This window comes from Pleurodeles waltl, chromosome 6 (genome assembly GCF_031143425.1).
Source record: "Pleurodeles waltl isolate 20211129_DDA chromosome 6, aPleWal1.hap1.20221129, whole genome shotgun sequence".
Taxonomy (NCBI): Eukaryota; Metazoa; Chordata; class Amphibia; order Caudata; family Salamandridae; genus Pleurodeles; species Pleurodeles waltl.
Genome location: NC_090445.1, coordinates 68,646,599 through 69,800,031, shown reverse-complemented (window position 1 = coordinate 69,800,031; position 1,153,433 = coordinate 68,646,599). Strand labels below are relative to the sequence as shown.

Below are 1,153,433 nucleotides of genomic sequence, written 5' to 3'. Positions count from 1 at the left end.
GGTGGCAAAAACATATAAAAAGGGCTGCTTGAGTCTATGAATTTGAGTGCGGTTTCAGACTTAGAGCTGTGCTGCCCTCCCGGCCGTTATTCATAAATGCTCATATTAATTGCCAAACTGAGTCCTGTCGTTCTTTATTCGTGACCTGCCAACATCTGGCGCAGCTCAGCCAGGAGCCCTCCTTCTCTTCTCCGGACGCAGCTGAAGGAAGAGCCGTCTGTACTGCTTGAATAGAACACTGCGCGCAACATAAACAGGTGACATTACACCTGCCTATTCAACCAGGCAGTCGGGGATTCCAGATGTTGCTGTCCTAAAGGGTGGAGAGAGGTCGGGCTTGTACCTTATTATTTTTAATTACATGATTCTTTTTGGCAACTATAATATGACAAAATGCATGCATGATTTATGTGGGGTTTAAATGTTTTAATGCAATGTTATGCTGTTATGCTAAAATATAAATTGTGATTCCCCGGTTAGACCGGAAGACTAGCCAGGGGGTTAAAGCAATGTTTTGATGGTATGGTATTACTACACTGTGATTCCCTGGTCAGACCGGAAGACTAGCTGGTGTAATAGACAGCAGTGTTTTACCCAGGGGGCAGCCCCTGGACGGCAGCAGTGTATTACCCAGGGCGCAGCCCCTGGACGACAACAGTGCATTACCCAGGGGGCAGCCCCTGGATGACAGTAGTGCATTACCTAGGGGGCAGCCCCTGGAAGAGACATTGATTTGGGAATGCCTAACAGATATTCCGGTTAGAACAGAGGGGTTAGAGTAGGAAATAGTGAGGTGGACCGAGTAACAAGTGTGCACATTTCGCTCTGATTGAGTCACACGCCCGGTTCACCACATTCCCAGATTTACTAACCTCTGGAAGGCATTTTTGAGGGGAAGCGACCAGGGCTGAGATATTAGTGGGAGTCTGAGTACAGTCAGACCCCTGGTTGCAAACCTGCAAAGCGCAATACCGACCAGTGAATGCGTTTCATGAGTAATGAGTAAAAAAGAGAACAAAAATAGTACTGTGTTTTACAATCATATAGGTCAGGTTATAGATAAATGGCAGGTGTCCCCACCAGTTGTCACGCAGTCAGATATAAGTGAAGAGGAGAGGGTGCGAGATCTCTGCCATATTTTTGACATCCCAATGGACACCCTTAAAGCGTTCCATAAAGGGGAAATAATTAGTGAAAATAAAAACACAGGAGGTCCAAATAAATAACACAAAAGCAAGTAAAGGTTGATAATAAATCCCTATGAGTGAGGCTGATAATTCTCTGTGGCAGGAAACAGATACACTTGAGATAAAATTAGTATTTAAGTGGGCTCACGGCCAACCCCCATGCCCATGTAACACCCGAGGTTTGAAATAATAACTCAATCACCCCTTATATTGGAGGCTCTTCTTGATGCATTCCTCACAGATATTCGTACCTTCATTGCTTTAAATAATGAATGGCTCAACGCGTCCCCGAGCACCACAAATACTCATCTACATACATGACAACGTTATAACACGCATTGCTTCAGCTACAAATCCACTTAGAACCCCCATAAATTCACCTGGCCCAGACATCACCATAGAAGAAGTGTTACACAGACTAGCAATAAGCATGGCTGATGTCCACCGATATGGTCTTACAACAATATATGTGAAGTCAGGTAATACTGAGTAGGACCGACCTTATACAATACTGTTGTAAGTTAGTGACAGTGGCATAGTTAAAAATACGCACAAGATAACAGACAAAGGATTAAAAAAAAAAAAAAAACGCATCAGTTACGCTGCTAGAGGTACGCATAGGAAACACCAGTCCTATGGGGATCATGGATACCCCTTTGGACCATATGATGAAAACGTTCCCTTCAGATAAGGGAAGAATACTAAAATATTGCAAACAGTGGCATAAAGGCACTGAGGGTCACGCTCAACCATGGCCAAAAGATGGGACATTTGACCACGACATAGTTGAACACACATTAACTTACATTCGTTCAACATATAAGAAAAAGAAAAGACAGAAGAGGGAAGCTATTCTATCACTATGGTGAGTATTCTGTCATGAAAAAGGAAGAGACAAGTCTACCACGCCCGAAGAGGCAGTGACGCCCATACAAGAAGTGGCACAAACTCAAACAGAGTCCCCAGGAAATTCGCTGGGGGAGCCCCCACCTTATGGGTTGTACCCTATCCTGCCAGCTGCAGGGTACCAAGATCCCGTTCGGGTTGAACCTAAGGAGGAGAGGTTAGAGGCACAGGGAGCTGAGGCAACCCCCACTCCTGTCCCTTCGGTCCCTCGAGCTGACCCAGAGCTGAGCGGGAGAGACAGGTTAGTAAGTGAATTGCAACACACAGTGAGACAGGCGGAGCAATCTAGGAGTCTTGCCCCCCTTCGGGGACAATGGACTACAGAGCAGGTTATTCTCAGGCTTGGTGACACGTCTGCAGAGACACTAAGAGAGGCAGCAGAGGACTGGATGAAGGAAGAAGAGGGGGGGAAGGAGGTGTAGACACGCCATCATACGAGGAGCCCCCGGAAGGCTCACAAGGCATAGCGGGGGCAGAAGAGGATAGGGAATGGGACAATGGGTTTAATAGGGGTGCACATGAGCAAGGAGTTAATAGAAGGTTATACAATTTTCGTCCGCGCCCTCAACGAGAACTAGTAATGACAGCCAGAGGTGTCTCAGTCACAAAAAGAGCGTCAACACTCAAAAAGAGGTCAGAACTGACACCCATAGAGATAATAGAGCAAGAGGAGGGTAGTTATTTTTGTTACCCCGTCTCAAATGATTTGGCGAGGTGGACTAAAAGAGAAGGAAGGAAACCGTGGCCCCAACAAGGGTCTTTTCAACCCTTTTATTTAGCGACTGCAGAAGATTGCATACGACATGGACAGGGTGACCCAAGTTGGAATTACCCTTACATGCAAGAATGCCTTGCAGTCTGGGAAAAGTATGTTGAAGGCAAACCAACTCAAGTGATACGTAGTACTAGACCAGATCCAAGATTAAGCCGCAGATCAGGAAGCCCCCGACCAATAACTCAGTTGCCCCTTATTTTTAAGGGAGGGCAAGTGCCCATATATGTACCAATGCCACAAATGGACAAAGAGAACTTAAAGAGAGCATTGCCTCCGTTGTCTGAAGATGCAGGGAAATGGATAGGATGTTTTGAAAAACATACTGCTGGGGTTAACCTTGCCTTAGGAGATGTCAAAAGCCTGCTCAGCTCATTAGTGGGAGATAAAGTAAACACAATATTTGTAAGGGCAGGGTTCCCTCAGGCAACATTGATAAATACACAGTTTGATGGGTCATCTTTTAACAATGTCCGCCAACATGTTTGGGATGCGCTCCGACGGACGTACCCAGACAGGCCAGACATTGGAGCCCTCATGGCAGAAAGTATAAAGCCGACTGAGGATATTGCAGATTTCATCAGCAGAATGAAAGAGCGATGGGTTCAGGAGGTAGGATGTAACTGGGAAAATACGGGAGGAAATGCAATTTTGTTTTATAATGTATTAAAGCGAGGCCTTCCCACTGACATTCAAGCAAATCTAGATGGAGTGGTGGGAATAGAGGCTAAGCCGTGGCCTGAAATACAGGCCCACATAATACATTATTTTAAGCGAAAACAAGAAAAAGACAAGGAGAGGACAGAGCACGCAGAAAGGGCCGCAGCGAAGTTGGTGCAACAAAAACTTAAGAAGCCGAGTACAGAAGGGGCACTCGTGGCTGCACCACCAATGTCCGTCACCATGCCAGTACAGGTGCAGACACCAGGGGGACAACCAGTAAGTGATATAAAGAAAGGACAGGGGAGTTTTACAGGAGAGCAAGGGACAACAAAAGGGAGAAGGCAGGGAAACTATAGAGCAGGACAGTAATGCTATTATTGCGGTAAGATGGGCCACTTTGCACGAGAATGCAGAGCCAGGAAAAACGATGAGGCCTCAGCAGGTGCAGTGGGCACCCCAACAGCAAGCCATGCAGGGACCCCCGCCAGGGCCCCAAGCTCAGTGGGCTGCACCTCAGGGGCCAATGCCACAAGGCGGGCCACAAGGTGTTAACAATACAATGGGAGGACAGGCACAGGTGGGAGGGGTAATAGTGCAAGGAGGCAACCCCTTCCAAGCAACACCCCAAATGTTTGGGGGAGTACCAACTCAAAACTACATGCAATGACAGAGCCCGCAGATAGCCACTGTGTGTCCAATACTATCGGTAACCCACAGATCAGACGAGGAACCCACTGTGACGGTAGCCATAGAAGGTCACCCCTATAAGTTACTAATCACCACTGGGGCCACCAAATCGTGTATTAAGGAAGGGAGATTACCTCTTTCTTGCTACTCAATGGACACACAAGGGTTTTCTGGGGCTGTGAGTAGGGTTCCATTCACCAAATCAGTAAACATGACTGTGGGAGATAAGCAAATTGAAGGACCGCTACTATATTCCCCAGAGTCACTGGTTAATCTTCTTGGGAGAGATTTGATGAGTAAACTGAATATGACCATCTCCTTTCTGGAAGATGGGTCAATGGTATGCTACACACCAGGTGTTACGCCAAGCAGAATATTGTCCCTCATAGCTCATGAGGAGCTAGGACAGCAGGTCAGAGCAGCTCCTGTTGATACAGAAGCTTTCTTGCGCGGTGTGTATGCCCTAATAGCGCACACACCAGCGCTGCAAGGGAAAACAGTGCAGTTACCAAAAGAACTGCTGTTCAGGCCTCATGAGCCTGTGGATCCTATTAAAGAACGTGAAATGATATTAGAAATATCTGGCCTTGAAATCAGACCCACATATGCTGTTTTGTTCGCAACTGACAGGAGAGAGGAGATGTGGGCTTCAATAATATTTACAGATCCTGGGGTAAAATTAAGAGATATATCAGATGAAGAACTATTTGATGATTACCCCCAAACTGAGACAGTTGTGTTTGAGATGGACATTGATATTAGAGTACAGTTACAATACAGAACAGCGTCCAGACATGCACGAGACTCAACAATAATTGAGAGAGACTTGGCAAAGGTCCCGGGGTACTGTGGACCAAGGGTCCATATGATGTGGGGCTGATCAAAGGGGCTGAGCTTGTGAAGATTACTTTGAAGCCTGGAGCAATTCTGCCCAGGATACGCCTGTACCCCTTATCCAAGGAAGCAGAAGAGGGTATTCTCCCAGCAATACAAGCATTACTTGAGCATGGAGTAATATACGAGAGGTCGTCACCGTGCAATACTACGATCTTCCCGATACGCAAAGGCAAAGGGGGGAACTTGGCGAATGGTTCAAGATTTTCGCTCTCTTAATGATGTAGTGATACCAGAGTTTCCAGTGGTACCTGACCCATCAATCATACTAACAAACATTCCTAAAGAGGCCACTTACTTCTCAGTGGTCGATCTCAAGAATACATTTTTCTGCGTTCCACTGCATCCTGATTCCCAATATTTGACCGCTTTTACATTTAAACAGACTCAACTTTGCTACAGGAGATTACCTCAAGGCTACTGTGAATCGCCAAGTGTTTTTAACAGAATAGTGAAGAAGGATTTAGCAAACATAGAGTGTAGGAGTACCTTGTTACAATACGTAGACGACATCATGGTTTGCAGCGCTACTGAAGACATATGTAGAGATGACACCATTGGTCTCCTCTGCATGCTTGCAGAAAAAGGTTACAAAGTGGATAAGAACAAATTACAGTATGTGCAGACAGAGGTCCACTACTTGGGACAGATAATATCCAAAGATGGGAGGAGGGTGACACCAGACAGAGTACAGAGTATTAGGAACATGTCTAAGCCCACAACAACTAAACAGATGCAGAGGTTTTTAGGACTCTGCAATTATGTGAGACAGTGGATATTTGATTATGCCACCCTAACTGCACCACTTCTCACTGCCTTAAAAGAGTCCCACGCAAACGCAAATAAAGTAGATTGGACCGATGACAGGGAAACAGCCTTCCTGGAGCTAAAGGAAGCCATAACAAACGCTCCAGTGTTAGCTACACCTGATTACAAAAAACATTTCTACCTCTTTTGTCATTGTAATGGAACAACAATGACAGCAGTACTGACTCAAAAGACATCTATGGGGCACAAACCAATTGCCTACTACAGTGGGCTGCTAGATCCCGTCATGAAAGGGCATTACCCATGTGAGCAAGCTCTGGCAGCAGCAGCCTTTGCGGTTCAAAAGAGCGCCACCATAGTGATGGGATAACCTTTAACACTGTATGTAGAGCATGCGGTATTTGCCATTTTACAGAGAAACAAAAGCACTCTTACAACTCAGAGAGTATCTGGATATGAAGTAATACTGTCAATACCATTCTTGCAAGTGGTACAGTGTCACACAGTTAATCCAGCAACATTCATTGCACACCCAGTTTCTGAGGATGAGCAGGTACATGACTGTGCTACTTACACCCCAGAGGAAGAGAGCGAGGTAAGAGAGGACCCCATCCCTGGGAGCATGCTACTCTTTGTTGATGGGTCCTCTTTTATAAATCAGGAGACTGGGATTCAGCATTCAAGAGCAGCTGTTATTAGAGCCGAGCAGCAGGGATCCTCTGACACCTTACAAATAGTGAGCCAGATACCACTTCCATCCCATTTCTCAGCACAAGCTGCAGAGTTAGTCGCTATGATAGAAGCACTACAGCACGCTGAAGGACTAGAGGTCACCATTTATTCAGATTCCGCATATGTCACCACCACTGTGCATTCTAGTATTCGCCGGTGGGAAAGGAGGGGGTTTCTCAAATCTGATAGATCCCCTGTAATGCAAAAAGATCTATTAGAGCAATTGATAAAAGCCTTAACACTGCCATCTAAGGTAGCATTTATAAAATGTGCAGCACACACTAATCAGCAAGACCTCATCTCCAGGGGAAACGCCTTGGCAGACTGGGCAGCAAAAGAAGCAGCTAAAACATCTCCAAACTTCGGTAAACAAGATGAACACATGTTAGGGATGATGATAAACAGACAACAGAGTGCTACTGAGTTACCACCCTTATACACTGAGACAGCACGATTGCACTTACGCAAATTGCAAGAACAAGCACTACCTCATGAAAGGGAGCTGTGGGAGCAGCGAGGGTGTATACAGTCGCCAACAGATTTTATCTATAGGCAAGAAAGTACAGGCAAGCCAGTGATGCCTCAAGCTCTGCTGTATATTGCCCTTCAGCAACTACACCTCCCTGCACACACTGCCAAAGAATACCTTCTTGCCACATTACAGGCAGACTGGTTCATTCCGCAGTTATCTGAAATGATTACGATGTACATTGCAGAATGCACAGTATGCCAACAATACAGTCCAAGACCTACACTAAAAGTAATTACCTCAACTATACCACGTCCAACAGGCCCATTTAAAAATTTACACATAGATTTTGTTGACATGATTGAAAGATATAATAACTACAGATACCTTATCGTAGTAGTTTGCCCCTTTTCAAGGTGGATTGAGGCAGTACCATGTGTACATAATGATGCCAAAGCTGCAGCTAATTTTTTGATAAGAGAGGTCATACCAAGGTGGGGAATCGCAGAAGCAATACGTTCAGATAACGGCACCCATTTTGTTAATGCCATGTTTCAGCACATCTGCACCTCTTTAGGAATAAAACATAAATTATCATCTCTTTATCATCCCCAAAGTAATGGTATTGTGGAACGCCTTAATGGCCTGTTGAAGAACAACATTTGTAAATTATGTGTCATAATGAAGAAAAACTGGCTGTACTGCCTTCCCCTAGCCTTATATGCCCTCAGAAACCAACCAGGAAGTGACCATCATTTGACCCCTCACCAGATAGTAACAGGACGGCCTATGCCAACTCCCTTAACAATAGCTTGACAGAGAACAGATGCTCAAAAGACAGCTGAGGTCCTACGACAGGAAATGAGTAGTTATCTATCTCAGTTATTGAAGTCTGTCAAGTTCTTCTCTAAACAGGTGGCACGAAAAGAGAAGTGCACCAACGCAGCCCAGCAGACCAGTCCAATCTCCGTGGGCCAGCAAGTGTACATCCGCAATTTTGTGCAACGATGGAAAGACAGCAAGTTCGAGGGCCCTTACTTAGTGACCCAGAGCACCCCCACAGCGGTGAAGGTGGAGGGCAGGAAGCCATATATACACCTATCAGACGTTCGATTGTCCCCGGCTTCATGTCATACATCACCATCTTCACAGGAACATTTACAGCAAGACAAAGACAAAGACGAAGGACAGCGTCCTTCCTAAAGAGGCCAGCGGAACTTCTACTCGACACTACTAGTGGACAGTTATGTATTTCGATTTTGTTTTTCTGTTCATGCTTTGTTATGTTAGCGATTACCTTTCAATGGTATTTTAGTCCACGCATGGCAATGTGTCAGTATACTAAGCGCTTGCAGAGAGAAGTATATAAATATGAAAATATATCCCACAATATTCATGCTAGCTTATTAGACAATGTATGGTATCAGCACATGACAGAGATAGGCATGCAAACTACTAATGAATCAAGTTTTGTTTGTTCTTTGATGTCACATGCTAGTGACACAGACAGGCTACATTCGTCAAAAGAGGTATCTCCAAATATTACTCAATGTTTATTGCACTTGTACCTTTGTAGGATGAGAGCACGGATGCAACCCTTGCAGATAAGACAGGGAGCATTTTTAGTAAACACCACACAATATGAGGAGGAATTAGCCGATATAACAGATGTCCTGACAGATCGTAAGGAATTAGTAGTGAAGTTAGGGAGGATGGCTGAGACAGGAATAATGAAATATAAAAGTAGAAATTGGAAGAGCAAAATAATAGAACAGGGATTCCTGGGAATATCGAGATCTACACTTTTCTGTAAGAATTATTCAGCTTCACCCATGCCCCAAGATTGTCAGGAAAGGCCATATTTTCGAGTAAATGGATCAGAGTATGTTTGTGGTCAGTGGTACCACGGTGCAACATTTGGATGTAGAGCTCTCTCTCTCTCTGGATGGGTAATCAGACTGATAATAGCACCCAGCAGAAGTGTCAGGCTATATGGGATGAAAATATATCTAGATTAACTTGGGTGGAAACACCAACAACTCTCCGAGCAGGCAGAACACCAATTGTTTTCTTTTCATGTTTCAGAGAGAATGGAACAGTCCCCGTGGGAAGGAACATCAATTGCATCACCACAAAGTACAATGCTGATATGCAATGGGGCACCTCCAGTCTGATGGACTATTATTGGCAATGCGGAGAATAGCTGTATTCGCGACTTCCTTCCGGATGGAAAGGTCTCTGTTCCTTAATAACTGTGCACACCCCCTCCCTGGTGATTCCAGGGGTGGACATCTCAAAGTTATATGATCACCCCATGAGCCGTCCAACGACTCTATTGCATCATTGGAAAAAGAGATATGCAGAGTACATGGGTACTACAACCTGGGAAGACATTCCACGAGAGCACAGGTTGTTTAATGATGCCCAATTGTTCTTTAGAAGCATCTTCCCCTTTGTTCAAGCAAAGGCCACGGCCCGCTGGCTGCAGATAACACGATGGGAACTGATGAAGACAATAAATGCAACTGAAGATGGATTCAATGCAGTCAAGGAAGAGATGCGGGCTGTGAGAGTGATGCTTATGCAACATAGGTATGTGCTAGACTTGATGACGGCCATGTAGGGTGGGGTCTGTGCCAAGATCGGAACTGCCTGTTGTACATACGTGCCGGCCAACGATGTAGACAATGGAACAATCACAGAGGCCATACAGACTCTACATAACTTGCGAAAGAAGATGGCAGGCGAGAGGGGTGCCCCCTATGGATAGTTTTCAGGATGGTTTGTATGGATGCCATCCTGGTTATCAGGACTGATTAAGGGGTTATTCCCGATACTTGTGGTGATCTTATTGATGTTCTGTATTTTCCAGCTAGTGGTAGGATGCTGCAAGAAGGTTAGCCAGAAGTTAGGTGGGATGTTCACTATTAGGGTAGCCAGGATCGTAAAGGAGGATGAGGATCACGTATATATCCAAATGAATGAATGTAGTAGAGAGGGTGGAATAGTAGTTGAAAGTTCAACTAAAGGGGGGAATGTTACTGAAAATATAGAAAGAGAAGGCCCATTTTTGCAAATGCATGAGTTAGGAGGAAAACGTGCAGAGTCATATATGCTCAGAGAGGAATACAGGCCCCAAGTGCTCATGGCATCCAAGTAAAAGGTCAGTGCAGGAGGCAGAGAAGTGAGACAAAGGCATTGTTATTCACAATGCAATTGCACGTAGAAGGGCCTAGAAGCTTGAATGGTCACAGGAACGGCACACATTTCAAATCCATGTTCATAAGTAAAGGGAGTTTCAGGACAGGAACACAATGAGCATTGATGCTTGAAGGCCAGCAGCTGTGTGAGGGAGGCCAGACAGACAGGGGGTTCCAAGTCTGGAGTTAGAAAAGGAGGAAATACAGACAGCCTTTAGAACGTGAGATAAAAAGGTATTGCCGTTTATTAATAAATGTGCACATGACAGATATGTAACCTTCGCTTTCCTGCAAACGTGTAATTAGATGTTTTTTCATGAGAAACGTGGTTTTATGTTGACGTAAGTAGTGATACAATGTACCAAACAAGCGCTTAAATTAAAAATGCATGACGAGTGATAAGACGACTTCAAGGTGGCAAAAACATATAAAAAGGGCTGCTTGAGTCGATGATTTCGAGTGCGGTTTCAGACTTAAGGCTGTGCTGCCCTCCCGGCCGTTATTCATAAATGCTCATATTAATTGCCAAACTGAGTCCTGACGTTCTTTATTCATGACCTGCCAACAAAATATAAAAAGTGAAAAATAGGTATCAAGAAAACCTTTGTATTTCCAAAATGGCCACAAGAGAAGGTGTTGAGAAGCAGGGGTTATTTGAACATCCCTGAATTCCGTGGTGCCCATACTAGCGTGTGAATTACAGGGCATTTCTGAAATAGACATCTCTTTTACACACTGTCTTACATTTGGAAGGAATAAATGTAGAGAAACACAAGGGGCAATAACACTTGTTTTGTTATTCGGTGTTCCCTCAAGTTTCCCAATAAAAATGGTACCTCACTTGCGTGGGTAGGGCTAGCGCCCGCGGCAGTAAATGCCCCAAAACACAACATGGACACATCACATTTTCCCAAAGAAAACAGAGCTGTTTTTTGCAAAGTGCCTAGCTGTGGAATTTGGCCTCTAACTCAGCCGGCACCTAGGGAAACCTAGCAAACCTGCGCAGTTTTGAAAACTAGACACCTAGGGGAATCCAAGATGGTGTGACTTGTGTGGCTCTGACCAGGTTCTGTTACCCAGAATCCTTTGCAAACCTCACAATTTGGCCCAAAAAACACTTTTTCCTCTCATTTCGGTGACAGAAAGTTCTGGAATCAGAGAGGAGCCACAAATGTCCTTCCACCCAGTGTTCCCCCAAGTCTCCCAATAAAAATGGTACCTCACTTTTGTGGATAGGCCTACTGCCCGCGAAAGGAAATGCCCCAAAATACTATCTGAACACATCGAAATTATGAAATACAAAACTGCCTGTTTTTGTGGGGGCACCTGTCTTTTTGGTCCTGGGCTCAGCAGCCATCTAGGGAAGCCTATCAAACCCGGACATTTATGAAAACTAGACACCCGAGGGAGTCCAGGGAGGTGTGACTTGCGTGGATCCCCCAATGTTTTCTTACCCAGAATCCTCAGCAAACCTCAAGTTTAGCTAAAAAATCACATTTTTCCCACATTTCTGTGTGGGATCACCGCACCGGGACAAATTTCATACCACCCAACGTTCCCCTCAGTCTCCCAGTAAAAATTATACCTGATTTGTGTAGGAGGGCCAAGTACTTCTGACAGGGAAGAGCCAAAAACATGTTGAAATTGAGGGTGCACCAAAGCAGGTCCAAAAGGGCAGTTTGAGAAAAAACATATTTAGGCTGACAAGTGCAGCAGAATTTTTATCGGTGTAGATGAGACAATGCTGGGTGGTAGGAATTTTGTGGATTCCTGCAGATTCCGGAAGGTTCCATCACAAAAACATGGGGAAAATGTGTGATTTCCAGCAAAGTTGGAGGTTTGCAGGGCATTGTGGGTAAAAAAATGGTACGGGTTGAAGAACCAGAACCTTATGGGCCTGGCGGCGCAGGGTACGCCTGAAATCTCCTTGGATTCACCTGCCTCAACTAACAGAGACACGGGACACTCTGTCAGGCGTAAAAGATCAGATTTTATTAGCTGCAGCTAGTACAGTTGTCCAAGAAGTACACAAGGTATGTTCTCAGGAGACTGCCACTTTACTTTGTGGCGCACAATCTTATATACCGTATAAAAACCATTTATTAACTACATACACTCCCAGAACACATAGAAAGGAGCCAGTAAGAATAATGTAAAGATAGAACAGAGCCAATAGAAATGTCGGAAAACAAGACAGCACCAATAGAAGGAATCGGAAAACAAAGTATCAAGTGACTTAAGGTTGCCTCCCCTCCAGCTGTGTTTGTCACCCCTCCCTTGAACTAATTCATTAACCGATCCACAACGAAGTTGCATGTGGTGTGATAAGTTTGTGTGCGTTTGGAGGACAGTTGTGAAATGAGAGAATACTAGCAAAGGACAGCGAAGGCCAGACGATAAGATAAGATCGGCGGAGAATAGTGTGAGCCTACAGATAGTTGAAACAAGGATTAGAAAACCAGACAGGGATTAGTGTACTCGGTCAGACCTTAATACCAGCCTTGTAAAGATAGAGGCAGAAGGCTGTTTTGAACACCATGTTGCAGAATAAGCAGAAAAGGCAGAATGGACTTCGTTCGCTGTGCTGCCTGAGTGAAGGCAACATAAAATGGCGGCGGGCCACAAAATGGCGGGTCGATACGATCGTATTAAAAATCGAATTTCCTCAGACCCTCCTTTTGCCAGAACTCAGGCAAGATACACAAACTCATGTTAATCTGAGTCGATGTCTATGGCCATGAGGTCATCAAGCTGTTGCTGTACCATCATTTTGATATTCTCTGCTCTTTGTGACTTGGGTTTGGGAATACATGCAGTAGCACATAGGTTACAGATGGCAGGACCGCAGTGCATACAAAGACAACAAGAGAATATAAAAGCTAAAATTACTCCAAAGAATGTCAATACCTTCCAACCCCATTTGGACAGTAATCCCCAAAACCACTCTGAAAAGGACCAATCTCCTTCGTCCTGATGAATCGACTCGGAGATTATGTGTAACTTAGAGATAGCTTGGTATACTGTCGGAGCGTCATTAGGTATGAAAATACAGCAACTTGATCCGATCAATTTGCATACTCCACCACGGTCCGCAAGAACAAAGTCTAAGGCAACACGGTTCTGCAAGGTCATAAGACGATCAGCCTGTAGTTCAGCTGTAATGTTACTTAAAGCTCCTACAGTGATGTCTATGGTGGTTTCTACGACACGAACCAATTGCCTTATATTTCTGCTGTTGGCCATTGGACCCCAGAAGGGAAGAAATCCTTTGAGGAAATCTCCTCCCTCTTGTCCTGCTGTGTCTTTCGAATCCACAATCCCTCTGCCATATCTATTTTTATGATGGTTCGCAGGAGCGGTGTATGTAGGGGGAAGAAGAAAGGCTATATAACAAGTACCAGAGAAATCAGCTGGCAACCATGTATAAGCCCTATCGTGGCAAACGAAGTATGTACCTTGAGATGGTACTAACGGCAGTGAATTCAGGGCTGAATAAACATATGTATGGGAACATAAACTTTCTCTTTGTCCGGTGTTTGGAGTTCTACCATTTATTTGCAGACAGAAATTTCCTTGTTGGGGTATGACCCGTATCGGAGGAGATTTTCCTTGCTTAACCTTATCATTGAGGCTGGAAATGTAATTAGTTATGTTCCAATTGGTATATGCTTTTCTTTCATCTATGGAAGCTTCACTTTTTTCCATGATTTTAGCCATAGCTACCATTCCCTTTATCAATAAACTATGACTGAAATTTGAACCAACACTATGTGAACTGACAGGTTGTTTAATTTTACTTTGATATGCATTATTGAAAATGACAAAATAAGCCCAAGCGGAACCTTCATAGGAGAATGGAAGAACTAAATATGGCATTCCTTTTTCTACCGTATGTGGTATGAGTCCACACACCCAACAGTCAGTTGTATTGATCACTATCTGATGTTGATGTAACAACTGGACGAAGGAATTGTTAAAGTATTCAGTTCTTCTGATGAGTTCATGCTGGGGAAGAGTGTGAAATAGGTGCGGAGAGATAGTAGAAGAAGATGTAGAGGTAGGAGAAGAGACAACTTTTTGCTGCAGAGTAATAATGATCCAGTTTACAGATGCCAAAAGAATACACGACAATATAATGACGCATAGAGCAATACTACAACGACTATATATTTCTTTACAATTATTCTTTACGTTTTTACTTTCTATTTTATCTAATGTAGCCTCCATCTTTCTAAGTGGATGCTCACGGCAATCTTCCTCAATCACTGTAGTCACGATTATCTACCGTCCTATGACACTGTGAGGTCCTGCAGGCCTATTGCCACTTACTCAGGTCGTAACTAAGACTCCTACCGTGACCCTGCAACCGGGATAGAGTACTACATAGGAGAGAAATTTACAAGTTCTTTGGTCTTGGTCTCAAATTATAGCGTTCCTGTCCAGAGGCAGTCTGGTTTTGAAACAATGTTCCTGGATTTGTCGTGTTCAAGCGACGATGCGATGGTATTGCTTCTTGAAGGATGTCGTCGTCCTCTTTCTCAGAAAGTGTTCCAATTAGACGCGCATCACTGAATGGTACAAATTGCGGAACTTTCTCACTTTCAGAGTCACTGATGCCTCTACGGACCCACTGATCGAAAGGCAAGGGCAAAGGCACTTTCTTGCAGTGCACGGCATGCACCCAGTTTTTCTTTCCTTCGACTTTAACTGCTGTTCTTGTGGTCAAAAGAACCAGGCGTGGCTCTCTCCATCTGGGCTCCAAATTTCTCTGTCGTTGGAAATTTTTCGTGCAGACCCAGTCACCTGGTCGGATGGAATGACCTGGGTCTGTGGAAGCCTCTGGTAGAGCACTCTGAACCTGTTGATGAAGAACACGCAATTTAGTTGTAAGGTCATGCAAGTAGTCAATCAACATCGGGTATGGCAAGTCTGAGTATTTTTTAGGGCGAGGAACTCCCCATACATTAGCTGGGCGACCAAATATCACTTCGTAAGGGCTAAGCCCCAAACGAGAGTGTACTGCTGTTCTGGTGGACAGAAGAGCCAATGGTAAAGCATCAGGCCAATTAAGTCCTGTGCTAGCTTGCACCTTAGCAATTTTAAGCTTCAAGGTTCCATTGTAGCATTCTACTAAACCAGCCGACTGTGGGTGATTCGCTGCGTGGAACTTCTGTTTTATGCCAAGACCTGCACAAACTTTTTGCATGACTTGACCCACAAATTCGCTGCCATTGTCACTCCAGACAATGCGCGGCAAACCAAACCTAGGGAAGAATTCTTTCAAAAGTATTTTGGCAGTTGATAAAGCAGTATTGTCCTTCAGAGGGTAGGCTTCTACCCATCTAGAAAAAGCACATACTACCACCAGAACATATTTGAGGTTGTTGCATCGTTCCATGTGAATATAATCGATCTGCAACACCTCAAATGGATATGTTGGAGGAGCAAAATGACCTGCTGGAGTTGGGGTTCCCTTTCCCGGATTGTACATCAAGCAAACAATACAATGTTTTACTACATTATTTGCACACTTTGGGATCCCCTCATTTTGCCACACTGGAGCCAGAAGTTTACATATTCCTTTTGCACTTAGGTGAGCTGGACCATGTGCCATAGTAACTACAGGTAGTACATAAGCATCTGGTAACAGCCAACGTTGATGTTCTGATAATTCAACCCAACATCCCATCTCATCTAACATTCCTGTACTTTCCTTCCACTTTCTCAACTCATTCTCCGTAGCCTCTCCTTGAATTGATTTCACACTCTCTACTGTATCTTCACACATTCCCTTTTCTCTTACGCAGTTTGCGGGACCTGCAACATACATTCGACTTGTGTTGTCTCTGGCTGTCTTTTTCGCTACCTCATCTGCAAATGCATTTCCTCGACCAACATCGTCCACAATCTTTTTGTGTGCACTACACTTCACGATCGCTATCTGAGTAGGCATTGTAAGTGACTCAAGAAGTTCAGTCACTAATTGACCATGTTGTATCTTAGTACCATGGGAAGTAAAGAATCCTCTTTCCTTCCATAAGCGCCCAAAGTTAAACGCTACACCAAAAGCGTATTGGCTATCAGTGTACACGTTTACTCTTTTTCCTTTGGATAACACACACGCTCTAGTTAAGGCTATCAATTCAGCTGCCTGAGCTGAATTATGTCTAATGCGTGCTGTCTCCACAATCGTATGCAAAGTAGTAATAGCGTAGGCTGAAACTGTATCTCCATTCGGGAGCTTGAAACAAGAACCATCTACCCATAGTGTTCCATCTGGATTCACTAATGGCGTGTCTTTTAGGTCAATTCTACCCTTAGTCTCTTCTTCAGTACGGAGAAAACAATCATGCTGTTCAGAGACATCTCTCTCTTCTGGAAGAGGCAACAAAGTAGCTGGATTCAGGGTATTACATCGTTTGATGTGTATGTGACTAGCCAAAAGCGTCAGCTCATATCCGGACAACCGAGCACTCGTAAGATGCTGCGTTTTTGTCCTATTTAGTAAAGTATCCACTGCATGTGGCACCATAACAATGAGAGTATTATCTAGCACTACTCCAGCAGACTGTCGAATAGAAATTGCTGCTGCCGCTGTCGCCTTAAGACAACTAGGCAATGCTTTAGCTACTGGATCTAACGTAGCTGAGAAATATGCACATGGTCGCTGTTGATCTCCAAAACGCTGCTTTAAGACTGACAATGCACAACCCTCTCTTTCGTGGACATAGAGCGTAAAGGGCTTACTGTAATCAGGAGTACCCAATACAGGAGCAGAACACAAAGCAATACGCAAATCAGTAAAACTCTTCTGACATTCGTCAGTCCACGGAAGAGGCTGAGGCGTATCTTTTAAAGTTAGCCCCAACAGCGGTTTAGCCAATAAAGAGAAACTCGGAATCCACTGTCTACAATAAGAAGTAATGCCCAAAAAAGCACGTACCTCTCTTTGTGTGGATGGCACTGACATTTGTGCAATTGCCTGAATTCGTTCGGGGGTCAATCGTCGTCCCTCCTTTGACAAGAGATGACCCAAATAAGTCACCTCGCGACAGACATATTGTAATTTAGAAGGAGAAACCTTGTGATTCAGATCAAACAAATGACGCAACAGTGCAACGGTCACGTTTTTGCAAATCTCCTCTGAATCAGCGGCAACTAATAAGTCATCCATGTACTGAATGAGAGCGGCACCGGACGGTAAGGAAAAGGCATCAAGATGACATTTTAGAGCTTGACTGTAAATAGAGGGACTTTCACAATAACCTTGAGGTGCGCGTTTAAACCGGAAGCTTCGGCCTCCGAGGGAAAAACCAAAAATATCTCTACTCTCTTCGGCGATGGGAATACTAAAGAAAGCATTCTTTAAATCAATAACTGAAAACCAAGTCGCTGTAGAAGGTATCATCGTCAACAGAGCAGTGATATCTGGGACTACAGGAAACTGCGGTACGACAATCTTGTTTACCTCCCGAAGATCAATTACAAAACGATAAACAGGAGGCTGAGAAGGATCAGTGCATTTAAGAACCGGAAGAACAGGACTGTTACATGTATTTCCTCTCGTTTCCTCAACCACACCCTTCTGAATCAAATCATGGACAATTTCCAGAAGTGCTTTCTCACCTTCAGTAGAGATTCTGTATTGCGGAATACGTGGCATTTCAGCATTGGGCTTAAGAGTAACAACATAAGGTGGGATCTCAAGACAACCAACGTCATTCGGACCCGTAGCCCAAAGCGTTTCGGGAAGAGAAAGCAATTCAGGTGGGAATTGATCTTTTGATAAGTACATTGGACTAGTCATTTTCTGTCCTAGAGTGAGGTATACACCAGAAGGTGAACAATATATCGTAGCATGCATTCTTTTTAATAGATCTAAACCCAACAGATTTTCACCACAACCATTCGTCAGAAGAAGCGGAGCTTCTAAGTCATAAGGGCCTATTGAAACAGGCAAAGGGCAAGAAACTGGATTGCGAACAGGGGCGCCAGAAAATCCTACAGATACATTCGTTAAGCCAGACAAAGGTGCGCCAGGGAGTTTAGAATGAATGATAGAGCTTCTCATGGCACCAGTATCTAAAAGAAATGGCTCTGAAACACCCATTGTAGTGACATTAACATAAGGTCCATTCTGATCCACTGGAATTGACGTAACCCCCTTACTTTGTCCATGGCTGTCCTATTCAAAATGAAGACTTTCATTCCCTCCTTCAATATACTGATCCTCACTGTAATACTGTGTAGACCTAACATTTTGCTGGTCAAAGTAATTTCCGGAATTTGGAGGAACAAAAGAACGCTGCTCTTGGGTTAACACACCTCGACCTCTACCTCTATTTGCTGACTGAAGACCACCACGACCTCGTGAAGCAGATGTTGCTCCATTACGCTGCAACAATGCCGGACAACTGTTCTTAAAATGACCTTCCTCCCTACAATAAGCACATTGATTGGGACCTAGCAAAGGTCTTGGAATGAATGGTTCAGGCTTTTGATACAACCTCTGAAACTGCGGAGGCTGTTGAAACTGAGGCTGAACATAACGAGGAGGATAAGCCTGTTGCAAGAGAACTTTAGTTTTTAATTCTTTCGTCTTTTTCTCTTGTTTTTCCCTTTCTTCTTTGTCTCTATTTTCATAATATTGTGCAGTAGCCAATATCTGGGCGGAAGAAGAAACTGCCCATGAACTCTCGGAGTTTTTTAGCTTGTGTGATAGTTCAGGAAGCAAGTTATATACGAACTTATCCACAAATAATCGCTGTCCCCCTTCTGTAGCCATATCTTGACCACTGTGATCAATGAATGTCTCCTCGAATCGGGTAAAGAAATCGGAAACACTTTCATCTTTCTTTTGTTTACATGCTGCTAGCTTATCCCAATTAACTCTCAAAGCAGGCATCATTGTTTTCATTAATGTAATAATCCTACCAGGGAGTTCTGAGATCAAAGCGTCGGGCTTTGCACCACCTACTTGACCTCTATCTGCGGCAATAATAGCGTTCCAATCGCCGCCTAATTCTTGAGCGTGATCCTCTCTACGAATTTTAGCCCATATTGTCTGTGGAACTACATTTCCCATCAACATGTCAATATCTGCTAGATTCATAGTACATGCATCAACTGTTTGCGACAACTCTTTATAGTAACCAGCAGGATTTTTGCGTGAATCTGGTAGTGACTGTTTAAGTGCTAAAACTTCAGACCTTTTCCAGGGGACATGTATCCATATGCGCTGAAAATGCGCAGGAATAGCTGGATTAGCACCTGCTGCTGCAACTTCTTCCTTCCATATTGGAGAAACCTCTCTCATGGGATAGTTTTTCAGTGCTGTCCTAACTGAAGGATCAGAATCAGGAAAAGTCTGTGAGAACAATAGGGATCTGAAAGAAATAAGTGTTCTGACAGCGTTTTCAACCTTAGGACCCACAATAAGTCCTTTGTCAAAGTCAGCCTGAACATCTAACAGATCCTGTGGGACCGAACCCAAATTCATATCCTCCCATTCTTTAGCGAGAGTATCGCACATAACTTTAAAAACATATCTCTGCGTAGGTGCATTCCATTGCAGAAAGGTGGACATAATATCAGACGTACTATATTGGGGACCCTTCTTGATCCATCTACAAGCAAGTGAGTCCAATTTTTCTCGCTCTTCGGAGTCTGGGAATTGACTACGAGACTGTCTTCGAGAAAAAGCTGGAGACACATTTAAAGCTTCAAAGAAAGGTGATAAGAGACCAGAGACAGTATCTGCAAATCGCTTACGCATAGATGGAGAATTTGACATAAGGATAGGGGACAAGGTATTAGGTGAATTAACTAAAGGAGCATTAGGAATTGCCAAAGGAGCAGAAGGCAAAGGAGTTAAAGGCAAAGCTGGCATAGGCAATACTTGAGGAGGCAAATGTGGAAAAGCTGGAGCAGGCGGAAGCACAACTGGCGGCTGAACAGGCTGTAACATCGGGGGTGCATTAGCACCTTGTACATAGGGCGGAGGCAATTTCAATAAGTGGGACATTAAGGAATCTTCCTCAAAATCTTTTCTCTTATCAAGGGAAGAGATAGGCAACGTCGGATAGCATTTATCTATTGCCATTCGATGCTGTCTGTCTGAAATTTCCATTGCATTATCTATTTCATCATCTTTGAATTGCTGAGCAGCCTGTATAATCGTCATTCCCTGTGTTTTCCTATCTCGTTTCGCTTGTTTAATTTCTCTCTGTTTGGCTTCCTTACGCCAAAGGCGAAAAGAGTCAAACATTGCCGGCCGGGCTTTTCTTTTAAATAACGTTGCTTCTAAATTATCTAGCACATCAGTTTCGAAACTACCATTTTCTGGCCATTTTAAAACACCATCTTTCTTTGTATATCGGGTCCATGTCTTATTAAAGGCAATAGGACCAACACCATGTTTAGAATAGAGCTCATATGTGGGAGTTCCAACCGAAGGAATCGGACAGGAGTCCTCAAGCTGGGAGTCCCTATTACAACCAAAGCAACAAAGTTTTCCAAACTTAGTCAGACCAGACATCTCACGATTTTTACTGGCTGTTCACAAACATCAAGGGGGTAAAACTTTCAGTTTACACAGCACAAATGCACTTCCCCTCGGCTTTGGCCACTGCAATGGCCAAATCTAAGGACCTAAGGACAAAACAAAGACCAAAATTTGTGGGCGCGACCCACCAAATACTTAACTAAGGATGTCTTCTTACACCAACAGAGGCCCGTCTATCGTCTCGCTTTACCATACATCATCAAAGAAAGGGCCAAGGCAGGGCGGCAGTCAGGGCAGCAGTCGTCAGTAGCCGTCAGGAAGGAGTAACCGCGCTGAAAAAGACCTTCGGACCACTTCGACATACAGGGGTCGCTTGACGTGGCTCGCGATTCCTCCAGAATTTTCTTGCGGGGTTCCTCACGACCTTCAGGCAGAACCGGTACCGCTGAAGCCGCCCCACGTTGGGCGCCAGTTGAAGAACCAGAACCTTATGGGCCTGGCGGCGCAGGGTACGCCTGAAATCTCCTTGGATTCACCTGCCTCAACTAACAGAGACACGGGACACTCTGTCAGGCGTAAAAGATCAGATTTTATTAGCTGCAGCTAGTACAGTTGTCCAAGAAGTACACAAGGTATGTTCTCAGGAGACTGCCACTTTACTTTGTGGCGCACAATCTTATATACCGTATAAAAACCATTTATTAACTACATACACTCCCAGAACACATAGAAAGGAGCCAGTAAGAATAATGTAAAGATAGAACAGAGCCAATAGAAATGTCGGAAAACAAGACAGCACCAATAGAAGGAATCGGAAAACAAAGTATCAAGTGACTTAAGGTTGCCTCCCCTCCAGCTGTGTTTGTCACCCCTCCCTTGAACTAATTCATTAACCGATCCACAACGAAGTTGCATGTGGTGTGATAAGTTTGTGTGCGTTTGGAGGACAGTTGTGAAATGAGAGAATACTAGCAAAGGACAGCGAAGGCCAGACGATAAGATAAGATCGGCGGAGAATAGTGTGAGCCTACAGATAGTTGAAACAAGGATTAGAAAACCAGACAGGGATTAGTGTACTCGGTCAGACCTTAATACCAGCCTTGTAAAGATAGAGGCAGAAGGCTGTTTTGAACACCATGTTGCAGAATAAGCAGAAAAGGCAGAATGGACTTCGTTCGCTGTGCTGCCTGAGTGAAGGCAACATAAAATGGCGGCGGGCCACAAAATGGCGGGTCGATACGATCGTATTAAAAATCGAATTTCCTCAGGGTGCATGTGAAACACACCACCCTGGAATCACCCAGATGTTTAGTTTTGTGTCTAGGTCTTGTGGATTTTTCTACATGGCAGCGTCCCAAAGTCCATAAAGTCCAGCCCTCACCATTCCAAGTGGGACGATTTTGAGAGCTAGCCAAGCTCTCATTGCCCAAATGTAAAACCAAAACCCAAAATAATCAAATGTCTCCTAGCTTGCTGTGGGATAAGATGTTTTAGTGTGCGGGGGAGAGCTGAAAGACTGTTACCCCCTTCAGTTGGGGTGGGGGCATAACCAGGTCCATACTGGTTAGTAGCCACCACCCTACTTTTTTTTTTTTTAATTCCTTTGACATCTAGTAGACTTTCTGCCCCCCCCCCCCCGGAGTGTGGATCAGGGGTAATTGCCCCATCTGCAGAACAACTTTAGCCTCATTTATTTAGGGTGGGTGGATGGCCATACCCCCACCCTCTTATTTTGAAATAAAAAACTTCCCTGGTCTCTGGTGGGCTTTCTGCCACCCCTTGGGGGCAGATGGGCCTTTCATAAATAGGCCAATCTGCCCCAAGGGGGGCAGATATGGGCAACAGTAATGTGCCCCCAGGGAGAACGACTCTTACCCAAGGGGCTGCCCTAAAGAAAACACACACATACACACACCAATCCCTGGTGCCTAAGTGGTTTCTCCCCCCCCCGGGGGCAGATCGGCCTAATAGAAATACGCCGATCTGCCCCCAAGGGTAGCAGAAATGGCCTAAAATAATTTGCCGCCCCAGGGGAGCGACCCTTGCCTAAGTGGTCGCTCCCCTTGCGTGAAATTGGCGCAAAAAAGAAAAAATCCCCGGTGCCTACTGGTTCCTGCCCCCCTAAAGAAAACACACACATACACACACCAATCCCTGGTGCCTAAGTGGTTTCTGCCCCCACCGGGGGCAGATCGGCCTAATATAAATACACCGATCTTCCCCCAAGGGGGGCAGAAATGGTCTAAATACAATTTGCCCCCCCCAGGGGAGCGACCTTTGCATAAGGGGTCGCTCCCCACCGCTAAAAAACGAAATAAAAGAATGATCCCTGGTGCCTAGAGGTTTCTGGCCCCCGGGGGTCAGATCAGCCTAATAACAATAGGCCGATCTGCCCCCTGGGGGGGGGGCAGAAATGACCTAAAATAAATTAGCCCCCCGGGGAGCGACTCTTGCCCAAGGGGTCGCTCCCCTTGCGTGAAATTGGCGATAAAAAAATCCCCGGTGCCTAGTGGTTTCTGCCCCCCTTGGGGACAGATAGGCTTAACAAAAATTGGCTGATCTGCCCCCAAGGGGGGCAGAAATGGTCTAAATACAATTTGTCCCCCCAGGGGAGCGACCCTTGCCTAAGGGTGTCTTTCTAGTTCCAGTCAGAAGTTCCAGTTATTTTAACCTGGGCTCAACCCTTGGTAGCTATGGCACAGAGCAAAAAGACGTAAGTTGGAGAACAATGAGCTAAGCATTTAGAAGCACCAAGACAGTTAAAATGTCAAAAACACAGCACAATAAAAATCCCACTCCAAATTAGAAAATAGTTAATAATTTAATGAAAACATCAAAACAACAAAAACCCAATGAGACAAACCAATAATATGAATTTGAAAATATTTAAGTAGAAATAGCACCAAAGAGCGTTACACACCAAAAATAGTCAACTGGTCGCAATAGACTGGTACAAAGGTGCGATTTCAGGCTGACCACAATGGAACATGGGTCGGGTATACCAACCCTGCTCTCAACCCTCCAGCGGGCAAAGGCTGCAAGCTTTAATTAACAAGGACTCCATGAGGCCAGATAACTTATTGCTGAGGGCCCTCTGAATTAGATTTGCCACTGCCAAAAAGCTCCAAGCAGGGGGAAGCCGGTTTTAATCGGCCCAGGGAGGTCACACCTTTAGGGCATATTGGCTTGACAGGTTTGGACCGATCGTTTATAGCTTGTTGAGACACAAAAGTCCCTTGCATGATGATGGACCTGTCTTGAATGCGCCAGCTGCTAGGATATCTGGACCGCTGGTACTCATTTTGGTAATCAGCGAACACATATCATTCATATGCACTTTGACCTAGTATGTCGCATGATAATGCAGTCTTGTTAGACTGGAAGCAGCTCTTCCAGTGGTACCCCTGTAGCAGGAGAGGGCTACAGCCCTTGACATGAATTAAGTGACACAATTCTGGTGGTGTCAGCATACCTGTTTTGCATTTGATAGTAATCAGTAATATGACCAGGCCTCTCTTACCTGTGTCATGAGAGTGGTGCCTTTTGGCCCACTTATGTAAAGCTCTGCTGCTGTGTACGTAACTCATCCTTGGCATACACAATGTTTGTATATAGTGCCATTCAACACGTGTGGCTTACATGTACATGCTGAGATGTATGTGTGCTTGTGCATGTTACATGACATGAAGGTCTGCGAGTTTCATTATGGAACTAGAAAGGCTAGTTGAAGATGAGGACTGCGAGATAGATGTGGATTGCTGGCATTCTAGAGGGCTGATGTAAGAACATACACACTTGAGAAAGGGGAGCAGTGGATCTTCTGATCACATCAAAGGTGTCTTTGATTAAGGGATGAGTTGCTTGTCAGTTGGATCTGGGCTCATTGTGAGGCGAGACAGTGGGTCTGAGAATACTGGCACTGTAGGGCCAGGTAATCAAATTAGACGTATGGGCTGAAATTTAGTGAGACATATTTATGTGGAGGATGAGAACCAGGTGTGATACCTGGTCACTTCCTTGACCTCAGTTGTGAGTCAGTTGGAACTGTATATGCACCTGCTGTGGCAGACTGTCATTTGACAAACAACAAGACACAGGAAAGAGCACGTCAGAGGAGTCAACTCCCTCAGCATGAATTTCAAAGAACAAGACACTTAGGCCCTCATTACAACCATGGCAAATTGTTGATGAAGTGGCGGTAATACCGCCAACAGGCTGGCAGTAAATACTGCCAAATTTTGACCATGGCGGTGAGAACTCAGACAGACAGCCACTTTACCACACTGACTGCCAGGGCAGAATCAACAGGCACCACGGTGGTAGCCGCCAACAGCCAGGCGGAAGTCAATGTTCCGCCCACTGTATTATGACAGCCTAATCCTCCACCTTTTCTGGGGTGGTACCAATGACATCAAAAAGCTTGGCAGAAACACTGCACAGAATGTACACGACTCACCATTGGAGTCTCACGGAAGAACCACGCTGCCATGGAGCCCCAATTGCAGATCTTCCCAATGCTTTTCTAAGTCCTACTCCACCACAAACACCGACGGCGAAGATTACCACGGTGAGTACAGCCGCTTAGCACACAGGGGAGGGGGGAGGAAAAAGAGAGTGACACACACATGCAACACGCAACACCCACACCCCCAACACCATACACACAAGCAGATGGAGTAACATAACATATTTACCTTGTACCCCTCAGGAATAATGCAGGGACCACAGGAATAGATGAAAGTGAGTTTAATAATATTAAACAGTAGAAATACAAACATTCAATCTAAAAGTATATAAATATGTACAAACAAGGGACACTGACTAGTCCTCAATGTGCGTGGGTCACAGGGCCACATTACAAAGTCGAAGGCCCCACTTGACTCCTGCAACAACACGGAGAGAACACTGGAGGGGCATCAGTTCGAAAATAAGCAGGCACCTCAGGGAACGGGGGGCACCTCAGCCGGGAGATGGAACAACACCACTGGTCCTGGAGGGGGCAATATGCCCTGTGCTTGGTCATGAGGAGTGCAAGGCCACAGTCTCTCAAGTAGGTGACTTGCCCACTGGCTCTGGAGAGGGCAGCATGCCCTGTGCTTGGTCCTGGGGAGTGCAAGGCCACTGTCTCTCAAGTGGGTGACTTGCCCACATGCTCTGGAGGGGGCAACATGCCTTGTGCTCGGTTCTGGGGAGTGCAAGTCCACAGTCTCTCAAGTGGGTGTCTTACCCACTGGTTCTGAAAGGGGCATCGTGACCTGTGATCTTTATCCTGGAGAGGATGGGGTGAGTGGGTGCCATACCCACTGGTTCTGGAGGGGGTATCGAGCCCTGTGATGCACATCTTGAGGATTGCAAGGTCACAGTCTCTCAGGTGGGTGTCATACCCACTGGAATTGCAGGGGGCAGGCCACACAACAACCCATGGATGCAGGACAACAGACTGTCCGCCGTCAGTGGTGGTGCTGCTGCTGTTGGTGGTGGTGGTGGTGGGGGAGGCTCCTGCCCATCCCCTGCAGCCTCAGATGGCTGCACCACCATGGTTCGTGGTGGGGGCTCCGACTGAGTACCAGCACCAGGCCCCTTGTCCTTTCTGTCTGCTGGTGCAGGCCCCTTGCCCTTCCTGGCAGCAGCTGGGGATTCCTCCTTCCCCTTCCTGGCAGCAGCTGGGGATTGCTCCTTGTCCTTCCTGGCAGCAGCTGGAGATTGCTCCTTGCCCTTCCTGGCAGCAGCTGGCGGTGGCACCTTGCCCTTCCTAGCAGCAGCTGGTGATGGCACCTTGACCTTCCTGGAAGCAGCTGGGGGTGGCACCTTGACCTTCATGGCAGCAGGTGGGAGGGCTCTTTGCCCTTCTTGGCAGCACTTGGGGCAGGCACCCTTTCTGTGTGGCTGGCTGGTGGCCTGGATCCTTTACCACCACAAGTTGCTGTGGACACTACTGGGCCCGTGGTCTGGCTTGCTGAGGTGCTTGCCTGGGTTTTACACACTCTGGCCAGACGTGAAGGACGGGGAGGAGGTATCTGTGTCCAAACTGTCCCCTCCAGTCTGCACCATGGTGCTTCCTTCACCGTCCGTCCCACTGGTGCCCTCAGCGTCGGTGGACTCTGCCTCCTGGGTCCTGTGGGATGTAGCTCCCTTCGTTGCCAGTGCCTCTGCTTTTTCGCCAGATGACCCTAATGCACATAAGGACAGGGTGACAAAACAAAAAGGGGAGGAGACAAAGGATACACTTGGTCAATGGCTACACCAACACCACTGTTGACATACATACCACTCTGACACACAGGGAGCAGCCCTACGCACTATGCAATGCACTATCAGTAACAATGCTAGTAATCAGGGCATGGGGAGGGACACATACCCCCAACTGCAGCATACCTGGGACCCACACAGTCCTGTCCAGTAGTGGATGCCTACTAGCTAGGTTGGAAGAATTTCCCATCAGATCCATGCCCAACATGGGACCAACTCTGCAATGTCAGGCCTGGTCTAGGAGCACCCACGGACACACATCCCCCACCCGGATACCACGCCACCAGGCATAAGTTGTAATGATGGGCACTTTACTCACCCCCTTGTGGCTGCTGTGATGCCCTCAAGTGCCCATCCAGCTCCGGCTAGGCCACCGCCAGTATGCGGGCCATCAGGCGGGGTCAGGGTTTGGCGGGCACCCCTTCCTCGTTGGGAGGCCATCCCCAGCTGGGCCTCCGCTGTCTTCCGTGCTCAGCGTCTCAAGTCCTCCCACCGTTTCCGACAGTGGGTGCTCTGCCTGCTGTAGACCCCCAGGGTCCACACGTCCTTGGCCATGGCACACCATATACCCCTCTTTTGATGGGTGCTGACCTGCAGAGGAAATATACACAGGGAAAGGCATTAGTTAGACTGTCCTGCCTGTTACACTCATGGCCCACCATAGCCTTTCCCATCCCCTTTCGCACAGACATGGCCCAGCATACATTCTACATGCTGCCCAGGGACCTTCCACCAACCCTCCCCCCACACAAGGCCTTCATACACAGCACTCCATGTATTCATGCCCCATACATCGTGCTCACAGTGTACTCACCTGAGGAATACCACATCCACTAGTCTCTCCAACTCCGCCGAGGTGAAGGCAGGGGCCCTTTCCCAGTCACACGGGCCATGGTAGGCTCCAGACACAGGTCAAAGCAGCACATGCAGTGTAGGTCCTCTCCTGTTGAAGGTCAGGTAGCAAGTGAGGGAACAGATAGGAAATGGTGGTGACGTCCACGGCGCTGCATACCCTCACCACTGGCGTACATCACCATTTCCCACTGTACCCCATAGGGCCCAATTTTATCCAATGAGGTGTTGCACGGAGGATCCCGACGGCCTCCCGCAATGGTGCACAACGTCAGCGGAATTACCTCACTTTCACCTGTCCCTCCAGACAGGACAGGTGGACGCCATTTCGGGGGGGGGGGGGGGGCAGTGCATCGTACATAACTGCATCAGAGATCACATTTGCACATGCAGGGCATATGCCACTAATATATTTAACATTATTCACATCATGCATTGAACTGTAGTGGCTACAATTTACATTTTATGACCGGCTCCTCACGCTTTTGTCCCATAGATTGCTACCACTGCGGATGAATAGGAGATGGAGACATCCCCCCGTGTAAAGATCCCTGGTGGACTTGGCAACAATGGAGGACAGGCACATTATCCTCACCTATAGACTTGACAGGGCTACTATCATGGAGCTGTGTGCCCAATTGGAGCCTGACCTGATATCTGCTATCCGTCACCCCACTGGGATCCCCCCTTGTAAGGAAATGCCTCCTTGGAATGGTTACCCCCTGACTTTTTGCATTTGCTGATGCTAAGTTTTGACTTGAAAGTGTGCTGAGACCTGCTAATCAGACCCCAGCACCAGTGTTCTTTCCCTAACCTGTACTTTTGTTTCCACAATTGGCACACCCTGGCATCCAGGTAAGTCCCTTGTAACTGGTACCCCTGGTAACAAGGGCCCTTATGCCAGGGAAGGTCTCTAAGGGCTGCAGCATGGCTTACGCCACCCTGGGGACCCCTCACTGAGCACAGAAACACTGCTTGCCAGCTTGTGTGTACTAGTGGGGATAAACTGACTAAGTCGACATGGCACTCCCCTCAGGGTGCCATGCCAACCTCACACTGCCTACAGGTATTAAGTCACCCCTCTAGCAGGCCTTACAGCCCTAAGGCAGGGTGCCCTATACCATAGTTGAGGGCATAAGTGCATGAGCACTATGCCCCTACAGTGTGTAAGCAAAACCTTAGACATTGTAAGTGCAGGGTAGCCATAAGAGTATATGGTCTGGGAGTCTGTCATGCACGAACTCCACAGCACCATAATGGCTACACTGAAAACTGTGAAGTTTGGTATCAAACTTCTCAGCACAATAAATGCACACTGATGCTAGTGTACATTTTATTGTAACATACACCCCAGAGGGCACCTTAGAGGTGCCCCCTGAAACCTTAACCGACCACCCGTGTAGGCTGACTGGTTTTAGCAGCCTGCCACACTCCAGACATGTTGCTGGCCACATGGGGAGAGTGCCTTTGTCACTCTGTGGCTAGTAATAAAGCCTGTACTGGGTGGAGATGCTTCTCACCTCCCCCCTGCAGGAACTGTAACACCCAGTGGTGAGCCTCAAAGGCTCACCCCCTTTGTTACAGCACCCCAGGGCATTCCAGCTAGTGGAGTTGCCCGCCCCCTCCGGCCACCGCCCCACTTTTGGCGGCAAGGCCGGAGGAGATAATGAGAAAAACAAGGAGGAGTCACTGGCCAGTCAGGACAGCCCCTAAGGCATCCTGAGCTGAGGTGACTCTGACTTTTAGAAATCCTCCATCTTGCAGATGGAGGATTCCCCCAATATGGATAGGAATGTGCCCCCCTCCCCTCCGGGAGGAGGCACAAAGAGGGTGTAGCCACCCTCAGGGCTAGTAGCCATTGGCTACTAACCCCCAGACTAAACACACCCCTAAATTCTGTATTTAGGGGCTCCCCAGAACCTAGGAACTCAGATTCCTGCAACCTAAGAAGAAGAGGACTGCTGAACTGAAAACCTGCAGAGAAGACGGAGACACAAACTGCTTTGGCCACAGCTCTACCGGCCTGTCTCCCCACTTCTAAAGACACTGCTCCAGCGACGCGTTCCCAGGGTCCAGCAACCTCTGAAGCCTCAGAGGACTACCCTGTATCTGGAAGGACCAAGAACTCCCGAGGACAGCGGCTCTGTTCACCAAAGACTGCTACTTTGCAACAAAGAAGCAACTTTGAAACCAACACACGTTTCCCGCCGGAAGCGTGAGACTTTGCGCTCTGCACCGAACGCCCCCGGCTCGACTTGTGGAGAACAATCACTTCAGGGAGGACTCCCCGGCGACTGCGAGACTGTGAGTAGCCAGAGTTGACCCCACAGCGACGCCTGCAGAGGGAATCCCGAGGCTCCCCCTGACCGCGACTGCCTGCTTCAAAGACCCGACACCTGGTAAAGGCACTGCATCCGCAGCCCCCAGGACCTGAAGGATCCGACCTCCAGTTCAGGAGCGACCCCCAGGTGGCCCTCTCCCTTGCCCAGGTGGTGGCTACCCTGAGGAGCCCCCCCCTTGCCTGCCTGCATCGCTGAAGAGACCCCTTGGTCTCCCATTGATTTCTATTGAACACCCGACGCTTGTTTGCACACTGCACCCGGCCGCCCCCGTGCCGCTGAGGGTGTACTTTCTGTGTGGACTTGTGTCCCCCCCCCCGGTGCCCTACAAAACCCCCCTGGTCTGCCCTCCGAAGACGCGGGTACTTACCTGCTGGCAGACTGGAACCGGGGCACCCCCTTCTCCATTGAAGCCTATGCGTTTTGGGCACCACTTTGACCTCTGCACCTGACCGGCCCTGAGCTGCTGGTGTGGTAACTTTGGGGTTGCTCTGAACCCCCAACGGTGGGCTACTTCGGACCCAAACTTGAACCCCGTAGGTGGTTTACTTACCTGCAAAAACTAACAAAAACTTACCTCCCCCAGGAACTGTTGAAAATTGCACTGTGTCTAGTTTTTAAATAGCTATATGTCATTTATGTGAAAACTGTATATGCTATTTTGCTAATTCAAAGTTCCTAAAGTACCTACCCGAAATACCTTTCATTTAAAGTATTACTTGTAAATCTGGAACCTGTGGTTCTTAAAATAAACTAAGAAAATATATTTTTCTATACAAAAACCAATTGGCCTGGAATTGTCTCTGAGAGTGTGTTCCTCATTTATTGCTTGTGTATGTACAACAAATGCTTAACACTACTCCTCTGATAAGACTACTGCTCAACCATACTACCACAAAATAGAGCATTAGAATTATCTCTTTTTGCCACTATCTTACCTCTAAGGGGAACCCTTGGATTCTGTGCATACTATTCCTTACTTTGAAATAGTGCATACAGAGCCAACTTCCTACATTGGTGGATCAGCGGTGGGGTACAAGACTTTGCATTTGCTGGACTACTCAGCCAATACCTGATCACACGACTAAATTCCAAAAATTGTCATTAGAAACTGATTTTTGACATTTGAGCTATTTTTCAAAATTTTTAAAAGTCTTGCTAGGGCATTGTGTTAGTCCCTGTTAGCATTTATTTTAGAGTTTAAAAGTTTTGTAAAAGTTTGAATTAAGTTCCTGAAATAGTTTTAGATTCTTAAACAGTATTCCAACTTTTAGAAACATAATGTATAATGCAGAAGAGAATGTGGTGGAACTCAACATCACCCCTTACCTCCATCTTAGGATGAGAGAGTTAAGGTATCTCTGCAAATGAAAAAGTATTAAAACTGGTTCAAACCCTACCAAATTTCAGCTCCAGGAGTTCTTGGCAGAGTTTGCCAAAAACAACCCCTCTGAGGATGACCTCCCAGAGGAAGAAACTAGTGATGTGGAGGAAGTCCCACCTCCAGTCCTAGTTAGGGAAATCAGGGCTCCTCAAACCCTGATTCCAAATGTGATAGTCAGAGATACTGGTTCTCTCACAGGAGAGTCCAGCAACTCTGGAATCATTGAGGACAGCCTCAATGAAGAGGACCTCCTGTTAGCCAGGATGGCCAAAAGATTGGCTTTATAGAGACAGCTCCTAGCCATAGAAAGGGAAAGACAAGAGATGGGTTTTGGTCCCATCCATGGTGGCAGCAACATAAATAGGGTCAGAGATTCTCCTGACATGTTGAAAATCCCTAAAGGGATTGTAACTAAATATGAAGATGGTGATGACATCACCAAATGGTTCACAGCTTTTGAGAGGGCTTGTGCAACCAGAAAAGTAAACAGATCTCACTGGGGTGCTCTCCTTTGGGAAATGTTCACTGGAAAGTGTAGGGATAGACTCCTCACACTCTCTGGAAAAGATGCAGAATCCTATGACCTCATGAAGGCTACCCTGATTGAGGGCTTTGGATTCTCCACTGAGGAGTATCGAATTAGGTTCAGGGGGGCTCAAAAATCCTCGAGCCAGACCTGGTTTGATTTTGTTGACTACTCAGTGAAAACACTGGTGGTTGGATTCAAGGCAGTGGTGTAAACGATTATGATGGGCTGTACAGTTTATTTGTGAAAGAACACCTGTTAAGTAATTGTTTCAATGATAAACTGCATCAGCATCTGGTAGACCTAGGACCAATTTCTCCCCAAGAATTGGGAAAAAAGGCGGACCATTGGGTCAAGACTAGGGTGGGCAAGACTTCCACAGGGGGTGACCAAAAGAAAGGGGCCACAAAGCCTCCCCAGGGGAAGAGTGTTGAGACATCCAAGGGGGAAAAATAGTAAAGAGTCTTCTACAGGCCCCAAAAAACCTGCTCAGGAGGGTGGGCCCAGAGCCTCTTCACAATCCAATTTTGGGTACAAGGGTAAAAACTTTGATCCCAAAAAGGCCTGGTGTCGTAGCTGTAATCAGCCTGGACACCAAACTGGAGACAAGGCCTGTCCCAAGAAAGGTTCCACATCTAACTCTACTCCAGCTAACACTGGAATGGCCAGTCTCCAAGTGGGATCAACAGTGTGCCCAGAGCAAATCAGGGTCCCCACTGAAGCTACACTAGTCTCTGAGGGTGGGGTGGATTTAGCCACACTGGGTGCCTGGCCCCCTAATATGCAAAAGTACAGGCAGCAACTCTTAATTAATGGGCAAATTGTAGAAGGCCTGAGCGATACAGGTGCCAGTGTCACCATGGTGACAGAGAAACTGGTTTCCCCTGGTCAATACCTGGCTGGACAAACTTATCCAGTCACCAACGCTGACAATCAGACTAAAGTACATCCCATGGCTATGGTAACTTTAGAGTGGGGAGGGGTCAATGGCCTGAAACAGGTGGTGGTCTCCTCAAATATCCCTGTAGACTGTTTGCTTGGAAATGACCTGCAGTCCTCAGCATGGGCTGAGGTAGAACTGAAAACCCATGCAGCCATGCTGGGTATCCCTAAACTAGTGTGTGTCAAGACAAGGGCACAGTGCAAGGCTCAGGGTGAAAAAGTGGTGTTGGAGCCTGGAAAAAGGGCCTAACCCTCCAAGAGAAAAGGAAAGATAACTGGGAAACCAGTTGCAACATAACAAGAAAAAGAGAACCTCTCTTCTCAGGAAGAAGTTCTGCCCTCTGAGGGAACTGAGCCCATGGAGTTAGAACCTTATCAGGTTGAGCTCCTAGGCCCAGGGGGACCTTCAAGGGAACAGTTGTGTAAGGGGCAAGAAACCTGTCCCTCTCTTGAAGGCCTTAGGCATCAAGCTGCTGAAGAGTCCAATGGAAAAATAACAGGAACACATAGGTGGTCATTCCAACCCTGGCGGTCGGTGTTAAAGCGGCGGCTAACCCGCCAATAGGCTGGCGGTTAAAAAAATGGAATTCCGACCCTGCCGGAAACAGCCAACAGAGACCGCCACTTCAACACCCCGACCGCCACGGCGGGACAAACAAACAGCGCGGCGGTCACCGCCAACAGACAGGCGGGAGACAATGTACCGCCCACCCTATCACAACCCAACAATCCGCCACCTTTTCCGGGGCGGTAGCCCCGCCGATAAAAAACACGGCGGAAACAGCCTTTTCAAACGGAAAACGCTCACCTCCATACACCCCACGTGGAATCTGGACAGCATAGAACCCGAACACCACATACTCCCAGCTATTGTCTTCCTGCTCCTCTACCAGGAGCACGAACGCCGGCGCAGAAGACAACGGTGAGTACTGCACCTACGACACAGAGGAGGGGGGAGGGAAAAAATTACGGGGACACACATACGCGACACACCCACCCCCACCCTCACCCACTACAACACACACATCAATGCATAGAAATACGTCACAGTTCCCCCCCCAAACCCCCCAGAAGAATGCAAAGACAAAAGGAAATGATCATAAACAGTCGAATATATTGTATTAATGGCTTATAAATATATCACACATCCAAAATAATTATATACATAAATATTAAAAGTCCGATAATTTTTGCAGGCATTGTCCGTGGACCACTGGGCCCAAATCACATGGGCAAAGCCCACACAGGATACCTGACACCAACGGAGAGAACACTGCAGGGGCATCAGATAGCAAAACTACAGGCACCTCAGGGGAAAGGGAAGGGGGGGCACCTCAGCCAGATGAGTCCACGACGCCAGATCCACGAGGGGCCTCCATGGCCACTGTTCCATCCTGGGAGTGCAAAGCCACAGTCTCTACAGTGGGTGGGTTGCCCACTGTGCCATCCTGGGGAGTGCAAAGCCACAGTCTCTCAAGTCTCTACAGTGGGTGGGTTGCCCACTGTTCCATCCTGGGGAGTGCAAAGCCACAGTCTCTCAAGTCTATACAGTGGGTGGGTTGCCCACTGTTCCATCCTGGGGAGTGCAAAGCCACAGTCTCTCAAGTCTCTACAGTGGGTGGCCTGCCCACTCTGCCATCCTGGGGAGTGCAAAGCCACAGTCTCTCAAGTCTCTACAGTGGGTGGCTTGCCCACTGTGCAATCCTGGGGAGTGCAAAGCCACAGTCTCACAAGTGGATGACAGTCTCCACTGGCTCTGGAGGGAGCATGGTGCCCAGAGTGCTTCGTGCAGCCCTGCCCGACACAGATGAGGGCCTGCCCCTTCTGCCAATGGGCCAGCGGTGCTTGAGATGAAGGGCCCAGTTCAGCGGTGCTTGAGACAGCGGTGCCCAGTGCAGCGGTGCTTGAGATGAAGGGCCCAGTTCAGCGGTACTTGAGATGAAGGGCCCAGTTCAGCGGTGCTTGAGACAGCGGTGCCCTGTTCAGCGGTGCTTGAGATGAAGGGCCCAGTTCAGCGGTACTTGAGATAAAGGGCACAGTTCAGCGGTGCTTGAGACGGCGGTGCCCAGTTCAGCGGTGCTTGAGACGGAGGTGCCCAGTTCAGTGGTAATTGAGACGGCGGTGCCCAGTTCAGCGGTAATTGAGACGCCGGTGCCCAGTTCAGCGGTACATGAGACGGCGGTGCCCAGTTCATCGGTGCTTGAGACGGCGGTGCCCAGTTCAGCGGTAATTGAGACGGCGGTGCCCAGTTCAGCGGTACATGAGATGAGTGTCCAGCTCAGCGGATCCGGCCATGGCATGGATGTCACTCGCCACCTGACATGTGGCTGGTGGGGACTTCCTGCCCATCTGTCTGGTGGCTTGCGGGGCCCTCCTGGGCTGCAGTACCGGGCCTGTGGGTGTCCTCCTGCCCACCTGGGACGTGGCTTGCAGGGCCCTCCTGGGCTGCAGTACCGGGCCTGTGGGTGTCCTCCTGCACACCTGGGATGGGGCCCTCCTGGCCAGCTGGCCTGCTGCCGGACTTGTCGGGCGTGCTGCCCTTCCCATCCTTCCCTGGTCGCCTGTGGCCCTTTCCCACCTCTGGCGGTGTGCCAGGTGGCACCCCACTTCCTGCCGGAGCCAGGGTAGGGATTTTGGTCCTGATCTTCGGAGGTGGGCTGGCTGTGCCTTGGCTCCTAGCTGAACTGGCTGCCCTTGAGGGTGGGGGACTCCACAGTCCATGGCAAACAGTCTTTATGGGTCCCGGTTTTGTGGTGGCTGAGGTGCTGATTGGAGTCTTATGAGATGGACGGGGTGGGGGAGTTGTTGGAAAGAGGTCAACTTTGGAAAGGAAAATCAATTTCGAAAGAGAGGGACGGGTAGGTGTAGTGGGTATGGGAGTGGAGGAAGAGGATGTGGTTGTAGGAGTGTGAAGTCTGGTGTCTTTGGGTGCAGGTGCTTGGGCTGGAGGCTGTCGTGAGGTGGATGGCTGTTGGGTGGTTGGCTGCCTGCGTTTGTGTAGTTTGGAAGAGGGGGTGACAGACACACTGGGAGAGGACACAGGGGACGTGTAAATGGTAGTGGGGGTGGTGACTGCACGTGTGCGGAGTGTTCTGGTGGGTTTGCTGGTGATGGACGTAGTGGCTAAAGATGTTGTGCATGCAAGTGTGAGTGGAGACGTCACAGGGAGGGAGGAGGGAGACGAGGAGGAGGGGGACACAGTGGAGGCAGTGGGTGTTGGTATGTCTGCATGTGGATGTTGCTTGTGTGAATGCTTGTGTGATGTGTGGTGCTTATGTCTGGATGAGCTTCCCTTGGGTGTTGAGGTGTGTGCAGGCTGGTCTGATGGTGTGTCTGGGATAGGCAGAGGTACAGGGGATTGGGTCTGGGTGGAGGAAGTTGGAGGGGGGAGGCTAGAGACAGGAACAATGGCTGCCATCAGTGCTGAGGCCAGAGCGTTGAACGATCACTGATGGGCAGCCTGACCAGAATGAATGCCCTCCAGGTATGCATTACTCTGGTGCACCTCCCTTTCTACACCCTGGATGGCATTCAAAAGGGTAGACTGCCCAACAATGATCGTCCTCAGGAGGTCAATGACCTCCTCACTGAGGGCAGCAGGGGTGACTGGGGCAGGGCCTGAGGTGCCTGGGGCGAAGGAGATGCCCACCTTCCTGGGTGAGCGGGCACGGGGCAAACGCTGAGGGGCTGCTGGGAGGGCGGTGCTGGTGCGCTGGGTGGCGGCTGTACCTGTTGTTGCGGGGGGCACGGATGTTGCCGCCACCACTAGGGAGCTCCCTTCAGAGGACGAGTTGCTGTCACTGACATCAGCACGAGTCCCCGCTGTGGAGCTCCCCTCGCCCTCCGTCCCACTGGTGTATTCGGACTCCGTTGCATGGCCCTCCAGGGCCATGTGGGATGCAGCTCCCTCGTGCTCCGATGCCACTTCTCCTCCGCCTGATGATGCTAATGCACACATGAACAGGAAGACCACAAAAAAGGGTGGGGGGGAGAAATAAAGACATGTTGAGTGCATGCATTGGCGACACCGTTGGCGGAGAGGACAGACACAGAAGCCCCCTGCACTACGCCGCGCACTTGGGGTCCACTACGCAATCCGTGGGACATGGCCTACAAGCCTACGGACGACAACTTCACACATAGATGACACAGGGCCATGGATACCTGTACTTGGCACCCTACAGAGGTGGGGTCGGGGGCACAGGGCCATGCCTTACGGAGGGGCCTAGCCTACAGAAATCGCCCTGGCCTAGGGATACCCACAGCCCTCCTCCCCCACCCAGACACCTCCACTGCGTGCAAAGTCAGCAGAATGTGTTTGTACTCACCCCCTTGTGTCTGTTGTGATGTCCTCACGCGCCCATCCAAATCGGGGTAGGCCACCGCCAGGATCCGGGACATCAGGGGGGTCAAAGTACGACTGGCACCCCTCCCACGTTGGGAGGCCATCCCGAGCTGAGCCTCCGCCATCTTCCTGCTCCAGCGTCGAATGTCCTCCCACCTCTTCCGGCAGTGGGTGCCCCGTCTGTTGTGGACCCCCAGGGTCCGGACGTCCTTGGCGATGGCACGCCAAATATCGATTTTCTGGTGGGCGCTGACCTATGTGACATGTACAGGGAGAGAAAAATAGTCATCACCTTCTGCATGTTCGATGTGAGTGGCCCCCCATCCCCACCCTTGCCATGTGGCACATGTTCTCATCTGTCGTTTGATGCATGCCTCAATCGATCCCCTCCCCACCATTTTTCATCCACCCGACTCAACACAGGCATTGCCCACTAAGCATGGTCCCAGTGTACTTACCTGTTGGTCTGGAGGACCGTAGAGTAGCGCATACTGGGGGAGGACCCCATCCACAAGTTTCTCCAACTCCTCCGCAGTGAAGGCAGGGGCCCTTTCCCCAGTCGCATGAGCCATTGTCTCTTCCAGACCGAGGTCACAGCAGCATTTGCAGTGTAGGTCCTCTCCTGTGGAAGTTCAGGTATCGAGTGATTAAGCAGATAGAAAATGGCGGTCACGCCCGCGGCGGTGCGTACCGCGACAGCCCGCGCACATCGTCATTGGCTCCTGAAACCCATAGGGTTCAATGTTAACCAATGCGGCTTTGCGCCGCGGTCTTCGACCGCCTACCGCCACAGTGTGCCACGCCAGCGCATTGACCTCACATCCCATTGTCGCACTTCACAGGTCAGGCAGCCGCCATTTCAAGGGCCCACATGGCTTAATTTCTACTGCGTCACACATACCTAGGCCTTGCATCGACACTCATAAAAACCTTTCAATGCATTGGGAATCGTGTTATGTGCAAACTGTGGTTACGTACCTGTGGGTTGATAGACTCTGTACTCGCTGTTGTCCTTCATAGGCACCGTCCGCTGGGACATGCGAGGAGATGGAGGAATCTTCCTGTGTACAGACCGCTGGTGGACCTGTCGACAATGGAGGAACGACATGTCATACTGACATACAGGCTTGACCGAGCCACTATACAGGAACTGTGTGCCCAGCTGGAGCCAGACCTGATGTCACCCATCCACCAACCCACAGGGATCCCCCCTCTAGTGCAGGTGCTGTCAGTACTCCATTTCTTAGCAAGTGGGTCATTTCAAACAACAGTGGCCATATCATCAGGGATGTCCCAGCCCATGTTTTCCAAGGTGTTGTCCAGAATGTTGTCTGCCCTGCTCAAACACATGCGGAGCTACATCATGTTCCCTGAGGTGGGGGATTTGCCTACAGTGAAAGGTGACTTCTGTGCCCTTGGACATATTCCCAACATCATTGGTGCCATTGATGGGACACATGTTGCTTTGGTCCCCCCCAGCAGGAGTGAACAGGTGTACAGGAACCGGAAGAGTTATCATTCGATGAATGTACAGATGGTGTGTTTGGCAGACCAGTACATCTCCCATGTTAATGCCAAGTTCCCTGGGTCAGTGCATGACGCCTACATCCTGCGGAATAGCAGCATCCCGTATGTGATGGGTCAACTCCAGAGGCACCGGGTGTGGCTATTAGGGGACTCTGGTTACCCCAACCTGTCCTGGCTATTGACCCCAGTGAGGAATCCCAGGACAAGGGCAGAGGAACGGTACAATGAGGCCCATGGGCGGACTAGAAGGGTGATCGAGCGAACCTTTGGCCTCCTGAAGGCCAGGTTCAGGTGCCTCCATATGACCGGTGGATCCCTAATGTACTCACCAAAGAAGGTGTGCCAGATCATCGTGGCCTGCTGTATGCTTCATAACCTGGCTTTGCGACGCCAGGTGCCTTTTCTGCAGGAGGATGGTCAAGATGGTGATGTTGTAGCAGCTGTGGAGCCTGTGGAGAGTGAAGAGGAGGAAGCCGAAGAGGACGACATAGAGAACAGGAACACAGTAATACAGCAGTATTTTCAATGACATACAGGTAAGAGTACACACCGGCATATTACATTTACCTAAAGACTCCTACCTCTCTACTGTCTGACCTTTTCCCCCAGTGCATGGTAACTGTGTTGTGACTTTCCCTTCCGTTTTCAGAGATGTGGGCCCCACTGCGTGACATCTGCTTTGCTTCCCCATGGACTACAGCTGTGTGACAGCGGTTTGTTGGCATCACAATGTGAATGAACTTTTTGGCACGGTCATGTCTAATACATTTATTCAAAATCACAGCCAGACTCCAGATTGTTTATGTGCAATAAGTGTGTTTATTCAAGTGCTCTAAATAGGATGGGTGGTTGCAAATCGGTGAGGGGTGATGGTGGAGGATTGTCCATGGCAGAGTCCAGACTATCAGTATCACTGGTGCATTGTCCAAATGCCTGTGGAAAGTGGAGCAGGGGCAGTTTAAGGTTGGACAGGGTGACAATGTGGGACAGTGGGATGACAATCAGGGCGGTATCCTTTGTTGGCGGGGTCTTGGCATCTTACTCTGTCTTCTTCCTGGATCTCAGGGCCCGCTTGCGGGGTGGTTCTCCTTCTGCAGGGGGTGGGGTTCTGGTGGCCTGTTGGTCTTGTGTCTGGGCCTCCTGTCCACTAGCGCCGGCGGAGGTGGTAGGCAGTTCTTGGTCCATGCTAGTGACAGGGGCCCTTTGAGGTGCCACAGTGTCCCGCAATGTGGTGACTACCTGATTCAGGGCCACTACGATGGTACCCATGGCGGAACTGATGTTTCTTAGTTCCTCCCTGAACCCCATATACTGTTGCTCCTGCAGAAGCTGGATCTCGTGAAACCTGGCCAGGACCGTAGCCATCGTCTCCTGGGAGTGGTGTTATGCTCCCATGATGGAGGTGAGGGCCTCGTGGAGAGTGGGTTCCCTGGGCCTGTCCCCCCCCTGTCGCACAGCAGCCCTCCCAGTTCCCCTGTTTCCCTGGGCCTCTGTCCCCTGGACCGTGTGCCCACTACCACTGCCCCCAGGTCCCTGTTGTTGTTGGGGTGGTGGGTTAGCTTGGGTTCCCTGTAGTGGTGGACACACCGCTGATTGACGTGTCCTGGGGACAGAGGTATGGGCCCGCTGGGTGGGTGCTGTGCTGGTGTTCCCAGAGGGGGGAAGGTCTGCTGTGGCCTGTGGCTGTCTGAGGGGAACCGACTGTCCCGAGGTCCCTGATGGACCGGGCTGGTCATCTAGATCCAGGGAGACAGAGCTGCTGTCCTCACTGTGGGCCTCTTCTGGGGGGGGAGTGGACATTTGTGGACCCTCCTGCGCGGTGACCTGGCATTCGGGTCCTGCAGGGGTACAAAAGTATGGTTATTGCATCTGTGTGTGCCATAGCGTGCAATGGGTGGGTGCCTGTGTACCCCAGTGCTGGCATTCCTTTGTGGGGGCTGTTGTGACAGTGGTTTGGGGGGGGGGGTTGTATGTGTATGTGTATGTGCAGTGGGCATGCTTTGGTGATGTGTGTCCATGCTTTGTGGACGCATGCAGGGCTAGGTGTTGGGATGGGTGGGTTGTAATGGTGAGACATTTGCAAGGAGTAGGTGTGATGGGGGTGGGGGTATGAGTTGGCATGCAGGTGGGGTGGGGGGGATGAAGTAGTGAAGATTTCACTTACCAGAGTCCATTCCTCTAGAGACTCCTGCGAGGCCCTCAGGATGCAGGATGTTCAAGACCTGCTCCTCCCATGTTGTAAATTCTGGGGGAGGATGTTGTGCCTGGATACCATGGAACGCACCTTCCCCCGTAGGTCGTTCCACCGCTTCCTGATGTTGTCCCGATTTCTTGGGTGCTATCCCACAGCGTTGACCCTGTCGACTATTCTGCTCCATAGCTCCATCTTCCTGGCAATGGTGGTGTGCTGCACCTGTGTCCCGAACAGCTGTGGCTCTACTCGTACAATTTCCTCCACCATGACCCTGAGTTCATCATCAGAGAACCTGGGGCGTCTTTGCGGTGCCATGGGGTGGTGTGGGTGATGTGTGGGGTGGATTGTGTGGTGCTAAGTGTGGTGATGTGTATTGTTGTGTTGTGTGAAGTGCGTACAAATATTGCTGGGTGACAGGGAATTGGGCGTCTGGGTGCTCGGTTGTCTTTTCTCGGTGCGTGTTCACGAATCTCTAGGAGTGGAGGTTTGTGGGTGATGTGGGTGTGTGTTTTATATTGTAATGGGTGTGTGGGAGTGGTGTGTGTATGTGTATCAGGTGTGTGTATTTCGAATTGTCCAATGTGGTTGTGTTTTGTAAGAGTGTGTGTATTTTGAGCGCGGCGGTGTGTACCGCCAATGGATTACCGCGGTTGAAAGACCGCCGCGTGGATTCGTGTGTCGTGATAGTGTGGGCGTATTTCTGCTGGCGTGACGGTGGAGGTTTGGTCATCGCCAGTTTCTCGCTGGCCTTTGGTGTGGCGGACTTTTGTGGATGTCTGTATTTTGGCGGTTTGCCTGTTGTGGGTCAGAATGACCGTGGCAGTTTACCGCACCGCGGCGGTGTTATGGCGGTCTACTGCACGGCGGTAAGCGCCTTTTACCGCCGAGGTTGGAATGACCCCCATAGAGTCTATTGGGAAGATGGACTCCTTTACACTGAGGCAAGAGATCCCAAACCTGGTGCCACTAGGAGAGTGGTAGTGCCTCAGGAGTTTAGGGAGTTCATTCTAACCTTAGCTCATGACATTCCTCTTGCTGGGCATTTGGGACAGACCAAGACGTGGGAGAGATTAGTCAACCACTTCTATTGGCCCAACGTGTCCCAGAAGGTCAAGGAGTTTTGTGTCTCCTGTGCCACCTGTCAAGCCAGTGGTAAGACAGGTGGACACCCAAATGCCCCCCTCATTCCACTTCCAGTGGTGGGGGTCCCCTTTGAAAGAGTGGGTGTGGACATAGTGGGTCCACTTGAACCTCCCACAGCCTCAGGGAACCAATACATACTAGTAGTAGTGGATCATGCTACTAGATACCCTGAAGCAATTCCCCTTAGGTCGACTACTGCCCCTGCAGTAGCCAAAGCACTCATTGGTATTTTTACCAGAGTGGGTTTTCCAAAGGAGGTGGTGTCTGACAGAGGTACCAACTTTATGTCAGCATACCTGAAACACATATGGAATGAGTGTGGGGTGACTTACAAATTCACCACACCATACCATCCACAAACCAATGGTCTTGTTGAAAGGTTTAACAAGACATTGAAAGGCATGATCATGGGGCTCCCTGAAAAACTCAAAAGGAGATGGGCTGTCCTCTTGCCATGTCTGCTTTTCGCTTACAGAGAGGTACCTCAGAAGGGAGTAGGGTTTTCCCCCTTTGAACTTCTGTTTGGCCATCCTGTAAGGGGACCACTAGCTCTTGTGAAAGAAGGCTGGGAGAGACCTCTTCATGAGCCTAAGCAAGATATAGTGGACTATGTACTAGGCCTACGTTCAAGGATGGCAGAGTATATGGAAAAGGCAAGTAAAAACCTTGAGGCCAGCCAACAGCTCCAGAAGTTTTGGTATGACCAAAAGGCTGCTATGGTTGAATTTCAGCCAGGGCAGAAAGTCTGGGTTTTGGAGCCTGTTGCTCCCAGGGCACTTCAGGACAGATGGAGTGGCCCTTACCCAGTGCTAGAAAAGAAGAGTCAGGTCACCTACCTGGTAGACCTAGGCACTAGCAGGACCCCCAAAAGGGTGATCTATGTGAACCGCCTCAAGCTCTTCCATGACAGGGCAGATGTGAATCTGTTGATGGTAACAGATGAGGACCAGGAAGCTGAGAGTGAACCTCTCCCTGATCTCCTCTCCACAGACCCTAAAGATGGCTCAGTTGATGGAGTGATCTATTCAGACACCCTCTCTAGCGAACAGCAATCTGACTGTAGGAAGGTCCTGCAACAGTTTGCTGAGCTCTTTTCCCTAACCCCTGGTCAGACACACCTGTGTACCCATGATGTGGACACAGGAGACAGCATGCCTGTCAAAAACAAAATATTCCGACAATCTGATCAGGTTAAGAAAAGCATCAAGGTAGAAGTCCACAAGATGCTGGAATTGGGAGTCATTGAGCACTCTAACAGCCCCTGGGCTAGCCCAGTGGTCTTAGTCCCCAAACCTCACACCAAAGATGGAAAGAGAGAGATGAGGTTTTGTGTGGACTACAGGGGACTTAATTCTGTCACCAAGACAGATGCCCATCCCATTCCAAGAGCAGATGAACTGATTGACAAACTAGGTGCTGCCAAGTTCTTAAGTACCTTTGACTTAACAGCAGGGTACTGGCAAATCAAAATGGCACCAGGAGCAAAAGAAAAGACAGCATTCTCCACACCTGATGGGCATTATCAGTTTACTGTTATGCCCTTTGGTTTAAAGAATGCCCCTGCCACCTTCCAAAGGTTGGTGAATCAAGTCCTTGCTGGCTTGGAGTCCTTTAGTGCAGCTTATCTTGACGATGTTGCTGTCTTTAGCTCCAGCTGGCAGGATCACCTGGTCCACCTGAAGAAGGTTTTGAAGGCTCTGCAAGCAGCAGGCCTCTCTATCAAGGCATCCAAATGCCAGATAGGGCAGGGAACTGTGGTTTACTTGGGACACCTTGTAAGTGGAGGCCAAGGTCAGCCACTCCAGCCTAAGATCCGGACTATTCTGGACTGGGCAGCTCCAAAAACCCAGACTCAAGTCAGGGCATTTCTTGGCTTGACTGGGTACTACAGGAGGTTTGTGAAGGGATATGGATCCATAGTGACAGCCCTCACAGAACTTACCTGAAAGAAAATGCCCAAGAAGGTAAACTGGACTGTAGAATGCCAACAGGCCTTTGACACCCTGAAACAAGCAATGTGCCCAGCACCAGTTCTCAAAGCTCCAGACTACTCCAAGCAGTTCATTGTGCAGACAGATGCCTCTTAACATGGGATAGGGGCAGTTTTATCCCAAACAAATGATGATGGCCTTGACCAGCCTGTTGCTTTCATTAGCAGGAGGTTACTCCCCAGGGAGCAGCGTTGGAGTGCCATTGAGAGGGAGGCCTTTGCTGTGGTTTGGTCCCTGAAGAAGCTGAGACCATACGTCTTTGGTACTCACTTTGTAGTTCAGACTGACCACAGACCTCTCAGATGGCTGATGCAAATGAAAGGTGAAAATCCAAAACTGTTGAGGTGGTTCATCTCCCTACAGGGAATGGACTTTATAGTGGAACACAGACCTGGGACTCCCCATGCCAATGCAGATGGCCTTTTCAGGTTCTTCCACTTAGAAAATGAAGACTCTCTTGGGAAAGGTTAGTCTCATCCTCTTTCGTTTGGGGGGGTTTGTGTAAGGAAATGCCTCCTTGGCATGGTTACCCCCTGACTTTTTGCCTTTGCTGATGCTAAGTTTTGATTTGAAAGTGTGCTGAGGCCTGCTAATCAGGCCCCAGCACCAGTGTTCTTTCCCTAACCTGTACTTTTGTTTCCACAATTGGCACACCCTGACATCCAGGTAAGTCCCTTGTAACTGGTACCCCTGGTACCAAGGGCCCTGATGCCTGGAAAGGTCTCTAAGGGCTGCAGCATGGCTTATGCCACCCTGTGGACCCCTCACTGAGCACAGACACACTGCTTGCCGGCTTGTGTGTGCTAGTGGGGATAAACTGACTAAGTCGACATGGCACTCCCCTCAGGGTGCCATGCCAACCTCACACTGCCTACAGGTATAGATAAGTCACCCCTCTAGTAGGCCTTACAGCCCTAAGGCAGGGTGCCCTATACCATAGGTGAGGGCATAAGTGCATGAGCACTATGCCCCTACAGTGTCTAAGCAAAACCTTAGACATTGCAAGTGCAGGGTAGCCATAAGAGTATATGGTCTGGGAGTCTGTCATGCACGAACTCCACAGCACCATAATGGCTACACTGAAAACTGTGAAGTTTGGTATCAAACTTCTCAGCACAATAAATGCACACTGATGCCAGTGTTCATTGTATTGTAACATACACCCCAGAGGGCACCTTAGAGGTGCCCCCTGAAACCTTAACCGACTACCCGTGTAGGCTGACTGGTTTTAGCAGCCTGCCACACTCCAGACATGTTGCGGGCCACATGGGGAGAGTGCCTTTGTCATTCTGTGGCTAGTAACAAAGCCTGTACTGGGTGGATATGCTTCTCACCTTCCCCATGCAGGAACTGTAACCCTTTGTTACAGCACCCCAGGGCATTCCCCTCTTGTGCAAGTCGTTCCTGTGCTCCATTTCTTGCAACTGGTTCTTTCCAAGTGACAGTGGGCTTGGCAGCAGGAATGTCACAGCCAATATTCTCAATTGTGCTGACAAGAAGGCTGGGTGCCCTGATTAAACACATGTGCAACTACATTGTTTTCCCCCAGGTGGAGGATTTGCCCATGGTGAAGGCTGTCTTCTGTGCAATGGGACATATCCCCAACATAATTGGGGCGATTGATAAAAACTGTAAACTTTTCACTTGTATAGCGCACTGCTCACCCTTTAGGGTCTCAAGGTGCTGTACGCATACCACTGTGGAACCCCTCCTGGCTTTTCCCTGTGAGGCACCCACTCCTGGACAGCCCCAGGGTGAAGCCAGGCATCCAAGCACTGTCAGGGCCATTGTGGAGATTAAGCAGGCTATTGCCCAGAGTTACAGAGTGGGACCCATTAATTAGATTAGGCACCGAGACAAGAATTATCTGGTCCAAGGGAATTGAGCCCAAAACATGCTGAGACAGGAATTGAACCCTGGTCCCCAGCCAGATCTCTGTATCAAGGTCTGCCACTCTAACCATTGTGCCACACTTGATGGAACATACTTTTCGTTTGTCCCCCCGGCAAAATGAACGGGTCTTCAGAAATCGAAAAAAGTTTTCACTCGCATGTGCAGATGGTGTGTTTGGCGGACCAGTACATCTCCCACGTCAATGCTAAGTATCCTGGGTCGGTGCATGATGCCTTTATCCTGAGGAATAGCACCATCCAAAATTTGATGGCCCAACTACAGAGGCACCGTTTGTGGCTAATAGGTGAGCCCTGGTTCCCACCCAGTGGATGTTGGTATATGGATATGGTGTGGGCCAGTAGGGATAGTGTGTGGCTAACAGTTGTCCAGCGATATTTGCAGGTGACTCAGGTTACCCCAACCTATCATGGCTACTGACCCCTGTGAGGAATCCTAGGACAAGGGCTGAGGAACGTTACAATGAGGCACATGGGCGAACAAGAAGGATCATTGAACGTACATTTGGCCTTCTGAAGGCCAGGTTCCGGTGCCTCCATCTTACTGGTGGATCCCTGAGCTACTCATCCAAGAAGGTCTGCCAGATAATCATGGCATGCTGCATGTTGCATAACCTTGTCTTGAGATGCCATGTGCCTTTTCTGCAGGAGGAGAAGGCTGGAGATGGCCATGTGGCAGCAGTGGACCCTGTGGACAGTGAAGATGAGGAGGCAGAGGATGAGGATGAGGACAACAGATCTGCAGTGATTAGACAATACTTCCAATAACACACAGGTAAGACAGTGGTACTTCACATTTCATTGTCAGTTTTTTGTTTCACGTTGTGACTGGCAGGCTGTGATTTCCAACTTCTATGGGCACTCACTGTAACCTTTGGCAACTCTTTTTGCAGATGTTAGTGCCCCACTATCGCTCTTGGTGTTGTCACTGCAGCAAACTAAAGGTATTTCCTATGTTAACATTATTGTACAGTTGAATTGCAATGTTTAAACCTTGTTAAACTAATACATACTTCAATCATTTGACATACTCCATATTTTTTCAAAGTGTGTTTATTGCAGTGCTATGAAGAAAAGGGAGAAGAGCAATGGGCTGGGGTTATGATGGAGGAAAGTCCAGGTTATAGATCCAGTCTATCTGTAGCACAGGTGCATTGTCCAAGGGGCATAGGAAGGGGAGCAATTGCAGTTCGAGGTGGACAGGGTGACAAAGTGGGACACAAGGGTGACAATCAGGAGAGTCTAATTTCCTGGCAGGGATCTTGACATTAGTCTTTGGCTTCTGCCTGTATCGCAGGGAACGCTTGCGGGGTGGTTCTCCTTCTGCAGGGGGAGGGGTGCTGGTGGCCTGTTGGTCCTGTGGCGGGGCCTCCTGTCCACTAGCAGCAGCGGAGGTGGAGGGCTGTTCAGTAGTCTGGCTAGTGGCAGGGGCCCGCTGGTGTGACACTGCCTCCCTCATAATGTTGGCCATGTCTGCCAGCATCCTGTAATGGTGACCAGGGTGGTGTTAATGGCCTTCGAGTCCTCCCTGATCCCCTGGTGCTGTCCCTCCTGCAGCCGCCTGTTCTCCTGCACGTTGTCCAGGATCAGGCCCAGCATATCCTGGGAATGTTGGTTTGCTCCCAGGATCTCAGTGAGTGCCTCCTGGAGAGTCGGTTCCCTGGGCGTGTCCTCCCCCTGGTGCACAGCAGTCCTCCCAGCTTCCCTGTTGTCCTGTGCCTCTGTCCCCTGAACCGTGTGCGCACTGCCACTGACCCCAGGTCCCTGATTGTCTTGGGTTTGTGGTGTGCCCTGGGGTCCCCGTAGTGGTGGACACACTGCTGATTGATGTGACGTGGAGACAGAGGTATGGGCACGCTGGGTGGTGTTTCCTGAAGGGGGAAGCTCTGTGGTGGTGTGTGACTGTGGCTGGGTAACCAACTGTCCGAGGTCCCTGATGGGCCATTTTGAACATCCAGATCCAGGCGAGCAGTCACTGTCATCACTGTGGGCCTCTTCTGTGGGGGTACTGGATGTTACTGGTACCTCTTCTCCGGTGACATTGGCTGGGATACCTGTGAGGATGTAAATGAGGTGTTATTGTTTCTGTGTGTGACATGTTGTGCATGGATGGGTTGCCCTCTATTGTTGTTTTTGCCCTGGCAGCTTTTACTTGTGTATGTTAGTGTATGGTGGGATGATTAGTTCCCTCTAGTGTGCATGTGTTGGAAAATGGGTTATTGGTAAGGGAATACACTTAGCAATAGGCCACAACCTCCACTTAGGTCCAGTCAGGTCTCAGTAAATTAAACCCAGCTCAACCCTTGGTAGCTTGGCAACGAGCGACAAGGCTTAACTTAGGAGACAGAGTGTAAAGCATTCAAATATCACAAAACGGTAATTTAATAAAACACAGGAAACAGCTTAAATATCCAAAATCAATTTATAAAAATAGATTATATTTTTATCTTTAAAATGACACAAAAACGAATAAAATCGGATAAGGGGAACCGGAGATATGAATGTTTAAAGAATTATTGTTTTCTAGCGCCTAGAAACAAAAAGCGCCAATCTGGTCATCTGGTCACACCACGACCGGGGCAAAGTCAAAGTTTAAGGCCGACCGCGATGGAGCCTGGCTCGGCTACTGCCCGCGGGAGGCCTCGGTCAAATGTTTACCTTAGGACTTCGTCGTTTTTCTGAAGATTTTCTTCAGCAGGACGAACCTGCCAGTCCAATCTGACCTCCTGGAACTTTTCTTCGGATACGTGTCACGGGAGCTCTCGGTGGAGATTATTACCTTCGGACTTAGTTGTTTTTTCGAGGTGAAAATCCTTTGACCGGGGCAAACCTGGATCTTGATCCGATGTCCTTGGAGCCCTCCTCGGATACGCTGGCTGGGAGGTCCCGGTCAACTTCCTACGATCGGACTTAGTCTCTTTTTTGGAGATTTTCTTTACCGGGACGAACCTGCAAGTCAGACCGGGTCGCGGTTGAGGCAAGGCGGCTAAAGCTGCCGCGGCGGGTCGGTCCCTCTATGGAGCTTTTTTCCAAAAGTTCTCCAAAGTTCTCCAAACTTCTGGATCTTCTTCCAGATGTTCTTTTAAGGTTCTTTTGGGGTCCACAGCTCACCCCAGGGTTCCAGAAGCTCTGAGATGCTCCCTGGGGGTATGGACTACAACTCCCAGAATGCACCTGGCCCAAACTCCTTTTTGGCCACTGGACAGTGGTCAGCTGGTTGGTTTCCTCAGGAGTTGGTGCAGTGGACTCTGGTTAGCAAGTTTTCACTTGTAGCAAACAGGGAGTCCCTCCTTGAACCAGTTGAAGCGAGGCAAAGTCCTTCTTGTGGTGTTGTAATTTAGTAGCGATTAGATTAAGCATTAGCAGAAGACATCTTGTATTTAGCAACTATTGTGAACATTTTGCGGAATCCATTTGTACTCATGGCAGCCATTATCTCTGCCACATGCTGCCATGTGCTCGCCATGTGCTCTGTCCTACCTTTCTGTTAACTGCTCTTGAAAACCTGTCTAGTGACAAGTTATATTTAGCATCTCCCACTTTCGCACATGCCAGTAAGGTCTGCAGTTGTTAGTAATTAGTAACAGACAGTAATGTGTCTACTAGTCCTTGAAAACTGTTAGCCCCTCCTACCTGTTGACTGTGCATTTCCATATGACCTAATATGTATATAGGTCTTGCTTCTATAATTGTACCACCTTCTTTTTAGCCCCTGCGTGGGTATAAAAGGACCATGCTCTCTTAGTTCAGTGTGCTACTTCAAACATTGCCGAAGGGTGCTGTCTGACCTGTAGTACCACCTCTTGAGGTTTAATAAACTTTGTCTTTTATTTCAGTTTCTGTGCCAACTTCTTCCTATATGGTCTGAGGACTTTGTGCAGAGAAGGGCGAACCCCTTGCACTAGTAGGGGGCACCCTGGTTCTCCAATCAGATGCAGGGTCCTTCCCCCTGTGATGAACACTTCCTGGGAAGTGTGGCAAAAATCAATCCCAGGGAGCAACATTCCTCAAAAATTCCTCATGGCTGAAAGTGATTTTTGGAGGTTACATCTGGCTGAGCACACCCACTGGTGTGACTAAAAATCCTAAACACACCCCTCTCCTGCCCTCTCCTCATATAATCAAGGGGGCACCTAATTGTCTGGGTGTGCAGGATGTGGGGGTGTTGCTGGGTTGCTCCAAATGCCCTTCTCTGCTTTTGAAGACCAGTTTGGCAGCCCTCCCCCTTCCTGCCTCGCCATCTGCTGAGGGGGGATCACCTCCCACAGGCACATCTCTTTTTGTGAAGTGAGGCCACTTCACACCTCATCAAGGCAGCCTGGCCAGGCTGCCAGAGGCTGGCCAATCAGAGCACAGCAGCAAAAACATTGCGGGGCTGAAGTTGGCAACTTTTCAGGTAAAGTTTAAAACTCTTTACCTGAACAAGTTATATTAAATCCAACACTGGAAGTTGTGGGAGTTATTATAACAATTAATTTAATACCAAACTCTTGGCATCTGTTACTTAAGGGGACTTTTAAAATTAAAATAAAGTTTCCCCATTCTAGCCTATGAAGGCCATTCATTACAATGAGGGAAAAACAAATTTTCCTGTTTTACCTCACCAGGGCTTATAAAACTATTTTTATAAGGTACTTGCTTATAGTTACATGGCACACCATAGGGGTGAATTATATGTAAAAATAAGGTAGTTTAAGACTTTGGAACTACTTTTATTTCCAAAGTCGAATTTGCATATAACTCTAATTTAAAAGTAGCCAGCAAGGCAGGCCTGCCTTTAAAATTACACCAGGAACCTCGGCAGTGTACCTATGGGGACAATACCTCTGCTGAGGTCCCTAAACCTCCAAGCCCTACCATATACTAGGGACTTATAGGTAGGTTAACTTTGCCAATTATAATTAGCCTAATGTGCATATCCACTTTACACAGAGCACTGGCCCTGGGACTGGTGAGCAGTACCCAGGGCACAGCCAAGAGTCAGTAACCACCAGTACCTGTCCAAAACGTTTGGGGGTGACCAGGGTAAAAAGGATGACTTTCCTACAGCATGCTTTAGTGATAGGTGTCCATGCAGGTCTGTGAGTATTGTCCATGCATTGGTGGTGCATGCAGGGCTTGGCATTGGGATGAGTGAGATGTGGTGGTGGGAGGTGTGTGAGGTGGTGGAGTGATGGGAGTAAGGGTGAGGGTGGGGGTATGTGATGGCATGCAGGTAGGGTGTGATAGTAGTATAGAGTTGACTTACCAGAGTCCAGTCCTCCTGCTACTCCTGCCAGGCCCTCAGTATGCATGATTGCCAAGACTTGCTCCTCCCATGTTGTTAGTTGTGGGGGAGGAGGTGGGGTCCACCGCTAGTCCTGTGGTGTCTTCCTGCAATGGAACGCACCTTCCCCCGTAGGTCGTTCTACCTCTTCCTGATGTCATCCCTTGTTCTGGGGTACTGCCCCACGGCATTGACCCTGTCCATGATCCTCTGCCATAGCTCCATCTTCCTAGAAATGGATATTTGCTGCACCTGTGCTCCAAATAGCTGTGGCTCTACCCGGATTATTTCCTCCACCATGACCCTTAGTTCCTCCTCAAAAAATCTGGGGTGTCGTTGTGGTGCCATGGGTGTTGTGTGAGTATTGTGAGTGAGGGTGTGTGTGGTGATGTGCTGGGGTGTGTGTTGTGAGGTGCTTGGGTGGTGTATAGATGATGGTGGTATGTGGCTCTGGTTGTGTGAGTGGTCTTGCTATCTCTCTCTGGTGGCAATTGTTTGTATTCGTAAAGGGTTGTGGGTAGTGTGGGTGTGTGTTTTATAGTGGTGTGGGTGTGTGGGTGTGGTGTGTGTATGGGTGTCAGGTGTGTATAGTTTGAATTGACCAATGTAGTGTTGTTTTGTTTGAGTGTGTGTATATTTTGAGCACGGCGGTATGTACTGCCAATGGTTTACCGCCATTGAATGCCCGCTGGGTGATTCGTGGGTAATAATGTTGTGGGTGTTGTTCTATTGGCGTAACGGTGTGGGTTTTGATACCACCAGTTTATCACTGACCTTTGGTGTGGCGGATTTGTGTGTGTGGCTGAATAGTGACGGATTGGTGTGAGTGTGTCATAATATGGTGAATCGATATCCGCCGCGGTATGTTGGAGGCAGTCAGCATGGCGGTAAGTGGGGTTTACCGCCAAAGTCTCAATGAGGGCCTTAATCACATCCATGTCTGGATATGGACCATAAAGGTGGGAGTGTGAGTGCCACAAATAGTGCCCCAGTGTGGAAAAAAGATCTTCTAGCTGCTGTAGCTAGGATTAATGACCCAGGTATGCTAGTCTCCCTGCTGGGTAAGAGGCCATCACCCAGTCAGGACTTCTTTCCCTGAGTCTGGAGCACCAGCTGTTTACTAGGCCTGGGTGGAATATAAATTACGCCGGACTAATTGGAGTCATTTGGGTACTTCCATGATAATTACATGAGTACTCCTGCTCATTTGATTTGGGGGGAAAAGTGTTACCGCAAAGGAACATTTAGCAAGCGCAAGTGGGCACTTACTATTTGTGTCCTGTTACATTGAGCGCTATTTAGCACCCATTTTGCCTCCCAAGACCAGCAGATCCTATAAGGGGAAAAAGAGCGCCAGAGAGGAGCGAGCCCCCAAGGGGAAAGTGTAAAATGTCTATTTCATTTGGGACCATTGTTAGATTGCGAGCCATCCACCCCTTCTTGTGGGAATTGCTGACCCCATATGCAAGGTGGGAACCACCGTCAGGTTAGGGCTCTCACCCTTGTAGAGTGAAGTTGGCAACCCCTCATATGACAGCTTGGGGCCACTGTGAATTAAGGCTATTGACCTGGAATGTTGTGTCAGGGGGATACCCGCCAGAGGATCCGCCATGAGGGACCTGCTCTAGGGACCACTCCCATTGTAAAACTTACAGAAAGCTAAGGGAGCCCTGTAGAAGATGCCAGACAGTGACACTGAGACTCTGGCAACTATAAGAAGCATAAATAAAAAAAGACCGCAAGAGGTCACAGTCCTCAAGCAATGAGAGACCGGAGGAGGTGAAGACGCACACTGATCCTCCTTCACTTGCCGGCTGGGTAAAACTGTGCTAAACCATCAGGCCTCCCAGGACTTGCGGAAATGTAGCATGTATCGCTGTTGAAGCTGACTTTTAAGGCCAAAATCAGATTTTGTTTATTGGTGACTAGCTTGGTCACATCTGAAAGTTTCCTCTATTCTGAAATGGGGAATAACTAGCCCCACTAGAAGGGAAAGAGGAACTCAAGATACCACCCAGGATGACGCTAGTGCTCTGAATGCTCTGAACTTAAGGGACTGTACTTTTTATTTAGTATGTTGTTTCTATGCTTTGTGTGCTTATATTAAATACTACTTTTAACACAAAAGCAAATATTGACTGGACAATTATTTTATTGCCGTTATTGTTTGGATTTTGTGTCTTTCTGTATAAGCCCTGCATCAACCTCCCTCTTGAAAAGTCTTGGGCTGCTAGACGCACGCTACCACTGAGAGCCAAGTGCTGGAGGGCGAGAAAGAAAGAACCGCTGATTCCCCAGATAATCCCTTGCAAGCATGTGCAGTTACTCACTGCACCCGCATGCAAGAGGATCTCCTCCTGAAAGCGCAGGTGGGTTGCTGCCTGCACAGTGATACATGTAGCAGCAGCTGCTCCATATTTCATTTGAATGTACTACACCAGGGCCGCGATGTCGCGGCTATCTTGAGGGCAGCACATTCACCATAATAAGGTGCACTTTCCCTGTTGGCGCCCGGTGCACCTCTTTTCATCAGCTGCAGTTTATCAAAGACTGAGGGATTTAACGCATCAGATTATCATTGGATGTGCAAAATAACCTTCAATTTGTAATTTCAAACCATGCCCCATTACCTCCTCTTTGGATTCCAGCACTATCATCCTGCAAAAAAGCCCCTCAGCTCTCCATAGTTCCTCTCTTACATACATTTCATTTGTTTTAAAGCACTGGTAAAGGTTAGCTTTACTAATCACTTAAAATACAGATTTGTTCTTAGCAGCCGGCACTTTAACCCTCTGCGCTACTTTATGCACTGCTCGATAAAGCTCTGATCTTTCTCTCTATCATGAACATTAATCACAAAAGTTATCTTGTCCTTTTTATTGTTGCCTCACAACTGGACACACATGGAACTCTGCTTCTGGTACTATTAAATTGTAAGTTATTGCTAAATACAGTACCACCTCCGTAGGTCAGCGCACAGTGCTGCCGCACTGGTTGCACCCCCCTCAAGCCGGCCCTGGTATTAGTGAAAAGAAATTGCATCATGATACAAAGTGTGCATAGCATGTTCTTATCATGGAGGTACTGGTGCCACATCATTACGTAGCCACCCACATGCATGATGTTGTATGTGCGTGTATGTCACCATGCATGAGTACACCTACTGATTGCCACAGGTGTCATGTTTTTTATTTACAGATTCATGATGGTAGACGGCACTTGAATTGGTAAAAAAATATATATCTTTACCTGTACTAGAGCACACCTACTGATTGCCATGGGTGCCATGTTTTTTATTTACAGATTCAGGATGATGGACGGCACTTGAATTGGTAAAACAGCATTTCCGGCCGCTGGCCCAGAGGAATACTCACCACAACATTGACACCGGCTTGTAAACTTACACTTGTAGAATTTTGGTCTAAACTTAGACTTTTGGTCTACGTTTACTTTTGTGAATTGGGCCCATAGTATTTCCGATCAGTGCAGTCTAATGCTGTATTCATGGTTCATTTGGCCCATTGAGTGCTCCCTGACTTTAGGCTGGTATGAAGTACCATAAGTGCCTCTTGTCAATACCCTGTTTTGTGTTATGATATGCAGACAAGGCCTGTTTCAGAAAATGTACTAGTAGAGTAGTTGCATACAGTATTGATGTTGGTACTAAGGAGTGACCCTACACAGTATTTCAAGTTGTGCAGAATCATGATACATTCATTTTCACTGTATTGTCCACATTTAGCTGTTAGGCTCCAGGTCACTAGAAGAAAGTGTAGCGTCTTCCCCAGCCTGGTACCTGCTAAATGACTAGGCCATACACGCAGGTATAAATCGTCTGTCTTTATTCTTCTGCGTGTACCTGTGAACTCCAACATTCTAAACCAAGTTTTCATTACAATATTATCTAGTGATTACATCACACTGATACAGACCCAGAGGGGAGCCAGAAAGGTTCTGTTTAAAGTCATGCAAGACACTACATTTCCACTCTGTTAAATGACAAATTAAACATTTTAGAAAATCTTTGGACTTATACAAATATCTATATGTAGAAGCATGTGCAACTATATTTCTTCAATTAATCTGCTAGCTGTAAACTATCATCTTCAATGTTGGAGATTGTTATTGGTGGTAAGGAATCAGCAATAGTCACAGTGTTTTCAGAATCAGTCTTTTTCCACCATCTGGAGTTAAGACTCGTCAAACACAGGCCTGAATTGAGTAGAATCACTGGCAATAGATTTTCCAGGGCGCTGGGCAGTCACCATATATCCTTTGGTAGACACTACTGGAAAAGGTTCAGCATCGTAAGAAGTATCAGATTTTCTTTTGGGTATCTGTCGAACGATCACCAAATCTCCTTTTCTGAATGAGAGTTCTTTTGCAAGTCACCCCTTGTCTTTCGGAGGATCAACCAGCTGCCCATTCTAGAGTAACCCCAACTTCATCACTGATACTGTACTACAGTTTTGCAGATGCAGAGCTATTTCCACTGATTAAGACTTACACCATATCTGCTCGAAAGGATAGCGATCACTTTCCCCAACAAGTTGAGTTACTACTGCGTTTTTCAAGGATTCCATGTGCATGAGACTTATTATCACCACCTAGGACATTTAGGCCCTCATTATGACATTGGCGGTAAATTCCACTTACCCCCATGCTGACTGCCGCCAACATAACGCCGCTGCCGCCGATATCCGCCAACCATATTATGAAACACACATACCAATCTATCACTATACAGCCACACATACAAGTCCGCCAGCCCAAAGGTCAGTGATAAACTGGCGGCCAACAGTACAACGCCCACAACATTATTACCCACAAATCACACAGACATTCAATGGCGGTAAACCATTTGCGGTACATACCACTCAAAATACACTCACAGATACAAAACAACACCACATTAGACAATTTAAATAACACACACCTGACACCTTTACACACACCACACCCACACACCCACACCACTATAAAACACACACCCACATTACCCACAAGCCTTTACGACTACAAACCACTGCCAACAGAGAGGGAGAGACAGCAAGAGCACCCACACAACCAGAGCCACATACCACCATCACCTATACACCACCCACGCACATCACAACATACACCCCAACACATCACCCTACACACCCTCACCCACACCACTCACACCACACTCATGGCACCACAACGACACCCCAGGTTTTCTGAGGAGGAGCTAAGGGTCATGGTGGAGGAAATCATCCAGGTGGATCCCAGGTGCAGCAGAAATCCATTGCTAGGAAAGTGGAGCTATGGCGGAGGATCAGGGACAGGGTCAACGCCATGCGACAGCACCCCAGAACAAGGGATGCAATCAGGAAGAGGTGGAATGACCTACAGGGGAAGGTACTTTCCATTGCAGCAAGACACCAGCTTGCAGTACAGAGGACTGGCGGTGGACCCCAACTCCTCCCCCACAATTAACAACATGGGAGGAACAAGTCGCTGCAATCATGCATCCTAATGGCCCGGCAGAAGTAGGAGGAGGACTGGACTCTGGTAAGTCAACTCTCTATTACTGTCACCCCCCCCTACCTGCATGCCTTCACATACCCCCACCCTCACCCTCATTCCCATCAGTCCACCACCTCCCACACACCCCACCATCACAACCCACTCATCCCAGTACCAAGCCCTGCATGCAACACCAATGCATGAACACCCCTCACAGACCTGCATGGACACCTATCACCACAGCATGCACACTAGAGAGAATCACCTAGCCCACCAAAGAACAACTCACACAAGGCAAAGCTGCCAGGGCAATAACAACCATAGAGGGCAACACACCCATGCACAATATGTCACACATAGAAACAATAACATTGCATTTACATCCCCACAGGTAACCCAGCCAATGTGACCAGCGAAGAGGTGCCAGCAGCATCCAGTCCCCCCACAGAAGAGGCCCACAGTGATGACAGCAGCTCTGGTCGCCTCGATCTGGATGACCAACCTGGCCCACCAGAGACCTACGGACAGTCGGTTACCCAGGCACACTCTCACACCACCACAGAGCCTCCCCCTCAGGAAACACCACCACAGCACCCACCCAGCAGGCCCATACCTCTGTCCCCAGGACACGTCAATCAGCAGTGTGTCCACCACTACAAGGACCCCAGGGCACCCCACAAACACAGGACAATCAGGGACCTGGGGTCAGTGGCAATGGGCACTGGGTTCAGGGGACAGAGGCACAGGTCAACAGGGAAGCTGGGAGGACTGCTGTGTGACAGGGGGAGGACAGGCCTAGGGAACCAACCCTCCAGGAGGCACCCACAGCGATCCTGGGAGCATATCAACATTCCCAGGATACGTTGGGCCAGATTCTGGACAAGTTGTAGGAGAACATGCGGCTGCATGGGGGACAGTACCTGGGAATCAGGGAGGACGTGAACGCCATCAACACCACCCTGGTCTCCATGCAGGGGTGCTGGCAGACATGGCCAACAGTATGAGGGAGGCAGTGGCACACCACTGGGCCCCTGACACTAGCCAAACCACTGAACAGCCCTACACCTTCGCTGCCGCTAGTGGACAGGAGGCCCCGTCACAGGACCAAGAGGCCACCAGCATCTCTCCTCCTGCAGAAGGAGAACCACCCAGCAAACGTTCCTTGCGATCCAGGCAGAAGCCAGAGACTATTGCCAAGATCCCTTCCAGGAAACAAAATTCTCATGATTGTCAGCCTTGTGTCCCACTCTGTCACCCTGTCCACATTGAGTTGCCATTGCTCCCCTTCCTATGCCCCCTTGGACAATGCACCTGTGATACAAATAGACTGGACTCTAACCTGGACTTTCCTCCATCATCACCCCAGCCCATTGCACTACCCCCTCTTCTCCAGAGCACTGCAATAAACACACTTTGATAAAATACAATTTTGGTGTATGTCAAATGTTTTCAAAATGTATTTGTTTAGCCAGGTTCAAACATTGCATTTCAACTGTACAGTAATGTTTACATTGGAAAGACCTATAGTTGGCTGCATTGAACACACCAGGAGCAATAGTTGGGAACCAACATCTGCAAAAAGAGATGCCAAAAGGTACAATGAGTGGGCATAGAAGTAGAAATACACAGCCTGCCAGTGACAATGTTACACATCAAACTGTCAATTATATGTGTATTAACACTGTCTTACCTGTGTCTCATTGGAAGTATTGACGAATAATTGCACTTCTGTTGTCCTCATCCTCATTCTCTGCCTCCTCATCTTCACTGTCCACAGGATCCACTGCTGCCACATGGCCATCTCCAGCCTCCTCCTCCTGCAGAAAAGGCACCTGGCGACGCAAGGCAAGGTTGTGCAAAATACAGTATGCCACTATGATCTGGCAGACCTTCTTGGGTGAGATGCACAGGGATCCACCTGTTAGATGGAGGCAACAAAACCTGGCCTTCAGGACGCCGAAGGTTCTCTCTATAATCCTTCTTGTTCGCCCATGTGCCTCATTGTAACGTTTCTCTGCCCTTGTCTTGGCATTCCTCACAGGGGTCAGTAGCCATGAGAGGTTGGGGTAACCAGAGTCACCCACAAATATTGAGGGACAACTATTAGCCACACACTCACCCTTAGGGCCCACACCATACCCATACAACAACATCCACTGGGTGGGAACTAGGGCTCACCTATTAGCCACACCCTGTGCCTCTGGGGTTTGGGCCATCACATTTGGGATGCTGCTATTCCTCAGGATAAAGGCATCATGCACAGATCCAGGATACTTTGCATTGACATGGGAGATGTACTGGTACGCCAGGCACACCATCTGGACATTCATGGAGTGAAAACTCTTTCAATTTCTGAACAGCTGTTCATTTCGCCGGGGGCGGTGGGGCAGACAAATGCAAAATGTGTTCCACCGATTGCACCAATGATGTTGGGGATATGTCCCATTGCATAGAAGTCAGCTTTCACTGTAGCCAAATCCTCCACCTGGGGGAAAACGATGTAGCTGCACATGTGTTTAATCAGGGCAGACCAGACGACATTCTGGTCAGCACAATTGAGAACACTGGCTGTGACATTCCTGCTGCCATGTCCACTGTCACTTGGAAAAAGCCAGTTGCAAAGAAATGGAGCACAGATAGAACTTGCACAAGAGGGGGGATCACGGTGGGATGACGGATAGCAGATATCAGATCAGGCTCCAATTGGGCACACAGCTCCATGATAGTAGCCCTGTCAAGCCTGCAGGTGAGGATAATGTGCCTGTCCTCCATTGTTGCCAAGTCCACCATGGGTCTGCACACGGGGGATGTCTCCATCTCCTATTCCTACGCAGCAGTTGAAATCTATGGGGCAAAAGAGTGAGCAGCTGGTCATTATCTCTACATTCCAACCACTACAGTTCAATGCATATTGTGATTGTAACATTATTTTGTTGGAGATGTCCAAATAGAACATTTGTGTACTGTGATGCAGTTAGGATCCATGGCCTGCACACCCCCTGAAATGACATCAGCCTGTCCTGTATGGAGGGACAGGTGGAACTGAGGTTATTCCACTGACGTTGTGCGCCGTTGTGGGAGGCGGTCGAGAACCGCTGTACATCTCCTCATTGGTTATCATTGGGCCCTGTGAGGTACAGTGGCCAATAGTGATGCACCGCCGCGGACATGACTGCCATTTTCTATCTGTGCACTCACTTGTTACCTGACCTTCAACAGGAGAGGACCTACACTGCAAGTGCTGCTTTGATCTGTGTCTGGAACCAACCATGGCTCGTGTTACTGGGGAAAGAGCCCCTGCCTTTACCTTGGCGGAGTTGGAGCCAATGGTGAATGGGATCCTACCCCAGTACCGACTGCTGTATGGGCCTCCAGACCTGACAAGGTGAGTACACAGTGAGTACGATGCATGAGGCGTGAATGCATGGAGTGCTGTGTGTGAAGGCCTCATGTAGGGGGGGTTGGTGGGTGGGCCCTGGTAGCGTACACCATGTATGGTGGGCTATGTCTGTGATAATGGGGATGGGAAGGGGCATGGTGGGCCAGGAGTGTAACTGGCAGGACGGTCAGACTAATACCTTTCCCTGTGTCTATTTCCATGCAGGTCAGCGCCCATCAAAAGAAGGGTATATGGCGTGCCATCGCCAAGGACGTGGGGACACCTGGGGGTCTACGGCAGGCAGAGCACCCACTGTCGGAAACAGTGGGAGGACCTGAGACGCTGGGCACGGAAGATGGCGGAGGCCCAGCTGGAGATGGCCTCCCAACGAGGAAGGAGTGCCCGTCGAACCCTGACCCCCTGATGGCCCGCATACTGGCAGTGGCCTATCCGGAGCTGAATGGGCGCTTGAGGGCATCACAGCAGCCACAAGGGGGTGAGTACAGTGCCCATCATTACAACTGACACATGGTAGGGTGGTATCCGAGTGGGGGAAGTGTGTCAGTGGGTGCCCCTAGCCCAGGGCTGACACTGCAGAGTAGGTCCCCTGGTGGCAAGGGTCCTGAAGAGATAATCATGCTACCTAGGTCGTAGGCATCCATAACTGGTCAGGGCTGCGTGGGTGCCAGGTGTGCTGCATTTGGCGGTGTGTGCCCCTCCCCATGCCTTGGTGGCTAGCAAAATAACTGGTAGTGCAATGCATAGGGCGTAGGGCTTTTCCCTGTGTGTGAGTGTGTTGTGTACGCAACTGTGGTGTTGGTGCAGCCATTGACCAAGTGTATCCTTTGTCTCCCTCCCCCTTTTTGTTTTGTCACTCTGTCTTTATGTGCATTGGCATCATCTGGCGGAAGAGCAGAGGCACCGGCGATGGAGGGAGCTGCATCCCACAGGACCCAGGAGGCCGAATCCACCGGTGGTGAGGACACCAGTGGGACGGAGGGCGAGGGAAGCACCACGGCGGAGAGTGGAGGGGACAGTTCGGACACGGATACGTCCTCCGATGGAAGCTCCCTGGTGGTGGCGAACACCTCTGTGCCGACCCCAGTTACAGGTACAGCCGCCATCCCCCGTACCAGCACCGCCCTCCCAGCAGCCCCTCAGCGATTTTCCCGTGCCCGCTCACCCAGGAGGGTGGGCATCTCCTTCGCACTAGGCACCTCAGGCCCTGCACCAGTTAGCCCTGCTGCCCTGAGTGAGGAGGCTATTGACCTCCTGAGATCCATCTCTGTTGGGCAGTCAACCATTGTGAATGCCATCCAGGGGCTGGCAGCCCAAATGCAACAGTCCAATGCATTTCTGGAGGGCATTCACACTGGCTTGGTGACCCAACAGAAATCAATCCAGGCTCTGGCCTCCTCTCTGATGCAGCCATTGTCCCTGTTTCCACCCTCCCACCTCGAACTTCCTCTTCCCAGTACCAGTCCCCCCAACCCCAACCTATCCCAAGCACACAGTCAGACGAGCATGCACCCAGGACAACACACAAGAGTGGACATGGAAAACACAAACACCACACTTCATCCCACAAGCACTCACACAAACACCATCCAGAATCAGACATACCGACATCCACTGCCTCCACTGTGTCCCCCTCCTCCTCATCCTCCACCTCCATATCCCTCCCAATTGCGTCTACACTCACTCCTGCATGCACTACATCCTCACCCGTTACCACCATCACCAGCACACCTATCAGTACACACCCATCACGGGCAGTCACCACCCCCACATCCATGCACACATCCCCTGTGTCCTCTCCCACTGTGTTTGTGCCCCCTCTTCCTAAAGTACAAAACGCAAGCACTCAGACACCCAACAGCCATCCACCTCACAACAGCATCCAGCCCATGCACCTGCACCCAAACACAGCAGACTGACACCTCCTACTACACTCTCTCTTCCTCCACTCCCAAATCATCTACCTCATCCCACCCCAATGTTCCTAAGAAGCTTTTCCTCGCCAACACTGACCTCTTCCCTAGTCCTCCCTCCCCTGTCCCTCACGTCAGGCCAGGGTGGTCAGAACCCAGGCAAGCACCTCAGCCATCCAGTCTATGGCACAATAGTGTCCCCAGCTACTCCAGGTGGGAAAGGATCCCGGCCACCAGCCAGCCAGACGGAAAGGGTGCCTGCCCCAAGTCCGTCAAGGAAGGGCAAGGACTCAGCCCCAGCTGCAGGAAGAAAGGGCAAGGAGGCAGCCCCAACTGCAGGAAGGAAGTGCAAGGAGGCAGACCCAGCTGCAGAAAGGATGGGCAAGGAGGCATCCCCAGCTGCAGGAAGGAATGGCAAAGGGCCTGCAACAGCAGGTAGTAGAGACAAGGGGCCTGGTGCTGGGACTCAGTCAGAGCCCCCACCACCAACCAGTCCGAGACTGCGTGGGATGTGCTGGAGCCTCCCCCCACCGCTGCCAGCACTGCCACCAGCAGCAGCAGCCCCATTGGGCGGCCGTCCGAGGCCGCAGGGGATGGGCTGGAGCCTCCCCCACCACTGCCAGCTCCACCAGTAGCACCACCACTGCCACCACTGACCAGCCGTCACCGCCGGCGGACAGTGTGTAGTCATGCATCCAGGGGCTGCTGTGCGGCCTGGCCCCTGCAAATCCTTTGGGTCTGACACCCAGATGAGAGACTGTGACCTTGCACTCCCCAAGATCTGCATCAGAGGGCACAATGCCCCCTCCAGAACCAGTGGAGAAGCCATCTACTCACCCCATCTTCCCCAGGATGAAGCTCACAGGGCACAATGCCCCCTCCAGATCATGTGGGCAAGTCACCCACTTGAGAGACTATGGCCTTGACTCCCCAGGACCAAGCACAGGGCATGTTGCCCCCTCCAGAGCATGTGGGCAAGTCACCTACTTGAGAGACTGTGGGCTTGCACTCCCCAGGATCAAGCACAGGGCATGCTACCTCCTCCAGGGCATGTGGGCAAGTCACCCACTTGAGAGACTGTGGCCTTGCACTCCCCTGGACAAGTCAGTAGGCAAGTCAGCCACTTGAGAAACTGTGGCCTTGCACTCCCCAGGGCAGAGTGATGGGCATGTTGCCCCCTCCAGGACCAGAGGCATTGTACCCTCTTCCGCCCATTCCCCGTCCCCCTGAGGTGCCTGGCTATTTTCGACCTGATGCCCCTACAGTGTTCTCTCCGTGTTGTTGCAGGAGTGAGGTGGGGCCTTGGACTTTGTGATGTGGCCCTGTGGCCCATGAACATTGAGGTCTGGGCAGTGTCCCTTGATTTGTAAATATGTATATACTTTTTTATTTTGATGCACGTACTCCTACTATATTTATCTTATTACACTCTTTTTACTCTATTGTAGTTGTCCTTGCATTATTCCTGAGCGGTACCGGGTGAATATGTAACATTACTGCATCTGCTTGTGTGCATGGTGTTGGGGGTGGGGGTGTTGCGTGTTGCGTGTGTGCTTCACTCTCATTTCCCCCCTCCTGTGTGGTAGGTGGCAGTACTCACTGTGGTCGTATTCGCCGGCATTGGTGTTCATAGTGAAGCAGAATGTAGAAGAGCATGGGGAACACAAGCAACTTGGGATCCATAGCTGCGTGGTTCTTCCTTGAGTCTCCAGAGGTGAGTGGTTTCCCTTCTGTGCAATGTTTCCAGCAGGCTTTTGATGTCGTTGGTACCGCCCCGGAAAAGGTGACGGATTGGTGTGTCATTATACAGTGGGTGGGACATTGTCTTCCGCCTGTCTGTAGGCGGTTACCGCCGTGGTGCCTGTTGATTTTGTCCTGGCGGTCAGTGTGTTAAAGTGGCTGTCTGTCTGATCGGGTTCCACCGTGGTCATAATTTCATAGTTATTACCGCCAGCCTGTTGGCGGTATTACCACCACTATATCACTGACTACCAGGGTTGTAATGGGGGCCTTAATCTAAAACGCTTAATATGGTAGGGGTCTATAGCAGAGGGAATTAAGGACTTTGTCAGCGCGTATGTGACCATTAAACAACCAGGTCCCACATGTCAATCCTCACCAGTGCAGTCTTGGAAGTCATTGGCCATAGCCCTCACTGCTACTTTTCCAACAAAAGCCACATCCTTTCATAGAACAAGATCTGGGTCAGCGTGGTTTTCTCCAGAACTTTGACTGATGAAGAGGAAGTTAAATAGGGAGACCCGACGAACCCTTAAAGTAAATCCCTCCATTAATCAAGAGACCATGAAGAAACTCTCAACTATGAGGAAAGCCTATAGAAAGGTCTTCTGGTCGGCTAAATCTGGTCATCAAACAAATATATGGACTAGTCTGCTTCATACAAGCAAACTAAAGAACAGCAGTTTATTTTGGGCTGAGATCAACAAATTTGTGAATGGGATCTCTCGCTACCACAACTGAACTGAGGCTGAGTGGCTCAGACATATAACACCTGTTTATTCAATGGCGTAAACTGTCTACCCTTCTTGCACAGACTCAGCCCAGCCAGGGTTTTTCGTTCATAACACCTCAATAGAGGTAACAACCTCTTTTCAGCCCGTGGGGGGATGAGTCACATGTCCAGCACTCTCTTAAACATCTTAGATCAAAGGGGAGCCCCTGGCCTCAGTGGCCTTCCAAATGCACTATTCAAGTTTGACCAACAATTCTGGGCCAACTATTTTTCTTCAATATTCAATTATGCCTTCCAAACCAATGTTATACCGCCTTACTGGAGAGGCAGCATCCTGCATCCCATAAATAAATTTGGCTTGTAGTCAAATCCAGCTAATTATAAACTGATTGCTCTAACCAATGTCGACACAAGGATTTACGCCTCAAATCTCTTGATAGACTTGCAAGACTGGATTAGCTCAGCCAACATCATACCAGGAACCCAGACTGGCTTTAGAGAAGGTATGAGTACTACAACTAAACTCTTAGTTGTCAGACTTATTGTTGAAAAAGCAAAAGTAAGAAGTTCCAGATTTTATGCTTGCTTTGTGGACCTGAAAGCAGCATTCAACCGGGTCCCAAGCAATCGACTTTGGGCCAAAATGTCCAACTGAGGAATGCTCCCAAATTACTCAATGCCATTATTTAATTTGTACTTGGATAACTGGGTCCAAATCAAAATCTGCAGTGGCTATTATACCACCTGAAAAATTCCCAAGTACTCCGTTTTGAAACAGGGGTGCGTATTAGCCCTGTGTTTATTTAACAACTATATGGCCGTCTTGGACACAGAGACAGAATACTCTCTGAAGTATTAGGTGACCCCACTAAGAGCAACATTTTTACCATTATTAATGTATGCCTCCGAACTATTAAAGAGAAATGACACAACTACTCTAAATTTGCTGCAGTCATCACTATTCAAACGTCTCTTTTGTCTTCCTCAATGGATATCCCAATCCCAACTAACACTGGAGTTTGGCCTGTTCCACGAAGGCCCAGTCAGAAGCGGTGCAGCCATCAAATTCTGTTAGAAGCTAAGAGCTTCCCCCCAAGCTTCGCTTTCTACCAGGTGTTGGGTGGAAACAGAGAGGCAGCCACACGGGAAATCTTCCTGGCCAACAGTGTTACAGCAGGCACTGGACAAGTTAAAACTTGGTACAGTTTATAACTCCAATTTGGCCTATAGTTCCTTTAAATAAATCACCAATAGGGCCTCAAAACAACTTTCATGGATCATTGATAAGGTAGAGTATGCTCATAAAATGCAGGCTTTGGCAGTGTTGCTTTCATATTCTGCATGGTCCCCACAACCATACTTGACGACACATATAGCAGCATCTATTAAAAATGCACTGTTATTAATCAGCCTGGGGGTATACCCTTCCAAGGATTGTGTCCTTTCTTGGAATCAGTCTTGGCCGGACACTAAATGCCGCCTTTGCGGCAACAGCCAAGGAACTCTACTTCATTTGTTGTGTACATGTTTACCTCTTTTACCCTTGAGGCGAAAACTGTTACACCTTGTTTTAAGGGCTTTGCAAATTGGGTCCTGTCGTCCTGCAGTAATAGCTCTTCTAAACCGTCATCATTTTCAATTAGTATGTAGGGCAATCAAGTTCTTGCAGCATGTGGTCAAGCTGCTTCCACAGTAAATAAATTGGCCCTTATCGATGTTCCTATGGCTGCGACCAGATGTATGACAGATGTCCCGCCGCCAGCCACTATTTCCTATGGCTCCGTCGACGCGGATGTAAAGTTCTGGTGGAGTCAGTGGGACTCAGGTGGTCTATCGTCTGTGGTCCTGCCAACATCTAAATAGAGCAGGCGACTGCTAAGTCCGCGGCGGATTATCTAATGGAATACCAATGGGAGGACTGATATCTGTTAAGATTTCAATCAGGCTCTAAGGGCCAGATGTAGGTAGTTCCGATTTTGCAAATCGGAAATTGCGAGTCGGTGCGACTCGCAATTTCTGATTCGCAAAATCGGATGCAGAGCGGTGTCTCAGACACCGTCTGCGACTCGCTATGGGGTCGCAAAGACCCACCTCATTAATATTAATGAGGTGGGTCGCATTTTGCGACCCCATGGCGAGTCCCTGCATTCACAGGCATGGTGGCCTGCTGAAGTCAGCAGACCTCCATGTCTGTGACTGCTTTTTAAATAAAGCAGTTTTTTTTTTTTTGCAGCCCGTTTTCCTTACAGGAAAACGAGTTGCAAAATAAACAAAATAACGAAACCATTTGGTTTCGTTTTTTCAGAGCAGGCAGTGGTCCATTGGACCACTGCCTGCTCTGGAAAAACATTTTGGGCAACATTCACAAAGGGGACGGGGTCCCTTTGGGACCCCTTCCCTTTTGCGAATGGGTTACCACCAGTGTGACACTGGTGGTAACTGCAAATTGCTTTGCGACCGCGTTCGCGGTCACAAAGCGATTTAGCATAGCGATGCGAGTTGCAAATAGGAAGGGGACACCCCTTCCTATTTGCGAGTCGCATTCACAATTTGCGAGTTGGTACCGACTCGCAAATTGTGAATGAGCATCGCAAACGGTATTTTGCATGGCGCAAACTGCGATTTTCGCAGTTTGCACCATGCAAAATGCTTGCTACATCTGGCCCTAGGTGTCTTGTATCCAAACAAATCAACATGTGTAGTAAAGGTTGTAATATACCTACTGGTCTATTCAAGTTCTAACTGATGATAACCTTTCTGGATGTCATTCTTGTTCAACTGCTAAGCTCGCCTGGCTCATGTCAACAAATATGCACACAGCTCCTTCACAGTACTTTTTAGGCACTACTACTATGGGTGAAACCATGGCATTGGACCAGTGGAACATTCACTAATGTCATGCTTAAGTAATGATTGAAGTTCTTTTTCAACAGCTTCTAGTAAATGAAAAGCAACTTGTCCATGTCTCTGAGCAACAGGATGGACATCCTCATTAATATGTAGCTTTCATAGTTTTTAAACTTTCCTAACCGGTGTACCTTGAAGTATATGAATCAGTCCTTGTTCTTTTGTTTTCTTATGTTTCACTGTTGCTATAAATGAACCTCGACCCTTTATGGGTGTCGATGCAGCTCAAGTACACAATTTGGTCTTTGAATGGCACAAGCTGTGATAACGGAGACAGTTCATTGTACTTTTCTTCAGGCATTATATTTATCTATTCACCACTATCGATAATGAAAGGTATTGAACATCCATTTAATGTCAATGTGATCTTTCACTTATTGAGGCGGAAGAACTGTTTGACAATGATTTATATGTCCATTATCTTCATTTAGTCCCTATTTGCCTAAACTGATGTTGCCGCTTAGCCTTGTAGGTGCGCATTGAACGTTACTTCTAGAACGTTCTGGTAGCCATTTCGTCTTCACACCATGATGCTCTTCCGTTTACTTTGCTTTGCACTTTGTCACAAAATGGTTCTCTTTACCACAGCCTTTACTAATCTAACGAATGGTGGGACACTTTCTTTCATGTGGAAATGAATATCCACATCTATAACCCAACTTCTCTTTGCGTGCTGATATTACTTTGTGCCCTTCAGTCTTTTGTTTCAAATTACTTTTCACACTCATGACTGACTCGCTCTGGGCACATCAGTGACCGTCTTGTCCTACTGTGGGCCTCATTGAAACGGTTTTCAGCAGCTGTATTTGGATGCCTCCTGGGTGTCAGTAGCCAGGGAAGGTTGGGATAGCTGGAGTCCCTGTGTGCACAGAGATAAGAACCATGGTGGTCATTCCGACCTAGGCGGGCGGCGGTTGCCGCCCGCCCGTCGGAAGCCGCCTGAATACCGCCCCGCGGTCAATAGACCGCGAGGGGTATTCTGACTTTCCCGCTGGGCCGGCGGGCGATCTGATTCAGATCGCCCGCCGGCCCAGCGGGAAAGCGCCTTCCACAAGGAAGCCGGCTCGGAATCGAGCCGGCGGAGTGGAAGGCGTGCGACGGGTGCAGCAGCACCCGTCGCGCTTTTCAGTGTCTGCATCGCAGACACTGAAAAGCCTAGTTGGGCCCTGTTAGGGGGCCCCTGCCGTGCCCATGCCATGGGCATGGGCACGGCAGGGGCCCCCAGGGGCCCCGCGACCCCCCCTACCGCCATCCTGTTCATGGCGGCTTTCCCGCCATGAACAGGATGGCGGTAGGGGGGGTCAGAATCCCCTCGGCGGCGCAGCGAGCTGCGCCGCCTTGGAGGATTCTAAGGGGCAGTGGAAAACCAGCGGGAGACCGCCGGTTTTCCCGTTCTGACCGCGGCCAAAGCGCCGCGGTCAGAATGACCAAGGGAGCACCGCCGGCCTGTCGGCGGTGCTCCCGCCCCCGTTGGCCCTGGCGGTAGAGAACCGCCAGGGTCAGAATGAGGGCCCATGTCTAGATCGGGAGGGTGATAGGGCAGGTACATAGTTCTGCATATTTTATTGTCTTTTTTAATAATATCTGCACCCCTGTACCGTTGGTGTTGATTGTAACAGCCTTGTCCTGGCTTTCCCTATACATATCTCTTTTATGAAAGTGCTATTTTGTGTGTGTGTGTGTGTTGTGTGTTTGTACTAATTTCCTTCCCTCAAGTGTGTACTAGGCTGGTGTACTTACGGTTGTTGTCTTGGTCGCCGATTCTGGTCCTGGTGTTCAATGGCCAGCAGGAGCATTGGAAAGACTTGCAATTCGCGTGCCATGGCACCTACGGACGTGCCTGTGTTCCTGAAGGTGAGTATTCCCTTTTATGTAGTTCATTTCCACCAGGCTTTTCATGGCACTGAGACTGCCCCGTAAATCGTAGCAGTGTGCAGCCTTGTAATATGGTCATGGGAAACAGCCTGACCGCTGGCCTCCAGATGCATATCGCTGGCCGCCACGGTCCGTCCACAGTGGCAGTTCAGAAGTAAACTTGACTGTGTTCTGCAGGTGCCTTCCCCATACTTGTAATGTGGCGTTCTTTGCCGCCGGGCCTGCGGTGGTACGACCACCACATCCACTGCAGCTGTCCACTGACCGCCAAACTCATAATGAGGGCCTAAGAGTCTGAAGGATGTACAAGCATTCATCAATAACTCTAAGCCACATAGCTTCTTCATCATTAAATTCATTGAACTTACAGTGTTTGATGACTGCATCAAGTCTTTCCATTAATTCATTGATTGTTTCACTAACTCTTTGGCGTACTTGACAGAAACCATATCACTCATAATCAACGCTTAGTACTGGATTGAACTTGAGATTCAACGCATTCTTAATCTAACAGTATGTGACTTTTTCGTCAGTTCTTGGCATTATCTCAATGAATTTTTTCACAACATTGCCAGAAAGATTTTTGAGATGTTTAATAGTCTTCCTGCTATCAGTCTCTTCAGGAGCGTCTATGAAATCTTCAAATGTCTCTATCCAGGCAGTCCATCTATTGCCAATACTTTGTTTTTTGGCTGTATCAAAAGGTGGTGGTGGGTCCTCAAATTCGATGTGCAAGATTCCAGCACGGCCCCTCTGCATCGTTTACTTCATCTTATGGCCATTGAAACCACAACTGGACTCTTCAGGAACTAACAATCTGCAACTTCAGTGAAGACTTAGCTTTGCAACATTGTTTCTCAGGCTTCTTCCAGCAACTGCAACATTTCCTCAGCTGTGCATGCTCTGAGGTCGACGAGACTTCATCCTGCACCAAGAAGTAAGAAGGAATCTCCCTTGGAGTGAAGAAATCACTCCCCTGTATCTGCAGGCACCAACTGCAACCACAACCAGCCGAGTGGATCTGCTGTCCTCTGGAACTCCGTGGATCCTGCATCACAGGTGGTGGACTGGAGTGGTCTCCTTGGTCCTCTCTGCCTGCCAGCTGTCTAACTTAGGAGACTGTAAGCCCTTGCCTCTCCTTGCAGGACAGTACCCCTGTGTAGTGTAACTCTTGCAGCCACCAAGGCTTGTTTGCTCCTCCTCCAAGGGATCTTCAGGCCTCGTGTAGCCCCGGCCACCAGCACTTCTTCCTACCAAGCACAGTCTCCTCTTTGCTGCGCCAGCGACGTGGGACTCCTTTTCAGGTGTGCTGAGTGGGCCTCACTGCGACGTGCTGTGCCAGCTGCCAGTGTGTTGCCTGTGGGGGCTGCATCCTCTTCTGGTGACTTTCCCGACTGCTGAGGGTCACCCTGGCTCCCCTCCTTGGGTCGAGTCCCCTGGGCCTTGCCGGTCCTCTTCAGCCTTACAACTCGCCCGTTTCTTCTTTTGCATTTGCCAAGGTTTGTTGGTGGTTCTTCAGCACCACCAACCCACTGCAACCTGACAGTCGACATGGGGCACCATTTGCATCACTTCAGGAACTCCTCTTCATCTTCAGCGTTGCACAGCTGGTCTTCTTCTTCCCTTATCGACCTGGTCCTCCATCCACAGGAGGGTGGGTAGGAGCTCCTGCCACAACCGGACACTCCATAACGAACTGGATTTAGTCACCTTCCTTTGTAGGTCCTTCTCAGACAAAATCCACCTTTGGGTTCTTCCAGTCTGGTACGGGTCTTGCACAATCCTTTTCCTAAGTCCTGTTGGTTTTGGGGAAAACCAGGTACTTACCTCTGCTCTCCAAGTCGCTGGGGGTCACTCTGATACTCACATCTTGGGTTCCTAGTTCCTCCAACAACCCTCTAATGATTCCACATCCTTGGGTTGGGGACTGTATCTCGCATTCCACGTATTTAGTATATGGTTTGCCCCTCCCCTAGGGCCTACATTATTTCTAACACTTTTGCCAATGCTTGTTGGTTTTATGCTCCTTACTGATTGCTATTTTGTATATAATTAGTGTGTTAACTTACCTCCAGTTGGGGGGACTGCTTAATAGTATTCTAGTATTTAATACTTTATTTTTGTAACACTATGTGGTTTGTTCATGTGTGATAGTGCTGTGTGACTATAGTGGTACTGCATAAGCAATGCATGTGTCCTAGATACGTCTTGGCTGCTCATCCGCAGCTACCTCTAGAGAACCCTGGCTTCCTAGACACTGCCTACACTTCACTAACAGGGGATACCTGGACCTGGTAAAGGGTGATAACACCACAGGTGTCCACCACACACCAGGCCAGCTTCCTACACTCCCTGACACTGTTGAATGATCATGGTTGTGCAAATCCTCTTTAAAGTCTTTTGACGTGCGAGTCTCAGGATCATAATGTTAATGGGAATGGTGTCTTCTTTCTTAGTTGCCATCTTAAAACTTTACAGATCCAACTGGGGCCTTCAACCTTTTTTCTCTCTGAAGACCTATGAAGTTGTTCTGAGCCCCACTCAGCAGCTCTATGAACAACTGTTTCAGGCACAGACAGCTCTGTAAGCACAACCCTGAGTACCTCTCCTTGAGCCACTTCAGTGACTGCTCTGGCACAATGACTCTCTTTAGCCGGCTGGGTAAATCATCTATTTCATACTTTTTTTTAACACTTTAGTTTGCGTTCTCTTACAACTGGTTATTCTCTGCCTTGCAGTGCCTCTGTTCGCAGAATTATTTGATAAATGATAATAGTCTTTTTGCTGCACTTTATAAACCTGATTGAATCTGCTTTTAGTGTTAACGCTCCATACAATGTATAATTTGATTTTGTGTGGCGCTGCAATACCTTGTATGATCTTGCTTGTGACTTTTTGACCAATGATGTGTAGACTTTTCCGTGAAGCTATTGTTCCATTCATATACTTCACACAGGCTGGAGTTGAGCTTTGACTCCACATATGCCAACCGGCTACTCACCATTTCAGTGAAGGCACACGTGGCACATGTAAGCAGTTTGCTTGGGCCACAGCAAACTTTACAGGAGAGCACAGTCTTCTTCGGGCTACTTATCTCCTATCTCGACACCACTTGAACGTCTTCCCCAGTGCACCTGCCACATGACTAGGCCACACACGGAGCTTTAAATCACACGTCTTTATTTCCCTGTGTGTACCTGTGAACCCCAACATCCTAAACCAAGCTTTCACTACATTCTATTCTATCAATTACGTCACACTCATACAGAGTCCGAGGGGAGCCAAAAAGGTTCCATTCTAAATAATGCAAGACACTAGACAAAGAACCCTGACCTTAATGTTTTTGAAAACAGGTATTACCTTGAGACATGGGCACTGGCCTCTGTTTTTAATGTGCCAAGCTATTAGTGCACTTTCTCTGTGCAGCCTGCCTCTTTATCGGCCTTCTGTGTCTGTGCCCTAATTTGTAATACCCAAGCTTGCAGTGCTACATGGCACCAGCACTACTAAAGCCATCATTGCCACTGCTTTCACTGCTACTGCTACTACTCAACCCCTATCTTCAGCCCAATGCCCCATCAAGTATTTACTACAGAGAATAGACCGCGGCGGTCATTCTGACTTTCCCGCTGGGCTGGCGGGCGACCGCCAAAAGGCCGCCCGCCCGCCCAGCGGGAAAGCACCAGCAACGAGGAAGCCGGCTCCGAATGGAGCCGGCGGAGTTGCTGGTGTGCGATGGGTGCAGTTGCACCCGTCGCGATTTTCAGTGTCTGCCAAGCAGACACTGAAAATCTCAATGGGGCCCTGTTAGGGGGCCCCTGCAGTGCCCATGCCAGTGGCATGGGCACTGCAGGGGCCCTCAGGGGCCCCACGACACCCGTTCCCACCATCCTATTTCTGGCGGTGAAAACCGCCAGAAACAGGATGGCGGGAAGGGGGTCGGAATCCCCATGGCGGCGCTGCTTGCAGCGCCGCCGTGGAGGATTCCCTGGTTTCCCTTTTCTGACCGCGGAGGTAAAGCCCCAGAAGCACCGCCAGCCTGTAGGAATAACCCCCCAAGTAACTATTAGAAGCAGTTACCCTCTGCCCCTAATCTCTGTCTTGCTAGATCAAGTAAGACAGCTAAGGTATTCCCTAACTCGATTTAAGAGGGGCTTACAACTTGGCTCGAATCAAACAGAATGACAGCCTTCAACACAAGATATGCCATTTGGAATACTTTGCTATGCCTTTTGGCCTCTGTAACAGATCAGCAGTATTCCAGAAGTTGGTAAATGATATATTTTGAGACATCCTAGATATCTTTATTGTAGTATATTTAGATAACATTTTGATATTTTCTAGTTTGTTTCAGAACACCAACAACATGTGAGTAAGGTTTTTCAAAGACTCACAGAACACTCATTATGTGCCAATCTGGAAAAAAGGTTGATTTGAGGCCACCTCCATCTAATCAAGCGGATTCACTCTTGGGCCTTGTGAATTTCTACAGAAAATTCATCAATAATCTTCTTGTCCTTATAAATACATAGCTAAACAAGAAATGGGCATGCTTTGCATGGTGTACAGAACAAGAAGAGGCATTTCTATTTTTTAAAGAAGCTTTTACATTGGCTCCCATTCTCAGGCATCTGGATTGTACCAGAAAATTCATTGTAGAAACTGATGTCTCAGCATTTGCAATCAGAGTCATCCTTTCTCAGAGACACCCATTCATCCTGTAAGTTGGCTAATACGTGTCACGCACTCACCTGGCTCCAAACAGTGCAGATGATGCTGGACCTCCAATTCCAGCTGCGGCAGCTTATTGAAACAAGTAACACTGCCTAAGGAGAAAAAGGGGATGCGATAAAAAAGAAAAAGGTAATCTTGTGTTACAGAGTGAACTGTTCATCTGTTTCTGGCACTACGTAGTAGGATTAGAACTCTCAGGACCTCAATATCCTCAATGCAGGGGTAATGCCCTAAAACGACAAGAGGTAAAATTATTCATAAGTTCCCTACTCAATATGATCTACAATTATTTGTACAGTTGGTCCACTTACAAACTTCATCATAACATTGCATGAAGGAGAGCAGAAACCATTTCAAGAACACACTGGAGATCTACTGGAACTCTGGAACATACAGGCTTCATATTCAAACTCAAACACAATTTCAACTTCAACAATCTTCTCTCAAAATACAGAATAAAATAGTCAAGAAAACACAGAGGTGACCTTTTCAGTTTAGGTACGAAAAGAGTTCAAAACACTGCAAGGATAAAGTTCAGAGCACTGGGCCTTACAGGAAATAATACTCAAACTAAGTCCAATAAGGGCAAACGTACTCATGTCTTCAAAAATAAATGTCTTCAGAAATATCCTAACCTAAGAATTAGTATGCACTAACCTGAGGGGGAAGGACTTAACCATGAGAATACTTGAGTTGGTATCCGAAAGCGAGAGGAGACTTGATACAAGGAGCTAAAGAAGAAACAGAATTGTAGCACATGGAAGAAGACTATGGATGTGTTGCCGATGCCCTGGTCACAAATTCATCAGAAAAGGTTGGAAGATTAGAACATTGGAAGTTCCAGGTGCCTCGAGAGGTGAGTGCAGGGATGAGGCTTGCTTGGGCCTGGAAGTGCTGAAGATCTGGGCAACTCAAGTTAGTGCATGGACGTAGCTTATGCAGGACAGGTATGAGACCAAACCCCAATGCAAGTTCAGAGGGATTATTTATACTGGAGGGCTAAAAGGTTCCAGAAGGGCAAAAGTCCCACATTGCAGCATGGAATATTCCAATGAACCCAATGGGGAGAAGATCACATGTTACATACAACAGAACCCCAAGTCAAGAAGTCACTATGGATTATTTAACTATCCTAATCTGACATGTGATATCTATAGGCGCACAACAGACCAAACTTGCATAGCAGCAGAGCAGGATGGTCAATGGTCCAGGCTTCCTGGGAGGGAAATCATGGAGGTCTCAAGCATGGAAGGCACCCTAAGCAAAGCATGACTGGGACAACTCAGGGCAGGGAGGCACCACAAGGGACGGGTGACATGAACCCGGTGCGTAAAACCCACCGAACATAAGGCATAAGATGGAGTTGTAACAATAAGATGATTTCACACAGTGGAGGCAATATCTGCAGGGAGCAGTACATAAGTTAATTGTCTGTACTGATTAAAAAATCTTTTTTAAAGTCAATAAAATACTCAAATGCTCGACATGAAAGATGGACACCATTTTTTCTAGTTGATCTTTTGAAATCACCTGCTAACCAGGAAAAAGAGATGGGGAGGTAGATGGTGGAGATGGAGAAGGGTGTGTAATGCCTAGTCCTTCATTCTTATCAATCCAGGCTGTATTAAAAGACGAGGATACTGAGTTATTGGAAAGAACACGGGTACATCAATCTAGGGTGAATCAGGCAGACTGGCCTATAACAACCTATAACAGAAAGTTTCAAGATGTATTTTTGATACACAAGGAAAGATTGCGCATCGCAGAAAGAGATCTGGGGCCAGATGTATCAAAATACCGTTCAGCATTTCTTAAATAATGAATTTTAAGAAATTGCCATTTGAGAAATGCAAAATGGTATGTAAGAAAATAGTGATTGCATAATAGCGATTTCTTAAAATTCGCATTCGTTATTATGGAATTGCTATAAGGGAATGAGACTACATTCATTCCTTTTAGGAATTTGCAACTCAGGTAATGCAAATTCAAATGCAAGGGCGCTGGAGGCCTAAGGCCCCCTTTGAATCACCCCCCCAAAAAACAATGTGCACATGTAAAGCGCACACATGCCCTATGGACATGTGTGTACTATATTGCACTTTAAAAAATGCATTTTCAATACATTTTTTAAAATTGCACCAAGGTGGTGGTAATTGAATTTCCTAAATGCCCAGTTTGCATTTAGGAAATGCATCATACATGTGCCTAGGTAATCTCAAATAGGTATTCCCTATTTGCGATTTCCTATTTAGGGAATTGCAATTTGCTATTCACAAAATTGAGTCGCAATGTTAGGGAATCCTTAAAATTGCACTGCGAACGCATTTCATAAATCATGAAAGGCTATTTTGCATTCTCAAATGATGGAATTTTGCGATTCACATTGTTTGCAAATGCAAATGAATTTGAAACATGTGGCTCCTAGAACAGAAATGTCTTTCCTTGTGTCACAATATGCCAATAGCAGAAAATCCTAGCATTAGGGAAAAAAGGGAGCTAGTAGAACAGGTGCCCTTGAGGTCACATATGTAAAAGACAATTGAACAATATATTCAGAAATACACTGTGTGTGAACAAACTTATTTACTAGAAGACCTGCCAGTTGTTGCAATCTCTCCTAGTCCCCAGCCAACCATGGTCCCAGATTTCCATTGATTTTCTAGTGAATTTACCTCCGCCTCATGGTTTGACCACTATTCTGTTGGGAATGGCCTCTTTCACAAAAATGGCTCATTTCGTCCTATAGAGAAACTGCCACCAGCTTCCAAGGTAACTGATTTTTTTCAAAAAAGAGATTACAGATATGGGAGCTCAATTGATGTCTAGGTTTTCCAAGGAACTCTTGTATAAATTAGAAATAATCAGTCTCAAATGAACCAGCCACCACATTCAGATGGATGGTCAGACAGAAATATCTAGCGCCCATTGCACCTCGGACTCTGTTGTTTCATGCAGGACATAATCTAGACTTCTTAAATTTAATGATTTGCCAAGCCGCTGAATAAACCTGCACTTGTCCTCGTGCACCAGGGCAATCATAATGCTTGAACGTCTGTTTGCTAGGACTTTTTCAAGTATTTTACCATCAACGTTTATCATGGATAATGGTCTGTAGTCTCCAACCTGTGAAGGGTCTCTATCCGGCTTGGGCACCATCACAACAACAGCTTCCCTAATAGTATTTGGGAGCCAGCATAACTCTCTGGGTTCAGTGTACACCTCCAGCAGTTTTTCAGTGAGCATCGCAGCATTTGCTTGATAATAATGTGCTGGCAAGCTGTCCCAACGTGAGTCTTCCTCATAGGCAGGTTCTTGATAACCTTATTGAATTCTTCCTGGTTAATGCCCATTTCCAAATCTGATTGTTCCTCGCCTGTTAGCTTAGGTATGTTAACTACCTCTAATATGTCTCTGCCCAGTTCACAGAGGACTGATGTTACACATGTCCTAAGTATTGTTGCAGAGTGTCGTTTATGGCCAAGCTTCGGTCTGGGCGCTCCAGACTTAATATTAAGGGGGGGGGGCACTTTTCAGGAGACCAGTTGGTCTACGGTGTCCCACATTTCACCCACCTTACACTTTGTCTCCACATTCTCCTCTCCCACCTTCAGATCTAACATCTCTCCATTCTGCAAACTAGACAGCTCCATCTCTAACTGCAACAACATATAGCTAAGCTTCTGTCTCGCAGATACAATTTCTCCATATATTCTCCCCTCATAACCACGTTCATTGCTTCTTAGTCAGTCATAGTCCAACTGTTCTCCAAGTATGTGCTGATCTACTCCCTCACCTCTGATTTGTAAATTGTATCCTGGAGGACCTCTGGGTTTAACTTCCACAACAATATATGCAGTCGGTCCCTAGTCTTAGCACATTGTAACATCGGCAGCCAATTGCTGGAGAGAAACCTACCCAGATATTGAGCAGCCTTTATCTCAAGGGCTATGTCCCTCTGGACTAAAACTATATTGACCATACTGTTTATATTGTGAGTAGCAGAATTAGAGATATTTTCCTGTGAGGGTGGCTTTAGTTCTCTCAACACATCTATGCAATCTCATCTGCACATGACTTCCTGAACCATTCTCGTCATTGCAGCCTGGGTGGGTGTCTATTTACTGTCCCATCAATCATACAGTTAAAGTCCCTATCCCAAATGACAGGGATATATTTTAATTTTTTTGCATAATTCTATTACCTTTTCAAAGAAATGCTTAGCATCAGCATTCCGTGCATATGTATTAACAAAACACTGCCATCCTGTAGTCCACAGACCACGGCCGTCGATCCTCCACGTCTGCACTGATAGCTTGGTGCAGAAATGGAAGTCTCGGGGGCCATCCAAATCGGCACACTTCTTGCATATGACCAAATTCGTTTCTTGCAGGTAGGGAAGTTTAATAGGAAATTTCCTAGCTATCGTGAAGGAAAGTTTCAATTCTATTAAGGACATGGAGGCGAGGATTATGCAGTTCTTTCGTCACTTTTTATTACAACAGCAGGTTCAAAGTTCAACATAAAAATCATTAAAACCACAAATCCCATGAGTCTGTAGTCATGGCAACCATAGTCCAATAAACACCAATAACGCCAACAGTATAAATGCCCAAAGTAACGTAATTCCCCCTCGACTTCACTGCGAAGGGACATCCGTACATCATGTGGTCGCTGTCTTCAGACCTAAGAGAGATTGTAAACAACATCAGACCACCCGAAAAACAATCCTGAGATTTACATCTGAAGCCAAAAAGGATATGAAGGAACCATGAAAGTAATATACAATATAAGCCTCACAAAATAGAATCTAGTACAAGAATCACATACCCAAAACCGTGTGAAATACACAGCAATCAGACACAGACTGTTACAAGCTGAGAATGTACTAAGAAACATAGTAAGATATACCACCTTTGAACGAGATCCAATCTGTCCTCTCCGGGTGGGAAGGAACAGATCAAGTGACGGGTTGGATAATCCTCACCTCCGTGTCCTTAACAGAATTGAAACTTTCCTTCACGATAGCTAGGAAATTTCTCATTCTATGACAGGACCGGAGGCGAGGATTATGCAGGTTCAAAGCTTACTTGCCACCAATGAGGCCGCCTCATGGATCGGTTTAAAATATAAATTTTTTTAAACCGACTCCGAGGACCAATCCGTTGCACTCATGATGTCCTCAAGCCTACCACCTACTTGCACTGCCTTAGAAGCCATAGCACCCCTAGTCAAGTGGGCTCCAGAAGCCTGAATGTCCACACCAGCTTCCGCTAGGATCCATCTGATCCACCTAGCGATGGTAGGCGAGGAAATCGCCTTAAACAGCTTCTTCAGGGAAATCAGTAGCTGGCCTTCACCCGGAGTACGAAGGGCAGCCGTCATCTCTTCGTACGCCTTTAGGCAGCGAACAACGCACAATTTAGGAGCAAACGGAAACGGCGGATAAGATACTGACCTGGTATTACATTTTGTCCTACGGGCGCTCGTGAAGGTTACTCCCTCAGGAGAAAAAACTCTGGACGAAATGTCAAGAGTCCGAACGTCCGACACCCTTTACAGGATATGAGACACAACAACATGGCCAATTTAGCCGATAACTCTTTCCTAGAAAGGAGAGAATTGTCCTGCCAAGAGGATAACAACTGCAACACCAGGTTGACATCCCAAAGTCCAGAATGTCTGGGCTGAGGAGGACGGGACAGGCGAACGCCCTTGAGGAGTTTGCACACCCACGGGTGAGCTCCCACCGGATGGCCCTCTAAAGGAGGGTGTCCTGCCAAAATAGCCGACCTAAAAGAATTCACAGTGCAATACGATAGACCTGACACGGCCAGTTCAGCCAGAAAATTCAGCACGTCTGTAATGTGAGCCCCCATGGGATCTGTATGTCTGTCCAAACACCAGCGAGACCAGGCTGAATTGTATCTCTTACCAGTCCCTGGAGCCCAGGCCTGAGAGATGAAGGTTTGAGCTTCCGGTGAAAGTCGGCAATCCTGCCAGCAGTTCCTGAAATCCTCCAGGCTACCAGCTGCAGGTGACCCTGGAGCACCATTGGGTGGCACTGACCCAAGGAATCCCGAAGGATTGAGGGATAAGAAGGGAGGCGAAGAGGAAAATCGCACGTCAGTTCCAGTAGGGTCGGAAACCACGCCTGAGAGCGCCACAGAGGAGTCACCAGGATAATCGTGGCTTGTTGGCGACGCACTTGAGACAGAACTCTCGGAATCAACAAAAACGGGGGAAAACAGTACCCCAGAAATGGACTCCAGGTCTGTTGGAACGCATCCACCGCCTCCGCCCCCGGGTCGGGACACCAACTGAAATAGCGAGGAAGATGCGCATTCCACCGGGATGCAAAGAGGTCCACCGCGCAAGGACCCCAATAGGCCATGATCGCTTGAAAAGTCTTCGAATCCACCTGCCAGTCGCTGGAATCCGTCAGATACCTGGAGTTCCAATCCGCCGTGGCTTTCTGGATGCCCGGGAGATACTCCGCCGTGACTGATATTCCGCCAGTGCCCTTGACTGGGTGCCCCCCAGGTGGTTGATGTATTGAACCGCCGATATATTGTCCATCCGAAGGAGCACCACACAAGAGACCCTGTCCCGAGTCAGGGACTTGATCGCGAACGAACCTGCTAGGAGTTCCAAGCAATTGATATGCAGGCTGAGTTCCTGGGGCGTCCACCGACCGCCGAAGGAAAGGTCCCCGCATCGGGCTCCCCAGCCTTGCAGACTGGCATCCGACTCTATGACAAGATCGGGAGAAGATCCAAAGATGGCCCTGCCGTTCCAGGCCTCCATGTGGTCCAACCACCATTGCAACTCTGTCCTGGCCTCCGAATTGAGGGCAATCCGTTCGGAGTAAGTCAGCCCCCGGCGAAGATGATGTGCTTTGAGGCGCTGGAGAGCCCTGTAATGAAGTGGGCCTGGAAAAATTGCCTGGACCGATGAGGACAGTAAGCCCACTACTCTGGCAAGTTGGCGAAGCGAGATCTTGTCCCGTCTCAACACAATCCTCAGCTCCTTCTTGATTTTTGCAATCTTCTGGAGCGGAAGACTCAGAGAGGCCGCCTGGGAATCTATGAGGAAACCCAAAAAGGTCATTGACTGTGAGGGGGTCAGATCGGACTTCTGGTTATTGATCACAAACCCCAGATCTTGCAACAACGCAATAGTCATGTTGACATTGGATATGAGATGAGATTTGGACTGATCCATCAAAAGGATATCGTCCAAGTAGATAATGAGGCGAATTCCCTGAGAATGAAGGAATTCCACCACCGGTTTGAGGAGCTTGGTAAAGCACCAAGGGGCTGAAGAAAGTCCGAAGGGGAGAGAGGTGAATTCGAACACCTGTTGTCACCACCGAAATTGCAGAAACCTGCGATGCGGAGGAAAAATGGGGACCGTGAGGTACGCGTCCTTGAGGTCCAGACGAACCATCCAGTCCCCTTGAAGTAAAATGTCCCGCAGGAGGTGAATACCCTCCATCTTGAAGTGCCGATAGATAACCCAGTCGTTGAAGGAACGCAGATTGATCACCGGACGAAAACCTTTGTCCTTCTTTTCTACAAGGAAAAGACTGCTGACAAAACCCATTTGGTGGAGCGACGCTGGGCAAATAGCGCCTTTGCGCAGCAACTTCTGTACCTCCGCGTCAATGAGGATGGAGTCTGAATCCGAAAAAACCATAGGCCTGGGAATCACTTCCTGAACTGGAATCCCCCAGAACTCTATGTGGAAGCCTGACACTGTTTGTAAGACCCATGCGTCTGAGGTGAGGAGTTCCCAGTTGCATCTGAACAAGCAAAGTCGCCCTCCCAGTTCTTGAGGGAAAGAAGGGGTAATCCTTACCTGAGGTTCCTCCTGGGGCTTTGGCTGCTCCGCGGGCTCCTCTACTCGCTTTACTTCTTCCTTTACCCCTGTTGGGGAAGAAGGTCCGCTGGCGACAGTCTCGCCAACCGAACTGTCGAAAAGCTCCAGGGCCTTGTTGGAATTGGCAGCCGGAGGAGCGACCCCTTCCTTGTCCGGCCCCGCCAAAAACCTTTCTAGGGAAGATCTTCTTTATCGATGATTGGGCCTTATCAAGGGCCGAGAAAGTGGCCACAAATTTCCCGAGCTCCTTGACAAAGGGATCTCCGAACAAATTACCCTGTGCCACCGCCCATGCCTCCGAAGTTGACAGTTCCCCCAACTTGGGGTCAATCCTAATAAGCAGGGAGCGGCGCCTCTCTGCTGATATAGCGCAGTTGGCATTGCCGAGAAGGCATAACGCCCTCTGGGCCCAACCCACAATGACATCCATCTGGAGAGGTGTATTTGACAATTTAGCCCGCTCGGCCAGTTGGATAATTTGGGTCAGAGGCCCAATGACGTCCAGGAGCTTATCCTGGCATGCGCACCAAGACCTATCAATCCCTTTTTTAGGATCCTTAACGTACTTTCCGAAGAAGGTACACATTTTAGGGTCTATATCTGGGGTGGCTGCCAGCCTATCAGGGAGGGTAGGGCGGGGGCATTCGTCCCTGAGCCGCGCCCGTACATCCTTATCTAAAGGTTGGCGAAGTTTGCTCGCCACATAGTCTGCCACTTTGGGATCCGGGCGCCAATCAGATGAGCGGGGTGGTAGATTCCCTCCGGCTCAAACATGTCGGAATCCGACTCCCCCAGATCCTGGGATTCCGGGATAGAGGATCCCGGGCGCCACGGATGACCCGTTTCCACTTCCTCAACTGAGGAGGAATACCCCTCAGAGTCGCTCACCATGCCCAATGAAGACCCCACAAAGAGGCCCGATTTGGGGTGCCTTTGTCACCAGTAACCCCGGGCAAAGAATCCTCCCGGGAGGGTAAACTCAGTTGCGTGTGCGCACTCTTACCGGGAAGCGCAGAAAAAGGCACCGTTTCCCCGAGGTGCTCTGCAGCACGCTTGCGTGATTTCTTGGGGGAAGCCTCATGGGTGAACCTCGTCACCCCCGTCATTCCTGGCCCTTTAGAAACCTGTTCGGCCAGCTACCCTATGCTCTCCTTAATAGGAGCGAGAGCCTGCACGATGGCCTGCGACAGGACGACACCCACCCCAGGGACCTCTGACGGCATGAGGAGAAAAGAGTCTTGGTCCTGGGCAGGTTGCATGCTGCTAGTGAGGGTAATGACAGGAGAAAAAATACGCCCTAAAACCTTTCGGGGTAGCCCCCTCACACTCCTGTCGTAATCAAAGGCTTGAGAAGCCCACAAGCCTAAAGTCAAAGAAAACGGGCACACTAACGCGTGTGACAGTGTATAATGAGCGTACTTCCCGCTCCAGGTACCCTCAACCAAACGGTGTCAAGTGAGGGGGAGAAAAACACAGGGCAGTCGAAAAAACTCACCAAATTGCCCTAAGGCGTTAAGAAAACACAGCGCCGAGCGTAAAAACGACTCACGCATTGTGAACGCGTATGAAAACCATGACGCGCGCCCTCTAGAGGGCCTGATGCGTCACCGCAGTATTAACGCGCTCGGGCTGTCAAAAGCCTACCGCGTGCGTAGCAACAGCGTTGCTACAACAAGGAATACAGAGAAGTGAAAGGATTGACGCACGCAAAGCCAAATAATCAAATACACACTCGACAAAGTCAAAGAACAGAGCTCAGAGGCAGAAAGGCACTTATCTGTCACCGTGAGCAGTGAAGAAAGAGGGAGAATACTTTGGCCATTTATACTGTCGGCGTTATTGGTGTTCATTGGCCTATGGTTGCCATGGGATTTGTGGTTTTAATGTTTTTTATGTTGAACTTTGAACCTGCTATTGTAATAAAAAGTGAAGAAAGAACTGCATAATCCTCGCCTCCGGTCCTGTCATGGAATTTTAATGGCTTGCCTCTGAGATGTGTGTGTACTCTGTATAGTTTTACATACTTATTAAGGCCATGAACTTTCCAAGTGGCTATATCAATTTCTGTGCACATATCATTTGTAGTATACTTATTTCAAGTGTGGTGTCATCCCCCAGTGCGTTCAAATGAATGACCAGTACTCAAGGCAGTGCGGTGTGTCCGAATGTAATGCTTTATCATTGTCTCAGTGTCTCAGTTGATAGCAACATTGTAAATATTATTAGCTGCTCCTTAAACTCCCAACTCCCTCCACCTGAACACTAACTATAACAACTCGTTCATGGTTCCCCATATGACTTGCAGGACATCAGAGGACGATTCTCTGCTCAGTAACACATTTACTTCAACCTCTATGCTGCAGTTTAGATAGTGAAGTATACTGTCCTGATTTGGAAATAGTGAGGGCGAATTGAGGTGTCCCTCAATTGCATTCCTCAGCTCCCCAACACAAATAACGTCTGCCTCTCCATCTGCATTGTCTTCAGACAGTCTCTTTTGGCCCATTATGTCTCAACTCTATTTTCATCCAAGTCAGCCATCTTAGGCCCATATTTATACTTTTTTTGCACCACATTTGTGTCACTTTTTGATGCAAAAGAAGAGCAAACTTAGAAAATATAGGGGCATATTTATACTTGTTTTGCGTGGAATTTGTGCAAGGTGTTTGTATGCAAGTTTGTCGCAAAACTAACTCCATATTTATACTTTGGTGCTAGACCCATCTAGCGCCAAAGTTATGGAGATAAAGTAATTTTTGGCCATGAAAACCTACCTTGCATCAATGAGATGCAAGGTAGGCGTTCCCATGCAAAAAATGACTATATGGCGTCAGCGCCATATTTATCCTCCCGTGCTAAAATCACGCACGGGGAGAAAGGGTCAAATAATGGTGTAAAGCTTGCTTTGTACCATTATTTAACGCCTGGGTTAGGGTAGGCGTTAGGGGACCTGTGGGCATGTTTCCATGGTCAAAGACCATGGAAATAGCCCACAGGTGCCCTTCCCTGGCCCCAGGCGACACCCACACCAAAGGGACCCATCTCAGGTAAGTCCCGGTAAATATATATATATATATTTTTTTTTTCCTCTCGGGGGTCTTAACCTTGGGCCCCCTGCATGGTACTGGCCCCAATGTCCATGCCCAGGGGCCATTGGGGTGGTGGGCATGACTCCTGTCTTTACTAAGACAGGAGCCATGTTCATGGGGGTTGTGCCCCAGAAAATGGCGTTACTCTGCCTAGAGGATTTTTTTTGCATCTAAACAGTGTAGTGCCATTATTCGGCACACAACCTCTGGTTCCCCCTACGCCTTTTTATTACAATGACGCTACCTGGGCATTACCGCCAGCTAGCGCCATTCCTTAAATATGGCACCCGGCCGACATCCATGAATGGTGCTAGCCACCGCTATACTTTTACACGCAAAACTGCACTAACGCTGTTTTTCGTGTAAAAGTATAAATCAGGGCCAAAATTGTGTTTTGAAAGTTTCGCCGCTATTGCATCCAAACAATTATGCAAATGAGGCACACAAAAAGTATAAATATGGGCCTTAGTGTGCATCATTTTTCCTCTCTCACCCATCCATCAATGCTTATGAATACATGACCATACAAACTAGACGTCATTCTTATACATATCTCCCAAACTTTAGCTGTCTTTATCTAATGTCTTCATTTTGTTTGACTCCTCAGCACAGTCTATTCTGTGGTCTTTTGTTTTTGCTCCACTGTTTGGTCGAGCACTGTTCCTTGTTTGATTTTCTTGTTCTAATGTTGCTTCATTCTGGACCACAATTCTGCTACTGTTGCATTGCACCTTCCATGCTCTGGATTTCCCACCACTGTTAACTCTATCTGATGTGCTCTGGGGTGCAAACACCCTGCGTGATGGGGGGGGCAATGAAACAACTGGTCTTACCTGTATGTCCAGCCGTTCCTAGACCTCCTGGGGCTCTATAAAGCATTATGATTTTCCATTATGAATAACTCGGGGCTTTGCCAGAAAGATAAGCATATATTTGTCACTCATAATTCATAGATTTTGCTTACCCTTGATGAAAGACATCCTAATTTTTGGATCTTTTGGGTATAATCTGGGAAACTTTGAATTGTTCTGTTTTTAAATGTTGGCCTCCCCCCTTGGTGTTTGCTATGTTGCAGCATTGCAACCTTGTCCTTAAAATGTATTATTCCTACAATTATTACTCGTGGCTGCACCCCAGGAGATAACATAGTATCCAGGTCCCTATGAGCTCTTTCCACCACAAATGCTGCAGATAGTTATGATGAACTTAAGGTGTCCCTGATCTCTATGAATTGTTCTAGATTATTAGCCTCTAGCCTCTCTGGGAAACATATGTATTAGACCTGTAAGCCCTTGGTGTGGTTTTCTGTATCTTTCAGCTTCTGATCTCCTGTTTTGATCCTGTGCTGAATTTAATTTTTGCAGGCTTTAGGACTCTGGGCACTTTACTACTGAGCAGTGCTAAATTGCAGGTCTTCTCTGTCTAAATGGTATTGGTGATTGCTTTATCCATGATTGGCATGTTGGATTTACTAGTAAGTAAGTGCCTAGTATAGTGCACCATGTGTGCCCAGGGCCTGTATATCAAATGCTACTAGTGGGCCTGCAGCACTGACATTCACATCAGTAGCCCTTCAACATGTCTCAGATCTGCCACTGAAGTGTCTGTGTGGGCAGTTTTAAACTGCCATTTCGACCTGGCAAGTGCACCCACTACACCTCCATTGGCACTTTCCAGGCCCAAACTTTCCCTTTTATTACATGTAAGTCACCTCTAAGGTAGGCCTAAGGCAGCTCCCAGAACAGGATGCAGTGTATTGAAAAGGTCGGACATGTAATGGTGTGTTTACATGTCCTGATAGTGAAATACTGCTAAATTCGTTTTTCACTATTGCAAGTATTATCTCTCCCATAGAATAACATGGGGATTGCCTTGAAATATCTTTTAAGTGTAATTTTCCATTGGGAGCCGATAGAGATAAGGAGTTTGGGGTCTCTGAACTCACAATTTGAAAATACATCTTTTGGTGAAGTTGTTTTTTAAATTGCAAGTTTGAAAATGCCACTTTTAGAAAGTGAGCATTTTCTTGTTTAACCATTTTGTGCCTGTCTGTGGAATACACATCTGGGTCAAGATGTGCCCTCATCTCCTGATGAGTCTTTCTGAACTACAGTGGTGGGATGAGCTGCACTTGCACCAGAATAGGGCTGTGCCTGTCCTTATACAAAGCAGTCTCCAACCCCGGGGTGTGTCTGGGGCCAGGGAAGGAAAGGCAGGGACTTGTGCACTACAAAGACTTCTCTTTGAAGCTTGTCTACTTCAAAGGCAGAAATGGATATAAGTACTGAACCTCTGACCCCGCAAAGTTAGAATCCTTCTGGACTGAGGACATTCTGCCTGGAAGAAGAGATGGATGCTGTAGGAGGGACTGCCACCCTGCCTGTTGCTTTGCTGTACTGACGTGCTGCTTCCATCCTGGGAGTGAAAGTACTGGACTCTGCTTTCTACATCCTGCTTTCAAAGGTTCTCCAAGGGCATGGACTGAGCTTGGCTCCTGTTAAGAAGCATCAGGGATATCAAAGACTTCATCTGCCAGCACTTGGGCTGTCTTGCTGAGAGTCCTGACTTGCCAAGCACTGCCAAATCCAATTCCTGGGCCCTTGGGAGTGAGTTGTGCTGTAACCAAGAAAGAACAAGCACATCAACTCCAGAGCGACTTCAGAACACACTGGGGCCATGGTCCCTGCTGAGTGCGATGACTGTGAAGGATGCCTCAGGCCCCATCCTGCTGCAGCACATCTGAAATCCTGCCACAGCATGAGACCGGAGTGCTGTGTCACCGATGTCCGTGTCACCTGTCTCTGCTGCAGCACCTGTAACCTGTGGTGTGATTGAGACAATGGAAAGTCGGTGCCTCGCAACTTGACCTGCTGGATTCATTTACCCCACTAGGTGGGCAGGACCTGATGCCTCACCACCGACACCATATCACCTCTCATGCAACCGTAAAGAGCCAATGCCCCACCTCCCATGCCTAGCAGTAGCGAACCAACACCTTACCTTCCCGTTAGCAGTAAGGAACTGATGCTGCACTGGCTCCAGCGACGGGTCATCTCCATGCAAAGTCTTTGTTTCCTCAATTTCCAAGGTGCTGTACTTGGGGTCTGTGCGACTCTGTGATCAGCCTACACTCCCTCGCGAGTGGCGTCGGACTGTTGGGAACGACTCCGTCAAGATAGCCCTGGTTGGAGCTATTGTGAATCTAAGCGTGATACTAAGATGTTATCTTTGAAAATTCATATCTTTGCTTGTGTATGTTGGATTTTTGTCGTTTTGGTCTTGTTTTATCCAGATAAATATTGCCTATTTTTCTAAACTGGTGTCGAGTACTTTGGTGGTATTTTCACTGTTTGTGTGTACAAATACTTTACAAAGTGCCTCTGTGATAATCCTGACTGCTCGTGCCAAGCTACCATGGGGTGAACAGGGGATATCTTAGCTGTGTGGCTCGCTTACCCTGACTAGAGGGAAAGTCCCAACTTGGACAGAGAGCAAACCACTGCCAACTAGAAATCCCATTGAAAACAATATGAATAAGAGGTTATTGCAGCAAGAATGTTCTCTCTCATCTTCAAGCAAGGGCGGTTCCTTCGATATGGTGAAAGAGCGTTGCCCCACTGGCTGTGCTAGAAGCAGGAAAATAAAACGATAGTTTTCTATTGTTTTATTTTTCTGCTTCTGGCACAGCCAGCGGTGCAGGGAGGAGTGGGGTTGGGTCACGGGAGGTGGAAAATGGGGAGAGTGCACCTAAGTGCACATGTGTGTTTGGCCAGCGAAACTGGATAGACCCCAGAGCTGTGTCTGAGCTGCAGTCACTGCCACTCAGACCAATCCTGGTGCTGCTTTCATGCAAGGTTTTGCATCAAAGCAGTGCCAGGATTGCTGGGGAGCCTGTACTGGTGTCCCAGCAGTGAATGCTGGGACACCAGGGACATCAGAAGAAGAAAAGTTTGAGGCCGCAAGAGGTGGCAGGAACAGAGGCAAGGTAAGTGCTTTTTTATTTTTGCCTTGTTCCCGTCCCAAGCCTCCATCCCCCTACCCCTCCCCTTGAGTTATGCGGCGGCCTCCGCTGTCTTCAAGTTTATTTCTTACGGATTGGGCCAGCTCCAGTTAGTTACTTTCATATGTTCATCACCTCAGACTAATACGTTCACCTTCTTTTCACTGGGCTTCTCACTTACTTTTCAAAAATTAGCTTGCAGATGTGTGAATTAAATTGCAAGGCTATCCATTTTGGTCTGCTGATAGGACTGCCAGAGTTTTTTCTGCCCTATGGCTTCCTTGCTGACTCATGCCATTCAAGTCACTAGGGGTGAGTCGGTTGTCTTAACTTCAGCACTCCAGTTGCACCCCTAGTTTAGTTCTAGGCCCAAAAACAACTTATAGTTATGCTGCTCCCAGTTTACCTTGCTTGGGGTTCAGTTCAGGGCCTACCACATTTGCTCCTCTATACGCTGCATTTAAAATAGGATACCTACTTGTGCCTCCCATGGCTGTGCTTCATTGTTGTCTTGAATAGCCCTCAACGCATACGTTGGTCAATACTGGTCGGTGACAACCAATTCTATCATGAGGAGTGCCCCTGGGGATCTCCCCTCAGCTATTGAATGCTCACTAATGTGCCAGTTTATACTGCACTTGCTTTCACACCTACTGCAGGAGGACATCTCTCCTCAGGTCCTGCAGCGCCAGCAGTGCTTAGTCCACCGGAGCCCCACACTGAGCCCTCTCACCTCTGGTAGCTTCCGCAGTCTCCTCCCTGACAGTTTAAAAGAGACAGATTTATTTCAGGCTTCGGGCTCCAGCCACACACGCCAACACGGGCAGTCCGATCCCCACCACTCTGTGACCAGGTCTCCTCAGGTCCCAACTCCAGCTGGAGAAAAACCCAACAAGCTGCTGCACTGGCCACAGGAACCACCACCACCTCTGCAAGCCGAATCGTTACCTCCACTTCTTCTCTGCCACCAGTGCAGACTCCATTGCAGGATCTCTGCGCAACCTCTCAGAGATCAGCCAAAATCACACTCCGTCTTCCAACCATTCTGAGCACAGGACCACGTACATCATGCAGGCTGCATCGCAATCTGGCACCCTCTTCAGTGGGCCTCAGGCACAATCTTAAGCCCCGGTCTCGGTCCTGCGCCATCCGTCACTCTGTCAGGGCAACCATGAACGTTCCTCTAAATACTGCACAGCAAGTGAGGTAGAATCAGTCACTTTCAACACACTATGGGTCCAGAATGCTATAGGATGCTGATCAGGTGCCGGCTTACTGCATCTTGTTGGCCATCCTTCTTGGCCACGTCCCCACTGTTGATTTAAACGGACCATATTCTTGGCAAGTTAATCCTTTTTTTCATGTCTCTTTGTTGAAGACCACCTTCCACTCTCAGCTGCATAAAATATATGTTTGTCTTAAACCTATGTTTATTGATGGACATGAGGAATATATAGTTGAAGAGCTTTGTGATTCAAGGTTTTAGGAAATCAACTTTGATATTTTGAGGATTGGGAAGGATATCCTCCTTCTGAAAGGTCTTGGGAACATGCTGGTTCCGTGCATGCACCAAGATGAATTCATTGTATTTTTCTTAATAAACCAGGACTTTATAAGGGAGGTAAAGTGTTATACCATTTACCACATTCTTCTCTCGTTGCCAGGGCTATTCTTGGATATTGGTCCTACTACTGGTGTTGTTTCCCTGAACACTTCCTCCTATCACAGTTGGGGTTTTCTTGTTGCTCTGCACCTTTGTATGGCGTGGTTGCACTGGGGTCAGGTGCCCCTCATTAGATTGATTAGTGTGGTGCTTTATGTTACCAATCCATGATGTTGGAAATACTTCTGGGGGACTGTGTGGCTTATGGACAGAAATGGCTGCTTGAAATTCAGATCGGTGTCTTACAAGCAAATCTGAGTTTTCTGCATGGTCACCCTACATTTTCATCTTTTTGCACAGTCTTATGCTGACATTCAAGTTCTGTGCTCCTTATCTCTTCTAGACAGGAGGAAATTGTTTGTGCTTCCCCTTTAAACATAGATAAAGTGGCTCACAATTGATTGGCACATTTACCTTGCCTATAAATACCTAGTATATGCGGTAGTAAATTCACCCAGGGCTTGGATGTTGAATGCAAACTGTGGACTGAATCACCTATTGTGCCATCTACAGACTGGGTGTATACAACATGACTTCAGGCCTACCATCTGTATCCTGTCTGCAGCAGCCTAAAACCTGCTGTCACACCTGTCATAATAACACCTTCTGGCAAGCTGGAAATCCTTTTTTTAAAATATTAATAATTCACTTCTAAATACATCCTGTTGCCTACGAGGTAGTGCCTGATATTTAAAAGTGGAACATATGCACAATTAAAACTGGTATGCTCCTCCTGTGACTAGCCCTCAAAAGCTATTTTCACTGACAGGGCTAATTTATTAAAAATCCAATTCATTGATGAAGTTAGATTTTTAATGAATATTTAGGAAAAGTAACTTAGAAAACAACCATGTTCATGACTGAAGCTCCTGGAGGCTAATTTGCACTAGCCTGCCAACTGCTGCCCAGCCAGAACTTGACCTTAGGCCTGGTCGCAGAATGGAGTGGTTATGGAGCATGTGAACCCTAGCTGTTCAGGAAGGGCAGCTGGGGAGGTTCCAGTAACTTCATTAACTTGAAAAAGATAGATGTGAAGCCAGCCCAATCATAGTTTAGTGTAGGGAGAGGTCTGAGAAGGGGGAAAGACTTTGTCCCCCAGGCCACACAAGCTAAGCTGGCCCGAACCAGTCTAGAGTGGACACAAGGGCTTTGCACAAGGGAGGAAGTGTCCACCCATTTTGGATGTTAGGAGTAAGGTGCACTGTGCGATTGTGGTAGCAGCAAACAGAAATTCTGAAAAAAGTCAGTAGGTTTACCCTTGGGAACATTTATCACATTTGTTAGGGAGGGGCCAGGAGTCACCAACCAACTGACTAGTGCAAACCATAAATGTGACAACCCAAGGAATCCTCTTCAGAACACGTTTCGGAATTGTGGATCATCAGAAGATGACCGGACCTACTGTCTGAGCCCTTTGGGGAGACCTGAAGGGTTGGGCCTACTCCCACTTGTGAAGCAAAACACAAATGATGGACGGAATGCGGAACCAATCAAACATTGACTCCCAGTCACAGATCTGAGTTTAATTCATTGTTCTTTTGCTCACCATGCCACCCCAGTTTAGACCCAGCTTTATGCAAATCAGTCTTGACCCTGTTCCTCATGGGAACAGTCCAGCCTGAACTGCCAGGCCAGGTCCTCCCTGGACCGGAAACAAGCTACTCCCACTTGTACCAGGACTAAGAGGTGGACTTCATGGGGCATTTGGCTGACCTACTGTGTGGCTACAGGGACACAACAAGCTGCAAAAGCCCTTTTCATGAAGTGACCAGTAAAAGCTGCACCTGGATTGAACCCGCTGTTTTCTTCTGCTGGAGTAAGGTATTGGCCCCTAAGTGCTGTCCAGTATGGTTGACTACTCCGCAATGGTGGAGGAGCGTCACCCTGCTGGCTCAGAGCCAGCAGCAGAAAAATAAAACGATATTTAACTAACGTTTTTATTTTTCTGCTGCAGGCTGAGCCTGTCTGTGCAGAAAGGGTAGGAGCTGGGCCATGGGAGGGGGCAGGGGGCATAAATGAACTTAACTGCACATGTCTGTTTGGGTGGCCATTCTAGGCTGGCCAAACAGACATGCACAGTTAGGTTTCCCCATTTGACAGCCGGGTTGGAGGTAAACCAGCCCGCTCAGGCCAATCCTCGCGTTGCTTTCATGCGTGGTCATAGCATGAGAGCACCGCAGGGAATCTTTGGGACCAGGAAGCAAAGGAGCAGCAGCACCAGGTAAGTGTTTATTATTATTATTAAACTACCCTGTGTGCATTATTAAACTGTCCAGAGCGCTCCCCTCACCCCACAAGCTCAACCTGTGCTGCTCCCCTGCACCCTACAGCCACCCCAACGATTTTATTTTGTGTCGGCTGCTGCTGGTGCAGAGCACACTAGGTGTGATCTGCAAGACATCTTGAGAATGTTCAATTCAAACACTGTTGAAGTAGAGTTCAAAACCATGAGATAGTTTATTTACTGGATTCTGCTAATGTCAAAGATAGAAGAACTAGGAGAAAGCTCTGCAGTACAAAAACAGGGAGCAGGCACACAAATTCAGCAGGCTAACTCGAGGGAACGCAAGGGAAACAAAACAAACGTGAGGGGTAAAAGCTGGATGCGAACAAGCGGAAACCTAAAATTACTAGGCAAGCTGTTGCTGGCTAAACTGTCCTGGAATTTTCCTGTGTTACTGACCTACCTCTCCTGAGCTTTACTCCTACTCCATGCCTTAGCCTCTAGAGGCCTATTCTCCACTATCCTGCCACAGTTCTTGTTTTACAACCTCGCTGCCGGAGGTGGGCTCTTTGCTGTCGGGCTGTAGTGACTCCTTCCCCAGTTCAGCAGTCCTGCTACAACTGTGAACCGAGCAGACTGGGACTGGCAACTCTTACTTGCGGCACCATTTCCCCACATTATCCCAGTCAGGGCCGCCTCATACAGGTCAGTTCTTGCTGCTGCTCACTTCGAGTGAATGGCTGCGTGTGATACTACTCTGTGGGCAGTATATAAAGGTGGTAATTTTAACGGCCTCCACCATACCACAGCGGCAGCAACCATCCGTCTGCCAGATCATGATCACTGATTGACTTCTGCCACAATAAGGGCAGAAATCCGGCAGTGTTCATAATGAGGGATGGTGGTGACCTGGCGCTGCTACCACCTGCACTGCCCCACCAGTAGAACACCACTAGACATATTTTGAGATGAAATTCGGCCTGGCGGTGTTCTGCTGGTGGGGCACTGCTGGCGGTAGCAGTGCCCCTTTCCTGCCGGACGACCTCCTCACCCAAGGTAAGTCAAGCATCCGACAGTGGAGGGGGCTGGGAGGGTGGGGGGTGTTGTGTGTGTGTGTCTGAGTGTGTGAGTGCGTGTGTGAATGCATCTTTGTGTTGTGTTGTATGCGTGTGAGCTAATGCGTGTTTGAACGAATGGTGAAGTGAGTGCATGTCTGCATGTCAGTGTGTCTGTGTGTAAGAATATCTATGAGTATGTCTGGACAAATGCATATGTGAATGCGTGTATGCCGGTGAATGAGTGAATGCGTGTATGCCAGTGTACGTGAATGGGTGTATGCGTGGTGCATGTGGGTGTATGTGTGCGTGTAGGAGGGGAGGAGGGTGAGAGCCACTGTGACTGGTGGGGGGGTGATGTGTGCGGGTGGGGGGTGAATGCGTGTATCAGAGGGGGTGGGCGGTATTCGAATCAGGGGGTTTGGGGGCTGTTTGGATGGAGGGGGGTGGGGGCATCAGGTGAGTGTTGGCGGGGTGGGGGAGCCGCCTACTGGTGACAGGGAAGGAATTCACTGTCACAGGAAGGGCCTACCTCCATGGTTTTCGTGGGATTGGTAACGCCACGGAAACCATGGCGATAGGCTGCCTCATAATGCTGCCGGTGTTACTCTGGGCCGCCGCATCAGAGATTGATATCTCTGGCCTGGTTGCTTATACCACCATGGCGGTATGAGCGGTGAAGTGGGGGGTTGGCTGCAATCAACCCGCCACACTCATAATACCGCCACATTGACCCTGGTGGTCGAAAGCCTGCCAGGGTTAAAATGAGGGCCAAAGTCACTTCTCTTGTCCGTGGCAGTAGCGTGCGGCTTTCACATCAGTGCTGCCTTATCTCACATGCTGAATTTGAGGTGCAACACGTGAACATTTGGTGGCACTTTGATCCCTACAGACGGCCTCATCAGCTTTTTCCACACTGTAAGCCGTGTGCTTTTAATTGCGAGTGTGGCTCCAGTCCTGTGCTTGACAGCGGACAGCAGGGTTCAGCAGCAGGGTGCCGCTCCTTGAATGCAGCACGTCTTGTCATGCACCATGAGGTGCTCTAAGGTGTGGTGGCATTTGTCTGCCTCACCCACTGCACCTGTTGGCACACCTTTGTAGTTATGGGTATGGTATGACATGGGCCCTAACATACCTTGATGCACATCAGTGTTATGATGGTGGCACAGCTGTATGTCCTGCTGCGTTGTCCGCATCGCACAGACCCTCAGCTGGTGGACAGTGGCAAGACCGATGATGGGATGGGAGTCACAGTTTCACCCCTCTTAGGCATGAAGAAGGTTCACCCTCATCTTGGGGCGACGTGTAGGCCGTCCAGACCCATCCTCGCCAAAGTAGTGTTGGGGGTTAGGCCCTCATGCTACTAGAGCTGAACACACGGACACAGTATTGTGGTTGGTAGAACTAGCCTCGAGCACATGCAGTCTGGCTCTTTTATTAGCAGGGTCACCTGACCGGTGACGCCTGTGTTGGATGGGTGTGGGGTGTCAGGAAGTGGCTGGTGAAATACTACATGCAAAAGATGCACGTGTGTCCAGAAGGACATTACAACCACCATGCTTCACTGATAATGACCTGCCTGTGCTTTTTTTCAACTTTATTTTCACTTTTCCAACTTCAAAACAAAGTGGCATGTCTGTTATCATGAGTGTACTTAAAATATCATTGTGTGAAGGAGCACACTGAAGACATTTGCCATTGAATATATTTTGCAATATTTCCCCTAATACGTCATATGCAATAATTAGTACGGATATCTAACCACATGCAATTAACAATGATTTATTTGGTGATGCTCAGAAGGTAGTTCCAGAGTGGTGACCATACATCTCTTGGGCACAGTGCTCGTGGTTAGAGTTCTCGGCACACATCTGAGCGTTCACTGCAGTTCGATATATCTTTGTGCCAGTCGGCATATGTTGCAACAGTCCTATTTCGCCATCTCATAATTATACTGTGCTAGTCTAGTAAAAGTACAGTAGCAGTCAGTTTGTGAGATGGTTTAGGGCCATCCTTTGCATGCACCACTACGGCGCAGAAGGGGGCGAGCTGTGATTCCGTTTGTGATATCACACCCGATTGCCCATACTTTTTTCTAGTATTCTTGAATCAGGGGGCAGAGCCACACCATATGGAGAAAATCTGCGTTTGGTGCCGTGCATCTCCAACAGAATGCAGCATTTCATAGTCCATACTTTAGAATAACAAGAGGGGTGTAATTTATTATGTGTATAAATTGTTATTGGATCAAATTTGTGACTAAGTGGGCCTTGCTTGGATTTGTCCATAGCGTCCACTTTTGCCTGTTGCATCGTGGGAAATAACTCTCCCATGAAGTTCCTCAGTTAATAATATGTGAGAGTAGTCATTATTGTACTGGGAGTGTTGCCCTGGTGTTCAGTATATGAAAGAAATTACCCCGCTGGGAAGAGGTCGCCTAGGGTCCTTAGCTTAGGGTGTGAAGAGTAGATTGGGCGAACTCATAACTGTGGTGTTCGTCAACTGGGCCACTCTTCACCATGCCCATTTGGTGAACTCCCTGTGCATTTCCTGGTACGACGTTGCGTCTGGCCTAGTAGATCCGAGTGTAGTGGAATCAGGGATATAAAGTCAGCTTCTAGGGTTAGGTGGGGAGGCCTGTGGATGAAACCGGTAATGTGCTTTTTTGTGCTTCAGCTACCAAGTAGTACATTACAAAATGATCTGCCTTTGCTTGTGAAAGTAAATCTTGGGTTCTCACATAGCTAAGACCGAATCTTGGCAGTGGAACCCTACCTTACCAGGATGAGCTGGAAGGCTTGTTTGGAAATCTCTGCTGCAACCCATTCACCAATCGAGGGGCACATACAAATTATGCTGGTTTACACATTTTTTGAAATATCATACCAATTTCACTTGATGAGAAACTGCAATTGCCTTTTTTTGACTTGAGAATCAAAAACGTTATCTATCTCAAACTTGTTTTTCATCTGAACCATCACCACTGGAGGAGGTCTTTCCTACTGGAAGCGAGCTGGTTTCAACCCATGACATTTGTTGCACAGGGTGCATACACAAATCTTGAGTTGTAACCTCAGAGCTCCTTTTCCCATGAGCTGTTAAGCTCTAAAAGAGCCCATGAAATGGGGCATGAAATTTGAATGAGTATTAGGAATCTTTGGGTATTTTGAGGATAACCAAACCACGTCTCCTTTTTTGTATTTCTGGGCTACTCTTCTATGTCAATTTCTGAATCTCTTTTGCTCCAATTTTGCCTTAACTCAGAATCACTGCCATCTTTTGTGCTTTTTTACTGTTTAACAAGGTGTCAAGGGCTGATCTTCGGGATCTTTATGACACCTTTCCTTCCTATTCTACCTGAAATGGTCTACAGCTCTCGTCTTGCTTTCTTGGATCCAGTATTTCAATAACCGGAATTCAGGCAGGTCAGAAGAGAGAAGGGATAGCCCCAGTGCAAAAAAGTGCAGTATGAAAAAAAATCCCTGGATGCAGTAGAGGTAAGCAAAAACTGCAGCCAACCTGAAACAGCTGTGTTTCATATTCCTTTGTAAAAATGTTGCTCATGCTAGATTTCCATCTGTAATCCTTGCCATTTATAATTTGGAGAAAATCACGTGCATTAATGCTTTCAAAATATGTGCCTAGTCTCAGAATGTCTGGCACTGCATAGCACAGCGTTGCCAGTTCATACTGAAGAAGTTGAGAAGGGGTTTCAATGTTTTTTCTGAATCTTGTGTCTACTGTATATAGCATCTCTATGTTCAATTAGTTGCTGGTCATAAAATCCTCCAGCGAATTTTGGAAACAGTAGTGGCAAAAACAGCATGTCTGTAGGCTAGTGTTTGAATCTGAATACAGTGAATAAATGCAATAATTCTCATACATGTCCCTCTCGTTTGCTTCTACCTTTTCTAGTTGACATGCTTGTTCGACTTCTGGCTCTTCGACTTTGCTGTCAACTCATTATCAGTGGCGACCTTTGAGTAGTACTTGTTATGTGCTTTCCAGTACTGAAAAACGTTAGTAATTTTCTCTAGGTGAACTAGTTGTTGATAACTATTTCTAACTTTTGTAAGAGCATCATTTACAAGCCCCATCAGTGGTTCTTTCAATTTGGCATTCTAATGTTTGGATAGTTTATTTTAAGTATAGGGGGCAAGCACACAATCATTTTATCTCAAATCCTCGAGTAATTGATTTGGGGGCAATTTTAAAGTTTTTGGTTACATGTATGAAAAGGACTGGAAAAGATACACTGCCTGAATGATAATGCTCTCAGAAAAGGTCAGGTATTGAATTTATTTCAGAATGTGTTGTAATGTCATCTTATTATACATTGACTGTTGGGACATCTTTTCATCCACCTTGGTAATACAGTACTTCCAACACGTCTGTAGATCCATACACCAAACCTTTCTTCTGCCATCAGACATAAAGCCAGTTAGACAAGCAGTAATCACCACTTCATGTGGCACTTCCAAATAGCTGTGATCATAAATGTTTGTAACCAGTTTGTGGATCTCCAGTCTTTGGTGCACCATTGTGGTGACATGACACCTCTATACGTATCACAAACGTTCTGGAAGGCTTTTACACTTGCATTGACTTCTGGGTTCAGTCATCAATATATATGCAGGAAAGTGTTTCGTACTGGAGTGCATGTATAGAAATTCCATGCTCCACTGGTCCTGTATTACTATCAACTCTTTGGTATCAATTGTAGTCAGAGTTTTCACAATGTAGAAATTACCTGGACAAAATTCCGGCAATAGTGAAGTGGCCTTTTTTCCGTTTTATGGACATATTAGAGTATTAGGGTCATATTTATAAGGGACTGGCACACTGGCTCCGATGTGCCAGTTTCCTTGCGTCACCCTGTGCCCCCCTAACAACACCATGGTAGAGCTGTATTTACGATACAGCGCACAATGGTGCATGTTAGGACAATAGCGTCAACATTTGTGATGCTATTGTGGCGCTTTGCTGGACTAGTGGCAAACATTTTGGCACTAGTCCAGCAAGGCACAGGGAGGCGCATAGGCTAATGCACTAGCGTCACTTTAACGCGTGCCCTGAGCAGGCATTCAAAAATGCTGCTAGCGCCAGTTTTTTGGGCCTCCCTGTGGGGGAAGGCCCCCTTGCATACATTATACCTAGCACAGGTATAATGTGGTGCAAGCGGTTACAAAGTGGCATAATGCTTGCACTGCTCTGTTTTGTTAATATGGCGCAGTGTGGAGGACTGGGTAGCGTCAGTCTTCACTTCAAAACAAATGATGCCAAGGCAGAGCTAGGGGATTTTAAATATGCCACTTAGTGTCCACATATTCTGTTAAGCACTTTGGAGGAAGCCTTGATTTATCTATGGATTTGAATCTTGTACGGACATGAAATGCGTATTGCCAAAAATCATGCAGCTACTGTGACACTACTAACATTTTCCCAAATATCACTTGGAGGTACAAATAGTTATCATCTAATAACCTCTTCAATTTGTGTAAACTCAAGAAAGTCTCAGTAAAATGTTTTGGCATTAATGCAGCACCATGCTGTGCCACTCTTCTACCACAACAATATCTGGTTGGCCTCACCTGAACCTTTTAGAAAGCATTTAATACTGTGTCCCTTGCCAACATTCACAGGTGTCAACATTCTGTTTTTTAGAGGCTTTCTACCCTGAGTATTAGACAAAGGCTCTTTTTAGAGTCATCTTCGCTTTTAATTCATACTTTGTTTTCTTATTATTATTATTTCTTTACATTTTGTTACATTTACGACTTTGAGCTCTCAATTTTGTGTGCATTCACGAACTTCAAATTAGCTCAGTTTTTATCTCTGCTAGTAGCCTTTCTTGTTTATTTCCTTTCCATGCATGTCTGCTTTTCTACCGTGTTTTATATCTGTTTTCAATTGGTTAGTCACATCAATAATCTTGTGAGTTTCAAGATACTCATGAGTTGTAAATCTTAACAAACGTTAAACTCAAAGTACTTCTAACCATACGTTTCTTTCAAAAAGTGTCGTACTTGCTTCTTTTATCAAGCCCCTCCATTTCTCCCCTCAACGTGTCTTCAATTCAGTTCTTTACTTGTTTTGTGTTTTTTATGTGCATTGTAAATCTGATTTCTTTCTGCTGATTTTTGCAAGGTAGTAGTTTGTGATTTTACCATGTCCACTCAGTACCTTCGTATGTAATTAAAATTCATGATATATTCTGTCACTTGCTTTTTTCTTTTTTTACTTTTTAAGATGGATTTTTCTTATTTGTATTTGTAATATTTGCCTCTTCTAGCCTTTTGTGCTTTTTGGCTTTTGAATGTGTGTCTTGGACATCTTGTATGTGTGTCTCTATTGTGTGTGCCTTTATTGGTGCATATGTTGGACAGAAATTACGTATAGATGACTCTGCAACATTGTGTGTGCAGACATTTAGCACAGACCCTCATATGTGAAATAATTTCTATGTAGTTGTATAGTGCATATGTGCCAGTGCTCTATGTGTGTGTAGTTCTGTCTCTGAGTGTCCAGGTGTGGTTTCATGCATTTGCATCCTTGTCAGTATTCATGGGGAGTGTGTGCCAGGGTATTTATGTGCAAACGTAGGTTGTGTGCTCAATGACTGTGTTTGTAAGTGCATCCCTCCGTATGTATGTGAATTCCTGCCTATGGATGTGTGTCTGTATGAATGCATTATTTTGTGACTGTGTAGGTGTGTGTACATGTGTCCATGTTAAATGGTATTATTTTCTGTGTCTCAGTGTGCATACATGCATTTGTGTGTCTAGGTGTGCACATTGGTGAGTATGTTACTTTATTGTGTATGGTTGCGCTGACAGATCTGTATGTGTGCATGCATATCTGGTGTGCTTGTGGTTGAGTGTACATGTATGTGTGTGAATTTGTTGGTGGTGTTTGAGTCTGTATGTGGATGTTTAACTGCCTATCCATGTGCTTCCATGTGACTATTTGTGGACATGCATGTATGTAAAGGGTATGCATGCACATAGTCTTCGTAAGTGTGTGAAAGTATATTGTGTAGGTCGTTATGTGTGTGTGTGTGCATGCATGCATATGTGCATATATATATGGATGAGTGCACCTGTGTGTCTGTCTTTGTGTGTGTATTACTAGGGATGCACACATGCTTGTCTATATCTTTTTTTTGTGTGGATATGTCAATGTATGTTTGGAGAAGTATGAAGATGACTGTTGGTTTTCTGTGTAAGGATGTGAAGTATTGTAAGCACACATGTACAGTGTTTGCTGTTTTACAGTATGTTGTTGGCTGTTTAAAACATGCAAGAAAAAAATGCCCTTATTGTAGGCCTTTTTATGTTATGTGCAATATTTTTTAAAAGATATTTTTTGCTCATTACTTTTTTCAAAATTTGAAAGTTGCAACAATTTCAAAAAAGGCATTTGTCTGACTTTCCCTGTTAATTTCTACACTCTATACCCTCTTCCTTAATTTGAATGTCATTTTTAAAATTGTTTTCAAGTTTTTTGGATGTTAGGAGCTATGACATTTCTGATTATTAGTCAGTATAACTCTCAAAGTAATAAAGAAATCTTACAAAATAATTGGCTTCTCTTGTTTATATCCTTCCTTCCACCACACACCCACACATACACTATTTACACATTTACTGCACATTTATACTTTACATGTGTTTGCAGTATTTCTGCTATTTCTACCAAATTTGCAATTTTAGTGTATGCATGGCTAATTTGCCCATGTTGTGTACATGATAAACTCTCATGTAACAGACAGAAGCCCCCATGTATCTGCTGTTTGTTTTTTGTCCATTTCCTTTTCTCCCCCACAGCTTTGCCTTGTTTCTCTTTGCCTGAGCACTCCACAAGTTTAGGTGTTTTCCAGCTGTCTCCTTTGTGTGCTTCCCTTCCTGTACCACCTTATGTTGCTCATGCTCATCTGGGAGCTTCTATCCCTCAGAAGCAGCACCCTCTCATCTGTGTGCTTCTCTCTCCTAACCCCAACTTTGTGTTGGTCTCTCACCTGTGTGCTTATTGGTCTTCACTTGCTCTTATAGTTCTCCTCTTCCTCCACACAGCCTCTGTTTCCTGCTTTTACCCTCCACCCACTCCTCCGTTAATCCCACAAAACATGTGGGCCTTTCTTTTTTTGAAATTGGTCCTTTGGCATTAAAAAGATCTTATTGTTTTTTTAATTACCAATCTAAGGGATGTCAACCATCTTGGATCAATAAATATAAAATTAAACCAACTGTAGACTGCACCATTCTGCTGGCAATCACATGCATTCTGATGCATGCACGTGTCAGCGGAATGACACAAGAGTCTTCATGCATTTTTACATTTTTTATTTTAACAAAGCTGCACGGTAACCCAACGCTATATAGCACCACTAAAAGCCACTAAAAGCAAAAAAAAAAGGGCACAGACAATATGTCTCAAAGGTAAGACCTATTGGCCTTGCAAGTGCTTGGTTTTTTAATATGGTGAAGTTCCTAGGCATTGCAAAGTTCTAGTAAGTCGGCCATAAGTCGTTTTTTTAATTATTATTCAACTGTGTGCACTCTATGTTTGTGTTTTTTCAAACATAGGCCCTGCATTTATGACCTTACATACACATCACTCTACCCATGGTATAAACGTTGGTCCCCTTTGGCATCCTGTCATTGCATTTGGCGCTGATCCATCATTTTATGGTGAAGTGTATTTCTTTCCTGTTTCTTCAGTGAACATGTAATTTTCTTTGAGTTTTTGAAATATCTGGCCTATCAGACCTAAATCAACCTGCTAATACAGAAGATGTAGATTTTAATTCAGATTGTATCCAACTTGCATGTAGATCTATGTATGTCATTTTGTATTTTGTATTGCATGCCAGTGTTATAAGTTTAGGTTTTTTGGTAAGTATCTTTTTGAGTTTTCAATAATAATGTGTCTGTGTGCGTCTGTATGTAGATGTGTGTTAGGATAGAAAAGTTTCCCACATGGTAATTGATGTGCAGCCTGCTACAATAATATCTCAATATCTGGAACATATTTTTGTCCATTAGTGAACATGTATCGTGCTTTTGCACCATAATGTAGGACTGTCTTGTGGTAGCGTGATCTGCTTAGAATGGGAGGAAGACACCAAGCACCACTCTTCTGTGGGTACAGAGCTGCCTCCCTTACCCGGAGTTAAGTGACACAAGCACAGTGATGGGAGCATACCCGCTTTGTATTCTGGCAGTCAGTAAAGTGAACAATCGTTCTGGCCTGTGTCACTGGCATGGGGCCTACTTGCCCAGTCATGTAAGGTTCCCTGGATGTGCTGTTAACTCACTCTTGGCCTGCATGGATTGTTTACAGTGTTGGACAGTACACGAGTCTCGTGTGTGTGTGCTGGGTCCGTGTGTGATACTAGCATGTCCTCTAAGTTGCATGCATTTGCCTTTGAATGTTAGATAACATGGAAGCCTCTGGATTCCATTTGGAAACACAGGGCCTGCAGAGGCACCAGAGGTGAGGACTGCAACCCCCAAATAAGAGATGTCTATTACTAATGTGAGGGCTGGAGTTGGTCTCAGACACTCTGGAAAGTGGCAGAGCATCCTCTGCACATATCAAAGTTCTATTTGATTCCAGGAAAAATTACTGGTCAGTAGGGCCTGGGTCACTGTCAGGAAGATAGTGGGATTGATAATGTTTGCACTACAAAGTAAACAGATAAAGAGGAAGACTTATGCCCTCATTATGACATTGGCGGTAAATCCTGCTTACCGCCGCAGTGACGGCCACCAACATACCTTCGCAGAGGCGAACATCCATTCGCCATACTATAATACACATACACTAAACTGACAAAATACTGCCACAAACATATACCTGCCAGACCAAAGGTTAGTCGTAACTGTCGGTAGGAACACCCACACTGTTACACCAACAAAACAACGCACTCCCCATTATTATCCATGAATCACCACGAAGAACCGATATAGGGAAGCTAGGGATGTAGAAAATGTCACAGACTTGTAGCATAATACACCACTTACATTCCCACAGGTGCCCCAGCCAATCTCAGCGGCAAGGAGGTGCCACGGCTTCCTAGTCCCCCAACAGAAGATGCCCCCAGTGATGACAGTAACTCTGGACTTCTGGACCTGGATGAACTTCCTGCCCCATCAGGGACCACTGGTCAGTCGGCTACCCAGTTCACCACAGAACCTCCACCCTCAGTATCCAACACCACAGCAGCCAGCCAATGTCCCCACACCTCTGTCCCCAGGTCATGTCAATCAGCAGTGTGCTCACTTGAACAGGGATCCCAGTCCACGCCTCACAGCCAAGACAATCAGGGTCCTGGGGTCAGTGGGCACACTGTTCAGGGAACACAGCACAGGAGGCCAGGGACACATGGAGGACAGCTGTGCGCCAGGGGGAGGACAGGCCAAGGGAACCGACTGCCCAGGAGGCACTCACCTATGTCCTGGGAGCATGGAATCTCCATACATGCACTCCAGTACAAACCCAGGACAAGATGGGTCAGATGTTAAACATCATGTAGGAGAACCAGCAGCTGCAGGAAGAACATCACCAGGAGATCAGGAAAGGTTTGCAGGCTCTCAACAGGGGGCCCCTTCCACTAGCCTGTCAACTGAACAACCCTCCACATCTGCAGCAGCTAGTGGACATGTGGTCCTGCCACAGGACCCACTGGCCACCAGTACCCCTCTCTCTGCAGAAGGTGAACCACCCTGCAAACGTTCCCTGCGACCAAGACAGACGCCAGAGACACTTGCCAAGACCAAGACCACACCAGGAAATGAAACCCTCCTGAATGTCCCCTTTGTGTTCCACTCTGTCACCTTGTTCACTTTGAACTGCCATTGCTCCCCTTCCTATGGCCCCTTGGACACTGGACCTGTGGTACAAACAGACTGGACCAACACCCTGGATTTACCTCTACCATCACCACATTCCGTTGCACTATTCTTTCTATATTTGTCACTACAATAAACACCCTTGAACACAACTTGAGTGATAGTACTTTATGTGACCAAAATGTGTAATAATATTATAAGTTTCATCTTGTGCAATTGTCCTGAACTATGTGATTGCATACAAATAATGGACTGTAGGTTTCTGTAGTCACCACAACAGTACACAGTTGTAACCACACCAACATCTGCAAAATCAGAAGGCATAGGTGACAGTCAGTTGAGATGGTAAGGCAGTGACTGCCATCATGCTACAGCCACACTGAAAAGATAAATAATCAGAGGAATGGTCAGTTCCACTGTCTTACCAGTGTGTCATTGGAAGTACTGGTATATGACTGATGTCCTATTGTCCACATCCTCATCCGCTGCCTCCTCAACCTCACTGTCCTGAGGGTCCTCTGCTGCCACAGGAGCATTTTTACCCTCCTACTCCTGCAGATAGGGCACATGTCGTCTGATGGCCAGGTTGTGCAACATGCAGCATACAACAACTATCTGGCAGACCTTCTCAGGGGAGTAGCGGAGGGATCCACCTGTCAGATGGAGGCATCTGAACCTGGCCTTCAGGAGGCCGAAAGTCAGCTCACTTATTCTCCTGGTTCCTCCATGAGCATCATTATATCTATTCTCAGCCCCTGTCCTGGCATTCCTTACAGGGGTCAAGAGCCATGACAGGTTTGGGTAGCCAGAGTCACCTGCAAGAATTGAGGTACAAACATCAGCCTTGCACAATGGTATGGGGGATGACTCATGAAAGCATACACTGACATGCATTGGGTGGGGGCTCCAGCTCACCTATTAGCAACACCCTGTGCCTCTGTAGTCGTGCCATCATGTTTGGGATGCTGCCATTCCTCCCAACGGAGGCGTCATGCACCGACCCAGGATACTTGGCAGTGATATGGGAGATGTACTGGCCAGCCAGGCACACCATTTGCACATTGAGTAAGTGGAAACTCTTCTGATTTCAGAACACAGAGGACGGGGTCAGTGGAGGCACCTCCTAGACCTGGAGGCAAGGACACAAGTCACATGTAAAAGGCCAAGGGGGCCCGTCACAAGAGGGAACAAATTGATCCCCCTCCACCACCATAGAAAGCCAAGGATCCCCCTCTACCACCAAAGAAAGCCAAGGTTCCCCCTCCATCACCAATGAAAGCCAAGGTGCCCCTTCCACCAGCAGTGAGCAAGGAGCCCTCTCCACCAGCATAGGCAGCCAAGGAGCTCCCTCCACCACCAGAGGGCAAGGAGCCCTCTCCACCAGCAGAAGCAGCCAAGGAGCCCTCTCCACCAGCTGAGGGCATGTAGCCCACCCTCCAGAGACTGTTGGGCAAGGAGCCCCCCCTCGAACCAGTGGGCATGTTGCCCACTCCAGAGACTGTGACATTTCACTCCCCTTCAGAGACAATTGGGCAAGGAGCCCCCTCCAGAACCAGTGGACATGTTACCCACTCCAGAGATTGTGGCCTTTCACTCCCTTCCAGAGACAATTGGGCAAGGAACCCCCTCCAGAACTAGTGGGCATGTTACCCACTCGAGAGACTGTGGCCTTTCACTCCCCTCCAAAGACAATTGGGCAAGGAGCCCCCTCCAGAATCAGTGGGCATGTTGCCCACTTCAGCTGAGGTGTCCCCACCCCTCCCTCCACCTGAGGTGCCTGCCCATTTCCAACATGATGCCCCTGAACAGTGGAGTCCGGGTGATGCCAGAAGTCAAGTTGGGCCTTGGACTGTGCCCTGTGGCCATGTGGACCTTTGCTACTTTGGACTGGACATTGGCCCAATCTGGACATTGACGCCTGCATTAACATTTCATGTTTCATTATAGTGGCTGTTGGCAGCAGATTACAGTGTTCGTACATAAAAATTGTTGTCCTTGCATTGTTTTCACGTGGGTCCTGCAACATTCATTTTACTCTGCAGCTGGTTCTGTGTTAATGGTGTGTGTGTTGTGCGTGTCACTCTCCTTTTCCTCCCTACCTCCCTTGTGTGCTAGGTTCACCGCAGTCCTCTTCATCGGCGTTGGTGTTCCAGGATGGCCATGGCGTGGTAGAGCATCGAGAAGACTTGGAGTTCTGGTTCAATGGCGGCCGCGGAGTCCTCTGTGTCGCTGATGGTGAGTCTTTCATTGCCTTTGAAGTGTTTCCGCCAGGCTTTTGATGGCATTGGTACCGCCCTGGAAATCCTGACGTTTTGCTTTGTCATATTATGGTGGCCAGTACCTTGACTTCCGCCTGGCTGTTGATGGCTACCGCTGTGGTCAGTGGTGTTAACGCCCTGGTGGTTGGTGTGGTACATTGGCTGTCCATGGGAGGTATCACTGCAATGGTCGTAATTTGTCCGTAATTACTGCCAGGCTGTTGGCGGAGAACCTCCATTTTTACCCCACTAAAGTGGTGCCCACTTCTGCTGCTCCTCAGAAGACTATTCTTCCTCCACTCAGAATATCTTGGTTGTGGAACATGGTATTCTCTGGGCAATAGTAGTACCCCTTCTGTTTTTCTGATCGTCCTTCTCGTGATGTAACCACCTCCTAGCCAAAGTTCTTCATTCCTGCCCCTGGTCCTGCTGTACTGTTGATTGACAAGTCGATACTCCTGAAAAGGAATAAAGACCCAAAATATTATTTTTTATTGCAGATATTTTGGTAATTTGACAAAACAACAGTCAATCCTGTGCTTTCATGTGCTAATGATGTGATTTAGAAGTACAAACAAATTCATAATATAGATGATATAGCATTTGAATTATGTGCAGTGATATGTGTGATACTTACAAATTGCTAACAAATATATGTCTGTTGGAACTGTTGGTTCTTAAATGGATACATGCACTGTTTTGATGTAAGTAAATAAAATAAAACAAAGCATTGTAACTTGCTTTTGGCAGGTATACATACTTGTTGAACAACAAAGTTCAATCACATTAATCAAGAGGTGCGTGAGCTTATACAACATGAAATCCATATCTGTTGTGTTGGTGATAAGGTACAGTTACTAAATGTCAGCCTTGACATAATGACAATAAATAAATCATAACTACCACTTTTCCCAGGTCGATACATAATGTGATGCTCCACTGGGATTTCTGTTTTACAACCACATATATTTTATATAAAACATGTAATTTTAAAAATGTGTGGTTAAAGTTCAGTGTACATTTAAGACATGAGAAGACATATCACTCCAAACTAACATATATCCATGTAACATAACAAAGCACATGTACTTATTGTCCTTATGCCTCTTAAACATTTCCAGCTGAGCATGAAGGGTCAGCCCAAAAGGTTTCAGAACCTTCTGGTACAGTGCTGCAATGGTGTGCTGTGTATGTGGCTGAGATTGCAAGCTCATAATGTTCTGGGCCTTAATATGAGCCCAGCACCGCAGGTTCTCCCAGAGCTTCTGGCACAGCTTTCCCCACCGGTTGTGGATACCCACTGCAATGCAGCTCATGCCGATGTCCCTCCATATTTGGGCCTGCGCAGCATTGCTTGGCTGAATATGTGCGTCCCCATAAAGCTGAGGGCTATGAACCCCTCACTGATTTATTTTTATTGTGACAGGTGAGGTATACAATCCAATAATACACAGTTATCAAATGCACATAATCTATATGATCTATGTATCTGAGTACTTTAGTTCCTACAGCAAACCCATCATTTTTTTCTTTTATAAACAATGACAGAACCTACAGTAAAAACATCATCATATTTAACTTACTTACCACCCCCCACCATCCAGCTGTCAGCACTCCAGAGATGTCAAAGTATAAGATTTCAGGCGGACCCGCATTATTAAAAGAAACCTAAAAGGAGAACAATCCACCATCCTGTTTCACCATCCTGTTTCTCCATAGGGTGTCTGTAGAGTTAAAACGAAGTGGGAGATCAATGTAACAACCTCTATCTTTAACAACAGAAACAGAATCAGTGATAGATAAAAAGATTTAAATTAGAAGTATTCTACAGTGGGTGTTTATCATCACAACCCCCTCACTAATTATGTTTAATTTATATTTGGGGGAAAAGGGGCCCTTCTTCTCAAGTCCCTGAGCCATGTTGGGGGCAGGATATGTGCACTGAGCCGCAGGATGGAGGAGTATGTTTCTCTGAGGTGAGGATGACTTAGAATGATTTCACCGTGTTCGAATGGGCATCACAAACAATAAAACACGGGATCCACACAGTTCACCGGTCTGAATGACAGGGACCAGTTACACTCCAGTTCTTCCAGGAGTGGTGCTCCAAAGTACATCATGCAGTTCCAGCACAGTTGGGCTGGGGGAAGCACCATCAGTCCTCCTTGTTGGGATGGGGCAGCCATTGGAAAGAATGAATAGCAACAGCAAAATGTCGCCAATTAATGCCAAATCCCCCAAATACACTTGAGAAAATAGAGTGAATGACTGAAGGTATTTCGCCGAATATAGAGGAAAAGATAGCAAATCCAGAATCAACAGCCTTACAGAAATGTACAATCCCAGCTGTGTTGCACTCATTAAACATTTGCCCAATTAGTTTACCAAAATCTTTTGGAAAGTTAGTATTTAAGAGGGACTGTATCTCTGCGGATGACCTTGCCACTTGGAGAGCATGGGTCTTGCAGGCAGGTGTAAGAGACAAATGTTTTTGCAACAAAAGAGCCTTTAGTCTGCTCAGCTTGTCATAATTTACATTTGAAGTCGCAATATTCAGCAACATTTCTGTTGCTATTACCTGTCGTATAATGGGAGGAAAGCACATTACCGAAACATGCTACAATTTTGGAGACCAAAACTACATAAGCAATTCCGGCTCTCATTCCACAACAGCTCTCATCGTTCAGGACCACATAACTCCCATTCGAGAGCACCTGGAATTCTGGATGAATCAAAGGGACGGAAACTCCCTTCAGAAAACAGGCTAAATTTGGTGCAGAACCATTGCATGCTCTGTGCAAAAACAGCTGTTTACAAATCATCGAATGGCTCATAGAAGTCTCACATTCACTACCGCTGAGAAAGACATCTTTCATGCCACTGAAACATTAGCACGAGAAGGGTAGCTCCCACACCTCATGAATGTAACTGTCACCTAACTTCTCATAACTGTCTACTAGAATGTGCTATAAGCACAATGTGACTTGAAGCGTAGAAATGGGCAGATTAATAACCACATGAATTAACCACACTCCAAATGATATTTCCGCCACAGTAAAAGGCAACTTTTCTAACCTTCTGATGTTTCACATGGCATAAGTCGCTTGTTTCTTAGCCATTATTTCTTGTTGTTGTGTTAAATTAAATACGGCAAACATGTCTTTGAACTAACGTATTGCCAAGGAACGCGACCACTTTTTAAAACTTGTAGTTTCCAACCTAACTACATTGGGCCTAAATTGGCTCTGTCCATGTGGTAAAGAAGACATGCCATTTTGGATAATGCCTATTGCAGTTGAAATTATGTTATTAAGAGAATATACATATGGTCGGACAGGATGTTCATACAGTTCTCTACAATGACTAATGCCTTCTGCATATTTTTCTGATCTATTTGCCTTAACCTGGCTGCGGCTTCTTGTTACGAACGTTTCCAAATTTTATTATAGATGACATATAAGAAGTGCGTTTTGCATAGTTTTCTGGTTTATAACAGGAAGTCCTGTAAATCTGTATCTTCTGACAGGAGACTCAGATGTTCCTTCACGGCTGCGAGTGTGGAAGATTTTAACCCTTGTTGCCTAATTTATCAATGTCACAAGTGAAGACAATACCTGAATGTTCTAATGATATATTACAATGGTCTGGCCTTCTCGTTCTAAACCCCCCCACGTGGAGTTAACAAAACATGCATGACAACCGTTTGTGTCCACTGTCCACAATAACCACCTGTTAGGACCTGAAAGTGTTGTGATAAATGTTCAGTTTTGGACTCACCCATTAAGCTGTTCTTTGCTAACATTTAAAATATTTTGCCAATTTAGCTGGTGAGGGAATACTGGGTGCATTCAGTTCTTTAATTTTCTCCAAGCCTAAACAACTTGTTTGCTATACAGTTTGATTTAAGAAATATATTTTGCAATAGTATAAGACATGCTCTAAACAAATATTCCCTCCCTTGTATTTGCCGATCTTTAGTTCCCCAAACACTCTTTAAGTCAATCGACTTCAACCAATATTCATAGCCTTCTATAGCCAACTGGGAAACAAATGAATCAGAATATATCAATTTGGTATCTGCTAACAAGAGAAACTGCAATTTCATATGAGTCAATTTGAAATGATAAGACTGTGCTTTTCTAATATCATGCCTAGTAATAAATGAAAACATTTTGATATATGTTTTAGAACTTTCCACTGGTGGAGTCAGACAATGTTTCCACTGTGTACAATTGTAAACAGTTCTCTGGGTGCTATCTTTATGTATGAAATTATGTCTGTGATGATTGTAGAAGAACTTATCCCCGTAATTAGCTGATGCTCAGTAAGCATCGAATCAACTGTTTTTACATCCCAATCATCAGAAACCAACCTCGTGTTATCATATCATTCATTGAAACTTTAAGCACATATTGAATTTGAAGCATCTCCGTCTGCCCATAGATATCAAATGATACTTTATCCCAATCAATCCCATCAGGAATTGGTATAGCTGAAATGTTCACAAGGGACAAGTCTGTTCGGACCTTATGAGAAGACACATGTGGTTTCAGGACCTCATCCACCAGTTTAACAGCCAAGCGTTCTGGAAGATAGTGTCCATGCATCAGTAAAAAGAATACTATGACAAAACCAATCCAAAGAAGAAAGGCAAGCAGAGTTAACAGAATACACAGATAGATCCATGGACGAATCAGATAGTTCATTTTAAAACAATTGATTAGCTTATGTGCTCTTGATACAGGTGCTGCAGAAGACGTAGAAGAATCAGTGAAGGAATTGTTGATGTTGGCAAAATATCTAGGAGCAGTTTGTGCCAATACTGGAGCACATGTTGGAGAAGAAGAACTGGCAGTCGTGTCCCTTGGTAGTTCATAGTAGACGATCATATCCGTTTGTGTTAAATTTGAGTGGTTCAGCGCACAGCTTTGGACATTTATTGTCACAAATGTTACACCCTCCCCAAGCTTGGAGAGGCATCTTTGTTGTTGCTTAAAGCCTGTAGAGGTACATCTTGGTTGGTAGTGAGAGGGGTTCAGGAACTACCAAGGAGCCCTGTTGGTCTGCTGTGTAGTATCGGCCACATGGTGTAACTTGACATTGTCAAAGGAAACAAATCAATTTTCTTCAGAACCAGGCAGCGGCGGTAGGATGACAGCTCTGGTATCATGCATTCCCAGGACAAAAACCAGTGCTTGGTATGAAGGGCCAAATTCTTTCTTTACAGCAATCTTTTCTTGCATCAGATCCCCAACTTTAGGAATCCAATCTGTAGCTGCTAATGGAGTATCGCTTATTCCCAAGGTTGGGGCACATGCAGATGATCACGGAACTTCTGTATTTCCTGCAAGAGAGTGACAAGTTAATTTATGTCAAAAGGTGTATCTGCCACCACCGCGGCAGAGCCATCAAGTTCCTGTACATACATAGGTATGCCAAACAGTACCTTAAACGGGGTGTGCCCTCCCGGGACCTACTGGGAAGATTATTAAGTGCTCTCTGGACTCCATGCAGGTGGTTAAGGCAACTAGCACCCATGCCTATTTAAGTCTCGTTTTTTTCGCTCCACAATACTATTTCCTTCAGGATGATACAGAGACGAATAATGCAATTCAACCCCCAGCATCGCCATGGAGTCCCTGAATGCCCTTGAGGCAAAGGCAAGACGTTCGTCCGAATGGAACGCCACAACTGCACATGTCCCGATAAAGACTTGCAAATCTTTAATAACAGATTGAGCATCAGCTGATCATTTTAGCCATAGCCATAGAAATCTGGAGCAAGAATCACCAGCGACTATGATATTTTTGTATGCACTATTATATATTTGACTATGATATATTTGTATGCACTATCAGGTGTCAAGAGACCGCAGATTCCAGGTACACACATTGTAATGGTTTGTGGGAAACTGAAAGGAGTGTCTGCAGTAGGCACTTGATAGATCTTTTATTTGTTGACAGATGTCACAACAAAGGACATACTGTTTGGTCTGTTTGTATAGATCTGGCCATCAATAACATTTTTGCAATAAGCAATAGTAGCTGCCACACCTGCATGGACAGATGCAATACCCTCATGTGCTGCTTTTATTAATTCTGGTCTTTGATCTTGGCTGGGCATATGATCACCCACCCCAGTACTGTTACAAATTACAAAAGCAATGTTTTGGGCACTTATGTGGTAGGAGTATTTGGTGCGGTATGTTTTTGGCATGGGCTTACCATTAGCTGAAGCTTTCAGAGTAGCCAGTCTTTTCATCATCCAGCCTCGTCTGTGAACAAGTAATTGCAGCAACAGAAGCCATGGCGACTGCTGATTTGGCAGCATCATCTGCCAAAGTATTGCCTACAATGTGTATTCCTATAGGTTGATGACCTAGTGTATGAACTACATAGGCATTAGGTAACGTTTCTTTCAGAGCCGCTACTTTCCCTCAGAGTAACCTGGGTTTGATGGTGTTCTCCTTGGAGTCTCTGAACCCATTTTGGCACCAGCAATGCAAATAAACATTGAAGGACTGAGCACCATAGTACAAATTGTACACTATTAGTGTTAGCTGTCCTGGATCTGTATGGTGTAGTTGCTCGGCTGTGGCCTTAAGCTCTGGCAGTTGTGCAGTACAGTTTCCTCAGGTCTCCCTGTAAGTATTTTGAGGATAGAATTTACCATCCTTCATGTAGCCACTCACAGCTGCTCAGGCGGCAGAAAACTTTTGTTTTGTGCCTACAGCCGGTTGCGCTAAACCATCAATCCAGATTATTGTTTGATATTGATAAATAGGCAGTGTTTATGGGGACTGGGTATTCCAGTTCATATTGGAGAAACTCTTGAGTTTTAAGTTTTGGGTCAAAGACATAGGCAGTCATTATGAACACGGCGGTAAACACCGCTGGCCACCGTGGCGACGATGAACAGAAGACCGCCATTGGTGGTGAACAGAAACCCGCCATATGATGATCCAAAAATCTGATTCCGACAAAAATCACCAGTCCACCAGTCTCCACCAGGACCTTGTCGGCAGAAATGCTTGACCTCCCACCCCACCACCGCTGAGCACACCCACATCCCGCCCTCCAAATAATGATGCACAAATCACGTTGGCGGTCAGTGGAAGCCGAACGACCATTGGCAGTGCAGACCGCCACAGGCGGCAAGTGGACCCAACAGTAAGAAGTGCACATATTGTTGGAAACCCACACACCTGACACACATCCACAACACCATAAAACACTCACAGAAACACCCCCCAATCCTTTGCAATGAAAGTGGGCCATCAAAGACAGAGATCACCAGAAGCAGATACCGAACGTCACAGTCCACAATACTTACACCCAACCACAGAAGAGCACCCTCACCGAGATCCACACCAGACACCATTCACCACACTCACCATGGCACCCCCCAAACACCCACGCTTCACAGAAAGGGATCTAAGGACCATGGTGGATGAGATCCTGAAGGTCGAGCCACAACTATTCGGGGCTCAGGTGCAGCACACACCCATCACCAGGAAGATGGAGCTACGGCAGACGATTGTCAACAGGGTCAAAGCAGTCGGGCACCATCCTTGCACCAGGGATGACATCCACAAGAGATGGAAAGACCTACGGGGGAAGGTCAGGGCCATGGCATCCAGGCACCACATTGCAGTCCAGAAGTCTGGGGGAGGACCTCCACCAACACCACCCAACTACACTGACTGGGAGGAAAAGGTACTGGTCATCCTGCACCCTGAGGGCCTCACTGGACTCACTGGAGGAATGGACTCGGGTAAGTCATCTAGATTTACCCTGTATCCATCACACCTGTAATGCAAGCACGACCCCTCCAACACCCACCAGGACCATTACCCCACCTAGCCCACAGGCACTGAATCCACTGCCCCTGAATCCACTGCCCCTGCATGCCCACAAACCCACTAACAGGCCCACATCCCTCCCCCTGTGCACAACCACCCACCCCTGCAAGGAAACACAATGGACTATAACACCCACAATAGACCTCCACATCCTAAGCTAAAAGCAATGCTAACCCCACTAAAGCATCCTGCCTGGCACCAACGTGTGTAAGCCGAATAAACCCGCCCAGGCGCTTGCCCCTCATCCGAACATTGCAAATGTAATAGACATGTCCATTTCCCCCAACAGGCACCACCACCCATGCCACCCTGACGGACAGGACAAGGAGTGGCAGTGCCCACAGAGGCACCTCAAAGGACACTGGGAATGGAACCCTGGACAATGATCAGCAGGCTGGCACCTCACACAGTCCTGGAATGTCGCCATCCAGCAGCCCCACCCAGGATACCACTGACACCCCTACCACCCAGCCTATAACATCAGCCCAGGGCAACCGTCCCCACACCTGTGTATATAGGCCACAGACTGGTGGTACACAGATACAGAGGCCACAGTCACCATCTACCAACAGGCAGGAAGACGATGGCCCTAGTACAAGTGGTACTGCCAGACTTGTGCATGGGACACAGGCACAGGGGGCTAGGCCCAGTAGGAGGGCATCACTGGCCCAGGAGGGAGGCCACAGGATGGATGCTGCAGCCCAGGGCGTGATCTCTGAGGTCATGGGAGCCTACCACCATACCCAGGACAGATTGGCCCAGATAGTATCCACCCTCTAGCAGAATCAGAGGATGCAGCAAGCACACCACTAAGAGGCCATGGAGCAGTGGAAACTGCACAATGCCTCAATGTCCCGCATAGCAGGTGTGCTGCAGCAGCTTGTCCAAACACAGCCTGAGGCCCACACAGAACAGGAAGCCCCCACTACAGCACAGGAGCCAGACCGGACAATAAGAGCATCAGCAGCAACTTCACATGTACTACTCTCTGAGAAAACACAGGGGACATCCATCTCATCCCCTACAGCCCAACAACAGGCGCCCAAACGGACCCTCAGGCCAAGATATGGGACAGGAACACCTTCCAAGAACAAGGCCCCCTCTAAGAAGTGACTCTGCAAAAAACTGTCCACCAACTATCCCACCAAACAGTGCTACCAGTAATTAAAAACTCATGTAAGCATTGATGGACCTACCAATCCTGACAACAATGCTGCCACCATGTTGCCATTTTGGATAACCACCATTGACCCACTGCCATCACTCTAATTTGCACGATTATATCCCTGCACCAAATAAAACACATATCACACCTGTTACAATGTCCCCTGTCATTATGAGTGAACAAAGTGAAGTATGGATGCAACTGGTTGATAACTCCTTTATTTGTACCTGCGTAGCATGAAATGCACCACTCGCCTTACATGTTGTGCCTATATTTGTTTAGGAAAAATACACTAAATTGTATTCTGTTCTATGCAGACTTCGAAACAGTGGCATTTAGTATATTCCACCCCCCCCCCAGATGACAAGGCACACTGACAGTATGATGCACAGACACCAATCTCGTCCAGTTGTCCCACATAGTTACTGGAAGTTGAGTTGTATCAGTTGGGTCCTGGAATTTACATCTTCCCCTTTCTCGTCATCACCATCACTCTTGTCCCCTTCTGAGGAAGCTGGTCTGGATATACAGCACCCTCCTCCTCCAAGAAAGGGATAGAATTTCTCATAGCCACGTTGTGCAGCATGCAGCAGGCCACCACTATTCCACACACCTTTTCAGGCCCATAGGCTAGGGAACCGCCAGAGATATGTAGGCAACAAAATCTAGCCTTCAGGAGACCTATTGTGTGCTCTATCACCCTTCTAGTACGTCCATGGGCCTCATTGTAATTCCTCTCTGCATCTGTTCCAGGATTCCTCACTGGTGACAGGAGCCAACGCAAGTTGGGATAGCCAGAATCACCTAGAAAAAGGTTAACAACACAACTTAAAATGACAAGCCTCAGAGGCAGACAGGCTGTCTGTCTGCAGGGTGGCAATAAGTGACAGACACACCTACCTATGATCAACCCTCTATCCTCATGTAGTTGTTCCATCTTCTGTGGCACACTACTGTTCCTCAGCACAAATGAATTATGGACTGAACCAGAGAACATGGCATTCACATGCGTGATGTACTGGTCTGCAGTACACACCAATTGAATGTTCATGGAGTGAAAGTTCTTCCGATTTCTGTACACCTGTTCACTTACTCTTGGGGGGATTATAGGTATGTGCGTGACATCAATGGCACCTATCACATGGGGTATGTTGGCAAAGGCATAGAAGTCCGACTTGATGGCAGGGAGGTCAGTACTTTGGGGAAACCTCACATCGGACTGCAGGTGTTGTACAAATGAATTCAGGAATCTTGTCAGTATAATGCTAAACATTGGCTGTGAAAAACCTGCACCCATGCCCACTGTCACTTGAAATGAGCCTGTAGTCAGGAAATGGAGTGCAGAAAGCACCTGCACTTCAGTAGGGATGGCATGCTGATTATGATTTGCTGGAGTCAGTGCAGGATCCAGTAATGCACAAAGTTCAAGAATAGTTGCACGGGTGAGTCTGTAATTGATAATGATGTCACGCTCCACCATGGTCCGCAAATCCACAAGTAGTCTGTACACCGATGGGGCCCTTCCTCGCCATAAGTGTCGGTACCTAGGAGGCGTTGGAAACATGTGTGAGGAACACACATACATGGGCACACATTGTCAGTCAATGAACAGTGCTGGCCTGATTGTCGCAACACAAATGCATAAATTGTATGACATAACATCAACTTGACCACAATGATAGATCATGGCTTGTCAGGTGAGGTAATCTTAATTGTCACATGCCTATGTGTGTTTGGGGAACAGTAAGGCCTGCATTGTGTAGATGGGAGTTTTATAAATGCGTAGTTTTTGCCAAAATGTCTGCCCCATGTAATCCAGAACTGTAGTTGTGGAAGTGATTTCATACCGCTAGCGGGTGACGTAACAGGGTAAGGCGGTGTTTACCACTGTCCGCAAATTCATTGGTTAACATGGATGTCAATGGGGAATCCTAGTGTATCATGGTCACCGCCGGTGGTGACGGTGCACACCGCTATGGTGCATACGCGAAGTCATCACCCCAACTTCACTTACTCCCTGATCTTGTGCAAGCAGGTACTCCACTGAGTGTACTGCTATTTCCTGCCTCTGCTCATGGAAGTGGCACGTGTTGCAGGGGAAAGGGACCCGGCCTTCACCCAAGAGGAATTGGAGAGGGCCGTGGACAGGGTCCTGCCCCTGTACGCCAAGCTCTAGGGACGGCCAGAAGTACAGGTGAGTAGGAGGATTGTGGGCCATGGATGTGTGTAATGGTTGGTGTTGGCAGCATACATGTGTGCACCTCTGACCCTGGATGGGCCAGGGTTCCTGACATGCTGCGTATGTATGTGCTGTTAGTCCGTTTGTACTGTCCATCCCATAGTGGACGTATAGCCAGCTGTATATGTTTGGCCAGTGCCTGACCTCTGTGTTACATTTATGTGTGTCCCTTTTAGGTAAGCGCCCACCAAAAGAGGGCACTTTGGCATGCCATCACCAAGGAGGTGCGGACGCTGGGGGTCTACAACCAGCGGAGCACCTACTGCAAAAAGAGGTGGGAGGAGCTGCGGCGCTGGGCAAGAAAAATCGGTGAGGCACAGCTGGGGAAGTCCTCCCAAAGGGGAAGGGGCGCCCGTCGGGCACTGACCCCCCCCCCCTTTATGCTAGGCATCCTTGCAGTGGCGTACCCAGACCTGAATGGGCGCTTGAAGGCTGCACAGCAGTCACAAGGGGGTGAGTACACATAGCATATATTTGACCCTTGATGGATGTCTGTGTGTGCATTCGGGTTTATGCTGCTTAGTTGCAGGGACTCTGACTGATGTCTATCTACATTATGGTCCCAGTGGGGAGTAGGGGTGTTTTGGTCAGGTCTCCTACACGTCGGGTCCTTAAGTTGTTTGGGGGATGGCTGTAGAGCAGGGTTCTGGGCACTAGTCAGGGGCATAGCCATGGGTATAGCGGTAGGTGCTGCCTGTTGGAGGGTCTTCTGGGTGGGTGTATGCATGAACCACTATGTTCACTTCATTCAGCTATTTACAAATGTCTCTGCTTTTTTTGTCTCCCCATCTCTATTCTCTTGTGTTGTCAGTGTACATCAGCATCATCTGGCAAGGGAGCTGAGGCACTGGCGAATCGGGATGCAGCGGCCCACGGATCCTTGGAGGCAGAGTCGTCCGATGCCAAGGGGACCAGTGGGTTGGAGGGCAAGGGGAGTACCACGGGGGAGGCAACTACCGCTGGAGGTAGTGACTCCGATATCTCCTCCAATGGGGGCTCCTAGTGGGCCAACACCTACTGAGTCATCTTCTGCCACCCACCATACCATCACCGCCCTCCCATTTGCTCGCCACCGAGTTGCCCGTGCCCGCTCACCCAGAAGGGTGGGAGTCTCCTTTGCCCCAGGCACCTCTTCCCCTGCCCCAGTCAGCCCTGCCGCCCTCACGGAGAAGGCTATTGACCTCCTGAGAACCATCTCTGTAGGGCAGACAACTATTGTTAATGCCATCCAGGGGCTAGCATCAGAGATACAGCAGATCAATGCCTATCTGGATGGCATTCACTGTGCTGTGTCTGGCCAACAGAGATCTTTTCAGGCTCTGGCCTCCTCTTTGACAGCAGCCAGTGTCCCTGGTCATTCCGTCCCCCCTCCAACCTCCGCTACCCCTTCCAGCACCCCACTCCCTTCACCCATCCAAAGCACACATTCTGACACGCTGGCACACACCTCAACACACAAGAAGCACACTTCAAAACACAAGCACCACACCTCCCACCACAAGCATTCACACAGCCAAAATACACATGCACACACAGCAACATTCACTCCCCCCAGTGTGCCCACCTCTTCCACCTCACTGTCTGTCCCCTTTACATACACACCCCCAGGCACTGCACCTTCATTCACTGTTGCTGAAACTATTCCTGCAGGCACCACAATAGCACACATCCATACATGCACCCCAGGCACCACACTTGCACTCACCACAACTACTTTAGTTGACACATGCAGCACACTCACCAAACTTGCAGACACCCAAACAACATACATTCACACTGGCAGCCTGTCTTGTCTCACTGTGTCCACCCCCCTCCTCCAAAAACACACAAACGCACCAAAACACCCACCCATCACACATCCACCACACCTCAGCATACTGTCCAGTCACCTGCACCCACAACACGCACACCTACACTACTTACGAGCACACTCTCTACCTCCACTCCCACGCCTTCCTCTCGGCCCAACCCAATTGCACCAAAGAAACTTCTCCTGTCCTGTGCTGACTTATTCCAACCCACTGGCCCACCCCGTCTCGTCCCTAAACGTGCACACCTCCTGGCCCTTTTCTTCTCCTTCCACGTCACAGCCTGCTCCTGTCCGCCCTTCACATTCCTGTGCCCCTTCCCCAGAGAGGAAGAAGCCCCGTACTGAGCCTATTCCATCTGGCTCCACCCGATCCAAGCACACTCCCCCACCTTCCAAGGCCAAACCCAAACCACCTCCACCTTCCGGACGCAAATCCAAGCCCCACCCCCTTTGTAAATCCCCACCCCCACCACCCCCTGCCCCTGTTCACTGAGGTGCCTGGATGCCCCATTGTTGCCCCTATGAGGTGGAGTACCGTAACACTTGTGGGAGTCAGGTTGGGGCCATTGTGGTCCATGGAACTAGAAGCACTATGGGCTGGCCATTGGCCTTATTTACAAATTGTTTGCTCAGAGAGCTGAATTAAAAGTTAATGGGTGACCTGTGTTTTGACGGCACACTCTGGATCCCTGGTCTCTCGTTTCATTGTTTGTGGGTGTGGGGCACATGTATGTACTTTGGACAGGTTGGATTTGCCTTGTGCCGGGTAAGTCCCTCTTGCTGTGGGGTGTATGGCTTGTGCTGCTGTGAAGGGTTGTGGGTGCGTTGCAGGGTGGGTGGAGTGGGTGGGTATGTAACTGTGCCCTTTCTTCCCTTGTTTTGTAGGTTGAGGTACTTACCGTCGTCGTCTTCGTCAGCGGTCTCTGTCATGGAGGTACATGGCAAGGAGAAGGGCTGGCATGACCTGCAGCTCTCTATCCATGTCTGCTTCGGCGGTTTGTCTTAGCCTCCAGTGAGTGTTTCCTTATATTTGGTTTGTTTCCGCCTGGCTTTGCGTGGCAGTGGTTCCCGACCCGTAACTGACGGCGGTCTAGTGGTTCATTATTTGATGGGCGGGTTGGGCCTTTCCATCTTTTCCCCTGGGCCGGAGGTCTCTCTTTAATGATGGCCATCTGAACAGCAGTCAGAATCTTTTCTGTGGGAGCAAAGCGTTGTTCAACTGTGGAGTATAAATGTGATTTGTAAGCTATATGTACGGTATCACCTTCATAGAATTGACTCAAATGGCACCAGCAACTATTTTGATGACCAAATGTGGTTTGTTGTTACGAGTGTGTAAATGTTTTGCTTCAAGCATGTCTTACTGCAATGCTCTCAGAATGTGTGTGTGTTCAACTGTCCAAATTGTACTTGAAAAGATGGGGCATATCAATAAAGTGGTTTTATGCATTGTGCATAGTGTGGAATGTATGTTCTGCCAATAATGATTGTGGCTTTTTGATGGTATTTGGTGGTGTAGTTGCATGCACCTTTCTAGAAAGTTGGGTGATAGGCTCTTTCCTTCATCTGATAATTTGTATCCCAAGAACAGGACACAGAGAAAAGATTTATATATATATATTTTTAAATAAACTTGTAGCCTAATTTGGCAAATCCCACAACAATGCGAGCTACTTGCTTAAATGTTGCACGAGGTCATCATCTGTGAGGTAGATATCATCTACATTGGACAACGCCTCAGGGTCAATGCCATGTAAAATAGATGTTACACATGCTGAGAACAGTCCAGGACTGTTCTTATACCCTTATGGTAGCCTACAAAACTGTCTTCAGAGCCAAAAGTGCTGAAGACAGTTAGATCCCTACTTTCATTATTTGTTATATTTTGGCAGAAGAAACCATTAGATATATCCAATGTTGTTTTGCATTTTTTATGCACTATGTTTTTAATAAGTGCTGTGTGCATTTTGGATAGCAAATATGCATGTATGACTGCTTAAATGTCTGTAATTTAAGACTATTCTATAGGAATGGTCTGGCTTAGCTACAGGAAACAATGAGTTATTCATTGGTGAGACGTAGGGCTCAATCATGCCCTGGTCCACAATTGTGTGAGTAGTTCTCTTATTGGTGCTTTAGCCTCCTGTTTAATGGAATATTGTAGTTGAGGCTGTGGTTGCGATCTAAACGGTATTATGTGGTAAGGGGAATCCTTATCCCATCCCACGTGATTGCGAAACAGCATGGGGGCATGTGACAATGCCAAATCAGAAGCATAGGCTTCTCTTCATTCTACTGGAACCAGCTAGAAAGATGGAATAATAACATCTTCCGCTAGTAGGAGGTTACGGACAAATTCAGGTGGCCAGTCCTTTTTAGCCAGGAGGATATCATAATTTGTAGTTAGTCTTTCCCAAAATGGTACTTCAATTGTGCACTCAATGTCTCCCTCTAATCTAATTTTTAGTTTACAAACCCTATCGGGGGAGACTGGGATATCTGCAGTTTTGACTTCTAAAAAGTCGTTCGTTCCTGTCACATCCTGAAGCTCTTGAAGGTTCTGGTGAACTATTATGACCTCCGCCGCGCTGTTTAACAGTCAATGCCCACTTCCTGTTCCTCAGTAAAGTTCTCATTATGTGTGCCATTTTTTAGCTGAAATTGCTGCCACTTTTGCCTTTTTAAATTGTGTTTTTTGTTGGGGAACTTCCTCTTCTTTTGTGATCAAAACTTCAGATGAGCATTGTGAATCTTTTCTTGGTTTCACATACTCATTTTGTTGTTCTGAACACCCTCCTCTCTCACTCCATTTATCCGGTGAGTCCTGAAAGGAACGAGATTGGTGTGTATCAGTATATTGAAATCTAGCGGGGGTCTTTGTATTATCTCTATTTCATTGGTTATAGCGTTTTTCAGAGGTCTCCTAATGCAGAGATTCTCCTCTTTCTTTTTTAGGTTTTTGTTTTTGCTTGTCCCAGCATTTTTTAGAACCCTCGGTGGTTTGCTTGGTAGAATCCTTTTTGGATTTACCCTGAAGTTGTGGTTTACCTGACCTGGCTCCCAGACAATACTTGTATAGGTGTCACCGATAATCTTAGGCAGCTCACATTCTGGACCCTGTAAAGGAACATTCCAGAGCCGCTGTCGTACTGCCAAAGCTACTGCTTCCCCTTTAAGGTTACTTAATAATATTGAGGATACCGTGGCAATATTACCCATTAATTGCATCCCCAAATCCAGGGCCGGGGCAGCCTCAAATTGATCTTGAATTTGTTTTAACACTTATAGAAGATTGGCAAGTGTTGGTGTACCATGTGTAATAGTGTAGAGTGCAGAAAATACCACACCCCAAGTAGCGCAGTTGTCACTGAGGGGACCATCCAAAACGACAAGCACATAGTGAGAATTCTGTGTTTATCTTGGGGTCCTGTATGGAGAAACACTGCTTCCAAAGCACTTAATTTTCGTGCTAACCACAACTGAATTTCATCTTCTTTGGTGGGTACCTTACACATGATCTAATGCACCTTTGCAAGATTAATACATGCCGTGACTATGTGTGGTTACGCTGGACCAGCCCTTGCTGGGGCAGTATTTAGTGTTTGCATGACAAATTGTATTAAGCATCTATGGGGGTCATTACAACATTGGCGGTATAAGTCGCTTACCGCCGTGCAGAAGACCGCCAATACGCCGCGGCGGCGGTATACCGCCACAGCTATTATGACACACATCACGGAATCCGCCGAAATTCAGACACCCACACTACACCGCCACACCAAAGGTCAGCAATAAACATGCGGAAACAAATCCTCCACCTCCACGCCAACAGAAACACGCCCATGCTATTACGACCCACGAATCCACGCGGCGGTCTTCCAACCGGGGTATTCCATTGGCGGTACACACCGACGCGCTCAAAATACACACACATCTCCAAAACACATTAGACAATTCCAAATACACACACCTGATACACATACAAACAACACTCCCACACACCCAACACAATATAAAACACACACCCACATCACCCACAAACCCCTACAACCAGAAATTCTGAGAGAAGGCCAGAGAGAGAGCACAGCTATTGACAACCCCATCACACAGAGGCACACAACACCATCATCCACACAACATCCACGCACAAAACACCACATACCACTACACTCACCACACTCATCACCACATACACCACCCCACACCTCACACACACCACCCCATGTCATGCCAAAGACACCCCCACTTCTCCGAGGAGGAGCTCAGGGTCATGGTGGAGGAAATCGTACGGGTAGATCCACAGCTATTTGGCTCACAGGTACAGCACACATCAATAGCCAGGAAGATGGAGTTATGGCGCAGAATAGTGGACAGGGTGAATGCCGTGGGACAGCACCCAAGAAATAGGGAGGACATCAGGAAGAGGTGGAACGACCTACGGGGTAAGGTGCGTTCCACGGTATCCAGGCACAACATCGCGGTGCAGCGGACTGGCAGCGGACCCCCACCTCCTCCCCCACAACTAACAACATGGGAGGAGCAAGTCTTGACCATCTTGCATCCTGAGGGCCTCGGAGGAGTCGGTGGAGGATGGGACACTGGTAAGTCAAATCTTAACTATCACATCCCCCACCCTACCTGCATGCTATCACACACCCCCACCCTCACACCCTCCCCTATCACCCCAAATCCTCACTAATGTACCCATAACACAAACCACCCATCCCAACAACAAGCCCTGCATGACACAACTAAGCATGGGCACCCCTCACTAAAGCATGCTCACTGCACATACCCAGAACACCCCCCCCCAACCATCATCACACAAGCCCCCACACAGGAATGCTTGTACTGGGGTACACAAACACCCACCCATTGCACACCATGAAACACACACATGCAATAATCATGTTCTCATACCCCTGCAGGAACCCGAAGGACCGTCACCACACCAGAGGGTCCAGACAACACCACTCCACCCCCAGAAGAGGCCCACAGTGACGACAGCAGCTCTGCCCCAGTGGATCTTGATGACAAGCCCGGACCATCGTGGGCCTCCGGACAGTCGGTTCTCCTTGCCCAGCCACAGCCCAACACCGAGCTGCCACCCTCTGGTAACACCAGCACAGCACCCACCCAGCGGGCCCAAACCTCCCTACCCAGGACAGGTCAATCAGCGGTGTGTCCACCACTACAGGGCACCCAGGCTAACCCACCACCCCAACAACAACAGGGACCTGGGGGCAGTGGTAGTGGGCACACGGTCCAGGGGACGGAGGCACAGGAACACAGGGGAACTGGGAGGGCTGCTGTGCGACAGAGGGAGGACAGGCCAAGGGAACCAACTCTCCACGAGGCCCTCTCCTCCATCATGGGAGCATACCACCACTCCCAGGAGACGATGGCGACGGTCCTGGACAAGTTGCAGGAGACCCTGCGCCTGCAGGAGGAGCAGTATTTGGGGTTCAGGGAGGAGCTCAGGACCATCGGCCCCGCCCTGGGCACCATCGTAGGGGTGCTGACGGACATTCGAAAGACCTTGAGGGACACCGTGGCACTCCAAGGGGCCCCTGACACTATCATGGACGATGAACTGCCCACCACCTCCGCCGGCGCTAGTGGACAGGACGCCCGGCCACAGGACCACCACACCAGCACCCCACCCCCTGCAGACGGACAACCACCACGCAAGCAGTCCCTGAGATCCAGGAACAGGACAGAGCAAGATGGCAAGACCCCCGCCAGGAAATAAGACCACCCTGATTGTCCTCCCACTGTCCCACTTTGTTACCCTGTCCATATTCGAACTGCCCCAGCTCCACTTCCTATGCCAAGATGGGCAGTGCACCTGTGAGACTAATAGACTGGACTCTGCCATGGACATTCCTCCACCATCACCCATCACCATTTTACAACCCCCCTTCATTTTTTGAGCACTTAAATAAACACCCTTGCAACACCAAAAAATCTGGAGTCAGTCTATGATTTGGTACTTTGTATTATCAATCACAGTGTCATAATGGGTTACCCATTGTAAGGCTAACATACCTATGTCACACATCACAAGGCCTTGAAGGATGCAAGCAGTTGACACGTAGGTTACCACACTTGTGAAACTGAAATGGAAGGGTACAACTCAATTAACAAATAGTGAGTGAAATGCAGGTACAGGATAGAGGTAGACGTGTGAAAGGTAATGTAATGTTAAACCAGAAAATGTTCTCACCTGTGTGTCACTGGAAATATTGCTGTATGACTGAATCCCTGTTGTTGTTTCCTTCTTCCTCAGCTTCATCCTCATCACTGTCCACAGGCTCCACAGGCTGCACAGCTGCTAAAACACCGTCATCTGGATCATCCTCCTGCAGAAAAGGCACCTGGCGTCTCAAAGCCAAATTATGGAGCATGGAGCAGGCGACGATGATGTCGCACACCTTCTTCGGTGAGTAGAATAGGGATCCACCTGTCATATGGAGGCACCTGAACCTGGCCTTAAGGAGGCCGAAGGTGCGTTTGATAACCCTCCTAGTCTGCCCATGGGCATCATTGTACCGTTCCTCTGCCCTAGTCCTGGGATTCCTCACTGGGGTCAATAGCCAGGAAAGGTTGGGGTAACCAGAGTCCCACAATAGCCATACACGGTGCCTCTGGAGTTGACCCATCATATCAGGGATGCTGCTATTGCGCAGGATGTAGGCGTCATGCACTGAGCCAGGGAACATAGCATTTACCTGCGAGATGTACTGGTCTGCCAAACAGACCATCCTGACATTCATAGAATGATAACTCTTCCTGTTCCTGTCCACCTGTTCACTCCTGCGGGGGGGACCAGAGCTACATGGGTCCCATCAATGGCACCTATGACGTTGGGAATATGTCCAAGGGCATAGAAGTCACCTTTCACTGTAGGTAAATCCTCCACCTGAGGGAATATGATGTATCTCCTTACGTGTTTCAGCAGGGCAGACAACACTCTGGACAACACGTTGGAAAACAGAGGCTGGGACATCCCTGATGCCATGGCCACTGTTGTCTGAAATGACCCACTTGCAAGGAAATGGAGCACTGACAGCACCTGCACGTCAGGGGGGATTCCAGTCGGATGGCAGATCGGTGACATCAGGTCTGGCTCCAACTGGGTACATAGTTCCTGGATAGTGGCACGGTCAAACCTGTAGGTGACGATGACATGTCTTTCTTCCATTGTCAACAGGTCCACCAGCGGTCGGTACACCAGAGGATTCCGCCATCTTCTCATATGTCCCAGCTGACGGTGCCTACGAAGGAAAACAGCGAAGAACCAGTCATTAATCCTCCAGGTATGTACCTACTGTTACACACAAGACTACACCAGACACAAAACCCTTCCTGTATGTGTGTTGAGTGTAGGCCTAGCTATGTGTGACGTAGTAGTAAATGAAGCCATGTGGGCCCCTGAAATGGCGGCTGCCTGACCTCTAAACTGGGACAATGGGATTGTGGGGTAACTGCGCTGGCGTTGCACACTGTCGCGCGCGGCGGTCGTCGACCGCGGCGTAATGCTGCATTGGTTAACATTGGACCCTATGGGTCCCAGGAGCCAATGAACAGGTGCGCTGGCAGTGATGATGCGCACCGCCGCGGCGGTGACGTCACCGCCGTTTTCATTCTGTTCACTCACTAGATACCTGACCTTCGACAGGAGAGGACCTACACTGCTAGTGCTGCTGTGACCTCGGTCTGGAAGCGACAATGGCTGCTGCGTCTGGGGAAAGGGCCCCTGCCTTCACTGCACAGGAGTTGGAGAAACTGGTAGACTGGGTCCTCCCCCAGTACACGCTACTCTACGGTCCTCCAGACCAACAGGTAAGTACACAGGGAGCACGTTGTATGGGCTAGGCCTGGGTGGAGAGGGCTGGGTGGAAGAGGGAAGGGGGCAGAGTACATAGAACAGTTATGCATGGGAATGAATGGGCCACATGGCCAGAGTAGGGAGGGGGCCACTCACATTGACGGTGCAGTTGGTAATGACTGTACCTCTTCCCTTGTGCATGTCATGTAGGTCAGCGCCCACCAGAAGAGGGACATTTGGCGTGCCATCGCCAAGGAGGTCCGGACCCTGGGGGCCCACCAGAGACGGGACACCCACTGCCGTAAGAAATGGGAGGACATTCGCTGCTGCAGCAAGAAGATGGCGGAGGCTCAGCTGGGGATGGCCTCCCAACGTGGGAGGGGTGCCCGTCGCACCATGACCCCCCTGATGTTCCGGATCCTGGCGGTGGCCTACCCGGAGTTGGATGGGCGCTTGAGGACATCACAGCAGACACAAGGGGGTGAGTACAACCTCATTCTGCGGACTTTGCGTGCAGTGGAGGGGTCTGGGTGGGGGAGGTGGGCTGTGGGTGTCCCTAGGCCAGGGCAAATTCGGTAGGCAAGGCCCCTCCGTAATGTAGGCCATGTGGCACTCTACCCCACCTCACCAGAGTGCCAAGTTGAGGTATAGTTGCCGCTGTGGCATCCATGTGCGCAGATGTCCACCATTGCCATGTAGGCCATATCCCAGAAATTGCATGTGCAGAGGGCAGGAGCACGGCGTAATGCAGGGGGCTGCTGCGTCTGTCTTGTCCGCCAACGGTAGCGGAATGCCATGCACTAAAACTCTCTTTCTTCTGTCTCCCCCCCCTTTTCCTGCTCTCCCTGTCCTTTTGTACATCAGCATCATCAGGCGGAGGTACAGTGGCACCGGAGCACGAGGGAGCTGCATCCCACATGGCCATGGAGGGCCACACCACAGACTCTGAATGCACCAGTGGGACGGAGGGCGAGGGGAGCTTCACGTCGGCCACCGGATCACCAACCAGCGACATGGACTCGTTCGCCGATGGGAGCTCCCCTGTTGTGGCGGCACCATCTGTGCGCCCCACTTCTACAGGTACAGCCGTCACCTCCCCTACCAGCACCGCCCTCCCAGCAGCCCCTCAGCGTTCGCCCCGTGCCCGCTCACCCAGGAGGGTGGACATCACCTTCGCCCCAGGCACCTCAGGCCCTGCCCCAGTCACTCCTGCTGCCCTCAGTGAGGAGGCCATTGACCTCCTCAGGTCACTCACTGTTGGGCAGTCTACCATTGTGAATGCCATCCAGGGTGTAGAACGAGAGTTGCAACACGGTAATGCATTCCTGGAGGGCATACATTCTGGTCAGGCTGTCCTTCAGCCTCAGCACTGATGGCAGCCATTGTCCCTGTGTCCAGCCTCCCCCCTCCAGCTTCCTCCACCCAGACCCAATCTCCTGTACCCCAGCCCATCCCAAGCACACCTACAGACCAACATGCACACAGGTCAACACACACAAGTAGCTCAGGCAAACATAGGCACCACACACACCACAGGCACTCACTCAAGCCTCACCCACATACAGACACAGCAACTGCCACTGTCTCCACTGTGTCCCCCCCTCCTCCTCTTCTCCCTCCTCCCTCCCAGTCTCGTCTACACACACACCTGCATGCACCACATCTACAGGCACTAGGACTCGCACCAGGACACCCAGCACCACAAGCCGCTCACCTGCACTCACCACCTTCACTGCCATTTACACGTCCCCTGTGTCCTCTCCCAGTGTGTCTGTGACGCCCCCTACCAAAGTACACAAACGCCGCCAATTACTCACCCAACATCCATCCACCTCACGACAGCCTCCAGTACCTGCACCTGCACCCAAAACACCTAAAGTGACACCTCCTACAACCACCTCCTCTTCCTCCACCCCCAGACCCCCTCCAGCTACCCATCCCAGTGTTCGTCAAAAACTGTCCCTATGTCAAATTGACCTTTTTGCCCCCACCCCCCCCCCCCTCCAATTCATCAGTCCCGTCGTAGCACCTCAGCCAAAAAGCCTCCAATACCAGTGGTGCCTGTTCAAGGTTTGTAGAGTGCACCGGCCACCAGGGCAGGCAGTAGGACCCGGAGCCAAGGCACTGGCAGCCCACCCCCTGTAAAGGCTCTAAAATTGGAGAGTGGACGACGGGACCGTGTTAAGACTCCTGGTGGGACAACAAGTGACATGGGTTCCAAGGGGATTGGTGAGTCAGCTGTAACTCCAACGAAGGTGGGGAAGGTCCAGAGGAAGTCTGCCCAGCCTGTTGTGAGTGTCACGGCGGAGAAGTGCGCCATCATTTCCGGCGGTCCAGGCACAACCGCCAGCACCGTCGTCACTGAGCCCCAGACCACCGCCAGAGTCACAGCCCAGGAGGGCCCAAGTATCGTCACTGGTCAGGAGACCACCGCCACCGCCGGAGTCACAGCCCAGGAGGGCCCAAGTATCGTCACTGGTCAGGAGACCACCGCCACCGCCGGAGTCACAGCCCAGGAGGGCCCAAGTATCGTCACTGGTCCAGAGACCACCACCATCGCCGGAGTCACAGCCCAGGAGGGCCCAAGTATCGTCACTGGTCCAGAGACCACCGCCTGAGTCACAGCCCAGGAGGGCCCAAGTATTGTCACTGGTCCAGAGACCACCGCCGGAGTCACAGCCCAGGAGGGGCCTGGATGCCACAGCCCCGCTGGGCAATGATGGAACGTCATGCCACCCACCAATGCTCATTGTAGAGAACGTCATGCCACACACCAATGCCCAGTGTAGAGATCATCATGCCACACACCAATGTCCGTACCAGAACCGCCATGTCAAAGCACCACTGAACTGGGCAAAGACTGCCATGGCAAAGCACCGCTGAACAGGGCAAAGACCGCCATGGCAAAGCACCGCTGAACAGGGCAAAGACCGCCATGGCAAAGCACCGCTGAACAGTCCATAGACTGCCATGGCAAAGCACCGCTGAACAGGGCATGCACCGTGTAGGAATGAAAAGGCCGCCACATCAGGCATCCTTCTCCCATGTGCAGCTGGGACAGTGACCGGACATGAACTTTCACGGGGAGACTCATCCAGTCTGGGCCCCAGTCCCCCACAGTAACAGTAGAGAACTGCATCTACTTGAGAGACTGTGGCTTTGCACTCCCCAGGATGGCACAGTGTGCAACCCACCCACTGTAAAGACTTGAGAGACTGTGGCTTTGCACTCCCCAGGGTGGCACAGTGGGCAAGCAACCCACCTGTGGGACTTGAGAGACGGTGGCTTTGCACTCCCCAGGATACATCAATGGGCATGGATTCCCATCGTGTACCTGGCTTTGCATTCATCTGGCTGAGGTGCCCCCCCTTTCCTTCCCCCTGAGGTGCCTGTAGTGTTTCTATCTGATGCCCCGGCAGTGTTCTCTCCGATTTTGGTCAGTTATAGTTTGTGGGCCTCGCCCATGCATTTTTGGACTGTTGGTGCACGGACATTGTTGTGTACATATCTGCACTACTTCTCGGATTGTATGTGTAAATAAGAGTGATTCTGAGATATATATATCTGTATACTTTTTATATGACATGTATATTGGCACATTACAATGTTTGACCGAATTTCGCATTGTCTTTTCATTCTTCCGGGGGGATTGTGGGTTGTTACTGTGATTTTTGTGAATGCATTGGTGTGTATGTTGTAATATGCGAGGGTGGGGGTGGGGGTATTTGGTGGGTGTCCCCCTAACTTTTGCCTCCCCCGTGTCGTAGATGCAGTACTCACTGGTGTCTTCGGCGCCTACGTAGCTGTTGGTCGTAGAGGAGCAGAAAGACAAGGGCAGGTAGGATTTGTAATTCGGCCTCATGGTGTCCTCCTTCCTCGTGGAGTATGTTGAGGTGAGCGTTTTCCCATAGCAAAAGCTGTTTCCGACGTGTTTTTATCCACGGTGAATCCACCCCGGAAAAGGTGGCGGATTGGCGGGTTGTAATAGTGTGGGCGGTACATTGTCTCCCGCCTGTCTGTTGACGGTGACCGCCGCGCTGCATGTCTGTACCGCCGTGGCGGGCGGTGAGTTAAAGTGGCTGTCTTTGTTGGCGGTTACCGCCAGGGTCATAATTCCCTTTTTTTGTCCGCCGCCCTGTTTGCGGTATTTCCGCAGCTTTAACACCGTCCGCCAGGTTTGTAATGACCACCCATATATTTCTATTAGATTATTGTACATGCGGCCTACTTCTGCTACCGCCGGTGTACCCACATTAGGGTGTGGTGTATATGTGGCCAACTTTGGTCATGTGGGACTTTCATTATTTAAAGGACCTAATCTGACATTTTGTGTTATGTGTGGTAGGGCACTCTCAACCAAATTCTGTATCGTGCAGGTGCGTCTGCGGGAGCGTAATGAGGAAAGGTTGGCGAGTTCCCATCTATTGTTGGAAAAGTAAATAAGTAACGCTTTTGTACAACGCACAAATACCAAAGTGTCTAAGAGTGTAACCTCATAAAAAAATAGAGGGAACCAAACACCGCCTGGCTTACTTCACCTGCGAAACAAATAGCCATGTTTTTAGCAGTTTTCTAAAGAGGGGCATCTAGATTAAGATCTTAAATGCAAAGGGAGAGAGTTCCATAAATTGCAAGCAAGATAACAAAAACTCTGCCTGCCCCATCTGGATTTCTTTATTTTAGGGACTTTTACCAGGATGGGCTGATGACAACTGAAGGTCTCGTTGGGGCTGGGACCAAAATACATTTCCTGAAAATAATGGGGCCCTTTCATTGCAAGACGTTATGAATAATGCAAAGAGATTTGAAACTGACCCTGTCCACTACTAGCAACAAGTGAAGAGCTCCCAAGGGTAAAAAATGTATTTCTATATGCTGCGTGTGCCTCAACTACAAATCTAACAGCTCCTCCCGTTTCTGTGAGGCCAATATTTAGTGAGTGATTAATGAGAGAGGAGCCTCATGTTTGCTGCAATTACAACCCGTTGGGTTTTCTGCCATATTTCAAAGTTGTACTGTTCAGAGACAGGTACAACAATTGGGGAGATGATCCTTTTAAAGATTCAAGCTTGAACAAACCACAGTGTCAAATAGCTGCTTTCTATGTAGGTGAGGAGGATTCCCTAATGCCATGGACGTCTCCTATAAGGTAATTAGGGTGTCTTTAGCCTGTAATTAGGCAGAGATACTTGGGAGGTCTGTAATCCAGTGCCTAACCATCGTAGGAGGTGCCATGTCTTAAAGACTCTTGCTGTAAGAAAGAGACTGCTGGATTTGGGTGGCAGCAGTACCAAGCGTGGGGGACTGAGTTTGATGGCACACTGGGTGACAGCTGTCGGCCTAACCCTTCCGGCCAGCTAGCAGCACCTCACCAATCCCGAACAGCAAAGGTGATTTGTGGCAGTCCTTCGCATGGAACTCAGATTTCTCAGGTAAACCACGGTGGAGAAGATGTTACCCCTTTCTTTCAGTTACAGAAGTCTCACATATGCAAAGACAGGCAGAGGCAGGAGTAGGTTCAATCAGTTTTATTGAAACAACTGCATCCTACGTAAAAAAGCATGTATTGTGATTATAAGGATGATGAGACATAATAAAAGCAAAGCACTGACAAGGTTTGAACCATAAGAAGAGTTCCACCATACTGTCACAATAATGGTTGTAAAATCCCTACCTGCTCTACTAATGTCCTATATAAAACCGTGGCAGCATAATCCCTAATCTGCCCTTCAGGTCCCCAGAAGGAATGTCATCCTCCATACCTCTGATTGTAGGTAGAGAAGAGGTCTGATGGTCTACTGAGAGACCTCCCACATGAAGGCGAGAAAGGCTTCATGTCTCAGTGAAAATTGCGATGACAATGTGCAGCATAGGGTGACAACTGGCTGGAATTCCCCTCTACTGCATAGGAGGCAGTGAGTTGTTTTTATAATAAAACATCTGTTGTTCTGAGAAACTGACCTAATGTGACAACCCGTATATTTCTGTGTTTAAGTAGAGTGAAGATGATGTACTCTTTGAATCCACAATAACCGGTAATGTGTTCAGCCTTGGGTTGATTACAGAATGAAAATGCCATGCAGAGAAATGAATAGCAAAGTGCTGTGTGAAAGGGCAACTGATAGATTAATAAAAACATCACCACTAAAATGAAGCTTTCTCTAAAACAATAAAAGCCATAACATGCAATGTAGCTAGGTGAAAGAGCACAGCCTGCATGCCAAAGGCTAAAATAATGTGCCCAGGTAAGCTGCTAAAATAGCCTCATGACACACTATACAGCCTACCCTAGATATTCTGGCCTCACTACGACACTCCTGAGGCTCCTGTGGTCCCATCTCTCTTCTCAAGTGCCTTATTCCATTCACATCCCCCAAGCCTCTTGATGGACTAGTTCCTTTCTTCTCAAAGCCTTGTTTCATTCACATCCATCAAGCCTATTGAAGGACCAGTTCTCTCCTACCTGCTCATGCTGCTGCGGATGGCAGTAAGTGGGCAAGGCCTGCACAACTTGGGGCAGCATCCTAACTACAGACATGGGGAAAGACAAAGCTGGAAAACCACCACCTCCCCTCCCAGCACTGATCAATTCACCACTTCCACCGGACCAAGTGGGAGGGAACCCCTCAACAAAGGAGGAACCACCAGGAGGACCTGGAAATGATCCTTCAAGCTATTACATACTTTACAAACTGCGGTCGAGGAGAAGATAGGGTTGGTGCACGTAGAAGTAGCTCTCCTCTGCCAGTTACCTCCGCAACGCCTCAGACCATGTCACTGAAATGGAAGGACGCATTTCCACGGTTGAGGATGATGTTGCTGATCTCAAGGCAACAGTAGTCGGCCTCCTGACCCTCACAAACAAACTTCATCACTGCACAGAGACCCGACAAACAGCTCAAGGTGCAATAATTTGCACTTCGTGGGTTTCCTGGGGGACTTGGAGAACTCGCGACCCACTGAGGTTCCTGTAGCAGTGGTTTAAAACTTGGATACCTACAGACAAAGGCCCTCATTCTGACCCTGGCGGTCGGTGATAAAGCGGCGGCCAAGCCGCCAACAGGCCGGCGGTCTAAAATATGCAATTCTGACCCTGGCGGGAACCGCCAACACAGCCCGCCAACTTAACACTCCGCCCGCCACAGCGGTACAAACAAACAGCGCGGCGGTTCCCGCCAACAGCCCGGCGGCAGACAAAGTACCGCCCACCCTATTACGACCCACCAATCTGCCACCTTTTCCGGGGCGGGAGCACCGCCGATAAGAACACGGCGGAAACAGACTACGAACGGGAAAACGCTCACCTCTACGCACTCCACGCGAGATTCCGGCAGTATGGAGCCAGAGTTGCAGGTCATCCCCGCACTCCTATTCCTCCTCATATACCAGGAGCACGCCCGGCGGCGCGGAAGACATCGGTGAGTACGGCACCTACGACACAGGGGAGGGAAAAGATTACCGGCACACACCCACCCACCCACACCCACTACAACACACACATCAATGCATTCCCACAGATCACTGTCACAACCCACAAACCACCCCCCTCCGAAATAATGCAAAGACCAAAAGAAGAGATCATAAACGGCCAGATATATTGAAATATGTACACCATTAATCCCAATAAATAAATAAACTATGTACAAAATATATACAGCTACTAAATGTAGTCCAACCACTGTCCGTGGATCACAGGGGTCCTGTGCAAAGGGGCAAGGCCCAGTCCCACGACAAGAACTCCACGGAGAGAACACTGCAGGGGCATCAGAAAGAAAATAGGACAGGCACCTCAGGGGGAAGGGAAGGGGGGGCACCTCAGCCACTTGAGTACACGACGCCAGATCCACGAGGGGACTCCATCACCACTGGGCCATCCTGGGGAGAGCAAAGCCACAGTCCAAACAGTCCATACAGTGGGTGGCCTGCCCACTGGGCCATCCTGGGGAGAGCAAAGCCACAGTCCAAACAGTCCATACAGTGGGTGGCCTGCCCACTGGGCCATCCTGGGGAGAGCAAAGCCACAGTCCATACAGTCCATACAGTGGGTGGCCTGCCCACTGGGCCATCCTGGGGAGAGCAAAGCCACAGTCCAAACAGTCCATACAGTGGGTGGCCTGCCCACTGGGCCATCCTGGGGAGAGCAAAGCCACAGTCCATACAGTCCATACAGTGGGTGGCCTGCCCACTGGCCCATCCTGGGGAGAGCAAAGCCACAGTCCATACAGTCCATACAGTGGGTGGCCTGCCCACTGGGCCATCCTGGGGAGAGCAAAGCCACAGTCCATACAGTCCATACAGTGGGTGGCCTGCCCACTGGGCCATCCTGGGGAGAGCAAAGCCACAGTCCAAACAGTCCATACAGTGGGTGGCCTGCCCACTGGGCCATCCTGGGGAGAGCAAAGCCACAGTCCATACAGTCCATACAGTGGGTGGCCTGCCCACTGGGCCATCCTGGGGAGAGCAAAGCCACAGTCCATACAGTCCATACAGTGGGTGGCCTGCCCACTGGGCCATCCTGGGGAGAGCAAAGCCACAGTCCAAACAGTCCATACAGTGGGTGGCCTGCCCAATGGGCCATCCTGGGGAGAGCAAAGCCACAGTCCAAACAGTCCATACAGTGGGTGGCCTGCCCACTGGGCCATCCTGGGGAGAGCAAAGCCACAGTCCATACAGTCCATACAGTGGGTGGCCTGCCCACTGGGCCATCCTGGGGAGAGCAAAGCCACAGTCCATACAGTCCATACAGTGGGTGGCCTGCCCACTGGGCCATCCTGGGGAGAGCAAAGCCACAGTCCATACAGTCCATACAGTGGGTGGCCTGCCCACTGGGCCATCCTGGGGAGAGCAAAGCCACAGTCCATACAGTCCATAACAGACCCCACTGCCACTGGAGGAGGCAAGTTGGCCAGAGGACATCCTGCAGCCCTGCCCGAGATAGATCCTGCCCTGCCACGTCTGCCAAAGGGCCAGCGGTTCTTGCCCTGAAGGGCCCAGTTCAGCGGTTCTTGAGACGGCGGGGCCCAGTTCAGCGCTTCTTGAGACGGCGGGGCCCAGTTCAGCGGTTCTTGCCTTGAAGGGCCCAGTTCAGCGGTTCTTGCCTTGAAGGGCCCAGTTCAGCGGTTCTTGAGACGGCGGGGCCCAGTTCAGCGCTTCTTGAGACGGCGGGGCCCAGTTCAGCGGTTCTTGCCTTGAAGGGCCCAGTACAGCGGTTCTTGAGACGGCGGGGCCCAGTTCAGCGCTTCTTGAGACGGCGGGGCCCAGTTCAGCGGTTCTTGCCTTGAAGGGCCCAGTTCAGCGGTTCTTGCCTTGAAGGGCCCAGTTCAGCGGTTCTTGAGACGGCGGGGCCCAGTTCAGCGGTTCTTGCCTTGAAGGGCCCAGTTCAGCGGTTCTTGAGACGGCGGGGCCCAGTTCAGCGGTTCTTGCCTTGAAGGGCCCAGTTCAGCGGTTCTTGAGACGGCGGGGCCCAGTTCAGCGGTTCTTGCCTTGAAGGGCCCAGTTCAGCGGTTCTTGAGACGGCGGGGCCCAGTTCAGCGCTTCTTGAGACGGCGGGGCCCAGTTCAGCGGTTCTTGCCTTGAAGGGCCCAGTTCAGCGGTTCTTGAGACGGCGGGGCCCAGTTCAGCGCTTCTTGAGACGGCGGGGCCCAGTTCAGCGGTTCTTGCCTTGAAGGGCCCAGTTCAGCGGTTCTTGAGACGGCGGGGCCCAGTTCAGCGGTTCTTGCCTTGAAGGGCCCAGTTCAGCGGTTCTTGAGACGGCGGGGCCCAGTTCAGCGCTTCTTGAGACGGCGGGGCCCAGTTCAGCGGTTCTTGCCTTGAAGGGCCCAGTTCAGCGGTTCTTGAGACGGCGGGGCCCAGTTCAGCGCTTCTTGAGACGGCGGGGCCCAGTTCAGCGGTTCTTGCCTTGAAGGGCCCAGTTCAGCGGTTCTTGAGACGGCGGGGCCCAGTTCAGCGCTTCTTGAGACGGCGGGGCCCAGTTCAGCGGTTCTTGCCTTGAAGGGCCCAGTTCAGCGGTTCTTGAGACGGCGGGCCCAGTTCAGCGGTTCTTGAGACGGCGGGGCCCAGTTCAGCGGTTCTTGCCTTGAAGGGCCCAGTTCAGCGGTTCTTGAGACGGCGGGGCCCAGTTCAGCGGTTCTTGCCTTGAAGGGCCCAGTTCAGCGCTTCTTGAGACGGCGGGGCCCAGTTCAGCGGTTCTTGCCTTGAAGGGCCCAGTTCAGCGGTTCTTGAGACGGCGGGGCCCAGTTCAGCGCTTCTTGAGACGGCGGGGCCCAGTTCAGCGGTTCTTGCCTTGAAGGGCCCAGTTCAGCGGTTCTTGAGACGGCGGGGCCCAGTTCAGCGGTTCTTGCCTTGAAGGGCCCAGTTCAGCGGTTCTTGAGACGGCGGGGCCCAGTTCAGCGGTTCTTGAGACGGCGGGGCCCAGTTCAGCGGTTCTTGAGACGGCGGACGGTCTATGGCCAACTGCTAATTGCCTGGTGGTGCCCTCCTGGGCAGCGGGGATGGTGCTCCTTCACTGCCCACCTGGGCTGTGGGTGGTGGGGCCCTCCTGGCCAGCTGGGCTGGGTCCTCCCTGGGCAGCGGCTATGGGGGTGGTGGGCTCTCCCGGGGCAGCTGTGCCGGTTCCTCCCGGGGCAGCGGCTATGGGGGTTGTGGGCTCCTCCTGGGCAGCAGGCCTGCTGCCTGACCTCTCCAACTTGCTGCCCTTGCCCTCCTTAGTCGTCGGCCTGTGGCCCTTTCCTCCCTTTGGAGCTGTGGCTGGTGACTGTCTCTGGGTGGTGTCCGGGGGGGATATAGAAGGCGGGCTCCTGCGGCGCCCCTTCCGCCTTCTGCTCCTCTTCCCAGGGGGTGGGCTGGCTGTCCCCTTGCTGCTGGGCGAAGATCCAGACATGCGGGCTGGCGGGCTCCAATACCCCTGCACCCTTGTCAAGGGGGCTGCAGGGCTGGTGGTGGCTGAGGTGCTCTTCTTACCCCGACGAGAAGGAGGGGGGGGCTCAGGGTCAGGAAAGAAGTTAGTAGTGGCGAGGAAGAGCTTCTTGGGACAATGGAGAGTGGTAGGTACAGTGGGAATGGGAGTGGAGGGAGAGGATGTGGTTGTAGGTGAGTCACGTTTGCTGTCTTTGGGTGCAGGTGCAGGAGGGATAGGCTGTCGTGAGGTGGATGGCTGTTGGGTGGGTGGGTGGCTGCGTTTGTGTGGTGTGGAAGAGGGGGTGACAGACACAGTGGGAGAGGACACAGGGGACGTGTAAATGGCAGTGGGGGTGGTGACTGCACGTGTGCGGACTGGAGTGGAGGGTGTGCTGGTGATGGAAACACTGGCTGATGGTGAGGTGAATGGAGGTGTGAGTGTAGACGTCACAGGGAGGGAGGAGGGAGACGAGGAGGTGGGGGTCACAGAGGTGGTAGTGACTGTTGGCATGTCTGCATCGGAATGTTGCGTGTGTGAATGTCTGCGTGATCTGTGGTGCTTATGTTTGGATGAGCTTCTCTTGGGTGTTGAGGTGTGTGCAGGCTGGTCTGATGGTGTGGGTGGGACAGGCAGAGGAACAGGAGACTGGGAGGAGGGAGTTAGTAGAGGCAGGCAGGAGACAGGGACAATGGCTGCCGTCAGTGCTGAGGCCAGAGCCTGGAACGATCGCTGATGGGCAGCCTGACCCGAATGAATGCCCTCCAGGTACGCATTGCTGCGATGAACCTCCCTCTCCACCCCCTGGATGGCATTCAAAAGGGTAGTCTGCCCAACAATGAGCGTTCGGAGGAGGTCAATGACCTCCTCACTGAGGGCAGCGGGGGTAACAGGGGCAGGGCCTGAGGTGCCTGGGGCGAAGGAGATGCCCGGCTTCCTGGCAGAGCGGGCACGGGGCGAACGCGGAGGGGCTGCTGGGAGGGCGGAGATGGTGCGCTGGGTGGCGGCTGTACCTGTAATGGCGGGGGGCACGGATGGTGCCACCCCCGCAAGGGAGCCCCCTTCCAAGGACGTGTCCGTGTCGCTGCAGGCTCCAGTCGTCCCCGTCGTGGAGCTCCCCTCGCCCTCCGTCTCACTGGTCCAGTCTGACTCTGTGGCATGGCCCTCCTGGGCCATGTGAGATGCAGCTCCCTCCTGCCCCGATGCCACTTCTCCTCCGCCTGATGATGCTGATGCACACAAGCACAGAAAGACAAACAAAAAGGGGGGGGGAGAGAGAAATAAAGGGATATTGAGTACATGGATCTCCGGTACAGTTAGCGGACATGACAGACACAGATGCCCCCTGCACTAAGTTGCGCACTTGGGGTACGCTACGCATTCCGTGGAACATGGCCTACACGCCTAGAGTTGACAACTGCACCCATGGATGACACGGCCCAGGGATGGCTGTACTGACAAACTACTGAGGGTGGTGGCTGGGGACACAGGGGCTTACGGGGGTGCCCAGCCTACAGATATCGCCCTGGCCTAGGGGGACCCCCAGCCCTCCTCCCCCACCCAGACACCTCCACTGCGCGACAACAGAGTAGATAATGCTTGTACTCACCCCCTTGTGTCTGCTGTGCTGCCCTCACGCGCCCATCCAATTCAGGGTAGGCCACCGCCAGGATCCGGAACATCAGGGGGCTCAGTTGACGGCAGGCACCCCGCCTACGTTGGGAGGCCATCCCCAGCAGAGACTCGGCGGTCTTCTTGGTCACCCGGCGGATGTCCTCCCACCTCTTGCGGCAGTGGGTGCCCCGTCGATGGTGGACCCCCAGGGCCCGGACTTCCTTGGCGATGGCACGCCAAATCCCGATCTTCTCATGGGCGCGGACCTATGTGACACGTACAGGGAGGGAGAAATACCACGTTCAAGTTTCTCAGCATTTTCCTTTCCAGTGGCCCAACGCCCCCCATCCCCGCCAGGCCCCCCCGCCATGCCCCCCGCCAGGCCCAACATGCCCCCCATCCCCGCCAGGCCCCCCGCCAGGACCCCCGCCAGGCCCAACATGCCCCCCATCCCCGCCAGGCCCCCCGCCAGGACCCCCGCCAGGCCCAACATGCCCCCCATCCCCGCCAGGCCCCCCGCCATGCCCAACATGCCCCCCATCCCCGCCAGGCCCCCCGCCATGCCCAACATGCCCCCCATCCCCACCAGGCCCCCCGCCATGCCCCCGCCATGCCCAACATGCCCCCCATCCCCGCCAGGCCCCCCGCCATGCCCCCCGCCATGCCCAACATGCCCCCCATCCCCGCCAGGCTCCCCGCCATGCCCAACATGCCCCCCATCCCCGCCAGGCCCCCCGCCATGCCCCCCGCCATGCCCAACATGCCCCCCATCCCTGCCAGGCCCCCCGCCATGCCCCCGCCATGCCCAACATGCCCCCCATCCCCGCCAGGCCCCCAAGCCAGCCAGTGGCCCCAAATCCATATTGAATTAAACTCACTTGTTGGTCTGGAGGACCGTAGAGTAGCGCATACTGGGGGAGGACCCCATCCACAAGTTTCTCCAACTCCTCTCCAGTGAAGGCAGGGGCCCTTTCCCCAGTCGCAGCAGCCATTGTCCCTTCCAGACCGAGGTCACAGCAACACTTGCAGTATAGGTCCTCTCCTGTGAAAGTTCAAGTCGCAAGTGGATAAGTAGATAGAAAATGGCGGTGACGTCCGCGGCGGTGCGTACCGCGGCGGTGCGTCCCGCCACCGCCGGCGCCCTTCGCCATTGGCTCCTGAAACCCATAGGCTTCAATGTTAACCAATGCGGCTTCGCGCCGCGGTCTTCGCCCGCCGCCCGCCGCGGTGTGCCACGCCAGCGCATTGACCTCACATCCCATTGTCACACTTCACAGGTCAGGCAGCCGCCATTTCCAGGGCCCACATGGCTCAATTTCAACTGCGTCACACAGGCCTAGGCCTTGCATAGCCACTCAGACACGCCATTCACTGCATAGAGAATCGTATACTGTGCTAGCTGTGAGTACGTACCTGTGGGTTGCTTGACTGTGTGCTCCATGTTGTCCTTCCTAGGCACTGTCCGCTGGGTTGGGCGAGGAGACGGAAGAATCCTCCCGTGTACCGACCGCTGGTGGACCTGTCGACAATGGAAGAACGCCACATTATCCTGACCTACCGTCTTAACCGTGCCACTATCCATGAACTGTGTGCCCGGCTGGAGCCCGACCTGATGTCCCCCATCCGCCAACCCACAGGGATTCCCCCTCTGGTGCAGGTCATGTCAGTACTACATTTCTTGGCAAGTGGGTCATTTCAGACAACCGTGGGAATTGCTTCCGGGATGTCTCAGCCCATGTTTTCGAAGGTGTTATCCAGAGTGTTGTCTGCCCTGATGAAATCCGTGAGGAACTACATCATTTTCCCTGAGGTGGGCGAATTGGCTACAGTGAAGGGTGATTTCTACGCCCTTGGACATATTCCCAACGTAATTGGTGCCATTGATGGGACCCATGTGGCTTTGGTTCCCCCAAGAGACAGGGAGCAGGTGTACAGGAACAGGAAAAATTACCATTCAATGAACATCCAGGTGGTGTGTTTGGCTGACCAGTACATCTCGCATGTAAATGCCAAATTCCCAGGGTCAGTGCATGACGCCTACATCCTCAGGAATAGCAGCATCCCTTACGTAATGGAACAGCTACAGAGACACCGTGTATGGCTAGTGGGGGACTCTGGGTACCCCAACCTGTCGTGGCTACTGACCCCAGTAAGGAATCCCCGGACCAGGGCAGAGGAACGGTACAATGAGGCCCATGGGCGTACTAGGAGGGTGATCGAACGCACCTTTGGCCTCCTAAAGGCCAGGTTTCGCTGCCTGCATATGACCGGTGGATCCCTAATGTACTCACCTAAGAAGGTGTGTCACATCATCGTGGCCTGCTGCATGCTTCACAACCTGGCTTTGCGCCGCCAGGTGCCTTTCCTGCAGGAGGATGGTCGAGACGGTGGTGTTGTGGCAGCGGTGGAACCTGAGGAGAGTGACGAGGAGGAAGACGACGGGGCTGAAACAGACAACAGGGACAGAATCATTGAACAGTACTTCCAATAGGACACAGGTAACATTTCAAAGGTAATTTAGTAAATGTTAACTACTCTGCAGCATCTCTGCTGCCTGTCTATTTGCCCCAGTGTATGATGACTGAGTTTTGCCTTTTCCCTCCCTATTTCAGATCTGGGGTCCCCACTACGAGTCCTGTGCTTCGTTTCCCCATGGACTACAGCTTTGTGGCAGCTGTTTGTTGACTTCACCATGTACAAGGACATATTTGCACTGTCATGTCAATTACAATCTATTGAAATCACAGCCAGACTCCTGATATTTTGGTGCAAAATAGGGGTTTATTGAAGTGCTCAAAATGGGATGGGTGGTTTCAAGTGGGTGGGGGCTATGGTGAAGGAAAGTCCATGGCAGAGTCCAGAGTAACAGTCACACAGGTACATTGTCCAGAGGCCTGTGGAGAGATGGAGCATGGGCAGTTCAAGGATGGACAGGGTGACAATGTGGGACAGTGGGATGACATCAGGTGGTATCCATTGCTGGCGGGGGTCTTGACATCCTACTCTGTCTTCTTGCGAGATCTCAGGGCCCTCTTGCGGGGTGGTTCTTCTCCTGCAGGAGGTGGGGGTCTGGTGGGCTGCTGCTGTGCGGGGGCCTCCTGTCCACTAGCGCCGGCGGAGGTGGATGGCTGTTCTTGGTCCAGGCTAGTGGCAGGGGCCCTTGGGTGTTGTTCAGTGTCCGCCCTGCTGTTTACGAGGTCCTGCAGCAGCCCTACCATGGTAACCAGGGTGGTGTTGATGGCTCTGATGTCCTCCCTGTACCCCGATAGTGTTCCTCCTGCAGCACCTGGATCTCCTGGAACCGGGCCAGTACCGTCGCCATCGTCTCCTGGGAGCGGTTGTATGCTCCCATGATGGTGGTGAGGACCTCGTGGAGAGTGGGTTCCCTGGGCCTCTCCTCCCCCCCCTGTCGCACAGCTGCCCGCCGAGTTGCCCTGTTTCCCTGGGCCTCTGCCCCCTGGCCGGTGTGCCCACTACCACTGCCCCCAGGTCCCTGTTGTTGTTGGGGTGGTGGGTTATCCTGGGTGCCCTGTAGTGGTAGACACACCGCAGATTGACGCGCCCTGGAGACAGAGGCATGGGCCCGCTGGGTGGGAGCTGTGCTGGTGTTCCCAGAGGGGTTAGGGTCTGTAGTGGCCTGTGCCTGTGTGAGGGGAACCGACTGTCCAGAGGTCCCCGATGGTCCGGGCTGGTCATCGGTGTCCAGATCGACAGAGCTGCTGTCATCGCTGACGGCCTCTTGGGTGGGGGGTGTGGATAATTCTGGCCCCTCCGCCGCGGTGTGTTGACGGTCGGGTCCTGCAGGGGTATAGAGGTATGGTTATAGTTTCAATGTGTGGCATACGGGTGTATCTGTGGGTTCTCGTGTCCCCAAGTGCTGGCATTCGTGTGTGGGGGCTTTGGTGAGGGTGGCTTGTGGGGGGGATGTGTATATGCATTGGGCATGCTTTGGTGATGGGTGTCCATGCTTAGTGGACGCATGCAGGCCTAGGTTTTGGGATGTGTGGGTTGTGATGGTGAGACATTGGCGGGGAATAGGTGTGCTGGGGGTGGGGGTGAGGATGGTGGTGGGGGTGAGGATGGTGGTGGGGGTGAGGATGGTGGTGGGGGTGAGGGTGGGGGTGAGGATGGGGGTGGGGGTGGGGGTGAGGGTGGGGTTCGAGGATGGGGGTGAGGGTTGGGGTCTGATTTGGCATGCAGGTGGGGGGGAAGCAGTATTGGAGCTTCAACTTACCAGTATCCATTCCTCCGCCGACTCCTGCGAGGCCGTCAGGATGCAGGATGTTCAAGACTTCCTCCTCCCATGATGTGAATTGTGGGGGTTGAGGTGGGGGTCCTCCGCCAGTCTTCTGCACGGCGATGTTGTGCCTGGATACCATGGAACGCACCTTCCCCCGTAGGTCGTTCCATCGCTTCCTGATGTCTTCCCGATTTCTGGGGTGCTGTCCCACTGCGTTCACCCTGTCGACAATCCTCTGCCATAGCTCCGTCCTCCGGGCAATACTGGTGTATTGTATCTGTGTGCTGAACAGCTGGGGCTCTACCCGAACGATTTCCTCCACCATGACCCTGAGTTCTTCGTCTGTGAAGCGGGGTTGTCTTTGGGGTGCCATGGGGTGGTGTGTATGATGTGTGGGGTGGAGTATGTGTATTTCAGTGAGTTGAGTGTGGTGGTGTGTGTTGTTTTGTGTGTGGATAGTGTGTGGGTGATGGTGTTGAGTGGCTGTGGCTGTTATGTTTCGGATGCTGGTGTCTCGCTCTTGTCTTCTTTACGAATTTTTAAGCGTAGGGGTTTGTGGGTGATGTGGGTGTGTGTTTTATATTGTATTGTGTGTGTGGGAGTGGTGTGTGTATGTGTATCAGGTGTGTGGGATTCAAATCGTCCAATGTGGCTGAGTTTTGTTCGTTTGTGTGTATTCTGACCGCGCCGGTGTGTCCCGCCAATGGAATACCGCGTTTGAATGACCGCCGCGTGGATTCGTGGGTCGTAATGGGATGGGCGTATTTCTGTTGGCGTGGCGGTGGAGGTTTGCTCACCTCCACCTTTCCGCCGACCGCTGGTCTGGCGGTCTGTTGTGGCGGTCGGATTTTCGGAGGTTTGCCTTCTGCGGGTCAGAATGACCGTGGCGGGTTTCCGCGACCGCGGCGGGATTATGGAGGATTTCTGACCGGCGGTAGGCGCCTTTTACCGCCGAGGTCAGAATGAGGGCCAAAATGTCCCCGTGGTTTTCAATTGAGAGGGCCCACAGGGCAATGATACCCAAACCACCCCTGTGGCGCAGCGATGACCCATGATCGCATGGTTCCTCAACTTCAAAGACAGACAGCATCCTGAGGGAGACCTGGGCACTCCCAGACCTCCACCACCAACATTCTAGAATACTTATCTTTCCGGACTACACACGGGAGGTCCAGGACAAACACTGATCATACAAATACATCAAGCAGAAACTCCGGGCCCTCAAGTTATCTTACATGCTCCTATTCCGGCACGACTCGAGGTCATATACGATGCCAAGTCCTTCTTCTTCAATACCCAAGAGGTCGCCTGGGAATGCCTAACAGAGGAGAATTAGTTCAACCTCACACCCCAACCCTTGCTCCCGGCCAATCTGCAATCACCAACGCAGGAGTGCCCATCAAACCAGTGCCAAAAGTGGAGTCACACTCCCTCTTGCCCCACCGGCGGAAAACCCGAACTACATCACCCTCCCTGAGCTCTGGCTCCTTCACCTCACTGTCACTTCAGAGGTCCACACAGTCCCCAAACATTGGGAGCGACTTTCAGTTATTGACTCAACCTGAGGAGCGGCTGAGCCAGACTCCCTCACCCATTTAGCAATGGCTAGCTACACCATGTCCGCGGCAGAGGCACTGTTCTTGTGTACTGCTCCACAAAATGTCTACTGATTCCCTGCGCTGTTGTAGGCACTGCATTGCATTGATCCTCTTCCTGGAGGGGTCCACCACTCCACACCTTTCCAAGAAATGTTGCTTTTGAGTTGGGGTTCATGTTCTGAGGTGACAGATGCTTCTGGGAAGTCGTGAAGCCATTATTCCGTACAAAGTTATGTCTTGAAACTTGATGGGCATCAAGGCCCATAGTTATACTTTTTTAGCGCCACAGTTACGCTGCTTTTTGACACAAAAGCGGCGCAACCTTACAAAATACAATTGTATTCTGTAAGTTTTCACCGCTTTAGCATAAAAAAATTATGCAAATGCGGCGCTAAAAAAGTATAAATATGGGCCCAAGTGTCCTATGCTTGATCGCTGAGCTATGATAGAACCTACCATACAGGGTATCCCAGGAATTCTTGTGGAGTGGTGATACTGCTGCCGTGCAATTTCTCCATGGTTATGGCCAAGACTTGGTCTAATCCTCAGGGCCATTACATTGCCCTGGCACGCAAGGTCAAAGGCCGTCTGCTTAATATCCACTGGCTTTATGATCCCCCCATCGGGTTTGACTCCATTCTGAATACTCTCCTTGATGCAGTAGCACAACTTCCTTCAGACTTCACACTAATCGGGCAATTTCAACGCAGCCCTAGACCCATCCATTGACTCCACAGGTCCCCCCCTGATGTCCGTCGCAGTTGCACCAGATTGCTCCACAAATCGGTCACCACCCCAGGTCTCTGTGACACATGGAGAATCTGTCATCCTAGACGATGGCAATAGGTTAACACATCCATTGCCCACCATACACTCACCCGAAAGGATATGCTCTACATGCCAGCTCCGACATCCTTTCCATGTCCCACATTCAGATCCTCCCACACAGGATATCTGATCACGCCCCGAATCTCCTGCAGATCGGCGATCCCAGTGCCACCAGGTGCCCCCATCTGGAGACTTAACGCTTGACATCTCCAAAACAAATTCTTCGTCTCTGCAGTGGAACAAGAGATCAATGTAATGTTGGGATAGTGCAATTGGCTGGTACTCTTTGAGTGGCAGGTAAGGCCACTCTCAGGGCTATGCCAGAAAGTGAAAGAAATATATGCATTACACGCCTCAAAGCCCGAGCTCTTTGTATGGAAACACAGCTTTCCCCCACCACTCATAGTGCCACCAATAAGCAAATAACACTGCTCCAGATCTGACTCCTCTCTCTTGAAACAGCAAAACAGATCTGGTGTACCCATATGTCTTGGATTCATGGTTTAGGATGTTAAGATTGGGAAACTGCTGTACTGGCTGGAGTCTCAGACGTTAGCCACCAGTCATACCTGAGATTGTTGACGGTGAGGGCCACTCCCACCGCACCTCCTCTGCTATTGCCTAACCTTTGCCGGCTACTACTCTTCGTTTTATGCAGCATCTCCACATCTACCAGCCAAATTGGCATCCCCTCTTCTTGCCAAGGTGCCACTCCTCTGCCTGTCTCCTAATGAGGGACAAGAGCTGGAGGAACCCTTCACAGTGGGTGAGATTGGTGAGGCCAATTCCACAATGGCTACAGGTAAAACTCTGATGGCTACCCAATAGAATTCTACAGTAAATTCAGAGACATACTAATCCCCCAACTACTGAACCTTTACAAAGAGGTAACACAAACTGCTTCCTTTCTTCCAAATCTTGACCAGACAATGATTGTAGTTATACCGCAGACACTCCCCCCGCCTGTCTCCTGTGTGGTCTGGAGGTCTACATCCCTTATCAATGCGGAAATAAAGATTTTTTCCACTACCCTAGCTACTTGTTTGCGCCATGTCTTCTGGTCCTTATTTCACCCAGACCAATGCGGCCTTATGCCTACCAGGAGCACAAGTCACTGTCTAAGACAACACCATGTGGCACTGGCACACCATCATCTCTTATCACCCCAGCTCATGCTACTCCTCATAAACTTCAAAAAAGTTTTCGATACAGTCGATTGGGGTTATCTGCCCCATGGACTGGAGAGAGCAGGACGTAGACCCCGATTTGCCAGCATGGTCCCGGTTTTCTACTCCACTCCGTCTGCGTGGGTGCAGATTAATGAGATGGCCTCAACTGCTTTCTGTGAAAGGGATGGAACCCCGGCAGGGTGGGTCCCTATCCCCACTCCTTTTTGCACTAGCCAGTGTACCCCTGGCAAGGCTCCTGAGATGCGACTCTCAAATAAAAGGATGGGCGTGGCCCAACAGACACGAAGACTGCATTGCATTGTATGCAGTGATGTCCTCTTATACCTCGCAGACCCAGCCACCAGTGGCCCTCAATGCCTGCAGCTCTTGGGTCTCTTTGCATAGGCCTCTGTCCGTCGTGATAATCTGACCAAATCGATGGTGGTCCCACTAACTCCCACGCAGGACTGGCAAACTTTAATTCTGATTCACCAACTCAGCTTCCGCTATCTTGGGATCCAAGTGGCTCTAAATCCTGCAATGATGTGGTCCCTTAATGTCACACACATCACTTGAAAGATCAAAGAAGATCTCCAAAAATGGTAGGTGCTCCTGCTAAACATTGTGGGGAAGACAGTGTTGTATAAAATGATGATATTACTCTGATTTTTCCATCTTTTACAAAACTTCCCACACATAATTTCCAAACACTGGTTCAGAGAAATGGATCCTGTGGTGAGAACATTTTTGTGGCATGATTCAATACCCCGCTTAGCATTCGCAACCTGTCAAAGTGCCCCTCATGATGGAGGCCTTGGCACATCTAATTTATACTTCTACTACCTGGCTTCACAACTTGTGGTAGTTAAGGACTGGCTCAGTGGTGGGTGGGCCAACCCAGCCTATCAACTTGAACTCCTAACTCTGGGGTTTCCCTTCATAATGGCAATGCTCTACTGTGACCCTGTCACCAGTACACTTCCTGAAGTGACCAGGGTGGTGTTTACTGGGTAGAGGGTGGTGCTTCAACACTCTGAGTGCTGAGCCAAAATCACCCAACAGACATCAATGTGGCATGGCACATGGCTGAGCGATGTAGCAATATTGAAGGGGTTCGGTCGTTGGGATGCCATCTGCATCACACTCTTAGGAGACATTTGGAGGAGCACTCATATGTCTTTTTTTCAAGAGCTACAACAGACATACTTCTTGTCTAGAACGCAATTTCACAAATACCTCCATTTGCACCACCTGCTAAGTGTGCTTGTTCCACCGGACACATCGATCCCAGAGTTCAGCCCAGTAGAGGCCAAGGTCATGATGGGCACATTGGGTTAAGGAGACATGTCCCAAATTTATCACACACTGGTCTTCCATGCTCCAGACACACTGTCCCTCATTACAACCATGGCGGTCGGTGTTAATGTAGCGGTAATACTGCCAACAGCCCGGTGAAAAACAAAAATGGAATCAATACCATGTCGGAAACTGCCAACATAGACAGCCACGTTAACACTCCGACCGCCAGGGCGGTAGAAACAAACACCGTGGCGGTAACCGCCAACAGACAGGCGGTAGACAAAGTACCGCCCACCCTATTACAAGAGGCCTATCCGCCACCTTTTCCGGGGCGGTACCGACATCAAAAGCACGATGGAAACAGAACTTGGAAGGGAAACCACTCACCTCTCGACACCCAACTAGGAACCAGGACGCCATGGAGCCCGAACTACAGGTCCTGCCCATGCTGGTCTTCCTCCTCTTCTATCAGGAGCAGCAAATACGCAGTCGACGACCAGGGTGAGTACTGCACCTACAGCACAGGGGAGGGTGGGAGGGAAAAGAGAGTGACAAACACACGCAACATGCAATACCCCCACCTTCACCCACAACACCATACACACAAATAGACGAATCAACATTACCTATACACCCCATCACCCTCTGGAAGAACGCAAGGACAAAAGGAAATTAGTGTAACAAGTGTAATCAATAAAACAATCAGCTAGGGCAATTTCAAAAATCAGTATATACAAATATGTACACCAACTACACAAGTCCGGATAGTGTTCCAATCATTGTCCTTGGACCAGTGGTTCCAAAATGCATGGGTGAAGCCCACACAAGATACCTGACCTGAAATGGAGAGAACACTGCAGGGGCATCAGGTCAAAATGAAACAGGCACCTCAGTGGGAGGGGGAGGGTGGGGCACCTCAGCCGGATGAATGCACAACGCTACTGCTCCATGAGGGGGCTCCATGCCCACTGTTGTATCCCGGGGAGTGCAAAGCCACAGTCTCTCAAGTCTTTCGAGTGGGTGGTTTGCCCACTGCTCTATCCTGGGGAGTGCAAAGGAAGGTAGTGGATGTGAATCTCCACTGGTTCTGGAGGGGGCTTGTTGCCCAGAGTGCTTCACATGCAGTGTGGCAGGTCCCATTCCCTCACCTGGGTGTGTGTGCCACGAGATTGCATGGGAACAGGTAGCATGATACTCCATGGAACCAGAGTCACACTCCACCCTGCTGCGACTTCGCCTGCCACCTGCAGGTACAAACAGTGCTGACAGTCATGCCTCACGGACACTGGGCAGGGTCCAGGACGTCTCCTGCAGCCTCGGATGGCTGCCCACTGGGGATGATTGCCATGTCAGCAGTGGTGGCACTGGCTGAGCACGTTGCAGGGCTGGTGGCGGTGGCTGCGGTGGTGTCTGTGGCAGAGGTGCTGGCGGTGGTGGATGTGTCTGCACCTGCTGAAGGGCACAGCAGGACGTCTCCTGCAGCCTCGGACGGCTGCCCACTGGGGATGATGCTGGGGACTGTTGCTGATGCAGCAGACGTGCAGGTGGCGGTGCAGGTGGTGGTGCTGGTGGTGGTGAGGTCCACCGCCGTACTGGTAGGTGTACTGCTTGACAGAAGGGGTGACTCTGGTCGCTCAGCCAGAGCCACAGGGCCCTGTCCTGACCTGCTCTTCGGTTTGTGTCCTTTCCCCACCTTTGGTCTTGCCACTGTCCCCTTGTGGTTTGGAGGAGCCCTTGCTTGGTAGTAGGTGCGGCTTCTCCCTCCGGCAGGTGGGCACCTTGGCAGGTGGCGGAATGGCCTGCTCCTTGGCCTTGCTAGGTGGCACATTGGCAGCCCTGATGGGTGGCGGCCGCAATGAGACCGGAGTTGCTGTGACCACTGTGCTTGGGGATTTGGTGGCTGAGGTGCTGGGCTGTGACCTGGACAGCCTGGCCCTAGGGGAAGGATGGGGGTGGGGAGGTGTAGGGAAGAGGTCAATGTTAGCCAGGAAAAGTTTCTTAGACAACTCTGGGACGGGAAGATGGAGGGGGTTTGGGAGTGGAGGAAGAGGTAGTGGTTGTAGGAGGTGTCCGTCTGCTGAATTTGGGTGAAGGTGCGTGGGCTGGAGGCTGTTGTGAGGTGGATGGCTGTTGGGTGGGTGTGTGTCTGCTTTTGTGTGCTTTGGGAGGAGGGCTCATAGACACAGTGGGAGAGGACACAGGGGATGTGTGAATGGTAGTGGGGGTGGTGAGTGCACGTGAGTGGTGTGTGGTGATGGGCGTGCTGGTGATGGAGGTAGTGGCTGAGGATATAGTGCATGCAGGCTTGAGTGGAGACAAGACAGGGAGGGAGGAGGAGAACGTGGAGGAGGGGGTTACAGTGGAGGCAGTGGATGTTGCTGTGTCTGCATGGGGATGTTGCTTGTGTGACTGCCTATGGGATGTGTGGTGCTTATGTTTGCCATGTCCACTCTTGTGTGTTGATGAGTGTGCATGCTGGTCTGATGGTGTGCTTGGGATAGGTTGAGGTACAGGGGATTGGGTCTGGGTGGAGGACGTTGGGGGGGAGGCTGGAAACAGGGACAATGGCTGCCATCGGTGCTGAGGCCAGAGCCTGAAATGCTCTCTGTTGGGCCGCCTGCCCAGAATGAATGCCCTCCAGGTATGCATTTGTTTGCTGCAAATGCCTCTCAACACCCTGGATGGCATTCAAAATGGTAGATTGCCCAACAGTGAGGGATCTCAGGAGGTCAATAGCCTCCTCACTGAGGGCAGCAGGGCTGACTGGGGCAGGGCCTGAGGTGCCTGGAGCGAAGGAGATGCCCACCCTCCTGGTTGAGCGAGCACCGGAACCACGCTGAAGGGCTGCTGGGAGGGTGGTGCTGGTAGGGTGTGTGGCGGCTGTACCTGTTGATGTGTTGGGCACAGAGGTTCCCACCACTGCAAGGGAGCTCCCATAAGAGGAGGAGTCGCTGTCACTGGTGTATGCTCCAGCCCCTGTCGTAGAGCCCCCCATCGCCCTCTGCCCACTGGTGCCTTCAGACTCACCCTTCAGGGCCATGTGGGATGCATCTCCCTCCTGCTCCGGTGCCACTGCTCTTCCACCAGATGATGCTAATGCACGCAAGAACAGGTTGACAAAACAAAAAGGGGGGGAGACAGAAGATACACATGGTCAGTGTGTAGTGTAGCCATTATTAATATAGCCTTTGCGCGTTTGCTTAAAGCATTAGGCCTCTGTGCACTTTGTTCTAGATGCATTTTATTCAGCCTCGTACTGTTATTTTTTATTAACCAGTTTCACGGTTTTGTTTTATTTTTTTCTATCACACTGTTTAGCCTACTTCAGCACCGGAGTTCTCAAATAATACATTCTTGCTCACTCTGTGCTTCAGTCAAGGATACAGTCTGGTACATTGCCGATAGACGTGGTAGGAGTTTAGTCTTTTGGGTTTGTAGACGATACACATTCTTACGTAGGGACGTTTTTTAGCACACCGACATGTTAGTTATAAAAACACTTCCTAGTCCTAATACACGCAAGATTCATACCAGGGAACCACAACTAGACGCTGACTGCCCTGTTGCAGATGCTGATCCAGATCACAGGCCTTTGCTCAGGTATGAGGGTTGATGTCCTCCCGGGGAATCTGAAAGGCAAGCTTAGAGCTTAACATGCTGTGCTCAAAATAGAACTTAGTAGAGAGAACGTAATCTGGTAACACTATGATAGCGTTATTTCTATGTTTCACTCTCCTCGTTACTATTTCAATCCTACTGTGTTGTATGGTTCTGGTTATTGCGGCTCACGCCTTATTATCTAAAATGCAGTCGTTTTATTAAATCAATCTATAAAACTTAAACTGCCTTTGTCATTTGTATATGAGACCACACTTTGTATGAGAGAGCTGGTTGGGATCTGAGTGACCACGACTTCCCTGAGAAGCTCTAATATGTCATCCGCTCGGCTGCCCAATCATCCCTTCCCTTTGGGAGAGATGAGGCACTGCTACTTAGCCGGAGCAAAACCGGATTGAGGGTGACAGGGATCCTTCTCCGTGGGTTAGACTTAGTCCCCTGATACCCAAACATCCAGTAGTCTCATTTAGGATAATGAGAGCCAACGCGACAAGTGCATGCAACACCACTGCCGTTGGCGGACACAACACACAGGGAGCAGCCCTATGCACTAAGCCATGCACTAACAGTGCAGGGGAAAAGCACATGCCCAAGGAGGACTCTGTCTAGACCCATCTCATGCACAGCTGGCACCCATGGGGCCTGACTAGGTGTAGAGGACAAATACCACCTTTGGGGTTGGACTGGGAATGAGGCTGCAAAACAATGGATCTACCTTTGCGCGTATGCCCTTGCCTAGGGGAACCCAGAGGCCACCACCCCCACCCAGACACCTTGTCAAGCGCACAGAGTCAGCTGAATGGGAGTGTACTCACCCCCTTGTGGCTACTGTGATGCCCTCAAGCGCCCTTCCAACTCCAGATATGCCACCGCCAGGATCCGGTACATCAGGCACCCCTTCCACGTTGGGAGGCCAACCCGTACTGTTCTTCTCATGCATTGCCTAAAAACCTCCCACCCTGGCCCAGACATACATACACACACACTACCCTCACATGCTGGCCTGTCCCCCTCCCTCTTCCATCCACGACACTCCATACAATCATGTGCCATCCACCATGCTCACAGTGTACTCACCTGTTTGTCTGGAGGACCGTACAGTTGCATGTACTGGGGGAGGACCCCATCCACTAGTTTCTCCAACTCCTCCGAGGTGAAGGCAGGGCCCCTTTCCCTAGACACTGTAGCCACTGTTGCTTCCAGACTGAGGTCACAGCAGCACTTGCAGTGTAGGTCCTCTCCTGTCGAAGGTCAGGTATCAAGTGAGTGAACAGCTAGAAAATGGCGGCCACGTCCGCGGCGGTGCGTACCGTCACTGCCGGTGTACATAGTAATTGGCTCCTGGAACCCATAGGGACCAATGTTAACCTACGCTGAACTGCGCCACGGTCTTCAACCGCCTACGGCAACGCTGCCCAACGCCAGCACTGTTACCTCATTTCCCCTTGGCCCACCTTACAAGTCAGGCACCCTCCATTTCAGGGGGCCACATGGCAGGCCAAATAACTGCATCACACCTATTTAGGACAGGAATACGGACAGACAAAGGCACATTGAGAAAATGTTACATTTTTGCTAAACGGCATTGTGATACCTAAGTGTTGTATGACCCTCTGCTCGCCGTTCTCCACCATAGGGCACGTCTGCTGGGGCAGGTGATGAGATGGCAGCATCCTCCGGTGTACAGACCACTGGTGGACCTGTCGACAATGGAAGAGAGACACATAATTATCACTTACAGACTTGATCGTGCAACAATCCAGGAACTGTTTGCCCAGTTGGAGCCAGACCTGATTTAGGGATGTCCCAGCCAATGTTCTCTAACATGTTGTCCAAAGTGTTTTCTGCCCTGCTGAAACACATGCACAGCTACATTGTTTTCCCTCAAGTGGATGATTTGCCCACAATGAAAGGAGACTTTTATGCCCTGGGACATATCCCCAACATCACTGGTGCCATTGATGGTACAGATGTGGCATTTGTCCCCCGCGCAGGAATGAACAGGTGTACAGAAACCGGAAAAGCTACCATTCTATGAATGTGCAAATGGTGTGTTTGGCAGACCAGTACATCTCTCATGCGAATGCCAAGTATCCTAGCTCTGTGCTTGACTCTTACATTTTGAGGAATAGCAGCATCCGTTATTTGATGGGCCAACTCCAGAGGCACCGTGTGTGGCTAATAGGTGAGCCTAAAGTCCCCACACAGTTTCATTTGCTTTCTGGGTATGGGAGATTCCCTAATGTTTGGAGGATGTCTAACAGTTGTCCCTCGATATTTGCAGGTGACTCTGGCTACCCAACCTGTCATGGCTACTGACCCCAGTGAGGAATCCCAGGACAAGGGCAGAGGAACGCTACAATGAGGCACATGGGCGAACTAGGAGGATAATAGAACGCACCTTCGGCCTTCTGAAGGCCAGGTTCCGGTGCCTCCATCTGACAGGTGGCTCCCTATACTACTCACCGAAGAAGGTGTGCCAGATCATCGTGGCATGCTGTATGTTGCACAACCTGGCATTGCGACGCCAGGTGCCTTTTCTGCAGGAGGATGGGCCTGATAGTGGTCTTGTGGCAGCTGTGGAGCCTGTGGACAGTGAAGAAGAGGCAGAAGAAGAGGATGCAGACAACCGAAACAACGGCATCATGCAATACTTCCAGTGAGACACAGGAAGGAAGATGGAACTGCTTCCCACATCTCATACTATTGTAGGACGTAGCATAAGTCTGCCTTTTAACCTCTGTGTATGGACCCTGACTTGTCACTTTGGCTTTCCATTTCACAGATCTGGGTCCCAAATTGTGTCCTCTGCTATGTTTACTCCTGGCCTACAGCTGTGTAACATTGGTATGTGAACAAGTACATTGACATTGCTATATTCCAGAGATTTTGCAATTACACATTTGTGAAAGCACAGACTGACTCCAGATTGATTTGTGATTCAAGGGTGTTTATTTCTGTGCAAATAATTGGAGGGGGTGTGAAATGGGCTGGGTGATGGTGGAGGAATGTCCATGGCAGAGTCCTGTCTCTTGGTATCACAGGTGCATTGTCCAATGGGGCATAGGAAGGTGAGCAATGGCAGTTTAAGGTGGGCAGGGTGACAAAGTGGGACTGAAGGGTGACATTCAGGAGAGTGTTATTTTGTGGCGGGGGTCTTGGTAAAGTTCTCTGTCTTGTTCCTGGATCTCAGGGACCGTTTGTGGGGTGGTTCTCCTTCTGCAGGAGGTGGGGTGCTGGTGTCCTGTTGGTTATGCGGCGGTGGCTCCTGTCCACTACTGCTAGAGGAGGCGGAGGCCTGTTCATTGTCTAGGCTAGTGTCAGGGGCCCGTTTGTGTGCCACTGTATCCCTCATGGTGTTGGCCAGGTCTGCCAGCACCCCTGCAATGGTGACCAGGGTGGTGTTAATGGACTTCAAGTCCCCCCTGATCCCCAGGTAGTGTTCCTCCTGCAGCCGCTGGGTCTCCTGAAACTTGGCCAGTACCGTGCCCATCGTCTCCTGGGAATGGTGGTAAGCTCCCATGATGTTGGAGAGTGCCTCATGGAGTGTCGGTTCCCTGGGCCTATCCTTCCCCTGTCGCACAGCAGTCCTCCCAGCTTCCCTGTTATCCTGTGCCTCTGTCCCCTGAACTGTGTGCCCACTGCCACTGACCCTAGGTCCCTGATTGTCTTGGGTTAGTGGTTTTGCCTGGGGTCCCTGTAGTGGTGGACACACTGCTGATTGACGTGTCCTGGGGACAGAGGTATTGGCCCGCTGGGTGGGTGCTGTGCTGGTGTTTCCTGAGGGGGGAGGCTCTGTGGTGGCTTGTGACAGTGGCAGGGGAACCGACTGTCCCTAGGTCCCTGATGGGCCGGGCTGGTCATCTTGATCCAGGTGTGCAGAGCTGCTGTCATCACTGTGGATCTCTTCTGTGGGGGGACTGGATATGTCTGGCACCTCCTCTCCGGTGACATTGGGTAGGGGTCCTGTTGGGGTGTAAATGCATAGTTATTGTATCTGTGTGTGCCATCTTGTGCAATGGATGAGTGACCCTCTACTCCTGTGCTTGCATTATTGGCTTGGTCCTCGTGTGATTGGTAATTTTGGGGCATGAGTGTGTCTCTATACTGGACATGCTTTGGTGATGGGTATCCATGCATTGGTGTTACATGCAGGGCTTGTTTTTGGTATGTGTGGGTTGTGTTGGTGGGGTATCTGTGGGTTGTTGGGGTGATGGGTGTGAGGGTAAGGGTGGGAGTATGTGATGGCATGCAGGTGGGGTGGGGGATAAGGTAGTAAAGATTTGACTTACCAGTGTCCAGTCCTCCTGCTACTCCTGCAAAGCCCTCAGGATGCAGTATTGCCAAGACCTGCTCCTCCCATGTTGTTAGTTGTGGGGGAGGAGGTGGGGGTCCACTGCCAGTCCTCTGTACAGCAATCTGGTGTCTGGATACCACGGAACGACCTTCCCCCGTAGGTCGTTCCACCGCTTCCTGATGTCATCCTGTGTTCTTGGATGCTGTCCCACTGTGTTTACCCTGTCGACAATTCTGCGCCATAGCTCCATCTTACTAGCAATGGATGTCTGCTGCACCTGTGATCCGAATAGCTGTGGCTCTGCCCGGACAATTTCCTCCACCATGACCCTGAGCTCCTCCTCAGAGAACCTGGGGTGTCTTTGAGGTGCCATGATGTGGTGTGGGTGATGTGTGAGGTAGTGTCTGTTCTGATGTGTGAGGGGATGTGTTGGTGTGTGTTGTTTGAGGTGCGTGGATGTTGTGTAAGTGATGGTGTTGTGTGTCTGTGGATGCTGGTGTTGTTTTCGATAAGTCTTTCTCTGGCCTGCTTTCAAAAATCGTGTAGTAAGGGGTTGTGGGTAATGTGGGTGTATGTTCTATAGTGTTGTGGGTGTGTGGATGAGGTGTGTGTACATTTATCAGGTGTGTGTATTTTGAATTGTCCAATGCGGTTGTGTTTTGCAGATGTGTGTGTATTTTGAGCGTGGCGGTGTGTACCACCAATGGTTTACCGCGGTTCAAAGACCGCCACGTTGATTCGTGGGTTGTGATAGTGTGGGCGTATTCTTGTTGGCGTGACGGTGTCAGTTTTGTTATCGCCAGTTTATCACTGACCTTTGGTGTAGCGGACTTGTGTGGGTGTCTGTATTGTGGTGGATTCCGAGCTGTGGGTCATAATACCTGTAGCAGAATTCCGCGGCCGCAGCGGTATGTTGGCGGTCTTCTGCACGGCGGTAAGCAGGATTTTCCGCCAGGGTTGTAATGAGGTCCATAGGCCCAAATTTACGAAACATGGCGCTGCATTATATGCAGAGCCACTTTTCTTGCACCCATCAGTTCCCCACTAACGCCACCATGTGTGTGTTGTATTAAACATGCAGCACACCATGGTGCAGGTTAGGAACAACAGCGTCAACAATTTTTGACGCTGTTGTAGTACATTGTGGGATTGGCGCTAATTCTAAAAGGTAAGTAGGGGCCCATGATAAATAATGGTATGCCCCCTTTTAACGTCTGCTCTGTGCAGTCGTTAAAAATAGCAGCTAAAAATGGTGCAGTGGAATCTCGTAGATTCCACTGTGCCATTTTTGCGGCCACCCGAATGGGGGAACACCCCCTTGCATACATTATACCTGGCGCAGGCGTAATGTGGAGCAAGGGGTTACACAGTGGTGCAATGCATGCATTGCGCCACTTTTTAAATCTGGCACAGCGAATTGGGTCTCATTGAGCCACATTAGCGTCATAATAAATAACGCTAATGTGGTGCAAGGAGGCACTAGGCCCTCCTAAATTTGGGCCATAGTTACACATCAGTTGTGGAACAAACACATTCAATAAAGATGGTGAATATCAAAAATACAAAAATGTCAAAGATGAATTGTTCATAACTCAGGAAGGATTTATACTGCGAGGGTCAAGGATCCTGATTACAGAGAGTCTAAAACAGAATGTGATTGAAGTGGCTCACGAAGGACATCATGGGGGTAATTACCACAAAAACAGCTTTTGGAGACCGAGTTTGCTTTCCATAATTAGATGAAAGAGTTGAAAAAGAACGCAAGGCCTGTCACATATGCAACTGCCTGTGGACCAAGGTTACTCAACATACTCTGAACATGTGAGAACTCCCTAAACATGACTGGGAGAGATGAGCCATCAATTTCTTTGGCCCACTTGATAATGTACATGATCTAATGGTGATTATAGATGAATACTCACTTTTTCCTTTGACTGAAGAATTCTCATTCACAGCTCACAGATAAGTAATTGAAAAACTTGATGGCATCTTTGAGAAATGAGTCATTACAGCCATTGTAAAGTCTGACAATGGTTCACCCTTTAAGAATAAGGAATTTAAAGAATTTCTGGAGCATCTGAACAGAAAGGAAGAAAAAAAATCCACAGGCCAAAGGACTTGTTGAGCATTTTATGAGTACACTGAGGAAAGCAGTGCAGCATGCAACTCGAGAAGCTCAATTAGAAAACAGTACCGAATTCTACTCTACAAGCTCATTGTTTGACGTCCCACTTGATGACACATTTTAGGTACTTGCACTCTGATGTTTGGGAGAGCAATGACCACACAGTTACCACATTGGACCACCAAGAAAGTAAAAACTTGGGCCCATATTTATAGTCTGTTTGCTCCGGATTTGCTTTTTTTTTTTTACGTAAATCTGGCGCAAACTTAACTCCATATTTATATTTTGGTGCTAGACAAGTCTAGCGCCAAAATATTGGAGTTAAAGTCATTTTTTGCCTGCGAAAAACTACCTTGCTTCAATGAGATGCAGGGTAGGTGTTCCCGGGCACAAAATGACTCTAAGGCCCTTACGCCTTATTTATCCTCCTGTGCAAGAATCACGCACAGGGGAAGGAGGGGTCAGGGCAGGCACTAGGGGACCTGTGGGCTTATTTCCAAGATGAACACCATGGAAATAAGCCCACAGGTGCCCTCCTCAGGCCCCAGGGAAACCTCCACCCACACCAGAGGGACAGCGGAGGATGGGGGACCCCATCCCAGGTAAGTATAGGTAAGTACAGGTAAGTATTTTATTTTTTAAAGTGCCATTGGGGGCCCTGAAATGGGCCCCCCTCCATGGCACAGGGTGCAATGGCTATGCCAGGGGACCCTTGTCCCCTGTGCTGGCCATTGGGGTGGTGGGCAAGACTCCTGCCTTTTCTAAGGCAGGAGTCATGTGGCATTGTAGGTTTAGCATCATAAAATGACGCTAATCCGGTTAGAGTCATCCTTTTTCTACTCTAACCAGCCTAGTGTAATTTTTTGGTGCTAAACACCCATCTGCCATACCGCCACCCCACCCGGCTAGCATAAATTATTTTGACGTTAGCCCACCCTTTGCGCCAGATTTCGCCATTCCATAAATATGTGGCCTGGCTGGCATCCTGGAATGGCGCAAGCCGGCGCTATACTTTTTGACGCAAAGCTGCGTTAGTGCAGGTGTGCATCAAAAAGTATAAATATGGGCCTTGATTCATACAAGGGACTTTGTTAAAAAGCAGAAAATGAAAGTTTATGCAGACAAGAGACGACATGCAAAAGCCATCTAGTTCAGAAAAGGAGATGGACAAAAGAAAATCTGATTCTCCTTATGATGGTGAACTTTTCCAAGTGGTGACTACGAAGGGACACATCGTGGCTGCTCAGGGCCCTGGGAAACTTATTACCAGAGGCTCTTCTCACTTTAGGCCTGTGTTTCATCGGTCTTCAACTCGAAATTATGAATCCCTAGGTCCAGTCTGTGATCCCTAGGTCCAAGGGCCTTCCGACTCCGACTGGTCTGGAGCTGTTTAATAGTACTCCGTCGTTACAAGACTCATTATATATCCAATCTCATTTGTCTGTGTCTCCGGCGTTAGATATCAGTGGAATCCAGCCCATCCCACCTTTGGAATCTGAGGTCAGGCTCTCAGCTTCTTTATTCAATTTGGAAAACCTCCTTACTTCTATCTTAAAGCTCCTGGAGAAATTGGTAGGGGGCTCAGACTGTATCCTGGACTCCGTAACAGCAATTTTAGCGGAGATGACTAAAGATAAAAAGGTAAAAAGGAGGCTGTACCTCTTGACCTTATTCAGCCTAACGTTGCCCCTATACAATCTTTTGTCGACCAGAGGGCTTCCTGGACTTTCCCCAGGGCACCACAAAATGTGCACTTGTGCAAGGATGTGGGCACTCAAGCGGGAAGCTCCCAAAGCATCCGTCCTAGTGATGTAAAGCCACTACTGGTTAGTCCTGTGGACTTCATTCGATTTATTTTTGACTCTCCCACTCTGAAGGGCAATCACCTGCACAATGCCTCCAGCCCCCTGCAAAGGTGTTCCCCATCTTTGAAAGAGCAGTGAACCAAAAAAATAGGCCCACAATTTCCCCCCTGTCGCTATCCCCGGTAGAAGACCCTAAGAGGGGAACCATCGCCAAAGGTGGGAAAAAACCTAAGAGATTGAAGAAACCAAATCGACGAATCAGCAGGAAAAAAAGAAGGAAAGTACTGTTCCCCGAAGCGATAATTGATGGGACAATCTCTCCTCAAACTCATATAGAGCCACACGCGATGCAGCCTAGTATCTCTCCGCGTAGGCCCAATTTTACTAAAAGGGGACCTGTAAGCATGCACTTAACTGACCTCTCTACCATTCCAGCCTTGTATCCAACCACCTCCCCATTTTTGCCCCCCAGTCGGGAGACCATTTCCATTGAATCTTCTATCTTGTTGTCCAGGGAAGGAGCCCCTTCAACAGGCTGTAACACGGATTCTCAGATTGTTGGCTTTTTCCCCATTTTTGATCCCGACTTAATTTTAAATAGGTCCACCTTGTTAAGATGCCTTTCTGAATCTAGTTCTTTGAAACACATCTCCAGCAATGATATTGACCTTGTCTCCCTACGGATGGTCGGTGGTGGTTTCAGGGCTAGGGTCGCCTTCCACTGTTTGCGCTCGACGAATCTGGTCCTCTCTCACGCTGACTTTCTGCAGTGTCGGGGGATTGATGTGTTCCCACTCTCGTCCCACACTGCTTTTGGAGGGGAAAAGTTTGTGACTAAGAGCTCGAGAGGCCCCATTCCCCGGTCCACTTTAAAGGCACTGACTTTACCATATATAGATCTAGAGTAGATCTACAGGCTCTCAAAGGATAGGCAGGTGTTACTGCGGGAGACACGACACTCACCAAATCTTCTAGCCACCTGTGCCCTAGAAGATTGGGGTTGGCTCCCGGGAGCACTTGCACAAGAACGGGGGCCCAGGGACCCACTCCAGCCTTCTTCCTAATAGAGGTTTAAAAATAATTTCCTGGAATGCAGCCGGGGTAAAATTTAGCAGGGAAAAACTATCTTACCTCAGCACACTCAAACCAGATTTAATTTGTCTTCAGGAGACTTGGGCAGACACGGACCTATTGTGGTATAATTATTCTGTAGTTGATTGTAATGCCTTTTCGTCTCGAAGGGTGGGTAGCTTGTCTACTGTCCAACACTCTCAAATGGGATTATTCCTGCTATAAAGACCTCAGCAACCTCTTCATCGGTCTTACGATTCGATTGCATAATACCTCGCGAGGTCCCACTTCTCTGCTATTAATTAATGCGTATGTGTCCCCAGAGGCCGTGTACGATTCTCTGTTAGAAAGGGTCTTTGCCTTTATAGAGGACACCCTAGATACTGAGTTCCCTCCACTGATAGCACTGATAGCACTAATGGGAGATCTAACTTGCAAAATTTCCAACTTTGCCCTATGTCAAATGCGCGATGTAGAGAGAGAAACAGCGCTGCGTATCCCAGACTGTGTTTTTCACCCTCTAATCAAAACAAACAAAAGAGGTAAACTTCTCCTTAGTCTTCTTAAAAAAAACTACTGTATTATCACTAATGGCAGGTCCACTTTGGATTCCCCCGCCTCTTTTACACATATTTCTCCAGGGGGAATGGCCATTTTAGACTATTTAGTACTTGGTTATTCCTCATACGTTCTTTTGGAAGATCTTAGGATAATAAGCACCCCCTATAGCGATCATGACTTGCTTTTTATCACCTTAGAAACCTCCATATTGTCGCTAGACTCTTGGAAATCTGGTGGGTTTAACCAGAGTTTTTCTAATAGGACTGGGAGGACCCAGTGGAATTTTAAGAGGATTGTTGGTGTTTCTGCAATTTTAGCACCCCGTGGTTGCTAATCTTATTAGTTGGGAGGGAATGGAGTTGCAAAGCTTTTCTGATCTCCTGAAACAATTGGTGGCTAACAACTTGTCCGGGGGGCATAAAGTAGCCCAGAAAACTATCCCCCGCGTATTGCTTGACTTAAATAGAGAAATAAATAACTTGGTCAGGGCCCAGTACCTAGTTTTCTCAGAGTAAAGGAAAATCAGGGTTGTCATATTAAAAAGGAGAAAGAAGTGGCTGAAGATCCGTCTTGCAAAAGAAGAAGGGGACAGGCTCTGGATACAGCTCCGGGATGCCGTTACAAAGGGCCAGGCAAGGCGTTTTTGGGCATTAGTGGGTGAAGGTTGTGGGTCAAGAATCCATCCCCCCCTGTTGCAATCACCGAAGCCCGCCGGTAAGAATCCATCTTCTCCCTGTGTGCCTCTAATGGGGTCGCACCCTTCCGGCTTCCAGAAATTCCAGGAATTCTCACTCTCTCTCCCCCGTCAATCAAAGAGATTGACTGTGCTATTGGTGAGATGCGCCCTTCCGCTGCAATGGGGCCAGACGAACTTCCTTCATCAGTTATAAAACAGGACAGGAGCTCTTGGTCTAAGATCTCATATGTGGTCTTTAGAAGATTTTTCCTCTCTAGATGTATTCCTCCATCGTGGGTTGGTAGCATAATTGTACCCTTATACAAAAAGAGTGACCGATCCTGTCCTGGTAATTATCGTCAGATTGCCCTCCTTGATGCGGTGGAAAAACCTTTCACCAAATGTCTGCTCTCTAGACTAATATCTTGGGCAGAGGAGAATAACATCATCCCCTTGGAACAATCTGGATTCAGGCGCAAACATAGTACCCTAGATAACATCATGGTGCTCCAAACTATTACGGAAAAATATGTAAAACTGAGAGGTGGGGTCGTTTATGCCGCCTTCATAGATTTCTACACGGCCTTCGATAAAGTAGACAGAGATCTTCTATGGGCTAAGCTATGCAGCCTGGGGATACCTTTACCCCTCCTGGAGTTAATAATAGCTTTCCACTCCAATACCTGGTGTAGAATCCTTCTGGGGGGTGATAGAGGTTTATCCCACAAGATTTTTACATCTAACGGGTTAAAACAGGGTTGTCTACTGGCTCTCCTGCTCTTTTCCCTCTACATCTCAGATCTCCACTCCTTTTTGTTCAGGGGTAAGGGTTTTCCCCCGCTAGTGGGTGGGCGCCCAATTTGCTGCCTGTTATACGCTGACGACATCTTAATTTTTGATTTAACCCCTAAAGGCCTTCAGAATCGTTTGCAGCGCTTGTCAAAAGAGTCACATTATCTGAAGATCAATGTATCCAAAAGTAAGGTTCTCTATCTCTTGGGGAAAAAAAAGATTACTTTCCCCAATTATCGCTGGATATTGGGCAACCAAAATCTTGAAATTGTGAAATCTTATCCCTTTTTAGGGAAAATAGTGAGCGGGAACCTTAGCGATGTTGCCCACATCGCCTCTAATAAAGCAAAGGCCGAAGGTCAGGCAAGAGTTCTAGGGGCTCCATATACAGCCACAGGGAGAAGGCCCTTTCCTTACCTTTTATCAGCGTATCGAGTAAAAATTCCTGCATCCCTGTTATATGGGGTGGAACTCATAGACATCTCCAAATGGGGGTTCCTAAATCAAGCACAAGGTAAAATTCTCAGAAAATTATTATCTGTTAATACGGCAGCCTCAGTGGCGGCTCTGAGGCTGGAAATGGGGCTTAGAAGCGCGTATGCTCAAGGATTAGCAGGGGTTATACGATTGGCCACCTCAATTTTAAAGAGCGAGGAAAATACTGTAAGATCACTATTAAAGAAAGAGCTCATTTTAGATAACAGCTAGGCCAAATTTGCCTTTTGTAAGAATTTCTCCGTTGCTCTGGAAAGGTTGGAGCTGGATTGTAGCCAAGTCCTAGAACTTTCCCCATTGCACTTGAGGGTGATTTTGAAGAACGCAACGTGGGCCCTGAGCTTCTGCCAAGACTCGGAGAGCTGTAAAAAAAGAAGCTCCTTTGCGAATATAGTTAACACTCTAGTAATAAAAAAAACGCACCCGTATCTCATTTGGAACATCCCTCATAGCGTTAGCTGCTTTTGGACGCTGCTTCAACAGGGATTGCTCCCTTTAAACACACTATTAGCAAAATGGTATGGTACAGCAAACTAGTGCATCTTTTGTCCGGCAGAATCTCAAGACTTACGTTACGTATTCTTTGTCTGCCCTTCTCTTGCCCCACTCTGGCGTAAATGGTTAAAACCAATCTGTCATCAGCTCCCTTTGTTGTCAGTGCCTGAGTTTCTCCAAGCCCTGTATGATCCTCCGAAAGATTCTGTTTTAAAATATTTAATTTTTTCAAATGTATTTTAAACTTATTTTAAGAAATTCTTGCCTTATGGCCAGTCAGGTGGCTTGGTTATATAATAGGATCATTGTTTGGAACTTGTCCATAATAATAATAATAATAATATTACTTTGACTTAACATGTGGGACTGAAGAAAGCAGGCCCTTTTTGATGGAGTGTGAGATTGGATTGTGAAAATGCTGCTTTTGCACAGGTATATACCACCATTACCATGGTTAACGTGGTTCTGTCTTCCGACAGTCCGGTATTCCTACCTCTTTCGAACTGGTGCTTCAGTGAGTGTGTATGTACAAAGTCGGTACATATGACATAGGATTTCGATGTAATATTTTACTGTATATATCATTTAATTTCATTTCCTTGTACCCGATTGGATGTAAAGTGTACATAGTAATTTTGACTCTTTGTTCATCTATACTGTAAACTTTTATATGTTTCTCAGCTAGATGTAAAGGGTAAATTTGATTTTTTGTTCGGCTGTAATGTAAATTCCTTTTTTTTCTCTTTTTTATGTGGACCTCAGTTGAGTTTCAAATCATAAATAAAATAAAAATGAAATTGAAATTGAAATTGATGAAAGAAAGGCTGACTCTGAAAACTCAGTGACTGTTGCTGATTTTCTACTATCTTTAGCAATTTCTGACACTAAAGTTAACAGTTTACAGCTTCTAACAATCACATTGGGTCATATGATCAAAGATCTAAGAAGAATGATTGAAGAGATACAGTGAAGAGATACAGTGTGGGTCTATGTCATTTTGCATTTAATTCTGGCACCCAGTGGACTTCGAATGAGTGTGACATAATCACTAGAATAGAATGTAATGAAAGCTTAATTTAGAATGTTGGAATTCACAGGTACACGCAGAGGCATCAAGATGTGTGATTTACAGCTCTGTGTGTGGTGTAGTCATTGGTAGGTACCCAGACTGGGGAATACCCTACAAACATGATGATCAGTATGGAACGGATAGCCCTCATCCTTCTCTGTCCTTATCTGCTCTCCACTGATCATCACTGTCCACAGACTTGCCCTCTGCTCTTGGAATGGCACTTGACATGATTTTCCAATATTTTGAAATGTACTTTACACTTTATGGACACCACCTATAGCTCCCATCAGCTACAGCTCGCTTAGGACCCACTTTAGCCTAATGCTGTACCTTGGCCAATAGCCTTCTGGGATTAAGTATTTAATTTTAAACTGATATCCATCTTCCTGCCTTTCACACTTCAGTTTTAGCCTTCATTTACTAGCCTATTTTTCCAGCTTTCAGCTTTGGGCTTCGTGGTTCTCAATGCAAGCCGCATCTAGGCCGCCAGCCACTCATGAATCACCTCAATGAGACCTAGTTAGTCCTGCACCTTCTAGCCCAAGCACAGGCTGCACAGCCTTCACCTCTGCACACACCTACACCAGTCGCAGCTCGTGGAAGGGGCAGGGCAGGGCGTGGGGGGGGGGAATAAACATTTAATTAATAATAAAAAAAAACACACTTACCTTGATTGCTGCCGCCACCACACCGCTCCATCTGCTCCTCTGCTGCCTGCACAGACTTCCAGCCTGCCCTGCGCAAAATCCTGATGCTGCTCAGAGCAGCGTTAGGATTGGCTGGTAGTGCCCAGGGCGGTACCAGGCAGACTGAGAGCCTTCTGCGCATGTGTGTTTGGCCGGTCCGAGGCGTACCTGGCAGACATACATGACATAGATGACATACGAGACAAACATGCGGATTGAGGGGGAGTGATGTGCATTACCCCCATTGCTCGTCACCAAAGTAGCCCCGCACCTTTACCAGAAAACAATAATAAACTCAGTTTATTATCGTTTTCTGGTAAAGGTGTTGCAGCTGCCGCTAAAGGAGGGGCCGCCCCTGACCTACGCTCTCCCTAGTAACTCACCTGTGGTCTTCACCTTTGGCTACGTACCTCAGAGAGGGAAAGCAGGTGACAAAGGAACAGCATGTGTACATGCCCTGGGTCGGGCAGGGTAGGATACCTGAACTGGGCCGAAATCCATAAATGTGGCACAGAGCCCTGTCCACTGCTGGGGTCTATTCGTGCCCCCTGAAATACTGCAGGGATCACCGTAGATCTCCAGGTGCGCAGATCTAGCCACTGAAATCCTCCAGGGCTAGCCACTTGGTGAGAGACCCCAGTGAGTGAACTGCTGAGTGCTGCAGTCGAGAAAAATGGGGGGCAGGGACTAGAGCTGAGAAGCTGCAGAATCCTGTACCGGGGTGGGGCAACATTGGGGTGTGTAGTGTGTAGAGTGTAGACTCATTACAAGGAGTAATGCATATTCCTAAAATAGGCATAATGGTGTAAACCATTTTAACAACATATACAATCATACTGCGGCTTGAATTGTCGGCAAATGTGTCACCCATAGATTATACATTCTACAGTAACGTATAATGCCTCAGAATCTTCACTGAACTTTTGGAAATGAATATCTGCACTTTATAAATCTCCAGTCTATCGCAACTCTTTAACATCAGCATGTACAAAGATATCCACAGGTGAAAAATGTACTGTATGGAAAAGCTTCAATTTCTCTCACAAATCACATTAGTTGCACTAAGGGACATATTTACAAGAAAGTGGTGCCCCGCTGCACCAAAATTGGCACCGCTGCATCACTTCTGAAACACAGGGATGTGCCGTGTTTACAAAAGTACAGCGCATCCTTGTGTTTCCCCTAGTGCCAGCACTAAATTTAGCTGTCTAGCACGCAACGCAATGATTGTTTATGTACAGGGAGGTGTCCCTTCCTGCATATAAACAATCATTAATGGTCTTTTGCTCTTTTTATGTGTGCTGCAGAAAGCAGCACACATAGCAAAAGCAAAAACAAGGAGAAATAAAAGTATTTCTCCTCATTGTGCCACTCTAACGCCACCCCTAGGCCACCCCTCAGTCTCTCACTTGCTTTAACAAATTTCTACCTATATGTAGAACTTCACTGTTCATTAAAGTGTATACTATATAACTTTTACGATACTGAATAAGACTATTTGAGCAGCAGTACCTTGGGATGATGTGATCACTGATGTTACTTGAGATGTCATTGCTGATATCATCACTTATGTCATTTAACATGTCATGAATGATGTAACATGTGAGGTCATAAGCAGTGCATCGTGTGGGTAAAAGTTATAGTAAGCTTAGTAAATTATAACTGGTAAATATCACTGTTTTTCTGGTTTTTAAACATTCGTTTTTATGTAAAGCTGAATAATTCTTTAAAAGAGAACGGGTGTAGAAAAGCTTTTTCAATATCTACCCAAGGAAGTGGTTTAATGGAGATATCTTCATTTAATGAAAAAGAAGCTTGTTTGAGGATGAATGCAGTATGATATGAACGAAAATCCGGGAAATTTTCTCCTCCCAAATGGTTATATTTTCTTATGTTTTTGAAGAGATATTTGGGTTTTTTATTGTTCCAAAGAAACCTAGGCAGGACTGAAGTAATTAAAAAAAATAATAACAGTGGATATTTACAGTATTATCGGTACTATCAACATCTTTAGGGAGTCTAATCTGCCCCACCAGGATAAAAACAGAGGATTCAATTTGGATACCAAAGACGTGATAGTGTGCCCCGTGTATTCTAATCATAACAATAGTAAAGATCAGTTCTTATGTTCCCTAGTCTGGCACAATAGACATATTGGGATTAATAGTTTTTAAAAAATTGGAAAACCTTTTGATTATATTTTTCTTACTTTTACACAAGCTCAACAATGTTTTTCCTTCCCTGTCTCATTTCTCTAACACTAATAAATGCCATTCGGACAGCTTTTGAGAAATTTTCACTTAACTATACTTGTACCCCTAATACCTTCCAGCTGAAATCTTTATTGCCTTCTTTCCCTTCAGCATCAGACATTTATCTCACGATCACATCTCCTCCAGAGGATAGAGATAAATTTGCACTACAGTTACAATGTGAATATGACTTGGGTACATCTTTCCAAATCTCCTTATGGAATAAGATTTGGATCAAATACGAAAATCCTTCAGAGCAGTTAATGCGATTCAAACTTTATTTTTTCTTTATAATAGATTATTAATTACCACAAGCACTTTACATAAAATAAACTCTGCATCTCTACCCTATTGCTGGTCTTGCATCATATCATCCTTGGACCTTAAACACATGCTTTTTGAGTGCTCCTTTACATACCAATTTTGGGTAATGGTTTAACATGAAATGAATACTATTTTTAACTCACAAGTTCCTTTCAGCTTCACAAACATATTTTTAGGTAGTCTTGCAGAAGATTGGTCACCTCATCAAAACAAGATTATAATCTTAGACCTGCTTCTCACCATTGTGTTTCAACAGATCACCAAATCTTGGAAAGATTTCTCCAATATGTCCTTTCAAGCTTGGTGTATGTTTGTTTGCTATAACCATAGATTAGACAGAGTGTATGTCACTCCAATGTCTCTTCTATTAAGAGAGACATTTGTTAGTTATCTGTCACTTCCTTTTTGAACTCTTCAGCCCAATCTAGAAAAGTCCTTAATTCTAGAACTGAAGAAGTTCCCAAAGCCCCACAAAATTTCTATTACGGTTATTTGTAAAAAATATATCATATTAATATGATTATTGAATAATTACCTACCTTTGCAGCAATGATGCTGTATTTCAATAATTGTTTCCAGAGATAGTTCAGATCTCTTGAACTTTTTTCTCTCTGTTAATGATAATTATATAATTCTTCCTGGTTTATCATAATATGCTTACTGTATGAACATCTGACGGTTCTGTTTTAAAATGCTAATAATCTTTATTTCAAACTTTAAAACATTAGTTTTTATATTATTACGGCACCTAACTATAACATCACTTTAACCTTTGATTTTGTCCAGTGATTTTAATATGTATGTATATGTAAATGAGAAATAGAGAAACCTGTGTAGGTCCTGTGATTTAGTTGAAGAGCAGCTCCTTTATATGGGGCACTCTATAAAAGTACTGACACTCTAAATTTACTCACGTAAATGTCTGTTATACCAGCAGACTATTTAAGGATATGATAAGCCCAATGCCATTTATGCTGAGCTAGAAAAATGTCAAAGCCTTTTGGCAAATTCTGTCTGTTCTCTACCTAAAACTTGGGACCCACACAGGGTTCTGTATTTCTCATTTGCATAATTTGTGTGCCACTCAAAGTCTGAAAGGACATTGTTTAAATTTATACTGGGTGATCAGTTGAGGACAAACAAAGCTATTCTTCTCTAATGAATAACAATAAAAATTAAACATGTCACGTTTGCTTTTATTCATTCCATTTTGGCTTGGATGGTAATTTGTCAACCAGGTACCTAATACTGTGCTTGGAGTGGTAAAATATTTTGGCCAAGCGTGATTAGCACTTGATCATTCTATACTTAAAGACATTAATGAAATATGTCAAAAGTCTCTGTCACTTTCGCTCAAGTATGTACCGAAGCCCGCTGGTCAGAATCCATCTCCTCCCTGTGTGCCTCTAATGGGGTCGCACCCTTCCGGCTTCCAGAAATTCCAGGAATTCTCACTTTCTCTCCCCGTCAATCAAAGAGATTGACTGTGCTATTGGTGAGATGCGCCCTTCCGCTGCAATGGGGCCAGACGAACTTCCTTCATCAGTTATAAAACAGGACAGGAGCTCTTGGTCTAAGATCTCATATGTGGTCTTCAGAAGATTTTTCCTCTCTAGATGTATTCCTCCATCGTGGGTTGGTAGCATAATTGTACCCTTATACAAAAAGAGTGACCGATCCTGTCTTGGTAATTATCGTCAGATTGCCCTCCTTGATGCGGTGGAAAAACCTTTCACCAAATGTCTGCTCTCTAGACTAATGTCTTGGGCAGAGGAGAATAACATCATCCCCTTGGAACAATCTGGATTCAGGCGCAAACATAGTACCCTAGATAACATCATGGTGCTCCAAACTAGTACGGAAAAATATGTAAAACTGAGAGGTGGGGTCATTTATGCCGCCTTCATAGATTTCTACACGGCCTTCGATAAAGTAGACAGAGATCTTCTATGGGCTAAGCTATGCAGCCTGGGGATACCTTTACCCCTCCTGGAGTTAATAATAGCTTTCCACTCCAATACCCGGTGTAGAATCCTTCTGGGGGGTGATAGAGGTTTATCCCACAAGATTTTTACATCTAACGGGTTAAAACAGGGTTGTCTACTGGCTCTCCTGCTCTTTTCCCTCTACATCTCAGATCTCCACTCCTTTTTGTTCAGGGGTAAGGGTCTTCCCCCGCTAGTGGGTGGGCGCCCAATTTGCTGCCTGTTATACGCTGACGACATCTTAATTTTTGATTTAACCCCTAAAGGCCTTCAGAATCGTTTGCAGCGCTTGTCAAAAGAGTCACATTATCTGAAGATCAATGTATCCAAAAGTAAGGTTCTCTGTCTCTTGGGGAAAAAAAAGATTACTTTTCCCAATTATCGCTGGATATCGGGCAACCAAAATCTTGAAATTGTGAAATCTTATCCCTTTTTAGGGAAAATAGTGAGCGGGAACCTTAGCGATGTTGCCCACATCGCCTCTAATAAAGCAAAGGCCAAAGGTCAGGCAAGAGGTCTGGGGGCTCTATATACAGCCACAGGGAGAAGGCACGTCCCTTACCTTTTATCAGCGTATCGAGTTAAAATTCCTGCATCCCTGTTATATGGGGTGGAACTCATAGACATCTCCAAATGGGGGTTCCTAAATCAAGCAGAAGGTAAAATTCTCCGAAAATTATTATCTGTTAATACGGCAGCCTCAGTGGCGGCTCTGAGGCAGGAAATGGGGCTTAGAAGCGCGTATGCTCAAGGATTAGCGGGGGTTATACGATTGGCCACCTCAATTTTAAAGAGCGAGGAAAATACTGTAAGATCACTATTAAAGAAAGAGCTCTTTTTAGATAACAGCTAGGCCAAATTCGCCTTTTGTAAGAATTTCTCCATTGCTCTGGAAAGGTTGGAGCTGGATTGGAGCCAAGTACTAGAACTTTCCCTATTGCACTTGAGGGTGATTTTGAGGAATGCAACTTGGGCCCTGAGCTTCCGGCAAGACTCGGAGAGCTGTAAAAAAAGAAGCTCCTTTGCGAATATAGTTAACACTCTAGTAATAAAAAAAACGCACCCGTATCTCATTTGGAACATCCCTCATAGCGTTAGCTGCTTTTGGACGCTGCTTCAACAGGGATTGCTCCCTTTGAACACACTATTAGCAAAATGGTATGATACCGCAAACTAGTGCATCTTTTGTACGGCAGAATCTCAAGACTTACGTTACGTATTCTTTGTCTGCCCTTCTCTTGCCCCACTCTGGCGTAAATGGTTAAAACCAATCTGTCATCAGCTCCCTTTGTTGTCAGTGCCTGAGTTTCTCCAAGCCCTGTATGATCCTCCGAAAGAAGGATTCTGTTTTAAAATATTTAATTTTTTCAAATGTATTTTAAACTTATTTTAAGAAATTCTTGCCTTATGGCAAGTCAGGTGGCTTGGTTAAATAATAGGATCATTGTTTTTAACTTGTCCATAATAATAATAATAATAATATTACTTTGACTTAACATGTGGGACTGAAGAAAGCAGGCTCCTTTTGATAGAGTGTGAGATTGGATTGTGAAAATGCTGCTTTTGCACAGGTATATACCACCATTACCATGGTTAACATGGTTCTGTCTTCCGACAGTCCGGTATTCCTACCTCTTTCGAACTGGTGCTTCAGTGAGTGTGTATATACAAAGTCGGTACATATGACATAGGATTTTGATGTAATATTTTACTGTATATTTCATTTAATTTTATTTCCTTGTACCCGATTGGATGTAAAGTGTACATAGTAATTTTGACTCTTTGTTCATCTATACTGTAAACTTTTATATGCTTCTCAGCTAGATGTAAAGGGTAAATTAGATTTTTTGTTCGGCTGTAATGTAAATTCCTTTTTTTTTCTTTTTTTTATGTGGACCTCAGTTGAGTTCCAAATCATAAATAAAATAAAATTGAAATTGAAATTGATGAAAGAAAGGCTGACTCTGAAAACTCAGTGACTGTTGCTGATTCTCTACTATCTTTAGCAATTTCTGACACTAAAGTTAACAGTTTACAGCTTCTAACAATCACATTGGGTCATATGATCAAAGATCTAAGAAGAATGATTGAAGAGATACAGTGAAGAGATACAGTGAAGAGATACAGTGTGGGTCTATGTCATTTTGCATTTAATTCTGGCACCCAGTGGACTTCGAATGAGTGTGACATAATCACTAGAATAGAATGTAATGAAAGCTTAATTTAGAATGTTGGAATTCACAGGTACACGCAGAGGCATCAAGATGTGTGATTTACAGCTCTGTGTGTGTGGTGTAGTCATTGGTAGGTACCCAGGCTGGGGAATACCCTACAAACATGATGATCAGTATGGAACGGATAGCCCTCATCCTTCTCTGTCCTTATCTGCTCTCCACTGATCATCACTGTCCACAGACTTGCGCTCTGCTCTTGGAATGGCACTTGACATGATTTTCCAATATTTTGAAATGTACTTTACACTTTATGGACACCACCTATAGCTCACATCAGCTACAGCTCGCTTAGGACCCACTTTAGCCTAATGCTGTACCTTGGCCAATAGCCTTCTGGGATTAAGTATTTAATTTTAAACTGATATCCATCTTCCTGCCTTTCACACTTCAGTTTTAGCCTTCATTTACTAGCCTATTTTTCCAGCTTTCAGCTTTGGGCTTCGTGGTTCTCAATGCAAGCCGCATCTAGGCCACCAGCCACTCATGAATCACCTCAATGAGACCTAGTTAGTCCTGCACCTTCTAGCCCAAGCACAGGCTGCACAGCCTTCACCTCTGCACACACCTACACCAGTCGCAGCTCGTGGAAGGGGCAGGGCAGGGCGTGGGGGGGAATAAACATTTAATTAATAATAAAAAAAAACACACTTACCTTGATCGCTGCCGCCACCACACCGCTCCATCTGCTCCTCTGCTGCCTGCACAGACTTCCAGCCTGCCCTGCGCAAAATCCTGATGCTGCTCAGAGCAGCGTTAGGATTGGCTGGTAGTGCCCAGGGCGGTACCAGGCAGACTGAGAGCCTTCTGCGCATGTGTGTTTGGCCGGTCCGAGGCGTACATGGCAGACATACATGACATACGAGACAAACATGCGCATTGAGGGGGAGTGGTGTGCATTACCCCTCATTGCTCGTCACCAAAGTAGCCCCGCCCCTTTACCAGAAAACAAGAATAAACTCAGTTTATTATCGTTTTCTGGTAAAGGTGTTGCAGCTGCCACTAAAGGAGGGGCCGCCCCTGACCTACGCTCTCCCTAGTAAATCACCTGTGGTCTTCATCTTTGGCTACGTACCTCAGAGAGGGAAAGCAGGTGACAAAGGAACAGCATGTGTACATGCCCTGGGTCGGGCAGGGCAGGATACCTGAACTGGGCCGAAATCCATAAATGTGGCACAGAGCCCTGTCCACTGCTGGGGTCTATTCGTGCCCCCTGAAATACTGCAGGGATCACCGTAGATCTCCAGGTGCGCAGATCTAGCCACTGAAATCCTCCAGGGCTAGCCACTTGGTGAGAGACCCCAGTGAGTGAACTGCTGAGTGCTGCAGTCGAGAAAAATGGGGGGCAGGGACTAGAGCTGAGAAGCTGCAGAATCCTGTACCGGGGTGGGGCAACATTGGGGTGTGTAGTGTGTAGAGTGTAGACTCATTACAAGGAGTAATGCATATTCCTAAAATAGGCATAATGGTGTAAACCATTTTAACAACATATACAATCATACTGCGACTTGAATCGTCGGCAAATGTGTCACCCATAGATTATACATTCTACAGTAACGTATAATGCCTCAGAATTTTCACTGAACTTTATAAATATATGTAGCTTTATAAATCTCCAGATTTCATAGAAATAGTCTATCGCAACTCTTTAACATCAGCATGTACAAAGATATCCACAGGTGAATAATGTACTGTAAGGAAAAGCTTCAATTTCTCTCACATATCACATTAGTTGCACTAAGGGACATATTTACAAGAAAGTGGTGCCCCGCTGCACCAAAATTGGCACCACTGCATCACTTTTGAAACACAGGGATGTGCCGTATTTACAAAAGTACAGCGCATCCTTGTGTTTCCCCTAGTGCTAGCACTAAATTTAGCTGTCTAGCGCGCAACGCAATGATTGTTTATGTACAGGGAGGTGTCCCTTCCTGCATATAAACAATCATTAATGGCCTTTTGCTCTTTCTATGTGTGCTGCAGAAAGCAGCGCACATAGAAAAAGCAAAAACGAGGAGAAATAAAAGTATTTCTTCTCATTGTGCCACTCTAACGCCACCCCTAGGCCACCCCTCAGTCTCTCACTTGCTTTAACAAATTTCTACCTATATGTAGAACTTCACTGTTCATTAAAGTGTATACTATATAACTTTTACGATACTGAATAAGACTATTTGAGAAGCAGTAGCTTGGGATGATGTGATCACTGATGTTACTTGAGATGTCAATGCTGATATCATCACTAATGTCATTTAACATGTCATGAATGATGTAACATGTGAGGTCATAAGCAGTGCATCGTGTGGGTAAAAGTTATAGTAAGCTTAGTAAATTATAACTGGTAAATATCACTGTTTTTCTGGTTTTTAAACATTCGTTTTTTTATGTAAAGCTTAATAATTCTTTAAAAGAGAACGGGTGTGGAAAAGCTTTTTCAATATCTACCCAAGGAAGTGGTTTAATGGAGATATCTTCATTTAATGAAAAAGAAGCTTGTTTGAGGATGAATGCAGTGTGATATGAACGAAAATCCGGGAAATTTTCTCCTCCCAAATGGTTATATTTTCTTATGTTTTTGAAGAGATATTTGGGTTTTTTATTGTTCCAAAGTAACCTAGACAGGACTGAAGTAATTAAAAAAAATAATAACAGTGTATATTTACAGTATTATCTGTACTATCAACATCTTTAGGGAGTCTAATCTGCCCCACCAGGATGAAAACAGAGGATTCCATTTGGATACCAAAGACGTGATAGTGTGCCCTGTGTATTCTAATCATAACAATAGTAAAGATCAGTTCTTATGTTTCCTAGTCTGGCACAATAGACATATTGGGATTAATAATTACAAAAAAATTGGAAAACCTTTTGATTATATTTTTCTTACTTTTACACAAGCTCAACAACGTTTTTCCTTCCCTGTCTCATTTCTCTAACACTAATAAATGCCATTCGGACAGCTTTTGAGAAATGTTCACTTAACTATACTTGTACCCCTAATACCTTACAGCTGAAATCTTTATTGCCTTCTTTCCCTTCAGCATCAGACATTTATCTCACGATCACATCTCCTCCAGAGGATAGAGATAAATTTGCACTACAGTTACAATGTGAATATGACTTGGGTACATCTTTCCAAATCTCCTTAAGGAATAAGATTTGGATCAAATACGAAAATCATTCAGAGCAGCTAATGCGATTCAAACTTTATTTTTTGTTTATAATAGATTATTAATTACCACAAGCACTTTACATAAAATAAACTCTGCATCTCTACCCTATTGCTGGTCTTGCATCATATCATCCTTGGACCTTAAACACATGCTTTTTGAGTGCTCCTTTACATACCAATTTTGGGTAATGGTCTAACACGAAATAAATACTATTTTTAACTCACAAGTTCCTTTCAGCTTCACAAACATATTTTTAGGTAGTCTTGCAGAAGATTGGTCACCTCATCAAAACAAGATTATAATCTTAGACCTGCTTCTCACCATTGTGTTTCAACAGATCACCAAATCTTGGAAAGATTTCTCCAATATGTCCTTTCAAGCTTGGTGTATGTTTGTTTGCTATAACCATAGATTAGACAGAGTGTATGTCACTCCAATGTCTCTTCTATTAAGAGAGACATTTGTTAGTTATCTGTCACTTCCTTTTTGAACTCTTCAGCCCAATCTAGAAAGGTCCTTAATCCTAGAACTGAAGAAGTTCCCAAAGCCCCACAAAATTTCTATTCCGGTTATTTGTAACAAATATATCATATTAATATGATTATTGAATAATTACCTACCTTTGCAGCAATGATGCTGTATTTCAATAATTGTTTCCAGAGATAGTTCAGATCTCTTGAACTTTTTTCTTTCTGTTAATGATAATTATATAATTCTTCCTGGTTTATCATAATATGCTTAATGTATGAACATCTGACGGTTCTGTTTTAAAATGCTAATAATCTTTATTTCAAACTTTAAAACATTAGTTTTTATATTATTACGGCACCTAACTATAACATCACTTTAACCTTTGATTTTGTCCAGTGATTTTAATATGTATGTATATGTAAATGAGAAATAGAGAAACCTGTATAGGTCCTGTGATTTAGTTGAAGAGCAGCTCCTTTATATGGGGCACTCTATAAAAGTACTGACACTCTAAATTTACTCATGTAAATGTCTGTTATACTAGCAGACTATTTAAGCATATGATAAGCCCAATGCCATTTATGCTGAGCTAGAAAAATGTCAAAGCATTTTGGCAAATTCTGTCTGTTCTCTACCTAAAACTTGGGACCCACACAGGGTTCTGTATTTCTCATTTGCATAATTTGTGTGCACTCAAAGTCTGAAAGGACATTGTTTAAATTTATACTGGGTGATCAGTTGAGGACAGACAAAGCTATTCTTCTCTAATGAATAACAATAAAAATTAAACATGTCACGGTTTGTTTTTATTCATTCCATTTTGGCTTGGATGGTAATTTGTCAACCAGGTACCTAATACTGTGCTTGGAGTGGTAAAATATTTTGGCCAAGCGTGATTAGCACTTGATCATTCTATACTTAAAGACATTAATGAAATATGTCAAAAGTCTCTGTCACTTACGCTCAAGTATGTACGTGTAAGTACAACCCAAGCTGTCTGGTTGGAAAATATCTATTGTGGGCTTACCCAGAACTAACAGTGGACCTACAGCCCGCCTACTGCTTAACATTATTTGGCTTTATTTTCACTCGTATTTCTTGCTTATTACACTATGACATTTTGTTCCATCTTGTGTGTGCCCCTCTTCTGGAGCTTAGCTTGGCTAACCTGATCCCTCTTGGACTTCTATGAACCCCCATTTAATAATTCCTATTGACTTCTGTAGACACTCACTTAATCATTACTAGAATCCAAGGATCCCCCTGGACTGAGTCATTATTGGAATTCAATGACCCGGACTTAAGCAGTTTTAATTATTTAAACTGCAAAACAAAACACAAAAATACAGAAACACATTCAGCAAACAAATACACAAATGATGACATTTTATTTCATTTACAAGCAAATATAACAAACTATTTTTAAAATTTGAATGGGAAGGTTAGAGCTTTTGCAAAATCAACGGATGCTACCCATCGTCCATACTATATTCTGTTTGATGAACTTGCACTGCTCCCATGAGTCAACACAGGGATACAAATTAATTTTTAACCTCCCCTTTACAATTTCAAATTGCTTTACATTCAGAAAAGTTTTTAACAGGTCCAATTTAGCATTTTCTTTATTTATAGACACACCTTATTAATCTGTTAATAATATTTTATTTTCTAAGCAGTTGCGGACCCCCTGAATAGCGGCTGCCACTCCAGGGGTCCCTGGAACACAGTATAAGAAACACGTTTTTAGACAGCTACATTTTCTTTTCACTAAAGCACTCCAAGCGAATGCAGGTGTTTACTGGCTCCCTCCCTCCCTCGTATGCTTCTCCACCACCCAAATATCTCACCCTCCTCACCTCAGTGTTGCTGTCTCATCCGTACTGCATTCTCTCTGTTGAGTGCTTCTCCTTCTGCCAAACCCCTCCCCCACGTTCCAGGTTACTTTGTCGCTTTGTCGCACACTCCCCATTACTTCCCTGCTCCTGCTTCTACATTACCCGACCCCGGCAGGCTTCTATATTTTTTATTTTATTATGTATTCCTTTATGTTTTTTAGGAGGACCAGACAATAAATTGTTCCACGCCACCTTCTTTTTTTAACACAAACTTTATTGCAATTTTCATTTTTATCATGCAGATACATATACATTAGGATAACATTGGTAATAAGGTTCTTTAATCATAGTACATCATATACAGCACAATTTTAGATGCTGTTCATTGGATCTCAGTGCAGTAAAAATTGTAAATGTAATTTTAATCCCAGTACCCTCCCCTGCCCGTCATTTACTTAATTTATGCATGGTAGTGTGGGGAATTCTTCCTTGCTGGGGCCCCGAAACCGTATAGAGAAAGTAGAAGGGCTACAACAGTGTGCCTAGTCGTAAACTAACTTCTGACGGTGGATCAGGTGGTGAGATCCACCTGGAACATGGGCTGATACAAGTATGGAATAATGAGTAGGTAGGGTATTATGGGGCATGCGGCGAAGAAGGGGTGTATACCTCAGTGTGGGTCCAGTGTGGAATGGAAGAATATTGTGTGAGTCTAGTGAGCACTGCCTACCTCACTATCCTGTACACTGAATGTTTCCAGTAAAGTGTCCCATTCCAGAAATATCGGTCATTTGCATTTTCCTCTGTGTTCCTCCCGGTGAATTGCTGTGCTGTCTTCCAGTCCCTAATGCGCTACCTCTTCTCTCCTTTGGTAGGGTGACCAGACGTCCCGGATTTCCCCGGACATTCCCGGTTTTTAGAGGACTGCCCCGGTGTCCCGACCCTTCTCTTAATTTTAAACAAATATCCTGTTTTTTGGGTTGAAGTACAGATCATTAAATAAATGTCCTTGTTTTTGTGTCAAAGGTCAGATCATGTAGGGAAGCTTAAGTAAAGTATGAAATAATTAAAGTAATGTATCTGTTACTATCAGGCAACACAGTCCCCTGTCTGCCCCCAGCAGAGAGACAGATTGGGGAGCAGAGAGAGGTGCGAGGGGGGGGCGGGTTGGGGGAGCAGGGTGGTCGGTCAAGCCATAGCTAATTTTATAAATTTAGTCTTGTAAATGTGTGTGTGAGTATATATGTGTGTATGTATATATAGCTATATACACACACACGTATAGGCACACAGTCACAAAGCTACGCCAAAAAATAGGACAGGCCAGATATAAAAGTGAGAGTAAAGTCTTTAGTCCTTCTTTTATGTCTTACCTGTCCTGGTTTTCGCTCCACAAAATCTGGTCACCCTATCCATCGGACAATTGAGGGGAGAGGCGAGGATTACCAATGTCTTTTCAGCAAACTTTGGCTGGTAATAAAGACAGGTCTGCAAAATGAAAAAACACCTTGGCCGATTTAGTTCTGGGATATAAACCTAGGATGGACTGTTCCAGCATGCGCCAATGGTCATTTTCTGTCAGAGTTGACAATGTCGTCCCCACCTCAGTTGAAAAATCGGTCAGTGAGGAAAAGGCCTACAACATATTTACCAGGTCTGCACTCGGCGTATGATACCTGGGGTCATGATGCTGAGGCCGAGGGGAACATCAGGTTTATTTTGTGAGGCGTAATGTAGGGCCTGTGGAATATAGAAAATGGTATAAATTTGAAATGTATATTACGTGAGATCTGTTTTGGATATTGAAATAGGAAGGACCATTTTTTGTCTGTTATTGCCATGTTAATATTAAACTCCCATCTGCGCCTGAGTGAATCTAAGGGAATCCCAAGGAGAGCTCGGAGTCCACGATTTAACCATGTGGTCTGGTGTCTCCTGTGTCCCATAGTATGTAGTACTTGTAGCAACTTGTGTGTCCCAGGCACAGCTCCGCCTGGAGACCAACAGCAACGACCATATTCAACAATTTTAGCGTGTGTTAAAAATAGAATGTCTGGCAGTCCGTGAGTCTGTGTAAACTCAAGATGGGGCATTAATATTCCATCGGTGAAAAGGGAACCCATAGTCAACTCCATCTCCCTGATCCCAAGGACGCAGCATCCCAGCTGTGAGAGTTCCCAAAGGAGTGGGAATGCCGCATAGAGGTATTTTAGGGGTGTATGGTACGGGTGAATGGGTGTACCTCATGGCTAGCTTCCACTAGGAAAGGGCAATTCTTAGCAATAAGGGGCTTTTGGTGGGTAGAGAGGAACCCAGGCAGTAAGACTTCAAGTCCTGGGCACCCATGTCACTCTTATCCGGTGGCAATTGTAGTTTTATCAGGCTAAGTCTGGGACGGCCTGTGCCCCATATCAGATCTATTAACAGGGTATTTAGTATGGCGAATATACGAGGTGGAACCATTATTGGTTAATTTACAAAATAATATGCTAAGCGAGGAAGGAGAACCATTTTGAACAATGCTAACCGACTCGCCACCGAAGGGGCAGGGTAATCCCAAAGTTCACCTGTGATTTTAGCGATGCGATCGCTCGGCCTAGGTTACCATCTAGAATATCTTCTGGTCTACGGTAGACCTGTACACCAAGATTTCAAAACGATTGTGTGGCCAGCTTGATCAGCAGTGTCCCAAATGGAACAAGTGGGATATTTTAACTTCCGTTAAAGGAAAAGGCATAGGATTTACTAGCATTTATATGGAGACCTGACAGATCACCAAATTCGGACATCAGGTGTGCTGCTTCATTGAGGTCGCCATGCAGGTCCTTAGGGTACAGGACCATGTCATCCGTATAAAGTGATATCGTGTGGAGTGAGCGGTCAACAAAGATCCCCATCCCTGGCATTCTGACGGAAGTACTGAGCAAGGGGTTCCACCACTAGAACAAACAGCAGCGGGGACATGGGGCATCCCTGTCTTGTACAAGTTGACACTCGATATAGGGCTGAGATGTGAGATCAGGTTTTGGCTCTCGCTGTAGGGTCCGGCTATAGTAATCGCACCCAACTTATCTACGGTAGGGGTATCCCATAAGCGGTGAGTGCTGACAGCATGAAATCACAGCTAAAGGAATCGAAGGCTTGTTTGATATCTAGGGAAGGCAGCTGGCATATGGGCTACGCTCCTGCACCGCACCCATAATGTGGGATAATCTACGTAAGTTTCAAGAGCTGCTGCAGCGGAGAACGAAAGCCACATTGGTCGACATGTAGAAAATGTGGGAGCAAGGGGAGCAATCAACGCGGCCTTATTAAGGATTTTATATTCCGTGTTCAACAATGAGAGGGGCCTATAAGAGGACATATCGTCAGGTGGTTTACAAGGGTTAAGAAGGGACGTTACCAGCGTTTCCTGGGTCGAATGGGGGAGCATACCCCTCCACGGAGACAATATAAAACTTAATAAGACGAGGGATCAAACTCATTGCATAAGTGGAGTAAACCTCGGTGGGTAGCCCGTCAGTACCAGGTGTTTTGTTCCGAGCGAATTCTTTAATGGCACCTTGTATCTCATTCGCATAAATGGGAGCTTCAAAGGTTTCATGATCAGCAGCTTCCACCTGGGGGAGCGTTAGCTGAGTAAAATAGGAGGTTATTGCGGCCGAGTCGACAATGGGCAGTGCAGTGTATAGTTCTGTGTAATATTCCCGAAATGCATTGTTTATCTCCAGTTGAGTATTAACCGGGCCGCGATTCGGTGTATTTATGAGGAGAATAGGGGTAGGCGACAACTCAGGATTAATCAGGCAGGCAAGGAGAGTAACTAAACTGTTCACCTCTGTATGTGTCTTTTGGAGGTAAGTTCTATGATCTATAAGTCGGAGTCATTCTAGTAACTCAGCATATGTCGCACGTGAATCTTGGAGCTGGGAAGTAGTATCCTGAGTTTGTGCAGCCGTCTGCTCCAGCAGGCCTAAGCTATTCTCTACTTGGGTGAGCTCCTGCATAACTTCCCCTTTGGCACCTACCAATGCATTTATGGAGGCCCCCTTCACCACCACCACCACCTTGTAGGCCTCCCATTCAATCAGTTCAGATGAGGCAGTTTAAGTGTTATCCATGAAATATGTGTCAATTGTTGTTGCTAATGTGTCACGGAATACTCTGGCTTCAAGCAACAGCGGCTGGAGATGCCATGTGGGGGTTTGGGATTGGAATGCAGACCCATAATAGTGTTATTTCTAGTGGTTTATGATCTGACAATGTCTTACCCAAATATGTGGCAAAGGTAACCTGGGGCTAGAGAGAGGAAGTTCCAAGGAACTTGTTGAAGCGGGAATGAAGTGCATGTGGGTGGGAATAGAAAGAGTATTCTCTCATTCCTATGTTGCAGCTACGAAAGACATCAGCGAGGTCCCGGCCCGTCGCCCACTGGCCTGTCGGGATGGGCCTGCACTTGGCAAGGGGTAGGGGGAGGAACGATTTAACAGGGTTTCCACCACTGTGTTAAAATCCCCCCCAATATCCAGGGAAGATGCGCCCAGTCAGCCAGGTTCTTGGAGAGCTGGGAGAGAAACACATCCTGCTCCTAATTGGGAGCATAAATACAGCCTAATACAATTGGTGCGCCGTCCAGGCTACCACACAGTAGGACATAACAACCCTGGCTGTCGATTTTGGATTCCTGGAGCAAGAAGGGAACTCCCACTCTCACCCAAATCGCTGCCCCCCCTGGCATAAGCTGAATACAAAGTGTGGAAAAGTTATCCCCTCCATTTATCGCGTAGTGTGAGGTGTGTCTCTTGGAGGTAAGTAATGTGTACTTTTCTCTTATGTAATTGTGCCAATACCCTATGGCACTTGTGTAGGGAGCCTAGCCCGCGGATGTTCCAGGTGAGTATTTTATAAGCATTCAGTGCAGTAGTCTTAGTTATGTGGGAAATAACAAACATATCCAGTCCCCTACTGGCGACGAAGTGCACCCCATGATAAAATCATTGGTGACAGGCTTACCCACAAATTATAACTTCCCTAATTCATGGTCCAGCGAGTAAAATTCATTCGACCAAACAAGTATGTCAAACATAACATAGAATACAAAGAAAACCACATGCCTACTCTTGTGGGGGCATAGTGTCCAAGCTATGTTACACAAGACACTAGCTAAGTGGCCTACACTGAAAGCCAAACATGTGCCTGGACAAGACCTTTACTGATACAGAAGTATGAATGCATTATTTAAGTGTGGGAACGATATGTAACCAGATCCCCAATTAGTACAGAGGAAATAACTGGTTGAAACTATGCAGACTCTGCTCATTAAGCAATCCCTGTTCGGAAACGAGTATATGGTGAGGTTTAAGGGGTATCAGCGACAATGTAGGCCCTCAAGGTCCATTGTGACAGCATATCAATACTTTTATCTCCTAGCAACCAGAGTTCTTATTGTCAGTGACCCTTCAACTCAACAAGTCATTGGCTGTTTGTGGCGTTACTAAAGGGAAGAGTGCCATGCTGCCTTCTGTGTCTGAATCCAAGGCACTTCCTCCCAATGAGCTGAAGTGATGTGCCATGGTCCACAGCGCAGCCGCCAAGAGAATAACTTCTCCTAGACTTTCTCGAGCCTGTTGGGGGGGGGGCCCAGTCTGTATCTGCTGCCCTTCTGCAACAACAGCGCCAAGATCGGCACTAGAGCCCCAGAGGTGAGGGACCGCCGGCGGGCTTGTTTCTGAGAATTCAAAATGTTATAGTCCAGCCATGTTATCCCAGCTTCAGGGGTATCGAAGAAGTGGGAGTGTTGCTCATAGAGCACTTTAAGTTTAGCGGGGGAAATCAACGCTTAAGTGAGGCCAGCTGCGTGGAAAAGGTTCTTCACTTTCATGAATGAGGTGCGTTGATGTGTATTCTGAAACAAAGAGACTCGTGTGCCTTCAACAATGAGTGGTGCTCGCTTGCTTGGCGCATGGAGTAACTGGTCCCTATAGTTTAGGATTTCTGCCACAATGGGTCTCAAGGATGCGTCTGGTATGGGCCTCTTTGTTGGCACACGGTGTGCCCTTTCCACTGTGAAAAGGTTTGACAGCCCCATCAGGGACACCAATGTGCATAACCAAGTCTCTACAAAGTGTTTTGGGTGGGGGTTCTCAGCGCCCTACACTGCCCCAAAATGCACACATTATTGTGGTGCACCCTCCCTTCTGCGTCTTCAGCGTGATCCTGAAGTTGTTCCACCTGTCTGCACAGTTGTGACACTATAGAGGTTTGTTCTGTTAGGCCCGGCTCTAGTGCTGACAGTTTGTTTTCAGTAGTGTGGACTCTGTCCACCAATTTACCATGTTCATCTTTTAGGATGCTTATGTCTGCGGTAATAGTGCTGAGTTGTTGATCTATAGCGGCTTTAGAGTCATGAATCTCCTGCAGGATTATGTCTAATTTATCCACTGGCGGTGTTTCCTCTGTAGAGAGAATAAAATCCACAGACGTCATCATGGAGGAGCAACCTGAGGGAGGATGGAGGCAACACACCTTATTCTGGCCAGGGGTTTTAAGCCTGGTGCTCCCCTTGGTGGTTGTGTGACACTATGACCCCCAGTAAGTTCTGTATGAAGTCTCGCAGTTATACCACAATGAGCTGGAGATCCCAGTGGTCTCATGTGTTCCAGCCTCAGTAGTCGCCGTGGAGATGGTTGGCAGCGCACAAGTTTGCAGTTTCTGCTGTTCATAAGCCAGGATTGCGTTGTTAGGTGGAGTGAAGAAGACTGGATGTTAAAGTTGCGTGGAGGCCCCAGGCAGTTCACTCACAGTTGGAGCGTAGGCCCCATGTCAAATCCGGCCATCATGGGTATTTCTGGAGGCTGGCTGGAATGCCAGCTAATGCGAAGGGTGCACCAGGGCATGCAATGGGTTGGAAGGAAGGGAAGGCCGCGCTGGTCGGGTCCACCCGCCGGTCCCCGGTTTCAAGCCCAGCGATGTTACAGGCCGGAGAGGCCTCTGGGTAGTCTGAAGGCCTCTTCTGGGGTTGGGTTGGGGGACCTGTATGGACACAGGCAGCATTACTGGCGATCCCTAACAGCTTTTCAGGGCATGGGAGTGCCCAGCAGGCCCCAATGGGGCAAACGGGGCAATCGCCATGGGGCCCGTCCATTCCACCCCCAGGCACGGCCTCACTCACATCCATCACAGGGGCTCCAGCATGGGCAGACGCGGCCGGGCCTCCCGACCCCTCGGGGCAGGCCCATTTTCTGGTCCCAACTACACTTGGCAGCTGCAATTGCTGTAGCGGCTGCACCGCATGGGTATATCCCCAGCACTTGGGATCCCCGTCATGTGAGTGAGCAGTCACGTATAAAGCCGAAGGTCGCTGGGCCTGTCCAGTCCACTCCGGGCTGCAACAGTCTTCACGGTCTCATTGTTAGGGAAGCGGCAGTGATCGTTGCAGGTATTTGCAGCCGCGCACCATGATTTCACAGCTCAGTAGCAGGCTGCACCTGTCCAGGCAGCCATGTCATCACCACGGCCTGTTCCAGGCGTCCGGGTCTGTGGCATGCTGCTGGACACAGGTCAGTTCGTAGATGCTGTAAGTCACACTAGTGGCATTTGGGGATGTGGATGGCAGTTTGGATGGCCAGCTTCAGGGTCTTTTAGGTCCAGGTCCGGGAGCTGCAGAACCAAGCCTCCACCATCTTGGGCAGTTGAACACACACCCCTGCACACCGCATTCACGTTAAAAAAAAATGCTTCTGTAGTATGTGCATTTCATTTAGCACCTGCACTCAGGAAGCATGGAGCATCTAGGTAACGCAAGGGAGCGATATGCGCAGCCTTCCGTTACATTGTATTTACTAAACTATGCAAAGCCATGCAAAGTGGCTTTGGACGGCTTAGTAAATACCCAAACTGATTTTACATCCGGCTTGCCACAAAAGTAATGCAACCTCATATTAAATCCTAGTAAATCTGCTCCCTAGTGTATAGTTCTGGGCCAGAGATGGTATTTCTGGAGGGAGAGAAAAGTGGAGAGATCTGATGGGATGTGCATTGTTATTATCATCTCATATCTGAAAGCCATTGTGAGAAGTAAAGATGCAGCTAGTGTACAGATATTTCGGACCTACAGTCATGGACTTGAATAAAGTCCTCCCATTGGCCTACAGTGTCTGACAGATAGATATCTTGTTATTCCATACCTGTGCTTTAGAGATGGCTGTGAATGAGGCATGCACACACAAAAGTTGTCATGCATGTGCGCACCTACAGTATGAGGCAGCCATTGTGGCTGCATCAACCCACATTTAAAAAAAAAAAAAATGTCATTTGGAGATACTGCACAGTGTCTTGTTGAATCTGCATTGTCAATGGGAATTGGCAAAGTCAATAGGTCCCAAAGGAGAGTCCTAATGGCTTTGACTGTGCTTTTTTTCTCAATGTGGGTCATCCCCTGATAGGTCCCTCAACCTTTGCATGTCAATCATGTTGTGAATTAAGAGTCACCGGTGGCTGTGGAGTGCTTCCTCATAGCACCCACCAGGCCTTGCAGTCCAGGTAGTAGATGGGGAAAGGCTTCTGAACAGGATGCTGCCTCTGTTATTGTAGTACTCATTGGGAACAAGCTTGCAATGCTGCAGGAAAAATGTAAACCCGCTTGAAAGATTTGACAAACCCTACATGTCTCAGTTATAAACAATGGTTAAAATGGGAGGAGCACAATGTGCCCATACTTTTTTAATTTAAAAGCAACAGTTCCTCTACTTGTGAAAAGATAACCATTCCTCTGAAATGCTTCATCTGCAGTTTAAGGCAGGGCCCTATCCATGGAGGGAGGGGCATTTGAGGGCTGGGCCAGCCCATAATACTTGTTGACCCCCCCGCCCCAATGACTGAGGCACCTGGTACAGTATAGAGGTGCAGGAGTTCAAAAGGTGAATAAACAATAAAAATACCTTTACATTTTTATTTTTATCTTATTGCATTTGCTGATGACAGGGTAAAGGTCAGGTCATGTCTTCTGATAAATTGCTTGTTCTTTTAACATGTTATTTGACTGTATTTTGTAAAGTGAACTATGTGGCAATCTCTCTGGGGTCCAGACATGGCCACTGGAATTATGCGACAGGGAAGGCCTAATTTATGCAGCATTGTAGATTAAATTATGTGGCAAGAAAACACAAATTATGCAGTTTAAAGCGGCACATTTTGTGATAGTATCACTTAATTATTTTCTAATTTTTATATGTTAGCATTGTCTGGGCAACGGTTTTACTTTATAAGCACAGGTTCTACATCCACATACAGCTGTAGGTACCTCAAAGGTAGCCAGTCAACCTTTGTGAAGGACCTTCCAGTGCGCAGCAGCATGTGTTACAGCATTTTTTGTAAGTTTTGAGCTGTTTGAGCTATAACGAAATGTGTTTTTGTTCAAATCTGCAGATTATGCAGCAGATGATGGATTATCTGGCAAATTCCTAATTATGTGGAAAACACCACAGCCACCAAATTGCATAACTCTAATGGCCTTGCTTACAGGGAGTGCATAAAAAAATACTGTAGGATTTCAAGTTGTTTCTAATTCACAAAAATGTAAATACCTGTAAATTACGGAAACGGTCTTTTCTACGCTGTCGGAGCCACACAAGCCATAACCATGCAAGTGTTACCACGCTTGCCTGAACCACGCGTTTGTCTGAACAACGCAGATGCGTGGTTAGGGCACCAAGCATATACGTGATTCAAGCACACAGTGGGAACATCCGGGAGAGGAATGCGGCGGCAGGGTAAGTGGAGCTGAGCTGGGAGGAGGGGTGTTTAGGAAAAGGCAGGGTAGGTTTTAGGAATTAGGGTAGGGTGGGGTAGTTTTTAGGACAGGGCGGGGTAGCTTTTAGGGTTCAGGGCGGGGGATCGGGATATTTTTTAGGACAATGTAGGGTAGTTTTTAGTGTTCAGAGTGGGGGAGGGGAGTCAGGATAGCTTTTAGGACAGGGCAGGTTAGCTTTTAGGGCTTAGGGCAGGGTAGAACACCACAGGTGTGTAAGTGGGGCTGTTTAGGACAGAGAGGGTAGGTTTTAGGTATCAGGGTAGGGGTGGGGAGGGTCGGTGTAGGTTTTAGGATAGGGAGGGGTAGGTTTAAGGCTCTGGGTGGGGGAGGTGGGGCAGGTTACTTTTTAGGACAGGATGGGGTAGTTTTTAGGGTTCAGGATGGGGCGGGTGGTCCGGGTAGTTTTTAGGACAGGGCAGGGTAGCTTTTAGGGTTTGGGGAGGGGAGGTCTGGGTAATTTTTAGGACAGGGCTGGGTAGTTTTTAGGATTCAAGATGGAGGTAGGGGGTCAAGGTATTTTTTTGGACAAGGAGGGGTTGTTTTTAGGGTTCAGGGTGGGGTAGGATTTGGGGTAGTTTTTAGGACAGGGCAGGGTAGTCTTTAGGGTTCAGGGCAAGGGTGTCAAGGTAGTTTTTAGGACAGGGTGGGATAGGTTTTAGGGTTCAGGGCAGGGTTGGGCTAGTTTTTAGGACAAGGTGGTGTAGGTTTTAGGATCAGGACGGGGAGGGTAATTTTTAGGACAGGGAGGGGTAGTTTTTAGGATTCAGGGCATGGGGTCAGGTCGTTTTTATGACAGGGCAGGGTAGTTTTTAGGACAGGCATGGTAGCTTTTAGGGTTTAGGGCGGGGGCAGGGGGTCACAGTAGTTTTTTGGGCGGGGTAGGTTTTAGGGTTCAGGGCGGGGGTTGGACGTAGTTTTTTGACAGGGTGGTGGGTCAGGGTAGTTTTTAGGACAGGGTGAAGTGGGGGTTCGGGGTTATTTTTCAGACAGAGAGGGGTGGGTTTTAGGGTTCAGGGAAGGGGTATGGGGGTCAGGGTCATTTTTAGGACAGGATGGGGTAAGGTTTGAGGGTTCAGGGTGGAGGCAGGGGTTCGGGAAGTTTTTAGGACAGGGTGGATAGCTTTTAGGGTTCAGGCGGGGGGTCGGGTAGTTTTTAGGATAGGGCAGGGGGGTTTTGGGACAGGGCAGAGTAGGTTTTAGGATTCAGGGTGGGGGCGGGAGGTCAGGGTAGATTTTAGGACAGGGTGGGATAGGTTTTAGGGTTCAGGGCAGGGGTTGGGGTAATTTTTTGGACAGGGTGGGTTAGGTTCTAAAGTTCAGGGCAGAGGTTGTATCACACAAACATGCATGTCATTACCACATGTACCTTTCCTAAGCATGTTTTTTACAACAAAATTCATTACAAAGGCATGCGTGGTAAAGGCATACATGGTAAAGATGCTGTCTGGTTCCGACCATTGTATTGTTGAGCCATGCGTGGTTCTGCAACGCATGGTTCTGTCATACAACTATAAATTACCTGTACAAATATTTCAACATATACCATGGGTTATGAAAGCACAAATGAAGCGGATTTTGTTTTATAATTCTGATAGAAACAAAGATCAAAACAAAACTTGGTGATGTATAGATAATACATATTGTATGGTATTTTATTGTATTGCACATTTGTATTGCACATATTATCCCTATGTGTGCAGTAAGCTATGCCATACAGAGTTGTGTGTGGCTGGAAGGGTTTTCTCTTTGTTTGTGATCCTATGTGTGAGGGGTTTCCTTGTTGTGCGTGATGACCACCAAGGCGTGGTTAGCGTGTTATGAGACGTAACGCATACCAGAGTGGTGGATTATAAGGTGTGAGAGACACAAATGCGCAGTTTATGGTTTTTCAGTAAACTGGCAGCTGTGAACAGCTGTGAACAGCTCAACAGTTCCCTTTATGGTATTGCTAGTGATTATAGACTGCTTCGCTGGTTACTGCACTGGGTTGTCCAATCAGACATTTTGAGGCAGATTTACTTACATTTCACACAACAAAACGCAGAAAGACAACTTGCTGTTCTGTGTTGCGTGAAAGGCAGACAGCAGATATACACCATATTTACAAAGATATGGAACATTTCCTGCAGTACTGGCAGTATTGTTTTTGGGTAGGAAGGGACATCTTCCTGCACATAAACTATCCTTAGAGGCTTGTTCCTATTTCTATGTGTGCTGCAGAATTCTGCAGACATAGAATGACTCCCGTTACCCCTCACTTGGGAAGCATACCATTTCCAGGTATACTAGCTGTAGTAAATCTGGGAATGCTTCAAAATCCATGGGTGGATGCGTGAGAACGCCCATGCTCTACCCATGGAGCATCTAGGTAACGCAAGGCAGCGATATGCTCTGCCTCCTGTTACTTTGTATTTACTAAACTATGCAAAGCCATGCAAAGTGGCTTTGCATGGCTTAATAAACATCCCAAATTACTTTACATCAGACTGTGCCATGAAAGTAAATCAGCCCCATACAAAATCTGCTCCTTAGTGTATAGTTCTGGGCCAGAGCTGGCATTTCTGGAGGGACAGAAAAGTGGAGAGATCTGCTGGGATGTGAGTTGTTATTATCATCTTATATCTGAAAGCCATTGTCAGAGGTAAAGATGCAGCCAGTGTATTTATATTTCGGTCCTGCAGTCATGGACTAGAATAAACTCCTCCAATTGACCTGCTATGTCTGACAGATAGATATCTTCAGTTATTCCATACCTATGCTTTAGTGATGGCTGGTTTATTTGTTGCGTAGTACTGGTGATGGACAACTCTCATAGCATATATTCCTTAACTGAATGTAAGAGATGTAAGTTGCTGTTGACTGCCGACCATTGAGTGTTATGGTATCAAAATTAATGTGGGCCAGAACTGTTATGAGTGAACGTACATAACTTTATAATAACCTAGTGAAGCACAGGTCAGCTCTCCTTAACTTACCTGAAAATACCAAAAGTACTTTGGTAGTTCAGTTGGTTCTAATCTGTGGACTGTAAGCTAAAGGTGGAGTTTGAGGGTGGGACTGTCTTTCTTGATTCTGCTGCCTGGATGTGTAGTGGTGCAGTTGTCTTGGAAACAGCCGTGTTGTTAATCTGTGTTTTGAAGTGTATACGCTCCTGGGTGCTTTGAACACTGGTTGGTAGTGTGCTAAGTGGTGCAAGCCTGGAGTGCAGTGTCCTCTTTTGTTTGTTTTGCTTGTGTTTAGCTTGTAGGTATAGCAGACCTTTTCAATGGAGGCTCTGTGAACAATGCATAGCTCTTTGAACATTGCCCTTCTTGCTAGAAGTAGCCAGTGGATTTATTAGAAGACTGGTTTAATGTGTTATCTTGGGTGAAAGCTGAGACGAAATCTTGCAGGCACAATTTTGGATGAGTTGTATTTTGTGTATGATGAAAGCGGAGTACCAAGGTACAGGCTGTTGGCGAAGTCAAGCTTGCAGACTACCAGGAAGTAGTTTCTGTTGGTATCCCAGGTATAGGATGATGCAATGTAGTGTTTTCATTGTGTAGAAGGCACTCTTTATGACACTGTTAAAATGCTGTATCGAGGATAGGTCTGAATCTATGGTTACCCCTATATTTCGGACTTCGCTTGATATTGTTGGAGGGGCCTCCCGTTCCTTAGACCATATGGCGGTAGGCTGGTACTTTGGAATTGTCTGCGGGTCATAAGCTCTTTCTTTGTGGTATTTAGTTTCAGATAGTTATTCATCCTCCATGAGTTTATGACCGGAGTGTAGTAGGCTCTTTGGGGGTCTCGTTAAATGGAAGACACAAAAGTGACTATAGCCCGGGTCAGTTTCTTAGATTCATTTATTTGGATTACTGTATTAGTAAAAAAAATCTTATTTCATTATCCTTTATCTTTTATAGTCTCTCTTTTCTTTCTCTCTTTTCAATTATTTTGTCTATTCGTTTTATGGTCACTGTGGGGCATATTTATACTCTGTTTGCGGCGAATGTGCGTCAAAACTTTTGAGGCTGCTGAGCCCAGGACCAAAAATGCAGGTGCCCCCCCCCCACCAAAAATAGGTAGCTTTGTATTTGATAATTTTGATGTGTCCAGATAGTGTTTTGGGGCATTTCCTGTTGCGGGCGCTAGGCCTACCCACACAAGTGAGGTACCATTTTTATCGGAAGACTTGCGGGAATGCTGGGTGGTAGGAACTTTGAGGATCCTCTCAGATTCCAGAACTTTATGTCACTGAAATGAGAGGAAAAAGCATTTTTTGGCCAAATTTTGAGGTTCGCAAAAGATTCTGGGTAACAGAACCTGGTCATAGCCCCACAAGTCACCCCATCTTGGATTCCACTAGGTGTCTAGTTTTCCAAAATGCACAGGTTTGCTAGGTTTTCCCAGGTGCAGGCTGAGCTCGAGGCCAAAATCCACAGCTAGGCACTTTGCAAAAAACAGCTGTTTTCTTTGGGAAAATGTGATGTGTCCACATTGTGTTTTGGGGCATTTCCTGTCGCGGGCGCTGGGCCTACCCACACAAGTGAGGTACCATTTGTATCGGGAGACTTGGGGGAACGCTGGGTAGAAGGAAATTTGTGGCTCCTCTCAGATTCCAGAACTTTGTGTCACTGAAATGAGAGAAAAAAGTATTTTTTGGGCCACATTTTGAGGTTTGCAAAGGTTTCTGGGTAACAGAAACTGATCAGAGCCCCACAAGTCACCCCATCTTGGATTCCCCTAGGTGACTTGTTTTCAAATGTGGAGAAAAATGGCTGTTTTTTTTACCTCAATTTCAATATTTTTTTATTTCAGCTGTTATTTTCTGTAGGAAACACTTGCAGGATCTACACAAATTACCCCTTGCTGAATTCAGAATTTTGTCTACGTTTCAGAAATGTTTAGCTTACTGGGATCCAGCATTGGTTTAACACCCATTTCTGTCAGTGGAATGAGGCTGAAAGCACAAAAAATAGTAAAAAATGCCAAAATTGTGTTGAAAAATTGGGTTTTCTGATTCAAGTCTGCCTGTTACTGAAAGCTGGGAAGATGGTAATTTTAGCACCACAAACTATTTGTTGATGCCATTTTCAGGGACAAAACCACAAGCCTTCTTCTGCAGCCCTTTTTTCCCATTTTCTTTTTTTTTAAATGAACTTTTTGCTGTATTTTTGATAATTTCTTGGTCTCCTTCAAGGGTGCCCACAAGGTCTGGGTACCTCTAGAATCCCTAGGATATTGGAAAAAAAGGATGCAAATTTGCGTGGGTAGCTTATGTGAGCAAAAAGTTATGAGGGCCTGTTAGAAATGGGGCATTTGGTTGACAGTCAAGTTACCCCATGTTCAAGCAAGGACCCTCACTCTAGTCAGGGTGAAAGAGAATCACCCTCAGCTAACCCCTGCTTACCCCCTTGGTAGCTTGGCAGAGCAGTGAGCTTAACTTCAGAGTGCTAGGTGTAAAGTATTTGTACCAACACACACAGTAACTTAATATAAACACTACAAAATGACACAACACAGGTTTAGAGATGTAGGAAATATGTATCTAAACAAAACAAGACCAAAACGACAATAATCCACAATACACAAGTCAAGTTATCAATAAAAATGCAAAAAGAGTCTTTAAGTAGTTTTAAACACACACTAGCACTGTTAGCGTGAAAATTTACCTGGTGTGCATCAAAAATAACCCTGCCCGGGCAGGTGTGCGTCAAAAAGGGCTTGCGATGCGTCGATATGACTTAAGAGCGAGACCTTGCATCATTTCCTCCTTCTGTTGAGTCGGCGTGCGTCGGTTCTTCTCTCCACAGGAGAGCGATGCGTCGATTCGGTCCACACACGGGTCCAGGCAGGCCTTGTGTTGTTTTTGCACGCACAACGATGGTTCGCATCAGAAATCCAGCCGCATGATGATCCGAAAACCACGCAGCGTGGGTTGCGATCTCCCAGCCTCCGTCAGCGATGCTGTGTGTCGTTTCTCCTGCTCCGTGAGTCGATTCTCCGGTCGCGTTTCCGGCAAGCGTCGATTTTGAGCCACGGAGCCAGCGGCGCGTCGTTTCTTCAGCCGCAGATCGGAGTTGTGTCGATCTTTTCCCCGGACGGCGCTCTGTGCGTGGATTTCTTCCTCTTAGGCTGCAGGCTTCTCCTTTCAGGGTTCCAGGAACTGGATGGTCACCACAGGGCAGAATAGGAGTCTCCCCAGAGACTCCAGGTGCTGGCAGAGAGACGTCTTTGCTGTCCCTGAGACTTCAAACAACAGGAGGCAAGCTCTAAATCAAGCCCTTGGTGATTTCTTCTCAAGATGGAAGGCACACAAAGTCCAGTCTTTGCCCTCTTACTCTGGCAGAAGCAGCAACTGCAGGATAGCTCCACAAAGCACAGTCACAGGCAGGGCAGCTCTTCAGCTCTTCTGCAGGCAGAGGTTCCTCAGAATTGTTTCTAGAGTCTGTTGTTTTGGGTGCCTTTCTTATACCCAATTTCTCCTTTGAAGTAGGCTTACTTCAAAGTAAAGTCTCTTTTGAATGTAAATGCCTTGCCCAGGCCAGGCCCCAGACACTCACCCGGGGGTTGGAGACTGCACTGTGTGAGGGCAGGCACAGCACTTTCAGGTGCCAGTGACCACTCCTCCCCTTCCTCCTAGCACAGACGGCTTATCAGGAAAATGCAGGCTACACCCCAGCTCCCTTTGTGTCACTGTCTAGTGTGAGGTGCAACCAGCCCAACTGTCAAACTGACCCAGGCAGGGAATCCACAAACAGTCAGAGTTACAGAAATGGTATAAGCAAGAAAAGGCTCACTTTCTAAAAGTGCCATTTTCAAACACACTTTCTTAAAATCAACTTTACTAAAAGATGTATTTTTAAATTCTGAGTTAAGAGACCCCAAACTCCACATGTCCATCCGCTCCCAAAGGGAATCTACACTTTAATCAGATTTAAAGCTAGCCCCCATGTTAACCTATGAGAGGGACAGGCCTTGCAACAGTGAAAAACGAATTTAGCAATATTTCACTGTCAGGACATATAACACACATTACTATGGCGGTCATTCTGACCGCCGCCCGCCATGCGGTCACCGCCGAATGACCGGCCATTCTGGCTTTCCCGCTGGGCCGGCGGGCGGCTGCCAAAGGAGCGCCCGCCGGCCCAGCGGGAAAGACCCTGCAACGAGGAAGCCGGCTCCGAATGGAGCCGGCGGAGTTGCAGTGGTGCGACGGGTGCAGTAGCACCCGTCGCGATTTTCACTGTCTGCTAAGCAGACAGTGAAAATCTTTGTGGGGCCCTGTTTGGGGGCCCCTGCACTGCCCATGCCAGTGGCATGGGCAGTGCAGGGGCCCCCAGGGGCCCCACGACACCTGTTCCCGCCATCCTGGTTCTGGCGGTGTAAACCGCCAGAAACAGGGTGGCGGGAAGGGGGTTGGAATCCCCATGGCGGCGCTGCAAGCTGCAAGCAGCGCCGCCATGGAGGATTCCCTGGGCCAGGGGAAAACCGGCAGGAAACCGCCGGTTCCCCTTTTCTGACCGCGGTCAGAATAGCCCAGGAAGCACCGCCAGACTGTTGGCGGTGCTTCCGCTGCCCTCCGCCCTGGCGGTTTCAAACCGCCAGGGTTGGAATGAGGGCCTATATGTCCTACCTTAATCATACACTGCACCCTGCCCTTGGGGTTACCTAGGGCCTACACTAGGGGTGTCTGACATGTAAGAAAAGGGAAGGTTTAGGCCTGGCAAGTGGGTACATTTTCCAAGTCGAATTTACAGTTAAAACTGCACAAACAGACACTGCAGTGGCAGGTCTGAGAAATGATTACAGAGCTACTTATGTGGGTGGCACAACCAGTGCTTCAGGCCCACTAGTAGCATTTGATTTACAGGCCCTGGGCACCTCTAGTGCACTTTTCTAGGGGCTTACTAGTAAACCAAATATGGCAATCATGGATAAACCAATCAACATACATATTTTGTAAAGGAGCACTTGCACGTTAGCACTGGTTAGCAGTGGTAAAGTGCCCAGAGTAACAAAAACAGTAAAATCAGAACCCAGCACACATTAACCACTTGGGGAACAGAGGCAAAAAGTTAAGGGAGACCACGCCAAGGATGAAAAGTCTAACAGTTGTCATCTACTCCAAAGCAGTTAAAACCCACTAAAACCATGCAGCCTCATGTCCTGTCCAACAGGAATTGAAAACAAGCTGGAGGGATATGATGGCCACATTGCAGTAACTTCTATGTTCCGTGATTGTCTGGGACTTCTCATGTTCCAGGAGCCCCTTTGATGGTTTGCTTCTGAAACTGGGGAGCAGAGAAAAGCACAGTGGTCAAAGGCGGCAGGTGCTGGTAATGGCCACACACAGCCAAAAGAAAGTTCCAGTTGCCCTATATTGTCCATGGAGAAGAGGGCTACAGAGAGAATAAAACATTTTGAGAAGTACAAAGAAGATAGAAGAGAAGATAGAGAGAAGAGGTCACAGAAAAGGTGAGAAGATGGAGAGACCAAAAAGAGAGCAAATAGAAAAAGACAAAAAAAGGGCAGGAGAGTCAGTCATGGGAAGATAGATGCAGCAGCAGCAAACATAGATGGGTAGTGGGGAAAAGGTTGAAGAAGTGTGGGCAGAGATTTGAAGACTGGGAAAGAACGCAGAAGGTAAAAGTGACCCGAAAGGAGTAAAATGAGAACCAGGTACACGGAGAAATGGTGATTGGAGATTTTAAGTGGAGTTTACAGCTTACCATGTATTCAACAATACACTTGGCTCAATGTGATTTCAAAGCAGAATTTCACACTTCTTTTTTTTCTGAAAGAGATTTTGCTGTAGGATCCAAAAACCACATTGCATAGTGGTCTTCTAAATCCCAGTAGGGTCTAACCACTGTTAAGTGATCCACATTTCTTTTTGCAAATTGCTTAACATTGGTGCAGCCCATTATTATTATTATTATTACATGTTCTTGGTGAGAAATGCTGATGCCTTCTCTTTTAACACCTATTAGCTGGTATAACCACTATAGAGTACAACCTGCTTGCTGAGAAGTCCAAGTTTTATTGAAGTGTGATTTGGCATTCTAGTGTATATTTGAATATGTTAGTCTCATAACTGTTTCATACCATGAATGTTGACTTTTATCTGCACCCGTAGTAATGCCAAACAATCCCTCTCCAAGTAAATATTTCCATTCCTAGTACACATGGTAGGATTCCATGCCTTCTACATTAATCACTCTGAAAAGTGCATGCTTATCCATAAAGGGTCCTATGCAAGGACTCTACTACATGTGAAAGAGCAGAGAATGTCAGGGAATTTTGGAATTGGAGTACTCTGCAGCATGCAAATGGGAGGTAACATGCACACAGCGACAATCAGAGATGTTATCACAGAGCAAGATCCTAGATGCAACCATAAAACAACCACTCAGATCATTAGAGGCAGCAGGTGTCGGTCCATCTACTGCTCCTCTAACTTAAGATGGAGCTAGTGCCCTCAGCCAGGCCACAGGCCTCAAAAAGACCCATCCTGGGCCCAAACAATCACCTATCCTTTTCCTGTCTTACTGGCCGATGTCTAGCAAAGATATCCTTGTGTACAGCACCTTTTGCGCAACTAGGTTGTAACTATGAGGGCTGTATCCCCTCCCCCCCAGGGCCCTGAGACCCTGATAGGTGAGTAGCGCGCTTTACAAATGCTTTGATTGATAAGCCAATGTCGGAAGTTGCTTCAAGTTTATACAGTTTTGATTGGTGCTTTTGATGAAGTGTAACTGAAGTATCCATCTATTTTCACAACCTTGTACTGAAATTCTTTGTGTGACCTTCCCAACTTGCCCTGTAAAATGGCATTTAAATTCTATTTAATTCTCACCATTGTTGCATCCTAAAAATGTTTAAAACACGTTGTTCGCCACTAATTTCCCAAAATGTTTTTGTCGGATATGCTCCAATTAAATTAGTGACAAATTAAATTAAACCTTCAATTACGAAGTCGATCGGAATTAGGAAACTCCACACTTTATGAAGCAGATAAAGTTTGATTTCCTGATGCAGAATGTCCCAGGTAGGACATACCCAGCAAAAAAAAGTCTGAGTGTGGAGGCTGGACATCCACCACCTGAGGTAAGAGGTGTGGGAGGGAGGACTCTGAGCTGAGGCCTGCTTTTTTTTTCAAAGAATTTTATAACCTCGGCATTACACAAAGCTTGAACATTTTTGAAAATACGCAAACTTAAAGTCAGCCTTCTTTACAACTTTACACCCTTCTACTTTAAATCCCCTCTAACTGATAGGATTTAAAGCTGGATTGTGAAAATTTGTGTGAGTATGCTTTAATATGTACCTTAAAACATCCCCATATTCCTTCACATTGAATCACATTGTGTGCACCTGAATATCAACACCAGAATAATGATGACACAGAATATTGAGTACAGAATACCGAATCCAATATCTTACTCTACATATATGTACATATACAATATATATATATATATATATATATATATATATATATATATATATATATATATATATCTACAAGGTATGTAGATGCGCCGTTAGGAATAGTAAATCTATACTTCCCTATATGCATGTAGCTTTCAATACTCTGTCCTCAGTATCCTTATGCCACAATAATCTTGGGGTTAGGAGTGCAGATTTAATGTTTGCGCAGAGCTGAGTGCTATGCCCCCCCTAAAAATATACCTCTGGCTAGGGGCCTGCTTTAAGGCAGGGAGTCTCTTGTGCTCTGAAACAAAAAGAGGGGCAGACATTTAAGCAAGCCTTCTTGCCAGGGTGCCTACTTGCCTGAAAGAAATATAAATGTGCAAATCTAAAGGCTGCTCAGAAGTTGATGTTGCTTTAACTGATGGAATCACATGAAGAGTCTTGATGACACATATTTATTTGTTTTTGTGGTATTTCAAGGGAGTTACCAGCTGAGCTGCGAAATGTGGGCTTTTAAAGGGTAGTTACACACTTTCTTTATCTGAAACCTTTTCGCTCATTTTGTAGCACCCTATCTTACACAGTGTGTAATGCAAGTTAAAAATAACGACTTAAATAGTCACAAGGCTTTCTGTCACAGACTGGGACCTCTTAGCACTAAACATACAAAAGTTACTGCTCTCCACTGCGCCAACCAGGATTCAATTCTGTGGCTGTCTGGTTACAGACACAGATCTCAGCAGCGCATTAATTAACAGAGGTTTCATAAAGTACGATAGTGCATTTCCCACTCATCAACTTAACATGCATTTATTTTTCATTTAACCTGTGCATTATGTTATATGTAGTAACCTGAAGGTGAGAAAACAAACAAAGTTACAGAATATTTTGTTTTCATAGCCACGCCCTCTGACCGCACCCTAAACATTCACTCACCCATCCCCAGTGCGCTCAGCATCACAGTTTCCATACTTTCTGTAATGCACTTCGACCACTGGTTATAATGGAGAATGTAAGTGAGAGCTTTTGGTTTAGCCAATGCTTGTTTATTTTCGATGGTCTTCCCCAAACGCTGCGGTGGTTGAAAGGGCTGCTCCAGTGTAGGGAAGAACAAAAAGTTGTGTTTGCTGGTCCTGCATCTTCAACAGCCACAAACAATAGACAATCTAGAATGTTCCTTTGTCTGATGGCGTCAGCGGGGTTCTGGGGTGTATTATGACGTTATTCCCCTGATGCCCTCTTTAATAAACACCCAAGTATTGTGTTGCCAATAATTTGTGATTAGTTGTGTTTTTCGGTTCGCTCGGGGATTCCCTTGGCTCTTAGTTGGAGTCAGATTGTTAGGTCTGAATACAAAGAGTATGATTGATTCTACTTTTCATATTGAACGGAGCCGTTTGCTCACTTAGAGGAGCAGGTTCCATGTTTTATAGGACGAACCTTATTTCTATCATATTTGTATGTTTTCTGTAAGTGAATCATTCAGGGCAGAGGTGGTTTACAAGTATTTCTTCTAGTTACGAGGAGCGCTGGAGTTACCCAGAGCGCGCACCACCGTGTTTCATCTTTAGCGCACAGACTGCACACGAAGCGCTACATTACAACGTGAGACACTGTCCTATTGGCCAGATATACCCGTGGACACGTAGAAGCAGCCCCGGCTGACACACTGGACAGTGACAGAGGACAGTGTCAGAGGACAGGGACAGATACCCCCACACACCGCAGCAGGTAAAGCAATGGGCGGCTGATCCCGAGGACGAGCACAGTCACATATTTAACACACACAATTGAAACGCATCAAACGGCGGCGCCTCCACCAAAAAGACTACAGGATAAGGGTATCCCAATATTGTACAGCGACCATGCAACAAAGGACACCTATTGCTTCCCCCTAAAGAGCGGCGTCCCCTATAGAACCATTAAGCATCAGGGCCCATATTTATACTTTTTGACGCAAAACTGCGCCAACGCAGTTTTGCGTCAAAAAAATTAGCGCCGGCTAACGCCATTCTGAAGCGCCATGCGGGCGCCGTATTTATTGAATGACGTTAGCTGGCGTTAGCCGCCGGCGCTGTCTGGTGTGCGTTAAAAAAAACGATGTACACCAGGCAGCGCCGGCGTAGGGGGAAAATGGCGTATGGGCGTCCACAAATGGTGCAAGTCAGGCTGAGGCAAAAAAATCGCCACAACCCGATTTGCGCCATTTTTTTACGACGCCCATCTCCCATTGAAATGACTCCTGTCTTAGCAAAGACAGGAGTCATGCCCCCTTGCCCAATGGCCATGCCCAGGGGACTTCTGTCCCCTGGGCATGGTCATTGGGCATAGTGGCATGTAGAGGGGCACAAATCAGGCCCCCCTATGCCACAAAAAAAATAATAATAATACTTACCTGGACTTACCTTAATGTCCCTGGGGTGGGTCCCTCCATCCTTGGGTGTCCTCCTGGGGTGGGCAAGGGTGGCAGGGGGTGTCCCTGGGGGCAGGGGAGGGCACCTCTGGGCTCATTCTGAGCCCACAGGTCCCTTAACGCCTGCCCTGACCCAGGCGCTAAAATCCGGCGCAAATGCGGGTTTTTTAGTCCCGCCCACTCCCCGGCGTCATTTTTGCCCGGGAGTATAAATACGACGCATATGCATCGCAGTCATTTTTTAAGACGGGAACGCCTACCTTGCATATCATTAACGCAAGGAAGGTGTTCACGCAAAAGAATGACGCTAACTCCATGAACTTTGGCGCTAGACGCGTCTAACGCCAAAGTATAAATATGGAGTTCGTTTTGCGTCGAATTTGCGTCGAAAAAAACGACGCAAATTCGGCGCACAAGTCTTTCCTCAGCCCCCCCCAATCCCTCTCAAAAGGACTGTACCCCTTGATTCCGCCAGTGAGCTCCTCTTATACACTGGTAGGGTGACCACACGTCCCGGATTTCCCCGGACAGTCCAGACACTTTTGGCAATTTTAGAAACATGTCCCGGTTTTTTAAAGAAACTCAAGTTGTCCTGTACAGTAGCACTGACATGTTAAAGATACTTTCCTATCCACAGGCGAAAAGTAATTATTCTCGGGTGGGAGAAGGTAACTGGGGGGCAGAGAGGAGGTCATGCCATTTTGCCACAGATAATGCTTTTTAATTCAACAGTGAGAAAGAACCAGCGCATTTAACTTTCAGGAGGAGCCCGCGCCGGGCACAATGACGCAGGATACACCAGCTTCACAATCCTAGTCTTATCAAGGTGCGGAACGGATCCTCTGCGTGGAAATAAATTGTCTATGTCCTTTAGCCCTGTTTCTAAGCCTTGCCTGTCCCGGTTTTGCTTTTTAAAATGTGGTCACACTATACTGAGGGGCTCCCCTTCCCGCCCCCTCCCCCTCTACTCCCGTCCTGTCACCGGCAGGATCCGCAGCGCCCCCGCGTTCCTCCCTCCCTCGTTGAGTCCTGGACAGAAGAAGGGCCGCAGGGTGGGGGGGAAGGAGGCCCCGGAGAAGGTGAAGAGCAGAGACCGGTCATCCACATTGTACAGCGAGAGCCTGCCCGCCTCGTGGTCCAGGAAGAGACCCACAGCCCTGGGGGGCGCACGGGGGGTCAGGAGGGTGGAGGGGACAGTGAGAGCTTCGTATTCACCATCTCTGAGCCACACTGTCCAGTATCCCTTCTCAGGTGATGTTGTGATCTTCCCCTTCCTGGTCACAGCCTCGTCACACACACCCAGGTCCCAGCCCGTCTTGTCCCCCACCTCCACCTCCCAGTAATGCCGCCCTGAGCTCAGCCTCTCTCTCCCCAGGACAATGACGGTATGATTGAATCTCAAAGGGGTGTCGGGCAGGTCCTGTGCTCTGTCTCTGTGCCTCACGCTCCTTCCGTCCTCGGACAGGATGAGCCTCCGATGCGCAGTGTCAGGATCCAGGGTCACCGCAGCTGCAAGACACAGAAGCAGAAATCACTGATCATTAACGTGGTACTCACAGCACGGATTAGAGATCATTTAACGTGGTACTCACAGCAGAGGTCATTAACCTGGTACTCACAGCAGAGGTCATTAACCTGATATTTACAGCTGGAACAAATCACAACACATCAGCGCAATCCTCAGTATAATTTTGCATCTCATACTTAGTTTCTTACTTGACATTTCGGCTTCAAACACAAACATCGAAATTAATAAACAAACACTGGCAAAGCTAACACGGCTCCGCTCCTCTCCTTCTGTCCCATACACGTGACACACCGGGACACTGTGAGCTCTGCCCAGACCTGGGAGGTGGGACTCATTGACACCCGAGGGGTCCCCTCTCTCCTCGTTCACCTGTCTCTGACCCTCACCTCCCTCCTCTCTCCTTGTTCACATGTTTCTGACCCACACCAGAGCCGTCCGCAGGACCTCACTCCTCGTCACCCCGTCTCTGACCCTCACCTCACCCCTCACTCCTTGTCCCCCTGTCTCTGACCCTCACCTCCCCCCTCACTCCTTGTCCCCCTGTCTCTGACCCTCACCTTTCTCTCACTCCTCGTCCCCCTGTCTCTGACCCTCACCTCTCTCCTCACTCCTCGTCCCCCTGTCTCCGTGTCCGCAGGGCCTCACTTCTCTCCTTGCCCCCCGATTCTGACCCTCACCTCTCTCTTCACGTCACTTCCCCCTGTCTCTGACCCTCACCAGAGCCATCCGCAAGGCCTCACCTCTCTCCTCGTCCCCCTGTCTCTGACCCTCACCTCCCTCCTCACTCCTCGTCCCCCTGTCTTTGACCCTCACCTCACTCCTAGTCCCCCTGTCTCTGACCCTCACCTCCCTCCTCACTCCTCGTCCCCCTGTCTTTGACCCTCACCTCACTCCTAGTCCCCCTGTCTCTGACCCTCACCTCTCACCTCACTCCTTGTCCCCCTGTCTTTTACCCTCACCTCCCTCCTCGTCCCCCTGTCTCTGACCCTCACCTCCCTCCTCACTCCTCGTCCCCCTGTCTTTGACCCTCACCTCACTCCTCGTCCCCCTGTCTCTGACCCTCACCTCCCTCCTCACTCCTCGTCCCCCTGCCTCCGTGACCGCAGGGTCTCACCTCTCTCTCACTTGTGTCCTCGTGTTTTCACTGACTATCTAGGCTGCCATCGCTCCTCCTCCCCACGTCCTCACTCCTGAAGTCAGATGGGACAAGTGAGTGCCTCATTCATGGGACTGAGACTCTGTGAAGGTGGCTCTTGTGTGCTCACTTCCCTCTTCCATGTGGACGTCTCCTATCAGTCTCACTCTTTCTCACCTCTCTCACTTTTCACGTCCTCCATTTTCTTGCTCCTCCCCTTTCCATCGCACTTTCTCCTCGGGGTTTCCCTCACTCTCTTGTGATGTTCATTGGACTCTCTCCCCGTTTCCTCTCACTCGTCCTTTTTTTCCATCAGTCTGTTCTCCCCTCTGACTCCTCCCCTCGCTGTTCCGCTCCTTCCCTCCTCCTATGGGCTCTCTCCTTTCCCCAGACCCCCGTGTCCTTCAGAGGAGACCCTGCACCGTCCGCGGCTTCATAACTCCTTTTATGTGGAGAAATCACCTCTCGGGTGATGAAGTGAACAGGTGTGGAACCGAATAAAAGAAAGCGCCAGTGAGAGGAAGAGGAAGAGCGTCGATGAAGACAGGGAGGGAAAATGAAAGCAGTGCGGAGAGATGAGAGGGAAAAGTGAGGAATCAAGGGTGACCATGAGGGAGTGGTGAAGAAGGAGGGAAGGATGTGGAGATGTGTGGGGACGGCGGAGAGAAGAGTGGGAGTGGGGAGGGAGTGTTTGAGATAATGGAAGAGAGGGGCCACGTGAAGAGAGAGGAAGAGGATAAACGAGAGAGGGAGGAGAAGGACGAGAGGTGGAAGAGGATGGAGTGTTGAGAACTGAGGAGGAGCGAGGACAGTGAAACTGAGAGGGGAGTATACGAGGCGGGTTAATCTGGAACCTAAATGCAGACAAATCAACAGGGAGAGAAGAATAGATTAGAAGAGAGAAGGATGGGAGAGTAGGAGAAAGAGTTAAGCAAGCAGTGGCAATACCAATAGGCAAGGGCCACTGGAATTATGCGGCAGGGGAGAGTCACATTATGAGGCAAGAAAAGGCACACGATTTGATGTAAATCAGCACTTTTATCGACAGTTTTACCTCATAATGTTGTCATCTGTACACATTAACACGGTATGAGCAAAGGTTTCACCTCATTCATACAAGGTAAAAACATAAAAACAGCAATAAGCAACTGAAAGGTGACCGGTCAACATTTGTGAAGGGCTTTCCACTGCGTGGCAAAAAAGTGTCGCTGCGTTTTTAGGGACTTTTGTTCTGTTTGAGCTAATAACATTTTTTATTGTTACATTCTGTAGTTTAAGCAACAGATGTTGGATTATGTGGCAAATTCATAACTGTGGAAAGCGCAGTGGCTGCAGAATCAGATAATTCCAGTGGCCCTTCCAACACATCTTGAATGCGCTAACACCTGCAAAGCCATGTCCAAGGGTGCATTTAACTTAGCTGGATAAAATGAAACTTTGAAAAGGGTGCATGCTGGGCCTTATATTTATGTAAAACACACAAATTGATTTCTCAGCAATGATTGTTAAAACCCTGGGTCCCGATTTAAGGAGACCTAGTGCCATCTAACTACACATTAGCGTCATTTTTTTACACTAATGTGGCATTAGCTGGGCAAAAAAAGCCACGCCAGATTTACAAAGTGGTGCAATGCCTGCATTGCACCAATTAGTAACACTTCGCGATACATTATGCCTGCGCCAGGCATAATATATATTAGGGGGCATGCCGGCGTTAGTGAAGGGTGGAACATTGGCGCAAAGAAATCTAAGAGATTTTTTTGCGTCATTCTTTTTGGCATTTTTAACACATGCGCAGCACAGGCATTAAAGGGAGGCACCCATTGGTTTCAATGGGCTTCTGGGTGCTTGGCAGGATTAGTGTCAATCATGCAAAGCGCCCAACTAGCATAACAAATTCGGACGCTAGTTCCTTAACTACCGCCATGGCGCGCTGTATATTAAATACAGCAAACACATGGTGGCGCTAAGGGGTGCAAGAAAAGTGGAGCTGCAGTAGGTGCAGCACCACTTTTCATAAATCTGCCCCTTACATTGATGCAGATCAGCAGTGCAGTCCCTGTTCCATTGATGCAGATCAGCAGTGCAGTCCCTAAGATTATTTGCTTTTTCCAGAAGTTGTGTTTCTGTAGTTTTTTCATGTAACATATGACTCTTGCTTCCATTTTCTTACGATAATGGCATTACTCCTAGTCCTACTCCCTCGCCTTCCTTTTAACCAATGAGGCCTCCCGCCTCCCCTCTAGACCCTCCCTTCCCCTTTCAAAACCCCCCCCCCACCCTTATCCCCACCTGTACAAAAACCAAGCCCAAGCTGCAACTCGGACAGTCCGTACCGGGAGGGTGGGAGGGAACGGAAAAGGAAGGCGAGGGAGTAGGACTAGGAGTAATGCCATTATCGTAAGAAAATGGAAGCATTACCTCCCGTCCCTCCCTCGCCTTCCTTTTAACCAATGAGACATAGCAAGAAAACACACAGGAGACGGACATCGAGTTGCAAGACCTTTATTTAATATCCTGCACCAAGAACATCCCAAACATTATCTCATAGAGGATAAGACCCGGTGACCTAACACCGACTCCAAACTACCCAAGTCCGACAGCCTATAATGACGCACAAACGTCGAAGGAGAAGCCCAAGTGGCGGCCCAGCAAATTTCCACCACGGAAGTCCCCTGAAGCTCCGCCACCGTAGCCGCCATGCCTCTGGTAGATCTCCCCTGAATCCCTTGAGGAGGAACCACCTCTTTCAAGGAATAGGCCAACAGAATTAAAGATCGAACCCACCGACTCAAGGAAGCCGTGGAAGGTTTTTCACCTTTGCGAGCCGGACCAAAATTAACAAACAGTGAATCCCCTTTACGAAAAGGAGCCACCACCCGCAGATACTCCAACAAAACCCTGCGTACATCCAACGAATGCAAACGGACCTCCTCCCTTGAGGAGGGATTCGGGCAAAATGAAGGAAGGATGACCTCCTGCCGGGAATGGAACGAAGAATTGACTTTTGGAATAAAGGAAGGTACCGGAACCAGAACCACCCGATCGTGAAAAATCTTACAAAAAGGAAAGGAACAAGCCAATGCCCCCAATTCCCCCAACCGACGAGCCGAAGTAATGGCTACCAAAAAGAATGTCTTCAAAGATAGATGGCGCAAATCACAGTCCCCCAAAGGTTCAAAAGGGGGCTCCGTCAACACATCCAAAACCAAGGACAGATCCCATGAAGGAAAAGAACGTACCGGGCGAGGAAATAAATTAACAAGCCCTTGAAAAAATCTCGGCATCAAGCGCCCTTTATCCTGAAGATTACGCCATGGTCCTCTGAATGCCTGAATAGCCGCCCACTGCACCCGAAGAGATGCCACTGACAACCCTAAATGAGCACCGTCCTGCAGGAACTGCATCACCTCAAAGATAGAAGCGCAGGTAGGATCTAACTCACGACTCAAGCACCATGACGAAAACACCTTCCACTGTCTACCATAAGAAAGCAAAGTGGAACGTCTCCTCGAAGCCAGCAATGTAGAACTCAAAGCTACCGGCACCCCCAGACCTGTCAATCCCCGTCGTTCAACTTCCAGGCCGTCAAGTGTAACCTTCTCAATGACCCCAATGGGAGGCAGGGAAACTCCAGGGGAGACGGACAAAGAGGCAGAGGCCACATCCTCCCGTCCGCCATCAGCCTCAACAAGGGGAACCAATTCGCCCTCGGCCAAAGTGGCGCAATTAGGACAACCCTGGACCCCAGATCCCTCACACGTAACAGAAACGCCCTGAGTAGTTGAAAAGGAGGGAACGCATACAAAAGGCCCTGCGGCCAAGGACATGACATCCCGTCCACCTCCCATGCTTGGGGACATCGAAACCGGGAGCAGAAGCGCTCCACTTTCGCATTCCCTACTGACGCAAACACATCCAGCACTGGAAGACCCCAAAGCCGAACCAGATGCTGAAACAGAGACTTCCGGAGAGAGAAAAGTTGAGAGGAAGGAATCACTCTGCTCAGCAGATCCGCCCGAACATTCACCACCCCCCGAATGTACGTAGCCCTGAGAGAAGGAACCCACTCCTGAGCCCACACAAAAATCTCCCTGACTAAATTGAACAGAGCCCTTGACCTGGTCCCTCCTTGCCGATTGACATAAGCCTTGGCCACTAAGTTGTCTGTGCGAACCAGAACCGCCGAACCCCTCAGGGAATCCTGAAAATGGACCAGAGCCAGGAATACTGCCCGCAATTCGCGCCAATTCGACGACCGACTCGCCTCCCGAGGGGACCAAAACCCCTGAATCTGAGCCGACCCCATCCATGCCCCCCAACCGGAGAGGCTGGCATCCGTCGTCACCACCACGGGTCTCAGAGGCGATAAAGAAACCCCTATCCTCAGGTGGTCTGCATCCAACCACCATTGCAACTCTCTGTGAATCAATCCGGACCCTGGAACCCTGTCCTCCAGAGAACCGGACCCTGGTGTCCACCTTCTCAAGAACCATGTCATCAAGCACAGGAGATGGAAACGTGCCCAAGGAACCAGAAATATCACCGGCGCCAAATGACCCTGCAGACGCAACCATAGAAGAGCTCGGGGAGCAGACCGCAACAATACCTTCTTTACCAAAGCCTGTAGGACACCCAACCGTTTTTCTGACACAGTCACCAACCCAAGAAGAGTCTGAAACCGAGCTCCCAGAAAAACCAGATCCTGGGACGGCACTAAGTCTGACTTCTCCCAATTGATTAAAAACCCGTGGTTTTGCAGGACCCCCAGAACATGGACCACCTGCTTCTGCAAAAGGTCTCGTGATTGGGCATGAATCAAAATGTCGTCTAGATAAGGATGCAGAAATACCCCTTCTGAATGAAGCAAAGCCACTAGAGGAGCCAGCACCTTTGTGAAAATTCGAGGAGAAGATTTTAGACCGAAAGGCAGAACGCAAAACTGATAATGGTCCTGACCCACAGCAAACCTCAGGAACTTTTGAGAGGATCTTGCCACCGGTACGTGTAGGTAAGCGTCCTGCAGATCCAGTGACACCAGAAAGTCCCCGTGTCTGACAAATGGAAAAATAGTCTGAATGGACAGCATGCGGAAATGCACTGTCCTGATCCAGGTATTCACCTCCTTTAGATTGAGCACCGGCCGAAATCCCCCTGAAACTTTCTGCACAAGAAACAAGACCGAATAAGTGCCCTGACCCCGTTCGTCTAGCGGAACGTGGGAAATGGCCCCCTTGACCAGTAAGTCCCGCACTCCGTCCAATAATGCTCTTCTCCGTGACCCCTCTGAAGGCAGAGGTGTGGGACGTACCCCTGAATCTGGAGGAACCACCACAAAATCTATGACATAACCATTGGCCACAATGTCTAGTACCCAATGATCGTTTACACTGTCCTTCCAAGCCGAAAGAAAGTGACTCAGTCTTCCCCCAACCGGCCCTCTGCCAGGCCCACAGTGATTGTCAGGACCCCTTCTTGAAACCACCCCGGGTCGCAGGAGCAGACTTCTTAGGTGAAAAACGCGGCTGAAAACGCCGTTTCCTAAATGAAAAGGATTTAGCATCCCTAGTAGGAGAAGATCTGGAATGTTTCTTCCACCCTTTACCCGAAGAAGAACCCCCTTTATAAGGTAAGGCATGCTTCCGTTCCTTAAAAGCCTTGGAAAGCATGGATGGCAATTGTTCTCCAAACAAGGTACGACCTTCAAACGGCAGTCTCAACAAGGCTGCCTTTTCCCCTGGATCAGCCTTCCAGGAACGCAACCAGAGGGACCTACGAGCCCCAATCAAAGACCCAGATGCCAGAGCCGAAGTACGGACCACATCCGAAGACACATCAGCCAACAATCTGGCCTGCTGCTCCATACCAGCCAGGAGCTCCGAACATTCCGCCCCTTCCTGTACAGCCACCGCCAGATTATCAAAGTCTTGAACCAATGACTGTGACGCATAAGCAGAATAAATCCCTGCCCTCAGCGCCAGATTCTCCGCAGCAAAAGCCCTCTTAAGACCCGAATCCACTTTACGGTCAGTGGCATCCGTAGGCACACAATCCTCCGGATTGACTGCCGTTTTGCCAATCAGAGTAGCCAAAATAGAGTCCAGGCGTACTGAAGGAGGCAAAACCTCCTCACCCTCAAGTAAGTAAAGTTTCTGAAGGAATCGTGGAACCTGAGCCTTATCCACATCCTTCCACTCACGAAACACCATATCCCTCACAGGTCCCTGAAAAGGCATGGCAAACTTTGAAGGTGTCTTATATTGAGGAAATAAATGAGAATCCGAGTTTGCAGGTTGAAACACTGGGAAACCCAAATTGTCCCGAACATGTGTCATCACTTCCCACATATCTTCTCTGGAAACATATTTCCCCCCAGATGACGTCGATGGGGCCTCATCCTCACTCTCCGATGAGGATTTCCTAGCTGCTACCGATGAGTGCGCACATTTAGACTGACCAGTCCTGGCCACGCCTGCTTGTAGTGCCCTGGTCACCGCCACCTCAATCATATCCTGAACCTCCTCTCTGGACATGAGGGGAGTACCCCTGCCAGGTACCTGTGAGTTCTCAGGAGTAGTAATGCTAGCCTCACCCCCCTCCTCCTCCGAGGAAGAAGAGACAATCCTACGTCTCTTTGCTGGAACTTTAGGCATGGTAAACAAATAATCACTGACTTGAACCCCAAAAAACTACCCTCTATATAGGCACCTGGTCCTCCCCCCAATCAGGGCTCCACCAATCCCTAAAGAGGTCACTCAAATACATAAAAACCACGGGCCGAATGCCCGTCCTACCTGAGAGCATCTCAGAATTGAAGTCCCTCGGTTCCCCGCGGCTCCGCGGCGCTGAAACCCGGAAATCAATGTCCCAGCCACAGAGGGCCGGCTGACCCCGTCAGCCGGCCTCCAGGACACGCCTCTCGAGCAACCATGCTGCTCGTTCAAGACACGCCCCAGCCGTAGCACTCCTCGCGGAGCTCCGCGTCCCGAGGAGTGCCTCCATCGACGACCTCCAGGCCCCGCCGTGCAGGTAAGAAAGGGAAAGAAAACCGTCTAGCGTGGGCTAGACAAAAGAACAGGAGGGGATAAGGGTGGGGGGGGGTTTTGAAAGGGGAAGGGAGGGTCTAGAGGGGAGGCGGGAGGCCTCATTGGTTAAAAGGAAGGCGAGGGAGGGACGGGAGGTAATGCGCAGTGCATACTAGGACCCGAGCCCCCTCTGGTGAGTTGAGAGTGTTTATAATGAGGCATGATGGAGATCTCTGGAGCTGAGGCTGAAGGCAGTGTGAGCTTCTTACAGTGCCTGTCTGTGGGTTGTAAGATGCTCATACTACATGCACATCCAATCCTTGGCTCCTCTGCAGAGCGCACAGAACAATGGTTACATATGAGCCCATTGTAATTGTGAGAAAGTGTTCAGAAGATACATAGCTGTGGAAATATCAGTGCCAAAGTGAAAGAAAATATATTACTTGAGGTGACTCGGTGGTTTATGTGCTGGAGGGAGGGATATAGTGGAGGAGACGAAAGGGAACGCGAGCAGGAGAGGATGGAAAAGTGTTGAAGAGGAAAGCTGATGTGTTAGGAATGCAGATGGAGGATTTACAATGATGCTGGGAGAAAAAGGGTGCAAGTGTCTGACAAAGGGAGAGACTGCAGAGCAAAGTGGTGTGAGGGAGAGAAGGAGGAGACCGAGACACTCCAGAGACTGATACCCCTCCCACAGACCTCAGTAATGTTTAATTTGTGTAAATTCTAATATTTAACACATTATTGTTGTCACGCATGTATTTAAACATCTAAAAAGCATCAGCAAAGCCAATAGGTCTGGCTTGTTTTAGGGATCGACACGTTGTTGTGTCTGGATGGTTGTGTCTGATGCAACAAAGGAAAACCTATAAGAGGCCTCTCTCTCGCCTGCAAGAGGAACAGGAGTTGTATGTGGGAGCTGCCAATTATCTTTTTTGGAGCCCGGTGCAGTCACAATCCTTCACCATCAGCACGTTGTCTGCAGGTTTTAATCAGGTCAGTCCCTGAAGCACTATATCACATGGTTCACCCCCAGTGTCACCCATCCGCCCTACACTTGTGTGAGTGAAGGGACCAGTGGGGTAATCCCAGCCAGGTCTATAATCTCAGCTCAGCACTGGTGAACCGATCTCACCTAGAGGCAGGTGCGCTTTGATTCAGAAGCCACTAGATGAATGAATGATGTTTGTGGCAATGCTTCATGCTGTGTCCTTCTGAAGGGCTGTAAATAATGCGGCTCTTGGTGATGGATAGTGGTTAACACACTCACTGCAGGCAGAGTCCTTTACATCCTGTGGTCAGATATTTGTATGTTCATAAAATAACTTGAAAGTTTAATTTGCCTGCTCAAGGGAACTGCATGAAATGTTATGTCAAAGGCTTGAATTTTACATAAGATAACTCAATGGATAAGTGTTTTTGTTACAGAGACCTTATGTGTATTCTGTGGTTACAAGGTACAGTCCTGGTATAATGCCTCTTAGCTATGCACCCGCTACAAACAGCTGCATGTAACAAGCAGGGCATACACTGAGTACTTGAAGGTGTTTACTCAATCTTTCATCAATCATCAACACTTCATGAAACAACACACAGACACGTTTCTAGTGCGGAGGGGTCGGGATCCTTACCCAGCCCCCCTCTGTTCTGCAGAGGGAGGCAGAGAAGGGCCTGACTGTGCTGCCGTGGCGCTCAGGGCGTCCTGGCTGACGTGTTCTAGCTGTGTGCGTGTGGGTGTTGGGGGCGGGAAGTATGAGGTGGGGGGGTTGCTTCTCAAGTCCCCTCACTCCGTGCCTACCTAGGGGTCCATTATCATCTGCTGCAAGGGAGGGGTGGGGGTGGGCTCACCCAAGAGCACCTCCCATCATCCGGCCTCAGCCCGGCCGCGCTTTCGCTTCACACTGTTAGTTCCCTTCACTCACTTATGAACAACGGATCAGGCGTACCATTGAGTGACTGCTCTACTCTACTGTAGAGCGAGTGACTTAGCCCCTCCCCCCCCCCAAGAGCCCCCACCCCTCTTCCTCCCGGCTCTTCTTCACGCTGCTCATCGGCCTGACAAATGTGTTTTTAACACCCCTCCACCCTCGACCCTGTAAACATTTTAAGATGAAATCAAGCAGGTTTCTCATCCAAGAAAACAAATGGTGGACAGGCTTGGCTTTGTATAAAGATATTTTGTATTATGTGTCTCCAAGAGACACCATCGAAAACCAATTTCGTCTTCGATGAGTTTATTTTTCATTTTATCCCGATCTTGCAGTAGCCTCGGCAGATCGCTGGCTTATTTTGCTGGCTCTGGGCTCTGTTCAGTGGCGTAACGAAACTTGAGGGGCCCCACTGCAAATTACCTGGAGGGGACCCCAGTCCCCCTGGACTCAGTCAGGGGCCTGGCGCGCGAGCAGAGTGTACTGTGCTGAGGGGATCCCCTGGAGCTCGCCCCACCCTCCCCCGCTCCATGGGGGCCTTTGTTACTAAATGGCACAGTTAGCAACAAGGAGAGCAATTCTTCTAATTTTTCTGCTGTTTTATTGTTTTTTTGCTGAGTTACAATTTAGTAATTAACTTTTTATTATTCTAATTTTAAAAAAAATAATTCCAAATTTATGAACTCTTGGAGTTCTCTTTTGTGCACGTAGAAAGCATTGTCAGTGAAAACATTCTCTCTGATTGCACTGGAAGATTTTAATTTACACCTCTGCTAAAAAATATGTGCCTGGTCTAATGGTGGATATTTCTAATAGTGTCCTGCAATCTGATTACCGAACTCAAGGAGATATTATGAATATTGTGTTACATGACTTTAATCTTTATTTTACTATGAACTTAATGGGCAGATTCGGTTCTTCAGTCGTCTTTTATCTTTGCTGCAAAGTTCTCTTTTTGTCATTCAAGAACTGGGTCAGGGCTATATTTCTGACATCCATCTGTGGCCTCTACTACTTTGGGCTTAAACCAAAGAATGGATTAAACCATAATTAAGGACTGTTCACAGTTTTGATTCGGCTGCAAAAAATCCCTGGCTTAATAACATTAAGGGCCTGATTGGCAGTAAGAACTCTGCTGCCTTTGCAAGGAGTTCCTCCCCGTGCTGACATAGTGGTCTGCCCGCCAGATTTAATTGCAGGTGAACTTCAAGTTTGTCCATGGCGGAGACTTATCTGTCTCCACTGTGGCCAAGCTTCTCTGACAGCATTAAGGCGAAAGGGCCATCGGTGAAATGGCTACATGTCCACCCACGGAAATTAGATGGGTGAACATGTAGTCATTTTTTACTGTTCCTCATCGCCAGGTAAAACTTGGTGGTAAACAACAGTAAAACCATTCTAATGCCCCCCTCACCAGTGGAGAAGACTACCATGGCGAGGGGAGTATTTCTTTCCTTTTTTTCAAGAAAGAAAGTCTTGTTTCAGGATTTTTTTTAAATTAGGTTGGCGGCCTCTCCACCTTTGGGACAGAGTCATTTACTTCTTTCCCATGTTGGAGTGGTGGGCGCCCGCCTAATACTAATTCAGGCCTTAAATCTTCATTTGGGGACTTTGGTCGACCTGAGTTGTTTGTTCCACCAGAATCTTTAATCAAAGCAGACTTGACCTGGATTAAACAAGCATTGTCTTTGCATAAATGTACTTGTATGTAACTAGATAAGCCAACAGTATGAGTGTTTATTTGTTAAAATCTGTTTCTACAATTGAATCGTATGTGACCTTTGTTGTGAACAATAATCACTGTTTTTTGTTAACCCGTTTTAGGCTGAACTTAATTCACTGCTTTTTGTTGGTCGCTAAGGGTTGGGCACGTCTCTTCTTTAATCACTTGAGGTTGTCATATGGTCGCCCCCAAGACTCGGTGCACTTTAGATTTGTTTGCACCTTTTACAAAGATTTGCTTAGGCATTTTCTTATTCCTTTGTTTGAAAAGATGAATTTTACTCTTGTTAAACCTACTTTATTATATTTGGAGATGCTTTCAACAGGGTACCTGTTTTTATGTTGCCTGCATTTTAGCCAGAGCTGGCAAACAGGATAAGCAAACATCCTGCATGTGTTTATGGACAGAACACGCGCAGCAATAGTGCACCTCAAACATCACTCTTGGCGCCATCATTCACACAAAAAGACTTCAAGCCACCCACCTGGCTTAGCATTTACTCCCAGAACAGCACACTCAGATCAAGCTTTAGTCCCAAACTGTGCTACAACAACAGTACACTTCAAACACTATACCACAGTAGACTACTCTTTGTAAACAAACAGAAGACAATCTGAGTACTGGGTATCATGTGATGTGATTTATGTATATATCTATAATGCTGCAGATGTCCTCACTTTTACAAGTAACCAATCCAAAATAATGCTGTTAGCACTGCTCGTTATCACCGCACTGCCTGCCTACCCACTATCCCTTGTTGGTGTGTCCACCATGTCGCTTGTTAGGGACTCTAAGACCAACACCCTCTAACATTATTTACTATGATATGCTGATGGGTGTCTGCCCAGCCAAGTGGTTTGCAGTGAAGCTAGGAGTGGTTCATTAATGAGACAAGTGGAAAATACAAAGGACATAAACGAAAATGTGGGTTTGAAATTATGAGCCAAGGTAGTTGTCTCGGGATGGGAGAGGAGCGGCCATAGTTACAATAGGAGCTGCGTGGTTTTGGATGGACTGCAAGCAATCGATCCAAGTTGACTTTATGCTTAAATAAGCCCAGTTAGAATAGTCCAATCTGTACCCAATATGTTCCACATCCGTAGCACGCTGAGAATCTTGAGTGAGATATTTAGGCACCGGACACATTTTCCTCATAATAAAAGTGCAAGAAGAAATGACAGAGGAGACCTGGCAGTGCATATGAAGAGAGGCAAAAACCTGTTACCGTTTGAGAGGGATTGGGGAAAGACCCAAATCCAAAAATTAAAGATAAGACTGCCAAAGATTAGGCCTACTGCCAGTTACAAGAATAATTTTTTTTGTATTTAGTTTAAAACAGTGGTGATCCATCCAGGTACACAGGATGGGCAATGCCCTAGCCCACCCATGGGGGTTTTGAGCTACTGGGCACCGGAGCTCCACGCGCTCTGTAATCGCACTGGAGGGGTAGTCAAAGATCAAATCCTTCTGTTGCTCATATCTTGGGCCCCGTTTGGCCGTTTTGAATGCTTTTGTGCTCATTGTGGTCCTGGTGTTGAGCCCTGGCAACCTGGAGCACTTTCCTTAGGCCTCCTAGGCTCTAAGGTGGCAAACTTTGCAGAGAGCTATTTCCAGTGGCTACCTGCACTAGCCTACCTCTTCTTTCACCTCTGGTACATCTCTCTTCCTTGGCGCAGAAGTCCAGTTCTTCCCCCAACTAGTCATACAGAGGTGTAAAGAGACCAGCGTCACTGGTCCTGGGGACAGCCCCACTGGTCCTGGGGCAAGTGTAGTCAGAGTCCCTGGCCCAGATGGATATTAGGGCATATCTTCTACCAGCTGTCCAGCTGCTGCCTCCAGCAGAAAAACACAAAAGTACAAGAAGAGCTCTCCCCCTTGAGAAAGACCTTTTAAGTGGGGGCATAAAGTTCAAGAAGCCAGGCACATCTGGCTTATTCAGGGATGCCACATCAACTCTCTGCCCCAACCCTCCTCCACAGCATGCTGGGACAATTCAAAATGGCATCACCCATGAGTCGTTGGTCACATCTCCTCTGGGGGTCTTAGCTCCGCCCATCACTGACATCACTACTAGGGCCTTTCCGACTGAAACTTTAAAGCAAAGTCCCCTCTTGTGTTGGCTCCAGAGATCTGGAATTCCTCCCCCCCTTTGTTCAGTGGGCTTAGGCTGGCTCATACAGTATGACAGCTAATTGATGGACGTAGATCCTTCATCGCCACCTGAGTGAAGCACTGTTAATTGTGCCCTTTGTATAGGGTGGCCTTTGTTCTTGCTGCTGGAGAACTCTTATTTTTAGTTTTGGCATACCTGTTCATCACTGGACTCTGTAAGCTAAAGGGCAGCAGAACTGCACTCTAAGGCAATCTCCCCTTGGGTGTGTAATGGAGTGTCACGACAGACACGATAGTAAACCACATTAACTTTCCCTATGAGCATACACTAACGTTATGATTCATACTCCAGGTCAGTATCCAATCCTGCAGAGTCCCCTCTGTGCCAGGCTACCTGTGCTCAATTACGGGGCTGTGCACGACAGGAGTCTCCCATTAAAAGCCCTCACACGTATATTCATGTGTTCATGTGCAACCAGCCCTGTACCCTTGCTATGTCCTAGCAGCCTTATCTTAAAAGGCAGACACTGGCAGTAAACAAGTGCAGTCTGTTTACCGTTGTAGTTACCATAGGTGAGTCACCAGTAGTGAGACTCACCCAGAGTAAAAAGGTAAAAATCAGGTGATCAAAAAGCAAATAATCTGGGCAGATTAGATGGGGAGAATCCATTGCCTTACACTTTCCAACTCAAAATCAGCTGCCTTTCATTCTACTTGCCCAGTTCCTTGTTTTTATCATCACTGCTCCCAAAAACCTTTAGAAAAACCAACCATTCAATGCATTCTCTATGGTGATGATCTGGGATTAGGCTCCTGGCTTCAATGCAAGATGGCCTTCGAATCATTTGATAAGAGGGAATCATTTCACTTCAGAGGAGCAGTAACAGATACCCCTCCTATGGTCAAACAGCCCACGTACAACACAGACACAATCCACCACATGCATTACCAAACAGTCTGCCATGTGCCCCCTTCTCCACCCATGCATGGGTCATGGATGCAACAAAAGCCTTGCTATTGAGACCTGTCCCAAGCAATGCATGTTAGAAACTGATACACCTAGTTAAAGCTAACAATTGGAAACTCCATAAATTTACACAGCCTGAAATACTCCAGCCCTAAACTTGTAAAAAGGCAACTCAGTTTTACTTTTCACTCGGCCGCCAGGGCCACCGACCACGGGAGCACCGCCAACAGGCTGGCGGTGCTCCAACGAGCATTCTGACCGCGGCGGTTCAGCCGCGGTCAGAAGCGGAAAGTCAGCGGTCTCCCGCTGACTTTCCGCTGCTCGTTTGAATCCTCCATGGCTGCGGAGCGCGCTCCGCAGCCATGAGGATTCTGACCCCCCCCTACCGCCATCCTGTTCATGGCGGGAAAGCCGCCATGAACAGGATGGCGGTAGGGGGGGTCGCGGGGCCCCTGGGGCCCCTGCCGTGCCCATGCCAATGGCATGGGCACGGCAGGGGCCCCCGTAAGAGGGCCCCGCAAAGTATTTCAGTGTCTGCCTTGCAGACACTGAAATACGCGACGGGTGCCACTGCACCCGTCGCACCTTCCCACTCCGCCGGCTCGATTACGAGCCGGCATCCTCGTGGGAAGGGAGTTTTTCCCTGGGCTGGCGGGCGGTCTTTTGGAGACCGCCCGCCAGCCCAGGGAAAAACTCATAATACCCTCCGCGGTCTTCTGACCGCGGAGCGGTATAATGGGGGCGGAATTCTGGCGGGCGGCCTCCGCCGCCCGCCAGAATCAGAATCACCCCCATAGTACATGATATGCCTTACCATAGCTTAAATCATCTGGCTAAACTGACGATCTGTCCCCTATGAGGACAACAACATGTCAGGCAGAGACAATGATGCCAATGAAAAGCAACAGTAAACAAAGCAGAGAAAGTCATGATTGAAAAATCAGCAGGCTGGTGCTACAGAAAGGCTATTGGAGCTGGAAGGCAAATCTGGTTTGGCGGAGTCAGTCAGTTGGCAGAGGGAGGCAGGTGGTGCCTCTGAGAGGCTTATAAGGCTGAGTAAGTTACATGTCTGCTACCACCTTCCTGCAGTAACGGCACCGATGCAGCAGCAGCAAGGTGAGCAGCAGCAAGGTGAGCAGTAGCAGGGTCAGCAGCAGGGAGTAACATCCCGAGATTCTGAGTTAGTGTGATGCAGCATCATGAAAGAGTAAATGAGATGGAACTGAGGAAAGCTACAGAATGCATCAGGCAGCCTCCGGAAGAAGCAAAGGTGACAACAGCAACGCTGAATGGGACAGGCAGCAAGATGCAGCAGTGCAAAAACAAGGGTAAAAAGATGTGAGGTCAGTGAGTAAAGAACAAGCAGGGAATTAGGAACTTTGTGGACTGAATGCACCCAATGGATGCATTTGTGCTCAATCAGCAAGTGCTAAACTAAAGACAAAGGAGGGTCTGTGACCCAAAAGCAGACAGGGAATGGACAGTCTGCGCGGTCGGAGGCAGACAGACCGAGGGCAAACCTGAGTGTCATGCTATTGTCCGTAACTAAAGAGACTAAGGGCCTGAAGGCGCTGGATGCGCTGCTGGCTGAGGCTACTATATGTTCAGGTTCAGGGGAGAAGGAAGATATGGCAGCCATGTTGGCTCTGATGTGTCACATCCGTTGCATGACTCAGCACTTCAGAAAGTCTAACACATGCCTCCACCACCGACAGCATACCACCCCAACACTCTCCAAGAGCTGCTGTAGTGTAGGGTCACTTTACCAGGCCACCCCCGGTGACCACTAGTTCTGAGGTAGCGGCTGAATCCTGCCTGGAGCATCTTGGGGAGAACAGAAAACATGGATTGGTGAAGAGGAGCTTTAAGGTAGAAGATACCTGCGCCAGGCGATGGTAAACAGTGCCTAAGGTAACCGGAAGTGCCCACTTCACTCTGAGCCCAGGCAATTACATTATTACCGTCTTTAGGTAGGGTGACCAGACGTCCGGATTTCCCCAGACAGCCCCGGTTTTTTTAGGACTGTCCCGGTGTCCCTTCTCTTCTCTTAATTTTAAAAAAAAGTCCCGGTTTTTGGGACCAACGTCAGATCATTACATAAATGTCCCGTTTTTGAGGACAAAGGATTATCTAGCGAAGCATACATTGAAGGTATGGTCTCCTTTAACGGACGCCTACAAAGTATGCAATAATTAAAGTAATTTATCTGTTACTGTCCGGCAACACAGTCCCCTGTCTGCTCCCAGCAAAGAGACGGACTGGGGAGCAGAGAGAGGTGAGTGGGGGGCGGGTTACGGGTGGGAGGTCAAGCCACAGCTAATTTTATATATGTAGTCTTGTAAATGTGTGTGTGTGTATGTATATATATATATATATATATGTATAGACACGCATTCACAAAGCTACGCAAAAAACGGGATAGGCCAGATATAAAAGTGAGTGTAAAGTCATTTGTCCTTCTTTTATGTCTGACCTGTCCCGGTTTTTGCTCCTCAAAATCTGGTCACCCTATCTTTAGGTCTTGCTCGACAGCACAGCTGTCCACGGGCCAATAGCTCCTGGCTCTTAAAATAATCATAGAGCTTAGTTTCCACCCTGGAGAGCATTTCTGTTGCACCTCATGCTCACCTCACAGTAGTAAGTTATGTTATCATTTGGCCTCTTATGAAGTGCTCGCCTTGCAATGCATTTGGAACGTCTTCACATCCCAAAAGTAATCTGAAGCATCAACATGCAAGCCAGGCCTATTGTCTTCAAAACGGCTTCAAATCATGCCTTTCTCTCTGGAACAGGTAACACATTCACCAGTCTAGGCCAACCCTGGGGTGCAGAAGCCCCCTAAGACTCAAGTCAATCAGTGCACTTAACACACCGAAGTAGTGGTGAATTCACCGTCACTTTGGGCATAACATTTTCAGGGCAAGGTCTTGTGTTTTGTTTCCCGTAATCCAAAACTGATTTTATCTCTTCATCTCACAACCCTGCAAAGCAGGTTTTTTAATTTCAAAATATTTTATCAATTTTGAGGATACAGAAATAGAGAAAGGGGTGATAACGAGTAAGAGCATCGTTGATGGTAACCCCTTATAGAAGAGACAAATAGGGGTAAGTGAGAGAAGGGGGAGAGCAGGGAAGGGAGAAACCTAAAATAAAGCTCAAGTGAAAATAGTACGGAGGGGAGGAGGATAGAACGTTGGCAGGGATAAAGCCGGTGTTTAATTTGAGCTGGTGCTTTCCGGTGCAGCACTTATTTTTGAGGGCCGGCACTTATTTTAACTCCTCAAGCATTTACTGCGAGCAAAAGACAAATATGGGAAAGACAGAGGACGAGAAAAACGAAAAAGTGTCACGTTGTAGATGCTCCTCAGACTCGGTGCGATGCAAATGGGAGTCCACCTCCTGACACCACCAAGTCACCGATAAAAACCACGGTGCATTGGAGTAATCAGGTGAGGGAAGGAAGGGGAAGGAACAGCAGGGAAGGGATATCTGTAAGGAGAAGAATACACAGCGTTAATATCACATTAGCCTTTCTATTCTCGCAATGTCTCGCTAAAGCACCAACGACCGTACCTGCCAATATCTCCTGAGGGCAGGACTAGTCCAACGCCTGTCTATGCTCCATCTGAATCATAGATGGACGCCACAGGCCAACGATGAACACCGATAATCTCTTATGGGTTGTTCAACACCCACTCTTGTACAAGATAGACATAAAATAGTGAGGAAACAAAACGAAGAGAGAGAAGAAAAAGAATGACGGTAAAACCCAACTCGGGCTCCTTTCTATAACTCAGTTAAAACACTGAGCCTCATGTCATAGTCACGCAAATGGTAGAAATGTCCCATTCTTTCTACACCATGTACTGAAAAGCAAAAATGTCCCGGCAGTTCAATCCCCGCAAAAGTAAACATTAACACTGCGTCACAGCAGAATAAAAATGTTCTCCGGCTATGAAGACAACAGTTCATGAGTAACGAACAGTTCAAATAAAGGAACGCCGTGCCTCGGATACTAACTGTGTCCTGGTCGAACAGGATAGTGGGAAAAAGGTGAGGGAATCCGGCACCAGATCACCTCACCGCTTACCACCTCTCCTTCATGTTTCGAAGATCCAAATGGAAGAACTCGAGACTCCCGACGATATCGGGAATATCCAAGACTTGAGGGAAACAGGAGAAAAACAAGTACTCCACTGGAAGCAGAACGAGAATCCACCCTCGGGAACGCCGTCAACAAGAGCCCTCGTTGACCATCCGACTTTGATCTGGGAAACGAATAACGCACAACGCTTCCTGGATGTGCGTGGTTTTACGCTACCTCTTCCGGCGATAGGCGTCATGGGATATGTAGTCCAGAAGTACTACAATATCCCGATCGTCAATGCAGGCGCCGCGGTTAACTCCTGACAGTATGCCCGCCTCCAAAGCGCCTCCTCGGACCAGGCTTAGAGGGATGAAGGGCATGAAACAGCCGCACAGCCCTAGGGGCATGGACATTGCGTTCCGGCTCCCATTAATCATCCTCGGCATTGTACCCCTTCCACGAAACCAAGTACCACAGCTTACCCCCCCGTCGTTTGGAATCCAACACTCTGCGCACCTCGTATTCCAGCTGCCCATCTCTGACCACCGGAGGCACCGCCTGCCGGGTCGCTGAAAGGGCCGGTTTCAAAAGGCTGCAATGAAACACCGGATGGATCCGTAAGGAAGCAGGTAAGTTGAGACGATAAGCCACAGGGTTTATCTTGCGTAACACCACATAGGGACCAATGTAACGAGGATGAAAGACGCTACGCATCTTGAAGCGTATATACTTGGTGGAAAGCCACACTCTATCGCCTGGCTGATATGCCGGTCCCTCACGCCGATGTTCATCACCCCATTTCTTATACTGTTCTTTGGCTTTCTCCAGATTGAGTCGTATCTTCTTTTGCACGGATTGGAGATTCTTAATCACAGCATGAACCGTAGGTTGATCCATGACATCCCTAGGTATGGTTATGGGCAACATCTCCGCGTGGAAACCCGTGTTAGCACGAAAAGGAGACTCCCGTATCGAGCTATGCCAAGCATTGTTGTATGATAGTTCGGCAAGCCATAGCAACGAAACCCAGGATTCTTGAGCGTCCTTTGCATAGCACCTCAGATATTTTTTCAGGGTTTGGTTAAGGCGCTCCGTCTGGCCATCGGTTAGTGGGTGGAAGCTGGTGGACAGGGCGGATTCAATACGCAGAACCTTACACCACATGCGCCAAAACCTAGCGACAAACTGGGGGCCTCTGTCCGAGATAATGGTTCTCGGTAGACCGTGTAACCGCACCACTTGAGACAAAAGTAGGTGGGCGGTTTGACTTGCTGTAGGCAGATTTTTACAAGGGAGAAAATGACCCATCTTGGTAAGACTGTCGATTACCACCATGATAGCGTTGTACCCCTGGTCCATTGGTAATCCTACCACAAAATCTACGCTAATGGTTTGCCATGGCTTATCCGGAGTGGGCAAAGGCATCAGTCTGCCCTGGCTCTTCGCGTTTTCTCCCTTGGCTCGTGCACATATCTCACACCGAGCCACCCAGGCCGCAACGTCTATAGCCCAACCTTCCCACCTGAAATGTCGTTGAACAATTTGCGCAGTTTTGGTGTAACCAGGATGACCAGCCGTTACCGCATCATGACACCAATTGAAGGCTTGCACTCGGAGTTCTTGTGTTGGCAAATACAAACGATTACATTGCAACGGTATTCCATGCTTAAGGGTACGGTCCTGACTTAGTTCTGCCCATTTCTTCCACTGAGCAGCAGACTTATGCTTAGAAACCTTTTCTAGGAAATGGGAGATATGAAGGGCGCAAAGCACTCTTTCGGGTTTGATGATTGCTTCCTCGGGTCTTGAAACTATGGTTCTCATGTCCTCTTGTCGGGACAGTGAATCTGCCTTGCGATTGTCAACCCCAGGACGGAAGGTCACCACAAACTCATATTCCGAAAAAAACAGCATCCATCTCATTTGCCGCTGGGTAAGTTGTCTTGCCTCCTTCATATACTGCAGATTGCGATGATCAGTATACACCGTGACCGGGTGTTGAGCTCCCCAAAGGTAGTGTCGCCATTCCTGAAATGCCTTTTTGATGGCTAGCAGTTCCTTTTCTGCCACCGTATAGTTAAGTTCCGCAGCAGATAGCTTCCTGGATAAGAACGCAACAGGATGAAGCTGTCCGGTGGTTTTGTTTCGTTGTGATAACACGGCACAATCGCTATATCAGAGGCATCTGCCTCAACGATGAAAGGTGCATCTGGCTGTGGATGTTGAAGTATAGGTGCGGAGCAGAAGGCCTGTTTTAAAAAGCAAAAAGCCTCCTCTGCCTCCTCTGACCAAACAAAAGACACACCCTTTCTTAGCAACCTTGTTATAGGTGACACCATGTGGGAAAAATGAGAGATGAATCTTCTGTAATAATTAGAAAACCCAAGGAAGCATTGCACGTCTCTCATACTAGTGGGTACTGGCCACTCCTGAACAGCCTGTATTTTTCTTGTCGACATGCAAAACTCCTCGGGGCTTAAATCCACCCCCAAGAACTCAACCTTCCGGACATGGAACTCGCATTTGCTCAGTTTGCAAAAAAGGCTATGCTGTCGCAATGCTTGGAGTACTAAGGAAACATGGTCAAAGTGGCGCTCCAGGGATGTGGAATACACCAGAATGTCATCTATGTAAACGATCACGAAATGGTCTATGTATTCCTTGAGAACATCGTTCAGAAAATACTGGAATGCCGCCGGGGCGTTACACAACCCGAACGGCATTACCAAGTACTCAAACAGGCCATAACGGGTTTTGAACGCCGTTTTCCACTCGTCCCCTTCGCGGATTCTGACCAGATGGTAAGCTCCCTTCAGGTCCAACCTTGTATAGATTACCGCCTCTTTCACCTGGTCCAATAACACTGGGATGAGAGGAAGAGGGTATCTATTCCTCACCGTATTCTTGTTCAGCATTCGATAATCGATGCAGGTTCTCAACTCTTTATTAGCTTTAGCTATGAAAAAGAGTGGAGAGGCTGCCGGAGAACAAGACGGTCTAATGAACCCGATCTCCAGGAAGTGATCCAAGTATTTTCTCAAATGCTTGGTTTCTGGGTCTGATAGAGCATAAACCCTACAAGAAGGTAGGAGAGCTCCAGGGATCAGATCTATCTTGCAATCATACATACGATGGGGTGGCAATGTCTCAGCCTGACCCTCGTCGAACACATCCTTGAACTCGACATAAACGGAGGGCAATATCACTGTTTTCTCCACCACTGTGGCCAACTGTAACCCTTGAGCCAACGCTAACGTGGGGGGATCGTCGTACAAGAAGCAGCTATTCTCACACATCGAGGACTGAAAACTAACCGTCTTGGTTTGCCAATCGATAAAAGGATTGTGTTTTCTTAACCAAGGCATTCCCAAAATAATTTCGTACTGAGGAGCCTCTATTATATTCAGCCTGATTCTTTCTTTATGTTCCGGAGATACCCCATTGAAGATCAAACCAATGTCCTCCGTATGTTCTGTGAGGGGCCCAGATTTCAGCGGTGTACCATCAACCGCCAATACTATTTCGGGGTCCTTTCTCTGAATGCTAGGAAGTCCCAATCTCCTAACCACCCCTGCATCTATGAAATTTCCCGTGGCTCCGGAGTCTATCATCGCCCATACTGGATGCTTTCGTTCTTTGGTCACCAACTCTACTGATAACAAAAGGTGGGACGCTTTTTCTTCCTGTGGAAAAAGGGTTAAGGAAGTTAACCGTAGCACCGGTTGGGGTTCTGTAAAGGGCAAAACCTCTTTCTCAGATGTCTTTCCTGACATAACCGCCACCTTTTGAGTGGGGGAGTAGGAGAATCTCTTTTTAGGTTTGAGGGGACACTCTCTTACATAATGACCCTTCCTGCCGCAATACATGCACAACCCCTGTACCCTCCTACTCTCCTTCTCAGACTTCGACAAGGGTGCCCTAACGGCTCCCACGTCCATAGGCTCCCCACCTATCTCATTGGGAGTAGAAGCAGATCGCACCTCCCTTTCTGGAATGCCAGGTCGCCTATCACCCGCTCTACGCTCTACCCCTCTTTCTGCTAATCTGTGGTTCAGTCTCAGGGTAAGATTCACAAGGTCTGTACAAGTGGAAGGCTGCGGATCTATTTGAGCGAGTATATCCTTCATGTCGTCTCGTAAGCCTTGATAATAGAGAGACGTTCTCTTCTCCTCTGGCCACCCTGATTCCGCCACCAGTCTATTGAAGGTCGTAAGATAAGTGACCAGATCAGACCTCCCCTGTCTCAGCTCCAGTAATTCCCTATCAGCACTAAAAGTGGTTGTTCTATGATCAAACACCCTCTCGAAGGCAGTCCGAAAGGCATTCCAATCCGATAACAAGGGGTCATCGTTCCTGACTAATGGCACGGCCCAATTAGCTGCGTCTCTAGAGAGATAAGAAATAGCGAAAGCTACCCTGGAAAGGTTAGAGGGAAAAGACGCGGGTTTACAAGAGAAATGTAGAGACAACTGAGTCAAAAAGGCCTGAATTTTCTTGGGGTCCCCCGAAAACCGTTCTGGGCTGGCTAAAGGGATAGGAGGGGAGACATTCACGGTTACCTGTGGTGTGGATGCTGAGGCGTCGAAGGGATTCCTAGTAAGCTTTTCTACCCTTTCTTTTAAAGCCGCTGCCTCAGCCCTAGAATTAGCCAACTCTTGTTGTACTACTACTAACGCCTGTAATACATCATCCATAGATGCCATCTTTGCATCACACCGAGCGGGAGTTGCGTTATTCGTGGGTGCGTTATTCTGTCACGTTGTAGATGCTCCTCAGACTCGGTGCGATGCAAATGCGAGTCCACCTCCTGACACCACCAAGTCACCGATAAAAACCACGGTGCATTGGAGTAATCAGGTGAGGGAAGGAAGGGGAAGGAACAGCAGGGAAGGGATATCTGTAAGGAGAAGAATACACAGCGTTAATATCACATTAGCCTGTCTATTCTCGCAATGTCTCGCTAAAGCACCAACGACCGTACCTGCCAATATCTCCTGAGGGCAGGACTAGTCCAACGCCTGTCTATGCTCCATCTGAATCATAGATGGACGCCACAGGCCAACGATGAACACCGATAATCTCTTATGGGTTGTTCAACACCCACTCTTGTACAAGATAGACATAAAATAGTGAGGAAACAAAACGAAGAGAGAGAAGAAAAAGAATGACGGTAAAACCCAACTCGGGCTCCTTTCTATAACTCAGTTAAAACACTGAGCCTCATGTCATAGTCACGCAAATGGTAGAAATGACCCATTCTTTCTACACCATGTACTGAAAAGCAAAAATGTCCCGGCAGTTCAATCCCCGCAAAAGTAAACATTAACACTGCGTCACAGCAGAATAAAAATGTTCTCCGGCTATGAAGACAACAGTTCATGAGTAACGAACAGTTCAAATAAAGGAACGCCGTGCCTCGGATACTAACTGTGTCCTGGTCGAACAGGATAGTGGGAAAAAGGTGAGGGAATCCGGCACCAGATCGCCTCACCGCTTACCACCTCTCCTTCATGTTTCGAAGATCCAAATGGAAGAACTCGAGACTCCCGACGATATCGGGAATATCCAAGACTTGAGGGAAACAGGAGAAAAACAAGTACTCCACTGGAAGCAGAACGAGAATCCACCCTCGGGAACGCCGTCAACAAGAGCCCTCGTTGACCATCCGACTTTGATCTGGGAAACGAATAACGCACAACGCTTCCTGGATGTGCGTGGTTTTACGCTACCTCTTCCGGCGATAGGCGTCATGGGATATGTAGTCCAGAAGTACTACAATATCCCGATCGTCAATGCAGGCGCCGCGGTTAACTCCTGACAGTATGCCCGCCTCCAAAGCGCCTCCTCGGACCAGGCTTAGAGGGATGAAGGGCATGAAACAGCCGCACAGCCCTAGGGGCATGGACATTGCGTTCCGGCTCCCATTAATCATCCTCGGCATTGTACCCCTTCCACGAAACCAAGTACCACAGCTTACCCCCCCGTCGTTTGGAATCCAACACTCTGCGCACCTCGTATTCCAGCTGCCCATCTCTGACCACCGGAGGCACCGCCTGCCGGGTCGCTGAAAGGGCCGGTTTCAAAAGGCTGCAATGAAACACCGGATGGATCCGTAAGGAAGCAGGTAAGTTGAGACGATAAGCCACAGGGTTTATCTTGCGTAACACCACATAGGGACCAATGTAACGAGGATGAAAGACGCTACGCATCTTGAAGCGTATATACTTGGTGGAAAGCCACACTCTATCGCCTGGCTGATATGCCGGTCCCTCACGCCGATGTTCATCACCCCATTTCTTATACTGTTCTTTGGCTTTCTCCAGATTGAGTCGTATCTTCTTTTGCACGGATTGGAGATTCTTAATCACAGCATGAACCGTAGGTTGATCCATGACATCCCTAGGTATGGTTATGGGCAACATCTCCGCGTGGAAACCCGTGTTAGCACGAAAAGGAGACTCCCGTATCGAGCTATGCCAAGCATTGTTGTATGATAGTTCGGCAAGCCATAGCAACGAAACCCAGGATTCTTGAGCGTCCTTTGCATAGCACCTCAGATATTTTTTCAGGGTTTGGTTAAGGCGCTCCGTCTGGCCATCGGTTAGTGGGTGGAAGCTGGTGGACAGGGCGGATTCAATACGCAGAACCTTACACCACATGCGCCAAAACCTAGCGACAAACTGGGGGCCTCTGTCCGAGATAATGGTTCTCGGTAGACCGTGTAACCGCACCACTTGAGACAAAAGTAGGTGGGCGGTTTGACTTGCTGTAGGCAGATTTTTACAAGGGAGAAAATGACCCATCTTGGTAAGACTGTCGATTACCACCATGATAGCGTTGTACCCCTGGTCCATTGGTAATCCTACCACAAAATCTACGCTAATGGTTTGCCATGGCTTATCCGGAGTGGGCAAAGGCATCAGTCTGCCCTGGCTCTTCGCGTTTTCTCCCTTGGCTCGTGCACATATCTCACACCGAGCCACCCAGGCCGCAACGTCTATAGCCCAACCTTCCCACCTGAAATGTCGTTGAACAATTTGCGCAGTTTTGGTGTAACCAGGATGACCAGCCGTTACCGCATCATGACACCAATTGAAGGCTTGCACTCGGAGTTCTTGTGTTGGCAAATACAAACGATTACATTGCAACGGTATTCCATGCTTAAGGGTACGGTCCTGACTTAGTTCTGCCCATTTCTTCCACTGAGCAGCAGACTTATGCTTAGAAACCTTTTCTAGGAAATGGGAGATATGAAGGGCGCAAAGCACTCTTTCGGGTTTGATGATTGCTTCCTCGGGTCTTGAAACTATGGTTCTCATGTCCTCTTGTCGGGACAGTGAATCTGCCTTGCGATTGTCAACCCCAGGACGGAAGGTCACCACAAACTCATATTCCGAAAAAAACAGCATCCATCTCATTTGCCGCTGGGTAAGTTGTCTTGCCTCCTTCATATACTGCAGATTGCGATGATCAGTATACACCGTGACCGGGTGTTGAGCTCCCCAAAGGTAGTGTCGCCATTCCTGAAATGCCTTTTTGATGGCTAGCAGTTCCTTTTCTGCCACCGTATAGTTAAGTTCCGCAGCAGATAGCTTCCTGGATAAGAACGCAACAGGATGAAGCTGTCCGGTGGTTTTGTTTCGTTGTGATAACACGGCACAATCGCTATATCAGAGGCATCTGCCTCAACGATGAAAGGTGCATCTGGCTGTGGATGTTGAAGTATAGGTGCGGAGCAGAAGGCCTGTTTTAAAAAGCAAAAAGCCTCCTCTGCCTCCTCTGACCAAACAAAAGACACACCCTTTCTTAGCAACCTTGTTATAGGTGACACCATGTGGGAAAAATGAGAGATGAATCTTCTGTAATAATTAGAAAACCCAAGGAAGCATTGCACGTCTCTCATACTAGTGGGTACTGGCCACTCCTGAACAGCCTGTATTTTTCTTGTCGACATGCAAAACCCCTCGGGGCTTAAATCCACCCCCAAGAACTCAACCTTCCGGACATGGAACTCGCATTTGCTCAGTTTGCAAAAAAGGCTATGCTGTCGCAATGCTTGGAGTACTAAGGAAACATGGTCAAAGTGGCGCTCCAGGGATGTGGAATACACCAGAATGTCATCTATGTAAACGATCACGAAATGGTCTATGTATTCCTTGAGAACATCGTTCAGAAAATACTGGAATGCCGCCGGGGCGTTACACAACCCGAACGGCATTACCAAGTACTCAAACAGGCCATAACGGGTTTTGAACGCCGTTTTCCACTCGTCCCCTTCGCGGATTCTGACCAGATGGTAAGCTCCCTTCAGGTCCAACCTTGTATAGATTACCGCCTCTTTCACCTGGTCCAATAACACTGGGATGAGAGGAAGAGGGTATCTATTCCTCACCGTATTCTTGTTCAGCATTCGATAATCGATGCAGGTTCTCAACTCTTTATTAGCTTTAGCTATGAAAAAGAGTGGAGAGGCTGCCGGAGAACAAGACGGTCTAATGAACCCGATCTCCAGGAAGTGATCCAAGTATTTTCTCAAATGCTTGGTTTCTGGGTCTGATAGAGCATAAACCCTACAAGAAGGTAGGAGAGCTCCAGGGATCAGATCTATCTTGCAATCATACATACGATGGGGTGGCAATGTCTCAGCCTGACCCTCGTCGAACACATCCTTGAACTCGACATAAACGGAGGGCAATATCACTGTTTTCTCCACCACTGTGGCCAACTGTAACCCTTGAGCCAACGCTAACGTGGGGGGATCGTCGTACAAGAAGCAGCTATTCTCACACATCGAGGACTGAAAACTAACCGTCTTGGTTTGCCAATCGATAAAAGGATTGTGTTTTCTTAACCAAGGCATTCCCAAAATAATTTCGTACTGAGGAGCCTCTATTATATTCAGCCTGATTCTTTCTTTATGTTCCGGAGATACCCCATTGAAGATCAAACCAATGTCCTCCGTATGTTCTGTGAGGGGCCCAGATTTCAGCGGTGTACCATCAACCGCCAATACTATTTCGGGGTCCTTTCTCTGAATGCTAGGAAGTCCCAATCTCCTAACCACCCCTGCATCTATGAAATTTCCCGTGGCTCCGGAGTCTATCATCGCCCATACTGGATGCTTTCGTTCTTTGGTCACCAACTCTACTGATAACAAAAGGTGGGACGCTTTTTCTTCCTGTGGAAAAAGGGTTAAGGAAGTTAACCGTAGCACCGGTTGGGGTTCTGTAAAGGGCAAAACCTCTTTCTCAGATGTCTTTCCTGACATAACCGCCACCTTTTGAGTGGGGGAGTAGGAGAATCTCTTTTTAGGTTTGAGGGGACACTCTCTTACATAATGACCCTTCCTGCCGCAATACATGCACAACCCCTGTACCCTCCTACTCTCCTTCTCAGACTTCGACAAGGGTGCCCTAACGGCTCCCACGTCCATAGGCTCCCCACCTATCTCATTGGGAGTAGAAGCAGATCGCACCTCCCTTTCTGGAATGCCAGGTCGCCTATCACCCGCTCTACGCTCTACCCCTCTTTCTGCTAATCTGTGGTTCAGTCTCAGGGTAAGATTCACAAGGTCTGTACAAGTGGAAGGCTGCGGATCTATTTGAGCGAGTATATCCTTCATGTCGTCTCGTAAGCCTTGATAATAGAGAGACGTTCTCTTCTCCTCTGGCCACCCTGATTCCGCCACCAGTCTATTGAAGGTCGTAAGATAAGTGACCAGATCAGACCTCCCCTGTCTCAGCTCCAGTAATTCCCTATCAGCACTAAAAGTGGTTGTTCTATGATCAAACACCCTCTCGAAGGCAGTCCGAAAGGCATTCCAATCCGATAACAAGGGGTCATCGTTCCTGACTAATGGCACGGCCCAATTAGCTGCGTCTCTAGAGAGATAAGAAATAGCGAAAGCTACCCTGGAAAGGTTAGAGGGAAAAGACGCGGGTTTACAAGAGAAATGTAGAGACAACTGAGTCAAAAAGGCCTGAATTTTCTTGGGGTCCCCCGAAAACCGTTCTGGGCTGGCTAAAGGGATAGGAGGGGAGACATTCACGGTTACCTGTGGTGTGGATGCTGAGGCGTCGAAGGGATTCCTAGTAAGCTTTTCTACCCTTTCTTTTAAAGCCGCTGCCTCAGCCCTAGAATTAGCCAACTCTTGTTGTACTACTACTAACGCCTGTAATACATCATCCATAGATGCCATCTTTGCATCACACCGAGCGGGAGGAGCGTTATTCGTGGGTGCGTTATTCTGTCACGTTGTAGATGGTCCTCAGACTCGGTGCGATGCAAATGCGAGTCCACCTCCTGACACCACCAAGTCACCGATAAAAACCACGGTGCATTGGAGTAATCAGGTGAGGGAAGGAAGGGCAAGGAACAGCAGGGAAGGGATATCTGTAAGGAGAAGAATACACAGCGTTAATATCACATTAGCCTGTCTATTCTCGCAATGTCTCGCTAAAGCACCAACGACCGTACCTGCCAATATCTCCTGAGGGCAGGACTAGTCCAACGCCTGTCTATGCTCCATCTGAATCATAGATGGACGCCACAGGCCAACGATGAACACCGATAATCTCTTATGGGTTGTTCAACACCCACTCTTGTACAAGATAGACATAAAATAGTGAGGAAACAAAACGAAGAGAGAGAAGAAAAAGAATGACGGTAAAACCCAACTCGGGCTCCTTTCTATAACTCAGTTAAAACACTGAGCCTCATGTCATAGTCACGCAAATGGTAGAAATGACCCATTCTTTCTACACCATGTACTGAAAAGCAAAAATGTCCCGGCAGTTCAATCCCCGCAAAAGTAAACATTAACACTGCGTCACAGCAGAATAAAAATGTTCTCCGGCTATGAAGACAACAGTTCATGAGTAACGAACAGTTCAAATAAAGGAACGCCGTGCCTCGGATACTAACTGTGTCCTGGTCGAACAGGATAGTGGGAAAAAGGCGAGGGAATCCGGCACCAGATCGCCTCACCGCTTACCACCTCTCCTTCATGTTTCGAAGATCCAAATGGAAGAACTCGAGACTCCCGACGATATCGGGAATATCCAAGACTTGAGGGAAACAAGAGAAAAACAAGTACTCCACTGGAAGCAGAACGAGAATCCACCCTCGGGAACGCCGTCAACAAGAGCCCTCGTTGACCATCCGACTTTGATCTGGAAAACGAATAACGCACAACGCTTGCTGGATGTGCGTGGTTTTACGCTACCTCTTCCGGCGATAGGCGTCATGGGATATGTAGTCCAGAAGTACTACAATATCCCGATCGTCAATGCAGGCGCCGCAGTTAACTCCTGACAAAAAGAGCCACAAAGCGAGAAAGCAGAAAGCTGCAAGAGTGAGATGAAGTGAACAGGGAGTGGCTGTAAATTGATTAAAGAGGCCCGGGATTGCTCCAGGTTTATGGTTTAAGTTGCTTCAGTAGTATGTGCTCGCACATTTAATTGCAGCAGCCGCGTGTGTCGGAGGAGAGTTTTGGGCACTGGCACTTTTTTATTTACAAATTAAGCACTGCAGAAAGCGGAGTCAGTGGGCTGAGCGTGTTGATGTTGTATAGAAAGATTTGTGTCTATGTTATGAGTGTGATTAGGTGGTTCGTGCGCCTGATTGAACATTTTAAGGTAGAAATGAGGAGGTATTGGAGATTTCTTCAGAGTGGTTTAAATTTTAGTTGGAGCATAGCAGCAAGCAAGGGCTATTTTTCCAACTTGTTGGTATGTATCTGGGCTTTTAACCACGCCCACTGCACGCCCATCACTTTCACTCCTTCCTGGGCTTGCCTTTCAAAAATCCTTTGTTATCATTGGTAAATGCTTTACCCTCCTTGGGGGCAGTTTTGTTATCGCCTTGGGGACCGATCCTGTTCCATGAATAATTTCACATTTGCTGATATGTTTGACTGCAACCAAACTTCTTTTTCCTTTTGCTTTTGTGTGTCTCCTTGACGCTCAGACTCATGGCGGCGTGGCGCTTTGAATCAGCTCGCTTATGTCAATTACTTTTCATTCTTCCTTTCCTTTTGTGTGTATGTAGCAAGAAAAGTCCAGTTAGGAATTTACAAAGCTAAGAACTCTAAGTCGTGTTTTTATATGCATCTTGTGCACAGTAACTCGTATGCACTGTTGGCGTTCAGCCATCTTTGTGAGCTCTTCAGAGGTAATCTCCGACCCTGTTGACTGGTTGTAGGAAAGTACCATCTTGCCTGGCATGTTACCCCCAATTTTTACTTGTGTGTCAGTTTATTTTTGCCTGTGTCACTGGGATCCTGCTAGCCAGGACCCCAGTACTCATAATTTGTGGCCTATATGTGTTCCCTGTGTGGTGCCTAACTGTGTCACTGAAAGGTAGGTGTAAAGTGCACCTACTACCCCCAGAGAGCACAGAAGACGTGCTAGGGGGATTCTGCAGGAAGAACAAACACCAGCAATGCAACAACAGTGGATTTCCAGACCTGAGTACCTGTAAGACAAAGGGACCAAGTCCAATAGTCGCGACAGTGTCGAGAGTGGGCAGGAGCCCAGGAAATGCCAGCTGAGGGTGCAAGGAAGCTGCCACTGGTTGGAAGAAGCTTGGAGTTCTGCAAGAAATAAGAGAGCTAGGGGCTTCTCCTTTGGAAGACAGATGTCACACGTCGTGAAAAAGCTTGCAGAGGTGTTCCCACGCAGAAAGACTGCAAACAAGCCTTGCTAGCTGCAAGGGTCGCAGTACAGGTTTTTGGGTGCTGCTGTGGCCCAGGAGGGACCAGGATGTCGCCACTTGGAGAAGGAGACAGAGGGGGCAGCCAGCAACTCAGGGAGCCCTCGCAGAAGCAGGCAGCACTTGCAGAAGTACCTGAACAGGCACTTGGAAGTAAAGTGAACCGGAGTCCACCCAAAGTCACAAAAGGGAGTCCCACGACGCCGGAGGACAACTCAGAAGGTTGTGCACTGCAGGAAGGAGTGTCGGGGACCCAGGCTTGGCTGTGCACAAAGGAAATCCTGGAAGAGTGCACAGGAGCCAGAACAGCTGCAAATCACGCGTTACCCAGCAATGCAGTCTAGTGTGGGGAGGCAAGGACTTATCTCCACCAACCTGGACTGAAGAGTCACTGGATTGTGGGAGTCACTTGGACAGAGTTGCTGAGTTCCAGGGACCACGCTCGTCGTGCTGAGAGGGGACTCAGAGGACCAGTGATGCAGTCTTTTGGTGCCTGCGGTTGCAGGGGGAAGATTCCGTCGACCCACGGGAGATTTCTTCAGAGCTCCTGGTGCAGAGAGGAGGCAGGCTACCCCCAGAGCATGCACCACCTGGACACAGTCGAGAAAGCCGGCAGGATGAGGCGATACAAGGTTGCTAGTAGTCGTCTTGCTACTTTGTTGCAGTTTTGCAGGCGTCCTGAGCAATCAGCGGCCGATCCTTTGGTAGAAGGTGAAGAGGGAGATGCAGAGGAACTCTGGTGAGCTCTTGCATTCGTTATCTAAAGAATTCCCCAAAGCAGAGACCCTAAATAGCCAGAAAAGGAGGTTTGGCTACCCAGGAAGGAGGATTGGCTACCAAGAGAGGTAAGAGCCTATCAGAGGAGCCTCTGATGTCACCTACTGGCACTGGCCACTCAGAGTAGTCCAGTGTGCCACAAACACCTCTGTTTCCAAGATGGCAGAGGTCTGGGATACACTGGAGGAGCTCTGGTCACCTCCCCTGGGAGGTGCAGGTCAGGGGAGTGGTCACTCCCCTTTCCTTTGTCCAGTTTTGCTCCAGAGCAGGGCTGGGGGATCCCTAAACCGGTGTAGACTGGCTTAGACTGGCTTATGCAGAGATGGGCACCATATGTGCCCATCAAAGCATTTCCAGAGGCTGGGGGAGACTACTCCTCCCCAGCCCTGACACCTATTTCCAAAGGGAGAGGGTGTTACAACCTCTCTCTGAGGAAATCCTTTGTTCTGCCTTCCTGGGCCAGGGCTGCCTGGACCCCAGGAGGGCAGAAACCTGTCTGAGGGGTTGGCAGCAGCAGCAGCTGCAGTGGAGACCCCGGAAAGGCAGTTTGGCAGTACCCAGGTACTATGCTAGAGACACAATTCCATGATCTTAGACAGGTTACATGGCTATGTTCGTAGTTACCATTGTGACGCTGTACATAGGTAGTGACCTATGTACAGTGCATGCGTGTAATGGTGTCCCCGCACTCACAAAGTCCGGGGAATTTGCCCTGAACGATGTGGGGGCACCTTGGCTAGTAATAGGGTGCCCACACACTAAGTAACTTTGCACCCAACCTTCACCAGGGGAAGGTTAGACATATAGGTGACTTATAAGGTACTTAAGTGCAGTGGTAAATGGCTGTGAAATAACGTGGACGTTATTTCACGCAGGCTGCAATGGCAGGCCTGTGTAAGAATTGTCAGAGCTCCCTATGGGTGGCAAAAGAAATGCTGCAGCCCATAGGGATCTCCTGGAACCCCAATACCCTGGGTACCTCAGTACCATATACTACAATGTAATACCTTCAGATAAGTTCTCTCAGGCTAGTATAAAATGCTAATCTACAATGTAATCCTGTCAGATGAATACTATGAATACACTCAGGCTAGGATACAGTGCTGAACTACAATGTAATCCTTTCAGCTGAGTGAGCTCAGGCTAGCTTACATTGCTAAACCACAATGTAATCCTTTCAGATGAGTATTCTCAGGCTAGTATAAAGTGCTAAACTACAATATAATCCTGTCAGATGAATACTATGAGTACGCTCAGGCTAGGATACAGTGCTGAACTACAATGTAAACCTTTCAGCTGAGTGCTCTCAGGGTAGTTTACATTGCTAAACCACAATGTAATCCTTATTCTCAGGCTAGTATACAGTGCTAAACTACAATGTAATACTTCCAGATAAGTTCTTTCAGGCTAGTATAAAATGCTAAACTACAATGTAATCCTGTCAGAAGAATACTATGAGTGCGCTCAAGCTAGGATACAGTGCTAAACTACAATGTAATACTTCCAGATAAGTTCTTTCAGGCTAGTATAAAATGCTAAACTACAATGTAATCCTGTCAGAAGAATACTATGAGTGCGCTCAAGCTAGGATACAGTGCTGAACTACAATGTAATCCTTTCAGCTGAGTGCTCTCAGGCTAGCTTACATTGCTAAACCACAATGTAATCCTTTCAGATGAGTATTCTCAGGCTAGTATACAGTGCTACACTACAATGTAATACTTTCAGATAAATTCTCTCAGGCTAGTATAAAATGCTAAACTACAATATAACCCTGTCAGATGAATACTATGAGTACACTCAGGCTAGGACACAGTGCTGAACTACTGTTCAGCTGAGTGCTCTCAGGCTAGCTTCAATTTCTAAACCACAATGTAATCCTTATTCTCAGGCTAGTATACAGTGCTAAACTACAATGTAATACTTTCAGATAAGTTCTTTCAGGCTAGTATAAAATGCTAAACTACAATGTAATCCTGTCAGATTAATACTATGAGTACGCTCAGGCTAGGATACAGTGCTGAACTACAATGTCATCCTTTCACCTGAGTGCTCTCAGGCTAGTTTGCATTGCTAATACATAATGTAATCGTTTTAGATCAGTATTCTCAGGCTAGTATACAGTCCGAAACTACAATGTAAGACTTTCAGATAAGTTGTCTCAGGCTAGTATAAAATGCTAAACTACAAGGTAACCCTGTCAGATGAATACTATGAGTTCTCTCAGGCTAGGATACGGTGCTGAACTACAATGTAATCCTTTCAGCTGAGTGCTCTCAGGCTAGTTTACATTACTAAACCACAATGTAATCCTTTAAGATGAGTATTCTCAGGCTTGTATAAAATGCTAAACTACAATGTAAGTCTGTCAGATGAATACTATGAGTACTCTCAGGCTAGGAAACAGTGCTGAACTACAATGTAATCCTTTCAGCTGAGTGCTCTCAGGCTAGTTTACATTGCTAAACCACAATGTAATCCTTTCCGATTAGTATTCTCAGGCTAGTATACAGTGCTAAACTACAATGTAATCCTTTCAGATAAGTACTCTCCGGCTAGTATAAAATGGTTAGCTGTTGGGGTATAGCCAACCAACATAGCCGACCGGGTGTGATCTCCAGAGGCTCCGCTCGAATCCTTCAAAGAGACTCTGTTTGTAGTGTCCAAATACGACCCAGACACCTGAATTACACAGAGGAAGGTGCAAGGAGCACGAGACGCTGCAGTACAGGCACAAAGAAGAGGGCACTGCCAAAATTAGAGCCCCTGGCACCGGAACATGAAGAAGCAACATGGCGGTGGGCACAAAATACTGTGCCCGACCCCGCTGTCACTGGATAAGCCCCACGTGATGGTGCAGGTACGGCGCTGGGGGTGGCTGCCTGAATCTACAAGCAGGCCCGGACTCCAATTGGGGAGGAAACGCACTTAGAGGGAGGTGGTCGTGGATTGATGGACAGGGGCTGGCCTTGTGCTAATCACAGATGAAGAATGCGAGCGGAGAACGGAAGTCAGAGGACCACCAAGTGAGCGCTGGGGGAAGGAAGGTGGACTGCCCGACCCGACCAGAAAGAGATGCGGCCCAGAGCTTAATGGGGATCCTGAGTCGAGTGAAAGGAGGCCTAAACCTAGGACGCCTGACCCCAACATGGCGCCCATCAGGTGGCGCGCAAGGTAAAACAAGAGGATACCTTGGGGGCTTACCGAAGCCCAGCGCTGCACAACACAACCTCCCACCACACCAGATAAGCACAACAAGCCACAAAGCAGGGACACAGAACTGGAAAACACGTGACTGGGGTGCCCCAGTGGCAGCTCCCGTGGCAAGCTTTTAAAGACCAGAGCGACCCACGCCTACTAGGCGCGACACAAGGAGTCAAACAGGAGGAAGCGGCTAAGGCCCGGAAACGCAGGGGCAACTGCCACTACTAGGTATAACAGGAGAAGGAGGGGGTCTGTACTGATCTGGGAGAGCATTTATGTCACAACGGAAGCTACAGTCCAATAGGGTCTCTAACTATTTTGGACCCACCGTACCCAGGTCAAATGGACCCACGCAGTCACAGGCAGAGGATATGGCGCTGACAAAAGAAAATCACCTGACTTCGCTCTGCAACTTTAAAACGGAAGTCAGTGAAAAATTGACGACTGATATAAAGGCTACACCCAAATCATTTAAACTGGAACTCAACACCCATCTGACCTCTCTTCAATCCAATGCAGACTCAGTGGGGAGCCACGCTCTGGACCTAGAAGCGAAGCTGTAGGGACATGCCTCACTTGGCATGGTTACCCCCCTAACCTTTTGCCTATTGTTGATGTCAGTTATGATTGAAAGTGTGCTGGGACCCTGCTAAGCAGTGTTCTTTCCCTAAACTGTACTTTTGTTCCCACAATTGGCACAGCCCTGGCACACAGATAAGTCCCTTGTAACTGGTACCCCTGGCACCAAGGGCCCTGTGGCCAAGGAAGGTCTCTAAGGGCTGCAGTATGTATTATGCCACCCTGGGGACCCCTCACTCAGCACATGCACACTGCCTCACAGCTTGTGTATGCTGATGGGGAGAAAATGACTAAGTCGATATGGCACTCCCCTCAGAGTGCTATGCCCTCAACCCACTGCCTGTGGCATAGGTATGTCACCCCTCTAGCAGGCCTTACAGCCCTAAGGTAGGGTGCACTATACTACAGATAAGGGCATAGTTGCATGAACACTATGCTCCTACAGTGTCTAAGCCAAACCTTAGACATTGTAAGTGCAGAGTAGCCATGAAGAGTATATGGTCTAGGAGTCTGTCAATTACAAACCCCACAGTTCCATAATGTCTACACTGAAACCTGGGAAGTTTTGTATCAAACTTCTCAGCACAATAAATCCACACTGATGCCAGTGTGGGATTTATTGAAAAATACCCACAGAGTGCATCTTAGAGATGCCCCCTAAATACCAGTCTGACTCCTAGTGCTAGGCTGACCAGTTTCTTCCAGCCTGCCACAACCAGACGAGTTTCTGACCACATGGGGTGAATGCCTTTGTCACCCTGTGGCCAGGAACAAAGCCTGCACTGGGTGGAGGTGCTTCTCACCTCCCCTGCAGGAACTGTAACACTTGCCGGTGAGCCTCAAAGGCTTACACCTGTTGTAACAGCACCTCAGAGCATCCCAGCTAGTGGAGAGGCCCGTCCCTCTGGACACAGCCCCTCTTTTGGCAGCAAGTCTGGAGGAGATAATGAGAAAAAAAAGGAGTAGTCACCTACCTGTCAGGACAGCACCTAAGGTGCCCTGAGCTGAGGTGACCCCTGCCTTTAGAAATCCTCTATCTTGTTTTGGAGGATTCACCCAATAGGAATAGGGATGTGCCCCCCTCCCCTCAGGGAGGAGGCACAAAGAGGGTGTAGCCAACCTCAAGGACAGTAGCCATTGGCTACTGCCCCCTAGACCTAAACACACCCCTAAATTTAGTATTTATGGGCGACCTTGAATCTAGGAAATCAGATTCCTGCAACCTACAAGAAGAAGAAGGACTGTTGAACTGAAAGCCCCGCAGAGACGACAACTGACTTGGCCCCAGCCCTACCGGCCTGTCTCCAGACTCAAAGAACCTGCACAGCGACGCACCCAGCGGGACCAGCGACCTCTGAGGACTCAGAGGACTGACCTGCACCTAAAGTACAAGAACCTCCCGAGAACAGCGGCACTGTTCAGAAACTGCAACAAAGAAGCAACTTTTAAAGAGACTCTAACTTCCCGTCAGAAGCGTGAGTCTTCACACTCTACACCCGATGCCCTCGGCTCGAGGTTGGAAAAACCAACACTGCAGAGATGACTCCTAGGCGACTCCAACGAAGTGGACACCCTGAGTCGACCTCCCTGCACCCCCACAGCGACGCCTGCATAGAGGATCCAGAGGTTCCCCCTGACCGCGACTGCCTGGTAACAAAGGAACCCGATGCCTGGACCAAGCACTGCACCCGCAGCCCCCAGGACCGAGAGGAACCACCTACCAGTGCATGAGTGACCAGCAGGCGGCTGGCCCGAGAAGCCCCCCCTGTGCCCTGCCTGCATCGCCAGAGTGACCCCCGGGTCCCTCCATTGTTTTCAATAGGAAACCCAACACCTAATTTGCACACTGCACCCGGCCACCCCTGTGCTGCTGAGGGTGTGTTTTGTGTGCTTGTGTGTGTCCCCTCCCCCCAAGTGCTCTACAAAACACCCCTGGTCTGCTCCCCGAGGACGCAGGTACTTACCTGCTAGCAGACTGGAACCGGAGCACCCCTGTTCCCCATAGGCGCCTATGTGTTTTGGGCCCTCCTGTGACCTCTGCACCTGACAGGCCCTGTGGTGCTGTTGCTGTGGCTTAGGGGTTGCCTTGAACCCCCAACAGTGGGCTGCGTATGCCCAGGAGACTGACTGTGTAAGTGCTTTACTTACCTGAGAAACTAACCAATACTTACCTCCCCCAGGAACTGTTGATTTTTGCAGTGTCCACTTTTAAAATAGCTATTTTAACCAAAACTGTGTGTACTACTGTTTTAAATCAAAGTTCTATACTTACCTGTGTGAAGTACCTTGTATTCTATTTACTTACCTCAAATCTTGAATCTTGTGGTTTTAAAATAAATTAAGAAAATATACTTTTCTGTATAAAAACCTATTGGCCTGGAGCTAAGTCTTTGAGTGTGTGTTCCTCATTTATTGTGTGTGTACAACAATTGCTTAACACTACCCTCTGATAAGCCTACCGCTAGACCACACTACCACAAAATAGAACATTAGTATTATCTAATTTTGCCACTATCAACCTCTAAGGGGAACCCTTGGACTCTGTGCACACTATCTCTCACTTTGAGATAGTATATACAGAGCCAACTTCCTACAGAAGGTCCAAGAGATGGAACAACAAATAGCTCCTATGGAAGGTGGTATCACCTAGCTGAAGACACAACTCCATCAAACGCTCCTCAAGGGCGAAGATTTGGAAAATCACTCCCGCAGGGACAACATCCGAGTGAGGGGCTGGAAGAAGGCAGCGAAGACCAAGATCTTGAGATGTTTGTGGTTGGCTTCTTCTCTACTATCCTAGGCAACTAACACCAGGAGGTCCAACTGGAACGAGTGCATAGGGTAGGGGTCTGCACCGCGAGTGAAGGGAGGAGACCCAGAGATAGCCTAGCAAAGGTGAACTCTTTTAAGGTGAAGGAACTAATCCTCCAGAAGGCGAGAAAGCAAGACACCATCTCCTTCCAGAGTGTGGAATGCTCATTATACCAAGATGTAGCCCCAGCAACATTAGCCCGAAGACTGCAATTTCTCCCAGTCACAGATGCTCTGTGGAATAGAAATGTCAGGTATAGGTGGACCTACCCCTTTGACATAGCCTTTGATCTCAATAACAAACAGAACCACTTCACCGACTTCAAGGATGGATTAGCCGTGCTAGACCTGCAGGAGAGGAGCACTAAAGAGACTGCAGGAAATTCAAACGTGCCACAAAGAAAGGGGGAGGCATCAGCCTCCACAGACTCTTGGACGCAACAGAAAAAGGGGAAAAGAGCTACAGGAAATAGGGTCCTGCAGCCAGTGTGAGGAAAAGGAACAAGGCGCATGACACTTAATCAGCCCCGTGACTGGCCACCTGAGAGCCGCCGATACACCCCATAGTGGGGTTTGAGTCCTAGGGAACAGCACCCGACGAGTGCGAACAGAGGCCTGAGAGAACCCACGGACTTCGGGTATAGTCGGACCCCACGAGCAACAAGGCGTTAATAAGATGACAGTTGACACTCATAACGTTTCACTACGCAGTATCTGTGAGGGACTAGGGTGGATGTGTATTCAATCCCCACCATGAAGATCTCAAGATGGTTTGAGATGAAGCAGCAACATGTTTGCTTGTTAACAGTTCTTATGTTGTTTTTATGTGTTTTTTGTTATATTTTGTTCTTATTTAGCGTAAGTAGGCATAGACGAGATAACGAGTCACTGGGCGGAGAATGAAGAGGGAGTCAGGGGAGGAGGTGGGCTATCGATTACACACTGAAAGGGGCAAAGCCAGTTTTAGCAACAACTGCTAGAATAGCAAGATGCTTGAATTCTTATCATGGAATGTCAAGGGATTGAACTCCCCTAACAAGAGGTCACAGCTCTGGAAATACTTTGGAGACCATCATTTTGATATAATAGCCCTGCAGGAAACTCACCCACTTCCAGCTACAGGGCACGAAACAGGACAAGGAGGGCAGGTATTAAATAGCCAAGGGTAGTATCAGAGGGAAGGTGTGTATGGTGGCCACCTTATATGGACCCAACAGTGGGCAAACTTCATTCCTCTTAGCCTTTCTATCTAAGCTGGAGGGATAAGCGGAGGGAGCCATTCTTCTGTTGGGAGATTTCAATCTGATATGGGACAGCACCACATGCTGTAAATTCAGTAGATGGTACTTCCCCAATATTTAAACCCAATGCCATACACTTTGAGACGATCTATGGAAAGCAATTAGGGATTTTTTTCAGAATAACAACCCCACTGACACCTCACAACGTGGAACACATTCAAGCCCGTCATACGGGGTAAATGCATCTCCATCTCTTTAGCAACCTCCCTACACCAATTAAAGGCCAAGGAAAGACAAGATTTGGAAAACGAATTGATGGTAGCAGAACAGACCCACAAACTGTCCCCTACCTGGCTCTCGCAAAAGAAGGTGACCTCATTAAAAGGTAAACTGCCAACCATGTACACAAACAGAGCAACGATCTCACTGCTATGCTTCAGAAAAACCCTCTATGAAAAGGTGAACAAAACAGGCCCAATGCTAGCACGGCAGTTGAGAACCAAACAGGCAAAAGAATATATAGCCCAAATACGGGATGAGGCCGGCGAACACTATACAGAGGAGGGAAAGGCCCGAGTCCTTCAGGACTTTTACACCTGACTATACATGTCGGAACTACCCGAAGCCCTTGCACATGAAACCTACCTTCAGCATTCGAACCTCCCGAAGATTCCCCAAGAAACTAATGACACTTTAATAGCTCCCTTCACAAAGGAGGAGGTACAGGCAGCCATTGACTCCATCCCTCTACACAAATCACAGGGCCCAGGTGGTTTTATGCCCAATTCCACAAAACCTTTGGTGTGGATTTATCGCCGCACCTCACTGAGCTATTCAACCAGGTTAGACCGGGACATGCCATGTCCCCCACCATGGGCGAAGCTCTAATTGCACTTATCCCCAAAACTGACCTATTGCCCTGCTAAATCTCAATCCTAAACTGTACTCTGAAATTGTGGCCAAAAGACTAGAAGATGTGATGCCTGACCTATTACACCTCGACCAATCCGGATTTGTCAAAGGGCGCTAAACGCATGGCAACCTGCGACGAGTAGTCCACCTGATGGAAAAGGTAACTAAGAAAAAGATCCCTGCTATACTACTGCCACTGGATGCCGAAAAGGCCTTTGACCAGATAGAGTGGTCTTTCTTGGTGGCTACCTTAAGGCGATTCGGGTTTAGCTTAAGGCGATTCGGGTTTAGTGACCAATTCATAGCAATGATAATGGGCAACTACACTTGCTCCCGCTCACGAATTATGGTATATGGGGTGGCATCAGCATTTTTTGATCTGACAAGGGGACGAGGCAGGGCTACCCCCTCTCCCCTCTCCTATTTGCGCTCAGTGTGGAACCCTTAGCGGCCAGAATTTGGGTGCAGATGAGCATTCAGGGTATCCAGTTCGGTCCTGACCAGCAAAAAATCTAATTGTTCGCGGATAACATTCTACTCTTTATCACCGACCCCCAAACGACTCTGCCTGCAATCCAGGGGGAACTCGCTCTATATGAGCAAGTAGCTGGATTCAAAGTTAATATGGGGAAATCATATATGCTCAATTTGAGGATACCCACAACCGAGATGGAAGAGGTAGCTTCCAAAACACCCTTTCTGTGGGCTAAGAAGGAGATCACCTACTTAGTCGTTAAACTTACCCCTAAAGTTACCAACCTATTTAAAGCAAACTTCCCACCTCTTCTCAGAAGCCTGAAAATGGACTTTAAGCGATGGTCACCCCTTTTCCTCACCTGGATGGGACGTATCAATGCCATCAAGATGACGGTACTCCCTGTATACTATATTTGTTCCAAAGCTTACCCATTGACGTTCCCAAAGACTTCTTTACAGAAGCCCATACAATGATTACTGGGTTCATGTGGCAGGGAAACAGGACCAGACTATCTAATAAACTACTCACAAGGCCGAAGGAGATGGGAGGCTTGGCACTTCCAGTCCCTCTACTCTATCACAAGGCGACTAAACTTTGCATCTTTGCAGAATGGTCCCTCCGGGCATCGGATAAACTATGGCTTCATATGGACCGTGGTGTGGCGGGGCGGACCATATAGGACATACTTTGGAATCCTAGCTAAGATTGGCCAAGGAATGCATAACTGAGCACCCCCATGGCCACCACACTCAATGTCTGGAACACAGTAACGAAGGCCTACGGGGTGATGACTTTCTCCTCCCCATACACCCCCATACACTACAATGCAGCCTTCCCCCCATCATTGGTGCCAGGGCCATTTGACAGGTGGCGGGAGGGAGGTGGACTGCGGATCTCAGACTTGTATCACTGAAACAACATACTTACGTTTGAGAACTTCAGCAGAGACTTTCAATTGCCCCCGTCACAGCACTTCCATTTCACTCAACTAAAACACTGGGTCACACAGCCCCACCCACATATGCTTGGTGGCCACCAGGGAACTGCTCCCAATTGAACAGTTTGTACGACCTGGAGGGGTAGCGAAGGGAAGTATCTCTATGCTGTATAAATTACTGATATCTGCACATCGCATTTACACTCCCCATTATGTCACATTCTGGGAGCAGGTCCTGGACTTCACAATAGAGGAGAAACAGTGGAATGTACTCTTCTGTGATATCACCAAATATAACTGCTCCATGGGGGTAAGAGAAGCACATTATAAATTACTTTACAACTGTCACCTGTACCCAGAAAAACAAAAATAAATCTTCCCTCATACGTCCGACAGGAGCTGGAGAGGCTGTGGCCTGCTAGGGGACGTTAGGCATATCTGGTGGGACTTCCAACTATCCGTCCATACTGGGAGGAAATCTTGTCACAAATCAAGGACATTCTGGTTTATCCTATTCCTAACACTCCAGTACACGTACTACTAAGTATATAGGTATCAGTCCTGAAGCACCAAACAGTGGAATAGCGCTCCACTATGTGGCTAGCACTGGGAGCTGCCAAGATGGCCTTGGCATCGTATTGGAAGAAACCAGAACCCCCACCTAAAGCACTGTGGCACACTAGGTTATGGCAATGCCTCTCCATGGAGCAGTTAGTGGACAAATTGACAGACTCAAGAAGGGGCTTTGAGTATATATGGGATCCCCTGGTGCAGTTTCTTCCCAGGGGCCTGCCACGTCTGTCCTGCCACCCACTTCTTGGGGCATTGCATCTATTCCATGTGTAAAGGGGCTCTTCCTCGGAGAGGGCCATGTGACGGTAGGAATTTTTGAAGTGAAACAGTTAGACTCCGCTGTCTATGCCTACATGGTCTCATTGACTATGGTAACCTAGCTTGGTTATTCCTTGTTGATGTTATGTTTTCATTAATCACTCATCTGGTACCTATGTCAGCACAATACAGTATTTTACTTTTATATTGCACATTAACTGCCATATGGGCACTAAAAATCAATGGTGCCAGCAGTCTGAGTCCACCCTGCAAATTGCCTGAGTTGCTTATTACAGAACAGAGGTTAACCAATAACACTGACATGCATCATGAGCAGTGGAAGTGGGTGCACTTCCTTGCCAGGAGAATGCGTCATCATCAATGGCTAATGGATGAATGTTCCAGGTGCTCAGCAGGTGAGACTGTAGGGCTCCACCAAGATGTCCATGCATCCCCTGTACATTGGGCATCTCCGGAGCATCGTAAATGCATATGTCTGAGATGCAATAGGGGTCATTCAGTGCAGATAGGGCGGAAACCACCAACTGTCACATATTCACCATGATAGAAGCATCACCAAAAAATGGTCAAATGCATGACATGCATGGTGTGCAGCACTGGAGAGTGCTGTCACAAGCACAACAATGCAGAGCCATATGGCATTGTCAGTGACATGTTGCATGGGCCCGCGATATGTCCTCTGTGTGCCACTTAATCCATGGATGTGGTGCACAACAAAGACAATGCAATTCTGTGAGCACAGTGATATCCATCTACACAGAAGTACAAGTTACTTACCTTCGGTAACTATATATCTGGTAGAGATATATTCTAGTTGCAGATTCCTTACCTTAGAATTTCCCCCAGGCGTCAGACTGGATCTGGAGATTTTTCTGCGAGCAGTACCCCAGCGTGCCGTTAGGTTGCGTCGGTCGACTCCGCCGGCATCGTTGGCGTCGTGGTCACCATGATGACGTTGCGGTCATATATAGGCCCACCCCGGCGCGCTGAAGTCAGTTTCTTTTCACGGCTTTCCACGCCAGTAGCAGGGCCCATGAAGAACACTAATAATGGTGCGCCAAAACTAAGGCCCTTAAAGGGAAGTCGCTCCGGTTGAATGAGCATGCAAACCCTCAGGGGGTTGCTTTTTCACGAAAGCGTAGCACATCCTGATGCAGAGGACAACCCATTGCAAGATGGTCCTCTTCTGCAATGCCTTCTCTTCCTCGCACCCACATAACCCACAAAGAGTTACTTGTCCACCCGGAAATCTTTGGCACGATCTAGGTGGAATGCCAAATCTCTTTTTGGATCCAGATGGTGGAGTCTCTCCCCCTCATGGGACGGATGTGGGGGTGCATAAAAAGTAGACAAGGTGATAGATTGGCCTATGTGAAAAGGCGTTACCACCTTGGGAAGAAAGGAAGCCCTGGTAGGAAGCACCACTTTGTCAGGATGCACTGCTAGGAATGGTGGCTTCGAAGAAAGAGCCTAAAGCTCACTCATTCTGCGAGCAGAGGTGATAGCAATCAAAAAAGCTGTTTTAAGGGTCAAGAGCCGTGGAGGACAGTTGTGGTGCGGCTTGAAAGAGGCACACATGAGGTATGTGAGGACCAAGTTAAAATCCCACTGGGGCATGATGAACAGGACGGGAGGAAACATATGAGTGAGTCCTTTAAGAAACGTCCCAACAATGGAAAATTTGAAAAGAGAAGGTGTGAGAAAGTAGCCTCTTTCTAGCAGGGTTACCCCCATTTTTGGCCTGTTTGTCAGTGTGTTTTGACTGTGTCCCTGGTATCCTGCTAGTCAGGACCCCAGTGCTTATGGTTTGTGGCCTACTTGTCAGTATGTTTCACTGTTTTCATCAGTATGCTTGACTGTGTCACTGGGATCCTGCTAACCAGGACCCCGGTGCTTATGCTCTTTCTGGTTCCAAATTTGTCCTTACATACTTGTAGCTCAGTATTTCACTCCAAATTGGCATACTGCCCCCCCCCCATTATAAGTCCCTAGTATATGGTACATAGGTACCCAGGGCATTGGGGTTCCAGGGGATCCCTATGGGCTGCAGCATTTTTTTTGCCACCCATAGGGAGCCCATGCAAAGGCTTCTACAGGACTGCCATTGCAGCCTGTGTGAAATAGTGCATGCACTATTTCACAGCCATTTTCACTGCACCAGGTCACTTATAAGTCATCTATATATCAGGTCTTCCAACCCTGAAGGCTGAGTGCAAAGTACCTGTTTGTGAGGGCACCCCTGCACTAGCAGAGGTGCCCCCACATCGTCCAGGCCCATTTTCCCAGACTTCGTGAGTGCAGGGATGCCATTTTATGGATCAAATCTGTTTATTGACTTTTCAATTATAGAACATCGCATACGCAACACATCAAAGTAATACCATTAGGTTCATAGACAGCTTACTCCATGCGCAATGAAAAAACCTTAAATACAAAATACAACTTTGTTTCCCCACAGCAGGGACGCCATTTTAAGTGTGCACTGGACATAGATCAATACATATGTCCAGCTTCACAATGGTAACTCCGAATATGGCCAAGTAAGGTGTCTAACAACTGAGAATTGTAGCCCAATACTGATTCCGGCATGGGTTGCACAATCACATGCACTCTGGGGGCTCCACAGTGGACCCCCAGTACTGCCATACCAGCCTTCTGAGGTTTTCCAGGCAGCTCAATCCTAGGAAGGCAGAACAAAGCATTTCCTTTGGGAGAGAGGTGTTACACCCTTTCCGTTTGAAAATAGGTGTTAAAGAGCCTCTGGAAATACTTTGAAGGGCACATATGGTGCTCTACTGCATAATCCAGTATACACTGGTTCAGGGACCCCCCCCCCTGTCCCTGCTCTGGCACGAAACTGGGCAAAGGAAAGGGGAGTGACCACTCCCATGTCCATCACCACCCCAGGGGTGGTGCCCAGAGCTCCTCCAGAGTGTCTCTGGGTTTTGCCATCTTGGATTCCAAGTTGGCAGGGCACTCTGGGAGCATCTGAGTGGCCAGTGCCAGCAGGTGACATCAGAGACCCCTCCTGATAGGTGCCTACCTGGTTAAGTGACCAATCCCCCTCTCAGGGCTATTTAGGGTCTCTCCTCTGGGTGTTTCTTCAGATTCGGATTGCAAGACTCCAGCAACAATCCTCTGCGTTCTTTACTTCATCTTCTACTGACAGAACAACCACTGACCGCTCCAGGAACTCCACAAAACTGCAACAAAGAGCTAAGACAACTTCTACAACATTGTATCTTCAGCTTCTGCCAGCAACTGCAACAGTTTCCAGGTCTTGCATTCCCGAGGACTGCCTGTCTTCAGCCTGCACCAGAAGAACTGAAGGAATCTCCTGTGGAGTGACAGAGTCACTTCCCTGCTTCAGCAGGCACCTCTCTGCAGCATCGACCAGTGGCTTGGGTCCCCTCTCCAGACAACAGGCATGGATCCAGCAACATGGGTGGTGGACTAAAGTGACTCTGATAGTCCCAACGTCCAGCTATCCAACTTTGGTGGAGGTAAGGGCTTGCCTTCCCAAGCAAGACAGTACCCCCATGGACCGCGTGACTTGCAGTTGCCAAGGCTTGTGTGCGACCTTCCAAGAAGTTTTTCATGCACAACACAGCTTCAGCCCTCAGCACTCCATCCTGCGTCGCACAGCTTCCTGAGTGGTTCTCCGGTGGCGTGGGAATCCTTTGTGTCATGCTGCATGGGCCTCCATCTGCTCCTTCTTTGTCCCCGTGCTGTGGTACTCCTGTGCGTGCTGCCTGGTCTTCTGAGGGCTCTCTGAGTTGCTGAGAGACCCCTTTGTCTCCCCCTCCTGGGTAGAGGCTACCAGGTCCTTCCTGGCCCCGGGCAGCACCAATTTCCACTAACCACAAGCTTTGCATGTGCCATGGCTTGTTGGCAGACTCCAGCAACGCAAACCAGACTGCACTCATCCATCCGGCGTGAGATATCTTCTACACCAAACAGGAATCGACATCTGTCTTCTTTGGTGCAATACTGACTTTGTCTTTTCACTGGTGGTTCTTCTTTTGCACCGTCATCGAGGTTAGCAGGGGCTCCTGTTCTCCCTGGACTCTTCAGTGCTTCTTGGACTTGGCCCCCTTCTTCCACCGGTCTTCAGGTCCAGGAATCCATTGTTGGTGTTTTGCAATCTCTTCTGGTTCTTGCATAATCTCCTATCACGACTTCTTGTGTATTTCAGGAAACTTACTGTGAAGTCCTCCTGTTTTCCTGGGCTCTAGGGTGGGGTCTATTACTTACCTTTGGTTTTGTCTTACACTCCCAGTGCCCCTCTACACACTACACTTGCCAAGGTGGGAAACCGCCTTTCGCATTTCATTATTTTAGTAAATGGTTTGGGTTCCCCCAGGCCCATTACAATCTATTGTGAATTTCACTATTTGCACTGTTTTCATACTGTGTACTTTGCTTCCTAGTGTATATATTGTGTATATTACTTAACTCCTAAGCGAGTATAGTCTCCAAAGTATTGTTGGCATTGTGTCACTAAAATAAAGTACCTTTATTTTTGTAACACTGAGTATTGTCTTTCATCTGTGTGAGTACTGTGTGACTACAGTTGTATTGCAAGAGCTTTGCATGTCTCCTAGTTCAGCCTTGGCTGCTCTGCCTACAGCTACCTCTAGACAGCCTGGCTTCTAGACACTGACTACATTTCATTAATAAGGGATAACTGGACCTGGTATAAGGTGTAAGTACCTTTGGTACCCACTACAAACCAAGCCAGCCTCCTACAGAAGGTTGGTCTGGTAGCCTTAAGAAGGCAGAGATGGCAGACAAATATCCCTTGAAGGTGCCCAGAGCAGAGCCCTGCTGGGCAAGAGAGAGAATAAAGAGGAGAACCTCTGAGAGAGGTGCAGAGAGGGGATCAACAGATTTATTGATACATCATGCCACAAATTTCTTCCAACGACAGGCATATACCGTTTTGGTGGAGGGACGCCTGGCTGTCAAGATGACATTACAGACTTCGGGTGGAAAGTCAAAAGCCATCAACTGTCGGTGCTCAATCTCCATGCAAAGAGTCAGAGAGTGGACAGGTTCGGGTGGATAACCATCGTTTGCTGCTGCGACATAAGATCCTCCCAAAGAGGAGTCTGATCAGAGGATCGATGGCCTTGCTCAATAGCTCGGCATACCAAACTCTTCGTGCCGAGTACGGAGCCACCAAGCTTACTTGGGCCCGGTATTGCCTGATCTTCAGAACTCTCGGCAGAAGTGGTATTGGCGGGAAGGTGTACAGGAGGCCTGAGTTCCACTCGTGACGAAAAGCATGAGTTCTGCCTTGGAAACTCCAATGCGCAAAACAGCTGACATTGCGTGTTCTCTAAGGAGGCGAACAGATCTAACCAAGGCTCTCTCCACTGCTGAAAGAGACCTTGTGCCACCTACGGATGGAGACACCATTTGTGATCGACTATGCATCCACAACTGAGTTTGTGTGGTCTGACATTCAGAGAGCCAGCCAGATGTTGAACCATCAGGGAAATGCCCTGGCGTTCCAGCCATGTCCAGAGGCAAAAGCCTCTTGACAAAGTGTCCATGAACCCACTCCGCCCTGCTTGTTGCAATACCACATGGCAGTGGTGTTGTTGGTGAACACCTGCACCACTTTCCCTTTGAGAGAGGGAAGGAATGCTTTCAATGGAAGTCGGATCGCCCGGAGCTCCAAAAGGTTGATGTGGAGCCCGGACTCAGCCTTAGATCAGAGGCCTCTGATCTCTGCCTCTCCCATGTGGCTGCCCCATCCCTGGAGTGATGCATCTGTCACTACTGTGAGATCTGGTTGGGGAAGGGAGAGGGATCTGCCTTTGACCAATCTGGATTCGACAACCACCACTGCAAATCTTTCGCAGTTCCCTTCGAGATCTGAACCATGTCAGAAAGATTCCCCTGATGCTGCGCCCACTGGAATTTCAGGTCCCACTGCAGAGCCCACATATGCCATCTGGCATGTTGGACCAGTAGGACGCAGGAGGCTAAGAGGCCCAGCAGCCTCAGAGTCATTCTCACCAAAATCCAGGATAGAGGCTGAAACATCGTTATCATAGCCCGAATATCCTGGACTCGCTTTTTGGGAGGTTAAGCCAGAACCTGCACTGTGTCCAGAACAGCTCAGATGAAAGGGAACGTCTGAAAGGGAGTCAGGTGTGACTTCAACACATTTATGGTGAACCCCAGCGAATGCAGGAGGTTCACCGTAGTCTGGAGGTGGGAGATGACTTTCAGGGGCGTGTCCATCTTCAATTGCCAGTCGTATAGGTAGGGGAAGACTGGAACTCCTAACCTGCGCAGATGAGCGGCAACTACTACCATCACTTTCGTGAGCACCCGAGGGGTGCTGGTAAGGCCAAAGAGGATCACGGTGAACTGAAAGTGCTCGTGACCTACCACAAATCGTTGGTAAAGTTTGTGGGCCGGCAGGACGCGAATATGGAAATAGGCATCCTGCAAGTCCAACACTACCATCCAGTCTCCAGGGTCAAGGGCAGAAAGGACCTGAGCTAGGGTAAGCATCTTGAACTTCTCCTTCTTGAGGGAGAGATTGAGGGACCGGAGGCCCTTGTCCTTTTTGGGAACCAGAAAGTAGCGGGAATATCAACCACGACCTACTTCTGGCACAGCCTCTCTATGGCTCCCTTGGCTAGGAGAGCCTTGACCTCCTCACGGAGAAGTGCCAAATGATCCCCCAATAGATGATTGAATGATGGTGGCATGGCTGGTGGGGAAGTCTCGAAGGGGGGGGAGTAGCCCCCTTGTATGATATGTAAAACCCACCTGTCTATGGTAATGGATTTCCAGTGGGGCAGGTGATGGCGAATCCTGCAACCAACTGGTCCTCGATGTTCCAACGGACTAGGAAGGTTTAGAGGCAGAGGAGGGGGTAGGGGGTGGGCTGAGCAGCCCACTGACTCCCTAATCCACAAGCTTGTTGGATCCCGAGTCCAAATCCACGCAGGGGCTGTACAGCATGCGTGGGTTGGTGGCCCGGTGGAAATGAACGCGGTTGGGTGCCCCATGCGTAGCTATGAAAGGAGTGAAAGGCAGACTGAGGGGGTGGCAAGGAGTGGCTGTGAGGCCAAGGGACCTAGCCATAGCCCAGGAATCCTTTAAGCGATCGACAGCTGAGTCCGCCATGTCTCCGAAGAGACGAGTGCCATCAAAGGGCATATCCATCAAAGATTGCTGGACATCCCCCGAAAAGCCAGACATCCTCAACCAGCCACTGTCGCTGCAACTGATCTGCCCAGTGAGTCGGTCGTATTCAGTCCACAACACATTATGAACTTGGGTGCATCTCTCCCATCTGTCATGGCTTGGGAGAGATATTTCTGGGCCTCCTCCGGAACTCGAGGCAGCACTTGCACGATCTTATTCCAGAGAGTATGGGAATAGCGGCCCAAAAGGCATGTGGTGTTCACAGACTGCAGTGCTAGACTGGCAGAAGAAAACATCTTCTTCCCCAAACTGTCCAGTCTTGTTGATTCCCTGTCCGGGGGAGTGGTAGGGAATGCGCCAGAGGATGATGAAGCCTGGATGACAAGGCTTTCAGGCGTAGGGTGTTGGGTAAGGAATTTTGGGTCAGTACGCACAGGCCGATGGTGGTGGGCAACAGTCCTGTTCACAGGAGCCCCTGTGCTGGGTTTCGACCAGATCTCCAGTTGGACGTCCGTAAGTGCTTCATTGAAGGGAAGAAGGGGTCCCGAGTTGGAGGCCCCAGGCTCAAGCACTTTGGTTAGGAGGATAGTCCTGACCTCCACAGAAGGAAGCTCAAGGTTCAAAACCTCAGCAGCCCTTCTCACCACCATATAATATGACGCTCCTTCCTCCGTAGCTATGGTACAGAGAGAAAGCATGCCAGTGTCAGGGGAGGTGTCCAACCCATTGGCATCACCCAAATCCTGGACCCAGTCCATGTCAGGGTCAAGCTGGTCTTCTAAAGGGTCCAGCGACCCCTCTACACTATCCCCGGATCCATATCCACAGCAATAGGGGTCAGGATCAACCTGGGCACAGCAGAGCCCAAGGAAAACGGAATCGTCTTTGAGCGACGTCGGTCCGGGTCATTGGGGATAAGTATAGGGTCGATGTCAATTGTAGGCCCAACTGGCGCCGGGAGCGTCGACGTCTGACCCAAAGCCGGGGAAGGTCGGGTTGGCACGACCGGCGTCAGGAAGGATCCAGAAGCAGATCCTGAGGTGCCCTCTGGAGTTGGGACCGAAGTCTGCGACTAGGGGGCCCTCACCGACTCCCCTGGGCCCGAAGGCCCTGAGGGTGGGTTGGGCTGCCCAAATATGAGGCTCATGACCTCATAGAATTCTTTAGGGTGGGCAGGGGTAGCACCGGCTCCCGGAAAGTCAAGGAGGTGTGGAGCGGACTCAATGCTCTTCCCGCATTACATTGTGCGAGCGACGGGGCAAAGCCGAAGAACGTTTCGCCTTCTTCGACTTCTTCTTCTTACCCGAATGTCCACATGACTTGGACAAAGATGATGACTCTGCAACCGGTCTCCTGACCTTCCTCTCGAATGGGACCAGGAACGATGCAGAGTCGAGTGCCAGGCCATCATGAGCTTTAGGGACAGCTCCCTCAAAGCTTTCGGGTTCATGGCCCGACACTCGGAGCACAACTTCGGGTCGTGGTCACGCTCCAAACACCAGAGGCAAATGAGGTGAGGACCTGTCACCGACATTATGCGGTGACAGGAGTCGCAGGGCTTGAATACGGTTTTACAAGACATCCCCTGACGCAAACCAAAACTCATCAAAAATTAATTCAACAAAATGTCGTAATTAGTAAAAAAATGACTGGGGTAGCTCTTCTCCAGATCTGCGCGTAGGCTGGCATGGAAAGAAAAGAACAGATGTCAGCGTGGCGGGGTGGCACCTATATACAACTGCGATGTCATCATGGTGACCACGTCGCCAACGTCGCCCGTGGAGTCGACCAACATCACATCACAGTGCGCAGGGGTACTGCTCAAAGAAAAATCTTCAGATCCAGTCTGACACCTAGGGGAAATTCTAAGGTAAGGAATCTGCAACTAGAAGTCTCTATCAGATAATCTGTACAATGATAAGTATATAAGCCCAGCGCCTTATCCAAAAACACAGCTAGATGTAACATTTATTGGAGATCAGGACAGTTTTGACCATGGTTATATGCCCAACTATATGGAATAGTAGTTCTGTTTTGGACTTGTGTTTAGTGTTCTGTCTACCATGTTCTCTTGGATGATGGACTGTCCTGTAGCAACACATAAATCACTTCAAGCCTTTTCCTCTGTTATATACGTTGATCAGGTAGAATTCATCAAGATCCAACAAATATTTAATAAAAGCAATAATGCAATTATTATGCAATCTCTTCAATTCTGCACTTTTATAGCAGTTTTGTTAAGCCAGGCTACAGTACAGTACTTTTGGTGTAGCACTTCTAATACATATTTGCAATGCCATCTCTAAAGCAATCCTTTCAACTCTGCATTCTCACGGTGGTCCAGCATTGTTTGTCCATGATGCAATTCATAGCGCGCTCCTTTTAATCTGCCATTTTAACTCTGTACGTTCATTCAGTGCTAGCAAAGCAGTCTGGCAGATATGCTAGTTACCGCTGCCAAAAAAGTGCACTGTCATGATGATCTTACAATGCCGCACTACGATGAAACCTGTTTAACTTTGAACTTTTGTGGTTATCATACTGGGTCAGACTGTGGTACAGACCTTTGTCCTATCAGATTTACCCTTTCATGAATTGGTAGACTTATAGATCAAATGTAGCTTCCAGTGCGTGACGTGGAGGATATTGTATGAACTCTGCATTCATTCTCACAGCCACGAACAACCTGTCTGGAGAGGGTAACCCCTGAAGAGCAGCATTAATTCTCAGGTAGGGAGACCAACTCCTTCCAGGTCATTAAGGACACTGGATCCAGTGCTGGAGTTTTGTGAGCTAGCTTTGTGCCTTCTTGGTGTTGTAGTCTTGTTCCAATTCCTGTGAACTAATTAGACCAGCAGAAGACGAAATAATGTATTTGTGGGTGAAAATTTCACGCCTGGAGACAGCGTGATGACCCGCAGCGAGGTGGTCATCCTATTCCCAGGCCTAGTTTAAAACCACCGGATTGTGACAAAATCCATTAAAGAATGTCGTTTCACACATTTTGTTTAATTCCTGGACTGTGGCAATTTATGCTGCTAGGACTTTTCCAAACTTTCCACCCGTTACATTTTGGGTTTTCTCAGTACTTTTACAGATATCTTACAATGTTAAACTTACAGACATCTCCTTTAGCTCTCTTACTGTGTGTGTCTAGCTTACAGTGCAAAAGTGTGAAAAAGCCTTTGGCTCTGCATGCTCAAAGATAGGTTTTACTGTGAGACTGTGAAAAAAATGACTTTATTTGGCACTCCATTGTTTGGTTGCAGCGTCAGCAGTTCACACAACTCATTCAAATATTACATTTAACCTTGACTGTAGGACTTCTTACATCTCCTTTGGCTCTGTTGTAGCTTGAATAATTCACAATACCAGGAGTTGGTACACTGACTTACAGAGTAAGACTTTTAAACATTCCCCTTAGTGCCGCACTCTCACAGTTAATTTACAGTTTCACCTGGCTTTTTTGAGACATTTGCATCAGCTCTATGTTGTTAATTTACAGTGCCACACTGTAAGAACATTTCTTCATCTTAGTGCTTCCATGGCAACTTACTGTGCCAAATAAGAAGTAGCTCCTTCAAGTATGGATATACTCATGGCTATTTTTCAATACAGGAATTTGAATGAAAACCCTCATTTATGATGTTTCACTGTTAATTTACTTTGAGGCGCTTATTCTTGACGCTATCTCCGTGCACTCAAGGTTAGCTTGTTATGCCAGACTTTGAGTTAACCCTTTTAACTGTGCACTTACTGTTCGCTTACAATGCCGGTCTTTAAAGCAATCCTTTCCAGTCTGATCTGCAAGACTTTGAGACAACCTTCCCTCTCACCATTTGCATTGAGTGCTGACAAAGAAATGGGGGGCCTCGAAGTGCTCCTTTCCGGTATTATTACCATCCTCATAAGCATAAAAATAAAACAAACGTTTGAGTTATTTTTTTATTACATTGCATAAGCACCATTTAGATAAATCACCCTTGTTTTTTGCTCTGTGCTCAATATTTATAGCATAGGCTTTAAGATTTCATGGATAACATCATTTCGGGTGTTCAGTGACTTGAACCATAGAAAAAACACAAAAAAATATTTGATACCTTGAAAAATTACGATGTCAAGCTAACGTAGAAAACGCCCCAAAAGACTGTGTGCTCCCCTTCTTCATTTTCTCTTGCTCATTCACTCCATCTGCAACCTTTCCCCTTCTATCCATTCATCCATCATTTATTTCATTCATCGCAATTTTTGTTTTTCTTCATTATCTCTCCACTTTTTGTAAATATTTTTGGTCAATTTTGACTCATTTATTATTTTTTCTCTTTTCTTTCCTTTTTTCTTTCTCTTTCACTTTTGATTTCATCATTTGCACCTTCAATATTTCCTCTTTTCACCCACCCACCCACTCTTTCTTTCTTTTTCTTTCTTTCTTTTCCCATTCTGTTTTTTGTACGTGTCCCTTTTTCATTGTGTCTTATTTCGTGTCTTAATTTCGTCATTCCTTCATCCCTCGTTTCTTCCTACATTGTGTTTTCTATCTCCTTCAGTTTTCGTTTCATCCCGCCTTTCATCTTTTTGTTTTCTATTCAGACATGATTCCCTCCTATTTGTATCTTATTCCCTTTCCTTTTTAGGTCGGGCATCGCAGCGCGCAAGTGCTACTTTCCCGATGTATTGGTATCTATACCACACCTACTGCACGCCCATCACTTTCACTTGTTCATGAGCTTGCCTTTCAAAAATCCTTTATCATCATTTGGAAATGTTTTACATTTGTCCCTCCTCGGGCGGTTTTGTTACCGCCTTGCAGACTGCCCCGTTACATGGATAATTGCATGTTTGCCGAAACGTTGGACTGCAAGCAAACTTCTTTTTATTTTTGTGTCTCTCTTTCGCGCTCATGGCCGCAATGGCGCTTTGAATCGGCTCGCTTATGTCAACTGTTTTCCTTTTCATTTTCAATTTAAGTGGCAAGAAAAGTCCAGTTAGGAATTTACAATGTACTAGTTCTAACTCAAGGAAATGGGAGACTCACTGCATTGCAAATGCTTGTTTGGATATATAGGTCTAGCTTGTTCCAGAGCTTGTGTGACTACTGGTAATTGAAGTTGTTATTGAATAATGACTTGTCCGCACTCCTTGTGAAGCACACCCATGCCCACCATGTGCGGTGGGTTAGGTTTGGAATAATTTCCATTCACAGAGAATATTTTTGATTCCCATTGTTAGTAGGAGATACAGGCCACTCATGTCTACCGTATGTAGCTTCAGGGCAGGGCTGCGCGGCCACAGTCCTAATGCTACTGTATGGACATTGAGGGAGAACTCAATGTCAAACAACATATGGCTGAGGGTGCCAGGCGCTTCCTGACAATTTCAGCATTTGTCTGAGTCTGAAAGACCCAGCTTGAAGAGTTTTCCCAGGATTGAATGTGCTTTGTGTGAGGTCTAATATTTGCATTGTGAGAGAACGGGGGTTACTTTATTTCCAGGGACGTAGGTCCAGATTTTTTTCCAAGTTTCTTTGTTTAATACTGCATGGCTGGATGATGGGTGTAGTTCTAGCGATTTATTTTGGATTTCAATAGTAAGTCTATTGTTGACAGTGGGAGAGTTTAAGTTGCGGCATTTGCATGGGGAACAGTGGACAGTTTTGAGAGTAAGGTAATGAGATCAGATTTGTGTGGTATAATACTGTTATGCACTGCAACCTTTACCTTAAGGAAATTGTAGAAGTCAATATTATGGTTCAAATCTCTTAAACGGCATTTTAGGTACGGTAAGAGAAACAAGCAATATTGCGGGCAAGCAGTGCTCGTCTGCAGTGTCTTATTGAAAAGTAGACAAGGAAACCCAAAACCAACAAACTCCCCCGCCCTGCCCCTCTCCCTGAACCCACAGAATCAGAAAAGCAAGAGAAGTGCAGCACTACGAATGTCTACCGCTATCTGGACTCCTCAGAGTGGCCATTAGCGGCACGGTCTGTGATTCAAGCTAAATGGAGGTACTTGGGGCAAGTGAGTTCCCGGAATTCGGCCGACATTAGGGCAATGTATGGACGCCATAGCTGGATATATGCATCTCCCTGTGCAATGAGCGATACGGTCAGTTTCTCCATCCCCAGAATGTACCACAAGCGGTGTTCCATCCTTGGTGTGTGGGGACAACGCCTGTGCCCCAATGCGCCAGAATGTGCTGTAAGGCAGCACTCAAAGCCAATCCTGTCTGTCGGCCACCACGGGATTTGAGGTGGAAAGTAAGCACGTTGGGGAGCCCTAGAACACTATAAGCGGGGAATGTAAGTGAGTGTCAATGTCATTTAAAATCTATGCCCAATAAGTAGTGAAGTTTGGGAAATCCCACAGCAAATGTAAGAGGGTCCTGGGGGATCTGCAGTCACGCCAGCAGGTGGGGCTACCTTTATGGAGGTGTACAGGTCTGAGGTACCAGTAGGTAGCGATTTTGGTGGCAGTTTCTACGTTACACGTGCTGTGGGCCATATGTCGCGTGAAGCGGTATACGTCTCCCACTCTCATTGCGTCAGCTGCCACCCAAGTTCTAGTTCCCAACGCTTCTGCCCTGCTAATTTAATCTGCGGAGCCGTCAGTCGCAGGAGACTATAGAATTCAATAACCAGGCATTGGTCCGATCTTTTCGTCACCAGCCATTTTTCAGACGGGGTGAGAGAGCGTTGCATTCCCGGGTGAACCATTGGCTAAGTCACCCAGTGCCAGTGTCTGATTTGGAAGTAGCGCATCCTCTCTGTTTCAGGGAGTCCATAGTCAGCGCAGAGTCGGACGAAGGTCAGAAAGCCGTACTCGTCAAACACATGCCAACAGATTGACACCCGACTCTCTACAATTGGTGAAACGAGGCTTGCTCAAGTCCAGGGGTGAAGTCAGCATTGCCGATAATCGGTGTCAGATGAGAGGGGAACGAGATCAGGGCTCCTGCCTGCCCACCCAGTCTCAGACCTCCATCGCAGATTTAGTGATTGGGGAAAGGTGGAGGCTCCATGGTCGGACTGTCTGGTGTAAAAAGGGGACTTTCCATAGAGGCAACCCTCCAACCGCCTTCTCCATGATGAGCCAATGCTTTTCAGATTCCTCTCTAGAACATTCTAACAGGAACCGGATGTTTGCTGTCTGGTAACAGTTGTAGAATGTAGGAAGTTGGCTCTGTATGCACTATTTCAAAGTAAGAATTAGTATGCACAGAGTCCAAGGGTACCCCTTAGAGGTAAGATAGTGGCAAAAAGGGATAATACTAATGCTCTATTTTGTGGTAGTGTGGTCGAGCAGTAGGCTTATCAAAGGAGTAGTGTTAAGCATTTGTTGTACACACACAGGCAATAAATGAGGAACACACACTCAAAGACAATTCCAGGCCAATAGGTTTTTGTATAGAAAAATATATTTTCTTAGTTTATTTTAAGAACCACAGGCTCAAGATTTACATGTAATACTTCAAATGAAAGGTATTGCAGGTAGGTACTTTAGGAACTTTGAATTAGCAAAACAGCATATACAGTTTTCACATAAATCACATATAGCTATTTTAAAACTAGACACTTTTCAACAGCTGCTAGGGGGAGTAAGAGTTTGTTAGTTTTTGCAGGTAAGTAAACCATCTACGGGGTTCAAGTTTGGGTCCAAGGTAGCCCACCGTTGGGGGTTCAGAGCAACCCCAAAGTTACCACACCAGCAGCTCAGGGCCGGTCAGGTGCAGAGGTCAAAGTGGTGCCCAAAACGCATAGGCTTCAATGGAGAAGGGGGTGCCCCGGTTCCAGTCTGCCAGCAGGTAAGTACCCGCGTCTTCGGAGGGAAGACCAGGGGGGGGTTTCATAGGGCACCGGGGGGGGGGGGGGGGAGACACAAGTCCACACAAAAAGAACACCCTCAGCGGCACGGGGGCGGCCGGGTGCAGTGTGCAAACAAGTGTCAGGTTTGTAATAGAAAGCAATGGGAGACCAAGGGGTCTCTTCAGCGATGGAGGCAGGCAAGGGGGGGGGGGCTCCTCAGAGTAGCTACCACCTGGGCAAGGGAGAGGGCCACCTGGGGGTCACTCCTGCACTGGAGGTAGGATCCTTCAGGTCCTGGGGGCTGCGGGTGCAGTGTCCCTACCAGGCGTCGGGTTCTTAGAAGCAGGCAATCGTGGTCAGGGGGAGCCTCGGGATTCCCTCTGTAGGCGTCGCTGTGGCAGCTCAGGGGGGGCAACTCTAGCTACTCATGGTCTGGCAGTCGCTGGGGAGTCCTCCCTGAAGTGTTTGTTCTCCACAAGTCGAGCCGGGGGCGTCGGGTGCAGAGTGCCAAGTCTCACGCTTCCGGTGGGAAACACAAGTTGTTTCAAAGTTACTTCTTTGTTGCAAAGTTGCAGTCTTTGGTGAACAGAGCCGCTGTCCTCCGGTGTTCTTGGTGCTTCTAGATGCAGGGCAGTCCTCTGAGGCTTCAGAGGTCGCTGGTCCCTGTGGAAAGCGTCGCTGGAGCAGTGTCTTTAGAAGTGGTGAGACAGGCCGGTAGAGCTGGGGCCAAAGCAGTTGGTGTCTCCGTCTTCTCTGCAGGGTTTTTCAGCTTAGCAGTCCTCTTCTTCTTAGGTTGCAGGAATCCGCGATCCTTGATTCTGGGGAGCCCTTAAATACTAAATTTAAGGGTGTGTTTAGGTCTGGGGGGATAGTAGCCAATGGCTACTAGTCCTGAGGGTGAGTACACCCTCTTTGTGCCTCCTCCCTGAGGGGAGGGGGGCACATCCCTAATCCTATTGGGGGAATCCTCCATCTGCAAGATGGAGGATTTCTAAAAGTTAGAGTCACCTCAGCTCAGGACACCTTAGGGGCTGTCCTGACTAGCCAGTGACTCCTCCTTGTTTTTCTCATTATCTCCTCCGGCCATGCCGCCAAAAGTGGGTCCGTGGCTGGAGGGGGCGGGCAACTCCACTAGCTGGAATGCCCTGGGGTGCTGTAACAAAGGGGGTGAGCCTTTGAGGCTCACCGCCAGGTGTTACAGTTCCTTCAGGGGGAGGTGATAAGCATCTCCACCCAGTACAGGCTTTGTTACTAACCACAGAGTGACAAAGGCACTCTCCCCATGTGGCCAGCAACATGTCTGGTGTGTGGCAGGCTGCAGAAACTAGTCAGCCTACACGGATAGTCGGTTAAGATTTCAGGGGGCACCTCTAAGGTGCCTTCTGGGGTGTATGTTACAATAAAATGTACACTGGCATCAGTGTGCATTTATTGTGCTGAGAAGTTTGATACCAAACTTCACAGTTTTCAGTGTAACCATTATGGTGCTGTGGAGTTCGTGCATGACAGACTCCCTGACCATATACTCTTATAGCTACCCTGCACTTACAATGTCTAAGGTTTTGCTTAGACACTGTAGTGGCATAGTGCTCATGCACTTATGCCTTCACCTATGGTATAGTGCACCCTTCCTTAGGGCTGTAAGGCCTGCTAGAGGGGTTACTTATCTATACCTGTAGGCAGTGTGAGGTTGGCATGGCACCCTGAGGGGAGTGCCATGTCGACTTAGTCGTTTTATCCCCACTAGCACACACAAGCTGGCAAGCAGTGTGTCTGTGCTGAGTGAGGGGTCCCCAGGGTGGCATAAGATATGCTGCAGCCCTTAGAGACCTTCCCTGGCATCAGGGCCCTTGGTACCAGGGGTACCAGTTACAAGGGACTTATCTGGATGCCAGGGTGTGCCAATTGTGGAAACAAAAGTACAGGTTAGGGAAAGAACACTGGTGCTGGGGCCTGATTAGCAGGCCTCAGCACACTTTCAAATCAAAACTTAGCATCAGCAAAGGCAAAAAGTCAGGGGGTAACCATGCCAAGGAGGCATTTCCTTACATAGAAGATTTGGTGTGAGACCACTTTCTTTTTGGGGGTCTCTAGGCCTGCTCCTTTCGCATTCGCAGCCGATTCCCTGCCCAGGCAAAGCAGTTGACATCTCTTGAAGAACATGAATGGAGCCAGGGGGAGGGGTGCCACCCGGACTGCCTGGAACAAAAATAGGATTTTTGTCAGAGCTGACATTTTCAGGGAAGCTATCTGGCCAAGCCACGAGAGGCGGTGCTGTCGCCCCCTGCTTAGATCAGTTTTAATTTGCTTTTGGAGGGATTTATAGTTCAGGATTAAGGTCGCTTTGCCTGTGGGGGCCAAGTGGATCCCTAAGTGCAGAATAAGGTCGCCACCCATTGAATCAGGTATTGTTGGGCAATTGCTGTCTCTGTAGTTGGTGACAGCCGTAGATTGAGTACCTGGAATTTATGTACTTCAAAGCAGAATCTGTCCGCTTGTCTGGAGACCTCTAGTTCATTCAAGGAGGCTGTGAGGGACATAGTCAGTTCTTCCACGGCCACTATTACGTTGTCTGTATAGAGACAAATAGTGTGCTCCTCACCCCTAGAAGTGATCCCCTTAATAGCAGGATTGTCTCAAATATGTTGGGCCATAGGTTCCACTTACAAGGCGAACAACAGAAGTGATAGTGGACACCCCTGTCGTGGTCCTCTGCAGATGGTGAAGGAGTTTGAGGCCTGGCCATTTACTCGAACGGAGGCTGAAGTGTGGCTGTAGTTAATAAAAACCCACGTGCGGCATCTCTTACCAAAGCTAAAATGATTGTTTGGGTTTCCAAGCAGAGCCAGTGCACTCAGTTGAATGCCTTTTCTGCATCTATGGCCAGGAGCATTCGCTCTTGATTGGAGCACTGGGCCGTGTCGATCAGAAGCAGGAGGCATTTTGTGTTGTCGCTGCACTGGCGATATGGCACAAATCCCGTCTGATCTGTGGCTAATGGCCCGGAATGAGGGGATTAAGACAAGCTGCCAAGTCACTGGTAAATAATTTAATGCCTGCGTTTGGGAGGGATATGAGGCAGTAGGAAGCACACTGTTGTTTGTCTTTCCTAGGCTTTGATATGACCACTATAGAGGTCTCAAGCATGAGCGGCACTGTCTCCGGACCCTGAATACAACTGAAAAGTTGGGTAAATTTTGGAGCTAAAGTCGTATAAAAGATTATGTAGAAAAGGGTGGGAAAACCATCCAGCTGCTGGGATTTGAGGAGCTTCTGGTGAGCAATAGCAGATATGACTTCCTCAATCAAGATCAGGTGATCTAGGGTAGCCGCCTGATCCTGCGTAAGTCTCAAGGTCCAGCACGTCCAGAGGCAAAGCCTGTGCCATGTAGAGCACCTTATAAAAACCTCAGAATGCAGGGGCAATTAAACCGTTGCCCTCGAGTTTAGAGCCATCAGCCGCTGTTAGGGACTGCACATTCACTGCTTGCAGCTGCACCGTCAATTTATTAGCCAGAAGGCGCCCACATTGGTTGCCTCTACTGTAGAAGAAGTGTTGGAGTCTGAGGGAGGCATTTTCCGCTTTGTCCAGCTCAAGGCTAACCAGTTGATTTTGCGCCACTTTCATTTCGTGCCTGATTCTTGGTGCTGCCCTGAGCTGGTGTATCCATTTTAGTTTCTGTACTCACTGTCCCAGTTGCTCTCAATTCTCCTGGCGGATTTTATTATCCGCTGCAGATATCCCTATCAGCTGCCCTCTAATGACGGTCTTTAAGAAGTCCCTGAGTGTGAAGATGGAGAGCGCCGTAGTGTCATTGAACTCCAGGAAGTTCCCCAATACCTGGGTAATCTTAGTGATGACCTCAAGCCGATGTAGAAGGGTTTCACGCATTTGCCACAACCCAGAGGAGTGCCGCACTAAAGGGAAGGACAGGGTGAGAGAGTGAACTGCGTGGTCCGACAGGGAGTGGGGCAGATGTGTGAAAAACTCGGTATTTACTACCAGGGACAGGAGTTCTTTGGTGCCTAAGAAATGGTCAATAGGGGCGTACATTTTGTGGGCATGGGAGTAAAATGTGCAGTCCCGTGTTTGCGGGTGGAGGTCATACCAGAGGTCCCCCAGACCCATGTCCAGTAGCCAAAGTGTGCCCTCTGGGAAAACGCCCCTGTTTGTCCATATCGTTGAGTGGATCTGTCCAGCAGAAATTTGTCCAAAACTAGATTAAGGTCCCCTGCCAGTCGTACCAACCTGTCCCGATTTTCGTGAGATGTATGAATCGCTCCTGCCCGTCGTTGGGAATCCAGTGGTGCCATTAGTCATAATGGTGCCACTGGATTCAGGCTAGTCTGGCTGATGAGGGGTGCTACCCCGAAACCGGTCCCAGGATGCTGGTTTCTGGTCCAGGGAGGACCTGGCTTGGCAGTTCAGGATAGACTGTTCCCATTACGAGCAGGGTCAGGACTGATTTGCATATGGCTGGTTCCAAACTCGGGTGACATGACGAGCACAATAACAATGAATTAAACCCAGATTTGTGACTGAGGGTGAGTGTTTGAAAAGTTTCAACCCTCTGTCTAACATTTTTTTTTGTGGTTTTGCTATGTGTGCCCTAAGTGGCTAGTATACGTCCAGCGTGGGTTCCTTGCTTGCTGTACCACTGGATTCAAGCTAGCCTGGCTGATGAGGGGTGATACCCCAAAACCGGTCTCAGGATGCTTGTTTCTGGTCTAGGGAGGACCAGGCTTGGAGGTTCGGGCTGGACTGTTCCCATGCGAAGCAGGGTCAAGACTGCTTTGCATATTGCTGAGTCCAAACTGGGGTGATGTGGCAAGCAAAATAACAATGAATTAAACCCAGTGACTGTGAGTGAGTGTTCGAAAAGTGTCAATACTCTGTCCATCATTTTATTTTGTGGTTTTGGCATAAACTTCCGCTAAGGTGATGGTGCAGTTGTCTAAGTTCACTGAGTGGGCTAGCAGTCAACTTTTATTTTGGCCAGTTTGGGGCCCACTTGACCACAGAATGAGCAAGACACCAATATTGCTACCCCTGCACTTTTGGATGGGGTAGAAGAAAGGAATTGGTGTGGGAAAGCCCAGGAACGCATTCTATGGCAGTCGTTGGGGACTAAGTGAGTTTCTTGGAGAAAACCTAGGTCTGATTTAGACTGCTTTAGATATGGTAGTAAAGACTGACGTTTAGTAGGATGATTACGTTTTTTGCTGCTAAGCCTCCCCCTCCAGGAAAGCTATACATTTCTGAACAGTAGATAACATTCTGAATTCAGCAATGGGTCATATGCGTAGATCTCTCAAGATTTTCCCAAGGAAAATAACGGTTGAAAAAATTAATATTGCTACACAAGTGGGGGCAGAGTTTTTATCAGTATAGATGGGGCTACGCTGGGTGGTCGGAATCTTGTGCAATCCTGCAGATTCTAGAAGTTTCATTCACAAAAATGTAGTGAAAATGCATGACTTCAGGCAAAGCTGGAGGTTTGCAGGGCATTGTGGGTAAGAAAATAGTGTGGGGTACATGTAAAGCACACCGTCCTAGATTCCCCCAGATGTCTAGTTTTCAGAAGTGTCTGGGTCTGTTAGGTTTTTTCAGGCAGAAGCCTGGCCAAGCTCTTAAAGTGCAGCCGTTCACCATTGCAAGTGGGGCAATATTGGGAGTTAGCCAAACTCCTGGCCCATATGTAAATTCAACACCCGAATGAGTCAAATGCCCTCTTGCTTGCCATTGGGATGAGATGCTTTAGACCGCAGGGGGAGCAGAAAGACTATTGCCCTGTTCAGTTGGGGTGGGGGCATAATCATCCCCATGGTGGTGGGCAACTCCCACTCCTCTTTTTAAAAAAAAAATCCCTGTGTCTAGTGGGCTTTCTGCCCCCAGGGGGAGCATGGGGGTAATTACCTGAACTGCCCCTGGGAGGGGGCAGAAAGACTGTGCCCACTTTTTTAGGGGATGGGGGAATTTCCATGCCCACTCTGGGCAGCCCCCACACTTAGGTTTAAAAAAAAAAAAATCCCTGTTGCCTAGTGGGCTCCCTGCCCTCCCGGGGGGGAGGCAGATCGGGGGCTATTTCCCCATCAGCCCCCCAGGGGGGCAGAAAGAATTTACCCCATTTGTTCTGGGTGGGAGCATGGCCAGGCCCTCTGTGGACACCCCCACCCATCTTTTATTTAAAAAAAAACAAAAAACAACAACAACAAAAAAACAATCCCTGGGGTGGCAAAAAGACTGAATATGGCCAAAAACGTCAGGAGGGAGCAAAAGCCCTTGCTCAAGGGCCTGGTCCTCTCTTCCTGGTGTCTAATTGTGGATTTCTGCTTGGTGATCGCCCTCCTGTGGCACCACTAGGGGATACCAATGGAAAGGGGAGATTCACCCCTTTTCAGTGATACCTCTCCCGTCTGCCCCGGTGCTCGGGTGGCTGAGATAGCCCTGTGAGCACCAAAGCAGAGAAAGTGAAATGAGCCAATTGGCTCATTTCACTTTAGTTTTCAGTGAAATAATGTCAGTGTGCCACGCGCTCTGATTATAATTTCACTGAAAACAAAGAAACAGCGTTGGGGAAGCTCTCCCCCAGCTCTCGAGGCTGTTACTTTGTATAGGAAATTTCTCTGGTGCCCGCATTAATGGGATTTCCTGTGCCATGTTTGCGGACACACACGAGCACTGTGGAATTGTACAGATCCCAGCCGTCTGATGCATGGAGCCAGTTAAGTCCCTTTACGTTAAGGGTGATGATCTTTACAGTGTCATGCATTACACAGGCTTATGATATATGTTGTGGAATTCCTGTAGGTGAAAGCCCTGGTCATCCTATCAAATGATCGACACCGGCAGTGCGAGGGCCAGTATGGGAGCATGAAACATGTGCCAGATAAGGCTACAGTCTGTGAGCTCCCCTCCAAACAACCAAAAAAGACATAACAAAACAGTAAGAACAACATATTCAATTAATAGGTGACCTTGAGGGAACCAAAGGGCCCTAGAGAACTGAGGTGTGTGTAGTGGCTCATAAAGTCTGCCCGCCTCCCTACCCAGTCCATTGTTCCAAAGCACTTAAGCCAGCTCAGAGGGCACGGCATTGTTCATGTGGTGTCAGTTCCAGCGGCATCACCAGAGAGGGTCTCCAACACTACTAGTCTCTCCAGTTCCATGGTCTCCGTGCCTGGTCGAAGCTCGCCTGGGGAAGCCATGATCCACTGCTGTCATGGGCATGTGTGGGTCCTCCGGTTGAGTTGAACAGACTGTGGCTCCGTGGCAGAGGAGCCTTCAATGTTGAGCGATTTTCTCTGCGTGGGCCTGCAGGTTGATCTGTTGATTGCCGAGCCTAATGACTTCTTGATGGAGCTGTTCGATCTCCTTGTCCTGGCCCCTTCCATGGCCTTTCAAAGAGGAGATGGTTTCCCTGTCTCACTCCAGATTGCGACTGACCTTCCTGAGGTCATTGGACAAATAGTTCTTGACTGTTTAGAGGTCCTCCCGCAGGGAAGCAAACAGAGGCTCTAAGAAGGAGCAGGTCACTGGGCCGTCTGCCTCCTTACCATCAGGTACAGGGTCTGGGCCTGCACCATCAAGCGGTCCCCGGCTGGGTTCCCAGTTGTTTTAGTCAGTATGTCCTTCAGGTTACAGTCTTTCTTCCCTCAGGCTGCAGCCATGGTGCCCAGTGTCAGCCGGTTGCGGGTGCTAGTGCTATCTCTCTCTCTTCTGCGACCACAGGGCCCAGCAGGGCCCAGGGCACTTCAATAGTGGGCAACAGGGCTTCTCAACCACATCAGTAGTTTTGGTGGTTCAAGTAGTTATATTGCCGCTGGGCAGGAAACATGGCAAACGATGACAAGGTAGCAGGGCGCAGTGTATGGAAAGGGTGTGCTGCCAGTGCCTTGTGAGTGAGGACCTCAAATGACGAAGAGCTTATTGGCTAGGAGCCACAGTCCGTGCCCCCTTCTGTGCCTTCTATGGCAGCGAGGTGCAATTTTCATTTAGCTTAGGGCGGTCCCACTAGGGTGGTACACCCGGACGTTGTCATCCAGGAATGGTGGTAGATGTCCACCTCCCATCAGCAGGCTCGACTCGAAGCTCCGCCACTCAGTGGGACATTGCGCCGGACCTGTGCATTGATCAGAAAAGGCCCCAGTGTTAATGCGGTCCTCGCCACAACCGACCCGCTGCCATACTTGGTTCGCGGGCTCAGAGGGGCCCTCCTAGATGGGTTATACCCCTCTAAGATGTGAGGGAAGGAACGGTGAGGCCTTCGCTATCAAGCTGTGCCAGGAGGCAGGCTGCCGGGCTGCTAGGGGGTCACAAAAGATGGGTCTTCTCAGAAAGGCAGCAGGGAGTGCGGCATGGAGTAACCTGTGCTCCAGCAGCTCAGTTCCTCAAGGGCGGGGAGCTTTCAGTAGCTTTGTGGCTACCGCCAGCTCTGGAGAGCCCGCAATATGCAGGTGGCTGTGATTTGCGGCCAAGGAGGGTCATGGAGGTCTCCCTTCTGCGTATGGGCAAGAGTGGGATGTGTCTGGCAAGTCGGAGTGTTGTCTGATCTCCTCTCTGCCAGAGATCACAGTGGCGCACTCGGGTTCTCTGAGTCACTCTGGTTGGGAAGCCGGAGCAGGGCTCCTGCCACCAGCAGGTCCGGCGCTGGTGGGCTGGAGTGTCTTTGCGATAGCATGTGCAAGCAAACTTCAACACGGACAGGCCTGGCAGACCTGTAATCAATCATCTGCCAATTTAGCACCAATGCCGTGCTGCTTGGAGCCAACTGAAGCCGCTGTGCTCTGTTGAGCCACCCCACAGTCCCCCCTCTAATGCCTTGAGAGCTCCCTTAGGGAAGATTGCCCCGAGGGCTCAAATTGCTCCGATGTGAGTTATTAAAGGCGGGTAGGGCCAGTGGTGGGAGCATGGGCACATGTCCTAGCCATCCTCCATCTTGGCCACACCCCAGAAGTCAATACTGTTTGGTTATGTGATTTCTGTAATTCTGCAAATGTCTTGGGATTGGTAACAGGGCCTAGATTATTAAGATTTAGAATGTTTTCTGTTGCCCAAGACATCCATGATAGCTCAACAATTTTGATTTTAGAGTTGTTCCATTGGGATGCGTATTCTGATTGTTGGATTTTGTTAGGGAGTTTTTTATCAAGGGTTTTGAGGGCTGCGATGGTGTCTTTGATTATGATATGGGAATGTTGTATATCACTAGATTTCATAGTTAGCACTGACAGTAAGGAGTAGGGATTTGCAAGGAATTCTTCAATATGTAACCAAAGACGTTTGTCTTTGGATGGGTTTGGGACCACCAAGTAGCTTGTTTGATTAGAAAGGCAAGTTGGTATTTGTGAACGTTTGGGATTTTTGGGCTGCTGTAGCGTTTGTTTAGTTTTTTAAGGGAGAATCTGCCTCTTTTCCCTTTTCATAAGAAGTTGGACATTAGGGAATCTACATTGTTAAAGAAAGTATTAGTAAGTTGTAGGGGCAGCATGGAGGTGATAAAATTAATTTGTGGGGCAATCATCAGCTTCATACATTCTGTCCACCCCATCGTGTCATTAATTTAGGCAACCACACTGAGAGTATTTAACTTTTTGGAGATGGTTTTTCTTGTATCTTCCAAATTACTTTTGAAATGTATTCCTAAGTATTTAATTTCTGATGATTGACAAGGTATTTTAGTGCTGCTCACAATGGAATGCAAGGTTAGGTTGTTCAATGGGAAGACTTCAGTTTTGTCGAAGTTAAGGGAGTAGGCTGAGACCACCAACACACTTATGTATTGATTTCATCCAAGATTGCAGAGATAGCAGTCTCAGCATTTTGTGTAAAAATAACCACATTGCCTGCATATGCAGCAATTTTGTAAGTATTGTTCCCTATTGGTAGACCTTTTATACTCAAGCTAGGTCTGATTGGTGAAAGAAGGAGTTCGATGCAGCAGAGGGGACAAGGGGCAACCTTGTCTTGTCCCTTGTGCGAGGTTTATTTTGTCTGAGAGACAGCAGTTGACTCAATCACAGGTAGACGGTTGAGTGTATAAGGCAAAGACCTGGCGGATTAAGATGTCATCTAGGTTTAATTTGCACATTACTATGTGTAGGAATGGCCATGAGACTTTATAAAAAGGCCTTTTCTGCATCTAAGGCAATAGCAGGTATTTAGTTCTTTCAATGATGTGGCAAAACGATCTAATAATATCTGATCCAAGACTGCTTTTACCGAATCTAATTTGGGTCTGGTGTATAAGGGACAGGAGGATGTTTTCCAGTCTCATTGCTAAAACTTTTGCATATATTGTACAATCTATGTTTAGGAGCGAAATGGGTCTGTAATTTTTTTGCCTTAAGGGGGTCTTTCTCTTCTTTATGAATCACAATAATAGTGGCCTCGGAAGCTGTTCCTAGTATTTTCCCATTCATCCCATAGTGATAGAATAAAGATTCCATGTGAGGCAGTAGTTTGTTTTGAAATGTTTGCTGAAGTTGGGTGAGAAGTGATCAGGCCTGGGTACCTTATCAGGTTTCACATTCTTAATTGCAGAAGGGTTGGTTAAGAGTTGTGTTGTTGGAGCCTGTGAGAACTGGAAGTTGAATTTTGTCAAGGTAGTTTACAGAGTTATCAGGAGAGGATGCAGATTAAGGGGGTCATTACGACCTCACGAGGAACCGCCGTGCTGAAGACGTTTTCCGCTTGGCGAATTATGACTGCTGGCAGCCCTCTGTCCTTTTTTGGATGGAGAGCCGCCAGCAGCCATACTGGCGGTCGACGGGGAAGTGGAGGTTGCTCCACCTCCACCGCCCGTCATCAGAACACCGCCCACCTAATCACGTTCCATGATTCAGCGTGGCGGTGTTCTGGTGACGGGGTACTGGCGGCGGAGCTACCCCCATGGGTCCCGTCCCCTCCCGGAGGATCAACAGACAAGGTAAGTTGATCGTCCGTTAGGGGAGGGGGGTGTTGTGTGTTGTGTGCGTGCATGGGGGTGTGCGTGTGAGTATGTAGAGGGGGTGTGTGAGTGCGTGTATGCACGCAGGGTGTTGTGTGTTAAAAAATGTGTGCATGTCTATCTGTTTGTATGTCTGTATGTGTGCATGTAGGTCTGTATGTAGGTGTGCGTGTATGACTGTGTGTGTGTCTGTTAGCATGTTTGTCGGTATGTGTGCAGGTATGTGTGTTGGTGGTGTCTGTATGCGTGTAGGGTGGGGGTGTGTTCCGATGTTGGGGTAGGGGTGGGAAGGGGGGTCCTGATACCGCTGGCGATCTTGTGACGGCCGCCGGGCTGGAGACCGAAGTCTCCAGCCCAGCAGTCGTCTCCGCCCTGGCTGTCAGAATGGAGAAGTAGCGGATGACTATGGCGGTAACCGCCATGGTCATAATTCTATTTTTTTTTACCGCCAGCCTGTTGGCGGTAATTCTGCCACTTCTCCACCATCCGCCAGGGTCATAATGAGGGCCTTAGTATATATTATATAAGTCATTGTAGTGATCTTGGAAGATCTTGACCATTTCCAGTGTGCCAAGGGTGGCTGCTCCTGTCTTGCTCTTGATTGCAGAGATATAGTTGTTGTTATTTTACAATTCTAAGTAATTTGCTAGTGTTTCACCTGCTTTATTGGATTCTTTGATTTTTTTTATTTTGTTATTTTAAACCGAGGTGTGGCCCTGGCAACTTAATATTTTGCTGTACTCGTACTTTAGTGTTTTTAGTTGGAATAGAAACTCTTGTTTTGTTATTTAGATTCAAAGAAATTATTTTCTAATTGTTTAATGGAGTGTTCTTGTGTGTTTAGTTTTTTTCTTTGTGCGTTTGTTTATGTCTGACATGATGTTAATGAGTTCCTCTCTAATCGTAGCTTTCATGGCACCCCAGAAGGTTTCTTGGGGTATCTCTGTGGTTTTGTTTTTCTGGAAGAAGTTATTGATGGGTAGCCTTATTTTGTCTCTAAGCACTTGGTCTTAGAGCCTTTCTTCATTGAATCTTCAATTTTGCGGGAATAATGGGATATTTGTGGTTCTACTGTGATGCATGTGTGGTGTGCAAACTAATATGGGTTTGATATTTGGTGTTGAGGTAGTTGGGGTGAGAACTTTGTTTGTGACTATGTAGTCTGTCCTAGGAAGTGTATTGTGGTGGCTGTGAGGTGAAGGTAAATTCAGACTGTGGAGACATCATTTGTCATCTAGGCAGTTTTTTTTTTACATAGGTTTCTCATTTGTTTGTGCGCTTTCTTGGGCCCAGGAAGAGCTTCTACCTAATGTAATGTCCCAGGTGAGATTGAAGTTGCCTGCAAGTGTAATGTCAGAATCATTTGGTAATTTGCAAAGTTTTTTATTCAGAGTAATCCAAAATTGGGTTAATCAGCAGTTGGGGCATATATATTGATTATGTAGAATGTTGCGGTATTGTTTTTTACTCTCATATCGATCTATTGTTGTTTTCGTAAAAATTGTCTAGGACTTTAAGTTTTGCTTTTTCAGCCATAAGTGTGAAGTCCCCATTCTTTTTCTTGTCGGCATGGGACGAGGAAGTGCTGTGCATCCAGTGATGATGAAAAGAATTGCATTCCCAAAGGTCAACTTTGGTTCTTTTGTAGGAGAAGTATATCCCCTCTGAGTTTGGCACAGTGGTCTGAGATTTTTCTGTGCTTCAACAAGTGATTGAAGCCTTATGTATTGAGGGAGAGAACCTTAAGCGTGTTATTGGTCATGGTTTAGGGGGAGTGGATACGATCTGAATGAGCACGGCAAACTGAGTGCTCATAAGTTGTGAGTTGTAGGAAACTTCGCTGAGTGTGCGCTGGGATCCTGTTAACCAGGCCCCAACATCTGTGTTCTTTCCCTAAAAACTGTACCGTTGTTCCACAATTGGCACGCCCCTGGCACAAAGCTGAGTCCCTTGTAAAAGGTACCAGTGGTACCAAGGGCTCTGTGACCAGAGAGGGTCCCTAATGGCTGCAGCATATATTGTGCCACTGTATATTGTTCCACGGTAAGGGACCCCTCACCAACACATGCACACTGCCAATGCAGTTTGTATGTGCTGGAGGGGAGATAAAGGGTAAAACCGACATGGCAGCCCTCCCAGGGTGCCATGCCCACAAACCACTGCCTGTGGCATATGTAATTCACCCCTTTAGCAGGCCTTACAGCTCAAAGGCAGGGTGCACTATATCACAAGCGAGGGCATAGCTGCATGAGCAATGTGCCCCACACAGTGTCTAAGTCCATTCTTAGACATTGTAACTGCAGTGTGGCCATATTAAGTACATGGGTTGGGATTTTGCTATCACAAACTCCATAGTTCCATAGTTTGATATCAAACGTCTCAGCACAATAAATCCACACTGATGCCAGTGCTGGATTTATTGTTAAATGCACACAGAGGGCAACTTAGAGATTTCCCCTGCATTTTACCCAATCCTTTAGTGCAGGACTGACCAGTCTGTGCCAGCCTGCCACTAACAGATAAGTTTCTGACCACCTAGGGTGAGAGCCTTTGTGGTCTCAGAGGCCAGAATCAAAGCCTGCTCAGGGTGGAGGTGCTTCACACCTCCCCTCTTCAGGAACTGTAACACTTGGCAGTGAGCCTCAATGCTCAGGCCTCCTGTCACACTTCCACAGGGCATTCCAGCTAGTGGAGTTGCCCGCACCCCCCCCCCGGACCAGGCCCCACTTTTGGCGGCAGGTCCGGTAGGAAAATTAGGTAAAACGGGGAGGAGTGACCACTCCAGCTAGGACCACCCCTAAGGTGTCTAGAACTGAAGTGACCCCCTCCATTCAGAATTCTCCATCCTGATTTGATGGACAGTGTCCAATAGGGTTAGAACTGTGTCCCCCTCCCCATAGGGGGAGTGGACACCAGAAGGGTGAAGTCACCCTCAAGGACAGTAGCCACTGGCTACTGTCCCCTGACCCCTGTAATGCCCCTAAATCTAGAATTTAAGGGCTCCCACTGAACCTAGCTTACCAGATTCCTGGCAACCTCAAGAAGAAGACAAGAAGAACGAAGAAGGACTACTAAGCCGACCTCCCAGCAGAGAAGACTGCAGATGTCAACTGATTTGGCCCCAGCCCTACCGGAAGCCCTGCTACAAAAAGGTTACGCATCAATCAATCAATACATTTGTTGAGCGCGCTACTCACCCGGCAGGGTCTCAAGGCGCCGGGGGAGGGGGTGGGGGTGCTACTGCTCGAAGAGCAATGTCTTGAGGCGCCTTCTGAAGGACAGAAGGTCCTGGGTCTTGCGTAGGTTGGTGGGGAGGGAGTTCCAGGTTTTGGCGGCAAGGTGGGAGAAGGACCTGCCGCTGGATGTGGTGCGTTGAATGCGAGGGACTGTTGCGAGGGTGAGGTCGGCGGAGCGGAGCTGGTGTGTCGGGATCTGGAAGTTGAGTCAGTCGTTGAGGTAGGCTGGTCCGGTGTCGTGGAGGGCTTTGTGAGCATGGATTAGGATTTTGAAGACGATCCTTTTGTTGATGGGTAGCCAGTGTAGGGTTCTGAAGTGGGCGAAGATGTGCTCATGGCGAGGGAGGATGAGGATGAGACGTGCTGAGGTGTTCTGAATGCGCTGGAGTTTTCTCTGGAGCTTGGCTGTTGTTTCAGCATAGAGGGTGTTACCATAGTCCAGTCTGCTGCTGACGAGGGTGTGGGCGACCCTTCTTCTGGTTTCTACGGGAATCCACCTGAAGGTCTTGCTGAGCATATGGAGGGTGTTGAAGCAAGAGGACGATATTGCGTTGACTTGCTGGGTCATGGAGAGAGAAGAGTCTAGTATGAAGCCAAGGTTGCGTGCGTGGGTGGTGGGTGTTGGGGGTGGTCCCAGGGTGGCCTGCCACCTTGAGTCATTCCATGCAGACTTGTTGGGTCCGAAGATGATGAACTCGGTTTTTCCTGAGTTCAACTTGAGGTGGCTTGCTGTTATCCAATTAGCGATGGCGAGAAGTCTGGTGTGGAGGTTGTACTTGGCGGGTGAGGGGTTCCTCGTGAGGGAGAGGATGAGCTGGGTGTCGTCGGCGTAGGAAATAATGGTGAGGCCGTGGGGTCAGACGATGTTGGCGAGTGGAGCCATGTGGATATTGAAGAGGATGGGGCTGAGTGAGGATCCCTGGGGGACTCCGCATATGGTCTTGGTGGCTTTAGACCGGAATGGGGGGAGGTGAACTCTGGGTTCGTTCGGAGAGGAAGAAGGTGAGCCAGTCCAGGACTTTGTGGCGAATTCCGGGGTTGAAGAGGCATGTGCGAAGGGTTTGGTGGCAAACGGTGTCGAAGGCTGCGGAGAGGTCAAGAAAGATGAGGGCAACAGTTTTACCCTTGTCAAGCCTGGTCCTGATGTCGTCGGTGCAGGCGATGAGGGCGGTTTCGGTGCTGTGGTTTTTGCGGAATCCAGACTGGGAGACGTTGAGTATGTTGTTGTCCTCCAGGAAGCAGGAAAGTTGGTTGTTGACTATCTTCTCTATGACCTTCGCAGGGAAGGGGAGTAGAGAGATAGGTCAGTAGTTTGTGAGGTCTTCGGGGTCGGCTTTGCATTTTTTGAGCAAGGCGTTGACTTCGGCTTGTTTCCAGATATCTGGGAAAGTGGCGGTCTCGAAGGAGCTGTTGATGACGGACCGGAGCTGGGGAGTGATGATTTGGCTGGCCTTGTTGAAGATGTGGTGGGGGCAGGGGTCTGTTGGAGAGCCTGAGTGGATGGTGCTCATGGTTTTGATGGTTTCTTCATCATTGGTGGGGGTCCAGGTGCTCAGTACATTGGTATGGTAGGCTGCAGTGGTGTTGACCGGGTCAGTGGTGGTGGTGGGGGATGGCGTTGCAAAGCTTTCATGTATGTCTGCGATCTTGCGGTGGAAGTAGCTGGAGAGGGAGTCACAGAGGTCTTGTGAGTGGGAGGGGTCAATGGCGCAAGATTTGGGTTTGGTGAGTTCCTTGATGATGTTGAATAGTTCATTGCTGTTGTGTGCGTTGTTGTCTAGCCGCTCTTTGTAGAAGGATCTTTTGGTGGTCCGGATGAGCTGGTGGTGTTTGCGCATGGATGATTTGAGGGCGGTGTAGTTGCTCATTGATTGTTCTTGGCGCCAGGCTTTCTCAGTTTTCCGGCATTCTTGTTTGAAAGCCTGGAGTTCTGCGGTGAACCAGGGAGCTTTCTTGTTGATGCAGGTGTTGCTGGTTTTTTTGAGTGGAGCAAAGGTGTTTGCGCAGTCGTCGAGCTATCGCTTGAGGTTGAGGGCGGCGGTGTTGGGGTCGTTGGTTTTGGGTGGTGTAGATTCGGCGAGATTGGAGATCAGCTGTTCCTTGGAGAGCTTGTTCCATTTTTGGTGAGCTCTCGGATGCTGTTGGTGGTGGGCTTCAGGAAGGAGAACGCAGTGGTGGTCAGTCCAATGTAGTTCCGTGGTGTGAGTGAAGGTGATGTGGCTGCTGGAGGAGAATATGGCTGCTGGAGGAGAATATGGCTTCAAGCATGTGTCCAGCTGAGTGGGCATCCTGCATGCCCAGCGACCTCTCTAAACCACCAGAGCACTGCCTGCCACCCAGAGGACCTGTCCACAAGAAACTCCAAGAAGGACTCCAGAACCTCCATGGATCTACAAGTCCTGCCCATTCTGCACCTGATGCCCACGGCCCATGTCCAGGTAGCCTACAGGTCCAGAGCAGGTGCCCAGGCGATTCTGACCTTGTGTCCACCCTCGGTTGACCCCTTATAGTCAACACAATGACGCCTGCAGCCTAAACCCAAAGGACCATCCCTAACTGCTAGAGAACCAGACGAAGATTCCAGACGCCTCAAGGAACCCCTGCACCCCCTGGACTTGGGGAACCTGACCTCCAGTGCAGCAATGTTCAGCAGACAGGCTTCCTCTTTGTCAAGCCTGTGGTTTTCCGGAACTGACCCCTTGGACTCAGCCTGCAGCTTACTTGTGATCCACGGGTTCCACCTATTGGGAGGCATTGGGACCTGACGCTGCGTTTGCACCCGGCACCCAGCCGCCCCTGTGCCGCTGAGGGTATGTGTGTTGGTGCTGACCTGTGCCCCCCTGGTGCTCTCCTACACCTCCTAGGTCTGCTCTCCGAAGTCACCGGGTACATATCTGGTAGCAAATCTATTTCTGAGTGCCTCCAGTCTCTATAGGATCCCATTTTAAATCCTACAACAATTTTGACCTCTGCACCCGGCCGGCCCCGTGTTGCTAGTGGTAGGTGATTGGGGTTAACTTTAACCCCAACCAGTGGACATCCTAACCCCCAGAGACTGGAACTGTAATTCTTTCGCTTACTTCAAAACTTCTCTAACTTTTCTTCCCCCAGGACAAACAAAGTGGTTAATACATATGCTTGCTACTTACTTGCAAATGTACTTACTTGCAACAAGATCCTTGTCATCTAGAAATAAAGCAAAAAAATATATTTTTGCTATATAAAACTAATTGGCCTGGAATTAGTCATGGAGTGTCTGCTTCATTTAGTGCCTGTGCAAGTATAGCAAATGCTTTGCACTACCCTCTGATAAGCCTACCTGCTCGACCACACTACCACAAAAGAGAGCGTTAGTATTATCTACTTTAGCCTCTGTTAAGCCTCTGGGGAACCCCTGGACTCTGTACACACTTTGGGCCTCATTCCGACCCTGGCGGTCCAAGACCGCCAGGGCCGCGGACAACGGAAGCACCGCCAACAGGCTGGAGGTGCTTCATTGCCCATTCTGACCGCGGCGGTAAAGGCGCGGTCAGAAAAGGGGATCCGGCGGTTCCCGCCGGATTTCCCCTGGCTGGGCTGAACCTCCATGGCGGCGCTGCATGATGATTCCGACCCCCTTCCCGCCAGCCTGTTCCTGGCGGTGGCGGGAACAGGTGTCGTGGGGCCCCTGGGGGCCCCTGCACTGCCCATGCCACTGGCATGGGCAATGCAGGGGCCCCCTAACAGGGCCCCAGCATGATTTTCACTGTCTGCATAGTAGACAGTGAAAATCGCGACGGGTGCAACTGCACCCGTCGCACCCCTGCAACACCGCCGGCTCCATTCGGAGCCGGCTTCTGTGTTGCAGGGCCTTTCACGCTGGGCCGGCGGGCGCCCGCCGGCCCAGCAGGAAAGTCAGAATGGCCTCCGCGGTCTTTTGACCGCGGAGCGGCCAAGTGGCGGTTCCCGCTTGTAGGAATGACCCCCTATATCTCATTTTGATATAGTATATATAGAGCCAGCTTCCTACATGAGTTAAATGTAATTGTGTGGCGCTGAGATCTGGTATGAGTTAATGTAAAGAATAACCACTATTTACATTCATAACTGAGTGTGTGTCTTGTTTGATTTTTGCCTAAGTATGGGGGTGGGTTACAAAGTTAAGTGTTGCTTTGGCAGTGAGCAGTTGTCATGTGATTATGATGGTGCAGATAGCATTTGCTATCTAAACTGTGAAACTGAAGTATTTTTAATGCATTTTTTGAAGACACGTGGAAAGAATTATGTATAAGGCACATGCTCAGCTCACGGACACCTGTGGAGTGATAAGGAATCAGACAGGTAGAGAGAGAAATAATAGTAGTAAGGAAACAGATAGACCTAGAAGTAAATCCCACATCCCATCCAATACAGGCCTTCCAGGAATAGACAGAAGTGGTGGAGGCCACAGGGGCCAGGGCATGAGTAAACAGTGGGGAAAGAAAAGACTCCAGCTATAGCTGCTAGGGGAGAAAGTTCAGTTAACATCTAAGATGGCATGTTGTTGTACTGCATACAATGCGTACACAATCGTAGAGATAATGTGAAGCTGAAAATAGTGGAATATAGTGTGGTAATGTTGTATAGTGTTGTTCCTATATACAACTGCTAAGGAGAATAATTTCTATATTGGGCAGTACACAATCTGCAAAAGTAATACCTGTAGCAGCCACTGGACAGGGTACATGACATTGTGTGCAGAGAATGAAATACTACAAGGAGTGTGTGAATAATCCATTGACTGTAATGGTTGTAGTTGACTTAAGGATCTAGCTTGGTGTGTGATATTCAAAAAGACAGTTATCCACTTGACACTGTTTAGGGGTTAGGAGGTGTGGTAACCATACTTTAGGAAAATGTTGAACATAAGGTTACATAGAGGTGGGCAGGAGAGACGAACAATGTATGTTATAGGACATGTTCGGGAGTATGAAATGTGCTATGTTTTAGCAAGATACCTCATGAGTAGCATCTGGGGGTTACACAGCTGGTTATATTGAAATGGCAGAAACCTATTTCTAGCAGACAAATCAACTGGATAACATATCTAACAGCAATTAATAATCATTTCAACATATGAGATAATTTCATAAGATTCATAGAATTTGAATCATCCTATTTAAGCAGGTTAAAAACTTCTTAATAACAGTTTAACCTTCCCATATTCGTAACTCATAGATCTTTTTAGTCCATACGCATTTATCGTTCGGGATGAGGAATTAGTGTGTATAGTTAGTGTGAATTATCATAGAGCATTAAAAAGCATTAATATCTGGTAACATCCAGTAATAACCATTAGTAAATATTAGTAAGTTGAAGATGGTTACCTACAAAACTTAACGAGCACTTCAATATATGAATTAAATTCATAAGATTCACAAAATGTGAACCCTCAAATTTAGGGTGGTAAAAATGTCTTAATAATAGTATAAACTTCCCAGATGTTACCACGTCCTTACTCCTACATCTTTGCAGTCCATACACATTTGTCATTGAGGAGCGATAGTGTATACAATCTAAGAGCGTTAGAAAACATTATTATGCAGAAACATCCAATAATAACCATTAATAAACATTAGAAAGTTGGAGTTGGTTACCTACATCACCTGGAGGCAGTTATCTGTTTACCTAAGTAAACAGCTCAGAGTGATTGCAAAAAGCAGGCTGAACCTGGTTATCAGGAAGTTGAGAGATTTTAGTGTGTAAGTTGAGAGTGTCAAACTGTTTAATTTGTTTGATGGCTAACAGAATAAGTATCTGATAGGGAGCAGGCATATCAAATAATATGAGACCCTAGGTGTCCATAGCTTGTTATGAGTGATTTTCCAGGAAAGCTTCCCGCTATATTGGTTCATCAAAGTAGAGTGATTTCCCATCTCTTGTGATTTCCATTTTAGCTGGCCTGATGAAGGAGAATGAGATATTAATTGCTTCAATCCTGTTCGGATGAATCACTTCTGAAGTTAACTGTATATTTTGCATGATCTTGCGATATGCCAATTTTTTTTACCTGTCCATGTGAGGAACTTCATGGCTGTTATTTGGCTTACTATTCTCTCAGTGTGCTCGAAGCACAATGGTATGAAAATCAGTGGTCAGGCGTTTTAAGATGATCGAGAACTCTGGTTGGGACTCAGTGGATTCTCTCAATCTCAAAGTCTGTTTTAAAGTCTATTTTAGTACTTGTGGTATCCAGGATTTTAAGAAGACCACACATGTCATGTCCACTCTTAGCTTGTTCTGGTAGGCCACAAATCCTGAGGTTTCCCCTGCAGTTCCAGTCTTCAAAGCTTGTGATTTCCTTTACGAGGAATGAGATCGTTCTTCTGTTGGCATTGAGTGAAGAGGTCTGGTCTTTGACCTTAACAACTCTAGATTCAGGTTCGTTGACTCTGGAGGTTATCTTTTGTAGTTATTTCCTAAGACCTTGTATTTCCATTTGTAGGATGACGGTGTTTTTCATGGTTGAGCAGTTTTAAATTATTCTTACATAATACTGATATGGAGTAAAAAACAGGCTGTAAACTGGAGTGAGGTACTGCCTGACCTATCACTAGGCTAACAACCTCGGTAGGAAACATATTCAAATATGTGGCAAGAGTCATCCGGGCCATAAGGCTGTGAATTGGACTACTTGTGAATTGTTATGATTAGACATTTTGCACTACTATAGGAGAACCACACCTCTAGGTGCCTCTCTGATGCTGCTTGATGTTCTTTAAAGCCCTATTTGATGCATCTTAGTGACTTCAAACAGGAATGTGCTGTCTTTTCTGAACAAGGGCACCTGGGCTTCTGTGGATTGCTTTGGCTGGTGCTCACTGCAAGAGGCCCTGTTTTTTGGGTAGCTAGTTTATCTTTGACACCTGTGGCCGGCCCCTATGGTCGGCCCATAGAAATGACAGGTTACACTTCGTAAGGTAAACTTCGTAAGTGAAGCTGCATGTGTTGTTACAAACACAAGCAACTCAGATCTGAAGTGAAGCAGAGTGAATTATGATAAAGAGGGAATAGTTAGACAGAAGTGAAGCACAGAATAAAGCAAGGATGAACTAAGAAAGAGAGCTAAATAGAAGGGGGAGAACAAATGTAAGAAAGAAATGGAAAGAGACAGTCCTAAAGTCCTTGAATAAGTGGCCTGAGAACTCTTACCACAGCACCGTCAGAATGGGAAATTTAAGGGGGTAGGCAGAATGCCCCACTCCCCTGGTTATTCAGGGCAGGTAATAGGGTCTGAGGAGAATAGGGAGACGTGAATAGCCGATTTCTTCTTGGGCGGCGTCATCTGCTTTTTTAGGGGCTTGCCATGTGGCACTGGTTTCCATTTTAGTGACAGGTACACACCGGCTGGCCAAGCAAATTCTCTTTTTCCCCAGTTTGGTCTTACATTAGGAGTATGTAGAGTAGGTGCTATGGCCCTTAGTAAGAGTGTGCAACAGGCTCTGACCACCCTGAAGCAAGCAGGAAGGGCCAAATTGCTGTCAGCAGGGGCCCTGCAGCAGGTGGGCTTGCCCTACATCGCAAGGCTGAGACTGAGGTCAGCGAGAAGGGGTTAGCAGCTGCAGTCATGGCTTGCTCTCCCCTATACCTAAAGAAAAATGTGTCAGCAAAGCGGTATGTTTTCGTGGGGGTGTGGCTGGGCTAAGCGTGGCGGGCCAGCCTACCGCTATGGGGTGACGAGTGCCTTGCCAAGCTGGGCGTCAACCCCAGTGTAGCGTATAATCAATGTGCAAGTGGGGCGGGAGGGGAGGTCATTAGGTGCGCTGGCTTAGAGTCCGTTCGGGCCCCAGAGACTTCACGCAAAAGGGTAGGTGCGGGTTCACAGCTGTAATTCCTGCCTAGCAGGGAGATGAGCTGCCTGCCACATGCCTCAGCTGAAACAACAAATAAACTCTCTCCCCAGGCCGGAGATTGCCGTGATGCCTCTTGGCTGTGCAGAGGAGGCTGACCCTGTAACACCAGGGGTAGGGTTTCAGAGTCTCAAGGCCTGCTGTTGGACTTGTCGAGTCCACTGAGGCAGGCCCTGAAGGAGGAGAGGGAGGGGGCTTGGGTGCTCTGCATTGGGCAGCATGGGGAGCTGTCTGCTGCACCCGCAAGCAATGGCAGGAGACTGGTGGGAGGGGCAACTCTGATTTCTTTGAACAGCACAGATGTGCTGGAGCTGGCCCCGGTGGGGCATGATGGCCTGGGCATGGGGAGGCCCGAGAGCAGGTTTGGGAAACAGGCAGAACAGCCCTTTCCACTTTTCCTGGGAGGTGGGTTTTTTTTTCATCCCGATCCGTGCCTTGTCCCCAGAATTCTATAGTAGGAAGGGGAGGTTCTCTGAGTCTGGAGCACATTCTGTTGGTGGGGTGGGGGGCAAGGAGCCCTCTGAGGTGAGACTGGAAGGTGGCTGTGGTGTCAGGAGGAGGCCGATAGTGTTTCTGGACAGGCAGTTTTGCACTAGCCAGGTGGGCAAGGTAGGCTATACGACAGCAGAAGTGTCCAGATAGCCAGGAAGGTCTGGTGGTGGCCTGGCAGCCCCAGTCCAAAGACAGAGCTTGTGCCTTTGTTGCCTTTGTGGCCCATGCCTGTGTATTGGAGTGGCAGTGACTAGGATTTGCATCCGCCCTGCTTGAACAGGATTCTTATCAGGACCTTTGCACTGCACAATTTGGAGATGGTGGTGTTGGTGATGGTGAGGTGCCTGGAACGAGTGGGGGTTATGGTGGTGACAATTGTGAAGAAAAACTAGAGTTGGATTATGATGAGGATGAGCTGAAAGAGCCGGAAATTGGGGAGGATGAGATGTGCGAAAGTTCCTGGTGGGGAAGCCTTGTCGCCTCAACAGGCATTGCCTGGGTTGTTGAGGTCAGGGTGCAGGCCATGGGGGTTGCAGCAAAGGACCCCACAGATTTGGGTCTTCGCTTATCAAAGGATATGAATGTACAGGATCAGGGCACGGAGGGAGCACCGTCACAGAGCTGAAAGGAAAAGGATGCGGTGAGTGAGAAGCCACAGGAGAAGATACTGGAGGCTAGGGACAAAGCTGGGGAGAAGGGTGAGGGGGAAAAAGGAAAGTAAGGAGATAAAACCCAAGAAGCTACCAAACATGGGAATTACTTAACCAGTGGGTGCTCATTTGATGTTGGCAATGAAAGAGCGCATTTGGAAGACGAAATAGAGATTTTCAAGCTCTTACATAAGGTGATACAAGTGACAGAAGGGTCAAAGGAGGAAGAATATGAGCCATCTCGCCAGCCTAAGGTGCCAGTTAATATTGAAAATTGGACATTGGCTTTTCTTATCAATTCCAGCATGTACTGCGAGAAATATCATGAACAGTGCGTGGCATTGTTAAAGTACCTTGGTGTCATGAGGAAGGGTCAAATTAAAATTGGGGGTGGGCCTGGGTGCAGTATAATGAGGAGTTTGGGGCTAGGCTGGCAGATAATACAGATGGTATTTGGGAGCAGCTGGATATTGAACTGTTCCTCCAGATGATGACACCTAAGCGGCCAGCCCCATCTACATAAACAGTGAGCATGTGGCCGGTGATATACAAGTTCTTTCGAGGGTGTCCCAACCAGACAGGGATGGGGGCAGCAGGAAGGGGTCAGTCAAGAAGCAGGGGAACGTGTTGGTCCTATAACAGGGGACAGTGCTTGCGGGAATACTGCAAGTATCAACATGAATGCTCCAAATGCAGTGAGAAGCACATGCACACACAGTGTGGGCCCCAAGAGGGTGCTTTTGGCCATCAGGGTAGAGCAGGAAGTCCGTGGCAGGGCAGCAGCGACAGGAGCAGGGGTAGACGTGGACAGAATCCCATCGGCAAGGGCGCATATGCCAGTTAAAGTGGAATGGCTGAGGCACAGGCTTGGGCTGTTGGGGTCGTACAAGGAGAGGGAACTGTTCTTCCAAGGTTTTTAATGCAGGTCACATTTGTGCTATGAAGGTCCCAGAGTGTGGCGATGGGCGGACAATTTACAGTCAGTCAAATAGCACGAAGACTTGGTGTGGAGCAAGTTGTTGAAGAGGGTGAGAGGACGGAGGATGGAGGGGCTGTTTGAGGACTGGACTTTTGCTAATCTGAGGGTCTCACCGATCGGGGTGGTCCCCAAGAAGGAGCCAGATGAGCTCCGGCAGATTCAGCCATTTGTCATGTTGCCGGAGGGCTTGTTGGTCAATGATTTAATCTCAGAGGCATGCAGTACAGTGCACAATGCCTCCGTTGACTCGGCCATACAGCTGGTGTACAAATATGGCAAGGGCATGTTCATGGCAAAATGTGGTGTAAAATCAGCTTTTCGGTTGCTTCCAATTCACACTGAGGATTATGAGTTTTGGGAGAAAGTTTTTAGTGGACAAAGCATTGCCAATGGGGTATTCGATTTCATGTACCTTGTTTGAGACTTTCAGTTTATTTCAGCAGAAGTTGTTCATGCATGTGTGGGGAAGGAGGTCATGATGCACTACTTGGATGACTTTTTTCTTGTTGGTTGCCCAGGAATCACAGGAATGTCAGGACAGTTTGTTGCTGTTCCAGAATTTGATGCAGGATGTTTGCATCCCTTTGGAACCGGAGAAGATGGTTGGGCCTGTGCAGGTGATTACTTTCTTGGGCACTGAGCTGGACTTCACTTGCATGGAGATTTGACTGCTAGATGATAAGAAGCAGAAGTTTTGGGATTTGTTGGACAGGATGATGGCTAAAGGCAAAGTGCAGGTGAAAGAGATTCAGTCCTTCTCGGTCATCTGAATTTTGCTTGCAGGGCAATGAGGGCAGGCAGAACATTTTGTCAGCGGTTGGGAAGGTTGTTGGCAGGGACATCACTCCTGCAGCATGGAGTCAGCCGGGAAACATCACTTACATCGCGGTGAATGCAACGAAATGCATTTACCACAATGCATTTACAACGCATATGCATTTACCACGCATGGCTTCACCGCGCATGCCTTTACCACGAATATACCTTTACCACGCATGCCTTTACAACTAATTTCATTGTAAAGGCATCAATGGTAAAGGTATATGCGTGGTATAAAGGTTTTAAAGGTAAGTACAGGTAAGTATTAAGTGGGATGAATTATTAATATATATATATATATATATATATATATATATATATATATATATATGGGGATTTTTAGATTTTAGGGTGCGCATGGGTTTTGGGGTGGTAAGGGCATTTTTAGGTGTTGGGGTGGGTATGGATTTTGGGGTAGCAAGGGCACTTTTGTGTTTTGGGGTGGGTAAGGGTTTTGGGATGGTAAGGGCATTTTTAGGTTTTAGGGTGGGTTTGGGTTTTGGGGTGATAAGGGCATTTTTAGGTTTTAGGGTGGGTTTGGGTTTTGAGGTGGTAAGGGCTTTTTTAGGTTTTAGGGTGGGCATGGGTTTTGGGGTGTGTGACAGATCGAACAATATACAAACGACGACGAGGTATGCGTTTAGTTTACGGTGGGATTTTTATTCTAAGTTTAAGGTGGAACAAAGAAAAAACATGAAGTTTATAACCAAGCGGGCGGGGTTTCCTTAGGGTTTGCGGTGTTATTGTTCAGTTTCCTGTATTGTTGATTTAGTCTCAATGTCTCTTGTTTCTTTTCCAGGGTGACTTCTGGCGGGTCCCCTCAGGTGGATTCCAGGATACCGGAAAAAAAAGGAAAACAACACCCGGGTAAGTATGGGGTTTAACCAAGGTTATCTCACTCTTTCTCTGTAGTCTTGTCTGGGTATGGGTAGGAACGATAAGGAGGGGGGGTGTCTGTGCGGAGTTGGGGGATAAGTGCTCTCAATCTCTAGTCATAGATTTGTGGGGTGCTCATACGTGCTCGTTATTGTGCCCCTTTCTTTTCCCTCCCTTTCCTCCCTTTTGGTTCCTCTATATCCCCTCCCCAGTCCCTAGTCTGATATGGCCTTTGTTTTGGTCCACAAGGACCGTACCTTGGTGAGCCACGACCCTCCAGGGTCGTGCCTGGCGTTGTGGCGTTCCTCTGCTTCGGTCTCCTCTCTTGGGCTCTCCTCTCCTGCTCCTCTGGTCTCCTCTCCTGGGCTCTCCTCTCCTCGGTCTCCTTCTCCTGGGCTCTCCTCTCCCCGGTCTCCTTCTCCTGCTCTCTCGGTCTCCTCTCCTGCGGTCTTTTCTGAGGTCTCCTTCTCCTGGGCTCTCCTCTCCTCGGTCTCCTTCGGTCTCCTCTCCTGGGCTCTCCCCTCCTCGGTCTCCTTCTCCTTGTTCCGGGTCCGTTCCCTCTTTTAGCCACGCCGCGCCGGGAAACCCACCCGGTTTCCCAGGCAACGGCCCTCCTACTGCCTTGCTCGTATCGCGTCGCCCCGGCAACGGGGAGACGCGGACATGACGTATCGGCCTGGTTCGATACGTCATGTCGAGCCGCGGTTGCCGGGAACACCCGGTCACACACCCCTTCCCAAGAACGGTCCTGATCGAGGACCGAGGTAGAGTCTGGGTATCTGGAGAGATAATCAGCCGGGGCCTGCTGGGGACCAGGGATGTGACGGACCTGAAATGAAAATGGTTGGAGTTCAAGGAACCACCTCAAGATCCGTGAATTCGTATCTTTATGAGCCGACAACCAAGTGAGGGGAGCATGATCTGTATAGAGAATAAAAGGGCGACCCAAAAGGTAATACTGCAAGGTGTCTACAGCCCATTTGATGGCCAAACATTCCTTTTCGATCGTGGGATAGTGGCGTTCCCGAGGAAACAGTTTCCTGCTAATATACACTATCGGGTGATCCCTACCGTCCCCATCGGGCTGTGTCAGTACCCCTCCTAGCCCGACATCAGAGGCATCTGTATAGAGGTGGAATGGTTTTGAGAAATCTGGGCACCGTAGGATGGGCTCCCTAGTCAGAAAGGATTTTAGTTGTTCAAAACTAGTCTCCTGTTGATCTGAAAAAGGGGCTAATTGATTAGGACGAGATTTAGCCAGAAGATCCATAAGGGGGGCGGCCAGGGTGGAATAATTGGGAATGAATCTTCGATAGTAGCCGACCAACCCTAGGAAGGAACGCAAATCTTTCTTCGTTGCAGGGCTAGGTGCATTGAGAATAGCTTCTACCTTCTTAGATTGTGGTTGGAGGTTCCCTTGACTGATTTTGTATCCTAAGTATGATATGTCAGGTTGTCCGATAACGCATTTTTTTGGATTGGCAGTTAACCCTGCCTGTCTCAGAGTATGGAATATCTGTTGCAAATGCAGTAGATGATCATTCCATGTTTCACTGAAAATAACTACGTCATCTAAGTAAGCAGCTGCAAAATGTCGAAAGGGGTTTAGGAGGCTGTCCATTAACCGTTGAAATGTCGCTGGGGCTCCATGCAGTCCGAACGGCAACACTGTGAAGTGGTACAGACCGGACTGCGTGGCAAAGGCCGTTTTCTCTTTATCTTCTGCGGCTAGTGGAATCTGCCAATATCCTTTAGTTAAATCTAGGGTGGACATGTATTTTGCTTTTCCTAGTTTTTCTAATACGTCATCCACCCTGGGTATCGGATAAGTATCGAACATGGAATGTTTGTTGAGTTTCCTGAAGTCGATGCAGAACCTAATAGTACCATCAGGTTTTGGTACCAGGACAACTGGGGAGCACCAGGGACTAGTAGAAGGCTCTATTACTCCTAATTCTAGCATCTTTTGGATCTCGTCCTCCATAATCTGTTTCCTGGCTTCTGGGATACGATAGGGTCGTAACCGGACAATTGTACCGGGTGCAGTCCGTATTTTATGGGTAATCATAGAGGTTTTGCCTGGCACTATGGAAAAAAATGATCTGAAATGTTCCAGTAAACTGAATACCTGTTCCCTCTCTAATTTTGTTAAGGAGGCGTTCACTGTGGGCAGACTCTCCTCAATAGTGGTCTCGGTCGGGCAAAATTCAATTTGTACCTTCCCATTAGGACATAGGAACCGGCCCATGGCTTCGGTCGCGTTAGAGCTCTCTGGTTCTTCCCATTTCTTTAAGAGATTTATGTGATAGATCTGGGTTTTCTGCGGCGTGGTCGAGATTTCAATTAGGTAAGTGACCGGGAAAACGGCTCGTAGCACTTTATGTGGACCCTGCCATTTTGCAACCAATTTGTGTTCGGACGTGGGGCGCATTATAAGTACCCGATCCCCTGGTAGTAGAACCCTTAATTTACTCCCTCGATCGTAATACTGTTTTTGGTTCTGTTGGGCTTGTTCCATATTTACTCGGACTGTGTCCCATAACCCTTGTAACTGAGACCGTAAGTCGTGGGCATATTCTAATAAGGGTTTCCCCCCTTCCTCCGCCTCCTCTTCCCACGCTTCTATGGCCATGTCCAGCAGGGATCGGGGCTGTCTTCCGAACACGAGTTCAAAAGGACTGTGTCCGGTGGACGCCTGTTCATGTGTACGTATAGCATACAATACCAGTGGCAACTTTTGATCCCAGTCTCTCCCTGACTCCTCTACTACTTTCCTTAGCAGGGTTTTTATGGTACGGTTGTACCGTTCCACCAGTCCATCGGTCTGTGGATGGTACACCGAGGTACGAATTTGGGAAATACCTAACGTTTTACACACCTGCTTCATGAGTGTAGACATAAAAGGAGTTCCCTGGTCAGTGAGTATTTCATGTGGAAATCCTACTCGAGAAAATACATTAATCATTGCTTGGGCTACTGTTTTGGTTGTCATACTTTTTAAAGGAATGGCCTCTGGGTATCGGGTGGCATAATCTACCATGACTAGGATATATGTGTGCCCTTTCGTGGAGGGTACTATGTGACCTATCAAGTCCATTCCTATCCTACTAAATGGAACGTCTATGATGGGTAATGGCATGAGAGGCGCTTTTCTAGGTCTACCGGGTTCGGTAAGTTGGCACCTGGAACATTGGGAGCAAAATTTTCGTATGTGGGCGAAAACCCCCGGCCAAAAAAACCGCCGGAGGAGGTACTCCTCTGTTTTTTCCCTTCCGAAATGACCTCCTCCGGGTTGACAGTGGGCTAAGGTTAGAACATGTTCTCTATAGTGCTCGGGCACTAACAACTGTTGCTTACGGTCCCCGGAGCGATTAGTGGTTATTCGATATAAGAGGTTTTTTCTAATTAAGAAGTAGGGACCCACCTCTTCGGTTTCTTCTGATTTGGCCGACTTCCAAGCTTGGGCGAGAGAAGGATCTTCTCTCTGTCTTTGGGGAAACCCGACAGGCACCTCATGTGTCTCGGCAATCAGACCTGAGGGTGTGCCATGTGCCTCTTTCTCCCGGTGGTTTGCTTTTTCTACACGCTTCTCCCTACGTGACAGTTTCCTACGGGTAGAGGGGGGCTCTAGGTCGCTGTCAGAAAAAGGGGCACCCCTCCACCAATCCTGGGTCAGGGTTGGTTGTCGAACGTGGTCCAGGATCTCCTGAAAATGTTCGTAATCAGTCCCAATAATACATTCCTCTATCAGATCTGACATTATACCCATAGGAAGGATGTCCCTGTAATTCCTCCACTCTACTGTCAGGGCCTGTAAGGGGTATCTCTCCTTATCCCCGTGAATGCAGCAAATAGTCACCCAATGTTCGACTTCCTGGTCTGCTAGGGCTAGGAGATCCTTCCTTATCACGGATTGACTGCACCCGGAATCTGTAAGAGCCCAAACCACTCGACCATTGACGTTCAAGGACTGTTTAAATTTGGGGTTTCCCCGGCCTGTACACAGCACCCGTCGTCGGGTAACTCCAACCTCCATGGGTTCACTAGTGTCTTGTTTTCTTGGACACATACGGGCAATGTGCCCCCATTCCCCACAGTTATAACACTGAGGACCCGGTACTGGTGGATGCTCGTAGGTTCTGCGAGGTATGGGTTCTTCGGGAAGGACTCTGGGAGTGCTTTTCGGGTTGGGGAGCCCCGGTTTTATGCTGGGGCGGGTTGGCATATTTCGTACATCCACCGAACGATGATATGCACATGCTAAGTCAATTGCCATCTCCGTATTTACCTTGGGATGTTGACGGATCCAGTGTTTTGTAGCCGTAGGCAAGGCATCTAAATATTGTTCGAGTACAATTGTTTGGATTACTTCTTCCCGGCTATTCCCTGACGGACCCAACCATTTTAAAGCCAAATCGTTTACCCGATAGTAGAAGGTTCGGGGATCCTCGTTCGGTCCCCATTTGATTTTCCTGAATTTGACTCTATAATATTCCGTGTCATGCCCCACCCGCTCTAATATACTGGTCTTTATTTCGTAGTATGGGGTTGTTCCCCCGGGGTTCGCTGCTTGATACGCGGCTTGTAGGATTCCCGTAAGTAGGGGGGCGACATACTGGCCCCATCTATCTTCCGGCCATTGTGCGGTTGAGGCCACCCTTTCAAAATTAGTAAAAAAGGATTCGGGATCTTCCCCTTCTTGATATTTTTGCAAGACGGAACTTGGGACATTGGGGTGTACCTTAGTGGTAGCAATAGTCTCCGTTAGTTTCTTCATGGCCGTCTCGTGGACCAGTTGATTATTGGCCAGTATGGTTGCCTGACTTTTCAAAGCCGACTGTAAGGCTTCACGGTCCTCCTTAGCCTCCCTCTGGTGGGCCTCCCACACCAGTTGTAGGTGTCGTTGGCCTTTGGCCAACTGTTTTATCATGTCCTCCAGCGAGGGGGCGTCACTCATTGTGTATACTGTTCGATTGTCGAGGAGGATCTAGAATCACATCCCACTTCTGACACCACTGTGACAGATCGAACAATATACAAACGACGACGAGGTATGCGTTTAGTTTATGGTGGGATTTTTATTCTAAGTTTAAGGTGGAACAAAGAAAAAACATGAAGTTTATAACCAAGCGGGCGGGGTTTCCTTAGGGTTTGCAGTGTTATTGTTCAGTTTCCTGTATTGTTGATTTAGTCTCAATGTCTCTTGTTTCTTTTCCAGGGTGACTTCTGGCGGGTCCCCTCAGGTGGATTCCAGGATACCGGAAAACAAAGGAAAACAACACACGGGTAAGTATGGGGTTTAACCAAGGTTATCTCACTCTTTCTCTGTAGTCTTGTCTGGGTATGGGTAGGAACGATAAGGAGGGGGGGTGTCTGTGCGGAGTTGGGGGATAAGTGCTCTCAATCTCTAGTCATAGATTTGTGGGGTGCTCATACGTGCTCGTTATTGTGCCCCTTTCTTTTCCCTCCCTTTCCTCCCTTTTGGTTCCTCTATATCCCCTCCCCAGTCCCTAGTCTGATATGGCCTTTGTTTTGGTCCACAAGGACCGTACCTTGGTGAGCCACGACCCTCCAGGGTCGTGGCTGGCGTTGTGGCGTTCCTCTGCTTCGGTCTCCTCTCTTGGGCTCTCCTCTCCTGCTCCTCCGGTCTCCTCTCCTGGGCTCTCCTCTCCTCGGTCTCCTTCTCCTGGGCTCTCCTCTCCCCGGTCTCCTTCTCCTGCTCTCTCGGTCTCCTCTCCTGCGGTCTCCTCTCCTGCGGTCTTTTCTGAGGTCTCCTTCTCCTGGGCTCTCCTCTCCTCGGTCTCCTTCGGTCTCCTCTCCTGGGCTCTCCTCTCCTCGGTCTCCTTCTCCTTGTTCCGGGTCCGTTCCCTCTTTTAGCCACGCCGCGCCGGGAAACCCACCCGGTTTCCCAGGCAACGGCCCTCCTACTGCCTTGCTCGTATCGCGTCGCCACGGCAACGGGGAGACGCGGACATGACGTATCGGCCTGGTTCGATACGTCATGTCGAGCCGCGGTTGCCGGGAACACCCGGTCACAGGGTGGTAATGGTATTTTTAGATTTTAGGGTGGTTATGGGGTTTGGGATGGTAAGGGGTGTTTAGGTTTTGGTATGGGTTTTGTGGTGGTAAGTGCATTTTTAGGTTTTGGGGTGGTTATGGGTTTTGTGGTGGTAAGGGGTGTTTTAGTTTTTAGGGTGTGTATGGGTTTTGGGGTGGTAAGGGCATTTTTAGGTTTTAGGGTGTGCATGGGTTTTGGGGTGGTAAGGTTATTTTTAGGTTTTAGGGTGGGTATGGGTTTTGGGGTGGTAAGGTTTTTTTTAGGTTTTAGGGAGAGTATGGGGTTTGCGGTGGTAAGGGGTGTCTAGGTTTTAGAGTGGGTATGGGTTTTGGGGTGGTAAGCGGTGTTTAGTTTTTAGGGTGGGTATGGGGTTTGGGGTGGTAAGGGGTGTTTAGATTTTAGGGTGGGTATGGGTAATGGGGTGGTAAAGTAATTTTTAGGGTTTAGAATAGGTAGGGTTTTTGGGTGGAAAGATGTGTGTGTTTGTATATATATATATATATATATATATATATATATATATATATATATATCTATATGAAATAATATATATATATGAAACAATATATATAAAGAAATGTGTTATACTTACCTCTAGTTTTTACCATGCATATGCCTTTACCAACTGTGCCTTTACTATGAAATTTTCGTGGTAAAGACATTTGTGGTAAAAGCATATGCATTGTAAAAACATTTAGTGGTAAGTGCATGCGTGGTAATGACCATGCATTGTACTTACTGCGTTGTAAAGGCATGTGTTGTAAGTGCATACATTGTTCCATCATACAACTGGTCAGCCTGAAGGTGGGAGTGAAGGACGATTTGCACAAGGGACGTCGCATAGCCTTCCTAGAATATTGTCCACTGGTGGTTTCAGTTTGTCTCTGCGAGCACCATTTTGCTAACAAAATTGTTCTTTCCAATGTGGACAATATGGCGCTGGTGAGCATTTTCAATCGGCAATCAGCTAGGGATCTAGAGGTGTGGCAGTTGTTGAGAAGCTTTGTGCCTGCCTGTGAATGTGACTTACAAGGCCCAGCACATTGCAGGAGTGAACAATGAAATTGCTGATGCTCTTTCTCGTTTCCAGTGGAAGAGGTTCCATGGACTTGCACCAGGGGCTGACAAGAAGAAGACAGCCATGTCAGTTCATTTGTGGTCCATGAGCAAGATTGGGCGTCATGCAGCTTATCTTTGTTTCCTTGCTGGAGTCTACCAGTTGGGGCTTGCCGGAGATAAAAGGGGCAGAGCGGCATGTGGCGAGGAGGGAGGGGGCGGGGGGGCCACAACAAATAAAAAAATAATAATAAAAATAAAACTTACCATTTTCCCTTGCCGCTCCATGCACTCTGCTCCATCGTTGCAGGCACAGGCTCCCACCCTGTCCTGCGGCCAATCCTGATGCTGCTCAAGCAGCATTAGGATTGGCTGGGAGCACCCAGGCAGGGCGCTCCCAGGCAGACTGGGAGCCTGTCCATGCTCTCTCCAGCCCAGCAACACAGTGCCAGGCTGAAGAGACCACAGTGCGCATGTATGTCCGAGACGGCTGGCCAAACAAACTGCACACTGAGGGGGGGTGCTGTGCACTGCACCTCCGTCCACGTCATGCAAGTGGCCCATCCACTTTTATAGTAAAAACATAATGAACTGAGTTTATTATGTTTTTACTATAAATGTTTTGCAGCTCCTGCTGCTGGCGGAGGGGCGACACTCCTCTGCCCAAGTGGAGGAGCCGCCCCTAAAATCTACCCACAAAGCATATGAGCTTGCATGGGAAGGATTTCTGCAGTCTGGGCGGAGTGACAGAGCAGCGCCGAAGGCGTAGTGGCCAGAATAAAGGAGGTGGTACATTTCATTATGTCTTTAATTGACAGGGGTTTGTCTGCTATCACCATAGCAGGCACGTTTGCAGGTGTGGCACGTTACTCAAAGCTGTTATGGGGATACGAGCCATCGGCAGGGGAAATGGGTAGGCGGATCTTGAAGAGTTGGGCAAGAGACAATGGTAATGGGGTACAAGTAAGGGCCCGATCACGTTGGACATTTTAAAGAAGGTAATAATCATACTACCAAGGATTTGTAGGGATGATTTTGAGACTTTGGTGGTCATTACAAACCTGGCGGTCGGTGTTAAAGTGGCGGTAAAACTGCCAACAGGCCGGCGGAAAAAAAATGGAACCACGACCGTGGCGGAAACCGCCAACATAGACAGCCACTTTAACACTCCGATCGCCACGGCGGTACAAACAAACGTCGCAGTGGTAACCGCCAACAGAGAGGTGGAGGACAATGTACCGCCCACACTATTACAACCCACCAATCCGCCACCTTTTCCGTGGCGGATTCACCGCGAACAAAAACACGGCGGAAACAGGACTTTGAAGGGAAAACGCTCACCTCTACACACCCCACTAGGAATCAGGACGCCATGGAACCCGAGCTCCAGATTCTGCCAGCCTTTATCTTCCTGCTCCTCTACCAGGTGCACGAACGCCGGTGTCGAAGACCACGGTGAGTACTGCACCTACGACACAGGGGAGAGAAAAAACAGTGACGCACACACGCAACACCCCCACTCACACCCTCACCCTCACCCACTACAACACACACGCTAATACATATTGATACATAACAGTTACACCCCCAACCCCCCTGGAAGAATGCAAGGACAAAAGGAAATGAGTTGAATAATTGTGATATATTCAATTACATACATCAAAAATATTTACAAATATATACATTTATACTATATACAATTATATACACCAAGAACACAAGTCCAAGGGATTCCACCATCATAGTCCGGGGATCACTGGGCCCAAAAGGCATGGGTGAGGCCCACAATCAATACCCGAACAAGATGGAGAGAACACTGTAGGGGCATCAGATAGAAATAAAACAGGCACCTCAGGGGGAAGGGATGGGGGGCACCTCAACCGGTTGAGTGCACAACGCCAGATCCACGAGGGGGCTCCATGCCCACAGTTCAGTCCTGGGGAGTGCAAAGCCACGGTCACACAAGTCTCTCCTTTGGGTGGTTTGCCTACTGCTTTATCCTGGGGAGTGCAAAGCCACAGTCTCTCAAGTCTCTCCAGTGTGTGGTTTGCTCACTGCTTTATCCTGGGGAGTGCAAAGCCACAATCTCTCAAGTCTCTCCAGTGGGTGGTTTGCCCACTGCTTTATCCTGGGGAGTGCAAAGCCACAGTCTCTCAAGTCTCTCCAGTCTGTGGTTTGCCCACTGCTTTATCCTGGGGAGTGCAAAGCCACAATCTCTCAAGTCTCTCCAGTGGGTGGTTTGCCCACTGCTTTATCCTGGGGAGTGCAAAGGCACAGTCTCTCAAGTCTCTACAGTGGGTGGTTTGCCCACTGCTTTATCCTGGGGAGTGCAAAGCCACAGTCTCTCAAGTCTCTACAGTGGGTGTGTTGCCCACGGTTCAATCCTGGGGAGTGCAAAGCCACAGTCTCTCAAGTGGGTAACATTCTCCACTTGTTCCTGGAGGGGGCTTTGTGCCCAGAGTGCTTCATCCTGCCAAGGACTGAGGTAGTAGATGTATCTCTCCGCTGGTTCTGGAGGGGGCTTTGTGCCCAGAGTGCTTCATCCTGCCAAGGACTGAGGTAGTGGATGAATCTCTCCACTGGTTCTGGAGGGGGCTTTGTGCCCAGAGTGCTTCATCCTGCCCGTGGCGGACTCAGTAGCGTCGGAATCATTGGCGCTCACTGGCCTGCTGTGCTGCTGGTGGCGGTGTCCTGGGCAGTGGGTCAGCTGGTGGCGGTCTTGTCCTGGCCTGCGGTGCTGCTGGCGGCAGTGTCCTGGGCAGCGGGTCAGCTGGTGTCGGTCTTGTCCTGGCATGCGGTGCTGCTGGCGGCGCTGTCCTGGGCAGCGGTTCAGCTGGTGGCGGTCTTGTCCTGGCCTGCGGGGCTGCTGCTGGCGGTCCTGTCTTTGGCAGTGGGGCTGCTGGCGGTTGTCTCCTGGGCAGCGGGGCTGCTGCTGGCGGTCTTGTCTTTGGCAGCGGAGCTGCTGGCGGTCGTCTCCTGGACAGCAGGGCTGCTGCTGGCGGTCTTGTCTTTGGCAGTGGGTCTGCTGTCGGTCTTGTCCACTGTGCTGATCTTCCCAGACTTGCTGGTTTTACTGTGCCCCTTCCCCACCTTGGATGGTGTCGCAGCTGTCTCCACGCTCCCAACTTTACCCCTGGGAGTGGCTTTGGTGGCTGATTTCTTTCCCCTCTCCCGCCGGGCACTGGACAACTTTTTATGCTTAACAGGTGGGGGACTGTCCGTGCTGTGGCTCCTTGCCACACTGGCTGCCCTGCTGCCTGGTGCCCTCCATAATCCGGTGACTACTGGCACCACTGGTCCCGCCAATGTTGTGGCTGAGGTGCTAGGTTGGGACCTGGAGAGTCGGGCCCTAGGAGACTGAAGGGGTGGGGGAGGTGAGGGAAAGAGGTCAGGGCTGGCCAGGAAAAGTTTCTTAGGAACATCGGGACGGGTAGCTGGAGGGGGTTGTGGTTGTAAGAGGTGTATGTTTGCTGACTTTGGGTGAAGGTGCATGGGCTGGAGGCTGTCGTGAGGTGGATCGCTGTTGGGTGGGTGTGTGACTGCATTTGCGTACCTTGGGAGGTGGCCTCATAGACACACTGGGAGAGGACACAGGGGATGTGTGAATGGTAGTGGGGGCGGTGACTGCACGTGAGCGGGGTGTGGTGGTGTGTGTTCTGGTGATGAACATAGTGGCTGAGGATGTGGTGCAAGTAGGTGTTAGTGGAGATGAGGCAGGGAGGGAGGAGGGAGATGAGGAGGAGGGGGACACAGTGGAGGCAGTGGATGTTGTTGTGTCTGCATGTGTGTGATGCTTGCGTGAGTGCCTGTGGGATGTGTGGTGCTTATGTTTGCCAGAGCTTCCGTTGTGTGTTGAGGTGTGTGCATGCTGGTCTGATGGTGTGCTTGGGATAGGCTGAGGTACAGGGGTCTGGGTGGAGGACGTTGGAGGGGGGAGGCTAGAGACAGGGACAATGGCTGCTATCAATGCTAAGGCCAGAGTCTGAAAAGCTCGCTGAAAGGCTGTCTGACCTGAGTGAATGCCCTCCAGGTATGTATTGGTTTGTTGCAACTGCCTCTCAAAACCCTGGATGGCATTCAAAATGGTAGACTGCCCAACAGTGAGGGACCTAAGGAGGTCAATGGCCTCCTCACTGACGGCAGCAGGGCTGACTGGGGCAGGGCCTGAGGTGCCTGGGGCGAAGGTGATGCCCACCTTCCTGGGTGAGTGGGCACAGGGCAAAGGCTGAGGGGCTGCTGAGAGGGCGGTGCTGGTAGGGGAGCTCCCATCAGAGGAGGAGTCCGTATCACTGGTGTCAGCTCCTGTCCCCGCCGTGGAGCTCCCCTCGTCCTCCGTCCCACTGGTGAATTCAGAGTCCATAGTCTCGCCCTACAGGGCCAAGTGGGATGCAGCTCCCTCCTGCTCCGGTGCCACTGCTCCTCCGCCTGATGATGCTAATGCACACAAGAACAGGGAGACCACAAAAGGCGGGGGGAAACAGAAGAAAGTCATGTTCAGTGCATGTAATACTGCTACCGTTGGCGGACACAACAGACACAGAAGCCCCCTGCACTATGCTGTGTACTTGGGGTCCACTATTCAATCCCTGGGACATGGCTTACAAGGCTATGGCCGGTCACAGGAGCCTGACTAGGTGTAGTTGGCACTATACACAGGTGGGGTGGGGTGCCACAGGGCCTGCCTGAAGAGGGGAACTTAACTACCAAACTCACCCTGGCCTAGGGGAACCCACAGCCCACCTCCCCCACCCAAACACCTACAATGCGCGCTGAATCAGCAGAATGAGAGTGTACTCACCCCCTTGTTGTTGCTGTGATGCCCTCAAGCGCCCATCCAACTCCGGGTACGCCACTGGCAGGATCCAGAATATCAGGGGGGTCATGGTGCAACGGGCACCCCTCCCACGTTGGGAGGCCATCCCCAGCTGGGCCTCCGCCGTCTTCTTGCTCCAGCGGCGAATGTCCTCCCATCTTTTCCGGCAGTGGGTGCTCCATCTGTGGTAGACCCCCAGGGTCCGGACTTCCTTGGCGATGGCACACCAGATGTCCTTCTTCTGGTGGGCGCTGACCTACAGGAATTGTACAGGGGAAAAAGAGAAGTAATTACCAACTGCACCGTCACAGTCATTGGCCCGCATCCCTACCCTTGCCATGACACACATGCACTCACCGTCGTTTCATGCACGCCTCATTCTCACCCCCCCTATCTTTCATCCACCCCACTCCACACAGGCATTGCCCATACAGCATGCTCACAGTGTACTTACCTGTTTGTCTGGAGGACCGTAGAGTAGCGTGTACTGGGGGAGGACCCCATCCACGAGTTTCTCAAACTCCTCCGTGCTGAAGGCAGGGGCCCTTTCCCCAGACACGAGCCATTGTCTCTTCCAGACTGAGGTCACAGCAGCACTTGCAGTGTAGGTCCTCTCCTGTCGAAAGATCAGGTATGGAGTGATTGAACAGAGAGAAAATGGCGGTCACGTCTGCTGTGGTGTGTACCGTCACCGCCGGCGTACATCGTCATTGGCTCCTGGGACCCATAGGGTCCAATGTTAACCAATGCAGAATAGCGAATCGGTCTTCGACCGCTTACCACGACGGTGTACAACGCCAGCGCAGTTACCTCATATCCCCTTGCCCCACCTTACAGGTCAGGCAGCTGCCATTTCGGGGGTCGACATGGCTTTATTTTTGACTGCGTCTCACTTACCTAGGCCTTGCCTAAACACTCATACAGGCACATTTTGATTTATGAATATTTTCAGAGTAAGCTGTGTTTACGTACCTCAGAGTTGGTTGACTCTGTGCTCGCTGTTCTCCTCCATAGGCACCGTCCGCTGGGGCATGTGAGGAGATGGCGGCATCCTCCAGTGTACAGATTGCTGGTGGACCTGTCAACAATGGAGGAAAGACATGTGATCATCACCTACAGGCTTGATCGTGCCACAATCCAGGAACTGTGTGCCCAGTTGGAGCCAGACCTGATGTCAGCTATTCGCCATCCCACAGGAATCCCCCCTCAAGTGCGGGTGCTGTCAGTACTCCATTTCCTAGCAAGTGGGTCTTTTCAAACAACAGTGGCCATAGCATCAGGGATGTCCGAGCCTATGTTTTCCAACGTGTTGTCCAGAGTGTTGTCTGCCCTGCTGAAACACATGCGGAGCTACATCGTTTTCCCTCAGGTGGAGGATTTGCCTACAGTGAAAGGCGATTTCTATGCCCTTGGACATATCCCCAACATCATAGGTGCCATTGATGGGACACATGTGGCCTTGGTCCCCCCACGCAGGAGTGAACAGGCGTACAGAAACCGGAAGAGTTACCAGTCCATGAATGTGCAGATGGTGTGTTTGGCAGACCAGTACATCTCCCATGTTAATGCAAAATTCCCTGGCTAAGTGCATGACGCTTACATCCTGCGGAATAGCAGCATCCCTTATGTGATGGGGCAACTACAGAGGCACCGGGTGTGGCTATTAGGTGAGCACATGGACCCAACTCAGTGGGAATAGTTGTCTGGGTCTGTGGATGTCCCTATCAGTTAGTATGTGTCTAACAGTTGTCCCTCGCCATTTGCACTCTGGTTACCCCAACCTGTCATGGCTACTGACCCCAGTGAGGAATCCCAGGACAAGGGCAGAGGAACGCTACAATGAGGCCCATGGGCGAACTAGGATTATAGAGCGGACCTTCGGCCTCCTGAAGGCCAGGTTCCGGGGCCTCCATATGACAGGTGGTTCCCTATTCTACTCACCAAAGAAGGTATGGCAGATCATCGTGGCCTGCTGTATGCTTCACAACTTGGCTTTGCGCCGACAGGTGCCTTTTCTGAAGGAGGATGGTTCAGATGGAGGTGTTGTGGCAGCTGTGGTGCCTGTGGACAGTGAAGATGAGGAAGCAGAAGAAGAGGACATCGATAACAGGAACACAGTGATCCTGCAATACTTCCAGTGAGACACAGGTAAGAAGACAACACTGCCTGCTACATCTAATTTAAATCTAATACCTCTCTACTGTCTGTCATTTTCACCCAGTGTATAGTCACTGAGTTGTCACTTTCCCCTACGATTTCAAGGATGTGGGTCCCACTATGTGACATCTGCTTTGTTTTCTCATGGACTAGAGCTGTGTGACATAGGTATATTGACATTACATTTGAAAGAGCATTTTGGCACTGTAATTGCTAATACACTATTTCGATATCACAGACAGACTCCAAATTGCTTTGTGTGTTAAGGGAGTTCATTTAAGTGCTCAATATTGGAGGGGGTTGTAAAATGGTGAGGAGTGATGGTGGAGGAACGTCCATGGCAGAGTCCAGTCTATTACTCTCACAGGTGCATTGCCAAAGGGGCATAGGAAGTGGAGCTGGGGCAGTTTATGGATGGACATGGTGACAAGGTGGGACAAATGGATGACAATCAGTCGGTCTCATTTCTTGGCGGGGGTCTTGACATCGTTCTCTGTCTTTGTCCTGGATCTCAGGGACCGCTTGCGGGGTGGTTCTCCCTCTGCAGGGGGTGGGGTGCTGGTGTGGTGGTCCTGTGGTGGTGCCTCCTGTCTACTAGCACCGGCAGAGGTGGTGGGCAGTTCATCGTCCAGGCTAATGTCAGGGGCCCCTTGTGCCACAATGTCCCTCCTGGTGTTGACGAGTTCCTTCAGCACCCCTACAATGGTGCCCAGGGTGGAATTGATGGATTTGAGTTCCTCCCTGAAGCCAAAATACTGTTCCTCCTGCAGCCGCTGAGACTCCTGAAACTTGGCCAGTACCGTTGCCATCGTCTCCTGGGAATGGTGGTATGCTCACATAATGTTGGAGAGGGCCTCGTGGAGAGTGGGTTCCCTAGGCCTGTTGTCCCCCTGTCGCACAGCAGCCCTCCCAGTTCCCCGGTTTTCCTGGGCCTCTGTCCTCTGAACCGTGTGCCCATTGCCACTGCCCCCAGGTCCCTGTTGTTCTTGGGGTGGTGGGTTAGCCTGGGTTCCCTGTAGTGGTGGACACACTGCTGCTTGACGTGTCCTGGGGACAGAGGTATGGGCCCGCTGGGTGGTGCTGTGCTGGTGTTTCCAGAGGGGGGAAGCCCTGTAGTGGCTTGTGCCAGTGTGAGGGAACCAACTGTCCCGAGGTCCCAGATGGGCCGGGCTGGTCTAGATCCAGTTGGACAGAGCTGCTGTCATCACTGTGGGCCTCTTCTGCGGGTGGAGTGGACATGTCTGGACCCTCCTGTCTGGTGACATTTGGTAGGGGTCCTGCAGGGGTGTAAAAGCATGATTATTGCATCTGTGTGTGAAATGGTGTGCAATGGGTTGGTGACCGTGTACCCCAGTGCTTGCATTCCTGTGTAGGACCTTGTGTGATGATAGTTTAGGGGGTGTATGGGTATGTGCAGTGGCTATGCTTTGGTGTTGGGTGTCCATGCTTTGGTGTTGCATGCAGGGCTTGGTGTTGGGATGTGTGGTTTGTGATATTGGGACATGTGTGAGGAGTAGGAGTGATGGGGGTGAGGGCGAGGGTGGGGGTATGTGATGGCATGCAGGTAGGGTGGGGGATATAGTAGTAAAGATTTGACTTACCAGGGTCCATTCCTCCAGCTACTCCTGCGAGGCCCTCAGGATGCAGAATAGCCAAGACCTGCTCCTCCCATGTTGTTAGTTGTGGGGGAGAAGGTGGGGGTCCGCTGCCAGTCCTCTGTACCGCAATGTGGTGTCTGGAGACCACAGAATGCACCTTCCCCCGTAGGTCGTTCCACCTCTTCCTGATGTCATCCCTATTTCTTGGGTGCTGTCCCACTGCATTGACCCTGTCCACGATTCTTCATCTTACTAGCTATGGACGTGTGCTGCACCTGTGATCCGAATAGCTGTGGCTCTACCCGGATGATTTCCTCCACCATGACCCTGAGCTCCTCCTCAGAGAACCTGGGGTGTCTTTGCCGTGCCATGGAGTGGTGTGGGTAATGTGTGGGGTGGGGTGTGTTGTGATGTGTGTTGTGATGTGTGGGGTGATATTTAGTGGTGTGTTGTGTGAGGTTCGTGGATGTTATGTGGGTGATGGTGTTCAGTGCCTGTAGATGCTCATTTGTAGATGGTGGTGTCTCTCTCGGGCATTCAGTCGCCATTGTTGTCGTAGGGGTTTGTGGGTGTGTGTTTTGTATTGGGTGTGTGGGAGTGGTGTGTGTAAGTGTATCAGGTGTGTGTATTTAGAATTGTCCAATGTGGTAGTGTTTTGTATATGTGTGTGTGTTTTGAGCGCGTGGATTCATGGGTCGTGATGGGCTTATTCCTGTTGGCGTGACGGTGGAGGATTTCTTATCACCAGTTTATCACTGACCTTTGGTGTGGCGGACTTGTGTGGGTGTCTGGATTTTGGCGGATTCCGGCCTTTGGGTCAGAATGACCTTGGCGGAATTCCGCGGCCGCGGCGGTGTGTTGGCGGTCTTCTGCACGGCTGTAAGCGGCTTTTGCCGCCAATGTTGTAATGACCCCCTTTCTGTTTTTCAATGATCATGATATGGTTGTTTTTCTGTGCTTTTTTGGATTATGTTGGTCGCTGGTTCTAAGGGCCAGTTATGGTTCAGTTGCATGATGTGCGGGTGTTTCTCAGGGTGGTAAAGGTTTGGATCATTCCAGGAGGGGCACCTGCATCAAGCTTAAGGCTTACACAAATGTGCGGGTTTGCCCATGTGAATGGTGGTTGGCGTTGCATAGGGAAGGTGTGGGTGGGGGTGCTGGCAATGTCTTTAATCATGTGGATGGGGCAAGGTTTTCAGTGGCGCAGGTATTGGGAGTGTTGAGGAAGACTTTGGGTGCTCTGGGATACCACCCTCAGAATTTTGGTATGCATTCCTTCAGGACTGGGATGGCAATGGAGGCAGAGTGTAGAGGTGGACGGTAGTGGAAATCAGGCATTTTGGGAGATGGAGGCCAGAATGCTACGAGCGCTATTTGCGACTGGGATTAGGTTTTTCAAAATTTGCATTGATATTTCTGCTTTTTATCCTAGGTTGCATTGCGGGCCCAGGGAAACATCAATTTCAGGTGTGGATTTGTAGTAATTCTTTCGTAAAATGGGCAGCTGAAATGGTTGGCAAGGAGGGCATGCAATGGAATCAGTTATTGCCCAAATTAAATATGTTGACTCAAGGCTGCCCCTGCCCAGTCGTGTTGCTTTTGCATTTGGGCGAGAATCATTTAGTGCTGATGAAAGGACTAGCGCTTTTAAAATCCATCAAAGCGGACTTGCAAGATATAAAATCAATCAATCAGTAATTTGTAGAGTGTGGCGCTATCACCCCTGGTGGTGTCTGGGTGCTGGGGTGCGATGTTTCTGTTGAAGATCCAGGTCTTGAGTCTTTTCCTGAAGTCCGCAAGTAAGGAAGCTGTTCGGAGGGGGAGGGGTAGGTTGCTTTTTAGGGCTTTTTTTGGGTTCTGTTAGCAGTTGGTTCTAAGGCCCAGTTGGGGTTCGGTTGCACAATGTGCAGATGTTTCCCAGGGTGGTACGGGTTTGACTTCCCAAGTCCCATCAGTCGGGCAGGGGCACCAGCATCAAGCTTAGGGCTTACAAAAATGTGTGGATTTTTCCATGTGAATGGTGGTTGGGTTTGCATAGGCAAGGTGCCGGAGCTGTTGAGGTCTTTAAGCATGCGGATGGCGCAAGGTTTTCGGCGGTGATCCATTTGAGGACATTCCTTTGTATGCCGATGCTGTGAACTCTGTTGACAAGGGTGTGGTGGGAGTTGGTCTTGAAAGCTGCAGATAGGTCTAAGAGCACCAGGTCAGCGGTCTCCTTGCGAATGAGAAGTGCTCTGATGTCATCTGTGGGAGCAATGAGTGCAGTCTTGGTGCTGTGGTTGGTGGGGAAACCTGATTGGGAGATGTTCAACAGGTTGTTTTCTTCCAGGCAGTCAGTGAGCTGTTGTTTGATGGATTTCTCTAGAACATTGACAGGGTAGGGGAGGAGAGAGATGGGTTGGTACTTTTTGAGCTTGTTGGGGTCAGCGGTGGGTTTCTTTAGGAGGCGTCTGACGTCTGAATGTTTCCATTTGTCTGGGAAAGCTGCCAAGGTGATGGAGGAGTTGAGGATGCTGGTGAGTTGAGTGCTGATGTGGTTAGTTCCATGGTTAAACAGGTGGTGGGGGCATGTGTCAGTTGGTGCCCCGGAGTGGATGGACGACATGATGGCTGGGGTGAATTGAGTTGTGAGCGATGTCCACAAGGTGATTGTTCTGTTGGTGTGCACTGGTGGGTCCCGGGAGCTGAGGTCGGAGATTATAGGTTGGGGATCGTAGTTGTTGTAGATAGTGGCAATTTTGCTGTGGAAGTAGTCTGAGTGGGTGGTGTTCTCTGTGGCTGTGGGGTGTAAGTATACTTTAACTATTCTGAAAAGTTCTTTGGTGTGGTTGGCTGCTGCATCAATACGGGTGGTAATGGCAGCTCTCTTGGCTTCCTTGATTTGATGGTGATAGCTGCCGAGGGCTGCTTTGTGGATGGCTCTGTTGGATGGGTTTCTGGTGTATCACCATAGTTTCTCTAGTCTGTAGCAGATTTGCATTGTGGCTCTGAGCTTCGAGTTTATCTGCTGACTGTATCTGTATCTGTATCTGCTGTATCTGTTCTGGCTGGTTTCAGCAGGGCAACTCTGTTTGAGCATTCCGTGAGCCATGTGTAGAAATTCAGGACAGCCTGGTCTACGTCAAGTGAGGCCTTGGGTTGGGAGGTGATGAGGGCTTGTGCCCACTGTGGTTCTGTTATTTTGCCCCAGCTGCAGTATTTTGGTCTGTGGTTCTTGGTGGAAGTGTTTTGAGCACCAGCGAAAGTGAACTAGACAATGCAGTGGTCGGACCGGGAGAGTACTCTGACGATGCTGAAGCTGACTCTGTCACTGGAAGTGAAGATGGGGTCAAGTGTGTGTCCGACTTTGTCAGTGGGTCCGGTGACTAGTTGGGAGAGGCCAATGTTGATCATGTTCTTGAGAAGAGTGGTAAAGTTGGGTTCGCTGGGGTCATTGATGTGAAAGTGGAGGTCTCCCAGTAGGATGTAGTGGTTGGAGTCAATGGCTAGTGGTGCGATGATTTGGGGATGGCTTTGCGTAAGGCTGGTTGTGGTCCTGGGGGTCTTTATATGAGGATGCCTCTTACGAGATTGGTGATGGTTTGTAGCTGGAAACTGAAGTGTTCCATGATGGAGGTGAGGTCGTCGGTGGCAATGCATAGGATGGTGTTCTTGAGGATGATGGCGATGCCCCTGTCGTGTTTGTTGGTGCCGACTTGGTATATCTTCTTATAGCCGTTAGGTGCTGCGGTGTTGATGGGGTTCAAGGAGGGGTTTAGCCAGGATTTGTGATGAAGGCCACGTCAGGGGAGAGGGAGATGGTTACCCATATTTCTGTGGTGTGTTTGCAGAGGGACCAAACGTTGATCAGGATGCAGGTGGTTCTGGGTTGTTCGTGGTCTTCCGGAAGGGTGTGTCGGTGGGGTGCTGTGTGGGCTAGTGGTTCAGTGCTGCATGGGAACTAGCAACGTTAGCAGGTGAAGGGTCCTTTGCTTGCTCAGGGGAGGTGGTACTGCAGTTACTGTTGTGGTGCACAGGGTCCCGGGCTCTGAGCTTGTTGGAGGTATAGATCTATCGATTTATGGGGCTGAGTTATAGCTGGTGCATGTGAGTAACATGTTAGCTGGTCTGTTGCATCTGCCTTTGGGGATGTAGGTTCCTTTCTGAGGGGGCGCAGAAAAACACAGGGGGTTTTCTCATGGCAGTTGGTTACACAAGTTGAAACCTATTGGAAGAAACGTTGGTCTTGTTGAGACCAAGTTGAGGAAGCTGGGGTGAGTTTATGAATGGAATAAGATGGCAACAGTGGTGTATGCATGATGGTTGGATGCTGGGAGTTTGAGTGAGGAGGGGGGAAGTGGAGAGGGCAAGCAACAACAGGGAAGGGACAGGGGTGGACTGAGCAAGGGAAGGGAGTACAAGTAAAAGGAAAAAAGTACCTCTGAAAGTGTCGAGCAGTAGAAGAACACTGGGCAAGAGAGGCAGTACGTGGGCAATGCTCCAGGGTAGGAGCAAAGATGAAGTGAAGCCAGCACTCACTAACCAAAGAGAAGCAAGGAAATGAGAGTGATGATGAAGCCAACTACTGGTAATCAATGGGCAGGCTCTAAGACCCTGTATGTAAACAAAATGTTTGTCAAGCGACAGTGCATGCACTATCTCAGCAAGAACTAAAGTATAGAGTGGGGGGATAGGCAGGAGGGAAGGGACAAACTGTCAAAGAAGTGAAGATGCCTGCCAAACATTTTCAGCATAAAACAATAAAACAAATGACAGTACCCCCCAAATATTTAGGGGTGCTAGGGTGAAGTCAGGAGAGTGCTTCAGGAAGGGTGGGGATGTGTCCTGCCTGAAACAGCCTTTACCACACAGACTTCACCATTCAGGTAAGGACCACACACGCAAGTATTTGTACCTTTACCATGCCGTTATTTTTTTTTAAATGAATTACATTTTGTTATTTTAAAAAAAAAAAACTAATTTTATGCTTTAGGGATTGGTAGAGGTAAAGGAAGGTTAAGTGTTATTTAGGGTTCAGGGCTAGTAGATGTAAAGGAAGGTGAGTGCAACTTGCGGGTTTAGGGGTGGGTAGAGGTCAAGGGAGGAGAGGGTGACTGGAGGGCTCAGGGTAGGTAGAGGTAAAGTAAGGGGTGACTTTAGGGTTTTGCAGTGGGTAGAAGTAAAGGGAGGATAGGGTGACTTGAATGTTCACGAGTGGTTTAAGGTAAAGGGTAGTGAGGGTGACGTGAGGGCTCAGGGGTGGGTAGAGGTAAAGGGAGGTGAGGGCGACGAGGATTCAGGGTGGGGTAAAGGTAAAGGAAGGTGAGGGTAACTTGAGGGCTCAGGGATTGTTAGAGGTAAAAGGAAGTGAAGGTGACTTGAGAAAAAAAAAACAGTAATTTAAGCCATGGTTCCTGATGCAGAAGTCTGCCAAACAGCCACTAGGCATTAGCTCCTCATCTGTTTTACCTGTCACAGTTCTTACCCTACGAGTGAAAGCTCCTCCTACCACACTAGTCACCAAGCTTCAAGCAATATATTTCCCATCCCTCCAACATGGCTGCATTCCTCTTCTGTCAGAAGACATAAAACAGGAAGCATACTGACTTCATATCCTGTTTTTCCTCATTCATGCATAGTCGTCAGGCACTGGTAACTAAAGATTCCTTCTTTTTTAAATTTAAATTATAAGAAAAGAGCCTGAAATGCTGCCTCTACACTATGCCATTAGGGCAGTTATAGATTCTGAGTGGAAGTAGGTATTTAAATATTGTTTCCCTGGTTTTGGAACAGAAGATAATAGTTACAGGGTTCTTCTGATAATTTTCTAGTTATTGTAAAAGTCAGGGGTTAGAGGTGACTTATAGGTGATAGAAAGGAAGGTTTGGGCCTGTGTTAATTTGGCAGGTTGATGTGCCAATTTCCAACTGCAAACACAGGCTCTGCAGTGGCAGACCTGAGACATGTTTTAAGTGCTACTCAGGTGTGTGGCACAATCAGTGCTGCAGGCCCACTAGTGGCAGTATATTTCTAGGCCCTGGGCACATGCAGTGCACTTTACTAGGGACTTATAAGTGAATCAAATATGTCAATGGTGGATAAACCAATGTTACCATGTATTAAATAAAGAGCACATGCACTTTAGCACTGGTTAGCAGTAGTAAAGTGCCCAGATTCCTAAAGCCAGCAAACACAATGCAGCAAAAACTGTCAAAAACAGGAAGCCAGAACACAAAAAGATAAAAAAAAGTTCGCTCCAATGAACCCAGGTCTAACTGGGGGATGGAACACCACACTAAGAACATGGCTACAGCTGCAAGTACAACAGAAGAGTGTCATCTGATCAGCGCAGTAATTGGTTAGGAGCTTGTGGTGGCACAGTCTTTTGAATCTAACACTTTGCTGAGCGCAAAGGCTGAAATTTACATGTAAGGTATGAGCGATGAGAGGAAAGGGAGAGTCCGTCTAAGTTGGGGATGAGCACCTTCTACATTTCAGTTGATATGTGTCAACACTCTCAAGATAACTTATGCATTGTGCTGATATGTTGTTGTTTAACCTTTTGTATTGCAGAGTTCAATCCTGAAGATTTATTTTTAAGGTGCTTATAAATTCTGTTCATTTGCAATGTATTGCTGCAGGCTTTCAGAGTGTGTCAGGGTGTGGTCCCTTTCCAGGGCCTTCTAGAAGCTTTCCCTGCAGCATGCCTGGGTGTGGTTGTGGGCTGGGCCAAGACTCTATAAAAGGGAGCCAGCCCAGCTCCATGTCCTCACTATTCAGAGGTCCCGGTGCAGAGCAGCAGCAACTTCCTGAGCTCCTGTTCCGGTGGCCTACTTTGATCTTTCAGGCCTCTGCCCTTCATTCTTCATTGGTGATACTTAATCAGTACGGTAAGACGGAGGTTGGGCTGGGCCCCGTGACCCCGTTATCGAGGACGCTCAAATTCTTGGGCCTAATTTTTGCATGATTAACAAACTACTCTTGTGCGTGTGAATGTGCGCTTGGGCGTTTTGTGGCATTTGCATGCTGTTACTAGAATCGGCAAGACGCGCAATTCTTTCTCTGTGTTTAATTCATGTTAATTATTGTGCGCTACCATTTCTTGACAATTACATGGTGCCTTCGAATTGGCAAGACGCGCAATTCGTTTTCTTGTTCTTAACCCTTGATATTCATTGTGCGCTACCATTTCTTAGCAGTTACATGGTGGCCTTCGAATCGACAATACGCGCAATTCGTTTTCTAGTGATTTAACCCTTGGTATTCATTGCACGCTACTATTTCTTGGCATTTACATGGTGGCATTCGAATCGGCAAGACACACGATTCTTTCCTGGTGCTTAATTCATGTTATTTATTGTGCGCTACTATTCCTTGGCAGTTACATGGTGGCATTCGAATCGGCAAGACATGCGATTCTTTCCTTGTGCTTAATTCATGTTATTCATTGTGCGCTACCATTCCTTGGCAGTTACATGGTGGTATTCAAATCGGCAAGACGCCCGATTCTTTCCTAGTGCTTAATTCATGTTATTCATTGTGCGCTACCATTCCTTGGCAGTTACATGGTGGCATTCTAATCGGAAAGACGCGCGATTCTCTCCTCGTGCTTAATTCATGTTATTCATTGTGCGCTACCATTCTTAGGCATTTACTTGGTAGTACTCGAGTTGACAAGTTGCGTGATTTATTCCTTGAATCTACGTGGTGTTTTTCATGGTGCACAATCCTTCTATGGTGTTTACTACCTATGTGAAAATCTGCAATGTGCGCAATTCATGTTCCAACATTTTGAGAGAACAAAAGGCCAGAGTTTTAGATGTAATGTTGTGTGTTCCCAATATGTGTTCTCAAAAAGGATTCATATGATGGTTCAGAACTTATTCAGATGGTTTTCCTGATTCTCATGCAAAGGAAAGTACTTGAATTTGAAAGTTTCATTTAACCTCTCTTGATTCCCTCACAGGTATCCAGTCATCTTGAGGCCTAGTCATTTTAAGTCTATTCTTAGGTTGTTCATGTTTTCAGAATGACGATGCTTAGAGTCATAGCCTAGTATTGATTTCATGAGATGTACTTTTGATGTTGTGTGTTTTATCCTTTTGCTTCCTACAGGTCTCCTTCCCAGCTGTTCCCTTCCTAATTCCCTTTTCCCCACTTGGACTCTCTTAGACGCTGTGACAAATCTTTGGCAAAATGACCCTTCCACCCACAATAGAGACATTGTCTATTCTTTCTGCATAGGTCCTTTTCATCTTTGGTCAAAGGTCTCCTGATGGTTCCAATTTCCATCGGTTCCGGCGTTCTTTCTTTCGGAGTTCTTGAGTCTCTGTTATCGTGAACGCGCCAGGAATATTTTTTAGTCTTTTTGCGCGTTCCTTTTCGTTCTGTTAAACGATGATCAAGCCTCAAGACAAGGTTTATTAATTCTTTACAGTCTGTAGGTTGCGGGTCGTTTTGTGCTAAGATATCTTTTAGCTCCTCTTTGAGTCCCTTGTAAAACAAGGCCGCTTGTTTTTCTTCAGGCCAGGATGTCTCAGCGACCAGCCGATTAAAGTTGGCTAAATATGACACTAAGTCCTGATTCCCTTGGCGTAAGTCTAATAATTCACGATCTGCAGACAATGTTACAGTTCTACGATTAAAAACTCGCTCAAACTCATGAACAAAAGAGTATTGAAGCTGTCTTGTGGTGGAAGTGTTGGGAACGTGCACAGACCCCGAGGATCTGGTGACTCTGACAGAATAGTGAGCCCACAAATTATTATCCTCCTGGTTTGTGTATGTTCTCAGCATGGCCACACTGGACGAGCTAGTCAAGGCTATCACCCAGCTCCAGGCAGAGGTGGTATCATCAAAAGATTTGGCAACTTGCCTAGCTGAGAGTGAGTCAGTTACAGGATAAGGTAGAGAAGAAGGAACAATGTCCCACAGGTGTGTCTTGGCCAGGTACTTTTTCTCAGACTTCTGGAGGGAATCTGACAAACGTTTCCCTCAATGTTCCTTCAGCCATTCCTTTAGCTCCCCCAGAACGTTTCTCAGGTGACCCCTTGAAAGCGCAATCTTTCCTGGTTCAAGTGGAACTACACTTCACCTGCAGACCACATACTTTCCCCGATGCCCAGTCCAAAGTAGCTTTCTTGTTATCATTTCTGTCTGGAGATGCAGCTACCTGGACTATTCCTCTTGTGCGTAAAGATAGTCCCCTGTTGTACAACTGGAGACATTTTGTTCATGAGTTTGAGCGAGTTTTTGATCGTAGAACTGTAACACTGTCAGCAGATCGTGAATTATTAGACTTACGCCAAGGGAATCAGGACTTAGGGCCTGATTCTAACTTTGGAGGACGGTGTTAAACCGTCCCAAAAGTGGCGGATATACCACCGACCGTATTACGAGTCCATTATATCCTATGGAACTCGTAATACGGTAGGTGGTATATCCGCCACTTTTGGGACGGTTTAACACCGTCCTTCAAAGTTAGAATCAGGCCCTTAGTGTCATATTTAGCCAACTTTAATCGGCTGGTCGCTGAGACATCCTGGCCTGAAGAAAAACAAGCGGCCTTGTTTTACAAGGGACTCAAAGAGGAGCTAAAAGATATATTAGCACAAATCGACCCGCAACCTACAGACTGTAAAGAATGAATAAACCTTGTCTTGAGGCTTGATCATCGTTTAACAGAACGAAAAGGAACGCGCAAAAAGACTGAATAATATTCCTGGCGCGTTCACGATAACAGAAACTCAAGAACTCCGAAAGAAAGAATGCCGGAACCGATGGAAATTGGAACCATCAGGAGAACTTTGACCAAAGATGAAAAGGACCTACGCAGAAAGAATAGACAATGTCTCTATTGTGGGTGGAAGGGTCATTTTGCCAAAGATTGTCCAATCAAACCAAAGAGCAAGTGAGGTCCAGTTCAGAAGGTTGCAGCCAATGCACCAGTCGAGTCGGAAAACTAAAGCACCCAAGATGCAAAGAAGGGTTGCTCTTGGGTATCAGTGTGGACCCTTCACAATCTAGACATCTTAAACTGGGAATAAGAGTTCAGGTTAAGAAAAAGACCTATCTCAAGAAGGCTCTAGTCGATTCTGGGGCTACTGGGAACTTTGTTGACGCCCAATTGGTTCGTGCATGGGGAATCCCATGTATGGAAAAGAAGACCCCAGAAATCATCCAGGCAGTCGATGAAAAACTCTTAATTGGAGGTCTGGTAACTCTTCAGACTGTCCCCTTGTCGGTGATTTGTGAAGATATGAATCAAAGAAAGAAACATAAAGAGAAAATCATCCTTGACGTGATCCATGCTCCCCAGTATGGGATTATCCTTGGCTTGCCATGGTTAACTCATCACAATCCAGAGATTAATTGGGCAGAATGAAAGGTCGTGTTCTCATCTGCGCTATGTAAAGAACAACGCCTCCAAAAGATTCAAGTATCAAAAGTTTGCAACTCTTACACAGCTACTGCCGCGGAGAAAGAATTTCAGCTGCCCAAACAGTATTCATCTTACAAAAATGTATTTAATGAGACAGAAGCAGAGACCCTACCTCCTCATAGATTTTATGACTGTCAAATTGATCTAGTCTCAGGTGCGATACTTCCCAACTGTCGTGTGTATGCCCTGTCAGAACATGAAAATCAACATTTACGAAAATACCTAGATCAATTCTTAGAGAATGGTTTCATTCGCCCCCTAAGTCTCCCGCAGCTTCTCCTTTGTTTTTTGTTCCGAAGGCGAATGGAGAACTTTGAACTTGTATAGACTATAGGGGATTGAACAAAGTCACCATCAAGAATAAATATCCTTTGCCCCTAATTCCGGTCTTACTGGAACAAGTAAAGAAAGCAAAAATCTACACGAAGCTTGACCTTCGAGGTGCTTATCATTTGGTCAGAATGAGAGAGGGTGACAAATGGAAAACAGCATTCAAGACAAGATATGGCCTTTTTTAATACACCGTCATGCCTTTTGGTCTGTGTAATGCTCCAGCAGCATTTCAATTTTTCTTGAATGACGTTCTTAGAGAGTATCTCAACATATTTGCCATAGTCTACATCGATGACATTTTGATCTACTCAGACAATGAAAATGAACATGTCCAACATGTCAGGAAAATTCTTGCAGCCCTTCGAAAGCACCATTTATATTGCAAACTAACCAAGTGTGAGTTTCATGTTACCACAGTTGAGTTTTTAGGGGTTATCCTTACCCCTCAAGGTATGGTGATGGCAGAAAAGAAAGTAAAAGCCGTATCTGATTGGCCCATCCCAAAGACTGTTCGTGATGTACAATGTTTCCTGGGGTTTGCCCATTTTTACCAGAGGTTCATAAATCATTTCTCCCAGACAGTGGCTCCAATCACTAATCTATTGAGAAAGAAAGAAAAATTTGTATGGTCCACAGAAGCTGGCCAAGCCTTTTCAACTTTGAAGGAAGCTTTCTCCACTGCCCAAGTCTTGACTCATCCTGATGCAGATCGAACTTTCATAGTGGAAGCTGATGCTTCAGATGTGGCGATAGGAGCAGTCTTGTTGCAACAAAACAAAGACACTGGTCAACTTCATCCTGTAGCTTACATGTCTCGGAAGTTGAACGAAGTCGAACAGAACTATGTCATTGCTGAAAAAGAGCTTCTGGTGATTTGTGACGCCTTTAAAGAATGGAGACATCATGTGTTGGGTGCCAAATACACTGTCACAGTATATACTGATCATCGCAATCTTCAATTCATGAGTTCTGCCAGACTTTTGACTCCTCAGCAATTACGCTGGATGCTGTTTTTTGCCAAATTTGATTTTGTGATAACCTTCCGGCCTGGAAAAGATAATCGCAAAGCTGACGCCTTGTCCCGCCAAGAGTCTACCGCGATGCCTGCAGTTCAAACCTCCAGAGCTATCATTGCTCCTGACAAGGTCCTATGTAGCATAAAAACTGAAGATTTCTTTGAAGACATCCACAATTCTTTCACTGTTGAGAAATGGCAGACGTGGGCCCAAGTAAATCACAAAAGGTCAATCAAGCAAGGACTACCCTTTCATGACACTCGTTTGTTCGTGCCCACTACCAAACTTCGCAAGATAGTGTTTTATTGGTTGCATGTTATACCTACGGCAGGTCATCCAGATACTCCTAAAACTCTTGAATTAATCCAATGCTATTTTTGGTGGCTTACCCTAACAAAAGATGTAAAAGCAATGGTAAACAACTGCGAAGTCTGTGCTCGCACTAAAACAAGTCATTCAAAACCGAAAGGGTTGTTACACCCACTCCCAACCCCAAGTCGTCCGTGAGAGCACATTTCTTTAGACTTTATTACCGGTCTGCCTGCCAGTGGTTCAACAGCATTCAGTAATTCTGGTGGTAGTAGATAGTCTCACGAAATATGGACATTTCATTGCCTGAAAGAAATTGCCCACCTCTAGTGAACTAGCAACTATTTTACTGAATAGAGTGGTTCGTTATCATGGACTGCCAAAAGTGATCCTCTCCGATCGGAGGTCACAATTTGCCTCCAATTTCTGGAAGACATAGTGTAAAACACTCCAAGTGACATCTACACTATCTACTAGCCACCATCCTCAAACAGATGGTCAAACGGAGAGACTAAATCCGACTTTGAAGCAATACCTATGTGCTTACGCTGAAAAAGCACTTCATTCTTGGACATCAATGCTCTGGTTAGCTGAGTTAGCCTACAATAACTCATTCCACACTTCTACTGGCGTTAAACCCTTTTTTGGTTTGTTTAGCTATCATCCTGACACCTTGCCCATCACAATCTCTCAAGAAAGCTCTCTTACTCCAGCTGTGTCAGAAACCATTCAACATTTGCTTCAAACCCAGAAACTGATTCAACAGCATTTAGAAAAAGCCAAACAAAAATACAAAAAGCATTATTACAAAAAAATTGGTGAGGGACCGCAGTATCAACCAGGTGACAAAGTGTAGCTTTCCACAAAACATATAGACTTCAAGAAGAAGCACATGTTCAACCCCAAATTCATAGGTTCTTACACTGTCCTTCAGCAAATCAATCCTGTGACCTATAAACTGCAATTGGCAAGATCATTACGGATTCATCCAGTGTTCCACACTTCCCTTTTGAAAAGACAGTCCAGAAGCTCCTGTTTCAGTACAGGAGGAAGAAGAATACGAAGTCACGAAAGTGTTGGATTCTAAACTGAGAGGGTGTAACCTATGGTACTTAGGGCCAGATGTAGCAAAAGAACGAGTTACTCACCTTCGGTAACGACTTTTCTGGTGGATACATTAGCTACCTGTGGATTCCTCACCTCATGAATACTCCCATGGCGCCAGCATTCGACGGAAATCTTCTTACTAGTCTCTGCACGTCGACGAGGACGTCACTGTCTCGCACGCGACGCCGTCTGACGTCATACAGGCAATAAGAGGTCCTCGACGACGTGCAGACGTCAGTACCAATCATTTTTTACGTGCATGAGAACAACCAGGCAATGCAATGAAAGAGCAAGGCAACATCCATTATATTGTAAAAATACACCACATTGTACGAACAACTGTAAATCTTTTTATGTACATATATATATATATATATATATATAAAACTCTCTCTTTTCAAAATATATACACACCCCAAGTATATACATAAAAATATATATACACATATACATATATATATATATATAAATATATTATATATACATCTATTGCACCCTCAAAGACCAAGAGGAGCGCACTCAAGGATTACTTGGCAAGACCATAAAGGCAACGGGGAGGCGGGTGGGACCGTGAGGAATCCACAGGTAGCTAATGTATCCACCAGAAAAGTCGTTACCGAAGGTGAGTAACTCGTTCTTCTGATGGATACAACTACCTGTGGATTCCTCACCTCATGAATAGAGTCCCAAAGCAGTACCACGCCCGGCGGTGGGTGCCTAAATGGTCAAACCAAGAAATCCTGCAGCACTGACCGTGCAAAATGACCGTCCCTTCTAACCTCAGAATCTAAACAGTAATGTTTTGCAAAAGTGTGAAGGGACGACCAAGTTGCGGCCTTGCAGATGTCGACCACAGGAACACCTCTGGCTAAGGCCGAAGTGGCCGACTTAGCTCTGGTGGAATGAGCTCTAATGCCCTCAGGAGGATCCTTCTTTGCCAAAGAGTAACATATTTTAATGCAAAGAACAACCCACCTGGATAGTGTTCTCTTGTGGACTGCCTTTCCTCTCCTCTTGCCCACGTATCCAATAAACAGCTGATCCTCCAGCCTGAAATCCCTTGTTCAGGAAGCTCAACGCTCTCTTTGGGTCCAGACGGTGCAGTCTTTCTTCCTCTTTGGAAGGATGAGGCGGAGGATAGAACGTGGACAAAGTAATTGCCTGAGCCAAATGGAAGGGTGAAACAACCTTCGGGAGGAAAGCAGCCTTGGCCCTCAACACCACCTTATCCCCATAAAAAGTTGTATAAGGGGGTTTTACTGATAAGGCCTGCAACTCACTCACTCTCCTTGCTGATGTTATAGCTATCAGGAAGACTGTTTTTAAAACCAAATACCTCAAGGGGCAAGAATGCATAGGTTCAAAAGGGGACCCCATAAGGAAAGTCAGGACTAAGGACAAATCCCATTGCGGCATAACGAATGGCTTTGGAGGATATTGATTTAGAAGACCTTTCAAGAATCTGATAACAATAGGGGATTTAAATAAAGATGGTTGGTCTGGAAGACATATGAAGGCTGACAAGGCCGATAAATAACCTTTAATGGTAGCCACTGCACAACCTTTCTGCGCCAGAGATAGAGCAAAAGACAAAACGTCCGATAGATGAGCATGTAAAGGATCAATCTGCCTCTCTCCACACCACGCAACAAATTTAGACCACCTATTAGCGTAGATAGATTTAGTGGAGTGTCGCCTGGCCGCTAATATAACATCCACTACCTCAGGCGGGAGAGAGAAGGAACTCAGGTTGCCCCGTTCAATCTCCAGGCATGTAGGTGCAGACTCTGGAGGTTGGGGTGTAGAACCTGCCCCTGCGACTGTGAGAGGAGGTCTGCCCTGAAAGGGAGACGGAGCGGCGGGCACGTTGAGAGTTGGAGAAGGTCGGAGTACCACACCCTCCTTGGCCAATCCGGAGCTATTAAGATTACTAGAGCCCGGTCTTGGCGAATCTTCCTCAATACTCGAGGAATCAAGGGTATGGGAGGAAACGCGTAAAGCAACTGGCCGCACCAGGTCATTTGAAACGCGTCCCCCAACGCTTCCTGCATCGGATACTGAAGGCTGCAGAACAACGGACAATGCGCGTTCTCTCGAGTGGCGAACAGATCTACCCGAGGAAACCCCCACTTCTGGAAGATTAAACGGACTTGATCTGGATGGAGACGCCACTCGTGGTCTGTCGAGAAGTGGCGACTGAGACTGTCCGCATGCACGTTCAAAACTCCGGCCAGATGGTTTGCTATCAAGCAAATCCGATGGTCCTTTGCCCAGGACCATAGTCGAAGAGCTTCTCTGCAGAGAAGGTACGACCCCACTCCTCCCTGCTTGTTTATGTACCACATCGTGGTAGTATTGTCCGTTAGGACCTGTACCGACTGACCACGAAGGGAAGGGAGGAAGGCCTTGAGAGCCAGACGTACAGCCCGTAACTCTAACAGATTGATGTGAAAAATCTGTTCCTCTGGAGACCAAAGACCTTTGATCTCCAGATCCCCCAGATGAGCTCCCCACCCTAGAGTGGAAGCATCCGTTATGACTGTGGCCACTGGTGGCGACTGCTGGAACGGCTTTCCTTGTGAAAGATTGTTGCTTGCAATCCACCACTTCAAATCCACAGCAGCATCTCTGGAGATCTTGACAGTACCCTCTAGATCCCCTCTGTGTTGAGACCACTGCCTTCGGAGGCACCACTGAAGAGCCCTCATGTGCCAGCGAGCATGCGTGACCAACAGAATGCAGGAGGCAAAAAGACCGAGCAGACGAAGGACCTTGAGGACTGGAACTACCGCTCCATTTCGAAACATTGGAACCAAATCCTGAATATCTTGAATCCGCTGAGGCGGAGGAAAGGCCCGACCCAATGTTGTATCCAGTACTGCCCCTATGAACAGGAGGCGCTGAGAGGGCTCTAGGTGAGATTTGGGCTCGTTCACCGAAAAGCCCAGGTCGAACAACAACTGGGTTGTTGACTGCAGATGACGCAACACAAGCTCCGGGGACTTGGCTTTGATCAACCAATCGTCCAAGTAAGGGAATACTGCTATCCCCTTCCTTCTGAGCTCTGCCGCAACCACCGACATCACCTTCGTGAAGACTCGAGGTGCTGAAGTAAGACCAAACGGAAGGACCGCAAACTGGTAGTGTTGCGATCCCACCACAAACCGGAGATACTTCCTGTATGACTTGAGTATCGGGATATGAAAGTAAGCATCCTGCAAGTCGACAGACACCATCCAGTCTTCCATGTTCAACGCCAAAAGCACCTGTGCTAGGGTCAGCATCTTGAACTTTTCCTGCTTGAGGAACCAATTCAAGATCCTCAGGTCCAGAATTGGTCTCAAACGACCATCCTTCTTGGGAATCAGGAAATACCTTGAGTAAACTCCTTGACCCCTTTCCTGCTCCGGGACCAACTCCACCGCGCCCTTTAAAAGGAGGACTTCTACCTCCTGTTCTAGCAACAGGAGATGTTCTTGTGAACAATACGAAGGGCGGGGCGGGATGAGGGGCGGAAACTCCCGAAAGGGAAGGGTGTAGCCTTTTCCCACAACACTGAGAACCCAAGTGTCCGACGTAACAGTCTCCCATTTGGGGAGAAAATGCTGTAATCTTCCCCCTACAGGAGAGGAGTGAGTGGGAAATGGTGGAAGCCTAAGGCTGCTTCCCCTGCTGCACCCCGCCAGAGGATGAGGAAGAGGCAGAGTGCTGCTGAGAAGCTCCCCTGGTGCGGACCCTACCCCTCCCCCTAAAAGATCTATAGGGATGGGAAGAGGCAGGTTGCTGATATCTTCCCCGAAAGGAAGAGGAGGAAGAGCCACGCCCAAATCCACGAAACCTCCTGAAGAATCTGGAAGAGGCCGTGGAAGAAGGAGCTTGGAGTCCCAACGACTTAGCCGTGGCCCTGCTCTCCTTAAACCGTTCCAAGGCCGAATCAGCCTTAGCCCCAAACAGTTTGTCCCCATCAAACGGGAGATCCAACAATGTGGACTGTACATCTGCCGAAAAGCCCGAGTTACGGAGCCAGGCCTGTCTCCTTTCCACCACAGTTGTGCCCATTGCTCTGGCTACCGAGTCGGTGGTATCCAGTCCCGTCTGGATAATTTGGGTCGCAGCAGCCTGGGCATCAGAGACAAGATCCAAAAGACCCTGGGGAAGCTCTGTAAACGAAGAGGAGATGTCATCCATCAGAGCATGAATATACCTCCCCAGGATACAGGTTGCATTGGTGGCTTTTAATGCCAGACTGCAGGACAAAAAAATCTTCTTCGACTGCGCCTCCAGCTTTTTTGAATCTCTGTCCCCAGGCACTGTCGGAAAAGAACCAGGCGCTGACTTGGACGAACAGGAGGCCTGCACAACCAAGCTCTCCGGCGTAGGGTGCCTAGATAGGAAACCAGGATCAGTTGGAGCCGTCCGATACCTCCTGGCCACGGCTCTGTGAACTGCTGGGGAAGATGCCGGCTTCTTCCACACCTCTAAAACCGGATCCAGCAGAGCGTCATTAAAAGGTAATAGAGGCTCCGCCGCGGCTGAGGCCGGATGCAACACCTCTGTCAAAAGGTTTTGTTTCGCCTCCACCACCGGCAAAGGCAGGTCCAAAAAACTAGCTGCCTTCCGTACCACTGTATGAAAGGAAGCAGCTTCCTCTGTATATTCCCCCGGGGACGAAAGGTCCCACTCAGGGGAAGTGTCCAGCCCACTGGCCGACTCCAGTCCACGCAGCCCATCACCCGAGTCCTCTAGCTCTCCTTCCTCTAGGGCTCGTTGGTACTCCTGCTCTTCTAGTACCCGGAGAGCACGCCTCCTTGAATGCAGTCGTTGCTCAATCCGCGGAGTCGACAATACCTCCGCCGAAGTCGGAGATCGGCGCCGATCTTCCGAAGCCACCGACGCCGCATCCGGCGCCACAGGTAACTTCGGCGCCGACTGAAGAGCAGTTGAAACGGATGAACCCACCGGAGTCACAGGCCGAAATCTCGACGTCGACGGGATGGAAATCCCGGGGGCCAATCCTTCCGAAGCCACCGGAGCGGCCACCGGCGCCGACACTGGCGCCGAGCCCACGTTCCCAAACGGGAGAAAGGGCATAAAGGGTGCTGGCCGAAGAGGCGCAGGATCACCCAAAGAAAAGGCCAAAGGCCCAGCCGGAGCACCCCCTGGAGCCATCTGTTGGAAGATGGCATACATCGCATTCAAGAATGCGGAACTATCGGCTCCAGGGGTGGGAAAAGCCGGATACTGGGGTGCCTGACTCGGAGGCGACCCCGACGCCGGCCTCGGCGTCTGCGCCGGAGAAAACACTTGAGGCTCCAATACCTCAATCACCGACGCCTGTCCAGGCGAAGTTGGAGACGCCGGAGAGGGCAACGGCGTCGAAGGATGCGGCGTCACCGTGGGGCTGACCTCCCATGTCTTTCGGCGCCGATCCGGAGACCTGGAACGAGCCTCCCTTGAATGACGCCGAGATTCTCTACGGCGCCGGGAGTCTCGATGACGCCGATGCCTTGGAGAAGACTTTTTCTTGTGATGCTTCTCCTTTGACTTGGCCATAAACAGCTTCGCCTCGCGTTCTTTAAGGGCCTTCGGATTCATGTGCTGACATGAATCACAAGTCGAGACGTCGTGGTCGGAGCTCAAACACCAAAGGCAATCGGAATGAGGATCCGTCACCGACATCTTGCCTCCACACTCACGACAAGGCTTAAATCCAGACTTTCTCTGCAACATTATTTCCGCAGAGAAAGAGTACGCAGCAAGATATACACTGTAACCGCAAGAGTAACAGTTGCTCCCTCGAAGATAACCGTTTCGAATGCACGGAAAAAAGGGAACTGACGTCTGCACGTCGTCGAGGACCTCTTATTGCCTGTATGACGTCAGACGGCGTCGCGTGCGAGACAGTGACGTCCTCGTCGACGTGCAGAGACTAGTAAGAAGATTTCCGTCGAATGCTGGCGCCATGGGAGTATTCATGAGGTGAGGAATCCACAGGTAGTTGTATCCATCAGAAACATATTTTGCGAGTTGCAAATTGTGAGTAATAGCGACTCACAATTTGCAACTCACAAAATGTAATGCAGAAAGGTGTCTCAGACACCATCTGCGACTCGCTATGGGGTCGCAAACACCCACCTCATCAATATTAATGAGGTGGGTCGCAGTTTGCGACCCCATAGCGAGTCCAGGCACTCACAGGGATGGTGGCCTGCTGGAGACAGCAGATCACCATGTCTGTGACTGTTTTTTGAATAAAACAGGTTTTCTTTTTTTGCAGCCCGTTTTCCTTAAAGGAAAATGAGCTGCAAAAAGAAAAAATTCCGAAACCATTTGGTTTCAGTTTTTTCAGAGTAGGCAGTGGTCCTATATTTTTATTGGCATTCACAAAGGGGAAGGGGACCCCTTCCCTTTTGCGAATGAGTTACCATCCACTTCAGGTGGATGGTAACTTTGAGTTGGTTTGCGACCGCATTCGCGGTCCCAAAGCAACTCAGCATGGCGATGCAGTCGCTAATAGGAAGGGAACACCCCTTCCTATTTGCGAGTCGCAGCCTCAAATTGCGAGTCGGTACCGACTATCAATTTGCGGTTGTGCATCGCGTTTGGCCTATTGCGCCTCGCAAACTGCGTTTTTCGCAGTTTGCGAGGCGCAAAAGGCTTCCTACATCTGGCCCTTAATCTCATGGAAAGGTTATGGCCCTGAAAGTAACTCATGGGTTTCCGCATCCGATATTCATGCTCCAGTACTTGTGAGATGCTTTCATCGTCTCAATCCAGACAAACCAGGCCCTAGAGCGTGTCTGGGAGAGGGGAGTACTGTCAACACCAGGGCAGTGCGCGCTCTATGGGTGACTAGAATGCAAAAACCCAGCACTCTCAAGATAACGTAATTTAAGCATTGTGCTGATATGTTGTTGTTTAACCTTTTGCTTTGCAAAGTTCAATCCTGAAGACTTATTTTTAAGGTGCTTATAAATACTGTTCATTTGCAATGTATTGCTGCAGGCTTTCAGAGTGTGTCAGGGTGTGGTCCCTTTCCAGGGCCTTCTAGAAGCTTTCCCTGCAGCATGCCTGTGAGTGGTTGTGGGCTGGGCCAAGACTCTATAAAAGGGAGCCAGCCCAGCTCCATGTGCTCACTGTTCAGAGGTCCCGGTGCAGAGCAGCAGCAACTCCCTGAGCTCCTGTTTCGGTGGCCTACTTGGATCTTCCAGGCCTCTGCCCTTCATTCTTCATTGGTGATCCTTAATCAGGGCGGTAAGACAGAGGTTGGGCTAGGCCCCCGACCCCGTTATTGAGGACACTCAAATACTTGGGCATAATTCTTGCATGATTAACAAATTACTCTTCTGCGTGTGAATGTGCGCTTGGGCGTTTTGTGGCATTTGCATGCTGTTACTAGAATCGGCAAGACGCGCAATTCATTCTCCGTGTTTAATTCATGTTAATCATTGTGCGCTACCATTTCTTGAGAATTACATGGTGGCCTTCGAATCGGCAAGACGCGCAATTCGTTTTCTTGTGCTTAACCCTTGATATTCATTGTGCGCTACAATTTCTTGGCAGTTACATGGTGGCCTTCGAATCGGCAAGACGCGCAATTCGTTTTCTTGTGCTTAACCCTTGATATTCATTGTGCGCTACAATTTCTTGGCAGTTACATGGTGGCCTTCGAATCGGCAAGACGCGCAATTTGTTTTCTAGTGATTTAACCCTTGGTATTCATTGCACGCTACCATTTCTTGGCATTTACATGGTGGCATTCGAATCGGCAAGACGCACAATTCTTTCCTCGTGCTTACTTCATGTTATTCATTGTGCGCTACCATTCCTTGGCAGTTACATGGTGGCATTCGAATCGGCAAGACGCGCAATTCCTTCCTCGTGCTTAATTCATGTTATTCATTGTGCGCTACCATTCCTTGGCAGTTACATGGTGGCATTCGAATCGGCAAGACACGCAATTCTTTCCTCGCGCTTAATTCATGTTATTCATTGTGCGCTACCATTTGAATCGGCAAGACGTGCGATTCTTTCCTAGTGCTTAATTCATGTTATTCATTGTGCGCTACCATTCCTTGGCAGTAACATGGTGGCATTCGAATCGGCAAGGCGCGCGATTCTTTCCTCGTGCTTAATTCATGTTATTCATTGTGCGCTACCATTCCTTGGCAGGTACATGGTGGCATTCGAATCGGCAAGACACGCAATTCTCTCCTCATGCTTAATTCATGTTATTCATTGTGCGCTATCATTCTAAGGCATTTACTTGGAAGTACTCGAGTTGAAAAGTTGCATGATTTATTCCTTGAATCTACGTGCTGTTATTCATGGTGCACAATCCTTCTATGGTGTTTACTACCTATGTGAAAACCTGCAATGTGCGCAATTCATGTTCCAGCATTTCGAGAGAACAAAAGGCCAGAGTTTTAGATGTAATGATGTGTGTTCCCAATATGTGTTCTCAAAAAGGATTCATATGATGGTTCAGAACTTATTCAGATTGTTTTCCTGATTCTCATGCAAAGGAAAATACTTGAATTTTAAAGTTTCATTTAACCTCTCTTGATTCCCTCACAGGTATCCAGTCATCTTGAAGCCTAGTCATTTTAAGTCTATTCTTAGGTTGTTCATGTTTTCAGAATGACGATGCTTAAAGTCATAACCTAGTATTGATTTCATGAGATGTAATTTTGATGTTGGGTGTTTTAACCTTTTGCTTCCTACAGGTCTCCTTCCCAGCTGTTCCCTTCCTAATTCCCTTTTCCCCACTTGGACTCTCAGACTCTGTGACAAATCTAATCAGAATATTGGAGCTGTCTTGTGGTGGAAGTGTTGGGAACGTGCACAGACCCCGAGGATCTGGTGACTCGGACAATATGTAAGAGCCCTTGTGTATGTATCTCACTTTTCCCAGTGGCATAGCTCATACCAATTGGAGTGCGTCGTTATAGGAGGCTGGCCTGGGTGGTAGTGGTTACCTTGTGTACTTAAACCTTATACCAGGTCCAGTTATCCCTTATTAGTAAAGTAGTAGTGTTCTAGCAGCTTAGGCTGATAGAGGTAGCTATAGCAGAGCAGCTTAGGCTGAACTAGGAGATATGCAAAGCTCCTGCAAAACCACTTGTAGACACACAGGCCCTCATTACAACCCCGGCGGTCTTTGGTTGCACCGCCAACCGGCTGGTAGTGTAAACTCGCATATTATGACACCGCAGTCGCAACCCCGGGACCGGCGGTTTTTCCGCCACATTGGTCCCAGCGAATTTAATCCAGCAGCGCTGCCCAGGGGATTACGAGTCCCCTTCCCGCCAGCATTTTCATGGCGGGAGTCGCTGGGCCTTTGGTATGGGCAGTGCAAGGGCCCCCTGGCACAGCCCTATAAAGCTTTTCACTGTCTGCACAGTAAAAAGCACGACAGGTGCAACTGCACCCGTCGCAAGGCGCCAACACCGCCGGCTTCCTGTCATAATGGCCACCGCGGGAGTGCGGCCGCATTGGCGGCCGAGCGGCGGTTACAACTTGGCAGGCGGCAGTTGCCGTCCGCCAAAGTTGTAATGAGGGCCGCAGTGCTTATACACAAGTAAAGATAATACTCAGTGTTACCAAAAATAAAGGTATTTATTTGGGTGACACAGTACCAAAAATATCTTAGAGACAATACTCCTTCTGGAAGTAAGTATTATACACAATATATACACTAGACACCAAAATTAGACGAGTAAATAGTAATAGAACAATGCAAGCAATAGGAAATGCTGTAGAATACAATGGGAGAAAATAGATCTAGGGGCAACACAAACCATATACTAAGAAAGTGGAATGTGAATCACAAATTCCCCTCTAGACAAGTGTAGTGTGTGCAGAACCACTGGGAGAGAAAGAATACAGTAAAAGTAAGTAAATTACCCCACCCCAGAGCCCAGAAGAGCAGGAGTAAAGTACTGCAAGTTTCCTTAGGACACACTACACCTCGTAATTGGAATAGTGCAACAACCAACCAAGTCTGCAAAGAACAACTGCTAGATTCCTGGACCTGAAGACCTGCAAAATAGGGGACCAAGTCCAGAAGTCAAAAGAAGTTCCAGGAAGGACAGGAGCCCCTGCCAACCCAGAAGAGGGTGCAAAAGAAGAGTCCCTGGTTGGATGAAAACTGCAGGAATGCACCCAAGGAAGATGCCAGCGGGTTCCTGCATGATGGAAAAGATTTCCCACGACGTGAAGATCGTTGCAGATGTGATTTCATGTTGGAAGTCGCCAACAAGCCTTGGCTATGACAAAAGTAAGTTTTGCAACAAAATGGCGCTGGATGGACCCAGGAGGGACCTGGGGGCCTCAACTCTGTGTGAGGAGGAAGAGGGGGCTCCCAGCACTTTAGAGAGCCCTCAGGATGCCAGCTAGCACCCCTAGGAGTCGCAGGATCTGGGAACAAAGGAGGTGGAAAACATGGTTGATGCAGCACAACAAAAGAAGGTCCCACGCCGCTGGAGAACAACTCAGCGAGTTAAGCGTCACAGGATGGAGTGCTGGGGCCCTGGGCCAGGCTGTGCATGAAGGAACTTTGCAAATAGTGCACAGGCCTCAGGAGGTGAAGAAGATGCAGTACACAAGGGTACCATTGCTCTCAGGGAAAGCACGGTCTTACCTCCTCCAAATTACGTCAGCAGGACCTCAGGACAGTCTATGTCGATGATGTCCACCCTCTGTGTCCTTAGGAGCACGCTTGTCGCTGTGAGAGGAGTTCAAGGGTACCAGTAGTCATCTTGGAAGGTGCCTGCTTGGAGCAGGCGAGTGACTCCGTCACTCCATGGGAGATTTCTTTGGCCCTTCTGGTGCAGGATGAAGACAGGGAGTCCCCAGAGCATGCACACCGTGGAAACTGTTGCTGTTGCTGACTTGGAGCTGAGGTTGCTGAAGAAAAGTATCTCTTGTAGACCCTTTGTTGCAGTTACAGCATTTCTTGGAGCAGGCTGCGGTTGATCCGAGGTCAGAGGAGTCTGAAGTTGTTGCAGAGGATTCCTGAAGGAGCTACTAAATAGCCCTGAGAGGGGGATTGGCTACCTTATCAGGTTAGGACCTATCAGGAGGGGTCTGTGACATCCCCTGCTGGCACTGGCCACTCAGAGGCCTCCAGAGTGTCCCCACACCTTGCAAAGCAAGATGGCTGAAGTCTGGGACACACTGGAGGAGCTCTGGGCACCACCGCTGGGGTGGTTATGGATAGGGGAGTGGTCACTCCCCTTTCCTTTGTCCAGTTTCGCGCCAGAGCCGAGGACAAGGGGTCCCTGAACCGGTGTAGACTGGTTTATGCAAGGAGGGGACCATCTGTGCCCTTCAAAGCATTTCCAGAGGCTGGGGGAGGCTACCCCTCCCCAGCCTGTAACACCTATTTCCAAAAGGAGAGGGTGTAACACCCCGCTCTCAGATGAAATACTTTGTTCTGCCTTCCTGGGACTGGGCAGAACCCTGTCTGTGAGGTGGCAGCAGCTGTAGCTGCGTTGCAAGCCTCAGAGAGTTGGTTTGGCAGTACTGTGGGTCCATGGTGGAGCCCCCAGGATGCAGGGAATTGGCTCCCCAATACCAGATTTGGAATGGGGGGACAATTCCATGATCTTAGACATGTTACATGGACATATTCAGGGTTATCATTGTGAAGCTACATATAGGTATTGACCTATATGTAATGCACGTCTCTAATGGTGTCCCCACACTCACAAAGTCCCGGGAATTGGCCCTGAACTATGCGGGGGCACCTTTGCTAGTGCAAGGGTGCCCTCACACTTAGTAACTTTGCACCTAACCTTCAGCAAGTGAAGGTTAGACATATGGGTGACTTATAAGTTACTTAAGTGCAATGAAAATGGCTGTGAAATAGTGTGTGCACTATTTCACGCAGGCTGCAGTGGCAGTCCTGTGTAAGGGGTTGTCTGGACTCCCTATGGGTGGCGAAAGAAATGCTGCAGCCCATATGGATCTCCTGGAACCCCAATGCCCTGGGTACCTAGGCACCATATACTAGGGACTTATAAGGGGTGTCCAGTGTGCCAACTGAAATTGGTAAATGTAGTCACTGCCCTACAGTGAAAAATTTAAAATCAGAGAGAGCATAAGCACTGAGTTTCTAATTAGCAGAGCCTCAGTGACACAGTTAGGCACTAAACAGGCATACACATTAGGCCATAAACTATGAGCACTGGGGTACCGACCAGCAGGATCCCAGTGAGATAGGCAAAAACATACTGACTTACATGTAAAAATGGGGGTAACATGCCAAGTAAGATGGTACTTTCCTACACAACCCCCCCTCCCCAAACGAGGGACAATAAGGCTTAACTTGCCCAGATGAGTCTTCATTGTCTAAGTGGAAATATCTGGAAAGTCCATCTGCATTGGAGTGGGTACTCCCAGGTCTATGTTCCACCGTATGGTCCATACCCTGTAGGGAAATTGACAACCTCAACAATTAAGGGTTTTCACCTTTCATTTGTTTAAGCCATAATAGAGGTTTGTGGTCGGTCTAAACAATAAAGTGAGTCCCAAACAAGTAGGGTCTCAGTTTTTTCAGTGACCAGACCACAGCAAAGGCCTCCCTCTCTATGACAGACCAACGCTTTTCTCTAGGGGTCAACCTCCTGCTAATAAAAGCAACAGGTTGATCCTGGCCCTCTGAGTTAAGTTGTGATAGTACAGCCCCTACCCCTAATTCAGAAGGAGTTGTTTTGACAGTGAATTTTCTGGAGTAGTTTGGGCTCTTTAAGACAGGTGCAGAGCACCTTGCCTGCTTAAGCTCCTCAAAAGCTTTTTGACAGCTAGCTGCCCACAATACCTTTTTAGGCATTTTCTTACTGGTGAGGTCATTAAGTGGTGCTGCAATGGAGCCATAGTTCTTAATGAACCTCCTGTAATACCCAGTGAGACCTAAGAAGGCTCTTACCTGGGTCTAGTAGTAGGGGGTCCCAGTCCATAATGGTCTGAATCTTCCCCTGAAGTGGTGCAATCTGTTACCCACCTACCAGGTGGCCCAGATAAACTATTTCCCCCTGCCCTATCTGGCACTTTGAAGCCTTGATAGTTAGGCCTGCCTTTTGCAGGGCCTTCAAAACCTTCCAGAGGTGGACCAGGTGATCCTCCCAGGTGAAGCTAAAGACAGCAATATCATCTAGATATGCTGCACTAAAAGCTTCCAAACCTTGGAGGACTGTATTCACCAGCCTCTGAAAAGTGGCAGGTGCATTCTTCAAACTAAAGGGCATCACTGTGAAGTGATAATACCCTCCTATGGTAGAGAATGCAGTTTTTGCTTTAGCATCTTCTGACATTTTGATCTGCAATACCCTGCAGTCAAATCAAAAGTGCTTAGATACTTGGCAGATGCCGGTGTATCTATTAGCTCATCTGCCCTGGGTATAGGGTGAGCATCTGCTTTGGTTACTGTACTGTGTACTGAGACCCTTATAGTCCTCACAAAACCGCATTTCTCTCTTTCCTTCTTTGCCATGCGGTTTGGGGACAAGCACCACTGGGCTAGCCCAGGGGCTATCAGAAGGCTCAATAACTCCAAGGTCTAACATTTTCTGAACTTCAGCTTTTGTGCAATCTCTGACATGGTCTGGTTGCCTGTAAATTTTACTTTTGACATGTAAACTGTCTCCAGTGTCAATTGTATGTTCATACCAAGTAGCTGTACCAGGTGTGAGTGAGAAGAGTTCAGAAAATTGATCAAGGAGGTTTTTGCAGTCTTCCTTCTGCTCAGCAGTAAGGCAGTCTGCCAGAACCACTCCCTCCACAAAACCATCAGTTTCAGTGGTGGAGAAGAGATCAGGGAGAGGGTCACACTCTTCTTCCTGTCCCTCATCTGTAGCCATGAGCATTGTTAAGTCAGCCCTGTCATAGTAAGGCTTTATGCGATTGACATGAAGCACCCTAAGGGGGGTTCTGGCAGTACCCAGGTCCACCAGGTAGGTGACCTCACCTTTCTTCTCTACAATTAGATGGGTGGTACTCTGTCAGGACAGCATTCTGGTCATGCCATTGCTTTTGGAGCTCTTGGCTGGTCTGAATGTTTTTTGCTGGCCTTTTTCATGTACTCAGCCATTCTTGATCTTAGGCAAAACACATAGTCCACAATGTCTTGTTTTTGAGCTTTTAAAGGTTGTTCCCAACCCGCCTTAACAAGAGCAAGGGGACCCCTAACAGGGTGACCAAATAGGAGTTCAAAGGGGCTGTAGCCCACTCCTTTTTGGGGTACCTCCCTGTAGGCGAAAATGAGGCATGGTAATAGGACATCCCATCTCCTTCTGAGTTTTACAGAGAGTCTCATAATCATGCCTTTGAGAGTTTTATTAAACCTCTCAACTAGTCCATTAGTTTGTGGATGGTAAGGGGTGGTGAACTTGTAGGTAACACCACACTCCTTCTACATGGCTTTTAGGTATGCAGACATGAAGTTACTACCTCTGTCTGACACCACTTCCTTAGGGAAACCCACCCTGGAAAAGATTCCCAGGAGGGCTTTGCCACTGCAGGTGCTGTAGTGGTCCTTAAGGGGATAGCTTCTGGATACCTTGTGGCATGGTCCGCCACCACAAGGAGAAATCTATTGCCAAAAGCTGTTGGAGGGCCAAGGGGGGCAGCAAATATCAACCCCTTCCCTTTCAAAGGGCACCCCAACCACTGGCAGTGGGATCAAGGGGGCCTTTGGGGTGCCACCAGTCTTGCCACTGGCTTGGCAGATGACACAGGAGCGACAAAATTCCTTTGAGTCTTCTGACATATGGGGCCAGTGAAACAGTGGAACAAATCTGTCCTATCTTTTACTCTGGCCTAAATGCCCAGCTAATGTGATGTCATGAGCCAGAGTTAGGAGGAATTCCCTGTACTGAAGGGGGATGACTAGTCTCCTGGTTGCACCAGGTTTAGGGTCCTTTGCTTCAGTATAAAGGAGATTATTCTCCCAATAAACTCTGTGTGTGTCAGTGACATCACCATTTTGCTGTTTGACAGCTTGCTGTCTGAGACCCTCCAGTGTGGGACAGGTTTGCTGTGCCACACTCAGCTCTTACCTGGCAGGCCCCCCTGTACCCAAAAGCTCAGCTGTATCAGCTTCCACCTCCTCTGGTGTAGGTTCTTCGCAGGGAGAGAATTCCTCTTCCTCAAAAGGGGAATCATCTGTGGAGGGAGGGATAGTGGACAGGGGTTTACCCTTCTTACCCTTAGCTTTTGGGAGCACTTGGTCAATTGTTCCAGGATCCAAGTTTCCCTGTCCTCTTGGCTTCTTGGTCTGAGCCCTGGTAAGAGCAAAGATATGCCCAGGAATTCCCAGCATTGCTGCATGTGCCTCCAACTCCACTTCAGCCCAAGCTGAAGTCTCCAAATCATTGCCTAGCAGACATTCGACAGATAAATCAGTGGCTACCACAACTTTCTTTGGACCAGTAACCACCCCCCAGTTGAGATTCACAACAGCCATGGGATGGCTTACAGTGTTGCCATGGGTGTCGGTCACTTGGTACTGGTAACCAAGTAGGTACTGCTCAGGGGCAACCAGTTTTTCCATCACCATTGTGACACTAGCACCTGTGTCCCTGTCAGCCTCAACCTGAACACCATTAATCAGGGGTAGCTGCTTGTGCTTATCCATGTTAATGGGGCAAGCCACTAAAGTGGCTAGGTCAATGCCACCATCAGAGACTAAAACAGCCTCAGTGATCTCCCTAACTAGACCAACCCCAGCTGCATTACCAATGGTGAGCCCAGCTACACCCTTAGATTGGCTATTAGTAGTGTTTTTCTCACCACCACTGCTATGATTAGGGGCACTAGTGGTTGCAGTTGGGGTTGTGGTGGTGGGAGTTTTGGTGTTTTTCTTTGGACAATGACTGCCAGTTGCCCAATGGCCTTTTACTCTACACAAATAACACCAAGGTTTTTTATCTTTGTGAGAAGAGGATTTGGACCCACCACCCCCAGAGGATTTTTGTGGGCCTGATGAAGACTCTAATTATTTTTATCTTTATCCCCACCCTTGTCATGTGACTTACCATCCTTCTTCCCGCCATCCTTGTCACCCCCTGTATGAGCTTTTCTCTTCACCCTTGTTTTGACCCATTTATCAGCCTTCTTTCCTAATTCTTGGGGAAGAGTCAGATCTGAGTCCACAAGATACTGATGCAACAAGTCTGACACACAGTTATTCAAGATATGCTCTCTCAGAATCACGTTATATAGGCTTTCATAATCAGTCACCTTACTGCCATGTAACCAACCTTCTAGGGCTTTCACAGAACAGTCTAGAAAGTCTGTCCAGTCCTGTGATGATTCCTTTTTGGTGTCTCTGAACTTAAGTCTGTACTGTTCAGTGGTTAAGCCCAGACCATCCAAGAGTACATTTTTGAGAACATGGTAATTATCTGCATCATCCTCCCTGACAATAAGAAGTCTGTCTCTCCCCTTGCCGGAGAAGGATAAACAAAGGATAGCAGCCCACTGTACATGAGGGACCCTCTGAACTTTACAGGCTCTCTCAAATGCAGCAAACCACTTGTTGATGTCATCACCATCCTTCTAAGGAGGGACAACCTTATGCAGATTTCTAGAATCAAATGAAGGTTCCCTAACATTTTTATTTCTAAAACTGCTGCTGCCACCATGGGGAACTAACCCCAAACCCTGCCTCTCTTTCTCCACAGTCGGGGATTCCCTGTCTAAGGTTAACTGCTGCTGCATTAGCTTCAGTCTGGCCTTGTCTAACCTCAGCTTTCTGAGTTCCCTATCTAGGGACTGGTCCTCAGGGTTAGAATTATGTGAAGCCTCTGAAACAGAGATAACATGAGAGTGTGCAGAGGCAGACCTATCTCTTACAGGGGCCACTCTAGTGACCTGGCCTCTAGGGGTGAAGGGAGCCCTACTTGTGTATGAAGGTTTTGTAATCCCATAGGAGATTTTGCCATGATGAGTGTATCATCTGCATAAAGCAACCCCAGGGTTCTCTGACCAGCTAACCGTTGTGAGTCATTCTCGCAATTATTTAAGTACTTAATACAATTATTTATATACAGAAGAAAGAGGGTGGGGGCAAGAACACAGCCTTGCTGCACTTCTCTCTCAATAATAACTGGGTATGTTAGTTCACTGTCCATGCCACTTCTAATTCTGGCATAGGTGCCTTCATGCAGTTGTACAATTAAATTTAAAAAACCACTAGGAACTCCCATGTTATTCAGTGTCTGCCACAGCCTGTGTCTCGGAACCAGGTCAAAGGCCGCTCGGAGATCGATGAAGGCAACATATAAGTTTCCTCCACAAATATCCACGGTCTTCCACCTGATTTCCATGAATCTCATTACTTGGTTGATTGTACTGACTGCAGGCCTAAATCCTGCCTGTAAACCAGAGATAGTCCCAGTCTCTTCGATCCACTCCTCTAGAGGATTCAAAATCTGCTTTGCAAAAATTTTTGGGAATCAGCTGATAATTGGATGGATCGCAAGAATTTCCCTTCTTTTAGAGGAGGACTATTTCTGCTCCCTTCCATGTACGGGGGACAGGTGTGCCTGCGGCTACTGCATTACAGACCCTATTAAGATAGGGTGTCCAGATGTCAGGATTTGATTTGAAGAGGTCACCCGGTATTTTGTCAAGGCCCGGGGCTTTGCCTCACTTGAGGGATGCTATTGCTACCTTAGTCTCAGCTAAGGAAAACTTAGTTGGAGCTACACTCACATCCCAGGTAATACTCTGCTCCATTGAGTTTGACTCATGTAGAATAAGCTAAAGTGTTTGACTCATGCGTCAGGGAGAATTGAAGTGTCAAAGTCAAAAGAGGCTGGGGCTCACTTTCATTCGAAAGCAATTTCCAAAATTTATAGGAGTCCTTATTTCTTGTGGCCTCTAAGAGGGCTGCCCAACGCTTCTCCTCCCACTTCTTTGTGCTTGGATAACTCCAACCTATCGTTCGCCCTCAATTGCTTAATTGGGTCTCTTCGTCCCCTTCTCAAATCCCTCAGTAATCTGTTCTTAGCGTCTCTACATGATCTATTATACCACCTTTCGCTGCGCTTAGTTCTCAATTTTCCTGTGGTCTCTTTAACAAATAATTCTTTCAGGGAGTTGAATAATTCTGAATGTTCAGCCAATAACCTTCTATCATCCTCCCCAGCAAGGAGCATAAGTTCCATTTGGTCTGCCAGCAGTCTATATATGGCTATAGTTGTACATGGGGAGGAGTTAATGGTGTCCCACTTGACATTCCGTTTATTATGTTATAGTAAGAAGTTGGTCATAATCCCTGGAAAAAGGGGCCCCTATGACAGGTAACAGACCCCTAGTGGAAAGTATCAACAGATCATGGTCACTTTCTTCCTGTTCATCTTCCACCATATCCACCATATGTACCCACAGATGAATGTCTAGTAAAAATTTGTCAATATGGCTCCTATATGCTCCTCGTCTAAATGTAGGTGAGGTATTGACATCTGAACAAGAACACCCGTTACAAGCACGGAGACCGCAGGCAAGCGTGATAATAGGAATTTGAAGTGCCGCCCTACTCAATCTATATCCTTTGCTGTTAGTTAATTGCGAGTTACCCCATAGAATATCCTCATCTTGGTAGAGCTCCTGGGCCAATGGGTATGGCTGAAAGGTGGCATTAAAGTCCCCAGCAATCAAAATATAATGGGTGCCATGTCTGCTAGCTAAAATGTTGTCCAGAACATTTAAAACAACAGATTCACAACAATTGCTCACACTCCTGCTGTAGATATTCACCAGTAGCAATGATTGTTCTCTTTCGGTAGACAAAAGTAAATCCTGTAGATCGACACAGCCCATGTCCAATTCTCTTACTTGGCACTTGAGGGAGCAGCTGATCCAAATAAGTAAGCCCTTCAAAGGTCTTCCGGAGGACACCCTTCTTGCTAGTACCCAGTAGCTCTTAAACAAATGCCTGGCAAGGGTTCCAGGGCCCAAGTTTCTTGAAATAGGCAGATCTTATGTTCGTCTATAAAAGAGCCCCATTCTGGGATGCAGTAGTGATAGTTGTGTGTTAACCACTGATGTCCTGTCGCACCACTTTGCATCTGGCTTAGCTTCCCACTGTCACTTTAGCGGTCACTGGTTATAGACTCCATTTTGTATTCAGCCTAGACTCAATTTTTTGTTCAGCTTAGCTTCACCGCCACGTTAAAGATACAAGTATTTTTTCGCACAAACATGTTATGCAACGTGTTTTTCATTTCTGTGTATTTTCCTTCTCACAGTAGAGCTAGGATATATTATTACCTAGGACTGGTACATTATATGTAGGACGTAAGCAGTCAGCACGATAAGAATGTACCAGGCTGATGTTTATAATACAAAGCAGAGAACCGTTTGAATTTGAGAGAAATGCCTTGGAATGTTGGCCAATTCTCAACACGTTCCTTTCAAAGTTTACCAAAACTAGCCAGCATTTTTGAATATTTCCTTCTTAGGGGAGGGTTTTTTCCAGAAAGCCCTTTCCATGGTTCTTTAAGATATAAAAAGTTGGCCCTGCTCAGTAGCGGTGAATTCTGAGTCCTTGCTCAGGATTGGACGTCAGATGCCTGACGTGTCCCGTGAGGGTGGAGATCTCTTTCTCGCAGTTGAACGAGGTCATCTTATTGCTGGCCCTATGGTGATGAATATTTAATAATTATTTTCTTTGCATTGCATATGAATATATATCTATATATCAATATAAGTGTTTGTATTCTTGCATGTATATATTTGCTGCTCATAGATTGAAGATCCTTTATACATGGTCTTACGTTGTTGTTGCAAATTTTTATAGTACACTTTTTACTGTTCAAACCTTTCTTCACGAACTTTGCAAAAAGCTTTAATAAATTTCTTCTTTAGATTAAGAAGTGCATTCCAGAGAATCTTTTCAACTCCTTTCAGGATGTATATCTTAGCTCAGTCAAATGTAAAGCAAAACAGATGCACATTTTGACTTCTAGGACTGCTATATTCCAGCTAATGATGTTGGCTGCCTTCTCAGCCAGTGCTTGTGGTGAGATCTGCATAAGTCCACAGGAATTAAGCTTTCCATTAGTTCGGACGCTGGGCTACCATCTCTGAACTTCCGGACATCACTATTTCTGACCTCCTTCCCCCCCGGATACTTCATATTCATAGCTAGGGGGAGGTGGGGGTCCTAGGGGCTTTAGTAAGCTCTAGGAAGGGGGACCCTTGCACCCCCCTTCAAATAATATGTCCCTGGGACCTGGCCCACCCGCTGGCAAAAATAAAAGCAAATGTGGGAAGTTCTCTTGCTTTTATTATTTTTTTAAAGTACTGCGAAATTTGTGAATAGTCTGGATTTCCCCCGTGATTTTTTTTTCAAAAGATGCTTTTTAAAACTGGGGACGGTGGGTCCCTGAAGGAACCCTGCACCATGGCTAGGGGGGTAGGGTAATGGTACCCAGACCCCTTTTCTTTGTTTGTTTTTGAGGTTTGGCTGAATCGGAGTCTCAATATGGCTGACAACACTTCCTGGTTAAAGTGTTGAAAGCCAACCAGATGTCTGCATGAGATCGGCAGCATTCGCAAAATTGTAGCGACCCAAGATATACAAACTTGGATTTCCTTAAATTTCTCTTAAACTACTGAACAGATTTACACCAAATAAAAAAAATACTCATTAGCAGACCAAAAGCTAAATTTTTGCCACATTTTGTTTATTTCCGTCCATCGGTTCGGGCTGCAGATATGTCTAAAGAGTCAATGGAAACTAAAATGGGAAATGCACTTTTTTTGATCCGCCCCCCCCTTTTTCCCAGCCCTCACTTGACGGATAAGCCGGAAACGTCCCATGCACAACAAGATTCTTGAGCACACTTTTTTGTGAAATTTATGTGAAGATTGGTCAAACGGTGCCAAAGATATAGGCAAGTCAAAAAAAGCTTTTTTTAATAGAAACTAGGTCCTAACTATAACTACCTACTGGCAACCGCCACCAGGTAGTGTGTGTGTATATGTGTGTACATATATATATATATATATAAAAATATATACACATATATATATATACACATCTATATATAAAAAGGGATTATACTTACCTGTAAAAATAAAATTCACATTTTTATTGTCAAGGCATGCCTGGAAAAGGCATAGTCATAGGAAAGACTTGTGTGGTAATGGCATGCGTGGTTCTGTCATACAATATTAACCATTTAAAAATACACCATTTAGTTAGCAAAGCAGTAACCTGCTGAAGAGTTCATTTGTGTGTGTTTGGCACTTGTTTCAATGCAGTTTGGTTTTGCGTCTTTGAGTCGCTGTGGTATTTGTTTAGGGCAGGCTTGAAAGTGGTAACATCTGTGATCTCTCTGCTGGTCCGCCACCTTCTCTCCAGTAGTTTGCAGCTTAGTTTCATTTTCCTGAGTTCTGCCATGTACCAGCTAGCTTGTTTGGTGGCTCTGCAGGTCCTGGCTTGTTTGAGAGGGGCAACTTGGTTGGTGGCGTTGGTCATCCAGACGGGGAAGTTCTGGACTGCTTTTTCCATAACATGAATATCCAGACTGCACTCCCTCACATATCAGCACTGGTCTAAAGACAGTGTGATTGTTTTAAGTATTTGGGTAGGTGGTGGTCTCATGGATGACTTCCTTTATTCTTTTCTCCTTTATATATATATTTTTTTAACTTGTATATGATTTAGGCAATTCTCAGGGTATGATATATGAGGTCCAGGTTTTTGAGTTTGGATATACTTAATTCACACAGGCCTTTGGTGTTTAACAATTGTACAAATCTATGTGGAGAAGTCTCTAGACCAAAGCTGATATATGTGAGAGAGTGGGGTCTGGATATTCATGTTCTGTGTAATGAACTGTTTTTAAAATGGTTAGGGTTTGTCGTTTTAATGTGGAAATATTTGATGATGTTTATACTGGCTTTTCTGCCCTTAGCATGGGTATGTGGTTATTTGTATGTTTTTTGTGTGTTTGCAGCCCTGAGGAAGCCTCTGTTGAGGTGAAACACATTGGCTGCAATTGTGTTTCTGGAGAAAGAGCTTGAATAAAAAGCAACAATATGGAAAAAGGATCTTGAATGAAATCCCTAAATGTATATGTTTGTCTATTGCCTCTCTTTCTTTTGCTTAAATACCTCTTAAATAGTTGCCATTTGCTACAAAGTCAAAGCTAAGTACAAGTCAGGAAACATGATTTACTGCTGCAGCACAGTACCTTCCCCAACAACAGACTCCTACTACAGAACATGGAAAACCAAATTCCATATTTCATCATAGAAGCAAATGCTCTGAACATGTTTTAAACATAACCCACAATAGAATATATAACAAATAACTCTAACACAAATTAAAACACAGCCGTCTCTTTCTGGATTGAAAATTAACAATGCCCCATTGTGTTTCATTGAGCACCGTGCTGAACACTGGCAATGTACCCTTCAAATTTGAGGAAAAGAAAAACACAGTCTGATGGCATATTTTGTTGCAAAGAAAAAAGTCTATGATGAAATCTACCTATACCATTTCACTTGGCAAAAACCTACAAAAATTGAGAACAAGCTGTTAGCTTTCAGATAATTGCTGATGTTGAATATGAGGCATAGCAGAAACAACTACAAACCCAAGGAAACTTTATATTCTTGCGATAGCCAGAATGTCTTGAACAAAAACTAAGCAGAGGCAGTGGGTCACCACAAACACAAGAATGGAATGAATTGATTAACTGTGTTTAAAACATTGATTTATGCTGGTATGCTGGTATGGGGAGGTTCAGGATGAGGCTGCCTGTGGGGTTCTGTATGGTCTGGAGTATTTTGAGGAGTTGGCTGGAAACTCCAGCGTAGAAAGCATGGCAGTAGTTGAGGTGACTGATGGCCAGGGAGTGCATGACAGTTTTTCTAGTGTCTGTTGGAATCCATTTGAAGGTTCAACAAAGCATGCAGAGGATGTAGAAGCATGATAAGGTGACTGAGTCAATGTGTCGCTTAATGGACAGCTGGCTGTCGAGGATGATGCTGAGGTGGTCTGATGGAGGAGGTGTTGGTCCGAGTTCTGCTGCCCACCAGCTGTGGTCTCATGCAGAGGTGTTCTTCCTGAAGATCAGGAGTTCAGTTTTGTGAGTTTACTTTGAAGCAGCTGTCCCTCATCCATATTGCTATGTTGGTCATAGCATTGCAGAATTTGGTTTTGGCATTGTGGGGGACCTCTGTGAGTGAAAGGATCAGTGTCATCGGCGAAGGAGATTATGCTGAGTCAATGGGATCTAATGATGTCTGTGAGGGGGTCATGTAATTGTGAAACAGGGTGGTGCTGAGAGATGATCCTTGGGGTACGCCGCATGTGATGTTCTTGGGTGTGGAGGTGAGGGAGGAAGGCCGATACCCGAGTGCAACCAGAGAGGAAAGAGGCTTTCCATTTGAGGTCATTTTGCTGAATACCGATGTTATGGAGTCTGTTGAGGAGAGTGTGGTGGGAGACTGTCTTGAACGCAGTAGAGAGGTCTAAGAGGATAAGTGCTGCCATTTCTCCTTGGTTGAGGAGGTCCTGATGTCTTTAGTGGCGGTGATCAGTCCGGTCTCCCGGCTGTGGTTGGCCCGGATACACGATTTTGAGGTGTTGAGAAGGTGGTTTCATTCCAGGTATTTGGTGAGCTGTTGGTTGATGGCTTTCTCGAGTACTTTGGCTGAGTAGGGGAGCTGGGTGATCGGTCTGTAATTATTAGGTCACTGCGGTCGGCGGAGGGTTTCTTTAGGAGGGGTCTGTACTCCGCATGCTTCCATGCACCCGAGAAGGTTGCCGTGCTATGAAACTCTAAAGCGTAACTAGCTGTCATGCTACCTGATTGCCATTCATCACTTCTATTCTTACACCGTTATATGCAGCTATTTGGCTCCGATTCTGATCCTATACCAGAATACCGATAATGATGGGGAAGGGTATGGCTTTCTTCCCCCTCATTTTACCAATAATACCCCAATCATTCACTTACAACGTACCAGTGGGCTTGACACCTCCTGTGAAACAAAGCGTGACTTACAGCATAGGCCACCAATGGAGAAAAAGGCCTCATTTGCGGTAGTGGTTTAGAGAGCAGCAAAGGTATTTGAATTGTAGTTGCCCTCAATTGAGACTAAGACCAATATTCTGACAGATATTCTCCAACCTGGGCGGGGTCATCAGAGCCTTTACTCCCATTCAATGATGCCCTCATGGGTACCTAGATGGCTATGTGCTCAAAACCATGTTCTTCCTTGTCCGTAAGTTGACAAGTAGCCAAGGGACATAGGCCTGTGTACTGTGATGTGGATTTCCCCAATCAAGCACCAGAAAATCTTACTGTGCAGGTTTCGACTATCAAGGTTAATCTTAACACATTTCCAACCAATCCCCTAAAATCCAAAAAATTGTTGCTTTTGGCAAATGATGCTTTCTTCTGCCAGCTTGACACTATCGGGGTCATTACAACATTGGCGGTAAAAGGCGCTTACCGCCGTGCAAAAGACCGCCAAAACACCGCCGCGGCTGCGGAATTCCACCACAGCTATTATAAAACACATCTCGGAATCCGCTGAAATTCAGACACCCACACAAGTCCGCCACACCAAAGGTCAGTGTTAAACTGGTGAAAACAATTTCTCCACCGTCACGCCAACAGAAACACGCCCATGCTATCTAACCCACTAATCCACGCGGCGGTCTTTCAACCACGGTATTCCATTGGCAGTACACACCGCCGCGCTCAAAATACACACACATCTCCAAAACACCGCCACATTGGACAATTCAAAATACACACACCTGATACACATACAAACACCACTCCCACACACCCAATTCAATATAAAACACACACCCACAAACACCTACGACCACAATTCACGAACGAAGGCCAGAGAGACAGAGAGCACAGCAATTGAGAACCCCACCACTCAGAGGCACACAACACCATCACCCATACAACATTCCACGCACAAAACACCACACACCACTACACATCACCACACACATCAACACTTACACCACCCCACACATCACCCACACCACCCCATGTCACGCCAAAGACACCCCCGGTTTTCCGAGGAGGAGCTCAGGGTCATGGTGGAGGAAATCCTACGGGTAGAGCCACAACTATTTGGCTCACAGGTGCAGCACACCTCCATAGCCACGAAGATGGAGCTATGGCGCAGAATCGTGGGCAGGGTCAACGCTGTGGGACAGCATCCAAGAAATCGGGAGGACATCAGGAAGAGGTGGAACGACCTACGGGGGAAGGTGGGTTCTGTGGTCTCCAGGCACAACATTGCGGTACAGCGGACTGGCGGTGGACCCCCACCTCCTCCCCCACAACTAACAACATGGGAGGTCCAAGTCTTGACCATCATGGATCCAGAGGGCCTCGGAGGAGTCGGTGGAGGAATGGACACTGGTAAGTCAAAACTGAACTATCATATCCCCCACCCTACCTGCATGCTATCACACCCCCCCCACCCTTACCCCCTCCCCTATCACTCCAAATCCTCACTGATGTCCTCATAACACAAACCACTCATCCCAACACCAAGCCCTGCATGACACAACTAAGCATGGTCACCCCTCAGCAAAGCATGCTCACTGCACATGCCCATAACAACCCCCTAACCATCATCACACAAACCCACACACAGGAATACTTGCACTGGGGTACACACACACCCACCCATTGCACACCATTACACACACACATGCAATAATCATGCTCTTATATCCCTGCAGGACCACTAAGGAACGTCACCACACCGGAGGGTCCGGACATCTTCACTCCACCCACAGAAGACGCCCACAGTGACGACAGCAGCTCTGCCCTACTGGATCCTGATGACCAGCCCGGACCATCGTGGGCCTCGGGACAGTCGGTTCCCCTTGCACAGGCACAGCCTAACACTGACCTTCCACCCTCTGGTAACACCAGCACAGCACCCACCCAGCGGGCCCATACCTCCGTACCCAGGACACGTCAATCAGCGGTGTGTCCACCACTACAGGGAACCCAGGATAACCCACCACCCCAACAACAACAAGGACCTGGGGCAGTGGTAGTGGGCACACGGTCCAGGGGACGGAGGCCCAGGAACACAGGGGAACTGGGAGGGCTGCTGTGCGACGGTGGGCGGACATGCCAAGGGAACCCACTCTCCACGAGGCCCTATCCTCCATCATGGGAGCATACCACCACTCCCAGGAGACGATGGCGACGGTCTTGGACAACTTTCAGGAGACCCAGCGCCTGCAGGAGGAGCAGTATTTGGGGTTCAGGGAGGAGCTCAGAACCATCAGCTCCGCCCTGGGCACCATCGTAGGGGTGCTGAAGGACATACAAAAGACCATGAGGGACACCGTGGCACTCCAAGGGGCCCCTGACACTAGCCTGGAGGATGAATTGCACACCACCTCCGCCGGCGCTAGTGGACAGGACGCCCCGCCACAGTACCACCACACCAGCACCCCCTGCAGACGGACAACCACCACACAAGCGGTCCCTAAGATCCAGGAACAGGAAAGAGCAAGATGGCAAGACCCCCGCCAGGAAATGAGACCACCCTGATTGTCCTCCCACTTTGTTACCCTGTCCATACTTAAACTGCCCCAGCTCCACTTCCTATGCCCATATGGGCAGTGCACCTGTGTGACCAATAGACTGGACTCTGCCATGGACATTCCTCCACCATCCCCTATTACCATTTTACAAACCCCTTCATTTTTGAGCACTTAAATAAACACCCTTGAACCACAAAACAATCTGGAGTCAGTCTGTGATTTGGTAAATTTGTATTATCAATGACAGTGTCAAAATGCGTTCTCAATTGTAAAGCCAACATACCTATGTCACACATCACAAGTCCTTGAAGGATGCAAGCAGATGACACACGTTGGTAACCACACCTGTGAAACCGTAATGGAAAGGTACAACTCAGTGACCAAATACTGCTATTAAATGACAGACATGATAGAGGTAGAAGTGTGAAAGTGAATGTAATGGTAAAAAAATATTTTCTCACCTGTGTGTCACTGGAAATATTGCTATATGACTGACTCCCTGTTGTCTATGTCTTCTTCCTCAGCTTCCTCCTCATCACTGCCCACAGGCTCCACAGGGTCCACAGCTGCCACAACACCGCCATCTGGACCATCCTCCTGCAGAAAAGGCACCTGGCGTTGCAAAGCAAGATTGTGAAGCATCGAGCAGGCGATGATGATCTGGCACACCTTCTTCGGTGAGTAGAATAGGGAACCACCTGTCATATGGAGGCACCTGAACCTGGCCTTCAGGAGGCCGAAGGTGCGTTCGATCACCCTCCTAGTCCGCCCATGGGCCTCATTGTAGCGTTCCTCTGCCTTGGTCCTGGGATTCCTCACTGGGGTCAATAGCCAGGACAGGTTGGGGTAACCAGAGTCCCCTAATAGCCACACACGGTGCCTCTGGAGTTGACCCATCACATACGGGATACTGCTATTCCGCAGGATGTAGGCGTCATGCACAGAGCCAGGGAACATAGCATTTACCTGGGAGATGTACTGATCTGCCAAACATGCCATCTGTACATACATAGAATGATAACTCTTCCGGTTCCTGTACACCTGTTCACTCCTGTGGGGGGGGGGGACCACAGCTATATGGGTGCCATCAATAGCACCTATGATGTTGGGGATATGTCCAAGGGCATAGAAGTCACTTTTCACTGTAGCCAAATCCTCCACCTGAAGGAAAACGATGTAGCTCCTTACGTGTTTCAGCAGGGCAGACAACACTCTGTACAACACGTTGGAAAGCAAAGGCTGGGACATCCCTGATGCCATGGCCACTGTTGTCTGAAAAGACCCACTTGCAAGGAAATGGAGCACTGACAGCACCTGCACATCAGGGGGGATTCCAGTGGGATGGCGGATTGGTGACATCAGGTCTGGCTCCAACTGGGTACATAGTTCCTTGATAGTGGCACAGTCAAACCTGTAGGTGATGGTTAAATGTTGCTCCTCCATTGTCAACAGGTCCACCAGCGGTCGGTACACCGTAGGATTCCGCCATCTTCTCAAATGTCCCAGCTGATGGTGCCTAGGAAGGACAACAGCGACCACAGAGTCAACAAATTCCCAGGTATGTACCCACAGATACACAGAACACGACACCAAACACAAAACTCTTCCTGTATGTGTGTTGAGTGTAGGCCTAGGTATGTGTGACGCAGTAGTAAATGAAGCCATGTGGGCCCCTGAAATGGCGGCGGCCTGACCTCTAAACTGGGACAATGGTATGTGAGGTATCTGCGCTGGCGTTGTACACTGTCGCGGTAGGCGGTCGTAGACCGCAGCGCAATGCTGCATTGGTTAACATTGGACCCTATGGGTCCCAGGAGCCAATGATGAAGTGCGCCGGCGGTGATGATACGCACCACCGCGGACGTAACCGCCGCGGACGTCACCGCCATTTTCTATCTGTTCAATCACTCAATACCTGATCTTCGACAGGAGAGGACCTACACTGCAAGTGCTGCTGTGACCTCGGTCTGGAAGAGACAATGGCTGCTGCGTCTGGGGAAAGGGCCCCTGCCTTCACTGCTCAGGAGTTGGAGAAGCTCGTGGACGGGGTCCTCCCCCAGTACACGCTACTCTACGGTCCTCCAGACCAACAGGCAAGTACACAGGGAGCACATTGTATGGGCTATGCCTGGGTGGAGAGGGCTGGTTGTAAGAAGGAAGGGGGCAGAGTTCAGGGAACATGAAGGACTGTGAATGCATGTGCCACATGGCAAGGGTAGGGATGGGGGCCACTCACATCCAAGGTGCAGTTGGTAATGACTTTTCTTCTTCCCCTGTGCATGTCATGTAAGTCAGCGCCCACCAGAAGAAGGACATTTGGCGTGCCATCGCCAAGGACGTCCGGACCCTGGGGGTCCACCAGAGACGGGGCACCCACTGCCAGAAAAGATGAGAGGACATTCGCCGCTGGAGCAGGAAGACGGCGGAGGCTCAGCTGGGGATGGCCTCCCAACGTGGGAGGGGTGCCCGTCGCACCATGACCCCCATGATGTTCCGGATCCTGGCGGTGGCCTACCCGGAGTTGGATGGGTGCTTGAGGGCATCACAGCAGACACAAGGGGGTGAGTACACTCTCATTCTGGGGACTTTGCGCGCAGTGGAGGGGTCTGGGTGTGGGAGTAGGCTGTGGGTTTCCCTAGGCCAGGGCGACTTACGTAGGCTAGGCCCTTCCGTAATGCAGGCCATGTGCCACTCCACCCCACCGCAGTAGAGGGCCAAGTACAGGTATACATGCCCCTGTGGCATCCATGTGTGCAGATATCCACCATAGCCATGTAGGCCATATCCCAGGAATTGCATCTGTAGAGGCCAAGTGCAGGGCGTAGTGCAGGGGGCTGCTGTGTCTGTATTGTCCGCCAACGGTAGCGGTAAACCATGCACTCAACCTGTCTTTCTTCTGTGCCCCCCACTTCTACAGGTACAGCCGCCACCTCCCCTACCAGCACCGCCCTCCCAGCAGCCCCTCAGCGTTCGCCCCGTGCCCGCTCACCCAGGAGGGTGGGCATCACCTTCGCCCCAGGCACCTCAGCCCCTGCCCCTGTCACCCCTGCTGCCCTCAGTGAGGAGGCCATTGACCTCCTCAGGTCACTCACTGTTGGGCAGTCTACCATTGTGAATGCCATCCAGGGTGTAGAAAGAGAGTTGCAACACACTAATGCATTCCTGGAGGGCATTCATTCTGGTCAGGCTGCCCATCATCAAACCCTGCAATCTCTGGCCTAAGCACTGATGGCAGCCATTGTCCCTGTGTCTAGCTTCCCCCCTCCAACTTCCTCCAACCAGACCCAATCCCCTGTACCACAGCCTATCCCAAGCACACCATCAGACAAGCATGCATACACCTCAACACACACAAGTTGCTCAGGCAAACATAGGCACCACACAACCCACAGGCACTCACGCAAGCATCACCCACATACAGACACAGCAACATCCACTGCCTTCACTGTGTCCCCCTCCTCCTCGCCTCCCTCCTCCCTCCCAGTGTCGTCTACACTCTCACCTGCATGCACTACATCTACAGGCACTAGGACTCGCACCAGAACACCCAGCACCAAACCATGCTCACCTGCACTCACTACCCCCACTACCATTTACACGTCCCCTGTGTCCACTCCCAGTGTGTCTGTGACGCCCCCTCCCAAAGTACACAAACGCGGGCACCCACACACCCAACATCCATCCACCTCACGACAGCCTCCAGTACCTGCACCTGCACCCAAAACACCTAAAGTTACACCTCCTACAACCACCTCCTCTTCCTCCACTCCCAGACCCCCTCCAGCTATCCATCACAGTGTTCGTCAGAAACTCTCCCTCAGCAACGTTGACCTCTTTGCCCCCACCCCTCCAATTCATAAGTCCCGTAGTAGCACCTCAGCCAAAAAAACTCCAGTACCAGTGGTGCGTGTTAAAGGTGTGTGGAGTGCACCGGCCACCAGGGCAGCCAGTGTGACACGGAGCCAAAGCACTGCCAGTCCACCCCCTGTAAAGCACCTCAAGTTGGAAAGTGGCCGACGGGACAGGGTGAAGACTCCTGGCGGCAAAACTGCTCACAAGGGTCCCAGGGGGATTGCAGAGTCAGCTGTGACTCCTCCAAAGGTGGTGAAGGGCTAGAAGAAGTCTGCACAGTCTGGTAAGAGCAGCACGGCAGAGAAGGGCGCCATCCTCCCCGGCGGCCGGGACACCACCGCCAGCACCATCGTCACTGGTCAGGAGACCACCGCCGGAGTCAGTGCCCAGGAGGGCAGCAGTATCGTCATTGGTCAGGCGACCACCGCCGGAGTCAGTGCCCAGGAGGGCAGCAGTATCGTCACTGGTCAGGAGACCGCCGCCGGAGTCAGTGCCCTGGAGGGCCCCGGCAGCCACAGCCCCACTGGGCAATGAGGGACCGTCATGCCACACACCAATGCACAGGTCAGAGACCACCATGGCAAAGCACCGCTGAACAAGGAAATCACCGCCATGATGAAGACAGCTGAACAGGGCAAAGCACCGCTGAACAGGTCAGAGACCGCCATGGCAAAGCACCGCTGAACAAGGAAATCACCGCCATGGTGAAGACCTCTGAACAGGGCAAAGCACCGCTGAACAGGGCAGAGCAACGCTGAACAGGGCAAAGCACCGCTGAACAGGTCAAAGACCGCCATGGCAAAGCACCGCTGAACAAGGAAATCACCGCCATGGTGAAGACCGCTGAACAGGGCAAAGCACCGCGGAACAGGGCAGAGCACCGCTGAACAGGGCAAAGCACCGCTGAACAGGGCAAAGCACCGCTGAACAGGGCAAAGCACAGCTGAACAGGGCAAAGCACCGCTGAACAGGTCAGAGACCGCCATGGCAAAGTACCGCTGAACAAGGAAATCACTGCCATGGTGAAGACCGCTGAACATGGCAGAGCACCGCTGAACAGGGCAAAGCACCGCTGAACAGGGCAAAGCACCGCTGAACAAGGAAAACACCACCACATCAAGCATCGTTATCCCATGTGCAGCTGGGACAGTGATGGAACAGGAACCGTCACGGGGAGCCTGATGCAGTCTGGGCACCATTCCCCCTCCAGAACCAGTGGAGACTGTGGCTTTGCACTCCCCAGGATGTAACAGTGGGCAAACCACCCACTGTATAGGCTTGAGAGACTGTGGCTTTGCACTCCCCAGGATGGTACAGTGGGCAACCCACCCACTGTAGGGACTTGAGAGACTGTGGCTTTGCACTCCCCAGGATGGTACAGTGGGCAACCCACCCACTGTAGAGACTTGAGAGACTGTGGCTTTGTACTCCCCAGGATGTAACAGTGGGCAACCCACCCACTGTAGAGACTTGAGAGACTGTGGCTTTGCACTCCCCAGGATGGTACAGTGGGCAACCCACCCACTGTAGAGACTTGAGAGACTGTGGCTTTGCACTCCCCAGGATGTAACAGTGGGCAAGCCACCCACTGGAGAGACTTGAGAGACTGTGGCTTTGCACTCCCCAGGATACATCAATGGGCATGGAGCCCCGTCGTGGATCTGGCCTGGTGCTGTAATCCGGCTGAGGTGCCCCCCCCTTCTCTTCCTCCTGAGGTGCCTGTTGTATTTCTATCTGATGCCCCTGCAGTGTTCTCTCTGTTTGTGGACAGGTATCTAGTGTGGGCCTCGCCCTTGCATTTTTGGCCCAGTGGTGCACGGACATTGATACTCGTAATGTATATAATTTTGAATGTGTATATATATCTGTATATATTTGGTAACTGTATTTTGATACATTACAATGTTTGAACTGATTCCGTTTTGTCCATTCATTCTTCCGGGGGGGTTGTGGGTTGTTACTGTTTGTTTGGAAATGCATTGGTGTGTGTGTGTGGTTGGGGGTGTTGCGTGTGTGTCCCCCTGACTTTTGCCTCCCCTATGTCGTAGGTGCAGTACTCACCATTGCTGGTGTTCGTAGATGAGCAGGAACTCAAGGGCAGGGAGTATTTGTAATTCCGGCTCCATGGTGTCCTCCTTCCTCGTGGAGTGTGTTGAGGTGAGCGTTTTCCCATTGCAAAAGCTGTTTCCGCCGTGTTTTTATCCACGGTGAATCCGCCCCGGAAAAGGTGGCGGAATGGCGGGTTGTGATACTGTGGATGGTACATTGTCTCCCGCCTGTCTGTTGGCGGTGACCGCCGCGCTGCTTGTCTGTACCACCGTGGCTGGCGGAGTGTTAAAGTGGCTGTCTATGCTGGTGGTTTCCGCCACGGTCATAATTGCCTTTTTTTGTCTGCCGGCCTGTTTGCGGTATTACCGCACCTTTAACACCGTCCGCCAGGGTTGTAATGACCACCTATGTTTTTTTACCACAGTTGCCTGTTTGGCCTATATATGTATGCCTTATCGGACATGACCAGCAAAGTCTTGCTATTAGTATCAGAAGACCTTAGGACTCCCTGGCTCAGACAATCCATGAAAGGCAAGATGCGGTGAAATATGTTACTTGTGCAGGCCTCAAAATTACGTTGCAGCGGAGTCCCGCCCAATCACAGCTCCTAAGTTGATCTTGGGTGTGCAGCATGCATGGCTTCATGAGAGAGTTTTGGATCAGGGCTGCCACACATAGCTGTTAGTTTTACCTCACAGCAGCCAACACACCAAAACGATTTCCTGTGCTCTTGTTCTTTTCCATGGGGGGAAAGTGGGGAGGCTTTGTTGGAAGATGCCTTGAGCGTCTCCATACTGCGTTACCTTCCCTTTCCCAGAATCCTCTAGAGGATTTCTGGAATGTATCCTGCCCATTCAAAGATGGCCACCTTACCAATATAACTAAGCTCTCTTCCTGTGAGGTATATCCTTTTTTTAAAAAATATATTTTTATTACACAACGTAAGCAGGTACAATATTCAAGCTTCGAGATTTCGAATTGTGTTAACAAAGCATGACAAAAAAATCAATACAATACGGTGCATTATTTTGTACTGAGTTTTGTTGTGCTACTTTTACGTAATAATACTAATCTAATAAATCCTAAATCTTAAGGGGCCAGATGTAGGTGCGTTGGGTTTTGCGACTCGCAAAACCTTATGCAAAACAGTGTCCCTGACACTGTTTGCGACTCGCAAGGGGGTCGCAAATGCCCACCTCATGAATATTCATGAGGTGGGTCGCAATTTTCTACCCCTTTGAGAATTGCAACACTCAGAGGGATGGTGGCCTGCTGGAGACAGCAGACCACCATGTCTGTGACTGCTTTTAAATAAAGCAGGTTTTTTTTTGTGATGCAGCCCGTTTTCCTTAAAGGAAACGAGATGCACTACAAAATGAAAAAATGAAACGTTTTCATTTCATTTTTTCAGAGCAGGCAGTGGTCCACTGCCTGCTCTGGAAAAATGTTTTTGATGCCATTCACAAAGGGGAAGGGGTCCCATAAGGACCCCTTCCCTTTTGCGAATGGGTTAGCACCCATTTGAAATGGGTGCTAACTGCGATTGGTTTGCGTTCGCGGTCACAAAGCAATACTGCATTGCACTGCGACTCGCAATTAGGAAGGGAGCACCCCTTCCTAATTCCGACTCTCAAACCCGTTTTGCGATTCGGTAACCAGGTTACGGAATCGCAAAACAGGTTTTGTGCATTGCAAAGTGCAGTTTGCACATCGCAAACAGAGAAATTCGCTGTTTGCGATGTGCAAACTGCTTCCTACATCTGGACCAAGGTGTGCTAAATCAATATCCATAGAGTGGAATTAAGTTCTGGATCATACTGGGGATGAAAAAGACTATTCCCAAATGGCATGGTATTTTTGTGTCTCCCGCCTGTCTGTTGGCGGTGACCGCCGCGCTGCTTGTCTGTACCACCGTGGCTGGCGGAGTGTTAAAGTGGCTGTCTATGCTGGTGGTTTCCGCCACGGTCATAATTCCCTTTTTTTGTCTGCCGGCCTGTTTGCGGTATTACCGCACCTTTAACACCGTCCGCCAGGGTTGTAATGACCACCTATGTTTTTTTACCACAGTTGCCTGTTTGGCCTATATATGTATGCCTTATCGGACATGACCAGCAAAGTCTTGCTATTAGTATCAGAAGACCTTAGGACTCCCTGGCTCAGACAATCCATGAAAGGCAAGATGCGGTGAAATATGTTACTTGTGCAGGCCTCAAAATTACGTTGCAGCGGAGTCCCGCCCAATCACAGCTCCTAAGTTGATCTTGGGTGTGCAGCATGCATGGCTTCATGAGAGAGTTTTGGATCAGGGCTGCCACACATAGCTGTTAGTTTTACCTCACAGCAGCCAACACACCAAAACGATTTCCTGTGCTCTTGTTCTTTTCCATGGGGGGAAAGTGGGGAGGCTTTGTTGGAAGATGCCTTGAGCGTCTCCATACTGCGTTACCTTCCCTTTCCCAGAATCCTCTAGAGGATTTCTGGAATGTATCCTGCCCATTCAAAGATGGCCACCTTACCAATATAACTAAGCTCTCTTCCTGTGAGGTATATCCTTTTTTTAAAAAATATATTTTTATTACACAACGTAAGCAGGTACAATATTCAAGCTTCGAGATTTCGAATTGTGTTAACAAAGCATGACAAAAAAATCAATACAATACGGTGCATTATTTTGTACTGAGTTTTGTTGTGCTACTTTTACGTAATAATACTAATCTAATAAATCCTAAATCTTAAGGGGCCAGATGTAGGTGCGTTGGGTTTTGCGACTCGCAAAACCTTATGCAAAACAGTGTCCCTGACACTGTTTGCGACTCGCAAGGGGGTCGCAAATGCCCACCTCATGAATATTCATGAGGTGGGTCGCAATTTTCTACCCCTTTGAGAATTGCAACACTCAGAGGGATGGTGGCCTGCTGGAGACAGCAGACCACCATGTCTGTGACTGCTTTTAAATAAAGCAGGTTTTTTTTTGTGATGCAGCCCGTTTTCCTTAAAGGAAACGAGATGCACTACAAAATGAAAAAATGAAACGTTTTCATTTCATTTTTTCAGAGCAGGCAGTGGTCCACTGCCTGCTCTGGAAAAATGTTTTTGATGCCATTCACAAAGGGGAAGGGGTCCCATAAGGACCCCTTCCCTTTTGCGAATGGGTTAGCACCCATTTGAAATGGGTGCTAACTGCGATTGGTTTGCGTTCGCGGTCACAAAGCAATACTGCATTGCACTGCGACTCGCAATTAGGAAGGGAACACCCCTTCCTAATTCCGACTCGCAAACCCGTTTTGCGATTCGGTAACCAGGTTACGGAATCGCAAAACAGGTTTTGTGCATTGCAAAGTGCAGTTTGCACATCGCAAACAGAGAAATTCGCTGTTTGCGATGTGCAAACTGCTTCCTACATCTGGACCAAGGTGTGCTAAATCAATATCCATAGAGTGGAATTAAGTTCTGGATCATACTGGGGATGAAAAAGACTATTCCCAAATGGCATGGTATTTTTGTGTAGCCCCAATTCTTTGCACATACAGAAATTCTTTGGTTTGGACGGCTCTCATTTTCTTTTCCCAATGATTATGTGTTGGTGCTAGGGGGGGTCTTTCATTGTTGTAGGATCAGGGACTCGGAAATCAAAGTTGCAATAAAAAAGTATTGTTTTGTGTATTTGGGGAGCACAGGATGATTAGATATACCGAAGAGTACCCCCAGTGGATCTGGCGCTAATGCTACCAGTAATTTCAAACTAATCGATTGAAAAAATGTGGTCCAGAAATTAGTGACAACAGGGCAAAAATAGCAGATATGCAGCCAATCCCCGACCTCACAGTGGCATCGGAAGCAAGTGCTTGGAATTGATGGATGGATCCATCTTGTTAAGTTGCGCGGGAATATAATAAAGCATCCACTTGGTGAAAAATGACATTATTTTAAAATGTGCGCCACATAAGCCATTAGCAGAAAGGTTATCATAATGTTTCCATATCTGGAGACCAATTACGCAAGTTGTAGCTGCTGCTATTCTGCTTAAAGCAGGAAGGAGAACGTTAGCTTGCACTTCCTCTAGAAGGATACTATACCAGTTACCAACCCCTGTCTGTTTCTGCACCCATATAGCTTGTGTAATTCTGAAAGATAATGGCTCAGCTAGATGTGGACCCATTAAGCTCATTGTTCGAATAAAATAAAAAATCTGGTACGAAAAGCTTAAACGTGATGGAATAGCTGGGTTGCTGCTTTGGATTTGTGTCCATGATATGACACTATCCCCTATTAAAAAAATCTTGTAGCTTTCCCAACCCCAGATTTTCCTAGTCCTTTAGGACTTTGGTAGCAAGAGGAAGTCCCAAAGTAACGGCTTCTCTTAGGGGAATGATTGGATGGATCCGAGTAAAATGATAATTCAGTTGAAGTTCTACACCTCTGGACCAAAGAGTGTTGGGATCTTGTATCTAGTACGTTTCGGAAGCCATGGCATTTTAAGGAAATGAGACAAATAAATATTGTTCTCAAGAAGCATCTGTTTCAAATAAAAGTTTGAATCAACATGATGCATGGAAGAAGCACTCACAATCCAGTCTAGATAAGTCGCCTCATAATACTTTTTAAAATGGGGTAAAGCTAAGCCACCATCCTCTACAGAAAGATGCACTGTATCCAACCGAATGCAAGTTTTTTTGTTAGCCCAGATAAATTCACGTAGTATTGCTTTAAGATCCTTAAAATTTTAGAGGTGCCTTCATCATAACATTGGCAAATATAAATAAGAATAATGGTAGTATCATCATTTTGATCAAGACATTATGACCAATTATTGGTAGTGGTGAATTCTGCCATTTAAGCATGAGAGCTTATGCTTTTTAAGTATAGCGAGGTAGTTCAAGGAATAAAGGTTGGACATGTTATGGGTGACATAAATTCCTAGATATCTGATGGGATGATGAGTAAGATAGTTAATTTGCATCTCTACTGGCAACACTGAATCTTGAGCATTAAACAGCAAGGCCTCGGATTTGGATTTATTAATCCGATAGCCTCCCAAATTGGAAAACATTTGCATTTTGCTAAAGGCCTTTTCTAATTTCTGAGAATCGGCAGCGAGTTATAGGATTGCATCATCCGCAAAGAGTTTTAACTTGGGAGCACCTAGTATCGGAGATTTTATCGAAATATCCTGCCTCAGGGCAGAAGCCAATGGCTCGATAACAAGAGCAAAAAGGACCGGAGACAGAGGACATCCCTGCCGGGTCCCACGCCATATTGAAACCTTACCAATTACTTGTGAATTGATTAAGATGTTAGCCTCTGCCCTGAGGTAAAGGTTGGGAAAAGAATGAACTATTTTGTTAGGAAACTTAAATTTACGGAGGATTGCAAAAAGGAGCTCCCATTTGTACAAGATCAAAAGCTTTTTCTGCATCCAGCATCACTACAGCAGCTTTTATTTTATGCGTAGAATAATAATCAATTGCCTGAAGCAGAGATTTTGTATTGGTAGAAATAAGTCTTCCCGGGAGAAGACCACATCGAATGGTAGCCGTTGCAGAGTTGCCCTGAAAAAGTTATATTGACCGCCTGATAAGGGGGGACTTGCCGTCCCCAATCTAGAACACTATTATCTAGCAGCCCAGCTCCAGTGGATATCCAGATGGCTGGCGGACACACAGTTAGCAGACACAGCGTCGGAGAAAGAACCATGGTCACTCCAACAGATACAACATCTATTTCACCCACTTACACAAACACATACCCCGCGGCAACTGTTCCTCAGGGTAGCCCACAAATGCTTTCGCAGATCACTTTACCTCACAAGACCGGCGATCCCCTATGCGCCTGCCTTGGCACTATCGGGAACACCAAGAGGACCCAGAGTCACGTCGGACACTGAGTTACGAACATGGCATGAGATAGACTTACACACACTCGGTGACCTCTATGAAGAAACCCAACTATTACCATTCAACCAGGCTTCAGAAAATGGGACTACCACCTGGTCAATTTTTATTATACCGTTCCATGGTGGGGGCCCTGGGATCCAAGTGGGGAGACATCACAAAGGCTCCACCTACTCACCTGCTGGTTCAGTACCTGCAGGTGGTAGGACGTGGTCAACACCAGGTTACCTGGTTGGCTGACGCCCTGCGAGCCCAGACTGCCCCTGAAAATGAAGTGCTCCGTGTGGCTTGGGATACAGACACTGGCGGTCTAATCGCGATACCACGATGGAAGACCGCCCTCACGAGTCACCTCAATGTACCCCGCAACGCTAGATTTCATCTAATTCAATATTATATAGTACACAGAACCTACCTTACACCAGCCCGCGTGAACAGATACTTTGCCGGTGAAGACGCAGCCTGTCCCGTTTGCCACGAGATTGGAGTGGACCTGTTACATATGATATGGTCCTGTGCTAGCTTGGGCCCCTATTGGAGGGAAGTTATTGACAAAGTATCTGAATGCATAGCACAACGAATACCCTGTACATGGGAGGCATGTATCCTGGGACTATTCCCCAGAAACAAGCAAAACATAGCAGAGACACAGTTTACAGACCTAGGGCTCATCGTGGCGAATCGATTAGTGACCCGCAGATGGAAATCTCAAGACCCCCCACCGATACAGGCCTGGAGGCGCTCACTTGAGGTATGGGCGGGAGCAGAGAGCACAGCACTGAGACGAGAGGAGATCCTGGGGTTGCGACAGTTTCCGATTGCCACTTGCTGGGAGGGGCTGCTACTGCAGCTGCGTAACATGGGAGTGCACTTGGCAGAAGTGGAATCAGACTAACACGAAAGAGTATCGGTAGGAGGGAAAAAACACACTGTATAAGAAAGCCGAAGCTGAAAATTAGCAAGATACACCATAGCACCGAGAGGTGGGGAAACGTCACACACTAAGCTTGACAACTGGCCCAATCCCTCCACCTGTAAATCGATACTATGTAACACGACTCACACCCTGACTTAGAAACAGACACGTGGAAAATAATCACAGAGGTATCGTACACCGGCAAACTTTATTGTTGTTTTTTTCTCTTCTTTTCTTCTTACCTTTTCAAATGTTAATCTATATAAATTACATAAAATCTGACCCCTCAACAACAGCATCTCAGTAGCACATTTAGGGCTGAAACGATACCATGACATTACACGCAGTCAAGGACGTGCCGAATAACATATGCTAAACATACTGGCGAATACATTAAACACGATAACAGAATAGAGCAGGAAATACAGAGCGCAGTAGGAAATAAAAACTATGCAAGACCAAAAAGCAGAAGTAAAATAACAACAGTGAGAAATCCTTAAACAAATGCAAAGTTTACTGTAAGACAAACCGCAATATTGTGTTATTAATTCATTAATCATCAAAAATGTTTATAAATGATGTATGCCATAGGCTTTAATGTACCAATTATCAAAGCATGAAGTAATGTAAAGATAAAATGTCAAAATGTTAATAAACAGATTTATGAAAACAAAAAAAATACGAGCTGTCCAGATTTTCATAAGGATCTTATAATCATTTTTAAGAAGATTAATAGGGTGATAAGAATCAGGTTTTTTAGCAGGTTTGTCTTTTTTTAGAAAGCTGACAATAATTGCCCGGTTAAATGAGCTCAGTACTTTTTCACCATCGAGTATTACATTAAAGAGTGTGGCTGAAGTCACCACAATCTGATCAGACAAGGTTTTATACAACTCCGCTGTTGTATTATGATTGACAACCTCTTGTTCTAGAAAAATATTTTTTAATTGAGTTTTAGCCTTCTGGAGGCGAGACCAGGACTTTTGATTGGCAACTGTCTGATGCAAGTGCATAGCATTATTGAGTTCCTGCTGAAGGCTGTCCACTTTCTCCTGCTTGGCTTTCCTAAGAAAGGCATTAAAAGCTATGGCTTCCCCTCTAATATGTGCCTTGCATGGCTCCCAAATGACGACTATAGAACCAGTTGCTTCATTTCTGCTTAGAAACTTGGCAACTGATAATCTGAGTACAGAAATCCTGTTTTCCTTAGTTAATAAAGATTTATCCAGAGACAATCTTGGTCTTTCTCGCTGCTGAGTAGAGAAACATAGTTGTACCAATGGAACAGAGTGGTCCGAAAAGGGGCTGGGTATTATATCAGATCCGGCTCTGTCACAAAAATGAGATACTAGGAAGAAATCGATCCTTGATGCCGAGTTAAACCTTTTTGAAAAACAAGTGAAACATTGCTCTTGCAGATGGTCTTGCCGCCAAGGATCCTGTAGAGCCAGATCATGAACAAATTTTGTCAAAAATCAATTTGCTCGTGGTTTGTTGTGTGCCTGATTTTCATGTGAAGCATCTAGTTTCATATCTTGAATAATATTAAAGTCATCACCGACTACCAGAAGGCCAGGAAGTGTGCTTAAAAGGTCATATAGACTTTGCAGAGAGATAGTTTCATCCTCTATGGGACCATAGAAGTTTGAGATGTGCATTAAATGCCTTCCTACCTTAACGCTGACAACTATCCATCTTGCTTGAGAATCCTGATAGACCTCAAGTACTTCTCCTTGGAAGTCCCGTGTGAGGAGAGCTGCCAACCGCCGAACGGCCACATGGTATCAAATTAATTGTTATAATAAATCCCACAACTTCCAGTTGTGGGATTTAATATAACTTGTTCAAGTAAAGAGTTTTAAACTTTACCTGAAAAGTTGCCAATTTCAGCCCTGCACTGTTTTTGCTACTGGGCCCTGATTGGCCAGCCTCTGGCAGCCTGGCCAGGCTGCTTTGATGAGGTGTGAGTTGGCCTGACTTCACACAAAAAGATGTGGCCTGTGGGAGGGGATCTCCCCTCAGCAGATGGTGAGGCAGGAAGGGGGAGGGCTGCCAAACTGGTCTTCAAAGGCAGAGAAGGACATTTGGAGCAACCCAGCAACACCCCGACATCCTGCAACCCCAGACAACTAGGTGCCCCCTTGATTAGATTAGGAGAGGGCAAAAGAGGGGTGTGTTATGATTTTTAGCCACACCTGTGGGTGGGCTCAGCCAGATGTAATCTCTAAAAATCACTTTCAGCCATGATGGATTTTTGAGGAATGTTGTCTCCTGGGATTGAGTTTTGCCACACTTCCCAGGAAGTGGTCAGCACAGGGGGAAGGACCCTGCACCTGATTGGAGAACCAGGACCCCCCTGTTTTTCACCCAGGAGCAAGGATAAAACTGGCAGACCTGCACCCACACCTCAATTCCCTACCAGATCCCATTCAGATTCCAACAAGGAAGAACTACAGGAGAAGAAGGACTGCCTGCTGGACCCCTGACCTGTACCTGGACACTGCACTCTGGAGGACTGCACCAGCTGCACACTTGGGCTTCACCACTAAAAGGACTTTACCTGTCTTCTACAGCTTCAAGAAGGGACTCCCTGTTTGCTACAGGTACAAAGGAGCTGCCCAGAGTCCCCTGCATCAAGTCCTGCAAGCAGAGCCCAGCTGACCTGCATCGAGTGGCCATTTGAGGATTCTGACCAGGTGCATTCTGGGAATTGTAGTCCCAACTCCCAAGGAGCAACTCAGAGCTTCTGGAACCTTGGATCAAGTTGTGGACACTTCAAGGACACAAAAAGGACCTCTGGAAGAAGATCCAGAAGTTTGGAGACGTTTGGAGCAACTCCATAAATTGAAGAGGTGCATTGTGGGAGTTGTAGTCCCAGACCCCAAGAGGCATACCAGAGCCCCTGAACCCTTAGCTGGTGCTTTGGACCACTTCTCTGAATCAAACACTTCTGAAAGTAAGTGTGACAGTGTTACCTCATGGGTGGCCTGAACTCTGGACTTTGTTCCTTCCAGTGTGACCTTTTTTAATCCTTTGAGCGATAGTTGCTTCTATGCGCTAGAAAGCATTGATTCTTTAAAAATTCATATCTCCGGTTCCCCTTATCCGATTTTATTTGTTTTGGTGTCATGTTAAAGATAAAAATATAATCTATTGTTATAAATTGATTTTGGATTTTTCAACTGTTTCCTGTGTTTTATTTAATTACTGTTTTGTGATATTTGAATGCTTTACATTCTTTCTCCTAAGTTAAGCCTTGTCACTCGTTGCCAAGTTACCAAGGTTTGAGCTGGGTTTAATTTACTGAGACCTAACTGGACCTATGTGGAGGTTGGTGGCCTATTGCTAAGGGTAGGTACCTACCTGCCCTTACCAATAACCCATTTTCCAACATTTTTAGTGCGCAGTGGTGGGATCCTGTACTTGTGTTCAGTATCACATTAGAGTTTTAACTAAAACAAATTAAAAATCCTTTAAATTGTACTAGTGCAAACATTTTTTTAATTTTTAATTTGGATTAATTTCAATTATTGAATTTTTGTGATTTTTCTAAATTCTTGTTTCCAATTTTTGCAAAACGTTTTTTGTTGACAGAAAGCTAGAGAACCATGGAGCTTGATCTGGCTAGCCTACCCACACTGACAGTAGTCCAGCTTAGGGGGTTGTGTACTGCAATGTGGTTGCCTGCAACCACTGACCTCAGGAAGCATGTCCTGATTAAATCCCTGACAGCATGGGCTGAGGCCCAAGAAGTAGGCCCAGAGGAAGCTCCAGAGGAGGAAGAAGTAGGGGAGGATGCTAGTTCCAACCACTCAGCGGAGGGAGGGCATCTGAGCCTAGGTGAGGAGGAGGAAGACCGTTCCTCACTGCACACAGTCACTAGGGTCATACCCGAAGCTAGTTGGGGGAAGGGGGTTCCTTCAAGAGGAGAGAACCTGTCCCTCAGGGAAAGAGAGCTGGAGTCCTAGCTAGCATTTATAGCTTTGGAAGCACAGAAGCTGTCCCTAGAAGAGAAAAAGTGAGCAAAGAAAGAGAAAAGAGATGGTGGCAGCGACAGAGAAGCTGAGGTGTCCATGGGTGGGGGGGGGGGTTTGCCCCAGATACCCAAGCGGGTGGTTCCTGCTTATGTAGAGGGGGATGACATAGACAAGTGGTTAGAGGCCTTTGAGAGGGCACTCCAAATGAGAAGGGTTAGGCCTCAATACTGGGGTACACTTTTATGGGAGTTGGTCCCCAACTCGGAGGGATAGGCTTCTGACCTTAAGTGGGGAGGAGGCAGATTCCTACCCTAGTATGAAGAGGTCATTAACCAAGAAGCTTGGTCTGACCCCAGAGCAGTATAGGATGAAGTTCAGGGACACCCAGAAGGTCAATACCCAGTCTTGGGTTGACTTTGTGGACACCTCACTTAAGGGCTGGATTCATGGTAAAAAAGTAAATACTTATGAGGGGTTATACAATCTGATCATGAGAGAGCACATCTTGACCAATTGTATCCAAGAAAAGTTACGCCAGCATCTAGTGGACTCTAAGCTGACCAACCCTAGAGAGCTGGGGGAGGCAGCTGATGAGTGGTTGAGAACCAGGGTGGTTGTCAAGTCCCAGGGGGGAGACTCCAAGAAGAGGGGGTCAGGTCCCCAAAAACCTAAGGAGGGAGGTGGGAGCCCACCACAGAGACTCCCTCTGTACCCCAGAACCCTAAAAAGGAGGAGAGTAAATCCCACTCCCACTCTGACAAGCAGAGACAGGGAGACCCAGGGTTAAAAAAGCTCTTGGACAGTAAGGCTTGCTTTGACTGTCAGCAGACAGGTAATTTCAGAGGAGATGCAGCCTGTCTAAAGAAGGTGGTTAGCACTGGGCTGTCCAGTGTAGCCATGGAGGAGGATTCCTCAGATGATGAAGTCCTCCTAGCATTGGGCTGGGAGACAGGACCAGATGGTAAGCTGGTGGTCCCTGAGGGTGGGAGTAGGCACTTTCACCCCATTCAGGTGAATGGGACCCCTACCACTGGCCTGAGAGACACCTGTGCCAGTCACATTATAGTGAGTGACCGGTTAGTGACCCCAGACATGTATGTCCCAGGGGTGACCAGGAAAGTCAGGATAGCAACAGGGGAGGTCACCTCCAAACCTGTAGCCATAGTGCCCCTAGAGAGGGAGGGTATCCTTGACTGGTTTAGGGTGGTAGTCAGTGCTGACATCCCCCTAGATTGTATCCTGGGCAATGACCTCCCAGAGGTGAGTCAGATGGGGTGGTCGCCCAGGGTGCCCCCCCAACCCAAAGTCTTGGGGAGTCAGTCCCTACAGTTAGGAAACATGGGTCCCCAAGAAAAGGAAAGAAGAAAAGGAAGGGTGGGCCACTCTTAAAGAGAGTTCCAGGGAGCCAAAGGCATTCTGCCCCATTAGGGGGGGAGCCCTGAGTTGGCAATGGTGAGGCCTCACCTGGCCCCAAGGAAGTCCTGAGTAGTCAGGCAGCTGTCCAGATGCAGGGTGTTGCCCCTGCACTGACAGAAGGGAGAGTGGAAGGAGGGTGTCTGCCACAGGAGGTGGTAGCCCCCCACTCTAGACAGCAAGAGGGGTACCAGGACCCCACAGCTGCCCCTAAAGCAGCTCAGCCACCTCTCAGTGGAGAGCTTAGGGTGTGGTTCTGGGTACTGACAGCTGTCAGTAGCCTCTGCTGGGTGCTAGCCTTCCTGGCAGCACTGTACTTTGTCTGGGAGGCAGACCCCAGGGCCAAAAGCAAAGTAGGACCCCTGACCCTGTTGGTCATGGTGGGGTTGCTCAAGTGTTGGGTGACCTCTTTGGGTAAGCTAGGTGTTGCCCTAGCAAAATTAGGGATAGAAGAGGTGAGCACCTCACTACCCAAGTTGGCAGAGAGAGAGGAGGAAGACCCCCCTAGAGGGAAGTTTCAGTTTGAGATGGGCCCTTTCACTGTTGGGATGGATTCACTACCCAGAGGGAGTGACCATGGCAGGAGGATGTAAGGCACAGTAGGCCCTGCAAAGGGACAGCCTGTTCTCTTCACTGTCTTCCTCGCCTGACAAGCCAGGAAGACTCTCCCAGGGTTGGGCTGAGTGTCCTGGGCGTGTGGGCTGGGAGGGCTTGTGTGAGAGAACAGGGCTGATTGCAGAGGCCCCCTAACTTTTTGCCCCTATTTTCTATTTTTTGCTGGTGTTTTCCTGACTCTGATGGTGCCCTGGGTTCTGCTAACCAGTCCCAGGGCCTGTGCTCTGTGTAAAATCAGTATGCAAATTAGGCTAATTATAATTGGCTAAGTCAACCTACCTATAAGTCCCTAGTATATGGTAGGCCATGTAGGCTTAGGGACCTCAGCATAGGTAGTGGTGCACTGCTGAGGTGCCCAGTGTCATTTTAAAGGCAGGCCTGCCTTGCTGGCTGCTTTTAAATTAAAGTTATATGCACATTTCCCTTTGGAATTAAAAGTAGTTCCAAAGTCTTAAACTACCTTATTTTTACATATAAGTCACCTCTAAGGTGTACCCTATGTTACCCTAGGGCTGGGTGCCATGTAACTATAAGCAGGGACCTTATAAAAATAGTTTTATAAGCCCAGGTGAGGTACAAACAGACAAATTATTTTTTCCCTCATTGTAGTGAATGCCTCCACAGGCTAGAATGGGGGGACTTTATTTTAATTTTAAAAGTCCCCTTAAGTAACAGATACAAAGAGTTTGGTATCAAATTAATTGTTATAATAAATCCCACAACTTCTAGTTGTGGGATTTAATATAACTTGTTCAGGTAAAGAGTTTTAAACTTTACCTTAAACGTTGCCAATTTCAGCCCTGCATTGTTTTTGCTGCTGTGCCCTGATTGGTCAGCCAATGGCAGCCTGGCCAGGCTGCCTTGATGAGGTGTGAAGTGGCCTGACTTCACACAAAGAGATGTGGCCTGTGGGAGGGGATCTCCCCTCAGCAGACGGTGAGGCAGGAAGGGGGAGGGCTGCCAAACTGGTCTTCAAAGGCAGAGAAGGTCATTTGGAGCAGCCCAGCAACACCCCCACATCCTGCAACCCCAGACAACTAGGTGCCCCCATGATTAGATTAGGAGAGGGCAAGAGAGGGGTGTGTTATGATTTTTACCACAACAGTGGGTGGGCTCAGCCAGATGTAACCTCTAAAAATCACTTTCAGCCATGATGGATTTTTGAGGAATGTTGCCTCCTGGGATTGATTTTTGCCACACTTCCCAGGAAGTGGTCAGCACAGGGGGAAGTACCCTGCACCTGATTGGAGAACCAGGACCCCCCTGTTTTTTACCAAGGAGCAAGGATAAAACTGGCAGGCCTGCACCCACACCTCAGTTCCCTACCAGATCCCATTCAGATTTCAACAAGGAAGAACTACAGGAGAAGAAGGACTGCCCTGCTGGACCCCTGACCTGCACCTGGACACTGCACTCTTGAGGACTGCACCAGCTGCACACTTGGGCTTCACCACTAAAAGGACTTTACCTGTCTTCTTCAGCTTCAAGAAGGGACTCCCTGTTTGCTGCAGGTACAAAGGAGCTGCCCAGAGTCCCCTGCATCAAGTCCTGCAAGCAGAGCCCAGCTGACCTGCATCGAGTGGCCATTTGAGGATTCTGACCAGGTGCATTCTGGGAATTGTAGTCCCAACTCCCAAGGAGCAACTCAGAGCTTCTGGAACCTTGGATCAAGTTGTGGACACTTCAAGGACACAAAAAGGACCTCTGGAAGAAGATCCAGAAGTTTGGAGATGTTTGGAGCAACTCCATAAATTGAAGAGGTGCGTTGTGGGAGTTGTAGTCCCAGACCCCAAGAGGCATACCAGAGCCTCTGGTGCTGTGGACCACTTTCCTGAATCAAACACTTCTGTAAGTAAGTGTGACAGTGTTACCTCGTGGGTGGCCTGAACTCTTGACTTTGTTCCTTTCAGTGTGACCTTTTTTAACCCTTTGAGCGCTAGTTGCTTCTATGCACTAGAAAGCATTGATTCTTTAAAAATTCATATCTCCGGTTCCTCTTATCCGATTTTATTTGTTTTGGTGTCATTTTAAAGGTAAAAATATAATCTATTTTTATAAATTGATTTTGGATTTTTAAACTGTTTCCTGTGTTTTATTTAATTACTGTTTTGTGATATTTGAATGCTTTACACTCTGTCTCCTAAGTTAAGCCTTGTCACTCGTTGCCAAGCTACCAAGGGTTGAGCTGGGTTTAATTTACTGAGACCTAACTGGACCTAATTGGAGGTTGGTGGCCTATTGCTAAGTGTACGTACCTACCTGCCCTTACCAATAACCCATTTTCCAACAATGTGCTTCAAAGACATGCGTTGATGAGGTTCACCTGATTTTCTGGCGATGGGCAGGTGCTTTTAACCGACACACCATTTATTGGGGTGAAAGCAGACACAGAGCTTGAGAGATTTAAAGCCATTCTACACTCTTTTTGGTTACTGTCACCAGCGAAACAGTTTTCTCACCAATTCAGGAAATTTAGAGGCTGTTCTAGAGGGCTAGACTATAGACAATGTCAGCTTCCCCAGCTTGTGGCACAGCAGATTGTTCAGTCATTTCTGGGTTATTGGTGTGGCCCAGGAAGACAACTTACACTGTAGCAGACAACAGTCCCCCAGTTCCTCCATTGCTATTGGAATGGCCACCAAGCCTTTTAATTTATCATCAACAGCTCATGTCAGGCCTGTGGGAGGCATGATTGAGCATTTCCTCCCCAACTGGAAATCAAATACATCAGATAATTATTGATCATTCAAAGGGGCTATGTTATAACCTTCATTTCCTAGCCAGACCATCTTCTCCCAATGATATAACAAACTTGGAGGAGCACTTGCTAATCCTGACCCTAGAGGTAGATCGTTTACTCTCCAAGAGTGCCACTGAATGGGTAACACACTCTGAGATAGGTAAGGTGCTATTCACTCTACTTCTTTCTCCCAAATAGGATGGGACCTTTGGGCCTATTTTGAACCTTTGCCTGTTAAATGCTTTTTTATAGAAGGACTAATTCAAAATGCTCCTGCTGACTCGTGGATTGCAGATCATGTCCTTGGATTTGCAGGTCAGCTATTTCTATATGGACAGTCCCGTAGTTCCACAGGTGTTATAAGGTGAGCCAGGAACATTTTCAATTTGACATGCTTCTCTTACCTTGACCCTTCAGGTGTTTACAAAAGTGATGGCGGTAGTTGCAGCCCATATTTGGAGTATAAATATTTCCTTACCTCGAAGACTGACTGCTAGAGACACCTTGCTGCATGCAGTCATGTATGACCTCTGGACAAAAGGTAAACTCTTGACATCATTGGGGTTCACCATCAATGAGCCAAAGTCTGACCTGGGCCCTACACAAAGACTTCTGTTCATTGGGGCAATTCTGTTCATGGCCTTTCCTCCACTTCAGAGAGCTCAGGACATACATGCTATGATCTTGGTGCTTCATGTTCAGTCCCTGATGTCAGTACGGGCTGTTGCGTATTCTGAGGGTCTTGCTCAGGTCTACAGGATTTTGGACTTTCAACCTATGGGTGCAGGGACACTGAGTTAGGTGCTCCATCACCTGATCTGGGAATTCCTTGTTACTACAGCCCCACACAACCATCTCATTATACCTTCTAATGTGGGTCTGTGCTTTCTGGGATACTAACAGTCCTTTATACTCTTCATGGTTGCAGAGGTTCAAACAATCTTTCATTAATTAATTACACACTCTAGAAATGGAATATGACTTTTGACATATTTATTTTAAAATAGTTATTTTAAACCCCTTGTATGTAGTCCACACAATATTGTTTGGTAACATCACAGAAGACAAGATTAACAAAACAGCTAAGCATTTAATGAATAGGAAAAGCACCAGGGAATAACAGAAATTGTAATATGTTAGAATTTGGGTTTCTGGTTGGCAGAGGTATGCACCCTGTCCAAGCAGGAGCCACAATCTTACTCAGGGTAAATCAGCAACACACATTAAAAGAACCTGTGCACACCCTCTGGTGGCTTGGAACACAGCAGTCAGGCCTAACCTAACCACTTTGTGTCTCGGAGAGCGGGGGCCATCTGGCACCACGGTTGGCATGTGCTGCAGATGACCCCTGGCCTTCCAAGCACAGGAGTCAGGAAATTCTTCTGGTGCAGGCACCAGAGGGATTTTCTTTTTCCAAAAACATCCTCAGGAGATGGGGAACAACTTTCCCACCTCTCAAGGCTGTTTTTGGTTTTCAATGAAATGACGATCGGTGCGCAGGGCTGAGGGGAATGCTGGGTGGTAGGAAATTTGTGCCAGCATGGTGATCCACACATAAATGTGTGGAAAGTATGACTTTTTATCTAAATTTGAGGTTTGCAGGGGATTCTGGGTAAGAAAGCGTTGGGGGATCAAGGCAAGCCACATCTCCCTGCACTCCCCACAGGTGCCTAGTTTTCAGGAATGTCTGGGTTTCGTAGGTTTCCCTAGATGGCTGCAGAGTCTGGGACCAAAAACACAGGTAGCCCCTCTATAACAAAACAACCTTTTTTTTGCAAGGGGGTACCTGTGTTTTGGGACAGGCTTGGCGGGCATTTGGATTCTGGGGAAACATACCAAACCCACACATTTCTGAATTCTAGACACCTGGGGGACAACGGGTAGGTGTGGATTGCGTGGATATGTCAACATTTCCTTACTCAGAATCCCCGCAAACCTCAAATTTAGCTAAAAAACTCATTTTCCTCACATTTCTGTGTGGGAACACCAGGCTGGCACCAAGTTCCTACCACCTAGCATTCCCCTGGGCCTCACTTGTGTGGGTGCCCATAGAAGAGTCAACTTAAAAGCGTATTAAAAAACAGCGCTTATCTTCACGCTGTGATATCCCCTCAATCTTTGCATGTTGTTGTCCCTCTGCCCTCACAGGCACTTGGCCCACCCACACAAGTGAGGTATCATTTTTATCAGGAGACTGAGGGAAATGTTGAGTAGTAGGAAATTTGTGCCCGTGGTCCTAATCACAAATGTTAGAAAAATTTGATTTTTTGTAAAACTAAATTTGAGGTTTACAGGGGATTCTGTGCAAGCAACACTTTCTTGGACTTCCCAGCATATCTGGTTTGATAGGTTTCTCTAGATGACTGCCAAGCCAGGCACTTAAAATGCATGTTACCCCCTTGCAAAACCTGGTTGTTTTGTGATAGATAATTTTGATGTCTCCACAATACGTTTTGGGCCGTTTCCTGTCGAGGGCACTAGGCCTACCCACAAAAGTGAGCTACCATTGTTATTAGGAGACTTGGGGGAGAGACTTGGGGAAATGCTGGGTGGAAGGAAGTTTATGGCTCGCCTCAGATTCCAGAACTTTCCACCACAGAAATATGAGGAAAATGTTTTTTTAGACAAATGTAGAGGTTTCCAAGGGATTCTGGGTAACAGAACCTGGTAAAAACCACACAAGTCTCTCCATCCTGGATACACTTAGATGTCTTGTTTTTAAACATTTACAGGTTTGCTAGGTTTCCCTAGGTGGAGGCTGAGCTAGGGCCCAAAAGGGTCAGTTTTCAATGGAAACATTTGATGTGTTAACGTTGTGTTTTGGGCCTTTCCTGTTGCAGGCACTATGCCATCCCACATAAGTGAGGTACCATTTTTATTGGGAGACTCCAGGGAATGCTGAGTGGAAGGAAGTTTGTGGCTCCCCACGGACTTCAGAACTTTTCATCAGCGAAATGTAAGGAAAATGTGTTTTTTAGACTGACTTTGAGGTTTGCAAAGGATTCTGGGTGACAGCACCTTGTGAGAGCCCCAAACATCACACCATCCTGGATTGCCCTAGGTGTATAGGTTTGCTAGGTTTCCCTAAGTGCTGGCTAAGCTAGAGCCCCAAATCCACAGCTACGCACTTTACAGAAAACACGTCAGGTTTCCGTGGAAAAATGTAAAGTATCCATGTTGCATTTTCGGGCATTTCCTGTCATGGGCACTAGGCCTACCCACACAAGTGAAGTAGCATTTTCATCGGAAGACTTGGGAAAATGTTGGTTGGAAGAAATTTTGTGGCGCCCCCCAGATTCCAGAACCTTCCATCACGGAAATTTGAGAAAAAGTTTTTTTGTTTTTTTTTCTAGACAAATTTCGAGATTTGAAAAGGATTGTGGGTGACAGTACCTAGAGAGAGCCTCACAATACACCCCATCTTGGATTCCCCTAGGTGTCTAGTTTTTAAAAATTTACATGTCTGCTAGGTTTCCTTAAGTGCTGGCTGAGCTAGAGTCCAAAATCCACAGCTAGGCACTTTGAAAAAAATGGGTCCGTTTTCAGCTGAAAAATGTGATGTGTCCACATTGTGTTTAGTGGCATTTCCTGTTGCAGGCACTAGACGTAACCACACAAGTGAGGTGCCATTGTTATCAGTGGCTGTCTAGAGGGAATGCGCAAAGTCAGCTGTCACCCACCCAAGATGTGTATTCCAGAGTCGTTGATACGTGGATTTTGTCAGTTACAGCAATTTGTACTCACTTCTAAGGTCCCAGGATTGGTTTGGTACCACTTGGCAGAGCGGGACTCACAGCAGACAGAGTCCAGATTCTGGTGGCAGGTTGAAGAGAGAAGTCATTGATATTCCTAAGACTTCAGAATACCAGAGGGAAGCCAACTAGCCCTTGGACATACCTTGGTTCTGGTGTGTGTAAATGCAGATCCAGTCCTTCTCACTCCCAGGCAAGAGGCAGCAGGCCAACACAGCAAAGCTGTGTCAGAATGTCTGCAGTTCCAGAAGTGTTCTGTGGTGTTAGAGGTCCAGTACTTTTAACCAGTTGGGCATTTGAAGTGGGAGAGATTTAAAAAAAAGATGCCTTTGAAGTGCACAAGTCCCTTTCTTTCCTGCCCTGGATCCAGAGGGGGGTATGCAAAGCTTTGTGTGGGTACAGGACAAAGTCCTTTCAGATGTGTCAACTCTTTTCTTCCATCCTAACCAGGATGACCCATCAGGATGCAGATGGCCACTCAGTCACACCTACCCTTCATTTGTGTGTGGCTATCTCGAGGGAATGCACAAAGCCAGGTGTTACCCACCCCAGATTTGCATTCTAGAGATATGCAGAAGGCACCAAATGGTTACAGTAAGAAAATACCAACGTTCAAAAATTTGCATTTTCATAATTGCAATTTAAAATCCAACTTTAGCATACATTGTGTTATTTAATTGTGATTCTAGAGGCAGAATATTTGGGGGTCCCATCTCTTCCCAATTGGAAATTACACTTATGAAATGTAACAAGGCAATCCCAATGATATCCTATGGGCAAGATAGGCCTTGCAGTACTGAAAAACAAATTTACCAGTATTTCATACCAAGACACATTAAACATAAAAGTACATGCCCCACCTTTTAAAAACGCTGCACCCTACCCATGGGCTGTCCAGGGCCTACCTTAGGGGTGACAAATATGTACTAAAAAGGAAGGTTTGGCTCTGGCAAGTAAGCTAACACAGGCTCTGTAGTAGCAGGCCAGAGACTTGTTTAAAGAAAAGAACTACTTAAGTGGATGCTACAGACCCACTAGTAGCATTTAATTTATTTATGGACCATGGGCATATGTTGTGTACTTTATTAGGGACTTATAAGTAAGTTAAAATACGCCAGTTGGACATACATCACTGTTATCATGTTTTACCTATATAGCACATGCACTTTAGAACTGGATAGCAGTGGCAAGCTGCCCAGATTCCTAAAGGCCAACAAAACAAGGTCAGAAAAAGAGAAGGAGGAAGGCAAATGGTTTGGAGTCACCCTGCAGAAAGTGTAATTTCCAATACATCCCAATGTGTACCTTTAGCATCCTCACTACGTGCTACAATAGTTCTAGTGGATGACTAAATTATAAGTCTATTTTTTTGAGTTTCAGAGGTGGTGAGCATACCTAGTACAACACGTTTTGAAGAACATGGGCAAAGAGATTCTGTCTATGTAAAAACATAATCCACGCACTAGTAAGTGAAGACAAAATGCTCCACAGAACCTCGGAGAGTCTTGCTGGAGCTTTTGTCAGTTAAGGTGGAATCTGGTGCTGTACCCGTCTGAATATGTGCCTGGATCCGCGCTCTAGGTGTAGTGTCCCTCTCCAGTGGTCTGTTTTGGGGGCTTATATATGATTAGGGCTCCTAGTTTTATGGTATATATATATTTTTTACATTTCCACCTGCATTACTGCAAATTAATTATTTTGATAATTTTATTTGTTTTTATCCATATATATTTTATTTTCACTGTATAACAATGAAGCTACAATTGATGTATTTTCAAACTTAATTTACCTATAAATTTATGTTCACATTTGAATGTCCAATGGGTTTTCGACATTTACAGTACAATATAATCTGAAAACATTTGAATTGTAGAGCAGTTTTAACAACTGTACATCTGCAGTTCCTTGTTTCATTGCTTCTTTGTTTGTTTTTTTATATATAATTTTTATTACATTTTCTATTAGAAATTACAAACAAGGAAATATAGAAAGGTATTGGCAAAATACAGGTGTCTACGTGAGGTTCAAGACAAATCTATGTGAACAAACTAGGTGGGGGAGGACAGAATTAAACTCTGGAAGGTTGGATGAGAAGAGGTTGGGGCAGCCGTGAATGACAGGAAAGGAGGGGAGTACAGCTTAGATGGTGTACGTTCAGTGTAGGGAATCTTCCAGATGTGCAGACACTTGTCGGGGAATGGCTACCCCAGCGAATTAGGCGGTGTAGAATAAGTTGGTGGGAGTAATTCTAAGGGGTGGAAAGCGTGGTGGTACGTGGTGTCACCTGATGGAACTGCGCAAGTAGGGTTGCCCACTGGGGGGAGATCGGGCGTTTATGAAAGAGGCTCACATCCTCATAGTGAAGGGTATCGTCCTGTACTGCCCCCTACTCGCATACAGCGCCTTGCCAAGTGGTTATCGGGTGCAGTGGGCGAACACCAATGCATAGTTAGGGTCCGCTTTGCAAGAAGTGCTAATGATACGAAGTGGGCTCGTACTTGTCGTCGCTTAGTGTGTCAGAATATGCCCTAGGGAGTTGGCCTCCCATGTATGGAGGTCTGTGAGCTCTATGACTGTAGAGTGGAGTAGACTGTATGCCAGTAGCTTTGAAGGGATGGGTAGGACCAGAACATGTGAAGAAAATCTGCCCCTTGGTCCGGGCAGCACAGGAAATTTGGTGGTGCTTTAGGAAACAGGTGGTGGATGTACGCTGGGGTGAGGTATGCCCTGTGCAGTATAGAAAGCTGTATGTTCCTGAAGCACGAGTTACGTGAAGTTGTCTTGGGGGACCGTAGCGTGGTCGACCACTCTTGGTCTCTGAGTGCCCTCCCAAAGTCGCCGTCACACTGCTGCTGGAGTGCGGTCAGTGGAGCCTGCAAAACTTTCCTAATTGCTGTGTGGTTGCTTCTTTGTCTGTTAACTTGCAAAGCTTCTGACCTGCCGCTCTTGATTGACACTACTCAGACTGAAAGGAGTTATACTATCCATATTTTTTCATAGCTAAAAAATAAATACAGACAAGACAATAGATGTGTTTCTGTCTGTATTTATCTGTAAAAATCATTTAAAATGGAAACCTGGGAACCTGATATACATGATCGCCACTGCACTTTTGCCTGCATTGCAGAATCAAATGGGAATTTTTAAGACACTAGATTTAACCATACTAAACCAGTGGAATGTTAAGTATGCCCCCAATGTAAAAAGCCTCTAGGCAATTGTGTCATCTTCAGTGCATGTTTAATTTAAGTCTGTACTTCTAAAACCTAGACTTGTGTCACCTGGTAGAGTTGCAATTCAGGATGTAGGGTGTTTAGATGTAAATACCACTTTCTCAAGTTCTGTGAAAGATAAAAGATGCTGACTGTGAACTAAAGTGCAGACAGCAAACTAAAATGGAAACTGCAGCTCAAATGGAACCTGTCTTTCACATGCTTAAGAACCTAACACTAAAATAAAGCTGTGATTAAGATTAGTAAAATAATAGAATTGTGAATTGGACCAGTCATAATATTTATAACATCCATGGAATAATTCCAAACTAAACAGTCACTGAAAGTGTTTTGCATGATCTTGCATATCATAAATTAATGATATTTTTACATCACAGAATCAAATGCTAGAAAGGTGCGTTTGATGGGATCACAATAACGCGTTTTCAAACTGAAATGAAAGGGGGCTCTGAATAGGAAGACATGAATTTACAACAGGACAGTTCTAAGGCTTCTCAGTCTGCTCGCCTCGTGCATCCTCTTGATCAGCAACACGAGGCTGCAGATGCAGATCTTGCAGTGAAACCTGAAATTCAAGTAGGCTCACTATCAAGGCAGCCTAATCCGGGTTTCGGAGGTGACTAGCCACGATCTGCAGTGGTGGCTAACCAATCCTAACCTGTCCTGCATCAGACGTCTGTCACTCTGCTACCCATAATCTACAGTAGTGACAGCTGCATCACTATAGAGGTTGGCAATGGGGGTCTTCTATGGAAGTTAGAGATCAGAGGCCTCTAGTCCCCAGCAGACAGTCAGCTCCATATCATCCTACTAAAGCCTTGGGTCATTCGTTTGGCTTTGAAGGCATTTCTGCCATCAAGGGCAGGCTCACAGGTCCTCACAGACAACAAAACTGCAGCCTGGTACTGTAACAAGTAGAGCACAGTGGGACCCATTGTCCTCTGCCAAGAGGCTTTGTCTCTGAAGGTGGTTGGAGCACAAGAACATCCTTCTAGCAGCCAACCATTAGGATCCCTGAATGCTAGAGTAGGTGAACTGAGCAGACATCTGGTAGCTCACAAGCAGCATCTACATCCTGATGTGGCAAAGGCTGTATCTAACCAATAGGGAGAGCTCTGAGCAGACTTATTTGCAACTGCACAGAATGCACAATTTCTGTAAGCACAGTCACTGAGAGACTCATTCCAGCTAGAATGGCCTCTCTGCCACCTTTCCTGCTTAAAGTTCTGAAAAAGATCAGGAACAACCATGCTCAAACCATTTTAATTGCCCCGGGCTGGGCCAGGAAAGTATGTTACCCATAACTCCTGAGTAGAAATATCTGTCCTTTGATCAGACTACTAATACAGGATTATGGCCCTCATTATGATATTGGCGATAAAAACCGCCTACCGCCACGACGATGCCAACAAAAGACCATAGATACCAGCTGTCTGCCGTATTATGACCACAGCTGGAACCCGGCTGTGGCCATGCTGGCGGATGGCGGTAAGGTGACACCAGTAGACCGCCGCCAGCCATGTTATGACCCATGATATAGCCTAGCAGTGTTCTGCTGGTGGACGCTGCTGCTGTCAGTAGCGCCCCGTCTCCTGCCGGAGGACCCCCTGCACACGGGTAAGTGGGTGCTCCGACAGGGGAAGGGGGTGTTGTTTGTGTGTGGGGTGTGTGTGTGTGAATGTTTGTGCATGCATGTATGCAGGTGTGTGTTTCGTGTTGAATGTGTGTGCATGTATGGAGGTATGAGTGCGTGTATGTTGTGTTCTTTGAATGCGTGTCTTCCTGTATGTATGAAAGTTTGTGAGGATGTGTGTGTGAATGGATGTATGCATGCGTGGATGCATGTGGGAAAGGGTGCGTGGATGCCTGTGTGTGTGTTTGAAGGGGGGTGTGAATATAGGAGGGGTTTGGAGAGGAAGGGGGGTGGGGAAGGGTATCTGGAGAGGGGGTTGGGGATGACCCCTGTCAGTGACAGGGAATAAATTCCCTGTCACTGATAGTGCCTACCGCCATGGTTTTTTTGTGGCAGTAAGGAAGTCACTGAAACCATGGTGGTAGGCGAGGTCATTATCCCGCAGGCGGTACAGTGACGACTGCCGGGCTGGAGATTGATATCTCCAGCCTGGAGGCTGTTACCGCCATGGCAGTTGGTGTGGTACATTGGCAGTTTGCCTCAGCCAAACCGCCAATGTCATAATATGGTGGAAAGTACTGCCAGCCTGTTGGCAGTATTTTCCACCATATTACCACCGACTGCCAGGGTCATAATGAGGGGCTATCTCTCAGCAACAGACAGGTCCTTCTTCCAATCCTCCACAGCTTATACCTCCATGTGCTGAGATCGAGTGGTGGCAATTGACTGCGATTCAGCTCCTGTCTGAGGTGGTAGATATCATCCTCGCTGCAAGATGCCCTTCCACAAATCCATTTATACTGAGCCCTGAGACACGTTTGTTGTTGCTGTGGTGCCCAAAATACCCTTAAATATCATTCAGACATTCTATCGTCTGTTCTTTTTTAGCTCAGCAAGGCCATTTAGTAGGCACTGTAAAATAATATTTTTTCACACTGTCGACCTTTTTACATTTGTTGAACAAGTGTCTTTGTTTAAATTGTGATGCAGTTTGACACACATACTCCCTCCCAAATGGCTTGTGATGCCCCAGTGAAACTTAACATGGTCCTACCATTGTGGAAACGCTATCACTTTATGCACAGTTGCTCCCTGAATCTGTTTTCCTGAAAAACTGACTTCCTTATTGCGATTACATTAGCTCATTGCATGAATAAACTGCAGGTACACTTCATGCAACCACCCTATACTACCATATTCCTGAGCAAACTGGTGCTGAGGGCTTGGGCAGACTTCTTACAGGAGGTTGTGGATCCCTTCCACATTTGGCACTCAATCACACTTCCAGAGTTCTTTGCTCCTCCTCACTGCTCGTATCAGGAGACTTCATCGATAGGACCCCAAAAGGGCTTAACAATGCCCATCGAGTGGACAATACACTCTTTCTGGGATCTACCAGAATAAAGAAGGGGAAGGCTGCATAGTTGTATCGAAACCCCTGCAAGGTGTGAAGAAGAAACCCCCTTGATACCCATATTCCATTCTAGTCCCCTACCTTCAGAAGGTGCCATAGAGCTGCACAATTTACACAAACTCATGGTATGGAATCCGCACTACTAAGCTATCACTGCGTAACCTTCATTTCTCTTTCTCTCCCCCCTCTTGTGTCTTCCTTTACTCTTTCTCAAAACTATCTCCTTCTCAGCAGTCTCTGTTCGTTTCTCATCTCCCTCTCATTTGACTCCCCTTTCCTCTCTTGCTCATGATTTCACTCAAGCACATGCTTCCTCCCTATTTTTCTCTCTTTCAGCTGTCTTTTGTTTATTACCCCACTCTATCTTGCCACCTGTCTTCTTCTCTCCCCTGCTCCCTTTTCTCTCTACCGTTCTCTATGCTGTCTCTTTCTCACCATTGTTTGTTTCTTTGTCTCTCACTCATATAGTCTCACGTTCTATATTGTTCAGTCGTCTTCACCTATCTCCCTTCATATACTTTCCTCACCCTTTCTTAGAAGTCTCTCTTATTGCTCTGTCTATCTCACTTCGTCTCCAGTAGCTCCTCAATCTGTTCCTCAACTGTTGATTTATCTCATACCTGTCTCTGACCGTTTCATTATCCCCCCAATATATCTCAGCTCACTCTTCTGTCTGTCTTATTGTCAGATGATGCCACATATTTCAGCTGTCTCTCTCTCTCTCCTGTCTATCTCTTTATTACCTCTTCCTCCCCAATATCCCCTTCTATTTCCCCCTCAGTTGACTGTTACCCGTCTCTCTCACAAACACACCTGTCTCTTGACTTTGTCCCTTTAAGCTTTCTTTCTCACTTCTTTACCTTTCTGTCTCTCACAACTGTCCTCATTAATATGTCTCTCTCTCTCTCACTGCCTTTTTCTCAACTTTCATGCAGGTGTTTCCACCACTCTAAGGGGCATATTATGAAAAGTGCCGCTGCACTTAGTGCAGCGCCAATTTTCTTGCATCTCCTAGCGCCCCCCTAACTCCACCATGTGTGTGCCATATTTAATATACAGCGCACCATGGCTGTAGTAAGGGAACCAGCATCAGAATTGTTTACGCTAGTTTGGCGCTTTGCAGGATTAGTGTAAAAAATTCTGACAGTAATCCTGCAAAGCACCCAGAGGCCCACTGAAACCAATGGGAGCCTCCTTTTAATGCCTGGTCTGAGCAGGCACTAGAAGGGCCGAAAAAATTATGCAAAGAAATCTATTAGATTTATTTGCGCCATTTCTTCGCCCCCCTTTGCATACATTTTGCCTGGCGCAGGCATAATATAGCGCAAAGGGTTACAAAGTGGCACAATGTCTGCATTGCACCTCTTCGTAAATATGGCACAGCAATTTCCGACTCGTTCGGCCACATTAGCTTAAAAAAAGTCACTAATGTGGCACAAGGGGGCGCTAGGAGCTCTTAAATATGTCCCTAAATCTCTAAGCTGTCCCATTACCACCTCTCATTCTCACACCAGTATCTTGCTCACTATCACTCTCTTTATCTAAACTATCTCTCACCTGTGCATATATACTTCCCAGCTCCATCGCTATACCTTTTTGTTTTACTGGTTGACTTTCCTTTGTTCCACTATTGATTATGCTGTACTTTTTTCTGCTCAGTTATATTATTTTTGCCATGGATCCTTCTTTGCCACCAACAATATTTGAAACTTTTTTACTTGCTCTTCCTGAGAAAGACAGTGTTATGTCTCGGATATACTGTATAAAAGGTTGCAGTGAGGCAGTGGCCATTCTGATTTGTTTTGCATGACTTTGGACACCGGCTGCAGAAGTGGATGACGGGCACTCTCAGGGGTGGTGGAACCTGGGACCATCCACAGTGTGGGCTGCAGGACCTTGTGTACGCCCCTGAAGTGCTTCTGCTCGTGTGCAAAAGCTGACCCTGTCAAAAACGATAGTACTCTGCATCAAGATCTGATAAGCAAATAAACAGCTCTCTGAGGATCTGTGAGCCCATTTCACCAGGGTCAAGACTGCCATGATAGCATTGGGAGAGGAGTGCCTGTCCTGGAAATCTACTGGGCTGTGAAAGGATTATCAGTAAATACCGCCTTGACAGCCAGGTCTTGAGGGAACAACATTTTGCCTGCTTAGTTCTTTAGGCTGCTTTGGTTTTAGTCCACTCCACGGACCATGCACCTTTGGAAGGTACTGATTTGGTATCTATTCAAGAGGTAACAAATTTGAGTTTAAAAGTATCCATCAGATGGACAAGTTACATAACTTCAGTATTGCTCTTTTTGGTGGATACTATTCTGCAGATTCTGACGTCCCACCTCCTTGTTCTGTGGAGTAGCGTCTTTAGCATCTAACAGGCACCGGCAATGCCATTTGGTCTGGGTTATAAATTAAAATGACTCCTCAATCATTAATGGTTTAGGGCACTCAATAAATAATTATACAAGCACTGCAGCACATCCATTAATCTAGCAACTACTTTGTTCATGCTTTCAGCCACAAGTAAAACACAAACTCATCAAAATCTACAGGATGATTAAAATGAATAAAAGTTGAAAAAAACAAAACATTCGGCCTCCAAAACATGGCGGACATTTGCATGCAATAGCAAATCCAGTTAAACATAGCATCAGATAAGAGCCTTGTATTGGTATTGTACATAGGGCCTGATTCTAACTTTGGAGGACGGTGTTAAACCGTCCCAAAAGTGGCGGATATACCACCTACCGTATTACGAGTCCATTATATCCTATGGAACTCGTAATACGGTAGGTGGTATATCCGCCACTTTTGGGACGGTTTAACACCGTCCTCCAAAGTTAGAATCAGGCCCATAATGTTTTGTTGCTTCCATGGGCTAGCCTGGTCACCAAGTTTAGAATCAATGTGTTGGCAGCTGTGCAATAGTAAAACAATGATGCACTATCGACAATACTATTCCATAATGGCCGCCTGGTTTAACCACTTATGTGCTTGTGTGGGTAGGACAGCTCCCAGCCCTCCAAGCACAAGGTACAGGAAATCCCTCTTGTGTGGGCACCAGAAGGATTGCCTTTGGATATTTTTAGCCTTGGTTGCTGGGGACTAGCTTCCCCAGCAACCAAGGCTAAAAATATCCCCACCCTGTAATGAGGATCGGTGCACCGCCGTCATTAAACGGAAAATTAAAGTAAAATGAGGTGCTTTCATTTTCTTCGGTGCTCAAGGGCATATCTCAGCCTCCTGAGCACCGATTTTAATGGGAATGGTACAGTTGGACAGGGGAAAATCCCCCCTTTGCAAAGGTACATTTCCCTAGTGGATCCCTGTTTGGGGATCGCCTCAGGAGGGCGACCCCCAAGTAGGGATCCACTTAACTAGGCCACCAGGGAGGGGAAATCAGCCTCCTGGGCAAGGGTTTTGGCCGCCACTGTGCCCCCCAAAACCAGGCAGTTTTTCAACCCCCAATTGGCCCCCGGGGTGGAGGCAGAAAGACCACTAGGCACAAGAGACTACGGCCCTCATTCTGACCCTGGCGGTTCTCTACCGCCAGGGCCAACGGGGGCGGGAGCACCGCCGACAGGCCGGCGGTGCTCCCTTGGTCATTCTGACCGCGGCGCTTTGGCCGCGGTCAGAACGGGAAAACCGGCGGTCTCCCGCCGGTTTTCCACTGCCCCTTAGAATCCTCCAAGGCGGCGCAGCTCGCTGCGCCGCCGAGGGGATTCTGACCCCCCCTACCGCCATCCTGTTCATGGCGGGAAAGCCGACATGAACAGGATGGCGGTAGGGGGGGTCGCGGGGCCCCTGGGGGCCCCTGCCGTGCCCATGCCCATGGCATGGGCACGGCAGGGGCCCCCTAACAGGGCCCAACTAGGCTTTTCAGTGTCTGCGATGCAGACACTGAAAAGCGCGACGGGTGCTGCTGCACCCGTCGCACGCCTTCCACTCCGCCGGCTCGATTCCGAGCCGGCTTCCTTGTGGAAGGCGCTTTCCCGCTGGGCCGGCAGGCGATCTGAATCAGATCGCCCGCCGGCCCAGCGGGAAAGTCAGAATACCCCTCGCGGTCTATTGACCGCGGGGCGGTATTCAGGCGGCTTCCGACGGGCGGGCGGCAACCGCCGCCCGCCTAGGTCGGAATGACCACCTACATTTTTATAAAAGTGAATGGGGGGCTGCCTATAATGGGCACAGAAATGCCCCCCCTCTCCCTGAAAAATAGACACAAGTGTTTCTGCCCCTGATGGGAGGCAGATTCCCCCAATCTGTTACCCTGAATCTGTCCCTAGGGGAAGGGCAGAAAGCCCATTGGACACCAGAGATTTTTCTTTTCAATAAAAGAGGGATGGGGGTTACCCAACATGGGCAAGGCCATGCCCCCAGTTCCACATAAATGGAGACTAAATTCTTTCTGCCCCATTGGGGGCAGATAGGTTAATTGCCACCAATCTGTTCCTTGGAAGGGAGGAAGCCCACTAGTTGACAGGGAATTCTTTTTTTTTAAAGAGGGTGGGTTCTGCCTACCATGGGCATGGCCATTCCCCTCCAAGGGACGGAGGCAGACAGCCCACTTGATGCCAGGAATAAAAAGAAAATGGTGGGGTGGGGGCTGCCCAATACCATGGACATGGTTATGGCCCCACCCCAACTGAAGGGGAGACAGTCTTTCTGGCACTCCATAGTGGTCTAAAGCATCTCATCCCAATTGCAAGCAAGAGGACATTTAACTCTTTTTGGTGTTTATTTTACATATGGGCCAGGATTGCTTGGCTAGCTCCCAATGTCGTCCTACTTGCAATGGTGAGCCACTGCACTTTTTGGACTGGGTTACGCTGCCACATTGAGAAACTCTACCAGACTCAGGCACTTCTGAAAATAAAACATCTGGCATTGTGCTTCACAGGCACCCCACGCCATTTTCTTACCCACAATGTCCTGCAAACCTCCACCTTTGCCTGAAATCATGCATTTTCCCCACATTTCTGTGATGAACATGTCTGAGATCCACAGGAATCCACAAAATACCTACCACCCAGCATTGTCTCATTTGTACTGATTAAAACTCTGCCCCGCTTGTCTGGGTGTCTGTTGGAAGGCGGATTATCTTAGTAGGGGTAGATACACACCTACCACTAGCAACAAGGCCATTAACCCAATGGTAGGTCTCGTTAAGGTCTCAAAATATCAGCCCCTGGCTCAACCCCTGGTAGCTTGACAACGAGCAAGCAGGCTTAACTTAGGTGACAGGTATGTAAAGCATTTAAATACACCAATAAAGCAAATAGGTAATGTGAGAAAGTAGCCTCTTTCTAGCATGGTTACCCCCATTTCTGGCCTGTTTGTCAGTGTGTTTGACTGTGTCACTAGGATCCTGCTAACCAGGACCCCAGTACTTATGCTCTCTCCAGTTTAAATTTGGTTGTTGGATACTGCTAACAGTATTCCACTCATAATTGCCATTCTGGTGCCCCCTATAAATCCATAGCATATGTTACCTAGGTACCCAGGGCATTGGGGGTCCAGGGGATCCCTATGGGCTGCAGCATTTATTTTGCCAACCATAGGTAGCCCATACAAAGGCTTCTATAGGACTGCCGTTGCAGCCTGTGTGACATGGTGCATGCACCATTTCACAGCATTTACACTGCACCAGGTCACTTATAAGTCACCCATATACCAGGCCTTCCAACCCTGAAGGCTGGGTGCAGAGTACCTGTGTGTGAGGGCACCCCTGCACTAGCAGAGGTGCCCCACGTTATTCAGGACCATTTTCCTGAACTTCATGAGTACGGGGACGCCATTTTACGCGTGCAATATACATAGGTCACTACTTATGTACAGCTTCACAATGCTAACTCCGAATATGGCCATGTTTGGTATCAAACATGTTGGAATCATACCCTGAGGCTTTTGCCAGCATTGGTTGTATGATTCCATGCACTCTGTGGGCTCCTTAGGGGACCCCCAGTACTGCCATTACAGCCTTCTGAGGTTTTCCAGGCAGCCCAAGCTGCTGCCACCTCACACACAGATTTCTGCCCTCCTGTTTCTTGAGCAGCTCAAGCCCAGGAAGGCAGAACAAAGCATCTCCTTTGGGAGAGGGATGTTACACCCTCTCCCTTTGGAATTAGTTGTTACAGGCATGGAAGGGGTAGCCTCCCAGAGCCTCTGGAAATGCTTTGAAGGGCACAGATGGTGCCCTCCTTGCATAATTCAGTCTACACTGGTTCAGGGACCCCAGTCCCTGCTCTGGCACGAAACTGGCAAAGGAAAGGGGAGTGACCACTGTGGTGGTGCTCAGAGCTCCTCCAGAGTGTCCCTGGGGTTTGCCATCTTGGGTTCCAAGTTGGCAGGGCACTCTGGGAGCATCTGAGTGGCCAGTGCTAGCAGGTGACGTTAGAGCCCTCCCCTGATAGGTGCTTACCTGTGTAGCTGACCAATCCCCCTTTCAGGGCTATTTAGGGCCTCTCCTCTGGGTGTTTCCTCCGATTCGGATTGCAAGACTGCAGCAGGAATCTTCTGCAACCTTTACTTCACCTTCTACCGACGAAACTGCATCTGGACCCTCCAGCAACTCTACAAACTGCAACAAATAAGCAAAGACGACTCCTGCAACATTGTATCTTCAGCTCCTGCCAGCAAATGCAACTGTTTCCAGGTTGTGCATCCTCCAAGGACTGCCAGTCTTCAGCCTGTACCAGAAGAACGAAGGAATCTCCCTTGAAGTGAAGGAGTCACTTCTCTGCTTCTGCAGGCACCACTCTTCAGCGACGACCAGTGGCTTGGGCCCCCCCCCCTCCTGAAGAAGTGCATGGATCCAGCAATGCGGGTGATGGACTGAACTGGTCCAGATGGTCCTGAAGTCCAGCTGACCAACTTTGGTGAGGGAAGAGCTTGCCTCCCCACACAAGACAGTACCCCCATGCACCGCGTGTTTTGCAGTTGCCAAGGCTTGTTGGCATCCTTCCATGAAGTTCTTCGTGCACCGTGCAGCTCTGGCCCCCAGCACTCCTTCCTGCGATGCACAGCCTCCTGCGTGGTTCTCCGGCGTCGTGGGATCCCCTTGTGCAGTGCTGTGGGACTCCTGTACACGCTGCCCGGTCTTCTGAGGGCTCTCTGAGTTGCTGAGAGCCCCCTCTGTCTCTCCCTCCTGGTTAGAGGCCACCAGGTCCCTCCTGGTCCTAGGCAGCACCATTTTCCACTAACCTGTTCTCCTTCACTGGTAGTTCTTCTTTTCCACCTTCATCTGGGTTAGCAGGCGCTCCTGTTCTCCCTGGACTCTTCAGTGCTTCTTGGACTTGGTCCCCTTCTTCCACAGGTCTTCAGGTCCAGGAATCCATCGGTGGTATCTTGCAGTCTCTTCTGGTTCTTGCAAAATCTTCTATCACGTGTTCTTGTGTGTTCTAGGAAAGTTTCTGTGATTTACTTCTGCTTTCCTGGGCTCTGGGGTGGGTTCTATTACTTACCTTTGGTGTTTTCTTACACTCCCAGTGCCCCTCTACACTTGCCTAGGTGGGAAACCGACTTTCCCATTCCACTATTTTAGTATATGGGTTGTGTTCCCCCTAGGCCCATTTCTAACTATTGTGATTTTCACAATTTGCACTGTTTTCTAATTGTTTTTACAGCTATTTCTGCATTCTAGTGTATGTACAGTGTATATTACTTACCTCCTAAGGTAGGGGTTCACAAACGTTTTCGACCCGCGGCTCCCTTGACCTATTGCCAGTTGGCCGTGGCTCGCCGTTACGTTACTTTTTTTGGCAGGTGGGAGGATGTAAGCCCGGCATCGGGGGTACTTCCATTTTCCTCCCTGAAATTAATTGCTTTGAAGGTATTATAATCGTAGTTGTGATCTACTTTGTCACTGAACTGATACTGTAATAAAGCACTTTATCAGCAACAAATACTCACTTTACCACCTCTCCTTTTTACTCCAGGCCTTGAAGCCTTAAACCACACGTTCCTGCCATGAAAGCATCTTCTTCAGTGGCAGCAGCTTGCATCATATTCTGCATGTCACAGAACTAAATAGAATACATATCTCTGACAATCCTTAGCAACAAATATGACACAACCACTAAGCAGCCAATTTAAACATTTATTTTCTTGCGAATTCTAGCATTAACATCAGCAATCTGAAAAGGGCAGTGTTAGCTACATTCGCATAAGGACCTTCAATAGAAAAGTCTGTTGCAGATGGCATCCGAATGCCATATATAGCTGAGCTATAACTGAAATGCAATGGGAGTAACTTCCTATTCAAACTATCTCAGTGCCAGTACACTAAGGAGGTGATATCTCCTCAGACATGAACCTGATGCTGAGGAAGCCAACCTTCCTCCAGCAGCAGGCAGGTCACTGTTCTCCTTAAAGGAAAAGAAGGGCAGCGCGAACCTCTGAGCACCCTTTAAGTTGGCTATCCAAACCCTGCGCTCATCATTGCATTTCTCACACATGCAAAACTGTAGCAGTTGAGGCACCCATCTCTCTCTTTGCTGGAATGCAGGTTAGAGCAGGAACTGCTGCTGCAGGTGGGAGGGACTCAGTAGGAGTAAGAATAGGAGTATTCAGAGTAAGAAGGAGGAAGTAGAGTTAAGAGTAGGAATATTTAGCAGAGTAACAGACAGTGAATAGCTGCAAGAGTAAGAAGGAATATTATTTGGAGTAAGCAGAAGCTTTGTTGCTAGTAAAGTGATGAAAGTAAGAATGACAGAATGAGATAAAGATGATAAGAGAACAAATCCTTTCATTTACTTCTAACAAAGAATCTGTGCTAGTAAAGCTAGATGTGCTTTCCGTTTCATGCACAGATCACATTGAAGTAAGGGACTTTAATTAAGCACTATTGAAGCTTGCTTCAGTTGGTTAAATATCACATGCACGCAACTGAAATAGGTAATATTTACACGTTTTAAGTTGATCAGACACTGTTGATATGCACTACCTGGCATTTATAAGCAAGTTATTGCTGTTTCACTGGCTCACTAAGGTACATTGTCTATCTGTACGATAGTTTACAGCTATACCTGTCTCTGTAACATACTTTGTATGGAAGAAGAGTGTAGTGGAAGGTGGGCTGTGGTGCATTAGCAGGCATCCAGCCAAGGTCTGACTGCAGTCGCTAGGCTGAGTATCCTATGATCTTCATCTTATAGACAAATGTTAGCTGTGTAATAAACTGCCTATCTGTAGGGCCCTGCTGACAAGAAAAACAAAGTGCACAAGACAATAAAGGTACCTACATACAGACAATGCACACATTTTTCAAAAGTGTTTGTCTTAGGGTGGCTTATTCCGAGTAAAGTGTCTGTCACCTATCCTTGAAGGGACAGAGTTAGTTGTCTGTGACAGCAGGTCTTCCATGAAGGCCTGAGTATGCATTATTTGCTGAGCAGAAGAAATGCCCTTTACAGTGCTTTACTGCATATTTCTTTACCGTTTATTTGATTTTTGGAGCTTGTGTATTAAGTTAATGTTATTCACATTCACCCTTAATGACCTTTATAAGCAGTCTTCCTTGTCTCCTTACCTAGGTCGTGGTTATAAGAATTAGCATGTATATTTTAATTATACTGCACAAAAGGTTTTGTTAAATTGCATGAAGGGATTTCTAAAATTCACTCCAGCAACACTTCTGAACTGTTTAGCTCAGGGTCAGGACCTGTTAAATAACTCTGAGTTGAGAGATGGTTTTATGTTTCAGTGTCATCCATTAACACTGCAGTTAGCAGGAGGCCAGGGTAAGTACTGACAGCAGATATTTATAGCTATTCCTTCCCAAACTGTGTGCTTGGTGCATGGCGCCCCTGGCTAGTTTAGATGGAGCACCTGGGTGCCACGGCACACAGATTGGGAACCACTGTCCTAAGGGAGTATAGACTCTACGGTATTTTGGGCATTTGTGTCACCAAAATAAAGTACCTTTAGTTTTGTAACACTGAGTATTTTCAATCATGTGTGTGAGTACTGTGTGACGACAGTGGTACTGCCTGAACTTTGCATGTCTCCTAGCTAGGCCTTGGCTGCTCATCCACACTACCTGTAGAGAGCCTGGCTTTTAAGCACTGACTACATTCCACTAATAAGGGATAACTGGACCTGGTGTAAGTACCTTAGGTACCCACTACAAACCAGAACAGCCTCCTACAAGTAAGACACAGCACACAATAAAAACCCCACACCAATTTATAAAAATATTTGTATCTTTAAAATGACACCAAAACTCCAATATAGGGAACCAGACAAATGATTTTTTAAAGATTAAATAAAAAAATAATGCTCAGAAATCAATAGCGCCAACTGGGGACATCTGGTCACGCTAGGCTGGGACCAAGTCACAATTTGAGGCTGACCGTCATGGAGCCCAGCTCGGATACACTGAGTGGGCGACCTCTGTCAAAACTTTAACTTCGCAGAAAGTTTTCTGGCGCTTTTCTCTCTCTATGTTGTGTGGTCCTCTCCAGCAAACTGATTTCAATGTGTCGTCATCACACTGCTTTTCGACGAGGCCTCGGCCAAATCATGGAAGTCTGGAGCTCTGGAGCTTTTAGGTGTACGAACCTGAAATTCGAGCCAGGTCAAGGAAAAAAGGTAGTCGGCTTGACTCACGACGTTGGGTCGGTCCACTTATGGAAATTCTTCCTGAGGTTCCTCGTGAGGGTTCAAAGTGCCCAAAAACCAAATCCAAGGGTCTAGAAGCTCTGAGATGGTTCATGGAAGTTTAGGACTACAGTTCCCACGTTGCACCTGGCCAAATCCTTAAACGTCCACTGGACGCACTCTAGGATGGGGACCTTTGTGACAGCTGGTGCAGGCAAGCTCTCTTAACCTGTTGCTTTCAGGGAGTCCACTCCTTAGTCCTTTTTGAAGCAAGGCAAGGACCTTAGGGCTGTTGCTCCAGTGTGCAACAGGTGCGGTCCTTCAGAATGCAGTCCTTTGGTTTGCAGACCAGGGTTCCAGCAGGGCAGTTCTTCTTCTTGTGGTTTCAAGCAGCAGATCTGAGTTGCAATGCAGCATCCAGATATGGGACAAACAGGAGGGCAACCCTGTCCAGTAAGATGCAGGGTGCCACCCAAAAGCATGGCAGCTTCTGCCAAAGTGTGTAATTTCCTTGTCCGACAAAGCATGCCACTTTTTAAAATCCAAGATGGACAATTTCACTCTAGAGAAGCAAGGCCTGGCTAAACCAACCTACTGGTGTGGCTCAGTTTCATTAATACCCTCCTCCAGACCATCTGCAAATTCCATTCCTGGGCCTGTAATCTGTCTGTGGAGTACAGGGTGGAAGGGTGGGCCTTCCTGGCATTCCTTTATGTCCTGTTCTCTTTAAAGCCCAGTTTGATTTACTCAGCCCCCTTCCTGGCCTGGCCTCTGCAGCTGCAGAACTCCCTCATCAGATAACCTCTGCTCAGTGCAGACCACTTTACCTCATCAAAGCAGCTTGGCTAATCCTGTTAGGACTGACCAATCAGGAGAGCCACTAGGAAGCTGGGTTTTGGCTTACAGAAAAGAAAGTCATATAACCTCTTTTCTGTATTAGTTAAGGTAACTTCAACAGTGGTAAGTTCTCGGATTTATCATTAGTAATCTTCTGAGTCCTTGAATGACTCATTGAGCTCCTTCTTAGCAATATTTATGCTTATATAAAATATTCCAAGTATCTACAATGGGGAAAAATGAAAAGGGCTCACCTGCACAAGTGAGGTATCATTTTTATTGGGAGTTCAAGGGGAACACTGCATGGAAGAACATTTGTGGCTCCCCTCAGATTTCAGAACTTTCCATCACAGAAATGAGGAAAATGTGTTTTTATATAAATAGAGAGGTTTGACATGGATTCTGGGTAACAGAACCTGGTGAGAGCCACCCAAGTCACCCCATCCTGAATTTCACTAGGTGTGTAGTTTACATACATGTACTGGTTTACTAGGTTTCCCTAGGTGTTTGGCTGAGCAAGAACCCAAAATCCACAGCTAGGCACAGTGCAAAAATGGGTCCGTTTTCGGTAGACAAATGTGATGTGTCCACATTGCGTTTTGGGCTGTTTCCTGTTGTAGGCACTAGGCCTAGCCACAAAAGTGAGGCATAATTTTCATTGGGGGAACAGAATAGTAGAATAATTGTTATCAATTGTCTTTCTCTGCATTTATGCCTTCCAAATGTAAGACAGTGTGTAAGAATGAAGTTATTTTTAGAAATGCCGTCCAATTCACATGCTGGTATGGGTACCCCCAAATTCAGAGACGTGCAAATAAACACTGCTTCTAAACTCCATCTCTTGTGCCCATTTCGGAAATAAATAGGTTTCCTTCATACCTATTTTTCACACTTTATATTTTACCTAATGTATCACTGTCTACCTGGTACACAATGAAAACTCACTGCAAGGACCAGCTCAGTTATTGGCTCTGGGTACCTAGGGTTCTTGGTAAACCTACAAGCCCGCAACCAGAAGGGTCCAGCAGACCTCAAGGTACATTGCTGTCGCAAATCTGCCATAGTTAGAAGAAGTTACAGATGAAAATGTAGCCACAAATGGCTGGGTTTTTTTTTCAACTCACTTTCAATATTTTTTATCTCAACTGTTACTTTCTTTGGGAAAGCCTTAAATGATCTACACAAATGATGCCCTGCTGAATTTAGAATTTTGCCTACTTTTCAGAAATGTATAGTTTTCCAGGATCCACCATTGGTTTCACACCCATTTTTACCACTAATTGGAAGGAGGTTGAAAGCACACAATATAGGAAAAATGGGCTATGTCCCAGTAAAATGCCAAAAGTGCGTTAAAAATGTAGTTTTCCGATTCAAGTCTGCCTGTTCCTGAAAGCTAGGAAGATGGTGATTTTAGCAATACAAACTCTTCATTGATGTCATTTACAGGGGGGGGGACACTTTCTTCTGCAGCACGTTTTTCCCATTTTTCCCCAAATACCCAAAATGTAGCTGTATTTTGGCTAATTTCTCAGTCCTCTCCAGGGGAATCCAAAAATCCTGGGCACCTTTAGACTACCCAGGATGATGGAAAAAATGACATTAAATTTAGTTTGGATACCTTATGTGGACAAAATGTTATAGGGGCCTAAGTACGAGCTACCCCAAATAGCCAACAAAAAAGACTTAGCATGGGGGGAAAGGCCTGGTAGCAAAAGGGTGAAAGGCAGTGGTTCTGTGGGATGTGACGCACTGCAGATGAAATGTGTGGCAAGCAAGCAGCCACTTAGCATAATAGCACAATCTAGGAAGCTACATTATGCTCCAAAAAATTCAAACACAGTATGCAACAGGTATTATGTGACTATTCAATGTAGTGAGCTACAAGATACATGATTGTCACAATACATTATATTCCTCTTGTGTAATGGTACCAAGGTTGCCATGCTGCTGTGCTTTTGTTGCTGTGTCTGAAGCATGTCTGCCTGGGCCTCCCTTCTTGAATAAAATGAATTAGATGTGCAGAACTAACTGGACGGGGGCATTGTTTAAATGGTGTACGTTCTAAGCACATATGGCGGATATATTTTAAACTTAAGCATAACCCAAAACATAATATTGCCTGAGCTTTTGGACTTGCTCTGCACAACCTAAAGCCACAGGTTTCTGATATTCATTTCTCACATTAAAAAACCTGAAGATCTACAGGCCAATGAGTATGTCCTCAAGACCTGCTTTTTCTTCGTATTCTGGGACATGAAGTCCCAGCTTAAAAAGTGAAAGCATTAAGCCAAACTATAAACACCACACTGCAGTGAATGAAATGAAGACAGAATCAGTCATTGCTGACATGGATTGACACATGACCTTTGAAAACCCACAGCAGTACTTCAAAGGCTTTGCGTTATTTTACACATATTATAGCACATTCAACAAGCATTAGTAAATACATTAGGTTTCCCCTATGTATAAGTAAATAGTGTAACATTTTGGTTTTCCCTTCAAAGAGAAAACAAAGCCTTCTTACAAGTGTGAAAATGTGGCTATCTCTTCCCAGTGAATATATGTTATCATGATTTGTAAACCGAACAACTTCTCAACAGTAACTGGCTTGTAAAGAGTGTAAAGTACTGTAAATTAACATATGGTGAAGTGGCACCAAAAGTAAATTATTGTCTGGAACTTTGAGAAGACATAAGTATGTCTTTGAAGATGAATCTGTGTTAAATCCCCATAGCACATGTGCGGTTAGATGTAATAAATTTCAGGCGCGGCCCATCCTTTAGGGCAAAGGTCAGCCTGACAGACACTCTTCATGTTCAGGTCAGGCAGCCAGGAGCAGACATGTGCGATTTGCTTAGACTCCTAGCTGCCCGAGCTGAAGTTTCCTGGGCTGAAGAGGTCACAGCTGCTGTGAGCGTGACCCCCTTGGCTCAGCAAAGGTCCTCGAGGCTCTCCCCGAGGTGACGAGGGAAGCGTCACCCATTGACTTCGACCTGGGTGCTTCAGGTTTAAGCCCTGAAGCGCCCAGGGCGAGAGTCAATCAGTGACACCTCGTCACAGAGTGGGGTGGGGCCAGCAGTCTCACTGACCCCATCCCATTCTGTGACGAATTTGGGACTGCTGCCTTCCCTCATTGGCTGACCTTGGGTTAGCCAGTGAGGGAAAGCAGCAGTCTCAACCCTCCTGGGACCTCCGATGCTGAAGGTAAGTGTGTGTGTTTGATCTTTTTAAATGAATGTTTGGTGAGTGCGTGTTTGAATGTTAATGAGTTTTGTTAATGTATGTGCGTGCGTGCGTGTAAGTCTGAGTGTGCTTCCCGGCCGCCCCCTCCCTCCTAAAACTGCCGACACCACTGATAAATTTGATAAACTAAGACAAAGTTATACAATAAAAAATGTTCATGCGAAGCAAAGAATTCTAGTCATTTGTGCTCCCCTGAATGTATTTCGTAAAAATTGTTATCGAAATAGCAATAGCATTAGTTAAAACAAGTCACTGCGGCCCAAGAATGTAAATATTATACAGCTCTCAAAAACATTCACAATGTGTGCTGAGAGAATATGATTAGATAGAAGAAAATTTTGGACAAACAAAATCACGCTTAAAATGCGTGCAGCCATGCAAACATTATTTACAAGGACTCAGCTTCAAAAGAAAGCAGACAAACAGTTGAAAAGAGTGTGCTACGACTGTGTGAAATCATCCTTTAAATGTGTGTAATCGTCGTCAGACAAAAACAACAAAATGCAATGATAAAAAACGCTTTAAATGCATGCCGTCATCCAAAAAAAGCAAAGAAAATGCAATTTAAAAACATGCCTTATTTAAATGAGTTCAGCCAGGGGAAGCTAAACAATAAACACTTTGCAGCAAGCAAATTAAAGAAGATCCACTCATCAAACCGACAACCGGCGGATGAGAATGAAAAACACACCAATAAGAAGGAAGCAATAAGAAGGGAAGGTGCTTTTAAGATATATTTAATAAAATAGATTTCACAAGCACAGCGTATTTAAGGGTGTGAGTTAAACCCACAATGTATATTTCTGTGAATCTTAGTGCGCCATTGGATGCCTCTTTGAGCTTTCTGTTATTCCATCTACATATATGGTACAAAATCTGTCAGGATTACTGGCTTTCTCAATGATTGTTAACTGTGTAAGATAAATGAGTAACAACAATGACTGTTGCAATTATTATTGAAGGTGTTTCAATTCTGAATTTGTGAGACTGTGAATTAAACATTACTGAGGCCTGTGAAAGGGGTAGTGGTCTTCAGAGTTTCTCAATCCCTCCCTCAGTTTTCACTCTGTTACACGTGTGCGTCCCTTTTCTCTGCACATCTTGTCCACGTGCATATCTTACACCTCATCACTTTTCTCTTCAGCACCCTCTTTTCATTCTCTCTTAGATGCACTTCCTCGCATCTGCTTCACTTCACCAGCCCCGAATACAATGCATCCACTCACCTATAAGCACTGCATTTTCTTTTACTTTCGCCTTATCAATATTTTGATAACTGTCCACCTCCTTCAGACATTTGCACACAATCACAATTGCAACTGGCATACGTGCTCATTGCCCTGTGTGCTCAGCAGTGAGGCCAAAGATTGGAAGATCATGTATCCTAAACACTTTTTTAATCCACTGACCGGCGCTGTGAGAATCTTGCACTGCCTTCAGCCTCAACTTCCGAGCTCAAAATTGTGGTCCATTTTAAACACCTGGAGGCGGCTTAGTTCAAAGAATGTGCTGTACAAGAGTAGGACGCTACACCAAAAAGAAATACAGAAATGCTTTTAGATGAAATCTCACTTTTAACACCCACTTCACTTGCACTCGTTTGATGACTACTGGATGAAAGGCTGAGTCCACAATGCTTCCCGTATTGGTGACAAACACTCTCCACTGGGACAGCTGATTGATGCACAGATCGGTCTCTTTGCACAGTCCCGTGTTCGTTAATTTAAATGATATTTTTCTTTACTTGTGTGTGTTATTTAGTGCTAACATGTACTTCAGAAACCTCTGACCCACTGTTTTCAAGCAACATGCAGAACCAAACGCATGATCGTAACACTCCTAATATAGTGAGAATAATGTATGAAACGGCAGATACTGGAAGGATATCTGATAACATGCAAGATGTAGTTCTCGTGAATTCCCTTAGGCCCATCCCTCTGGCTCATGAGTGCCCAGGATCTATACGAAGGTACGGTGGTAATTTATGCTGATGGGCATTGCTGCATGTTTACCCACTTCAATGTAATGCAGACCTGTCGCTGCTCAACTTACAGCATTTGTTGTGGGAGCGGTGGGATGAAAGTTGGACAGCACATATGGAGTGTAATTTGAGTGCCATCACTCGTACAAATGATGGTAAGCAAAATATACTCAGAAAAAAGCAATAACCCACTATAATGAAAAAAGAAACTCACTAAAAAGATCAAAGAGGCATTGACACTGCAGAAGGACGGAAGCACATTTGCACGCTGGGATATCAGAAAACCTTTGGAACATAACATCTGCCCAATCAAATCATGTGCACCGGGCTCCCAACATGTGGGCAGAGCCAAAGCCCCTCTCTTGGTGATTCTCATGCTCACAGACCATAGATCAGCATACCTTCACCAACAATCGTTTCATGATCCACGTCTCGGGGTGCAGAGAAGAAGACGATAAGAAACTCACATCAGTGTGTAGGGGTAGTGCTTATCTGCAGCTCTGTGCCATGATTTCCGGGGCAGTACAGAGCCAGGTGTGGCGCCGCACAATGCCTCCTATCAGAGCATGGGAGTCCTCCTAAAATTTTCTCTGCATACAGTCAGAGTTATCCTGTGAATACCTAACTGCTTGAATTACAGTGACGATATACTAGTGTGGAGTTAAGAAACACAAATGGTAGGATATGTGTATTTTATTCAAGTATTCTAGATCCAACCACCAACACCTCACTGCAGGCCAGGCCAACTGACATCCTTGGAACACCCATGAGTGGCTGTACCAAGTTCTACAACAAACATAAAGAAAGTACACAGAAAAAAGCACTACATCATCATGGGGCAATACCTCGATGACTTGTATCAGCATCGTGGACTAGGATACCCCAGATGCAGTGTGACCTGGTGTCTTGATACAAATCTACCCACCTTGATTTTATCGTTTATCACAAAATAACCGCTTTCATTACCCCATCACTCCTCCTTTGCACTTGTTTTCTAGCATCTTCCACTGCATGTAAATGTTCAGGGTCAATTGATGAAAAACCCATCAATTATCTATTCAACCTGGTGCCTGTAACAAGTCCTCTCAAAGAAACAAATGGTAAATCTCAAGTACTGCTATCGGAAGTGGTCCTTACTGCACACAATACTTTCTTCCAGTTGAGTTTGTTGATAAAGTCAAATTGGTACTTTTCTTTTAGGGTATGGTTTAACTGATCCACCAAGCCGTTATTTCTGGGTTGCTAGAGGGCAGTTTGTACATGTTTAATACCATCTTTCTCCAGAAAATTCATTCCTCATGTCATAGGATACTAATTGAGTCCCATTGAGCCTGATTGGGCTGATTTGGGTCCAACAACATGTCTAGGTTTCTCCGAGGGTCCTACCCTAGTAAATCAGCAACTAGCAAGCAAGATACCTTAACATTCACCCATTATCTTTATTTGTTCACCACCTTAGGCAAATAGATTTTTCACAATATTTTTTAAAGACTCTGGCAGTAATTTCTTAAAGCTGCCAGGACCTATTAGAGTAAAAGGCGATCCACCCATCATTCAAACCCGTATTTCGTTAACAAATATGCTGCAGAACGGTGGTGTACTTCTTGAAAACCACTGACTTCATACTTAAACTTTTATTTTGATGCAGAAAACTAACCCATGACCACATCCTGCTCACTTTAGATAGTACCATTTACTGTAATGAGTCACAATGTGTCCTTTTAGAATTAAAATATGCAGCCAGTCATAAGTACTCTCCTGGTTACCTTTAACTCAGCCCTGTAGTGCCTTCACTGAGACACCTACAAAGTGACTGTATGTTTGCCTTCTGGGTCCCTGAACGTCACCCTGTACTGTTCTGGCTGGAGTAAGATCATATTTTCTGACTAGACATTTTCCCATGTGGGGGTAGGATTGTTCTTCAGCCCCCTCTAGGGTCAGGAGACTATGGCCCTCATTACGAGCCTGGCGGTCTGTGACCGCCAGGCTCGCGGTTGGCGGGAGCACCGCCGACAGCCTGGCGGTGCCCCTTAGGGCATTCTGACCGCGGCGCTTTGGCCGCGGTCAGTGCAGGAAAACCGGCGGTCTCCCGCCGGTTTTCCGCTGCCCGTCAGAATCCTCCAAGGCGGCGCAGCATGCTGCGCCGCCTTGGGGATTCTGACACCCCCTACCGCCATCCTGTTCCTGGCGGTTCGCCCGCCAGGAACAGGATGGCGGTAGGGGGTGTCGCGGGGCCCCTGGGGGCCCCTGCAGTGCCCATGCCAATGGCATGGGCACTGCAGGGGCCCCCGTAAGAGGGCCCCGCTTGTATTTCACTGTCTGCATAGCAGACAGTGAAATACGCGACGGGTGCAGTAGCACCCGTCGCACCTTCCCACTCCGCCGGCTCGATTCCGAGCCGGCGTCCTCGTGGGAAGGTTGTTTCCCGCTGGGCTGGCGGGCGGCCTTAAGGCGGCCGCCCGCCTGCCCAGCGGGAAACTCAGAATGCCGGCCGCGGTCTTCAGACCGCGGTGCGGTATTCCTGCGGCGCAACTTTGGCGGGCGGCCTCCGCCGCCCGTCAAAGTTGTAATGAGGGCCTATATCTCACAGATATTGGGATTAACTCCCAAAGGAGTGAACCCCAATATCTAAAGTGGACCTTTCTCATCTGAAGAGCCCTTCTCATCCTAAGGGTTCTTTCTCAATGTCATCCCTCTCTACATACATGGGAACTTTGCCTGGGATCAAATCTTCCACCTCTGGATATCGCAGCATCTTGTTCATTGTCGCTGCCACCATTTCTTCTCTCTTCCTCCCTTGCACACTTCTTCTGGACTAGTTCCAATTTCCCCTTCTCTATAGCTAGGGCTACAGCTAGGCTAACTGAGCCTGAAGCTTTCTCTTCTCAAGGGACAGTTTTGGTTCCCCTGTGGGGTAGCGTCCCTTCCCTCCCTTAGCTGGAAATATAAACCTGGTACGAGAAGTAATTAACATGTTGTCATCCTTCTCCTGCTGGTCAATGGAGCCCCCTCCCCTTCACTCTCTGGATCTGTCCGTGCCCAGGCCTAAAGGGGCCTAATCAGTTCTGCTTTTCTAATTCCATTAGCAGCAGGTAGCTCCTTGGCCCTATAATGTGTCCTATGCTCAGCTACTGTGAGATTGGGCAGGTTAGCTAGATCAAGCTCAATGTTATCCCTAGTTATGGGTCACAATAAATAACTTTGCAAATCAGGGATCGATAGAAAGCTTTAGAAACATTAAAAAAGAACTAAAAGCAATTTAGTCCAAATTTTAAAAAATCGAAAATCATTTTTTGTTCTAAGTCAATTTAGAGGATTTTTAAAGATTGTCATTTAATTATTGTATGGAGTAGTCAAACACAAATACTATCCCACCTCTGCCACCAAATGTTGGAAGGTGGTTTATTAATAGGGGTTAGTAGGTACTCACTTCCATTAATGAGGTGACAATCACAATATAAGGTCTAGTCAAGGTCTCAATAAATGAATCCCTTGCTCATCCCTTGGTAGCTGGCAACACGCAGGCAGGCGTAACTTAGGAAGCATGTGTGTAAAGTGTTTAAAAACTCCAATACAGTAAATAAGTAAGACACAACACACAATAAAAATCCAACACCAATTAAAAAAAAATAGGAAATCTTTAACAACGACAATCCAATGTAGGGAACCAATGATATGAATTTTTAAAGAATAAGGGCCTGATTCTAACTTTGGAGGACGGTGTTAAACCGCCCCAAAAGTGGCGGATATACCACCTACCGTATTACGAGTTCCATAGGATATAATGGACTCGTAATACGGTAGGTGGTATATCCGCCACTTTTGGGACGGTTTAACACCGTCCTCCAAAGTTAGAATCAGGCCCTAAATGTTTTCTAGTGCCTAAAAGACAAAAGCGCCACTTTGGGTATCTGGTCGCGCTTGACCAGGGCAAAGTCAAAGTTTCAGGTCGACTGCAATGGACCTCGGATACACTTAGTGGTAGGGCCTGGTCAAGATTTTACCATCCGATGTAGTAACTTTTTGGAGCTTTTTATCTTGTCGTCAGGCGATGCTCCTCATCAGGCTTGCTTTTGATGTGGCGTTGACGGCTTGGCTCAGGGCGAGGTCCCGGTCAACTCCTGGAAGTCTCATCAATGGGGAAAAGCTCCAGAGCTTCAGAGGGACGAACCTGAAATTCAAGCTGGGTCATGGTTCGACATTGGTGGCTTGACTCTCGTCAACAGGCTGGTCCCTTTATAAATCTTTTTTCCAAAGTTACTCCAGTCTCTTTCCAAACTTCTGGATAACCTTCTAGAAGTCCTCCCTTTGGTCTCCAGTGGTCCACAACACAAATCCAAGGGTCCAAATGCTCTGAGATGGTCCTTGAGATGTTGGGACTACATTTCTCAGGATGCTCTTGTGAAATCCTTAAATGTCCAATTGAAGGTGGTCAGCTGGATTCTTCTTGGTTAGGATGATGCAGGTGAAGTTCTTTTAACCTGTTGCTTTCAGGGAGTCCACTCCTTCACTTCAGGAAGCCAGGCAAAGTCCTTAGAGCTGTAGTCCCTCAGTGTGCAGCAGGTGCAGTCATCCAGAGGGCAGTCCTTTGGGGTGCAGACCAGAGTTCTAGCAGGGTAGTCTAACTTCTTTTTGTAGTTTCAGGCAGGGATATGCCTTGCTGGGCAACTCTCCCATATTTATCCAGTGTTCCTGGATGACAAGCAGGGGGGCACCTATGACCAATGGGGTACATGTGGCACTCTCAGGTATGGCCACTTCCTCTAAAGTGTGGCATATTTCTGTCCCAGAAAGCACTATTCCTTTCAAATCAAAAATGGATTCTCCTGGAGGTTAAGATCTCGCTAAGCCATCCCACTAGTGCAACGTTCTTTAACACTCCCCCTCCAGCCCCTCCACTAATCTAATTACTGGGGCTCCCATGTGTCAGAAGTGGCAGAAAGTGGGGTGAGCCTGTGTCCTGTCCTAACTGTCATGTCCCCTTTGAAGACCAGTTTGGCCCCTTCCTGCCTTTTGGTCTGCAGCTTGTAGATCTCCAGCCGCCAGATGTCCCTTTATCTCAATGCAGACCACTTCACACTTCATTAAGGCAGCTTGGCTCAGCCTGGCAGAGTCTGGCCAGTCAGAAAAGAGCTGCTGGAAAGCTGGATTTTGGCTCTTCAGAAAAGCAAGATTCATTTCTGTGATAGTTATAATAAATCTAACAGTGGCAGGCTGTTGGATGTATTCAATCATTTTAAGCCCAGGAATGACATTTGCAACTCTTCCCTAGCAATAGTTATCTTTTATTAAAGTATTCCCATGTTGGCCTATGGCGCTAATGTCGAATTTGCATAAAAGCATCCTGCAAAGCAGGGATGACATTTAAAGTGACAGCAGGCCACACAGCAGTGCACACTTAAGCAAACTAAATCTGCTGGGCCTCTAAACCTACATGCCCTACAATAAACTAGGGACTTACAAGTAGGTTGTCAGAGCCAACTATAAATATGCCTAATTGTATATACGTTTAAAACAGAGCACTGGTACTGGGTCTGGTTAACAAAGCCCAGGGCACTGTCACAGTGAGAAACCCCCAGTATCATTAAAAAAATGGGGGTGATCAGGGCAAAAATTATGACTTTCTCACACGCTATAAATCTACATACCTAGATAGATAAAGGGTCAGATGTATGAAAAAGGCCATTTGCAATTCAGAAATAGCGATTTTTAAGAAATCGCTATTTCTGATTCGCAAAATGCAATGTATCATATTTGCGATTCGTAATATTGATTTCTTAAAAATCGCAAATGCTATTACCGAACCGCAAATTGCGATACAGCCACCATTAGCATATATGTGCCTGTCGGCCTATATTTGCAAATATTTTGCATGTCCCAAATTGCGAATTCCTAACTGGAATTCGCAATTTTGGGAAATGCAAAGTCCAGGGTGCTGGGGGCCTAAGGCCCCCTCTGCTTCACCCCAAAACGTTTTTTAACAACATGTAAGGTGCACACATGCCAACAGGGCTTTACATGTACATTTTTAATATGCATTTTAAATGCATTTTTGAAATTTGCACATGGTTACCACCAAGTTCAACTTGGTGGTATTAGTGATTCCTTAATGCCCAATTTGCATTAAGGAATTGCTTCATACGTGTGCTTTAGAAATCGCAAATAAGGATTCCTTATTTAGAGAGTCGCAATTTGCGACTCTCTATACAGGGTCGCAAATTTAGCGATTTTAGCGATTCCTTAAAATTGCTTTCAGAATGCCTTTGATACATTCTGAAAGGGCTTTTTGCATTCGCAAACGGTGCTTTGATACATCTGGCCCAAAATGTCTTATCATAAGTTTTAGGTACAATGACACAGTTCACCTGAAGTGCCTTCCTGGTTTATTCGAATTTTAACTTCTGGAATAGGTAACGTTTTCAAAAGGGATGTATCTCGTGGACCAGGTTTGTGCACTAGCAGAGCTTTCTCCTTTTTAGGGTCGAGCCTGCGTTGCATGCGCTTGTACATGCGTATCGCTAGCGAGACGCTTCTGGAGTTAGAAAAGGGCTCGGAGCCCCATCCACGTCACATAAGTGTCTTTGATTGGTTTGTGGGCTTGCCTGTTAAAATCGGGTTGCTTTGATTAGTGGAAGGCATGCATACGTCATGTCTTTTCCGGTGGTTAGCCCGCCTCGAGCGCAGCGACCAAGTACTGTTAACATGCGTGGCTCGCTGTTTTCCGTCAAGTATGTGGACTACTTTTTATCTATTTTCGCAGCGCGATCTCGCTTGGCAGAAGTCAAGCGATTTGCATAATATCGACCCTGTTACAGTTAATTGCACTTTTGCCGGTTACCTACACCGATCGGTTAACTTACGAGTGAACTGTAGCAGCGTGTTTTTTTCTTTCAACGTAGCAAGAAAAATCCGGTTGGGAGTTTACAACTTGTAATAGCTGTAACTCGTTTTAAACTGGAGGTATTTCGTAGGCATGTTATTTTAATAATAATATTCAATAAACTGTTAATGGGAAAATACATTGGAATTTAGAAAATTAACTAGAGACGTCAATCCCGTTTTCATGCCCCCATAAGACCTCCCATTTGTCGTAACAATCGGCCTTCTTCCTACCGTAGCAGGAGTGCACATTTCCTACTCTAATGAAAGACATTTTATGCCTGTTTGTACCATTCAGTTCAGTCCAAAAAGGCTTCAGCTAATTTAAAACAAAGACGATGGACACACCCGTGTGACGTGCTACTGCATGCTTTGCAATGCTGAGGAACTCTCACAACCTGAGCCCCAAATATTTGCCACATGAAGGTTTCTCACTAGCGTCACATTTTACAAATTGGTTGTGGTCAAACATCAACACCTTACGTGCATTTCACTAACATTTGCCAACAGCCAATTAAGGAGAGATCTGTGGTTCTGCCACTAGGCTGCATCTGTCAATTACTGCCCGCTGCACAGTGATGCATGATGGTGATGCAATTACACTTAAGGTGTCAGCGACTCACCAAACACATGCGCTGACTGAGGCAGTTTCACTGCAGGAATAACAGAACATCAGAAACCACGTAAAAACTGCAAATACACGGACAGTAACAATGGCAAGGCCAATAGCTTTGGCATTGTTCTACTATTTATGTGCACTGTTTGTACTGTAAATCTAGGAGAGACAAGTCAGGGAGCACATTGTACACCATGCTGGATGCGGGCGGACATGACAGTCTGAAAATAGCTACTAATTTGCGTGATTGAGGTGGGCAAGTCAGCAACCTCACAGGGAAAGCACTGTTCGTGTATACACAGAACAGATACTCTACAATTCAAAACAAGCTTTTGAACTTTTCTTTCACTTATTGCAATGTGTTTTGGAAGTAATTTTTACAGAAGAACTTCAAAACATCAAGGGTTTCCTGCAGACCCTGTCGATGTTGCCTTGAGTGAAGCTTTGGAAGTCTCTACGTCATGTGCATTTTTATTTATGACCAGTATTGTTGTTATATGTGGCTCAGCATTATAGTCCACATTAAAACAACAAATGCAAGAGTGAATTTTATGTACTATAGAGTCTGACCTCAATTACTTCAAGGTGCTCTCAGTTTCCATACTCAGTAAGAGGAGGTAAAGTGAAATAGACTGACTTGCCCAATAGCACACAATGTGGTCACGCTGGGGAAGCAAGTTTTACGCCCAGATTTCTTGGTCGCATGTGCTGTATTTTAGCTACCAGACAAATAGGTCGACTTCTTCCTGTTTCACAACAAAGTACAACTCGTTGTGTTTAATTGTCTTTTTACAATGGCTTCAATAAAGCTGGCCTGACAATGGATGCATTGTATGCTACAGAAACCGCACAGTACACAAGCACTTTTTAAGAAAGAGGTTGTTTAACTTAGTATTAAAAGGTGCAGAATCACAAACGAGATTAGTTATTCGGAACACATAATGCAATCCAGCAAATTTCGGTGTCTCTCTTATGCTAATGGCGGCCATCAGCTCGTAATGTGAAACTGTTTTACTTTTCATTATCAGTTTATTTGTCAAGGAAAGTCCTGTTAGGAATTTATAGTGATAATAGCTCTAACACGTCTAAACACGAGACCCATTACATTGCAAATGCTTGTTATTTGTGTAACTGTCACCATCTAAAGCCTTTAAATAAACTTCAAAAGCATCTTTACACCTCTTCCAATCTAATGTTTCCAATAAAAATGAGGTTGAGGCAATTAGACTATTCAAATGAGATGCTTAGACTAATAATACTGAGCTATGAAATGGAATATAAAGCAAAACAGGTGTGTGCAAGGTAACTGAAATAAGACAAAAATGCAGATAAGATCCACCAAGTCTAATCAGCCCAGTGCAGTTCACAAGAATTATTTAGTTAATCTGACAATACTGTAGCGATGTAGGATGAAAGACTTGCACCAAGCACGATCATATTTCTGAAGTTCCTCACTTTTAACTACTCTGGGGGTACAATCCCAAAACACCATCCAGAAAAACAAGGTGAAGTGCTAAGCTCATATGCGATGGAAAGCTCAGCCCTCATGATGCTTCCGCAGAGGTCTCACGCTTACCTTTGAAATGATGACCCCACATAAGGCCCAGAAATATGCATAATCACTGACAGCAAAGGGTAAATCTGGGTAATAAAAGATAATCGTATTGGGGTGCGGGCGACCCCTCAATTTACTGGCCCTGAAGCCACTGCCCTGCCATCACAAATAATATAACATTTCTGCTTGCCGTACGAGCAACTACTAAAACCTGTGCACCCCATCCCTTCTGTGCACCCACAGTACCAAAGGCCAACATAAAAACGTGACAAGTGTTACTCTAACAATAGCACTCGCACTAAACCTCTCCCAGTCTGCCTTTGACCATTCATGCTCTCCATTCATTGTAAACTCTTTGTCTAACTTACACCCTACTCAGTCTCCTTGTACGAACTTAGCCACCGCAGTCATCATCATTTACGATTTATCAGGGCAGATTTAAAAAAAAGAACGGATGCACCTTCCCCAGTCATCATTTGCAAAGAACACAAAGCCAGTCGACAGTGCACAGAACCACATTGTTTCAACAGGGGAAATAAAAAGCGCTTAGCATTTATAAAATATGCAGAAAAGAGAGAAGTGCAAAAGTGCCTGATCCGATTGGCACTCTCATGGAAAAACATCCAAAACAGAAGTGTTTAATTTGCCCCAACGGAAAGCACATCTGCAAACATATAGCCACTGTCTCTCCCAAGCACAAGACGCCTTCAATAAATAGGGTTCCATTCCCAAAGTTGTTTTAAACAGACAATAGCTCCTAACAGAATGTTTATTTATGCAGGACTGTGCTCTCCCTATCTTCACATGCAGTTTTTCAGGCTTTGGGATGCTACAAGGCTCATATTGACAACCCTATTGACACCAAGGTAGATTTTAAATACGAAAGCCAAGGTATGCTAAGGCCCTTGTCACAACGTAGGCAATGGTAAATAACATGGTGATTAAAGATTGCATGAGTATTTGACTACACTGAAAGCCACAGTTGGGGAGGGGGCATCTTGATAAGATCCTCAATGAAAGAAGACCAAGATCCTCATGACAAGCTGTACTAGGGCACGATGGGGGCAGGCAACGATTCTCATATAATTGCACAAAATGTGGGTTGGCATAACCCCAGACTCCTGCACCTTATAATGCTGTTGGTACCCACTGCTTTTTGTATATTTCTACAATACGGGGGTTATGCGGTTCCCATTTTGGGAATAGGACTGTGTGTTTAGAACTGCAGCACCACCGAGCGTGGGAGACTGAGTGCAACCCACGTCAACTGGCAGCTGTTGGCCTAACTCCTTTCCCACCCCACCAAACTTGTTGGAGTAAAAGCATGACGCTCTGACTCCACAGGGAAGTTAAGAAAACAGATTGTACCCATTTTGTTCAGTTGCTCACATATACCAGGGGGAAACACAAGATGCAAAGTGGATTTCAATACATTTATTGAAGCAACCGCACTGGAGTATGAAAAGCATGTGCTGCAATAATTAGGCAGATGAAACAAAGCACTGCAACTAACATCATAGCCAAAGTGAAGAAGATGAACAACCCCATCATGTTGTGTGTTTCTAGAGAGTCTATCAGTTCCTACCAAAAGCCTATGTCTAGATCTGAGATCATAGTGGTAGTAACCCTTTGCCTTGCCTGACCTAAGGGATTAGCTCCAACCCCATGCCTGAATTATATAGCTGGAGTCAGCCTGTTGTGTGGATGGCAATCAGTATCAGCAGAGCTGTTCAGCGTGCTGGAATTGTACCAGGATCGTCATGACTGTATTGACCTCTTCGCCCATTGGGCCCAAGTATAGTTTATATAAAGATGCATATCTCAGTTGGACAGCAGCTCTGCTGTAATGCTCTGTCTTGGATATAAAAGGTGGCTTCTGGGCTGGTAACCCTCCATGAGGGTGTAGGAGCATCGCCCTCCCTGCCAGCAGCAACCGCTGCAAATCCTTTCACAAGGAAGGGATAATAAACTGTGTTTATTAACCCTTCCTTGTGAAAGGGGCAGGCCACAGGCTGTGACGAGCAGAGGGAAGTGCTCTGTGCACACCCCTCAGAGCGCATGTATGTTTGGCCAGTCCAAGACGGCCAGCCAAACACACATGCGCATAGGGCTCTCTCCAGTCGGCCAGCACTCCCAGCCAATCCTGACGCTGCTTTGAGTCAGGCTTAACCGCAGGGCAGGCTGAGAGCCTGTGTCAGCAGGCAGAGGTGAGGAGCAGCGCGGTTCTCCAGACAGTGGCGGCCCAGGTACGTTTTTTCTTTGTTTTTCTTTTTACATGAATATTCCCCTCCACTGTTGGTAACACAAGCTAGGATATCATGTACTGTGCGTACCTGCCTTAGACAAGGAGTACAGATTACATGTGTCAAAAGGCTAATTAAACGTGCAGCATGAACTCTGCCTTCCTAGAAGAAGCAGCTGATAAAATACGGTATAACAAATGCTAAAAATAAAAGCCTGCTAAACTCAGGAATAAAATGTGTGTCAACTGTAAAATAAGGCACTAACTGTGAAGCTGAGGTAGGACTGGTGCCCAACCTGAGTTCCAAAAAGGCAATACGACAGGGGCTTACTCCTACTAGCACTTGAACATTTAAACAAAGTACCCAAAGACTGCCTACATTTTACGCTCCTAATTGTCAGACTGGGGGGGGCCATCATGAATTAGAGATGTAAAAAAATATCCACAAATACGGGAAATTTAAGACCATTCATTCTCCATCTATAGAGAGGGTTCACAGAGAAGAACTCTGCAGCCATCACATTTGATTTCCTAAAATTCATTTCTAAATCAATTCAGACATAAAATTCAGGAAAGCTCTGACCACAGACTCCAGACTCTTCAGAATAAGCACTAATAAAACAGTATTATCCATGTGTAATAAAGCAGGACCCGGCATAGATTTATTGTAAGGCATGTCCAAGCCACATCCTGACAAATTTTGATATAAATTGTTGCTATAAAGATGGAATGAAATGGGCACTAGCACACAACCATGCCACCGCTCAATCAAGTTTGAATGGGAATAAATACACACTATTGGGACCAAAATGTACTCTGGCTTCTAGGTCGGACTGTAGCTCAGCAAGAAAGTGCACCAATGAGGCATCCAGTCCCATTTCTATTAAAATTGCAAAGCTTTGTTCAAATCACTCAGTCATATGCACAAGATAGGTCCATGAAGGCCAGGTACCTGGGACAGTGCTTCATTAAAACATGCTTGCCCTAGATCGAATGAAGATTCAGGCACTGCTCCATGGTATCCAGCCCTTTATGAAACCCACATTGGCAGATGTGATCAACCACCTTCTCCTCAGCTTAATCCCTTATTCCTTTGAAAATGGCCCTTCCAAGGACTTTAACAATCGAAGCAATCAGCAAGATTGGTCTATAACAGCTAGGTTGCTGCCTTTCACCCTTTTTGAATATAGCTACTATAGTAGTTACTGACCATGATCTAGGTATGTGCTTATAAGAGCAGCCATTAAACTGTTTTTAAGTAAGAGAGCCCATAGATTGATATTGCACTTAAAACATCTATGGGTACCCCATCAGGACCTGTCACCTTGCCAGAAGGATTCTCATGCGCGTAACCTCATTAAGCTCAATGGCCAAACCTTTGTCAGAATCTGGTTGTGTCAACTCCATTGACAGTAACATTTGGACAGTAGATATGTGAAAAATGTGTGCCCCAGTGTGCCATTGCAATATGAGCCCTCAGGCTAGATAGATTTTCTTCACTGCCACGAGTAACTCTAAATATGCCCCAAAAAGCTTTTGTATTCTTAGAATCACATGCCGACACTAAGCACCCCCATTTTTGTCTTTGAAGTTCTAGCTTCCTCTTCTTAAAGGATTTCTTATATAGCATGCAACAATCTGCTATTTTTCCTATATCTCGGGGTTTTGACTTCAAAGCCGGCCACAGCTGCCTCCTTGCAGCAGAGCAAATAGAATCAAACCACATCAGTTTAGAAAGACCCAATTTGCATCAAGCTTTAGTAACAATTGATTAATTTCACAATAAATATTTAGAAAGGCGGCTGTAACGGCATTATGAATAGCAGTGTCCAACAGACAAGGTTCAAAAAGATTAGGATGACTTTGGACAACTGTCCTAAGGAAAGTTGCAGGATCATCGAATCACTAAGTTAACCTAAGGCCATTGAGAGCTGCAGCAAATCAATAGTTGCCCTTCAGTAGGTCGCAAAAATTAATAGGGGAGGAAGAATAGTAATAATAGGAGCATTCTGGTTGCTAATAATTTTCAATGACCTTGTAGGAAGAAACATATTTTAATAAATCCCAGAGAGAAAAGGATATGATCAATTAGCATGGAGCTACCACATCCAAAAAGGTGGGCATCTGGCATCCGCTACTTTTGTGGGTTCCCTTCAATGCCTGGGTCGGACACCATTTTTTTTAGCTGTAGGCACATTGCTTGTGCCTTTACATATTTTATTTCCATGATCTCATTAATAGCAAAGCTTGCTCTTAGTTTTATAATTATTCTGAGAATGCATAGTTGCTTGTGTTCCACATTTTACCAGCCCATCGCACATATTGCACTTTGTGCCCTGGTCAAGGCTGTCAACTTTAGTACATGATATTCTACTTCGTATTACCTCTCCAGGAACTCAGGGGCCAGTCCCCAATTGTTAGTATGTCAGGCCTGTTGCTAGAACAACTTATAATTTAGTATATAAACATTACATAGGCCTAGGTGGGACAGGCGGCATTCCAGTCCTGGCCGTCCTGAGATGCACACCATTCTATTGACAGATTTGCTGATCCTGGCACTGACTCTTCTGCTACCCGACGGGAGTGCCATCCAGACAATAGGCAGACCCTTGGCAACCTTTCCAGGTATAGGGTTGGGTTCCCTCCCTTAGACCGGGCATGACAGAGGGGTTAACATCACTATGCTCTCAGGTTTTAGATATAGGGTATAGGTTAAAAATACCAAAGCTTTTATAATCATACAGCGTGGTGGGGATTTATCTTCTTGACTCTCAATGTAATGCTGATTACCGTATTATGTTTCTTCTGCCTAATTGTTGCAGCCCAGGCAAAAAATACATTGAAATCCATTCTGCATCTCCTGCCTTGGCATGTGTGAGTCACTGAGCGAAAGAGGTATGATTTGTTCACCACATTTCCTTACGAGTCAGAGTGCCACAAATCACCCTTTCCTTTTCTGGGTAGGTGAGACACTGCTAGCTAGCCAAGAGTTAGGCTGACAGCTTCCAGACGTTGTGGAACCGACTCAGTCACCCACACTCGGTGATGCTGCAGCCCTAAACTTGCAACCCTATTACCATATTAGGAACCATACCACACTACAACAGTCATGAAAACTAATTAGGTCATACTCATTAATGAAGTTAAAAAGATTGAGTCCTGGATAATATATTTTTACATTATATGCCAGTCTGATTATCGGAAAATCTGAAGCTCACACCCCTTCAGTCTTACTGACCAAGCTTCACCCCTGAGTGTAAGACGTCTCCTTCCTGTGGTGCTTTTTGTGGGAAGGTCTTTTATGGAAAGTGATTTACCTTTAGGAAAGGGAGCCTGCTTAACAGTTTCTTTGTAGGGGGACGTGGCTAACCGTCGTGGTCACGTGGACATAATCCACAGTGGCTTCTACAACACACATAGAAGTGCCAAATTGCCATTGTAGATTGTTTATGTGCATGAAGGAAGATCTTCCTGCACATAAACACTCAACTCAATGCAGACACCATTACACTATGGTGCCAAGATGCCTGCGCTGGGGCAAGCTGCTTAATTTCGCGCCGCACAGTAGGAAAGGCAGAGTAGTGCCGTTATCTTGTAAATACGGCGCATCCCTGCATTTCAAAACTGACGCAGCACGGCACTGCTATTTTTGACACAGCACTGCACCAGGTTCTTGTAGATCTGGCCATTAGAGTCATTCGCAGTGGGGTTGTTTCTAAACCTGCTTGGAGATACCCATCCGGAGGTCCAGCTAGAGCGTTCCAAAGGGTAGGACCACAGAAACTGGAAGACAGCAACCAAGTCAGAGATGTTTTGGCCAAACTACACTTCTTCAAGGTCAATGAGAAGATCCTCCTGGAGGCCCGCAAATGAGATTGCATCTCCTTCCAGGGCACTACCTACTCTCTGTTTCAAGATGTAGCACTGGCCACTTTAACCGGGAGAATGCAGCTGAAACCTGTAACATACCATCTGAGAAAGAAACAAGTGAGATACAGATGGGCATACCCATTCGACATAGCCTTTGATCTACTTAACAAATTGTACCCCTTTATGGGCCCAGATGGAGCAGTGACTGTGCTGGGTCTTAATGTCTTTGGCACCCAAGGAGAGAATGGAACAAGAAATAACCAACCCTCGGATAAGCCACGAGTTACAAGTGGACATTGGCAGCAGCAATGCAAGGGCGACGTTCGGGCAAATTAAGGTATAAGGGTTTGCCTTCTTGAAGTTTCAAAGTAACGATGGGGAAGAACCGTGAAGAAATTGACTTCCAACTTGCCGCTACTGGGTACGGGGAGATCTGGCCTCCCCCTACACTTTGCCTTTCTGGTTTTGATCGATTAGCCCCCTGAGTCGGGGGATTTGCTCAAACTACTATTTTAATCAAAGTGGCCACATCGACTGCCTTGAATCATGGAAGGACCTAATTGAATGCAGCCTAAGTCGCTCAAAGCAACTATATGATTCTATGCAGGGTGCTTGCGGACTTGAACCAAAGTCCACAGAAACATGACTCAATGCATACGCTTTTTTTGTTAGTGAGGTGCTCCAGCTCCTAAGTTTCATACAGTTAGTAAGTTATACATGGTTCACCAAAGCATGTATAGAGCTACTAGATGGGACAGGGGAGGGAATGGACTGGGTGCAGGGGAGGGAGGGGGATGTTCACGCAGGGTTTCCCCATTACTCCAGTTTATAGTTTCAAGGCAAAGCATCACTTAGACAGACATACTGTCCCTTACCTATGAGGTTGACCATAGGTACCTGGAATATCAAAAGACTCAATTCCCCTCATAAACGATCCAAAGTCTGGAAATACATCTTAGATCGTAAGATTGAGATAGTGGCCTGCATGAATCCCACATGAAATGAACTGAAGAACACAGGTTAAAATACAAAACATATGCTCTAATTTATAGATCATATACGACCTTCAAATGTAACAGGGTAGCCTTGCTATTTCACTCCTCCTAAGTTTCAAACATCTCCTAGATGGATAAGGAGAGAAGAATGCAGATGGTAAAGGGTCTCATACATTGGTGTAAATGTACAAGAGCTACGATCTATGCTCCAATCTCGAACCAGACAGAATTCCTGATTTCCTTTCTCAACCAACCTGCAGGGTTCGCTGATGGAGAGATAATAGTGTTGGGGATTTTAATCATGTGTGGGATCCAGAGTTGAAGAGTACACATTCACAGAGGTCATAGACAGGTATCTTTGCTCACTCCCTGAAGCATGTATTTACACATCTAGGACTCTTAGATGCATGGCAAATGTCCCCCACCACTACAGACTACACTCTCTTCTCCCATTCACATAGGACTTACTCCCAGGTTGACCACATCTTTGTTAGCCAAACACTACAGCAGGACATTCGTTCAGCAACAATGCATTCTATAACGATCTACGATCATGCAATGGTGGAGGTCACCTTGTACTGATCAGGACGAGACCCTCTTTTTCCAGATGATTTTTCCAACTTCCTGGACACGGGAGCGCCCACTACGCAATGAACTTAGACTGACAATCAGAGAATACTGTCAAATGAATGATCCACAGGACACTAATTTGGCTACAAATCGTGATGCTTTTAAAGTGGTGATACAAGGGAAATGTATATCACTCATGACTACTCTCACACAACAAAAGACCAATGAGTGACTAGCACTAGAGGAATAAATGCTTAAAGAAGAAAAACCCCATAAAGAATCCCCTACTTTCACTTTACAGCGGATGGTAATTGCACTCAGGGGTAAAGTCGCAGCTATCTATGCCAATAGAGCTGAACTTACTCTGTTACGTCTCAGACAGCCCACATGTAAAAAGGGGAACCAAGTAGGCCCACATCTAGCCTGTCAGTTAGGAAAGAAGCAGAAAAAATCTATATAGGCCCAATTCAAACCTCCTCCGGGGAATTGACTTACTCAGAAGAAGGGAAAGCAGAGTCCTTTCAAGGTTTTTATAAGACACTGGATCCACACACACACACCACGACTATTTGGCCAACACCACGCTTCCTAAAGTCTCAGCAGCTCAACTGATACTGCTTGATGAGTCAAACTGCAACTGACTCTCTCAAGCTCAATAAATCCCCAGGCCGAGAAGGGCTTTGGCCCACTTTTATAAAGCATTTGGAACTGACCTGGTCCCTTATTTGACCAGCCTGTTTAATTCTGTCACGAAATCGGGAGCTGTCACCCCATCAATGGAAGAAGCCCTCATAACAGTGATTCCAAAAGCCGGTAAAGACCTCCAGCTTATTCCTCGCACAGGCCAATCATTTTATTAAACTTAGATGCTAAACTGTATACCAAAATATTAGCTAATAAGCTTGAGGACCTTATGCCAGACTTGATACATCCAGATCAATTCGGCTTTATTAAGGGACAGCAGACTCATGACAACCTCTGGCGAGTGACCCAACTTAAAGAAAAAGTCACTAAGAAAAAGATTCCCTGCAATACTTTTGGCCTTAGACGCCGAAAAGGCCTTCAACCTTATTGACTGGTCATTCCTTTTTCACACACTAAGGCATTTTAGGTTTGGGGATAGATGTATGACACAGATACAAGCAATTTATGCTAATCCTTGCTCGAGAGTCCTTGTTAATGGACTAGCCTCCAACCATTGCTCGCTGGAACGAGGTACACAACAGGGATGCCCTCTCTCTCCCCTGTTATTGCCCTTAGTATTAAACCCTTAGCGGCTAGAATTCAGGAGTCCCCACTCATTCAAGGCATACCTTTTGGATCAACTAATCATAACATTTCACTATTTGTGGACAAGCCCTTCTTACATTAACTTCCCTGGTCATCATTGCTAGCCTTGCAAGCAGAATTGAGGGAGTTTGAACCAGTGGCAGGATTCAAGGTTAACCTCACCAAATGCTTCTTACTCAACCTGACGGTCCCATCAATGGATATGGAGAGACTAACACTTAATATGCCTTTTCGCCTGGCAAAAAGAGAGATTACATACCTAGGGGTCAACCTCACACCACAGGTGGAAGATCTATATAAGGCTAATTACTCCAAACTCTTATGCCGGCTACAGCAAGACCTGAAGAAATGAGACCCCCATACATAACTTGGTTAGGGCGAATAAATGCTATCAAAATGACAGTCCTGCTGTGTGTTTTATGTCTCTTTCTAGGTCTTCCAGTGGAAGTCGACAGGCAGTTTTTTATATCACTGCGATCAATGTTTATGGCCTTTATGTGGCAGGCGCTTACCACCTGCCTTCCAAACAAACTTCTGTCCCTTCCCAAAATGGAAAGCACATTATCACTACCGAACGTCCCCTTTTAATACAAAGCAGCACAAATTTGAGTGATTACAGAATGGTCTTTAAAGTCAGAGAAACACTGACTCTCTATGGCCTGGGCGATTGTAGGGAAAACGATATGGGATTTGCTTTGGAAGTCTAAACCTAATCACCCCCCTAACGTCTACCTCAGTACTCCAACTAAAACAACACTGAAAGCATGGGATTAGGTTGCCTGCAAACATAAACTGATGACCTTTCCTTCCACACATGCCTGATTCACGTTAAGATTTTCCACCTGCTCCAACCCAGCGCCTTTGATGCATGGAGGGCAGGAGGGTGTCTAACCATCTCTGACTTGCTCCATGGCTGGGAAGTCCTTACGTTCAATAACTGCTGCCAGAACTTCAATTTACTGGCCACTATAACCAAATTAAACACTGGGTATTACATCCCATGATTAGACAAGCAGTTACAAGGGAACTACTTCTGCTAGAGAAATGTGTACATAAACAGGAAGGATCCAAGGGGACTATTTACTTCTTATACTCTCTCCGAGCTTCCTTGAATAAGACTCCTACTTCGAGAAACAGAAATGTTTGGGACCAAATCCTGGGGAAACCTATTAGCACAGAACAACGGCAGAACCTATGGAAAGACATCCGAAAATTAAACCCCTCACTGGGTCTACGAGAAGCCCACTATAAAGTACTTTATGACTGGTACTTACATCCAGCCAAGCTTCACAAGATTTATCCCAACACATCTGATGGAGAGGATGCGGATTACTGGGCGATTTCTGCAATATATGTCCCATGATCTGGCTTTATTGGTTTGAAATACTCACGCCGGAATTTACACTACCAGGCCTGTGGGATCCAGCTCTATTGGGGACAGATCTATCATGTGGCTCTGTCTAGGATCCACCTAGATGGCTTTGGATGCAGCCTGGAAGAAAATGACAGTCCCCTCATTATTACAATGGCATGCCCACATTTGGCAAGGTATCACCATGGAGCGCTTGACAGACAAAATCACAGACACCCGTAAAGGCTTTGAATTTTAACGGGCCCACTAGAGAGATAGCTTTCCTTGGGCCTTCCTTTATTCTCTTGCCCCACACACGAGAGCACTCCATCCAGACATTCCAGACTTGAGGCCTCCCTCCTTCTGCTATTCCCCCAGCCCACACTTACAAACGCACTGTATGATGCAAAATACAACCCTACCCATCGTAAACAGTCAGTACTTGTTCACATTAGACACGCACCCCACTTTTCTGTTAATTTTAATGTTGGAATTATTATAGACTTGTTTTATTCTTTACGTTAACACCTTGATACACAAACTGATCTTGTAGCCATACCTGGATTGTTACAGAAGATTGCGAAAAAAGGTCTACTAAAGTAAAAAAACGCATAATCCCCCACCATTAATTTGTGAGATTAGCCCACCCAAGAGACTCTATGAGCGTAAAAACCTGGTAAGACTCGTACATGTTAAACCTTCAGCAGCATGCTTCAGCTGTGCCCCATTCTCCACAAGAGTGCCAAGCAGCAGGCTGTTGAGATGTAGTACTAACGCTCTGTGATGACCAAACCATGTTGGCAGCAGAGGCCACCGCAAAGCTCAAGGGGAGGGGTGGGAGGAGGGACAGGGACTTGGGGGTGATAAAAAAAAATATAATAAAAAAACCTACATTTTCCTGTCGCCACCGCCTCCTGCCTCGTTGCTCCTCTGGTCTTGTGCTCTCTCGGCATTCGCTGGGACACCGGCACAGGCTCCCCAGCAATCCTTGCGCTGCTTTCATGCTAAACCTAGCAGGAAAACAGCCAGGATTGGTCTGAGCGGCTTGGACTGCCACTCAGACACAACCCTGCAGTCTGTGCAAACCTAAGTGCGCATGTATGTTTGGCCAGCCTGAGACGGCCTGCCAAACGCACATGCGCACTTAGTGCAGTCCACTCTTCCCATCTCCCTCCTCCCATGGCCCAGCCTCGCCCCACCCCGAACATGCTGCTGGCTCAGCTAGCAGAAGAAATACAAAACGATAATTAAATATAGTTTCATCTTTCATCTCCTGGCTTAGCCAGGGAGGCGACGCTCCTTCGCCATTGCGAAGGAGCCGCCCCTGCATGTTGGGATACTGTTCCCAGGCTCATGCAGATGAGTTTCAATCTTGCCCAGTCACTCTATTTAAGGGCGCAAAAGTTCATTAAGTTCAGAGTGTGAACTGGCCCCAAACTAACTTGCCAGAAGTGTCCCCAGGGGTGTGGATTTAATCCAGTAATCATAGGTGTTCACTCCCTTATCCTGCGTTTTGGCAAACGGACAGTCTTCTTTTTCTGTTTCACCACTGGTTCAGCAGGAGGTGACCCAGTTAGAACAGAAGAAAATAGCTGTGCTGTATCCTGTCCAGGGACAGTGTCTGAATCTAGATCAGTGGCTGCAGTCAATGGAGACAGAAAGAGAGTGGATGAGATATTACCGTCACGAGAAAGCATCCTTTTAGCTAGCTCCATCTCCTCCTACAACTAGTTCCAAGAAGTTGTCCATCATAGAGACTTTAGCAGGAGCTCGTGAGTTGCCAGTGTACTTACGTTTACCTATGGTAATGAGAACGAAAGGGTGTGGCCCTGCTCAGTCACCTCTGGGCTCCTGCAGGTGCACACAGGAACGCTATTGCCCCGATCTTTGCCCGGGCATTCACAGGTGCGCCCCGCACTGCGGTAAATTCAAAGGGCTTGTAAAACACAGTGCACTGATGTGGCCCCCTCCTCCTTCATGAGCTCCAAATTGTTTATGGGTAGAAGAGTCCAGGCAGCCCTCACCCAAATCAATGTTTTCTCAACCCGCGTGGACATCCACTTAGTCGCCACAGAGAGGTGTTGACCACAGTCAAACACCATCCCACTTCCAATAAGTCTTCCTTTCTCAACCACAAGTCCATCCTTCTCTAGCAATCATATGCTTTAAATACATTTGGCAACCTAGAGCTGTGTGAAATTCATAAGAGATTACATCAGTATTAATCTTCTCCCAAATAAATACTCATAACATAGCATGAAAAAGCTAGTCATTTATATGATTGCCAGCATGAAAGACATAATGCAATTTGTTTAGTCAGAGTCAGCAGAACAGCACATGCTATATTTTCATTTACTTCATATGACTCTCTAAATCACAGCTCACGATTATTTTAAAGAAATGAAAGTAAAACCTTGTTGTCATACAACTTAGCAATAAAACCAAAACACTAAATGCAACAAACAACATTCAGTGAAAACAGATTGATCTCTAATGGTTTTTCCAATGCTTCTTAAGCTTTGATTTTAAGGTGATAAAGGCAAAAATGAAGCAGGCTTAAAATCTCACGAAATCCAAGGAATATGCAATTATTCTTCTGGCAGTCAATGTTTTATTTGATAAAACATAAGGCTTTTACTCAGTAGTGTGTTAATATGAAATAGCTTTACAATTAAATATCTGCAGGGTAGAAAGAATACTATGATCACTGTGCCATAAGACCTCACAGTCTCAGACTGCTTGTGTTCCTGCCGGGAACGGCCCTGATCTGGCCTTTAGTCAGAACTAAGACTGATTTGCAAATTGCCATCCTCTGTATAGAGTGGTATAATGGGTGAAAAAGTATGTCTGGAATGTGACCCCAGAGAGTGGTAATGGCGAAAATTAAATCAATCATTGCTTCAGTAACTGTTGTTTGTTGCAGCAGGTTCCATGAGTGTGACAAATATGCCTATATGTGGGTTCCAATTTTTAGAGCAATAGGACATGCACGAAGTTAGGATCTTAGACATCCAGCCCAGTACCAGCCTGTCATTCATAACACAGCCCCAAGCAACAGTTTATACTTTGGGACAGTGGGCCTTGGTCAAACATGATGTAGCAGTCTGCACCTCCAGCCTGTTGGTGGTGGGACCACCACATTTACCTCAACTGAGACCGGTTTCTCCCAAAAGGTCCTGGAGGACTGTTTTAGTCTAGATATTATGGCTTTAATTCCTGGTTTACCTATGTTAAGCAAGCCTTTCATGGCCTTGGTAAGCCTAACTTTTTAAATTCACTGCACAGTATTGACGCTTACACCAAGGGGACAGTATAGACCTCATTTTATATACCAGGATATTATGCTAGAATAGCAAGATGTCTAGCTATGGACACTGTCCTCCGTTACGCACTGATCTTGACTACTGACCGGGTGGAAACATATTTAGTGTGGATCAGGCACCCTAAAAACAGATTTGATCTTGTACGTCAGTGCACTTTCTAGCTGCCTTGCCATTAACAGGTTAATGGTCTACTTCCCTGCCTTGCTGTCCGCATAACCCCTCTCACTGCATCAACCACTCATTCTAAGCTTTGTTGTAAATTGTGTAGTGCCCCAGAAAGCTTCCTGTGCCCTATTTCGTTATTCCAACTATTTTATCTCATAAAGAAGGACTGCAATTTCTACAGCGTTTAGACATAGAGTCTACCTGCTATTCACTGATTGATCTTTAACGCCCAGCAAATATAGCCAATGTTAAGGATCTTTACCTGACTATTGATATGCTTTTTAGAAATTATTAATTGAATTTATTTTAACTCATTTGATGCATCACATCTTATAACTGATGTATAGGCCCTGCTCCTTCCTTATGACGCAGCGGACCCTTTTCTGAGTTTTTTGTTTTTGGGTTTATGCTGAAGGAATCTCCCGCTCTGTACCTCCCCCTTACCTTTATAGCGGCGTTTTGAATGCACAGATTGTGCAATGCTACACATTATGAAATGCCTGTACATAGGTCATGGAATTCATCTCTGTATTATGTAGATGTTCTTAATGTGTATTTTTGCTCATTTTTCTTATGTGCTTTTATGGCCTAAACTGACCGAATTAAGGGGGTGATTCTGAGCTTGGCGGGCGGCGGGAGCCGCCCGCCAAGCGGGAACCGCCAGAAGACCGTACCGCGGTCAAAAGACCGCAGCGGTCATTCTGGGTTTCCCACGGGGCTGTTGGGCGACCGCCAAAAGTCCGCCCGCCAGCCCCGTGGGAAACACCCTTCCCACGAGGACGCCGGCTCAGAATTGAGCCGGCGGAGTGGGAAGGTGCGACGGGTGCAGTTGCACCCGTCGCGTATTTCAGTGTCTGCTGAGCAGACACTGAAATACTTTGTGGGGCCCTCTTACGGGGGCCCCTGCAGTGCCCATGCAATTGGCATGGGCACTGCAGGGGCCCCCAGGGGCCCCGCAGCACCCCCTACCGCCATCCTGTTCCTGGCGGGAGACCCGCCAGGAACAGGATGGCGGTAGGGGGTGTCAGAATCCCCATGGCAGCGGAGCGCGCTCCGCCGCCATGGAGGATTCTCCCGGGCAGCGGTAAGTCGGCGGGAGCCCGCCGACTTTCCGCTACTGGCCGCGGCTGTACCGCCGCGGTCAGAATGCCTGGCGGTGCACCGCCAGCCTGTTGGCGGTGCTACCGCGGTCATTCGCCCTGGCGGTTTTTACCGCCAGGGTTAGAATGACCCCCTAAGTGTATGACTGACTGAAATAAAATGCATTTCTAAATAAAAAATGAGCGATTACCACCTGCATACATACAGTCTTGATCTTTTCAAAAGTCCTGAAACTAGAATATAAAAGCTTTCCAAACAGATCATTTACTATACCAGAAACAGAAATAAATGTGACGGCATGTTTCTTAAAAATATATCTACACAGACTCATCAAGATAGTTTGTAATATATTGGGATTGATACAAAAAGGCATATTCTGTGTTTTGTTTAATTCCTATTCCAGGATAGTAATTTTTGATCTTTTAGTTAAGCGAAATGTGCATGGGAAAAAGAACTTGAAAAAACATAAAGCCTGTGAAACTATGGCCCAAATTTACAAAGATTTTGAGTTGAGTTATTTTTTTTTAATGCAGACCCGAAACAAAATCCAGGTTAGTATTTACAAACCGTCCCAAATGGAGATTTCTGTTGGTTTGTGAGTAAAAGTAATGCAACGTCCTGCATTGCTTTTTGTCAAGAGGGCATTCTACTGGTAGTGTACGGGCAATTTGGACGCAAAGCAGTATCTACAAAACACTGTAAACATGGATTTACTCCAAAACACTGCGCCTCCCTCTTCTCGTTCTTCTCTCTTTGCATGTGTGTTGCATTCTGCAGAACACTTACAAAGAGGTACTTTGACTTTAAAGCGTTGTTTTTGTGCAGACAGGGACCTCCTTCCTGCATAAAACTATGCCGACAATGCAGACATCCTTGCATGATGGCGCAAAGGTACCTTTGTTGCTACATGGTTGCTGAAAGTACTGCCGAAAGTATGCCAGTGCACACATATCTACTTCTTTGTACATATGGTGCAGCTCTGCTCTCTCCAGGTCATGTACAGCAGCACAGCAGCTTTGCTTGCTGTCCTGTGTTGCATCACCTACTTCTAAATCGGGGTCTGGGTGCGCAAAACAAAGGTTATTCCTCATCCTAAGCAAAAAATAATTTCTAGGGGAATTTTGGAGGAGTTGGGAGGACCCTCCTTCCAGGAGCACCGTGTTAACATTTGTGTAGTGATCAAATAATGGTGTATTTACTGTGAGCGCCATCCCTATATGTTTTTTTTCCTCCATTTTTAGGTGACAAAAAAGAATTGAAATAGGAACACTGTTGTAATACATGCTCCTGCAGCCCCTATTTTGCAGGGCCGCAAACCTTTCAGTGAGGCCTCCATTCAGCCCAAGGCCAATGAATATCTGTGAGATAAGGAAGACTCGGGCCCCACATAACATTCTGCAGGAGGGTGGGTGGGGGTGGTCATGTGTGAAGTCACTGATTAGAAGGGAATCAGCGGGCAGCAAACTCCACACCCTTCAGTATAATAGGTAAGTGCCAGATGCAGCACTCTGGCACCAAAATCCGGGGCTTTCAAACTGAGGTAGTAACACCAATTAGATTAGTTATTTCACATGACAGAAAAAGCTCCTGAATGAACATCAAAACAATTTATTTTGACCGTGGCTGACGTTCCAGGGTTAGAATATGAAACCAAACAAGATCACCGGGTAAAACAGGCTTCACTTACCTGAGAAGAGTCGTGCTCGCCGCCAGTCTAAATATGAACATAAAACAAATTTAACTAAGTATAATAGAGAATCAATTTTTCATAAATTGACAAAAATGCAAGGAATACATTAATGAAATATGTAAATTCATTTCTTGACTAACAAAGTAGACAGGACATCTACTTTTTGTTTCACTGACCTATTAAAAATAAAATAAAATTGTTTAAAAACCTCTCGATAATTTTAAAAGTTAGACAAGATAGGTATTGCTTATTGTATAAAAATGGAAAATACTTATTTTTTAAAAGCAACATCCAATTGACTGCCAGCATGTATAGTAGTGCCATTGACCAGGAGTGGTCCATGATGTTAGCAAGGTTTTTATCTGTCTCACAATACGAGTGGGTTAGAAAAAGGTGTTTCCCTACCTGAAATTAGTTTTAGCTAGAAAACAGCTGAGAGGGTCTAGGTTGGCGCATTCCTGGACTTATGTGTAGGCTCGCATCACTTAATTAGAAAAGTCCTTGTTCCCCTGTCATGCTTAATTGTCCTGCTCTACATTGCATTAAAAACAGAATAATGTTTATAACATCAAATCAATGAGCATAACGTACAACTCTTCTCTCTCTCTCTCTAACTATATATATATAATGTATATATATATATATAGTTATATATATATATATATATATACGCACACACACATATATATTTAAATATAAATATATGTACATATATAAATATATATTACACATCTAGAGATATTAACACTCTATATTTAATTAAGGAAAAGCTTCTGATCTATATAGTTTCAAAGCAATTTAGAAAGAGCAATACATGTTTATAGCATCCCCTCCAAATCAGTGTTCTAGAGTTGGGGTCGGTGATCCATGTGTGTACCTTGTTGAACAATCAGCCTGATATAATGCCATCTGATTACATTTCAAAGACAAATAAAAATGAACCTGAAACGTTATCCACGTGTGAAAAAGCAATTCATGGCGAGCCTTTTAAAATTGTTATTTCTTACCTTAAAAGAGAGACAAATGGAGACAGAAAGACAACATGAAAGCAAGTCTTAATGCCCATTCACTCTTTATTCCCGTTCCACTTCCCATGCCTTACTTGTGAGGAGGATCAGCCTGCCAGATAGAACCCCTTAGTAGCATACACTTATTTTTAATTGGGATTATTGGCAGCAGCATAAAACGGAGAATTCAGATGCTTGTAACACTTTCGCACCTCTGTATCTTCTGCCTTGGACTTGTTTGGCCTGTGGCTGGGCCCTCAGGTATCTATCCTGGCTTTGTTGTTCCTATAGTCTGTGGCCAGTTATGGTCATCCAGGGTGAAGAAGGAGCATGTACTTCCTTCAAGTCCATCTTTTCTGGGATTGAAAGAATCGATGGATAGCGTGTTAGAAAAAGGGTCATTAGTTGTGTGGCCTGCACAAGTAATGAGCCCACATTTGTCCTCTACTGGGAACCAAACACCCTATTGTATAGAACTTGACTCTCACAGGGTAGTGAAGCAGAGCAGTCCATGGCTTATTCAAGGGAGGCTGTGTGGGCTAGTAATCACCATTCACAAGTACACAATAATAACATTCAATAAATGATTGTCCAGTCTGTACTTTTCTGTTTGAAAAAGGAAAAAGTACATTTATTCCACTCACTATTCAATACTACGCAACAATTTACAAATATACACAAGCCTATGGAATTGCTTTTGGTTGACACTGCATAATCATCTTTATCCTTCCCTACAGGAGGGGGTCCAGAACCACAACTCACATTTTAAATATTATCTTGTCCCTAAATATCACAGGTTGAACATAACTTGGAGTGGGAGCACTTGATAGCAAGTAAAGGTCCATCTCATCATTTCAACAAGCATTTCACTATAGGAATAAAGGCAATAGTTACATGTAATAATGACTGAGTGCATCTGGTACCGGCAATAAAGTAGTCTGTCAGTCTCAATATGCAACTAAAGCCTTAGCATGAGCAATTTCTAAGCATGAAGGGTGCTTGCAACACATATCGGAATCAGGATCACAGTTCAGTTACAATATTACATTTTAAGCATCGTCCCTAAGGACATAATTTTTGTAATTACACACCTGTGTCCTTACCACCGTTTACTCCTAGAGGTTGTCTTCCCATATGAAAAGTCACATGGCACTTTCCTAGGCCACAGCCCTGTGGCTAGACGCTTTCCTTGCAAGAGGGACGATCACCCCCAGCTGTTTAGCAAAAGCATTAGCCATGGAAATGTTTGAATGTATCACAAAACCCTTGAGGGGTTATCATTTCCATGTCCCACCCAACCTAGGGTGGGATCTTTTAATTCCTTCTTGGAGGGACGCTGCACTCCTCCTGAGGCTCCCCGATCCCGGCACTTTGTGGTCATTTTGGTGCTGACCCTGCTCTCCTGGGGAAACCACTACGCCAAAATGAAGGACTTTCTGTGCAAAAAAGGCGAGCAGGCCCTGCAGGGCATTATGGGGCTCTCCTCTGGGACTGCGCATATTGGATTCTCCGGTGATAGCCACTATGGTTTCCTTTGTTTCTTTTTCTTTTCGTTGGCAGCTTCATGCTGCGGTGTCATGGTTGCTGGGGGTGTCCGGCCCTACTCGGACACCCCGTGGCTTTTCTCCACAGTGGAGACCAGCTCCGGGAGCCCACCCCCCTGCTCTTGCCAGCTCCCCACACAGCTAGCACCATCACGTGCTGCAATGGGAACGGGCTCGTTACCTGGGTCTGCCTACTCCAGGCAGACGCGTGTGGTGCTGTGGCTTTCCTGGTTACATGGGGGAGTGCAGTGGTACTCCCCCCTCCTTCTCAGGCCATAGGGCCATGGATGGGGTTCTAGGTCCCCTCTTCACCTTCATGGGGGGGAGGGGGGGGCACAACGGTGCTTCCCCAGTCTAGACTCTTAGGGGCATATTTATACTTGTTTTACCCCAAATTTGTGTCATTTTTTTAACGCAAATTCGGTGCAAAACTAACTCCATATTTATACTTTGGCGATAGACCGGTCTAGCACCAAATTTATGGAGTTAAAGTAATTTTTGGGACGTGGAAACCTACTTTACGTCAATGAGATGCAAAGTAGGCTTTCTCGTGCAAAAAAGGACTATGGCCTTAGCGCCATATTTATTCCCCAGTGCGAAAATCATGCACGGGGGGGGGAGGGGTCAAATAATCATCGCCTGGGTCAGGGCAGGCGTTAGGGGACCTGTGGGCCTATTTCCATGGTGGAACACTCCCTGTGAAGTTACCAGCTAGAGAAGATAAAGATGGGGACCACGTTGCCCTGGTAAGAGGTGCGTCAGCACCGCCTGACCACACCCCGGGGAACTCTGATGCTCAGAGACATGGGCCCCAAAGATGGAGGTCTGCTGACCTTCCTGCAACAGCAGCACAAAGCTGTAGAAAGCGGTGGCAGACCCCCATGAGGTTTCGACCTTCTAAAGGTACTATGACCCCTTTGTGAGACCCGTGAGGTCCGTGCATAGGCCTGCACATTTTCAAATTGAGTGTGGTCATTGCCCTGATAAAGGAAGCTAACATAGTGATTCCAATAGATGCACAGGTACTTTGCTAACCCACCCACGGATATCCACTACACACACCATACCTGCCTATACCTGCCATGAGCGGGTGTCCTAGCACCCAATGAGGGTATTCAGAGATTAGTGTGTCTACGGAGTGATGGCACATTATGTATGCTAATCTTTGGGGAGTGGTGTATTTTAGCCACTACCCACTGCATTCTATGTGTTTTTGGGAGTTATATGATGACTGTTACGTCCTCTGGCTCAGAGGCACAACATGACACATAGGTTCCGGTGTTATGTTCCTGGAATACAAATTCATTGATGTTAAGGGAGTAACTGATGATTCATGTACTCATGTGGTACTGCCTGTGATGATGCTTATGATTTATTACTTCAAGCCCTACTGTGGGTATGTGGGTCATTCTGATGCCTACACAGTGCATCATGTATGAATCATGTCATGAGTGATTACTGTATGACTCAGGACCACAGATACCATCATTTAGTAATCATTTTAAATGTACATGTTTTATGTTGCATGTTGTTTTTGATTGCAACTATATACATATTGTACTATACATATTTTTATACATCTTGGTGTGGAGCCTTTATTGTGTCACTGTTATGAGGATAAGCCTGGCCACTTGGTGCAAACCTACCAGGGGCTGAGCACAGGTTATCTTTAGTGTGTAACTTACTCCCCCTGACCAGAGTGGTGGATTCTGCCTGGCTAAGGTGCATATCCAAGCCAACCAGAAGCCTCATTTCTAAAACCCACTCTGGGGGCAAGGTTGAAATCAGCAGTGGAGCCCCATGTGCTTCATCGCAGGTCCTCCCAAGGTTCACCAAACTTTACACAGGAATAGCTTGGGCCCCTTTGGGGCAATTTTGATGTTTTTTGGCTCGTATGGCTCCTGGTGGTGATCCCTAGCCACCTGGAACACTTTCATCAGGCCTACTGGGCTAAAACGCTGACAAATTTAGCAGGGAGCTGGTTTCATGGGCTCCCTGTGCCAGACTTTCACCTTGCTCTCCTTCTGGGCTTCCCTCCTCCTGATGTGGATCCTAGTCTTTCACCCACTAGCCCTGGGTTCAATCCGAGACAGAGTCCTTGGTCCTAGGTATAGTCAGGGGGCTCCTCCTTCCAACAGTCCATGGCATCAGCCTCCAGTCCTAGTGTTCCTCAGCAAAAGCACATCCCCAGTGTGCAACTCTTTTTAAGAGGGGGAGGGAGGTGCCAGCAGGAATGCACCTTGGGCCTATAATGAGGTGTCACATCACCTTTCTTCCCCTGTTTCAATCTCCCTGCACAGGCATCTGGGATGCTTCAAAATGCCGCCACCCAGGGGTCAATTGTCACATGTGCTCTGGGGGTCTCAGCTCCACCCATCACCGACATACCTGTGAGGGCCTTTCCACAGCAAGTCTTCAAAGAATCCCACCTCTGGGTTGGCTCCAGAGGCCTGGCCCCCCTGGATGGAGGAGCATGGGCAGGCCCTGTTCCTGGCAAAGGACAACAATTGTCTGACTGATGCACAGCAATATCGCCCAGTCCCTTCCTCCTGGTAAATTGACCTAAGGACTGTCAAATGCTTGATTTGAAGGACAAGGCCTTTGTTCCTGCAGCTGGGGCAAAAAGTAATTAAACAGGCCCAGGAAGGTCACAAAAGGCCTGGGCTCTGATCCTGAGCAGAGTCAGAAAAATATGACAGTCCAGGATGACCCATAAGCTGTACAGATATGCCTTTGTACTCCACAGCAGTGTTCTTTTCAAACAGGTGACAGTATACATTGCTGTGACTCGGGAGTATGTGGCCCCTAGGGAACTGGAGTTGCGCCCTACGGCAGCTTTTCCCATAGGAATATAATGGAGTGGCACTACAGTCAAGACAGTAAAGCACACTGACTATCCCTACATGTGTACACCCAGATCTTAAGGCCTATTCCAGGTCACCACCCAGTCTGCATAGTCCCTACTGTGCCAGGCTACCTGTGCACAGTTCTTTGGTTGCACACAACAGGAGTCTCCCCCACACAGCCCTCACATGGGTGCACATGTGTGTGCACTCATGGTCATGTGTCACCAGCCATGTGCCCCTTAGTCTTGCTGCATCACAGCGCCCTTGTCCTCAAAGGCGGCACTGGCGGTAAACACGTGCAGTCCATTGTTCCATGAGTTTACTGTGGGTGAGTCCCAGGCTATGAGGCTCACTCACAGTAAAAGTTTGAAAACCAGGTGATGGTCTGCCCTCTCACAGCGTGTTGATCTAAGAGGAGTGATGTGCTCAGGTGGCAACTTGGGCATAAATATTTTGCACCTCCGTACCACACACCATGTTGTATTGGGTAGACCAGATGCTTTACACAATAAAAAACTAAAGTGTTTTGTATTTTCACTTTTTTCTTGTCTGTTCCTTTTTTTCTTGGTGCTTGAAGCAGGCTGCACTTTCAGCAGATGATATCAACTCCCTCTATAGGTGGATCTTCAGTATTTCACGCTTGCTATTTGAAGTTTAATTTCTATACCTTTTGATGCAAGAATATAACGTGTATGCTTTAACAATGGGGGAGTAAAGGTGTTCAAAACATGCTTGTGATTCCTCTCCTGAGAATTATTCACCAGGTGACAACTAGGTAGCTGCCGCACATTCTAAAGGATATGTTTGTGCTCTATGGACTGAAACCTTTATTGATCTCATGACCAAGAAAAAAATCAAGGAAATAGTGCCTGTTGGGCTTTCCTATCTCATTCCTTCTTCCTCGTCCTTACTAGAGGGAGAGGAGGCATTGATGTATTCACATCTGACTGTCCCTAGAGTTTAGTTGGATGAAAAGAACCAAATTTCAAAATGGAGAGGAGGAGGTTCAAAGTACCAGTCCAGCATTATTGTCTATTTTTTTGTGATTTACTCCAAGACCAGTTCCTTTTTTTTCACTAATGAAGCATAGAATCCTTTCTGAATCAAAACATATGGAAAGGACTACTGTTCCAAAGTTTCTGACCAGGATGTATCCGATTGATGATCAGGATTTTCTGCAATCCGTGATGCTAGATTATGTTTTAACTAATTTGACAGGTCATTTTTCAGTGGTCATGCAGAACACGTCACAGTCTGGTCTTTTAGAAAAGAAAGGTGGATGATGAATGGTGCTATGAAGAAGATTTACTTTGGGTTGAACCTTCCTGTGAGAGACACTGTGGTGGTCATTCTGACCCTGGCGGTCTTTGACCGCCAGGGCGGAGGACCGCGGGAGCACCGCCGACAGGCCGGCGGTGCTCCAATGGGGATTCCGACCGCGGCGGTAAAGCCGCGGTCGGACCGGCACCACTGGCGGGGTCCCGCCAGTGTACCGCCGCCCCATTGAATCCTCCGCGGCGGCGCAGCTTGCTGCACCGCCGCGGGGATTCCGACCCCCCCTACCGCCATCCAGATCCCGGCGGTCGGACCGCCGAGATCCGGATGGCGGTAGGGGGGGTCGCGGGGCCCCTGGGGGCCCCTGCAGTGCCCATGCCACTGGCATGGGCATTGCAGGGGCCCCCGTAAGAGGGCCCCTACATGTATTTCACTGTCTGCTGCGCAGACAGTGAAATACGCGACGGGTGCAACTGCACCCGTCGCACAGCTTCCACTCCGCCGGCTCGATTCCGAGCCGGCTTCATCGTGGAAGCCTCTTTCCCGCTGGGCTGGCTGGCGGTCTGAAGGCGACCGCCCGCCAGCCCAGCGGGAAAGTCAGAATTACCGCCGCGGTCTTTCGACCGCGGAACGGTAACCTGACGGCGGGACTTTGGCGGGCGGCCTCCGCCGCCCGCCAAGGTCAGAATGAGGGCCTGTATGTATCCCAGGGTCTAGTCAAAAAATTTCAACCACTTTCTTTTGCTATGTTGGCTGTACATGACTTTGCCTTTAGAGCATTTGTGGGGAATAATGGTTGGAAGATTGAAGGAACCGAAAATGCTTCTGTCCTTCGCTTCGCATTCCCTTTGTTGGCCCCCATCTTCTAGGTCCTCAGCTGGATGATTTGCATCATAAATATATCAAGACTCGGATTAATTTCTTAGCCGTCACTTAAGCATCTGAATAATCACCACACTCCAAGTTAGCTGCAAAGAAGGCTCACTCTCAGAGGAAACGGTGCTCTTCTACTGAAATGCTTGGGGGTTGCCTCTTGATTCAGTGGCAAACAATGTGCTCCCCCTTTAAAATCTTCTGAGTCGCCACCAACACCGTTCACGGCTCCTGGCTATATGGTAAGAGTCATCGAGGATCCTGTTAGTAGGCAAATTGACATCAAATTTGGAACTTGGCCTTCAGATTCAGGTACTACTGTCACCCCATTGCCAAAATCCAAGACCACACAAATTGCGTTCAGAGCAAGTGCCTTTCCACCAATTTTTCTGTTTCCAACATCAACTGGTTGTTTCAATCTCGAAGAGTGAACGTTTATGTCACCACAATTAATTTCAAGATAGACATTCCCAGTGAGGTATTTCAAAAATTCTTACATATTTTCTTTTATTTAAAGTATTTGTAGAGCGGAAGCTGAGGGAAGGGGCCTAAGAGAAGCTAAGAGTTACCATCTTTTTCCTGGAGACTTTATCATAATTAGAGAATCAGAGGATGCTTATTGTGAAATCCTGATCGGACCCCTTCATCACCGCTTTCTGGGGTTCTCCATCATACTCCTACTAGGGATGAAATCAGCTCTCAGAGTATTGTTAAAAGTATTTCCGTCACTAGCGGGAGTCCTTCATAGAAGCGTTGCTTGTGTGTCTGAGGACAACCACCAAACAATGTGGTGCATCCAACTAAAAAGGTAGAGGGTGGACTGAGGGAGATGGGAGGGAAGCACTACAAGCTTTGCACTACACAGTTACTAAACGATCTGAACTTCATGGACACTAAATCGACTAACTCAATTAAATTGGAACATCGTTCACTAAGCACATATTCCAATTTACCCTCCATACCAAACCTGGTTGTCTTTTAGGCTTCCATGCAAGGGTATATTTACATCCACCACCTCTCTGACTCCATACTGACACTAGTCCCTGCTAAAAGCTGACGTCCAGCCCCAACTGCCGACCCTACATGACTGTTGTGTAGGAAGCACTGTATAGTATGAATGAAGCTCAAACCAATCTGCTGCCTGAGGCTATGACATGGCTCTCCTTCCATATGTGACAAATGTATCCAGTAGTGACTCTTTTGCAACAATATCTTGCATTCTGATAATTGTAGTTTACTTTTCACAATGTTTTTATGGACTCTTCAACATAACTAGAGCTGTTAGTAAAACGTCTGTGACACAAATCTACTTGCAACTATTTTAGTTGAGGTTATGGTCATAGTTTGAAAATCTAGTTATGAACTGGACCTTAGTAACAGTGAACCTCTACTGGTTAATTACAACTGAAAGCATAAACCAAAGAACATCCTTAAATAATTACTTATCCTTGCAGGTATTGAAATAAAATGTAAATTCATCCAGGATAAACAGGTGATATTTTTTTAAACGATTTCACCCCCACCCTGAATGAAGGTAAATAATGTAGTTCACAGTATTGTTCAAGCACAGAGGCAATGCTTCTATACGGCCCCTACGGGCTCAGCTACAAAGTGTAATGTCTGGGACTGATCATGGACTATAAGCAGATCCAGACAGCTGCCAAATGTTCCCTCATGTGTGATAACCCTAAGCCAGAGCTTACTATTTAGCCAACAGCATTGTTATGTCATCTTTAATTCATAATTTTAATTGTAAAATTACCTGTTCGAGGCTGCAATGTGCTGTTGGCCAAGACATCCGTACTTGCTGAAACTGTCACCTTTAACATGGGGGCAGGTGTGGCTGTACAATAAATGCAACAGTTCTCCTTTTCACTTATGACGGACTCAAACATTATCTGAATACCTTTGTAATTTTAATAATAGTATATCATAGTGATGAATTAGTAGCTCTACCGGCTCTAAAGATGTAACAAGACAAAAGCAACAGGCATGCATTACCGACTGAAAGTTGCAGTGTCTATAAATAATTACCATTTCATTATGGATGTGACCATGTTGCAGCAGATTGAGGAGTGGCATGATGTCTGGAAAACAGGGGCAGGAGCACAGCCGGGTCTCGTGTCACATGCAATGCTTGAGTCAGGATTCACTTTTAAAGATCCACTTGCATTCTGGGACTTGTAGTTTTAACAAAGCATGAAATGTGCTACTGGCTAAATAGTTATGTCTGACTAAGAGCTTCGTACCTAAGAGGAACATGATGTAGCCCACACAGGTTAGATAAATACCAGTTGGCTTAAAAAGTAAGGAACATTAGCTATGATACTTGACAGGGTTTAATATGCAAAAAATAATTTGTTCACTGGAAATACTTAGGTACTCTGTGTCCGGGGAAACCTTAATCTAGTGCAGAGGCCTTGAAGCTGTGGTGGCGCCCCCTGAGGTCCATGGCTGTATTACCAAGGGGGCCTAAATGCCTCTGCAAAGACTTGTAAATGAAGATGGCCTGGAAGTGCGACCTTGTTTATTTGTCGCGTTTCACGGCTGTTTTCATTTATTTACAGGCAGCATTGGAACTGCATATGAAATGTATGGGGACCAAGTGCCTTGGGGGGGGGGGTGGTGTGAGTGAGTGTGGTGACAGAGTTAAAAACATTCTTTAATTATATCCTTGTTTTGTCACCTTAAAGTAAATGCATATTATAGAAAGCTTACACGCTAAATGGAAATTAAATGCAAACTATACAATCTGTGGGAAATGCACTATTTGTCATGAAATCTCAATTGGCTGTGATCATTGCAGATTTCTGTGTGTGTAACCAGAGTGTCACATAATTGCATGCTGGTTGGTGCAGTGGAGAAAAGTGATTTGTGTATTTATAGTGCTATATGATCCTAGCTTGTGACAGAAAGCACTGAAGATCTCGGTCATTATGTTAAAATTAAAGGTTGCAGCGATATGATTGTTTAAGATAAAACATGTTCTTTTAAAATATATATTTTACTAATATGTAATCAGATTGTACCAGAGTCCTAAAATTTGAATAAGTGTATATTGAAAGGAATTGCAGAATCCAGTTGATAACACCCTTACATTGCCTATCAAAAATAATAAATCTTAATCACATGGAACTTAGAATGACTCCCTCATTAAAAGCATATACTAGCTCCTAACCCGCCTTTAGATTTGATGATTAAGTAATTGCACACACACATTTCTTTTAGGTAGCAGACACCATATGAGAAGGCCTGTTTTTTTTAGGGTCGAGCCTGCGAGTGCATGCACTTGCGAGACTCTGTTATGTACAGTAAAGGGCTTGGAGCCCACCTGTTGTTCACCAATTGTTGGCTTGTGTGGCACTCTTCTTTACAGTCTCGTAATTCGTCCACTTCAGCCCTGGCATAATTTCCGGTCCTATTGGTGGAGCAGGGACAAAGCACTGATTGATTGAACTTAATTAGTGCCTTCCCACTGCTCCCAACATGATCCAGGTGCTATTTTGTTCTTTTTAACTTCTAGTGCCCTACAAACAGAAAGTTTGTGACTGGCAAAAACATGCCCAGCGGTACAAACAAAATTACAAAGTTTTATTTTTTTATAGCAAACTTTCTTTTATTTTGCTAAGTCATCTTTTCATTTTCTTGTCATGTTTTCTTTTGTTTTTGCTCATGGGCACTCTTCTCAAAAGATGACAATTATCTTGTTTGAAATATTGGAAAGGGACATAATCGTGCAATTCACCTCACTCCAATCTGCCCTACTCCAATCCACCCCACCTTACTCCACTAACAATCCACCCAACTCCAGCCCTTCCAATCTACTCCAGTCTAATCTGCTCTACTCCAATTCACCCCACTCACCTCACAATTCTAAACCATCTGCATCACTCCAAAACAATCTGCCTAACTCCAATTCAAAACAATATGCCCCACTCCAATCCAAACTAATATGCCCCACTTCCATCTATCCCATTCCAATCTGCCCCACTCCAATCCAAAACATTGCGCCCCACTCCAATCTGCCCGAATCCAAAACAATCTTCCCGAATCCAAAGTGATCTGCCGCACTGCAATCTGATGCACTCCAATCCAAAACAATCTGCCCCTCTTCAATCCAAAACAATCTGCCCCACTCCAATCCAAAACAATCTGCCCCACTCCAATCCAAAACAATCTGCCCCACTCCAGTCTATTTCTAGATCTGCACTACTCTAATCTAAAACAATTTTCCCCACTCCAGTCCGCCCCACCCCCATCTGCCCCACTCCAACTTAAATCAATGTGTCACACTCTAATCCATCCCAGTCCATTCTGACCCTCTTCAATCCCAAACAATCTGCCCGACTCCAATCCATCCCACTTCGGTCTGCCCCACTCCAAGACAAAACAATCTGTCCCACTTAAATCCTGCCCTCTCCAATTTGCCTCACTCCAATCCGAAACAATACACCCCACAGCAATCCAATCCATTTTACCCCAACCCAATCCACCATATTTCAACCTAATTCACCCTACTCCCATCCAATCCAAACCACATCATCACAATCCACCCCACTCCAATCCACCCTAATCCAATCTTCCCCGCTTCATATCAAAACAATCTGCCCCACTGCAGTGTGCCCCATTCCAATCTAAACCAATATGCCCCACTCCAGTCTCCAGTCCCAAACAATGTGCCCCCCTCCAATCGGTCCCACCCAAGTCTAAAACAATCTGCCCCACTCCAAACCATTGCAACCTGTCCCATTCCAATCTGCCCTACTTTAATACAAATCAACCTGCCCTACTCCACCCTGCCCATCTCAATCCCAAACAACCCACTCTAATCTAAAACAGTTTGTCCGATTCCAATCCAATCCACCTCATCTCAAGCCAATCCAGTCCATTCCACTCATTCCCAATTTACCCCAATCCCATCCACCACAAACCATCCCACTACAATCGATTCAGCCCCACATCAATCCAGGCCACCCCACACTAATCCAATCTATCTCAGTCCAATCTACCCCACTACAATCCAATCCACTTAACCCCAATCAAATACACCCCACCCGAATCCACTCCAGTCCAATCTAAACCACTCCACTCCAATCCACCCCACTCCAGTCCAATCCAGCCCACTCTAGTCCAACCCACCCCACTTCAGTCCATCCATCCTACTCCAATCAAACTCACCCTATTCCAATCCAACAGACCCACTCCAATCCACCCCAAAACACCCCACTTCAATCAAGTCCTCTGGTACCCAATCACCCTCACCCCAGTCCAAACCACTCATACCAGTCTAGTCCATCCTACTCCAATACAATCCACTTTAATCCACCCCACTCCAGTCCACATTAATACACCCTACTCCAGTCCAATCCACCCCATTTCAGACCACACTTCAGTCCTCCCCTCTCCAATTAATCCACCCCACCCCAAACCAATTCAATCCACCCCACACCAATCCAGTCCATCCCACTCCACTCTAATCCAATCCATCCAACTACAATCCAATCCAGTCCAATCCACCCAACTCCAACCCACCACAATCCACTCTATTTCAGTCCACCTCATCCCACTCCACTCCAATGCACCCCACTACTATTTACCCCACCCCATCCCAGTTCAGTCCACCCCACTCCAACCCAATACATCCAGTCCACCGCAGTCCAGTCACCCCACCTCAATGCAATCCACCCCACTCCAACCCAATCCAATCCATTCCAACACACCATACCCCATTACAATCTACCCCACCCTACTCCAATCCAATTCATCCTACTGCAGCCCACCACACCCAATTCAATCCACCTCACTCCAGTTTACCCCACCTCATTTCAATCTACCCCACTCACTCCAATCCACCACACTCTATTCCAATCCACTCCACTCCAATACACCCACTCTATTACAGTCCCATCCACTCCACTCCATCCAGTCTGCCCCACTCCAATCCATGCAGCCCATCCCAATCCAATCACCCCACCCCACTCCAATCCAATCCACCCGACTCCTATACATTCCAATACACCCAAATTCAATACACCCTACCCCAATCCACCCCCTCAATCCTTTCCACCCCCCTCGAGTCTTGTGACTCGATCCAACCCACTATAATCCAGTCCAACCCACTCAGTCCAATCTCATCCAAACTACTCCACCCCACTCCAACCCGCCCCATCCCAATCCAGTCCACCCACCCAGCCCTATGCTTCTGTGAACATATTTGTGGATAAAAAAGCTTTGGTTAGTTAAACGTTTGCCACTGACTAGTGGCACGAGCTGTGCTTTCACGCAATCTGAGCCTTATGATGTCACTAATTAATTTCCACTTGATTTAGGAATACCCATTATTCACAATGCATCATAAGATGTGACGTGCTACTAAACAAAAACTAGTTATTATATGAAGTCTACTAAAAGATCTTTCTAGATGTTATGGCAGGTTTCAAACATTGTGTGAAGTTGACATCCACGCTACTCCGCAGGCCATTGCTGAACGTTCAGTAGTGTACTGTCTGGGAAATCCTACCTGGCGTCTTTACTGAGCACCACGCCCTGCTCACTGGGTGTGACACTGTGGATACCATTAACTATGTCATACATACTAAATAAAGGCTTGCATGGGGTGCCATAGGCTTGGATGAGAAAAAATTAGCCAACGCCCAGTTCAGTAAAGGGTGGGAGATACATGACTTATTCTGGGTCTAAATGTTATGAGCTACTGAAGCTGCAAGGACTGTCCAGGACACCTGACTTCGAGTCTCTCTGAAACAGTTATAGGTTCAAGAGCCTTTGTTCTTCCTGCTACACCTTGGATCAGTATAATTGGGGCCTGCCCGCTGGCATGCAACTTTAAATCAAACATGCCTTGTCTACCTTGCTAACACACTGCACACACCATGCCGTCCTTGCCAGCACTTTCTTTATTCTGCACAGCACACTACAGCCATTCGGTGATGTGAAGACGTAACCCGACCAGTTGGGTTAAGACCACATTGGAAAATATACTGGGGGTGCTGTTCCCCCAAACATCCCCCCTGAAGATATGCTCCTATTCTTTCATAACAAAAGAATAGATGTCCATCCATACGTGGATAACTGCCTCTTGCATTGTCCCTCCACTGGTGCATGGCTAATAAAATTGTGCCACACCAAGAAATCTCTGGAGTTTCCGAACAACAAAGCGAAATCCCTGTTTTTTCTAGCTCAGAAAATTGCCTCAGCCTGAAGATGGATGAAGATCTAAAGAGACTGTGTGAGAGATGAACCTTAAATTTACTAAAGTTCAAACATAGTTTTGGGTAATGGGTTTGTATCCTTATCATCTTTCTGTCTTTCTTTTTCTTTATTTGCACAGGCTTCAACATTTGTTGATTCCATTGTGTTGATTGGGCGCAGTGGCATAAGCGGACCGTGTCATACCACATTTTGGATTGGTGAGGTACAGCCTCTCAATATTATGACAGCAAGAACTTGTCTAGTGGGACATTGTTCCAGAACCTGGGTAGAGCTTGGAGAAGGTCTATCTCAAATTCTGTCTATCTCAAATCTCAAATCCATTTGTTATGGTCCCAGATGACTGCGGCCTGAGCTGTGGGGTGGAGAGAGGGACAATGCTTGGGAACCTGTCAATACAGAGTCTTTGGAATCAAGTAAAGTTGTGTCGGAAATCCACAAAGAAGGAGCTTTCAGCAGTTCTGAACGCCCTTCATGCCTTTGAGAGGGAGGCAGAATAGAAAGCAGCATTACTGAGGACAGAGAACAGACCACACAACCATGTATGAGGTACTCATTGCAGAAATCTGGAAGTCAGAAGGTGGAATCTCATCTTCTATCTCTCTCAGCAGTCCACATAAGAGGGGTGGACAATTTGACAGCAGATTCATTGCCTGTCATAATCTATTCGTGTCTCCCCTTCTTTCAGGTTCCTCTGGATGGTTTCACCCTAGGTTTATCTCTGCCTCTCATAAAAGAATAATAAGCAGCTAGAAGACCTTTCGTGAGCCTCAGGGAGGCCTTTTATCCATCAAACCCTTTGCCTCTCATCTTGTCAAGGGGGGGAATTCTATTCTGAGTTTACCTTTGGTATTATCCATTTTGAAGACCACTCCTTTTGAACTCTTAAAAAAGGTTTCTCCGAGGTCTCTCTAAAGCACGCTTCTCCAACAAGTAGCTCATGAGCTACCAGTAGCTCTCCACCTACCTGTAAGTAGCTCCCTTAAAGGTAGCCAGGCCTATAAAATTTAGAAACTTTGCATGGTTGCATTCTGGACACAAACAGCTTATGTGTGGAAAAACTGGTTGAGTTTTCAAAATATATTTACATTTATTTACGTGATAAATCATGCAGTTTTGGGGAAACCTGTTACTAATATTGTTAGCCTGGTTCCATGGGCATTGCAGCTATAGCTGTTATATATTATCCATTTTGAGGCATTCCACCTCTCACATTCATGAAGGATTTATTCAAATTAATGTTATCTTTTCTGATGTGCTCAGTATTCCAACTCTAATAATATCAGTAGCTCAGGATGCTCTTCTTTGAACATAATTAGCTCTTATTATTGAAAAGGTTGGAGACTCTTGCTCTAAAGGATCACTCCTTCAGAACATTCTCCTTGGTGGCTAGCCCATGCTGAGGCAAAAAACATTGATAAGATGTTCAAAGATTTGGGAAGGCAGAGCTTGCCCCCCATGCTCTTTGGAGAGTTCTAGCAAAGCTCTCTCTCCGGCACCAGAAAGCCAAGACAATCTTGCAGCCTGGACTGCCCATGAACTGTCCAGGCCATGACACTGTCATTGAGCACCCTGCTGAATCTGTCTGGGGTGTGGCTCTGCCGGGACCAGCTGCAGTCGTCAAGGATCCTCTGGTGCTGTTCCCATGCCCATCAATCAAGATCAATCAGGATGTTAGCTGCTAATGGGTGCAGCTGAATGATGATGCAGCAGCTCATCACCACTGCCTGTGAGGCCCATTGCTGACCCTCTGTAGTGCTGAGGCTATGCTCCACATGACCTGGCGGCTCTGGTTGCAGCTACTGTGCGGCGCATCTGTTGTCACTGAGTCCGGTGGCCTGCTTCAGGCCCTGACCATGATGGACCCTCTGGATCCAGCCTCCCCCTTGAGATACTGGGGGGGCTGCAAACATATTCACCCTAAGTCCATGCATGGGGGCGCCTTCCAGGTGAGACACCCTGTGACCCTATCCTGAAGTGTGTCAGTGACCTTGCAGTGGTTATCTACCTCTTGATACTACTACTTGCAGCGTAACAGGGCGTGACTGGGGTTTATCCCTGCTCCCTCACCTATCCCCAGATACTTCAAGGACACCAGACAGACATCATCCTGGTGAAAGGGCGCTGAGAGGAGGGTGCACTATAGAGCGAGGCACGTTGCTCAGAGGGGTTACCTAGATATCTCCATAGCTCCCCTTGTTGATACAGGGCACCATGGGGAAGTCCACGCAAGGGGAAGATGGTTCACTACTTCTAGTCATCTGGCAGTTGGCACCCCATCTACACACTCTGACTCAACAGTGCTCATGTATGGGGCTTACAGCATGCCCCTCATGGGCCACACCACCGCTTCTGGTCACCCATCCCTTATTGTAGTGGACTTCTCATGGCAAAATGGAGGTTGGTACAGCTGAACCCTCTGATGGACTGGCACCTGCTGGTGCCCCCACTGTGACCCCACCTTGAGACCTAACTAGATGCCATCCTTTGCGCCTTAGGGCCCACCAAAGACTCACTTGAAACCAAGATAGATGCATTAGTGGTGGACCTGGGATTACTGCACGAGGACCATCGGATAATGGTGGACCAGATTAGGCAAGTGGAATTCGACCTTATAGAGATGGGCCCCATTGTTCAAGTTCACACTGTGGAGCTACTTGCCCTGACAGGCAGGGTCAAAACATTGGAGGCCCAGATAGAGGACCAGGAGGGCAAGACCAGGATAAACATCAGAGTGGTGAGTTTGACAGAGCAATTTGAGGGTTTATCAATGATCTATTTTCTCCAAGACTGGTTGCAGGAGATGGTCGCTTCAGAGGGTCTATCCAAACACTATGCCTTTGAGCAGGTGCACAGAGTCCTGCCACACCCTACTCATCGGACTGCTACCCCCATCAAGAGGTGGCACATTTGCTACACTACAGAGACCAGGACTAAATCCTGCGTGCTCTACCTGGACTTCACAGCAGCAGCATAACAGCAGAGAGCCTCTTTGTGAGTGTCAAAAAGAGGCTGCAAGAGTTGGGAGTGACTAAAGCCCCATTTTTCCACGCAAAATTGCACATTCAGGTGGATGGTAGGTCCTCTTTCTTCACCACCCCAGAGGATGTTTGGCAAAGGATTGATTCATTTAACCCCCACCTCAACCTTGCCCCCAATAGGGCCACGCAAGCGGCAGCAACACCAGATGGGGCACTGGGACCAGGGTGAAGTCATGGCCATGGCAACTGTCTCTCCAGAGAGAGCCTTTAGCCCAGGAGGGGGCACTACTCATTCCCTGGGAGCACTGAATCAGACACCAACACCCCTCCTGCCTGTCTGACTTCTGTAATGTTTACTCTTTGCTGCCTCTGTAACGCCGTCACCTAATTATACTATAATGCCGGGAGCACTGAATCAGACACCAACACCCCTCCTGCCTGTCTGACTTCTGTACTATTTACTCTTTGCTGCCTCTGTAACGCCGTCACCTAATTATACTACGATGCCCAGACACCTTTTCTTAGAATGACCACAGATATACCTACTAGGTAGCCTAACTGGAGTACCTGTTCAAGTTCTTTGCGGCTTCCTCTCCGGCGTACCATGGAGACAAATCCATGGTCCAGGAGGGTATATAGATGGACCTAAGGTTAAATGATTTGAACAATGCACCTCGATATGATAGTTCTTGGGGGGGCAGTTGGGATTTATTACTGTTATTGCTTGTTGTCACCTGCTGGGGCTATGTCTCCCTGACTGGATTCCTGTACATGCCGGAAAGGGTGTGGGAATTTTCTGGAGGCTGACAACCATGATGGCAAAGTACGACTAGTCCCCCCTCCACAGTGAAAATACTCACATGGAACGTAAGTGGGCTTAATTCCTTGAGTAAGAGGTATGGAGTCCAAGCATATAGTAAGCAGCTGAAAGTGCAGGTTGCCTTTCTTCACCAGACCCATCTCACCAAGGCAGAGGGGCAGGCCATCTGAAAATGCTGGAGGGGGTGGGTGTATTATACACCTCATGGGGTTGTTGTTTGCTGTTGCTGGGGGTAACGGACTTCACTTCCTGGCCTGCCCTCCCAGCTGCTACAAAGGAGGCACGCCCCTCGCGGGACGCGGTTGTTGTTTGCTGTTGCTGGGGATAACGGACTCTAGTTCCCGGCCTGCCCTCCCAGCTGCTACAAAGGAGGCGTGCCCCTCGCGGGACGCGGGACGCCCGGGCGAAGACCGGGCCAAGACGGGCCTGTCTACGCCCGTCTTCGTACGATCAAGGCCGGGCCAGGCCCAATCTCTTTACAGCTGATCCAGTTAACAAGTAAGAACTGTATTTTTTACCGGGCTGCCACCATTCACTACCGATCCCATGGGGAAGAGAAAAGCTGTTGATCTGTCAGAACCTCTGATTGATACTAAAAAACAGAAAAAGCGTCCCAGGAAACCAGCCAACAAGATTACAGGAAGTGGCCCCAAACCACTCGAAGAGATAGACCAGTTATTTGAGGAAGTGAAGGCCATTTTAAATTGTAAAGTGGATATCAATGGAGCCCTGGCGTTAAAGAAGGCTTTACCACAACCCAGGAAGATCCAAGAGTTTTTTAGTCATAAGAAGAAGAAGGGCCAAGTCTTAGACTCTGTTACTCAGACTAATGGAGGAGGGGTCCCATCCAACATAATTAATACTATCCTTCCCTCTCCCCAAGGAACTATGGTCATTGCTACTGACCCCTTACCTAGACGGGGGCCATTCCAAGCAGAAGAGGTAGGAAGTACACCTATCCCATCCATTCCACTAAGCCCCGTGATAAAGCTGATTTCAAACATACCCTTCAGAAATTGGTTCGGGCCCCTGGCTGAGGAGGGTGATCTAATTAGGGCTCACTCATATCCTACAGTTGAGCCTGATAGTGAGGATACCACTTGTCCTCTTATCCCTATTTCCATCTCCCCCTTGGAGCAACCTGTTACCGAAGCTAACGTGTCCCTTATTTTGCAGAGAGTGGACGAAGTTAGGACCTTGGTACTGCAACTAACCAAACTTCTGCAGGGAAGAAAGGCATATCCGTGCAGATGTAAATGCCACTTGATAGAGGAAAGGGGGAAGGGAGGATCTATAACGATTGATTCAATTTCATCCACCACGACTGCACACGGGGGACAAGTCAACCACCCCCAAAGGAAAGAGACACATAGGGATGACCTAGAGGCTAACCCAATATACCCTGCGGACAATCTCACAAATGAGCAGTTGGGCAACAAGTACATTCCTATGGATGGGGCTTCTATGACAAATTGCGTTGGCACTAATGGTCGCCTCTCTGCCCCCTCAAACTGTCAGATATCCAGGAGGTGCAAAGCAACAGACAATCTATTACGCAAGGGGGGCCGTATGTCTTCTAATGCTAGCAGGTTACCTGCACCCTTTTCTACTCATGATCCTATTTGTGATATAACCCCCCCCCCCCAGAGAGACTTTAGTGGCCCAGCTATGCTGACAAAAAACCTAGGTACCAAGCCTGGGAACAATACTCTTTTTTTGAACAATGTCCTGAAGTTGCTGCCAGGGTTTATCGAGGACCATGAGTCCAGGATTAATAAGGTCACTCACTGGCTACGCTATCAATGGGATTGCCTATCGGTCATACATACGGACATCTCCAAAGTCAAAATATGGAGCCCCTCGGGGCTGAACTACGACATCATTTCAATTGAGTTTTTCAATAAGACCTTGGTTGATCGTCTCATTGCGTTCGATGCACGTACTCGCCATTATAGGGGGCAAAAAAAAGGGAGGTATTACCCTAGAGTCAGAAATAGATGATGCAAGCCAGGTTCCTGCCTATGGTCATTTGGCCCACAATATCACAAGGGATCAATTAGAGTGTGTTGAGTCTACGCAGTCTACTCTGTATGACTGTCCACCGTTCAGGAAGCATTTTCCGGGGACAGCTTAGAGGAGCCACCTATGACTAGCCTCGATGGAAATTGGATAATACGGATTGGTATTCATATATAAATACTCAAGACATATGCCTCTTTCAAGGAACCTGGGCTGAGGATAGAATTAACATAGATGGGTTTCTTTCTTTTAACATACCTGCCCAACCGTCTGAAAAGGTGACAGGTCATGCAAAAGGGGTATTATTAAGTTTATTTTATTACTCTATTTTTTAGACACTTTACAACCAACATCTTATCTAATTATAGCTGGGGATGTAAATTGTACCTTTGAACCATCCGTGTTACTTAGTGGCCTAACAGAGGAGGAGGATCAACTATGGGGGATTGCACAGTTGAATAGCGATTGTCCTTGCTCACATTCCCGTGTAGCGACCCAGTTGGCTTCCCTCTGTTTGAAGCATGGCCTTAGGGCCTCCAACGGTCGTATGCCCTCTGACCTGAACATTGCACCTACATTCAAACGAGGTACAACGACAAGTGTAATTGATTATTTTTTAGTTGATGTAAGACTGTGGCCCCTGTTGAGAGATATGAAGGTGGATCTAAGATGTGAGAGCGATCATTATCCTTTGTTACTCTCCATCTCTGGGGATGTTTTTGGAAGAACCTCGAACATACAATATACTATGGTCCCCTCCCCTACCTTGAATAATTTATATATGAAGGTCGGGTGGCCAAAGGTGGTGTCGAACCCTTACCTGTTACGTGAGATTTACCAATCATTTACAGACAACTTGGCTCCTTATCAAGACCATGATTCCAAGGATATTCCACTTCTTTGCATACACGAAAACATGGTTGCCAAACTGCAAAGTAATTTTTATAGGAAGGTTGGGGCAAGACTGCGATGAGGGAGCCCGGAAAACAATAAATGGTTTGATGAATCATGCTCCAGGGCTAAGTCTGGGTTAAAAAAAGCCATTATGAATGGGACCCTGGAGGAAATACAACAAGCCAGATGCACATACAAGGAGTCTATTTCACGAGCAAAGATATTTTGGGAAGACTCAATCTGGCAGGAGCTGTTGGATGCTACGGAATCCAACAATAACACGTTGCTCTGGGAATTGTTGTCCAAGCAAGAGAAAGGGGATAGGACTAGCCTAAGGAATCATATCCAACCCGAAAGATGGGTCGAACACTTCTCACGTCTCTATGATAAAATTGACACTCCTGTGGTCCTTGATATCCATGATGTGGGACAAGACCCTCCTCCCTTGCCAGATGCGAACTTTGCTCTCGGCTTCATAGGAGGGGGCCTACAGGATCCAGAGGGCCACATTTGTTTCTCTAGAGATGAAACTGCTGAGGCAATTTATTCGTTAAAACCTGGCAAAGCTCCAGGACCAGACAAGATTCCATGGGATCTTTATAGATCCGAGCCAGCAATATGGACCAGGTATGTCAATACACTCTCCAATAAAATTACAGAAGGGGGGCAGATTCTTACGACGTGGAAGGGTGGCGAAATCATTCCTATCTATAAAAAGTGCAACGCAAACCTCCCAGTAAATTACAGGCCGATTAGTCTTATAGACAACCTGCAAAAAATGTTCACGAAACACCTCTTAGGTAGACTAATGAGTTGGGTCACGGAACATCAGATTCTCTCCCCTCTTCAGGCAGGGTTTCGATCTAGAATTAGCACAGTGGACCAGGTCTTCAGGCTGGCCGTGCTACATTGGAAATATGTAGCTCTTGCAAAACAACCTTTATATGTTGCTTTTGTCGATTTGCGATCAGCCTTCGATCTGGTCCCAAGAGAGAAGTTATGGGAAGTGCTATATAGAATAGGGACTCCAGCCAACATAATCCAATTACTGAAGCGACTGCATGAAGACACATGTGCGCAAGTGAGATGGGGCAACCAAGGCGAACTGACTGATAAAATCCCCATAAATAGGGGCGTTCGCCAGGGATGCATGCTGGCACCGCTTTTGTTTTTGATTTTTATTAACGAGGTGGTGCAGGTCCTGATGGCATGCCAAAATGATGCTGGACGCTCAGAAAATTCCAATCCTTCTTTTTGCAGATGACTCACTTCTCATTTCCAAGACCCCTATGGGCCTACAAATTTTCATAGATAGATTTAATCTATTTTGCCAGAATTATGGCTTGGAGTTGAACTCTAAGAAAATGAAGCTGGTGGTACTTCGTTCTGGACCGCGGAAGAAATGTGCTATTAGCCTAGATGGCGATCCATTGGACAAGGTCAGCTCCATTGATTATTTGGGTGTAAGGCTCACTGATAATTTACACTGGGAAGAACAGGCAAACAAAAGCGCTGGACTTTTGCAGCATAGTGCAGCATCTATCCTGTGCTTTTATAGGGGTACGACGGCCAAAACCGTCTCTCCAGCAATCAAGATTTATGTGGCCAGGGAGCTGCTGTCTATGGTGCAGAGATATGGGGCTTCTTTGACAGTAATAGGCTAACCATTGGAGAGAATAGTTTTGCGAGGGCTCTATGTGCTTGCCCTCCCAGCACCCCACTAATCCCACTGTTTATAGTGCTGGGACTAAAACGGATAGCTGACCTAATTATTTTAAGACCCCTTATATATTGGGTAAGGCTATGGACCGTCCCTGAATTGGACGTATATAAGATCTCACTTTTAGATTTGTTAAAGTGCCCTAATTCAGCCACTATCCCTTGGGTTAAGCACGTATCTAGCTGGTTCAGTACTCTGGATTTAGGAGATTACTGGGAGAACCCCCATAATCTTGAGAAATTCCATACCAAAGTATTGAAGCATGTTTATTGGTCCCACGTACGGAATGACTACATCAGTCCCAAATCTCACGGTCGCTTAAACAACCTTTTTATCGACTTTAAATGGTACCCACAGTTTGAAACATATCTAGATATTATACCCGATATCCTAGGCAAAGGTCTATATGCTAGATTCCGCTTTGGGACTCTGCCATTGAAGACCTTGATGTGTAGATGGGGTGTAAATGCCACAACCGATATATGGTAATATCTCCGAAACAGTTGAACACTTTATGTTTCTTTGTCCCGTATATTCATCCCCTAGGTCCAAATGGATCCGCAATATTTGTCGGGACGTGAGAATAAGGGAATGTGCTTCAGCCTTGAGGATTTTAAAAAGTCATTGTTCCAAAGTTTTAATTTATGCTGTTAGCAAGTTTTTACTGGCAGCATGGCGTATACGTTAGCAATGAATTTTAAGGAAGATTAGATGGGATCTTTTAGATCGGGCAGTTGGGGTGCCTTTTTATTGTTAATACGGTCTTAGAATGGAATTGTACTTTTATATTTTTATGAGGATATTTATTGTTATATTGCTTTGATGGTCTGTTGATCGAATAAATCTTGTGTTTGATTGATTGATTGATATACACCTCATGATCCGCCTTTTCTAGGGGAGTACTTATCTGGCTATTGCCCAGGGTACCATACAGGATGCAATTCGAGTCTAGTGACACAGAGGACAGATTCACTGTGTTAGATGGAAAACTGGAAGGCAGGGACATTGCTCTACTCAATCTGTATGCCCGAACACCGGTCAGCAATCCTTTCTGTCTTCCCTCTCCCTGCACCTCACCATTATCTTTTATTTACTGCTGGTCAACAGGGGGGACTTTAACTGTATAGCGCACATGAGTCTGGATAGGTCCTACCTCCCCAATACATGCCACATCAACGTTTTTTTAACCAGCGGGTGTGTGAGTGGGCTTTGCTGGATATGGCGTAGATATAATCAGACACTCAGGGAATACAGCTACCATTCTGATATGCATGCTATATATGTCTGACTGGATACATTGCTGCGCAATAGACTTTTGCAGGATGAGGCACTCTGCCTAGAGTACTTGGTTAAGATACTCTCAGACCATAACCCAGCAATACTGACTCTTCGGTTGGATTCCCTATAGCCACCAATTACCTACTGGAAGTTGAATGTTACTGCCTTGGAAGTCTGGAACTCCTTGGCCACCACTCTCCCTAACTACATCACTGAAAATATACTCCATGTTAAATGGCTGCCCCTTTTTGGATGGCTCCAGTCGGTTATAGACCCTATTTGAGAATGAAGGGGAGGACTCCAACTGAACTTGCTCCCCTTCCCCTCATACTATAACACACACACACACACACACACACACACACACAAACGTACCCTTGTCACTGCTCTGGCTCCAGAGCAGCAGTCACCATACTCTGTCACATACTTGCATCCTAGCTTTACCACGGACCACGTAGCAGGTGACCTGCGTTAGGTCTCTGTTGTCACTAATTTTCTAGCTCCAGAACGTGACACGTGCCGACTCTGCCCAAATATGGTGCACCCCTGTGAGAACTCCATTGATACCTGGTCAACTGCACAGTTTTGATTGGGCTCTGCTCCCCCTTTTCCCGCTTTCATTAGATGATATACATTATAACCTCAGCAATTCGCTATATGTGGGAGGGTGGGGGAAATAAGGCTGTGGTTTCTACTACATGTACTTTATCTCATAACATTGTAAAGAAAAGATTTAGGCATGGCTTACCCCTGTGGGCACCACATGATCACAAAGCAATGAAGAGTACAACATATAGTTGTAGTCATCACCATTGGGATTATTTTACAGAAACTGCTACAGGTATGCAACAGAGGTTTCCACTTCTGTGATGATTTGGTATTATACAAGAACCTGCAGAAATGTATACAGTTGCTGTTGTTTTATGATCAGTGGTAGCACACAAATGAAGGAATGCCTTTCTCTATGTGTGCATCATGTTACAGATGCCAGTGTGCATGGAATGTTACTGGATATGCTAATAGTAAAAGGAGGTTCCCTGTCCCCTTTCTAAATGGGGGAAGGGATGCATCTGAGTAGATCCTAGCAGTATGACAAACATGCTTGGACATCATGAAACACAGCAAGACCCTCTGAGAGCCCCAAACTTCTCCTTATGGCGTCTGTAACCATTTGTACATAAACGACGGGTGGGGGGGTAGCACATCAACCAAAATGCCAAGCTAGCACATGAACTAGAGATGTGTACATATCAGGACGCCCAATCCAGGCCATGACTCCCGCTCTCCACAGCAATTCCTCCTGATGTGTATTGTCTATTGTACATCAGACAGCTCTGAACTACCTGAATGCAACATTTTAATTGGCTCCTAGCTGTTCGATGTCAACCTCAGAGATTCATAGCCAGAACCTGATACACGCCTCATTACAGTATCAACACCAGTATCAATATGCCTTCTTCACATGACAACTCCTGCACATAAACAATCATGGCGGTTTTGCTCTTTCTATGTGTACTGCAGCATGCAGCACACATAGAAAAAGCGAAACCCGAAAACGAGGAGCAATGAAAGTGCTTCTCGTCATTGTGCCATGCTAACGCCACCCCAGGGGCACCCAGGTGCTCAGAAAACTGCATCGGGGGCATATTTACAAGACGGAGTTAAACCACAACAAGTGGCTTAGCGCTGCCTTGTAAATATGTGTACTGCATAGTGCCACCGGAGCGTCACAAAAAGTGACGCTCCAGTAGCGCTATGAGGCTTGTAAATATGCGTAATAAGAGTATTCATCTCAATCACAGAACGTGCTTCCACTGAGAGACTTGTTGTTGGAGAAGAAAGCTTTAGAATCATTCACTTTCCTATGCAGAAGGCTGGAAATGTAAACAAAAATATTTCTCATCTCTGCTGCTGCGTTCCTGGAATAAAAGAGTCCCCAAAACCAATCCTTTTCATTATTGTATTGTATTATATATTTAAAGTGGTCCAAGTCTGTGAAAACTGTGTAGTCCATGGCAGTTCTCATTATGTTTTAAAATAGTAGACTATGTTTTCTGTCTAATTTACAAAGCTTCTTAATTTAACATATGTTGTAATTAATTACCTTGAATGTCATATTTGCTTTATTTGAGTTCTGAATATCTACTCCACACCACCTCCCTAAGTAAGCCTTGGACTGCTCAACATTGCTATACTCTGGATCAAGTGCTAAAGGAGGTACCTGTAGGCCCATGTGAAGTTTCTGGTACTTTGCAGAATGAGTGTTATGTAAAATGCCTGAGATTATGCCATTATGACATGTCACAAAAGTGAAACTTCTTTCGAGTAAAATCCTACAGTAGGAGCATGGGAAGATCGTGAATGAAGCGAACATGAGCGGCTATTGTCAATGCTTGATTTTGCAATTTTAGCACAAAATGTATCCTTGCACCAAAAATAGATGCAAGAATGCATTTAGCACTAACAAATAGTGCAAAATGCCTAAACAAACATTTCCTCTAATGACAAGTTATGTTTTGGGCATTTAACATAATTTCCACAATGGAAATCACATAAATATCGCCCAGACCTGGTAACTTGGTGCTCAGTGTAGGCTCAGTAGTCAGGCACAACCCCAGAACCACAGTGGTAAAGGGCTCAGATTTATACCAATTGAGCCCATTTTTTAGTTGATGTAAGACTGTGGCCCCTGTTGAGAGATATGAAGGTGGATCTAAGATGTGAGAGCGATCATTATCCTTTGTTACTCTCCATCTCTGGGGATGTTTTTGGAAGAACCTCGAACATACAATATACTATGGTCCCCTCCCCTACCTTGAATAATTTATATATGAAGGTCGGGTGGCCAAAGGTGGTGTCGGACCCTTACCTGTTACGTGAGATTTACCAATCATTTACAGACAACTTGGCTCCCTATCAAGACCATGATTCCAAGGATATTCCACTTCTTTGCATACACGAAAACATGGTTGCCAAACTGCAAAGTAATTTTTATAGGAAGGTTGGGGCAAGACTGCGATGAGGGAGCCCGGAAAACAATAAATGGTTTGATGAATCATGCTCCAGGGCTAAGTCTGGGTTAAAAAAAGCCATTATGAATGGGACCCTGGAGGAAATACAACAAGCCAGATGCACATACAAGGAGTCTATTTCACGAGCAAAGATATTTTGGGAAGACTCAATCTGGCAGGAGCTGTTGGATGCTACGGAATCCAACAATAACACGTTGCTCTGGGAATTGTTGTCCAAGCAAGAGAAAGGGGATAGGACTAGCCTAAGGAATCATATCCAACCCGAAAGATGGGTCGAACACTTCTCACGTCTCTATGATAAAATTGACACTCCTGTGGTCCTTGATATCCATGATGTGGGACAAGACCCTCCTCCCTTGCCAGATGCGAACTTTGCTCTCGGCTTCATAGGAGGGGGCCTACAGGATCCAGAGGGCCACATTTGTTTCTCTAGAGATGAAACTGCTGAGGCAATTTATTCGTTAAAACCTGGCAAAGCTCCAGGACCAGACAAGATTCCATGGGATCTTTATAGATCCGAGCCAGCAATATGGACCAGGTATGTCAATACACTCTCCAATAAAATTACAGAAGGGGGGCAGATTCTTACGACGTGGAAGGGTGGCGAAATCATTCCTATCTATAAAAAGTGCAACGCAAACCTCCCAGTAAATTACAGGCCGATTAGTCTTATAGACAACCTGCAAAAAATGTTCACGAAACACCTCTTAGGTAGACTAATGAGTTGGGTCACGGAACATCAGATTCTCTCCCCTCTTCAGGCAGGGTTTCGATCTAGAATTAGCACAGTGGACCAGGTCTTCAGGCTGGCCGTGCTACATTGGAAATATGTAGCTCTTGCAAAACAACCTTTATATGTTGCTTTTGTCGATTTGCGATCAGCCTTCGATCTGGTCCCAAGAGAGAAGTTATGGGAAGTGCTATATAGAATAGGGACTCCAGCCAACATAATCCAATTACTGAAGCGACTGCATGAAGACACATGTGCGCAAGTGAGATGGGGCAACCAAGGCGAACTGACTGATAAAATCCCCATAAATAGGGGCGTTCGCCAGGGATGCATGCTGGCACCGCTTTTGTTTTTGATTTTTATTAACGAGGTGGTGCAGGTCCTGATGGCATGCCAAAATGATGCTGGACGCTCAGAAAATTCCAATCCTTCTTTTTGCAGATGACTCACTTCTCATTTCCAAGACCCCTATGGGCCTACAAATTTTCATAGATAGATTTAATCTATTTTGCCAGAATTATGGCTTGGAGTTGAACTCTAAGAAAATGAAGCTGGTGGTACTTCGTTCTGGACCGCGGAAGAAATGTGCTATTAGCCTAGATGGCGATCCATTGGACAAGGTCAGCTCCATTGATTATTTGGGTGTAAGGCTCACTGATAATTTACACTGGGAAGAACAGGCAAACAAAAGCGCTGGACTTTTGCAGCATAGTGCAGCATCTATCCTGTGCTTTTATAGGGGTACGACGGCCAAAACCGTCTCTCCAGCAATCAAGATTTATGTGGCCAGGGAGCTGCTGTCTATGGTGCAGAGATATGGGGCTTCTTTGACAGTAATAGGCTAACCATTGGAGAGAATAGTTTTGCGAGGGCTCTATGTGCTTGCCCTCCCAGCACCCCACTAATCCCACTGTTTATAGTGCTGGGACTAAAACGGATAGCTGACCTAATTATTTTAAGACCCCTTATATATTGGGTAAGGCTATGGACCGTCCCTGAATTGGACGTATATAAGATCTCACTTTTAGATTTGTTAAAGTGCCCTAATTCAGCCACTATCCCTTGGGTTAAGCACGTATCTAGCTGGTTCAGTACTCTGGGTTTAGGAGATTACTGGGAGAACCCCCATAATCTTGAGAAATTCCATACCAAAGTATTGAAGCATGTTTATTGGTCCCACGTACGGAATGACTACATCAGTCCCAAATCTCACGGTCGCTTAAACAACCTTTTTATCGACTTTAAATGGTACCCACAGTTTGAAACATATCTAGATATTATACCCGATATCCTAGGCAAAGGTCTATATGCTAGATTCCGCTTTGGGACTCTGCCATTGAAGACCTTGATGTGTAGATGGGGTGTAAATGCCACAACCGATATATGGTAATATCTCCGAAACAGTTGAACACTTTATGTTTCTTTGTCCCGTATATTCATCCCCTAGGTCCAAATGGATCCGCAATATTTGTCGGGACGTGAGAATAAGGGAATGTGCTTCAGCCTTGAGGATTTTAAAAAGTCATTGTTCCAAAGTTTTAATTTATGCTGTTAGCAAGTTTTTACTGGCAGCATGGCGTATACGTTAGCAATGAATTTTAAGGAAGATTAGATGGGATCTTTTAGATCGGGCAGTTGGGGTGCCTTTTTATTGTTAATACGGTCTTAGAATGGAATTGTACTTTTATATTTTTATGAGGATATTTATTGTTATATTGCTTTGATGGTCTGTTGATCGAATAAATCTTGTGTTTGATTGATTGATTGATATACACCTCATGATCCGCCTTTTCTAGGGGAGTACTTATCTGGCTATTGCCCAGGGTACCATACAGGATGCAATTCGAGTCTAGTGACACAGAGGACAGATTCACTGTGTTAGATGGAAAACTGGAAGGCAGGGACATTGCTCTACTCAATCTGTATGCCCGAACACCGGTCAGCAATCCTTTCTGTCTTCCCTCTCCCTGCACCTCACCATTATCTTTTATTTACTGCTGGTCAACAGGGGGGACTTTAACTGTATAGCGCACATGAGTCTGGATAGGTCCTACCTCCCCAATACATGCCACATCAACGTTTTTTTAACCAGCGGGTGTGTGAGTGGGCTTTGCTGGATATGGCGTAGATATAATCAGACACTCAGGGAATACAGCTAACATTCTGATATGCATGCTATATATGTCTGACTGGATACATTGCTGCGCAATAGACTTTTGCAGGATGAGGCACTCTGCCTAGAGTACTTGGTTAAGATACTCTCAGACCATAACCCAGCAATACTGACTCTTCGGTTGGATTCCCTATAGCCACCAATTACCTACTGGAAGTTGAATGTTACTGCCTTGGAAGTCTGGAACTCCTTGGCCACCACTCTCCCTAACTACATCACTGAAAATATACTCCATATTAAATGGCTGCCCCTTTTTGGATGGCTCCAGTCGGTTATAGACCCTATTTGAGAATGAAGGGGAGGACTCCAACTGAACTTGCTCCCCTTCCCCTCATACTATAACACACACACACACACACACACACACACACAAACGTACCCTTGTCACTGCTCTGGCTCCAGAGCAGCAGTCACCATACTCTGTCACATACTTGCATCCTAGCTTTACCACGGACCACGTAGCAGGTGACCTGCGTTAGGTCTCTGTTGTCACTAATTTTCTAGCTCCAGAACGTGACACGTGCCGACTCTGCCCAAATATGGTGCACCCCTGTGAGAACTCCATTGATACCTGGTCAACTGCACAGTTTTGATTGGGCTCTGCTCCCCCTTTTCCCGCTTTCATTAGATGATATACATTATAACCTCAGCAATTCGCTATATGTGGGAGGGTGGGGGAAATAAGGCTGTGGTTTCTACTACATGTACTTTATCTCATAACATTGTAAAGAAAAGATTTAGGCATGGCTTACCCCTGTGGGCACCACATGATCACAAAGCAATGAAGAGTACAACATATAGTTGTAGTCATCACCATTGGGATTATTTTACAGAAACTGCTACAGGTATGCAACAGAGGTTTCCACTTCTGTGATGATTTGGTATTATACAAGAACCTGCAGAAATGTATACAGTTGCTGTTGTTTTATGATCAGTGGTAGCACACAAATGAAGGAATGCCTTTCTCTATGTGTGCATCATGTTACAGATGCCAGTGTGCATGGAATGTTACTGGATATGCTAATAGTAAAAGGAGGTTCCCTGTCCCCTTTCTAAATGGGGGAAGGGATGCATCTGAGTAGATCCTAGCAGTATGACAAACATGCTTGGACATCATGAAACACAGCAAGACCCTCTGAGAGCCCCAAACTTCTCCTTATGGCGTCTGTAACCATTTGTACATAAACGACGGGTGGGGGGGTAGCACATCAACCAAAATGCCAAGCTAGCACATGAACTAGAGATGTGTACATATCAGGACGCCCAATCCAGGCCATGACTCCCGCTCTCCACAGCAATTCCTCCTGATGTGTATTGTCTATTGTACATCAGACAGCTCTGAACTACCTGAATGCAACATTTTAATTGGCTCCTAGCTGTTCGATGTCAACCTCAGAGATTCATAGCCAGAACCTGATACACGCCTCATTACAGTATCAACACCAGTATCAATATGCCTTCCTCACATGACAACTCCTGCACATAAACAATCATGGCGGTTTTGCTCTTTCTATGTGTACTGCAGCATGCAGCACACATAGAAAAAGCGAAACCCGAAAACGAGGAGCAATGAAAGTGCTTCTCGTCATTGTGCCATGCTAACGCCACCCCAGGGGCACCCAGGTGCTCAGAAAACTGCATCGGGGGCATATTTACAAGACGGAGTTAAACCACAACAAGTGGCTTAGCGCTGCCTTGTAAATATGTGTACTGCATAGTGCCACCGGAGCGTCACAAAAAGTGACGCTCCAGTAGCGCTATGAGGCTTGTAAATATGCGTAATAAGAGTATTCATCTCAATCACAGAACGTGCTTCCACTGAGAGACTTGTTGTTGGAGAAGAAAGCTTTAGAATCATTCACTTTCCTATGCAGAAGGCTGGAAATGTAAACAAAAATATTTCTCATCTCTGCTGCTGCGTTCCTGGAATAAAAGAGTCCCCAAAACCAATCCTTTTCATTATTGTATTGTATTATATATTTAAAGTGGTCCAAGTCTGTGAAAACTGTGTAGTCCATGGCAGTTCTCATTATGTTTTAAAATAGTAGCCTATGTTTTCTGTCTAATTTACAAAGCTTCTTAATTTAACATATGTTGTAATTAATTACCTTGAATGTCATATTTGCTTTATTTGAGTTCTGAATATCTACTCCACACCACCTCCCTAAGTAAGCCTTGGACTGCTCAACATTGCTATACTCTGGATCAAGTGCTAAAGGAGGTACCTGTAGGCCCATGTGAAGTTTCTGGTACTTTGCAGAATGAGTGTTATGTAAAATGCCTGAGATTATGCCATTATGACATGTCACAAAAGTGAAACTTCTTTCGAGTAAAATCCTACAGTAGGAGCATGGGAAGATCGTGAATGAAGCGAACATGAGCGGCTATTGTCAATGCTTGATTTTGCAATTTTAGCACAAAATGTATCCTTGCACCAAAAATAGATGCAAGAATGCATTTAGCACTAACAAATAGTGCAAAATGCCTAAACAAACATTTCCTCTAATGACAAGTTATGTTTTGGGCATTTAACATAATTTCCACAATGGAAATCACATAAATATCGCCCAGACCTGGTAACTTGGTGCTCAGTGTAGGCTCAGTAGTCAGGCACAACCCCAGAACCACAGTGGTAAAGGGCTCAGATTTATACCAATTGAGCCCAGCAACCTCTGACTACTTTGGGGCTCCTGACAAAAGAGAGGCAATTTAGAGAGACAAAGCACAGATATGTAGATGTGAAAGGTTTCAGAGACTAGGGGTGGAGGAGAAACAGAGAGAGAGAGAACGATAGAGTTAGAGTGAGAACTCCAAGGTAGAGATAAGGGAGAGGAACCGAATAGCAGCAGATGAGAGATTGACATTTCAGAGAAAAAAAGGTGAAGGGGTGACATAAGGGACAAGCAGAAAACCGCTGTTACTGATAGAGAGAGCAAGGGGCAGATCCCTCAGGGACAGACATTATCTACCAACACAACAGAACCTCTTTTTCAACAGTATGATAGAAACATCCACCCCCTATAAGGGACATCGTGCACACACAACAGTTTCTTCTTTGCCTCCACTACTACAACACCAGTTCCTATGTTACAAGCTTCTGTTACCTTCAGTGGCAGCTACTAATTAACAGGAGTGAAGGGCTGCAGTGGTATTAAAAAAAATAAAAAAAAAATTTTAAAAGCCCCACCCCACCCTAACCTGGCTCGCTCGGAAAAATAAAATGCTAATAACATTGTGTTATTATCATTTTGTTTTTTCTTTTCCTTCGCTGCACGAAGCAGTGGAGCGAAGTTTCTCCACCTTAGCAGAGGATCCACCGCTGGTTACCTGAACTGATTCTTGGTGTCTACATGTATTAAAATGTCATTCTGAAAGCAGGACTCATTTCTCACATGTTTAAATAATACCCATATTGCCCTCTGGAACACAAAAGATGCAGATGTTAGTTCAAAGTATAAGCGCTTGACCCTGTCAGCACTCCCTGGAGTTATAAGCTTTGTTAAAGCTTTGAACAGTGGCGGCCCGTCCTTTAGAGCGGAGGGTCCACGCCCCCACGCCCCATGAAGAGTGTCTGTCAGGCTGAACAAAGGTCAGCCTGACAGACACTCTTCATGTTCAGGTCAGGCAGCCAGGAGCAGACATGCGCGATTTGCACAGACTCCTGGCTGCCGGAGCTGAACTTGGCAGGGCTGAGGAGATCACAGCTCCGATGGGCGTGACCTCCACGGCCCAGTAAAGGTGCCTCGAGGCCCTCCCCTGGGTGACGAGGAAAGCGTCACCAATTGACACTCTCCCTGGGTGCTTCAGTTTAAGCCCTGAAGTGCCCAGGGCGAGTGTCAATCAGTGACACTTCGTCACAGAGTGGGGTGGGGTCAGCAGTCCCACTGACCCCATCCCACTCTGTGACGAGGCTGAGACTGCTGCCTTCCCTCATTGGCTGACCTAGGTCAGCCAATGAGGGAAGGCAGCAGTCCCAACCCTCCTGGGACCTGGAGGCTAAAGGTAAGTGTGTGTGTGTGTTATGTTTTACATTGAATGTTTGGTGCGTGCGTGCATGTTTGAATGGAATGAGTGTTGTTAATGGATGTGCGTGCGTGTAAGAATGAATGTGTGTGATCTTGTAAAATGAATGTTTGGTGCATGCGTGCATGTTTGAATGGAATGAGTGTTGTTAATGGATGTGCGTTCGTGCGTGCGTGTGTGTGTGTGTGTGAAAGAATGAATGTGTGTGATCTTGTAAAATTAATGTTTGGTGCGTGCGTCCATGTTTGAATGGAATGAGTGTTGTTAATGGATGTGCGTGCGTGTGTGTGTGAAAGAATGAGTCTGTGTGTGTGTGTGTGTCTGTGTGTGTGTGTGTGTGTGTGCCCCGCCCGCCCTCCTCCCAAGCTGCCGACCGCCACTGGTTTTGAATTCTTCGTTTAGTGCCATCTTGTCTTGTCTTGGGTTCCTGGTTGGTGCAGATGATATCCCACACCAGATGGAAGATTGCAGTCTGGTTTGCATTGCTGGGGTCCACCAACAAGCCTTGGCACACACAGAGCTTGCGGTTAGTGGAAAATGACGCTGCCTGGGACCAGAAGGGACCTGGTGGACTCTACCCAGGAGTGGGAGCTAGAGGGGGTTCTGAGCAACTCAGGGAGCCCACATAAGACCAGGCAGCGTCCACGGGAGTCCCAAAGCATGAGGACAAGGAAGGTGCAAAAGAAGGCCCATGCACCATTACAACAAAGGATTCCACGCTGCCGGAGAACCACTCAGGAAGCTGTACATCGCAGGATAGAGTGCTGGGGACCGGAGCTGCACGGTGCATGAAGAACTTCGAGGAAGGATGCAAACAAGCCTTGGCAACTGCAAAACATGTAGTGCACGGGGGTACTGTCTTGCGTGGGTAGGAAAGCTCTTACCTCCACCAAAGGTGCACAGTAGAACATTAGGACCATCGGGACCACTTCAGTCCACCACTCGTGATGCAGGATCCATGCATCTTGTCAGAAGAGGGGACCCACACAGCCGGTCGTTGATGCAGAGAGGTGCCTGCTGAAGCAGGGGAGTGACAACTTCACTCCAAGGGAGATTCCTTCGTTTTTCTGGTGCAGGCTGAAGACAGGCTGTCCTCTGAGGATGCACGACCGGGAAACAGTTGCAGTTGCTGGCAGGAGCTGAAGATATAATGTTTCAGAAGTCATCTTTGCTTCTTTGTTGCAGTTTGTAGAGTTCCTGGAGGGTACAGATGCACTTTCTTCATGAGAAGGTGAAGTAAAGGATGCAGATGATTCCTGCTGGAGTCTTGCAATCTGCATCTGAAGAACGACCCAAGAGAGAGACCCTAAATAGCCCTGAAAGGGGGATTGGTCAGCTAAACAGGTAAGCACCTAACAGGGACTGGGCACTCAGATGCTCCCAGAGTTCCCTGCCAACTTAGAATCCAAGATGGGAAAACCCAGGAACCCTCTGGAGGAACTCTGAGCACCACCCCTGGGGTGATGATGGACAGGGGAGTGGTCAATCCCCTTTCTTTTGTCCAGATTCGCACCAGAGCAGGGACTGGGGTCTCTGAACCGGTGTAGACTGGATAATGCAAGGAAGGCACCAAAGGTGCCCTTCAAAGCATTTCCATTGGCTTGGGGAGACTACCGCACCAAAGCCTGTAACACCTATTTCCAAAGGGAGAGGGTTTAACACCCCTCTCCCAAAAGAAATAATGTGTTCTGCCTTCCTGGGCCTTAGCTGCTCACGCAACAGGAGGGCAGAAACCTGTCTGAGAGATGGCAGCAGCTGGGCTACCTGACAAACCTCAGGCGGCTGGACTGGCAATATTGGGGGTCCTCTAAGGAGCCCCCAGAGTGCATGGAATCATATAACCAATGCTTACAAAAGCATTGAGGTATGATTCCAACATGCTTGATGCCAAACATGCCTATGTTCGGAGTTTCCATTATGTAGCTGGACATAGGTAGTGACCTATGTCCAGTACACGCATAAAATGGCGCCCCGCACTCACAAAGTCCGGGAAAATGGTCCTGGAGGTCGTGGGGGCACCTCTGCTAGTGCAGCGGTGACCTCACACACAGGTACCCTGCACCTTTCCCTCAGGGCTGAAGGGCCTGCTATAGGGGTGACTTCTAAGTGACCTGGTGCAGTGTAAATGGCAGTGAAAGGGTGCATGCACCTTTTCACACAGGCTGCAATGGCAGTCCTCTAGAAGCCTTTGCATGGGCTCCCTATGAGTGGCAAAAGATATGCTGCAGCCCATAGGGATCCCCTGGAACCCCAATGCCCTGGGTACCTAAGGACCATGTACTTGGGACTTATAAGGGGGCACCAGTATGCCAATTGTGGGTGAACTACTGAGTTACCAGTATGCAATAATCATAATTTAAGGGAGAGACCATAAATACTGGGGTCCTGATTAACAGGATCCCAGTAGACACACTCAAACACACTCACAAACAGGCCAAAAGTGGGGGTAACCAAGCTTGAAAGAGGCTACTTTCCTACAAGCCCATGTTCCACACAGAGAGGAAAATGCAAAGTGGGTCCATTCTGGACCATGTTTTGGGAGTCAGTGTCACTCCAGAGCTGCAGTTTTAGTTCATTTTTGGATGACTTAACCAGGAGGTAATACACCTGAAAAAGGTTGATTCCCCAACGCCTATCGTACTTTGGAAAGAAGCTCAGGCAAGTGGGCAAGGAAGAGGCTGGACACCATTACATAGGCAGGAAGGGAGAACTATCTTACAGTGAGCCCATGAATTCTGAGCCAGAATCCAGCAAGACTCTAGCACTTCCCTTAGTTAGCACAAGACTTGGGCATAGAAATGGCCCAGGATAGGTTAGATTCATTGTTTTACCGGCCAGGGATACACCGGCATACAGTGAGGTTCTGTGTACTTGTCTTACGCAACAACTGAGTGGAGTTGTGAATTTTTCCACATTTATGTTTTCATGCATAATTAACAACGGGCAGTGAGTTATTTTGCCATTGATGTGTACACACTGATATCTTTAAAACACGTTTTTATGACATACACAAGTGAATTCTCCTGAGCCTTGTTAACTAGGCCTCACTAAGGGCCAGCAGCCATAGTTTTCAAAATGGATGTCTCCTCTCTCGGTCTCCCCCTCACTTGTCACTGTAACTTTTGTGAGGTCCTTCCATTAACTCACTGCACCAGATTCATTCTTAATAATTTACTGTTGTTCATGTAACTAGTTTGTATCGCTATCTCCAGATGGCATTAGTATAGATTGGGCAGAATAATTATTCATGTAAAGGGCTACTGCTTGGGTGCTAAGGCAATATGTTTATTAAGGATTGTGCTCTGATTTGTTGAGAATGTAACATTTTCCATCACATCAGTCATTCTGCAGGTTTGGTAATTTCATATGTCAGAGGACTTTCCTGAATACTTAGACTGGGCTAGTGATCTTGTGTATTCTCTCTCGATTTTGCTGCTCACTTGGGACATTTCAATTTTGACTTCTCTGTAATGCCATATCAGCTGAGAGCCTTCATGAGAATGATTCTGTACTATTTTCCTTTTACATTTTGTAATAAAACCCCTTCATTATTCCAGAGATCTAGAACTCAATTATTGATTTTGGGCCCTTTATTCAACTGACTGTATGGTTTTCTATTCTGATGTGTTGGGAGGTACCTTACCTCTGGAATACATTGCCTCATGAGATTGAGTTCACCATCTCCAATTCATTGAATTTTGGGCATTTTGATCAGGGTATGTTTTGGGGAGTTGTAGCTGCAGGGTTGACTGCACTGAACGTGGTAAGTCAGAATATAAGACCAAGGCACCATTGTTGCTGCTGCTGGTATTTGGTGTGCCATTAGAGAGGGTAGGCATTGACATTATTGGTCTGTTTGGCCACCCCTAAACTCCTTGCAGCATCAGGTAACAACTACATCATGGTTGTGGTGGACTATGTCATTGGGTAACCAAAGTCAGTACCTCTGAGGAGCACAATTAGTAGGTTTGTTGAAAGGGCACTGCTAGGGATCTTTTCACTAGTTGGATTTCTCAAGACAATGTTTTCCAATCAAGAGAATTAATTACATCTTCTCTTGTATGAAATATGTGAGAGCATTAATCTACAGTGCAAACCAATGAGCTATTGGAATGAATTACTGGAATGGTTTAACAAGAAGTTTAAGGGCGTGATGGAAACTCTACCAGAGAAGCTCAAGAAGACTGCCATCTTCTCCTGCCACATCTCTTCATTCACCTACCAGGAAGTTCCATAGAAAAGAGCTGGGTTCTGTTCTTTGCATTTCTGTTGTGACACCCAGTGTGTAGCCCACTCATCTTAGCCACAGAAGGTTGGGAAATCACTCCAGAAGGATATGATGAACTATGTTTCTGATTTCATGAATCTGATGGAGCAATACAATTGTCAAGTGAAGAGAAACCTTTAAGGAAGCCAGGAGCTGATGAAAAAATGGTATGACCAGAAAATTAGAGAATCTTGGTGCCAGGATACAGGTGCCACCTGGGAGCCAACCAGGTTGTTCAATATGACACAGCTGAAGCCATATCCATAGAATGACTTTGTTGCACATATTGTGGCAATGGCAGAGGAGGTTGAGGAGGACAATGAGCCATTTCTCAATCTGATGCACAGTGGTGAAAAGGATGGCTCTGTAGTAGTGGCATGACTTATCCCTCAGCTGACTTCAAAGCAGCAAGACGAATATGGAGAGGTACTGGGATAATTTTCCCATTCATTTTGTCTACCAGCGAAGAGAAATGTCTGTGGTTTGAAAGACCAGGTCATAGAATGTGTTAAGACAGAGGTTGCTAAGGTTTGCACACCTGATTTTCCAAGCTGATGAGCTGGTAGACCTGCTTGGTACTGCCCATTTCGTGAGTCCCCCAGATATGCCCAATGGTTACTGCCAGAACTCACTGGCACGCAGTGCCCAGAAGAAGGCTGCATTCTCAATTCCAGAGGGCCTGTTCTATTTTACGGTCATACGTTTCGGACTAAAGAACACTCTTGACACTTTTCAGTGCCCGGTGAACAATGTTCTATAAGAGCATGCGGAGTTCTGTGCGGCCTTCCTTGATTACAATGTAATCTTTAGTAATATGTGGGAGACCAACCTGAGGCACCTAGAACAGGTATTGGTCAAGATACAGGGATTGAAACTGACCATGAAATCAACCAATCACCTAGTAGGGCAGTTCTCTGCGGTCTAGCCTTGGTATTACATGGGCAATCAGAAGTTCTGCCAGTTGAATGGCAAGATCCAGTCTGCATTGGAGTTGGCGGTTCCCACTAGCTACATCCAGGTGAGAGCCTTTTCAGGACTTACAGTATATTACAGACACTTTGCAGCCAACTATGGGTTCATGGTTTCTCCCTGTAGGAAAGTACCATCTTGCCTGGCATGTTACCCCCATTTTTCACTGTATATATGTTGTTTTAGTTGTATCTGTCACTGGGACCCTGGTAACCCAGGGCCCCAGTGCTCATAAGTGTGCCTGAATGTGTTACCTGTGTAGTGACTAACTGTCTCACTGAGGCTCTGCTAATCAGAACCTCAGTGGTTATGCTCTCTCATTTCTTTCCAAATTGTCACTGACAGGCTAGTGACCATTTTTACCAATTTACATTGGCTTACTGGAACACCCTTATAATTCCCTAGTATATGGTACTGAGGTACCCAGGGTATTGGGGTTCCAGGAGATCCCTATGGGCTGCAGCATTTCTTTTGCCACCCATAGGGAGCTCTGACAATTCTTACACAGGCCTGCCACTGCAGCCTGAGTGAAATAACGTCCACGTTATTTCACAGCCATTTTACACTGCACTTAAGTAACTTATAAGTCACCTATATGTCTAACCTTTACCTGGTAAAGGTTAGGTGCAAAGTTACTTAGTGTGAGGGCACCCTGGCACTAGCCAAGGTGCCCCCACATTGTTCAGAGCCAATTCCCTGAACTTTGTGAGTGCGGGGACACCATTACACGCGTGCACTACATATAGGTCACTACCTATATGTAGCTTCACCATGGTAACTCCGAATATGGCCATGTAACATGTCTATGATCATGGAATTGCCCCCTCTATACCATCCTGGCATAGTTGGCACAATCCCATGATCCTAGTGGTCTGTAGCACAGACCCTGGTACTGCCAAACTGCCCTTCCTGGGGTTTCACTGCAGCTGCTGCTGCTGCCAACCCCTCAGACAGGCAGCTGCCCTCCTGGGGTCCAGCCAGGCCTGGCCCAGGATGGCAGAACAAAGAACTTCCTCTGAGAGAGGGTGTGACACCCTCTCCCTTTGGAAAATGGTGTGAAGGCAGGGGAGGAGTAGCCTCCCCCAGCCTCTGGAAATGCTTTGTTGGCCACAGAGGTGCCCAATTCTGCATAAGCCAGTCTACACCGGTTCAGGGACCCCTTAGCCCCTGCTCTGGCGCGAAACTGGACAAAGGAAAGGGGAGTGACCACTCCCCTGACCTGCACCTCCCCTGGGAGGTGTCCAGAGCTCCTCCAGTGTGCTCCAGACCTCTGCCATCTTGGAAACAGAAGTGCTGCTGGCACACTGGACTGCTCTGAGTGGCCAGTGCCACCAGGTGACGTCAGAGACTCCTGCTGATAGGCTCCTTCAGGTGTTAGTAGCCTATCCTCTCTCCTAGGTAGCCAAACCCTCTTTTCTGGCTATTTAGGGTCTCTGTCTCTGGGGAAACTTTAGATAACGAATGCAAGAGCTCATATGAGTTCCTCTGCATCTCTTTCTTCACCTTCTGATAAGGAAACGACCGCTGACCGCGCTGGAAGCCTGCAAACCTGCAACATAGTAGCAAAGACGACTACTGCAACTCTGTAACGCTGATCCTGCCGCCTTCTCGACTGTTTTCCTGCTTGTGCATGCTGTGGGGGTAGCCTGCCTCCTCTCTGCACCAGAAGCTCCGAAGAAATCTCCCGTGGGTCGACGGAATCTTCCCCCTGCAACCGCAGGCACCAAAAAGCTGCATCACCGGTCCCTTGGGTCTCCTCTCAGCACGACGAGCGAGGTCCCTCGAATCCAGCGACTCTGTCCAAGTGACCCCCACAGTCCAGTGACTCTTCAGCCCAAGTTTGGTGGAGGTAAGTCCTTGCCTCACCTCGCTGGGCTGCATTGCTGGGAACCGCGACTTTGCAGCTACTCCGGCCCCTGTGCCCTTCCGGCGGAAATCCTTTGTGCACAGCCAAGCCTGGGTCCACGGCACTCTAACCTGCATTGCACGACTTTCTAAGTTGGTCTCCGGCGACGTGGGACTCCTTTGTGGAACTTCGGCGAGCACCGTTTCACGCATCCTCGTAGTGCCTGTTTCTGGCACTTCTCCGGGTGCTACCTGCTTCAGTGAGGGCTCTTTGTCTTGCTCGACGTCCCCTCTTTCTTCAGGTCCAATTTGCGACCTCCTGGTCCCCAGCAGCGTCCAAAAACGCCAAACGCACGATTTGCGTCTAGCAAGGCTTGTTGGCGTCCTTCCGGCGGGAAAACACTTCTGCACGACTCTCCAAGGCGAGAGGGATCCGTTCACCAAAGGGGAAGTCTCTAGCCCTTTTCGTTCCTGCAGAAACCTCAGCTTCTTCTGTCCAGTCGAAGCTTCTTTGCACCCGCAGCTGGCATTTCCTGGGCATCTGCCCATCTCCGACTTGCTTGTGACTTTTGGACTTGGTCCCCTTGTTCCACAGGTACCCTAGATTGGAAATCCACAGTTGTTGCATTGCTGGTTTGTGTCTTTCCTGCATTATTCCTCTAACACGACTCTTTTGTCCTTAGGGGAACTTTAGTGCACTTTGCACTCACTTTTCAGGGTCTTGGGGAGGGTTATTTTTCTAACTCTCACTATTTTCTAATAGTTCCAGCGACCCTCTACAAGGTCACATAGGTTTGGGGTCCATTCGTGGTTCGCATTCCACTTTTGGAGTATATGGTTTGTGTTGCCCCTATCCCTATGTTTCCCCATTGCATCCTATTGTAACTATACATTGTTTGCACGGTTTTCTAAGACTATACTGCATATTTTTGCTATTGTGTATATATATCTTGTGTATATTTCCTATCCTCTCACTGAGGGTACACTCTAAGATACTTTGGCATATTGTCATAAAAATAAAGTACCTTTATTTTTAGTATAACTGTGTATTGTGTTTTCTTATGATATTGTGCATATGACACTAAGTGGTACTGTAGTAGCTTCACACGTCTCCTAGTTCAGCCTAAGCTGCTCTGCTAAGCTACCATTATCTATCAGCCTAAGCTAATAGACACCCTATACACTAATAAGGGATAACTGGGCCTGGTGCAAGGTGCAAGTACCCCTTGGTACTCACTACAAGCCAGTCCAGCCTCCTACATTGGTTGTGCAGTGGTGGGATAAGTGCTTGAGACTACTTACCACTCTTGTCATTGTACTTTTCATAAGAGAAAAATATACAAAACAAGGTCAGTGTATATACACATAGCCAAAAAGTTTTGCATTTCCTCTTTTCACTCTTTTCTAAGTGCTGAAAAGTACTTCTAAACTTTCAAAAAAGTTCTTAAAAGTTTTAAAAGTTTTTTTTCTGTCTTTCCAAAAAGTTCTGAAAACTTTTTTCTCTTTTTCTATCACTTTAACTCTCTCTAAAAAATGTCTGGCACAGGCCAAAGTGTTGATCTGTCCAAACTTGCATATGACAACCTTAGCTGGAAAAGAGCAAGGAGTCTCTGTATAGAGAGAGGTTTGAGTGTAGGGAAGAATCCTTCCTTGGAACTGTTACTTAACATGCTTAGAGAACAGGATAAGGCCATAGGTGCCCCATCTGTTGAAAAAGTACCTAATAGTTCCCAATCTGATTCAGGGACTCCCCCAGGAAAAGATTCAGGAAAGAAACTTCCTAGCCTGCCCATTACTAGACAATCTAACATAGATGGTAATGATGATGAGCCACACCAAAGAAATAGTGTTGTCTCACATCATAGCAAAAGCATTTATTCTCACCATACTGGTAGTAATGTTTCTGTAAACCAAGCTGTTAAGTTGGCTTCTGTAAGGGACAGGTCTCCTTCTGTTCATTCCCATCATAGCTCTGTTTCTAGAAATGTCCCTCCCACCAACCCTGATGACAGAATGTTAGAGAGGGAACTCAATAAGTTGAGGGTGGAACAAACCAGACTGAAGCTTAAAAAGCAACAGCTGGATTTGGATAGACAGTCTTTTGAATTAGAGAAGGAAAGACAGAAGTTGGGTTTAGATACCCATGGTGGCAGCAGCAGTATTCCCCATAGTCATCCTGCAAAAGAGCATGATTCCAGGAATCTGCACAAGATAGTTCCCCCTTATAAGGAGGGGGATGACATTAACAAGTGGTTTGCTGCACTTGAGAGGGCCTGTGTTGTACAGGATGTCCCTCAAAGGCAGTGGGCTGCTATCCTATGGCTATCATTTAGTGGAAAAGGTAGGGATAGGCTCCTTACTGTAAAAGAAAATGATGCTAATAATTTCCAAGTTCTTAAGAATGCACTCCTGGATGGTTATGGCTTAACCACTGAACAGTACAGGATAAAGTTCAGAGAGACCAAAAAGGAGTCTTCACAAGACTGGGTTGATTTTATTGACCATTCAGTGAAGGCCTTGGAGGGGTGGTTACATGGCAGTAAAGTTACTGATTATGACAGCCTGTATAACTTAATCCTGAGAGAGCATATTCTTAATAATTGTGTGTCTGATTTGTTGCACCAGTACTTGGTGGACTCTGATCTGACCTCTCCCCAAGAATTGGGAAAGAAGGCAGACAAATGGGTCAGAACAAGAGTGAACAGAAAAGTTCATACAGGGGGTGACAAAGATGGCAACAAAAAGAAGGATGGTAAGTCTTCTGACAAGGGTGGGGACAAATCTAAAAATGAGTCTTCATCAGGCCCACAAAAACACTCTGGTGGGGGTGGTGGGTCCAAATCCTCCTTTAATCAGAACAAGGAAAAGAAACCATGGTGCTATTTATGTAAAATAAAAGGCCATTGGACAACAGATCCCAGTTGTCCAAAGAAAGGCACCACAGCTCCTACCACTACAACCCCTACTGCTACACCTAGTGTCCCTACTAATAGCAGTGGTGGTGGGAGCAAACCTACTAATAGCCAATCCAAGGGAGTAGCTGGGCTCACTTTTGGTAATTTAGTTGGGGTTGGTCTGATTAGGGAGACCACAGAGGCTACTTTAGTCTCTGAAGGGGCTATTGATTTAGCTACTTTGGTTGCTTGCCCCCATAACTTGGAGAAGTACAAGCAACTAACCCTAATAAATGGTGTTGAGGTCCAGGCCTACAGGGACACAGGTGCCAGTGTCACAATGGTGATTGAGAAACTGGTGCACCCTGAACAACACATACTTGGACACCAGTACCAAGTAACCGATGCTCACAACATAACACAAAGCCACCCCATGGCTGTTGTAAATCTCAACTGGGGGGAGGGGTAACTGGTCCAAAGAAAGTTGTGGTAGCTTCAGATTTACCTGTAGACTGTCTATTAGGGAATGATTTGGAGACATCAGCTTGGTCAGATGTGGAGTTGGAGGCCCATGCAGCAATGCTGGGCATCCCAGGGCATATTTTTGCTTTGACAAGGGCTCAGGCCAAAAAGCAAAAAGGACAGGGAAGCTTGGATCCTGGAACAATGGACCAAGTGCTCCCTAAAGCTAGGGCTAGTAGAAGCAAACCACTTCCTACTATCCCTCCCTCTACAGTGGATTCTACTTCTGAGGAAGAAGAATTCCCTCCCTGTGCAGAACCTACACCAGAGGAGCTGGAAGCAGACACTGCTGAGCTTTTGGGTGAAGGGGAGCCTGCCAGGGAGGAGCTGAGTGTGGCACAGCAAACCTGTCCCACATTAGAGGGTCTCAGACAGCAAGCTGTCAAACAGGCTAATGGGGATGTCAGCGACTCTCACAGAGTTTACTGGGAGGACAACCTCTTGTACACTGAGCATAGGGATCCTAAACCTGGAGCTGCCAGGAGATTAGTGATTCCTCAGGAGTACAGAAAGTTCCTCCTAACCCTGGCACATGACATTCCCTTAGCTGGGCATCTAGGACAAATGAAAACTTGGGACAGACTTGTTCCCCTGTTTCATTGGCCTAGGATGTCTGAGGACACAAAAGAATTTTGCAAGTCCTGTGAAACCTGTCAAGCCAGTGGCAAGACAGGTGGCACCCCAAAGGCACCCCTTATCCCACTGCCTGTGGTTGGGGTTCCCTTTGAAAGGGTAGGGGTTGACATAGTTGGCCCCCTTGACCCTCCTACTGCTTCAGGCAATAGGTTTATCTTAGTGGTAGTGGACCATGCCACAAGATATCCTGAAGCTATTCCTTTAAGGACCACTACAGCACCTGCAGTGGCAAAGGCCCTCCTGGGAATATTTTCCAGGGTGGGCTTCCCAAAGGAAGTAGTATCAGACAGGGGAAGCAATTTCATGTCTGCATACTTAAAGGCCATGTGGAAGGAGTGTGGTGTAACTTACAAGTTCACAACACCCTATCATCCACAAACAAATGGACTGGTGGAGAGATTTAATAAAACTCTCAAAGGCATGATTATGGGTCTCCCTGAAAAACTCCGCAGGAGATGGGATATCCTTCTACCATGCCTCCTTTTTGCCTACAGGGAGGTACCCCAGAAAGGAGTGGGCTTCAGCCCCTTTGAACTTCTTTTTGGACACCCTGTTAGGGGTCCACTCACACTTGTAAAGGAGGGTTGGGAACAACCTTTAAAAGCTCCTAAGCAGGATATTGTGGATTATGTACTTGGCCTCAGATCAAGGATGGCTGAGTACATGAAAAAGGCCAGTAAAAACCTTCAGGCCAGCCAAGAGCTCCAGAAGCAATGGCATGATCAGAAGGCTGTTTTGGTTCAGTACCAACCAGGGCAGAAAGTGTGGGTCTTTTTATAGCCTGTGGCCCCAAGAGCACTCCAAGATAAATGGAGTGGACCCCACACAATTGTTGAAAAAAAGGGTGAAGTCACCTACTTGGTTGACTTAGGCACTGCCAGGAGTCCCCTTAGGGTGCTCCATGTCAACCGCCTGAAACCCTACTATGACAGGGCTGATCTCACCCTGCTCATGGCAACAGATGAGGGACAGGAAGAAGACAGTGATCCTCTACCTGATCTCTTTTCTTCCACAGAACAAGATGCTCTTGTGGAAGGTGTAGTTTTGGCAGATTGTCTTACTGCTGAGCAGAAAGACAATTGCATAAATCTCCTAGGACAATTTTCAGAACTCTTCTCTACTGTGCCAGGCACCACTTCTTGGTGTGAGCACACTATAGATACTGGAGACAGTTTACCTGTCAAAAGTAAGATCTATAGGCAGCCTGACCATGTCAGGGACTGCATAAAGCAAGAAGTTCAGAAAATGTTGGAACTAGGAGTGGTTGAGCACTCTGACAGTCCATGGGCTTCTCCTGTGGTACTGGTACCAAAACCCAATTCTAAAGATGGAAAGAAAGAAATGCGGTTTTGTGTTGACTATAGAGGTCTCAACTTGGTAACCAAAACTGATGCTCACCCTATACCCAAGGCAGATGAGCTCATAGATACACTGGCATCTGCCAAGTATCTAAGCACTTTTGATTTGACTGCAGGGTATTGGCAGATCAAATTATCAGAAGATGCTAAACCTAAGACTGCATTTTCTACCATTGGAGGACATTACCAGTTTACTGTAATGCCTTTTGGTTTGAAAAATGCACCTGCCACTTTTCAGAGGTTGGTGAACATAGTCCTGCAAGGGCTGGAAGCTTTCAGTGCAGCATATTTGGACGATATAGCTGTCTTTAGCTCCAGCTGGGATGATCACCTGGTCCACCTATGGAAAGTTTTGGAGGCCCTGCAAAAGGCAGGCCTCACTATCAAGGCTTCAAAGTGCCAGATAGGGCAGGGTAAGGTGGTTTATCTGGGACACCTTGTTGGTGGGGAACAGATTGCACCACTTCAGGGGAAAAATCCAAACTATTATTGATTGGGTTCCCCCTACCACTCAGACTCAGGTGAGAGCCTTCCTAGGCCTCACTGGGTATTACAGGAGGTTCATTAAGAACTATGGCTCCATTGCAGCCCCTCTTAATGACCTCACTTCCAAGAAAATGCCTAAAAAGGTATTATGGACAGCAAGCTGTCAGAAAGCTTTTGAGGAGCTCAAGCAGGCCATGTGCTCTGCACCTGTCCTGAAAAGCCCTTGTTACTCTAAAAAAATCTATGTCCAGACTGATGCATCTGAATTAGGAGTAGGGGCAGTCCTATCACAACTTAATTCTGAGGGCCAGGATCAACCTGTTGCTTTTATTAGTAGGAGGTTGACCCCTAGAGAAAAGCGTTGGTCTGCCATTGAGAGGGAGGCCTTTGCTGTGGTCTGGGCTCTGAAGAAGTTGAGGCCATACCTGTTTGGCACTCACTTCATTGTTCAGATAGACCACAAACCTCTACTTTGGCTAAAACAAATGAAAGGTGAAAATCCTAAATTGTTGAGGTGGTCCATATCCCTACAGGGAATGGACTATACAGTGGAACATAGACCTGGGAGTAGCCACTCCAATGCAGATGGACTCTCCAGATATTTCCACTTAGACAATGAAGACTCATCAGGTCATGGCTAGTCTTATTGTCCTTCGTTTGGGGGGGGGGTTGTGTAAGAAAGTACCATCTTGCCTGGCATGTTACCCCCATTTTTCACTGTATATATGTTGTTTTAGTTGTATGTGTCACTGGGACCCTGGTAACCCAGGGCCCCAGTGCTCATAAGTGTGCCTGAATGTGTTACCTGTGTAGTGACTAACTGTCTCACTGAGGCTCTGCTAATCAGAACCTCAGTGGTTATGCTCTCTCATTTCTTTCCAAATTGTCACTGACAGGCTAGTGACCATTTTTACCAATTTACATTGGCTTACTGGAACACCCTTATAATTCCCTAGTATATGGTACTGAGGTACCCAGGGTATTGGGGTTCCAGGAGATCCCTATGGGCTGCAGCATTTCTTTTGCCACCCATAGGGAGCTCTGACAATTCTTACACAGGCCTGCCACTGCAGCCTGAGTGAAATAACGTCCACGTTATTTCACAGCCATTTTACACTGCACTTAAGTAACTTATAAGTCACCTATATGTCTAACCTTTACCTGGTAAAGGTTAGGTGCAAAGTTACTTAGTGTGAGGGCACCCTGGCACTAGCCAAGGTGCCCCCACATTGTTCAGAGCCAATTCCCTGAACTTTGTGAGTGCGGGGACACCATTACACGCGTGCACTACATATAGGTCACTACCTATATGTAGCTTCACCATGGTAACTCCGAATATGGCCATGTAACATGTCTATGATCATGGAATTGCCCCCTCTATACCATCCTGGCATAGTTGGCACAATCCCATGATCCCAGTGGTCTGTAGCACAGACCCTGGTACTTCCAAACTGCCCTTCCTGGGGTTTCACTGCAGCTGCTGCTGCCAACCCCTCAGACAGGCAGCTGCCCTCCTGGGGTCCAGCCAGGCCTGGCCCAGGATGGCAGAACAAAGAACTTCCTCTGAGAGAGGGTGTGACACCCTCTCCCTTTGGAAAATGGTGTGAAGGCAGGGGAGGAGTAGCCTCCCCCAGCCTCTGGAAATGCTTTGTTGGGCACAGAGGTGCCCAATTCTGCATAAGCCAGTCTACACCGGTTCAGGGACCCCTTAGCCCCTGCTCTGGCGCGAAACTGGACAAAGGAAAGGGGAGTGACCACTCCCCTGACCTGCACCTCCCCTGGGAGGTGTCCAGAGCTCCTCCAGTGTGCTCCAGACCTCTGCCATCTTGGAAACAGAGGTGCTGCTGGCACACTGGACTGCTCTGAGTGGCCAGTGCCACCAGGTGACGTCAGAGACTCCTGCTGATAGGCTCCTTCAGGTGTTAGTAGCCTATCCTCTCTCCTAGGTAGCCAAACCCTCTTTTCTGGCTATTTAGTGTCTCTGTCTCTGGGGAAACTTTAGATAACGAATGCAAGAGCTCATCCGAGTTCCTCTGCATCTCTCTCTTCACCTTCTGATAAGGAAACGACCGCTGACCGCGCTGGAAGCCTGCAAACCTGCAACATAGTAGCAAAGACGACTACTGCAACTCTGTAACGCTGATCCTGCCGCCTTCTCAACTGTTTTCCTGCTTGTGCATGCTGTGGGGGTAGCCTGCCTCCTCTCTGCACCAGAAGCTCCGAAGAAATCTCCCGTGGGTCGACGGAATCTTCCCCCTGCAACCGCAGGCACCAAAAAGCTGCATCACCGGTCCCTTGGGTCTCCTCTCAGCACGACGAGCGAGGTCCCTCGAATCCAGCGACTCTGTCCAAGTGACCCCCACAGTCCAGTGACTCTTCAGCCCAAGTTTGGTGAAGGTAAGTCCTTGCCTCACCTCGCTGGGCTGCATTGCTGGGAACCGCGACTTTTCAGCTACTCCGGCCCCTGTGCACTTCCGGCGGAAATCCTTTGTGCACAGCCAAGCCTGGGTCCACGGCACTGTAACCTGCATTGCACGACTTTCTAAGTTGGTCTCTGGCGACGTGGGACTCCTTTGTGCAACTTTGGCGAGCACCGTTTCACGCATCCTCGTAGTGCCTGTTTCTGGCACTTCTCCGGGTGCTACCTGCTTCAGTGAGGGCTCTTTGTCTTGCTCGACGTCCCCTCTCTCTTCAGGTCCAATTTGCGACCTCCTGGTTCCTCCTGGGCCCCAGCAGGGTCCAAAAACGCCAAACGCACGATTTGCATCTAGCAAGGCTTGTTGGCGTCCTTCCGGCGGGAAAACACTTCTGCACGACTCTCCAAGGCGAGAGGGATCCGTCCACCAAAGGGAAAGTCTCTAGCCCTTTTCGTTCCTGCAGAAACCTCAGCTTCTTCTGTCCAGTCGAAGCTTCTTTGCACCCGCAGCTGGCATTTCCTGGGCATCTGCCCATCTCCGACTTGCTTGTGACTTTTGGACTTGGTCCCCTTGTTCCACAGGTACCCTAGATTGGAAATCCACAGTTGTTGCATTGCTGGTTTGTGTCTTTCCTGCATTATTCCTCTAACACGACTCTTTTGTCCTTAGGGGAACTTTAGTGCACTTTGCACTCACTTTTCAGGGTCTTGGGGAGGGTTATTTTTCTAACTCTCACTATTTTCTAATAGTCCCAGCGACCCTCTACAAGGTCACATAGGTTTGGGGTCCATTCGTGGTTCGCATTCCACTTTTGGAGTATATGGTTTGTGTTGCCCCTATCCCTATGTTTCCCCATTGCATCCTATTGTAACTATACATTGTTTGCACGGTTTTCTAAGACTATACTGCATATTTTTGCTATTGTGTATATATATCTTGTGTATATTTCCTATCCTCTCACTGAGGGTACACTCTAAGATACTTTGGCATATTGTCATAAAAATAAAGTACCTTTATTTTTAGTATAACTGTGTATTGTGTTTTCTTATGATATTGTGCATATGACACTAAGTGGTACTGTAGTAGCTTCACACGTCTCCTAGTTCAGCCTAAGCTGCTCTGCTAAGCTACCATTATCTATCAGCCTAAGCTGCTAGACACCCTATACACTAATAAGGGATAACTGGGCCTGGTGCAAGGTGCAAGTACCCCTTGGTACTCACTACAAGCCAGTCCAGCCTCCTACACTCCCTTAACAGACCAAATATCTAACTAATAGCCTACAAAACAGATCTGGACTACTGAATGTCACAAGGCTCTAAAGGGCCAGAAGTCATCACAATACAACACTCCTGTGATGAAGGTAACTGACATTTTACAGACTAATGCCTCAGACAGGGGACTTGAAATAGTGGAATTTATCAGTTGAAGACTGTTTCCTAAGGAACAGAACAGGGCTGTCATTGAAAAGTAATACTTTGCAATGGTGTGGGTCCTGAAGAGGTTCCTGCATTACTTGTTTGGTCCCAGGTTTGTGTTTCAACAGAACACAAACCACTCAATTGGTCAATGGCAATGAAGGGGGAGAAGCACAAGTAACTGAGATACTCTAGCTCAATTGAAGGTGTAGATTTTGCTGTAGAACACAATGGTGGATTGCAAACTGGGAATGCAAATACCCTTTTCGGCCTATTTCACTGATCCGACAAATGCTCTTCTTTACCAGTGGTATCTGATCTTTGTGGAGGGGTTGTTGAGATGTGAATGTGCCCTGGATAGTACATAGCAAATATTCCTATCATGAATTACCCAACTGCAAGTGAAACTGGTATGCTGTGTTTAGAATATCCTGCATAGGAGGACAGTGCATGCCCTCTATCTTGACATGAGACAACTGTTCATGTCCTGGGTCTCTGAAATACCATGATTGTGGCAGTATACATTGTTGTTTAGAATACAGTAATAAACAGCTTTATTCTTGGCTCAAATGGAGTGCAGTGTCTACTGACCCAACTCATGTTAATTCCTGCTTATGTGGGTCACCAGACCTTTGTGCTGATGTGTAAGGTATGGATGGTTGCAAGACTGTGTTTTGATGAGAGTATGGCAGCAGGATCCATTTAGTGTTCCAACTGGTTTGATAAGTCATAATGTGGAGGGTGAAGTGCAACCTCCTCAGTGGTGGAAGTGTATTGCCTACATTCCGGGTGCTGAAGGGAGGAGCCCCAGACACTGATGTTTGAAAGGATAGAGACAGGTCTACCCAGATGACTGCTGAATAGTCCTTCCTCAGCACTGCAGTTGGTTTGTTTGATAGAAGAATGGGATGAGTCAGCAGATTCTGTTCCGAAGGGTACACAAGTTTCTAGGCAGGTATTGGCCTTTTGTCTTTCAGTAGGAGCTACTTCAAAAAGGGTGATGCTAACCAGATTACGTGTCTCCACACTTCATTATTCTCATATTGTGGTTATTCCTGCTTGGAGCTAGCATTGGTACAACTGGCTGTGACAGCCATCACCTTACATATGATCTGTATCTGACTGCAGTCAGAGAATGACATTTGAAAAGGAACCACACCAAACCAGTTCCTGGACGTTTGACATTCCGTCAACAAACCCTGCATAGAAAATCAGTACAAAGGTGGGACCCAACCCATACCTCTTTGTTCCAGTTCTAACTGCTTCAGGACCACGGAATGGAATGTGCAGAGATCTTGAAGAGATACTGTTTTGCAGGGCTGCTTGGCAGACAATATCTCAGAGGTGAGGGGGAAACACCTGAAGTCTGCACAACTTTCTGGAGAGCTGTTGTCTGCTAGAAGTCTGGCTGACTGTTAAAGCGGAGAAGTGCAGTCTTGTTCCCATAGTATTGGGCATTTAGAAGGGCATACGTGTGTCTAGCAGTGTAAGGGGTCGCCCGGCCTCCCTTTGTAGTTCATCTGTCAGTTTGAAGATAAATGCAAAGAATAAAGAGAAGTCTAATTAAACACATTTTGTATACATGTACATTAGAGGGATTAAGTGACTGTCAGCATTCACTCTTTTATTCAAAATACAAACTGAAATAACTTTTAGGTTATGTAGTGTTGGCTCACTCTAGCCTCATAGTAAACTCACACCTGTCCCTCATTCCTGTCCAAAGATCATTTCCTTTCTGCTAGAGCTCTGTGGCAGTGTGGGAACAGTGGCAATTGTGTTAGAACTTTGTAGTTGGTGGGGTAATGCTGGATGCTGGTAGGCGGTGCTGACGAGAAAGGGGGACAGAGGACAAGCATAGAGTGTTTTAATCAGTGTTGCCAGTCGCCAACTGCTGGATCACTGACAGGTGTTCAGATGCTGTTTTTGTCTCCTCCCATTTCCCCACTATGGGTCCCAGGCCTCAGTTCGAGGGATTCAGGCAACAGACCCACAACCCGAGTCGCAAACCAGAGGGAGAGTGTTGCGGTCAGTGGAGCTGGAGCAAGCTCCAAGGCCGGACTGACAGCCATGAGAAAAGCTGTGAGAGTCCATGGGAGGCTTATTGTGGTTGGGATGGTTTGGAGTGCGGATTGCCAATCAGGCAAGCACTGCTAATATAATTCAGGAGCTTCCGCCATACCCCTCCAATGCATGCATGTTTTCCGTTTCACCTGTTTAATGGCTGTACTCTTGGGAATCGGTTGAGACCAAGCCTTTTCTGAGGTCTGCTAAGGGAGGTTTTCTTGACCATCTGTCAATTGGGATATCAGACGTACCGAAAGGCTTCCAGAAGACCAGATTCCTATAGGCTACCAGAAGTGTATATTTATTGTAAGGGCCCCCTTGAACGTGCAGTTCTCTAGCCACTTTTTGAATGCTTTGAACCTATTGAGAGTTGGCTCTTTGTCGCACTCTTTACGGCGGAAGCACCTGGTATGCTTGTGCCTGGTTTTGTGACACCTTTGCCCCACTTGTTATTGTTCTCTGTGATGAAACCTGCTCCCAAAGGTCACCATCAGCTGGTTGAGAAGTCAAGCGGTAAGGGGGTGACATTTGGCGGGAGGGAGGATGGTCTTGAGACAGTGGTGGGTAAAGGTTGTTTGCACAATGGGCGGCACAAGTGTGGCTATGAACAGAACATACTGCCAAAGTGTATTGTAGTGATCGTCAGTGTTTTAAGAGCCAGCCTGAGTGCCATCTTGATTAGCCTAAAATTTGATGACCTTCGAAGGTCTTGGAAAGTTGGAAAATTGAAGGTCTTAGCATGACGACAAGAAAGCTTTGATCTGGAACGATAATTTCTGAGAAACCCTGTAGGAAAACAAAAGTCCAATCCACTTAGAAATAAATCTCTTCATATGAATGGCTTGAAGGGCTATAATTCAATCCCTAGTTTCATTCAAACAATTTAGGAGAAAGGCAGTCTTCCTCAATTACAAGTGATGTGAAATGAGCTGTTGGAGGCCAAAGTAACTGGGGAGTGCTCAGCTGCTCATGATAAACCTCCGGTGCCTTAGTTACATCGTCAATTATGCCAACAGAGAGCCCTCAGAGGTTTGTGGGAGATGTTTGAGTTGGGGAGAACTGGGGTTACTGGATGCTGAATTTACATTGCCAGATATACATATTCAGTCTAAAAATATAAACAGATTAGAACTGGCCCCTGTTGATCTGCAAAAAATATGATGGGACTCTTTAGTAGGACATCTAGTGATAATCCCTCTGTGAACTCCAAAACATCTGTGACACCCAATTTGAATCTATACACCTCTAGTAATTTACCATGGCATTAATTCCAGTAATCTGAGTCCTTACAATGTCTGGAAAGAATCTTGTCCTCTATTCTATCTCCTATGGAAAATCTGCAAACAACTCTGAGCAGATTTTGGGCTCCCTTACTTCAATTCTTAAATGTTTGGTTAGTAAAGAAAGAGAAGGCAGGGTCCAAGTGCTGAACTCACTATTAGAATCAAGAAAGGTGTGTAGTACTGACTCTCCCATTGCACAGAATTCTACATTACATAATTCATTGGCTAAAATGTCCAGAAGAGATTTTTGCAACTAGACAAGACAGCCACTGTGAGGAAAGAAGAACAAGAATAGTGTGAATAAAAGAGGTAGGATGCAGACCCACTCTTTAAAAAAGCTATTTGATTCTCCTTCTTTGGAACTGCAATCAGCCACCCGGCCACTTCCACACAACATAACTACCACACATCCCAAGGGCCACACATGGCCCGAGGGAATAAATAAAGGTGCCTACGCCACTCGGTGGGGAGTGCACAGTAACCATCCAAGTGTGACCTGTGTTTGCGTGTCTGGGGATGAGAGAGGGCCATGCTGCCACGGCCGGAACCGGGCCCTGTTCTACATCGCCCCACAACATTGGAGATGAGGCTGGCAGAACGCCAGCATCGGTGTATGCACTGCAGGGAGAACGGAACCCGACCAGATTGGGTGTAAGTGCTGTGGAGCAGAGGAATGGCAGCATGACCTGTGGTCCAGATCCACCATCTGACAGAACACAGAACACCGTGGCATGCCAGTAAGCGAACCTACGGAGTCCCCAGGGGCCTAGGCACCAGTAGCAGCAGCGGGACTGGGTATGCAGGAGCGGTGTACTGCCGGCTGACCACGTGGTTTGAGGCCGAGTGAGGAGAGCGCCTCAGCTGTGTGAGCCACCGTCAAGGAGTCAGGGGGAGTGAAAGAATGCCACGTGGTGGATCGTGAGGCCCAAGGTAGGCCTGAGCATGCCCGAAGGGCAGGACGGGAGCATCGTGAGCCTGAACCTTGGCTGAAGGGGGTAGCTGGATAACTCAGGACTCACAGAGAAGAGGCATCAGGCACTAGGATAAGAATCTGCTGCACCCCACAAGAGCAAAAATCCTCCTGCTGAAGGGAGTCACAGAGGTAGAGGTGGTGCATGGAGACACAAAGAACTCCACGAAATTTCATGTACCCAAGGGGGACACCAGAACATTGCTAGGCTGCCACACCGTCGAAGACTTGGGGCTGGTTCTTTACCAAACAGGTCCATCAGCTCCACGCCGAAGAGATCTTGAAAGAATTTCCAGAGTTATTCCAAGGACTCTGATGTCTCAAGGGAGTGCAAGTCAAACTCCACATTGACGAGACGGTGAAAACTGTAGCACTGCGTCACCGGAGGGTGCCGTTCTATCTCTGGAAAAAGAGTTGCAACAACTAGAAGAAGCATGAGTCATCGAAAAGGTCACGAAGCCTGCCCTGTGGGAATCCCCTCTCCTGATAGTGCCGAATCCCCAAACAACCAGGATTGGCTGTGTGTGTACATGAGACTGCTTAACCAAGCGATTCATCAGGAGAAGCACATCACCCCGACCATTGATGGAACCGAGCAAGGTGGTTCTCCAAAATAGACTTAAACTCTGGATACCATCAGTTGTTGTTAGATGAACCCAGCAGATGCAAAACAACTTTCTCCACCCACGTGGGTCTCCGAAGATTCAAGTGCCTCAGTTTTGGGGTGTCTTCGGCAGCAGAGGTCTTCCAAGAAGCCATACAAGGAGCTCTAACAGGACTGGTGTGCATCATCAACGTCAGCGATGACATCCCCATTTACTGAGACACCCTGGAAGATCATCATGTGTGTGTGAGAGCCACCCTCCAAAGGCTGGTGGAAAAAGGCCTGACTCTACATTATAAGAACTTCATTGTCTACAACAATGAGGTTGAGTTCTTTGAGTATCGATTTTCCAAGGAGGGGCTGCAGGTGGACCCTCAAAAAGTAGAAGCGATCAGAGCTGCGGCAATGCCGAGAAACTGAGTTCTGCAGTTTCCTGGTCATGACCAATTACTGCATACAGTTCATACCAAATTTGACCACCCTCTTCGACCCCCTGTGAAGCCTTACCAGAAAATACACACAATGGGAGTGGACCATGGAGGCTGCTAAAGCATTCAACAACGTAAAAGCAGGATTGCTGCATGATGCTACCATGGCGTACCTCGACCCCAAGTGGCAGACAGAACTCATCATCGACTCCAGTCCAAGGGCGCAGTGCTGATGCAGAGGAAGAACCTCTGGAGAAAGGGTACCCATTGCATATGCCAGCAAAGCCCTCACTGCCGCCAAAACCCGGTATGCTCAGATTGAGAGGGAGGCGTTGGCCATCTGGTGGACATGTAATCACTTCCATTTGTACCTCTGTGGCCAGACGTTTCATGTAGTAACGGACCACAAACCCTCAGTGCCCCTGTTCACTGGCACAAGGAGAAAGGGCCTGCCCCAGATTGAAAGGTGAGCTGTGCAATTGCAACAGTACTCCTTTTGAGGTGGTCTATGGACCTGGGGTGAATAATCCAGCAGATTACCTCTCGCATCACCTTTTGACACACGATCCTCAAGAAGAGGACGAAGATGAAGCGGGGACTGAAGGGTTTGTCAGCATGGTAACGGAGTTGACTTGTTCAAGAGCACTGTCAGTGATGGAGATCCCGAAAGCCACCACAGAGGACACCTGTCTCACCAATGTCAAGGAGGCTTTGAGGTGCAGTCAGTGGAAAAACGTTTTAAATGGATTGAGGGGCTGACCGAAGTGGAGCGTGTGGCCTGCAAACAGCTTCAGGCAATGCTGTGATGAACTCAGTGAAAGTGAGGAAGGGTTGGTCCTAAGAGGCCACTGCATAGTGGTACCCCGATGTTTGTGGCAGAAGGATGGTGGAACTTGCCCATCAAGGACACTAAGGGCTTTCTAAAACAAAAGCCAGACTTATGACCAAGGTGTGGTTCCTGGGAATGGACCGTATATTAGAGAAGCTGGTGAGAAACTGCAGGTCTTGTGTGCTTCATAGTGCCAAGCCCCCGGTAGCCCCTGTCATCAAGGAGGAGGCCATGCTAACTCGCTGGTCATCATTGTATATAGACTTTGAGACTTTTCCAGATAACAGACTCACTCAAGTGCTGATGGACAGTCACTCAAAGTTTCCTGTTGTTGAGCTGTTCAAGTCTACTGCATTTTAGCGCATCAAGCCCACTCTAGACAAGGTGTTAGCGCTTCTGGGCTTGCCTGAGGAGGTCAAGACCGACAACGGTCCCCCTCTTTCAACGTCACAAGTTTAAGGAGTATCTTCTCCAACTAAATGTGTGTCATCTGAAAATCACACTTCAGTGGCCCCAAGCTAACGGGGAGGTGGAGTGCTTTATAAGGACTCTCAACTGTGCTCTCTGCATTGGGGTGGAAAAGGGGGAAGACCTTGAAAGTTGCCTGAGCCAATTTCTAAGGGCCTATCGGTTGACACCGCACAGCATGACGAGATGTGCCCAGAGTGACCTCCTGATGAAGAGGGGTGTAAGATATGTAATCCCGGCTGGACCCCACTGGAAGCCGGGCAAAATGGATGGGTCCATGGCTCAAGAGAAGCGGAGAGCGAATAATGAGAAGGTAAGTAGAAGAATGGTGAAAGAATCCTCCCTCTGAGTAGGAGACCGTGTAGTCATAAAAGACCGACATCCCGGCTGGAAATTTCACACACCTTATGACAGGTGATACCTGGGTTGTTGTGCGAGTCAGTGGAACTATGGTCACTGCACGAAGGGAAAGCATGAAGGTGTCCCAGAATGTGTCATGGTTTAAAAAAGTATGCGACAAAATAAGCCAGCCAGAGGGTGCTGAGATCGATGTGAATGGGAAGAAGCCGGTGGACAAGGGTCTCCACCTCTGTTCGTGACACAGCCTGTGGAAGCCAGGTAAGGCCTTAACACATCGGGCCCCCTGCTTGGGCTGACCTGCCATTGCAGAGTGAGACACTCTTCTTGGAGCCTATGAAAAGAGAAGGGAGCAGCCACACCTGCCAGAGACTGAAGACTATGGCCCCAATTTAAGGACAGCCCTATGCCATAATTAACGCCTGAAAAATTACACTAAATGTGTCATTAGTGTAATTTTTTCGGGCGCTAATGTGGCGTTAGACAAAAATGCCGCAAAATATCGACAAAGAGGCGCAATACATGCATAGTGCCACTTTTTGTGACCCTTTGTGCCACATTATGCATGCACCATGCATTATGTATGCAAAGGGAGCGTTCCGGCGCTAGGAGGCCTGTAAAATTGGCGCAATCAAATCTATAGGATTTCATTGCACCGTTTTTTGCTTCATTTTTAACGCCTGCCGAAAGCAGGCGATAAAATAATGCACCCATTGGAATCAATGGGCCTCCTTGCACTTTGCCGCTAGTGGAGCAAAGTGCCACAATAGCTTCAAACCTTTGTTCCTAATACCGCCATGGTGCACTGTAACTTAAATACAGCACACACATGGTGGTGTTAGGAGGGCTCACGAAAAGTGGTGCTGCATTGGATGCAGCGCCACTTTTCTTAAGTTCGGCCCTAGATGTGTTAGCTGGTAGACTGCCACGTTGTTGGACTAAACAGTGGTTGAAACACTGAGTCAGTTGTTCTCATTTTGTATTTGTTCTTTTATTAAAGGTGCATAGGGATGTTTTCAGCCACCCGGCCACTTCCACACAATATAACCACCACTCATCCTGAGGGCTGGGCGCAGCTCGAGGGAATAAATGAAGGTGCCTGCGCCACCCAAGGGGAGAGGGTAGTGCACAGTAACCATCCAAGTGCGTCCTGTGTCCATGTGTCTCGAGACGAGGGAGGGCCCTGCTGCCATGGGCCTGAGCCGGGCTCTGTTCTACATCGCCCCACAACAGGAATCATCTGTGTAATCATCTGTATCCTCACAATACAGGGCATAAGGATCCTTTTTTTCCATTTTATAAAGCAAAGAGGCCATGAGTTCTGCGGTGGCCTCTCAGGACAATGTTGGTAAAAAAGAAAAAACTACGGAGGATACCAAAAACAGACTGAAAAATTATGCTTTGCTTCAATGCAGAACACAATAGTGAAGGAAGAAAAGATGGAATTACATCAGAAGTGACAGGTAATAATGACTCTGTCAGTCCGTTGTTTGGCAGAGCCTCACAGGCTGATTTGGTTGATATCAACAATGTCCCACAAGATGGTGCAACCACTTCAGCACCCTTGAATGGACCTCTTAATACATATGGTAAGGATTTTTCTTCCTACCCAAACAGTTATATTGTTAAAAAAGCAACAACTCTCTCTGTACAACTCACTCTGTATGTCCAGAATGGTTTGTGCATTTTAGATTTTATAGTAGATTTTACAGTACTCTTTGGCGATCAGGAATTTTTTTTTTTAATCAATTTTCTTTTCTTGATTTGCTTTTCGAATTTTGAGGTATTGAGGATGGTCTAAGTAGTATACATATTTAGTGCAAATATTTAACTCTTGCACAGGTATCAGATCAAGTTTAACTTTTAACACCAAGGCAGTGGAGAATGTGATCATGCAAAATTGCCATTATTTCCTGAGTAGAGGCATTGATGTTATCCCTTTCCAGTAAGGGGCTGACGAAAAATATAACTGGTTCCAAACTAAGGGTGATGATGAATATTGTTAAAAAAGGGGGCTTTGGTTGACAGTCAGGTTACCCCCTGTTCAAGCAAGGACCCTCACTCTAGTAAGGGTAAAAGAGAATCACCCTCAGCTAACCCCTGCTTACCCCCCTGGTAGCTTGGCAGAGCAGTAGGCTTAACTTCACAGTGCTAGGTGTAAAGTATTTGTACCAACACACACAGTAACTTAAGGGAAACACTACAAAATGACACAACACCGGTTTAGAAAAGTAGGAAATATTTATCTGAACAAAACAGGACCAAAATGACAAAAATCCACAATGCACAAGACAAGTTATCAATAAAAATGCAAATAGAGTCTTTAAGTAGTTTCAAACACACACTAACGCTGTTAGGGTCAAAAAGTACGTTGGGTGCGTCAAAAATAACCCCACACGGGCGAGCGTGCGTCAAAAAGGACTTGCGATGTGTTGATTCCAATCACAAGCGGGACCTTGCGTTGTTTCCCCTTTCGCCGGGTCAGGGTGCGTTGTTTCTTCTCTCCGCAGGAGAGCAATGCGTCGATCTGGTTAACACTCTCGGGTCCGGGCATGCCTTGCGTTGTTTTCCACACCCAGCACTACTTGAGTCGGAAATCCAGCCGCACGATGATCTGAAAACTACGCAGCGCAGGTTGTGATCTCCCAGCCTCCGTCAGCGATGCTGCGTGTCGTTTCTCCTGCTCTGTGCGTCGATTCTTCAGTCACGTTTCCTGCGAGCGTCAGCTGAGGAGCCGGCGGCGAGTCGTTTCTTTAGCCACAGTTTGGAGTTGCGTCGATCTTTTCCCCGAACGGCGCTCTGTGTGTGGATTTCCTCCTCTTAGGCTGCCAGCTTCTTCTTTCAGGTTCCCAGGAACTGGATGGGCACCACAGGGCAGATTAGGAGTCTCTCCAGAGACTCCAGGTGCTGGTGCAGAGAAGTCTTCGCTGTCCCTGATACTTCAAACAACAGGAGGCAAGCTCTAAATCAAGCCTTTGGAGAATTCTTCTCAAGATGGCACACAAAGTCCAGTCTTTGCCCTCTTACTCTGGCAGAAGCAGCAACTGCAGGATAGCTCCACAAAGCACAGTCACAGACAGGGCAGCTCTTTTTCCTCAGCTCTTCAGTTCTTCTCTAGGCAGAGGTTCCTCTTGTTTCCAGAAGGGTTTCCTAAAGTCTGTGGTTTTGGGTGCCCTTCTTATACCCAATTTCTCCTTTGATGTAGGCCTACTTCAAAGTAAAGTCTCTTTTGAATGTTAAATCCTGCCTTGCCCACGCCAGGCCCCAGACACTCACCAGGGGGTTGGAGACTGCATTGTGCTCACACAATGCAGGCTCCCTCAGGTAGGCACAGCACTTTCAGTTGTGAGTGACCACTCCTCCCTCCCTCCTAACCCAGATGGCTCATCAGGATATGCAGGCTACACCCCAGCCCCCTTTGTGTCACTGTCTGGTGTGAGGTGCAACCAGCCCAACTGTCAAACTGACCCAGACAGGGAATCCACAAACAGGTAGAGTCACAGAAATGGTATAAGCAAGAAAATGCTCACTTTCTAAAAGTGGCATTTTCAAACACACAATCTCAAAATCAACTTTACTAAAAGATGTATTTTTAAATTGTGAACTCAGAGACTCCAAACTCCACATGTCCATCCACTCCCAAAGGGAATCTACACTTTAATCATATTTAAAGGTAGCCCCCATGTTAACCTATGAGAGGGACCCACCTTGCAACAGTGAAAAACGAATTTAGCAATATTTCACTGTCAGGACATATAAAACACATTACTATATGTCCTACCTTAACCATACACTGCACCCTGCCCCTGGGGCTACCTAGGGCCTACCTTAGGGGTGTCTGACATGTAGGAGAAGGGAAGGTTTAGGCCTGGCAAGTGGGTACACTTGCCAAGTCGAATTTACAGTTAAAACTGCACACACGGACACTGCGGTGGCAGGTCTGAGACATGATTACAGAGCTACTCATGTGGGTGGCACAAACAGTGCTGCAGGCCCACTAGTAGCATTTGAATTACAGGCCATGGCACTTCAAGTGCACTCTACTAGGGACTTACTAGTAAATCAAATACGCCAATCATGGATAAACCAAATACATACAATTTACACAGAGACCATAGGCACTTCAGCACTGGTTAGCAGTGGTAAAGTGCTCAGAGTTCAAAAGCCAACAGCAACAGGTCAGAAAAAATAGGAGGCAGGAGGCAAAAATATTGGGGATGTCCCTGCATAAGCAAAAAAGACCAACAAATGTCAAGAGGCAAAATCTTTGGTAGTGTTGGCCAGAGAGTGGGCATGTGGGTCTCTTTTTTAAATATTGAAGATCAACAGACTCTCAAGGATGTTGAGGATGAAGTTAGGAGGTTGAGTTGGCCTGCTGGTGCACTCAATTGTAACCGTTCTTAGTGAAACAATAGTCATGTGAACACTTAATAACAGTTTAAAGGTGGTTCCCTGGAACATAGTGGGGGTCATTCTGACCTCGGCGGTAAAAGGCCTTTACTGCCGGTCAGAAGTCTGCCATTCTACCGCCGCGGTAAACCGCCACGGTCATTCTGACCTCCAACTGTCAAACCGCCAAAAACCTGACATCCACGGAAGGCCACCACATCAGCGGGCAGCGATAAACTGGAGTTTATCAAACCTCCACCGCCACGCCAACACAAACACGCCCATGTCATTCTGACCCACAAATCCACGCGGCGGTCTTTCAACCGCGGTATTCCATTGGCGGTACACACCGCCGCGGTCAAAATACACACACCCTCACAAAACACAGCCACATTGGACAATTTGAAATACACACACCTGAGACACATACACGCAACACTCCCACACACCCAATTAAGTATAAAACACACACCCACATCACCCACAAACCCCTACGACCACAATTACTGAGAGAAGGCCAGAGAGAGTGAGAGACAGCACAGGGAACGCTAAGCACAACACACACAGGAACCCAACATCATCACCCACACCACATCTACGCACACATCACCACCCATCACGCACATCACCACAAACACCAACCCACACCTCATCCACACCACCCCATGGCACCCCAAAGACACCCCAGGTTCTCGGACCAAGAACTCAGGGTCATGGTGGAGGAAATAATTAGGGTAGAGCCCCAGCTCTTCGGCACGCAGGTGCAGCACACCACTATAGCAAGGAAGGCAGAGCTATGGCAAAGGATCGTGGACAGGGTCAACGCTGTGGGACAGCATCCCAGAAATCGGGAAGACATCAGAAAGCGATGGAACGACCTACGGGGGAAGGTGCGCTCGATGGTGTCGCGACACAACATCGCTGTGCAGAAGACTGGCGGCGGACCCCCACCCACTCCACCCGAATTCACAGCATGGGAGCAAGAGGTACTAAACATCCTGCATCCTGATGGCCTCGCTGGAGTACCCGGAGGAATGGACTCTGGTAAGTCCAATCTCAACTACTTCACCCCCCCCCAGCATGCCAACCCACACCCCCACCCTCACCCCCAACCTCAGCACCCCAGCACACATCCTCCAGGCAAATGTCACACCAGCACAACCCACCCTAAACAACACCAACCCCTGAATGCCAACACAAACCATAGACATCCATCACCAATGCATGACCACTGCACATACCCATCCCCTCCCCCCCCCCCAACCACCCTCACAACACCTCCCACAAGGGAATGCCAGCACTGGGGGACAAGGGTACTCACAAAATGCACGCCATGGCACACACAAAAACTATAACAATACTCTGTTACCCCTGCAGGGCCCGAACGCCAACACACCGCCATGGAGGGTCCAGATTTGTCCATCCCACCCCTCGAACAGGCCCCCAGTGAGGACACCAGCTCTGTCGACCTCGACCCTGATGACCAGCCCAGACCATCGGGGACCTCTGGACAGTCGGTTCCCCACACACAGACACAGGCCACAGCAGACCCAACCCCCTCTGGGAATACCAGCATAGCTCCCACCCAGCGGGCCCATGCCTCTGTCTCCAGGACGCGTCAATCAGCGGTGTGTCCGCCACTACAGGGCACCCAGGCTGACCCAACACCCCAACAACAACAGGGACCTGGGGGCAGTGGTAGTGGGCACACCGTCCAGGGGACAGAGGCCCAGGAACACAGGGGAACTGGGAGGGCTGCTGTGCGACAGGGGGGGGGAGGAGAGGCCCAGGGAACCCACTCTCCAAGAGGCCCTCACCACCATCATGGGAGCGTACCACCACTCCCAAGAGACGATGGCGACGGTACTGGCCAGGTTCACAGAGATCCAGGCACAGCAGGAGGAACGGTACATGGGGTTCAGCAATGAACTCACGAACATCGGTACCGCTATGGGGAGCATAGTCCAGGTCCTCACCCGGATAGAAACCACATTACGAGACCATGTGGCACCCCAAAGGGCCCCTGTCACTAGCCAGGACCAGGAACAGCCTACCACCTCCGCCGGCGCTAGTGGACAGGAGGCCTGAGTAGTGTACCCCGATTGCACGGCTTAGTGAATGAGGCTCCTGTGTCTGTCCTCTCCGCCAACGTTGTTGACATTGCATGCACTCAACCTGTTCTTTGTTTTTCTCCCCCCACTCTTTTTCTTCATCTTCTTGTGCATCATCAGGCGGAGGAGAATTGGCATCGGAGCACGAGGGAGCTGCAAGTCACAAGGCCCCGGTGGGCCCAGGAACAGACACCGAGGGCACCAGTGATCCGGAGGGCGAGGTAAGCACCACAACGGGGACACCAGCGACACCGACACGTCCTCGGATGGGAGCTCCCTAGCGGTGGCGGCAACATCCGTGCCCCCCGCCTCTACAGGTACAGCCGCCACCCAGCGCACCAGCACCGCCCTCCCAGCAGCCCCTCAGCCTTCGCTACGTGCCCGCTCGCCCAGGAAGGCGGGCGTCTCCTTCGCCCCAGGCACCTCAGCCCCTGCCCCTGTCACCTCTGCTGCCCTCAGTGAGGAGGTCATTGACCTCCTTCAGACCATCATTGTTGGGCAGACTACCCTTTTGAATGCCATCCAGGGGGTGGAAAGGGAGGTGCATCAGAGCAATGCCTACCTGGAGGGCATTCATTCGGGTCAGGCTGCCCATCAACGATCGTTCAATGCTCTGGCCTCAGCACTGACGGCAGCCATTATCCCTGTTTCCAGCCTCCCTCTTCTTACTGCCTCCAGCCTGTCTGTCTCCTGTTCCTCAGCCTATCCCATCCACACCATCAGACCAGCCTGCACACACCTCAACACCCAAGGGCAGCTCATCCAGACACAAGCACCACAGAACCCACAAGCATTCACCCAAGCAACACCCAGATGCAGACATTCCAACAGTCCCTACCACCTCTGTGTCCCCCTCCTCCTCGTCTCCCTCCTCCCTCCCTGTGACGTCTACACTCACACCTGCATGCACACCACCATCAGCCAGTGCTTCCATCACCACCACGCCCTCCAGTACAGTCCCCACACGTGCAGTCACCACCCCCACTACCATTTACACGTCCCCTGTGTCCTCTCCCACTGTGTCTGTCACCCCCTCTTCCAAGACACACAAACGCAGGCAGACACCCACCCAACAGCCATCCACCTCACGACAGCCTCCAGCCCAAGCACCTGCACCCAAAGACTGCACACCTGACTCTCCTACAACCACATCCTCTTCCTCCACTCCCATCACCACTACTCCTACCCTTAACCTTGGTCCTAAAAAAGTTTTCCTCTCTAATCTTAACCTCTTTCCCTCCCCTGACCCACCCCCTCCATCTGCAAAGAGTCCCAAGAGCACCTCAGCCACCACCAGCCCAGCTTCGAGTGTCACTGTGGTGCATGGGTTCTGGAGTCCACCCTTTGCCAGCAGTGACACTTCAATCAGCAGCAAGGGGACAGCCAGCCCCCCCCCAGGCAAGAGGACCAGGAAACTAAAGGGCCGCCGTGAGAGGACTGACACGGCTGCCCCCAAGGAGCAAAGTTCGCCCACTTCACCAGCCACAACATCTAGGGGAGGCAAGGGCCCGAGAGCCCCATCTAAGGAGCGCAAGGGCAGCAGGGCGGAGAAGTCAGCCAGCAGGAGCGCGGAGCAGGAGGGCCCCACAAGCCCCATCCCGGGTGTTAGGGAGGACACCAAAGGGCCCAGGACTCCGTCACCGAAGGGTCCAGCAACAGCACGGTCGGAGGGCGACTGAGCAGGGAGTCCCAGCCAGGTCTGGCTCCCTTGACTTACTGGACGAGCACCGCTGAACAGGGCCCCGCCGTGAAGAAGAGCACCGCTGAACAGGGCCCCGCCGCGAAGAAGAGCACCGCTGAACAGGGCCCCGCCGTGAAGAAAGGCACCGCTGAACAGGGCCCCGCCGTGCAGAAGAGCACCGCTGAACAGGGCCCCGCCGTGCAGAAGAGCACCGCTGAACAGGGCCCCGCCGTGAAGAAAGGCACCGCTGAACAGGGCCCCGCCGTGAAGAAAGGCACCGCTGAACAGGGCCCCGCCGTGAAGAAAGGTACCGCTGAACAGGGCCCCGCCGTGAAGAAAGGCATCGCTGAACAGGGCCCGCTGTGAAGAAAGGCACCGCTGAACAGGGCCCCGCCGTGAAGAAGAGCACCGCTGAACAGGGCCCCGGCGTGCAGAAGAGCACCGCTGAACAGGGCCCCGCCGTGCAGAAGAGCACCGCTGAACAGGGCCCCGCCGTGAAGAAAGGCACCGCTGAACAGGGCCCCGCCGTGAAGAAAGGCACCGCTGAACAGGGCCCTTCCTGTCAAGCACCGCTCCGCTGGGCCCTTCATCTCAAGCACCGCTCCGCTGGGCCCCGCCGTCTCAAGCACCGCTCCGCTGGGCCCTTCGTGTCAAGCACCGCTCCGCTGGGCCCCTCCTGTCAAGCACTGTTAACGGTTCACTGTGCCCACCATGCCTCCTCCTTGACCAGTGGAGACTGTAATCCACCTGATGGACTGTGGCTTTGCACTCCCCAGGATGGCACAGTGGGCAGCCCACCCACTGTAGAGACTTGAGAGACTGTGGCTTTGCACTCCCCAGGATGGCACAGTGGGCAGCCCACCCAGTGTATAGACTTGAGAGACTGTGGCTTTGCACTCACCAGGATGGCACAGTGGGCAACCCACCTACTGTAGAGACTTGAGAGACTGTGGCTTTGCACTCCCCAGGATGGCACAGTAGGCATGGTGGCCCCTTCGTGGATCTGGCGTCGTGGACTCATGTGGCTGTGGTGCCCCCCCTTCCCTTCCCCCTGAGGTGCCTGTGTTTTTTCATCAGATGCCCCTGCAGTGTTCTCTCCAAAGGACTCAGGTCTCCTGTGTGGGCTTTGCCCTTGTGTTGTTACACTTTGGCCCACGGACAATTCGATTTTCTTTTGTTGTGCAGGACTAATTGCCTCGGTTATCCCTTGCAGTGTATATAGATTTTTTTTTTAATTAATTTTTTGACTTGTTGACCAGTACTTTTCTGGGGCTATTTTGTACATAAATTTTTATTCACAATTTAATTATGTCTTTGCATTTTTCCGGGGGGGTTGGGGCTGTCACTGTGACTTGTTGCTCTGCATTGGTGTGTACATGGTTTGGGGGGGGGTCGCATATGTGTGTGCCGTAACCTTTCCTCCTCCCCCCTCCCGTGTGTCGTAGGTGCAGTACTCACCGTTGTCGTCTGCGCGGGCGTTCGTACTCGTGGTAGATGAGCAGGTAGACGAGAGCAGGTAGGATGTTTAATTCGGGTTCCATGCTGTCCTCCTTCCTCGTGGAGTGCGTAGAGGTGAGCGTTTTCCCGTTCGTAGTCTGTTTCCGCCGTGTTTTTATCGGCGGGGCTCCCGCCCCGGAAAAGGTGGCGGATTGGTGAGTTATGATAGTGTGGGCGGTACGTTGTCTGCCGCCTGCCTGTTGGCGGTGACCGCCGCGCTGTTTGTCTCTACCGCCGTGGCGGTCGGAGTGTTAATGTGGCGGTCTCTGTTGGCGGTTCCCGCCAGGGTCAGAATTCCATTTTTTGGACCGCCAGCCTGTTGGCGGGTTGGCCGCCGCTTTATCACCGACCGCCAGGGTTAGAATCACCCCCAGTATGTCTCTGATCAAATTAAATTAGCATTTTACAGTAGCATGGAGGCTACTATTATTTGTATCCAGGAAATCTGGAAAACATGGACAACTTTTTGGTGTTTGGCACATTCTTTTAAAAAACAAGTACAGTTGGTCCCATGGCAGTTTCACTCACCCTTCTAAGCTCATTCAAGGGGCAAAGATTAGTAGAAATCATGGTCAATGTGTGGGTGCCTTATTATTCATAGTGAATATATATATCCCCCAATGTTTCATACACCATGATAATTACAGCATTATTCCTATTCAGTTATGAGTTTATGAAACAGTAGAAATGTGGTATTGTTAGGGTAATTTGCTTAAAAGTCATTTGCAGACAACAATACAGAAGCAGCGTTCACAAAATCCCCCTCTTCCCTATATTCTGATAAAAGAGGGCTTTACTTGAACTCTCTAAGAAATCAAGAATGTCTGAGTGTGAACGGCTGAATTGATGATGACACCGATGCCAGACATTCTAATTTGTCAAATAAGGGTAGCTCTATCACATATTACTTGATAGTCTCCTATTCTACCTTTTGTTTGATATCTCAACTGAACATAATTGATAACTGCTTCAGTGTTCACAAAGTCCTCTTTTTTGGTCTGACTTTCCAATGGCAGGTGTGGAGTCGGGAGGTGAAAAGGGGACATAGTAAGGTTTAACAAGTCCAATGGCAGAATGTACTGGAGGCTTAATACAATTCATAACATGAGAGAGGCATTGTTAGAAGTTGCTGGGGATGCATTTACAATGTATCCAGTTATACTACAAAAATATTACCTACATATGAAACCCATTGCCTCCTAGGAATCCACAATACAGGTTGTCCTGAAAAGTGTTAGATTAAAAGCCAGTATAAAAAAACAAGAGAATGATTGTAACAGACAGTTCTAAGAGAAGATGCTCATTGCAAAGTCTCCCAAAGAGTTTGGGAGAGTATCTCTGAGTGGGAACAGAGTTAAAGCAATCCCAATTAGGGATATTCAATGGGTTAACTACATCTCTGACCTATAGACCCCTAACCATAAGGATGCAAACTCTTTTAGGTATGGCATGACATCTTCAGATTTACAATTAAAATATGTGCCCCTCCTCCACCCTCACTACGGTAAAAAAGAAGGTTCCATTCAGGAAATGGGATCCACGAGCCCTGTTGACCTGAAGCAACACTATGGGCATTTTCTTAACACCTAGTACTTGACTTTTGTTATCACCACAAAAGAAACCTAATAAGTATAAGCAAATAGCTGTTTGAGAATCTGGTGACAAGATTTTGCAAAATGTATTCTGGAACGACTCAATCCCTGGATAGAAGATAAAAAGATAATTCCAATCGAATAAACTGGTTTTAGGAAAAATCACTGTACGTTTGATAATATTGCAATCCTCCAACTGATTACAGAAAAATAAATCTTCATTCATGGGAAACTGGTTGATGCAGTATTCATAGATTTTTAAACAGCGTACAATCGAGTAGATTGTCCAGTGCTCTGGAAAAACTGCATAGGTTAGGCATTACAGGAAACTTGTTGAGATTAGTTATTGTCTTGTACTCTTCAACCTGGTGCCGAGTTCCTTTAGAAGGGGATCATGGCCCATCACCCATAATTCATACTAATAATGGATTGAAATAGGGATGCTTCCTGTCCTCATTACTGTTCACTTTATATTTATCTGATTTGCCTCAACTTCTTAGTGGTAGTAAGGGGGTATCCCCGAGCATATGAGACCACCACCACCTGGCTTGTCTACTTTATACAGATTATGTTGTTATCTTGGATTAAACTACTAAGGGTTTTAATAACCGCTGGTTCTCTCTCCACCATTTTAATGATTCTCATTACTTGAAAGCCAATCTTTCCAAGGGTTAAGTTTTAATTATAAACGGAAATAAGCTCCAGAAAGACTGCAGTTATGACTGGTACATTGGTAAAGAGAAGCTGGAAGTAGTGAAGTCCTACACTTACCCTAGCAACATTTTCTTCTGGTTACCCTGAATGAAAACACCACATATCAAATAGCTCCTTTAAGGCTACATCTCATACCAGTGGGTTAAGGGCTTTTTATTGTGTCATTGGCCATAGGAACCAGGAGGGGAGAGGAGGTTTTAGGCTGTTCAGCAGTGACACCTTCGGCCCTGCCTGGTCCAGCTGCATGGCTCTCCAGGCTTGTCGGACCCTACTGGCACTTTTAGGCAAATTATAGCACCAAACAGCTGACAGAGAGGCTTGGGGTAGACCGTGGACAGTGCGCTGAGTGCGTGATCTGCTCTCTTCCTCAGGACTCCCTTGACTCACTTGTCTGCCTGACTGCCTCACGCACACAACAGTGAGGAAACATCGACGGAGGTGGGAGCACAGTGGGTAGCTGCACAGTGGGTGTGCTCACGCCCTTCTGTGACCTACAGGACCTACAGGAGAAGGAGGCACCACCACTCGGCCTGCCAACTTACCTGGGCTTCATTTAATACTAGCCCCTTTCCTTCCTGGTGACACATTTCAAGGGAAGACGGTCAGGGTGCAGTGAGAATGCTCGTGCCCTCCTCGGGGAACTCAGGAGAAGGCAGCACTACCACTCAGCTCAGCCAGCCGGTCAGCATTCTTCAAGCCGTAATGGTGCAAGCAAGCCCTCCCCCACAGGTGTCCTCCATGCATGGCCTCTCTTGACAAAGAACCCAGCTATACTTCCCGCCTGGAATATACACCTAGTACCGGCACAGTAATTTAGTCTTTGCAAAATAAGGTGAGCCTTGAGTTTGTGAAAGTGGCCCAACGTGGCTGTGTCAGGCCTGTGTCTCGGAAACAGTGAGCATGCTTGTGCCCTCCTTGGGAAACCTAGGAGAAGGTGGCACTACACCCAGCCCAGCCAGCATCCTTCAAGCCACAAAGTTCCATGCAAGCTCTCTCCCACGGGTCTCCTACACGGCCTCTCCTGAAAAAGACCCTGGACATACTTCCTGACTGGAATACTTATCAGGTGCTGGCACAGCGACATAGGTTCTGCTGACCAAGATGAGACCTGAGCTCGCGGGAGCGGCCCGGAAGTACTCCCCTGGACCTTCAATCAACTTTACATCTTCAATCAGCTTTTCACCCCATCCAGAGAATTGGCAAGAGCAGAAATATGCTGGAAAATGCCAAGATCATTTAAGCATTCAACAAAGTCCAAAAGTTCCAAAGCATTGAGAAAAGCATCCTTCAGAGTGGGTCCCAGCATGGGGTCAGGGCACGAAAGAAATCTGCACCAGCTCTCTAAAAGGAAGAAGAAATTTCAATCTCTCTCAACGTCAAGTGTGAATGCCACCATCATAAGGGAAAATACCTCCTGTGGCACACGTTTGAGAGATCAACAAAAATCCCAGAAAATGTTGACTTTGTACAAGATCCAGTTGGAGCTACTTTCTATATGCAACTCCACCTCTCGCCCTGATCCAATTTCACCAATGAAAAGTAATTACGAATTTCCAGTCTACACTCCCAGGAGGGCCCTTTTGACTCCTTGCTGAAGAAGGAGTCCGATGAAAGCAAAGAGTCAGCTTGGGGTCCGGGCAGTGACCTGGAACTCCTTACACCGGGGTCACTGTCGCTCTAACCCCCTTTGGAACAAAATTCACCCAAGATATAAAAGGGGTTGCAATTAATGAAATCCCTCTTCCAACCAAAGTTACTGTGCAAATAAGGAACAAACAAAGGAGTCCGATCACGAGCTGTGCTCCTTCTCAGGAACCTGGCCCCCAGGAACTGTGCCTAGGAAGCATAGGCTGCACAACGACACCCTCATTAACTCCTCAGAAAATGCAAATTCTACAAGAAAAGCCTTTGGGGGGCAGTGCCTTAGTTGCAATGGTACCTTCACTAACTCCCCAAAAACACAAATCCCCCAGGAAAGAATCTGGGATGCCGCTCCCCAGATACTGCCCCCACTCCTACAACTAATCCAGGGGCAGTCTGGGATTTTCTGCTCAGAACATCTCAAGAGTCCCTGGACATCCTAACATACCAGTCCAATAAAATGGATGTGCAAATAGACCTTAGTTCAACAACTTAATGGCCATCTCAGTCTCTGGAATTGAGCAGAAGCTGTTAACAAATTGATCTCCCGCACAGAAACATATGCGGCTGCAATCAGCATGGACTGTACCTGTGCCCTGGTGGTCACTAAATTTGAAAAAAATCACAGAGGTACTGGCTTCTTCATAGAAGATCTCAAAACAAACTTAAAGCAACAAGGGAACACTAGTAAATCTCAAGCGTACATGCCAAATGTTCAGCTACTGCCATGAAACAAGGTTTTAAAATGGAGCAAAAAAACTTTGGATTATGACATGCCTCAGCAACCTGTACCGAAACAGGATGACACACCAGATCTAGTAATCAAGAGCCACTGCGCGGAGAATCCAACGAACCTCACACCTCGCACCAAGATCCGTTAGTGTTGGAAATTTCAAAGATAACCAAGAAGTAACATAAAACAAGGAACAAAAAGAGAGCAAGTCTATCTTTGGATCAGAATGCATCTGGGGAACAATGATCCCAACACTGTGCAAGGTACAGAACAATCAGCAAACTGTAGTGAGTCTCAGCAAAAGAATGATAAACTCTTTCCATTATCTGATAAAGCTTTACCACGGGTCGGGCTCTAAAAAGTCACTTCTCATGCATAGGTGCTAGTACTCCTATGACTCTCACCCCCTGTGACAGGGATCAGAGGGTGATTCCTCCCATACATCAGGCGACTTCACGCATTACCATAACTAGCCTTGAGCCTTTACTATGTAAAAAAGCAGAGGATCAACATGCTCAGCAATATGGCCAAACTGATGCTAGCCCTAGGGTTACACAGGTTACATTACAGTCTTAGCGCAGCAATGCAAACTGAAAGTGGAGGTGCTACGAGAGTCAGGCAATCAGCTGTCAACCTTCCTTCAGTACCCAGCTGCCTGCCTAAAGCAATCTTTACACCACTATATCAGATGAGAGTCCAACATGATATCATCAACCGGGGTAACATCTTGAAGCAATACCCTTGCTCCACAAAATTACTTCAGCAGAAGTGGACTCAATTGAATTCCTGTCACCCCTGGATGGTACAAATCAAGAATACACACTTGTGACCTGGACAGCCTGCCTATTAGCAAAGTGTGTCTTTTAGGAGAAGGAGCACTTTTTGGCCTGGGGCTTTAAAATCACCTTGCCCCCACTTCCAGGCTATCCAATGCCATTTACCTTACAAACGAGCCCTTCTAGTGATGACAAACAAGAGGAATTTAAGCAGCCTTATTCGATCCTTAAGAATCCCTTAGGGAATCTCACTAAAACAACTCATTTTCCTTTTAATGATAAACACAAGCTTGCTTACGGCCGCCTTGCATGGTAATTCGACCTTATGACATGGAAAAGCCTGCAGCATCAATAAATGCAATAATTCTCAAACTTCCATTAGTTCAGGAAAGTTAAACATCTACTCCTAAGATATTAATGGTGTGCAGACCAAAAAACAGGAAAAAAACTCCCTTCCTTTCTAAAAAGCAACCATTTAATCTGCTTGCAGGAAACATGGTCTCTTCATCCATTTGCTGTCGACAGCTTTGCAGGCTACTTTAATCCCACAGCTAAATCTAAGAAACTAGGATGCCCAAAAGGGGATTTGGCAACACCTAGGGTCTATGCTATGCCCAGACGCGGGTCCCTTGCTCGCTGTGCCACTGGATTCAAGCTAGCCTGGCTGATGAAGGGTGATACCCTTAAACTGGTCCCAGGATGCATGTTTTCTGTCCAGGGAGGACCTGCCTGGCAGTTCGGGCTGGACTATTTTCATGGGTAACAGATTCAAGGCTGATTTGCATATGGCTGGGTCCAAACTGGGGTGACGTGGTGAGCAAAATAAAAATGGATTAAGTGTGTGAGTGTTTTAAAAGTTTTAACACTCCGTTCATCATTTTATTTTGTTTTGTGTTTTGATGTTGCCTAGAGTCTCCTGCTTCATCTTCCTCTGGCTGTTCATCACTTGGCAAATCTGTATTTCCACCTACAGGTTCTGCTGGCTCATCCTCATCTGGTATCCGTTGTCTCAAGAATGTGGAGCATGCAGCAGACAACTATTATTTGACATACCTTGTTGGGAGAGTAGAGGAGGGCTCCTCCTGATCTGTCTAAGCACCAACAGGTCAGCTCAACCACATGCCTTGTCCTCCAGTGGGCCTCATTGTAGCTGCCTTACCCTCACTTGGTTGGGTACCTCACTGGTGTCAACAACCAAGGACGGTTTAGGTAGCCAGAGTCACCTGAGAACATATTGGTACAACAACACATATATGTGGGACATCAAACATTATGATGGCAGGAGACATCCATTGCAAACACACATTTCAGTTGTAACCAGCAGGCCCTCTCTGTGTGGAGTTGTGTCATCAGCAGTGGGACATTGCCTGATCCTGGATACTTGGCACAGACTTGTGAAATGTACTGGTCTGCCAGACACACCACTTGTACTTTGATGGAGTGTCAGTTTTTCCTGTTTCTATTCACCTGTTCATTGGCACTGGGGTGGAACCAAGGCTACATGGGTGCCATCTAAGGCTCCAATCCCATGTGGAATGTGTCCCATAGCATAACACTGTCTTCACATAGGCCAAATCAACATGGAGGGGAGGTATTTCAACAATGCACACAGTACATCCCTCAAAACCAGACTGAACATGGGCTGAGACAATCCTGCAGTAAGAACCACTGTATTTTGAAAGGACCCAGTGGTCAGGAAGTGTAGCACTGATGAGACTTAAATGATGGGTGGTATGCTATAGAGATTGTGAATGGCAGGCATCAGATCTGGCTCCAATTGATCACAAAGATCAATGACGGTATGACAGTTCAGCCGATGTGTCTGGATACAATGTTGCTCCTCCATGGTGTGCAGGTCTACTAGTGGACGGTACACTGGTAGTTGTCCTTGCCTCATGGCATGAAAACTATGTGAAAACAATTAAAAATAGTATGTGACAAGCAGCATGCAGACATCTTGTAAAGTCAGATACACAGCTCACACATATCTGCTGTTGAGTTTGGTTACAAACTCAGATACCTACAGTACAGCACATAGTTATAAACCCAATGACACCCTCCTTGGTGCACATTCCCCGAATTAACTATTGAACTACTCATACAGATTCATCTGTTACTGTACGTGGTAAGGAGTCCAACAGATTTGACATGTCTTACACATATTGTTGCACATTATCAATGTTTTAAAGCACATGGGAACATCCGAGTAAGTGAACATTGCTATCACCACATGACCTCCAGTAACACAGCATTTACTGCACTGATGCACAAAATGACAACTAAGCATGAAGGCAGTACTTACAGTTGTACTGCACAATATGAGGTATTGTTATTGACGCAGGTGATAAAACTCTTCCATACATGTAATGTGCTTAAAATGGTAGCCGCCTGACCTACTGTAATGGACACATGAAAGTGACCTAAGTCCGCCGGAGGAAGTAGTCATGGCGGAAGGCGGTCACAACCACTGTGGAAATTGCCATTGGAAGGCATTGCTGCCTTTGGCAGACTTGGACCAATGGCAATGTCTGCTGGCGGTAACGGTCATGTACTTGGCGGAAGTGTCCGCCATCTTGTGCAGTATTGCTCACTTGACTCCTGACTCTGCTGCAAGCAAGAACTCCATTACCTGAGCTACTTTGTACTGCCTTTGGGAGCTATCATGCCACATCCTGCAGGTGATAGGGACCCTGAGGAGCTGGAAAAGCATGTGGAGGAGGTCCTACCCTTGTATGGATAGCTAAATGGCGCACTGAGGAAATTCGATTTTTAATACGATCGTATCGACCCGCCATTTTGTGGCCCGCCGCCATTTTATGTTGCCTTCACTCAGGCAGCACAGCGAACGAAGTCCATTCTGCCTTTTCTGCTTATTCTGCAACATGGTGTTCAAAACAGTCTTCTGCCTCTATCTTTACAAGACTGGTATTAAGGTCTGACCGAGTACACTAATCCCTGTCTGGTTTTCTAATCCTTGTTTCAACTATCTGTAGGCTCACACTATTCTCCGCCGATCTTATCTTATCGTCTGGCCTTCGCTGTCCTTTGCTAGTATTCTCTCATTTCACAACTGTCCTCCAAACGCACACAAACTTATCGCACCACATGCAACTTCGTTGTGGATCGGTTAATGAATTAGTTCAAGGGAGGGGTGACAAACACAGCTGGAGGGGAGGCAGCCTTAAGTCACTTGATACTTTGTTCTGTCTTGTTTTCCGACATTTCTATTGACTCTGTTCTATCTTTACATCATTCTTACTGGCTCCTTTCTATGTGTTCTGGGAGTGTATGTAGTTAATGAATGTTTTTATACGGTATATAAGATTGTGCGCCACAAAGTAAAGTGGCAGTCTCCTGAGAACATACCTTGTGTACTTCTTGGACAACTGTACTAGCTGCAGCTAATAAAATCTGATCTTTTACGCCTGACAGAGTGTCCCGTGTCTCTGTTAGTTGAGGCAGGTGAATCCAAGGAGATTTTAGGCGTACCCTGCGCCGCCAGGCCCAAAAGGTTCTGGTTCTTCAACTGGCGCCCAACGTGGGGCGGCTTCAGCGGTACCGGTTCTGCCTGAAGGTCGTGAGGAACCCCGCAGGAAAATTCTGGAGGAATCGCGAGCCACGTCAAGCGACCCCTGTATGTCGAAGTGGTCCGAAGGTCTTTTTCAGCGCGGTTACTCCTTCCTGACGGCTACTGACGACTGCTGCCCTGACTGCCGCCCTGCCTTGGCCCTTTCTTTGATGATGTATGGTAAAGCGAGACGATAGACGGGCCTCTGTTGGTGTAAGAAGACATCCTTATTTAAGTATTTGGTGGGTCGCGCCCACAAATTTCGGTCTTTGTTTTGTCCTTAGGTTCTTAGATTTGGCCATTGCAGTGGCCAAAGCCGAGGGGTAAGTGCATTTGTGCTGTGTAAACTGAAAGTTTTACCCCCTTGATGTTTGTGAACAGCCAGTAAAAATCGTGAGATGTCTGGTCTGACTAAGTTTGGAAAACTTTGTTGCTTTGGTTGTAATAGGGACTCCCAGCTTGAGGACTCCTGTCCGATTCCTTCGGTTGGAACTCCCACATATGAGCTCTATTCTAAACATGGTGTTGGTCCTATTGCCTTTAATAAGACATGGACCCGATATACAAAGAAAGATGGTGTTTTAAAATGGCCAGAAAATGGTAGTTTCGAAACTGATGTGCTAGATAATTTAGAAGCAACGTTATTTAAAAGAAAAGCCCGGCCGGCAATGTTTGACTCTTTTCGCCTTTGGCGTAAGGAAGCCAAACAGAGAGAAATTAAACAAGCGAAACGAGATAGGAAAACACAGGGAATGACGATTATACAGGCTGCTCAGCAATTCAAAGATGATGAAATAGATAATGCAATGGAAATTTCAGACAGACAGCATCGAATGGCAATAGATAAATGCTATCCGACGTTGCCTATCTCTTCCCTTGATAAAAGAAAAGATTTTGAGGAAGATTCCTTAATGTCCCACTTATTGAAATTGCCTCCGCCCTATGTACAAGGTGCTAATGCACCCCCGATGTTACAGCCTGTTCAGCCGCCAGTTGTGCTTCCGCCTGCTCCAGCTTTTCCACATTTGCCTCCTCAAGTATTGCCTATGCCAGCTTTGCCTTTAACTCCTTTGCCTTCTGCTCCTTTGGCAATTCCTAATGCTCCTTTAGTTAATTCACCTAATACCTTGTCCCCTATCCTTATGTCAAATTCTCCATCTACGCGTAAGCGATTTACCGATACTGTCTCTGGTCTCTTATCACCTTTCTTTGAAGCTTTAAACGTGTCTCCAGCTTTTTCTCGAAGACAGTCTCGTAGTCAATTCCCAGACTCCGAAGAGCGAGAAAAATTGGACTCACTTGCTTGTAGATGGATCAAGAAGGGTCCCCAATATAGTACGTCTGATATTATGTCCACCTTTCTGCAATGGAATGCACCTACGCAGAGATATGTTTTTAAAGTTATGTGCGATACTCTCGCTAAAGAATGGGAGGATATGAATTTGGGTTCGGTCCCACAGGATCTATTAGATGTTCAGGCTGACTTTGACAAAGGACTTATTGTGGGTCCTAAGGTTGAAAACGCTGTCAGAACACTTATTTCTTTCAGATCCCTATTGTTCTCACAGACTTTTCCTGATTCTGATCCTTCAGTTAGGACAGCACTGAAAAACTATCCCATGAGAGAGGTTTCTCCAATATGGAAGGAAGAAGTTGCAGCAGCAGGTGCTAATCCAGCTATTCCTGCGCATTTTCAGCGCATATGGATACATGTCCCCTGGAAAAGGTCTGAAGTTTTAGCACTTAAACAGTCATTACCAGATTCACGCAAAAATCCTGCTGGTTACTATAAAGAGTTGTCGCAAACAGTTGATGCATGTACTATGAATCTAGCAGATATTGACATGTTGATGGGAAATGTAGTTCCACAGACAATATGGGCTAAAATTCGTAGAGAGGATCACGCTCAAGAATTAGGCGGCGATTGGAACGCTATTATTGCCGCAGATAGAGGTCAAGTAGGTGGTGCAAAGCCCGATGCTGTGATCTCAGAACTCCCTGGTAGGATTATTACATTAATGAAAACAATGATGCCTGCTTTGAGAGTTAATTGGGATAAGCTAGCAGCATGTAAACAAAAGAAAGATGAAAGTGTTTCCGATTTCTTTACCCGATTTGAGGAGACATTCATTGATCACAGTGGTCAAGATATGGCTACAGAAGGGGGACAGCGATTATTTGTGGATAAGTTCGTATATAACTTGCTTCCTGAACTATCACACAAGCTAAAAGACTCCGAGAGTTCATGGGCAGTTTCTTCTTCCGCCCAGATATTGGCTACTGCACAATATTATGAAAATAGAGACAAAGAAGAAAGGGAAAAACAAGAGAAAAAGACGAAAGAATTAAAAACTAAAGTTCTCTTGCAACAGGCTTATCCTCCTCGTCATGTTCAGCCTCAGTTTCAACAGCCTCCGCAGTTTCAGAGGTTGTATCAAAAGCCTGAACCATTCATTCCAAGACCTTTGCTAGGTCCCAATCAATGTGCTTATTGTAGGGAGGAAGGTCATTTTAAGAACAGTTGTCCGGCATTGTTGCAGCGTAATGGAGCAACATCTGCTTCACGAGGTCGTGGTGGTCTTCAGTCAGCAAATAGAGGTAGAGGTCGAGGTGTGTTAACCCAAGGGCAGCGTTCTTTTGTTCCTCCAAATTCCGGAAATTACTTTGACCAGCAAAATGTTAGGTCTACACAGTATTACAGTGAGGATCAGTATATTGAAGGAGGGAATGAAAGTCTTCATTTTGAATAGGACAGCCATGGACAAAGTAAGGGGGTTACGTCAATTCCAGTGGATCAGAATGGACCTTATGTTAATGTCACTACAATGGGTGTTTCAGAGCCATTTCTTTTAGATACTGGTGCCATGAGAAGCTCTATCATTCATTCTAAACTCCCTGGCGCACCTTTGTCTGGCTTAACGAATGTATCTGTAGGATTTTCTGGCGCCCCTGTTCGCAATCCAGTTTCTTGCCCTTTGCCTGTTTCAATAGGTCCTTATGATTTAGAAGCTTCGCTTCTTCTGACGAATGGTTGTGGTGAAAATCTGTTGGGTTTAGATCTATTAAAAAGAATGCATGCTACGATATATTGTTCACCTTCTGGTGTATACCTCACTCTAGGACAGAAAATGACTAGTCCAATGTACTTATCAAAAGATCAATTCCCACCTGAATTGCTTTCTCTTCCCGAAACGCTTTGGGCTACGGGTCCGAATGACGTTGGTTGTCTTGAGATCCCACCCTATGTTGTTACTCTTAAGCCCAATGCTGAAATGCCACGTATTCCGCAATACAGAATCTCTACTGAAGGTGAGAAAGCACTTCTGGAAATTGTCCATGATTTGATTCAGAAGGGTGTGGTTGAGGAAACGAGAGGAAATATATGTAACAGTCCTGTTCTTCCGGTTCTTAAACGCACTGATCCTTCTCAGCCTCCTGTTTATCGTTTTGTAATTGATCTTCGGGAGGTAAACAAGATTGTCGTACCGCAGTTTCCTGTAGTCCCAGATATCACTGCTCTGTTGACGATGATACCTTCTACAGCGACTTGGTTTTCAGTTATCGATTTAAAGAATGCTTTCTTTAGTATTCCCATCGCCGAAGAGAGTAGAGATATTTTTGGTTTTTCCCTCGGAGGCCGAAGCTTCCGGTTTAAACGCGCACCTTAAGGTTATTGTGAAAGTCCCTCTGTTTACAGTCAAGCTCTAAAATGTCATCTTGATGCCTTTTCCTTACCGTCCGGTGCCGCTCTCATTCAGTACATGGATGACTTATTGGTTGCAGCTGATTCAGAGGAGATTTGCAAAAACGTGACCGTTGCACTGTTGCGTCATTTGTTTGATCTGAATCACAAGGTTTCTCCTTCTAAATTACAATATGTCTGTCGCGAGGTGACTTATTTGGGTCATCTCTTGTCAAAGGAGGGACGACGATTGACCCCCGAACGAATTCAGGCAATTGCACAAATGTCAGTGCCATCCACACAAAAAGAGGTACGTGCCTTTTTGGGCATTACTTCTTATTGTAGACAGTGGATTCCGAGTTTCTCTTTATTGGCTAAACCGCTGTTGGCGCTAACTTTAAAAGATACGCCTCAGCCTCTTCCGTGGACTGACGAATGTCAGAAGAGTTTTACTGATTTGCGTATTGCTTTGTGTTCTGCTCCTGTATTGGGTACTCCTGATTACAGTAAGCCCTTTACGCTCTATGTCCACGAAAGAGAGGGTTGTGCATTGTCAGTCTTAACGCAGCGTTTTGGAGATCAACAGCGACCATGCGCATATTTCTCAGCTACGTTAGATCCAGTAGCTAAAGCATTGCCTAGTTGTCTTAAGGCGACAGCGGCAGCAGCAATTTCTATCCGACAGTCTGCTGGAGTAGTGCTAGATAATACTCTCATTGTTATGGTGCCACATGCAGTGGATACTTTACTAAATAGGACAAAAACGCAGCATCTTACGAGTGCTCGGTTGTCCGGATATGAGCTGACGCTTTTGGCTAGTCACATACACATCAAACGATGTAATACCCTGAATCCAGCTACTTTGTTGCCTCTTCCAGAAGAGAGAGATGTTTCTGAACAGCATGATTGTTTTCTCCGTACTGAAGAAGAGACTAAGGGTAGAATTGACCTAAAAGACACGCCATTGGTGAATCCAGATGGAACACTATGGGTAGATGGTTCTTGTTTCAAGCTCCCGAATGGAGATACAGTTTCAGCCTACGCTATTACTACTTTGCATACGATTGTGGAGACAGCACGCATTAGACATAATTCAGCTCAGGCAGCTGAATTGATAGCCTTAACTAGAGCGTGTGTGTTATCCGAAGGAAAAAGAGTAAACGTGTACACTGATAGCCAATACGCTTTTGGTGTAGCGTTTAACTTTGGGCGTTTATGGAAGGAAAGAGGATTCTTTACTTCCCATGGTACTAAGATACAACATGGTCAATTAGTGACTGAACTTCTTGAGTCACTTACAATGCCTACTCAGATAGCGATCGTGAAGTGTAGTGCACACAAAAAGATTGTGGACGATGTTGGTCGAGGAAATGCATTTGCAGATGAGGTAGCGAAAAAGACAGCCAGAGACAACACAAGTCGAATGTATGTTTCAGGTCCCGCAAACTGCGTAAGAGAAAAGGGAATGTGTGAAGATACAGTAGAGAGTGTGAAATCAATTCAAGGAGAGGCTACGGAGAATGAGTTGAGAAAGTGGAAGGAAAGTACAGGAATGTTAGATGAGATGGGATGTTGGGTTGAATTATCAGAACATCAACGTTGGCTGTTACCAGATGCTTATGTACTACCTGTAGTTACTATGGCACATGGTCCAGCTCACCTAAGTGCAAAAGGAATATGTAAACTTCTGGCTCCAGTGTGGCAAAATGAGGGAATCCCAAAGTGTGCAAATAATGTAGTAAAACATTGTATTGTTTGCTTGATGTACAATCCGGGAAAGGGAACCCCAACTCCAGCAGGTCATTTTGCTCCTCCAACATATCCATTTGAGGTGTTGCAGATCGATTATATTCACATGGAACGATGCAACAATCTCAAATATGTTCTGGTGGTAGTATGTGCTTTTTCTAGATGGGTAGAAGCCTACCCTCTGAAGGACAATACTGCTTTATCAACTGCCAAAATACTTTTGAAAGAATTCTTCCCTAGGTTTGGTTTGCCGCGCATTGTCTGGAGTGACAATGGGAGCGAATTTGTGGGTCAAGTCATGCAAAAAGTTTGTGCCGGTCTTGGCATAAAACAGAAGTTCCACGCGGCGAATCACCCACAGTCGGCTGGTTTAGTAGAATGCTACAATGGAACCTTGAAGCTTAAAATTGCTAAGGTGCAAGCTAGCACAGGACTTAATTGGCCTGATGCTTTACCATTGGCTCTTCTGTCCATCAGAACAGCAGTACACTCTCGTTTGGGGCTTAGCCCTTACGAAGTGATATTTGGTCGCCCAGCTAATGTATGGGGAGTTCCTCGCCCTAAGAAATACTCAGACTTGCCATACCCGATGTTGATTGACTACTTGCATGACCTTACAACTAAATTGCGTGTTCTTCATCAACAGGTTCAGAGTGCTCTACCAGAGGCTTCCACAGACCCAGGTCATTCCATCCGACCCGGTGACTGGGTCTGCACGAAAAATTTCCAACGACAGAGAAATTTGGAGCCCAGATGGAGAGAGCCACGCCTGGTTCTTTTGACCACAAGAACAGCAGTTAAAGTCGAAGGAAAGAAAAACTGGGTGCATGCCGTGCACTGCAAGAAAGTGCCTTTGCCTTTGCCTTTCGATCAGTGGGTCCGTAGAGGCATCAGTGACTCTGAAAGTGAGAAAGTTCCGCAATTTGTACCATTCAGTGATGCGCGTCTAATTGGAACACTTTCTGAGAAAGAGGACGACGACATCCTTCAAGAAGCAATACCATCGCATCGTCGCTTGAACACGACAAATCCAGGAACATTGTTTCAAAACCAGACTGCTTCTGGACAGGAACGCTATAATTTGAGACCAAGACCAAAGAACTTGTAACTTTCTCTCCTATGTAGTACTCTATCCCGGTTGCAGGGTCACGGTAGGAGTCTTAGTCACGACCTGAGTAAGTGGCAATAGGCCTGCAGGACCTCACAGTGTCATAGGACGGTAGATAATCGTGACTACAGTGATTGAGGAAGATTGCCGTGAGCATCCACTTAGAAAGATGGAGGCTACATTAAATAAAAGAGAAAGTAAAAATGTAAAGAATAATTGTAAAGAAATATGTAGTCGTTGTAGTATTGCTCTATGCATCATTATATTGTCGTGTATTCTTTTGGCATCTGTAAACTGGATCATTATTACTCTGCAGCAAAAAGTTGTCTCTTCTCCTACCTCTACATCTTCTTCTACTATCTCTCCGCACCTATTCCACACTCTTCCCCAGCATGAACTCATCAGAAGAACTGAATACTTTAACAATTCCTTCGTCCAGTTGTTACATCAACATCAGTTAGTGATCAATACAACTGACTGTTGGGTGTGTGGACTCATACCACATACAGTAGAAAAAGGAATGCCATATTTAGTTCTTCCATTCTCCTATGAAGGTTCCGCTTGGGCTTATTTTGTCATTTTCAATAATGCATATCAAAGTAAAATTAAACAACCTGTCAGTTCACATAATGTTGGTTCAGATTTCAGTCATAGTTTATTGATAAAGGGAATGGTAGCTATGGCTAAAATCATGGAAAAAAGTGAAGCTTCCATAGATGAAAGAAAAGCATATACCAATTGGAACATAACTGATTACATTTCCAGCCTCAATGATAAGATTGAGCAAGGAAAATCTCCTCCGATACGGGTCATACCCCAACAAGGAAATTTCTGTCTGCAAATAAATGGTAGAACTCCAAACACCGGACAAAGAGAAAGTTTATGTTCCCATACATATGTTTATTCAGCCCTGAATTCACCGCCGCTAGTACCATCTCAAGGTACATACTTCGTTTGCCACGATAGGGCTTATACATGGTTGCCAGCTGATTTTTCTGGTACTTGTTATATAGCCTTTCTTCTTCCCCCTACATACACCGCTCCTGCGAACCATCATAAAAATAGATATGGCAGAGGGATTGTGGATTCGAAAGACACAGCAGGACAAGAGGGAGGAGATTTCCTCAAAGGATTTCTTCCCTTCTGGGGTCCAATGGCCAACAGCAGAAATATAAGGCAATTGGTTCGTGTCGTAGAAACCACCATAGACATCACTGTAGGAGCTTTAAGTAACATTACAGCTGAACTACAGGCTGATCGTCTTATGACCTTGCAGAACCGTGTTGCCTTAGACTTTGTTCTTGCGGACCGTGGTGGAGTATGCAAATTGATCGGATCAAGTTGCTGTATTTTCATACCTAATGACGCTCCGACAGTATACCAAGCTATCTCTAAGTTACACATAATCTCCGAGTCGATTCATCAGGACGAAGGAGATTGGTCCTTTTCAGAGTGGTTTTGGGGATTACTGTCCAAATGGGGTTGGAAGGTATTGACATTCTTTGGAGTAATTTTAGCTTTTATATTCTCTTGTTGTCTTTGTATGCACTGCGGTCCTGCCGTCTGCAACCTATGTGCTACTGCATGTATTCCCAAACCCAAGTCACAAAGAACAGAGAATATCAAAATGATGGTACAGCAACAGCTTGATGACCTCATGGCCATAGACATCGACTCAGACTAACATGAGTTTGTGTATCTTGCCTGAGTTCTGGCAAAAGGAGGGTCTGAGGAAATTCGATTTTTAATACGATCGTATCGACCCGCCATTTTGTGGCCCGCCGCCATTTTATGTTGCCTTCACTCAGGCAGCACAGCGAACGAAGTCCATTCTGCCTTTTCTGCTTATTCTGCAACATGGTGTTCAAAACAGTCTTATGCCTCTATCTTTACAAGACTGGTATTAAGGTCTGACCGAGTACACTAATCCCTGTCTGGTTTTCTAATCCTTGTTTCAACTATCTGTAGGCTCACACTATTCTCCGCCGATCTTATCTTATCGTCTGGCCTTCGCTGTCCTTTGCTAGTATTCTCTCATTTCACAACTGTCCTCCAAACGCACACAAACTTATCGCACCACATGCAACTTCGTTGTGGATCGGTTAATGAATTAGTTCAAGGGAGGGGTGACAAACACAGCTGGAGGGGAGGCAGCCTTAAGTCACTTGATACTTTGTTCTGTCTTGTTTTCCGACATTTCTATTGACTCTGTTCTATCTTTACATCATTCTTACTGGCTCCTTTCTATGTGTTCTGGGAGTGTATGTAGTTAATGAATGTTTTTATACGGTATATAAGATTGTGCGCCACAAAGTAAAGTGGCAGTCTCCTGAGAACATACCTTGTGTACTTCTTGGACAACTGTACTAGCTGCAGCTAATAAAATCTGATCTTTTACGCCTGACAGAGTGTCCCGTGTCTCTGTTAGTTGAGGCAGGTGAATCCAAGGAGATTTTAGGCGTACCCTGCGCCGCCAGGCCCAAAAGGTTCTGGTTCTTCAGCACCAAGGGAGGAGGTGAATCCAATGCAGTACCAATGTGTGATAGGTGTGGTGAATGATGGTGTACCTGAAATGTAAAGTAGTGAAGGTGTTAATGCATGCAGATGCTAAATTGTTCATGAGTGTGACCTGAGAGTATGGGAATGTTTGCCTACTTGCTGTAACTGAAGTGTTCTGTCCACTTGTGTTGGCATGGTGCATTTGGATATAAATTTTCCTTTGGCCTGTGGCATTCATGCAGGTCAAAGGCCATCAAAAAAAGAGAATCTAGTGTGCCATCGCCAAGCAAGTGCAGACCCTGAGGGTCCCCAGCCAGAAGAGCACCCACTGTAGGAAGCAGTGGGATCACCTGAGACGCTGATCCCAGAAGACCGCAGAGGCCCAGCTGGAGATGTCCCCCCAAAGACGGAGGGGTGTCTGTCGGACCTTGACCCCCGCCTATTGGCCCGCATTTTGGCAGTGGCCTACCCTAAGGTGAATGGGCATTTGAGGGCAGCACAGTAGTCACAAGGGGATAAGTACTGACAAAACTCATGTACTTGCCTCTGATAGTTTAGTGTATGATGTCTAGGTATTGTAACTGTGACCATGTGGTAAGTGCTACAGGTATGGTGACCACTACGTAGACATGGTACTACAGTTGCAAACATACAAGCACATATGTGGACATTGTATTGTGCATGGAAACATGTTGTTCATCTTTATCTACCAAATAGTATGACTACATGTGGAGATGCGCATGTGAATGTGTCATATCTGTGACTGTACTCAGCCATATATATTTGTAACCTGCTGTGTCATCCTTCCCACCTAGTGTTCCCAAGTCCATTTACCCAAATGGTAAGTTGTATAGCTGTTTGGTCACTGACCACTCCCATTTCACTGGATCTGCTCTATGTGCAACTCTGGGTCTGACAGATGAGTAAAAGGGCCAAGTAATCTTGTGTCCTGAAATAGCTGGACACTTCATGTGAGGCTGTCATCCCAATGAGGCTTTTGTTATGGCCAACTTACTACACTTCCTATGATGTTTGAGGAGGTGCCCCCATTGTCATGTCGGAGTCATGCATTGGGAAATGTGAATTTTGATGAGAGTGGACATCCTACAATGTGAATATCATGGTGACAATACAACATTGACATTTCATGGTATTACATTGACATGTGTACAAATACCTTTCATCCTAATGTATTTGGTGTAGAGAAGGTAAGTGGCTAGGCTGCTGATCCCTTAGCCCATATATATTGTCCATGCTATATAGGGCAATACCATACCTATCTGAGTGCAACATATGCTATTTGCTGCCTACATCATGTGTCAATTGATACTTCATGTCTGATTTGACGTTGAAGCCTCTATTTTCACAGACTGACCTTAGCAAATCTGAGGCTGTTTGGACAGCGCTGGGTATGGCTCTGCTCATTTCTGTCTGACTAAATGATGCAGCATGTGTCAGATTTGACATACACCTGTTGGTGTTGTGGGATATGTAGTCATTCAATTTGCTTGACTCTAGATGTATGTGTTATTCATGGGTACATTAGTAGTTAGTTGTGTTAGTTCTGGACAAAGGTAGTAGGAATCACATGTCTGGACACTTGCTAATGATGTAGGTGTTTAGATGTTGTCATGTAGAGGTTTGATGATGATGAAACACAAGCTTTATTCGATCAATAGATCATCAAAGCGAATATACAATAAATAATAAGATCAGGAAGGTATAAAATACAATCATTAGAACCATGTAAACAATACACAATAAAACAGCTGGCCCCCACTACAACAATTAAAAGAAAGCTTAACTACTCAAAATTAAGACACATTGCTGAAAACAAAGTTACGTATGCGCCATGCTGCTAGCAAATACTTGCTAACAGCTTGTATTAAAACCTTGGAATGGTGAGTTTTATTCCCATTTCCCGGCAGATGTTATAGATCAACTAAGACCTGGGGGAAGAATAAGCGGGGCAAAAAAACATAAAATGTTCAACTGTTTCAGGTGTTATGCCACATACGGGACATATATGGGTTACTATTTTTGTACCCCATCTACACTTCAATGACTTCAGCGGCAACAACCCAAAACGGAATCTGGCATATAGACTTTTGCCTAAGATGTTGGGTATGATGCCTAGGTATGGTTCAAATTGCGGGTACCATTTAAGATCTATAAAGAGATTTGTTAAACAACCATGAGATCGTCAAGTAATGTAGTCATTCCATACATAAGACCAGTACACTCGCTTTAGCATTTTGGAGTGGGCTTTCTCTAGTGTGTGGGGTTTTTCCCCAAAATCTCCAAGGCCCAGGTTGCTAAACCATCTAGATACATGTTTTACCCAGGGAATAGAGGTTGAATTAAGGCACTTTAACAGGTCTAAAAGTGAGGACTTATAGACGTCCAGTTCTGGAATGGTCCATAGCCTCACCCAGTATAGAAGTGGTCTTAGAGTGATTAGGTCGGCTATCCGTCTCAGGCCGAAGTCTAAAAACAATGGAATCAGCGGAGTGCTAGGAGGACAAGCACATAAGGCCCTCACAAAGCTGTTCTCTCCAATGGTTAACCTATTGCAGTCAGAAAAGCCCCAGACCTCCGCACGTAAACAGCAGTACCCTGTGCTCTAGCAGTATAGATCTTGATTGCCGGGGAGACAGTTTTTGATGTCGTACCCCGAAAAAAACGCAGGATAGAGGCAGCACCGTGCTACAAATAGCCAACACTTTTATTGACCTGTTCTGCCCAGTGCAAGTTATCAGTGAGCCTAACACCCAAATAGTCAACAGAGCAGACCTTATCCAAAGATCGCCTTCTAAGCGGATGAAGCATTTCTTCCGCATCCCAGTATGGAATGCCATTAACTTGGTTTTCTTGTGATTCAACTCTAGGCCGTAATCTCGGCAAAAGGAGTTAAATCTATTAATAGGAATTTGTAGGCCCATAGGGGATTTGGAAATAAGGATGGAATCGTCTGCAAAAAGAAGACTCAGAATTTTCTGAGCGCACAGGGAAGGAGCATCATTTTGGCATGCCATTAGGGCCTGAACCACCTCATTAATAAAAATAGAGAATAAAAACGGTGCCAACACACAGCCCTGGCGGACACCCCTATTTATGGGGATTTTATCTGTTAGTTTGCCTAGGTTGCCCCATCTCACTTGCGCATATGTATCTTCGTGAAGTCTTTCCAAGAGTTGGATTATGTTAGCTGGAGTCCCTATTTTATGTAACACCTCCCATAACTTCTCCCTTCGAACCAAGTCGAAGGCTGATCTCAAATCAACAAAGGCAATATATAGGGGTTGTTTTGCAAGTGCTGTATATTTCCAATACAGCATGGCCAGCCTGAAGACCTGATCCACTGTACTGACCCTGGATCGAAACCCTGCTTGAAGGGGAGAAAGGATCTGTTGGTCCATGTAGAGGTTTCTATTCAGCATGTATGGTGGGGTGCTATGAGCCCTTCATGCACCTTGTTTGGGGTCCATTATATTGTTGGTGTTACTGTGCGCTCTGTGGTTGTCTGTGGATGTATCCTGTGTGCTAAGTAGGCCCCTACTGCAGTGCATTGAAGTGTTGTCTATGTGACGATGTATCAGATTAGTGGGTGCAGAGATTCCTGAAGTATCTTTTCCTAGTATTTGGATAGTTGTTCCAATTACATGCTATGTAATTTTGTGAAGCACACTGTATGGGAATGCCACATTTAGTGTCTTCATCTGAGATGTTTGCCATTGTATAAGTTGTATACAGAACGATCAGATAGGCATGTGATTGGAAAGCAACATGCTATGTCGTATTTGTAGTGAGATGACCTTACTTTAAAGGAGCATGACTACTGGTGATGGTCTGGCAGGTGTGGAGTAGGGGTAGGTATGATATTGTGTTATCAATCAACTGCATTTCCTCAGATTGATTTGATGATGGGCAGTGATGATCTGTATGGGAATAGATTTTTGATGTAGCCAATCCATCTTGTGCATGATGCCTTTGAGTTACAGCTGAATTGATGGTAGTTGTCAGATGGTTGGCATATGTTGTGGGTGAGGCTGTGTTCATATGGGAAAGTTGGAAGTATCTTGTTGTGACATGTTTATGCACTGAATTGTTTCTATCTGGGGCTTTATTTGACAAAGTTGTTTTGTTACTGTTGTGAATGTTGCAATGTATGTGTGTGTGAAGAATGTGATGACCCTCTCTCTCTTTCTCTCTTCCTGTGCATCAGCATGCGAAGGAGACGGGGCACAGCCGAGTGGGTAAGCTGCCGACCTTGGACATTTTAACATTTGTTCAAAATATTTAATGGATATGTGGAGCAACCATTTCTTGGTTTCAACATTACATATTTGTCCTGGATTTCCTTTATTAGGTAATGTTTGGAAATGGTTGACATTGTTTGAGTGTGACTATATGTGTGTGTGAGTGGTGCTTGTGCTACCTGTTTTGTCTGGGCAGCATGTGAGCTTGTGTGCAGTGCATTTGTCCCCCAGTGATGGGTGTGTGTTGTGTCATGGCCATGTGTGTGTTGGGGTAATGTTGTCATGGTATTGAGTGGTGTTTGTGTTGACATGTGTTTGTTGCAGTATTGTGTGGCTTTGTGTGCTTTGACTGTGTGTGTGTGCGTGTTTGGTGAATGGTATGTCAGATACATTGTGATGTGTGTTTGCTGGGTTTGTCGAATGCTGCGTTGTATGATAGTGTGTGTTCATTCCGTGTAGGTGGTATGTTATGTTGTATGTGTGATTTCTCAATGGGTAGTGTCTATTGTGGGTGCTTGCCAATGCATTGATGGTGTTGTGGTTGTGGTGTTGTTGTGTGTGACTGTACCGGTGCTGTGTTTCTGGGAGACCGTGTATGTTTTTGACGTATGTGTGTGATGGCCGTAGTGTGTGTACTGTGTATATGAGTGTGTGTATGTGGCTGTCTGTGAGTGTGCATGTCAGTGTCAGGTCACGTGTGTGTCTCGCCCTCAGCACCCTTTCCCGATTGGTATGTTGTGTGTGTGTGTGTACAAACTTTCACAGTTTACAACAGTGACAGGTAAATGTGTGTACTTACGATTACTGTTGTTGTCTTGGGCGTTGAATCCAGTGTCTCTGGGTGAGCAGGAGCAGCGGGAAGACGTGTAGTTCTGGTTCCATGGTGGCGCTGGACAAGTATGGCTTCCTGAAGGTGAGTGTCTCCTTTTAAACAGTTGGATTCCACCTGGGTTTCTGTGATGATGCAACCATGGCGGAAACATTGCCGGTCTGCAACCTCGTATTCTGTCCGGCAGAAACATGCTCTCGGCCGGCCTGCAGATGTCTACCATCGTCTGTGGTGGCTAGACCACACTGGAGGTGCCGCCGGTGCATTGGCTGTATTATTTTGGCAATAGTGCCATGGTCATAATATGGCGGTCTTCTCCAACAGACTGTTGGCGGTGCAACCGCCAACATGGCGGTCCTTGGACCACGAAACTCGTAATGAGGCCCAATGTATAAACAAGGTTTTTGCTCAATTTCAAGTCATCAAGAAGGAGTGTAATCCTATCCGGATGCAGACTAAGAAAAGTGCTGCCAATCCAGAACTACACAGATCCTCCAAAAACTTAAATAAGCTTTTGCGGAAAATGATATGGAAGGAACAAGTAATCGTATAACAGAAGTTCTGGGCGCATTTTACTCTAGGCATGACTATGTCCACAACACTTCTGAGGCTCTGGGAGTTACTTTTATTGTAGTGTTGACTGATTTTAGTACGTGCTTTCTTAATATGACTTTATTTTATGTACTATTGTTCAAAGTTTTAATTAACTGCACAATAAAATTCCAGTTTTCTACCTTCCTTCCTAGTCATGTTGTAAGTGGAAATCGTCGCTATTATTTTGTTGCCATTTAAGCTGCAATTCAAATTGGAGTGGCACTGAGGACACGTATAGATTAATACCTCAGAATAATGCACATCAAGTCACTGGTGCAGGCGAATTCTCACTATCGATTAAACTAACAATTGGAAAGCTTGTTACTCTCTCCAAATTATCACAGATGTCACACGAGTATGCAGAAATGAAACAGAGCTTTCTCCAAATGTATCCAGTGCTTTAATGAACCACTTCGGTTAATTTGAACAGCAAGAGAAAAGGAAGATGGCAGGAGGGAAAAGCATAAAACACCAGTTCCAAAGGTTGACCAGTGCTGCAAGTATTGTGAGTGAAAAGGGATCTTTGCGCCCTGTTGATGGGACTAAGTACCAAACGTTGTCCAGGAGAAATTTACAGCATCAGATTGGAGACTGTTGAAGAGGGTGACGCTAGTGATCACTGTTTGGGGGCAGCCGAAGATTGTATAATGCAGACAATGGATTTGCCTGAGAACATTGTGGATCTAAGGAAGAAATCTTCAACAGTGACTATTAAAGATATCATCAACATGAGAAGGGAGACTGAAGAGCTTTGGTTCAGATGTGACAGGGAAACCTTCTAATACAAATGTTAGAAATGGGGTCTTTGGTTGACTGTCAGGTTACCCCCTGTTCAAGCAAGGACCCTCACTCTAGTCAGGGTAAAAGAGAATCACCCTCAGCTAACCCCTCCTTACACCCTTGGTAGCTTGGCAGAGCAGTAGGCTTAACCTCAGAGTGCTAGGTGTAAAGTATTTGTACCGACACACACAGGCCCTCATTCTGACTTTGGCGGGCAGCGGTTGCCGCCCGCCAAAATCTGGCCGCCGAAAGACCGCTCCGCGGTCAAAAGACCGCGGCAGCCATTCCTACTTTCCCGCTGGGCCGGCGGGCGCCCTCCAAAAGAGCGCCCGCCGGCCCAGCGGGAAAGCCCCTGCAACATTGAAGCCGGCTCCGAATGGAGCCGGCGGTGTTGCAAGGGTGCGACGGGTGCAGTTGCACCCGTCTCGATTTTCACTGTCTGCAAAGCAGACAGTGAAAATCCTGCTGGGGCCCTGTGAGGGGGCCCCTGCACTGCCCATGCAGTGGCATGGGCAGTGCAGGGACCCCAGGGGCCCCACGACACCCGTTCCCACCATCCTGTTCTGGCGGTGAAAACCGCCAGAAACAGGCTGGCGGGAAGGGGGTCGGAATCCCCATGGCGCCGCTGCAAGCAGCACCGCCATGGAGGATTCCCACAGCCGGACCCGGCCCGCGGTCAGAATGCCGTGTGAAGCACCGCCAGCCTGTTGGCGGTGCTTCCGGCAACCTCCACCCTGGCGGTCATAGACCGCCAGGGTTGGAATGAGGGCCAAAGTAACTTAATGAAAAACACTACAAAATGACCACCAGTTTAGAAAAATAGGAAATATTTATCTAAACAAAACAAGACCACAATGACAAAAATCCAACATACACAAGTCAAGTTATAAATTTTTAGAGATTAAACTAAAAAATAGCGCTTAGAAACATAAATGCTTCGATGAGATGTTAAAACGGCGTCGAACACGGAGTCGTGTAGACCCCCAACTACAGTACCTTTGGTGAAGAGTGGAAACAAGCCGAAGCGCGAAGTCGGGGATCGTGGCGTCTGTGCGAAACGTTGAATCCGTGCACTTCGAGCGGCATTGGTCACGACGTGGTGCGGCGACTTCCACGGAGTCGCAGACTTCAGCGGGGCTGCAGCGGCGTCGGGCCTGCGAAGAGCGTCGCGTTCCAGCGAAGGTCACAGCATCGGGTGCAGGCGGCGTCACCGGATTCAGCAGCGGCGCCGGTCCAAAGTCGTCTGAAGTCGATTTCCTTGGATTTCCACCAGCTTTCCTTTCAAGGGCCCAGGGACTGGATAGGGCACCACTTGTCAGAGCTGGAGTCTCTCCAGAGACTCCAGGTGCTGGCAGAGAGAAGTCTTTGCTGTCCCTGAGACTTCAAACAACAGGAGGCAAGCTCTAAATCAAGCCCTTGGAGATTTCTTCACAAGATGGAAGGCACACAAAGTCCAGTCTTTGCCCTCTTACTCTGGCAGAAGCAGCACTGCAGGAAAGCTCCACAAAGCACAGTCACAGGCAGGGCAGCACTTCTTCCTCAGCTATCAGCTCTTCTCCAGGCAGAGGTTCCTCTTGGTTCCAGAAGTGTTTTCTAAAGTCTGTAGATTTGGGTGCCCTTCTTATACCCATTTTAGTCTTTGAAGTCACCTTTCTTCAAAGGGGACTCACACCTACTTGTGAAATCCTGCCTTGCCCAGGGAAGGCCTCAGACACACACCAGGGGGCTGGAGTCTGCATTGTCAGAGGCAGGCACAGTCCTTTCAGATGAGAGTGACCACTCCACCCCTCCCTCCTAGCAGAGATAGCTAATCAGGAAATGCAGGTTACACCCCAGCTCCCTTTGTGTCACTGTCTAGTGTGAGGTGAAAAACAACCCAACTGTCAAACTGACCCAGACAGGGAATACACAAACAAGGCAGAGTCACAGAATGGTTTAAGCAAGAAAATGCTCACTTTCTAAAAGTGGCATTTTTAAACGCACAATCTTAAAATCAACTTTACTAAAAGATGTATTTTTAAATTGTGAGTTCAGGGACCCTAAACTCCACATGTCCATCTACTCTCTAGGGGAATCTACACTTTAATCATATTTAAAGGTAGCCCCCATATTATCCTATGAGAGAGACAGGCCTTGCAACAGTGAAAAACGAAGTTGGCAGTATTTCACTGCCAAGACATATAAACCACATTACTATATGTCCTACCTTATCCATACACTGCACCCTGCCCTTGGGGCTACCTAGGGCCTACCTTAGGGGTGCCTTACATGTAAGAAAAGGGAAGGTTTAGGCCTGGCAAGTGGGTTCACTTGCCAAGCCGAATTTACAGTTAAAACTGCACACACAGACACTGCAATGGCAGGTCTGAGACATGATTACAGAGCTACTTATGTGGGTGGCACAACCAGTGCTGCAGGCCCACTAGTAGTATTTGATTTTCAGGCCCTGGCACCTCTAGTGCGCTTTACTAGGGACTTACTAGTAAACCAAATTTGCCAATCATGGATAAACCAATTACATACAATTTTACACAGAGAGCATATGCACTTTAGCACTGGTTAGCAGTGGTAAAGTGCTCAGAGTTCAAAAGCCAACAGCAACAGGTCAGAAAAAAAGTAGGAGACAGGAGGCAAAAAGATTGGGGATGACCCTGCATAAGCAAAAAAGCCCAACAACAAACTTACCACAAACAGCAGCTGAAAAAGTTTTAAGGAAGTTCATAAGTATACTTCTACCGATAAAACTAAGGTCCACTGAACTTATTATATATCGCGCTGAGATTGTGATGAAAAACACACATTTCTAGACAACTTAATTCAACACAGAAAAGGCCATCTAAAGTCGGCCTTTCTCACCATCACATTGGTAGGAGCACATTGCTCCCTTGTGGAATAGTCACCTTTAGAGTCTAAAAGAGAGGCTGAGGAAACATGACATAGAAATTAATGATTATATCCAATACACTGCATTATTGAAGGGCAATCTGTTGGCAAATGGGTATTTAAAACACTAGCAGGTCCACTTTTTTACCGAGCTAGATTATACAATAGAAAAAGTATGTCCAAGCCTAAAAGAAATGAGATAGGGTCATGTGTGATGTTTGCTTTTTACAGTTAAGTAACAGTGAAGAGGTACTGGCAAACCCAGCAGGCCTCTGATTAATGTGAGAGCAAATGTGAGCAGCGGTATGAAGAAAATGATGTTTCAATATACAAGGACATTTAACCATCCCTTTTGGAGTTGTCAATGCTTGGTTGGGGTAGTGGTGATAGTTTTGCTGTTAGTGAGACAGTGAGACAATGATGGTGGTAGGTTTGGTGGTGGCATTAGTTGTATTGTGGTGGGATTAATGGTGGTATAATGTTGGGTATGAGAGCTGACCCTTCTGACTTGAGAGATGAATATCTTAAAATCAGTTTTTTATCTCCAGTGGGAGAACTGGAACATACAAGACCTCATCAAATCAGCGTGCAAAGAGGTGTGAACTTTTACCTCAAACCATATACCGCGTCCTTTAGGTTTGACATTTTCATAGAATTATGTGCAGAGACGTCTAAAGGGGCATCCAACGTAGGCCAGCAGGGTCACCTCCAAACCAGGTTTTGAACATAACCACTGACAATGTAAAGTAACTTCAGTTAGTTACACTGTGTAAAAGTTATAGTTCGCTGGATATGTATGGCTTTCCGATAATCTATCTTCGATACAGCCTTCTTCGGCCTTCACTGGACAGTCAACTGAAAAACTGCCAGGACAACAAAATCTGCATTCAGCCTCTTATGGGGATCAATCGTTTCTGCGTTTATCATTGCCCAATATCAATGCATAACACACCTTGATGACCTAATTCAAACTCCCCAAGGTGAACGGCGAGAGGTGCCTGTTAGGGAACGGAGAGATGTGAGCCTAGTTTTAGTATTATGTTAGTTTTATAGGAGCATAGCCAGAATCAAGCACTTTAATCAAAAATATTTAAAACTCTGCAGTCAGAGGTTCAAGCGTTTAAAAATACGTGTTCAATAAACTGTTGAATTATTTCAGTATAAACTGTTACAGTGGTTTGATGGTTTTGTCTTCCAGAACACCCTTAGGCTGTCCTTAATAGAAATAATTCCTTAATATGAATGAATGAATGAATGAATGTGTATTCTGAAACAAGTACAAGCATACCCATGGGCTTCTACCTTTTGAGTCATAGATGTAAAATAATATTTTGTGCAATATAATATATTGGTGGAGAAGGGTCTGAAAGGTGTAAGACAGGTGTGCAATAACACCCAGGTGCAAATATTTGCACTAGTTGTGTTCAGAGTTTTTTTCCACAGTGGATGCTTTGTTGATGTAGTTGCAGGAGGTGGGCAAAGGCACTCATTTCCATAATCAGAATTTGATGCTGATCAAACTAACAGGGTGGAACAGGTAGAAAAAGAAAGATAGGAAAATTGTGAAATAGAAAGATAACAGGAATGTGAAGGAAGCTGGCTCTTTATTTGATATATCAAAATGAGATATATTGTGCAGAGAGGCCGGGTATTCCCTTACTAATGGACAGGGGCTTGCTCTGGCAATCCCAAGGTACTGTTTTAGGGGTTAGTATGGTCGAGCAGCAATAGGTTTATCAGAGAGGAGTGTTAGACATCTGCAACTACGCACACAGTCAAGAAATGAGACACACGTCTCAATAAGGCGATCCACACCAATTTACAAAAATAACAAGTATCTTTATATATGTTTACGCATCAGAATCAACAGGATCAGGTAAGTATGTTTTGCAAGAAAAATATTTACTGCATTTACTGGAAATTGAGTTTCGGCAAAGTTTTTATCATTTGCACATCACCAAGTAAAGTGTTCTGATTTGTTTTCATCCTATTAAAAACTTTTTTCATCAGACAGAATTACAAAAAAAGGTAATTCATAAGTACTAAAATACATTTTGAAATGTAATTTTGGGAAGCTGCAATGTTATCCTATTGAGGCAAAACAAATACGGCAAACAGGTATAGTACAGCAATTTACGGGACCAATCTCCTGGACTTAAGGTACAGGTCAAGGCCACACCCACAGGTCACACCGGGCAGCACTGGGGCAGCCAGGTGCAATGGTGCGGAACAACATCGGGTGCCCAATGCTAGTCAATGGGGATCGGTCCGGTAGAAAAGAGGCTGCAGGTTTGGACTAAGAGTCCACTCAAGGTGAGCAAAGAAGCCTGTTGTCTAGAAAGACACTATCCCTTGGAGGCCAGTTATCCGGTAGTCTAAGCAAGCAGCTGTAGCAAAGGCAAATCAGCAATCAGAATGCAGTCGTGGTCATCTGGCTGGAATCTCCCTCTATCGTTAAGGGACAGAGAAGTGTTTTTATAATAAAACAGCTGATGTTCTAAGAAAATGTCCCCATGTAAGGATGAGTATGTTTCTGTGAATGTTGGAGACACAGCGAACAACTTTGCCGGCAACTCTATCTGGCTGCAGCCTTGAGGAAAGCACAAAGTGAAAAGAATGTCTTGCTAGGAATGCAATGCTTTCCGAGGCAAAAGAACAACTAGATAAAGAAAATAAAACAGCACCACAAATGTGGTCTATGCTAGAAAAATAAAACAAAGCTGAATAAAATGTAACTGGGCTAAAGTGCACCACGGCATGCCTAGTTGCTAAAATAACATGTCTAAAAACATGGCTAAAATAGCTATACAACACCTTGGTGGAGTCAACGGGATTCCCGCAGGCTTTCGCATATAGGACCGCTAACAACTAAATCTGGCGGGCGGACCACCAATGTGACAGGCGGGTTTTCAGTCAGAAAACCGACAGCAGGACGGTTACTGCCCACATCTAAATCAGGCCCTAAGATATTACATGTTTACTAATACATGCATCTTTATTATACCCTGGTTCTTATTTGGATAGTATTTACCAGCTTATGTTATCATGACAAGAAGCCCTGAGGAAGTCTTCTTATAGAGGAAACACATGTTGGCTGCACGACTGTGACTCTCACTGGATATTATATCAGAAAAAATTGACCTGTTAGTATGAGTTGGAGAATATCACAAGTCCTTTATATATGGAAAAATTCCTTGTAAACAAAGTAGGAGGTGTGACCAAGATGGCAGATGGGTTAGATGCTTTCTCCAGTCTCTCCGTCCTCGCTGAATTTTGAGTGACCTACAGTGCCCTTCCTGCCTGCATCGTCCAGATCACCCAATTGCCTGAGGCCCCCTGCCTCCCTACACTGGTACCAGTCAATCAATATCATGTAATATTGATGTTACACAGGCTGAAAACATCCCGGGCTGTTCTTATAGCCCTGTGGTAAATGGCAAACATGTTTTTGTGAGCCAAGTAAAAACGCACTCAGGTTCCAACTTTCAGGCTCTAAGTTTTGGCAGAAAAACCCACTGGAAATGTCCAATGATATTTTGTATTTTTTACGCACTTTGTTGTTGATAGGTGCTGTGCACATTTTGTATTGCATATGTGCTTGTGTAGATGTTCAAGTGTCTGTAATCTAAAACTATTCTATATGAATGGTCTGGTTTTGCAACGGGGAATTATGGGTTATTTATTGCAGAGACACAAGGCTCAATTACTCCCTGGTACTCGAGTTGAGTAAGGATCTCTCTCACAGGAGGTTTAGCCTCGTGTTTAACAGGATATTGGGGCTGAGGCTGGGGTATGGATCTAATGGGTTTTACTACGTGGGGGGAGTGTTTATCCCATCCTACATAGATGCGGTATAGCGCTGGTACCTGTGCTTAAGCCCATTCAACAGCGTAGGTTTCTTTTACTGAGCCTGGAAAGCGATCTGAGAAAAAAGCCAAAATTACATCTTCCCCATGTGGGAGGTTGCGGACAAATTCAGGTGGCCAATCTTTTTCTGCCAGTCGGATACAACAATTTAGTTCTTCTTAAAAATATTACTTCTATGGCGCACTCTATGTCTCCTTCAATTTGAATGTTTAGTTCATAAACCCTGTCGGAGGGAGAGACAAGCCTGTCCGCCGTTTCAACTACAAGAAAGTCGTTAGTTGCTGTCACATCCAGATGATCTATCAGATTCTGGCAACATATGGTGACCTCTGCTGGCTGTCCAGCACAGACACTGCCCACGTTTTGTTCCTCAGCAATGTTCTCAAGGTTACTGCCATGTTTTTTTTTAAATGGCTGCCACTTTTTTCTTTTTGATGGTTTATCTTCTTTCTTGACTGAGGATCGCTGTGAGACCTTTTCCGGCTTCATGTAATCAGTGCGTTCCTCTGACCAGCCCACTCTCTCACTCCGTCTATCCTGTATGTCCTGGAAGGAATGAGAGGGATGTGTATCAGTATATTGGTATCTATCAGGTGTTTTTAAAGTTTCTCTATTATTGAGATTATGGCCCTCATAATGACATTGGTGGTAAATCCTGCTTACCGCCGCAGTGACGGCCGCCAACATACCCCGTGGTGGCGAATATCCGTTCGCCATATTATGACACACACACACACCAATCCGACAGAATACTGACACATACACAAATCCGCCAGCCCAAAGGTCAGTGCCAAAGTGGCGGTACCAACACCTATACCGTTACGCCAACAGAACAACTCCCACCACATTATGGCCCACGAATCACCACAGCAGACATTCAATGACAGTAAACCACTGGTGGTACATACCGCCACGCTCAGAATGGACACCCCTATACAAAACAACACCATTGGCCAGTACTAAAAACACCCACTTGACACTCATACACCCACCACACCCACCCACCCACAGCACTATAAAACACACACCCACATTACCCACAACCCTTTACAAACAGCAGTTACTGCCAGGAGATTGACACGAACAGCACAGAGACAACTAGACACACACACCCATACATCCCTCACACACCCCACCACATTACTCAACACACTCTCACCAACACACACCACACAACACCCATGTCCTCACTAAGGCAGCCCTGTTTCACTGATGAGGAGTTAAGGGTCATGGTGGAGGAAATAGTAAGGGTAGAGCCACAGCTGTTTGGAGCACAGGTACAGCACATATCCATTGCTACGAAGATGGAGCTATGGTGGAGAATCGTGGACAGGGTGAACGCAGTGGGACAGCATCCACGAACAAGGGACGACATCAGGAAGAGGTGGAACGACCTACAGGGGAAGGTACGTTCTGTGGCAGCAAGGCACCAGCTCGCCATACAGAGGACTGGCGGTAGACACCCACCTCCTCCCCCACAACTCACAGCATGGAAGGAGCAAGTCTTGGCATTACTGCATCCTGAGGGACTCGCTGGAGTAGCCAGTGGAAAGGACACTGGTAAGTCAACATTTACCACTTATCACCCCATACCTGCATGCCATCATACCCCCTCACCCTCACTCCCATCACTCCACTACACCCCACACACTGCACCAACGCAGATGAGTAACCCCAATGCCAAGCCCTGCATGCCATACTAATGCATGGACAGCCCTCCCAGCCCTGCATGAACACCCATCACCAAAGCATTCACAGCATAGGGAAACTAAGAATCACACAATACATCACCATGCAGAAACAAAGGTGGCATGGCAACAGCAACGATACAGGGGAAGCCAGGGATGTACAATATGTCACAGGCATGAAGCATAATACATCACTTACATCCCCACAGGTGTCCCAGCCAATGTCAGTGGAGAGGAGGGGCCACGTCTATCCAGTGCCCCAACAGAAGATGCCCCCTGTGATGACAGAAACTCCAACACCACAGCACCCACCCAGGATACCCACACCTCTGTCCCCAGGACACGTCAATCAGCAGTGTGCCCACCTGTACAGGGACCCCAGTCGACAAGACAATCAGGGACCTGGGGTCAGTGGCACAGGCCAACAGGAACACTGGGAGGAGCGCTGTGTGTCGGGGGAGGACAGACCCAGGGAACCGACTCTCCAGGATGCACTCACCGAGATCCTGGGAGCCTACCAACATTCCCAAGACACGATGGGCCAGATCCTTGACAATGTGCAGGAGAACAGGCAGCTGCAGGAGAAACAGTATCAGGGGACCAGGGAGGACTTGCAGGCCATTAACACCACATTGATCTCCATAGCAGGGGTGCTGGCAGGACATGGCCAACAATAGCACAGCAGCGGGCCCTGACCACTAGCCAGTCCATTGACCAGCCCTCCACTTCCACTGCAGCTAGTGGGCAGGAGGCCCCACCACAGGACCCAAAGGCCACCAGCACCCCCCCCTCTGCAGAAGGTGAACCACCCCGCAAATGTTCCCTGCAAGCCAGACAGAAGCCAGAGACACTTGCCAAGACCACTGCCAAGAAATTAGACTCTCCTGATTGTCCCCCTTGTGTCGCACACAGTCATCCTGTCCACTTTAAACTGCCTTTGCTCCCCTTCCTATGACCCCTTGGAAACTGGACCTGTGCAACAAATAGACTGGAACAATACCCTGGACTTTCCTTCACCATCACCCCATTCCATTGCACTTTTACCTCAATTTCATAGCACTACAATAAACACCCATGAACACAACTTGACTACTAGTATTTTATGTTTTGAAAATCTGCATTTATGGAAACAGTCACATCTAGTGCAAATGCTGTGAGAGCATAGAAATAAGGACCTGTAGCTGTCTGTAGTTATCACAACAGTACACAGTTCCTATCTCACCAACATTTGTAAAATGACAAGTCATAGGTGACAGTAAGTTGAGATGCAATGGAAGTTAATGCCATCATGATACAGCCACACAGAATACATCAATAGTCAGAGGAATGTCAGTTGCACTGTCTCACCTGTGTGTCATTGGAAGTATTGACAGATAACTGATGTTCTGTTGTCCTCATCCTTAGCCTCCTCACCATCACTGTCCTCAGGGTCCACTGCTGCCACAGGGGCATCTCCAGTCTCCTCCTCCTGCAGAAAGGGTACATGCCGTTTGGGGGCCAGGTTGTGCAACATGTAGCATGCCACTACTGTCTTCCAGACCTTCCCGGGTGAGTAGCACAGGGATCCACTTGTCAGATGGAGGCACCTGAACCTGGCCTTCAGGAGCCCGAAGGTCCTCTCGATGATCGTTCTGGTTCGCCCATGTGCCTCATTATAACGTTCTTTAGCCCCTGTCCTGACATTCCTCACAGGGGTCAGCAGCCACGATAGGTTTGGGTAGCCAGAGTCAACTGCAAGTATTGAGGGACAACATTTAGCATCACACAATGAGTTGGGGATGACACCTGAAGGCATACACTAACCTACAGTGGGTGGGGACCATGGCTCACCTATTAGCCACAACCTGTGCCTCTGTAGTTGGGCCATCACATTGGGATGCTGCTATTCCTCAGAACAAATGCATTGTGCACCGGCCCAGGATACTTAGCATTGTCGTGGGAGATGTACTGGTCCACCAGGCACACCATTTGCACATTCAGTGAGTGGAAACTCTTCTGATTCCTGAACACCTGTTCATTCTGCTGGGGAGGAGGGGACTAACGCAATACGTGTACCGTCAATGGCCTCAACAATATTGGGTATATGTCCCATTGCATATAATCCGGCCTTCACAGTGGCCAGATCCTCCACCTGGTGCAAAGCTATGTAGCTGCACATGTGTTTCACAAGGGCAGACAAAACTCTTGCCAGCACGATTGAGAACATTGGCTGTGACATTCCTGTTGCCAAGCCCACTGTCACTTGGAAAGAACCAGTTGCCAGGAAATGGAGCACTGATAGCAGTTGCACAAGAGTGGGGATCCCAGTCGGATGACACATAGCAGATATCAGGTCAGGCTCCAATTGGGCAAACAGATCTGTGATTGTGGCCCTGTCCAGTCTATGGGTGAGTATAATGTGCCTGTCCTCCAGTGTAGCCAAGTCCACAAGGGGTCTGTACATGGGTGTGTGTCTCCTCCTCCTATTTATTTGCAGCGGTAGGTATCTAAGGGACGCAAGAGGGAGTTGGCTGTCACAACTTTAACAATGGAACCACAACTTCAGTGTACATAGTGCATTTATGTGATGGGACAGTGGGAATGGCGAGGTATGTGCTAATCTATCCTGTGACGCAGTTAAGATTGATATGACCCTTGTCCGCCACCATGAAATGGCGACCGCCTGTCCTGTATGTAGGGACAGGTGGAAGTGAGGTAACTCTGCCGACGTTGGGTGTCGTGGCGGCAGGCGGTCTTGCACTGCCGTGCAATTCCTCATTGGATAATATGGGGCTCTATGGAGTACAGTGGCCAATGGGGATCTGCGCCTGCCATGACGGTGTACACCTCCGTGGACATGACCGCCATTTTCCTCACTTGTTTCCTGACCTTCAACAGGAGAACACCTACACTGTGTGTGCTGCGGGGACCTGTGTCTGGAACCCTCCATGGCCCGTGTGACCGGGGAAAGGGCCCCTGCCTTCACTTCGGAGGAGTTGGAGCAATTGGTGGATGGGGTCCTTCCCCAGTGCGGACTGCTGTATTGGCCTCCAGACAAGCAGGTGAGTACACTTTGGGCACGATGCATGTGTGAAGGATGCATGGAGATGTGTGTGCAAGCATTGTGTCCTCGAGGGAGGGAGGATGTTTTGTGGTGGTGTACATAGGGTGCGCCGGCCGATGTGTGTGTCAATGGTGACGGAAACAGGATTGGTGGGCCATATGTGTGACAGGCTGGAATGTATGTACAATGGTGTCCTCCTGTCTGTATTACCTCTGCAGGTCAGTGCCCATCAAAAGAAGGGATTGTGGCGTGCCATCGCCAAGGACGTGCAGACCCTGGGGGTCTATGGCAGGCGGAGCACCCACTGTTGGAAACGGTGGGAGGACCTGAGACACTGGGCACGGAGGACCGCGGAGGCCCAGCTGGGGATGGCCTCCCGACGAGGAAGGGGTGCCCATCGGAACCTGAACCCCCTGATGGCCCGCATACTGGCGATGGCCTACCCAGATCTGGATGGGCACTTGAGGGAATCACAGCAGCCACAAGGGTGAGTACAGTGGGCATTATTACAATAATTAGCAGGTGGCATGGGATCCGGGTGGTGGATGTGAGTTAGTTGGAGCCCCTAAAGCAAGGCCAGACATTTCAGCGTGATTCAGCTCAAGGGTATTGGGTGTATGGCAAATGCAGGTAACCTAGCTTGTTAGCATTCCGAGTCAGTCAGGGCTTTGTGGGTACCAGGAGGGGTGCAGATGGCGGTGTGTAGCCCTCATCTTGCAATGGCATCTAGCCAAATCACTGTCAGTGCAATGCATAGTGCTCAAGCCTGATCCCTGTGTGTGACGGTGCTGTGTATGCCAACTGTGGTGATGGTGCAGTAATCAACCCAGTGTTTCCTTTATCTCTCTCCCCCACTATTTTCTTCTGTTATCCTGTCCATGTGTGCCCTTAGCGTCATCTGGCAGAGAAGCAGGGGCACCAGCGACAGAGGGAGCTGCATCCCACAGGACCCAGGAGGCAGAGTCCACCAACCCAGAGGGAACCAGTGGAACAGAGGGCGAGGGGAGCACTACGGCGGAGACAGGAGGTGACAACACAAACTCAGATACCTCCTCCGATGGATGCTCCCTGGTTGTGGCGGACACCTCTGTGACCACCCCAGCTGCAGGTACAGCCGCCACCCCCCATTCCAGCACCGCCCTCCCAGCAGCCCCTCAGCGAGTTGCCCGTGCCTGCTCACGCAGGAGGGTGGGCATCTCCTTTCGCCCCAGGCACCTCAGGCCCTGCCCCAGTGAGCCCTGCTGCCCTTGAGGGAGGAGGCTATTTACCTCTTGAGAATCATCTCTGTAGGGCAGTCAACCATTGTGAATGACATCCAGGTGCTGGCATCCCAGATGCAGCAATGCAATGCATTCCTGTAGGGCATACACAGTGGATTGGTGGCCCAACAGAGATCGATTCAGGCTCTGGCTTCCTCTCTGATGGCAGCCATTGTCCCTGTTCCTACCGTCCCCCCTCCAACTACCACTTCCCAGTCCCAGTCTTCCATGCACACATACAGACGAGCATGCACACAAGACAACACCCAAGAGTGGCACAGTCAAACACAGGCATCTCACTTCATCCCACAAGCACTCATGCAAACACCAGACAGTTGCAGACACAACCACATCCACTGCCTCTACTGTCTCCCCCTCCCACTACACCTCGATCTCCCTCACAGTCTCATCCACACTCACACCTGCATGCACTGCATCAACATCAACCAAGCAGCACACACACCTCACTAGCAGAAACCTCCACAACATCCATGCTCGTGTCCCCTGTGTCGTCTCCCACCCTGTCTGTCCCCCCTCCTAAAGGACACAAACGCAAGCACTCACACACCCAACAGTCACCCACCTCACATCAGCACACTGCCCATGCAACTGCATCCAAATCCAGCAGACATACACCTCCTACAACCACTCCCTCAACCTCCACTCCCATCCCTCCTCCCTGATCCCGACCCACCGTCCCTAAGAAGCTTTTCCTTGCCCAACTTGACCTCTTCCCTCCCCCTGTCCTGCCCGTAAGAGCAGGGTCCCAACGACCCAGCCCAGCACCTCAGCCAAACAGTCCACGCGGACAGTGCTGACACTTCCTAATGGTGGTGGCAAGTCAGTGAAGGATCCTACTCCACCAGCCAGGAAGGTTAAGGATCCCACACCTCCTTCCATGAAGGGGAAGGAGCCTGCTCATCCTGCCACGAAGAGGAAGAAGCCCTCGACTCCTGCCTAGAAGGGTAAGGAACACGGACAACCTGCCATGAAGGGGAAGAAGCCCTCAACCCCTGCCAGGAAGGGGAAGTATCCAACACCTCCTGCCATGAAGGGGAAGCAGCCCACGACTCCAGCGGAGGCTGACAGGGTGACACCACCATCACCACCAGTGGTCACGGGGCCCCCACCGCCAGCTGAGGAAGTGCATCCCTCACCTCCAGCAGAGGTTGCTCAGGAGGCACCTCCACCTGCCACCACAATTCAGCCCTCACCTCTAGCAGAGGCTGCCCAGGAGGCACCTTCACCTGCTGACACTGTGCAGCCCTCACCTCCAGATGATACAGTGCAGCCATCACCACCAGCGGAAGCCGTGCAGGCAACCCTCCAGGAACTGCTGTACAAGGGGCCCCCTCCAGGACCAGTGGACATGTTCCCCACCTGAGAGATTGTGACCTTGCACTCCCCAGGACAGAGAAAAATGGGCATGGAGCCCCCTCCAGAACTAGTGGGAAAGTCACCCACTCCAGAGACTGTGGCCTTGCACTTCCCAGCACAGAGTAATGGGCATGGAGCCCCCTCCAGAACCAGCTGGAAAGTCACCCACTCCAGAGACTGTGGCCTTGCACTCCCCAGCACAGAGATGTGGGCCTGGAGCCCCCTCCAGCACCAGTGGGTCTGTTCCCGTATTCGGCAGAGGTGCCCCCCCATTCCCCTAAGGTTCCTGCCCACTTGCAAACTGATGTCCCTGCAGAGTTATATCCAGATGAAGTCAATATTCGAGTTGGGCCTTGGACTGTGCCCTGTGGCCATGTGTGCCCTTAGTACATTGGACTGGGCATTGGCCCTTTGTGTACATTTGTACATATCTGTTTCTCATACAATTGGTTTATTTGGTAGCTGTTTATATCAATACATTCTCATTACTGCATTCTTGTTGTCCTTGCATTATTCTGCTGTGTATTGTGTGCCATTGTTTTTCGTCTGCAGCTGGTTGTGTTTATGATGTGTGTGTTGGGTGTGTGTTGTGCGTTTGTGTGTCACACTCGTTTTCCTCCCTCCCTCCCTCACTTGTGTGCTTGGTGGCTGTACTCACTGTCATCATCTTCATCGGCGTTGGTGTTCCAGATGGAGCATGACGTAGATGAGCATCGGGAAGACTTGCAGTTCCGATTCCATGGCGGCATTGTTCTTCACTGTGTCTCCGATGGTGTCTTTGCTCTTCTGTGCAGTGTTTCGCCAGGCTTTTGATGGTGTTTGTACCACCCTGGAAATCGTGCCGGATTGAAAGGTCAAAATATGGTGGGCGGTACTTTGTCTTCCGCCTGGCTGTTGTTGGCTACCGCTGTGGTGAGTGTTGTTTACGTCCTGGCAGTTGGTGTGGTACATTGGCTGTCTATGGGAGTTTTCTCCGCCATGGTCATAGTTTGACGGTAGGGTCATAATGAGGGCCTATATCTCCTTTCAGTGCTCTCTGGATGCGGAGAGCCTGCTTTCTGACTCCTTTTTTCTTTGTTTTGCTTTTGTTTATCCCAGCATTTTTTTTAGAACCCTTGTGTGCTTGCTTAGTACTCTCCTTTGGGGTATTACTTTGACTTTGTGGCTTTGTTGGTCTGGCCCCCAGAGTATCCCATCCTATACTAGTATTAGTTTGGGAGATAATCTTTAGCAGCTCGTGCTCCTGCTGAGGAACATCCCGGAGCCACTGGCAAATTGCCAGCGCAGCTACCTCCCCTTTAATAATTTTGAGAATAATGGAGAACAATGTGTCAAAATTGCGAACCAGTTTCATCCCCAAATCTAGAGTTGGAACAGCCCCAATTCATTTTGAATTTGTTTTAATACTTTTGGTGAATTAGCGAGTGTTGGAGTACCATGTGTGGTAGTGTAAATGACAGCAAAGACTGTGCCCCAAGAGTCACAGTCAGCTACCGAGGGAACCATTCAAAAGGGCAAGCACATTGTGAGAATCTATGTTTGTCTTGGTATCCTGTATGGGAAAACACTGCTTCCAGCTTGTTTGTTTTCTGTGCTATCCAGAACGGAATCTTCTCCCACTCTGTGGGTGCTTTACCCATAATTGAGTGAACTGTTCGTGGATTAATTCCTGCAGTGGTCATTTGGTGGACAGCTGGAGCAGCCCCACTGGAGCAGTGTTCAAAGTCCGCATGATGAACTGTACTAGTTGTCTGTAAATTCCTACTCGCTCTTTGTAAGTGTGCGTATATAAGCTACTTGCATAGCCTGTACATCAGGATGTGGTGTGTACGTGCCATACATAGGCCACACTGGTCAGTCGTTACTTAAAGGACCTAATCTCAAGGGTTGTATTACATGTGGAAGGGCTCCATTAAACCAGTTTTGGTGATCTTGATAAGAAAGTGGTATTTACAGGTGTTGATAAGGTTGATACCGCTGAGGTATGTTTGCTACTCTGTATGTATGAAAAGCATGTGTGTTTGCATCTGTTTTAGGAAAGGTGACCCAAGAGTAAAATGTTTCTGTTTGGTAAGCTCTGTTGACTTCAACCACAAATGTTACTTCACTTCCCTCATCTGTTAAGCCATGGGCTTGGAAATACTGCGTTAGGGTTTACCTGCAGTTCGCTGGTACGTTTATGGCATTGGCCACGTTAAGTGTTAGGTAGCAGAGAACGGAACACCAAAACGTGGAGAAATCCTTTTAAATAGTTCAAGCTTGAACAACCTACAAGTTGGATAGGTACTCCCTATTCAACCGAGGAGGATTGTCTCTAGGACCACGGAGGTCTCTGTGTAAAGGTAACTAGGGTGCCTGCTGTGTGCGAGACAGAGATACTCAGAGGTACTCATAAATTAGTGCCTAAACACCATTGTTGGTGGCACCATGTCGTATGTGACTCTTGCCTCTCCGCAAGACTGCTGGATTAGGGGTGGCTACCCTTCTGCTCGTAGATGACTGAGTCTCTCCTATGCCAGTTGAAAGCTGGTGGCCTAAACTTCCCGGCTTCTTAGCAGCACCTCACCCAAACACTAACCAGTAAAGGTGATTTCTGGCAGCCTAGCGCATGGACTCTGGAGACCTTTGGGAAGTTGGAGTGTAACAAATCTTACCCTTTTCTCTCAATAGAAACAAGTCTCTTACACACACACACACTCAGAGGCAATGAAGAAGATGCAGGATAGTTTTCAAAAGATTTTTTTAAAAGACTGCAATCTGTGATAAAATGCATGTGGTGCAATGATTATGACAATGAGAAATAACAGAAGCGAAATGGTGAGGATACAAGTGATGAATATGGAAACCCCCAACATATTACAAAGAACAGGAAACATACAATTCCTAACACAAGGGCCTATATCCTACCCTAAAGCGAGAGCTCGGCATGATAAGCCTAATCTGCCAATGCAGTGTCCAAGAGAAGCAACCCCAAACCTCCTGTTACCTTGGGACGAGGTCGGCCTCTGAGTCTCCAGATCAGGGAGGCTGAAGTCGCTGCAAAGCAGCGTAGAGTCTAAATGACATATCCCGATGGAACCCTCTCTAACAACCTTGGTTTTGTGAGGTGTATTTATAAGGCACATGTTATTGTTTGTGCAAGATTCCTGATGCGAGTGTGTTGTTCAAACTTGTGTCAGCAATTATATAACAAATACCGGAACACTACCCACGTACATCACTGATAATGACACTTTCTCAGAATGACACTGAGTGGAAAAGCAAAGCATTTCACTAAGATGTCGGCACCTGCAAGCAGTGCTAGAATGAAATAAATAATAAAACAGAGCATACTAAGTAGGTGAAAGGGAACTAGGTAAAAAGGGCAACAGGCCTGCAAACTAAAAGCTAAGTTGTCTCCTCTGCCCAAATGGGGGGACTAAAATGGATCCACGACACAAGGGCCTCTCCTACCTGCCATGAGTGGGGGTAGTGGATAAGGATAAGTTACTTACCTGTAAATCCTAGTTCTCTTCCAGGGGTATCCTCATCAAAGTCATAAACATTGAATATTCCCGCCCTTGTGCGGGGACCCCGGAGCATATATATATAAAATACATACATATTATCATGTGTAAAACAGCAATGCAGGCTATAATCATAAATAGGCTAAAATGCTTTATTTCTATGCAAGTTTTTTTTTTTTTTTTTTATATTATAAAATCACAATAGATCATAAATATCTACCTAAGCCCCCAAAAACTGGACTTAGGGAAGTAAACAGCAGTAAATAGCAGAGAAAAATAGAAAAAACTACATTGAAAAACAATGAAGCATTCTTAGCCAATAGGCTGCATGCAGGTTAACACAGGAGAACCATAAAAACTTTGGCACCGTGCCTTTAAGACCCTGAGCACCTCCAGTATCCCACCATGCCTCAGGGGTGAAGGGAAGGTGACAGTTGGTTCACAGTTAGGTCAGTACTTTTTTACGGTGACAATCTGTGTAACTGATTAGAAAAATAATCTGTCCTGCACTTCTAGGAGACTTGAGTCCGGGGAGGAGGGTGGGTTGTTTATGACTTTGATGAGGATACCCCTGGAAGAGAACTAGGATTTACAGGTAAGTAACTTATCCTTCTCTTCCAGGGGATCCTCATCAATAGTCATAAACATTGAATAGATTAGCAAGCCCATCCCTAAACTCTGCGGACTGTCTGAAAGAAGTGCAGGAAAGACTATATATTCATGCAAATAGATTTCTAAGAGAGGCCTGCCCCACCTGGGCATCCGCTCTTGCATCCGAGTCTAAACAGTAATGCTTAGTAAAGGTATGCACAGACTTCCATGTAGCAGCCTTACAAATCTCGGAAATTGGTACATTGTTAAGGAGGGCAGCAGTAGCCGCTTTTCCCCTTGTGGAATGCGCTTTTGGCCTAGCCAGTAATCGCTTATTAGCCAGTTGGTAAGAGTTAACAATACAAGACACAATCCATCTTGATATCGTTCGTTTAGACGCTGCCTCTCCTGTTCTTAAATGACCATAATTTAGAAACAAATGGTTAGAATGTCTAATCGGTTTTGTTTTGTCCAAATAGAATTTCAGCACTCTTTTCAAGTCTAAAGAATGCAATGCTTTCTCAGCCGGAGTCTCCGGATTGGGAAAGAAAGTCGGTAAAGATATAGTCTGATTGATATGGAATTCTGACACCACCTTCGGAAGGAAAGATGGGTGAGTTCGCAGAACCACTCTATTATCGTGAAAAACCGTGTACGGTTCTCTGCAAGACAGAGCCTGAATTTCGCTGACCCTCCTCGCTGAAGTAATGGCCACCAAAAAAGCTGTCTTCCACGTAAGGTGCTGTAAAGAGGCCTTGTGGATACGTTCAAAGGGAGGGCCCATAAGCTTTGACAGGACTACATTCAGTTCCCATGGAGGAGAAGGTCTCCGAATGGGAGGAAAAACCTTTTTCAAGCCTTCTAAAAAATCCTTGACTACAGGTATCGTAAAGAAGGATTCCTGAGAAGGCGACTTACGATACGCTGTAATTGCAGACAAATGAACCTTAATAGAAGATACCTGCAGACCAGACTTCGCCAGATGAAGCAAATAGGACAGTATGACGTCCTCCTGAGCTCGTATGGGATTTATACCTTGTTGAGAGCACCAGATGTAAAATCTCTTCCACTTAAAAGCGTAAGAACGCCGCGTGGAAGGTCGTTTTGACTCTTTCAAGATGTTCATGCACTCCTGTGAGAGCCCTAGGTGCCCATACTGTAGGAATTCAGGAGCCATGCTGTCAAGCTCAGAGAGGGAAGGTTGGGATGTAGGATTCTGCCTTCCATTCTGCTCAGGAGATCCGGTCTGCACGGCAACCTCCTGTGAGGTTTTTCCGACAAGTTGAGTAGGTCCGTGTACCAGAATTGGCGGGGCCATTGTGGCGCTATCAGAATCATTCTGGTTCTGGAGTTGTAAAATTTGTTGATTACTGCCGGTATGAGGGGAATCGGTGGAAAGGCGTAGAGAAATGTCCCTGACCAGTTGATCAACAGGGCATTCCCTTGAGATCCCGGACGGCAGAACATGGATGCGAAGTCTGGGCATTTCTTGTTTGTTTCGTCTGCAAAGAGATCCAACTGGGGTCGACCCCATTGACCGAAGATGTCCTCGACGACTTCGTCGTGTAGGACCCAGTCGTGCGCGTCTTCTAGATGTCTGCTCAGGAAATCTGCCTCTACGTTTTGCTGACCTGGCAGGTGTACCGCTGTGATAGACATTCCCCTGGCCAGGAGCCAATGCCATATCGTTTAGGATTCTCGAGACAGAGGTAGTGATCTTGTTCCTCCCTGTTTGTTCAGGTAATACATTGTGGTTGTATTGTCTGTCTGAATTAGGAGAGATTTCCCCTGAACCAATGGAGAGAAAGATTTGAGAGCCAGATGGACTGCTCTGAGCTCCAGTAGATTTATGTGATAGTTCTTTTCCTTGTCGGACCACAGACCCTGAGCTTGGAAGGAACCCAGATGAGCACCCCAACCCTGAAGAGACGCATCCGTTACCAGAATGTCGGCTGGAATTATCTGGTGAAACGGAGAACCTATTGACAGGTGAGGTCTGTGCATCCACCATTGTAGTGATTGAAAAGCCACTGCTGGTAGTCGAACTCTGTCCTCCCAGTGACCCGTCTTTTGGCTCCAATTGTTCTCTAATGCCTCCTGAAGGGGCCTCATGCGTAGCCTGGGACAATGAAGATGCATGAAGCCATGGAGCCCAGAAGCGATGTCACCTGACGAGCAGTAGGTGCATCGGCTGTTAATAGTTGTTGACACTTCCTGTGGATTGATAAAAGTCGTTCCTCCGAAGGATACACTCTTTGGAGCTCTGTGTTTAGTATCGCTCCCAGGTAGTGGAGGTTTTGTGTTGGAATCAGGGTTGACTTGTTGTGGTTGATTTGAAGACCTAGAGACTCGAAAGTTCTTAGTACGATGTCTCGATGTTCTCTCGCCTGATCCGGAGAGGAGGCCTTCACTAGCCAGTCGTCCAGGTAGGGGTAGACGAATATTTTTTGTCTTCGAAGATGTGCCGCTACCACTGCTACACATTTTGAAAAGACTCGGGGTGCAGACTTCAGGCCGAATGGAAGGACTCTGAATTGGTAGTGCTGTGACGCTATCTGGAAACGTAAAAATTTCCGATGTTTGGATGCTATTGGGATGTGAAAATATGCATCCTGTAGGTCGATGGAGCACATCCAGTCTCCCTGATGCAGTTGCGGGACAATCTGGTGAAGGGCTAGCATCCTGAACTTCTGTTTTCTTATGTACTTGTTCAGGAGCCGTAAGTCGAGAATTGGCCTGAAGAGGCCCTGTTGACCTTTTTTCGCCACCAGAAAGTAACGGGAGTACACCCCTTTTCCTTTTTGTGCCGGAGGAACCTTTTCTACAGCCTTCTTTTGTAGGAGTGCGAGAACTTCCTTGCGTAGCAGGCTGAGATGAGAAGGAAAACCTCTTGCTGGCGGCAAGTGTGGAGGAGGTTTTTTGAAAAGGAGAGAATAGCCATGTTCGACAATATTGAGCACCCACTTGTCTTTTGTGATGGAGTGCCACTCGTGAAGATGATGCGTAACACTTCCCCCCACCGGAGTGGTGCACAGTGCTGAGGGAAGCAATGCCTCATTGCTTTGTTGGTGTCTTTGCTGTAGACTGTTGAGGTCTACTTGACCCTCGGTCTCTTGTGGGTCTACGTGCCTGAAACAGGGGACGTCCCTGTCGTTGTTGTGGCCTCTGAGACCAGTGAGGGGTTTGAACCCTCTGCTGGAATGGTCGTCTGTCGTATGGCCTGTACCTTCGCCTGAAGTCTTTCTTACGTTCCAGGCCCACTGCCCTCATCGTGTCCACTTCCGTTTTCATTCGGGCCATCTCTTCATCCGCGTGGGTACCGAACAACGAATTGCCGCTGAATGGGAGGTTTAAAATGCGTTGCTGTGCTTCCTGCTTTAGACCCGTGAGGCGTAGCCAGGAAGACCTCCTAGCGCAGATTCCGTGCGCATACCCATGCGCAGCCAAATCCGCCCCGTCCGCCGCCGCGCTGATGACCTGGTTAGATACTAGGCCCCCTTCCTGCAAGATTTCCTGGAAGTCCTGTCTATCTTCCCTGGGCAACTTTTCTGTAAATCTGTGGAGTGAGTCCCACAGAGAGCGGTCATACCTGCCCAGAAGTGCTGAGGCGCTGGAGACCTTCATAGCAGATGCCGCCGTACCGCACATCTTTCTCCCCAGGGAGTCTAGGTGTCTGCTCTCCTTATCCGGGGGGACTGTGGAAGATGATGCCACAGAGTGTGTTTTTCTGGCTGCGGCTAAGATCACAGAGTCCGGTGGCGGATCCTTCCGCAGGAATAAAGGATCTTGCTCCGGAGCTTTGTATTTCTTTTGAATCCTAGCCGGGGCAGACTCGGGGTGCAGACTTCAGGCCGAATGGAAGGACTCTGAATTGGTAGTGCTGTGACGCTATCTGGAAACGTAAAAATTTCCGATGTTTGGATGCTATTGGGATGTGAAAATATGCATCCTGTAGGTCGATGGAGCACATCCAGTCTCCCTGATGCAGTTGCGGGACAATCTGGTGAAGGGCTAGCATCCTGAACTTCTGTTTTCTTATGTACTTGTTCAGGAGCCGTAAGTCGAGAATTGGCCTGAAGAGGCCCTGTTGACCTTTTTTCGCCACCAGAAAGTAACGGGAGTACACCCCTTTTCCTTTTTGTGCCGGAGGAACCTTTTCTACAGCCTTCTTTTGTAGGAGTGCGAGAACTTCCTTGCGTAGCAGGCTGAGATGAGAAGGAAAACCTCTTGCTGGCGGCAAGTGTGGAGGAGGTTTTTTGAAAAGGAGAGAATAGCCATGTTCGACAATATTGAGCACCCACTTGTCTTTTGTGATGGAGTGCCACTCGTGAAGATGATGCGTAACACTTCCCCCCACCGGAGTGGTGCACAGTGCTGAGGGAAGCAATGCCTCATTGCTTTGTTGGTGTCTTTGCTGTAGACTGTTGAGGTCTACTTGACCCTCGGTCTCTTGTGGGTCTACGTGCCTGAAACAGGGGACGTCCCTGTCGTTGTTGTGGCCTCTGAGACCAGTGAGGGGTTTGAACCCTCTGCTGGAATGGTCGTCTGTCGTATGGCCTGTACCTTCGCCTGAAGTCTTTCTTACGTTCCAGGCCCACTGCCCTCATCGTGTCCACTTCCGTTTTCATTCGGGCCATCTCTTCATCCGCGTGGGTACCGAACAACGAATTGCCGCTGAATGGGAGGTTTAAAATGCGTTGCTGTGCTTCCTGCTTTAGACCCGTGAGCCGTAGCCAGGAAGACCTCCTAGCGCAGATTCCGTGCGCATACCCATGCGCAGCCAAATCCGCCCCGTCCGCCGCCGCGCTGATGACCTGGTTAGATACTAGGCCCCCTTCCTGCAAGATTTCCTGGAAGTCCTGTCTATCTTCCCTGGGCAACTTTTCTGTAAATCTGTGGAGTGAGTCCCACAGAGAGCGGTCATACCTGCCCAGAAGTGCTGAGGCGCTGGAGACCTTCATAGCAGATGCCGCCGTACCGCACATCTTTCTCCCCAGGGAGTCTAGGTGTCTGCTCTCCTTATCCGGGGGGACTGTGGAAGATGATGCCACAGAGTGTGTTTTTCTGGCTGCGGCTAAGATCACAGAGTCCGGTGGCGGATCCTTCCGCAGGAATAAAGGATCTTGCTCCGGAGCTTTGTATTTCTTTTGAATCCTAGCCGGGGCAGACTTGAGAGTGGCTGGAGACAGAAAAGTGTCCATAGTAGGTTGCAGCAAACCCGGTACTAGTGGCAGCAGTTTTCTCGAGACTGATCTGTGTTGTAGGGTCTCAAAGATAACTGAGGATGAGGTGGCCGGTTCCGGTACCTCAATATTTAGCTTCTGCGCTCCCCTTAGAAGAACCTCATTAAAAGTGGTGATATCATCCACCGGGGAAATCCTAGCAGGTGGAGAATCTGTGAGTGTGGGGGAGTAGCGCCCAACAGACGATCCTGAAGAAGACCAAGAAGGTGATCTTCTGCGTGGTGTTCGCGACCTGGTTCTCCTTCGGGAACGGGACCTGCTCCGAGAGGCTGTAGCAGAGTGTGCAGGTCTTGTGGTCGGCTGACGAGAAGCAGAACGAGCCCGTCCTGCTCTAGCTGTAGGCGATGGCGTTCTCGGTAATAAGGCAGGAGGAGAATACATCCTAGAGTATTGGGAATCCGGGGATGCTGCCGGTCTATTCAGGCTCTCTAACCATCTGGGTGATAGAGTGATGGGAGAAACATGCCCCGATGAGACCGCTCTGGAATGGGATGATGCACTCCTTATAGAGACCACCGGTGAGGGAGCTTTGTCCGCTGGCTCTACTGCCTGTGACACAGCTGAAGGTTGTGTCGACGTCGATTGTATCCTCGACGTCGAAGGTTGCGATGGCTGGTCTGTTCTCGACGTCGAAGGTCTTGACGTCGAAGGCCTTGACGTTGAATGTCTTGACGCCGATCGCGGGACCTGGACCTACTCGCCATCGTGTGTCTCGACGTTGAGTGGCGAGTGGTCGACGGCGGATGTTCACGCCGTCGTGGTGGTTTTGGTGTTGTGTCCTTCGACGCCAAGGGGTGAGACGTTCTCGACGGCGAACGGGAGCGCCGGAGATGGCTCGACGCCGAACGGCGGCCTGCCGTCGACGGAGATGTACCCCTGTGTCCATGCTTCGACGCTTTGTCCTTCGACGTCGGTCTGGTCACCGTCGACGGCGATCTATGCCGGTGAGACGGTGGTGCCGATGACGTCGATGGAGAACAAACAGGCACAATCCTACCTGTCGACGTCGATCGGGCCATTCCTTCTGTTGTAGGTCTGGGAAGTGAAGAGGATGTTGACTTTTTCCTCTCCTGAAGCCCATGAAGCCTGATCTTCTCTCTGTCTTTGAGAGTCCTCCTTGACATGTTCTTACAATACTTGCAGGTGTCAGGACAGTGACTCTGTGGCAGGCAGACAATACACAGAGAGTGTGGGTCTGACTGGGCTTTCTTCTTCCCACAAGAAGGACATTTTACAAAAAGAGATGGCATTTTCTGTCAAAAAAAAAACTTCCCAACTCAGACAAAAGATGTTATCTGTCGAGTAAACAGGAAAAACACTATTTTTTAAGGATTTTTCTGAAGAAAAACTCAGAAAAACTGAGAGCTCAATGCTCCAGGATCCTCTCAGAAGAAGCCGGAAAAAAGAACTGACCTAACTGTGAACCAACTGTCACCTTCCCTTCACCCCTGAGGCATGGTGGGATACTGGAGGTGCTCAGGGTCTTAAAGGCACGGTGCCAAAGTTTTTATGGTTCTCCTGTGTTAACCTGCATGCAGCCTATTGGCTAAGAATGCTTCATTGTTTTTCAATGTAGTTTTTTCTATTTTTCTCTGCTATTTACTGCTGTTTACTTCCCTAAGTCCAGTTTTTGGGGGCTTAGGTAGATATTTATGATCTATTGTGATTTTATAATATAAAAAAAAAAAAAAAAAAACTTGCATAGAAATAAAGCATTTTAGCCTATTTATGATTATAGCCTGCATTGCTGTTTTACACATGATAATATGTATGTATTTTATATATATATGCTCCGGGGTCCCCGCACAAGGGCGGGAATATTCAATGTTTATGACTATTGATGAGGATCCCCTGGAAGAGAAGGACAGATTCCCCCCCTCTTTCTACTGTTGCTGGGGAAGACTGCACTAGGCCCTGGGGGACCTGGGAGCACAAGAGCGGCCAGCGGATGCCCGCCGCTACCCCAGCCTGGGACTGGCTGTGCCTCATGGTGATCGGAGACAGTCAAGTGGAAACATTGACCTAGGGCCCGGCGACCCATTTCAGCACTCCTCACACCACAGAGCTCCTGACTTCACGGACAGCTGCCCCGGCCGGTGACCTGTCCAGCTGACTCCCCTCCCTTCAGCGGGACTTGCCATTGACTTGGCTCCACCTGCACACCCCTACCACAACTGAAGCAGGTGCAGAACTTCTTTGATTTGGTCAAACACCCCCCAGCACAGAGAGGGAGCAATACCCCCACCTTGCACCCTGCTGCATCCGTGTGAGGTTTAATGCTCCCTTGGGTTACTGCTATGGATATCTGCATCAGCACTGCTGGAAGCCCTTGCTCACACCAACTGTCTAGAGAAACTCCACCATGTCTGTCGCCTGGTCCAAAAAGGATTACTCCCTCAGAGACATGCTCACAAAACCCACAGGGTCTGCGGACGATGACAAATCACATATGCAGAGTATGGCCAACAGGAAGCATTTGTTCCTCACACCATTACTTCAAACTCCAGAGGCGGCAATACTGATTGGAGGTGATTTAAATTCTCGGACCAAACAGGGTCCTTAATGCCCCCCTGGTCTACGCTGGCTGACAGACTGTGGATTGGTTGATGTTTGGCATGTGAACCACCCTGACATCAGGGACTACACGTACCACTCAGCAGTGCACAAAACATATGCCCAGATTGGTTGTTTTCTAACGACCCCTGCCATTCAGACACTAGTCAGAGACTCCTCCATAGCTCCTACATCACTCTCAGACCACGCACACCTAACTCTTACCATATGCATGGGTCCCATTTGGATGAATATTCTGAGCTGGCCTCTTAGGGACTCGTAACTTTAGTCCCCATTCACTATCACAGCCATACAAAAAATTATTTTCATCCAAAATGACAGACCAGCGACTCTGACCAGGTTACACTAACCTCCCTCTGACAAGCTCTGAAATTGGTAGTCAGGGGGGAATTGATTGCCATATCTGTCTCAGAAAATCGTCTCCAGAAGGAGAAGCAGAGGAATCTCCAACTGAAAGTCCTGGAACTAGAGGCAATTCACAAACGCACTGGATCCCCACGATCTAAAGAGAGCTTGAGCGAACATGCTTGCTCCTCAAACGATTTCACTTAGATAGAGCAGAATATGCCCTCGTCTGCCTGAAACATAAGTTCTACCTAGGTAGCAACCGCTGTGAAAGAATGTTGGCTCGCCACCTACAGGCCAAGATACAGTCTAACTATATCTGGGCTATTCACCCCACTACTAATATAGAAGAACAATCAGATTCACAGATCGCAGATGCTTTCCAAAAGTTTTACAAATCACTTTATACAGAAGCACCAGGAGCTTCCCTTGACCCCTCTGAATACCTCACATCCTACCCTCCTAGATAAACCTATAAATTCTGAAAACGCAATTTTGCGCATTGCCCGTCTTAAGCTCATGAAGTCTCTGGGACCTGATGGCTTCTCCTCTAAATTCTACAAAATGTTTTGTCATGAACTAGCCCCAATCCTTGCACGACTTTTCAACTCTTTTGCCTCTACAGGTTCCCTTACAGATTCCTATGTTAGAAGCTTAGGTCACCCCTAAGTCGCGGCTGGCCCCAACACTATGCGGGTTTTATAAACCTATATCCCTCCTAAATGTCGATGCCAAATTATTTACTAGCGTACTGGCACACCGACTCAACCCATTTATATCGGGACTGATCTCACCAGATCTGGTTGGCTTTTTACCAGTGCACCAATGTGGAGACAACACTAGGCGCATCTACCACCTGATAGACAAAGTATCGGGGACGCAAAAAGAGGCTCTTCTTTTCAATTGACGCAGAGAATGGGTTTGATAGTGTCCAATGGACCTACCTGTTCAAGCCGGCACTTTTTGGCTTCAGCACCCGGTTTCCTGGATGGATTTGGAGCATATGCAGCACCCCTAGGGCTGCAATGAGTGTCAATTGGCTTTCTTCCTTGCCTTTTCCTGTCGACCAGGGCAGCAGGGTTTCTCCTTGTCCCCTTTTATTTTCACCCTATATATGGAGCCCCTAGCCCAGGGTTCTGCAAAATCGGTCCTGGAGAGCCGGATCCATGCCAGATGTTCCAGAAATCCACATTTGTCTAAATGTGGATATGCTAAAAGTCTGTTGTCTAAATGTGGATATGCTAAAAATCTGGCATTGATCCGGCTCTCCAGGACCGACTTTGCAGAACCCTGCCCTAGCCCAACACATACAAGCTCACCCACATATTTCTGGCATCACGTTTGGAGGTGAACAACACCTAATCAACCTCTATGCCGGAGATATGATTTTGGCCATCTCAGATACTTTGATCTCCCTCCCTGTTCTAGTCACAGAGCTTCAAACTTTTGGAACCTTTCTGGCTTCAAGGTCAATATGCAAAAATCGCTACTAATCCTGAACCTCTCTGTCTGTCCCCCAACTGAAGCCTCTCTGCAGGCCAAATTCCCCTTTGAATGGGCCTCCACCATTGTTTCTTAGCTCGGGATATGACTTGCATATTCAATTCCTAAAACAATTTTTCTCAACTATAGCAACCTGGCTAAGCAAATCAAGGCATATTTTAACAAATGGGAATGTTTGGGTCTTTCCTGGCTGGGTGTATGTGATGCGGTGGCAATCAAAGTGGGACTAACGGCCTTCCCTTCCCCAATGACACAAATGCTTAACAACCCAGAGGTCATCCCGGAGCTTCAACCTGATCAGTTTTGGCATTGGTGCGAGGGGTGTCTTTAAAGAGATTGGATGCCTATTTGACCCTCAAGGGATAATTCCATCTGATCAGCTAAAAACGGACTATGGCTTAGAGAAAGTGGACTGAGTCCAATACCTCCAAGTATGCCGTTGGGTGCTGCAACCTTCCGTCTGCCCCTATGTAGAGAGGACCTTGACACCCTTAAAAAATGATTAATTTTGAAGGACAACTATAGGTGACTAATCACTGAATTGCACACCATCCTTAAGGGAAGGGAACATCTCCCATTCACCAGGGCAAAAAACGGTGGGAGGAGGCGATTGGCAGGCCTCTTTCTGATGCAGAGTGGGCAAACATTTACCACAAAGCATGACATACGGCACACAGCACCTCCAGTACAGAGACAACATATAAGATAGTGTCCTACTGGTATTTAACCCCGGCCATACTCGGCACATGGCACTCTTAGCGCTCTAAAGAGTGTTGGAGGGAGTGTAGGGGGATGGGCTCAATACTCCACCTTTTATGGCACTGCCCCAAACTCTTAACGCTTCTGGGAACAGGTGCTGGATGACAATGACAAAGCATTTTAGGCCTGTATCCCTAGGTTTCCAGCCTACTCAATTTTTAGGCTCTGCAACCCCGACATTTCCCCTTTAGTCAAGTTGAGGAAAATGTATGGCATTGGCAATAGGTGCAGCACACCAAGCAATTCTTGCTCTTCGGGGAACCAATAAGATCCCTCATTACATGACTTGGTTGCATAAATTATGGTTTATTCTAGGCATGGAGAAAATGTCGCTCACACTAAATCAGAGACCAGACGATTATTCCACATACTGGGCCCCCCTTATATGCATCCTATCTACAGACTTTAACAAATTAACCTGCCCCTCCTACCTTAAACTACTGTGGCTGCTGCACATCCCTGACCCTGTCGATTCATACCCCCACTCACCCTCTTCGAGATGCCACTTTTACCACCCATCAACCATGAATACCCATCATTTACTTACACATCCTGAAAGAAAAGGTGGGATTGTGTCTTGTTTTCAGGGTTTGTGACCCTTTATATTGGTCACTTGTTTCAGCATCACTGCCGGCCCTGGGGCTGTAGACATAAGCTGTGTATACCTTCCTCTTTAAAGATACCTTGGGGTTGTAGGCATTTAGGGCCACATGTACGAAGATCCGGTGTTGCGACTCAAAAACTGCGAGTCTTAGAGACTCGCAATTTGCGAGTCGCAAACCCGGATGTACAACAGTGTACTTTACACTGTTTGCGATTCCCAATGGGGTCCCAAAAGCCCTACCTCATGAATATTCATGAGGTAGGTCGCAATTTGCAACCCCATTGGGAATGGCTGCCCTCACAGGGATGGTGGCCTGCTGGAGACAACAGACCACCATGTCTGTGACTGTTTTTAAATAAAGCATTTTTTCCTTTTTAAATGCAGCCTGTTTTCCTTTAAGGAAAACGAGATGCATTTCAATAACAAAAATGTAAAGTTTTCTTTTCATTTTTTCAGAGCAGGCATTGGTCCGAGGGACTACTGCCTGCTCTGAAAAAATATTTTTGCTGTCATTCACAAAGGGGAAGGGATCCCATGGGGACCCCTTGCGAATGGGTTAGCACCAGTTTGAAACTGGCGCTAACTGCGATTGTTTTGCGACCGTATTCGCGGTCACAAAACAACCATGCATACCATTTGGATTCAGTAGAAGGAAGGGACGCCCTTGACACGCCCCTTCCTAATACCGAATCGCAAAACCCAAACTGCGATTCGGTAACAAGTTACCGAATCGCAGTTTGGGCTTTGTATATCCCAAAAAGCATTTTTCAAGTCGCAAACGGGCCGATTTGCAGACTTGAAAAATGCTTTGTACATCTGGCCCTTAGCTGTGTACCATACTTTTTTTGTTCTGCAACTTTAATAAAAAGAATTGATCTATAAACAAAGTTACTTTTTACCTATCATGTGAATTTAATACATTTTGAAACTCTTTCCAGTTATCATACTCTTGACTCTCTCAATTTAAGCATCTCTGTTAAATGTATTTTTGGTGGTGTGCTCCAGTATAATATTATATATTTCACTTGGTAATTGCATCATATTTTCGATGTTTCACACTTTGCAGCAGCAACAGTGTCTTCTGTGATTAGCACCTACCTTATATTGTCATTTGAATATTAATACATATAAAGGGTGGGTTGGTGTGGTTTGGTTTTTACCACTGCTCCAATCTGTAATAGTGTTAGGAATGCTTACGCTTTGCCAGGGTTTGACAACTTATACCTAACATGGAGAGACTAGAATTCAAGGTAGCCCCCAAAACCTACATGCAGAGTTCTAAAAACTGACTTGCATGCATATGTGTGTACACCCACAAACGCACCCCCCCACACACACACAACATGACATACCTATAATTATGAGGACTGGCCATTGACATGTGCGTTTACTATTCTATTCTAACTCCATGCATACTTTGATAGCAGGGAAGGTTATAAAGCAGACCGAGGCAAATATAACTGCACTTTTAGTTTTTTGATACACTCCTTGAAACTACTTAAACACACTACGGGGACTGGTCCTCAAAATGCACCGGTCCTCACATGGATAATATTTGTCTTGAAACGACAGGACCGAACTGGTCCAAACAGCGTGGGCTATACATGCCCACACACACCCAACCCTCACTCATCCTAGCACTCACATGCAGTGGCACCAGTTGTCCCTGCCATATGTGCCAAGCTCACCTTACTCTTTGGAAGCACCACAAAGAAGTGTGAGCATGTAATAGGGAACCAGCTAGACATATGGCACTGCACTAGGCATATCCTTGCGCCCCCCACCCCAAGCATAGATCAATGTTGCAGGTCTCTGGCTCTACAGCCCTGGGGATATCTCTCAACAGCATCAATGCAACCAACTATAGTAGCAAAATTAGGAGGACTATTGCAATGACAGGCACACATACATGTCTGCCACATGCTCACTTTTGCTCCAGGTCACTGTCTCCTCCTCTCTTCCTCTTTCTGAGGCTTAGACAAAAATGGGACTAATCTGTAAGCCAAGGGCTGATGTGAGCTGAACTAATATCATTGCTTAGGGTACGACTGTTTCTCACCATACATAGTGGAAAAACTGCTAGTTTTGGCAAAGTACCTGTACCCATCACTGCCTCTCAAACACACTTTGCATGTGAGTTTAGGGAAAGGTGGGTCTTTGTTCCTCCTGGCTAGTGGGGGATATTTAAAAGCAATTGGTGGAATATATTTTCCCCATTCACTTCTATTAAAGCAGAGGCAATTTCAGTTGTGAGACGGCTAAAATTAAACAATTTTTGGCTTAAAAAATCATGAGTCTTCCGCCTGAATCAGGTCTGTTGGCATATATGTGCTCCTCCTGCCACTTCTCCCAGTTACTGCACTATGCACAGCATTTTTCCCTACATGTAGGGTGACATTTCAGTCTATCATTCTGGCACAAGTGGTGTCACAGAACATTTTCTCTTTCAAATTCCTACCCACTCGAGGTGAGCAGACATCATAATCCACCTTCGTTACATTTATACCCTTGTGCCTTCAAACAAAAAATATTAGCTTGTAGATATCTGTTGAAAAGCTGGCATAAACATAGTAACATTTCTGGATGATAGCTACCTCTTCCTTCTTTCTACAGTGCGACCAACTACCTAAGGTGAAAGGAACTACAACTTCAATACTGAAAGGTGTAGTAGGATGGGTATCACCATACCGGCCCCCTGGGCTGATGATCCTAACAAAAATTTAGCAAAACAGCCACAGCACAAAGAAAAACTGTAATCAAGCAAAGTGATATTGATAGCTAGGGCTGGCTTCTGTCTGCTGACAGTGGATTACCCCAGGGGTTGAATAGTGAAGCAATTTATGATATGCACAATGGAGAAGGGCAACATAAGCATATGTTCCTGGAATCTGGGAGGGCTGTTAGTGAAAATTCGAGGATGCCCCCTTTGGATTATTTGAAAATGTTTGATATAATGGTATTCCAAGAGACGTGGGCACTATCTAGTAAACCATTAATAGGGTTTGTAGACTACAGCAGGTTTGCTCACAACAGCAGCATCTCTTGGAGAGCAAAAGGCATATTAGCGGTTTACGTGAGTTCCAATCTAACTGCAAAGGTCACAGTGATGGACATACAGGAACCTTGGCTACTGGCTCTACATTTGGATGGCTGGTCCTTGCAATTGGTAGACCCTCTGCACCTAGTCAACATCTACATCGGCCCAAGAGAAAAATCTATGATGGTGGGCAAGCTGATCAACTATCTACAGGAGCTGAAAAGGGACTGTATGGCAGCTAACCTGCTAATCACTGGAGATTTCAATTCAAACCTACTTCAGCCCCCAGCCGAGAATCACAATGATGAGCATGGTGCCATGCTGGATCAGAGCTACCCACATTACAGGCGTCACGATAAGATTGGAAAAAATTGCTGAGAGCCTATGAGCTGGCTGGACTAATAGTTCTTAATGGCCGCCTCCTGGGAGACACCCCACCAACATGGTTTCTTACCTTGACTATTCCATGGCAAACTATAGTCTATATGGTCGAGTGATAGGCTTTAAAATTGATTACCGCACCACGAGCGATCACCAACCGCAAACTATCTGGATCAGAGTCAATATCAATATGAACAGTCTTGGACCAGCTAGAATTCTGCTGAAGATGATCACTCTGAAAGTCCAAAGTGCCTTAAGTGCAATTCAGATACTGTCCATGACCTGGCGGTTGTTGCAGTAGAGATCTTTGAACCAGCCAAAACCATTACATTAAATCCAATAGAGGCATGGGAATGGTTCTCCGAGTTTTTGGTGGCAAAATACCTAGCTAAAAGATCACACAAATCTGCAAGCATTAATCTGGGCCATAGCTAACTGCCGAAGATGGCGGCTGTGTAATTCCAGACCCAAGCCGCAGTATCTGCCATTATTAGGCACACATTGCAACATCCCAGGTGGTGTTGATTAATGTGGCTGATTCGTGCTCCTGAAAAGCCTTCTAGAGCCCAATCACGCTAATGGAGTACAGGGGTGATCAGACAGCATCTGCACCATGCTGCGCGGGATGCCACAATGCTGCACTGCACACCTTAGCCCCTAAGGCTGCATCCTTCACCTGGAGAGGCCTGAAAGCCTCCTCCTTTTGGAGAGACATGCACTGACATGGCAGCAAGACGCGAGGCAGCTGAGAGCCAGCTACTGGCCTCTCAGCGGAGGAGTGGCACGGGGCTGCCTGCCGGACGAATCTAGGCCCCTGGATCTCTATTTTTGGAGCCTGAGAGCTGTCAGGGCCACAGGGTGGACGGACGCTGCCAGAGGCTGCATGAGTGGCCGCCTTACTGAGGGGACCTGGGCCCGGAATGGTCTGTTGCGTACGTCAGCGCAGATGCGTGGCTCTCCTATTGGCTGTTCCCCAGCTGCATTGCCTGCCCTGCATGGACTACATGGGATTGCCCCCTCAAGAGCAAATTGAGTAGACTGTCAGTGGGGCACTGTGGACACCATATGGTGGCAGTGGGCCGCAAATCACTTGGGGGGCCGGCTACTGAGTTCTGCAGGATGACGTGCCGCTGTGCTGCACACCGGCCTCTGCCAGCTCTGCTTGGCCCCCTGTTTATCAGTCATAACAAGCGCTCACAGCTGTGGTGACGGCTATTGCTGGCTGTGCCATGCACACAGTTAAGGGGCACCTGCTCTCATTTGACTCTTGAAAAATGGCGCAGCCTCTTGAAAGGAATGAGCTATGTTCTGAAACAGCCCATCTTACCTTTCAAGATAACAGAGATCCATTCCAGATCAACCGAATAATCCTGAGTTTACATTACTGAGAATTACAGCCCGGATTAACACAGCCAACGTGAGCCTATGTTTCTCTGTCCCCAGCAGTGAGTACCCTACTTTTCTACCCCCACTGGCTTTCTCTGATTCTTACTACAACGTTATGCCTCTTTGTAGCATCACTGAAGCTCATTTCCCTCTACAGGAGCTCTGCTGGGGAGGGTGTGACTGATCTGGCTTTCCCCCATTTCCCATATTCTAGAATTTGCACCATTTCCTGCACTGGTGAGGACAGAGTAGTGCAACCACATGGAATTGTTTCTTTGACTTCTGCTGTGTGCCCCGCTACTGGAGTGGACCCTACAGTGATAATTCACTTTTTCTATGCCCTGCTGCTACCACATACTCTTGTCCCTAAACTTTGTACTGCATGACCTGCACAGTGTGTCAGTCCTCTGGGGCCCTGTTTGCTATATGCTCAGTATTGAATTTTACCACTAACCTCCATATTACTCCTTTTATGGACTTATACTGCTCTTACTTCGGAATGGGCAACACTAGAGCAAAGACTGAAAAGCTTCCTGGCCTCACTTGCTCTCAGTTTACCCCATTGGAGCGGTCCTCCACGATGGCACTTGTGGACTGCATACTCCATATGCTGGCCGCCCCTCCATTGGATAAACTTATTATACTACACAAGATTCGAGACCCTAGAGTGGTTATGGAACAAAGACTTGCCACAATTAGTACTGATCTCAGTCTCCTTAAAGACAATCATCGTAAACTGGGTGACAGGTCAAGTCCACTTAAATGACCATCTCTGCACTGATGCCCTGGCAGAAAGAACAGACCTTTACTATTGCCCAACTCGATAAGCAAGTTGCTTCAGGATCGAGAAGAATACACTGAGGGATGAGGACACCAAATAAAATTCCGATTATTGGTATGCCAGAAGGAGCTCAGGGCATTAAAGCCACACAGTTTGTAAAGGATGGCTATGGAATGAAGTTGCACCAACCCGTCAAACATGTTCGTTGTCGAGAGGGGGCACAGAGTACTGGCTAGTCAACCGCCCCCGGGTGCACTGCCTCACCCCTTTGTGGAGCGCATACTGAATTTCAAGGATTGAGACGTGATCCTCTGCTGTGCCAGGGAGAATGCACACATCACAATGGACAATGTGCAGATCTCGTTATTCCCAGAATACACACTAGCAGTTCAGTGTCCATATTCCCTGCCAAGCTTAAGGTGCTTCATGATCAACAAGCTCTCTTTTTTGATATACCGGAAGCTGCGTGGGATTGGATGGAACAGCAGTTTCCCGATTCCCATAGGCCTGAGACCCCTGGACAACTGGCACTGAAGGATAAGTTGCTGCCCCGGAAAAGATGCAGAAGCCCTGGTCCCTGTGCCTTGATCATGCAGCTCCCTTTGCAACTTCTCTCCAAAGTAGGCACCAGCAAACCAGTTCCAGCTCGTCACCTGGCAGTATCTCGGACCCCGACTCCTGTGGCAGAATGGCGTTGCTCCCTTCATTCACCCCACAGACTGCCAAAGACATCTTTGGGTGACCTTTGTGAGTACTGCTGATGGGGAGTTTGTCCCTTGGTTCAATGGAACAGATTATGCGCTGTCTCTGAAGTTGCTGTCTTTGAGTTATGGGGCCCTATTGGGTGGACATGCTATTATGCCTCCTGACGCTGCCTGGATGTGAACCTCTAATGCCTACATGGTGACTCTGGTGGAATCTGTTAGGTCTCACTATAAAAGTAGCTTTATCTGTTTCCTTTATTGTGTGCACTTATTGATTTCTTATTGATTCTATGTTCTGGGTTCCAGGGCTGCATAAATGGTCCTTTCTCTTTGTCACTGGCTCTGGGCTGGTTCACTACTACAAACACCAGAAGCAAATGCACATCTGGTTACTTTGTTCTAACAATGTGTTTCTTGCAGTTTTGGTCAAACAATTGTTCTTTGCTGGACTTTGTATTGGGGGTTTGTTTTAGCTTAAGGGACATCACCACATGGTATTTGTATCCTTGGTATTATTGTGTGGTGAGTGGGATATGGTTCTACCTGTCCACTTGTATCTCACAATTTTGGCTACTGACAGGAACTATAACATGATAACCTGGAAAGTCAGGGGCATGGGCTCTATACAAAAGAGGTATATAATTTTAACACAACTGTACCGTTGAAAGTTGCATATAGTCTACTTGTAGGAGACCCATCTTACTATCCCTGAGGCCCTTAAAATGTGCAAAAAATAGAGGGGGCAGTTCTTTCATATCACTTATTCTGCCTTTATACAGGGCGCAGCAATCTGGTAGCTTGCTGCGGTCCCTTTTGCTGCTTTAGACACTAGAATAGATTTCTATGGCTGTTATGTCCTTATCAGGGGTACCTTAGATGGCACACTGGTGGTACTTGGTAGTATTTATGCGCCTAATAAAGACAGAGATGATGTTCTGGCATACTTATCCACAGTCCTCACAGATTGGGCACATTATCCCTGGGTCTTGGGTGGGGACTGTAATGCTGTCTTAGATATCACTTTGGATCGATCTTGCCTCCTTCTCCTGGGCAGGGGTTTGGTTCGACAGGCCAAGGCTTTACAACAATGGGTTTAATGGTGGTCCCTGTCCGATGTTTGGAGCAATTGTAATGATGGCATGCATGCATACTCATTCTATTCCCCTCACATAAATTCCACACATGCCTTGATAGAGTCCTTTGTACCACTTCTCTCCCTACCACTGACACTCATGCAACATATTTTTGTAAGACAGGTGGATTATAATCCCTAAGAGATCACATTGTCATGGGGTCGGGTGCCGGCTCCTATTCCTACTTGGTGCATGCAACCCCAGTTCTTGGAGTATGCAGTGTTTTGGGATACCAAGGCTACTGTGAGCAATATTTACTTTGCCGAAAATGCTGACACTGCCTCCTCCCCATCAGTGGAATGGGAGGCCTTCAAGATTGTGATCCGAGGGGTATCCATTAATGCTATGGTAGGCGCTCGCAAAACAGTTTTTCAGGACCTCACTCACATCGGGGACAGCCTAGTCCTGTTGAAAAATCTGCAGTGGAGAGTGAGGACTTACCAAACACCTTTCTGTTCGTGTTCTTGACTGGAAGATTGGTATTTGTACATTTCTTACTGTCGCCATGCCATGGTGTATGTATGTATATGAAAATGAAATAAAGCTTGTGTTAAAAAATGGGCAAACATAAATTTTAAAAGGAACTCCTGTATACTGAGTGTAATCCGATTTCTAAGATCAAGGATTAGCAGATCTCTAAGGCAGCTGCAGAGTTCTCCACAGAACTCTGCTCTGCTAAAAACACTACGTGATGATCGGAGAAGGCTTGAAAGACAGGTTTTGTCTTTGCTGAAAGAGACCTTGCGCCACCTCCATATGGAGAAGCCATTTGTGATCCGCTAGGCATTTTCTGCTGAGTTTGTCTTTTCCAGCATCCAGAGAGCCCACCAGATGTTGAACCACCAGGTATATGCCCTGTTGCTTCAGCCACGTCCAGAGGCACACAGCCTCTTGGCAAAGGGTCCACGACCCCACCCGGCCCTGCTTGTTACAGTACCATATGTGGTGGGGTTGTCCATGAACACCTGTCCCACCTTTCCCTTGACAGAGTGAAGAAATGCCTTCGATGCTAGCCGGATCGCACAGAGCTCCAACAGGTTTAATGTGCAGTCCGGATTCCGCCTGAAGACCCGATGCCTCTGATCTCCACCTCTCCCAGATGGCCGTCCCATCCAAGGAGTGACATGTCTGTCACTAATGTAAGATCTGGTTGGGGAAGGGAGAGGGATATGTCTCTGACCCAATCGGGGTTCGTCAACCACCACTGCAGATCTTGTGCAGTTCCCTCCGAGATCTGGACTTTGTCGGAGAGATTCCCCTGACGCTGGTTACACTGGAACTTTAGGTCCCACTGCGGAGTCTGCATATGCTATTGGGCATGCAGGATGCAGTACAACATGAGACCCACCAACTTCAGAGTCATTCTCACCGAAATCCAGGATAGAGGCTGAAACATCGGTATCATACCCTTAATATCCTTGACTAATGCTCAGGAGGAAAACACCATAACCGCACTGTGTCTAGAGCTGCTCAGATGAAAGGGAGCATCTCAGAGGGAGTCAGGTGTGACTTTGGCACGTTTATAGTGAACGCCAGTGAATGCAGGCGGTCCGAAGTAGTCTGGAGGTGCAAGACGACAGCATGGGGCAAGCCCACCTTCAACAGCCAGTCTTCGAGATAGAGGAAGACTGAAAACCCTGATCTGCTCAGATGAACTGCGACTATCACCATCACCTTGGTTAACACCCAAGGGGTGCTTGCGAAAGGGGAGCATGGTGAACTGAAAGTGCACATGGCCCACTGTGAACCGCAAGTAACACCTGTAGGCAGGCAGGATGGAAATATGGAAATAAGCATCTTGCAAGTCCAATGCTACCATCCGGTCTCCTGACTCCAGGGCAGATAGAACCTGAGCCAGAGTGAGCATCTTGAATTTCTCCTTCTTGACGAAAAGATTGAAGGACCGAAGGTCTAGGATAGGGCGGAGGCCCTTGTCTTTTTTGGGTACCAGAAAGTAGAGGGAATTGCAACCATGGCACAGGAATCCTTTCTATGGCGCCCTTGGCCAAGAGAGATGTAACTTCCTCTCAGAGAAGGGACATGTGATCCTCTGTCATCCGATCACTGGACAATGGCATGGATGGAATGGTAGTCTCAAAGGGGAGGGAGAAGCCCCTTCAGACAATCTACAAAACTCATCTGTCTGACGTGATGGGATTGCCAGCGGAGCAGGTGATGGCAGGTCCCGCCTTGGTCTTGGCCTCGGTGGGTAGTCAAACTAGGAAGGCTTAGAGGTTGCTTCAGAGGTGGGTGGGTGGTGGTGGACTGGCCATACCGCTGGCTCCCTCAGTCACAAGGAAGGTGGATCCCACACCCTCAGCCATGCAGAGGCTGGGCAGAGTGAGCGGCACGTTGGCTTGCCAAAAATGAACACGGTTGGAGGCCCCTTCCATAGCCATGAAACAAACAAAAGGCAGACTCAGGTAGATGAGCTGCTGCCGTAGCTCAAAAAATCATTGAAGCTCTCAAGTGCCATGTCTGCCCTGTTTCCAAGGAGACGGGTGCCATCAAAGGGCATGTCCCCTCTGACACCTGGGGGAAATTCAAAGGTAAGGAATCTGCAACTAGAAGTCTCTATCAAATAAACTAAGTTTTACACTACACATAGATCCAACCTTTTAGGCATCCCACTGACTACCACATACCCTCAACTTACAAAACACACATTCCTACTCAGGCTGATCAATGCTCACATAGCAGTACTCCATGCACCAGAATTCGCAAACATCATCAGCTATCACAAACTTGACGCACAGAAACATGGTTCACCCCCCTATCTTTGCACATCCTAGACGTCCTGATTCCCACAGGCTCCATAATCCATAATATGGACAAAGCACATAGGAAGGAAGGAAGCCTTGCTCCAGTTCATAAGTCTTTCTGGACCTTCATCCTAGGTAAGCAAGCAATCTAATCCATGGAGCTGCTGACATGCGGTTCCCCACTCTCTGGAACTCATGCCTCCACCTTCCATCTCATGTACAGGCCTTCCAAGCAGAACAAGGACTTCATTGATAAGTTCTCACCTCTCAACACACCTTCCATCAACATGTACACATCACCCTCTTGGGTGAGTTTAACCTTCCAGAAAACACAAGCTCATAAAAGGCACCCTCATCAATACACAGAACGTAGTACAGCATGTCACACACCTAATAAACTCCAAAGGCCATATTCTCAACTGTGTCTTCTCAACATCACCAACAACCCAATGTAACTCACCCATACTCCTGAACTGGACTGACCTCTGTGCCATCCCTATCTCCATGCTTAGAGTCCAACCAACAAACCAAGGTCAACACAAAACAGAAGACCAAACCTTTAGATACTTCAAAGACTTCTCTGGTGTCAACCTAATTCCTGAAGACATATTTCACTCTATCAACTCCTCATCCACCATCACCACTCTTCTACACCACTTCAGCAAGACAAAGCCTTCAGTATCTTGGTATTCTAAAGACCTTGCTGACAAAAAATGATCTATCCACAAACAGGATCGCAAATGGAAAAAAACCCAGAACTCCCGAGGACCTTGTGTACTTAAGTCCCTCCGCTTAAAACACATGAGCACATCACATTCTTCAAAGAAAATCACTATTCCAAAACCATCAATGAAGCTACCAATTGAAGTAGGATGCTGTTCAATATAATCAAGCACTGCATCAACCCCCCTTCTCGTTGCACCTATTTTTCTCTCTACAGAAAGGTGCAATGCATCAACCTTTTCTTCTTTGAGAAAATACATACAATCTAATCGCACATCGACAATACCAAACCTGCTTCTATTCCTATAGCCACCACTTACCATAGAATCCTGCAATGATCAGACTTCAAAGCTCTATCTCCCACAGACCTCTATGACATACTCAAATCCCTCAAAGCTACTTCTTATGAAGATGATGTCTTACCATTGTCCTTCACAAAAACTCTCTCTGCTAATGACCTTTTACCCCATTGTCAATGCCTCCCATACGCAAGGCATCTTCCCAGAATCTCTCAAGACATGCCAGATCCTCCACTCCTAAAGAAACCTACACTAGAGACTCTGATGACCTCACTACCAGTCGATTACTTACCTACTACTCATCAACAAGATTTTTCAAAAAGCAGTATGTGTTTAACTCCAAGATCACATCAATGCTAACCATCTCCTGTACAATCACTAACAATAGTTGGTACATCCTCATTCCTTTAGTTTCACGCTGAAAGCCATCTGATATGACCCTCCATACCCTGTCTACGGGAAACATGATAAGGATGTACTAACTATTGTGCACATATGAAGAAGGAAGAGTATCTCTGAGGCATAAATTGACTGAGTAATTTAATGAGCCTCAAAGAAGTTCCAAAGGAACAAAACATGTCGACTTTCCTGACTGATGATTGTTTTAGCAGCAATCAAACTTGTTTCCTAAGATGAATTTGTAAATAAAGGATTGATTTTAAACCAAACTGTGACCCATCTTGAATTCTATGATATTCATGACTGGAAATGAATCTGAAAGCTTGGGCATAACAAGATTGTATCTTAGAAACATGGATATTATTTGCAGCTAATTATATGGTATTATATATACATATGGTTTACAGAGTGCTGAGTTACCCTCATATGCTCCTTAAAGGTGAGTTTGGTATGCGGGATACATCTAGGTCACTTGGTGTTCAGTAAAAGTTAGGTTCAATGCCATCAAGGTTTATGTCATTGAGTCAGATTTGTTTTTGCATTTTGATTTGAATAATAATCAAAACACAATAGAAACCTGACATGAACCTTGATGGCTTTGAACCCCAACTTACAGTGAATACCAAGTCACCTACCTTCGCCCTGGATACCAATCTCACATCAAGGAACATACTGTCAGACAAAAAGAAAATTAACACCTGGTACCAGGTCTCTCTTGTAAAGAAAGTCAAAACATTACTTCCAGAAAGTGACTGAACTGCTGTTCAATCCCTTGTACTCTTGCATCTGATAATGACAAACTTCATGGTTTCCCAGACCACATACTGGCACCCTTGGGGGCATCCTACATGCTGTAGCACATCTCATCCAGGGCCTGAAGAAATATGATCACATCATCCACATCCTTACGAAGTACCATTGGCTCCCCTTGCCAGCTTACACCATCTTTAAAAACATCTGCAAGATTTATACAAAAGTATCACAAAAGCACCTACTCTTACCTTGCAGACAAACGCACAGTCTTACCTGGATCTTGGCACGCCTGCAGCCAGAAGTGTGAAAAGGAAAAATTACAACAGCAGGCCCTTCCCATCTACAGACACAGGATCTGTGACACCATCCTCGTTTCCATCAAGATGGCCCCACCTCTGCTTCAGTTTTGGAAAGAGCTGAAGGCTCAACCTCTTTAAAGAACATTGCATCCGAATGGATTAACCACTACAACTCAGCTTCCTTCCCTCTTACTCATTGACTTTATGCTTCCCTTAGAATACATAGAGTGCCACGCTGGCTTTTAGTAAGATTTGTGCTATAGAAATACACATATATACATGACAGTCAAACATTTGCTAGTAATTCATGGTTTTATTAAAAACTCACCAAGTTCATTTGAAAGTCTTCCTAGAAGAAAAAAGGACATATGTTGGCACTTAAACTTAAGTAAGTAATTAATGATATGATGCAAATTCTGCAGAATTTAATTTGAAGATGTCATGTTGTATATAACATGTTATAAACAAATAATATATTTGAATAGTTTGCTTTTCATTTCAACAGGATATGTTCATAATATGTGTTGATCTTACTCTTTCACCCTCAAATTTGACTCTGACCAAGGTAATTAGATAGTTATCTCTCACTTGTTGCACATGTTAACAAGACTTCTACCTGTTTTTCTTTTATGCAAATGCTTTGCAAAATATTGCCTTAACTTCCAGGTTCAGCACGACCGCTGGTACCATTCTGAGTAGACTTGCTCATTGTAATGCCCTCTTTTTTGGCTCTCCTGCCTATTTGCCTAAACCCCTGTTATGTATTCAGTGGCGGCTCATAATTTTAGCTAAGGGTCGGATGGTACACACAGGCACACATACACACTCACGCACACCCATGCTTTCGCACATGCGTGCACACTCACACATCGATTCACAATACTCACCCCCAAATATTCATGCGTACAGGCATGCATGCACCAATCTTTAAAAATATCACACCTGTGCAGTTCTGGCTGGGAGGTCCCGGGAGGGTTGGCATTGCTGCCTTCTCTTATTGGCTGACCTTAGGTCAGCCAGTGAGAGGAGGGAGGCAGCAGTCCCTACCTGGTCACAGAATGGGATAGGGTTAGTGATAGTTGATAACCCACACCCCACTCAATGACACAGTGTCAGTGATTGACACTCAGCCCCGGGCACTCCAGAGCTTAAACTGAAGCACCCAGACCTGAGGCAATCAGTGATGCACCCCCTCATCACAAGGGGGAGGGGATCGAGGTCCTTTGGCAGGCTAAAGAGGTCATGATCACAGAAGATGTGACATCATCAGCCCGGCAAATTTCAGCTCAGGCAGACAGAAGCCTGCACATTTAGCACTTGCCGAGCTCCTGGCTGCCTAACTTGAAAATAAATAGTGTGTGCCAACAGACAGTCTTCTATTTGGGCATATGGTAAGGGGGTGTGGCCCATCTCCATATTAGGACTGGCCGCAGCTGTATGTATTATGATGATGGTGGCCAAATAGGCCTTAAACTTGCCCAAATTCTCATCCTCATCACTGGCCCCTGCTGAGTTACACTGGTTTCTTGTAAAAGAGAGAATCCTGTTTGAGTCGATGTGGATTACTCTCAAGGCTGTTCACAAAACTGACCCTTATTTTCTGCAAAGGAAATTCAAACTCTATGCACCTTCAAGAGTCTTACGTTCTTCAGACGCTAAGTTAATTTGTGCTCTCAAGTACAATAAAACTAGTACGGGGAGACCTGTGAAGAATTTGAGGATGCCTCTCACAAGGTAAGTTTAGTAGGTTTATTAAAACACTGCACCAAGAGGGTCCCGCTAGCCAGCTAAACCAGCAACAGTTTTTCTCCCACGTTCTGACATGAAAGGTTTGGATGCAACACATCTTCCTCCTTAAACACCATTAAATAACATGCCAACATTTGAAAATCGTCTACATACTAAACGGTGACAACATTCGAAAATATTCTACATACTAAATTTTAACCTTAACATTCATAGATTGTGATGTGTAGGAACTAATAAATGCTGCTCAACTCCATACAATTAATACATCTCATAATCACTGAAACAATTAGTAGGGTTTTATGATTGTTCTTGTTGTAACCTCGGTGGAATAGACATGTTAATAATTTTGTTACCTTTTTATAATTCCACACATTGCCATCACTCAACACTACAGTATAAAGGTTTACCTTTATCACCTGCAATGGACCAGAAAATGTTGACAACCCCTTTTTCCCCTGGCACCCACTTGCACAAAATCACCAAATGAGTATCCTATCATACAAGGGTAACCAGTCCTTTAGACTCCCTCGCTTCATTTGTGCTTTTCAAAACCATTTGATAGCAGCCTTAGTTTTATTTCTCTTATTACTTCGAAATGTGTGTTTGCTGTTACACTATTAGAGGTTCTGTGATATGCCCATATTAAAGTGTATGGAACATTTTCCCATGATCCTCCTTAGCACACTGCTAGCTGCAGTCCTTCTTCGAGTCTTCTGTTCCATCGTTCAACTGAACTATTTCATTGAGGCTAATAAACAGATGAACACATATTTTCTACCCCATTTGTCTTCAAAAAGTCGTTCATATATTGTGAAACAAAATGTACAACTTTTGACAATAATCTCAGGTATTCCTTCTCTATCCCATAGTTTTTCAAGAAAACTGATTACATCACGAGTTACTAAATTGGTAAACTTCATTTCTGGCCATCTTGAATGAGAATCGAGCGCCACAATAGCATATTTGTGACTTGTTCCCAGGACAACATGAGGCCCTAAAATAATTAACCCATTGTTTTTCAAAGAAGCATTCGTCTTATCAGTTGAACAGGTGGGTCTTTTTTCATTTGTCACTCCATGCAGACAGTGTACTCATCATTATGCTTCTCTCTAAGTCTAGAAATGGCCACTAATATTCTGCTCTTATTCTACTTATTTGACACTTGGTGGCACTCACCATAATATGACCCTCATGTTCTAACACCTTAATGCTTTGGGCACCACCAACACTTCGCCTCTCAACATCATGTCATGAACAATCGAGGGTTCTGTACTTATGTGACAATAGCTCTCAGCCTCATCAGACACTTCACCTTTCCTTGGTCAACTCTTCAACAAGTATCTCATGACCTCCTGTAACACCATATTGTGCTGATGTGCTTATATTGATTGATCATGTGAAATTTCGCCTGCCATCACCAATAGTATTAACAGAATCCATCATCCGTTCTTCTACTTCTCACACCCTTCCTGACTACTTACAGGCAATCTGTGAAAACATTTTTATTTTTTCTTCCCTGGGACATATTCCATTTTGCAAGAATACTATAACATTCTCCTCATCCATCAGGATAGTCTAGAAGATGCCTTGCTCTTGTGCCTTTTGTGTTGAAAACTTCAACTAAGGGATGGTGGTCTGTGCATAGGATAAACTAATTTCCCCATACAAATTTCCTGAAATGATCTGCACACCACTAACAAGCCAACACTTCACGCTCAATAGTGGAATATGCCAATTCGCATAAAGGGTCTTGATGCATAAGCAATGGTGACTTCTATTTTTTCTCTATATTGGGTCAATGCAGCACCCAGACCCACACTAATGGTGTCTGGGGAAATCACACTTTTATCACGTGTGTCAAACATTTTCAGTGGGAAAGAAGACGCTATATCTTGTTTCACGTTGGCAAACTCACTCTCGCACCCCTCACATCATTCAAACGTACTGTTTTTTAGCATCAACTTCCTCATGTGCACAGTCTTTTAAACAAACACTGGTATGAACCAGTATTGTGCAAACTCAAGAAATGATTGGCATTGGTAACTGGTCCTTGTTCAAAGGAGATGGGGCATCTTGAAGGCCTTTTATCAATTGGACTTTTGGCAATATACCCTTATCATCGAGGCAATGCCCCAGGTATTCCACTCTATTCACACCAATTTTGCACTTTTCCCTTTTGATAGTCAACCCACTTGCCCACAAAATACTTAATACTTTACACAACACATTGTCATGAGTTCCCACAAACTGATACACCCCTTCAGGTGTAATAAACAATGTTAATAGCAACTTGGAGATACGCGGACGACAGGTCTAGAGTAAAAAATAGTTTTGCCCCCTTGACTGCGTCCACATCTCACCTATATTAGGCAAGGGGTGTCTATCTATTGAGATCCCTACATTCAAGTTGCGGAGGTTCCAAGACATTCACAAATCCCCATGGGACTTTTTGGCCAGGACAATGGGACTGAACCCCTCAATGCTTCAATTCCCTGAATTTTGTTTCATCACACAACCTACGTAGTTCCATCCTCAGAGCTTCCCTCATTATAAGAGGTACATAACAAACTTTGTGTACTTTAGGAATTGCCCCATCTCTTAATACACTTTTGTGCATGAAATCTTTGATCAAGCCCAATGCTTCCTTGAAAACTTCAGGGAAAACTTCCCACTCAATTATCAGACAAGGCATTCACATTCTCTCCATACCTAAAACTTGGTTTGGGTGATTGGGATCTATGCTCGTCAGTTCCCTCTTTTGTGGCCAACCCAACAAGCAGGAACCATCTTTAGCAATATATACTTTCGACTGGGTTGCATCACCTTGGAATCCTGAAGTACCTTAAAAATATCCCACTAATTGATAGGGCCTTTGCCATATGCCACAAGCCTGATTGCCACTGGGTCTAAAACCCGACTGGGAAATTCACTAAGCTGTTCCCCTCCAATTAAAGTTTAGCAGGCACCTGAATCAGCCATAATTTGTACTTCTATATCGTCCCTCAATATGGTGTAAAAGGATTTTCTTTGCTTGTAGAAATTCCCACTTCACGTATTTGTAATAGAAACTCTTCAGGAATGTCATCTGCATCGTCAATTTCAAACATTTGCAACTAAACTTTCAAGGGAAATATGCAATTTTCCATTTGACATTCTTGCATAACTGTGGCGCTAGTTGCAAATAATAATTCAGTACACATTTATTACACACATCTTTGTCTTGACCATCTGCGTACTTGTATCCTACTTGATTTTGCTTTCTCTCAGAGCTATTTTTGCAAATGGTAGTTTGTACACTTGCTTTCTTGTCAGCATTGCCAGATGCTATTTCCATCAACCCTTCATCTGTATTCTCTGCCCTTTTTGCACTATCTATTGCTTCCATTTCCTCTGCTCTGTCAACCTTCCGCTCCTAAACAATGCGTAAGCATTGCCAATTTGCATGAGGTAATGAATATATCACCGTTTATGGCTACCACATACACCTTAGAGCCTTCCTTCCAATCCTCCCAATTTGTTATTGGTTCACCTGGATTGCACAAAAAGGGTACTGAAGCAGTCAATCCCTACATTTTGTATTGTACAAATTCAATGTTAACTGTTTTTCCTTTATTATAATTATATTTTTTTCACTGTTGTTGCTCTTTTACCTGTTATGTGCCGTAACATATTGTTTGTTCATTTGTTCATTGCACCAAAAATTGCTTGGCTTTTCAGTGAAAGAAAGAACTAGCTTCTAGTAGGTAGGCAACAAAATGCTATTCACGCAATGCATCGGCAGCTCATTCTGCTAGTGTCAACATCAGGGCAGTGCGTGCTCAACGGGCAACTGGAATGCAAAAATCCAGCACTTATGAAAGAACGTAATTCATGCATTATGCTGATATGCTGTTGTCTAACCTTTTGCATTGCAGAGTTTAATCCTGAAGACTTAGATTCAAGGTGCTTATAAATACTGTTCATTTGCAATGTATTGCTGCAGGCTTTCAGTGTGTTAAGGTGTGGTCCCTTTCCAGGGCCTTCTAGAAGCTTTCTCTGCAGCATGACTGGGTGTGGTTGTGGGCTGGGCCAGAATCTATATAAGGGAGCCAGCCCAGCTCCACGTGCTCACTATTCAGAGGTCCTGGTGCAGAGCAGCAGCAACTTCCTGAGATCCTGTTCCGGAGGCCTACTTTGATCTTCCAGGCCCTGCCCTTCATTGTATTGGTGATCCTTGATCAGGGCGGTAAGACGGAGGTCGGGCTGGGCCCCCGATCCCGTTTTTGAAGGCATTCGAGATCTTGGACCTAACTTTCATGTTGAGAGATTTTACCTTGTGCGTGTGAATGTGCGCTTGGTTTTTTCTGGCTCTTACGTGGTGGCAATCAAATCAGCAAGACGTGTGTAGGAAAGTACCATCTTGCCTAACATGTTACCCCCATATTTCACTGTATATATGTTATTTTAGTCTATGTGTCACTGGGACCCTGGCAGGCAGGGCCCTACTGCTCATAGGTATGTGCCCTGTATGTGTCACTTGGTCACTAGCCTGTTAGTGACAATTTGTAAAGCAGAGAGAGTATAACCACTGAGGTTCTGGTTAGCAGAGCCTCAGTGAGACAATTAGGCATCACACAGGGAACACATACATAAAGGCCACAAACTTATGAGCACTGGGGTCCTGGCTAGCAGGGTCCCAGTGACACATAACAAACATACTGACAACATAGGGTTTTCACTATGAGCAGTGGGCCCTGGCTAGCAGGATCCCAGTGAGACAGTGAAAACACCCTGACATATACTCACAAACAGGCCAAAAGTGGGGGTAACACGGCTAGAAAGAGGCTACTTTCTCACACAACCCCCGCTCCCCCCCCCCAAGGCTAACCTTGGCCAGTTGAGACTTTATTGTCTAAGTGGTGATAAGTGGAGAGTAGCTCTGCAATAGACTGGTTATCCCCTTTATCAACCACTATATGGTTACCTCCCCGTGGGGATGTAAACCACCCTGTTTGAAGTTTTTTAGCTAACCAACAATGTGAAGATATATTTTCAGAGTTTCTATCAGTAAGTTTTAGTTTAGAACAGTGGGAATTGTCCACTGGACCTATTTCTAGTGATGAGAATGCCAGACAGGGATGCTGTCTCAGTAAAGCCATAGCTGGGCAAAAACGTTGTCCATATGGCTGTAAGAGAGAGCATGGATGCTGTTTCTCTTGAATTGGAGCAGGGCAGGGATGCTGTCCTTTGAGCTCCACACTAGGGCAGGGCTGCTGTCCTAAGTGTTGTGAGGCAGTCCAGGGTTTCTGCCCTAAAGTTTCTCTGGGAGGGTTGGAGGGATGCTCCATGGTAACTAAAGTGGTGCTTTTTTTCTCACCAATATTAGTTATCCCACAGAGAGGTACTTCCACCTCAGGGAGTACAGCTATGCCAGCTGATGATTCCCTTGGAACAGGTGCCACCCTAGGAGAGGTTTCTCCCACTACAGGAATCGTATCCTGAATGGCAGGGTGGGTAGCGGATACAGTGATACCCTTTTTACCTGTTGTCGGAGAGGGATCCTGAGTTTTCAGGCCTTTTTCTCGCCTTTGCTTTTTCATTTCAGTAGAAATGAGAGGGAACAATTCCTCAGGGATACCCAGCATGGCTGCATGGGTATAAAACTCTACCTCAGCCCAACCTGAGGTCTCTAGGTCATTACCTAAGAGACAGTCTACAGGTAAGCTAGGTGACACTACCACCTGCTTAGGGCCAGTAACTCCACCCCAACTAAGTTGAACTATAGCTAAGGGAAGAAACTTAGTGGAGTTGTGGACATCAATAATCTTGTACTGTTGTCCAATGATATGTTGTTCAGGAGCCACTAGGGTTTCAGTCACCAAAGTGATACTGGCACCCGTGTCCCTGTAGGCCTGGGCCTCAACACCATTTATTGAAACTGTCTGCCTGTAATTATCCATTGTAAGGGGGCAAGCAGCCAGTGTGGCAAGGCCAATGCCACTAGGTGTTACAGAAACTGTCTTGGGACTGACTACCCCAGTTTCTATGATGGACCCATAAGTGAACCCAACTACACCCTTAGTTTGACTGTTGCCAGCAGTCCCACCACTATTACCACTACTGCTAGGGGCACTAGAGTTTGATGTATTAGTGGTGGTAGGCTCAGGGGGTTTACCTGGACAGGATTTATCCCCTGGCCTATGGCCTTTATTTTTACACACAAAGCACCAAGGCTTTTTAATGTGTGTATGTTGTGAAGAAGAGGAAGAGTTTGATTTATCCCCACCCCCTAAAGAGTGTTTAGGATTTGAAGAAAGATCTTTAGTTTTACCCTTATCCCCATGCTTATCCAGAGATTTCTCACCATATCTCTTCTTGCCATCCTAGTCACCCCCTGTATGAACTTTTCTGTTCACTCTTGTTCTGACCCATTTGTCTGCCTTCTTTCCCAATTCTTGGGGAGAGGTCAGATCTGAGTCCACTAGATATTGGTGTAACAAATCAGACACACAGTTATTCAGAATATGCTCTCTCAGGATTAGATTGTGCAGGCTTTCATAGTCAGAAACTTTACTGCCATGTAACCACCCCTCCAAGGCCTTCACTGAATAGTCAATAAAGTCTACCAATCTTGTGAGGACTCTTTTCTGGTTTCTCTGAACTTAATCCTGAATTGTTCAGTGGTTAAGCCAAATCCATCCAAGAGTGCATTCTTTAAAACTGTAAAATTATTGGCATCACTTTCCTTCACAGTAAGGAGCCTATCCCTACCCTTTCCACTGAAAGATAGCCATAGGATAGCAGCCCACTGCCTTTGAGGGACCCCCTGTACCATACAGGCCCTTTCAAGTGCAGCAAACCACTTGTTAATGTCATCCCCCTCCTTGTAAGAGGGAACTATCTTGTACAGATTCCTAGAATCATGATCTTTCACAGGATTGCTATCAGGAATACTGCTGCTGCCACCATGGGGTCCAAACCCCAACCTCTGTCTCTCTTTTTCTAAGTATAGGGATTCCCTGTCTAGAGCCAGCTGTTGCTGTTTAAGCTTCAGCCTGGTCTCTTCCACTCTCAACTTATTGAGTTCCCTTTCTAACATCGTGTCATCAGGGTGGGTGGGTTGGGAATGTTTTAACACAGAAGAAAGATTTGAATGAGCAGAGGGAGACCTTTCCCTAACAGTTGGCACCCTAACAACCTGGCCTTCAGGAATAAAACCCTCCCTACTATGATGGGAGCTTCTTATACTACCAGCATTGCTACAGATTAGGAAGGGAACCCTACAACACTCCCACTGGGGGCTCCCCTGAGTCAGAGTGTGAGCTATCTCCTAAATTCTCAATTGAACTGCCAGCTAAGGCCTTATCATTCTCAATTAGCATGTTAGACAATAATTCTCTAGAAGGGTTCTTTCCTACTACTAAACCTCTATCAATGCAGAGACTCCTTAGGCTATTAAAGTTAAGGTGGTCGTAAGTTGTATTGACCAAATTAAGAGGAGTTCCTACACCAGACATGATAGAAAAAGGTTTAGAGACAGATAAAAGATAGAAAAAGTTTCAGGACTTTTCAAAGAATAGGAAAAAAATATTTTTCAAACTTTTAGAAAGTTTAGAAGTACTTTTCAGCACTTAGCAAATAGTGTAAGAGAAGAAAAGCAAAACTTTTTGGTTAGGTGTACATACACTGAACTTGTTTTGTATATTATTCTCTTATGAAAAGTACACAATGACAAAGTGGTAAGTAGTTGCAAGTACTTATCCCACCGCTGCACAGCCAATGTAGGAGGCTGGCCTGGCTTGTAGTGGGTACCAAGGGGTACTTACACTGTGTACCAGGTCCAGTTATCCCTTATTAGTGTAGAAGAGGTGTTTCTAGCAGCTTAGGCTGATAGAAGGTAGCTATAGCAGAGCAGCTTAGGCTGAACTAGGAGACATGCAAAGCTCCTACTATACCACTGGTGTCATATGCACAATATCATAAGAAAACGCAATACACAGATATACTAAAAATAAAGGTACTTTATTTTTATGGCAATATGCCAAAAGTATCTCAGTGAGTACCCTCAGTATGAGGATGCCAAATATACACAAGATATATGTACACAATACCAAAAATATGCAGTAATAGCAAAAGGAAGTAATGCAAGCAATGTAAAGTTACAATAGATTGCAATAGGAGCACATAGGTATAGGGGCAACACAAACCATATACTCCAAAAGTGGAATGCGAATCATGAATGGACCCCAAACCTATGTGAGCTTGTAGAGGGTCGCTGGGACTGTAAGAAAATCCGGTGGCAGCTTCTTTGCACCCTCAGCTGGCATTTCCTGGGCATCTGCCCACTCTTGACATTGTCGCGACTCTTGGACTTGGTCCCCTTGTTTCACAGGTACTCAGGTCCGGAAATCCACTGTTGTTGCTTTCCTGGTGTTGGTCTTCCTTGCAGAAGCCCCCTATCACGACTTCTGTGCTCTCTGGGGGTAGTAGGTGCACTTTACAACTACTTTTCAGGGTCTTGGGGTGGGCTATTTTTCTAACCCTCACTGTTTTCTTACAGTCCCAGCGACCCTCTACAAGCTCACATAGGTTTGGGGTCCATTCGTGCTTCGCATTCCACATTTGGAGTATATGGTTTGTGTTGCCCCTAAACCTATGTGCTCCTATTGCAATCTACTGTAATTCTACACTGCTTGCATTACTTTTCTTGCTATTACTTACCTAATTTTGGTTTGTGTACATATATCTTGTGTATATATCTTATCCTCATACTGAGGGTACTCACTGATATACTTTTGGTATATTGTCATAAAAATAAAGGGCCATATTTATACTTTTCGACGCACAACTGCGCCAACGCAGTTGTGCGTCAAAAAAGTTAACGCCGGCTAACGCCATTCTGAAGCGCCATGCGGGTGCCGTATTTATTCAATGACGTTAGTCGGCGCTGCGGAGCGGTGTGCGCCAAAATAAATGACGCACACCAGGCAGCGCCGGCGTAGGGGAAAATGGAGTTTGGGCGTCACAAAATGGGGCAAGTCAGGCTGAGGCAAAATTATCGCCTCAACCCGATTTGCGCCATTCTTTTTGGGCGCCCAGACGCCATTAACATGACTCCTGTCTTAGCAAAGACAGGAGTCATGCCCCCTTGCCCAATGGCAATGCCCAGGGGACTTATGTCCCCTGGGCATGGTCATTGGGCATGGTGGCATGTAGGGGGGCACAAATCAGGCCCCCCCATGCCCAAAAAAAAAAAAAAAAAAAAATACTTACCAGCACTTACCTTAATGTCCCTGGGGGGGGTCCCTCCATCCTTGGGCGTCCTCCTGGGGTGGGCAAGGGTGGCAGGGGGTGTCCCTGGGGGCATGGGAGGGCACCTGTGGGCTCCTTCCGAGCCCACAGGTCCCTTAACGCCTGCCCTGAGCAGGCGTTAAAAAATGGCGCTAACGCGGCTAGACGTCATTTTTTAAGGCCCGCCCACTCCCGTGCGTCATTTTTGCACAGGAGTGTAAATACGGCGCACAGGCCTGGGAGTCATTTTTTAGACGGGAACGCCTACCTTGCATATCATTAACGCAAGGTAGGTGTCCACGCTAAAAAAGGACGCAAACTCCATGAACTTTGGCGCTAGACGTGTCTAACGCCAAAGTATAAATATGGAGTTAGTTTTGCGTTGAATTTGCGTTAAAAAAAACGACGCAAATCCGGCGCAAACGGAGTATAAATATGCCCCAAAGTACCTTTATTTTTTAGTAATTCTGTGTATTGTGTTTTCTTATGATATTGTGCATATGACACCGGTGGTATAGTAGGAGCTTTACATGTCTCCTAGTTCAGCCTAAGCTGCTTTGCCATAGCTACCTTCTATCAGCCTAAGGTGCTAAAAAACAACTCTTCTACACTAATAAGGGATAACTGGACCTGGCACAAGGTGTAAGTACCTCTGGTACCCACTACAAGCCAGGCCAGCCACCTACAACGCGCAATTAATTTCTCGTGTTTAACCCTTGATATTCATTGTGCGCTACCATTTCTTGGCAGTTATATGGTGGCTTTCGAATCGGCAAAACGCACGATTCATTGCTCATGTGCAACTCTTGATACTCATTGTGTGCAACCATATCATGCCATTTACATGGTGACATTTGAATCGGCAAGACGCGTGTTAGACTTTTCATCCTTGGCGTGGTCTCCCTTAACTTTTTGCCTCTGTTTCCCAGGTTGTTGATGTGTGCTGGACTCTGATTTTACTGTTTTTGTTACTCTGGGCACTTTACCACTGCTAAGCAGTGCTAAAGTGCAAGTGCTCCTGTTTAAAATGTGTACGTAATTGGTTCTCCATGACTGGCATATTTGTTTTACTGTTAAGTCCCTAGTAAAGTGCACTAGAGGTGCCCAGGGCCTGTAAATCAAATGTTACTAGTGGGCCTGCAGCACTGGTTGTGCCACCCACACAAGTAACCCTGTAATCATGTCTCAGACCTGCCGCTGCAGTGTCTGTAAGTGTATTTTTACACTGTAAATTCGACTTGGCAAGTGTGCCCACTTGCCAGGCCTAAACCTTCCCTTTTCTTACATGTAAGGCACCCATAAGGTAGGCCCTAGGTAGCCCCAAGGGAAGGGTGCAGTGTATGGATAAGGTAGGACATATAGTAATGTGGTTTATATGTCCTGACAGTGAAATACTGCCAATTTCGTTTTTCACTGTTGCAAGGCCTGTCTCTCTCATAGGATAATATGGGGGCTACCTTTAAATATGATTAAAGTGTAGATTCCCCTAGAGAGTAGATGGACATGTGGAGTTTGGGGTCCCTGAACTCACAATTAAAAAATACATCTTTTAGTAAAGTTGATTTTAAGATTGTGCGTTTGAAAATGCCACTTTTAGAAAGTGAGCATTTTCTTGCTTAAACCATTCTGTGACTCTGCCTTGTTTGTGGATTCCCTGTTTGGGTCAGTTTGACAGTTGGGTTGTTTTTCACCTCGCACTAGACAGTGACACAAAGGGGGCTGGGCTGTAACCTGCATTTCCTGATTAGCCATCTCTGCTAGGAGGGAGGGGTGGAGTGGTCACTCTCATCTGAAAGGACTGTGCCTGCCTCTGACAATGCCGGCTCCAGCCCCCTGCTGTGTGTCTGATGCCTTGCCTGGGCAAGGCAGGATTTCACAAGTAGGTGTGAGTCCCCTTTGAAGAAAGGTGACTTCAAAGACTAAAATGGGCATAAGAAGGGCACCCAAATCTACAGACTTTAGAAACACTTCTGGAACCAAGAGGAACATCTGCCTGGAGAAGAGCTGATAGCTGAGGAAGAAGTGCTGCCCTGCCTGTGACTGTGCTTTGTGGAGCTTTCCTGCAGTGCTGCTTCTGCCAGAGTAAGAGGGCAAAGACTGGACTATGTGTGCCTTCCATCTTGTGAAGAAATCTCCAAGGGCTTGATTTAGAGCTTGCCTCCTGTTGTTTGAAGTCTCAGGGACAGCAAAGACTTCTCTCTGCCAGCACCTGGAGTCTCTGGAGAGACTCCTGCTCTGACAAGTGGTGCCCGATCCAGTCCCTGGGCCCTTGAAAGAAAAGCTGGTGGAAATCCAAGAAAATCGACTTCGGACCGACGCCGCTGCTGAATCCGGTAACGCCGCCTGCACCTGACGCCGTGACCTTCGCTGGAACGCGACGCTCTTCGCAGGCCCGACGCCGCTGCAGCCCCGCAGAAGTCAGTGACTCCAAGGAAGTCACCGCACCACATCGTGACAGACGCCGCTCGAAGTGCACCGATTCAACGTTTCGCACAGACGCCGCGATCCCAGACTTCGCGCATCGGCTTGTTTTCACTCTTCACCAAAGGTACTATAATGGGGGACTACACGACTCCGTGGCCGGCGCCGCTGGTGTCGGCTTGTTGGGAACGACTCCGTCACGACGCAGTGATAACATCTCATTGAAGCATTTTTGTTTCTAAGCTCTATTTTTGAGTTAAATCTTTAAAAATTCATAACTTGACTTGTGTATGTTGGATTTTTGTCGCTTTGGTCTTGTTTTGTTCAGATAAATATTTCCTATTGTTCTAAACCAGTGTTGTGTCATTTTGTAGTGTTTTCATTAAGTTACTGTGTGTGTTGGTACAAATACTTTACACCTAGCACTTTGAGGTTAAGCCTACTGCTCTGCCAAGCTACCAAGGGGGTAAGCAGGGGTTAGCTGAGGGTGATTCTCTTTTACCCTGTCTAGAGTGAGAGTCCTTGCTTGAACAGGGGGTAACCTGACTGTCAACCAAAGACCCCATTTCTAACATTGGTGATCAGCGGTTGGGATTTGGACTTGTATTTGTACTTGACATACAGTAATTAAGTGTACACTACTGTTTGAGTTCAGACCACTACGTGACCACATACTACTAGTCTGGTGATTTTTGTTTTTTTCTATTTGGACTGTTTTTGCTCTGCATTCAGTTTCTTTTTTCGCTGATCCTGTGATTGACTTTTCTGGAACTTCATTTGGGAACTTGTTTCTGCATTTGGAACTTTGCACTCTTTTTACCTTTCATCATGTCTCTACTTGGAGATGCATCAGTTGGAGCTGACTTTGACCTTGAGAAATTGGAGAGTTATACCAAAGCTCAGTTGAAGCAGTTCTGTAAAAGTTTTGACTGTCCCATTAAGAGCTCATCCAGGAAGGAGGAGCTGCAAAAGGCACTGAGGGCCTGGGTGACAGCCAAGAGCACTAAAGGGCACACAGAGGATGAGGGAGATGAGGAGGATGAGGAAGAGTGTTCAGTACACAATGGTATTGTGGGTGGGCCTGTTATGTCCAGGGAGAAGGTCTCCAGGGCAGGTAGCAGTGTCTCATCCAAGGGTCTGACACCTGAGGAGTTACAGGACAGACAGGCAGAAAAGGAGTACCAATTGGAGCAGAGGAGGCTAGCCCTTGAGGAGAGGAAGTTAGCAATGGCTCATGAGCTTAGCTTGAGAGTGATGGATCATAGAAGCCAGTCCAGTAGAGATGGTGGCAGCAATCCTACAGTGCAGCCTGAGAGAAGGGTAAACATCCCAAAAGACCTTGTGAGGGATTATAAGAGGGAGGATGATATCTACTTGTGGTTTAAGGGTTATGAGTCAGCTCTCCACATGAACCTGGTCCCTGAAGCTCATTGGGGGGCAGCCCTGTGGAAGCATTTTGAGGCAGAGGGGAGGGACACACTGACAGCCTTAGGGGATGCTCAGAGTCTCACCTACTCTGTCATGAAGGAGGCCTTACTCACCAGGTATGGTCTCACCCCTGAGCAGTACAAGTAGAAGTTTAGATCCTACAAGAGAAAGGAATCCCAAACATCGTTGGAATGTGTTGATTCTTTTTGCAGGTCACTGGATGGTTGGGTGAAGTGCAGTAAGGTAAACACGTATGAGGGGCTTTACAATTTAATTGCTTGGGAGCACTTGTACAGTTTATGTTTTCCAGAGCTGCGCCAGCACCTCATTGACAGCAAGCTGACTTACCCCAGGAAGCTTGCGCAGGAAGCGGACCGCTGGGAGAGCACCAGGGTCCAAAAGAGGTATGGGGGAGACCACGCCAAGGGTGGGCAGGGTCCCTCTCAGAAGAAAGGGGGGGTAAGGGCAAACAGGGGGAGTTCTCTAAAGGGCCCCAAACTGATTCCCAGGGTAAGGATTCCCAACCCCCCAGTGAAAAGAAGCCATGGTTGTCCAAAGGGAAGCCAGTGGCAGGTGGTCCCCCACGTAAGTGCTATGCATGTGACCAGGTGTGTCATGTGAGGGGGGACCCCAAATGCCCCAAAAGTACACCGGCACCCACTGGTGCACCGTCCCAGGGTTTGGCCAGCGTAGCGCTTGGGGAGGAGTTGGTTTCAGGTGGGTGGGAACCAGCAGAAATGACCCTTGTCTCACTAGGGGACAGTGAGATGGTCCAGAGAAACCTAGTGCCTGATAACACTAAGAAGTACAGGCAATTGGTGACCATCAATGGACAGAGGGTAGAGGCTCGGAGAGACACAGGCGCCAGTGTGACTACAGTGAGGAGTCACCTGGTGTCTGAAGAGCAGATTGCTCCCCGGGTACTTCACCAAGTAGTTGCGGTAGACAACTCTGAGCGCCTCTGCAGAGTGGTGCAGGTTCCCTTTGAATGGGGGGGGGTCTCAGGTTCCTGGAAAGTAGCTGTGAGTCCAACCATGCCTGTTGATTGTTTGCTAGGTAACAACCTTGAGGATTCCCCTTGGAAGGAGGTGGAACACAGGTCTCACTTGGAGATGTTGGGTCTACCTGGGTGGGTATGCGTATCCACCCGGTCTATGGCAGCCAATCAGGGTAGTCAAGAGCCCCTGGAGCCTGAAACAGTGGCCCAGGGGACCGCCAAGAAGAGGAAGGGCAGGGGGCGCGGGAAACCGGCCCCCGAGGTTCCCACGGTCTGGGAGGAGGCGGAGCCTGAGGGTGACAACCCGGAACCTACAGGGGAGCAGGTGGCTGAACTGGGGGAGGTCCCTGAGCTGTCACAGTGGCAGCAGGAAGGGGAACCCACCAGGGAAGCATTCTGCACAGCGCAGAAGGAGTGCCCTACTCTTGAGGGGCTGCGGCAGCAGGCTGCAGCCCAGGCGGCTGGCGAGGCGCCAGGTACTCACCTGATATATTGGGAGGATGGCCTCCTGTATAGTGAGCCTAAGGTTCCTGAGCCTGGGTCAGCTTGTATGCTGGTGGTACCCCAGTGCTTCAGGGCCTTCCTACTGGGTTTGGCTCATGATGTGCCTTTGGCAGGACAAGACCTATAAGAGGCTTGTCTCCCACTTTTACTGGCCCTTGATGCACAAGCAGTCAGCTGCTTATTGTAGGTCTTATCAGACTTGTCAGGCAAGTGGCAAGAGTGGGGGGAAATGCAAAGCTCCCCTCCAACCTTTACCTGTAGTCAGTACTCCCTTTGAAAGGGTAGGAATTGGCATTGTGGGGCCTCTGGATCCCAAGACAGTCATGGGCAACAGGTTCATCCTGGTCTTGGTGGACCATGCCACTCGGTACCCAGAAGCCATTCCTCTAAGGACGGTCACTGCCCCCATGGTGGGACGTGCCTTGATGGGAGTTTTTACCCGCATGGGGTTCCCCAAGGAAGTGGTATCCGATAGAGGTACAAATTTCATATCCACTTATATGAAGTCTCTGTGGAAGGTGTGTGGGGTAACGTACAAGTTCACCACACCTTACCACTCTCAAAGTAATGGTCTGGTTGAGAGATTCAACCGCACCTTGAAAGGCATGATTCAGGGCCTGTCAGAGCCCTTGAGGCGTAAATGGGACGTCCTCTTGCCATGCCTTCTGTTAGCTTACAGGGAGGTGCCTCAAAAGGGACTTGGCTTTAACCCCTTTGAGCTCATCTATGGCCACCCTGTGAGGGGACCGCTCAGTCTGGTGAAGGAGGCTTTGGAGAAAGCTCCTAGTAAACCACCCCAGGATGTATTTAGCTACATGCTGGCACTAAGAAACCAGACTGCCCGCTTCAGGAGTCTCGCTCAGGAGAACCTGGAAGCAAGCCAGGAGGATATGAAACGGTGGTACGACCAGAATGCCACTCTGGTTGAGTTTCAGCCTGGACAAAAAGTGTGGGTCATGGCACCAGTGAAGCCTAGGGCTCTCCAAGATAAGTGGACTGGGCCTTTTGAGGTGGTGGAAAGAAAGAGCGAGGTCACCTATCTGGTAGACTTGCAATCCCCCAGGAACCCTTTGAGGGTCCTACATGTCAACCGCCTCAAACCACACTTTGAGCGAACTGAGCTATCAATGCTCCTAGCGACAGATGACGGGGTGGAGGAAGAGAGTGAGCCTCTTCCTGACCTCCTGTCTGCAGGAGAGAAAGATGGATCTGTGGAGGGAGTGATCCTCTCCCCCTCCCTGACTGAGGAACAGCAGAGGGACTGTCGCCACGTGCTGGGACAGTTCGCCTCGCTGTTTTCCCTGATCCCAGCAGTCATACACCTGTGCACACATGATGTGGACACTGGGGACAGTACACCTGTTAAACATAAGGTTTACAGGGTGACTGACAGGGTCAGGGCTTGCATTAAGGAGGAAGTCTCCAAAATGTTAACCCTAGGGGTTATTGAGCACTCCAGCAGTCCTTGGGCAAGCCCAGTGGTCTTGGTCCCAAAGGCTGCTGCTCCTGGTGCCACTCCAGAACTTAGGTTCTGTGTGGACTATCGGGGTCTCAATGCGGTCAGCAAGACTGACGCACACCCCATCCCCCGAGCTGATGAGCTCATTGATCGGTTAGGAGCTGCCAAGTACCTCAGTACGTTTGATTTAACATCTGGGTACTGGCAGATTGCCTTAACTGAGGGGGCAAAGGAGAGGTCATTATTCTCTACCCCAGATGGGCACTTCCACTTCAATGTGATGCCCTTTGGGATGAAGAACGCCCCTGCCACCTTTTAGTGGTTGGTCAACCAGGTGTTGGCAGGACTGGATGAGTTCAGTGCCGCCTACCTGGATGACATTGCTGTGTTTAGTTCCACATGGGAGGAACACCTGCAACACCTCTGGAGAGTGTTAGAGGCCCTGCAGAAGGCAGGCCTCACTATTAAGGCGAGCAAGTGCCAGATAGGGCAGGGTTCTGTGGTGTACTTAGGACACCAGGTGGGGAGTGGCCAGGTGGCACCCCTACAGCCTAAGATTGACACAATTCTGGCTTGGGAGCCTCCCAAGATCCAGACTGAAGTGAGAGCATTTTTATTTCTCACAGGATATTACCGGAGGTTTGTTAAGGGATATGGTACCATTGTTACCCCCTTAACTGAGTTGACTTCTAAGAAGCAACCCAAGAAAGTGATCTGGACAGAGGCTTGCCAGAACGCTTTTGATGCCCTGAAGGCTGCCATGTGCACAGCACCTGTGCTGCAGGCACCTGACTACTCCAAGGAGTTTGTTGTGCAAACAGACGCCTCAGAGCATGGTATTGGAGCAGTACTCTCACAGCTTAATGAAGAGGGCCTAGATCAACCCGTAGCCTTCATTAGCAGGAGGTTACTACCCAGGGAACGTAGGTGGAGTGCCATAGAACGCGAAGCGTTTGCTGTGGTGTGGGCACTGAAGAAGCTAAGACCCTACTTGTTTGGGACTCACTTCCGAGTTCAGACCGACCACAGGCCCCTCAGATGGTTAATGCAGATGAGGGGTGAGAATCCAAAACTGTTGAGGTGGTCCATTTCCCTACAGGGGATGGACTTTACGGTGGAACATCGTCCTGGTACAGAGCACGTCAATGCTGATGGTCTGTCCAGGTTCTTCCGCCTTAGTGATGAGAACTCCCATGAGGTTGGGTAGTTGCTCCCCACTTTTAGCTGGGGGGGACACGTGTTAGACTTTTCATCCTTGGCGTGGTCTCCCTTAACTTTTTGCCTCTGTTTCCCAGGTTGTTGATGTGTGCTGGACTCTGATTTTACTGTTTTTGTTACTCTGGGCACTTTTCCACTGCTAAGCAGTGCTAAAGTGCAAGTGCTCCTGTTTAAAATGTGTACGTAATTGGTTCTCCATGACTGGCATATTTGTTTTACTGTTAAGTCCCTAGTAAAGTGCACTAGAGGTGCCCAGGGCCTGTAAATCAAATGTTACTAGTGGGCCTGCAGCACTGGTTGTGCCACCCACACAAGTAACCCTGTAATCATGTCTCAGACCTGCCGCTGCAGTGTCTGTAAGTGTATTTTTACACTGTAAATTCGACTTGGCAAGTGTGCCCACTTGCCAGGCCTAAACCTTCCCTTTTCTTACATGTAAGGCACCCATAAGGTAGGCCCTAGGTAGCCCCAAGGGCAGGGTGCAGTGTATGGATAAGGTAGGACATATAGTAATGTGGTTTATATGTCCTGACAGTGTAATACTGCCAATTTCGTTTTTCACTGTTGCAAGGCCTGTCTCTCTCATAGGATAATATGGGGGCTACTTTTAAATATGATTAAAGTGTAGATTCCCCTAGAGAGTAGATGGACATGTGGAGTTTGGGGTCCCTGAACTCACAATTAAAAAATACATCTTTTAGTAAAGTTAATTTTAAGATTGTGCGTTTGAAAATGCCACTTTTAGAAAGTGAGCATTTTCTTGCTTAAACCATTCTGTGACTCTGCCTTGTTTTTGGATTCCCTGTCTGGGTCAGTTTGACAGTTGGGTTGTTTTTCACCTCGCACTAGACAGTGACACAAAGGGGGCTGGGCTGCAACCTGCATTTCCTGATTAGCCATCTCTGCTAGGAGGGAGGGGTGGAGTGGTCACTCTCATCTGAAAGGACTGTGCCTGCCTCTGACAATGCCGGCTCCAGCCCCCTGCTGTGTGTCTGATGCCTTGCCTGGGCAAGGCAGGATTTCACAAGTAGGTGTGAGTCCCCTTTGAAGAAAGGTGACTTCAAAGACTAAAATGGGTATAAGAAGGGCATGCAAATCTACAGACTTTAGAAACACTTCTGGAACCAAGAGGAACCTCTGCCTGGAGAAGAGCTGATAGCTGAGGAAGAAGTGCTGCCCTGCCTGTGACTGTGCTCTGTGGAGCTTTCCTGCAGTGCTGCTTCTGCCAGAGTAAGAGGGCAAAGACTGGACTTTGTGTGCCTTCCATTTTGTGAAGAAATCTCCAAGGGCTTGATTTAGAGCTTGCCTCCTGTTGTTTGAAGTCTCAGGGACAGCAAAGACTTCTCTCTGCCAGCACCTGGAGTCTCTGGAGAGACTCCTGCTCAGACAAGTGGTGCCCGATCCAGTCCCTGGGCCCTTGAAAGAAAAGCTGGTGGAAATCCAAGAAAATCGACTTCGGACGACTCCGGACCGACGCCGCTGCTGAATCCGGTAACACCGCCTGCACCTGACGCCGTGACCTTCGCTGGAACGCGACGCTCTTCGCAGGCCCGACGCCGCTGCAGCCCCGCTGAAGTCCGTGACTCCGTGGAAGTCACCGCACCACGTCGTGACAGACGCCGCTCGAAGTGCACCGATTCAACGTTTCGCACAGACGCCGCGATCCCCGACTTCGCGCATCGGCTTGTTTTCACTCTTCACCAAAGGTACTGTACTTGGGGGTCTACACGACTCCGTGGCCGGCGCCGCTGGTGTCGGCTTGTTGGGAACGACTCCGTCACGACGCCGTGTTAACATCTCATTGAAGCATTTTTGTTTCTAAGCGCTATTTTTGAGTTTAATCTTTAAAAATTCATAACTTGACTTGTGTATTTTGGATGTCTGTCGTTTTGGTCTTGTTTTGTTCAGATAAATATTTCCTATTTTTCTAAACCGGTGTTGTGTCATTTTGTAGTGTTTTCATTAAGTTACTGTGTGTGTTGGTACAAATACTTTACACCTAGCACTCTGAGGTTAAGCCTACTGCTCTGCCAAGCTACCAAGGGGATAAGCAGGGGTTAGCTGAGGGTGATTCTCTTTTACCCTGACTAGAGTGAGGGTCCTTGCTTGGACAGGGGGTAACCTGACTGTCAACCAAAGACCCCATTTCTAACAACGCGAGATTCATTTCTTGTGTTTTAAATCTTGATATTCATTGTGCGCTACCATTTCATGACATTTACATGGTGGCGTTCGAATCGGCAAGATGCGCGATTCATTTCTCGTGTTTAACCCTTGATGTTCATTATGTGCCACCATTTCATGGCATTTACATGGTGACATTTAAATCGGCAAGACGCGCAATCCATTCCTTGTGTGCAACTCTTGATACTCATTGTGCGCAACCATTTCTTGGCACTTACAAGGTGGCATTCGAATCGGCAAGATGCGAAATTCATTCCTGCAATTAAAACTTGATGTTTCAGATTGTTTGCAGTGTGCACGATCATTTTCTTCTCCATCGCATGCCCTGCGACTCCCCCTACTTCCCCTGAGAAGTTTTCATAGATGTCCTCAATCTTCTTTAAGAAGAAGGAGGCAAAATTGTTACTATGTTCTTCTGAAGTTTCCATTGCTTCTGAGCATGCAGGAATATACAATAGCTCCTTGAGCACACCAAAAATTTATTTAGGAGATCCTGCCGCCTTTTCAATTGTATCTCCATAAAGAAAGTCGCTTGGGCTAATCTGATCTCCTTCTGGTACAACCTAATTGAACCTCTGTACTCTTCTCTGTCCTCCTCCTTTAGTGATTTCCTCCATTTCCTTTCAATCTTCCTACAGTTCCTCTTTAATGTCATTAAGTGGTTATTGAACCAGGGAGCCTTTCCTCCCTTCTTTTGCCCAGAGAGGGGTGTATAGGGCAGCACTCTGTCCAGACTATCAGAGATCCACTCATTAAAAGAGGTAGGTTCTATCTGCTGGTCCCTCATAAAATATTTTTTATTTCTATTCAGTGAATTGACCCATTCTGTTGTCTTTAGTTTATTCCACTTCCTAATCTTACTGTTGGAGTGGTGGTGTCCAAACCTACTTAGTTATATTAGCCTTTAAGGTGATTAAAAAATGATAGGACCATGCTACAGGGTTAGGGGGTAGTGCGACCAACAATGAAAGATTACTAAACACCAAGTCTAAAGTATGCCCTTTCTCCTGTGTGGGGCCTCTGATCAATTGGTGTTATCCCAGAGCTTCCAGATCATTCACTAACCGCTTAGTTGCCATCAGTTCTAAATTATCAACTTGGATTTTAAAATCTCCTAATAAACTAAAATTCGGCCTATTGCAAATGAGACTTGCCATCCGCTCTGGTAATAGGTTCAGGAATTCATCATAAGTCCCCGGGGGGCGGTAGAGGAGTACTCCTGTAAATGTAAACGTAGGATTGAAGGTAATGGAAAAAATCATTCCCTCACACCCTGCGAGGTCAAGGGGACTATAGTTAAAAAAAAAATCTTGTTTAAAAATAATTGCTATTCCCCCTACTTTCCCTTTATCTCTATCGGTTCTTGCTATCACATACCCTTTGGGTACTGCAAGAGCTAAATCCGGCCCTGAACCCTTATGGAGCCACGTTTCTGTCAAAAAGAGGGCATCTGGTGCCCCCTCGCTCAGCAAGAGATTTATGTCTAGTTTGTGTGCTGGCAGAGAGCGGCAATTTATTAGCTGAATCCTCACATTATATTTGGAGGGTTCTGCCTGATCTGAGTCAATACCCATAGGCTTTTCCAGAGTCCAATCACATCTAGGGCAGGACCATGTCTTCCTCGCATCGCTGGGACAAATGTAGCAGCCCTCTCCTACTCTTTTCCCAAGGACCTTTTCGCACCTGACGAATAGGTAAAGGTATCTGTACTTACCATACGTAATTGATTCAGGAGGGGTGGCCCCTAGCCCCGTCCTGGAGCGGACGGGCGCAGAAGGGCTTGCCTTTGGCGCGCGTCCGCTGCGCGGACGCCGGGACCAGTTTTATTAAAGCTGGGATCCGGTCAACTAGACCGTCAACCCCCCAAGATGGCGGACCTCCGTGGGCCTCTACAGTGTGGTAAAAATGGATGCCCCTTAAAAACCAAACTTCATTACAAATTCAATAAAATTTTAAAAAGATGTTTAAAAAACTTTGCAATAAAATGTGCTAATCGGCTGAACTTAAAAAAACAATGGTCAGGCCAGGACAATGCAGTCTGACCAAAAGTGCAGTGCTCCTTCTCCTAAATAAATCGTAGTTTCCTCTTGCTCACATGAACTTTTCCACCTATTACAATTTTTCCCCACACCTTAGTTCCCTCTTCCTCCCACTCTCCACTACCAGTTAACATTAATTCAACCACTTTAAAAACCTTCAAAATCTGAGTTCAATTACGTTTAATGCATTGGTAATTCTGCTTGTGAAAGTTTGTTTCTCCTGTCTTATTTTTACTTCTGTCAATACTTGTATTTGTAAAGGCTTGTTTATTAAAGTTCGCTTCTTCTTTCTTACTTCGACATGTGTTGATAACTTGTATTTGTAAATGCTTGTTTATTAAAGTTAGTTTCTCCTTTCTTACTTCGTCATCTGTAGATAACTTGTATTTGTAAATGCTTGTTTATTAAAGTTTGTTTCTCTTTCAAACTCTACTTTGGTTTATTACTGTTGCATTTGTAAATGCTTACTTGTTAACATTCATTTCTCCGTTAAAATCGGCCTTCGTTTATAATTTTGGTATTTGTAAATACTTGCTTGTTTAAGTTTGTTTTTCTTTTGACTTCGGTATCTTAAACAGGAACCTTGTAAACATAAGGTTTATTCATACTTTAAACTCTGTAGCCTTGCCAAACCTCCACTGGAACGGTCTACTATCAAACTCCTCAAATAAACCTTGACAATATTTATCACGTTTTCTGTAAAATAGTCTTCAAGCTCTCTCTCTCCACACAGCTGATTCCTGTCAGACCTCAGTTGAAGTGCCAAGCTTCCAGCTGGTGAGCTCGTAACCTAGCAACCAACCGATTGCAAGACTAGAACTGTAACTAACCTTCAGGACTCACGACGGCCATCTTGAATCTTCTCTTCTTGATTCTTCCTTTGAAATAAGCCGCAAGATTACTCTGCAAACCTTCTTCCAGTTTGGGCTTTGCTGTCTCTACTGAGGATATCTCTTTGCTTTTCTCAAGCATTTCTTTGATTTGATTTGGCAAGTTTGTGTGGTCATGACAGCTTGCTTTTGGACGATTTGAACAGCTTCACCTCCTGCTGGGTAGTTGCTATGCCCCAAACATTTAAGAAGCCCAATTTATAACCGTGCTGTCAGCAAAATTGGTACCCCAAGCAGACATGTTGGATGCTGGAAAGGTACTTTAACGCTGTATTGGACACATTTCTTGATCTATTGCGTCCCCCTAGCTGGCACAGCAGCTATCCGGGATGTGACGATATTGGGAGAGCAGCTACAGGAATGGGAACTGGTGGATGAATGGAGGGCTCGAATACCCAGGTTGGGCGAGGATCCCTTTTATTCATCTCTGCATACACTGCTATTCACGCTTGACACCTAGTATGCTTACTTGCTCTGCAGACATAGGTGTGCTATTCCACCTACCTTGGTAATATGTTATAGGATCATAACACACTGGGGCTAGGTCTGTCTTAGGGCAGAGTCATTCCCCATATCCAGCAGTTGCAGTCTGTGTTGATGGAGGATGGTGTTTTCAGAGAGAATCTGAGTGCTCTGCCTGCTCTGAAAAAATGTTTTTGCATGCATTCACAAAGGGCAAAGGGTCCCATGTGGACCCCTTCCCTTTTGCGAATGGGTTAGCACCAATTTGAAATTGATGCTAACTGCAATTGTTTTGCAAAGCGCATTCGCGGTCACAAAACAATCATACATACCATTTAGATTCAGTATTAGGAAGGGACGCCTTTGACACGCCCCTTCCTAATACCGAATCGCAAAACCCAAACTGCGATTCGGTAACAAGTTACCGAATCGCAGTTTGGGCTTTGTACATCCCAAAAGGCATTTTTCTAATCGCAAACGGGCTGATTCTGCAAATCGGCCCCTTTGCGACTAGACAAATGCTTCGTAAATCTGGCCCTTTGTGATCAAATTGACTGGAACAATTGAAGAAATTATTCCATCACTTTGCAAATATAGGCATCATTAAGGGTTCTGCGAATGCGACAATAGTAGTAACCAGGGGCAGCTCCTCCATAAGGGCGGAGGAGCGTTGCCCCCACCCCTCCCCAGCTGCGGCAGCTGCAAACCTTTTCCCTCAAAACTATAATAAACCTCATTTTGGTGTCTAAATTTCTTTAAAAATCTGTTTTATATTTATAAATTGGTGTCTGATTTCTTTTATGTCATGTCAATTGATTATCGTCCAATGCTTAACATATGTTCCACTAGTAAAGCCTGACTGCTCTTTGCCACTCTACCAGGACTGAGCTGAAGATTTATTATTTTGAATCCAAGGACCATCTTTGAGGTATTGTGAGAGTACTGCATTGTGAAGCCTAACTAGCATCACCACATAATAATTCACCTTCCTACTTCTTCTCAACATACAGACCCTACAATAAATAATGTGACCAAGTTACTTTTTTTATTCAATCTTTTCTCCCTACTCCCACCAGACTTTCCACTCACTCCATTATCTTTACTCTCTTTATGTTTCCAGCATACCATGTACTCCAACATCACGGTATTGCTGCTATATTATACCAAGACAGATAAGACACTATCTTAACAACCAACTGATCACTGCATCTTTTTTGCATATGTTTCAAGCTGATTGGAGTTTTATTTAACATTATTTTCTAAGATGAGGATTTTGATACGGCCATCATATATTATCATGCCAATGCAAGAAATATATGACTATGAGCTACACACTTAGTTGTATCCATTCATAATACTGTGTGGCATCAAAACTGAAAAGTGTATGTCTGTGCTACATTTCTCTGTATTTGTGATTGTTTCTCTGAAAACTGTCAATAAAAAGTTTGGAAACAAACAAACTGAGGGGCATGTCCATATACACTTTAAAGTAGTACAAGGTGAGGATGTCCATGGAAACATCACAGTGCTACTGGTATCCCCAAATATGTGCAGTGTGCAAAGGCAGGTGCATCTAGTATGCATGTAAGGTATTCTGGCATGAGAGAGTGACATCTTAGAGGGTATGCATGTCTGAGAGGAGGAGGATGCAGTCGTTAACAGGATGGGAGTTCTTAATGACAAGAACAAGTCATCCATGTCACAGACCCCTCAGAAAAGAAGAGAGAGTAAGTTGAGTGCTACGTCCAGTGGCAGCTAACAGAAAGAGGTGGTCTTGCAGTCGTAGCTGAACAAGAGGGAAGAAAATTGGATATAATGTCGGCCAAGTCTCCCCAAACAATAACAAAAGAAAATCTCTTGGACTGCCTGATTAATTTTTAAAAAGGCTTTGATAAATCACTGTCAGATGGGCACCATCAGCTTAAAGTAGATGTGACCAGACATGTATTCTTTATAATACAGCATTCAGAATGTTGATTGCAAGTGAGGCACTCATGGTCAAATGAGAGGAAGAAGCTACATCTTCTTTTGCAGCCTTGGTGGAGCAAAAAAAAGGCTCCCAAAGATAAAGACCTAAAGATTGATCCAGAAAAGATAACATAAAGATCAGAAAATTAACAAAAGAAAAAAAAGAAAGGATATTAAGGCCCTCATTACAACCCTGGCGGTCAGTCTAATAGCGGCAATAGTACCGCCAACAGGCTGGCGGTACATACCACCACTATTATGACATTGGCGGTCTGGCCAAACCACCAAGTCAACACACCGACCGCCATGGCGGTAACAAATACCGGGCTGGAGACTACAGTCTCCAGCCCAGCAGCCGTCACTAGGCTGCCCATGGCATTTTGAGGCCACCCACTGCCATGGTATCCGTGGCGTTAGGAACCATGGCGGTACGCACTATCAGTGTCAGGGAATTCCTTCCCTGGCACTATTAGGGTCTCCTCCACCCCTCGCCCCCTCCCAAGAGTCTTCCCCCACCCTCCCCCTCCTGACCCCCGACATATACACACATACACGCACATACATACACACCCATACACACACGCCTTCCCACATTCACACACGCATGCACGCATTCAAACACAGTCACACACACACCCACACATGCACACAACACCCCCACCCCCCTCTCCTGTCGGAGCACCCGACTTACCTGCTTGCAGGGGGTCCTCCGGCAGGAGACGAGACGTGGCGCTGCTGCTAGCAGCAGCCTCCGCCAGCAAAACACTGCCAGGCCGTATCATGGAACATGATCCGTTCGGCGGTGTTCTTCTGGCGTGGCGGTGCTGCTGGCAGCAGCCCCACCTTACCGCCATCCACCACCATGACCGTAGATGGAATACTGCCATCCTCATGGCAGTATTCCATCTACGGTCATAATATGGCGGTCGGCTGGTAGCCACGGTGACTGTCTTTTGGCGGCCGTCACCACGGCGGTAGGCGGTTTTTACCGCCATTGTAGTAATGAGGGCCTAAATGTCCTAATTGAGCTATTCAAGGGATACTGGAAGAAGAGAAGCTCTTTCATGCCGAAATCATGGGAGCAAAAAGGGCAGGGAAAGGCACCCCAAGTTCCATGACATAATGAGGGGCGTTGTTGCCAAAATGTCAAAGTTAACAGTTATTGGATCACATCACCATAAAATACATATTTTCTATAGAGATGTTTTTGCCTTGAGAAAGCCCCAGGTCTTGGCACCGCAAGAGGTGAAAGACGTGTTGGCTGCAACACAAGTTACCCTTCAAAGCCGATAAGGGAAGAAAAAAGGAAGGACCTTACATAACCAACCATCTCTCTCCTGAGTTTAGGTGAATTGTTAACTCAATCACAAATGTTACCTATTATGAGGTCAATAAAATCAATGTGTACTCATTCCTAAAGTCATTTTATGGAAATCTGTAAACTCAAAGTTATACTAGAATTTAAATATAGGGGCTGAAATTGGCCATATATAAATAATATGGACACAGATAAGAAAGCAATGTATAAAGATTATAATGTAGTGGCAACTGTCCCAAAAGAGATTCAGATGCCATGGAAGTGTTTCATTGCATTTCTTGGAGCTATTGTTTCATTGCTAGGTGCCAAGTGTACAAAACGGCAGGAACTTAATGGGGATGTGCTGGAGACACTGGAAGCAGACCTGATGGTGGAGGAGCTGGCGGGGGCGCTGCGCGACCTCCAGTCAGGAAACGCGTCAGCCCTAATGGCCTACCAGTCAAGATGTAGAAGGGGATGGTGGACATTGTAGCCAAACATCCCAGAGGAATGCAAAGAAGGCTGCCTGCCAGAGAATCAAAGAACTGGAACTATTGTAGTCATAGATAAAGAAGGCAACCCACCGACAGATTGTAGTTCCTTTAGGCCAATATCTCTATTAAACATAGAGGCTAAAGTACTGCGAAGGGCCTGGCGACCAGACTTTGTGGGGTTATCTCTTCAATCCTGACCAGTCAGGCTTTATGCCCAATAGGAACACCAAACTTAACCTTCAATGCCTCTAAGGGGTGCTCCACTTGATGGAGTCATCAATAGCGGACCAGGTGGTCCTGATGGTCTTGGATGCCAAAATGGCATTGGAGTCCACTGAATGGAGCTATATATTTACCACTTTGACGAGGCTGAGTTTTGGGCCACAGTTTTGTACCTGGATCACACTGCTTTACCGGACTCCCATGGCCAGAGTGCAAGTGAACAGGGTAATGTTGTGTAGCTTTGTCTTACAAAAGGGGCTCACACCAGGGATGCCCTCTCCCTCCTATTGTCTTTGCCTTGGGGCTCAAGCCACTGACAGCCTAGATCCGACAGGATCCACTGATACGAGGAATTTAGGCACCTGGGGGCCTGAAGGAATGGATTTCCCTTTATGCTGATGACGTCCTTTCTTATATCACACAACTCCCTTTATCCATACGCATGATCATGCACATATTTGGGATTTTCGAGGAGCACTTTTCTAAATCGGTGATTTATCCTTTCTCAGTGTCGAGTCCTCGGTTGCCCCGGGCCTGCAGGGCATCAGTGGTCACAGAGGGTTTCTGATATCTTGGATCTACGTCACACAGGACCATCATGTGTTCCTGCATGGAAACATATTCCCCAGTTGGAGAGGCTCTGGGCAGCTGTGACACATTGGTGCAGCCTCTAGTTGCCACTGTTTGGTAGAGCGGCCCTCTATAAAATGATGAGCCTCCCACAGTTTTTATATGTTCTGCAAAGTACAGATATTTTTAAGGGAATAGATCAGGAGGTCCACCAATTGTTATAGAGAGGCGGTGCTTCCAGGATAGTCATGACTAAATTGCAGAGATGGATGTATGACAGAGGACTGGCAATCCCAGATACCCTGGAACATTACTGGCCCTCACAGCTCCTAGTTGTTAAGGATTTTCCCTTTGTGACAGCTGGGACCCGGCATACCAGGTGGACAGAGAAACTATGGGAACTATGGGCCTTGGGAGACATGAAACTCTTCTACATGGTACAGAGATCAGCCTCTGCACAACAGGATGGTGATCAGAGCTTGGAAGGCAGCCACTGGCTATTTGGGCTGGAAGGGGAGGCTCACTGGCTTGACTCCGATTTGGCAAAGTGATCTGTTTGTCTGAGGTGGGGAGCTAGGGGTGTTTCTGAAGTGGAAACTAATAGGCATAGAGCACTTGAGAGATATCTGGAGACGCAAAGCAATAATCTGATTTGAAGACCTTCGCCGGGAGTATGATCTGGCGGAATCTGAATGCTTCAGGTATATACAACTGGGGCATGCCCTTAGAAGACACAAAAGAGCAAGAACACAGCTACCCAGGTCCTTCCCTTTGGAAACAGCCTGCTCACTGAGGCTATACACGCAAAATGGGTGTTTGTGATCTATAGAAAGTTGGTTAACAATTCACCTGACCTGCCAGGGACGTTGATGGCTGCATGGGAGGGAGAGCTTGAGGACCTCGATGATGAGAACTGGATGGAGGCCCTTCAGAGCCGATAAGATATAGCTATACATGCCTGGTTTAGGCTGGTCCAGTTTAAAATACTATAAATACAAGGTAGGGGCTGGGAGATTATTGGTCCAGTGCACGATCTCCCAAACTAAACCTGTAATATCGAAAAAGGGGTGCACTGTTCCATAAGAAAAAGGGGGAAACAAGAAAACTAATCGAATAAGGAATTGGCGAATCAATACTGAGTAATCTCAGGAGGGCCCTCAAGCACCCACTAGGGTGACAGGCATCATCATCGGGCTCGCTCCTCACCAGACTGGCACTGCAATGCCTGGCGGGCCTTCCAACATTCTGGGTGGCACTCAACCATTGGAAATTCGCTAGCAACGCGGGTCTGGGAACAAAACTGAGTGAGGAAAGGAGAGTGTAGAATAAGACAGAAAAATCTTAAAATTAGCTCTGAACCTGAGCCATTATTTTAATGTGATAGAAATTGGGTTCAGGCCAAGATTAAAAACAATAAATATAAGAGTGTTACTGGAAATAATGTACCGTCACACTCTATATTTCAGGGAAGGTAGTTAGCCTAATCCTGCATGGTCAACATGTTTCGCGTCTGTAGTTGGTCACAAAGTGATCCAGTGACGCTTCTTCAGGACCCACACAAAAAAACTATTGATTATTAAACTACTTCTCCTATGTGTCAATAATAAATCAAGTGCACATCAAGTCACTTACAGTGTAGAAGACAGAATATGTCTAAGTCAATTGGTCAGTACAGTCGCCCATCCCATGTTAAAGATTGGGCTCCCTAGGTCTGCGCTAGCATCAACCAAGGAGAACAAATTGTTTTGTCCTTGGTTCATCGGGAAGAACCTACCCTCTTGCCGCGCGCCTGTAGACTCAGGGGGTAGGTTCTTCCCGATGAACCAAGGACAAAACAATTTGTTCTCCTTGGTTGATGCTAGCGCAGACCTAGGGAGCCCAATCTTTAACATGGGATGGGCGACTGTACTGACCAATTGACTTAGACATATTCTGTCTTCTACACTGTAAGTGACTTGATGTGCACTTGATTTATTATTGACACATAGGAGAAGTAGTTTAATAATCAATAGTTTTTTTGTGTGGGTCCTGAAGAAGCGTCACTGGATCACTTTGTGACCAACTACAGACGCGAAACATGTTGACCATGCAGGATTAGGCTAACTACCTTCCCTGAAATATAGAGTGTGACGGTACATTATTTCCAGTAACACTCTTATATTTATTGTTTTTAATCTTGGCCTGAACCCAATTTCTATCACATTAAAATAATGGCTCAGGTTCAGAGCTAATTTTAAGATTTTTCTGTCTTATTCTACACTCTCCTTTCCTCACTCAGTTTTGTTCCCAGACCCGCGTTGCTAGCGAATTTCCAATGGTTGAGTGCCACCCAGAATGTTGGGAGGCCCGCCAGGCATTGCAGTGCCAGTCTGGTGAGGAGCGAGCCCGATGATGATGCCTGTCACCCTAGTGGGTGCTTGAGGGCCCTCCTGAGATTACTCAGTATTGATTAGCCAATTCCTTATTCGATTAGTTTTCTTGTTTCCCCCTTTTTCTTATGGAACAGTGCACCCCTTTTTCGATATTACCAGTTTAAAATACCACACAGGTGCCACACTACCCACAGACCTTAATGCATAAGACAGGCAAAGTGACAATGCCATTGTGACAAAGGGGCTCAGCGGGGTAAGGGCATGTTCTTCCACACCCTCTGGGAATGTCCATGTCTACAAGGCTACTAGTCCAAAATGATAGCTATAATGTCACGGGTCATGTCGTTGGAGGTGCTCCTAGATGCCGAATGGCTGTTCTTGGGGATATCAGGTAAAACGCCATGACCCAAGTATCAGGGGATCTGGTGAAAGCTAGCCACAGGAGTAGCTAAACGTAAAATAACCAGGGCATGGGGCAGACCAACCCCGTGATATAGAAGACTAAGAACTAGACCTGGATTGGTGCCAGATGGTGGAACAAGTAATATATAAAGGTAGAGGCTGCCCTAAGAAGTGAGAAAAAGTGTGGGGGGTTTGGCATGAGTACAGGGGCTATTGATAAAAGATGATCTGGGAAGGGGAACGAGGGGGGCTATGGGGTTAGTGATAAAGTCAATCATGTTCAAATCATGTTGGGCCATAAAAGCACGGCTCTTGACTTAGTGGTTAATATCTACTTTGCATTGTAATTAGCCATTGATCTGTCACTATATAATGACTGAGATTCTTCAGTTCTATGCTATATGCTGTTTTCACTTTCAATAAAGAGAGCTAACAAAAAAAAAAAGATCATCAATTGGGTCTGGGATGAGAATATACAAAGATGATCTCATTTAATTCACCAGCATAAACTGCAGGCAGAAACACATAGAAATGAAAGTTTTGCTTAGGTAGATATGTGACACATAAACTAGCCTTTTCCCTAAACGCTCATTGCTGGACTAACGTGAAAATTTGGACGCTAGTCCAGCAATGTTAAAGGGGCCCCATAGACAACAGCACAACATCACCTTTAACGCCTACCCTGAGCAGGCGTTAAATAAAAATGCAGCCATGCTGACGCAGCAGATTTCACTGCGTCATTTCTGTGGGGATTTTAACGAGGGGACGCCTACCTTAAATACATTATACATGGCACAGGTATAATGTGGCGCAAGGCTTTACAAACCATTTCGCCAGTTTGTAAATATGGCCAGTGGTTGGGTACTGTTTTGCACCGCCTTAGCGTCAGAAAAAATTACGCTAAAGCAAGGGCACAATCCTTTCTAAATGAGGCCCTAAGACTGCAGAGCTGGATCGCAATAAGGAAGGGGGAAAGGCCCTGAATTATAAATCTAAGAACCTTCACCAAGTAAAGCCTTCCTTGACAGTTGTCCCTTTAGAAGGTACCATGGTGCTGACAGGGAAGACAGCGTAGTGTCTGCTGGACCTCCTTGACTGGCCTCTGGATGATCTTCACGAGGTTCTCTAGAGTTTACGTTGGCGATAGCTGCCTATACCTGCGTTCAAAGAAATTCTGCTGAGTCCTTTTGGTCTCTTCTGATTCCATTCGGTGAAAACTGCAACCCCATCCTCTTGAGTGAAAAGGATCACAGTGTCCTGGTATGACAACTTGTCAGAACGGCAACCAGAGGAGCGAGCTTGCTAGTTTTCTGCGTGGGTAAGCATGGCCTGCAGAAAGCCTAGATGCAAAAGTGAGGATTGGCTACTGGGCCCAGTGATTGCTGACAGATAGCAGCCATACATAGAGATGCGTGATGTGTTGTGACAACAGGGTTTGCTCACCCACTGTATAGGGGTAGTCAGTCCTATGTACCCAAGGCTGTGCATCGGTAGACACGCAGCGGAGCATGAGTTGGTGGGGAGTGAGGTTGTGTACCTGTAAAGTTACCAGAAATCTGTGAGCGAGGAGGCTGTGATCTTTAACCTTTGGTGTGAGCTTAAGTCTGTAACATCTCCTGTGGGGCTGACAACACTAGAACACAGATCCATTCTTCCTGCTACTCTAAGTAATAAGGCACAGGTTTATTTGGTCAACATTATTATCATCCTTTCAAGAGAGCGCCATGATTGCAGTTGTGACTCAATTGTGTGCTCTGGCGCAATGTTTTGCTGTGCTAAAATGCTGTAACCTTCAGTAATAATTGTTCAGTCCTAACCTGATGGCATTCTCCAACTCCTACGTCTTTGTGATTTGCCTTGTATGCTGTAAATCGCTTTACTGATGCTCTGCTTGCTAAGATAATATTCAGACTCTGCTGACTTTGGGTGTTTCCCTGGCTCAGTGACTCTTGACAACTTCCTAACCTATTGGACCTGCAATGTAAATTTCAGTTGTGTTTGTGGACCAGGGTTTTCAGCACATGAAGCATTGCAAGCTTGAATGCTGGTGGAGACATGTTTCGGTGTGTGCTTGTCTAGGTGTACTCTTAATTTTTCATGCTCTATGGTGTCTCCTGAACGAAACTCCGATGCACAAAAGTTGCTTCCACTAGTGCAGGCTTTCATTTAGGCCTACATGGCCACACTGAAGTTAGCAAAACTGGAATTCATAATTCAGTGTATAACTTTCAGACAGCTTTGATGGAAATCCATGCCAGACCTGCCAAAAATCAGTCAAAAATTAGAAGCAACATATCTGCACATTTCACTGAAATATTTCCCACATTTTGGCACTTACTTTTCTCTTTCTTTTTCTCTTTGAAGAGATAAACAGTCCATGAAATCAAAAGAATCCCAAGTACTGTAAAGGAGGCTGAGATGAGAAGACGACTTAAAACACATGAAGATATTCTTTGGAAGAAAGCATCTGAAAAAAACAGAAGATACCCCCCATTAACTTCATCAGAAGATTCACAAAGGATACATAGTGCTAATATTTTATATTTCTCCAACAACAGAGGGCTAAATCAGGCTGCTTTAAATATGTCAGCATCTTGGAAACATCTTATCTTAACAAGAAAGTGGAAATCATAGACCCTCTTCTTCCACAGTTTGAGTATGTTCATAGATGATTTAGAAGATCAATCCATTAAAAACATAGGGGCAGATTTATGGAAAGTGGTGCTGCACCGAGTGCAGCACCACTTTCCCTGAGCCCCTTAGAAAACCCCTACCGCCACCATGTGTGCACCGTATTTAAAACACAGCGCACCATGGCACAGGGTAGGGGGCAATAGCGTCATTTTAGGGACGCTATTGATGTACTCTGCAGGAGTACTGGCAAAATATTGGTGCTACTCCTGCAGAGTACATAGGGCTCCATTCTAAAAAATGGAAGGTCCCTTTTAACGCCTGCCCTTGAGCAGGCGTTAAAAGTAGATTTCCTTACGCCATTTTTCCGGATCCCCTAACAGGGGAACGCCCCCTTTGCATACATGTAGCGCAAAAGGGTTACAGGGTTTATTCTACTCAGACTGGGGCAGCCAAGGTCTTTGTCGGAAGTTGTGGGCTCAGAGCTGGTCAACAAGGCCTAACCACAGAGTCCTGGTTGTGGGGTTCTCTAGGTCTTCGGAACTTCTTTAAGAACAGTTTCATTCATGGGAGCTCCTAACAGACATTTAAAATTGAAAGCCAGGGGTGTATCAAGTTCTTCTAAGTCCTCCATATGATTTTAGCGTGACAACCCCTACAAGTCTCTGCTTGAAATGCCAAGAATAGCAGAACATTCAGAAAAGTGACTGTAGTGCTTGGCTTCACAGAGAGCCCACAAAGGAAGCGGCTGCAATATGCCTGCTGCACTGACAAATTGATAACTATAGAAACAGACAAACAATACAGAACTATATTGAAAAACATAACGGAAACATAACAAACTATTAGCAAAAAGACCACATTTAATTTAAGCCAAGCACTTTTATTGAGACATGCATGAGTAAGGGGTCAAAGAGTAAATTACCCTTCAACTATTGCCTGGGAACGACCACAAGATGGTTTTCTAAGGTCCCACAGGAGAGAACTGGGTTGTATTACTTCACCAATCTCTGGTTGAGGTTCTAATATAACACTGTGTCTGGGGCAGATGAACCAGTGAGCTGCCACCCTGTGGATCAGTTCTTAAGGACTAGCCTGTTTTATGGTGTACCATGTTTTTTCTGCTTCTTTCCTGCACTGCAGCTCAGTGGTTCATCTACAGTGCAGGAAAGAAGCAGAAAAAACATGGTACACCATAAAACAGGCTAGTCCTTAAGAACTGATCCACAGGGTGGCATTACTGTGGAAAGGGACCTAAGCTACTACCATGGGACAGGCTTTGAAGATACTCCCAATATCTCCCAATTTTGACTGTGTCGCACATTAGTCATGTGTTTGGAAACTGACAGTACTCATTGCACATCCCGCCATGCAGTATTTTCAGCTGAAAAGCTCTGGTTATTGGGTGTGGAAATTTCTGCCAAGTTTTATACTAAAGTTGCAGACAGTAGTCATGTATTCCATCAGGCAGCTCTGAGGCTGGTTCTAGACAGTTTTGCCCACTTGTCTATTTTACTCAGACTGGGACAGCCAAGATATTTGTCAGAAGGTGTGGGCTCAGAGGTGGAATGAAGCAGGGAGTCTACAAGAGAAACTAAAAACAAGACCACAAAAGTAAGCAACGCTACCTACCACACTAGGTACCTGTTATCTTTCTGGGTAAAGCTCCTAGTGAACAATGGTCAGAAAAGGGCAGGGAGAACTCTCTTGCTTCAAAGGCACCATCTGTGTCCTCTCTTTAATACTCCTCAGTCTGAGCTGACACAAAAAGATCCTCTGAATGTTCTGAGGACAGTCCTGCAATTCAAATAGGATGCCTGGGCCATCTTCAGTCCTCCGTCTTAAATACCACCTGAAAGTAGCAATTACAAATGGGCTCCAGTGTAGTTATGGCCACTGGTGCCACATACACTACACATGCTTCCTCTACACATGCAGGTCAGTACATACATATGACATCAATGTTCCAGATGGAAGGGAATTAACAGACCAGTTTAAAGTGCATAGGAGAAAGTCAAAACAAGGGAACAAAAAGATTGCCATACTTCTCTACTGTTAATGTGTGAGAGGAGAGTGCTTAGAGAGAACAGTGGATCTGGGATGGACAGGGGAAATGAGTAACTTCCAAGGCACAATCTGGGTCTTCTTTTTATCACTTCTCAGTCTTAGGCAACAAAAAAAGTTCCAGAATGTTCTGGGGGGAGCCCCACAATTCAAATCTGATGTCTAGGCCCTCAACAGCCCTCCTTCTTCGCTACTGCTTCAATGTAGGAAATACAAAACGGACTCTAGTGTAGCTATGGCTACTGGTGTCAAACACACTACAAGTGCATCCTCTACAGAGGATGGTCAGTACATACATACAATATCCTTGTTCCACATGGAAGGACCCAGGAGACTGGTTAACATTGACACTTTAAAAGGGCAGAAGTAGGGGACTATTTCTGGCACAGAAATGTAAACAGTCTTGCCTTGCCACTGTAAATGGTACTGCTGCCGCCACTGGCTGTTCGCTACAGCCCATTGAGCTATGGAGGACTCACAGTGGTGAAGACCTTTGCTCTGTGTCTCAATTCTTTTTCTCACAAGACAAACACCTCCACGCAACATGCATCACTGTATGTGTGAGGGGATCAAACAAGACTATTTTGCTATGGTGAATTAGAGGCATTGGGCATATGTCTTCCTGCATTATGCAGGGGACCTTTCTCTGTCTTACCAGTAATACAAATCAACTATAGACAACAAGGTAAAACTACCTCACAATAATTGTTCTATCTAGTCTCTACCTAAAAGAGACAGTACACAGAGCACTTATCTAAAGCTGGGAAAAAGCAGGAAAGAGAGCAAGTCTGGAAGAAGAAATCATATTATTTACTGAGGCAAGTGCATGTGGACTGGACTGGATACATTGTAGTCTGTTTTGAAAACTTCATGAGAATTGTGTTTTTGTTAGTGGTTCATGTAAAGTTTTCTGCTACTTGGAGGTAGTAAAAGAAAAGGAAGCATAATAAGAGCCTCCGTGCCTTGATTACACAAACACTCAGATTGAAAAATAAAACTTAATAAAAAGCCTAAAGACTCCCAACAATTACTAAAATACTTGAAAGGAAATACAAGTTGTTTAATAGGAAAAAATGGGAGATTCTAAAGCTCTGTGAATGAGTAAACAACAATTGAATAATATCTTTTTCTACCTGTATAGCATTATCTTTTTCATTATTTCTACTGCTGAGACAGCACGGTCATGTGGAGCCAGGAGGAGCCAATGTGAGTTCAACTAAAGAATTTCTGGTCCATCTCGCTGCTACCCTCCCCGCCAAAGTACTAGAGAAAGCAATCAATGCACAGCTACGGAATTTCATTGAGTCCAACAACTCCCTGGACTGCCCCCAGTCAGGCTTCCACAGCAATCACAGCATGGAGGCAGCACTCCTGGCAGCCACCGATGACATCTGATTGCTCCTAGACAGCAGCCACACCGCAGCACTCATACTTCTCGACCTCTCAGCAGCTTTCGACACATTCCCTTACAGGACTCTGCGCGCCAGACTCTACGACATAGGAATCCGCAGAAGGCCCCTAGAATGGACTGCCGGGGGACCGCCGTCTTCGCCAGGATGCCTGATCCCGACGGGCTGACGGCGGACTTGCTTATGATCAGCCAGGGCGGCGCTGAAGTCAGCGCTGCCCTGCTGATTACACTCATGTTCTCTGCCAGCCTTTTCATGCCGGACCAACCGCCATGAAAAGGCTGGCGGAGAAAAAGTGCTGGGGGCAACAGTGGGGGCCCTGCACTGTCCATGACATTCTCGTGGGCAGTGCAGGGGCCTCCCCTCCCCAGCACTGCTGGAATGCGCACTGTCTGCTGTGCAGACAGTGCACATTCTGAGGGTGCTAGGGAGGCCCCCTCTGCGACAGTATTGGACTCATGCCGCCGCATGTTTTCCACTAGGCTGACTAGTAGAAACCTTGGTTTCCCCCGGTCAGCCCAGTGGAAACTCATAATGGGGCCAGTGGGGAGACCCAGCTCTGTGGAGGTCTCCTCACCACAGGTCTTGCGGTGGGGTTTTCCGACCACCTAACTCGTAATCAAGCCCAAAGTCCTGAAACGTTGGATGGATGGCCCAAAAATGTCATGAGACCGCAAACTGTCAGAGGAGCTTGGACAAACAACATTTGTTGTTATTAGAGATGAAGACTTATCAAGGTCCTCTGCCGGGTTGTGGCCTTGTGACTCTATGGGACCCCCCTTCAACTATTTGGACATTGTGGGCCTCATTAAGCATGTAGCAGTTTTATGACCGCCACACTCGTGGTGGCGGTATGGACCACTGCCTATGCGGCGGTCCGACCATCACATAACAACCCTCGTGGTCCGACTGCCAGGGAACTGCCAGTTCTGCCAGGATCTTGGATTCCGGCGGTCTGGCAGTGGCAGAAATCCTAATCCCTGTGGATTACGACCTCGTTCTCCACCAGACTTTTCATGGTGGTAATACCACCATGAAAAGGCTGGCAGAGAACATGTACAGGGGGGCCCCTACACTGCCCATGCACTTGCCATGGGCAGTGAAGGGGCCCCCTATCCAAGACCATCGCAATGTTCACTGATTACGAGGGTGCTGGTGCACCCTTCTGGCTATAGCATTGCCTTGGTCTAGTTTTCGAGCCGGAGACAATGCTGTAGCCTGTTTACCGCTAGGCTGGCGGGAAGCTCTTAATGGGTCCTGCAGGGAGGTAGCCAGTTTGGCGGCAACCTCCCTTGTCAGAAGTTCAGCGGACAGTGAAACCCATCCACCGAACTCCTAATCAGGCACAGAGTGTATGTGGGAGACAGACAAGTGAGAGAGTGGGGGAATTTATAGACTAAGAGCGAGAGAGAGGGAATAGTGCAGGGGTGGTGGAAAAAAGGAAAATCTGAGCTAATGAGGGGAGTGATAGAGAGACAGAAAAAAAAGGAATATTAGAGGGTAGAAAGACTGTGAGGGTCAATGGGAAAGGAGGTGGTTTAAAATTGATCGAGGGGTTTGTAGAATGAGAGAAAGGCAGATGGTGGAAGACAGAGAATTAAAAGTTGGTACAACAGATGGACAGACAGAGAAACACTGAAAATGCAATAGGTTCACTGGGTGAGAATGTGAAGTGAAATGAGAGTAAAGAAAGCGGAGCGAGGAATAAATCCTAGTGGGAGGAGTAAACGGCTATTGATACGTCTGGGTGAGCGAAAAAGAGAGCTAGGGCACAAATACTGTTTAGAAAATTAAAAGAAAGTCTGTAGTTGAAGTGACTTCCTGCAGCATGTCAAGCAGATTCAGACCATGTCTCTTCCCACAATATAAAAGTCATTAGTACCAAGCTGTTTTAGATCCACAAGACATCACATACAGAGAGCTATCTGTGCAACAACCAAAATGCTCCATGAAAGACTTTGGTGTGTACAGCCCCTGGTGCCTGAGGGTTAGCAGGGAGTTTTCTGATGGTTGGGCAGAAGCCTTGGTGATTAGGAAAGTCAGTGGCCTGAAGAGTGTTTAAACAAAATACCAAGTTTAAATTATCAGGAGACATTAATACCGGAAATTACATATAGTGATGCACATATATTGTTGACAAGAATATTGTTTTTTGAGGTAAGCTTGAAAGAATATTGATGTTTTTAATATAGTTTTCAGTTTTATAGTTGTTTAAAATATCTTTTTTTTATCTATTTTAATGTATTTTAGTTAGTACTTTAAGTTTATGTTACTATTGTTTTTAGAAATGTTATTCATTTTTTGAAAATAAAGCTTGTATTTTAGGTGATGGAGAATTTTGTATTTAACTAATAGTAATTTATAGCACTGTAGGGGGTTGTTGGGCTTTTATGGGAACAGGGTGGGAAATTAACCAGGTAATATATAATTATTAATTATTTAATAGACTTTATTTAATTATATGACTGATATTTTTTTAAGTAATACTGATTCATTGTTGTTATATGCAAAGTTAAAAGGTTTGAAGGGGTATAGGTTAGGAAGTTAATGAAGTAATCATTAATTAACAATTATTTATGAAATGTTAATTCATTATTTGATTAGTTTTAAATTTAGTAATTTATGAATTACTTTTTTCTTATATTTTAATTGGGGCTGCTGGGTTTGTGAGGGTCTAGAGTGGAAGTTATTCAAGTATTAATTAACTATTTATTATTTAGCGTAAATTAATTATTTAATACGTTTTTAATTATGTAAAATATTAAGTACTGATTTATTTTACTTATATCTTAGTTGCGGAAAGTTAGGCTTGAAGGGGTCAATTACTTAATTATTAGTTGTATATTAATTTACCCCTCCAACACTTTATCTACTTTTGAAATGGGTGCTAACTGCGAATTGCTTTGCGACCGCGTTTGCGGTCACAAAGCAATTCTACATCGCGATACAAACCGCAAATAGGAAGGGGAACAAAATGGGAATGAGCATCTCGATGTATTTTTTGCATGGCGCAAACAGCGAATTTAGCTGTTTGCACCATGCAAAAAGCTTTGTACATCTGGCCGTAGGTGTTCAGATCGCTAACAGTGTGCACGATCATTTCATAGCATTTACATATTCTTGTTAGAATCGGCAGTGTGCGCGATTCATTTCCCACATGTAAAACTTGCTGTTCAAATCGCTACCAGTGTGCGCGATCATTTCATGGCAATTAAAACTTGGATGTGTAGTGTTTCTTGAAGTGCACACATTTATCCTGGGCCTTTGGATTTTCTGTAAAGATGCCAAATTCAAGATGTGACATTCGTTGTGCATATTAAGTCCCTAGTTCAATTCCTATTGTTTTCCAGGGAATGTTTCAGATTGCTTTTTGTCCTCATGTAAAGATGCAATGTTTGTTCTGAAACATTATTCTAGAAGTTTCTTGTATTCCTAGACAGTATGTGACATTTTATGAAAAGTTCCTATAAAACATTGTATTAACCATTCTTGATTTTTTCCAGGTACCCAGAGCTCTTGAGGTCTAGTTATAGTCCTTTCTTAAGTTATCCATGGTTACAGTATGACAACGCTTAGAACCATAGTCTAGTGAAAGTCAATGTGATTATATCTTGATATTGTGTTGTTTAACCTTTTGCTTCCTACAGGTCTCCTTTCCAGCTGTTCCCTACCTAATCCCCTTTTTCCCCCACTTGGACTCTCTCAGGCTCTGTGATATTTCTCAGGCTCTGTGATATTTCTATCAGAGTTTTGGAGCTGTCTAGTGGTGGACATGTTGGGAACGTGCGCAGGCCAGAGGATCTGGTCTCCTTGACATTTTCATAATATTGGTTAAACAGGTTTTGTAGCATTGTTTGTTTATTTATATGTTATACTATTTATTTTTTAATTTATTTTTATGGTAATAGTGTTATTTGTGAATATGATTTTGGGGGTTTTGAATGTTTAATATTTTATTTATTGCTAAATTAATTAATATATTTTTTGTTATTGACTTGCTTATATTTTTTTGGGATTGACTGTGGATGCATTATACACGTATATGTATATATACATTTATATATTCATATATAAATACATTTTGTTTCAGAGTAAGCAATTTAAGATATATATATATATATATATATATATATATATATATATATATATATATATACACACACACACAAACACACTCAAAACATATATCTGTGTGTATTTATATAAGTATATATTTATATAGTGTTATAAAGTGGTGGAATGTATTTAATTTACATTATATTAAATGTATATATTCGAATCTTTAACATTTCTACTTTAAAATCTATTTATATAAAAAAAAATCAATATTTTGGGCAATATTAGCGTCAGTAATTGTTTTCCCACTATTTTGGTACTTACCAATATAAATACAAGAGCACAATAATGTGGTAGATGATATGTTTACACAATATTTTTGTCAGCAATATTGTTTCCCAAATATTTTGTCAGTGGTCTCCCCCAGAGGCCGAAGTTGAGCAGGAGATTCAATGAACAATGTCCCTGAGAAGGAACGTCTAGGTGCATGGAAATGGCCAGGAAGCACAATTAAATAAAGCCAAGCAGGAGCTTTAGCACACCCTGGTGAGCAAGAGCCATTGAGGCAAGCAGGAGCTTTGACCGAGCAGGGTTTCAGGCAACTCAGAGTGAACTTGAACCTTAAGACCCTGGTGGTGTCCTTAAGGCACAGAGACTTAGGGCCTCCTTACGAGTTTGGCGGTCCCACCACAGGAGCGCCAAACTCGCATGGAGGACATCACTGCCATGGCAGTGACGTTTCCCCCAAGCATTTTACAATGATCCCGCCGGGCTGTCCAGTGGGAACATTGTAATACCTGTTCCCGCTGTGTTAGGATATTGGCCTTAAGGGAGCCGAGGCCAATATGCTCACACTTTCAGCACCCTTGGAATGCGCAATCTCTGCAGTGCAGACAGTGGGCATTCTGACGGTGCTGGTCACCGTTGCCCAAGGTGACCACCAGCCTTTACATGGCGGGGTCGCTGCCATGAAAAGGCTGGTGGAAAGAGGGGTTGTAATCAGCCAGGTGGCGCGGAGTTCAGAGCTGCCGTAGCTGGTTACAAGCCCGACCACTGTCCCCCCGTCAGGATCTTTGATTCTGGGGTAGACGGCGGTCTTTTGGTGGGTCCGCCAAACTTGTAATGTGGTCCGACCGCTACCACGGGGCTGGTGGTCCTAGGACCACCAGCCTCGTAATGAGGCCCTTAAACTGACTAATGCCCCTAAAGCATATGTTCACTCCCAATGCCCACAGCAAGGACTGAGGCAGAGATGTAGCTTCAGCACTCTGGTAAGATGATGACAGTACACCTCATGCCCTTAGGGTGAGCAGAGCATCAAGGTAGCTATACACAAATAGAGGGTTTGCAAACTTTCACGGTGAACATGAGATGAGCTAGAATCCAAAAGCACCTAAGTGTGTGCTGGAACCTTGGCTATTCAAGCCTGAGCAGGAGTCTCAGAGCGCCATTTCTCTCAGTGCCTCTAGATGTTCAGCTTCCTCTGGTGCTGAATGGCCTGAAGTTCCTGCATTTCTGCTATTGCTAAGGAGAGCTTCATGAAACAACGATCCCTAGAATGAGAAGCAACCCTTTCCTTGTCTTGTCCTCACTAAAACCTTTTACCTGAAAATGTTCTTTAAGACCTGCATAAATTCCCACAAATCTGCTGTTCTCATTGATAAAGGGTTTGATAAAAAGAAGTTTTGGTCCACAATTCCTGCCTTTGAAGAAGCTAGATCCCTGGATTTTGAGTAATTTTCAAGGGCAAAAAATTCTTCAACCTTTCGTCTGAGAGGTCACAGTTTACATTATTGAAGATGTGTACTACTTGTTGCACCTATCCTACAATGATGAATGGGTCTACTAATTTATCTGACATCCTATACCAGCTATAATATCGTAAGTTGGGGTACCTTATCCTGGCTATGCCTCTTTTGGAGTCTTTCATGACACTTTCAAACCTCAACACCAGAAGCATGGCACTACCTACGTCAACTTCCATGAGTTAGATTCACTGCCGCACCAGTTCCAGCGTAAGCAGGTCCCATCTCTGCTTAATTGGACTGGGCCTCAAAGGCTGCCCCATGCACAACGTCATCCATGGAACCCCCAGGTACTTTCTTACACATTTGTACTATACGGCCATGACAACCTGTACATTACTTTCTTTTAACTATTTGAATGTAGGCCCTAAATGGGTCCTGTGGCTGAGTAGGAACCCTAGGCTTAAAATGTGAGAAGGATTTGAATGCCTTTTCAAAATGTTAGAAGGTTCTGCACAAAATGTCCAAAAAGAGGAATAGCATTTCAATGCCTAGCTCCTAGGTAGGAGAAAGATCTGCCACCAAAGTGGCTATAGTGGATTTTGGAAACAAGGAGGAACTTGACATGTGGAGAACTGAATGTTCTGGGTCGGAAAAAAAGAATCACACATTGATGAATGGAAGCAGGAATGTTTTGCTGCATGTTTGATGACATGCAGAGAAATTTAAAAACTGTGTATTTGGCCTCAGGGAGAAAAGGAAGAGTTGTGAGACGATGGGAAATGGATGATGAAGTTGAGACTGCTAATAGAAGCCTTGATACCATGTTCTGCATACGTTTGAGCTTTTGGATGAGAAAGGCACAAAGGCCTACATTTGGTGAATTTCCATACAAAATGCAGGAGACAATGAAGATTTCTCAAGCTTGTTTTGAAGAAATCATAATTTCATAAAAGTTCATGGTGCAGAACTGATTTGGCAAATCTCTTTAACATTGCCACTTAGCAGTAGGAGTGCAATAAGAACACAGTAATGTCAGGGTTTTCTGTGTAGTTCAAGTCTTCTTAGCAGGAAAAGATATGCAACAAAATGTCCAACAAAATGGATAAGATGAGGAGAAGTGACATACTGTCATAAGCTCCAGTGAATCCAGGAGGATCAACATGAGCGGGGCCAATGTAGACCAGGTAGCCAAAGCAGTCTTAAATCATCCACAAAGGGCAGGAGGAAGCAGGCAGCAACAGTTGAGCAACCAGCAGAATTCCAATGGATGCTATGCCGGAACAACAACCAATGTCCAGAATTAGGCTGCTCTGAAAAAACAGAAAGGCAGTCAGAACAGAAAAAATGGAAGTCCTAGCTAAAGGGAGGGAGGAATGTTAAACAGCATGTTAAGAACAGCATGAACAATGTCAATTAGGGAAGGCATAGCTGGCTGCAGCCAAACTGCAGAAGTCTTATAGGCCTTGGGGTCTTGAGAGGATTGCACACCAAACCTAGAAATACCCATTCCAGCCCCCACCATTATCCAATATCACCACCGAGAAATGAAAGGTGTAGGAATAACCCGAGGAGAACGTCTAAATTTGCTCAAGAGTTGAGAATCGAGGGAGGTAATTTGTTATGACGCTAATGTGGCTCACCGAGGCCAATTTCGGCGTGACATATTTACAAAGTGGTGCAATGCATGCATTGCACCACTTTGTAACCCCTTACGCCACATTATGCCTGCGGTGTTCCCCCATTAGGGGTATCGAAAAAATGGCGCTCTGGAATCTAAGAGATTCCAATGCGTCATTTTTAGCGGATATTTTTAATGCCTGCACAGACCAAGCTTTAAGAGGGGGAACACCATTGTTTTCAATGGGCCCCTACGTACTTTGCAGAATTAGCGCCAAAATCCTGCAAAGTACAACAATAGCTTCAAAAATGTTGACTCTATTGTCCCTACCCTGCGCCATGGTGCACTCATGTGTTAAATAAGGCGCACACATGGTGGCGGTAGGGGGGCGCTAAGAGGCGCAAGAAAAGTGAAGCTGCATCATATGCAGCGCCACTTTTCTTAAATTCGGGCCATAATGTTTTAGCCTATTAAATTAGCGTATGGTTTAGAAGTAGCATTGGGGTTTAGGATGACGTTTAACATGCAAAAAGGATTGAAACGTTCTTATTCTTCTCCATATTAATAACAATTTTAACTGCAACTTTAGACTCATTCTATGTTATTACTGTATATTTTATCTGCACAAGATTAAGGGCCTGATTTTGAAGTTGCCGGGTCGACTGTCAGGCCGCCAACACCACGGTCAGGGGGCCGTCTCCAAGTTGGCGGCCTCCCGACTGCCATATTACAATGCCCCCACAGGGCTGGCGGCGCAGGCAGTGCAGCCTGCATTGGCCTGAGCTCCATTGCAGACAGTGCGCATTCCGAGTGTGCTGATGGGGGCCTCTGCACTAACCATGATAAGGGCATGGGCCATGCAGGGGCCCCCCTGCGGCCCCCTCTTTGCCTTTCTGACAGCCTTTGCTGCACCACAGCTTGCACTGCTGCCAACGCATCAGGATCAATGATTCTGGCGGTGGTGGCGGGCTTGTGGCAATCCGACCACCTGCATCTAAATCTGGCCGTCACAGCAAGTACTGCAGTCCCATGGACTGCCGTACTCATAATCAGGTCCTAAGACTTTTACAATAAACGTTTAAAAATACAAGTCATGATTACTTAGTGCAAAATTTGTGTTGTTTGCAAGATGAACAAATTGTTCTCATCAGCACTCTGTCCATGAGTTTGTTTAAAGTACTGCCTGCGCAAAGAATAGCTTGAAGGATTTGTGTTAGTGCTGCAGTCCACTATGCCGCTCTAACTCAGAGTGCGCAGGGAAATAAGGACCAGATTTATTTTTTGGTGGGCCAAGCTGGAAGTAATGTGTAAATCATTGCAGGGATGTGGAATTCCTATCGCCCGAGACATTTTGTTTGGGGTCAAGGGCAACAAGTTTTTATGTTCACTTTGTCCTTGGGACAAGTAGGCCCAACCCTCTGCAGCACAAACCCTTTGGCTGTCTGTTTACAGAGAGTGGAACTCTCTGCAGTTGAGGTAATGTGTTTCCAAAAGATAATGCTGTTCGAACTTGTATTTATGGTTCATTATTTGAAAACCTTCATTATTAGGGTGAGTGCTGTAAATAAATGTTTTAAGGTCACACTTCATTACTGACGTTGGTTCCAGTACAAAAAAAAAAAACGTGTATACACATGTTTGAAAAGTTTAGGCTATGAGGCTAAGTATAATGCTCCCAGAATGCTCTCTGATTAGATGCAAATGAAGTGTCATTTAGTAAAATGTTTTGATGCATGCTAGTATTTCCCAAAAATATTTCGAATGGAAAATCAGTGTAACCATTTTCAACACGATTATGGGAAGCATGAAAATAAACAAACACTGACAAAGCCAACTGATCTGACATATTTTTATAAGTCTTTTAGTTTCATCAATGCGTGTCTTGTTTTGACATGGCTTTTGTAACACTTTATTGTTGTGGGAGCTACCAGGCCCTCAACATTGTAACAAACACTGGCAAAAAAAAAAAAAAAACGTTTTTGAACTCTAAAAGCACACGTTGCCACCAGTGGCATATCAAACGCCCCGCAGCCGCCCTCCAGGGGGCCCCTTCAGCACAGCACCTGCCCTGAGTGAGTCTGGAGAGGGGGCTCCTCCATGTTCTTTGCAAAGGGGCACCCTCCAGTTTCGTTACGTCACTGATTGCCACTGTTGTTCCTGACACTGAACAAAACTACTTTGTGTGCCAATATGCTCCTTGTGGAAGAGAAGAATGCGATCGCTCACAGTAAAGCCAGCCGAAAGAGAGAGAAATAGAAGTTTAATAAAAACAAAATGTCTTTGTTAACACCAGACCTAATTAGGGACCAAGACCCACATGTAGGTAGCTTTTTGCATATCGCAAACAGCGACTTTCGCTGTTTGCAACGTGCAAAAAGCACATTGCGATGCACAAACCCAGTTTTGCGATTCGGTAACCTGGTTACCGAATCGCGAAACGGGTTTGCGACTCACAATTAGGAAGGGGTGTTCCCTTCCTAATTGCGACTCGCAGTGCAATGTAGGATTGTTTTGCGAACGCGGGCGTAAGCCAATCGCAGTTTGCACCCATTTCAAATGGGTGCTAACACTTTCACAAAAGGGAAGGGGTCCCCCTGGGACCCCTTCCCCATTGTGAATGTCACTGTAAACATTTTTTCAGAGCAGGCAGTGGACCACTGCCTGCTCTGAAAAAATGAAACTAAAAAGTTTCATTTTTCGTTTTTGTAATGCATCTCATTTTCCTTTAAGGAAAACGGGCTGCATTACCCAAAAAAAAAAAAAAAATGCTTTATTGAAAAGCAGTCACAGACATGGTGGTCTGCTGTCTCCAGAAGGCCACCATCCCTGTGAGGCCGCCATTCGCAAGGGGGTCGCAAATTGCGACCCACCTCATGATTTTTCATGAGGTGTGCATTTGCAAAGCCCTTGCGAATCACAGATGGTGTCAGGGACACCATCCTACATTCGGATTTGCGACTCGCAATTTGCGGGTCGCAAATCTGAACCTACCTACATGTGGCCCCAAATTCTTAAAGAAAGTCACAAAAGTGCACCCATGGTATATGTCGTACCCCTATAAAATATTTGTGAACTGTATTTTAGCATGGGTAAATACGCATGTGTAGATTTTCTCATGTGAAAATCTATTGAGCATTTGCAAGTTCATTTTCCCTCCAGCCACTTTCTTCCCAACCCTGGAAGAAGTTCTAATTCTGCCATTGTCAGGAGTAAATGTCCAACCTTTCTTATTATGGGAAAATATTAGAGAGAAGCTGGTGAAAATCTTTAAAACATGTGCAGGTTAGTAGGTTTGCAGACTCAAAGGCATTCCAGCCCTGGAACTATTGCTTACTGCTTCCTCCAGCCCCAGTATGCAGATCTGCAGAAAGGTGGAAAAATAAGGAAATTGCTACAGTAGGGATTGAAACTGCAAGTATTCAAGCCCTACTATGGTAGTAGTCCTGGAATAATCAGAGAGGCTATTATCAGAGCTCTTACATAATGAGATTGCTGCCATAATTTGGCGCCACACTACATGGCACCAAAGGGACAAGTAGATCTTTTTACAGGACAAGTAGATTTGAGAAGCAGCCTGTCCCGTGGACAAGTAGATATTTTAATAAATTCCACACCCCTGCATTGTCAGGAACAGCTATCACAGCAGTTTCTGTCAATGCTGATTTCAGTTTGGTGCACGGCACCGTCCACATGATGGAGAAATGCATAAAACTGTTTTCTTTTTTCACTTACAGTCAAGGTTTTTCTGGTGATGAGGGGTGGATGGAATTAGAGGTCTGTCTCTGACGGCCCTTATTCCATAGGGCCATTGGAGGTGTTTAATCCTGGCGGAGATGGAGTAGTCTCAGCCGTGATTAAACCTAAGGGAACGCTCCACTATAAATTTGGCGGACGGCCCACAGTTTTGGTGGTACAGACATTCCATTGAGATGGGGTATCTACACCAAAAAAATTTAATTCAGGTCCTGAGTCCTTGCACTGAGGGTAGGGACCCCTATGCCTAAAGTTCTTAAGAAAATCTCTGCAATTCATATCAAAGGAAGCTATGTGCGTCATATGAACAGGACACAGTCTGCGACTCCATAAAAATGGGACTTAATGTGATCTGAGTGGAAAATAGGCTTATTTTTCAAAGACTATTGTTGTGCACGTATGGAACATTCTGTGAAAACAACAGCTAGAAGAAGAGACTGGAAAGAACATTTTTCCACAGGCTCCAGACAATAAAGCTGTTTACTTAACAATTTGTTGTATGGATTAATTACACAACAATTTGGCGACGAGCGCCTGTAGTCAAGAACCCAGGCAAGCTGGAGATTTTGAGGTCGGAGCGTTGTGGCAGACGATTTACAGCCTGATTAGCACACCATAACTACATTTGGGGAAATTTGTTGGAGCGACAAGAGCACTGGAGCACAGTGAGTGTGGCTGTTAGAAGGAAATCTTCACATTAAAAAAAAAAGAAGAAGGGGGAATCCTCACCATTGCGAGAGCTGTGTTTTTGGCATCCTTGTGCTGATTTTGTTGACCGTGGAAACGCTTGCTGGCAAATCAGCTACATGCGAGCATTGCAAGGAGACTATCGCACGCTGTGTTCATATAACTAAAATACTCCTAACGCCTTTGGAAACAAGCAATGCTGTTTTCTTCAAGTTGATGTAACAAGGTCTAATTCCCATAGAAATACACCTCTTTCGTCATTGGGCAGCCATCTTTATTCTTTGGGATAACTTTCTTTGAATACAATGGAAACCATGGCATTTTGGTAATCATTTGGCCCCATTCTGTTAACCCCTTCGCTGCCAGGCCTTTTCCCCCTCCTGTGCCGAGCTTTTTTTGGCTATTTGGAGCAGTTCGCGCTTAGGCCCTCATAACTTTTTGTTCACGTAAGCTACCCACGCCAAATTTGCGTCCTTTTTTTCCAACATCCTAGGGATTCTAGAGGTACCCAGACTTTGTGGGTTCCCCAGAAGGAGGCCAAGAAATTAGCCAAAAAACAGTGAAAATTTAGTTTTTTTAACAAAAAATTGGAAAAATGGGCTGCAGAAGAAGGATTGTGGTTTTTTCCCTGAAAAGGGCATCAACAAAGGGTTTGCTGTGATAAAATTACCAGCTTCCCAGCTTTCAGGAACAGGCAAATTTGAATCAGAAAACCCAATTTTTCAACACAATTTTGGCATTTTACTGGGACATACCCCATTTTTACGATTTTTTGTGCTTTCAGCCTCCTTCCAGTCAGTGACAGAAATGGGCATGAAACCAACGCTGGATCCCAGAAACCGCAACATTTCTGAACAGTAGACAAAATTCTGAATTCAGCAAAGGGTAATTTGTGTAGATCCTACAAGGGTTTCCTACAGAAAATAACAACTGAAAAAGAAAAATATTGAAATTGAGGTGAAAAAAAACAAAAGTTTTACTCTGTAACTTTTTCCTGCAATGTCAGATTTTCGAAAGCAATATACCGTTACGTCTGCTGGACTCTTCTGGTTGCGGGGATATATGGGGCTTGTAGGTTCATCAAGAACTCTAGGTACCCAGAGCCAATAAATGACCTGCACCCTGCAGTGGGTTTTTATTCTATGCCGGATATACAGCAATTCATTTGCTGAAATATAAAGAGTAAAAAATAGCTATCAAGAAAACCTTTGTATTTCCAAAATGGGCACAAGATAAGGTGTTGAGAAGCAGTGGTTATTTGCACATCTCTGAATTCCGGGGTGCCCATACTAGCATGTGAATTACAGGGCATTTCTCAAATAGACGTCTTTTTTACACACTGTCTTACATTTGGAAGGGAAAAATGTAGAGAAAGACAAGGGGCAATAACACTTGTTTTGCTATTCTATGTTCCCCCAAGTCTCCCGATAAAAATGATACCTCACTTGTGTGGGTAGGCCTAGCGCCCGCGACAGGATATGCCCCAAAACACAACGTGGACACATCACAGAAAACAGACCTGTTTTTAGCAAAGTGCCTACCTGTAGATTTTGGCCTCTAGCTCAGCCGCCACCTAGGGAAACCTACCAAACCTGTGCATTTCTGAAAACTAGAGACCTGGGGGAATCCAAGATGGGGTGACTTGTGTGGCTGGGACCAGGTTCTGTTACCCAGAATCCTTTGCAAACCTCAAAATGTGGCTAAAAAAACACATGTTCCTCACATTTCTGTGGCAGAAAGTTCTGGAATCTGAGAGGAGCCACAAATTTCCTTCCACCCAGCGTTCCCCCACGTCTCCCGATAAAAATGATACCTCACTTGTGTGGGTAGGCCTAGCGCCCGCGACAGGAAACGCCCCAAAGCGCAACGTGGACACAGCCAAATTTTTGAAGGAAAACAGAGGTGTTTTTTGAAAAGTGCCTACCTGTAGATTTTGGCCTGCAGCTCAGCCGCCACCTAGGGAAACCTACCAAACCTGTGCATTTCTGAAAACTAGAGACCTAGGGGAATCCAAGATGGGGTGACTTGTGTGGCTGGGACCAGGTTCTGTTACCCAGAATCCTTTGCAAACCTCAAAATGTGGCTAAAAAAACACATGTTCCTCACATTTCTGTGGTAGAAAGTTCTAGAATCTGAGAGGAGCCACAAATTTCCTTCCATCCAGCGTTCCCCCACGTCTCCCGATAAACGTGATACCTCACTTGTGTGGGTAGGCCTAGCGCCCGCGACAGGAAACGCCCCAAAGCGCAACGTGGACACAGCCAAATTTTTGAAGGAAAACAGAGGTGTTTTTTGCAAAGTGCCTACCTGTAGATTTTGGCCTGTAGCTCAGCCGCCACCTAGGGAAACCTACCAAACCTGTGCATTTCTGAAAACCAGAGACCTAGGGGAATCCAAGATGGGGTGACTTGTGTGGCTGGGACCAGGTTCTGTTACCCAGAATCCTTTGCAAACCTCAAAATTTGGCTAAAAAAAACACATGTTCCTCACATTTCTGTGGCAGAAAGTTCTGGAATCTGAGAGGAGCCACAAATTTCCTTCCACCCAGCATTCCTCCACGTCTCCCGATAAAAATGATACCTCACTTGTGTGGGTAGGCCTAGCGCCCGCGACAGGAAACGCCCCAAAGCGCAACGTGGACACAGCCAAATTTTTGAAGGAAAACAGAGGTGTTTTTTGGAAAGTGCTTACCTGTAGATTTTGGCCTGTAGCTCAGCCGCCACCTAGGGAAACCTACCAAACCTGTGCATTTCTGAAAACCAGAGACCTAGGGGAATCCAAGATGGGGTGACTTGTGTGGCTGGGACCAGGTTCTGTTACCCAGAATCCTTTGCAAACCTCAAAATTTGGCTAAAAAAAACACATGTTCCTCACATTTCTGTGGCAGAAAGTTCTGGAATCTGAGAGGAGCCACAAATTTCCTTCCACCCAGCATTCCTCCACGTCTCCCGATAAAAATGATACCTCACTTGTGTGGGTAGGCCTAGCGCCCGCGACAGGAAACGCCCCAAAGCGCAACGTGGACACAGCCAAATTTTTGAAGGAAAACAGAGGTGTTTTTTGCAAAGTGCCTACCTGTAGATTTTGGCCTGTAGCTCAGCCGCCAACTAGGGAAACCTACCAAACCTGTGCATTTCTGAAAACTAGAGACTTAGGGGAATCCAAGATGGGGTGACTTGTGTGGCTCGGACCAGGTTCCGTTACCCAGAATCCTTTGCAAACCTCAAAATATGGCTAAAAAAACACATGTTCCTCACATTTCTGTGGCAGAAAGTTCTAGAATCTGAGAGGAGCCACAAATTTCCTTCCACCCAGCGTTCCCCCACGTCTCCCGATAAAAATGATACCTCACTTGTGTGGGTAGGCCTAGCGCCAGCGACAGGAAACGCCCCAAAGCACAACGTGGACACAGCCAAATTTTTGAAGGAAAACAGAGGTGTTTTTTGCAAAGTGCCTACCTGTAGATTTTGGCCTGTAGCTCAGCCGCCACCTAGGGAAACCTACCAAACCTGTGCATTTCTGAAAAATAGAGACCTAGGGGAATCCAAGATGGGGTGACTTGTGTGGCTGGGACCAGGTTCTGTTACCCAGAATCCTTTGCAAACCTCAAAATTTGGCTAAAAAAACACATGTTCCTCACATTTCTGTGGCAGAAAGTTCTGGAATCTGAGAGGAGCCACAAATTTCCTTCCACCCAGCGTTCCCCCACGTCTCCCGATAAAAATGATACCTCACTTGTGTGGGTAGGCCTAGCGCCCGCGACAGGGAACGCCCCAAAGCGCAACGTGGACACAGCCAAATTTTTGAAGGAAAACAGAGGTGTTTTTTGCAAAGTGCCTACCTGTAGATTTTGGCCTGTAGCTCAGCCGCCACCTAGGGAAACCTACCAAACCTGTGCATTTCTGAAAACTAGAGACCTAGGGGAATCCAAGATGGGGTGACTTGTGTGGCTCGGACCAGGTTCTGTTACCCAGAATCCTTTGCACACCTCAAAATTTGGCTAAAAAAACACATGCTCCTCACATTTCTGTGGCAGAAAGTTCTGGAATCTGAGAGGAGCCACAAATTTCCTTCCACCCAGCATTCCCCCATGTCTCCCGATAAAAATGATACCTCACTTGTGGGGGTAGGCCTAGCGCCCACAAAAGGAAAGGGCCCAAAACATAACGTGGACACATCCCATTTTTTTACAGAAAACAGAGGTGTTTTTTGCCAAGTGCCTACCTGTAGTTTTTGGCCCCTAGCTCAGCCGGCACCTAGGGAAACCTACCAAACCTGTGCATTTTTGAAAACTAGAGACCTAGGGGAATCAAAGATGGGGTGACTTGTGGGGCTCTGACCAGGTTCTGTTACCCAGAATCCTTTGCAAACCTCAAAATTTGGCTAAACAAACACATTTTCCTCAAATTTCGGTGACAGAAAGTTCTGGAATCTGAGAGGAGCCACAAATTTCCTTCCACCCAGCGTTCCCCCAAGTCTCACGATAAAAATGGTACCTCACTTGTGTGGGTAGGCCTAGCGCCTACGAAAGGAAATGGCCCAAAACACAACTTGGACACATCCAATTTTTTTTTTTACAGAAAACAGAGGTGTTTTTTGCAAAGTGCCTACCTGTAGATTTTGGCCCCTAGCTCAGCCGGCACCTAGGGAAACCTACCAAACCTGTGCATTTTTTAAAACTAGAGACCTAGGGGAATCCAAGATGGGGTGACCTGTGGGGCTCTGACCAGGTTCTGTTACCCAAAATCCTTTGCAAACCTCAAAATGTGGCTAAAAAAACACATTTTCCTCACATTTCGGTGACAGAAAGTTCTGGAATCTGAGAAGCGCCACAAATTTCCTTCCACTCAGCGTTCCCCCAAGTCTCACGATAAAAATGGTACCTCACTTGTGCTGGTAGGCCTAGCGCCCACGAAAGGAAATGGCCCAGAAACAAAACATGGACACATCACATTTTTTCACAGAAAACAGAGGTGTTTTTTGCAAAGTGCCTACCTGTAGATTTTGGCCCCTAGCTCAGCCAGCACCTAGGGAAACCTACCACACCTGTATTTTTATGAAAACTAGAGACCTAGGGGAATCCAAGATGGGGTGACTTGTGGGGCTCTGACCAGATTCTGTTACCCAGAATCCTTTGCAAACCTCAAAATGTGGCTAAAAAAATCACATTTTCCTCACATTTCGGTGACAGAAAGTTCTGGAATCTGAGAGGAGCCACAAATTTCCTTCGACCCAGCGTTCCCCAAAGTCTCCCGATAAAAATGGAACCTCACTTGTACGGGTAGGCCTAGCGCCCACGAAAGGAAATGGCCCAAAACACAACATGGACACATCACATTTTTTCACAGAAAACAGTGCCTATCTGTGGATTTTGGCCTCTAGCTCAGCCGGCACCTGGGGAAACCTAGCAAACCAGCACATTTCTGAAAACTAGACTCCTAGGGGAATGCAAGATGTGGTGACTTGTGGGGCTCTGACCAGGTTCTGTTACCCAGAATCCTTTAAAACGTCAAAATTTGGCCAAAAAAACACTTTTTCCTCTCATTTCGGTGACAGAAAGTTCTGGAATCTGAGAGGAGCCACAAATGTCCTTCCACCCAGCGTTCCCCCAAGTCGCCCGATACAAATGGTACCTCACTTGTGGGGGTAGGCCTAGCGCCCACGAAAGGAAAGGGCCCAAAACACAACGTGGACACATCCCATTTTTTTATAGAAAACAGAGGTGTTTTTTGCCAAGTGCCTACCTGTAGTTTTTGGCCCCTAGCTCAGCCGGCACCTAGGGAAACCTACCAAACCTGTGCATTTTTGAAAACTAGAGACCTAGGGGAATCAAAGATGGTTGACTTGTGGGGCTCTGACCAGGTTCTGTTACCCAGAATCCTTTGCAAACCTCAAAATTTGGCTAAACAAACACATTTTCCTCACATTTCGGTGACAGAAAGTTCTGGAATCTGAGAGGAGCCACAAATTTCCTTCCACCCAGCGTTCCCCCAAGTCTCACGATAAAAATGGTACCTCACTTGTGTGGGTAGGCCTAGCGCCCACGAAAGGAAATGGCCCAAAACACAACTTGGACACATCCAATTTTTTTTTACAGAAAACAGAGGTGTTTTTTGCAAAGTGCCTACCTGTAGATTTTGCCCCCTAGCTCAGCCGGCACCTAGGGAAACCTACCAAACCTGCGCATTTTTTAAAACTAGAGACCTAGGGGAATCCAAGATGGGGTGACCTGTGGGGGCTCTGACCAGGTTCTGTTACCCAAAATCCTTTGCAAACCTCAAAATGTGGCTAAAAAAACACATTTTCCTCACATTTCGGTGACAGAAAGTTCTGGAATCTGAGAGGAGCCACAAATTTCCTTCCACTCAGCGTTCCCCCAAGTCTCATGATAAAAATGGTACCTCACTTGTGCTGGTAGGCCTAGCGCCCACGAAAGGAAATGGCCCAGAAACAAAACATGGACACATCACATTTTTTCACAGAAAACAGTGCCTACCTGTGGATTTTAGCCTCTAGCTCAGCCGGCACCTGGGGAAACTTAGCAAACCAGCACATTTCTGAAAACTAGACTCCTAGGGGAATCTAAGATGGGGTGACTTGTGGGGCTCTGACCAGGCTCTGTTACCCAGAATCCTTTGCAAACCTCAAAATTTGGCCAGAAAACAATTTTTCCTCTCATTTCGGTGACAGAAAGTTCTGGAATCTGAGAGGAGCCACAAATGTCCTTCTACCCAGCGTTCGCCCAAGTCTCCCAATAAAAATGGTACCTCACTTGTGTGGGTGGGCCTAGCGCCCACGAAAGGAAAGGGCCCAAAACACAACGTGGACACATCACATTTTTTCACAGAAAACAGAGGTGTTTTTTGCAAAGTGCCTACCTGTGGATTTTGGCCTCTAGCTCAGCCGACCCCAGGGGGGGCAGAAATGGCCTAAAATAAATTTGAGCACCCCCCCCCCCCAGGGAGCGACCCTTGCCTACATGGTCGCTCCCCTTGCGTGACGGCGCAAAAGAAAAAGATCCCTGGTGCCTACCTAAAATCTGCCAATCTGCCCCCAAAGTGGGCAGAAATGGCCTAAATACAATTTGCCCCTTCAGGGGAGCGACCCTTGCCTAAGGGGTCGTTCCCCATCTCTAAAAAAACAAACAAACAAAAAAATAAAACATTGCCCTGGTGCCTAGAGGTTTCTGCCCCCCCTGGGGGCAGATCGGCCTAATAATAATAGGCCGATCTGCCCCCAGGAGGGGCAGAAATGGCATAAAATAAATTTCCCCCCCCCCGGGGAGCGACCCTTGCCTACAAGGTTGTTCCCCTTGCGTGACAGCGCAAAAAAAAGGTCCCTGGTGCCTAGTGGTTTCTGCCCCCCTTGGGGGCAGATTGACCTATAATCGTCCGATCTGCCCCCAAAGCGGGCAGAAATGGCCCAAATACAATTTGCCCCTCCAGGGGAGCGACCCTTGCCTAAGGGGGCGCTCCCCATCTGTAAAACAACAACAACAACAAAAAATCCCTGTGCCTAGTGGTTTCTGCCCCCCTTGGGGGAGTATCGTCCTAATTAAAATAGGCTGATCTGCCCCCATGGGGGGCAGAAATGGCCTAAAATAAATTTGCCCCCAAGGGGAACGACCCTTGCCTAAGGGGTCGCTCCCCTTACGTGAAAAACAAAAACAAAAAAACTCCCTGGTGTCTAGTGGTTTGGCCTCATAAAAATAGGCCAGGGGCAGAAATGGCCTAAATATAATTTGCCCCCTATGGGAGCGACCCTTGCCTAAGGGGTCGCTCCCCACACCTAAAACAAAAAACAAAAAACTAAATTATCCCTGGTGTCTAGAGGTTTCTGCCCCCCATGGGGGCAGAAAAGGCCTTAAAAAAAAAATGCCCCCCCTGGGAGCGACCCTTGCCCAAGGGGTCGCTCCCTTATGTCAATTTAAAAAAAAAAGAAAACATCCCTGGTGTCTAGTGGGCCCTTTGAAGCCTCTCCGGGCCTCCCCCACGTGATCGAAAGAGAAATGCAAAGCATTTCTCTTTCGATCGCACTGGAAGCTCAGCTTCCAGCGCGATGGGGGAGGCTCTGTGATCGTCAGCGCGCGCTGACGTCACAGGGGGGTTGGGGGGGTCGGGGTGGAAGGGATTCCCCTTTCAGCCCTGGCCTGGGGGGGTGAGGGGGCGTCCCTCGGGGGAGCGCTAGCGCTTCCCCCGAGGGCCGGTCGCAGGACGAAATGGTTACGTCCATGGCGCCACACGGGCGCTGCCATGGACATAACCATTACATCCTTGGCGGGGAAGGGGTTAAACAGCTGGACTGGAAGGAGTATTTTATTAATTAAATTGCTGCTGTGGATGAATCGGGCAACATGTCAGCTGAACAGAAAAGGCAAAGTTTACTACATACCTTGGGTCCTTATGGGTTAAGGGTGTATAATCAAATGTTAAAGGCTCCAATAGTAGGAGATTTGAATGTCTTTGAGGCTGCATTGAAAGATCTTGACACTTATTTTACACCGAAGGTTTGTATGGGCATTACTAGATATATATGTTTGTAATGTAAGCAAAATGAGAATATATCAGTAGATAGTTATGTAGTGAACTTAAAAAAATGGCTATTGATTGTAAGTTTGGGGCATTACAGAATTAATTAATTAGGGACCAATTAGTAATGCATGTTCTTAACCAGAGGATTCAAGAAAGTTTATGGGTTATCAGCGATTCATCACTTGAGGATGTTATGAATATTGTGCGTAAAGCAGAGAGTTATTATCAAAGGATAAAGGAACTGAGTTAGTTTGTAAAGAGAACTCCAAACCTGCAAGTAAGACTTTGAATGTCCAATTAAAGTTTTCTTCTGAAGAAAAAAATAAATGTTACAGGTGTGGTAGTAAGGATCACCTAGCGTATAGCAAGACTTGTCCAGCAGTCCAAAGAAAATGTAGTAATTGTGGTTTAATTGGTCATTTTGCGAAGGTGTGAAAGAAAAAACAAAGTAATGTGAAGTGTATATTTGAAAAATCTGAACAGGTGGATGTAGAGGATGGACAGTGTGATGAGAATGGAAATGATAACATTATGGGCTCTTCAAATAATTTGATTCTGAATATTAATGAAGAGCAAAAATAATATAACCCAGAATGTCAAATAAGCATTGGTGAGGTTAAAATGAAAATATTTGCAGATTCTGGTTCACCATATATCATTGTAAATGATGAGGTATGGAGAGATAAATTTGTGAACAAAATTGGCGAGGAACTATGTAAACTAGATATACAACTGCAAGGGTCTAGTAGAGAGAAGATTGACATGTTGGGTTATAGATGGTTTATCTTTATATTTAAAAATAGGTCTACACGGGCTAAATTATACATAAGTAAGAAGGGACCACCAGTACTTGGCTGGATTGATCGGGGAAAATTACACATTGTTCTTGATCCCAACATTGATGAACAAGTGAAAGTTGTGGATGAGGAGTTAGAATTTGCTAAAGAGATGTGCAAATTTCCATCTGTTTTCAACACAACCTTGGGTAATTTGAACACCATATAATTTTGAAAACTAATGCTGTTCCGAAGGTACATAAGGTTAGGAAAGTTCTTATTATGTTTAGAGACAAAGGCCCATATTTATACTTTTTGACGCAAAGCTGCGCCGCCGCAGTTTTGCGTCAAACATTTTACTGCCGGCTAACGCCATTTCGATGCGCCATGCGGGCATCAAATTTATACTTTGACGCACGGCGGCGCAATCAACAAGTGGGAGTCATTTTTTTGACGCACATCGCGGCGTCAAGTCATAAAGCAAAACGATGTTAACGCGACGTAAATGACTGTGGGTCGATTTACGACAGCGCAACCCGGAAAGCGCCGTTTTTTTTTTACGCAATAGCGTCAAAAATATCCGCGAACACTGCCCTTTCAGCAGAGGAGAGCCAAAATGGATCCCAGATGCCACTACAGACCCCAGGAAGATGACAGCAGACCAGGAACCAGCCAGGATGATCCATACAGGAACCAGGACATATATAGAAAAAAAAAGAAAGTGTTGCTTCAGTGCAGAGGAGCAGGAAATCCTGGTTAAAGAGGTGACGGAACACCAGCACCAACTGTTCATCACCTCTAAGTTGCCAATCAGTAGGAGATAGGCCATATGGCAACAAATTGTTGACAAGATCAACAGTGTGGCTGAAGTACGCAGGACAGTCACCGAGTGTAAGAAACGCTGGCATGACTGCAAACGTAGGACAAAGGAAAAAATGGCCAGGAACAGGTAGGCAGCACTGCAGACTGGAGGGGGGAGTCCAGCACACCAGGAGGCCCTGGACCACATGGTGGAGATGGTCGCAGCTGTCATCCCTGAGGAGATCGTCACAAGGATTCAAGGACAGGACAGTGCAGACTACCACGAGACAACACACATGCAGGGTAAGTTGCATGGGGAATTAAAATGCAATAATGTTGACTGTAAGCAGGGGGGGAAATACCACTACACATTGCATGTAAGTCAGCATATACATGGAGTGGCATGGGTAAAGGGGCACGGCAGGGGGGCATGCCCTGCACATACAGAAGCTGGGGCACAACAATAGACAACACCAACAACAGTCCCATGGGGGCATCCTGTCATGACAACAATGGAGCTAAGGGAAAGCCTCGACAGGAGGGAAGGCCACTACGTCAAACTTACATCCTGGCACTCGTCAGCCAAAATATCTCCTACATCAACTAGGGCCCTATCAGCAATCCACTAGCCAAAACAACAACTGCAATGTAACTACAACAACAGTTGACACTAACACCTCTGATCTCTGTGCAGCTATAGTAGCCAATGGCAGTAACCTCCCCATGGAACATACATACCTAAATTAGGGGGTGAGGATGACATCTGCAACAATCTCCTGAAACAAGACAAAGGCCCCAGTACACTCATATGTCAATGCCCATAGTTGTCACATACATCAGCTAAAGTAAACATCAATAGGAGCGACACAGCACTAAGGACACACACATGCTGCATATGTCAGGGTCCTTCACGTGCCTGGCTAACAAGGCAACATCACAAATGTCATACTGCTCAGACAACAGCATTGAGGAGGGGACACATGCAACTGGTCACTGAAATACACCTGCACAGTCAGAGGACCAAATAGGACATTGATACGATAAAAAGGGCAATCCAATTAAACACACATTACCCAACATCAACAGGACACATTAACAATGTCTACATCCATATCACATCATAACATTGCCATGTATAGGATATGCCACATGTCAATTACAATTAAGTCAATGTGAACAATCAGGGATTGGGGCAGGTCCTGAGAGGCAAGTGTGCTGCCAGGGCAATCAGAACAACCACAGCCAGTGAAAGGTCTCACCATAAGAATAGATATACATGGAGGGTCGAGTAGGACAAAAAGATGGCTATTCCCTATTTGGTACAAAGCAACACCTAGAGGCAATTAGGCAGACAAGTCTGATAACTCTATCTCATACATGTGACACACAGGTGGACCATAGGCCTATAACAATGCCCATATGAAGGACAGCAGATACCAATACCAAACAAGATCACAAAGTAAATTCATCAAAAGGCTGGCATGTTACGTCAAAATTGTCACAACACAGACACACTAATTGTACCCTGTTTCATTGCAGAGGAACATGGATCTCCTGCCGATATGCCTGTCCCAGATTTCCCTGATGACATGGATGACGAGCCCATAAACATTCCCCAGGAGACCATCCAAAAGGTCCTTGAAACCCTCCAGACCCCACCTTCAGTCACAAGGAGGAGCACAGAACAAGCAGCCATCACAGAAGAACCACCCACCACCCCAATTGCAAGACCTGCCAGCTCCTACACAGCTGAGGACTCTGACGACACTGGCACCAGCTTTGAAAGAACTGTAGTTGGAGTACAGCGGGAGCTGGCCAAGAGGTGCGGGTGGGGAGGCAAAATATGGCAGCCAGCCTTGAGGGGGTGCGCTTGTGCATGATGCCATCTGCAGATCAGGCAGCAGCTATGCAAGCCCTAACATCCATACTGCAAGGACTACAAGAAACTATAAAGGAATTCACCACTGCAGTAAGGGAGTTGCCACAACACCTCGCACCCCAAACTTTCCACTGCATGCACGAATGCAATCATGACTCCCTCAGAGCCGACCTGGCTGCCTACCATTGTGATGTAGCTGCTATTCTCAAAAACCAGCAGGCCCTCCTTGCTGCAGTACTGCCCTTAAGACCTTCACAAGGAGCAGCCACCGGGATGTCTGACTCCACGTCTTCTAACACTGAGGTGTGTGTTGCCCCTTCACAACCAACAACAAGGACAAAGCAGGCAACACACACATCAGAAGAAGAAGACATGGAACAGATCACATTCACACGGAAGAGTACCCGGAAGCACTAGTCTCTGCACCATGGCCTACTTTGACCAAGGTCCTACGTTTTGTCAAATGCCAGTCTCACTACAACTATACTCAATGACTGTTCTGCTAACCACTGTATGACTTGTCAGCATTGCCAGTGAATGTCTCTCTCCTACTAATCGGCAAATCCTGTCCCTCTGCACTGTCTGTAACATCACCCCAGCATGTCAGGAGCATCATCTACACCCCTTCTGTAGGATCACCATGTAAGAATGCACTAGAGCAGGCTCAGCAAACATGGACAATGTACATTTTGCACTACAGCACCTATCAATAAAGAGCACTTGCACACCTAATATGTCTCTGTGTAATTTGACACATCAACTGTGCAGTAGATAACACAAAAGTGCCTGTGTGACAACCATGTAGCTTGTCAATACAATTGTCCTGACATCATGTAGTCTGATACATCTGTGCAGTGGCCAGGATTGCATCATAGCCTGACCATCCTGAGGAGAATAACTGATGAAGGGACAAACCACACACAATCATGCTGTGATGGACAGAATAATGCTCCATCAATAGCAATCAAAGTCAACTAACGGTGGCTGATAAATGTGGGCACCATGCAATACTAAAACATTAAATTATGCAGTCTAATCTAAGCAAACACAACTAAACACAGCATCAATCACCCTTTCTGAGTATACTTCCATGAAGGGAAGTCATGCTGAATTTTTGCACACATGATCTACGTCAGTAATGAAGACAAGAAGACAAGAGTGTTAACAACACCTCATCTACAAAGATGTCCCTGAACATCACACTGCAGTCCGACCTAATAAATTACCCACAATACAAAGTCTGGAAGCACACTTTGTGATGTAGAAAACATACTTATCAACACAAATCCTTTGTGATCCATGTAAACTACAAATGGTGGTTCTATCAAATGGTGGATACTTACCAAGTTAGCACAGGGGTAGCTGCCATTTTAAACCTCTTTTTTCTTCGGTGTGTAGCATAGGACACAAATGTCATAGAACAACAATCACCTACACTGATGTTAAGGCCATGATCAAGTAGCAGTTAACACATAATGCAAAGGGTTAACTATATATTTATTCATATGTATTCACATCAGAGGCAACTAAGGGAAAAGTCATACCTACACTAATCTAATCTGACTACTCCTAACCCACAACTGTCCCTAACTAACCTAAACTAAACTTAATCTACACATATAACGAATCGATCTAAACATCAACCCACCATTATGAGACAGGACACGTGCAGGACAACACATACTAACCTACACACATACTATACTATCCTAAACAATCATATATTTTTTTGTATTTTTTAAATAATTTTTTGTTTTTTTTGTTTTTCTAAACAGACAGGAATCCCAACATTGACCCCCACCCACTCCCCTACACACTCAAAAATGAAAAATAGAAAGAATAAGGACCCCCCACCCTCCTCCCTAACACTAACTAAGCTAACAACCAATACTAACCTAACACTAATCCCCAAAACCCACCTATCATGATAAAAAGGAAAGAGGAGAGAGGGGAGGGATAAATTAAAATAGACCATATAAGTCCTAGAGGTTGGCCCTCCGTAGGGTCCGCCTGATGGACCTGACCCGCTTCTTTATGTATGCCACATCCTGGCTCAGCTTGTCCACCTTCCGAATGAACTTGTCCATTTTCCGGTCTAAAGCCTGGAATGCCGCAGGGTCAATTGGAGGTGCTGCTGCTGTCTGTGTGCTGGCAGAGGTGCTCTGTGTGGGAGTTGTTAGTAGCCCACTGGACTGTCCTGCAGCTCTGATATTGCTGGGTCCAGGTCGTGCTGCAGAGGCAGGGACAACTGTCCCCGCCGTTGCTGAGGCCACTTGGGGAGAACTGGTGGTTGTGGTGGTGGTAGCTGTAGTGGGCAATGTTGGTCCACCCTGAGGTGAGGCCCACCATGCTCCGGAGGCCCGATCCGCCTGGTATTTTCGGGCCATCCGTCGGAACCCCGACTGCACCTGCAGGATGTGCCGGTATCTCATGGCCCGCCTTTCAAAATCATGCCTCTGTGTGGCACTCATGTTTGCAGCTGTGAAGAGAAAGGGCAACTATTTACCATAGGAAATGCATTGAGTGGAATAGCACAATGGGTCAATTGGAAATTACTTTTACTGTAGTTGTAACAGCTCATATCCCCACATAGATCATTGAAAGTCTCAGAGGAAGTACATGGGAAGCCTGCATACAAAGGGCATCTCACACCTAGCATATACATGTCTATACATGATGGGCGACATCAGCCTAAACTTCTCATCAAAATAATTAGTAATGCAGCTGACATTATGGCTGCACCTCCTCCGCCTATTGCCTTGACTACATATGTCAGTGTATGTGATAACAATCACAACCCTTAATATCTGCGATTTGTAATTGGATTTGCTAGTATAGAACTCATGTGCCATAACCGAGTGTGTACACTAGGTTCAAAACAAAGTTTCAAATGGTCACAAGTATGTGTAACATACTGGTTGCTACAGTCCTAGGTACCCTATTCCCAAACACATGGCAGTCTTTGAGGGGGGGGGTAGGAAGAACATCCAACAATCCCATAATCAATGCACACCCAGGAATGTATAGAAAGCTCAACAAGTTTTTGCCTCCACACATCCAACACCAGTGAAGGGCTAGCAACAAATTGGAGTCAGCTAAACCTTGTCCTATCCAAGGTCCACACATGTCAAAATGTACTGACTTAGGCCAACATCACATACTACCAGTGAGGCATATTTTTCTACAGACACAGAGGAGCAAGAACACCCATGAGTAGAGTGTACACCTAGGCCATTGCACTCTAGTCCCACACACTTCTAGTACAACTTGTGGAAGTACATGCCCCCGGAAGATCCAACCTACAGTGTACTCAGTCCATCGTTAACTAGGGAAGCAGCAGATTTCAGACAAGCCTTTTGCAGAAGCTATCTGGGAGAATGTCAGTCTGAAATGCAGACTCAGTCTGAGAAAAGTCCCAGAGCAACTCTAACATTAACCAGTGTATTCCACATGACTCACCCCATTCCCCATAGCGGGCCCTACTGGAATGGCCTACAGACCCAAAATCGGACTAATGGATAAGCATAGGTCAACTCAAAATGAAGTGATAACTGAAATCCCACTAATGGAACAATACTAATGAATGGGCAGCGCATCAAACCTTGAATTCTGTTGAACACACAGTAGTCCATCATGCATCACTAGCAAACATTAAAAATACCACACATGCAACACTCACTGTAGGTGTCGGGGTCCTCAAAATGAGCCACCTCTTCCACTGTGTACGGTGCAGGTCCACCTGTAAAGCATGGAAGGAAGAATATACTCAGAATCCGTGCACTGACAAACAATTGCAATTACAAAGACAATGTGAGAATATGACATGAGTAATGAAACACTTTCACACATGCTCATACTGCATGGAATTATTCATGAGCAACATTTACATTGGATGAGTCTCCTGCTACAGTTACACACCCTACTACACACATGCAGTGGCCTGGACAGTCATGTGGTGGCAAAGATGCACCTCCATTAGTATGCCCCAACAATATAGGTGTGCATTCATCTCATCATGTGCATCCAAGAGAGACATCCAAAAGCTGGTTACTTGAGGACTGCATGACCTCTCAAACTCAAACAGCCTATGTGGTCATTTTCCATACACACCAACCAGACACACATGTGACATATGTGTGGACAACATTGCTAACTTCAATTGACGTGAAGGCAGCACTCATTTATAGCATCATGTAGGGTTTACAAATGTCAGTCTAGCTATGGCGTCTACATATGTAGGTATGATGTTTTAACATCCATTTTTCACTGGCTATTGTGACCTGTAGAGTCCAAATTGAGTCATTAATGTGTCGCTTGTCTGACACAAAGGCAGCACTACATTACATACTGCTACAGGCAACCGGTATGTGTAGAAAACATGAGCTACCTGACTGCTAGCATTTGTCTTCCTTCACATTGTGCATCAATTACCCAGCAGGTTTCCCTAGCATTACACACAGTCAGCTACTTATCTGGCAGATTGGGTAACAATCATCACATGTTGCCACACAGCTTTAAATTGTGCACATGTAATTGATCTGTACTCACCAACATGGCTACCAATCCTGATTCCCAGGTGGTCCAGCAGATCTTGCTCCTTGGATATCAGATCAGCCCAGCGGGTGCTTCAGTTGATGTTCATTCCTTAGGCTACCATTTACACAGACCAAGTGATGGCGCACCTTCCCCCACCGGACTATACGGGCCTCCGTATGATACCCCTGTATCACCCTACCCCCAGCCTCCAGCATGAGTGGGAGGAAATGGCAAACAAGCCATATAAATCCCCCTAATGCCTCCTCACCCATCCTGGAAAGCCGTGGCCTACCAGACATGTCAGCACTGACAAAGGGGAAAAAGTTGTAGAAAAAGGAAAAGGGGGAAATGGGGAAAGGTAGAGTGGTGAAATACAAAGAAAACTTAAGAAGAAGAGCCCAACTAACCCCTATATTACAGTACCCACAACAGACTCCCACAGACAATAAATAAAACACTGGACTTGACAAAATAATACAACACAGATTCAGACAGTATTCAACAACAAGACAATGATGACAAAAGCACAATTGAGATGGTACACTGGACACAAAAGCACTAATACACAGGACAACACTTTCCACACAACCACACAGTCTAGAATAATCTGAGACTGCAAAGTGAAAGTGAAAGTACACCCACTGTACAGATTCTGTAAACAGGATATCCTATTACATCACATCCTGCATAAAATGGCCACCGTTTTGTTTCCGCTATGCATCATTTTTTCACGCATACAGCTTGTGCGTCATATTTTTTTACGCATAGGAAGTGCACATAATGCATAGTAAAAAAAAATGTCTTCATTGGTCTATTATATTTGTTTGAGGCTTATTTTACAGTTCTAGAGTTGAAAATTAAGCCGCTGGAAAATATGATATCTAAATATGAAAAATATTTTTGACTCTGCATTATCTGCACTCCTGTGCGTCAAAAATTATGACGCACAAGCTGTATGCGTGGAAATATGACGCATTATGGAAAAAAATGGAGGCCATGTTATGCAGGATATAATTATATATATTTTTGAAATAATTTTTTGACTCTGCATTAACTGCACTCCTGTGCGTCAAAAGTTATGACGCACAAGCTGTATGCGTGGAAATATGACGCATTGTGACAAATATGTCTTTCATTTGTCAAATTGTGAAATGAATTTTGTCATGACCAAACGGTGCTAAGTGATAAACATTTGGGGTTAGCTATGGCAAATGTCCCTTATAGGATGTATAGAAGGTATTCACAGTGCAATAGTAATGATTGGTCAGAATGGATATTACTCATAATTGTACACATATGTGGGTAATTGCTGATGGTTATTTTCAAAATATGAATGGGATACCAGGATGTATTCCTTAACAAAAATGTGTCCACATTTATCACGGTAATCAAAATTATATAAAGGCCAAATAGGTAGTGCAATTGTCGCCTACACTTTGTAAGGGGGTAACCATGTCCTAATTACGAGTTAATGTATCTTAAATGTGTTTTACTTTTGACATGTAGGGCACACATGCGCCTTATGCATGTGTGTGCTTCACATGTGCATAAATAATGTCTATTTGGGGGGCAGTAGAGGTGGACTTAGGCCCCCAGCACCCTAGGGTTTGCTCTTCCAGACTTGCAAATTTATCCAAGGGTTTCCCAAATTCAGTAATGCTAAACCTTCAGCAGCAGGCTCATGGAAGCAAATAGGGTATGATTCACTGTTTGCCATTCTGTAATCCCATTTGCCCATTTTACGTTTGCCCTATTGATTCTTTGGAGAAATCTGACATACCATTTTGCATTGATATTTTTTGCAAAATCTCAACGTTCCTCATGTCCTGATAGCAATTAGGTAGTTGATGTATGTGGCCCTTTATGCATTACCTGGTTTAGTGGCATGTTTCATTCTTCCTGCTAGGTTACAACTGGGACACTACTGTGATTGTCTGCTTGCAAATATTTTGTTGATTGGATGGTACATGCACATGTGTGTGGTCCAATATTGATCCAGTATCAACTGTCAGGGTGTATGTTGTCACTTTAACTTCCAGGTCTCCTCATGAGTTAGTGGCAGCTAATCTTGTTTCTATTGGGTATTGTTTGTAGCAAAATTTAAGAGAAGCCATTGAGGACATGGTCACCTACACATGGATGGTCCCACCTTGTCACTGAAAACGTGTAATGAGACTTTCAACTGGGCAACCTTGGTGTGCTGAGTAAGAGAATGTCTCAGGTGTCTGGATCCGGCATGTGTCATTGCAACATTTGTACTCCAGTTGGCCTCTATGGATGGTAATGTATCAGGAAACATCATAGCCTCTGTGCAGAAGTAAATGGCTGGTATTCAACACACACGACTCATCTTTATCATTTGAACAATGTTACTCAGCGTTTGAACAGTCAGGGTCCTCATATGTGTTGTCTTTTCATGGACATTATCTGAGGTTGCTGGTTTTGATGGAGGCCATTTACACCATCATACACTATGGTCCTGGTCCACTGTCACACTTTGTAGTTTAGGCATTAATGAGGGCCAGACAACGGAAGGGCCAAGATTTGGCTATTCAAGGGCACTGTCACAAATCTGATGCAAATAACAGTCAGATGATGCAATACTATGTATTTGAGTATACATTGATGAGGCTAATGACAAATTAGTGTCTGAGGTACAAGAGGTTTTGGACAGCACGTGTGGTCCATAGGTGGACCACAGGTATCTGTAGAGTGACCCACGGACAGGTGCCAGTCAGGCTGACAGGATGCTGGGTGAATCAGGAGCAAGTTCTTTCAGTAATTACATGATCAAGTGTTCTGACTAGGACTGGTCAGAGGGAGCAGTAGACAGTTGAGATGTCACACTGTGTATGTCCTGTGTTGTTTTGAAGGTGACACATGAACCCTGATAAAGTTTTCTACGGCAACTTTAGTGTCAATAGCTCAAATTCAAACATGTATGCAGTAGGAGGCATCAGCAGGGACGGGGCTTGTACATTTGGGTGGTGTGCATGGAGGGGATCACTGGTGTGGCCTCCATCTGTGTCTCACTAGTCCTGTCAGATGGGATTTGCTGATAAATAGCCTACAGTACCTTTCACAGAAGAATCAATCTACAGGTGATACCAGGCCTTATAAACTCCAAGCCAGTGTATTATATGAGCTGAGTTCCATGCAGTGAGATGGTACTATGACAATGGTAGGCATAGGAAAGGGTGTGGCACACTGGATGACTCTTGTGAGTGTGTGTGTGTGTGTAGATGAGGGAATCTCAGTGTACACAAATCGGCATTCCAGGGACCTCTTCAGACAGGTGGGGTATGAGCAGCTGCAAGTGTGTATAATGTTTTTAGAAAAGGGCTGACATGTAGATGGGATGTGATGTGCTGGATGCTTGTCATAGGTGTAGCACTTGTGCTGTGTATGTTCTGCTTACGTGTAACTCTAGTGACAGATAGTCATTGCAATGATAGTAAGTAGTTGGAATTACTGTTGGCAAGAGTCTAGTACTACATTCCTGTTCCTGAAGCATTAGCATGTGAACTGCCTGATGTATGAGGCCTGTTTTCCCCTAGTTGAGTGATGGTGTATTAGTTGTGTGCCATCTGCTGCGATGATCCATGTTTACTACATGTATGTGAGTCATATGTGTGGTCCTCAGCTATTGCCCTTCAAAGGTGAACTGTACAGGATGTATGTCATTTACATTGTGTGTGTATTTGACCATTGTATGGTGGCCATTACATTTGTGGTGTATTTTTTTGTGTCATGATTGTTATATCATTATTGCTCAATGAGACGACATTCTTCTTCAGATATTTCAAGCTAAAGGTGGGCAGAAATGAATAGGCCAAACCATGATGTGGTGTTTGTTATCAGTGTTTATTTACAATAGTGCATTAAGTGGTGATGGTGATAATTATGAAAAGAAATTATTTACAATGTGTTGGTGCCTACGCACTCCAGCAGCCATGTTTGGTTGTTCCCCCTCCTGTTGCAGGCCAGCATCCTCCTCTTCGTCGTCTTCAGGCATGTATGGGTCTGGTTCGAGGAGGGGAATGTTCCTTTTTACACAAATGTTGTGCAATATTGCACATGTGAGTATGATCCTACAGACCATCTCAGGAGAATATAGTAGGCTACCGCCAGTGATGTCAAGGCAGCGGAACCTTGACTTGAGGATCCCAAAGGTCCGCTCGACAATGCTGCGTGTCCTCTTATGGGCATCGTTGTATGCCCGCTCTGCAGCAGTACTCGGGTTCCCAAATGGTGTCATTAGCCATGGCTGGATGCCATACCCCTGATCAACTGAAAGAAAAACACAGAATGGGATCATGTAGATGTAGCTGGCACTATTGAAAAGACCTTTAATGGCAGTAGTTGTCTTGTGTTGTCTGTGACTCTTTTGTGTACTAATGTGACATCCTATACTTGTAGGCTATACCATCTGCATTGTGTTGTTTCCTTGGCTGAGCAAGTGTTTGTCTGCTAACCGTTTGTCAGCAGTATGTTTTGGGATTTGCAGTACAGTGTGCCCTCCCTAGCATTGTGACTTGTTATACAGGTGTCCGTGTGTCTTCACTGAGGGTGAGATGATAGTTCCATGCACATTTAAATTTGGAAGTGTTGTTAACACGTTCATATCAAAGTACCCTGTACATCCCATACCTTGAAACTTATGCAGTGTATTAATGTAAAGGTCATTGTGACACTTACAATTTGCAAGGTGACATTTAGGCAACCACACTCATTAATGTCTTCACATTAGGCTGTACAGTAAATTCCAATGTGTGACAGGTTCAATGGTGACTTAAGAAACATGGCTAGTGATGTAAGGACCTCAGTGTGTTCCTGTCTAGATGTTGCTGTTGTGATGTATGTGTTGTGTGTCCTAGAGGGTTGCTGTGCAGTGTGTATATAAGTAGGTTTCTGTACTTACCAACAAGTAGTCCATTGCCATACCGTCCATCCTGGAAGTGTTGGTTGATGGTGCAGTGACGGAAGATGAAGGAGTAAAGTACACTCCCAGGATATTCAGCCACGATGTTGGTGATCAATACCTGGTGATCGACTATGGCCTGCACGTTGATTGAATGTGTGTGCTTCCTGTTGCGGTAGAGGTGTTCTGTTGCAGCAGGTGGCACAAGGCATACATGTGTGCAGTTGATTGCACCAAGGACGTGTGGGAAGCCACTGATTGCGTAGAACCCCTGTTTTGTTTCCTGCTGCTTCTGCAGTGTGTTAGGGAAGCAGATGTGGAGGGGTGTCAGGCGAATGATGGCATCCAGTACTTTTGGCAGAAATGCGGAGAATGATGGTTGTGATATTCCGCCAACCAGGGCACCAGTTGTTTGAAAAGAGCCACTTGCCAGTAGGTGAAGTACGGCAAGCAGCTTTGTTTCTGTTGGGATGGTGTGGGGTGTCACTAAAGTGAGGGCCAACTGCTGTTCATTGTTGCGCAGCAGCTGCTGTATGGCCTGCCAGTTCAACCGGTACCTCTGTATGATGTCGTGTTCCCTGAGGCCATGCAGGGTTGTTCTTGGGCGGAATATCCTCTCCTGCCTTCTGCGCTGCCTTTGGGGTCCCTGCTGGTGTTGTTGTAGCTGCTGTTGTTGCTGCTGGGCTCTGCGTCTACGTGCACGCTGGATAACAATCACCTCCATGTCTCCCTGTTGCTGCTCTGCTGTTTGTTCTGTGTGTTCTGATTAAATACAGGTGTGTTTGCCCCATTTTAACGCCTGCCCTGACCCAGGCGTTAAATTTTGACGCAAATCGGGGTGTGCGTAATTTTTTTGCTACGCCTCCCGGCCGAGAGTCATTTTTGCCCGGAAGCATAAATACGACGGACGGCCGTTTGCGTCGTTTTTTGGACGGGAACGCCTACCCTGCATATCATTAACGCAGGGCGGGTTGCCGCATCCAAGAAATTACGCACACGGCAGAATTTTGTCATCCGCGGGCTCGGGCGTCAGAGTTTAAATATGGGGCAACGTTTGCGCTGATTGTGCGTCAAATTTTTTTGACGCACAATCAGCGCAAACGGAGTATAAATATGCCCCGAAGTGTCAAAGGAGCTGGATAAATTGATAGCGTTCGTTGGGAGTGATAAAACCAATTGAAGCTTCAGAATGAATTTCTCCATTGGTGGTTGCCAGGCGCAGTAATGGTAAGATTCGACAATGTGTGGATTTGCGCCATTTGAACAATAACATTGTTATTGACCGTTTTCCCCTATCAAGGATTAATGAAATGGCGATGTCTCTCAAGGATGCAAAAATATTTTCTACAATAGATTTATCTGCTGCGTATCGTCAGATTTCTTTGACTCCTGACTCCAAAAAGTATATGGCGTTTATGATACCTTTCGGGTATTTCCCATTTAATAGGAATCCTTTTGGGCTAGCGTCTGCTGCTGCAGTTTTTCAAATACTTATGTTTCAGTTGTTTGGAAATAAAACTGGTATAAAATTTTTCGTTTCCAGGATGACATTCTAATCTATAGAGGAAACAAAATAGAACATGATTCAAGGTTGAAGGATGTGATGAACATATTAGAGAAAAGTGGATCAACAGTGGGACTCTCAAAATGCAAATTTGCTAGGGACAGTGTCACTTATTTGGGACATGATATTGGGGCTCAAGGAGCCAGACCAAAAGCGTCTCTTGTGAACGCTATTAAGGAAGCTCCATTTCCAAGTTCTAAGGATGATGTCAGATCCTTCTTGAGATTAGTCGAATACTGCGCTAGATCTATTCCATGGTTTGCTGACAAAAGTTTTCATTTAAGGCAGTTGTTGAAAAACAAAGTAAAATTTGAATGTTCTAAGGAGTACCAGGAGGAATTTGCCCGCATCACTTCAGAAATTGATAAAGTTCAAACCTTGCAATGTTTTGACCCAAATTTGGATAACTATATCACAACTGATGCCACCAGTAAGGGATTGGGTGTGGTGATAAGCCAGAAAGATAAGGAAGGAAAGGAACTTGTAATATCTTTTGCTTCCCGAGCCCTATTGCCAACTGAGGAAAAGTATCTAATAATTGAGAGAGAACCGTTGGCATGCGCTTGGGCTTTGGATCATTTCAGAGCTTTCGTATGGGGGTAAACCAGTGACGATTTTTGCAATCATAAACCACTAGTGAAGTTGATAACAACGGAGGGTACAGTAAATGCTTCAGCAAGGACTGCCAGATTGTCAATAAGGATGCAGGATTACATACATAAACTGGTATATTTACCTGGCAAAGAGAATCAGAATGCAGACTTCCTATCTAGAATGCCTATCAATGGGTTGGAGCCCATATAGAGCGATTGTGGGTGCTCCCGCAGCGACGGGGCTACAGGGGGGGCGCTTTCCCCCAGATCTGCAGAAAGAAGGGGAACATACTGCATTGAGGCGGGAGGGGCCTGGACACATCGGAGGGTGCTGGACTGGAACTGAGAGGTGGTGGGGCCTGGATGTCGACAGGGTCCAGTCTGAACCAGGCAATCCGAATTGGGAATTACTTTTGAATGAGCTGCAGTAACAACACCGGCAAACCGCTCTAGGATGGGTAAAACCAATAAGAAAAAAGGCATGGCCGGCGACTCTGGGGAATGTAACATGGGAACCCCGTTGCATGCCCTACTTGGGAGTAAAAGTATATCATCCTAGATCTGATAAGTGCAACCTCACTTTCAAACCAGGCTAATGGAAGAGGGATTTTAGTAGACTAATGAGACCAGTACTGTTTTTATGCATAATATATTTTCCTCAAAACGTATTTAATAAATAATTTGTGCTAAAAGTAATATGTTTCTATCGCATTGCTGGGCAACATAGACTTGCATTGAGAAAAAGCATATCTATACTGGTCTCCATATAATGAATTTTACCATTATGCTCCAGCTTACCTTTTCGCAGACAGAGAACTGGTCACTTGAAAGACAACTGCTTTTATTTTGCTGCCATTTTCATTAAATGCTATTTGGAATTTAAGCTTCCTGGTGTGTTTTGTTTTATTTTTAACACCTAGACCAAATCAAAAACTGGATGACAAGACACAAATTCAGGCTAAATCATTACAAAATAGAATTCCAGCTGTTCTTGCCATTGAATGCTGACTATTCAATAGAAATGGCTGATATCCCTTAGCCCTCTTGGAATATCACAGCACATGGATAACAAAAAGCTAAAAAAACATAAAGGTAAATCACCAGACTTCATTCTTGATAGTCACACTTAAAGGAACTTATCAAGAACATAGAGAAAGGAGTCCAAATTCAACTGAAGGTGATTAGGAAGAAGAGTATAAACTAGGCTCGGGCAGTATTATAATTCCACTCACAGACTTGGCAGAATTCGGGAACTCCACGCTCCGATTTTAATGCGGAATTCCCACTAAATTCTGAAATCCGGTGCTGGGTGGAATTTTAATCCGGTTGGTGTGCTAGTGCAAGCTGGCAAATCCAATGAGATTTGCTGGCCGCTAACGAGCGAGATTTGTGGGCCATTAGCATGGCTTCCGGTTGACATGGAACATTATTGCACCATTTTCCAAATGCTGGCAAGAGGGCATGGGGCAGATTCTCTACTCGAGAAGCAGCTAAATCAATTCAAAAAGATGTTTTCAAGTGAATATTCTACTCCAACGGACCATTAAAGCTATTCTTTAGTGCGCAAAGCATGTTTTTAATTTTACTTTAAAAAAAAAAAAAGGAAGTACCCCGGAGACTCCAACTTCCGCTTCGTGTTCAGCAGGCCCTTCCCAGTGCTTTGTCCATCTCCTGGTCACTTTTCATTTGGTTTCCTAGGTGGAAGGATCGCTCTCCTTGTCTATAATTCCTGCTGCATATATACCATTGTATTTTGAGGACTTTGTTTTTGTGATATCACAAGTAAGTTTTTTATTAAGGTGTTGTTTGATTGATAGAGGGCAGGCACCAGTATTTATCTGTACTTTTACATGACTTTTAAATTTGATTGTGGTTGTGGTGGGTGTCCTGGAGTTGCAGTAGGGACCTAGTTATTTTTTTTTCTTTTATTTTTTGTATCATTTGAAAGGGAAAAAGGTTGCACAGTTCCGTACATTTTCTCCATGTTTGTTAACTTTGCACTATTCATTTATTTTGCTATGTGGCCTAGTCTGCCCACGGGCCATCAAGCTAGTACTAGTCAGTGGGTACATGAAACAACTCATTCTGTGATATATATTTTGTTTTAAAATATGATTTAGGCCAGGGATGTCATTGGATTAAATTAAAAATGAGGGTTTTCTTTTTTTTTTGTATTTCACATTTTTTTTAAAATATTGTATTGTGGTGGGGGAATTTTTGATACCTTTAGAGCATTTGAGTAGTTGTAAAAATTTTATAGCTCACTTAATTTTCGTTTTTGGCATTGCTGAATTAATGGTAGTGCCCGTTTACAATGCCTCCTTTGTCTAGCCAGTGTTTGTGTGTTTTGTCATTGGCCACCATTTGTCTTTGTTTTCCATGCCATGTGGCCAAGGGCCATTTTCTGTAGTCAGTGTCCATAGACCTGCATGTGTTCTTTGTTGTCCATGCCTTCTTGCTTGTTATTTGACCATGTGGCCAGCAACCATTTTGTGTAGCCAGCCAGTGTGATTTTACCATAGGCCTGCGTGTGTTCTTTATTGTCCATGCCTCCTTGATTATTGTTGTTGTTGTTTGACCATGTAGCCAGCAGCCATTTTGTACAGCCAGCCAGTGTGCTTTTGCCATAGGCCGGCATGCCTCTTTGCTTGTTGTTGGTCCGACCATATAACCCAGTGGCCATTTTGTGTAGCTAGCCAATGTTCTTTTGCCATAGGCCTGCATTGTTCTTTGTTGTGCCCATGCCTCCTTGCTTGTTGTTGTTGGTTGACCATGTGGCTGGAAGCCATTTTGTGCAGTTAGCCAGTGCGTAAATCCTTTTTTTCTAGCTCTCAAAGCCATTTTCTAGGGAGTTTGTAGGACAGGGCTATGCCTTTTTGTTTCGTTTATTTACTTTTCCCTGACAGTGTAATATACTTCAGGATCATTGTAGTTCATGTATATATGAACAGTTTTTAATATATATGCATTTTTGCCATTCTTCCCCTGCACCTCCTTGCCTCCAAATGGGTTTCTCATAGTCCCCTAATACACCAGCAATTAGTTTTTACTTTTTAAAAAAAAAAATTAAATTTTATTTATTTTTATTTCTTTTACTTTTTCCCTCCACCCCCTAACTGCAAAAGGCTCCTGCTGCACACCAGCATTAATTTTTTAAAGGATTGTCATTACCCATTTTCTTCTGGACCCCCTGCCTGCCATAGGCTCAGAGCTGCACACCAGCATTCATTTTTTAAGGATTATTCCATTTTCCTCTGGACCCCTGCATGCCATAGGCACACACAAGCATTTAGTTTTTTAAGGATTAGTCCAATTTTGGGAGTGCGCCAAAGAGCCAGCGTGTAAGATGGCCGCACTTCTGTGAGGCTCCTGACACCTGGCGGCAATATGAAGCATTAAAAGCAGCATTTCGGGAGAATCAGACCCCGGACCGATGTCATGCTGTCTGCTGAACCCTGGTAGTCGAGGTGGAGGAGGTATTAGGGGACGGTGACTGAGAAACATAGCGGATCGCTGCCAGGACCGGGACGGTCAGAGCCCTTCAACATGGCACCTGTGATGGGCAGTGACCATGCTGGAGAACATACCTGCAGGTGAGCGCAGAGAGATTGGCGATGGCGGAGGTGCGAATGGTGTGAGATCGAGAGATGAGAGCTGAGAGCCTGTGGAGGTGGGGACATGCAAGAGAGGCCAAGGGAAGCAACTTCTGCGGTGAGCGGAGTGGCGACCTGGTCGAGAGCGGCCTGCACTGTGTGGTGGACAGGCCTGGTGTGGAGAGGTGAGCACAGACACGCCCCAGCAGCATGGGTTTAGCCGTGAACACCAAATAAATGTGGAGCTACTCCTGAGACCTCTTGCGACTCCCTTGCAATGCTGACATACTGGCCAACAGATCAGAAAAGTCCTTTTGCGACTCACAGCACACTGTGAAATACACTGGTGCTGCACCACCGAACCCTCAGAAATACACTCGCACACTGCACCATGCCAACAACCAGAACCAAGAGAGCTGATTAAAAAGCTAAAACAAAAAAGGGAAATAAACCTTCACCTCTCGTAAATACTAGCTGACACGCTTGCGCAACTAACTGAGAAAGCGTCAGAGATTTGTACGAGGCATATTTAAACTCAAGCACATTTCCCATTGCAAGGCACAGGCGGGAAGGCAGTGGTAAAGCCTTTCAGCTACCTAGTTAGGAGCGCATGTAGTGCTTGGTGGTCTGCTCAGGCGCGGTGTCGCTTCTCAGCTGCTTGTATTCTGTCGAGGAGGGTGACCAGGCAGGAGACTCCCAAAAGTACGCTGATAGACAGCCTCAACCTATGTAGCTGTGATTCACCACACTGACAAAATGGGCATAACTGAAGGCAAACAGTCCAAATTACAATTTGAATCCAAACATCTGGCAAAACAAACAGAGGACACCGGAAGCACCTCGGGAGAGAATGAGAGACTGACAGATGACTCACGATCGGGAGCAGAATCGTCTACATCCGTCATTGACCAGCGTACTGCACCAATGACTTCTGAAGTGTCAACTTCAGTATGTTCACAGTGGGGGGGGGGTGCTGGGGAAAGCCCTGCCCTCCTCCTTAAGCCCCAAGGGAAAGATGAATATCTGGTAGGTGCACCTCCCATAATGTTCAGATATGGAATGCTAAGACCATGGTTCTACCCCCAGGAACCCTCTTCACTGGAGGAGGGAGATCCCACCTGGCTCCTGTTTAGATTATTGTTTGGTATACGTTTGGTTCATGGGGCCGTACATTTTACGGGGAGGGTTTATATATCCATGACAGGATTGGGCCGTCAGACTGGGATGAGGGTGAAGTTTTGGGAACTTAGATAAGTTATGTCAACTTCAGTATGTTTTGAGTCAGCCATATCTAAGAGTTTAGATGTTAATCTTGCATTGCACAGACTTCCATGTAGAATATTTCCCCTCTCATGCCTGATGCAGGCAGACAGCCCACCACAGAAATGCTTAAGACCTCCTCAAATGAGTTTTTTAGGTGTCTGAAATGGAACGTTCGGGGCTACCTAGACAGGCATAACATTCATATAGCTCTCTTACAAGAAACACACTTTTCTCCCTCGACATTGGTAGCCTTTGCTACAAAGTGGGCCACATGTAAGCAATACTCTACTACTCCACATATGCACAGGGAACCATTATCATTATCTGTAGAGTAGTGGCATTCCAACTACAAGGTTCCCTAAAGGATGACCAGGGGCGTTATACTATAATCTGGGGCAAGATGTGGTCTCAAACGGTTATTATTATCAATTGTTATGGTCCTAATACAGACGTTCATACATTATCTAGTAAGCTGTGGGGACTTGTAGCTGACATCGGCCCATGACCTATTCTGTGGGAGGAGACTTCAATCTAGTGCTAAATGAAACTGAGGATAGATCAGGTTCAACCCACACACTACATTGAGTGTATGTGTAAGGAAATGCCTCCTTGGCATGGTTACCCCCTGACTTTTTGCCTTTGATGATGCTAAGTTTTGATTTGAAAGTGTGCTGAGGCCTGCTAACCAGGCCCCAGCACCAGTGTTCTTTCCCTAACCTGTACTTTTGTTTCCACAATTGGCACACCCTGGCATCCAGGTAAGTCCCTTGTAACTGGTACCCCTGGTACCAAGGGCCCTGATGTCAGGGAAGGTCTCTAAGGGCTGCAGCATATCTTATGCCACCCTGGGGACCCCTCACTCAGCACAGACACACTGGTTGTCAACTTGTGTGTGCTGGTGGGGATAAAAAGACTAAGTCGACATGGCACTCCCCTCAGGGTGCCATGCCAACCTCACACTGCCTACAGGTATAGATAAGTCACCCCTCTAGCAGGCCTTACAGCCCTAAGGCAAGGTGCACTATACCATAGGTGAGGGCATAAGTGCATGAGCACTATGCCCCTACAGTGTCTAGGCAAAACCTTAGACATTGTAAGTGCAGGGTAGCCATAAGAGTATATGGTCTGGGAGTCTGTCATGCACGAACTCCACAGCACCATAATGACTACACTGAAAACTGTGAAGTTTGGTATCAAACTTCTCAGCACAATAAATGCACACTGATGCCAGTGTACATTTTATTGTAACATACACCCCAGAGGGCACCTGAGAGGTGCCCCCTGAAACCTTAACCGACTACCCGTGTAGGCTGACTGGTTTTAGCAGCCTGCCACACTCCAGACATGTTGTTGGCCACATGGGGAGAGTGCCTTTGTACCCTTTGTGGCTAGTAACAAAGCCTGTACTGGGTGGAGATGCTTATCACCTCCCCTTGCAGGAACTGTAACACCTGGCGGTGAGCCTCAAAGGTTCACCCCCTTTGTTACAGCACCCCAGTGCATTCCAGCTAGTGGAGTTGCCCGCCTCCTCCGGCAACGGCACCACTTTTGGCGGCAAGGTAGGAGGAGATAATGAGAAAAACAAGGAGGAGTCACTGGCCAGTCAGGACAGCCCCTAAGGCAACCTGAGCTGAGGTGACTATGACTTTTAGAAATCCTCCATCTTGCATATGGAGGATTTCCCCAATAGGGATAGGAATGTGACCCCTTCCCCCTCGGGAGGAGGCACAAAGAGGGTGTACCCACCCTCAGGGCTAGTAGCCATTGGCTACTAACCCCCCAGACCTAAACACACCCCTAAATTTAGTATTTAGGGGCTCCCCAGAACCTAGGAACTCAGATTCATGCAACCTAAGAAGAAGAGGACTGCTAAGCTGAAAAACCCTGCAGAGAAGACGGAGGCACCAACTACTTTGGCCCCAGCTCTACCGGCCTGTCTCCCCACTTCTAAAGACACTGCTCCAGCGACGCTTTCCCCAGGGACCAGCGACCTCTGAAGCATCAGAGGACTGCCCTGCATCTAGAAGGACCAAGAACTCCTGAGGACAGCGGCTCTGTTCACCCAAGACTGCAACTTTGTAACAAAGGAGCAACTTTGAAACAACTTGCGTTTCCCGCCGGAAGCGTGAGACTTGATACTCTGCACCCGACGCCCCCGGCTCGACTGGTGGAGAACAATCATTTCAGGGAGGACTCCCCGGCGACTGCGAGACCGTGAGTAGCCAGAGTTGCCCCCTGGGCCCCCACAGCGACGCCTGCAGAGGGAATCCCGAGGCTCCCCCTGACCGCGACTGCCTGCTTCCAAGAACCCGACGCCTGGTAGGGACACTGCACCCGCAGCCCCCAGGACCTGAAGGATCCGAACTCCAGTGCAGGAGTGACCTACAGGAGGCCCTCTCCCTTGCCCAGGTGGTGGCTACCCCGAGGAGCACCCCCCCCTTGCCTGCCTGCATCGCTGAAGAGACCCCTTGGCCTCCCATTGATTTCAATTGCAAACCCGACGCTTGTTTGCACACTGCACCCGGCCGCCCCGTGCCGCTGAGGGTATACTTTCTGTGTGGACTTGTGTGTCCCCCGGTGCCCTACAAAACCCCCCTGGTCTGCCCTCCAAAGACGCGGGTACTTACCTGCTGGCAGACTGGAACCGGGGCACACCCTTCTCCATTGAAGCCTATGTGTTTTGGGCACCACTTTGACCTCTGCACCTGACCGGCCCTGAGCTGCTGGTGTGGTAACTTTGGGGTTGCTCTGAACCCCCAACGGTGGGCTACCTTGGACCCAAACTTGAACCCTGTAGGTGGTTTACTTACCTTCAAAAACTAACAAACTCTTACTCCCCCCAGGAACTGTTGAAAATTGCAGTGTGTCTAGTTTTAAAATAGCTATATGTGATTTATGTGAAAACTGTATATGCTATTTTGCTAATTCGAAGTTCCTAAAGAACCTACCTGCAATACCTTTCATTTGAAGTATTACATGTAAATCTTGAACCTGTGGTTCTTAAAATAAACTAAGAAAATATATTTTTCTATACAAAAACCTATTGGCCTGGAATTGTCTCTGAGTGTATGTTCCTCATTTATTGCCTGTGTGTGTACAACAAATGCTTAACACTACTCCTTTGATAAGCCTACTGCTCGACCACACTACCACAAAATAGAGCATTAGTATTATCTCTTTTTGCCACTATCTTACCTCTAAGGGGAACCCTTGGACTCTGTGCATACTATTCCTTACTTTGAAATAGTGCATACAGAGCCAACTTCCTACAGTATGCAAAACATATTAGGGCTATAATGAAAGAAAACTCCCTGATTGATGCCTGGAGATAGGTTAACCCAGAAGTCCGAGAGGGCACATATTACTCTGGGATCCATAACAGCTGGCCACCAGCTAACTGTACATCATTCCTAGATGAGGTAGTGTTGGGCTGGATCTCTGATGCTCAGTGAGAATTTTTATCAGCAGACTTACCAGAAGATGAAATTAGGGAGGCGATTATGCAACTACAGTCGGGTAAAGCGCTGGGCCTTGATGGCTTCCAGTGGATTTTTATAAAGCATATGTTGACTTACTGATACCCATACTTGTCAAAGTGTTTCAGGAATCTGGAGATAAAGGCATACTGCCACCCTCAATGCGAGAAACAATGATCCTCGTCCTGCTGAAACAGGGCAAGCCACCCTCTGACAGCGATTCCAACAGACTCGTTTACTTATCAATTGCGATGTCAAAATATTAGCAAAAACAATAGCCAATTGCCTCTTCTTGCTCTTCCCATTCCTCATAAGCCTGACTGGTCAATCAACATCCCATAACCTGAGAACACTTTTCGCTGTTATCCAAGACATAGACCCGAATTTGGACGCAGTGGCAGTCTTTTTGGATGCCACCATGGCCTTTTATTGACCGGAGTGGGAATTCTTACTGTAACACTGTGCAAATTCCAGGCTCTTTTATATACTCGCCCCTCCGCAAGAGTGTGAATAAATGGCTTACTCTCCAAATCAATACGGATCTCTAGGGGGGCTAGACAGGGGTGTCCACTGTCGCCCCTCCTATTTGTGCTTGCAGTGGAGCCCATGGCTGCCAAGCTCTGGCAGAAACACAGAGATTTTGCTATTAGATACCCCTCCAGACACTTGTTAGTTTCGATATTACACTAAGGGAACCAGAATGTATTATGAACACAGTACGTAGGGAATTTGTCTACTTTGGTGTACTATCAGGCATACAAATCAACTGGGTGAAATTGGGTGAAATTGCAGATTTTTCCCCTAACTTCTTGCACAACGTCATTTACACCCAACTATCCTCTACAATGGTGCACTTCAGAATTAAAGTATTTAGGAGTAACAATTACCCTAAATAAGGAAGACATGCTTAAGGCGAACTACGGTGTAGTACTTTCGAACATCACAGACAGTGTCACGAGATGGATATCTTTGTCGCTATCCCTGGCCGGCTGCGTAGGCCTAATAAAAATGATTGTTCTCTCCAGGTTCCTGTATCTCTTTTAAAATATACCTTACAGGCCCAGGCGTGCTTTCTCTCAGGCACTTTGCACCCAAATGATCAGGCTGGTGAGCAACCTTGCATCATACTAATCCTCCCTTTATCCAGGGGTGGATTTGGAGCGCCGCACTTTGAGCTCTACTACTATTGTGCCAAAGCCCATTACGCTATATACTGGTATAAACCCTCACCCTATTTACCACACCTGACTGTAGAGGAAGGCTATGTGTCCCCACTCCCACCTACATCCTACCTAAGGGCCTCGCTGCGATTTCCTAACGCTGGTGACCCTACAGTAGCATGCACTACAGCCACAGGGGAATGGACTGGCGCAACATGCAGGGAAAGCAGTACTATATTCACCATTACTTCCACTTCCCTATAATCCCCTGTTACAGATCGCTCATGAAATAGCATGCCTGGAATGGACTGGCACGACATGCAAGGAAAGCGGTACTATATTCACCATTACTTCCACTTCCCAATAATCCCCTGTTACAGATCACTCATGAAACAGCATGCCGGATACTTCTGGAGCAGCTGCACTGTCCTAATTGCAGTGATTTGTATGAAAATGGCATATTTAAAACACAAGTTCAGCTGTTTGCAGAGGACACATGCTCTCCATTAGATGTGTACCTGCATATACGACTCAGACACAAATTAAGGGCTGTCACCACCAACTTCTCTGAAGAACCCCAAACACTGCTTACCTTACAAACATTGATGCAGGCAGAATCACAGCACTGCCTTGTATCCAACTGATACAACAATATACAAATGGAGGCTCCTCCCAGGGGTACTGGGGCAAAGGATGGATGGCAAACTGAACTGAATGTGTAACTAACAGAGGACATTTGGACTACATGCTGTGCTCACACAAGACAAATAGCAGTCAACTTCATATTACGCATTCCAAATTCCTTCATGGAGAATACTACACTCTACATAGACTGTATCAATATGGGTTGCGGGATGATGACAGATGTCAGCGTTGTCACATGGAAACAGCTGATTTTCTCCACTTGGCATAGGCGTGTGGTACTAGTCAATCATATTGCCAAGAAGTGGAAAGTTCACTGAAGAAAATGATAGGCTCCTCTTTTACACTCATGCCACTCCTTGCCCTATTAGGGCATGCCCCACAGATCGAACCTTGCTATAAAAAAATTGTTGCGTTGGCCTTACTATTAGCAAAACATAGAGTTGCATGTCACTGGGGAAGGGGACGAGCTCCCAAATTCAAAGAATAGTTACTTCACCTAGTGTACAGCAATGAACAACTAACATTATATGCTAAAATCCTGCCCCTAAACTCCAGGCCGAGAGATATTTGGCACCCTCTGCACAAATACTTATTGCTGCATCTGGACATTACCACTTCTACTACGCTGAATCATTGTCATACAGTGCAAGACTCCAGGAGCATGGGCCGGAACACAGATTGAGCTATTGTGAGGCCCATATTGACAGTTCAGAGTACACAAATGTAGATACTTTGTTACAAATCATGTCAGTATGACTCTTCTATAATTGCTCCTTGGGAATGTTTTGATATGTGATTGATGGCTGGGGGAACGGAGACGACTACCTGGGGAGATGATAGGCAAAGGTACGATTTGTGATAGAATATGGAAAGATTACAAAGAAGCCTAGTGTGCAATGCCACCATTGATGTGTTATCACTATTAGACCGATTGACTTAATTCGAGTTTCAAAGAGGCATTGCAACATATCCTGATATCACCAAGGAGGAAATATAAAAATTAATAAGAAGTTCTTGCTCTTCTAAAGCAGCCGGTCCAAATGGGATCCCAACAGATCTGGTCAAACTAGACGTCGCCTTTTAGAGTGCACTTTTGGAACAGCTATTCTTTCATCTGACCAAAGTCTGGTCAAGTTCTATCCTCTCAGAAAGGTGCAGTAGCTCATCCAATCTACAAGAGAGGCCCAAAGCAGGATCCAGCCAGCTATAGATTAATAGCACTCCTAGATTTTGAAAGGAAACAATTTGCTAAGCACTGACTGCATAACCTGAAAGTTTAGGCCGAGGATTAGTTGTTAATACAGTTAACACAAACTGGATTCTGCACCGGTTGCTCAACTGTCGACAATATTATGGCATTGACTCTACTTGCAAAAAAGTCCTTAGCAAAGAAATCAACATTATATGCCTGTTTTGTGGATTACTCCACAGCATTTGACAAAGTGAACCCGCATAGGTTACAGGCTCAGCTGTCAAAATGGAAACTCAATCCCTGTTTGTTGCATTTTCTTATTGAACTGCATAATGATCCATGACTGCAGGTAAAGTCAACCACTGACAGTACTTGATACCTAAACCCTATACAGAGAATGCCTTAAACAAGGTTGTATTTTGACCCCTTTATTGTTTTCTTTGTATATTTCTGATGTAACAAAGATGTTGGGGTCAGACCAGGGTTTTTCTCCTAAGGTGGGAAGAACTAAAATATAATAATTGACCTATGCAGCTGATTTGTTCATATTGTCGCAAAAGCCTATAGGCTTTCAATATCAAATAAACAATCTAAATAATTTGAACTCGGAGAACTGACTAATTGCCAAATCATCAAAAACAAAAATCATGACTTTTGGAAAGAAACCCAAGTTTGTGAGGTGGGTCCTTGGAGATGCTATGATTGAAATAATCAAATAATATGATTATCTTTTATCATTTGATAACAAGATATCATGGTCTAAACATCAAGAAACTTAAGTCAGCCACGATCACCAAATCTGTCGTAAGATTTGCAAATTTGTTTGGTGGTAAAACAATCAAGCAATCACTGAAAGCATTAAACTGAAACTTATTCCATACTTGCAATATGCATCTCCAGTGTTAAATCAGAAGACCATTGCCAGCCTTGACAAAACCTTTATACAATGTGTTTGCAACCTCCATCATCTCCGTATGACTACTCCGCACTGTCATCATCAGGCTAGAACCAAGCCTAAAATCATTAATATCACTTCAATACAGAAGCACTTTAATTACTTTTGCAATTGTGCAAGAGTGGATCCATAACTGAAACTCATAATCCATCAGGAAGTGAGAGAAGCCGCTTATTTGTATTTAGAGTTGCATGCTCTATCCACGATCATAGGAAGATACAAACTGCCTGACTTAGAGTCGCTGGATCTGTTAGATCAAAAAATCTACTCCGTGGAACCTTTAATGTTAGCCAGAGTGACTCTGACTTAACTCAGGCTGAACTATACAACCACATCGACTTAGTCTTTGACACTTTTTTTGTTGAGCCAAGATTATCTTGAGTTACAGTTGCCTATGTATGTTAAGATGAAATTCATGGGGTTCAGATGGTTTTATATTCCAATTTATGAATATGAGGGGAAATGGAACCCAGTATTTAAAGATAAAACTGTTTGTCGACTCTGTTGACTCACAACCGAATCTCTTCTTCATGTTTTATGTATCTGTCCCAAACTTTTTGTATTTAGAAGTACTTGTGACTTATTTTTAACAAGGCAAATCTAAGATAAACTGTGGAGGCTGTTAGATACTGCTTTAGTCTCAGGGAAGATACTGCAATAAAAACGCTAGCAACATTTTAAAATCAGGCTTATAAAGCATTATCTACTTGATTTTAGCATTTGACTTTATACCCTGATTCAATTTCATCTGTAGCTAGATTTAAGTACATTGCTTTCATAATTGATCTTAGATTACAGATTTTTAGCACACCCCGCATTTTGCACCAACTTTTTGTGTTTAAGAAAAATTAACTCCTACAGATTTTTAGAATGTCAAATAAGATCTATTATACAGGTAGCCCAAGACTGGGATAGCGTTATGGATATTAGTGCAATAGGCAATGGCTGGATAGCTTTTTGGCACTGTGATAGCATCCATCTGTTTGTTCCTTTCTGCTTATTTCTTGCCCTCTGTTTGTGCCTCTTTTCCCATTTTCTACTTGTTTCTTGCCCTCTGTTTGTGCCACTCTGCTCGTTTTTTGCCCTCTGTTTCAGTTTCACTGCCCATTTTCTGCTTGTTTCTTGTCCTATTTTTGTGTCTTTCTCCTCATGTCCTTCCTTCTGTTTCTACCTTTATGCTCATTTCTTCCCTCTGTTTGTGCCTTTCTACTCGTGTTATGGTTGTTTTTTGCCCTCTGTTTCAGCCTTTCTGCTTGTTTCTTGCCCTCGGCTTCAGCCTCTCTGCCCATTTTCTGCTCACTTCTTGCCCTCTGTTTGTGTCTTTCTGCTCATTTCTTGCCCTCTGTTTCTGTCTTTCTGCTAATTTCATCCCTGTGTTTGTGCCTTTCTGCTTGTTTTATGCTAATTTTTTGCTCTCTCTTTCAGCCTTTCTGCTCATTTCTTGCGTCTGTTTCTACCTCCCTGCCCGTTTTTTGCTTGTTTCCTGCCCTCTGTTTGTGCCTCTATGCCCGTTTCTTGCCCTCTGTTTGTGCCTCTGCGCCCATTTTCTGCTTGTTTCTCATCCTATGTTTGTGACTTTCTGCACATTTCTTCCCTCTGTTATGCCTTTTCTGCACGTTTTCTGCTAGTTTCTAACTCTCAGTTACTACATTTCTGCTTGTTTTTTGCTCTCTATTTGTATCTTTATGCTTGTTTCGTGCTAATTTTTTGCCCTCTGGTTTTGCCTTTCTGCTCTTTTCTTGACCTCTGTTTGTGCCTTTCAGCTCATTTCTCGACTTCTGTTTCTGCCTTTGCTCGTTTTCTGCTTTTTACTTGCCCTCGCTTGCTGGGAGCAGAGTTGTGTTTGCTCTGACTTGGCATGAGCTTTCAAAGCTCATGTCAAGTCATACCCAACAGCTATGTCCTGGCGGTGGATACCCAGGGACAAAGCAGGAGCCGGCCCTGAGGGGGTGGCATTCCCCAGGGCCACTGTTGGCTCCACAGGGGGGACTGCACGCCCCCTTCCCAACGTTAAACAGCCCTGGGGAGTTGGTAGTCTCAGGGGTCCACGACGAACCCCCTTCATTATTTTTCTTTCAGCCCTTGGGAGGTGGCAGTCCCCAGGGCTGCGGGGGACCCGTGCGGTCCCATCTTCATTTTTGCAAATTGCCATGGGTGATGGCAGTCTCCGGGGCAGCGAGGGGCTGCATGGCCTAACCCGCACTGATATCACATTAACGCCTGGGAGGTGGTGGTCCCCGCCGCTCTGCGGGAGGCCCTACAGGCCTTGCCATATCAAATTATTGTTTTGCCCCAGGAAGGTGTCCCCAGTGAACAGGGGGCCACGTGGCACCCGCATATCTCTCTGTGATCGCCCGGGGAGGTGGTGGTCCCCGGGGCTAATACAAGCCCGAAGAGGGGGCCCCATGCAGCCCCCTCGTTTGTAAAGCTCCCAATGCCCCCGGGACCTGGCTGACCTAGGAGCAAAAGAAAGGACAGGAGACTGTCCTTTTTAAAAAAGAAATCTCAGAAAAATCCACTGATCCATCCGAGGATTTCCCCAAAATCTAGTTTAAAAAAATGCTTCTTACCACTGGAGGGGTCAGTGGGGGACTCTTAGATCAAGGCTAGGGGTTTAGGGTGACCCTACCCAGACCCTTTTGTTTTAAAAAAACTTTTGTGGGACTCGGCTGAAGCCGAGTTTTGAAAAGTTTGTGAAGTTTTGTCACCAAAGTTATTGGCAAAAAAAAAAACGCTCCATCTATGGAAACTAAGCCCTAACTATACCTACAGACGAATGCCAGTAGGTAATATATATGTGTATATATATATATATATATATGTATATATATATATATATATACATATATATATATATATAAATATATAATATATATATATTAGGATGCGAGTTATGGTGGTACCTTAGGACACGAGTTATAGTTACTTTAGCTATTTCTATTGTTTTGTGTGAGTAACTTCAGAACCTAACGGTAACATCCCTCTAAACTTTGGTTTTTTTAAGTGAATTTCTACGCTTTTTTAAAATTCTATTTCTTAACTATAACTTCCCTGTAACCTTTGTTTTTTTCCAGTGAAATTCTATTTTTTAATGTTAAGTAATTTTAATTACTTTATGTTACTCAAGCTAGTGCCATGCTCTGCTGAAAAGGAAAGAAAAAAATATTTGAATTTTTAGAGAACAAAAATATTATTTACTCACAGAGTCCCGCAACATCAATGCCCAATGGGTCGAGCAGGTATTGTTCCAGGTCAATGACGTCTGCCCAGCGGTATGCCAGCTGCTGCTGGGTGTGAGTGATCCTGGAGCAGCAACTCACACACTAATGCATTCGCCCTGACAGCACCTGAAGCTCCCACTTGGCATAGCACCTGCTGGATTGCTGTCCGCCGCCAGTATGCAAGGTAGATGGAGCTGCCCCCAAAAAATGAGTGCTGCCACCTCCACCTGCCTAAAGATGGGTGAGGCCACGCCCCTTCCCTTCTGAGATGCCGCATTGTGGTGAGGGTGCTGCCTGCTTCTGCCATCGGGACTGGAGAAGGAAGGACTGGAACTGAGTCAGGAAGGAAAGTTGAGGAATAGTTGGAGGACAGACAGAGGATAAGCTAGGAAAGAGGAATAAGGATGAACCAAAAGCAAAGTACCAAAAAAGTTACTAAAATGTAAACTAAACACCAAAATAAAAACAAGGAAAATTAGACAGTAACAAAATAGTTGAGAATCAGGTTTGAAAGGAGCAGATGGGGTTGGATTGAGATGGACTGCAGGCAGCAAGGAAAGGGGCAAAAACACAAAATAAAATGAAGGACGGAGTGCTGAAACTTTTCAACCACTCAAGCAACACAAAAGGATGATGGACGGAGTGCTGAACAATGCAAACACTCATCCCCAGTCACAGATCTGGGTTTAATCCATTGTTCTTTCGCTCACCATGCCACCCCAGTTCAGACCCAGCCATATGCAAATCAGTCTTGACCCTGTTACTCATGGGAACAGTCCAGCCAAACTGCCAGGCCAGGTCCTCCCTGGACCGGAAACAAGCCTCCTGGGACCGGTTGCAGGGTTTCACCCTTCATCAGCCAGGCTCACTTAAATCCAGTGGCACAGTGAGCACAGGACCCACATCTAGGCATACCCTTCCCACTTAGGGCAATTTTAGCAACACAAAAGGATGATGGACAGAGTGCAGAACAATGCAAACATTCACCACCAGTCACAGATTTGGGTTTAATCCATTGTTCTTTTGCTCACCATGCCACCCCAGTTCGGACCCAGTCATATGCAAACCAGTCTTAACCCTTTTTCTCATGGGAACAGTCCAGCTCAAACTGCCAGGCCAGGTCCTCCCTGAACCAGAAACAAGCATCCTGGGACTGGTTTCAGGGTTTCACCCTTCATCAGCCAGGCTAGCTTGAATTGAGTGGCACAGTGAGCACAGGAACCACATCTGGGCATACCCTTCCCACTTAGGGCAACTTTAGCAACACAAAAGGATGATGGACGGAGTGCTGAACAATGCAAACACTCACCCCAGTCACAGATCTGGGTTTAATCCTTTATTCTTTTTCTCACCATGCCACCCTAGTTCGGACCCAGTCATATGCAAATCAGTCTTGACCCTGTTCCTCATGGGAACAGTCCATCCCGAACTGCAGGCCAGGTCCTCCCTGGACCGGAAACAAGCATCCTGGGACCGGTTTCAGGGTTTCACCCTTCATCAGCCAGGCTAGCTTGAATCCAGCAAGGAAAGGGGAACAAAGCAGACGAAAACAAAATGGCCGCTCCCTTGTGCACCTCGTGGTGCCGATTGCACTGAATTTCAGTGCAGAACGTGTTACTAGCCTGAAAAAGTAGAGCGAACGGTCGAACAAGCATGCTTTCTGCCCATTTGCAGAGTTCCATGGAAGGAGAGTTTTTTTGTAACCCATGCGCAGTCTGAACTGTGATTCTAAACAGGATTGACTATGGAAATGCTATTAGCTGGTCTCCCACATAAAGATTGTCACCTCCTAAAGTGATCTTTCATGCTCTCTCAACACTGGTGGCTGGAACTCGCAGAAGGCAGTATATTACCTCAAAGCAAAACATCTACAGCTCTCTCTACAACACAAATGTAAACTCACTAGCATAACATATCATGCTGTCCATTTCAACACTCACAAATACCTGGCATAGAAAATCAAGTTCTCCAGAAGCAAAATGAGCACTATGCTTGCAAACTTTCAAGACCGTGAGGCAGAGGAACCTCAAACAAGCCTTGTCGTGAGCTGCCCCAAAAATCTGGAAACTTTCTACCAATGACTAGGAGAAAAACTCTACACTAGGAGGACTTTCAAAAATGAACTCAAAACTTTCTTTTGCTAGAAGTTACCAAAGTGAAGAGCCAAAAAACATCCACTATAAATGCTAATGTTTCTCAGACTATTTCTTATGGCTTGGTCTAAATATCATATATCATTTATTGTTGTACAGCTCTTCCAAACTCACACGAGGCCTGGTCTGCACTTTTGTTAAACCTGTCAGCTTAAGGGTGGTCTTCCCCCAAACCTTTTGCCTGTTTTTCATCACTTTTTGCTTATCTGTTTTTGTTGGCCTTAGGACTCTGGGAACTTCACCACTGCTAACCAGTGCTAAAGTGCATGTGATCACTCCACTAAAACATGGTAGCATTGGTGTATGCACAATTGACCTACTTAATTTACTATAAGTCCCTAGTAAAGTGCACTATATGTGTCCAGGGCATGTAAATTAAATGCTATTAGTGGGCCTGCAGCATTGCTTGTGCCACCCACTTAAGTAGCCCTTCAAGCATATCTCAGGCCTGCCACTGCAGAGCCTGTGTGTGCAGTTTCACTACCATGTTGACCTGTCATTTCAAACCCCATGCCAAGCCATAAAAACACATCTTTTATTAAATATTTGTCACCCCTTAGGAAGGACCTAGATTACCCCTGGTGCAGGGTGCTTTGTAAGTGAAAAGCAGGACATATATTTTTTTGTTTTACATATCCTGGTAGTGAAAAATTCTCAAATGTGTTTTTTACTATTGTGAGGCCTACCCCTCTCATAGGTGAACCCTGGGGATTCTTTAATACATTTATTAGGTATAATTCCTGACTGAGAAGGAGTGCAACAGTCATGGTTGGTACCTATGGACTTGCAATGATAACTACTCTCAAATGGTAACGTTTGATTTACGTTTACAACTTAAAAAATGCCACTTTTGGAAAGTTGCCATTTTTCTACTCTTAAGCCCTGTGTGCCTGCTGCCTGTCTCCAATACGTGTCTGGATTAGGTGACAGCTGGGCTTTGTGCATTCCTTCTAGCACACAAAGGGGGCTTAGGTGTGCCTGATGGGCCATTAACATCTTGATGGGTCATCCTGGGAAGGATGGGAGGGAGGGGCTGACACTTGCGACTGAATAGGCTGTGCCCAGTCTCCACACAACAGGCTTAATGACCCTGTATTGACAATGCTGCCAGCTTGAAGCAAGGCAGGGGAGGCGGGAAACACCTAGGACTTCAAAGGACCTTTCCAGAAGCTTCTCCCACCTTCTACAACCAGGACACCAGTGTATAAATGTTAGACCCCAGACACCACCAATTTAGTACACTACTGGATCTGTGAATACTCTGCCAGGATGACTGCTGTGCTACTGAATGACTGCTAATCTCTGGAACTGCTGCTCTGGAAGAACTGCTTTCTGCTGTGCTGACCTGCCTGCTGCCTTATTTGCCTAGGTGAGAAGGACTGGACCTACATCACTTGAACCCAAAGTGACTCCAAGGGCTTGTCTGCTTGCCTCCTGCTCTGAAGGCTTAGGGACATTAAAGATTGACGGCAACTCTCCAACCAGCACCTGGACTCTGCCATCTGTGAGTTCTGCCCTGCCAAGTGATGCCAATCCAGTCCTTGGAACTTGGAAGTGGATTTTCCTGCCTTGCAGTTATTTTCCCTCCAGAAACCCATGCAGCGCCTGCTTTTCACCAGTCAGAACTGACGCAAGCTCCTTCGATGCAGAGGCATCACCGATCTGATGATGACACGGGACTGGACTGCAAGGCTCGACTGCAACACACCACTGATCTGGCGATAACGCGGGACCCGACTTCGTGACTCGCAACCGGCATAGCTGCTCCTCAACTTCAATGCAATCTCTGGAAAGGTGCTGTCTTCAGCAGGGCCTCCGAGGCTTCTGTATACAATTCACACTCCATTGCAGTCGGCTTGACTTTTCAGATTTGACCCTGTCCAGTGTGACCTCAAGTAACTCCTAAGCGCTATTGACTTTTAAGCACTGGATTTCAAGATAATCTTTAAAAATGCATAACTCTGATTCTACTTATTAGAGTTTGGTCGTTTTTGGTTTTGTTTTGTTCAATAATTCAAGCTCTATTTTCTAACCACATGTGGATTATTATTGTCTATAGTAACTGTAATGCACAAAGGGGTTCATTACGAGTCGTGGTCTTGACCGCCACCAATGCAGCGGTCCGACTACCACATTACATCCCGAACCACCAACATCTTGGATCCTGGCGGTCTGGCGGTGGCGGAGGTCCTAATTTGCCCGGGCAGTGCTACACTCAGCGCTACCCTGGGGATTATAACCTTGTTCTCCACCTGCGGTTTCATGGCTGTAGCACCACCATGAAAAGACTGGCGAAGAACAGGCGCAGGGGGCCACAGGGGGCCCCTGCACTGACATGCACTTGGCATGGGCAGTGCAGGGGCCCCTCAGCCAGCACCATCGCAATGTTAAGTGTCTGCTTTGCAGACAGTAAACATTGCAAGGGCGCTGGCGCGCCCTGCAGGCAACAGCATTGCTGCCGGCTCAGTTACAAGCCAAAGACAATGCTGTAGCCTGTTTCCCGTTAGGCCAGCGGGCAGAAACTTAGATTTCCGCCCGCCGACCTAGCAGGAAACCCATAATAGCTCCAACGGGGAGGTCGCTGCATAGGCCGCGGCCACCCAGTCGGGAGCTTGGCGGACAGAGTTTTCCGTCTTCTAAACTGGTAATCAACCCCAAAGACTTTACATATTGCCTGTTAAGTTAAGCCTGACTGTTCTGTGTCAAGCTACCAGAGGATGAGCACATGTTAGTTTAGGATGTGCATCTGACTTACCCTGACTAGAGTGGTGGCCCCTACTTAGACAAGATGCATACCTCTGCCAAATAGAAGCCCCATTTCTGACCCCTTTCTAAAAATGTATTTATAAAATTATGCTTTACACCATACAGTAATCATTTGAGGCAGACTGGAAAATAAGAGTCAGAATAGAAGAGCATCCTGCCCTGGTTCTCTTAGAGATGTGGATTATTACACCCTCAGGGGAGAAGGACCCCTTGTTGTTGGGATAAAGAGGAGGAGCCAGCTGGTCTAAAAACTCCTTCAACGAGAGGTCAGAGTTTGCAGCCCTGAGTTTTAAGAAGTAAAGAATCAAGTTGACTTTCCAAGTGAGAAAGGGAAATCTCTTTCATCAGCCTACAAACTAAATGGTATTTCTCACTAGGGGAGGTGCCAAGATGTGGGTGGCCAGTGAATGCAACTGAGCAGAAAACATTAATGATGTGGCTGGAGAGAAACGTGGTATGAAGTGAAGCTAAGAGCCCCACGTCTCATTCCAAGCAACAGTGCACTGAACCTGATCAGCGCCACTCTGTATTTCATCACGTGCTCTTGCCGCAGTGTAAAATCCTGCAATGCAGTGCAGACGGTGAAATGTCCAGCTGGGTAAAATGTGGAACCAAAGCAGTCAACTGGTGTCAGGTGCTTGGTACTCAAATTTATTTTTCAAAGCTTCTGCTGAAGGCATTTGATATCTGCGACTACCCAGGACAGAAGGGGTAGATAGCCCAGTAGGACCAACGGTCAGGGTTCCTCTAGGATTCCACAGAATTGTAGGGTGATTGAACCGAAAAAGTGACGGGCTGGAAATACTGGAAGCTATTCTAGGGAGTACTAAAATGGAGTGACAATGACTAAGTAAATAGGTAGTGGTGAAAGTGAGCAGAATAGAGAAAAGAGGCTGCAAACATGGAGAAAGGTCTAGGAGGCTCTAGAACAGGTAAGGACCCTGCATCTAAACACTGAAATCCCTAAGGTTCCTTGAATGCCAATTGACAATAAGTTTCTAGAGACCTAGGAGATACTTTGGCGGTCATTCTGACCTTGGCGGACGGCGGAGGCCATCCGCCAAGGTACCGCCGCTGAATGACCGCACCGCGGTAAAAGACCGCGGCGGCCATTCAGACATTTCCTCTGGGCCGGCGGGCGCTCTCCAAAAGAGCGCCCGCCGGCCCAGAGGAAATGCCCCTGCAACGAGGACGCCGGCTCAGAATTGAGCCGGCGTAGTTGCAGGGGTGCGACGGGTGCAGTTGCACCCGTCGCGTATTTCAGTGTCTGCTTAGCAGACACTGAAATACTTTGCGGGGCCCTCTTACGGGGGCCCCTCGGCACCCCCTACCGCCATCCTGTTCCTTAGGGGGATTCTAAGGGCAGCGGTAAACCGGCGGGAGACCGCCGGTTTGCCGCTTCTGACCGCGGCCGAACCGCCGCGGTCAGAATGCCCTGCGGGGCACCGCCGGCCTGTCGGCGGTGCTCCCGCCGACCCTGGCCCCGGCGGTCTTAGACCGCCGGGGTCAGAATGACCCCCTTTGTCTGGAAAGTGAGATGTCTCGCTAGGTGATACAACATGACATCCAAGGCTACAAAATACAGGATTTTCAGCTTAGTTCCACCAAGCATGTTGATGTAGCGTACAGGTGATACATATCCATATCATATCCATATCATGAGGTTGGTAAAATGTGAGCGATTAGAGGCTAAACTCTTTGCAGCACAGTTAGCCCAGCTAATAGTTCTAGACATCTGATGTGGATTGATGCACTGGCTGGTGTCCAAGCTGAGAAATTCCATCACCTGAAGGGGATGGAGTGTAGACAGATTTCTCAAAATCAAAGCCTACATATAGGAGTTAAATACACAGTGCACTGAAGGGGAATTCAAAGCATGAAAACTGTCCCCCACAGAGGAGGTTTGTGAAGCACCAAGGGCTGGTTGAGAGACCTAAGGATGTGAACATGCAAGAACCTGACACCCATTCAATCTTCAAGTCATGTTTGCGTGCCTAAATGAGAAGGATTGAAAAATAAGAGTTCTTCAGGTCTAAATATGCCATCCAGTCATTTGCAACAAGGGTGTCCCTCCCAAGATGGAATGACCTCCATCTTGAGATGATGATAGACGGCCTAGCTGTCCAGGGACGTGAGGATTATAATGGGGCACAAGCCTTTGAACCTCTTATGTACCAGAAAGATAATATTGAGGAATTGCCGTAAGGAAGGGATGAGGATTACTGCCCCATTTTGGTGACTTTATGTCATTTCTTAATCCACCAGGGCAAGAAGAAATAGCAAGGGAGCGTGGGACATTGACCAGCAGGTCAGAAAAAACTGTGCACTCTGCCCATTACAGTTTGGAGGTCCTAGGAATCATGAATCAAGTCCTCTTAATCTTGTAAAAAATGAAATGCTACTGCCAACTTTTATATGGGGTGGGAAGGCTTACTTGATCAGGGAGTGCATCTCTTCCTCATCAATGGTAAGGCCAAAGAGGAGCACAGTGAACTGAAAGTGCTTGTAGCCTATTGTGAATCGCTAGTAACGTCTGTAGACAAGCAGGATGGGAATATGGAAATAAGCGTTGTGCAAGTACAGCACTAACATCCAGGTTCCTGGGTCCAGGGCAGATAGAACCTGAAGCCAGAGTGAGCATTTTGAACTTCTCCTTTTTGAGGAAGAGACTGAGGGACCGAAGGCCTAGGATAAGGAGGAGGACCTTGTCTTTTCTGGGTATCAGAAAGTAGCGGTATTAGCAACCACAACCTACTTCTGGCACAGGAACTCTCTCTACAGCTCCCTAGGGCTAAGAGAGCTGTATCTTCCTCACGGAGAAGGGACCCTCTGCTATCTGATCTTAGAATGGTGGCATGGATGGAGAGGTAGTCTCAAATAGGAGGCAGTAGCCCCTTTGAACTATCTGCAAAACCCACCTGTCTGGCGTGATAGATTGCCAGCAGAGCAGATGATGGTGAATCCTGCCGCCAACTGGCCCATGGTGAGTAGTCAGACTAGGATGGTTTAGAGGCTGTTGTAGTGAAGGGGGGGTGGCAGACTATGCAGACCACAGGACACCTGATCCACGAGGATGGTGGATTCCGCACCCTCTGCCATGTAGTGGTTGGGCAGCATGAGAGGGACAGTGGCTGGCTGGGAATGGATGCGGTTGAAGGCCCCTTCCATAGCCAGGAAAAGGACAAAAGGCACAGTGAGGTGAGGAAGGGTGGGGGGCTGCCAAGAGGCCCAAGGACCTGGCTGTATCCTGACAATCCTTGAAGCCAAGTCTTCCATTTTCTCCAAAGATACAGGTGTCATCAAAGGACATGTCCATCAAGGTAGCTTGGACATCCCTTGAAAAGCCAGACATCCTCTGCCAGGCATGGTGCCTAAGGACCACTGTCGACAAAACTGCTCTGCCAAGCGGGTCGGTCATGTCCCGTTTGCAAAGTATTGTGAACTTCGCTGAGTCTCTCCCATCAGCAACATTCTGAGCGAGAACATCCCGGGTCTCCTCCAGGGCCTGTGGCAGTACTTGTGCAACTGTGTCCCAAACGGCCCAAAAGGCATGACGTGTTCACGGACCGTAATGCAAGTTTGGTGGAAGAAAACATCTTCTTCCCAAGTCTGTCCAACCTTTTGGATTCCCTACCTGGAAAAGCAGAAGGGAATGCACCCTGGGTGGTAGAGGCGTGGATAACCAAGCTCTCAGGGGTGGGGTGTTATTTCAGAAAACTTGGGTGCCCTGGAGCGGGGCTGTTCACAGGAGCCCCTGTGCTGGGTCTGGACCAGGTACCCAGTAGAACATCTGTGAGGGCCTCATTAAACAAGAGCATGGGTTCTGAGGTGGAAGCTACCGGTTGTAGCGCCTCTGTCAGGAGATTAGTCCTGATGGCCACTGAGGGCAACTCAAGGTCAGGGAGTTCCACTGTCCTTCTCACCGCCATAGAGTATGAAGCTCCCTCCTCCATAGCCGTGGTAGGTGGAGAAAGCATGCCAGTATATGGAGAAGTATCCAGTCTGCTGGCTTCTCCCAAGTCTGTACGCCAGTCCATAAGTTGTTTTTCATGGAGCTGGTATTCTGAAAGGGTCCAGTGACCTCTCCCATTCATCTTCAAAACCTAAACCAAAGGAAAAAGGCTTAGAATTCGACCTAGGAGGCAAGGCTCCTGCCAGCGTCTGAATTGGTGTCGTACAACGCCCCTTGGGATCAGTGTTGGAGTCAGGGATTACAATGGGGATGGCGCCACCCTTGGGCTCGGACAGCGCCGCGAGCATCGGGTCAGGGAAGGTTAGGGTGATATGAGCAATGCCAGTCCGGATCCTGAACTGGGTGCTGGGGTGTCCCTCTTGGCTGACACCGAAACGACCGGCGTGGAACCCAAAGAGACCCCTTCCCACTCTGCGGAGCCCAAAGGCGCTCCAGCAGTGTCAGGCTGCCTAAATATGAGGCACATGGCCCCATGAAAGTCTCTGAGTTAGGCAGGGGTGGCTCTGGCTCCCAGAAACTTGGGGAGGCGTGGAGTTGGCCCAGGCACAGACTTCACAGAACGAGGTCTGGAACATCAACGCTCCCTCATCTTGTCGGCCAATGGATGCGGAGCAGTTGAAGAAAGCTTTGAATTCTTAGATTTCTTATTGTGCCTCGACTTACTCGATCGTCCTAAGGACTTGGAGTGGGACGAAGATGATGGAGGTCTCCACCACTGATCCCGGGACCTTCCTCGCGACTGAGATCTTGACATGCACAGATTCTTGACGGCCACCACCAGCTTCAGGGACCGCTCCTTCAAAACCTTTGGACGTATGCCCTGACACTCGGAGCACGACTTCAGGTTGTAATCAATCGTGATCCAGGCATCAAAGACACATAAGGTGCGGATCCGTCACCGCCCCATGACAAAATCCACAGGGTTTGAAGCAGGTCTTTCTAGGAGACATTCTCAACGCACCAGGAGTAAAACACTCAATAAAATCTTTAACAAAAAGGTTTTTAAAAAGCCAGTAAAAAATATTACTGAGAGGTAACTATCTTCTGATAAGTGCTTGCTGGAGTGGAGAGAAAAGAACTGATGTCAGCTTGCTGGGGTGGTGCCTATATAGGAAGTGCAACGTGATACTCAGCGCGGGCGACACAAACGACGGATGCAGAGTTGATTGTCGCCACCTAACAGCACGCTGGGCTACTGCTCACAAAGTTCTTCAGATCCTGTCTGACGCCTGGAGGAAATTCAAAGGTAAGGAATCTGCAAATAGAAGTCTCTATCAGGTGTGCTGGTTACTATGGTCATCATTGCGAGTGCTGCACTCTACGTGGTCCGATCGCCCAATTACAACCCTGGCGGGTGGACATGGTTCTCGATGGCATGACAGTGTGCTGGGGGTCACAGGGGAGCCCTTGCACTGCCCGTGCCCATGGCATTGGCCTATGGCATGCCCAGCACCATCGGAATGCACACTGTCTGCTTTGCAGAAGCCTGGGAAAGAAGAAACAATAAATATCAGGTCAAGAGGAAACTACATGCTGGTTTCTTGAGGTATTAAAATGAAATGTACCTGGTTATTTGTGGGTTAATATTGGCTCTAGGGCCTTCTGCTCCTTTCCCATTTTCACAAGTACTTTCTCTTAATGTTTCTTATTATTTACTCTTTAAGCATTCATTGGATAGGTGAGGGTAATCAGATCAAAGACGCAACAATGGTACTGCTGTAATTTTATAACAAAAAGTTGTCATTGGGAGATGTCTGGAGAGTTTAGAGACAATGGTACTGTGAGCAAAAAAGGTCACAGTGCCATGCAACTCTTGGTTATTGTCATTGTCTCGAAATAATGGTGATTTCAAGACAATAAATACAATATTGCTAGTAAGAATAATGTTTTTAACTTAATTACAAATATCAGCATATTTATTATTGCTTGTATTCAATTCTGCTGTATATAATATCTGTTTGTGTTTTTTGTTTCAATGTTATAAGTTATTTCATTGTTTATTATTTGTAATTATGTTTAGTAGAGATTTTGGTTTAAAGAATTCCATTTCATTTAATTTTAATTTGATGTATTTATTGCATGGTGTTTAATTTGTAGGGGAGTAGTGTGGGACATGTTGTAAAATATATATTTTATAAACTTTTTACTTTTTAATTGTTTAATTAGATGAATAATTAGGTGAATTCATTGATTTTATAGGTAAATGTGTATCAATTAGTATTTTAGTGTAATGGTTGTGGGCATTTTATATATTATTAGATTTTTGATTTTTTTTTTTTTGATGGAAGGTTGACTTTGTAGGGGAGGAAAGTGGGTAGTGTTTTCAATTTATTTAATTGCCTAATTATTTCTAATTGGTTAATTTGTTTATTAAACACATACTTTATTAGATTATCCTTGAAGATGTCGGGAATGCTTTGTTGATTTGAAAAATTGTAAAACATATCTTGCATTATTTTTGTTAATTGATATTTTAATCATATTATGTTTGTGTTTATTTGTGTGATACCTTTTAATAATGATGTTAATTTATCTTTTATTCTGGTTAATTGTGTTTGTAGGAACGTACGCTGGTAAGTGCTTACATACATATATATATATATATATATATATATATATATATATATATATATATATAATTTCTTTTTTATTTAGAAGCAAAACAAGGTAAGCTAGTCTAGTTCATGCTTTGTCACAGATACCAATGTTGAAGATGAAGAGACAAATAATATAATAATATGCAGTGTGCCACACTCTCAAAGGCTGCACTCAGATCTGAAAGAATAAGAGTGGTTCTACCACCAATACCCAAGAGCATCTAGAAATCATCAGCAACAACTAACAAGGCAGACAACTGTGTCTTGCTGTGGGCAAAAGCCAGCTTGCCTGTGACTGAGGAAACTGTACGATTCAATAAAGGCTCAGAACTGTTTATTAATTTCCTTCTCTAAGATTTTACATGGATAAGGCAGTTGCAAGACACATCTGTAATTGTTCAAGATCCAAGCATCAGCTGTAGATTTTTTGATAAAAGGTACACTTAGGGCCTTATTACGACCCTGACGGTTCAATGATCGCCAGAGTTGCAGTTACCACTTTTTTTTGTCAACACAACAATGTGGCCCTGGGGATTACGACTCCCTTCTCCGCCAGCAGTTACATGACGGTAGCACTGCCATGAGACAGCTGTTGGAGATGGGGAGCTGGGCACTTGCCATGGGCAGAGCAGCATTGCTTCGCAAGCAGTGAACATTGCGACGGGTGCTGGTACACCCTACGCACTACAGCATTGCCGCCGGCTCTATTACGAGCCGAAGACAGTGCTGTAGGCCGTTTCCCACCTGCTGACCCAGCAGGAAACTCAGAATGAGACCGGCAGGGAGGTGGCTGCACTGGCAGCAACCTACCTGTCGGGACTTCGGCGGATGGCCTTTTCTGTCCACTGAAATCGTAATGACCCCCTTAATGACTCTTTCTAACAGCATGGAACCTGGAACCGAAGCAGAACTGAGGGAAATATTGCAAAGAACAATAACGTCAGGGTGTATTCTCCTTACACTTTGGAAATAACATAGGCAGAGGAGCTCAATTGAAGATTCAGACTCGATGGTGAAGCTCCAGAGATAAAGGCTTAAATTAAGTTAATAAAAGAGTTAGGGGAACGGGTGATGCACAGGTCAAGCAAGAATAGGAATGGGAGAAGTGTCTGAGGATTGTCAAATATATTAAATCTATTTCTCAAAATATACAGTGGTTTGAAGATATTCCTTGACCAGATCCTATATGAATGAGCTAATATTTTGACTGTTCAAATCTGTGCTCCAAATGCCACAACTTTCTAAACCGGCTTAGCTCAGGACAGCTCTGTTGGTAAAACAATGGGCCTTAATGCCTTCATCCACATCTTAAAATCAGCGCTGAGACTAAAAAGCAATCATTCCAGCAAGAAAGGCGAATTGTCTCACCCATTTTGTTTTCAGCCCTGCCACACTCTTGTCCTAAAAAGGTTTTTGACAAAAAAAGTGTTCTAGCATCACGCTTGCAGGCATAGATTTTCAGGCCTGGAGTGATGCAACTCTACGTCACAACATGCATGGCAAATTAACTTTTCATTGAGCACCCAACCGTGCTGAAGGCTGTGCACAACGGGGGCTTTGGTGCCAGTGGGGTGTTTGGCGCAGGGCATGGCTGCAAGCAAGTCCTTCCACCCAACTCCACGCCACATATGTCAAAAAGCTGTGCATGATGTGGGGTTAAGTGCCAAAAGGGGGTTGTGTGCAGGGCCTGGTTCGGCTCCTAAGCCCATGCCACGCGTGGGGATGGAAATCTTACTTTACATTAAAAGAAACCATAAAAATTAACTGAAAAAATAGTGGTTAAAGTGATCTTATAGTTAAGAATTGTAATAATATTTTACTGTATATTAGAAATAAATCTTAGAAATTCACTGAAAAAACCAAGGGTTGAAGTGACGAAAGAATGTCAGTTAAAACACAACGGCCCAGATTTCAGAAAAATTACGGACAACTGCACTAGTGCAGTTGTACGTAAAAACATATACAACTGCCTAACGACATTCCCTTGCGCCATCCATGTACCATATTTAGAAAACAACACACCATGGCACCAAGGAAAAGTTGGCATAAAAAAAATTACTCTAACCATTGCGACACGCCATGAAGAAAAATTACGCTAATACTCCAAAAGTGACATTAGAACCATTAGCAGCACGTTTTTTTATGCTAACCATGTTAGCGCCATTTTTGCAGCATTAGTGTAAAAAAAGCCCTCAAGGTACCTAAACAAGCCACAAGGACCCAAGATGGACAATGCAGGCCAGGAAAGACCCCAGAGAGACCCCAATCATTCCAGTACAAGCCAGTATGGCCAAACAACATCACAGGAGAAGGGGAAAAGGAAGAGGAAGTGTCATTTCAGTGAGGAGGAGAACAACATCTTGGTCAGAGAGGTGCAGAGCACCAACACCAGCTCTTTGTCACTTCCAAATTGCCAATAGGTAGAAAGGAAGCTATATGGCAGGCAATAGTACATAAAGCCAACAGTGTGGCAGAGGTGAAGAGAAACTAAGAGGTGAAGAGACTCTAAGAAACGCTGGCACGATTGCAAGCGCAGAACTAAAGAGAAATTGACCAGGAACCAAAAGGCAGCATTACAGACTGGAGGTGGAAGTCCCGCACCCCAGGAGGACCTGGATGACCTGGAGGAGATGGTGGCAGCGGTCATTCCGGAGTAGCTGGACACCGGAATCTCAGGACAGGAGAGCACAGACTTCCAAGAACTACCACAAATGCATTGTAAGTTGCAGTGGGGGACATTCTGGAAACTAACAAATGGCAGAAGGAAAAAGGTACGTAGGACACACTGAATGCATGCAAAAGGGTTGCATGGGGACATATAATGGTCAAACACTTCTAATGTACCCACACCTTCCTCCCTATATGCACCGACCATTTCTCAACCCTCAGAGCAATCCCTCCACTACTGCCACTGATCCACCTGCCCATGTGTAACACACAGTGGGCTGCATGTACTATGCTTGTTGCACAGTGTGGCCCAACAAGAACTGCCACACACCTCCATGCACCATTAGGAATGGGGACAAAAGTGAACATATACAACATATGGGGCATGTCTGTGATTATCATCTGTGATGCTGTACAACTAGCTTCCATTTCACCATGTAGAAAGGTTGCCTGTGTAATGGGAATGGTTGGGGTCATGCAGAAAGAGACACCTTCATGCATAACAACGGCTACAAGTGGTCTCGTTGTCATACGAGGAGCCCATATTTTACAAGGCCGTAATGCAACATTTGCATCCTAACAATTGATGCCAATCTGGATTCACGCTGCCCATTCCCCTTGTGCTACATTAACAAAGTCACACAATGCACGCATAAATCTACTGTGTACATCCTTCCACCACAAAATGCCTGTGCCAGATATGATGTATGACAGGAAATATCCCTTACGCAGGGAGGGTTGATCTAATTGGGCCGACAATCCATAAAGGTTGCACTGTGCTATCTGACAACACCATGTGTGAGGTCTGCCAAAGGCAGATGTGACAGTGACGCAAGCATTGTGAGCAATGTACCTCCATGTGCTCTGCTGCACTAGTGTCATCTTTTATGGTGCCAATGCAGTAAAGCACCACTATAGTGACAATACTCATTTGACTACTGTGGGAATGTCCATCATGGTGACCAGCGATGTAAATAATGTGCTTCCATGGTGTCGATGGCTGGGGCAACAGGCTGCAAGGAAAATGGGGGTTTGGGATCAATGCACAACATACATAGAACGTTTGCCCTATGTGTGATGCACAATGCAACACAAAATAAACAACTACAAACTGTAAAAATATAAACTTGTCACACACCCACTTGTAAGTCCCACATCACCCTTGAGTTCTTGGACTACACTGAACCAAATCCAAATGTGCAGATCGTTTTAAAGGCATCAGATGCTGAGTGGGTCACACATATGTTGCATGGGAAGATCACAAATATACACATGGAATGCCTCCTACGTGTAGTGTCTAGTGTGAGAGGGGCACAAAAAGTCAAAAAAAGAATATGCTTGGGTAAAGCACTATGATGCCTGTGTCTGGATATTGTGGCACATAATTACCCATTTATGTAGAAACACGCAGTGCAACATCTTAGCTTGCTCTGCTGTGCAGCATCAATTCAAATGTGCAGGGATGTGTACTTGTCACAGATAGTCAATCCATCCTTCTACTAACCTTGGTAATGCCAAAAGATATGATGGACAATACCAACTTTGCCACACAATCTGCATGGTGAAGGGGTGTCCTTCTTGCCAGTCCAAATGCCCATCTGTAGGAAGGAACACATCCTGCTAAATCTACACACAGCACTGCTGTCTGCCACTTACAAAGATTGACGATGATTGCAGCATTTATTGAAAGTAGTCCACAATATGATTACAACAATGTCAGTCTTTAGTACCATAACTACAATGCCACCCTTGATGTTCTGTACCAATATGATGCATCCACACATCAACAAGCCTCAAAATGTATGAGGTCCGCATCCCACCCTATGTGCGTTGTCAGAGTGGTGGAAGTGGGTGGGCTTTCCACATACACCCCCTAGTCACTTTGAGTAATGTGTTCAGCATCCTGCACTACACAATGTAAGAATGAACCACCTCATGTGTATGTGTGCAAACAGAAAGGGCTACCTTCCAGCAAAACAGCACTAAGTCCAGCAATGCAGGCATCCTTGCAGCTATGCAAAAAGAAAACCAGCGATGCACGGATGAGTGTTGACCTGCAGGAAGGGAGACAATCATGTTTGCACACATACACACGAGGTGGTGGAATCTCACAATGGGTGGTGCTGGATGCTAGACACACTACTCAAAGTGGCTAAGAGGATGCATGTGAACAGCTCACTCCCTTCCATCACTCCAACAGCACACGTAGGGTGGCAAATGAGGCAGTTACTTACTCAAACATCTGTAAAACCAAATGCCAGGTTTTTATGTACATCTCCACTTGTGGTGTGATCAAAAATCCCAAACAACGCCTATGGCAAGCAGATGTAACACAGTCAAGTCAATGAAAGGGGGACATATGTAAAATACCATGATGAAAGAATCAAGGTGGGTGTAACGCACTGGTAACTTGGGAACGGCATATTGTGCTAATGGTGACTCCACAGAAATGATGCTCAGGTGGCACAGTGTGATATTAGAGGTCTATTAATGTGTGCCTTGATGTGGGGGCCAGTACCATGTCACTGACCTACCAGTAGCAACTAAATGATGACCCATGTCAACAGCCACTACAGTCAAAGACTGACCTTTGACTATCCCATTGCAGAGGATGATGCCTTACCTCCTGCGGACCTGCCTGTCCTGGATTTCACAGATGATCTGGATGACCAGCTGACAACCATCAATGCTGACACTCTCCAGGATGTCCTGGGCTCCTTCCAGACACCATCTCCAGTCACAGGGAGGACACAAAGCATTGCAGGGTCTGCACATGAACCACCCAACAACCAACACAGAGCACCAACCAGTCCTGCCACAGCCCTGAAATCTGCAGACCCAGACATTACCTTTCAGAAGACAGCCATAGGAGTCCAGCGGGAGCTGGTGCAGCAGGTGTGGGTGGGGATGGAGACCATGGAGGGCAACCTAAAGGGAGTGCAGAGGTGCCTCAGCCCAAATAAGGGAAGCTCTGCTGCTATCAGAGGCACCCACTCTCCGCTATGTGTACTCCAGCAGTCTATGGCCAACATAACTGCTATCCTGAGGCAGAGGCTCAAGGAATTGACCTCCCAAAGAGCCAGCAGCATGATTTATAACAGGCTGAGGGCTATACAAAATGTTCTGGAGTCCATGCAATGGAATCTGGTCTCCATCAGTAAAAACATGGCTGCCTACCACTGTGATGTAGCTGCTGTGTTGCGAAACCAGCAGTTCCTCCTTGCTGCAGGAATGCCTTTTGCATTCCCACAAATGGCAGCTGCCGGGAACTTTGATTCCACATCTCCATCTCCTGATGTGCGTGTGCTTCCCTCAACTTCAACAACAGCACCACTCATGGCACAGGAGGCACCAAACACATCAGACGATGAGGATGAGGAAGGAACATCTTTCACACGAAAAACCACCCAGTAGCTACAGTCTGTGACACATAGACAGTATTTCTTTTGTTCTGTGCTTAAGATCATGCCAGTGTTGTGACAGCTGGCAATGTGCCTTTTTCACTCTTGACTTATCATGCATGGACTGCCACTGTCTCAATCCCTACCTTTTGCTAATTTGAACACCTCCTCACTGATGCTCACCTTTCCTACACGTCTCATAACATGTCCCTCACCCTTGGACTCTGACTGGACATTCAATGGCTTGGGATCTCTCAATGGGTCAGTGAACTGGACATTGTACATCATTGGAAACAAAACTTGCACATGTAAATAAATAAACCATAATCGTGTGTTCTGCTTTTTTTCAGTGATCCATCAACTGTTACAAATGTATGTATTTTGTGAAGCTATCTCAATGACTTCAGAACAAAAGGACATGTGTGGTTTTCTGTCAGGCACAAAGGCAAACACTAGGACTCAAACATGATTAAGGTGACTGATAGATAGCACTGTGGACTACAACCAACTTTCTGAGTTTTCAAAGCATGTATCAAACAGGTATCCATGCAAGTTGACATATGGCATGTGTGGTTCAGAACACAAGTGTCTGGACATTTCCCTGAGGACTGTACCAGTACAACATTGATGTGACCAACAAAATAGGCATATGTAAGACTGTGAGGGGCAGCCATTAGTATGCCAGGATCCATTTCCCAAATGAGGTAGAGTGCAATGGGCTAAGCTTCCCAAGAAGAAGTGTGACAGAACTTTGCACTAACAATTGATTTTGTATGATTACCTGTTTACAGGAACTGCGTTGAAAAGTTTTATGAGTAGCTGATGTCATGCCACTGTCAATCAGACAGTCCTTGGTCATATGAGGATACACATAGTCCCACATGTAAATCATTACTGAACGCATTCCCAAAGGCATTTGTCTACCATGGCCAGACCAGACATGACAACACCCAGACAGTCAATCATCATAGACACCATATTGTGGAAAACTAATAAGATTTATTTATAGTAAAATACACTACCGATTAAAAACCTAAACTACAAACTAACCTACACTAAGCTAACCTATTCTTACTTATCTTAACTTATCCCTATAGCGATCTATCCTTATCCAAACTTATCCTATACATATGACGCCACACAATAAGCATTGGGCCCCACACCCTTGATGAGACAATAGACGTGTAGAACAACATGAACTAAAGCTACACATAGACTAACTAATCCTATTGCCTAAAATATATATATTTTTGTGTTTTTTGTTTATTTGTTTGTGTTTTTTCAAACATATACCCCTATACATAACCCCCCCAGAACCCACACAACAAAGAAAACCTAAATCCCACCCCCTAACTATACTATGTCATACAACTAACCTACTCTATGCTGCCTAACCTATGTGTACCCAGCTAAAACCCACTAAAACTATTTACAATGGAAACTGGGGAAGGGAAGGTACTGGGAAGCGGTCAGTGTCCACATTCAGAGCTTGTTCAGTTTCCTCTTTGTGTACTTCAACATCTTGAAGTAATGGGCATTGTCCGCGTCCAGTTTGGGCCAACCTTGATTTGACCTCTGTCGTGTCCTTTCGCATGTCTTACTCATAGGTAGAGCCAGTGGCAGCTGGTGGTGGCTGTTGCTGGGCGGCTGGTGTTGTATGGGCTGTGGATATGGAGGCAGCGGGACCTGCTGAGGCACTCCTGACTCTCAGCGCTGAGGTCACACCTTTCTTGGCGCTGGTTGCAGGCTGTTTCGCAGGTCCATCATGCGGGAACGCCTTCCACGATCCGAGGCCTTCTCCCTGGGGTACCTTCTGGCCATATTGAGTTAACCTGTCTGGAATTTGCAGATGTGCCGAAATCTTTCAACCCTCTTTTCAAAGGCATGCTTCTGTGCTGGAGTCATTGTAGCCGCTAAAACATGAGGAGAACATGCCATTAAAAACTTCTTTGGGTAGAGGAAAAACAAGGATGCAATTAAAACAGTATTTTCAGATGAAAACAACAATGTCAAAACCCAAGTCTATACAAATCTACCTACCAAGCATCTACGGTATTTTGTTCATGTCACAGGGATAATGGCTATCCAATGTTGCACAGTAGGGCCCAGATTTAAGAGGGTCTAGGGCCTCCTTGCGCCACATTAGTGTCAATATTATTTTGACGCTAATAAGGCCCAACAAGGCCAAATGACCAGCGGCATATTTACAAGGTAGCGCAATGCATGCATTGTGCCACTTTGTCACCCCACGCGCCACATTAGGCCTGCGCCAGGCATAATGTATGCAGGGGCGTTCCCCCAGTAGGAGGGGCTGCAAAAATGGTGCAGTGGAATCTAACAGATTCCACTGCATCATTTTCTTACAGCTACTTTCAACACCTGCTCAGCGCAGGCATTTAAAGGGGGCACACCATTTGTTACAATAAGCCCCTAGGTACAGTTCAGGGGTGGTGCAAATTTTTTTGCACTAACCATGAACAGTACATCAATTGTGTCAAAGATTTTTGCTACTAGTGCCCCTTACCCTGCACCATGGTGTGACGTATTTCAAATACGGCACACACATGGTGGCGGTGGGGGGGCGCTAAGGGCTGCAAGAAAAGTGGCGCTGCACTGGATGCAGCACCACTTTTTTTGTATCTGCCCCTATCTGTGCACAAGCTTGATGCATCTCCTCAGTACCAGGAAAACACTCACCATGCACATCTCATACAGACGTGATGTGATCACAACCTGGATCTACACATGGCACTCAAGATGACACTTACTGGCCGCATCAGGGTCTTCAAAATAGGAAACCTCGCCAAAAGAGTAGTGTGCCGGTCCACCTGCAAGACATGACAAGAAAACAGAGCTCTGTGATTGTTGAACAAAGAAAAGCATGGACAACAGTTACACATTCCACTTGTTTAGCTGAGTGACTAGTCAACTTAGTGTTAGGAATGACCAACTGCCATCTACAACATGTCAGTCAGACATACATAGTAGGCCCCTAAAAACAAGCACAGAAATGGGATTCACCCATACATACATATATGACATTATGGTATCACGTAGAGTGTTGCGTACCATGCTTTGCATCATACATGAAGGTGCCAAACCTGCTAAGTGAAATTAGGCATTTTGATGACAATAGAATTGTAATTTAACTCCAAAAATGGCACAGTGGAACCAAGTAGATTTAAGATTTATTATTTATGTGCCACCTACCACAGGAATACACATCTTGCATTCTTCAGGCCTGGCGCAGACATAATGTGGCATCAGGGTTCAAAACTGCCACAATGCTTGCATTGCACAACTTTTCACATATGGTGTGGTAACACTTGCCTACATCAGCCACGCTACCTTCAAATAATATGACACTGATGTTGTAGGAGTCAATTAGTCCTTCTTTCATCTGTGTACTTGCCGTGTCACTTTGCACATACATGACTCAAGGAACCCACACATCCATGACTACCAATACTCGAGCGTCATGTTTGTCATCACTTAAACATTACTTAGCACAGTTGTGAAGCTCATGATGGACATGTACATTTGTGCCTGGGAAACGTGAACCCTTGCATCATTGCACATGTGTATCTTTTTCAGCACTTCAATATGTATATGCAATACACAAGATACAAAGAGTGCAATGTGCAAATTGTCTGCAGTGCATTGTTGACCTCTCATGAATGTAGGTAGTTTCAGACAATAAACTTGCTGTCCTCACCTTTCTCATGAGATGCTGCAGTTATCCTTATGTCCTACTGTCATGCACATGCAAATGAGGATGTTGCTATGTAAGAGGGGTACGTACCAACGTGTCCATCAATCCGAATCACCGGGTGATCCAGGAGATCCTCTTCACAGGCAATGAGGTCAGCCCACCGGTGCTTTAGCTGGTGGTCCGTGTGCTCCACCGAGAAGATCGACAAGGCTGGTAGAGCACCTTACCCCAGTGCGACTTCCTTGCCTCGTAGAGTAGCCCGTGTATGCAAGAGTTTACAGACACCTAAGTGACAGGACAGGGCATGATGTGCTTTTCTGCACTGCCCTGCATCACCAGTCCAGCTTTCTGAGTCCCATGTCTCCTCATTCATATGCATTTCTGGCCTCTCCCAGTACATTGTCATCAGTAGTTCAGCTGCCACAGTCCACTGTTGGTACCCTTGTATCATGGTAGGGAGATGTGGGATTAACAAGTATGATTGTTGGTGTGCTGTGAGGTGTCCATTCCTACACATAATCTTTCACTGATGGCGATGCTGTATTTCAATGTGTGATGGACTATGCACCACACAAGGGAAAGGTGAAGACAATAGGTATATCTGATATGTTTTTGGTGATATGTAGATGGTGATGGCACCACTTGGGTGGCATTTGATGTCGGTGCTGCCTGATGTTTCTTCAGCATGGTAAATGTAAGGCAGTGCAAATATGTGAGTTGACGGTTGCATGGCCGATGCAATTCACATGGCTGAGCTATTACTTGCTAAGTGTTATGTGTGAGGGATCTTCACATGAAGTGGTTTGAGGCCAGCTTTTGTATGCAAAGTGGACACAGTGCCACCTGTCCATTATGTAAAGTGTCAGTCAGGTGGTGACAGGAACCTGTATATGTCGGCGTGTGTGAGGGTGATGTGCATTGAACGCGGTGTAGTGTGTCATGTGGCATATGTATTGTTGTCAGAACATCTGCGTTTCCCTGACCATGTGTGTTGCCATATTGTCCATCCTGGAACCTTTGGTTGATAGTTGAGTGTCTGAATATGTACGCATCATGGACGCTGTCTGGATATTTTGCTAGGATGTTTGAAAAAAAATTACATTGGTCCACAATTGCCTGCACATTAGTAGAGTGGGTATGTTTACGGTTCCTGTAGAGGACTTCCGTTGCAGCAAGAGGCACAAGTTGGACATGGGTGCAGTGCATTGCATCCAGCACATGTGAGAACCTAGCAATTTGATGGAATCCTTGCTTGGTCTCCTGCTGCAGCTGCTGGGTGTTGGGGAACCGGATGTGGTAGGGTGTGAGGTGGATGATGGCGTCCAGGACCATTGGAAGGAAAACAGAAAGGATGGTTGGGAGATACCACCATTTGTGCAGCAGTGGTCTGGAATGATCCTGAGGCCAGCATGTGTAGGACAGCCAGGAGTCTGGTCCTGGGTTGTATGGTTGTATGACTTACCACTCTTGCTGTGATGGCAGGCACAATGTGGTGGAGCAGCCATACAAAGGACTCTCATTTCAGATGGTTGAGTCTGATCACCTCTTCTTCCCTGAGACCAAGGATGGATGCACACTGGCAAAATATCCTCTCCCTTCGTCTGCGATACCTTTGTAGCTGCTGTGGTGGTAAGTCAGGTTGTTGCGGTGGTGCTGGTGGCAGTTGCCATAGTCACTGACGTCACCTCCTGGTGCCTCGCTGTAGTAGTAACACATCCATGTTGTCCAGCTGCTTGCCAATGTGCCTTCTGTGTGTAGTAGTGGCGGGACCTCTTTATAACCCCTGGTCTGACCAGGAGTTAAAATGTTGATGCTAATCAGACTTAGTGTAATTTTTTTGGGCCCGGTCCTATTTATGCCTTTTTTCGTCAGCTTGTAAATTTAGCACTAGCGGGCTAGCGTACTTTTTGGGAGGGAACGCCTACCTTGCATATCATTGTCATTACAAGACGCAAGATGAGTTGCCGCACCCACAAAATTACGCTAAGTCAAGAATTTTGGCGCTAGATTTCTCTAGTGACAAAATATAGAGCTTTTGCTTAAAAAACAATGGCGCAAAGGCCAAGTTTTCTTAAATCTGGGCCACAATTTTAAAACAAGAAAACCACTGAAATTCACCAGTTATAGTTATCTCAAGAAACTATAACTGGAGCCCTAAATTACTTTAAACTCCCACCTTTGTCATGCAGTGCTAATAACCTCACATATTACATCACTCAAGTCAAGTTCTATGACATCATTGATAACATCCCAGCAACATCTAAATTACATCACTGGGCATGGCGGGGAGCAATTTATAGTTACTTATGGGCACAAATTATAGTTACTTGAGATAACTATAAATGTTGAATTTCAGTATATTGTGGTGCCACCCTTTCTTCAGGAAACTGTCTTAAGCAGTAGATTCAGTAACCCTCATTAAGAAAATTCATGCACGATACCAGGCCAAAATCTTTTAGCCATGTTGTATATTTGGCCTGAACATACAGGAAAAAATATACAACATACACACGTCTACTCTCTGTGTAAAGATTAGCACACTCACAAGAGCAATGCAGATGATAAGATAAAGCCATCACTGCCAGGTCCCAGGAGGTTGCGGCATGAGCTCTCTATAGGATTGTTCATCTGCCCCCTACTCTTCCCACTGTGTCTCAGAAGAGTAGGGGCATACACTGTCCTCCATCCTCAAGAGGCAGTCCACCACCCAAAGGTAAACTGTGCAATGTGAAGGATACAACAACCATGTCACAGACAATTTTGAAGCTGCTAAAGAAGACTATCCTCAGTCTAGCCATTGGACCTGGTGAGTATGCCAAAACAATGATGGTACATATTCTTGTGTCTCTAGTTTTTGTCCATACGCACTACTTTCAAAGTGTTGATTGATGGTACATTTTCTTAATATGTATGAGTTATATGCTTCAACTGGACGGTCTTAATATACCTGGACTAAACCAATCACAGGTAGGAGACCTGATGATGATATAATCTACTAAAGGTGTATCAGTGGATATCATATACACCGTTGATTGAAACTTTGGGTGAGGGTCTCCAAAAATGTTGTTTATAAGACACTGGATTCTAGAATGGTGTGGTCTCACTCCCCTTTGATTTTCTAGGATTGCATTAGGAGCCTGAGTGAACCCCTTTATGATTCTTTCTCTCCCACTTATTGATTTATTGAGTAAATAGGTAATGTTCACACAAAGAGATTTTAAAAGTAAAATATGCATTTGTAGAGTGAATGTCGGTCTTTGCTAATAATGTTCAGGCAATAAAGCCCAAACGTATTTTGCAAATCTCTGTAGCTCACGGTTAACCACACGTACATCACAGATATGTACTATTATTCTTACTCAAACAAATATTTCTGGTTGAAGTGTTACGGTTGCTACTGCTCCTACATAGATAATAAAATATAAACATTCCGTGCTTTCACAACACATGTACTTTGGTCAGATTCTCACCTCTTATGTGGAGTGTTGACTCCTTCCATTGACTCAGCATGTGGTTTCTAATGTAGCAGGTCAAGGTGCTAGGATGTCCACTGAATACATAAGTTGCCTTAACGTGAAAATGGAGGCTCCCATCCACAGCTTTCTCTTCAGTGGACGAGGATATGTTATTTCCATTGCCATCTTTCCACTTTGCATCTGGCTCAGGATACCATCCTGAAGATTCACAAACAATTTTGATTCCTTCTTTTTGTATGTCTTCCAGATAGATGTGCGGCTTGGACCCCAGAGCTGGAAATGAATCAACAGACATGTGGAAGGTTAGCTGTGAACTTTGTACTTATGTAGTGAGCGGCAGAAGACTGGGAATGAGTGCTCAAAGGGGATTGCTGTTCATTGGCAAATATGCATTCTGGGTAATGACATCATAATTTCCTGTTGTCAGTGGCGTACCTTCAGGGGGAGTGTTTGGGGTGTTAGACCCCCTAATAAATGTCTTTTCTGGTAAATACTTGGGTGCAGGTGCTTCCAGTCGGGTTTGGGTAGGTCTCTGTCGGATTTCATTACAATCTTTACACACACACAGACAAAACGCACACACATATCCCTTACTCTGTTTTGAAAGTCTTAAAAAATGTTGGTGTTTACAAAATGTTGGTGTTTTCCCTCACTTTATACCCCTCTCAACCTGCCTGGCTCGCCCTTTACACTGCCCATCAACCTCTCTCATGCGCCCTGCCCCCGTATAATGTATTTTTACATTATATACTGTAATGTTGGGGGCCCTAGGCCCTCATGCTAGTAAATGAGGTGGCACAGACACAGTGGCATGATTCTAGTAATTGACCCCGGGCACGTGCGCCGGCCCTTTTTATTGGCAGGGTCACCTCTCTGGTAATGTCTGTGTTGGATGGGTGTGGGGTGTGTGTGTGTAAAGCCAGCCCTCAGCTGAATGGCCGGTGGACCACTAGAATGTGTCCAGCAGGACACTACATATACCAGCGCGGTGGTTGGGAAAATCTGATGCTCATACCCCCAAATCTTACTGACCAAGCTACACTCCTGCCTTTTGTGCATTCGATTACGTACCACTTTAGATGGGGATTTTTCACAAATTAAACAAACCCCCTCTTTTATCAAGTTCCATTCTAAAACTTGTCATACGTTTTAGTCCCAAGCCCTAGAACTGCACTTCGCCCTTTTGTTGTATTCCCTGAACTTCTTATTTCATTTGAGGTGTAATGTGACCTAGGTTTCCAATACTCATTACTGGGGTTTTTCAACAATATTTTCTATTTTTCGTGCACGAAACCACTGTCGAGCCAAAGGTCTTTCAATAACAAGGGAAAAACAGTTTACATATCTTCAGTTAAATAAAACCAGAATCCTCGATTTTGAGAAATTGACCTTCTGGTAAAATGAGGTCGAAAGTTAATATGGGAAAAAAGATAACCTACAAACTCTAATTGGCTCCAGGGTTTTATTTTCAAACTTTCACAATAGATGGTCATTCTTTATAGCAGTTTGATATCAATAAATCTGCTTCCCTCAGGGAGTGTTCCTAATTATTACTAATAACTGACAGAGTATAACTTGGCTGAGCCATTATGCCCCTCGAGAAGAGAAAATGAAGAGGTGGTTATTTCCTATGTATAACGTGCAACCAAAATGCTTAACTGAAGAGTGAATGTGCACAATAGTTATAATGTTTATATGCTATATTAAATCATTAGTTTGAAGTAATGTTTATGTAATGCCATGATTTAAAAGTTATTCTTTATAATAATTTTATATACAAACGTGTAATGCTCTCACACTGAATTTAAATTAAGCAGTTTTGTGTCAAAAAGCTTAGCACTGGCTAGCGCCATTTCTTAACGCCACATGAGCGTCATATTTATATCATGATGCACAACAGTGCTAAAAACTGGTCAGAGTCAACATTTTTTACGCCTTGTAAGTCAAAATGACGATAACGCCGCAAAAATGACTCTAACCTGTTTTGCGGCACATAAATATGTTGCAAAACGGATATGCACCAATTTTTACCACATTAGCGTCAACTTCAGACCATGATGCAGAAAATGCTGCAAAGGAGAGGCAAAATGGACGAAGAAAGCCGGGAGAAGCTCCAGGGATACCCCATTCAACCAGGACCCAGCCAGGAGGACACACACTAGTCCCAGGGGAGGAAGAAGAAAAAGCGCAAGTGTCGTTTTAGTGCGGAGGAGCATGAAATACTTGTAAGAGAGGTGACGGAGCACCAACATCAACTCTTCGCCACCTCCAAATTGCCAATTGGCAGGAGAGAGGCAATCTGGCAGCAGATAGTTGACAAGATCAACAGTGTGGCAGAACTGAGGAGAACTATAACTGAATGCAAAAAATACTGGCATGATTGCAAGCGAAGGACAAAGGAAAAAATGGCCAGGAACAGGAAGGCAGCACTGCAAACTGAAGGTGGAAGTCCAGCACCACAAGAGGACCTGGACGAGATGGAGATGGTTGCAATGGTCATCCCGGAGCAACTAGTAATTGGAATCGCAGGATGGGACAGCCTGGACACACAACAAATGCAGGGTAAGCTGCATGGGGGACATACATGTACAATTGTCAAGTGCAAGAAGGGGGAGGCACATAGGACACACTCAATGCATGTCAAAGTAGCGCAGTGGGACACATTGCACATGAATCAAGTTGCACTATTCAAACATAAGCAACATATGTACATACTCCTTGGTAGTGCCATGCACCACAACACATACACAACCTGGACATATGTAAATCACCAGGGCTAAATATCTACATGTACATATGCATCACATAGAATGGAAGGCATGTCTAATGACTGTGCCTCTGGTTGTGTCATCACAACAACCCTTGCATATAGTCAAACAAACCCTACCAACAGGATCAAGACATCAGAGACTAGGAAGTCAGTCAATACTATTCCTGGGGTTACGTCATGGTGGTGTCCCTTGCAGAAATACCTTGCAACTGCCTTGTCTCATTGCCAAAACATGTGTGCTGCATCTTACAGCACACAATACATTGAAACCCTTCCCAACAGTGCCTAGAAATGTGCTGGAAGCACCACCACCCTGCACATAAACAACACATCCTCATAAGGCAGCCCCTACTTCATCATGCAGTAAGGATGTCTCTCTGGGTGCAGGGAAAAGTAACCTAGGCAGGTGCTGGGGGCATACCAGGGGGTCCTGTATCACAGGAAACATGCCACTACCCAGTGTAACTAAACTGGTGTAGTGTGGAGCCACACATTGTAACCCTGATCAGAACTGTGCCACTAGAGAACATATGTACTACAGATTGCAATCTGTAGGTCATATCAAATACAGGCTGACCCCACAACTACTCTGACACAACCATGTGAGACACATAGGAATGGGTAAATAACCTCACAAATACAACACATGCTGTATGTTTGTGAAAATAATGGTGTACAATATCACGCTGACGGGTGGGGGATGGTGCATGGGTAAGTCTGGTGTTGGTAAGACTGCTAGTGCAGTGTACCCTTTGCGGTTGGCAGTATGAGTAATGTGCTGGGATGGCGAGTGGAAACCTGTATCCTTATGGTAGCTCTCTGCGGCAGTTATCACTACATTGAAGATGGATGTTCCAGTCTTGGGGTGCATTGGGTGTGACAGCACACACTGCTCTTAGCTCTGAAAATCAGGCAGTGGAAAGCAGAAAGGGGCTGGGCAAGCAGCCACCAGGCACGGCCCATGCCAGGTGCATGGGCTGTGCAGGGGCACAATATACCACATCACCACCAACCTTTGCATGGGGGTTTCACTGCCATGCAAAGGCTGGTGGGAAAGTGGGAACATACCTGGAGGGTAGCGCTGATCGTAATACTGGTCTGGTGTCACAAGACAGGTGGCATTGCCTGCCTGTAAACTGCGCCAACCAGCCAGTGCCAGGCTATTGGTCCATAGGGCATTCCCCATGGACAACATGTACCACTACCACCTGTGCTGTTGGCGGTGGTCATATTGACAATGGCAGTCAGGTGGTCACATGACTACCGGACTTGTTATGAGGGTCCATGTATGCACCAGTATAACTACCTGGAAAATCACCACCAAACTAGTTTGAGGCCCTGACCTAAGTTAAACATTAGTCAGCTGGCTATGTCCATCAATTTTTTTGCATCAGGCAATGTCACGTAGAAAATGATGTACACAGTAACAAATGATACCAGTGCTTGCCATCCCTGGGTCCACCCTTGTGCCTGTGTCAAATTAGCTGCACTACCACAATGCTGCATCTCTTAAATCATAGTGCAAGGATGGCTGCATTGAGGGGGAGATCATAGTTGTGTAGGAAGGAACACCTTCCAGCACAGACAGAAACTGAAATCTGCTAGGTCCATGTGTGATGTGCAATGTACCACACATACATCAACATGAGGAGCAATCAAAGGAAACAACAGCATAGTGTCTTAGTAAGCCATCCCTGCAGTGATGTAAGGTATCAGTACCGCCCTGGTGTATGTGAAACATCTAAAACTGGGACAGAGGCATATTGCAAAGTGCGTTGCTTGACCATTGCAACACCCATTGCAAGGCCCTACCATGCAAATGAATGCATAGGAAGGGTCCAAAATAACAAGATGGTGTCAAGCCACCAAAAGGATTTACATCACACCTAGTAAATATGACACAGCCAATTGCGCCACCTGAGCTTCCCAATGCGTGACACTCAGGTGGGGCAAACGACTGATAGACTGCAACCATGATGTACAGGAACAATGTTTTGGAAGTAAGTTGACAATGAGCCACCAATAGCAAGTCAGTGACGTGACACGTCAATTACCACAACATTGAAAGATTGATTTTACACCATGTCATTGCAGAGGATGATAACGGTAGTATTGGTAATCGTTAATGCACCTCCACAAAAGTGTCCAAGTTAAGTGAATAATTAGATCGAGCAATGGTGCAAGTGGTCTAGTGCCCTACTACCTATAGGCACAAATAGAGTGTATAATGGTATACACAGTAGATAAATATATACATATGACCACAGCACACAGGCGCATGTAGAGTTAGTGAGGTACAAAAAAGTAGAATTAGGTGATATACATATGATAATGAGTAGTATAGTCCTCTTCTTAGTGTTCCAGAGAGATGTTTAATTGGATCAAAAGACTGATTGCAGCTCTTTTTTAACTTACTGGCTCATGTACTGCACGAATTTAACCTAACATTTTAGTCCTCGGGCACAAAAGCAGGCCGTTACTCAGCTCTTGCCTTCTAGTTCACAATGTTTCTCATTATTTCATACTAACTTTTTTTACTCAGACTTATTCCTGTTACTGTTTTAATTCTGGTAAATCTTTATTAAGGGCTTGCCCTCACTTTTTAGACGTGGGGAACTAGTTTCTACTTGGTACCTAACAGCCCCTTCCTTACCATTGTTTCTCTTCATAGTTTATTTAAACACCTTTGCTCTCCCAATGACTCTTACTGACTTGTCTTTACCCTTATTTCAGAGTCTGTTACTCCACTCTTCTTTCAAATTATATTCTCTACAGAACTTACCATGGTTCACCTGGATTCTTCGTGAACATAAGGTGTTGCTACTCTAGTTTTATTTTGACACTATCTTCTTGGGACACCGGAAGCCCATATCTGATATACTGTTTACTAGGACTCACTCACAGGTACTTTTTTGCGATCCCTCGGCCCTTGTCGTTGCCCTGTATATACTCTTTTCACTAACGTCTACTTACTTTACCCCCCTTTTGTGTTTTTCTTCTGTTTTTGGGCTCTCTTTCCTTACATTCCTTCTGCATGAGATCTTACATCGTTTCATCTGGTTGACTCTTGGATTCTCAGGGACAATATTGGTACGTGATTCAAATAGATTTTTCCAGCTTCTGCATGCCTGCTGTACTCTCTTGTACCTCACATGTACACTTTTCTTTCTTTATGGCTCTGCTCTCACTTCTTGGACTTACTTTTACACCACACTTTCTGGAACTAACTTGATGGTCGGGTCCTTTTTTAATTATACTGTGTCTTCTTTTGTTATGTGTCACCTACCACTCCACTCTCTTGCGCAATAAGGTTTGTTTCTATATGCTTAACTTATATTTTGGTCAAGTAGCACCATACCCTTCTCTCTTCCAATTACTTTCCACTCGCACTGTCATGTCTGTATTTCTCACATATACAAACTATGGCTCTTAAATATGCCGTTCCTTCTTTCCAATATAAAGCTAATATGTGTATATATTATATTCTTTACAGCCTTGAAAAAGTCACTGTGTGACAAAACACGTGTTGGCTATGCTTACTATAGGACTATATCATATGTGTATCACCTAATTCTACTTTTTTGTACGTCACTAACTCTACATGCGCCTGTGTGCTGTGGTCCTATGTATATATTCATTGCAGAGGATGAGGGCTTTCCTGCTGATCTGCCTGTCCTGGAGTACCCCGATGACCTGGATGACCAGCTGACAACCATCAGCCAAGAGACCCTCCAAGAATTCCTGGTATCCCTCCAGACACCACCTCCAGTTGCAAGGAGGACAAATAATGTAGCAACCATCCCAGATGCCCCATCCAACCCCCCCAATAGTGCAACCTGCTAGAACCCACACAGCTGAGGACTCCAAGGACCCAGGGACCAGCTTTGAGAGGACAATGGTAAGAGTCCAGCAGGAGCTGGCCAAGCAGGTGTGGGTGGGGATGGAGACTGTGGCAGCCAACCTAGAGGGATTGCCCATGTGTCTCGTTACGGCCAATGAACATATAGCAGCCAAATGAGCCACACACTTCCCACTGCATGGAGAACAGCAGTGTCTGAGGGACATAGCTGCTGCCATGAGGGAGAGGCCACAACAACTGCCCTCCCAAACTGGCAGCAACGTGATTGAGAACAAGCTGGATTCCATGCAGAGTGAAGTGGCCTCCCTCAGAGCAGGCATGGTTGCCTACCACAGGGATGTTGCTGCTATCCTGTAAAATCAGCAGCTCCTCCTTGCTGCAGTAATGCCATATGTTGTACCTCAAATGGCAGCTGCTGGGAATTGGGATTCCACATCTTCAACAACAGATGTGTGGCCCCCTCTACCTCCCCACCACCACCATCAAGGGCAGAGGAAACAATACACACATCGGAGGATGAAGATGTGGAACAGATCAGCTTCACTCGCAGGAGTTCCCGGTAACATCAGCCCATGCCACATGGGCAGTGTTCTCCTTTATCCTGTGCTTGAGATCCTGCCAGTGTTAGCACAGGTGGATATGTGCATTCTTCACCCACACACTGTTGACCTGTCTGCTATGGACTGTCATTGTCTCTCACTCACCAATTGGCAAATGTTGTTCCTCCTCACTTAACAACACTTCTCCCAACCATGTCCCATGATATGTCCCTCAACCCTAGACTTGTGTTGTGTCACACTTGTATGGATTTCACAAATGGGGTCACTGACCTGGACATTGTAAATTTGGTACTACAACACTTGTGAGTAAACACCTACTACACAATCAGCATGTCTTTGTGTATTGTGATCCATCTACTACACTGTGTAATTGTGATGTGTCTATCCATGTCACTGGTCACAGAATGTCAGTACAAGAGTGCAGAACTGTGGGGGCACGAAGCTACACACAAGGTCCCTAACATGACAAATGTTAATGCTGGTCTCATCTCATAAAAGCAATTCACTGAGTATGTCACTAATGAAGAACACATGTATGCTTCCCTCGCTATATACGGCAGGAATGGCTTTAAAGCAGGTCTAGGGCAATATCGTCAGATGGGAGTAGCAGTAGAACACGTTGGTGTGATACAGAGGTACCTAACCTCATTAATGAATTCCACCGGTCAGTTTTGCAGGATAGAGTTCCAATTTAGGCTGTTGTCAGATGTGCCACGGTTACCGACATTCCTACACAGGACCCCAACATTGAGAGCTGTAGTACCACACCTGTCCAATACAAGGTAAACATAGGCGGTCATTATGAACACAGAGGTAAACACCACTGACCGCCATTGGCGGTGAACAGAAACCTGCCATAAAATGAATCAATAATCTGATTCCGACAAAAACCACCAGTCCACCAGTCTCCGCCAGGACCCTGTTGGCGGAAATGCTGGACCTCCCACCCCGCCACCGCCAAGCACACCCACATCCCACCCTCCAAATGATGATGCACAAATCACGTTGGCGGTCAGTGGAAGCCGAAAGACCATTGGCAGTGCAGACCGCCACGGGCGGCAAGTGGACCCAACAGAAAGAAGTGCACACATTGGATAAGTTAGAAACCCACACACCTGACACACATCCACAACACCATAAAACACTCACAGACACACCCCACAATCCTTTGCAATGAAAGGCCAACAAAGACAGAGATCACCAGAAGCAGACACCGAACGCCACAGATCCACGACACCTACACCCAACCACAGAAGAGCACCCTCACCGAGATTCCACCCCAGACACCATTCACAACACTCACCATGGCACCCCCCAAATACCCATGCTGCACAGATAGGGAGCTAAGGACCATGGTGGATGAGATCCTGAAGGTTGAGCCACAACTATTTGGGGCTCAGGTGCAGCACACACCCATCCCCAGGAAGACTGAGCTATGGCAGACCATTGTCAACAGGGTCAATGCAGTGGGACACCATCCACGGACCAGGGACGACGTCCGCAAGAGATGGAACGACCTGCGGGGGACGGTCAGGGCCATGGCATTGAGGCACCACATTGAAGTCCAGAAGACTGGGGGAGGACCTCCACCAACACCACCCGACTACACTGACTGGGAGGAAAAGGTACTGGCCATCCTTCACCCTGAGGGCCTCACTGGACTCACTGGAGGATTGGACTCGGGTAAGTCATCTACAATTACCCCATATCCATCACACCTGTAATGCATGCACCACCCCACCCCACCCCTCCAATACCCACCAGGACCAACACCCCACCCAGCCCACAGGCACTGAATCTACCACCCCTGTAAGCCCACAAACCCACTAACAGGCCCACATCACTCCCCCTCTGCACAGCCACCCACCCCTGCAAGGAAACACAATGGCCTATAACACCACAATGCACCTCCACATACTAAGCTAAAAGCAATGTTAACCCCACTAAAGCCTCCTGCATGCCCAAAGTGTGTAAGCTGCACAAACCCGCCCAGGCCTCTGCACCCCAACTGACCATGCTAATGTAACAGACATGTCCATTTCCCCCAACAGGCACCACCACCCAGACCACACTGACGGACAGGACAAGGAGTGGCAGTGCCCCCCAGGGAGACAGAGGCACCTCACAGGACACTGGTGATGGAACCCTGGACACTGATGAGCAAGCTGGCCCCTCACACAGTCCTGGACTGTCACCATCCAGCAGCCACACCCAGGATACCACTGACACCCCAAACATCCAGGGAACAACATCAGCCCAGGGCAACCATCCCCACACCTGTGTATCCAGGCCACAGACTGGTGGAACACAGGTACAGAGGCCACAGTCACCCCCTACCAACAGGCAGGAAGACAATAGCCCCAGTACAGGTGGTACTGCCAGACATGTGCAGGGGACACAGGCACAGCGGGCTAGGCCCAGTAGGAGGGCATCACTGGCACAGGGGGGAGGCCACAGGATGGATGCTGCAGCCCAGGATGTGATCTCTGAGGTCCTGGGGGCCTACTACCATACCCATGACAGATTGGCCCAGATAGTATACACCCTGGAGCAGAGACAGAGGATGCAGCAAGCACACCACCAAGAGGCCATGGAGCAGTAGAAACTGCACAACACCACAATGGCCAGCATAGCAGGTACGCTGCAGCAGCTTGCTCAAACACAGCCTGAGGCCCACACAGTACAGGAAGCCCGCACTACAACACAGGAGACAGACCGGACAATAAGAGCATCAGCAGCAACTTCACACAAACTACCCTCTGAGAAAAAACAGGGGACCCCCATCTCATCCCCTACAGACCCAACAACAGGTGCCCAAATGGACCCTTAGGCCACAATATGGGAATGGAACACCTGCCAAGAACAAGGCCCCCTCACAGAAGTGACTCTGCTAAAAACTGTCCACCAACTATCCCACTCAATCAACCACCAAACAGTGCTAACAATAATTAAGAACTCATGTAAGCATTGATGAACCTACCAATACTGACAACAATGCTGCCACCATGTTGGCATTTAGGATAACCACCATTGACCCACTGCCATCACAGTAATCTGCACGATTTAATCCCTGCACCAAATAAAACACATTTCACACCTGTAACAATGTCCCCTGTCATAATGTGTGAACAAAGTGAAGTATGGATACAACTGGTTGATAACTACTTTATTTGTACTTGCGTAGCTTGAAATTAACCACTTAGAAACACTAAATTGTATCCTGTCCTAGGCAGACCTGGACACAGTGGCAATTAGTACATTTCAACCCCCACTAAATGACAAGGCACACTGACAGTATGATGCACAGACACCAATCTCAGCCATTAGTCCCACAGAGTTACTGGAAGTAGAGTTGTATCAGTTGGGTCCCGGAATTTACATCTTCCCCTTCCTCATCATCACCATCACTCTCGTCCCCTCTCTGAGGAAGCTGGTCTGGATATACAGCACCCTCCACCTCCAAGAGGGGATAGAATTTCTCACAGCCACGTTGTGCAGAATGCAGCAGGCCACCACTATTCTACACACCTTTTCAGGCTCATAGGCCAGGGAACCACCAGAGATATGTGGACAACGAAATCTAGCTTTCAGGAGACCAATTGTGTGCTCTCTCACACTCCTAGTATATCCATGGGCCTCATTGTAATTCCTCTCTGCATCTGGTCCAGGATTCCTCACTGGTGTCAGGAGCCAACGCAAGTTGGGATAGCCAGAATCACCTAAAAAAAGGTGCAAAATTTAACTTTGATTGACAAGCCTCAGAGGCGGACAGCCTGGCTGTCTGCTAGGTGGCAATAAGTGACAGAAACACCTACCTATGATCCACCCTCTGTCCTCTTGTAGTTGCTCCATCTTGTGTGGCACACTACTGTTCCTCAGCACAAATGAATCATGGACTGAACCAGGGAACATGGCATTCACATGTGGGATGTACTGGTCTGCAGTACACACCAATTGAATGTTCATGGAGTGAAAGTTTTTCCGGTTTCTGTACACCTGTTCACTTACTCTTGGGAGGATTATAGGTATGTGGGTGCCATCGATGGCACCTATCACATGGGGTATGTTGGCAAAGGAATAGATGTCCGACTTGATGGCAGGAAGGTCAGTACTTTGGGGAAACCTCACATAGGACTGCAGGTGTCGTACAAATGCATTCAGGAATCTTGTCAGTATAATGCTAAACATTGGCTGTGAAAAAACAGCACCCATGCCCACTGTCACTTGAAATGAGCCCGTGGCCAGGAAATGGAGTGCAAAAAGCACCTGTACTTCAGTAGGGATGGCATGCTGATTACGGTTTGCCGGAGTCAGTACAGGATCCAGTAAAGTACAAAGTTCAAGAATAGTTGCACGGGTGAGTCGGTAAATGATAATGATGTTACACTCCACCACAGTCCGCAAATCCACAAGTGGTCTGTACACTGATGGGGCCCTTTCTCGCCACAAGGGTCGGTACCTAGGAGGAGTTGGAAACACGTGTGAGGAACACACATACATGGGCACACATTGTCAGTCATTGAGCACTGCTGACTTGATTGTAGCGACACAAATGCATAATGTGTATGACATAACATCAACTTGACCACAATGATAGATCAGGGCTTGTCAGGTGAGGTAATGTTAATAGTCACATGCCTATGTGTGTTTGGGGAACAGTAGGGCCTGCATTGTGCAGATGGCAGTTTTATAAATGCATAGTTATTGCCAAAATGTCTGCCACCTGTAATCCAGAACTGTCGCTGTGGAAGTTACCTCATACCGCTAGCGGTTGACGTAACAGCGTAAGGTGGTGTTTACAGCTGTGCGCAAAATCATTAGTTAACATGGATGTCAATGGGGAATCCTAGTGTATCATGATCGCCGCCGGTGGTGACGGTGCACACCGCCACAGTGCGTAGGCGAAGCTGTCACCCCAACTTCACTTGACTCCCTGATCTCGTGCAAGCAGTTACTCCACTGAGTGCACTGCTGTGTCTTGCCTCTGGTCATGGAAGTGGCACGTGTTGCAGGGGAAAGGGCCCCGACCTTCACCCAAGAGGAATTGGAGAGACTCATGGATGGGGTCCTGCCCCTGTACGCCAAGCTTTACGGACGGCCAGAGGTACAGGTGAGTAGGGGGATTGTGGGCCATGGTTGTGTGTAATCAATGGTGTTGGCAGCATATATGTGTGCATCTCTGACCCTGGATGGGCCGGGGTTCCTGACATGCTTCATGTCTATGTGCTGTTAGTCCGTTTGGACTGTCCGTCCCATGGTGGACGTATAGCCAGCTGTATATGTTTGCCAAGTGCCTGACCTCTGTGTTACATTTCTGTGTGTCCCTTTTAGGTAAGCGCACACCAGAAGAGGGAACTTTGGCATGTCATCGCCAAGGAGGTGTGGACCCTGGGGGTCTACAACCGGTGGAGCACCCACTGCAGGAAGAGGTGGGAGGACCTGCGGCGCTGGGCGCGAAAAATCTGCGAGGCCCAGCTGGGGAAGTACTCCCAACGGCGGTGGCGTACCCAGACCTGGATGGGCGCTTGAAGGCTCCACAGCAGTCACAAGGGGGTGAGTATACATACTATATATTTGACCCTCAATGGATGTCTGTGTGTGCATTCGGGTTTATGCTGCTTAGTTGCAGGGACTCTGACTGATGTCCATCTACATGATGGCCCCCGTGGGCAGTAGTGGTGTTTTGGTCGGTCTCCTACATGTCGGGTCCTTAAGTTGTATAGGGAATGGCTGTGAAGCAGGGGCATAGCCATGGGTATAGTGGAAGGTGCTGCTTGTTGGAGGGTCTTCTGGGTGGGTGTATGTATGAACCACTTTGTTCACTCCATTCAGCTATTTACAAGTGTCTCTCCTGTTTTTTCTCCCCATCTCTGTTCTCTTGTGTTGTTGGTGTACATCAGCATCATCTGGCGAGGGAGCTGAGGCACCGGTGAGTGGGGATGCACCGGCCCACAGATCCTCGGAGGCAGAGTCATCCAACGCCAAAGGGACCAGTGGGTTGGAGGGAGAGGGGAGTACCACGGGGAGGCAACTACCACTGGAGGTAGTGACTCTGATACCTTCTCCAATGGGGGCTCCCTGGCGGTGGCGGACCCTAGTGGGCCGACACCTACTGTGTCATCTTCCGCCACCCCCATACCATCACCGCCCACCCATTTGTTCCCCACCGAGTTGCCCGTGACCACTCACCCAGAAGGGAATGAAGGAGTACCTACGCTCCAATGTCATACCGGTGGGTCTACAAGTCAGGAATGAACCTGCAATATTCATAGAGGACCCTAAATATAGAACAAATTTCAGCTTCGTGGCTAATCAATGTTCTAGACACTGGATAGTGTTAGGTATCGACACAGCTTTGGAGCATTTAAATAAATTGGAAAAAGAAATAGCCGATCTAGTAAGAGAAATACTGGATGATACAGCACTGACTAATACATGCCAAGCACTAGAAGACCTAGAGAAAACTGCTAAAGAATTCACTTACATAACTCAAAAGAAAAAACTTGATAAACTAGCCAAGGATATTGCAAAGTATGATAAAGCCTACACATACCCATACCTAGACGAGGATTATTATAAACAGGACCACACTGGTAAATTTGTAAACAGAGGAAGGGGCGGCTATAGGAGGTATTATACCTTCTCCGACACCTCGGCGTCAGACAGCTCAGACAGTGAACAAGCAGGCACCAGTTCGACATACTTTCAACATCAACCCCCAGAGCCTTTTTTTAGGGAGTGGCCGCGGAGAGGAGAACAGGCAGAGAGGGAGAAGGGGGAGGGGCAGGGGAAGGAGCAGAGGATGTGTCCATTTTCAAGAACCCCACGGAGAACGCCAGACCAGACGACAGCAATACTCATGGTAGCAGGACCCACTGCCGTCCCCCCATCGGTTTGTTCTCTATCTGATTTAGTCGTTACTGATAGAAATATTGTACACAGGGGTTAGAAAGACATCTGTAGATACTGCCCCCATTTTTAATCTGTCATGCCACCCCTTGACACCCCTGGATCTCAAAGTCCTCAACAAGGGTTTATCATTCGTGCCGACGACTCAACCTGATTTCTTTGAAAACCAAAATTGAGTTACAGAGATTTTTCAGGCGCATACGCCTAAGTAATTTCTACAAAGACAGCCCCATACAAGGCCCCCGAAGCACCACTGACTTTAGACCACCCTCCTCCTTTACCCCTCCTTCAACCGCCATACCGGTTGAAATCCTCACTTTCGATAAGATGGTACTCAAGGATGTGGACATCCTGAGCAAAGGACAAACCCACGTCAAATTTAACCTATCATATGAGGAAAGCATAGCCCTTCAAGACCTTAAACAACAACGAGATGTGGTAATTAAGGCAGCAGACAAAGGGGGGGGGGGTATAGTACTACAGGACATAGACAGTTACAAGCAAGAAGAACGAGTTACTTACCTTCGGTAACGACTTTTCTGGTGGATACATTAGCTACCTGTGGATTCCTCACCTCATGAATACTCCCATGGCGCCAGCATTCGACGGAAATCTTCTTACTAGTCTCTGCACGTCGACGAGGACGTCACTGTCTCGCACGCGACGCCGTCTGACGTCATACAGGCAATAAGAGGTCCTCGACGACGTGCAGACGTCAGTACCAATCATTTTTTACGTGCATGAGAACAACCAGGCAATGCAATGAAAGAGCAAGGCAACATCCATTATATTGTAAAAATACACCACATTGTATGAATAACTGTAAATCTTTTTATGTACATATATATATATATATATAAAACTCTCTCTTTTAAAATATATACACATACCAAGTATATACATAAAGATATATACACATATACATATATATATATATAAATATATTATATATACATCTATTGCACCCTCAAAGACCAAGAGGAGCGCACTCAAGGATTACTTGGCAAGACCATAAAGGCAACGGGGAGGGGGGTGGGACCGTGAGGAATCCACAGGTAGCTAATGTATCCACCAGAAAAGTCGTTACCAAAGGTAAGTAACTCGTTCTTCTGATGGATACAACTACCTGTGGATTCCTCACCTCATGAATAGAGTCCCAAAGCAGTACCACGCCCGGCGGTGGGTGCCTAAATGGTCAAACCAAGAAATCCTGCAGCACTGACCGTGCAAAATGGCCGTCCCTTCTAACCTCAGAATCTAAACAGTAATGTTTTGCAAAAGTGTGAAGGGACGACCAAGTTGCGGCCTTGCAGATGTCGACCACAGGAACACCTCTGGCTAAGGCCGAAGTGGCCGACTTAGCTCTGGTGGAATGAGCTCTAATGCCCTCAGGAGGATCCTTCTTTGCCAAAGAGTAACATATTTTAATGCAAAGAACAACCCACCTGGATAGTGTTCTCTTGTGGACTGCCTTTCCTCTCCTCTTGCCCACGTATCCAATAAACAGCTGATCCTCCAGCCTGAAATCCTTTGTTCTATCGATAAAGAAGCTCAACGCTCTCTTCGGGTCCAGACGGTGCAGTCTTTCTTCCTCTTTGGAAGGATGAGGCGGAGGATAGAACGTGGACAAAGTAATTGCCTGAGACAAATGGAAGGGTGAAACAACCTTCGGGAGGAAAGCAGCCTTGGTCCTCAACACCACCTTATCCCCATAAAAAGTTGTATAAGGGGGTTTTACTGATAAGGCCTGCAACTCACTCACTCTCCTTGCTGATGTTATAGCTATCAGGAAGACTGTTTTTAAAACCAAATACCTCAAGGGGCAAGAATGCATAGGTTCAAAAGGGGACCCCATAAGGAAAGTCAGGACTAAGGACAAATCCCATTGCGGCATAACGAATGGCTTTGGAGGATATTGATTTAGAAGACCTTTCAAGAATCTGATAACAATAGGGGATTTAAATAAAGATGGTTGGTCTGGAAGACATATGAAGGCTGACAAGGCCGATAAATAACCTTTAATGGTAGCCACTGCACAACCTTTCTGCGCCAGAGATAGAGCAAAAGACAAAACGTCCGATAGATGAGCATGTAAAGGATCAATCTGCCTCTCTCCACACCACGCAACAAATTTAGACCACCTATTAGCGTAGATAGATTTAGTGGAGTGTCGCCTGGCCGCTAATATAACATCCACTACCTCAGGCGGGAGAGAGAAGGAACTCAGGTTGCCCCGTTCAATCTCCAGGCATGTAGGTGCAGACTCTGGAGGTTGGGGTGTAGAACCTGCCCCTGCGACTGTGAGAGGAGGTCTGCCCTGAAAGGGAGACGGAGCGGCGGGCACGTTGAGAGTTGGAGAAGGTCGGAGTACCACACCCTCCTTGGCCAATCCGGAGCTATTAAGATTACTAGAGCCCGGTCTTGGCGAATCTTCCTCAATACTCGAGGAATCAAGGGTATGGGAGGAAACGCGTAAAGCAACTGGCCGCACCAGGTCATTTGAAACGCGTCCCCCAACGCTTCCTGCATTGGATACTGAAGGCTGCAGAACAACGGACAATGCGCGTTCTCTCGAGTGGCGAACAGATCTACCCGAGGAAACCCCCACTTCTGGAAGATTAAACGGACTTGATCTGGATGGAGACGCCACTCGTGGTCTGCCGAGAAGTGGCGACTGAGACTGTCCGCACGCACGTTCAAAACTCCGGCCAGATGGTTTGCTATCAAGCAAATCCGATGGTCCTTTGCCCAGGACCATAGTCGAAGAGCTTCTCTGCAGAGAAGGTACGACCCCACTCCTCCCTGCTTGTTTATGTACCACATCGTGGTAGTATTGTCCGTTAGGACCTGTACCGACTGACCACGAAGGGAAGGGAGGAAGGCCTTGAGAGCCAGACGTACAGCCCGTAACTCTAACAGATTGATGTGAAAAATCTGTTCCTCTGGAGACCAAAGACCTTTGATCTCCAGATCCCCCAGATGAGCTCCCCACCCTAGAGTGGAAGCATCCGTTATGACTGTGGCCACTGGTGGCGACTGCTGGAACGGCTTTCCTTGTGAAAGATTGTTGCTTGCAATCCACCACTTCAAATCCACAGCAGCATCTCTGGAGATCTTGACAGTACTCTCTAGATCCCCTCTGTGTTGAGACCACTGCCTTCGGAGGCACCACTGAAGAGCCCTCATGTGCCAGCGAGCATGCGTGACCAACAGAATGCAGGAGGCAAAAAGACCGAGCAGACGAAGGACCTTGAGGACTGGAACTACCGCTCCATTTCGAAACATTGGAACCAAATCCTGAATATCTTGAATCCGCTGAGGCGGAGGAAAGGCCCGACCCAATGTTGTATCCAGTACTGCCCCTATGAACAGGAGGCGCTGAGAGGGCTCTAGGTGAGATTTGGGCTCGTTCACCGAAAAGCCCAGGTCGAACAACAACTGGGTTGTTGACTGCAGATGACGCAACACAAGCTCCGGGGACTTGGCTTTGATCAACCAATCGTCCAAGTAAGGGAATACTGCTATCCCCTTCCTTCTGAGCTCTGCTGCAACCACCGACATCACCTTCGTGAAGACTCGAGGTGCTGAAGTAAGACCAAACGGAAGGACCGCAAACTGGTAGTGTTGCGATCCCACCACAAACCGGAGATACTTCCTGTGTGACTTGAGTATCGGGATATGAAAGTAAGCATCCTGCAAGTCGACAGACACCATCCAGTCTTCCATGTTCAACGCCAAAAGCACCTGTGCTAGGGTCAGCATCTTGAACTTTTCCTGCTTGAGGAACCAATTCAAGATCCTCAGGTCCAGAATTGGTCTCAAACGACCATCCTTCTTGGGAATCAGGAAATACCTTGAGTAAACTCCTTGACCCCTTTCCTGCTCCGGGACCAACTCCACCGCGCCCTTTAAAAGGAGGACTTCTACCTCCTGTTCTAGCAACAGGAGGTGTTCTTGTGAACAATACGAAGGGCGGGGCGGGATGAGGGGCGGAAACTCCCGAAAGGGAAGGGTGTAGCCTTTTCCCACAACACTGAGAACCCAAGTGTCCGACGTAACAGTCTCCCATTTGGGGAGAAAATGCTGTAATCTTCCCCCTACAGGAGAGGAGTGAGTGGGAAATGGTGGAAGCCTAAGGCTGCTTCCCCTGCTGCACCCCGCCAGAGGATGAGGAAGAGGCAGAGTGCTGCTGAGAAGCTCCCCTGGTGCGGACCCTACCCCTCCCCCTAAAAGATCTATAGGGATGGGAAGAGGCAGGTTGCTGATATCTTCCCCGAAAGGAAGAGGAGGAAGAGCCACGCCCAAATCCACGAAACCTCCTGAAGAATCTGGAAGAGGCCGTGGAAGAAGGAGCTTGGAGTCCCAACGACTTAGCCGTGGCCCTGCTCTCCTTAAACCGTTCCAAGGCCGAATCAGCCTTAGCCCCAAACAGTTTGTCCCCATCAAACGGGAGATCCAACAATGTGGACTGTACATCTGCCGAAAAGCCCGAGTTACGGAGCCAGGCCTGTCTCCTTTCCACCACAGTTGTGCCCATTGCTCTGGCTACCGAGTCGGTGGTATCCAGTCCCGTCTGGATAATTTGGGTCGCAGCAGCCTGGGCATCAGAGACAAGATCCAAAAGACCCTGAGGAAGCTCTGTAAACGAAGAGGAGATGTCATCCATCAGAGCATGAATATACCTCCCCAGGATACAGGTTGCATTGGTGGCTTTTAATGCCAGACTGCAGGACGAAAAAATCTTCTTCGACTGCGCCTCCAGCTTTTTTGAATCTCTGTCCCCAGGCACCGTCGGAAAAGAACCAGGCGCTGACTTGGACGAACAGGAGGCCTGCACAACCAAGCTCTCCGGCGTAGGGTGCCTAGATAGGAAACCAGGATCAGTTGGAGCCGTCCGATACCTCCTGGCCACGGCTCTGTGAACTGCTGGGGAAGATGCCGGCTTCTTCCACACCTCTAAAACCGGATCCAGCAGAGCGTCATTAAAAGGTAATAGAGGCTCCGCCGCGGCTGAGGCCGGATGCAACACCTCTGTCAAAAGGTTTTGTTTCGCCTCCACCACCGGCAAAGGCAGGTCCAAAAAACTAGCTGCCTTCCGTACCACTGTATGAAAGGAAGCAGCTTCCTCGGTATATTCCCCCGGGGACGAAAGGTCCCACTCAGGGGAAGTGTCCAGCCCACTGGCCGACTCCAGTCCACGCAGCCCATCACCCGAGTCCTCTAGCTCTCCTTCCTCTAGGGCTCGTTGGTACTCCTGCTCTTCTAGTACCCGGAGAGCACGCCTCCTTGAATGCAGTCGTTGCTCAATCCGCGGAGTCGACAATACCTCCGCCGAAGTCGGAGATCGGCGCCGATCTTCCGAAGCCACCGACGCCGCATCCGGCGCCACAGGTAACTTCGGCGCCGACTGAGGAGCAGTTGAAACGGATGGACCCACCGGAGTCACAGGCCGAAATCTCGACGTCGACGGGATGGAAATCCCTGGGGCCAATCCCTCCGAAGCCACCGGAGCGGCCACCGGCGCCGACACTGGCGCCGAGCCCACGTTCCCAAACGGGAGAAAGGGCATAAAGGGTGCCGGCCGAAGAGGCGCAGGATCACCCAAAGAAAAGGCCAAAGGCCCAGCCGGAGCACCCCCTGGAGCCATCTGTTGGAAGATGGCATACATCGCATTCAAGAATGCGGAACTATCGGCTCCAGGGGTGGGAAAAGCCGGATACTGGGGTGCCTGACTCGGAGGCGACCCCGACGCCGGCCTCGGCGTCTGCGCCGGAGAAAACACTTGAGGCTCCACCTCAATCACCGACGCCTGTCCAGGCGAAGTTGGAGACGCCGGAGAGGGCAACGGCGTCGAAGGATGCGGCGTCACCGTGGGGCTGACCTCCCATGTCCTTCGGCGCCGATCCGGAGACCTGGAACGAGCCTCCCTTGAATGACGCCGAGATTCTCTACGGCGCCGGGAGTCTCGATGACGCCGATGTCTTGGAGAAGACTTTTTCTTGTGATGCTTCTCCTTTGACTTGGCCATAAACAGCTTCGCCTCGCGTTCTTTAAGGGCCTTCGGATTCATGTGCTGACATGAATCACAAGTCGAGACGTCGTGGTCGGAGCTCAAACACCAAAGGCAATCGGAATGAGGATCCGTCACCGACATCTTGCCTCCACACTCACGACAAGGCTTAAATCCAGACTTTCTCTGCGACATTATTTCCACAGAGAAAGAGTACGCAGCAAGATATACACTGTAACCGCAAGAGTAACAGTTGCTCCCTCGAAGATAAACGTTTCGAATGCACGGAAAAAAGGGAACTGACGTCTGCACGTCGTCGAGGACCTCTTATTGCCTGTATGACGTCAGACGGCGTCGCGTGCGAGACAGTGACGTCCTCGTCGACGTGCAGAGACTAGTAAGAAGATTTCCGTCGAATGCTGGCGCCATGGGAGTATTCATGAGGTGAGGAATCCACAGGTAGTTGTATCCATCAGAAATACTCAGACAACTTAGTGACCAAGATTGCTACAAAGAATGTACGATTGATCCCACTAAACAACTGAGCTTAGAAATATTAGAATTAACAACCAAAGGTTTGGATTTGGGCTTCATCACTAAAAGGAATACCAATTCCTTAACAAGAGAGATTCACGTATTCCGGTGATTTATACCTTGCCCAAGATACACAAACATTTGACGAATCCTCCTGGCATACCAATTGTCTCGGGTTGCGGGTCCATTTTGGAACCACTATGCAAATACTTAGATTATTTTAGCAAACCATTTGTACCCCTCACGGAGGCATACACCAGAGACAGTATGCATGTTATCATGTTTTACGAAGGACTTAATTTCTCGACAGAAACAGAAATCCTTGTCACCATGGACATACAATCATTATACACTAATATCCCCCAGGCACAAGCACTCACTATTCTATCCAAAATACTTGATACCCGGGACCAACCGGCACAAGTACCTACATGGTTTCTGGTGGTCATGTTGAAAATTGCCATGGGAAAAAACTATTTTATGTTTGATAATAAATTCTATTTCTAGACCAAGGGGGTGGCTATGGGTGCCACTTTCGCACCGAATCTAGCTAATCTTTACATGGCCGAGTATGAAACACAACACGTTTTCAGCCAAGCTAACCCGTTTCTAGGCCATTTGAGAAAATGGTCTAGATACATCGATGATGTTCTTCTAATTTGGCAGGGCTCTGCGACTCAACTGAGAGATTTTCACATATGGTTAAACGGACAATCCAGAGACATCCATTTCACAATGGAATCCAGCAAAATAAGTATCCCGTTTCTTGACTTAAAGTTGGGAGTGGAAAATGAAAAACTTTATGTGACTCTATACCGCAAACCTACTGACAAGAATACACTCTTGCACTACACAAGCCATCACCCGAGAGGCCTTAGAGATAATCTCCCCTTCGGGCAGTTCCTCAGAATCCGGAGAAATTGCATGAATAAAATAGATTTCTTCAGAAAATCTGACTTTCTAATCAACAGATTGATAGACAGGGGTTACCCCAAGAGATTGGTAAAAAGGGCTAGGAAGCGCTCTTGGTTCAACCATAGGGAGACCCTTCTGGAACCCAAGCAGGCTAGAGTAGAAAACTATAGACTTGCCTGTGTCACTACATTTAACCCTGCCAGCAATAACATGCGAAAGATAATCCTACAATACTGGCCATTAATTAAGGACCACTTACACACACAAGAGGCGCCCTTGTTTTCATTCAAGAAAGGCAGAAATTTGAAAGGTAGCTTTACGAGCGCATTCCTGCCCCAGGCACCCAAAATAAATGCAAACACACTATGGGGGCTACCGGCAGTGGTTGGTCATTACAAATGCAGTAACTGCGCAGCCTGTAAAACAACCTTTAATACCACTGACTTCAGTCACAATAATTATACACTCACACTGGCCAAGTTTACCAATTGCAATACGCAGGACGTTATTTACGCTATCTGGTGTCCCTGTGGTCTACTCTATATAGGTCAAACTACGCAAAAAGTCAAGTGCAGGATTCTCCAGCATAAAAGCAGAATTAAATGCAAAAAAACTGGCGCTCCACTGGTAGAACATTATGATACAGCACGACACACATGTGAAGAGATGAAATGGCAAGTGGTTGAGCAAATCTCCTTGGGACCAAGGGGTGGAGACGAGAAACACATCCTATCCAAACGGGAACTGTTTTGGATCGAAAAATGTGACACCATCAGAAAGGGACTGAACTCTACAGAGGATTGGCGACACTCTGCTCTGTAAGTTTCTTGTAGATAGCAGACCCATGAGACTGACACTATATTAATAGATGACACCCCTACCCAGATATCTGGATTGGCTCATGTATAAATTTGTACCCCTCTCGGGATACATAGATACATAGATTTAATTTGGGTGATCTAGGTTTAATGAGGCAACACCACACCTCTCACTGATATGGCAAGGCCGTTTATTATATAACCTACTCCATTGGCCTACACAAAAAATTGCTTATATTAAAAAATTGCTTGTATTATTAAAAAAATGGCTTGTATTATAATCACCCTGTACGTTGATATCAATAACATGATGTAATGTTGATGTTTGGCACATGATAATAGTACAATATACCATGTTGTAGCAGTTCACATACATGTTGAAATCAATTGCATTAACCAATAACACAGTTCGTTTGCATGCATATTGATAACTTCGTGAAAGCTCATTCTCCCCCACCTCCCTCATGTTTGAGTGAGGGTCCACTTGTTGTTCACACCATGCCACGCTTTGTAGGACTCCCTCGCCCCCTAACGGCGCTTAGACTATCAGTTAACACACTACAGGAGAAGCGCTCGCGTCCACACGGGTTTTGCTTCTATCAGTTTACACGCAACAGGAGAAGTGCTCGCGTCTACACGTGTTTTGCCGTTACGTCATGGAACGGCCTCATGACACTGCACCACGGCCGTGTGGACCAGAAGGGGAACCCCTCCTACGTGGTCCGACAGCCGCATCGCCAACACCGGGCGATGGGGCCCTCTGATTGGTTTATACCTTGCCCAAGATACACAAACATTTGACGAATCCTCCTGGCATACCAATTGTCTCGGGTTGCGGGTCCATTTTGGAACCCCTATGCAAATACTTAGATTATTTTAGCAAACCATTTGTACCCCTCACGGAGGCATACACCAGAGACAGTATGCATGTTATCATGTTATACGAAGGACTTAATTTCTCGACAGAAACAGAAATCCTTGTCACCATGGACATACAATCATTATACACTAATATCCCCCAGGCACAAGCACTCACTATTCTATCCAAAATACTTGATCCCCGGGACCGACCGGCACAAGTACCTACATGGTTTCTGGTGGTCATGTTGAAAATTGCCATGGGAAAAAACTATTTTATGTTTGATAATAAATTCTATTTCTAGACCAAAGGGGTGGCTATGGGTGCCACTTTCGCACCGAATCTAGCTAATCTTTACATGGCTTGTATTATAATCACCCTGTACGTTGATATCAATAACATGATGTAATGTTGATGTAACAGCGCTTAGACTATCAGTTAACACACTACAGGAGAAGCGCTCGCGTCCACACGGGTTTTGCTTCTATCAGTTTACACGCAACAGGAGAAGCGCTCGCGTCTACACGTGTTTTGCAGTTACGGCATGGAACGGCCTCATTACACTGCACCACGGCCGTGTGGACCAGAAGGGGAACCCCTCCTACGTGGTCCGACAGCCGCATCGCCAACACCGGGCGATGGGGCCCTCTGATTGGTTAGGCCCTCCACCAATCATGGCCCGTGTTGCTCGCTCCAAAATGGATGCTGAGCTTTTTTAACACCGAACGTCCGCGATACGTGCGGTGTTCCTGACGATTTTTCGCAGACCTCACCCAGGGGTTTTGGAAACCCGGGCATTGGCCAATTAATAAGGCCTGTTGACCGCTGTGGGAGTGACCTTTATACCAAGTAAGTGGCTACATAACTCCAAGCAAATACACTTGTTTCCTCCTACTGGAGGGGCACAACGCTCACATTTATTTATTTAATTTGAGATCATTGGAGCCTCATACAAGTTGCGCTCCCAGGCTAGTCTTAGCTCCCGGTATGCTCAATACAATGTGAGTTCGTAATCAATATCATCACTAGCTTTCCTTACTACTATGAGCACTTCTTGGTTCCTGGATTTTAGGAGCCACTGGAAGTCGATAGTTTGCATACTACCACACTCTGCACTACTTGTATATATCACCATCACTCACTTGCACCTCAGCACTTTCACTGTTTTTTTAGGAGCACCTACCCAAACAAATGTAAATTACATGTTATGACAGGATTTATACTGTTAATCATCTGAATCAACATGATATAAAATATATGTGGATAATAAATCTCGCTTGTTTTACATTTATAGTACATAGAGATTGTTTCAAATTCTTTTTAAGTTGATTACATGCCGTGAAAGTCTAGGTTACTTTCCCCTTGCACTGACCTCAAAGACTATTACTATTACACCCAGAAGGGTGGGCGTCTCCTTCGCCCCAGGCACCTCTTCCCCTGCCCCAGTCAGCCCTGCTATCCTCAGGGAGGAGGCTATTAACCTCCTGAGAACCATCTCTGTAGGGCAGACAACCATCGTCAATGCCATCCAGGGGCTAGCATCAGAGATGCAGCAGACCAAGACCTATCTAGATGGCATTCACGATGCTGTGACTGGCCTACAGAGGTCTTTTCAGGCTCTGGTCTTCTCTTTGACGGCAGCCAGGGTCCCTGGTCATTCCATCCCCCCTCTTACCTCCTCTATCCCTTCCAGCGCCCCACTTCCTTCACCCGTCCAAAGAACATATTCTGACACGCAGGCACACACCTCAACAAACAAGATGCACACTTCAAAACACAAGCACCACACCACCCACCACAAGCATTCACACAGCCAACATACAGTGCACACACAGCAACATCCACTTCCCCCAGTGTGCCCACCTCTTCCACCTCCCTCTCTGTCCCCTCTACATGCACACCGCCCAGGCACTGCACCTTCATTCACTGTTGCTGACACTATTCCTGCAGTCACCACAATAGCACACATCCATATATGCACCCCAGACACCACACCTGTACTCACCACAACTAGTTTACTTGACAAATGCAGCACACTCACCAGACTTGCAGACACCCAAACAACATACATTCACACTGGCAGCCTGTCTTCTCCCACCGTGTCTACCCCCTCCTCCAAAAACGCACCAAAACACTCACCCATCACACATCCACCACACCTCAGCATACTGTCCAGTCACCTGCACCCACAACACACACACCTAAACCACTTACGACCACACTCTCTACCTCCACTCCCACGCCCTCCTCCAGGTCCAACCCAATTGCACCAAAGAAACATTTCCTCTCCTGTCCTGACCTATTCCAACCCACTGGCCCACCCTGTCTTGTCCCTAAACGTGCACATCTCCTTGCCCTTTCCACTCCTTCCACATCACAGCCCGCCCCTGTTCGCCCTTCACATTCCCATGCCCCTTCCCCAGAGAGGAAAAAACCCCGTGCTGAGCCAATTCCATCTGGCTCCCCCCGGTCCAAGCACACTCCCCCACCTTCCAAGGCCAAACCCAAACCCCCTCCACCTTCCGAACGCAAATCGAAGGACCACCCCATCGTAAATCCCCACCCAACCTGCCCCTGTTCCCTGAGGTGCCTGAATGCCCCATTGTTGCCCGTATAAGGTACCATAGCACTTGTGGGAGTCAGGTTGGGGCCACTGTAGCCCATGGCACCCATGACACTATGAACTGGCCATTGGCCTTACTTACAAATCATTTGCTCAGAGAGCTGAATTAAAAATTAATGTGTGGTCTGTGCTTTGGCGGCACACTCTGGATCCCTGGTCTCTCGTTTCATTGTTTGTGGGTGTGGGGCACATGTATGTACTATATTCAGGTATGCCTTGTGCTGCTGTGAAGGGTTGGGGAAGCGTTGCGGGGTGGGTGGTGTGGGTGGGTATGTAACTGTGCCCTTTCTTGCCTTGTTTCGTAGGTTGCGGTACTTACCGTCGTCGTCTTCGTCGGTGGTCTCGGTCATTGAGGTATATAGCAAGGAGCAGGGCTGGCATGATCTGCAGCTCTCTATCCATGTCTGCTTCGGCATGTTGTGTTAGCCTCTGGTGAGTGTTTCCTTATATTTTGTTTGTTTCCGCCTGGCTTTGCATGGCGGTGGTTCCCGCCCCGGAACTGACGGCGGTCTAGTGGTTCATTATATGATGGGCGGGTTGACCCTTTCCTTTGGCCTGTGGGCGGGCTCTGCCGTCGTTGTAGGCACTCCTCTGCTGGCGGTGGGTGTTTTTCATGACGCCTGTGTTTCAGTTGATTCATTATGTGGCAGTCCGGACCGCTCCTCTGTTGGTGGTTTTTACCGCCGGCGGTGCGGTGTTTACCGCCGTGTTCATAATGAGAGTCATAGTCATCTTGAGTGGTGGGTATACTGGGTGGCAGATGCATGGATTAGTAGATGTGTTGTTGCTGCCAATGTGACAGCTCAGTTGTCAATAGGTGATGCATATGCCAAGAGAGGTATTCAGAGGCAGGACGGAATCCCTAGGCCAACCCCCAATTTGCACTGTGCATTCATAGGAAGACCCTGAGACACAAGCACATAACACAAAATGTATGGGAGTATGCAAAAATGTTTATTCAAATTTCAACTAACATAAAAAATAATTAAAACCTACCCTTTCCTAAAACGACCCTAATCTAACTATACTCATACAACAACTAAAGCTATTTACCCTATGCTAAACATCACTTACACATTGAACACCACACTCTAAACTTTGGCCCTCCCCCCGTTAAGTTACGAGACACATGCAGGATAACAAGTACTAATACTGCACATATACTAACTAATCCTAAACAAATATATATATATGTTTTTTGTATTTTTTTATTTTAAACATTTTGTGATTTTTTTTCATTATTTATTAAAGAAAACACATAGATATCCCAACATGACAACCTCCACCCACCCATGAATAAACAAATAATAAGTAGAAAACCTACCCACAACTACACTTATCCTATCTAATCTATATACCTACACTAAGCTAACACTAACCCACAAAACCCACAATAAAATAAATCAGAACATCATAAGGGAGGAGTCTGATCAGAAGAAAGTCACAGTTTTGCCTTTTTTAGTTTTTTTAATGTATTTTAACATCTTATTTTCAGCACCCTCTTCCTTCAATCTGTCCAGACGTTTGAGTACGAGGTGTGCTGCAGATCCTGCAACAACTGTGTCGCAATGGCAGCAGATGGTATGGGCTGTTGCACTGCAGTTGTAACTGTTGCAGTCAATGTTGTTGGGATGGTGCCAGCTCTGCCCCCTGCACTGCTGATGAAACTGTAGCTTTCTGAGACTTTTCAGGCCTTGTGGGGGCCCCATGTGGGAATGCCCGCCATTCCCCGGTTGCCTTCTCTGCACAGAAGTGGCTACCCATGCATCTGTACCCAGACTCCACTGCTAGGATGTGGCGGTACCTCACTGCTTTCTTCTGAAAATCACGCCACTCATCATTGGTCATGTTGGCAGATGTAATATGGAGGCAAGCAACCATCAGTGTCAGCATTGTGTGGAGTCTGTACAGATTACTAGCTTACACTGCTACATCTAATTACACATGCACTCCAACTAACAGTCTAGAAAATACAAAGGCCCTGATAAATGTAACATCAATGCTGCCTTTGCATCATATTTTTGAGCCAAAGTGACAAGCCTACAAAATGAACCAAAATTTTGGAAGTGTGCACCACTTTTGCATCGTAAAATGATGCAAGGGAGGTGCTAACTTTACATATATCAGGCCCAAAATTCCTCCTCATTTGTGCCTGTTTCCAACCTTACATCACCAGTAACTTGGACATATCATTGGGAGGATGGGATGCTGTAGTTAACCATGAGGGGTCAGAGCTGATAGGTACACATACAAGCCAGATCAACATGACTGTCACCTACACTGTGAACATCACATCTACCTACAAATTTGGTATTCTTCTCCCCCGAACATAAGGGGGGATGCCCATGATATCCATCATCTCAACAGTCCTGGTCATCCACCGAGGCCTGACCATTCATACATGGAGTCAAGGAGTGAACCATATGTTAGGAGGGCTGCCAACTAGGAAGCTGCCATCCAAAGGTCAATCGCATCTACATTAATATGTCCAGGTGTAGACACCATCAATACTGGATCTGTCACTACTATTCCTTTCACACCCACTTCCATGCCTTGACCTGTATGCAAGCAAATTACATTCCACAAAAGTGGAACATACATAGAGTGCAAAAGTAGGGGCGCCATACTGGGGGAAAATTGCCAGCCCACTCCTCCACCTTCATGACAATACAGGGATGCACCAAATTAGGATCAATATGGTGCAACCCTGTGTTGTGAGAATGATGGGGTGCGCCACTGCCAATTTTCATTCACTCTGTCATTCATACCTACGTGTGGCCCTACATGTGGCTTGTCACTACCTTGTATACATGATCCTGGCCATTGCGCATCACAAGCCTCACAAGACGTGACCCTCTGGTGGTGCTTGGGGCTCTTTAAGAAGGGCCATGATGTCACCTTTCAGCCTACTTTGAAATCTTATCATTTGGCAGCTTACCACATCTGGCATTGTACTCAACACACATGACTCACTCACACCAAACCCTGGATTTCTTCACAGGAGATACATTATCACACTTACTGGCTATATGTGGGTCTTTGAAACGCGCCACTTCACCAATCAAGTAGGGTACTGGTCCACCTGTAAGAAATGAATGGTAAACCATGCTTTGGCCCTCATTACGAACGTGGCGGTGTGGGTCGCTACATAATGAAGCCAAGGAGGGCCGCCATAGGCGGCCCTCACCCACCGCCAGCCTGGCGGTGGATGGCATCATTATCCGACAGGTATATAATAATCCCTTTGCCTCCAGCCTTTTCCTGGTGGGTTTCCACACCAGGGAAATGCTGGCTGAAGGGTTGTGCCGGGGCACCACTGGGGGCCCCTGCACTGCCCATGCACTTGGCCCTGTGCAGTGCCCCATCGCGCAGGTCACTGCCTGATTTATGAGCAGTGATCTGCACGACGGTTGGAGCTGCACCCGCCACACAGAGACGTTGACGTCCGCTCCATGTGGAGCCGCCGGCAATATGACGGCCAGGCATTCCTCTGGGCTGACGGGCGGAAACAATGTTTCCGCCCCCCGGACCAGAGGAATGTTCATTATACGGCTGGCGGGGTTCAGGTGGAGCTGGCGATCACTGGAAAGACCGCCAGCATGAACACGGCTGTGTAAACCGCTGTGTTCATAATGAGGGCCTTAATGTCAAATCATAGTGACTGTGAGTGGACAACAACTTTCTGTGTGAAGTAGTTGAGAAGAGTAAGCTAGTCATCCTAGTGGAAATCAGTGCAACAGACACAGAACTATGATCACCCAATGACACAGACACTCGGGTGAGTTAGAGCCACACATCTGACCACTAGCAGTGGACCAGAGACTCCTGTGTTGCTACGACCTACAACATTTATATGTGGCATTGTCATGCAGCTGTGTGTGGCGAACACCTCCATTGCCAAATGGGACTGTTTGATCATTTTTTTCCATCTGAGGGCCATGCTATGGTTGTAGCAGTGGTAGGAACATTGTCGCACCCATGGCATTCCTGCCTGCAACAGATGTAGGTAACAACTATATCATCATCATAGTTCACAGACACGCTACTACCCTGGGATTGTGTGAATATTGCAAGGTGTTGGGGATATGCATTTCACACCCTGCAATGAACAGAGTTAAATGTGTGTGCCATCACAAGGTAAACACACTTAAGGAACTGCTATGGATGTGGACTCATGTGCAGTTGCTTTGTCTACCTGCACACTGACTGCATTGTGACATATATGTATTGGAAATAGTGGTTGGCCTGCCATTGTTGCCGTTGTACACTATTGTCAGTCCAGTGAGGGAGAAGTACATGGGCATAGACATAGCACTGAACACAGACAGACTTGCTCTGTGGTCAGAGGATGCATCTGGAGTTGCAAGTTAGTGACTGATATGGCAGAGATGGAGCTGATGCAGTGCAGCCTCATACTGTCAGTGAGGAGTTGTAGGCCAGTGGAAAAAACTCTGCACATGTGTGTGGTATGGGGCGGCAGAAGCTGTCTGTGACAGAACATGAACTGGAACATGGAACTGACAGTAGTCTCGTCCCTATTCATGTTCAATCTCCGTTACATGGCCTTGCCAAAATGACACAAAGGGGCCAATAGGACAACAGTGGTCCAGCACCTGGGACTTGAGTAATGAAAAGTGGGCACCGCTTTTGCGTCATTTTCAACGCATTAGCAACGCTAAATTACAAATCATGTGTTTGAGGTTAATTTTGTGCTGCTAATGCACCACACAATGAAGCACGGGCGCTGCTAGCCTCTCATGATTCCGGCCCCTAGTGCTGCCCCACATAATTTGTGACCCTTAGCACACCCCTGACATCACCATGTGTGGGCCGTCAATACAAAACAGAACAACATGGTATAAGGGCGAGTTGTGTAGTATAAACATGACACTACCCTGGCGCTTTACAAGATTTACAACTCAAGCCTGTCCTGCAAGGTACTGAGAGGTGCTTTGTGATAGACATGCAGCTCAATTGAAAGTCTGCAATGATCATGTATTGATAAATTCATGACTGATATAGCACACTTGTCTCATGGTAACAAATGCCCCATATACATTGCCCCCTAAGGCGGGTAAACTCCCTTTGCAAACATAATGGCTGGGGAAGGGGTCATGTGCGTGTTATGTTGGCAAAGTTGCGCTATGCATGCATTGCGCCACTTTGTTGACACAATCCTGGGGAAACATGGTAGGGTGGCGGTACCTTGGCATTTCATAAATGACAATGTGCAGGGGCACAGGTGACACTATGGGCTCTGAAATGTGTGCCTTCGTGATGGTTGTGCAGGACTCATCAGACATCTGACCTGCACTGGTATCATTGTTGGACTTTTGAACTCCAGGCCTGTACTGGCGCAGATACTCTTTATAATGGTTGCATACAACCTGTCCACAAGCATTGCATGCAGCACACCAACTTATCTGCTACTGTCATTCAAAAGCAGTAAACAGTCAATAGTATGCCAATGGGAGACTCACCAACAGTTCTGCTGATCTCGATCCCCAGGTGATCTAGCAGATCCTGCTCCCTGGCACCAGATCTGCCCAGCGATGTTTCAGCTGGTGCTCATTCCTGCTGGTTTCGTAAATACGCTTCAGGTGATAGAGCACCTTGCTTCACCGCAGCCGTCTGGCCTCTGTCCGGTAGCCAAGGATCACACAGCCACCCATTTCCAGCATCATTGGCAGTGCTGAACCAGCCAAATAAAGCCACCAAGCTCATCTGCAGACATTATGGACATCCTCCTCGTGCCAGATATGTCAACTAATGGTCAGAGTTGACCCCAATAAATAAGTATACAAAATAAAAGGAAATGTAACCCTACTAATTTAGCCCAACTATCCCACATAACTAACAACCCTGGAAAGACACCCCACGGTACAAATACAAAACTGGACAAAAACTACACAAAAACACAACTTATGGGGCAAAATACACACAAAATTCAACAGGCTCAAGGGACACCACAAACTTCCAAACACAACCTAAAATCAACCACCAGCTCCTACACTCAACCACACAGTCACAAAGGCACAGACTGTAAAGAGAAAGTGAAACTACACCCACTGTACCATCGGCCCGTACGTCACATTTTTCAGGTATGGGTTCTTAATGTTTGCGGATTTTTTTCATGCATTTGCATCATTGTTTTTTCTCATTTTTTTCATTTTCTGATTGTGTGTTTTTTTGCATTTTCCTTAGATGTACCATGATTCACCATACATATGACATGGGCTGTGCTGCAGTGTGGCATATGTGGTAGTCCATGCAGCAATGTGGTAAGGGTGTGATTGGTCAGTTCCACCACTGTGTGTTACTGAGTCAATAGCATGCAATATTTTGCACGTCGTGCATATATATGCATGTGTGACAACAGTGTCCACATATGTTTGGCATTCGGAACAATGCAATAGTACTGAATTGTGATTGGGTATTGTGTTTTGGTATGTGATGTGTAATGCTGTTATTTAATGCTGCATACACAGGTCAGGCATTGTTGATGATGGGCAAAATATTGCTATGACTCTGCATGTGTCTCCGTATTTAGATCTGAGTCGAAGGAAACCTGTGTGGAGACAGCATATTTGTCTGACATGTGTACATCTTTGGTACATAGTGTATATGACACACTCTAACTACAGTCCACCCAGATTATGGTCTGATCACAAATTGTGGATTTAACTCATTGCATTCACCAATGGTTGTTGCTTTTGTAAGGTGGACCTGCAACCCTAGCTGCATATGTTCTCATCCATACTAATATGCATTCCACAGACGTGTCCGTGCAATGTATGAGGTCATGTTTACCCTGTGTCAAGGTTGTTCCCCATGGCAGTGACAGGACAGATTACCATGGATAGACTGCGCAGCCTCAACTTCTTCCATTGGCTCCACTTATTGCATTGGTTGATATCCCTGGGCAAATCACAATGACTATAGTTACCAATGATGTCCCCCTTCGTCACAGATGTTCCATGCAGCCATTGCAACTCTCACACTGAGTTGTGACAGTGTTCAGTTCCAACATAAGTTCTAAATTGTTGACATCCCCCACCTCATGTGTGGGCCCTTTGCATACATCCTATTAGGACATGATGTAGTTGGGTGTGATCAGCTATTGATTAACAAATTGCCAATGTGAATGTACAAAATATGTTGTTGTCCATGGATTGTGTCCTTCAGTTGTAACATTCCAGTGATAAGGCTGAAGTGATGTGTGTGATGGTGGCTGTACAATCTGACACGTCACATATGCTATCGCAACATTACTTGTCAGATTAGTAATTGTTACATGCTCCCTGAGGTTAGACTCACATTCCTATGGTATATGTAATGGAGAGTGAATAGACCAAAGCAAGATTGGTTGTATATGTGAAGTGTTTATTTACAAATTTATCATGGTGAATTCAGTTGTTCTTATGTGTAAAAGTTGTCAACAATATGCTGTCTCCGGCGTACCCCAGCAGCTGTGTTGTGCTGTTCCCCCTCCATATTGTCAGCACCATCCTCCTTGTCAGGCAGGTCAGCGACCTGGTCATACATTGGCAAGTTCATTTGCACACATATGTTGTGCAGGATGGCACATGTGAGGATTATCTTACCCACAATGTGTGGGGTATAAAGGAGGCTGCCTCCTGTCAGGTCTAGGCACCTGAATCTGGATTTCAGTATGCCAAATGTTCGTTCCACAACATTACGTGCCTGACGGTGTCCCTCATTGTAGGCACGCTCTGCTGCTGTGTTTGGGTTTCCAAATGGGGTCATCAACCACGGCTGTATGCCATAACCCTGATCTGCTGCAAAAGATAAAAGATGTAAGTTGTTGTTAAAGCTTGCAACAGGTTTGGTATGTAGCACTGCAGTTGTTAGTTTGAATTGGTTGTGACTCACATGTTTGTGGTATGGTGTTAGTTCCTGGCCTTGTGCTAAGGTTTACTAGCACTGTGTTCCTGGACATGACAATCTTGGGTATTGGCTCAAGGACTTGGGACATATACTTTGGATTCCTAACTGATGCTCAGTATGTATGTACCTTGTGTTGTGTAGTGCAGCTTTGTAGCAGTATGCTATCAATAGAGGTAACATGAAACATCCCCACAACACAATGGGGTCAGATGTGGTGACAACATGAAAGCCCTACAAAGCCTGGACATCCCAGCCATCTTGACATGTGTCAGTACAGATGATGTGCAACACTTAGGCCCATTTTAATGAGTAAGCGACAGTGCACAACACAGCTCCAACACTGACAGAGCTGTGCTGCAACATTTTCACTATGCAGGAATGCACCATGTGTAATATGTTATCAGGCAACCGTTTGTTGTTTCCTGTGTCGGCGCCTAATATGCAGCTATGCACCAACACTGTCAACCTTGCACCAGGGTGCTTGGCTAGCTGCCCTGTGGAGTTGGATATATCTGTGCAGGAAGGGACACCATCTCATACATATACTATTTTCATGGGCAGTTAGCTCTTTCTGTGTGTGCAGCAGTATGCAGCATGCATAGGTGGCACATTCATATGAGGTCAAATCACAGTCTATTTCCTTATTGCAACCTGCCAACAGCACCCCTGGGGTGGTGTTTGATGTTGGCACTGCCTCAGGTTTTAGGTGACACCTACAGGTGAGTCAGCGTCATCATGCTACATATCTTGTGGTGACACACCTACGGCAACACACATTGCACGCCCTTTCCTCGCTAAGTGCTGTGTGGGAGGGGGCCCGATTTACAATATGGCTTCAAGTCACAAAAGAATGGTTATCCGCCAACTTGTACATACAGTGCAGGCCATGCAATGGCACTGTGGGCTCTTTCATATGTCCCTTAGTGATCTTGAGTGGCAGCTGATGTTTGTGCCAGCCATCAGGTGTCCAAAGGTGTGTGTCCCTTAGTTTCAGGATGATCAACATTACTACCAGTGTCTCTCCTATCTCCAATACAAAAATCAGCATTTTTCTGTCAACACATGCACAGTGCAGGCTATGGGATGGGGCTCAGCTACTTGGCAAATGTGTCCCTTATTACAGTCCATGTAAGGTCAGTGATGTCCTAAATACTCCTACAGGGTCCCACTATGGCATCCATGATCTGCACTGTCTAACAGTGACTCTGCCCCATGGTGGACCATTTATTGTTTATGGTACATACATGATGGTGTTGTGGGCCAGTAAGTGGTGCATGTGAGGTGGCACTACAGTAGGTGTGGTGTCAATTCTTACAAATCTGGCACATTTATATGATGGCCATTAATTTTGTATTCCTATGTGTGTGACCCAATGCGTCAGACCGATGTATTTGCACACTACAGGTAAGTCAGGAATGTGTTGATGAGATGTAGTTGGTATTGGCACCAGTTGTCTGGCATTTGATGTTTGTTCTGGCAGAGACTTGCACGGCATCATTTAAGGGGTCTGTGCCTATGTGTGACTTTCGTTACATGAGCATGGTGTATGCCATTGACATTGCAGTGCTATCCTTTGTTTGGTATAATGCGTGTGTGAAGTGTACGTAGTAGCCAACCTGTGGGCACTTGTAGTGGTTTGTTGACATCTTCTGTTAGCAAAGGGTACATATCTTCCCCTGTCCTTCACGTGGTGTGCCTGACAAGTTGTGGGTGTGTTATGTACATTTCGGTGTATGGTTTGTGCTGTGCACTGATTGTGCTGTACTGCAGAATGGTGCTTATGTATTGTTACTTTCATATGTGTGTTACCCTGGCCATATGTTTTTGGAGTGGTGTATGTCTTGTGTGTCCTACAGGGTTGGTGGGTTGTGTGTATATTGCTAGGTTTGTTGACTTACCCACAAGTAGGCCATTACCATATTGGTCATCCTGGAAATGTTTGTTGATCCTGCTGTGCCTGAATATGAGGCGTCATGGACACTACCAGGATACTTGGCTAAAATGTCTGTGAATAGTCCACAGTGGTCCACTATGGCGTGCACATTTATGGAATGCACATGTTTGTGATTCCTGTATAAATGTTCTGTTGCTGCAGGTGGGACAAGTCGGACATGGGTGCAGTCCATTGCACCCAGCACATGCGGAAAGCCAGCAAATTGGTAAAAGCCCTGTTTTATCTCCTGCTGCATTTGCTGGGTGTTGAGGAAGCAGATTTGGCAGGGTGTCAGGGAGATGATTGCGTCTAATACCTTCGGCAGGAAGACCGAGAAAGATGGCTGTGACACATCGGCAACCAGTGCACCCCTTGTCTGGAATGAGCCACTTGCCAGCATATGCAGGACAGCTAGCAGCTTTGTGACAGATGGTATATTATGTGGTGTCTGCAGGCTGGCTGTGATCTGTGGCTCAATGTGGTGCAGCAGGCGTAGTATGGCTTGCCGGTTGAGTCCGTATGTCTGAATGAGGTCCTGTTCCCCGAGGCCAAGGACCGCCTACCTTGCATCTCATTGACACAAGGTGGTTTCACGCATCCAAAAAATTAAATTGACTCCAATATTTTGGCGCTAGAACCAAAATATAAATATGGAGTTAAGTTTGCGCTGAATTAGCATAATAAATTACACTAATTCAGCGCAAAGCAAGTATAAATATGGACTCAAGTACCATGCACTTCTTTTAATCCTTTGGATAACTGCTAGTGAGTTCTTAGTGATTTACATGTAGACTAGGTTCAACATTGTGAGATGTTATAATTCCCCATTGGTAAAATTGTACATCTATACAATGGTTTCGGGACTCATGTATGTAACTTTGATTTTGAGTCTGTAATTAAGCCTGTTAAAACCTTTGTTTAGACTAACCTGATTACTTTGACAAGTTATCTCCTCATCCCTCGGAAAACAAATAAATAAAGATTAATGAGACCTCAAATCAAGAATTAGGGCCCGTGCTGGATCATAACCAAAAACATGGCAAGTGCATTTTGGATTTAGAGGCTGGTTTTATTAAAAAGGATGTGAGATCATGGCAGCCATAGGATGCATGAGCACTAACTAAGCAGGGTCCTTTAAAGGGGAAACAAACACAAAAACAATTGCAGCGATATGGTAAATGCTAAGAGGATTCACTATTCTTTGTTTAGAATAAAACATAAAAATACAACCCAATGTACCTGCCACATTTGTTTAAAAATAACACTGTAGGTCAAAACTCATAGCTTGAATTGCTTTTGTCACCACTGCGCACAGATAAATGATCAAAGAGCCAATTGGCAGGACCAGGGCGTGTGGGTCTCAAAGGATGAGGGCACAAAGCAAAACCTATAACTGTTTATTTAAAAAATAAAAATCATTACAGAAAACAAAAAGGTAAATGTTTTATTAATTTAAAAAACCCATCAATATGTATATCAAAAGTAAAAACAAATCCAAGTATAGGTTTGAATAGAAGGCTGTCATTATGTCTGCCTCAGAAGAAAATGAGAAAATTCTTGAACACACCCCAAAAGTAGTACATTTTATAGGTGAAGGGTAGTCAAAGACCTTGTACATCTTTTGGCATGAAGTGGCAACAAGTGTAAGAAGCTCCTTACTACCTGTTTGGCACCACAGCTGAGCACAACCTCCAAGCCGGCTCCAGTTTCCTGTGATTGTGTGCTCACACCAGGTAGTTGTACCTGGGATCAGTGAGAAGAGATCAGAAAATTGGCCTAGGAGATTTATACAGTTGTCCTTCTGCTCAGCAGTAAGGCAATCTGCAAGCACCACTCCCTCCACTAAGCCATCAGCTTCAGTGGTGGAGAAGAGGTCAGGGAGATGGTCACTCTCTTCCTCCTGCCCCTCATCTGTTGCCATGAGCAGGGTTAAGTCAGCCCTGTCATAGTAAGGTTTCAGGTGATTGACATGGAGCACCCTAAGGGGACTCCTGGCAGTACCCAGGTCTACCAAGTAGGTGACATTACCTTTCTTTTCAACAATGAGATGGGGTCCACTCCATTTGTCCTGGAGTGCTCTTGGGGCCACAGGCTCCAATACCCAAACCTTCTGTCCTAGGTGGTACTGGGTCAGGACAGCCTTCTGGTCATGCCATTGCTTTTGGAGCTCTTGGCTGGCATGAAGGTTTTTACTGGCCTTTTTCGTGTACCCAGCCATTCTGGATCTTAGGCCAAGTACATAGTCCACAATGTCTTGCTTGGGAGCTTTTAAAAGTTGTTCCCAACCCTCCTTCACAAGAGCAAGGGGACCTCTTACAGGGTGTCAAAACAGGAGTTTAAAGGGGTTAAAGCCCACTCCTTTTTGGGGTACGTCCCTGTAGGCAAAAAGGAGGCATGACAACAGGACATCCCATTTCCTCCTGAGTTTTTCAGGGAGTCCCATAATCATACCTTTGAGAGTTTTATTAAACCTCTCAACCAGACCATTTTGTCTGTGGATGATAAGTAGTAGGGAACTTATAGGTTACACCACACTCCTTCCACACAGCTTTGAGGTATGCAGACATGAAGGTACTACCTCTGTCTGACACCAATTCCTTAGGGAAACCCACCCTGGAAAAGATTCCCAGGAGGGCTTTTGCCACTGCAGGAGCTGTAGTGGTCCTTAAGGGTATAGCTTCAGGATACCTGGTGGCATGGTCCACTACCACAAGGATATATCTATTGCCTGAAGCTGTTGGAGGGTCAAGGGGCCAACTATGTCAACCCCTACCCTTTCAAAGGGTACCCCAACCACTGGGAGTAGAATTAAGGGGGCCTTAGGTGTGCCACGAGTCTTGCCACTGGCTTGGCAGGTCACACAGGAGTGACAAAACTCCTTAGTGTCTTCTGACATGTGAGGCCAGTGAAACAATGGAACAAGTCTGTCCTAAGTTTTACTCTGGCCAAAATGCCTAGCCAAAGGAATATCATGTGCCAAGGTCAGAAGAAACTCCCGATACTGCAAAGGGATGACCAATCTCCTGGCAGCTCCAGGTTTAGAGTCCCTTGAATCAGTGTAGAGGAGGTTATCTTCGCAATAGACCTTATGGCTATCAGTGACATCCCCATTCAGCTGTTTGACAGCTTGCTGACCCATTTGTCTGCCTTCTTTCCCAATTCTTGGGTAGAGGTCAGATCTGAGTCTACCAAGTCTACCAAGTACTGATGCAACAAATCAGACACACAATTATTCAAAATATGCTCTCTCAAAATAAGATTATATAGGCTTACATAGTCAGTCACCTTACTGTCATGTAACCATCCCTCCAAGGCCTTCACTGATCAGTCTACAAAGTCTGTCCAGTCTTGAGAGGACTCTTTTCTGGCATCTCTGAACTTTATCCTGTATTGTTCAGTGGTTAAGCCAAATCCATCTAAGAGTGCATCTTTCAAAACCTTGTAGTTGTTGGCATCACTTTCTTTGACAGTGAAGAGCCTATCTCTACCCTTACCAGTGAAAGATAACCACAAGATAGCAGTCCACTGCCTTTGAGGGATCAACTGTGCCATACAGGCCCTCTCAAGTGCAGCAAACCACTTCTTGATGTCATCCTCCTCCTTGTAAGGGGGGACAATCTTGTGCAGGTTTCTTGAATCTTGTTCTCTTACAGGATTACTATCAAGAACACTGTTGCTGAAACTATGGGGAATTAACCCCAACTTCTGTCTTTCCCTCTCTACATCTAGAGATTCCCTGTCTAAGGCCAACTGCTGCTGTCTCAGCTTCAGTCTGGCCCCTTCCAACCTCAGCTTTCTGAGTTCCCTATCTAGGGTGTTATCCTCAGGGTGGGAGGCTTGGGAATTCTGAGACACAGAGGTAATGTGGGAATTGGCAGAAGTGGACTTGTCTTTAACTGGCTGGACTCTAGTTACCTGGCCTTTTGGAGTGAAAGGTGCCCTACTAGTGTGTGACCCCCTCCCACTACCAGTTTAACTAGCTGGCCTGTTAGCTGTCAGGTCTTTGGAGGAACTCTGCCCAGAGTCCTCAGGGACCTTCCCTGATTATTCCTGGGTACTCCCTTCCTCTACCTCCTGATCCTGGGATGGGCCAGACTGGTTCTGGTCACTTCCTTGGAGAAGGCTAAGGAGAAGATCTTTGGTAGGGTTCTTACTAATGCTTAAACCGCTTTCTATGTAGAGACCCCTCAAACTTTTAAAGCTTAGACTACCATATGTTGTCTGGACAACTGTAGCAGTGGCCTCTACCACAGATATAGTTGTGAGAAAGAGTTTAAGATAGAGAGAAAAACGTTTTAGAAACTTTTAAAGAAAAGAGAAAAACTTTTCAAACTTTTTCAAAACTTTTGAAAACTTTTTTGAAACTTTTTAGAACGAAAGTTAAACTGTTCAGGTTAACTGTGTATATTTTTAAGTATTTGGAATTTGTTTTTCTTATGAAAAGCACCAATGATAAAGTGGTAAAGCAGTTACAAGTACTTATCCCACCGCTGCACCACCAATGTAGGCGGCTGGTCTGGCTTATAGTATGTACCTGATGATACTTACACCTTGTGCCAGGTCCAGGTATCCCTTATTAGTAGATTAGTAGTGTTCTAGCAGCTTAGGCTGATAGAGTTAGCTATAGCAGAGCAGCTTAGACTGAACTAGGAGACATGCAAAGCTTGTCTATACCACTTATATCATATAAATAAATACTATATCATTAGAAATACAATACTCAGAGTTACTAAAAATAAAGGTACTTTATTTTAGTGACCATGTGCCAAAAATATCACAGAGGATATACTCCCATAGGAGGTAAGTAAAATGCACAAAATGTACACACAAACCAAAATCAGGTAAGTAAACAGTTAGAAAAGTAGTGCAGACACTGTAGAATACAATAGGATGCAATAGGGCTAGGGGCAACACAAACCATATACTAAAAAGGTGGAATGTGAACCACTTGGGGATCCCTGGCCTAGTGTAGTGTGTAGAGGATCGCTGGGAGTGTAAGAAAACACTAAGGGTGTCCAAGATACCCCAACCCAAGACCCTGAAAAGTAGGAGTAAAGTGATACCACTTTCCCAGTAACACACTAAACCAGTGATAGAGGATTCTGCAAAGACCACAACATACTGCAAAGCACTGAAGACGGATTCCTGGACCTGAAGACCTGCAAAGGAAGGGGACCAAGTCCAAGAGTCGTGAAAGTGTCCGGGGGGGCAGGGGCCCACTAAACCCCGGATGAAGGTGCAAAATGGCTGCCTCCGGATGGAAGAAGCTGAAGATTCTGCAACAATGAAAGGTGCTAGGAACTTCTCCTTTGTGCAGAAGATGTCCCACGGAATGCTGGAGGATGCAGCATTGTTTCTTTGGAGAAAGACTGCAAAAATGCCGTGCTAGCTGCAAAGGTTGCAGTTGAAGAAAAAGTGTGCTGCCCGGGCCCAGGAGGTCGCCACTTGGAAGAGGAGACAGAGGGGGCCCTCAGCAATACAAGAGAGCCCACACACAAGAAGGCAGCACCCGCAGAAGTACTTGAACACGGGGTTCAAGAAATCTGAGCATGGCAGTCGTCTCAACACTACAAAAGAGGGTCCCATGAAGCCAGTGGTCATCTCAGCAACTTGAGCAATGCAGGAGGGAGTGCTGGGGACCTGGGCTATGCTGTGCACGAAGGATTCCTTGCAAAAGTGCACAGAAGCCCTAGCAACTGCAGTTCACGCAGTACTCAGGATTACTGTCTGGCGAGGGGAGGCAAGGACTTATCTCCTCCAGATTTGGACAGTTGGACCACTGGACAGTCACTTGGGTCCACCACCTGTGTTCCAGGGGCCACGCTCGTCAGGATGAAAGGGGACCCAGAATACCGGTCACGCTGAAGTTTGGTGCCTGCTGAGGCAGGGGGAAGATTCGGTCGACCCACAGGAGATTTATTCTTGGCTTCCAGTGCAGGGAGAAAGCAGACAGCCCCTACAGCATGCACCACCAGGAAACAGTTGAGAAATCTGGCAGGATTAGGTGCTACAATGTCGCTGGTAGTCTTCTGGCTATTTACTTTGTTGCAGTTTTGCAGGCGTTCTGGAGCTAGCAGCCGCCGATCCTTGGCAGAAGTTGAAGAGGGAGATGCAGAGGAACTCTGGTGAATTCTTGCACGTCGTTATCTGAGGAATAGCCCACAGGAGAGACCCTAAATAGCCCTCAGAGGAGGATTGGCCACCTAATCAGGTAAGCACCTATCAGGAGGGGTCTCTGACTTCACCCGTTGGCACTGGCCACTCAGGGGCCTCCACTGTGCTTTCACACCTCTGGATCCAAGATGGCAGAGGTCTGGGACACAATGGAGGAGCTCTGGGCACCACCCCTGAGTGGTCACTCCCCTTTCCTTTGTCCAGTTTTGCACCAGAGCAGGGACTGGGTGATCCGTGATCCGTTGTAGACTGGCTTATGCAAGGAGGGCACCATCTGTGCCCTTCAGAGCATTTCCAGAGGCTGGGGAGGCTACTCCACCCCAGCCCTTAACACCCATTTCCAAAGGGAGAGGGTGTAACACCCTCTCTCAGAGGAAATTATTTTTTCTGCCTTCCAGGGACTGGGCTGCCCAGGCCCCAGGAGGGCAGAACCCTGTCTGTGGGTTGGCAGATGCGGTAGCTGCAGTGAAAACCCCAGAGAGCTGGTTTGGCAGTACCCGGGGTCCATAGTGGAGCCCCGCGGATGCATGGGATTGGCACCCCAATACCAGATTTGGCATGGGGGACAATGCCATAATCTTAGACATGTTACATGGCCATAGTAGGGGTTACCATTGTGAAGTTACATATAGGTATTGATCTATCAAATCAAATCAAATCAAATCATTAACATTTATAAAGCGTGCTACTCACCCGTGCGGGTCTCAAGGCGTTAGGGGAAAAAGGGGGGGGTTATCGCTGCTCGAACAGCCAGGTCTTTAGGAGTCTCCGGAAAGTGGAGTGGTCCTGGGTGGTCCTGAGGCTGGAGGGGAGGGAGTTCCAGGTCTTGGCCGCCAGGAAGGAGGAAGATCTCCCACCCGCCGTGGAGCGGCGGATGCGAGGGACAGCAGCGAGTGCGAGGCCAGAGGAGCGGAGGAGGCGGGTGGGGACGTAGAAGCTGAGGCGTCTGTTGAGGTATTCCGGTCCCTTGTCGTGGAGGGCTTTGTGTGCGTGGGTGAGAAGGCGGAAGGTGATTCTTTTGCTGACTGGGAGCCAATGGAGGTGTCTCAGGTGTGTGGAGATGTGGCTGCTGCGGGGTATGTCGAGGATGAGGTGGGCCGAGGCGTTTTGAATGCGTTGTAGGCGATTTTGGAGTTTGGCTGTGGTCCCGGCGTAGAGGGTGTTGCCGTAGTCCAGGCGGCTCGTGACGAGGGCGTGGGTTACGGTTTTTCTGGTGTCGGTGGGGATCCAGCGGAAGATCTTGCGGAGCATGCGGAGGGTCAGGAAGCAGGCAGAGGACACGGCGTTGACTTGCTTGGTCATGGTGAGAAGAGGGTCCAAGATGAAGCCGAGGTTGCGGGCGTGGTCTGTGGGGGTCGGTGCGGTGCCGAGGGCCGTGGGCCACCAGGAGTCGTCCCAGGCGGACGGGGTGTTGCCGAGGATGAGGACTTCCGTTTTTTCAGAGTTCAGCTTTAGGCGGCTGAGCCTCATCCAATCTGCGACGTCCTTCATACCCTCTTGTAGGTTGGTCTTGGCGCTGGCGGGGTCCTTGGTGAGGGAGAGTATAAGTTGGGTGTCGTTGGCGTAGGAGGTGATGATGATGTCGTGCTTGCGTACGATGTTGGCGAGGGGGCTCATGTAGACATTGAAGAGTGTCGGGCTGAGTGATGAGCCTTGGGGTACGCCGCAGATGATCTCGGTGGGTTCTGAGCGAAACGGAGGGAGGTAAACTCTTTGGGAACGGTTTGCGAGGAAGGAGGCGATCCAGTCCAGGGCCTGGCCTTGGATCCCGGTGGAGCGGAGGCGGTTGATTAGGGTGCGGTGACAGACGGTGTCAAAGGCAGCCGAGAGGTCGAGCAGAATGAGGGCGACTGTTTCACCGTTGTCCATCAGGGTTCTGATGTCGTCAGTGACTGAGATGAGGGCAGTTTCAGTGCTGTGGTTGGTTCGGAATCCGGTTTGTGAGGGGTCGAGCAGGTTGTTGACTTCCAGGAAGGTGGTCAGCTGTTTGTTGACGGTCTTCTCTATTACTTTGGCTGGGAAAGGCAGAAGAGAGATGGGGCGGAAGTTTTTCAGGTCGCTCTGGTCAGCCATTGGTTTCTTTAGTAGGGCGTTGACTTCGGCGTGTTTCCAGCATTCGGGGAAGGTAGCAGAAGAAAAAGAAGAGTTGATGACGGTCTGGAGGTGCAGGGCGATGATGTCGTCGGCTTTGTTAAAGATGAAGTGCGGGCAGGGGTCCGAAGGGGCGCCAGAGTGGATAGAGTTCATGATGGATTTGGTTTCTTCCGTGTTGATGTGGGTCCAGTTGTTGAGGGTGATGGCCGTGGATGCCGGTTCGGTGGTGTTTGGTTGGGTCTGCTGTCCGAAGCTGTCGTGGAGGTCGCTAATCTTGCGATGGAAGAAAGTGGCGAGGGATTCTCACAAATCCTGTGAGGGCGTGACGGCGTTGGCGTTGGCGCTGGGGTTGGAGAACTCCTTGACAATGCTGAAGAGTTCTCTGCTGTTGTGTCTGTTTTTGTCCAGTCTATATGTAGTGCACGCGTGTAATGGTGTCCACGCACTCATAAAGTCCATGGAAATTGCCCAGAACTATGTGGGGGCACCTTGGCTAGTGCCATGGTGCCCTCACACTTGGTAACTTTGTACCTAAGCTTCACTAAGTGAAGGCTAGACATATAGGTGACTTATAAGTTACTTAAGTGCAGTGTAAACTGGCTGTGAAATAACGTGTGCTTTATTTCACTCAGGCTGCAGTGGCAGTCCTGTGTAAGATTTGTCTGAGCTCCCAAATGGGTGGCAAAAGAAATGCTGCAGCCCATAGGGATCTCCTGGAACCCCAATACCCTGGGTACCATATACTAGGTAATTATAAGGGTGTTTCAGTGTGCCAATTGAAGTTGGTAAAAGTGGTCACTAGCATACAGTGACAAATTTAAAGGCAGAGAGAGCACTAGCACTGAGGTTCTGGTTAGCAGAGCCTCAGTGACACAGTTAGTCACTACACAGGGTTACACATTCAGGCCACAACTATGAGCACTGGGGTCCTGGCTAGCAGGATCCCAGTGAGACAGGCAAAAACAAATTGACATATATGTAAAAATGGGGGTAACATGCCAGGCAAGATGGTACTTTCCTCCAGGTGCAATACTGACTGCTCTTCATCATTGGTGGTTCTTCTTTTGCACCTACATCCGGGTTAGCAGAGGCTCCTGTTCTCCCTGGACTCTTCTGTGCTTTTGGGACTTGGTCCCCTTCTTCCACAGATCTTCAGGTCCAGGAATCTACTTTTAGTGACTTGCAGTCTCTTCTGGTTCTTGCATAATCTTCTTTCTCGTGTTTGTGTGTTCTGGGAAAGTTACTGTGTACTTACCTTTGGTGTGTTCTAGTATTCCCAGCGCACCTCTACACGCTACACTTGCCTAGGTGGAAAACCGACATTCGCATTCCTCTTTCTTAGTATGTGTTTTTTGTTCCCCAGGCCCATTTCTAACTATTGAGATTTTCACTAATCGTGCTTTTTTCTAACTGTTTTGATGCCTATTTCTGCATACTAGTGTATATAATGTATGTATTACTTACCCCCTAAGGGAGTATAGTCTCTATGGTATTTTTGGCATTTGTGTCACTAAATAAAAGTACCTTTATTTTTGTTACACTGAGGCCCTCATTATCACATTCGCGGTAAATGCCACTTACCGCCATCCTGACTGCCGCCCCCCACAGCGGATATCCGTACACCATATTATGACACACACACACCAATCAGTCACTATTTAGCCACATACACAGTTCCACTGTGTAGGAAAGTACCATCTTGCCTGGCATGTTTCCCCAATTTTTATTTGTGTGTCAATTTGTTTTTGCCTGTGTCACTGGGATCCTGCTAGCCAGGACCCCAGTGCTCATAGTTTGTGGCTTATATGTGCTCCCTGTGTGGTGCCTAACTGTATCACTGAGGCTCTGCTAACCAGAACCTCAGAGTTTATCCTCTCTCTGCTTTCAAAATTGTCACTGCAGGCTAGTGACCATTTTCACCAATTCTGATTGGCACACTGGAACACCCTTATAATTCCCTAGTATATGATACCTAGGTACCCAGGGTATTGGGGTTCCAGGAGATCCCTATGGCCTGCAGCATTTCCTTTGCCACCCATAGGGAGCTCAGATAATTCTTACACAGGACTGCCACTGCAGCCTTGGTGAAATAATGTCCACGTTATTTCACAGCCATTTTACACTGCACTTAAGTAACTTATAAGTCACCTATATGTCTAACCCTCACTTAGTGAAGGTTAGGGGCAAAGTTACTATGTGTGAGGGCTCCCTGGCACTAGGCAAGGTGCCCCCACATTGTTCAGGGCAATTTCCCCGGACTTTGTGAGTGCGGGGACACCATTACAAGTGTGCACTACATACAGGTCAATACCTATATGTAGCTTCACAACAGTAACTCCGAACATGGCCATGTAATATGTCTAAGATCATGGAATTGTCCCCCCAAGCCAAATGTGGTACTGGGGTGCCAATCCCATGCATCCCTGGGGCTCCAGCATGGACCCCGGGTAATGCCAAACTAGCTCTCTGGGGTTTTCTCTGCAGCTACCGCTGCTGCCAACCCCCAGACAGGTTTATGCCTTCCTGGGGTCCGGGCAGCCCAGTCCCAGGAAGGCAGAACAAAGGATTTCCTCTGAGAGAGGGTGTTACACCCTCTCCCTTTGGAAATAGGTGTGAAGGGCTGGGGAGGAGTAGCCTCCCCCAGCCTCTGGAAATGCTTTGAAGGGCACAGATGGTGCCCTCCTTGCATAAGTCAGTCTACACCAGTTCAGGGATCCCTCAGCCCCTGCTCTGGCGTGAAACTGGACAAAGGAAAGGGGAGTGACCACTCCCCTGTCCATCACCACCCCAGGGGTGGTGCCCAGAGTTCCTCCAGTGTGTCTCAGACCTCTGCCATCTTGAATGCAGAGGTGTGAGGGCACAGTGGAGGCCTCTGAGTGGCCAGTGCCAGCAGGTGACGTCAGAGACCCTTCCTGATAGGTGTTTACCTGGTTAGGTCTCTTGGAGAGAGCCAATCCTCATCAGATAACAAATGCAAGAGCTCACCAGAGTTCCTCTGCATCCCCCTCTTCGACTTCTGCCAAGGATCGACCACTGACTGCTCCAGGACGCCTGCAAAACTGCAACAAAGTAGCGAGACGACTACCAGCAACATTATAGCGCCAAATCCTGCCAGCTTTCTCAACTGTTTCCTGGTGGTGCATGCTCTGAGGGCTGTCTGCCTTCACCCTGCACTGGAAGCCAAGAAGAAATCTCCCGTGGGTCAACAGAATCTTCCACCTGCTAACACAAGCACCAAACTTCTGCATCACTGGTCCTCTGGGTCCCCTCTCATCTTGACGAGCGTGGTCCCTGGAACATAGGAGCTGGATCCAAGTGACCCCGACAGTCCAGTGGTCCTTCTGTCCAAATTTGGTGGAGGTAAGTCCTTGCCTCCCCACGCCAGACAGTAATCCTGTGTACTAAGTGATCTGCAGCTGCTAGGGCTTCTGTGCACTTTTGCAAGGAATCCTTTGTGCACAGCGCAGCCCAGGTCCCCAGCACTCCGTCATGCAATGCTTAACTCGCTGAGTTGACCACCGATTTCGTGGGTCCCTCTTTTGTTGTGTTGAGACAACCGCCATGCTCAGATTTCTTGAACGCCTGTTCAAGTGCTTCTGCGGGTGCTGCCTGCTTCTGTGTGGGCTCGCTCTACTGCTGAGTGCCCCCTCTGTCTGCTCCTCCAAGGGGCGATCTCCTGGTCCTTCCTGGGCCCAGGCAGCACCCATTATCTTCAACTGCGACTCTTGCAGCTAGCAAGGCTTGTTTGAGGTCTTTCTGCATGGAAACAACTCTGCATCCTCCAGCACGCCGTGGGACATCTTCTGACCAAAAGGAGAAGTTCCTGGCACCTTCCGTTGTTGCAGAATCTTCAGCTTCTTCTACCCAGAGGCAGCCCTTTTGCACCTTCATCCGGGGTTTAGTGGGCTCCTACCCCCTCTGGACACTTGCGTGACTCTTGGACTTGGTCTCCTTCCTTTACAGGTCCTCAGGTAGAGGAATCAGTCTTCAGTGCTTTACAGTCAGTTGTTGCCTTTGCAGAATCCCCTATCTCAACTTTACTGTCTTTCTGGGGTAGTAGGGTAACTTTACTCCTATTTTTCAGGGTTTTGGGGTGGGGTATCTTGAACACCTGTAGTGTTTTAGTAGATTCCCAGCGACCCTCTACACACTACACTAGGCCTGGGGTCCATTCGTGGTTCGCATTCCACTTTTGGAGTATATGGTTTGTGTTGCCCCTAGGCCTATTGTGTCCTATTGCATCCTATTGTATTCTACAGTGTTTGCACTACTTTTCTAACTGTTTACTTACATGATTTTGGTTTGTGTGTATATTTTGTGTATTTTACTTACCTCTGAGATACTTTTGGCATATTGTCACTAAAATAAAGTACCTTTATTTTTAGTAACTCTGAGTATTGTGTTTCTTATGATGTAGTGCTATATGATATAAGTGGTATAGTAGGAGCTTTGCATGTCTCCTAGTTCAGCCTAAGCTGCTCTGCTATAGCTACCTCTATTAGCCTAATCTGCTAGAACACTACTAATCTACTAATAAGGGATAACTGGATCTGGCACAAGGTGTAAGTACCATCAGGTACCCACTATAAGCCAGGCCAGCCTCCTACACACTACACCAAAGGTCAGTGATAAACTGGCGGTGTCAAAACCCATACTGTTATGCCAACAGAACAACGCCTATCAAATTATGACCCGCAAATTACCACGGTGGACATTCAACTGCGATAAACCATTGGCGGTATATACCGCTGCAATCAAAATACACACAAACCAAAAAATAACACCACATTGGACAATTCAAACAACACACACCTGAAACCCATACACACACCACACCCACCCACTCACACAATTATAAAACACACACCCACATTACCCACAACCCTTTATGACTACAAACAATTGCCACCAGAGGGATACAGCAAGACCACTCCCACAACCAGAGCCACACACAACTACTCACACCTATACACCACTCACGCTCCCCATATCACCCGAAAACATTACCCTACCCACTCTCACCTACACACCTCACACAACAACCATGCCACCACAAAGACACCCCCAATTCTCAGAGGAGGAGCTAAGGGTCATGGTGGAGGAAATCATCAGGGTATAGCCTCAGCTATCTGGAGCACAGGTACAGCAGATATTGATAGTTAGGAAAATGGAGCTATGGCGGAGAATCGTGGACAGGGTCAATGCAGAGGGACAGCACCTAAGAACCAGGGATAGCATCAAGAAGAGGTGGAATGACCTACGGTATGTTCCATTGCAGCAAGACACCAACTAGATGTACAGAGGACTGGCGGTGGACCCCCACCTCCTCCCCTACAACTAACAACATGGGAGTAGCAAGTCTTGGCAATACTTCATCCTGAGGGCCTGGCCTGAGTAGGATGAGGACTGGACTGTGGTAAGTCAACTCTCTACTACTATCACCCCCCTACCTGCATGCCATCACATACCCTCACCCTCTCCCATCACTCCAGCACCTCCCACACACCCCACCATACATCCCACTCATCCCAATGCCAAGCCCTGCATGCTCTACCAATGCATGGACATCACTCACAGCCCTGCATGGACACCTATCACCAAAGCATGCACACTAGAGCGAATCAGCTATCCCACCACATACCAAATTACACAAGTTAAAGCTGCCAAGGCAAATGCAACCAAAGAGGGCAACCCACTGATGCACAATATGTCACACACAGAAACTATAACACATCATTTACATCCCCACAGGTATTCCAGCCAATGTCACCAGAGAAGAGGTGCCAGCACTGTCCAGTCCCCCACCTGAGGAGGCCCACAGTGATGACAGCAACTCTGGTGGCCTGGATCTGGATGGCCAACCTGGCCCATCAGGGACCTCTAGACAGTCTGTTACCCAAGCCCAGGCCCACACCACCACAGAGCCTCCCCCATCTGAAAACACCACCACAGCACCCACCCAGCGTACCCATACCTCTGTTCCCAGGACACGTTAATCAGCAGTGTGTCTACCACTACAGGGACCCCAGGCCACACCTCATACCCAAGACAATCAGGGTCAGTCGCAGTGGGCACACCATTCAGGGGACAGAGGCACAGGACAATATGGAAATTGAAAGGACTGCTGTGCGCCAGGGGGAGGACAAGCCCAGGGAACCGACTCCTCAGGAGGCACTCACCAACATCCTGGGAGCATGCCACCATTTCCAGGAGACGATGGGCCAGATCCTGGACAATGTGCTGGAGAACAGGTAGCTGCAGGAGGGACAGTACCTGTGGATCAGGGAGGACTTGCAGGCCATCAACACCACTATGGTCTCCATTGCAGGGGTGCTGGCAGACATGGCCAACATTATGAGGGAGGCAGTCTCACAACAGTGGGCCTCTGCCACTAGCCAGACATCTGAACTGCCTTCCACCTCGGCTGCCGCTAGTGGACAGGAGGCCTCACCACAGGACCAACAGGCCACCAGCACCCCTACCCCTGCAGAAGGTGAACCACCCCGCAAACGTTCCCTGCGATCCAGGCAGAAGCCAGAGACTATTGCCAAGACCCCCATCAGGAAATGAGACTCTCCTGATTGTCACCCTTGGGTCCCACTCTCTCACCCTGTCCACCTTGAACTGCCATTTCTTCCCTTCCTATGTCCCCTTGGACAATGCATCTGTGCTACAAACAGACTGGAACAATACTCTGGACTTTCCTCCATCATCACCCCATCCCAATGCACTTGCCCCTCTTCTTCTTAGCACTTCAATAAACACCCTTGGAAATAATACAAGTATGGAGTATGTTACATTTTTAAAGTAGGTATTCGAATAACCAGGTTCAAACATTGCAATTCAACTGTACAGTAATTGTGCACATAGGAAAGACCTATAGTTTCCTGCAGTGATCACTCCAGGAGCGATAGTGGGGCACCATCATCTGCAAAATGAATTGCCAAAGGCTACAGTAAGTGGGCATAGAAGTGGGATATAACAGCATGCCAGTGCCAAAGATATTCTAAATAATGACAATTAAATGTGAAGTAACACTGTCTTACCTGTGTGTCATTGGAAGTATTGCTGTATTACTGCTGTTCCGTTGTCCCCATCCTCATCCTCTGCCTCCTCATCCTCACTGTCCACAGGATCCACTGCTGCCGCATGGGCATCTCCAGCCTCCTCCTCCTGCAGAAAAGGCACATGGCGTCTCAAGGCTGGGTTGTGCAACATGCTGCATGCCACGATTATCTGGCAGACCTTCTTGGGTGAGTAGCACAGGGATCCACCTGTTAGGAGACACCTGAACCTGGCCTTCAGGAGGCCAAAGGTTCTTTCGATTATCCTTCTTGTTCGCCCGTGTGCCTCATTGTAACGTTCCTCAGCCCTTGTCCGGGCATTTCTCACAGGGTTCAGTAGCCATGATAGGTTGGGGTAACCTGAGTCACCTACAAGTATCGAGGGACAACATTTAGCCACACAATATCCCATATAGCCCACACCATACCCATACACCAACATCTACTGGGAGGGAACCAAGGCTCACCTATTAGCCACACCCTGTGCCTCTGTAGTTGGCCGATCACATTTGGGATGCTGCTATTCCTCAGGATAAAGACATCATGCACCAACCCAGGATACTTAGCATTGACATGGGAGATATACTGGTCCGCCAAGCACACCATCTGTACATTCATGGAGTGGAAACTCTTATGATTTCTAAACACCTGTTCATTCTGACAGGGGACAAATGCAATATGAGTTCCATCAGTCACCCCAATTATGTTGGGAATATGTCCCATTGCATAGAAGTCAGCCTTCACTGTGGCCAAATCCTCTACTTGGGGGAAAACAATGTAGCTGCACATGTGTTTATTCATGGGAGAAAACACTCTGGTCAGCACTATAGAGAACATTGGCTGTGACATTCCTGCTGCCAAGCCCACTGTCACTTGGAAAGAACCAGTTGCCAGGAAATATAGCACAGATAGAACTTGCACAAGAGGGGGGATCCCAGTGGGTGACAGATAGCAGATATCAGGTCAGGCTCCCATGAGGTACACAGCTCTGTGATTGTGGCCCTGTCAAGTCTATAGGTGAGGCTGATGTGCCTCTCCTCCATTGTTGTGAAGTCCACCATGGGTCTGTACACGGGGTATGTCTCCATTCATCCGCAGTGGTAGCAGTCTAAGGGACAAAAGAGTGATGAGCCGGTCACAAACAGAACATTGGAGCCCCAACAGTACAATGCATGATGTCAATTTGTAATGGGTAAGTGGGATTTGTCCTACATGTCCAAATTTTAACAGTGACGCAGTTATTATCCAGTGCCTGCCCCCCCCTGAAATGGCTTCCGCCTGTCCCGTGTGGAGGGACAGGTGGAAGTGAGGTAATTCTGCTGACGTTGGGCGCCGTTGCGGGAGGCGGTCGGGAACCGCTGTGCAACTTCTCATTGGGGAACTTTGGGCCCTATGGGTTACAGTGACCAATGGTGATCTACGCCAGCGGTGACGGTATGCACAGCCGCGGACGTGACTGCCATTTTCTATCTCATCCCTCACTTGCTATCTGATCTTCAACAGGAGAGGACCTACACTGCATGTGCTGCTGTGACCTGTGTCTGGAAACTACCATGGCTCTTGTGACTGTGGAAAGGGCCCCTGCCTTCACCTCAGTGGAGTTAGAGCGACTGGTGGATGGGCTACTACCCCAGTATGGACTGCTGTATGGGCCTCCAGATTAACAGGTGAGTACACTGTGGGCACGATGCATGTGGCATGAATGCATGGAGTTGTGTGTGTGATGGCCTTGTGTTAGGGGTCTGGGTGGATGTCCTCTTTGCGGTATATCCGCTGTGTGCTGGCCTATGTGTGTGCCAATGGTGATGGAAACAGGTGTGGTGGGCCATATGTGTAACTGGCTGGACTGTTTGTCTAATGGTGTTTTCCTGTGTCTATTGCCTCTGCAGGTCAGTGCCCATCAAAAGAAGGGTATATGGCGTGTCATCGCCAATGACGTGCGGACCCTTGGGGTCTATGGCAGGCGGAGCACCCACTGTCGGAAACGGTGGGAGGACCTGAGACACTGAGCACGGAAGACGGCAGAGGCTCAGCTGGGAATGGCGTCTCAATGACGAAGGGGTGCTCGTCGAACCCTGACCCCCCTGATGGCCCGCATACTGGCGGTGGCCTATCCTGAGCTGAATGGTCGCATGAGGGCATCACAGCAGCAACAAGGGGGTGAGTACATTGCCCATCATTACAAGTTATGCATGGTAGGGTGGTATCCGGGTGGGGGATGTGTGTCAGTGGGTGCCCCTAACCCAGGCCTGACATTGCAGAGTAGGTTCCATGGTGGCCAGGGTGCTGAAGTGATTATCCTGGAACCTTGCTTGTAGGCATCTACTACTGGTCAGGGCTGCGTGGGTTCCAGGTGTTCTGCATTTGGCAGTGTGTGCCCCTCCCCATGCCTTGTTGGCTTGCAATATAACTGGCAGTGCAATGCATAGTGCGTAGGGCTGTTCCCTGTGTGTGAGAGTGGTGTGTACGCCAATGGTAGTGTTGGTGCAGCCATTGACCTAGTGTATCCTTTGTCTCTCCCCTCCCTTTTTGTTTTGTCACCCTGTCCTTATGTGCATTAGCATCATCTGGGAGAGGAGCAGAGGCACCGGTGACGGAGGGGGCTGCATCCCAAAGGACCTAGGAGGCAGAGTCTACCGACGCTGAGGGCACCAGTGGGACGGAGGATGAGGGGAGCACCACGGCAGAGACTGGAGGGGGCAGTTCTGATACAGATACCTCCTCCGATAGAAGCTCCCTGGTGGTGGAGGACACCTCTGTGACCACCCCAGTTACAGGTACAGCCACCACCCCTGTACCAGCACCGCCCTCCCAGCAGCCCCTCATCGAGTTGCCCGTGCCTGCTCACCCAGGAGGGTGGGAATCTTTTGTCCCAGGCACCTCGGGCCCTGCCCCAGTGTGCCCTGCTGCCCTGAGTGAGGAGGCTATAGAACTCCTGAGATCCATCTCTGTAGGGCAGTCAACCATTGTGGATGCCATCCAAGGGCTGGTAGCCCAGATGCAACAGACAAATGCATTCCTGGAGGGCATTCACACTGGCTTGGTGGCCCAACAGAGATCAATCCAGGCTCTGGCCTCCTCTCTGATGGCAGCCATTATCCCTGTTTCCACCCTGCCCCCTCCAAATACCTCTTCACAATCCCATTCCCCTCAACCCCAACCTATCCCAAGCACACAGGCAGACGAGCATGCACACAAGACAACATCCACGAGTGGCACAAGCAAACACAAGCACCACACTTCATCCCATAGGCACTCACACAAACACCATCCAGATGCAGACACACCAACATCCACAATTTTTGACTGTCTCCCCTTCCTCCTCCTCCACCTCCCTCCCAGTTCCGTCTACAATCACACCTGCATGCAATACATCCTCATCCACTACCAGCATTACCACCACACCTAGCAGAACACACACCTCACCGGCAGACACCTCCACAACAGCCATGCACACGTCCCCTGTTTCCTCTCCCACTGTGTCTGTCCCCCCTTCCTAAGGTACACAAACGCAAGCACTCAGACACCCAACAGCCATCCAACTCACAACAGTATCCAGCCCATGCACCTGCACCCAAACTCAGCAGACAGACACCTCCTACAACCACTCCCTCTTTCTCCACTGCCAAACCTTCTCCCTCTTCCCACCCCAATGTCCCTAAGGAGCTTTTCCTCTCCACCATTGACCTCTTACCTCCCTCTCCCCCCGTCCCTCATGTCTGGTCAGGGTGGCAAAAACCCAGGCAGGCACCTCAGCCAACCAGTCCAAGGGCTCAGTAGTCTCCACACCCACTCGTGGTGGGAAAGGATCCAGGGCACATGTCCAGAGGGTGAAGGAGTCTGCACCAGGCAGCATCAAGGAAAGGGAGCCATCCATAGCTGATTCCCGGAAGGGCAAGGAGCCAGCCCCAGCTGCTGCCAGGATGGGCAAGGAGCCAGCATCAGCGCCAGCTACTGACAGAAAGGGCAAGGAGCCAGCAACAGCTGCTGCCAGGAAGGGCAAAGAGCCAGCATGCAGGAAGGACAAGGGGCCTGGTGCAGGGTCTCTGACAGAACCCCCATCACCACCCATGGTTGTGCAGAAATTCCAAGGCAGCACAACCATGGAGCCTCCTTCCACAAGCAGGAGCACCTCGACCACCACCACCAGTGGGCAGCCATCTGAGGCTGTAGGGGATGGACTGGAGCCTCACCCCACAAGCAACCCCACCACTGAGCAGCCGTCACACCCGGCAGACAGTATGTAATCCTGCGTACATGGGCTGCTGTGTGACCCATGTACCAGTGGGTAAGACACCCACCAACCCCAGCCTCCCCAGGATCAAGAGCACAGGGCACGATGCCCCATCCAGAACTAGTTGGTAGCACACCCACCAGCCCCAGCCTCCCAGGGTCAAGAGCACAGGGTACAATGCCCCCTCCAGAACCAGTGGGTAAGATACCTACCAACCCCAGCCTCCCCAGGATCAAGAGCACAGGGCACAATGCCCCCTCCAAAGCATGTGGGCAAGTCACCCACTTGAGAGACTGTGGCCTTGCTCTCCCCAGGACAAAGCACAGAGCATGTTGTCTCCTCCAGAGTATATGGGCAAGTCATTCACTTAAGAGACTGTAGCCTATCACTCCCCAGGACCAAGCACAGGGCATGTTGCCCCTCCAGAACCAGTGGTGTTGTTCCATCTGCTGGCTGAGGTGCACCACGTTCCCTGTCCCCCTGAGGTGCCTGCCTATTTTCCAACTGATGCCCCTGCAGTGCTCTCTCCGTGTTGATGCAGGTGACAAGTGGGGCCTTGGATGCTGGCCTGTGGCCCTGTGGCCCATGCACACTGAGGACTGGGCAGTGTCCCTTGAACTGTACATTTGTATATACCAGTTACATTGCAGTTTCTTATTTATACTGTGTTGATCTTATTACACTCACTTTAGTAAATTCCTGTTGCCCTTGCATTTTTCATCGGGGGTACGGGGTATATATGTTTTATTACTGCAGCTGATTGTGTGTATGGTGTTGGGGGTGGGGGTGTTGCGTGTGTGTGTCACTCTCTTTTTCCTCCACCCCCATGTGCTAGGCGGATGTACTCACCTTCGCCATCATTGGTGTTCGTGGTGGAGCAGCACGTAGAAAATCATTGGGAAGACATGCAGCTCGGGCTCCATGGCGGCCTGGTTGTTCCCTGTGTCTCCAAAGGTGAGTCTTTTCCCTTCTGTGCAGTGTTTCTGCCAGGCTTTTGATGTTGTTGGTACGGCCCCGGAAAAGGTGGCGGTTTCCTGTGTCTTTATATGGTGGAACATTGGCTTCCGCCTGGCTGTAGGCAGCTACCTCTGTGGTGACTGTTATTTTGGCCCTGGTGGTCGGTGTGGTAAAGTGGCTGTCTATAGGAGTTTTCACCACCATGGTCATTATTTGGTGGTAGTTACCGCCAGCCTGTTGGAGGTATTACTGCCACTTTATTACCGACCGCCAGGGTTGTAATGAGGGCCTGAGTATTTTCTTTCATGTGTGTGAGTACTGTGTGACTACAGAGGTATTGCATGAGCTTTGCATGTCTCGTAGATAAGCCTTGGCTGCTCAGCTACAGCTACCTCTAGAGAGCCTGGCTTCTAGACACTGCCTGCATTTCACTAAGAAAGGATAACTGGACCTGGTGTAAGGTGTAAGTACCATAGGTACCCACTACAAACCAGTCCAGCCTCCTATAGATCGTAATTAAAATGAATAAATGTATTTGTTTTTGAGATGATAAGTTTAGAATGTGAAGTCGTTCTCTTTGAAGCAGTGCAATTTAAAGTGAATTCTAGTTACCTAGAGGCTCAGATCCCTTTCGCCCCTTTGCTTAGAGTGGACCCACTTGAGGTGCAGACCTCATACTTTTATTTTTGTCTGGCCTTATGCTTTGGCAGTTCGGGCTGGACTGTTCTCATGGGGAAAAGGGTCAAGACTGATTTGCATATGGCTGGGTCCAAACTGGGGTGGCGTGGTGAGCAAAAAAATGATGGATTAAACCCAGATCTTTGTGATTGGGGTGAATGTTTGCATTGTTCAGTATTCCGTCCATCATCTGTTCTTTTTGCATTTGTCGCCCTAAGTGAGAAGGGTATGCCCAGACGTTGGTCCTGTGTTCGCTACGTCACCGGATTCAAACTAGCCTTGCTGATGAAAGGTGATACCCTGAAACCGGTTCTAGGGTGATTGTTTCTGTTCCTGGAAGGATCTGGCTTGGCAGCTTGGGCTGGACTGTTCCCATGGGGAACAGGGTCAAGACTGATTTGCATACGGCTGGGTTCAAACTGGGGTGGTGTGGTGAGCAAAAAAAATTATGGATTAAACCCAGATCTTTGTGATTGGGGTGAATGTTTGCATTGTTCAGTATTCCGTCCATCATCTGTTTTTTTTTTTTGCATTTGTCACCCTAAGTGAGAAGAGTATGCTCAGAAGTGGGTCCCATGCTCACTGCGCCACAGGATTCAAACATGCCTGGCTGATGAAGTGTGAGACCCTGAAACTGGTCCTAGGATGCTTGTTTTCGTTGCAGGGAGGAGCTGGCTTGGCAGTTCGGGCTTGACTGTTCCCATGGGGAACAGGGTCAAGACTGATTGGCATATGGCTGGGTCCAAACTGGGGTGGCGTGGTAAGCAAAAAAACAAAAGATTAAACCCAGATCTTTGTGACTGGGGGTGAATGTTTTCATTGTTCAGCATTCCATCCATCATCTGTTCTTTTTGCATTTATGCTACCGTGCCTCTCTTGACAGAAAGTTCTGTTTGCTGGCCTTTTCTTTAATCCTTTTGCTTTAGATTAGTTCAGAATTTGGAATAAATAGTTAGGCAGGAGGACTCGGCTTTAAGTCCAAGGTATCATGTGCTTTTTCTGATTTTCGGAGCCATTATTGGTGAGGTTCTAGTGCTTGATCTAATATTCATAATAATATCTATATGTGGGCTCTGGTGTTGTCTAGATCTAATATTGTACAACGCTTTAATTCTCCATGGGGTGATTACATACATTTATGCTATGGTTTTGAGGCTAATTTATGTAACATTGTTTTGAGTCTGTAATAAATCCTTTATAAACCTAGATTTAGACTCTGAGAAGTAATGTGTGGCTACTGAGTTACACTGTAATTGATTTGATTAACTTGATACATTGTCTCCTCCCCCCTCAGAGCAGAAAAGAAAGATTCTTCGGACCCCAAATTTAGAATTAGGGCCCAGTGCTGGATCTGATTCGTTCCTGTGTCCTCGGTCTGCCGATATCTCTGGTATGGTGGTCTTTTTGGGCCATTTTCGACTACCTTGCACGTCGGCAAAGAAGCTGTGTTTGGAATTGCAGGGCATATTCTGTTGCCACACCCAGATGAAACAGAAATGGTGCATGCAAGGGAATTATCTTATTTACGGTAATTCTTGATGCCATATGCAGTAAGTCTTGATGCACAGTAGTGTATGAATAGAACATATATAGTAGTATCAATATGGCTGAAACCTTTTGTTGGTTACATAGTCGTGGGTCCATTTCAGAACATTGCTTGGTCACATCTATTTTAGGTTAGTACGATGGCCTGTGCCCTTTTATCCAGTTACATGATTTATTTCATTTATTCATTTCAGCAACTGGCATCTTAGCTGTGATCTTTTTATTTTCCTACTCAGCTGCTATTCTGAAAAAGTATAGTTATTAGTTCTTTGCACCACATTTTCACGCTGTACCCTGCCCAAGGCTGTACATGATAACATATCTAGTATTGTCACCACAAGAGTGCGCAGCCACCTTCAACACTTAGGCACATGATCATGTCAGGGCTGTTTCTCAGAATACAACATGTTTTATCATAATACATCATACAGGCCAAAGAAGGTTAGAAATGTCATTCAAGCCAGAAGAGCCATCCTATGCTGAGTGCCACTACATTGTAACTTGGCTGATTTCAGCCCTGTCTCTACAGCTAACCGAGGAAACGATAGGCAGACCCCTGTTTCACAGGTGTGGGGGCCATTGATCCTTCCATGGACTAGTATGGGCAGATATGGGCTAACACTATTAGGCTCTCACTAGGAGTGTAGGTATAGAATCATAGGGGTTTGTAGAGATATGCTTGTTACATCATGCTGGAATTGTTCATCTGTTTCTCACTTATGGTTACCGTTTTTATTGTGCTATGTCTAATCATCGTAATCGCAGCTAAATCATTTTATCATAGAATGCAGTCTTTTACAAAATACATTAAAAACTGTCCTGCATCTTGTCTGCCTGGAATTGTGTGGGATTTGTATTTTCAAGATAAAAGGGCTGGACCTGCCAACCACAACTTCCCTGAGAAGTCAGAGTGTCATGCGTCAGAATAACACGAATCATGTATGGTGGGATAAGGATTCCCCTTACTATGTTCCTCTATAAGATCTGCATCACAAATCTAGCCTCAATATACCATTGAACAAGAGCCTAAAGCACCAGTGTGAGAACTCCTTGCATAACTAGAGTACCAGGGGATAATAGAACTCTGTGGTGGTCATTACAACCCTGGCGGACGGTGTTAAAGGTGCGGTAATACCGTAAACAGGCTGGCGGACACAAAAAGGGAATTATGACTGTGGTGGAAACTGCCAACAAAGACAGCCACTTTAACACTCCGCCCGCCACGGCGGTACAGACAAGCAGCGCGGCGGTCACCGCCAACAGACAGGCAGAAGACAATGTACCGCCCACAGTATCACAACCCGCCAATCTGCCACCTTTTCCGGGGCGGATTCACCGTGGATAAAAACACGGCAGAAACAGCTTTTGCAATGGGAAAACGCTCACCTTAACACATCCCACGAGGAAGGAGGCCACCATGGAGCCGGAATTACAAATCCTCCCTGCCATTGTCTTCCTACTCATCTACGAACACCAACGCCGGCGGCGGCGAAGACAACGGTGAGTACTGCACCTACGACATAGGGGAGGAAAAAGTCAGGGGGACACAAACGCAACACCCCCACCCCCACCCTCGCACATTACAACACACACACCAATGCATTTCCAAACATCACTGTAACAACCCACAACCCCCCCGGAAGAATGCAAAGACAAAACGAAATCAGTTCAAACATTGTAATGTATCAAAATACATGTTTCAAATATATACAGATATATATAAACTCATTCAGAAGTATATACATTACGAGAAGTAGTGCAGATATGCTCATCTCAATGTCCGTGCACCACTGGGCCAAAAATGCATGGGCGAGGCCCACACAAGATACCTGTCCACAAACGGAGAGAACACTGCCGGGGCAGAGAGAAATACAACAGGCACCTCAGGGGGAAGGGAAGGGGGGGCACCTCAGCCGGATTACAGCACCACACCACATCCACGATGGGGCTCCATGCCCATTGATGTATCCTGGGAAGTGCAAAGCCACAGTCTCTCAAGTCTCTACAGTGGGTGGGTTGCCCACTGCCATATCCTGGGGAGTGCAAATCCACAGTCTCTCAAGTCTCTACAGTGGATGGGTTGCCCACTGCCATATCCTGGGGAGTGCAAAGCCACAGTCTCTCAAGTCTCTACAATGGGTGGGTTGCCCACTGCCATATCCTGGGGAGTGCAAATCCACAGTCTCGCAAGTCCCTACAGTGGGTGGTTTGCCCACTGCACCATCCTGGGGAGTGCAAAGCCACAGTCTCTCAAGTGGATAACAGCCTCCACTGGTTCTGGAAGGGGACTGGTGCCCAGAGTGCTTCATCCTGTGAAGGACAGAGGTAGTGGATGGATCTCTCCACTGGTCCTGGAGGGGGAATGGTGCCTAGACTGGATTAGGCTCCCCGTGACAGTTCCTGTCCCGTCACTGTCCCAGCGGTACATGGGATAACGATGCTTGATGTGGCGGTCTTTCCCTTCTGCAGCGGTGCTCTGCCCTGTTCAGTGGTGCTTTGCCATGGCGGTCTCTGGCCTGTTCAGCGGTGCTTTGCCATGGCGGTCTCTGGCCTGTTAAGCGGTGCTTTGCCATGGCGGTCTCTGGGCTGTTCAGCGGTGCTTTGCCATGGCGGTCTCTGGGCTGTTCAGCGGTGCTTTGCCCTGTTCAGCGGTGCTTTGCCATGGCGGTCTCTGGGCTGTTCAGCTGTGCTTTCCCTGTTCAGCGGTGCTTTGCCATGGCGGTCTCTGGGCTGTTCAGCGGTGCTTTGCCCTGTTCAGCTGTGCTTTGCCATGGCGGTCTCTGACCTGTGCATTGGTGTGTGGCATGACGGTCCATCATTGCCCAGCGGGGCTGTGGCAGCCGGGGCCCTCCTGGGCACTGACTCCGGCGGTGGTCTCCTGACCAGTGACAATACTTGTGCCCTCCTGGGCACTGACTCCGGCGCTGGTCTCCTGACCAGTGACGATACTTGTGCCCTCCTGGGCAATGACTCCGGCGGTGGTCTCCTGACCAGTGACGATACTTGTGCCCTCCTGGGCACTGACTCCGGCGGTGGTCTCCTGACCTGTGACGATACTTGTACCCTCCTGGGCACTGATACTTGTGTCCTCCTGGGCACTGACTCCGGTGGTGGTCTCCTGACCAGTGCCGATACGTGTGCCCTCCTGGGCACTGACTCCGGCGGTGGTCTCCTGACCAGTGACAATACTTCTGCCCTCCTGGGCACTGACTCCGGCGGTGGTCTCCTGACCAGTGACGACGGTGCTGGCGGTGGCGTCCCGGCCGCCGGGGAGGATGCCGCCCTTCTCCGCCGTGCTGCTCACACCAGGCTGTGCAGACTTCTTCTGGCCCTTCCCCACCTTTGGAGGACTCACAGCTGACTCTGCAATCCCCCTGGGACCCTTGTGAGTAGTTTTGCCTCCAGGAGTCTTCACCCGGTCCCGTCAGCCACTTTCCAACTTGAGATGCTTTACAGGGGGTGGACTGGCAGTGCCTTGGCTCCGTGTCACACTGCCTGCCCTGGTGGCCGGTGCACTCCACACACCTGTAACACGCACCACTGGTACTGGAGTCTTTTTGGCTGAGGCGCTACTACGGGACTGATGAATTGGTGGAGTGGTGGTGGGGGCAAAGAGGTCAACGTTGCAGAGGGACAGTTTCTGACAAACACTGGGATGGGTAGCTGGAGGGGGTCTGGGAGTGGAGGAAGAGGAGGTGGTTGTAGGAGGTGTCACTTTATGTGTTTTGGGTGCAGGTGCAGGTACTGGAGGCTGTCGTGAGGTGGGTGGATGTTGGGTGTGTGGGTGCCCGCGTTTGTGTACTTTTGGAGGGGGCGTCACAGACACACTGGGAGAGGACACAGGGGACGTGTAAATGGGAGTGGGGGTGGTGAGTGCAGGGGAGCGGAGTGTGGTGCTGGGTGTTCTGGTGCGAGTCCTAGTGCCTGTAGATGTAGTGCATGCAGGTGAGAGTGTAGACGATACTGGGAGGGAGGAGGGAGACGACGAGGAGGGGGACACAGTGGAGGCAGTGGATGTTGCTGTGTCTGCATGTGGGTGATGCTTGTGTGAGTGCCTGTGGGTTGTGTGGTGCCTATGTTTGCCTGAGCTACTTTTGGGTGTTGAGGTGTATGCATGCTTGTCTGATGGTGTGCTTGGGACAGGCTGGGGTACAGGGGATTGGGTCCGGGTGAAGGAAGTTGGAAGGGGGAGGCTAGACACAGGGACAATGGCTGCCATCAGTGCTGAGGCCAGAGATTGAAGGGTTCGATGATGGGCAGCCTGACCAGAATGAATGCCCTCCAGGAATGCATTAGTGTGTTGCAACTCCCTTTCTTCACCCTGGATGGCATTCACAATGGTAAACTGCCCAACAGTGAGTGACCTGAGGAGGTCAATGACCTCCTCACTGAGGGCAGCAGGGGTGACTGGGGCAGGGCCTGAGGTGCCTGGGGCGAAGGTGATGCCCACACTCCTGGGTGAGCGGGCACGGGGCGAACACTGAGGGGCTGCTGGGAGGGCGGTGCTGGTAGGGGAGGTGGCGGCTGTACCTGTAGAAGTGGGGGGCACAGATGGTGCCGCCACCACAAGGGAGCTCCCATCGACGTACGAGTCCGTGTCGCTGGTTGGTGATCCGGTGACCGGCGTGTAGCTCCCCTCGCCCTCCGTCCCACTGGTGCATTCTGAGTCCGTGGTGTGGCCCTCCATGGCCATGTGGGATGCAGCTCCCTCGTGCCCCGGTGCCACTGTACCTCCGCCTGATGATGCTGATGCACAAAAGAACAGGGAGAGCAGAGAAAGGGGGAGGGGACGACAGAAGAAAGACAGGTTGAGTGCATGGCTTACTGCTACCGTTGGCGGACAATACAGACACAGCAGCCCCCTGCACTACGCCGTGCTCTTGGCCTCTACAGATGCACTTGCTGGGATATGGCCTACATGGCTATGGTGGATATCTGCACATATGGATGCTACAGGGGCATCTATACCTGTACTTGGTCCACTACTGAGGTGGGGTGGAGTGCCACATGCCCTGCATTACAGAGGGGCCTAACCTACGTATTTCTGCCTGGCCTAGGTACACCCACAGCCCTCCTCCCCCACCCAGACCCCTCAACTGCGCGCCAAGTCCCCAGAATGAGAGTGTACTCACCCCCTTGTGTCTGCTGTGATGCCCTCAAGCGCCCATCTAACTCCGGGTAGGCCACAGCCAGGATCCGGAACATCAGGGAGGCCATCCCCAGCTGAGCCTCCGCCGTCTTCTTGGTCCAGAGGCGAATGTCCTCCCATCTTTTCTGGCAGTGGGTGCCCCGTCTCTGGTGGACCCCCAGGGTCCGGACTTCCTTGGCGATGGCACGCCAAATGTCCTTCTTCTGGTGGGCGCTGACCTACATGACATGCACAGGGGAAGAAGAGAAGTCATTACCAACTGCACCGTCGATGTGAGTGGCCCCCATCCCTACCCTTGCCATGTGGCACATGCATTCACAGTCCTTCATGTTCCCTGAACTCTGCCACCTTCCCTCTTACAACCAGCGCTCTCCACCCAGGCATAGCCCATACAACGTGCTCCCTGTGTACTTACCTGTTGGTCTGGAGGACCGTAAAGTAGCGTGTACTGGGGGAGGACCCTATCTACTAGCTTCTCCAACTCCTGAGCAGTGAAGGCAGGGGCCCTTTCCCCAGACGCAGCAGCCATTGTCTCTTCCAGACCGAGGTCACAGCAGCACTTGCAGTGTAGGTCCTCTCCTGTCGAAGATCAGGTATCGAGTGATTGTACAGATAGAAAATGGCGGTCACGTCCGCGGCGGTGCGTATCATCACCGCCGGCGCACTTCGTCATTGGCTCCTGGGACCCATAGGGTCCAATGTTAACCAATGCAGCATTGCGCCGCGGTCTACGACCGCCTACCGCGACGGGGTACAACGCCAGCGCAGTGACCTCACATTCCCATTGTCCCAGTTTAGAGGTCAGGCAGCCGCCATTTCAGGGGCCCACATGGCTTCATTTACTACTGCGTCACACATACCTAGGCCTACACTCAACACACATACAGGAAGAGTTTTGTGTTTGGTGTCGTGCTCTGTGTATCTGTGGGTACATACCTGGGAATTTGTTGACTCTGTGGTCGCTGTTGTCCTTCCTAGGCACCGTCAGCTGGGACATTTGAGAAGATGGCGGAATCCTCCGGTGTACCGACCGCTGGTGGACCTGTTGACAATGGAGGAGCGACATTTAATCGTCACCTACAGGTTTGACCATGCCACTATCCAGGAACTATGTACCCAGTTGGAGCTAGACCTGATGTCACCAATCCACCATCCAACTGGAATACCCCTAACGTGCAGGTGCTGTCAGTGCTCCATTTCCTTGCTAGTGGGTCTTTTCAGACAACAATGGCCATGGCATCAGGGATGTCCCAGCCTATGTTTTCCAACGTGTTGTCCAGAGTGTTGGCTGCCCTGCTAAAACACGTAAGGAGATACATTGTTTTTCCTGAGGTGGAGGATTTGCCCACAGTGAAAGGTGACTTCTATGCCCTTGGACATATCCCCAACATCATAGGTGCTGTTGATGGGACCCATGTAGCTCTGGTCCCCCCCACAGGAGTGAACAGGTGTACAGGAACCGGAAGAGTTATCATTCGATGAATGTACAGATGGTATGTTTGGCAGACCAGTACATCTCCTAGGTAAATGCTATGTTCCCTGGCTCAGTGCATGACGCCTACATCCTGCGGAATAGAAGCATCCCTTATATGATGGGTCAACTCCAGAGGCACCGTGTGTGGCTATTAGGGGACTCTGGTTACCCCAACCTTTCCTGGCTATTGACCCCAGGGAGGAATTCCAGGACCAGGGCAGAGGAACGCTACAATGAGACCCATGGGTGGACTAGGAGGGTGATCGAATGCACCTTCGGCCTCCTGAAGGCCAGGTTCAGGTGCCTCCATATGACAGGTGGTTCCCTATTCTACTCACCAAAGAAGGTGTGCCAGATCATCATCGCCTGCTCGATGCTTCACAATCTTGCTTTGCGACGCCAGGTGCCTTTTCTGCAGGAGGATGGTCCAGATGGCGGTGTTGTGGCAGCTGTAGAGCCTGTGGAGCCTGTGGACAGTGATGAGGAGGAAGCTGAGGAAGAAGACATAGACAACAGGGAGTCAGTCATACAGCAATATTTCCAGTGACACACAGGTGAGAAAAACGTTTTTTCACATTACATTCACTTTCACACTTCTACCTCTATCCTGTCTGTTATTTAATAGCAGTATTTGGTCACTGAGTTGTACCTTTCCATTACGGTTTCACAGGTGTGGTTACCAACGTGTGTCATCTGCTTGCATCCTTCAAGGACTTGTGATGTGTGAGACAGGTATGTTGGCTTTACAATTGGGAACGCATTTTGACACTGTCATTGATAATACAAATTTACCAAATCACAGACTCCAGATTGTTTTGTGGTTCAACTATGTTTATTTAAGTGCTCAAAAATGGAGGGGGGTTGGAAAATAGTGATGGGGGACGGTGGAGGAATGTCCATGGCAGAGTCCAGTCTATTGGTCACACAGGTGCACTGCCCATATGGGTATAGGAAGTAGAGCTGGGGCAGTTTAAGTATGGACAGGGTAACAAAGTGGGACAGTGGGAGGACAATCAGGGTGGTCTCATTTCCTGGTGGGGGTCTTGCCATCTTGCTCTGTCCTGTTCCTGGATCTCAGGGACCGCTTGCGTGGTGGTTGCCCGTCTGCAGGGGGTGGGGTGCTGGTGTGGTGGTCCTGTGGCGGGGCGTCCTGTCCACTAGCGCCGGCGGAGGTGGTGGGCAGTTCATCGTCCATGTTAGTGTCAGGGGCCCCTTGGAGTGCCACGGTGTCCATCATGGTTTTTTGTATGTCCTTCAGCACCCCTACGATGGTGCCCAGGGCGGAGCTGATGGTCCTGAGCTCCTCCCTGAAACCCAAATACTGCTCCTCCTGCAGGCGCTGGGTCTCCTGAAACTTGGCCAGGACCGTCGCCATCGTCTCCTGGGAGTGGTGGTATGCTCCCATGATGGAGGAGAGGGCCTCGTGGAGAGTGGGTTCCCTTGGCCTGTCCGCCCCCTGTCGCACAGCAGCCCTCCCAGTTCCCCTGTGTTCCTGTGCCTCCGTCCCCTGGACCGTGTGCCCACTACCACTGTCCCCAGGTCCCTGTTGTTGTTAGGGTGGTGGGTTATCCTGGGTTCCCTGTAGTGGTGGACACACCGCTGATTGACGTGTCCTGGGTACAGAGGTATGGGCCCGATGGGTGGGTGCTGTGCTGGTGTTACCAGAGGGTGGAAGGTCAGTGTTGGGCTGTGCCTGTACAAGGGGAACCGACTGTCCCGAGGCCCACGATGGTCCAGGCTGGTCATCAGGATCCAGTAGGGCAGAGCTGCTGTCGTCACTGTGAGCCTCTTCTGTGGGTGGAGTGGAGATGTCTGGACCCTCCTGTGTGGTGACGTTCTGTCGTGGTCCTGCAGGGATATAAGATCATGATTATTGCATGTGTGTGTGTAATGGTGTGCAATGGGTGGGTGTTTGTGTATTTTGCGTGTAATGTTGTATGGGTGATGGTGTTGTGTGCCTCTGTGTGGTGGGGTTCTCAGTTGCTGTGCTCTCTGTCTCTCTGGCCTTCGGTCGTGACTTGTGGTCGTAGGGGTCTGTGGGTGATGTGGGTGTGTGTTTTATATTGTGTTGGGTGTGTGGGAGTGGTGTTTGTATGTGTATCAGGTGTGTGTATTTCGAATTGTCCAATGTGGCGGTGTTTTGGAGATGTGTGTGTATTTTGAGCGCGGCAGTGTATACGGTCAATGGAATACCGTGTTTGAAAGACCACCGCGTGGATTCGTGGGTCGTGATAGCATGGGCGTGTTTCTGTTGGCGTGACGGTGGAGGATTTGTTTTCGCCATTTTTACACTGACATTTGGTGTGGCGGACTTGTGTGGGTGTCTGAATTTCGGTGGATTCCGAGATGTGTGTCATAATAGCTGTGGCGGAAGTCCGCAGCCGTGGCGGTGTATTGGCGGTCTTCTGCACGGCAGTAAGCGGCTTTTACCGCCAATGTTGTAATGACCCCCTGTGTCTCTTAAATGAATAACCCGTTATTTTCCGTAGCAAAACCAGACCATTCCTATAGGATAGGCTTAGATTACAGACTCTTAAACAATCATAGACACCCTTTTGGAATACAAAATTCACATAGCATGCCACTAATGAACAATATAGGATGCAAAAAATACAAAACAACCTTGGATATTGCCATTGTTTTTTTCTGCCAATATCTGGCTCCTGAAAGGCAGGACTTAATCGACTTTACAGCTCTTGGCTCACAAAAGAAATTTTGAAGTTTGCCCCAGGGGTATAAGTATAGTCAAGGATTGTTCTCTGCCCATATAAAATCAATATTACATGATATTGATTCTAAGATGTTGTCCTATGTGGATGACATCTATCTCACAAGTGAGGATCTCAACGCACAATTAGCCAGGGTGGATCACAGTGTATTGTGATTCGCTGCACAGGGCTATAAATTCAATTTCAAGGAAACCAAAATTGCTCTTCTTAGTGACCTATTTTTAGGATACAAATTGTCTGATGAGGGCAAAAGCCTAGACCCATACTTTCTAGAACAATGCACACAATTAGAACCTACAAAGACCAGCAAGAAGCTATAGTCATTACTGGGTTTCTTCAATTTTGGCAGAACATACATTCCTGAATATGAACAACGCATAAAACCTCTTTATGACCAATGTCATGCAGATTTTTCAAGGAAACACTGGACACTCAAACACACACGCATTCTTAGATCATTACAACAAGAAATGCTTGAAGCTAAACATTTACACACAAGAGACAACAGCACAAGCTTGGTCATCAGAGTAATTCCTGGTGCGTTCAGGTTTACCTGTGTCACATTTACCAAGGGTGACATAGCATACAACTCACATTAGTACTACAATGCCGAACAACATTTTACACTAACAGAAAAAATACTGACTGCTGTTCAGATGGCTGTCATCAAAGAAAGACCTCTTGCCCAGGGGAAACACATTCTTGTAGTCAACCCAATACCAGCCAAAGAGGATGTTACAAAAGAGAGTGTTTGAAGCACAGCAGCATTACATTCATGTTTGATCCAATGGGCTATCTCTCTGACCGTTACTGATTTTGATAATTGTTTGACTCCAAACTTAAGACCCAGGAGTTGTTACGATACGAACTAGAGTACCCTATGTACACTAACATCTTGCTTCTTGATCAGTACAGGATCATCATTTACACTGATGGTTCAGCACAAATGGCTGTAGGTACCAAACACCAATACTCTGAGTCTTGCGCAGCTGTCAGTGGAGTAATGAGGGATGGTGAATTCGGCCCCCTACATACCTCCACGCAGACCCTAGGGGACTGCACAGCACAAGCTGCAGAGCTTAAGGCTCTAATTTTGGCACTAGAACACACGGATCCTGAGCATGCCTCCATGGCACACTTGCATACAGACTGCCCAGGCCCATACCCCAGTTCAGCGAAGCCATCTCCGACCTCGTTGCCCCATACGCGCTCCCCTCCACCGGCTACATCTTACTCAGCGATCTCAACTTCCACCTCGCAAACCACGACAACTCCAACACCACAACCCTCTTGGACAATCTCGCAAACCTCGGACTCAAGCAGCTAGTCAACGTCCCCACTCACTCTGCAGGACGCATCCTAAACCCCATTTTTTTGGCTGGAAATAACATCACCATCTTGCACACCTCCAAACACCAATGGACCAACTACTGATGTGTCCACTTCACCTTCACGAAGACCATCGCACGCCACTACACTCCCTGTCCCACAGCAGAAGCTGGGGCAAAGTCACTGAAGCTCAGTTCACCGACGCACTCAGACACTTCCCCCCACAAGACGCTGCAAACGACTCAGCACACAACCTGTATCGTTGGATCACAGATTCCACCAACAGCACAGCCTTCCTCAAAAAACCCACCAAAAACCAGCACCACACGAAACCAAGCTGGTTCACGTCAGAACTCCAAGAGTCTAAACACACCTGCAGACGACTAGAATGAAAATGGAGAATCAGCAAAACAACTGCAGACCACTCAACCTACAAAATCGCAGTCACCATGCACAACCAGCTCATCAGAGCCTCCAAGAAAACTGCCATTCAAGAGCGCATCAGCACCAATGCACACAACAGCAAGGAACTTTTCACCTTAGTTAAGGAATTCACAAACCCCAGATCCGACACCTCAGATATCCCCACCTCAAGACCTCTGCGACAACCTCACCACCTTTTTCACTGGAAAATCCAGGACATATACAAAGGATTCAAGAACCAAAGCCCACCAGCACTTCCACGGACCCCATGCTGCAACAAACCCTGAATAAAAGACCCTGATCTCCACAGAAGACTCTCAGAAACTCATGAACTCCATCTACTCAGGGGCACCCTTGGACCCATGCCCACATCACGTCTTCACCATCGCACTAGAGCTCTGCCTGACTATCAATCGTTCCATAAAAACAGCCACCTACTCATCGGACTGGGAGCATGCACCTGCCCCTAAAGAAACCCTCCGCCGACCCAAGGGAATTGAAGAATTACAGACCCATCTCACTGCTCCCCTTCCCAGCAAAGGTAATTGAAAAGGCTATCTCACTGAGTTCCTCAAAGCAAACAGCCCTCCTCGCAGCCACCAACAACATCCACACCATACTGGACCACAGAGAACCGTCCGCCCTCATCCTTCTCGACCTCTCCGCAGCGTTTGACATAATGTCCCATTCCTCTACATCAGACTCCACGAAACCAGCATCTGTTGTAAACCACAAGAATTAATTCAGTCCTTCTTCACCGGAAAAACCCAGAGTGTCAGACTCCCGCCATTCTACTCTGTACCTAAAGAAACTTGCTGCAGAGTACCCCAGAAATCCTTTTTAAACCCGACATTCTTCAACATCAACGTGGCACTGCTCGCTAAAATCATCAGACAACATGGCCTATACATCGTCTCCTATCCCTATGATACCCAACTTATCCTCTCCTTGACCGACAACAGCCAAGAGGAATTTCCATGTCGGAATGAGAGCAGTCGCCGCGTGAATGGAATCCAGCTGCCTCAAACTCAACACAGACAAGACGGAGACCCTCATACTCAGCTCCACTCCCTCAGCCTGGGACACCTCCTGGTGGCCTTCTGCCCTAGGAATCACCCCCACCTCCACCGACCACTCATGCAACCTAGGCATCATCCTGGACTCCACGCTCTCCATGACCTGCCAAGTCAGCACTGCGTCATTATCTTGCTTCCACACCCTGCACCTACTTTGGAAGTTATTTTAAGTGGATCCCTACAGAGACATGAAAGATGGTCACCAATGTGTTTGCCACCAGCAAACTAGACTACAGCAACACATTCTACGCTAGCATCACAAAGAAGCTCCAAACAGGACTACAGAGAATCCAGAATGCAGCAGCCATACTCATCTTGGACATCCCCCACCGCAGCCACATCTCTGCCCACCTCAGAGACCTGCACTGGCTCCCAATTGACAAACGCATTACCTGCAGGCTACTGACGCACACCTACAGGGCTCTGCACCACATAGGACGGGCCTACCTCAACCATCGCCTGACCTTCTACACCCCCACCCGACAGCTCCATTCCTCCCAACTTTCCCTCACTGCCATACCCAGAATCAGGAAGAGCACAGCTAGAGGCAGATCCTTTTCTTATCTCGCAGCCCAGACTTGCAACACACTCCATCTCTACCTCAGACAAGCTGCCTCACTAAGCAGTTCAGGAAGGATCTCAAGACCTGGCTATTCAAATGAGCAGCACGACTGCAACAGTACCTTGAGACCCCGTGGGTGACAAGTCGTGGTTTACAAATAACTTATTGATTGATTGAACTTTCAACTTTATTTGTGTGTGATTCGTATTACTCTGTCCAGTCCTTCAACAAATGCATTCCTGGCCCCTTTGGGTTCAGAGGCTCCAAGGTGAACACTTTCAAACACAAATTTTTGTGGGGGAAGGTAGCTTATCTTAATCTTAAGAAGAAGCTGCCACTGGCCTATGTAGTTCAAACATTGGGTCACCAACATGTAGAAATACATGTTGTAGGAAACACTGGTGGCTAAAGTTGCCAAATCTGGAGTTGCTACGGCTTCTGTTGCTGTGATTACTCATTCTTAGACGAGAATGAATGAAAAAAACCCTGCTTCCATGAATGCCTCGGCTGACGGCGAGCCCTAACCAAAAGCATACCCTAATAAATATTCCTACTACTTGAGTGCCCAAAATATAGCATTTACAACAATTCCAGGGGTGGGTGATGACGTGATCCCCAACCAAGGCCACAGGTTAGGTCTCATCAAAGCAGCGCACAAGAGGATTGCTTCTGCCCATGCTGGTGTGGTGGCTACTTTCTCCTTATTGCAGAAATGCTACTTGTTGCCAGGTCTATTCAAACAGACCAAACAGTATGTCCTTTGTTGTGACATCTGCCAACACATTAAATGGTCCACAGTAAAACATGCACAGCACTTACCTCTTAATTTCGAAAAAAACATTAAAGTATGTGTACCTGGAACACTATGGTCCCTTACAGCCAGACAGTGCATACAAATACATTCTAGTCACTGTAGATTCTTGCTCCAGATTTCTGTGGGTACGGCCACAATGGTCAGCTGACACTCGAACTGTTATTAAAGATTTTCAAGTCTTCATCTGGACATATGCTGTTGCAGCATTCCATTCAGACCAGGGTCCTACCTTTGCCTCCAGGGCATTCAGGGACACTATGGCAACAATGGGTGTTCAACTGCATTATTCCTCACCATACCATCCCAAGGGTAATTTGGTCCTGGAGAGGAAGAACCGAGATTTAAAGCAATCCTTAACAGTGATGGTATTAGGTTCTGGTCATAGCTGGTTTTATCACATTCATGGGTTATAGAGAGCACTAAATATCTGCCCAGAAGGTCCTTGGGAGGACGTACCCTTATGAGGCCTTATTTTGGGATGCCTATGTATGTCCTAGACCTTGATGACCCTGGCATGGTGCTGGCAGAAACAACTTTTGATATAAATGACCATGTCACAGTCTTGCAGGAAACACAATAGTTCTTTGAGGAAAATTCATCTATATATGCTGCTACCTGGGGAATGATGGATTTGCCAACAACATCTACTGACTGGATTCCTAAGGTTAGGGATCTCGTGCATGTAAAAATTACTGTAAAAAGGCCAGAGGTTAGGTCTGATGGGCCAGGGAATTTGGCCCATCATATTGATCACTGGTTCCAGGTTCGGGAATACATGGTTCCAGAACTGTCATTCTACCACGGCTGCCTGGTTCTAAAGAAACTGATTTGTTTCAATTGACAGCACCAATTGCAAATTGTACCATGTAGCCGATCCCACACAGTAGACGAAGAGTATTCCTGGGTAGTTCCCTTCCCTCTCACTACCCCATGGGATATATCTCTTCAAGCATTAAACAACGCTACTCTCAACAATGCTACAGATGTGTCCCCGAGCTTTGAGAGGACAGAGAATTAACTTTTGTTGATTCCTGTTGCCACCACACTGACAAGAAATGGCCATGATGTGGATCTCTATTATTCTATTGCAACACAAACAGATGACATGGTTTATTATTAACCACCACCAATGGGTTCATCTACCAGTTCTGCACCTGCTCCAGGTTTTGCACAGACTGCTTCTGGTTACTTTGTCGACTTTGATGACTTTTCTTCAAACTCTTTATCATCAGCAACTGCACCTGTGTCAAGAGCACGAAAGCGTTTCAACTGGTCTAAAACAATTATTTGGTTCATCCATGGTACTGTATCTGGGTACTACTGACACTGCTTGCCTTTCTGCTTTGGATTGGTTGTGTCGTCATTTTCTTCTTGCTGATAAATGGCCATTATCTCCCTGAACACTCTGCTGTTGAACTGGTAGATGAGGTCCTAACACCTTACCTATCATAAAATAGGGTCCGAAGAGACTTGTCCCTTGTGAGCATTTAAGCTGTTCCAATTCCCGATGGGATTATTTGGGATAAAGTACTGTATGATATTTAAATCCCATATGTTTTTAAATTATCTATTAATGATATAATTACATCGTAGGTTGTTTGTGATGACTGGGATCTAAACACAGTTGATTCTATGCTTTCTGAGCTTAAATATTATACTGTATTTGAAAGTAAAGATGTTTATATGACAACTGCGAATTATGGGGAAATGTTTTGTTGCCATCATTACAGACATTATTTTCTGCACCAAGCTAGTACACCCAGAGTAGTATTTAATTACACACAATGGGAACATTGTCTAACTCCACCAGAGGAGAGTTCTAAAACCTATGTAGACAAGTTTGCATATTTTACTGGGCATGATGCTAAGAATGCTGAATCATACGATTTCAAATGACCTCCTGTAAATCAAGTAAAAGTTTGTTAACAGATTCCAAGTTTGTTTCCTAGCTGGCCATTGAAAGCTATGAGTTTTGAAAAAATCCATTAGATTTAAAGTGTGTGGGGAACACAAGATTGGCAAATAGTGGGTATGGAAGTTTTATTTAGAGCATGCCTTATTCCTTTCCGAATTATCTTTTTAAATGACACCATCCAGTAAACCACTTGCCTTCGGTTAGCAAAGAAAAAAGAACTGAATACTGCCAACATAATTTTATAATTGACAAAGATTTTAAACGTTACTGAAGGACAGCTCAAGAACTAGATTAAGAATGGTACCTTTAATGTATTACTATCACATTCCGAGGGGTGGTAATTGTGGCCAGTGGACACAAATGGTTGTCATCTGTGTTTTATTAACTCTACAAGGGGTTTAAGAACAGCTGTACGTTTGAGGTAGATTGATAAGGAAAATGTGGAGAAAGCTCTAGCCATTGTTGATAATGGTATGAAGACGTTGTCCAATCGTATTTACACACTAAGTAACATTGTTTCATCTGCAAAAGACATCATTCAGAATGACATGTCATTTTTACATCATGAACAGAGTCAGCTTAGGACCATTATACAGTTGGGTTGGATGTTCTAGGTTCTCAAAAATGGCTGTGTGCCCTGGCAGCATATTATCTTTAAAGACTTATTTGCCACATTTAATTTGATAGAACAGCAACACATAGGGGGTCATTCTGACCTCGGCGGTAAAAGCCGCTTACCGCCGGTCAGAAGGCCGCCACAATACCGCCGCGGCCGCGGTCAGCCGCTACGGACATTCTGACCCACAACTGCAAAACCTCCAAAAATCCGACCTCCACTGCAGTCCGCCACATCAGCGGCCAGTGGTAAACTGGAGATGACCAAACCTCCACCGCCACGCCAACAGAAATACGCCCATGGCATTACGACCCGCAAATCCACGCGGCGGTCTTTCAAACGCGGTAGTCCATTGGCGGTACACACCGCCGCGGTCAAAATACACACACCTTTACAAACCTCTACCACATTGGACAATGTGAAAGGCACACACCTGAAACACATACACACACCACTCCCACACACCCATTACAATATAAAACACACACCCACATCACCCACAAACCCCTACTAACAAAAATCAGAGACGAAGGAGAGAGAGGCACATCAGAGAAAATAGAGCTACATCACACAGAGGCACACTACACCATCACACACACCACATAGAAGCACAAAGCACCACACACCAACACACACATCACCACATACACCACCCCACACCTCATACACACCACCCCATGGCACCCCAAAGGCACCCACGCTTTTCGGACCAAGAACTCCGGGTCATGGTTGAGTAAATCATAAGAGTTGAACCACAGCTCTTCGGCTCACAGGTGTAGCACACCACCATAGCAAGGAAGGCGGAGCTATGGCAGCGGATCGTGGACAGGGTCAACGCGGTGGGACAGCATCCCAGAAATAGGGACGACATCCGCAAACGATGGAACGACCTATGGGGGAAGGTGCGATCGATGGTCTCAAGGCACAACATCGCGGTGCAGAAGACTGGCGGCGGACCCCCACCCACACCACCCGAATTCACAGCATGGGAGCAAGAGGTAGTAAACATCCTGCATCCTGACGGCCTCGCTGGAGTACCCGGAGGAATGGACTCTGGTAAGTTGAATCTCAAATACTTCATCCACCTCACCCCACCAGCATGCCAACCCACACCCCACCCTCACCCCCAACCCACCATCACACATCCACCCTGAGAATGTCTCTCTAGCACAACCCACCCAACCCAACACCAACCCCTGCATGCCAACACAAACTATGGACACCCATGACCTAAGCATGACCACTGCACATACCCATCCCCCCCCCAAACCACCCTCACAACACCTCCCCCAACGGAATGCCAGCACTGGGGGACAAGGGCACCCACACTTTGCACGCAATGGCACATACAGAACCAATAACCATACTCTCATCCCCCATGCAGGACCCGAACGACAACACACCGGTCAGGAGGGACCAGAAATGTCCATCCCACCCCCGGAAGAGGCCCCTAGTGATGACAGCAGCTCTGTCGACCTGGACCCTGATGACCAGCCCGGACCATCGGGGACCTCTGGACAGTCGGTTCCCCTCACCCAGACACAGGCCACTGCAGACCCAACCCCCTCTGGGAACAACAGCACAGCTCCCACCCAGCGGGCCCATGCCTCAGTCTCTAGGACAGGTCAATCAGCGGTGTGTCTGCCACTACAGGGCACCCAGGGTAACCCACCACCCCAACAACAACAGGGACCTGGGGGCAGTGGTAGTGGGCACACCGTCCAGGGGACAGAGGCCCAGGGAAACAGGGCAACTCTGAGGGCTGCTGTGCGACGGGGGGGGAGGAGAGGCCCAGGGAACCCACTCTCCAAGAGGCCCTCACCACCATCATGGCAGCCTACCACCACTCACAAGAGACGATGGCGACGGTACTGGCCAGGTTCCAGGAGATCCAGGCACAGCAGGAGGAACGCTACATGGGGTTCAGCGACCAACTAACCAACATCTCTACCGCTATGGGGAGCATAGTCCAGGCCCTCAACCGTATAGAGGACACGTTTCGGGACCATGTGGCATCACACAGGGCCCCTGTCACTAGCCCGGAACAGGAACAGCCTACCACCTCCGCCGGCGCTAGTGGACAGGAGGCCCCACCACAACGACAGGCCACCAGAACCCCACCTCCTGCTGAACAACAACCACCCGCAAGAGGAGCCTGAGATCAAAAAAATCGACAGAGTAGGATGGCAAGCACCCCGCCAGCATCAGATACCCCCTGAAGTCCTCCCACTGTTCCACATTGCCACCCTGTCAAACCTTGAACTGCCCCTGCTCCATCCTTCCACAGGCATATGGACAATGCACCTGTCAGACTGAGAACTGGACTCTGCCACGGACATTACTCCACCCCCACCCATCACTGTTTTACTTTCATGTACCATCATCTTGCACAAAAAATAAATCACTCATTGCACTGAAATCAATCAGGACTCAGCCTGTCTTATTTACAAATGTATAACACATTACATATCAATTACGTTCTGTTAACTTTGTGCTGAACACATACCGAGGTCACTTAGCATTAGTCCATGGGCTAACCAAGCAGAAGTCACGCAGTGGGTCACACAGCACTGAAAAGGGAACGGAAAATCAAACATCATGTTAAAAGTTCTGGGGGGAAATAGACAAAGTTGAGATGCAGGAGGCTTTCAGGAAATGTAAAATGGCATGGGTGATTCTTACCACTCTCCGCAGGCTCCACAGCTGCTTCAACACCACCATCTGCACCATCCTCCTGCAGGAAAGGAACCTGACGTTGCAATGCCAGATTGTGAAGCATACAGCAGGCCACGATGATATGGCACACCTTCTTTGGTGAGTACATCAGGGATCCCCCTGTCATATGCAGGCACCTAAACCTGGCCTTCAGGAGGCCAAAGGTCCTTTCTATGATCCTCCTAGTTCGCCCATGGGCCTCATTGTACCGTTCCTCTGCCCTGGTCCGGGGATTCCTCACTGGGGTCAGTAGCCAAGGCAGGTTGGGGTAACCAGAGTCACCTATTAGCCACACACGTTGTCTCTGTAGCAGCTCCATCACATAGGGGATGCTGCTATTTCGCATAACATACGCGTCATGCACTGACCCAGGGAACTTGGCATTTACATGGGAGATGTACTGGTCAGTCAAACAGACCACCTGGACATTCATCAAATGGTAATTTTTCCTGTTCCTGTACACCTGCTCATCGTCTCTTGGGGGCACCAAAGCCACATGTGTCCCATCAATGGCACCAATGATGTTGGGGATATGTCCAAGGGCATAGAAGTCACCCTTCACTGTAGGCAAATCACCCTCCTCTGGGAAAATGATGTAGCTCCGCATGAGTTTCATCAGGGCAGACAACACTCTGGTCAAAATCTTGGAAAACATAGGCTGAGACATTCCAGATGGCATGGCCACTGTTGTCTGGAATGATCCACTTGCCAAAAAATGGAGGACTGACAGAACCTGCACCAGAGGGGGAATCCCTGTGGGTTGGCGGATGGGGGACATCAGGGCTGGCTCCAGCTGGGCACACAGATCATGGATAGTGGCACGGTCAAGTCTGTAGCGTAGTATTATATGGCGTTCTTCCATTGTCGACAGGTCCACCAGCGGACGGTACACGCGAGGATTCATCCTTCTCCTCGCAAGTCCCAGCGGATGGTGCCTAGGAAGGACAACATGGAGCACAGAGTCAGGCAAACCACAGGTACGTTCACACAGCTTGCACAGTTAAAGAATCGCAATGGATTGAAAGGCGTGTATGTCTGGCAATGCAAGGCCTAGGCCTGTGTGACGCAGTAGAAATTAAGCCATGTGGGCCCTTGAAATGGCGGCTGCCTGACCTGTGAAGTGGGACAATGGGATGTGAGGTCAATGCGCTGGCGTGGCACACCGTGGCGGTAGGCGGTCGAAGACCGCTATACGAAGCCGCATTGGTTAACATTGAAGCCTATGGGTTTCAGGAGCCAATGACGATGTGCGCCGGCGGTCGCGGTACGCACCGCGGCGGTACGCACCGCCGCGGGCGTGACCGCCATTTCCTAGCTGATTGATCACTCGAGACCTGATCATCCACAGGAGAGGACCTATACTGCAAGTGCTGCTGTGAACTCGGTCTGAAAGTGACAATGGCTGCTGCGACTGGGGAAAGGGCCCCTGCCTTCACGTCTGAAGAGTTGGAGAAGCTCGTGGATGGGGTCCTCCCCCAGTATGCGCTACTCTACGGTCCTCCAGACCAACAGGTGAGTACACCGGGTGCACATGGAATGGGCTATGCCTGTGTGGATTGGGGTGGATGTAAGTTGGTGGGGTGGGGGGCGAATGAGGAGTGCAACGCACGACAGATGAGAGCATGTGCCATATAGCAAAGTTGGTGGGGGGGGGCCAATCACATCTAACTTGCAGGTCATTGATGATTGTTTCCTTTCCACCCTGTACATGTCAAATAGGTCAGCGCCCATCAGAAAGTCGACATTTGGCGTGCCATCGCCAAGGAAGTCCGGAACTTGGGGGTCCACAACAGACGGGGCACCCACTGCCGCAAGAGGTGGGAGGACATCCGCCGCGGAACCAGGAAGACCGCCGAGTAACTGCTGGGGATGGCCTCCCAACCTAGGAGGGGTGCCAGTCGTACCATGACCCCCCTGATGTCCCAGATCCTGGCGGTGGCCTACCCTGATTTGGATGGGCGCTTGAAGACATCACAGCAGACACAAGGGGGTGAGTATCAGCACATTCTCCTATCTTTATGCGCAGTGGAGGCGTCTGGGTGGGGGAGGAGGGCTGTGGGTGACATTAGGCCAGGGCGCTTTCTGTAGTGTAGTCCTCTCCCTTAGGCATGGCCCTGTGCCCCCGGCCCCCACCTCTGTAGGGTGACAAGTACAGCCATTGATGGTCCAGCATCACCCATGTGCGCGTTTGACGTCTCTTGACCTGTTGTCCTAGTCAGTAGTACTGAGTAGTGTACCCCGAATGCGCGGCTTAGTGCATGAGGCTCCTGTGTCTGTCCTCTCCGCCAACGGTGTTGACATTGCATGCACTCAACCTGGTCTTCTTTTTTCTCCCCCCACCCTTTTTCTTCATCTTCTTGTGCATGTGTGCATTAGCATCATCAGGCGGAGGAGATTTGGCATCGGAGCACGAGGGAGCTGCAAGTCACAAGGCCCCGGTGGGCCCAGGAACAGACACCGAGGGCACCAGTGATCCGGAGGGCGAGGGGAGCACCACAACGGGGACCGGTGGTGAGACAAGCGACACAGACACGTCCTCGGATGGGTGCTCCCTAGCGGTGGCGGCAACATCCGTGCCCCCCGCCTCTACAGGTACAGCCGCCACCCAGCGCACCAGCACCGCCCTCCCAGCAGCCCCTCAGTCTTCGCTCCGTGCCCGTTCGCCCAGGAAGGCGCGCGTCTCCTTCGCCCCAGGCACCTCAGCCCCTGCCTCTGTTACCCCTGCTGCCCTCAGTGCGGAGCTCATTGACCTCGTGAGGACGCTCATTGTTGGGCAGACTACCCTTTTGAATGCCATCCAGGGGGTGCAAAGGGAGGTGCAACAGAGCAATGCGTACCTGGAGGGCATTCATTCGGGTCAGGCTGCCCATCAACGAGCGTTCACTGCTCTGGCCTCAGCACTGACGGCAGCCATTGTCCCTGTTTCCAGCCTCCCTCTTCTGACTGCCTCCAGCCTGTCTCTGTCTCCTGTTCCTCAGCGTATCCCATCCACACCATCAGACCAGCCTGCACACACCTCAACACCCAAGGGCAGCTCATCCAGACAAGCACCACAGATCCCACAAACACTCACCCAAGCAACACACAGATGCAGACATTCCAACAGTCACTACCACCTCCTCGTCTCCCTCCTCCCTCCCTGTGACGTCTACACTCACACCTGCATGCACCCCAACATCAGCCAGTGCTTCCATCACCACCTCACCCTCCAGTACAGTCCACACGCGTGCAGTCACCACCCCCACTGCCATTTACACGTCCCCTGTGTCCTCTCCCACTGTGTCTGTCACCCCCTCTTCCAAGACACACAAACGCTGGCAGCCACCCACCCAACAGCCATCCACCTCACGACAGCCTACAGCACCAGCACCTTCACCCAATGATAGCACACCTGACTCTCCTACAACCACATCCTCTTCCTCCACTCCCATCACCACTTCTCCTACCCTTTACCTTGGCCCTAAAAAACTTTTCCTGGCTAATCTTAACCTCTTTCCCTCCGATGACCTACCCCCTCCATCTGCAAAGAGTCCCAAGAGCACCTCAGCCACCGCCAGCCCAGCTTCGAGTGTCACTGTTGTGCATGGGTACTGGAGTCCACCCTTTGCCAGCAGTGACACTTCGATCAGCAGCAAGGACACATCCAGCCCCCCCCCCGGCAAGAGGACCCGCAAACACAAGGGCCGCCGTGCGAGGACTGACACGGCTGCCCCCAAGGAGCAAAGTGCGCCCACTTCACCAGCCACAACATCTAGGGGAGGCAAGGGCCCGAGAGTCCCATCTAAGGAGCGGAAGGGCAGCAGGAGCGCGGAGCAGGTGGGCCCCACATGTCACATCCCAGCTGTGAAGGAGGACACTAAAGAGCCCAGGACTCCGTCCCCGAAGGGTCCAGAAACGTCACGGTCCGAGGGCGACTGAGCAGGGAGTCCAGCACAGGTCTGGCTCCCTTGACCTACTGGATGAGCACCGCTGAACAGGGCCCCGCCGTGAAGATAGGCACCGCTGAACAGGGCCCGCCGTGCAGAAGAGCACCGCTGAACAGGGCCCCGCCGTGAAGATAGGCACAGCTAAACAGGGCCCGCCGTGCAGAAGAGCACCGCTGAACAGGGCCCCGCCGTGAAGATAGGCACCGCTGAACAGGGCCTCGCCGTGAAGAGAGGTACCGCTGAACAGGGCCCGCTGTGCAGAAGAGCACCGCTGAACAGGGCCCGCCGTGCAGAAGAGCACCGCTGAACAGGGACCGTCGTGCAGAAGAGCACCGCTGAACAGGGCCCCGCCGTGAAGATAGGCACCGCTGAACAGGGCCCGCCGTGAAGATAGGCACCGCTGAACAGGGCCCGCCGTGCAGAAGAGCACCGCTGAACAGGGCCCCGCCGTGAAGATAGGCACCGCTGAACAGGGCCCGCCGTGAAGATAGGCACCGCTGAACAGGGCCCGCCGTGCAGAAGAGCACCGCTGAACAGGGCCCCGCAGTGAAGATAGGCACCGCTGAACAGGGCCCGCCGTGAAGATAGGCACCGCTGAACAGGGCCCGCCGTGCAGAAGAGCACCGCTGAACAGGGCCCGCCGTGCAGAAGAGCACCGCTGAACAGGGCCCGCCGTGCAGAAGAGCACCGCTGAACAGGGCCCCGCCGTGCAGAAGAGCACCGCTGAACAGGGCCCCGCCGTGCAGAAGAGCACCGCTGAACAGGGCCCCGCCGTGAAGATAGGCACCGCTGAACAGGGCCCGCCGTGAAGATAGGCACCGCTGAACAGGGCCCGCCGTGCAGATAGGCACCGCTGAACAGGGCCCCGCCGTGCAGATAGGCACCGCTGAACAGGGCCCGCCATGAAGATAGGCACCGCTGAACAGGGCCCGCCGTGCAGAAGAGCACCGCTGAACAGGGCCCCGCCGTGAAGATAGGCACCGCTGAACAGGGCCCGCCGGGAAGATAGGCGCCGCTGAACAGGGCCCGCCGTGCAGAAGAGCACCGCTGAACAGGGCCCGCCGTGCAGAAGAGCACTGCTGAACAGGGCCCGCCGTGCAGAAGAGCACCGCTGAACAGGGCCCCGCCGTGAAGATAGGCACCGCTGAACAGGGCCCGCCGTGAAGATAGGCACCGCTGAACAGGGCCCGCCGTGCAGAAGAGCACCGCTGAACAGGGCCCCGCCGTGAAGATAGGCACCGCTGAACAGGGCCCGCCGTGAAGATAGGCACCGCTGAACAGGGCCCGCCGTGCAGAAGAGCACCGCTGAACAGGGCCCGCCGTGCAGAAGAGCACCGCTGAACAGGGCCCCGCCGTGAAGATAGGCACCGCTGAACAGGGCCCGCCGTGAAGATAGGCACCGCTGAACAGGGCCCGCCGTGCAGAAGAGCACCGCTGAACAGGGCACCGCCGTCTCAAGCACCGCTCCGCTGGGCCCTTCATCTCAAGCACCGCTCCGCTGGGCCCTTCATCTCAAGCACCGCTCCGCTGGGCCCTTCATCTCAAGCACCGCTCCGCTGGGCCCTTCATCTCAAGCACCGCTCCGCTGGGCCCATCCTGTCAAGCACCGCTCCGCTGGGCACCGCCGTCTCAGGCACCGCTCCGCTGGGCCCTTCATCTCAAGCACCGCTCCGCTGGGCCCTTCATCTCAAGCACCGCTCCGCTGGGCACCGCCGTCTCAAGCACCGCTCCGCTGGGCCCTTCATCTCAAGCACCGCTCCGCTGGGCCCTTCATCTCAAGCACCGCTCCGCTGGGCCCTTCATCTCAAGCACCGCTCCGCTGGGCACCGCCGTCTCAAGCACCGCTCCGCAGGGCACCGCCGTCTCAAGCACCGCTCCGCTGGGCCCTTCATCTCAAGCACCGCTCCGCTGGGCACCGCCGTCTCAAGCACCGCTCCGCAGGGCACCGCCGTCTCAAGCACCGCTCCGCTGGGCCCATCCTGTCAAGCACCGCTCCGCTGGGCCCATCCTGTCAAGCACTGTTTATGGTTCACTGTGCCCACCATGCCTCCTCCTTGACCAGTGGAGACTGTCATCCACCTGATGGACTGTGGCTTTGCACTCCCCAGGATGGACCAGTGGCCAGCCCACCCACTGTAGAAACTTGAGAGACTGTGGCTTTGCACTCCCCAGGATGGTACAGTGGGCAGCCCACCCACAGTAGAGACTTGAGAGACTGTGGCTTTGCACTCCCCAGGATGGTACAGTGGGCAGCCCACCCACTGTAGAGACTTGAGAGACTGTGGCTTTGCACTCCCCAGGATGGTACAGTGGGCAGCCCACCCACTGTAGAGACTTGAGGGACTGTGGCTTTGCACTCCCCAGGATGGTACAGTGGGCAGCCCACCCACTGTAGAGACTTGAGAGACTGTGGCTTTGCACTCCCCAGGATGGTACAGTGGGCAGCCCACCCACTGCAGAGACTTGAGAGACTGTGGCTTTGCACTCCCCAGGATGGTACAGTGGGCATGGTGGCTCCTCGTGGATCTGGCGTTGTGGACTCATGTGGCTGTGGTGCCCCCCCCTTCCCTTCCCCCTGAGGTGCCTGTAGTTTTTACATCAGATGCCCCTGCAGTGTTCTCTCCAAAGGACTCAGGTCTCCTGTGTGGGCTTTGCCCTTGTGTCGCTACACTGTGGCCCACGGACTATTCTATGTACTTTGGTTGTACAGGACTGATTGCCTCGGTTCTCCATGGCAGTGTATATAGTTTGATTTATGTATATATTTTTTACATAGTTGACCTATATTTGTCCGAGCCTATTATTTACATAAATTTATCCTCACAATTTAATTATGTGTTTGCATTTTTCTGGGGTGTTTGGGTGGTGTCACTGTGACTTGTTGCTCTGCATTGGTGTGTACATAGTTGGGGGGGGGGTCGCATATGTGTGTGGCCGTAACCTTTCGTCCTCCCCCTCCCGTGTGTCGTAGGTGCAGTACTCACCGTTGTCGTCTGCGCCGGACTTCGTACTCGTGGTAGATGAGAAGGTAGACGAGAGCAGGTAGGATGTTTAATTCGGGTTCCATGCTGTCCTCCTTCCTCGTGGAGTGTGTATCGGTGAGCGTTTTCCCGTTCGTGGTCTGTTTCCGCTGTGTTTTTATCGGCGGGGCTCCCGCCCCGGAAAAGGTGGCGGATTGGTGAGTCGTGATAGGGTGGGCGTTACATTGTCTGCCGCCTGCCTGTTGGCGGTAACCGCCGCGCTGTTTGTATGTACCGCCGTGGCGGTCGGAGTGTTAATGTGGCGGGCTGTGTTGGCGGTTCCCGCCAGGGTCAGAATTCCATTTTTTTGACCGCCGGGCTGTTGGCGGGTTGGCCGCCGCTTTATCACCGACCGCCAGGGTTAGAATCACCCCCATAATGGCTAAGAAAGAGGCAAGCTATGCTATGCTTAACATTAAAAATGTAGAAAAGCTGCCTTTTACTGTGGCGGAAATTTATTCATATGGCTAATACATGGAGTGATTAACCTACTGATTTCGACTTCCTAATTCACTTGGGGGGTCATTCTGACCGAGCACCGCCAACAGGCTGGCGGTGCTCCCACGAGCATTCTGACCGCGGCGGTTCAGCCGCGGTCAGAAGCGGAAAGTCGGCGGTCTCCCGCCGACTTTCCGCTGCTCGGGGGAATCCTCCATGGCGGCAGAGCGCGCTCCACCGCCATGGGGATTCTGACACCCCCTACCGCCATCCTGTTCATGGCGGGAAACCCGCCATGAACAGGATGGCGGTAGGGGGTGCCGCGGGGCCCCTGGGGGCCCCTGCAGTGCCCATGCCTATGGCCCGTAAGAGGGCCCCGCAAAGTATTTCAGTGTCTGCTAAGCAACTGCACCCGTCGCACCCCTGCAACTACGCCGGCTCGATTCTGAGCCGGCGTCCTCGTTGCAGGGGCATTTCCTCTGGGCCGGTGGGCGCTCTTTTGGAGAGCGCCCACCGGCCCAGAGGAAATGTTAGCATGGCCACCAGGTTTTCGGAGCGGTACCAATGCCATCAAAAGCCTGGCAGAAACATATCACAGAAGGGAAAAGACTCGCCATCGGAGACACAGGGAAGAACAAAACCATCATGGAACCCGAACTGCAATTTTTTCCAATGATCTTCTATATTATGCTCCAACTGGAACACCAACGCCGACGAAGACGACAAGGGAGGGAGGAAGGAAAACAAGAGTGACACACACGCAAGACACACACCTGACACACACATTCACACACCATACACATAACCAGCTGCACACAAAAAACAATTTGCACATGATTCTCGGCAGAATAATGCAAAGACAACAGGAATGCACCAAGGTGAATGTATTAATATCAACAGCTAATAAATAATCCAATTGTCCCTGAAACAGATATGTACAAATGTACATAAAGGGACACTGCTCAGTCCAATGTTCAAAGGGCCTACATGGCCACACGGCACAGTCCAAGGCCCAACTCGAATCCTGACTTCATCCGGATAGAACTCTGCAGGGGCATCAATTTGCAAGTGGGCAGGCACCTCAGGGGGTGGGGGGCTCCTCAGCCGAAGTTGGGAACAAGCCCACTGGTTCGGGAGGGGGCTCCATGCCCATTTCTCTGTCCTGGGAGGGCAAGGTCACATTCTCTTGAGTGGGTGACTTTCTCATTGGTTCTGGAGGGGGCTCCATGCCCAGTGCTCAGTTCTGGGGAGTGCATGGCCACAGTCTCTCGAGTGGGTGACTTTCCCACTGGTTCTGAAGGGGGCTCCAAGCCCAGTTCTCTGTCCTGGGGAGTGCAAGGCCACAGTCTCTCGAGTGGGTATCTTTCCCACTGTCTCTGCAGGGGGTTCCATGCCCAGTTCTTTGTCCTGGGGTGTGCAAGGCCACAGTCTCTCAGGTGGGTGACTTTACCACTAGTTCTGAAGGGGGGCCCTTGTACAGCAGCCCCTCGAGGGTGGCCTACATGGCTTCCGCTGGTGGTGATGGCTGCACTGTGGTGGCAGATGGAGATGACTCCTGGGCAGCCTCTGCAGGTGATGATGGCTGCACTGTGGTGGCAGATGGAAGTGCCTCTTGGGCAGCTACTGCAGCTGGTGATGGCTGCACTGTGGTGGCAGATGGAGGTGCCTCCAGGGCAGCCTCTGCAGGTGGTGATGGCTGCACTTCCTCAGCTGGCGGTGGGGCCCCCGTGACCACTAGAGGTGATTTAGGTGTCACCCTGACAGCCTCCGCTGGAGTAGAGGGCTTCGTCCTCTACATGACATGGAGCGTGGAATCATTACCCTTCCTGGTAGGGGTTAATGGCTTCTTCCCCTTCGTGGCATGTTGTACGTGTTCCTTAGCCTTCCAGGCAGAAGTCGAGGGCTTCTTCCCCTTCAAAGCAGGAGGTGCAGGCTCCTTTCCCTTCTTGGCTGGAGGAACAGGCTCCTTCCCCTTCTTGGCTGGAGGTGTGGGATCCTTCCCCTTCGTGGCTGGAGGTGTGGGATCCTTCCCCTTCGTGGCTGGTGGAGTGGGATGCTCCACTGGCTTCCCACCACGACTAGGTGGTGCCACCACTGTCCACGTGGACTGTTTGGCTGAGGTGCTGGGCTGGGTCGTTGGGACCCTGCTCTCATGGGCAGGACATGGGGAGAAGGAGGGAAGAGGTCAAGTTGGGCAAGGAAAAGCTTCATAGGGACGGAGGGAGGAGGGATGGGAGTGGAGGTTGAGGGAGTGGTTGTAGGAGGTGTTTGTCTGCTGGATTTGGGTGCAGGTGCATGGGCAGTATGCTGATGTGAAGTGGATGGCCGTTGTGTGTGTGAGTGCTTGTGTCCTTTAGGAGGGGGTGACAGACAGGGTGGAGAGGACACAGGGGATGCATCCATGGATGTTGTGGAGGTGTCTGCTAGTGAGGTGTGTGTGCTGCTTGGTGTGGTGATGCCGGCGGTGGATGTTGGTGCAGTGCATGCCGGTGTGAGAGTGGACGTGACTGGGAGGGAGGTGGAGGAGGAGGAGGAGGGGAGACAGTGGAGGCAGTGGATGTTGTTGGGGTTGCAACTGTCTGGTTTTTGCGTGAGTGCTTGTGGGATGAAGTATGGTGCCTGCGTTTGTCTGTGCCACTCTTGGGTGTTGTCTTGTGTGCATGCATGGGATTGGTTAGGGTTGAGGAGACTGAGACTGGGAAGTGGTAGTTGGAGGAGGGATGGTAGAAACAGGGACAATGGTTGCCATCAGAGAGGAGGCTAGAGCCTGAATCGATCTCTGTTGGGCTGCCAATCCACTGTGGATGCCCTCCAGGACTGCATTGCATTACGCCATCTGGGATCCCAGCTCATAGATGGCATTCACAGTGGTTGATTGCCCTATAGAGATGGGTCTTAGAAGGTCAATAGCCTCCTCACTCAGGGCAGCAGGGGTCACTAGGGCAGGGCCTGGGGAGAAGGAGATGCCCACCCTCCTGGGTGAGCAGGCACAGGCAACTCACTAAGGGGCTACAGGGAGGGCATTGCTGGTATAGGTGGTGGCGGCTGTACCTGCAGCTGGGGTGGTCACAGAGGTGTTTGCCACCACCAGGGACTCCCATTGGAGGAGGTATCTGAGTCTGTGTTGTCACCTCCTGTTTCCGCCATGGTGCTCCCCTTGCCTTCCATCCCACTGGTTCCCTCGATGTCAGTGGACTCTGCCTCCTTGGTCCTGTGGGATGCAGCTCCCTCTGTGGCCGGTGCCCCTGCTTCTCCGCCAGATGATGCTAATGCACACAAGGAAAGAATGACAGAAGGAGAGAGAAAAAGGAAACACTGGGTCAATGACTGCATCAACACCACAGTTGGCATACACAGCACCGTCACACACAGGGATCAGTCTTAAGCAATATGCATTGCACTGCCAGTGATATGGCTAGATGCTAAGGGAAGATGAGGGCCACACACCACCAACTGCACCCCTCCTGGTACCCACATGCTAACAAGCTAGGTTACCTGCATTTGCCATACACCCTTTACCCTAAAGTTAACCCATGCTGCAATGCCTGGCCTAGCCTTAGGGGCACCCACTAACTCACATCCACGTCTCGGATCCCTCCCCACCTGCCAAATTTTGGAATAATACCCACTGTACTCACCCCCTGTGGCTGCTGTGATTCCCTCAAGCGCACATTCAGCTCTGGGTAGGCCACCACCAGTATGCGGGCCACCAGGGGGATCAGGTTCTGACGTGCACCCCTTCCTTGTTGGGAGGCTATCCCCAGCTGGGCCTCCACGGTCTTCCGTGCCCAGCATCTCAGGTCCTCCGACTGTTTCCAACACCGGATGCTCCGCCTGCCATAGGTAATACAGACAGGAGAACACCATTAAACAAACACTCCAGCCTGTCACAAAATGGCCCACCATTCCCGTTTCTATCACCATTGGCAAACACATTGGCTGGGGCACACCATATACACCACCACAAGACATTCCCCCCGCTCCACCGATGAGACAATGCTTGCACACATCTCCATGCATCCTTCCCACATACATTGTGCCCAATGTGTACTGTTGGTCTAGAGGCCCATACAGCAGTCTGTACTGGGGTAGTACCCCATCCACCAGTCGCTCCAACTCCTCTGAAGTGAAGGCAGGGGCCCTTTACCAGGTCACACGGGCCATGGTGGGTTCCAGAAACAGGTCACAGCAGCACACGCAGTGTAGGTATCTCCTGTTGAAGGTCAGGAAACAAGTGAGGAATCAGGTAGAAAATGGTGGTCACGTCCGCAGCGGTGTACACCGTCACCTCTGGCGCAGATTCCCATTGGCCACTGTACTCCACAGAGTCCCATATTATCCAGTGAGGAATTGCACGGCGGTGCAAGACCACCTTCCGTCACGACCCGCAAAGCAGTGGAATTACCTCACTTCCATCTGTCCCTATATACAGGACAGGCGGTCGCCATTTCAGGGGGGGACAACGGTCATATCGACATTAACTACGTCACAGATTAGATTGGCACATACCTCGCCATTAACACTGTCCCATTACATAAAAGCACCATGTGCACTGAAGTTGTGGTTCCATTGTTCCAATTGTGACAGCCTACTCACTCTTGTGTCTCTTAGATACCTACCCCTGCGGATGAATAGGAGGTGGAGACATACCCCCGTGTTCAGATCCCTTGTGGACTTGGCTACACTGGATGACAAGCACATTATACTCACCTATAGACTGGACAGGGCCACAATCACACAGCTGTGTGCCCAATTAAAACCAGACCTGATCTCATCTGTCCATCATCCGGCTGGGATTCCCCCCTCAATGCTCAATTTCTTGGCAACTGGTTCTTTCCAAGTGACAGTGGGCTTGGCAGCAGGAATATCACAGCCAATGTTCTCAATCGTGCTGGCAAGAGTCTTGTCTGCCCTGATAAAACACATGTGCAGCTACATTTCTTTCCCCCAGGTGGAAGATTTCGCAACTGTGAAGGCCGGATTCTATGCAATGGGACATATCCCAAATATTATTGGGGCGATTGATGGGACACATATTGCATTTGTCCTCCCCGTCAGAATGAACAGGTGTTCAGGAATCATAAGAGTTTCCACTCACTGAATGTGCAGATGGTGTGCCTGGCGGACTAGTACATCTCCCACGTCAGTGCTAAGTATCCTGGGTCGGTGCATGATGCCTTTGGCCTGAGGAATAGCAGCATCCCAAATGTGATGGCCCAACTACAGAGGCACAGGGTGTGGCTAATAGGTGAGCCTTGGTCCTCACCTACTGTATGTTAGTGTGTGCCTTCAGGTGTTCCCTCTTTAGGTATTTGTGAAGCTAAATGTGGTCCTTCAATACTTGCAGGTGACTCCGGCTACCCAAACCTATCGTGGCAGCTGACTCCTGTGGGGAATGCCAGGACAGGGGCTGAGGAACGTTATAATGAGGCACATGGGTGAACCAGACGTATCATCGAGAGGATCTTCGGGCTACTGAAGGCCAGGTTCAGGTGCCTCATCTGACAGGTGGATCCCTGTGCTACTCACCCAAGAAGGTCTGCCAGATAGTAGAGGCATGCTGCATGTTATACAACCTGGCCCTCAGGCGCCATTTACCTTTTCTGCAGGAGGAGGAGAGTGAAGATGCCCCTGTGGCAGCAGTAGACCCTGAGGGCAGTGAGGATGAAAAGGCTGAGGATGAGGACAAGAGAACATCAATTATTCGTCAATACTTCCAATGACACACAGGTGAGACAGAGCGACTGACCATTCCTATGACTATTGGTGTATTCTGTGTGGCTGTAGCATGATGGCATTAACTTCCTTTACATCTCAACTTACTGTCAACTATGGTTTGTCATTTTACAGATGTTGGTGATATAACAACTGTGTACTGATGTGCTGACTACAGACAGCTACAACTCATTATTTCTATGCTCTCACAGTGTTCAGATCATTTGCACTAGATGTGACTGTTTCCATAAATACACATTTTCAAAACATAAAACACTAGTAGTCACGTTGTGTTCAAGGGTGTTTATTGTAGTGCTAAGAAATTGAGGGGAAAGTGCAATGGAATGGGATGATGATGGAGGAAAGTCCAGGGTATTGTTCCAGTCTATTTTTAGCACAGGTCCAGTGTCCAATTGGCCATAGGAAGGGGAGCAAAGGCAGTTCAAAGTGGACAAGGTGACTGTGTGGGACACAAGGGGGACAGTCATGAGAGTATAATTTCCTGGAGGTGGACTTGGCAAGTGTCTTTGGCTTCTATCTGGTTCGCAGGGAACGTTTGCGGTGTGGTTCACCTTCTGCAGTTGGAGGGGTGCTGGTGGCCTGTGGGTCCTGTGGCGGGGCCTCATGCCCACTAGCTGCAGCGGAAGTGGAGGGCTGGTCAATGGACTGGCTAGTGGTAGGGGCCCGCTGCTGTGCTGTTGCCTCCCTCATGATGTTGGCCATGTCTGCCAGCACCCCTGCGATGGAGATCAAGGTGGTGTTAATGGCCTGCAAGTCTTCATTGATCCCCTGATACTATCCCTCCTGCAGCCGCCTGTTCTCCTGCACATTGTCAAGCATCTGGCCCATCGTGTTTTGGGAATGTTGGTAGGGTCCCAGGATCTCGGAGAGTGCCTCCTGGAGAGTTGGTTCCCTGGTCCTGTCCTCCCCCAGGCGCACAGCAGTCTTCCCAGTGTCCCTTATGGCCTGTGCCTCTGTCCCCTGAATGGTGTGCCCACTGTCACTAACCCGAGGTCCCTGATTGTCCTGGGTATGAAGTGTGGACTGGGGTACCTGTACAGGTGGGCACACTGCTGATTGACGTGTCCTCCGGACAGAGGTGTGGGTACGCTAGGTGGGTGTTGTAGTGTTGGATACTGATTGGGGAGGCTCTGTGGTGGACTGTGAGTGGGCTGGGGTGACCGGCTGTCCAGTGGTCCCTAAGGGGCCAGGTTGTTAGTCCAGATCCCGAAGTCCAGAGTTATTGTCATCACTGGGGGCATCTTCTGTTGAGGGACTGGATAGTCGTGTCACCTCCTCTCCACTGACATTGGCTGGGGCACCTGTGGGGATGTAAGGGATGTATTATGTTTCATGTCTGTGGCATACTGTACATCCCTATATTCCCTTCTATCATTGGTGTTGCCCTGCCACCTTTTTCTTGTGTATGGTGCTGTATTGTGTGAATGTTAGTTTTTCCTATGCTGTTCGTGCTTTTGTGATGTGTGTCCATGCAGGGCTGGGAGGGCTGTGCATGCATTGGAATTTCTACTGCATGTTAAAAAGTTGCTCACCCGATTGGTAGAGATCTAGGAGGGTTTTCCCCATGTTGTTTCTCACCAAAGGGCTAATATTGTTTTTTTTACACATAGATAGAGAGCTTTTGACTTTGCACTGAACAATTATGTCTGATTTTGCTTCCCTTGGCACTTTAGTGACCAGCTAGCTCCGGTCACCTTATTTTCTTATTTTAGCTGGCGCTTTTAATTTAGTAATTTCCTTACTAGACTTACTAGTATGAAAGCACATTTTTGTGTCTGTGGTTCTGGCTCAAATCAACCAATTCCAAGATAACAATATTGTTCTAAGCTCCTTTACAGACCTGAATTATAGATACCATCCAAGAAAGGTCATCTTCTGAGTTCTTGCCCTGTTCACTCTGTTTGTCGTCGTAAGGAGTCAGGAATCTAGAAAGGTCATCCCTAGTGCAGGTATGGTGATAAGTATCAATAAAACAACCTTGCCTGCTCCTCTGAAATGTTCTAGTTTTGTCCTGCTGCATAGGGAACTACTAATTCAGTCTCAAACCCTTTATGGCCTGTTCTTGAAGACTGGTGAGCATCCAATGTCTATGTGGATATTCAATAGGCTCCAGACTGTCAGATTCGGGTCCAAAAGGTGAATATTCCACTTGCTGTAGAAGTGGTTGATAGTTCCTCTGTGATTTCTAGTTAGTCATAGAAGAAAACCAGCCTTTGTCTCTTCAGATTGCTGTACATTATGAGAAACCCCCCTTCAATTTAATTTCATCGTCTCTGTATCCTACTTTTTGTGTATCAACTGGCTTAACCCCTACATCAATTAGTGTGCAAAAACCCTATGTCTGGGTTAAGAATCTTGCCTCTCTCATTGTACTACCAACCACCTTCCTTCTAATATGGGCTCTCAAATTCCTCATTGCACTGCCACAAATTCAGCTGCACAATTATCTGAAATCCATGAGGTCTACTATGAACTTCTCGGTGTGTTTCAAGAATCGGCTTTACACAGGAGTTACATCTTATCAGCATTTGGATTCTGCCTGAGGTGATTGTTACCTACGGGTGCATCTTTTCTTTGTCACCTTTAGAATGACAAGCTCTACAGTGATAATTTTGAGAATGGTCTATTTGCTCCATCCAAATCCCCAGCTCCAACCTCCTTATTGTTTTTTGCACTAAAGAAGGATTCTTCAGAACTATAGCTTTGTATTGATTACAGGAGTTTAAATTTAGTAACTATCAAAGATCCCTGCCTCTCAAATACAAAATTGTGGATGCTGTTCAAGGGGCCACAATGTTCACTAAATTGGACCTGGGAGGAGCCAATCACCCAATTAGAATCAAATGGTATGGTGACTGGAAGACAGCATTCCGAACTCTGCTTGAGCATTATAAATATTGCGTGATGCATTTCGGCCTGTGTAATGCCCCTACTGGAATGTTATGAATGCAATTTTTTCAGACATACATCTTCAAACGATGTTCATCTATCTAGATGGCACCTGTATTTCCTTTAAAGAGCTGACAGGCCATTCATCTCATGTTAGGCAAATCCTGCAGCGTTTAAGGAAAAATATCTTGTTGGTCAAAACAGAGAGAGATTCAGTAGATTATTTGTGCTATATTCAGTTTTATGAACGTACAGCAATGCTCTGCTCCCAGTTCAATCTGACGTCCTCCAGTCATAAAAAGCCATTTCTAGGAACGAAGAAGGAACTACACCCCGTGTTCAGAACGTCCAACTCTTGACACCATGGGAGGCTTCAATAACGTTACATGACATAAATCAAAAATCATTGCAAAAATTGTGTTACAGAAAACAGGATATCCTAAGATCCAATTAAATATTAAAATTCTAATGTCTCCTGTAATCTACATACAAGGGGAAATTACATTGCACTACCAAACAATAGCTAATTTTGAATGGATAGCCACTGGTAGCTACAGCACAGAGAAGACAGGTTGGAAAAAAGGGAAAGTGTAAAGTGTATATGCAGTACTAAAACAGTGAGCAAAACAAACATCTCAACATGAATTAGAAAAATAAAGTAAAAGTTAATAAACCAAACAACACCAAAATTTAAAAAAAATCAATAAGGAGAAGTGGATATATGATTTTTTTACATTAAATTAAAATTAAAATGATAATCAATGGTTGCAGGAGTAATGCGTGATTTGATTCAGACTGCGATGAACTACAGGTCTGATACACAAACCAGTTTTGTCCTATGCAAAATATTTTACCTTATGATTTTATTCCTTTAACTCCATATTCCTCACAAGCGTGCACTTCTACAGCTCCTGGGACCTCAAGAGGGGTGCTTAGAGACTCTCAGGGTGTCAGGCAGTGGCCAAATAGCAGGGTCCCGTCCAGATCCAGCTACCAATATTCAGCTTGAGAGTTGCAGGAAAAGGCCTCTTGTAGCTTGTTATGTTAAACAGGAGGTCAGACATATTACCCTAAGAGCCCACGTCTTTCTCCTGGGTGCAAAAGGGAGAGCAGTTCCTTTCTTCTAGGCTTTTTTTCAGGGCCAGGATATCTGGGAAACCAGGAAATATCACATTTATGCCTGGCACAACCTTGTGGGTGGGAATAACCTCTGGGGACACCCTAACCAATAGAGTAAAGGTTCCCGGGGCTTTGGGTATTTTCAAGATGGCTGAAATCTTAGCCCCACTAAACTGGGGCTGTGTGTGTGTGTTTGTGTGTGTGTGTGTATGGAGGGGGAAGGGTAGTATGACAAAATCATTGTCCTCCCACATTTAACACTGAATACAGTTTGAATCAGATCCTGTACACACAACAACCATTCACTGGCTGGTGGAAAAAATCTGAGTTTTCAACAACGTGACAGTGTATACACACAAATTGTTTTTGCATTGTGTCTTACTTGTTTGAAGTGTACCCCAAATGTAAACCTGTAGACCAGTCACACAGGCTTTGATACTTTAATGTAAAAAAAAGAAGCCCATTGTGATTGGGCCATATCTAGCTGGAGGGACAAAAGAAGGGTCCTGCCCAAGTGTAAGCTAACATTTGCCTGTGACGGTGGAGGCCACTTTGAAAAGTCCCAATAGACCTGTCCAGTAAGGATGTAACATTCAAGTAGGATTCAATACTTTAATGTCAAAAAGGATCCTCACAGCACCATCCTGCACATTCTGTCAGGTTCAGATGGGTCATCTCTGCCCATTTGGGTCAGTGTACTGTTTGATCCTGTGAGCAAGTTCACACCTCAGTCATGATTATTCAAATGTTAATTGCTGGCAGAAGTGGAAGAGCCAATTGTAGATTTAGCTTCCAGGGACTTACAACAATGCAAAAGTAACGTTCTGAAATTCATCCTTCAACAACATTAAAAACAAATTCAACTTAACCGGTGAGATGGGTTTGTAATAAATATTTCAAAAAGTTCAAAAATGAAATTTGTTGTTGTTTGCTTGACAGAGATAACATTTAATAAACTTAATATTGTATTCCAAAGCTTCCCTATGAAACAGCCAACCCTGCTACTTTTTCCTGTAAGGACATGTTTAACCATAAAAAGGTACATCTGTATACAAATAGTGGCATTATTGTGGGTTATTCGTAAATGCTATTGAAACCTTAAATGCAGGGTATGGAGAACTAGTTTGCTTGAAGAGTAAGTTGTATTCTTGTTTGTATGATTTTGGCTAGGTAGGTAAGTGTTCACTCATGGGGGTAATTGTCTGGGGGCACTCAACTTGCCCTACTGTTTGATCACTCTGTTTCTTTATAACTTATTTTATCAATCAATCAATCAATCAATAAATCAATCAAAAAATGTATAGAGCGCGCTACTCACCCATGAGGGTCTCAAGGCGCTGGGAGGGGGGGAGGGACAAAAAAAAAACGGGGGGCAGGGAGGGTCACTGTTCGAACAGCCATGTCTTGAGGCTCTTTCTGAAGAGCAGGAGGTCTTTGGTTTTGCAGAGGTTGGTGGGGAGGGAGTTCCAGGTTTTGTGGGCATGGTAGGAGAAGGACCTGCATCCTGTGGTGGTGCATTGGATGCGGGGGACTGTGGCTAGGGCGAGGCCTGCTGATCGGATGTTGCATGTGTGGAAGTTCACTCTTTCGTTGAGGTTGGTTGGGCCGGTGTTGTGGAGGGATTTGTGAGCGTGGATGAGGATTTTGAATGTGATTCTCTTGTCTATGGGGAGCCAGTGAAGGGATTTGAGGTGTGGTGAGATTTGTTCGTGGCGGGGGAGGCCAAGGACGAGGCGTGCGGCTGTGTTCTGGATTCTCTGGAGTTTGAGTTTGAGTGTGGTGCCGGCGTAGAGGGCGTTACCGTAGTCTAGTCTGCTGCTGATGAGTGCCTGGGTGACTGTCTTCCTCGTCTCTGGGGGAATCCATATCAAACTGGAAGAGGCCTCTTCGGGAGCATGAAGTCTAATAATGCATGACTGGTCAGCGAAGTAACGAAGAGTGTGTGGATACACTTGATCTTAAGAACTTAAAAACATTGTTCTGTTCAAGATATTGATGAAGGGAAAATCATGGGATGGAAAATTGAAATAGTGGAAGAAATAATGCATGTACTGAAAATCTTTGGTTGACTAAAGACATAAGTTATGGAAACTTTATTTGTATAGAGTGCTTTGAAGTCACTTCTTGTGGATTTTTCTCTTCTTTCAAACATTTTTTTCTTTTAAACATTTTTCTTTCAAATATTTAAGATACATAGGTATTCTTATGTGTCATTTTGTATTAGTGTATTTGTGTTTTTTGATACCAGACTAAAGGAAGGTGGTTCCCTCAGCACATTGCTTGGAGACTGTTTGAATAGAGTGATTCATCACATTGGATAGGAGAGAGTGTAGAGCAGTAGTTCCCAACCTATGGTCCGGGGACCACTGGGGGTCCCCGAAGCCTCTTCAGGGGGTTCATGACTGCTTCGAAAATGAACTAATATTAACAGATTAATAAAGTGTATATCCGTGAAATGGCTAAAAATACAATTGAACATGTTAAAACACACTATAAATGTCAAGGAATTTGAAACTGGAGACTAAAAATTAAATAAGTATTCTCTGATTGAATTATGGGATCAGTGCAGGGGCATCAAGCAAAATATAGTCTGAATGAGGTGTGATTTCAATTTAATTTAGAAAAGCTCCAAACTTCCTATTAAAAATTCCCGGGGTAAAGTAATGATAAAGTGGGGGCCCACAGAAGTCAAAAGGCTGGGAACCACTGGTGTAGAGATTTGACGCTTTGTGGATTAGGTACAACTTATTTAGAATCAGAGTCAAAGAATTTATTATACAATTATTTAAAATCAATCCAATTTAATTGAAATCGGTTTAGTAAACCATTCAGTTCTGGGATCGGACTGTGACAGCAGTCATTGTATTCAGCAGAAATACATAAAAAAAAAAGTTTGTTATTATCAGTTATTCCTGTCGTAGACTCCCCCCACACCTTAGTGCATGTTTTTAAGCAGTATCTAACATGTGCAATGGTCCTAAGAAGATCCCCTTTAGGGTCTAAAGTGAAATAAAGGGTTTTGTGAAACTGATCCCATATCCTCCATCTACCAGGTCTACCTTTTGCTTGATGGAGTTTCTTTTGATTCTTATGGGGGGAAGTACTACAAGGGGATAGCATCAGGTGGTTTGCTAATCTGGCTAAGGTTTGACTTGTTTCCAGTGGTCAAGGTTACTCCTTCCAAGAGCAGGGAGGTGGTGGCTGTTGAGTTTAAGACTGCTAATCAGTCAAGAACCAGGCATCTAGCCATTGTGAATATTTATGTAAGATTTGTCCTCCAAATGCTTAATGAGTATCAATGGAACATAAATTAGATATGATGACCCAATTGCATAGGGGTGCCCAAGTAATCATGGCAGGTGACTGCAATGTGCACGTCTCGTACAACCTGAGGGGCTTAGACGTTGCCTTGCCCCCAAACTGGCCCTGTGGTAAGATCAATGGCAGCTCTGGGTGGGTTGAGAAAATCTTCTTCTGTGGCAGATCAATTAGAGGTTATAAAACACAAAAACAGAGTACTGGGAGTGTTGCTAACCCACACCACCTCCCAAGAGAAATCTATATAATCACTAAAGGTGTGGGGTAGTAGAGACTGAGGGTAGAATTGGGTCAGTGTTCCCTCAGTAGTCGCCTTAAGCTATAAGACAGGGAAGGCATGGGTGAAAAGTGTCCCAGCAACGGGGTTGTCCTACAGGGGGAGGGGGAAGTTCCCTTACGGACTAGGTAGTCTCACACACATAATAGTGTCTTGCTTCATCATTTGACCACCTAGCCCCACCCAAGTAAGATGATACTACTTGGGCGGACTCAACCTCTTGGTTAAAGGAACCAGAGGGAGTGCTGAAATTAGACTGACTGGATAATTTACAGAGATCCAGAAGGGGTGAAAATAAAATTACCATACATGTCACCGGTTGCTACTAATTAGTTTTAATGGGGGTGCATGTTGGTAAGGTTAAGAACAGGGGAGGAGGCTCATTCGAGGATAATGTCTCTTAGAGTCTAAAAAGAAATACATATGACCAACATGTTTCTGCCCTCACAAATTGCTGGTAGGTCAGGGGCATTCGTCAGGGACGGAGCACAAGCAGTGGGTGAAGTGCTCAAAGTGAATAATAAATGGCCTACCTGAACAGGTAGTTCATGGTGTGGTAGGTCTATAATAGCTGATAGATAAACCACAAGTTAATAAGGGCGAAAAGTGGCACACCACTGCACACAACACAGCAAAAAGTGACAGTGTATGGAAAAAATTCACTCACACACACATGCATTAGTGACTTACCCCGGAGTCGGGGGCGGATGGCCTCTGGTCTGGCTAGTGCCGGGGGGGGGGGGAGTTTCCCTTGTAGTCACACTCTAAGGAGATTGAGGGTTTAACAAGGGGAAGAAAGAAAATAAAAAGAAGCAAAACAGAAGAAAAGGAAGAAAAAGGAGGGAAAAGAAAAGAAAAACAGGGGGAGGAAAAGAGAAAAGAAGAAGGGGGAAGAAAAGAGGGGAAGAAAGGAAAAGGAGATAGAAGGAGGAAGCAAAACTGGGGAAAAGTAAAAAACAGAGAGAAAAAAGATGAAAAGGGAAGGGGGAAAAAAAGGGAAAGGGGAAAAGGGCTGGTAAGAGGAGAGAGAGAAGAAAGAGAAGAAGGTAGAAGTGGAGAAAAAAGAAAAGAGGAGAACAGAAGGAAAAAAAGGGAAAGAGGGAGTAACAGAATAAGAAGGGAAATGAAGGCCACTAGAGAGAGGAAAGGGTGGCAGCAGGCCAAGGGAGCTGTTGGCCAGAGAGGTTGTCTCTGGTATAAGATAAGAAGAAATCCAAAAGGCCAAGTGGGCCCAGACTTACCACTCCAAAGGGAATACCGAGGGGAGTACCTACATGCCGGTGCCAGGCCGCTCTGGTACTGAGTGGAGGGCTGGCCCGGTATTTATGATGGACACAGCCAATGAGTGCGAGGCTGAGGGCGGCAAGCACTCAACGTCAAAAATTTCAAAATGGTGTGCCTGGCGTCGTCGGGCGACGTGCGTCCCGAATGGTTGGGACGCTTCAGAAACACCTGCGCTCCGGCCGCGCCCTGTGTGGGGGCTGCACCGGGCCGGGCGCCTGGAGATGACGTATTGGGCCCGGTGGGGCACGACCTGCTGCGGGACCCATGGGAAATGGAGTCCCGTGGGGTAGGGCCACGCCCGAGGAGAGTGTAGCTCCGAGGGGCGCTCCAACCGCGTCGCAACTGACGGACGCGGAGGAGCGCCCAACGATGATGCGCTGCTGCTGGTGCGGTGCGTCAATATGGGCCGCGGGACTCTGGGAAGAAGAGTCCAGCGGAATGAGCCCGGCACCCCGCGAGTACCGCGGATGGTGGGGGCCACAGAAAAAGGGGGGGGGAAAGGGGGGGAAACCAGAAAAGGGGATAGAAGAAAGAGGAGGGAGAAGGGGTGGGACGGGGGCAAAAAGGAAATGGGAGGGGGAGGGGAGGGGGTTAATTGCAAGAAAAGGCGGGGGAAAAGAAAGAATGATAAGGAAAAAAGGGAAAAAAGGGGAAAAGGAAGAGAAGCTTAGCAGAATGTAAGAAGAAAGAGAGAAAAAAATGAAGGGGGCGGGTTTAACGAGGGGAAGAAAGAAAATAAAAAGAAGCAAAACAGAAAAACAGAAGAGAAGGAAGAAAAAGGAGGGAAAAGAAAAGAAAAACAGGGGGAGGAAAAGAGAAAAGAAGAAGTGGGAAGAAAAGAGGGGGAAGAAAGTAAAAGGAGAGAGAAGGAGGAAGCAAAACTGGGGAAAAGTAAAAAAGAGAGAAAAAAGATGAAAAGGGAAGGGGAAAAAAGGGATAGGGGAAAGGGGCTGGTAAGAGGAGAGAGAAAAGAAAGAGAAGAAGGTAGAAGTGGAGAAAAAAGAAAAGAGGAGAACAGAAGGAGAAAAAGGGAGAGAGGGAGTAAAGGAATAAGAAGGGAAATGAAGGCCACTAGAGAGAGGAAAGGGTGGCAGCAGGCCAAGGGGGCTGTTGGCCAGAGAGGTTGTCTCTGGTATAAGATAAGGAGAAATCCAAAAGGCCAAGTGGGCCCAGACTTACCACTCCAAAGGGAATACCGAGGGGAGTACCCACATGCCGGTGCCAGGCCGCTCTGGTACTGAGTGGAGGGCTGGCCCGGTATTTATGATGGACACAGCCAATGAGTGCGAGGCTGAGGGCGGCAAGCATTCAACGTAAGAAATGTAAAAATGGTGTGCCTGGCGTCGTCGGGCGACGTGCGTCCCGAATGGTTGGGACGCTTCAGAAACACCTGCGCTCCGGCCGCGCCCAGTGTGGGGGCTGCGCCGGGCACCTGGAGATGACGTGTTGGGCCCAGTGGGGCGCGACCTGCCGCGGGACCCATGGGAAATGGAGTCCAGCGGGGTAGGAGGAGCGCCCAATGATGATGCGCCGCGGCTGGTGCGGTGCGTCAATATGGGCCGCGGGACTCTGGGAAGAAGAGTCCCGCGGAATGAGCCCGGCACCCTGCGAGTACCGCGGATGGTGGGGGCCACAGAAAAAGGGGGGGGAGAAAAAAGGGGGAGGAAACCAGAAAAGGGGATAGAAGAAAGAGAGGAGGGAGAAGGGGGGGACGGGGGGCGAAAAGGAAATGGGAGGGGGAGGGGAGGGGGTTAATTGCAAGAAAAGGCAGGGGGAAAAGAAAGAATGATAAGGAAAAAAGGAAAAAAAGGGGAAAAGGAAGAGAAGCTTAGCAGAACGTAAAACGAAAGAGAGAAAAGAAACGAAGGGGGGCGGGGAGGGGGTATTTTATGCCATACGGGGGGAAAGAAATGGGAGAGATGAGGTAAAGGAGAAGAGCGAGGGGGGGCGTTGGTTTGTGAAAGAAAAAGAGGGAGGAAGGGGAGGTCGAGCAGCAAGGAGTGGGGAGAGATGATTATTGGTAATGTAGTGTTCTGTGAGTCTCGTGGCATCTCTATTACAGCGAATGGTGCTCCTATGCTCGCAGATGCGTGTGCCCACTCTTCTTGTTGTCATCCCAATATATTTATGGCCACAGGGGCATGTGATCATGTACACAACATTTTTGCTATTGCAGTTCGTTAGTTGTCTGAGTTCCCAAGGTGTTCGTAGTCCCAAGTCTAATGTGAGTTTTTTTTTGGTGAAGGCACAAACACTACAGTTGCCGCATGGGAAGTGTCCCTTGGGAGGAGGGAGATCCCAGAGGGTCTTTTGTCTGCTTGTGGCGGGGATCACCCGTGGGCGGGTATGTACGATCATATCCCGGAAGCTCTTGGCCTTTCTATAGGCGTTCATTGGGACTTGAAAGGGGAGACCCCCAGAGGTAAGGATTTTCCAGTCCTCGTTTATTATTTTTTTGATCATGTTAGACGCTGGTTGAAAGTAGTCACACAGATCAGTGGGTCTCCCTTGTTGGTTCTACTGCTAGAATGGAGTAGCGTTTCCCTGGGCCTAACGCGGGCACGCTTGTCGGCTCTCCTCAGTAGGTGATCCGGGTATCCTCTTGCTCGGAGTTTGTTGGTGAGTTGCTGTGCATGTCTTTTGTAGCCCTTTATTTCGGTACAGTTCCACCGGAGGTGGAGGAACTGGCCCACTGGGAGGTTCTCCCTAAGAGAGCGTGGGTGGAAGCTCTGAAACTGAAGGAGAGTGTTTCGGTCAGTAGGTTTGTAATATATCTCAGTTACGAGGGAGCCGTTCATTTCGGATATTAACAGGTCGAGAAAGGAGACCGCCGGGTCTCCCAGAGTGGCTGTGAATTTCAGGAAGGGGTTTAGGGTATTTAACCAAGTGATAAATGTGGTCGCTTCTTCCCTTGTACCTTTCCAGATGATCAAGATATCATCAATGTATCTTTTCCATAACTTGTTATGGTTGACATACAACCCATCTTCTTTCTCGAAATGGTCCATATACAGGCATGCCAGGCTCGGTGCGAAGGTACTCCCCATCGAGGTACCCTGGATCTGTAAGAAGAAGTTCTTGTTGAACTCGAAGAAATTTCTGGTAAGGGCCAGATGGGCTAGATCCAGGATAAATTCTGGTGGGGTAATGTAGTTCACTGACCACTTCTAAGGTTGCCTCCTGTGGGATATTGGTATATAGTGACTCCACATCCAGGGTCATTAGATGTTCTTTTTCTTTGTCAAATTCAAGAGTGCTTAGTAGCGCAAGCACATCTGTAGTGTCTTTGAGATACGTAGGAATCTGCTTTACAAATGGTTGAAGGAACCAGTCGCAGATCAATTAGAGGACCTGGCCGTGACACAGGGCTTAAGAATAGTGAATGGGAACATTAAGTCATATACCCCGGCTCCACCAACACTTAAGAGAGGGACAACTACGAGCACCTAGACTAAATAATCCTGGACCAATCTCTCTGGCTTTTCTTAATTGACTGTGGGAATGAGAGTTGATGACAATCACCAAGTGCTGAGTGCTGAATTTGATGCTTACCATTTGAAATGCAGCAGTTTGGCACCCAAAATAATGATGAACAATATTGAAGCATCAAATAATAGAAGTAATGTAAAATGGTTGACTGTTGCAAATTATAGCAGGGCTTAGGTCCAAATGTACAACTTTTTTGTGGAGAAAATGTCCCTGATGGAGTGTGGGGATGCACCTAAGGTTAATTTTGTCACATTACACTGCCAACTGATGGAGCAAATGAGTTACTATTTAGGGAAGAAAGGTGAAGGGGGAGAGACATTAAAAACTTACATAGGGAGTACTCAAAAGGCTGCCATAATGCTAAAAACTCTTTATTGGAAGCAATAAAAAAGGATAATAGTGCTGGAATAAGGGTTGCAAGGAGTATCTATAATGCAATGCTCAGAAAAGCTAAAAGGAGCTGGGAGGCTGACCAATGGTTAGATCTAACAGACGCCCTGCAGGAGAGGAACAGTAAACGCTTTTGGAAGCTGTTGTCTGTTGCCTGACAGGTCATTGAATACCACCTTGAAGCTGTAATTCAGCCTGAGGTGTGGGAAACATATTTTAGGGATCTCTATATGGAATGGCCTCATGATATGGTGCAGGCTTTAAGTCACGAAAGGGAGAACATTGCCCTTGCTCCCATAGACATGGATGAGGTTGGCAATAGGATCAAGACCATTAGCTTTAAACCACATCCACACCCCATGGCTTAGACACATTAAAAACATGTGCAAGACTGTTAAAATGGGTGAGATATGGGACTTCCCCCTTGGAACTAACCAAAGGTGCTACTCAGAAAGTAAAGCAAGTATACTGGGAATTTGTGTTAATGTAGATTTGGAAAGACCATGAGGAGGAAAGTATGATGGGGGCAATTCCTCAATCACAAGTCCTTATCCACAAGTTCCCTAAGTTTGAGCAATATCTGGACAGAATTTTCCCATCCCAGGCTAAACATCTGGGCATACTGTCATTAAATTCAGTTATTGCAAAATGGGACAAAACAGACGGTCAAACAGAATCAGACTTTCTTTTTTTTGTATCGAAAGCCCCACTCAAAGTGGATTGTTGCATTATGTAAGTTGATTGTGTTGGGAACTATCAGGAAAAACTCAGGATCTTGAAAAGTGATACGCTTGAAACGATTGTGTTGGCTGTCTCTTGATTCCTGATGTGGGCATAGAAAATAAGAGTGAAAGAAGTTTCTGTATCGCTGTCTATTATCAAACTTTCTAGCAGGAACATAAGCATTAAGTTCTAACTACTCACCTTGGCTTATCTTAAGACATGGTTCCTATTACCCTGTGTAGTTCCATCCGAATAACTGGAAATTGAGTAATCTGACCATACCTCGATTGTCGCTGGTTGAGAAAGTTTCCCTTTAGTAATATGTGAGATTATTAAATCTTATTTTAAGAATGTATTTAATCAAAAAAATCCTCTTCTAGATTTTTAACTGCATTGTTTCTGATGTGATGATGTTTAGCACTATGTCTATTTTATTTTTGCTTTTACTCACTATTGTATTTGTCATTTTAATTATGATGTAATACTTTTATGGCTCTTTATCCGAAATAAAGTTATACTTACTTACTGTAAGAGTTTTATGGTCCTCACATTGCTATAAAGTGGTTGGTGCTATTATGTTGTTGTATATGGCCATGAGTCCGTTAGCTCAGTAGCTATTGACACCCTCTACTGCTTGGTGAAGTGTTGTGGACCTAATTCTCCACTGCTTGCAACATTTGGGTTGATACCCTAAAACATTTCGGGAAGTGTGCAGACAGCTGCAGTAGAGCATTGCATCATCACATGTGCGACTGCCGCAGGAGGGGGCACAGCTAAAATCTCCTGTATGGGTGCAGCAGTTTGCAGATGCAGATTAAGGGCCTGCTTCAGAGTTTGGCGGAGGGGCTACTCCGTCACAACAGTGAGGGATATCCCATCCAACAATATATAAATTCCATTATGTCCTACGGGATTTATATTTCGGTGGGCAGAATACCCGTCACCATTGTGATAGAGTAACCCCACAGCCAAACTCTAAATCAGGCCCTATGTGTGTTAATGACTCAGCATCCGCTGCACATAGTCTGTATATCCTACGTACATGTCCTTCTCTTCTTCCATAATGATTAACTTGAAGCAGGATCAGATGAAATCTTATTTTCATTAAATGTATTTTTATATCCTTGGCCAATGGTTGGGATAAATAGGTTGGAAGTGATCCTGGGTCATATAGGTTGGAGATCCAGCTGCTGGGATGTTCTGTTTGTTTGCTTAATCAGTTTTGCAATATCTTTTGCTAGGAGATCTACGGCTTAAATGTCATCCGTTTCTGGATCTGTCAATAAACTAGAACGATACTGATGCTAGTTTGATTCTTTTTTATTTATTGATGGTCAAAAATATGTTTTAATGTGCCAGAGGTTGCCTGCTTTAACTTCAGAAATTAAGCCAAAAACCTTGCATTTAATAGTAGCTGTTTTCATGTTAGGTTAAAGTCTAAATGTACTTGTGCTTGACCTTCGGCCAGGCCCTGCACCCTACCTCCTATAACCACCCAATCCTGCATCATTTCTTGCCCTCTGTTTCTTCCTTTCTGCTCATTTCCTGCCCGTTGTTTGTGCCTTTCTGCCCGTTCCTTGCCCTCTGTTTCTGCCTTTCTGCTCATTTCTTGCCCTAGGATTGTGCCTCTCTGCCCATTTTCTGCTCATTTGTTGCCCTCTGTGCCTCTCTGCCCATTTCTTGCCCTTTGTTTGTGCCTCTCTGCCCATTTTCTGATCATTTCTTTCCCTGTTTTTGCCTCTCTGCCCACTTCTTGTCTTCTGCTTCTGCCTCTCTGCTTGTTCCTGACTTCTGTTTGTGCCTTTCTGCTTGTGTCTTGACTTCAGTTTCTGCCTTTCTTCTCGTTTCCTGCTGTTTCTGCTCATTTTCTGCTCGTTTCTTGCCTTCTGTTTGTGCCTTTCTGCTCATGTCTTGACTTCTGTTTCTGCCTTTATGCTCATTTCTTGCTATCTGTTTCTGCCTTTATGCTCATTTTTTGCTAGTTTCTTACCCTCTGTTTGTGCTCCTCTGCCTGTTTTCTGCTTGTTTTTTGCCTTCTGTTTGTGCCTTTCTGCAAATTTTTTGCTATTTCAACATTTCTGCTATTTTTCTGCTCTTTTCTTGACTTTTGTTTGTGCCTTTCTGCTCATTTCTTGACTTCTGTTTCTGCCTTTCTGCTTGTTTCTTGCTGTTTCTGCCTTTCTGCTCATTTTCTGCTCATTTTCTGCTTGTTTCTTGACTTCTGTTTGTACCTTTCTGCTTATTTCCTACTATCTGTTTCTGCCTTTCTGCTCATTTTATGCTTGTTTCTTGACTTCTGTTTGTGCCTTCCTGCTCATCTATTGCTATCTGTTTCTCCCTTTATACTCGTTTTCCGCTTGTTTCTTGCTTCTGCCTTTCAGCTCATCTCTTGACATCTGTTTGTGCATTCCTGTTAGTTTCTTGACTTCTGTTCCTGCCTGTTTCTTTCCCTCTGTTTCTTCCTTTCTGCTCACTTCTTTCCTTGTTTGGGGATTTTGTCACAAGGCCCCTGCAGTCCCAGCCATATCCTCGCATTATGTGGGAGCCAGAATTTATGTCACAGACAGGAAGCTGCTAAACATGCAGCTCCCTGTCTGTGAGAGCAATTGTTTCCTGTTTCCCTGACCATGAAAACAGAGGAAACCTCAGCTTCCAGCAAGTGAGAGGTGTTTGGCAGCTCTCATTTGCTGGAACCGGAATGTTTGCTCTGACTTGGAAGAAACAGCCAAAGTTCCTGCCAAGGCAGAGCAAACAGCTATGTCCTGGGGGTGGGCACCCCAGGACATAGCAATAGCCGGCCATGAGGGGTGGTTGTCCCATGGGACATCTATGGCTTTTCAAGGGTGGGGCCGCACGCCCACCTTTCAGTGTTCTATTTGCTTCACGGAGGTGGTGGTCCCTGGGGCCGGGGGTCTGCAACGGAACCCCACCATTTATTAACTTTAGCGCGAATGAGGTGGCGGTCTGTGGGGCTGTGAGGGGGCCGTGTTTCCCTCCGCATGTAATTACATGTTTTCCCCGGGGAGGTAATGGTCCATACGAGCCTCTCTCATACAATATTATAGTTTGGCCCTGGGGAGGTGATGGTACCCAGGGTGTGGGGGGACCACACGGCCCTACCCCATATTCGTATTACTCTGTGATCACCCCAGGGAGGTGGCAGTCCCCTGAGCTAATACAAGCCCAAGAAGGGAGGCCCTGTGCACCACCCTCCTTTTTAAAGCCCCTCATTCCCCAGGGACCTGGCCCACCTGAAGGCAAAAGAAAAAAAAAGGGTGGGAGACCTCTTTTAAAAAACAAAATAATCTTGGAAAAATCCACTGATCCATCTGTGGATTTTTCTGGGATTTGCTTTAAAAAAAATGCTTTTTACCTTTGCCGGGGTCCATGAGGGTCCCCCTAGAGCAAGGGTGGGGCTCAGGGTGACCCTACACTGGCCCAAGATGGCTGCCAACACTTCCTTGTTGAAATTTCGGCAGCAAATCAGATATCAGCACGGGGAAAGTTGAATCTGCACATTATCTGCATGTCTAAATAGGTATATTTGTTTATCCTTCAATATCTCCAAAGCTACTGAACTGTTTAACACCAAGTCACAAGAAGTGTGCTTTCTGGATCAGGACCTACCTTTCTACCATATTTCTGCCAAATTTGGTGTAATTTGGTCTAATTTCATCCATCGGTTCGGACAGTGGTGGTGTAGTAGTGTTTAAAATTCCTATGGAAAAATGAATGGGGAAAAACGTTTTGGGGGAGGGAGGGCTTTTTTATCAGCCCCTGCTGGATGGATCACCCTGAAACCTTCAAGACAGCAGCTGAACTGACCAAAGTATAAGCTTTGAAAATTTTGTTCAGATTCGTCAAGCAGCACCAAAGTTATTGGCAAAAGAAAAAACGCCCAGTCTCTGGAAACTACATCCTAGTCATAACAACCTGTGACCGCCAGTAGGTAATATATATATATATATATATATATATATATCAGTCGGTGTATTCTCATGAGCTCAGACCCCCTAAATTGCAGCTCGTACTCAGGTGTGGGAACCACATCACATACAAACCGTAATTCTCTCCACAATAGGAAGAAAAAGTACACACACTCCTGGCAGTGAATATGTTGGTGAAAATGTTTAATGGCCAACAAGAAATAGCATTTTCAAAGTTAAGTGATATTAAACAAAGAGTAGAATGAATGACTGTAGGAAAGTACCACCTTGCCTGGCATGTTACCCCCATTTTTACATCTATGTCAGTTTGTTTTTGCCTGTCTCACTGAGATCCTGCTAGCCAGGACCTCAGTGCTCATAGTTTGTGTCCTGAATGTGTAACCATGTGTAGTGACCAACTCTGTCACTGAGGATCTGCTAATCAGAACCTCAGTGTTTATGCTCTCTCTGCCTTTAAAGTGGTCACTGTAACCTAGTGACCACTTTTACCAATTTTAATTGCCACACTGGAACACCCTTATAATTCCCTAGTATATGGTACCTGGGTACCCAGGGTATTGTGATTCCAGGAGATCCCTATGGGCTGCAGCATTTCTTTTGAAACCCATAGGGAGCTCAGACAAATCTTTACACAGGCTGCCACTGCAGCCTGAGTGAAATAACACACACGTTATTTCACAGCCATTTTACACTGCACTTAAGTAACTTATAAGTCACCTATATGTCTAACCTTCACTTACTGAAGGTTAGGTGCAATGTTAGTACGTGTGAGGGCACCCTGGCACTAGACAAGGTGCCCCCACATAGTTCAGGGCAATTTTACCTGACTTTGTGAGTGCGGGACACCATTACACGTGTGCACTACATATAGGTCAATACCTATATGTAGCTTCACAATGGTAACTCCGAATATGGCCATGTAACTTGTCTAAGATCATGGAATTGTCCCACATTCCAAATCTGGTATTGGGGAGCCAATTCCATGCATCCTGGGGGCTCCACTAAGGAACCCCAGTACTGCCAAACCAGCTCTATGGGGCTTGCACTGCAGCTACAGCTGCTGCGACATCACAGACAGGGTTCTGCCCTCTTGGGGTCTGAGCAGCTCAGTCCCAGGAAGGCAGAACAAAGTATTTCCTTTGGGAGTAGGGTGTTCCGGCTCCTTTCTGACAGGACCCTGAAGCATTGAGCTCTACCTCACAAAGCCTTTTTGTGACAGAAATTCATTCAAAATCTTTTGAATTTCAATTTCACTCGACGTTTTTATTATTGAGTGATCATTTCCTACTCTTTTCTGTTAAATTCTGACAGAATTTTGAGGTTTTTCTAGTTTAGAAATGCCTTCACTTTTTGATAAATGCCCTTCTTGTGGCAGAAAAAAGGCTAAAACAGATCCACATCGGGTCTGTATAATTTGCCTTCCATCCAGCCACAAACCGGAGTTGTGTGACATCTGTAAAACTTTCTCCAGAAGAACTCTTCGTGATAGGGAGAAAATCCGACTTCAGGCGAGAGAGGACAGGAGGAAAAGTGGTCATTCTACCACAGAGCGAGGAGAAGGTCAGTCTTCTACCAGGACTCACTCTGTTTCCTCTATAACTCCGACCAGACCTGCTAAAAAACGACACAGGTCTCCGACGATGTCGAGGGCGTCGACGTCGAGACAGGGAACAGCGCCAACATGCTCGCCGTCGAGGAGTGGTTCACCGGTGAGGAAGAAGCATCGTTCGCCGTCGACAGCCATTTCGCCGTCGAGAGGGCGTGGACGCACGCCGTCGAGAGGATCTGGGTCACCGTTGACAGGGCGAGGACGATCCACGTCGAGGAGATCTGAGTTCGGCACGCCGTCGACACGGCGAGGGCGATCGACGTGGAAGGAGAGTGCTCGCCGTCGGAGACGTTCGCCGTCACCACCGCGACGTCGAGGGTCGTCGTCGAAAGGTTCTCAACGGCGAGAGGAATCGACGTCAAGGGGCACTCGCCGTCACCGCACTTCGACGTCGAGGAGTGTGTCGACGTCGAGGCGACAATCAAAGAGACCTAGAAGGGTTTATACCACGTCAGAATCCTCGGCCTCACTCATCCTGCTTCCAGCGTCTCCACAGCTCTCTCCTCAACAGTCGCTGTTGCCGCAGACACCAGTAACACCTACGGCTCCTCCTTTAGAGTCTGCTCTGAGGACTCCAACGCGATCCGCAAGGCATTCTGGACATTCCTCCAGACGTTCATCTTCCTCTCAGCACCATCGTCATGAGTCACAACAGAGATCTCAGCATTCACATCATAGACATTCTTCTTCGTCTACACGGGACTACTCTCCAACCCTATCGGACTCACCGTCCCCGAGAGTGTCCCCCATAGATGATGTGAATACATTCCAGGAGGTCTTAGTGCGAGGGGCGACCAAACTGAATATCCCGTTGGCGGTACCTGCCCCATCGACATCAGTAATCTTCGAGACCTTGCATCAGAGGACAGCTTCGAGACCTTTGCTTCTACTGGTTCCGGGTCTTATTGAACCGGCAATGGATATTTTTCTTACACCGGCCGCAACGAAGTCTGCTCCTTCCAGACTTATTACGAAGTATCGTCCACCAGAACAAGATCCTCTATTCTTGAGGTCGGACCCAGTACCACACTCGGTGGTTATAGTAGCGGCAAAGAAATTGCACTCTACATCACCGTCTTCCTCCTCACCTCCGGATAAAGAGAGCAGAAAGATCGATGCTGCAGGCCGAAAAGTATGCTCTACTGCAGCCATCACAATGAAAGCAGCCAGCGCCACTGCTTTATTAGGGAGATACGATCGGGCCCTCTGGGACTCTATAATGCAGTTTGCAGAGCATCTTCCTAAGGACAAAAGGGAAGATTTCCTGGAGGTCGTAGGTGAGGGAGCCATGGTTTCTAACCAGATAATAAGTGCTGCGGCTGATTCTTCGGTACTATCCGCACATAACTATGCTCACGGAATAGCACTAAGAAGACATGCATGGTTGCGACTAACATCTCTCAAACCAGAAGCACAGCAGAGAATACAAAATTTACCTTTCTCAGGCTCCACTTTGTTCGGCTCTCATGCTGATGACGAGATGGCCAGGATGAAGTCTGAGCTAGATACCCTAAAAGCGGTAGGCATGGAACGCCCGAAAGAACAACGAAAGGTATTCCGTCCATATCAGCGAAGACTTTTCACCCACAGGTATCAACCACACTGGATGTCTTCACGTCCCCAGCAGCAGCAGCAGCAGCATCAAAGGGGCTTCTCCGCACAACGAAGGTCGACAAGGGGTCGTTCAACACCTCAAACTCAGACAACTCGACAGGCTCCCGCGTCTAAGCCCTGAATCTTCGCTTCCCCCTCCTCCGTTATCCACTCCGGTAGGGGGAAGTATCTCAAATCATCTGGACGAGTGGCTACACATCACATCAGACGCCTGGGTATTGAATATTGTGAGACATGGTTACGCTCTCAGATTCACCAGTCCTCCCCCATCTGTTCCACCCAAACCAGCCAGCCACCACCTCGAAGCTCTTCAGTTAGAAGTAACTATTCTATTACAAAAAAGAGCCATAGAACCCGTCCCGATCAACCAGCAAGGGAAAGGGATTTATTCGAGGTATTTCCTTGTGCCGAAAAAAGACAAGCAAGAGTTTCGTCCCATTTTAGATCTAAGGACAGCAAACAAGTGGATTCGCAAAGAGAAATTCAGGATGCTATCCTTGCACCAAATTTACCCACATCTTCGTCAGGGCGACTGGCTCTGTGCGATAGACCTTTGCGACGCTTACTTTCATATTCCGGTGACCAAGAAACATCGAAAATTCCTAAGGTTCACCGTCGGAAAACGTCATTACCAATTTGCGGTTCTACCCTTCGGCCTCAAGTCAGCGCCGAGAACTTTTTCCAAATGCATGGCGGTGGTAGCCGCCCACTTGAGAAAACATCGAATATTTGTCTACCCCTATCTAGACGATTGGCTCATAAAGGCCTCCAGTTATCTAGAGGCGCAACAACATTTCAAATGGGCTCTACAGCTGTTACAGAATCTCGGTCTTCAAGTCAATCTCCTGAAGTCCACAGCAACGCCTGTTCAGAGGTTGCATTACTTAGGAGCCATTATAGATACAAATCTAGGAAAGGTGTTTCCTTCGGAGGAACAATGATTATCGATTCTCCAAAAGTGCAAACAACTACAGGAAACTCCACAGACTACTGCAAGAGTAATAGCTTCTCTACTGGGCTTGATGGCGTCTTGTATCCATCTCGTTCCCAATGCTCGCCTCCATATGAGACCATTACAGGAAAACCTGGAGGATCAATGGTGTCAACTGATGGACGATTGGGAGAGCAAAGTCCTCCTTTCTCCCCACGCCCTACAGTCCCTCAAGTGGTGGTGTTTACCCAACAATCTCTTGGTGGGGATTCCGTTCCAACAACAGCCTCCAGCTCAAACCATCGTAACAGATGCGTCACTGCTCGGATGGGGAGCGCACATGGAACATCTTCGAGTCCAAGGCAAGTGGTCACAGAGAGAGAGTCTCTATCATATCAACCTGCTGGAGCTTCGCGCAGTCCACCTTGCGCTCAAAGCCTTCCTTCCCTTTCTGAGAGCGGAAACTCTCCTTCTCCAGACGGACAACGTGGCCACTATGTACTACGTAAACAAACAAGGAGGCACCAGGTCCAGGATTTTATCCAGAGAGGCTCAGACAATCTGGCATTGGCTTCTAGCCAGGAACATGTCGCTAGTGGCAACTCACCTGCCTGGCATCCAGAATGTTCAAGCGGATGCCCTCAGTCGCGTAATGGACGAGAACCACGAATGGGTGCTACACGACGACGTCGTTCGTTCCATTTTCGCACTATGGGGTACCCCCTCTATAGACCTATTCGCAACCCCAGAAAACAAAAAATGCCAAAACTTCGCCTCCAGATATTACCATCCAGGGACACTGGAGAATGCCCTGTGGATAAGCTGGTCAGGAGCATTTCTTTACGCCTTTCCACTGCTTCCCCTGATTCCGGCGGTCCTCCAGAAGTTATCCAATGCTCAGTCCAAAAATGATCCTGATTGCTCCGGAATGGCCACGCCAATGGTGGTTCCCAGACCTTCTTCACCGGTCACTCAAACCACACATCAGGCTGCCTTATCGTCCGGACCTGCTCACGAAGTTCAGAGGGCAGATATCTCATCCCAACCTCTCATCGTTGAGTTTGGCAGCATGGCTCCTGAGCTAGTGCAATATGGACACTTGAACCTACCTCAGGACTGTATGGTAATCCTGAAAGAAGCAAAGCGCCCTTCCACACGACCGGCTTATGCAAGCAAGTGAAAGAGATTCTGTGTGTGGTGTTTAGACAACAACATTGACCCGGTATCCTGTGGAGAGGAATCTATCCTGCCATACTTGCTAAGTTTGGCAAAATCAGGCTTACAACTGTCATCAATAAAGGTACACTTGGCGGCTGTAACGGCATACAGAAACAGCCCTTCACAAACTTCCTTTTTTCGGATTCCAATTATTAAGGACTTCCTGGAAGGTTTAAAAAAGGTCTTTCCTCGCATTAGAAAGCCATCTCCTCCATGGGAACTGAATGTTGTCCTATCGCGACTGATGCTACCTCCATTCGAGCCAATACATAAGGCATCACTTCAGCATCTCACATGGAAAACTGCTTTTCTGGTGGCAATCACTTCAGCGCGTAGGGTTAGCGAAATCCAGGCCCTTTGCGCTCAAGAGCCCTACACGGTTTTTCATTCTGCGAAAGTGGTAATGAGGACTCATCCAAAATTTTTACCAAAAGTCGTCTCCGACTTTCATGTGAACCAAACCATTACATTACCAACTTTCTTTCAAAATCCAACTACTCCTGCTGAGAGAACTCTGCACTCTCTTGATGTAAAGAGGGTTTTGAAATTTTACTTGGACAGGACAAAATGCTTACGTAAATCACAACAGCTCTTTGTTAACTATGGCCCAGTTAGAACAGGGTTGGGCACGTCTAAGCAATCTTTATCCAGGTGGATTGTTTCATGTATAATGTTATGTTATCAGTTAGCGAACAAATCCCTTGGTGGTAGGCCAAAAGCCCACTCTACTAGAGGGAAAGCAGCTACTGCAGCCTTGATGAGAAATGTCCCTTTGGCAGAAATATGCAAGGCTGCCACTTGGAAGTCGGTCCATACCTTTACTCAGCATTACTGCCTTGATACAGACGCTAGGGCAGATGCGCAGGTTGGACAGGCCTTGCTTAAGAATTTATTTGCATGACTCATGTTTTTTGTCAGTATTCTTTTGTCTACTCCACCGCGGTTATAGGGATAGGCTTGCTACTCTATTCAGTGCTTATGACTATACATGGAAATCCCCTACGAGAGAAGGAATGGTTTCTTACCTGTAACTCCAGTTCTCTCGTAGGAGTATTTCCATGATAGTCATAAGCAACCCTCCCTCCTCCCCGGTGGAGTTGACATAGAACAGGTTGCCATAAATATTATCGATGTTGGTACTCCAACAAATGTTTTGTTCCTTCATGTCAGGTTACAAGCCTTCAAAAAGAACTGAGGCAACTGCCTTTTGCTGTGCATGATGGGAAACAGGAAGACTTTACTTTCTTAAAGGCACAGCTCTATTTACATTCTGTATAATGGCAGCCTATGGGCTACACTGCCCTGCATTGTTTTATTCTCATGAGGTGTAAATAGAATATGAGAATGTATTTGTTATTACATTTCTAGAATAAATAGATGTTTAAACGTGAATTTACACTACAACTTTTTTTTTTCTTTTAACAATTTGGCCTGTGTAGCTGTTCACATAGGCTGCACATTGTTATTCTTAAGTGTTTTTTGACAGACCTTTTTTCAAACGGCTGGTATTTGCACTTAAGAATATATTTCACATCAGTGCTCCGGGGTCCCCGCAGGCACGCGGAACTATTCAGTGCTTATGACTATACATGGAAATCCCCTACGAGAGAAGGCAGGGTTGTCCCCTGTCCCCCTTGCTGTACGCATTGGTAGCTGACCTGTTGGCTTGTGCGCTAAGAGAATACCATTCCCAAAGAGGGTTACAATTTCCTTATTACACACTCATAGTGTCTACGTAAGTGGACGACACATTGTTATATATCAGGGAACCTGGGCGGAATTTTACATCTGTGCTACGCAAAGTAGTGTCGTTCGGGAGCTATGCTAGACTCCATGTAAACTGGGGCAAGTCAATGGTGTCCTCCCTCTCTTCCAGCACTGGTTTGGTACCTATGGAGTACCCGCTGCAGTGGACTGAAGACTCCGGCCCTCATTATGACATTGGCAGTAAATCCCTCTTACCGCCATGCCGACTGCCGCCAACATACCGCCGGTGTGGCAGATTACCAATACCCATATTATGACCCACACATAGCAATCCGTCACTATACAGCCACACACACAAGTCCGCCAGCCCAAAGGTCAGTGATAAACTGGCGGTAGCAAAACCCACACCGTTATGCCAACAGAACTACGCCCACAGCATTATGGCCCATGAATCACTGCGGCAGTCATTCAATGGCGGTAAACCATTGGCGGTACATAACGTTGCACTCAAAATACACATACTCGAACAAAACAACACTACATTGGACAATTCAAACTACACACACCTGACACACATACACACACCACACCCACACACCCACACCACTATAAAACACACACACTTCCCACAACCCTTTACGACTAAATAAAATTGACAACTGAGAGAGAGAGAGACACCAAGAGGACCCACAGAACCAGAGCCACATAACACCATCACCCATACACCATCCACGCACCATACAGCACACACCCCAACACATCACCACACACACCATCACACACACCACTCACACTACACCCATTGCACCACAAAGACACTCCAGGTTCTCAGAGGAGGAGCTAAGGGTCATGGTGGAGGAAATCATCCGGGTAGAGCTAGAGCTATTCAGATCACAGGTGCAGCAGACATCCATTGCTAAGAAGACGCAGCTATGGCGGAGAATCATGGACAGGGTCAACGCTGTGGGACAGAACCCAAGAACAAGGGATAACATCAGGAAGAGGTGAAATGACCTATAGGGGAAGATGCGATCCGTGGTAGCAAGACACCAGATAGCAGTACAGAGGACTGGCGGTGGACCCCCACAACTACCAACATGGGAGGAGCAAGTCTTGGCAATCATGCATCCTGAGGGCCTGGCAGGAGTAGCAGGAGGACTGGACTCTGGTAAGTCAACTCTTTACTACTTTCACCCCCCCCTACCTGCATGCCATCACATACCCCAGCCCCTACCCTCACCCCCTTCACTCCACCACCTCACATACACCCCACTATCACAACCCACCCATCCCACCCATCCCAATACTAAGCCCTGCACGTAACACTGATGCACGGACCCCAATCACAGACCTGCATGGACACCCATCACTAATGCATGCAGATTTTAGAGAATCACCTAGCCCACAAAATCACTAGTCACACAAGGCAAAGCTGACAGGGCAATCACAACCATAGAGAGCAACACACCCATGCACAGGATGTCACACGCAGAAACAATAACACTGCATTTACATCCCCACAGGTCCCCCAGCAAACGTCACCAGAGAGGAGGTGCCAGCAACATCCAGTCCCCCCACAGAAGATGCCCACAGTGATGACAGCAGCTCTGGACACCTGGATCTGGATGACCAACCTGGCCCATCAGGGATCTCCAGACAGTTGGTTACCCAGGCACAGTCCCATACCACCACAGAGCCTCACCCCTCAGGAAACACCAGCACAGCACCCACCCAGTGGGCCCATACCTCTGTCCTAAGGACACGTCACTCAGCAGTGTATCCACCAATACAAGTACCCCAGGACACCCCACAAACACAGGGCAATCAGGGACCTGGGGTTAATGGCAGTCAGCACGCGGTTCAGGGGACAGAGGCACAGGACAACAGGGCAGCTGGGATGACTGCTGTGCGACAGGGGAACGACAGGCCCAGTGATCCGACTCTCCAGGAGGCACTCACCAACATCCTGGGAGCATACCACCATTCCCAGGAGACAAAGGGACAAGTTGCAGAAGACCCAGGGCTGCAGGTGGGACAGTACCTGGGGGTCAGGGAGGACCATTGCAGGGATGCTGGCAGACTTCCCTCCACCATCACCCTAGACCATTGCACATTCCCCTCTACTTACTGGCACTTAAACAAACACGATAAAAAAAAATACAAGTATGGAGTCTGGCAAATAATTGAACTATGTATTTGTTTAACAAGCTTTAAACACTGCAATACAACTGTACAGGAATGTATACACAGGAATGACCTGCAGTAGGCTGCAGTCAACATACCAGGTGCCAGAGTGGGGCACAGATATCTGAAAATAGAGATGCCACAGGGTACAGTAAGTGGCCATACAATTGGGAGAATCTGCCTGCCATGTACAATGTCCAACACAAAACTGTCAATGTAAAGTGAAGTTACAGTGTCTTATCTGTGTGTCACTGGAAGTACTGTTGTATTATTGCTGTTCTGTTGTCCTCATCCTCTGCCTCCTCATCTTCACTGTCCACAGGGTCCACTGCTGCCACCCCCCCATTTTCAGCCTTCTCTTCCTGCAGAAAAGGCGCATGGCGTCTCAAGGCAAGGTTGTGCAGCATGCAGCATGCCACGATTATCTGGCAGACCTTCTTGGGTGAGTAGCACAGGGATCCAACAGTTAGATGAAGGCAACGAAACCTGGCCTTCAAGAGGCCAAAGATCCTCTCAATAATCCTTCTTATCCGCCTATGAATCTCATTGTAACATTCTTCTGCCCTTGTCCTGGCATTCCTCACTGGGGTCAGTAGCCATGAGAGATTGGGGTAACCAGAGTCACCTGCAAATATCGAGGGACACCTGTTAGACACACACTAACCCTTATGGCGAACACCATAGCCATACACCAACATCCACTTGGTGGGAACCAGGGCTCACCTATTAGCCACACCCGATGCCTCTGGAGTTGAGCCATCACATTTGAGATGCTGCTATTCCACAGGATAAAGGCATCATGCACATGCCCAGGATATTTTGCATTGACATGGGAGATGTACTGGTTCACCAAACACACTCACATCTGCACATTCATGAAGTGAAAGCTCTTTCAATTTCTGAACACCTGTTAATTTCTCCGGGGGTGGGGGGACAAATGCAATATGTGAACCAACAATAGCCCCAATTATGTTGAGGATATGTCCCATTGCATAGAAGTCAGCTTTCACTGTGGCAAAATCCTCCACCTGGGGGAAAACGATGTAGCTGCACATGTGTTTAATCAGGGCAGATAACACTCTGGTCAGCACTATTGAGAACATTGGCTGTGACATTCCTGCTGCCAAGCCCACTGACACTTGGAAGGAGCCAGTTGCCAAGAAATGGAGCACAGATAGGTCTTGCACAAGAAGGGGGATCCCGGTGGGCTGATGGATAGCAGATATCAGGTCAGACTCCAATTGGACATACAGCTCTGTGATTGTGGCCCTGTCCAGTCTATAGATGAGGATAATGTGCCTGCCCTCCATTGTTGCCAAGTCCACCAGGGGTCTGTACACGGGGGATGTCTCCATCTCCTATTCATCTGCAGCGGTTGTAATCGAGGGGGCAAAACAGGGAGCAGCTAGTCAGTATTCCACATTTCCAAACACTACACTGCATTGCATGTTGTGACTGTAACAGTGTATAGTTGTATAGGCCAAAATGGTGCCTATGTGTACTGTGATGCAGGTAGGTGCCATGGTCTGCCCCCCCCCCCCTCCATGAAATGGTGTCCGCCTGTCCTATGTGGATGGACATGTGGAAATGAGGTAATTCCTCTGACCTTGGGCAATGTTGCAGTAGACAGTCGAGTACCGCCGTACAACTCCTGATTGATTGTCATTGGGCCCTAGTGGTTACAGTGGCCAATGGTGATGTACGCCAGCGGTGACGGTACACACCGCAGCGGACGTGACCGCCATTTTCTATCTGTTCACTCACTTGCTACCTGACCTTCAACAGGAGAGGACCTACACTGCAAGTGCTGCTGTAACCTGTGTCTGGAAGCGACCATGGCTCGTGTCACCGGGGAAAGGGCCCTTGCCCTCACCGCTGTGGAGTTGGAGAGACTGGTGGATGGGGTCCTACCCCAGTACCGAATGCTGTATGGTCTTCCAGACCAATAGGTCAGTACATTGTGAGCACGATGCATAGGGCATGAATGCATGGAGTGCTGTGTGTGAGGACCTCGTGTGTCGGGAGTTGGTGGAAGGGTCCTGGGGAGCGTGCTGCATGTAGGCATCAACTGCTGGGCAGGGGTCTGTGGGTCTTAGGTATGCTGCTATTGGCATTAGGTATTTATTTCTGTCCATGGCCTGGTGACCAGCATTGTGACTGGCAGTCATGGCCTGGTGACTAGCATTGTGACTGGCAGTGCATTGCCTAGTTCGTAGGGCTGTTTCCCTGTGTCTGTGTCGTGTACACCAACGGTGGTGTTGGAGCAGCCATTGACCAAGTGTATCCTTTGTCTCTCCCCCCACTTTTTGTTTTGTCATCCTGTCCTTCTGTGAATTAGCACCATCTGGCGGAAGAGCAGAGGCACCGGTGAGGGAGGGAGCTGCATCCCACAGGACCGATGATCCTGAATCCACCGACGGTGAGGGCACCAGTGGGACGGAGGGCGAGGGGAGCACCACGGCAGAGACAGGAGGGGACAGATCGGACAGTGATACCGCCTCCGATGGAAGCTCCCTGGTGGTGGCGGACACCTCTGTGCCCACAACAACTACAGGTACATCCACCACCCCCTGTACCAGCTCCGCCCTCCCAGCAGCCCCTCAGCGTGTTTCCCGTGCCCGCTCACCCAGAAGGGTGGGCATTTCCTTCGCCCAGCGCACCTCAGGCCCTGCCCCAGTTAGCCCTGCTGCCCTGAGTGAGGAGGATATTGACCTCCTGCGATCCATCTCTGTTGTGCAGTCAACCATTGTGAATGCCATCCAGGGGCTGGCAGCCCATTTGCAACAAACAAATGCATTTCTGGAGGGCATTCACTCTGGCATGGCAGTCCAACAGAGATCAATCCAGGCTATGATGGCAGCCATTGTCCCCGTTTATAGCCTCCCCGTCCAACTTCCTCTACCCATTCCCATTTCCCTCAACCCCAACCTATTCCAAGCACACAGGCAGACCAGCATGCACACATGACAACACACAGGAGTGGCTCATGCGAACACAAGCACCACACATCATCCCACAGGCACTCACAAAAAACACAATCCAGATGCAGACATACCAACATCCACTGCCTCCACTGTGGCCCCCTTCTCCTCGTCCTTCACCTCCCTCCCAGTAGCATCTACACTCACACCTGCATGAACTACATCCTCATCCACTACCTCCATCACCATCATGCCTATCACTACACACCCCTCACTGGCAGTCACCACCCCCACATCCATGCACACGTCCCCTGTGTCCTCTCCCACTGTGTCTGTGCCCCCTCCTCCCAAAGCACACCAATGCAAGCACTCAGACATCCAACAGCCATCCACCTCACAACAGCATCCAAACCATGCACCTGCACCCAAACACAACAGACACCTTCTAAAACCACTTCCTCTTCCTCCACTCCCAAACCTTCACCCTCTTCCCGCCCCAATGTCCCTAAGAAGCTTTTCCTCTCAACCGTTGACCTCTTCCCTATCCTTCACGTCGGGCCAGGGTAGTCAGGACCCAGTCGAGCACCGCAGCCACCCAGTCCACGGCCACAGTAGTGTCGACCACTACTGCAGGTGGGAGAATCTCCAGGGAATCAGGCAGCAGCACTGAAAGTGTGCCTGCACCAGGTGCGTCAAGGAAGGGCAAGGAGGCACCACCAGCTGCCAAAGGGAATGGCAGGGAGGCACCACGAGCTGCCAAAGGGAAGGGCAACGAGGCACCACCAGCTTCCAAAGGAAGAGGCAAGGGGCTTGCACCAGCAGGCAGGAAGGACAGGAGGCCTGGTGCTGGGACTCATTTGGAGCCCCCACCACCAACCATTGAGGTTCAGCAATCTGAGGCTGCAGAGGATGGGCTGAAGCCTCCCCCGCCACTGCCAGCACCACACCACCACCGCCAGCTGCACGACTGCCAGCATCAGCAGCCCAAGTGGGCAGCCGTCTGAGGCTGCAAGGGATGGGCTGGAGTCTCCCCCCCACCACTGCCAGCACCACCACTGCCAGCATCAATAGCCCCAGTGGGCAGCCATCTGAGGCTGCAGGGGATGGGCTGGAGCCTCCCCCCACCACTGCCAGCACCACCAGCAGCACCACTGCCAGCATCAACAGCCCCAGTGGGCAGCCATCTGAGGCTGCAGGGGATGGGCTGGAGCCTCCCCCCACCACTGCCAGCACCGCCAGCAGTATCGCCGCCACCAACACCACCACCAGCACTGCCACCAGCACCACTGTCAGCAGCAGCAGCCCCAGTGGGCAGCCGTCTGAGGCTGCAGGGGATGGGCTGGAGCCTCCCCCCACCACTGCCAGCACCGCCAGCAGCACTGCCACCAGCACCGCCATCAGCACCACTGCCAGCAGCAGCAGCCCAGTGGGCAGCCATCCGAGGCTGCAGGGGAAGGGCTAGAGCCTCCCCCCCACCACTGCCAGCCCTGATAACAGCCCCGACATTGCCACCACTGAGCAGCTCCCACCGCCGGCGAGCAGTGTGTAGTCCTGCCTCCATGGGCTGTAGTGCTTCCTGGACCCTGCAAATCCTGTAGGTGTGACACCCAGATGAGAGACTTTGACCTTGCACTTCCCAAGATCTGCAAGAACCAATGGAAAAAGCCATCCACTCGCCAGGATGAAGCACACTGGGCACAAGGCCCCCTCCAGAACCAGTGGAAGAAGCCATCCACTCACCCCATCCTTCCCAGGATGAAGCACATGGGGCACAATGCCCCATAAAGAACCAGTGGAAGAAGGCACCCACTCACCCCTTCCTTGCCAGGATGAAGCACACTGGGCACAAGGCCCCTCCAGAACCAGTGGAAGAAGCCATCCACTCACCCCATCCTTGCCAGGAGAAAGCACACTAGGCACAAGGCCCCTGCAGAACCAGTGGAAGAAGCCATTCACTCTCCCCATCCTTGCCAGGAGGAAGCACACTGGGCACAAGGCCCTCTCCAGAACCAGTGGAGAAGCCATCCACTAGAGAGACCGTGGCCTTGCACTCCCCAGGACCAAGCAGTGGGAAAACCACCCACTATAGAGACTGTGGCCTTGCACTCCACATGACCAAGCAGTGGGCAAACCACCCACTAGAGAGACCGTGGCCTTGCACTCCCCAGGACCAAGCAGTGGGCAAACCACCCACTAGAGAGACTGTGGCCTTCCACTCCCCAGGACAGAGTGATGGGCATGTAGCCCCCTCCAGGACCAGTGGCGTTGTACTATCTTCCAGCTGAGGTGACCCATCCATTCCCCGTCTCCCTGAGGAGCCTGTGTATTTTCGACCTGATGCCCCTGCAGTGTTCTCTCCATGTTGTTGTAGGAGTGAGGTGGAGCCTTGGCCTATGAGTTGTGGCCCTGTGCCCCACAGACATTGAGGACTGGGCAGTGTCCCTCGATTTGTAAATGTGTATTTACTTTTTGAATTTGAAGCACGTATTTATACTATTTTGTCTTATTACACTCACATTCTTCAAATCATTTTGTTCTTGCATTATTCCTGAGGGGTACAGGGTGTATATGTAATGTTAGTGCATCTGGTTGTGTGTATGGTGTTGGGGGTGGGGTGTTGCGTGTGTGTGTGTCACTCTCTTTTTCCTCCCCCCTCCCTTGTGTGCTAGGAGGCTGAACTCACTGTGGTCGTCTTCGCCAGCGTTAATGCAGGAAAAGGTATAAAAGCATGGGGAAGATGTGCAACTCGGGCTCCATGGTGTCGTGGTTGTTCCCTGAGTCTCCAGAGGTGAGTCCTTTGACTTCTGTGTTCTGTTTCCGCTGTGCTTTTGATGTCGTTGGTACTGCCCCGGAAAAGGTGGCAGATATGCCTGCCTTAATACAGTGGGCAGTACATTGTCTTCCGTCTGGCTGTTGGCGGTTACCGCAGTGGTGCTTGTTGCTACCGCCGTGGCGGTCGGTGTGTTAAAGTGGCTGTCGGCCATGGGACGACCTGTACTTCACTTCAAGACACTGGGCACATCACTTGTAGCACTTCATCATGGGAACACGCACTGATATTCTTCTCCCACAATACAATGTAGTGAGATGAAATGTAGGTGGCATGGGGACCCAGGCTAAGCACAACTGCGTCCATGCCTGCCTCAAGCGCCGGAGCACACACATTGCCATTTTACAAGAAAAACACTTAACAGCGGCGGAACTCCAGAAGGACCATGTTAAATGGCGGGGACAGGTGTATGGTACATCCTCCTCTGTTTATGTGTGTGGACTGCTCATCTGAATTGCGCCAGGAGTTCTATATGTGGTGTGATGTCATACTTCAGATGGGGGGGCATGTAATCTTGGAGGGCAGCCTGGATGGGGTATAGCTAACACTTGCAGGGATATACATTGATCAAACACACTTTTTTGATATACTTACACCTGCATTGGTCCATGAGCCTGCGGTGCTGAGTTTCTGGGGTGGGGACGTTAACTGTGTTTTGGATGTCACATTGGACAGCTCTACAGTCCCTGTAAGAGGTGCGGGGGGAATGGGATTACACAGCATTTCAGTCAATGGCTAGTGCCTAGGTCACCCATTTCATATCCGTTGCCTACTACGAATCATACATGATATGCCCCTTGGGGCACATAACAGGGTTGACATGTCTATCGACACCTTCAACACCCTGTGCTGGGACTTCTTGTTGTCCACTCTGCGCCACAAGGAATTTGGGGACGGGTCCATGGGATGGGTATGCACCTTGTACTCAGAAGCAATGGCCAGAGTGTGAACGGGCAACTGATATCGGACAGTTTTCCCATCCTGAGAGGCATGAGACAAGACTGCCCACTTTCTTCATTGCTTTTCGCAGCCACTATGGAGCCACTGGCGTGCCACCTGTGGCGGCGGACACGAAATTGGGGAATTCCAAAACTCAAATCCATCACATAATGGGCCTGATTCCAACTTTGGAGGACGGTGTTAAACCGTCCCAAAAGTGACAGATATACCACCTACCGTATTACGAGTTCCATAGGATATAATGGACTCGTAATACGGTAGGTGGTATATCCGCCACTTTTGGGCCGGTTTAACACCGTCCTCCAAAGTTGGAATCAGGCCCAATATCTCTCTATGCGGATGATGCGCTTATTTACCTGTGTGACCTGGAGGCTCGTGACCAGGAGTAATGTGCCTGTTGGATGAATTTGGGCTGTGTGTGGCCTCATGGTCAACTGGTCCCAATCTTGTCTGTTCCCTCTATTGTAGGAAATGTAGAAAATATGCACACTGCCATAGATATGAAATGCAAAAACATCTCACAGCATCAAACCCAAGTAGAAACCACCACTGTTCACAATCAAAAACTAGTTTAGGCCTAACCCCACACTGACAGAAGCAAGGTGAAAGGTCCATTCAAGGATGTAGTAGAATAAGGAACATGAAATGGTCATCTGTTAAAGGCCAACTCATGTCTAACCAACCTGCAAGTATTCACAACATCACCATACAAGTCCTACACTCTCCGTACCTACAAACAGATTGTAGACTATTAGACAATGGGTACATAATTGAATTAGCCCAAAGTACACAGGTGCAAGACTTACAATGGGTGCCGGGAAGAAATCAAATTCCAAACCGTCAGAAGTCCCTGACACACAAAACTGTCAGTACACACTTAAAAATAAATTACATTTACTGAAAAGCACGTACGCATGCATAGGTCAAGGAATGCTCTGTCATAAAGCATTGTCGAACGTATAATAAACAGAGGAATTCAGGGTTATGGGGTCACATGTTTTTGAGTGTTTTTACATTTTGTTTTTCTGTAAACTTCAAAGTTATCTATTATTGATAATAATGTGTAATAAAGTATTGTACTGATGTGTATATGTAGCACCATCTCAATCCTATAAGGAGCCCTGCTGTCTAGCAACTTGGCTGATGTAAGCAAAGCACAGGCCCGATGGAACAAGGCACTTCCCCAACTTTTACCGGACAAATCCTGGTTGCCAGTACTTCAAAGCGTAAAGGACGTTTCTCAACTGCTCAATTCCATTTTACGCAATTTAATTATATGCACAGGGCATGTTTATCCCCCGAGCATATCAAGCGATTGTACCACAGCTCTGCTGGAATGCCCAGGATGCAAGCTTGTTGGGGACGGGTCTTACCATATGTATTGGATGCCCCCTGTGCAGCAGACATGGGTCAAGATCATTGCCACTATAATATATCTTCCGGGCATGGACTGACACTAAACCAGGATCATAAGGACTGAGTTTAAGGGCAATTCCTTCTGAGAAATAACTGTCCACAACAATCTGAATTACCCATGCACAGATGTGTATAGCATCTGGAGGCTGTAGAAACATTTGACACTGACTTGAGACCAAGTAGTGGAAGGAGGCAGCAATTATGTCCACCCATGCATGATAAAAGGAGACAATTTCCAATCCACATTCATCCTTCCAGATAAATCATCAGTGGAGCAAACATAGTACAAAACTGAAGAGGATGGGCGTAGAAGGCAACATGAAAATACATTTTCAGAGCCGGAGCTTGAAGCAGTGGCTGATGGTGTAGTGAGGCACTATTATAGAATTGTGGGCCACCTTATGCTAAAAACGCCTCCCAAAGTCCATACCCATCTATGGACAAAAATCAAGGACAATGTAAGTGCAGTTTCTTCATTCCCACAAGTGTGGGAAATACGTTATCAAGACCTGAAGGGACATGTATGTGAAATAGTGCTGCAAAATGGAAATATGCCATTGCAACTGGTGGGGGACTCCCCACATACAATACCCACTTAAACCATGGGAGGAGAAAGTACTATCTACAAAGGAGATGGCTGGTCTTGAAGGTATCAGTGGTGGATTAGGGGTTGGAGACACTAAAAACAATGCAGTTATGCGAACGTATCATCTGGTAAAAATAATGGATAGTTTTAGTTGTGTATAAATGTGTAAGCAAAATAGCAGCCACAATACATACACAAACACTTCCATGATCACTTAGGGTGCAGTTATCATTAGGAAGAAGTGTGTGTCAGGTTTATGTTGCCTTTAATAGAATAGAATACGTTTTATTTGATCAGTTAAATGTAGATCAATAAAGAATCACATTACAATACAATATATAAAAACAAATCATATATACAGATAAAAAATCTTCCTTAAAAAACCTACATACAATCCCACTAAAAACGGAACACATCATCTTATTATCAAAAAGCTAAAATGGCTACATCTTATGCCAGGCCTCAGCACCTTTTATAAAATGACAAACTAAACTGCATACATCGTAATCATTCAGCTGATGAAGGAAGAGCAAGGCTACCCTACAATTAGTAACATTCTTTTGTTGTAGCAGTGGTACCAGATACAGGCCCTCATTTTGAACATCACGGTAATGACCACACCGCCGGCGGTGGCTGTAATTACCGCTGACTGCATGGTGGTGCAGACCGCCATATAATTGCAGCCAGTTCACTACTACCTACCGCCAGGCCTGAACCGACCCCCGGGGTGTCGAGTCTGGACCGCCAGTGGGATAATGATCCCATCCGCTAGTGGGATAATGATCCCATATCCACCAGGGATTTTCCTGGCGGGATACCCCGCCAGGTAATCCCTGGCGGAAAGCATACTGGTGACAGGAAGACTCATTCCTGTCACCAGTATATGACACGCTAGGCCCCCCCACTGCCACAACCCCCAAATACCCCCCAAGCCCCTGGACACCCTCCTACCCCTGAATCCCAAAGTCCTCCACCCTACCCCTCCTCCCCCGATCACCCTATAGGCCCTTCCTACCCTGCTCACCATCCTCCACCCCCACCTCTGTTTAGGCCACCTCCAACCCCCAAATACACATCCACGCACACATAGACATACACACATGCATTCATACACGCAGACACACATCCCCCGTTCACAAACACACACGCACACCCCATGCATGCACTCACTCACTCAACATCCCCCCCAGACCCCCCTTCCCTCTCGGGCAGCACTTACCTGTTCCGTGGCGCTGCTCCGAGAGGGAACGGGTGTCTAGGATGCTGCTCCGCCGGCATCGCCACGTCTCCATACATCAATTGCATCATTATAGGCATGGCGGTGTCTGGACTGATGTGGCGGTGAGGGTGGAGCAGCATCCACCCCTGCCACCGACCGCCAGCATGGCAAATAGTGGCCCTCACTGCCATCAATGACTGTGAGGCTGCAGGTATCAATATATGGTGGGGTGCCTGCCACCGCCGCTGGTAGTCCCACCATTAACATAATGATCACCACAGTTTTTTAAAAGGATCATAAAATTTACAAAAGCACAAAGTGCAACAGTGTTTGTGGGGATTGTTCATCAGAGGGGCAAATACAGATTTCACCAGAGGAGAACTGCCCTTGAAGAAAGGACAGCATCCAATGAAGAGACCCCAACCGAAAACGGGTTAGTAATATCCGCTCATATACATTATGAACACACAACAGGTAAGGTGCCAGTGACATTTTGGTCCATACATTACTCGGGCTGCCCATCTGTGCTCGAGAAAGCAATCTCAAACCTATGCTTTATCCTTTTTAGACAGTGGTTCCAAATCTGTGCGTCACGGCGCCCTGGTGCACCATCGAAACTAGACAGAGGCGCCATGAGCTGCATCATTACTGGATAGCAGTGACTTAATTCCGCAGTTGCATACATAAAAAAAAAAAAGTTAGAAGTCGTTTTTGTTGTTTAGAGTGCAAAGCTTGTATAGCTGGTGATTGGGGAATTTCTAGTGAGAAATTGAAATACAGCAAGGAAGGGCCTTGAAGTTTAATCTTCAACCACCATCTAGTGGAAGTAATTATAGTACACGCTAGTTCTATTCACAAAAACCTGCATAATGAATGTACTAGGTCTTCGGCTAATAAATTAGACACCCAAGCATTTTTCAATGCCAAAGCCAAAAATGAATATAGGGAGAATGTGGCTTGCAGTTTAATTGATTTAATTTCTTATGCTCCTTGTAAAAGCAAGAATCTATATTTGGAGTGCCGGAGTACCCCCATCCTCGGCTGAGTTATTCTGTTCAAGACAGCAGGTAGGTATTGGTATACCCAAACAAGACCAAAAGCTTTTTAGTTTAACCATGGGAATCCTGCTTTACCACAGAGTCCTGGGAGCTTGCTCTGCCGGGCCATATTCATCTTCTCTTCTGCAGCTCCTGCAGACATCTGTGACCTACATGGCAAATGCCCATCATACCAGAGGGTGCATTTCAAGTTATTTTATTCACGATTACCACCACTTTCTGATTGTATTTTATGTTTGAGCGACTAGTTGAGACGGATTTGATGCCACCGGCAACAGTGATTACCACAAACTTAACACAGTGCTAAATTGTCGGAGCAGTAATTAAAACAGCAGTACTTGATCCCCAAATTTAACAGAAATAAACTCTTCCCTAAAGAGCAGCAAATTACTACTTGCAATATTTTACCACTAACATAAGAAGTGCTATTGCTTCTTTTACTTTTATTTTAAAAAAACTGTTTGTCTTGGTGGACAAGTGAAAGACTAATATAGTAAAATGCTGACAGAAGGAAATCTACAGCAATAAAAAATATTCAGTTGGCAGAAAAAGACAGGTCAGCATTATTTCATCGGTAATGTATTCTACTGTGACCCCCCCAAAGGTAGCGAACCTAGGTAGACCATATTTTAATGCTAGGCTCCTCAACACAAAGATATGAGAATTAAATAAGGGAACATGCAATGATGGTAAAGTCATCCTGAAAAAAGAGCATTACACACTATTTATAGTACTCAAAGGGAAATCAACATACAGGCTCAAGTTTACTAAGATTTTACACAATGCGATGAAACCTCAAATTTTGCTGTGCATTGTTGCATTAAAGAGAGAACAGAGTGCAGCACCATATACACAAAGATTTGCAGGCTGCTGGTGTCACCCCCCAGATCTGGCACACAAATAGGCTGCTTTGTGTGACGCACAGTCAAACACCAGAGTGCAGAGTAGAGTGTATGCTGTCTAGCGTAGGATTAGTACTGGAGACATTCCCCTACAGTGCAGTTGTCTAAGCATAGTTCATATTGTTTCTGACTTAACCAATTATATTTTTTTAATTAAACAACTGTTATATCATTATTTTGTTACATCTATGATTATAATACCTTCATTGGCTTTATCTCAATTATTTTCAGGGTGAAAAATTTAATGTTTTTTAGATATTAAATGGGGAATCTCGAACAGATGTGGGCATCCCAAAGCAGTCTTAGAGACTTTAATATATCTCAGCCACAGGACTGAACAAGCAAGATCACTGGCGAGGCAATCCTTAGTAATCAACCGATTGAGGACAGCCTCATCGTTGGCCCAGATCACACACCAAAGCTTTAACTGAGCAACACTAATTCTATCCTGTAGATATTCTAGACCCAGCTCCTGACGAATAGAGAAGTGCAGTTTGGAAGGCAGTACTCCCAACAACCGGCAGCAGAATCGATTTTCCTCTGCTTGTAGGCTCCCAACCTCTTTATAGCCCCACAACCCCATACCATAAGTCACGGCAGGTAGACACTTCTTATAAACTTCCAATATGGGGGCAACAGGCCCACTCCCTATATTAGCAGCTAGGGAACAAGTATTACCCACTGTACGTATAAAACATAAAACCCTACTTTTCAAGCAGGGGAGCCAACTACATACCTCATCAAATAATAACTCAAAATATTGAAAAGAACTTTTGACAGAGCATGCCAGCCCATATGCACTGGACATGTCTTGGTATTCTTAGGGCCGCAGACCATTACAAAAGTTTTTGTACGATTGGGTTTGAGGTTCAAATTTTTCATAAACTCAAAAAAGCTGTCTACCAACTGCTTAAGCCCATTGGCTGTACGTGCCAGTAGAACTGCGTCATTCGCATATAATAAATCCGGAATAGTATTATTGCGAATGCATGGGACATTGGCTTCTACAGAGACCAAAGTTTTCTCATGGTCATTAATATATAAAAGAAATAAAATAAGGGCTAGAACACACCCTTGGCGTACACCCCGACTTACTCTAAAAGTTGAGCTCGTTTCACCATTTGGCCCATACCTAACTTTTGTCTTCTGTTTCTGATGTAAGAGTCTCAGAAGATTTACCAACCCACCATCAAGACCCATGGTCAATAAAAGTCCCCACTACTTCTGCCTGTTGACACAGTCGAACGCACTTGACAGGTCCATGAAAGCTAAATGGATGGAGGCACCCTTCACATATTTATACCTAACCATAAGAAGGTAGAGGTTAAGACACTGTTCTATTGTGCCCAAGCCTTTCTGAAAACCATATTGGGCCTGAGACAGAATTTTGTTTTCTTGCACCCAAGAAATCAGGTGTTCCAACACAGCCCGCCCTATTAATTTTGAAGAAGAGTCTAACAGCAATATTGGTTGATAACACCTGGGGTCCAAGATGTTGCCCTTATTAAAAATTGGTACCACTACAAGTGTGCGCCAAGACATTGGAGGCCCTCCTCTACACACCATGTTAAAAATATTAGTTAGAAGTGGGGACCAAAAATCTGGATATTTTAAAAATAGATCCATCAGAATCCCATTCGGTCCGAGGGCCTTGTTGGTAAGGCAATCAGGAATAGCTTTTAATATCTCCATCTCTAAAAAGGGGGGACTAAAATTCAAAGATAAATTCATCTGATCAATATCAGCCCTTGCCTCATCTGACCCATAGATACTGGAAAAGTGATCAGCCCAGGCTTCAAGAGTAATATGTGACGTAACAACGTCCAATGAATTACCATTAGCAAGCCCTGCCCAAACCAAAAGACTGGGGCATCCTTTTTCTGGCAGGCAACCACTATTGTTTCTCACTGCTCTTCGGCCCTCAGCTTCTTCAAGGCTCAGCCATATGCCTTTCTAAGGGCAGATACAACAACCTGATCTCTAGGAGTTTTCCTGAGAACCTGGCGCAGAGAGGAATTTGCTACCCTGCATGATTTGTCAAACCATGAGCAACCAGCTATGGGACTTTTCTTTATAGGACTACTCATCAAGGGCTACATGTACGTAGCATTTTGCACATACCAAACAGCAAATCAGGCCGTTTGCAACGTGCAAAATGCACTTTGGTATGTTGAAACCCATTTTTGCGATTCGGTATACTATTTACCGAATTGCAAAAAGGGATTGCGAGTCGCAATTAGGAAGGGGCAAAACAATCGCAGTTAGCACCAGTGTCATACTGGTGCTAACCCATTCGCAAATGGGAAGGAGTCCCCATGGGACCCCTTCCCCTTTGTGAATGGCAGTAAAAACATTTTTTCAGATGGACCACTGCCTGCTCTTTAAAAATGAAACAAAAACGTTTTATTTTTTGTTTTTGAAATGCATCTAGTTTTCCTTTAGGGAAAACGGGCTGCATTTAAAAAAAAACAAAAAAAACTGCTTTATTTAAAAGCAGTCACAGACATGGTGGTCTGCTGTCTCCAGCAGGCCACCATCCCTGTGAGGGTGGCCATTCCGAAGGGGCTCGCAAATTGGGACCTACCTCAAGAATATTCATGAGGTAGGGCATTTGCGACCCCCCTGCAAATCGCAAACAGTCTCATTGACACTGTTCAACATAAGGTTTTGCGACCCGCAAATTGCGAGTTTCTCTGACTCGCAATTTGGGAGTCGCAAAACAATTCTTTTGTACATGTAGCCCCAAATGCCTAATATGAGACAGAAGCTCAGCAAAACCTAATAAAGAGTTAGCAGCATTGTCACTATCCGCATGACACAGTGGTGGTCATTCCAACCCTGGCGGTCCATGACCGCCGGGTTGGAGGACCGCGGGAGCACCGCCGACAGGCCGGCGGTGCTCCAATGGGCATTCCGACCGCGGCGGTAAAGCCGCGGTCGGACCGGCAACACTGGCGGGCTCCCGCCAGTGTACCGCCGCCCATTGGAATCCTCCAAGGCGGCGCAGCTAGCTGCGCCGCCGAGGGGATTCCGACCCCCCCTACCGCCATCCAGTTCCCGGCGGTCCGCCCGCCGGGAACCGGATGGCGGTAGGGGGGGTCGCGGGGCCCCTGGGGGCCCCTGCAGTGCCCATGCCACTGGCATGGGCACTGCAGGGGCCCCCGTAAGAGGGCCCCTAAATGTATTTCACTGTCTGCTGTGCAGACAGTGAAATACGCGACGGGTGCAACTGCACCCGTCGCACAGCTTCCACTCCGCCGGCTCGATTCCGAGCCGGCTTCATCGTGGAAGCCTCTTTCCCGCTGGGCTGGCGGGCGGCCTGAAGGCGGCCGCCCGCCAGCCCAGCGGGAAAGTCAGAATTACCGCCGCGGTCTTTCGACCGCGGAACGGTAACCTGACGGCGGGACTTTGGCGGGCGGCCTCCGCCGCCCGCCAAGGTCCGAATGAGGGCCAGTGTTATCTAATTGGGCAGTTGTTTTGAACCTGATCCATGATAAGCGCTATATTTGCAGAATGCCAGACCATCCTCCTGCCATTGACCTTAGTCCCTAGTGTTTGATTGGAACCAACATCCCTCATTCCAGCTTGCAAAGGAGCTTTAACAAATACAGTCGGTGCTATGGTCACTATAGACTAATAGTATCACTTCAGTCCCGTAAATCAAAGCTAAGGGGTTCCGAAAACAAACACATAGTCAATGGTTGAGCTACAACCCTGCCCAATAAAGGTTGAAGCCACTTTGTCGTCTGAGCTAATAGCAGGTAACACAAGGAAGGCACATAAATGATGCCCCTTTGGGTTCAACCCCGTCGGATCCACTTCACAACTGACAGGGTCAAAAGGGGAGTCCACTTGTAGAGATATATCCCCCAATTTGGTATTAAACTCCCCTGCAGTAGTAAATTAAATAACCCATCTTTGGCCTGGGCTCTATCAGCCAGAGAGCTAATGACTATAGAAAGGTCTCAAAAAGTAGAATTATTATTGGATGCAAAATCGTTATGATAATAATTCACCATAAAAATTCTTAGCTTGCCACACCAGCTAACCTCAAACACCTGAAACCCCCCCATATCTGTTGCTATCGGGAGAATTTTACGCCCAATATTAACCTTGAACCAAGCCACCAAACCCCCTTTAGCACAACCTGAAGGCGAGGGGGTGGCAAAATGACTAAAGCTAGTGTACTCATCAAGAACAAATCCCAAAATAGCCAAGGTTTCTTGCATAAAAACAATATAACATTTGATAAGAACAATCACCATCCCTCAACCTCTAATTATGAGGCCAAGCCAGCTACATTCCAGCTTAGAAATTTCAAATACAGTATCTTGATAGCGAAAGGTTGCAATCCAGACAACAAAATTATCCCCTCACCAGGTGAATTTGCAGAAGAACTAGTCTCAGACTCAGTCAGCATAACACTAATGCCACCACCCCGTGCCGGCACACCCCCACAAGCAAATCCACTAAGCACATTAGTAGAAGTTGTAAATGGTTGTCAATCAACGTCTTCTAGCTCATTCAAAGCTGAGTATCTATTACTAAGGCAGTCATTTCAACATTGGCGGTAAAAGCCGCTTACCACCGTGCAGAAGACCGCCAACACACCGCTGCGGCCGCGGAAATCCGCCACAGCTAATATGACCCACAGCTCGAAATCCTCCAAAAATCAGACACCCACACAAGTCTGCCACACCAAAGGTCAGTGATAAACTGGCGAAAACAAAACCTCCACCATAACACCAACAGAAATACACCCACACTATCACGACACACGAATCCACGCGGCGGTCTTTCAAACGCGGTATTCCATTGGCGGAACACACCGCTGCGCTCAAAATACACACACATTTAAAAAACACATCCACAATGGACAATTCAAAATACACACCTGATACACATACACACACCACTCCCACACACCCAATACAATATAAAACACACACCCACATCACCCACAAACCCTTACGACAACAAATCACAAACGAAGGCCAGAGAGAGACACCACCATCAACAACACTAGCATCCACAGGCACACAACACCATCACCCACAGAACTTCCACGCACCGCACACTACACACCACTACATATCAGCACACTTATCACCCCACACACCACCCCACACATCACTTACACCACCCCATGGCACGGCAAAGACACTCCAAGTTCTCGGAGGAGGAGCTCAGGTTCATGGTGGAGGAAATCGTCCGGGTAGAGCCACAGCTATTCGGATCACAGGTGCAGCACACTTCCATTGCAAGGAAGATGGAGCTATGGCGAAGAATAGTGGACAGCAGCCAAGAATTCGGGATGATATCATGAAGAGGTGGAACGACCTACGGGGAAGGTGCGTTCCGTGGTCTCAAGACTCCACCTGGCAGTTCTGCGGACTGGCGGCAGACCCCCACATCCTCCCCCACAACTAACAACATGGGAGGAGCAGGTCTTGGCGATTCTGCATCCTGAGGGCCTCGCAGGAGTAGGCGGAGGAATGGACTCTGGTAAGTCAAATCTTAACTATTGCATGCCAGCACATACCCCCACCCTCACCCTCACCCCATCACTCTAACTCCTCACAAATGTCCCAACATCACAAACCACACATCCTAACACCAAGCCCTGCATGCAACAACAAAACATGGATACCCATCACCAAAGCATGGCCACTGCACATACCCATACACTCCCTAAACCATTATCACACGAGGTCCACACAGGAATGCAAGCACTGGGGTACACGGTCACCCACCCATTGCACACCATGACACTCACAGATGTAATAACCATCCTTTTATACCCCTGCAGGACCCCTACCCAACGTCACCGGACAGGAGGGTCCACACATGTCCACACCACCAACAGAAGAGGCCCACAGTGATGACAGCACCTCTGTCCAACTGGATCTAGAGGACCAGCCCGGCCCATCGGGAACCTCAGGACAGTCAGTTCCCCCAGACACAGTCACAGGCCACTACAGAGCTTCCCCCCTCTGGAAAAACCAGCACAGCACCCACCCAGCGGGCCCATACCTCCGTGCCCAGGACACGTCAATCAGCTGTGTGTCCACCACTACAGGGAACCCAGGCTAACCCACCACCCCAATAACAACAGGGACCTGGGGGCAGTGGTAGTGGGCACACGGTCCAGGGGACGGAGGCCCAGGAACACAGGGGAAGTGGGAGGGCTGCTGTGCGACAGGGGGCGGACAGGCCCAGGGAACCCACTCTCCACGAAGCCCTCTCCTCCATCATGGGAGCCTACCACCACTCCCAGGAGACGATGGCAACGGTACTGGCCAAGTTTCATGTGACCCAGCGCCTGCAGGAGGAACAGTATATGGGCTTTAGGGAGGAACTCAGAACCATCAACTCCACCCTGGGCACCATCGTAGGGGTGCTGAAGGAACTCGTGAACACCAGGAGGGACACTGTGGCACTACAAGGGGCCCTTGACACTAGTCTGGACGATGAACTGCCCACCACCTTTGCCGGCGCTAGTGGACAGGACGCCCGGCCACAGGACCCCCACACCAGCACCCCACCCCCTGCAGAGGGAGAACCACCTCGCAAACAGTCACTGAGACCCAGGAACAAGACAGTGAACGATGCCAAGACCCCTGCCAAGAAATGAGACCACCCTGATTGTCATCCTACTGTCGCACTTTGTCACCCTGTCCATCCTTAAACTGCCCCAGCTCCATTTCCTATTCCCATATGGGCAATGCACCTGTGAGACTAATAGACTGGACTCTGCCATGGACATTCCTCCACCATCAACCCTCACCATTTTACTACCCCCTCCAATATTGAGCACTTAAATAAACACCCTTAAAGCACAAAACAATCTGGAGTCTGTCTGTGATTTCGAAATACTGTATTAGCAATAACTGTGTCAAAAAGCTTTTTCATTAGTAATGTCAACATACCTATGTCACACAGCTCTAGTCCATGAGGAATCAAAGCAGATGTCACACAGTGGGACCCACATCTGTGAAATCATAAGGGAATGTGACGACTCAATGACCATACACTGGGTGAAAACGACAGACAGTAGAGAGGCAGTAGTGTTTAAGTACATGTAGTAGGCAGGTCTGTATTCTTACCTATGTGTCACTGGAAATATTGCTGGATCACTGAGTCCCTGTTGTCCATGTCTTCTTCCTCTGCTTCCTCGTCACTGTCCACAGGCTCCACAGCTGCAACAACACAGCCATCTGGACCATCCTCCTGCAGAAAAGGCACCTGTCGTCGCAAAGCCAAGTTGTGAAGCATACAGCAGGCCACTATGATCTGGCACACCTTCTTTGGTGAGTAGAATAGGGATCCACCTGTCATATGGAGGCACTTGAACCTGGCCTTCAGGAGGCCGAATGTCTGCTCGATCACCCTCCTAGTTCGCCTATGGGCCTCATTGTAGCGTTCCTCTGCCCTTGTCCTGGGATTCCTCACTGGGGTCAGTAGCCATGACAGGTTGGAGTAAGCAGAGTCACCTGCAATTGGCGAGGGACAACTGTTAGACACACACTAACCTTTAGAGATATCCCCAGACCCACATAACCATTCCCACTGACTAGCTTCCAGGTGCTCATCTAATAGCAACACACGGTGCCTCTGGAGTTGACCCATCACATAAGAGATGCTGCTATTCCGCAGGATGTAGGCGTCATGCACTGAGCCAGGGAACATGGCATTCACATGGGAGATGTACTGGTCTGCCAAACATACCATCTGTAAATTCATCGAATGATAACTCTTCCGGTTTCTGTACACCTGTTCACTCCTGTGGGGGGGTACCAAAGCCACATGTGTCCCATCAATGGCACCTATGAAGTTGGGGATATGTCCCAGGGCATAGAAATCACCTTTCACTGTAGGCAAATCCTCCACCTGAGGGAAAACGATGTAGTTCTGCATGTGTTTCAGCAGGGCAGACAACACTCTGGACAACACGTTGGAAAACATAGGCTGGGACATCCCTGATGCTATGGCCACTGTTGTTTGAAATGACCCACTTGCAAGGAAATGGAGTACTGGCAGCACCTGAGCACTTGAGGGTGGATTCCTGTGGGATGGCGGATAGCTGACATCAGGTCTGGCTCCAACTGGGTACACAGTTCCTGGATTGTGGCACGGTCAAGCCTGTATGTTATAATCACATGTCTTTCCTCCATTGTCGACAGGTCCACCAACGGCCGGTACACCGGAGGATGCCGCCATCTCCTCACATGTCCCAGCGGACGGTGTCTATGAAGGACAACAGCGAGCACAGAGTCAAACAACTCAGAGGTACGTAACCACTGCTTACACAGAACACCATTCCTAATCTAAAAAGTGGCCTGTATATGTGTTGAGTCTAGGCCTAGGTATGTGTGACGCAGTTGAAATTGTAGGCATGTGGGCCCCTGAGATGGCGGCTGCCTGACCTGTAAAGTGGGACAATGGGATGTGAGGTAAATGCGCTGGCGTTGTACACCGTCGCAGTAGGTGGTCGAAGAGCGCGGCGCAATGCTGCATTGGTTAACATTGGACCCTATGGGTCCCAGGAGCCAATGACGATGTACGCCGGCGGTGATGGTACGCACTGCCGCAGACGTGACCGTCATTTTCTATCTGTTCAATCACTTGATACCTGATCTTCAACAGGAGAGGACCTACACTGCAAGTGCTGCTGTGACCTCGGTCTGGAAGAGACAATGGCTCAAGTGTCTGGGGAAAGGGCCCTTGCCTTCACATCGGAGAAGTTGGAGAAACTTGTGGATGGGGTCCTCCCCCAGTACACGCTACTCTGTGGTCCTCCAGACAAACAGGTAAGTACACTGGTTAGCATGCTGTATGGGCTATGCCTGTGTGGAGAGGGGGGGATGTAAGAAGGAAGGGGGGAGAGTGCGGCGTGCATAAAACGACGGTGAGTGCATGTGCCACATGGCAAGGGTAGGGAAGGGGGCCAATCACTTTGACGGTGCAGTTGGTAATAACTTTCTCTTTCCCCTGTACAAATCATGTAGGTCAGCGCCCAGCAGAAAAAACATATTTGGCGTGCCATCGACAAGGACGTCTGGACCCTGGGGTTTACCACAGACGGAGCACCCACTGCCGGAAAAGATGGGAGGACATTCGCCACTGGAGCAAGAAGATGGCGGAGGCTCAGCTGGGGATGGCCTCCCAACGTGGGAGGGGTGCCCGTCGCACCATGACCCCCCCTGATGTTCAGGATCCTGGCGGTGGCGTACCCGGAGTTGGATGGGTGCTTGAGGACATCACAGCAGCCACAAGGGGGTGAGTACACTCTCATTCTGCTGATTTTGCGCGCAGTGGAGGGGTCTGGGTGGGGGAGGTGGGCTGTGGGTTTTCCTAGGCCAGGGCGAGTTCCGTAGACAAGGTCCCTCCGTAAGGCAGGCCATGTGGCACCCCACCCCGCCTCTGTAGAGTGCCAAGTACACCTAGTCATGCCCCTGTGTCATCCATGTGTGCAGATGTCGTCCATAGCCTAGTAGGCCATTTCTTGGGAATTGAAAAGTGGAGCCCAAGAGCGCGGCGTAGTGCGGGGGGCTTTTGTGTCTGTCATGTCCGCCAACGGTAGCGGTAATGCATGCACTCAACATGTCTTTCTTCTGTCGCCCCCCCCCTTTTTGTGGTCTCCCTGTTCTTGTGTGCATTAGCATCATCAGGCGGAGGAGCAGTGGCACCGGAGCATGAGGGGGCTGCATCCCACATGGCCATGGAGGGCCACACTACGGGAATCAGACTTCACCAGTGGGACGGAGGGCGAGGGGAGCTCCACGGCGGGGACAGGAGCTGAGACCAGTGACACCGACTTGTCCTCTGATGGGAGCTCCCTTGTGGTGGCGGCAACATCTGTGCCCCCCATCTACAGGTACAGCCGCCACCCCCCCTTCCAGCACCACCCTCCCAGCAGCCCCTCAGCCTTCGGCCCATGCCCGCTCACCCGGGAGGGTGGGCATCACCTTCGCCCCAGGCACCTCAGGCCCTGCCCCAGTCACCCCTGCTGCCCTCAGTGAGGAGGCCATTGACCTCCTCAGGTCCCTCACTGTCGGGCAGTCTACCATTTTGAATGCCATCCAGGGTGTAGAAAGGCAGTTGCAACAAACAAATGCATTCCTGGAGGGCATTCATTCTGGTCAGGTGGCTCTTCAGAGAGCATTTCAGACTCTGGCCTCAGCATTGATGGCAGCCATTTTCCCTGTGTCTAGCCTCCCCCCTCCAACTTCCTCCACCCAGAGCCAATCCCCAGTACCTCAGCCTATCCCAAGCGCACGTACAGACCAGCATGCACACACCTCAAAACACAAGGGTAGCTCTGGCAAACATAAGCACCACACATCCCACAGGCACTTACGCAAGCATCACACATATGCAGACACACCAACTTCCACTGCCTCCACTGTGTCCCCCTCCTCCTCGTCTCCGTTCTCCCTCCATGTCTCGTCGACACTCACACATGCATGCTATATCTCTACAGCCACTACTACCATCACCAGCACACCCACCACCACACCCCGCTCACGTGCAGTCACCACCCCCACTATCATTCACACGTCCCCTGTGTCCTCTCCTAGTGTGTCTGTGACGCCTCCTCCCAAGATACACAAACGCAGGCACACACCCACCCAACAGCCATCCACCTCACAACAGCCTCCAGTGCATGCACCTTCAACCAAAGCCAGCGAACGGACACCTCCTACAACCACAACCTCTTCCTCCACTCCCAAACCCCCTCCAGCTACCCGTCCCAGTTTGTCCAAAAAACTTTTCCTGTCCAACCTTGACCTCTTTCCCACACCTCCCCCACCCCGTCCGTCTCCTAGGGCCCGAACTAGCACCTCAGCCACAACATCTCCGGGACCAGTGGTGCCTGTAGTCACCAGAATCTGAAGTGCACCAGCCACCAGGGCAGCCAGTGTGGCACGGAGCCACAGCACAGACAGTCCCCCACCTGTGAAGCATCAGAAGTTGGCCAGTGCCCGGCGGGAGAGGGGGAAGACTACAGCCACGAAAGCCTCTCCCAGGGGTACAGGTGGGAGTGTGGAGTCAGCTGCAACACCTTCCAAGGTGGGGAAGGGGTACGAGAAAGTCAGCAAGTCTGAGAGGAGCAGCATGGCGGAGAAGACCGCCATCATCCAAGCATCCCAGGAGGCCACCGCCAGCACAAGCCCAGCTGCCCAGGAGGCCACCGCCAGCACCAGCCCCCCTGGGCCATGAAGGACCGCCAGCACCAGCCCCGCTTGGCCATGAAGGACCGCCAGCAAAAGCCCCGCTGGGCCATGAAGGACTGCCAGCAAAAGCCCCGCTGGGATAGAGAGGACTGCCAGCAAAAGCCCCGCTGGGCCGTGAAGGACCGCCAGCAAAAGCCCTGCTGGGACAGAGAGGACCGCCGGAAAAATCCCCTCTGGGCCATGAAGGACCGCCAGCAAAAGCCCCGCTGGGCCATGAAGGACCCCCAGCAAAAGCCCCGCTGAGACAGAGAGGACCGCCAGCACAAGCCCCGCTGGGCCATGAAGGACCGCCAGCAAAAGCCACGCTGGGACAGAGAGGACCGCCAGAACAAGCCCCGCTGGGCCATGAAGGACCGCCAGCAAAAGCCCCGCTGGGACAGAGAGGACCGCCAGCACAAGCCCCGCTGTTCCATGAAGGACCGCCAGCAGCTGAGTCACTGAAAAGGAGGCCGCCGCTCCAAGCACCGCTGAACAGGGCACCGCCGTCTCAAGCACCGCTGAACAGGGCACCGCCGTCTCAAGCACCCCTGAACAGCGCTCCGCCGTCTCAAGCACCGCTGAACAGCGCTCCGCCGTCTCAAGCACCGCTGAACAGCGCTCCGCCGTCTCAAGCACCGCTGGCCCATTAGCACCACGGGCACTGACGCTACTGACTCCGTCACCGGCCGGATGAAGCACTCTGGGCACCATGCCCCCTCCAGAACCAGTGGAGACTGTCATCCACTACCTCTGTCCTTAGCAGGATGAAGCACTCTGGGCACCATGCTCCCTCCAGAACCAGTGGAGACTGTCATCCACTACCTCTGTCCTGAGCAGGATGAAGCACTCTGGGCACCAAGCCCCCTCCAGAACCAGTGAAGTCTGTCATCCACTACCTCTGTCCTTAGCAGGATGAAGCACTCTGGGCACCATGCCCCCTCCAGAACCAGTGGAGAGATCCATCCACTACCTCTGTCCTCAGCAGGATGAAGCACTCTGGGCACCATGCCCCCTCCAGAACCAGTGGAGACTGTTATCCACTTGAGAGACTGTGGCTTTGCACTCCCCAGGATGGAACAGTGGGCAACCCACCCACTGCAGAGACTTGAGAGACTGTGGCTTTGCACTCCCCAGGATTGAACAGTGGGCAAGCCACCCACTGTATAGACTTGAGAGACTGTGGCTTTGCACTCCCCAGGATTGATCAGTGGGAAACCCACCCCCTGTAGAGACTTGAGAGACTGTGGCTTTGCACTCCCCAGGATTGAACAGTGGGCATGTGGCCCTCTCGTGGATTTCGCGTCATGCACTCAACCGGCTGAGGTTCCCCCCTTTCCCCCCCTCTGAGCTGCCTGTTTGCTGCTCTCTGATGCCTCTGCAGTGTTCTCTCCGTCATGGTCGGGGATCTTGTGTGGGCCTCGGCCATACTGTGTGGGCCCAGTGTTCCACGGACTTAATTGGAGCACTACCTGGACTACTATGCTTGGTATATATTTTGTACATGGTGTATAAATATATTTTTGCCTTCTTGCGTTTAATATATTACAATGGTTACACTCATTTTCTATTGTCTTTGCATTCTTCCAGGGGGGTGGGGGGTGTAACTATGATGTATCATGCTGTATTAGTGTGTGTGTTGTAGTGGGTGGGAGTGGGGGTGTTGCATGTGTGTGTCCCTGTTTTTTCCCTCCCCCCTCCCTTGTGTCGTAGGTGCAGTACTCACCGTGGTCTTCGCCGCCGGCGTTCGTGCTCCTGGTAGAGGAGCAGGAAGACAATCGCAAGGAGTATGTGGAGTTCCAGGTCCATGGCGTCCTGGTTCCTCGTGGGGTGTGTAGAGGTGAGCGTTTTCCCTTTGAAGTCCTGTTTCTGCCGTGTTTTTATGTGCGGTGAATCTGCCCCGGAAAAGATGGCGGATTGGCCTGTTGTGATACTGTGGGAGGTACATTGTCCTCCGCCTGTCTGTTGACGGTGACCGCCGCGCTGTTTGTTTGTACCGCCGTGGTGATCGGAGTGTTAGAGTGGCTGTCTTTGTTGGCAGTTTCCGCCACTGTCGTAATTGCAAACTTTTTACCGCCGGGTTGTAATGACCCCAAAAGGAATAGGATGATGATGGTTCCCTGTACCTGGTGCAGAAGCTTGTTGAGGAATTTGGTTTGCAGTAATATCAGCAGCACCAGCAGGGGCTAGATGTTTATAAAAAATACCTAACTGTAATATTCTGATCTGCTTAACCCCTTCGCTGCCAGGACTTCTCCCCTCAGGTGCCAGGCCTTTTTTGGCTATTTGGGACAGATGGCGCTTAGGCCCTCATAACATTTTGTCCGCATAAGCTACCCTTGCCACATTTTCGCCCTTTTTCTCAACATCCTAGGGATTCTAGAGGTACCCAGAATTTGTGGATTCCCCTGAAGGAGACCAAGAAATTAGCTAAAATTATAGTGAAAATTTATTTTTTTTAAAGAAAATGAGAAAAAAGGGCTGCAGAAGAAGGCTTGTGGTTTTCCCCTGAAAACGGCATCAACAAAGAGTTTGTGGTGCTAAAATCACCAGCTTCCCAGCTTTCAGGAATAGGCAGACTTGAATCAGAAAACCCAATTTTTCAACACAATTTTGGCATTTTACTGGGACAAACCCCAGTTTTACTATTTTTTGTGCTTTCAGACTCCTTCCAGTTAGTGAAAGAAATAGGTGTGAAACAATGCTGGATCCCAGAAAGCTAAACATTTCCGAAAAGTAGAAAACATACTGAGTTCAGCAAGGGGTAATCTGTGTAGATCCTACAAGGTTTTCCTACAAAAAATAACAGCTGAAATAAAAAAAAAATGAAATTGAGGTCTAAAAAACTGCAATTTTTCCCAACATTTTACTCTGTAACTTTTTCCTGCAATGTCAGTTTTTTTAAAGCAATGTACCGTTATGTTTGCTGGTCTCTTTTGGTTGTGATGATATATAGGGCTTGTAGGTTCATCAAGAACCCAGAGCCAATAAATGAGCTGCACCTTGCAATGGGTTTTTATGCTATACCGGGTATACAGCAATTCATTTGCTGAAATATAAAGAGTGAAAAATAGGTATCAGGAAAACCTTATATTTTCAAAATAGACACATAATGAGGTGTTGAGAAGCAGTGGTTATTTGAACATCTCTGAATTCCTGGGTGCCCATACTAGCAAGTGAATTACAGGGCATTTCTCAAATAGACTTCTTTTTTACATAATGTCTTACATTTGGAAGGAAAAAATGTAGAGAAAGACAAGGGACAATAACACTTGTTTTGCTATTCTGTATTCCCCCAAGTCTCCTGATAAAAATGGTACCTCACTTGCGTGGGTAGGCCTAATGCACGCGACAGGAAACACAACATGGACACATCACATTTTCACATTGAAATCTGACGTGTTTTTTGCAAAGTGCCCAGCTGTGGATTTTGGCCTCTTGCTCAGCCGGCACCTAAGGAAACCCACCAAACCTGCGCATATTTGTAAACTAGACACCTAGGGGAATCCAAGATGGGGTGGCATGTGGGGCTCTCACCAGGTTCTGTAACCCAGAATCCTTTGAAAACCTCAAAAGTTGGTGAAAAAACACATTTCCCTCACATTTTGGTGACACAAGGTTCCGGAATCTGAGAGGAGCCACAAATTTCCTTCCACCCAGCATTCCCCCAAGTCTCCCGATAAAAATGGTAACTCACTTGTGTGGGTCGGCCTCTCGCCCGCAAAAAGAAATGCCCCAAAATACAACGTGGACCCATCACATTCTCCCAAAGAAAACAGACCTGTTTTTTGCAAAAAGCCTAGCTGTGGATTTTGGCCTCTAGCTCAGCCGGTACCTAGGGAAACATACCAAACGAACGAGTTACTTACCTTCGGTAACGACTTTTCTGGTGGATACATTAGCTACCTGTGGATTCCTCACCTCATGAATACTCCCATGGCGCCAGCATTCGACGGAAATCTTCTTACTAGTCTCTGCACGTCGACGAGGACGTCACTGTCTCGCACGCGACGCCGTCTGACGTCATACAGGCAATAAGAGGTCCTCGACGACGTGCGGACGTCAGTACCAATCATTTTTTACGTGCATGAGAACAACCAGGCAATGCAATGAAAGAACAAAGCAACATCCATTATATTGTAAAAATACACCACATTGTATGAATAACTGTAAATCTTTTTTATGTACATATATATATATATATATATATATAAAACTCTTTCTTTTAAAATATATACACACACCAAGTATATACATAAAGATATATACACATATACCTATATATATATAAATATATTATATATATACATCTATTGCACCCTCAAAGATCAAGAGGAGCGCACTCAAGGATTACTTGGCAAGACCATAAAGGCAACGGGGAGGCGGGTGGGACCGTGAGGAATCCACAGGTAGCTAATGTATCCACCAGAAAAGTCGTTACCGAAGGTAAGTAACTCGTTCTTCTGATGGATACAACTACCTGTGGATTCCTCACCTCATGAATAGAGTCCCAAAGCAGTACCACGCCCGGCGGTGGGTGCCTAAATGGTCAAACCAAGAAATCCTGCAGCACTGACCGTGCAAAATGGCCGTCCCTTCTAACCTCAGAATCTAAACAGTAATGTTTTGCAAAAGTGTGAAGGGACGACCAAGTTGCGGCCTTGCAGATGTCGACCACAGGAACACCTCTGGCTAAGGCCGAAGTGGCCGACTTAGCTCTGGTGGAATGAGCTCTAATGCCCTCAGGAGGATCCTTCTTTGCCAAAGAGTAACATATTTTAATGCAAAGAACAACCCACCTGGATAGTGTTCTCTTGTGGACTGCCTTTCCTCTCCTCTTGCCCACGTATCCAATAAACAGCTGATCCTCCAGCCTGAAATCCTTTGTTCTATCGATAAAGAAGCTCAACGCTCTCTTTGGGTCCAAACGGTGCAGTCTTTCTTCCTCTTTGGAAGGATGAGGCGGAGGATAGAACGTGGACAAAGTAATTGCCTGAGCCAAATGGAAGGGTGAAACAACCTTCGGGAGGAAAGCAGCCTTGGTCCTCAACACCACCTTATCCCCATAAAAAGTTGTATAAGGGGGTTTTACTGATAAGGCCTGCAACTCACTCACTCTCCTTGCTGATGTTATAGCTATCAGGAAGACTGTTTTTAAAAACAAATACCTCAAGGGGCAAGAATGCATAGGTTCAAAAGGGGACCCCATAAGGAAAGTCAGGACTAAGGACAAATCCCATTGCGGCATAACGAATGGCTTTGGAGGATATTGATTTAGAAGACCTTTCAAGAATCTGATAACAATAGGGGATTTAAATAAAGATGGTTGGTCTGGAAGACATATGAAGGCTGACAAGGCCGATAAATAACCTTTAATGGTAGCCACTGCACAACCTTTCTGCGCCAGAGATAGAGCAAAAGACAAAACGTCCGATAGATGAGCTTGTAAAGGATCAATCTGCCTCTCTCCACACCACGCAACAAATTTAGACCACCTATTAGCGTAGATAGATTTAGTGGAGTGTCGCCTGGCCGCTAATATAACATCCACTACCTCAGGCGGGAGAGAGAAGGAACTCAGGTTGCCCCGTTCAATCTCCAGGCATGTAGGTGCAGACTCTGGAGGTTGGGGTGTAGAACCTGCCCCTGCGACTGCGAGAGGAGGTCTGCCCTGAAAGGGAGACGGAGCGGCGGGCACGTTGAGAGTTGGAGAAGGTCGGAGTACCACACCCTCCTTGGCCAATCCGGAGCTATTACGATTACTAGAGCCCGGTCTTGGCGAATCTTCCTCAATACTCGAGGAATCAAGGGTATGGGAGGAAACGCGTAAAGCAACTGGCCGCACCAGGTCATTTGAAACGCGTCCCCCAACGCTTCCTGCATCGGATACTGAAGGCTGCAGAACAACGGACAATGCGCGTTCTCTCGAGTGGCGAACAGATCTACCCGAGGAAACCCCCACTTCTGGAAGATTAAACGGACTTGATATGGATGGAGACGCCACTCGTGGTCTGCCGAGAAGTGGCGACTGAGACTGTCCGCACGCACGTTCAAGACTCCGGCCAGATGGTTTGCTATCAAGCAAATCCGATGGTCCTTTGCCCAGGACCATAGTCGAAGAGCTTCTCTGCAGAGAAGGTACGACCCCACTCCTCCCTGCTTGTTTATGTACCAAATCGTGGTAGTATTGTCCGTTAGGACCTGTACCGACTGACCACGAAGGGAAGGGAGGAAGGCCTTGAGAGCCAGACGTACAGCCCGTAACTCTAACAGATTGATGTGAAAAATCTGTTCCTCTGGAGACCAAAGACCTTTGATCTCCAGATCCCCCAGATGAGCTCCCCACCCTAGAGTGGAAGCATCCGTTATGACTGTGGCCACTGGTGGCGACTGCTGGAACGGTTTTCCTTGTGAAAGATTGTTGCTTGCAATCCACCACTTCAAATCCACAGCAGCATCTCTGGAGATCTTGACAGTACCCTCTAGATCCCCTCTGTGTTGAGACCACTGCCTTCGGAGGCACCACTGAAGAGCCCTCATGTGCCAGCGAGCATGCGTGACCAACAGAATGCAGGAGGCAAAAAGACCGAGCAGACGAAGGACCTTGAGGACTGGAACTACCGCTCCATTTCGAAACATTGGAACCAAATCCTGAATATCTTGAATCCGCTGAGGCGGAGGAAAGGCCCGACCCAATGTCGTATCCAGTACTGCCCCTATGAACAGGAGGCGCTGAGAGGGCTCCAGGTGAGATTTGGGCTCGTTCACCGAAAAGCCCAGGTCGAACAACAACTGGGTTGTTGACTGCAGATGACGCAACACAAGCTCCGGGGACTTGGCTTTGATCAACCAATCGTCCAAGTAAGGGAATACTGCTATCCCCTTCCTTCTGAGCTCTGCCGCAACCACCGACATCACCTTCGTGAAGACTCGAGGTGCTGAAGTAAGACCAAACGGAAGGACCGCAAACTGGTAGTGTTGCGATCCCACCACAAACCGGAGATACTTCCTGTGTGACTTGAGTATCGGGAAATGAAAGTAAGCATCCTGCAAGTCGACAGACACCATCCAGTCTTCCATGTTCAACGCCAAAAGCACCTGTGCTAGGGTCAGCATCTTGAACTTTTCCTGCTTGAGGAACCAATTCAAGATCCTCAGGTCCAGAATTGGTCTCAAACGACCATCCTTCTTGGGAATCAGGAAATACCTTGAGTAAACTCCTTGACCCCTTTCCTGCTCCGGGACCAACTCCACCACGCCCTTTAAAAGGAGGACTTCTACCTCCTGTTCTAGCAACAGGAGGTGTTCTTGTGAACAATACGAAGGGCGGGGCGGGATGAGGGGCGGAAACTCCCGAAAGGGAAGGGTGTAGCCTTTTCCCACAACACTGAGAATCCAAGTGTCCGACGTAACAGTCTCCCATTTGGTGAGAAAATGCTGTAATCTTCCCCCTACAGGAGAGGAGTGAGTGGGAAATGGTGGAAGCCTAAGGCTGCTTCCCCTGCTGCACCCCGCCAGAGGATGAGGAAGAGGCAGAGTGCTGCTGAGAGGCTCCCCTGGTGCGGACCATACCCCTCCCCCTAAAAGATCTATAGGGATGGGAAGAGGCAGGTTGCTGATATCTTCCCCGAAAGGAAGAGGAGGAAGAGCCACGCCCAAATCCACGAAACCTCCTGAAGAATCTGGAAGAGGCCGTGGAAGAAGGAGCTTGGAGTCCCAACGACTTAGCCGTGGCCCTGCTCTCCTTAAAACGTTCCAAGGCCGAATCAGCCTTAGCCCCAAACAGTTTGTCCCCATCAAACGGGAGATCCAACAATGTGGACTGTACATCTGCCGAAAAGACCGAGTTACGTAGCCAGGCCTGTCTCCTTTCCACCACAGTTGTGCCCATTGCTCTGGCTACCGAGTCGGTGGTATCCAGTCCCGTCTGGATAAATTGGGTCGCAGCAGCCTGGGCATCAGAGACAAGATCCAAAAGACCCTGGGGAAGCTCTGTAAACGAAGAGGAGATGTCATCCATCAGAGCATGAATATACCTCCCCAGGATACAGGTCGCATTAGTGGCTTTTAACGCCAGACTGCAGGACGAAAAAATCTTCTTCGACTGCGCCTCTAGCTTTTTTGAGTCTCTGTCCCCAGGCACCGTCGGGAAAGAACCAGGCGCTGACTTGGACGAACAGGAGGCCTGCACAACCAAGCTCTCCGGCGTAGGGTGCCTAGATAGGAAACCAGGATCAGTTGGAGCCGTCCGATACCTCCTGGCCACGGCTCTGTGAACTGCTGGGGAAGATGCCGGCTTCTTCCACACCTCTAAAACCGGATCCAGCAGAGCGTCATTAAAAGGTAATAGAGGCTCCGCCGCGGCTGAGGCCGGATGCAACACCTCTGTCAAAAGGTTTTGTTTCGCCTCCACCACCGGCAAAGGCAGGTCCAAAAAACTAGCTGCCTTCCGTACCACTGTATGAAAGGAAGCAGCTTCCTCGGTATATTCCCCCGGGGACGAAAGGTCCCACTCAGGGGAAGTGTCCAGCCCACTGGCCGACTCCAGTCCACGCAGCCCATCACCCGAGTCCTCTAGCTCTCCTTCCTCTAGGGCTCGTTGGTACTCCTGCTCCTCTAGTACCCGGAGAGCACGCCTCCTTGAATGCAGTCGTTGCTCAATCCGCGGAGTCGACAACACCTCCGCCGAAGTCGGAGATCGGCGCCGATCTTCCGAAGCCACCGACGCCGCATCCGGCGCCACAGGTAACTTCGGCGCCGACTGAAGAGCAGATGAAACGGATGGACCCACCGGAGTCACAGGCCAAAATCTCGACGTCGACGGGATGGAAATCCCTGGGGCCAATCCCTCCGAAGCCATCGGAGCGGCCACCGGCGCCGACACTGGCGCCGAGCCCACGTTCCCAAACGGGAGAAAGGGCATAAAGGGTGCCGGCCGAAGAGGCGCAGGATCACCCAAAGAAAAGGCCAAAGGCCCAGCCGGAGCACCCCCTGGAGCCATCTGTTGGAAGATGGCATACATCGCATTCAAGAATGCGGAACTATCGGCTCCAGGGGTGGGAAAAGCCGGATACTGGGGTGCCTGACTCGGAGGCGACCCCGACGCCGGCCTCGGCGTCTGCGCCGGAGAAAACACCTGAGGCTCCAATACCTCAATCACCGACGCCTGTCCAGGCGAAGTTGGAGACGTCGGAGAGAGCAACGGCGTCGAAGGATGCGGCGTCACCGTGGGGCTGACCTCCCATGTCCTCCGGCGCCGATCCGGAGACCTGGAACGAGCCTCCCTTGAATGACGCCGAGATTCTCTACGGCGCCGGGAGTCTCGATGACGCCGATGTCTTGGTGAAGACTTTTTCTTGTGATGCTTCTCCTTTGACTTGGCCATAAACAGCTTCGCCTCGCGTTCTTTAATGGCCTTCGGATTCATGTGCTGACACGAATCACAAGTCGAGACGTCGTGGTCGGAGCTCAAACACCAAAGGCAATCGGAATGAGGATCCGTCACCGACATCTTGCCTCCACACTCACGACAAGGCTTAAATCCAGACTTTCTCTGCGACATTATTTCCACAGAGAAAGAGTACGCAGCAAGATATACACTGTAACCGCAAGAGTAACAGTTGCTCCCTCGAAGATAACCGTTTCGAATGCACAGAAAAAAGGGAACTGACGTCCGCACGTCGTCGAGGACCTCTTATTGCCTGTATGACGTCAGACGGCGTCGCGTGCGAGACAGTGACGTCCTCGTCGACGTGCAGAGACTAGTAAGAAGATTTCCGTCGAATGCTGGCGCCATGGGAGTATTCATGAGGTGAGGAATCCACAGGTAGTTGTATCCATCAGAACTGCACATATTTGACAACTAGACACCTCGGAGAATCCGAGATGGGGTGGCTTGTGGGGCTCTCAACAAGTTCTGTTACCCAGAATCCTTTGACAACCTCAAAATTTGGCTAAAAAAAACACTTTTTCCACACATTTCGGTGACACAAAGTCCTGTTATCTGAGAGGAGCCACACATTTCCTCCCACCCATCGCTCCCCGAAGTCTCCCGATAAAAATGGTACCTCTCTTGTGTGGGTTGGCCTAGTGCCTGCAAAAGGAAATGCCCCAAAACACAGCGTGGACACATCACAATCTCCCAAAGAAAACAGACCTTTTTTTTGCAAAGTGCCTAGCTGTGGATTTTGGCCTCTAGCTCAGCCGACACCTATGGAAACCTACCAAACCTGCCCATTTTTGAAAACTAGACACCTAGGGGAATCCACGATGGGGTGACTTGTGGGGATCTCACCATGTTCTGTTACCCAGAATCCTTTGCAAACCTCAAAATTTGGCAAAAAAAAAAACACTTTTTCCTCACATTTTGGTGACAGAAAGTTCTGGAATCTGAGAGGAGCCACAAATTTTCCTCCACTCAGCGTTTCCCCAAGCTTCCCAAAAAAATGGTACCTCACTTGTGTGGGTAGCCCTAGCGCCTGCTGGATTTTGGCTTCTAGCTCAGCCGGCACCAAACCTGCGCATTTTTGAAAACTAGACACCTAGGGGAATCCAAGATAGGGTGACTTGTGGGGCTCTCACCAGATTCTGTTACCCAGAATGCATTGCAAACCTCAAAAGTTGGTGAAAAAACACTTTTCCCTCACATTTCGGTGACACAAGGTTCTGGAATCTGAGAGGAGCCACCAATTTCCTTCTACCCAGCGTTCCCCCAAAACACAGGGAAGTGTGACTTGCGTCGATCCCCCAATGTTTTCTTACCCAGAATCCTCAGCAAACATCAAATTTAGCTAAACAATCACATTTTTCCCACATTTGTGTGTGAGATCAGTGCACCGGGACACATTTCCTACCACCCAATGTTCCCCTCAGTCTCCTGGTAAAAATGATACCTCACTTGTGTAGGTGGGCCAAGTGCCTGTGACAGGGAAGAGCCAAAAACATGCCGAAATTGAGGGGGAACCAAAACGGGTCCAAAAGGGCAAACTTTTTAGGCTGACAAGTGCAGCAGAATTTTATCGGTATAGATGAGACAAATGCTGGGTGGTAGGAATGTTGTGGATTCCTGCAGATTCCAGAAGGTTCCATCACAAAAATGTGGGAAACAAATGTATGATTTCCAGCAAAGTTGGAGGTTTGTAGGGCATTGTGGGTAAGAAAAAGGTGCAGGGTGCATGTGTAGCACACCACCCTGGAATCACCCAGATCTTTAGTTTTCAGATGTGTCTAGGTCTTGTGGATTTTTCTACATGGCAGCGTCCCAAAGTTCAAAAAGTGCAGACCTCACCATTCCAAGTAGGATGATTTTGAGAGTTAGACAAGCTCTTAGGGCCCAAATGTTAAACCAAAACCCAAAATAACCAAATGTCCTCTTGCTTGCTGTGGGATAAGATGTTTTAGTGTGCGGAGCGAGAGCTGGAGGACTGTTACCCCCTTCAGCTGGGGTGGGGGCATAACCAGGCCCATACTGTTTGGTAGCCACCACCCCACTATTTTATATATATTTTTTTATTTCCTGGCATCTAGTATGCTTTCTGCCCCCACGGGGAGTGGATCCGGAGTAATTGCCCCATCTGCCCACTGGTGGGCAGAACAACTTTGGTCCCATTTATTTAGTGGTGGGGTATGGCCATAACCTGCCCTCTTATTTTGGAAAACAAATCTTCCCTGGTCTCTGGTGGGCTTTCTGTTCCCCTTGAGGGCAGATGGGCCTTCCAAAAATAGGCTGATCTGCCCCCACGGGGGGCAGATATGGCCAACAGTAATGTGTCCCCCATGGGGAATGACCCTTGCCCAACGGGCTGCCCCCCAAACAAGACACACACTAACACACACACCAATCCCTGGTGCCTAAGTGGTTTCTGCCCCCCCAGGGGCACATCGCCTAATAGAAATAGGCCGATCTGCCCCCAAGGGGAGCAGAAATGGCCTAAAATAAATTTGCCCCCCCAGTGGCGCGACCCTTGCCTAAGGGGTCGCTCCCCTTGCGTGAAATTGGCACAATAAAAAAAATCCCTGGTGCCTAGTGGTTTCTGCCCATCTTGGGGGCAGATTGGCCTAACAAAAATAGTCCGATCTGCCCCCAAGGGGGGGGGGCAGAAATGGCCTAAATACAATTTGCCCCCCAGGGAAGTGACCCTTGCCTAAGGGGTCGCTCCCCATATACAAAAGAAAAAGTAAACATTAAAAAAGATATATCCCTGGCGTCTAGGGGTTTCTGCCCCCCTAGGGGCAGGTCGGCCTAATTATAATAGGCCGATCTGCCCACGGAGGGGGCAGAAAAGGCCTAAAAATATTTTGCCCCCTGGTGAGCGACCCTTGCCCAAGGGGCCGCTCCCCTTATGTATAAACATAAATAAATAAAAAAACTCCCTGGTGTCTTGTGGTTTCTGCCCCCCATGGGTGCAGATTGGCCTAATAGAAATAGGCCGATCTGCCCCCAAAGAGAGCAGAAATGGCATAAAAAAAATTTGCCTCCTCAGGGGAGAGACCCTTGCCTCAGCTTCCAGCGCGGTGAGGGCAGCCTCTGATGAGGTCAGCGCTAATGTCATCAGACGCCATGGAGGGTCGGGCGGGGGTGGAAAGGAAAGTGATTCCCCCTCCACCCCTGCCCAGGGGAGGGGGGTACCATGCCCCCAGGGGGAGTGCTAGCGCTTCCCCCAGGGGCCCCTGTCTGGACTTAATGGTTACGTCCTGGGGACCCGAGCGGTGCTGCCCAGGACGTAACCGTTACGTCCACGGGACCCGAGGTGTTAAATCTCATCATGCCAGCTATGCTGAGGACAAATACACCAGGATCAAGAAAATTAACAATCACATAGTCGCCAAGAGAGTGCCTCCTTAATGGACCAATACCTCCCACCTCTTGTACAAACAACATTTCCTTAAAGAAATCCCACTTCCAGCATACATTTATATTTAGCCTAAAAAGAGCTGAGGTAGTTTCATTGATGTTCCCTAAAGCCTAGGTACATTATATAGGTTAACCACCTACGGGCATGAAGCTGGGGGCAAATCGATGACTGGGAGCTGAGACTGAGGGTTCTCTACCAATTGTTGCCCACGTTGGCTAGCAAGGTATAACATCTTGTTAGAAGTTTTGGGGGACTGGGTCCTGTGTGTGGGGGTTACCAGAAATAGTGGTTAACTGATTAACTAGGCCATCATCTCTAACGCCATTCGGTAAGCTGGAAGAGAGGCTCTAAGAAACTACATCAGATGAACAACTGGGACCAGAAGGGGACCAATCAGAAACCATTGACTGAGTTGCTACTGACAGTAGTTGAATGGGTCTCTTCCCTACCACAGACATTAAACTGCCCAAGCTAGATTCTAACAAGGCTAAACACTATGTATATGTTGCAACTTGGAGTCCAACAAGTTATTAAATCAAGTCTTCATCAATGCCCAGGAATTAACATTTGGTGGGTGCAATGACACCGGATTAACAAGATTTTTGTAATTCAGGAGCTGCAAAGGTTAGATTTTAAGGCCCTCCTTCTCTTTCGCCTTTCTCTAAAACTCACTGTTATATTAGTACCTAGAACTTTGAGAAACTATTTTGTGTGTGGATGTGCTCCTCATAAAAGGACAGAATGCCTTAACTCTGCATAACATAACGTTAGACAATGTCTGAGGTGAGCTGGCCCATGACCTATGCTGTATGTAAGTATATTATACATATAATTTTAGTAAGATCAAAAGGTCTTGATTAAAGCTAAACCTAAAAATGTAAACCTGAATGTAAAGAACATCAGCAGAGGAAGACTAAAAGTAAACCAATCAGAATACTGTAAAACAGGGAAAAATGCCACTGAATGGGGTGCATACGAGTGAGATACACAACAAAGACATTCAGTCATATGCCAGGGGCTGATCTAAAGGTCCTATTGGTGACAGAAAAATTAAGCTTGTTAAGATAATAGAGAATGAAATAAATCATTGCATTATGCCAGTAAACATTGCATTATGGCCCTCATTATGACAATGGCGGAAAATGTCACCTACCGCCGCGATGACAGCCGCCAAAAGACCGTCACCGCAGCTACCATCCGTTCGCCAAATTATGACCACAGCAGGATTCCCGCCACAAGAAGTGAATGGCTGTGGCCATACTGGCGGATGTTGGTAAGGTGGTGCTGATACCACCAGCAGCGCCACATCAGTAGTCCGCCACCAGCCGTATCAAGACACATGATACGGCCTGGCGGTGCTCTGCTGGCGTTCGCTGCTGGCAGTAGCAGTGCCCCATCCCGTTACCTGCCGGAAGATGCCCTGGATGCAGGTACGTTGGGCTTCTGACAGGGGAGTGGGTTGGGGGTGTTGTGTGTGGGGTGCTGTGTGCATGTATGTGTGTGTGTTCGTGAATGCGACTGTGTGTGTAGTGCTGTTTGCATAGGTGTAGGCATGTGTGAGAATGCATGTACAAATGGAAATGTGAATGCGTGTCTGCGTGTTAGTGTGAATGTGTGTACAGATGTGTTCGAGAATGAATGGATGCGTAAGTGAATAAATGCCTTTATGCCAATGTGAGTGAGTGTGTGCATGCATGGTGCGTGTCTGTGAGTGAGTGCGTGTATGGGGGAGTGAGGGATTGGAAGGGGGGAGCGTGGATGGAGGGTGGTACAGGGCATCTGGGGAGTGTTTGGGTGGGTGGGTGAGCCTCCTACCAGTGACAGGGAAGGAATTCCCTGTCACTGGTAGGGCATACCACCATGATTTTCGTGGTGTTGCGAACACTATGAAAACCATGGAGGTAGGCAGGCTCAATATGCCGCCGGCAGTACAATAGCGGCCGCCGGGCTGGAGACTTATCTCCGGCCCTGCGGCTGCAACCGCCATGGCGGTAGGAATGGTAAATTGGCGGGTTGGCTGCAGCCAACCCGCCAATGTCATAATGTGGAAGTATGTACCACTAGCCTGTTGGTGGTACTACCACTACATTATCACTTACTGCCGGGGTACTATGACCCCCTATATCTTTTAAAAATGAACAATATTAAACTATAGTTGACTGGTGTTTTGTAGCTTTTTATTTGCACTGCGTCTGGTAGGACCAGCCATTACATGTTTCGTCCCCTCACAGGCATGGGGAATTTCAAGGCTGTAAGCATCCATACAAACAAATAGAAACACTTCAAGAGGAACTAAACACAATCACCATAAAGAACAATAAAAAACATACAAAACATAAAAAACAATAAAACTCTGCTTAGGGTTCAGTGACAATATTTTCACACAGTGGACACAGCACGCATTTTGTAGTACACCACTAAACAATGAAGCATAACAGTGGAGATGGTGAACTGTGAGTTGGCAATTTGGATAACTAGGTAGTTCTTGGTGTATGAGAGAGATGTGGAACTAGTAGTATGGTTGGAAAAAGAGGGTAGAATTCTGGGCAAAAACTTATGCATCGTGTTGAATATACACATGTAGGAAACTGCAACTGTTTGCATGGTTACACCCCCCACTTTTTGCCTAGTGTTGATGCCAACTTTGATTGAAAGTGTGCTTGGACCCTGCTAACTATGCCCCAGCACTAGTTTTCTTTCCCTAAAACTGTACCCTTGTTTCCACAATTGACACAGCCCTGGCACACAGTTAAGTCCCTTGTAAAATGTATCCATGGTACCAAGGGCCCTGTTGCCAGGGAAGGTCTATAAGGGCTGCAGCATGTGTTATGCCACCCTGGGGGACCCCTCACCAAGCCCATGCACACCGCCTTGCAGCTTGTGTGTGCTGGTTGGGAGAAAAAGGCAAAGCCGACATGACACCCCTCTCAGGGTGCCAGGCCCACAAACCACTGCCTGTGGCATAAGTAAGTCACCCCTCTAGCAGGCCTTACAGCCCTAAGGCCGGGTACACTATACCACAGGTGAGGGCATAGCTGCAGGAGAATAATGCCTCTACAGTGTTGAAGTCCATTCTTCGACATTGTAAGTGCAGTGTAGCCATATTGAGTATATGATCTGGGAGTTTGTCATTATGAACTCCAAAGCACCATAATGGCCTCACTGAATATTGGGAAGTTTGGTATCAAACTTCTCAGCACAATAAACCCACACTGATGCCAGTGCAGGATTTACTAAAAAATGCACACAGAGGTGCCCCCTGTATGTTAGCCCAACTGTTAGTGTAGGACTGACCGGTCTGTGCCAGCCTGCCACTTTCAGACGAGTTTCTGACCACATGGGGTGAGAGCCTTTGTGCACTCTGTGGTCAGAAACAAAGCTTGTCTGGGGTGGAGGTGCTTTACACCTCCCACTGGAAGAACTGTAACACCTGGCAGTGAGCCTCAAATGCTCAAGCCTTGGATTACCATGCCCCGGGGCACTCCAGCTAGTGGAGCTGCCCGCCCCGGGACAAAGCCCCACTTTTGGTGGCAAGTCCGGCGGGAAAATTAGGGAAAACAGGGAGGAGTGAGCACCCCAACCAGGGACCCCCCTAAGGTGTCTAGAGCTGAAGCGACCCCCTCCCTGCAGAATCTTCCATCTTGGTTTAGACTACAGGGACCAATATGGATAGGAATGTGCCCCCCCTCCCAAAAGGGAGTAGGCACAAGGATGATGTAGCCAACCTTAGGGAAAGTAGCCATTGGCTACTGCCCTCTGAACCCTTTAAAGCTGCTAAATCCAGGATTTAAGGGCCTCCCTGAACCCAGCTCACCAGATTCCTGGTGACCTACAAGAAGAAGAAGGACGCTAAGCTGAAGAACCCCAGCAGAGAAGAAGGAAGACAACAACTGCTTTGGCCCCAGCCCTACGGGCTGTCTCCTGCTTCAGAGAACCTGCAACAAGAACAGCAACGTGTCCAGTGGGCCCAGCGACTGCTGCCAACTCCAGAGGAATGCCCTGCACCCAAAAGGACCAAGAACCCCAGAGGACAGCAGCTCTGTCCAAATGAAACTTTCAACCAAGGGCTCCTACCTCACTCCGGATGCATGAGTCCTGACCCCTGTGCACCCGATGCCCACGGCCCATGTCCAGGTGGTCCACCCAGCAAGAAAGAATCCCCAGGCGATTGGGAGCAAGAGCCCACCCTGGATTGCCTCCTTCCAACCTCGACGAGGATGCCTGCAGAGGGAATCCAGAGCACCCCTCCCTGACTGCGAGCTACGAAGCTATCCGACGCCTATAGGACACACTGCACCAGCAGCCCCTAGGCCTAGGAGAAACTGACCCCCAGTGCAGCATTGACCAGCAGGTGGTCCTCCTCCCTACCCAGCCAGTGGTTTGCTCGAGAAGCCCCACTGGGCCTCGTCAGCAGCCTCAGAGTGACCCCTGGGGTCCTGTCATAGAGTTGCATTGAACACCCAACACCCTCTTTGCACCCTGCACCCGGCCGCCCTAGTGCCGCTGATGGTGTGTGTTTGGTGCCTACTTGGGGCCCCTCCAGTGCTCTCTTGAACCCCCTGGTCTGCCCTCCGAGACAGGGGTACTTACCTGCTGGCTGACCGGATTCTGAGTGCCCCCCTGAGGAGCCCCTGGACTTTGTGCACACTATGGCCCTCATTATGACTTTGGCGGTAAGTACCTCTTACTGCCATGCTGACTGCCGTCAACATACCGCCACCGCAGCAGATTACCGCTACCCATATTATGACCCACACATAGCAATCCGTCACTATACAGCCACACACACAAGTCCGCCAGCCCAAAGGTCAATGATAAACTGGCAGTAGCAAAACCCACACCGTTACGCCAACAGAACTATGCCCACAGCATTATGACACACGAATAACTGCGATGGACATTCAATGGCACTAAACCATTGGCGGTACATACCGCTGCACTCAAGATACACACACACAAACAAAACAACACCACATTGGACAATTTGAACAACACACACCTGACACACATACACACACCACACTCACACACCCACACCACTATAAAACACACACCCACATTACCCACAACCCTTTACAACTACAAACAAGTGCCACAAGAGAGATAGCAAGACCACAGACAAGACCACAGCAACATACCACCATCACCTATACACCATCCACGCACCTTACTTCACATACCCCAACACAGCACCCCACACACCCTCACCCACATCACTCACACTACACCCATGACACCACAACGACACCCCAGGTTCTCAGAGGAGGAGCTAAGGGTCATGGTGGATCTGGGTAGAGCCACAGCTATTCAGATCACAGGTGCAGCAGACATCCATTGCTAGGAGGATGGAGCTGTGGTGGAGAATCGTGGACAGGGTCAATGCCGTGGGACAACACTGCAGAACTAGGGATGACATCAGGAACAGGTGGAATTCTATGGCAGCAAGACACCAAATAGCTATACAGAGGACTGGCGGTGGACCCCCACCTCCTCCTCCACAACTAACAGCATGGGAGGAGCAAGCCTTAGCAATCATGCATCCTGAGGGCGTGGCAGGAATAGGAGGAGGACTGGACTCTGGCAAGTCAAATCTTTATTACTCTCACCCCCCCACCTGCATGCCATCACAAACTTCCACGCTTACCCTCACTCCCATCACTCCTCACTCCCATCACTCCACCACCTCACACACCCCACCATCACAACCCACCCCTCCCAAATACCAAGCCATGCATGTAACACCAATGCACGGACCCCATCACAGACCTGCATGGACACCCATCACGAAAGCATGCACACTAGAGAGAATCACCTAGACACCAAATACCTACTCACAAAAGGCAAAGCTGACAGGGCTTTAAAACCATACAGGGCAACACAGCCATGCACAAGATGACACACACATAAACAATAACACTGCATTTACATCCCCTCAGGTCCCCCACCCGTCACCGGAGAGGAGGTGCAAGCAACATCAAGTCCACCCCCAGAAGAGGCCCACAGTGATGACAGCAGCTCTGGACGCCTGGATCTGGATGACCAACCTGGCCCATCAGGGAGCTCCGGACAGTTGGTAACCCTGGCACAGTCCCATACCACCACTGAGCTTCCCCCCTCAGGAAACACCAGCACAGTACCCACCCAGCAGGCCATACCTTTATCCCCAGGACACTTCGATCAGCAGTGTGTCCACCACTACAGGGACCCCCAGGCCACCCCATAAACACAGGACGATCAGTGACTTGGGGTCAGTGGCAGTGGGCACACAGTTCAGGAGACAGAGGCACAGGACAACAGGGAAGCTGGGAGGACTGCTGTGCGACATGGGGAGAACATGCCCAGGAAACCGACTCTCCAGGAGGCACTCACCAACAGCACCAATGGGAGCATGCCACCATTTTCCAGGAGACGATGGGCCAGATACTGGACAAGTTGCAGGAGACCCAGCGGCTGCAGGAGGGACAGTACCTAGGGATCAGGAAGGACTTGAAGAACATCAACACCACCCTGGTCACCATTGTAGGGGTGCTGGCAGACATGGCCAACACCATGAGGGAGGGAGTGGCACACCACCGGGCCCCTGACACTAGCCAAATTGTTGGACAGCCTTCCACCTCCACGCTAGTGGACAGGAGGCCCCACCACAGGAACAACAGGCCATCAGCACCCCACCCCCTGCAGAAGGAGAACCACCCCGTAAACAGTCCCTGTGATCTTAGCAGAAGCCAGAGACAATTGACAAGTCCCCCACCAGGAATTAAGACTGTCCTGCTTGTCACCCTTGTGTCCCACTCTGTCACCCTATCCACCTTGAACTGCCATTTCTCCACTTCCTATGCCCCCTTGGACAATGCACCTGTGATACAAATAGACTGGACATTCCTTTACCATCACTACTTATTAGCACTTAAATAAACACCATTTTAATAAATACAAGTATGGAGTTTGTCAAATGATTGAACTATGTAATCGTTTAACATGTTTTAAACACTGCAATTTAACTGTACAGTAATGTATACATAGGAATGACCTGTAGTTGGCTGCAGTCAACACACCAGGAGCAATAGTGGGGCACAAATATCTGAAAATAGAGATGCCAAAGGGTAGAGTAAGTGGCCATGGAAATGGGAAAATCAGCCTGACAGTGACAATGTCAAACACAAAACAGTCAATTTCAAGTGAAATTACAGTGTCTTACGTGGGGGTCACTTGAATTATTGTCGTATTATTGCACTTCTGTTGTTCTCATCCTCTGCCTCCTCATCTTTACTGTCCACAGGGTCCACTGCTGCCACATGGCCATCTCCTACCTCATCATCCTGCAAAAAAAGGAACCTGGCAACGTAAGGCAAGGTTGTGAAACATACAGCATGATACGATGATCTGACACATCCTCATCTGTTAGATGAAGGCAACAAAACCTGGCCTTCAGGAGGCCTAATGTCTTTTCTATTATTATTCTTGTTCGCATGTGTGCCTCACCGTAACATTCCTCTGCCCTTGTCCTTGGATTCCTCACAGGGGACAGTAGCCATAAGAGGCTGGGGTAACCAGAGTCACCTGCAAATATCGAGGGACAACTGTTAGACACACACTAACCCTTAGGGCCCACACCATACCCATACACCAAAACCTACTGGGTGGGAACTAGGGCTCACCTATTAGCCACACCCGGTGCCTCTGGAGCTGAGCCATCACATATGGGATGCTGCTATTCCTCAGGGTAAAGGCATAATGCACAGACCCAGGATACTTTGCATTGACATGGGAGATGTACTGGTCTGCCAGGCACACTATCTGCACATTCGTGGAGTGAAAGCTCTTTCGATTTCTGAACACCTGTTCATTTCTCCGGGGAGGGATAAATGCAATATGTGTACCATCAATAGCCCCAATAATGTTGGGGATATGTCTCCATTGCATAGAAATCAGCCTTCACTGTGGCCAAATCCTCCACCTGGGGGAAAATGATGTAGCTGCGCATGTGTTTAATCAGGGCAGACAACACTCTGGTCAGCACTATTGAGAACATTGGCTGGGACATTCCTGCTGCCAAGCCCACTGTCACTTGGAAGGTGCCACTTGACAATAAATGGTGCACTGAGAGCACTTACACAAGAGGAGGGATCCCGGTGGGCTGACAGATAGCAGATATCAGGTCAGGTTCCAATTGGGCACACAGCTATGTGATTGTGGCCCTGTCCAGTCTATAGGTGAGGATAATGTGCCTGTCCTCCATTGTTGCCAAGTCCGCCAGGAACCTGTACACGGGGGATGTCTCCATCTCCAATTCATCCGCAGCGGTTGCAATCTAGGGGGCAAACGGTGAGCAGCTGGTCAGTATTCCATATTTCCGAAAACTACACTGCATTGCATGTTGTGAATGTAACAGTATATTGTTGGATAGGCCCAAATGGTGCCTATGTGGACTGTGACGCAGTTAAGTGCCATGGCCTGCCTCCCCCGAAATGGCGCCCACCTGTCCTGTATGGAGGGACATGTGGAAATGAGGTAATTCCACTGACATTGTGCGCCGTTGTGAGAGGCTGTCGAGAACCGGCGTGCAACTCCTCATTGGATACCATTGGGCCCTAGGGGTTACAGTGGCCAATGGTGATGGACGCCAGCAGTGACAGTATGCACCACTTTCTATCTGTTCACTCACTTGCTACCTGACCTTCAACAGGAGAGGACCTACATTGCAAGTGCTGCTGTGACCTGTGTCTGGAAGCGACCATGGTTTGTGTCACTTCAACGCTGTGAAGTTGGACAGACTGGTGGATGGGGTTTTACCCCAGTACCGAATGCTGTATGGGCCTCCAGACCAACAGATGAGTACACTGTGAGTACGATGCATGGGCCATGAATGCATGGAGTGCTGTGAGTGAGGGCCTCGTGTGGGGGGGGGGGGCTGGTGGAAAGTCCCTGGGTAGCGTGCTGCATGTATGCTGGGCCATGGTGTGCGTAATGGGATGTGAGGGCTATGGTGGGCCATGAGTGTAACAGGCAGAACCGTCAGACTGATACCTTTTCCAATGTGTATTTCTCTGCAGGTCAGCGCACATCAAAAAAAGGGTATATGGCGTGCCATCGCCAAGGACATGCGGACCCTGAGGGTCTACAGCAGGCGGAGCACCCACTGTCACAAATGGTGCGAGGACCTGAGACGCTGAACACGGAAGATGGCGGAGGCCCAGCTGGGGATGGTCTCCTAACGAAGGAGTGCCAGTCGAACCCTGACCCCCCTGATGGCCCGCATACTGGGGGCGGTATATCCGGAGCTGGATGGCCACTTGGGGGCATCACAGCAGCCACAAGGGGGTGATTACAGTGCCCCAATATACCACTTTTGCGTGGTGGGGTGGCATACGGGTGGGTGATGTGAGCCTGTGGGTGCCCCTAGGACAGGCCGGACATTGCAGGGTAGGGCCAATGTTGGGCTGGTTCTGATATCAACCTCCTCTAACCAAGCTAGTAGGCATCCACTACTGGGCAGGTGTCTGTGGGTCTCACGTATGCTGCAATTGGTGTTAGGTATCCCTGTCCATGGGCTGGTGACTAGCATTGTGACTGTTAGTGCATTGCCTACTGCGTAGGGATGTTCCCTGTGTGTGTGTGCCTTGTACGCCAACGGTGGTGTTGTTGCAGCCAGTGACCAAGGGTATCCTTTGTCTTTCCCCCCCTTTTTGTTTTGTCACCCTGTCCTTATGTGCATTAGTATCATCTGGCTGAGGAGCAGAGGCAACGGGGAGAGCTGCATCCCACAGGGCCCAGGAGGCCGAATCCACTGAGGGTGAGGGCACCAGTGGGACGGACGGCGAGGGGAGCACCACAGCGGAGACTGGAGGGGACAGTTCTGACTGTCTGTGTCCTCCCCAACTACAGGTACAGCAACCACCCCTGCACCAACACCGCCCTCGCAGCAGCCACTCAGCATATTTCCCATGCCCGCTCACCCAGGAGGGTGGGCATCTTCTTCCCCCCAGGCACCTCAGGCCCTGCCCCAGTTAGCCCTGCTTCCCTCAGTGAGGAGGATATTGACCTCCTGTGATCCATCTCTGTTGGGCAGTCAACCATTGTGAATGCCATCTACGGGCAGCCAGCCCATTTGCAACAAACAAATGCATTCCTGGAGGGTGTTCACTCTGGCATGGTGGCCCAACAGAGATCAATCCAGGCTCTGGCCTACTCCCTGATGGCAGCCATTGTCCCTGTTTCTAGCCTCCCCCCTCCAACCTCCTTTGGCCAAACCTATTCCCCTCAACCCCAACCTATCCCAAGCACACAGGCAGACCAGCATGCACCCAGGACAACATACAGGAGTGGTTCAGGCGAACACAAGCACCACACATCATCCCACAGGCACTCACACGAACACCATCCAGATGCAGAAATACCAACATCCACTGCCTCCACTGTGTCCCTCTCCTCCTCGTCCACCTCCCTCCCAGTAGCGTCTACACTCACACCTGCATGAACTACCTACTCATACACTACCACCATCATGCCTATCACTACACGACCCTCACTGGCAGTGACCACCCCCACATCCATGCACATGTCCCCTTTGTCCTCTCCCACTGTATTTGTGCCTCCTCCTCCCAAAGTACACAAACACAAGCACTCAGACACCCAACACAGCAGACAGACACGTCCTACAACTACTTCCTCATCCTCCACTCCAAACCTTCACCCTCTTCCCGCCCCAATGCCCCTCAGAAGCTTTTCCTCTCCACCCTTGACCTCTTTTCTACCACTCCTCCCTCCTTCTCGTCGAGCTAGGGTGGTCAGAACCCAGGCGGACACCTCAGCCACCCAGTCCACGGCCACAGTAGTGTTGACAGCTACTGCAGGTGGGAGAGGATCCCGAGCACCAGGCAGCAACACTGACAGGGTGCCTGCACTAGGTGCATCAAGGAAGGGCAAGGAGGCACCACCAGCTGCAGGAGAGAAGAGCAAGGGACCTGCACCAGCAGGCAGGAAGGACAGGAGGCCGGGTGCTGGAACTCATTCTGAGCCCCACCACCAACCATGCTGGTTCAGCCATCCGAGGCTGCAGGGGAAGGGCTGGAGCCTCCCACCACCACTGCCAGCAAAGCCACCAGCACCACCACCAGCAGCATCAGCCCCAGTGGGCAGCCATCCAAGGCTGCAGGGGATGGGCTGGAGCCTCCCCTCACCACTGCCAGCACCGCCACCAGCACCAACGTCAACAGCAGCAGCCCCAGTGGGCAGCTGTCCGAGGCAGCAGCCCCAGTGGGCAACCATCCGAGGCTGCAAGGGATGGACTGGAGCCTCCCCCACCACTGCCAGCACCGCCACCAGCACCACCGTCAGCAGTAGAAGCCCCAGTGGGCAGCCGTCCGAGGCTGCAGGGGATGAGCTGGAGACTTCCCCCACCACTGCCAGCATCGCTACCAGCACCACCGCCAGCAGCAGCAGCCCCAGTGAGCAGGTGTCCGAGGCTGCAGGGGATGGGCTGGAGCCTCCCCCCACCACTGCCACCACTGAGCAGCCGTCACCGCCGGCAGACAGTGTGTAGTCCTGTCTCCATGGGCTGTTGTACATCCTGGCCCCTGAAAATCCTGTGGGTCTGACACCCAGGTGATAGACTGTGGCCTTGCACTCCCCAAGATCTGCATCACTGGGCACAGTGCCCCCTCCAGAACCAGTGGAAGAAGCCATCCACTCACCCATCCTGCCCAGGATGAAGCACACTGGGCACAAGGCCCCCCTCCAGATCCAGTGGAAAAAGCCTTCCACTCACCCCATCCTTCCCAGGATGAAGCACACTGGGTACAAGGCCCCCTCCAGAACCATTGGAGAAGCCATCCACTCACACCATCCTTCCCAGGATGAATCACACTAGGCACAAGGCCCCTCCAGAACCATTGGAGAAGCCATCAACTCACACCATCCTTCCCAGGATGAAGCACACTGGGCACAAGGCCCCCTCCAGAACCAGTGGAAGAAGCCACCCACTCACCCCATCCTTCCCAGCATGAAGCACACTGGGCACAGGGCCCCCTCCAGAACCAGTAGAGGAGCCATCCACTCACCCCATCCTTCCCAGGATGAAGCACACTGGGCACAAGGCCCCCTCCAGAACCAGTGGAAGACGCCATCCACTTGAGAGACTGTGGCTTTGCACTCCCCAGGACCAAGCAGTGGGCAACCCACCCACTTGAGAGACTGTGGCCTTGCACTCCCCATGACCAGGCAGTGGGCAAACCACCCACTTGAGAGACTGTGGCCTTGCACTCCCCAGGACCAAGCAGTGGGAAAACCACCCACTAGAGAGACTGTGGCCTTGCACTCCCCAGGACCAAGCAGTGGGCAAACCACCCACTTGAGAGACTGTGGCCTTGCACTCCCCAGGACCAAGCAGTGGGCAAACCACCCACTAGAGAGACTGTGGCCTTGCACTCCCCAGGACATCGCACAGGGCAAATAGTCCCCTCCAGGACGGGAAACATCCTTTTTTACTACATTCTTTTTACGAAAGTCGAGGTTAACTAAAGCGCAACAACGTTTTAGGTTTTGGAGTGGGGTTGGGGGGTGGGGGGTTAGGGGTTTTAGGTTTTGGGGTGGGCCGGTGGGGTGTTTTTGGTTTTGGGGAGGGGGTGGGGGTTAGGGGGTTTTAGGTTTTGGGGTGGGGTTGGGGGGGTGGGGCGTTTTTGGTTTTGGGGAGGGGGTGGGGGGTCAGGGGGTTTTAGGTTTTGGGGTGGGGTTGGGGGGGTGGGGCATTTTTGGTTTTGGGGAGGGGTGGGGGTTAGGGGGTTTTAGGTTTTGGGGTGGGGTTGGGGGGTGGGGCGTTTTTGGTTTTGGGGAGGGGGTGGGGGGTTAGGGGGTTTTAGGTTTTGGGGTGGGGTTGGGGGGATGGGGCTTTTTTGGTTTTGGGGAGGGGTTGGGGGGTCAGGGGGTTTTAGGTTTTGGCGTAGGGTTGGGGGGTGGGGTGAGGGATGTAGGGTGAATGGTGCCTATTAGTAATGTTTTTATCAGGAATGCCTTTACAAAAAATATCGTTGTTAAGGCATTTGTGGTAAAATAATTAGTAGTAAGAACGAGGTCGGTGTTCCGACCTCGTTGTTAAGGCAGTAGTTGTTTTTAAAGTCGGTGTTCCGTCGTACAATCCTCCAGGACCAGTGGTGTTGTACCATCTTCCGGCTGAGGTGCCCCCCCATTCCCCGTCCCCCTGAGGTGCCTGTGTATTTTCGACCTGATGACCCTGCAGTGTTCTCTCTGTGTTGTTGCAGGAGTGAGGTGGGGCCTTGGCCTGTGTGATGTGGCCCTGTGGCCCACGGACATTGAGGACTGGGCAGTGTCCCTACATTTGTAAATATGTATGTACGTTTGTATTTTGATGCACTTGTTAATGTTATTTTATCGTATTACACTCACTTTCTTCAAATCATTTTGTCCTTGCATTATTCCTGAGGGGTACGGGATGGATATGTAATGTTACTGCAGCTGTATGTGTGTATGGTGTTGGGGGTGGAACTGTTGCGTGCGTTTTCCTCCCCCCCTTGTGTGCTAGGCAGTAGTACTCAACATGGTCGTCTTCGACCGGCGTTGGTGTTCGTAATGCAGGAAAAGGTAGACGAGCATGGGAAATATGTGCAACTCGGGCTCCATGGCGTTTTGGTTGTTCCCTGAGTCACCAGAGGTGAGTCATTTGACTTCTGTGTTCTGTTTCCACCGTGCTTTTGATGTCGTTGGTACAGCCCCGGAAAAGGTAGCAGATAGGCCTGCCGTAATAGTGTGGGCGGTACATTGTCTTCCGTCTGGCTGTTGACAGTTACCGCTGTGGTGCTTGTTGCTACTGCCATGCGGTCAGTGTGTTAAAGTGGATGTCTGTCTGAGCGGTTTCCGCCGTGGTCATAATTCCATTTATTTAACCGCCGGCCTGTTGGCGGTATTACCGCCACTTTATCACCAACTGCCAGGGTTGTAATAAGGGCCTATATCTCATTTTGATATAGTACATACACAGAGCCAGCTTCCTTCAACACACATTTATTTAGATTACATAAAGGTCAGAATATTTAAATGAGGTCTTAGGGTCAGTTGTATAAGAGGCAGTGGTATCAATTACATTATGAGGGGGAGGATATATGTGGTGGTTAGTCAGAATAGCTATGTATCTGCAGCAGGCATTGATGCCACTATGCAGTAAGTAGTGAGGCATGCAACAGTAGACTAGCACAGAGAGTCTGGGGGGCCTTGTCATGCGTAAGAGGTCATGTGGTGTGGTTGGAATAGGGAGCTCAGTAAGTGACATAACCGTAGTCTTATATCAGGCCATTGTGATGTAGTGCACCTTGTATGATTTCATTAGTTTAGGGAGCATGTCTTTAAGTTGTGTCATCATAGAACAGACCATCAGGACGGATAACAAACCGGGTCGGGTCTACCAGCGACAGGGGCTGAGACCATGCCAGTAATGCCTTTGTGATAATAAAGGCTACTTGAAGGATTAGCAAACCTGGTTTTAAGTGTCAGGTAAGGCTGTAAATGTAAGTGGAAATGAAAAGAGAATTACTACTGTACTTCCTGCTTTTTGGGAAAAAAGAATTTGCATCACGGCCTTGGGGCAGTAAAAGTGTAAGAATGTATAGAATAATATGATGATAAACTAGCATCTGTGCTCCAGTCAAAAGGATTAATATACCTGTAAATAGTGGGTGCTGAACTTGACCCTCTCTGCGGGGTCACCCCCACACTTTTTGCCTTCACTCCTAATATTTTTCTGAATTTGCTTTTGCTGGCCTTTGGACTCTCTGCACTTTGCCACTGCAAACCAGTGCTACAGTGCTTGTGCCCACTCCTTAACCATGGTACAATTGGCTGATACCTAACTGGCCTATTTAGTTTACTTATAAGCCCCTAGTAAACTGGTATACCATATACCCAGGGCTCATAAAATAAATGCTACTGGTGGGCCTGCAGCACCTATTGTGCCACCCACTTAGGTAGCCTCTCTAAATATGTCCAAGGTCTGCCGCTGCAGCCTGACTACAGTTTCAAAATGCTAATTTGACTTGGCAAAATAACCCCCTTGCCAAACCTTATTCTCACCACTAACTTAGGCTTTAGGCAGGCCCTAGGGAAGAATGCGGGGTGGGCATTTATGTTTACACTTTACATTTCCTAATAGTGAAAAACTCCTAAATGTGTTTTTCACTATTGTAAGGCCTATCTCTCCCTTCGGATAACATTTGGTGGCCTTACTACCTCTGATAAGTGCTAACTTTTGACTGGAGTAAGTCAGACTTTCATGTTTGGTAACTGATAAATTGCAAATTCAGTTCCTATTTACTGGTAAATGTAGGATTTTAAGTCACAGTTTTGAAAATACCACTTTTAGAAAGTTGGCATTTTCCTGCTCTTACTATTTGGTGCCTGCAGCATGTTCTTGGGTCACATGACTGAGTGTAGTTGGCAGATGGACTTTGTTTATTCCTCCCAGACAGCCACACATTGGAGGCATTAGGTGTGACTGGATAGGCCATCACTGGCAGAATTGGGGGGGGAGAGGTGGGCACAGCCACACTTGCAAAACAGTAGGCTGTGCCAGGCCTTCACACAAAGAACTTCACACCACTGCACTGTGCCTGCTATCAGGATGGATGGAACCAGAGCAGGAGACTTTAAAAGGATGTCTCTAGAAAAGGCTTCTACTTCAAAGAAGGCACCATATATATTAGTAAATGCATTAGATTTTGCCTATGCGACTAATCTTGGCTCTTGGACTTTTTACAAAACCATCATTAATATTATTAAGTGATATGTATAAGAGAAAGTTCTCCTATGCATCTGTCAATTGTGCAGCATGTTATGTAACAAAGTCCACTGTCAGACTACTGTGATAACACTTTATGTACCCACCAGGCCCATGTGTACCCGATGAAGATCAACCCTCATGACTGAACACAACCATCAAAATGTAAGTAACAAGACTTTGTGGCCTTCAATTGTGAACTAGAAGCATCAACAAAATGGGTAACAGCCACCATAAGCAAAGATAATTACTGTGTAGGGTGTGCATCATGAGCAAGCAAGAAATAGGCCCCCTGAATAAGTGCTGCGCCCATCATCTACCATTAAATACTGAGTTTCTATTTCCAAACCGCAGGGAGCTGAAGGCAGTTTTCTGCAGTTCTAAGCAGGCTGGTATTTTCAAGCAGGATCCTCCTTTGGCCAAGAAATCTCTTTGCCGTTTTACATCAACCTTATGCCAAAAAAAACAGAAGATGCCAATGGCAAACACATTGGCCTCTTCTGATTAGAACAGCATGGCCTAATGCAACTAAGAACTAAGTAATTGTTCCCAGCTGTTAACTGGAGATAGCAATAAATACTGGACAACTCTTTGTCCCCAAAAGGAGAAAGTCATATGTCCAATCTGCCAAGGTGTGCAGTAATGACTGATAATCATCACGCTATCAATTACACTCAAGAGTAATTGCTATACCATGACCAGCTGCAAGGAAATTGGCAGTGACGGATACCAACATAGACTACCCCTTTAGTCCATCTTCTCTGAGTGTAGCAGTTATGTCACAGTTCACTGCATTCAACTGCAGTCCGTGATTTACATGAGATCAGTGGTTTGTTTGAACAATACTCCCAGAGTTCTCACTCTAAGGTCACATCGTTAATAGAAACTTAAAAAAAAAAAAAAAAAACATCGTCAATTTTTTAAAGTTACTTTACACTGTTTCTTACAAGTTTTATTATGTTTTATTTTGTCACACAAACTGTATGTGCAAAGATACATTGATGACTGTCATTGTCTACATCCGGTCATGTGCAAGACTGCATGTACACAAGCAGGGGTGTGGAATTTATTAAAATATCTACTTGTCCACGGGACAGGCTGCTTCTCAAATCTACTTGTCCTGTAAAAAGATCTACTTGTCCCTTTGGTGCCATGTAGTGTGGCGCCAAATTATGGCAGCAATCTCATTATGTAAGAGCTCTGATAATAGCCTCTCTGATTATTCCAGGACTACTACCATAGTAGGGCTTGAATACTTGCAGATTCAATCCCTACTGTAGCAATTTCCTTATTTTTCCACCTTTCTGCAGATCTGCATACTGGGGCTGGAGGAAGCAGTAAGCAATAGTTCCAGGGCTGGAATGCCTTTGAGTCTGCAAACCTACTAACCTGCACATGTTTTAAAGATTTTCACCAGCTTCTCTCTAATATTTTCCCATAATAAGAAAGGTTGGACATTTACTCCTGACAATGGCAGAATTAGAACTTCTTCCAGGGTTGGGAAGAAAGTGGCTGGAGGGAAAATGAACTTGCAAATGCTCAATAGATTTTCACATGAGAAAATCTACACATGCGTATTTACCCATGCTAAAATACAGTTCACAAATATTTTATAGGGGTACGACATATACCATGGGTGCACTTTTGTGACTTTCTTTAAGAATTTGGGGCCACATGTAGGTAGGTTCAGATTTGCGACCCGCAAATTGCGAGTCGCAAATCCGAATGTAGGATGGTGTCCCTGACACCATCTGTGATTCGCAAGGGCTTGGCAAATGCACACCTCATGAAAAATCATGAGGTGGGTCGCAATTTGCGACCCCCTTGCGAATGGCGGCCTCACAGGGATGGTGGCCTGCTGGAGACAGCAGACCACCATGTCTGTGACTGCTTTTCAATAAAGCATTTTTTTTTTTTTTTTTGGTAATGCAGCCCGTTTTCCTTAAAGGAAAATGAGATGCATTACAAAAACGAAAAATGAAACTTTTTAGTTTCATTTTTTCAGAGCAGGCAGTGGTCCACTGCCTGCTCTGAAAAAATGTTTACAGTGACATTCACAATGGGGAAGGGGTCCCAGGGGGACCCCTTCCCTTTTGTGAAAGTGTTAGCACCCATTTGAAATGGGTGCAAACTGCGATTGGCTTATGCCCGCGTTCGCAAAACAATCCTACATTGCACTGCGAGTCGCAATTAGGAAGGGAACACCCCTTCCTAATTGTGAGTCGCAAACCCGTTTCGCGATTCGGTAACCAGGTTACCGAATCGCAAAACTGGGTTTGTGCATCGCAATGTGCTTTTTGCACGTTGCAAACAGCGAAAGTCGCTGTTTGCGACATGCAAAAAGCTACCTACATGAGGGTCTTGGTCCCTAATTAGGTCTGGTGTTAACAAAGACATTTTGTTTTTATTAAACTTCTATTTCTCTCTCTTTCGGCTGGCTTTACTGTGAGCGATCGCATTCTTCTCTTCCACAAGGAGCATATTGGCACACAAAGTAGTTTTGTTCAGTGTCAGGAACAACAGTGGCAATCAGTGACGTAACGAAACTGGAGGGTGCCCCTTTGCAAAGAACATGGAGGAGCCCCCTCTCCAGACTCACTCAGGGCAGGTGCTGTGCTGAAGGGGCCCCCTGGAGGGCGGCTGCGGGGCCTTTGATATGCCACTGGTGGCAACGTGTGCTTTTGGAGTTCAAAAACGTTTTGTTTTTTTTTTGCCAGTGTTTGTTACAATGTTGAGGGCCTGGTAGCTCCCACAACAATAAAGTGTTACAAAAGCCATGTCAAAACAAGACACGCATTGATGAAACTAAAAGACTTATAAAAATATGTCAGATCAGTTGGCTTTGTCAGTGTTTGTTTATTTTCATGCTTCCCATAATCGTGTTGAAAATGGTTACACTGATTTTCCATTCGAAATATTTTTGGGAAATACTAGCATGCATCAAAACATTTTACTAAATGACACTTCATTTGCATCTAATCAGAGAGCATTCTGGGAGCATTATACTTAGCCTCATAGCCTAAACTTTTCAAACATGTGTATACACGTTTTTTTTTTTTGTACTGGAACCAACGTCAGTAGTGAAGTGTGACCTTAAAACATTTATTTACAGCACTCACCCTAATAATGAAGGTTTTCAAATAATGAACCATAAATACAAGTTCGAACAGCATTATCTTTTGGAAACACATTACCTCAACTGCAGAGAGTTCCACTCTCTGTAAACAGGCAGCCAAAGGGTTTGTGCTGCAGAGGGTTGGGCCTACTTGTCCCAAGGACAAAGTGAACATAAAAACTTGTTGCCCTTGACCCCAAACAAGATGTCCCGCGTTGGGCGAACGGCACCCAGGTCATTAGATTCCTTAGCAGCATGCAGTTAGTGCTCCAGACCAAAATAGAACCTGACTCATACACGAGTTGGGATTAAAAACACCTTACTGAATTTACAGCCTTTTCATCAACTTCTGCCGAAAGCATAGACCTGTGCAACACCACCTACCCATGCATTTCAAAATCTAGACTTTGAAGGGAGGGGCAAAGGGAAAAAAACTGTGAAACTCAGTGCAAGAGAGTCCAATAACTTTATGATAGAGTGGTGTGGACCACAGATATGTAACCAAGAACAACCAGGCCCCGCACTGTGAAAAGTCAGCTCTGTGGAAACATTCGAAATGTGCGTTGTGCAATTTATCCAGATGGCCAGCTTTAAACAAATCTTATATTTAGAAGGCAACTATGAACGTAGAAAAGGCCATTCAATAATTTTAGAACTATTCCAAAAGGAACGTAACATTTTTAAATGAAGTACAGTTAAACTGCAGAGAAAAATAGTGTAAAAAAATGTACCAGGAAAGTAGAATTGAATACATATATTAACAAGCACCAGCCTCACAACAAAAGGGAGCACTAGAGTGGGTGTCTGCTTTGGCCCTGGGGAGAACTGGCGAGTGTGAGCTGCTCGAGGGGGGGCTGGTGAGTGCTGTTGTGATCACAATTTGATTCTCGGTGTGAGGCACAACATCCAGAGTTTCTGTGCAAATCACTTTGGCCCTCATTACAACCCTGGTGGTCGGTGTTAAAGCGGCGGTAATACCGCCAACAGGCCGGCGGTAACAAAAATGGAATCATGACCACAGCGGAAACCGCCAACACATACAGTCACTTTAACACTCCGACCGCCACGGCGGTAGCAACAAACACCGCAGCAGTAACCGCCAACAGCCAGGCGGAAGACAATGTACTGCCCACTCCATTACAACCCACCCATCCGCCAGCTTTTCCGGGCGGTATCAACGCCATCAAAACCACGGCAGAAACAGTGCTTTGAAGGGAAACCACTCACCTCTCGACACTCAAGGAAGAACCAGGACGCCATGGAGCCCGAGCTTCAGGTATTCCCCATGCTGGTGTATCTGCTCATATACCAGGAGCACCAACGCCGGCCACGGTGACCACGGTAAGTACTGCACCTAGCACACAAGGGAGGGGGGAGAAAAAAAGAGAGTGACACACACACGCAACACCCACAACCCTACCCACACCCCCAACACCATACACACAAACACATGCAACAACATTACATATATACCCCGTAACCCTCAGGAATAACGCGAGGACAAAAGGAATGCAGTCAAATGAGTGTAATATTAGAAATACTTAGAAATATGTTCATAAATAAATAAACAGTATCTACAATATATACGAAATGAGGGACAATGTCCACACAAAAATAGTCCGTGGCCCACTGGGCCATAACACATAGGCCAAGCCCACACTTGACTCCTGCCCCAAAACGGAGGGAACACTGCAGGGGCATCAGGTCGAAAACACACAGGCACCTCAGGGGGAAGGGGGGCACCTCAGCCGGGGGGCTCCATGCCCACTGCTTGGTCCTGGGGAGTGCAAAGCGATAGTCTCTCTAGTGGGTGGTTTGCCCACTGCTTGGTCCTGGGGATTGCAAAGCCACAGTCTCTCTATTGGGTGGTTTGCCCACTGCTTGGTCAAGGGGAGTGCAAAGCCACAGTCTCTCAAGTGGGTGGATTCTCCACTGGTTCTGGAGGGGGCTTTGTGCCCAGTGTGCTTCATCCTGCCAAGGATAGGGTGAGTGGATGCCTTCTTCCACTGGTTCTGGAGGTGGCATTGTGCCCAGTGTGCTTCTTCCTGCCAAGAATAGGGTGAGTGGATGCCTTCTTCCACTGGTTCTGGAGGGGCTTTGTGCCCAGTGTGCTTCATCCTGCCAAGGATAGGTTGAGTGGATGCCTTCTTCCACTGGTTCTGGAGGGGGCATTGTGCCCAGTGTGCTTCATCCTGCCATGGATAGGGTGAGTGGATGCCTTTGTCCACAGGTTCTGGAGGGGGCTTTGTGCCCAGTGTGCTTCATCCTGCCATGGATAGGGTGAGTGGATGCCTTCTTCCAATGGTTCTGGAGGGGGTTTTGTGCCCGGTGTGCTTCATCCTGCCAAGGATAGGGTGAGTGGATGCCTTTTTCCACTGGTTTTGGAGGGGGCTTTGTGCCCAGTGATGCAGCACTTGAGGAGTGCCAGGTCACAGTCCCTCACCTGGGTGTCAGAGCCATGAGATTTGCAGTGGGCAAGATGCATGAAAGTCCATGGAGGCAGGACTACAGTCCATCTGTGGGCGGCTACAGCTGCACAGTGGTGGTATTGCCGGTGCTGGCTGGTGGGGGTGCTGCCAGTGGTGGGGAGAGGCTCCAGCCCTTTCACTTCAGCCTCGCACGGCTGCCCACTGGGGCTACTGCTGCTGGCAGTGGTGCTACTTTCAGTGGTACAGGTGGCAGTGCTTGTGGTGGTGCAGGTGGCAGTGCTGGCCGCGTTGCAGGTGGCAGTGCTGGCGGTTGTGCTGGTAGCCACCAGGCCTTCACCTGCAGGCTCCGGGTGGCTGAAGTGCCTTGACTGGTGTTCTGTGCCCCTATCTGCCCATGGCAGATGGTGGTGCCTCCTTGGGTCTGCCAGCTGGAGTCTTTGACGTGGCCTTGCTGGGTGGTTGTGGCTCCTTCTCCTTGCTGGATGCTGTCCCCTTCTTGGCCTTGCCAGGTGGCTGTACCTTCTTGGCCTTGGCAGGGGTTGGTGGCACACTGGCTGGGCTGACGGGTGCCCCCTTTGAGCCTCTGACAGCTGCAGAAACCACAGCGGACGTGGACTTGGTGGCTGAGGTGCTGGGCTGGGTTCTGGCCACCCTTGCTCGAGGTGAAGGACGAGGAGAGGGGTAAGGAAGAAGTCAATGTTGGATAGGAAAAGCTTTATAGGGACTTTGGGGCTGGAAGAGGCTGAAGGTTTGGGAGTGAAGGAAGAGGGAGTGCTTGTACGAGGTGTCAGTCTTCTGTGTTTGGGTGCAGGTGCATGAGCTGGATGATGTTGTGAGGTGGGTGGCTGTTGGGTGAGTGTGTGCTTGCGTTTGTGTACTTTGGGAAGAGGGGTCACAGACACAGTGGGAGAGGACACAGGGGACGTGTGCATGGATGTGGGGGTGGTGACTGCCACTGAGGGGCGTGTAGTGAAAGGGTTGCTTTTGATGGAGGTAGTGGATGAGGATGTAGTGCATGCAGGTGTGATTGGAGATGCTAGTGGGAGGGAGGTGGACGAGGAGGAGGAGGGGGACACAGTGGAGGCAGTGGATGTTGGTGTGTCTCCATGGGGATGGTGCTTGTGTGAGTGCCTGTGAGATGAAGTGTGGTGCTTGTGCTTGCCTGACCCACTTCTGTGTGTTGATTTGGGTGAATGCTGGTCTGAAGGTGTGCTTGGGATAGGTTGGGTAGAGGGGATTGGGGGGAGGCTGGATACAGGCACAATGGCTGCCATCAGTGCGGAGGCTAGAGCCTGAAATGCTCTCTGTTGGGCCGCCACACCAGAGTGAATGCCCTCCAGGTATGCATTTGTTTGTTGCAAATGCCTTTCGACACCATGGATGGCATTCAGTGTGGTTGACTGGCCAACAGTGAGGGATCTCAGGTGGTCAATAGCCTCCTCACTGAGGGCAGCAGAGCTGACTGGGGCAGGGCCTGAGGTGCCTGGGTGGAGGAAATGCCCACCCTCCTGGGTGAGCATGCACGGGAAACACACTGAGGGGCTGCTGGGAGGGCGGTGCTGGTACAGGGCTGGCGGCTGTACCTGTTGTTGGGGTGGGCACAGAGGTGTCCGTCACCACCAGGGAGCTTCCATCGGAGGAGTAGTTGCTGTCTGTAGTGTCCCCTCTTGTCTTTGTCGTGGTGCTCCCCCCGCCCTCCGTCCCACTGGTGCCCTCACCGTCGGTGGATTCGGCCTCCAGGCCCATGTGGGATGCAGCTCTGTCTGAAACAAACAGGACCCTGCCCAGTAGTGGATGGCCACTGACACTATTGGAGTTGGAGTGCTTTAGAGCCTGCCCAACAAGGGACCTACCCTGCCATGTTTGCCCTGGCCTAGAGGCACCAACAGCCCACATCCCCCACCCAGTTAAAACCTTAACGCGCGCAAAGTCATGTTTCTGAATCTGTACACACCCCCTTGCGGCTGCTGTGATGCCTTCAAGTGCCCATCCAACTCCGGATAGGCTAAAGCCAGGATGCGGTACAACAGGGGTGTTAGGTTATGACGGGCACCCCTTCCTCATTGGGAGGCCACCCCTAGCTGTGCCTCTGCCGTCTTTCTTGCCCAGCGGCACAGGTCCTCCCAGCGTTTGCGGCAGTGGGTGCTAAGCCTGCCAAGGAACCCCAGGGTCCGCACCTCCTTGGCAATGGCACGCCAAATACCCTTTTTCTGATGCGCGCTGACCTGCAGGATAAAGACAGCAGCAAAGGGATTAGTCATACTGTCCGGACTGTCATACTCATGGCCCACCATATCCCTCCCATCCCCTTACGCACATACATTGACCACCATACATGCAGCACTCTGTCCAGGACCCCTCTGCCCCCCCACATGAGGCTTACACACACACAGCACTCCATACATTCATGGCCAACGCATCATGCTCACAGGGTACTCACCTGTTTGACTGGCGGACCATAGAGTAAAGTGTACTGGGATAGGACCCCATCCACCAGTCTCTCCAACTCCTCTGAAGTGAAGGCAGGGGCCCTTTCCCCAGACACTTGAGCCATTGTCGCTTCCAGACACAGGTCACAGCAGCACTTGCAGTGTAGGTCCTCTCCTGTTGAAGGTCAGGTAGCAAGTGAGTAAACAGATAGAAAATGGCGTTCACGTCCGCGGCGGTGCGGACCGTCACCGCCGGCGTACATCACCATTGGCTCCTGGAACCCATAAGGCCTAATGTTAACCAATGTGAAGTTGCGGGGTGGTCATCGACCGCCAACCGCTACGGCGCACAACGCCAGCCAAATGACCTCATTTCCACATGTCTCTCCTCAGAGGTCAGGCAGCCGCCATTTGAGGTGGGCACAGGCCATGGCACCTAACTGCATCACAGCATACACTGGCACATCAACTGACTCTTGAATTCACATACTGTTTCTGTAAAGGAAGAAATGCATAAATATTTCAACAGATATGTGAATATGACCCTCTGCTCACCGTTTTTCTCCCTAGACATCAACCACTGAGGATGAATATGAAATGGAGATATCCTTTTGTGTACAAACCCCTGGTGGACCTGGTGACAATGGAAGACAGACACATTATCCTAACCTACAGACTTGATAGGGCCACAATCCAAGAACTGTGTGCCCAATTGGAGCCAGACCTGATTTCAGCTATCCACTAGCCCACAGGCATCCACCCTCTTGTGCAGGTCCTGTCAGTGCTCCATTTCCTGGCAAGTGGTTCATTCCAAGCGACAGTGGCCATCGCATCAGGCATATCACAGCCTATGTTCTCAAACGTGTTGACCAGAGTGTTGTCTGCCCTGCTGAAACACATGCGCAGCTACATCGTATTCCCCCAGATGGAGGATTTGGTCTCAGTGAAAGCTGACTTCTATGCCCTGAGACATATCCCCAACATCATTGGTGCCATTGATGGTACACATGTAGCATTTGTCTCCCCCTCGGAGGAATGAACAAGTGTTCAGGAATAGAAAACTCTCTGAATGTGCAGATGGTGTGTTTGGCGGAGCAGTACATCTCCCATGTGAATGTCAAGTATCCTGGCTCTGTGCATGATGCCTTCATCTTGAGGAATAGCAGCATTCCATATGTGATGTCTCAACTCCAGAGGCAGCGGGTGTGGCTAATAGGTGAGGCCATGGTCCCCACACAGTTGATGTAGGTATATGGGTGTGGGTTTGTCCCTAAGGGTGAGTGTCTGTCTAACAGGTATCCCTCAAATATTTGCAGGTTACTCTGGTTACCCCAACCTCTCATGGCTACTGACCCCAGTGAGGAATGCCAGGACAAGGGAAGAGGAACGTTACGATGAGGCACATGGATGAACAAGGAGGATAATTGAAAGAACCTTTGGCCTCCTGAAGGCCAGGTTGCAGTGCCTACATCTGACAGGTGGATCCCTGTACTACTCACCCAAGAAGGTGTGCCAGATCATCGTTGCATGTTTCATGTTGCACAACCTGGCCTTGACACACCAGATGCCTTTTCTGCAGGAAGATGAGCCTGGAGACAACAGAGTTCACTCATTTAATAGTACTTCCAGTGACACACAGGTAAGACACTGTAACTTCACTTTCCATTGCAGTTTTGTGTTGGACATTGTACATGGCAGCCTGATTTTCCATATTGTATGGCCACTTACTGTACCCTTTGGCATTTCTATTGTCAGATCTCTGTGCCCCACTCTGGCTCCTGGTGTGTTCCCTGCTGCCCACTACAGGTCATACCTATGTATACATGACTGTATAGTTGAATTGCAATGTTTACAGCTTGTTAAACGAATACATATTTGAATCAATTGACAGACTCCATACTTGTATTAGTTCCAAGGGTGTTTATTAATGTGCTAATAAGTGGAGTGGGTATTGCAATGATCTATGTTGATGATGGAGGAAAGTCCAGGGTAGAGCCAGTCTATTAGTAACACAGGGGCATTGTCCAATGGGGCATAAGAAGGGCAGCAATAGCAGTTCCAGGTGGACAGAGTGGGACACAAGGGTGACAATCGGGAGAGTCTTCAGGGATGTGGAATTCCTATTGCCCGACGCCCGGGACATCTTGTTTGGGGTCAAGGGCAACAAGTTTTTATGTTCACTTTGTCCTTGGGACAAGTAGGCCCAACCCTCTGCAGCACAAACCCTTTGGCTGCCTGTTTACAGAGAGTGGAACTCTCTGCAGTTGAGGTAATGTGTTTCCAAAAGATAATGCTGTTCGAACTTGTATTTATGGTTCATTATTTGAAAACCTTCATTATTAGGGTGAGTGCTGTAAATAAATGTTTTAAGGTCACACTTCACTACTGACGTTGGTTCCAGTACAAAAAAAAAAAAAACGTGTATACACGTTTGAAAAGTTTAGGCTATGAGGCTAAGTATAATGCTCCCAGAATGCTCTCTGATTAGATGCAAATGAAGTGTCATTTAGTAAAATGTTTTGATGCATGCTAGTATTTCCCAAAAATATTTCGAATGGAAAATCAGTGTAACCATTTTCAACACGATTATGGGAAGCATGAAAATAAACAAACACTGACAAAGCCAACTGATCTGACATATTTTTATAAGTCTTTTAGTTTCATCAATGCGTGTCTTGTTTTGACATGGCTTTTGTAACACTTTATTGTTGTGGGAGCTACCAGGCCCTCAACATTGTAACAAACACTGGCAAAAAAAACCCAAAACGTTTTTGAACTCTAAAAGCACACGTTGCCACCAGTGGCATATCAAAGGCCCCGCAGCCGCCCTCCAGGGGGCCCCTTCAGCACAGCACCTGCCCTGAGTGAGTCTGGAGAGGGGGCTCCTCCATGTTCTTTGCAAAGGGGCACCCTCCAGTTTCGTTACGTCACTGATTGCCACTGTTGTTCCTGACACTGAACAAAACTACTTTGTGTGCCAATATGCTCCTTGTGGAAGAGAAGAATGCGATCGCTCACAGTAAAGCCAGCCGAAAGAGAGAGAAATAGAAGTTTAATAAAAACAAAATGTCTTTGTTAACACCAGACCTAATTAGGGACCAAGACCCTCATGTAGGTAGCTTTTTGCATGTCGCAAACAGCGACTTTAGCTGTTTGCAACGTGCAAAAAGCACATTGCGATGCACAAACCCAGTTTTGCGATTCGGTAACCTGGTTACCGAATCGCGAAACGGGTTTGCGACTCACAATTAGGAAGGGGTGTTCCCTTCCTAATTGCGACTCGCAGTGCAATGTAGGATTGTTTTGCGAACGCGGGCATAAGCCAATCGCAGTTTGCACCCATTTCAAATGGGTGCTAACACTTTCACAAAAGGGAAGGGGTCCCCCTGGGACCCCTTCCCCATTGTGAATGTCACTGTAAACATTTTTTCAGAGCAGGCAGTGGACCACTGCCTGCTCTGAAAAAATGAAACTAAAAAGTTTCATTTTTCGTTTTTGTAATGCATCTCATTTTCCTTTAAGGAAAACGGGCTGCATTACCAAAAAAAAAAAAAAAAAATGCTTTATTGAAAAGCAGTCACAGACATGGTGGTCTGCTGTCTCCAGCAGGCCACCATCCCTGTGAGGCCGCCATTCGCAAGGGGGTCGCAAATTGCGACCCATCTCATGGTTTTTCATGAGGTGTGCATTTGCCAAGCCCTTGCGAATCACAGATGGTGTCAGGGACACCATCCTACATTCGGATTTGCGACTCGCAATTTGCGGGTCGCAAATCTGAACCTACCTACATGTGGCCCCAAATTCTTAAAGAAAGTCACAAAAGTGCACCCATGGTATATGTCGTACCCCTATAAAATATTTGTGAACTGTATTTTAGCATGGGTAAATACGCATGTGTAGATTTTCTCATGTGAAAATCTATTGAGCATTTGCAAGTTCATTTTCCCTCCAGCCACTTTCTTCCCAACCCTGGAAGAAGTTCTAATTCTGCCATTGTCAGGAGTAAATGTCCAACCTTTCTTATTATGGGAAAATATTAGAGAGAAGCTGGTGAAAATCTTTAAAACATGTGCAGGTTAGTAGGTTTGCAGACTCAAAGGCATTCCAGCCCTGGAACTATTGCTTACTGCTTCCTCCAGCCCCAGTATGCAGATCTGCAGAAAGGTGGAAAAATAAGGAAATTGCTACAGTAGGGATTGAAACTGCAAGTATTCAAGCCCTACTATGGTAGTAGTCCTGGAATAATCAGAGAGGCTATTATCAGAGCTCTTACATAATGAGATTGCTGCCATAATTTGGCGCCACACTACATGGCACCAAAGGGACAAGTAGATCTTTTTACAGGACAAGTAGATTTGAGAAGCAGCCTGTCCCGTGGACAAGTAGATATTTTAATAAATTCCACACCCCTGGTCTTAATTCCTGGCAGGGGTCTTGGCAATGTTCTCTGGCTTCTGCCTGGATCACAGGGACCTTTTGCATGGTGGTTGTCCATCTGCAGGGGGAGGGGTGCTGGTGGCCTGTTGTTCCTGTGGCGGGGCCTCCTGTCCACTAGTGCCGGTGGAGGTGGAGGACTGTTCTTTAGTTTGGCTAGTGTCAGGGTCCTGTTGGTGTGCCATTGCATCCCTCATGGTGTTGGCCATGTCTGCCAGCACCCCTGCAACGTTGACCAAGGTGGTGTGGATGTGTTTGAAGTCCTCCCTGATCACCAGGTACTGTCCCTCCTGCAGCCGCTGGGCCTCCTGCAACTTGTACATTATCAGGCCCATGGTCTCCTGGGAATGGTGGTATGCTCCTAGGATCCCTGCAAGTTCCTTGTGGAGAGTGAGTTCCCTGGGCCAGTCCTCCCCCTGTCGCACAGCAGTCCTCCCAGTTTCCCTGTTGTTCTGTGCCTCTGTCCCCTTAACCGTGTGCCCACTGACCCCAGGTCTCTGATTGTCTTGGGTTTGTGGGGTTGCCTGGGGTCACTGTAGTGGTAGACACACTGCTGATTGACGTGTCCTGGGGACAGAGGTATGGGATCGCTGGGTGGGTACTGTGCTGGTGTTTCCTGAGGGGGAAGCTCTGTGGTGGTTTGGGACTGTGACAGGTTAACCGACTGTCTAGAGGTCCTTGATGGGCCAGGTTGGTCATCGTGATCCAGGCGTGCAGAGGTGCTGTCATCACTGTGAGCCTCTTCTGTGGGGGGACTGGATGTTGGTGGCACCTCCTCTCCGGTGATGTGGAGTGGGGGTCCTGTGGAGTGAAATGCATTGTTATTGTATCTGCCTGTGCCATCTTGTGCATGTGTATGTTTCCCTCTATGGTTGGTATTGGAAAGGTAGCTTTGGCTTGTGTGAGTTGTGATTCGGTTGGCTAAGTGATGGTCACTAGTGTGCATGCTGTGGTGATGGGTGTCCATGCAGGTCTGTGATGGGTGACCATGCATTGTTGTTGCATGCAGGGCTTGGTATTTGGATGGGTGGGTTGTGATGGTGGGGTATATGTGAGGTGGTAGAATGATGGGGGTGAGGGTAGGAGTTTGTGATGGCATGCAGATAGGGTGGAGGGGATAAAATAGTAAAGATTTGACTTACCAGAGTCCAGTCCTCCTGCTACTCCTGCGAGGCCTTCAGGATGCAGGATCGCCAAGACTTGCTCCTCCCATGTTGTTAGTTGTGGGGGGGTGGAGGTGGGGGTCGACCACCAGTGTTTTGTACAACTACCTGGTGTCTTGCTACCATGGAATGCACCTTCCCCGTAGGTCGTTCCACCTCTTCCTGATGTCATCCCTTGTTCTGGGGTGCTGTCCCACGGCATTGACCCTGTCCACTTACTCTCCACCATAGCTCCATCTTCCTTGCAATGGACATCTGCTGCACCTGTGATCCGAATAGCTGTGGCTCTACCCGGATGATTTCCTCCACCATGACCCTTAGCTCCTCCTCTGAAAACCTGGGGTGTCTTTGTGGTGCCATGGGTGTAGTGTGAGTGGTATGTGTGAGGGTGTGTGGGGTGATGTGTTGGGGTGTGTGCTGTGAGGTGCGTGGATGGTGTATGGGTGATGGTGTTCTGTGGCTCAGATTGAGTGGGTGCTCCTGGCTTGTCTCTCTGTCAGTTGGCAATATTTATTTTCGTTGTAAGGGATTGTGGGTATTGTGGGTGTGTGTTTTATATTGGATTGGGTGTGTGGGTGTGGTGTGTGTATGTGTGTCAGGTGTGTGTATTTTGAATTGTCCAATGTGGTGTAGTTTTGTTAGTGTGTGTGTATTTTGAGCTCGACGGTGTGTACCGCCAATGGTTTACCGCGGTTGAGTGACCGCCGCGTGATTCGTGGGTCCTGATGCTGTGGGCGTATTTCTGTTGGCGTAACAGTGTGGGTTTTGGTACTGCCAATTTATCACTGACCTTTGGGCTGGCGGAATTGTGTGGGTGTCTGTATAGTGGTGGATTTCTCTGTGTGGGTCATAATACCTGTAACGGTATACCGCCACGGTCAAATATCTTGGCGGCCATCAGCATGGCTGTTGGCGGCATTTACCGCCAGGTTTGTAATGAGGGTCTTAATCTCGCCATGCCTGTAAAGCGCTCTGATACCTTCTTTGGGGTTCACTCTATGTGCAAAGTAGTAAACCAATTAAGAAAAGAAGTTCTGAAACCAAAGTTGATGAACACCGTACTTGGACCATGGGACACTGATAAGAGCAAACACATGAGGAATAAGCATTGGTAAATGCAGGAAATCGTACAGCAAACAGAAACAGAGGAAAAGTAAGTGGCAAGCACAGGAACCAATGAAAAGCAAGGAAAGCAAGGGGGTGGGATGTAAGCCCCTTTTAAGAATAATTTTAAATACAACAGATTTCACAAGCACAGCACAAGCGCTGTGCAGGCGAAACCTAACACAGAAACCAATGAGAAGCAAGGAAAGCAAAGGGGCGGGATGTAGGCCCCCTTCTAATGTTTATATAAAATACAATAGATTACAATAGATTTCAGACAAAACCTCAAAATAGGACCCTTAGAGCCACTCTTCAGTTCTCTTTCTGGACATATGGAAGGACTCTCAGAGGACTGCCTGGAGCTGTAGCCTGCTATGTATGGTTGCTTAAGAAGGGTAACAACCCAATGAACCACAAACCCAGTTTCTCACACTGAGCACATTATAAATGTGGAGCACCAAGTTTTTCAGCAAGAAGATGGGGTTGTCGGAGGATCTGCAGTGAAATGCCAATATGACCTGCAAGGAAGGAGGAGGAGGTACATGGGTCATACATTCCCAACAGCATTTGACCCGTGACAGAGAAAATAGGAGGAGGGAATAACTGCAGAGGGGAACCTCCATATATTATTTCTTTGGTCAGTCAAGTCTGGAAAAGCTTGAGTAAAGAATTAGTGCCTTGGTCTTCTGCCGTTTGTATAGAATAATGGGGAGGAGGTTCCATTTTGTGTATTAAATGGAAATAAGTCATGAATGGTGGCAACAGTCATCTTATACACTTGACAAAGTCTTTGTAAAAGTAAACAATATGTCAAACGTAAGTTTGCATCATGCAAGAGAAACTGTAGATTATTGTGAGATGATATGTGAATTAGTTTGTGGAGCGCATGCAACAGAATAGATGTACAAGTAAAACCATTTCATGGATGGCCTGCCATGACTTATAGATCTAAGCCAAATAATACTTTTGTAGCAGACATCTTAAAAGGGTGTAATGTATAGAAATTAATACAACATGCAATCATTTGTCAAACTGACTCGTATAATTCTATGAACTTATTAGGCCAATATTTAACAAAAAATGTCATGTAGCATAGTAGACCTAAAGAGTCTGCAGTGGATATCACATACGCCTCCTTATGTACACTTATCAGAGCAGAACAAAGGGTGGTGTACAATGGGTATGGTATGAATATATTTTTTGAGACCATTGCAGTACAAAGTTCCCATCATATAGAAAAAATGTATAAGAATGAGTGAACATATTCTTGAATCCTTGATTATGTAGCAATTGTCATCAGAGTCCATATGCATCATGCATTGTTTATAGCATATTTTCATAAAAACATATTGAAATACAATAACTGTTTTTTCAAACCAATTCATGTTTTGAAATCAGTATATTAAGAAGTGTAAACTTATGTGCTCGACTGATAATTACCACAAATATGCATCATGCAGTATGATAGTATTACCAGACCTATGAAAATATCACATATGTCAAAGTAAATTAATGACAATTAGTGTTCATTACGCTTAATTAGGACGAAGGATGTTTTTCAAATCTGGATCATATTGCACCATAGTAATATTTAGCTCAGATGGTATGGTAGCAGCAATGTACAGTATTACCTAATGTTATATGGGGGTTAGAAGCCACGAGTCAGACCATGAGCTAGAGAGCAGTAAATCCAGTCACATGACTAACCATACTTCATAAAAGTCAATCAAACTGGTTATGGCCAAGTATATAATATGTCTCAAAACAATCATGTCATGGTTGACCATACTACATCAGAGAATTGTTAGGGTCAAGACCGTATTTTTAGTGGGTGTTTAGGGTGGAACACATCCAGATAACCCCCTAATAAAATCCCTGCCGGTTTCACTGCCTGCTGGTGGGTGGATCAGGTTACTGCTGGTTGGAGTCTGAGGCGTTCTCTCAGGCACTTATTTATCTGAGCCCTGTGAATGAATAACTCAGGGCTACAGGCCAAGGTCTGGTTAAAAAGTGCACACAAGCAAGCATCTGACTAATACTGCATGACCACTAGTGACTGAAGGCACAGTGGATGAAGTCAGGGTTGTATACCAGTCATCTTCGTAGTGTCGCTGGTGATAGGATGTTCATGTTCCTCCAAAATGCTGAAGTCAGGTTTTGTCATGTTCCAGGTGCTTTCTGCCAGGACTGGACTAGAAATCCAAATCAGCTGTGGCAATTTTGTCAGACTAGTCCCCCAGCTTTGGTGCAAGTGTGAAGCACTGCTGCTTTTGTTACTGGAGGCCGATATTGCAATAACACTGCAAAACCTACCCCCAGTAACAAAACCAGCCCCCACTGCTGGAAAACCAGCCCCCACCCTTCCAGCCTCCCGGGGAAACGCTTGATGCCCGCTACGGCCAGTCCGGCCCAGCTTGCAGCAGCACTGGGTTTCATCTCCTGCTTGCATGTACTCATTGGAGCATCGTTCTAGTGATCCCTGGAGGATCGATGGCACTCAGCAGGGCAGTAAACTCCAAGAAGTCAAGTCTCTGAGGTTAATTCAAGCACTCACACCTGTCATCCATTGGCCAATCAGGCTTTCCTGGTCCATGCCAGGGACTGTCAGCTTAGCACAGGCTTAATTTAAGGAACTAACACCAGTTTAGTAAAGGGATTATTTTAGATAGGGGTCTGCACAGCATAATTAGTTGTGCTTCGTAGTGCAGTATTAGTGTAAAGCGCTATTCCTAGAGCCCACTTATGCTTGATTTTGGAGCAACGCAATTTAGGCTCCAGCCTTACACATCAGTGAAGTGAAATATTTACATGTACATGATACTATATGCAATGTGTGCTTTAACCTTATTAACGTTAAATGGAGCACTGGGACACACTACTGGAGTGTATTCATCATAGAAACTAGAAGCTCATAAATGTGTGCATAATAATGTTTAGGTTAGACATGAAGATTTGTAGATTTCACTAACACACTAATTTTTTCAAAGTTATATTGCCTTTATTGAAAGTACATTATGGCCCTCATTACAAGATTGGCGGCCGTCAACATACCGCTGCCGTGACTACCAGCTGGCAACGCGTATTATAACCGCCGGCTGTATACCGCCAGAAATCCGGCGGAACACTGCTGACAGCCAAGGAGGAGGTTGGTGGTAAGGCGACGCTGCTGACAGCAGCACCGCCACGCCAGCAAAACACTGCCGACCGTATCATGAGCAATGATACGGCTTGGCGGTGTTCTGCTGGCGGATGCTGCTGCTTCCAGCAGCGCTGCAGACCCTCTCCAGCCGGAGGACCCCCTGCAAGCAGGTAAATCGGGTTCTCCGACCGGAGAGAGGGAGGTGGGGGGTGTTGTGTGTATGTGGAGGGGGGGTATATGTTTTTGGATACGTGCATGTGGGTGTGAGTTGCATTGTGTGTTGTCGATGCATGTGTGTATCAAGGTCTGTTGGTGTATGTTGTGGCCTGTTGGTATTTATGTCTGCATGCGTGGGTGGTGGTGGGTATGCGTGTGTGCATGTGTGTATATGGGTGCGCGTGTCGGTGTGTGCATGTGCGGGGGCAGGAGCGGGTGGGGGAGGGTTGGGGAGGACTCTGGGGAGGAGCTGGGGTGCGGGGAGACTGCTAACAGTGCCAGGGAACGGATTCCCTTGCTCTGATAGTGCCTACCGCCATAGTTTTCGTGACGGCACAGAAACTACGGAACCCATAGCGGTAGGCTGGGTCGTAATCGTGAGGGTGGGAATGTAATGGCCGCCACACTGGAGACCGAAGTCGGTGTGTTAAATCGGTGGTTTTAGATGTCGGTAACGCCATGGTCCAAATCCAGATTTTTTTACCGCGGCCTGTTGACGGTATTACAGCCGCTTTAACACCGACCGCCAGGGTTGTAATAAGGGCCTATGTCTGTAATGAATTATTTTCCATGTTTAGCATCTATTCTGACGATTGTACGCGTTATTAAGGTTAGCCTGACTAAAGGCCTTAAATGTTTAGTAATAAACATGAAGTGTGTTTTGCTTGTTTTACAAATTTTTTCTTTTGCAGGTGTGCTTCGAGGGCTAGAGGAAGGAGTATTGCTGTAGTGGTGCTACATAGGCCTGATGACCAAATGTTTGCCAAGAACGTGAGGAGCTAACAAGTTAAAGACATTCAAGGTTGTCCTGACTGTCCAAGCTGTGGGATGAGAAAATTGACTGATGTTGCCAATACCTACTGTGGGAAGGCGGAAAATTACTGAAGTTTGGTGACGTGGAAATCAAATATTCTATGGTTTAATTGGTGTTCACAGTTTTAGACTTGAGCTCAGATCCCTTTTGAATTTGAGAGGTACAGACCTCTCTGCTTCTAATCTTTTGAGTGTGTGCTTTATGGTATACACTTGCCATGACTTACAAGATTTCAACTGAAGTCTTCACTCTGCTGAAACCTTCCTGCCTTATCTGAATCCTTTGAGACCCTTTTCCCCAATCAACCTCATTTTAGCTTTAAGATTTAGTTTAGGTGACTTCAGAATTTATTCATGTTTAGAAAGGAGAATGGAAGTTTCTTTACAGAACACCAAATTTTACTTCTCGTTTACTGCATTGCTGTGACTGAGGGCGTAATTTAGATCTCAGAGAAGGGATTACTCTGTCGCAGCGGTGATGGATATCCCTCCGCCGAAATCTAAATACTATTGTTTCTATGGTATTTAGATCTCGGCGGACGGGTTACTCCATTGCACCTGTGCGGGATATCCAGCTGCTGAAATCTAAATATCAATGTTTTCTATGTTATTTAGATTTCGGTGGATGGGATATCCGTCACCGTTGCGACAGAGTAACCCCTCCGCCAAGATCTAAATAAGGCCCTAAGTTCCTTGTATACCTTATGCTATGGAGCCTTAACTTGATTTGACAATTTGCTTTGCCAGTGGTAATCCTGTACCTTTATAATATGTTTTTTTAGATTTATATATACTGGATTAATTTATAATAAACTTTCTTTACCTTTTTTATTGATTTCTGGACCTCCTTGTGTGACCAAATGGGTTACAAGAAAGTAAAATTGCTTAAGTAATGTTAACTCCCTTTTACCTCTCAGTCAACTAAAAAGATTAATTGCAGGGGAAATGGTAAGAGTGGCCTAGCGCTCTTTCAAATTTTTCCAGGTTTACTTTTTTCTGTTTCCTTGCATGCCAAATTTCCTCATTCAAAATGGGATTATGTGTGCCACTAAAGCATGTCTCATAGTGACAATTGTATCCCATTCCCTTAAATTAGATACATTATAATATTATAATATATATTATAATTTAATTATACATCAAATATATACTATACTATATTAAATGACTAGTGCCAAACTCTTCAACAGATTTATAGTTCAACACCGAAATACTAGAGGCTAAACTGCAGAGGCCAGTGTCACATTTTCAGCCGATAAAACACAGTTAGATGCAGTAGGATTTCTGTCTATTTCAATTTGTATTCTATTGTTTTTAATGTAAGATTTGAAAGCCAAAAAATCCACTTGTGTCTTGGAGATCTCATAAATGGTCCAGATTTGCCAGTTATTCTGGTTTGTACTCGTGGGAGCCATAGAAATATTACTAAGCTATGACCTATAAGAATTGGTTGTCCATAGACTTTTATTTGTACTTTCTGTTAGATACTTTCATAAACCAACTCACTTATCATCCCACTATAACCTATGCCTTCTCTTGCATGATATGGCGTAATGGATACTTTTATGAACACTTTGGCACGCAGAAAGGATGTGGTGTTATGTTAGAGCTGCCGACTTTGGAACTAGGGAGCCAGGTATGAGTCTCGGCTAAACATCCTGTAATTCTGGGAAAGTAACTTAATATCCCTGTTCCCAAAAAACATAAATATGACCTTGTGTAATATAATACCATTCCAACCAGACTGGAGTTAAGTGTGCAAAGGAAGAAACTTGCTTATTGAATTGAAAAGAAATAGACTCTTAGGTTTTGTAGTCTCCTTATTCTCCTAGGGCTAGATGTAGGAAGCCTTTTGCACGTCGAAAACAGCACTTTGCAATGCACAAAACCAGTTTTACGAGTCGCAATCATGGAGCACTGCCTGCTCTGAAAAAATGAAACAAAAACGTTTAATTTTTCATTTTTGTAATGCATCTCGTTTTCCTTTGAGGAAAACGGGCTGCATTACAAAAAACAAAAATGCTTTATTAAAAAGCAGTCACAGACATGGTGTCTGCTGTCCGCAGCAGGCCACCATCCCTGTGAATGCTGCCACTTGCAAGGGGGTCGCAAATTGTGACCCACCTCATGAATAATAATGAGGTGGGCCTTTGTGACCCCCTTGCGAGTCGCAGATAGTGTCAGGGACACCATCCTACATTCCAATTTGCGACTCGCAAATTGCGAGTCGCTCTGGCTTGCAATTTGCAAGTCACACTTTAGAACCTACCTACATGTGGCCCTTAGTCTCTTATCTGTAAACATTAAGATTGCTTAGAAACAGGTAGAAGTGTTATAAAAATCCATGACAAAGATAAAACAAGGTGTGCTATTCACTGTAGTGGGCAGACACAAACAACAATCCTCCATCTCTTGACATGGGACAGTGGGAAGGTTTTAGCCATGTCATTATGAAATGTGACATTTAATCATGGCTTTAACATTTCACCAAACTATGGTGGACATGAAGTCTGTGTTTCTATGGGCAAGTTCCAAAGCACAGTGGCATTTCTTTGGCGACAGTAATCTATGAATCTCACCACTGGAACCATGCACACTACAGTTACTGTTTAATGACCAAGGTGGAAACTCTGGAACCCCAAGGCATGTTTTTATTAATCTCGGCCTCCCCAAATGAAACATTGGGTGCTCCTAGGTAAGTACTTTCAGAGCATTTTTCTCTACACATTTTTTTTCTCGGGAAACCTTAAATCAAGCTAAACACTGGTAGTAAGTATTGGTAAGAAAACAGGGCTGTAACCCAGCAATCATTCTATTTTACACAGTGGAGAGAGAACTCAGTCTCATAGTGCTGTCCTATACACCCCTCTCTGGGCAAAAGAAGGGAGGAAAGGCTCCCTGGTTCAATAACCACTTAATGACATTAAAGAGGAACTGTAGGAAGATTGAAAGGAAATGGAGGAAATCACTAAAGGAGGAGGACAGAGAAGAGTACAGAGGTTCAATTAGGTTGTACCAGAAGGAGATCAGATTAGCCCAAGTGACCTTTTATGGAGATAAAATTGAAAAGGCGGCAGGATCTCCTAAAGAAATTTTTGGTGTGCTCAAGGAGCTATTGTATATTCCTGCATGCCCGGAAGCATTGGAAGCTTCAGAAGAACATAGTAACAATTTTGCCTGCTTCTTCTTAAAGAAGATTGAGGACATCTATGAAAACTTCTCAGGGGAAGTAGGGGGAGTCGCAGGGCATGCGATGGAGAAGAAGGAAGGTGACAATGTTTTACAGAGTTTTCTTCCCATCTCTGAGGAAGGAGCTTTGGGGCACCTCAGTAAATTAAAATCAGGCTCTCCACTTGATCCCGCACCTCCCCATATTATTATGCAGGGAAGAATAGCGTTAAATCCGGTAATAACCGAGCTGTTAAACAGCTCGCTACAAAGTGGGATGGTGCCGGACTCCTGGAAACATGCAGTGGTCAAGCCCCTTCTAAAGAAGCCTAATCTAAATGGAGCGGTCTTTAAAAAATACAGGCCTATCTCGCTCTTTCCCATGATGGCAAAACTTATTGATAAGCACGTAAATATAGAACTATCGCGCTTTCTGGAGGAACATAAGATTTTGCATATAACTCAAATGGGCTTTAGACCGGGCCACAGCACTGAATCTGCCATGATTGCAGTTACGGAAGAAGCGAGAAAACGAATGGACCAAGGTCAGGCAACTCTAATAATAATGCTAGATTTGAGCACGGCATTTGATACGGTGAATCATGATCTACTCATTCAAAGAATGGGAAATGGTGGGATTAAAGGAAGAGCGCTTAAATGGTTAAGCTCGTTCTTACAAAATAGAACCTTTCAAGTCCTGGATGAACGAGTTACTTACCTTCGGTAACGACTTTTCTGGTGGATACATTAGCTACCTGTGGATTCCTCACCTAATGAATTCTCCCATGGCGCCAGCATTCGACGGAAATCTTCTTCCTAGTCTCTGCACGTCGACGAGGACGTCACTCTAGCCCACGCGACGCCGTCTGATGTCATACAGGCAATAAGAGGTCCTCGACGACGTGCCGACATCAGTACCAATAATTTTTTACGTGCATGAGAACAACCAGGCAATGCAATGAAAGAGCAAGGCAACATCCCATAACATTGTAAAATACACAACATTTGCATGAATAGCTGTAAATCTTTTATATATATATATAACTCTCTCTTTTAAAAAAAAAATATATATACACATCAAGTATATACACAAAGATATATACATATATATAAATATATTATATACAACATCTATTGCACCCTCGAAGACCAAGAGGAGCGCACTCAAGGATTACTTGGTAAGACCAGAAAGGCAACGGGGAGGCGGGTGGGACCGTGAGGAATCCACAGGTAGCTAATGTATCCACCAGAAAAGTCGTTACCGAAGGTAAGTAACTCGTTCTTCTGATGGATACAACTACCTGTGGATTCCTCACCTAATGAATAGAGTCCCAAAGCAGTACCACGCCTGGCGGTGGGTGCCTAAATGGTCAAACCAAGAAATCCTGCAGCACTGACCGTGCAAAATGTCCGTCCCTTCTAACCTCAGAATCCAAACAGTAATGTTTTGCAAAAGTGTGAAGGGACGACCAAGTTGCGGCCTTGCAGATGTCGACCACAGGAACACCTCTGGCCAAGGCCGAAGTGGCCGACTTAGCTCTGGTGGAATGAGCTCTAATGCCCTCAGGAGGATCCTTCTTTGCCAAAGAGTAACAGATTTTAATGCAAAGAACAACCCACCTGGATAGTGTTCTCTTGTGGACTGCCTTTCCTCTCCTCTTGCCCACGTATCCAATAAACAGCTGATCCTCCAGCCTGAAATCCTTTGTTCTATCAATAAAGAAGCTCAACGCCCTCTTTGGGTCCAGACGGTGCAGTCTTTCTTCCTCTTTGGAAGGATGAGGCGGAGGATAGAACGTGGACAAAGTAATTGCCTGAGCCAAATGGAAAGGTGAAACAACCTTCGGGAGGAAAGCAGCCTTGGTCCTCAACACCACCTTATCCCCATAAAAAGTTGTATAAGGAGGCTTTACTGATAAGGCCTGCAACTCACTCACTCTCCTTGCTGATGTTATAGCTATCAGGAAGACTGTTTTTAAAAACAAATACCTTAAGGGGCAAGAATGCATAGGTTCAAAAGGGGACTCCATAAGGAAAGTCAGGACCAAGGACAAATCCCATTGCGGCATAACGAATGGTTTTGGAGGATATTTATTTAGAAGACCTTTCAAGAATCTGATAACAATAGGGGATTTAAATAAAGATGGTTGGTCTGGAAGACATATGAAGGCTGACAAGGCCGATAAATAACCCTTAATGGTAGCCACTGCACAACCTTTCTGCGCTAGAGACAGAGCAAAAGACAAAACGTCCGATAGATGAGCCTGTAAGGGATCAATCTGCCTCTCTCCACACCACGCAACAAATTTAGACCATCTATTAGCGTAGATAGATTTAGTGGAGTGTCGCCTGGCCGCTAATATAACATCCACTACCTCAGGCGGGAGAGAGAAGGAACTTAGGTTGCCCCGTTCAATCTCCAGGCATGTAGGTGCAAACTCTGGAGGTTGGGGTGTAAAACCTGCCCCTGCGACTGCGAGAGGAGGTCTGCCCTGAGAGGGAGACGGAGCGGAGGGCACATTGAGAGTTGGAGAAGGTCGGAGTACCATACCCTCCTTGGCCAATCCGGAGCTATTAGGATGACTAGAGCCCGGTCCTGGCGAATCTTCCTCAATACTCGAGGAATCAAGGGTATGGGAGGAAACGCGTAAAGCAACTGGCCGCACCAGGTTATTTGAAACGCGTCCCCCAACGCTCCCTGCATCGGATACTGGAGACTGCAGAATAACGGACAATGCGCGTTCTCTCGAGTGGCAAATAGATCTACCCGAGGAAATCCCCACCTCTGGAAGATTAAACGGACTTGATCTGGATGGAGACGCCACTCGTGGTCTGCCGAGAATTGGCGACTGAGACTGTCCGCACGCACGTTTAAGACTCCGGCCAGATGGTTTGCTATCAAGCAAATCTGATGGTCCTTTGCCCAGGACCATAGTCGAAGAGCTTCTCTGCAGAGAAGGTACGACCCCACTCCTCCCTGCTTGTTTATGTACCACATCGTGGTAGTATTGTCCGTTTGAACCTGTACCGACTGACCACGAAGGGAAGGGAGGAAGGCCTTGAGAGCCAGACGTACAGCCCGTAACTCTAACAGATTGATGTGAAACATCTGTTCCTCTGGAGACCAAAGGCCTTTGATCTCCAGATCCCCCAGATGAGCTCCCCACCCTAGAGTGGAAGCATCCGTTATGACTGTGGCCACTGGTGGCGACTGCTCGAACGGCTTTCCTTGTGAAAGATTGTTGCTTGCAATCCACCACTTCAAATCCACAGCAGCATCTCTGGAGATCTTGACAGTACTCTCTAGATCCCCTTTGTGTTGAGACCACTGCCTTCGGAGGCACCACTGAAGAGCTCTCATGTGACAGCGAGCATGCGTGACCAACAGAATGCAGGAGGCAAACAGACCGAGCAGACGAAGGACCTTGAGGACTGGAACTACCGCTCCATTTCGAAACATTGGAACCAAATCCTGAATATCTTGAATCCGCTGAGGCGGAGGAAAGGCCCGACCCAATGTTGTATCCAGTACTGCCCCTGTGAACAGGAGGCGCTGAGAGGGCTCTAGGTGAGATTTGGGCTTGTTCACCGAAAAACCCAGGTCGAACAACAACTGGGTTGTTGACTGCAGATAATGCGACACAAGCTCCGGGGACTTGGCTTTGATCAACCAGTCGTCCAAGTAAGGGAATACTGCTATCCCCTTCCTTCTGAGTTCTGCCGCAACCACCGACATCACGTTCGTGAAGACTCGAGGTGCTGAAGTAAGACCAAACGGAAGGGCCGCAAACTGATAGTGCTGCGATCCCACCACAAACCGGAGATACTTCCTGTGTGACTTGAGTATCGGGATATGAAAGTAAGCATCCTGCAAGTCGACAGACACCATCCAGTCTTCCTTGTTCAACGCCAAAAGCACCTGTGCTAGGGTCAGCATCTTGAACTTTTCCTGCTTGAGGAACCAATTCAAGATCCTCAGGTCCAGGATTGGTCTCAAACGACCATCCTTCTTGGGAATCAGGAAATACCTTGAGTAACATCCTCGACCCCTTTCCTGCTCTGGGACCAACTCCACCGCGCCCTTTGAAAGGAGGGCTTGTACCTCCTGTTCTAGCAACAGGAGGTGTTCTTCTGAACAATAAGAAGGGCGGGGCGGGATGAGGGGCGGGAACTCCCGAAAGGGAAGGGTGTAGCCTTTTCCCACAATACTGAGAACCCAAGTGTCCGTTGTAACAGTCTTCCATTTGGCGAGAAAATGCTGTAATCTTCCCCCTACAGGAGAGGAGTGAGTGGGAAATGGTGGAAGCCTAAGGCTGCTTCCCCTGCTGCACCCCGCCAGAGGATGAGGAAGAGGCAGAGTGCTGCTGAGAGGCTCCTCTGGTGCGGACCCTACCTCTCCCTCTAAAAGATCTATAGGGATGGGAAGAGGCAGGTTGCTGATATCTTCCCCGAAAGGAAGAGGAGGAAGAGCCACGCCCAAATCCACGAAACCTCCTGAAAAATCTGGAAGAGGCCGTGGAAGAAGGAGCTTGGAGCCCTAACGACTTAGCCGTGGCCCTGCTCTCCTTAAAACGTTCCAAGGCCGAATCAGCCTTGGCTCCAAACAGTTTGTCCCCATCAAACGGGAGATCCAACAATGTGGACTGTACATCCGCAGAAAAGCCCGAGTTACGGAGCCAGGCCTGCCTCCTTGCCACCACAGTTGTGCCCATTGCTCTGGCCACCGAGTCGGTCGTATCCAGTCCAGTCTGGATAATCTGGGTCGCAGCAGCCTGGGCATTTGAAACAACGTCCAAAAGACCCTGGGGAAGCTCTGTAAATGATGAGGAAATGTCATCCATCAGAGCATGAATATACCTCCCCAGGATACAGGTTGCGTTGGTGGCCTTCAACGCCAGACTGCAGGACGAAAAAATCTTCTTGGACTGTGCCTCCAGTTTCTTTGAATCTCTGTCCCCAGGCACCGTCGGGAAAGAACCAGGCGCTGACTTGGATGAACAGGAGGCCTGCACCACCAAGCTCTCCGGCGTAGGGTGCCTAGACAGAAAACCAGGGTCAGTTGGAGCCGCCCGATACCTCCTGGCCACGGCCCTGTGAACTGCTGGGGAAGATGCCGGCCTCTTCCACACCTCTAACACCGGATCCAGCAGAGCGTCATTAAATGGCAAAAGAGGCTCTGCCGCAGCTGAGGCCGGATGTAGCACCTCTGTTAGAAGGTTTTGTTTTGCCTCCACCACCGGCAAAGGCAGGTCCAAAAAACTAGCTGCCTTCCGTACCACTGCGTGAAAGGAAGCAGCCTCCTCAGTATATTCTCCCGGGGACGAAAGATCCCACTCAGTGGAAGTGTCCAGCCCACTGGCCGACTCCAGACCACGCAGCCCATCACCCGAGTCCTCTAGCTCTCGTTCTTCCAGGGCTTGTTGGTACTCCTGCTCTTCTAATACACGGAGAGCACGTCTCCTCGAATGAAGCCGTTGCTCAATACGCGGAGTCGACAATGCCTCCGCCGAAGTCGAAGATCGGCGCCGATCTTCAGAAGCCACCGACGCCGCGTCCGGCGCCACAGGTAACTTCGGCGCCGACGAAAGAGCAGTCGAAGCAGATGGACCCACCGGAGTCACAGGCCGAAATCCCGACGTCGACGGGATGGAAATCCCCGGGGCCAATCCCTCTGAAGCCACCGGAGCGGCCACCGGCGCCGACACCGGCGCCGAGCCCACGTTCCCAAAAGGGAGAAAGGGCATAAAAGGGTGCCGGCCGAAGAGGCGCAGGATCACCCAATGAAAAGGCCAAAGGCCCAGCCGGAGCACCCCCTGGAGCCATCTGTTGGAAGATGGCATACATCGCATTCAAGAATGCGGAACTATCGGCTCCAGGGGTGGGAAAAGCCGGATACTGGGGTGCCTGTCTCGGAGGCGACCCCGACGCCGGCCTCGACGTCTGCGACGCCGGAGATAACACCTGAGGCTCCAATACCTCAATCACCGACACCTGTCCAGGTGAAGTCGGAGACGCCGGAGAGGGCAACGGCGTCGAAGGATGCGGCGTAACCGTGGGACTGATCTCCCATGTCCTTCGGCGCCGATCCGAAGACCTGGAACGAGTCTCCTTGCTTGAATGACGTCGAGATTCTCTTCGGCGCCGGGAGTCTCGATGACGCCGATGTCTTGGCGAAGAAGACTTCTTGTGATGCTTCTCTTTTTTCGTTTTCGCCATAAACAGCTTCGCCTCACGTTCCTTGAGGGCCTTTGGATTCATGTGCTGGCATGAATCACAAGTCGAGACGTCGTGGTCGGAGCTCAAACACCAAAGGCAGTCGGAATGAGGATCCGTCACTGACATCTTGCCTCCACACTCATGACAAGGCTTGAATCCAGACTTTCTCTGCGACATTATTACCACAGCGAAAGACTACGCAGCAAAAATACACTGTAACCACAAAAGTAACAGTTGCTCCCTCGAAGATAACCGTTTCGAATGCAAGGAAAAAAGGGAACTGACGTCGGCACGTCGTCGAGGACCTCTTATTGCCTGTATGACGTCAGACGGCGTCGCGTGGGCTAGAGTGACGTCCTCGTCGACGTGCAGAGACTAGGAAGAAGATTTCCGTCGAATGCTGGCACCATGGGAGAATTCATTAGGTGAGGAATCCACAGGTAGTTGTATCCATCAGAACGTTCTTTTTTCTCAGCCCAGTTGAAACTTTTATGCAGAGTTCCGCAGGGCTCATCTTTGAGTCCCACTCTGTTCAACATTTACATGTCCCCCCTAGCAGAAGTCATAGAATCCTTTGGGGTATCCCTGGTGTCATATGCGGACGACACACAGCTGGTGGTTTCCTTCTCCCCCAATAAGGAGGCGGACAACTCGGCCTTGCCTGCCTGTCTTCAAGCGATTGCTGTCTGGATGACAGAAAGCAGGGTGCAACTCAACGAAGAAAAGACAGAAATTATGTTTTTAGGAAAACTGCCCAACCCTGCTAAAAATATAGGACCAGTAATACATTTAGATTACTTACCCTCCCCCCCCCAAAACTCAGATTAAAGCCTTGGGAGTTTGGTTGGATCCCAAACTCACCATGGAACATCAAGCCAAGAGAACGTCAGCCACCTGTTTTGGGATTCTTAAGCTACTAAGGAAGATTATTGGTCTGCTTCCGCCATTGGCCAAAAGATTGGCCGTACAAGCCCTGATTTTATCCAGATTAGATTATGGAAACAGCCTCTTTTTGGGATCTCCAGGTTATGTGGTTAACAAACTACAGGTGGTACAAAATGCTGCAGCACGTCTGCTCTTTAATCTGCCTAGGACCACATAAGCTAAAAAAGCTCTGATTGAACTGCACTGGCTTCCAGTGGCAAAAAGGATAAAGTTTAAGGCTCTTTGCTTCTTCCACAGAGCTCTATATAAAAAGGATCCTCATGATCTAAAATCATTAATTTCACTATATACACCCACAAGAGTTTTGAGATCGGCCTCTAAAGCCCTGGCAGTGGTACCCAAAGTAAAAGAACATCATGGGTAGGAAGATCCCTAAAGTACCAGGGAGCCAGACTTTGGAACTCCCTACCCACGAATATTCGCATGATGAATCAGGAGACTGAATTTAGAAAGGCCATTAAAACCTGGCTATTCTAAATTCTTCTAAGTTCCCCCTCTCCAGGGAAGTTTGAGATTCCTCCAGTATGTTCTAAACTTTTCAAACTGATCAGCGCTACGAGGCCTCCGGGTAGCTGGCGTTATATAAGTCTCAATAACATAACATAACATAACATAACATAACATAGTCTACTCTGCAAAATGTGTAGTAGTAAAAAGCTAAGAATCTTGAAACAAGGAGTCCTACAAAGTGGTGTCGTTACTCCTGCTTCACAAAATTGTTTAATTATAGTCAAATCATATCCTCCCTATGGCTTTGACACCTTAATTGCCATTACGTGGTAGAGCTGGGTGAGCCATTGAATAGTTGAGCTAGATGCCTGGCTCTGGCGCAGATCAAGGTTCTCTTGGATCCTTCAGCCCAAACCGAACTGTGCCTTCTGTCTGCCACCCACACTCTAGCCTCATGGGTAAAGAATTAAAGACAAAAGATAAAAGTTTATTGTAACACGAAAGAGTAATAGCTATCTAATGGCTGAACAGCACAATATAAAACCAGAAAAAACAGGATGAATTAGGCTTCCCTACTTGACCGAACTGTGTGACCCTAGGCAATTGTTTTATTTCACTTTGCCTCCTTTTTCTTCATTATTACATATCACAACAACTACCTACTCTTGTGTTTAATTTAAAAAAACTACAATGTATAGCATATAATAATAAACTAGACCACATAGAAAGTCCACACCACAACTGACTTGCCTCTTAGTTCACTACTAGCATTGTTGTCAGGGTGGAGAAGACTAGAATGGTTCTATGTTCATTTTTTATTAAATGACATATCAATCAATCAGTCGGTGCTAATAAACCACAGTTAATCACCTGTGACGGTATCCAGGCACTGGTGGCCCTGCTACTAGTTAGGCTTAGTTGAACAGCGAGGTCTTAAGTCAATTACTGAATTCCAGTAGGAAGGATGAGGTCTGGCAGTGAACACCAAGGTTGTTCCAGGATTTTGCAACGAGGTAGGAGAAGAAGCGTCATGCACTGTTGCTTTAGCGGATGTGGGGGGGGGGGTCTGGGTGAGGGACAGGGTGCGCAGGTGTCTGGAGGGTTAGTAGAAGTTCAGGCAGTGGTTGATGTATGCTGGTCCTTGGTTGTGTAGGGCTTTGTAGATTTGGATCAGCAACTTGAATTGACATTGCTTCTGAACAGGGAACCAATGGAGCTTCTTGAGTTGGGAGGTGATCTGGGTCTGCTTAGGCAGGTCGACGATGAGTCTTGCTGCTGAATTCTGTATGGTCTGCTGTCTCTACAGGAGGTACGAGGTGATTTCTATGAAGAGACTGTTGCAGTAGTCTAGCTGGATGGTGACTAGGGCTTGAGTGACAGTTCGTCTGGTGTTGGTGGGGAGCCATTTGAAGATCTAATGAAGCATGCGAACAGTGAGGAAGCAGGAGGAGGAGACAACACTGATCTGGCTTTTCATGGTGAGCTTGCTATTTAGGATGATGCCATGGTTGCAGGCATGGTCTGTCAGAGCTTTTGAGGGTCTAGTTTGGAAGCCTGGTAGAGTCACTCAACGGTGAGTTGTTATTCCTGAAGATCAGCACTTCTGTATTGTCTGTGTTGAGTTTAAGGCAGTTGCCTTGAATCCAGTAGGCAACACTCGTCATGCACCTGCAGAAGCTGGCCATTGTGGTGGAGGTGTCTTCTGATAGCAAGAGGATGAGCTAAGTGTCAACAGCATAGGATATCATGTTTAGTCCATAATGATAATGATATTTTAAAATAATGATAAAATACTATTAAATGTCTTTCATTTAAGTGATATAATACAATGCAATAAGGCGAAATGTTTACTCATTGTAATGAAATACACTTTTTTCAATTTTAAAATCTTTACCATGTTTTCCCTGTTGCTGCATTATTTAAAATGAATGTGTTTCTAAAGATAAGTAGTGCACAACATCTTCCTTGCTTCATTTCCTTTTACTTCAGTTAAAGTGTACAAAAAATATTTGCAGTTTAACAGCTTTCTTAAATTTTAATGCTATGTCAAGTAAATGGCATTTAAAGGTCAGGAGGGCCGTATGTTTTCACATGGCTGTACTTTGAGTATCCCTTCCCTGGACCTGGCCCTCATAGGCAAACTCCTACACAAGTGGACCCCACAGAGGGCCGATGACCTTGGCTAAAACTCTGGCTGTAAAACGCTGCACTTTTATTTTAGATACCGGGGGAGAGGGGTGCTCATAAGCATGAGGCCGTAGCATGTTGTCTAGCCTGTATATCTATTGGTTCCCCCCTCTCCCCATTGAGATGACGAGTCATGTCTGTTCTGTCCATAAGAGGGGTGCCTGGGGCATTACCTGCTCCACACTAACTGGCTGTGTGCCATCACCATGTTTAAGATATGTTTGTGTGGATGCACATTGCTTCTCTATTCCTATAGAATTGTTTAACTTTGGTTGTTTTATTTTTTGACTTGTTCTTGTTGAACCCGTTCATGCAGTCCATGCTTACGACCACTCAACACTGCTTTCCACCCTCTGCAAGCCTTTACCCTTCCTCTTCTCCCCACATCACTCCTACAACCATGGCTACAACCATGGCTAACATGAATATATTAACACAGAACATCCAAGGTATACACACTCCATCATGCTCCCATGCCATTTACTCCTACTTGCGCCACCGCTTAGCACACACAGCCCTATTACAGGAATAACACCTGGTGCTCACAGAGGTTGTGCACTTACAGTGACCAATTATTTTCAACCAATTTTTCTACATATGTTAGAGGAGCCTTAATAAGGGTTAGACCCAACACTCCCTTTCCCTGGCTCCTCTGACCTGGTCAGTGCATTGCTCTGTCTCCCATGGCTCCACCCTGTAAGTAGAGCCCTTTCCCTGGCTCCTCTGAACTCCTGACCCCTGTCAGGAGTTCGAGGCCCTCAGCCACCTGCAGGCTTCTGCCTGCGCCTGATCCCTGGTGTCTAGTGGGAGAGCTCTGCTTTCATTCTAGGCTACCTTCTGCCTCTCTCCTCCTTTTGCTTCGTTTTGCTCTCTGCTCTGCTTCACTACTGTCCCTTAGTGCTCCTTTTCCTTGTTTCTCTCACTCTGCTCCTCTCTCTCACTTTCACTCTACCCCTCTCTCTCTCCCCCGCCACTGCTGCCCCGTGGCCTCGCCCCCTTTTTTCGGTTCCACCCCCTTATAAGCGCCATTTTTCGTCCTCCTCCCACCTCCCAGCTGTCCTCTCCTCCCACCCACCCCTCTACTTAATGGCAGCCGCTGTGTGGCCGCGCCGTTGGAAAGCTGAAGGTCCCCAAAGGCAAGCCCGTCTGCGCCTGTCCGCGCCTGGACGGCGTCCAGAGCCAGAACCCCTGGCTCCCGTCCCCCGCACCACCGCCGACACCGAAGACACCCTCAGCACTGCCGAACACCTGCACTTCCAGATCCACACTGACCCAAACACCACCCTCCGAGGGACCCTCGTCTACAGGCCCCCCGGCCCACGACAGCAGTTCAGCAACTCCATTACTGACATCATCAGTATGCACACTCTCGTATCCACTGACTACATAGTCCTCGGAGACGTAAACTTCCACCTCGAGGACACCAATGACAACAACACCGCCACCCTGCTCGCAACCTCTCCAACCTTTGCCTCAAACAGCTCATCCCGACACCAACCCACTCCGCAGGACACACACTCAACTCTATTTTCTCCACCAGCAACCAAGTCTCTTTCAGCCACACCACCAAACTCCACTGGACAGACCACTGCTGCATCCACTTCTCCCTCAAGAAACCCACAACACACCACCACCCACAACAGATCCCCCACCGCAGTTGGAACAAGGTCACCAAAGACCAACTTATCGCAACCCTCTCCCAGAACCCACCCATTGACACACACCGACACTGATGCTGCTGCCCGCAACTTCACGCAATGGGTCAACACCTGTGCCAATACTCTCGCCCTAATCAAGAATCCCTCCAATAGACGCACCAAAAGAAAGGCCTTCTGGTTTACTGCCAACCTCCACGAATCTAAGCAAAGCTGCCAAAGACTCAAAAGAAAGTGGCACCAAGAACAGACATTGGACAACCTCACAGCCTTCAAAAACGCCATCCGCAGACACCACCAACTCATCTGAGCCTCCAAGAGAACTGCCTTCAAAGACCGAATTAACAACAACGCACACAGCCACAAGGAGCTCTTCAACGTCGTGAAGGAAATCTCCAAACCCAGCTCTAACGCCAACGACATCCCGTCATCCCAAGACCTCTGCGACTCCCTAGCCTCCTACTTCCACTGCAAGATTGCAGACATCCACAACAGCTTCAGCACTCAGACCTCCCCGGCAACCACCAACACCACAGATTCACCTCCGACCAACCTCCTGCTCTCCTGGACCCCTGTTAATGACAACTACATCATTGAAATCATGTACACCATCCACTCCGGCTCTCCATCTGACCCCTGCCCTCACTACATTCTCAACAAAGCAAGCTCTGTCATCGAACCCTAACTACAGAAGATCATCAACAGCTCCTTCAATCCGCCACCTTCCCGGAGAGCTGGAAACACGCTGAGATCAACGCCCTCCTCAAAAAACCCAAGGCGGACCAAAAGAACCTCAAGACCTTCCAGCCTATCTCCCTGCTCCCCTTCCTGGCAAAAGTCATCGAGAAGGCTGTCAACAGACAACTAACCCGCTTCCTTGAAGAGAATCGCACCCTGGACCCTTCCCAATCCAGATTCCGCAGCAACGACAGCACCGAAACCGCCCTCATGGCTGCCACCGAAAACATCGGAACCATACTGGACAGTGGCAAAACCGCAGTCCTAATCCACTGGACCTCTTGGCTGCGCTCGACACCGTCTGCCACCACAACCTACGCTCACACCTCAGCAATGCTGGAATCTACGACAGAGCCCTGGACTAGGTCACCTCCTTTTACACTGGCATAACCCAGAGAGAGCGCCTCCCCCCATTCTGCTCGGAGGCCACCAAAATCATCTACGGCGTACCCCAGGGTTCGTCCCTCAGCCCGACCCTCTTCAACGTCTACATGGCCCGCTTGCTAACATCGCCCGATTCCACAACCTCAACATCATCTCATACGCTGACGACACCCAGCTGATCCTCTCCCTCATGAAGGACTCCGCCAAGACCTACCTCCACGAAGGAATGAAGGCCATCGCCGAATGGATGAAGAGCAGCTGCCTCAAACTCAATTCCGACAAGACGGAAGTCTTCAACTTCGGTTCCACACCCTCCGCATGAGATGACTCCTGGTGGCCTGCCACTCTTGGAACCACTCCGACTCCCATCAACCACGTACACAACCTAGGATTCATCTTGGACCCCTCACTATCCATGACCCAGCAAGTCAATGCCATCTCCGCCTCCTGCTTTGCATGCCCCGAAAGATCTACAAATGGATACCCACCGAAACCAGAAGAACAGTCACCCAACCCCTCGTAAGCAGCAAGCTGGTCTACGGCAATGCCCTCTACGCAGGAACCACGGCCAAACTCTAGAAGAGTCTGCAATGCATCCAGAATGCTTCTGCATGCCTCATCATGGACATCCCCCGCCACTGCCACCTCACAGACCACCTGAAAAATCTGCACTGGCTCCCAGTCGACAAAAGAATCACCTTCAAACTCCTCACCCACACTCACAAAACACTGCACAACACCGGACCAGACTACCTCAACAGACGACTCTCCTTCTACACCCTGACCCGGCATCTCCGCTCCGCCAACCTCGCCCTCGTAACCGTACCACACGTCTGCAGAACTACGACCGGTGGTAGATCATTCTCGCACCTCACCGCCAAACATGGAACACTCTTCCCACCCCACTGTGCCAGACCAAAGACCTCCTTACCTTCAGGAAACTTCTCAAGACCTGGCTGTTCGAGCAGTAGCAGCACTCCCCCCCTTATCCACCCTCCCCTCCTCAGCGCCTTGAGACCCTCACAGGTGAGTAGTGAGCTTTACAAATTCCTGATTGATTGATTGATTGTCACAATAAAATCTGTTGCAAGATTCAGAAGGCCAATACATGCTAGCTGAGGGACATCTTGGTAGCCACCACATACTCCTAGGCTCCATTCACGCACCCAACTCTGATCAGCACAGCTTCCTTACACATCTTTCGAGGGTGCTCTTACAATAGAATGAGATTCCATGGTTCCCTGGTGGAGATTTTAACAGTGTTCTTGACATGCAACTAGACCATCCCCCTCTTCTCCGCACAGCTGCTACCACTAATGCCCAGGTGCTAAATACTTTGGCTTACACACTGGCTGCTGGCAGATGTCTGGAGAGTCCGCAATCCACAGTCCAAAGTTTATTACTTTTATACTAGCCCGCATAAATTGCAAGTCTGTATATATCGCTTTGTAGGCGCCCCAATATTCTCCCCCACATAACACACACCAATTACTTAGGTAGTATTCATTCAGACCACAATCCCCAGCATCTGTGTCTGAGCTGGGACGATACCCCCTTCCCACCATTACCTACTTGCCAACTATAACCAGCAGGCTTAGACGACATCCCTCACTTCGGACCTCCCTTGAGTCTACCATAAGCGATCATTTTTAACTCAAAGCCAATACCGCTTCCTCCCACTCAAAAGAATAGGACGCCTCTCGATCAGTAGTCAGGGGCCATTGTGTGGGATGTACATAGAACATAAGGGGGGGTTCTAGATCGAGACATCTCTTGCATTGAACGCAATCTTCTTGTTCTCAAATCAAGAGAAGTCTCAGATTTTAAAAAGTGCCATAACCTCCATTCAACTCAACATGAGCACACCTCCCTTCTGGTACACGTCAGCTGCATTAATTATTTTGTGCACATGGCTACAACTCATGCATCAGCAGACAAAGCAGGTTCCCTTCTAGCATGGCAAATCCAGCAGGAATATCCCAGACACCCGATACTGGCAGTTTGCTTGTCTAAGGGGGCCCTCCTGTAGAGACAATCCATGATACACGCTGAGATGATGAGGCATTACATGAAAATGTACACGCAGGCTATGGACATGGACTTACACTCCATTGACTCTTTTCTCTCTAACATTTCCCTACCTACCATCACTCCCGATCAGAAAACCGAATTAGACACTGCCATTTCCATATGTGAGGTGCAAGAAGGTATACGCGCCCTGGCTATAAGGAAGACTCCGAGACCAGATGGTCTCCCAAATGAGTTTTACAAACCCTGCACCACTCTCCTGGCTTCCCGTCTCCGGACACTTTATGACGAAGTCTTTCAAGCGGCCTGTTTACCACATTTTCATCATGAGGTTCTACTTATATTCCTACCTAATTCAGGGCATGACCCGCAGCTCTTGGTTCATATAGCCCGCTTGCGTTTCTTATAATCAATTAGAAAATACTCCCAATATATTGGCAGATCGACTGGCTCCTTTGGTGACCACACTCATTCACTCGGATCGGAATGGGTTAGTCCCTTCCCTTAACACCTCACTGAACACATGCAGATTCTTCAGAGTTATAGAAAACGCTCCTCACTCCTGGCCCAGATCTGGTTGACGGATTAGGTCTCATATGAATTAGAACAGTGAGACTATTATATACCCAACAGGTAGTGCGAGTGAAATAGGAGCTCTGATATCTGACGCCATCATGATTCAGAAAGGTTCCCGTCAGGGTTTTCCCCTCTCCGCACACATGGTAACACGTAATTTATTTTTGTACAGTTCATTAAAACCATTACAAATTTGAGCTCTATGCAGTACCTTAAAACATTGGCCCGTGGTCGCCGCAGGGTAGGGCAGATATAGATCAGGTGTGTAGGATTTTCCTTTCCGCTTCCGCATAGCCTGTATGCCGTCGGTCCCTTATATTTCCATTGAGGTTGCTCTACAAGACTTGGGAGGTGGCCAAAACGTATCGTCATCAGTCTTTTCTTGATTTGATTTGTAAAAGTCTGACATAAATATGCTGATAGCTTCACTACATTGTAACTGTTGACTACCATCCACACCTGCGACTGGTTACTAAAAACGTTTTTATCTTCTGTAACTGAGTGAAGATTCGCAGCCCTGTTCACCACTCGCCTAAATACCCCAGAAAAGGCAGGTTCTTCTCCAAAAGCTCCCCCAAATGCATGTGTTTTAACGGCGAGCAGAGATTTTTGTGATGGCTAGAAAGGGGGTCATTGGCCACGGCTGTCCATAGGGCATTATTTAGTGTGCTGTCATTAGCTCTGATTTCATACCTTGTTTTAATGGTTATATATTTTCTGGTCAATATCTGCTGCCTTAAACCAAATTCCAATTGGACTTGCGCCAGAGAAGATTTTTTCAGGAGATCAAACACTGACTTGTGCGTTGTGATTTGCAGTTTATACAGCAGCTCTGCGTTCTTCCCATACAGGGCACATGTTATTGTGGGAAAGAGGTTTGCAGCGATAATCATCAGTAATGGTTTGTACAAGGGACCCTCTGAATTTTAATGGAAGATGTGGAATGCGTGAGTTAATGTTTTAGTTTTCCTGGTCATATAGTGTTTGTGCTCCGCGAAGCTTGCTTTGTAATCTAAATATATTCCCAAATATTTGTAGCTCTTAACTTCCTCTAAGGTCTCGTCAACCAGGTGGAACCTTGATGAGTGACCAAAGCTTTTTTGAAGTACCATTGTTTTGGTTTTCGTGATGTTGAGTTCTATTTTCTTTTCTTTGCTGTACTTTAACACCTCAATGGCTAATCTTTGCATGCCGATTTTGGATAGACTGCAATATAACATCACCTGCTTATACTAGGTGGGACAGGTTCAAGTGGCCCAGGCACGGTGGGTGCGAGTTTACCCCTTCTAAACTTTTGGAAACGTTAGCCATAAAGAGGTTAAAAAGATGGGGTGCCAACACGCGCCCTTGTTTCAGCCCCCTTGCTGTTGGGATCTTCCTCGAAAGCTTTGACCCGTCACCTATTTTGGCCTGAAATCAGGTGTTTGTGTACAGGTGTTCTATGGCCCTTAGGAGCTTGCCTGGAGTGTGCATTCTCTTAAATGTATGCCCCAATAGCCCCTGATCAATGTGGTCAAATGCAGATTTTAAAAAAGGACGAAACAAAAGTGCAGTTTTTTCCTTGCTCATTCGCACTTCGAGAATGTTCGAAGTAGTGCTGAAGCCCTTTCAAACGCCTGTTTGATTTACCGGTACCAGATTATTGTTGTTTGACCAGTCCATAAATTCTTGTAAGATTAAGGCGGCATAATACTTGGCTTCAGCATCTCTTAGGGCTATGAGCCAATAGTTAGCTGGGGCTTAACAATCTCCAACTTTGAAAATTGGATATTTTATAGACCCCCTCCAGCTTGATGGTATGGTGCCAGTGTGAGCCACTTCTCTAAATGGGGGGGGCAGTACGGTCACCTAGAACTGGGTGTCAGTTTTAAAGGTGACCTGGGGAATGCCATTTGGGCCGGGGCTCCATCTCTCCACCCGCAACTATTATCTTTTTAACCTCTTTCGGAGCGTAGGACAGCTGCTCAGCTTCTGGAAGATTACATTTGTTGACCTGTTGGCTGATAGATGTGCTACTTTTCTGGTGTGCTGATGTTGATAAGTCTGAGGTTGGATTCATATTAGAGAAGATATGTCACTCACGTTTCTTCTGGCATGTTTGAGTTGTTTATTTGCTTTTGAGGTCTTACAAGGTCTCCTTCTTGCCCTTTCAGTCTTCTCAGACCTGTTTTTCATAATCCTTCCTCAATTTTCTTATTGTCGCCCATTTTATTTTTGTATATGCATTTGCTTTCCATAATACGCCCTTTGCCTTTTTAAGCTCTCTTTTTAAGTTGGTAGAGTTTAATGATAGACCAGTTGGACGCTTGTTAATTTTTTGAGCCTTTTTTACTGGAGAGGCTTGCGAGAGCAACTTTGAAGAGAAGATCTTCTAACATTCATTGTGGCTATTTGTCGATGAGTGTGAATCTTCCAGCAGGTCTTTTGCATGGCTAGATAAAATTGTCATGGAGCCATTGATCCATTTTAATCTTCTTAGGCTGATGCTTTTGAGGGAACCAATGTCGACCTGTGCTTGAGTGTGCTTAGGGAGGTTTATACTTAACCGTATGTTCTGGTAAGCATGGACGCTTAAGATGGTATATTCTATTGCAAATCTCCTTAAACGTGGCATTAAGGTGAGGGAAAAGGCTGTAAAATCTGAGAAGTATTGTGTGGTCATGCCGTATAGGTGAGGTTTGGGGGAATATTGTCCCGGGACCTTCACAACACAAGGGCGCACCTGGGGTATTCCCATGGGTGATGGGACACATTCTGTGTCATCTTACACCGATGATTTTTTACTTAATATGTGCGATGATCATGAAGCACCCACACATTTGGCAGTTATTTGCAGAACTCACAAGTGGGAGAAATCCTGTCTTCTTTTCCGTCACTGTTCCAGACCCTGCTTTCTCTTGTGGAGGTGCCCGCCTGATATGGCAACCCACCACATTTAAATATCTAGGCATCTGAATTGACTGTGATCCTGCTGATCTACTTGATGTTACCTTACTCGTAGTGTCCTCGATACTTACAAATCAGTGTTTTGGAAGACCCTTCCCCTCTCGGTGGCCAGTAAGGTGGCACTAGTTAAGATGGCCGTGCTCCCTTGCCTATTATTTCACTTTGCCAACCTCCCCATAGACATCCCTCAATCCTACTTCCAACACTAGGCAGCCTTACATGTGATCTAATCTGGCATACCACAAGGTGCAGAGTGGCATTACGCAAACTGCAAGTACCAACTAAGGGTGGTGGGTTGGCGCTCCCCATCTTTGAACACTATTACCTGGCCTCCCGCTTACGATGGGTGGCCATGAATGTTAGGGCTGCAACTAACTGACATTGCCACTGCCACTCCACTTTGGGGGTCTCTCAAAGGTACTATACCTATTTCACATATGTTCCAAACATTGCACCCCACGTCACTGGTGTTGCAGACAGCAGATTTTTGCTTTAAATGCAGCTTCTTTATAACCAGAGCCATCCAGCTGTATGCCCCTGCGGTCCCCTTGCAGGGCACCCCAAAAGAGGACAGGTTTACTATAACAATGGAGCTCGCCGCTTCGCATGAAGCAGGCCTGCACACACTAGGAGACCTCTAACTTGATGACAGCTTAATGTTGTTTGATACTTTGCTAACAGAAGAGGGCCTCCCACCTGGTCAATCCTTCCTTTATAATTCATTAACTGGTGCCCTCAACACTGCCTGGGGCAATATGCAGTTAGAATGTCCGATACAGTACAGTACCTCCAAGTCATGGGATCAGGTCGCAATCTGATACACTGGTTTGCTGACTCGCTTCACACACGTGCCCCCACCTCCCTGACCCCATTGCAAACTCAATAGAAACATCACTGAGACCCCCCTTGCACAAGCAAACAATGGATTGCTGTGACAAAGTACCATGCCCTCATCCCACGAAATGCCTGCTTTCGCCATTTTCAGCATTACATATTTCAAAGAGCCTATCTTACACCTGCGAAAATAAATCTTTACTATCAGATAGATACCGTCTGTCCCCGCTGCACTCAAACCGATGCAACCTTGATACAAATGTTGCAGGATTGCCCTTCCCTCCACCATTACTCTCTGTGTGGGTCATCCCTGTAGGAGGTTGGCCTGGCTTATAGTGGGTACCTGATGGTACTTACACCTTGTGCCAGGTCCAGTTATCCCTTATCAGTAGATTAGTAGTGTTCTAGCAGCTTAGGCTGATACAGGTAGCTATAGCAGAGCAGCTTAGGCTGAACTAGGAGACATGCAAAGCACCTACTATACCACTTATATCATACAGCACTATATCACAAGAATCACAATACTCAGAGTTACTAAAAATAAAGGTACTTTATTTTATTGACAATGTTCCCAAACTATCTCAGAGGATATACTCCCTCAGGAGGTAAGTAATATACACAAAATATACACACACACCAAAATCAGGTAAGTAAACAGTTAGAAAAGTAGTGCAAACACTGTAGAATACAATAGGATGCAATAGTCCTAGGGTCAACACAAACCATATACTAAGAAAGTGGAATGCAAACCACTTAGGGACCCCATGCCTATTGGGACTTAGGGACCCCATGCCTATTGTAGTGTTTAGAGGGTCGCTGGGAGTGTAAGAAAACACTTACGGTGTCCAAGATACCCCACCCCAAGACCCTGAAAAGTAGGAGAAAAGTTACCCTACTTCCCCAAAAACACACTAAAAACAAGATTGGAGATTCTGCAAAGAACACAACTGACTGCAAAGCACTGAAGATGGATTTCTGGACCTGAGGACCTGTAAAGGAAGGGGACCAAGTCCAAGAGTCACGAAAGTGTCCAGGGGGGTGCAGGAGCCCACTAAACCCCGGATGAAGTTGCAAAATGGCTGCCTCTGGGTGGAAGAAGCTGAAGATTCTGCAACCACGGAAGATGCCAGGAACATCTCCTTTGCACAGAAGATGTCCTGTGGCGTGCTGGAGGGTGCAGAGTTGTCTCATGCAGAAAGACCAAAAACAAGCCTTGCAAGCTGCAAAGTTTGCAGTTAAAGAAAATGGGTGCCGCCCAAGCCCAGGAAGGACCATGAGTTTGCCCGTTGGAGGAGGAGACAGAGGGGGCGCTCAGCAAGACAGAGAGTTATTGCAGAAGCCGGCAGCACCAGCAGAAGTACTTGAACACACGTCTAAGAAAACTGAGCATAGCAGTCGTCTCAACACTACAAAAGAGGGTTCCACGAAGCCGGTGGTCAACTCAGTGAGTTGAGAAATGCAGAACGTAGTGCTGGGGACCTGGGCTGTGCTGTGCCCGAAGGATTCCTTGCGAAAGAGCACAGGAGCCCTAGCAGCTGCAGTTCACACAGTACACAGGATTACTGTCTGGCGTGGGGAGGCAAGGACTTACCTCCACCAAATTTGGACAGATGGACCACTGGACTGTCGGGGTCACTTGGATCCAGCTTCTGTGTTTCAGGGACCACGCTCGTTACGAGGAGAGGGGACCCAGAGGACCGGTGAAGCAGAAGTTTGGTGCCTGCATTCACAGGAGGAAGATTACATCGACCCACAGGAGATTTCTTCTTGGCTTCCAGTGCAGGGTGAAGGCAGACAGCCCCCAGAGCATGCACCACCAGAAAACAGTCGAGAAAGTCGGCAGGATTAGGCGCTACAATGTCGCTGGTAGTCTTCTTGCTACTTTGTTGCAGTTTTGCAGGCGTCCTGGAGCAGCCAGCGGTCGATCCTTGGCAGAAATCGAAGAGGGAGATTCAGAGGAACTCTGGTGAGCTCTTGCATTCGTTATCTCACGAGAAGCCCACAGGAGAGACCCTAAATAGCCCTCAGAGGAGGATTGGCCACTTAGTCATGTAAGCACCTATCAGGAGGGATCTCTGACATCACCTGCTGGCACTGGCCTCCATTGTGCCCTCACACCTCTGTATTCAAGATGGCAGAGGTCTGGGACACACTGGAGGAGGTCTAGGCACCACCCCTGGGGTGGTGATGGACAGGGGAGTGGTCACTCCCCTTTCCTTTGTCCAGTTTTGCACCAGAGCAGGGGCTGGAGGATCCCTGAACCGGTGTAGACTGATTTATGCAAGGAGGGCACCATCTGTGCCCTTCAAAGCATTTCCAGAGGCCAGGAGAGGCTCCTCCTCTCAGGCCCTTAACACCTATTTCCAAAGGGAGAGGGTGTAACACCCTGTCTCAGAGGAAATCCTTTGTTCTGCCTTCCTGGGACTGGGCTGCCCAGACCCCAGGAAGGCAGAAGCCTGTCTGTGGGTTGGCAGCAGCTGTAGCATAATTCTGTTAAGACATTGACCGTAAACTGTGATATAATCTGAATTTTTGCCACATCAGATGCTGGACATTTTTGACAGTATGTATGGTAGATGTACTTGTCTGCATGTATATGCAAAATAACATGAAATTGTAATAAAGAGATTCAATCAAAAAAAGAGCGAGAGACGCCTTTTAATTTCCCCGTCAGAGATCTAGGTCGATGGGTTGGTTTCAATGGGAGAATTCTTTGGCTCAAGGTGTGTGAGTAATTGTTAGACCTGACAGCCTTAGGGTGGTCACCACTAACCTTTTGCTGGCCTCCCTCCACTTTTTGGACACAAGCATACTATTTGGCAATTTAAAAATGAGCATGTGGCCAAAAGCCGAATTCAAAGGAAAATGTCAATTCAGGACAGTTCCAAATCAAGCATCAGTCATGGAAAGCAGGAGATTCTCCACCTCGGCTGATGACAAAACCGGTAAATCCACGCCAAAAACTACCAAAGAGCAGGTGTGTTCCATAGCCCTAGTGTCAACTAAGGCGGCATCCCATGCAGTGCCTGTGAACGAGTGGATAGTAACCTCCTCCAGGAAGGGTAGCTCGTAATCAGCTTCTCTAAGCAAACGCAACCGCAGCGCGCATGTCTGGTAATGAACCCTCAACGAGAACATTAACAGATCAGCATCAATCACTGGGGGGCGTTGCTGTGAGAGACAAACTTCCAGTGCATGTTCAAAAGAGCACCAACGGCACCGAAACACAGGCTGCACACAATCCAAAACCGGTCTGAATGACAGAGACCAGTCACACCCCAAATGTTTCAGGAGTGTTGCTCCAAAGTGCTGCATCATGTGTTCACAACACAGCTGCGCTGATAGGAGCGCCTTCATTTGTCCTTGTTGCGGCGGGACAGCCATTGCGGAAAAACAACAGCAACAGCAAAATGCCGGCTAATAAAGCCAAAGTTAGCGGAAATCCCCCCAAAATGCTTCAGAAAATTGAACGAATAGCCGAAGGTATTAAACCGAATATAGATGAAAAGGTGTGAACAAAACCAATACCAACAGCTTTGAAAAAATTTGCTAATTCAGCCGTGCTGGACGCATTAAATATATGTCACACGAGTTCACCAAAGTGTCTCGGAAAGTTTGTATTTAACAGGTACTGTATTTCTGCCGATGACCTTGTCACCTGAAGTGCGTAGGTCTTGCGTGCAGATGTAAGGGCCACATGCTTCTGAAACAATAAAGCCTTTAGTCTACTTAACTTGTCAAAATTCACCTTGGAAGTAGTAATGTGAGGCCAGATATCTGCTACCTCCCTAAATTTAATGGGGGGAAACAACACGTTCCCGCGGCATGTAACGACCTTAGAGACCGAAACAACGTAAACTATTCCGGCCCGCATGCCACAACAGTCTTCACTATTGAGGAGGACGTAGCTGCCGTTTGAAAGCACCTGGAACGTGCGTTCAATCAAGAGGACTGGAACTCCCTTCAGATAGCAAGCCAAGTTCGCAACTGAGGCATTACACGCCCCATGCAAGGACAGCTGCTTACAAATCATTGAATGGCTGACTGAAGTCTCGCATTCACTACCGCTTAGAAAGACCTCTTTCATGCCATTGAGGCATTTGTACGAGAAGGGAAGCTCCCATACCTCATGGATGTAACTATCTCCCAACTTTTCATATCTGCCTACCAGAACATGTTTCAAACAAGAAGTGAATTGTAATGTAGAAATAGGCAGATTAATAACCCGTGTATCAACCACTCTGCTAAAGGAATCTTGGCCACAGTAAAAGTCAATCTTTCTATCTTTTCAATGTTAAGCATAACATATGTCGCCTCCTTTTTAGCCATTAGTTGTTGTTGTCGCGTCAAATTAAAGGAAAAAATATTTCCCTGGCACTGATGTGCTGCCACAGAACGCGACCCGCCTTCAATGTCTGAAGTGTGCAACCCAACTGCATAATGGACCTGGTCTGACTCTGTCCATGACATAAGGAAGATAGATCAGATCGTAGAATGTCTATAGCAGAAGAAACAATGTTGTTAATTGTATATATCCGGTTGAACAAGGTGTGAATCCCAATATCTACAACAGCTAATGCCTTTTTCAGATTTTCCTGATCTATCTGCCTCAACCGGGCTGCAGCCTCTTGTTTGGAAAGTTTCCATATTTCATTGTATACCTCATACAAGAAATGCTTCCTACGTGGTATCTTTGGGCCTGACAAAAAATCTTGTAAGTCAGTGTTGTTAGATAAGAGACTGGGATGTGTCCTAACCTCGTCTAGTGAGGATGATTTTAGCCACTGTTGGCACAATTGTCTGACACTATATGTGGTGATTATGTCAGCATGTTCTGGTGATATATAGCGAGGGTCTGGCCTACTCATTTGTAAACCCCCGGAGGAAGTGACAAAACGTTGATGACACCCATTAGTATCTATTGGCCACAATAACCACCCTCCTGGACGTGTCAGTGAATCATTAAACGTACCATTCTGAAGCCACTCATTAAGCTCACTAAATGTTGCATTTGTGTATTTTTGCCAGTTATTAAATTTAGCAGGGGCAGGTATACTGGGCATGTTTAATTCCCTAATTGTTGCTAATCCCAAACAACTTGTCTGTTGTACTGTTTCATTTCAAAGGATCATTTGAATGGGGATGAAACATGCTCTGAACAATGTTTCTCTACCCTTGATCTGCCAAATTTTGTTCCCCAAACACTTTTCAAATCAACATTATTTGACCAATATTCATAACCTTCAATTGATAACCGGGAAACAAAGGAGTCCGAATATATAAATTTCGTGTTGGTCAATAACATATGTTTATCCCTAGTCGGAGTTACCTTAAAATAATACAACTCCCGGGGGAGTTGGGCAATGTTCCCATTGTGTATAATCAAATATAGTTTTTGGACTGCTCGCTTTATGTATGAAGTTGTGCCCATAATAATTATAGCAAAACATGTCACCATAATTTTATTTGAACTGGTAAACATCCTCATTTTCATAGACAGTATAATATTGCAATTCTGTCATCATTGAATCAACTGTTTTCACATCCCAGTCATCAGATACAATGCCTGGTATAACTATATCTTTCATGGATAACTTTAACACATACGGTATTTGAATAATTTCTGTGGGACCATATATATCAAACATTACTTTGTCCCACACAATCCCATCGGGAATTGGCACTGCAGAAATGTTCACAAAAGACAAGTCTCTTCGAATCATATGTGTTGAAAAGTATGGTTTCAAAACCTCCTCCACCTGTTCAACCACTGATCTCTCGGGAAGAAAATGACCATGTATCAACAGAAAAAAAGTAACAACAAAACCCATCCAAAGCAGGAAGGCTAGGACAGTCAAGGAAAGCCATCGATAGTTCCATGGAAAAACAAAGTATGTTTCTTTAAGCCAATGTATCAGCTTACGTGCACTCGACAGGTCAGCAGATGAAGAGGCAAACGAGTCCGATAGACCGTTGTTGTAGTCGGCAAAGTAACCAGAGGCAGTTCGTGCAAAAGGCATTGCCTTAGTCAATGGAGGAGTTGGTGTTTCCTGTGGTGGTACACAGTAGATAGCACCATCCGTCTGGCTTGTAGTCATAGTGGCTTGATCAAATGTTTCTAAGTTGCTTGTTGTTAGTGGAACCAATGCAAGATCATCATCATCCACCCTCCCCAAGCTCAGACAGGCATCAGTGTTGGTATAAACAACTTGAAGCAGAACTTCTTCTCCAGTAGTGACGTTCCTCTTGGTCGGCTGTGTAGAATCGGCCACATGTTGTAGCTTGACATTGTCAATGGAAACAAAGTGATTTTCTTTGGCACCTGGCAAGGTGGTAGAATAACAGTGCTGGTACCGTGTATCCCCAACACAGGGACTGGTGCTCGCTGAGAAGGGCCAAGTTATTTTTTCACTGCGACCTTTTCACGCACAAGATCCCCAACTCTTGGAGTCCAGCCGGTAGGTGTTACTGGCATATCCTTAATTCCTGTGGAGGCAGCACTTTTAGAAGATTTATCTTCACATAACTGTTGTAATTCCCGTAAAACAGTGACACAATCATTTATGTCAAAAGGTGTTTCCGCTGCCTCCACACCAGGACAATCAAGATCCGGAACAAACATTCGTGTTCCGAACAGGCACTCATATGAAGTATGACCCCCCAGGGACCTTCTAGGCAGGTTTTTTAGTGCTCTCTGAACTCCATAAAGGTGGGTTAGCCAAATACGACCTGTACCTAAGACTCTGGCCGTTAAGGATTGCTTTAAATCACGGTTTAATCGCTCCACAACAGAATTTCCCTTGGGATGAAATGGAGACGAGTACTGGAGCTGGACCCCCAACAAAGCCATGGTGTCCCTGAATTCCCTTGAGGCAAAAGCAGGGCCCTGGTATGAATGGAATGCCGCAACTGCATATATACCGACAAAGACTCGCAAATTTTTAATAACAGACCGAGCGTCAGCCGAGAGTGGTGACCACACCCCCACAAATCAACAGCGACTAGTATACATATGTATGCACTATCAGGTGTTAATGGACCACAATTATCCAAGTACACACATTGTAATGGTCTATTTGAGATTAAAAGGGGTGTCTGCGGCGGGCGCTTAGCTGTGGAAACTTTAATTTGCTGACAGATGTCACAACAAAGGACATACTGCTTAGTCTCTTTATCGAGACCAGGCCACCAATAACGCAAGAGTGAAATTGTAGCCTCCACGCCTGCATGTGCAGATGCCAACCCTTCATGCGCTGCTTTTATCAATTGTGGTCTTACATCTTTATTGGGGATGTCGTGTACGCCTACGCCTGTAATTTTAACTTCAGCGTTCAGCATACTTCCCATCAAGTAATGATATTTATTAGGAAATCCTTTAGGATAAGGCGTACCATCAACCATAGGTTTTATGCAGCCATAATGTCTGTGTGTGGTTTGGTACTCAAACGAGTCACTGCAGCTACAGTGGCGACTGCCACTGCCGACTTTGCAGCTTCATCAGCCAAAGTATTTCCAGCAACGTGTATTCCAACGCACTGGTGTCCAAGTGTATGCACAACATGGACTTTGGGTAGCGTCTCTTTCAGGTCTGCTACCTTCTCCCACAGGAGTCTGTGTTTTATGGTGTTAACTTTTGAATCTCTGAACCCATTCAAGCACCAGTGATGCAGGTATTCATTAAAAGACTGGACGCAATAATATGAATCACAAACAATCAGTGTGAACTGTGTAGGATCTGTATGTTCTAGTGCCATTAGTAGAGCTTTTAGCTCAGCCAATTGTGCTGTACAATCCCCTAAGGTCTGTGTATAGGTATGTTGGGGACAGAATTTCTCCCCCTCCATATAGCCGCTCACGACCGCACAGGCAGCAGAATATTGATGTTTAGTTCCAATCGCTGGTTGCGCAGAGCCATCTGCATGACTGTATGATATTGATCAATAGGCAAGGTGTCAGCGGGAACTGGATATTCTACTTCATATTGTAGAAATTCTTGAGTTTGTAACTTTGGGTCAAAAATGTAGTCTACATCAGTGGCTGTTAAAGACGTAGCCCATTGTAGCCATCGTAGATGAAGTGCTTTTGCGTTCGGGACGCTAGCTTTTGTAACAGCCTCTAGGGCCGGAATAGGAGAAACGACTATAATGCGTTTTCCTTGGGCAAGAGGTCTTTCCTTAATAACAGCCATCTGCACAGCAGTGAGAATTTTCTCCATGGGTGCAAAGCGTTGTTCAGCAGCGGAATACAGGTGTGATTTGTATGCAATCAGGACTGTCTCACCTCCATTAAATGTGACATAAGTAAAACCGATGGCCCCAGCTATTACCCTGATGACCAAATGTGTCTTATTGTCCCGTGTGTGTAAATGTTTTGCAGCTAGCATATCTGCCTGTAACTCTCGAAGAGTATGTGCATGTTCAATTGTCCAGAATTTGCTTGAAAAATCAGGACGTATTAACTCATATAAAGGTTTTATGCTTGTAGTATAATGAGGAATGTATGTTCTGCCAAACCTTAGAAAGCCCAACAATGATTGCAGTTTTTTAATCGTATTTGGTGGTTGCAATTGTGCACATTTTTCTAAAAATTGTGGCGCTAGGCTCTTCCCTTCATTCGACAGCTCATATCCCAGGAACAGGACGCTGAGGAAGGCAATTTTTGACTTTTTAAAATTACATTTGTAGCCGAGTTCGGCAAACCCTACAACAATGCAGGCTACGTGTCTTAAATGTTGTAGTAACTCGTCATCCGTGAGATATATATCGTCCACATATGACAAGGCTCCAGGGTCTATCTCGGGTAAAATAGCAGTCACACGAGCTGCAAACAGTCCTGGGCTGTTCTTATACCCCTGAGGCAAACAACATAATTTTTTCTAGGAGCCTAGTGCACTAAAACTTGTTAAGTCCCTGCTTTCAGGCGCTATATTCTGGCAGAAGAATTCATTCGAGATATCCAAAGTCATTTTATATTTTTTCCGCACAATGTTGCTCATTAGTGCAGTGCTATGTGTGTTTTGTATAGCATATGTACGTAGTCCGGTTTAGCTACAGGGAATAAGGGGTTATTCATCCGTGAGACATAGGGTTCCATCACCCCCTGGTATTCTAATTGCATAAGTATTTCTCTCACCGGTGCCCTCGCTTCATGTTTTATCGGATACTGCGGTTGTGGCTGAGGTTCACCTTTAATGGGAATGACATGGTATGGAGAACCCCTATCCCACCCTATGTGATTTCTATTTAACACAGGTGCTTGTGCTAGAGCCCATTCTATAGAATAGGACTCAGCGAGTTCCTCTGGAACAAGGGGCGAGAAGGATGGTTTAATAACCTCTTCTCCATATGGGCAGGTGCGGACAAAATCAGGCGGCCAATCTTGTTCGGCCAACAAAATGTCATATATTTTTACTACACGGTCCCAAAAGATTGGGTGTATGGTGCGTTCAATGTCTCCTTCCAATTGTAGAGTTACTCTATACACCCTATCGGGTTCGGAGACACGCATGTCCGCTGTTTCTACTTGTATAAAGCCATCAGTCACTTTCATCTCCAGATGCTCTAGAAGATTCCGGCGAACTATTGTGACCTCTGCCGCACTGACTAGCAGTGCTAGAGCTCAGTTCTTGTTCTTCAAGAGAACCCTCTTCCTGAGTGGCATGTCTTACTGAGACAGCTGCCACTTTTTTCTTTTTAAATTGTTGTTTTTGTTGGACTGGTTTCTCTTCCCTCGTAACAGAAACCTCCGAAGAGCGTTGTGATTCCTGTCTCGGTTTCACGTACTCTGGTCTCTGCTCTGATCACCCACCTCTCTCATTTCTCTTTCCCAATGAGTCCTTAAAGGAACGAGATTGGCGTGTATCAGTATATTGATATCTATCAGGCGTTTTTATATTCTCTCTATTCCTGAAATTATTTCTATTCTGTGGGGTCTCCAGTCGTGGAGATTCTCCCCTTTCTTTTTTAGGTGTTTGTTGTTTTTTCTCCCAGCGTTTCTTATTACCCTCAGGTTGTTGTTTAGTATTGTCTTTACTAATTTTACCCTGAAATTTAGGTTTTTGTGGTCTAGCCCCTAGGCTATCTAGACCGATACTGGAATATGTTTCCGCTATTATTTTAGGCAGCTCTCACTCCTGATCTTGTTGCAGAACGTCACGGAGCCGCATGCGCACTGCAAGTGCAACTGCTTCCCCTTTAAAGTTACTTAGGATAATTGAAGAAACTGTGGCAAAGTTGCTCATCAGTTGCATTCCCAAATCTAGGGCCGGGGCAGCCCCGTATTCATCTTGAATTTGTTTAAGCACTTCCGGTAGGTTGGCTAGAGTCGGTGTACCGTGTGCCGTGGTATAGAGCACGGCAAATACTGTGCCCCATGTATTATAGTGTTCAACTGTAGGAACCATCCCAAAGGGCAAGCACATAGTTAATATTCTATGTTTATCCTGAGGTCCCGTATGGGGAAATACTGCCTCCAGCGTATTAATTTTTTGTGCTAGCCAAAACGGAGTCTCCTCTCATTTGGCTGGGACTTTACCCATAATAGAGTGTACAGTCACCGGATTTATACCTGGTGTTACTGCATGTGGTTGTGCTGGAGCAGCACAAGCTGGGTTTGTATTTAGTGTCTGCATTACAAATTATACTAATCGTCTGTATATTGCTGTTAACTCAATATATAGGCGTCGAACCTCAGCTACCGCCATATTCGCAGCCGCAGGATGAGGAGTATATGTGGCCAACAAAGGCCAGGTAGGACCATCATTACTTAGTGGACCTAACCTTACTGGTAATATTGTATGGGGTAGGGCGCCATCAAGCCAATTATTATGTTCTTGATAAGACAGAGGTATCTCTAAATATGCGTACGCCCTGTATTGTCCAGGTGCATTCGCAACTGTATATGTATGAAATGTATTTGTGTTCCCATCAACTGCTGGAAATATGACCCAAGAGTAAAAAAAGTTCTGTTCTATAGGCTGCGTGGGCGTCCACCACAAACGTGACTATACCACCCTAGGGCGTAACGCCATGTGCTAGCAAATGTGCTGTGAGTAGTTGTCTCATATTAAGAGCTATTTGTACAACTTGGGGATTTGCCATTATAAACGCATTAAGAGTTCAGAGAAGGCACACCAAGATGCGGTGCGTTTTCCTTTTAAGGTTCAAGCTTGAACAACCACCAGCTGAAAAATAGGATTATCTATACAGCGGTGGTGGAAATCCTCAGTACCACGGACGTCTTCGTATATGGAACTGAGGGGTCAATATATTAAAATGAGACCGAGATATGCCGGTGGACCCGAAAATTAGAGCTTGACCAAATGTTGGCGGCGCCAAGTCGCATAGGCTCTCATTATCCTAATGAGACTACTGGATTTTGAGCGGCAAGATCGTTCACAGTGTGGGGGACTGAGTCTGACCCACAGTAGATGACACTTGTCACTCTAAATCCGGGTTTTGCTCCGGCTAACTAGCAGTGCCTCATCTCTCCCAAATGGAAGAGACAATTGGGCAGCCAAGCGCATGACATCTTAGTCGTGGTCACTCAGGTCACAACTGGTTCTCTCATACACAGTACGGTCTCATATATAAATGACAAAGGCAGTTTGAGTTTTAAAAGTTGGTTTAATAAAACAACTGCATTTTGGATAGCAAAGCGTGAGCTGCAATAACCAGAACTACACAACACAGTAAGATTAAAATAGTAACGATGAGAGTGAAGCACAAGAATAAGGGTATCATAGTGCTGCTAAATTATTTTCTCTCTAAGTTATATTTCGAGCACAGCATGTGAAGCTCTAAACCTGCCTTTCAGGTTCCCCCGGGAGGACATCAACCCTCATACTTGAGCAAAGGCCTGTAATCTGCATCAGCATCTGCAATGGGGCATTTAGCATCTAGTTGTAGGTCCCTGGCTGGAATCTCCCTCTTGACGTGTACTAGGACTAGGAAGTGTTTTTATAACTAACATGCAGATGTTCTAAGAAAATGTCCCTATGTAAGGATGTGTATTTTCTACGAATACAGGAGACTAAACTTCTACCACGTTTACCGGCAATGTACCAGACTGTAGCCTTCACTGAAGCACAGGACGATCAAGAATGCATTTTTCAAGAACACAGTGCTGAACTAAGCTAAACAGTGTGATAGAAGAAATTAAAACAAGACCATAAAAACTGGTTATTGTAAAATATCAGTGCGAAGCTGAATAAAATATATCTAGGGCAAAGCGGCCTAGTATGTTAAACTAACGTGCATGAAGCTATATTAAAAATGGCTACTCTACAGCAGCAAGGTCTTTTTTTTCTTTTTCTTTACACCATTCACCTTGCATGCATGCATGCACCAACACCACATATGCCTGCCCCCACTCGGCCTACATGCCAGCCACCGCTGCCCATTATGATCCTGGGACCTGATCCTATTGTACGTGCTGCACTACTGATTGCCAGTATGCTGCACCTACCCTAACCCTTCGTGTGGTTCACACAGTTTGGTGCTGTGGTGAATTACACATGCCATTCCTTCTTATTTAATGTTTTTCAGAGGTTTGGTACTGGTTTCTGGTGATGGAGAATCAGAGCAGAACAGAATGGAAGCGATAGGGTAGGTTGCTGTTGCTGGTTATTTTAAGATGTGGGTTGAGGTAAATGCCATCCTGTGTGAAGAAGAGAGAACTTTTGTGGAATCCATGACTGACCTGGTGGGAGTTACAAAAGAAGGGTCATTGTTTCAGTTTTAAAGCTGCAGGAAAGAAAGAGGGCAAATCAAGAAAGGAAAGAGAGAAATCAGATATTCTAGTTAACACCCTCATAACTTGCACTTGTGATAGGGGCTGATTTAAAGTTTGGCAGATAGGGTACTCAAATGCAACAGCCAAACTAAAGGGCCGCCCTTCTGATTTACATACGGGAAGACCTTGAGTGTGTCAGCAACAAAGACTGCTCTGTATACGTCACTGACACAGCACCTGAATTAGAGTTTGGCTGAGAGGGTACTCCATCGCAATGGTGACGGATTCCCCTTCTCCACCAAACTGAAGGTCTGTCCACCTCCTTTACGTACCAGACCACACTTACGTCAGCAATAAAGACTAATTAGTCTCAGTCACTGACATACTCCTCTAATGGCCTAATGGAGAAATGGCTGTCGGAGGTTTGGCCATTCGACTGCCCGCTTGACAGAGTTGGCAGTCAAATTACCAATTATTACTCCTCCCTACTGCGGTCAAAAACGTGGCAGTAAGGGACAGTCAAAACCTTTAAATTACTCCCACACCACGGGATGATGCTCCTTTTTTCATCCCAGATTTATTTATGGAAGTTCAGTGACTCAGACATGACTGTCAAATTTACTGAGCCCGTAACTGATATGACAACAGCACAGTAATTAAGGCCTGGGGCTGAACATGTAATGTTCTTGTAGAACGTTGCCTTCACACTAGCACAATGAACAGAATCCTCCTGGTCTTCTGTGAGAAAGTAGCCTCTTTCTAGCCTTGTTACCCCCACTTTTGGCCTGTTTGTGAGTGTATGTCAGGGTGTTTTCACTGTCTCACTGGGATCCTGCTAGCCAGGGCCCAGTGCTCATAGTGAAAACCCTATGTTTTCAGTATGTTTGTTATGTGTCACTGGGACCCTGCTAGTCAGGACCCCAGTGCTCATAAGTTTGTGGCCTATAGGTATGTGTTCCCTGTGTGGTGCCTAACTGTCTCACTGAGGCTCTGCTAACCAGAACCTCAGTGGTTATGCTCTCTCATTTCTTTCAAATTGTCACTAACAGGCTAGTGACCAATTTCACCAATTTACATTGGCTTTCTGGAACACCCTTATAATTCCCTAGTATATGGTACTGAGGTACCCAGGGTATTGGGGTTCCAGGAGATCCCTATGGGCTGCAGCATTTCTTTTGCCACCCATAGGGAACTCTGACAATTCTTACACAGGCCTGCCACTGCAGCCTGAGTGAAATAACGTCCACGTTATTTCACAGCCATTTTACACTGCACTTAAGTAACTTATAAGTCACCTATATGTCTAACCTTTACCTGGTAAAGGTTAGGTGCAAAGTTACTTAGTGTGAGGGCACCCTGGCACTAGCCAAGGCACCCCCACATTGTTCAGGGCCAATTCCCTGAACTTTGTGAGTGCGGGGACACCATTACACGCGTGCACTACATATAGGTCACTACCTATATGTAGCTTCACAATGGTAACTCCGAATATGGCCATGTAACATGTCTAAGATCATGGAATTGCCCCCTCTATGCCATCCTGGCATTATTGGGACAATTCCATGATCCCAGTGGTCTGTAGCACAGACCCTGGTACTGCCAAACTGCCTTTCCTGGGGCTTCACTGCAGCTGCTGCTGCTGCCAACCCCTCAGACAGGTTTCTGCCCCCCCTGGGGTCAAGCCAGGCTTGTCCCAGGATGGCAGAACAAAGGACTTCCTCTGAGAGAGGGTGTTACACCCTCTCCCTTTGGAAAATGGTGTGAAGGCAGGGGAGGAGTAGCCTCCCCCAGCCTCTGGAAATGCTTTCTTGGGCACAGATGTGCCCAATTCTGCATAAGCCAGTCTACACCGGTTCAGGGACCCCTTAGCCCCTGCTCTGGCACGAAACTGGACAAAGGAAAGGGGAGTGACCACTCCCCTGACCTGCACCTCCCCTGGGAGGTGTCCAGAGCTCCTCCAGTGTGCTCCAGACCTCTGCCATCTTGGAAACAGAGGTGCTGCTGGCACACTGGACTGCTCTGAGTGGCCAGTGCCACCAGGTGACGTCAGAGACTCCTTCTGATAGGCTCCTTCACGTGTTAGCAGCCTATCCTCTCTCCTAGGTAGCCAAACCCTCTTTTCTGGCTATTTAGGGTCTCTGTCTCTGGGGAAACTTTAGATAACGAATGCAAGAGCTCATCCGAGTTCCTCTGCATCTCTCTCTTCACCTTCTGATAAGGAATCGACTGCTGACCGCGCAGGAAGCCTGCAAACCTGCAACATAGTAGCAAAGACGACTACTGCAACTCTGTAACGCTGATCCTGCCGCCTTCTCGACTGTTTTCCTGCTTGTGCATGCTGTGGGGGTAGTCTGCCTCCTCTCTGCACCAGAAGCTCCGAAGAAATCTCCCGTGGGTCGACGGAATCTTCCCCCTGCAACCGCAGGCACCAAAAAGCTGCATTACCGGTCCCTTGGGTCTCCTCTCAGCACGACGAGCGAGGTCCCTTGAATCCAGCAACTCTGTCCAAGTGACTCCCACAGTCCAGTGACTCTTCAGTCCAAGTTTGGTGGAGGTAAATCCTTGCCTCCCCACTCCAGACTGCATTGTTGGTAACCGCAACTTTTGCAACTTCTCCGGCACCTGTGCACTTCCGGCGGAAATCCTTTGTGCACAGCCAAGCCTGGGTCCACGGCACTCTAACCTGCATTGCACGACTTTCTAAGTTGGTCTCCGGCGACGTGGGACCCCTTTGTGCAACTTCGGCGAGCACCGTTTCATGCATCCTCGTAGTGCCTGTTTCTGGCACTTCTCCGGGTGCTACCTGCTTCAGAGAGGGCTCCCTGTCTTGCGCGAGGTCCCCTCTCTCTCCTGGTCCAATTTGCGACCTCCTGGTCCCTCCTGGGCCTCAGCAGCGTCCAAAAACGCCAACTGCACGATTTGCAGCTAGCAAGGCTTGTTGGCGTCCTTTCGGCGGGAAAACACTTCTGCACGACTCTCCAAGGCGAGAGGGATCCGTCCACCAAAGGGGAAGTCTCTAGCCCTTTTCCTTCCTGCAGAAACCGCAGCTTCTTCTGTCCAGTAGAAGCTTCTTTGCACCCGCAGCTGGCATTTCCTGGGCATCTGCCCATCTCCGACTTGCTTGTGACTTTTGGACTTGGTCCCCTTGTTCCACAGGTACCCTAGATTGGAAATCCACAGTTGTTGCATTGTTGGTTTGTGTCTTTCCTGCATTATTCCTCTATCACAACTTCTTTGTCTTCTGGGGAACTTTAGTGCACTTTGCACTCACTTTTCAGGGTCTCGGGGAGGGCTAATTTTCTAACTCTCACTATTTTCTAATAGTCCCAGCGACCCTCTACAAGGTCACATAGGTTTGGGGTCCATTCGTGGTTCACATTCCACTTTTGGAGTATATGGTTTGTGTTGCCCCTATCCCTATGTGTCCCCATTGCATCCTATTGTAACTATACATTGTTTGCACTGTTTTCTAAGACTATACTGCATATTTTTGGTACTGTGTACATATAACTTGTGTATATTGGCTATCCTCTCACTGAGGGTACACTCTAAGATACTTTGGCATATTGTCATAAAAATAAAGTACCTTTATTTTTAGTATAACTGTGTATTGTGTTTTCTTATGATATTGTGCAAGTGACACTTGTGGTACTGTAGTAGCTTCACACGTCTCCTAGTTCAGCCTAAGCTGCTCTGCTAAGCTACCATTATCTATCAGCCTAAGCTGCTAGACACCCTATACACTAATAAGGGATACCTGGGCCTGGTGCAAGGTGTAAGTACCCCTTGGTACTCACTACAAGCCAGTCCAGCCTCCTACATCTTCTCAATGGACTGTCTGTAAATTCAGCATCAGTTTACAGTTGTTGATCTTTTAATGGTTATGTGCATGTAATATGGGTACTTCCAGGTCACATGAAAACCTATACTACAGCTAAGCATACCTTCAGTCAAACTTATAATAGGAACCTCCATGATGAGCCAGCAAATATCTCTAATTTCGGAGCATGGTTACTGTTACTGAAAATATGGAAAAAGGAGAAGGCCCACTTTTGCTAATGCATGAATCAGGAAGAAAACGTGCAGAATCGTGCATGATCAGAAAAGAATATAGGCCCAGAATGCTCATGATGTTCAAATAGAGAGCCCAGGACTGGAAGCATGGAGGCAAGGACAAGGACACGCAGAAACATTTATTCATAATGCAGCTGGAAGTAGAAGGCCATAGAAAGTTTGAGTCATAACTTGATAAAACACACAGGGAGGACACACATTCCAATCCATGTTCACAAAAGAAGGATACACCATGGTGGTTTTGAAAAGGGAACACTATAAGCTTTGATGCTTGAAGGCCAGCAGCTCTGCAAGGGAGGACAGATAGAAATCTTTCCAAGTGTGGAGCTAGCTGAAGGAGAAAGTACTGATGGGCTTCAGAACGTGAGATAAAAGACATTGCGGTTTATTAACAAATGTGCTCATGACAAATGTGTAACCTTCGCTTTCTGTAAATGTGTAATTAGATGCTTTCCCAAGGAGAAATGTGGCTTTCTGCTAACGTAAGTAGAGATAACAATTTACCAAGCAAGCGCGTAAATCAAAATGCATGACGAGTGATAAGATACATTCAAGGCATCAAAAGGGTATAAAAGGAGGTGTTTGTACTGATAGAGTTGAGAGCGATATCAGTCACAGAGCTGTGCTGCCCTCTCGGCCGTTATTCATAAATGCTCATATTATTTGCCAAACAGAGTTATGTCGTTCTTTCATTTCCTAACTCACAACATCTGGCGTAACCAGCCAGGACCTATCTTCTCTTTCCCGGACTGCAGCTGAAGGAGGCACCGCCTGCACTGCTTTAATAGAACACTGCGCGCAACAAAAACAGGTGAGTTACACCAGCCTATTCAAACAGGCAGTCAGGAATTCCATGTGTTGCTGGATGAAGGATGGAGAAAGGTTGGGCTTCGTACCTTATTATTTTCTATTTGCATGATTCTTTTTGGCAACTATAATATGAGAAAATGCATACATGATTTATGTTGGTTTTCAATGCAATGTTATGTTGTTATGCTAAAGATGAACTGTGATTTCCCGGTCAGACCGGAATACTAGCTAGGGGGGTTAAGTGCAATGTTTTCATTTGGGGATGCCTACCAGGTATCCCGTTTAGATCCAGAGGGTCAGAGTAGAAATAGTGAGGTAGACCGAGTAACAAGTGTGAAGTCTGACATGGTAAGAGACAGTCACTTTACCGGCACCAGCAGACCTTGCTCTGAATGAGTCAGACGCCCGGTTCACCAAATTTCCAGATTTAACAGCATCTGGAAGGCGTCTTTGAGGGAGAGCAACCAAGGCTGAGATATCAGTAGGGAGTCTGACGTTTTGGTAAAGGGACAACCTGATGGTTGGGTCAGTTGACTTTGCCCTGAGCACAGTCAGACCCTGGGTTGCAAACCTAAAAAGCGCAACAGTAACAAGTGGATGTATTTTATGAGTAATGAGTAAGAAAGAGGACAAAAATAGTACAGTATTTTACAATCATAAGGATCAGGTTATAGAGAAATGGCAGGTGTCCCCACCAGTTGTCAAGCAGTAAGATATAAGTGAGAAGGAGAGGGTGCGAGATCTCTGCCATGTTTTTTACATCCCAATAGACACCCTTCATGTGTCCCGTAAGTGGGGAATAATTAATGTAGATAGTGTAGATAATCCCAACAATCCCAAAGTAAGTTAAGGTTGATAACAAATCCCTATGAGTGAGGTTGATGATTCTCTGTGGCTGGAAACAGATACCATTGAGTTCAAATTAGTACTAAAATGAGGTCACGGGCAACCCCCATGCCCATGCAACACCCTGCGATTTGAAATAATAACAGAATCACTCCTTGTATTAGAGGCTCTTCTTGATGCATTTCTCACAGATATTGGTAATTTCACAACCTTAAACAATGAATGGCTCAACACACCCGAGCACCACAAGTAGATATCTACATACATGACAACGTTAAAACACGCATTGCATCAGGTACCAATACACTCAGAGCCCCCATAAATTCACCCGCCCCAGACATCACCATAGAACAGGTGTTACACAGACTGGCGATAAGTATGGCTGGCATTCACCAATTCGGTCTCACAACAATATATGTAAATTCAGGTAATACTGAGTAGGACTATCCCTACACATCACTGCTATAGGTCAGTAACAGTGGTAAAGGTAAATACACATTAAAAAGAAAGACAAAAGCTGAAAAGAGGTACACAGTGCAGTGGTCAGACTGCAAGAAGTACACATAGGAAACACCTGTCCTGTGGGGACCATGGATACCCTTCTGGACAATATGATAAAAATGCTCCCTTCAGATAAGAAAAAAATACTAAAATATTGTAAGCAGTGGCACAAAGGCACTGAGGATCACACTCAATCATGGCCAAAGGAGGGGATATTAAATGAGGACATAGCTGAACACACATTGACTTGCATTCGCTCAATGTATAAGAAAAAGAAAAGACAGAAGAGGGAAGCTATTTTGTCACTATGGTGGGTATTCTGTCATGAAAAAACAAAAGGTAAAGTCAACTGCATCTGAACAGGTAGTGGCACAAATGCAAACAGAATCCCCAGGAGAGTCTCGAGGGGAGCCCCCACCTTATGATATTTACCCTGTCCTGCCAGCTGCAGGGTACCAGGTCCAGTTCAGGTTGAGCCTAAGGAGGAGAGGTTAGAGGCGCAGGGAGCTGAGGCAACCCTTGCTCCCGTCCCATCAGCTCCTCGAGCCGACCCTGAACAGAGTGGGAGAGACAGGCTGATAAGCGAGTTACAACACACAGTGAGACGGGCAGAGTGATCTAGAGGCCTTGCCCCGCTCCGGGGACAATGGACTACACGGCATGCCATTCATATGCAGACACACTGAGAGAGGCACCAGAGGAATGGATAGAAGAGGAAGAAGAATGGGAGGGAGATGTAGAGACGCCACAATATGAGGAGCCCCCGGATGGCTCACAGGTCGTAACAGGGGCACAAGATGATGAGGATTGGGACTATGGATTTAATAGGAGTGCGCATGAACAAGGGGTTAACAGAAGGTTATACAATTTTCGCTTGCGCCCTGCACGAGAATTAGTAATGACAGCAAGAGGTGCCACAGATACAAAAAGACGGTCAATCCTAAAAACAAGGTCAGAATTGACACGTATAGAGATAATAGAGCAAGAGGAGGGTAGCTATTATTGTCACCCTTTCCCAGATGAATTGGCGAGGTGGACTAAAAGAAGGAAGGAAGTCATGGCCCGACAAGAGTCTTTTCAACCCTTTGATTTAGCGACTGCAGAAAACTGCATACGTTAAGGAAGGGGTGACCAAGATTAGAACTACCCCTGCATGCAAGAATGCCTTGCAGTTTGGGAGGAGTATGCCATAGACAAACCAACTAAAGTGACATGCAGTACTAGACCAGATCCAAGGTTAAGTCTCAGGTCGAGAAGCCCTCAACCAATAACTCAGTTGCCCCTTATTTTTAAGGGAGGGCAAGTGCCAATGTACGTGCCATGGCCTCAAATGGACAAAGAGAATTTAAAAAGAGCACTACCTAGTTGTCTGAAGGTGCAGGAAAATGGATAGGATGCTTTGAAAAACACACGGCCATGGTCAACCTTGCCTTAGATGATGTTAAAAGCCTGCTCCGCTCATTAGTGGGAGACGAAGTAAACACAATTTTTTGTTAGGGCAGGGTTCCCTCAAGTGACATTGATAAATTCACAGTTTGACGGGTCATCTTTTAACAATGTCCGCCAACATGGTTGGGATGCACTTCGATGGAAGTATCCATATAGACCCGACATTGGAGCCCTTATGGCAGAAAGTATTAAACCAACTGAGGATATTGCAGAATTCATTACTAGAATGAAAGAACGTTGGGTGCAGGAGGTAGGATGTAACTGGGAGAACACTGGAGGAAATGCAATTTTGTTTAATTATTTATTAAAGCGAGGCCTTCCCTCTGATATACAAGCAATCTTAGATAGAGTGGTGGGAACAGAGGCTAAACCATGGCCCGAAATACAGGCCCACATAATACATTACTTTAAGCGAAAACAAAAAAAAGACAAGGAAAGGACAGAACAGGCAGAAAGGGCCGCAGCAAAGTTGGTGTAACAAAAACTTAAGAAGCTGAATACAGAATGGGCACTTGTGACTGCACCACCAATGACTGTCAAAACGCCAGTACAGGTACAGGCACCAGGAGGACAACCAGTAAGTGATACGAGGAAGGGACAGGGGAATTTTACAGGAGAGCAAGGGTCAACACAAGGGAAAAGACAAGTAAGATGTATGTCAGGACAACAATAATATTATTGTGGTAAGATGAACCATTTTGTAAGAGAATGCAGAGCCAGGAAAAACAATGAGAGAGTACAAGGTTGGAATACCCCGCAAGGGCAGGTGAGACCTCAACAGATGCAATGGGCGCTCCAGCAACAAGTAATGCAGGGACCCCGCAGGGCCCCCAAGCCCAGTGGGTTGCACCCCAAGGGCCAATGTCACAGGGAGGGCCCCAAGGTGTCAGCAACACTATGGGAGGGCAAGCACAGGTTCAGGTGGGAGGAGTAACAGTGCAAGGAGGCAACCCCTTCTATGCGATCACCCCAAATATTCGGGGGAACACCAGCTCAAAATTAAACCCAATGACAGAGCCCGCAGATGTCCAGTGTGTGTCCAATACTATTGGTAACCCGCAGGTCAGATTAGGAACTCACTGTGATGGTAGCCATAGAAGGTCGCCCCTACAGGTTTTTATTCAACACTGGGGCCACCAAATTGTGTATAAAGGAAGGAACACTACCACTTTCTTGCAACTCAATGGACGCACAAGGGTTTTCTGGGGCTGTGAGGAGGGTTCCATTCACCAAATCAGTAAGCATGATTGTGGGAGATACACAAAAGGACCACTACTGTACTCCCCAGAGTCACCAGTCAATCTTCTTGGGAGAGACCTAATGAGCAAATTGAACATGACCATCTCCTTCCTGGAAGGTGGGTCAATGGTATGCTACACACCAGGTGTCACACCAAGCAGGATATTGTCCCTCATAGCTCATGAGGAGCTAAGACAACAGGTCAGAGTGGTTCCTGTCGATACAGAGGCTTTTTTGCACGGTATATATGCCCTGATAGCGCACACAACAGTGCTTTGAGGGAAAACTGTGCAATTACCAAAGGAACTGCTGTTTAGACCTTACAAGCCTGTGGATCCCGTAAAATAACCTGAAACGATATTAGAAATATCTGCCCTTAAAATAAGATCAACATATGCCGTGAGAAATATTTGATGATTGCCCACTAATTGAGACAGTCATGTTTGAGATGGACATTGCCATTAGAGTACAGTTACAATACAGAACAGTGTCCAGACATGCACAAGACAGAACAATAATAGAGAGAGATTTGGCAAAAGTCCCAGAGGTGTTGTGGACAAAAGGTCCATACGATGTGGGACTGATCAAAGGGGCTGAGCCGGTGAAAATTTCATTGAAACCTGCAGTGATTCTGCCCAGGAAACGCCAGTACCCCTTGTCCAAGGGGGCAGAAGAGGGCATCCTCCCTACAATACAAGCGTTACTTGAGCAGGGAGTAATATATGAGAAGTCGACACCGTGCAATACCCCGAGTTTTCCGATACTCAAAGCAAAGGGGTTTACTTGGAGAATGATTCAGGATTTACGCTCCCTAAATGATGTAGTGATGCCAGCATTTTCAGTGGTACCCGATCCATCAGTCATACTAACAAATATTCCTAAAGAAGCCACTTATTTCTCAGTGGTCGATTTGAAGAATGCGTTTTTCAGCATTCCACTGCATGCTGACAGCCAATATTTGACTGGATTCACATTTAGACCGACTCAATATTGCTATTGGCGTCTTCCACAAGGCTTCTGGGAGTCCCAGAGCATTTTCAACAGAATAGTGAAAAAGGATTTAGCAAAACTAAAATGCAGGAGTACTCTGTTACAATACGTGGATGATATCATGGTTTGTAGTGCTACTGAAGACATATGTAGAGATGACACCATCGGTCACCTCTGAATGCTAGCAGAAAAAGGTTACAAAATGGACAAAAATAAATTACAATAAGTGCAGACAGAGGTCCACTATTTGGGACAGATAATATCTAAAGATGGGAGGAGGGTGATACCGGACAGAATAGATTGCATCAGGATCATGTCTAAGCCCCCAACCACAAAACACATGCAGAAGTTTTTAGGACTCTGCAATTATATTAGGCAGTGGGTATTCGATTACAACCCCCTGACTGCACCACTTCTAACTGCTTTAAAGGAGTCCCACACAAATGCAAACTAAATCAACTGGACTGACGAAAGGGAGACAGCCTTCCTGGAGCTAAAGAGAGCAATCACAAATGCTCCAGTGTTAGGTACACCTGATTATAATAAAACATTCTACCTCTTCTGTCACTGTAATGGAACGACGATGACAGCAGTACTAACTCAAAAGACATCTATGGGACACAAACCAATTGCCTACTACATTGGGAGTTAGATCCCGCCATGAAAGGGCATTATCCATGTGAGCAAGCTCTGGCTACAGCAGCTTTTGCCGTTCAAAAGAGCACCACCATATTGATGGGATCACCTTTAACACTGTATGTAGAGCATGCGGTATTCGCTATCTCGCAAAAGCGCAATAGCACCCTTACAAATCAAAGGGTATCTGGATATGAAGTAATACTTTCAATACCATCCTTGCAAGGTAGGAGAAGACCCCATTCCTGGGAGCACGTTGCTCTTTGTCAATGGGTCCTCTTTCATAGAGCAGGAGACTGGGATTAGACACTCAGGAGCAGCCGTTGTAAAAGCCGAACAGCAGGGACCCTCAGCCACCTTACAGATAATGAGTCAAATACAACTTCCATCCCATTTCTCAGCACAAGCTGCATAATGAGTGGCCATTATGGAAGTGCTGCAACAGGCCGAAGGACTAGAGGTTACCATTTATTCTGATTCAGCATATGTCACCACCACCGTGCATTCTAGCATTCACTGGTGGGAAAGGAGGGGATTTCCTAAATCTGATGGATCCCCTGTAATGCATAAAGATTTTTTAGCACAATTGATAAAGGCTTTAACTCTACCATCCAAGGTAGCAGTAATAAAATGTGAAGCACACACCAATCAGCAAGACCTTGTCTCCAGGGGAAATACCTTGGTAGACTGGGCAGCAAAAGAAGCAGCTAAAACATCTCCAAATTATAGTAAACAAGATGAACAGACATTAGGGATGATGACAAGCAGACAACAGAATGCTACTGAATTACCACCCCCATTTACAGGAACAGCACCGATATATTTATGCGAATTGTAAGAACAAGCACTACCTCCTGAAAGGGAGCTGTGGGAGCAGTGAGGGTGTATACAGTCACCAACAGATTTTATCTGTAGGCAAGAACGCACAGGTAAACCAGTAATACCACAAGCCCTGTTGTATACAGTCCTAGAGCAACTACACCTCCCTTCACAAACTGCCAAGGAATATCTTCTTGCTACGCTGCAGACAGATTGGTTCATTCCACAATTATCTGAAATGATTACTATGTACATTGCAGAATGTGCAGTATGTCAAAAATCCAGACCTAGACCCACACTAAAAGTAATTACCTCAACAATACCACGTCCGACAGGTCCATTTAAAAATTTACATTTAGACTTTGTTTACATGATTGAGAGATGTAACAATTACAAATACCTTATTGTGGTGGTCTGCCCCTTTTCAAGGTGGATTGAGGCAGGACCATGTGTACATAATCATGCTAAAGCAACAGCCAATTTTCTGATAAGAGAGGTGATACCTAGGTGGGGAATCGCAGAAGCGATCCGCTCAGATAACGGCACACACTTTGTTAATGCAATGTTTCAGCACCTGTGCACCACTCTAGGAATAAAACATAAATTATCATCTGTTTATCGTCACCAAAGTAATGGTATAGTGGAACGCCTTAATGGCCTGTTAAAAAACAAAATTAGTAAATTATGTGCCACACTGCAGAAAAACTGGCTATATTGCCTTCCACTAGCTTTATATGCCTTCAGGAACCAACCAGGAAGTGATCATCACTTGACCCCTCACAAGATAGTGAAAGGACTTCCTATGCTAACTCCTTTAACAATAGCTCGACAGAAGACAGATGCTCAAAAGACAGCTGAGGTTTTAGGACAGGAGATGAGTAATTATGTATCTTGTTATTGAAGTCTGTCAAGTTCTTCTCTAAACAAGTGTTGCGACAGGAGAAGTGCACCACTGCAGCCCAGCAGACCAGTACAATTTCTGTCGGCCAGCAAGTGTACATCTGCAATTTTGTACGACGATCGAGAGACAGCAAGTTCGAGGGCCCCTACTTGGTTACCCAGAGCACCCCCACAGCAGTGAAGGTGGAAGGCAGGAAGCCATGGATTCATCTGCCAGACGTTTGATTGGCCCCTGCTTCATGTCATGCATCACCATCTTCACAGGAACGTTTAGCGGAGGGCAAAGAAAAAGGCGAAGGACAACGTCCTTTCTAAAGAGGCCAGCGGAGCTCCTATTCGATATGCTAATGGACAGTTATGTATTTCAATTTAGTTTTTCTGTTCATGTCTTGTTATGCTAGCAATTACAACTCAGTGGTATTTTAACCCATGCATGGCAATATGTCAGTATACTAAGCGCTTGCAGAGAGAAGTATATAAGTATGCAAATGTATTCCATTACATTCATGTTAGTTTGCTAAGCAACATATGGTATCAGCATATGACAGAGATAGGCTTGCAGACTACTAATGACTCATGTTTTGTTTGTTCTCTGATTCCACATGCTAATGACACAGACAGGCTGCACTCATCAAAACAAGTACCCCGAATGTTACTCAATGTTTATTGCATTTGTATCTTTGCAGAATATGAGCAAGGATGCAGCCCTTACAGATAAGACAGAGAGTGTTCCTAGTAAACACCATACAATTTTAGGAGGAGTTAGCCAATATAACAAATGTCCTGACAGACCGCAAGGAGTTAATAGTGAAGTTAGAAACAATGGCTGAGACAGGGGTCATGAGGTACAAGAGTAAAAATTGGAAACCTAGAATATTAAAGCAGGGATTCCTGGGTATATCACAACCTACACGTTTCTGTAAAAAATATTCAGCCACACCTATGCCCCATGATTGTCAGGAGAGCCCATATTTTCGAGTAAATCAATCAGTATACGTCCATGGTCAATACTACCATGTCGCAACATTTGGATGTAGAGTCCTCTCATTATGGATGGGAAATCAGAGTGACAATAGCATGCAACAAAAATGTCAGGCTATATGGGACGAAAATATATCTAGATTAACATGGGTAGAAACGCCATCCACTCTTCGAGCAGGTTTTCTTTTTATGTTTCAGGTGGAATGGAATGGTCCCGGTAGGGAGGAACATCAATTGCATCACCACAAGGTACAATGCTGACATGCAGTGGGGCACCTCCAGTCTGATGGACTACTATTGGCAATGTGGAGAATAGCTGTACACACGACTTCCTTCCGGATTGAGAGGTCTTTGTTCTTTAGTTATTGTGGACACCCTCTCCTTGGCGATTCCAGGGGTGGACATCTCAAAGTTACATGACCACCGCATGAGCCGCCCAACCACCTTGCTACACCATCAGAAGAAGAGATCTGAAGATTATATAGGCACTACAACCTGGAAAGACGTTCCACAAGAGCATAGGTTGTTCAATGATGCCCAATTGTTCTTCAGAAGTATCTTCCCATTTGTTCAAGCAAAGGCAACTGCCCGCTGGCTGCAAATAAACCGATGAGAACTGCTGAAGACCATTAACATGACTGAAGATGGTTTCAATGCAGTCAAGGAAGAAATGCGGGCTGTGAGGGTGATGCTTATTCAGCATAGGTATGTGCTAGACTTGATGACGGCCATGGAGAGTGGGGTTTGTGCCAAAATCGGAACTGCCTGCTGTACATACGTGCAAGCTAACAATGCAGACAACTGAACAATAATGGAGGCCATACAAACTTTACATAACCTACGGAAGAAGATGGCAGACAAGGGGGGTGCCCCCAACTAATGGTTTTCAGGGTGGTTTGTATGGATGCCATCCTGGTTGTCAGGACTGTTTAAGGGGTTATTCCTAATACTTGTGGTGATCCTGCTGATGTTTTGTATCTTCCATGTAGTGGTAGGATTCTGCAAGAGAGTTAGCCAGAAGTTGGGTAGGATGTTCACTATTAGGTAGCCAGGAAAGTGCAGAAGGACGAGGACAGCATATACACACTAATGAATGTATGTAGCAGGGAAGGTGAGGAAGTAGTTGAAAGCTCAGCTAAAGGGGGGAATGTTACTGAAAATATGGAAAAAGGAGAAGGCCCACTTTTGCTAATGTATGAATTAGGAGGAAAATGTGCAGAATCGTACATGATCAGAAAAGAATATAGGCCCAGAAGGTTCATGACGTCCAAATAGAGAGCCCAGGACAGGAAGCACGGAGGCAAGGACAAGGACAAGCAGAAACATTTATTCATAATGCAGCTAGAAGTAGAAAGCCATAGAAATCTTGAGTCATAACTTGGTAACACACACAAAGGGAGGGCGCACAATACAGTCCATGTTCACAAGGGAAGAATACACCATGGTGGTTTTGGAAATGGAACCCGATAAGCTCTGATGCTTGAAGGTCAGAAGCTGTGCAAGGGAGGAAAGACAGAAATGTTTCCAAATGTGGAACTAGCTGAAGGAGCAAGTACTGATAGGCTTCAGAACGTGAGATAAAAGACATTGCGGTTTATTAACAAATGTGCTCAGGACAGATGTGTAAACTTCGCTTTCTGTAAATGCGTAATTAGATGCTTTACCAAGGAGAAATGTGGCTTTATGCTAACGTAAGTAGAGATAACAATGTACAAGCAAGCACTTAAATCAAAATGCATGACGAGTGATAAGACACATTCAAGGCATCAAAATGGTATAAGAGGGGTTTGTACTGACAGAGTTTTGTGTGGTATTGGTCACAGAGCTGTGCTGCTCTCCCGGTCGTTATTCATAAATGCTCATATTATTTGACAAAACAGAGTTGTGTTGTTCTTTCATTTCCTAACTCACAACATCACTCCTTCGGGGGACAGAGTAATTATCATATTCTGAAGTCTAAATCAGGGCCCTGGTCTTAAAAGCTGCATTATGACTAAGTTAAAAGAACTTTGCTGCATATTTTAAGAAGGGCAATTTCTCTTTCTTGGATGCACACCTCTCTGATAGGTTTCTGAGATAGCTTCAAAATGAAATGTGACTGACCTGCCACCTTTAGTTCCACTACTGCCTCTTCATAGAAGGATTCTGTATCATAGAAACATGTGTACAGGCCGCTATCGGAAGGTCGAACATTGTTTATTATCAACGACACACTGCCAAGAATGATGCCATCTTTATTAAGGTGTGTTCTGCTTCTGTACTCTGCCATCTGATTTTGATACTGGTCCTCTCTTCTCTGATACAAGTGAACAAGGTTATAGTATTTGCCTTTAAACCACCTTATAGTCATATTCTCGGCACTGATCTGAGGTGACAGGTGACATGATAACACAGCATCTTCTCCAGGAGGGATGACCAGGGGCAGGTCCGGTCCAATGACCGAAAATTTCACTGAGAAAGATAAAGAGAAAATATGTAAACATATAGAATGACAAGAGAAGAAACATGCAGCATAAAATATACAAAGTGTAAATTGGGGCATAGTACTTAAATGTGTTGCATTTTATCCCTGTTGGTGCCTCATATGAAGTGCAGAGGCTAATGTGCCTGTGTTAGTATCATGGGGTAATGTAGAGTAACTTATTTTTTATGGGACCCCTCTAAGGTAAACAGAGACTACACTCCTCACTAAGAACATTTGTACATCCTCATTTCAAATCCTTCAGAACATTCCAATACTTTAGGCATGAGACAATGTTTATGACAAGCTTTCCATCTAGCAGAGTGATTGAATTATCACCCCTCCACAGGAGCCTGGGAAATACATCATAACCTTTGGGCAGAGAATTGAGGTTTCCTCAACAAAACTGCTCTATTGTCCTACGCTTATGTCCACCATCAAATCAGGCATCCAGAAATGCACATCCTAAATATATTTTCAGCAAAACATATCTGGTCTGTGTAACATATAGGGTTCAAGAGGCGTATCCACCATTTAAAGGAAGGTTCCCCACTAATTCCATCATAGTGTTTTGGAGTGACCACTGGCAGACCAGGTAACTTATAGTGGGTGGTATGTCTGCCAACTTGAAATTATGGCAGAGCAAATAATAGAGCTATCTGGCATACACTGAATAGAGGTGTTATACGCATGTCGGTGAAAATAAGGGGGCTATTTTTCACCAGATTCTGGCATGTTCCTTAAAGCCACTATTCATGTAGCAGTTTGCAGTCCATTCAGAGTATACACAACTTAGAACTTGTTGATGTTAGCAGTTCATTCCATTTGCTGTCATGCTGGGTTGTGTTGTGTGCTTCAAGCTCAAATCCTCACGCCATCTGTAGGGATAGTTCTTCATCTTTATGGACCTGATTTAGATCTCAGCAGAGGCAATACACCTCCATAAATGTGACGGATATCCCCGTCTGCTGTATTACGATCCCCACAGGGTAATGGGATTGTAATACGTTGGACAGGATATCTGTCACATTTGTGAAGTAGTATTCCTTCCACCACTATGTAAATCAGGCCATATATCTGTCTTCAAACTAGAAAATGTCAATTTGTGGACTGAAATAACACAAATGAAGAGTGATGCAGCCTTGAAAAATACCTAATTGGGTTATGCTCTATTGTTTTATGGATACTAAGCATGGGAACTAACCTTGAGCACAGTGCATTCAGGAACTGTGGAAAAAAGTATGTATACAAATGTTTTAACCAGAACGGGTGAGCCAGGATGGAAGCCATTTTACGGAAGCCATCTCAATTCAAGAGGGAGCGCGTTCTATAATTTAAGAAAAGATATGAAAAGGATCTTCCACTCAACCTGGACCTGTAAATTCTGGGTACCCTCAGTAGGTGGCCAGAGGCAGACCTTAAGGACCTGGATGGTAAGTAGGGTGAAAGAAGCACCCTAAACTTGGGGCACCGCCTTTAGAAACTAATTGTTTGTGTGCCAGGCATAAAGATTAAATGTCATTCTTGATTCCATGGGAAGCTGGTGAAGTGTAGTCATGGCCTCTTTCATGGAGGCAGACGTAGGTATCTTGAGAAGGGTTCTGGCAGCCACATTTTGAACCACCTGAAATGTTTTGATAACATATTTTGGGAAACCTAGATAGAGTGAATTGCCATAGTCCAGCCAAGACAAGATCAAGAATGGACCACTTTTCTCCTGGAAGCCTGCGGGATAATATCTAAGATTTTGCGTACTGTCCTGACAACACCGAAATAAGTAGCTTTTTTTTATTACAAACAAGTCTCAGCATACAATTGGAAAACATATCAGTTTCACATTGTAACTGCGCATACATTGAACACAATAATATCTGGAACCTAGCCAACATTACACGACCACTGCGCCTAACTCACCTCCTGTGTCTAGTCCTGTAACTCTTTCCCCCCGAGGGACCAAGAGGACGGGTCGCTCCTCCCCAACCATCCTATTGTGTCTCTGTATGTCACCCATTTTGACCATATTTTCTTATAGTTCCTCATATATCTCCTGCTTTAATATATCACCTGCTCTACCCTTTGGCACCACCCCAGGTCCCTCTCCCAGTTTGTAATTCAGAGGGTCACTAGCACCCCATTTCCATGCAATATTTTGTTTAGCCACACCAGCCGCTAATTGTACCTAAATCTTCAAATATCTAGGCCACCCCTCGTCTCCTGTGATACCCAGGAGCAACCATTTAGCCTCAAGTGATAGGTGGAGCCCAGTTACTCTACCCATGATTCGTATCACCTTTCTCCAATATTACTGAATCACCAGACATTCCAACAAGGTATGAAATAAGGTCCCACCTCGTCACAACCTCGTGTACACAGGTCGGATTCAGTACAGCCCATTTTATGCAATAGCGATCTAGAGTAGTATGCCCTATGTAGAGCCCTCAACTGTATAAGACGAAAGCGGGCCCTTACTGCTCTAGGGCCTGCTTTCGTCTGGGCTCTGAACCGCCTCCATCCAATCCTCGTCCTCGAGTGTTCCAAGATCATGTTCCAAGGCGTGTCATAAGGTTTTCAAATGGTCTGGGGAATTATTCATGATTAGCTGCAAGCTTTTTTGACTGTGCATCCATGAATTGAGCTTTATCCAGCCACATTCCCAGGCTTTTATGGGGGAGGAAGGGAGAGGAACGTTTCCCAAATTCTTTGGCAGGCTGATCAGTGGATGTTCCCCAGAATCATTAGCTCCGTTTTTTTCCTGTTCAGTTTTAGGAAATGATTCGCCATCCAACTGGCCACTCTTTCCAGATGGGGGTCTAATTGAGTTTGCTCCATCCTCTTGCCCTGAGCAAGGGGTACCACCAGTTGTGTATCATCTGCATATGAAATTAGTGATAATCCATGTTCCTGTACAATGTCTGCCAGAGGGCCAAGCCCCGTAAGACCCCCCCAATTCACTGGCAAAAAATCCGAGAAAATGGGTTTTCACAGATTTGAAAGGTTCTGTCAATCAGAAAGGAGGTAAGCCTTTTGAGTGTCTTATCCTGAACCCCTGTTTCTCTGAGTCTATCTATAAGTATTGAACTGTCCACTGTATCAAACACTATGCTTAAATCCAACAGGGGGTTTGTTGCATTACCTCCCCGATCTAACACTGATTTTAATTCCTCTGTAACTGCTAGGCGGACTCTTTCTGTGCTAAGCTGGGCCCGAAAACCCATTTGGGAAGCATGCAGACACTGATTATCTTCAAGTAAACTCAAAAGAGATTGATTAAAGTGCTTTTAGAGTATCTTACCAATAGCAGGTAGCAGGGAAATTGGACGTTAGTTCCCTGAAAAGGTAGGATCCAAGGGCCTCATTACAAGTTTGGCAGTCAGACTGACAGACTGCAATGTTGGTGGTCCTGAAAAGACCACTATGTTGGCGATCTTTCGGACCATCTTATTACAAGCAATACAGGCAGGACTGATGACCACCAACCTAAAAAGGCAGACCGGCAGCAGTGCAGATGTCTGGAAAAAGGCAATCCAACCTCCAGCCCCAACAGCACCATGACTAACCACTGACCGTATTACTACCCCATGGTTGTCAGCCAGTGGTGGTTCGAATCACGGCAGTCCACAGTCACAAAAGTAAAACACAACAGTACATTGGATGAATCTGAAAACAACACAGCTGTCACACATTGCCACACTGAACACACCTGCAAAGGACACTATAAAACACACCTGTTGGAAATGGCCTTTCTGCAGGGTCACCCCCAAACCTTTTGCCTCCCTCCAGGTGTTAGGACTCTTGACACTGCTAACCAATGCTAAAGTGCATGTGCTGTCTCCCTAAAAACATGGTAACATTGGCTCATTCCCACTTGGCATATTTGATTTACTTGTAAGTCCCTAGTAAAGTGCACTACACTACATGTGTCCAGGGCCTGTAAATTGAATGCTACTAGATGGCCTGCGGCACTGGATGTACCACTGATATAAGTAGCCCATTAACTTTGACTCAGGCCTGCCATTGCAAGGCCTGTGTGTGCAGTTTCACTGCTACTTCGACTTGGCATTCAAAAGTACTTGTCAAGCCTTAAACTCCCCTTTTTCTACATACGTCACACCAAGGTAGTCCCTAAGTAATCAATAGGGCAGGGTGCTATGTAGGTAAAAGGGAGGACAGATACATGTGTGTCTTATCTGTCCTGGTAGTGGAACACTCCTAAATTTGTTTTTCACTGCTGTGAGGCCTGCTCATTTCATGGGATAGCATTAGGGCTACCCTCATATACTGTTTGAGTGGTAGATTCTGTTCAGAAAAGGGTAACCAGGCAATATTTAGTATAGCCGGAATGGTAATAGAAAATGCTGCTTATTTATGAGGTTGGATCTTATATTATTATTTTAGAAATGCCACTTTTAGAAAATGAGCATTTCTCTGCACTTAAAATCCATCTGTGCCTTACAGCCTGTCTCCAGTCCACATATGGGATGGGCTGATTGACAGCTCCCTTGTGTATTTCACCCAGATAACCTCAAACACAGGATACTCAGTCACAGCTGCACTCATCTGCATACTGAATGGGTCTTCCTGGGCTGGGAGGTTGGAGGGCCTGACACTTAAATTTCAAAGGCTAGTGGCTTGCCCTCACACAATGGACTGCCAAACCCCCTACTGGGACCCTGGCAGACAGACCTGTACTGAAAGGGGACCTTGTGCACTTCAAAACCACTCTTTGAAGTAACCCCCACTTCAAAAGCATTTTTGGGTATATGATCTGGGTCCCTGACCCCAACAAATTAGACACTTCTGGACCTGAACCTGCAACCTGTCAAAAGGAACTGTCTGGCTGCCAAAGGCCTCATCTGGACTGCTTTGCTGTAATGGACTGCTGCCCTGCTTCCCTATGATTTTGCTGAGGAGTGCTCTCCAAGGGCTTGGATTGAGCTAGCCTCCTGTTTTCTGAAGTCTCGGGCCACTTCCTGAGCGAAGATCAACACAGTGCCTGCATTGCAACTGGAAATTCAGTACACATCCCTACTAGGCCACGCACAGCCAAGCTGGAATGACACAGCCCGACTTTCTGAGTGAGGAATCGACACAGCGCCTGCTGTGCAACAGAAAATTTGACGCATCATCTACTGTATCGTTGCAATACCTGTGACTTCTTCCCACACGACCAGGGTTTCCCCGCATCATCCCTGGGCGCCAAAGATCCCCGCATTGCAGTGAGGAACTAAGACTGTGCACCGGAAATCGACGCAAAGACTCTTGCAGAATGGAAAGAAACGATGCATCGTCTGTGCTGAGTCGGAAAATCTGATGCACACCTTATGTTTCCACACATCCCCTCCTCTGCAGTCCCCGTGCATGGTCATTTTGACGCAAACAAGAGACAACTGTTGATTTTTAAGATTTAAGACTCTTTTTAACCTTGCAAAGGTGATATCTCAACTTGTGCTTATTGAATCTTTATCATTTTGACCTTAATTTAACCAGATAAATATCATTGGTTTTCCTAAATCTGTGAATGTATTTTTGTGGTGTTTTCATTGTCTTACTGTATGATTTATTGCACAAATACTTTACACATTGCCTGCTCACTGCCAGGCTACCAGAGGGTGAGCACAGGATAATTTGGATTGTGTGTGATTTACCCTGAGTAGAACTGTGGTCCCTATTTGGACAAGGGTGTATATTTCTGCCAACTAGAGACCCCATTTCTACCAACACCCCTTCACAGACCACAATCCTTTGCATTATCAACGCCAAACACTGAAGCCAGAGCACCTTATTTCCAAAACACTGCATAGATTAGGCCCCCTTTTTTCACCATCCCATCGAACACCCTGCACACACTTTTGTCCTGTCACACATTTTTACACTTCTCCTCTTTAGTAAGTCACTATCACACTTTGTGTTCCAGCTTGGCACGTTTAAAAAATCCCTGTTTCTCAGAAGATGAGTTAAGAGTCATGGTGGATGAAATCATAAGATTAGAGCCACAATTGTTTGGAGCACAAGCACAGCATACTCCTCTCAGCAGGAAAATGCAAATGTGAGACAGGATCGTCAACAGATTCAATGCTGTAGGCACCACCCTGTGCACGAAGGAGGACATTAGGAAGAGGTGGAAGGACCTCAGAGGCAAGGTTCTCTGGTCTCCAGGCACCAGCAGAAGACTGGCAGAGGTCCCCCCCAGTGTCCCATTACATCTCTTTTCTTGGTAGGATAAGGTCTTGGCCATCCTGCATCCTGAGGGCTTGACAGAAATACCTACAAAAGTGTAGTTCAGGCACTGACATTACCATAACTCCCGGCAGGCACTAGCCCTGTAACTCCAAACACAAGCAAAGTATTCTCTTATCCAAAGACCCCTGTTTGGCAACTCACTCCCAAATGAAGTTTACTCACCTGGGAGAATACCATTTGTCAAGTACTGGGGACTAGTGGGAGTGACCTGATTGCAACTCCCAGGAGGCACTGTTTCTCTAACTCCAAACGCCAGCCTAGTGTTCTCTTCCCCAAGGACCCCTGTGTCTTAATTCTCTATTGAAGTGTACTCACCTGGGAGGTGTAACTGGGCACAGAGTTGACACAGGAGAGACTGCCACTACCCCCCCTGGATGAAGTCCTCAGTGAAGAAGACACTCCTGGAAGTCTGGACATGGAAGACGGTTGTGGCCCATCTGGGCAACCTGGTCAGACACAACAGTGAGTCTCACTGTGGCCACATCAACACTTCCCAGCCCGGTTGCCTCTACATTACAGGCAGCGAGTCACCTCCCAACCCGAGTTCCGAACACACTGTCTACAATCTCATGCCCTCCAGTCCAGGATCCTGAGTTGCAGGGCAACACTTCCAACAATGAGGGTCCAGGACCAAGTGGGAGATGGCACACTGTAGCAGGGGCACATGCCCCTGGGGGTAGGCTGCATTGGAGGGATGCTGTGGCCCAGCCGGGTGGGGCTACTGGTGCTGCTCCTGGTCAGGACACCATCAGCCACGTCTTGAGGGTCTATCAGGAGTCCCAAGGCGTAAAGGGCCAGGTCTTGCCCGAACTCTAGGAGATCAAGCAGCTACAGAGGGACATTCAAAGGATGCATGAACAGTGGGAGGCTCACAATACCAACATGGGCTCCCTAATTGGGGTGATGAGGGACATTAACACCACCATGAGGAGGGTTCTACAACACCATTCTACCCCTTCCTCTGGCACATCAATACCAGACCCTTCTTCATCGGTGCCAGCCACTGGAAGGGAGGCCCTGCCAGAGAAACAGGCCCCAGACACCTCTGTAGCAGCAGCTCACCCCCCACCATGCAGACAGGGGTGTCTGGTGAAGAATCTAGGAGGTGCAGATAGCAAGACATCCACCACTGCCAGCAAGTGACCTCTTCCTAAAGGAGCTCCTTTGTGTGCCACACATTCACTCTGTTGACGGATCCTGAACTACCCACCAGTTCCAATTGGACTCCCAATGGTGTGGCATCTACTCCAGTGATTTCATTCAGCATGACTGACACCTTCACTTTATTATTTTTCTTCTTTTCTGTCCAAATTGTATTTATTTCAGCAGCCCTGTAATACATCCAGCCATCACAAACTCATTGCCTGCTTGGTTAATTTCATCATTTTGCTATGTAGAGATGTAAGATCGTGAGAACCATTTGATAAAGACATGACTTACTTGAGAAAGAAGGAATATGTCACAGGTACACAGTGTCCTGCTCAGGATTACAATCATTACACAAAAACACATAAGTACAAGTGTCTGGCCACAACAAACATTTTATTACAGTCTACACACCATTAGCTGTGCATATGTCTGGACCTTTGTGACATAAGAATGAGTGACTCATACTATGTCAAGTTACATATTCCAGGGTACAGCCCACCAGACCACAGAGGGGAGGGATTTGTCAGACACTGCCCTGTAGAAAAGGCAGATATTAAAGTGGATGATGTCAGCAGCTTCAGCCTTATTATGTACCACACCAAAGTAATCCAACATCACACAGATGGCAGTACAACAGCCCCTGATCACAGGCCCATCAGAATCCAATGACCATGCATCTGGTGTTATGACACAAACGAACGAGTTACTTACCTTCGGTAACGACTTTTCTGGTGGATACATTAGCTACCTGTGGATTCCTCACCTAATGAATTCTCCCATGGCGCCAGCATTCGACGGAAATCTTCTTCCTAGCTTCTGCACGTCGACGAGGACGTCACACTAGCCCACGTGACGCCGTCTGATGTCATACAGGCAATATGAGGTCCTCGCCGACGTGCCGACGTCAGTACCAACATTTTTTACGTGCATGAGAATAATAACCCAATGCAATGAAAGAGCAGGACAACATCCCATAACATTGTAAATCACACTACATTGCAATAAAATGGCTGTAGATTTAATATAACTCTCCTTTTTTTTTTTTAAATCAAACAACAATATATACAAATCGTGTATATACACAAAGATATATATAAATATATATATACATATATACAAGTGTCCATATTTACAAACTCTATTGCAACCTTGAAGACCAAGAGGAGCACACTCAAGGATTGCTTGGTAAGACCAAAAAGGCAACGGGGAGGCGGGTAGGACCGTGAGGAATCCACAGGTAGCTAATGTATCCACCAGAAAAGTTGTTACCGAAGGTAAGTAACTCGTTCTTCTGATGGATACAACTACCTGTGGATTCCTCACCTAATGAATAGAGTCCCAAAGCAGTACCACGCCCGGTGGCGGGTGCCTAAATGGTCAAACCAAGAAATCCTGCAGCACTGACCGTGCAAAATGGCCATCCCTTCTGACCTCAGAGTCCAAACAGTAATGTTTCGCAAAAGTGTGAAGGGACGACCAAGTTGCGGCCTTGCAGATGTCGACCACAGGAACACCTCTGGCCAAGGCCGAAGTGGCCGACTTAGCTCTGGTGGAATGAGCTCTAATGCCATCAGGAGGATCCTTCTTTGCCAAAGAGTAACAGATTTTAATGCAAAGAACAACCCACCTGGAGAGTGTTCTCTTGTGGACTGCCTTTCCTCTCCTCTTGCCCACGTATCCGATGAACAGCTGATCCTCCAGCCTGAAATCCTTTGTTCTATCAATAAAGAAGCTTAACGCCCTCTTTGGGTCCAGACAGTGTAGTCTTTCTTCCTCTTTAGAAGGATGAGGCGGAGGATAGAACGTGGACAAAGTAATTGTCTGAGCCAAATGGAAAGGTGAAACAACCTTCGGGAGGAAAGCAGCCTTGGTCCTCAACACCACCTTATCCCCATAAAAAGTTGTATAAGGGGCTTTACCGATAAGGCCTGCAACTCACTCACTCTCCTTGCAGATGTTATAGCTACCAGGAAGACTGTTTTTATAACCAAATACCTTAAGGGGCAAGAATGCATAGGCTCAAAAGGGGACACCATAAGGAAAGTCAGGACCAAGGACAAATCCCATTGCGGCATAACGAATGGTTTTGGAGGATATTTATTTAGAAGACCTTTCAAGAATCTGAGAACAATAGGGGATTTAAATAACGATGGTTGGTCTGGAAGACAAATGAAGGCTGACAAGGCCGACAAATAACCCTTAATGGTAGCCACTGCACAACCTTTCTGCGCTAGAGACAGAGCAAAAGACAAAACGTCCGACAGATGAGCATGTAAGGGATCAATCTGCCTCTCTCCACACCACGTAACAAATTTAGACCACCTATTAGCGTAGATAGATTTAGTGGAGTGTCGCCTGGCCGCTAATATAACATCCACTACATCAGGCGGGAGAGAGAAGGAACTCAGTTTGCCCCGTTCAATCTCCAGGCATGTAGGTGCAAACTCTGGAGGTTGGGGTGTAAAACCTGCCCCTGCGACTGCGAGAGGAGGTCTGCCCTGATAGGGAGACGGAGCGGAAGGCACATTGAGAGTTGGAGAAGGTCGGAGTACCACACCCTCCTTGGCCAATCCGGAGCTATTAAGATGACTAGAGCCCGGTCTTGGCGAATCTTCCTCAATACTCGAGGAATCAAGGGTATGGGAGGAAACGCGTAAAGCAACTGGCCGCACCAGGTTATTTGAAACGCGTCCCCCAACGCTCCCTGCATCGGATACTGGAGGCTGCAGAATAACGGACAATGCGCGTTCTCCAGATTGGCAAACAGATCTACCCGAGGAAACCCCCACCTTTGGAAGATTAAACGGACTTGATCTGGATGGAGACGCCACTCGTGGTCTGCCGAGAATTGGCGACTGAGACTGTCCGCACGTACATTCAAGACCCCGGCCAGATGATTTGCTACCAAGCAAATCTGATGGTCCTTTGCCCAGGACCATAGTCGAAGAGCTTCTCTGCAGAGAAGGTATGACCCTACTCCTCCCTGTTTGTTTATGTACCACATCGTGGTAGTATTGTCCGTCAGGACCTGTACCGACTGACCACGAAGGGAAGGGAGGAAGGCCTTGAAAGCCAGACGTACAGCCCGTAACTCTAACAGATTGATATGAAACATCTGTTCCTCTGGAGACCAAAGGCCTTTGATCTCCAAATCCCCCAGATGAGCTCCCCACCCTAGAGTGGAAGCATCCATTATGACTGTGGCCACTGGTGGCGACTGCGCGAACGGCTTTCCTTGTGAAAGATTGTTGCCCGCAATCCACCACCTCAATTCCACAGCCGCATCTCTGGAGATCTTGACAGCACCTTCTAGATCTCCTTTGTGTTGAGACCACTGCCTTCGGAGGCACCACTGAAGAGCCCTCATGTGCCAGCGAGCATGCGTGACCAACAGAATGCAGGAGGTAAACAGACCGAGCAGACGAAGGACCTTGAGGACTGGAACTACCGCTCCATTTCGAAACATTGGAACCAATTCCTGAATATCTTGAATCCGCTGAGGCGGAGGAAAGGCTCGACTCAATGTTGTATCCAGTACTGCCCCTATGAACAGGAGGTGCTGAGAGGGCTCCAGGTGAGATTTGGGCTCGTTCACCGAAAAGCCCAGGTCGAACAACAACTGAGTCGTTGACTGCAGATGATGCGACACAAGCTCCGGAGACTTGGCTTTGATCAACCAGTCGTCCAAGTAAGGGAATACTGCTATCCCCTTCCTTCTGAGCTCTGCCGCAACCACCGACATCACCTTCGTGAAGACTCGAGGTGCTGAAGTAAGACCAAACGGAAGGACCGCAAACTGATAGTGCTGCGATCCTACCACAAACCGGAGATACTTCCTGTGTGACTTGAGTATCGGGATATGAAAGTAAGCATCCTGCAAGTCGACAGACAGCATCCAATCTTCCTTGTTCAATGCCAAAAGCACCTGAGCTAGGGTCAGCATCTTGAACTTTTCCTGTTTGAGGAACCAATTCAAGATCCTCAGGTCCAGGATTGGTCTCAACCGACCATCCTTCTTGGGAATCAGGAAATACCTTGAGTAACAACCTCGACCCCTTTCCTGCTCTGGGACCAATTCCACTGCGCCCTTTGAAAGGAGGACTTGTACCTCCTGTTCTAGCAACAGGAGGTGTTCTTCTGAACAATAAGATGGGCGAGGCGGGATGGGGGGCGGGAACTCCCGAAAGGGAAGGGTGTAGCCTTTTCCCACAATACTGAGAACCCAAGTGTCCGTTGTAATAGTCTTCCACTTGCGGAGAAAATGCTGTAATCTTCCCCCTACAGGAGAGGAGTGAGTGGGAAATGGTGAAAGCCTAAGGCTGCTTTCCCTGCTGCACCCCTCCAGAGGATGAGGAAGAGGCAGAGTGCTGCTGAGAGGCTCCTCTGGTGCGGGCCCTACCTCTCCCTCTAAAAGATCTATCGGGATGGGAAGAGGCAGGTTGCTGGAATCTCCCCCGAAAGGAAGAGGAGGAAGAGCCACGCCCTAATCCACGAAACCTCCTGAAAAATCTGGAAGAGGCAGAGGAAGAAGAAGCTTGGAGCCCTAACGATTTGGCTGTGGCCCTGCTCTCCTTAAATCGCTCCAAGGCCGAATCTGCCTTGGCCCCAAACAGTTTGTCCCCATCAAACGGGAGGTCCAATAGGGTTGACTCCGCAGAAAACCCCGAATTACGGAGCCAGGCCTGTCTCCTTGCCACCACAGCCGTGCCCATCACCCTAGCCACCGAGTCGGTCGTGTCCAGCCCAGACTGAATAATCTGGGTCGCGGCAGCCTGGGCGTCCGAAACAATATCCAAAAGACCCTGGGGAAGCTCCGTAAATGATGACGAAATGTCATCCATAAGAGCATGGATGTATCTCCCCAGAATGCAAGTTGCGTTGGTGGCCTTCAACGCCAGACTGCAGGATGAAAAAAAATTATTGGACTGCACATCCAGCTTTTTCGAGTCTCTGTCTCCAGGTACTGTCGGGAAAGATCCAGGCGCTGATTTTGATGAACAGGAGGCTTGCACCACCAAGCTCTCCGGTGTAGGGTGTCTAGAAAGAAAGCCAGGGTCAGATGGTGCAGCTCGATATCTCCTGGCCACAGCCCTATGAACCGCTGAGGAAGATACTGGCCTCTTCCACACCTCTAGCACCGGATCAAGCAAAGCCTCATTAAACGGCAAGAGAGGCTCCGCTGCAGCAGAGGCCGGATGTAGTACCTCCGTTAGAAGATTCTGCTTCGCCTCTGCCACCGGCAAAGGCAGGTCCAGAAAGTTAGCTGCCTTCCGTACTACAGCGTGAAAGGAAGCAGCTTCCTCCGTATATTCCCCTGGAGACGAAAGATCCCACTCAGGGGAAGTATCCAGCCCACTGGCTGTATCCAGACCATGCAGTCCATCACCAGAGTCCTCAAGTTCTCCTTCCTCCAGGACTCGTTGGTACTCCTGCTCTTCCAATAGACGGAGAGCACGCCTCCTCGAATGTAGCCTCTGCTCGATACGCGGAGTCGACATGGCCTCCGCCGAAGATCGGCGCCGATCCCCAGAAGCAACTGACGCCGCGTCCGGCGCCACAGGCAACTTCGGCGCCGATGAAGGAGCAGGACGAAGAGAACTTGGAGCAGATGGACCCACCGGAGTCACAGGACGAAATCCCGACATCGACGGGATGGAAATCTCCGAGGCCAATCCCTCTGAAGCCACCGGAGCGGCCACCGGCGCCGAGCCCATGTTCCCAAAAGGGAGAAAGGGCATAAAGGGTGCCGGCCGTAGAGGCGCAGGATCACCCAATGAAAAGGCCAAAGGACCAGCCGGAGCACCCCCTGGAGCCATCTGTTGGAAGATGGTATACATCGCATTTAGGAATGCAGTACTATCGGCTCCAGGGGTGGGAAAAGCCGGATACTGGGGTGCCTGTATCGAAGGCGACCCCGACGCCGGCCTCGACGTCTGCGACGCCGGAGACAACACAAGAGGCTGCATCACCTCAATCACCGACGCCTGTCCAGGTGAAGTCAGTGACGCCGGAGAGGGCAACGGCGTCGATGGATGCGGCGTGACCGTGGGACTGACCTCCCAAGTCCTCCGGCGCCGATCTGAAGGCGACCTCGAACGAGTCTCCTTGCTTGAATGGCGCCGTGAATCTCTACGGCGCCGGGAGTCTCGATGACGCCGATGAGACCTTGGCGAAGAAGACTTCTTGTGATGTTTTTCTTTTCTCTTCGACTTCGCCATAAACAACTTAGCCTCACGTTCCTTGAGGGCCGTCGGATTCATGTGCTGACATGAATCGCAAGTCGAGACGTTGTGGTCGGAGCTCAAACACCAAAGGCAGTCGGAGTGAGGATCTGTAACTGACATCTTGCCCCCACACTCTCGACAAGGCTTGAAACCCGACTTTCTCTGCGACATTATTACTGCAGAGAAGGAATACGCAGCAAAAAATACACTGTAACAGTTGCTCCCTCGAAAATAACCGTTTCGAATGCACAGAAAAAAGGGAACTGACGTCGGCACGTCGGCGAGGACCTCTTATTGCCTGTATGACGTCAGACGGCGTCGCGTGGGCTAGTGTGACGTCCTCGTCGACGTGCAGAAGCTAGGAAGAAGATTTCCGTCGAATGCTGGCGCCATGGGAGAATTCATTAGGTGAGGAATGCACAGGTAGTTGTATCCATCAGAAATATGTGGGTGTTGTGGCACAGGCACATTTGCCTGCAATGATAAAACATATCTGCAGCTACATACAGGTCATACAAGAAGAGTGCTTAGCCAATGTGAGGGGTGAATGCCTTGTTTACAATCGATGACTATGGCCCTCATTACAACATTGGTGGTAGAAGCCGCTTACCGCCGTGCAGAAGATCGCCAACATACCGCTGCGGCTGCGGAATTCCGCCACAGCTATTATGACCCACATCTCGAAATCCGACAAAATTCAGACACCCACACAAGTCTGCCACACCAAAGGTCAGTGATAAACTGGTGAAAACAAAACCTCCACCGTCACGACAACAGAAATACGCCCACACTATCACGACACACAAATCCACGTGGCGGTCTTCCAACCGCGGTATTCCATTGGCGGTACGCCCGCCGCGCTCAAAATACACACACACATACAAAACACCGCCACATTGGACAATTCGAAATACACACACCTGAGACACATACACACACCACTCCCAAACACCCATTACAATATAAAACACACACCCATATCACCCACAAACCCCTACGACCACTATTACAGAGAGAAGGCCAGAGAGAGACAACACCATCCACAAACTAGCATCCACAGGCACTTAACACCATCACCCACACAACTTCATGCACAAAATACCACACACCACTACATATCACCACACTTATCACCATACACAGCACCCCACACATCACCTACACTACCCCATGGCACGGCAAAGAAACCCCAGGTTCTCGGAGGAGGAGCTCAGGGTCATGGTGGAGGAAATCGTCTGGGTAGAGCCACAGCTATTTGGAGCACAGGTGCAGCACACCTCAATTGCAAGGAAGATGGAGCTATGGAGAAGAATAGTCGACAGGGTCAATGCAGTGGGACAACACCCAAGAAATCGGGATGGCATCAGGAAGAGGTGGAACGACCTACCGGGGAAGGTGCGTTCCGTGGTCTCAAGACACCACTTGGCGGTTCAGCGGACTGGCGGCGGACCCCCACCTCCTCCCCCACAACTAACAACATGGGAGGAACAGGTCTTGGCAATTCTGCATCCTGAGGGCCTCGCAGGAGTCAGTGGAGGAATGGACTCTGGTAAGACAAACCTTTACTAATATATCCCCCACCCTTCCTGCATGCCATCACAAACTCCTACCCGTACCCTCAGCACTCTACCAACTCACATATACCCCACTATCACAAACCACCCATCCCAACACCAAGCCCTGCATGCAACCCCAACGCATGTACACCCATCACTAAAGCGTGCCCACTGCACATACCCATACAATCCCCTAAACCATCATCACACAAGTCCCCACATAGGAATTCAAGCACTGGGGTACACCGGTCATCCACCCATTGCCCACCATGACACACACAGATGCAATCATTAAGCTTTTAACCCCTGCAGGACCACTACCCAACGTCACCAGACAGGAGGGTCCAGACATCTCCACCCCACCAACAGAAGAGGCCCACAGTGATGATAGCAGCTCTGTCCAACTGGATCCAGATGACCAGCCCGGACCATCGTGTGCCTCGGGTCAGTCGGTTCCCCTCGCACAGGCACAGGCCACCACAGACCTTCCACCCTCTGGTAACATCAGCACAGCACCCACCCAGCGAGCCCATACCGCCGTACCCAGGACACGTCAATCAGCTGTGTGTCCACCACTACAGGGAACCCAGGATAACCCACCTCCCCAACAACAACAGGGACCTGGGGGCAGTGGCTGTGGGCACACGGTCCAGGGGACGGAGGCCCAGGAACAAAGGGGAACTGGGAGGGCTGCTGTGCGACAAGGGGCGGACAGGCCAAGGGAACCCACTCTCCACGAGGCCCTCTCCTCCATCATGGGAGCCTACCACTCCACTCCCAGGAGATGATGGCAACGGTCCTGGCCAAGTTTCAGGAGACCCAGTGCATGCAGGAGGAACAGTATATGGGCTTCAGGGAGGAACTCAGAACCATCAGCTCCGCCCTGGGAACCATCGTAGGGGTGCTGAAGGAAATACTAAACACCAGGTTGGACACTGTGGCACTCCAAGGGGCCCCTGACACTAGCATGGATGATGAACTGCCCAACACCTCCACCGGCGCTAGTGGACAGGACGCCCCGCCACAGGACCACCACACCAGCACCCCACCCCCTGCAGAGGGAGAACCACCCCGCAAACGGTCCCTGAGATCCAGGAACAAGACAGAGCACGATGCCAAGACCCCTGCCAAGAAATGAGACCACCCTGATTGTCAACCCACTGTCCCACTTTGTCACCCTGTCCATATTGGAACTGCCCCAGCTCCACTTCCTATGCCCATATGGGCAATGCACATATGAGACAAATAGACTGGACTCTGCCATGGACACTCCTCCGCCATCACCCCTCACCATTTAACTTCCCCCTCCAATATTTTGCATTTAAATAAACACACCGAAAGCACCAAGAACTGGAGTCTGTCTGTGATTTTGAAGTAGTGTATTTGCAATTACATTGACAACATTTCCAGGAAATAGTAATGTCAACATACCTATGTCACACAGCTCTAGTCCATGAGGAATCTAAGCAGATGACACAAGTTGGGACCCACACCTGTGAAACCGTAAGGGAAAGTGACAACTAAGTGACCATACACTGGGTGAAATCGACAGACAGGATAGAGGTAGAAGTGTAAAAGTACTTGTAGTAGGCAGGAATGTATTCTCACCTGTGTTTCACTGGAAATATTGCTGGATGACTGAGTCCCTGTTGTCAATGTCTTCTTCCTCTGCTTCCTCCTCATCACTATCCACAGGCTCCACAGCTGCCACAACACCGCCATCTGGACCATCCTCCTACAGAAAAGGCACCTGTCGTCGCAAAGCCAAATTATGAAGCATACAGCAGGCCACAATGATCTGACACACCTTCTTTGGTGAGTAGAATAGGGATCCACCTGTCATATGGAGGCACCGGAACCTGGCCTTCAGGAGGCCGAAGGTGCGTTCGATCACCCTCCTAGTCCGCCTGTGGGCCTCATTGTAGCGTTCCTCTGCCCTGGTCCTGGGATTCCTCACTGGCGTCAGTAGCCATGACCGGTTGGGGTAACCAGAGTCCCCTAATAGCCACACCCGGTGCCTCTGTAGTTGACCCATCACATAAGGGATGCTGCTATTCCGCAGGATGTAGGCGTCATGCACTGAGCCAGGGAACATGGCATTCACATGGGAGATGTACTGGTCTGCCAAACATACCATCTGTACATTCATCGAATGATAACTCTTCCGGTTCCTGTACACCTGTTCACTCCTGTTGGGGGGGGGACCAAAGCCACATGCGTCCCATCAATGGCACCTATGATGTTGGGGATATGTCCAAGGGCATAAAAGTCACCTTTCACTGTAGGCAAATCCTCCACCTGAGGGAAAACTATGTAGCTCCGCATGTGTTTCAGAAGGGCAGACAACACTCTGGACAACACGTTGGAAAACATTGGCTGGGACATCCCTGATGCTATGGCCACTGTTGTTTGAAAAGACCCACTTGCAAGGAAATGGAGCACTGATAGCACCTGCACTTGAGGGGGGATTCCTGTGGGATGGCGGTTGCTGACATCAGGTCTGGCTCCAACTGGCTACACAGTTCCTGAATTGTGGCACGGTCAAACCTGTAGGTGATGATCAAATGTCTTTCCTCCATTGTCGACAGGTCCACCAGCGGTCAGTACATCGGAGGATTCCGCCATCTCCTCACATGTCCCAGCAGACGGTGCCTTTGAAGCGAGCACAGAGTCAAACAACTCAGAGGTATGTACCCACAGTATGCACCGAACACCTATAATACACAAAATGTGGCCTGTATGTGTTACGACTAGGCTTAGGTATGTGTGACGCAGTTGGTAATTAGGCCATGTGGGCCCCTGAAATGGCGGATGCCTGACCTCTAAAGCGGGACAATGGGATGTGAGGTAACAGCGCTGGCGTTGTACACCGTCGCGGTAGGCGGGCGAAGACCGTGGCGCAATGCTGCATTGGTTAACATTGGACCCTATGGGTCCCAGGAACCAATGACGATGTACGCCGGCGGTGATGGTACGCACCGCTGCGGACGTGACCGCCATTTTCTAACTGTTCAATCACTCGATACCTGATCTTCGACAGGAGAGGACCTACACTGCAAGTGCTGCTGTGACCTCGGTCTGGAAGAGACAATGGCTCATGCGTCTGGGGAAAGGTCCCCTGCCTTCACTGCAGAGGAGTTGGAGAAGCTCGTCAACGGGGACCTCCCCCAGTACACGCTACTCTACGGTCCTCCAGACCAACAGGTAAGTACATAGGGAGCATGTTGTATGGGCTATGTCTGTGTGGAGAGGGCTGGTTGTAAGAAGGAAGGGGGTAGAGTTCTGAGTGCATGAAAGACGGTGAATGCATGTGCCACATGGCAAGGGTAGGGATGGGGGCCACTCACTTTGACGGTGCAGTTGGTAATGACTTCTCTTCTTCCCCTGTACATTTCATGTAGGTCAGCGCCCACCAGAAGAAGGATATTTGGCGTGCCATCGCCAAGGACGTCCGGACCCTAGGGGTCCACCACAGACGGAGCACCCACTGCCAGAAGAGATAGAAGGACATTCGCCGCTGGAGCAAGAAGATGGCGGAGGCTCAGCTGTGGATGGCCTCCCAACGTGGGAGTGGTGCCCGTCGAACCATGACCCACCTGATGTTCCGGATCCTGGACGGTGGCCTACCCTGAGTTGGATGGGCGCTTGAGGGCATCACAGCAGACACAAGGGGGTGAGTACACTATCATTCAGCTGACTTTGTGCGCAGTGAAGGTGTCTGGGTGGGGGAGGAGGGCTGTGGGTTCCCCTAGGCCAGGGCGAGTTCCGTAGGCTAGGCCCATTCATAAGGCGTTAACCTTGTGTCCCCCACCCCACTTCTGTAGAGTGCCAAGTACAGCTATTCATGCCCCAGGGTCATCTATGTGTGCAGATGTCGTCCATAGCCTTGTAGGCCATTTCCCAGGAATTGCACTGTAGAGCCCAACAGCGCAACGTAGTGCAGGGGGCTGCTGTGTCTGTATTGTCCGCCAACTGTAGCGGTAAGCCATGCACTTAACCTGTCTTTCTTCTGTTTCCACCCCCCTTTTTTTGCGGTCTCCCTGTTCTTGTGTGCATTAGCATCATCAGGCGGAGGTGCAGTGGCACCGGAGCACGAGGGAGCTGCATCCCACCTGGGCAGGGAGGCCCACACTACGGACTCAGAATACACCAGAGGGACAGAGGGCGAGGGGAGCTTCACGGCCGTCACAGGTTCTGCAACCAGGGACACAGACTCGTCCTCCGATGGGAGCTCCCTTGTGGTGGCGGCAACATCTGTGTCCCCCCCTTCAACAGGTACAGCCGCCACCCCCCCTACCAGCACCGCCCTCCCAGCAGCCCCTCAGCGTGTGCCCCGTGCCCGATCACCCAGGAGGGTGGGCATCACCTTCGCCCCAGGCACCTTAGCCCATGCCCCTGTCACCTCTGCTGCCCTCAGTGAGGAGGCCATTGACCTCCTCAGGTCCCTCACTGTTGGGCAGTCTACCATTTTGAATGCCATCCAGGGTGTAGAGTGGGATTTGCAACACACAAATGCATTCCTGGAGGGCATTCATTCTGGTCAGGCTGCCCTTCATCGAACCCTTCAAACTCTGGCCTCCCCCTTCCAACTACCTCCACCCAGACCCAATCCCCTGTACCTCTGCCTATCCCAAGCACACCATCAGACCAGCCTGCACACACCTCACCACACAAGGGAAGCTCAGGCAAACATAAGCACCACACATCCCACAGGCATTCACGCAAGCATCACACACATGCAGACACACCAACATCCACTGCCTCCACTGTGCCCCCCTCCTCGTCGTCTCCCTCCTCCCTCCCAGTCTCATCTACACTCACACCTGCATGCACTACCTCTACAGCCACTACGTCCCTCTCCAGCACACCCACCAGCACAACCCGCTCACGTGCAGTCACCACCCCCACTACCATCCACAAGTCCCCTGTGTCCTCTCCCAGTGTGTCTGTGACGCCCCCTCCGAAGATACACAAACGCAGGCACACACCCACCCAACAGCCATCCACCTCACGACAGCCTCCAGCGCATGCACCTGCACCCAAATCCACAAAAGTTACACATCCTACAACCACCACCTCTTCCTCCACTCCCAACCCCCCTCCATCTACCCATCCCAGTGTGTCCAAACAACTTTTCCTGTCCCCCCTTTAACCTATTTCACACCACCCCCCCCCCAACTCATAGGTCCCGTACTAGCACCTCAGCCAAAAAATCTCCGGGACCAGTGGTGCCTGTTGTTACAGGTATGTGGAGTGCACCGGCAACCAGGCCAGCCAGTCTGTCACGGAGCCACAGCACAGCCAGTCCCCCCCCCCTGTGAAGCACCAGAAGTTGGACAGTGCCCGGCGGGAGAGGGGGAAGACTCCAGCCAGCCAAGCCGCTCACAGGGGTCCCGGGGGGAGTGTGGACTCAGCAGTGACTCCTCCCAAGGTGGGGAAGGGGCAGAAGAAACCTGCAAAGTCAGTGAGGAGCAGCACGGCGGAGAAGACCGCCATCATCCACGCTGGCCAGGAGGCCACCGCCAGCCCCATCGTCGCTGGCCAGGAGTGCCCCGCAAGCCACAGCCCAGCTGCCCAGGAGGGCCCCGCAAGCCACAGCTCAGCTGCCCAGGAGGGCCCCACAAGCCACAGCCCAGCTGACCCATGAAGGACCGCCAGTCACAGCCCAGCTGGGCAATGAGGGACCGCCAGGGCAAGGATCGCTAAACAGGGCAAAGACCGCCATGGCAAGCACCGTTGAACATAGCAAGCACCGCTGAATAGGGCAAACACCGCAATGGCAAGCACTGCTGAACAGGGCAGAGACCGCCAACTCAAGCACCGTGGAACAGGGCAAGCACCGCTGAACAGGGCAAAGACCGCCATGGCAAGCACCGCTGGACAAGGCAAGCACTGCTGAACAGGGCAAGCACTGCTGAACAGGGCAAAGACCGACATCGCAAGCACCGCTGAACAGGGCAGAGACCGCCAACTCAAGCACCGCTGAACAGGGCAAGCACCGCTGAACAGGGCAAAGACCGCCATGGCAAGCACCGCTGAACAAGGCAAGGATCGCTGAACAGGGCAAGGACCACTGAACAGGAAAAGCACTGCTGAACAGGGCAAAGACCGCCATGGCAAGCACCGCTGAACAGGGCAGAGACCGCCAACTCAAGCACCGCTGAACAGGGCAAGCACCGCTGAACAGGGCAAGCACCGCCATGGCAAGCACCGCTAGCCCATTAGCGGCAGGGGCAGTGACGCAACTGGGACCGTAACGGGGTGAGTGCTGCACTCTAGGCACCAGTCCCCCTCCTGAACCAGTGGAGACATGCATCCACTACCTCTGTCCTGCACAGGATGAAGCACTCTGGGCACCAGTCCCCCTCCAGAACCAGTGGAGACATGCATCCACTACCTCTGTCCTGCACAGGATGAAGCACTCTGGGCACAAAGCCCCCTCTAGAACAAGTGGAGACATGCATCCACTACCTCTGCCCTGCACAGGATGAAGCACTCTGGGCACCAGTCCCCCTCCAGAACCAGTGGAGACATGCATCCACTACCTCTGTCCAGCAAAGGATGAAGCACTCTGGGCACATAGCCCCCTCCAGAACCAGTGGAGAAAGTTATCCACTTGAGAGACTGTGGCTTCGCACTCCCCAGGATGGTGCAGTGGGCAAACCACCCACTGGAGAGACTTGAGAGACTGTGGCTTTGCACTCCCCAGGATAAAGCAACGGGCAAACCACCCACTGGAGAGACTTGAGAGACTGTGGCTTTGCACTCCCCAGGATAAAGCAGTGGGCAAACCACCCACTGGAGAGACTTGAGAGACTGTGGCTTTGCACTCCCCAGGATGGTGCAGTGGGCAAACCACCCACTGGAGAGACTTGAGACTGTGGCTTTGCACTCCCCAGGATAAAGCAGTGGGCAAACCACCCACTGGAGAGACTTGAGAGACTGTGGCTTTGCACTCCCCAGGATACAGCAGTGGGCATAGAGCCCCCTCGTGGATCTGGCGTCGTGCACTCATCCGGCTGAGGTGCCCCCCTTCCCTTCCCCCTGAGGTGCCTGTTATAATTCAAACTGATGCCCCTGCAGTGTTCTCTCCGTCATGTTCGGGTATCTTGTGTGGGCCTCGGCCATGCATTTTGGACCCAGTGGTCCACGGACTATGAATGATGCAAAACCTGGACTACTAATTGTGGTATAAATTTTGTTTATAGTGTGTGTATATATATATATATATATATATATATGTATATATATATATATATATATATATGTATATATTTGCTTACTCAATTTTGATTTATTACAATAGTTACACTCATTTCCTTTTGTCTTTGCATTCTTCCAAGGGGGGTTTGGGGGGGGGTGTTACTGTAATGTATTGATAAGCATTGGTGTGTGTGTTGTAGTGGGTGAGGGTCGGGTGGGGATTGGGGTGTTGAGTGTGTGTGTCCCTGTTTTTTGCTTCCCCTATGTCGTAGGTGCAGTACTCACGTGGTCTTCGCCGCCGGCGTTGGTGATCCTCGTAGAAGAGCAGGAAGACTAGCGCTGGAAGAATATGAAGTTCCGGCTCCATGCTGTCCTCCTTCCTCATGGAGTGTGTAGAGGTGAGCGTTTTTCATTCGAAATGCCTGTTTCCGCCGTGTTTTTATCCGCGTTGTATCCGCCCCGGAAAAGGTGGCAGATTGGCGTGTCATAATAGTGTGGGCGGTACATTGTCTCCCGCCTGGCTGTTGGCGGTGACCACCAAGCTGTTGGTCTGTACCGCCATGGCGGTCTGAGTGTTAAAGTGGCTGTCTTTGTTGGCGGTTTCCACCATGGTCGTAATTGCAAAAATTTTTACCGCCGGCCTGTTGGCGGTCTTACTGCCACTTTAACACCGTCCGCCAGGGTTGTAATGACCCCCTATATATCCCATGCTGACATGATGTCACACATGATGTAATTGGCCCAACACAGCACACAAAACAAGTCCAATGTGAACTTCTGACATTCTACCCAAATACTGCTCAGGCTGCCTTGGCACAGGACTCATACACCCCAAATCTGTGACCAACATTACGTGGAACAATCAGATACCTGCCAATGTCACAACTCTGAAATGCCCACATGAGGATGTCATGGTGAAGATATCTGTACAAAGACAAAACAAGGAGTATAGACTTGAAAACATACCTATTACACACCTCACATATTAAGCTACTGGAAATGTAATTTCAGTACAATGAGACTCACACAAACAAGGTGGGAATATGTCAAAGGCTAACTCTTCAAGCAGCCCTTGGCTGAATATTGCAGAGTATCAGCTCCCTAGTCATTGCTAATACACTCAGCTCCACACAGTCTCACAACTAAAGTTCATTGTACAGTCACAGTCATTGCATCACATGACACTCTTACACTTATGAAAAGTAGATGTTGATGAGATCTTCCCGCAAGTCAGCTCCTTCCCCTTCACCACTGTCATCCTCACTTGGCATTTCTAGATTTTCACCCAGTGGCACTGCAGGCTCCCCCTCCTCTGGGATATACAGGATATTCCTCCACAGGGCCATGTTGTGGAGCATGCAGCATGCCACAGTGATCTGACACACTTTTCTGGGTGAGTGCAGGAGGGCTCCACTATTCAAGACACCTAAATCTGGCTTTCAGTATCCCAAAAGCCCGCTCCACTACCTGCCTTGTTCTTCCATAGGCCTCACTGAAGCAGACCCCTCCTGGCGTAGTTTGATTCCATAGATGGCGTCAACAACCAAGGACGGTTTGGATTTGTGATGCCTCCTGTTAAGTAATGGGACATCTATGCAACGAGTCACTCACATCATGGTTGTAAAACCAGACATTGAACACACACAAATGGGACAGATGTGACTTACCAACCAGACAAGCCCTCTCTGGGTACAGTTGTGACATCAGCTGGGGTATGGCGCTATTCTGCATTATGAAGGAATCATGGGCTGAGCCCGGATAATGGGGACAGATATATGAAATGTAGAGATCTGCCAAACAGACAAATTGCATGTTGATGTAATGGAAGTTCTTTCTGTTGTAGTATGCTTGTTCATTGGCCTGTGGTGGGACAAAGCCAACATGTTTGCCATCAATGGCCCCCACCACATGTGGGATGAGTGCAAAACCATAAAAGTCAGCCTTCACATGGGCTAAATCCTCATGTTGGGAAAACAGGATATTGCTGTCCAGGAGTTTCAAGATTGCTGAGAGGACATCCTTCAACATCAGACTAAACATAGGTTGGGACATACCAGCAGACAGGGCTACTGTATATTGGAATGACCCTGTGGCTAGAAAGTACAATACTGTCATGACTTGTACAATGGGTGGTATGCTGGTTGGATGACTGAAGCTGGCATTAGATCCAACTCCAACTGATGACATAAGTCTACTATTATTTGCCTATTCAGACGGTAGAGCAGGATGATCTTCCATGATCTGAAGGTCTGGCAGTGGACGGTACACAGGAGGTTGTCACATCCTCCCTCTCCCTGGGTAACCATTTATGACAAGACATGATTTTTTACATTAGTCAGTGTGTTCAGAGCAACATACATAATGCATGTCAATGATATCATGTGACAAGGCATTTCTGGATGGATAATCATGGAAACCAGTACACATCAGAGCTTCAAATGACAAAAGGATCACAAGTGCCCCCCATGGTTTTTCACACATGATCACAACATTCATACGGACCACACTCAAAGATGTGCAATGCAACTGCCCCTCGAAATGTGACTGGATATCCCTATCTCCAAAATGACCGTTGGCTGTGGTGGACTGTGCCCCCACTGTTAAGTACCATCTGTGCCTTGCAACACACTACAATGGAGTTTTTAAGACCAACATGACAAGACAGGATAAGCACATTTGTGGGGTCAAAAATCTATTTTCGCAGGTGTGACCGAGTTTAGATAACCTAATGCAGCATTTCAGGCTGGCAAATTGTCAGCTGCATGACTTACTCCACTGGACATTAGGAACCGCCCGCAACCGCTTTGCCTATGTGTGCCAGTTACTGCAGTATGTCTGGCATCAATGGGATGGACAATGTGCAAATATTGGTGGCCATTGCCATATTTTAAGTTCAATCACATTGTGTTTTGTGAGGCTTTTGGGGCCCTAGTTCCTCCTTAAGTTGGATACATATAACTAGGTAAGGAGACATTACTGTGATTCACTGCCATCTCTTTCCTCATGATTGTTGTAAATGTCAGGCAACATGTATGTCCATGACAACATGCGCTCTGTATGCATGTTGTATGAGTCAGCTGAGAGTCAAGTAAGCAATGTGTATAGTGCCACAGATCTTTCAACCCACATCTGCCCTCGCTAAACTGTTGGATGGAAGGCATGTCATGAGTCCCTCTGTCCTTCAGGTTGCCACACACAACACAATGACAAATTGCTGTTAGCTACACAATGTACAGTCATTCATGGGAGTGATGGGAATGGAGTGCCATGTAGGTTCTGTCAGCTCAGCCTGCAGAGACCAGGGTTTGGCACATGTATCTCCCAGTATGTGACCTGTACACTAGCAGATCCTGTCATGTGGCCAATATGAGTCTCTGGTTGCAAAACCTGCCATGAATGGCTCATTACTTTGACTAGACTAGGCAAAGGTACAGAGGTAAATCATTAATCTAGTCCATATGTACATTTAGCATCATTGTCAATGTGTGTCTTAGACTCATGACATGTACCTTTCTCCCACAGCTCTGTTGTCACCTTCATACAGGCCATATTTGTCTTGTACAGGCGTATTCCATAACTGGCAGTTCCACAATGCAGACAGTGGGGGTCATTCTGACCCCGGCGGTCAAGGACCGCTGGGGCCAGGGTCGGCGGGAGCACCGCCAACAGGCTGGTGGTGCCCCGCAGGGCATTCTGACCGCGGCGGTTTGGCCGCGGCCAGAAAGGGAAAACCGGCGGTCTCCCGCCGGTTTTCCGCTGCCCAAATGAATCCTTCATTCTGACACCCCATACCGCCATCCTGTTCCTGGCGGTTCTCCCGCCAGGAACAGGATGGCGGTATGGGGTGTCGTGGGGCCCCCGTAAGAGGGCCCCACAAAGAATTTCAGTGTCTGCTTAGCAGACACTGAAATTTGCGACGGGTGCAACTGCACCCGTCGCACCCTCCCCACTCCGCCGGCTCCATTCGGAGCCGGCTTCCTCGTGGAAAGGGGTTTCCCGCTGGGCTGGCGGGCGGCCTTATGGCGGTCGCCCGCCAGCCCAGCGGGAAACACAGAATCACCGCGGCGGTCTTCTGACCGCGGAGCGGTGTTCTGGAGGGGGGAACTCTGGCGGGCGGCCTCCGCCACCCGCCAGAGTTAGAATCACCCCCAGTGTGTGGATTCCTGGGATGCCATGATATGTGACTCAGTAGCTTGGTCACGTAGCAGAAACTGTACAATGCATGCCTTTATTTGTTGTATGCCACCTCTGTAGGATGGACACATAGGCCCTCATTACAAGATTGGCGGTAATGACTGCCTACTGCCACGGCGACGGCCGCCAACATACCGCCGCTGTTGCTACCAGCTGGCAATGCGTATTATGACCGCCGGCTGTATACCGGCAGAAATCCGGCAGAACACTGCCGGTAAGGCTGCGCTGCTGACAGCAGCACTGCCACGCCAGCATAACACTGCTGACCGTATCATGAGCAATGATACAGCCTGGCGGTGTTCTGCTAGCGGGACCCTCTCCAGCCGGAGGACCCCCTGCAAGCAGTTAAGTCAGGTTCTCCGACCGGAGAGGGGGTGGGGGTGTTGTGTGTATGGGGGGTGTATGTTTTGGGATGCGTGCATGCAGGTGTGAGTCGCGGTGGATGCATGCGTGAATGAGTGAATGTGTGTGTTGTGTATTGTTGATGCATGTGTGTGTCAAGGTCTGTTGGTGTACGTTGTGGCATGTGGGTATGTATGTCTGCAAGCGTGGGTGGTTGTGGGTATGTGTGTGTGCATGTGTGTATATGGGTGCGCGTGTCAGTGTGTACGGAGGGGGCAGGAGCGGTTGGGTTAGGGTGGGGGAGGACTCTGGAGAGGGGGTGGGGTACGTGGGAGACCCCTATCAGTGCCAGAGAACGGATTCCCTGGCACTGATAGTGCCTACCGCCATGGTTTTCGTGGCAGTATAGAAACCACGGAAACCATGGTGGTAGGCTGGGTTGTAATCCCGAAGGTGGGAATGTGATGGCCGCCAGGCTGGAGGCAGAAGTCCCCAGCGGCCGTTACCACCCTGGCGGTCGGTGTGTTAAAACGGCGGTTTTGGATGGCGGTAACCGCCATGGTCCAAATCTAAATTATTTTACCGCCGCTATAACACCGACTGCCCGGGTTGTAATGAAGGCCATAGTTTCAAAAGAGTGTTCTGTGGTGCAGGTACATAGCACATAACCCCACCCCCTGAAGTGGCTTGAGTCTGCATTTGTTAGGCCACATGTCTACACATGGATAAGGAAGGCACTTTCTGGACCCACCATGCCAGCCCCTTGATTGTTACTCATATGTAATGTTAGTTTTTACACTGGCAGTTGCCTGTAGGGTTTGCATGCAGTGAGCCATTCTCACAGAGTGTGAATCTGTTTGTTCATTCATACCCAAGGAGTTTACCCTTCAGAAGCCTCATAGGTGTATAGTGTTTCATAGTGGCTCCCATCACAGTACAAGTTGCTAGAACATGGGCTACCTGGTGTCAGTAAGCTTGCTTATTCATTGTAGGCCATGAGCAGGGTAGTCTGAGATGGAAAGTATGGGGAGTACTGACAAATACAAAAGTCCTAGCTTGATGTTACTGACATGTATGTGACCCGACCATTTGTGATGAAACTTGTGATTATAATCTCTTGATTTGTCTTTTGCATCCATGCAGGTCAACGCTCATCAAAAGAAGGAACTATGGAAAGCTATCGCCAAGAAGGTGAGGACCCTGAGGGTCTGCATCCGGCGGAGCGCCCACTGCATGAAAAGGTGGGAGGACCTGACAAGCTGGACCCGGAAAATCACAATGTGGGTGAGGTGCCTGTCAGACCATGTCCCCCCTTAATGACCAACATTCTGGTGGTGGCCTACCGAGACCTTGATGGGCGTTTGAGGATAGCACAGCAACCACAAGAGGGTGAGTAGAGGGCATATTCCTGCCTGTCACTTTGCAATGGGAAAGTGTTAGGTTCTGACAACTCCCCCTGGCAATCGGGGATGAGCCATGTGTAACACATGATTGTTTGTGTAGACATGTCATGTGTTGTATACTGATGTGTCTTGCCTACTGGCACAGGGACCTAGGACACAACTGTGTACAATCCACCAACCACTTGCTCTCCAGGGATGCCTTATGGTTGAGTACAGTGATCAATCAAGTACTGTTTGTTGTTGTGGTGGTTGTAAATTCTATGCAACAAGACAACTACTCCTCAATGTTACAGGCCAAAGGTGAGGACGTGATGGATCATCTTTGATGTGGCAGCATGTAGCGAAGTGAAATGCAAATGTGTAATGGGTAAGGTTTGTAACCTGACTGTTTGCATGCGTCACAGAGTGACTTGGAGTTATGTTGAAATCACATGTGTTTTCATGTGTATCCACAGACAGACATCTGGGTCTTCATGACCATAATGAAACAATGGCGTAGCTTTCAATTGGGCAGCATGTTGAGGGTCTTCAACAAGTTCTTGCAAATCTCAGGGCCTAGCCAACATCCAAGGGACTCATGGCATCGTCTAATGCACCCAGTGGATGTCATTGTAAGGGGTGGCAGACAGTGGTGATTACCTTGGGGTTGGCTGATTCATTGTGTTGTGGGTTTTGGGAACTTCTCTCCCAGAATTATTGTACATATTGTCTACAGTGTCCATTTCCATTCCACATGTGTGAACTATCTGAGCAACATTAGTACTACATCCATGACTCCACTGGGAGAAAAATCACTTGGTGAAGTGGGCATTGTTGAACTGCTTCCAGTGTGACATGAGTATGTCCATGTCACCTTCTCCAGGCTATTGTACGTTTGTCAGCAACATGGCAGGATTTTGGAGCATCATTTTTTTTATTGTTGGGACATTCTGTATGTGACAAATAGATGTGTGCATGACCTTGTACAGGATTTGTGGGAATGGAGCCAGCATTGGACAACTATTGTATGACAACAGGTAACTGAAGTATGCCACATGGGGCAAAGCATGGAGGGTAATGAGGTATCCAACTAGTTAAATGGTTACTGTGATTGCACAACTTCAGCCATACAGTTGTAGTTGTCTGAGATCCTGATTTTCCCGTGGGCAACTGTTGACGTTCAGAGGGCATGAATGTAAATGGTATGGTACATATATGGGCCACTTAGGTGGAGTTTGTTGCTGGGGCATACTTGATATCATGGTAATGTTTGCTAATCAAAGCTGTTGTTCAAGTGTAACCATGGACATGTGATGACCCTATTTCTCTTTGTATTTGCAGCATCAGCATTGGCAGGTGAAGAATGACAGGGCACAGCCGAGTGGGGACGGATCTTGCCACGGGATTCTCAGGTCAAGACACCACAGACACAGAGGGACCGAGTGGCCCAGAGTGCGAGGGGAGTGCCACGGGGGAGACTGGAACATCATCTTCATCATCGGAATCTTCCTCCAGTGGACACTCACTAGTGGTAGCGGACCCATCGGAGCATACCTATGTACCTTCTTTGTTCGCCACCCCAGTTCTATCACCAGCCTCCCTGTTGCTCTCCACCCAGTCAGCTGTGCCTGCTCACCCAAGACGATGGGTGTCTCCTTTGTCACAGGCACCTCCCTATTCCCTGATACCCCTGCTGCCCTCAGTGAGGAGGCTATGGACCTCCTGAGAAGTATATCTGTGCATCAGACAGTCATTGTGAATGCCATCCAGGGATTGGCAACCCAACTCCAGCAGACTAATGCATTCCTGGAAGGCATTCATGGTGCAATTTCTGGACTACAGAAATCTTTTCAGGCTCTGGCCTCCACACTGACAGAAGCCAGACACCCTCCACCTTCCGTCCCACCTCTCTCTTCCCAATTCAAATCCCCCATTCCCCTACCTACCCAAAGGACACAGACCTATCTGCATGCACCCAACTCAACACACAAGAACAGCACACACAGACATGAGCATCACAAAACACACCAGCACATAAGCCATCAACAGACACCCACAGATACAACATCAGTCACCACTTCCTCAGACATCCCCACCACCCCCACCGGCCCACACATGACATCAACCGTACCCATAAGCACCAATACGAGAGTCATTGACACACCCACCACATCTACCATACCTGCAGATACCACCCCAACAGACACACACACATCCACCACAACTAACATACCCACAGACACCACCCAAACAGACACACAGACATCCACCACATCCAGCATACCTGCAGACACCACCCCAACAGACATACACACATCAACAACTCCCACATCACCCAGCACCTTCACATCCCAGCCCACAAGACACACAAATGCACACTCACCCACACAACAGACACAACCCAAAAGCAAGCATACCTCTCATACCCATGCACCCACGACATCCACACCGACACAGCAGACAACCACTTTCTTGACCTCCAAATCCCCATCCCCATCTGCTGACCGTCCCTGTATACCTAAGAATGTTTTTTTGTGTGACCTTGCCCCTTCCTTCCACCCCGTCCCAAACCCAAGAGGTTCTGACCCACCCCCAACCCCTTCCTTCTACGTCCAAGTCTTCCCCTGTCACACCTGTCCCCTGCAAGCACTCATACTTCTCCCCCGAGAGGAAGTCCACCCCTGCCAAGAACCAGTCCATCCTTCTCAAAACCAAAATCTTCCCTCCAAAATCCAGTCCCCCCAAAAAATGATCCCTGAGGTGCCTAACTGCCCACTTGATGCCCCTTCCTGTGGAGGTTCCCTGACAGTTAGGAGTCAAGTGACGGCTGTAGGAGGATGGCCTGGTTTATAGTGGGTACCAATGGTACTTACACCTTGTGCCAGGTCCAGTTATCCCTTATTAGTAGAGTGTAGTAGTATTCTAGCAGCTGATAGAGGTAGCAATAGCAGAGCAGCCAAGGCTGAACTAGGAGACATGCAAATCTCATGCAATACCACTTATATCATTTAGGTACTATATCATAAGAAAGACAATACTCATAGTTACTAAAAATAAAGGTACTTTATTTTAGTGAAAATGTGCTAAAAATATCTCAGAGGATATACTCCCTTAGGAGGTAAGTGACATACACAAAATATACATAACAAACCAAATCAGGTAAGTAAAACAGTTAGAAAGTAATGCAAACACTGTAGAATACAATAGGATGCAATAGGCCTAGGGGCAACACAAAACATATACTAAGAAAGTGGAATGCGAACCAAGAATGGACCTCTACGCTAGGGTAGTGTGTAGATGGTTGCTGGGAGTGTAAGAAAACACTAAGGGCTAGATGTAGCAAACATATTGCGCCTCGCAAATAGCGAAAATCGCTGTTTGCGAGGCGCAAATGCCTCTTTGCTATGCAGAAATGCATTTTGCGAGTCGGATCCGACTCGCAAAATGCATTTCCGACTCGCAAATAGGAAGGGGTGTTCCCTTCCTATTTGCAACTCGCAATGCAATTCAATTCCATTTGCGACTGCGAAAACGGTCACAAATGGAATCGCAGTTACCATCCACTTGAAGTGGATGGTAACCCAGTCGCAAATGGGAAGGGGTCCCCATGGGACCCCTTCCCCTTTGTGACTGTCTATAAAAATATTTTTACAGAGCAGGCAGTGGTTCAAGGGACCACTACCTGCCCTGAAAAAAATCAGAAACTAAAGGTTTAGTTTTTTTTTATCAAAGTGCAGCTCGTTTTCCTTTAACGAAAACGGGCTGCACTCTGAAAAAAAAAAAACTGCTTTATTAAAAAGCAGTCACGGACATGGTGGTCTGCTGTCTCCAGCAGGCCACCATCCCCGTGAGTGCCCTTACTCGCAATGGGGTTGCAAACTGCGGCCCACCTCATTAATATTAATGAGGTGGGTCTTTGCGACCCCATTGCGAGTTGCAGAAGGTGTCTGCATACCAAATTGTGACTTGCAATTTGCGAGTCGCAGGGACTCACAAATTGCAAGTCACAATTTGGATTTTTCCTACATCTGGCCCTAAGGGTGTAAAAGATACCCCACACCAAGACCCTGGAAAGTGGGAGTAAAGTACTACTATTTCCCCAGAAACACACTAAAGTCGTGATAAGGGATTTTGCAAGGACCACAACAGACTACAAAGCACTGAAGATGGATTCCTGGACCTGAAGAACCTACAAAGGAAGGGGACCAAGTACAAGAGTTGCTAAAGTGTCCAGGGAGAGCAGGAGCCCACTAAGCCCCGGATGAAGGGGCAAAATGTCTGCCTCTGGTTGGAAGCAGCTGCTGGTTTTGCAACAACGGAAGGAGGTAGGACGTTTTTCTGCGTGCAGAAGATGTCCCACGGCGTGCTGGAGGGTGCAGAGTTGTTTCCTTGGCATAATACCACAAACAAGCCTTGCTACTTGCAAGAGTAGCGGTTGTAGAAAAAGGGTGCTGCCTGGGCCCAGGAAGGACCAGGATATTGCCACTTGGGAGAGGAGGAGCTAGAGGGGGCCCTCAGCAATGTAGAGAGCCCTCGGACAGGAAGGGAGCACCCGCAGAAGTCCTTGAACATGGGTTCAAGAAGTCTGAACACAGCAGTTGTCTCAACACTACAAAAGAGGCCCCACGACACCAGAGATCAACTCAGGGAGGTAAGCATCACAGAACGGAGTGCTGGGGCGCTAGGCTCAGCTGTGCATGCAGGATTTCTTGGAAATGTGCACAGAAGCCCTTGTAGCTGCAGATCACATGATGCACAGGATTACTGTATGGAGAGGAAAAGAAAGGACTTACCTCCTCCAAATTTGGACAGTTGGACCACTGGACAGTCTGGGTCACTTGGGTCTACCACCTGTGTTCCAGGGGCCATGCTCATCACGATGAGAGGGGACCCAAAGTACTGGTGAAGCTGACGTTTGGTGCCTGCTGAAGCAGGGGGAAGATTCCATCGACCCATGGGAGATTTCTTCGTGGCTTCCAGTGCAGGGTAAAGGCAGGCAGCCCCCAGAGCATGCACCACCAGGAAACAGTTGAGAAAGCTGGCAGCATTAGGTTCTACAATGTTGCTGGTAGTCTTCTGGCTACTTTGTTGCAGTTTTGCAGGCGTCCTGGAGCAGTCAGCGGTCGATCCCTGGCAGAAGTCAAAGAGAGAAGTGCAGAGGAGTCCAGCTGGATCCTTGCAAGTCGTTACCTGAGGAATAGCCCACTGGAGAGACCCTAAATAGCCCTCAGCGGAGGATTGGCCACCTAGTCAGGTAAGCACCTATCAGGAGGGGTCTCTGACGTCACCTGCTGTCACTGGCCACTCAGACCTCTGGAAACAAGATGGCAGAGGTCTGGACACACTGGAGGACCTCTGGGCACCACCCCTGGGGTGGTGATGGACAGGGGAGTGGCCACTCGCTTTTCCTTTGTCCAGTTTTGCACCAGGGCAAGGGACTGGTGGTTCTCTGAACCGGTGTAGATTGGCTTATGCAAGGAGGGTACCATCTGAGCCCTTCAAAGCATTTCCAGAGGCTACCCCTCCCCAGCCTTTAACACCTATTTCCAAAGAGAGAGGGTGTAACACCCTGCTCTCAGAGGAAATGCATTGTTCTGCCTTCCTGGGCTGTCCAGACCCCAGGAGGGCAGAACCCTGTCTGTGGGGTGGTAGCAGGGGTAGCTGCAGAGAAAACCCCAGAGAGCTGGTTTGGGAGTACCCGGGGTACATAGTGGAGCCCCCAGGTTGCATGTTATTGGCTCCCCAATACCGGATTTGGAATGGGGGGACAATTCTATGATCTTAGACATGTTACATGGCCATATTCAGAATTACCACTGTGAAGCCACATATAGGTATTGACCTATATGTATTGCATGCATGCAATGGTGTCCCCGTACTCACAAAGTCCGGGGAAATGGCCCTGAACTATGTGGGGGCACCTTTGCTAGTGCAAGGGTGCCCTCACACTTAGTAACTTTGCACCTAACCTTCAGAAAGTGAAGGTTAGACACATAGGTGACTTATAAGTTACTTAAGTGCAGTGAAAATGGCTGTGAAATAACGTGTGCGTTATTTCACTCAGACTGCAATGGCAGTCCTGTGTAAAGGTTTGTCTAAGCTCCCTATGGGTGGCAAAAGAAATGCTGCAGCCCATAGGGATCTCCTGGAACCCCATTACCCTGGGTACCTAGGTACCATATACTAGGGAATTATCAGGGTGTTCCAGTATGCCAATTGAAATTGGTAAAAGTGGTCACTAGCCTATAGTGACAAATTTAAAGGCACAGAGAGCATGAGCACTGAGGTTCTGATTAGCAGAGCCTCAGTGACACAGTTAGGCACTACACAGGTATACACATTCAGGCCACAAACTATGAGCACTGGGGTCCTGGCTAGCAGGATCCCAGTGGGACAGGCAAAAACATACTGACATACATGTAAAATTGAGGGTAACATGCCAAGAAAGATGGTGCTTTCCTACAACGGCACCATGTTGTGCCTGTGCAGAAACACACGGACAGACCAATGGCCTTGGACTTGATGAAATTTCCAGTTAATAAACCCAAACTGTTTTTTGGGGGGGGGGGTTCACATTTGACCTGCAATTCCATTTCAACTTTTATGTTGTTCCCAGGTGACTTGTCTGCCTGCAGTTGTGTGTGTTTCGGCCTGCTTGCTGGTCCATTTGCAGTTGTTTGCAGTATCTCACTTTGTGGGCAGTGCTGGTGTCCCCTAAGACAAGGGTATATGTTGACTGTATGGCTATGTGAGTGTAAATGTAATGGCTGGCGGTGTCATGGCATTGTGTACTGTTTTGTTATGGTAACTATTTCATCTTGAGTTGTCCAATGTGAGCATGTATGGTGTTAGACTTGTCCCCCTGATATGGATTCATCCATTGTGGTGCAGCTTGAGTTTTGGTTGTACGGACAGAGAGTATTCAATTGTGCTACCTTTGTTTGAATTTGACTGTGCATGTGTCCATTTAGCTATGTATATCTGGCAGCTACTTCATGTAAATGTATGTCCCATGAAGTTGGAGTTGTAAGTGCTTTGTTGACTTGGACTTCCACACTGTGCAGATAGGCATGTCATTTGGGTCGAGTATTGTTTGTCCCTGAGATACATATAGGGTTGTTTCCTGTGCAAATGTTGTTTTATGGGCATGTGCAAAGTGATGTGTCCCAGTGCAGCCTCCTTCCCTGAGTCTTCCAGATGGCCCAATCCCTATTGTGCAGGTATTGTTTGCATGGTGAGCTTTGTATATCTGTCTCTATGTCTATTGTGCATCCTATTGTCCTTCCAATGTGATGCAATGTGAGAGATGTGTGTGTCCATTGCAGGGTTGTTTAATGGGAGTGGTGTTTGCGTTCCATGCAACATCCATACATATAAGTGTTGAATGTGACAACAGTCTATGGCATGTGTGCAATATGAATGTGTGAGTTGTACTGTAGATGTGATATTGGTGTGTTGTTGTTGTTGTGTGAGACAATGTTGTGTACACTTTACTGTCCCTGAGGTGTGGAAGTGTGTGTTTTTGTGTAGTGTAGTAGTGCAATGTGAGTGACCTGTCCAAAGCGGGTGTTTTGTGTATTTGTCTCCTTATTTGTGTCTGATTTGGACACAGGACATACTGACGAATGTACTTGTTGCCTGCCGCGTGACCCCCTTATGATGTGACTGCCAGCGACGAACAATTGTTGATCGTAATGACACAGGTATTTGTGTGTACTTATGGTCGGTTGTGCCCAGGGTGGTGTTGATTTTGTGCTCCATCATGAACAAAAAGAGCGGCAGGACATTTTTGATGCTCCATGGCGGCACCAAATGTGTGAGGGTTGCCTGCAGGTGAATGTCTCCCTTTATAGTCTCTGTTTCCGGCTGCTGAGATGTGGTAGTTGGATTGTCACTGGGACCCAGATTTACCCTTGCTGATTAATGCAAGTGCACCATTATCAGTGACACAGGGAAAGGCCAGCCCTGTTGTAGATAGCCTAGACATGGTTGAACTACACATAGGCCCTCATTCTGACCCTGGCGGTCGGCGGAGAGACGGCGGTCGGACCGCGAACAGACCGGCGGTATTAAAAATGGCATTCTGACCGCGGCGGTCCCCGCCGCGACCGACCGCCACTTCTCCACTCCGACCGCCACGGCGGTCATGACCGCCGGGCTGGAGTTTGCGCACTCCGGCCCGGCGGTCGTCCCAAGACCGCCAAGGGTATTATGACCCTGCCTACCGCCGCGGTTTCTTGCGGGCGGGAACCGCCGTGTGAACCATGGCGGTAAGCACTATCGGGGCCAGGGAATTCCTCCCTGGCACTGATAGGGGTCTCCCCCACCCCCCACTACCCACCCGAGTCCTCCCCCCACACCCTCCACCCCCCTGCCACCCCCCAGAGGTGGTACGAATCCCCTCCCCACCCCCAGCCCGACATGCACATACATGCACCCCGACATGCACACACCCCCAACATCCACATATACACACCCCCTACACACACATACACAACGGGGACACATACCCGCACACATACATGCAGACATGCGCACCTGCCGAACAGCACACATTACCCATAGACACAGCAGCACCCCCCGCCCGCATACACGCACTCACACACCCCCTCTACACACTCACACGCACACCCCCATGCACGCCCACATCACACAACACCCCCCCCACCCCCTCCCCTCACGGACGATCAACTTACCTTGTGCGTTGGTCCTCCGGGAGGCGACGGGAGCCATGGGGAGGTGACCGCCAACAGAAGACCGCCAACAGAAGACCGCCACACAGAAATGTGGGTCGTAATTCTGTGGGCGGTGTTCTGCTGGCGTGGCGGTGGAGGTTGACCAGTCTCCACTTTCCCGCCGACCGCCAGTGTGGCTGCTGGCGTTTTTCCGGCGGAACGCTCCCAGCGGTCAGAATGCGCACAGCGGCATACCGCCGCGGTCGGCGGTCTTCACCGCGGCGGTAACTCGGCGGTCTTGCGAAAAGACCGCCAGGGTCAGAATGAGGGCCATAGTGTTTTTTCTTGGTGCTAAAAAAGTGCAATGAGTACTGTTGTACTCCAGAGTAAGATGGCTGCCACACTTACACTCCATCATGCGGACTCATGTTTTTTGTGCTTTGTTGATGTTGGTAATTGAGGGTTTAATGGAAAGCACTCAGGCCCATATTTATACTTTTTGACGCAAACCAGCGCCAGCGCTGGTTTGCCTCAAATTTTTTTTTTACTGCGGGCAAAACCCATTCCTACGTGCCATGCGGGGGCCTTATTTAAGGAATTACATTAGCCAGCGCTGTGGACTGGTCTGAGTAAAAAAAAATGACTCAAACAAGGCAGCGCCGGCATAGGGGAAAATGGGTGTTGTACGTCAAAAAATGGTGCAGGTCAGGTTTGAGGCAAAAATCATGCCTCAAACCGGACTTGCGCCATTTTTTGACGCACAACCCCCATTGAAATGGATCCTGTCTTAGCAAAGACAGGAGTCATGCCCCCATGCCAAATGGCCATGCCCAGGGGATTTCTGTCCCCTGGACATGGTCAATGGGCACAGTGGCATGTAGGAGGGCCCAAATTAAGCCCCCCTATGCCACTTTAAAAATCCACGGGTGTCCTCCAGGGGTGGGCGAGGGTGGCGGGGGGGGGGGGGTTCTGAGCCCACAGGTCCCTTAACGCCTGCCCTGACCCAGGCGTTACAAAATGGCGCACATCAGGCTGTGTGCTGCTTTTTAAGGCCCACCCCCTCCTGTGCGTCAAAATGACGTGGGAGTATAAATAGGACGCACAGACCTTAAAGTCATTTTTTGGGCGGGAACGCCTACCTTGCATGTCATAAACGCAAAGCAGTTTCCCGCATTAAAAAAATGACGCACACAGTGGCATTTTGACGTCCAGGGGTCGGGCGTCAGAGTTTAAATATGGGGCAAGGTTTGCGCCGAATGTGCGTCAAAATTTTTGACGCACATTCGGCGCAAACAGAGTATAAATATGCCCCTCACTTTGTACCGAGCACCCATGATCAAGGCTGTTGAGGCTCAAACATGTTTGGCGTTCTTTTACGTGCCATGAATGAAAAAGAAATATCCAGCAAGATAAGATCCTTTGGTGTACGTACTTGTCTTCGCTAGTTCGAAGCTTATGAATTGGATACTAAAGGCTCTCACATCCAAGCATGTGCCACCAGTGACATAAAGCTTGATTTGATAACTCTATGTTGTTATAGATCCGATAAATACACTTAGAGATACACTATAACACGTAGCACTTTGCACTTAGCACTTTAGTTGCACATGAACACTGTTATTCAATTTGTGTAATGACCAGAGGTCGAAGTTACTATTGTTCACCTGAATTTGAGTGCAATATATCGCTCAGCACTTTGCACCCAGCACTTTAGTGCACATGAACATTTTCACACAGTATGCAGAATGAACACTGTTGAAAGTCAATACTGAATTTAAGTGTAATATATTCTTGTTTAATGAGTCTCTGTTTGTCAAATTATGGGTTTAAAATAATTTTTCTTCACTTGCGCTCTAAGGTAACTATAACTTGCACTCTTGCCATGCACTCTTAATTACCAAAGATATTACAACTTCTACAACGTCATTAAAAACTATAAATGAAACATTAGCACTTATTGAAGAAACACTGTGCATGGCAGGGGCGCGAGTTATAGCTACTTGAAATAATTCCAACTATAACTGCTGAATTTCTATGGTTTTGTATGAGTAAATTCAGAACCTAACTCTAACATCCCTGTAACCTTTGTTTTTTAAGTGTATATATATATATATATATATATATATATATATATATGTATATATATATAATCCACAACAGAAGGAACAATATCCACCAAACGGCTGCACTGATCCCTTAACCTTCTCGTGAGGACAAAAGGAGTGTTCATAAATTGAATTTCATCAATTTTATTCCATTAAATTAAATCACAGTTTCCTGCACAGAATGTCAATGCGTTTTGGCAAACGCCTTCTACAGGACAAATATATATACACACACACACACACCTATAAAATATATATATATATATATATATATATATATATATATATATATATATATATATATAGAAATATAGATATAAATATATCTATATATTTCCCCCCTTTTTTTTTTTCACTTAAAAAAACAAAGATTGCAGGGACGTTATAGTTAGGTGCACATTTTAAACGTACCAAACCATGGAAATGTACCTGTTACAGTTAGCTCAAGTAACTATAACTTGTGCCTTAAGGTAACTCACGCACATTTATCTGATCAATAATTTTACTGCAGATGTTAGAGTGACATTCTCAATGATGTTATCAAAGATGTCATGAGTGCTGTAATTTGTGGGGTAATTAGCAGTGCATGGCGAGGGCGTGAGTTATAGTTACTTCAGACAACACTAACTATAAGGTTTAATTTCTATGGTTTAGTCCATTTAAAATGTGAGCATAACTATAACGCCCTTGTAACCTTTATTTTTTTAAGTGCATTTCTATGTTTTTTTAAATTCTTTTCCCTAACTATAATGTCCCAGTAACCTTTGTTTTTTTCACTGAATTTCTACGTTTCTTTTTACATTAAGTAATTTTCATTACTATACATTCAATCAATCAATCAATCAATCAATCAGGAATTTGTAAAGCGCACTACTCACCTGGGAGGGTCTCAAGGGGCTGAGGAGGGGAGGGGGAGAAAGGCTGAGGTGCTGCTACTGCTCAAACAGCCAGGTCTTGAGAAGTTTCCTGAAGGTAAGGAGGTCTTGAATCTAGCACATTTGGGTGGGAAGAGTGTTCCACATTTTGGCGGCGAGGTGTGACAATGATCTACCGCCGGTTGTAGTACTGCGGACGCGTGGGATGTTTGCGAGGGCGAGGTCAGCGGAGCGGAGATGCGGGGTCAGGTTGTAGAAGGAGAGTTGTCTGTTGAGGTATTCTGGTCCGGTGTTGTGCAGTGCTTTGTGAGCATGGGCGAGGAGTTTGAAGGTGATTCTCTTGTTGACTGGGAGCCAGTGCAGGTTTCTCAGGTGGTCTGTGATGTGGCAGTGGCGGGGGATGTCAAGGATGAGGCGTGCAGTGGCGTTCTGGATGCGTTGCAGCCTCTTCTGGAGTTTGGCCGTAGTTCATGCATAGAGGGCATTGCCGTAGTGCAGTTTGCTGCTTACGAGGGCTTGGGTGACTGTTCTGGTTTCGGTGGGTATCCATTTGTAGATCTTTCGGAGCATACGGAGGGTGTTGAAGCAGGAGGAGGAGATGGCGTTGACTTGCTGGGTCATGGATAGTGAGGGGTCCAAGATGAATCCTAGGTTGTGTGCGTGGTCGGTGGGAGTCGGAGCAATTCCAAGAGTGACAGGCCACCAGGAATCATCCCATGCGGACGGGGTGGAGCCAAAGAAGAAGACTTCTGTCTTGTCAGAATTGAGTTATTCCAACCACTTCTCTTGACTGCAGAGCCTGGCTTGTGGCCAGGCCCTGCAGTCAACCCCTACACGAATCCAACCCTGCACTATGCACAGCCTTTGGCCGTGCGCAGTGGAGGTTAGTCGTAGGGACTGCAGCCAGCCCCTATTACTATGCAACACTGTGCTGTGCACGGCCAGTCCCAGTGGCAAACCCCTAGACCAATCGAACCCTGCACGTCCCTCCCTCCCTAGTCCAATCTTGGCCCCGGGGTCCCCTACCCCCCAGGGCCCAGCTTAAAGATTTATTTTTCAGGGGCAGGGGGGCTGTGCTGCCTTCCAGGTGGATCTCAGTCCTGGAGATCCCATCCCCTGGAGCCTGGCCTAAACATTTAATATTTTTGGGGAGCATGGGGGGGCCCTCACCAGGCCGATTTTAGCTCCAGGTACCTCATCCCCCGGAGCCGGGCCTAAAAAATGTTTTTTTTTTCAGGAAGGGCCTCTCTCCCCATGCCGATCTTGGCCCTGGGGACCCTATTCCCCAGAGCCCGGACAAAAAAAATATTTTTTTTGGTGTTGGGGGATGCGCCGTCCCCCTCCCCAGGCCAATCTCGTCCCTGTGGACCCCATCCCCGGGACCCTGCCATGTGACCTGTGTGCCCGCCAGGGCACCCAGTCACAATGTTGTGGACCACAGAGGGAGCCTGAAGATGTCCGCAGTCCCAGCCGGCTCCCCACCTCCTGTGGGAGCCGGCATTACAGTCACAGAGACAGAGCTGCTAAAGCAGTTCCCTCTGTGTTAGAGCAATGTTTTCTCTGTTGCCTTGTCTGCATCTCAGCAGGTAGGGAAACAAGAGGAAATTTCCGCTTGCATGAAGTGAGAGCTGTTTGACAGGTCTCACTTTATCCAAGTGGAATGTTTGCTCTGACTGGATGGGAGCTGTCAAAGCTCCCGCCAAGTCAGAGCAAACAGTTATGTCCTGGGGCTGGGAACCCAGGGACATAGCAGGAGCCAGACCTGGGAGGTGGCGGTCCCAAAAGCCATCAGTGACTCCTCGATGGGGGCTATGTGATTATTGGTAGGTGGTGGTCCCAGGGGCTGCAGGGGGCCGCCTGACTCATAACCAGGTAAAATTGTTTGGGGGGCATGGCCCCGGGTAATGTCAGCAACATAAGAGTAGTTCAGTGGATGGAAAAATAAGCTTTTTTGCTAAATTGGCTAAGGGCCTAAATGTAAAGTTTTTTTTGTGAACGGTTGGACAGTACAGCCAGTAGTGTGCAGCTGTTAGTCTGTGAGGGATGTGAGAGACTTCTACTCTGTGAGGGGTGTGGGCTACTGCTAGTCTGTGAGAGTGCTTTTCATTGTGTGTGACTGCTAGCATGATGAGCTCTGGGTTATCCGCTTGGTGTGAGACTGCTATTCTATAATGGGTGTCAGACTCCTGCTGGTAGAGTGTGGCTACTTGTTGGTGATAGGTGTGAGAGTGTTTCATAGGAGTAGTTCAGTGGGTGGGAAAAAAGGTTTCTTGCTAAATTGTTTAAAAATAATTACATTTTGGTAAGATTGTAAAGACTGTTGGAAGCAGGGCAGGCAGTGAGAGTAGGTGTGCATATTTTGATATAGTGTGGGAAGGGCTCACAGAAGGGCATTTGGTTTGGTTAGTGAACACACAGACCTTATGTTTGTTAACCATCACAAAGCAGCAGATTGCCAAGCACTCCCTTGCCAAATCACACAATGGGTTTAGAAATGTATACCAAATCACAATTTGGAAAGGGTGTGTCTTCACAATCACTTCTAAATTGTATTTCAGAACGGTATATAACAATTGCTTATAGCCATATTTTGGATCGCAAACCATTCTTAGGTTACCAGCTCTTCAAAGGTGGTGGTAACCCATTCAAAAAGGCGAAGTGGTTATCTTAGGACACTTTCTTTGTTGTGAATGTAAACCAAAGGTTTGCAATGGGTAGTGTCCAGTGGAACTTTGAAAAACAAAATTTTAAATGAAGCGCTGTTTCATTCAAGACAAATGGACTGCATTTAAATTTACCACCTAATTCATGAAGAGTAATGAGGTAGGTTGGATCATGCCTCACTCCAAATCCTTATTGTGCAAACTGACCTATTAATACATTGGATGGTTCACCAAATAATTTAGCTGCCACAAAAATATGTCGCAAACTATGTACATCTGGTCCTAAGTTTCTGTTATAATCTGCTCATAATTGCATTGTGAATGTCCTTTGCAGAGGGTTACACAAATGACATATTTCTATTATTATCACTTTTCTCTTTATTGTTGATTTAAAGAGATAGAGAAAGTGTTCTTTTCTCCCTTAGATCTTAAAGCAACAAAAGAGAAACCATGGGCAGAGTAATTTACAATGCTCACTGTAGTACCTTGGGGGTCTCTCTCATTGGGGGTCAAATTAGTATATTTCCAGTAGCAGAAAGCAAACAGGTTTGATCCAGTGGTCTAATGTCTACAGCTCAGTGATGAGGTAGTCAGGACTGCCAACTGCCCCCAAAACGTGGGGCTGACTTCATTCTCTTGTATCTTTTTAGCTAACACAATTTGATATTCTGGGATTTACAGCCTCACTTTTCCAAACAAAACTAAAGTGTTATCGGTTATACAGTGCTCTAGCTGAAGTTGACAACTGTAACACTTGTCAGGTATTGGTGGGTAAGGGTGGAGTAGATAGGCTATCCTATTACAATTAGACAATTTCTAGCCATGTGATGAACTAATCTCATAGAGGCCTCAGGTTTTACATTTGACTTGTGAACGCCTGGTGTTATGTGAGTGAACTTAGATACCCCACATATGTACAAGAAAGTCAGAAAGTTTAAAGACATCCATTTGTTGCGACTGTGCATCTACAGTAATTTAAGTTTAAAATGTTTCCTCCTCTGGTTTGTGTTGTTTTTCCTCCCTCCTGTCTAGCATTGTGTTTTCAAATTATCAGACTTTGTTAACCCTGCAGCACCTTGCGTTCTCCCTGCAGTAAGGTGACTATTTCCACCTCAAGGTCTGATCTCTTAATGCCTTTATTGACCTGCAGGTGCAGTAGTTGAGCATGCTGCAGGGCAGCTGTAGGAAAGTACCCACTTTTTGGCATGTTGACCCCTAATTTCTGCCTGATGTCAGTGTGTTTGACTGTGACACTGGGAACCTGCTAACCAGGACCCCAGTGCTTATGCTCTGTCTCCTCTCAATTTTGTCACTGCATACTGGTAACCCAGTATTTCATCCCAAATTGGCATACTGGTCACCACTTATGGTACTTAGGTACCCAGGGCTTGGGGGTTCCACGGGATCCCTATGGGCTGCAGCATTACTTTTGCCACTCATTGGGAGCTCATGCAAATTATTTTGCAGGACTGCCATTGCAGCCTGCATAAAATGGTGAATGCATCCTTTCACTGCCATTTACACTGCACCACGTCACTTATAAGTTACCTATATGTCAGGCCTTCCAGCCCTGAAGGCTGGATGCAAAGTACCTGTGTGTGACGGCACCCCAGCACTAGCAGAAGAGCCCCCACATCATCCAGGACAATTTTCCGGGACTTCGTGAGTGTGGGGATGCACTTTTATGAGTGCACTGGATGTAGGTCAATACCTATGTCCAGCTGCACAATGGTAACTCCAAATATGGCTATGTAAGGTGTCTAACATCTTGGAATTGTACCCCAATACTTATTCTAGTATTGGTTGTACAATTCCATGTAGTCTGGGGGCTCCACAGTGGGCTCCCAGTACTGCCATACCAGCCTTCTGAGGTTTTCTAGGCAGCCCCAGCTGCTGCCATGTCACAGACAGGTTTCTGCCCTCCTATTGCTCAAGCAGCTCAAGCCCAGGAAGGCAGACCAAAGCATTTCCTTTGGGAGAGGGGTGTTACACCTTTCCCCTTTGGAGATAGGTGTTACAGACATGGGCGGGGTAGCCTCCCAGAGCATCTGGAACTGTTTTGAAGGGCACAGATGGTGCCCTCCTTGTATAATCCAGCCTACACCAGTTCTGGGACCCCCAGTCCCTGCTCTGGCACAAACTGGACAAAGGAAAGTGTAGTGACCACTCCCCTGTCCATCACCACCCCAGGGGTGGTCAGCAGAGCTACGCCAGGGTGTCCCTGGGTTTTGCCGTCTTGGATTCAAAGGTGGTGGGGCACACTGGGAGCATCTGAGTGGCCAGTGTCAGCAGATGACGTCAGACCCCTCCCCTGATAGGTGCTTACCTGTGTAGCTGACCAATGCCCCTTTCAAGGCTATTTAGGGTCTCTCCTGTGGGTGTTTTCTCAGATTCGGATTGCAAGACTCCAGCAGGAATCCTCTACATCCTTTAATTCACCTTCTACCGACAAAACTGCATCTGGACCCTCCAGGAACTCTACAAGCTGCAACAAAGAAGCCAAGACGACTTCTGCAACATTGTATCTTCAGCTCCTGCCAGTAACTGCAACTGTTTCCAGGTTGTGCATCCTCAGAGGGGAGGCAGTCTTCAGCCTGCACCAGAAGAACGAAGGAATCTCCCTAGAAGTGAAGGAGTCACTTTGCTGCTTCAGCAGGCACCCTTCTGCAGTGACGACTGGTGGCGTGGGTCCCCTCTCCTGACATAGTGCATTGATCCAGCAACACAGGTGGTGGACTGAAGTGGTCCCGATGGTCCTAAGGTCCAGCTGTCCAACTTTGCCTCCCCACACAAGACAGTACCGCCGTGCAAGCGTGTTTTGCATTTGCCAAGGCTTGTGTGCGACGTTTCACAAAGTTCTTTATGCAGAGCTGAGCTCCAGCCCCCAGCACTCCTTCCTCCAACACACAGCTTCCTGAGTGGTTCTCCTGCAGTGTGGGATCCCTTTGTGTAGTGCTTCCTTTTGCACCTTCTTTGTCCCTGTGTTGTGGGAGTACTGTGCATGCTGCCTGGTCTTCTGAGGGCTCTCTGAGTTGCTGAGAGCCCCCTCTCTCTCACCCTCTTAGGTAGAGGCCACCATGTCCCTCATGGTCCCAGGCAGTGCCATTTTCTGCTAACCGCGTGCTTTGCATGTGCCAAGGCTTGTTGACGGAATCCAGTGACGTAAACCAGACTTCAATCATCCATCCGAAGTGGGACATCATCTGCACCAAACAGGAACCCACATCCTGTTCTCCCTGGACTCTTCAGTGCTTTCTGGACTTGATCCCCTTCTTCCACAGGTCTTCAGGTCCAGGAATCCATTGTTGGTGTCTTGCAGTCTCTTCTGGTTCTTGCATAATCTTCTATTACGTGTTCTTGTGTGTTCTAGGAAACTTACTATGATTTATTATTGCTTTCATGGGCTCTGGGGCTGGTTCTATTACTTACCTTTGGTGTTTTCTTACACTCCCAGTGCCCCTCTACACACTACACTTGCCTAGGTGGGAAACCAACTTTCACATTCCACTATTTTAGTATCTGGTTTGTGTTCCCCCTAGGCCCCTTTCTAACTATTGTGATTTTCATAATTTGCACTGTCTTCTGTATGTACAGCTATTACTGCAGTCTAGTTAATATACTGTGTATATTACTTACCTCTCCTAAGGGAGTATAGTCTGTAAGATATTTTTGGCATTTGTGTCACAAAAATAAAGTACCTTTATTTTTGTAACACTGAGCATTTTCTTTTATGTGTGTAAGTACTGTGTGACTACAGTGGTATTGCATGAGCTATGCATGTCTCCTAGATAAGCCTTGGCTGCTCATCTATAGCTATCCTATGTTCCTCTGTGCATCTCCCCTGTGTCCTGATACAGCCCAGTGTTCAAGGATTGCAAAAAGACCTAGGTAAGGAGCCCAAAGATATTTTCTAGTTAAATAGTATTAATTGTTCAAAAAGTGTTTGTTTTACTGTGGAGTCTCTGTGTTTTCAGGCAGCCTGTCCTCTTTTAAAGTGGTGTTTGTTTAAAAATCGTTTTTGCCGTAACTGTGTGAATTCCCTTGCTAGTTTGTGCCCCCCCCCTTTCCCCCCTCTGCCCCCCTTTTTGTTCACCCCTATTCTTAGTAAAAAAGGATACATACATCTTTCAGAGTGTGGTTTTAGGAGACTGTTTTTAATCTGTTGGTCTGATTTAAATTGTGCTTAAAAGCTGTCTGCCCCCCTGTATTTTTGCCTTAAAAAAGCCCGATTTTAGAGTGTGCGCCCAGAACTATTGCAGTGTTTGTCTCTTAAACAATCTCCCCCTTACCTGGAAAGTAGACTCTGCTAGCTTGGAAGTGTGGATTGAGCCTGTCTGTATCCAAGGAGATACTGAATAGAGCAGCAGAAGCCTTCCCCCAGGCCACAGGGACTGGACTTAGCTGATTGGCTCCCTGAGTCTCTGCTGCACCTGAGACCCGACCCCCCCACCTGCTCTGGCTCCTTAAGTTTGTGGAGGGAAGGCCAAAGACAGGCACCTCCATTTTGTGTTCCTCTGTGCATCTCCCCTGTGTCCTGATACAGCCCAGTGTTTAAGAATTGCAAAAAGACCTAGGTAAGGAGCCCAGAGATATTTTCTAGTTAAATAGTATTAATTGTTCAAAAAGTGTTTGTTTTACTGTGGACTCTCTGTGTTTTCAGGCAGCCTGGCCTCTTTTAAAGTGGTGTTTGTTTAAAAATCGTTTTTGCCGTGACTGTGTGAATTCCCTTGCTAGTTTGTGGCTCCCCCCCCCTTCCCCCCCTCTGCCCCCCTTTTTTTCACCCCTATTCTTAGTAAAAAGGCTACATACATCTTTCAGAGTGTGGTTTTAGGAGACTGTTTTTAATCTGTTTGTGTGATTTAAATTGTGCTTAAAAGCTGTCTGCCCCCCTGTATATTTGCCTTAAAAAAGCCCGATGTTAGAGTGTGCACCCAGAACTATTGCAGTGTTTGTCTCTTAAACAATCTCCCCCTTACCTGGAAAGTAGACTCTGCTAGCTTGGAAGTGTGGATTCAGCCTGTCTGTATCCAAGGAGATACTGAATAGAGCAGCAGTAGCCTTCCCCCAGGCCACAGTGACTGGACTTAGCTGATTGGCTCCCTGAGTCTCTGCTGCACCTGAGACCAGCCCCCCCCACCTGCTCTGGCTCCTTAAGTTTGTGGGGGGAAGGCCAAAGACAGGCACCTCCATTTTGTGTTCCTCTGTGCATCTCCCCTGTGTCCTGATACAGCCAAGTGTTCAAGGATTGCAAAAAGACCTAGGTAAGGAGCCCAAAGATATTTTCTAGTTAAATAGTATTAATTGTTCAAAAAGTGTTTGTTTTACTGTGGACTCTCTGTGTTTTCAGGCAGCCTGGCCTCTTTTAAAGTGGTGTTTGTTTAAAACTCATTTTTGCCATGACTGTGTGAATTCCCTTGCTAGTTTGTGGCTCCCCCCACCCCCACTTCCCCCCCCCTCTCCCCCCCCCTTTTTTTCACCCCTATTCTTAGTAAAAAGGCTACATACATCTTTCAGAGTGTGGTTTTAGGAGACTGTTTTTAATCTGTTTGTGTGATTTAAATTGTGCTTAAAAGCTGTCTGCCCCCCTGTATATTTGCCTTAAAAAAGACCGATTTTAGAGTGTGCGCCCAGAACTATTGCAGTGTTTGTCTCTTAAACAATCTCCCCCTTACCTGGAAAGTAGACTCTGCTAGCTTGGAAGTGTCGATTCGGCCTGTCTGTATCCAAGGAGATACTGAATAGAGCAGCAGTAGCCTTCCCCCACGCCACAGGGACTGGACTTAGCTGATTGGCTCCCTGAGTCTCTGCTGCACCTGAGACCCACCCCCCCCCCCACCTGCTCTGGCTCCTTAAGTTTGTGGAGGGAAGGCCAAAGACAGCCACCTCCATTTTGTGTTCCTCTGTGCATCTCCCCTGTGTCCTGATACAGCCCGGTGTTCAAGGATTGCAAAACGACATAGGTAAGGAGCCCAAATATATTTTCTAGTTAAATAGTATTAATTGTTCAAAAAGTGTTTGTTTTACTGTGGACTCTCTGTGTTTTCAGGCAGCCTGGCCTCTTTTAAAGTGGTGTTTGTTTAAAAATCGTTTTTGCCGTGACTGTGTGAATTCCCTTGCTAGTTTGTGGCTCCCCTCCCTTTCCCCCCCTCTGCCCCCCTTTTTTTCACCCCTATTCTTAGTAAAAAGGCTATATACATCTTTCAGAGTGTGGTTTTAGGACACTGTTTTTAATCTGTTTGTGTGATTTAAATTGTGCTTAAAAGCTGTCTGCCCCCCTGTATATTTGCCTTAAAAAAGCCCGATTTTAGAGTGTGCGCCCAGAACTATTGCAGTGTTTGTCTCTTAAACAATCTCCCCCTTACCTGGAAAGTAGACTCTGCTAGCTTGGAAGTGTGGATTCAGCCTGTCTGTATCCAAGGAGATACTGAATAGAGCAGCAGTAGCCTTCCCCCAGGCCACAGGGACTGGACTTAGCTGATTGGCTCCCTGAGTCTCTGCTGCACCTGAGACCCGCCCCCCCACCTGCTCTGGCTCCATAAGTTTGTGGAGGGAAGGCCAAAGACAGGCACCTCCATTTTGTGTTCCTCTGTGCATCTCCCCTGTGTCCTGATACAGCCCAGTGTTCAAGGATTGCAAAAAGACCTAGGTAAGGAGCCCAAAGATATTTTCTAGTTAAATAGTATTAATTGTTCAAAAAGTGTTTGTTTTACTGTGGACTCTCTGTGTTTTCAGGCAGCCTGGCCTCTTTTAAAGTGGTGTTTGTTTAAAAATCGTTTTTGCCGTGACTGTATGAATTCCCTTGCTAGTTTGTGGCTCCCCCCCACTTTCCGCCCCTCTGCCCCCCTTTTTTTCACCCCTATTCTTAGTAAAAAGGCTATATACATCTTTCAGAGTGTGGTTTTAGGAGACTGTTTTTAATCTGTTTGTGTGATTTAAATTGTGCTTAAAAGCTGTCTGCCCCCCTGTATATTTGCCTTAAAAAAGCCCGATTTTAGAGTGTGCGCCCAGAACTATTGCAGTGTTTGTCTCTTAAACAATCTCCCCCTTACCTGGAAAGTAGACTCTGCTAGCTTGGAAGTGTGGATTCAGCCTGTCTGTATCCAAGGAGATACTGAATAGAGCAGCAGTAGCCTTCCCCCAGGCCACAGGGACTGGACTTAGCTGATTGGCTCCCTGAGTCTCTGCTGCACCTGAGACCCACCCCCCCCCCCACCTGCTCTGGCTCCTTAAGTTTGTGGAGGGAAGGCCAAAGACAGGCACCTCCATTTTGTGTTCCTCTGTGCATCTCCCCTGTGTCCTGATACAGCCCAGTGTTCAAGGATTGCAAAAAGACCTAGGTAAGGAGCCCAAAGATATTTTCTAGTTAAATAGTATTAATTGTTCAAAAAGTGTTTGTTTTACTGTGGACTCTCTGTGTTTTCAGGTAGCCTGGCCTCTTTTAAAGTGGTGTTTGTTTAAAAATCGTTTTTGCCGTGACTGTGTGAATTCCCTTGCTAGTTTGTGGCTCCCCCCCCTTTCCCCCCCTCTGCCCCCCTTTTTTTCACCCCTATTCTTAGTAAAAAGGCTATATACATCTTTCAGAGTGTGGTTTTAGGAGACTGTTTTTAATCTGTTTGTGTGATTTAAATTGTGCTTAAAAGCTGTCTGCCCCCCTGTATATTTGCCTTAAAAAAGCCCGATTTTAGAGTGTGCGCCCAGAACTATTGCAGTGTTTGTCTCTTAAACAATCTCCCCCTTACCTGGAAAGTAGACTCTGCTAGCTTGGAAGTGTGGATTCAGCCTGTCTGTATCCAAGGAGTTACTGAATAGAGCAGCAGTAGCCTTCCCCCAGGCCACAGGGACTGGACTTAGCTGATTGGCTCCCTGAGTCTCTGCTGCACCTGAGACCCACCCCCCCACCTGCTCTGGCTCCTTCAGTTTGTGGAGGGAAGGCCAAAGACAGGCACCTCCATTTTGTGTTCCTGATACATCTCCCCTGTGTCCTGATACAGCCCAGTGTTCAAGGATTACAAATTACTGAATAGAGCAGCAGTAGCCTTCCCCAGGCCACAGGGACTGGAGTTTAGTTAACTTGCTCCTTATATCGGTTCCTCGTGGTTGTTGCATATGCTGTTGTGATTGGTTTTTGGGAGATGGTGTTTCATTGGTTGCTAGCTCCAGGGATGCAGTTATGATTGGTGGATAGGGCTGGGATTCTGATTGGCTGTTGGTTCTAGGGCTGTGATTGGTGGATAGGGCTAGGATTCTGATTGGTTGTTGGTTCTAGGGCTGTGATTGGTGGATAGGGCTAGGATTTTGATTGGCTGTTGGTTCTAGGGCTGTGATTGGTGGATAGGGCTAGTATTCTGATTGGCTGTTGGTTCTAGGGCTGTGATTGGTGGATAGGACTAGGATTCTGATTGGTTGTTGGGTCTAGGGCTGTGATTGGTGGATAGGGCTAGGATTCTGATTGGCTGTTGGTTTTAGGGCTGGGGCTGTGTTTGGGGGTCAGGAAATAGGGCAGTGACTGGTGAATAGGGCTGGGTCTTCCATTAGTTGGCTAAATCATGGTTTAAAATAGGATTGGCTAGGGTTAGAACGAGCTTCTTATAGGCCGGTAGGGCTATAAAAGGCCAGGATTCAGGGCGTCGAGGACAAGGGCAGCTGTCTGTTTGAGCCTGGTAGGGACAGGTAGGGACTAGGGCCAGAAATGCTGCCCAATTCATATTTCCCCAGGAATGGTTTCCACCCCAACACATCCCTCAACATGCAAACGCATTATCTACAAAGATATCCAACTCATGCATCACAAACTGACCACAGACATATTGCATTGCCCCACCACCCAACACAATACCCTACATACAACACATATACACATACCCCCATAACTACTACAGTCAAACACCTTCATTCTCACGGCAAACACTACTCTGTCCCCTCCCACTAACACTACCTGCCACCACCCACACAATACAAAACTACAACATACAATTCTCTCAGTTTCAGTCTCCCAGATACACACTTTCTGCTCATACTAACCAAAAACACGATCCGCTGTTCGCTCCACACAGACCGCCTGTCTTCATAACAATGCCCAAACCCTGCCTTCAAACACATCATCTACAAACACTCTTCCCCTCTCCTCACCAATTACACACAACCATACAATCCCCACATTTCACTCCACCACACATATTACCCCTTCCGGTCATCTCAACTAATACTTATTTCCCTGACACACACCCATCACCTCTTACACACCTCATACATTCATCTCCAAACCACATCAACACCCCATCTAACACTCAAATTCCACTTAGCAGCAACATACAAATCCCTCACCAAAAACAACTACACCAATAGCCCCTCTCATTCTTCCACAAAAACAATACCAACCACACACATCAGCACATCAAAGCAACACAAACTTACATTACACTCATCATCATACCCACTCCCACCCCCAGGACTACACAAAGGATACAAATTCCATCCTATCTCCACCCCTACCCCCCCCCCCACTCTTCACAAACACCTACCACAAGCACCCCATCCCAGCAACCTTAATTCACTCGCCTCTCCTCCATTGCACAATTTAGGGCCTTACATCATGATCCACATGCTCCTCCACCACCCCTAACCCATACTCCATCCACACTAAACAAACGCAAACAAAATAAAAAACATGCCACTCATAGCAACCTCGCATCCCCTTGTTTGTTACATAATAAAACTACCCTACAAAAAACACTACACTCCTCATGGCTCTCTCAGCCACCAAGTTCACCACCCACACACACAGACCCAACAAAATGCCTCCTTAACCTGCTGGAAGAGGAACACTATGTTGAAAAGCAAGACTATTGTGAGCCTCAAACAGTTATCACAACTAGCAACACTCATGCTTCAAGCTCACATTATACTACTTACCCTTCTACTAAACAAAACAACACTACCACTAACACACCTTTTCTAAACTGCCAGCTCATAAATGCTCGATCACTCTCAAAAAACAAGCACCACATCTACGACCTGCTCACAGACACACATCCTGACTTACTATTCATTACGGAATCCTGGTTGGGAGATGACATGGCACCAGTGTTGCACGAAGCCCTTCCTCCGGGCTATCAAACCATCACACAAAACCGTATAGGCAAGAGAGAAGGTGGACTAGCTATTATATTCAAACAGGCAATAAACCTCAGTAAAACAGACAACATCTCCATACAAGGTTGTGAAGCCCTCCTTACCAGATGCCACCCTACTCCAACTTCCTCCTGTAACTTTCTCCTCCTTTACAGACCTCCACCTAACAACTTCACTTTCCCTGATGCTTTTCTTGACACCGTCTCAAACCTTATTACACTATACTCCAATCTATGCATTCTTGGGGATCTAAACATTTGGTTTGACAAACCCAATATGCCCCATCCAAAAGCTATCACCACTGGCCTACTCGCATTGAACATACATCAGATTGTACACAATCCCACACACATCGCTGGTCACATCCTAGATGTCACTTTTGCTAAGCCTGAACTAGTTACTATTCATAGCATCACACCAACCACCTGGTCAGACCACCATCTGATAACTTTCCGACAGACAACTCCACAAATCAACACACCCCACAACCACTTACATACATACACCTATCGACCATGGAGCAAACTCAATTTGGATCACTTAGAAACACAACTAACAGCAAACACAGATCTAGATACAATAAATTCTGTACCAAAACTTTATGAGTGGCTACAGGAAGCTTTTGATGTCCTAATACCACTCAGAAAAACTAAACATGACAAAAGAAAACCAACACCTTGGAGAAACACAGAACTTAAAAAGATAAAGCAACAAATCAGAAAGTTGCAGCGGACCTGGCTCAAAACAAACAACAGTCAAGACAAACTGCAGCTACACAAACGTAACAGGATATACAAATCATCAATCAAAAAAGCTAAAAAAAGATACTACTCAGACCGAATTCTAAATGCTCAATCTACAACCAAGGAATTTTATAAAATTCTCAATGAATTTCGAAAACCCACATGCATGGAAGGAAGTCATCTCACCACTCAAGATTTCACAAACAAATTGGCAACTCACTACACAACCAAGGCAGACACATTGGACTCCTATTTAAAACAGAAGAAAACCATCAGCACCAACCCCTTTACTAAAATACCCTTTAAGAATAAACCATCCCCACCTCTACAGTCTTTCAAACAAATATCCCAGGATGAATTTATGGATATGGTCAAAGCAAGCAGACCTTCTGGTTGCCCTTCTGACCCTTGCCCACCACAAATTTTCAAGAACATCCTGCTATCTACTTCTGCTGCCACACCTGTAAGAAGAATCATCAACAACTCTTTAACTTCAGGAACTTTTCCTACAGACCTGAAAAAGGCATACATACGACCATTATTAAAGAAAACAAACCTAGACCCGCAAGACCCCAACAACTACAGACCTATCACAAATGGACCTTTCCTGGGCAAATTGATAGAAAGAGCAGCATTCGCCCAGATGTCACAATTCATTGAAGACAATTCTATACTTTCAGACTTCCAAACTGGATTCCGCCCAGAAAGAAGCACTGAATCGGCACTCATGGCAATCTGGGACGATCTTAAAAACACAGTCGACCGAAATGGAGTTGCTGCACTACTTCTCTTGGACCTCTCAGCTCCCTTTGATACGGTTGACCATGACACCCTAACTCAAAGACTCCACGAAGCCGGCATACAAGGGATTGCTCTCGACTGGATTACTTCCTATCTCCAAAAAAGAGCGAATATCATCCACTCGCCCCCCTTCTCGTCCGAACCATACCTCACAAAAACAGGGGTCCCCCAAGGGTCAATCATCTCACCTTTGCTTTTTAACATCTACATGATATCTTTACCAGAACTGATCAATGATTTCCATCTCACATGCCACAACTATGCAGATGACACACAAATACTACTTCAATTAGAAGACCCCAAAACATTGAAAACTCACAAATCTTCAGTTGCCTCAGAGCCGTTGATCAGTGGATGACCTGGAGCCATCTCAAACTAAATACCTCCAAAACAGAAATACTCATATGTGGTGACTGGAAAAATTATGACCCTCTGTGCATCGGGCCTGAAGATCTCGGACCACCTCCTCAATTATCCAAGGAAGTGAAAAACCTAGGAATCACCATGGATTCCAAGCTAACTATGAATGCCCAAGTAGACAAATTAGCACGCACAAGCTTCATCACCTTAAAGACTTTACGACGCATCTTCCCCCACCTCGGATTTCCACACAAGGTGCAAGCTACTATCTCACTTGTATTATCCAAACTGGATTATGCCAATAGCCTCTACCATGGATCATCTCTATCTGTTATGAAAAAACTACAATGTATCCAAAATTCCGCAGCCAGGCTACTACTACATATAAAGCCGCAAGCCCACATCTCCCCTGCCTTGAGAGCACTACACTGGTTACCCGTTGCCAGAAGATGCACTTTCAAACTGCTTTGTATCACCCACAAAGCTATACATGGAACAGGACCGCTTTTTATCAGAAAGAAAATTACCAAATACATCCAACAAAGAACCCTCCGCTCAAGACTGGCACCCCGCCTTAGAACACCACCATACAAGAAAAAGTCTGTAGGTGGTACATCCTTCTCCGTCCTAGCAGCCAAACTATGGAATTCATTACCCCCAACTATAAGAGCCACAGATAACTTTCTTGTTTTCAGAAAACTACCCAAGAGTTGGCTCTTTCCTTCATAACCACCTTTTTCAAACAACTATGAACTGCATATGCCTATGTGGATAAATATTTTTTCAGATTATATGTATATTTCTATTTATTTATAGTTTCTTTGGAAAATATGTATTGCTACTGTCATAACAATAAAATACACACACACTCTTTTAAACCTGTCTGACTAAGTATTTTTTACCCATGATTCTAATTATGTATTGTATGTGCATATGTGTGTGTATTCATGTGTGTGTGTGTATAAATATATATATATATGTGTATGTATGTGTATATGTTGTTTCTGTGCTTGGCATGTTTGTGGATCATTGCATGGCTCCTGGTTTTGGGTTGTTATACTAGATATCTATGAATTTCTGCTCTCATTTTTCATCACTCTTATGTCATGTCTCTATCAAACTATCCTCCATTCTCACTCTGACTCATCCCAAATCCCTTCGACCATTTTCATCTCCTAAAAATCTCTGCCTAAACTCTTCCCTCCACCTCCACATCTAACTCACCAAACCTCACTCTACCTCTGTGACCTCCCACACAACCCTACTAAATTCTCCTGCATTCATCTCACCCTGCTACTATGCTCTCCCTAACCCTTCCACATACTCTTCCCCCCTCCGCCCCCCTTTATTCATCCCAAGCCTTTGGATTGAGTAAATGAAGGACATACTCCCAATTAACACTTCTGGATTTCTTTCCTCCTCCACCCCTCCGTTACTCCAGTCAATCTAACTAACAAACTCTCATATCCGCGGCTCAAATTAACTCATAATAATACTAAAACTGTACTCATTATTAAATGATACTAATCCATCACTAATTCTTGTTGGGTTCCGGAGTAGCGTGCTACTCATCGAAAAGCGCTTTGACGCCTCATCAGGGGTAGTAAGCGCTATATAAATACGATTACAATACAATACAATACAATCCCTAGACAGCCTGGCTTCTAGCCACTGACTACATTTCATTAATAAGGGATATCTGGACCCTGTATAAGGAGTAAGTACCTTTGGTACCCACTACAAACCAGGCCAGCCTCCTACATTGGCGGTGCAGCAGTGGGATAAGTACTTCGAATTGCCTAATCACTCCGTCACCAGTGCTTTCCACAGGAAAGTGTACTCTATGCCTAGAGCCATACATACTTATACCTAGTACAGGATCTAGGGGGTCATTCTGACCCTGGTGGTCATTGACCGCCAGGGTCGACGACCACGGAAGCACCGCCAACAGGCTGGCGGTGCTTCCTTTGCAATTCCGACTGCGGCTGTAAAGCCGCGGTCGCCCCCAGCCGGGTCCAGCGGTTTCCCGCCGGATTTCCCCCGGCTGGGCTGGGCTGGGCTGGGCCAGGAACAGGATGGCGGGAACGGGTGTCGTGGGCAGTGCAGGGGCCCCCTAACAGGGCCCCACCATGATTTTCACTGTCTGCTTAGCAGACAGTGAAAATCGCAACGGGTGCAACTGCACCTGTCGCACCCCTGCAACTCCGCCGGCTCCATTCAGAGCCGGCTTCATTGTTGCAGGGCCTTTCCCGCGGGGCCGGCGGGCGCCCGCCGGCCCAGCGGGAAAGCCAGAAGTAAGAGAATAGGGACCCCTTCCCGTTTGCGAGTGGGTTACCATCCACTTCAAGTGGATGGTAACTGCGAGTCCATTTGCGACCGCGTAAAATGGAATTGCATACCACTGCGACTCGCAAATAGGAAGGGAACACCCCTTCCTATTTGCGACTCGGAAATGCATTTTGCGAGTCGGTTCCGACTCGCAAAATGCATTTCTACATACCAGATGGGGTTTAGCGACTCGCAAACGGCGTTTTTCGCAGTTTGCGAGTCGCTAACCCTTTCCTACATCTGGCCCCTAGTCACTCCCAGAAGTCCTCTAAGAGTACTTCATATGAACCGCCTGAAACCCTAATATGATAGGGCTGACTTGACCCTACTCATGGACACTGATGAGGGACAGGAAGAAGAGAGTGACCCTCTCCCTGATTTCTGTTTCCCCTATGCCCCTTTCTAAATTTTGTGATTTTCACTATTTGCACTGTGTTCTAACTGTTTTTACAGCTATTACTGCATTCTAGTGTATATACTGTGTATATTACTTACCTCTCCTAAGGGAGTATTATCTGTAAGGTATTTCTGGCATTTGTGTCACCAAAATAAAGTACCTTTATTTTTGTAACACTGAGTATTTTTCATGTGTGTAAGAACTGTGTGACTACAGTGGTATTGTATAAGCTTTGAATGTCTCCTAGATAAGCCCTGGCTGCTCAGCTACAGCTACAGCTACCACTAGACAGCCTGGCTTCTAAACACTGACTACATTTCACTAATAAGGGAAAACTGGACTTGGTATAAGAAGGTACCTTTGGTACCCACTACAAACCAGGCCAGCCTCCTACACCAGCCCTTCTTTCTGCCTCCTGGCAAATGATGCTCAGATCACCTCTTTTACCTTTCCCATCAAGGTGTCAATCTCGGGCATTCAACTAAAAGGAAATACAAGTGTAAACCTGTGGTGTGTTCCCTGTTTCTGCCTGACAGACATGAGGACTAGAGTCAGACTATGGTTCACTTCCATCTCTGTGGTTGATTCTATGTTGAACATTGATTGACTCCTTTGTAGTTTCACAATCCCTCCAAAGGTTTCTCCTCTGTTTCTCCTGAGTGCACACTATACACTCTTTTGATGTTTCAATAACACCTCCAATTAGTTGTTCTTCTGTTTCTCCCTGATGCTTCATAGACTTCACCTAACACTTTGAAACCTCGAATCCCTGTATAAAAGCCCATGCCTAATTTCTTTATAACGGTTGAGTTGAGACACATCTAGTTATTTATAATAACAAAACAACATAGCTGCTCAACTATAATAAGTTACTGCAGTTGAGTTCAGACCTCAGAATGCCTGCTGCCAGCAGCGGGAAAGAAAGGCAGTTACCACTGAAAATTAGAGCTGGCTATTCCTTTTGATAAATATTTCTAAAACGAAAATATGGACAGCAAAAAGGAGATATTCATGCCAATGTGTTTACTTTTTTCCACACTGTAGGTGATTGCTAGAACTTAGAACCTATACAAGCTTCTACACAATCTGATCCACAGCCTTTTTTAACTTGACTTGCATTTTACTGATTCTATTATACTTTTGGAAACATTAGTATGTGCACTTGGTGTACTTAATTTTGCAGTACCAATTCTGCTTTTCTACTACTTATCTGTAATGAAAATGAAAGAGCAAGTCACCAAGGCCATAATAACCAAACATTTTGTGCTGGGTTTGAGTCACAAAAGCCACACAGACCTGTGCAAAATGATTTCATTTACTTTCTAGTGCAAAACATGAGTTTCCTCAAAGAAATGCAAAGAAACCCTTAGCGTTACATTATTCTTCAAAGGAGTATGTTGCATGGGTTGCAGGCGTTAAAAAGAAGAGATACTTTTATTTCTCCTAACTGTTCCCAGTCCGCATGTGTGCCGCACTGGAAAGGGAGCATTGCATGGATTGTATATGGGCATTCCCATGCAACCAACCATGTTTTTTACCGTGAATTCTATCTACTAACAATACTAGACAGAGTTTTGTGCTGAAGAAATGCCACTTTGAATCATGCATTAAAAAGGAGAAATGCTTTTATTTCTCCTAACTTTTCCCACTTGGAATGTGTGCTGCACTGCACGGCACACATCCGAAGTGGGACACGTTTTAAAGTTAGTCTAAGTGCAGGATTTTATACTTGTAAAGTGTCTTTTCAGTACAAAACCTATGCAAGACTCACACAGACACCCATATACCATGACTAGGGACATTTTAAGGATTTTGGGGGCCCTGGGTGGGGACCCTGTTCAGAACTGCTTTGAATGTATGATCCAGTTAGAGCCCTTTCATGCACTCTTTGGGTAGGACACTGACAGTGCACAGCCACACTTTTCCCAATTCAAAATGTGTTCCCATCTAATAGTCATGTGTTTCAATAGTGTAAAACAGTAGCAGCTTAGAAATGCTACTACAAATAATATCTGTGGTCCATTTCTCATATATGAGATTCGGTTTCGATCTAAAACACTTTTTTATGGATGCTGCATGGTGTTGAAAAACATAAATACAACGTTTTTCTGCAAAATGTTTGTAATAAACTCTCATACATTATGCATAATAAAAATACAATAAAGGAAAACAGCATTTAAAACAATCTATGATTAAGACTCATTGAAGGTCCTCAGGACAAGCCTTTCTGCAGGACAGAGCTGGTTCTATCAGTAGACACCCTGAAAAGCTGGGGCCAGGGCCCAGTTTGTTCATGCCTTAAAATATAGTATGATAGTCTGAAATAGGAGTGAAATGGAAGAAGAAAACGGATACGCTCATCATCCTAAAAAGAATGCTAAGCTTTTTACTTAAGAAATATTTAATCTTAACTGGAGCACACTTTAGCTTGCATACTGGAGGAGAATGAGTATTCCCTTAAAAATCATGTTGTCACTGCCCACTGCCAAGAACATTTGGGGGGGCAGGGGGCAAGCATCAAGATGGGGGTTCCTGGCCCTGCTGTCCATCCCCTGTAGCTATAGCCCTTTTTACATCCTATCATAAACATTCTCACACTCCTCACAGACTAGCAGTCACACACTACCAACAGTGTTCACACCCCTCACAGACTAGCACTCTCTCTCCACATGCAGGGCTCTCTAATCCTTCACATACTAGCACATGCTCTGTCTATACCCCTCAGACTAGCAGTATCCTCCTGCTGCCAAAACGTTCATACCACTACCACTAGCAGTCACAAACTACAGGCATACTTCTGATACACTTGAGAGAAGTAGCCCCAAGCTCCAACAGTGCTCTCACACATTTTCAGTCTTGTAATACTGAATGCACTAACACTCCTCAAATGCTATTGGCAAAAGCAATATATCTGGTTGCCGGTGTCTTTTCAGCGATGGTTGAATTTGTGTGTGAGATATTCTGAATGGAGAAATGGATAGATGCAGATATGAGACAGCAAAACGAATGAATAGTTGCTTATCAAGCAAAGATGACTCACTGATGGCATGGTTGATGACAGTGATTGAGCGTACAGATGGATGAAAGTGGATGGATGGAAGTATCCAGGTACTTGTAGTTATACGCCTTGACTTTGCCAATGTTTTTTTTGATACTAGCACGCAACAAACACCTTTTACTAAATGATGCCTCTGGGAAATGGTATTTAAAGCTGCACAATGGTTTAGCAAAACTCTTTTTTAAAGCTGTTTTTCGTGTACTTTTTAATTTTAAAGCAAATGATCGCCAAGCTTGCTTTTATGCTTCTGCACGCATTTGACTACAATCAGGGATCAATGTGGGATTATTATAAACAGCATCAAATCGTTGAATTTTGCAAGTAAGTGTACATGTAGACTAAAACCATGGTCAGTACTGCAAGCTGAGCTCACGGTATTTCGTAAGACCAGCCATTTTAATAATAAAGTCTTTTGTACCAATTGTAGAAGTTAAAACAACTCATACATATGCCTACACATCCTTCTTTAGTGACAGACAATCTTATTTCACAGATACATAGTAAGGATCTGTGACAAAGGGTTGTGCTGCAAGGGGGTGGTCCTACTTGTTCAGTGGACAAAATCAACAAGAAAACATGTTGTCTTTGACTACAAATAATTTGTTCTGGTGTTACGTGATAGGAATTCCACACCCCTGGCCTAGTGACAAAAAAGCAACGATTTTATTAATGAAAAGGAGACTAATTTTACCCCTCCCATGTTAAACCACCCTCAACTGTTTTCATGAGTTTGCAATTTTATTTTTAGAGCAATTATAGTGGATAGAGAAAACTCTTGGAGGGAAGGGAACCTGAGACTTGGGGGACACAGACACAAATATGGTGTCCATGGAGATTCTAAATGTTGAAGCTTCCTACATTTTCTTTTACATTAGCAGGAACAGAAGGGAGATGGCGGTGAGCTCGAGGCCTTTATGCATATTCTGAAATGTGGAACTGTTTTACAGTTGAAAGTTCTGTCTGTGGCCCTCATTACAATCCTGGCGAACGGCAGTACCTTTTCCCAAATTATGACATTGGCGGTTTGGCTCAAGCCAAACTGCCAATATACCATTCCGCCTGCCAGGGTGGTAACGGCCGCTGAGCTGGAGACTTCGGTCTCCAGCCAGGTGGCCGTCTGTAGGAGGCTGGCCTGGCTTATAGTGGGTACCTCATGGAACTTACACCTTGTGCCAGGTCCAGTTATCCCTTATTAGTAGATCAGTAGTGTTCTAGCAGCTTAGGCTGATAGAGGTAGCTATAGCAGAGCAGCTTAGGCTGAACTAGGAGACATGCAAAGCTCCTACTATACCACTTATATCACATAGGTACTATATCATAAGAAAGACAATACTCAGAGTTACTAAAAATAATGGTACTTTATTTTAGTGACAATGTGCCAAAAATATCTCAGAGGATAAACTCCCTTAGGAGGCAAGTAAAATACACAAAATATACACACAAACCAAAATTAGGTAAGTAAAACAGTCAGAAAGTAGTGCAAACACTGTAGAATACAATAGGATGCAATAGGCCTAGGAGCAACACAAACCATATATTAAGAAAGTGGAATGTGAACCATGAATGGACCCCTAGGCTAGTGTAGTGTGTAGATGGTCGCTGGGAGTTTAAGAAAAAACTAAGGGTGTCCAAGATACCCCACCCCAAGACCCTGGAAAGTAGGAGTAAAGTACTACTATTTCCCCAGAAACACACTAAAGTTGTGATAGAGGATTTTGCAAAGACCACAACAGACTACAAAGCACTGAAGATGGTTTCCTGTACCTCAGGACCTGCAAAGGAAGGGGACCAAGTCCAAGAGTCGTGAAAGTGTCCAGGGTGGGCAGGAGCCCATTAAACCCAGATGAAGGTGCAAAATGGCTGCCTTTGAATGGAAGAAGCTGAAGATTCTGCAATAACGAAAGGAGGTAAGAACTTTTCCTTCATGCAGAAGATGTCCCACGGAGTGCTGGAGGATGCAGAGTTGTTTCTTTGGTAAAAGACAGCAAACAAGCCTTGGTAGCTGCAAGAGTTACAGCTGAAGAAAAAGGGTGCTCCCCGGGCCCAGGAAGGACCAGGATGTTGCTACTTGGGAGAGGAGACAGAGGGGGCCCTCAGCAACGTAGAGAGCCCATGCACAAGAAGGTAGCACTGGCAGAAGTCCTTGAACACGGGTTCAAGAAGTCTGAACATGCCGGTCGTCTCAACACTGCAAAAGAGGGTCCCACAAAGCCGGAGATCAACTCAGGGAGCTAGGCATCGCATGACAGAGTGCTGGGGACCTAGGCTTGGTTGTGCATGAAGGATTCCTTGGAAATGTACACAGAAGCCCTAGCAGCTGCAGTTCACACAGTGCACAGGATTACTGTCTGGAGAGGGGAGGCAAGGACTTACCTTCTCCAAATTTGGACAGTTGGACCACTGGACAGTATTGGGGGAGGAACTGAGTCGAGTTATGAACATCAATAATCTTGTACTGTTGTCCAATGAGGTGTTGTGCAGGAGACACCAGGTTTTCAGTCACCAAAATAATACTGGCCCCTGTGTCCCTGTAGGCCTGGGCCTCAACACCATTTATTAAAACTGACTGCGTGTACTTATCCATTGTAAGGGGACAAGCAGCCAGTGTGGCAAGGCCAGTGCCAACAGGTGTGACAGAAACTGTCTTGGGACTGACTACCCCAGTTTCTATTATGGATCCAAAAGTGAACCCAACTGCATCCTTATTTTGACTGTTGCCAGCAGTCCCACCACTATTACCACTACTGATAGGTGCACTAGAGTTTGATGTATTAGTGGTGGTAGGCTCAGGGGTTTTATTTGAACAGGAATTATCACCTGGCCAATGGCCTTTATTTTTACACACATAGCACCAAGGCTTTTTAGTGCATGTGGATTGTGAAGAAGAGGAAGAAGATGATTTATCCCTACCCCCTGAAGAGTGTTTAAGATGTGAAGAAGGATCTTTGGGCCAGATGCAGGAAACACTTTGCGACTCGCAAACGGCAAAATCTGCTGTTTGTGACTCGCAAATGCGTGTTTCCAATGCAGAAATGCATTCTGCGAGTCGGGACCGACTCGCAAAATGTATTTCAGAATCGCAAATAGGAAGGGGTGTTCCCTTCCTATTTGCGATTCCTAGTGGTATGCAATACCATTTGCAACCGCATATGCGGTCGCAAATGGTGTCGCAGTTACCATCCACTTGAAGTGGACGGTAACCCACTCGCAAATTGGAAGGGGTCCCCTTGGGACCCCTTCCCCTTTGTGAATGGACCACAAACTATTTTTTCCAAGGGACCACTACCTGCCCTGAAAAAATACCGAAACTAAAGGTTTTGGATTTTTTTTTAAGTGCAGCTCGTTTTCCTTTAAGGAAAACGGGCTACACTTTAAAAAAAAAAAACTGCTTTATTTAAAAGCAGTCACGAACATGGAGGTCTGCTGACTACAGCAGGCCTCCATGTTTGCGAGTGCCTATAGTCGGTATGGGGCCGCAATTTGCGACCCACCTCATTAATATTAATGAGGTGGGTCATTGCGACCCCATACCGACTCGCAGACGGTGTCTGAGACACTGTTCTGCATAACATTTTGCGAGTTGCAAATAGCGAGTCGCTATGACTCGCTATTTGCAAGTCGCAAAATGTTTCTTTGCTACATCTGGCCCTTTGTTTTTACCTTTATCCCCATGCTTATCCTGAGATTTTTCACCATCTTTCTTCTTGCCATCCTTGTCACCCCCGACTGAGCTTTTCTACTCACTCTTGTTCTGACCCATTTGTCTGCCTTCTTTCCCAATTCTTGGGAAGAGGCCAGATCTGAGTCTAGCAAGTACTGATGCAACAAGTCAGACACACAATTATTCAAAATATGCTCTCTCAAAATATGATTAAACAGGCTTTCATAGTCAGTCACCTTACTGTCATGTAACCATCCCTCCAAGGCCTTCACTGAACAGTCTACAGAGTCTGTCCAGTCTTGAGAGGACTCTTTTCTGGTATCTCTGAACTTTATCCTGTATTGTTCAGTGGTTAAGCCAAATCCATCTAAGAGTGCATCTTTCAAAACTTTGTAGTTGTTGGCATCATTCTCCCTGACAGTAAGGAGTTTATCCCTACCTTTGCCAGTGAAAGATAGCCGCAAGATAGCAGCCCACTGCCTTTGACGGACTAACTGTACCATACAGGCCCTCTCAAGTGCAGAAAACCACTTGTTTATGTCATCCCCCTCCTTGTAAGGGGGGACAATCTTATGAAGGTTCCTTGAATCTGTTTCTCTAACAGGTTTGCTATCAAGAACACTGCTGCTGCCACCATGGGGAACTAACCCCAACTTCTGTCTTTCCCTCTCTACATCTAGAGACTCCCTGTCTAAGGCCAACTGCTGCTGTCTCAGCTTCAGACTAGCCTCTTCCAACCTCAGCTTTCTGAGTTCCCTGTCTAGGGTGTTATCCTGAGGGTGGGAGGCTTGGGAATTCTCTGACACAGAGGTAATGTGGAAATGGGCAGAAGTGGACCTATCTCTAACTACCTGAACTCTAGTTACCTGGCCTTTTGGAGTGAAAGATGCCCTACTGATGTGTGACCCCCTCCCACTACGAGCTTCACTAGATGACCTGTTAGTTGAAAGTTCTTTGGAAGTACCCTCCCCAGAGACCTCAGGGGCCTCCCCTGATTCTACCTGGGTGCCCCCCTCCTCTACCTCCTGATCCTGGCTTTGACCAGTCTGGTTCTGGTTACTTTCAAGGAGAAGGCTAAGAAGGAGATCTTTGGTAGGGTTCTTACAAGTCCCTAAACTCCTTTCTATACAGAGGCCCCTCAAACCTTCAAAGTTTAAATTGTCATAAGTTGTCTGCACAACTTTGGGAGTGGCCTCTACTACAGACATAGTTGAAAGCAAGAGTTTAGGGGAGAGAGGAAACATTTAGAAAACTTTTAAAGAAAAGAGAAAAACATTTTCAAACTTTTCTGAAACTTTTTTAGGAAGTTTTTAGAAAGAAAGTTGGACTGTTTAAGTTAACTGTGTATATTTCTAAGTATTAGGAATATGGTTTTCTTATGAAAAACACCAATGACAAATTGGTAAAGCAGTTACAAGTACTTATCCCACTGCTGCACCACAAATGTAGGAGGCTGCCAGGGTGGTAACGGCCGCTGGGCTGGAGACTTCGGTCTCCAGCCAGGTGGCCGTCTGTAGGAGGCTGGCCTGGCTTATAGTGGGTACCTCATGGAACTTACACCTTGTGCCAGGTCCAGTTATCCCTTATTAGTAGATTAGTAGTGTTCTAGCAGCTTAGGCTGATAGAGGTAGCTATAGCAGAGCAGCTTAGGCCAAACTAGGAGACATGCAAAGCCCCTATTATTTCACTTATATCGTATAGTTACTATATCATGAGAAAGACAATACTCAGAGTTACTAAAAATAAAGGTACTTTATTTTAGTTACAATATGCCAAAAATATCTCAGAGGATATACTCCCTTAGGAGGTAAGCAAATTACACAAAATATACACACAAACCAAACTTAGGTAAGTAAAACAGTCAGAAAGTAGTGCAAACACTGTAGAATACAATAGGATGCAATAGGATGCAAAAGGCCTAGGGGCAACACAAACCATATACTAAGAAAGTGAAATGCGAACCACGAATGGACCCATAGGCTAGTGTAGTGTGTAAAGGGTCACTGGGAGTGTAAGAAAACTCTAAGGCCCATATTTATACTTTTTTAGCGCAGCATTTGAGTCAATTTTTGAAGCAAAAGCGGCACAAACTTACAAAAGACAAATGTATTTTGTAAGTTTGCGCCGCTTTTGAGTAAAAAACCGGCGTAAATGCGGCGCTAAAACGTATACATATGGGCCTAAGGGTGTCCAAGATAACCAACCCCAAGACCCTGGAAAGTAGGAGTGAAGTACTATTTCCCCAGAAACACACTAAAGTCGTGATAGAGGATTTTGCAAAGTCCACAACACCTGCAAAGGAGGGGACCAAGTCCAAGAGTCGTGAAAGTGTCCAGCGGGGGCAGGAGCCCACTAAACCCCGAATGAAGGTGCAAAATGGCTGCCTCCTGATGGAGGAAGCGGAAGATTCTGCAACAACGAGAGTTGCTAGGAACTTCTCCTTCCTGCAGAAGATGTCCCACGGAGTAATGGAGGATGCAGAGTTGTTTCTTTGGCAAAAGACTGCAAACAAGCCTTGCTAGCTGCAAGAGTCACGGTTGGAGAAAAAGGGTGCTGCCTGGGCCCAGGAAGGACCAGGATGTTGCCATTTGGGAGAGGAGACAGAGGGGCCCTCAGCAATGTAAAGAGCTCATGCACAAGAAGGAAGCACCTGCAGAAGACCTTGAACACATTTTCAAGATGTCTAAACACGCCGGTCGTCTCAACACTGCAAAAAGAGGGTCCCGCGAAGCCAGAGATCAACTCAGGGAGCTGAGCATCGCAGGGCAGGCTACTGAGGACATAGGCTTGGCTGTGCACAAAGGATTCCTTGGAAATGTGCACAGTAACCCTAGCAGGTGCAGTTCACAAGGTGCACAGGATTACAATCTGGAGAGGGGAGGCAAGGACTTGCATCCTCCAAATTTGGACAGTTGGACCACTGGACAGTCTGGGTCACTTGGATCTACCTCCTGTTTTCCAGGGGCCACGCTCGTGAGGATGAGAGGGGTCCCAATGTACCGGTGACACTGAAGTTTGGTGCCTGCTGGAGCAGGGGGAACATTCCGTCAACATTCCGTCAACCCATGGGAGGTTTCTTCATGGCTTCCAGTGCAGGATGAAGGCAGGCTGCCCCCAAAGCATGCACCACCAGAAAAATGGTGAGAAAGCCAGCAGGATTAGGCGCTACAATGTCACTGGAAGTCTTCTTGCTACTTTGTTGCAGCTTTGCAGGCGTCCTGGAGCAGTCAACGGTCGATCATTGGCAGAAGTCAAAGAGAGAGGTGCAGAGCAACTCTGGTAAATTCTTGCAAGTCGTTATCTGAGGAAAAGCCCACTGGAGATAACCTAAATAGCCCTCAGAGGAGGACTGGCCACCTAGTCAGGTAAGCACCTATCAGGAGGGGTCTTTGACGTCACCTGCTGGCACTGGCCACTCGGATGCCTCCAGAGTGCCCTCACACCTCTGGATCCAAGATGGCAGAGGTCTGGGACACACTGGAGGAGCTCTGGGCACCACCCCTGGGGTGGTGATGGACATGGGAGTGGTCACTCCCCTTTCCTTTATACAGTTTTGTGCCAGAGCAGGGACTGGGGGTCCCCTGAACCGGTGTATACTGGCTTATGCAAGGAGGGCACCACCTGTGCCCTTCAAAGCATTTCCAGAGGCTGGGAGAGGCTACCCCTCCCCAGCCTTTAACACCTATTTCCAAAGGGAGAGGGTGTAATACCCTCTCTCAGAGGAAAATCTTTGTTATGCCTTCCAGGGACTGGGCTGCCCAGACCCCAGGAGGGCAGAACCCTGTCTGTGGGGTGGCAGCAGCAGTAGCTGCAGAGAAAACCCCAGAGAGCTGGTTTGGCAGTACCCGGGGTTCATGGTGGAGTCCCGGGGATGCATGGGATTGGCACCCCAATACCAGAGTTGCCATGGGGGGACAAATCCCTGATCTTAGACATGTTACATGGCCATATTCGGAGTTACCATTGTGAAGCTACATATAGGTATTGACCTACATATAGTGCACGTGTGTAATGGTGTCCCCGCACTCACAAAGTCCGGGGAAGTAGTCCTGAACTATGTGGGGGCACCTTGGCTAGTGCAAGGTGCCCTCACACTTAGTAACTTTGCACCTAACCTTCAGAAAGTGAAGGTTAGACATCTAGGTGACTTATAAGTTACTTAAGTGCAGTGAAAATGGCTGTGAAATAACGTGTGCGTTATTTCACTCAGGCTGCAATGGCAGTCCTGTGTAAAGGTTTGTCTGAGCTCCCTATGGGTGGCAAAATAAATACTGCAGTCCATAGGGATATCCTGGAACCCCAATACCCTGGGTACCTAGGTACCATATACTAAAGAATTTTAAGGGTGTTCCAGTGTGCCAATTGAAATTGGTCAAAGTGGTCACTATCCTATAGTGGCAAATGTAAAGTCAGAGAAAGAATAAGCACTGAGGTTCTGGTTAGCAGAACCTCAGTGACTTACAGTTAGGCACTACACAGGTATACACATTCAGGCCACAAACTATGAGCACTGGGGTCCTGGCTAGCAGGATCCCAGTGAGACAGGCAAAACACACTGACAAATAGGGTTTCCACTATGAGCACCGGGGTCCTGGCTAGCTGGATCCCAGTGAGACAGTAAAAACACCCTGACATATACTCACAAACAGGCCAAATGTGGGGGTAACAATGCTAGGAAGAGGCTACCTTCCTACACATCACAATCTCACCCTCGGGATTATGAACCCGCCTACCACCATGGTTTTCGTGGCAAGCGTACTGCCACGAAAAACATGGCAGTAGGCACTATCAGTGCCAGGGAATTCCTTCCCTTACACTGATAGGGGTCTCCCGCGCCCGCCCTCTCCAGAGTCCTCCCCCACCCTCACCCTCCCTCTCCTGCCCCCGCACATTTACACACCCACACTCGCACTCATACACAATCATACACACACGCATACCCACATCCACCCAAGCATGCACACATACATAGCCACACACTGCAACACACACCAACATACATTGTTGCACACATGCATTCACAGCACACAACATACACGTACACTCACATTCAGTCATCACACATGCATTCAACGTGACTCAAACCCGCATCCACGCATACAAAAACAGATACACCCCCCAACACACACACAACAGTCCAGTGGCCCTTCTGTCCAAGTCTGGTGGAGGTAAGTCCTTGCCTCCCCACGCCGGACAGTAATCCTGTGTACTGGATGAACTGCAGCTGCTAGGGCTTCTGTGCACTCTTGCAAGGATTCCTTCGTGCACAGCCTAGTCCAGGTCCCCAGCACTCCGTCCTGCATTGCCTAACTCGCTGAGTTGACCTCCGGCTTCGTGGGACCTTCTTTTGTATTGCTGAGTCGACTGTTGTGTTCAGCTTTCTTGAATGCCTGTTCAAGTGCTTCTGCTGGTGCTGTCTGCTTCTGCGTGGGTGTTCCATGTTGCTGGGCGCCCCCTCTGTCTTCTCTTCCAAGTGGCGACCTCCTGGTCCATCCTGGGGCTGGGCAGGACCATTTATCCTCAACTGCGACTCTTGCAGCTAGCAAGGCTTGTTTGTGGTCCTTCTGCGTAGAAACAACTCTGCATCCTCCATCAAGTCATGGGACATCTTCTGACCAAAGGAGAAGTTCCTGGACCTTCCTTTGTTGCAGAATCTTTGGCTTCTTCCACCCGGAAGCAGCCTTTTTGCGCCTTCATCTGGGCTCCTGCCATCACCTGGACACTTTTGCGACTTTTGGACTTGGTCCTCTTCCTTTACAGGTCCTCACGTCCAGGAATCTGTCTTCAGTGTGTTGCAGTCAGTTGTTGTCTTTGCAGAATCCCCTATCTTGACTTTACTGTCTTTCTAGGGTAGTAGAGTAACTTCACTCCTACTTTTCAGGGTCTTGGGGTGGGGTAACTTGGACACCCTTATTGTTTTCTTACACTTCCGGCGACCCTTTACACACTACACTCGGCCTGGGGTCCATTTGTGGTTCGCACTCCACTTTTGGAGTATATGGTTTGTGTTGCCCCTAGGCCTATTGTCTCCTATTGCATTCTATTGTGTCCTATAGTGTTTGCTCTAACTTTCTAAGCGTATTACTTACCTGATTTGGTCTGTGTATATATTTTGTGTATTTTACTTACCTCCTAAGGGAGTATATCCTCTGAGATACTTTTGGCATATTGTCACTAAAATAAAGTACCTTTCTTTTTAGTAACTCGGAGTATTGTGTTTCTATATAAGTGGTATAGTAGGAGCTTTGAATGTCTCCTAGTTCAGCCTAAGCTGCTCTGCTATAGCTACCTCTAACAGCCTAAGCTGCTAGAACCCCTCTAATCTACTAATAAGGGATAACTGGATCTGGCACAGGGTGTAAGTACCACTTGGTATCTACTATAAGCCAGGCCAGCCTCCTATATTGGTGGTGCAGTGGTGGGATAAGTACTTGTAACTGCTTTACTACTTTGTCATTGGTGCTTTTCATAAGTAAACCATATACCAAATACTGCAAAATATACACAGTGACCTAAACAGTGTAATTTTCTTTCTCTAAAACTTTCTTAAAAGTTTCAGAAAACTTTCTAAAGTTTTCAAAAAGTTTGAAAAACGTTTTTTCTCTGTGGTTTCAAAAGTTCTAAAACTTTTTCTCTCTCTGTCTTAAACCTTTTCTATCATGTCTGCAGTAGAGCTTACTCCCACAATTGTTTAGGCAACATATGAGAATTTAAACTTCAAAAGTTTGAGGGGTCTCTGCATAGAAAGAGGTTTAGTAATTGGAAAGAATCCTATGAAAGACTTTCTCTTTAGCCTTCTCCTAGAAGATGACCAGAACCAGTCTGGTCCATCCCAGCAACAGGAGGTAGAAGGGGGGGTTACCCAGTCAGACTCAGAGGAGTCCCCTGAAGAGACTGGGAGGGGTCTTCCAAAGACCTGCCAGCTAGCAGGCCACCTAGTGCCACTAGTAGTGTTAGGGGGTCACACATTAGTAGGGCACCTTTCACTCCTAAAGGCCAGGTTACTAGGGTCCAGCCAATTAGGGACAGGTCTCTCTCTGGTAATTCACACATTACTTCTGTGTCTAACAATTCCCAAGCCTCCCACCCTGAGGATAACTTAATGGAAAGGGAACTCAGAAAGCTGAGGTTGGAAGAGGCCAGGCTGAAGCTTAAACAGCAGCTGCTGGTCTTGGACAGGGAATCTCTGGATGTGGAAAGGGAAAGGCAGAGGTTGGAGTTAGTTCCCCATGGTGGCAGCAGCAGTGTTTTTGATAGCAATCCTGTTAGAGAGCAAGCTTCCAGAAACCTGCATAAGATAGCCCCCCCTTACAAGGAGGGGGATGACACTTAGAAGTGGTTTGCTGCACTTGAGAGGGCCTGTATGCTACAGTTGGTCCCTCAAGGCAGTGGGTTGCTATCTTGTGGCTATCTTTCACTGGTAAGGGTAGGGATAGGTTCCTTACTGTCAGAGAAAGTGATGCTAATAACTACAAAGTTTTGAAGGATGCACTCTTAGATGGATTTGGCTTAACCACTGAACAACACAGGATTAAGTTCAGAGACACCAGAAAAGAGTCCTCTCAAGACTGGACAGATTTTGTAGACTGTTCAGTGAAGGCCTTGGAGGGTTTGTTGCATGGCAGTAAGGTGACTGACTATGAAAGCCTGTATAATCTAATCCTGAGAGAGCATATTCTTAATAATTGTGTGTCTGATTTGTTGCACCAGTACTTGGTAGACTCAGATCTGACCTCGCCCCAGGAATTGGGAAAGAAGGCAGACAAATGGGTCCGAACAAGAGTGAACTGAAATGTTCATCCAGGGGGTGACAGGGATGGCAAGAAGAAGGATGGTAAGTCTTCTGACAAGGGTGGGGACAAGATAAAAAACATTCTGAGTCTTCATCAGGCCCACAAAAATCCTCTGGCGGTGGTGGGTCCAAATCCTTTTCTAACAATCAGAAAAAGCCTTGGTGTTATTTATGTAAAGTAAAAGGCCATTGGGCAAGTGATTCCACTTGTCCAAAGAAAAACACCAAACCTCCCACAACCACAACCACAACCCCAACTGCAACCTCTAGTGCCCCTAGTAATAGCAATGGTGGTGAGAAGTCTACTACAAATAGCCAATCCAATGGTGTAGCTGGGCTCACTATTGGTAGTGAGTGTAGTTGGGGTTGGTCTTGTTAGGGAGACCACAGAGGCTGTTTTAGTCTCTGATGGTGGCATTGACTTTGCCACCCTGGTTGCTTATCCCCTTAATATGGGTAAGTACAAGCAACTTCCCTTAATTAATGGTGTTGAGGTTGAGGCCTACAGGGACACCGGAGCCAGTGTAACTATGGTTATAGAGAAACTGGTTCACCCTGATCAACACCTACTTGGTCAGCAGTACTAAATGACTGACGCTCATAATAACACACTTAGGGGGTCATTCTGACTCCCGCCGGGCGCGGTCACCGCGCGCCCGGCGGGAGCCGCCAAAATACCGTACCGCGGTCGGAAGACCGCGGCGGGTATTTTGAGTTTTCCCCTGGGCTGGCGGGCGGCCTTCAAAAGGCCGCCCGCCAGCCCAGGGGAAAACGACCTTCCCACCATGAAGCCGGCTCGTAATCGAGCCGGCGGAGTGGGAAGGTGCGACGGGTGCTACTGCACCCGTCGCGTATTTCACTGTCTGCTATGCAGACAGTGAAATACAAGCGGGGCCCCCAGGGGCCCCGCGACACCCCCTACCGCCATCCTGTTCCTGGCGGGCGAACCGCCAGGAACAGGATGGCGGTAGGGGGTGTCAGAATCCCCAAGGCGGCGCAGCATGCTGCGTCGCCTTGGAGGATTCTGACGGGCAGCGGAAAACCGGCGGGAGACCGCCGGTTTTCCTGCACTGACCGCGGCCAAAGCGCCGCGGTCAGAATGCCCTAAGGGGCACCGCCAGGCTGTTGGCGGTGCTCCCGTGGTCGGTGGCCCTGGCGGCCACCGGCCGCCAGGGTCAGAATGACCCCCTTAGAGGCATATTTATACTCCGTCTGCGCTGAATGTGCGTTACAAATTTTGACGCACATTCAGCGCAAACGTTGCCCCGTATTTAAACTTTGACGCCCGAGCCCGCGGACGAACAAATTACACCGTGTGCATAATTTTTTGGATGTAGCAACCCGCCTTGCGTTAATGATATGCAAGGTAGGCGTTCCCGTCCAAAAAGTGACATAAACGCCCGTGTGTCGTATTTATGCTTTCAGGAAAAAATGACGCACAGCCGGGAGGCGGACCTGGAAAATGACATGCAGCCCGATTTGAGTCAAAGTTTAACGCCTGGGTCAGGGCAGGCGTTAAAATGGGGCAAACACACCTGTATTTAATCAGAACACACAGATGCAACAGCAGAGCAGCAGAGCAGCAAAAGGGAGACATGGAGGTGATTCTTATCCAGCGTCCACGCAAACGCAGAGCCCAGCAGCTACAACAGCAGCTACAACAACACCAGCAGGGACCCCAAAGGCAGCGCAGAAGGCAGGAGAGGATATTCCGCCCCAGAACAACCCTTCATGGCCTCAGGGAACACAACATCATCCAGAGGTACAGGTTGACCTGGCAACATTGAACAGCAGTTGGCACCCACTTTGCTGACACCCCGCACCATCCCAACAGAAACCAAGCTGCTTGCCGTACTTCACATGCTGGCAAGTGGCTCATTTCAAACAACTGGTGCGCTGGTTGCCGGAATATCACAACCATCATTCTCTGCCTTTTTGCCCAAAGTACTGGATGTCCTCATTGGACTTACACCCCGCCACATCTGCTTCCCTAACACACTGCAGAAGCTGCAGGAAACAAATCAGGGGTTTTACCTCATTAGTGGCTTCCCACACGTCCTTGGTGCAATCGAATGCACACATGTATGCCTTGTGCCACGTGCTGCAACTGAACACCTCTACCGCAACAGGAAGCACACACATTACATCAATGTGTAGGCCATTGTCGATCACCAAGGATTGATCACCAACATCGTGGCTAAATATCCTGGGAGTGTCCATGACTCCTTCATCTTCCGTCACTGCACCATCAATGAACACTTACAGGATGGACGGTATGGCAATGGACTACTTGTTGGTAAGTACAAAAACCTACTTATATACACAATGCACAGCAACCCTCTAGGACACACAACACATTCACCACAACAGCAACATGTGACCATGAACACACTGAGGTTGTGACATCGCTAGCCATGTTTCTTATGTCACCATTGAACCTGTCACACATCTGAAATTACTGTACAGCCTAATGTTAAGACATCAAAGATCACAACGTGTGGAGTGAGTTGCCTAAATGTCACCTTGCAAATTGTAAGTGTCCCAATGACGTTTACATTAATCCATTGCATAAGTCTAAAGGTATGGGATGTCCAGGGTACATTGATATGAACGTGTTAACAACACTGTCAAAATGATTCTGTGTATGGAACTATCATCTCACCCCCAGTGAAGACACGGACACCTGTATCACAAGTCACAATGCTAGGGAGGGCACACTGTACTGCAAATCCCAAAACATACTGCTGACAAACGGTCAGCAGCCAAACACTCGTTCAGCCAAGGAAACAACACGATGCAGATGGTACATCCTACAAGCCTATGATGCAACATTATAACAAAAAGGAATTATAGACAACACAAAACAACTACTGCCATGAAAGGTCATTTCAATGGGGCTAGCTACATCAACATGATCCCATTCATTTTCTCTTGCAGCTTATCAGGGGTATGGCATCCAGCCATGGATAATGACACCTATTGGCAACCCGAGTACTGCAGCAGAGCGTGCCTACAATGACGCACATAGGAGGACACGCACCATAGTCGAGAGGACCTTCGGCATCCTTAAGTCAAGGTTCCGGTGCCTCGACATCACTGGTGGTAGCCTCCTATATTCCCCGGAGATGGTCTGTAAGATCATCCTAACATGTGCAATATTGCACAACATTTGCATCAAAAGGAACATTCCCCTCCTGGAACCAGAGCCACACATGCCTGAAGAGGAGGAAGAGGAGGATGCTGGCCTGCAACATGAGGGGGAACTACAGAACACGGCCGCTGGTATACGCAGGCGGCAACATATCGTGAACCATTTCTTTTAAATATAATCACCATCACCACTTTAATGAACTAATTTAAATAATAACCATATCATGGTCTGGCTAATCATTTTTGAACACCTTCATCTCTAACTATCAGAATAAGAGTGTTGCCTCATGGAGCATTGCTGATATACTGATTAGGACAATGAAAATCCCAGAGCTAATGTGATTAGTAACATACAATGGGCACGTACACACTGTAAATGACATATATCATGTACATTTCTCCTTTGAAGCCAATAGCAGAGGACCACACCTATTTCACACATACATGTTGAAATCAAGGTCCAACGCAGCATATGGCACACAACTAAGACACCATCACTCAATAAGGGGAAAACAAGCCTCATACATGAGGCAGTCGATGTGCTTTTGCATCAGTAACAGGAATGTCTGACCAGACCCTTGACAGCAGTAAGTCCAACTGCATCCAATATTTGCAAGGACTATCTGTGACCAGAGTTCCATAGAAGCTGTACATAGACAGCACAAGTGCCACATATATGAGCAGCATTGCGCACATGACATTCCATGTACATGTCAGCCCATTTCCTAACTCCTGACACACCCATGCCTCTGGTCTCAACCCACCTGTCTGAAGAGGTCCCTGGAATACTAAGATGTGTACCCTGATATTCCCTTCTCTACACACACACAGCCTGTCAATAGCAATCCAGTGTGCTACACCCTTTCCTATGGTATGCCACTGTCATAGAACATCTGACTGCATGGACGTCAGGTCAATTAATACACTGGCTTCTAGTTTCTAAGCTCTGTTAGCACCTGTAGATTGCTTCCCGTTTGAAAATGTCTGTTGGCCATTAGAATGCAAATCTCACCTACAGGACTTGTGAGAAAGAGATGCAGCCCACACCTGTGACCACCTCCATGCACACCACCCATTTCAACACGCACTGCCCCTGCTGATGCCTGGAACAGCATACGAGTTGCCATTTTGTCAAATACACCGTTAAGCATTGATACTAATTAAGCCATGTAACACAGCTCTTGGGTTCATTTGTCACCTTCAAAAACACAGGACATACACAGTTTGACATGTCAACTCTCTAGTTCGTCCTCCAAACAGTTTTAGTCAGACCACTGATTATGTAACTTGTCAAATTGCTGGATCCTGATTCACCCTGCATTCTGTCAGCCTGACTGTCATCTGTCTGTGCGTCACACTAAAGTATCCCTTTGTCTACATATGTACCACACTTGCGTTAGCAAACCTATCATTCATATGGGGGTATTTGGGCATGGGCTTCTTCAATGCATACCCAAACACATTATATAACATCATCTGCCTTTTAAATGTACCATATGAGTTAAATCCTCTGTGAAAAGCAAAATTCATGGCCCATCCCTTGTCTGGGTCTCATTTATGCATGAATGACAAAGTGTGACAGTGTCCAAGGGCCGTATGCAGGGATTGGGTACGGGGCTTTCATCAGAACCAGCAACCTCTGATAATGTCAATGAAAAATCCACACGTCAGGACCCTGACAGTTCACACACAGAATCACAGTGCTCACAACATATTGATGGGCCGTGTGTGGTGAATAGCTGCGAGAATAATCAGCACAAAGGCTAGGATGTTCCCAGATACAGTGGGAATTGCAGAGGCCAACCTGTGTACAAATGTTGTAATGACACCTGCCAGAACATGACACCTGAGACATTATCTCACTCAGCACACCAAGGTTGCCCTGTTGACTGTCTCATTACACGTCTTCAGTGACAGGGTGGGACCATCCCCATGTAGGTTCTCATGTACATATCACCTTTACTCACATTGATTAACAAAGGATACTCAGTAGATACAGGAATAGCTCCCATTGACTCATGATGAGTCCTGGACCGAACTGTGACAAATTACACCCCCAAAAATATACAGGATCATCATTGGACCACACACATGAACAAGACACCTATGTGCAGTTGATCACTGGAAATATGTGGACACGTGCTGCCTCGTCTGCTGGTCCACCACAGCCACTTGAGAGTTGTGGCTCACTTCTATGACCTCAACTGTGGTGTCATCATACATTTGTGATTCACCTTTGACTGTCTGGGCAAACAACATGGTACCCACTTCCTCAATGCATGTGTATGACTCACCGTGGGAGTCACCAACTAGTGCCTAGGAAGCTGTTACCAAAACTCTAGGACATAGGATGTTGAAAATGTGGACCATTGACATGAACAAGCGTCTGCCATCTATCTGGTGCATGCTTTGTCACATGTGGTGTCTACGTTACCCTAAATCTTGGAAGTCCACATTACGGATGTTGCTACATGTATGACTAACACATGTCCTCTCTCAGTTCCACAATGACTTGCATCTAAGAATTGGACACATGGACGTCACAGTCATACAAGCATATGTGCAATAATGCATCATGTGATACACACACACTTGGTCAACAAATACATTGTTGCCAAAGCACACACATTGAGCCAAAGGCATTTAGGTATTGTACATATGTGTGTCACATTGCTATCCTCTACTTATGCCAAACATGCCCAATTTGTGCAATACATATATGTAGGCCACACATATGGCCATCTAGTGCGTCAGCCAGCCGTCAAAATACTGTGAAGGAAGTAGCGGATCATGGCCCGCTGCAGTATGATGTCACACATGTGAACATACACCATCAACACCATAGTGGGTGCCCATCAGCCTATCTCTGATGTGTCCCAAATGGGGAAAGGTGCTGCATCACCTGCAGCGTGTGTATGCTAGCCAGAGGAGTGACCACCAGCTGAAGCACCGGTGGGCTGACCACATCACCAGGGAGCAGGATCTCTTGGCCCACCTGGGAATCGTGATTGGTGGCTCAGTTGGTGAGTACCAAATGTGCAAGATTATTTGCTCAGTAGTGACATCAGATGATTTGTACTATGTCTGCAAGCTAACTTGCTGACTGTGTGTAATGCTGGGGAAACATACAGGGATAACTGATGCACTATGGGAAGGATCACAATTGCTAGCTGTCAGGTAGCACGTGCTCAGTAAACTTACAGGATACTTTTCCGTGAACTAAATTGGTGCTGCCTTTGTGTCAGACAATCAAACAAAATAGGAGCCAATCATGTCTATATAGGGCACTTTTGCCAGAGAAGTAAAGATGTACCAACATATTGGCTAACTTTGTTGATGCAATAGCTAGACTGACTTTAGAATCACTATATGATGCAGAAAATGAGTGCTGGCTTCACGTCAATTGATCATAGCAAAGTGGCTCAGACATATGTCTCATGTGAGTCTGGTGAGTGTGGAAGGAAAGCGTTCACTGAAGTACTATGAATGTTAGGGATTATTGTGGTCCATTATCTTTTTCGATACATGTCAGATCTGGATTTGGAAACATCGTGAAAAGGTGGAAGGTGCCCTCAGCTAACATCTCAGAATGTTTGTTGGAGTTAGTTGTGCCACATTCCAATTAGGGATGGCAGTCCAAAGGTATGCACACAGGTTTATATCTCCATGGTTGGTGCATATCACCATAGCTGGGCCACATCAAATAAAGAAACTGTAACAACATGAGGGCTTACATAAGACCCTGTCCCTCTGTACATTGTACCTATGTGTCATAAATGTGTCATGGCCACATAGCATGTTTGACTGGTAATGCAATCCTCAAGTAACCAGGCTTTGGATGTCTCTCTTGGATGCACATGATGAGATGATTACACTCCATATTTTTTTCAGGTTACCAATGACGGGGCATGTTTGCCACCACATGATAGTTAGGGCCAATGCATGTGTGCAGATATGTGTGTAACTGTCACAGGAGACCCATGCTATGTACAAGTTGGCCGTGATATATCAGATGCAGTATCATCATGTCTGAATGGCTGCCATTTCCTTATTCAGCCTACACATTGTATATGTTAATGAAATTGTTGGTCAGTGCACAGATATTGAGCACATTTCTTCCTTCCATGCCTTACAGGTGGACCGGCACCCTACACTGTGGGAGAGGTGGCTACAATTGAGGACCCCGACCACTCCAGTAAGTGTTGATAGGTCTGTTATGTGTTGTGTTTGCTGGTTATGGACTCCTGTGTGTTGAACGCATAGCAAGGTGTGATGCGTTGGGCAATCATTTGTCTTGTCCCATGAGTGGGATTTCAGTTTCTCAAATGTTTTGAGTTGGCCAATGCGTATCCTTTGGTATTATCTAGGGATTGTAGGCCATTCCTGTAGGCACCATAGTGAGTACTGGGGTGAGTCATGTGGATGACACTTGTATCAACAAGAGTCACACTAGAAGTCAGCTCAGATTTAGTCAGCCTGTCAGACCCACATTCTCCAAGATTGGTACAGAAAATTGCTTTCCAATAGACTTCTGCTTCCCTATTTACCAAGGTACTTATTAAACTGTAGGTAGAACCTCCTAGCAGCATGTACTTCCACATGTAGTGCTACAAGTATGTGGAACTTGAGTGCAATGGCCTAGGTGTGCATGCTAATCATGATCATGGGTGTTCTTGCAACTCTGTGTCTGATGTAAGTCAGCCTTACTGGAAGTGTATGTTTCCTGACATGTGTGGCCCTATGATTGGTTTAGGGTTTGCTGACTCCTAATTGTTGATGGACCTCTCCTGTGGTGTGTGTGTAGAGCCAGACACGTGTGGAGTTTTCTATTCACTCCTCGGTGTACATGTTGTTGGAAATTGATAGTTGTTTATCCACCCCCCCACCCTCAAACACAGGCATGGGTTTGTGAATGGGGTACCTAGTACTGATGCTACCAGTATGTTACACATACATGTGAATAAGTGACTGTTTGGTTGGAACCTAGTATACACACTCAGGTTTGGCACTTGGTACTATACAGGCAAGTCCTGTTACAACTTGCAGACCACGTGGCTTTAGTTTTGCATTCCGTACACTGACATTTGTAGCCCAGGTCTTGGCAGAGGATGATTGTTAGCTGATAACTGGTGGAACTCAGATGGCAAGTCAAAGCCAGTTGTTACCCATCTTGTAGGTTATGGATGTGCTATGTGTGATGTGACCTTTGTAGGTTGGCCTGCCATGTACTTCCTCAGGGACATTCAATGATCTGTATTGTGATATGAGCTGTTATAAGTACAGTAGATGTATTGTCTGATTAACTTCTTGTGCCATTTCACACAATGCAGTTACTAATGTAGAATATTTGCATTTGTCTTCACAGCTGCAAACATTACTCCAAACCAGGTCCGTGAGTTCCAGCGGCGGGCCATGAGATACCAGAACATCCTGCTGGTAGAGTCGGGGTTCAGGAGGATGGCCCGTCGATATCACCATGAATGGGCCTCCGGGCATGGAGGGCCTTCCCACAGGGTGGCCCTACTTTGCCCACCACAGCCACCACCAGCACAACCACCACTTCAAGCCAGGTGGCCCCACCCACAGCTGGGACTGTTGGACTTACAGGCCCCAGCATTGCTACAGGTGCAGGACAGCCCACTGGCCTTGGCTCCACATACACACAGAGCTCCTCCACCAGTACCCAGACTGCCCCAGCTCCATCTGTTGACCCTGCAGCCTTACACAACATGGAACGAAAGATGGACCGTGTGCTGCGCAAGTTAAGCCACCTGAACCAGGATGGGAGCCACATTAACCGGCGAGTGAAGTCGATCAAGAGGACCCTCCGCAGGGCCAACCTCTAGACTGTTTTTGATATGGACATGATTCTCTCCCCTCCCTCCTCTTTCCTTGTTCTTATACTTAGTGGGCTTAGTGTTAGGTTAGTATAGGCTGTTAGTTTAGTTAGTGTTAGTGGGTGGGGGTCCTGATTGTTTCTATTTTTTCTTATTACATGTGTGTGTGTACATGTGTGTTGGCTATGTAGGGGTTCTTGTGTGTTTTATAAAAAACAAATACAAAAAAATATACATTTGTTTAGGATAGTAAAGTATGTGTTTAGGTTAGTATGTTTTGTCCTCCATGTGTTCCGTTTCATAAGGGGGGTGGGGTGGATGTTTAGAACGTTTCGTTACATGTGATAAGTAAGTGTAGCTTAGGTTAGTAAGGGACAGTTGTGGGTAATGAGTAGTCAGGGTAGATTAGGGTAGGTAAGATTTTTCCCTCAGTTTCCTCTTCTGTGATTAGCATTTAATAAATATTTGGTTAACCCTTAACAGTATGTGTTAAATGGTACTTGATCCTGGGCTTGGAATCAGTGTACATGAATTTTGTACTATTACATTTGTGTCCTATGCTACAAACACATCTCAACTGAGCTGTAAGATTGGCAGCTACCCCACAGCTACCTTGCAAAGTTTCCACCCTTCGTTGCAACCACCAATCACAGTTAATATGGATGACAATGTGTTTCTGTTGATAAGTGTGTTTTCTACGTCACAAACAGTGCTTCCAGACTTGGTATTGGGGGAACAGTTTTAGGTCTGACTGCAGTGTGATGATCAAGGACACCCTTATAAGGTGAGTTGTCGTAAGCACTCTTGTAGTATTGTCTTCATGACTCACATAGATCATTTGTGCCACAGTTCAGCATGATTACCTATTTGTATGTAAACTCAGACACCTTCATTCATGCAGTTTTTGTAGTGTTTGCTTAGATTAGTGTGCACTGTTGTATGTGTTAGTATTGCATGGTGACAACATTTTGCGGCCACTATTTGATGGCTTAGAGATCCCTTGAGGAAGCATTATTCTGTCCAACACAGCATGATGGTTTCTCACTTCATCAGATATGTCCCTCAGGAAGTGCAGAGTATGATGCAATCCTGGTCACTGTGCAAAGTTATCTAACTACTTAATTTCAGGACAGTTGTATTGACAAGCTACGTAATTTGACAGGAGGCGCATTCAGTTATCTACTGCACAGTTGATGTTTCACATTGCACATAGACAAATTTGTTGTGTAAGTGCTATTTATTGAAAAGTGCTGTAGTGCTATCTGTACATTGCCCATGATTGTGAGTTCATTAGAGTGACATCTTACATTGTGATCCTACACAAGGGGTTACGGAAATGCTTTTGACATGCTGGGGTGATGTTTCAGACAGTGCAGAGGGACAGGATTTGCCAATGAGTAGGAGAGAGACAATCACTGGGCAGGCTGACAAGATATACAGTGGTAAGCAGAACAGTCATTAAGTAGAGTTTTTGCAAGACTGGCATGTTACAAAGCGCAGGACCTTGGTAATAGTTGGCCATGTGGCAGGGACTAGTGCTTCCGGGTACTTTTCTGTGTGAAGGTGATCTGTTCCATGTCTTCTTCTTCGGATGTGTGTGTTGCCTCCTCTGTCCTTATTGGTGGTGGTTGTGAAGGGGCAACACACACCTCAGTGTTAGAAGACGTGGAGTCAAACATCCTGGTCGCTGCTCCCTGTGAAGGTCTTAAGGGCAGTACTGCAGCAAGGAGGATCTGCTGGTTCTTGAAAATAGCAGCCACTTCACAATGGTAGGCAGCTAGGTCGGCCCTGAGGGGTTCAATGTTGGATTCGTGCACGCGTTGACAGGATTGCTGTTGTAGGTGTTGGGTCAACTGTAGTACAGCTGTGCTGATTTCTTTCTGGGTTTTTTGCTGTTCCTGCAAGATAGATGTTAGGGCTTGCATAGCTGCTGCCTGATCTGCAGATGACATCATGCACAAACGCACCCCCTCTAGGCTGGCTGCCATAGTTTGCATCCCCCACCCGCACCTCCTTGGCCAGCTCCCGCTGTACCCAAATTACAGTTCTCTCAAAGCTGGTGCCTGTGTCGTCTGAGTCCTCAGCTGTATTGGAGCTGGCAGGTCTTACAATTGGGGTGGTGGGTGGATCCTCTGCAATGGCTGCTTGTTCTGTGCTCCTCCTTGTGACTGAAGGTGGGGTCTGGACGGTTTCAAGGACCTTTTGGATAGTCTCCTGGGGAATGTTTATCAGCTCGTCATCCATGTCATCAGGGTAATCTGGGACAGGCATATCCGCAGGAGATCCATCTTCCTCTGCAATGAACCAGGGTAAAATTAGTGTGTCTGTGTTGTGGCATGAGTGATGTGACATGCCTGCCTTGTGATGATTTCACATTGTAATCTTGTTTTGTGTTTATTGCTCCAGTCTTTCAGATGGACATTCTCCCAGACCTATGGCCCACCTGCACGTCACATGTATGTTATCAAGTTATTAGACTTGTCGCCATCATCTCTTCTAGGTGTTGGTTTTTGGCCAAATAGTGAATTGCCACCTTCTTGTCCTACTCAACCCTCCGTCTACATCCATTCTCATGGTGAAGCCTTTCACTGGCTGTGGGTGTTCTGATGGCACTGGCAGCACAATTAACAATCTGGACCTGCCCCAATCTCTGATCTTTCACATCCACTTAAATGTATTTGACATGTAGCATATCCTATGCGTACCAATGTTATGACACAATATGGATGTTGGCATTGGTAATGTGTACCTGATTGTCGTAGCAGTATCCTATTTCCTCCTCTGACTGTGCAGGTGTATGTCAGTGACCAGTTACATGTGCCCCCCTCTCCTCAATGCTGTTGTCTGAGCAGTATGACATTTGGGATGTTACATTGTGACCAAGGCACAGGATGGACCCTGATATATGCAGCACAGGTATGTCCTTAGTGCTGTGTAGCTCCTATTGTTGTTTACATTGGCTGATGTTTGCAACAACTATGGGCATTGACATTTGACAGTACTGGGGCCTTTGTCTTTTTTCAGGGGATTGTTGAAGTTGTCATCCTCAACCCCCTAATTTAGGTGTGTATGATCCATGGGGAGGTTACTGCCATTGGTAAGTGGTAGTGGCAACTGTTGTTGCAGTTACATTCCACTTGTCGGTATGGCTAGAGGTTAAGAGGGCCCTAGCTAATGTGGGGGGTATGGTGGCTGACGTGTGCCAGGATGTCATTTTGACGTTGTGGCCTTCCCTCTTGGCGTGGATTTCCCTTTGCTACATCGTTGGCATGACAGCATGCCCCCATGGGGCTGTTGTTAGTGTAGTGTAATGGTGTGCCCTAGCTTCTGTCTGTGCAGGCCATGCCCCCATGCCGTGCCCCTTCATCCATGCCACTCCATGTATATGATTTCTTACATGCAATGTGTAGTAGGTATTCCCCCCCCCCCGGTTTCAGTTGACATTAATGCATTTCAATTCCCCATGCAACTTACCCTGCATGTGCGTTGTCTCCTGTTAGTCTGCGCTGTCCTGTCCTTGAATCCCTGTGACGATCTCCTCAGGGATGACGGCTGCCACCATCTCCTCCATGTGGTCCAGGGCCTCCTGGTGTGCTGGACTCCCACCTCCAGTCTGCAGTGCTGCCTTCCTGTTCCTGGCCATCTTTTCCTTGGTCCTGAGCTTGCAGTCATGCCAGTGTTTCTTGCACTCGATGACTGTTCTGCGTACTTCTGCCACACTGTTAATCTTGTCAACTATTTGTTACCATATTGCCTCTCTCCTACTGATTGGCAACTCTGAGGTGACAAACAGTTGGTCCTGGTGTTCTGTCACCTCTTTAACCAGGATTTCCTGCTCCTCTGCACTGAAGCGACACTTTCTTTTCTTCTTATAAGTGTCCTGGTTCTTGTGTGGGTCCTCCTGGCTGGTTTCTGGTCTGTTGTCATCTTCCTGGGGTCTGTGGTGGCATCTGGGATCCATTTTGGCTCTCCTCTGGTGAAATGGCAGTGTTCGCGTTTTTTTTTTACGCTATTGCATCAAAAAACGGCGCATATCCTGTTTGCGGTGTCGTAAATCGACCCACACTCATTTCCGCTGCGTTAAAGTCGTTTTGCTTTACGACTTGACGCTGCGGTGTGCGTCAAAATAAATGACTCCCACCTGTGGTTTGCGCCGCGCGTCAAAGTATAAATTTGACGCCCGCACGGCACACCAAAATGGCATTAGCCGGCGGTAATATTTTTGGCGTCAAACTGCGCCAGAACAGTTTTGCGTCAAAAAGTATAAATATGGCCCTTAACCACCCCATGGCTGTTGTGAATCTCAACTGGGAGGAGGTTACTGGTCCAAAGAAAGTTGTGATAGCCACTAAATTACCTGTAGATTGCTTACTAGGCAATGATTTGGAAACATCAGCTTGGGCTGAAGTGCAGTTGGAGGCTCATGCAGCAATGCTGGGCATTCCTGGCCATATTTTTGCTTTAACCAGGGCTCAGGCCAAAAAGCAAAAAGGAAAGGGAAGCTTGGATCCTGGAACAATGGACCAAGCACTCCCAAAAGCTAGGGGTAGGAAGGGTAAATCCTTGCCCACTATCCCTCCCTCACCAGAAGATTACCCTTTTGAGGAAGAGGAATCCTCTCCCTGTGCAGAACCTACACCAGAGGAGCTGGCAGCAGACACTGCTGAGCTTTTGGGTGTGGGGGGGCTGCTAGTGAATGGCTGAGTGTGGCACAGCAGACCTGTCCCACACTAGAGGGTTTAAGACAGCAAGCTGTCAAACAGCAGAATGGGGATGTCAGTGATAGCCATAAGGTGTACTGGGAAGACAACCTCCTCTATACTGAGTCAAGGGACCCTAAGCCTGGAGCTGCCAGAGGATTGGTCATCCCTTTTCAGTAGAGGTAGTTTCTTCTTACCTTGGCACATGACATTCCTTTGGCTGGGCATTTGGGCCAGAGCAAAACTTGGGACAGGCTTGTTCCCCTGTTTCACTGGCCTCATATGTCAGAGGACACCAAAGAGTGTTGTCGCTCTTGTGTAACCTGCCAAGCCAGTGGCAAGACTGGTGGCACTCCAAAGGCCCCCTTAATTCTACTTCCTGTGGTTGGGGTGCCCTTTGAAAGGGTAGCGGGTGACATAGTTGGCCCCCTTGACCGTCCAACAGCTTCAGGCAATAGATTTATCTTAGTGGTAGTGGACCATGCCAGTAGGTATCCTGAAGCTATTCCCTTAAGGACCACTACAGCACCTGCAGTGGCAAAGGCCATCCTAGGAATCTTTTCCAGGGTGGGTTTCCCTAAGGAAGTGGTGTCAGACAGAGGTAGTAACTTCATGTCTGCATACCTCAAAGCTATGTGGAAGGAGTGTGGTGTAACTTACAAGTTCACTACTCCTTATCACCCACAAACAAATGGTCTGGTTGAGAGGTTTAATAAAACTCTCAAAGATATGATAATGGGACTCCCTGAAAAACTCAGAAGGAGATGGGATGTCCTGTTACCTTGCCTCCTTTTTGCTTACAGGGAGGTACCCCAAAAGGGAGTGGGATTTAGCCCCTTTGAACTCCTCTTTGGGCACCCTGTGAGAGGTCCCCTTGCACTTGTGAAGGAGGGTTGGGAACAACCTTTAAAAGCTCCTAAACAGGACATAGTGGACTATGTACTTGGCCTAAGATCCAGAATGGCTGAGTACATGAAAAAGGCCAGTAAAAACCTTCAGGCCAGCCAGGAGCTGCAAAAACAATGGCATGACCAGAAGGCTGTCCTGACCCAGTACCACCCAGGACAGAAGGTGTGGATATTGGAGCCTTTTTCCCCAAGAGCACTCCAGGACAAATGGAGTGGACCCCATCTAATTGTAGAGAAAAAGGGTGAGGTTACCTACTTGGTAGACCTGGGCACTGCCAGGAGTCTCCTTAGGGTGCTCCATGTCAACCACCTAAAACCCTACTATGACAGGACTGATCTCACCCTGCTCATGGCAACTGATGAGGGACAGGAAGAAGAGAGTTACCCTCTCCCTGATCTCTTCACCACCACTGAAGCTGATGGCTTAGTGGAGGGAGTGGTTTTAGCAGATTGTCTTACTGCTGAACAGAAAGACAACTGTGTTAATCTCTTAAGTCAGTTTTCTGAACTCTTTTTACTGATACCAGGTACCACTACTTGGTGTGAACACACTATCAATACTGGAGACAGTTTACCTGACAAAAGTAAGATATATAGGCAGCCTGACCATGTCAGGGACTGCATTAAACAAGAGGTGCAGAAAATGTTAGACTTAGGGGTGATTGAGCCTTCAGAAAGCCCCTGGGCTAGCCCAATTGTGCTTGTCCCAAAACCTCACACTAAAGATGGAAAAAGAGAGATAAGGTTTTGAGTTGACTATAGAGGGCTCAACCAAGTAACCAAGACAGACGCTAACCCAGGGCAGATGAGCTCATAGATACACTGGCTTCTGCCAAGTATCTAAGCACTTTTGATCTAACTGCAGGGTATTGGTAGATTAGGTGATCAGAAGATGCAAAACCAAAGACTGCATTTTCAACCATTGGAGGGCACCATCAATTTACCGTAATGCCCTTTGGTCTGAAAAATGCACCTGCAAACTTTTCAAAGGTTGGTGAACACAGTCCAGCAAGGGTTGGAAGCTTTTAGTGCAGCATATCTAGATGATATAGCTGTCTTTAGCTCCACCTGGGATGATCACCTGGTCCACCTGTGGAAAGTTTTGGAGGCCCTGCAAAAGGCAGGCCTCACTATCAAGGCATCAAAGTGCCAGATAGGGCAGGGGAAAGTGGTTTATCTGGGCCACCTGGTAGGTAGGGAACAGATTGCTCCACTGGAGCGGAAGATCCAAACCATTATGGAATAGACGCACCCCCACACCTCAAACCCAGGTGAGGCCTTCTTAGGCCTCACAGTGTACAATAGGAGATTCATCAAGAATTATGGCTCCATTGCAGCCCCTCTTAATGATCTGACTAGCAAAAAGATGCCTAAGAAGGTATTGTGAACAGCTAGCTGTCAAAAAGCTTTTGATGAGCTCAAACAGGCCATGTGCTCTGCACCTGTCCTAAAAAGCTTTTGCTACTCCAAGAAATTCATAGTCCAGACTGATGCTTCTGAATTAGGGTTTGAGGCAGTGCTATCACAGCTGAATACTGAGGGCCAGGATCAACCTGTTGCCTTTATCAGCAGGAGGTTGACCCCTAGAGAAAAGCGTTGGCCTGCCATAGAGAGGGAGGCCTTTGCTGTGGTCTGGGCACTGAAAACGTTGAGACCATCACTTTATTGTTCAGACAGACCACAAACCTCTACTTTGGCTAAAACAAATTAAAGGTGAAAACCCTAAATGGTTCCTACAGGGAATGGACTATACAGTGGAACATAGACCTGGGAGTACCCACTCCAATGCAGATGGACTCTCCAGATATTTCCACTTAGACAATGAAGACTCATCTGGGCAAGGTTAGCCTTATTGTCCCTCGTTTGGAGGGGGGGTTGTGTAGGAAAGTACCATCTTGCCTGGAATGTTACCTCCATTTTTATTTGTGTGTATGTTTGTTTTTGCCTGTGCCACTGGGATCCTGCTAGCCAGGACCCCAGTGCTCAAAAAGTATGCCCGTATGTGTTCCCTGTGTGGTGCCTAACTGTATCACTGAGGCTCTGCTAACCAGAACCTCAGTGTTTATGCTCTCTCTGCTTTTAAAATTGTCACTGAAGGCTAGTGACTAATTTTACCAATTCTCATTGGCACACTGGAACACCCTTATAATTCCCTAGTATATGGTACCTAGGTACCCAGGGTATTTGGGGTTCCAGGAGATGCCTATGGGCTGCAGCATTTCTTTTGCCACCCATAGGGAGCTCAGACAATTCTTACACAGGCCTGCCACTGCAACCTGCGTGAAATAACGTCCACGTTATTTCACAGCCATTTTCACTGCACTTAAGTGACTTATAAGTCACCTATATGTCTGACCCTCACCTTGTGAAGGTTAGGTGCAAAGTTACTAAGTGAGAGGGCACCCTGGCACTAGCCAAGGTGCCCCCACATCGTTCAGGGCAATTTCCCCGAACTTTGTGAGTGCGGGAACACTATTACACGCATGCACTACATATAGGTCAACACCTATATGTGGCGTCACAATGGTAACTCAGAACATGGCCATGTAACATGTCTAGGATCATGGAATTGTCACCCCAATACCATTCTGGTATTGAGGAGACAATTCCAGGCATCCCTGGGGCTCTAGCATAGAACCCGGGTACTGCCAAACTAGCTCTCTGGGGTTTTCTGGGCAGCTGCTGCCAACCCTCAGACATGTTTCTACCCTCTTGGGGTCTGGGCAGCCCAGTCCCAGGAAGGCAGAACAACGAATTTCCTCTGAGAGAGGGTGTTACACCCTCTCCCTTTGGAAATAGGTGTGAAGGGCTGGGGAGGAGTAGCCTCCCCCAACCTCTGGAAATGCTTTGAAGGGCACAGATGGTGCCCTCCTTGCATAAGCCAGTCTACACCGGCTCAGGGATCCCCCCAGCCCTGCTCTGGCGCGAAACGGGACAAAGGAAAGGGGAGTGACCACTCCCCTGACCTGCACCTCCCCAGGGGAGGTGCCCAGAGCTGCTCCAGTGTGTCCCAGACCTCTGCCATCTTGGAGGCAGAGGTGTGAGGGCACAATGGACAGCTCTGAGTGGCCAGTGCCAGCAGGTGACGTCAGAGACCCCTCCTGATAGGTGCTTACCTCTCTCTGAAGCCAATCCTCCTCTGAGGGCTATTTAGGGTCTTTCCTGTGAGTTTCTCTACAGATTCTGAATGCAAGAGCTCATCAGAGTTCCTCTGCACTTCTCTCTTTGACTTCTGCCAAGGATTGACCTCTGACTGCTCCAGGACACCTGCATAACAGCAACAAAGTAGCAAGAAGACTACTAGCAACATTGTAGCACCTAATCCTGCCGGCTTTCTCAACTGCTTCCTGGTGGTGCATGCTCTGAGGGCTGTCTGCCTTTACTCTGCACTGGAAATCCAGAAGAAATCTCCTGTGGGTTGACGGAGTCTTCCCCCTGCTACAGCAGGTACCAAACTTCTGCATCACCAGTCCTCTGGGTCCCCTCTCATCTCAATGAGCGTGGTCCCCGGAACACAGGAGCTGGATCCATGTGACCCCCACAGTCCAGTGGTCCTTCTGTTCATGTTTGGTGGAGGTAAGTCCTTGCCTCCCCACGCCAGACAGTAATCCTGTGTACTGCGTGAACTGCAGCTGCTAGGGCTTCAGTGCACTCTTGGAAGGATTATTTCATGCACAGCCTAGCCCAGGTCCCCAGCACTCCATCCTGCATTGACCAACTCGCTGAGTTGACCTCCGGCTTCGTAAGACCTTGTTTTTGTATTGCTGAGTTGTCCGTCATGTTCAGTTTTCTTGAACACCTGTTTAAGTGCTTCTGCTGGTGCTGTCTGCTTCTGCATGGGCTCCCCGTGTTGTTGGGCGCCCCCTCTGTCTCCTCTTCCAAGTGGCGACCTCCTGGTCAATCCTGGGCCTGGACAGCACCATTTATCCTCAACCGTGACTCTTGCAGTTAGCAAGGCTTGTTTGCAGTCCTTCTGCGTAGAAACAACTCTGCATCCTCCAGCACTTCGTGGGACATCTTTTGACCAGAGGAGAAGTTCCTGGCACCTTCCGTTGTTGCAGAATCTTTGGCTTTTTCCACCCAGAGGCAGCCCTTTTGCACCTTCATCCTGGGTTTAGTGGGCTCCTGCCCCCCCCGGACACTTTTGTGACTTTTGGACTTGGTCCCCTTCCTTTACAGGTCCTCAGGTCCAGGAATCCGTCTTCAGTGCGTTGCAGTCAGTTGTTGTCTTAGCAGAATCCCCTATCTCGACTTTGCTGTCTTTCTGGGGTAGTAGGGTAACTTCACTCCTACTTTTAAGGGTCTTGGGGTGGGGTATCTTGAACACCTTTTATGTTTTCTTACACTCCAAGCGACCCCCTACACACTACACTAGGCCTGGGGTCCATTCGTGGTTCACATTCCACTTTTGGAGTATATGATTTGTGTTGCCCCTAGGCCTTTTGTCTCCTATTGTATTCTATTGTGTCCTACAGTGTTTGCTTTAACTTTCTAAGTGTATTACTTACCTGATTTTGGTCTGTGTATATTTTTGTGTATTTTACTTACCTCCTAAGGGAGTATATCCTCTGAGATACTTTTAGCATACTGTCACTAAAATAAAGTACCTTTATTTTTAGTAACTCTGAGTATTGTGTTTCTTATGATATAGTACCTATATGATATAAGTGGTATAGTAGGAGCTTTGCATGTCTCCTAGTTCAGCCTAAGCTGCTCTGCTATAGCTACCTCTAACAGCCTAAGCTGCTAGAACACCTCTAATCTACTAATAAGGGATAACTGGACCTGGCACAGGGTGTAGGTACCACTTGGTACCCACTATAAGCCAGGCCAGCCTCCTACACTATTCTACTGTTTTTCTGTAAAAATGATAACTCAGGAAGTACTTATCCGATTTGGATGATCTTGGTGTCTAAAATGATATAAAATCTATGTGTTTTTTCTAAATTGGTCTTGAATTTCTTCTTGAGTGTGTGTCTCATTTATTGACTCTGTGTGTACAACAAATGCTCAACACTCCCCTCTTGTAATCCTAAAACTGCTCGACCACACACACACAAAACAGAGTACATTTGGATTGTTAAAGCAAGCGCTGTAATCCAAAAAGGTCACCAGGACTTTCTACACAGCGTACCTCATTTTGGTACACTATATAGAAAGCCAGCTTCCTGCAGTGCTCGTCTAAGAACGGGCTGTTGTAGAACCCCTTGGAATGGAGGAACCTGTTTCCACAGATGGATTACTGGACACCCAAATTCTGTTGTGTTATGGTAGGCCTGTCAATGCTCATGGCAGTTCTCTTTGCCATATTTATCAGTGGACGATTGAAGCCTGGGGGGCAGGAGTGGAAGGGGTGTTTTATTGGCATTCATTTTGGCAAACTGTCTTTCTATGATACTGATATGTGATGTTTGCTGGTATGTCTGGTAACATGAAGCATTCTAATATATTCCTTCTGCAAGTGTTGGGCTGGAAGTATGACGTTCTATGACTGACATGTTTGGATGTACTGTATATTTTATTATGCTTGTTGAAATGTTAACCCCTTCACTGCCTGGGCTTTTCCCCTCCTGAGCTGAGCCTTTTTTTGGCTATTTGGGGCAGTTCGCTCTTAGGCCCTCATAACTTTTTGTTCACATAAGCTACCCACGCCAAATTTGCGTCCTTTTTTTCCAACATCCCAGGGATTCTAGAGGTAGCCAGACTTTGTGGGTTCCCGTGCAGGAGACCAAGAAATTAGGCAAAATACAGCGAACATTTCATTTTTTCAAAAAAATGGGAAAAAAGGGCTGCAGAAGAAGGCTTGTGGTTTTTTTCCCTGAAAATGGCATCAACAAAGGGTTTGCGGTGGCAAAATCACCATCTTCCCAGCTTTGAGGAACATGCAGACTTGAATTAGAAAACCCCATTTTTCTACACAATTTTAACATTTTACTGGGACATACCCCATTTTTACTATTTTTTGTGCTTTCAGCTTCCTTCGAGTTAGTGACCGAAATGGGTGAAAAACCAATGCTGGATCCCAGAAAGCAAAACATTTCTGTAAAGTAGACAAAATTCTGAATTCAGAAAGGGGTCATTTGTGTAGATCCTACAAGTGTTTCCTACAGAAAACAGCTGAAATAAAAGAATATTGAAATTGAGGTGAAAAAAACAGCCCTTTTTCTCCACGTTTTACTCTAACTTTTTCCTGGGATGTCAGATGTTTGAAAGCAATATACCGTTACATCAGCTGGACTCTTCTGGTTGTGGGGATATATAGTGCTTGTAGGTTCATCAAGAACCCTAGGTACCCGGAGCCAATAAATGAGCTGCACCTTGCAATTGGTTTTCATTCTATACCAGGTATACAGCAATTCTTTTGCTGAAATATAAAAAGTAAAAAACAGGTATCAAGAAATCCTTTGCATTTCCAAAATGGCCACAAGATAAGGTGTTGAGAAGCAGTGGTTATTTGAACATGTCTGAATTCCAGGGTGCCCATACTAGCATGTGAATTACAGGGTATTTCTCAAATAGACGTCTTTTTTTACACACTGTCTTACATTTTGAAGGAAAAAATATAGAGAAAGACAAGGGGAAATAACACTTCTTTTGCTATTCTGTGTTCCCCCAAGTCTCCCGATAAAAATGGTACCTCACTTGTATGGGTAGGCCTAGCCCCCGCGACAGGAAATGCCCCATAATACAATATGGACACATCACATTTTCAGAAAGAAAACAGAGCTGTTTTTTGCAAAGTGCCTAGCTATGGAAACCTAGCAAACCTGCGCATTTTTGAAAACTAGACACCTAGGGGAATCCAAGATGGGGTGACTTTTGGGGCTCTGAGCAGGTTCTGTTACCCAGAATCCTTTGCAAACCTCAAAAGTTGGCCAAAAAACACTTTTTCTTCTCATTTCGGTGACAGAAAGTTCTAGAATCAGAGAGGAGCCACAAATTTCCATCCACCCATCTTTTCCCCAAGTCTCCCGATAGAAATGATACCTCACTTGTGTGGGTAGGCCTAGTGCCCGCGATAGGAAATGCCCCAAAACACAACATGGACACATCACATTTTTCCAAAGAAAACCGAGGTGTTTTTTGCAAAGTGCCTACCTGTGGATTTTGGCCTCTAGTTCAGTCGGCACCTAAGGAAACCTACCAAACCTGTGCATTTTTTAAAACTAGACAACTAGAGGAATCCAAGATGGGGTGACTTGTGGGGCTCTGGAATCAGAGAGGAGCCACAAATTTCCATCCACCCAGCGTTCCCCCAAGTCTCCCGATAAAAATGGTAACTCACTTGTTAGGGTAGGCCTAGCACCCGCGACAGGAAATACCCCAAAACACAATGTGGAACATCACATTTTCAGAAAGAAAACAGAGCTGTTTTTTGCAAAGTGCCTAGCTGTGAATTTTGGCCTCTAGCTCAGCCGACACATAGGGAAACCTAGCAAACCTGCATAGTTTTGAAAACTAGACACCTAGGGGAATCCAAGATAGATGTGTGACTTGTGGGGCTCTGACAAGGTTCTGTTACCCTGAATCCTTTGCAAACCTCAACATTTGGCCAAAAAAACACTTTTTCCTCTCATTTTGGTGACAGAAAGATCTGGAATCAGAGAGGAGCCACAAATTTCCTTCCACCATGCGTTCCCCCAAGTCTCCCGATAAAAATGGTACCTCATTTTTGTGGGTAGGCCTACTGCCCGCAAAAGGAAATGCCCCAAAACACTATCTAGGCACAAAATTATCAAATACAAAACTACCTTTTTTTGCGGGGGCACCTGTGGTTTTGGTCCTGGGCGCAGCAGCCAGCTAGGGAAACCTACCAAACCAAGACATTTCTGAAAACTAGACACCCCAGGGGAGTCCAGGGAGGTGAGACTTGAGTGGATCCCACAATGTTTTCTTACCCAGAATACTCAGCAAACCTCACATTTAGCTAAAAAAAAATCAAATTTTCCCCACATTTCTGTGTGGGATCACCGCACTGGGACAAATTTCATACCACCCAACGTTCCCCTCAGTCTCCTGGTAAAAATGATACCTCATTTGTGTAGGTGGGCCAAGTACATGTGAAAGGCAAGAGCCAAAAACATGTCAATATTGAGGGGGAACCAAACGGGGTCCAAAAGGGCAGTTTGCAAAAAAACATTTTTTGGCTGACAAGTGCAGCAGAATTTTTATCGGTATAGATGAGACAGTGCTGGGTGGTAGGAATTTTGTGGATTCCTGCAGATTCCGGAAGGTTCCATCACAAAAACGTGGGAAAAATGTGTGATTTCCTGCAAAGTTGGAGGTTTGCAGGGCATTGTGGGTACGAAAATGGTGCGGGCTGCATGTGAAACACACCACCCTGGAATCACCCAGATTTTTAGTTTTCAGATGTTTCTAGGTCTTGTGGACTTTTCTACATGGCAGCGTCCCAAAGTCCATAAAGTGCAGCCCTCACCATTCCAAGTGGGATGATTTTGAGAGTTAGCCAAGCTCTCATGACCAAAGTGTAAATCCAAAACCGAAAATAATCAAATTACTTCTTGCTTGCTGTGGGATAAGATGTTTTAGAGTGCGGGGGAGAGCTGAGAGACTGTTACCTCCTTCAGTTTGGGTGGGGGCATGACCAGGCCCATACTGGTTGGTAGCCACCACCCCAATATCTATATATTTTTTTAATTCCCTGGCATCTAGTAGACTTTCTGCCCCCCAGGGTGTGGATCCGGGGTAATTGCCCCATCTGCCCACTGGTGGGCAATACAACTTTGGTCCCATTTATTTGGGGTCGGGGTATGGCCATACCTCCACCCTCTTATTTTGGAAAAAAAACACTTCCCTGGTCTCTGGTGGGATTTCTGCTCCCCCTTGGCGGCAGATGGGCCTTCCAAAAATAGGCCCATCTGCCCCCAAGGGAGGCAGGTATAGCCAACTGTAATATGCCCCCATGGGGAGCGACCCTTACCCAAGAGGCTGCCCCACTAAAGAAAACACACACACACCAATCCCTGGTGCCTAAGTGGTTTCTCCCCCCCGGGGCAGATCGGCCTAATAGAAATACGCCGATCTGCACCCAAGAGGAGCAGAAATGGGCAAAAATAAATCCCCCCCCCGGGGAGTGACCCTTGTCTAAGGCGTCGCTCCCCACCTCTAAAACACATAACAAAAAACCCCCCCAAAAATGATCCCTGGCACCTACAGTTTTCCGGCCCCCCGGGGGCAAATCGGCCTAATAACAGGCCGATCTGCCCCCGGTGGGGCAGAAATGGCCTAAAATAAATTTCCCCCACCGAGAGCGACCCTTGCCTAAAGGGTCGCTCTCCTTGCATGAAATTGGTGCAAAAAAAATCCCTGGTGCCTAGTGGTTTCTGCCCCCCTTGGTCTAAATACAATTTGCCCCGCAGGGGAGCGACCCTAGCCTAAGGGGTCGCTCCCCACCTCTAAAAAACAAACAAAAAAAAACAATGATCCCTGGCGCCTAGACGTTTCTGCCCCCACGGGGAGCGACCCTTGCCTATGGGGTCGCTGCCCTTGCGTGAAATTGGTGCAAAAAAAATCCCCCTTGCCTATGGGGTCGCTCCCCACCTCTAAAAAAACGAAACAAAAAAAAAATGATCCCTGATGCCTAGACGTTTCTGCCCCCCGGGGGCAGATTGGCCTAATAACAGTAGGCCGATCTGCCCCTAGGGGGGGGGGCATAAATGGCCTAAAATAAATTTGCTCCCCCCCAGGGAGCGACCGTTGCCTAAGGGGTCGCTCACCTTGCGTGAAATTGGTACAAAAAATAAAAGATCCCCAGTGGCTAGTGGTTTCTGCCAAGGGGGGCAGAAATGGTCTAAATACAATTTGCCCCCCAGGGGAGCAACCCTTGCCTAAGAGGTCACTCCCCACTTCTAAAAAACAAAACTAGAAAAAATTATCCCTGGCGCCTATAGGTTTCTGCCCCCCGGGGGCAGATCGGCCTAATAACAATAGGCTGATCCGCCCCCCGGGGGGGCAGAAATGGCCTAAAGTAAATTTGCTGCCCAAGGCTTGCCTAAGGGGCCGCTCCCCTTCCATGAATTCGCCATAAAAAAAAACTCCCTCGTGTCTAGTGGTTTCAGCCCCCCTTTTGGGCCGCAGACTGGCCTCATAAAAATAGGGGGGCAGAAATGGCCTAAATATAATTTGCCCCCTAGGAAGCGACCCTTGCCTAAGGGGTCGCTCCCCAACTCTGAAAAAAAAAAAAACACACACAAAAAAACAAACAAAAAAATTATCCCTGGCACCTAGTGGTTTGTTCGGCCTAAGACCAATAGGCCTTGAAAAATATTGCCCCCATGGGGAGCGACCCTTGTCCAAGGGGTCGCTCCTCTCAGGCCAGTTTCAGTAGAAAAATAAATCCCTGGTGTAGGAAGTTGGCTGTGTATATACTATCTCAAAGTAAGAGATAGTGTGCACAGAGTACAAGGGTTCCCCTTAGAGGTAAGATAGTGGCAAAATTAGATAATTCGAATGCTCTATTTTGTGGTAGTGTGGTCGAGCAGTAGGCTTATCAGAGGGTAAAGCATTTGTTGTTCACACACAGGCAATAAATGGAGAACACACACTCAAAGACATAACTCCAGGCCAATAGTTTTTATATAGAAAAATATATTTTCTTAATTTATTTTAAGAACCACAAGTTCAAGATTTGTAGTAAATACATAAAATGCAAGGTACTCCACACAGGTAGGTCCTGCACTGAATTTCAGTTCCTTCTGGTCCTGGGGGCTGCGGGTGCAGTGCTTGGTCCAGGCGTCGGGTCCCTTGTTGCAGGTAGTCACGGTCAGGGGGAGCCTATGGATTCTCTCTGCAGGCGTCGCTGTGGAGGTCCAGGGGAGTCGTCTCGGGCTACTCACGAGGTTGCAGTCGCAGGGGAGTCCTCCCTGTGGTGTTGGTTCTCTGGATCTCGAGCAGGGGGAGTAGGCTGCAGAGTGTGAAGTCTCACGCTTCCGGCGGGAAGAGTGAGGTCTTTAAAGTTGTGGAAAAGTTGCAAGTTTGTTGCAGGTTGTTGAGCAGAGCCGCTGCTCACAGGAGTTTCTTGGTCCTGGGGGTCAAGGCAGTCCTCTGAGGCTTCAGAGGTTGCTGGTCCCTGTTGGATGCGTTGCTAGTTACAGGTTTTCGACTCGGGAGACAGGCCGGTAGGGCTGGGGCCAAAGCAGTTGTCGTCATCTTTCGTCTCTGCAGGCTTGTAGGTCAGTAGTCCTTCTTCTTCTGTTCAGGTTGCAGGAATCTTATTTCCTGGGTTCTTGGGAGCCCCTAAATACTAAATTTAGGGGTGTGTTTAGGTCTGGGAGAGCAGAAGCCAATGGCTGCTGTCCTGGAGAGTGGCTATATCCTCTGTGTGCCTCCTCCCTGAGGGGAGGGGAGCACATCCCTAATCCTATTGGGTGAATCCTCCAAACTTAAGATGGAAGATTTCTAAAAGCAGGGGTCACCTCAGCTCAGGGCACCTTAGGGCTGTCCTGACTGGTGGGTGACTCCTCCTTCTTTTCCTAATTATCTCCTCCAGCCTTGCTGCCAAAAGTGGGGGCAGTAGCAGGAGGGGTGGGCATCTCCACTAGCTGGGATGCCCTGTGGTGCTGTAACAAAGGGGGTGAGCCTTTGAGGCTCACCGCCAGGTGTTACAGTTCCTGCAGGGGGAGGTGAGAAGCACCTCCACCCAGTACAGGCTTTGTTCCTGGCCACAGAGTGACAAAGGCACTCTTCCCATGAGGCCAGCAACTCGTCTGGTTGTGGCAGGCTGGCAGAAACCGGTCAGCCCCACACTAGAAGTCGGGTAGGTATTCAGGGAGCATCTCTAAGATGCCCTCTGGGTGCATGTTACAATAAATCCCACACTGGCATAAGTGTGCATTTATTGTGCTGAAAAGTTTGATACCAAACTTCCCAGATTCCAGTGTAGCCATTATGGAACTGTGGAGTTCGTGTTTGACAAACTCCCAGACCATATACTCTTATGGCTACCCTGCACTTACAATGTCTAAGGTTTGGCTTAGACACTGTGGAGCATAGTGCTCATGTACATATGCCCTCACCTGTGGTATAGTGCACCCTGCCTTAGGGCTGTGAGGCCTGCTAGAGGGGTGACTTACCTATGCCACAGGCAGTGTGAGGTGGGCATGGCACCCTGAAGGGAGTGCCATGTCGACTTAGTCATTTTCTCCCCACCAGTACACACAAGCTGTGAGGCAGTGTGCATGTGCTGAGTGAGGGGTACCCAGGGTGGCATAAGACATGCTGCAACCCTTAGAGGTCTTCCCTGGCATCAGTGCCCTTGGTACCAGGGGTACCATTTACAAGGGACTTACCTGAATGCCAGGTCTGTGCCAATTGTGGAAGCAAAGGTACAGTTTAGGGAAAGAACACTGGTGCTGGGGCCTGGTTAGCAGGGACCCAGCACACTTTCAATCAAAACTTGGCATCAGCAAATGCAAAACGTCAGGGGGTAACCATGCCAAGGAGGCATTTCCTTACACCTGGTTTCTAGTGGGCATTTCAAAAGCCGGATCGCTTACGATCTGGCTTTTGAAATGCTCTGAGAGACTTCAAAGGAAAGGAAATTCCTTTACTTCCTTTTGAAGCCTCTCAGGCCCCCATCACATGATCGGAAGAGAAAGGCTTTGGGTACCTTTAGAATCCCCAGTATGTTGGGACAATGTGACATGAAGTTGGCATAGATACCTTATATGGAAAAAAGTTATGGAGGCTTAAGCGGGAAGTGCCCCAAATAGACAAAAAGTAAATCCAGGCAAAGTGGTGATCCTTACAACACAGCAATCTTTACTCCTGCAGAGTTCTTTCCAAGTCTAGAAGTTTACAGATTTGTTCAGATTCAGTTCAGAGTCCTAGTACTTATGCCTCCATGTACCTTTAAAGTGGGGGTGACTTCAATGCAGCTTCTTGAAGTGCAAAAATGTCTCGCTTTCATCCCAGCCCTGGCTCCAGACTATCAGTTGGGGGTAATCAGCCCTTTGTGTGGGGTCAGGCCACTAGGCTTTAAAGTGTAAGTATGACCCCCCCCATCCTTCTTGCACAGGAAGTCTCATCAGTATGCAGATGAATACAGATGTGGTTGAGTATCCCGTGTTGTGTCTGTCTAGAGGGAAAGCACAAATAGAGCAGTCACCGAGCTCAGTCCAGACGTATATTGAAGACATGCTGTCAGGCACACAGAGCAGTGAGAGCAGAGAAATACACACTTTCTAAAAGTCAAAACAACAAGGGAAATGCCAATGCTGACCAAACTCATTTTTAATAATATGCTTATATACAGGATCACATGACTAAATCAAAGTGATCTCAATCCATGTCTTCTATTTAAAAGATACATTGTCACAACAGAAAGGCCACCACCTACAATATTGCATATGTAAAAATATTATACACAACAAAAATTATTAACAGCCCACATGAAACACATTTTTCAGGACATGAAAACGAACAATAAACAAAACATCAAAAAACTTATATCCTACAAAATGGTCTGTATAAATATGGACATGTTCTGCACTTTACAACTCAACAGGGGCGCACTATGATTCACTAGCAACCCCTCGTCAATGGGAAAACACCAGCTGGAGGACCATAAGATGCTGATTGAGATTATTGATAAGCCACCAACAGGGATACTGTGGGTTGTAATTTCAAGCCCAATATTCCCTGTACGTATATTCAGATTAATTTTCAGCACTCTCTGATGGGTGGAGTTGAAGTGTTTCGAACCCTATAACAGTTCAAGGGTTCTCATCAGCACCGCGAACCAATGGACACTGACAACAAAAAAATGTATATAAATACAAACAAACAACTACAGGGGGCTTTGAAATATATACTGAAATAATTAAGCATGTTGAAGTACAGGGCCAAAATCTGGCTATGTTTCCTAACGTCTCTTGCCCAACACAAGCAACTCATTAGAAGACTAAAAGCAATCCAGAACACATCCTCAACCTTTCACATAGAACCCACATGAGAACCACAATGGCTCCCAAAACATAAATGTGCTCAATTCAAACTCCTCACGCACATATAGAAGGTACTACTCAACTCAGGCCCTAACTGCTTGAACAGTTGTATCTCCTTCCACCAGCCACCCAAACACCTCCAGTCAGAACACCTTTCAGAGGATCACAGAACTAGCAGGAATTACTGGGCCCAACAGTGGGGGTTGAGGCATTTTACTCATGATAGTCCTGGCCTTGACTTATTATGGATTCTGAGTTACTAGGCCAAGTACCCATTTTGCACTTGACTCTCTGGGTTGTGTGGTCTGAGCAGTCCAAGGCTCACATGGAGGGGGTGGGAGGTGGAGTTTGGGGTGGATACAGGATATTGAAAATGAGCTCACCACTAAAACTGGATGCATCACCAATAATAAATCACTGTTCGTTGAAATACTTACTTTTTTGTAAAAAGGGAAGTATTTTATTTTCTACTGCTAACCAACACACCAACAGTCACATACAATTACTCAGTTCCCACTTGAGGTTCGTGTCTTGTGTCTCTTCAGCAATTCACTTTCAAGCTCCATATTCATGTTAAGGATAGTGTTTATTTCCCCCATATACTATTGGTAGCATCCGGGGCCTTTCCCACTAACAATACGAGTCTCAAGAGTCCACTTTCTTCTGAATTAAAGTCAATTGTGTTCCAGCGCTACAGTGCTTTATTTAGCGACAAGTTCCCCTGGCCCTAAGCAGTCTTACCCATACCTGCCAGCAAGAAGCACCTTGGGTTCCTGAGTGTGCTCTGTTTGTGAATGCAGCTGAGTTCAGATGAACTAGTCACACAAACCCCAGGCTATCACTCGTGGCCTCACTCCCCAAGCGACTTGAGGCTCTCTGCGGCTCCGCCTGTGGATAAGTGTCCAGTTCCTCTCTCTTGCAAAGGTGATGGTGCCCAGGTTCTCCCATGAAATCCTCACTTCTACGGGGGGAGGTGGCACATCAGGTAGCAATTCTCAGTGGTCCTGGCAAAGCCCTCTGGCATACAAGGTCACTGAATCTCACAGCACATGGACTCCTGTCCATTCGGCATAGTGAAATCCTTTCATGGTGGCCCCTCGTGACATAAGGAGTCCCCACTCGCTACCAGATAAGACTACGTCCTTTTTTTACCTTGGCCCCCTCCTGGGATGGGGGTCACCATCTCAGCACAAGGCTCAATTCACAGAAGCCCTTTCCTGCCATACAGAGGTCACCTATTCTGTCCTGTACACAGGCTACAACCCGACCTGTGCAGCAGTTATTTTCTCACACCTCGCCAGGGTGTCCACTCAATCGGGCTTCCCACTGGACCTTGCTCCCTCCAATTACCTTGTCTTCCTCACAGACACACTGGCAGTCAGGTGAAGGTGCTCCAGGCTCCAGGGCAGGTGGTATTGATTTCCCTGGTTGATGTCCTCTCACTCAGCTGGGAGACTAGTTGGGTTTGGCTCCCAGTCCTCATCACAGGCAGAAGTCTTGCAGCACTTTGCCTCCTCGCACAGCCCGTCTGGCTGCTTTAAAGATGACGATTTTGGGGATCATAATCTCTTCTTATAGTCCATTTCCATGCACCAAGTTGGGGTTCTGCTTCTTTTGAAGTATCCACTCATCTGTTCTCTCTTGCTCTTCAAAAGCAGTTTGTATCAGAAGGAGAAACTCTGATAGTCTCAGAAGACAGGCCATAGGAGTGACTAGAGTGACACATGAATGTCAGCCATGGTGATATGTACATCAAAAGATTAGCGCTGGACTTCCAGCCCTGCTCTTTACTCTTATTCCTCCAAAATGCAACACATTTCCTGCTGTAACATAGACTGGAGTATGAATAGTAAATCGAACCCCTCTGAAGTCCATCACATTTTATACTGTTGCACTGTTTGGGGATAGTAAATTTAACCCCTCTGGGGTGAAACACTTTCCCAACTTTTACAGTGACTGTAGTAAAAAATAGTAAATCTAATCCCTCAAATGTCGAACACTTTCCCTACTATTGTGCTGTTTATGATGGTATTAGTAAATCTAACCCCTGCAAAGTCCAACATTTTCACTACTACTGTGGTGTTTGGATTGGGAATATCAAATTTAACACTTTCCCTACTGTTGCTTAGACTGGTGAGGGAATAGTAAATTTAACCCCTCTGAAGTCCAACTCTTTTCCTAATGTATTGCATACACTGGATGTAAAATAGTGTATATAATGCTCCCACATGCCAATACTTTTGCTAATATTGCTTAAATATAGTTTATAGTATTATTTGTTTAGTTTTTATATTCTTTGTATTTTAATTGTCTTAATGTTTAAAGTATTTTTAGTAAATGTGTTTTTTTGGGAAGTTTATTTTTTGTATTAGCTGAATAATTTATCCATATATTTGGTGATTGAATTGTTTTGTTGTTTACATAATTTGTATAAATATATATATATATATATATATATATATATATATATATATATATTGTTGAAGACTCAGGGACATCAAAGACTTCTCTCTGCTAAGACTTCTGCCCTGCCAAGTGGTGCCCAAACCTGTCTCAGGGCCCTTGAAAGGTGAAGCTGGTGGAAAAGGATTAAAATCCACGAACAGATCACCATGCAGGAAAACTTTTGATGCACCATCTGCAACATGGCTGATAAATGGCGCGTCGCCGGCCTCGCTACTAAAATCGAAGCTCCACCTGCATCGTGACTGGGAGATTGACGCATCATGGCTGGAGAAATGATGAGCAATACCCGCTAGTGGCTGCTGATGACGACGCAAGCCCTAGGCAACACTGTTTCCTGACACCGTGCGACCAGATCTTGAACGCAACATCGCTCAGCGTAAAAAATAAACACACAGCCTGTCCGGACCCAAGGTGCTTGTCGGGGGATCGACGCATAGCTCTCTTGCGGGAGAGGAAATGACGCACGCTGACTTGACTGGAAAAGGAACAATACACGGTCTTGCTTGCGAGTGAGAAATCGACGCATTTCTGCCTTTTTTTGACACACGCTCGCCCGTGCGGCTTTATATTTGATGCGAACCAAGTACTTTATGTAACAACAGCATTCTCACTGTTTTCTAAGGAGTAAGACTATTATTCTTTTTAAAATTCAAATCTTGACTTGTGTATGTTTGATTTTCGGCGTTCTGGTCTTGTTTGATTTAGATAAATATTACCTATTTTTCTAAACTGGTGTGGTGTCCATTTTGTAGTGTTTCACTGTATTACTATGTGTGTTGGTACAAATACTTTACACATTGCTTCTGAAGTTAAGCCTGCCTGCTGGTGCCAAGCTACCAAGGGGGTGGGCGAGGGTTGACTGAGGGTGATTCTCCTTTACCCTGACTAGAGTGAGGGTCCTTGCTTGGACAGGGGGTAACCTGACTGCCAACCAAAGAACCCATTTCTAATGTTCCCAAAATACAACCACTTATATAAGCACATAAAATATATATGAATCCTAATCTATAGTTTCCTCCTTAGTTTATCAAGTGCATAAAAAATTTCAGTCCACAATCCAGAGGAAATTGAGCCCAAGACCCACCGAGGCGGGAATTGAACCCTGGTCCCGGGCCAGATTTCTGCATTAGGGTCTGCCACTCTAACCATTGAGCCACACTTCCATGTTCATACTGCAGCCTAAGTGTACGTATAGAGCTGTTATTATGGGGGTCATTATGACACTGGCTGTCTTCTGACTGTCAGGGTTAATGTGGCGGTATCACTGCCAATTGGCTGGCGGTGATTACTGCCAAATTATGAGTGTGGCGGGTTGGCAGCGACACCCATACTGCTATGCCAGAGAAGTTCATCTTTGACCCGGCGGTCCACAGAGGACAGCCGGCAATATTAGGAGCCGGCCTACCACCATTGGTTCTGCAGCGGTACCACGAAAACCATGGTGATAGAGCTACCGGTGACAGGGACAGGGAATTCCTTCCCTGTCACCAGTAGACGTCTCCCCAACCCCCCAGAAAGCACCCGACCCCGTCCTACAGTCACAGCAGCCCCCTTCCCACATAGCGCCCCCCACCTTCCCACCCCATCCCCTGTTGGACGTCCGACTTACCTTGTCCGGCGAGGAGGTCATCTGGCTTGGAAGGCACGCTGCCACCTCCAGCAGTGCCCCACCTGCAGTACACCGCCAGGCTGTATTAATGGTCTTAATATGGCTGGCAGCATCCTACTGGCTGGACGCTGCAGGTGGTAGCAACGCCAGTGTGACGCCGCCTGCCAGCACGGCTACTGCGGGATATCCAGCCAGCACTGGCGGTCTTCTGGCGCCCGTGGCTTTGGCGGCCTTGCTCAGAGACCGCCAAAGTCATAATGAGGGCCTATGTCTTTTAACAAGATGTTGGTGTATTCAGATTTGATGTGATTTTATAGTAGATGTTTGAGGCACCTTACTTATTTCAATATTTTTAAAAATGTTATTTATCAAATGACTGCATCCAAGAGTACAGCACCAGTTAAAAAAACAATCCTTATATAATAATATCCCACACTATTTATTTAAAAACATAGATGGTACAGGTGTAAAAGCTTTGCAGTAAATCATCGACAAAACCATTTTGTCCAGTCAGTGGTCTTACCTTGAAGTGATGGGGTGACACAAAGGAGAAAGAATTTTAAAGAGTAGATCGTCATTGTCAAGCTTTTAATCTTCATTATTTTGGACTGCTGTCACTGCAAGAAGTCTTAATGAATGTCTGTCCAAATCTGAATAATCCTAAAAAGAGAAGATTACAAAAAAGATGTGTAATTGTCTTAGACAAAGAAAGTAAGGAAATTGGTGATTTATGAAACAAATGTAGGGCTTGATTTAGACCCCGGTGGATGGGTTACTCTGTCACAACGATGACAGATATCCCATCAGTAGAAATCTAAATCCCATTCTATCCTATGGGATTTAGAATTTGGCAAATGGGATATCCATCACCGTTGTGACGGAGTAACCGGTCCACTGAATTCTAAATTAGGTCCCTAGTAAAGAAACATGCAGATAGAATTAGGCAAAAAAAAAAAACAGAAAGCTCACTCTCTAAAAGAGTATCTGGTATTATAAATTAATATGTATTCACAGTTTTTCTAGTGCTCACCGAGTCCTAACATTGAAGAGATGTAACATCATATGACTTCACTTTGTCGTCATTTATTAATCCTTACTTACCAAAGCTGTTTGTAAAAGTATGTGCACCCCTACTGCTTTAATACTGAGTAATTAGAATTAGATGGTACTAAACAACTGCATATCATTTGTTGATCATCAAAAGATGCTTCCACCTGTATATGAGAATCAGAATTTCGGATACAGCGGTCCATAGGACCCCCATACTGCTGCGGCTGGCCCACTACTGCATCACAGGTGGTCCGACTACCAGATCAGGATGCAAGTGCTCCGATCGCCACCAGACAGCCACCGCCGCCAGGATCATTGATCCCAACAGTGGTGCACATCATGGTCAGCCACGGCGGGGCTTAAGTGAGCACCGCGATGCTGATCATGACTTGCCTTTCCTCTGGCCTTTGCATGGCGGGGGCCACACCATGCAAAAGCCAGCCAAAATGCACACAGGGGGCCACAGAGGGGCTCCTCCACTGTCCATGACCTTGTCATGGGTAGTGCAGGGGTGTTCCTGTCAGCACAATCGGAATGTGCACTGCCTGCAAAAGCAAGTAGTACACATTTTGACTGTGCTGCAAGACGCAGGCAGTGCAGGCTGCAATGGCATCAGCTCCCTGCGCGGTCAGCCAGAGGTAAACTCCAAATTGGGCAGGCCTCCAGCTTAGGCAGCCTCCTCCCCATGGCTTTGGTGATCCGTTTATCAGACCGCCAAAGTCATAATCTGGCCCTTAGTCTGCGGCATTCAGTTTTGTTGTACCACATCCTGCCTAGACAGAAAGAATTGTTGCTGCTCATTAATCTGCAAAGGGTTAAGAAACCATTTCCAAGCAATATGAAATCAACTTTTCCACAGTGAGAATTATTTAACAACAGCAAAGCTGCCAGTATGCCCAGAAGTGTCTGTCAGAAAATTCACCCTATAAGCTGTTTTTAGAGATGGCAAAGATGGCAAAGAATTTCAAAGCAACATCCAGGGATCTGCAGAGACAAAATGTTCAATTGGCCTTACAATACTTCTAGATGGAAGACATAAAAATAATTTGTTAAAGAAACAACAGCTACAACAATCCATCGTTATTGTTTGTGCAAGATTATCACGTCTTTCAAAGATGCTTTGTTACAGTACAAAATGATATGAGCCCACAACTAGGGAGAAACCGGTCCTCGGTTGCTTGTGTTCTGGTTCAGGGAGGACAAGGCTCTGCAGTTCAGGCTGGACTGTTCTCATGAGGACCCTGATTTGTATATAGCTAACGGGGTTGGCACGGTTAGAAAAAAGAACGATGGGTTGTAGTGCTACTCTGAGCTACTGCCAGTGGTTAGAGTTATTGCAAGCAGCCTCCCAACAATTTAACAAACACCATAACCTTGTAACCCTCCCACCCCCACCACAGCACTAATGTTGAAGATATAGGCCCTCATTAAAACAATGGTGGTAAAAACCGCCTACCACCACGGCGAAGGCCACCAAAAGACCGTCGCTGCAGCTATCAGCCATCAGCCTGATTATGACCACAGGCGGATTTCTGCCAGAAGGATGGCGGAAATCCAGCTGTGGTCATGCCGGCGGATGGCGGTAAAGTGGCGCTGTTCTTCGAAAGTACGACATACAACATCAACAAACTCGCCCCCCTAAAACATCAATCAATGAGACAAAAAGCCTCTGCACCTTCATACAACAAGGAGCTAACCTCCAGCTAGAGAACTGAGAGAAAACCAGATGTGGAATGCTCATTGGGCTGAGAGGGCTTTCTAAAAGCCATATACGTTGACAACAAAGAAACCTGACATTACCTGTAAAACAACAGCTTTTAAGTGGAATACAACATCTCTCATGCTCTACATCAGTTATAGACATTGATAGCAGCAGTGGGCCACTGCGAGACTATGAAATTCTGTTTGAGGTATTTCAAGAATTTGTTAGAATTATGTGGAATTTTACAAAGTGACTGTTGTGTTGAGCGTGAAACAATCCAAGTGTATACCCCACACTCAAAAGTCTCAGAAGGTGCTGACAAAGTGATTGTTCACAAGGAGAAAATGTCTGCTGTTGCCATTTTCTGTTTCAGCTAGACTCCCACAGGAAAAACTATGTAATATTTTGTGGGCACAAAATTCACAGACTTTTAGGAAACACAAGCTTTATGTATTTTGTAGGCATAGATATTTCATACAGGTCTTTCAGTAGTCAGAACAACATGTCATCAGTTAGAAAGTAAAAAAACGAATGCAGTCACTCTTAACATTGGTTAAGAGTGATTGGTGATGATAGAGACGTATTTTGGGCCTAATTTCCGCAGCCATTTCGGTATGCAAATAAATTTTAAGGACGGACAATGGCTTTATTTATTTACTCCTGTAAGGAATTCGTAGGATTCCTGAGAGGTGTACGCTGTGAGCACAGAAATGGTAAAAATCAAAATCAAAATCAGGATTTACAGAGCGCAACTACTCACCCGTAAGGTTCTCAAGGCGCTGAGTAGGTTTGTCCTCTGGGTTTCAGCTGAACAGCCAGCTTTTAAGGTCCTTCATGAAATGAGGTAGCCATTGTGACTGCCTGAGGTGCAGGGGCAGGGTGTTTCAGCTCTTTGCCGAGAGGTAGGCGAAGGATCTTCCACCAGCTGAGGTCTTCCATCTGTGGGGTACGGTGGCTAGTGCTTGTTGAGCATAGCAGACAGGTCCGGTGGGGGAATAGAAGGTGATGCAGTGGTTGAGTTGAGGTAGGCAGTTTCTAGGTCGAGGATGCCCTAGTATGATTGGACAAGGAGTTTGAAGTTAATTCTCTTGTCAATAGGAAGCCAGTGGAGGTCTTTTAGGTGATTAGAGATGTGCTTGCAGCGGTGAATGTCCAGAATGAGTCTAGCAGAGGTGTTTTGGATGTGCTGTAGTTTCTTCAGGTTCTTCTGTGAGGTGCCAGCATAGACGGCATTGCCATAGTCGAATTTGCTTGGAACCAGGGCATGGGTTACGGTTCTTCGGCAGTCCTTTGGGATCTAGTTGTAGATCTTCTGGAGAAGTCGGAGTGTGTGAAAACAGGAGGATACGACTGAGTTGAGTTTACGGGTGCAGGACCCACACTGAGAATTCTGCCACTATATAGACACCCACACAAGTCTGCCATACCAAGGTCAGTGATAAACTGTCGATAGCAAAACCCACACCGTTACGCCAACAGGAATATGCCCACAGTATCACGACCCACCAATCACTGCGGTGGTCTTTCAAATGCGGTAATCCATTGGCGGTACACACCGCCACACTCAAAATAAACACAAACATACAAAACTACACCACATTGGGCAGTATAAAATATACACACCTGATACACATACACACACCACACACCTAATCCAATATAAAACACACTCCCACATTACCCACAACCCCTTACACCGAAAATATTTGAAGAAGTAGAGAGAGAGAAAAGCAGAGACCACACCAGCATCCAGAGGCACACAACACCATCACTCATACACCATCCACACACATCACACCACACACCCCAAAACATCACCCCACACAACACATCAACCATCACCTCACACATCATTCACACCACATCATGGCACCTCAAAGACACCCCAGGTTTTCTGAGGAGGAGCTCAGGGTCATGGTGGAGGAAATCATCCGGGTAGAGCCACAGCTATTCAGATCACAGGTGCAGCAGACTTCCATTGCAAGGAAGATGGAGCTATGGCGGAGACTCGTGGACAACGTAGTGGGACAGCATCCAAGAACAAGGGATAACATCAGGAAGAGGTGGAACGACCTGCGGTGGAAGGTACGTTCCATGGTATCCAGACACCAGGTAGCAGTACAGAGGACTGGCGGTGGAACCCCACCTCCTCCCCCACAACTAACAACATGGGAGGAGCAAGTCTTGGCAATAATGCATTCTGAGGGCCTCGCAAGAGTAGCAGGAGGAATGGACTCTGGTAAGTCAAATCTTTACTATGATATCCCCCCACCCTACCTGCATGCCATCACATACTCCTACCCTCACCCTCACTCCCATGACTCCACCATCTCCCACACACCCCACTATCACGCCCCACCACTCCCACAATCAAGCCCTGGATGCAACAACAATGTATGGACACCCATCACCAAAGCATGTCCAATAGAGAGACTCACCCAGGGTACACAATCACCACTCACACAAGGGCCAAGGTGATAGTGCAAGCACAGTAATAGAGGAAAACACACCCATTGCACAAGATGGCACACACAGATAAAATAACAATGCCTTTACCCTCCAACAGGATCGCTACCCAACGTCACCGGACAGGAGGTGCCAGCCATATCAGGTCCCCCCATAGACGAGGCCCACGGTGACAACAGCAGCTCTGCATGCCTAGATCAAGATGACCAGCCTGGCCCATCAGGAACCCCTGGACAGTCGGTTCCCCTGCCACAGTCCCAACCCACCACAGAACTTCCCCCCTCAGGAAACACCACCACAGCACCCACCCATGCCACTGCCCATGCCACTGTCCCCAGGACACGTCAATCAGCAGTGTGTCCACCACTACAGGGACCCCAGGCAACCCCACTAACTCAGGACGATCAGGGACCTGGGTTCAGTGGCAGTGGGAGTGGGCACATGGTTCAGGGGACAGAGGCACAGGTCAACAGGGAGGCTGGGAGGACTGCTGTGCGACAGGGAGAGGACAGGCCTAGGGAACCGACCCTCCAGGAGGCACTATCAAACATCATGGGAACATACCACCATTCCCAGGAGACCATGGGCACGGTACTGACCAAGTTGCAGGAGACCCAGCGGCTGCAGGAGGGACAATACATGGGGATCAGGGAGGACCTCATCAACATCTACACCATCCCGGTCACAATAGCAGGGGTGCTGGCTGACATGGGCAAGACCATGAGGGAGGCAGTGGCACAACAACAGGGCCCTGACACTAGCCAAACCAATGAACAGCCTTCCACCTCCGCCAGCGCTAGTGGACAGGAGGCCCAACAGGCCACCAGCACCCCACCCCCTGCAGAAGGAGAACCACCCCGCAAACGGTCCCTGCGGTCCAGGCAGAAGACAGAGAACATTGCCAAGACCCCCGCCAGGAAATAGGACCCTCCTGATTGTCACCCTTCTGTCCCACTATGTCACCCTGTCCACCTTGAACTGCCATTAGTCCCCTTCCTATGCCCCATTGGACAATGCACCTGTGATATCAAGAGACTGGAGTCTACTATGGACCTTCCTCCACCATCACCCGAGCCCCTTCCACATACCCCTATACACATTAGCCCCTAAATAAACACCCTTGAATCACAAACCAATCTGGAGTCAGTCTGATCTTTCACAAATGTATTATTACAACATCACCAACAAATATCAATGTAAATGTTCATTTGCTCATACCATTGTATGATAGTTGTTGGGCAGCAGTACATATAGCAGAAGGCAGAATGAGGTACCCAGATCTGAAAAATTGAAAGGCAAAGTGAACTGTCAGTGTCCTTAGACAAAGGTGAAGAGGCTGACTTGTACAATGTCATACAGTATTCAGAAATGTGAGGAGCAGTAACAGTCTCTTACCTGTGTGTCACTGGAAGTACTGCATGATGATGTTCGTTCGGTTGTCAATATCTTTTTCCTCTGCCTCCTCTTCCTTACTGTCCACAGGCTCCACCGCTGCCACAAGACCATCATCAGGCCCATCCTCCTGCAGAAAAGGCACCTGGCATCGCAGTGCCAGGTTGTGGAACATGCAGCATGCCACGATTATCTGGCACACCTTCTTCGGTGAGTAGTATAGGGAGCCACCTGTTAGATGGAGGCACCGGAATCTGGCCTTCAGGAGACCGAACGTCCTCTCAATAATCCGCCTAGTTCGCCCAAGTGCCTCACTGTAGCATTCCTCTGCCCTTGTCCTGGCATTCCTCACTGGGGTCAGTAGCCATGAGAGGTTGGGGTAACCAGAGTCACCTGCAAATGTCGAGGGATAACTGTTAGACACACACTAACTCTTAGGTACTATCCCATACCCACACACACGGTGCTTCTGGAGTTGGTCCATCACATAAGGGATACTGCTATTCCTCAAAGTGTAGGCGTCATGCACAGAGCCAGGATCCTTGGCATTCACATGAGAGATGTACTGATCCGCCAAACACACCATCTGCACATTCATTGAATGGTAGCTTTTTCGATTTCTGTACATTTATTCATTTCTGCGGGGGGAACAAATGCCACATGTGTACCATCAATGGCACCAATGATGTTGGGGATATGTCCCATTGCATAAAAGTCAGCTTTCACTGTGGGCTAATCCTCCACCTGGGGAAACACGATGTAGCTGCACATGTGTTTTAGCAGGGCAGACAACACTCTGGTCAACATGTTAGAAAATATTGGCTGAGACGTCCCAGATGCCATGGCCACTGTTGTTTGAAAGGAGCCACTTGCCAAAAACTGGAGCACTGACAGGACCTGCACTAAAGGGGGGATTCCTGTGGGCTGGCGGATAGCTGACATCAGGTCTGGCTCCAATTGGGCACACAGGTCTTGGTTTGGGGCACGATCAAGTCTGTAGGTGATAATGATGTCTCTGTCTTCCATTGTCGACAGGTCCACCAGGGGTCTGTACACCGGAGGATGACGCCATCTCATCATCTGCCCCACTGGATGCGCCCTATGAAGGAGAATGGTGAGCAGAGGGTCATGTACCACATAGATTGCACAAGTGTGTTTGCAGTAATGTGAGTAAATCCGTGTGTGTCTGTATATCTGCCAAATTGTGCTGTGACGCAGTTAGGTGCCATGCCATGAGCACCCCTGAAATGGCGGCTGCCTGACTTGTGAGGAGGGACAAGGGGAAATGAGGTAACTGCGCTGGTGTTGTGCAGCTTCGCGGTAGGTGGTCAAAGACCACCGCGCAATTCAGCATTGGTTATCATTGGGCCCTATGGGTTCCAGGTGCCAATGACGATGTACACCAGTGGTGACGGTACGCACCGCCGCGGACGTGACCGCCATTTTCTATATGTTCGCACACTTGATACCTGACCTTCAACAGGAGAGGACCTACACTGCAAGTGCTGCTGTTAACTGAGCCTGGAAGCAACAATGGCTACAGTGTCTGGGGAAAGGGCCCCTGCCTTCACTGTGGAGGAGTTGGACAAATTGGTGGATGGGGTCCTCCCCCAGTACACGCAACTTTCCTAGCTAAAATTGACCTCTTCTCTACCCCCCGTCCTTCCCCTAGGGCCAGGATGTCTAGATCCCAGTCCAGCACCTCAGCCACCAAATCTGCATGGGCTGTGGTCCCTGCTACTCCAGTACGGTCTAAGGGGGCACCAGTCAGAGCTGCCAGTGTGCCACCGACAGAAAAGAAGGACCACCCTATTCCACCACCTGCAAAGGTCAAAAAGGGGCAGGCTTCCAGCAGGGGACAGTCACACCACCCACCCAGCAAGGCCTCGCCCAAACACCGAGTGGAAAGTGCCAAGGTCCCTGCAGCGACTGTCAAGATGGGGAAGGGCTACAAGCCAAAGGGCACATCACCTCTGGGCACGATGCTTGCTGGTGACCACCATATCATCAGGGATGGCAGCCACATGCACCACAGTCACCACTGCCACTCCGACTGCCACCTGCACCGCCACCTGTACCGCCACCTGTACGCTGCCACAACGTCAGTCTGCAGCATCCTCCCCAAGGATTAGCCATCCGAGGCTGCCGGAGACGGTGTGGTGTCTCCATCCACCACAACAGTCACTTGCACACGGTCAGCACTGGCAGCATCTCCGCCGCAGACACCGCCACCTGCACCACCATCAGCACCACCGCGTGCACAGCAGATGCCACTCTGTCGGACCTCAGCCCCATCCCCAGTGTGCAGCCATCAGTGTCTGCAGGTGACGTCCTGGACCCTAGACATGCCACTTGAGACACCACCTCCAGCACTGGCGCGAACCAGCATTTGGCAGCCTAAGTAGCCGCAGTATGGCGTGTTGCTCTGCCTCCATGGAGTATCATGCTACCTGTTCCAGGTACATCGCGGGCTAAGACACCTAGGTGAGATGAAGTCAACTGCCACATCCCAGGTGCAGCATCACTGGGCACAAAGCCCCCTCCAGAACCAGTGGAGAAAGGCATCCACTCACACAGTCCTTTTGCAGGATGAAGCACTCTGGGCACAAAGCCCCCGCCAGAACCAGTGGAGAAAGGCATCCATTTGAGAGCCTGTGGCTTTTCACTCCCCAGGACCAAGCAGTGGGTAGTGAACCCACTTGAGAGACTTGTGAGACTGTGGCTTTGCACTCCTCAGGACCAGGAAGTGGGCATGGAGCCCCTTCGAGGAGCAGTGGCATCGTATCATCATCCGGCTGAGGTGCCCCACCTCCCCTTACCCTTGAGGTGCTTGTTTTTTCCGACCTGATACCCCTGCAGTGTTCTATCTGTTTTGAGGCAGGTGTCATGTGTGGGCTTCGCCCATGCTTTTTGGGACCACTGGTCCTCGGACGTTTCATGGGACAGTGTACGGACTTGTGTACCTGCTGTAAACATTTGTGTATACTGATTATTTGATCTAACTGGTTGTTCCAATATTACACTAGTTAAACTAATTTTGTTTGGTCCTTGCATTCTTCAAGTGGGTGACGGGGTGTATCTGTGATGTTATTGGATATGTGTGTGTGTATGTTGTGGGTGGGGGGTGGAGGTGTTGTGTGTCGCATGTGTGTAACGCTCTTTTCCCTCCTCCCCTCCCCTGTGTGCTAGGTGCAGTACTCACCGCCGTCGTCGCCGCCACCTTCTTTACACTTCGTGGTGTATTAATAGATACAGCAACATGGGCAGGATCTGCAATTCGGGCTCCATGGCGTCCTAGTTCTTCCTTGGGTGTCGAGAGGTGAGTGGTTTCCCTTCTGTGTACTGTTTCTGCTGTGCTTTTGATGACGTTGGTACCGCCCCAGAAAAGCTGGCAGATTGGTGCCTTGTAATAATGTGGGCGGTACACAATCTTCCGCCTGGCTGTTGGCGGTAACCGCCACGGTGTTTGTTGCTACCGCCCTGCAAGTCGGAGTGTTAAAGTGGCTGTCTATGTTGGCGGTTTCAGCCATGGTCATGATCCCATTTGTTTACTGCCGGCCTGTTGGCGGTATTACCGCCACTTTAACACTGACCGCCAGGGTTGTAATGAGGGCCTATATGTATACACTAGTAATCAGAAATAGGTATAGAAAAGGTTAGAAAACAGTGCAAATAGCAATAACTAATAATTACACCAGGGGAAGCACAAACCATAAACTAAAAAAAATGGAATGTGAACACAGGACCCCCACCTAGGTAAGTGTAATGTGTAGAGGGAAGCTGGAAGTACTAGAAAACCACAGAGGTAAGTAACACAGTACCCCCCAGCGACCAGGAATGCAAGAGTAAATCACTGGATTTTCCCCAAACCACCCAAAAGGAGGAAAAGAAGAAAAATAAGACACCCAGAAAAGACTGCAAGAAACCAGCGGTGGATTCCTGAAGAAGAAAACCTGTGGAGAGAGGGGACCAAGTCCAAAACTTGCAGTGGGGTCCCGGAGGATTTAGAGCTACTACACACCCAGATGTACTTGCAGGAGTAGGTCAACGGTGAAGAAGAACATGTCAGCACTGCAGCCCTGGAGCCGGAGAAGAGTTCCTGTTGGATGTAGAAGATGTCCCACGCTGGGATGAAGATTGCAGATGGGTGTCGGTGCAGGAATTCCACCAACAAGCCTTGACAAAGGCCGACTCGCAGTTAGTGGAAAAGTGGTGTTGTCAGGGACCAGCAACCGAGGAGGGGGAGTCACAGGGGATCTTCAGCGTCACAGAGAGTCCACAGGATCAGAGGCAGCACCCACAGAACGGGGACACAGAAGTTGCAGAAGGAGCCCACGCAGCACTACAAAAAAGGATCCCACGCTGCAGGCGAACCATGCAGAATGCTGTGCGTCGCAGAAAGGAGTGCTGAGGTCTGGAGATCCCTTGGAGGAGCCTTGGCAACTGCAAGAGACGCGGTGCACAGGGGTACTGTCCTGTGTGAGCAGGCAAGGGCTTACCACCACCAAAGTTGGACAGCTGGCAGAGAGGACCAAGAGGACTACCCGGGCCACCACCCGTGAGGCAGGTTCCATGCAGCTCAGGATGAGAAAAGATTCATGCAGCCGGTCGTCATTGCAACAGGTGCCTGTGGATGTAGGGAGGTTACTCCTTCATTCCAAAGGAGATTCCTTCTTCTTCTTGTGCAGGCAGGAGAGTTGCTGTCTTCTGAGGAAGCACGGCCAGAGAAATATTGCAAGGCTGGCAGGAATCATGGAAACAAAATTGCAGAATAGTCTTCTTCGTTAACTGCAGCGTTGTCGGATTCACCTATTTCCAAATGGAGAGGGTGTTACCTCCAGCTCCCAAAACTAAATCCTTTTTTCTGCCTTCCTGGGCTTGATCAGATCAAGCAGCAGGAGGGCAGAAACCTGATACCAAACATTCCCAGGTTGGGAGTGACCATTATGTAGCTGGATATAGGTAGTGACCTATGTCCAGTACATGCATAAAATGGCATCCCCACACTCACAAAGTCCAGGAAAGTGGGCCTGGAGTTTGTGGGGGCACCGCTGCTAGTGCAGGGGTACCCTCATACACAGGTACCTGCCCTCTGGGCTGAGAGGGCCTACCATAGGGGTAACTTACAGTGACCTGGTGCAGTGGCCTGTAGTGAAAGTGGGTGCATGCACCCCTTTTACACAAACTGCAATGACAGGCTTGCAGAACCCTTTGCATGGGCTTCCCATAACTGACAGAATAACTGCTGCAGTCCATAGGGATCCCCTGGAACCCTATTGCCCTAGATACCATACAGGGAGTGCAGAATTATTAGGCAAGTTGTATTTTTGAGGATTAATTTTATTATTGAACAACAACCATGTTCTCAATGAACCCAAAAAACTCATTAATATCAAAGCTGAATATTTTTGGAAGTAGTTTTTAGTTTGTTTTTAGTTTTAGCTATGTTAGGGGGATATCTGTGTGTGCAGGTGACTATTACTGTGCATAATTATTAGGCAACTTAACAAAAAACAAATATATACCCATTTCAATTATTTATTATTACCAGTGAAACCAATATAACATCTCAACATTCACAAATATACATTTCTGACATTCAAAAACAAAACAAAAACAAATCAGTGACCAATATAGCCACCTTTCTTTGCAAGGACACTCAAAAGCCTGCCATCCATGGATTCTGTCAGTGTTTTGATCTGTTCACCATCAACATTGCGTGCAGCAGCAACCACAGCCTCCCAGACACTGTTCAGAGAGGTGTACTGTTTTCCCTCCTTGTAAATCTCACATTTGATGATGGACCACAGGTTCTCAATGGGGTTCAGATCAGGTGAACAAGGAGGCCATGTCATTAGATTTCCTTCTTTTATACCCTTTCTTGCCAGCCACGCTGTGGAGTACTTGGACGCGTGTGATGGAGCATTGCCCTGCATGAAAATCATGTTTTTCTTGAAGGATGCAGACTTCTTCCTGTACCACTGCTTGAAGAAGGTGTCTTCCAGGAACTGGCAGTAGGACTGGGAGTTGAGCTTGACTCCATCCTCAACCCGAAAAGGCCCCACAAGCTCATCTTTGATGATACCAGCCCAAACCAGTACTCCACCTCCACCTTGCTGGCGTCTGAGTCGGACTGGAGCTCTCTGCCCTTTACCAATCCAGCCACGGGCCCATCCATCTGGCCCATCAAGACTCACTCATTTCATCAGTCCATAAAACCTTAGAAAAATCAGTCTTGAGATATTTCTTGGCCCAGTCTTGACGTTTCAGCTTGTGTGTCTTGTTCAGTGGTGGTCGTCTTTCAGCCTTTCTTACCTTGGCCATGTCTCTGAGTATTGCACACCTTGTGCTTTTGGGCACTCCAGTGATGTTGCAGCTCTGAAATATGGCCGAACTGGTGGCAAGTGGCATCGTGGCAGCTGCACGCTTGACTTTTCTCAGTTCATGGGCAGTTATTTTGCGCCTTGGTTTTTCCACACGCTTCTTGCGACCCTGTTGACTATTTTGAATGAAACGCTTGATTGTTCGATGATCACGCTTCAGAAGCTTTGCAATTTTAAGAGTGCTGCATCCCTCTGCAAGATATCTCACTATTTTTGACTTTTCTGAGCCTGTCAAGTCCTTCTTTTGACCCATTTTGCCAAAGGAAAGGAAGTTGCCTAATAATTATGCACACCTGATATAGGGTGTTGATGTCATTAGACCACACCCCTTCTCATTACAGAGATGCACATCACCTAATATGCTTAATTGGTAGTAGGCTTTCAAGCCTATACAGCTTGGAGTAAGACAACATGCATAAAGAGGATGATGTGGTCAAAATACTCATTTGCCTAATAATTCTGCACTCCCTGTATACTAAGGACTTACATGGGTGTACAAGTATGACAATTGTGGGGAGAAAAGGGTATGGTTACCAAGTTAAAGGTGCGAGAGCATAATCACTGGGGTCATGGTTAGCAGGATCCCAGTGAACACAGTCAAACACACTGACAACAGGCAGAAGATGGCGGTAACCATGCCAAGAAAGAGGGCACTTTCTTACAGAGGGTCATGGTGAGTGATGAGTCCAGGATGAAGCGGAGGTTGCGTGTGTGGTTTGTTGGGGTGGGGTGGTGGTGACGGTGGATGGCGATCAGGAGTCATCCCAGGCTGATGTGGAGGGTCCTAGGATGAGGATATTGGTCTTGATATTCGTTTTGTCAGATTTGAGCTTAGACTGGCAGCTGTCCTTCATCCAGGCAGCTTCCATCCCATTGTGGAAATTCTTCTTGGCGATAGTGTCATTTTCGGACAGTGAGATGATCAGCTGAGTATCATTGGCGTAGGAGAAGATGTTCAGCCCGTGGTTCCTGGCGATGCAAGCAGGCCATGTAGATGCTGAAAAGTGTGGAAATCGGGGAGGAACCCTGTGGAACTCTGCAGTTGATCTCCGTAGGTGCTGACAGGTAAAGCGGGAGTCTAACTCTCTGTTGTTCTGCCAGACATGAAGGAGCGTATCCACCACAATAGGGCCTTTCCACAGATATCAGCTTTTTGGAGTCTGAAGCAAAGGGTGAGGTCAGTGTCAAAGGTGGCTAATAGGTTCAGTAGAATGAAGGCTGCTGTATGGCCACGGTCGAGGAGCAAGCGGATATCATCTGTGGCGGCTAGGCGGGCGGTCTCTGTGCTGTGGTTGCTCCTGAAACCTGATTGGGAGATGTCCAGGATGCTGTTGTCCTAGATGTGCTTACGCACCTGAGCGGATGGCCTTTTTGATGACCTTGGCTGGGAAAGGCAGAAGTGAGATGGGGTGGTAATTCTTGAGGTCCAGGGATTTGGCCGTGGGTTTCTTCAAGAGCGGGCAGATCTCAGTGTGCTTCCAATCCTCTGGGTAGGGTGCTGCCTCTATGAAACAGTTGAGGATGTGGCGGAGCTCAGGTGCGATGGAGGTGTTGGCTTTGTTGAAAATGTGGTGAGGACAAGGGTCCGAAAGGGCTACGGAGTGAATGTTTCTCATGATGGTGCATGTCTCGTCCATGGTGATGATGGTCCAGCGGTGCAGGATCTGTGATGGTTCGGTGGGTCAGAGCTGCGTGGTTGTTGGAGGGCTTGGAGGATCTTGGGATCTGAAGCTGTCGTATATTATTAGCTGGTGGTAGAGTTTGGCTAGTCTCTCGCAGAGGCATTGAGATGGATGAATGCTTGTCATTCCCAATTGGGGTTTGGCAAACTCTTTGACCACGGCAAAGAGCTCTTTGAGTGGTGGCGTTGATACAGTCCTGCAGGTGGGCTTTCCTGGTGACTGATGAGGTGGTTGTGGGATTTGCTGACAGCTTTGAAGGCCTCGAAGTCTTCCAGGGACTTGCTGTATCTACATCTTTTCTGTAGCTATCTGCAGGTACGTCTGGAGTGCGGGTGAGAACCAGCTGCCATCAATGAGGTGGTGTGTAGATGAAGTCTAGGTGCTAGGGTGTTGGCGCATTCGGAGATCCATTGGTGGACATTCCATGGTGAGATGTTAGCATCTGCAGTGAGGGGCAGCGGAGAATAACTGAGGGTGTTGGTGAGCTGTTCCTCAGCGATCTGGTTCCATTTTTTTCTTGGGGCTCAGTGTGTGCAGAGGTGGATAGTCGGTGAGATGATGGTGATGGTGAAATGGATGCAGTGGTGGTCAGTCCAGTGAAGCGTGGAGGTGCTGTTGATGGGATGTTGTTGCTGGTGAAAAAGATGGCATTGAGTGTGTGTCCAGTGATGTGTGATGGCAAGGTGAGCAGTTGCTTTAGTCCTATTGTGGTGAGGTTATCAATCCCAACACAAAGGGATTGGGTGTATTAAAGCATAATGTTTTTAACACTACCATGTTTTCTTGTAGAGCTCTGTTCAATAAATTATAAATCAGGCCCTTTGACTGAGGACGACGAGCTTTACTCCATTACGGTAATGAAACAAAATGCTCCGTTGCCCTGACGGAGTATCCGTCTTCCACATATAGAGATGTTTATCGGCCTTTCAGACATCTCTTCCCATTGGCAGGAACTGCTGACAAGTCAAATCCTATAAATGAGCTAAAGGTTTAACAGACAGCACTAAAAATACAAAAACGAACGGCCCCCAGACCAAGGGAACTATTTGCTCTCATTAAAACTGTCATTAAAACAAGAAATGTCTTGTTTAAGAACACAGTGCTGGGCTAGGCAAAGAACAGCTAGACAGAGAGAAATAAAACATGACTGCAAATGTGGCTATTGTTAAAATAATAAACAAAGCTGAATAAAATATATCTAGGTTAAAGTGCACAGTGGTAGGCCTAGTGTGCTAAAATAACCTGCATGGAGCTATAACTAAAATGGCTACACAACACCCTCCCCTTGGCAGTTTAAAGGTGGTGCAAAGCCTAATTATGTATGAAAGCTACTAAAATTCAACCTAAGATATATATAAGAATGTCAATAATGACAAGTTCAAAAAGACACTTGAGCAAATATAAAAGGACAATTTAAAAATGTTAAAGTGTGGCATAAAAAAGGACGGATTTTCAAGAGTCAGAGTCATTTTGGAAGTTGGCAATCGAATCCGGGACAATTGAAGACAGGAAATCTTCCACTTCGGCAGGTGGTAAAGTAAGAAACTAATCGCCAAGAAGAACCAAGGAGCATTCGTGTTCCATAGCCTGAGCATCAGCCAAGGCAGCAGCATTCCGTGGTGTGCCTAATAATGAGTTCAGAACTGCATCCTCCATGGAGGGCAACTCATAAGCAGCTTCCTGTAGCAAACGTACCCTCAACACGCATGTCTGATAAGGAGCCCTCAGGGAGAACATCAACAGATCAGCGTCCAGTGAAAGCAGGAGCTGCATAGGAAGACAAACTTTCAGTGCATGTTCGAATGAGCACCAGAGGCACCTAATCACGGGCTGCACACAATGCAAAATCGGTCTGAATGACAGAGACCAGTCACATTCCAATTGCTCCAGGGGTGTTGCTCCGAAGTACTGCATCATGCGTTCACGACACAGCTGAGCTGGTGGGAGTGCTTTCATTCCTCCTAGTTGCGGCGGGACAACCATTGTGTAGAGAATGTAGCAATAGCAAAATCCCATCTATTATAGCCAAAGTTATTGGAAATCCCCCGAAAATACTGGAGAATATTGAGTGAATGGCTGATGGTATTAAACCAAATATAGAGGAGAAGGTGTGAACAAAACCAGAACCAACAGCCTTAAAGAAATTTGCGATTCCAGTAGTACTGGACACATTAAGTATTTGTCCCACGAGCTCACCAAAGTGTCTTGGAAAGTTGGTACTTAAAAGGGACTGTATCTCTGCTGGTGACCTTGCCACCTGAAGTGCATAGGTCTGGCATGCAGATGTCAGCGTCACATGTTTTTCAAACAGTAAAGCCTTGAGTCTGCTCAACTTGTCATAATTTACATTAGAAGTAGCAATATGGGGCCAAATCTCAAATACATCTGTCTGTCTTGTGGGATGAAAAAGTAGGTTCCCGCAGCATGTAACAATCTTAGAGACCGAAACAACTTAAACTATTCCAGCTCACATCCCACAACAGTTTTCACTATTGAGCAGGACACAGCTGCCATTTGAAAGCACCTGGAAAGCAGGTCTAATTAAGGGAACTGGAACACCCTTCAGATAACAAGCCAAGTTTGCTGCCAAAGCGTTACACGCCCCGTGCAAGCACAGCTGTTTACAACCCATTGAATGGCTGACAGAATTCTTCAATTCACTACCGCTAAGAAAGACCTCTTTCCTGCCACTAAGACATTTTTACAAGAAGGGCAGCTCTCACACTTAATGGATGTAACTATCTCCTAGGCTTTCATATCTGCCTACTGGAATTTGTTTTAAACAGGAAGTGAATTGGAGTGTTGAAATAGGCAGATTAATGGCCTTGTGTGTTAACCACTCAGGAGATGTTATTTCAGCCACAGTAAAAGGAAACTTTTCTAACTTTTTGATATTTAGCATCACATAAATCGCTTCTTTCTTTGCCATTAGTTGTTGTTGTCGCATTAAATTAAATGTTGAAAATATGACCCTTGTGCTAACATGTTGCCAGGGAACGCGACCTGCCTTCAATGTGTGAAGTGTCCAACCCAACTGACTAATGGACCTAAGTTGACTTTGTCCATGGTGTAACAAAGACATATCACTTTGTATTATGTCTCTTGCAGAAGAAACTATGTCGTTTAAGGTGTAAAGCCGGTCAGACAGGGTATTAATCCCATTATCTACAACGGCTAATGCCTTCTGTAAGTTTTCCTGGTCTATTTGCCTTAACCGGGCAGCAGGTTCTTGTTGGGAAAGCTTCCAAATGTCATTATATACTGCATATAAGAAGCACTTTCTGTGTAGTTTTCTGGGGCCTAACAGGAAGTTCTGTAAGTCAGAGGTTAGACAGGAGACTGAGGTGTTCTCCAACAGTATCTAGTGAGGAACTCTTCAACCATTGCTGGCACAGTTTCCCTACACTGTATGTTGTTACTATACCCGCATGTTCGGATGACACATAGCGAGGGTCCGGCCCACTAGATCTAAAAACCCCCTTGGAGTTTATAAAACGTTTATGACAGCCATTGGTATCTATTGGCCACAATAACCACCCGCCAGGGCGTGACAGTGAAGCATTAAATGTGCCATTCTGGATCCATTCATCGAGCTGATCTTCAGTTGCATTTATATACTTTTGCCATTTGTAAAAGTTTTAGGGGCAGGAATACTGGGCGCATTCAATTCCTTAATCTTTGCTAAGCCTAAACAACTAGTTTGTTGTACAGTTTCATTTAAGAATATCATTTGGACAGGTATCAGGCATGCTCTGAATAAAGCTTCCTTCCCCCTTATTTGCCAATTTCTAGTTCCCCACACACTTTTTAAGTCAATCGAATTCAGCCAATATTCATAGCCTTCTATAGCCAACCGGGAAACAAAGGAATCCTAATAAATGAATTTCGTATCTGTTAATAATATGTGTACATTTTCCATTGATGGCAATTTAAAATAATATGACTCAGCATTTTTAACATTGTGCCCAGAGAAATATGTAAACATTTCCCAATATGTTTTAGAACTCCCCTGTGATGGAGTCGGGCAATGTTCCCATTGTGTGTGATTAAAGATAGTCTTTGGGGTACTTGCTCTGTGAATTAAATGGTGCCCATAATAATTACAGCCAAACATATCACCATAATTCTATTTAGATTAATAAATATCCTCACTTTCAAATACAGTATAATACTACAATTAAGTCATCATGGAATCAACTGTTTTTACATTCCAGTCATCAGAAACAACTCCAGGTATTATTACATCATTCATTCATTGAAAGTTTAAACACATATAGTATTTGAATGACCTCTGTCTGGCCGTATATATCAAATGTTACTTTATCCCAAACAATCCCATCAGGAATTGGTATAGAGGAAATGATCACAAAAGTTTCGTCTCTGCGGACCTTGTGAGAAGAAAAAGTTGGTTATAGGACCTCATCCACCAGTTCAACTGTTGATCTTTCAGGAAGAAAATGATCATGTATTAATAGAAAGAATGTTATGACAAAACCAATCCAAAGGAGGAAAGCTAGTACAGTCAAAGAGAGCCATAGATGGTTCCATGTAAAAAAAAAGTAATTTGTCTTAAGCCAGTTTATCAGCTTACATGTTTTTGGTAGTTCAGATGTAGAAGAGGCAAATAAATCTGAAAAGGTGTTGTTGGCATCGGCAATGTATCAAGAAGCCATTTGTGCAAAAGTTGGAGCCGTATTTGTAGGAGGAGAACTGGTAAGGGTCTCCCGCGGTGGTTCATAGTAAATTACACCATCCGTCTGTGTTGAAGTTGTGTCAAATCGATCAGTACTTTCAGTATTGTTTGTTGTAACAGATGTTAGTGGAACTAATGCAAGATAATTTTCCACCTTCCCCAAGCTCTGAGAGGTTTCAGCAAAGCTGCTTAAAACCTGTAGAGGGACTTCTTGACCAGTAGTGAGAGGGATTCAGGAACTACTGGCTGTTCCTCTTGGTCTGCTGTGCAGGATTGGCCACATGGTGTAACTTGACATTGTTGATAGATACAAAGTGGTTTTCTTTAGCATCAGCCAACGGTGTTAAAATGACAGTTCTGGTACCGTGTATTCCCAAGACTGGGACAGATGAAAGATAAGAAGGACCAAACTCCTTTTTCACAGCAAACTTTTCACGTACTAGATCCCCAACCTTAGGAATCCAGCTGGTGAGTGTTATTGGTACATCCTTAATTCCTGTGGAGGCAGCATTGGCAGAAGTGTTGTCGTTCCGGAACTGTTGTAATTGCTGTAAGACTGTGACATGTTCATCTATGTCAAAGGGTGTTTCTGCTGCCTCCACGCCAGGACCATCAAGATCTGGAACATACATTTGAGTTCTGAACAGGGACTCATATGAAGTATTACCTCCCAGGGACCTTCTAGGCAGATTGTTAAGTGCTCTCTGGACTCTATACAGGTGGTTAAGCCAACTACGACCTGTAACTAAGACTTTGGCTGTTACGGACTGCATTAAATAACGGTTTCTTTGTTTCACAACACTATATCCGTCGGGATGAAATGGAGACGAGTAATGGAGTTGGACCCCAAACGAAGCCATGGCGTCCCTGAATGCCCTTGAGGCAAAAGCAGGGCCCTGGTCCGAGTGGAAAGCCGCAACTGCATATGTACCAATAAAGACTTGCAAATCGTTAATAACAGTCCGAGCATCAGCCGAGCGTTGTGGCCACTCCCATAGAAATCTGGAGCAAGAGTAAACAGTAACTAAAATGTATTTGTATGCACTATCCGGTGTTAGGGAACCACAATGGTCCAAATACACAAATTGTAATGGTTTGTTGGAAATTAGGAGGGGTGTCTGTGGTGGGCGTTTGACGGTGGAACCCTTAATTTGTTTTCAGATGTCACAACAAAGGACATTCTGCTTGGCCTGTTTGTATAGACCTGGCCACCAATAATGTGCTTGCAACAATGATATTGTAGCTGGCACACCAGCATGGGCAGATGCTACCCCCTCATGTGCTGCTTTAATCAACTCCGATCTTACGCCTTTATTGAGAATTATTCGAACCACCACGCCTGGTATCTTTACTTTGGTGTCAAGGCAGCCTCCAACTCAGTAGGAATATTAGGCAGGAAATGCCTTTGGATAGGGCATGCTATCAGCTGTGGCTTTCACAGCAGCCCATATGTCATCGTCCGGTTTCGTTCCTGAAGGGGTTACTGCAGCAACAGCAGCCGTAGCTACTGCTGATTTTGCTGCTTTATCAGCCAGTGTATTTTCAGCAACGTGTATGCCAACACGCTGGTGTCCAAGTGTATGTACAACATGGACATTTGGTAGTGTTTCCTTCAGATCTGCTACATTCCCCCACAGAGGTCTGTCTTTGATGATGTTGCCTTTAGAATCTCTGAACCCATTGTGGCACCAGTAATGCAGATATTCATTGAAGGATTGGAAACAATAGTACGAATCACAGACAATGAGCGTTAGCTGTGCAGGATCCGTGTGTTCCAGTGCCATCACCAGAGCCTTTAGCTCTGCTAACTGTACTGTGCGATCCCCTAGGGTTTGTGTGAATGTATGTTGTGGAAAAAATGTATTATCCTCCAAATAGCCGCTTACGACTGTGCAACCAGCGGAGTATTGATGTTTTGTGTCAATTGCAGGTTGCGCTGAGCCATTGGTATACATGATTCTTTGATATTGATCAATAGGCAGTGTATTTGCTGGAACTGGGTATTCTAGTTTATATTGGGTCTAAAATGTAATCTACATCAGTGGCTGATAAAGATGTTGCCCATTGAATCCAACATGGATGTAATGCTTTGGCGTTAGGAACGCTGGCTTTGCTAACAGCCTCAAGGGCTGGGATTGGAGAGACAACAAGAATGCTTTTGCCTTGTGCTAGAAGTCTTTCTTTAATGACGGCCATCTGAACAGCAGTGAGAATTTCCTCAGTGGGAGCAAAGCGTTGTTCTGCTGCTGAATACAAATGTGATTTGTTTGCAACCGGGACTGTCTCACCCTGATTGAAAGTTACATAGGTAAAACCATTGGCACCAGCAATTACTCTGATGACCATAAGTTTTTTGTTGTCCCTTGTATGTAAATGTTGTGCTGCAAGCATGTCTGTTTGCAAAGCTCTGAGAATGTGTGTGTTCGACTGTCCAAAATTTACTTGAAAAGTCAGGACGTGTTAAGTCATATAAAGGTTTTATGTGTGACGCATAATCAGGAATGTAAGTTCTGCCAAAATTTAGGAAAACCAATAGGAATTACAGTTTTTAAATTGTATTTGGAGGTTGTAACTGTGTGCATTTTTCCAAGAACTGTGGCGCTATGCTCTTTCCCTCACTCGATAGCTCATATCCTAGCAACAGGACACTAAGGAAGGCTATTTATTTTTTGTATAGCATACGTGCATGTATGACTGTTTAAATGTCTGTAGTCTAAGACTATTCTGTACGAATGGTCCGGTTTAGCTACTGGGAATAATGGATTATTCATGGGTGAGACACAGGGTTTGATTACGTCCTGGTACCCCAGTTGTGTGAGGATTTCCCTCACAGGTGCTTTTGCATCATATTTTGTTGGATATTGGGGTTGTGGTTGGGGTTGATTTTTAATAGGGATTACATGATAGGGGAAATCTTTATCCCATCCTACATGGTTGAGATATAACGCGGGTGCCTGCGCCAATGGGCAATCAATGGCGTAGGATTCTGCGAGCTCCTCAGGAACAAGGGGCGAGAAAGAAGGTTTAGTAACATCTTCCCCATATGGGCAGGTACGGACAAATTCAGGTGGCCAATCCCTTTCGGCCAGTAAAATATCATAGATGTTTATGATGTGGTCCCAAAAGATTACATTGATTGTGCGCTCAAGGTCTCCTTCTGACTGTAGCGTTACTTTGTACACCCAATCAAGTGTGGAGACACGCATGTCTGCTGTTTCTACTTGTAGGAATTCATCAGTTGCTTTGACCCCCAGATGTTCTAGAAGATTCCGGCGAACTATTGTGACCTCTGCTGTGCTGTCTAATAGCGCTAATGCCCACTTCTTTTTCTTCAATAGAGCCCACTTCTTGAGTGGCATGTCAAACTGTAAATGCTGCCACCTGTTTCTTTTTGAATTGGGGTATGTGTTGGGGAAGTTTCTCTTCTTTTTTAACAGAAACTCCTGTTGAGCGCTGAGATTCATATCTCGGTTTCACATACTCAGTTGTTCACTCTGACTGCCTACCTCTCTCAATGTGTTTTCCCGGTACACACAAATACATGCTGCAACATTACATTTACACCCCCCCACCCCTCTCCTGGAAGAACGCAAGGACAAACGGAAATTATTTGAACGATTGTAATCAATAAAAATCCAGTAGTCAAAACTCCAAGGGCCAGATATATCAAGCGATTTTGCATTCGCAAACGGTGCGAATCGCAAAATTCGGCCGTTTGTGAATGCAAAAATGCCTTTCAGAATGTATGAAAGGCATTCGCAGTGCAATTTTAAGGAATCGCTAAAATAGCGATTCCTTAAAATTGCGACCCCATTTAGAGAATCGCAAATTGCGATTCTCTAAATAGGAAATCGCAAATAAGGAATCCTTACTTGCGATTTCTTAAGCACATGTATCAAGCATTTCCTAAATGCGAATTGGGCATTTAGGAAATGCAAACAAAAGTTTGGTGGTAACCATGTGCAAATTTTAAAAATGCATTTTAATTGCATTTTTAAAATTGACATGTAGCGCACACATGCCCCTAAGGCATGTGTGTGCTCCACATATCCGTAAAAATATTTTTGGGGTGCCGCAGAGGGGGCCTTAAGCCCCCAGCACCCTGGGATTTGCATATCCTAAATTGCAAATTCCTAACTGGAATTCGCAATTTAGGAAATGCAAAAACATTCGCAACAGGCCCACAGGTGCAAATGGGGTCGGATTCTCTATTTGCGATTCGGTAATAGCATTTGCGAATTTTAAGAAATCGCTATTACCGAATCACAAAATTCATATAACCCATTTTGCATTTCTTAAATAGCGATTTCTTAAAATTCACTATTTAAGAAATGCAATTTCGTTTTTTGATACATCTGGCCCCAAATCCAGTAAATACAATTATGTACACCAAATACACAAGTCCGGATAGTGCACCAATTATTGTCCGTGGACCACTGGGCCCAAAATGCATGGGCGAGGCCCACATTAGATACCTGACTGGAAACGGAGAGAACACTGCAGGGGCATCAGATCGAAATTAAACGGGCACCTCTAGGGGAGGGGGGCACCTCAGTCTTATGAACGCACAACGCCACTGCTCCACGAGGGGGCTCCATGCCCATTGGTGTATCCTGGGGAGTGCAAAGCCACAGTCTCACAAGTCTTTTCAGAGGGTGGGTTGCCCGCTGCTTTATTCTGGGGAGTGCAAAGCCACAGTCTCAGAAGTCTATTTAGTGGGTGGGTTGCCCACTGCTTTATCCTGGGGAGTGCAAAGCCACAGTCTCACAAGTCTATTCAGTGGGTGGGTTGCCCACTGTTTTATCCTGGGGAGTGCAAAGCCACAGTCTCACAAGTCTTTTCAGTGGGTGGGTTACCCACTGCTTGATCCTGGGGAGTGCAAAGCCACAGTCCCACAAGTATTTTCAGTGAGTGGGGTGCCCACTGCTTCATCCTGGGGAGTGCAAAGCCACAGTCTCACAAGTCTATTCAGTGGGTGGGTTGCCCACTGCTTTATCCTGGGGAGTGCAAAACCACAGTCTCTCAAGTGGATAACAGTCTCCACTGGTTCTGGAGGGGGCTTTGTGCCCAGAGTGCTTCATCCTGCCAAGGACTGGGGTGGTGGATGTGATACTCCACTGGTTCTGGAGGGGGCTTTGTGCCCAGAGTGCTTCATCCTGCCAAGGACTGGGGTAGTGGATGTGATACTCCACTGGTTCTGGAGGGGACTTTGTGCCCAGAGTGCTTCATCCTGCCAAGGACTGATGTAGTGGATGTGATACTCCACTGGTTCTGGAGGGGGCTTTGTGCCCAGAGTGCTTCATCCTGTCAAGGACTGACGTAGTGTACGCCTTTCTCCACTGAAAGTGATGCTTCATGGAAGCTGCCCAGGCTCCTGGAGCTCACCACCAGCCTCGAACGACTAACCACTGGGGATGGCAGCCATGTCTGTGGTGGTGCCACTAACTCAGGATGTCGCGGGCCGCTGGTGGTGCTTGCGGCGGTATCAGACGCAGCGGTGCTTGCGGCGGTGTCAGTCGCAGCGGTGCTCGCGGCAGGATCTGTGGCAGTGGTGCTGGCAGTGGGCTCTATGGCAGAGGTGCTGGCAGCGGGCTCTGTGGCTGTGGTGCTGGTTGCGGGCTCTGTGACGGCGGTGCTGGTGGCGGGCTTTGTGGCGGCGGTGCTGGTTGCAGGTTCTGTTGCAGCGGTGCTGGTTCCGGGCTCTGTGGCAGTGGTGCTGGCGGCGGGCTCTGTGGCAGCAGTGCTGGCGGTGGGCTCTGTGGCAGCAGTGATGGCGCCAGGCTCTGTGGCAGCAGTGATGGCGCCAGGCTCTGTGGCAGCAGTGATGGCGCCAGGCTCTGTGGCAGCAGTGATGGCGGCAGGCTCTGTGGCAGTGGTGCTGGTTGCGGGCTCTGGGGCAGTGGTGCTGGCGGCGGGCTCTGTGGCGGCGGTGCTACTTGCGGGCTCTGTGGCAGCAGTGCTGGCGGTGGGCTCTGTGCCAGCGGTGCTGGCGGCGGGCTCTGTGGCGGCGGTGCTAGTTGCGGGCTCTGTGGCAGCGGTGCAGGTGGCGGTCTTCTCCGCCGTACAGGTTGGCGTCGACGTGGAAAGAAGGTGTGACACTGGTCCCTCAGTCGGTGCCACCATTCTCTCTCCTGAACTGCCCTTCAGTTTCTGGCCCCTCCCCACCTTTGATGATGGCGCAGCTGTCTTGCCACTATCCCCTTTTCTTTTCCCTGACCCCTTGGTGGCAGGTGTTTTCTGCTTCTCCCTCTGGGATGTGGGCAACTTTTTTAGCTTGGCAGGTGGCGGAATGTCCTTGCCCTTGCTCCGTGGCACACTGGCAGCCCTGATGGTTGGCGCACTCCAATAGCCCGCAGTTGCTGGCACCGCTGTGCATGGGGATGTGGTGGCTGAGGTGCTGGGTTGGGACCTGGAAAGCCTGGCCCTAGGGGACGGACGGGGGGGGAGGTGTAGGGAAGAGGTCAATATTAGCCAGGAAAAGTTTTTTAGACACACTGGGGCAGGTAGATGGAGGGGGTTTTGGAGTGGAGGAAGAGGTAGTGGTTGTAGGAGGTGTACATTTGCTGAATTTAGGTGCATGGGCTGGAGGCTGTTCTGAGGTGGATGGCTGTTGGGTTGGTGTGTGCCTGCTTTTGTGTACTTTGGGAGGAGGGCTCACTGACAGACTGGGAGAGGACACAGGGGATGTGTGAATGGTAGTGGGGGTGGTGATTGCACGTGAGCGGTGTGTGGGGATGGGCGTGCTGGTGATGGAGGTAGTGGCTGAAGATGTAGTGCGTGCATGTGTGAGTGGAGACGAGACTAGGAGGGAGACATGGAGGAGGGGGGACACAGTGGAGGCAGTGGATGTTGGTATGTCTGCATGGGTATGATACTTGTGTGAGTGCCTGTGGGATGTGTGGTGCTTATGTTTGCCTGAGCCACCCTTGTGTGTTGGTGTGTGCATGCTGGTCTGATGGTGTGCTTGGGATAGGCTGAGGTACAGGGGATTGGGTCTGGATGGAGGGAATTGGATGGGGGAGGCTGGACACAGGGACAATGGCTGCCATCAGTGCTGAGGCCAGAGCCTGAAATGCTCTCTGTTGGGCTGCCTGGCCAGAATGAATGCCCTCCAGGTATGCATTTGTTTGTTGCAAATGCCTCGCAACACCCTGGATGGCATTCAGAATTGTAGATTGCCCAACAGTGAGGGATCTCAAGAGGTCAATAGCCTCCTCACTGAGGGCAGCAGGGCTGACTGGGGCAGGGCCTGAGGTGCCTGGGGTGAAGGAGATGCCCACCCTCATGAGTGAGCGGGCACGGGACACACGCTGAGGGGCTGCTGGGAGGGCGGTGCTGGTAGGTCGGGTGGCGGCTGTACCTGTTGATGCGGGGGCACAGAGGGGCCAGCTACCGCAAGGGAGCTCCCATCAGAGAAGGAGTCGCTGTCACTGTTGTCACCTCGTGTCCCCGCCGTGGAGCTCCCTGCGCCCTCCGTCCCACTGGTGGCTTCTGACTCCGTTGTTTCGCCCTCCAGGGCCAAGTGGGATGCAGCTCCCTCCTGCTCCGGTGCCACTGCTCCTCCACCTGATGATGCTATTGCACACAAGAACAGGGAGACCACAAAAAGGGGGGGGGGAGACAGAAGAAAGACATGTTCAGTGCATCCAACACCACTACCGTTGGCGGACACTACAGACACAGCAGCCCTCTGCACTACCCCATGCACTTATTGTTGTTCCTAGATTATCCACATGTCCATGGGGTACAAGGCCTAAGCCAGATTGCTGCACACATGGAAGACACAGGAGCCTGACTAGGTGTAGATGGCACTAACCACTAGTGGGGTTGGGGTTCCACTGAACCTGCCTCTCAAGGGACCTTGCCTACCAAGCTCGCCCTGGCCTAGGGGAACCCACTGCCCACCTCACCCACCCAGACACCTAGTAATGGGTGCAGAGTCAGATGAATGTGCCTGTACTCACCACCTTGTGGCTGCTGTGATGCCCTCAAGCGCCCATCCAACTCCGGATATGCCACCACCAGGATCCGGAACATCAGGAGGGTCATGGTGTGACGGGCACCCCTCCCACATTGGGAGGCCATCCCCAGCTGGGCCTCCGCCGTCTTCTTGCTCCAGCGGCGAAGGTCAGACCATCTTTTCCGGCAGTGGGTGCTCCGTCTGTGGTGGACGTCCTTGGCAATGGCACGCCAAATATCCTTCTTCTGGTGGGCGCTGACCTAGAGGAATAGTACAGGGGAAAAGGAAGATTTTTACCCATGCGGACCGTCATACTCATTGGCCCACGTTCCCACCCTTGCCCTGACGCACATACACTCACTGTCTGCTCATGCAGGCCTCAGTCCCCCCCCCCCATGTATCTTCCATCCACACCACTCCAAACAGGCATTGCCCATGCAGCGTGCTCACAGTGTACTCTGTAGGACCATACAGTTGTGTGTACTGGGGGAGGACCCCATCCACTAATTTCTCCAACTTCTCCGAAGTGAAGGGAGGGGCCCTTTCCCCAGACACATCAGCCATCGTCGCTTCCAGACTGAGGTCACAGCAGCCAGCACTTGCAGTGTAGGTCCTCTCCTGTTGAAGGTCAGGTATCAAGTGAGTGAACAGACAGAAAATGGTGGTCATGTCCGCGGCGGTGCGTACCATCACCGCCGGCGTACATCGTCATTGGCTCCTGGGACCCATAGGGTCCAATGTTAACCAATGCAGGATTGCACCGCAGTCTTCGACCGCCTTCCGCGACGGTGTAGAATGCCAGCGCAGTTACCTCATATCCCCTTGTCCCACCATACAGGTCAGGCAGCCGCCATTCCAGGGGGCCACATGGCATTAATAATAACTGTGTCACACCTATCTAGGCCTTGCATACACACAGTAACAGGCACATTGCGGATTAATAAATGTGTGCAAATGACATTTTGTGATACCTCAGTGTAGGCTGACTCTCTGCTCTCTGTTCTCATCCATAGGGCACGTCCGCTGGGGCAGGTGATGAGATGGCGGCATCTTCCGGTATACAAACCGCTGGTGGACCTGTCGACAATGGAAGAGAGACACATAATAGTTACCTACAGACTTGATTGTGCAACAATCCATGAACTGTGTGCCCAGTTGGAGCCAGACCTGATGTCAGCTATCCGCCATCCCACAGGGATACCCCCTCTAGTGCAGGTCCTATCAGTACTCCATTTCCTGGCAAGTGGGTCTTTTTAAACAACAGTGGCCATTGCATCAGGAATGTCCCAGCCAATGTTCTCTAACGTGCTGGCCAGAGTGTTGTCTGCCCTGCTGAAACACTTGCAAAGCTACATCGTTTTCCCTCAGGTGGAGGATTTGCCTACAGTGAAAGGTGACTTTTATGCCCTGTGACATATCCCCAACATCATAGGTGCCATTGATGGGACACATGTGGCCTTGGTACCCCCACGCAGGAGTGAACAGGTGTACAGAAACCGGAAAAGCTATCATTCGATGAATGAGCAAATGGTGTGTTTGGCCGACCAGTACATCTCCCATGTGAATGCCAAATTTCCTGGCTCAGTGCATGACGCTTACATTCTGAGGAATAGCAGCATCCCTTATGTGATGGGGCAATTCCAGAGGCACAGTGTGTGGCTAATAGGTGAGGACAAGGGCCCCATACAGTGTGAATAGGCGTCTGGGTGTGGGATTGTCCCTACGGGTCACTGTGTGTCTAGCAGTTGTCCCCCAAAATTTGCAGGTGACCCTGGGTACCCCAACCTGTCATGGCTACTGACCCCAGTGAGAGATCCCAGGACAAGGGCAGAGGAACACTACAATGAGGCACATGGGTGAATTAGGAGGGTGATCGAAGGCCAGGTTCTGGTACCTCCAAATGACAGGTGGTTCTCTCTACTACTCACCAAAGAAGGTGTGCCAGATCATCGTGGCCTGCTGGATTCCTCACCTTATGAATTTGTCCTTGCGTCAGCATCCGACGGAAAGTCTTCTTCCTAGCTGTTCACGTCGACGAGGACGTCATAATGGCACGGCTCCACGTGACTCCGTCTGATGTCAACGTGCCAATAAGAGGTCCTCGTCGGCATACTGACGTCAGTTTCACCTCATTTTTTTCGTGCCTTTGAGGCGAACAGGTGAATACCGACCCATCTAAAACCATCAAAATAGATATATATACAGACACAATAACATTGTCTATTGAATATATTTACATAGTCACCTTAAGATACATGTATATACAAATATATAAAGAAACATATTTCCAAATACTGCAAGATAACTGTGAAATCAGGCAGGCAACGGGGAGGCGGGCGGGACCGTGAGGAATCCACAGGTAGCTAGTGTATCCACCAGAAAAAGCGTTACCGAAGGTAAGTAACTTGTTCTTCTGATGGATACAACTACCTGTGGATTCCACCTTATGAATAGAGTCCCAAGCAGTACCGCACTTGGTGGTGGGTGCCCGCCTGATTACACCAAGAAATCTTGCAATACAGAATGAGCAAAACGTCCCTCCTCACTTCAGAGTCTAGACAATAATGTTTTACGAAGGTATGGAGGGGCGCCCAAGTTGCCGCTTTGCATATATCTACTAACGGAACTCCTCTCTCTAGGGCCGAAGATGCAGACTTAGCCCTAGTAGAATGGGCCCTGATACCTTCAGGAGGGACTTTTTTCGCCAGAGAGTAACAAATCTTAATACACAAGATGACCCACCTGGAGAGTGTTCGCTTCTGGACCGCTCTGCCCTTTGGCTGTCCAACATACCCAACAAACAACTGATCATCCAGGCGAAAGTCTCTAGTCCTCTCCAGGTAGAAGCTCAGCGCCTTCTTAGGATCCAACCTATGTAGCCTCTCTTCATCTTTAGAAGGGTGGGGAGGAGGGTAGATCGAGGGTAGGGTAATAGACTGCCCTATATGAAAAGGAGTGGCAACTTTCAGCAGAAAAGCAGCCCTGGTTTTCAGTACCACTTTATCAGGGAAAAACATGGTAAAAGGAGGTTTAACAGAAAGGGCTTGAAGCTCTCCAACTCTCCTAGCAGATGTGATCGCAATCAAGAAAACTGTCTTTAAGACCAAATATCTCAATGGACATGAGTGCATGGGCTCGAAAGGTGAACCCATCAAGAGCGTCAATACCAGATTTAAGTCCCATTGAGGCATGTGAAAGGGCGTGGGAGGAAACGTATTCACTAAATCTTTGAGAAACCTATTTACAATTGGAGACTTAAACAAAGAAGGCTGGTCCGGAAGGCAAAGAAACGCCGACAGAGCCGCCAAATAGCCCTTAACTGTAGTTACCGTACAGCCTTTCTTTGCTAAACTAAGAGAAAACAAAAGAATATCAGAAAGGTGGGCCTTTAAGGGATCTTTTTGATTCTCCCCACACCAAAGCACAAATTTTGGCATAAATGGATTTAGTGGAGTGTCGCCTGGATGATAGAATAACATCCACTACATCCAGTGGGAGAGAAAAGGAACTCAGGTTGCCCCGTTCAATCTCCAGGCATGAAGGTTCAGGCTCTGGAGGTGTGGGTGTAGAACCTGCCCCTGCGACTGTGAGAGGAGGTCTGACCTGAGCGGGAGACGGAGCGGAGGGCACTGCGAGAGTTGAAGTAGGTCTGTATACCATACCCTTCTCGGCCAGTCCGGAGCCACCAAGATGACTTGGGCCCGGTCTTGACGAACCTTCCTCAGAACTCGAGGAATCAAGGGTATGGGGGGAAACGCGTAAAGCAACTGGCCGCTCCAGGACATCTGAAACGCATCCCCCAATGCTCCTTGCAACAGATACTGGAGGCTGCAGAACAACGGGCAATGCGCGTTCTCTCGATTGGCGAATAAATCCACCTGAGAAGTGCCCCAAATCCCGAAGATGTGGAGGACCAGGTCTGGATGGATACGCCACTCGTGATCTATCGAAAAGTGACGACTGAGACCGTCCGCACGTACATTCAGAACTCCGGCCAGATGGTTTGCTACTAAGCAAATCCGATGGTCCTCTGCCCAGGACCAGAGTCGCAGAGCTTCTCTGCAGAGAAGATACGACCCCACTCCTCCCTGCTTGTTTATATACCACATCGTGGTAGTGTTGTCCGTCAAGATCTGGACTGTCTGATCGCAAAGGGAAGGGAGGAAGGCCTTGAGTGCCAAACGTACTGCCCGCAATCCCAACAGATTAATATGCAATATCTGTTCCGCTGGAGACCAAAGACCCTTGATCTCCAGGTCCCCCAGATGAGCTCCCCACCCTAGAGTGGAAGCATCCGATATCACTGTAGCCACCGGAGGCGGCAGTGAAAACGGTTTTCCTTGGGAAAGGTTGCCATTCTCTGTCCACCAATGAATATCCGCTACAGCGTCCTTGGAGATCTTTATTGAATCTCTGAGATCTCCTCTGTGCTGGAACCACTGCCTGCGGAGGCACCACTGAAGAGCCCTCATATGCCAGCGAGCGTGAGTGACCAACAGAATGCAAGAAGCAAACAGACCTAGCAGGCGTAGGACTTGAGGACTGGAACTACCACTCCAACTTGAAACAATGGAATCAGCGCCTGAATGTCCCGCACCCGCTGAGGCAGGGGGGTTGGCTCGAAACATTGTTGTGTCCAGTACTGCCCCTATGAACAGGAAGCGTTGAGAGGGCTCCAGGTGAGATTTGGGCACATTTATTGAAAAAACCAGATCGAACAACAACTGTGTTGTCATTCGCAGATGAGACAACACAAGCTCTGGAGACCTGGCTTTGATCAACCAATCGTCCAGGTAGGGAAAAACCGCTACTTCCCTCCTTCTGAGATGTGCTGCAACAACTGCATTCACCTTTGTGAAAACCCGAGGTGCTGAGGTAAGTCCAAACGGAAGGACCGCAAACTTGTAGTGTTGCGTTCCGACCACAAACCGGAGATACCTCCTGTGCGACTTGATTATCGGAACATGAAAGTACGCGTCCTGCAAGTCGACAGACACCATCCAGTCTCCTTCGTTCAACGCTAAAAGAACCTGCGCCAGGGTCAGCATTTTGACATTTTCCTGCTTGAGGAACAAATTCAAACGCCTCAAGTCTAGGATCGGCCGTAAACGACCGTCCACTTTGGGAATCAGGAAATATCTTGAATAACACCCCTGACCCCTATCCTGCAACGGCACCAACTCTATAGTGCCCTTTGCCAACATGGTGACAACCTCCTGTTGCAACAACAGAAGATGGTCTTCTGAACAAAAGGAGGGACGGGGGGAAGGGAGGAGGGAACTCCTGAAAGGGGAGAGCATAGCCCTTTTCCACAATTCCGAGCACCCACGAGTTTGTTGTAATCGACTTCCATTTCTGCAGAAAAAGACTCAATCTTCCCCCTAAAGGAGAAGTATGGATGATAACGTGGGGAAAACTAGGGCTGCTTCTGCTGTTGTCCACCAGAGGAGGATGAAGAAGATGACAGCTGCTGGGCAGGACCTCTAGCTCTACTCCTACCCCGAACTCTAAAGGCACGATAGGGTGGATTGGCAGGTTGCTGGGCGTAGGACTGCGACTTCCAAAAGACAGAGCCTCGAGCGAACCCCCAAAACCTAGGAAAAGGTCTATACGGTGTTGCAGCAGAGGTCTGTAAGCCCAAGGACTTAGCTGTCGCCCAACAGTCCTTAAACCGTTCAAGGGCAGAGTCCGCCTTGTCTCCAAACAACTTCTCCCCATCGAATGGTAGATCCATTAGGGTAGATTGAACATCTGAAGAAAAACCAGAGGACCTTAAACAGGCATGCCTCCTAGTAGCCACAGATGTTCCCATGGCCCTAGCTATGGAATCCGAAGTGTCCAGGCCAGATTATATTATTTGCTGAGCAGCCGCCTGCGCATCCATAAAAAGGGAACCAAACGATTTCTGCATCTCCTGTGGCAGTTCTTTCGCCATTTCTTTAGCGGAGTCCATAAGTGCGTGGACGTATCTGCCCAGCACGCAGGTAAAATTTGTAGCCTTAAGCGCCATACTACAAGATGAAAAGATCTTTTTTGAAGACTGCTCCATCCTTTTGGACTCCCTATCAGTCGGGACTCCAGGGAAAGTCCCAGGAGCAGACTTTGCAGAACATGACGCTTGTACTACTAAGCTTTCCGGAGTTGGATGTCGTGATAGAAAAAACTGATCTCCTGGTGCGCCCCTGTGTCTCCTCGCCACTGCTCTGTTCACAGCCGGAGTTGTTACTGGCTTCTTCCATAAGTCCAGAATAGGCTCAGTTAAAGCCTCATTGAAAGGCAGCAAAGGGTCAGCACTGGAGGAAGAGGGATGTAGTACCTCTGTGAGCAGGTTAGTTTTTACCTCTGCCACAGACAAAGGCAAATCCAGGTACTCTGCTGCCTTCTTCACCACTGAATGGAAGGAAGTGGCATCTTCAGTAAACTCCCCAGGAGACGCAATGTCCCACTCCGGGGAAGTATCCAGACCACTTGCAGTGGCAAGACCCTGGAACTCATCCGAAGGCTCAATCTCGCCTTCCTCCAACTGTCTATATTCCTCCTCCTCCAAAAGTCTCAATGCCTTCCTTCGAGAACGAAGATGTGTCTCTAAGGCCGACGTCGATAAAGAATCCATCGACGCCGACGACTTCGAATCCTGAAAGTGCCCAGAAAGAGATGGATGATTCCTAGACTTACCCGATGCTGGTGCCGGCGACGACACGGAGTCGAACGATGACCTTCTCGGAGTTGGTTGGCAGGAAGGAGATGGAGCCGGTCTGGATGGGGACATCAACAACGTCGGATGGCGTGGAGAAGGAGTCAGTTGACGTGATGGAGGATCCACCGACACAAGTGGAGGACTCCTGCCAGGGGATACCCTCGGCGCCGAACCGCCAGTTTCTGAAGGGCAGAAGGGCATGAATGGAGCCACCTTGTACGGCACCGGAGAGCCCAAATTAAACGCCAATGGCCCGTGGGACCCGCCGGTGCACCAGCAGGGGCCATGGATTGGAACAAGGCATACATTGCTTTAAAAAATGCAGCCGGATCCATCCCTGGAGCCGGGAAAGCCAGGTACTGTTGAGCAGAGGTCTGCTGTACATCAGGCTCCCTCGACGCCAGCGAAAACTCAGGGCTACGATGAACGTCCTCAAATACAGACGGCGCCGGCGACAACCCCGGACTCTCGGGCTGAGGCATGACAGTAGGGCTTATCTCCCATGTCTTCTGACATCGAGAAGATCTAGACCTCGATCGGCTCCGCTCCGAACGGCGCCGAGAGTCATGATGACGCCTCTTCTTATGCCTTTTGGGAGAAGAATGAGAGGAATCCTTTTTATGGCCCTTCTTCTTCATTTTTGCCAAGAAGAGCTTCGCCTCACACTCCTTCAGGGCTTTCGGATTCATGCTCTGGCACGAAGAGCATCCTTCTACATCATGCTCCGAACTAAGGCACCAACATCCGACCCCCGCATTCTCTACACGGCTTGAAATCTGACTTTTTTGGAGGCGGCATTGTAACCACCAAAAAGCGCTACAGTTAACAACGAGCCAGAAAGAAAAACCGTTGGCGTCGAAGGCACGGAAAAAAGGAAAACTGACGTCAGTACACCGACGAGGACCTCTTATTGGCACGTTGGCGTCAGACGGAGTCACGTGGAGCCGTGCCATTATGACGTCCTCGTCGACGTGAACAGCTAGGAAGAAGACTTTCCGTCGGATGCTGACGCAAGGACGAATTCATAAGGTGAGGAATCCACAGGTAGTTGTATCCATCAGAATGAGGAATTACCACTAGGACCACAGAAGCTGCTGCAGCATTGTTTACAGGACTAAGAATGATGAACATTGGGACTAGAGAAGCAGCTGCAGCACTGTCTAGAAGGCTTAGAATGCGGAATTACCACTGGGATCAGAAAAACATCAGCAGCATTGTCCACAGGACTAAGAATGAGGAATCACCACTGGGACCAGAGAAGCAGCTAGCAGCACTGCCTAAAGGACTTAGAATGGGGAATTGCCATTGGAACCAGAGAAGCAGCTATCAGCACTGCATATAGGATTAAGAATGAGTATTTACCACTGGGACCAGAGAGGCAGCTGCAGCATTGTCTGCAGGACTAAGAATGAGGAAGACTGAAAGTGGAGGAGTGTGCCTCTGCCTGAGGGTGCAAAACACACACAGAGCTAATCATTTCTAAAACAGAAGTGGAGGGAAAAGTGGCTTGAAAAACATCAATTAAGTATACCCGAGCAGAGGCACAAGAATAAACAAAACCTGAAACCTTCAGATGTTGTTTTTACTGGTGTGGTGTGAACACATTGTTATGAACAACCAAAAGAATGCTAAGGCTGCAATGCCAAAATGGCCAGAGGCACAATGTATGTATGTATGTATATCTTATTTATAGAGCACATTCCGACTCACAAAGAGCATCGAAGCGCTAGTGTAGAAGGTGAGAGAGGAGGAAAAACAAAAGCTGAGGAAACCACCCAAACAACAGACGGTAGAAAGAAAGAAAGTTGCTTAAGGGAACAATCCAAAAACAGAGCAGAGGCTATCGGGGAAAGAGCCATGTTTTGACCAGTTTCCTGAACCTTAGGTAACAGGTGATGTTCAAAGGAAGCGTGTACCAACCTTTTGCAGCATCCACGGTGAACGCTTTATCACCCCATTTGGCTTTATGAGTGCGGGGGTCCTGGATTCTGTATGCTTTGGAAGACCTCAGATTTCTCTTAGGAGCATGCCAGCAGAGCCTGGTGGTGAGGTAGCAAGGACCAATCCCATGAGTTGCTTTATGAGTCTAACAGAGCGATTTAAAAATAATAAGCTGAGCCACCGGGAGCCAATGTAATTGTTTAAGGCTCCCTCTGACTGATACCCACTGAGAGAGGTTGAGAACCGCTCTAGCAGCTGAATTCTGAACCAGTTGCAGCTTGTTAATCAAAGCCTTGTCCAGATTAAGGAATAAGGCATTACAATAATCTACTTTAGACATAACCAATGCTAAAATAGCAGAAACTCTCCATTCATGCTGGAGATAAGGACACTTTTTACTAAGCGTTTTAATAAGCCAAAGGCATGTCTTTAAGGTGTGATTTACCTGACTTTTAAAGAATAAATGATCATCAAAGAGGATGCCCAAATTCCTATTGATAGTGGTGGGAACAGGAAGCATACCGCAGTCCAAAGGCCACCAGCGTGGATTCCATAACCCTTTTCCCGGCCCAAAACAGAGGATTTCGTTTTGGTGGCATTCATTTTAAGCCAGTTAGTCTTCATCCAATTACTGACTGCTTGCATACAGTTGTTGAACCGGTCCGCAGCCTCCTCCCAAGGCTTTTTAATTGGGATGATAAGCTGACTATCGTCTGCATAGGAAGACGGGATAAAACCAAAGGAGCAAATCAGACTAGCCAGCGGGGCAACATACACATTAAACAGAGTAGGACTCAAAAAAGATCCTTGTGGAATCCTGCAGGATAATAGATAAGGTGTGGATCTGAAATTACCACAACTTACAGTGGTCCATCTGTTGGTAAGAAAAGATTCCAGAAGCTTAAGGCCTCGCTCTCTGATCCCTACTTGATAAAGGCGGGACATCAGTAGATGAGGGAGATAGTATCAAATGCCCGCCGATAGATCTAATAGTACTAGGATGGCCCTTTGACCTTTGTCTACCAGTTTCCAAATAGCATCAGAGGATGAAATCAGGGGAGTCTCCGCACTGTGTGCCTTTATAAAACCATGTTGTGAGGAGTCAAGGCCTCCCACTTCCACTAAGAATTCCACCAGTTCCATATTCAAGATTTTCTCTAAAGCTTTGCCAGAAAGGGAAGAAGCGCTATTGACAATAACAAACAAAACCTAAAACCTTTGGTGGCTTTTTAAACACCATGTTTTCACTGGTGTAGTGTGAACACATTGCTATGGACAACGAAAAGAAAACAAAGACTGCAATGCCCAGATGGGAGGAGTGAGGAGGGGCCATCACATGCTGTAAAAAGAGGAAGCGTGAACATAGTGTGATGGCCAACAAAAATGATCTCTTAATCAAAATGCCTGGGAGGGAACTAAGCACACAAATGAGGGACATGTAGAAAAATGCACCAATGAAAAGGAAGCATTTACGACAAGCACAACAAAGAATGAATGGCAGTGTGGGCATAGCTAGAGCCCATAGACTGAATACAGCATGTCTTGCAGACAGCACATTTGCGCTGCCTAGACTTGACCTAAAAAGGATGTGATTGTAGTTGTGGCTGCTGGTGTATGGTGTGCATGTATGCAAGCTATGAAAAGCTGAGAATTAATGATCCATGTAGCTGAAGCAGCGTTGTTTGATCAAAAGGTGTTAAATGTTTTGAGGTAGCAAGCAAGTGCTAACAGTTTTTGAGAGGAGTGGTGTAATGACTTGGCACTAAAGCAGCAGAGGTGAATGACTACTAAATATGCATGGATTGAAAGTTGTTTTGTGAATGGCCAAGGATTACAAGCACCAAGGTGGTGAGTGGTGAAGTTAGTTGTTGAGATGAGAGGTAGCTGTGTGGACAAGTTATCATGTGTTCGTGTGACAGTGTGAGTGATTGGTGCCGAAAGTAAGTAATGTTGCAACTGCTTGAAGGCACGTGAGTGACTGGTGCAGTAAGTGGTGCAGCTTGAAGGCAAGTGAGTGACTGGTGCAGTAAGTGGTGCTGCGAGCTTGTGTAATAGTGGTGTTATGAAGGGAGGACTGTTATTGCATGCAGCTGAATGTGTGTTATCAGTTGTCAGTGAACAGGGAGATGGAGGCAAGTGATAGTACATCTTTTGTGTTTAGTGTCTCAAATGGTGTAATGGGATGATGGAAATCTACTGTGTAAATAATTAGTTCCTTGAGTGAGGTATCCCTGTTTGCTGATGTTGCTGTGGAGTATTGCATGTGGCTGAATGGTGTCTTGTGAGGGTGTTATGATGAATGAGTAAGAAGAGCGATCAGTATTGTGATACAGTTAGACGCGGGTGGAAGGTGCTGTTAGCATGTGGACAGATGAGCTTTGTTGCACGTGGCTAAGTGGGAAGTTTGGGGGTGAATACCTTGAACAGGTGGTCTTTTGAATTAGTTATAATGAAGGGGTGTTGTAAAAGACTGATGTAAATGTAATTATGTAAGAAAGTAGCTTTGCAAGGGGCGAGTGTGAGGATAAGTGATGCTGCCTAGTTGTTTTGTGTTTTATATAAGTGTGGTTGGCACTTTGCGTGCTTTTTGGTACTATTTTTATTAAAATTCCAAAAATTCATATCTGTTTCTACTTACTGGATTTTTGTCATTTTGGTGTAATTTAATTTATTAAAGCATTCTTTATTTTTCTAAATCGGTTTAGGATTTTTCTTGTGTTGTGTTTTCACTTCATTACTTTTTGAGCACTGCAAAAATACTTTAAACATGCTCCTAAGTGGAGCCTGATGGCTTTTGTGTAAAGGGATCACAAGTAAAAGAACAGGTTTATCTAGTGACTTTTTGTGGTTCGCCCTGACAAGGGCTTTGATTATTATTTGAGTTGGCTTCTCCTCCTTTCTCGTCAGCTAATACACCAACTTCTTGCAGCAACTCATCAAATAATCTCCTATCAGGCCCCTTCTCTTTTAACTAATTCTTCTGAAGAGCAACTATCTCAAATAACCTTCTAACATTCTCTAACACTGGTGTTTTATATTATTCTAAGGCTTTAATGACTTTTCTTTACTTGAGGGATATGTGATAAAGTAACCATATTCAGAGAAGAAATGGGCCCAACATAATTGTTTGGCCAACAGCGTTTTTGCCCATTCTAGACACTGAGGGGGTCATTCTGACCCTGGCGGTCATTGACCGCCAGGGCCAACGACCGCGGGAGCACCGCCAACAGGCTGGCGGTGCTCCCAAGGGCATTCTGACTGCGGCGGTATGGCCGCGGTCAGAAACGGAAAACCGGCGGTCTCCAGCCGGTTTTCCGCTGCCCTGAGGAATCCAAGCTGCGCCGCCATGGGGATTCCGACCCCCTCACCGCCATCCTGTTCCTGGCGGTTTTGACCGCCAGGAACAGGATGGCGGTGAGGGGTGTCTTGGGGCTCCCGTAAGAGGGCCCCAAAAAGATTTTCAGTGTCTGCCATGCAGACACTGAAAATCGCGACGGGTGCCACTGCACCCGTCGCACCCTTCCCACTCAGCCGGCTCCATTCGGAGCCGGCTTCCTCGTGGAAAGGGGTTTCCCGCTGGGCTGGTGGGCGGCCTTCTGGCGGTCGCCCGCCAGCCCAGCGGGAAACACAGAATAACCGCGGCGGTCTTCTGACCGCGTAGCGGTATTCTGTTGGGGGAACTTTGGCGGGCGGCCTCCGCCGCCCGCCAAAGTTAGAATCACCCCCTGAATATCTTCTGATCAATGTAAACAGTGGCTGTGAACCCTTCTCCTTTAGGATAATGGCCCTCATTACAACATTGGCCGTAAAAGCCTCTTACCACCGTGCAGACGACTGCCAACACACCGCCGCAGCAGCGGAATTCCGCCACATCATTATGACTCACAGCTTGGAAACCGCCAAAATTTAGACACCCACACAAGTCCGCCACACCAAAGGTCAGTGATAAACTGGCGAAAACAAAACCTCCACCGTCACGCCAACAGAAATATGCCCACACTATCACGACCCATGAATCCACGCGGCGGTCTTTCAACTGCGGTATTCCATTGGCGGTACACATCGCCGCGCTCAAAATACACACACATTTACAAAACACTACCACTTTGGGCAGTTTGTAATACACACACCTGATACACATGCACACACCACTCCCACACACCCAATACAATATAAAACACACACCCACATCACCCCCAAACCCCTACGACCACAATTGTGACAGAAGGCCAGAGAGAGAGACCACAATCTACAACCAAACATCCACAGGCACACAATACCATCACCCACATAACATCCACGCACCTCACACAACACACCACTAAATATCACCCCACACATCACAACACACATCACCCGACACATCACCCACACCACCCCATGGCGCGGCAAAGACACCCCAGGTTCTTGGAGGAGGAGCTCAGGGTAATGGTGGAGGAAATCATCCGGGCATAGCCACAGCTATTTGGATCACAGGTGCAGCACACCTCCATAGCTAGGAAGATGGAGTTATGGCGAAGAATAGTGGACAGGGTCAACGCAGTGGGACAGCACCCAAGAAATAGGGATGACATCAGGAAGAGGTGGGGGAAGGTGCGTTCCGTGGTCTCAAGACATCACCTTGCGGTTCAGAGGACTGGTGGCCGACCCCCACCTCCTCCCCCACAACTAACAGCATGGGAGGAGCAAGTCTTGGCTATTCTGCATCCTGAGGGCCTCGCAGGAGTAGATGGAGGAATGGACTCTGGTAGGACAAATCTTTACTACTATATCCCCCACCCTACCTGCATGTCATCACATACCCCCACCCTCGCCCTCACCCCCATCACTCCAACTCCTCATAAATGTCCCAATATCACAAACACATTCCAACACCAAGCCCTAACTGCAACAACAAAGCATGGACACCCATCACCAATGCATGCCCACTGCACATACCCATACACCCACCTAAACCATCATCACACAAGGTCCCACACAGGAATGCAAGCACTGGGGTACACGGTCACCCACCCATTGCACACCATGGCACACACAGATGCAATAATCATGCTTTTACACCCCTGCAGGGCACCTACCCAACATCACCGCACAGGACAGTCCAGACATGTCCACACCACCAACAGAAGAGGCCCACAGTGATGACAGCAGCTCTGTCCAACTGGATCTAGACGACCAGCCCGGACCATCTGGGACCTCGGGACAGTCGGTTCCCCTGACACAGTCACAGGCCACCACAGAGCTTCCCCCCTCTGGAAACACCAGCACAGCACCCACCCAGCGGGCCCATACCTCTGTCCCCAGGACACATCAAGCAGCAGTGTGTCCACCACTACAGGGAACCCAGGCTCACCCACCACCCCAACAACACCAGGGACCTGGGGGCAGTGGCAGTGGGCACACCGTTCAGGGGACAGAGGCCCAGGGAAACAGGGGAACTGGGAGGGCTGCTGTGCGACAGGGGGAGGACAGGCCCAGGGAACCCACCCTCCATGAGGCCCTCTCCAACATCATGGGAGCATACCATCCTTCCCAGGAGACGATGGCAACGGTACTGGCCAAGTTTCAGGAGACCCAGCGGCTGCAGGAGGAACATTATTTGGGGTTCAGGGAGGAACTCAGATCCATCAATTCCACCCTGGGCACCATCGTAGGGGTGCTGAAGGAAGTCCTCAACACCAGAGGGACACTGTGGCACAACAAGGGGCCCCTGACACTAGCCTGGACGATGAACTGCCCACCACCTCCGCTGGCACTCGTGGACAGGAGTCACCGCCACAGGACCACCACACCAGCACCCCACCCCCTGCAGAGGGAGAACCACCCCGCAAACGGTCCCTGAGATCCAGGACAAAGACAGAACGATGCCAAGACCCGCCAAGAAATGAGACCACCCTGAATGTCATCCTTTTGTCCCACTTTGTCACCCTGTCCATCCTCAAACTGCCCCAGCTCCACTTCCTATGCCCCTTCGGACAATGCACCTGTGAGACTAATAGACTGGACTCTGCCATGGACATTCCTCCACCATCACCCCTCACCATTTTACAACCCCGTCAAATATTGAGCGCTTAAATAAACACCCTTAAAGCACAAAACAGTCTGTCTGTGATTTCAAAAATGTGTGTTAGCAATTACAGTGACAAAATGCTCTTTCAATTGTAATGTCAACATACCTATGTCAAACAGCTCTAGTCCATGAGGAAACAAAGCAGATGTCACACAGTGGGACCCATATCTGCGAAATCGTAAGGGAAAGTGACAACTCAGTGACCATACACTGGGTGAAAAGGACAGACAGTAGAGAGGTAGTAGTGTTGAAGTACATGTAGTAGGCAGGTTTGTCTTCTTACCTGTGTCTCACTGGAAGTATTGCAGGATCACACAGAGTTGTTGTTGTTAATGTCCTCTTCTTCTGCTTCCTCGTCTTCGCTGTCCACAGGCTCCACAGCTGCCACAACACCTCCATCTGGACCATCCTCCTGCAGAAAAGGCACCTGTTGTCGCAAAGCCAAGATGTAAAGCATACAGCAGGTCACGATGATCTGGCACACCTTCTTTGGTGAGTAGAATAGGGAACCACCTGTCATATGGAGGCACCTGAACTTGGCCTTCAGGAGGCCGAAGGTCCGCTCTATAATCCTCCTAGTTCGCCCAAAGGCCTCATTGTAGCGTTCCTCCGCCCTTGTCCTGGGATTCCTCACTGGGGTCAGTAGCCATGACAGGTTGGGGTAGCCAGAGTCACCTGCAAATGGCGACGGACAACTGTTAGACACACACTAACTCTTAGGGATATCCACAGACCCAGACAACTATTACCACTGATTTGGTTCCAGGTGCTCACCTAATAGCCACACACGGTGCCTCTGGAGTTGCCCCATCACATAAGGGATGCTGCTATTCCGCAGGATGTAAGCGTCATGCACTGAGCCAGGGAATTTGGCATTAACATGGGAGATGTACTGGTCTGCCAAACACACCATCTGAACATCCATCGAATGTTAACTCTTCTGGTTTCTCTACACCTGTTCACTCCAGTGTGGGGGGACCAAGGCCACATGTGTCCCATCAATGGCACCTATGATGTTGGGGATATGTCCCAGGGCATAGAAGTCACCTTTCACTGTAGGCAAATCCTCCGCCACATGGCAAGGGTAGGGATGCGGGCCAATGACTGACGGTGCAGTTGGTAATAACTTCTCTTTTTCCCCTGTGCAATTCATGTAGGTCAGCGCCCACCAGAAGAAGAATATTTAGTGTGCCATCGCCAAGGACATTCGGACCCTGGGGGTCTACCACAGACGGAGCACCCACTGCCGTAAAAGATGGGAGGACATTCGCCGCTGGAGCAAGAAGACGGTGGAGGCCCAGCTGGGGATGGCCTCCCAACGTGGGAGGGGTGCCCATCGCACCATGATCCCCTGATGTTCAGGATCCTGGCGGTGGCATATCCGGACTTGGATGGGCGCTTGAGGGCATCACAGCAGCAACAAGGGGGTGAGTACACTCTCATTCTGCTGATTCAGCGTGCAGTGGAGGTGTCTGGGTGGGGGAGGTGGGCTGTGGGTTCCCTAGGCCAGGGCGAGTGTGCTAGTTAAGTCCCCTTTTTCAGGCAGACCCTGTGGCACCCCATCCCACCTGTGTACAGTGCCAACTACACCTAGTCAGGCTCCTGTGACATCCATGTGTGCAGATATCGGCCATAGCCTTGTAGGCCATGTCCCAGGGATTGAATAGTGGACCCCAAGTGCGTGGCGTAGTGCAGGGGGCTTCTGTGTCTGTCGTGTCCGCCAACAGTAGCGGTAATGCATGCACTCAACATGTCTTTCTTCTGTCATCCCCCCCTTTTTGTGGTCTCCCTGTACATGTGTGCATTAGCATCATCAGGCGGAGGAGCAGTGGCACCGGAGCAGGAGGGAGCTGCATCCCACATAGCCCTGGAGGGCGACACTATGGAGTCTGATTTCACCAGTGAGATGGAGGGCGAGGGGAGCTCCACGGCGGGGACAGGAGCGGACACCAGTGATACGCACTCGTCCTCTGATGGGAGCTCCCTTGTGGTGGCGGGCCCATCTGTGCCCCCCGCATCTACAGGTACAGCCACCAACCCCCCTCCAGCACCGCCCTCCCAGCAGCCCCTCAGCCTTTGCCCCGTGCCCGCTCACCCAGGAGGGTGGGCATCTCCTTCGCCCCAGACGCCTCAGGCCCTGCCCCAGTCACCCCTGCTGCTCTCAGCGAGGAGGCTATTGACCTCCTCAGGTCCCTCACTGTTGGGCAATCTACCATTTTGAATGCCATTCAGGGTGTAGAGAGGCAGTTGCAACAAACCAATGTATTCCTGGAGGGCATTCATTCTGGTCAGGCAGCCCTTCAGCGAGCTTTTCAGACTTTGGGCTCAGCACTGATGGCAGCCATTGTCCCTGTCTCTAGACTCCCCCCTCCAACTTCCTCCACCCAGACCCAATCCCCTGTACCTCAGCCTATCCTAAGCACACCATCAGACCAGCATGCACAAACCACAACACACAAAGGAAGCTCAGGCAAACATAAGCACCACACATTCCACAGGCACTCACGCAAGCATCACACACATGCAGACATAGAAACATCCACTGCCTCCACTGTGTCCCTCTCCTCCTCGTCTCCCTCCTCCCTCCCAGTCTCGTCTCCACTAACACCTGCATGCACTACATCTACAGCCACTACTTACATCACTAGCACACCCACCACCACACCCCGCTCACGTGCACTCACCACCCCCACTACCATTCACGCATCTCCTGTGTCCTCTTCCAGTGTGTCTGTGACGCCCCCTCCCAAGGTACACAAACGCAGCCACACACCCACCCAACAGCCATCCACCTCACGACAGCCTCCAGCACATGCACCTTCAACCAAAGTCACCAAACAGACACCTCCTACAACCACAACCTCTTCCTCCAATCCCAAACCCCCTCCATCTACCCGTCCCAGTGCCCCTAAGAAACTTTTCCTGTCCACCCTTGACCTCTTTCCCTCACCTCCCCCACCCCGTCAGTCTCCTAGGGCCCAACTCTCCAGGTCCCAACCTAGCACCTCAGCCACAACATCGGCGGGAACAGTGGTGACAGTAGTCACCGGATTCTGGAGTGCACCAGGCAGCAGGGCAGCCAGTGTGGCAAGGAGCCACAGCAAGGACAGTCCCCCACCTGTCAAGCATCAAAGGTTGCCCAGTGCCCGGCGGGAGAGGGGGAAGACAACAGCCACCAAAGCCGCTCCCAGGGGTACAGGTGGGAGTGTGGAGTCAGCTGCGACAACTTCCAAGGTGGGGAAGGGGCACAAGAAAACTGGCAAATCTGGGAAGATCAGCACGGCGGAGAAGACCGCCATCAGCCCCGCTGCCCAGGAGGCGACCGCCAGCAGCCCCGCTGCCCCAGACAGGGCCGCCAGCAGCAGCCCCACTGCCCAGGAGGCGACCGCCAGCAGCCCCGCTGACCCAGACAGGACCGCCAGCAGCAGCCCCGTTGCTCCAGACAGGAACGCCAGCGGCTGCCCAGGAGGCGACCACCAGCAGCCCCGCTGCCCCAGACAGGACCTCCAGCAACCCCAGACAGGACCGCCAGCAGCAGCCCCGCTGCCCCAGACAGGACCGCCAGCAGTGGCCCGCTGCCCCAGACAGGACTGCCAGCAGCAGCCCCGCTGCCCAGGAGGCGACCACCAGCAGACCCGCTGCCCAAGTCAGGACCGCCAGCAGCTGGAGTGCTGCCAAAGACACCGCCGCCACAAGCACCGCTGCCAAGGACACCGCCGCCACAAGCACCGCTGCCAAGGACACCGCTGCCAAGGACACCGCTGCCACAAGCACTGCAAGGACACCGCCACCACAAGCACCGCTGCCAAGGACACCGCCACCACAAGCACCGCTGCCAAAGACACCACCGCCACAAGCACCGCTGCCAAGGCCACTGCAGCCACAAGCACCGCTGCCAAGGACACCGCCGCCACAAGCACCGCAGGCCTATGAACGCCAAAAGCACTGATGCAACTGAGGCCGCCACGAGCAGGATGAAGCACTCTGGGCACAAAGCCCCCTCCAGAACCAGTGGAGAAAGACATCCACTACCTCTGTCCTTGGCAGGAAGAAGCACTCTGGGCACAAAGCCCCCTCCAGAATCAGTGGAGAATCACATCCACTACCTCAGTCCTTGGCAGGAAGAAGCACTCTGGGCACAAAGCCCCCTCCAGAACCAGTAGAGAAAGACATCCACTACGTCAGTCCTTGGTAGTATGAAGCACTCTGGGCACAATGCCCCCTCCAGAACCAGAGGAGAATCACATCCACTACCTCGGTCCTTGGCAGGATGAAGCACTCTGGGCACAAAGCCCCCTCCAGGAACCAGTGGAGAATGTTATCCACTTGAAAGACTGTGGCTTTGAACTCCCCAGGATTGAACAGTGGGCATCGCACCCACTGTAGAGACTTGTGAGACTGTGGCTTTGCACTCCCCAGGATTGAACAGTGGGCAAACCACCCACTTTAGAGACTTGAGAGACTGTGGCTTTGCACTCCCTAGGATTGAACAGTGGGCAACCCACCCACTGTAGAGACTTGTGAGACTGTGGCTTTGCACTTCCCAGGATTGCACAGTGGGCAAACCACCCACTGTAGAGACGAGAGACTATGGCTTTGCACTCCCCAGGATTGAACAGTGGGCAACCCACCCACTGTTGAGACTTGTGAGACTGTGGTTTTGCACTCCCCTGGATTGCACAGTGGGCAAACCACCCACTGTAGAGACTTGAGAGGCTGTGGCTTTGCACTCCCCAGGATTGAACAGTGAGCATGGGGCACCCTTGTGGATTTGGCGTTGTGCACTCCACCGGCTGAGGTGCCCACCCTTTCCCTTCCCACTGAGGTGCCTGTTTTATTTCTATCTGATGCCCCTGCCGTGTTTTCTCCATCTTGGTCGGGTATCTTGTGTGGGCCTCGCCCATGCAGTGTGGGCCCAGTGGTCCACGGACTTTAAGGGTGGAATACCTTGGACTAATATTCTTGGTGTATATATTTGTAAATAGTGTATGTAAATTATTTGACTACTGATTTTAATATATTACAATCGTTCACCTTATTTCCTTTTGTCTTTGCATTCTTCCGGCGGGGTTGTGGGGTGTAACTGTAATGTATCATGATGTATTAGTGTGTGTGTTGTCATGGGTGAGGGTGGGGGTGGGAGTGTTTCGTGTTGCGTGTGTGTGTCACTGTTTTTTACCTCCCCCCTCCCATGTGTCGTAGGTGCAGTACTCACCGTAGTCTTCGCTGCCGGCGTTCGTGCTCCTGGTAGAGGAGCAAGAAGATAAAGGCTGGAAAAATGTGGAGCTCTGGTTCCATGGCATCCTGGTTCCTCGTGGGGTGTGCAGTGTTTTTGTTTGCGGTGAATCAGCCCCGGAAAAGGTGGCGGATTGGTAGGTTGTAATACTGTGGGCAGAACATTGTCCTCCGCCTGTCTGTTGGCGGTGACCGCCAAGCTGTTTGTTTGTACCGCTGTGGCGGTCGGAGTGTTAAAGTGGCTGTCTTTGTTGGCGGTTTTCGCCACGTCGTGATTCAATTTTTTCCGCCGGCCTGTTGGCGGTCTTACCGCCACTTTAACACCGACCGCCAGGGTTGTAATGACCACCAATGTCTCCGTGCTGTAAAATGCATCTTGTCTATCTAATAGCTCTTTATCCAAAATAGGTTCCTCCAACAGCAGTATCAAAAGATTTAGTTGCCACAAAGAATGGTTTAGAAGAGGCTAGTACTCACAAGAGTAAAGCACTAGTACTGATATTTCAGTGTTTAAGGCCTCATCCTAACACATTAATATTTTTCTTTAATAGGAGGGCCTACTACCTATGAGAAATCTATAGAAGTAGCCAAAGCCTAATGAACTATGCATCACTTAAAATGATTTGGTTGATGCCAATCTATGGCTGTTTGAACCATTATTTTATCTGTATTCTCATCGTCTGGAGAAATATGGAAACCCTGAAATTCAACTGAATCCCGATTAAGTTTATAGTTCTCAAGTTTAGCAAATAAACAATGATCTCTTAGATGGAAAAGTACATTCCATGCATGTGAGCCATGTGTATCAGAGTTGTTTGAACAGATCAGAATGCCATCTATATAGAGAACTATGCATTCAAATAGGTCCTCGAAACCTCGAAATGCTGAATATCAGCAGAGCACTGCCTAAGTGAACCAAGTCACTTGATACTAATAATGCCAAATTTTATCCAAAAAGAAACTCTCCATTCATCTTTTACATGAATCAAGCAATATGTTCAATTAAACTCTGATATAGCATGTACGTAAGTTGATTTGCACCAGCGCCTTGAGACCCTCACGGGTGATTTGCAGCGTTTTATAAATTCTAATAAATAATAAAAAAAACATTTGGTGTTTAAGATTTTGTACAGAGTATCAATTTTCTATAGTTATCTTATTCAGTGCTGTACAGACTAGCAATATTCCTAAATCCCTAGGTTTTCACTGTTAAAAATCAGGAATGGAAATGGATGATTGGGAATACTGAATAAGAGATGCATGCCAGCCAACAAATTGATAGAAATATTGAAGGCAGAGCCAAGGCACTGGGATGGCGTGGCTCTAGGAGTCTGAGTATGAGCTCGGGCAGAGCCTTCAACGCATTTGGTATATAAATTGGACAACAAACATCTTGTAAGCTTAGAATAAAGAGTCTTCAGAATTAGCTACGGTTTGGTGATTCCTCTGGAGGGGACAGAGAAAATACTAAAAACTTAGCAAAACATAAGTGTTTTTTTGAATAAAAATAGAGAAAAAAAATATTCAGCAAAAGTGTTTTTTTTCCACCTAAAATGGCATCAGTGAAAGGTTTGCTGTGCTAAAGTCATAATCTTCCCAGGTTTCAGGAACATGCAGAGCTGAATCAAAATAACTATTTTTTACCACAGTTTTGGCCCATTATTCAGATTTTTGCACTTTCAACCCATTTCCAGTTTGCTGTGGAAAACCAGCATAAAAGCCATGGGTGATCCCAAAAAGCTATACATATCTGTAGAGTAGACAAAATTATGAACTCAGCGAGCAGTAATTTTTGTGGATCCCTGAATCTTTTCCCAATGAAACTGACTGTTGAAATAAAAAGTATTTAAAATGGGTAGGGAAAAGAACAGCCATTTGTGATAAGGTTTTCATCTAATTTCTTGGCACAATAGCTGATTCACAATTGCAATATGCCATTACGTCCACTAGATTCTTCTGGTTGCAGAGATATATAGGTAATTTCAACACACCAATTTGTATGTTGGTATCTTCTATAAAGTGACAGTGCATAATGTATATCATAGCGGAAATCTATAAAGTGACCATGCATCCTTCCCATGATTTAATATGGGGTCAGCAAGAGTAATTGTGGTGTCACAATTTATTTCCAAACTATTTCTTTAGCTCTTAACTATAAATTATTTAAAATACCAATTTACCTCACGTCACAATTATAACATGTATAATTATAGTCATAAGGATTAATTTAATAAGATGCCAATGGATATTCTCTCAAGATTGTATCTGACCATATACTGAATGCTAGAGTTCCTCAATTACATATCTCCAGAAATAAATTGTGGTCATATCTGAGATCGACACCACATTGTCCTTGTTCCACATCTGTTCATATTACATCTTAATGAGGGGGGGGCTAAAGCGTGACCCATTTCAATTAGTCAACAAGAAGGTGGTACGTCATCTCAATATAAATTTGGCAACAATTTGTTTTTTCAGTGAAAAAAAATATATATATTCACAGAAGAAATCGAAGGTTAAAGTGACGTTATAGTTGGAGAAGGTAACTTTGATGACACCATTGAGGACATCACTGATGACATCATCCTAGCTACTGCTCCACAACTGTATCGGTGTTGGACCTGGACCTTTTTGCAGGGTCATCCCCAAACTATTTGCCTCCTTCCTCTTATTTTTTCTGACCTGTTTTTTGTTGGCTTTTGGACTCTACAGTTTACCACTGCTAACCAGTGCTAGAGTGCATATGCTCGTTGTATAAATTGCATTGATGACTGGTTTATCCATGATTGGCATATTTGATTTACTAGTAAGTCCCTAGTAAAGTGCACTAGAGGTGCCCAGGATCTGTAAATCAAATCCTACTAGTGGGCCTGCAGCACTGGTTGTGCCACCTACATGAGTAGCCCTGCAAACATGGCTCATACCTGCCACTGTAGTGTCTGTGTGTGCAGTTTTTAAACTGCCAATTCGACTTGGCAAATGCACTCACTTATCAAGCCTAAACCTCCTTTTTTGATACATGTAAGGCACCCCTGAAGTAGGCCCTAGGTAGCCCCATGGGCAGGGTGCAGCGTGTGTTAAAGGCAGGATATACACTGGTGTGTTTTTATATGTCCTAACATTGAAATACTTCCAAAATGCAGTTTTCACTGCTGCAAGGCCTATCTCTCCCATCGGTTATAAAGGGGGCTGACTTTAAATATCCTTAAAGTGCAGTTTCCCTTTGCCTGGGCAAGGCAGGATGCTGTAAACAAGAGAGACTTTTCTTTGACATTGGGCAACTCCAAAGGCAGGAAGGGGTATAAGTATTGGACCCAAAACTCCAGACTTCAGACTACTTCAAGGATTCAAGAGGAACCTCTGCCAGGAGAAGAGCTGAAGAGCTGCCCCTGCATGTGACTGTGCTTTTTTGGGCTTTCCTGCAGTTGCTGCTTCTACCTGTGAAAGGGGACAAAGACTGGACTTTGCGCTTGAGAGGTATTTTATGAAGCCTCAGGGTTAGCAAAGGCTTCACCAACAAGTTTCTGAGTCTGCATGCTATAGACTCTAGTTTGTCAGAGGGTGTCATTACAGTTTCCTGGGTCCCTCGAAGTGAATTTCCGGTGAAATCCTGTGAAGCAACACCAGGCGACTCCGAGCGACTTTGCAAAGGACGCCGCTGCACTAAACCCACAATGCTGCCTACACGTGGACCCGTGGACCTCACCTAGGTGCAATGATCCCACCATCATCAAAGGCCCAACATCGCTGCAGCCTCTGACGTCCACACAAACTCGTGAGTTGGAGTGTCGTACACCCGATGTTCCTGACACCCGACTCCATCACAGTGCCTGTGACATGATCCCAACCCTGTGAGGTCACCTCGCAGCATCCTGACTTCTAATCTGCTGGAGGTGCCAAGGGACTGACTTCTCTCAACCAATGCCTCCTCACCTCCACAGCTCCGCAACAAGGACGTGGCGCCTCTTTGTGACACCTCCACTCCTTTGCCCCACAGAACTGGAACCGACGCCACATCAGACCCAGCGACGCCTAGCTACCAGCCTGTTCTTCCACACTTTTGCTAAGGTACTATACCTGGGGGTCCGTGTGCCTCTGTAAATGGGACCAGTGATGTCACATTGTGGGAAGCAACTCCGTCACAATGCTGCATTAACATCAGATTGTAGCAACTGTGCCTCTAGGCACTATTTTGGTGTTTTTGATTGCTAAAGTCATATTTTTAATTGTGTATTGTGGATTTTATCCTATTTGGTCTTGTTATATTTAGATAAATATCACTAATTTTCTAAACCTATGTGGTGTCCATTTTGTAGTGTTTCACTGTATTACTGTGTGTGTTTGTACAAATATGTTACACATTGCCTATGGGTTAAGACTTTCTGCTCGTGCAAAGCTACCAAGGGGGTGGGCAGGGGTTAACCGAGTGTGTTTCTCCTTTACCCTGATTAGAGTGAGGGTCCTTGCTTGGACAGGGGGTAACCTGACTGTCAACCAAAGAACCCATTGCTAACATTGGTGATCAGTGGTGAGGATATAACTTGTATTTGTATGTGACATACAGTGATTGAAAGTACACTATTATCAGTGCAGACCTTTACATGACCAGACACTGTTTTTTCCTCTTATGTTCTCTCGTGTCCTCCTGGAGGTATTGTGACTTCTTGGACTCTGGTTTTTGGTTGAACCTGTGAAGCCTTTGCAGAATGGAAGTCAACTTCTGGCACGTGGAGATTTAAGCAATAATAGAGCGAAAAGGTTTCTGCAAGGAAAGAGGGCTGGTTGTCAAGAGAAGGTCCCAAAGGTGGGTTATTGAGACAGCCCTTTTTCAGTATAAGATGAAACTCTGGGAAGACACTACCAGATGATTATCAGGAGGACTACTGTGATGAGGAGGACAGTGGCAATGAAAGGGAACCAGAGAGAGAGAGATGGCTCCTAGCTCAGGAGCAGTGGGTGAGAGAGCTGAGGCTGAGAGAGCCTTAGTCACGGAAAAAGAAATGTGTGTAGCTCAAAAACTGAGCTGTGAAGAGCTGAAGCTGGAAGCCATGAGGACTGAGCCCAGTTCAGATGGTGGTATCAAAAGTCTTAGGTCCAGTACTGAAGAGGTGCACATGCCCAGAGACTTGATGCCCAACTTGAAGGAGGGAGATGACATACACCAGGAGGTTCAGGGGTATGAGGTAGCTCAATGGTGCGCAGGGTCCCTGAGATGGATCGGGGAACTGGCATGGGGAGTCATATTCCTAGTGGTGGGAGGGACACTCTACTGGCTCTAGGTGAGAGTGACAAGGAGATGGGTTTCCCCATGTAGAAGTCCTGGTTGTAAAGTATGGCGACACCCCCAGAAGAGTGTAGTTTGGGAGTCAGGGACAGTCAGGTACTGTCTCATCAGTCTCAGAAGGGTGATGTGGGGTACTATTTCAAGGTTGAGGCACTGGATGGTTGGATGAAGGGTAGTTTGGTTAACTCATGTGAGGGGCTGTGTGATGTGATTGCTTGAGAGCATCTGTCCAGTCCTTGTTTTCCAGAGCTACGCCAACACCACGTGGGGTAGGGGTGCTCTGATCCCAGGGAACTTCCACTGGAAGCAGACCTCTGGGTGAGTACCAGAGGGTCTGAAGAGGTATTTGGGGGTAGTCCTGAAGAGAGTGGCCTAGGTATTTCCCAACCAGGTGAGCTAGGAAAGGCTTGCAGTGTCCCAGGTAGGTCCTAATGTAGTGGGATGGGTGTGGGATCCCATGTCCGTCTCAGAGGAGAGGGAATGGGGGTGGGCTGAGTCCCAGGATGCCCGAGATCCAGAGCCTGGAGGGTTACATAAGTGAACGCCAGGAGGGGAGCCTAGACTGTACCGTAGTGCCATCTGCTGAGGGGAATCCCCACAGTGTCAGGAAAACTTGGGGGATGGCTGTCGCCGGGGTCCCACCAGTTCTGTGTCTGGCAGTACCACTCCTATTGGAGGGGTGCAGAAGTCCAGACAGAGGGTTGAGAGGGGTTGCGGGCCCCAGTGGAGAACCTGGAGGGTCAGGGGTCAGCTCTGCGGTCAGAGCCCCCAAGGAATGACCTTAGTGATACCATTTCTGGGCTGGGCGTGTCCAGGCTTTGCCAGATGGGCAGAGGTCAGGAGACTGACGCCAGCCAGACTCTAGTGCAGCCCTTAGGGAAAATGTTTTCCTTGTGTGGGGTGAGTGGGCTCCCCAGGAAGTCCTGAATTGCCAGGCAGTAGTCCAGTCTGAGAGTACAGACCCTAGGCTAGAAGGTCAGGTGCAGGGGTAAACTCTGACCTGATGGGGGGTTTGCCCAATCACCCCCCGGTGTGACTTCTGGGGGTACTCTCCATGGTGAAGGGGGTGCAGAACCCTGGGAGTAGGAGCACAGGAGGGAGAGATTCAATTCTGACCCGGTTCAATCAAGGGGTACAGATCCTGGGTTGAAGGGCCAGGTTCAGAGTGTCCCCCCTGACCTGGAGGGAGGAGTAACTGGTAACAATGCCCCTACCATGTGGGGGTACCCCTCCGGGCGGGAGGATGAAGAGCCCCAGAAGGCAGGGCAGGGGGAGGCAAGCTTCGTCCCTGACCCTGGTCCAACCTGAGGGTACAGACCTCAGGTTAGAAAACCATTTGCAGGTTAACATCCCTAGACTGGTGGGAGAATTGTGTAGGACTGGGTCTACAAGCGCCCTGACAATTCGGGACTCTGGGGGTACCGCTCCAAGAGGAAGGGTACAGAGCCCTGGAAGTGAGGACCAGCGTCAGGCTGCCATCCCTGACCTGGTTGAAGGGAGAGTGGACAAAGGGTGCCAAAGTCACAGTGGTTGGAGAGCAAGTAAAATGGTTCACATCCTCTGACTTCTGTGGGTTATCTTCTTAAGTTCTCAAGTTCTTAGGCTCCCTGGTCCTGGTATCCGAGCTCCTGCTTGGTTCATCTGGAAGTGGATTGAGGTAAGAAATTAATGCTGAGTTTGGAGGCCTTGAGCTCCAGTTTTTTAACCACCTCAGTCTTCTTGAAACCTGATTGAAACCTAGTCAACGTGTCGGACAACCCAGTTTTTCCAACTAAGGGATCAAGTAAGCCACAGAGGCAGCCAGGTGTGTTTGTGTCCCTGTGCAACTCAAGGCTCTCCCCTCCCCCACCCTGCTGCTTTGTGTGCATTCCACCTACCCCTCTTCAGACCTGAGACTTTAAAAGCCAATTTGGATGTACTTGTGAGGTGTGTTTTTTGGCAGGATAGTGAGTGAGGGGGTTGTTGGTAGAATGCATGTAGGTCAGTGAAGGCGGCAATGGTACAGCTTGGGGCTAGGAGTCCTTCTGGTCATCGAATTGGATTTAAACCATCAATAATACAGGCCAGTATACCAACTCCACCATATTAGACTAGAATCAAACAATCTATTAAACATCAATTAAGAAAGAATTAAATCATTAACCAAATTATTCAAGCCAAAATCTGCCATGGAAAGTACATATAATTTGGCATTGCCTAATAAATGATTCAAAGGAAAACCTGGACCGAAGCAATTAAAGTACATTTAATAAAATCAAACTAAACTGTTTAAGGAGCCTACATGGTTAGAGTTGGTGAGACCATGTGTATAAGGAAGTGCCCTCTTTCTTGGCGTGGTTACCCCACATTTTCTGCCTGTTGTCAGTGTGTTTGACTGTGTCCACTGGGATCCCATTAACCAGGGCCACAGTAGTTATGCTCTCTCCTGTACATTTTGGTAACTGTACCTTCTTCTTCCCACATTTGGCATACTAGTCCCCCCCATGTAGGTCCCTAGTATTTGGTATCAGGGTACCCAGGGCACTGGGGTGCCAGGGGATCCCTATGGGCTGCAGCAGTTACTCTGCCACCCATAGGGAGCCCGTGCAAAGTGTTCTGAAGGACTGCCATTGCATTGCATGTGCCTACACCCATTTTCACTACAGGTCACTGCACCAGGTCGCTGTAAGTCACCCTTATTGTAGGCCCTCTCAGCCCAGAGGGCAGGGTGCATGTACCTGTGTGTGAGGGCACCCCTGCACTAGCAGAGGTGCTCACAAGGACTCCAGTTCCTTTTTCCTGGTCTTTGTGAGTGGGGGGAGGCCATTTTACGTGTATACTGGACAAACATCATTATCTATGCCCAGCCACATAATGGTAACTCCAAAATTGGGCATGTTTGGTATCAAACATGTCAGAATCATACCCCAACACTGTTGAATGTATTGGACGTATGAATCCATGCACTCTGGGGGCTCCTTAGAGGACCCCCAGCATTGTTACCACCAGTCGCAGAGGGTTTTCTGGTCAGCCCAAGCTGCTGCCACTCCTCAGACAGGTTTCTGCCCTCCTGCTGTTTGATCTGATCAAGCTCTGGAAGGCAGAACATACGATTTCCTTTGGGAGAGGGAGGTAACACCCTCTTCCTTTGGAAATAGGTGTGACTAGCTTGGGAGGGGTAGCCTCCCCAAGCCACTGGTATGCTTTGAAGGGCACATTTGGTGCCCTCTGTGCATAAACCAGTCCACATGGGTTCAGACACCCCAGTCCCTGCTCTGGTATGAAACTGGAGAATGGAAAGGGGAGTCCCTCTCCACCCCAGGGGTGGTGCTCAGAGCTCCTCCAAAGGGTCCCTGGGTTCTGCCATCTTGTTTTCAAGGTTGGCAGGGAACTCTGGGAGCATCTGAGTGGCCAGGCAAGTGACGTCAGAGGCTCCTTCTGATAGGTGGTCACCTGGATAGGTGACCAAACCCACTCTTAGGGCTATTTAGGTTCTTACTCTGGGGTGGGTTCTCAGATTCAGCTTGCAAGATCCAGCAGGACCTCTCTACAACCTCCACTTTGACTTCTGGCTAATGGAACCGCAACTGGACCCTCCAGGAACCGACAATCTGCATCCACGAAGAAGACTCTTCTTGCAACATTGTTTCCACATCTCCTTTTAGCTTCTGCAACATTTCCCTGGCTGTGCATCCTCTGAGGGAAGCAAGTCTTCAGTCTGCATCAGAAGGAAGAAAGAATCTCCATTGTAGTGAAGGAGTCACTTCCTAGTATCCACAGGCACCTACTGCAACAACGACTGGCTGCATGGATCGCCTCTCATCCTGATCTGCATGTACTCTACATCACCAGTGGTGATCTGGAGTAGTCCTCTTGGTCCTCTCTGCCAGATGTCCAACTTTGGTGGAGGTAAGCCTTTGCCTTCCCATGCAGGACATTACCCTGTGTACCGTGCCTCTTGCAGCTGCCAAGGCTTTTTTGCATCTCCTCCAAGGGAACCTCAGGCTTTGTGCAGCGCCGCCCCCATCATGCCTTTCTACAATGTACAGCCCTCTGCGTGGTTCTCCTGCGACGTGGGATTCTTTTCTGTAGTGCTGAGTGGGCTCCTTCTGCAACTTCTGTGAACCCGTCCTGTGGGACTCCTGTGGGTGCAGCCTCTGCTTCTGTGGGCCCTCTGCGTCACTGAGGATCCCCTGTGACTCCTCCTCCTAGGTTGAGTCCTCCTGGGCCTTGCTGGTCCCTGGCCGTACCACTTTTCCGCTAACCGGGAGCTTGCCTTTCCCAAGGCTTGTTGGTGGAGTTCCTGCAGCAAAACCCATCTGCAGTTTTCATTCCAGCATAGGACATCTTCTGCATCCCTCCGGTGGGTAGTAGCTCCTACTCCTCCTGCACTCCACTGTGACATTTGGACTTAGTCCCCTGTCTCCACAGGTCTTCTTCTCCAGGAATTCACTGGAGGTTTCTTGCAGTCGTGTCTGGGTGTCTTCTTTTCTTCATTTTAATACTTTTGGGTGGTTTGGGGAATTTCCAGTGATTTACTCCTGCTTTCCTGGCCAATGGGAGGGTTCTGTGTTACTTACCTCTGAGGTTTTCTAGTACTCCAAGCTCCCCTCTACACATTCCACTTACCTAGGTGGGTGTCCTGTGTTCACATTCCATTTTTTAGTAAATGGTTTGGGCTCCCCCCTAGGGCCACTATTGTTTATCTGCAACTGCACAGTTTTCTAACCTTTTCTATGCCTATTGCTGTTTACTAGTGTATATAATTAGTGTATTACTTACCTCCTATTGGAAGGTTGCCTCTCTAGTACTTTGTGGTATTGTGTGACCAAAAATAGAGTAGCTTTATTTTTGTACAGTTGAGTGTTTTCTTTCATGTGTGTAAGTGCTGAGTGACTACAGTGGTTTTACATGAGATTAGCATGTCTCCTAGATAAGCCTTGACTACTCATCCACAGCTACCTCTAGAGAGCCTGACATCTAGACACTGCCTTCACTTCACTAATAGGGGATACCTGGACCTGGTGTAAGGTGTAAGTACCTTCGGTACCCATCACAAACCAGGCCAGCTTCCTACAATGTAGGTTCAATATTATGGAAAATCCAAATCTGACATCATGTCATGCCGAGGAAGATACAATCAATTTAACAAAAAAAGTGAGGACCCACTTAATTTCTAAAGGTGCATTTTTGATAAGGGAAAGGCAACCAGAAAAAGATTAAATAAGAACTCAGTTTACAATCAATTGGGTGTACTGAAATTCTACATGCGATACAAAGCTATGGTTCCCCAGACTCATTTATGTAGGGACTACAAAAGCACCAAAGCTGAACCAATGGATTTACAAAATAAAACAAATGCAATTACTGCAAACCACCCAAAGCAGCAGGAGATACCCTTACTGTAAGTGGGCTAAGTGAGTAAGATACAATTACCTTCTAATGAGTATAAAGAGAATGTATTGGAGCTAGCACTTTGTCATAAAGAATTGTCTAAAGGGCCAATGGCATCTAGTTAATGGCCAAAAGAGTAATATAAATGATTATCAAGTAAATGATAGGGATCTCCAGGAATCTTGCATTAGGGCAATGGAAATTACTATTGGGAGTATTGATTCCAAGCTAGATGATCTAAATTCCCTCGTAGTTTGTTCACACAATGGTCTTACAGATACATCAACTTCCTGTAGTTGTTCACTAACTGGTACAAAGCTCAATAATATCCTGGCTATCTTTCAATCTATAATACACAACTTTAGAATGACCAATCTGGCAAGCCAATTGAAAGCATATAGGGCCAGATGTAGGAAGCCTTTTGCGCGTCGCAAACTGCGAAAAACACAGTTTGCGACGTGCAAAAGGCCAAACGGGATGCACAACCGCAAATTGCGAGTCGGTACCAACTCGCAATTTGAGGCTGCGACTCGCAAAGGAAGGGGTGTTCCCTTCCTATTTGCAACCGCATCGCCATGCTGAGTTGCTTTGTGACCGCAAATGCGGTCGCAAACCAACTTGCAGTTACCGTCCACTTGAAGTGGATGGTATATCATTCGCAAAAGGGAAGGGGTCCCCATGGGGCCCCTTCCCCTTTGTGAACGCCCAAAAAAATATTTTTTCAGAGCAGGACCGCTGCCTACTCTGAAAAAACCGAAACCAAATGGTTTCGGAAGTTTTTCTTTTTGCAGCTTGTTTTCCTTTAAGGAAAACGGGCTGCAAAAAGAAGAAAAAAACTGCTTTATTAAAAAAGCAGTCACAGACATGGTGGTCTGCTGTCTATAGCAGGCCACCACCCCTGTGAGTGCATGGACTCACTATGGGGTCGCAAACTGCGACCCACCTCATTAATATTCATGAGGTGGGTCTTTGCGACCCCATAGCGAGTCGCAGAAGGTGTCTGAGACACCTTTTTGCATTTCGTTTTGCGAGTTGCAATTTGCGAGTCGCTATGACTCGCAAATTGCAAGTCGCAAATTGATACCTACCTACATCTGGCCCACAATTCTTTATATAATTCAATGCAGACAAACAAAGTCAGGTTTACAGCAGAGATTTACTGCCAATTACCTATAGAAAAATCATTATACTGTGTTCAAAAGGTCTGTGGTGCAATTTTGGGCTCCAGTAGCAGTTTGGCAAGTAAAAGTGCCAATAAGGGCAATAAGGACAATAGGTCTCCTTCAAAGGAAGGTGAGGGAGCAACACATATTGAACGTTAAAATAAGTCTCCAATTTGCTGTCTCCTAAACCAAGAAATGTCATAATCTGAATCACAAGCCCTAATGCAAATTAAAGTGGACTGTTCAATCAAAGATCTCCCCCAGATTGACGGGGCAATTAAAGAGAATCTTTACAAGGAGGGGACCTCTTTTTTTTTTAACCAGTTTTTATTGATTGTCTTATGGTACAAACCACAATATGGCCATGACAATACAGATATGTAGCCAACATCGATTAATATGTTCCCAGAGGGTCTAAACATGCTAAGCAATGGTATTTGTTGTAGCAGGAGCCACTGGTTCAGTTTTTACTGAGTGGGCCTGAATTTGCAGCTGGCACAGCTAGATGTGGAGGAGAAAAGGCTAGAGACTGAAAAGGTCTTAGCTCAGGAGAGGATGTCAGATGCTGAAAGGGCCTTTGCCTGTAAGAAGCTTGCCTTTGAGGAAAGGAAGCTCACCGTGGATTATAGTTGTAGAGTTCTGGACTGACCGGCACTGCAGGTGGAGTCCAGTGGTGGCAGAAATTGTGAGTCTAGTTCTCAGAACAACACCCACCTACCCACAGACTTGGTAGCCTCATAGAGGGGGAGGGAGGTGGCATATGTCAGTTGTTGCAGGAGTATGAGAAGGCTCTGACAGAGTGAAGGATCCCTGAGGAGGTTTTGGGAACTGGCCTGCAGAGTTATATTCCTGATAGTGGGAGGGCTGACCTAATGTCCAGGAAGGTAGTAACAGGCAGAGGTACACCTTCATGAAGAAAGGCCTGCAAGGAGTCACAACTGAAGAGTATAGGTTGAGGTTCAGGGGCAGTAGGAAACAGAGCAGTTTGTGGAGCAGTGCTGTAAGGCACTAGATTGATGGATGTTGGGTAGCACAGCAAACAGTTTTGAAGGGCTGTACAATCTGATCAGAGAGCACATATTCTGTTGCTGTTTTCCAGAGATGAGCCAACACCTGTTGGAGAAAAAGTTCTCTGACCCCAGGGATCTTGCAAAGAAGGCAGACCTCTGGGTGAGTACCAGGAGGTCTAGTAAGGCTCCAGGGAGCGACCCTAAAGGGAGTGGCTCAGGTTACCCCCCAACCAATGGCGGGGGAGGTTCAAAGTAATCCAGATAGGTCCTGTTGGATTACCACCAGTGGTATTAGGAGACGACCTACCACCATTGGTTCCACGGCGGTAGACCAGCCACGAAAACCATGGCAGTAGGGCTACCGGTGACAGGGAATTCCTTCCCTGTCACTGTTAGACGGCTCCCCCACCAGCAAGCACCTGACTCCCCCCAACCCCCTAGACTCACAGCACCCCCCAACCCCCCTAACCACATAGTGCCCCCGCCACTCTTCCACCCCCCTCCCCTGTCGGATGCCCGACTTACCTGGTATGACGAGGAGGTTGTCTGCCAGGGAACGGGAAGGGGCGCAACCACCGCCGGCAGAGCCCCGCCAGCAGGACTCCACCAGGCCATATTAATGGGCTTAATACTGCTGACACAGGTGGTAGCAACGCCAGTGCGCCGCTGCCACCCAGCAGGGCTACTGCCAGATATCTGCCCTCAGTGTGGCCGAAATCCGGCAGTACCCTTTACATGGCAGGTTTAAAGACCGCCAGCACTGGCAGTCTTCTGGCTCCCCCGGCTTTTGCGGTCTCGCTCAGAGACCCCCAAAGTCATAATGAGGGCCTTAGTCTGTACTGGAGACCACCCACTGAGGGGGGCTCCATGGTGTCAGGAGAACTTGGGAGGACAGCTGACACAAGCGTCCATCCAGTTCTGGTGTCTGGCAGTACCACTCTGCAAAGGAGGGTGCGGAAGTCTAGACATGGACAAAGAGACAGGGCGCTACAATCATCGGAAACAAGAGGAGAACGGGATGACATGCCTGACCCCGAGATGGCACCTCAACGATAACACGCTGAGGAGACAGCTGGAGGCGGCAGAGGGAGAAAGGTGAAACAACCCGGACGACTTAGTGCTCAGAGGACATGCCCCTAAACACGGTAAAAGACCCAGCCAGACTCCTGGGGAGTACCTGTGGGGGGTGTGGCTCTGGGGAACCGACAAGGGGTTAGAGGGGCCACTCTGAAGACACGTGGGAGCTATACGGAGAGTGCCTGGTTGCCCCCATCCCCAACTCTGAGTGGAGTAGAGAAACAAGGAGAGGGAAAAGAGTAACACACATTGAGACAATAAGGGGGTCAGGGGCACCCCTCCCCTCCACCAGGCGATAGGGAGGTAACCACCCTAAGATGATATCGCTCCCTGATGGCCACACAGAATTAAACCACTACCAACGGGAGAGGCGAAGGACACTCAGCCCATCCGTGTGGAACCGGAGGGAGGGGACCGGACTACAGTTGTTCATGGGAGTGCCCCACAGGCTCCAAAATGAGGGACGTGATAAGCAGTTAGCCCGCAACAAACAGAGGCACAATTGGATGCGAGAGACTCAGCAATGGTGCGCAACCTTGGGCCACAGAGACTCCCGTCCAGAGCCAGGAGGGACAGGCCCAGACGAATTGAGGGGAGAAGAAGACAACATGCGGCTGGCGGCGCACACCGCTACTATCCTACAGGCATTTCAAGACACCAAGGTATCCCTGAAATGCCAAATAGCAGAAGTAGTGAATGAAGTGGGGCTCCTCAGAGATGACCAGCGGAAGTTAATGGACAGAGACAAAGAATCGGAGGACCAACTTAGCAATGTCACACCACAAGTGGCAGACCTCACAAAAAATCTAAAGCCATGGATAAGGAACTGCAACAATTAGAGGGCAAAATATAAGATGTGGAAGGCAGGTCTTGGTGCCACAATGTGAGACTGGTCAGAGTGCCGGAGAAGGCCCCAACATTGAGTTGTTTGTGGAGGAATGGTTGGCACAAACGGTACTACAAGGTAAACCCTTGTGCTTCTTTTTGGTGGAGCCTGTACACAGGATCCCCACATACCCACCGAAAACGGGAAGACGCCCCACCCCTTCATTGTCAGGCTTATGAACTTTCGATACAGAGACATTCATTTACAAGCAGCAAGGAAATAGGGCCCCTGGCCCATAGGGGGTTAGAACGTGCACATATATCTAGACTATACCAACCTGGTGCAGTCCCAACATGGTGCCTTTGTATCAGTTAAAAAAAGACTACATCAAGCAGGCCTCAAGTACTCCCTACTCTTCCCAGCCAAACTAAGAGTCTAACACAAGGGGAAAACCCACTTTTTTACAGACACACAGGTTGTATGGAAATGGCTAGACAACCTAGGGCTGGGATGCGCAGAGCAGGATACAAAGGGTGACGAAACTGATTGGTACCACAAAAGAGACGGAGGGGCAGAAATGAAGGGGGGGAACACAATACCTTTCCCCACCAAGGCGCAGATGAAAGCGGCACAGCGGCAGACGATTCAAGAACTGCATCACCATGCAAAAGTCCTTAGCACCCATAAATGGACAATCCTGGAAACAGAAGATCGGAAAAGTGACCAAGAACAGACGGAGACGGAAACAGACCTGGAGGAGGACAGACCGGTGGTAATACCCATGAGGGCTGATCAACTAGGATGAAACCCTCTTTGCCATATAACAGGGCCAGAACAGACACAATACGGTCCTTGGGCACGAGATGGGAGAAAACAAAACTGTCCTCTTCTAAAGACGAAGATACTGGAAGAGCAGCAGGGTTAAAGTGACTTCCTAATGAGTGTAGCAAACAGCTGCCTCCAGCGACAAGTGCATAACAGAGTTATCTGTTTAACGTTACATGGAGATGTATACATACCATGAATTGGGGTGGTGGTTAGTTTGAAGATCACAGCACGGTGAAGAGGGGGGAATAGGTTTGAGGGATAGGGGATTTTGTTATGATACTACACTTCACCTGACATGAATCAGAACACAGAGAACACCTCGACATGTTGGGCCCAATTGTACGGACGGAAGATTATAACCATCTGCCATGACACATACAACATCCATACTGCTGACATCATGGAGTGTCAGCAGGTTGCGGAATAAAGTAAAAAGTGGACTAGTCCAATGGGCCCTTAAAAGGATCAAGACTGACTTTGTGTACCTACAAGAGACTCACTTAATGGGCACGCAGCACATGAGCATGGGGCACGGCAGGTTCAGAATGGTTGGCTCCGCACAATATACATCAGGCTCCCAAGGGTTCATGATTTTGATAAGAAAACAACTCACATTTCACATAATGCGTACGTGGGAAGTCACAAACGGTTGTTACATCACACTCCTGTGAGAAATGCAGGGGGAGAAGATACTACTGTTTAATGTATATACCCCCGGGGTTACAACTGGGGACACTGAGAAAGGTGGGAGGAGCGTTGGCAGAAACTGGTCCAGATTTGGTCCTGTTGGGTGGAGATTTCTACCTGGTTAGGGATACCATTAAGGACCGAGGGAGTGAAAAAATGGAAGGAGACCCCACGAGAGTGAAGCTAGACATTTTCACCCAGGCACTTGGGTTGTGTGACGTGTGGAGATCTTTACACCCCCCGGGATAGAGGGTACTCATTTTACTCAGGGGCACACAACATGCATTCCAGGATAGATTACCTCTTCACTACTGGAGATACCCAAGCTAGGTTCAGGTCAGTGGAATACCAGACAAGAGGTGTCAGCGATCACCACCTGATGGTAGCAGTAATCGATACCAAGACTCCGAAACCCAGAGGCTAATGGCAAATGAAGATGTGGCGCCTCGCCAACAAAGAGGTAGTTAAACACCTTAACACAGAAACACAAAACTATTTCATAGCAAATCAGCACTCAGTGGACAGTCCAATGATAGTGTGGGGAAATAGGGGGTAGACGGCAAAGACAAGAATGAATGATTAGTCTAGAGGAAGAGCTCCAAGGCCTAGAAAGGGACTATGCACAAAATCCAACACCCACACGCAAAGATGACATGGATCTTAAGCGAGCAGAATATCAGGCAGTGGCTAGAAATGAGGTGAAAATGGCATATTTAGAGAAACAAAAACGCATTTATGAAGGGGGAAACAAAACTGGGAAATGACTTGCATGGCTAGGCATCAAGGAAAGAGAATATATGACGATCAGGGCAGTGAAATCAGCGACTGGAAATGTGGTAAAGAACAGCAGAGGTATAGCAGAGACGTTTGCAGACCACTTAGAGAGGTTTTATGCATCGCAACTCCAAGTCACATACCTAGAAGTAATGGATTTTATAACAGACTGTTCCGTAGAAAGGCTGGGGAAACAGGAAGCAAGGGACCTGGACCTAGAGATGTCAGTGGAGGAAGTAGCCTCTGCACTGGGGCAACTGCAGACAGGGAAGGCCCGGGCCCAAATGGGCTGCCCCTTGAAATATTTAAGACATTTTGCCACAGAGTAGCAGCCCAACTCCATGCGGCCTATCATCGGGCATTTCAAGACGGGCGGTTACCTGAGGATATGCGTACTGCCACAATATTACTGATTCCTAAAAAAGGCAAACTCCTGGACCAATGGGATTCTTACAGACCCATATTGTTATTAAGATACTAGCCAAACTAGCCATTAAGATACTAGCCAAAATATTGGCCAATCGCCTAATGGAGGCAATACACCAAACCGGATTCATTCTGGGCAGATCCACAAAACAGAACCTGCGCAGACTCTATAATAATTTAGCTTTGGTAGAGGACTCACCGGAGGCAAGAGCCATAGCCTCATTAGATACTAACAAGACCTTGGATTTGGTTGAATGGCCATACCTCTGTGGAGTACTGGCCAAAATGGGCTTTGGTCCCAAGTACAGTTGGTGGGTAAAACTAATATATGACAGCGCCACAGCAAGAGTCAAGACACCTGTTGAGGGCAATTCATATTCACAGACCACAAGCCAAGGGTGCCTGCTCTCCCCGATGCTGTTTGCGCTTGCTATCGAGGCACTGGCATCCTGGGTGCGGGTAGACCCATTGGTGTGGGGGTGGCCTAGCAGGGATGGTGAAGATGAACATATCTCCCTGTATGTGAACAATATCCTGCTATATCTATCAAAAGTCCACAGTCCACAGCCAGGCTAGAAGTAATTTTTAGAATATATGGGGAACACTCTGGCTTTGCCATAAACTGGGGCAAATCGCTGCTGTTCCCAGTGGGGATGGGGACATGGCAGTGCGACCCAAGAATTTCACTGCGGACAGAGAAGCAGCAGTTCAAATACCTCTGCATGTGGATCACACAAGACCCAACCATGTTTTACAGGGCTAATCTTGAACCTCAATTTAAAAAACTAGATCAGGAGGTGGGGCACTGGCAGACACTTCCGCTTTCGATGCTAAGTAAAGCAGCAATGTTCAACATGATAGCACTGCTGCTCCTTTTGTATGTCCTACAAATCTCACCATATGGGGTCCCAGACCATTACTTTAATAAGGTGGATTCCTTGTTGCACAAACTACCGTGGGCAGAGGGAACACCGAGGATCACCCTGAGAGTTTTATAGAGATCCAAATATGAGGGAGGCATCGCCCTAACGAATTTTACGAAATAATATGAGGCAGCACACGTTAGTGTGGTAAACAAATAGGCACACGTGGAATGGAACAACCCGGCATTAAGACAGTAAAAGGTGACTTTTAGGGATCACAGCCATTTGCAAATACCACAGAATGCTTGCCCAACAACTAAAACAGTAGTAGTGGTGGGGCGGAGGCTAACTACAGAAATAGGCTGGAAGGGCAGACTTACACCCAAAACACCACTGTGGGAGGTTTTCAGGCAGGAATGCAGTCAGGCTTTCTAGCCTGCCCGATGTGTGGGATGCGAAAGGTGCAACACCTGAAACTAACATACAAGATACCAGAGACACAATGGCTTCAATACGCTACACTCAGTCATGCACTTAGAGCATGCATTTCACCAGACACTGAAACACAGGAAGAGTCCCCATTGGAAACCAGGCTTCTTAATGGAGAAATGAGTAGAAAACTTATCTCGCTGACATATAGCACCCTCCCCTGCGTCCCCTGCGGCCCCTCCCGCCTCCTTCTCACAGTTTCCTTTGCCTGTTTTTTTCCCGCCGCTGCGTCCCCTGCGGCCCCTCCCGCCTCCCCCCTCCTTCTCACCGTTTCCTTTGCCTGGTTTTTTCCCGCCGCTGCGTCCCCTGCGGCCCATTCCGCCTCCCCCCTCCTTCTCACCATTTCCTTTGCCTGGTTTTTCCGGCCGCTCCGTCCCCTGCGGCCCCAGCCCTCTCATTCGTCAGGCCCTCCCGCCTCCCAGTTGCCACTCCCACCCTCCCCTCCTCTTATGGCAGCCGCGGCACGGCCGCGCCGCTGACACGCCAAAGGCGCACCAAAGGCAAGCCCGTCTGCGCCCGTCCGCGCCTTGACCGCGCCCAGCACCAGAACCCTTGGCCCCAGTAACAGCCACCCCGTCAGCAATTCGCTATAACGCCAACACCCTCCGCACACTCAACACCAGCCGAGACACCACCTGCTTCCAGGCCTCTCCAAAGAGCACGCACGGACCCTTCTCCTGCCACAACTGCTGCTTCACCTGCAACAGAGCCCACAAACCTCCTAGGATCAAGACCAACCACCTCCGTTGCATACTCCTCAACACCCGCTCAGCACGCAAGCATGCCATCGAAGTCTGGGACCTGCTCGACTCCACCTCCCCGGACGTGGCCTTTCTGGCCTTTCTAACCACTTTTGAAACTTGGTGGAACGACTCCTCAGCACCCGACATCGCCATAGCCATCCCGAACAGATACAAAGTCACTCGCCGAGACCGCACCAACAGAACCGGAGGAGGCATAGCCATCGTCCACAAAGCCACCCTCAAAGTCAAAACCACCCTGGACGACTCCTTCAGCGCCGCCGAACTCCTTCACTTCCAAGTCCGCACTGACCCCAACACCACGCTCAGAGGAACACTCATCTATAGACCCCCAGGACCCAGAGCACCTTTCAGCAACGCAATCGCCGACCTGGCCAGCACCCACGCACTCCCCTCCACGGCCTACATCCTCCTCAGGGACCTGAACTTTCACCTCGAAAACAACAATGACACCAACTCAACCACCTTGACCGAAAACCTCAGCAACCTCGGCTTCACACAGCTCGTCAACACATCCACCCACACAGCCGGTCACACCCTTGACCCCATCTTCTCCACAAGCAACCACGTCACCTTCAACAATACCACCAAACTCTACTGGACCGACCACCACTGCATCCACTTCACCTTCAAGAAACAAACAGAACACCACCTCACCGAACAACCACCCCGCCGACGATGAGGCAAAATCACCGAACTTCAACTAACCAACGCCCTAGCCCAGAAACCCCCCCGTCAACCACACCGACCATGACATCGGCGCACACAACCTGAAGCTATGGATCAACGACTGCGCTGACCGCCTTGCTCCACTCAGAAAACCCTCCAACAACCAGATCAACAAAAAAGCCACCTGGTTCACCGACGACCTCCAAGCCTCGAAACCCCACTGCCGAAAACTCAAGCAAATATGGCTACTCGAACGCACTCCAGACAACCACACGGCACTCAAGGATGCCACACACAAACACCACCAACTCATCAGGCTAGCAAAAAGATCCTCCTTCAAAACCCGCCTAGAAAACAACGCCCACGACTGCAAAGAACTTTTCAGCATTGCAAAAGAACTCTCCAACCCAAACGCCACCGTCAACGACATCAGCCCCTTCCAAGAACTATGCGACGACCTAGAAAAATCACAGACATCCACAACAGCTTTAACTCCCCTCACACTCCGGACGCTCCTACCCCACTCACCATGAACTCCACCCGCTCCAGCCGACTGACCTCCTGGACCAGCATCAGCGATGACAAACCCGCAAGACCATGAACTCCATCCACTCCGGATCACCATCAGACCCCTGCCAACACCACATCTTTAACAAAGAAGACACAGCCATCGCACCATACCTCCGGAAAGCCATCAACATCTCCTTCGAAACTGCAAGATTCCCAGAAAGCTGGAAACACGCCAAAATCAACGCCCTTCTCAAGAAACCAAAGGCGGACCCCAAGGACCTGAAAAACTTCAGGCCCATCTCTCTGCTCCCTTTCCCGGCAAAGGTCATCGAGAAAATCGTCAACACTCAGCTCACTCGGTACCTCGAAGACAACAACATCCTGGACCCCTCCCAGTCCCACTTCAGATGCAACCACAGCACCGAAACCACCCTCCTCGCCGCCACAGACGACATCAGAAGCCACCTCGACAATGTAGAAACATCAGCCCTCATCCTCCTAGACCTATCAGCCACCTTTGACACCGTCTGTCACCGCACCCTAAAATCCTGCCTCCACACAGCAGGAATCCAGGACCAGGCCCTCGAATGGACCGCATCCTTCCTCGCCGGCAGAACCCAAAGAGTCCGCCTACCCCCGTACCAATCCAAAGCCTTCAACATCATCTGCGGCATACCCCAGGGCTCATCCCTCAGCCCGACGCTGTTCAACATCTAGATGGCCCCCCTCGCACAAGTGGCCCGTCAGCACAACCTCAACATCATCTCCTACACCGACGACACCCAACTCATCCTCTCCCTCACCAAGGACCTGCACACCGCCAAAACCAACCTCCACGAGGGACCAAAAGCCATCGCCGACTGGATGAGAGACAGCTGGCTAAAACTGAACTCGGACAAAACAGAGGTCCTCATCCTTGGGCGCACCCCCTCCGCCTGGGACAACTCATGGTGGCCGACCACGCTGGGTCCCCCACCGACAGCGCACTAAACCTCGGCTTCACCCTCGACTCCTCAGTCTCCATGTCAAAGCAGGTCAGCGCCATCTCCTCCTCCTGCTACAACACCCTCCGCATGCTTCGCAGAGTCTACAAACGGATCCCAACAGAAACAAGAAAAACAGTAACCCAGGCCCTCGTCAGCAGCAGACTTGACTACGGCAACACCCTCTACACCGGTATCCCATCCAAACTCCTACAATGCCTCCAACGCATCCAAAACGCCTCTGCCCGACTCATCCTCAACATCCCTCGCCACTGCCACATCACCCCCCACCTAAGAGACCTTCACTGGCTCCCCGTCAACAAGAGGATCACCTGGGGGAGGAGCCAAGATGGCGGCCGGGACGGGACCTTAGATTCGGAGCTCCGGCCTGTGCCTTCTGCAAAAGCATCCTGTGGGCGCCCCCCCGGGCTGTTGAGGGGGGTGTGGATGATGAGGGGACTGGATTGGGCGCCCGGTGACTCTCGGAGTCCCTGACCGCCCGCCCTCGCTGCCCAGTGTTCGGGAGGAGGAGCGGGCCACGTCAGATAGATGGCCGCGATCGCGCGGCGCATCCTAAGGCGGAGCAGCAGAGCCGGGAGGCCACTCGCCGTGCGGTGACGGACCTACGGCACAAAATTTACTGGAGCGGGGGTATGGATGTGCCCCCCCTTCCCCTTTACATGCGGGGAGGATAGCGGGCGTTGACCCGAGGGAGGGCCGCCCCTTCCCCCACAGAAGAAACTGAGCTGGTGCCTGTACAACGCCACAGGCTAATCTGAAGGGAAATAATTTTCTCAGCGAGCGGGAGAGGGAGGAAGGAAACTCGACCTTGAGCAAGTCATGCGGTATCAGGAGCAAATCTCAGCATAACAGGGAAAGGCTCAATAAGGAAACCAGGAGCGGAGGAGCCAAGATGGCAGCCGGGACGGGAGCCCAGAGTCGGGGCCCGACCCGTGCCTCCTGCAACAGTATCCTGTGGATGCCCACCGAGCCGCAGAGGGAGGTGCGGACAACGTGGGCACTGGATCGGGCTCCCGGCAACTCTTGGAGCCCCTGACCGCCCGCCCTCGATGCACCGCGCTCGAGAGGAGGAGCGGATCGCGGCAGATAGACAGCTGCAAACGCGAGGCGTGCCCTGAGGCAGAGCGGCAGAGCCGGGAGGCTGCTTACCGTGCGGCGACGGACCCCCCAGGCACAAAATTGACTAGAACAGGGGGCGAGGCCTTGGGGGTGTCCCCCCCCTTTCCCTTCATCATGCGGGGAAAATAGTGGGCGTCGACCCGCGCTTGGGCCGCCCCTCCCCCCACAGGAGAAGCTGAGTCGGCTGCGGCGAGGGCGGCACTCATTTGGCTGCCTGGGACCAGGCGGTTGCATCAGTAGGAACGACAGGAGGTGAGGAACCCGAGGGGAGGCTGCAGGGAGACGCTCCGGATTGCGGGCCCCCCCCTTCCCGCCCCGCTTGGGTTGAGGTGGGAGTGCTGGTGGAGGCCGCTTGCAGGGGGGGGGGCAAGCCCCGTGAGGCGCGGGTGGCGCTGAACCGGAGGGGGGGTTCTTCTGATCCCCCCCTCTGGCACCGACTGCTTTGAACCGACAGGGGGGACCAAGCGGGGTCCACGACCCAGGGGGACTGGACGGGACCCCCCCCCTGTTTCCATGAGTACTACGACCGAGAGGAAATTGAGTGATATCGGAGCGGCGATCGTCTCATACCCCCCTCCCCCCACTCGGCGGGTGCGGAGGACCGGGCTGGCAGCATGGTAAGGGGAGGGCTGACCGGCTGTACTCAGGGGCCACACCGGAGTCCTGCACCAAAAAGCAGATACACGTTTACACGGCTCCGCTCACAACGAGCTGCTCGCCTGACGCACATCATGGCTGCAAGAAACAAATCCACATAAACCCAGGACCGCCACACACAGGGGCAGTAAACAAGTGACCAGCAGTTAGCTCCAACCCTGCAGGCATTGGAAACCACTCTGCAAACTCACTCAACCCAGTTCGAAAAAGTACTGCAAGCAATTATGGACACCAAAACCTCCCTGGAGAACAGGATTGATTCAGTATAGCAAGATCTAAATTTGCTACGAGTGGATCATCGTAACTTAGCGGAAAGGGTCTAATCAGCGGAGGCGGAGATAAAAGAAATGAATCCTTCGGTCTTGGCTAATCAAAAATAAATACAGCGGCTGAAAGCAGAGGTAAAAATACTCTGGTGCTGCGCCGAAGAGGCGGAAGGCAGATCACGGAGAAACAATGTACACTTTATAGGATTCCCCGAAAAACCAGCAGAACAGAGCACATAAATAATCCTGGAGCAATGGTTGATTAAGGAAGTGCTGAATGGGTCTCCATCAAAATTATTTTTGGTGGAAAGAGTACACAGGATACTGGGGAGGCCCGCGGCCCCGGGCCAGCCACCGAGACCTCTGATAGCGAGATTCTTAAATTATAGGGATCGCGATTTAATTCTGCAGCTATTCCGCAGCAAATGTCCATTCAGACACGAAGATTCGGAAATTAATGCGTCCCCAGACTTCACGCAGGAAGTACAAAAACAGTGCAATTCATTTGTAAGTGTCAAACAACGCCTCCGTGAACACAACATCAAATATGCACTGTTATTCCCTGCAAAGCTAAGAGTCACATCGGATGAACGCATTCATGTATTTACATCCCCTGAGGACGCCTGGACGTGGTTGCATGCCAAGGGCCTGGCGCGATCCCAATCCGGAACAGAAGACAGAGAGGAGTGGCTGACTGCCCCAATGCGGAAGCGATCCAAGAGAAGGCCAAAAGGCCAGCCCACAGAGGAGCAGGCGGCAGAGGAAAGGGCAAAAGTATTGAGGACCACCCCGTTGCACACGCAGAATACTTTTGCGGCTCTAAGGGAGATCTCTGCTGACAGCCCGGACTCCGACTCGATCAGCTCTGCATCTGTGCTCACGGACTCACCTGCGGGGCCGAAACTCACTCCTCGAGCGGCGGATGAACTGTAAATGCGGACAGCCTCCCGCTCTCCTTCCCCCTCCCCCCCTGTTTTGTTTAGTTTTTTTTCTTTCTTCTTCTTCTGCTTTGACCTCCTTTCCCCCCCTTCCTCCCACCCCTTCCCCCCCTGCTTCCCCCTCCCCCCTCGGCTGCGGGGGGGGGGGGCAACTTGGTCGGGGAGCCCGTGACGAAGTCGTGCCTGTCTGGGAGGAGGTGAATGCTGCTGCGGGCCCCGTGCGGCCTTGACTGTATCATGGACGGTATTGTTTGGGTCTGGCGGCTGGGTGGGTGGGGTGGGGGGGCCAGGGGGGGGTGTTCCCTGGGGTGCCCAGCAGTATAGGCAGCGAAGGGCTGCGGAAGGGTGTGGGCCACGTACACGAGCCACATCTGGTCGCTAATATGGCAACCCCACGTGTGTTTGAATGGACACCAAGTTTGCTGTTTGTTTTTGGGATTAGTAGTTCGTTGTTAGTTAACAGGTTTGTATTGAGTGTAAGTAGTGGGTGTGTAGGGGGATCCACAATTAAGCTGTACTCAATGGGACAACACGGGACACAGGAAACATTGCTAGCGCTGACACACAGGAGGACACAATTGACTGAGAAGGAGGGGACCCGCGTAGATGCAGCTGGACAGAGGGAAAGGGAGGTGATTACACATAATGGGAAATGGCGCTAAATGCAAACCTCACTGAACACCAATATGATATAATCACGTGGAACGTAAGAGGGCTGGGGGATCCAAGCAAAAGAAATAGGGTATATCATTGCCTTAAACGACAGGGCACACACATAGCTATCCTGCAGGAGACACATTGGTGGTCATTCCGACCTAGGCGGGCGGCGGTTGCCGCCCGCCCGTCGGAATCCGCCTGAATACCGCCCCGCGGTCAATTGACCGCGAGGGGTATTCTGACTTTCCCGCTGGGCCGGCGGGCGATCTGATTCAGATCGCCCGCCGGCCCAGCGGGAAAGCGCCTTCCACAAGGAAGCCGGCTCGGAATCAAGCCGGCGGATTGGAAGGCGTGCGACGGGTGCAGCAGTGTCTGCCTAGCCTAGTTGGGCCCTGTTAGGGCATGGGCACGGCCCCCAGGGGCCCCGCGACCCCCCCTACCACCATCCTGTTCATGGCGGCTTTCCTTGGAGGATTCTAAGGGTCAGTGGAAAACCGGCGGGAGACCGCCGGTTTTCCCGTTCTGACCGCGGCCAAAGCGCCGCGGTCAGAATGACCAAGGGAGCACCGCCGGCCTGTCGGCGGTGCTCCCGCCCCCGTTGGCCCTGGCGGTAGGGAACCGCCAGGGTCAGAATGAGGGCCATTGTCTGGAAGCTGACCTATGCAAGCTGCGCAGAAGATGGGGTGGTCAGCTGGTGGGTACTACGTTTTTGGCATATGCCAGGGGAGTGCTGATTTGGATAGCAGGGGGGGGTCCTCTTTGTTATAACTCAACAGACGATCAATAAAGGTGGCAGATATGTGGCACTGGAGGGGAACCTAGACGGCAGACAGTTATTAATAGTAGGAGTTTACGCCCCTAACAGTGCTACTGCCGAATTCCTGAGCACACTTACTCCAGCTTTGTTGGTGAACCCCGAATCCCCAGCTATATGGGTAGGTGATTTCAACAGCATCCTAAACACAGAACTAGATAGGTCCAATAATGCCCCAAAAGCAAACCCACACAGAGCAGCCAGAAGCCCCCTGCTTGGTTGAGCGACGGATATGAGTATATTTGATATATGGCGCACGAAATACCCTCAACAGAGAGAATATTCATTCTACTCAATATCCCATAAGGTATACACAAGAATAGATATTATGTGGGGGACCCGGGATATCTGCGCTCTGACAAACAAGGCAGAATACGTGGCCAAAACATTATCCGATCATTCACCACTAAGAATAACAGTGAATTGGGGCAGGAGACGCTCGCAGATCCCCACTTGGTGAATGCAGGGGGAGGCCCTGCAGGACCAAGCGTTCAGAGAGGGGTTAAATGCAGCGGTGAAACAGTACTGAGAAATAAACAAGGAATCAACCATCTCTAGAGCATTGGAATGGGAGGCACACAAGGTCGTAGTAAGAGGGTATTGCATATCAACCAGCTGGGGAGACAGGCGCACGTTGCACACAGAAATAAATAAATAAGAGAAGGAAATGAGAGACCTGGAAAAAGCGGTGGCAAACAAAGTGGTTCCTTACTCAACACTGAAAGAGGCACGAACGAAATACAATGAAGCAGACGATCGCCTCCGAAAACACGACCACAAATATAGCTTAATGCGACTACATGCAGAGGGAGACAGATCCGGTAGGATGCTGGCGTGGCTCTTCCGCGAGAACCGGCAACATACCCCGATTGGGTCCATAAAAGGGCACGCAGGCAAAATGTTCACTACACAGGACGAAATCAATGGGGCCTTCAGGGAGTACGATACTAAGTTATACACCAAACGCACAACATGCACCCTCCCGCAACTGAGGTCCTTCCTGGAGGACTCCCCAATGGCACAGATGTCGTTAGCAGACAAGCAGCAATTAGACTCCCCACTCACAATGGAGGAAATCGATAGAGCAGTGCTGCAGATGCCCAGGAATAAAGCCCCAGACACAGACGGACTCCCAATAGAATACTACTCTGCATGCTCAACACACCTGAGAACACACCTGATGAAAGTGTTCGAGGAAGCATGGGTCAATAAAATCCTACCTTCTACATTGAGAGAGGCGATGGTGGTGGTTCTCCCCAAGGAAGAGCGAGACCCCACAGATGTTAAATCCTATAGACCCCTATCACTCCTGAACTTAGACTGTAATGTTTTGGGCAAGATCCTCGCCAACAGGCTCGCCCCTCTAATGCACACCGTGATCTATGAAGACCAAAACGGTTTCATCCCAAAACGCAACACCTTCTTAAATATCCGCAGGCTCCTAGGAGTACTGGGGGACACCCCCCCGGAGGCCTATGATGAGATGGTATTATCACTAGACATCAAGAAGGCATTCAACACTCTGGAGTGGGACTTCTTGTTTGCTACAGTGCAGTGCATGGGGATAGGGCCTAATTTTATACAATGGGTGCATACACTAGACACCATACCACATGCCAGGGTAAAGACAGGCGGGGTCATATCAGACAGTTTCCCAATCATAAGGGGCACAAGACAGGGTTGTCCATTGTCCCCCCTGTTGTTTGCCATAGCAATGAAGCCGCTGGCCACTCGTATACGTGCTGCGCAGAGGAGATGGGGGGTGGTCAGGAGCAGTCAGTATCACGGCATATCGCTGTATGCAGACGATGCGCTAATATATGTGCGAAAAGGGCCTGTGACAATTCCTCTAGTAATGTCACTGTTAACCAAGTACGGGGACCTATGGAGTTGGTAGTGAACTGGGACAAATCATGTATATTTCCGTTAACCAGATGGTCCCCGGCAAGACAAAAGAATGCCACGGCTGGCCGTCTGAAATGGTGCTTCACCACATTCAAATATCTAGGGGTACATATATACCACAAAAAAGAGGACCTCAGAGACAGGAATCTAGGGAGGGCACTGTCCTCCATGAAGGGGTCACTAGGATTCTGGACCAAACTCCCACTGTCGCCCTTGGGCAGGGTGGCGGTGGCAAACATGTTGTTGCTACCTAGGTTACTATACTATTTCGCGGCGTTGCCTATCTGGGTCCCCAGGAGTTTTTTCAAAGGTCTGAACACCACAGTATTACTGCAACTAATATGGGGAGGCGGAAGGACAAGGGTTGCACTCGCCGCCCTGCAGTGCCCGCTTGTTGCGGGCGGTCTGGGAGCCCCCAACTTCGAACTGTAGTTATGCAGCTGCACAACTACAGTGGATACCGAACTGGTTGCACAGGCCAACACAGGCAGAGTCCAAATGGCTTCTAGCGCGACTGAATGGGGTACCGGTGATTACATGGTTAATGAATAAGACACCAAAGGCGACCCCGGGCAACCCGTTCATGGAGGTAGCGCAACTATGCTGGCAAAGGTACATACAAAAGGGCCATAAAACACTACTATACTCGCCACTACTAGCACTAGAATTGATCCCAGGCTGCGTTAATGCGGTGGGCTCACACACACTTAAGACCTGGACCGAGGCCGGGATAATGTCGGTCGGGGACTGCTTCGAGGATGGGAAGCAGATGACATTTGTAGCCATCCAAGCCTTGACAGCAGTGAACCCCGGACAATTTCTGTCTTATTATGCAATAGCCCACCTGATCCAAAAGGCGTGGGCCACGGGGGACGCTGAACCTGAAAGCTCTCCCACACTACACCACATGTTGCACTTTGATAACCAAACAAAAATAGTGACGAAACTGTACAAGATTCTGAACAAATCCTCCGAGCTCAACTTAGAGAGACCAAGGGACAGGTGGAATGCAGTCCTCACCGACCCGATCTCGCAAGAGGAGTGGCAGAAAGCCCTCTATCACATACGGGGGGTGTCCAGAAACTCCAGGTTTCGGTACACACAATTCAACTACATGCATCAAACATACCTATCCCCAGCTAGGATATGCCGCATGTTCCCTGGATCAATGCCGACCTGCCCGCGGTGTGGTGCCTCAGGAGCGCATTTTTACCACATGGTATGGGAATGCACCCACATAAGCAGGGAATGGGGTAGCTTGACGGAGGAGGTATCGGAAATAACAGGCCTGACACTCGCAACAGACCCCAAATCTTGCCTGTTAGGGCTGAGAGCCAGAGAAAAGAAACACCGACACTTACGTAAGTTTGTAGATTTTGCATACGTGCTATACAAAAGACTGATCGCAATGAACTGGAAGGCACCCAGGGCCCCCGATCTGAAAGCCTGGCGTTCCCACACATTGTGCTGGACCAGGACGGAAGCCCTGGTGCTGAGCAAACTCGCACGCGTGGGACAACACCACACGGGAGAGGAAATCTGGGAAACACTGATCACCCGACTAGTTGCCAAAAGCAATGAAAGGCCGCCATGACACAGATGGAGATGACGGGAGAGCATAGAATTGGCAGACACCCTTACAGTGCCAGGTCAAGCACCTATACCTGGAGCATACCCCCCTCTCGGTAGCGACCAGCACAAGTAGTTTTTTTTGTTGTTGTTTGCACACACCTTTATTCGGCTATCAGCCATAAAAGGATAAAACATTTAAATAATCGTTATCACAGCATAAGTAATATTAGGGGCTAGGGGAGGAACGCACATACACTCCAATAATATGCAAATAATGCGCACCACTGAGCTGTACACATACCCCCCCCCCAAAATAAAAGCGGCTCTCCTCCTCTCAGAACAAATAACAAGCGATATCGGAGGGCAATGCTGCCCAGTCACCCCGAGCCTGATCCACTGGTGCTAAAAAACACTCTCATCCAAGATACGTGGCAATCAACAGGATACACTGTAGTAAAATGTCCCAAGTTTTGTAATGAGTAAGGTGGTGGGAGTTCAGTGTGTTTATGTTGTTGTATGAGAAATGTCTGATTTACCATTGTTCATCCTGTTGTGACTGCCTCTCCTCTGAAGACGGAGGAGAGGGGGCAGTATACTGTAATTGTGAAACACTATCTGTGTAAACAGTTTAAATCTAATAAACATATTTAAAAAAAAAAAACAAGAAGATCACCTTCAAGCTCCTCACCCACGCCCACAAGGCACTCCACAACACCGGACCAACATACCTCAACAACAGACTCAGCTTCTACACCCGCACCCGGCATCACCGCTGCGCAAACCTCGCCCTCGCCTCCATCCCCCGCATCTGGTGCAAATCTTCCAGCGGCAGATCATTCTCGTACCTCACCGCCAAGACCTGGAACACCCTCCCGTCGGATCTACAACAGACCCAGGACCTTCTTTCCTTCAGAAAACTCCTCAAGACATGGCTCTTCGAGCAGTAGCAGCACACTCCACAGCGCCTTGAAACGCTCACGGGTATGTAGCATGCTTTACAAATTGATTGATTGATTGATCATGGGGAATACACAATGGGGGTCATTCTGACCCTGGCGGTCTATGACCGCCAGGGTCGCGGATGACTGAAGCACCGCCAACAGGCTGGCGGTGCTTCAAAGGCCATTCCGACCGCGGCGGTAAAGCGCGTCGGAAAACCGGGTCCGGCGGTTTCCCGCCGTATTTCCCCCAGCTGGGGATTCTGACCCCCTTCCCGCCAGCCTGTTTCTGGCGGTTTTTACCGCCAGGAACAGGATGGCGGGAATGGGTGTCCTGGGGCCCCTGGGGGGCCCTGCACTGCCCATGTCACTGGCATGGGCAGTGCAGGGGCCCCCGAACAGGGCCCCAGCATGCTTTTCACTGTCTGCTTAGCAGACAGTGAAAAGCGCGACGGGTGCAACTGCACCCGTCGCACACCTGCAACACTGCCGGCTCCATTCGGAGCCGGCTTTAGTGTTGCAGGCCACCTTCCCGCTGGGCCGGCGGGCCCTAACAATGTTAGCGCCCAGCGGGAAGGTCGGAATGGCCCCAGCGGTCTTTCGACCGCGGAGCGGCCATATGGCGGTTCCCGTCTGGCGGGCGGTAGGAATGAGGGCCAAAGTCTTTTGGATTTACAATCTAAGTGGGGATGGCACCTTGGGGAACTGGATGAGGAGGACTGGCAGGAAGCGCTGGCACCCCCTGCAGGAGTGGCCATTAAAGCCAGCTTTTGATTGATTCAACTGAAGTTCCGTCATAGAGTGTATTACACCTGTATCTTACTTCACACTGCCTCAGAGGCTGCAGTATGGAGGGCATTCTCTTACACCCACTGTGGACCTGTCCCAGCCTCCATCCTTTCTGGGAGGGAGTGGGAAGAACTTTGTAAGCTACCACGGGCAAAAAACTGGACTTGACACCAAAGATGGCACTCCTGGGAGTGTGGAAAAATAAAAAATCAACCTGGGATGTATGGTGGCAAAATGGATATTGCACAGAAATGGAGAACTGGCACCCCCACACACACAAAGGGAATGGGAAGTGGGTATGGAACATTGTAGAGTGCTATTTAAGGGATGGGGATGCGCAAATAAATTTGTGGAATATGGGGCAATTGGGGAACCTAGGATGCACAAGCAGTGGTTCCTGTGTATGCCGTTGAGGATACCGGCAAATATACGGACTAGATGGACATGGGAAGCATGGAAATGAGAACCAGTATATCCCAGTCTGTAAGCTGGGCATAGGGTGGAGGGCAGGGAAGGGAGGGGTAGTGTCTAAGTTAAGTCACCATTGTTTTATGTTGTGTAAGCCAATTACTAATGGTGATGCGAAAATGAATAAAAAGACAACAATGAAAAAAAGTGAGCCTTTCTCTACACTTAAAAAAACATCTGTGCCTTACAGCCTGTCTCCAATTAACGTCTGGGCTGGACTGGTTGACAGCTCCCTTGTGCATTTCACCTAGACAACCACAAATACAGAACGCTCAGTTACACCTGCACTCATCTGCATATTGAATGGGTCCTCCTGGGCTGAAGGGTGGAGGGCCTGACATTTACATTTCAAAAGCTAGTGGCCTGCCCTCACACAATGGACTGCCAAACCCCCTACTGGTCCATGGCAGACAGGACTATATTGAAAGGAGACCTTGTGCACTTCAAAACCACTCTTTGAAGACTTCTCCACTTCAAAGGCATTTTTGAGTATATAAACTGGGTATCTGACCCCATCAACTCAGACAATTCTGGACCTGTACCTGTACTCTGTCAGAAGACCTGCCTGGCTGCCAAAAGGACTCTCTGGACTGCTTTGCTGCTGTTGCCCTGCTGCCCTGCTGGCCTCTGACTGTGCTGGAAGGACTGTGCCTTCCCCCAAAGTGCTCTCTAAGGGCTTGGATTGAACTTGCCTCCTGTTCTGAAGTCTCGGGACAGCAAAGACTTCAACTACTAGCTTTCTGCTAGTACCCGACTACAGTGACTCTGGAAAGACTTCAGCGACCGCGCAGCCTGCTCCAGCTCCATCGACCTCGCTGCACGCAGCGACCACAGCCTGTAACGCAAGTCCGACGTTACCGCTACTCTGCTGTCATCACTCAGGGTCATTGCAACACTGCGAAGATGACACATCATGTCCTGACGGACCAGAACCAGCGACCCCATCAGGTCACAAGGAATCAACGCATCACGGACGCTGCTGCATCATCTCCTACTGCATCCGGATGGACCAACGCCTCACTTCCACCTGCTTTGTAGGGCAGAACCAACGCCTCTCTCAGGCGCCGTAAGGGACTGACGCCACACTGACTTCAGCGACGCCTCTTCCCGACTCCATGCGACATCCTTGTTCTTCATTTTCAAAAGGTACTGTACCTGGGGGTCCTCATGACTCCGTGGCCGGTGGTGTTGGATGGTTGGGAACGACTCCGTCAACAACGCCATGATAGCCCCAGTTGGAGCTATTTTGTTTTTGAGGCACTTTAGTGGTATTTAATCTTTAAAAACTCATACCTTGCTTGTGTACACTGGATTTTCATTGTTTCAACAGTATTTTATTCAGCTAAATATTCTCTATTCTTCCAAACCTGTGTGGTGTCTTTCTGGGGTGTTTCTAAGTTAAGCCTGACTGCTCGTTGCTAAGCTACCAGAGGGTGGGCACAGGATAATTTGGGCTGTGTTGTGGTCCCTACTTGGACAAGGGTGTCTATCTCTGCCAACTAGAGATCCCATTTCTACCACCCACCATTTGTTTTTACACTTGATGCAAGTATTTAAAATTTATAAAGCGGAGTCTGGCAGAGATTGTCAGAGTGCGATGGGCCATACATGCATCCCGCCAGTCATCTTCGTCCAGCTCCAACAAGTGACTTTCCCATATACTCCGCAGGGGGGTCAGGGATGCAGGGACATGTATTACCACAGATTTATAAATTTGGGAGATCCTACCCTTTACCCCAATGGCCCATAAGTATTTTGTTTTTTAGAGGATTGTATATGGGAATACCTGGAAGGGCATCACTGTAGACATGTAGCGCATGCCTGAATTGTAAGTAATATTAAAGTTGAAAGTGGGACATATGGAAGCCAGTTTGGATTTCTTGTAGTTCTTTAATATGATCGCCATTCCACACATCTCCAAACTTGGATATCCCAACAGTGTTCCACCCACTAAATCATTTAAGGGTGAATACCTGCTCCATTCAATGGCAGAAGGAATAGCGGCACCGGAGAGGATATGCAAGATGCTGTCTTGACCCAGGATGGCCAATTCTCCCTTGTATGCTCGGTCATTCCACCCACCATGTAACCATTCATTAATAGGGATTGGTTGAGAGGCTGAGTAGTAGAGATGCACGTTGACCTTGGCCTTTGCAAGGCCTCCATCGTACACTGCATGTGTGCACTAGTTGAGGGACACTGTAGAGCAGTGGTTCCCAACCTGTGGTCCGGGGGCCCAGGGGGTCCACAAAGCCTCCTCCCGGGGTCCGTGACTGCTGAGAAATTTAAATAATATTTACAGATTCTGTCCCCAGCTTTCAGAAATGACTCAGTAGGGGATCCCTGAATTCCAATAATGATTCAGCGGGGTCCCCGTGTTCCAGTGATGATAAAGTGGGGGTCCACAGAAGTCAAAAGGTTGGGAACCACTGCTCTAAAGGGTCCACCTGCCCAGATGAACGTATGGCCTGTACAGAATAAAACCATGCCTGGGGGATTTGCAACAGGTAATTTTGAAGAATATATAGGAATTTGGGAAGGATCATCATTTTATACAAGGTGATTCTCCCCATAGTGTTGACAGGCGCATCAAGCCCTCCCTCACTCTGCACAGTATTTGGCTCAAGATTCAGGCTCCATGTCAGGTCTGGTTCCCATGATGTGCGCCCCAAGGTATTGAAAACTAATCCGGCACACTGGGATTGCCAGGTTTCATCCCAGTGGTCTCCTTTTAGCTGAACCAATAGGGAGACTTGTCCCAATTGACCCCCAGGCCCAAGGCATTTCCCAAAAATTTTAAGGATCTGGAGTAGCCGAGGCCCTGCCTCCACTGGCCTACCTCCACCAATCTCCTGGTCTTCCACGGCCTTACACAGTCCTATGGTCTTCCATGGCTAAGCCTCAGTCGAATACCCACACCTATGCATCGCACTGTATCCACTCTGCCCGTGGCTCTATAGCAAGTGCAAACAGGAGGGGGATCTTAGGGCATCCATGACGGGTGCCTCGCATCACTGGGAACACCTCTGAAAGCACTCTAACTCACACTAAGGAACGGGTGCCCGCAAACAGAACCTTACCATAACTCCAGAGCAGAGACCCAAGCCCCATTCCCTCGAGCACCTCCTCCAAGTAGGTTCAGTCAACTGCCTCAAAGGCCTTTTCAAAGGCAACGAGCAGAAGGGCAGCAGAGCAGCAAAACACTCTTATGTAGGACAGTGCTACATCTACTCTACAGATGCAATGTCTGGTGCTGTGGCGAGGGATAAATCTGCATTGGTGAGATAGACTAATCCATGAATAACTGTCAGCAAGTGGTTTGACAGTAGCTTAGCATATTTTTTAATTTCACTGTTGATAAGGGAGATGGGTCTGAAAGTGGCACAGATAGACTGCTATCGCTCTGGTTTAGGAAGCACCACAATCATGGCTTGATTCATTTCAGGGGGAAAATGACCCTTGGATATAGCATCTGTATACAGTTTAAATAAAGAAGGGATAATATTGGTGCAAAGCTTACCGTCTAAGTCTGCGGGGATGCCACCGGGTCCCCGTGTTTTACCGGGGTTAAGTCCCGACAATCCACTCCCTATTTCCTCACCATTAATGTCAGCGTCCATGTCCTCTCGGTCCTGGGGGAGACACCCTGGGGCCACCAAGTGAGCAGATCCCTAAATGTCAGAGCGCGTGCAGCACAGGTAGAGTTCTTGGTAGTAACAGGCAAATGTGGCAGCTATTTCCCGAGTGCCCTCCACCCATGTTCCTGAGAGAGTTAGAGTTCAGTCACTCAATGATGTTTCTCTCGTTTGGCTCCCTTAAGATACGAATGGGCCACCCCCTCATGTATGTCCAATTATTCAATTCCAATAGGGTCCCAGCAGATTTGACCAAACCCACTTTAACCATCAGGAAGGATTTGAATGTCTTGTAAATGGTCGACAAATTTGCCGTCCTGCAAAAACCAAGCACTGAGGTGCCAAAACAAGCGGGTGTCAGTGGGGTGTACATCAAATCTAGGACAAGTGTGTGGTCCCATATTCCGCTGGGCAGATTTGGGGCCCTGTGCTGCAAAGGAGGCAAAAACAAGTATTCAATACGAGATAGTGAGCCGTGTGCACCTGATGCAGGGGTGTAGCCTAGGCCCCTTGGATGCCAAATGAGTCATGCGTTACTAAGTCCCAGTCCCCTCCTCCAGTCCACCAACCCTCAGTCAAACCTAGGGCCATGCCCCACGGGACTGTGATAGTCAATCTGTCCAATTATATCATTAAAGTTACCTCCTAGAAGAGTCGTTCCTTGAGGGAGGCCAGTCACCAGGTCTCCCAGAGTCTTAAGTGTAGCCTGGTTCAGTGTTGGGCGAACATAAATACTTAGAAGGTTGTAGACGGTGTCTTCCATACCACCTTTGAGGAAGATGTACCAACTAACGGTGTCTCCTGGATCCTTAGTCACTGCAAGGGGCAGGGACTTGTGGAGCAGGATAGTCACTCCTCTAGAGCCTCTCATTTATCTGCATGAAATACCCTGTCCTTGTACAGGCAAGGAAGTGGCAGTTAGTACCTTGGAGATGTGTCTCCTGGAGGAATACTATTTCGGGGAGTATTGTTGAAGGGACTAGAAGATGGTCCTCTCTTAATACGGTTTAGGAGACTGTTAACATTCCAGGTAAGGACTGTATACAAGTGGGCCATAGGAATGTTTTGGCAAGTGAAAGATGTACAGTGGACCATGACTGGGTACAACTGGACTGTTGGAGGGGAGGGGTGGAGCCAACCACAACAGACATCCCCTATGGGGACCCCAGGAGATAGATCATGCATGCTGGCTCCCCCCTCGCAAGAGGACAATGAAAAACAAAAACAATAACATCAAGACAAGTAAACATAAACCATTGCTGATCCCTCCAACTCCTCCACCCTACACTTCCCACCTAAAAGAATCTGTTGTGCAATCCCAATATGTCATAGAACAAACTAAGTACCGGGAGTGAAGATGTTACCTTGCGGATTCTGAATTGCCACCCCACCGCCCCTGAATACAGTGAAACAGAACTGTCAAAGGATATTGTGATGCTGGTGTGCATTCCAAATAAGAGTCTATAGAGGCTACTGTGGGCCAGAGTCAGTGAGTAAGTCCACTGAGTCAACTCAGGTTTGCATGCCACTCGCCATCAACAGAAGCCCTCGTCCTCCTCCGACTCCAAAGAGGGATCTGGGTTGTGTTGGCCAGGCAGGCGCTATCTGAGGTTTTCCACTGATGCTTGACATTTAGGCACTAATTATAACCCTGGTGGTCACGAGATCACCAGGGTCAAGGTCGCGGATGGACCACCGCCGAAGCGGCAGTCCGGCCCAACATTATGACCACTGACAGTGTCAGGTTGCTGCCAGTCCACAACCCGGCTGCGCAGCCCTGGGGATTATGAGTCCCCTTCCCATCAGTCTTAGCCTGGCGGTAGCCCTGCCATGCAAATGTTGGTGGAAACAGGGTGCCTGAGGCCCCATGGGGACCCTGCACTCCCCATGCACTTGGCATGAGCAGTGCAGGGGTCGCCATGGATAGCCTCGTCGTGCTTTCCACTGCCTGAATTACGGGAAGTAGAAAGCGCAATGGATTCTGCTGCACCTGCTGCACTGCCACATTGATGCCGGTTCGATTACGAGCCGAACCAGCGCCAATGTTAAGGCCCTGCAGTGAACTCGTAGGAGGGTGGGCGGTGTTTAGGCAGCACAGGCAGCCTGATTGCGGGACGAGTTTGGCGGGCCGCCTCCACCACCCCCCAAACTCATAATGGGGACCTATGTCTTGTGGTATCATGGGTGATGTCCCTCTGAGGGTTCAGGTCTACCCATGGAGCCAGTAAATTAAGGGTGAGAGGGTGTTGCTCTGTGAGCCAGTTACAGGTTTCTTTCGGGGAGTCAAAGAATTGCATTTGGCCCTGGTGTACTACTCAAAGCTTGACAGGGTATGGGAGCATGTAGGAGATCTGCATGGCCCGCAGTTTGGTCTTGACTTGGTTGAAGGAGTTACATTGGTTTGTACCATGCAGTAATAGTCTGGGAAAATCATGATTCATCCCGATTGTATGAGAAGATCTTTGGTGAGGCGTGCACCCTTAAGAGTAGCATTAGTCTTTATGAAAAACCTGGGTATCGGAGGTGCCCGCAGGGCAGAGGCTTTTGTGTAAGGGAGCAGTGTGCCTGCCCAACGTGAAGGGTAGATGAGTCCGTCCATGAACGGAGCCGCTTCTCTAGGAACTGTTTGGGTGTCGAGCCTTCAATCCCTGCCGGGAAGCTGATAAAGTACAGATTGTTACACAATCGTCCAGGCCCCTGGATTCCCTGCTCAAATAAACCATCTCTGATGAAAGGTGCTTCACTGTCTCCACCAGAGTGGAGGTGGGTCTCTGAGGCAGAGGAGAGGAGGGCACATCTGCCCTACCTGCCCTATCTTGGTCTCAAGGGAAGACCTGGAGTCTTGGATGGCCTGTAGGATAAGGGCTGTGTTGTCGTCCTTCGCTGGGGCATCACTCCTGGTAGCCTTTTCTGAAAGTACCTTGGACCCCCCCCCAGTGGGGCAGTATATTTATCCATCATAGGTTGCCGATGACTCAACCAGGGTTGGGAGATGATCAAGGCCCCACGTGCCGCCACCCTGAAACCTCAAGGCATCTCTGTGGGATGAGGAGGGACGACAATGGTGGTATGGTCCATAGGGTATCCAAGTACGCCACCATTTGTAAAAGGGGGAAGAGGGGAGAGCCAGCCTGCTTGCAAATTATACAAACTGTAAGGTATGTGGCTTCCAAGCAGCATCAGTAGCCAAACCCCCTTCGCCCTAGGATATGCTGGCATGTTCCAGGTCAGTCCACGTACGATCTTCAGGAGTGGAAAGGTCCGGGGCACGAGTGAGATCAGCAGGGTCAAATACCACAGGTCACTGGGCAGCGCATATGTCAGTCCAGTATTGGGCTAAAGGCCATGGGAGAATGGCCAGACTGGAGGGGTGCAAGAGAGTGCAACTTATTGCAGAGTTCATCTAAGAGCTGCCCCTTCTGCAGGCCAAATAGGCATGAGAAGCCCAGCCCTCAGAGATGGGGTACAGTTCACAAGAAAAGAGGGAACCCTGGGATATCAGTGCCCTTCACTGAGATGCCAGGCCCTAAATATAATTCAGAGGATGGGGGGTCGTCATGTCCGCAGTGCCCAGTATTGGTCCCAGTCTGCAAGCCTAGGTACCAAATTACAAACAGCAATCTATATGTTCAGGCACACATCCCACCCATATCCATTACTAGTCCATCACATTTCATAGAGTATATCCACTTTTATTGTGTGATGTTCATTTCTTCATAATATATCTTTCAATACGGTTCCAATTACAACCTTCAGCATCCAAGCCAACACATGTTTCATCAGGAAAATCTCCCAAAAGACTTCATCAGGGCTGTAATTGCACATAAGATAATATAAAGCTTAATGTATCATGACATCACATTAACCCTTGTTACACCTCTGTGTGAATTTGTGGAAATCAGTGCATCTAATACACCCATCTTTTCTTCCCTTCTTTGTGAGTAGGATGATCAACCAATCTACTAAGTTATTATTTCCAAATCCTTGTGCAATCATATTTATTTTATTTACCTTATTCCCATTTTGCAATGTAATTCACCCCGTGTACATGCACACACATGAAGTTTCTATAAATCATAATAACTATCTATAGTGAGAACTAAATATCTCTTATTTATAGTTCACCTGTTATTCATCAATTCGATTAATTATAAAGTTACAACCATTTTTCTTATTCTTCATATATTTGTAGCCATATTTACCGTGTAATTATACTATTCAGTTTTTCTGTAATTACAAATTTCAGTTTCCTACTTTTACAAGCTGTTCATATTGTTAATTCGTTTAGCTTCCTCAGTCCGCTTACCTATTTACTTAATTTCAGTTTACGAATACATCATCTGATGCGAGTACGCTCATCTAACCTGTCCAAACTGCCGCTCTTTATTTAAATAACCGTCTATACGCACACGTCGTACGCTATGCTATCTGCATGATATATACGATTTCTATGTTTATTTTCCTTCTTTCAATTGTAAACATAAAGAAAGGACTGGTCATTCCTGCTCTGTCTATTATATATGTAGCCCATTTTGTTTTAGCTCATAGCTATTGAATCAATACAAATCTAACTACTTCAATCAAGTAGACACATATTGAGTAGAGTTATTCTTTTTATCTATATCATATCCTCTTGTTCCTTTTAACGATATATTTTCACACATATCAATTTGATATTGCACATTATGTACTCCCTGTTCCATGGCCTTCCCGTTGTGGTATTACCAGCCCCCCAGCCTAGTCTGCCCTGTGCCTTCCCTGGGTACAATCTAGGGCCTGATCCCATCCCTGGCTCAGCACCCCAGGCCAGGGATCAAGGCACTGCCTGTCCGCCACGTGAAAGTCTGTCGCCCATCTAGCCCTGCAAGCTTGGTCCTTGCGGCCTACCTCGTCGCTGAAGACTCCGAGCGCAAGCACCCCTCTCGTCATAAAGTCAGACTGGGTGTCAGTTGTTGTTGCCGCTTAATAAGGATTCACCACCGTGGCGGGGACCCAGTCAGATTACAATGGGCACTGGGCAGGAGTGCCCACTCGGACCATGTTAAGCCGGCACTCACATTTTGAGGGTCTCATCTAGCGTCCCCTGCCTCAGCACTGGCCCAGTGCCGCCCCCAGAGCTGTGCTCCTGTCGGGTTGTGCCTGCCAGGGCCACAGGGGATCACGTGGGCGTGCCAAAACAGGTATTGGGTGCGCCCACTGCCAAGTAGGGTGTAGCAAGTCGGAAACGGAATTCTGCTGTGCACTTTAGCACCCAGAAAAGATGCAGAATTGGAGCAGCGGTGTGGAGCTCATCAATGCCTTTCCACCATTTTCTGATCTCCAACTGTTCTTATGGTTTCACCAAATGCTAATGGTATGGGTTTGCGGCCTATTGTTAATGATAATGCAAGGCAAGATCATCTGTCTAGAAATAGTAACCCAGGTAAAGCTAAAAGCTGCCTTTCGAAAAGTGGCAATTCATGGTTCACAATTGCCTTGAGGAAAGGTCAAAGAAAACTTTTGAATTTAATAAGATTAGTTCCCAAATCGCAATACGAGGTACAGCTAAGGAGTAGAGAGTTGGTCAAACAGCGTTAACATTGTAAGAAGCTAATATGGAAGGCTAAAAGATCTGCAAAAGAGAAGATGTGGTAATTTATTTGTAAACGCATATTCGGCATAAAATTTTAATGCTTTCTCGAACTGTCAATAAACTATGGTGCAGATTTAAGAGTCCCTAGTACCTCCTTGCGCCACATGAGTGTCATATGCAAAGGGGCGTAAACTCATTATGGAGGTGCCGAAAAAACGGTGCAAAGAAATCTGGGACATTCCTTTGCGTCCTTTTTTTTGGCACTTTTAAAGTAGGTGTTAAACGGAGGCACGCCATTGATTACAGTAGGCCTCAATGGGCTTAGCAGCAAAGCTCCAAACTAGTTGTGATGCTAGTTCCCTTAAATACCACCATATCTTAGATACAGCGCTCACATGGTGGCATTAGGGGGGTGCTAATGGGTGAAATAAAAGTGTTGCTGATATAGGTGCAGCACTGCTTTTCTTATATCAGGCCCCATATGTGCCAATTGAGTCACCGCAGAGAAACCAGCTAAATAGTGCAGTGAGGGAAGACCATGAATTTTGCTGTACAGGACCAATGATACACTATTGCAACATCTGCCAAATTTAATAAATAATACCCTATGCAGAGTTGAAAAAACAGAAAACAATTTGTGGTGAGATAAAAAAGTGATGGCTAAAGAATGGGGTTCACTCACACACACTAGTGGAGATCATATTGAAGAGCAGGAATGATGGTGCGCCAAGGCCAAATGGGATACCAACGATGAGTTTTAAGCTCATTCCCACTTTCTGGACAAATACTTTAGGTAAAGTTCTAGAGAAATCTTATTTGACTAACTCAATAGCTGCGTCCTGGCATGGTTCTTACATTTATCCAATCATTTAAAAAGGTAATAAGAGTGATCCTTCAAATTATAGGGTCGTAAAACTCGTGGACATTATGCCTCACTAATCCTAAAGGATGTTAAGGAGTGGGCAGATTGGATAGATCTGATACAGTGGTCCCAAACTAATTTCAGAAGAATAGTGGACCTATTGATAACATTGTGATGATCACATTACTAGTCCACACTTTTTTCCAACAAAAGGCTCATTAATATGTTTTATTGTTTTCAAGAAGGCTTTTGACAGCATTAATAGGATGTTTCTCTGCCATAAACTGAATAAATTGGGACTGCTAACTAATAGATTAAGGGGCATATTTATACTCCATTTGTGCCGAATTTGCATAATTTTTTTTACACAAATTCAGCACAAAACTAACTCTATATTTATATTTTGACGTTTGACCCGTCTAACGTCAAAACATTGGAGTTTGCAGCATTTTTTAGATGCATGAACCTACCTTGCATTAATGAGATGAAAGGTAGGCATTCCCATCTAAAAAATGGTTCTAATACCATAGCCCCATATTTATCCCCCATGATAAAATGACACACGGGTGGGAGGAGGGGCTAAATAATGGTGTAAAGCTTACTTTGCACCATTACTTAACGCCTGGGTCAGACCAGATGTTAGGGGACCTGGGGGCCCATTTCCATGGTTGAACACCATGGAATGGGTCCACAGTCGCCCTCCTCAAGCTCCAAGAACACCCCCACCCACACCCCAGGTAAGTAAGGTAAGTATAGGTAAGTATTGCTTTTTAATAAATTAAAGTACCATCCCGTAGGAGGCTGGCCTGGTTTGTAGTTGGTACCAAAGGTACTTACACCTTATACCGGGTCCAGTTATCCCTTATTAGAGAAATGTAGTCAGTGTCTAGCAGCTTGGCTGTCTAGAGGTAGCTTGTAGCAGAGCAGCCAAGGCAGAACTAGGAGACAAGCAAATCTCTTTTATTGTTTATCTATTTATTGTGCTTCTTCCCTTTATGGAACTTGCATGAGAATTAGAATGTTAATGGGAGAAGAGAAGTTTGGGGATTCCGTTGGTGGGGATCGTTTGAGGCGGTTGTTGTGGTGCTGTTTCCTGTAATAAATCTACATATAATTTGCAGTATATGCAGTGCTTCTTCACAAATTTGGCAACGTGTTCAGAAGGATTTCACCTGCCATCAACCAGCGGTGGACTGACAGCAAAGGCGCAGTGAAGTTTTTTCTACCCATGCGTTTGGAGTTCAATGGAGAAGATTGACGGGGCAGGCCTGTATTTGACCTTTTAAGGTGCCGTTGTGCGGTGTATTTGTTTAGACTGCGATCAACAACAAGGTTACTTTGTGCTGCTTTTAGCTTTTAACGCTACGTGCACGTGCAACGTTACCAGAGGATTGCATGCAGCGTTACCAAGCAACGCACCTTAACGCGGTTTTCATTAAGCCGCGTCATTCATACCGCGGATGTTACACTATAGCTTCTTAGTGAATACTTGCGGAAACCTGGACACAATCCAGTCCCCTTCATAATAATCTCCAATTGACATCACAGGCTCAGAAGATCTCGGGTTTAAAATTATTCCTAACTTGGCCTGATCTCTCCAACCCAACACATTCACTCCCTTCCCCGCCACATACATCTTAATGCATGCAGACCTCCCTTTAAATTGAATTACAGTCTACACAAACCCTTTAATATCCAGAACCTTGCCATCGAAACTCTCTGCTACAATATCCGATATCTTCAAATCAGCCATTTTCCAAATATCACCAAATTTGTATAAAATAATCACAAGTAATGATAGTCCAAGGAGACCCAGTCAGCCATTACTTCAATATTCTTTCCTTCAACCCCCTCATCTGCTTTTCCATTACTTCCTTCACCATGGGTGATAGACAATATAACACCTCTTTCACTTTCTTCACAAAAGTACAAAACCTTATTCTTATTAAGGTTGTTACACTTTTTAAACTCCTTACACACCCTTGCAAAATGCCCCAATCTACCACATGTTTTACAATCTTTTCCCAATGCGGGGCATTGTAATGAATTGGCAAAATGATTCCAACTCCCACATCTGTAACAACATGAACGTTCACTTCTCCCAGTTCTGTCTTCTTTCTTGTTGATTGAAGCATTAGTGTAACACCCCTCTCCCAAAGGAATTCCTTTGTTCTGCCTTCCTGGGCTTGAGCTGCTCAAGCAACAGGAGGGCAGAAACCTGTCTTTTAGGTGGCAGCAGCTGGGGCTGCCTGGAAAACCTCAGAAGGCTAGGGGTCCACTGTGGAGCCCCCCGAGTGCATGGGATTGTGCAACCAATACTGGAATTAGTATTGGTGTACAATTCCCAGTTGTTAGATACCTTACATGGCCATATTCGGGGTTACCATTGTGAAGCTGGACGTAGGTATTGACCTATGTCCAGTGCATGCGTAAAATGGCATCCCCGCTCTCATGAAGTCTGGAAAAATGGTCCTGGATGAAGTGGGGGCACCTCTTCTAGTAAAGGGGTGCCCTCACACACAGGTACTTTGCACCTAGCCTTCAGGGTTGGATGTCCTGACATACAGGTGTCTTATAAGTGACCTGGTGCAGTGTAAATGGCTGTGAAATAGTGCATGCACCATTCACACACGCTGCAATTGCAGTCCTGCAGAAGCCTTTACATGGGCTCCCTATGGGTGGCAAAAGTAATGCTGCATCCCATAGGGATCCTCTGGAACCCCAATGCCCTGGGTACCTAGGTACTATATACTAGGGACTTATAAGGGAGGACAGTATACCAATTTGGAGTGAAATACGGAGTTAGTAGTATGTAAGGACAAATTTGGAAACAGAGAGGCCATGAGCACTATGGTCCTGGTTAGCAGGACTCCAGTGACACTTTAGAAAACAGTGAAACATACTGACAAGCAGGCCACAAACCATGAGCACTTGGGTCCTGTCTAGCAGGATCCCAGTGACACAATCAAACACACTGACAAACAGGCAAAAAAATGGGTGTAATCATGCTAGAAAGAGGCTATTTTCTTACACATCATGGGCCCAACTTGGGGCCCCCTGCATGGCCCAGGGTGCAATTGGGTGATGGGCATGACTCCTGTCTTTTCTAAGACAGCAGTCATGGTCTATCACTGGTTTTGTGTCAGAAAACGACGCTACGCTGGTTAGAGGCCTTTTGTTTGCCTCTAACCAGCCTAACATCATTTTTTGGGTGAAAACCCCCCTTCTCCCATACCGCCACCCTCACCCGGCTAACGTAATTTTTTTTACGCTAGCCCACCCTTTGCGCCGGCTTGCGGCATTCTATAAATTTGGCTCCCAACTGGTGCTCTGGAATGACTCAAGCCGGCGCTATACTTTTTGATGCAAAACTGCATCAAAAAGTATAAATATGGGCCTAAGGGGCATAATTATAAGCCCCTAGCACAGCCTTGCGCCACATTAGCGTCATTAGTTTTTTACGCTAATGCGGCCCAACAAGGCTAAAATCCTAACGCCACATTTACAAAGTGCCGCAATGTATGCACTGTGCCACTTTGTAACCCTTTGTGCTACGTTATGCCTGCGTCAGGTATAATGTATACAAAGGGAGCGTTCCCCCATCACGCGGGCCGAATAAATGGTGCAAGGAAATCTAACAGATTTCCTTGTGTCATTTTTTTACAGCACTTTTCACGTCTGCTCAGAGCAGGCGTTAAAACGAGCTCCCATTATTTATAATGGGCCCCTATGTATTCTGCAGGAGTAGTGACAATATTTTGGCACTACTCCTGCAGAATACATCAATAGCGTCATGAGAAATTATGCTATTGCCCCCTACCCTGCGCATTGGTGCGCCGTATTTTAAATACATTCTATGTAAACCTACTTGTTGCATTGTGTAGTGCAATTACTACATTATAATGGCTAGATAGTTAGGTGCTTATAGTTAGAATCTAGTTTCCATAGAAAAAGTGTTTTTGACTTGGCTATATCTTTGGCACCATTTGACAAATCATGAGATAGTTCCACAAAAATGTCAAGTTATGCATGGAAAGTTACACCAAGCGGGTGCTGAGAGAAAGGGGTGGTGGAGTAAAAAAAAGTGCATTTCCCATGTTAATTTCCATAGAGTCTTTAGTCCGCCTGCAGCCCGAACTGCTGGACAGAAATACCCCGAATTTGGTAGAATGGTAACTTTTGGTCCAGAGATCATGCTTTTTGATATTTTGTGTAAACCCATTCAGTAGTTTGAGATACTAAAGGGAAAAATACAGATATCTAGAGCCACGGATCACGGAGATCTCCTGCTCCTCCTGCTGGGATCTGATTGGCTGCCAACACTTCAAACAGGAAGTGTCCGCAGCCATTTTGGGACTCCTTGCTTTTCCCTTGTTCGTAATACTTTCACCTTGCTATTTGTTGCTATTCTATTGCCCTTTTGTTGTGTGCCCTCTCCTTTCTTTTTATAGAATTCAGCTCCACAGGACTTTTTTAAAGTGAAGAGGGGGGCCGCATGGACCCCTCTCCTGGGGCTTTCAGAAACTCCGGGGACCTCCGCCTGCCCAAGGCTAAAAACAATATAAGTATGAGGGGGGCACACTGACCCCTCATGCAATGGGGCACGCCACCCCCCTGGGGCTTTTTAAATTTTCAAAGGGAGGGGAGCCACACAGCCTCTCCCTCTCCCAGGCCATATATGGCCCTTGGGACCACCATCTCTCCAGGGACGGCGAGGCCCCCCTCCTGGACCCATTTATGGTCCTGAGGAATGCACCCCCAGGGCCGGCTCCTGCTATCTCCTGAGGTGCCCACCTTCTGGAGACAGCTGATTGTTTTTGCTTGGCAGGAGCTATGACAGCTTCTGCCAAGCAAAAGCAAACACTCCACTTACGGCAAGCACAAGCTGTCAAAATGCTCCTGCTTGCTGAAAGCAGATTTTTCATATCTGTCCCTGCTAGCAAAAATGCAGGCAAGGAAAGAGATTAAGGTATTGCTCCCACACGGAGGGGGCTGCAGTTCCAGCAGCTCCCTGCGTGCGGGAGCAATGCTGGCTGCCGCAGGAGGCAGGAAGCCTGCTGGGACCATGTGGGTATTGAGGTTCCCCGGTCCCAGAAGAGGGAAAAGGCAAGGAGAGGAGACACAAAAAGAAGGCACACAAAATATGTGGGGAGGAGCAAGGAAAAAGCAGTGACAACAATGCAAACCATGGAGGCAGCACTCAAAAAGCAGATGAAAAGACAAGAAGAAAGCAGTGAAAATTAGGGGAAGTAAGGAGTGGGGACACAAAATATGGGAAAAGGCAAGGATAACGCAGTGATACACAGGAAAACCAAGGAAAGATAACAAAAAAAACTGGTTAAAAAGCAAGGTGAAAGCAGTGAAAACGAGGGGAACGTAAGGAGAGAGCACACAAAATATGGGGGAAAAAGCAAGGTAAAAGCAGTGAAAATGAGGGGAAAGAAAGGAGAGAGCACTCAAAAACAGGTGAAAAACAAGGAAAAAGCAGTGAGAACAAGAGAAAAGCAAGGAGAGGGCACACATAAGGGGGTAAAGTGAGGAGAAAGCAGTGAAAATTAGGGTAAAGAAAGGAGAGGGCACACAAAAAAAAGAGGAGAAAAAAACAAGGAAAAAACCAGTGAAAAGGGAAAGCAAGGAATTGTCACACACACTACAGGGAAAAAGCAAGGTGAAAGCAGTGAGATTTTGGACAGGCAAGGAAAAGGGCACACAAAAACAGGTGGACAACCAAGGAGAAAGCAGTGAAAATGAGAGGAAAGCAACAAGAAGGCACACAAAAAAACTGATGAAAAAACAAGGAAATAGCAGTGAACACGTGGGGAAACCTCAGGCACAGAAAAATATGGGTGAAAAAGAAAGGTGGAAGCACTGAAAAATAGTGAAAAGGAAAGAGAAAGCAGTGAAAAAGAGAGGGAAGCAAGCAGAAGACACACAAAAGAACTGATGAAAAACAAGGAAACAGCAGTGAAAACAAAGGGAAACCTCAGGCACAGAAAATATGGCTGAAAGAGAAAGGTAGAGCAAAAACTAGTGAAAATCAAAGAGCACATGAAAATGGGTGAAAAAGCAGGTGAAACCAGTAAAAACGAGTGAAAAGAAAGGAGAGGGCATACCAAAAAACAGCAAAAAGCAAGATGAAAGCAGTGAGTATGAGGTAACAGCAAGGAGAGGACACTCGAAAATGGGGGGGGGGGATGGAAGGCGAAAGCAGTGTGAATGAGGGAAAAGCATGGAGAAGGTTCACAAAATACAAAGAAAAAACACGGAAAAAGTAGTGACGATGAAGGAAAGCAAGGAGAGAACACTAAAAAAAACAGGTAAAAAATCAAGGAAAAAGCAGTGGAAACAAGGGAAAAGCAAGGAGAGGCACACGTATTATGGGGGAAAAAGCGCGGCGAAAGCTGTGAAAACGAGGAGAAAGCAAGAAGAGGGCACACAATATATAGAGGGAAACCAAAGAGAAAGCAGTGACCACAAGGGAAAGCAAGGAAAGGGCACACAAAAAACAGGTAAAAAAGCAAGGTGAAATCAGTGAGAATGATGGGAAAGCAACAATAGGGCACACAAAATACAGGGAAAAGGCAAGGAAAAAGCAGTGACAAGCAAAGAAAGCAAGGAGACAGCACTCTAAAAATAGGTCAAAAACAAGGAAACAGATGTGAAAATGAGGTACCAAGTAGCAGACACAGAGTATATGGGTGAAAGACAAGTGAAAAGCAAGGACAGGGCATAGAAAAATGGCTGAAAAGGCAAGGGCAACCCATTAAAAAGGAATGGAAAGAAAGGAGAGGGCACACAACAAAACAGCAAAAAAGCAAGGTGAAAGTAGTGAGAGGAATGCAGAAGCAAGGAGAAGACAATCATAAATGTGGGTAAAGGCAACAATGGAAAAGCAAGGAGAGGTCACATAAAATACAGGGGAAAGGCAACAGTAAAGTAGTGACAATGAGGAAAGCAAGGAGAGGGCACTTAAAAACGAGGTGAAAAGATGAGGAAAAAGCAGAGAGACCTATGGAAAATCTAGGAGGAGGCACACAAAATAAGGGAAAAGCAAGGAAAAATCAGTGACAATGAGGGAAAACAAGGAGGCGGCACTCAAGAACATTGTTAAAAGACAAGGAAAAGCAGTGAGAATGAGAGAAACACAAGGTGGGGGTACACAAAATATAGGAGAAAAAGAGAGGAAAAGGGAAAGTGAAGAGAGGGCAAAGAAAATAGAAAAAGCAAGGAGAAAGCAGTGAAGCATGGGAAACAGAAGGCAAGAGCACACAGAAAATGGGTAAAAAAAAGGTGAAAGTGGTGGGAATGAGGGGAAAGCAATGAGAGGGCACACAAAATACAGGGGAAAAGCAAAGAAAAAGCAGTGACAATGAGAGAAATTCAAGGAGAGAGCGCTTAAAAAACAAGGGTGAACAACAAGCAAAAACAAAAACAAGGAAAAGGCAGTGAAAATGAGGGAAAGCAAGATGAAGGCCTTAAACAGGTGGAAAGACAAGGAAAAAGCAGTGCATACGAGGAAAAGCAAGGAGGGTTCCAGAAAATACAGGGGGAAAAGCGAGGAGAAAGCAGTGAAACACAGAATGGGCACAAAAAATGGGTTAAAAAGCAAAGTGAAAGCAGTGACAACAAAGGGAAAGTAAAAAGAGGGCACACAAAATACAGGAGACAATCATGGAAAAAGCAGTGACAACAAGGGAAAGAGAGCATTAAAAAAACAGGTGAAAATACAAGCAAAAAGCATTGAGAACAAGAGAAAAGCAAGGAGAGGCACACATAATACGGGTGAAAAAGCAAGGACAAAGCAGTGAAAATAAGGGAAAAGTGAGGGCACACAAAATACAGGGGAAAAAGCAAGGAGAAAACAGTAACCACGAGGGAAAGCACAAAAAAAACGGGGGGAAAAAGCAAGGCGAAATCAGTGAGAATGAGGTGAAAGCAATGATATGGACACACAAAATACAGGGGGAAAAGCAGTGACAACCAGGGAAAGCCAAGTAGCAGTCACAGAAAATATGGATGAAAAGCAAGGTGAAAGGAGTAAAAACGGTTTAAAAGCAACAAGAGGGCACACAACAAAACAGCTGAGAAAGCAAGGTGAAAGCAGAATGAAACAGTCAAAATTAAAAATAGGGGACACAAAATACGTGGACAAAAGCGGGGTGAAAGCACTGAAAATGAAGGAAAAGCTAGGGAAAGTCACACAAAAAAATGGATATAAAAGCAAGGAGAAAGAACTGATAAAGAGAAAATAGCAATAAGCAGGCATACTAAAAAGAGGAAAAAAAAGAAATCAGTGAAAATGAGGGAAATGCATATGGGTGAAAAAGGAAAGTGAAAGCAGTGAAAATAAGTGAAAAGCAAAAAGCAAGGTACAAGAACTGAAAACGAGTGAAAATAAAGGAGAGGGCACCAAACAAAACAGAAAAAAAGGGAAAAGCAGTGAGAAGGAGGGAAAAGCAGGGAAAGTGCACACAAAATATGAGGCAAAAGCAAGGAGGAAAAAGCAGTGACAATGAGGGAAAGCAAGGAGAGGGCACTTAAAAAACTGGTGAACGGACAAGGAAAAAGCAGTGAGAACGAGAGAAAGCAAAGAGAGCATTAAAAAAACAGGTGAAAATACAAGCAAAAAGCATTGAGAACAAGAGAAAAGCAAAGAGAGGCACACATAATACGGGTGAAAAAGCAAGGAGAAAGCCTTGAAAATAAGGGAAAAGTAAGGAGAGGGCACACAAAATACAGGGGAAAAAGCAAGGAGAAAGCAGTGACCCTGAGGGAAAGCACAAAAAAAGGGTGAAAAAGCAAGGCGAAATCAGTGAGAATGAGGTGAAAGCAATAATATGGGCACATAAAATACAGGAGACAATCATGGAAAAAGCAGTGACAACAAGGGAAAGCAAAGAGAGCATTAAAAAACAGGTGAAAATAAAAGCAAAAAGCATTGAGAACAAGAGAAAAGCAAGGAGAGGTACACATAATACGGGTGAAAAAGCAAGGAGAAAGCAGTGAAAATAAGGGAAAAGTAAGGAGCGGGCACACAAAATACAGGGGAAAAAGCAAAGAGAAAGCAGTGACCACGAGGGAAAGCACACAAAAAATGGGTGAAAAAGCAAGGCGAAATCAGTGAGAATGAGGTGAAAGCAATGATATGGGCACACAAAATACAGGGGAAAAAGCAGTGACAACCAGGGAAAGCCAAGTAGCAGTCACAGAAAATATGGATGAAAAGCAAGGTGAAAGGAGTAAAAATGGTTTAAAAGCAAGAAGAGGGCACACAACAAAACAGCTGAGAAAGCAAGGTGAAAGCAGAATGAAACGGTGAAAATCAAAAATAGGGGACACAAAATACGTGGACAAAAGCAAGGTGAAAGCACTGAAAATGAAGGAAAAGCAAGGGAAAGTCACACAAAAAATGGATAAAAAAGCAAGGAGAAAGAACTGATAAAGAGAAAATAGCAATGAGCAGGCTCACTAAAAAGAGGAAAAAAGAGAAATCAGTGAAAATGAGGGAAATGCAGGGACCGGACACACAAAATATGGGTGAAAAAGGAAAGTGAAAGCAGTGAAAATAAGTGAAAAGCAAAAAGCAAGGTACAAGAACTGAAAACGAGTGAAAATAAAGGAGAGGGCACCAAACAAAACAGCAAAAAAGGTGAAAGCAGTGAGAAGGAGGGAAAAGCAAGGAAAGCGCACACAAAATATGAGGCAAAAGCAAGGAAAAAGCAGTGACAATGAGGGAAAGCAAGGAGAGGGCACTTAAAAAACTGGTGAACAGACAAGGAAAAAGCAGTGAGAACGAGAGAAAGCAAAGAGAGCATTAAAAAAACAGGTGAAAATACAAGCAAAAAGCATTGAGAACAAGAGAAAAGCAAGGAGAGGCACACATATTACGGGTGAAAAAGCAAGGAGAAAGCAGTGAAAATAAGGGAAAAGTAAGGAGAGGGCACACAAAATACAGGGGAAAAAGCAAGGAGAAAGCAGTGACCACGAGGGAAAGCACAAAAAAACGGGTGAAAAAGCAAGGCGAAATCAGTGAGAATGAGGTGAAAGCAATGATATGGGCACATAAAATACAGGAGACAATCATGGAAAAAGCAGTGACAACAAGGGAAAGCAAAGAGAGCATTAAAAAACAGGTGAAAATACAAGCAAAAAGCATTGAGAACAAGAGAAAAGCAAGGAGAGGTACACATAATACGGGTGAAAAAGCAAGGAGAAAGCAGTGAAAATAAGGGAAAAGTAAGGAGCGGGCACACAAAATACAGGGGAAAAAGCAAAGAGAAAGCAGTGACCACGAGGGAAAGCACAAACAAAATGGGTGAAAAAGCAAGGCGAAATCAGTGAGAATGAGGTGAAAGCAATGATATGGGCACACAAAATACAGGGGAAAAAGCAGTGACAACCAGGGAAAGCCAAGGAGCAGTCACAGAAAATATGGATGAAAAGCAAGGTGAAAGGAGTAAAAATGGTTTAAAAGCAAGAAGAGGGCACACAACAAAACAGCTGAGAAAGCAAGGTGAAAGCAGAATGAAACGGTGAAAATCAAAAATAGGGGACACAAAATACGTGGACAAAAGCAAGGTGAAAGCACTGAAAATGAAGGAAAAGCAAGGCAAAGTCACACAAAAAATGGATAAAAAAGCAAGGAGAAAGAACTGATAAAGAGAAAATAGCAATGAGCAGGCTCACTAAAAAGAGGAAAAAAGAGAAGTCAGTGAAAATGAGGGAAATGCAGGGACCGGACACACAAAATATGGGTGAAAAAGGAAAGTGAAAGCAGTGAAAATAAGTGAAAAGCAAAAAGCAAGGTACAAGAACTGAAAACGAGTGAAAATAAAGGAGAGGGCACCAAACAAAACAGCAAAAAAGGTGAAAGCAGTGAGAAGGAGGGAAAAGCAAGGAAAGCGCACACAAAATATGAGGCAAAAGCAAGGAAAAAGCAGTGACAATGAGGGAAAGCAAGGAGAGGGCACTTAAAAAACTGGTGAACAGACAAGGAAAAAGCAGTGAGAACGAGAGAAAGCAAAGAGAGCATTAAAAAAACAGGTGAAAATACAAGCAAAAAGCATTGAGAACAAGAGAAAAGCAAGGAGAGGCACACATAATACGGGTGAAAAAGCAAGGAGAAAGCAGTGAAAATAAGGGAAAAGTAAGGAGAGGGCACACAAAATACAGGGGAAAAAGCAAGGAGAAAGCAGTGACCATGTGGGAAAGCACAAAAAAACGGGTGAAAAAGCAAGGCGAAATCAGTGAGAATGAGGTGCAAGCAATGATATGGGCACATAAAATACAGGAGACAATCATGGAAAAGCAGTGACAACAAGGGAAAGCAAAGAGAGCATTAAAAAAACAGGTGAAAATACAAGCAAAAAGCATTGAGAACAAGAGAAAAGCAAGGAAAGGTACACATAATACGGGTGAAAAAGCAAGGAGAAAGCAGTGAAAATAAGGGAAAAGTAAGGAGCGGGCACACAAAATACAGGGGAAAAAGCAAAGAGAAAGCAGTGACCACGAGGGAAAGCACAAAAAAAATGGGTGAAAAAGCAAGGCGAAATCAGTGAGAATGAGGTGAAAGCAATGATATGGGCACACAAAATACAGGGGAAAAAGCAGTGACAACCAGGGAAAGCCAAGTAGCAGTCACAGAAAATATGGATGAAAAGCAAGGTGAAAGGATTAAAAACGGTTTAAAAGCAAGAAGAGGGCACACAACAAAACAGCTGAGAAAGCAAGGTGAAAGCAGAATGAAACGGTGAAAATCAAAAATAGGGGACACAAAATACGTGGACAAAAGCAAGGTGAAAGCACTGAAAATGAAGGAAAAGCAAGGGAAAGTCACACAAAAAAATTGATAAAAAAGCAAGGAGAAAGAACTGATAAAGAGAAAATAGCAATGAGCAGGCTCACTAAAAAGAGGAAAAAAGAGAAATCAGTGAAAATGAGGGAAATGCAAGGGCCGGACACACACAATATGGGTGAAAAAGGAAAGTGAAAGCAGTGAAAATAAGTGAAAAGCAAAAAGCAAGGTACGAGAACTGAAAACGAGTGAAAATAAAGGAGAGGGCACCAAACAAAACAGCAAAAAAGGTGAAAGCAGTGAGAAGGAGGGAAAAGCAAGGAAAGCGCACACAAAATATGAGGCAAAAGCAAGGAAAAAGCAGTGACAATGAGGGAAAGCAAGGAGAGGGCACTTAAAAAACTGGTGAACAGACAAGGAAAAAGCAGTGAGAACAAGAGAAAGCAAAGAGAGCATTAAAAAAACAGGTGAAAATACAAGCAAAAAGCATTGAGAACAAGAGAAAAGCAAGGAGAGGCACACATAATACGGGTGAAAAAGCAAGGAGAAAGCAGTGAAAATAAGGGAAAAGTAAGGAGAGGGCACACAAAATACAGGGGAAAAAGCAAGGAGAAAGCAGTGACCACGAGGGAAAGCACAAAAAAACGGGTGAAAAAGCAAGGCGAAATCTGTGAGAATGAGGTGAAAGCAATGATATGGGCACATAAAATACAGGAGACAATCATGGAAAAAGCAGTGACAACAAGGGAAAGCAAAGAGAGCATTAAAAAAACAGGTGAAAATAAAAGCAAAAAGCATTGAGAACAAGAGAAAAGCAAGGAGAGGTACACATAATACGGGTGAAAAAGCAAGGAGAAAGCAGTGAAAATAAGGGAAAAGTAAGGAGCGGGCACACAAAATACAGGGGAAAAAGCAAAGAGAAAGCAGTGACCACGAGGGAAAGCACACAAAAAATGGGTGAAAAAGCAAGGCGAAATCAGTGAGAATGAGGTGAAAGCAATGATATGGGCACACAAAATACAGGGGAAAAAGCAGTGACAACCAGAGAAAGCCAAGTAGCAGTCACAGAAAATATGGATGAAAAGCAAGGTGAAAGGAGTAAAAACGGTTTAAAAGCAAGAAGAGGGCACACAACAAAACAGCTGAGAAAGCAAGGTGAAAGCAGAATGAAACGGTGAAAATCAAAAATAGGGGACACAAAATACGTGGACAAAAGCAAGGTGAAAGCACTGAAAATGAAGGAAAAGCATGGGAAAGTCACACAAAAAAATTGATAAAAAAGCAAGGAGAAAGAACTGATAAAGAGAAAATAGCAATGAGCAGGCACACTAAAAAGAGGAAAAAAGAGAAATCAGTGAAAATGAGGGAAATGCAGGGACCGGACACACAAAATATGGGTGAAAAAGGAAAGTGAAAGCAGTGAAAATAAGTGAAAAGCAAAAAGCAAGGCACAAGAACTGAAAACGAGTGAAAATAAAGGAGAGGTTACCAAACAAAACAGCAAAAAAGGTGAAAGCAGTGAGAAGGAGGGAAAAGCAAGGAAAGCGCACACAAAATATGAGGCAAAAGCAAGGAAAAAGCAGTGACAATGAGGGAAAGCAAGGAGAGGGCACTTAAAAAACTGGTGAACAGACAAGGAAAAAGCAGTGAGAGCGAGAGAAAGCAAAGAGAGCATTAAAAAAACAGGTGAAAATACAAGCAAAAAGCATTGAGAACAAGAGAAAAGCAAGGAGAGGCACACATAATACGGGTGAAAAAGCAAGGAGAAAGCAGTGAAAATAAGGGAAAAGTAAGGAGAGGGCACACAAAATACAGGGGAAAAAGCAAGGAGAAAGCAGTGACCACGTGGGAAAGCACAAAAAAACGGGTGAAAAAGCAAGGCGAAATCAGTGAGAATGAGGTGAAAGCAATGATATGGGCACATAAAATACAGGAGACAATCATGGAAAAGCAGTGACAACAAGGGAAAGCAAAGAGAGCATTAAAAAAACAGGTGAAAATACAAGCAAAAAGCATTGAGAACAAGAGAAAAGCAAGGAGAGGTACACATAATACGGGTGAAAAAGCAAGGAGAAAGCAGTGAAAATAAGGGAAAAGTAAGGAGCGGGCACACGAAATACAGGGGAAAAAGCAAAGAGAAAGCAGTGACCAAGAGGGAAAGCACAAAAAAAATGGGTGAAAAAGCAAGGCGAAATCAGTGAGAATGAGGTGAAAGCAATGATATGGGCACACAAAATACAGGGGAAAAAGCAGTGACAACCAGGGAAAGCCAAGTAGCAGTCACAGAAAATATGGATGAAAAGCAAGGTGAAAGGAGTAAAAACGGTTTAAAAGCAAGAAGAGGGCACACAACAAAACAGCTGAGAAAGCAAGGTGAAAGCAGAATGAAACGGTGAAAATCAAAAATAGGGGACACAAAATACATGGACAAAAGCAAGGTGAAAGCACTGAAAATGAAGGAAAAGCAAGGGAAAGTCACACAAAAAAATGGATAAAAAAGCAAGGAGAAAGAATTGATAAAGAGAAAATAGCAATGAGCAGGCACACTAAAAAGAGGAAAAAAGAGAAATCAGTGAAAATGAGGGAAATGCAAGGACCGGACACACAAAATATGGGTGAAAAAGGAAAGTGAAAGCAGTGTCAGTCAGTCAGTCACAAAACTTTATTCGGCAAATGCCATAAAAGTACAGACAAAAACACAAATACCACACAATAATTACGTTACAGTAAATAGATAGAAGAATAAAATAGTACCATATCTAAAACATTACGTAAACATCCGGTCTAAAATCCCATAAAATAAACAAATAAAACTCATAACATAAGAAAAATCACAATAACAGAATACAAAAATTAACTTACAATATTAAACTATACATACATATACATTTAAAATGAAATGAGCCTTTTCCTAATGCTTAAAGAAGCTGTAACAAAATCTAATACAAAATGACAAATTTGCCTATCTGGCAATCTCTGAAAATATATTAAAGCTTCCTTGTAATGAATGGGTCTAACAGAACGTAAAGTGGGTAAAATGCAAACCCCTCTAGGAGCAGCATAAAAAGGGCAAAAGAGAAAAAAGTGCAAAGTACTCTGGGTTGATCTAGAATCACAGGGACAAAGAGGTAAATCCCTTTTCCAAAAACATGGTTCAGGAAACGCTACTTTAAAATGAATTAAATTAAGTCTAAAAAGTGTTAAAAAAGAAAGTATCTTAAAACTGGAAAACCAGGTCAGATAAGGTTCAAGGCATGGGGCTGTCACAACCTGAGAATAGGAATCAAAGGATTTTAATTTCAGAGAACTGTAAAATCTCAGGTCTGATATGTACTCGGAGTAAGTAGCCTTCAGAACGGACCTAGAATTTATAGTTAATAGGTGAGGTTCATCAAACATATATCTAAGACCTAAATTCTCAAAAGAGTTTCGTAGAAACATAAGCCAGGGGATCCTATTTGAATTTTCCAATTGTAAGCATTCAGAAATACAATCTTGGACCAATTTTGCCATTGGGTTTAGCCAACATCTAATCCAAAGCAATAATGGCGCCAAAAAAACCCTATCCTCCAAAAAACACTGACCAAGTTCTTCGTGGCAGATGATATTTGCAGTACATTTTGGAACCAACAGTAATCTTCGCAAAAATTTATTTTCGACCCTCTGGAGAGATGGTACCTTTACACAGCCCCAAACGCCTGCTCCGTAGAGCACAGCTGCGGTACACTTAGAATTATACAGAGTTTTCATCTGTGCAGGGGGTCTATGGCCTAATTTATTAGAGAAGCGAAAGATCGCTTCGGTGTTCCTTATCAGCTGTTGGAGCTTAAAATTAATATGAGTCTTCCAGGACAGAGAGGAACTCAAATACATGCCTAGGTAACAAAAATCTTTGACCTTAATAAGAGAATGCCCTCCCATAGTAAATTGTTTGGATTTTGTGTTACGTGGGCCACAGGTCATGACAAAAGTCTTGGGGTAATTGACCTTCAAATCGAGGCTCGACATAAACTCATAAAATATGTCCAATAAGCCCTGTAAGCCATTTGCAGTACGAGCAATTAAAACTGCATCATCCGCATATAATAAAACTGGAAGTAATCTTTGGCCCATCTTCGGTACATCCTTTGCTTGTTTAACCAAAAAATCATAGAGCCCATTTATATAAATCAAGAAAAGAAAAGGGGCTAAAATACATCCTTGCCTTACGCCCCTGGTTGACGGAATAGGAGGGGTTCTCTGCCCAAATGAGCCGACCTGAACAGAAACCGTTAGGTCTGTATGTAGACGTTTAATAAGCTCCAATAGAGCCGGGTCACACCCTAGAACTTCTAGGATTTGCCATAACTTTGATTTGTTAACCAAATCAAAGGCACTGGTTAGATCGATAAAAGCCATATGGATGGACTCTTTCTTAACAGACACATATTTATTAAGTATCAATTGTAAGTTTAAAACTTGCTCAACTGTGCCCACACCGGGTCTAAAACCAAATTGGATGGGAGATAAAATCTGGGCATCTGTTACCCAATCTTCTAAACGGGACAAGATCACACTACCTAAAATCTTTGCCGTTGAATCAATAAGGGAGATTGGTCTGTAACAAGAGGGGTCTTGTCTATTACCTTTTTTAAAGATGGGAACAATAATAGCCGATTTCCATGAAGAGGGCACATTACTAGTTACCACGTTGTTCAACACATTTGTAACCAAAGGGCCCCAGAGCTCAATTTCTGATTTAAAAAGGTCGACAGGAACCCCATCGGGGCCAGGGGCCTTTCCCTGCCTTGATCTATCAATGGCACCTTTGACCTCATGGAGATCAAAAATAATATTTAGGGCCTTAAAGTTAAAATCTGGAGTAAAATGTGTAGCAGGAGTAACTGCCACATGCGAATTCTCATAGGTTTCAGAGCAGAAAACTTTCCTAAAATGATTTATCCAGACATCCTCAGTAATAAAACATTCATTGGCCAAAGAGTTCTTATCAGAAAAGTAAGGGTGATTTATCACTTTCCAGAATTTGGAAGTGTCCTTAAATTCAGATGCGGCCAAAAGATCGCTCCAAGCCCTGGACCTAATTTCGGATTTCCGTTTATCAAGGGCAACCTTATAGTCAGTCCTCGCTAATTTTACTAATTGACGTGCGGGAGGAACTGCTTTAAGAGCTTCTTTAAGTTTTTTATGGGCTAAAGAACACGCAGAATCAAACCATCTATGGACCACCGGCCCCTTCCCGGGCCTGTCCATCACCAGGGCGCGTGAAATATCACTACTTAAGGATTCGAATTCTCGCACAATACAGTCAGAGTCTAATTGCTGAGACAAACACGTATAAATCGTATCAGACCTACTTCTTACAATTTCTTGGTTAAACTTTTTAGGGTCAATTTTATCCCATTTTAAACGAATGCCACTATTTAAATTATAAACTGTAGCAGCACACAAATTTTTGTTCATGGGTGCCTGATTTACTTTTAGGTCCAGTGTAATACTAAGAGGGTTGTGATCACTTGCACAATGAGGCGTAATCTTAAAATTTCTAATTAGATAAAAATCAGAAGAGCTGATAAGTATAAAATCAATGGTACTCCCCTTCAAATTCCCTGTGTAAGTGGGCGTATTACGGGCATCAGGGGCCAATTTCTCTGTAACGTGAACCAGATCAAATTTACAAATAAAAGAATTTAAGGCATCTCCTTCAGAGGTATGATTAAAATGAATTGGTGACTCTCTGCCCTCAACAGGGAAGGCACACAAGTCCGTGTGTTCTTTACAGCATAAGGGAATATTAAAATCACCCACCCAGAAAATAGTTAAATCACTAAACTGTAAAGCATGTGAGGAATCTATAAAATCCATTACCTCTTCCAGATGGGTCATAAGGAAGCCCCGAGGGATATTATTATAAAAGTTTAAAATTAGAATATCCTTTTGCCCGCTTATAGAGACGAGAACAACCATAAAATAAGGGGAAGACCAAATTAGGGACACATTTAAAAGCTGAAGATTTACAGAAACAAGTACTAAAAGGCCACCACTAGCTCTCCCCATGTGAGAACTCCGTGCCGGCTGACAAAAAGAAGTAAAGCCATTCAAGAAAAACATATCTTTAGACCAAGTTTCCTGTAGACAAATTATATCATAAGAAGAAATGAAACTCTTCCAGTCCGAATTGTTAGTTTTAGATCGCAACCCTGCTACATTCCAACTGAGCAGGGTTAGTGGTCTAAATGCAGAACATAATGATGAGACTTTGGTATTTAGATGAGTTTGTAAATCTGTAATACACATTCCTGTGCCCCTGATACGCTTGGTTTGGACGGTCCCAACCATCCGTCTCTCTAAATTAGAAGAACAGTGGTGGGTCACCGATAGTCAATCATTCTCATCAAAATGACTAAGAGTCGAGAATCTATTGCTAGTTGGAACGTTGACCTGTAAGAGAGACCTATCTGGCTCTTGGCTGTGCATGCTTAAATTAGTAATAGGACGATTTGGTAAAAGCACAGGGTCATAAAAATGGTGCAGGGAATGGATTTGAATCTTGTTATTTAACATATTACAATAGGCCGATTTAGTCAAAAAATAATCTACTGACTGAGGATTGGCAAAGTTTAAAACAACATAATCGCCCTCCTTCAATTCCTTTGAGAAGCCAACCCTCTTCACCCTTCGGGCCATAAGAATCTTATCATTACGGAAGCCTGAAGAATTTGGTTTAAATTTAGAATTCAACCAATGGCCGGCTTTCCTAATTAAAGAGTGGGTATCTTCTAGTTTGCGGCACTCCAAAGGAGGAACGTTAGAAAGAACCAAAACGTACGGATTACAGTCCGGAGGTAAATGTAAAAAGTCTGCATGATTAGTGAATAAGTTGGAGCCATTGTCTTGCAACCTAGAGGAGTGAGCCTTCCTTGCTGGACATAATACAGGGTTATCCACAAGGGTTCCTTGGCCAGGGACAACTTGTAGATCAGACAAATAGTTACCGGCTCCTTGGGGTGCCAATGTAGGGGGAGGAGTAGGTAAATAAACTGATTCGGGGCCAGGGAGAATTCCCGAGCTAAGTGGGCCAGGTTTAGAGAAACTAGATAAAAGCCTAGTTACATCATTAAAAAAACGATCAAGCTTCTCGGTAATCAAAGTTGTAATTTTAGCCTCTAAAGTTGCACAAAATAATTTAAGTGTCGAGTCAAATCTATTTGAGCCATCTTCAGAAATGACCGTACTTGGAAGACATTCAGAGGTAAAAACCAAGGGGGCTGAAGGTTTGTTACTTTGGGTCAAATGGGTAGGTAAGTTCTTTTTAAAACCTGTGACCTTTTTTACATTTGTTGGCTTTTTCCCGGCTCGCCTCTTCTTCGTAGGTGGAGAAACAGTCTGAGAACCCTCAGAAGGAGGAGTAACTAAAAGGGGAGAAGAAGTAGTACGATCAAAAGTAGGAATTTTGTCTTCTTTCAACTGGCTGGAGTTTGTTGTTAAGGACAGTGGTGAAAGAGCAGTACTTAAGGGGGTAGGAGCGTGGCTGATAAGTTCCAGAGAAGGTTCCAGCGGAGGATATTGGACAGTACTTTGGACAGCCCCAATCCTTTCTTCTACATGTTCTAGTTCAGACTCAATGGCCCCCATTACAGAGGATAAATAGCTGGTAATGGAGGACTGGAGGGAGCTGGACCCACCTATCCCCTTTTGAACATTAATTTTCCTTTTCCCCATATTTAATAAGAGATCGCACTGTACCTGGCGCAGCACACAAGTATAAATGACACTGTAGAGAGGAGAAGGCGTTAGAGGGGGGGCCCAGCCCAGCCTCTTCCGGTCGATGACGGGCGAAGGACGGGCCCGCCCTTTGCCCGGGCTTCGCCCGGGCGCCGCCCGCGCGCGTCCCGCGGTTGCGGGCGCGCTGTGAATTAAAGAAGGGCTTCCCGTGAAGTGAAAGCAGTGAAAATAAGTGAAAAGCAAAAAGCAAGGTACAAGAACTGAAAACGAGTGAAAATAAAGGAGAGGGCACCAAACAAAATAGCAAAAAAGGTGAAAGCAGTGAAAAGGAGGGAAAAGCAAGGAAAGCGCACACAAAATATGAGGCAAAAGCAAGGAAAAAGCAGTGGCAATGAGGGACAGCAAGGAGAGGGCACTTAAAAAACTGGTGAACAGACAAGGAAAAAGCAGTGCGAACGAGAGAAAAGGAAGGACGGGCACACAAAATATAGGGGAGTGATGAGAAAGCAGTGAGAATGAGGGGAAGTAAAGAGAGGGCACACAAAATATAGGGAAAAGCAAAGGAAAAAGCAGTGACAATGAGGGAAAGCAAGGAGAGAGCACGCACAAAACATGTGGAAAAACAAGGTTCAAAAAGGGGGAACAAGGGAAAAGCAAGGAGAGGCACACATAATATGGGAGAAGAAGCAAGGAGAAAGCAGTAAAAAGGAGGAGAAAGCAAGGCGAGTCGACACAAAAATCAGGGGAAAAAATAAGGAAAAAGCAGTGAAAACAAGGGAAAACCAATCGTTGCTCTCTTTTTTGTCTCCTGCTGAGGATACTCCTTTCCCGTGTGGGTTCTTCAGTTATGATATCACTAGGTGCCTCCGCCCACCATCCCCTCAGAAGGTGCTCTTGCCCGGCTTTCTCTAATAATGAAGGGAAGTCCTCGTAATCAGTCCCGAGGATTATGTCTTCGTATAGGGTGGAGATTACCCCGACCCGGAGATTCTCGATTTGTTCTCTCCATTTTAATTTTACAGTGGCAAGGGGATAATACCGTTGGTCCCCATGTACACAGGTGATGAGAACCTGGGACTCGGGTTCTTCCTGCCCTGGCAGCACTAAATCCTTACGGATCACGCTCTATCTACATCTGGAGTCAATTAGGGCCCATCTTTCTATGTCATTGACAAAGATAGGGAGGGTATATTTTGTTTTTTCTCCTCCAGTCCAGAGTACTCTCCCCTTTGTCAGCCCTATCTCCATGGGTTCCTCAACATCTTTTTTATGCGGGCAATATCGGGCTATATGACCCCATTCTGAGCAATTGTAGCATTGAGGACCAGAGCCTGTATATCCAGAGGGTCCCGGGCCCCCTGGTTGCGTTCTTTACGGTCCGTGGGCTCAGACTGGCCGAGGTTGTTGTAGTCCAGGAAGGACGGGTCGGATCGTAGGAGGAGGAGCCCGGCTAACGGTAGCCCAGAAGTCAGAACCTCTATGGTAAGCACAGGCAAGATCTACTGCTGTTTCGTTTGTGAGTCCAGGATGCTGTCGTACCCAGTTCCGAGTGGTAGGAGGTAAAGCATCCAAGTACTGTTCTAATACTATTATATCAAACATTTCTTCTCTGGTCCTCTCTGTAGGTTGCAACCATCTCCCAGCTGAATGTGGGACTCTATAGTACATGGTACGGGGATATTCCTGGTGCTGCCATTTTAGTTGTCTAAACTTCGTGCGATAACTCTCACTGTCCAAACCCACTCTTTCTAGGATAGTTTTCTTTATGTCTTTATATGGCAAGTTCCCACTCGGATTGATAGCTTGATACGTTGTTTGTAAGTGGCCAGTGAGTAGGGGGGCGATATATTGACCCCATTTGTCCTCAGGCCAATTAGCAGTACTGGCCACTCTTTCAAAGTTTGTGAAGAAAAAGTCAGGGTCTTCCGAGTCCTGGTATCGTTGTAACACACTACTTGGAACTGTGGGGTGTACTTTTGTATGGGCGATGGTGTTGGTAAGTTTACCCTATGCTGTTTCATGTACCAGTTGGTTATTAGCCATAATTGTCGCCTGGCTTTTTAGCGCTGTTTGCAATGCCTCCCTTTCCTCTTTGGCTTCTTTCATTTGCTGTTCCCATATCAACTGAAGATGTTGTTGCCCCTCAGCCAATTGGGCTATGATATCTGCCATAGTTGCCTTCTCCTCCATAGTTGTGGATTCTTTTCTATAGTTGGATATCCCACTTCTGACACCACTTGTGAGCGGGTAGTCGTGTATAAGGCACTCTAGACCGCAGTAGTCTGAAGAAAGGTTTATTTTTATTGAAAGTTGAACATGTAGGAGAAAACAGGTGAGTATTTGGTTGTATGACTTGAGGTTGGGTATTGTCTTGAGATTCTGTCTTCACTCTTCGTTTCTGTCTCCCTGGTTCACAGGTCATCCCAGGGGAAGTGCATGTGGAGAGAAGAGAAGATAGCGGTAAGTGTACATGCCACCCATCTCGGTTTAGTCTTTGTATCCTTTCCCCCTTCCCTGACTCTCTGTTCTTCTTTTTACATTCCGTTTAGTATCAAATAAAAGATGTTGTCTTTCTTCAGTGTTTTCACTTCTATCCTTTCTATTTTCCTTTAATGCGGACCCACTCATGGATTTGCTGGCCTTCGTTTCAGATTTTCTACAAGGACTCAGGGTAAGTATTATATTCGTTTCCTTCCCCACCTTTCCTCCGTTATTTGTCTGTTTACTCTGTTCCAGCCCCCCCTCCTTTCCTCCGTTTTCGTATTTGTTATGATTCCTTGTTTTTGTCCTTCCCCTCCCGCCTTTCCACACTTTCCGACCTCCCTCCTTATACCCTCTGTCTCTCACTCGCACTCTAGTTCAGGGACGTAGTCCCACGCACCTGAACAGCCACGCTTCTCCTGAAGCGTGGCGGGATGCAGCCACTCGTCTCCCCGGTTGCCTGGCTCAGGTTCTCCGGACGCTCGTCTTCCGTCTGCAGCTGCAGTGCTTGCAGGAGACCGCCGTCTCTGACTCTTTGGTGACGACCGCTCCTGGTCTTTCACCTTCATGTCTCGGTTGCTGGGTGTTTCTTCCTCCACAAAAGGGTTCACAGCGCTCCCCTGGTCTCCTGGGATTTCCTCCAAAGCTCTGAACGCCATGAAAGTCTGCCGCGGCATTTTTGAAGTGTCAGCGCAACGCCACTGCCGGCCCTTCCACCAATCATGATCAGGGAGCCTCAGAGCACGAGGGGCAGAGTCAGCACAAGCAGGAGCAGAGTGTGGGCGAGCAGGGTCCAGCCCGTCACACCAACATAAGGCAGTGATACAATTGTATACATTGTAATAGTATATGTTTGTAATAAATGTGCTGTTGTTTTGTACTAAATGTATGCTTTTTGTTAGGAACGGATCCAGGGAAATGCCCGCAGTATAGCTGTGAGGCCCCTTATCTGGACGAGGATCTGTGGCAGATTCGAGTTAGAAATAAAAAAAAAAAGGATTTGAAAACAAAAAACAACAGTGTTTGGAAAAGGGTGTGTAGATGATAACTACACATAGAACAGGATGCAGTCTTTTAAGTTGTTGAGGAATACCATTGCCTCCGTTTGTGAAATAGACTCCGTCTTTTCACAATATTTGCCATCCAAATCAAAGCATAAGTTCCTTTGGTACATAGAGCCCATGATGAGGTCTCGAAGAAATGCAGAAACAGTTTTATTGACATGTTTCCTGGATTTCTATATCTGTGGACAAAATTCAGTTGACCACTGCCACTTCCGTCTTTGGCAAATGTTGGAGAACACCAAGGTAGTATGCGCAAAAAATGTCAATAATTTACCAAAGGTATCCTTCATTAGGATTTCCAGTCCTCCCCAAGTTATTGTGCCTACGTCATTGCCACTACTGTACACAATCATGAGGCCTGGATGTTGGCAATTCGCAATGCTTTCAACCAAAGGCAGTAATTGTTGCCACTTTAAAACTCTCTGGCCAATACAAGTAATAACTACATTAGGTAAACCTAGGACCCTGTCACTGCCACTCTTTCCAGCACTCTCTCTGGTCCAAAACTTAAAACTATGGCCCATAATCAAGACTGCGCCTGATTTCAAATTTGGCTAGGTTGATTCCACCATCACTTTTCCATCGCTAAATCTGTCTGCCTACTTGTCCTGCCATTTGATAAGTTTTGTTTTGACCAATGACTTTGTGTTTCACCACTGCGCATATTAGTTGCTCAATGTTCACCAGTAGCACATGGTATGTTTTGTTCAGTTGAGCCGCCTATTGGCTTTGACATGGCATTAGCCATTACTTTCTGTATTCAGTTTAGCCGCCTATGGGCTTTGACATTGCATTAGTCATTACATTCTGTATTGTGCCTATTGGCTTTGACATGGCATTAGCCATTACTTTCTGTATTCAGTTGAGCCGCCTATGGGCTTTGACATTGCATTAGCCATTACATTCTGTATTCTGCCTATTGGCTTTGACATGCTGTATCCAGTCTAGCCGCCTATTGGCTTTGACATTGCATGCCTATTGACTTTGACATGGTGTATTCAATTTAGCTGCCTATTGACTTTGACATGCTATTAGATATTCTGCCTATGGGCTTTGACATGATATTATATATTGCATTTTGTATTCAGCTTAACTGCCTATTGGCTTTGACATGATATTCAGCTCCGCTGCCTATTGGCTTTGACATGATATTATACATTGCATTTTGTATTCAGCTCAGCTGCCTATTGGCTTTGACATGATATTATACATTGCATTTTGTATTCAGCTCAGCTGCCTATGGGCTTTGACATGATATAAGACATTGCATTTTGTATTCAGCTTAGATGCCTATTGGCTTTGACATGACACTAGACATTGCATTTGATATTTAGGTTAGCTGCCTATTGCCTTTAACATGACATTGCATTTGATATTTAGGTTAGCTGCCCATTGCCTTTAACGTGGAGTTAGACATTGCAGTTGAGAATCCAAGCTGTATTTTTCCAAGCTGTGTTTTTGCACCAGATGAACCAAGATGTTTTGCTCTCACAGTAGACTAGACCTGATAAGAGAGAGTACATGGGCGTTGTTTTTCCTCGCTTGAGCTTGGGAACAGGAGTAGTCTTGGAGACCTGGCCAGTCTCCAAAAGGCTTGCTCAGTTTCCCAGGTCTGGGAGGAGGGGGCACACCTTTGTAACGAATGTAACAGGCTGCAGAGAGTGAGATTCGAATCTGCCGGACCTCGTGCTGGAGCTTGGCGCCAGCTGCCAGCATCCCGTGTGGGTAGATGAAACTCTTTCTCGCGGCTGACAGGGGTCATCAGCTTGCAGACCTTAGAAAGATGTAGCTGTAAATAGTTCCTACACGGTGAAGTATTTGTTTTGCTTTGCATTCAATATCTTATAAATATAACCTGCTGTGTATATTGCAAACTGATATATTTTGTTTGATTAACGCGGACTTGAAAGCTACTAATTCGTCATTCATATAACAACAATAAAAGTCTTCTTTGACCTCAGAAGTGCATTTCTGTTGTGTTATGTTAGTGCTTAGAAACTAAATAAGAGGAAAGCACTACAATTGGTACCAGGAGTGGGGTCGGTCATTAAGAGGTGATTAAGAAGGGGTTTGACGAGTTAGTAGATTTCTAAGTGCACACTTTAAAAGTGTAATTGTTTTTTGTTGTTTGGAGAATTACAGAAATTGTTTTCTGTTTGGAGAATCACAGTAGCACGGCAGACCATGTCTGAGAATACATGTGTTGATGAACTGCCTGATGGTGCTAAGAAAAACTGTGAATTGTTTTCTGTTTGGGGAATTACAGAAGAAAATGCATGTGTAGCTAAAAGGCCTGATAATGTTTTGAGAAATAATTCCTGTTGTATATATGTAGAAAACGTGTGTTTTGGAAGTAATGATGACAGAAAGGTCTGGATACCTTTATCTGCTTACAGAGAAATGCAGGAGAAATGTAGGAAGTTGGAACATGAAAATAGGAATTTACGTGAGCAAATTAGCCCGACTGAAAGTTATAAAACTGCTGTTTTTGAAGAATCTTTCTTGTCCCATTCCAGTAATGAGGGGGTTGAGACAGCTCCGAGCTGCACTGAGTTTCTGTGTGAGCCAGGGTTTTTGGCAGACAAAATGCATTCCTTAACTGATAACAGGGAGGAGAGAGACCAGAATGTGATTTACGAGTTACCGTTGCAAAATGCACAAGTAAAACGAAAGATTTTAGAGCAAGAGCCGACTTTCATTAGCTTGTTTGATTTTTGGAAAAAGAATAGCCCTCATTTGAGAGAAATCCTAACACTTTTGTATATGGTCACTGTGAAAAATAATATGCAGCTGCGCGCTTGTGATTTGGCAAATGAAATAATGCAGACTTTAGGTTTCTGCGCAGTGCAAGAAGGAAATACTTATGTACATTTAAATCAAGAACAAGGAAAGAAAATAGTGCCCCTAGCTAGAATCATACAATGGATCTGGTATTTGCAAGACAGGGCTAGAGTACCACAGGTAAAAGAATTATCAATGAAGTTGTGTGCACCATTTGAATTCGTGTCCACTGAAGATAAAAAGCATGTTTGTTTTACTAATGATTCATTGACTGAAATGTTGTTTTCTGGCACCGTAGAAGGAACAGCGTTATATAATGTGTGTCAGATTTTAAAGCAAGAGCTACGTGAGATGTGTCATTTTTATGCTGATTTTTGGTTCTTTGATAATGTTTTAGCCACATGGCTTGTACCTAACTGGTTCAATGACCTTGCAGATGTTAATGAGAAAAATTCAGAGAGAGAAGTGTTCACCCAGAATTCTGCCTTAGTGGGGATGGCTAAGTGGGTGCCCCAGAAATGTGAACAGCTGAGAGAAAAAGCCACTTACAGGTGGGCAGAGATGAGAGAGATGCACATTCCCCTAGATTTGATAAAAACTGTGCAGCACGCACAAAAGCAATCTGTCATGCAAGCAGTCACAGAGCAGTTGGGGAGAGGAAAGTTACCAGATCAGAAATGGCAAATTGATCAGGTTTTAGGGAAAGTGATTGCTGCAAATTACCAAGGAAAAATCGAAATTATGCTGATACCTAGAAAAGAATCTGATTCATTCATACAAATTGGAGACAGAATGGCCCAAATTGGCAAAAGTGCAGTGAATGGAGGTTTGGTAAAGAAGGAGTCTGCCCCAGCCCTTCTGACAGTGCAAGAAAAGGGAAGCTGTGGCGCAGCAGATAAAAACCTCAGTGCTGATGTGTGGGCTGAAGCCCCGAATGATCCTCCAGAACCTGCAGAAAATATAAAAAAGGGCCTCAAAAACGGCCTGCTGATTATAAAACAGGGAAAGAAAGAGGAAGGGTGCAGTTTAAATGAAAAATGTTATTTGCAAGAAAAGTCATACTTGTTTCTTTTGCAGATCCTACCACGTTTCGCCACTGTCCCTGAGTGTGCTGCGTGGTCCCCCTTCCGGTGTGTGCGTGTGGGGTCGGGGAAGGGACCGAATCCCCAACCTGAACCTGGCTGAGTAAAGTGCCAGCACCATGGATCCATTTTGCGCAAACTGCGCCTTCAGTTCAAGTTCAACTTGTTTGATTGCATTCTTCCAATGGAACTAAGCTGTGTTTTTTTTTTCCCTCTCGTATGGAACTCTGACTTTTGCTTATCTTCCAGCAAACCTTTCAGGTGGACCGTGCACCTTTATATGAGCAGAACTCATGCCACATCAAATTGCTAACACTGTTGAATTAGAGACTCATTCAGAGTATAAAAATTGCCCAGTCTTTTCTATGTAGATGTATCTGATGTGAAAGGTTATGAAATCTATGTGTTAATTCACTTCTATTGCTTTACAGGGATTGCTTTGATCATAATGTTTTTTTTGTTTGTGCTGATGTTTTTTTTTTTTTTTTAAATATGAGATATGTGAAACAAAAATTCATTGGTCAAAGGGCGGAATGTCCTGCCATTTGATAAGTTTTGTTTTGACCAATGACTTTGTGTTTCACCACTGCGCATATTAGTTGCTCAATGTTCACCAGTAGCACATGGTATGTTTTGTTCAGTTGAGCCGCCTATTGGCTTTGACATGGCATTAGCCATTACTTTCTGTATTCAGTTTAGCCGCCTATGGGCTTTGACATTGCATTAGTCATTACATTCTGTATTGTGCCTATTGGCTTTGACATGGCATTAGCCATTACTTTCTGTATTCAGTTGAGCCGCCTATGGGCTTTGACATTGCATTAGCCATTACATTCTGTATTCTGTCTATTGGCTTTGACATGCTGTATCCAGTCTAGCCGCCTATTGGCTTTGACATTGCATGCCTATTGACTTTGACATGATGTATTCAATTTAGCTGCCTATTGACTTTGACATGCTATTAGATATTCTGCCTATGGGCTTTGACATGATATTATATATTGCATTTTGTATTCAGCTTAACTGCCTATTGGCTTTGACATGATATTCAGCTCCGCTGCCTATTGGCTTTGACATGATATTATACATTGCATTTTGTATTCAGCTCAGCTGCCTATTGGCTTTGACATGATATTATACATTGCATTTTGTATTCAGCTCAGCTGCCTATGGGCTTTGACATGATATAAGACATTGCATTTTGTATTCAGCTTAGATGCCTATTGGCTTTGACATGACACTAGACATTGCATTTGATATTTAGGTTAGCTGCCTATTGCCTTTAACATGACATTGCATTTGATATTTAGGTTAGCTGCCCATTGCCTTTAACGTGGAGTTAGACATTGCAGTTGAGAATCCAAGCTGTATTTTTCCAAGCTGTGTTTTTGCACCAGATGAACCAAGATGTTTTGCTCTCACAGTAGACTAGACCTGATAAGAGAGAGTACATGGGCGTTGTTTTTCCTCGCTTGAGCTTGGGAACAGGAGTAGTCTTGGAGACCTGGCCAGTCTCCAAAAGGCTTGCTCAGTTTCCCAGGTCTGAGAGGAGGGGGCACACCTTTGTAACGAATGTAACAGGCTGCAGAGAGTGAGATTCGAATCTGCCGGACCTCGTGCTGGAGCTTGGCGCCAGCTGCCAGCATCCCGTGTGAGTAGATGAAACTCTTTCTCGCGGCTGACAGGGGTCATCAGCTTGCAGACCTTAGAAAGATGTAGCTGTAAATAGTTCCTACACGGTGAAGTATTTGTTTTGCTTTGCATTCAATATCTTATAAATATAACCTGCTGTGTATATTGCAAACTGATATATTTTGTTTGATTAACGCGGACTTGAAAGCTACTAATTCGTCATTCATATAACAACAATAAAAGTCTTCTTTGACCTCAGAAGTGCATTTCTGTTGTGTTATGTTAGTGCTTAGAAACTAAATAAGAGGAAAGCACTACACTACTAGGCTCTCCGTCTGCTCTATTTAGATGCTGGTGGTTTCCGGATGATAATCTGTCCATGTCCTACCGTCTCTGCCAGAATTTTCTACGCATGTTGATGGTGTAATAGGCAAAAGCAGCTGTTGGAGGGAGTACAGCCAAAATTTCCACCAGCACAATCACAATGTGCCTTCCTGTTGAAGTAACTATAAAAACGTCCACACCTGAGTTTGCAGTTTTGAAGGTACGTAAGGTAGGAATTTACCTTTTCTGTTTTGTTCTACTTCTGTTTCCATCATGAACCCGCTTGTCCAAGTCCTTGCTTTGCTGCTGCTACTTGACCATGAAGCAAATCAACCCCTTTGAAGCAGGAATAGGAGGTACTTTTTTCACTTCTTGTCATTTGAATTGTTTGTACATTTGCTTTGGATCCGTACATTTCCAAAAATATCCTACAAGCATCTTTTTGACTAATGTGTTGTGCATATGTGTGTAATATTGTTGGTTAAGAAATTTAAAGAAACACACCAACATTTATGTTTTGTGGTTTGCCAAATTTGTGCAAGCTTCCATTACGATAAGGGACAGTTTCACAAATTTTGACATAAATCAAAATACATAGGCCCTCATTCTTGGACCGCCAGGGCCGCGGGCAACGGAAGCACCGCCAACAGGCTGGCGGTGCTTCATTGCCCATTCTGACCGCAGCGGTAAAGCCGTGGTCAGAAAAGGGATCGGGCGGTTTCCCGCCGGATTTCCCCTGGCTGGGCTGAACCTCCATGGCGGCGCTGCAAGCAGCGCCGCCATGGAGATTCCGACCCCCTTCCCGCCAGCCTGTTCCTGGCGGTTTTTACCGCCAGAACAGGATGGCGGGAACGGGTGTCGTGGGGCCCCTGGGGGCCCCTGCACTGCCCATGCCACTGGCATGGGCAGTGCAGGGGCCTCTTAACATGGCCCCAGCATGATTTTCACTGTCTGCATAACAGACAGTGAAAATCGCGACGGGTGGCGACGGGTGCAACTGCACCCGTCGCACCCCTGCAACACCGCCGGCTCCATTTGGAGCCGGCTTCTGTGTTGCAGGGCCTTTCCCGCTGGACCGGCGGGCGTTCCCTTGGCAGGCGCCAGCCGGCCCAGCGGGAAAGTCTGAATGGCCTCCGCGGTCTTTTGATGGCAGAGCGGCCATATGGCGGAGACCGCATGGCGGGCGGCGCGGTCAGAATGACCGCCATAATGTGTTCATATTGGTGTGTTCAATTATTTATTGTAAATTGAGAAATTATAAACAAATGCCTCACACATTTTTTGAATACTATTTTTTGAATATGTTTGTTGCATTTACCATAATTCAGTAATAGCACTAGACAAGATAAATTGTTTTTTTTTCAAAATAAATGTCAAATCAGCGTTACTTCTAAACTTAAATCACAATTTTATTTATTCGTGGTACATTTACCCTTATCGAGTGCATTTTCTGTATTTTATCAAATTAAAATTTAGTTTTAATACGTAATGTAAATGTTTTTTTTCTTTTATTAAGTTAAAATGAACACACCTGTATTCCTGCATAGAAATAAAAATATAAATTGTATTTCTTGGTGTAAGTATCCATGCTTGCTCAAAAATTGTACTGTCCATTACATTTTTAATTATTTTTCTAATGTCTGTATTGTACAAATAGGTCATTTAAAAAATATTTTGTATTTACTGTCATAAATGTAAGTAAGAAAATGTATTTCACATTTTCATCAATAACAATGCAGTGTACATGAATAATATTAGGAGGACAAATTGTCTGGAAGTAAATCTTTTTAATAATAAATGACCTACTTCTCTCATGTAAATTTATTTTGCAATTAAAAAACAGAAATAAAGGAATGGAATAAACAAAACTTTCTTGCTTAGTTGCCCATAACGTGCCTCCTACAGGTAGTCCAAGAGTAGCCTCCTCAAGAAGGGGCATTTTGTGAGCACCACACAACTTTTTCTTTGGGAAGGATGAGTAAAGGTAAGAGAGGTGGGAGAGTGTTGGCTGGTTGAGGTAGAGGGAGCTAGAGTCAGTGATTTGGTTGTGTCTGTATGTTTGGCAGTTGCATGTGGGTCTGGTGTTTGTTCTGTATGTTTGGATGTGTGTTTTTTTGCTGGAGTGTATTAGCATTTGCTTTTGGTTGGTGTTGCTTTGTGTATAGATGTGATTTTGTGTAAGTGTGCTGGATTATATGATTGTGTTCTGGTGGTTAGTGTGATTGTGGTGTGGATGTGGTAGTGGTTGTGGGTGTGGGTGTGGAGGTGGTTGTGGGTCTGGTGGCACTTGTGGTGCATGTGGGTGTGGTTGTGGTACTTGTGGTTGTGGGCGTGGGTGTGGTGGTTGTGGTGCTTGTGGGTGTTGAGCATGTGGTGCATGTGTGTATAGTGTCAATAGTGTGTGTATGATGTTCGTGTGTCTGTAGCAGGCTGGCATGGCTTATAGTGGGTACCTGATGTTACTTACACCTTGTGCCAGGTCCAGTTATCCCTTATTAGTAGATAAGTAGTGTTCTAGCAGCTTAGGCTGATAGAGGTAGCTATAGCAGAGCAGCTTAGGCTGAACTAGGAGACATGCAAAGCTCCTACTATACCAGTTATATCATGTAGCACTGTATCATGGGAATCACAATACTCAGTGTTACTAAAAATAAAGGTACTTTATTTTAGTAACAATGTGCCAAAAATACCTCAGAGGATATACTCCCTTAGGAGGTAAGTAATATACACAAAATATACACACAAATCAAAATCAGGTAAGTAAACAGTTAGAAAAGTAGTGCAAACACTGCAGAATACAATATGATGCAATAGGCCTAGGGGCAACACAAACCATATACTAAACAATGGTGGAATGCGAACCACTTAGGAACCCCAGGCCTAGTAAAGTGAGTAGATGGTCGCTGGGACTGTTAGAAAACACTAAGGGTGTCCAAGATACCCCACCCCAAGACCCTGAAAAGTAGGGGTAAAGTTACCCTACTTCCCTAGAAACACACTAAAGTCGTGATAGGAGATTCTGCAAAGACCACAACTGACTGCAAAGCACTGAAGACGGATTCCTGGACCTGACGACCTGTGAAGGAAGGTGACCAAGTCCAAGAGTCACAAAAGTATCCAGGGGGGTAGGAGCCCACTAAACCCCAAATGAAGGTACAAAATGGCTGCCTCCAGGTGGAAGAAGCTGAAGATTCTGCAACAACGGAAAATGCCAGGAACTTCTCCTTTCTACAGAAGATATCCTACTACGTGCTGGAGGATGCAGAGTTGCTTCAACGCAGAAAGAACGCAAACTGGCCTTGCTAGCTGCAAAGGTCACGGTTGAAGAAAATGGGTGCTGCCCGGGCCCAGGAAGAACCAGGAGGTCGCCCCTTGGAGGAGGAGACAGAGGGGGCGTTCAACAGCACACAGAGCCCACGCAGAAGCAGGCAGCACCCGCAGAAGCACTTGAACAGGCGTTCAAGAAATCTGAGCATGGCGGTCGTCTCAACACTACAAAGCACGAAGCCGGTGGTGAACTCAGCGAGTTGTGCAATGCAGAACGGAGTGCTGGGGACCTGGGCTATGCTGTGCATGAAGGATTCCTTTAAAAAATACACAAAAGCCCTAGCAGCTGCAGTTCATGCAGTACACAGGATTACTGTCTGGCGTGGGGAGGCAAGGACTTACCTCCACCAAATTTGGACAGAAGAACCTCTGGACTGTCGGGGTCACTTGGATCCAGCTCCTGTGTTCCAGGGACCAGGCTCGTCAAGATGAGAGGAGACCCAGAGGACCAGTGATGCAGAAGTTTGGTGCCTGCTTCAACAGGGAGAAGATTCCGTCGACCCACAGGAGATTTCTTCTTGGCTTCCAGTGCAGGGTGAAGGCAGACAGCCCTCAGAGCATGCACCACCAGGAAACAGTCGAGAAAGCCAGCAGGATTAGGCACTATAATGTTGCTGGTAGTTGTCTTGCTACTTTGTTGTGGTTTTGCAGGCATCCTGGAGCAGTCAGCGGTCGATCCTTGGCAGAATTCGAAGAGGGAGATGCAGAGGAACTCTGGTAAGCTCTTGCATTCGTTATCTGACAAGAAACCCCTAGGAGAGACCTTAAATAGCCCTCAGAGGAGGATTGGCCACCTAAACAGGTAAGCACCTATCAGGAGGGGTCTCTGACATCACCTGCTGGCACTGGCCACTCAGAGGTCTCCATAGTGCCCTCACACCTCTGCATTCCAGATGGCAGAGGTCTGGGACACACTGGAGGAGCTCTGGGCACCACCCCTGGGGTGGTGATGATCAGGGGAGTGGTCACTCCACTTTCCTTTGTCCAGTTTTGCGCCAGAGCAGGGGCTGGTGGATCTCTGAACCCGTGTAGACTGGTTTATGGAAGGAGGTCACCATCTGTGCCCTTCAAAGCATTCCCAGAGGCCAGGAGAGGCTGCTCCTCTCAGGCCCTTAACACCTATTTCCAAAGGAAAAGGATGTAACACCCTCTCTCAGAGGAAATCCTTTGTTCTGCCTTCCTGGGATTGGGCTGTCCAGACCCCAAGAGGGCAGAAGCCTGTCTGTGGGTTGGCAGTGTTGGAGTGCATATATTAAAAGAAATATTTATACGAAGCGTTCAATATAATGTGTGATAAAGGTGCATAGAAAATGTGTTAACGTAGAGAGAAATAATGCACGCATTTGAAATGTGCCACACGGGGAGTGGCTACCAATGTATTCGAAGACTAATGAAAAGGCTTATTAATTCTGAATTATTATGCTATAATGTTTGAATTTGCATTAGCATATCAGAATTAAGGTTATATGTTAAGAGTTTGCTTCATTAAACAAAAAGGCTTTAACTTAGCAAGGGATTGGGCCTAGCTGCCTGGCCTCATATTTGAATTGTATTTTGTAACGTGTAGTGTGCTGTTTTCCCTGAAGGACACGAAGCTGCACTTTTCCAGGAGCTATGTGTGTGTAACCGTAGTAAATTCTTTCTCATGAGAACCGGCTTGCTCAAGGCGATGTTCTTGCTAAATGCAAAGGTGTAACTCGTAACAGGCGCTATACGACGACGTGTTTGGTAATGTGACCCATGCATGGAGTAGCACGGCACTGTATATCGAGTTGTTACAAGGTAGCCTGATGTCAAGGGTTGGTGATGGGTGTGGTGCTACATTACCGCGGACAGGTGCCCTGGATTTGCCGGGAGAGTCCCGGTTTTCCACCTGCTGTCCCAGCAGATTTCGGGAAGTTTAGCTTCTGTCCTGGTTCTTCCCTCCACAGTAATGCACAGCACGAAGCTGAGCCCAACTCAGCCCAGCTCCAGTTAAGTGGCTGCTATGAAAATGACAATCATGTGTGCCTGTGCAAGGGTGAGACCCTGCAATGTGGATCCCATTAGTCTGCTCCTGCCAGGGTTGTGGAGTTAAATGGGGTAGGTGTTGGGAATTTATGCTTGGGGAGGGGTGCAGTGAGACCAGGCCGTAACCTTGCTTCCTGAACAGCAAACAGTCCCGCTACTCATTCCTGCTCAATAAATGCTTAGGGACATTGTAGCCAATGGTCCAAAATTATTGCCCACAATTAAAACAAGCTGTCTCGATAATTAGGCGCCCTGGAATGACGTCTGTTTGCACTATGCAGAATTCCATCCATGTGCACGAGAAAGGGAACTATGACTCGTGAAATGTTTTGAGGTTCATGCAGAAGCCTTAGTTCATTCATGTCAGCAAAAACCCAGGCGCCTCCTATACTCTCTGCAGACAGGGTTCAATTTTGGTGCGATTCGGTATTCTTGCGTGTCCTGACATTTGGGGATCTCAGGTATTGCTGCCCTTTAATAATCTGCCGTTTGTTAACCTCGGGTCACGCTGTGATGTGGGATTTCAGTTTGTGCTGCGGCACATGACCCCCGGTTTGTGATGTTTCGTTTTTCTGCCATGTCCAGTGTGTGTTTGGTCTTATGACCCCCAGTTTGTGTGTGGTGTGTGACCTCCGGTCTCTGGTGTAGAGCCTTGGTCTCTGCCATGGTGTGATGCCCCCAGATTGTGCTGTGGTGGGGCCACACATTCCCGCTTGGGGTGTGCTGTTTCCCACGTGACTCGAACACTGCATAATTCTTTAGCAAGAAATCAAGTACATAGCGACAATGTTCTTTTTAGATAGTTTTGTGGCTAAGATGGACAAAATAATGTCCCTGATCTGGGTTTGAGGCTACACAGGACAGTGCAAACAAATACATTAATTTATCTTGTAATGTGAAGTTTTGTATGGCTATGCGGCAGAAAAGACGTAAGGGAAGAAACAGGATCCAGATGAAGGATTGGATGGCTCGACTAGTGATGTTAAGTGGTCCTAGGCGTTAACATGTTTGTGTGTTCTAGGTGTGGAGCGCTTGCTACCCTAGAGTGTACATTAACGCGTTGTGCCAAGGGGGTCTTGGGTGCTATTTGGTTCTTAGGATTGGGGTGTTTGGACTTTCGAACCATCTTAGTTGTGGACATCTGCATCTAGAGGGCATGCTTGGGGTGGTTTTATGTGTGCTCTGGGCTATGCTGGCACTCTCTGGATGTGCATTCCTTTAATACTTGTGGGTTTTTTACTTTTATTCTTTCCAGGTTAGTTCTGGCTGTGGCTGGGTATTCATGATGAGCTTCGAGTGAGTGCTCTGGAGATGAGTCAGAGGATATGTGAAGTCCTCGCTAGGCTTGTCAGTGTGTTATAAAAGTATTCAGACTCCATCCACATGTGATATGGGCTACTGAAAGGTCTGCGCTCACCTCACCATATTTACACAAGATGGCCGGTGCATGTAATAGTCGTTCGGTTGTGAATGGGAGACCGCATCATTACTTCTGCCACAACAACGGCAGTAACCGCGTATGTTGATGAATAGTGCTGCGATGCCCACGAAACTGGGTGGTCAAAGGCAGACTCGGATTTCAGTTTATATTTTTGAGGCTATCGTTAAAAAATTCTTATCATTTACATTGTCTTGTACATTTCTGAAACTTGTCTTATGGAGTTCCTCACTGAGTTTGTAAAAGGATCCACTTGATGAACGTGGATGACGGGCACAACGCCAGGCAGTAATATTTGGGGCTTGGCAATAGCCACTGGGTGGTCTCCTGCAGTACCAATTCTTTGAGTATATGCAGCCCTGCTGAACGGGTTTAGTCCCTTTTGTAATTTTAGACACCTTGGAAATCATATACTGTTTAAAATACATTGAACATTCACAATTGAACTAAGGACCACAAAACTAAGGTCAGTGTAGAAGTGAGGCTGCCCTTTAATTGACATCATTAAAAAGAATCGCTACCCGAAGTCATCTTCTCCATCAGTACTCTTCAGTTCAACAATTGTATTCTTTTGGAAGGCCTCTAAGAATTTAACTGGCAGCATGGGGAGTGGTGGATAGTCCTACCTGCTGGGTAATGGAACACCTCAAGAAGACTAATGCATTGGTGCCAGTAGACATAAGTTTGTCAGCTTTGTAGGGTCGCCTACACACAGGGTAGTTAATTATGGGTGGGGCAAGGAAGCTTAGTTGCTCGAGAGCCACGCGGTAGAGCGCCTGGCTCAGAATAATTGTTAGCTCGTATTAAGATCCCTCCACCCCCAGTCACGACACAAGAGGGGTTGGGGGGGTCAGCCAATAAACTTAGAGCTGCACTAGGTTCTCCCTTGTGCCCCGGGAGATAAGTGGAGATTGTCCATGACGGTTCACCTATTTTTCTGGTGCCCCAGCAGTGTTTGCCTTCACATGGGTCAAGAGTGCTGGGTACGGTATTGGTTCTTTTCAGGCAAGGCGGCGGCCTTAAGAGCAGTAGGAGCAGCCCTGATGGTTATCTGTCAAGTCATTTTGTAGAGAGGCACACGCTGGTATGTACTCTGGGGAAATGTAAACAAGTGGCCGGTGGTCCTCCGTCTGCTATTGACGTTATATTTGGCCTGTGCTGCAATGACAAAGTTATTTCCGCTTTGCTTATGCTTCACTTCTGTGCAACCTACTCATTCTTGTTTCCTTTGTTTCAATAGCAGGACATCGTATATGGTATGGGTGCTCCGGCACTCCATTGTTCGGCAGGCGGCTTCCAGGTTGCCACCACACCGCAAGCCTCTGCCGGCATCATTTCAGATTACCCAATAGTGTGGGATCAGTGGTCTGAATCCCTCAAGAGGCAGCGACTGGTCCAGTGGGTGAAGGGGTGCGTGGGACTTCTGTCCCAAGATCTCATTGTCGTACAGTGTGGAGACCTGGACCTGGGAGAGGCAAGTATACCGCTGTAGTGCCACAGTCCAGGGTGCGCAGGGAATACCTCACTCAGGCTGCTTGAAGCTGCAGGCAGGTGCTAAGAAGAGCGTGCGGGGGACTTCTGTTCCCGGACGGAGGGGAGACCTGGACCTGGGAGGGGCAAGTATACCGCAGTAGGGTCCCGGTCCAGGGCACGCGGGGAGTACCCCACACAGACAGTTTGAAGGTCAGGTGCTAAAAAGAGGGTGCATTCCTCTGATAAGGTTGATTGAGGTCTGTTTCCCTCAGTTCGTTTGGAGGTGGGGAGGGAGAAGGACCTCTGGGCCCCTGGTCGCCCTCGTGGCGTGAGAGGAGATAATAAATTCACCCTAAGCAACAGAGGGGTACAGAAGACAGGGTTCCCTGGATAACACCAAAGGTAGGGTCCTGCAGTCCTGAATCAACCGGCGGATGTACACACAAGCTTGGGGGGTTAGGGTGCCCAGATCGCTGGGGTGGGCACGGGGCTCCCGCTTCCGGCCACCTCGTTGCACCCCTACGGCAGATTGGTGTTGGGGGGAGGGGCGGAACCCGGAGCACAAGGACAAGGGACGGTGAGGTGTTGGGAACCGCCCCACCCCAAGGATACAGGTGAAGTACGGTTCACCTGTGTGGTCCAACGGTGTTCGGGACGCGGGTGGATCCTTGGTTGTGTCGTTATCATGGTTGATTTGTGATAGGATTGAACTTTGACTACACAATATGTTTTATGATTTATGAATGTTAATTATTTTATGACAGGATTGAATTTTGACTACACAACATGTTTTATGATTTTAATATTTGACATTTGCAAATAAAATTATCCCAATGCCAAAAAATAATCAGTCTTTGTCGGTTTACGGTTGGCGGGTGTTCGGGCGGGGGCCTACTGGAGGCATACGGGTTCTATGTCAGTCAATGCAAGCTCTTTGTCTGGTCTTTCTTCAACGAAGCACTTGCCCCGCCAATATGTCTGTCAGGACAACCTATGCCTGCAGAAATGTGGAGACTTTTATGAACAACAACATGCCCCTAGTAAATGTCCTCTGACCCCCAACGTTAGGTCGCCAAGCCAACCGTTTGTGAAAAATTCTTGGATTGCAAAGGCCAGATACAGCAAAGACAAGCCGATTCAAAGTGCCACTGCTGCCATGAGCATGAAATAGAGACACATGAGGAAAAAGAAGTTCACTTGCAGTCAAACATATCGGAAAAATGAACAATTATCCACGTCCAAGGCGTTACAAACCCGCCCCAAGGAGGGACAATCGTAAAGCATGATACAGGATTTTTGAAGGGCAAGCCCATGAACGAGTGATAGTGATGGGCGTGAGGTGGATGTGGTTAAAAGCACAGATACATACCAACACGTCGGAAAAGCAGCGCTTGCGCGCTGCCATGCTCGGCCTAAAAAGTACAGCAAAGCACTCATCACATTGTCTGCTACAGAGACCCATACATTCTGCAGTGCACTACATAAACACGTCCACGTCACCCACCCACATGCGAATGTACACTACATAAATATTACACTCTCACACGGTCACCGTATTTCATCAAACACCAATACATGAAGGACAAACATCGCACACTTTCGGGCACCTAAGTCTCTCTCTTCCTCCCTCCCTCCCTCTCTACCCCTCTCTCTCTCCTTCTCTCTTTCTCTCCAAACTATTCCTCCTACCCCCGCATTCACACACACACACACACACCCACACTCCAGGGACGTGCCAAGAATGCTACAAGACGATGTGAACAGAAGTCTAATATATTTCTTTCTTTAGTTCTGCGATTTTTCAGCTGTATGGAATTGACATTACTCATCTTGTTTTGACAGTGTAACCAGGTCTCCATAGACGTCATTTCATTTCACCCAGACACCATTTCATGGCTCCCACAGACCTGCAGCAGGTTCCATTATATTCTGACACTGGATCATCATCTTCGGAGATTCGCATTATCATCATGAGCTCGAGCTGACACTCTCTCGGTGCACGCGCAGAAGACATGACGGGCATCGCTACCAAATAATTATGAATTCAAATGTTATGCACACTAAGCAGATATTTTTCAGTGACGATATCTTGGCTCTTTGAAAACATCTCTCCTTTTATGAGTGCCACATTCTTTTCAAAGCTTACATGATGCGGCTGTTCCCAAAGAAACGAAAGGACATTGTTGCCTGTGGTATCCCATGGGTAAGTGTTTTAAATGGGCCGGTACTGTCCGGTACGGTGTGCCGCACTTTTTTATTTTTAGAGGGAGATCACCTGCACTTCTCAAGAAAAACGTAATACTTTAAATTGGAGAGTACCAGCACTTCTCAGAAATTAGCAGGTACTCTGGCACAGAATATCTGCACTTATATTTTTCCATTTCAGTCACTGCCTAGGGTAAATAAAATGTGCGATTTATTTTTGACATGATTCCGGGACAGCTCTCCCAGTGTTTCAGATACCGTCTGTATCTAAGGGCAAAGCGCCCAACTTTACTATCATAGGACCTTGTGCTTTGGTAAGAGGTGGTGAAATGTGAAAGGTTTCAGAATCTTGAAACTAGTCATGTTTGGACAATGTCGACTTGAAGCTAAGCACAGACTCGAGAGACATCTCAGCGTCATCTCAGAGACAACTGGTTATAGTCAGAGCAAAGGCCGCTCTTTGGAAGATCAGAACTCATGCTAAACTTGCTTCCAAATGCCGGCTGACAGGCTACATGCGGAACAGAAAAGGGACATTTCTTTTTGTCCATTTCATACTTTATTTCTCCGTTTGATGTCGAGCGTCATATCCTCTGTGGCTGTTTCTGCCGCTGTTTCACTATTTTATGTTTTTGACCAGGTGCTCTGCTTCAAAATGTAACTCGGTCAGGGGACTTTATTTAAATCACAAAATAGTTTGTGTTTGGACTTAGTTGAACTGTTTTTTTAAGTGGTCTGTGCAGGAGTATGTAAAACTAAAACAATAAAATAAATAAATAAATTACTTGGAAGTTTTGCTGCATGTTGCATAACACTGTGTCCAGCCATGTGGAGGACGGACACTGCTTTTAATTCCTTAGAGGTTGTGTGCTAAGGAGAAATCGTGATTAAATATGCAGAGGTGCCACCCCGCCCCCCCCCCCCCACCCCACCCTTCCCGCCACCCCTTCGCCCCCTCCTCCCCTAAACACAAGCCAGCCGCCACTGATTGTTAAGGGTGCAGTCTTTTATCGTTCGCGTCCTCTTCGCCGGCTGTGTTAGCGCTAAGCCTTTTATCCCGCGCTTAATGGCCTTGCAGCGCTATACAACAAAGAGTACTGCTGTTCGCCACGCTCAATAACTCTCTTTCTATCGATCGAAAAATACTGTGCCTGCCACGTCGGGTTGCGAGCTGCAGGCGCATTAACCTGCCGCTCTACCTTGCCAACATTCACCGTTCACACATCTACAGTGGGTGAGAAGTCACTTACCCGATGATGGACCGGACATGTGTCCCCTCACTCCGCCTAGGCCACACCCAAGGACACCATTAGACCAGGCCTTAACTGCATCTAATGGACTGTAGATCTGTCCAGGGTGGGGGCGGTCAGTCCTCCAGCAGCTCAGAGCACACAGGGCTGTAGCAGTCACTTTTTCCTGTCACCCTTTTCTGCCCGTGGACACAACTACATTCGCTGTTCGAAAACAGCTTGAAAGTGAAAGTGAACGTGAACGTACATGTGCAGTCCATAAAACCGGTTTGGCGAGAGGTGGAGACAGTGGACGAGTCAGGACCGAGGCTGCCTGGGCAGGGTTTGCAGTTTTAGATGTGCTTGTTGTAGCAAATGCCCCAGTCTGAGCCTGCATGCTCAGTTTCGCATGCACAGTTTCTTTTGTTTATAAATATTCATAGAGGGCAGGTAATGTTAGGATGTGCTGGATGGCGGGAGGCGCCTGACCTTGGGGCAGGGGAGCCATAATCAAGTCTGTGTCCAGCTCAACTTTCTGTGATTGTGGGTAAACCTTTTAATCTCTCCCTGTGCCTACCAAAATGAATGTGAACTGGTACTAATGTAAACAGCTCCAATACCCTTGGGTCGAGTTCGTGCTGTGTAAAACTGCAATAACAGAAAAAATATTTCACGATTTCTGAGATTACAGACTGGGTTATTTTCAGAGCGCGCTTTACGTCATTTGATGATCATCCAGCTAATGTAGAAACAGGAAGACTACAATTATGTGGCATTGTTAAACCAAATAATGCAGCAAGAATAACTAAATCATTTGTCAAGAAAATTCTAATTATGCAGCAGAAAATGGCAAAGGGTGTATATCCATCATTATTTGGAAAGAACAACTGCAAAATTACTAATTCCAAGCGCAGCTACCCCAAGGGGCATCCTGGCCCCTTGTCCCCCTGAACAATTGGCTGTCAGTGGTGGTGATGGCGAGCAGTCACAGGCTTCTCAGGGAGGTAGCATGTGGGGTTACTCCAGCTCAGAGCACAATAATTACACAGTTTCGCAGTAACTAAGGCCCATAGTTATACTTTTTGACGCAAAACTGCGCCGGCGCCTGGTTAAAGAGGTGACGGAACACCAGCACCAACTGTTTGTCACATCAAAGTTGCCAATCAGTAGGAGAGAGGGTATATGGCAACAAATTGTTGACAAGATAAACAGTGTGGCAGAAGTGCGCAGAACAGTCATTGAGTGCAAGAAAAACTGGCATGACTGCAAACACAGGACCAAGGAAAAGATGGCCAGGAACAGGAAGGCAGCACTGGAGACTGGAGGGGGGAGTCCAGCACACCAGGAGGCCCTGGACCACATGGAGGAGATGGTCGCAGCCGTCATCCCTGAGGAGATCGTCACAGGGATTCAAGGACAGGACAGCGCAGACTACCAGGAGACAACGCACATGCAGGGTAAGTCGCATGGGGAATTGAAATGCACGAATGTCAACTGCAACCGGGGGGGGGGAAATACCTACTACACATTGCATGTAAGTCATCATATACATGGAGTGGCATGGATAAAGGGGCACGGCAGGGGGCATGGCCCGTTCTGAGAAGACCTGGGGCACACCATTACACAACACCAACAACAGTCCCATGGGGGCATGCTGTCATGCCAACGATGGAGCAAAGGGAAAGCCACGACAGGAGGGAAGGCGACTACGTCAAACTTACATCCTGGCACTCGTCAGCCAACATACCTCCTACATTATATAGGGCCCTATTAGCAATCCTCTAGCCAAACCGACAACTGCAATGTAACTGCGACAACAGTTGCCACTACCACCTCTGATCTGTGTGCAGCTCAAGCAGCCAATGGCAGTAACCTCCCCATGGAACATACATACCTAAATAAGGGGGTGAGGATGACATCTGCAACAATACACCTGCACAGTCAGAGGACGAAATAGGACACTGATACGACTATCAGGGCAATCCAATGTAACACACATTACCCAACATCAGCAGGACCCATTAACAATGTCAACATCCATATCAGATCATAACATTGCCATGCATAGGATATGCAACATGTCAATTCCATTTAAGTCGATGTGAACGATCAGGGATTGGGGCAGGTCCAGATTGTTAAGTGTGCTGCCAGGGCCATCAGAACACCCACAGCCAGTGAAAGGTCTCACCATGAGAATGGATATACACGGAGGGTCGAGTAGGACAAGAAGGTGGCAATTCTCTATTTGGCATAAACCAACACCTAGAGGCGATGAGGCTGACAAGTCTGATAACTCAATAACATACATGTGACACACAGGTGGGCCAAACAATGCCCATCAGAAGGACTGCAGATATTAATACAAAACAAGATCACAAAGTGAATTCATCAAAAGGCAGGCACGTCACGTCAAAATTGGCACAACACAGACACCCTAATTGTACCCTGTTTCATTGCAGAGGAAGATGGATTCCCTGCCGATATGCCTGTCCCAGATTTACCTGATGACATGGATGACGAGCCGATAAACATTCCCCAGGAGACTATCCAAAAGGTCCTTGAAACCCTCCAGACCCCACCTTCAGTCACAAGGAGGAGCACAGAACAAGCAGCCATCACAGACAATCCACCCACCACCCCAATTATAAGACCTGCCAGGTCCAATACAGCTGAGGACTCAGATGACACTGGCACCAGCTCTGAGAGAACTGTAGTTGGAGTACAGCGGAAGCTGGCCAAGGAGGTGCGGGTGGGGATGCAAAATATGGCAGCCAGCCTTGAGGGGGTGCGTTCGTGCATGATGTCATCTGCAGATCAGGCAGCAGCTATGCAAGCCCTAACATCTATCTTACAGGAACTGCAGAAAACCCAGAAGGAAATCAGCACAGCTGTAATACAGTTGACCCAACACCTACAACAGCAATCCTGTCAACGCGTGCACAAATGCAACATTGAACCCCTCAGGGCCGACCTGGCTGCCTACCATCGTGATGTGGCTGCTATTCTCAAGAACCAGCAGGCCCTCCTTGCAGCAGTACTGCCCTTAAGACCTTCACAGGGAGCAGCGACCGGGATGTCTGACTCCACGTCTTCTAACACTGAGGTGTGTGTTGCCCCTTCACAACCAACAACAACAAGGACAAAGCAGGCAACACACACATCAGAAGAAGAAGACATGGAACAGATCACATTCACAAGGAAAATGACTTGGAAGCACTAGTCCCTGCCACATGGCCAACTATTACCAAGGTCCTGCGCTTTGTAACTTGCCAGTCTTCCAACAACTGTACTCAAGCACTGTTTTGCAAACCACTGTATATCTTGTCACCCAGCCCAGTGATTGTTTCTCTCCTACTCATTGGCTAAGTCTGTCCCTCTGCACTGTCTGAAACAGCAACCCCAGCATGACAAAAGCATTTTGGTAAACCCTTGTGTTGGATCACAATGGAAGATATCACTATAATGGACTCACAATCATGGACAATGTACATATAGCACTACAGCACTTTTCAATAAATAGCACTTACACAACAAATCTGTCTCTGGGTAATGTGACATATCAACTGCACAGCAGATAATTGAAAAGTCCCTACTGTCAAATAACGTAGCTTGTCAATACAACTGTCCAGATATTATGTAGTTAGAGAAATCTGCACAGTGACCATGATGGCATCATACTCTGCCCATCCTGAGGGAATAATCTGATGAAGTGAGAAACCATACACCACCATGCTGTGTTGGACAGAAGAATGCTTCCTCAGGGGATAACTAAGTCATCAAATAGTGCCCGCTAAATGTTGTCAACGTGCAAAAATAACACAATAAACATGCCACACTAATCTAAGTAAACACTAAAAAAACTGCACAAATGAAGGTGTCTGAGTTAACATACAAATAGGTAATCATGCCGAACTGTGTCACAAATGATGTATGAGGGTCATGAAGACAAGAATACAAGATTGCCAATGAGAACTACTCATCTTATAAGGGTGTGCATGATCATCACACTGCAGTCAGACCTAAAACTGTTTCCCCAATATCAAGTCTGGAAGCACTGTTAGTGACCTTGAAAACACACTTATCAACAGAAACACATTGTCATCCATATTAACTGTGATTGGTGGTTGCAACAAAGGGTAGACACTTTGCAAGGTAGCTCTGGGTTAGCTGCCAATCGTACAGCTCAGTTGGGATTTGTTTGTAGCATTGGACACAGATTTTATAGTACAAAAGAGATGTACACGGAATCAAAACCCACAATCAAGTACCATTCAACACATACTATTAAGGGGTAACCAAATATTTATTAAAAGATAACCATAGATGAGGAAACTGAGGGAAAAATCTTACCTACCTTAATCTACCCTGACTACTCATTACCCACAACTGTCCCTAACTAACCTAAGCTTCACTTACTTATCACATGTAACGAAACGTTCTAAACATCTACCCACCACCCCCCTTATGCAACGGGAAACATTGAGGACAACACATACTAACCTAAACACATACTATCCTAAACAAATATATATTTTTTGGTAATTTTTTTGTAATGTTTTTTGCTTTTTTTTTTTTTACACACAAGAACCCCAACATACCCACACTCCAGGGACGTGCCAAGAATGCTACAAGACGATGTGAACAGAAGTCTAATATATTTCTTTCTTTAGTTCTGCGATTTTTCAGCTGTATGGAATTGACATTACTCATCTTGTTTTGACAGTGTAACCAGGTCTCCATAGACATCATTTCATTTCACCCAGACACCATTTCATGGCTCCCACAGACCTGCAGCAGGTTCCATTATATTCTGACACTGGATCATCATCTTCGGAGATTCGCATTATCATCATGAGCTCGAGCTGACACTATCTCGGTGCACGCGCAGAAGACATGACGGGCATCGCTACCAAATAATTATGAATTCAAATGTTATCCACACTAAGCAGATATTTTTCAGTGACGATATCTTGGCTCTTTGAAAACATCTCTCCTTTTATGAGTGCTACATTCTTTTCAAAGCTTACATGATGCGGCTGTTCCCAAAGAAACGAAAGGACATTGTTGCCTGTGGTATCCCATGGGTAAGTGTTTTAAATGGGCCGGTACTGTCCGGTACGGTGTGCCGCACTTTTTTATTTTTAGAGGGAGATCACCTGCACTTCTCAAGAAAAACGTAATACTTTAAATTGGAGAGTACCAGCACTTCTCAGAAATTAGCAGGTACTCTGGCACAGAATATCTGCACTTATATTTTTCCATTTCAGTCACTGCCTAGGGTAAATAAAATGTGCGATTTATTTTTGACATGATTCCGGGACAGCTCTCCCAGTGTTTCAGATACCGTCTGTATCTAAGGGCAAAGCGCCCAACTTTACTATCATAGGACCTTGTGCTTTGGTAAGAGGTGGTGAAATGTGAAAGGTTTCAGAATCTTGAAACTAGTCATGTTTGGACAATGTCGACTTGAAGCTAAGCACAGACTCGAGAGACATCTCAGCGTCATCTCAGAGACAACTGGTTATAGTCAGAGCAAAGGCCGCTCTTTGGAAGATCAGAACTCATGCTAAACTTGCTTCCAAATGCCGGCTGACAGGCTACATGCGGAACAGAAAAAGGACACATTTTGTATTCCATGGTTATAAAATTAACTCACAGATCAATTTTCCTTTGCCAATTATCTCAAAGGGAATCACCTCGCCCTCTTCCTTCAAATAATGAAAGGTTTTATGGTGCATGTAAGAAAAAAATTCAATTTACAAACCGTTTTCGCTAGCAATCGAATGAGTATTTACTTCAGCCAGAGCAGATATTCCTGGCATTTCTTTTTGTCCATTTCATACTTTATTTCTCCGTTTGATGTCGAGCGTCATATCCTCTGTGGCTGTTTCTGCCGCTGTTTCTCTATTTTATGTTTTTGACCAGGTGCTCTGCTTCAAAATGTAACTCGGTCAGGGGACTTTATTTAAATCACAAAATAGTTTGTGTTTGGACTTAGTTGAACTGTTTTTTTAAGTGGTCTGTGCAGGAGTATGTAAAACTAAAACAATAAAATAAATAAATAAATTACTTGGAAGTTTTGCTGCATGTTGCATAACACTGTGTCCAGCCATGTGGAGGACGGACACTGCTTTTAATTCCTTAGAGGTTGTGTGCTAAGGAGAAATCGTGATTAAATATGCAGAGGTGCCACCCCGCCCCCCCCCCACCCCACCCTTCCCGCCACCCCTTCGCCCCCTCCTCCCCTAAACACAAGCCAGCCGCCACTGATTGTTAAGGGTGCAGTCTTTTATCGTTCGCGTCCTCTTCGCCGGCTGTGTTAGCGCTAAGCCTTTTATCCCGCGCTTAATGGCCTTGCAGCGCTATACAACAAAGAGTACTGCTGTTCGCCACGCTCAATAACTCTCTTTCTATCGATCGAAAAATACTGTGCCTGCCACGTCGGGTTGCCAGCTGCAGGCGCATTAACCTGCCGCTCTACCTTGCCAACATTCACCGTTCACACATCTACAGTGGGTGAGAAGTCACTTACCCGATGATGGACCGGACATATGTCCCCTCACTCCGCCTAGGCCACACCCAAGGACACCATTAGACCAGGCCTTAACTGCATCTAATGGACTGTAGATCTGTCCAGGGTGGGGGCGGTCAGTCCTCCAGCAGCTCAGAGCACACAGGGCTGTAGCAGTCACTTTTTCCTGTCACCCTTTTCTGCCCGTGGACACAACTACATTCGCTGTTCGAAAACAGCTTGAAAGTGAAAGTGAACGTGAACTTACATGTGCAGTCCATAAAACCGGTTTGGCGAGAGGTGGAGACAGTGGACGAGTCCGGACCGAGGCTGCCTGGAGAGGGTTTGCAGTTTTAGATGTGCTTGTTGTAGCAAATGCCCCAGTCTGAGCCTGCATGCTCAGCTTCGCATGCACAGTTTCTTTTGTTTATAAATATTCATAGAGGGCAGGTAATGTTAGGATGTGCTGGATGGCGGGAGGCGCCTGACCTTGGGGCAGGGGAGCCATAATCAAGTCTGTGTCCAGCTCAACTTTCTGTGATTGTGGGTAAACCTTTTAATCTCTCCCTGTGCCTACCAAAATGAATGTGAACTGGTACTAATGTAAACAGCTCCAATACCCTTGGGTCGAGTTCGTGCTGTGTAAAACTGCAATAACAGAAAAAATATTTCACGATTTCTGAGATTACAGACTGGGTTATTTTCAGAGCGCGCTTTACGTCATTTGATGATCATCCAGCTAATGTAGAAACAGGAAGACTACAATTATGTGGCATTGTTAAACCAAATAATGCAGCAAGAATAACTAAATCATTTGTCAAGAAAATTCTAATTATGCAGCAGAAAATGGCAAAGGGTGTATATCCATCATTATTTGGAAAGAACAACTGCAAAATTACTAATTCCAAGCGCAGCTACCCCAAGGGGCATCCTGGCCCCGTGTCCCCCTGAACAATTGGCTGTCAGTGGTGGTGATGGCGAGCAGTCACAGGCTTCTCAGGGAGGTAGCATGTGGGGTTACTCCAGCTCAGAGCACAATAATTACACAGTTTCGCAGTAACTAAGGCCCATATTTATACTTTTTGACGCAAAACTGCGCCGGCGCCTGGTTAAAGAGGTGACGGAACACCAGCACCAACTGTTTGTCACATCAAAGTTGCCAATCAGTAGGAGAGAGGGTATATGGCAACAAATTGTTGACAAGATAAACAGTGTGGCAGAAGTGCGCAGAACAGTCATTGAGTGCAAGAAAAACTGGCATGACTGCAAACACAGGACCAAGGAAAAGATGGCCAGGAACAGGAAGGCAGCACTGGAGACTGGAGGGGGGAGTCCAGCACACCAGGAGGCCCTGGACCACATGGAGGAGATGGTCGCAGCCGTCATCCCTGAGGAGATCGTCACAGGGATTCAAGGACAGGACAGCGCAGACTACCAGGAGACAACGCACATGCAGGGTAAGTCGCATGGGGAATTGAAATGCACGAATGTCAACTGCAACCGGGGGGGGGGAAATACCTACTACACATTGCATGTAAGTCATCATATACATGGAGTGGCATGGATAAAGGGGCACGGCAGGGGGCATGGCCCGTTCTGAGAAGACCTGGGGCACACCATTACACAACACCAACAACAGTCCCATGGGGGCATGCTGTCATGCCAACGATGGAGCAAAGGGAAAGCCACGACAGGAGGGAAGGCGACTACGTCAAACTTACATCCTGGCACTCGTCAGCCAACATACCTCCTACATTATATAGGGCCCTATTAGCAATCCTCTAGCCAAACCGACAACTGCAATGTAACTGCGACAACAGTTGCCACTACCACCTCTGATCTGTGTGCAGCTCAAGCAGCCAATGGCAGTAACCTCCCCATGGAACATACATACCTAAATAAGGGGGTGAGGATGACATCTGCAACAATACACCTGCACAGTCAGAGGACGAAATAGGACACTGATACGACTATCAGGGCAATCCAATGTAACACACATTACCCAACATCAGCAGGACCCATTAACAATGTCAACATCCATATCAGATCATAACATTGCCATGCATAGGATATGCAACATGTCAATTCCATTTAAGTCGATGTGAACGATCAGGGATTGGGGCAGGTCCAGATTGTTAAGTGTGCTGCCAGGGCCATCAGAACACCCACAGCCAGTGAAAGGTCTCACCATGAGAATGGATATACACGGAGGGTCGAGTAGGACAAGAAGGTGGCAATTCTCTATTTGGCATAAACCAACACCTAGAGGCGATGAGGCTGACAAGTCTGATAACTCAATAACATACATGTGACACACAGGTGGGCCAAACAATGCCCATCAGAAGGACTGCAGATATTAATACAAAACAAGATCACAAAGTGAATTCATCAAAAGGCAGGCACGTCACGTCAAAATTGGCACAACACAGACACCCTAATTGTACCCTGTTTCATTGCAGAGGAAGATGGATTCCCTGCCGATATGCCTGTCCCAGATTTACCTGATTACATGGATGACGAGCCGATAAACATTCCCCAGGAGACTATCCAAAAGGTCCTTGAAACCCTCCAGACCCCACCTTCAGTCACAAGGAGGAGCACAGAACAAGCAGCCATCACAGACAATCCACCCACCACCCCAATTATAAGACCTGCCAGGTCCAATACAGCTGAGGACTCAGACGACACTGGCACCAGCTCTGAGAGAACTGTAGTTGGAGTACAGCGGAAGCTGGCCAAGGAGGTGCGGGTGGGGATGCAAAATATGGCAGCCAGCCTTGAGGGGGTGCGTTCGTGCATGATGTCATCTGCAGATCAGGCAGCAGCTATGCAAGCCCTAACATCTATCTTACAGGAACTGCAGAAAACCCAGAAGGAAATCAGCACAGCTGTAATACAGTTGACCCAACACCTACAACAGCAATCCTGTCAACGCGTGCACGAATGCAACATTGAACCCCTCAGGGCCGACCTGGCTGCCTACCATCGTGATGTGGCTGCTATTCTCAAGAACCAGCAGGCCCTCCTTGCAGCAGTACTGCCCTTAAGACCTTCACAGGGAGCAGCGACCGGGATGTCTGACTCCACGTCTTCTAACACTGAGGTGTGTGTTGCCCCTTCACAACCAACAACAACAAGGACAAAGCAGGCAACACACACATCAGAAGAAGAAGACATGGAACAGATCACATTCACAAGGAAAATGACTTGGAAGCACTAGTCCCTGCCACATGGCCAACTATTACCAAGGTCCTGCGCTTTGTAACTTGCCAGTCTTCCAACAACTGTACTCAAGCACTGTTTTGCAAACCACTGTATATCTTGTCACCCAGCCCAGTGATTGTTTCTCTCCTACTCATTGGCTAAGTCTGTCCCTCTGCACTGTCTGAAACAGCAACCCCAGCATGACAAAAGCATTTTGGTAAACCCTTGTGTTGGATCACAATGGAAGATATCACTATAATGGACTCACAATCATGGACAATGTACATATAGCACTACAGCTCTTTTCAATAAATAGCACTTACACAACAAATCTGTCTCTGGGTAATGTGACATATCAACTGCACAGCAGATAATTGAAAAGTCCCTACTGTCAAATAACGTAGCTTGTCAATACAACTGTCCAGATATTATGTAGTTAGAGAAATCTGCACAGTGACCATGATGGCATCATACTCTGCCCATCCTGAGGGAATAATCTGATGAAGTGAGAAACCATACACCACCATGCTGTGTTGGACAGAAGAATGCTTCCTCAGGGGATAACTAAGTCATCAAATAGTGCCCGCTAAATGTTGTCAACGTGCAAAAATAACACAATAAACATGCCACACTAATCTAAGTAAACACTAAAAAAACTGCACAAATGAAGGTGTCTGAGTTAACATACAAATAGGTAATCATGCCGAACTGTGTCACAAATGATGTATGAGGGTCATGAAGACAAGAATACAAGATTGCCAATGAGAACTACTCATCTTATAAGGGTGTGCATGATCATCACACTGCAGTCAGACCTAAAACTGTTTCCCCAATATCAAGTCTGGAAGCACTGTTAGTGACCTTGAAAACACACTTATCAACAGAAACACATTGTCATCCATATTAACTGTGATTGGTGGTTGCAACAAAGGGTAGACACTTTGCAAGGTAGCTCTGGGTTAGCTGCCAATCGTACAGCTCAGTTGGGATTTGTTTGTAGCATTGGACACAGATTTTATAGTACAAAAGAGATGTACACGGAATCAAAACCCACGATCAAGTACCATTCAACACATACTATTAAGGGGTAACCAAATATTTATTAAAAGATAACCATAGATGAGGAAACTGAGGGAAAAATCTTACCTACCTTAATCTACCCTGACTACTCATTACCCACAACTGTCCCTAACTAACCTAAGCTTCACTTACTTATCACATGTAACGAAACGTTCTAAACATCTACCCCCCACCCCCCTTATGCAACGGGAAACATTGAGGACAACACATACTAACCTAAACACATACTATCCTAAACAAATATATATTTTTTGGTAATTTTTTTGTAATGTTTTTTGCTTTTTTTTTTTTTACACACAAGAACCCCAACATAGCCCCCCCACCCACCCACCCACACATGTACTAAGTCAAAAAAGAAATAAACAGGACCCCCTACCCTCCACCCACTAACACTGACTAAACTAACAGCCTGTACTAACCTAACACTAAGCCCCCCAAGCCCACTAAGTATAAGAACAAGGAAAGAGGAGGGAGGGGAGGGTATCATGTCCATCTATTCAACTGTCTAGAGGTTGGCCCTCCGGAGGGTCCTCTTGATATCCCTGACCCGCCGTTTAATGTGCTGCACGTCCCGGCTCAGGTGGCTCACCTTGCGCAGCACTTTGTCCATCTTGTTTTCAAGTCTATTGAAGGCTGCAGGGTCAACAGCTGGAGCAATGGCAGTCTGGGTACCGGTGGAGGAGGTCTGTGTGGGCTGTCCTGCACCGGTGGCAATGCTGGGGCCAGGAAGTCCAGCAGATGTAGATTCAACAGAGGCAGCTGTGGGTGGGGCCACCTGGCTCATATTGGTGGTTGGTTCTGTGTTGGCTGTGGTGGGCACAATAGGCCCACCCTGTGGGAAGGCTCGCCATGCCCCGGAGGCACGTTCAATGCGATATCGCCGGGCCATCCTCCAGAACCCCGACTCCACCAGCCGGATGTGCTGGTATCGCATGGCCCTACGCTGAAATTCACAGACCTGGTCTGGAGTCATGTTAGCTGCTGTGAAGACAAATGCAGATATGCCACATTAGTAACTGCATTGTGTGAAACAGCACAGCAAGTTAATCAGACAATACATCTACTGTACTTCTAACAGCTCATATCACGATACAGAGCATCGAATGTCCCTGAGGAAGTACATGGCAGGCCAGACAACAAAGGTCACATCACACAAAGCACATTCATAACCCACAAGATGGGTAACAACTGGCCTTGACTTGCAATCTGAGTTCTGACAGTTAACATCTAAGAATCATGCTGCATATCCTCCACCAAGAGCTGGGCTACAAATGTCAGTGTACGGAAAGCAAAACTAAAGCCACATGGTCTGCAAGTTGTAACTGGACTTTCCAGTATGGTACCAAGTGCCAAACCTGAGTGTGTATACTAGTATGCAACCAAACCGTCACTTCTTCACAGGTATGTGTAACATACTGGTAGCATCAATACTAGGTACCCCATTCACAAACCCATGGCCGTGTTTGAGGGGGGGCGGTGGATACACAACTATAATTTGCCAACAACATGTACACCGAGGAGTGTATAGGCTAATCCACACATGTGTGTCTCTACAGACACACCACAGGTAAGGTCTAGCTACAATTTGGAGTCAGCAAACCCTAGAGCACTCATAGGGTCAGACATGTCAGGAAAATCAGAACTTAGTAAACAACATATACTTCCAGTGAGGCCTGACTTACATCAGACACAGAGTTGCTAGAACACCCATGGTCATGAATTGCATGCACACCTAGGCCATTACACTCAGGTTCCACAGACTTGATGCACTACATGTGGAAGTACATGATGCTAGGAGGTTCTACCTACTGTTTCAAAATTATGTAGGCAAATAGTGAAGCAGATGTCTATTGGGAAGCTATTAGCTCCACCAATCCTAGAGAATGTGGGTCTGACAGGCTGACTAAATAGGGGCTGACTTTCATTGCGACTCTTGGTGATACAAGTGTCAGAGACATGACTATCCCCTGTACTCACAGTGGGGCCTACAGGGATGTCCTACAATCCCTACATGATACCATTGGATACGCATTGGCTAACTCAAAACATGTGAAAACTGCATTCCCACTCATGGAACAAGTGAAAAACTTGCCCACAGCATCACACCTTGCTATGCGTCCAACTCACACAAGTCCATAACCAGCAAACACAACACATAACAGACATATCAACACTTACTGTAGTGGTCGGGGTCCTCAAATGTCGCCACCTCTCCCACAGTGTAGGGCGCCGGTCCACCTGTAAGGTATGGAAGGAAGAAATGTGCTCACAATCTGTGCACAGTGCAACATTTTCAGTATCATTTACAATGTGTAGGCTGAATAAGTAAATGGCAGCCATTCAGACATGATGGTACTGCATCTGATATTTCACGGCCAACTTGTACATAGCATGGGTCTCCTGGGACAGTTACACACATATCTGCACACATACATTGGCCTTAACTATCATGTGGTTGCAAACTTGACCCATAATTGGTGAGCACTAAAAAATATGGAGTGTAATCGTCTCATCATGTGCATCCAAGAGAAACATCCAACGCCTGGTTACTTGAAGACTGCATTACCAGTCAAACATGCCTTGTGGCCATGACATATTTAGTGCACATAGGCCCAATGTACAGAGGGAGGGGCAGGGACTCCTGTAAGCCATCCTGTTGTTACAGTATAGTCAACTGATGTGGCCCAGCTATGGTGATTTGCACCAACCATGGAGATGTAAAGCCATGTGCATACACTTGGACTGCCATCCATATTTGGATTGTGGTTCAACCGATTCCAACAAACATCTTACGATGTTAGCTGAGGGCACCTTACACCTTTACACGATGTATTCAAATCATGAGCTGACATTTATCCTAAAAGATTAAGAAGCACAATAATCCCACACATTCATAGTACTTCTGTGGACGCTTTCCTTCCACACTCACCAGACTCACATGAGACCACTGTTTGAGCCACTTTGCTATTATAAATTGTCGTGAAGGCAGCACTCATTTTCAGCATCATGTAGTGATTCTAAAGTCAGTCTAGCAATTGTGTCAACATAGTTGGCCTAAATGTTGGTACATCTGTACTTCTCTGTCAATAATACCCTATACAGACATGATTGGCTCCTATTTTGTTAGCTGTGCTGACAGAAAGGCCAGATCAATTTCCTTAATGGTAAAGTTACCTGTAGGTTTGCTGAGCACGTGCTACCTGACAGCTAGCAATTGTGATCCTTGTCATAGTGCATCAATGATCCCCTTATATGTCCCCAAAATTACACGCAGTCATCAAGTTAGCTGGCAGACATTGCACTAATCCACTGATGTCACTACAGAGCATTCATGTGTGCACAATAACAATAGTCGTTCTCACCAACTGTGCCACCAATCATGATTCCCAGGTTGTCCAAGAGATCCTGCTCCCTGGTGATGAGGTCAGCCCACCGGTGCTTCAGCTGGTGGTCACTCCTCTGGCTGGCATACACACGCTGCAGGTGATGCAGCACCTTTCCCCACCGGATTCTGCGCGCCTCTGTCGGGTACCCCTGTATGACTCTGCCCCCTGCCTGGATCATGAGCAGCAAGAAATGTGTCACCAGCCAGATGAAGCCCCCCAACTCCTCTTCCCCCATCCTGCCAAGACGTGGCCTACCAGACATAAATAATTGAAGAGAAGGAATAGGGGTAAAAGAAATAGAAAGGGGAAATGGGTGAAAGTAGGGGTAAAAGGACAGAAAAAAAGTAAACCTAAACACTAAAAGAGCCCAACTATCTCCAAATTAACACTACCCACAACAGACTCCCACAAACAAGAAATACACAAGATAAATGGACAAATGTAGACAAAATACAGTACTAAAGTATACATAAACAAAATTTATTTCACAAAAGGACTTTACAGATAGCACACAGGACAAATACAGCACAAAATCTCTGGACAACACTCTCTACGCAGCCACACAGTCTAGAATGATCATAGACTGCAAAGTGAAAGTGAAAGTACACCCAGTGTACATGATCTGTAAACAGGATATCCTATTACATCACTTCCTGAATGAAAAGTCCCGCCTTTTTCACGTTATGCATCATTTTTTGTTGCACAAAACTGTATTTGCGTCATTTTTTTTGACGCACAGACGTGAATATTAACCCGCATCCACATAATGATACATGGACTGTACAAATATCTGGATGCGGGCTATATTTCACTCCTGTGCGTCAAAAAAAATGACGCAAATACAGTTTTGTGCAACAAAAAATGATGCACACCGCTAGGGACGTCAAAATTACAGTGCATTAACTGGTTTGGGGCATTTTTACTTGTTTTTTGGTTATTTTACATTTGGAACACATCAGAGATTGGCTAATTGAAGGCAGTATGGTGTTGATGGTGTATGTTCACATGTGTGACATCATACTGCAGCGGAACATCATCCACTACACCCTTCACAGTATGTTTACAGTTGGCTGACGTCATAGATGGTCATAAGTGTGGCCTACATATATGTGTGGCACAAATTGTGCATGTTTGCCATAAGGAGA

The 1,153,433-nt window shown here is 47.4% G+C and overlaps 1 protein-coding gene across 5 annotated transcripts; it reads right to left on the bottom strand.

The window, feature by feature from the left end:
• Positions 1 to 200,798: 200,798 nt before the first annotated feature.
• LOC138299206 (butyrophilin subfamily 1 member A1-like) lies at positions 200,799 to 1,144,865 on the bottom strand. Of its 5 annotated transcripts, XM_069237322.1 has the most exons (9): positions 1,138,129 to 1,138,396; positions 1,036,638 to 1,036,743; positions 1,008,862 to 1,008,998; positions 903,468 to 903,815; positions 665,608 to 665,886; positions 586,135 to 586,263; positions 552,179 to 552,199; positions 417,490 to 417,516; positions 200,799 to 203,926 (listed from the first exon to the last, which is right to left on the bottom strand). In XM_069237322.1, exons 3-9 carry the CDS (start codon positions 1,008,935 to 1,008,937, stop codon positions 203,382 to 203,384), a joined length of 1,425 nt encoding a protein of 474 aa, XP_069093423.1. In that variant the 5' UTR covers positions 1,008,938 to 1,008,998; positions 1,036,638 to 1,036,743; positions 1,138,129 to 1,138,396; the 3' UTR covers positions 200,799 to 203,381. The 5 variants fall into 5 exon arrangements, with proteins under 5 accessions (XP_069093423.1, XP_069093422.1, XP_069093421.1 ...); XM_069237321.1 differs by lacking the exons at positions 1,036,638 to 1,036,743; positions 1,138,129 to 1,138,396 and adding an exon at positions 1,144,640 to 1,144,865; XM_069237320.1 differs by lacking the exon at positions 1,036,638 to 1,036,743 and having other exon boundaries at positions 1,138,129 to 1,138,391.
• Positions 1,144,866 to 1,153,433: the final 8,568 nt, after the last annotated feature.

Excerpts from the sequence above, each read along its gene's own strand:
- LOC138299206 (XM_069237321.1), bottom strand. The coding sequence starts at position 1,008,937 with ATGAAGATTAAAAGCTTGACAATGACGATCTACTCTTTAAAATTCTTT. Across the intron at positions 586,264-665,607 it reads GTCAACACTCCACATAAGAG|ATGCTTTCTTCCAAAGAATA; the intron begins GTGAGAATCTGA and ends TGTTTTTTTCAG. Across the intron at positions 417,517-552,178 it reads AAGACTTTCAAATGAACTTG|ACTGGCGGCGAGCACGACTC; the intron begins GTGAGTTTTTAA and ends GTTCATATTTAG.